The sequence below is a fragment of the Salmo trutta genome, chromosome 13, assembly GCF_901001165.1.
Source record: "Salmo trutta chromosome 13, fSalTru1.1, whole genome shotgun sequence".
In the NCBI taxonomy this organism is placed as follows: domain Eukaryota; kingdom Metazoa; phylum Chordata; class Actinopteri; order Salmoniformes; family Salmonidae; genus Salmo; species Salmo trutta.
Window position 1 is genome coordinate 54,929,344 of NC_042969.1, and position 1,153,433 is coordinate 56,082,776.

The 1,153,433-nt window shown below is 42.5% G+C and overlaps 17 protein-coding genes and 1 long non-coding RNA gene across 33 annotated transcripts; 7 read left to right on the forward strand and 11 right to left on the reverse strand.

Annotated features, from left to right (window-relative positions):
• The first annotated feature begins 72,311 nt into the window (after nt 1-72,311).
• LOC115206071 (limbic system-associated membrane protein-like) lies at nt 72,312-832,878 on the forward strand. 3 transcript variants are annotated; one of them, XM_029772645.1, is made up of 8 exons: nt 72,312-72,522; nt 684,532-684,610; nt 790,605-790,837; nt 810,097-810,222; nt 818,167-818,298; nt 818,433-818,553; nt 832,128-832,276; nt 832,631-832,878. In XM_029772645.1, the coding sequence occupies exons 1-8, from the start codon at nt 72,459-72,461 to the stop codon at nt 832,726-832,728; spliced, it is 1,002 nt and encodes a 333-aa protein (XP_029628505.1). In that variant the 5' UTR covers nt 72,312-72,458; the 3' UTR covers nt 832,729-832,878. The 3 variants fall into 3 exon arrangements, with proteins under 3 accessions (XP_029628505.1, XP_029628504.1, XP_029628503.1); XM_029772644.1 differs by lacking the exon at nt 72,312-72,522 and adding an exon at nt 346,724-346,981; XM_029772643.1 differs by lacking the exon at nt 72,312-72,522 and having other exon boundaries at nt 684,149-684,610.
• A 4,593-nt stretch (nt 832,879-837,471) lies between these two features.
• LOC115206072 (neuromodulin) lies at nt 837,472-847,683 on the reverse strand. Its single transcript, XM_029772646.1, has 3 exons — nt 847,408-847,683; nt 840,931-841,570; nt 837,472-838,318 (listed from the first exon to the last, which is right to left on the reverse strand). The coding sequence occupies exons 1-3, from the start codon at nt 847,435-847,437 to the stop codon at nt 838,239-838,241; spliced, it is 750 nt and encodes a 249-aa protein (XP_029628506.1). The 5' UTR covers nt 847,438-847,683; the 3' UTR covers nt 837,472-838,238.
• A 2,199-nt stretch (nt 847,684-849,882) lies between these two features.
• On the reverse strand, nt 849,883-856,616 carry LOC115206074 (myelin protein zero-like protein 3). Its single transcript, XM_029772647.1, has 6 exons — nt 856,361-856,616; nt 854,167-854,333; nt 852,006-852,219; nt 851,267-851,423; nt 850,813-850,882; nt 849,883-850,662 (listed from the first exon to the last, which is right to left on the reverse strand). The coding sequence occupies exons 1-6, from the start codon at nt 856,428-856,430 to the stop codon at nt 850,582-850,584; spliced, it is 759 nt and encodes a 252-aa protein (XP_029628507.1). The 5' UTR covers nt 856,431-856,616; the 3' UTR covers nt 849,883-850,581.
• A 7,956-nt stretch (nt 856,617-864,572) lies between these two features.
• LOC115206075 (myelin protein zero-like protein 2) lies at nt 864,573-892,941 on the reverse strand. Its single transcript, XM_029772648.1, has 5 exons — nt 892,696-892,941; nt 871,309-871,478; nt 870,759-870,969; nt 868,740-870,409; nt 864,573-864,708 (listed from the first exon to the last, which is right to left on the reverse strand). Exons 1-4 carry the CDS (start codon nt 892,820-892,822, stop codon nt 870,240-870,242), a joined length of 678 nt encoding a protein of 225 aa, XP_029628508.1. The 5' UTR covers nt 892,823-892,941; the 3' UTR covers nt 864,573-864,708; nt 868,740-870,239.
• A 10,361-nt stretch (nt 892,942-903,302) lies between these two features.
• LOC115206076 (uncharacterized) lies at nt 903,303-905,874 on the forward strand. Its single transcript, XR_003880738.1, has 3 exons — nt 903,303-904,869; nt 904,997-905,419; nt 905,791-905,874. It is a non-coding gene; the product is annotated as an uncharacterized LOC115206076 (long non-coding RNA).
• Nucleotides 905,875-915,846: 9,972 nt separating this feature from the next.
• On the reverse strand, nt 915,847-921,402 carry LOC115206077 (T-cell surface glycoprotein CD3 delta chain). The gene is made up of 8 exons (XM_029772649.1): nt 921,271-921,402; nt 920,864-920,946; nt 920,400-920,476; nt 920,148-920,168; nt 917,051-917,254; nt 916,766-916,906; nt 916,461-916,528; nt 915,847-916,332 (listed from the first exon to the last, which is right to left on the reverse strand). The coding sequence occupies exons 3-8, from the start codon at nt 920,449-920,451 to the stop codon at nt 916,273-916,275; spliced, it is 546 nt and encodes a 181-aa protein (XP_029628509.1). The 5' UTR covers nt 920,452-920,476; nt 920,864-920,946; nt 921,271-921,402; the 3' UTR covers nt 915,847-916,272.
• Nucleotides 921,403-922,061: 659 nt separating this feature from the next.
• Nucleotides 922,062-928,978, reverse strand: tmem25 (transmembrane protein 25). Of its 2 annotated transcripts, XM_029772652.1 has the most exons (9): nt 928,666-928,978; nt 927,316-927,426; nt 926,775-927,125; nt 926,183-926,482; nt 925,842-925,976; nt 925,702-925,735; nt 923,436-923,539; nt 923,156-923,236; nt 922,063-922,911 (listed from the first exon to the last, which is right to left on the reverse strand). In XM_029772652.1, exons 2-9 carry the CDS (start codon nt 927,395-927,397, stop codon nt 922,838-922,840), a joined length of 1,161 nt encoding a protein of 386 aa, XP_029628512.1. In that variant the 5' UTR covers nt 927,398-927,426; nt 928,666-928,978; the 3' UTR covers nt 922,063-922,837. The 2 variants fall into 2 exon arrangements, with proteins under 2 accessions (XP_029628511.1, XP_029628512.1); XM_029772651.1 differs by having other exon boundaries at nt 922,062-922,911; nt 927,316-928,978.
• Nucleotides 928,979-929,858: 880 nt separating this feature from the next.
• Nucleotides 929,859-971,959, reverse strand: LOC115206079 (serine/threonine-protein kinase SIK3 homolog). Of its 4 annotated transcripts, none has more exons than XM_029772654.1 (25): nt 971,579-971,959; nt 949,561-949,677; nt 949,278-949,341; nt 948,854-949,015; nt 948,597-948,721; nt 948,177-948,300; nt 947,942-948,060; nt 947,691-947,801; nt 947,418-947,552; nt 945,399-945,476; nt 944,587-944,696; nt 944,269-944,425; nt 944,022-944,171; nt 943,261-943,334; nt 942,658-942,792; nt 941,391-941,532; nt 937,754-937,873; nt 937,424-937,482; nt 937,072-937,175; nt 936,600-936,897; nt 934,430-935,130; nt 934,054-934,220; nt 933,636-933,765; nt 932,972-933,098; nt 929,859-932,180 (listed from the first exon to the last, which is right to left on the reverse strand). In XM_029772654.1, exons 1-24 carry the CDS (start codon nt 971,942-971,944, stop codon nt 932,977-932,979), a joined length of 3,870 nt encoding a protein of 1,289 aa, XP_029628514.1. In that variant the 5' UTR covers nt 971,945-971,959; the 3' UTR covers nt 929,859-932,180; nt 932,972-932,976. The 4 variants fall into 4 exon arrangements, with proteins under 4 accessions (XP_029628514.1, XP_029628513.1, XP_029628516.1 ...); XM_029772653.1 differs by having other exon boundaries at nt 937,754-937,882; XM_029772656.1 differs by lacking the exon at nt 942,658-942,792.
• A 9,574-nt stretch (nt 971,960-981,533) lies between these two features.
• On the forward strand, nt 981,534-1,010,225 carry sidt2 (SID1 transmembrane family, member 2). 4 transcript variants are annotated; one of them, XM_029772661.1, is made up of 27 exons: nt 981,534-982,277; nt 991,562-991,686; nt 994,520-994,684; nt 995,038-995,083; nt 995,500-995,601; nt 998,267-998,350; nt 998,499-998,664; nt 998,860-998,953; nt 999,074-999,132; nt 999,375-999,386; nt 1,000,083-1,000,130; nt 1,000,539-1,000,613; nt 1,000,814-1,000,876; nt 1,001,308-1,001,426; nt 1,002,590-1,002,663; nt 1,002,883-1,002,949; nt 1,003,141-1,003,214; nt 1,003,307-1,003,430; nt 1,004,774-1,004,891; nt 1,005,146-1,005,282; nt 1,005,853-1,005,961; nt 1,006,329-1,006,405; nt 1,006,920-1,006,966; nt 1,007,584-1,007,689; nt 1,008,657-1,008,767; nt 1,009,184-1,009,297; nt 1,009,534-1,010,225. In XM_029772661.1, the coding sequence occupies exons 1-27, from the start codon at nt 982,056-982,058 to the stop codon at nt 1,009,594-1,009,596; spliced, it is 2,601 nt and encodes an 866-aa protein (XP_029628521.1). In that variant the 5' UTR covers nt 981,534-982,055; the 3' UTR covers nt 1,009,597-1,010,225. The 4 variants fall into 4 exon arrangements, with proteins under 4 accessions (XP_029628521.1, XP_029628525.1, XP_029628522.1 ...); XM_029772665.1 differs by lacking the exon at nt 1,000,814-1,000,876 and having other exon boundaries at nt 1,009,534-1,009,596; XM_029772662.1 differs by lacking the exon at nt 999,375-999,386 and having other exon boundaries at nt 1,009,534-1,009,596.
• A 293-nt stretch (nt 1,010,226-1,010,518) lies between these two features.
• On the reverse strand, nt 1,010,519-1,026,971 carry cep164 (centrosomal protein 164). Of its 4 annotated transcripts, none has more exons than XM_029772658.1 (28): nt 1,026,769-1,026,971; nt 1,026,123-1,026,212; nt 1,025,740-1,025,851; nt 1,024,987-1,025,218; nt 1,023,618-1,023,761; nt 1,023,357-1,023,473; nt 1,023,152-1,023,229; nt 1,022,849-1,022,953; nt 1,018,602-1,018,655; nt 1,018,386-1,018,463; nt 1,018,073-1,018,146; nt 1,017,301-1,017,717; nt 1,016,982-1,017,113; nt 1,016,481-1,016,676; nt 1,016,197-1,016,280; nt 1,015,910-1,016,032; nt 1,015,591-1,015,734; nt 1,015,445-1,015,528; nt 1,015,233-1,015,301; nt 1,014,897-1,015,156; nt 1,014,384-1,014,572; nt 1,014,062-1,014,260; nt 1,013,769-1,013,876; nt 1,012,536-1,012,650; nt 1,012,020-1,012,319; nt 1,011,782-1,011,854; nt 1,011,521-1,011,643; nt 1,010,519-1,011,431 (listed from the first exon to the last, which is right to left on the reverse strand). In XM_029772658.1, exons 2-28 carry the CDS (start codon nt 1,026,205-1,026,207, stop codon nt 1,011,335-1,011,337), a joined length of 3,792 nt encoding a protein of 1,263 aa, XP_029628518.1. In that variant the 5' UTR covers nt 1,026,208-1,026,212; nt 1,026,769-1,026,971; the 3' UTR covers nt 1,010,519-1,011,334. The 4 variants fall into 4 exon arrangements, with proteins under 4 accessions (XP_029628518.1, XP_029628520.1, XP_029628519.1 ...); XM_029772660.1 differs by having other exon boundaries at nt 1,018,602-1,018,658; nt 1,023,618-1,023,731; nt 1,026,769-1,026,970; XM_029772659.1 differs by having other exon boundaries at nt 1,014,068-1,014,260; nt 1,018,602-1,018,658; nt 1,026,769-1,026,970.
• A 9,033-nt stretch (nt 1,026,972-1,036,004) lies between these two features.
• On the forward strand, nt 1,036,005-1,038,394 carry LOC115206084 (apolipoprotein A-I-like). Its single transcript, XM_029772666.1, has 4 exons — nt 1,036,005-1,036,106; nt 1,036,944-1,036,995; nt 1,037,127-1,037,271; nt 1,037,439-1,038,394. The coding sequence occupies exons 2-4, from the start codon at nt 1,036,953-1,036,955 to the stop codon at nt 1,038,037-1,038,039; spliced, it is 789 nt and encodes a 262-aa protein (XP_029628526.1). The 5' UTR covers nt 1,036,005-1,036,106; nt 1,036,944-1,036,952; the 3' UTR covers nt 1,038,040-1,038,394.
• A 9,531-nt stretch (nt 1,038,395-1,047,925) lies between these two features.
• Nucleotides 1,047,926-1,061,183, forward strand: LOC115206085 (beta-secretase 1). The gene is made up of 9 exons (XM_029772667.1): nt 1,047,926-1,048,896; nt 1,055,222-1,055,310; nt 1,055,590-1,055,806; nt 1,056,148-1,056,285; nt 1,056,538-1,056,672; nt 1,056,994-1,057,095; nt 1,057,369-1,057,518; nt 1,057,736-1,057,907; nt 1,059,914-1,061,183. Exons 1-9 carry the CDS (start codon nt 1,048,582-1,048,584, stop codon nt 1,060,156-1,060,158), a joined length of 1,563 nt encoding a protein of 520 aa, XP_029628527.1. The 5' UTR covers nt 1,047,926-1,048,581; the 3' UTR covers nt 1,060,159-1,061,183.
• Nucleotides 1,061,184-1,062,111: 928 nt separating this feature from the next.
• LOC115206086 (proprotein convertase subtilisin/kexin type 7) lies at nt 1,062,112-1,092,836 on the forward strand. Of its 2 annotated transcripts, none has more exons than XM_029772668.1 (16): nt 1,062,112-1,062,218; nt 1,064,698-1,065,171; nt 1,065,783-1,065,917; nt 1,069,465-1,069,630; nt 1,077,886-1,077,976; nt 1,078,206-1,078,260; nt 1,079,997-1,080,135; nt 1,080,212-1,080,312; nt 1,083,111-1,083,278; nt 1,087,047-1,087,151; nt 1,087,338-1,087,440; nt 1,089,670-1,089,826; nt 1,090,034-1,090,134; nt 1,090,267-1,090,360; nt 1,090,524-1,090,641; nt 1,090,733-1,092,836. In XM_029772668.1, exons 2-16 carry the CDS (start codon nt 1,064,758-1,064,760, stop codon nt 1,090,874-1,090,876), a joined length of 2,091 nt encoding a protein of 696 aa, XP_029628528.1. In that variant the 5' UTR covers nt 1,062,112-1,062,218; nt 1,064,698-1,064,757; the 3' UTR covers nt 1,090,877-1,092,836. The 2 variants fall into 2 exon arrangements, with proteins under 2 accessions (XP_029628528.1, XP_029628529.1); XM_029772669.1 differs by having other exon boundaries at nt 1,090,034-1,090,128.
• Nucleotides 1,092,837-1,093,683: 847 nt separating this feature from the next.
• LOC115206087 (transgelin) lies at nt 1,093,684-1,099,439 on the reverse strand. 2 transcript variants are annotated; one of them, XM_029772670.1, is made up of 6 exons: nt 1,099,288-1,099,434; nt 1,096,425-1,096,462; nt 1,095,135-1,095,329; nt 1,094,673-1,094,844; nt 1,094,436-1,094,538; nt 1,093,684-1,094,296 (listed from the first exon to the last, which is right to left on the reverse strand). In XM_029772670.1, the coding sequence occupies exons 2-6, from the start codon at nt 1,096,434-1,096,436 to the stop codon at nt 1,094,158-1,094,160; spliced, it is 621 nt and encodes a 206-aa protein (XP_029628530.1). In that variant the 5' UTR covers nt 1,096,437-1,096,462; nt 1,099,288-1,099,434; the 3' UTR covers nt 1,093,684-1,094,157. The 2 variants fall into 2 exon arrangements, with proteins under 2 accessions (XP_029628530.1, XP_029628531.1); XM_029772671.1 differs by lacking the exon at nt 1,096,425-1,096,462 and having other exon boundaries at nt 1,099,288-1,099,439.
• A 9,617-nt stretch (nt 1,099,440-1,109,056) lies between these two features.
• cbln18 (cerebellin 18) lies at nt 1,109,057-1,111,248 on the reverse strand. Its single transcript, XM_029770502.1, has 5 exons — nt 1,111,150-1,111,248; nt 1,110,379-1,110,484; nt 1,110,020-1,110,199; nt 1,109,781-1,109,912; nt 1,109,057-1,109,641 (listed from the first exon to the last, which is right to left on the reverse strand). Exons 2-5 carry the CDS (start codon nt 1,110,479-1,110,481, stop codon nt 1,109,337-1,109,339), a joined length of 720 nt encoding a protein of 239 aa, XP_029626362.1. The 5' UTR covers nt 1,110,482-1,110,484; nt 1,111,150-1,111,248; the 3' UTR covers nt 1,109,057-1,109,336.
• An 8,373-nt stretch (nt 1,111,249-1,119,621) lies between these two features.
• cbln20 (cerebellin 20) lies at nt 1,119,622-1,121,539 on the reverse strand. The gene is made up of 4 exons (XM_029770503.1): nt 1,121,287-1,121,539; nt 1,120,768-1,120,863; nt 1,120,477-1,120,617; nt 1,119,622-1,120,314 (listed from the first exon to the last, which is right to left on the reverse strand). The coding sequence occupies exons 1-4, from the start codon at nt 1,121,483-1,121,485 to the stop codon at nt 1,119,887-1,119,889; spliced, it is 864 nt and encodes a 287-aa protein (XP_029626363.1). The 5' UTR covers nt 1,121,486-1,121,539; the 3' UTR covers nt 1,119,622-1,119,886.
• Nucleotides 1,121,540-1,139,293: 17,754 nt separating this feature from the next.
• Nucleotides 1,139,294-1,142,548, forward strand: LOC115206088 (uncharacterized). 2 transcript variants are annotated; one of them, XM_029772673.1, is made up of 5 exons: nt 1,139,294-1,139,651; nt 1,140,256-1,141,170; nt 1,141,366-1,141,498; nt 1,141,689-1,141,766; nt 1,141,860-1,142,548. In XM_029772673.1, exons 2-5 carry the CDS (start codon nt 1,140,257-1,140,259, stop codon nt 1,142,043-1,142,045), a joined length of 1,311 nt encoding a protein of 436 aa, XP_029628533.1. In that variant the 5' UTR covers nt 1,139,294-1,139,651; nt 1,140,256; the 3' UTR covers nt 1,142,046-1,142,548. The 2 variants fall into 2 exon arrangements, with proteins under 2 accessions (XP_029628533.1, XP_029628532.1); XM_029772672.1 differs by having other exon boundaries at nt 1,139,297-1,139,474.
• A 93-nt stretch (nt 1,142,549-1,142,641) lies between these two features.
• Nucleotides 1,142,642-1,151,783, reverse strand: LOC115206785 (membrane frizzled-related protein-like). The gene is made up of 13 exons (XM_029773985.1): nt 1,151,699-1,151,783; nt 1,151,457-1,151,574; nt 1,148,278-1,148,409; nt 1,147,744-1,147,908; nt 1,147,362-1,147,581; nt 1,146,902-1,147,032; nt 1,146,657-1,146,782; nt 1,146,352-1,146,428; nt 1,146,062-1,146,210; nt 1,144,325-1,144,455; nt 1,143,881-1,144,015; nt 1,143,622-1,143,749; nt 1,142,642-1,143,194 (listed from the first exon to the last, which is right to left on the reverse strand). Exons 1-13 carry the CDS (start codon nt 1,151,750-1,151,752, stop codon nt 1,142,970-1,142,972), a joined length of 1,791 nt encoding a protein of 596 aa, XP_029629845.1. The 5' UTR covers nt 1,151,753-1,151,783; the 3' UTR covers nt 1,142,642-1,142,969.
• Between the last annotated feature and the right edge of the window lie 1,650 nt (nt 1,151,784-1,153,433).

Genomic DNA, 1,153,433 nt, shown 5'->3' on the forward strand with positions numbered 1-1,153,433 from the left:
GTCTTTTTTGAATACCTTTCCTCTCCCTCTCCCCGTCTCTCCCGCTCCCTCCCTTCTCTCTCCTCTTTCTCTCTCTTTTCCTTCCCTTTCTTTCTTTAACAGTCGCAGGACAGTTTTTAGTGGTATTTTGCTTCTCTCTGTGGCAGTGATGGGTGGATTTATTTTGTGGGAGTTGTAATTTGTACTCTCTCCTCTCTCTCCTCTTTCTTTAGTGGATGCTACAGAGTGGGTTATTATGGGGAGTTTCTCCTTCATCCTTCATACCGCTAGGCTAGTGTTGCCCTGAGGACATTTCAGCATCCCCTCCCAGATATTCCAAGCCAATAATCCACTGCTATCACATATATGCTCAGAGATACCCTGATTACAGATGGGCTAAAGGTGGCAATGTATTTTATACGGAGAGTCACAACAGGGGCTATTAATATCAGGGACTGTGATGGATATTGATACTCTATTGGTGCAGTTTTGCAATATTTAGCATTAAATCAGGCTTATTAATTTTTAATTAGTCATACTAATGTGAGACAGATGTAAAATGTGTCATGCCTGCAACCAATATGCAGAAGTCTTTCAACTAAAAATAAAGATTTCATGTTTTTAGAGCTGCATATTTTACTGTTTTGTGCTGTATTTTTACTTCTGTGAGAATGGGTTTATTTCTTCAAGCCTTTTCATAAATTGTCTGGACCTACAACAGAATATCACTCTGACCAACATAGGGCTTTTGTTAAGCACTATTAACCTATTGATTTACTTTCATTTGAGCAGTGAAATAGTTTATTTTTTTTCAAATGACCTTTCTTGTATCCTAAGCAGAAATTCTACCATGACTCACTGTCTGATAGATAGAAAAGTAGATACAGTATTTGTGAGCTGTCTCTGGGAACCGTGGTATTTTCTAGTCATGTGTTCAGTGGCACTTGTGATATTGAGACTGGGACAAAATCAGCATTGGTCCTATGGGTCCTTTCAGGCTTGGCAATTTGACCAGCCTTGCCATGCCAAATGAATCAGGCCTGGCATAGAAGCTACACTTGGCATGGGAAAGTTTCTATCAACCTTCATTCCAAGGAGAGGAATCAACTCATTAGTTTGTACAGAGGACTGCTCGGTTTAGCAGTGATAGGAAATTAGTTGTTTACATCAACTGTAAAGAAATGTGTGAACAATTTTTTTTTCTTCTTGCATGTCCTAGACAGTTTCAAGATACAATACATACAAATATATACAGTTTAATAGGGGGAAAACAAGCAAAATGTAAAAACTAAACAGATTAAAAACAAATGTTTCAGTATTTCCAAATTCAATCGGTCTATTCAAATGTCATTCTCAAAGGCTACCAACCCAGAGCCACATAGGAAAATAGAAAAAAGACAGAGCAGGTTAATGCTCTCTCCCATCTACAAGACCAAACACTGTTGTTAAATTAGCTCTTACAAGTGGGAGACTGATTGTCCAGAGTTTCAGACTTGGCCCCACACAGTCATTCTCAAAGGCTACCAACCTAGAGCCACATGGGAAAACAGAAAAAAGACAGAGCAGGTTAAATCTGCAAAGGGTTCAAACCAACTCTTCAGAATTGTTTTTTGTCTGCTGGTATTGCAGCCATTACAATCCACCCTTTCTTGATAAGATAAGGAAATGCTAGGGCTACAACCCAGCAGGAGGGATAGACAAACAGGTAGGCTCCTGGCAAGAATAGTATTTCAAATATTAACATGAACCCAAAGAGACTTCACTGGTACACAGCTCCAAAACATATGCATATAATTGCCCAGATTGGGTGCATTTATTAAATAATATAATATAAATATAAATAAATATATCACTATCCACAAGCTTCATCCTGAACTTTCGCTCTGGGGTAAAAGAAAACCTGTGAGCAAATTTGAAATAAATAAGTTGACTGGCGAGGCTCTTAGAAAAGGCAGAAATATTGCCTCATATCGTGATCTATTCCCATTCAAACCCTGCACTTCTCCCAGACCTCCGTAACCGGTAGATGTTTTATAATATGAGTCACTAACCTATCATATAGTGAGCACACCATTCCGGCTTTCCCTGGACAAGAAAATGATTGCAATAAGATTTTAAGATATACTTTATTAGTCCAGACGAGATGGAAATTTGTCTTCTGCTGTTATCCAACCCCTCTATATACACACACACATATACACAAATTATGTTGGAGAGGCTGAAGCAGAGCACTATTAAACCTAACCACTGACCCACACGAGTGTGTAAAGCACAAAGGGAACGGGGAGGTCACTCTGGGGCAGTGTCGGTCGGTGACATTTTAGATGAGGGAGGACGATCATTTTTTTAATGAGCATGGCCTTATTTCTATTACAGCATGTTGGATGACGAACATTTATATTCCATTCACCCAGTTCAATGTAATATCGATAGGTTTAGGCTACTACATGATACTCACATTTTCCCTATACCCATCAGGAGGTTGCTACAACCTAGTCTATGGGCGAGAGAAGAATTTGAGTAATCAAGGTGACAGTTTGACACATTCAATACTGCCTTGCACACTCTTGCCTGCATCTAGCTGATCTAGGGTGCAATCATTAGTCTAACAATTGCAAACAATAGTTTCTACTTGACAAATTCAGGTATGTTTATGTCTGTTTTGTTCCGCTTCCTTTTTCAACAGAGTCGACGGAATGAATACAGCCCTGATCACGCGTAAAAACAGTTCAATTTCATAGCAACAGCATGATCATTTTGCTCGTTGTGGAATTCCTTCTTGCATCTACGTGCTTTCCTCTTCTCACATTTTCCCTTCGCTTGTGGACTTCAGTGTACAACACATCAGCTGTCTGTGACCAGGCGAAAAAACCTTTCTAAGCGAAACCTTCATATCATAATCACTAACCGCTACACACAGCCTACCTACATCATCGTAGCTACTAGAACTAATGTGTTAATAAACCTACTACAATCATGTAGTACAGTGTACAGTCAGCAAGTAGTTTAGCAGTTATACCGATGGGCCCCTAAGGCAATAAATTAATAAAACCAAAAGTTTACCTTGACTTGGAAGAGTTCCAGTGTTGAATAGCCATAGCCAGCAAGCTAACAGAGCATCCTTCTCTGTTTGAGTACACTAAACTATCTAGCTACATTTTCTAGCTAAGTGAAAGTGAACATAAAATACAGCTATCTGTCCCTCTCTCTCTTGCTTCTCCTTCATTTTTTTTATAAATACATTTGTTCAAAACTGTTCAACTGTTGTCTTTCTCTCTCTTTGAGTCAACTACTCACCATATGTTATACACTGCAGTGCTAGCTAGCTGTAGCTTATGCTTTCAGTACAAGATTCATTAAACAATGAACCATAATCACAACTCATGATGTTACTACCCTGCATGAATCTGCAGGTACCTAGCCAACCAGGTTCAATGTTAGTTAGCTAACATTAGGCTATAGCTAGCCAAGCAAATAGCTCTGAGATATGAATAATAAGGTCTTACACATAACGTTAGCTAGCGAGCCAGCCAGCTAACGTTAGCTAGTGTCGTGTCTTTACTATGGATTAAATGATATGACATGCTATTTTATAAAATCAATTCTCTGTAATTAATATTACCTGATTAAACTAATCATGTAAATGTAATTAACTAGGAAGTTGGGGCATCACGGTAGAATGTTTATAGAGCTGCTGTCTTCCAAATAAACTCTTAAAGACCTGGTAATCTTTTATATCAATAGCAGTCAATTATTAAACATCACCTTATTCAGTCTCATCTGAACATCGTAAAATTATTTGTTATCTTCACGGACCCTGGCTAACAAGTTGAATCAGCAATACAACATTTGGTTTAATTATTTATTTACTAAATATCTAAATAATCACACAATTACATATACACAGGATGGATCATACATTGATTACTAATTATGTCATAAAAGAAAACGTCCCTAGCGGACGAAACCGATATGACGGCTGGTTACACAAAGAAAGGGGGTTGGGTTTGAATGAAAGCACAGGAAAACTGAGGAACAAAAGGATTGGGTGTAATGCCTTGGCCATAGAGAGGGGTTTTTTGTTCTTTATTTTGGTTAGGCCAAGGTGTTACATTGGGTGGGCGTTCTATGTTCCTTTTTCTATGTTTTTGTATTTCTTTGTTTTGGGCCGAGTAGGGTTCCTAATCAGAGGCAGCTGTCTATCGTTGTCTCTGATTAGGAATCATACTTAGGCAGCCTGTTTTCCTTTGGGGTTTTGGTGGGTAGTTGTTTCTGTTGTGTGGTTTGCACCGACAGAGCTGTTGGCTTTCGTTTTCCCTGTTTGTTTTTTTGAAGTGTATCATTAAAAATCATTATGACCACTTACCACGATGCATCTTGGTCCCCTCTTCCAGACGGTCGTTACATTGGGTCTCTATTGGACCTTATGAAGCTATGCCATCGTAAATACAGAATCTTATGCATTCGAAATAACCGGCCATTCGGAAAACTACTCTGAGCTGCGCTTCGATAGATTGGTCGAAGATGGAAGTCTGGGTTGCCCAGCAGAGATCTCCCTTGTCCTTTGAATAATATTTCTGGGTGGATACGTTGTAGTGTGTCGTCGTGTGGTAGAACGGATACATTGTAGTACCCTGTCGTTCTGAAGAGATTGTCCGTCCTTTCCTAGGCCACGCACATTTATAGCTGCTGCTGATAACTCGACGTCTAGGATGTATCACTTCTTTAGTGATTAAGAGTTCAAAGTTCATACCAAGTTGCCATACCATAAGCTTATGCTATATTCTGGCTGGTGTAGTCAAATTCATCCTTCCCGCATTGCGATCGTCACCTCCACGTTGAAATTAGCCCTTCTAAACGTATGGACATCAATCCTCACGTCATTGGGAACCCAATGTTCATTTCGTTAGGTTGTAGTTGTTTAACCATTCGCAACCAGAGCTCACGCTGAGGTTGGCTTAGTCTGCCGTGAATTGGGTCACAGGGGCTCTTGTAGAAAAGGGGTTGGTTCATCATTTCCAACCAATGCATATTCACGTGGGCGTGGCCACTGAGTGAGCATATTTTACTTATGAAAACAATTCTCTCATTTAGAAGCTAAAATGTCATCTTTTCACAAATAGTTTCATATTTAAACATTTAAATTACACAACAATTCCATGTGAATCTGATAACAAGAATGTGTAGACTTTCCAAGATATCATCAGTAATAATGTCTCAGACGACAACTGATCTGACATCATATTATTTAGGTACCAACGGACACTTTCAACAGGTTGGATTACATAAAGATTGTTCTTTTCCCCAACCTTTTGATGAAAATGGGGGAAAATAATTTATGAGGGGTCATAAACCTCCCCCAACAGAGCAATGTCATGACACTAGCTAGCTAGGTAAACAATGAACCATAATCACAACTCATGTTGTGATTATTACTACCTTGCATGAATCTGCAGCTAGCTAACCAACCAGGTTCAATGTTAGCTAGCTAATATTAGGCTATAGTTAGCCAAGTTAATTGCTCTTTCTGTCAACATTATAAACATGTAATATATTATAATGTAACTAGCCAGACTATCTTACATCATTCATGGTTGGACGTGTCTCCTGTCGGATGCCATGGTTGCCCGTAGTTTGAAGATGTAATCCGGAAGCTATCATACTCGAATTCCACTGATTTCAAAACTCAGTCCTCCAGAAAGTGGAGAGCAACACTTATGCAGTGTTAATACACAATACATTTTCTAAAAGCTGTAAAGACATACTGACCAGCTCAAATAGACAGAACAGTGCTATATGGCAGACCAATCCAAACTCATCTCTCGGCATGTCCAGCACACTCATTATCTCAGCCAATCATGGCTAGCGGAAAGGTTGCCGACTTTTTCTTTGGCTAAACTAACTAGTAATTTAACAATTTTATGCATATTTACAGATGGCATAACAGTTTGTTATTAAGGCACATGAAGGTTCACATGTTTGATAAGGCATTTCTGCCCAAAAAAACTTTTTGTTAAAAAAAAGGTTTACATTCAAACGGCTTTCCTGTGAAGTAGTGACCCGCGACATATGCCTCGTTTCCTGAAATGGGTCACATATTTAATGTAGTTTAATCTTAAAATTATTACTTTTTACATTTTTTATGAAATTCACTGTTGAGGATGGTCCTCCCCTTCCTCCTCTGTGGAGCTTCCACTGACACTTCCGATGCACACGGTGGAAAATGCTGAAGCTTTTTTATGGGACCAAACTATTTCAAACTTTTTTAATTTAAACTTTTTCAAAGTTGAAAACATAGCGATTGGATCGTAAATGGAGGCAGCTGAAGTTTGAAGGTGAAAGACAGTCAATAGACAGACTTGTCAGGGATTGTTTGGCAAGTAATCTGGCTAGCCTAGCTATAATGTTACATTTAGCTAGCTATCTAATGTTACCTTGAACAGCAATAACAGAAATACTTAACAGCTAAAACATATGGACTCCGGTAGAAATCTATGCAGTGGTGAGAAAAGCATGGAGCAGAATTTATCAAAGAAAAAAAGTGCCAATATCATTGCTAATCTCATGACAGAGATAAGGAGTCTAGGTAAAAAAAAATGAAAAAAAGATGGGGGAAATGAAGCTGAGTATTGAAAAAGGAATGAATAGTAAAATTGACAGCTTACTTTGGGGAAAGCCATTCAGGATAATCATACAGCTTTTCTGACTCAACTGGAGAATAATAACAAGCAGCTACAAGACCACATAGCTCTTGAAGTTGGACTTCTGGAGTCCCGTGTAGAATTCCTAGAATCTGGGAGAATAGGCGCTGCCAAAACAGCAAAGGTCGACCCAGACGTGTCTATCATAGTGGCAGGACTGCCAGCTGATGAAAATGAGGACCTAATCTCCAAAGTGAACCAGTTGATATCGGTAGGCCTAGGCTGAGAAACAGAGGTGACTGCAGTTGAGAGGATGAGGGAGAGAGGTAAAGGTCCCGGGTTGTGGCTCTGTGACGGAAAAAACAAAAGCTGCGAGACCATCCAGATTATAACAAAGTCTTCCTTCGATCAGCCAAGTCCCACACCGATCGCCTTATAGAACTGAACTTCAAGACACTGCTGAGAGAAATACCAGGAGGAAAGGACAATTTTGTCACGAGAAGCGAACGGGTCATGAAACGAGATCAACCAGAAGGACTACGCAGACAAAGACAGGGGGTGGACAGACCTACTACATTCTGAGGGGCTTCCCATCCCCTACGAGATTAGATGTGTGAAAGCCCCCAAGGGCTCTGGGGGAGTGGGAATATATGTAAAGTCTGATATGATGAAAGCATATAAAATTGAAATGATCAATGAAACCATAGAAGGAATTATTGGTTTGTGCTTTGAATATAGGGAGTCAGAATATTGTTTTGTTGTGTTTTCATGCTATTTGCCACCTGAATTGTCCACATGGGGTAGAGATGTATCCTCCTTCTATAGTCATTTGTTAAGTCAAGTATACCTATATACAGAAGCAGATGCAATTTACATATGTGGGGATCTTAACAGTCGAATTGGGAGGTTAGATGACTATATAAATGATATTGATAATATTCCATTGCGTGTTGCTTTGGTTGACTTTGTTAATCATCATGGGGAAACCCTATTAGAATTCGATCGGGACTCTAAAATGTGTATCATTAATGGGAGGATAAGCGCTAACTTTACATCCATATCTTGCAAAGGAAAAGCTGTGGTGGACTATATAGTTACCCACGACTGTCTAGAAACTTGTTTAGAATTTAAGGTGTTATGTCCTACACAGATGTTTGAAGAATGTGGATGTTTTGACTTAATTGGAGACAAAAGTAGACTTCCTGATCATTCTCTTTTATTTAGGATCTTTTCTGTTGGCCAAGAACATTCTCAATCAGGTATTGCTGTGCATCACACGGGGCAAAATATACCCCGCTTAGGCCTAAATGTAAGAAAATAAATGTGCCAAATTACTTTCTATGTTCTGAAATGGCATGTAGAGCTCTGGTGGAACTCATCGAAACTCTGCAAAGATTTGTGGTACAAAAAATGTTGTGATATTATACAGTGGCAAGAAGAAGTATGTGAACCCTTTGGAATGACCTGGATTTCTGCATAAATTGGTCATAAAATTTGATCTGTTCTTCATCTAAGTCACAACAATAGATATTCACAGTGTGCTTAAACTAATAACACAGAAATTATAGTATTTTTCTTGTCTGTATTGAATGCATCATTTAAAAATTCACAGTGTAGGTTGGAAAAAGTATGTGAACCCCTAGACTAATGACTACTCCAAAAGCTAATTGGAGTCAGGAGTCAGCTAACCTGGAGTCCAATCAATGAAACAAGATTGGAGATGTTGACCCAAAACACAGAAGTAAATCAACAATAGAATGGCTTCAACAGAAGAAAATACGCCTTCTGGAGTGGCCCAGTCAGAGTCCTGACCTCAACCCGATTGAGATGCTGTGGCATGACCTCAAGAGAGCAGTTCACACCAGACATCCCAAGACTATTGCTGAACTGAAGCAGTTTTGTGAAGAGGAATGGTCCAAAATTCCTCCTGACCGTTGTGCAGGTCTACAGAAAATGTTTGGTTGAGGTTATTGCTGCCAAAGGAGGGACAACCAGTAATTGAATCCAAGGGTTCACATACTTTTCCCACCCTGCGCTGTGAATGTTTACACGGTGTGTTCAATAAAGACATGAAAACGTATAATTGTTTTGTGTGTTATTAGTTTCAGCAGACCCTTTGTCTATTGTTGTGACTTAGATGAAGATCAGATCAAATTTGATGACCAATTTATGCAGAAATCCAGGTAATTCCAAAGGGTTCACATACTTTTTCTTGCCCCTGTATAACCTACCTAAAAACAGGAGATCGCTATGTGCACAGGTAAAATCAGGGATATTGCCTCTGCGTATTGAAACAGGTCGGTATTGTTGTGAAATGGAAGAAGAAAAACTAACTATTGTGACCTCGAAGAAATAGAGAATGAAACAAATTTGATCCTCTATTGCCCTTTCTACCACGATATACTCTTGCTCTTATTCCAGAAAGCACACCAGATATACCCTGGCGTTATGTGGCTGAGTGATGAGGAGAAATTGAAATGATTTTTTGTCTATTGTGTATTTCCTTTTTCGGAATATTTAGATAAAGCCTGCAATAAAAGAAAAATGGCTACCTATAATTAAATAGTAAAAATATTTAGCTTCTATGTGGTTGATGGTGTTTGTATATAGATTGTGTATAGGCTTGTCTCCCATATGAATCTTCTCATTGTCAGACTGGGTTCAAGTGACTTCTGTTTCTTTTTTTCTGTACTTATTTGTCTCTTTATTGTATTTATGTATGTATGTGTATATATGCAGTGTATGTGTATGTGTATATATTATTTTACTGCTCTAGGCATGTCATTTTTCTTTGGATAACCTTATTTACTATTATGTATTATTTTATTTGATTCACTCTTTATGTGATGCGCAATGCAGAGAACGGCGGAAGAAGAATCATCATTTAATTATCATAGTGAATTATTGTAATGTTTGTTTATGTGTCAGTTAATCCCAGAAGGGACGTGTTGCCAATTGGAGATTTGCCACGAAAATAAAATGTCATTCATTCATTCATTCATTTGACACACTTTCACACTCACCACATACACTACTGTCTATTTATCTATCCTGTTGGCTAGTCACTTTAACCCTACAAATATGTACATAGCTACCTCAATTACCTCGTACCCCTGCACATCGACTCTGTATTGGTACTCATTGTATATAGCCATGTTATTTTCACTGGTTGTTTTTATTTATTTTTATCTTTAACTCTGCATTTTTGGAAAAGGACCCGTAAGTAAGCATTTCATTTTTCGTCTACACCTGTTGTTTACGAAGCATGTAACGAATACGATTTGATTTGAAATGAAATACTTCAACAACCCATTTGGAGACAGAGGCAACTCACTGATCCATGCCCCATCCAAGCTCCTTGGAGAGGTAAGCTATTTCCTCCTCTGAAAAGGGAAGAAAATATTGTCACCATCCAATATGAGCCGTTTGAACAAAAAACAACTAAATCATAAACAACGAATAATTACAAATTAATCTCAACCTGCAATAATTCTGAATAAGTGAATTCTCTTAAACAGTGAAATTGGTAATTCAAATGGACCAATGTGCTTATTCGATGTTAATGGACTTTCTGGGTTTGAACGGTTGTTGCTGATGGATTTAAATTAGCTAAACACTCTGCAGTTAGTTTGAGTAATCAACTCTGTTCATATATTGTTGCATTGTTAATTAGCATATTTTAATCACAATAATTCTCAAGGTGTTGCTCCACATGTACTATATCCTTAGTGTTTTTCTACCTCCCTCCAAAGGAATCCTACAAGGAATGGTTTGTGACAGAGGTACTTGCTCTTCTGTTGTGATAAGAGAAATTGAGATTGGTATTCTTAGAGATAACGCTCAAGTAGTGAATTTGTACTTGAGACAAGCGGTGTGGGCTTTAGTGGGGGATATGGGGTAAAACCATTTATTGGGGTTAACAACCTTCTTTCCAGGATTTGGGTAGCAGGAATCAGAAATAGTTAACACTACATATTGTCAACCTCCATACTTGACCATGGCTCTAAAAGGGTTGACTCTGGCTTTGTTTTTATCCTTGGTTTCCCTGCTCTTTCTTCTTACACCTGATAGATGTCTTTACAGCCAGGAATGACAATCTGGAGTATATATTTTAAGCACCTCCCACTGTTGATCACCGCAAAAACCTTATAACTTTATTAAACTGTCAGAGCATGGCCATGCTATATGCCTGGCCATGGACATACAGTGTTTTACATTAGATGCCATAAATGTGCCGCTGCTATAAAAGAGACTGATGGGACATTAGATATTGGGCTTTAATACATTGGCTGGATATGACAAAATTTCTGTGGCCTTTTCAGACTGGACTCGTAATCCAAACTTTTCTCACAGTGTATCATATCATATTTAAAAATATAGCTCAGGATTTACGAGTGAACGACAGACAGACTTTATAGATATTTTAAAAGGCACAAAGTATGTTTTGCTTTTCAATGTTGATCTATAACACCTTTCCTAATGTTGAATGAACGTTTAGATGACATTCTCAAAACTCTAAAGGCCCGATTGATTAGCATTGCCATGTATTCCTTTCTCCTGGAGGAAAGTTAAGTGTTTACATTTAATTTAGGTTAAATGTAAATGTCATCCATTCTGAGGGTATTGTATAGCGTTGGCTGAATTTAAACAAATGGAAAACTCTCTTTTTTCTGTTCTCCCAAATGTTAATTCCAGTATAACTTTCAACAATTCTTGAATAACATTAGAATAACTTTTTCTTCAATGGGCATATATGGGCATATGCATATGCATTATACTGTAATACTGTGCATTGCCATGTGGGAAGTCAAAATATGCCAAACTTCAAATTACTACAGTAAAGTAATTAGTGCTAAGTTGGCAGTGGAACATTGCAACATTCCCAAAACACTAACCCCAAAGCAACACACCCCATCTTCATCCATCACATGATCTCAATAACAAATGGGTAACCAGGGACGAGGGGTAAAATGGGTAACCAGGGATGAGCAAATGGAAACCATCAAAGGGCCTCGCGTTTCAATTTGAATGCACACTGGATCTCTCAGGAAAGCACTTGAACGTCCATTACATGCCCAAATCCAAATTTCTGCTAGCAGCAGCTGTGTATCTACAGAACACATAATATCCTCCCAGAGCTAGGGTTCCATTTTTATTCTCCTGGCTGGCTGGCTGGCTGTCTGCTATGGCCCTATTTAGGCCTTTGTTATTCATGACTTGGGGATGCAGAGGAAGACTGCTGCCCAGTGCTTGGTGATGCAGGGGCAAAATAATTGGCCTCTAAATGAAATTGCCATATAAGAATGCACTCTCTGAATACCTCATCAACCCACGGTGCAACCCACATACATTAAACAGTAAGGTAGATACGAAGTGTTAAAATATATATATATTTCTTCATTATAAGTGCTAGCTGGCATATCATGATATGCAATAATACAATGCTTTATACAAATATGACTGGTTACAAGATCGTAGGCTTATTGTAATTTTTGTAAAAAACTGTTTTTTAGTTTATAAAAGTACAGACTCAGAGCCGTTATGCTGCTATGAAAGTTCACATACTTATTTACACAGTTTTGATAAAATGTCTTGAAGTTTTCGTGAAAGGTTTTTTGAATTGCTGAAGAGCTCTTCTTTGTGTATGCCGATTCAGCATCATTGACACTCTCTTAAGCCATAACCCTAACCATCTCTTTTAAAGACGTTCTCCAGCGATTTTTGAAATCTTACTGTTGAAAAGCGATATCCAATGTATAAATACAGTAAAGTTCACACACTAAAGGGTATACAAATATGTTTTGAATAAAATAGTGTTTTTAGACAGAACTGCAAACTTCAAGAAGTAAGGGATTTAATGAGTTGGTCTGATGGGGTTTCGTGATGTCATCGGCCTCCCCCATTGCTTGATGAACAATAGAGGAGCAATAGAGAACAAATTAGGAAAGGCTGACTTGTGCAATGTCATGACATACCTGGATCACCTATTGAGATGTGAAAGTTCACATGTTCAAGAAGGCATTTCTGCAACAACAACAAAAATAATCATATATATTTCAAATGGCCCTACTGTGAAGTAGGAACTAGCGTCCAACTACCACCTTCCTGAATCCGGTCATAATGGTTTTCTTTGAAGGCAGCATTGAGAGAACAACTGTTTTATATACAGTATTCAATATATGCATTCCGAGTATTCTGGATACAAGGGACGAGACTGTGATAGACATCACAGCCTACTCTTCTTTAACTCACAATTGATCAACCCTTCATTACCTTGGGCCTGCTCTATAAATATGGAATCCAGGCTCGATCAAATCCGGCCGTGATTGGGAGTCCCATAGGGCGGCGCACAATTGACCCAGCTTCGTCCAGGTTTGGCCGGGGTAGCCCATCATTGGAAAAAAACAATTGTTCTTAACTGACTTGCCTAGTTAAATAAAGGTTACATTTAAAAAAAAAAAATATGATGATATTTTTTTTACATATTATTCAGTGAAATGTAACACTATTCTGTATTGAAAAACCAGTGGAGCAGAAAGAGCGCTTTGAAATTATGCTTGTTGAACTAAGTCTCCTTCTGTGTTATTTCTTCCCATTAGCGTGATTGCTTCTCAGTCCAGGCGGGAGAAGGGTAGACAAACCCCTATAGTCTAAAGCACGGTGACAGGAAACACAGCTCTGTGACTTCAGTTGAAATGGAGCAGAAATGGCCGCCTAATAGCGGTCTCTGTGTATTGGGGCATTGACTGAGCCTGGAGAGCCGTGTGAAACTGTCTAACTGTTGGAGCTGCTGCCTGGGACCGTTGCTGAGACCAGAGGCAAAGTGTCCAAGTATAACAAGAGCAAAACAGTCATTAATCAAATGTTCTCAACAGAGTCAGAAATAATCAACTGGACTGGGGACCATGTGACCGAGCCCACAGGGTAGCATCACTGAAAATAGACAAAGGAATGCTTTATGGACGACATAGAATAAGTGTTGCAACCCAAACTGGAACTCCAACCGTCATTAGGGGTCAACACATATGCTGAATGTATAAGTATGATTCTAGGTCATGTGTTTCTTAGGCTCTACTAGTTCCTAGTTATTCTAAAGCACATTTGTTTAACCTTTGTGATACAATTTAACCATGCCTTTTGTGTTTATTGATGAGGTTGCTATATTAGCAATGCATTTAACATATGCAGTATTTAAATCAAATTCCAGAATTACAATGACGAAGAGGAGGATCTAGAGATCCATCAGCTAGACAGGAGACTAAAAGCCAATGTCAAACCAAAGGTAGCTGAAACCTACTTTTAGGGCCTCGAGTTAAAGCTTTTTATGTTGCCTTTTAAGTCTCAGACTGACACAGTCAATAAAGTGATTTAATATCAATTCACAAGTATTGTTTACATGAGATCATGCACCTCCAATCTAAAACCTTTCATTTGAAACAGTCATTTGAAGACAGCCATCTTTAAACAAATAAATATATTTGTTGGATTTTACACAAGGAGTTGACGCTACATGAAAGCCTTGTCTCTCAAAACAAAATGGGTACAAAACATGCACAATGACATGGACTTAACAACAAACAAAACCGTGAATTTTCAGTGATTTGATTGTACGTTAACGAGCAGGAGACGGTTGGGAGTCAGGTACACGTCTATTTCAAGGCAATGGAAAAGTGATGGTGTTTCATGTTTTTGATTTGGAAACTTGTGATTGATTTTAATGCCCAGTGGGGTTTCTAGGTTTCTACTTCGAGTTAGGCAGCCAAACAACGTTCCTATAATGCAGACGTACAAATGAATGTTACATCATCCAACCGCACAAGCATCCCAGCATAAGGCCCGTATACACTCAAATTTTACAACTGATTTCCAATGCATTTTGGTACCATTGTGTCAAATGCATTGTACATCAGAGTGTGTATGGGGCCACAGTGAAGATCTCCATTTGTATTTTTTTTTTGTATTTGTATGTTTTAGGGATCCCCATTAGCTGCTACTCTTCCTGAGGTCCAAACACATTAAGGCACTTACATTACATATAAAACAAAAGATAAAACAGTACATCATATAACATTATTACACCACTACATATCTACAATACAAAATGTAGAATACCACCATACAACAATATTACAATGTACGTGTGTGTAGAGTGCATGTGCTCGTGCCTGTGTGCGTATGCGTGTGTTTGAACCTTTGTGTGTGTCTTTCACAGTCCCCGCTGTTCCATAAGATGTATGTGTACCCGTTTTTTTAAATCAGGTTTTACTGCTTGCATCAGTTACCTGATGTGGAATAGAGTTCCATGTAATCATGGCTCTATGTAGTACTGTGCACCTCATAGTCTGTTCTGGACTTGTGAGGTATGCATGGGTGTCCGAGCTGTGTGCTAGTAGTTTAAACAGACAGCTCGGTACATTCAGCTTGACAACCCTTCTACATGAAGTAAATCTCTCTTCCACTTTGAGGCATAAGAGATTTACATTTACATTTTAGTCATTTAGCAGACGCTCTTATCAAGAGTGACTTACAGTAGTGAATACATACATTTAATTTTCATTTCATGCATTTTATTTATAAATATTTTTTTGTACTGCCCTCCGTGGGAATCGAACCCACAACCCTGGCGTTGCACACGCCATGCTCTACCAACTGAGCCACAGATTGACATGCATATCATTTAATGTTAGCTCCCTGTGCACTTTTAAGGGCCAGCCATGCTGCCCTGTTCTGAGCCAATTGTATTTTTTCTAAGTCCCTCTTTGTGGCACCTGACCACAAGACTGAACAGTAGTCCAGGTGCGACAAAAGTAGGGCCTGTAGAACCTGCCTTGTTGATAGTGTTGTTATGATGGCAGAGCAGCGCTTTATTATGGACAGACTCTCCCCATCTTAGCTACTGTTGTATCAATATGTTTTGACCATTACAGTTTACAATCCAGGGTTACTCCAAGCAGTTTAGTCACCTCAACTTGCTCAATTTCCACATTATTCAATACAATATTTAGTTGAGGTTTAGGGTTTAGTCCCAAATGCAATGCTTTCAGTTTTTGAAATATTTAGGATTAACTTATTCCTTGCCACCCATTCTGAAACTAACTGCATTCGGAAACTAACCGCATACATTGACACACCAGCTTTACTCAAAGCCAGTGGCATGCCGTTAGTAAAGATAGAAAAAAGTAAGGGGCCTAAACTGCTGCCCTGGGGAATTCCTGATTTTACCTGGATTATGTTGGAGAGGCTTCCATTAAAGAACACACTCTGTGTTCTGTTAGACAAGTAACTCTTTATCCACAATATGGCAGGGGGTGTAAAGCCATAACACACACATTTTTCCAGCAGCAGACTATGATCGATAATGTCAAAAGCCGCACTGAAGTCTAACAAAACAGACACCACAATCTTTTCATCATCAATTTCTCTCAGCCAATCATTAGTCAAGTGCTGTGCTTGTTGAATGTCCTTCCCTATAAACGTGCTGAAAGTCTGGTGTCAATTTGTTTACTGTAAAATAGAATTGTATCTGATCAAACACAATTTTTTCAAAAGGTTTACTAAGGGTTAGTAACAGGCTGATTGGTCGGCTATTGGAGCAAGTAAAGGGGGCTTTACTATTCTTGGGTAGCGGAATGACTTTTGCTTCCCTCCAGGCCTGACTGAGGGCACACACTTTCTAGTAGGTTTAAATTGAATATATCAAATCAAATGTATTTATAAAGCCCTTCTTACATCAGCTAATATCTCAAAGTGCTGTACAGAAACCCAGCCTAAAACCCCAAACAGCAAGCAATGCAGGTGTAGAAGCACGGTGTTAGACAAATAGGAGTGGCAATATCGTCCATTTGGTGTAATTTTATTATTTAGAATGTCCTGTTTCCTTGATACATGTGCATAAATGGGAAGTATATTTATAAATGGAGAGCAGTTCATCCCAGCTTTGTATTGAAGGTCTCAAATCTATTCTAATAGCTATTCAAGGTGTCTGTGGGTTTCTACTCATCTGTGACATTTGAATACATCACAACTCACAAGTGGTCTGCTCTGGCTTAATCTCAGATAGCTACTGGAAAACATGAGTGCCAAAGAGAGGTGCTTCATTATACACCGTCTGCTCCAGAAGCTTTTAAGCCCAATAATAAATGAATAACTGATTTCAAATGCAGCAGCTGACCTGTTGATGAGTCAGTATTGTTTCATATTGACATGATTCAGCCTTCCATAATGAGGACTAATAACAAGCCAATGCATAAACAAAATAGTTATTAACTTCTGGCTGTAGAAATGATAATGGTGAGGCACAAGGTGAAACATCTGTATGTTCTAACACCAGATTAGTTGAGAATGAATTTTAAGGCCAGGCACCATAACCTCATAGGTAATTGTTTTCTTTCCTGAATCATATTACAATTAACTTTAAGTAGTTGAATGTGGACACAAATATAATACTTTTTATGTATTAACGTTTTTCTGAAATGTTTGATTCAAATATGCAAATGAGGCGATATCTCATTAAATATGTGCATATTTGCATACTGCACAAATAACTTTTTCTGGACACTGGATGAAGTCAGCCTAAAAATGTGGTTTCATTTGGTTAATTTGGCTACACTTTGTTGTTGTTACATTTTGTTAATTTTGTTACACTCCGGGACCGGACTTGTCCAGAACAGACTGGGGATAAATACTTTTTTAATCTTTCTATCTGGAAAAGACAAAATACATTTACAGAAAATGCATTTTTGGCACAAGAAAATGTTATCTAGAATAGAAAATGTACAACATTTGAACAATTCCATCTGGGAAATTCTGGAGAATAGAATATATCTAAGGATAACCACACAACATTTTGTGAATGCAGATTATTCTAAAGATGAGAAAAATAAGTTGGCGTGTGGGAAGAGTCTGACTTTTGAGGAATGGCAGTTAACGACAAGTACACTGAATACAGAATACCAAACTCCTATTTAAACCAAATCACCATCTCTTCAAAGTAAGTTGCCAAAATATAGTTCAGTTTGTAACACTCTCTATGAAATGGGCGTTTTAATTATGTATGATTAACTGTAGTGAGCTTTGAAATGAGGGACTTATGACAATTTGAGTGTAGTTAAAATTCATGAAACTTTGATGTCTTTATTAAGCTACGATAAACAAAATAAAATAGATATTTACATCAAGTTTTTGTCATTTTTATGTTTACTTTTTGAAAGAACTGATATTAAGGGGGCCAAAATACCCAAGAATCTCAAAATTGATAAGTAGATGCAAAAATTTCAGTTCAGCCTGTGGTGCCTCACCTTAAACACAGTTGCCCAGAGGGAATTGTTGATATGTTGTATATTTGCCACGTTGCCGTGAATTCGTTTAAGACTTGAGGACTGTGAAGAGACCCCTTGTGGCAAGTCTTGTGTGGTACGTATGGGTGTCTGAGCTGAATGTTAAGTTGATTATGCAGACAATTTTTATTACCTTAATAATGCTTCTCATTAAAAACTAGAAGAGAAGCAGTTAAATTAAGATCAGACACCTGTAAGTTAGCTAGTAGTTTAGCTTGCATTGATGGAATTAATTAGCATACAATTACACATCACATCCTACAGCATACTGGCAAAAGTGTGCCTGCCTGGAACTTCCTGTGAAAGTCAGGAAGTGAAACAGGAAGTGGAGCACACAGGTGTTATAGATTGAAGGCAATCATGGGCATGGCTCCTAGCAAGATGGCTGCTTTGTGTTTGTGAATGTTGGATTTAGAATCCAGTAAATAGGTGTGTTCGAGCAGTAAGGTTAACAAAGCCGACTGTAGAAGAAAGTAGACGAGTGAAGTCGTGGGAGGTGCATCTGTGACAGCTGAAAGTCGGACACTGGTGGTTTTCCAACAGCAATTCTCAGATCAACATGGCAGTGTCCTCATAGCTGCTATTGTTTATAAAAATATTATCTTTCAAATGTCGAAATGAAATGTTCTAAACCCCTTTCACACACTCACAAACTGAAACATAAGGTGTGAACAATTAATTGGTTAGAGACAGGCTCAAAAATCACTTTCATTTGTACCCCTTTAGCTTTAGAATTGCGGCAAAGTTGATTGGTTGACAAATAGTGCCTCCCACAATGCCGAATATTACAATATGTCCCAGCTGCTTGCCGTAGTTTTGAAGTAATCACGAAAAAAACAGGCCTTATTTTAGGGCATTTTTCACCGTGCCAGCTCCTATTAGTTCTATTGAGCACCATGGCACCAACTCGCCTTTCGAACGTTCTATTCCCAGCCTATTGTTCTACGTCACAATGCTGGCTTTGCTATTGTTGGCAATGAGACCTGCCCATGATGCTGGTAGTTAAAATGTAAACAACAACAAAAAAATTACTCATAGAACTCTGAGGTTGTCCCATTGTTTCCTATAGGAAAATATAGGTATGTCTGTCTTTTTCGCCAAATATCTCACAATGTGTATATTTAGATTTTTTTTAAATTGGACACCATTTTAATCATGAGACTCTCCTCTTTCTAATTATGTAAGGCTGTGCAGTGTATTCCGTTGTCATCAAACGCTAGCCCCGAAATACCTTTTACCCTTGGAACGCTGAGCTCCCCCTATTGTTTTCCTATGTAGAGGCATGCTGATATATTTTGCCAAATATCTTGCAATGTGTATATTTAGATTTTTTCAAGTCGGACACCATTTTAATCAGGATAATCTCCTCTTTTTAATTATGTAAGGCTCGGTAGTGTATTTCGTTGTAAAAAAAACGCTAGACCAGAAATAGTCAGAAGTTGCCATTTTTTCCTACTTCCTTGTTATGCATACATAAGCACACTTGGCACCATCGAGGTGCGGATGTTTACTTTCTACACGACTTGTTATTTTTCAGTTTCGTCCTAAGAACAGATTGTAGTGTTCCAATAAAAAGGGCTACATTTTTTGGTGCCATTTAGGCGAAATGGAATTCTAAGCGTCACTCCAGTCAGAAGAGGCTCTGCAAACGTTCGATTCCATAAATTTTCTATGGGCTCGCACTAGTGTTCCAGCTTAGCCAACGTACTTTTGCCATTTTTCAGCCTTGGGTGAATTTTGACTCGTTCTATTGTCCAGCCTACTACAGAGACTTGAGGCGACTTCATCAAAAACTGTGTGACCTTTGATCACAAGTTCATGCAGTCGGACAATTTTTATTCCCATACAAAAACACACTTTGAAAGGTGGTTCCCAACTGTGGTCACCGACTACAGAAAATAGTTCCACTCGAATGCGCCCAATATCCTTTTGCTACCAATAAAGTAAACAATTAGCAGAACAATGACAGGAGTGAGGGCCTTTTTTCAGTTGAAAGAAGTGCTTCTTACCATAACCTGAACATTGCTGAGGCATGGGGTGGTGGACTGCCAAAGTGACGTTTAAACTTGCCATGGACCATGCCAGCGCATACAAACTACCCTGACTGTGTAAGAAAAATACTACAATATATGTATATAAATGTTAAAGGCATGAGTTTCCATGGTTAAGGCTGGGCAGCAACTTCTACTGGACAGTTGATTTATCTACAACTACAGTATGCCTTTGGTCTCCCATCCAGGGTTTTAACCAAGCCCAACTTTAACATTTGTCATTGACTACTACCAATGTGCTATCAAGAGAATGATTGTTGAGAGTTCTCCATTGATAACTAAATAGATTCACTGCTGGTATCAGTCATTCCTCCTCCTCTCCTCCAATCCCTCCTCCCCTCCTGTCCTCCTCATCCTCCTGTCCTCCTCCCTTCCTCCGCCTACCCTTTCTCCTCCTCCTCCTCACTTTCCTCCCCCTATTCTCTCCTTTTCCTCCTGCCCTCCTCATATCCGTCTTCCTCCTCCTCCTCCTCCTCCTCATCCACCTGTCCTCCCCTCCTCCCCTACCCCTCTTCCTGTCCTCCCCCTCCTCCTGTCCTCCTCCCACCTCCTTCCCCACCCCTCCTCCTGTCCTCCTCCTACCCCCTCCTTGTCCCCCAGTCCTTCTCCTTCCCTGCTCCTCCTCCTCCTCCTCTCCTCCCCCTCCTGCTTTTCCCCTTCCTCCTCCTGCTCCTCCTCCTCAAGGCAGACTTTGCTTCTTTTATCAATAAGTGTCAAATTGCAGTCATCCATGGTATGCAAGTGCTTTGAAATGTGTATGTCCCATGTACAGTATGTGAGACCTTAGAAGGCTTAGCTTACATGTCTCAGCATGAAGGTCTATAAAGGGGAAGTTCGGGATTTTACAACTTGATGTTAGATGGTTCCTCACCCTGAAAGAAGTCTATGGACCAAGACAAAATTCATCCAAGCTTAGGTTTTCTTTAAACAGCCACTAGAAACTTTAGCTAACTTTAGGCACAACTAGATAACAACCACGAATTGATAGTGGCATGTATGATTTTCCAAATAACATCAAACAAAATAGGCAGTTAATTTCAGTTGATTTGCCCATAAAATGCACAATTGCACACGTGCTTAGAGCGCTGGGCCAGTAACTGAAATGTTGCTGGATCGAATCCCCGAGCTGAGAAGGTAAAAATCTGTTGTTCTGCCCCTCAGCAAGGCAGTTAGTTAACCCATTGTTCCCCGGGCGCCGAAGACGTGGATGTCGATTAAGGCAGCCCCCCGCACCGCTCTGATTCAGAGGGGTTGGGTTAAATGCGGAAACACATTTCAGTGGAAGGCATTCAGTTGTTCAACTGACAAGTTATCCCCCTTTTCCTATCACTCCCATTGATGTTTATAAAGCAGTGGCTAATGTTAGCTTAAGTTTGTAGTGGTTGTTTAGAGAAAGTCAAACCAGGATTAGGATGGACATGAAAAGGGATCTCAGTAAAAACGAGCCATACAGTCAAGTGTGTCTGGACAGGCTGTCCGCAACTTGAAATGTATTGGTTGAATTAACTTGTCCTTAACTAATTCAATATTCTCTTATTCTGTTAGAAGCAGGCAATGATCGTTATCCCGACCTCCCAGCAACTCAAAATTAAATACTATAGACACATGATTAGTATTGACTTAGGAGTACTCACACGTTGCAGAATCGGTAAACCTCAAAATGCCTCTGAGTCCACATATATAATAGAAAATATTGGCTTCCCATTGTGTGGTGAACCAAAGCTAATTAACTTCAGAATAATTGCAATACTCCTTCCCGGAATGAGGATTTATGGAGTGCTCTGCCAATTAATTACTGACAACAACCAAAAGTATTCCCGTCATTAAGAGAAAAACAAATACCATATACGGCGACAGAATACACAGTGACAAATTTAATGAAGATATATGGACTAATATTTGACAACAGTGTCGGTCCCGGTCTGTCACTTATATAAGCTTCCATATTAATAGGCTGTTAGTCAGCATACCGAGTGAAGGAAGGTCAACTCCTGTCCGACTTTACAGACAGCCTGAGAATTAACAGCAGTAGAGCAGAGAATAAGTTCATCCAGGAGATGTTGAAGGTGACCGAAGAAATGTGCTGGTGCAAGGGCTGGTACTCATGGCAGAGCAGCTGAGGGACACGACAGGCTCCAGAATGAATCTAGTGACAAGAGCCATCCCCAATTACAGTCCCCATAAACAGCCTGCTAATTAACACTAGCGCGCGTATGTGTGTGGATCCCAGAGAGGCTGATATGTGGGCCAGCCACCTCAAGGGACGCTGCCAGTAGTATGCGCTCCATTTTTCATACATACACATATGTATGCGGCTGTGTGGACACACACACACATTAACACTTTTGTATTCTCAGTATCTGCCATAATTGAACAACCTATACATACACAAACATCCTTTCAGATCTATGCCTTCTCTCATGTACACTGCCATGAACCAAACACATGGATGCTCACACAATCTCCCCTGTACTCACTGGCAAACACACAAAGCCCCAAACATCTGTCACTCTGGGATCTATCCCCATCGGTTAGCCTTGACACTTTTGTTTACTGAGAGGAGACCTCAAACAAACCTGTCAGGATCCCAGGGAGGATATTAATGACTATCCGTCTTAACCAGGAGTCTTCCAGAAGAGAGACACAGGCAATTAGCACTTCAGATGGTGCCCAGGCATGACTGTTGACACTATCAGAAGAGACATGCTCAGTGGTGGCGGGTGCCATTCCCTCTGTGTGTGGTCAAAGCGAGCATGTTTCAGAAAGTCAGACAGAGCGCTTGATGTTGCCAATGACATGGCCGGCCTGCATCAATAAGGGTGACTGTGATAAACACACAGCTAGTATCAACACAAAGACTCAACCTTGTCATTGACAGGAGCATGTGTTTACATCCTTACAAACTCAAACACATGCTGTATGTGGATGCACACACACACCCCTACACATACACACACAAATGCACCTACACACACACACACACACACACAATGCAAATAGTTTGGGTAGCCATTTGATTAGATGTTCAGGAGTATTATGGCTTGGTGGTAGAAGCTATTTAGAAGCCTCTTGGATCTAAACTTGGTGCTCCGGTACCGCTTGCCGTGCGGTAGCAGAGAGAACAGTCTATGACATGGGTGGCTGGAGTCTTTTACAATTTGTAGGGCCTTCCTCTGACACCGCCTGGTATAGAGGTCCCGGATGGCAGGAAGCTTGGTCCCAGTGATGTACTGGGCCGTACACACTATCCTCTGTAGTGCCTTGCGGTCGGAGGCCGAGCAGTTTCCATACCAGGCAGTGATTCAACCAGTCAGGATGCTCTTGATAGTGCAGCTGTAGAACATTTTGAGGATTTGAGGACCCATGCCAAATCTTTTCAGTCTCTTTTCAGGTTTTGTCGTGCCCTCTTCACGACTGTCTTGGTGTGCTTGGACCATGTTAGTTTGTTGGTGATGTGGACACCAACGAACTTGAAGCTCTCAATCTGCTCCACTACAGCCCCGTACAGCCCCATCTCGGTCTTCTTTTTCCTGTAGTTTATAATCATCTCCTTTGTCTTGATCACGTTGAGGAAGAGGTTGTTGTCCTAGCACCACATGGCCAGGTCTCTGACCTCCTTCCTATAGGCTGTCTCGTCATTGTCGGTGTTCAGGCCGACCACTGTTGTGTCATCGGCTAACTTAATGATGGTGTTGGAGTCGTGCCTGGCCGTGCAGTCAAGAGTGAACAAGGAGTACAGGAGGGGACTGAGCACGCACCCCTGAGGGACCCCTGTGTTGAGGATCAGCGTGGCAGATGTGTTGTCACCTACCCTTACCACCTGGGGGTGGCCCGTCAGGAAGTTCAGGATCCAGTTGCAGAGGGAGGTGTTTAGTCCTAGGGTCCTTAACTTACTGATGAGATTTGAGGGCACTATCAATCAGTCAATGAAATGTATTTATAAAGCCCTTCTTACATCAGCTGATGTCACAAAGGTCTGCACAGAAACCCAGCCTAAAACCCCAAACAGCAAGCAATACAGGTGGAGAAGCATGGTGGCTAGGAAAAAGTCCTTAGAAAGGCCAGAACCTAGGAAGAAACCTAGAGAGGAACCAGGCTATGAGGGGTGGACAGTCCTCTTCTGGCTGTACCAGGTGGAGATTATAACAGAACATGGTCAAGATGTTCAAATGTTCATAGATGACCAGCAGGGTCAAATAATAATAATCACAGTGGTTGTCGAGGGTGCAACAGGTCAGTAACTCAGGAGTAAATGTCAGTTGGCTTTTCATAGCCGATCATTCAGAGTATCTCTACCACTCCTGCTGTCGCTAGAGAGCTGAAAACAGCAGGTCTGGGACAGGTAGCACGATGGTGTTGAACTCTGAGCTGTAGTCAATTAATAGCATTCTCACATAGGTGTTCCTTTTGTCCAGGTGGGAAAGGGCGGTGTGGAGTGCAATAGAGATTGCATCATCTGTGGATCTGTTTGGGCGGTATGCAAATTGGAGTGGGTCTAGGGTTTCTGGGATAATGGTGTTGATGTGAGCCATGACCAGCCTTTCAAAGCACTTCATGGCTACAGACGTGAGTCCTACGGGTCGGTAGTCATTTAGGCAGGCTACCTTAGTGTTCTTGGGCACAGGGACTATGGTGGTCTGCTTAAAACATGTTGGTATTACAGACTTGGGCAGGGGGAGGTTGAAAATGTCAGTGAAGACACTTGCCAGTTGGTCAGTGCATGTTCAGAGAACACGTCCTGGTAATCCGTCTGGCCCTGCGGCCTTGTGAATGTTGACCTGTTTAAAGGTCTTACTCACATCGGCTGTGGAGAGAGTGATAATACAGTCTTCCCGGAACAGATGGTGCTCTCATGCATGCTTCAGTATTATTTGCCTCAAAGCGAGCATAGAATTATTTAGCTCGTCTGGTAGGCTCGTGTCACTGGGTAGCTCTCGGCTGTGCTTCCCTTTGTAGTCTGTAATGGTTTTGTAGTCTGCAAGCCCTGCAACATCCGACAAGCGTCAGAGCCGGTGTAGTACGATTCGACCTTAGTCCTGTATTGACGCTTTGCCTGTTTGATGGCTCGTCGGAGGGCATAGCGGGATTTCTTAGAAGCTTCCGCGGTAGAGTCCCACTCCTTGAAGGCAGCAGCTCTACACTGTAGCTCAGTGTGGATGTTGCCTGTAATCCATGGCTTCTAGTTGGGGTATTTGCGTAGTCACTGTGGGGGCGACGTCATCGATTCCTCCTCAATGCCATCGGAGGAATCCCGGAACATATTCCAGTCTGTGCTGGCAAAACAGTCCTGTAGCTTAGCATCTGCTTCATCTGACCACTTTTTATTGATCGAGTCACTGGTGCTTCCTGCTTTAATTTTTGCATGTAAGCAGGAATCAGGAGGATAGAATTATGGTCAGATTTGCCAAATGGAGGGCAAGAGAGAGCTTTGTATGCATCTCTGTGTGTGGAGTAAAGGTGGTCCCAAGTTTTTTCCATCTGGTTGCACATTTAACATGCTGATAGAAATTTGGTAAGACCAATTTAAGTTTCACTGCATTAAAATCCCTGGCCACTAGGAGCGCTGCCTCTGGGTGAGCGTTTTCCTGTTTGCTTATGGCGGAATACAGCTCATTGAGTGTGGTCTTAGTGCCAGCTTCAGTCTGTGTATGGTATGTAGACAGCTACGAAAAATACAGATTAAACCTCTCTAGGTAGATAGTGTGGTGTACAGCTTATCATGAGATACTCTACCTCAGGTGAGCAAAACCTCAAGACTTCCTTAGACAAAAATACATATTCTGCCATCCCTTGTCTTACAAGACGCCGCTGTTCCATCCTGCCAATACAGCATATAACAAGCAAGCTGTATGTTGATAATGTTGTCGTTCAGCCACAACTGTTTTGAATGTGCTGTTGGTAGTTTAGTCTTCTGCGTAGGTCATCAATTTTATTTTCCAAAGGTTGCACGTTTGCTAGCAGAATGGAAGGCAGTGGGGGTTTATTCAATCGCCTACAAATTCTCAGAAGGCTGCCCGCCCTCCGGCCCCTTTTTCTCCACCTTATCTTCACGCAAATGATGGGGATCTGGGCATGTTCTCCGGAAAGCAGTATGTCATTCACGTCAGGCTCATCAGACTCGTTAAAGGAAAAACAATATTCTGCCAGATCGTGGTGAGTAATCGCAGTTCTGACGTCCAGTAGTTATTTTCAGTGATAAGAGATTGTAGCTGCAACATTATGTACAAAATAAGTACAAACAACGCAACGAAATGAACAAAAAAACTATTGGATAGGAACATGTAAATGTCAACCTTCTTCTCCGGTGCCATCTTAACATTACCCTGCTTGTGATGATTCAGTTTGTCTCCTCAACGAGGTGAAATTAAAAGCAGTAAAGTGTCAGATCGGGAGGCCCCTATATGTTTAATTATTATTTATTAAATATTTTGTATTATTAACACTTTGACGCGTACAATCACATACTGGTGCACCTTGTGCTGGGGACATTAAATGGCCACTCTGAAATATGCAGTTTTGTCACACAACACAATGCTACAGATGTCTCACGTTTTGAGGGTGCATGCTGGCTCCAGGAATGTCCACCAGAGCTGTTGCCAGAGAATTTAATGTTCATTTCTCTACCATAAGCCACTGACAAGGTTTAGTGACAGTTTATGAGATCAAAGGAGTTTTTATTTTCCTTGTACAATCATCAGGACTTTGTTTAGTCTGGGCCACTTTTTTACATAATGAAAGTATTTTTTTGTTACAAATCATCTATACTACAACCTTTTTTTGATAAAATGTTGTTTTAGAGAATTTTGCAGTACATCCAACCGACCTCACAACCGCAGACCACGTGTATGATGAACAGAGTACCCCATGGTGGCGGTCGTGTTATGGTATGGGCAGGCATAAGTTACGGACAACGAACACAATTGTATTTGTGACCTGTTTCAGGAAACTATGCATATGTTGCGGGTCACTACTTCACAGGAGAGCCGTTTGAACGTAATTTCTTATTTTAAACAAAATGCCTTCTCAAACATGTTTACTTTCATGTGCTTGAATAACAAACTTGTATGCCATCTGTAAATATGAATAAAATTGTTAAATTATGAGCATAGTTGGTTTAGCCACAGTAAAGAGGGCAACCTTCCCGCTACCCATGATTGGCTGGGATAATGAGTGGGTTGGACATGCCGAGAGTTGAGTTTGGATTGGTCTACCATATAGCACACCTCTGTCTATTTGAGCTGGTCAGTATGTCTAGGTAATCCTGTCTAACACTGCTTTTTTTATAAATGTATTGTCTAGTAAACTTCATAAGTGTTGCACTCCACTTTCTGGAGTGATTTTGTGTATGATAGCTAAGGAGATGGAGACAACACCTGTCTCCGGTTTACATCTTCAAACTAAGGGCAACCATGGCATTCGACAGGAGACGCACACGTCCATCCATGAAGGATGTATACAGGTAAGATAGTCTAGCTAGATACATTTTCAGATATTACACATTTCTAATTTTGACACAAAGTGGTTTCATTTCAAGTTAAACTGTATTGTTAGCTAGCTAGCTAACATTAGCTGGATGGCTCGCTAGCTAACATTACATTTTTGATCTTATTATTCGTATCTCAGAGCCATTTGCTTGGCTAGCTATTGCCTAATGTTACCTAGATAGTATTGAACCTGGTTGGTTAGCTAGCTACATGTCTTAACAAAAGTCTCCACTATGCAAGTAACCGTTTCAATTTCGGGTACGTTCGTAAATTCTGTCTGGCCATCTACTCCGATTTCAAAGCACTTGAATCTAAGTGTGCCAGAGCGCAGAATAACTAATGAATTTCCGAATACCCGACACCTGTTGAATATGGCCGGTGTCAGTAAATGTTAACAAAAAAGCGTAATTCAATTGTAGCCAGCAGCACAGTTACAGTCACCAACACTCTGGATGACATGAAAACAGCCTAACTAGCTCTGCTAGGGCAAGTAAAATTGTCTGAGTATGGGTGTTTTCTCGTTTGTGTCTGGAAGTAGCTAGCCAATGTTAGACAGATAGCTTGGGTGCTTGACTGTCGTTGTGAGGTCAGAACGTTTGGATCAACCCTACTCATTGGCCAGAGCGTCCATTGTGCGCTCTGAACGCTCTGAGAGCAAAATTGACAATCTGACAGCACAGTCGCACTCACCAATGCTCAGGATAACATAACAGCCTAACCAGCTCTGCTAGGGTGAGTAATGTTCAGTGAGCTGTTCTCTCTCACTTAGATGCTGGAAGTAGCTAGGAAGTTAGCTTGAGTGCTTGACTGCTGTTAGTACATTCGGATTAACCTTTAAAGAGATGGGTGGGGCTAAAGCTTAAGAGTGTGCACGATGCTGAATGGGTGTAGACAAATAAGGGCTCTCCAGTAGTCGGAGCTACACGTTCAAAGGCCATTTTCTCAAAAGTAAGTTTTCAAGTTTATCAACTTTCAAAGCAGAATTACTTTCACATTTTTCCTCTACTGTAGTGTATGATATACCATTTTGTAGCTCTGAGTCTCTACTTTCATCCAATGTAAAAAACACAATTTGAATATTTTCTACATAACACTTATTTGAGCCGGTCAGTCACATTTTATTGATGAAAATTTGAATGCCCAAAAATACTGTGAAGAGGCCCATTGTGAGGTAATTTTTTTTAAAGGTATCTGTGACCAACAGATGCATATCTGTATTCCCAGTCATGTGAAATCCATAGATGAGGGCCCAATTTAATTATTTAAATTGACTGATTTCCTCATACAGTGCCTTTCGGAAAGTATTCAGACCCTTTAACATTTTTCACATTTTGTTACGTTGCAGCCTTATTCTGAAATGGTCTAAATAAAAAACAATTCTCAGCAATCTACACACAATACCCCTTAATGACAAAGCGAAAACAGGTTTTTTGATTTTTTTGCAAATGTATTAACAATTAAAAATGGAAATATCTTATTTAAATAAGTATTCAGACCCTTTGCTATGAGACTCGAAGTTGTGCTCAGGTGCATCCTGTTTCCATTGATCATCCTTGTTTCTACAACTTGATTGGAGTCCACCTGTGGTAAATTCAATTGATTGGACATGATTTGGAAAGGCACACACCTGTCTATATAACGTGCCACAGTTGACCGTGCATGTCAGAGCAAAAACCAAGTCGTGAGGTCCAAGGAAGTCTGTAGAGCTCTGAGACAGGATTGTGTCGAGGCACAGATCTGGGGAAGGGTACTAAAAAATGTGTGCAGCATTAAAGGTCCCCAAGGACACAGTGGCCTCCATCATTCTTAAATGGAAGAAGTTTGGAACCACCAAGACTCTTCCTAGAGCTGGCCGCCTGGCCAAACTGAGCAATCGGGGGAGAAGGGCTTTGGTCAGGGAGGTGACCAAGAACCCATGACATGACCTGACAAGTTGTTTACAGTTTTGACCAATTACAAAGCAAATAAAATGTTATTACCTCACAGATCGTCACCCAAATACAAGCCTACTGCCTAGCTTAGCTGTAACGCGAACTGGGTTGCCAGATTTGGTTGAAACCATAATAGTGGGGTTTGTGTGTGTGTAGGGGGTGGGGGATGGGGAATGGGGGAAGGTATCATGGGGGGATATGATGGATATTACTATGATGAGGTATTTGTCAGTAAATGGGGGGCAAACATAGGAGATTCAAAATAAAACCCCTGAAAAGGGGGTCTTAGCTAGCAACCCAGAGTAACCATAGTTACAATCTAAGTCAGTCCTGACAGAAAAACATAACTCTTGACAGACACTGATAGCCATCAAGTATAGAGATAATGTCCGATTTCAAAAGGAAACGGCTCACTGATGAGGAGATACGAGAAATATTAAGTCATTCTGATGAAGAATCTGTGTATGAGAGTGAGTCGGATCAATCAGATAGTCCCGAGGAATATCTGCCCCCCAACCTTCTGGACTATGAGCTTGAGGAATATGGTGCCCACCCCAACCTTGCAGGCAATGAACATCCCTGACCTCACCAAGATGCTGGTGCTGCTGCCAATCTTGTAGGCTGTGAGGGAGAAGAGGTTGAAGTTGAAGAGGATGGTCCCCGCTGCTGGAGATCCTGTCACTTCACACACCATCAGGGATAGACTTCAATGACAGCCTGTCTGGCATACAAAGCCCCCTGCCTACCCCCTCAGAGTCAGAAAGTTTTAAACTGTTCCTTGATAAAGAATTGGTGGAGAGTGTGGTGTAGGAATCTAACAGGTATATCCATTTTCATATTTCAGAAAAACCCAAGGCTCTCTTCAAATGTATCAAAATTCAGAATGCCTTAAGCCTACTAAATATGCATATTTGTTTGCAGGTATTCTCATGAAATGAAAGAGAAGATTGCCCCTGGTGTAAAAGGGAAGCTCTCAAAATGTGTGAACACATACCATCAGTGAAATGTATACCTTCCTGGTCACGGTGATGCTGATGGGGCTAGTGAAGAAGGGCTCTGTGAGGGACTACTGGTCCACTGACCCAATGCTGCAGACCCTTTTTTCCCCAACCTTTTTCTCCCAGGATGGCTTCCTTGTCTTGCTGAGAGCGCTCCACTTTGTGAAAAACGCCACTGCCAACAGAATTAGGTAATGTCCTGGGCAGCTTCACCAGGGCATTTGGAAGAGTGTTTGTTTCTCACAAGGACTGATGAGTCTCTCATGGCTTGGAAAGGAAGGCTTGCATTCCGCCAATACATCCCATCAATGCGCCACAGATTTGGAGTCAAGTTCTTTGTTTTATGTGACTGTCTGACAGGATACGTACAGGACCTGATCATCTACACGTGCGCCACCGCAGATATAAGTCTTTTTGAGGGTCTTGGCATATCTGGATCAATGGTGATCCCCATTCTGCAGCCTTACCTCAGAAAGGGGCACACTGTGTTTGTGTGCAGCTGGTACAGTAGTCCTACCCTTTTCCAGAACCTTTTGAGGGAGAACACAGGGGCCCGTGGCACAGTGAGATCCAATAGGAAGGGGATGCCGATATTCAAAAAGAAAATGAGCAAGGGGGAGGTGGAGTTCCAAACAAACGGGGAGGTAATGGCAGTAAAATGGCACAACAAACCCATGTTCTGTCCACTGTGCACACCTCCAAAATATCGGACACAGGAAACCTGGACTATGTCAGCGGAGAGTGGAAAATGAAGAGAGACTGTGTCTTGGAGCACAACAAGAAGATGGGAGCAGTTGACAAAGTGGACATGCAGAACCGTTTTGTTTAGTGTGCCAGAAAGTCCCTTAAAAGGTACAAGATATATAGCTCTCCTTAATGGCCACATTGTCCACTGGCAGGTCACAGGACAAGTGATCTTGTACGAGCAATACAGGATAAACCTGATGCGGCAGGCTCCTTGAGGACCACCACACTCCTCATTGTCCATCTGCTGGGGGCCGGCCTGCCTCTTACAAACGTCTACGCCTCACTGGACGCCACTTTCCAAGTGATGTCCCTCAGACCACCCTGCAAGGAAAAAGCACAAGGAGGCATTGCAAGGTCTATCAACAATCTACCCGACGACAGAAACAAAGGCAATTGACCAAGTACACGTGTGAACCATGTGACACAGCCTTGTCTGCAGTTCCTTACTTTGGTGAGTATCACACTGAAGCACTACTAAATGGAAAGTAGGCTTATAGTGGCTGATACAATTGTTGCTTTATGCTGATACTTAAAAATATATATAATTGTAAAATGTATTGAAATGTATGACTTGAGGTGTTTGATGGGGGTGATTGGGGAAATGTTCCCCCAAAAATAGATGTAACATATGTTTGCTTGCCTGAAATTAAATACTTTGTTTGACTCCTGCGTTCTATTTCTGAAATAAAACAGAACAAGTAAAGTATGTAATCAACAATTGTAAAATGTATTGAAATGTATGACTTGGTGTGTTTGATGCATAGTGGGCGAGGCGGGATTGGAGAAATGTTCTTTAAAAAAACATACAAAAAAGATAGAAATGTTACATATGTTTGTTTACTTTGTTTCACTCCTGGGCTCCATTTCTGAAATAAAACAGAACAAGAAAAGTATGTAATCAACTTTTGTTATTCCTTGATTTGTAATGCATTGTTGCAATTATGTTTTATCATTTGGCCATTTGGCAAAATGGTTGTTGGCTAGGGAAAATATGATCAGATTTTTTCAACCTTTAGCCTAATCTGTAGACTACTTTAGACGAAAGAGCACGAATTGAGTTGTTACAGTACATTGACTTTTCATAGGAATATACTGTATAGTTAGTAATACTTGAAGTTTATACAAATGTAACCTTGTTTTGGAAGGAGACCGATAGCTGGTCCACCCACGTAACATTCAGCCCGTAGATGGCGCCAAAGCATAAACCTAGATTATCCTGTCTAGCTCCATAGTTTACGATATCCCATAATATCTACAACCTCGTTTCACTCCTGCCACGGTCTCTGCATACAATATAGCTGATTACACCCACACACCATTCAATCTGATCGCCTGCACAAACTACCTCACTTTGTTGCTCACATGACTTTGTCCACCACGCTGTACTCATTATCCTCCGCCTCGACCAGGCTAAAACCTATCCAAGCCATAATATATCTTCCTCGCTTGGTGACGAGGCAGGCAACTTTAGGCTACATGTCCAGTGGTGATAATATGTTGACACGGTGATTAAATGTAGCCACCTCTGTAGCCTAATTTTTTCAGGGGAGAATAAATTAAGTTCATTTTTTTTAAAAATGAAGAAAAAGTATTTACGGTGCCAACCTTAGCCATGGTCGGCATATGTAATATATGCTCATACCCCACTCTCACTTTTTGTATCAAATACACCAGATTTAGTGCCTCTGGTTTCCTGCCCTATCTCACACGCACAACCCCTCAGAATGGCTAATATGAAAGCCACCTTCAGATAATAATACATGTAATAAAGGTGATAATAATAATTATACAATTATCAATAATACTATAGAATCTCACTGCTACTACTATGGGAAGAATGTTTTATAAAGCCTCATATGAAGCAGACATTGCGGTACTGATACAATGAGGGGTGTAGAGAATAGTGTAAAAAATGCAACAATCAAATTGTAGAACAGCAGCATAGAATTATGGTACCGCGTGCAAAAAGAACTCAAGCTGTAAGGGACTTTATTAATATTTAGAACTTGCATGTCAAAAGGTTAATAAACGACTAAAAATATCTACAAACCTGTTTTTGCTTTGTAATTATGGGATATTGTGTGTAGATTGATGAGAATTTGTTTTTTAAAAAATACATTTTAGAATAAGGCTGTAACGCAATAAAATATGGAAAAAGTCAAGGGGTCTGAATACTTTCCGAAGGCACTGTATGTGACCGACAGTTTCGATTCGGTCTTATGTAGCAAAATTTGACATTGTGTTTTTTACATTGGATAGAAGTAGAGACTCAGACCTAGAAATGATATATCATACACTGTAGTTGAAGAACAATGGGAAAGTAATTCTGCTGTGAAAGTTGAGAAAATGGCCATTGAATGTTTTGGTACAGCTACTGGAGAGCTCAGACTTTTAGTGATTGCTTTGTCAGGCAGGGTTGGATTCCACTGAAGGTACACAGAGGACTGTACTTACATAACTCTTGACGCAGTTGAACAACAGCTTCCTTGCATCATTTACAAGCTCTCACTATTGGAGCAGGCAGCCACACTTTTATTACAATATGACTCGACAAGGGTGCCCATTGTTACACAGTGATTGTTATAATTTAGCATAAACGTAAAAACTAGAAAGGAATAATGATATTGATTACAATATTGTAGCCTTAAAACGAGTGGGTAGGCCTAACAATGACAACACTTAACTCTTACATCTACACGTTCCGCTAGCGGAACGTCTGCTCCAATATCCAATGATGGGCGGGGCGCGAAATACAAACTCCTCTAAAATCCGAAAACTTCCATTTTTCAAACATATGACTATTTTACAGCTATTTAAAGACAAGACTCTCCTTTATCTAACCACACTGTCCGATTTCAAAAAGGCTTTACAGCGAAAGCAAAACATTAGATTATGTCAGCAGAGTACCCAGCCAGAAATAATCAGACACCCATTTTTCAAGCTAGCATATCATGTCACATAAACCCAAACCATAGCTAAATGCAGCACTAACCTTTTATGATCTTCATCAGATGACACACCTAGGACATTATGTTATACAATACATGCATGTCTGTTCAATCAAGTTCATATTTATATCAAAAAACAGCTTTTTACATTAGCATGTGACGTTCAGAACTAGCATTCCCACCGAACACTTCCGGTGATTTTACTAAATTACTCACGATAAACGTTCACAAAAAGCATAACAATTATTTTAAGAATTATAGATACAGAACTCCTCTATGCACTCGATATGTCCGATTTTAAAATAGCTTTTCGGATGAATCACATTTTGCAATAATCTAAGTACATAGCCCGGCATCACAGGGCTAGCTATTTAGACACCCAACCAGTTTAGCCTTCACCAAAATCACATTTCCTATAAGAAAAATGTTCTTACCTTGCTTGTTCTTCGTCAGAATACACTGCCAGGACTTCTACTTCAATAACAAATGTAGGTTTGGTCCCAAATAATCCATCGTTATGTTCCATCAAGACGTTTTGTTCGTGCGTTCTAGACACTATCCCAACGCTAAATCTCGGCCACGAGCATGACGCAGAATTTGACAAAAAAATTCTAAATATTCCATTACCGTACTTCGAAGCATGTCAACCGCTGTTTAAAACCAATTTTTATGCAATTTCTCGTAGAAAAGCGATAATATTCCGACCGGGAATCTGCCTGTCTGTATACTGAGGGAAAAACCGAAAGCCGGGGGCGGGGCGGGTCGCGAGCGTAAGGCTTAGTCCACTGAGTGACCACTTAGCTTTTGCTCTCCTTTGTTTCAGCCAGGGCTTTGAATTACGTCATTCCTGTTTTTCCCGGGCTCTGAGACTCCATTGGAGACGTGCGAAGTGTCACGTAACAGCAGAGATCCTGAGTTTTTGGAAGAGATGTCAAACAAAGAAAATAAAAGGTATGACAGGGTACTTCCTGAACAGAAGCATCTCAGGTTTTTGCCTGCCATAGGAGTTCTGTTATACTCACAGACACCATTCAAACAGTTTCAGAAACTGTGGAGTGTTTTCTCTCCAAAGCTAATAATTATATGCATATTCTAGTTTCTGGGCAGGACTAATAATCAGATTAAATCGGGTACGTTTTTTATCCAGCCGTGAAAATACTGCCCCCTAGCCATAAGAGGTTAACTAAAGATGCTGATTAATCATCATTCCAAGACACTCTGGTATCCCACGGCCTTACAATAACAGTGCTTACAGTAGCTGCTGCATTCGTTTATCCACTTCAGAAATTCAGTCTGACGATTTCAACTCTGTGTCAAACTACCTTTGTGCATTCAGAATAAACTGAAGTCCTTGAAACAAGTATCAGTCATAACACTACTGTGGATGCAGTGACACTAGAAACAGTTTGAATATTTACGAATATTTTTAGGCCACCAGACGATGTCACTGTTGTTGTCCCCAGGTTCCCCTTGCGTACAAAGTGGCTCAGGCAGAGAGGGTTGAGCAGATTGTTAACCTGAGAGCAGAGGTCAAGAAAGTCCATCTGAAGTCTGTCTGAGATGAAATGGAATGGAGTAAAATTAGATGGGATGAACAAATTCGGTGCAGGAATGACCAAGTCAGTAGTTTTGGAGAGATTGCCTCTGTACAACACTGTACAACAAGGATCTTTGGAATAATTCTATTGTTGCTCTTCACAGAGATTTAAATTGCAGATGACCATTACGTAAAGACTAGTTACTCAATAATTCATCATATATCTACCACTGCAGAGTGACTTAAACACTGGCTGCATCTGAAATGGCACGTTTCCCTATATCTGAATCAGGGCAAATTCCTGGAACAGATCAAATGGTTGATATGGTTTATTACATTTTACAGCAATCGGTAATGAGGAACTTAAGGTGACTTTTATCTGTCTGAGAGAACTGAAATAATTAAAAGTGACATGCAATCATATTGCATATTAAGATATCACTAAAATAACTACAGGTATCTCTTAGCCAACATGGTATCATTGGTGATATTTAACCATTGTAGTTACTGTATGTCACCTGCGTTGACATTACTTACGGTGAGATATTACTTAAGTCACAATAAAATTGCGATAGACCATTCAAAGAGACAGTTCGTAGGGTTCTATCTCGACAGTTAACATTGTGAAAGGGTTAAATCATTAAAGCTATGGAGGAAAACACAGTACACTATGTCTGCCCATAGACTTTTAGTCTGCTCACCTCTTCGCCTCTGGACGTGACCTATAGCTATAGTCAATTTGCCCTGGGTCCCAACCTATCCATGCCCCTGTAATCCATTCCCCACTTCCCTCAGAGGAATCTGAAGTGAAACTCCATTCAGTCAAAAACAAAAATCACAGCTGCTGGGTCAAACAGTTTGGTCACTTCATCTCCCACATAGCAATCCTCAGTTCCCATTTGCTTTCCTTGTATCATTAAATACAATCCACCCCATACCCATTGCTTTTCTCCCTAACGTGTTTCTCTCATGAATCTTTTTACAAATATATCATACAGCATTTGGGTGTACTCTTTAACTTTGTTGTAACTGTTAGCTAATTTCCTTTGCCTACGTTAGCAGTATTTTTTTACTTTGAGGTTCTTTCTCAAATCTATTCATCATAGCTCAAGTAAAGTATCAATATATGTCCATTTATTACATTTCTTTTCATTACCATTATTCATAGTGTGTGTTGGTGGATAAAAGAGAAACACATCCTGAGGCCAGCCAACACTTAGAGAGGGGAGCTAATTATGGTAGCCTGTGATGTAGTGTGTGTGTGTGTGTGCAGTTGCGCACGTGTGGGTGTGTGTGCGTGTGTCTTTATGCAGTGAGTGTGTGTGTGTGTGTAACATTAACTAAGCTGCCCCATTGAGCTCGCTTCAGATAAACAGGGTGGTGACTGGATAGGGCTGTTCAAGCTCAATATCATAGATGTCCCTACTCATATTCTAATGAAGACTTATGCTATGCAAATCATATTCAAATCAGCTTAATAATCAGCTTGTTTCATGTTTGTCTCTCTTTGCTTTTTCTATATTTGAATGTTTAATTCATTTAGCCTTTGATATTTGTCAATGTCAAGTCCTCCAAGTACTGTAAGTGGATGAAAGCATCCTCAGTGTCCTTTTCCTTCCTAGCGAGTGGAAAGGAAGTAGACAAAATTCCACTTTAATTGTATATTAAAAGAGAAATGGGCCATCTAACATTTGTCGGTGTTGTTGAGATGTTTAGCCCAGTGTTTGCTATGATTCACTACCTTGTGTCTTGCTTTGTATTAAACTTTCCCTCCAAACTTACGAGATGAGACTGCATTTCTGTTTGGCAGTTTTCCAAGAAAAACCCCACGTAATATCGTCATCTATACACTTTTCATTAATATGGAATGTTTCATCACTTATATAGAAATAAACTCTCCAAATGTGAGGCTATATTAGTGAAGCTTTATGTCATATTGTTTGAAGTATGCGCGTTAAATTAAGTGTGCATAAGAAGATAAGTGTTCTGGATAAGAATCCCTGTATCAGGTATAAAGGTAAGACCCAGATGCAGACCACATCAAATAAACAATAGTTTAATATTCCTGCAGGGCAGGCAATAGACAGGTCAAGGCAGGCAGGGGTCCTTAAACCAGAGGTGGGCAACGGTACCGGGCGGCAGACAGGCAGGCTCAGGGTAAGGCAAAGGTCGGTAATCCAGAGGGGGGCAAAGGTACACGTCGGCAGGCAGGCTAAGGGTCAGGGGCAGTCAGACTGGTCAGGCAGGTGGGCTCGGAGTAAAAATCCAGGAGGGCGAGAAAAGAGAGACTGGAAAAAGCAGGAGCTGAGACAAAACGCTTGTTGACTTGAACAAACAAGACGAACTGGCAACAGACAAACCGAGAACACAGGTATAAATACACAGGGGATAATGGGGTAGATGGGCGGCACCTGGAGTGGGGTGGAGACAATCACAAAGACAGGCGAAACAGATCAGGGTGTGACACCCTGTACAAAGTCTTATCAAGTACAATCTTACAGATCCTGTCTGAGGTTCAGTGTTCATTGTTGTTTATCACTGAGGGGCAGACATGTAGCTGCTGTAAATTGCTGAATTTAACAGCTTTCACATTCAAATGCATCAGACAGAAAACAGCATTATTCCTGAATGGTTTGTTTAGAGTCCAGACACACCAAGGTCTTTACTTTTCACTGTAAAAACAACAGACCACATGGAGTATTTTTTTACCACCAACTTTTTATCAGAAATAGTTAACTACTATACTTTTAATACTTACTGAATCATTCATTTTAATTGTCCGCATTGTGCCAGTATAAGACGGCACATTCACGTTCAGCTGTGACAGACAGATATAGAGAAGGTACACAAATGATGTTGAGAAGCTTTCCCCCCTGAGGAACATAATGATACCTTACATTAACTTCCTAAAGAAGTATACTTGATTACCTTCAATCCCTGACTGACCTGTCTTTGATAGAGCTCGAATCTAACTCTGAGGGGAAGTTCTCAGTCAAATTCACAACCAGTACAGGTACATCTGCCTGTCTCCATCTATCTATTCATCAAGTCCACCACATTACAGAGAGCTTAATCTCAGCTTTAGAGGGGTGATTTGGGCCAGGCCAATGACCCATGTCTTCATTCATTGGACTGACTTCTTTACAGGCCCATTGTGACCGACTCTTCCAATCAGTCCAACAACGGTGTGGGATAATGCCGTCTCCTGGTTGTATGGGAGCCACTCCAGTGGAGTTCATTTCCTGTTTGTGTTCACCTTGTTTCTTTGCTTCAATGGTAAGCCCTATACTCTGCAGAGGATATCTGTATAATATCTTTATATTACTTGGATCCTCATGTAGGTAACATTATATTCGTATCCACATCCAACATACAATATATCTCTATATCAGGAAACAGTAATTGAAAAACATTGGCTTGCTTTTCCAGCCAGCCAGAGGTCATGATGAGAGGTTACCAGAGCAAAGAACAGAGAGAGTTTTTTTCCTTTGCATACTAGTCTATTTTAAAAGATTGGTAGAAGGAACACCTGGGTGTTTGTTTGCTCCATGGAGATTTAGATTACATCTTGGTTTTGTTTGAGAATGCGTGGGCTGATCATTTACATCCTCCAATGATCCCCCACAACCACTTTCTGGGTTGTCTGAGATTTCAGGTGAGCCTCCTTGAAAGACTAAACGATGAGAAAACAAAGCATATTTGAAAAGAAATCACGTCTCTACTGATTATGTCAAATCTGACTGTTACATTTCTCTATCCTTTTCCACTCTTCGAGATGAGATTTCAATTTGTATTTCTTTAGACACTGATGTCTATGATGGTTAAATACTGATTAGAGAAACAGACTAAAGCACTTAGGAGTCATCATCTGACTGACAGTAAGTAATGGAAGGTCTCTGAGATGTGGTCATTATGTTAAGGCTATAAAAAGCTGCAATTATAAGCATTGTCATTGACTGACACAGGCACTGGTCAGAAACATACAATGCAAAAAGATACAATGACACTCAAGGATTTTTTATAAAGTTTTTGTGGATCCAGATGATGGTTTATGATTGAAACCCACCATTGAACAATATATTGTGGCACAGTCAGTGTAATTGTGTTTCATATATTGATGCTGCAATGCACTTTGTACAGACAAAATAGCTGAAGTAATATATTTTGATGAACCAAGTATGGAGAATGAAATGTGAACATAAAAAAACTATTATGATTGAAACGAGTCTCCCTCTGTGCTTTTTGTTCTTCAAATGCCAATGCTTTTTTTGTTATGTTGCTCACTGTTTTAGCCAACAGACGTTATTATTATTTTTAGCCAAGAGACATTATTTTTTTATTTTTTTGTCTTTTCAAAAATAAGATAGATCTAAAGATGCAAGTCTCTTCCTTCTCAGTCGCTGTCTATCTTTTCCCTCTGCCAGGTCTGAGTGTTCCTCTTCAGGCTGGGCTCCCTAGTTCCAATATAATTGGAGCTATAGCTTGTTTTTTTATTTGTATGCTTCTCCTGTTGAGCAGTCATGCATTTTCCCAGCTTTGGTCTCAATCGCACATCTGCAAAAATGAAATAAGATTCATTTTAGTTCTGAGATGCAGTTTCAGTCATGTGCACAAACTGTCCCAGAATCTTGTGATTTTCCACTGATAGAGAGCGATTGCAATGAGCCCAAAAAATGAATAATGTCATGTTAGCTATACAATGTTAATAAAGTAAAGTTATATGACATAGTTTTGAAATGGTAACCATTCCTATCCACAGTATACCTTTTCAGGAATGGCTATTACATTTTTTAAATAACCCTAATTTATATTATAGTGAGTGTGGAAATTGAGCCTGGGAAATAGTATCTACCTTCCTTATGAAATATGGTTACGCACATTATTGAATTACTTTTCATATTACACCCACCATCTTCTTTTCCTTTGAGTTGATATTCCATATAGCTGTTATAAGTGGAAAGTCTCAATCTTACAAATCACAGGATGCACTCTTCATTTTAGAGGTTCATTTCAGAAGCCATTGACTTCCTTCCTGGCAGTCAACAAGGACAATGGAATGATTGAATAAAATGGCTACGAGCTGATCCTTTCTGACACCTTATCAACTTACAGGCAACAACATTTTATCTGTCAGTGAGGAAAAAGGTGTAAGGGGTGCTATTACAGGGGAAGACTTCTAATAATGTTCCCTCTATCTTTCACCTCAATGAATAACACAACGGATTGAGGGATGTGATGTCCTCTATTTCCATGTAAACTGCGCTTGTTACAGCAGCTCAAGTTGATTGGCTGAGATACAGTAAGGTTGTTGATCAATTGTCGTGATGGAAATGTGTGTTGCTAGAAGTCGAGTATGTTTCACAACTGGCTATGCACCTTACAGGGGTGCATACTTTAGACTAAAGCAACAAGACACTGCAAAACATTAAACTGGATGCGGCAAGGGTTAGAGACAGCCAGGACAACCTTTTTAATGGGCGGAACCAGGTTTCTAACAATGGGACTTTTAACTTTGAGCATACATTGTATTCAGACCTTTTCCCTTTTTCAATTATTTTTTACTTTACAGCCTTATTCTAAACTGGATGAAATTAATGTTTTTCATCAATCTACACACAATACCCCATAATTACACAGCGAAACAGGTTTTCAGAAACAGAAATAGCTTAATTACATAAATATTCAGACTATGAGGCTCTAGGCTCAAAATTGATCTCAGGTTAATCATGTTTCCATTGATCATCCTTGAGATGTTTCTACAACTTGACTGGAGTCCACCTGTGGTAAATTCAATTGATTGGACATGATTTGGAAAGGTCCCACAGTTGACAGTGCATGTCAGAGCAAAAACCAAGCCATGAGGTCGAAGGAATTGCCCGTAGAGCTCCAAGGCAGAATTGTGTCGAGGCACAGATCTGGGGAAGGGTACTTTACACCCCCAAGAACACAGTGGCCTCCATCATTCTAATATGGAAGAAGTTTGGAACCACCTAGACTCTTCCTAGAGCTGGCCACCCGGCCAAACTGAGCAATCGGGGGAGAAGGGTCGATGGTCACTCTGAAAGAGCTCCAGAGTTCCTCTGTGGAGATGGGAGAACCTTCTAGAAGGACAACAATCTCTGCAGCACTCCACCAATCAGACCTTTATGGTAGAGTGACCAGACGGAAGCCACTCCTCAGTAAAAGGCACGTGACAGCCCGTTTGAAGTTTGCCAAATGGCACCTAAAGGACTCTCAGACCATGAGAAATAGGGTTCTCTGTTCTGATGAAACCAAGATCTCTTTGGCCTAAATGCCAAACGTCACATCTGGAAGAAACCTGGCACCATCACTACGGTGAAGCATGGTGTAGGGATGTTTTTCAGCGGTAGGGACTGGAAGACTAGTCAGGCTGGGGGAAAGATGAGCGGATCAAAGTACAGAGAGATCCTTGATGAAAACCTTTTAACAGGAAAATGACCCTAAGCACACAGCTAAGACAACGCAGGTGTGGCTTCGGGACAAGTCTCTGAATGTCCATGAGTGACCGAACAAGAGCCCGGACTTAAACCTGATGGAACATCTCCGGAGAGACTTGAAAATAGCTGTGCAGCGACGCTCCCCATCCAACCTAACAGAGCTCGACGAATGGGAGAAACTCCCAAAATACAGGTATGCCAAGTGTCATACCCAAGAATACTTGAGGCTGTAAGAGGTGCAAAAGATGATTCAACAAAGTTTTTTTTTCACCTTTATTTAACCAGGTAGGCTAGTTGAGAACAAGTTCTCATTTGCAACTGCAACCTCGCCAATATAAAGCATAGCAATTCGACACATACAACAACACAGAGTTACACATGGAATAAACAAAACATACAGTCAATAATACAGTAGAACAAAAGAAAACAAAAAGTCTATATACAGTGAGTGCAAATGAGGTAAGTTAAGGCAATAAATAGGCCATGGTGGCTAAGTAATTATAATTTGCAAGTAGAGATATTGGGGTACAAAGGAGAAAGATAAATAAATAAATACAGTATGAGGATGAGGTAGGTAGATAGATGGGCTGTTTACAGGTGCAGTGAGCTGCTCTGACAGCTGGTGCTTAAAGCTAGTGAGGGAGATATGAGTCTCCAGCTCCAGAGATTTTTGCAGTTCGTTCCAGTCATTGGCAGCAAAGAACTGGAAGGAAAGACGACCAAAGGAGGAATTGGCTTTGGGGGTGACCAGTGAGATATACCTGCTTGAGCGCGTGTTACGAGTGGGTGCTGCTATGGTGACCAGTGAGCTGAGATAAGGCGGGGCTTTACCTAGCAGAGACATGTAGATAACCTGTAGCCAGTGGGTTTGGCAACGAGTATGAAGCGAGGGCCAACCAACGAGAGCGTACAGGTCGCAGTGGTGGGTAGCGTATGGGGCTTTGGTGACAAAACTGATGGCACTGTGAGAAACTGCATCCAGTTTGTTGAGTAGAGTTTTGGAGGCTATTTTATAGATGACATCACCGAAGTCGAGGATCGGTAGGATGGTCAGTTTTACGAGGGTATGTTTGGCAGCATGAGTGAAGGATGCTTTGTTGCGATATAGGAAGCCGATTCTAGATTTAATTTTGGATTGGAGATGCTTAATGTGAGTCTGGAAGGAGAGTTTACAGTCTAACCAGACACCCAGGTATTTGTAGTTGTCCACGTATTCTAAGTCAGAGCCATCCAGAGTAGGTATGCTGGACGGGCGAGCAGGTGCGGGCAGTGATCGATTGAATAGCATGCATTTAGTTTTACTTGCGTTTAAGAGCAGTTGGAGGCCACGGAAGGAGAGTTGTATGGCATTGAAGCTCGTCTGGAGGTTAGTTAACACAGTGTCCAAAGAAGGGCCAGAAGTATACAGAATGGTGTCGTCTGCATAGAGGTGGATCAGAGAATCACCAGCAGCAAGAGCAACATCATTGATGTATACAGAGAAGAGAGTCGGCCAGAGAATTTAACCCTGTGGCACACCTATAGAGACTGCCAGAGGTCCGGACAATAGGCCCTCCGATTTGACACACTGAACTCTATCAGAGAAGTAGTTGGTAAACCAGGCGAGGCAATCATTTGAGAAACCAAGGCTGTCGAGTCTGCAATAAAAATGTGGTGATTGAGTCGAAAGCCTTGGCAAGGTCGATGAATATGACTGCATAGTAATGGCTTTTATCGATGGCGGTTATGATGTTGTTTAGGACCTTGAGCGTGGCTGAGGTGCACCCATGACCAGCTCTGAAACCAGATTGCATAGCGGAGAAGGTACAGTGGGATTCGATATGGTCGGTAATCTGTTTGTTAACTTGGCTTTCAAAGACCTTAGAAAGACAGGGTAGGATAGATATAGGTCTGTAGCAGTTTGGGTCTAGAGTGTCACCCCCTTTGAAGAGGGGGATGACCGCGGCAGCTTTCCAATCTTTGTGAATCTCAGACGATACGAAAGAGAGGTTGAAACGGCTAGTAATAGGGGTTGCAACCATTTTTGGCAGATCATTTTAGAAAGAGAGGGTCCAGATTGTCTAGCCTGGCTGATTTCTATGGGTCCAGATTTTGCAGCTCTTTTAGAACATTAGCTATCTGGATTTGTGTGAAGGAGAAATGGTGGGGGCATTGGCGGGTTGCTGTGTAGGGTGCAGGGCAGTTGACCGGGGTAGGGGTAGCCAGGTGGAAAGCATGGCCAGCCGTAGAGAAAGGCTTATTGAAATTCTCAATTATATGGGTTTATCGGTGGTAACAGTGTTTCCTAGCCTCAGAGCAGTGGGCAGCTGGGAGGAGGTGCTCTTATTCTCCATGGACTTTACAGTGTCCCAGAACATTTTGGAGTTAGTACTACAGGATGCAAATTTCTGTTTGAAAAAGCTAGACATAGCTTTTCTAACTGCCTGTGTATATTTGTTCCTAACTTCCCTGAAAAGTTGCATATCACGGGGGCTATTCGATGCAAATGCAGAACGCCACAGGATGTTTTTGTGCTGGTCAAGGGCAGACAGGTCTGGAGTGAACCAAAGACTATATCTGTTCCTAGTTCTACTTTTTTTGAGTGGGGCATGCTTATTTAAGATGGTGATGTAGGCACTTTTAAAGAATATCCAGGTACCAGCTACTGACCGGATGTCAATGTCATTCCAGGATACCCCGGCCAGGTCGATTAGAAAGGCCTGCTCGCAGAAGTGTTTTATGGAGCGTTTGACAGTGATGAGGGGTGGTCGTTTGGTCGCAGACCCATTACGGATGCTGGCAATGAGGCAGTGATCGCTGAGATCTTGATTGAAAACAGCAGAGGTGTATTTGGAGGGTGAGTTAGTTAGGATGACATCTATGAGGGTGCCCGTGTTTACGGATTTGGAGTACCTGGTAGGTTCATTGATAATTTGTGTGAGATTGAGGGCATCAAGCTTAGATTGTAGGATGGCCGGGGTGTTAAGCATGTCCCAGTTTAGGTCACCTAGTAGCACGAGCTCAGAAGATAGATGGGGGGCAATCAATTCACATGTGGTATCGAGGGCACAGCTGGGGGCAGAGGGAGGTCTATAGCAAGCGGCAACAATGAGAGACTTGTTTCTGGAAAGGTGAATTTTTAGAAGTAGAAGCTTGAATTGTTTGGGTACAGACTTGGATAGTAATACAGAACTCTACAGGCTATCTTTGCAGTAGATTACAACACCGCCCCCTTTGGCAGAAAATGTTATAGTTAGCAATGGAGATTTCAGGGTTTTTGGTGGTTTTCCTAAGCCAGGATTCAGACACGGCTAAGACATCCGGGTTGGCAGAGTGTGCTAAAGCAGTGAGTAAAACAAACTTAGGGAGTAGGCTTCTAATGTTAACATGCATGAAACCAAGGCTTTTACGGTTATAGAAGTCAACAATGATAGCACCTGGGGAGTGGGAGTGGAGCTAGGCACTGCAGGACCTGGATTAACCTCCACATCACCAGAGGAACAGAGGAGAAGTAGAATGAGGGTACGGGTAAAGGTTATACGAACTGTCCGTCTAGCACGTTCGGAACAGAGAGTAAAAGTAGCAGGTTTCTCGGCACAATAGCATAGATTCAAGGCATAGTGTACAGACAAAGGTAAGGTAGGATGTGAGTACATTAGAGGTAAACCTAGGCATTGAGTAATGATGAGAGAGATATAGTCTCTAGAGACGTTTAAACCAGCTGATGTCATCGCATATGTAGGAGGTGGAACAACATGGTTGGTTATTAAGGCATATTGAGCAGGGCTAGAGGCTCTACAGTGAAATAAGACAGTAATCACTAACCAGGACAGTAATGGACGAGGCATATTGATATTAGAGAGAGGCATGCGTAGCCAAGTGAACATATGGGTCCAGTGAGTGGTTGGGCTGACTGGGGACACGGCGATTCAGACAGTTAGCAGGCCGATGCTAACAAGCTAACAGTTAGTATGCAGGGCTAAACAAGCTAGCAGTTACAGACCGGGGCTGGCAAGCTAGCAGTTAGCAGACCGGGTTAGCAAGCAAGCAGTTGGCAGACCGGGGCTAGCAGTTAGCAGACCGGGGCAGGCAAGCTAGTAGTTAGCAGACCGGGGCAAGCAAGCTAGCAGTTAACAGACCGGGGCTAGCAAGTTAGCCTTTGGGGGACGTCGCGATGGGGGTAAGTCTGTTTTTGCCTCTTTGTGCGGTGACGTCGATAGACCAGTCATGGAATTAGTAGGGCTCTAGGTAGCTAGAAGGCCGTGGTTAGCAGAATGGGCCTAAAGCGGACGTCGCGCCTGAGGGGCTTGTTGGAATCCTCGGGCAGATTACGTCGGTATTCCGTGCCCCGTACCGGCAGTAGAAGGGGTCCAGATATTGTAGCCCAGGAGTGGGCTTCGGTGGTAGCACAGGAGCCCTGGTACTGAGTAACGGGTCTGAATACTTATGTAAATGTAATGTCATTTTTTAAATATTTTATACATTTACAAAAATATCTAAAAACCTGTTTTGCTTTCTTATTATGGGATATTGTCTGTGGATTGATGAGGGAAAAAATGTATGTAATCCATTTTAGAATAAGGCTGTAACGTAACAAAATGTGGAAAAAGGGAAGGGGTCTGAATACATTCCGAATGCACTGTATATGTGGGGTATTCTCTAAGGTTTGCTTGTTAGAACTCGTAAATGATTGCGTAATCCCTCTCGGCAGGGGAATATGACAAGCAAAGACTCTGCTGTAAGGGCAAGGCTGCTTGAGAGCTGTCCAGGGTCCTGACATCTCTAGGCTCTGACTTCTGGTGGTGCTGAACAGACAGCTTGACTTCTCTGCATGTTGATCGACACCCTCAACATATACAGAATCTGGACTAAGGTGGTGGCTAGCAGTGGGGTCAAGGAGAGACTGTTAATAGTGGTAAAATACACCAGACTAAACTATCATAAATGTTCAATAGCACAGGGAGCAGAAGAGGAAGTCCTTCCCTGGTTGTTATCTTAGCCAGATAATTGCAGTTGGCTTATATAAGCAATACATGGAAAGGGGATACTTGATTTTGCGATTTTGTAATTACATTGACAATTATCTGTCAAATAGATGAGTCATTATATCGTCCATTATCGAAACATAATTTTTTTTTATAAAACAACGCAACTAGTCTTTTTTAATTGTTACAAATTACGGTGTCACGACTTCCTCCGAAGTCGGTTCCTCTCCTTGTTCGGGCGGTGTTCGTCTTCTAGCCATCGCCGATCCACCTTTCATTTTCAATTGTCTTGTTTTCCCACACATCTGGTTTACATTCCCTCATTACTTGTTGTGTAAATAACCCTCTGTCCCCCCCCATGTCTGTGTGTAAAAAGTTTATAGTCAGATTGGCACGCTTCTGGCTGGTTTGCGCCGGGTTTTGTTTTACACCCGTACTTTGTACTTGGTTATTGTACTTTGTGCTACCTCACTTGTTCTTTGGGCATTTGTTTTTGTGACGCAGTTGCGTTCTGTTCAAATAATTGCCTCAGTAAAGTGCTTTGTCCACTCATCTCTGCTCTCCTGCGCCTGACTTCCATTCACCAGCTACACCCACCGTTTGACAGAACTTCACACCCACAAGATGGAGTCAGTAGGAACAGGTGCCCCTGGTATAGGGGTCGAGGAGCGATACTCCACCATCTCGGCACGCGGCGATACTCCCATCTCGGCGCCGCCATGGACCACGTCGTCCAAACCATGGACCGATGGAAGAGACAGGGAGTTCCTCCAGACCCTCCACCAGCACAACCAAGGTCTCCACTACTCGCCCCCCCTGCACCCGGTCCCATGGGATGGAACGACAGGGCCCTGATCGACCACTATCGCTGCAGTTTGCGCGAGGACGTCCGTCGGGAGTTGGCCTGCAGGGACACCACCCTCACCTTCGACCAGCTGGTGGACCTGTCCATTCGGCTGGATAACCTGCTGGCTACCCGCGGACATCCAGAGCGGGGTCTGTCTGTTTCGTCCCCCAGCACCACCGCTCCGATGCCCATGGAGCTGGGAGGTGCTGCGCTCAGAGAGACCGGAGGAGTTTCCGTCTCGTGCACCATCTGTGGCCGCAGAGGTCACATTGCCGGTCGGTGCCGGGTTGGTTTCTCTAGGGGTCGAGGCAGCAGGCAGGGCACTCTCGCGTCACCCCAGGTGAGCCGGCACCATTCTTACCCAGAGCCCTCTGTTGCACACATGCTTTTGTATGTTACTTTTCCTGAGTTTTCCCCGCATTCCCAGCATAAGGCGCTCGGCGATTCAGGCGCGGCTGGGAATTTTATAGACAGATCATTCGCCCATAGTTTAGGGATCCCCATTGTTCCAGTGGCTATGCCCTTCCCAGTTCATGCCTTAAACAGTCAACCATTAGGGTCAGGGTTGATTAGGGAGGCCACCACAAGGAGAGAATCAGTCTCTTCCTCATTGACTCTCCTGCGTTTCCCGTGGTGCTAGGCCTACCCTGGTTAGCTTGTCATGACCCCACTGTTTCATGGCAATGGAGGGCTCTCACGGGGTGGTCGCGAGAGTGCTCGGGGAGGTGTTTAGGGGTTTCCGTTGGTGCTACTACGGTGGAAAGTCCAGACCAGGTCTCCACCATGTGCATTCCCCCCGAAAATTCCGACTTGGCTCTCGCCTTCTCCAAAAAGAGGGCGACTCAGTGACCACCTCATCGTCGCGGGGATTGTGCGATAAGTCTCCTGGTCGACGCCACACTTGCCAGTAGTCACGTGTATCCCCTGTCACAGGCGGAGACGGCGGCTATGGAAACATATGTCTCCAAATCCCTGCGTCAGGGGTTCATTCGGTCCTCTACTTCACCCGCCTCCTCAAGTTTATTTTTTGAGAAGAAGAAGGAGGGAGGTCTGCGCCCGTGTATTGACTATTGAGGCCTAAACCAGATCACTGTGAGGTACAGTTACCCGCTACCTCTTGTAGCCACAGCGATTGAGTCAATGCACGGGGCGCGCTTCTTCACCAAACGAGATCTCAGGAGCGCTTACAACCTGGCGCGTATTAGAGGTCGACCGATTAACCTCTACGGGCCACGGGGGCAGTATTGAGAATTTTGAAAAAAATATGTGCCCATTTTTAACTGCCTCCTACACCAACTCAGAAGCTAGGATATGCATATTATTAACACATTCGGATAGAAAACACTCTGAAATTTCTAAAACAGTTTGAATGGTGTCTGTAAGTATAACAAAACTCATATAGTATAACAAGTATAACAAACTCAATAGATTAAAAGAAATGAGAATTTTGTGACTGTACTATTTAGTGTCATTGTTTTAAAGATACCACAGTGAGAAAGGATTCAGTTCGCAACTCCTAAGGCTTCCACTAGATGTCAACGATCTTTAGAAAGTTGTTGGAAGCATCTGTCATGAATACAGACCGAATTAGAATGCTTACAAGTTGACACGTCATCACTTCATTTTTTGCGCCTGCGCATGAATCTGAGAAGAGTGTCTTTGTCATAATCGTTTATTCTAGACACTTGATAGGTTGTGTGAAAATATTACTGATGTTTACTGATGTTTCACGTTAAAAATGGACCAAAAGATTAATGCTAAACAACGTTTGACATGTTTGAACAAACATAAATAGATTATTTACTAGGTTTTTTTTAGCTTTTCGGCGTGACTTTACACTGCCCACCTCATTTTGTGGGAGCCTACTGAACGCTAACTATTTGGACATAAATTATGAACTTTATCAAAAGAAACCACATTTGTTCTGGACCTGGGATCGCTGGCAGCGCCTTCTGATGGAGATAATCAAAGGTAAGGGGATATTTAGAATGTTATTATCGATATTAGATGATGCTAATGCTAACGGTATAGCTTAGCTTAGCTTCTAGCTTAGCTTATGTTGTTAGCATAGTACCCAGTTTATAGCAAAATGTGATTTCCCAGTAAAGTTATTTTGAGATCTGGCCATTCGGTAGCAATTACGAGATGATAATATATTATTCTTTGAATGACAATATTATAATTTACCAATGTTTTCGAATAGTAATTCCGTGATTTGTAATGCTGGATTCACTGGGAGCATTCGAGCCGAAAAAAAATCTGAATTTCACCGTGACTGTAAATGCTGTTTTTGGATATAAATATGAACTTGATGGAACTAAAAATGCATGTATTGTCTAACATAATGTCCTATGAGTGTCATCTGATGCAGATTGTCAAAGGTAAGTGCATAATTCTAGCTAGTTTTCTGTCTGTTGATGCCCTTCTTTGAATTGGCTAAACATTACACGCAGCTATTGTCAATGTACTCTCCTCACATAACCTAACTTTATGCATTCTCCGTAAAGCCTCTGAAAATCGGACAGCGTGGTTAGATTTAGGAGATATATCTTTCAAATGGAGGAAAATAGTTGATTATTTGATTATTTGAAATGATTACTCTTGCAGTTTTGAATTCCCCGCCATGGTCACATGACAATGAATCCCAATACCGGGATAAGATCCTGCCCCCTGGCCTCAACATTAATCAGAATGGCCGATTAATTCGGTCCGATTTCACGTTTTCATAACAATCAGTAATCGGTATTTTTGCCCACCAATTTGCCGATTTTTTTTAATTTTTGGGGGGGACTGTTTAATTTTTTTTACACCTTTATTTAACTAGGCAAGTCAGATTAAGAACACATTCTTATTTTCAATGACGGCCTAGGAACGGGGTTAACTGCCTTGTTCAGGGGGATTCAGGGTTTCGTTTTTGCAACCTTCTGGTTACTAATCCAATCCAACGCACGAGGAGCCTGCATGGCAGGCTGACTACCTGTTAAGCAAGGGCAGCAAGAAGCCAAGGTAAGTTGCTAGCTAGCATTAAACTTATCTTATAAAAAACTATCAATCTTAACATAATCACTAGTTAAGGGGCTAGGGGGCAGTATTTGCACGGCCGGATAAAAAATGTACCCGATTTAATCTGGTTACTACTCCTGCCCAGTAACTAGAATATGCATATAATTAGTAGATTTGGTTAGAAAACACTCTAAAGTTTCTAAAACTGTTTGAATGGTGTCTGTGAGTATAACAGAACTCATATGGCAGGCAAAAAACTGAGAGGATTCCATGCAGGAAGTGGAAATCTGATTTGTGGAATCACCTTCAACACTTTGCCTATGAAACACACCGTGAGTTAGGATTCATTTGGCACTTTCTAAGGCTTCCACTAGATGTCAACAGTCTTTACAAAGTGGTTTGAGTCTTCTCCGGTAAAAACTGACCGAACGAGAGGCCTGGAAAGTTGGTCATAGAGGGAGGGCATTTACTACTATGACGCGGGCGCCCGTGGGTACCCTTTCGTTCCGAAATGTTTAGTAAGACAATGCAATCGTCCGCCTTGAATATTATTGAAGCTCTGATTGAAAAAGGCCCTAAAGACTTATGCTATACAACGTTTGACATGTTTGAACGAACGTAAATATATATTTTTTGCACATTCGTGACGACAAGTCCCGCGCGCTTCAGTACATTATGAGTAGCCTTCGGAACGCGCTAACAAGAAGGAGCTATTGGGACATAAATTATTAACTTTTTCGAACAAAACTACATTTGTTGTGGACCTGGGATTCCTGGAAGTGCCTTCTGATGAAGATAATCAAAGGTAAGGGAATATAATGTATGAAATGAATAATGTATGAAATGTAATGTATGAAATGAAATGTATGCATTCACTACTGTAAGTCGCTCTGGATAAGAGCGTCTGCTAAATGACTAAAATGTAAATGTTTGTATGCGTTGTTGGTTGGCAACCTTTTACTTTACGTTTTTTGGAACAGATTCCTGTTGGAACGTTCCACAAATTATCCCCACCCCTTCAAGCCTGTCAACTCCCAAGATTAGGCTGGTGTAACCGATGTGAAATAGCTAGCTAGTTAGTGGGGTGCGCACTAATAGCGTTTCAAACGTCACGCACTCTGAGACTTGGAGTAGTTGTTTCTCCTCCTCTGCATGGGTAACGCTGCTTCGAGGGTGGCTGTTGTCGATGTGTTCCTGGTTCAAGCCCAGGTAGGAGTGAGGAGAGGGACGGAAGCTATACTGTTACACTGGCAATACTAAAGTGCCTATAAGAATATCCAATAGTCAAAGGTATGTGAAATACAAATCGTATAGAGAGAAATAGTCCTATAATAACTACAACCTAAAACCTACCTGTGAATATTGAAGACTCATGTTAAAAGGAACCACCAGCTTTCATATGTTCCCATGTTCTGAGCAAGGAACTTAAACCTTAGCATTTTACATGGCACATATTACACTTTTACTTTCTTCTCAAACACTTTGTTTTGCATTATTTAAACCAAATTGAACATGTTTCATTATTTATTTGAGGCTAAATTGATTTTATTGATGTATTATATTAAGTTAAAATAAGTGTTCATTCAGTATTGTTGTAATTATCATTATTATATATATATAAAAAAATCGGCCGATTAATCGATACCGGGGTTTTGGGCCCCAATAATCGGTATCGGTATGCGCATTGAAAAATCATAATCGGTCGACCTCTAGTGCGTATCTGGGAGGGAGACGAGTGGAAGACAGCGTTCAGTACTACCTCAAGGCATTATGAGTACCTCGTCATGCCGTACGTGTTGATGAATGCTCCATCAGTCTTCCAAGCCTTTGTAGACGAGATTTTCAGGGACCTGCACGGGCAGGGTGTAGTGGTGTATATTGATGACATTCTGATATACTCCGCTACACGCGCCGAGCATGTGTCCCTAGTGTGCAGGGTGTGTGGTCGACTGTTGGAGCATGACCTGTACGTCAAGGCTGAGAAATGCCTGTTCTTCCAACAGTCCGTCTCCTTCCTAGGGTACCGCATTTCCACCTCAGGGGTGGAGATGAAGAGTGACCGCATTTCAGCCGTGCGTAATTGGCCGACTCCCACCAAGGTAAAGGAGGTGCAGTGTTTTCTAGGGTTTGCCAATTACTACCGGAGGTTTATTTTGGTCAGGTAGCGGCTCCCATTACCTCACTGCTGAAGGGGGGACCGGTACGTTTGCAGTGGTTGGCTGAGGCGGACAGGGCTTTTGGTCACCTGAGGGCTCTGTTTACCTCGGCTACCATGCTGGCCCATCCGGATCCCTCTTTGGCATTCATAGTGTAGGTAGACGCGTCCCCGGCTGGGATAGAAGCCGTGCTTTCTCAGCGCTCGGGTACGCCACCGAAGCTCTGCCCCTGTGCCTTCTTCTCGAAGAAGCTCAGCCCGGCGGAGCGAAACTATGACGTGGGGGACCGGGAGCTGTTCGCTGTCGTCAAGGCTTTGAAGGCGTGGAGACATTTGCTTGAGGGGGCTAAAAACACCCTTTTCTCATCTGGACTGACCACCGCAATCTGGAGTACATCCGGGCAGCGAGGAGACAACCCTGGGAACTGGACGCGGACATTGAGCAGGCGCTACGTGCAGAGCCCACTCCCCTCCAGTGTCCCGCTGGGCGTCTGTACCTTCCGTCTGGTGTCCGTGACCGGCTGATCTATTGGGCGCACACGTCACCCTCCTCTGGTCATCCAGGCATCGGTCGAATGGTGCGCTGTCTGAGGGGGAAGTACTGGAGGCCCACTTTGGCTAAGGACGTGAGGGTTTATGTTTCCTCCTGCTTGGTCTGCGCCCAGTGTAAGGCTCCTAGGCACCTGCCCAGAGGTAAGCTACACCCCTAGCCCGTTCCACAACGGCCTTGGTCCACCTGTCGGTGGATTTCCTTACCGATCTTCCTCCCTCACAGGGTAACGCCACGATCCTGGTCGTTGTGGACCGTTTTTCTAAGTCCTGCCATCTCCTCCCTCTGCCCGGTCTCCCTACGGCCCTACAGACTGCGGAGGCCTTGTTTACACATGTCTTCCGGCACTACGGGGTGCCTGAGGATATAGTGTCTGATCGAGGTCCCCAATTCACTTCGAGGGTCTGGAGGGTGTTCATGGAACGTCTGGGGGTCTCGATCAGCCTTACCTTGGGTTTTCACCCAGAGAGTAACGGGCAGGTGGAGAGAGTGAACCAGGATGTGGGTAGGTTTCTGAGGTCTTATTGCCAGGACCGGCCGGGGGAGTGGGCTGCGTTCGTGCCCTGGGCAGAGATGGCCCAGAACTCGCTCCGCCACTCCTCCACTAACCTCTCCCCCTTCCAGTGCGTACTGGGGTACCAGTCGGTTCTGGCGTCAGAGTCAGATCGCGGCTGCTGCGGTGGACGACTGGTTCAGATTGGCGCGCTTCTGGCTGGTTTGCGCCGGGTTTTGTTTTACACCCGTGCTTTGTGGCAGCCGGTACTTTGTACTTGGTTATTGTACTTTGTGCTGCCTCACTTGTTCTTTGGGCATTTTTTTTGTGACATTGTTGCGTTCTGTTCAAATACTTGCCTCAGTAAAGTGCTTTGTCCACTCATCTCTGCTCTCCTCCGCCTGACTTCCATGCACCAGCTACACCCACCGTTTGACATACGGCAATAAGGTTACAAATTCAGAACTGTTGATGCTGTACTTTTCATGTATTAGCCAATAGGAAAACGCCTATGGGCTTTAGAATGGATATATGGCTAAGCTCACAACCGGACTGGACTTCTTCTTCTGCTCCCTTTGTAACCTGATTCAAGCAGTATGTTACTTGTGATCGCATTGGGATAATTCTGATACAATTATTAGCCACTGGCAACTGATATACTTTAATATCCATTGCGCCTTTATTGACTACTGTATCCCAATAGGCACAAATTAACTAAGAGCACTAAGGAAAAACACCCCTGTCTCAGAACACTCCATACGAGATCACAAAGGAAACATCCTCCATAAGACATGACAGAATCAGAGCTGTGTGTCTCCAGCACGAGCATGACTTATCTGGAGACACAGCAGTTCAGAATGTGGCTAGCATGCATTTCTCTCTCTTACTTCTCTCGCTATCTCTGTGTGTCTCTCTCTCACACTGTCTCTCTCACACACTCTCTCACTCGCACTCTCTTACTCTCTCTGATGAGGTGCTGAGGCACAATATGGAGGAAACTAAAGTTAAACATAATTAGCTCAAAAGGGTTTCAAAAGAATGTGAATGAGGGTTTTGACAAAACTTCGCTATAGCTACAGACACAATGTTAGCTAGTGTGAAATTATTAGAGAAAAACATGCTACACATCGCACATGGCATTGCTATGGTAACATCTATGGGTGCCTATTTGCTAGAATGTAGGAATTCAGACTTGAAGAACCGTGGCTAGAGAGAAATGACTAGAGAAAAACATACTACACATCCCACATAGTATTACTATGTTAAATGGTATGGCTGCTAGAATGTAGGAATTCAGACTCGAAGAACCTTTCACGTGTCACATGTCATTGCTACAGCTGCCTTTTTACTAGTATCAAACCCATCCACATGTCTGTTATGATTGATGGGTTTTACACTGAGCACATACTGTTGCTTTTGACAAGAGGTTAGTGTTAAGTAACACCGCTGAATCTTATGTTTATGTTCCTCTTGTAGATACTGTAGATGCCAATATCTTTATGGTAAATGTGTAATTAAGGCCTTTGTTTTTTATAAAGGCAGTTATAAGGAGCCATGGGCCATTACAAAATAATTTTTAACAGGTCTTGTAATGTATTATACATGTACTGTACAGTGGGTATAGAAAGTCATCTACCCCTTTCAAAATGTTCACCTTTTGTTGCCTTACAGCCTGAAATGAAAACACATTAAATTAGATTTTTTTCTGGCTTTATTTACACACAGTAACCAACAATATACAAGTGAGAACAAAATACCCTAATTGCAATTGCAAAGGTATAACCAATCCCCTTCCAGATCACATATCAAGTTAATTGGCTTCCAACTGTCATCAATTGTAGTGACTTTGATTAGTTCAGAATAAAGTTAAGACCATTATTAAGAAGTGGAAGGTGTATGGCACCACCCAGACCCTGCATAGATCAGACCGTCCCTCCAAACTGGAAGACCGGGCAAGGAGGAGACTGATCAGAGAGGCTTCCAAGAAGCCAATGGCGACTTTGAAGGAGCTTCAGACCTTTATGGCAAAGACTGGTCAATGTGTGCATGTGACCACAATATCACAAGCGCTCCACAAATCTGGCCTCTATGGGAGGGTGGCAAGAAAATACACTCCTCCAAAAAAAGCCACATCAAGTCTCTTTTGAGCTTTGCCAAAATGCACATTATAGATTCCGAGGCCAAGTGGCAAAATGTGCTGTGGACAGATGAGACCATAATTGAACTTTTTGGCCTGAACGCAAAACGATATGTCTGGCGAAAACCCAATACATCTTTCCACCCAAAGAACATGATGCCTACAGTGAAACATGGCGGTGGCAGCATCCTGTGAGGATAGAATTCTTGAGGAGAACCTGCAGGCCTCTGCCAGGAAGTTGAAAATGGGAAGACGGTTCACATTTCAACATGACAATGACCCAAAGCACACAGCCAAAGCAACCGTACAGTGGCTGAAGGACAAGAAGGTGAATGTCTTTGAGTGGCCTAGTCAGAGCCCCGACCTAAATCCCATCGAGAATGATCTGTGGAATGACTTGAAGAGTGCAGTCCATGAGCGGTAACCAGGCAATTTGACTGAGCTTGAACAATTCTGCAAGGAGAATGGAAAAATATTGCACAGTCTATAGTAAGTGTGCAAAGTTAGTAGAGATGTTTTCAAAGAGACCCATGGCTGTAATTCAAGCAAAAGGTGGTTCCACCAAGGATTACCTCAGGGGGGTGTTCACTTATCAAAATAAGGTATTTTACTGTTTTAAATTTAATACATTTGAGTTTTTTTCAGTTTATTTTTCAGTTGGATATTGTCGGTTACTGTGTGTAAATAAAGTCGGAAAAAGTCCGATTTTATGTGTTTCACTTCAGGCTGTAAGGCAACAAAAGGTGAACATTTTGAAAGGGGTGGTGACTTTCTATACCCATTGTAGGTGTATTTAGACCTTTGGTGCATCCATCAATGCTTTTATAGGGAGCAATGAGATGTTATGGAGGTCTACCAGCATGTCTTATAATGTGATTAAAGGTAGTATTATTGGACTGTACACAGGTGGCTCAGAGAATGTGATACCACTCCCATTCCACAGCCCTCTGTGTAGTATCTCGTCAATGTGTACGTCAAGATAACCTGAACATTATCTTACATTGCATGCACACCCCGTCGTGCAGTCTGCATATTATCTCTCAATCAGATACCAAGTCGACTCATGAATTGTTCATGAAAGCATACTGTATATGCCAGGCCAGGCATCATTTACATTTAATTCACAAGATGTGTTCATTGACTATACAATATACAAAATTCATAATACATGAGGTATTTTTAGATCCCTGTTTTGATGTGCTGTGTAAACTATACTCTCTCATCACCTCGTCATGGTAAACTGGCATTCTTTTGAACCACAAAACGTTCTTGTACGTTTCTACCAAATGTCCCTGTACATCTCAGCACTGGCACAGATTATTTTTCTATTAACATGTGGTTCCAACTCCCCGGTCCTCCTCCCCCTCTCCCACTGTAAGAAGAGAGTTTAGCAGTCATTTGGTGAAATTATTTTCTCTCTAATGACCAGCTTTCCACATCAGCCCAGTCTGCCGCCGTAACTCAGTGGAAAAGAGCAGGTGATTGATTTAGATAAGGCACATTGTGGTTTTCCATACTGCCTTATTTGCACAGCAAACTCCCTCTGTGTCTTGGAACCACAGCAAATTGGTTACATTTGTGTACGCTCACAGTCACAGCAGACTGACAAACACTTTATAGGCTTGAATAATTAAACTGTCACATTTACACGCAAACTGGAAATATGGTCTGTATTTAGAGTGAACGTCCTTGATTGTATTTCTAAACTTTGAATTATTTTCTGTATGTCATAACTGTTTTTTGACTTCACTCTTCATCTCAAAGCCCAAAGTAATCCCTGAGGGATTCATGAGTTAGAGTAAGATCGGCCCCACAAACATTGTCCCTAAAATTAAATTCCAGATGGGGATTTTTTTAAATGTTGTACATTTTTGCTCACATACAAAGTCACATTTTGTCATTGTGCCAAGTTTCAGATAGGATCCTGGCCTAATATTTACTGGTTTTAATGGTTTCAATGGATTTTTTATGGATTATTGATCAGATGTCATAGAGAATTTAAAAGTCAGCTTTTGTGAAATGTGGAAAATGAAGCTGAGGTCTGCTAGGCCTACTTCCTACCTAAGACCTCATGAGATGAAAACTTTGCAACATTTGATCATTCAAATGTGGTATGTATTTGTTTCAATTGGATGGATTTTGATTTTCTATGGGTACTGTATGCAAGAATACACTAATGTATCACACTACTATTGTACTACAGAACAATATGGATGCCCTGGCCCCTGGGTGCCATTTGCCTGGTCACAGTTAGAGTTCATAACATTTTTGGTTTAGGCTCAAAACAAGTGTTGGCCAAAAATAGCTTACACACACACACACACAAACACACACACAAAGGAGATCTACAGAGCAAACATATTCAGGAGAAAAAGTAGCAAAACTCCAACAGGCTAGAAACGGTCTGGATGTTACTTCATTACAGTAACTTCTCTTATTATATCACACATATCCCCCAACACAAAGATAGACAAACACATAACAACCAAACATTTACAGAAAAATAAAGAAATCCTAATAAAAAAATAGTATAATATGCAGTCGCAGATAATGCAGATTACAATTTGACTATGGCCAATATTCACATAAAAAATATAGAATATACATAAACTCAGCAAAAAAAGAAACGTCCCTTTTTCAGGACCCTGTCTTTCAAAGATAATTCATAAAAGTCCAAATAACTTCACAGATCTTAATTGTAAAGGGTTTAAACACTGTTCCCCATGGTTGTTCAATGAACCATAAACAATTAATGAACATGCACCTGTAGAGCAGTCGTTAATTAAGACACTAACAGCTTACAGACGGTAGGCAATTAAGGTCACTGTTATGAACACTTAGGACAATATAGAGGCCTTTCTACTGACTCTGAAAAACACCAAAAGAAAGATGCCCAGGGTCCCTGCTCATCTGCGTGAACGTGTCTTAGGCATGCTGCAAGGAGGCATGAGGACAATGGCAATAAATTGCAATGTCCGTTCTGTGAGACGCCTAAGACAGCACTACAGAGGGACAGGACGGACAGCTGATCGTCCTCGCAGTGGCAGACCACGTGTAACAACACCTGCACAGGATCGGTACATCCGAACATCACACCTGCGGGACAGGTACAGGATGGCAACAACAACTGCCCGAGTTACACCAGGAACGCACAATCCCTCCATCAGTGCTCACTGTCTGCAATAGGCTGAGAGGGGCAGGACTGAGGGCTTGTAGGCCTGTTGTAAGGCAGGTCCTCACCAGACATCACCGGCAACAATGTCGCCTATAGGCACAAACCCACCGTCGTTGGACCAAACAGGACTGGCAGAAAGTGCTTTTCACTGATGAGTCGCGGTTTTGTCTCACCAGGGATGATGGTTGGATTCGCGTTTATCATCGAAGGAATGAGCATTACACCGAGGCCTGTACTCTGGAGTGGGATCGATTTGGAGGTGGAGGGTCCGTCATGGTCTGGGGCGGTGTGTCACAGCATCATCGGACTGAGCGTGTTGTCATTGCAGGCAATCTCAACGCTGTGCGTTACAGGGAAGACATCCTCCTCCCTCATGTGGTACCCTTCCTGCAGGCTCATCCTGACATGACAATGCCACCAGTCATACTGCTCGTTTTCTGCATGATTTCCTGCAAGACAGGAATGTCAGTGTTTTGCCATGGCCAGCGAAGAGCCCGGATCTCAATCCCATTGAGCACGTCTGGGACTTGTTGGATCAGAGGGTGAGGGCTAGGGCCATTCAGCCCCAGAAATGTCCGGGAACTTGCAGGTGCCTTGGTGGAAGAGTGGGGTAACATCTCACAGCAAGAACTGGCAAATCTGGTGCAGTCCATGAGGAGGAGATGCACTGCAGTACTAAATGCAGCTGGTGGCCACACCAGATTATGACTGTTACTTTTGATTTTGATCCCCCTTTGTTCAGGGACACATTGTCACATTTCTGTGGAACTTGTTCAGTTTATGTCTCAGTTGTTGAATCTTATGTTCATACACATATTTACACATGTTAAGTTTGCTGAAAATAAGCGCAGTTGACAGTGAGAAGACGTTTATTTTTTTGCTGAGTTTATTTACAGTTCCAATGCTTCTACATTTTCACCAGTTTGCAAAAACTCACAAAACACATCCCAAATATCATGAAACTCTGGGGCTTTATTTTCACTATATAAGTTAATTTTCCAAGAGCCAGGCTTGATGTTAATTATTTTAACCAATGACCAAGTGAGGGGGAACTGACATACTTCCTGTGGCGAGCAATTGAACATCTAGCTTGTAATAGACAGAGATCAACCATTTTATTTTCTCTCTGATCAATCGGAATCCATGCTTCAAGATTGTTTTGATAAAACGGACTGGGATATGTTCTGGGTAGCCTCTGAGAATAATATTGACGAATACACGGATACGGTAACTGAGTTTATCAGAAAATGTATAGGAGATGTACCCACTATGACTATTAAAACCTACCCAAACAAGAAACGGTTGACAGATGGCAACATTTGTGCAAAACTGAAAGCGCGAACCACCGCATTTAACCATGGCAAGGTGACTGGGAATATGGCCAAATACAAACAGTGTAGTTATTCCCTCCGTCAGGCAATCAAACAGGCAAAACGTCAGTACAGAGACAAAGTGGAGTCGCAATTCAATGGCTCAGAAATTAGACGTATGTGGCAGGGTCTACTACAAAGGGAAAACCAGCCACGTCACAGACACCGACGTCTTGCTTCCGGATAACCTAAACACCTTTTTTTTCCCGCTTTGAGGAAAACACAGTGCCACCGACGCAGCCAGTTACCAAGGACTGTGGGCTCTTCTTCTCCTTGGCCGACGTGAGTAAGACATTTAAATGTGTTAACCCTTGCAAGGCTGCCGGCCCAGACAGCATCCCTGGCCGCGTCCTCAGAGCATGCACAGACCAGCTGGCTGGAGTGTTTACAGACATATTCAATCTCTCCCTATCCCAGTCTGCTATCCCCACATGCTTCAAGATGTCCACTATTGTTCATGTTCCCAAGAAAGAAAAGGTAACTGAACTAAATTACAATCGCCCTGTAGAACTCACTTCTGTCATCATTAAGTGCTTTGAGAGACTAGTCAAGGATCATATCACCTCTACCTTACCTGACACCCTAGACCCACCGGGCGCCAAAGACTTGGATGTCGATTAAGGCAGGCCTCTGCACCTCTCTGATTCAGAGAGGGTTAAATGCGGAAGACACATTTCAGTTGAGGGCATTCAGTTGTACAACTGACTAGGTATCCCCCTTTCCCTTTCCCTTTCTGACTTCAGTTTCATTACCGCCCCAATAGATCCACTTACGATGAAATTGCCATCGCACTGCCCTATGCTGTTCATTGACTATAGCTCAGCATTCAACACCATAGTACCCTCCAAGCTCATCATTAAGCTCGGGGCCCTGGGTCTGAACCCCGCCCTATGCAACTGGGTCCTAGACTTCCTGACGGGCCGCTCCCAGGTGGTGAAGGTAGGAAACAACACCTCCACTTCACTGATCAGCAACACAGGGGCCCCACAAGGGTGTGTGCTCAGCCCCCTCCTGTACTCCCTATTCACCCATGAGTGCGTGGCCATGCACACCTCCAACTCAATCATCAAGTTTGCAGATGACACAACAGTAGTAGGCCTGATTACCAATTATTATGAAACAGCCCACATGGAGGAGGTGAGGGTCCTGGGAGTGTGGTGCCAGGAAAATAACCTCTCACTCAACATCAACAAAACAAAGGAGCTGATCGTGGACTTCAGGAAACAGCAGAGGGAGCACCCCCCTATCCACATCAACGGGACCGCAGTGGAGAAGGTGGAAAGCTTCAAGTTCCTCGGCTTACACATCACTGACAAACTGAAATGGTCTACAAACACAGACATTGTGGTGAAGAAGGGGCAACAGGCTGGGAACTCTGAAAAAAACAAGGGTGAATCATGATAACGTTAGTGATCTTCAGGTGGTAGGTCTAGAAAGAGGCCTAATTTCCCGACTTACAATTTCGAGTTGAATGACCATTCAAATCACATTTTTTTCCAGAGTTCCCAGTTGTCTTGAACTCATTGAAGTCAGATTAGCCTGTTCCGAGTTAACGAGTTAACAGTTGTTTTGAGCGGGGCAGAAATCATGCTGTATAGACAGCATGGCCAATGTTGAATGTTTATCCTTCTAAAAGGGAAAAGAGAACCTTAAACCCATCACTGGGACCACACACCCACTCCACTGAATATCAGGCTAGTGATTGCTTTGCAATGCTTGCAGTTAGCCACTGATTCCTTCCAAACCACTCATTGTTGAATTTGCGATCTGTTTATGTACAATGGCCGATGCGCACCGATACGTTTTATCTATAATTTCTCTTCATTATTTATCTTCATATGACAAGGATTAAAAAGGATTTGCCAGTAGATTGTCAACTTGATTCATGATAATGACTGCTAGCTAAGATTTTGAAAGTATGATGTTGACATGATCAGTCCAATCAAAGCTACTGTAGATATAACATGATTTGACATCATTGTATCTGTGGCCAATGACCTTGAGCCTTCTTGGATGGGCACTTCTAATGTAACTCTGGCAGTACTCAAGGGGATGGAATTGTCGAGCTCTACCCTTAGATTTGGCAGTGACGTAGTGTCCGCATGAGTGACAGAACACTGAGCCAATCACAGCACAACTAGAGAACATTACCAACCCCTACGCTCCGTATTTTCCACTGGCTGCCCCACCACACCTGCATTTTGAAACTGCCTTACTCAAAAATACAAAAAGAGACCAAGTTTGAATGCAGACTTATTAGCTCAATCATTATTTATTTGCAAACTGATATGTGGCACGTATTAATGTCAAAATAACATGCAAAACAGGCAACCCCCCCACCCCCAAAAAACCTACAAATGTGGGGGCCTCACCTGGCTTGAATGACAGGTCGCCAACCACTGCCCATAACACATACTAACAGAGAGTGTTTCTAAAGTGGTCAAAGGAGGTTGTAGGGTAGATTGTTTTAGACTGGAAAAAATAAAGCTTCTCAATTGTAAGTATTTGAAAAAATGCTTTAGTGGTAAATTAAAACTTCCCTTTAGTTCTTCAAACGATATGAGCCCTTTTTCCATTACTTTAACAATACTTTTTCTTGCCCATTCTTTAAACCCCAAGTCGTTTTTACCAGGTGTGAAATTGTTATTGCCCCAAATTGGTGTAAAACTGGATAATACAGTGAATTCGTCCAGATATTGCTGTACTACATGCCATACAGTTAGGGTGTTTTTAACAATGGGATTAGTAGTATTCTTCTTTAGTTTTCTTAAAGGGAGCAGAGTACAAATATCCATCCAAAGTTAAGCCTTTTGTACACAGCATTTCAGCATTTTGTCACAGGCGTCGTAAAGGACAGACCAAGGTGCAGCGGGTATAGTGCTCATCTTCTTGATTTTTTTAATGAGATAACACTTAACAAAAATAACAAAAACGACAGCCGAACAGTTCCGTAAGGTACACTAACTAAACGGAAGACAACCACCCACAAAACCCAAAGGAAAACAGGCTGCCTAAGTATGGCTTCCAATCAGAGACAACGAAAAACCCCTGCCTCTGATTGGAAACCATCCTCGGCCAAACATGGAAAAAATGAAACATAGAAATAGAAAACTAGAACCAAAATCCCCTAGAACAAAAAACCCCAAAACACACAAAACAAACAACCCCTGCCACGCCCTGACCATACTACAATGACAAAGACCCCTTTACTGGTCAGGACGTGACACATTTTAGCCAGGTTAAGTATAGTTTCTTGGAGAACCTAAACATTGCAGCCCTAATTTGTGCATCCCAGTAACACAACTGTAGGTTTGAAAAATGCAAGTCTAAGCCTTGGTTTTCTGTTGCTGCAGATAAAATTTGAGAGTATCTTTCTGATCTTTGGGAAAAATAAATGTGGTGGAGCCAGAGGAATTGATTGAAATAGATAAAGACATTTGGGCAGAATATTCATCTTAATTATATTTATTCTACCAATAATAGATATAGGCAATGATGTCCATCTGTTGATGGATTCTGTTACACTCGTTACCACGGGTTCATAATTTGTTGAACTCGAGGAGCTCATTTCTGGTGTGATTTGAATACCAATATATGTGAAACCTTGTTCTGTATTCACAAATGGAAGCTGTACAACTGGAGTCAGTCTCTCTTGCTTGTTGAGGAAAAGGATGCAAGATTTGGTTTTATTCACTTTAAACCCAGACAACTGACCAAGTTATTAATTAAATTGGAGAGGGAAGAGATAGAATTCTTTAGATCTGTTAGGAATAAGAGGGTATCATCGGCATATAGGGCCACTCGATGTTCAAAATCTGATGTTTTAATTCCACTAATTGATGGGTGGGCCCTTACTGCTATGGCAAAGGGTTCTAATAGCTAAAAGAAAGAATCCTGGACTAGCCAGACATCCTTGTCTCGTGCACCGAAAAAGCTTAAAAGGTTGTGAAATCAAGTTGTTAGTTGCAACTTCTGCTGTGGGGTCAGTATATAATATCTTAATCCATTTACAGAAGTAGTTCTCAAACCCAAATCTCTTAAGCACTTCAAATAAATAAGACCACTCAAATCTATCAAATGCCTTCCCTGCATCAAGTGAGAGTATGGCAGTATCAGGGGACCCTTCACACATGTGCACCATGTTTAGTACTCTCCTCACATTGTCAAAACCTTGATGTTTTTTCACAAAGCCATTTTGGTCTTTGTGTATTAGATATGGGAGCACTCTAGCCAATCTCCTGGCTAAGGCTTTAGCAATATTTTTTGAGTCGGAGTTCAGAAGAGAAATCGGTCTGTAACTTTCACATTTTGTTGGGGATTTATCAGGCTTCAGAATAAGAGTGATTAAAGCACTCCTTAGAAAGGAAGGGAAACAACCTTGCTGAAAGGATTCAGCATACATATCCAAAAGTGGACCTAGAAGTTTGTCCTTAAATATCTAATAAATATCTATTGGGAGCCCATCTGGACCTGCCACTTTACCTCCCTTCATATTGAAAATAGCATCAGATATTTCAACACCATCCAATTCCTTTTCCAGATCCAATTTTGTGTTTTCTGAAATAGAGGTAAAGTCAAGACCATCCAAAAATGATGTCTGATTAGTTAAGTTATTTGGAGGTTCAGAGTTGTAAACTGTGTTGTAGTAGAAAGAAAATGTTTGGTTTATTTCTACAGGATCCATTGTCCTTGTAAATTATGAATTGCATTAATGGCTCTGTCTGAATTTAACTTCTTAATGTGCCAGGAAGGACTGTTTCAGCCTCGTTAATCTCTTTGCAGCCTTTGAGGTGAAAAGAGAGCAGTCTAACCTAAGCAACACTAAACAAAACAAATTGTCTCCTGCCTTCTCTCGGCTATTAATCCTCACGAACAAAACAAAAGGCATACCTTGCAAGATGATATAGCTCCATCTAAAACAGTAACGCTAGTTAGTGAAGCCTGAGACTAACATTACAGTATGGACAGTCCAAAATAGTTGTAGATGATCCACAACACAGGGTCTGTTGCTAGTAGCTACCAAGAAACAAAATGGCCCATACATACAGTGTTAATGTAGTATACCATGATAAGTTTATAAACCCCAAAAAGTATCAAAGATCAAAAATGAACAGGCTACATGAGTAAAAGAGATAACATTGAATATGTGCTACAAGGCTCTTTGCACGTGAGTGTCAATCATTTTAGTCCAAGGATATGATCGAAACTTAAGTCTTCATATAAAGTAGTCCCGATACTTCTCGGTGGTGCAGGATGAATGAATAAGGTCCCGCTGTGTTAAGGCTGGCTTACTGGCTAAATAAGTGAGGTAACGTTAACCATTTCGAGTCCGTTGACATGGAGCTAAAGATCTCTGCCGGCATTTAATAGTGTTTTATGTAATTCAATGGAAGAGAATTATCAACATAACAAAAATGAACTTAAACATGATGTTCAATGGACAGCTATCTCACCTGTCATAATATAGAAGAAACTGAGCTAACTGATGAGCACATACAGGCTACAAATAATATAAGGAAACTTTGAGTGGGCTAGCTTGCCATATTATTCACTTAATTGTTATGCTGGTTGCAGTATTACATTAGCAGCTAATAAATTAGCTAACGTTAGTTAGCATGCCAACAGTCACATAATCCAAGGTGGTTTAATTCTCCGTAGTCCAGAGCGGCAACATGACTAGGAAGGAGATTCACGTTGTATGCCACGGATGAACGCCTCAGCTTGAGAGGGAGATTCAAACTCGTGTGACTGTCCATTGTAAGTCAGACGTAGTTTAGCTGGGAAGGTTACTCCAAAGGTAATGTTGAGGGACATGAGCTGGCATTTGACCCCGTCATAGTATTTTCTTTTTCGGTGCAGGTCCACAGATAGATCAGGGAAGAACATGATCTCTTGGTCCCCATACATCACCTTGCCCTTAGTCCTGGCTTTCCATATCACTCAGATTTTGTCTTGAAAGTTGAGAAACTTCATGATAAGGACTCGAGGAGAAGGGTGGTTTCTCGGGCCTGTAGAAGCCGAAAGCCGATGGGTTCATTCAATGCACAGAGGGTCCGGAAATGCAGCTGCATCACCATTTTTCACTTTTTCGAGTAGATTAACCAGTCTCAAATTAGAACTCCTGTGGGGGTTCTCAAGCGAGCTAAGTTTTGAAGTAAGGTCGCCACCTGTTTTTCCAACTTTTCGGTCGTTGTTTTGACAGTGATGACAGTATCTTCCACCATGCTAATGCGTTCCTCTGCTTCGTCCAAGCGCGTGGAGTAGGCTTGAACGTCACGTTTAAATTCACTAATCAGTGTTAGGACACCTTCGAGTTTGGCGGAAAGGTCCGCACTCATGGCAGAGATTGCTTCCAAAACCCCGTGGTTCTGGTTTAGGTCGTCGACATCGTTGGTTGCCATGTCGGACTCGTGGTGTGAGGAGCTAGCTGAGCTTGCAGGGCTAACAGTGTTAGTAGAGCTGGCTGAATTAGCGAGGCTAACTGGCCTAGCTTGGACCACGTTGTTGATACGAGATGTTCTTCTTGTTTTACGAGGACTATGTTTAAGTTGATTCATAATGGATTTAGATACACCTGAAATTGTCCATTAAAATTGCTGTTCTTGTTATGAGGATTTAAAATAAGAGATTCAAATAATTCAAAAGAAATTTAGCCGAATTTGCAGAAGAGCACTAAAAACACATCCGCTCAGTTCAAAGCCATAACCATGCCCCAACTTCTCATTTTAATTTACTTGCAACTTTCCAAAGATTAATAATAGGAGGATTACAGGCCTGTCAGAGACACTATCCCAGTCTTAGGAAGAACAAAGTGTCTTTGAAAGAGCCTCAGACGACTTACATGTGTCTCTTCCTCATTGCTCTCTGAAGGGGTGTCTGTGGGAAAGATTTAGCCTGATCACAGTAGCCTTTTATGTTTAGTGCCACTAGTCCTGACAGAAGGAATGTGCTTTCAATGTGCAGAAATCCAGTGGCTTGTTTTTCCATATATCTTTCAACAGTACTGAATACTCAACCCAAACAGAGTTAATCATGGCTATTGATCTACTCTGGACTAACATGTAGTGCTCAACTGACTCCACGTTAATGTGTTTTCCTTAATGGCTAACTTTTTGCATGGGCTGCGTCTCAATTTACCACATCCGCCTATGTCGGCCTTCCGCACCAGAGGTGGAAGGTGCCGAGCTATAGCGATGTTTGCCAGACCATGAAACATCCCGAAAAACGACATTCTCACAAAAACATCTGTAGCATCCAAACGGTTTTGCCTGAAGTTGGTAACGCTGATGTCTGTAGCATCAGAACCATTTGGGCTACAAACTAATACCCCACCTTAGAAAGGGGAGACTCTCATGAACACAATGGTTTTCTCCGTTTTGCTCTACGACCCCCACAAGTGTCACGGGACTCGTCTGAAGGTAACCCATACAAATGAATGGAAGTATGGAGTTACACACAGATAACAGGCATTCCCATGAGTAACTAACACACTATTTCACACATTTCACATTTTGTCACGTGGCATGTTTGGGTTGAGCAAGCAAGCTGTGGTGGCCTCATGGTTATTCATTGCGACCTGCATGTTTTCAAATAAATATCCCAATGAAATGACAAACCACGTGAGTCATAGAGATAGTCTACACATGAGAGGTGTTGTTGAAATAAATGATTTCTACTGACAACTGAGAAAACATTATGACAATTGACAGCAGTCCTTGGCCCGTTGCTCTTACATGCTGCTCTTAAATAAATTCTAATGGGATACTGTTTGGTTTTGCATGCTAGACTGCAGGGATCTCAATGATTCTCTAGCAGAACATACACAATGAAAAGCTTGTGGTTCACATGGTGGTGTATAACAGGTAGAGAACAATATTCAATAAGGTGTTACGCATCACATCCAGACATCCTCCTGGGCCACTTTTGTTTTTCTTTTCAATTATTGAAGCTGTAATGTCTTTGGCATTCATACTTAACAAATGACTAGGATCTGAGCATAATTGTATTCAGCAACACCAGTCATTTAGCTCACCAGGGTTTACAAGAGGAGACTGAGATGTAGAAGTGGGAATACAACAACATGTTCAGGCAGCATCTGCTTTCATTGCCATCACAATAAAATCCAGTAAGATTCAGGAAGAGAAAACAATGCTTGATTACAAACAAAGACAGGGTTGCCACGCTGAATGAATATGCAGGATTTGTCTGGATTAACCTTGCTGTCAGTTGTGGACATGTATAACGGTAGTTGAGAGGACAGTGTTTGGCTGGCAGTAGAGAGAGAGGAATAGAGCACATTAATGGGGAAAACACGCCTCTCTTCCTCTGCCACTCTCCCTGTCTGTCCTCTCTCTCTTACAGGCCATTTTCTAGTGAGTAAGGTCCCCTGGACTTTGATTAGTCTTGTGTCTTCACAAACAGCCTGCCCTCACCTTGCCTGCAGACTGAATGAAGCAGTCTCTTACCAAATGTCACTATTAGTATTCCACAGATTTCCATGCTGCTATCCTCCTCTCCTGTCCTCTGCCCAGCCTCACCTCTGGTAGGGACACACCTCATGCTGTACAGAGGACCTTTGTCGTTGGTTTACAGAGGGTAGACAAAGGTCATCCCTCTCTTGAGGACTGCTGTGTGGCTTTTGAAGGGTTCATAGTAGGTGTGGGTTGTCTCATTGCATGGGTTGTAGTATGTTGTAGGACTTTATTTTTGAAATAATGGTATTATCACAGATTGCATATCACATGCAATGAGAGAATCAATCTGGATGAAGTTATTGAAATAACTGTAATTGTGTGCATTTGTCCTGATTCATTGTCTTGGTTTTGTAGTAGCTAATGCATCAGAGAGATCTGGAAGTAATGGCTGGAGTATCTACAGTGGTGTTAAGAGGGAAAATAGATCATGGAAGCATGTACATGGATCTAGACACTGAGACACACATTCATTAGAATATGTCACATGTGAAATCATTAATCAAATTTGGTCTGCATCGCAGTGCTTGAGGTGTCACTACAGACCCGGGTTTGATCCCGGGCTGTGTTGCAGCCGGCGCGACCGGGATCAAACCCGGGTCTGTAGTGGAGACCCATGAGACGGCGCACAGCATCGTCTGGGTTAGGGGAGGATTTGGCCAGCCGGGATGTCCTTGTCACATCGCGCTCTAGCGACACTTGTGGCGGGCCGGACGCATGCCCCTTGACATGGTTGCCAGTTGTACGCTGTTTCCTCCGACACATTGGTGCGGCTGGCTTCCAGGTTAAGCGAGCAGTGTGTCAAGAAGCATTGCGGCGTTGGATATCACAAAATTGGATATCACGAAATTGGATATCACGAAATTGGGGAGAAAAAGGGTTAAAAATGTATTTATATTAAAAATGTGTTCAACAGGTCATGTCAGATGTTATGCAATGTTTCAGAATGCTCTTGTAGATGACAGGCATGCTTGTGACTGTCGATCCATAAAGCGTTGCTGAAATATCAATTAAATTGCACAATAAACACAGGTGGAACATAGGCTGGCTGACCGGTGACTCCTCCGTGCAGCATGAGTCCGTATCGTCAGTGCCGATTTTAGCATGTAAATCTTAAGAGGGCAAAAAAAATTAAAAGTGGGATGCATGCCAGCAAAGCCACTACACATAAAAACATAGCTGATATGGCAGACTTGCTTAAACATATGTGGTTTCTACTGACAATTGAGATGTACAAACTATGGCATAAGGGGATGACAAGCGGATGAGAGGCGATGCGTAATTTCAATTAAGAGATTAATGAGCAAGCGACGACGGACGTAGTCAATATAACTATTTGTTCAGCACTTTTGAAATGTACAGCGACAGAATTCAGAACATGGGCCGTTCTTACAGTGTACTCCTTGTACACGTCATAACCGTAGGATAAATATATGGGGCATATAAACAGACAATGAAAGCTCTTACAATATTGGATGATTACATTTCTCTAAAACAGGTTATAGGCTATTTGTGCACCACCCAGTTAGAACAGTAGGCGAAATTAAGAGGTGAAAATAGACCAAATTATTAGGGTGAGGCACATTGAACTCCACATCTGTCTTTGCTTGTCAAAAAAATATCACATCATGTAACACTATTTGACGCGTTAAATAAGCTTTTAATTTGACACGTGAAATAACACAATTATATTATAGAATGTTGTGTGTGCTGAATTTGCACGTGCAAGCCAAGTACCACAACTACTATCAGAAGCACAGTCAAAGCTGTACAAAAAAAAGTAACCAAACAAGCACACACCGGGCCACGAACGATGTATTTACAATAGTGCGTTGGTGAAAATAGACCAAATTATTAGGGTGAGGCACATGGGCTACTAACAGCTTGCTACACAACATACACTTAGTATTACTTTCTTAGCTACAGTGTACATATCTCCCTGGCATATTACATAATGTATGCAGCACCATACAATACACTTTTGGATTCAAGGTGGTGCAGCGGTCGTTTGTTAGAAAATTTTGTCATCAAACTTTGTAATCAAAGTCTGGCATTCTCTGGGTTTATGGTGGGAACTCAGTGAAAAAACACTGCCACTCCATTGAATAGCAGGCTAACATTAGTGGTTTCTTTGCAACGCTTGCAGTTAGCCACTGATTCCTTCCAAACGACTCTTTGTTGAATATGCAATTTACAAATTGTTGTGTGATCTTTATGTACAATGGCCAATGAGCACCGATACGTTTAATTTATCATTTCTCTTCATTATTTATCTTCGTATGACAAGGATTAAAAAGGATTTGCCAGTAGATTGTCGACTTGATGACAACTGATGATGACCGCTAGCTAAGACTTAGAAAGTAAGATATTGACATCAGTCCAATCAAAGCTACTATAGATATAGCGTGATTTGATGTCATTCTATCTGTGGCCAATGACCTTGAGCCTTCTTGGATGGGCACTTCTAACAATTTTCAAACTCTAACCTTAGAATTGGTGATGACGTACTGTCCCATGAGTGACAGAAAACTTAGCCAATCATGACAGAAAACTGAGCCAATCTGGCGCGACGCTCTGTATTTTCTGCTGGCTAGCCCCACCACCACAGAAAGCACTGAGATAGGCTGAAACACCTGCATTTTGGAGCTGCCTTACTCAAGAAAGCAAAAAAGAGACCATGTTTGTACGCGGCTTTATTAACTCAGTTACATTTTTTCTTTTTACATTATTTTCAAACTGATATGTGACACGTATTAATGCCAAAATAACAAGTAAAACAGGCAAGCCCACCCCCCCAAAAAATGTTGTTTTTTTTCCCCCTAAAAGTGTGGCGCTCAAAACTGCCCCACCTGCTCTAAATGACGGGTCGCCATTGCATATGTCATCAATATCAATAATCTGAAAATGATGTCCATTTTTGTAGGTACTTGCTTAACCACTAGGCGGCAGTGACGACCAAGAGAGGCAAGATCTGAAGCGCACAACTATTTGTGATTGCAAAAAGGATGCGTTTAGCGCTCAATCACTTGAGATGTACAGTGCTCTGCAGCATTAGAACATAGCATTGGAGCTGTACGCCCTCTGAGCATCATTTCTACCAAAACACGATACTGCCTGCTCACAACATTATTGCTAGAGATCTATCTGACTATCAGGAGAGGTTTTGAAGCTGATGAGGACAACATGAATTCTTTCTGGATACACACAATTTGGATACCTGGGTTCTTTTTCTTCTTTGGATTTCAAGGTACAGGTTCCATTCTAGTTCATTTTTAATATAATTATGTTGCTTTAGATTACCAGTCACATTCCTCTTTTCAGTTTGGAGTTACAGAGGAATTCCTTTTGTGTTCTTACGCCTGCTGAGCTTCTGCTTTTGCAGCTTTGATCGGCTACATCTCATGTCTTCTACTACTTATTATTTATCCCCCGTATTTATGACTTTCACCATTGTCTATTTATTGCTCTTTTGACACAAATAGTGTAGTTATGCACACATAGAGAACTAGGCTACACTTACACACACGCAGAGGGGGAGATATTGAAAAGTACTTGAAGATGACACCAATACGATTCAAAGTGAGTGGGGGGGGGACGACACATTCAGTGGCGAGTGTATATGGGAAATTAATCAAGTCACAAGTTATTCAATTATTTCTTTAGTGACTTGTCTGCGATATCTCTGCTGAATTTGAATCTTGTTGCCATATTTTTTTGTGCACCGCTTTGTGGTTATAGAACTGATGGCTTCATCTGTCACTGTAGCCTACTGAACGTTCTACTTTGTGGGGAGATCAGTATCAGACAGGTAACAAGCTTGGTTGAAGTTGCAATCTTGTCACATTGTCACATTGTCAAGTGACTTTAATTGTCAAGTGACTTTAATTGATACAATAACATAAATAATGATACATAAAAGTGTCTAATATTCATTGATTCAAGCTTTATTTTACAAGGTGAGTTGACTGAGAATGCATTTAGGCAATAACAATGACCCTGGGGAAGTGTTGCAGGGCAAAGGACATTAGAGGGGTTGGTTCATTCATCCCTTAATAGTATGATGGTATTGGGAATTAAGTCAGATCTTGGGTGCTGTGTCTCATTCGAGGGATGGAACCATTTGAGGGCCTCACCCCAATCACTGCCCTGGGGCATTTGGGTCTCCTTTAGACCAGAGGGAAGAGTTTACCCTACTGGCCCTCCAACCCACTTTCAGTAGCTTTCCATCTCCCAAACAGGGATCAACCAGGCCCATCCCTACCTGGTTTCAGACAGCTTCTTGTGACGGTATGTGCAATACAACATCTACACATAACACCAATACGCTTCCATTGAACAGATTTATGGTGTTGTACTGAGGTAATTTCCACTAGTATGTCATCCCTCTCTTTCCACAGTTCCTTATGCCTCTGCAGATCTCTGATGGCCTCATGGCAGCATCCCACTACGAACACTAATGTAGCAAATTCGAGGGTTGGCCTGCACAGGATTTGAACCCACTACCTTGTGGCTCTCAGTCCAACTCCTTTTGGATGCTGTTGCCAAGAGGTTCAGTGTTATTTTGGGTGTTCCTGATGGTGACCATGTACCCAATGACCCCTGTGCAGACTAATTCGGTAAATGATTGCCGTGTGACATGACTATTGAAGTAATTTGTTTAATTGTCTGATTCTAAAAGGAGTTGTGTGTGCAGTTAAGTCAATGGAGCTTAATTAGGAAATGGCTTTAAATGAAACCACAACCTCCGGGTCAACAACATTAGGAGCTTGCACTAACTTATGACATTAAATGTTTAATATATTCTCTATGAAATGCAATGCATGATTCAGCCTTATCATGATAGCAGAATGTTATAAGCAATCGCCAGGGGCTGTCATGTGAGGTCTTCCTAACTCTAGCAGGACTCTACAGTGCAACCCTTTTACTCGCATATCTGCCTAAATATTTAGCTGTGCGACTTGTAATCTTATTTAGGAGCAACAGTGCGCCATAGAAAAATGAAAGATTCTAGCTTTAATATCTCAAATATTTTTCATTGTGCTCCTACATTTCTATGTGTGCGGCTCCATTTTTCAACTTAGGCGCACACATGCTCCTTGTAATAAAGGTCAGTGTAGAGCCCTCACTAGGTCTGTTTACATGGACCCACAGCAGGAGAGACACAGCAGCATTTGGACATTGATCTCCAACAGAACCCTGTATGCTTAACCAGTCTGGCCATGTCTCACGTCTTGGGGCGGTGTCACAGGTTGGTGGTGTCGACCACATCGGGCCCACCTCGCTGGCCCACTTTTCCTCTTCATCTAACTTTACCCTTCTTAGTGTATAAACATAATGCTAATTTGTTTAATGAATTGGGGTAGGCAGGGCAAGATGCTGCTCTAAATGCCAACTGTTCATTTCTCTGTGGAGATGGAGCCCCTTCTGAATACAGTGCAGCCAGCATGGTTAACTAGTAATGAAACTGCACCATAGATTACTATCGTAGTCAGGAGAAAGTCTAGTTTTTAGTATGGCTGCTTCATATAGCACATGTACTGTTTGGGGCTCTCATAGCACATACAATACTATACAATAGTGTATTGTTCCCGTATGTTGAAAAAGAAACATGACTTTGCAATTGAAAAAATAGGAAGAAAATAACAGTTTGTCCTTGTGCCATGCATTGTCTTTCTTTCTTTTTTGGTTCATCCTTTTCTGATGGAAAGTCTTAGGAACCTTGTGGTACAGAGTTGTTTAATGGTGTAGATGATGTTAATCTTTTCTGAGGAAAAGAGATGGTATAGCAGAAATGGAGTAGGTTAGCTGTGGACAGAATTTAATTGATTTCTTCATCTTTTTCCAGTAATACAAATAATTGCCTTTCATGTGGTGATCAATGCACACTAGGCCCCTGGTAGGAACACAATTTTGAAATATGCTTATTTGAAGGAAAATAGTGCCATCGCCTCGGAAACAAGAGAATGATCCTTAAAAAAAATCTGTTTGGAATGGACTCTAGGGCTGTCCCCAAAACAGCCTTGGACGGAGAACTAAGTACCCAATACCCATGAAATAAACCTCCTTCAGAATGTCAGGCGCTTAGGGAATACACACTCATTCAGAAATGAATTGGAAAGATTGAACTAAACAGTCCGATTAATTAATTAAATTGGAGGATTTGTATTGATGCTCTCTCTCGCCGGGCTTTTCACTGGAATCCGCGATGATCTCTCTTTGGGGACTAGTGATTTTCCTCCCCGCTGTGGTGTCCACAGACTCGCTCTATTTAAACTGATTCGACTGAATTGACTCCAGTGTGTTTTGTTGGGTCTTCCTGTATTCCAACCATGTCTCTGTGGTTGGTTGTAGGCAGGATGTGCTGGGCTTGTGAATGATGTAAATACTGTGCTGTGGCCACAGGAAGGGAGAGAGGGAAGCAGAGACAGGTTCTGAGTTGGGTCTGGTATAAGACACAATAGAGCGGAACCACCGCAATACACCTTTATACTCCCTCCGTGCCACCTCGCTTTCGTCCTCTTTAATGTCTGCAATGCTTCACTACTCAGAGCCCCATACCAGGAAAGTTGCAATTAGCTCTGTGTTCCCTGTACAAGGCTTCTGGTGCCTGTGATCCTCCGGTACTTTGGTGTGAAACATGGATCGCTAACCGTAAGCATGGTGTGGGTTGGAGGGGCTTCTCTCCTCACCCCTCCAGGTTAGCACTACAGGACCTTGATGTGCTCAGTGGGGTTGTTGGTTTTCCAGAGTGCAGGCTAGGTGGGCACAGGAGAAGAATCTGTGCACTTTGAAGAGGTTTGGAAATGAAAACCACTTTATACTGAGGCTATACACCCCCCGACTTTTGGCATATAGGGCAGTGTTGTTGACTGCATTTAGGTCTATTACTATCACATTTTAATGTTAGCAGATTGAATTTAGCTGACGTTTCCTTGACAAAGTGAATGCATATAGCACATAACACTCACTGAATTCACAAGCAGGGCCGTAGCCAGGATATTTTTGCAGTTTTAAAAGCTAATATCCTGCAATTCTACACATTTTGCCACAAGTTATGCCATTTTAATATGATATCTGAGTGAGGGGGACTAACAAAATCAATGGGGGACCCCTGGAGGTCAGGGCCCCTGGGTACGTGCCCTGCGTGTCCGGTCAGTAATTCGGGCCATGAGTACTACAAGTTTAGGTTGGGAAATTAAACTGACATGGACTAATTGAGTGAATGTCAGTGATTGATATCACAAGAGGAAAACTGCTTATGCACAGCCAAGTTTAGAAATTGCACCTTGTGTATTCTTCTGTTCTATCTCTCAATAGTAAGATCTCTAGCTGTATCTCTATGGAACAATCAATCAATCACGTTTATTCATAAACCCCTTTTTACATCAGCAGTTATCACAAAGTGCTTATACAGAAACCCAGTGTAGAACACCCCTCTTCCGGTGAGAATCATAATCACTATAACTATCATGCAGTTGAAATCCACATATTTCGTTTTTATCTGTTTGTTCTATCAGGGCAAACTGACATGCTGTATTCATCACGGCTAAAATTGGAGAATGGAGAAGCTATACGAATGCGTAGAGGGAGCGCAAAATATACCCCATGCAAAAATCTAATCAATATATCTTCATACACAATGTTGGAATTCGGCAGATAGATACTATACTGCTTATGTTTAGAGAAAGTCTTCCAATAACTCAATGAAGATGAAATGAGGAGACTTATTAGTATTCCTCTGCCTTCCAGTCCCTGACAAAACTTTCTCTCTGCTTCTGAATCTCATCTTGAAGGTTTTTCTTCCTTTCATCTTCCTCTTGCTTGTATAGAAGTAGTGTACCACTGTTGTAATGAAGACAGCAATACTCCTTCTGTGCATGTCTTGAACAAGCCCGTCTGTTCCTGATTCCTGACCTCTATAACCGGCCTACTCAGCCACTCCTCTGCATTTTTCATCAACCCAATGATAAGTACATTTTTCCCCAGCTGTTTGCTGTCTGGCTGGGTGAGGATGTTGTTGCTGTGTGTTACATACACACAGACACTTAGGTTTCATCAGGAGAAGGGACATATGTTTCTGTTTGGTACCTGGGCTAATACGAATCTTTCTCTCAGCCTTTTGTTTCACCAGTCCTCTCTATAACACCTGGCATACTTAACAGTGTGCTTCAGTGACTCCAGAATAGAGTTGGAAACATGTTTCATCTGTCAGGTTCCAGCTCACTACCAGAGTGTAGTCTTTACAACGTTAAGATATCAAAACACTCTTTCAATGGAGGACTTAAAACACAGCTTGTTTCTCAGACCACATACTCCATTTTGTCTCTTTATAATGTTTGACAAACTCTTCCTTGGCTCCATTTCTTGTGTTTCAAGCCTTCTGGTTTCATCTTGGCTTTACTGGCAGATGCACATCTCCAGCATTCCCAAAAGACAGTGATATATTTTTCATGCGACAAGGGGTGATCATTCAAACTGGAATTGATTCTGGTAAACTAAAATGATTTTATCCACATGTGGTTGGGTAATGTCAGCTAATAATTGTTATTAATCTCTCTAGATTATTAATGATACAAAATGTCTCAAGACATTTTAGGGTGTGGTGAACCTTGCAGGGAAGCAATTCGTCTTATGTTCTCTTTAGTATCCACTGACATCCTTCTCCTCTAGAATCCAGACCCTTAACTGTTTTCCCAAAGCTCCCTAATTAAGATTGGCTTCATAAATGTAAGAATTTATCCGTTTCAGTCCACGGTTTCCCTCGTTATAGACTATAAGAAACAACCACTGACAGTGCTGTCTTGGTGAGTGTTTGCAATATTTAGACTCTAGCTTTAGAGAGTTGTTATGAACCTGAGGCTTTTAGTTTCCAGTCTTTCCAGTCTGTTGATTTGACATGTGTGTAGCAGGGAGTGTTTTCTATTTTCTTGTTCATCGGAGTGCCAACCCTATCCTCCGGTGAGTTCAGATTTAATTAAAGGAAATTACACTTTTTAATTTTGAATAGTAACTTCTCCGTTTTGAGTTTAGTCGTAGGAAAATGGTTGTAAGTTCTATTTTCCTCAAACTTGATCTTGTTACCAGTCCGATAATGAATCACCAAATCCCAATGCACTAATGGAATTAGATTACTATTGCGTAAAGAACAGTGAGACACACACTGCCTGCCATTGTAAAGGGACCTGAGCTGTGGTAATCTGGTCCCCACATTGGAATGCTAGTGAGACATTAAAAATGGATCTCTCAGAAAGAAGTCATGTGACGTCTAAACGTCAGTACCTGTACACGTCTGATCATAGAATAAAGTCTGAGTTAAGAAGATATTTATCTCTGCCTGTTTACTGAGTGCTCTAACTTGTTTACCAGGAATTAGTCATTATGGGATGTTTTTCTTGGGTAAGCTCTATCACTGGATTATTGTCATTGTTGAGCATCCCTCCTATTTCCCTTTGTTTGTTGAAGCACAGAGGCCTACCTGGACTATTAACAATATAGAGTTGCACACAGGGGAACATAATTATGATTGCTCAGATATCTTTAGGTACTACACAGCACCTGTAATTGGCATTTAATTCTGATCATAACTCTTTCTTGCTCATGTGATGATTGATATGGTATCAATGACTGTAATGACGTTATTTGTAATAGTAATTAATCTTCCCTTGATCCCTTTGTGAGGTCAGCTAATTGTGTGTGTGTGTGTGTGTGTGTGTGTGTGTGTGTGTGTGTGTGTGTGTGTGTGGTGTGCCTGTGCTACATCAACACTACTCCTTCAGCAATATCCAGAAGGTATGACTGTAGATCTCTTCAGTCTTCCATACAGGATAGTTTATCAAAGCAGCACAATATGAGGTAACCTGACAACAGAGAAGTACGTCTGACAAGGATTAAGAATCTATGAGTTTTATTGCTCTATAACAACTGCATAAACACATTTTGTAGAGTACTATTGTTAGGGCGCTGAAGGAAAGACATTCTTCTTCTGACAAGAATTATGGGGTGTTCATCTCTCTCTCTTTCTTTCTTAATCAGTATGCTGACACGGTGATCCTGTTAAGAACTGCTCCGCCAGTCTGTTGTGTCATTGCGTTTGGCGGTCTGATGTTCTTAATTTCTTCATTATGACAGCCACTAATAACACATTTGAGGTTTATTATATTTCCCAGGCATGACTGCTTCGAGTCTGCTCCTGCTCCTGCTCATTCCTACAGGGAGCGGGTAGTGGGAGCAAAGAGCTGGCAGTGGGAACAGGGGAGGAATTCTTAATTGGTTTGTGATGGAAGTCTGGGTGAGCTTGGATGACATCGTGCCCAGCATTCCTCCTTCAGGAGCTAAAATGAGCCTGAGAAAAGAAAAAGAGAGGCTTGAAAAAGCATTTGGAATAAAGAAGCAGCCCAGTTTTCTCCCTCCCCCAGTTATCACAGCAATCTAAATGAGGCTTCCACCTCATGTAGGGCCAGCTGTTATGGGACACATTCGCTGGTCCTTTTCTTCCTGTATATTTGATACTGCTTTCCAGTGCTTCGATGAACGGCTTGAATACTCCAAGCCCTCGTTCTCAAAATATATAAGCATCTTACCCCAGAGTGGTTGGGGTTTTATTACTAGAGGCACTGACATTGAAAAACAATTGAAGCCTGGCATTTTGTTGATGGCATGAAACGAGCAACAAGATTTCAAATATGCTTGCTTCGCAATATGAAGTTGTATTTGAACATTTTTACAGACTGGTTGAAGAAGTTTTTTTGTCTTGTTTTATTCCAGACAGGTAGAGAGTGCAGCAAAGCAGACATTACAGACATTACAATAGACTACATAGTCTTTGTCTGAAAGCGTTATTAGCTGTTAAGTCCTTGCCTCCACCTTTTGTTTTCTCAATTTCAAATGAACTTTGAGAGGAATTGAGGAACAAGGAATAGAGGAGGCAAGGATTTGACAGCTTACTGTAGTATCGTTTTCAGACAGCCATAGTTTCTACTATGATGTGCTTGGCTTTTACCATGAGCCCATATGTTTTGGTCAAAGACAAGCATTGCACATTGGCGGTCATTCATTTGAGCACCAGCCATTACATTTTTTTCTGTTTGTCAGTCAAACCATTTATCTAACATTATTAAAGGGGTAAATTCATATCACATAACGCAAAGTATTTTCTAAAGACTCTCTTGGGGGTAATTTGACTTGTCCTTGTACTGAATATGTCCAGAGAAATAGAAAATATCTATTTAATCATGCTATCTTTCCCACATCGAACACAGTCCTCTGGCTGGTCTAGCTGGTTTTGGTGATCAAACTTAAGTCTTGCTCATATTCTTTTCATCATATTAAAGTTTGAGTTTTGGCAGACACCTGTTACATTTCCAGAAAAAATTGTATTTGTTTACCATTAGCCAGCATGATTGTAGTCTTGAATAATTGACTGACTTGTTAATGGGGAACTCTTAATAGCAGCCTCCCTATGTGACACTAACAAACCCTGGGCTTTGAAATGTTAATCAACATGAGAATCGGGAACTAATGCGACTCCATCATGGTCATTAAACAGGATTTTGTCAATTAACAGTCAAATTAGCATCATGTTTTCTGGGAAGCATTCATTTGACTGTAGAGATTTGAAATGGTACATTATCAGATTATGAATATGGCTGCAAGCAGCGATGACAGTCACCAGTCAATCTGCTTTAACATGAGAATTCTGTCATCAATCATGATGATCAATGATTCAAACATACTACAGTATTGGATCCTGTAGTCAGAGGATTTAGTTACCCAATCTAACCTACAGTATTCCCTTTTTGTGGCATCATAGTCCAAAATATGTTCATCTACAGGTTTGTGTTTTGTGTTGTCCCACAGGTTTTACTAATATAGTGTTAAATTGGGTTGGATGACTTTCATCTTGATTCCAGTGCTATTTGATTTAGACCTAGTCTTTCTGTCCCATTTGTGGCTGATTGTTGATTTGGAGTGAGTGGTTTTGGAGTTCCTCATCCCAGTTTGGCATCGTAGTGCATTCAGAATCCAATCGAAATCTGCGAGTGGACATCTGTGATCAACGACAAGAGGTGTTCCCTGGCATGTGTCCATCGCATTGACGAGAGCCACACTGGCTTTATGCAAAACAGAGGAAAGATTACATTCTTGGCAGGTAAAGTGGCCGACTAGGCGCACTGGGAGTGGGGGACGGAGGAGGGGGATGGGGGGACTTTGCCAGGCATTGATTACACAGCCACATGATACCAGAAATGGAAGGCATCTCAATCTGTGGGATGGTGCAGTTGTTTACTTTTACTGCGCAAATGTCCTTGGCTCGGCCCAGCGCTTGTGGTCCCCTGCAGTGATGGCATTCTATTGTGTGAAAGCAAAGCAGTGGAGAGAAGAATCCCTTTCACCAGGAGACACACAACACTGTGGCAAAGCTGCACCGCTCTGTCCTTGGAACTCCTGCGGTAACTTTGACACATTTGCTCTGGTCAGTCTGACTAGGGAGAGGGCCTATGGATGGAGCTTTGTTTAAGTTTGGGTCTGTTTATAGCCAGAATGGAAGAGGAGGAGCCCCTGCAGGGACAGTATTGGTTTGCTGTTAGAGAGGAGTTAGTCTATTGTGAATTTTCCGATATCTAGTGCCTATATGTCACACTCTGTCTTTGAGAGTCATTGTAATAAATATAAATCTGTATTTGGAATTTTCCAATTACCGATGCAAAAGATAGTGTCTATAATATGTGCTTCAGTCCCAGGCACGTGTCATGGTTCCACTTGTCATCAGAGGGCGGCAGAGACTGTCCTACAGACATTAACGACACTCAGATGTGTTCAATTTACTCATTATGATTTCCCTGTTAAAAGAGGTGTGTTTTCTGTTGTTCTTTGCAGAAGCTTGAGTTGCTTACTGTGTGTGGTCGGTCCCCCCCCAAGTGTGCTGTGATCCTGCGGCTACCGTTTCTCAGTAAAGTATTATGTTTATTCTTAACCACTGATTCCTAATCTGGTCTCTTCTCTGCACCTGGGTCCAACCTCACCACGTCACAGCACGTTTGAGGTAGACAGGATGATCTGCTGATGCCTAGGTGGAGACTTTTCAATGTGACAGACATCTGGGATATGGGCCGCCGCTAGGATGGGGACTCAAAAAAGGAAGGAGTGGCTCGCTGGAGCTCTGGTTCCTTTCCCTCCCATCCATTGAGGCCACACACACACAATAGAGTGGAGGGTCTGATCGATGGGAGCGAGGCAAGGATGTGCTAACAGATAATAAATCAAATCAAATTTATTTATATAGCCCTTCGTACATCAGCTGAAATCTCAAAGTGCTGTACAGAAACCCAGCCTAAAACCCCAAACAGCAAGCAATGCATGTGAAAGAAGCACGGTGGCTAGGAAAAACTCCCTAGGAAAAACTCCCTAGAAAGGCCAAAAACCTAGGAAGAAACCTAGAGAGGAACCAGGCTATGAGGGGTGGCCAGTCCTCTTCTGGCGGTGCCGGGTGGATATTATAACAGAACATGGTCAAGATGTTAAAATGTTCATAAATGACCAGCATGGTCAAATAATAATAATCATAGTAGTTGTCGAGAGTGCAACAAGCACGTCCGGTGAACAGGTCAGGGTTCCATAGCCGCAGGCAGAACAGTTGAAACTGGAGCAGCAGCATGGCCAGGTGGACTGGGGACAGCAAGGAGTCATCATGCCAGGTAGTCCTGAGGCATGGTCCTAGGGCTCAGGTCCTCCGAGAGAAAGAAAGAAAGAAAGAAAGAAAGAGAGAAAGAGAGAATTAGAGAGAGCATATTTAAATTCACACAGGACACCGGAAAAGACAAGAGAAATACTCCAGATGTAACAGACTAACCCTAGCCCCCCGACACATAAACTACTGCAGCATAAATACTGTAGGCTGAGACAGGAGGGATCAGAAGACACTGTGGCCCCATCCGATGATACCCCCGGACAGGGCCAAACAGGCAGGATATAACCCCACCCACTTTGCCAAAGCACAGCCCCCACACCACTAGAGGGATGTCTACAACCACCAACTTACCGTCCTAAGACAAGGCCGAGTATAGCCCACAAAGATCTCCGCCATGGCACAACCCAAGGGGGGGGCGCCAACCCAGACAGGAAGACCACGTCAGTGACTCAACCCACTCAAGTGACGCACCCCTCCCATGGACGGCATGGAAGAACACCAGTAAGCCAGTGACTCAGCCCCTGTAATAGGGTTAGAGGCAGAGAATCCCAGTGGAAAGAGGGGAACCTTAGCAGAGACAGCAAGGGCGGTTCGTTGCTCCAGCCTTTCCGTTCACCTTCACACTCCTGGGCCAGACTATACTTAATCATAGGACCTACCGAAGAGACAAAATTATATCTTTCCGACAGATAAGATCTAAACCAGGCCAGAACTTGTCCATGAAGACCAATTTGGGTTTCCAATCTCTCCAAAAGAATGTGGTGATCGATGGTATCAAAAGCGGCACTAAGATCTAGGAGCACGAGGACAGATGCAGAGCCTCGGTCTGACGTCATTAAAAGGTCATTTACCACCTTCACAAGTGCAGTCTCAGTGCTATGATGGGGTCTAAAACCAGACTGAAGCACTTCATATACATTGTTTGTCTTCAGGAAGGCAGTGAGTTGCTGTGCAACAGCTTTTTCTAAAAATGTTGAGAGGAATGGAAGATTCGATATAGGCCGATAGTTTTTTATAATTTCTGGGTCAAGATTCGGCTTTTTCAAGAGAGCCACTTTTAGTGAGCTTGGTACACATCCAGTGGATAGAGAGCCGTTTATTATGTTCAACATAGGAGGGCCAAGCACAGGAAGCAACTCTTTCAGTAGTTTAGTTGGAATAGGGTCCAGTATGCAGCTTGAGGGTTTGGAGGCCATGATTATTTTCATCATTGTGTCAAGAGATATAGTACTAAAACACTTTAGTATCTCCCTTGATCCTAGGTCCTGGCAGAGTTGTGCAGACTCAGGACAATGGAGCTTTGGAGGAATACCCAGATTTAAAGAGAAGTCCGTAATTTGCTTTCTAATGATCATGATCTTTTCCTCAAAGAAGTTCATAAATTTATTACTGCTGAAGTGAAAGCCATCCTCCATTTGCGAATGCTGCTTTTTAGTTAGCTTTGCGACAGTATCAAAAATAAATTTCGGATTGTTCTTATTTTCCTCAATTAAGTTGGAAAAATAGGATGATCGAGCAGCAGTGAGGGCTCTTTGATACTGCACGGTACTGTTTTTCCAAGCTAGTCGGAAGACTTCCAGTTTGGTGTCGCGCCATTTCCGTTCCAATTTTCTGGAAGCTTGCTTCAGAGCTCGTGTATTTTCTGTATACCAGGGAGCTAGTTTCTTATGACAGATGTTTTTAATTTTTAGGGGTGCAACTGCATCTAGGGTATTGCGCAAGGTTAAATTGAGTTCCTCGGTTAGGTGGTTAACTGATTTTTGTCCTCTGACGTCCTTGGGTAGGCAGAGGGAGTCTGGAAGGACATCAAGGAATCTTTGGGTTGTCTGAGAATTTATAGCACGACTTTTAATGCTCCTTGGTTGGGGTCTGAGCAGATTATTTGTTATTGTAATAGACGGGTGTGTTAGCCAGCCTCTTGCAAGACTGCGTGTCACATCATCACAGATGCATGCTGTCAAAGTGCTTAATGATGCCTGCTTTTCCCTGTTGTTGCCTCATGCTGCAGTCTTAGTGTTATGTAAATGCTCCTGACAACAAACTGTCAAGCTCTGTTGATTTGTATCTGGTGGTTCGTTGTCACAAACACTCCCCTGACACCATGACCAACTTCACAGCAAACTGTGAACATTTATATAATTATGGAGTTACCCTTGTGCCAATAATATGCAAAATAAGCAAAAGTGTAGTATTTAACCTCTCCGGGCTACTCAACAGCCAGTTGAATCCCGTGGTGCGTTATTCAAATACCTTAGAAATGCTATTACTTCAATTTCTCAAACATATGACTATTTTACACCATTTTAAAGACAAGACTCTCGTTAATCTAACTACACTGTCCGATTTCAAAAAGGCTTTACAACGAAAGCAAAACATTAGATTATGTCAGCAGAGTACCCAGCCATAAATAATCAGACACCCATTTTTCAAGCTAGCATATAATGTCACATAAACCCAAACCACAGCTAAATGCAGCACTAACCTTTGATGATCTTCATCAGATGACAATCTTAGGACATTATGTTATACAATACATGCATGTCTGTTCAATCAAGTTCATATTTATAGCAAAAACCAGCTTTTTACATTAGCAGGTGACTAGCATGTGACTAGCATTCCCACCGAACACTTCCGGTGAATTTACTAAATTACTCACGATAAACGTTCACAAAAAATATAACAATTATTTTAAGAATTATAGATACAGAACTCCTCTATGCACTCGATATGTCCGATTTTAAAATAGCTTTTCGGTGAAAGCACATTTTGCAATATTCTAAGTAGATAGCCCGGCATCACAGGGCTAGCTATTTAGACATCCAGCAAGTTTAGCACTCACCAAAGTCAGATTTACGATAAGAAAAATGTTATTACCTTTGCTGTCTTCGTCAGAATGCACTCCCAGGACTTCTACTTCAATAACAAATGTTGGTTTGGTCCCAAATAATCCATTGTTATATCCAAATAGCGGCGTTTTGTTCGTGCGTTCAAGACACTATCCGAAAGGGTAAATAAGGGTTACGAGCACGACGCATTTCGTGACAAAAAATGTCTAAATATTCCATTACTTCGAAGCATGTCAACCGCTGTATAAAATCAATTTTTATGCAATTTTTCTCGTAAAAAAGCGATAATATTCCGACCGGGAAATCGTTTTTTATTACAAAGAGAGTGAAAGTAAAAGCATGCTATCCCCTCATGCACGAGCCTCAGTATGATGGCCCTCTGATAGAGCACTTGCCAAACGCGCTAGTGTGTTTCAGCCTGGGCCTTGAATTACGTCATTCAGCTTTTTCCCGGGTTCTGAGAGCCTATGGGAGCCGTAGGAAGTGTCACGTCATGCCAGAGATCCCCTGTTTTTGTTAGAGATGATCAAGGAGAGCAAGAAATGGTCAGACAGGCCACTTCCTGTAAGGAATCTTCTCAGGTTTTGGCCTGCCAAATGAGTTCTGTTATACACAGACACAGACACCATTCAAACAGTTTTAGAAACTTTAGGGTGTTTTCTATCCAAAGCCAATAATTATATGCATATTCTAGTTACCTGGCAGGAGTAGTAACCAGATCAAATCGGGTACGTTTTTTATCCGACCGTGCAAATACTGCCCCCTAGCCCCAACAGGTTAATCTAATATTGAAAAGGATTAGAATATAGGCTACCATATAGTTATTGATTTTGTATCACTTTCCCAAAGCTTTATCAATACACCATAACATTAACAAATGCTTGTTTTCAGATCTTTACTCAAAGTTGTCAACAAGGCAAATGGTGGCTACTTTGAAGAATCTAAAATAAAACATACATTTTGATTTGTTTAACACTTTTTGGTTACTACATGATTCCATATGTGTTATTTCATAGTTTTGATGTCAAGGTAGAAAATAGAGAAAAACCCTTGAATGAGTAGGTGTGTCCAAACTTTTGACTGGTACTGTATGTAATGGGGAATTGATAGACACTAACAATCAAATGCAAAGAATTCATACAATGAACTTATGAAACAACAAATGTGCACAAATTGTCAGGAGAGAGTGTATTCTGGAGAGAGACGTTCATTTCGCAGCCAGACTCTTCTTTTTGGACTATGCCATTACTGCGGCTTCCGCAATGGATTAGTCTCAGCCTCTGCAACGGATTAGTTCACTGAGATGGCCACAAATAAGACAGGCGTCTCGTGTGCCATAAAATATATATATATACAGTATATTTGTTACTACAAAATCTTGGTCGACCAACAGCCTGCCGACCAAACAATCGACCAGTTGACAAATTGGGGCCAGCCCTAATATTGATACGAATCATTTCTTGCAATGTTCAAAGCTTACCGGAAATGCAGAGAGAAAATCTAACATTTCAAGTGGCATTACATTTCACTGAAGTTGTTGGCAGGGAGGCTCTCTCGCACTTTCAATGTCACATTCTTCATGTGGCTCCAAATAAAGTGAGGATTATATTTCAATTATATTATTTTCACAATTCTGGTCGCTGTTCACTGGATATAGCTCTTTATTGATTATGATTTAAAAAGACAAATGAAAACAAATGATTATGTCTCAAGCTTTGCAGACAGTTGGTTATACCATTGCTTGGCAACTTTTTTCTGTTTACCACTAACATAATTACCTAAGCTGACATATTAGTTACGGTTACAGTAAAATGTTCTATATAAATGGTCTTCTGTAGCTCAGTTGGTAGATCGTGGTGCTTACAATGCCAGGATAGTGGGTGTGATTACCAGGACCACCCATACGTAAAATGTATACATGCATGACTATGTCGCTTTTGATAAAAGTGTCTGCTTAATGGCATATATTAGTCACTTACGGTGGCATTTTACCTACAGTATGCTACTATAATCACATATTACCATTCTCAGTGAAATGACTATCACCACCAGTGGTGTATTGGAGGATAAACACATGTAAACTCTGTTTACGCACCTTTATTCACAACAAACACACACCAGCATTTTCCAACCTATTTTTTTACCACTACTTCACTGATGTAACATGTCTAGAGATGGCTTTTTCTGTGCAGATATCTGCCTTTCAAGTCCTCTGAGATTGACTGTCTGAGTAGTTTTCTGTTTTGCTGTGTTGATCTCTTTTCATTCTCTAAATGAGATCAACACAATCTGAGATCAAAAGTGAGTGGCAATGGATGGCTGCAAATAAACATCAAGAAAATCAACACAGTAATTTAAGGCAGATGAAAAGTTCCTTTGGATGAAAAACTGTGTTTTCTCATAAAAGTTTCCCAGGATTAGCGGTGATCTTCAATTCAGAGGTAATGACTACACACAACCAGACAGTGATAATGACAAAGATAAACAGACAAAGTGATGCTATTAACTGACTCACATTTGTCATTGAATTGAGGATTTTAATGTGGGACTGACGCCACACTCTGAAGTTGATGTGAAGGGGTGATAACAAAAACATTTAATAACTTGTTACACCTACATTAGATTTTCCCTGCTAATATGAGCACTCTAGCTGAGAAAGTCAAACTCATTCCACGGAGGGCCGAGTGTCTGCGGGTTTTCGCTCCTCCCTTGTACTCGATTGATGATTTAAGGTCACTAATTAGTAAGGAACTCCTCAAACCTGGTTGTCTAGGTCTTAATTGAAAGGAAAAAACTAAAAAAACAGCAGACATTAGGCCCTCCATGGAATGAGTTTGGCACCCCTACATTAAACCATGCTCATAGCAGGGGCGAAAATCTGATATCAACTTTGGAGGGGACAATTACATGAAATTTTCTCAAGAGCAATTCCTGAGGGGGACACCAAAAGTAGTGCTGCAACACATAGCCTACATTGTAATATGGTAAATGTATGTTGAGGAACCAAAGAAATAAGGTGTTTGCCGTACTCCTAACTACCGGTACCCAAAACTACACAACTAATCACAACAGCAATACCATTGCCTTTAACAAATCTTAGTTCAGACACCAGTTTAAGTTGAGAGTGGGGGTATCCATGGCATTTTCCAATTATGTTCCTATTTTACAAGTCAAAAAAATTGAGAACCTTTCATAATGTTGCCAAACAAAGACTCAACAAACTTACCTGAGACTCCCTGTCTCTGCCAGTCTGTCCCTGCATATCTGTCCCCAACTCTGCTGTCTGTGTGCCATCTGTTGCCTGCTCTGACTAATGACATCATTGTGAAACATTTCCATTAGAATTTAATTTCTTTCTTATGAACATTTTATCAACTAGTCTTTGAGATTTTAGGCTACTAGGGTTCTTACTATGCGTTTTGGTGTATTGAAAAATACTCTAATGTCCGTCTTTTATTTTTCTGCCATTTTTCTACCTGGCTGGCTACACACACAGTGTGTAGGTTATTTACAGTAGGAGATGGGCTTCTATCATCTTCAATCATTCTATTTGGGCTTCGATCTAAAAGGTAGTTAGCAAATGTGAAACGGATTAAAATGACAAGAGTTGACAGCTGTATGAGTTCACCATTTGCACAACATATGCTGCAACCTTTTGTAATTTTAATAGTTTGTTTCATATTGGCTGGCTTCCAACAATAGCTGAATTTGCAAAGCTAGCGAGCACCAATTCAGTTTCAGTGGTGTTTGCTATAATCTTTGCTACCCGGGTTAAATAAAGGTGAAATAAAATAAATAAATAAAAGTTCACTTGCGACAATTTAGCTTTTGCAACGAGACCATTAAATATATTTAAGACAATGGTAGAAGAGAGTGAAGTTCTGTTCAGTTTGGATTTCAGTTTATCGCTAACCTTATCACAGGGACTTTGAAGCACTAACTTACATCATCTGCATGCTGATTCCATCTTTGACGACGCCACATAAATGGAATAGGTACTAGCTAGCTTAATAGTTCATATTTGCCCGCTAGCTCTGCATATTCAGCTAGTGTGTGTGCGCGATTGACTGGATTAACCTCACGTCAGTTACGTGCATTGAGTGCCTTTCAGACAGTAGATGCGACCTCTCTGTTACCTAGCAAGCTAAGGAACTGGCAGTGGATCAAACCATTGTGAGGCAAAGGGTGGGGGGGTTGCAGTCTTTTGAAACTTAAAAACGCGCTATTAAGTATCTATAATCAGCACAATTGCTTTCATTGCGTATTATTAATATTATTTAAATTACATAGTTATGTTTCAGTGATATACTGGAGGGGACAAATCATATTTTTCCCAGAATGGGGGGGTCGTGTCCCCCCCGGGATTTCCGCCCCTGGCTCATAGAGGAGACGAGGTCAAGGTGGTAGGCCTACAAGCATTCCTAGATTAAAAAGTGGCACTGCCTCATCTAATAGTAAAATGCAAACTTCCTTCGATGTACAGGACATTACATTATTTATGACATCAGCAATGGCGTGTATTCATGGATGCCAAGGGAAGCCAGGCTTCCCCAAAAAATTGACAATGAAAAGGAATCAGAGCATGTGAAACAGCGCCCCTCTACCTCTGTAAGTGAAGCCTATCTATCTGATGCTCTCTGGTCAAAAATATTGCCGCCCGCAGCATTGAATACAAGGGAAGCCAGCGAGCATTTGGCCTCCCTTGTTAAAAAAATAATAGCCAATCAGCGTTGAGCTAAACTGAGTGAGCTACACTGTGAATGGTCCTGGCACACCCCAAAAAAGTGTCAATGGAAGTCAGTTTAGATTTGGCTTTACACCAGTAGAGTAATTGGCCCAGCCTTAATATTGATATTGATCATTTCTAGCAATGTTCAAAGCTTACGGGAAATGCAGAGAGAAAATCTGACATTTCAAGTGGCATTACATTTCACTGAAGTTGTTGGCAGGGAGGCTCTCTGACACTTTCAATGTCACATTCTTCATGTGGCTCCAAATAAAGTGAAGATTATATTTCAGTTATATTATATTCCAAATTCTGGTCGCTGTTCACTGGATATAGCTCTTTATTGATTATGATTTAAAAAGGCTTTAGGGAAAACAAATGATTATGTCTCAAGCTTTGCAGACAGTTGGTTATATCATTACTTTGCAACTTTTTCTGTTTACCACTAACATAATTACCTAAGCTGACATATTAGTTACGGTTACAGTAAAATGTTCTATATAAATGGTCTTCTGTAGCTCAGTTGGTAGAGCTCAGTTGGTATGTTACTTACAACGCCAGGATAGTGGGTGTGATTACCAGGACCATGCATGTATGTCGCATTTGATAAAAGTGTCTGCTTAATGGCATATATTATTATATAAGTCACTTACGGTGACATTTTACCTACAGTATGCTACTATAATCACATATTACCATTCTCAGTGAAATGACTATCACCACCAGTGGTGTATTGGAGGGTAAACACATGTAAACTCTGTTTACGCCCCTTTATTCACCACAAACACACACCAGCATTTTCCCACCTATTTTTTTACCACTACTTCACTGATATAACATGTCTAGAGATGTCTTTTTCTGTGCAGATATCTGTCCACCTTGTATCTTGTGTTGTTGTCTTCTGGTAGCTAGCTAGCTAAAGTTGTCCCTTTCCTAAATTAGCCATGGATGGAGACAGGGATTTGGGCTTGTGGTTTTACTTAATTCTCCGTGCTGGCCAATGATTATAGCGCCGATTCTGATCCAACCATAAATTCATATCTGGTGCCCCTGGACTGAGACGATGGAAGTTCAATATGTAGCTAGAGGTAGTAGGCTAATATTTATTAGCTGGCCTAGCATTTTAGCCAGGTAGCCAAGGACAACAACAAGTAAAATGTGAACTGTATCATGATAGCGTTTATAGACCGTTTAGGCAACATGAAAGAGGAGGATGGCATTGGCGTTTCTCTACAAGTAGGGTGAGTCAACATGTTTTTCTACCCGCACGCACTGAAACACACAGAAATCACTAACATGGACAACCACATCATATTTAGCTTCTGTTGATTTGACTAAATCATTTTTGATACAGTATATTTTAGTTGTCACTGTATTAGACTAAGCATAGGTGATTAGATGATGACATGTTGAAATGGTGCTGGAATAGTGGAGGCAGCACCTGTTTTAACTCTCTGTGGTTCTAAATCAATAGTTGTATAGTAGTCCGAAAATGTAGGAAACCTTAACTTGATTGACCATGCTGTAGGTCATGTAACTGTTTGTTACATGCTATATGTTTTGTGGACTTCAACGGTTGCTCTCCGGTTTTGTGATGAAACAAATGTGTGGTTGAATTTATTCTGCCACTGTCTTATTATTGTCTCTGCCTTAGGCCTATATATCACTGTGTCAAGACATAAGAACTAACAGCTTATAAAGCAAACAACGCAATTATCACAACACATAGGTTGTGTCGTGGCTTTTTTTCCTGGCTTGACTTTCCCGGTGATTTTACCCACACACTGCTACTGGAGATCTGTTAAAATATTCCCCCTGGTTTATCAGAATGTAGTGTCAGATACACACGGGCAGAGAAGCAGACAAACTGCCTGATATTGCTGCTGTTTGTTCATTATCACAGCCCTGTAACCTTGGGTTTGGTTGTGTAAACTCCCTTAGATATTAAAACACATGGGGATGATATCTATATGCTGTATACAGAGGCACACAAATAAATGCCTCTGTAGTAAATGCAACACCTAGCAGAGTTGAAGAACTTGAAAAGACAAACACATCCTGCTCTGTAAATAATACATAGTGGCAGAGTGGTACTGAAAACTGCTGAACTGCGGTTTTTGGAGAAGGACAATTATCGATTATGTCTTGAATAATGACTGGTAATTATTAGAATATCAATACTTTTGAGATATTCATGTCATATTTACCTAACCCCCTTCTTGGCTGACAGGAAATCATCAGTTCTCAATAGCATTATGTAAAAGCAGTTTGTCAAGTTGAACCGTGGGCCCCTCCTGTTAAATGTGTTTGTCTCCGGGAGAGTGGATCATTTGAATAATATAACCATGGTGAAATTACGATGTTAGGGAATGGAAGCATTTTGCTGTTGAAATGGTGTATGGTAAATCAATATGATGGAGCAGCTGAGATGTGGCATTTGTGACTGGGCGTGTGCCACTGCATCAGCATACAGATCCTCATTAGCTATCCCCAGCTAGCTAGCTTAGCGCACATGATTGCATTTCTAAAAGGAAATACGGGGAGATCGGATAGCGCCAATCAACTGGCTGAAAGGGCCTGCCAGACAATGGCATACTGTGTCAGAGCTTTCTATTACTGTCAATGGACAGATATTGTGTGGAGGCCATATCAAGTGGGTGTGTTATATCAAGACTGGTTGGAGTTATGTGAGACATAGAAAACACTATAGTTGTCACGCCCTGATCTGTTTCACCTGTTCCTGTGATTGCCTCCACCCCCTCCAGGTGGCACTTATTTTCCCCAGTGTATTTATCCCTGTGTTTCCTGTCTTTCTATGCCAGCTCGTCTTGTATGTTTAGTCAAGTCAACCAGTGTGTTTTTCCCGTACTCCTTTTGCTATTCTCCTTTTTCTAGTCCTCCCGGTTTTGACCCTTGCCTGTTTCTGGACTCTGTACCTGCCTGCCTGACCTTTCTGCCTTCCTTGACCGCGAGCTGCCACTCTGTACCTCCTGGACTCTGATCTGGTTTTGACCTTTTTGCCTGTCCACGACCATTCTCTTGCCTACCCTTTTGGATTATTAAACATTGTAAGACTCTAACCATCTGCCTCCTGTGTCTACATCTGTGTCTCGCCTTGTGCCTTGATAATAGTACTGATGCATTATACAAATACACATACTGTAGTGTAGTCCACATAAGAAAATAGTATGACTTGTATACTGACTATAAAAAAAACTATTTCCTCAGCTGCATGTGTGTGTGTGTGTGTGTGTCAGACACAATCTGTGGGATTGCTGCAGCCACTGTCACCATTACCATAAACAATGCATGACAGTACATTTGGACATGGAGGGCAACAGTTTTAATCCTATCTGGAGGCTTAATTCCTCAATTTCAAATATAACGTCCTGTAAGCACAATAGCGTCCACAGAGAGAACCACAAATTCCTTTCTAAACAAATCAAAATAGAGCTCTTATGACTATAGAGTATGTAAAACATTTAGTTTTATGTAACAGTACTACCCACAAATAGATAGGGTCAAGAGTTCAGTTTTGTCCAAGACTTGATAGGACCAGGAGCTTACTGAATGTATGACCTGACTAGTTGTAGCTTATACTTGGGGCCCAGAGTTTTTCCTGGTCTGGCCACTTAGTCAGGAAAAAACCCTGACCCAAACTATTTATAAGATCAAGATGTTTAATTACGAGTGGAGAGACGTAGCGTTGTACCCTTCTGACTGTGGCAGTCCTACAAATTGGAATAGGTGCCATTGATGCCCAGGTACAGTATCTATAGTAACACTGGCATCAACACTATTGATAATGATTATCCTAGTATTGGGCGTAAATTCTATCTATTACTCCAATTTCAGAGCACTCTCTTCTGAGTGTGCCAGAGCGCAGAATAATTGATGAATTTAGGATCGCTCAACACTCGTTGAATATGGCCAGTGTCAGTAAACTGTATAACGAAGGATGCTGAGGGATAAAATGAGCTTTGTAGGAATCTGTATGTGTGGGAGTGAGATGACCAGATGTGCCCTGTGGATTCAGGCTTGGGTGTAGCTTTCTCTGTCAGTAAGGCATCATGATATCACAAAAGATTTGTTTAATTGTCATTGCCTCAACCTTTTAAACTTGACTAAGCTCTGTATCAGCTCCTCTGTGAAATAAGTTTGCACTGTGTGCTCGCTTCATACTTTCCTACCACTAAACTATAAAAAGATAAGGTCTTTCAAGTTAATTTGTTGTTTATTCAGAGTAATTTAGCACAGCAGTATGGGGTCCTGATTATTTTACTCAGATAATTGCCTTTTGTCTTAGATAAAAATATGAGCTGCATGTAATGGAAGATCATGAGAGTGGAACATTACAGTATAGCTTAAACCACTTTTCGAAATGTTTTTCTGAGCGCCCAGCCTCGCTCTGTTCCTATGTAAGGAAGTACCATCTCACTTCTGACACCAGTGTAGCAACAGTTCAATGCCCCTTGCAGATCTTTAGCCTGGGTCTTCCAGCCCGTAGGCAAGAATTAGTCCCAGATTGCTATTGTGCACTTACAAATTGTAGGTTTAGACCTCCCATTGCATTGTTTTTATTTCACTGCAAAGTGCAAATTGTTATTCCTCACCACTGGGTGCCTGGAGATTCTCCCTCTTACATTAAACCAGTCACATTAGGGTCAGAAAGGACCTTTAATGATACAGTAGCAAGGACCTACTTTTCTCTGTACTACCATTAGAAATAATGAGTGTGAATGTGGAACACACAAATTGAAAGATGGGGGAGGATCACACAAGGTGACTGTATTCTCCTCAACTTGCAGTGTGTGTGTGTGTCTCGCAGTTGGCATTCCAATTCATCCCAAAGGTGTTCGATAGGTTAAGGTCAGGGCTTTGTACAGGCCAGCCAATTTCTTCCACACCAATCTCAATAAACCATTTCTGTATGGAACTTGGTTTGTGCACGGGGGCATTGTCATGCTGAAACAGGAAAGGGTCTTCCCCAAACTTTTGCCACAAACTTGGAAGCACAGAACCATCTAGAATGTCATCGTATGCTGTAGCGTTAAGATTTCCCTTCACTGGAAGTAAGCGGCCTAGCCCGAACAATGAAAAACAGCCCCAAACCATTATTCCTCCTCCACCAAACTTTACAGTTGGCATTATGCATTCGGGCATGTAGTGTTCTCCTGGCATCCGCCAAACCCAGATTCGTTCGTTGGACTGCCAGATGGTAAGCGTGATTCATCACTCCAGAGAACGCGTTTCCACTCCTCCAGAGTCCAACGGCACCGAGCTTTACACCACTCCAGCTGACGCTTGGCATTGCGCATGGTGATCTTAGGCTTATGTGCGACTGCTCGACCATGGAAACCTATTTTATGAAGCACCCAACAAACAGTTATTGTGCTGACGTTGCTTCCAGAGGCAGTTTGGAACTGGGTAGTGAGTGTTGCAGCTGAGGACAATTTTTTACACGCAACATGATTCAACACTCACCGTTCCCGTTCTGTGAGCATGTATGGCCTACCACTTCGTGGCTGAGCTGTTGTTGCTCCTAGACGTTTCCACTTCACAATAACAGCACGTACAGTTGACCGGGGCAGCTCTAGCAGGGCATCCTATTACGTAGCCACGTTGAAAGTCCATTCTCCTGTCAATGTTTGTCTATGGAGATTGCATGGCGGTGTGCTTGATTTCATACACCTGTCAGCAACAGGTGTGGCTGATATAGCCTATTCCACTAATTTGAAGGGGTGTCAACATACTTTTGTATACAGTGTGTTCAGAAAGTATTCAGACCCTTTCACTTTTTCCACATTTTGTTACGATACAGCCTTATTCTAAAATGGATGAAATCGTTTTTTTCCCCTCATCAATCTACACACAACGTGAAGGGGTCTCAATACTTTCCAAATGCACTGTATATAGTGTATTTCTGCACCACTAATGCCCGTTCTAATCGTCTAAAACCGTACTGTGCTGGAGGGCAGGACTCCTGACATGGCAGATCTGATTGCCTTTCTGCCTGTGGAACTATCTACATCCATCCTCTCTCCCTCCTCTCGCTCCATCCCCTACAACATCGGCCACTATGACATTGTTTGGTTCGAGCCCCATTGTGTGGCTGTAAGTCCTGCACCGTGACAAATGACTTATGCATGCAAGGCTTTTATTATAAAGGTGCAGTTTTATGGTGAAAATTATCTTCCCCAAACTTGAAACTTACGCACTGCATATATTTGCCAGTTAGGCTCTACACCCCTTGTAAAGTGGATTAATGTGCTTAATTTTAAGAAAGTTATTTGGCCACTTTAGTTGTGATATAGGCCTATGGGCTAGGCTACATGAGGTGTGCGACTAGGATTAGAAAAAATAGTCAAAAAAAGGCATTGTTTTTTATGCTGGGCATCATTCACACGTGATAATATATGTGATAGGCTAATATTGTCACCCATCAGACTATTCTTGATTTAATCTTGTCATTACATAAACCAAATAATATATGTGTGACATTTGTTTTGATTAGAATGGACCATTATCATGCACCTGTATACAAAAAGGTGAGCGGAAAAAATACATGTCTATGCACTTAAATATACATCTATGCACTTAAATAGCAAATGGAGGACGCTTTTCACATTGGTTTATTTTCATGCCAGCCAGGTAGGCTATACTCATGTTGTAAATATAAGCAATGTGCTTAATATTAGGAAAGTTGATAAATAAATATAGTAGGCCTAGCCTATAGAAAGCTGATGGGATCCTCCTCTTTTTATTAGCGGCCATCACTCTGTTTTCTCACTCAATTGCATAGCCAATAGAAATGTTGCGGCACTTGAGCTCATGGGCTCTCATGTGTTTGATTTTCAAATACATATGCATTGATGTCAGAGTGATTAGAGGAACAATAGAGTGCTGAGTACCAGGCAGTTATCAAGTTTGGTAGGCTACTAATGACCTGCACAGTCATGTGGAACTTGACTGCTTTCATGACTCGTGACCCGAGTATGGCAGTAATACGGTTATTGAATTGATTTTGAAGAAATGTATTAGATTGTAAAGATGATGTTTTCCAGACTGTTTGCCAAACTGAGCCAATTCGAGCTAGGCTGTACTGGGCTGGCCTAGTTGTTACACTTCTGCCATACTTGCTGGAACCCTCTTGGAAAGGATAATATGAGAAGAAAATATCCAAGCCAGCACAGTACGGTTTGTGTCGGCTATATAGTGTGAATCAGTCATAGCTTTTCTGCTGTGGTGGTTGAACCCAACCTCAGTTCGTCCTAATGGAAGAAATATTCTTAGATCGTATTACCAGGCTCGAAAACAGTTTGTCATCATTGGCAGTGTGCTTCAGCTATGTTTTCATGTTGCTGGCTGTGGCAGTGTATGGTCTCTTGGGAGAAGAGTCAATTAACCTGATAGCTGACAACTTAAGGTTTCTTTTTAATAACAAAGACAGTGTCTCATCTACCACATTGAAAGGTTCTCAAATTGAAGTGACTATATTTTTCCATTTGTTAAAGAGTTTGTGTTTATTTACTTGCTTGGTAATGAAATGTATTGACTTGAATTGGAATTAATTATTTTATGTCCATTTAGAATCTTAGTATTTCTAAGATTCTGAAAGGACATAAGCTCAGAAAGGACATTTGCAGTTTTTTCCCCCTTATCACTGTTCAGTGCATAATTTAAAGGACTCTATGTTCAGCTCAGCATGAAACCAGAGAGTCACTTGACTTCACTAATGTTTCCGATCCAGTGGTATCGGTTCTGACGTGTGTTGTTTGGCTGTATTTAACAGGGTCATTCCTATGTCTCAGTGATTTCTGGAGTATGGCACTGATTAAAACCGATAGGACCCTTTCATGGAGTCATGTTTGAAGGTGCAACACCCTACTTAGTTAAGCTAATAATGTCCTTGTTAGTTTGTTGATGTGTTTTTGGGTTAAAGTGATTTTAAGAGTTTTTGTAATTTTTCTTTGCATCCCTTTGATTCCGTATTGGCAGAGCAGAAGCCCTTACCTAGGGCGCCTTCGTTCTACTGCTTATGTATAAATTAGGAATTTATATTTACCAAAGCAATTAGGGTGAGTACCTTGCTCCTGGCCACAACAGCAGGGTCCCACCTGGGCCTGCGATCAGCAGCCTTCTGATCACTCACCCCATTCCACACCGCCGCTGGCAAGATACACACACACACACACACACACGAAGGCTTCTCCAAAACAACTTGGCAACTCCAGTAATCTTGCACATTTTCAATTCACTTCATACTCACCTTTGAGGGTGAGTTACTGTGTTAAGTTCTTAACAAACAGCATCTTACTCAAAATAGAGATTCAGTGGGGTCAACACTACTACAGTGGCTTGCGAAAGTATTCACCCCCTTGGCATTTTTCCTATTTTGTTGCCTTACAGCCTGGAATTAAAATAGATTTTTGGGGGATTTGTATCATTTGATTTACACAACATGCCTACCACTTTGAAGATGCAAAATATTTTGTATTGTGAAACAAACAAGAAATAAGACAAAAAAACAGAAAACTTGAGAGTGCATAACTATTCACCCCTTCCCAAAGGAAACCCCAACATATAGTGTCTTAATAGAGCGTTGGGCCAACACGAGGCGGCTTAACAGCTTCAATGCGCCTTGTCATAGATTCTACAAGTGTCTGGAACTCTACTGGAGGCTTCCATGAGAAATTCCATCATTTGGTGTTTGAAAACACTATCAGGCTTCGCTCCAGAATCTCCCATAAGTGTTCAATTGGGTTGAGATCTGGTGACAGAGACACACACACCCTTTAAACCATATATGCTCCTTTGAGGCCCTTCTTTCAATGTCACTGAGATCTCTTCTTCCTAGCCATGGTAGGGCTAGTCGATATAACCTAAAAATCATAACTTTATATATTTTTTAACTTATGGGTGAATTGCGATATGCATCTCATTTTTAAATAAGCTTTGTTGTACAATTAAAGGTCAAATGCACTGCATTTCAAACAGTCAGCAATAGTCTAATGAATTCAGGGCTTATTAGCTTCTTGTAGCAGGCATTATAGAAAATAAACACAGGTCTCATTAACAATCTCTCAAGCACAAGCCCATGTGCTAGTTAGTAGCCAGCTAATTTATATTTCAAGTTTAGCCAATTTGGATCTATTTGCTAGCTAACAAGGTAGACCAGTTTAATTATTAATAACACACCCTTCTGTCCGTCTCCAACTGTTTGAACAGCATGTTAGTCTGTCCACTTTGTTCAGATGTTTAAATCAAGTGGCCTACCTTATTTTTCAGAATGAGAACGAGTTGTCAATTCTTTATATAATTGTGTTTTATGCTTATTGCACAGTTTATAAAACACAGACGAGACAGCTAGAATAACAGTATTTGGCTAAAATGCTGTTTGTAAACCAGATGAAGAAGCGAAGCACTAAAATCTGTCCAAAATAAGGCCAATGCGTTTCTGTGGGCTTATTTTGGACCAAAGCTTGTCACCTGCCTTGCTGCCTTTGGGATAACGACTCCCATTGTTAGGGCGGAGACTTGTGCATTTGTTCATTTATATACAGACCTCTGGTGTAAATGGGAAGGTGCACATAGCACAGAAGGAGCGAAGGAGGTAAGACCAAAAAGGCAAAATGAGAACAAGCAGACATAAACATCATAAGGTGAATGCACCAATTTGTAAGTCGCTCTGGATAAGAGCGTCTGCTAAATGACGTAAATGTAAATGTAATAAACCAAACTAGATTCTTGCGATATGGGGATTTAGCCAGGGTAGCCAAAATAATGGGCAACTGGGCATTTTATACATGACCCTAAGCATGATGGAACATTAATTGCTTAATTAACTCAGGAACCACACCTGTGTGGAACACCTGCTTTCAATATACTTTGTATCTGTCATTTACTCAAGTGTTTCCTTTATTTTGGAGGATACCAGCATATTAATGCAATAGGCATTTGTCACCCAAGTTTTTACATTTATCATTAATGCATTTTGCCACAAAATATGAAAAACACATGCTCGTAAAGCAGGGCAGGATGTCAACCAGGCTACTTGACTACAAACAAACTATAACCTTGAAGTCTCTTTTGTGAAAAAGTTGCTCCTCTCATTTAGATTACATGTGGTGCTCTAAAGATGTCCCCTCAGAATAGAAAATCCCCTGTGATAGGCAGCTATGGATTAACCTGTGTGTGTGCCGCAGGGGTCCTGGCTGTCTATTCTATGGCAGGTAGATGAGTCAACAACTTAGTGACTGCTGTCCATGGTCTTGAATCTAGCTAGCATCTACTGATTCACACCAGCCTCATGGCAGAACATGTTTCTATCTGTGGACATGTTTTACAATGGTCCTCTGGGAATGCCTGTGTCACCTTTCCTTTCAATTACACCATATTGACAATGAACAAGTACATGTGCCAAAGTCAAGTTGTGTGTTTGGACATGTTTTACAATGGCTCTTTGACAATGTCTGATCATCTCACCTTTCCTTTCATTTTACACCATGTGAACACGTCAATGTTCCATAGTTAAGTCATTTCATGGTCCTGTGTGTAGACATGTTTTACATTGCCTCTGTCACCTTTCCGGTCATTCACAGTGTTAACATTGCCTACGTTCCACAGTCATGTCCGTCCAGGTTTATAAGGGTGGTCATGCTTTCTACAGTGTGGTGCTACTGCCTGCTTACACACCAACTCACTCACTCTACCAATGAACCAAGGTCATCTGGCTGGCTGACTGGGCACACTCCTGACTGTTGTTATGTCTATCGATCATCAGTGTGACAGCTCTATTAATGTAGACAAGCAGGTGTACTGAATCCATATTAGGAAAATGTTCACCCCTCACCTGTTCAGGAGGAATGACAGAGCATGTGCGGCGAGCAAGTCTTTTTGGTTTTCCAATCCCCTATGAGTGGTCGTCTCTGACTTTGTCTAATGTAACGTAATGCCTCATGCCAATCTCTTCTGACGCTTGAAGAGACATGTAGCTGATCCATTGGCAAAATTATATTCCAGAGCAACAGAGGCCTAATGCACTACATTAGGTTTGTAGTGTGAAGGATCAGATGGATCAAGGGGTCCGACTGCGCCCTCTTCTGGATGTGGGCCGCAGAACAGCCACTACTGATGAGCTCACCTGAGGCCAATTGACTGATTGTTTGTGCTCTCTTAAGGACCTGACTGAAGGAGCAGAGGGGGAGAGTGATTATGAGCCGGAGACTATGGCGAATTCCATGACAGTAGGATTCCCGGTTATAGGTTCGGCTCAAGCTGTTAGATTGGTGTGTGGTACCAACTGTTCGTTTTTTTTGTTGGTTTTGTTTGGATAGCCATTACCCGGGCCTTTGTTTGTATGGTCCTGGGGAGAGTTGAAAGATGAACTCCCAATACAGTTTTATTATTTTTCTCTGCGTCTCATTTCATGCTATCCCGCTCAGGATTTCATCAGTGAATAGGTACGGCCTTTCACATTGGTGGAGAATGCGGGCACCAGAAGCCGAGACTGATTGAATCCCCCCCCATAGCAGAGACGCAGGCGAAGGGCAGGAGATGAACGAGGCCATTCTGGCCCAGCTGGCGGCATGCGCCATACAACAGGCGCAAACATTAGCTGCAATCCAACAGGACCTGGCATGGGAGAGACCGGCCGACAGGAGAGCCACGCCGATGTTGAACAGCCTGACCCCACGGATGAGCAAGGAGGACGACATCAAGGCCTACTTCCTGGCCTTCAAACGGACGGCCAGGCGAGAAGGGTGGCCTGAAGGAGAGTGGGCCGGGCTGATCTCGCCCCTGCTATCAGGGCCAGCACAGGCAGCGTATTACGACCTGGGCGAAGAAGCTGAGCAAGTTGAAGGCAGAGGTGTTGGCTCGGTATAACTTGAGCCCTCGCAAGAGAGCCCAGTGGTACCACAGATGGACCTACAGGGATGACGAATCACTTAGAGGACAAGCGCTCCAGTTAGTCCGCCTAGTGAAAGCCTGACTGGGGTCCGCCTGGTCGGAGACAATCGCGGTTGACAAGTGCTTGAGAGAACTGCCGCCGACCCTACTAAGAACAGTAAGCCAGAGCAACTCCCAGACAATGGATGCCCTAGTCAGGGCTATTGAGACCTGTAGGGCTACAGAGTCCCTTGTAGAGGCCGGTAGGCGTGGGAAGCCGGCACAAGAAGCCCTTAGGCAGGTAGCCTAGTGGTTAGAGCCTTGGACTTGTAACCGAAAGGTTGCAAGATTGAAAATCCGAGCTGACAAGGTAAAAATCTGTCATTCTGCCCCTGAACAAGGCAGTTAACCCACTGTTCCTAGGCCGTCATTGAAAAATAAGAATGTTCTTAGCTGACTTGCCTTGTTAAATAAAGGTAAAAACAAAATATAAAAAAATAATCCTTACTACGAGTGGAGAGGAAGAGAGAGAAGCTGCCACCAGAGAGAGAAAGAACGAGACATGAACCTATTCCCCGCACGGTCTGGTGTTTTAAATGTCAAGCCCTAGGACACATCGCACGACACTGCCCAAAAATGGAGGAGCCCATGCCCACCGAGTCCCCTAACCCGAGCCCCAGCCCCTCCCAGGCAAGGGACATTCCTCATCAAGCGCCCTACTGGCAGGCAGAGACGGCCCCCGCCTGGCGCGTTCCTGTGAGAATAGGCAGAACTGAAACATTTGCGTTCCTGGACTCCGGCAGCATGGTCTCCCTCAGCCAAAGGGATATACAGGACAACTGGACAGTGCTCGAAGGCAAAGTGAAGGTATCATGCATACACAGCGATATCCAGGAGTATCCCAGGGTCCCGAGTAAAGATGACCACACCCGTGGGAAAGGTCACTATGGTGATGGACCTGTCACCGAACTTGTCAGTTCCCGTCCTCATCAGTCATGACTGCCCACTCTTCCACCGGTTGTGGGCCAATGCGGAGAAGCATGAGAGGGGCCAACAAGAGAAGAGGAGCTCACAGTACCACATGGGCCTGGCACATAACCCGGGTGCCCGCCATAAACTCCGGGCAAAGAAAGTAAACCACACGGGGTGACTAGACGGTCTACTAGGGGAACAAGAGAAGCAGGATGGGGAGTCCACACGACTGCTGCAGCGGGTCTTTGAAGAGACGTCTAGTGATGAGACGTGCCACGGAATCGAGAGCCAAGGCGAAGAGGGATCCAGGAAGGTGAGGATAGGAGGCAGGAGGAAAGAGAACGGCTTCGACAGATCTTCGCTGAGCCCACACCAGAGGAGTCCTGGCCGGGGTTTGGCACGGATGCCTGGGACGACCACCTAAACAAGGAGTGAGCTGTGTTGGCAAGCCTGGAGGGGGCCAGGCTTACGGCCAATCCTAAGAAGTGCCACCTAGGCTTAAATGAAGCCGAATACTTGGGGTACACTATTGGCAGTGGCCTCATCAAACCCCAGAAGGAGAAAACACAGGCGGTGTAGGAGTGGTCCAGGCCCGATAACAAGAAGGCGGTGCGCGCCTTCCCGGGACTGACAGGATACTACCTGCGCTTCATAACCAACTATTCCACCATAGCAGCGCCACTGACTGACCTGACCCAGAACTCAGAACGGTGCGGATGGTATGGACCGACAGGGCCAAAAAAGCTTTTAATGAACTTAAGACTGTGTTATGCACAAACCCTGTTTTGAGGACGCCAGATTTTACATGCGTTTTACTGTATTCAGACGCATCAGACACAGAGATAGGGGCCGTGTTGTCACAGGGGGAGGAGGAAGACCACATTGTGTATATCAGCCATAAGCTGTCCCCAAGGGAGCGAAGCTATGCTACTGTGGAGAGACAGGCACTGGCGATTAAATGGGCGCAAGAGTATCTGAGGTATTACCTCTTGGGGAGAAGTTTCCGTCTTGTCACCGACCATGCCCCCTCAAGTGGATGGCGGGAAAGAGGGACAACAATAGCCGGATAACGAGGTGGTTCCTAGCACTGCAGCCATTTAAATTTGAGGCGGTTCACAAGCACAAAACTACATGGTAATGCAGATGCGTTTTTTCACCGAGACCTGGTAGGTCCAGCTGGCGCGAGCCCCCCTGGTTCTGGCTTGAGGGGGGATGTGTGAGGGATCAGCCGGATTAAGTGGTCTGACTGCGCCCTCTCCTGGAGGTGGGCCGCAGTACAGCCACTACTGATGAGCTCACCTGAGGCCAATTGACTGATGATTGTTTGTGCTCTCTTAATAAGGACCTGACGGGGGAGAGTGATTATGAGCCGGATTCTATGGCGAATTCCAGGATAGTAGGATTCCCGGTTATAGGTTTGGCTCAAGCTGTTGGATTGGTGTGTGGTACCAACTGTTCGTTTTTTTTTTGTTGGTTTTGTTTGGATAGCCATTACCCGGGCCTTTGTTTGTACGGCCCCGGGGAGAGTTGAAAGAAGAACTCCCAATACAGTTTCCTTCTTTTTGTTGAAGTCACGTCTCTGCGTCTTGTCAGTGAAGAGGTACGGCCTTTCACATAGATCTACTTTACATTAGGTTTTTAGATCAACATTAGGTTTGTAGATATGTTATGCAGTGGCTGTGAAAGGTGAAATCCCCCTACAGCACACATTTGCCACATTAAATGCCATTTCAATCAGTCAGTCACACCCACCAGCCCCTCTGCCTCTCGCTGCTAATAGCTAAATGTTATGGAGTTCTTTGGAACCTCCCCGGCCTGCTCTCTAGTGTAACCCCCAGTTCAACTGTGGATGCATTTTGAATAAAGGATTTTCTAAATGGGCTGCTGGAAGTGAATATTCCATATGTTGGGTGTGTACTCTGAGATGAGTTGGGTAGCCTGGATCTCTGTGTAGTCTGAACAACAGAAAATCATAAGGCCTGAGCAACAGACTGACCAAGATTACAGTAATACCTGTGTGCTTGGATCTAAGTGCATCTACAGTCTAGTCTATCAATCACTGTCGAACACATATCTATAAAGCATTATTCATACTGTAACTGGTTGACATTTTCTGCAGTACTTGATTCTTTCTCTCACAACAGCATTGTTAATGTCTAACAAGGTGGAAATCTCAAATGGAATAACAGAATGATTTTCTTTGTTCATTTCCCTTCTGTTTTTCTACCAGAGCTGCTGACTCAGATATGAAACTAATGAGTTAAAATCATAGCAACTTGGGAAAGCATTTCTCTTATATAGATTTATGACACCATGAGCAAATTATAGCCATTTTATAATCCAGACATGAAATTGAGTTCTCCCAGTCAAGGCTGACATTAAACTAACCGATTGTACCACCGTTATACCCGCTCCTCCATCTATAAAGATACATCTCACTCATCCATTTGTGGAGATTGAAGTGTGGGCTTGGCCTTGTGAACGCTGTGTGGTTGGTTGTTATGTCATATGAATACATGCTTAGGTTACTCCAATGTTATTGTCTATAAAATGAAAACCTCAGGTTAAAAGGGAAACCACATTTATAGGCCCTAGGTGAAAATACAAATGTGCATGTATTGCTGTGATAAAACAGCCTGTTAGGGGTAAATAAATCACTCACTCTTTCATAATGGCAACAACTTCGTTTCCACCTATTTTATTGTTGAAAAGCTGTAATCTAACCCTCCTGGGACATTTCTTGTTGGCTGTGTATAAGAGCAACATATCCCAGAGTAAAGTTTCTCCCACACACAGTCTGAGGGGAGACGTTCCCACAAAGCCTATTTGGTGCCAGGTTCAGAAAGCACAGCTCTTTACCATCACCATCTCCCTTATAAGGCCACCTACCCACTACTAGGAACTCCACTGCATCTTATAAACAGACTAAAACCCTGTCTGAGTCTAGATATATGAGTATTTTCTACTGCATGGGAAAGCGAAGTAGGTCTTTACTTTAGACTTCAGTCTGTTTTTTTTATGTTATTTGTATTGTCTGCATAATTTAATGTCACTACATGTAATCAGCCCTCTCTTAAGGCAATGTCCATAATTTGTCAGTTGAATTGGTATCCATGTGTGCTTACTTGATTAACACACATTTGCATATTGGCAGAACAGGTCCATACTCCGCGCACCATGCATATGCTCCAGGTGTTTCTCGAGTCAAAATGAATTTGCTCGGTTCTTACTTTAGGCTCAATGTCCATAACATCTCCAACATTTATTATGTACATTTAAGTTTAGTCCCCACATGCCGCGCCCATGCTTCCTCTGCCCTTAATATGATGAAATATTTGAGGCGTAAGGAATTTGACCTTTAACATATTGCAATGCATAATGCATGGCTGAACAACACAGAAGACATTTAAACAGCTCCACACAAACTGAGAGACACACAAAACAAATGCATTTTTAAACCAACAATTTTGTAACTTTACTACAGTTAACTTTACGAGAGGGTGTCCAAGCAGAATTTAGTAATAAGTGCAATTTTCATCTCTTGATAAGTGTGATATTTTAAAGAAAGCATCATAACCAAATTATAAGAGGAAACATTTGTTGTTGACCTTTGGGCCTTCAAAACAACAGCACAAGTCAAACAACATGGTGATGCTTTTCAGGAAGTTTTAATAATATGAACTAACTTTTTTTTTTTTCTGTATTTCATTCTAATGTTAAATAATTTATATACAGTGCATTCAGTATTCAGACCCCTTGACTTTTTCCACATTTTGTTACGTTACATACAGCCTTATTCTAAATTTTCTAAGTTTTTTCCCCTCATCAATCTACCCACACAATGACAAAGCAAAAGCAGGTTATTTTTTTATTTTGCAAATGTATAACAAATCAAAAATGGAAATATCACATTTTCATATGTATTCAGACCCTTTGCTAAGTAATTTGTTGAAGTATCTTTGGAAGCGATTACAGCCTCGAGTCTTCTTGGCTATGACACTTCAAGCTTGGCACACTTGTAATTCTTCTCCAACAGATCCTCTCAAGCTATGTCAGGCTGGATGGGGAGCGTCGCTGCACAGCTATTTTCAGGTCTCTGGCTGGGCCACTCAAGGACATTCAGAGACTTGTCCCGAAGCCACTCATGCGTTGTCTTGGCTGTCTGCTTTGGGTCGTTGTCCTGTTGGAAGGTGAACCTTTGCCCCAGTCTGAGGTCCTAAGCGCTCTGGAGCAGGTTTACTTCAAGGAGCTCTCGGTACATTGCGCCATTCACGTTTCCCTCGATCCTGACTAGTCTCCCAGTCCTTGCCATTGAAAAACATCCCCACAGCTTGATGCTGCCACCACCATGCTTCACCGTAGGGATGGTGCCAGGTTTCCTCCAGACATGACGCTTGGCATTCAGGCCAAGAGTTCAATCTTGGTTTCATCAGACCAGTGAATCTTGTTTCTCATGGTCTTTAGGCGCCTCTTGGCAAACTCCAAGTGGGCTGTCATGTGTCTTTTACTAAGAACTGGCTTCCGTCTGGCCACTCGACCATAAAGACCTGATTGCTGGAGTGCTGCCGAGATGGTTGTCCTTGTGCAAGGTTCTCCCATCTCCACAGAGGAACTCTGGAGCTCTGTCAGAGAGACCATCGGGTTCTTGGTCACCTCCTTGACCAAGGCCCTTCTCCCCCGATTGCTCAGTTTGGCCAAGCAACCAGCTCTAAGAGTCTTGGTGGTGCCAAACGTTTTCCATTTAAGAATGATGGAGGCCACTATGTTCTTGGGGACCTTCAATGCTGCAGAAATGTTTTGGTACCCTTCCCCCCTTCCCCTATTTTGAGAACAATTTCCCCAATTTGAAATGAGGTTCATCCTGTGTCATTAATTAATTATATTCTGTATTTTTCTTTGCTTAAAGAGATGTTGATTACTTTGTAATCTAAAAGCAATTCATTTTAACTTTTTAATAAAAGGATATACAGTTGAAGTCGGAAAATTACATACACCTTAGCCAAATACATTTAAACTCAGTTATTCACAATTACTGACATTTAATCCTAGTAAAAATTCCCTGTCTTAGGTCAGTTAGGATCACCACTTTATTTTAAGAATGTGAAATGTCAGAATAATAGCAGAGTGATTTATTTCAGCTTTTATTTCTTTCATCACATTCTGAGTGGGTCAGAAGCCTTTAAATTGTTTAACTTGGTTCAAATATTTTGGGTAGCCTTCCACAAGCTTCCCACAATAAGTTGGGTGAATTTTGGTCCATTCCTCCTGACAGAGCTGGTGTAACTGAGTCAGGTTTGTAGGCCTCCTTGCTCGCACACGCTTTTTCAGTTCTGCCCATACATTTTCTATAGGATTGAGGTCAGGGCTTTGTGATGGCCACTCCAATACCTTGATTTTGTTTTACTTAAGCCATTTTGCCACAACTTTGGAAGTATGCTTGTGGTCATTGTCCATTTGGAAGACCCATTTGTGACCAAGCTTTAACCTCCTGACTGATGTCTTGAGATGTTGCTTCAATACATCCACATAATTTTCATGCCTCATGATGCTATCTATTTTGTGAAGTGCACCAGTCCCTCCTGCAGCAAAGCACCCCCACAACATGATACTGCCACCCCCGTGCTTCATGGTTGGGATGGTGTTCTTCGGCTTGCAAGCCTCCACCTTTTCCCCCCAAACATAATGGTCATTATGGCCAAACACTTCTATTTTTGTTTCATCAGACCAGAGGACATTTCTCCAAAAAGTACGAACTTTGTCTCGGTTTTGGAGCAGTGGCTTCTTCCTTGCTGAGCGGCTTTTCAGGTTATGTCGATATAGGACTCGTTTTACTGTGGAGATAGATACTTTGTACCTGTTTCCTCTAGCATCTTCACAGGGTCCTTTGCTGTTGTTCGGGGATTGATTTCACACCAAAGCAAGTTCATCTCTAGGAAACAGAACGCGTCTCCTTCCTGAGCGGTATGATGGCTGCTTGGTCCCATGGTGTTTATACTTGCGTACTATTGTTTGTACAGATGATCGTGGTACCTTCAGCCATTTGGAAATTGCTCCCAAGGATGAACCAGACTTGTGGAGGTCTACAATTTGTTTTCTGAGGTCTTGACTGATTTCTTTTAATTTTCCCATGATGTCAAGCAAAGAAGCACTGAGTTTGAAGGAGGGCCTTGAAATACATCCACAGGTATACCTCCAATTGACTCAAATGATGTCAATTAGCCTGTCAGAAGCTTCTAAAGCATCACATCATTTTGGGGAATTTTACAAGTTATTTAAAGGCACAGTCAACTTAGTGTATGTAAACTTTTGACCCACTAGAATTGTCGTACAAGGAATTATAAGTGAAATAGTCTGTCTGTAACCAATTGTTGGAAAAATGACTTCATGCACAAAGATGATCCCTTCCCAACTTGCCAAAACTATAGTTTGTTAACAAGAAATTTGTGGAGTGGTTCAAAAACGAGTTTTAATGTCTACCTAAGTGTATGTAATCTTCTGACTTAAACTGTAAGATTTTCATTAAAATCTTGAAAATAAATTACATTGATGTATTTAACTATTGCAATTATATGAGCATGTCAAATTTAGGCTGCTAAATGGTCTAATGTACAGAAATTAAAGAAAATATAAATAAAATGTATTAAAGATATTGTTTTGTTTTACTCCCCTTGTATGGAAGCAGATTCATGCCAAAACAAATGCAAATAAAATAACTGAAATAAAAATGACTTAATGAAATGCATTTTAAAGGAAATATAAACGCATTAGTTTTTTACTGTAGGCACATTTAAGCTGCTGGATTTGTATCTTGGACATGGTAACGTACCACCTTCTTGACCTGAGAGTGATTGCTCACCAGCTTTTTCCAGTGCTGTGGGTAGTGAATATACCCAAAAACTGTCAATCAATCAAATGTATTTATAAAGCCCTTTTTACATCAGCCGATGTCACAAAGTGCTGTATAGATATAACAGACTAACCCTAGCCCCCCGACACAAACTATTGCAGCATAAAAACTGTCCCATAAGAGTTAATTGTTTTCATATTCACTGGTATTGTAAGCCTAAACCGACAGAGGAACTGTAACGGGCGTCGTAAGGATTAGACCAAGGTGCAGCGGGAACGTGTATACTCATCTTCTTTATTAAATCAAAAGAAGGAAAAAACAAATCACGTATACAAAACAATGAACACGCTAAACAGTCCTGTCAGGTGCACAGACACAAAACAGGAAACAACTACCCACAAATCCCATAGAAAAAACACCTCTTTTAAATAGGACCTTCAATTAGAAGCAACGAGGAGCAGCTGCTTCCAATTGAAGGTCAACCCCATTAACTAAACATAGAAAGACTAGAACTAACATAGAAATAAACTAACAAGAACATAGCCCAACAAACCCCGAAACACTCTAAACAAACACACCCCTGCCACGTCCTGACCAACCTACAATAACAAATAACCCCTTTACTGGTCAGGACGTGACAGTACCCCCACCCCAAAGGTGCAGACCTCGGATGCACCTTAAACAAAAAAAAAACACACCAAAAAATATATATAAACCCCAAAACAAAAATAACCCCAAACTAACGGGAGGGAAGGGAGGGTGGCCACCGTCACTGACGGTTCTTGTGCTACACCCCCTACGGAGGTGGCTCAGGCTCCGGCCTTACTCCCCAACCTAACCTGTCCACCCCCGCTAAATACTTATTCATTATTACCCCTCCCGAAGTCTCTGGGCTATGGCGCATCGCTGAAGACCTCGGGCTGATGTGCGTCGCTGGAGACCACGGGCTGCTGCGCGTCACTGGAGACCTCGGGCTGATGCGCGTCGCTGGGAGCTCCGGACTGGAGTGCGACTCTGGCTGAGCCGATTCCGGACTATAGGGCGTCTCTCTCGGTTCCGGACTGTGGGCCGTCTCTCTCGTTTCCGGACTGTGGGCCGTCTCTCTACGGGGCACTGTCGCCGGACACTCTGGACGAGGCACTGTCGCCGGACACTCTGGACGAGGCACTGTCGCCGGACACTCTGGACGAGGCACTGTCGCCGGACACTCTGGACGAGGCACTGTCGCCGGACACTCTGGACGAGGCACTGTCGCCGGACACTCTGGACGGGGACTGCACACTGAAGGCCTGGTGTGTGGGGCTGGCTTTGGAGACGCCAGACTGGAGACACGCACCTCAGGGCTAGTGCGAGGAGCGGGAACAGGATGTACTGGACTGGGCTGACGCACTGGAAGCCTTGTGCGTGGGGCTGGTACTGGAGCTACCAGACTGGAGACACGCACCCCAAGGCTAGTGCGAGGAGCAGGAACAGGACGTACTGGACGGGGCTGACGCACTGGAAGCCTAGTGCGTGGTGCTGGCTTTGGAGGCGCCAGACTAGGGACACGCACCACAAGCCTAGTGCGAGGAGCTTGAACTGGATACACTGGGCCCTGAATAAGCACTGGAGGTCTGGAGCACACAACCCCTTCTGGCTGAGTGCTCACTCGAGCACGGCACTTGCAAGGGGCTGGAATCATTCGCACCGGACTGTGCGTGCGCATGGGCGAGATTGTGCGCACTTCCGCATAGCACGGTGCTCTCCTGATCCACTGCTCCCCATAATAAGCACGGGGAGTTGGCTCAGGTCTTTTGCCCGACCTAGCCAATCTTCCCGTGTGCCCCCCCCCAAAATGTTTTGGGGCTGCCTCTCAGTCTCCTCCAGCTTCCTTCGTTTGTCCTCCCAAAATCTTTGTTCATCCACCCATGTCCATCCTTCTCCCGGTGCTCCAATCCCCGTGTACCTGCATAGCATTCCCGGTCCTCTCCAGTCTTCCTCCATGGTCCTTTTCCAGCTAGGATCTCCTCCCAAGTCCATGACTCCCTGTAGTCCACCTGCTGCTCCTTCCTCCGCTGCTTGGTCCTTTGGTGGTGGGTAGTTCTGTAACGGACGTCGTAAGGATTAGACCAAGGTGCAGCGGGAACGTGTATACTCATCTTCTTTATTAAATCAAAAGAAGGAAAAAAACAAACAAATCACGTATAGAAAACAACGAACGGCACTAAACAGTCCTGTCAGGTGCACAGACACAAAACAGGAAACAACTACCCACAAATCCCATAGAAAAAACACCCCTTTTAAATAAGACCTTCAATTAGAAGCAATGAGGAGCAGCTGCTTCCAATTGAAGGTCATCCCCATTCACTAAACAGACATAGTTCTAATCTTTCTAACATAGAAATAAACTAACAAGAACATAGCCCAACAAACCCCGAAACACTCTAAACCAGGGGTCACCAACCTTTTTGAAACTGAGAGCTACTTCATGGGTACTGAGTCATACGAAGGGCTACCAGTTTGATACGCTCTTCTGAAATAACACATTTGCTCAGTTTGCCTTTAGTTATACGTTATTAATAATGATTAATGATACTCATCTATGTGAAGACACTGATCACGTTAATAATTTCTCACAATAATTATCAACAATGACAATAAGGTGGGAAACAGATATCAATATTCAGCACTTTAATCTCAGTAATTGTTACATTTTCAGATGATCACTTACATCACTACATTTCATAGGAAAAATGTCCCATTTTTACTAGCCACTGACAAACCCTTTTAACAAATTATGAACTATGTTGCACTGTTTCAAAAAGTTATCAATTATGTAATGTTAGAAAACTCAACTTATTTTTAAATAAATCTTGTCACATTTTGAACTAATGACCAAATCTGCTGCATTCTTTAACACACTTTTAAATTGAACACAATTCTTCAATATTTTAATTCAACTTCGCCATGGCACTGCCATGTTGCCACTGACAACATCTGGTATCTGTTTCTTTGTTAGTGGGAAGACTGGCATTGCATGCTGTTCACCAGTGTATTGTAATCTGGTGTGTAACTTGACACTGCAATTGTGAGTGAGTCTTTCAGATGTGCATCAGTGAGGCGTGTTCTGTGTTTGTTCTTGATGAAGTTCATGTCAGAAAACGCTGATTCACAGAGACAGGTTGAACCAAACAGGCTAGCAACCTTCATAGCTGCTGTGCATACTCCACTGTACTTCTCTGTGTCAACAAGGCACCAAAAGTTTGGTGCAGCCTGGTAGGCTTTGAGGTGGAGGTCATTTTGCAATGTTATGATTTCAATCTCCACCTGGCCAGCATCCAAGTTGAACGTTGCACTTAGTTGCTCAGCAAAGAATGTTGTGTCCACATTCATGAAAGGATTGGAAATGAACAACACACATGGCTCAAGCTGATGAAGGTCACAAAACCTATTCCCAAACTCTTGGCCAAGTCTGTTTATGACCTCACAGTACTTTTCTGCAACTTTGTCAAATGTCTCAGATGCAGAAGCATTGTCTTTCAGCACCGACTGCACAGAGGGAAAGTGCAGCACCTTTTTTTTCTGTAAATCCACAGAGAAAATGTTCATCTTGGCTTTAAATGCATTTAAAGCACTTATCAGATCAACAACAGTCTTACCTTTGCCTTGCAGCTTGCAGTTCAAGTCGTTTAGTTTCCCAGTAATGTCCATCAAAAATGCAAGGTCAACTCTGTGTCCTCTAGCAGTGAGACGTCTTCGCCTTTGGAATGCTTGAACTCTTTGATTTCACCCAAAAGTGACAAAAAACGAAGTAAAACTCGTCCTCTGCTGAGCCATCGGATTTCTGTGTGTAGCAGCAGGTCACCATATTCAGCTGACATCTCCTCCAATAGCACCTTGAAAATCCTGTGCTGTTTTGCTTTGGAGCGGATGATTTTTACAACGGGAGTCATCACGTGCTCAAAGCCGATCACTTTTGCACATAACGCCTGCTGGTGAATGATGCAGTGGTAATGCAGAAAGTTTGGGAAGTCTGGGTCACTTTTACAGTGAGCGATGAAACCTGTATGTCGGCCGATCATAGCAGGAGCCCCGTCTGTAGTCACCGCTACCAGCTTTTCCAATGGTACCTTTTTCTGCACGAAAAACTCCTTCACCGTGTTATAAATGTCAACTCCCCTCGTAGTTGTCTTTAAGGGCAGTAGTGTCAGGAGTTCTTCTCTTGTGGAGAAATCTTCAAACACCATCCGGATAAAAACTAACAGCTGCGCTATACTGCTGCTGTCCACGGACTCGTCGCACTGGATGCTAAACCAGCTGCACTTCGCCAGATCCCGGTCCAGCTGATCGGCCAAGTTACCAGACACTCGTCTAACCATCGTAAATGCACCCAGTTGGACGTCGGAGAGAGTGGAGATTAGATCGGTTCCATTTTTCTCGTCTTTAAGTACAGTGTTACCAATTATCATCATCATTGCTTCTTTGACAACTTCTCCATCTGAAAATGCCTTCTTCTTCTTGATCAGAAAATGTGTAGCTCTAAACGAGGCTTCGGTTGCTTTTTGTGACTTTTTCGCCGTCCTCGTGAAAAAAGACTGTTGCTTACCCAAAGCTGCCTTTAGCTCACAGGCTTTTTCTGCCCGTAGTGCACTTTCCGGTGGGTAGTTAGCATGGTAGCTTTTGTGACACGTAGTGAAGTGTCTCTCCACATTGTGCCGCTTTGCCGTCGCCACAGTCGCCCCGCAAATGAGACACACGCAGGTTTCTTTCACAGTCGTAAAAAATAATTCCTCCTCCCAATCGTTGTGAAAGTGATAAGTTTTCTTCCTTTTTTCTGCCATGTTTTTGGGGCAAGAAACTGCATTCAGCTACCATCTTCGCTGCGCCCGCTAGCTTACTCTCCACGAGCACTGTTTTTTTCACGCGTACAATACTGATCTTTGAACTAGAGTAGGTCAGAGTTCACCTAAATTTTTAAATATATATAAATGCAAGTGTGATTAAAAAGAATAGCAACAGAATACAATTACATTTCAGACGCAGCTCACTAGTGAGTTGTACTATTTTTAGACCAGGCCTGCGGGCGACTCATGTGGTCCCTGGGGGCGACCTGGTGCCCGCGGGCACCGTGTTGGTGACCCCTGCTCTAAACAAACACACCCCTGCCACATCCTGACCAACCTACAATAACAAATAACCCCTTTACTGGTCAGGACATGACAGGAACTGTGATGCCTCTTAGGCCTAACCTTATTAGAACAAACAATTCCATGACCAAAGGAAAAGGTTAGTGTGAAAATGAGGTAGATAATATATGGATGTGTTCTCATGTTCTCCACTAAGTAGGGTAAATCCCAGAAGCAACAGTGTTTGTATATGAATTCATAAAGCCCTTTCAGCATGCCCATTCTGTTTTTTTAAATGATTGCACACTGCAATCCACCAGGGAAGAAATAGACCATTTTGTGGCAGATACCTCTTACTGTATTTGTTGCTCTGACGATGTAACCTGAAGATTTGAACTAATGGAGTCCCTTTAGGAAGGAAGTTCTAAAATGGACAACTTATGGAGCATGGTGCTGAAACCTATACTAATTACTGCAAATGTAAGGAAAATGTCTTTAGTGACTCATAAAAGGGTACTATTTTACTCAGATCAATACTAGGCATACAGTAGGGCTGGGCGATAAATCAATAATTATCAAGGTAATTACTTCCCTCAATAACGATATATACATTTTCGATAATGTCGATATAGAATAATTAGGTACTGCAGTCCATTTCACCTCTGTGATGTAGCAGGAACATGTGGAGAAATGACAATATGCACGTGGAGAGGTATACGCCCACTAAAAACCACTTAGCACCTCGAGTGATGGAGTAGCCATTATTAACCAAGGAAAATGAGTGATGTAGGTGAAAACAGTGGCAGTAATAGCCATGGAGAAGGAGCAACTTTCAACAAAGAAATTATTGATAAAAAGGGTTAAACTGTTTCAGTTATTTGAAAGTGGTTTGGCTTTTTGAAGTCCGACAAAAAGCAGAACAATGTTTGGTGAAAATTATGCAGCAGACAGGTGGCTACCAAGTCTGGTAATACGATAAAACTTTTTCACCATTTGAAGCAAAATCAGTCTTTGTAACATGTAGAAAGTTTGAGTTTGCGCAACGGTATTGATAAACGCCCCTCAAGCACCAGCCATTCTAGGGATGTTCGCCCAAAGCAGTCAACACTGACAGCGTTTATGCCCTACGAACAAACATCGAAAAGACACAAAGATAATGCTATTATGCGTTGCATTGCATTGCTAAGGACATCCTACCAATTAGCACAGTTTAAAAGGAAGGTTTCAAGCGGCTTATCAATTTAATTGACCCCAGGTACGTGCTCCCTGGCCGCAAACTTCTCTCACACCGCACTGCCCAAACTCTACGCCGAGTGTAGAGAAAAAGTTAAGGAACAGCTCAAGACAGATTTTATGTATTTTGCTACCCCTACCGATCTGTGGTCTAGTCGCACGTCAGAGCCTTATATAGCCTCACTATCCACTATGTTGACAAAGAGTGGACTCTTCGAAGTAAGTGCCTTCAAACATCATACTTTCCTGACGACCACACGGGTGAGGCTATAACAGAGGGGCTCATTGACGCTCGCGCCTCTTGGGGACTCAGTCAAGACAGACAGGTCTGCATTACAACGGATAGTGGTACGAACGTGGTGAAGGCCGCTCAAATCAACAAATGGACCCGACTGCAATGTCTTGGACATCATCTGCACTTGGCCATTGGTAATTAACCTTGTCAATTGTGTATATTGAAGTGATTGGTTAGATGAAACTAAATGTGCATTTTGTTTCATCAACTGATTATGTTAAATATTACATTTGTACATAACTAAAGGGGTTATTGTGATTTTAACATTTTATTAAAATCTCTTGGTTTCTCTTAGAGAGAGTGGGTAGAGACAAACAGGTTGTAACGGCCGTCGTATAGAGGGGACCAAGGCGCAGCGTGTTGAGTGCTCATATTTAAGTTTAATGAAATGAAACACTTAGACAAAGAAACAAAACGACAGCCAACAGTTCTGTCAGGTTACACAAACGAAACAGAAAACAACTACCCACGAAAACCAAGTGGAAAAAGGCTGCCTAAGTATGGCTTCCAGTCAGAGACAACGATAAACAGCTGCCTCTGATTGGAAACCATACCCGGCCAAAACATAGAATGCCCACCCCCTATCACACCCCGACCTAACTAAACAGAGAAAAAACAGTTCTCCTAGGTCAGGGCGTGACACAGGTGGATCGAGCAATTGGAGTGTGTAAGAAAGTAGTAGGTGCCTTTTCCTATTGGTGGAAAAAGAAGAGAGACCTGGCAGTTGCTCAAAAAGAACACAACCTACCCCAGCACAAGTTGGTGACAGAGTCACCTACCAGGTGGGGATCACGTCAAAAGATGGTGCAAAGAGTACTGGAGTAGGAGCAAGCCATTTCACAGGTCTTGTCCAGTGACAAGAAGACCCGGCACTTAGCTCCCACCTATACAGATATAGATGTTCTTGAGTCCATCAACCAGGCATTGACCCCACTCCTAGAATTCACAGATGCTCTGTCTGGTGAGTGTTATGTCAGTGTGTCTTACCTGAAGCCAGTACTACACCTGTTCAATACAGAGGTCATGAAACCTGATGATGGCGAAACAGAGCTCACCCAAACCATCAAACGATAGTCATGGACTATCTGAATGAGAAATATGATGACCTAGCCACAGATGCCTCGTTGGTCGACTCACGGTTTAAAACACAGTACATCAAAGATGAGAAGGTGGCCACATAAAAGCAAGAGCTGTCTGTAACGGCTGTCTTCTGAAATGAACCAAGGCGCAGCAGGTATGTGAATACTCATGGTCATTTATTGCCAAAAAAGGAGTAGAGCATTCACTTAACAACAAAAAGGGTGACAACAGTGACAGTTCTACAGGCTAATACAAGCAGTGTAAAAAAACAACCACCCACAACCCCACAAGGCAAAGTAGGCACCTTATGTGTGACTCCCAATCAACCACAACCCTCTACAGCTGTGCTTGATTGGAAGTCACACGGCCAAAATCAATGAAACAATAAAAAACACACACTCCCTTCTGCCACGTCCTGACCCAACTACCCCCTCTACTGGTCAGGACGTGACAGTACCCCCGCCTCAAGGTGCAGACGCCGGGATGCACCTAAAAAAAAGGAAAACAAGAAAATCCCCAACAAAATTTAACACCTAAACAATAAGGGAGGGAAGGGAGGGTGGCTGCCGTCACCGACGGCACTGTGCTACACCCTCCCTCCCCAACCCACCTATCCTGGAGGTGGTTCAGGTGCAGGACGTGGACCTCGCTCCACCTTCGGCGTCGCCCACTTTGTTGGCGCCGATAGCTGCGCCGGGCAGACGGGCCACTCGGGCTGACCCTGGCAGACGGACCACTCTGGCTGGGTCGGAAGACATGCGGGCCACTCGGCCTGGGCCGGAAGGCATGCGGGCCACTCGGGCTGGGCCGGAAGGCATGCGGGCCACTCGGGCTGGGCCGGAAGGCAGGAGGGCCACTCGGGCTGGGCCGGAAGGCAGGAGGGCCACTCGGGCTGGGCCGGAAGGCAGGAGGGCCACTCGGGCTGGGCCGGAAGGCAGGAGGGCCACTCGGGCTGGGCCGGAAGGCAGGAGGGCCACTCGGGCTGGGCCGGAAGGCAGGAGGGCCACTCGGGCTGGGCCGGAAGGCAGGATGGCCACTCGGGCTGGGCCGGAAGGCAGGAGGGCCACTCGGGCTGGGCCGGAAGGCAGGAGGGCCACTCGGGCTGGGCCGGAAGGCAGGAGGGCCACTCGGGCTGGGCCGGAGGGCAGGAGGGCCACTCGGGCTGGGCCGGAGGGCAGGAGGGCCACTCGGGCTGGGCCGGAGGGCAGGAGGGCCACTCGGGCTGGGCCGGAAGGCAGGAGGGCCACTCGGGCTGGGCCGGAGGGCAGGAGGGCCACTCGGGCAGAACAGGGCAGTCTGGGCACTCTGGCAGATCCTGACAGGGCAGTCTGGGCACTCTGGCAGATCCTGACAGGGCAGTCTGGGCACTCTGGCAGATCCTGACAGGGCAGTCTGGGCACTCTGGCAGATCCTGACAGGGCAGTCTGGGCACTCTGGCAGATCCTGACAGGGCAGTCTGGGCACTCTGGCAGATCCTGACAGGGCAGTCTGGGCACTCTGGCAGATCCTGACAGGGCAGTCTGGGCACTCTGGCAGATCCTGACAGGGCAGTCTGGGCACTCTGGCAGATCCTGACAGGGCAGTCTGGGCACTCTGGCAGAACAGGGCAGTCTGGGCACTCTGGCAGAACAGGGCAGTCTGGGCACCTCTGGCAGAACAGGGCAGTCTGGGCACCTCTGGCAGAACAGGGCAGTCTGGGCACCTCTGGCAGAACAGGGCAGTCTGGGCACCTCTGGCAGAACAGGGCAGTCTGGGCACCTCTGGCAGAACAGGGCAGTCTGGGCACCTCTGGCAGAACAGGGCAGTCTGGGCACCTCTGGCAGAACAGGGCAGTCTGGGCACCTCTGGCAGAACAGGGCAGTCTGGGCACCTCTGGCAGAACAGGGCAGTCTGGGCACCTCTGGCAGAACAGGGCAGTCTGGGCACCTCTGGCAGAACAGGGCAGTCTGGGCACCTCTGGCAGAACAGGGCAGTCTGGGCACCTCTGGCAGAACAGGGCAGTCTGGGCACCTCTGGCAGAACAGGGCAGTCTGGGCACCTCTGGCAGAACAGGGCAGTCTGGGCACCTCTGGCAGAACAGGGCAGTCTGGGCACCTCTGGCAGAACAGGGCAGTCTGGGCACCTCTGGCAGAACAGGGCAGTCTGGGCACCTCTGGCAGAACAGGGCAGTCTGGGCACCTCTGGCAGAACAGGGCAGTCTGGGCACCTCTGGCAGAACAGGGCAGTCTGGGCACCTCTGGCAGAACAGGGCAGTCTGGGCACCTCTGGCAGAACAGGGCAGTCTGGGCACCTCTGGCAGAACAGGGCAGTCTGGGCACCTCTGGCAGAACAGGGCAGTCTGGGCACCTCTGGCAGAACAGGGCAGTCTGGGCACCTCTGGCAGAACAGGGCAGTCTGGGCACCTCTGGCAGAACAGGGCAGTCTGGGCACCTCTGGCAGAACAGGGCAGTCTGGGCACCTCTGGCAGAACAGGGCAGTCTGGGCACCTCTGGCAGAACAGGGCAGTCTGGGCACCTCTGGCAGAACAGGGCAGTCTGGGCACCTCTGGCAGAACAGGGCAGTCTGGGCACCTCTGGCAGAACAGGGCAGTCTGGGCACCTCTGGCAGAACAGGGCAGTCTGGGCACCTCTGGCAGAACAGGGCAGTCTGGGCACCTCTGGCAGAACAGGGCAGTCTGGGCACCTCTGGCAGAACAGGGCAGTCTGGGCACCTCTGGCAGAACAGGGCAGTCTGGGCACCTCTGGCAGAACAGGGCAGTCTGGGCACCTCTGGCAGAACAGGGCAGTCTGGCCACTCCGGCAGAACAGGGCAGTCTGGCCACTCCGGCAGAACAGGGCAGTCTGGCCACTCCGGCAGAACAGGGCAGTCTGGCCACTCCGGCAGAACAGGGCAGTCTGGCCACTCCGGCAGAACAGGGCAGTCTGGCCACTCCGGCAGTTCAGGGCAGTCTGGCCACTCCGGCAGTTCAGGGCAGTCTGGCCACTCCGGCAGTTCAGGGCAGTCTGGCCACTCCGGCAGTTCAGCGCAGTCTGGCCACTCCGGCAGTTCAACGCAGTCTGGCCACTCCGGCAGTTCAGCGCAGTCTGGCCACTCCGGCAGTTCAGCGCAGTCTGACCTCTCTGGCGACTGTTGACTGGCGGGCAGCTCTGACGACTGTTGACTGGCGGACAGCTCTGACGACTGTTGACTGGCGGGCAGCTCTGACGACTGTTGACTGGCGGGCAGCTCTGGTGACGGTTGACTGGCGGGCAGCTCTGGTGACGGTTGACTGGCGGGCAGCTCTGGTGACGGTTGACTGGCGAGGCTGGGCCGACGCACTAGACTCCTGATGCGTGGGGCTGGTATTGGACTTGCCAGCCTGGAGACACACACCTCCATGCTAGTTCGTCTAGCGGGAAACACCGGACCGAAAGGGCGCACTGGCGGTCTTGAGTGCAGGGTTGGCATCACTCCTTCCGGCTCGATGCTCCCCTTGCCCTGGCACCTGCGGGGCGCTGGTACTGGGCGAACTGGGCTGTGCGTCCGTATAGGCGAGATGGTGCGTACCACAGCGTAACATGGCGCCCTCCACCTCATACGCACCTCCCTGTAATCACGGGTAGCTGGCTTACGGCTCTTCCCTGGCCTGGCCAAACTACCCGTGTGCCCCCCCCAAAAAAATCTTGGGGCTGCCTCTCGGGTTTCCTACCCAACCGTGTTCCAGCAAAACATTCCCGTTGGTTCCTCTGTCCAGCTGCCTCCACTCTCCTGAGTGCCTCCACCTGTTCCCATGGGAGGCAATCCCTTCCGGCCAGGATCTCTTCCCAGGTGTAGGCTCCCTTGCCATCCAGGACGTCCTCCCATGTCCATTCCTCCTTTTTTTTCTCCTGTGGCTTACTCCTCTTCTGCTGCTTGGTCCTGGTTTGGTGGGTGGTTCTGTAACGGCTGTCTTCTGAAATGAACCAAGGCGCAGCAGGTATGTGAATACTCATGGTCATTTATTGCCAAAAAAGGAGTAGAGCATTCACTTAACAACAAAAAGGGTGACAACAGTGACAGTTCTACAGGCTAATACAAGCAGTGTAAAAAAAACAACCACCCACAACCCCACAAGGCAAAGTAGGCACCTTATGTGTGACTCCCAATCAACCACAACCCTCTACAGCTGTGCTTGATTGGAAGTCACACGGCCAAAATCAATGAAACAATAAAAAACACACACTCCCTTCTGCCACGTCCTGACCCAACTACCCCCTCTACTGGTCAGGACGTGACACTGTCTGAGAGATGGTCAACGAGGGACATGAAAACCCAAGTCCAGCACAGGGAGACGTTGCTGCTGATTCACCACAACTGCCAGATAAAAAGAGAAAGTCACTGGGCAAAAAGCCATGCTCCACCACCACAGGTCTTACTGAAATCTAGCTGGAAGAAAAGGAACTCAGCTGCTACCTTCAGTCTCCTGATGCCGACAGTGAAACCAATCCACTGGACTGGTGGAAGATCCACCAAAAAAACGTTCCCAAAGTCAGCCAGCTGGCAAAGCGCTACCTGTGCATTCCTGCGACCAGCTCCCCCTCAGAGCGTGTTTTTAGCACAGGTGGCAACATAGTGACCTGCCATGGGGCAGCTTTAAAGCCAGAGACCGTAGACAGACTTGTCTTTCTTGCTTGTAACTTGTAAGACAACTACCCCAGCTTCAACTGTGATGTGCCATTAGGCTAACAGTTATAATGCATATAGAATTGCTCTATTTTATTTTTTATATTTTTATTTCTTGCTCATGACTTGTAAGGGTTTACAGCTTTAAAAAAAAAATGGATTTAAAATGTTATTTGTGAGTTCTACTTCTGACAATAAATAAGAAACATTAAAGCCTTTGGCTTGTTCAGGCAGGCTTGAGTCTGAAGCAGATATGCACCTTTTAAACGTGATTTGATTAATATCATGATAATTATCGTTATCGATTGAAAATATATATATCGTGATAATTTATTTGCCATATCGCCAAGCACTAGCATACAGTATGTTATTTTCCCAGTGTATACAACAGCTGCTTTTTCTGTAAATGGCAGTACTCACTTAATGCATAGTTATGCAAAACTGATCAATAGACGTGTAGTTTTTTCCAGGCAGCACTGACATCTGTAGTACACATGACTAATGGCATATGTGGCAGGTACAGCATCACGGGGGTTTAAATGTCCATTAAAGAATGTGGTTAATAATTAGCATGGTAGAGGCCAGCCTGACTAAAAGTGGGGAACTTGGCCTAAATTATGAGTAGTCATGGCAAAAGTCTCCTTTGCATCAGTATTTAGATGTGCTGTGGTTGGCTGCCTACGATCCACCATAAAGGATAATAATGACTCTGCCAGGAGAGATGACGGGGGCTGCAGCGGTACAGTTTGGGCCTGGTCGACCCACACAGGCCAGGCTCCTGATGGTCACTGATCCTGAAGAGATGGAGACATTGTAATCTCATAGTGAGGACAACCATGGCTACTGCCATTAATTGATGACACAAATACACACACACACACACACACACACACACACACACACACACACACACACACACACACACACACACACACACACACACACACTTTGTAGTAGTAGGCACATTTACATGTTAGTTATTTTCTCTGTCTGTGAAATATATCTCAGAGAATGTTACTTGTGATTTACATCAACGGCACCTGGCAGCCTCCTCAGTGATCACTTTGATCTGTCAGGATCCTGTAGTAATGCGGGAAAGGTTGGTCGCTGGGTAATTTGGGTGACGCTCTGTAAATTGCATCTGATGATAAGATCTCTCGCTTGTTGTTGTCAAAGGCATTTTGACCAGTGTGTGTGTTACAGCATTCTCATGTCTAACAATATCTTTTGACTACCTGAAGCTGTAGATACCGCTCTAAATCCTCTTATTCCACCTAAATATAACAACAAATGTTTTCATTGCAAAGACTGTCGCCCCTGGCCATATTTTACTCAGCATATGGGTAGGTTCATTGTTCAGCCCAGTCCTTTTCTCATTGCCTGTGCAGCAAGCAGCTAATGCAGTGAAATGAGAGGGGTTTGTGTGGTAAACCTGATAGGAATCAATGGGTGAGTTCTCATTAGTTTGTGACAGAGGCTGATGTAAATGAGTCCCTCTACTCCTCTTTGTCACAGATCCCTCCGGAACTTTCATTACGCACACCTGTCCTCTATTCCCACTGATTAGAACTTGTATAAGTGTGCCCTTTGGTTTCCATTGGGCTGTCCATTATTGTTGCAATGTCCGTTGGTGCGTGTGAGTACCTGTGCTGTGTGTTTTGGCTTTCGTGCCATTGTGGATTGCGCAGGTGATTACGGGTCTCGTCCCGTGTGTTAATCATTGTGCGTGTGTGTTATTTATTCAAGGTACTCTTCACTCTTTTGTTTGGGTTTCAACCCTGTGTTTTTGTATAGTGGTTGTTTGGTCTTCGTCCCCATGCCATTACACGGCACGCCGTAATTTTTGCTTAATAGAAAAAACTATTACGCATTCCTGCGCCTGTCTCCCGAATCATTGATACCAGCATGACACTCTTTTACTGTATTTATGTTTGATATGCAGTAAGCACCCTGGGGGGACAATAACTGCCAGGGGTTAAGGCAGTGATAGATTTGCAGTTTCACACAGCTTTCAGATGTTGTTCCCTCTATTTCTGAGCTTCCTCTGTAGAGAATAGAATAGAGGATGTGAGTGAGCTTCACATTTAAAATCATCCTAATGTCTCATAATGGCTGAGTGAGAGCTGCGTCCTGATGTGTTTTTTCCTATCCAGGCATGTTGCACAGCATTACTTTAATGTTAAACAAAGAGACAGGCTTACGCTAGGCTCAATGAATAGTGCAGGTGTGACAATAGGTGTGGGTGGCCTCATAGCTACAGTGCTGACACATGCCTGGTATTATTGAAGCAAAGGCGATTTCCGGAATATTTAGCCTACAAGGCATTTAGAGAAATGAGAGCCGTTTGTTTTTTTTGGAGTCAGAATAAATTGTCTTTACTGTAGTATACTTGAAGAAGAAGATGACTTTATGGTACGTTGTAATTTTCAGCTTTTAAATTATGTTTAACTGTCAAGTATCAGCAGAGTCTCAATACTGGGATTTGCCTTGGCTCGAATTGTATAAACTTTTCAAAATGACACTGGAAAAGAGACAAAACATGGAAACTTCAAAAGGATAGGCTATTATCTTAAAATATCCTTGTATTTTACTCACTGTCGTCCTCACTGTGACATTGGAGCCTGGGTGGGCTGGTGACGATGAGGAAGAAGTAAGCCTGTGTATTTTGATAACCCACTGTTCTGAGAAAGCTCAAACAGTATTATGCCTACATTTACCTATACTATTTTCACCATGAGTGAAAATCTGCCATTTACCTAGGTTTTGTAGATGATCCAACATGTTGGGGAGAAGTGGACTTGCACTCAAGCTGCTTCAACGGGAACACACACACACTTATCCCCATCCCTACTCTACACACACATCTACCCACTCCCTCCCTTTCTCTTGGTTCTGCTATCTAGAATAATTGGGGAACACTTGTCAATGGGAAAGCAGATAAACATGTTGTTCAGTGCTCGCTAATTACTAGTGTGGCCTCAAGGCAAAACCCCGGGCTGCATTCCACCCTCATTTCTCCGCAAATGGGCATTGTAGGCCTATTGTCTGAGTATTGCTTTTCTTTAGCAGTATCAGGAGAAAATACAGTCAATTAGGATATGTGTTAGCCTCCATTGCGGAGCATATTGTTGTTAGCCATGGGAATAGTTCTGCTCCTTTCTTGACTGAAGTTACAGTATGTAATGCTATGAATTATGTAAGTTCAATGAGAATTGACTCGATAGTGTTTAGTACAGGACTCACATCACAACATGCCATAACTAATTCCAGTATATGTATTCAATCCCTGAAACATTATGCCTGGAGCTATACTTTTCAGAGCTGTTTCCTCAAAGCCAAATCTCTATGGCAGATATATACATCAATAAGTGTTATGGCTCCTCAAGGGAAAACATGTCTGTGTTCTGTTGGGCCATGTTGTCCCCCAAGGCTGGGTGTAGGATCCATTACATTCTACAGTACTGGACCCAGTGCAGTCTTCCACAGTGCTGTGCCAATTTACTCTCTCCTGTTACAGTACATTTAGCCACCTACAGCATTGCTTGAATATGAGGTGGACATGCACAATAACGTCCTAGCTGACTCAAAACCCCATTGTTTAATTCTACTTACTCAGCATCACCAACAACCTCTATACAATGAAGTCATTTCACACAAGATGTAAACAGATGTCTTCATTTTGCTGTATCATGGCTCCCATTTTTAACCTTGGTAGCCATGTTTTTCCTTACTTTTTCCGTACATGCTGATCCATCTCTATGCACATTTTTTCATTGCATTTAACAACTGATATTTCAATTGGTTCCTCAACCACCTCCGGAGGTGGTAATCCGCAGCCAATCACAAGGAGACACTCGACCAGATACCTCCGACCTCACGAAGTGACAAAATATGTAATTTTACTGGTGTAGACAGGGTCAGATGCTTTCCCTTTCTATTTTGTCCTGTATTGCGGTGATACAGCCTTGTGAGCTTCTGTACTGAGGTTTAATCAGTAGTTCTTGGCCCAGTGCGCCTCGCATTGACAGGGGAACTCAGTAAAGTCAGAGGAGTCAAGCAGACTCTGGAGCTAACATGATTACTGGTGAGGTGGTTAGTAAGGCTGAAGTGTTTTTGCCAGCCGCATGTTGTTTTGTGCATCTCCAGTGCTTCTTCCTGGAAGGTATCATGCAGTTTGAGTAGGTTTTGAAATTATATATTTAATTTGGTGTGTTCAGGAATAAACAGAGTTCTCCTTGATTCACTCATTAGGTTTTTATGTCATTGACACATTCATTATCAACAATTTTCGCATTGAATTGCATATTCTGTAGATGTCACAAATATAGGTGTCACTTTAATTGAGACATTTCTTATCAGTTGTGGCTTCATGGGCTTCAATTTCACATTCATTTTAGCCTGGTATTTCATTTTACAGGGACTATATTTTTAATACTTTTATGAAACACATTAGAATAAGTAGCCATGTAATTACTCCAGAAATTGTCCATGACAAATGTGATACCAGAGCAGACATTTTCCCTAAAAAGCTGTCAAACAAAGGTTTTGTCAGCTTCTACGACACCTTTCAGTGCTATACTGCCTGCTTCCTAATTTATTTTGGCAGGGAACTCAGTTGTCTGGTTCTTTCCACTTATCAACCTAGATTGTGTGAAATCTTTGTCTAAATATTTGTGTGTGCGTGTTTTTTTTAATAAGTGTTTGGAACACCTTTCAAAATATAGGAAAGATGTGATTACTGGATGCTTGGAAAAAGCTTTCACACATGTGTGGAGAGGATGGACCGCAGTGGCGGTCGGTGTCGTTAAATTTGATGAGCATGGCCTTATTTCTATTACAGCATGTTGGATGACTGTCATTCATATTCCATTCAACCAGTTTAGGCTACTACATGATACTCAGATTTCTGCTATACCCATCATGTGTTTGCTGCAACCTAGCCTATGAATGAAAGTTTACAATGTAGGTGCACAGGTCAAGAATTTTTTGTAATCAAGGTGACAGACTGACACATTCAATACCGCCTTGCACACTCTTGCCTGCATCTAGCTAATCTAGGGTGTAATCATTAGTACAACAGTTGCAAACGAGAGTTTCTGTTGGACAAATTCAGGTATGTTTATCCCCTTTTCACTCCGTTTGCTTCTGTTTTAGAAACATTTTTCAACAGAATCAGCGGAATGAATACACCCCTGATCACATGCGGGCACAGTTCACTTTCATAGCAGCCACATACAAATAGCATGATCACTTGCTCGTTGTAATTCCTTTTCGCATCTATGCGCTCTCCTCCTCTCTCACCTTTTCCCTTCGCTTTTGGACTTAATTTCACAACACACCAGCAGTCTGTGACCAGGCGAAAAAAAACATTCCAAGCCAAACCTTTATATCATAACCGCTAACTGCTACACACAGCCTAGATTGTTGTCACCATATTATTGAACTTCATAGTCAACATAGCTAATTGAACTTACTCATTATTAAACCTGCTACAATCATGCAGTACAGTCAACAAGTAGTTTCGCAGTTACACAGGCGAGCCCGGTGGCAATAAATTAATAAAACCAAAAGCTTAACTTCACTTGCAAGAGTTCCAATGTTGGATAGCCATAGCTAGCTAGCTAACATAGCATCTCTGTTTTTAGCCAGGTGTTTTAGTTGTCTAAACTAGCTAGCTAGCTAAATAAGTGCAAAAAATACCAAGAAATATAGCAAATGGTGACTATCCCCATTGCGTACAAATGTGCTTATCCGCGGCATTCAAATGAAGCTGCAATGAAAATGAATGGGACTGTAGCGACTGTGTTGGCATCAAAATCCGGGGTGTGAACTATGTTTCTATACAACATGACATGGTAATGGCCCGATAGTGTTGGAGAAAAGTTGAAAAGACTGACACCTCTGACGCTGTACTTTAAATTGTGACGTGTCATGACGTAACGTACGGCACGCATTATGCAACTCATTCTGTGTCGTTTTTGCTGGAAAGGGGAGAAATTGTGCTTTTCAATGGTATTTGTATTACAGTTGACCTGGAAGTATTACGTTTTTGGGGGCGCTAAAATAAGGTGAATTGAACGGAACAGTGCGATATACAAAAGTTTGTTAGCTAACGTTAGCTCTCTCTCTCTCTCGTTTCTCCTATTTGTTCAAATTTTTCAACTATTGTCTTTCTCTCTCTTTGTGTCAACTACTCACCACAATTTATGCACTGCACTGCTACAGTAGCTAGCTGTAGCTTATGCTTTCAGTACTATATTTGTTCTGATCCTTTCAACCATGTTGAGGTTACTGTAGAGCTTCATTGCAAAACAGTGTTTTAATCAATTATTTGGGGATGTGAATATATTCAGTATAGTTTTATAAAAAATAATAGCTGTTTTAAGGTTTCACTAAGTTGTTGGCTCACCATTTGGAGAAGTTCTCAGATAGAGAACAAGCTATTATCTAACTGGCACTAGCTAATGTTACCAATCATGGCTACTTAGCAACAAAAAATATATGTATTTTACATATTTGCCGAGACATGATGAATCTGATTCCAATCTTACCATTTTGATTGGGGAAAGTGTACAGTGTTACTTACTCTAACATAAGCCTGTTTACCTTTGGTACTATATCCAGAATGCATACTGATGTTTTTAAAGTTGCACTTTTCGCAATACTCTTTAAGCAGTGGGTATATTCTCCCAGCATTATAACCATCCTGCAGCGGTTGGCTTTTCATCATTTAGCAGACACTCTTATCCAGAGTGACTTACAGGAGCAACTAGGGTTAAGTGCTTTGCTCAAGGGCACATCAACAGATTTTTCACCTGGTGGGCTTAGGGATTCAAACCAGTGACTTTTCAGTTACTGGCCCAACGTTCTAAATCACTAGGCTAACTGCTTGGTTGTATATATTTTATATGACTGAATTCAATCCACTGTTTTTAATTAGCTTCCAATGGCCTTTTGCAGAGAATAGAATGCTCTGGTTTTTAATTAGTTAGCTATATGTTTATTTCTAACTAGTTAGACTAGCTGCTGATGAATGACTGGGCATACAACTAATTAAAATCAATAATAATAGTATTACATTTCTCTGAATTACTCTTCATTCATTGTACCAGGGGAAATACAAGAGCCTTTTATGAATGATAACTTGAGGACACAACATGGCTTATCCTTTTTTTGAAGGAAACTTTTCTGTTTGGCCTCTTGGCAGCTGCTACAGTAGCTTTTGTTTTCTAGGTCACTGAGACACTACAGCAGGATGCCAATCTCTAGTGACATCTCCCATGCACTCTGAAGGTGACCATATGCCTTAAAAATTCCCAAATCTCCACATGACCAAATTCAAACTCTTTCTATTCTGTCTGTGAGTTTAAAGCCATTGTACAGAATGTTGAAATGAAATGGACAGTCTGGAATTCATACTATGAAGAAATCCTGGCAGGAAAAAAGGGTACTGTTTAAAAAGGTTTTGAACTGTTTTCACTGTAAGGTTTATCAGCAGGAAATAGCAAATTCTATGCCTTTCTGTTTGAGTACAGGTCACTGAGCTTTGTTATACTGATGCTGTTACATTCATGGAACAGCTGATGAATTCTTACAGCATGTATCGTTATAGTTTTTCACTGTCACAGAATCAAGGGTGAGGTAGCAAACACGATCTTTCAACATCCCCCAATATTTATTTCATTCATATTTCACTCCTCAATGCATACCACATACTCCCTATGACAACAGTCTCTATTGAGGTCAGCATTTATATACAATTTATTTGTACATTGATGTGTTCCCACCACGATAAGCTCCACCACACGTTGCGAGTAACAATTAGTCATGAGCAGCAGTGACTGTGGCCCAGTCCCTGGAAAGCAGAGCCAGTCTTCTAACCATATTGGCCCCACAACTAGCTGTGTTCTAGTGGTGAGCAAGGACATAATTGCATGCTGGGAACTTAGCATTAAGAGAGTGGGGGGGATAAAGCTGAACATGAGATTCTGAACAAGAAGTTTGTCCAAAAATGCCTTTCTTCCTCACAGTATGTCCTTGCTGAGTTGGAGACAGGCACACAAACAGACTGCTTGTCATTCCCTAGCTCTACAGCCAGTACATTTGTGTAGCAGAGGAGACTTGAGGTTTTCAAACTAAATGGCTCAGAGAGAATGTGTCTGCTGCCACAGAATGTCTGTTGTCTCCTTGACCAACAGATTAACTTTTAGGCGTAGGCCTGCCTAAGAACTTTGCTTGTGGAAAATCTTTGCCTCCCTCAAGGAAAGGCTAATTCTGCTTGTGTCAGCAGGTAGGCCTTCAGAACACATTTCTAAGTTGTACTTTAGTTAACCAAATATAAATCACAAATCAATTCATACATAGGCCTGCAGTATTCTCTGGACCTATAACCGATCAGGTGTCTGTCCTGAGCTTTCTCAACAAGTTAAGGCTGTGAATCCTTTGACCTCCTCCTACACGGTAATCTCAGCAGAAGATCGACATCAGCTGTGTAATTTGAGTCATGGCACCAATGTAACCAACTGGGTATCAAACCTGGGTGTTTGGTGCACCTCAAGACAACAGTGTTAGCCTGCTGGTCTAAACCCTATAGGTGTTGTTAAGCAGGGCTAGTGTTGATATTGTTTTGACCTGCAATATGAAAAAAACTGTGACTAGAAAAGTTCATTCGAAAGAACCATGTTATTGTGAAGGCACAGTAATTAGAAGGTGTATGGAATGCATCAAGTAGAATACATTCATCAATCCACTAGTTCTCTATTTATTTCCTTCTTTTAATCTATAATAAAATAACATGAATAATGTTGGAGCGTAATGGCAGCCGTGGAGATGTATAGGATTCTTCATCTATTGCCAGGACTTGGGGGATAATAAAGTTGGTTGTTTCTACGAGGAAGTTGTAACAGGACCAGGAAGTCCCTGTGGAGACTGTGATGTCATCCCAGAGTGACAGACAGGCTTCTTTTAAACGGGGAGATAACAGGCATCTGGGGCTGTCCCTAACTGTCCCCAATGCCAGCACCTGGGCCCAGGTCTGTGTGACGAACAGAGTGACAGACATCTCTCAGCAGCTCACAGGTGACAGCTACAGGCCGAAAGGGCTCCTCTCCTCCATCCTCCTCCACACAGCATCCTTCTGCTGGGGAACACAGTCACAGAAATTCAAGGACATGGTGTGCTGTGCAGCGCAACATGGGATTAGGAAATGGGAATGTGTCTAAGATGCATCATTATTACCGTGCATTCCGTCTGTATTCACCCAGGGCAGTGCTTTGATTTGATTTGGCCTCAATGGTTTGGATGAGAGCAGGTTTTTGGTTTGGTTTTGCCTTTTGACTGATATTTTTCTTTTGAATTGTGAGGTAATAAGATTATTTCCCTATTTGGATAACATAATGCACTGACAGCTCTGCATTGAACAGTCATTTGTACTTCCTTCCACCGTTAAGCAATTCAATACAGTCTACAAAGCCAAACCCATAATGTTCACCAAGTGCATAAAACATAACAAAACCAAGTCCTAATGGAAATGACATGGCTGATTTGCCACTCAGATTCACCTAAATGGTATCACTGTTAGATAATTAATAAATGAACATTGGTGCACATTTGTCTTTTCCATTCCCATCTTCAACACGTAATAAAACATTCTGATTAGGCGCCATGAACAATTAAACAAAAAATGCCTTTTCTTAACATGGCATATGATTTTTTTGTGATAAACGGAAGATCAGCTTATGTTAATAAAGTCCTGATTATTGTTACTCATTACCATTAGATATACAGTGCCTTCTGTAAGTGTTCAGACCAATTCCCTTTTCCCACATTTTGTTACATTACAGCCTTATTCTAAAGTTGATTAAATCGTTTTTACACGCAATAACCCATAGTGACAAAGCCAAAATAGGTTTGTAGAAGATCTGCAGAGAAGAATGGGAGAAACTCCCCAAATACAGGTGTGCCAAGCTTATAGTGTCATACCAAGAAGACTTCAGGCTGTAATCACTGCCAAAGGTTATTCAACAAAGTACTGGGTAAAGGGTCTTAATTCTTATGTAAATGGGATATTTTAGTTTAGAATTGTTTTAATTAGCAAAAATTTGCTGAGTATTTCTGTCTGTAATAAATCCATTTTGTGTGGAAAAAAACGAATTCTGATTCGCTGGGTATGATTTCCCAGTTGGTGGGCCTATGCCCTCTAAGGCCCACCCATGGCTACAACCCTGCCCAGTCATGGAATCCAAAGATTAGGGCCTAATGAATTTATTTCAATTTACTGATTTCCTTATATGAACTGCAAGAAATTGTTGCATGTTGCATTTTATTTTTTTGTTCAGTATAGCTAAAGTAATATCATTTAATAGATATAACTCGTTAGTAAACCTGCTACAGTCATGCAGAACAGTGTACAGTCAGTATGCAGTTTAGCAGTTAGACCCACCTGTGGCAATAAATTAGTAAAACCAAAAGCTTACCTTGACTTGGAAGAGCTCCCGTGATGGATCGTCATGGCCAACTAGCTATCAAAGCATCCCTCTCTTTGAGCTGGGAGTTTGAGTAGGCTAAACTAGCTAGACTGCATTTGCTAGCAAAGTAAGTGTGAAAAAAGGAGAAAAAAAATTGAAATATAGCTAGCTCTCTCTCCTTTTGCTCCTCAATTTTTGAAGAAATTAATTTGTTCGAAACTGTTCAACTGTTGTCTTTCTTTCTCTTTGAGTCAACTACTCGACACATGTTATGCACTGTAGTGCTAGCTAGCTTATGCTTTCAGTACTAGATTCATTTTCTGATCCTTTGATTGGGTGGACAACATGTTAGCTCATGCTGCAAGATATCGGATAGGTTGGAGGATGTCCCCCGGAAGTTGTCATAATTACTGCGTAAGTTTATGGAAGGGGGTAAGAACCATGAGCCTCCTGGGTTTTGTGTTGAAGTCAATGTACCCAGAGGAGGACGGAAGCTAGCTGTCCTCCGGCTACACCATGGTGCTACCCTACAGAGTGCTTTCGAGGCTACTGTCGGTGGCGTGAATAGATTTTGTATATTTTTATAAAAAATGATTTTAGTGAATTTCATAAAAATAGTGAAACATTGAGGTGGAAAAAGCACTGTGCCTGAGGCGTCATTACAGACCCGGGTTCGATCCTGGGCTCTGTCGTAGCCGGCTGCAACCGGGAGACACATGAGGCGGCACACAATTGGCCCAGTGTCGTCCGGGTTAGGTGAGAGTTTGGCCGGCCGGGATGTCCATGTCCCATTGAGCTCTAGCGACTCCTGTGGCGGGCCGGGCACATGCACGCCCGGTGTACGGTGTTTCCTCCGAGACATTGCAGCGGCTGGCTTCCGGGTTAAGCGAGCAGTGTGTCAAGAAGCAGTGCAGCTTGGCAGAGTTGAATTTCAGAGTATGCATGGCTCTCGACCTTCGCTTCTCCCGAGTCCATACGGGAGTTGCAGCGATGGGTAACTACCAATTGGATATCATGAAACTGGGGAGAAAAAGGGGTAAAAAGTTTTTAAAAATTCACTGAGGAGGGTGGTCCTCCCTTCCTCCTCTAAGGAACCTCCACATATGTATTCGCCAGGTTTATTAATGTCTCGTCAAATTACACCGCATGGCTAAATCCCCTACATGAAAAAGGAAAGGGATCTCGTATGAGCAGTGCTTTAATGTGATTGTAATGGTTTTAATTGAGAGAATCTTAATAACCCCCCTCTACCTCTCGCTGAATCGGGAGCCCACATTACAAGTTATGCTCTTATTCGAGGAAGTCAAATCTGAGTGATTAATTGTTGCAGGCAGTGCTGATGAGCAGGGAGAGAGTGGCGTCTGCCTGAGACCCACAGCTAATTTACAAGACTTGAGTCACACTACAGCTCTGTCACTCCCAATCTGCTGGCTTGGGCTTGGAGGTAGAAGACAATCGTTTGTAACAAGCTGTATTTGGCTTGCGACTGTTTTTTCAGGCGAACGTGGGTGGAATCAACACAAGTACATCTCCTTGACGCTCCTGAAGTTAATTCCCCAACTTGGAGATGTCAGAGCTAGGGCTACTTTAAGATGCTAAAAGTGCCCAGCATTGACTGCTAATGTATTAGGTGTTGTAATACATAAAACTCAAAAAGCATTGATAAGTGTTATGTAAGGTAAACTCTAGGAGAGTACTAATGTGTAGCCTATATTTAGTGTGTATATTTCGGGATCGCCAAATGAATCATAACCTGAGGAAGCTCAATCTGTATTTAATGCAGTTAGATGACTCTGCACTGTCATGGTTATAGTAATCACTGAAACATCTGGCCTTTTGGACCTCCAGCCTAGCGTTCATTACTTATTTGTATTCCTTTAGGGCCGACATAATCATGTTGCCCATCTCATTTGATGAATCACTACCACGCATCTCTTCATTACACAGATAGGACCTCTCCAATATCGCCGACCATCGCCCTGGCTCTTATTCCATTATTCACAAAGGGAAATTATTTTTCAATCTACTCAAGCGGAATTATGTATCTTCATTTGCATTTATAAGGGACGCATCTGTATTTTAATATACTTCCATGGCCTCTCAAATGTAATTATAGCGTATTATTCTTTCTTGAAATGATTGCCCTTGTAAAGAAATGAGCTTATGTGATTAAAGTGGTTTGGTAAGCGATGGTGTACTCTCAGGCTTTGTAAAGAAGTCTTGTTATTCCCGGCTCCAGACCCGGGTGTTTGTGTCTCATGCTTCAAGCCTAAATTGTACCACGATTGATTATTGTTGTGGAATGCAAACCATGCATCTGCTCATCTGAAAAGTGTTCAGTTCATACATTATCATCACATCAGCGTGCTAACTTAATTAGTTTCATAAAAAGTGGTGGAGAAGTAATCTCTAATTACAGTGCACGTTAGCCCTTTTCTAACCAGAACGATTTAGATTGACCAAAGATGGCTCTTTATAATTGAAAACCCAGAATGGTATTAATTCCTTACTTTACAATGTGTCTAAAGTAACACATTCATTACTATGCTTATTTTCATGGGTCCATAACCTTTTGTTAGACTTAAGTAAAGAAATTGACATGCATGAAATCCCTATTTTAGTTTACGTGCACTGCATACTTTCTGTTCGGATAGTATTTGCCAATGTGTTGAATAAAGACATCAAGCACTGTTTTTAACAATTAGAAGCGCCTCGTGCAAACATTTTATCTTGTTGACGTTCCCAATCAATACGTTCGTCAGAGGTCATTTGTATGTAGAGCAGAACACATATTTCATGCACTGTCTATCTACAATGGGATTTGCAACAGAAGCTCTGGGGTGTAAAGTACGACCATTGTAACACTAGGGAAAGAGATATTTTTACAGCACTGATTTCAAACTACAACTCTGCTACTTTCGAACGAGGTTTCAGAAATCCTTGTCCGTAGTAATCCTTTACGTGTTTAAAGAACATGCTGAACTGAATGAAGATTCAAACTGTTTTCTTAAAAGGCCACGGTGCATTTTGGCATGCAGTACATTTGCAGTTTAATGATTTAATACAATACCATTTAATAGTATCATAAACCATACCCCAAAACTTTATTTGTAGATGAGAAAGACACACATCTCTTTCAGTTGCAATACAGTATAGGCTAAAAATGGTCCATTGAAAAAGGCCTGAGAAACTAAGATGGCCTCAGGCTCTAGTGAGCAAAAAATGAAAAGATAATCAAACTGTCTGGTAACACAGAAAAATACATTAGTTGTATAGTTTGTAGTCCTTTTATAACCTCAACTAAAGCAAATGTAAATTCGTAGTGGGAGTCAGTCGAGGTATGGTAAATGGCCATCTGACTATCGAAGATAGCTCTTTGGCTCTTCAAATGGGGATATGGCCGAAATTGCCCCTGGGAAATATTTCTGCGTAGATGTACCGGAAAGGTACTCTACCATAAAGAGACATGATGGAAGAATCTATTCAGTGATTATACCTCCTGCTTGTTTTATTCAAAATCATTTGCATAATGTTCCCTACAAAAACATATTCATGTTTTGTATTTTTATGATGCACCCAGCATTCTCACATAATAATACAGTAGCCCACTATTCCAATCACAGTTCTGTTCACTCTGTTGTTTTTAACTTCTAATTAATTTGAAAGCATAATACACCATTAATTTGTTTCTGAAATGTGCTAAAAAACACATTTGCTACTTTAAGCTGCGTGCTATGAGCAACAATCTTACCTGCTCTGCTATGAACTCATTCTGAAGTGCATTTCTGTCTCTGACTCTTATGTGTTGAGGTCAAGCTTCCTTTAACCCACATGTCTAGTTCTGACAAACACAGAGGGCATCTCTCACACACACACATGCACGCACACACACACACACACACACACACACACACACACACACACACACACACACACACACACACGCACACACACACACAGTGGACGGCCCCTGCCCCTCGCACCTTGACACTGAATGTTTCTTCCCAGGAGTTGACCTCCTGACAACATACCCTGTCTCACAGCTGTCTTTCCAGAGGACACATTGTCGTTTTTCAAAGTCTTCTTTCCTTTTGTCCGTCACATTCAATTGAATGGGCAAAGTGTGATTTATTTAAAAAATAGCCTCTCAAGCCCAATTGCAATAGCTGCCTCCCTCATGGAAAATAATTGTTTCCAGTGTTCTCTGAATTAATGCAGGAATTATGCAAGGCATTTGCTTCCAATTGTCATCTGTGTTCTGCAGTCCATGCTGAGGGGGTCAAACCCCCCCTTCTAATGACTCATATTTTACGGGATTTTTCTTTGGAAAAGGAAATGTTTGTTTCTGTAATTGTTTTGCATTTCTTAGATCAAATGGGGTCTCAGTAGCCTGAAGCTAAGTTGAAGAGGAGTGATGTAGCTCAGACACAGTATTATTACATGCACTTTCAAAGGGACTTGTCATTCTCTAGCCATGTGCTGTACTGAGACAAAGACCTACCGACTAGAGATATGCAAAACAGAACAGCAAAATGAACAGTCGTTTGTAGCTTGGTATTTGCACTCCAAAGGTGTCTGTAGTAAGGAAGGACATTAATGTCAACAAACAATCCATTGACTTTCCTAATGTAGCGTATTCCTCTGTAAGACCCCTAACAGAGAGGACTTGTCAGTATCCATAATCAGTTCTTGGAACCAGCCCGTGACATCACTCCTCAATATATGATTTATTCTAGTGTGTATTCTATTATATTTGTTACAATACTATGTTGAACATGGAATCTAGGCTGTGAGAACAAACACCAAGTTGAACAGAACTACAGTCTAGGCTATGAGGACCAACACCAAGTTGATCAGGAACAGAACTACAGTCAAAACCCTTCCACCCTTGCCATATCAAATAGTTGCATACTGAAGTGGACTTCCTTCTTCATAGTGCACCGGTCTCTATGGCAGCAGCCGTGCAGTTTGGAGCCGAGATATGGCCTCTTTTTCAGACGGAGGTCCAACTCTCCTAATTTCGAGCAGAAGGAGGATCTGCTGTTCTCGGCTTTCAAACAGCTCTACTCTAGTCCTGGGTATCTAGACAGACTTCAGTATTATTAGGTGTGGATAGACCATCTGGATAAGGCATGTTGGACAGACAGTGCTGAGAGAAGGGCTGACTGGTTAGAACTGGATCTTACTGTATAATGACATAAAATGGTTTCCTATATTTCCCTGAAGAAATATGTCTTGTTTGATTTGACTCATTTTTGATTCGCCTCCAGCAGGGTGAACTTGTGTTAAAAATACATTCTTCCGCATCTACTGATCTGGCTTTTAGAGCACTTTAAATCCCCTTTGAGATGTTATTGTTCAAGTGAAATTACAAATAATGGTTTTGTGATCAATATCTCTGCACTATGACTGCACTAGTGCTCTGTATTAAATGGCACTAAAGCAGACCACTGAGCATTAAGGCTTATAGTTGTGTGGAGTAGCGTGTCACAAATGCTTGTTGGCACAGTTGCCTGAAAATGACCAAGTGGAATTAAGGTATAGCCTGTAGAGTATTGTCAATATTATCATTATTAGTGCACCTTATTTCAGGAATACAGAAAGACAGAGGGGTCAGTATTATTATTTGTGTTCAGTTTCCTTTACTTCAGATGATACTTTTTGAAGGCCTCTGTTTCTCCTCACTTCCTTGCTCTGTACCATCTGGTCAGAAGTGAAAATGTCACGAAAGCAGGACCAGCAGGGGAGATGCCAGACGGCCTTTGTGTTTCTGTGTTCTCTGACAGGTCCTTACAGCAGGGGAGCTGTAGCAGACACCCTCGCTTTGACTATAACAACATACAACTCTCATCTTTGGCAGATACTGCCGGCTTACTGTCTTTCAGAAGTAGAAGTAAATAATAGGTCGAGGGAGGGACACCTTTTGGAGATGGATATGTTGTGTATTGTTGACGGGACTAGTTTTCTTGGTAATGAAAAAACAATGCATTGTCCCTGAAGTAATGTGTTCTAATTAAGGAACTCCCCTATGACGTACGACTTGAAATAGTTTTCCTAAAGGCAGTGGTGCTATTTTATTAGCTTTGGTGCCGTTTATTCCTGCTTTGTGGGATGAACCATTCTCTCAATAACTGATGGAAGTTTGTCTCATAATAACACTAACATTCCCTCGGCAGACTGTTGACATGAGGACTAGTTCCAGACTGTCAGGCAAGGCAACGATGTTCACTGCAGAAACAGTAGGGCATCCAGATTTATAATATCTGATACCCAACCTCTCCTCGTATGGTAGGGCCAATAGTCTGTGAATAATGAGAGCATCCAGTATCTGACTCGTCTTGCATAAGAAAAGCAGTTGTGACCAGTTCAATAGAAAATGGGTGGACATGTTACCCCACATCTAGTCCTCTACCAGGGCAGTCATGCTCTAAGTAAACTTGGGAGGACCACTGCTGCGTCCTGAAGTTAAGAGTGATGTATTAGGGCTGTTATAGGCCCAATTAAATGATGAAGCATTCTATTCCACCCAGCTATTGTTCCATCTGAATATCAATTAGCTGAAATTCAATGAATAACACATTGAGGTGTTTTTATCGTCTCAATAGGTTACATAAGGATTCCTCTAGGCAGATTCACTGAATTTTCTCATACACCAAACATAACAATATCCATTTCTATGAATGTTGGGAATGCTCTCAAATGCTAATGGTCAGTATTCAATCGCAGCAGGATAATTGCCATGCTTTGTTAAGTTCGAGTTGTTTAATTATTGGAATGGACCCGATAATGGCCATTTAATGAAAAGTCACCCGGTGGGGCTACTGCAGGAAGCGCTTCAGAGCGTCGGTGGTTGATCATTCTGGGCCAATGGAATGAAAGTGGGAGTTGGTATTTGGGATTGCTGATGGTAAATGTGTAGGGAGAAGCCCCTGAATCAGCGAGAGAGAAGGTGTGTCTAAAAAGGCATGCTATTCCTTATACTGTATAGTGCACTACTTTTCACCAGGGGCCATAGAAGTCTGGTCAAAATTTGTGCACTACATAGGGAATAGGGAGCCATTTCAGACACTTCCAGAGAGAGTGAGGCCGGTATAGGAGGGTACCTTATACATCACTGCCATACAGGGTAGCTTCATCTCTGCACTGCCTGGAACTGAATCTGTGCTTCCAATCAATAGTCATCCTACCAATGATGGATACTCCATCACAGCGCTCCCGGACGCTTCATAGAATCACATATTACCTGTCAGTTCATGGCCTGCCACTCACCTGTCCGTTTTACTCCTGACTCACAGCGCTCTATCTCTCCATGGAATTGAGGGAGAACGTCCAGTGCAGTTTGTGTGTGTGCGTGAGCGCATGCGGTGGGGGGCTCTTCTAGATGTTTGGAGAGTGAAAATGACAGAGGTGTACTGAAAAGTATTTATGCATGGACAGGATCCGATTTCACCGTTTCTGCTGGCTAAGAGCTGGCTAAGACTTCTTAATATGGATGCTGGCTTACCCATCAAGCTGGCTTAGACTTCTTAATATGGATGCTGTATACCCATCAAGCTGGCTAAGACTTCCTAATATGGATGCTGTATACCCATCAAGCTGGCTAAGACTTCCTAATATGGATGCTGTATACCCATCAAGCTGGCTAAGACTTCTTAATATGGATGCTGTATACCCATCAAGCTGGCTTAGACTTCCTAATATGGATGCTGTATACCCATCAAGCTGGCTAACAGAAGCTAGTTCTGGGTTTTGATAGTGAGATATGTCTCCAAAAGGAATGCCACACACTGGCAATCAAAGTCCCTCCTCTCACTAACAGGCCTGCTCCGCATTGTTGGGCAAGGATAATGGTGTTTGACATAGTGTCTTTGTGTGGCTGCTCTGTCTTCTTTGGTCAGGTGATGCACTTCACAGAAGTTTGTGATGCTGGAAATAATGTCCCCAATCCCCAGCTGCAATGACAAAGCCATTAAGCCTGCCTGCCACAGAACACCTACATTGGGGCTTAGTCTCTGGGAATAGAGGGCCTAAATTAGCATAGTGAATTAATTTAAAGTACAGCTTTAGCCCGTCTCCTCACTCCAAAGCTCCAACTGTTTTATCTTTAATATGTCCCCTGATGACAAAATTAGCATGGACCACAAACCCTTACAGGTCTATAGGATGATGATTCAGCATGCATCGTTGTGACCCATGATTATTTCATTTAGGTACAGTATATTTTGCGCATATCCATATGCTTGAATAACCTAGAAGTTAATTGCAGTGTGTATAAGATGTATTTGATGCACCCTCATGGTAATACAGACTTGCGAGGTACAAACTGTATATCGGTTATACTATACCATAACTTAATACCTCATGGATACAACATGATGTGTTTGTAATGTTATTACTAGTATTACTGATAAATAATTACCAGTTTTAATCTCCTTTTTTTATTCATTATTCAATTGTGTGCATTTGGTATTTAGGTATCGGCATGCAGTATAGGGGTGAGTCAGTATTTTTGTATGGTGTTTAGAATATACTGTTTTAGATTAGCACCAACTGTAAGGGCATTCAAGGAGATTATGAGACCTTAGAGACTTGATTAGCTTCTGTAACTCTCTCTCACTGGCATAGTAATCAGAGCACTGTCTCCCCGACTAGTGCAATGATATAATTAACATGTACTTTTTGCCCATTGTGATTTTGGCAATGACATTTCTGTACCTCCTATGATATACTTAAGCAATAAGGCACAAGGGGGTGGGGTATATGGTATTTGACCCCTGAGGTGCCTTATTGCTATTATAAACTGGCTATCAATTTAATTAGAACAGTAAAAATAAATGTTTTGTCATACCCGTGGTATACGGTCTGATTTACATTTACGTCATTTAGCAGACGCTCTTATCCAGAGCGTCTGCTAAATGATATACCACGTATGTCAGCCAATCAACATTCAGGGCTCTAACCCCCCAGTTTATAATGTGTGTTTGTTAATCTTGCAGCACCACAGCAGTATTTTTTATCCACTGTATAATTGAATCTTAAAAAGAACAATAAGATTCACTTTTCATTTTTAAATATTGTCACGTCCTGACCATAGTGAGAGGTTATTTTCTATGGTGGAGTAGGTCAGGGCGTGACAGGGGGTGTTTGTCTGTTTTTGTATGTCTATGTTCAGTTTCTAGTTTTGCCTTTCTATGTTGGTGTTGTTTGGCATGACCTCCAATTAGAGGCAGCAGGTTGTCATTGCCTCTAATTGGAGGTCCTATTTAAGTTGATGTTTGTTTCACATGTGTTTGTGGGTGATTATTCGTTGTGAGTGTATTTGATCCTCCTGCATCACGGTTTGTTGTTTTGTGTGTCGTGTCTTTGGGTACCATTAAACTGAAGATAGGTTTATCAATTAACTCCCTGTAATTATTATCACGCAATTAAACTGATTAATCGCTTAATTGTAATTAACTAGGAGATCGGGGCACCAAGAAAAATATTCAGATTACAAAGTTATAATTTTCCTAATATAACTTTCCTATATTATAATATAGGCCGATTATCTTCTGGTTTCAATGGCGTATTTTACCTCGCGTCCAGTCTCATTCCAAACGTCGTAAATTGTTGTATCTGCACCATCCCAGTCTTTACTAAAATCATCCATACATCAATTGTCTTAAAATAATTTATTTACTACACTAAGTAATTAACAGAAAACATACAAACAGTAATTATCGTCACAAAGGATTGGTATAGTAATGTGCCCTAATTGGCTAACAAGCATGGCTGGTCTGTTAGACAATGGGTCATAAACGGTCAGCTGAGAAGTTACAGAGTTCATTAATATTAACAATTGACAATTGAAGGCTCACTCATTCGGGAACAATTGCAATCGATATATATTTACGCTCATGTGTCGTCGGGATTCTTGTTGGAGAGTTCTGTTGAGGAGTTTTGTCCTCGTTCTCTCTCTCTCTCTCTCGGTTAGAATGGATCTTTCAGAGCGACATTCATTAATGTCGTCATAGAATGGATGTTTCGTTGGTCTTCGCGTTCGATGATATAATTTACTTAGCTGCAGACTAATAATTAATATCAAAGACTTGTTCTTATTCTGTCGATATCGATAGTCTAAAAGTTAACCACGTGGTATGGTTCACTTTCAGTAGAGTACTTGGATGATAAAACCTAATGGCCATGGAGTGCAGGCCTGGTCTGGAGAAATGTAAATCAGGGGGTGTTTTATAGTGCCCATAGAACAGGCTTGTCAAATGACGCCTGGTCCTGTATGTGTCCCTGGGGGCGTTAGACTTGGTTACAGAAATACAATTCTATCACATTAACATCAGTACATAGCATCTCAATGTATTACAAATAGCTTTATCCTTATTAATACATTTTATACAACCATTATGATGCCAGTCTCATCGCTGAGGCTATTATATAAACAGTTTTATGGTAATATGGCTATATTGTCTCTCTATGAAACATGTGGTAGTAGATTCTCCTCTTGGAATTTTTACAACCCCGGGTTGGGGGGAAGGTAGGTTGGGTGATGGTACAAAGGGGAGGGGGTCAACTGTCCTTCCTGTACCCAAAGAGGCCAACGTCATGACAGTGTATATTTTGAAGTGTTTAATTGTTGCATTCGGTTTCACTGGTTAAATAAATATGTGGAACTACGAAAACGCTGCATCTTGGTCCGCTCCTTCTAACAGCTGTGACAAATGTTGTTTTTAATAATGAGCACTTTGCAATGCGGATGATCACAATGTTCTTAATTTTGTATCAAATACATTTTTGTAATACAGTTGTCTTCTATTTGAGGATGTGTGTTGTTTCTTATTTCTCCCCCTTTTTTCATAATTTCTATTACTTTGTCATTAACATTCCTTTAGAAAAGGTTGACTTGCATAAGACAGTGGGTGGATGACAACCCCTACAAGGGTTCAGCCCAGCCTTTCACCAACTCAAAATAATTGCCCCTAACAGCTGGTCCAAGAAAGTTTGCCAGAGCCAAACTGTAACAGAACACATTGTATGCTTCAAAACAGAGCTTTCCTTGGCACGTTATACAGTAACTACCTGTTATATCTCTATAAAGCATGAAACACACTGAGAATCTCACTGCCGATAGATTGCCTATAGAAAGTCTAGACACCATAGAAAATTGTTAAAATTAAGGCAAATAAATAAAACAGAAATATCATAATTGGATAAGTCTTCACTCCCCTGACTAAATACTTGGTGAAAGCATCTTTGGCAGCCATTAAAGCTGTGAATCATTTTCATTAAGATTCTACCAACTTTGCAGTTTGCAATGTAGCATTGACCACAAATCCTTTCAGGAAGATGTTTCAGCATGACATTGTTTTCACCCATGATTATTTCATTTTGGTACAGTATATCTTAGGTATATATTCAAACCATTTCTGCACATATCTATATGCTTGAATAACCTCAAAGTAAACAGAAGTTAATTGCAGTGTGTATTAGATGTATTTGACGCACCCTCATGGTAATACAGACTGAGGTACAAACTATATATATGCTATACTATACCATAGCCTAATACCTCATGGATACCACATTATGTGTTTGTAATGGTATTACTAGTATTACTGGTTAGTAATTCCCAGTAAGAAGTTTTCATCTCCTTTCAGTTATCCATTATTCAAATGCCTGCGTCTGGTATTTTACAGAGATTTAGGTCAGAACTGAGATTAGACCACTCAGGAACACTCAACACCTCTTGGAAAGCCATTCTGGTGTGTCTTTTGCATACAAATTTGTGTAATTGTCCCACCGAAAAATGAAACCTTATCACAAGGTTAGGTTTTCAGATGACTGAGGTGGGTTTTCCTCTAACACTTTGCCTGGGCTTTGCTCCTTACATATTTATTTTGATCCTAACAAACTCCCTAGTCACTGTCGGTGACAAGCATACCCATAACGTGATGCTGCCACCTCAACAATTGAACATTCAAAAGAATCAACAACATTGCATTCACTCCATATTACTGGTCTGTATGACAAAGTGAAAAGAAAGAAGCCTGTATTTAAAACATCCACTTCAAATCATCCATTACGTTAGCAACAAGGCTGTTAACCTCACTGGGCTAGGTGGGACGCTTGCGTGGGTGGGACTTGCGTGGGTGGGAGTAGGTGGGACGCTTGCGTCCCACCTACTCAACAGCCAGTTGAATCCCGTGGCGCGTTATTCAAATACCTTAGAAATGCTATTACTTCAATTTCTCAAACATAAGACTATTTTACACCATTTTAAAGACTCTCGTTAATCTAACCACACTGTCCGATTTCAAAAAGGCTTTACAACGAAAGCAAAACATTAGATTATGTCAGCAGAGTACCCAGCCATAAATAATCAGACACCCATTTTTCAAGCTAGCATATAATGTCACATAAACCCAAACCACAGCTAAATGCAGCACTAACCTTTGATGATCTTCATCAGATGACAATCTTAGGACATTATGTTATACAATACATGCATGTCTGTTCAATCAAGTTCATATTTATATAAAAAAACAGCTTTTTACATTAGCAGGTGACTAGCATGTGACTAGCATTCCCACCGAACACTTCCGGTAAATTTACTAAATTACTCACGATAAACGTTCACAAAAAACATAACTTATTTTAAGAATTATAGATACAGAACTCCTCTATGCACTCGATATGTCCAATTTTAAAATAGCTTTTCGGTGAAAGCACATTTTGCAATATTCTAAGTAGATAGCCCGGCATCACAGGGCTAGCTATTTAGACATCCAGCAAGTTTAGCACTCACCAAAGTCAGATTTACGATAAGAAAAATGTTATTACCTTTGCTGTCTTCTTCAGAATGCACTCCCAGGACTTCTACTTCAATAACAAATGTTGGTTTGGTCCCAAATAATCCATTGTTATATCCAAATAGCGGCGTTTTGTTCGTGCGTTCAAGACACTATCCGAAAGGGTAAATAAGGGTTACGAGCACGACGCATTTCGTGACAAAAAATGTCTAAATATTCCATTACCGTACTTCGAAGCATGTCAAACGCTGTTTAAAATAAATTTTTATGCCATTTTTCTCGTAAAAAAACGATAATATTCCGACCGGGAAATCGTTTTTTATTACAAAGAGAGTGAAAGTAAAAGCATGCTATCCCCTCATGCACGAGCCTCAGTCTGATGGCCCTCTGATAGAGCACTTGCCAAACGCGCTAGTGTGTTTCAGCCTGGGCCTGGAATTACGTCATTCAGCTTTTTCCCGGGTTCTGAGAGCCTATGGGAGCCGTAGGAAGTGTCACGTCATGCCAGAGATCCCCTGTTTTTGTTAGAGATGATCAAGGAGGGCAAGAAATGGTCAGACAGGCCACTTCCTGTAAGGAATCTTCTCAGGTTTTGGCCTGCCAAATGAGTTCTGTTATACTCACAGACACCATTCAAACAGTTTTAGAAACTTTAGGGTGTGTTCTATCCAAAGCCAATAATTATATGCATATTCTAGTTACTGGGCAGGAGTAGTAACCAGATTAAATCGGGTGCGTTTTTTATCCGGCCGTGCAAATACTGCCCCCTAGCCCCAACAGGTTAAGTAATACTGCAAGACAATTTGGAATATGCAGTGCATTCGAAAAGTATTCAGACCCCTTGACTTTTTCCACATTTTGTTACGTTACAGCCTTATTCTAAAGTAGATTAAATTGTTTTTTCCCCTCATCAATCTATACACAATAGCCCATAATGACAAAGCAAAAACAGGTTTTTAGAAATTTTTACAAATCACATTTGGCAGCGATTACAGCCTCAAGTCTTCTTGAGTATGACGCTACAAGCTTGTATACCTGTATTTGTGGAGTTTCTCCCATTCTTCTCTGCAGATCCTCTCAAGCTCTATCAGGTTGGATGGGGAGCGTTGCTGCACAGCCACTCCTGCGTTGTCTTGGCTGTGTGCTTAGGGTCATTGTCTTGTTGGAAGGGGAACCGTTGAACCAGTCTGAGGTCCTGAGCGCTCTGGAGCAGGTTTTCATCAAGGATCTCTCTGTAATTTGCTCCGTTCATCTTTTCCTGACTAGTCTCCCAGTCCCTGCCGCTGATAAACATCCCTACAGCATGATGCTGCCACAACCATGCTTCACTGTAGGGATGGTGCCAGGTTTTCTCCATACGTGACAAGTGGCATTCAGGCATTCAGGTTTTATCAGACCACTCCTCAGTAAAAGGCACATGACAGCCTGCTTGGGGTTTGCCAAAACACTCTCAGACAATGAGACACAATTGTGTCAGGATTGTGTCTCATTGTCTGAGAGTGTTTTGGCAAACTCCAAGCAGGCTGTCATGTGCCTTTTACTGAGGAGTGGCTTTCGTCTGGCCACTCTACCATAAAGGCCTGATTGGTGGAGTGCTGCAGAGATGGTTGTCCTTCTGGAAGGCTCTCACATCTCCACAGAGGAACTCTAGAGCTCTGTCAGAATGAACATCAGGTTATTGGTCACCTCCCTGGCCAAGGCCCTTCTCCCCCGATTGCTCAGTTTGGCCAGGCGGCCAGCTCTAGGAAGAGTCTTGGTGGTTCCAAGCTTCTTCCATTTAAGAATAATGGAGGCCATTGTGTTCTTGGGGACCTTCAATGCTGCAGAACATATTTGGTACCCTTACCCAGATCTGTACCTCAACGCAATCCTGTCTCGGAGCTCTACGGACAATTCCTTTGACCTCATGGCTTGGTTTTTGCTCTGACATTCACTGTCAACTGTGGGACCTAATATAGACAGGTGTGCCTTTCCAAATCATGTCCAATCAATTGAATTTACCACAGGTGGACTCCAATGAAGTTGTAGAAACATCTCAAGGATGCTGTTGGGGATAGGGGGCAGTATTTGCACGGCCGGATAAAAAACGTACCCGATTTAATCTGGTTACTACTCCTGCCCAGTAACTAGAATATGCATATACTTGTTTGATTTGGATAGAAAACACCCTAAAGTTTCTAAAACTGTTTGAATGGTGTCTGTGAGTATAACAGAACTCATTTGACAGGCCAAAACCTGAGAAGATTCCAAACAGGAAGCGCTCTCTCTGACTATTTCTTGGCCTTCTTGATCATCTCTAACCAAAACAGGGGATCTCTGGCATAACGTGACATTTTCTAACACTCCCATAGGCTCTCAGAAGGCGCCAGAACATGAATGGTGACTTTGCAGGCCATGGCTGAAAAACAGAAGCGCATTTGGATAGTGGTCGATCTGAGAACAATGAGACTGAGACGTGTGCACGAGCCAACACCATGTTTTTCTTTTTTGGTCTTTGAACGAAAACAGGGTTTCCCGGTCGGAATATTATCGCTTTTTTACGAGAAAAATCACATAAAAATTGATTTTAAACAGCGTTTGACATGCTTCGAAGTACGGTAATGGAATATTTAGAATTTTTTGGTCACGAAACGCGTCGGGCGTGTCACCCTTCTTTACCCTTCGGATAGTGTCTTGAACGCATGAACAAAACGGCACTATTTGGATATAACTATGGATTATTTGGAACCAAACCAACATTTGTTATTGAAGTAGAAGTCCTGGGAGTGCATTCTGACGAAGAACAGCAAAGGTAATCCAATTTTTCTAATAGTAATTCTGAGTTTGGTGAGTACCACACTTGGTGGGTGTCAAAATAGCTAGCCTGTGATGGCTGGGCTATCTACTCAGAATATTGCAAAATGTGCTTTCACCGAAAAGCTAGAGGTTAATGGAAACAGGATGCACCAGAGCTCAATTTTGAGTCTGTTGGCAAAGGGTCTGAATACTTATGTAAATAAGGTATTTCCGTTCTTTATTTTTAATACATTTTTAAAAACCTGTTTTCACTTTGTCAATATTGTGTGTTGATTGCTGAGGAGAAACATTTATTTAATCAATTTTAGAATAATGCTGTAACGTAACAAAATATGGGAAAAGTCAAGGGGTCTGAATACTTTCTGAAGGCACTGTAAGTTACATTTTTGGCCTAAATCAAAAATGACAGGGTTGGGTCAAATCCAATGCAGCACAACAGAGTGAAACCCTCTGTTTTTTTCGGGTATTGTGGTGGCAGTATGTCACGTCCTGACCAGTAAAAGGGGTTGTTTGTTATTGTAGTTGTGGCAGGGGGTGTTTGTTTAGTGTGTTTCGGGGTTTTTGGTTTATGTTCGGTTTTCTATTTCTATGTGGTTTTTCTAGTTTTCTATTTCTATGTTGTCTTTTTCAATGACCTCCAATTAGAGTCAGCTGGTTGTCGTTGTCTCTAATTGGAGGCCATATTTAAGTGTGTTTGTTTTCACTTGTGTTTGTGGGTGGGTGTTTCCTTGTATAGTCTGAGCACCTTACAGGACTGTTTTCGTTGTTTGTTTTGTATAGGTATTTTTTCCCTTCTAATAAAAAGAAGATGAGCATTATAACAGCTGCATATTGGTCTGATGATTTCTCCTCTTCAGACGACGAAGTTTATGACACAGCATTGTGTTATGGGAATGCTTGTCATCGGAAGATATTAGCTGTTTATTTTGTTTACGAGAACTCATGGTTAATTATCCAAAGGATCATATATCTCATCTTTTCTTGAGGTCTCTGACCTCATCCATAGATACATTTTTTACCAAGACAGTTCACTGTTTGTCACATGCCAGCTTGTCTTGCTTAGCTTGTTTTGTTCATTGCAGAGAATAGATACATGAGGTCATATGCTTCCAGGGAATTTGCTTGCCTGTGTCTTGCTTCTATTGAAGGTTAGGTCATAAACAAATTTCATTGATTTGTTGTGCAAGTGTGAATGACTTGTAGGATGAGAGTGAACATAAAACCGCAGTCTTTGGACTGTAAAGTACTTATATTCTTTGTTTCCAAGATGAACTTCATGTCATCACATATAAACATTAATAATTAAGTAATATATGCAAATAAATTCCACCATTATAATCCAATTATGTTTGTGTCACTGATGGATTATAAACAAATGTCCCTGAGTATACTTTGAGATATTAATTTGTGTAATCCTAAAACCATTGTGGATGAAATGTAAGCTTTTTTCCAACATGATTTCATTACAAAGAAGTGAAATGAAAAGAAGTAAGTTCTTAAAAAGCGCTGAGTTAATTTATCTTTGTTGTCTCCAGATAATCTTTGTATGGCAACTGGCAAGGGTGTTTCTATTCTATGCATGGAGAAGCGCAACAATTTTTTTTTCAACGGCATACATCCAAGGGAGTCCTCCACAAACATGATCTCTCCCCCATCCGTCTTGACCCATTTCTATGCTAGCTAATTACCAGGAGGGTTTCTCATCTTCCTTCTCTCCTTTCAACAAGTTAGCTTACAAAAGACAATCAGAGTACAGGAGAAAAGCCTTGACAAATTAGGGACAACTTGATTGTGAGCCTGAAGGAAATAATGAAGACGTGCATTCATCTATCATCTGAGATAAGCTGCAGAGAGATACAATAACAAATTTAACACAGAACCTGGCGCTGGAGCTGTCTAATTTCGTAGGCACATAAATTACCAGGCAGGGGACGAGGGTTATGCTAATACATCGCAAGGTCTGCTTTGAGTCCATCGTGGCAGCATATTGATGATCCTAATACACTTAAATTAAAGTGCTAGGAGCACTGGATTTATAAGACAATATTGCTAATAATGCTATCTGTAGTGCCGTTGTGAGGTAAGATCAGATAAGTTGATATTAACAGGAATGCCTCTGAGGACAAAATGGAATTGTAGGCCTACATACAAGGCTGCTATATTAAAATGATTAATATATTAAATTTACATTTTACTCACTACGTACATTGGCTAGCGAAAGTATTCACCCCCTTGGCATTTTTCCTATGTTTTTGGTTTACAACCTGGAATTAAATAGATTTTGGGGGGGTTTGTATTATTTGATTTGCACAACATGCCTACCACTTTGAAGATGCAAAAACATTTTTTTTAAGCAAACAAGTAATAAGACAAAAAAACAGAACTTGAACTATTCACCCCCCCAAGTGAAAACTTTGTAGAGCCACCTTTTGCATAAATTACAGCTGCAAGTCTCTTGGGGTATGTCTTTATAAGCTTGGAACATCTAGCCACTGGGATTTTTGCCCATTCTTCATGGCAAAACTGCTCCAGCTCCTTCAAGTTGGATGGGTTCCGCTGGTGTACAGCAATCTTTATTTCATATCACAGATTCTCAATTGGTTCCGCTGGTGTACAGCAATCTTTGTCATACCACAGATTCTCAATTGGATTGAGGTCTGGGCTTTGACTAGGCCATTCCAAGACATTTAAATGTTTCCCCTTAAACCACTCAAGTGTTGCTTTAGCAGTATGCTTAGGGTCATTGTGCTGCTGCAAGGTGAACCTCCATCCCAGTCTCAAATCTCTTTAAGACTGAAACAGGTTTACCTCAAGAATTTCCCCGTATTTAGCGCCATCCATCATTTCTTCAATTCTGACCATTCTGACCAGTTTCCTACATGCCCACACCATGATGCTGCCACCACCGTGCTTCACTGTGGGGAGGGTGTTCCCAGGGGTGATGAGAGGTGTTGGGTTTGAGCCAGACATAGCGCTTTCCTTGATGTCCAAAAAGCTCAATTTTAGTCGCATCTGACCAGAGTACCTTCTTTCATATGTTTGGGGAGTCTCCCACATGACTTTTGGTGAACATCAAATGTGTTTGCTTACTTGTTTCTTTAAGCAATGGCTTTTCTTTCTGGCCACTCTTCCGTAAAGCCCAGCTCTGTGGAGTGTACGGCTTAAAGTGGTCCTATGGACAGATACTTCAATCTCCACTGTCGAGCTTTGCAGCTCCTTCAGGGTTTTCTTTGGTCTCTTTGTTGCCTCTCTGATTAATGCCCTCCTTGCTTGGTCTGTGAGTTTTGGTGGGCGGCCCTCTCTTGGCAGGTTTGTTGTGGTCCCATATTCTTTCCAATTTTTAATAATGGATTTAATGCTGCTTGGTGGGATGTTTAAAGTTTCAGATTTTTTTATAACCCAACCCTGATCTGTACTTCTCCACAACTTTGTCCTTGACCTGTTTGGAGAGCTCCTTGGTCTTCATGGTGCCCCTTGCTTAGTGGTGTTGCAGACTCTGGGGCCTTTCAGAACAGGTGTATATATACTGAGATCATGTGACAGATAATGTGACATTTAGATTGCACACAGGTGAATTTATTTAACTGATTATGTGACTTCTGAAGGTAATTGGTTGCACCAAACCTTATTTAGGGGCTTCATAGCAAAGGGGGTGAATACATATGCACACACCACTATACAGTTATATTTCTTTTAGAATTTTTTGAAACAAGTTATTTTTTTCATTTCACTTCACCAATTTAGACTAGTTTGTGTATGTCCATTATATGAAATCCAAATAAAAATCCATTTAAATTACAGGTTGTCATGCAACAAATAGGAAAAACGCCAAGGGTGATGAATACTTTTGCAAGGCACTGTATGTACAGCATAGACACTGTAATACAGTCTGTGAATCAGGAGAATGTTGGTATATTTATCGTATTTGCATTAATATTTTTGATTGAAAAAAGTTGAATACTGTGTGTTTCTGTTCAAGCGTTTTGTAGCCAGCAGCATACCACCCTGTAGCTCACTGCTGGCTTGTCTATGATGCTCAGCAGGGTTGGTCCTGGATGGGAGACCAGATGATACAACTGGTGTTGGATGGCCTGTAGGAGGCATTTTGTCCCCCAGTCTAAAAACGATATCCCAGTGCCCCAGGGCAGTGATTGGGGACATTTGCCCTGTGTATGGTGCTGACTTTCAAATAGGAAGTTAAATGGGTGTCCTGACTCTCTGTGGTCCTTGAAAATCCCATGGTGCTTATTGTTAGAGTAGGGGTGTTAACCCTGGTGTCCTGGCTAAATTCCCAATCTGGTCCTCATACTGTCATGGTTACCTAATCATCCCCAGCTTCCCGGTTTAGGGACACCCACCCATCCCGTAGAGGTTAATTACATAAGGATAGATAGCAGCGGACTGAATGGTTGTAATAAAGCCAGCAAAAATAGTGCTGGCAACACACATTGCATGTCGTATATGAACACAAATACTTTAGGAGACATATTTCCAGGCAATGGGGCTGATGCCAAGAAAATAAGGTTTAATCAAGCTTACTGTAAAAATGTGTATGATTAGTCCACGGCAATGCAGAGTAGCATGGAAAATGTAAAAAATGCTGTAGGCTAGTGTGTTGGTCAACCCAACATCCAGGACTGTTGACAAACCTCTCCTGCCTGCAATAAATGAGCTTGCTTTTAATAGCATTGGTGAAGTTGCGAATAATTTATTCACCAACACTTTTAATAGGGTCCCCAAACATGCATGCATAAATCAGCAATTATTTAGTCTTTAATTGCCCAACTGATAGTGGTGTCAACACATCTGCAAAAGCCTTTCGCTGTTGGGACATCAGCTACAGAATCACATTAACATAAATTATTTGTTTGGCTCCATGTTTTCTTGACTGCCTCAATTGTCCCGGATTCTGGATGAGGCGGCTTCATTTTGTGTGAGCCTTTTAATTTAATCTTGTGAAATACAAGTCAACCCTTTTAGCCGTCCTGGCTATGGAAGTGTGTAATCAATAATTATTAAACCAGAAAATTGTACAACGTTATTCAATTCTCCTGCTCTCTCTGTGTTCTCTGTTCTGGGCCACAGAGCTTTATATAAGGGCTCTGTCCCCTTGCCTTTTGTCCAAATCATGAACTACACACTTCCCAGGCTTCCTGATGAACACACCCTGTACGAATGCTGTCTTGCTCAGCAACTCACAGGGAAGTACAAACGTGTCAACTGCCAAACTCGGGATCGCATGGGTGACTGAGTGGGCACCATACTAGTTAAGCAGCCATGTAAGCCATGTTGTCTTTGGTCCCATGACCCCAGTCAGTCAGGAAACTCACAGAAGAACATCTTTACCAGCGCAGGTGTTGATTCCTTTTGAAATCCTGTCATGGTGGCGGTTGTATTTGTCGCTACTATTGCAGAGCGTACCCCAGATTTTTCATTTTTGGTGTGTGTCCTTTAATCTTTATGGCATAAATGTAGGGATTCACAGGGTCTTGTGCGCCACTAAATGTCAAAATGGTTTATAGAGAGTAGTGTCAAAATGAATGCCAATAATGTGGTCATTAATCTCCCAATGCTCAGAGGGCGTCAATGTAGATATAAATGTCAGGGCAACCATGATCACAGGCAGACAGGTTATATAAATCACATCATACATTTATGATTTCATCTTTCAAATCTACTCTCTTCTGGTATGCATTTGGGGAGTTTTTACCATTCTTTATGATGTCTGTCGACTCAGACTGAGCAGCATACCTCCTATCCTTATTGACTAGGCCTGCATTTTCAAATACGCAACAATCAAATAATGTCAGGAAGATAAAGTGGGCTTTTGAAGTGTTTTCTGACCTATTTAACAAGCCAAACAACTAGTTTCTGTCAATCAGCATTGTGGTGTCTTAAGACTTTAGCATGGCCCGGCCTTCTTCCAGCTTCTTGGACATTCTGCATGTGTCAGTGGACATACCAGTAAAACATATCTGGACTGCCACCGAGCATAACCAGAATGCCAATGAATCCTAAAAACAGCAGGTCTACAATACTGATGCGTTAATGGCATACCTGTACACCATTTTGTAGTTTACATTTGACATTTTAGTCATTTTGCAGATGCTTTTATCCTTCTCAGTTTTCCACACAAATAATCAAGACATACTGTAGTGAGGTAACAATAATCGTAGCTTGTCTTGTGTATCATTGAAGCATGCTTGAAAACTGCAGAGAAGGGATTATTTATCTTGGAGCATTAGTAGCATATACCAAGGAAGGTTCCTCAGGAGGGCTGGCAGAGACAATCTAGAATATCTATGTCAATGAAAGCGAGCAGGGGAGTGTGTTTTAACATCTGCATTAATAAGAGGTAACCATGATGCTCTACATCTTCCTTTGAATACAGTACACAAATCTTGGCCTGCTAATTATTCCCACCTCCCTGTGAAGGTAGATCTGATTTATTGAGACTCATTCTGTGGTTTGGATAATGGAACTAGGGCAGTGGTTCCCAAAGTTTTTTTTAGTCCCGTACCCCTTCAAACATTCAACCTCTGGCTGCGTACCCCCTCTAGCACCAGGGTCAGGGCACTCTAAAACATTGTTTTTTGCCATCATTGTTAGCCTGCCACACACCCACTATACGATACGTTTATTAAACATAAGAATGAGTGTGAGTTTTTGTCACAACCCGGCTCATGGGAAGTGACAAAGAGCTCTTTTAGGACCAGGGCACAAATAATCATATAATTATAATTAATAATGTTGCTCTTTATTTAGCCATCTTACAAATAAAACCTTATTTGTTCATAAAATATGGTGAATAACTCACCACAGGTTAATGTGAAGGTGTGCTTGAAAGAATGCACATAACTCTGCAATGTTAGGTTGTATTGGAAAGAGTCTCAGTCTTAAATCGTTTCCCACACAGTCTGTTTTCATGCTAGTGAGGGCTGAGAATCCACTCTCACATAGGTATGTGGTTGCAAAGGGCATCAGTGTCATGTCCTGACCAGTTAAGGGTTATTTGTTGTTGGAGTTTGGTCAGGAGGTGGCAGAGGGTATTTGTTTTATATGGTTCGGGGTGGTGGTGTAGGTAGTAGGTTGTTTTATTTATGTATTCCGGGGGTTTTGGGCACTGCTCTGTGTTTATGTATTTCAATGTTTAGTTAGTTAGTTGTGGGTATAGGTTCTAGGTTCGTTTTCTATGTATAGTTAATTGGGATGGGACTCCCAATTGAAGGCAGGTGTGTTGAGTTGCCTTTGATTGGGAGTCCTATATAATAGGGTGTGTTTGTCTTTGTGTTTGTGGGTAGTTGTTTTTGCATTGCTTTTCGTTAGCCTGCAAAACTGTTGTACTGTCGTTGTTTCTTGTTTTGTATAGTGTTCACGTTATTGATTAATTAAATTCAAAGATTAACGCGACCTCCGCTGCGTATTGGTCTACTTTGTCAGATGAGGACTTCTCTATTTCGTCTGAGGACGAAGACAGTTGTGACAGAACTACCCACCATACCAGGACCAAGCAGCGGAAGAAGGAGCAGAACACTAATTATATGGACTACGCTGAGAAAAGGGATTTTGACAGGGACACTCGTGAGAGATGGACTTGGGACCAGATTCTGGCGGGAGAGGGCCCGTGGAGGAAGACTGGTGAGGACCGGGAACGCTACCGGGGTACACGACTGGCGAGGAAGCCGGAGAGGCACCCCTAATAATTTTTTTTGGGGGGGCACACGGGTAGTTTGGCTAGGCCAAGGAAGAGCCATAAGCCAGCTACCCGTGGTTATGTGGAGAGCGCCGTAGTGCGCACCTCAGCGAAACATCTCGCTTATACGCATGCACAGCCCAGTCCGCCCTGCACCAGCACCCCGCTCGTGCAGGGCTACTAGTTCCATCCAGCCAGGACGGGTTGTGCAGGCGGTGCGATCACGGCCACCTGCGCTCCTCCATGGCCCAGTCTTTCCGGTTCCTGCCTCTCGTGCTATCCCGGAAGTGAGTACCTCCAGTCTGGCACGACCAATACCAGCAACCCGGACCAAGCTTCCCAGTAGTCAGCCTAGTCCTGTTCAGCCTGTTCCCGCTCCCCGCACTAGCCCGAAGATGCGTGTGCCCAGACTGGCACATCCAGTACCAGCCCCACGCATCAGGCATCTAGTGCGTCAGCCCAGCCTCGCCAGTCAAGAGTTGCCAGAGCTGCCCGCCAGTCAGTCGCCAGAGCTTCCCGCCAGTCAAGAGTCGCCAGAGCTGCCCGCCAGTCAGGAGTCGCCAGAGCTGCCCGCCAGTCAAGAGGCGCCAGAGCTGCCCGCCAGTCAGGAGTCGCCAGAGCTGCCCGCCAGTCAAGAGGCGCCAGAGCTGCCCGCCAGTCAGGAGTCGCCAGAGCTGCCCGCCAGTCAAGAGTCGCCAGAGCTGCCCGCCAGTCAAGAGTCGCCAGAGCTGCCCGCCAGTCAAGAGTCGCCAGAGCTGCCCGCCAGTCAAGAGTCGCCAGAGCGGCCCGCCTGCCCGGAGATGCCAGAGCGGCCCGACTGCCCGGAGCTGCCAGAGCGGCCCGACTGCCCGGAGCTGCCAGAGCGGCCCGACTGCCCGGAGCTGCCAGAGCGGCCCGACTGCCCGGGAATTTTTTCCTTTTAATTCAGACCAAGACAACCATGTGGGGGGAGTTCCTTACTAATTAGTGATCTTAATTCATCAATCAAGTACAAGGGTGGAGCGAAAACCTGCAGACACTCGGCCTTCCATGGAATGAGTTTGACACATGCTTTACAACTACTCTCCAAGGGTATGTAAGGTGATTCAGGTCTATTTTTTTTCATTAAAGGGATACTTTGGGATTTTGGCAATGAAGCCCTTTATCTACTTCCCAGAAGTCAGGAACTCATGGATACCATTGTTATGTCTCTGCATCCAGTATGAAGGAAGTTAGAGGTATCTAGTTTTGCGAGCCAATGGTAACTAGCATTAGCGCATTGACTGGAAATCTATGGTATCTACTAGCATGCTAGGAGTTACCATAGACTTCCAGTCTTTGTGCTAACGCTAGTTAGAAACTTCCTTCAAACTGTACGCAGAGACATACAAATGGTATCCCCGAGTCATTGCCAAAATCCTGAAGTATCCCTTTAAGCCTCAAGGTTGACAAATGCTAAGCCTTTTGAAATGTTCCTCTGCTTTTGTACTGATCTTTTTCTAACATGTATGGCATGTCCTTGTTCTTTATTTTTTCAATATAAACTCAGGGCGAGTTGTTTTTTTATCTCTGTGTTGCTTTACTTCTCTTATTGTTTTAGAAACAACAGATTGTTTGTTAATCGGAAGTTCTTTGTAGACAGATATGCAGAATTGCTTTTTACACCTCTTACTGATGGATAAGGTTGTTAATTTAGCGAAGATCTAATCAAACAAGTCATAGGGCTTGAAGCAGTAGATTGGCTTACTTTCTGAGCCTCAGGAGTTTATCCATATGTAAGCAAAAGAAAGAGCATGCCTAAATCATTAGAGCCACCAGAGATGAGTCTGTGTTAAAAACAGTCAAGATTTCAAATAACAAAAACCATGATGGTATCTTACCTTTCAGTGGAATTGGCTGTGTCTTTGGATATATTTCACAGTGGGGATCAATGGTTTGGAAAACAAAGGACAGGGAGAAATGCAGCGGTGTAATAACTTGGATTTCCCAGGGTAATCAGTAATAGACCACAATGCAACTCATACGGCATATGAGTAAACACATTTGTTGCATGTAGCGGTTAGTCGTTTTGACAAGCCTTTGAATAATTGTCCCCCAGCCTAGTAAGAGCCTTCTGTATTCTCCATCTCCACATTGTCTTTTTCTCAGTCTGACTGTAAATAGTGCCTGCCCACTCAATACACAATAGCCTCTCCGGCTCAGCCGCGGTGATTTGGCATTTACAGAGAGAAAGGAAGCCCCTGTCCATTGATTCCCAGCTTTGTCACTGAGGAGGCCATCCTGGAATAGAAAATAAAAATGTCTGATGATGAAAAAGGAATGGAGATGGAGCGGTCTCTCTTCCCTGCTGCTGCCTGGGCTACTGTAGCTCAGGGACTATTTGTTTTTACACTGCTGCTACTCGCTTTTTATTATCTATGCATAGTCACTTTACCCCTACCTTCATGTACAAATTACCTCGACTAACCTGTACCCCCGCACATTGACTCGGTACCGGTACCCCCTGTATATAGCCTCGGTACTGCTATCTATATAGCCTCGATATTGCTACGTTACTTTTTATTAAATATTTTACTTTAGTTTATTTAGTAAATATTTTCTTAACTGTAATGGTCGTCGTACATAGTTGACCAAGGTGCAGCGGGTTGAGTGCTCATAGTGAATTTATTTAACACTGAACAAACAAAACAAGAAAACGATCGAACTAACAGGATTGCAGGCTAAACACACAGCTATGCAACAACAACTTCCCACAAAGGGACAGGTGAAAACAGGCTACCTAAGTATGACTCTCAATCAGCAACAACGATGTACAGCTGTTCCTGATTGAGAGCCATACCAGGCAAACAAAGAAATACACAACATAGACTGAGCATAGAAATATAGAACATAACCCAAAAACCCAGGAATACTCTACATAAACACATATACTAACAAACCCCGAACCACATAAAACAATACCCCCCTGCCACGTCCTGACCAAACTACAATTACAAATAACCCCTTTACTGGTCAGAATGTGACAGTACCCCCCCCCCCCAAAGGTGCAGACCCCGGATGCACCTCACACAAACAATAAACACAAAAATAAACCCCTCAAACTAAAGGGAGGGAAGGGAGGGTGGCTGCCGTCACCGACAGTTCCCGTGCTACACCCCCCCTCCCCAATCCTCCTACTGTGGAGGTGGCTCAGGCTCTGGCCTTAGTCCCCCACCTAACCTGTCCACCCCCGCTGAATACCTCTGGCTGAGGCACGTCGCTGTAGACCTCAGGCAGAAGGACGACTCTGGGAGCTCTGGACTGTAGGGCGACTCTGGCTGCGCCGGTTCCAGACTCTAGGCCGTCTCACTCGGTTCCGGACTCTAGGCCGTCTCACTCGGTTCCGGACTGTGGGCCGTCTCACTCGGTTCCGGACTGTGGGCCGTCTCACTCGGTTCCGGACTGTGGGCCGTCTCACTCGGTTCCGGACTGTGGGCCGTCTCACTCGGTTCCGGACTGTGGGCCGTCTCACTCGGTTCCGGACTGTGGGCCGTCTCACTCGGTTCCGGACTGTGGGCCGTCTCACTCGGTTCCGGACTGTGGGCCGTCTCATTTTGTTCCGGACTGTGGGCTATCTTTGGACGGGGCACTGTCGCCGGACACTCTGGACGGGGCACTGTCGTCGGACACTCTGGACGGGGCACTGTTGTCGGACACTCTGGATGGGGTACTGTTGCCGGAAGCTCTGGACGAGGCACTATTGCCGGAAGCTCTGGACGGGGTACTGGCGTCGGAAGCTCTGGACGGGGACTGCGCACTGAAAGCCTGATGCGTGGGGCTGGTAGTGGAGGTACCAGTGCGAGGAGCAGGAACAGGATGAGTTGGACTGGGCTGACGTACTGGAAGCCTGGTGCGTGGGACTGGCTTTGGATACGCCAGACTGAATACACGCACCTCAGGGCTAGTGCGAGGAGCAGGAACAGGACGAGTTGGACTGGGCTGACGCACTGGAGGTCTGGTGCGTGGGGCTGGTACTGGAGATGCCAGACTGGATACACGCACCCCAAGGCTAGTGCGAGGAGCAGGAACAGGACGAGTTGAACTGGGCTGACGCACTGGAGGCCTGGTGCTGGCTTTGGATGTGCCAGACTGGAAACACGTACCTCAGGGCTAGTGCGAGGAGCGAGAACAGGATACACTGGGCCGTGAAGGCGCACTGGTGGTCTTGAGCGCAGTACTGGCACCACCCTTACTTGCTGGATGCCTGCTTACCCCTGGCAAATGCGGGTCACTGGCACCGCCTGTGAATGCTCGGTCTCGACGCCGTGCGCATCACCCCATAGCACGGGGCCTGACCAGTAACAGGTTGCCTCTGGTAAGCACGGGGAGTTGTCTTGGGGCTTAACCCTGGCCCAGCCAAACTACCCGTGTGCTCCCCCCAAAACATTTTTTTGGGCTGCCTCAAATGCCAATCGTGTACCCATGTAACAGTCCCGGTCTTCGCTCCACCTTCGCCGTTCCTCCCTCGCTGTTTCCACCTGTCTCCATGGGATGCGATCCCTTCCAGCCTGGATCTCTTCCCATGTGTAGGATCCTTTTCCTTCCAAAATGTCCTCCCAAGTCCAGTACTCCTTGTAGTCCACCCGCTGCTTGGTCCGTTGGTGGTGGGAAGTTCTGTAACGGTCGTTGTACGTAGTGGACCAAGGCGCAGGGGTTGTGTGCTCATAGTGACTTTATTTAACACTGAACAAACAAAACAAGAAAACGATCGAACAAATAGGATTGCAGGCTAAACACACAACAACAACTTCCCACAAAGGAACAGGTGAAAACAGGCTACCTAAGTATGACTCTCAATCAGCAACAACGATGTACAGCTGTTCCTGATTGAGAGCCATACCAGGCCAACAAAGAAATACACACCATAGACTGAGCATAGAAATAGGAAATATAGAACATAACCCAAAAACCCAGGAATACTCTACATTAACACATATACTAACAATACCCCCCTGCCACGTCCTGACCAAACTACAATAACAAATAACCCCTTTACTGGTCAGAACGTGACATTAACTCTATTTCTTGAACTGCATTGTTGGCATTTCACGGTAAGGTCTACATCTGTTGTATTCGGAGCATGTGACAAATAAAAATGTCATTTGATTCGATAAAAATATCTCTGAGATTGGCTGCATTGCTCTGTCATGTTTGGAGAAACGTTCAACAAGGTCTTCTGCCAGAGTCTTCTTACACTAGCTGGCATACATTGTACGGATGTTGGCTTAGACCTGACCACACACTTGTCAAGTTAGCTCTTTTGGCTTCGGCAAGGGATGCTGGGATTCTGTAGCACTGATACATGATGGCTCATGACATGGGAAATACAGTGCCTTGCAAAAGTATTCATCCCCCTTGGCGTTTTTTCCTATTTTGTTGCATTACAACCTGTAATTTGAATGGATTTTTAATTGGATTTCATATAATGGACATACACAAAATAGTCTAAATTGGTGAAGTGAAATTTAAAAAATAACTTGTTTAAAAAAAGTATAAAAGACGGAAAGGTAGTGCGTGCATATGTATTCACCCCCTTTGCTATGAAGCCCCTAAATAAGATCTGGTGCAACCAATTACCTTCAGAAGTCACATAATTAGTTAAATAAAGTCCACCTATGTGCAATCTAAGTGTCAGGTGATCTGTCACATGATCTCAGTATATATACACCTGTTCTGAAAGGCCCCAGAGTCTGCTTGATGGTGCCCCTTGCCCCACTAAGCAAGGGGCACCATCAAGCAAGCGGTACCATGAAGACCAAGGAGCTCTCCAAACAGGTCTGGGAAAAGGTTGTGGAGAAGTACAGATCAGGGTTGGGTTATTAAAAAAATTCTGAAACTTTGAACATCCCATGGAGCACTGTTAAATCCATTATTAAAAATTGGAAAGAATATGGCACAAAACCCACGGACTAGGCAAGGAGGGTATCAATCAGAGGGGCAACAAAGAGACCGAAGATAACCCTGAAGGAGCTGCAAAGCTCCACAGCGGAGATTGGAGTATCTGTCCATAGGACCACTTTAAGCCATACACTCCACAGAGCTGGGCTTTATGGAAGAGTGGCCAGAAAAAAGCTATTGCTCAAAGAAAAGAAAAAAAACGTGTTTGGTGTTCGCCAAAATGCATGTGGGAGACTCCCCAAACATACGGAAGAAGGTACTCTGGTCAGATGAAACTAAAATTGAGCTTTTTGGCCATCAAGGAAAATGCTATGGCTGGCGCAAACCCAACACCTCTCATCACCCCGAGAACACCATCCCCACAGTGAAGTATGGTGGTGGCAGCATCATGTTGTGGGGATGTTTTTCATCAGCAGGGACTGGAAAACTGGTCATAATTGAAGGAATGATGGATGGTGCTAAATACGGGGAAATACTTGAGGGAAACCTGTTTCAGTCTTCCAGAGATTTGAGACTGGTGGTTTAAGGGGAAACGTTTCAATGTCTTGGAATGGTCTAGTCAAAGCCCAAAGCCCAGATCTCAATCCAATTGAGAATCTGTGGTATGACTTAAAGATTGCTGTACACCAGCGAAACCCATCCAACTTGAAAAAGCTGGAGCAGTTTTGCCTTGAAGAATGGGCAAAACTCCCAGTGGCTAGATGTTCCAAACTTATAGAGACATACCCCAAGAGACTTGCAGCTGTAGATGCTGCAAAAGGTGGCTCTACAAAGTATTGACTTTGGGGGGTGAATAGTTATGCACACTCAAGTTCAGTTTTTTTGTCTTATTTCTTGCATCTTCAAAGTGGTAGGCATGTTGTGTAAATCAAATGATACAAACCCCCAAAAAATCTATTTTAATTCCAAGTTGTGAGGCAACAAAATACTAAAAATGCCGTGGGGGATGAATACTTTCGCAAGCCACTGTAATATGATGTCTCTTAGGGAGATGTTCCGTTGGCCAAAGAAGATACTATATTTTGAACTTTGTTGGTCATTAAATGGTAAAATCGTAAATATCTTGATTATACAGTGGCAAGAAAAAGTATGTGAACCGTTTTGGAATTAGCTGTATTTCTGCATAAATTGGTCATCAAATTTGATCTGATCTTCATGTAAGTCACAACAATAGACAAACACAGTGTGCTTAAACTAATAATACACAAATTATTGTATTTCTGTTGTCTATATTGAATACATCATTTAAACATTCACAGTGTAGGTTGGAAAAAGTATGTGAAGCCCTAGGCTAATGACTTCTCCAAAAGCTTAAGAAGAATCCTAGGTTAAGAAGAATCCTAGAGTGTCAGCTAAAGGCTTACAGAAATCTCTGTAACATGCTAACATCTCTGTTGACGAGTCTACGATACGTAAAACACTAAACAAGAATGATGTTCATGGGAGGACATCACAGAAGAAGCCACTGCTGTCCAAAAAAAACATTGCTGCACGTCTGACGTTTGCAAAAGTGCACCTGGATGTTCCACAGCACTACTAGCTAAATATTCTGTGGACAGATGAAACTACAGTTGAGCTGTTTTGAAGGAACACACACCACTATGTGTGGAGAAAAAAAAGGCACAGCACACCAACATCAAAACCTCATCCCGACTGTTAAGTATAGTGGAGAGAGCATCATGGTTTGGGGCTGCTTTGCTGCCTCAGGGCCTGGACGGCTTGCTATCATCGACGGAAAAATGAATTCCCAGCTTTATCAAGACATTTTGCAGGAGAATGTAAGGCTATCTATCCGCAAATTGAAGCTCAACAGAAGTTGGGTGATGCAACAGGACAACAACCCAAAACACAGAACTAAGTCAACAGCAGAATGGCTTCAACAGAAGATAATAGTCCTGACCTCAACCCAATTGAGATGCTGTGGCATGACCTCAAGAGAGCAGTTCACACCAGATATCCCAAGAATATTGCTGAACTGAAACAGTTTTGTAAAGAGGAATGGTCCAAAATTCCTCCTGACCGTTGTGCAGGTCTGATCTGCAACTACAGAAAACGTTTGGTTGAGGTTATTGCTGCTAAAGGAGGGTCAACCAGTTATTAAATCCAAGGGTCCATACTTTTTACTTTTTCCACCCTGCACTGTGAATGTTTACACGGTGTGTTCAGTAAAGACATGAAAACGTATGATTGTTTGTGTTTTATTAGTTTAAGCATACTGTATTTGTCTATTGTTGTGACCTAGATGAAGATCAGATCAAATTATATGACCAATTTATGCAGAAATCCAGGTATTTCCAAAGGGTTCACATAGTTGTTCTTGCCACTGTAACTGGATTATTAAAATAGTTAGTCAGTCCACACATTCTGCCTAATCTAAATGTTGCATTTTTCCACATTCCTTCAAGTAGCCCAAAGCCTGTGGATGTAGAGCAGTATTGTTTAGAAAATGCACAGTGAGCTCTTGTCTTGTGAATTGCTGGTCTGCACACCTAGATGTATTCTACATGGTGATTTACATGCCGATGGTAGTATAGTATGGGTTTTTCACAACTCAGTTTTCAACCGTTTTTCCACAACAATGATCAGGTGAATATATTTTATTTAACCTTTATTTTGACAGGGAGTCATGCAGAGACAAAGATCTATTTTACAGATGAGCCCTATATATACATCAATATTATATAAATGTGTATTGAAACTGTCATGTTGTACTGGGAAACCATTATGATTAATCTAAACAAGTATTTTGGATTTTCTTGGTTCATTGAATGGATAATTGACATAATTATTTATTTGGTTGGGAGAAATAAAATAAATTGCTATCGAGCAGTTTTCATCCTTCGCATAGGCACAAACCTGTAAATGAACCAACATAAATGCTTTATTTGGTTTCCAGTCCAGTATAGAAAGTAGTTGTTAATTAATAGGCTAAATGAAGTGTGACAGAGCGATTAGAAATCCACCTCCCCCACAGTATCGGAGACGCAATAATCCTTCTCAGAATTCAGAGGTGAGCAATGAATTTGAAAACATATTTGAAGAATATTCATTCAAATTATATTACATTTGTTTAAATCGCATGCTTGTCTCATTAGAACCGATTATTTTCTTTTATTGTGCAGCTTTATTTTCCAGCACATTTCAGAATCTTTGACTCGGAGCATAAGAAAAAGGCCTCAAACCAATATAAGCAGGCCTATATATGTCCTTTATATCCGGAAAAATGCCTTATTTGTGTTGAGGAACCTTCTCACTTCTGAATGTAGCAGAAGAGAAGGGAGAGCAGGCATAGTTTGAACTGTTTTAATATTAAAGAGATGAATACTGTATATCTGAAATACATTTCTCATAAGTCATATTTCTCATTTAATGAATTTGATCAGTAAAGGTGTATGCAATGCCATGCAGGTTTCATGTATTTCATCCCCTAGGAGTATTTCTATTTCCTCTGGTCAGTTCCCTTGGCCTTTTAAAGAACCCTATTACATAGTCTCATTGCTGGTAAATAGTGTAAATGAATCTGAATGAAAATGAAAAGCGCTTTGGGCCTGGTAAACAAATGTTTCCTCCATCTGTCCTTGCCTCCCAAAGACAAGGAATCACTAACCTTTTTGTAAATTGCGTACTCAATCTGCAGACTAATTTTCCTCAGAAAAAAAGGTGTTATCTAGAACCTAAAGGGTTATTTGGCTGTTCCCATAGGAGAACCCTTTCAATAACCATTTTTGGTTCCATGTTGAACACTTTCCACAGAGGGTTCTACATGGAACCCAAAAGGGTTCTCCAACAGGGACAGCCGAAGAACCCTTTTGGAACCCCTTTGTCACGTCCTGGCCAGTATAAGGGTTAATTAGTATTGTAGTTTGGTCAGGACGTGGCAGAGGGTATTTGTTTTATGTGGTTCAGGGTGGTGTGTTTGTTAAAAGGGTGTTTGAATAAGTATTCCGGGGTTTTGGGCACTGTTTGGTTTTCATGTATTCTATGTTTAGTCTAGTGTGTGTGGTTCTATGTTGAGTTAATTGGGGTTGGACTTCCAATTGAAGGCAGCTGTTTGGTGTTGCCTTTGATTGGAAGTCCTATATTAGTTGGGTGTGTTTGTCTTGTATTTTGTGGGAGATTGTTCTGTGTTTAGCCTTGTGCCTTACCAGACTGTTTTTGTTGATCGTTCGTTCTTTGTTATTTTGGTGTTCATTTTGTATTTATTAAAAAGCAAGATGAGCATACACATACCTGCTGCGTTTTGGTCCTCCTTCACCGACGACAACCGTGACACCCTTTTTCTAAAAGTGTATCAATCAGACCAGTCAGGTCGCCCTATTTACACCAGTGGTTAACTAGAAATGTAAAAACAAGTTAGAACAATGCAGGGAAGTGAACATCTGAGATCTGTCTGTCAAATAACCTAGCTGCCTGCCTTGTAATTTCACAGTAATTGACGGTCATTGTTTCGAAGAGTTCTCTGATTTCTGTTTTTCAAATGGATGGGGCATTTCCTTTTGAAATACTCTCTCCTCAGCAGAGATTTTCCATTTAAATAGCTCTGCATCACTGTCTGTGATAAACTGTATTTTTAGTATTAGAATATGCCCATGAATAGGCTCACTATATGGATGTACACATTGACTCAGCCACCTTGACTCTACCCAATCAATACATCAATCTCAATATATAATATACTGTATAATGAGATAAACAATGCAGGCTGTACTGTAGGAGTAGAGACCATAATGCTAAATCGATTACATTGAATCAGTCACTTCTTGAAGTAATCCCGTCTCCAAAGAGATATTCAGAGGCTAATTCCTTATTATGATTGGCTGCTTTTAACCTTGTTGACATAGCTAGCATCACGCAATCTGTCATTTATAAACATTATTATACACAAGCAGGAATCAATAGATGACATCAGGGGGGTCAGGTCAACCATGCAAAGTGTTCTTACTGTATAGTAAATATTACATATATTTAGATCCATTAGAATGCAAAGAAGAGACCTTCCCACTACTACAGGGTCTGCTATGTTGCACTTATTCAGCATCATATAGCTGTCATTCATATGGAAGTAAAATACTTTAGTATGGTGGCACTAGCCCTAGACTCGTTTGCATACATTGTCATGTGGAAGTTTGTTGAAACACACAGCAAAGTCTTGGCTCCTGGACTGTCCACACATTTCAAGGCTGCGTTGAAACAATGACTTATCAATGACCCACGACCAGCTCAGCTAATCCCTACCATTGTGACAATGAGTCGTCATAATTCTGCATTAAATGTACATTATTCTAGTGGCGTTGGCAAACGTGATGTAAGTAACTTAATTTATGTCCCCCTAATTGCCCTGAATACCTTTGTCAATCCTACAGCTATTGGATGCAGTAATCATGAGCCTATGAACCATAGTTACACTGTTAGCACTAAGGCGGTGTACCCTAGTAGGGAGACCACTTTGTGCAGCTCACCCTGCACTATCTAGTGTACTTCCGATAAGCTTCCCAGTAAAGCATTAAAAACAATCAAGCAACCCAGAAAAGTGCTAAAAATAGCCCATATTAACATATGCAGCCTGAGAAACAAGGTCCATGAATTCAATAACTTGCTTGTAACAGATGGCATTCATATTCTGACTATCTCTGAAACTCCCTTAGATAAAACCTTTGATACAGTGGTAGCAATATAGGGTTATAACATTTACCGAAAATACAGAAATGACAACGGGGTGGTGTTGCGGTCTATATAAAGAACAACATTCCTGTAAAGCTTAGAGACAATCTAATTTTAATTACTGTTGAAGTAATATGGCTACAGGTTCATCTGCCTCACCTAAAGCCCATTCTTGTGGGAAGCTGCTATAGACCACCAAGTGCTAACAGTCAGTATCTGGATAATATATGTGAAATGCTTGGTAATGTATGTGATATCAACTGAGAAGTATATTTTCTGGGTGATTTAAATATTGACTGACTCTCATCAAGCTGCCCACTCAAGAAAAAACTTCAAAATGTAACCAGTGCCTGCAACCTGGTTAAGGGTGTCAGTCAACCTACCAGGGTATTTACAAACAGCACAGGAATGAAATCAACATGTATTGATCACATCTTTACTAATGCTGCAGAAATTTGCTTTAAAGCAGTATCCAATGTCGTGGAAAATTGCAAGATTATACACTGCTCAAAAAAATAAAGGGAACACTAAAATAACACATCCTGGATCTGAATGAATGAAATACTCTTATTAAATACTTTTATCTTTACATAGTTGAATGTGCTGACAACAAAATCACACAAAAATAATCCATGGAAATCCAATTTATCAACCCATGGAGGTTTGGATTTGGATTTGGAAAACCACACTACAGGCTGATGCAACTTTGATGTAATGTCCTTAAAACAAGTCAAAATGAGGCTCAGTAGTGTGTGTGGCTTCCAGGTGCCTGTATGACCTTCCTGCAACGCCTGGGCATGCTCCTAATGAGGTGGCGGATGGTCTCCTGAGGGATCTCCTCCCAGACCTGGACTAAAGCATCCGCCAACTCCTGGACAGTCTGTGGTGCAACGTGGCGTTGGTGGATGGAGCGAGACATGATGTCCCAGATGTGCTCAATTGGATTCAGGTCTGGGGAAAGGGTGGGCCAGTCCATAGCATCAATGCCTTCCTCTTGCAGGAACTGCTGACACACTCCAGCCACATGAGGTCTAGCATTGTCTTGCATTAGGAGGAACCCAGGGCCAACTGCACAAGCATATGGTCTCACAAGGGGTCTGAGGATCTCATCTCGGTACCTAATGGCAGTCAGGCTACCTCTGGCGAGCACATGGAGGGCTGTGCGGCCCCCCAAAGAAATGCCACCCCACACCATGACTGACCCACCTCCAAACCGGTCATGCTGGAGGATGTTGCAGGCAGCAGAATGTTCTCCACGGTGTCTCTAGACTGTCACGTCTGTCACGTGCTCAGTGTGAACCTGCTTTCATCTGTGAAGAGCACAGGGCGCCAGTGGCGAATTTGCCAATCTTGGTGTTCTCTGGCAAATGCCAAACCTGTGGACGTCGGGCCCTCATACCACCCTCATGGAGTCTGTTTCTGACCGTTTGAGCAGACACATGCACATTTGTGGCCTGCTGGAGGTCATTTTGCAGGGCCCTGGCAGTGCTCCTCCTTGCACAAAGGCGGAAGTAGCGTTCCTGCTGCTGGGTTGTTGCCTTCCTACGGCCTCCTCCACGTCTCCTGATGTACTGGCCTGTCTCCTGGTAGTGCCTCCATGCTCTGGACACTACGCTGACAGACACAGCAAACCTTCTTGCCACAGCTCGCATTGATGTGCCATCCTGGATGAGCTGCACTACCTGAGCCACTTGTGTGGGTTGTAGACTCCGTCTCATGCTACCACTAGAGTGAAAGCACCGCCAGCATTCAAAAGTGACCAAAACATCAGCCAGGAAGCATAGGAACTGAGAAGTGGTCTGTGGTTACCACCTGCAGAACCACTCCTTTATTGGGAGTGTCTTGCTAATTGCCTATAATTTCCACCTGTTGTCTCACAGCATGTGAAATGTATTGTCAATCAGTGTTGCTTCCTAAGTGGACAGTTTGATTTCACAGAAGTGTGATTGACTTGGAGTTACATTGTGTTGTTTAAGTGTTCCCTTTATTTTTTTGAGCAGTATATTATAATCTTGTAATGCATTATAATGGTTGTTTTATATTCGACAGAATAGAGTATTCTGTTAATTGAGAAATTGAAAAATTGTATGGTTGTGAGGGATGAGGCAAAAGGTATGGCAAATAGGTCTGGCAGCCCAACTGAACAACACTATCAACAAGGCAGGTCCTACAGGCCCTGGTTTTGTCGCACCTGGACTACTGTTCAGTCGTGTGGTCAGGTGCCACAAAGAGGGACTTAGGAAAATTGCAGTTGGCCCAGAACAGGGCAGCACGGCTGGCCCTTAAAAGTACACAGAGAGCTAACATTAATGACATGCATGTCAATCTCTCCTGGCTCAAAGTGGAGAAGAGATTGACATCATTACTTATTTTTGTAAGTGTTGACAAGCTGAAGGTACCGAGCTGTCTGTTTAAAATATTCGGACATGCATACCCCACAAGACATGTCACCAGAGGTCTCTTCACAGTCCTCATGCCCATAACAGACGATGGGAGGCGCACAGTACTACATAGAGCCATGACTACATGGAACTCTATTCCGAATCAGACTTAACAAGAAGGTAAAAATACACCTTATGGAACAGCGGGGACTGTGAAGTAACAAACATAGGCACAGACACGTGCATACACACACATGATAACATACTCAATATACACACACGTACACATGGACTTTGCGTTGTAGATGTGTGGTAGTGGAGTATGGCCTGAGGGCACACACTTAGTGTGTTGTGAATTCTGTAATGAATGTATTGTAATGTTTTTAAAATTGTATAACTGCCATAATTTTGCCAGACCCCAGGAAGAGTAGCTACTGCCTTGGTAAAATAACACTAGCAAAATGGAAAGCTCCTTGCAAGAGTTAATATACCCTGCCTATTTAGATAAAATCAATGATGGCATATTGTATAGATGGACTGCAGTAATAGAATGAAAATGAACAAAACTTTTAAGACAACGGATGTTTAGTTTATAAATACTTGGCTACAATGACACACTTAGCTAGCTACCCACCTCGTTCCTTTCTGTTAACATGGTGTACTTACTACGTGCACATAGTAAGGATACCTGTCTTTTCAGATTCCACAATGATTCTTTAGTTGTGGACACTACTTCACCGCACTCCCTCTTCCTCTTGGTCCTCCTCATCTTTGTAGGTAACCTTGATTTTTCACCTGTGTTTTTATCAGTTTGTTTGTAAGGACTGACGCTGGAGTAGAGTAGCAGGTACGGGAGTCAACATTTAATACGGAACAGACAGGGAACAAGACAGGAACAGCGTCAGCACACGGGTATATAACGACAAATGACAATTAATGCAGAAGCAGGGAACAGAGTGGGGAACCAGACAGATATAGGGAAGGTAATGACAAAGGTGATTGAGTCCAGGTGAGTCCAATAATCCCTGATTTGTGTGACGGAGGGAAGGCAGGTGTGCGTAATGATGATGGCAGGAGTGTGCAATGCTGGGGAGCCTGGTGCCAGGGGGGAGGAGCGGGCGCAGTTGTGACAGTACCCCGCTCTAGGGGCGCCATCCAGGCGAGCCTGATGGGCTGGGCCAAGGCACGGGCGCTGGACAAGCCGGCTGGGCGTGAAACCCAGAAGGAACCGGCAGAGTTGTGAGAGCCTGGCGAGCCGGCTGAGGCATGAAGGCCTGTTGATCCCGCTGATGCGTGGGAGCCCAATGATCCGGTGGAAGCGTAGCAGCCTGAAAAGCCGGCTGGGTGTAAAAACCTGACGATTCGGCTGAGGCCTAACGTGGGATGGGCACCTTCCAAGCGAACCGGGGCAAGAAACCTCTTGAGCCAGCTAGGGCGTGACATCCCGATGAGCTGGCTTAGGCACCCCCGGTTCCATCAGTGTCGGGCCCTGGACCCGACGTCACCACCAACTGGAACGTTCCCGATGCTTCGTATGATGGCTTCTGCATTCTGTAAGGACTGACGCTGGAGAAAAGAAGCAGTTACAGGGAGTCAACATTTAATACGGAACAGACAGGGAACAAGACAGGGACAGCGTCAGCACATGGGTAAACAACGACAAATTACAATTAATGCAGAAGCAGGGAACAGAGCGGGGCACCAGACAGATATAGGGAAGGAAATGACAGGTGTCCAATAATCGCTGATTGTAACGGCTTGTCTGTGGTGGAAAGAAGCGCAGGAAGCAGCGAACACGGTGTGGTAATTTTAATCAACCACAACGTACAAAATTAAAGGGCTCCCAACAACAGGGAAAATTACAGCAAAACAAGCACAGTCGAACAAACTATAGTCGACACACAGAAAGACAATCCCGCACAATAGGAAGCGGGCCAGCTGAACTAAATAGCCCTCCTAATGACTAACTCAGGGCAAGTGAGAAAACATAAAAAAAGGGAAAAACAAAAAGGGAATCGGTGGCAGCTAATAGGCCGGTGACGACGACCGCCGAGCGCCACCCGAGCAGGAGGGGGCGCCACCGTCGGTAGGACTCGTGACAGTACCCCCCCCCTGACGCGCGGCTCCTGCAGCGCGCCGACACCGGACTTGAGGCCGACCCGGAGGACGAGGCGCAGGGCGATCCGGACGGAGGCGGTGGAACTCCTTCAACATGGATGGGTCCAAGACGTCCTCCGTCGGTACCCAGCACCTCTCCTCCGGACCGTACCCCTCCCAGTCCACGAGATACTGCAGGCCCCCCGCCCGGCGTCTCGAGTCCAGAATGGCCCTTACGCTGTACGCCGGGGACCCCCCGATGTCCAGGGGGGGTGGAGGGACCTCTGGCACCTCATCTTCTTGTAGGGGACCAGCTACCACCGGCCTGAGGAGAGACACATGAAACGAGGCGTTAATACGGTAATAGGAAGGGAGTTGCAACCGATAACACACCTCGTTTATCCTCCTCAGGACTTTGAAGGGCCCCACACACTGCGGCCCCAGCTTCCGGCAGGGCACGCGGAGGGACAGGTTCCGGGTCGAGAGCCAGACCCTGTCACCCGGTGCGAACACCGGCGCCTCACTGCGGTGGCGGTCAGCACTCCTCTTCTGCCTGGCACTGGCCTCCTTCAGTGAGTCCTGTACTGCTCTCCAGGTCTCCTTGGAGTGCTGAACCCAGTCCTCCACCGCAGGAGCCTCGGTCTGGCTCTGGTGCCATGGGGCCAGGACCGGCTGGTACCCTAACACACACTGGAAGGGTGACATGTTAGTAGAGGAGTGGCGAAGTGAGTTCTGGGCTAACTCTGCCCAGGGAATATACCTCGCCCACTCCCCTGGCCGGTCCTGGCAATACGACCTCAGGAACCTGCCCACCTCCTGGTTCACCCTCTCCGCCTGCCCATTGCTCTCGGGGTGATAACCGGAGGTTAAACTGACCGAGACCCCCAGCCGCTCCATAAACGCCTTCCAGACCCTGGATGTGAACTGGGAACCCCGATCAGAGACAATATCCTCCGGCACCCCGTAGTGCCGGAAGACGTGGGTAAATAGGGCCTCCGCAGTCTGCAGGGCCGTAGGGAGACCGGGCAAAGGGAGGAGACGGCAGGACTTAGAAAACCGATCCACAACCACCAGGATCGCAGTGTTCCCCTGAGAGGAGGGAAGATCTGTCAGGAAGTCGATAGACAGGTGCGACCATGGTCGTTGCGGAACGGGGAGGGGCTGTAACTTCCCTCTCGGTAAATGCCTAGGAGCCTTACTCTGGGCACACACCGAACAAAAAGAGACATATGACCTCACGTCCTTAGCCAAGGTGGGCCACCAATACTTCCCCCTTAGGCTCCGCACTGTCCTCTCTACACCAGGATGACCCGCCGCAGGTAGCGTGTGCGCCCACCGAATCAACCGATCGCGAACATCGAGCGGCACATACATGCGCCCCTCGGGCACCTGCGTCGGCGCAGGTTCCAACACCAGTGCCCGCTCGATGTCCGCGTCCACCTCCCACACCACTGGTGCCACCAGCCTTGACGCTGGAATGATGGGAGTTGGATCGATGGGTCGGTCATCCGTGTCATACAGACGGGACAGCGCGTCGGCTTTAGTATTTAGGGAACCCGGTCTATATGAGATGGTAAACCTAAACCGGGCGAAGAACATGGCCCACCTTGCCTGACGTGGATTCAGTCTCCTCGCTGCCCGGATGTATTCCAGGTTTCGGTGGTCGGTCCAGATGAGAAAGGGGTGCTTAGCCCCCTCAAGCCAGTGTCGCCACACCCTCAAGGCTTTGACTACCGCTAGCAACTCCCTGTCCCCCACATCGTAATTACGCTCCGCCGAACTGAGCTTCCCTGAGAAGAAAGCACAGGGGCGGAGTTTCGGTGGCGCACCCGAGCGCTGTGATAGCACGGCACCCACCCCAGCCTCGGATGCGTCCACCTCTACTACGAACGCTAAAGACGGGTCCGGGTGCGCCAACACGGGCGCGTCGGTGAACAGTGTCTTCAACTTCTTGAAGGCTCTGTCCGCCTCCGTCGACCACCTCAAACGCGCCGGCCCCCCCTTCAGCAGTGAGGTAATGGGAGCCGCTACCTGGCCAAAACCCCGGATAAACCTCCGGTAGTAGTTGGCAAAGCCCAAGAACCGCTGCACTTCCTTCACCGTGGTTGGAGTCGGCCAATTACGCACGGCCTTAACGCGGTCACACTCCATCACCACCCCCGTGGTGGAAATGCGATAACCCAGAAAGGAGACGGCTCGTTTGAAAAACTCACACTTCTCAGCCTTAACGTATAGGTCATGCTCCAGCAGTCTACCAAGCACCTTGCGCACCAGGGACACATGCGCGGAGCGGGTTGCGGAATATATCAGAATGTCATCGATATAAACAATCACGCCCTGCCCGTGCAGGTCCCTGAGAATCTCGTCAACAAAGGATTGAAAGACGGCTGGAGCATTTTTCAACCCATACGGCATGACGAGGTACTCATAATGGCCTGATGTGGTACTAAAGGTGGTTTTCCACTCATCTCCCTTCTTGATACGCACCAGGTTATACGCGCTCCTGAGATCCAATTTTGTGAAGAGCTGTGCTCCGTGAAATGATTCCACCGCCGTAGCGATAAGAGGTAGTGGGTAACTAAACCCCACCGTGATCGCGTTTAGACCTCTATAATCAATGCACGGACGCAGACCTCCCTCCTTTTTCTTCACAAAAAAGAAACTCGAGGAAGCGGGTGAGATGGAGGGCCGAATGTACCCCTGTCCCAAGGATTCCGTGACGTATGTTTCCATAGCCACCGTCTCCTCTTGTGACAAGGGGTACACGTGACTCCTGGGAAGCGTAGCGTTAACCTGGAGATCTATCGCACAATCCCCTTGTCGATGAGGTGGTAATTTAGTCGCTCTCTTTTTACAAAAAGCGATCGCCAAATCGGCGTATTCAGGGGGAATGCGCACGGTGGACACCTGGTCTGGACTCTCCACCGACGTGGCACCTATGGAAACTCCTAGACACCTCCCTGAACACTCCTCCGACCACCCCTGGAGAACCCCCTGTTTCCATGAAATGAGGGGATTGTGACCAGCCAGCCAGGGGACCCCCAGCACCACCGGAAACGCAGGTGAATCAATAAGGAAAAAGTTAATGCTTTCCTTATGACTCCCCAGCGTTACCATGTCCAGCGGCACCGTAGACTCCCTGACTAGCCCTGACCCTAATGGTCGGCTATCTAAGGAGTGCACGGGGAAGGGGGAATCTATCGGCACCCGTGGAATGCCCAGCTTAATGGCAAGTCCACGGTCCATAAAGTTCCCAGCTGCGCCCGAATCGACTAGCGCCCTATGCTGGGAAGAGGGAAAAAAGTTAGAAAATAAAACAGGCAAAAACACATGACCAACAGGGGGTTCTGGGCGAGTCTGGTGCTGACTCACCTGAGGTGACCGAGAAGTGTTCTGCCTGCCTTCTCGACTCCCAGACTGGCTCCTCCAGCACCGGTCGGCCGTGTGTCCTCTCCGACCACAGCTGGTGCAGGAGAAGCCACCTCCTCCGGTGCCCCTTGACCCGGCCCCCCCCACCTCCATAGGGGTAGGGGCGGGGGTGCCCGGGGGTGGAACGGGCAGGACCCTCTCCGAACGCCCGCGGGCAGCCAGCAAATTGTCCAACCGTATGGACATATCAATCAGTTCGTCCAGGGACAGATTGGTGTCCCTACAGGCCAGCTCCCTGCGGACGTCCGCCCGGAGACTACACCTGTAGTGGTCTATGAGGGCCCTGTCATTCCACCCCGCTCCAGCAGCCAAGGTCCTAAACTCCAGCGCGAAGTCTTGAGCGCTCCTCGTCTCCTGCCTGAGGTGGAACAGCCGTTCACCCGCCGCTCTACCTTCGGGGGGGTGGTCGAAAACAGCCCGAAAGCGGCGGGTGAACTCTGGGTAGTGGTCCCTCGCCGAGTCCGGAGCGTTCCAGACCGCATTAGCCCACTCCAGAGCTCGGCCCGTCAGGCAGGAAACGAGGGCACTCACGCTCTCCTCTCCTGTAGGAGCAGGCCTGACGGTGGCCAGGTACAGCTCTAACTGGAGAAGAAACCCCTTGCACCCAGCCGCCGTCCCATCGTACTCCCTCGGGAGTGCCAGGCGAAGCGCGCAAGAGCCAGACGTCGTAGGAGGAGGAGATGGTTGTATCGGGGGGGGTGTAGGTGGAGAGAGGATACCACTCCTCTCCCATCGGTCCATCCTCTCCATCACCTGGTCCATGGCGGATCCGATGCGATGCAGGACCGATGTATTATGAAAGACACGTTCCTCCATCGAGGGTAGTGGAGTGCCCGCTGCTCCCGCTGATTCCATGCTCTTAGTGGTGCGGGATTCTGTAACGTCTGTGGTGGAAAGAAGCGCAGGAAGCAGCGAACACGGTGTGGTAATTTTAATCAACCACAACGTACAAAATTAAAGGGCTCCCAACAACAGGGAAAATTACAGCAAAACAAGCACAGTCGAACAAACTATAGTCGACACACAGAAAGACAATCCCGCACAATAGGAAGCGGGCCAGCTGAACTAAATAGCTCTCCTAATGACTAACTCAGGGCAGGTGAGAAAACATAAAAAAAGGGAAAAACAAAAAGGGAATCGGTGGCAGCTAATAGGCCGGTGACGACGACCGCCGAGTGCCACCCGAGCAGGAGGGGGCGCCACCGTCGGTAGGACTCGTGACACTGATGCACGTGACGGGGGAAGGCAGGTGTGCGTAATGATGAAGGCAGGAGTGCCCAATGCTGGGGAGCCTGGCATCCTCGAGCGCAAGGGAGGAAGAGCGGGAGCAGGCATGACATTATTAAAATATACTGCTCAAAAAAATAAAGGGAACACTTAAACAACAAAATGTAACTCCAAGTCAATCACACTTCTGTGAAATCAAACTGTCCACTTAGGAAGCAACACTTATTGACAATACATTTCACATGCTGTTGTGCAAATGGAATAGACAACAGGTGGAAATTATAGGCAATTAGCAAGACACCCCCAATAAAGGAGTGGTTCTGCAGGTGGTGACCACAGACCACTTCTCAGTTCCTATGCTTCCTGGCTGATGTTTTGGTCACTTTTGAATGCTGGCGGTGCTTTCACTCTAGTGGTAGCATGAGACGGAGTCTACAACCCACACAAGTGGCTCAGGTAGTGCAGCTCATCCAGGATGGCACATCAATGCGAGCTGTGGCAAGAAGGTTTACTGTGCCTGTCACAGTAGTGTCCAGAGCATGGAGGCGCTACCAGGAGACAGGCCAGTCCATCAGGAGACATGGAGGAGGCCGTAGGAGGGCAACAACCCAGCAGTAGGACCGCTACCTCCGCCTTTGTGCAAGGAGGAGCAGGAGAAGCACTGCCAGAGCCCTGCAAAATGACCTCCAGCAGGCCACAAATGTGCATGTGTCTGCTCAAACGGTCAGAAACAAACTCCATGAGGGTGGTATGAGGGCCTGATGTCCACAGGTGGGGGTTGTGCTTACAGCCCAACACCGTGCAGAATGTTTGGCATTTGCCAGAGAACACCAAGATTGGCAAATTCGCCACTGGTGCCCTGTGCTCTTCACAGATGAAAGCAGGTTCACACTGAGCACGTGACAGACGTGACAGAGTCTGGAGACGCCGTGGAGAACGTTCTGCTGCCTGCAACATCCTCCAGCATGACCGGTTTGGCGGTGGGTCAGTCATGGTGTGGGGTGGCATTTCTTTGGTGGGCTGCACAGCCCTCCATGTGCTCGCCAGAGGTAGCCTGACTGCCATTAGGTACCGAGATGAGATCCTCAGACCCCTTGTGAGACCATATGCTGGTGCGGTTGGCCCTGGGTTCCTCCTAATGCAAGACAATGTTTGACCTTATGTGGCTGGAGTGTGTCAGCAGTTCCTGCAAGAGGAAGGCATTGATGCTATGGACTGGCCCGCCCGTTCCCCAGACCTGAATCCAATTGAGCACATCTGGGACATCATGTCTCGCTCCATCCACCAACGCCACGTTGCACCACAGACTGTCCAGGAGTTGGCGGATGCTTTAGTCCAGGTCTGGGAGGAGATCCCTCAGGAGACCATCCGCCACCTCATCAGGAGCATGCCCAGGCGTTGTAGGGAGGTTATACAGGCACATGGAGGCCACACACACTACTGAGCCTCATTTTGACGTGTTTTAAGGACATTACATCAAAGTTGGATCAGCCTGTAGTGTGGTTTTCCACTTTAATTTTGAGTGTGACTCCAAATCCAGACCTCCATGGGTTGATAAATTGGATTTCCATTGATTATTTTTGTATGATTTTGTTGTCAGCACATTCAACTATGTAAAGAAAAAAGTATTGAATAAGATTATTTCATTCATTCAGATCTAGGATGTGTTATTTTAGTGTTCCCTTTATTTTTTTGAGCAGTGGATTTAGCGTACTAGATGACAGTATCTAAAGCAATGGGCTATAGCAGCACACAAGTAGTGCAAATGCATGCTGGGCCGGGCATGCCTTGAACTTGTGAAGGGAGCGCTACTGGAGCACTACTGGAGCGAAATTTGAGCGGGCGAGAAGGCCACCTTCCAGCCTTTGAGAAACATGCTCGCCCCATGCTCCGCTCCTCGCTCCGCTCCAGCTCCGCTCACATACTGTGCTGGGAATACTCAAGCATTATCATCAGCAAGCTTGACCGCCAATTCTATGCTATCTTAATCCTCTCTAGTTGTTGGCATATGCTCACTCAAAATCACCTGCCCAATGAAATAAAATACAACTTTAAAGTAAAGTGCACAATGCCAACTACTTATTTACTGACTGTCTTCCATCAGATCAAACAAAAACGTTACATTCAGTATCACCATTTAAAAACAGGAAAATGTACAGTGCCAGTCAAAAGTTTGGACACACCTACTCATTCCAGGGTTTTTCTTTATTTTTACTATGTTCTACATTGTAGAATAATAGTGAAGACATCATAACTTTGAAATTACACATATGGAATCATGTAGAAACCAAAAAAGTGTTGAACATATCAAAATATATTTTATATTTGAGATTCTTCAAAGTAGCCACCCATTGCCTTGATGACAGCTTTGCATGAATCAGGCCTTCGTGGTCGAATTGCTGCAAAGAAACCACGACTAAATTACACCAATAAGAAGAAGTGACTTGCTTGGGCCAAGAAACATAAGCAATGGACAGTTAGACCGGTGGAAATCTCTCCTTTGGTCCTTTGATATTTTTGGTTCCAACCGCTGTGTCTTTGTGAGACGCAGACTAGGTGAATGATCTCCGCGTGTGTCATTCCCACCGTGAAGCATGGAGGAGGTGTGATGGTGTGGGGGTGCTTTTCTGGTGACACTGTCCTTGATTTACTTAGAATTCAAGGCACACTTAACCAGCATGGCTACCACAGTATTCTGCAGCGATACGCCATCCAATCTGGTTTGCGCTTAGTGGGACTTTAATTTGTTTTTCAACAGGACAAGGACCCAAAACACACGTCCAGGCTGTGTAAGGGCTATTTGACCAAGAAGGAGAGTGATGGAGTGCTGCATCAGATGACCTGGCCTTCACAGTCACCTGACCTCAAACCAATTGAGATGGCTTGGGATGCGTTGGACTGCAGAGTGAAGGAAACGCAGCCAACAGCATATGTGGGAACTCCTTCAAGACTGTTGGAAAAGCATTCCAGGTGAAGCTGGTTGAGAGAATGCCAATAGTGTGCAAAGCTGTCATCAAGGAAAAGGGTGGCTACTTTGAAGTTCTTAAATATAAAATATATTTTGATTTGTTTAACACTTTTTTGGTTACTATATAATTCCATATGTGTTATTTCATAGTTTTGATGTCTTATTCTACAATGTAGAAAATAGTAAAATAAAGAAAAATGTAGTAGTGTATCCAAACTTTTGACTGGTACTGTATATTTCGTCCTATCAATCTAGAATGTCAGAATTTATCAGATAGTCTCAAGTTGGTATACATGTACCATATACACTCACCGGACACCTCTCTGCATCCGAAACAGCCTGAATTCTTCGGGGGACTCTACAAGGTGTCGGAAACGTTCCACAGGGATGTTGGTCCATGGTAAACGCGATGGCATCACGCAGTTGCTGTAGATTGGACAGCTGTACATTCAAGCTGCAAACAGCCCATTCCATCTCATCCCAAAGATGCACTATTGGGTTGAAGTCTGGGGACTACGCCGGCGACTCAAGTTAACTGAACTCGCTGTCATGTTCCAGGTGATGTTTTTCCACTCCTCAATTGTCCAGTGTTAGTGATCGCTTGCCCATTGGAGCCGCTTCTTCTAACTGATAGGAGTGGAAACTGGTGTGGTCGCCAGCTGCAATAGCCCATTCGTGGCAAGGATCAACGAGTTGTGCATTCTGAGATGCTGTTCTGTACACCACTGTTGTACTGCGCCGTTATTTGTCTGTTTGTGGCCCGCCTGTTAGCTCGCCTGTTAGCTGCCGTTGACTTGATGTTTCTTGTTTGTCGCACCATTCTCTGTAAGCCCGAGACACCAGGAGGGTGGCTGCTTCTGAGATACTGGATCTGGCAAGCCTGGCACCGACGATCATACCACGTTGAAAGTTGCTTAGGTCACTCGTTTTGCCCATTCTAACATTGAGTAGCACAGTAACTGAATGCCTCGATGCCTGTCTGCCTGCTTTATATAGCAAGCCACGGCCACGTGACTGACTGTCTGCAGGAGAGATCCATTTTGGTAAACGGGGTGGTGTACCTAACAAACTGTCATGTGAGTGTATTTTTTTTTTTAAATCCTCATTAGAACGCTAACATGTAACATACTGTTCAGTGGCCTTGGACTCCTCTAGAATCCAAGCAGACCTTCTGCATTTCAGGGACCGCTTTCCATGTAATTGCTGCAGTGAGTGGGCAGAAAAATTGCATTTTACTGTCTTATTTGGAAACTGCTGAGGAGTTTGATTTTTGGCGGTTCATGACTCATCTGCTAAAGGAAGTGTGTGTCAGCAAATGGTTATGCTCATTGGAGTGGATGGCATATTGCATAGTTGAGTTTTCCTAATAATGCAGTCCTAATGATGCAGTCCACTCATGGGGAGAGAAGGGGGAAGCAGAGGCAAGCTGGGCACTCAAATTCTCAGTGATCATCATCACTACCACCTTCAGGCAAGAAAATATATTTCAGACAGATTTCTATAATTTTTGCTAATTTTGTATTCAATGAGAGCAAGGTTGGCAATTTTAGATCAGATAGCTGTGGTTTACTGCATATAGCACTTACTGTAGATGGCTGGCTTAGGCAGGGCCCAGAATCCATATGATGTTATCCTCTATATTTCCATTGACACATTCTTAACAACTTCTTTGAAAGGTCTGTTTGCTGTCTAGATTGTACTGAATATGACAGTGCAAAATCACTCTCTCACTTATAAGTTTAAGTATTTTTGTAGCATGGTCCCTAAGCTACATAACAAACGAATATGCTTTTGTTTGGGTACATTTATGCCATTTTCTGTTATCATTTTCTGTTATTACTTGAAATTGCTATGGAATGCTTTTGCTGTCGTGATAGGTGGATAATAAGCCGCCATTGTTGTGGTGTCATAGAAAATCACAGATCCTAATGGAATGTTAGTGTGATACACAAATAGAACATTTCAAATAGAAGTGTTTGTTCTGCCACTCAATTATGCATTTCATTTACAGAGACTTAGTTATATATTTCTGTCAGGAGAAATGGATCTGTAGTCATGTTGTGAAAGAATGCAGTTGGGATATAGCCACTCCACTCAATTTGTTCCCAGTGAGCTCATTTACATTTGGCTCCTGTGTCTGTTCCTACTTAGCAGTCAGTACGTCAACCCTCTTTCTGACAATGCATAGATGAAAATGGAAGGGGAATGAGAGAAAATGTCCAGGATACCTGCCAGCCAAAGTCATTTGAAATTCAAATGAATGTCCAAAATAAAAATGCCTTCTGGAAACAATTGATTTCTGCCTAAGATTGCAAAAGCATCAACTCTGGGTTTGAATAATGAAATGGCTTGAAATGAGGGCTGACCCAATTTAGTCGACTGGTCGATTGTTTGGTCGATAGGCTGGTTTTTTTGGGTCGAGCAGTGGCAAGTATATGAAAATATATAATTATTTTGCCACACGAGACACCTATCTGATTCAAGCCTTTCTGAGTGGACTAATGCATTGCGGAAGCCGCTGGATGGCACACCAGTATCACCAGTAGTACATTTAGGCTACCGTTAATTCCCATCATTTCTAATATACAATGTTTGTTTGGTTATGGTAATTTCTGTTAATGTATTCAATATATTATTATTACAGTCTTACCGTTGTCGTTGTAGGATTGGACACGCTGTTTGCAGAGCGCAAAACCTTGGTGTATTTCTGGTGTATTTAATTCCATTTACAAGTTGTCAAATTATTAAACATATTTTGTTTGGAGCGCTCCTGTCAATCTTGAGTCAGAACACACACCTGATTACCCATAGATGTAGGGTTAGGCTACCTGGCCTGCATGCAAATGTAGGCCTATAAAAAATTTAAATTTGATACTATCATCTTCCTGGGATAACCCATCCACCACCTCCGCCTCACCCACAAGATATACCCTGAGTGTCCATGGGTTCTGCAGCTGTCTGTCACTGAAAAGAGGATTCGTTTTTTTTATAGTTATCATCTTCCTTCAAAGCAGAAACTCTTATACGATTGTGTACTTATTAGTGCAGACTTAGTTTTTTTATACTATTTCTGATTGTCTTAACTCACCATCACTGTGGAGCTTCTCAAAGTATTTTTTATTTGCCTGAAACAGCAAGTAAACAAAGTCTGTTTTTACATCCATTGAGAATGAGAATAGTTCCTCAACGTAGCCTATTTGCAAAATCTTTCCAGTTCTCTCCCTTTTGATAACCACTCAGCATGAAAGGGAAAAAAATGTCATGCTCTGGTCCGGTGTAAACGTCATAAAATATGCCTACCTGATTACTTCTTATCTGTTGCACAAATAGCCTACAGCTGTGTCTTTCTGGAGCTCACTGGAGCTGGAAACTCTTGAGGGCCCAGAATATATTATACAATGTTGCAAGTTTGCTAGTACCAGCTTGGGGCCATGTTAACAGTAGATGCAATGTTTCAAGTTCCCTGCAGACAGGCCATGCATAGCCAATGTGATGTATAGGATATTTATTTTTATCAGGATATTTTCTACCTGTGGGCTGCAATGTTTTATTTGTTGTCTTTATGTAGGCTATTTTTACATATTGGCAATGGCAATAGAAGTTACTTTTAGATTTGTATCATTTTCATTTAGATAGACTTTTGATTAAACACGACACTGATTTTGAGATATGAAGACTTTATTATAAATAAAATGAAACTGTTGTACGAAAATGTGCATATGAAAATCATAACTGGCACACAGATCAGTAGAAATGGTACGATAACTTGGCACTCCAAATGGAAAAGGTTACCGACCGCTGGTGCAGCCTATACCGGCAGCTTTGGGAGGGTAATGGCAGAATCTGCGGAGGACAGCAGCAGTGGGCAATGGGAGGAGGAGAGTCAGGATCAGGTTTTTTTCTTCTAGTAAGGCTAAATTGATCTCTGGCTCCCTCTTTAGTAATTTGTGTGTCTTCATTTTTAATCGCAGTGCTTAAAGCATCAGACAAGCTCAGTAGCCTACATATAGTTGATTTTATCCAAACATAGGGTGTGTCTATATATGGAAAAATACACATTTTAAAATTTAAACCAATCGATTGGTCGAAAGAACAGACGTCTCTCGGTCGACCAAGAGTTTTATTTTTAGTCGGGGACAGCCCTACTTGAAATGGATAGGGGACGCTCCAGCTCTCTTATTAATGTAGATTATGTCGCTCACATACAGTATAGAGGCATACATTTTTGAAAGAGAGCTTGGTCAATGTGTTTAGACTATAGTCTTGTTTATATTTTAACAGGTTTGGGTTTCAAAAACAATTATGCTATGCTTCCCTTTCTGTTACATTGTGTTGTTTGGCATTTTCATCTTCCTCTGTCTGGCGCATCTCCCTCTATATTTGGGGTTGAGTTTAGACAGCGTGTGTTCTACAAACGTTTGTTAGTGTAGTTACGCTATAAGTGTATGTATGTGTGTTATTTATGTGTTGTATGTTGAACACTTTTGGACGTTGTCCTCTGTATGAACTCTTTGAGGCCAAAGTCCCCAGGGTTAACCCTTTTAATGAATTACATTGTGGGCTTTTCACATTATTCGTGAGATAAAGCTTTTCGATACCGGCACATCTAATCTCAATTAGAATAACAGCGTTTGTGCCTGACTGAATTTTTTAAAGGTTTTACACCCTCCTCAGAGGCTCTTGGGAATTATTAAGCCCCTCCACACTTCTGCTTACACGTGGCGCTAAATTGGGGACTATAAATTCACATGGGGTCACTCAATTGACAAAAGCTTTTTGTAAATGACTGATACCTTTGCTCTCCTACTTTATCTGTGTAAAAGTCACACCTTCAATGGTGCTACTGCTGTACTGTGTATAGGGCTGACTTTATATTAGGCTGACTGATTTTAGGTTGAAAGGTTAAGAGATTGAGGGGGTTTGGCAATCTCTGATGAAATATGAAGTATTTTTTCTGTCTTTTGTCAACGTGCTTGCCAAACAGCTGTTGAGAACCGCAGTGGCATGTATTCTTTGCCTTGAAGGTTGAATGCCTCAATGTCACACTGTTTTGTAAGTCGTGGAAATTGAAATGTGCAGGTTTTGTAAGTCATTGAATGTGCATATTTACGAAATCTGTATGCAAGTAAATGTATCTTTTTAAATAAGATAGGTCATAAAAAATTGTGTTTCTCTTTCTTTCTTATATCTACTCATTAACAGACCTAATTGCCTTTTAAGTACTAATTGTATACCATGTTATTTTCTTGTGTATTCTACTGTAATATCAACTGTACATAGCATTCTGATGTACTTTACCATTTACAACCAAAACACAGAATTCAGGTTGATGTTCAGAATAAATCCTTGTTTTAAGGTTTTAGTCCTTATGTAGTACAGTGACAACATTTACAGTTCCTAGTGTTTCACATTATAAATTAATGAATCGCCTCCGGTGTACCTATTGCGTGACAAGCTCAGATCAGATTTGTTTTACAAAAAATATTCACTGTTACAGTGCAGCATCATTTATGTTGTTCTACCTTTTCCTTGTTCTAGGTAAGTGGGAGAGCTCTTTAAACTTGTTTGTGCCAGAGGGGAAATGGGGGCAATTGATCCTCCTGGGTGTGCAGGGACTTCACGAGACACAGTAAGACAACAGCTCCTCACTGTACTCAGCACTCAACATTACATGACGTTCCTGCTCTTTGATGTATGCTTCTCTCTCCTGTGTACAGTACCTCACACGAAGAGGAACATTCTCTTTGTGTGTTGCATTTCAAGCTGTTTAATTGGGATTGATTTGGTCAAATCAAATGTGGTATTCATAGTCATGTTTGATGGGGAACTAGGGGCAGAGACTTAGTTTGAGATGCTATTATTGGGAAATTGATGATATGTTAATTGTGACGATAGGGTTAACATTATCTAAAGTACATATACAGTACTATAGTTACTCATGCATATTATATCACTCTTACCTTGTAGTTAAGTTGAACCAGAAACTTTTACTTTAAACCAGGAAGTTTTATTTTGGTCAATGTACAAGTAGTACTCAAGGCGATTTTGTGCAGAGGGGCACCTTCCCTTATTCCAGGCTCTGTGGTGGTCATAGTATGCACTGGAGCTCGGAGCATTGCTCTCTTTTACTAAGTAGACCTTCTCTAGCGGGATTGCCTTGGCCTCAGACGTCAGGGGTTTGTGTTAAATAAAATGGCTCTAGGCCTCGTCTTTGACACCCGTGTCCGCTTCTATTATGTCATCCGTACAAGGATGTAGGACGTGGGGCTCAGGACAATGAGGCCGGCCTCTTTTCCCCAGGAATATTTTCTAAAAGCAGGTGACACATGGACGTGCACGAGCCTCTGAGGCATAGCAGTGACAGGTTGAAGGTAGAGGATGTGACTGAAATGTCAGTTCTGAGATGAAGACATACAGTGAGGGAAAAAAGTATTTGATCCCCTGCTGATTTTGTACCTTTGCCCACTGACAAAGAAATGATCAGTCTATAATTTAATGGTAGGTTTATTTGAACAGTGAGAGACAGAATAACAACAAAAAAATCCAGAAAAAACGCATGTCAATTATGTTATAAATTGATTTGCATTTTAATGAGGGAAATAAGTATTTGACCCCTCTGCAAAACATGACTTAGTACTTGGTGGCATAACCCTTGTTGGCAATCACAGAGGTCAGGCGTTTCTTGTAGTTGGCCACCAGGTTTGCACACATCTCAGGAGGGATTTTGTCCCACTCCTCTTTGCAGATATTCTCCAAGTCATTAAGGTTTCGAGGCTGACGTTTGGCAACTCGGACCTTCAGCTCCCTCCACAGATTTTCTATGGGATTATGGTCTGGAGACTGGCTAGGCCACTCCAGGACCTTAATGTGCTTCTTCTTGAGCCACTCCTTTGTTGCCTTGGCCGTGTGTTTTGGGTCATTGTCATGCTGGAATACCCATCCATGACCCATTTCAATGCCCTGGCTGAGGGAAGGAGGTTCTCACCCAAGATTTGACAGTACATGGCCCCGTCCATCGTCCCTTTGATGCGGTGAAGTTGTCCTGTCCCCTTAGCTGAAAATCACCCCCAAAGCATAATGTTTCCACCTCCATGTTTGACGGTGGGGATGGTGTTCTTGGGGTCATAGGCAGCATTCCTCCACCACCAAACACGGCGAGTTGAGTTGATGCCAAAGAGCTCCATTTTGGTCTCATCTGACCACAACACTTTCACCCAGTTGTCCTCTGAATCATTCAGATGTTCATTGGCAAACTTCAGATGGGCATGTATATGTGCTTTCTTGAGCAGGGGGACCTTGCAGGCGCTGCAGGATTTCAGTCCTTCACGGCGTAGTGTGTTACCAATTGTTTTCTTGGTGACTATGGTCCCAGCTGCCTTGAGATCATTGACAAGATCCTCACAGGTAGTTCTGGGCTGATTCCTCACCGTTCTCATGATCATTGCAACTCCACGAGGTGAGCTCTTGCATGGAGCCCCAGGCCGAGGGAGTTTGACAGTTCTTTTGTCTTTCTTCCATTTGCGAATAATCGCACCAACTGTTGTCACCTTCTCACCAAGCTGCTTGGCGATGGTCTTGTAGCCCATTCCAGCCTTGTGTAGGTCTACAGTCTTGTCCCTGACATCCTTGGAGAGCTCTTTGGTCTTGGCCATGGTGGGCAGTTTGGAATCTGATTGATTGATTGCTTCTGTGGACATTTGTATTTATACAGGCAACAAACTGAGATTAGGAGCACTCCCTTTAAGAGTGTGCTCCTAATCTCAGCTCGTTACCTGTATAAAAGACACCTGGGAGCCAGAAATCTTTCTGATTGAGAGGGGGTCAAATACTTATTTCCCTCATTAAAATGTAAATCAATTTATAACATTTTTGACATGCATTTTTCTGGATTTTTTTGTTGTTATTCTGTCTCTCACTGTTCAAATAAACCTACCATTAAAATTATAGACTGATCATTTCTTTGTCAGTGGGCAAACATACAAAATCAGCAGGGGATCTAATACTTTTTTCCTCACTGTACAGTACCTCTAGTGACTATCGCCCCATAGCACTCACTTCCGTCATCATGAAGTGCTTTGAGAGACTAGTCAAGTATCATATCACCTCCACCTTACCTGTCACCCTAGACCAGGCCTGGGCAATATCCATTTTTAACTGAAGATCATGATTAGTTGATTATTGGAGTCAGGTGTGTTAGCTGGGGCTGGGGCAAAAGTGTGACACCCGACGACTGGAGTTGCCCAGGCCTGCCCTAGACCCACATCAAATTGCTTACCGACCCAATAGGTCCACAGACGATGCAATCGCCATCGAACTGCACACTGCCCTATCCCATCTGGACAAGAGGAATACCTGTGTAAGAATGCTATTCATTGACTATAGCTCAGCAATAAACATCATAGTACCCTCCAAGCTCATCATTAAGCTTGAGGCCCTGGGTCTCAACCCCGCCCTTTGCAATTGGGTCCTGGACTTCCTGACGGGCCAACCCCAGGTGGTAAAGGTAGGAAACAACATCTCCACTTCGCTGATCCTCAACACTGGGACCGCGCTCAGCCCCCTCCCGTACTCCCTGTTCACCCATGACTGCGTGGCCATGGACACGCACACCTCCAACTCAATCATCAAGTTTGCAGAGAACACAACAGTAGTAGGCTTGATTACCAAAAGTGACGAGAGCCTACAGGGAGGAAGTGAGGGCACTCCGAGTGTGGTGTCGGGAAAACAACCTCTCACTTAACATCAACAAAACAAAGGAGATGATCGTGGACTTCAAGAAACAGCAGAGGGAGCACCACCCTATCCACATCGATGCGACAGCAGTGGAGAACGTGGAAAATTTTAAGTTCATCAGTGTACACATCACAGACAAACTGAAATGGTGCACCCACACAGACAGTGTGGTGAAAAAGGTACAACAGTGCCTCGTAAACCTCAGAAGGCTGAAGAATTTTGGTTTGTCACCTTAAACCCTCACAAACATTTACAGATGCAGAATTGAGAGCATCCTGTTGGGCTGTATCACCGCCTGGTATGGCAACTGCACCGCCCACAACCGCAAGACTCTCCAGAGGGTGGTGCGGTCTGCACAACGCACCACCGGGGGCAAACTACCTGCCCTCCAGGACACCTACAGCACCCGATGTCACAAGAAGACCAAAAAGATCATCAAGGACAACAACCACCTGAGTCACTGCCTGTTCACCCCCTACCATCCAAAAAAGTGAGGTCAGTACAGGTACATCAAAGCTGGGACCGAAAGACTGTAAAACAGCTTCTATCTCAAGGCCATCAGACTGTTAAACAGCCATCACTAACACAGAGAGGCTACTGCCTACATACAGACTTGAAATCATTGGCCACTTTAATAAATTGATCACTAGTCACTTTAATAATGCTACTTTAAGAATGTTAACATATCTTGCATTACTCATCTCACATGTATATATTGTATTTTATACCATCTATTGCATCTTGCCTATGCCGCTCTGTCATTGCTCATCAATATATTTATATGTATATATTCTTATTCCATTCCTTTACTTAGATTTGCGTGTATTAGGTAGTTGTTGTGAAATTGTTAGATTACATGTTAGATATTGCTGCACTTTCAGAACTAGAAGCACAAGCATTTCGCAACACTCACAATAACATCTGCTAACCATGTGTGTGTGACAAATAACATTTGATTTGATGATTGATTTGATTTAGTGACCGAGCAAGGAAACAGTTGTGAAATGGTGCATGCATGGCTTCTGCTTTACACCAGAAACTGGGAGACAAATTCACCTTTCAACAAGACAATAACTTAAAATACAAGACCAAATATACACTGGAGTTGCTTACCAAGACGACATTAAATGTTCCTGAGTGGCCTAATTACATAAATCGTCTTCAATATCTATGGCAAGACTTAAATGGCTGTCTAGCAATTATCAACAACCAACTTGATAGAGCTTGAAGAATTAAAAAATAAATAATATTGTACAATGCAGGTGTGCAAAGCTCTTAGGGAATCACAGCTGTAATAGCTGCCAAAGGGGATTTTAACATGCATTGACTTAATGGGTTGAATAGTTATCTAATCAAGATATATTGGTGGGTTTTTCTTTTTACAAATGTAAAAATGTTTCCTTCACTTTGACATTATAGAGTATTTTGTGTAGATCATTGACAGAAAATGACAATTAAATACATTTTAATCCCACTTTGTAACACAACAAAATGTGGAAAAAGTCAAGGCGTGTGATTACTTTCTGAAGGCACAGTATAAATGGAATGGTTAAATGTCACTTTTGACATATTCGAATGAGACCATGTTGCACCACTTAAAGATTACACTAAAACTGCAATACAATGATCCCTCTGTATGGCCTGTTGTGATCTGCAGTTGCTGTAGTGGCTGTTGAAACAATCCATACATTTTGTTTGACCCACTCTCATGAAGCTGGACCAATTACTATACCTCATTAAATCATTTTGAAGTTACTTAAGCATACATAATAAATAAACAAACTGGTACCATGTGACCATCTATCAAAAATAATACATTATTTATTTGTTTCATATTCATAAGGATGATGACTATTTATCACTTTGATCAAAGTAAACTAACAGTGGTTTTGTCAGGTACATTGTGGTGGGATGGTCAAGTTATCATTCCTTTGGGGTGACATCTTCTGTTTCCTAAAACAATTCAATTTCACATAGATGGAAGGGTAACAATATTGGAGGAATACAGCTGCTTCCAGTTGCATTACGTGCATTACATTCATCCAATGATCCAGTGCACCAATTTCACATAGCTTTATGCAGATCTAAAGTAAACAATTGCTGCCATCTCATGGACCTTATTGCTAAAAATACAGGATTCCTGCTGCAAATATTATATACTGCTCAAAAAAATAAAGGGAACACTTAAACAACACAATGTAACTCCAAGTCAATCACACTTCTGTGAAATCAAACTGTCCACTTAGGAAGCAACACTGATTGACAATAAATTGCACATGCTGTTGTGCAAATGGAATAGACAACAGGTGGAAATTATAGGCAATTAGCAAGACACCCCCAATAAAGGAGTGGACTGCAGGTGGGGACCACAGAACAATTCTCAGTTTCTATGCTTCCTGGCTTATGTTTTGGTCACTTTTGAATGCTGGCGGTGCTTTCACTCTAGTGGTAGCATGAGACGGAGTCTACAACCCACACAAGTGGCTCCGGTTGTGCAGCTCATCCAGGATGGCACATCAATGCGAGCTGTGGCAAGGTTTGCTGTGTCTGTCAGCGTAGTGTCCAGAGCATGGAGGCGCTACCAGGAGACAGGCCAGTACATCAGGAGATGTGGAGGAGGCCGTAGGAGGGCAACAACCCAGCAGCAGGACCGCTACATCCGCCTTTGTGCAAGGAGGAGCAGGAGGAGCACTGCCAGAGCCCTGGAAAATGACCTCCAGCAGGCCACAAATGTGCATGTGTCTGCTCAAACGGTCAGAAACAGACTCCATGAGGGTGGTATGAGGGCCCGACGTCCACAGGTGGGGGTTGTGCTTACAGCCCAACACCGTGCAGGACGTTTGGCATTTGCCAGAGAACACCAAGATTGGCAAATTCGCCACTGGCGCCCTGTGCTCTTCACAGATGAAAGCAGGTTCACACTGAGCACATGTGACAGACGTGACAGAGTCTGGAGACGCCGTGGAGAACGTTCTGCTGCCTGCAACATCCTCCAGCATGACCGGCTTGGCGGTGGGTCAGTCATGGTGTGGGGTGGCATTACTTTGGGGAATGCACAGCCCTCCATGTGCTCACCAGAGGTAGCCTGACTGCCATTAGGTACCGAGATGAGATCCTCAGACCCCTTGGAAGGCATTGATACTATGGACGGGCCCGCCCGCCCGTTCCCCAGACCTGAATCCAATTGAGCACATCTGGGACATCATGTCTCGCTCCATCCACCAACGCCACGTTGCACTACAGACTGTCCAGGAGTTGGCGGATGCTTTAGTCCAGGTCTGGGAGGAGATCCCTCAGGGGACTATCCGCCACCTTATCAGGAGCATGCCCAGGCGTTGTAGGGAGGTCATACAGGCACGTGGAGGCCACACACACTACTGAGCCTCATTTTGACTTGTTTTAAGGACATTACATCAAAGTTGGATCAGCCTGTAGTGTGGTTTTCCACTTTAATTTTGAGTGTGACTCCAAATCCAGACCTCCATGGGTTGATAAATTGGATTTCCATTGATTATTTTTGTGTGATTTTGTTGTCAGAACATTCAACTTCGTAAAGAAAAAAGTATTTAATAACATTATTTCATTCATTCAAATCTAGGATGTGTTATTTTAGTGTTCCCTTTATTTTTTGGAGCAGTGTATTATGCCAGTTTTGTGCACTTCACCTGTTTAATTCACAGTAAGCATGTGGTTAGGATGAAGGATTGGGCACTTATTCCTCTAAGGTTTTCCTGGCTGGTGTATTATGTCTCCATGGTTCCCTGTGGCTAGAATCTCTGAGCCTACTCAACATGGTAGACATGGTATTAGCCAGCTGTCTCTCTGGCCCTGTCCAAGTACTCTTCATACTGTAACTGCCCTCTGTCCTTCTTTCTTTGGTATTTCCCTTCTTTCCTGCTCTCTTCTTCCTTCCTTCCTTCCTTCCTTCCTTCCTTCCTTCCTTCCTTCCTTCCTTCCTTCCTTCCTTCCTTCCTTCTTCCTTCCTTCCTTCCTTCCTTCCTTCCTTCCTTCCTTCCTTCCTTCCTTCCTTCCTTCCTTCCTTCCTTCCTTCCTTCCTTAATATTTTCTCTCCCTGGTTCCCTCTCTGACGAAGTCTGTGTGTTGCCGTCTGCTGTGTGGGAGCAAGCCACCTCATCACACAGAGTGACTGTAAAGCCTTGCAGGTGCCTGTCAATCTTGGCTGACTGCTGAGCTTGTCCTACTAATCATCCTCCCTCCCTGTGCCTGGTAAGACAGTGGGATATGTGCTGCCGTTGCTAGTCTCCCCACTCTAGACTCCCTAGCTGGTCCTGAGACAGCTGTAGCGTACCATCTGAATCAGATGAACCAGCCATACCCATCTGTCGAGAGCGGCTCGAGCCCTCCCTTACACCACCTGGGGTATTGAGAAGACTAGACAGGGTCCCTGGTTCTCTGGAGGGTTGCCCCACTCAGGCTCCATCTGCAGCGCTCTACGACCTGGCTCACACAATCAGATCATGGGTCTGAGAGGCAGCCCGGCACCCATCCTCCCCGGGCTCTAGCTAGCTATAATCTCATGTTGGACAATGGAGCGAACATATTACAAGACTGTTGTGGTCCTCTCTCAGCCATGTCAGGGCAATCTGAGCGTGTCTCTCCTCTCTTATCAGCTACGGAAAAGCTGACCAGGTGGACAGTGGACATGGTGCCTGTAAAAAAAGGTCCACAACAGTAAATGTGTGTTTTTACCAGACTCTGATAATCCTCCTGACCTGAAAGAGAAAATACAACCCTGGTGGTGTGAGTCATCAGTTCTCTGAGCAAGGTGGCCACTATAACCTTGTTTACTGATGTGTTTTTATGTTTCATTAATACTGGAATACCGACTCCTGGCCATAGAACAATCCATGCACCAAAGCCAGAGAATCGTTGTTTCAAGGTCATCCGCTATGTCTATAGCGATTGCTATTCCAAGGTGGATTGTTTTACTTTCTCTAAAGACAAATTGCTTTGTACATGTCCTTATCACTAATGAAATGGATCCCAAGCCACACCGGGTAATTCAATATCTCAAATGATATTAGTCCCTCTCAGGTCTACAGAGACACAGAGAGAGAGCTATGGGCAGTAGTCCTCATTCAAATATCAACAGGAAAGGACATGTTTCCTATTGTCTGAATCATTTTCATGAATTATCTCTTTAGAAATGCGTTTTGTGCTGAATATTCATTAGGGTTTAGATAGGCTGGAGATAGAATCAGAACTAAGTTGTCCCTGTCAGAATTGAAGTGTTAGACATGCATAAAACACATTTTGAATTACTGTGCTTTACTGTTCGCCTGGCAATACCCAGTTAAACCATAGAATGTATTATTTAGTTTAGATTACTCCTTATATTTTTCTCGAAAACTTTCAGATTTTGTAAAAAATTTGGTAAACTGGACAAAACTGTGCTGCTGAAAATCTTCTTTAATTGATACTTTGCCCTTGCATTATTTTAAAGCTCTTTGAATAATTGACCATCTCAGCAAATTATATGCACTATATACAGTACACTGACTCCCGTATGAGAGGTGTCTTTTGGATGGCTACCTCAGGATTGACCACTGATGCTTTATTGCAGTAGGGTGACAAAAGCAGTGGGCCCTCCACTTTTGACCATTCCCTATTGAATTTTCATGAGGGTGAGGCAGTCACTGAGCACCTTCATGATTATTCATGAGGGAAATCATCCGCTTTTTCAGATGAAACAATTACATCTTTTGAAAAAGGTTAACGAATACATTTTGTAAACTAGAACTCAGGTCCCCATGTGTCGCAGTTGGCAACTGCACTTTTGGTTTTGATTGCATTTTATGGTTGTACTTTTCTTTTTTAGGGTAATTTATGCCTTTTAAACATCACAACATTGAAAATCAAACATGATACTAACATGAAATCAACTCATGTTATCCAAACTATTACTGTAGCCTTAAAACTTCACTATATGCCTCAGTACATTACCAGTGTGTTTGATATTCAGCATTAATTGTCATCCATATTGTTGAAAGGTCAGTGGTTCAGCTGAAATCGCATGGTGCCATGAATGTGAATTCAACAAATAATGCAGTTATAGTCTAAGAAAATAACAAATCCCTCTCCCTACATAGTAAAGAGGTTAAGGTTTCTAGCAGAGTTCCTTTCCCATTTCTATTACCTACCTACTGAGGTCGTATATGTTGTGATGTATGAATAATCTTGTTTGTTCCTAATGTTTGGTGTACTCCGTTTTCACTTTTACAGCACTTGATTTGTAACAAACTGAGTACACAGGCTTACACAGAGAGAATGCTACCTGGAGTGTGTTTTGGTGCCGTTGACCCCTGCATAAGAACTGTGGGCCACATAAACACTTAATTAGGGCCTCCAACTGGAGCTGTGTGTGGTGTGGAACCAGGGAGTGAGGCAGGAAGGAAGCACACAATGTCACAGGGCACAGTGTTGCTATGAAAAATAAATAAAGGTGGGTCATTACCACAGCTCCCAAGAGGACTCAGTGGAGGATAAGTGCAGAAAAATAATAAAAGCCCTATTCGTATAGTGTCTGAGTGATATAGTTTCAGTCTAAACACTGGGTGACATTTATATACTGTTAGATTGAGGAGAGAAATATGGCATAATTATGTTACATGTTGACATCCTCCTTGTCATGTGACATCAATAAACCAAACCGTTTATATATGTGCATTGCTGTGTTTATTGTCCTTGTCAGTTTATATAGCGTTTAACTTGTCAGTTTATATAGCGTTTAACAGAGATATGAGTTGTTCTGAATGCAGGGGCCTATGGCATATGAGATTATTTGAGGATGTTTAATGTACCCCACATGAGTAGTCTAACGTTAGCCTACTAGACTATACCCCCTTAGAAGAATCATATACATATTGTGGCAGCCGGCAGGGAGAGGTGAGGGGAGTGGTAATTGAGGAGAGATATCTTGCAGGTAGCTGGCTCCACACCTAGGCCTTCCTGCCCCAATGAAGAAAGGCTGTTGTTTGTTAAAAGTCAGGGAGTGCTTGGGGATAAAGGAGGAAGCAGCCTGCACCAAGGGGAGAGGAGGTGAGAGACAAGAGAGGTATGAAGAGTGAGAGAAACGAGAGTAAAATCTGTGTGATTGCCCGTTGTGACCTGGACTGTCGGACTAACCCCCCTGTGTACCGGACTGGATTGGCTGAGGACCCGAGTGTGAGGATTACCCCTGGAAAACGGAACGGACAAAGAGAATGGCTTGTGGACTGTGAGGTGCTTGGTGACTTCCTCCTCCTTTCCCCGTGTATGAAAATCCCTAATAAACTTCCCCTTTGCATTCTATTTGTGCTACTGGTGCCTGTTTTGTTATTGAACTTGCTGACGTGGAAACCCCACACCCTTGATCTTGCTACAATATATACTGTAGGTAGTGGTGTCCCTGAAAAAAGTATTGAATATGTAAGTCTGTGATGGGATGCAAATCCACCTTTTTACAATCTCAGAAGTATTACAAGCTCATTCTTCGACTTAATCAGTATTACACTTGACTGCTTTTAGAACCCACTGCTACAAGCGGTTGCAATTACTGTGGCCCCACTGGCCCTTACATCATCAAATGGTGAGTGTGTCTTGAATTCAACTTTAACTTAAAGTCAACTTCAAACAACTTTTTTGAAGAAAGGTTAGTGCAACTAGATAAAAAAAATCAGCAAATTGTACACTGCATTAATAAATGAAAGAATACAAAACAGGACATTTAAATACACCACACACTGAATGTCTGATACAGAAACATAATATAGCCTAAAAGCTTACCAAACAACACACAAATATTATGCCATCTCATTGTATCGAATTTCAAACTGCAACAATCTGTTTGTATCATTTGATGCCCCTAAGGAGCACGAGCAGATGTGTTGAACCTGTAGCCAGTACTACATTATCTGTCAGCCTCTTAAACTCTTCAGAGTAATATTCATCTCTAGGGTGACAGGGAACAGTGGTTGGAACTGGAGCCTTGTCAACTGTGAGGATTCCATCCAAGTCATATTTCACAAAAAGAGAAGTGTAAAATGCTCATCTCACCGGATGCAGTTTTTCAATAAATCATCCTTGCTATTGGTGGAGTGAGATATGGCACGATAGCGACCTGGCCGTCAGAATGATCCATTTGCGGTGTCAAAGGACGGTACACTGAACTCCAGATTAAATGGCAGTGAGATCAGCTTTAACTCCCCCTCATTGTGGAACGTTGGCCGTCCACTTGAAGGTGTTTGTAGCAGAACCACTGCTTCTGTACGTAGCCCTGCTCATCAATTTCTCTGTAATGTAGAGCTGTTTTATCTGGTGGAGTGATTTAGCATCATGTGATTTAGATTTACAGTTTAAATCTTTATGGCTAAGATGAGATAAAAATAGCCCCAGAACTAATGCCTGAGAGTGGTACTGTGTCTAAGTGTTGATCATGAATAGTGCTTTCCAGTTAAGTCTGCTTTAGTAATAATAAGGATTTTCTCAAAGTCTTAATCATATGATTGCTATTCCCTTAAACTGTATTGGTCATTGTATTGTGACTCATATTTCGAATACGGAGTAAATGTAGAGCGAAATCACCAGGACTTTGTTAGCCTCATGGTAAATCAATATTTAATACATCCTCAAAGCAGCAGTGTACATCTGTATCATCCCGGACTGTTTGATTACACTCTCTCCCTGCCAACTTGGTATAGGCTAGCAGTCAGTATTGGAGGAGTGAGAGCGAGACTCTCAGAAATAGGCTACATCATTAGCTTACGAGCGTAAGGCCCATTATTTTCACTTTAAGATGTTTTTCCACTGGGCTCGGTTTGGAACATGAAAGAAGGTTACAGTCTGATAGGTGCTCATGTAAAGGTCATTCAACATGCTTCTTTGCAAGGTCTTAGAGGGCATTTTATTTAAGGAAAATCTACAATTCATAATTAATTGTCCTTAATTGTAATCTATTAACAATATTGCATAAACATTTCCTCAGAACTCATTATGGGGGTCAATGAGGTTGGTCCGTTTCTAATTAGTCTGTTGTCATATATCCTTAGGAAAGCTTCAATATGTTTGGGTTTTCTCTTTTGCTGCAGAGTGTGCATTTGGCTACAGGCTCCCATAGCGGGCAGTCAGAGGGTGTATGTCCTAGCCTAGCTGTAACAGCCGTTGAAAGGATGGGACCAAGGTGCAGCGGAGAATGTATTCATCTTGACTTTAATAGAAAAAATGAACACTTTACAAAATAAACAAAAACGACTAGCAACAGCTCTGTCAGGTTATCAAGAACTAAACAGGAAAATAACTACCCACAAACCCCAACGGAAAAACAGGCTACCTAAGTATGGCTCCCAATCAGCGACAATGATGTACAGCTGTCCCTGATTGAGAGCCATACCAGGCCAAAACAAAGAAATACAAAAACATAGAAAAAGGACAGAATGCCCACCCAAATCACACCCTGACCAAACCTAAATAGAGACATAAAAAGGCTCTCTCAAGTCAGGGCGTGACAGTAACCCCCCCCCCCCCCCCCCCCCCCCAAAAGGTGCGGACTCTGGCTGAAAAACCTGAACCTATAGGGGAGGGTCATGGGTGGGCATTTCTCCGCGGTGGCGGCTCTGGAGCGGGACGCAGACCCCGCTCCACCACTGGCTCACCCCACTTTGGTGGTGCCTCTAGAGCGGGGTCCCTAGCCGCGGGCCCCGGACTGGAAGGTGACTCTGGCTGCGCCGGACTGGCGGACGACACTGACTGCGCCGGACTGGGGAGACTTGCAGGAGGCCTGGCTCTGGGAGCAGGCACCGGATACACTGGGCCGTGGAGGCGCACTGGCGGTCTCGAGCGCAGGACTGGCACCACCCGTACTGGCTGGGTGTCCGCTTCCCCCCGGCAAATGCGGGACGCTGGCACCGAGCACACCGGCCTGTGGATGCTCGGCCTCGACACCGTGCACATCACCCCATAGCACGGGGCCTGACCAGTGAAATGCTCGCCATGGTAAGCACGGGGAGTTGGCTCAAGCCACACTGGGTTCTCCAGGCGAACTGGGGAAACCGTGCGTGGAGCGGGCGCAGGACTCACCGGGCTGTGGAGGCGCACTGGAGGTCTGGAGTGCCAAGCTGGCACAAGACGTGCAGGGCTAGGGAGGCGCACAGGAGGCCTGGTGCGTGGAGCTGGCACAGTCTTCACCAGACGGCTAGCACGCACCTCAGGACGAGTATGGAGAGCTGACTCAGGTGACATCAATTTGAGGACACGTTCCGTAGGGCGAATGTCGTGCCTCATGCACCAACACAGCAGTTCTCTCATCGCTCTCTCCTCCAATCTCCCCATCAACTCCTTCACTGTCTCTGCTTCGCTCACCTCCAACTTCACCCTGACTGGCTCTGGTTCCATCCTCGGCTCCGCCGACCGTCCCGTGTGCCCCCCCAAAAAAAATCTTGGGGCTGTCTCTCCTGGCCACGATGCTTGGTGCCTGATTGGTGGGTAGTTCTGTAACAGCCGTTGAAAGGATGGGACCAAGGTGCAGCAGAGAATGTATTCATCTTGACTTTAACCTCTCTGGGCCAGTGGGACGTTTGCGTCGCACCCTAGTCAACAGCCAGTGGAATCGCGTGGCACGAAATACAAATACCTCAAAAATGCTATAACTTCAATTTCTCAAACATATGACTATTTACACCATTTTAAAGATAAGACTCTCGTTAATCTAACCACGTTGTCCGATTTCAAAAAGGCTTTACAGTGAAAGCAAAACATTAGATTATGTCAGGAGAGTACCCTGCCAAAAATAATCACACAGCCATTTTCAAAGCAAGCATATATGTCACAAAAACCAAAACCACAGCTAAATGCAGCACTAACCTTTGATGATCTTCATCAGATGACACTCCTAGGACATTATGTTATACAATACATGCATGTTTTGTTCAATCAAGTTCATATTTATATAAAAAAACTGCTTTTTACATTAGCATGTGATGTTCAGAACTAGCATACCCACCGAAAACGTCCGGTGAATTTACTAAATTACTCATGATAAACGTTGACAAAATACATAACAATTATTTTAAGAATTATAGATACAGAACTCCTTTATGCAAACTCTATGACAGATTTTAAAATAGCTTTTCGGCGAAAGCACATTTTGCAATATTCTGAGTACATAGTTCGGCCATCACAGGCTAGCTAATTTGACACCCACCAAGTTTGGGACAACCTAAACTCAGAATTACTATTAGAAAAATTGGATTACCTTTGCTGTTCGTGACAAAAAAAATCCCAATATTCCATTACCGTACTTAGAAGCATGTCAAACACTGTTTAAAATCAATTTTTATGCTATTTTTCTCGTAAAATAGCGATAATATTCCAACCGGACAACGTTGTATTCATTCAAAGACTGAAAGAAAAAAATGTCTCGTGAACGCGCATCTCAGTCTCACTGTCCCCAGGCAGGCCACTTACAAACTCTGCTGCTGTACTTTGCCCAGAGACAGGAGACACGTCATTCCGCTTTCTGAACGCTTTAGAGAGCCAATGGAATCCTTAGAAAGTTTCACATAACAGCACAGATGCTGTATTTTCGATAGAGATGCAACAGAAGGACAACAAATTGTCAGACAGGGCACTTCCTGCATGGAATCTTCTCAGGTTTTGGCCTGAGTTCTGTTATACTCACAGACACTATTCAAACAGTTTTAGAAACTTTTGAGTGTTTTCTATCCAAATCTACTAATTATATGCATATTCTCGTTTATGGGCAAGTGTAGTAACCAGTTTAAATCGGGTACGTTTTTTATCCGGACGTGAAAATACTGCCCCTTAGCCCCAACAGGTTAATAGAAAAAATGAACACTTTACAAAATAAACAAAAACGACTAGCAACAGCTTTGTCAGGTTATCAAGAACTAAACAGGAAAATAACTACCCACAAACCCCAAAGGAAAAACAGGCTACCTAAGTATGGTTCCCAATCAGCGACAATAATGTACAGCTGTCCCTGATTGAGAGCCATACTAGGCCAAAACAAAGAAATACAAAAACATAGAAAAAAGGATATTGAATGACCACCCAAATCACACCCTGACCAAACCTAAATAGAGACATAAAAAGGCTCTCTCAGGTCAGGGCGTGACACTTGCGCTCCAGATCCAAATTGAACAATAGATTTGTCAAAATGTTCCTGTAGTATTTCAATTTTTTTTCTGCTTTAACGTCATTCACATGAAACTCGCCCGATACACAGGTCAATGTTTTAACATTTGCAAATGATTAAAGCAGTATAGGCAGATATTCAACAATGGTATCCACTTGTGTTTTGATATTGTCCCTCAAAATCATATTTAGTTTCAGACTGTAGTATTCCAATAAAATATGAATGCATTGCGTGCGTTCTGTGGCCTTAGCAGCCCACATCCACCAAAACACTCTATTATTGATATGAATCTTGCAGAATCCCAGGCTATGTGATACCATGTCACATCCAGATACAGGACTTCAGTCAGTATGGGAACCAGGCTGTCATGGGTATTGGGTAACCCTAATGACCATGGAGAATTAATGTCCCCATATTCAAAGGAGATCTAAAAGAAATCAATGCATTTCAACCGTTAACACCTGTTTTAAATTTGTCATTTTTTGCAATAGTCAGATTTGAAGATAAAACATTTATTAAATCCAACACCTAGAGCTATGCAGCCGGCTATTAATCTTACAGTGCACGTTAACATTTATCACATTTATGCAGACAAGCTGCACCAGATCCAGAAGATTGGATTTGACACAAGCTGCAGGGGGTAAGGTAGAAAAGGGCATTAAAAGGTGTCAACAGCAGCTCTCTGCTGCTCTGTAAAAGAGAGTAATCACCAGGGCTATACGGTATAGTCACATCTCAGTGACCAGCCAAGAGGGAGAGCCATGAGCTACAAGGGACCTCTGCTATAGGCCTGTATCTGAAAGGTGTCCACCCAGCATATGTTGAACAATTCAAATCAGAGGCAAAGTTAGATAATTTCATCGGTCTTTGATAACTCTCCATTCATGATTGGTTTATAGTTATTTATTTGGCTTTAAAAAATGTATTGTACTTTTTAATCCTGGCCATAAACCGTTTTAGCCATAAATCCGTACATTGGATTACTTGAAAACATTAGCTCGGCACTTGAAGAGCGTGCTTGAAATAAGTAACGATACAACACTGCTTTGCACGGCAATATTCATTGAATCATGAAGCCTCTCGAAGATTAAACAGGGTTCAATGTTGTGAGTGCCAATAAGTAGCCGTCAGTTTGACTTGCATCAGCTTTGCATGAGAAGGGGCAGGTCTTTGAAAGATCTGAGGTGAGTGGCGGGAGCTAAAAGGAGCGAAAATCTGAAATGAAACAGCCTAGCAATTATAAATCGCTGGTGGTGTGTTATTTATAGGTGTTCTCATTTTGAAAAATCCCATACAATCCTGCCAGGTCTCCTGTAAAGTTCAGTGAGGTTCAGCTTGGTTAGGACTTGGATGGGAGACCTCTTAGAAAAAAACTATTTGGATTTTTAAAATCTGCAAGAAGTGGTGTTTGATGGCCAATGAACTTCCTTAGTTCTCCCTCTGAGCAGAACCAATATCTTGGCTGAACCGTGAAGTCTCTCTCTTTTTCTTCTCTCTCCCCTTGCTCTTCCCCGAACCATCTTTTCACCAGATAATTGCAATGTTCTTCCTTTTTGAGAGAAAACACGTGTTGTTTAGTGAAATGTGTTTTGACTAGACCAGACAGCTCATCAAGAGTGCTCATTCATCTCCTGTAGTCTTCCATCGGAGAGCAGCAGATAAACTTTGACCTGTACGGAACAGATAAAGACCGCAATTTTACTTCTACCTTCCTGAATCGACTTGGCACACAGCAGAAAATGAGGCTGAGCTTTTTTCCCACTTGTAAAACAAGCTAAGATTAATTCAAAATAATGTATTTTGTGACTGAGTGTTCTGTACCGTAGATGTGTGGTATTAAGGTGCAACATGGCTGGAAATGAAATCAAGTTAAAGAGGAAAATACCAAGATTTTATCAAAGTGACTCCACATAAGGCAACGGTTTTTGACAATGTTAAGTGTGTAGGGTATGACATGTCAAGTTAATGACCACAAGCCTACTGTAGCTCAGGTTGTCATCCTTTTATTCTCAGTCTCTGTGTGACGGCTGAGGGATCATGAAAAGGATGTAACAGCTTGACACAGATCATACGAAGGAAAGGAAACTCAACCTTGTGTTAGCAGGGAGCACATTTTGTCTCTCACCCCATGGTACACTGGGCATTTCCAATGTGGACGTGGACTTACTGTACAGTAGTGATCCTGAATGGATATTCATAATACATCAGAGTTATCCTTCTCATGTTCAAAGCACAACATGTTCCTTCAAAGTGTCTGTCTTTCATTCTTTACCTTGATCAGCATACCAGATGGTTGGTCTGTTAATGTACTTCTTGCGCATATCATCCCGTTAGCGGGATCATTTTCCAGCGAAAACTCCTAGCGACATTAGCATAACGAAATTCAATATTTATTTTTTTTCAAATATAGGGCTGTCTCATATCGTTTTATAGATACACCTCTCTTGAATCGACCCTCGTTGTCCGATTTCAAAAAGGTTTTACAGGAAAAGCACAATATTAGATTATGTTAGAGGAGTACATGGTAAAAATTGCATCATATCAATTTTCCAACCAAGCACATGCATCACATATAACCAAAAAACAGCTAAATGCAGCACTAACCTTTTACAAACTTCATCAGATGACACACCTAGGACATCATGTTACACACAGCATGCAATCTTTTGTTCAATAAAGGTCATATTTCTATATAAAAACAGCATTTTACATCGGCACCTGACGTTGACTAACTATTTTCCCATAAAATGCGTCCCGGGAAACAGTGCTACAATTTTATAAATTACTATTCGAAAACGATTTTTTTTTTTATATTGTCAATCTAAGATTTACAGATGAATATCTCTTGAAAACACCCGTCATAACAGATTTTAAATTAACTTTACAGGGTAATCACACTTTGAGATAAAAGGGGATGCGATACCCAGAAAGTGAGCTAGAAAGCCTAGCTCCTCGCCATCTTTGAAAAATCGCACATCACATCTGATCTTGTATAAAATTGCCAATAATCCCTCACCTTTAGTTGTCTTCATCAGAAAGCACTTCCCGGCATCCCAGGTCCATGACAAATGTATTTTCGGTCGAAAAAGTCCATCCTTTATGTTCCATTAGCTTGCTGTTGTTAGCGCGTCCTAAGGCTGTAATCAAATGTTGATCCGTGCGCGGCAGCTGGCTAACGAAAAATGACTGTTTTCGCTCTGTTAGGTTCGTTCAAACATGTCAAACGTTGTATAACATTCATCTTCAGGGCCTGTTTCAACAAGAGAGCCAATCAGATTCGAGTGGGACGATTTCATTGTGTTTCAAAAGGTTTCCAAAGGTGGGGGCAGACACGGCCGCCGACGTCACAATGCTGATGGCCCTACTACAGTGACCAATTGCCACATCGTCTCCTTCACTGAGTTTCGACCGCAGAACCCTCAAAACACTTTGTAAAGACTGGGGACATCTAGTGGAAGCACTGGAAAGTGCTCAATTATCATTTTGTCACGTTGTAAATTATAGGGAAGGCTGTGAAGTCGAGTCCACAATTCAGAATCCCACTTCCTAGTTCAATCGGTCTCGGGGTTTTGACTGCCATACGAGTTCTGTTATACTCACAGACACCATTCAAACAGTTTCAGAAACTTTAGGGTGTTTTCTATCCATATAAAATAAGTATATGCATGTCCTAGCTTCTGAGTTTGATTAGTAGGCCGTTGAAAATGGGAACGAATTTTTTCCAAAATGCGCTGTGGCGCCCCCTATCCCAGGGTATGTCCAAGAGGTTTTAATTAATGTAAGCATTGGACAATGCTGTGTCCATTAGAGCATGAAATATTTCAACTTTGATTTTAAATGTAGATTTGGTTGCTGGTAATCATACATCATTTTGTTAATCAACAGAAACACCCATTGATGTTGATACTAATTAGGACTATTTCACTATTTATGACATCGCACTCCAGTTAAAGTTCCATGAAAAGGTTTTGGAGCCCAGCAGACACTGTGGGTGGTGTGGATCTGGAATAGGTTAGGTTAGGGTGATAAGCTATTGAGCCTACATCTGCGAGGATGGCAAGATGATTGAGCAGATGGATCAAACAGATGACAAGTAGGATAATCAGCTGAATAATTAAAATAATTACATTTTATTTTACTTTTTAAAGGCATAGTTCACTTTTCAAGCTAGGGTGAGGATGAAACGACTACACCTTAGGTAAGTCGAAAAATAAGCTCAAGCTTAATACAAGTGAACTCTCACAATAAGCTTTTTTAATTAGTATTAGCATACATTTACTTTGCAAAATGCATTGCCAAGAACAATGGATGGGGAAACTATTATTGACTACTTCCACATCAGATCCTTCTTTATTTGACCTGTTATGGCCATTCGTTCAACACATTGTGTTGTCAACCATAGGGACGTTTTCTCGTTCACTAAATCATGCCTATGAAGAGAAAAAGCCTGAACAACATTAATGAAGACATTCGTGTATGACAAGTGTAATTCCTCAGGACAACATCAAATGGGTGACCATGACGAGGGTTCAGTTCTTGAAATGGAACTGTTTTGATAGGATGTTCAGGTAATGCCATCATGAGGCGTTTCTTTGTTCTAGCACAATGCACACATTCCCTCTCAGCTATCAGATATCCACTGGATAAAGAACACTTTCTATTTGTCGACTCAGGAAAAGCCATGTCACTGGATAAGGCTGTGTAGAGAGGATGGTGGCCTGCCACATTTTGCAGTCCACTGCATAAAAGACAGGCTCTCTTCTCCTGACAAGGCACAAGTATCTCCCGAATGTAGCTGTCGGTGGAAATTATTTCAGTTTCACAAAGCTGTATATCTTGAGGATGCCATAATTCTTGGGCACGAGTGTGTCAGCAGATCTGACAGTGTGGCTGAGGTTTATTGCGTTGAAACATTGCAAAGGGAATCAATGCGCTTAATGCTACCCACATCCACTCAACAATTACACTCAATTTATTACACAGACAATGCAAAGACCTCCTTTTGGCAGCAAATTAATACCCATAATTCCTTCGGACATAAAGCCGTTTGTAAGTAATCTTTTCTCTCTGGTGATATAATAATTAGTACGAGACAGAAACCTAATACTTTGTGCCTCCTAACTGGACTCAATTGCCATTCAGACCAAGCTGTTTCATTGCTGGAGAAATCCTGTATAACTTATTTTTTTCACTCATTTTTCAATAATTGTTTCCTACAGGTCACTATTTAAATTACGCTTACTTGTTGGGAAAAAAAACGTGTTTCTCTTCCCATGCTGTTACATACTTTTGAGGCCAGAGAGACAAAATGTGAGATGTACTTACATGGTCCTGGCTGACAAAATAGAGTAGCTGTAATCATTGTGGCTTATAAGAGGCTCATAGTGTGAATATTGCATATTGATTCACGTGACCTTCTGAATTATCTCATGATTGATAAACAATGTGGTATCGATATGAGTTAATCCCTAAGCCATGTAAACACCAGAAATTCATTTACATGTACTAATATTACTCTCAGCCTCAAAGTAATTGCAGATAGTGTAGAATGCTCCTACTCTTAGAGAAATACATTTTTACTCATTATTTCCACACTGTTTTAGGTATTCTGAACTATATATACTATGCACATTTTCGCTGTTTGGTGAAGCATGAAGCCCAGATTTAATTTATTTAAGAAGAGATGGCACATGTTTGCATATGAATGGCAAAGTCCTACAAACAATAAATTATTGTTTTCCACACCATTTCCTAAATGTATAATAATATAAACATTGTATTTAATGTTGAATTCAGTAAATGAAAAGTAATATGCAATATACCTAATTTCTCCTCCTCCCATATGGTAAATCAACAGAAACACGAATTGAGTGATATTAGACTATGGCTGGATTATCATTTATTTTGAAAGTGGCTCAAAATGATAAACAAAATGATAAAGCCACATCTTTGTTAACCTGGTCCCAGATCTGTAGGTAGCTTTTTGCTTTAGCAAAATTCTCTGACTATTGTTGTCATGCCAAACGGATATCATCCGTTTGTTGTTGTTTATAGTTTATGACCACTGCTGAGATTGTAGCGAGGCCAAATTGAAATGCATGACAACAATAGTTAGAGGTCTTCTCGGCTCCTTTGGTTACTTGGTATCAGCCCTCAAGTCTCTACAGTATATGGTCTTCACCATACCTTTCCTCAATTGTCCATTGCTCCCTCCATCTGTCTAAAGGGGTCGATGGTTGATAATCCCAGCACTGCTAGTCTCCTTTTACCCCATAATAATGAGCTCTCCTGTGAACCTTTTTAGCTGTGACTCTAAGGTTGCTCTGGTTCTCCTCAGCAGCACTGCAAAGCAACCCCTTGACCTTAGATCTCACACCAGGGGAAACTATCTTAATCAAACTGTCATCCAAGCTGTTGTTTGTTTGTTTTCCTGATCTGCTGCCTATGTCCCCTGGACAGCTCAAGGAGGGGTTTTCAGACTAGTGATCATGTGACAAAGATAGCAAAGTTAATTTCACAACAATGAGGGATTTTAATGTGGATCTATGTTTCTTGCCCTGAAAAACAAAGGGTTAAGTCGACAAATCAACACAGGTCTGAGTTTATAGTGTGGGCTGACGACCACAGGTCTTGGTCAGTGATGATAGTCAGATTTTTTTTTGCCTTTATTTGACTAGGCAAGTCAGTAAAGAACAAATTCTTATTTTCAATTTCCTGATTGTTCAGGAGCAGAACGGCAGATTTTTACCTTGTCAGCTCAGGGATTCAATCTTGCAACCTTTCAGTTACAAGTCCAAAGCTCTAACCACTAGGCTACCTGCCGCCAGATCTTTAAGTGAGTTCATGATTGACATCCATTGACCTCATTTGACCCTTTAAACTCTCCACAAAGTCAGAGCATGTAACATCTAATCAGTTTGACATACAGTTGAAGTCGGATGTTTACATACACCTGTCACGCTCTGACCTAGGAGAGCTGTGTTTCTCTGTTTAACTAGGCCAGGGTGTGATAGGTGGGTGGGCATTCTATGTTTTTGTTTCTATGTTTTGGCCCGGTATGGTTTCCAATCAGAGGCAGCTGTCTATCGTTGTCTCTGATTGGAAGCCATACTTAGGCAGCCTGTTTTTCCCTGTGTTTTCGTGGGATCTTGTTTTTGTGCAGCTGTGTTTATGCAGCCCCAGAACGTCACGTTTGTTTCAGTTTCACCTGTTTCTTGTTTTGTTCAGGTTCACTAATAAAATATGTGGAACTACCGGCACGCTGCGCCTTGGCTGATTTATGACGAGGAATTCAAAGATAGCACTCGTGACAACACCTCAGCCAAGTACATTTAAACTCAGTTTTTCACAATTCCTGACATTTAATCCTAATAAAAATTCCCTGTCTTAGGTCAGTTAGGATCACCACTTTATTTTAAAATGAGAAATGTCAGAATAATAGTTGAGAGAATGATTTATTTCAGCTTTTATTTATTTCATCACATTTCCAGTGGATCAGAAGTTTACATACACTCAATTAGTATTTGGTAGCATTGCCTTTAAAATTGTTTAACTTTCGGAAACGTTTCGGCTGGTCGTCCACAAGCTTCCCACAATAAGTTGGTTGAATTTTGGTCCATTCCTCCTGACAGAGCTGGTGTAACTGAGTCAGGTTTGTAGACCTCCTTGCTCGCACACACTTTTTCAGTTCTGCCCACATATTTTCTATAGGATGGAGGTCAGGGCTTTGTGATGACCACTCCAATACCTTGACGTTGTTGTCCTTAAGCCATTTTGCCACAACTTTGGAAGTATGCTTGGGGTCATTGTCCAATTGGAAGATCCATTTGCAACCAAACTTTAACTTCCTGACTGATGTCTTGAGATGTTGCTTCAATATATCCACATAATTTTCCTGCCTCATGATGCCATCTATTTTGTGAAGTGCAGCAAAGCACCCCCACCTCATGATGCTGCCACCCCCGTGCTTCACGGTTGGGATGGTGTTCTTTGGGTTGCAAGCCTCCCCCTTTTCCTCCAAACATAACGATGGTCATTATGGCCAAACAGTTCTATTTTTGTTTCATCAGACCAGAGGACATTCCTCCAAAAAGTACAATCTTTGTCCCCATGTGCAGTTGCAAACCGTAGTCTGGCTTTTTTATGGCGGTTTTGGAGCAGTGGCTTCTTCCTTGCTGAGCGGCCTTTCAGCTTATGTCGCTATAGGACTCATTTTACTGTGAATATTGATACTTTTGTACCTGTTTCCTCCAGCATCTTCACAAGGTCCTTTGCTGTTGTTCTGGTATTGATTTGCAATTTTTGCACCAAAGTACGTTCATCTCTAGGAGACAGAACGTGTCTCCTTCCTGAGCGGTATGACGGCTGTGTGGTCCCATGGAGTTTATACTTACATACTATTGTTTGTACAGATGATCGTGGTATCTTCAGGTGTTTGGAAATTGCTCCCAAGGATGAACCAGACTTGTGGAGGTCTACAATTTTTTCATGAGGTCTTGGCTGATTTCTTTTGATTTTCCCACAATGTCAAGCAAAGAGGCACTGAGTTTGAAGGTAGGCCTTGAGATACATCCACAGGTAAACAGGTTGACTCAAATGATGTCAAATAGCCAACCAGAAGTTTCTAAAGTCATAACATAATTTTCTGGAATTTTCCAAGCTGTTTAAAGGCACAGTCAACTTAGTGTATGTAAACTTCTGACCCACTGGAATTGTGATACAGTGAATTATAAGTGATATAATCTGTCTGTAAACAATTGTTGGGAAAATGACTTGTGTCATGCACAAAGTAGATGTCCTAACCGGCTTGCCAAAACTATAGTTTGTAAACAAGAAATTTGTGGAATGGTTGAAAAAACGAGTTTTAATGACTCCAACCTAAGTGTATGTAAACTTCCGACTTCAACTGTAGCCTGAACCATTTTCTTTTTTACTTTAGACCTAACATGTTTATAGTTTTTTTTACATGTACTGTAGTTGGTTGCTATTATGGAGTAAATACTTCAGCAATTATCAGGTCTCAGTTGTCAGGCTATACATACACAGTCTATACAGGCAGTATATAAGTTTACTAAAGAAAATAATATTTGCTAATAAATAATATTTGCTTGGATTGGTCAAATTGTAGACAGTGTTTTTTCAGTCAAATGAGAAATAGCTGAATTTAAACATGTCTATCCTATGAATCTCAGGGTTAAAACTTAAAAAGACTTAAAAAAAAAAATCTGGCTAAATATCCGACCTTAAAACCTGTTGGGGATAGGGGGCAGTATTGAGAATTTTGAAAGAAAATATGTGCCCATTTTTAACTGCCTCCTACACCAACTCAGAAGCTAGAATATGCGTATTATTATTCAGGTTTGGATAGAAAACACTCTGAATTTTCTAAAACCGTTTGAATGGTGTCTGTAAGTTTAACAGAACTCTTATGGCAGTCAAAACCCTAAGACAAATTCTGACAGGAAGTGGATACCTGATGTGTTGAATTACCTTTAAGCCTATGCCATTGAAACACACAGGGGCTTATTAATCGTTGAGCACTTCCTATGGCTTCCACTAGATGTCACCAGTCTTTACAAAGTTGTTTGAGTCTTCTACTGTGAGAACTGAACGAACAAGAGCCTTGGAACGGTGGTGGCCGACAAGACTCTGGCGCGCGAGTTCATGTTGGGTACTCTCGTTCCAATACGTTTTAAAAGAGAATGCAATCGTCCGCCTTGAATATTATTCATGTTCTGGTTGAAAAAGGCCCTAATGATTTATGCTATACAACGTTTGACATGTTTTAACGAACGTAAATATTTTTTCTCCCCTCTTTCATGAAGAGAAGTCCGGCGGGCTTAGATCATGTGCTAACAACATGGAGCTTTTTGGACATAAATTATGAGCTTTTTAGAACAAAACTACATTTGTTATGGACCTGGGATTCCTGGAAGCGACATCTGATGAAGAGAATCAAAGGTAATGGATTATTTACATAGTATTTTCGATTTTAGATCTCTCCAACATGGCGGTTAGTCTGTATCGCAAAGCGTATTTTTCTGGGCGCAGTGCTCAGATTATTGCAAAGTGTGATTTCCCAGTAAGGTTATTTTTAAATCTGGCAATCCGGTTGCGTTCAAGAGATGTAAATCTATAATTTTTTGAATGACAATATAATATTTTACCAATGTTTTCGAATAGTAATTATTTAATTTGTTGTGCTGATTTGACTGGCGGTATTGGAGGGAAAAGATTTCCTCAACATCAACGCCATAGTAAAACGCTGTTTTTGAATATAAATATGAACTTGATAGAACTAAAAATGCATGTATTGTCTAACATAATGTCCTAGGAGTGTCATCTGATGGAGATTGTCAAAGGTTAGTGCATAATTTTAGCTGGTTTTCTGCTTTTGGTGACGCGTGTCTTTGCATTGACAAAACATTATTTTCAATGTACTGTCCTAACATAATCTAACTTTATGCTTTCACCGTAAAGCCTTTTTGAAATCGGACAACGTGGTTAGATTAAGGAGATATTTATCTTTCAAAGGTGTAAGATAGTTGTATGTTTGAGAAATTTGAATTATGACATTTAATTGTTTTCAAATTTGGCGCTCTTGATATTTCACCTGTTGTTGATAGGGTGTACCAGGGGTGGGACGCTTGCGTCCCACATAGCCCATAGAGGTTAAAGCTGAAATCCTTAATGGTGAAACAGTCACCTCACGCCGTGTCTAGACTTGGCAGTTTAGGCAGCTTTAGTATTCTGATTATAGAGTTCTGATCATTGAATTCCAAATGCATTATGCATCTACCAGGGGTGGGCAATTCCAGTCCTCGAGGGCCTGATTGGTGTCACAGTTTTGCCCCAGCTAACACACCTGACTCCAATAATCAAACGGTGGAATAGACAACATATGATAATAACACAACAACAACCGATGGCAGTAGTTAACTACTGTAGCTAACTATCCAGCTAACCTCAGTAGCTAGCCAGCAAACTAGCAAGCAATTCTAAAGGGATTGCAAACGGTTAGCATAACTCTAGCCAAACAAATGTTTTTCTAAATATTAGCTAGCTGCTTAGCATTTCTGAGGCCAACAAGCTTCTCACAGGCTAGGAACATATTTATGGTCTCCCAAGTGGCACAGCGCTCTAAAGCACTGCATCTCAGTGGTAGAGGTGTAATTACAGACCCTGGTTCGATTCCAGGTTGTATGACAACCGGCCGTGATTGGGAGTCCCATAGGGTGGTGCACAATTGTCCCAGCATTGCCCGAGTTAGGGTTTGGTCATTGTAAATAAGAATTTGTTCTTAACTGACTTGCCATGCTTTATTTTTGTACATTTATAAATACAAATATTAAAATAACATTTTCTCCAATGTTATAATGAAAGGGTGCCTCTTGGTCCCCGAGCACAAGTTTTCTGGAGACTTGTCGGAGGAGTGTTGATGACTTCTCCCACTGTATGCACTTTCAGTAACCTGATTGCATCCAGACTATGGAGAAATCCGCACACAATGCATCCCTGAGCACCTCCTGAAGTGGTCAGCCAGATCTGTACACAATCAGACCACAACGCAAATTTTATGTCGGGAACAGTGTTTTCAGTGTGATCTTCGTATTTTGATAGCAGAATTCGCATGTAAGTGTCAAGTGTAGACAAGACCTCAGTTTGCAATATTGCAACATCAAAAGAGTTACCGCAATCAACGAACACCGTTTTCCCCCCTTGGACATCATTGCAAGTGTGACAAAAGAGGACAATATGTACTGCAGTTATTTTAACCATGCTGCGTGACATCTCAACTCGGGAGCAAAAACAACAATGATGGTGGGGCGATAGTGGTGCAGTTTGCGCCTACTGCAGATTCCATCTTTAGCTACGTGTCTTGCATGAATGTACTCGAGGATCTGAAGTAGTTTCACACATGAGAACAGCACTGACTTTCATGGCTTGTAATAGAAAAACAGTATGAAATGTAACCCGTTTCAAGAAGCTAGGCATATGTTGCACTTCACTACTTCACAGGAGAGGCATTTGGAAATTATTATTTTTATCTAAATGTGTTTTTTGGCAGGGATATATAAACTTTCATGTTCCTTAATTACAAATCTGTATGCCACATGTAAAAACGAATACAATTAAATTATGAGCCTAGTTGGTTTATCCACGGAAAAAGCAAGGAACCTTGCCCCTAGCCATGATTGGCTGAGATAATGGATGGGCTGGACATGCCGAGAGATGAGTTCGGATTGGTCTGCCATGTAGCGCGCTTCTTTTGAAAGATATAGCGTTAGCCATGGAGAACTGTAAAAGTGTTGCCACTGCTCTCAACAACATTGCTGCCCTGAATTTAGTGGGTGCTATCGACAAAGATCAGTGGGAAAAAGTTGTGATGGACTACTTTCTGCACACGATCAGTGTGAACCGGAGTGACCTGACACCATGGGCCAAACAAGCTGTAGCTGGCAAAAACATTTTTTTAAATGCTGCCGTGAAGCTTTCATCAATTTAAGAGTTTAGCTACATTTTCAGATATTATGTTTCTTATTTTGTCAGAAAGTCGTTTTCATTGCAATTTATTAAAGCGTACTGTTAACTAGCTAGCGAACATTAGCTTGCTGGCTCGCTAACTAACGTTAGGTGTATGGTCTGTGTAGTAATATTATTAGTATCTCAGAAATCAATTTGCATTGCTAGTTATAGCCTAATGTTAGCTAGCTAGCTAGCATTGAACCTAGTTGGTTAGCTTTAGCTACCTGCAGATTCATACTACATAATTTCATGCATGGTGGCTAGCTATGACAATCCGTTTGTACTGTAGCTTTGGGTAGTGATTATGATTCATTGTTTGGCTAGCTACATGTTTAAACAAAAGACCCCACTTCGCCAGATGATTATACATGACCCATCAAGTTAGCTTGCCATCTATTGTATTTCATGAACACGTGGATATCTCTAGACAAAAGTGACCCATCCACTTAGCTAGATGTGGCTGGGAGGTGGTTATAGTATTTCTTTCACATGACCCATCAATTTAAACAAGTGTGTCTAGATAAGCATCATCTAATAATGATAAAATATTTGTATCTGGACACCTATTTTTGATATTGCTACTATGCAAATACGCAAGTAACAATTTCACTGTTCACACCTTCTTTAGCCTGTGCATGACAAATACACATTGATTTTATTTGATATATTGTGTGTTTACCAGTGACGGTAATGTGAAGAACAACATGGCCTGTACCAAAATCGGATTAAGATATAAGCCAAGGACTAGATAAAGTGTATATTTAGTTTATTGTAGGCTTCTACTTTCACCACTTTCAGTTTTGAAATCTTTGGTTGTTTACTACACTACCTTACTCACACTGTTTAGCACATTGCCTCACATGTGAATCCTTAAAGAGATGGATGGGGCTTAAGAGGGTGTGAACGATACTGAATAGGTGTATCAAATCAAATCAAATTTATTTATATAGCCCTTCGTATATCAGCTGAAATCTCAAAGTGCTGTACAGAAACCCAGCCTAAAACCCCAAACAGCAAGCAATGCATGTGAAAGAAGCACGGTGGCTAGGAAAAACTCCCTAGGAAAAACTCCCTAGAAAGGCCAAAAACCTAGGAGGAAACCTAGAGAGGAACCAGGCTATGAGGGGTGGCCAGTCCTCTTCGGGCTGTGCCAGGTAGATATTATAACAGAACATGGTCAAGATGTTAAAATGTTCATAAATGACCAGCATGGTCAAATAATAATAATCATTGTAGTTGTCGAGGGTGCAACAAGCACGTCTGGTGAACAGGTCAGGGTTCCGTAGCTGCAGGCAGAACAGTTGAAACTGGAGCAGCAGCATGGCCAGGTGGACTGGGGACAGCAAGGAGTCATCATGCCAGGTAGTCCCGAGGCATGGTCCTAGGGCTCACGTCCTCCGAGAGAAAGAAAGAAAGAGAGAAAGAGAGAATTAGAGAGAGCATATTTAAATTCACACAGGACACCGGATAAGACAAGATAATACTCCAGATGTAACAGACTGACCCTAGCCCCCCGACACATAAACTACTGCAGCATAAATACTGGAGGCTGAGACAGGAGGGATCAGAAGACACTGTGGCCCCATCCGATGATACCCCCGGACAGGGCCAAACAGGCAGGATATAACCCCACCCACTTTGCCAAAGCACAGCCCCCACACCACTAGAGGGATGTCTACAACCACCAACTTACCGTCCGAAGACAAGGCCGAGTATAGCCCACAAAAATCTCCGCCATGGCACAACCCAAGGGGGGGGGGCGCCAACCCAGACAGGAAGACCACGTCAGTGACTCAACCCACTCAAGTGACGCACCCCTCCCATGGACGGCATGGAAGAACACCAGTAAGTCAGTGACTCAGCCCCTGTAATAGGGTTAGAGGCAGAGAATCCCAGTGGAAAGAGGGGAACCGGCAAGGCAGAGACAGCAAGGGCGGTTCGTTGCTCCAGCCTTTCCGTTCACCTTCACACTCCTGGGCCAGACTATACTTAATCATAGGACCTACTGAAGAGATAAGTCTTCAGTAAAGACTTAAAGGTTGAGACTGAGTCTGCGTCTCTCACATGGGTAGGCAGACCATTCCATAAAAATGGAGCTCTATAGGAGAAAGCCCTACCTCCAGCCGTTTGCTTAGAAATTCTAGGGACAATTAGGAGGCCTGCGTCTTGTGACCGTACATGTAGGTATGTACGGCAGGACCAAATCGGAAAGATAGGTAGGAGCAAGCCCATGTAATGCTTTGTAGGTTAGCAGTAAAACTTTGAAATCAGCCCTTGCCTTAACAGGAAGCCAGTGTAGGGAGGCTAGCACTGGAGTAATATGATCAAATTTTTTGGTTCTAGTCAGGATTCTAGCAGCCGTATTTAGCACTAACTGAAGTTTGTTTAGTGCTTTATCCGGGTAGCCGGAAAGTAGAGCATTGCAGTAGTCCAGCCTAGAAGTAACAAAAGCATGGATTAATTTTTCTGCGTCATTTTTGGACAGAAAGTTTCTGATTTTTGCAATGTTACGTAGATGGAAAAAAGCTGTCCTTGAAATAGTCTTGATATGTTCTTCAAAAGAGAGATCAGGGTCCAGAGTAACACCGAGGTCCTTCACAGTTTTATTTGAGACGACTGTACAACCATCCAGATTAATTGTCAGATTGAACAGAAGATCTCTTTGTTTCTTGGGACCTAGAACAAGCATCTCTGTTTTGTCCGAGTTTAAAAGTAGAAAGTTTGCAGCCATCCACTTCCTTATGTCTGAAACACAGGCTTCTAGCGAGGGCAATTTTCGGGCTTCACCATGTTTCATTGAAATGTACAGCTGTGTGTCATCCGCATAGCAGTGAAATTTAACATTATGTTTTCGAATGACATCCCCAAGAGGTAAAATATATAGTGAAAACAATAGTGGTCCTAAAACGGAACCTTGAGGAACACCGAAATTTACAATTGATTTGTCAGAGGACAAACCATTCACAGAGACAAACTGATATCTTTCCGACAGATAAGATCTAAACCAGGCCAGAACTTGTCCATGTAGACCAATTTGGGTTTCCAATCTCTCCAAAAGAATGTGGTGATCGATGGTATCAAAAGCGGCACTAAGATCTAGGAGCACGAGGACAGATGCAGAGCCTCGATCTGACGTCATTAAAAGGTCATTTACCACCTTCACAAGTGCAGTCTCAATATAACTAAAACATTTTCAAAGATGACAAAAAATGTAATGTGATACAATTTTGTATCACTTATTTTCAATTTAAATCCGTATAATAAAATGATAGCAATACCAATGCTAAACATACAGTCTTGGAACTGCTATGATGGGGTCTAAAACCAGACTGAAGCGTTTCGTATACATTGTTTGTTTTCAGGAAGGCAGTGAGTTGCTGTGCAACAGCTTTTTCTAAAATGTTTGAGAGGAATGGAAGATTCGATATAGGCCGATAGTTTTTTATAATTTCTGGGTCAAGATTCGGCTTTTTCAAGAGAGGCTTTATTACTGCCACTTTTAGTGAGCTTGGTACACATCTGGTGGATAGAGAGCCGTTTATTATGTTCAACATAGGAGGGCCAAGCACAGGAAGCAGCTCTTTCAGTAGTTTAGTTGGAATAGGGTCCAGTATGCAGCTTGAGGGTTTGGAGGCCATGATTATTTTCATCATTGTGTCAAGAGATATAGTACTAAAACACTTTAGTATCTCCCTTGAGCCAAGGTCCTGGCAGAGTTGTGCAGACTCAGGACAATGGAGCTTTGGCGGAATACCCAGATTTAAAGAGAAGTCCGTAATTTGCTTTCTAATCATCATGATCTTTTCCTCAAAGAAGTTCATAAATGTATTACTGCTGAAGTGAAAGCCATCCTCCATTTGCGAATGCTGCTTTTTAGTTAGCTTTGCGACAGTATCAAAAATAAATTTTGGATTGTTCTTATTTTCCTCAATTAAGTTGGAAAAATAGGATGATCGAGCAGCAGTGAGGGCTCTTCGATACTGCACGGTACTGTCTTTCCAAGCTAGTCGGAAGACTTCCAGTTTGGTGTGGCGCCATTTCCGTTCCAATTTTCTGGAAGCTTGCTTCAGAGCTCGTGTATTTTCTGTATACCAGGGAGCTAGTTTCTTATGACAGATGTTTTTAATTTTTAGGGGTGCAACTGCATCTAGAGTATTGCGCAAGGTTAAATTGAGTTCCTCGGTTAGGTGGTTTACTGATTTTTGTCCTCTGACGTCCTTGGGTAGGCAGAGGGAGTCTGGAAGGGCATCAAGGAATCTTTGGGTTGTCTGAGAATTTATAGCACGACTTTTAATGCTCCTTGGTTGGGGTCTGAGCAGATTATTTGTTGCAATTGTAAACGCAATAAAATGGTGATCCGATAATCCAGGATTATGAGGAAAAACATTAAGATCCACAACATTTATTCCATGGGACAAAACTAGGTCCAGAGTATGACTGTGGCAGTGAGTAGGTCCAGAGACATGTTGGACAAAACCCACTGAGTCGATGATGGCTCCGAAAGCCTTTTGGAGTGGGTCTGTGGACTTTTCCATGTAAATGTTAAAGTCACCAAAAATTAGAATATTATCTGCTATGACTACAAGATCCGATAGGAATTCAGGGAACTCAGTGAGGAACACTGCATATGGCCCAGGAGGCCTGTAAACAGTAGCTATAAAAAGTGAGTGAGTAGGCTGCATAGATTTCATGACTAGAAGCTCAAAAGACGAAAACGTCATTGTTTTTTTTTGTAAATTTAAATTTGCTATCGTAGATGTTAGCAACACCTCCGCCTTTACCGGATGCAGGGGGGGGTATGGTCACTAGTGTAACCAGGGGGTGAGGCCTCATTTAACACAGTAAATTCATCAGGCTTAAGCCATGCTTCAGTCAGGCCAATCACATCAAGATTATGATCAGTGATTAGTTCATTGACTATAACTGCCTTGGAAGTGAGGGATCTAACATTAAGTAACCCAATTTTGAGATGTGAAGTGTCACAATCTCTTTCAATAAAGACCAGGAAGAGCTCTCCAGTAGGTGTACCAGAATATTCAAGTCCCATTTAGCCAAAAGTGGGGTTACAACTTTCAAAACAGAATTACTTTCCCAATGTTCCTCAACTGCAGTTTACTGTATGATATACCATTTTGGTCTTTACTTTTATCCAATGTAAAAACTACCATTTCAAATGTTGCTACATAAGACCGAGGCGGTCAGTCACAAATGTGCTCCATCCAGGGCTCTGATCAGGCCCGACACCCAAACAAGGGCACTGCGTTCATCCACCTCTGGCCTGCTCGCCTCCCTACCTCTGAGGAAGCACAGCTCCCGCTCAGCCCAGTCAAAACTGTTCGCTGCTCTGGCACCCCAATGGTGGAACAAGCTCCCTCACGACGCCAGGACAGCGGAGTCAATCACCACCTTCCGGAGACACCTGAAACCCCACCTCTTTAAGGAATACCTGGGATAGGATAAAGTATCCTTCTACCCCCCCCCCCAAAAAAAAGATTTAGATGCACTATTGTAAAGTGGTTTTTCCACTGGATATCTTAAGGTGAATGCACCAATTTGTAAGTCGCTCTGGATAAGAGCGTCTGCTAAATGACTTAAATGTAAATGTAATTATTAGCCCAGCACTTAAGTGGTATTAGTTATGTTCTTTGTGGTATGCTGAAGTAGGAGCTATGTTGTTTTGTTAATGAAGCTTGTGTCTGAAACATTATCTCTTCTCAAGATCCCATTAAAATAGTGAAACAGACCATTTCAATTCTGTGGAGCACTGTGGCAGCAGAATAGGTTGCAGCCATTTTAAATTGTGTTTTATCTCTCTTAAATCACTTGGTCTCTTTCAAATGTGTGGTGGCTAATTTCTGCATTACCAAATGAGAAGAGTTACAAACACACCAGTCCGAGTTAAACTACATATTTAATACTTAAGATACTTTTGCAAAAGTTCTTGACCCCCAATAATGCATTCTCTCGAATGAACCAGGAAGGTGATTACAGAATGGCTACAGGGATCTTTTATAGCAACGATACAGCCCCTTCAACGTACATTGACAAACCACAGATACTTAGTAACAGTTCACAAAGGTTACGTTTTGTATGACAGATATCCATAAAACACATCAGACAGTAACTGCTATGTCAACAGGATTAATGGTATAGCCCAGTATCTGGTCTCCTTAGAACCGTCCCTCCCTGGTACGGTATTGAACAGAACTATTTCATCCAATGGCATATATCAATTGTCAACTCTAGATACTCCCATCTCAAGCAAACCCCCTCTTGACCCTACTCCTAGGCCAAATATTATCACAGGATAAGTGTGAGATCTAAGAGAGGACATACAAGGGTCCATTTACTGCCATAATCCTCCCCACAAGAAAGAAAAGGAGGGAGTGACTTGCTCACAGACATTGTGGAGACAAGTCATTGGTTCCCCATTAATCACGCATCCCTTCACATGGTTTAAGAAATAGGTAAAGACACATTCCCATGACGACAAGTCTGAACTCTCCCCTCTCTGGGCCCCAAGTGTCTGAGCCCCAGCTAAGGTAGACGTGCAACTGAAAAGACACCAGAGTCCAATGGACACTTTCTAATGACAAGTACCTCAAATAAGCATATTATACTAATAAAACATCTTAATTATCTATGTTACCCAACTAATTCTGATTCGTCCACGACAAATGGCACACTATGCCTTAGCTTTTCAGGCTGCGCTGCCATCTTCTCCCAGAAGCCTAGGAGGACTCCCAGAGGTCTTCAGGCATCTGTGTTCTCTAAGCCTCAGCCCTGTTTACTCTGCACAATATTTATTCTAGGAACTTCCTTTGAATCGTTTCATTAGATTGTGGTGGTAGATGTGAAAGACTCAGGTTTAGCTCTGACAACACATGGGGCTTGCCTCTTTTGTTCCCGTTAGTTAGCTAGCTGCCCACTGATCTGATGATGAGAGTGAAGGAGATGGAGACAAGATGTGACTGCTCTGGAGGAAGTGTGAGAGCATGGTTGATAATTGCATTGACAGAATCAAAACACATGATTTGCATTCAATGCATGTTAAAATTAATAGTGGCAAGGGCTGAAATCTAAGAGCGCTTGTGGCTTATACACAATGTATTTCAGATTATACTGTGTTGGCAAATGAATGGATCATTCAAATCCAGATTGATCTTTGTTATTTTGGTTGAATTTCTGCAGCTGGACCTGGTGGAAAGGTATTTGCATATAACCAAGAAAAGTTCCATCTTGGTTCCATTCACCCTTTAGTTTTAAGAATGAGTTGTTGTTTTTTTGTCAGATAAAGTTTCTCAGCAAAACAACAACCCAAGGAGCATATGGTTGTAATTGCATTTCATTGTTCCCCATCTCTTCTGTCAGATAGGCTCTCAGAGCTGAAGAATGACAGAGTGACCCATATGCACTCACATGGGAGAAATGCACTGTGGTGCACTCTACTATATTCAACTTTATTTGGACACTCAGGAGTCAACACACACACAAAACTAGATGAATAAGTCATTGGACTGTGGTTGCTCTATGTATTGATAGAATAAGTAAAATGCTCTGGGAGGCTCTGGGGAGACACAGAGCGCATTGGAAAGGCTGCTGCTACTATGACTGGGCTTCCCAAACAAGTTTCTCCTGATTTCACTCAGATCCTACTCACACACAAGCATGTGGTGGCTCACCCCCATTTTTGTGCCTCAGTGAAGAAGGTAACCTTCCTTAATTATCAGGACGTCCATTTAAAAAAAAGATTCACTCCACAAGTTGAATAGTATTTCCCAGTGTGATGTATAGCCTGAGAGAGCATGCTGCGTCATTCAAAATGAATAATCATATCAGTGCATGAGTGATAAAGAGGCCGATTCATCCACAAAAACCTTTACATTCCACTGATCAATTCTTTTCACCACATGCAGGCAAAGTACGACCTTTTTCCCCCGTTGGCATCGGTTCGGTTGGACTTGGAGATCTGGGGACCCAGTTCTCTTTGTGTGTAAGCAACAGATTCATTAATATGCCACAAAGGCCTGGTGCTGCAGGTGTTCTTAATGTGTGCTGCTTATTAGATACACTTACAGGCCATTCCATCGGCAGAATTCGTCCAGGAGTTGTGTACCAATTTGGAGCCCATTTGCCACCATGCTGTTCCCAACATTAGGAATAATTGATGCATAATTGAACATTTCATTGCAATGGGACTCCTCCCTAAGAAGCCTCCCATGAATGTGATATAAGAGTCTAAGAGAAGTGAGAGAAACGATGGTGGAGCAGAGTGTATATTCAGTGTGGATACTTACCATGTAATGAGAAAGGTGCTGAAATAGGTTCAATGGTCAATGTTTGAGTGCCTTTTCATAACAAATGTAAAGATATTTAAAATACTATTATATTGTATGTAGCAGTTCTTTATCCAGTGAAGGAGTGTCTTAGCCTTGGTGCCAGTCTTTGGTGCCAGATACTTTATTTTCCTTCCTCTAACTTACATTCAACTGAATTGCAATTTTCCAGGACAAAGAATGTCTTATAAAGACAAAATCTGATTAATATACACTAGCGTTCAAAAGTTTGGGATCCCTTAGAAATGTCCTTGTTTTTGAAAGAAAAGCAAAAAAATGTGTCCATTAAAATAACATAAAATTGATCAGAAATACAGTGTAAATATTTTTTATGTTGTAAATGACTGTTGTAGCTGGAAAAGGCAGATTCTTTATGGAATATCTACATAAGTGTACAGAGGCCCATTATCAGCAACCATCACTCCTGTGTTCCAATGGCACATTGTGTTTGCTAATCCAAGTTTATCATTTTAAAAGGCTAATTGATCATTAGAAAACCCTTTTGCAATTATGTTAGCACAGCTGAAAACTGTTGTTCTGATTAAAGAAGTAATAAAACTGGCCTTCTTTAGACTAGTTGAGTATCTGGAGCATCAGCATTTGTGGGTTCGATTACAGGCTCAAAATGTCCAGAAACAAAGACCTTTCTTCTAAAACTCGTCAGTCTATTCTTGTTCTGAGAAAGGAAGGCTATTCCAATGCGAGAAATTGCCAAGAAACTGAAGATCTCGTACAACGCTGTGTACTACGCCCTTCACAGAACAGCGCAAACTGGAGCTATCCAGAATGGAAAGAAAAGTTGGAGACCCCAGTGCACAACTGAGCAAGAGGACAAGTACATTAGAGTGTCTAGTTTGAGAAATGGATGCCTTACAAGTCCTCAACTGGCAGCTTTATTAAATAGTATCCGCAAAACACCAGTCTCAATGTCAACAGTAAAGAGGCGACTCCGGGATGCTGGCCTTCTAGGCCTTCCTTGCTTCGAAAAGCACACCTTCCCTTCATATTCCATATTAGTGACATATCACTTAATAAACTGCGTAATCCATCACAGATGGTCATAATCTCCCAATCTCATGTAATATTTTGACAGCACCATATCCTCACATTTAGGCAATAAGAGAGATGCACATTTTATGGATTGAAGAGGATGTTCCCACTGAGAACACATCTGTTGTACTTAAATGTTGCCACCCTTTCAGTAAAGAGAAGGTCATACTTGTGGATAAGCAAATAGGGTACATTTGAGTTTTCTCACACAAAACGTATGATAGATTATTAATTAGATTCAGATTTCTGTGTGCATGCGTGGACATGCAGGTCTGTGTGAAGGAGTGAAGTCTGTGATATATGGTTGGCCAGTTTTATATTGTGCACCGTAGGTAGCTTCAATACAACTGTCCAGGAGAGTAACTAAAATCCTCTTGGATTCTATAGGTAATGGAAGTTACATAACTACTGGTAAAACATTATAGTTCATAGGGATATTCTTGTCACAAATATTATCCAAAGTATTGCAACACTTTGGAAAACTTTGCCAAAGTTGGATGTTTCAGGTGAGTGTAGTACTGCTATACATACAGTACTTTGCTCTTGCTGTCCTTAAGGAACCAGCACATTTAGTGCTCTTTGTTCACAGTTGAATAGGAGATATGGATCCCTACAGTATCCAGTGTTCTGTAGAAAACAGTGGGAGGTAGTGAATGAAATTCAAAGCCCAGCATCCCATGAAGCGTCCTGGTGCTTATCACTCCATGTGGGATATGACATTTATCCATGATTGATTTCTTGGGCATACACTTAACGATGCTGCATTCGGGGAGAGAATGGCTGAACAGTTATGCATTTCCAGGTTGGTAAAAAAACATAAAAGTGTTGGACAATGCATTCTTTTGGGATATAGGGAGGGTTTCCAATCTAAAATTAATCTCGGTATAATGGCGTGGATGAATGAGTGTTTTTCTTTCCAGACACTTGATGCAAGAGGTTAGTCGGCGTCTCTTAGTAGTTGCAAGCAATGATGCTTCTATGAAGAATAAACAAGAATTTGTTAAAGCAAGGCCAACAATGCTGAGTAGGAATTGCTGTGGCTTTCATTCAATGATTCAATAATACATTGTATACAATCAGTATTTTAGCATCTGTCTTTTTTACAATCCACAATACAGAACATAGAACACAGACAGATGGTGTGGTATTCAGCCCAGATAACTTATTCCAATATGAATAACAGTCTTGGAAATACAGTTGAAGTGCAGAATACCTTTCCATTATAATTCAAAGTTGGTAACTCTGGCTGGGAGAAACAGAGCTGACAGTTGCTCCCAGTGACTTGACATCTTTAACAAGATTTATATAAATAAATGTGAGAGCAGGCTTGCTTCTTGGAATCAAAATGACTGGCCTCTAGACTCAATTGGAGGAAGAAGGCAAATAGCTTCCCAAAGACGGATGATGCACTTTAAAAAACAGCTGGTATTTCTTTTTTATTATTATCATATCATTTTTTATGCAGTTTGTAGCCTAGTTACCAGGGTTGGTAGCTCACAGCTGAGCACTCCCTTGTAGTAAGGAACATTGTACTTTGGGTGGATTTTAGATCCAGAACTTTGCACCTCAAACAACAACACTTTCTTCTACATAGAGGTCACATAGCATGTGAAGCCTACATACACCTCAAATAAGTGTTGAAGAAGTCTATATTTCTATGGTAATTATGGGAAGGAAATGCACTGTGACTGCTGCTTTCACTTTGAGAAATTCTTTATTATCACCATAAGGCAGGATTCATTATTGTCCCCATAACTCATATTAGGTGGATTTTCTTGCCCGTATTTAGTCATACCTTTCAAAGGATTATTTCTCAGCCTGCTATTTGTGGTACTGTTGGTTGTCAACATGTCAGTAGCACAATGCGAGGGAACATAGCTGTTAAATATTCCTGCATAATCGTTTGCATGTTTTATATCTCTGAGACTTACAGACATCTCCTACACAAGAATGGAATAAGTCCATGTCTAAACTGCCTATTAGGATCGTCAGTAGAATGACTTAAACTAGAAACCAGCATGGTCAATAACTGTGTTGACTCCAGATGAGCTTGTTGGATAAAAATGGGGCCCAATAGTACCACAAAAGCACTGCTCTCTACTCAACTGTGGAGCCATTGATGAGCCCATGTCCCCAGGGGATCAGTCTGTTACAGAGTGTTACAAAATGGTTGGGCAGGAGACAGAAATATCATTTTCCAGACTGCTAAACCGTATCAGCCAGACATCCAAACCGTCCATCATTATGATCAATACTCTTCATTTACTCTTCGTACACAAACGATCATTTCTATTTGTTTTGTTTCATATGTGAACCTTGTTTAGGGGAAATTAAATGAATTGAAGGATGCAATCATTCAAACAGAAGTTAGTCTGGCTCTTTTGAAAACTGTAAAGACAATATAGCAAAACAAAAATATTGGAGAACTTTGAAAGGACAGATCCTATAGTGAGACCAGGAAATAAAATAATTATGATTAGAATTTCGGAGTGCATAATAACATATTAGCATCTTTCAGTGTTTTCAGGACAGACAAGCAAATAATTCACTCTCCCAAGGTTATGATGCCATTACAATACCTGTATATTATTCAAATAGACCTGCTTTTCTTATACAAATGAGTAGCAATCATGAACTGTAGGTGTATCTTTTTAACGGGAATCACCAGCATTCAAATTACCAACGTGATTGACAAAAAATAGAACTGCCTTAGCTATTTGAGATATAGCAGCGACATAACTCATATAGCCTAGTGAAAAGTTGTCCTAATAGCATACGAAGTAACTCTACCTTGACGCACTGCATTTACAGATCCATCTGGTTTATTTGTGGTCCTTGTGAAAGCATAGGAAAGAAGAGAGCCAGAGGTGACTTTGGATGGGATGAACTGCTGCCTGAATAATACGTCATTGTATCCATCTACATGAGCCCCCTCATCAGTTAGTCTATGAGGAAACCATTGTGAAGCCTTTGATCTTACTTTCTCATCTCTCTATGCTTGGCTGTTGTATGCATATCAAAGCCCTGGCAAGCCCTGTGAATTTCACTGAAGACTTCGATGAGTCCATGGAAACATTCATTCACTGCGATGTTTTTTATACACTTGACTATTGATTGGAAGGGGGCTTTAATGCTGGGAGCAGCGAAACATGTCCACCACTGGCTTGTTGTTCCACATAATTACCAAGCAAGGTTAATTTGTTCAGCCTCTCCGTTTTGGAGGCGTCAATAACATTGCACCGGGTACCTTTGGTGGGGGTGGACTGTGGGAACAGGGGAAATGGGAGTTGAAAGACCCGGTTGTTTACACTCTGCCTCTCCCCTTACTTTGGTAGAGCTCTGTTAATCTAGTTGCATTTAGGAGGATACCTTTATCACATGATCAGGTCGCCCAGTTCAATGGTTAGAGATTCCATCGACACCTGTTGCCAACACTAACCCATCCCTCTAAAGATCAGGCCCCACAAGGACCCAGATGGTAAGGGAATGAAGGAAATCCATTACATTAATATAAAGCCAACTCTTTTCCCTGTGCTGTGGTCTTTTTAAATAGGCTTGATAAGCACTGCAGTTATTTATATGCTAATTCTTAAGGCAACACGTCATGCATTACCTGCTGTTCAATAAAATGGAAATGAGACTCAGGAAAATGTCTCTGTGCATTGCTTTAGTGTCACATTGTATATAACATATATTATTTCCACCCCCAGGAGCTTACTATAATTCATTTTCCTGTGTTACAGCCACTTCTTCAAGCGGTATTAGCAGTGATGGTGGTGGATTAACATGGATTGTGAATTCTATGCCTATCTAGCATTGTGAAATGAGATTACCAAATGTATTTTGGCAGCAATTTCTATGGCTTTTTGTTCAACAAAACAATGTGAATACCAGCTGAGAAAGCAGTATTACCCTGCCCTAGAATACCTGGCCAGTGCTGGGAGTTGTGTCCATTTTGAGACATTCAACATTTATGCTTAGTAACTGTCACGTCCTGACCAGTATAGAGGATTATTTGTATTATTTGGTCAGGGCGTGGCAGAGGTATGTTTGTTTTGTATGGTGGTTTTTTTGTGCATAGCTTAGAGGGGTGTGTTATTTATGTGTTCCGGGGTTTTGTGGTGTATGTTTGAGTATGAGTAGGTTCTAGATTAAGTTTTCTATGTGCAGGTTTGGTTGCTGGACTCTCAATTGGAGGCAGGTGTTTCTAGTTGCCTCTGATTGGGAGTCCTATAAGTAGGTGTGTGTTTTGTTTGTCACTTGTGGGTAGTTGTATGTTAGCACTGCTTTTGTTTAGCATGCTACACTGTTCCTGTCGTGAGTTTTGTTTATTGGTTTTTCCTCGTGTTCTCATTTAAAATATAAGATGATGAGCACGCAATCCGCTGCATATTGGTCCACTTTGTCCGACAGCGATTTCAACATATCTTCTGACGAAGAGGTTTGTGACAGTAACAATACAAATGTAATCTAAATTATTTATTTTTGCTGCAAACTGGGTTGTTCTGAGATGAAGTGTAGCCAGAGAGTTTCTGTAATAAAACTGAGCTGAGTCTTGAATTTCTCTTGTAAAATATTATTTCAATAGTTGTAATGGAAATTATATGATTAAAGGTTTGACTAAATGATTTCACTTAGAAACCATATAACCTGTTGAAATGTATTAGAAATTATAAGGCTATAATAAGGTGTTAAAGACTATAATGCAATGCTGTGTGTGAGTAGATTTTAAGACTAGGGCACTGTTACTACTTCAAAATGAGCAGGGCAGAGTTGATAAGACGACCTTGGGAAAAGAACAGGAGAAGAGGCCTCACTAAGTTAGGGAGAGAAACAACGGCCTGAGAACGGCTTAGCTGGCAGGAGATTAGAAGACAGGTTGCAAGGTTTGATAATGAATGTATGTGTACTGTGGAAAAATACAGCTGCCTAAAGCGGGGTGGAGTTCTCTACTGATGCGTGTTCATTTAGGTGTGTGTGTGTTAATATAAAAGGCTTTGTGCATTGTATGGATTTTAGAGCTCTCATAAATAAACGTTTTGACCATTGTTGGCTGGGTCTCCATCTGCTTCATTCAACCAGAATCTTACCCACTGGTGGGGCAGACTGAGTCGTTTAATTGAAGTTCGGTTTAAGAACATTAACTTAATTCTCATAACAATAATGTTCTTATTGATAGAACGTAAGACCATGAGGGAGCAGGTCAACACCTACTGCCTTTCTGACTTTGCTAGCTCCAGTCACTACTTCATGTTTAAGATTAGCAAAGGAATAGTTCTTTCTTTATTGTGCATCAGGATGTTTAATTTCCACAATTTGTCACATTTACTATTTCAGTTTAGCTAAGTGCATCCATCTCGAATATAAATGTAAAGTCGCCCCCCCTTAAGACCGTGACTACTGCACCATTGCCAGCCTGTAGACTTGCTTAGCTTTTAAACGAGGAACAATCAGCCTCTCGTTCTTTGACAGAAGAACGTAAAGAAACAGCATGTGTTGAAGTGTCCAACTGAACTAGAGAATCAGCTTTCCCCCAGTCACCTTAAAGACGTTCAAACTCATCCACTCTGTCTGAGGAGGAGGAAGTGCCCCCTAGTTTCTCTCCTTTCTCCCTGCCGACAGATAGACACACAGGCTCGGCGGTGACAGGAAACATCATAGCGGGAGAACGCATCCTCCCTAATGAGACACAGTGTGAGATGGGGGCCCTATAATCTTCTGGAGCTTGGGCTGCTGTCAATACAGACGGCGGGAGTGTAGCGCTGCCAAGACCTTACAGGAAGCCTAGATACAATCAAAGGTACATATACAGTGTCACATCAGACACACCCTAAATCTAACCCCCAAACGCTTCTTCTTAAAGAGGAACAACAGGAACAACCTCCCGGTGTGCCACGATGGGTGTGTGCGTTGTGTAAGCTCTTCATTAGAGGGAACGTCCCCCAAACAAAGACGTGCAATCGCTTTCAAAGTGAGTGTTATGCTGGATAGCTTGATGGAGTTGTTATTCATTAGATGGCTTGATGAATCTGTAGTGTTATCCATTGTCATTGGATGCCCAGTACAACAAAGGATAATAGGGACATTAATTAAAATGGTTAGGGACAGTGGCACACACAGATTTTACGCCTATATGACTGGACTAGAAAGAGATGTTCTGACCTTTATATGGCCTAACAACGTGCAGGAAAGTTATTACTCTTTATCTGCGTGATACTCTACTGCAATTCATAATGGCCTGTAGGCGACGTGAATGCACAGAGCATATCAATTACTGCACATAGGTTTTGCAGTTATCTAATTAGTGCAACTGTGAAGAGACCGCCTCTTCTGGTGTGTTGTTCAGTAGAGGAATGTGTCTGGTAATGTCTGTAGATACATTAACCTGTTTGGTATAGGGGGCAGTATTGAGAATTTTGGAAAAAATATGTTCCCATTTTTAACGGCCTCCTACACCAACTCAGAAGCTAGAATATGCATATTATTGTTCAGGTTTGGATAGAAAACACTCTGAATTTTCTAAAACTGTTTGAATGGTGTCTGTGAGTATAACAGAACTCCTATGGCAGGCAAAAACCTGACAAGGCTTCAAGCAGGAAGTACCCTGTCTGACAAGGAGTCGTGCGTCTTACCTCTTTTTATTGAAAAGTAAGGATCTTAGCTGTAACGTGACAATTCCCAGGGCTCCAATAGGCTCTCAGAGCCCGCGAAATAACTGAAGGTTTACGAGGGAACCTCAGGTTGAAATATATTATCGCCTTTTGTAAGTGGATGCTCGGAGGACCTTTCAATGATGCGCGTGCATGAGTCGCTTCTGAGGAGAAATTTTATTCGGCTGTTTAGGCTCAATGCATACTCCCGGTCGGAATATTAACACTTCTCTATGACATAAATGGCATAAAAATTGGTTTTAAACAGCGGTTGACATGCTTCGAAGTACGGTAATGGAATATTTAGACATTTTTGACACGCCAATGCGCCATGCGCGACACCGCGAAAAAGCATTCTAGAACTCACGAACAAAACGTCGCTGTTGGAACATAACGATGGATTATTTGGGACCAAACCAACATTTGTTATTGAAGTAGAAGTCCTGGCAGTGTATTCTGATGAAGAACAAGCAAGGTAAGAACATCTTTCTTATAGGAAATGTGATTTTGGTGGATGCTGACCTGGGTGGGTATCTAAATAGCTAGCCCTGTAATGCCGGGCTATGTACTTAGATTATTGCAAAATGTGCTTCATCCGAAAAGCTATTTTAAAATCGGACATATCGAGTGCATAGAGGGGTAATGTATCTATAATTCTTAAAATAATTGTTATGCTTTTTGTGAACGTTTATCGTGAGTAATTTAGCAAACTGTTAGTAAATTCACCGGAAGTTTGCGGTGGTTATGCTTTTTCTGAACGTCACATGCTAATGTAAAAAGCTGGTTTTTGATATAAATATGAACTTGATTGAACAGACATGCATGTATTGTATAACACAATGTCCTAGGTGTGTCATCTGATGAAGATTATAAAAGGTTAGTGCTGCATTTAGCTGTGGTTTGGGTTTATGTGACATGATATGCTAGCTTGAAAAATGGCTGTGTGATTATTTCTGGCTGGGTACTCTGCTGACATAATCTAATGTTTTGCTTTTGTTGTAAAGCCTTTTTGAAATCGGACAGTGGGGTTAGATTAACGAGATTCTTGTCTTTAAATAGCTGTGAAATAGTCATATGTTTGAGAAATTGAAGTTATAGCATTTCTAACGATTCAAAAATCGCGCCACTGGATTTCAGTGGCTGTTACGTAGGTGGGACGAGTTCGTCCCACATGTACTAGAGAGGTTAACATCAATCTTATTGATGGTTGACCTCGTGGAATTACAGAATTACCAGTATTATGTTTGCAGGGAAAGGTAAATTAATTATCCAAGCTAATTCCTCTAGCATTTATCTACTTAGGGGTGTAAACATTGATAGATTTCCCCATTACTCTGCAAATGTAATTGCATAGTGTGGTTTAGTAACCTATTTTAGAGACATCCCTACGGTTAGTCTGGATAGAAGGTGCTGGAGAAACATGCCATTGTGAACTTAACAGGCTATGTTCAGCTACTGTGCCATTGTGCTCTCTATCTCCACACCCACAACAAAAGCCTATCCCACAAATAAATAGCATTAAACCACATTTCACAGAGTGATAAAGAAAACCTCTTTCAGCATCTTTTAAGAAAAATTGGATGGAAAACTAGTTCATTTTCTGCACAAGAATTTAAACCTATTTAAATAATCCATTACTGGTTCACTGATGTACTGTACATGTGGGCTGTAGAGAAAAAACAGCCCCATTGTCAAATCAAAGGATAAAACAATGAAATATCCTAAAGGATGATTTTGACTGCCAAGCTCTGTGCACAGTACACAATCCCTTAGATGAACAACATGTTATACTTTCCCCTCAAAGAGCGACCAATAAAATAACCATCAGTGGGTGGTCAAAGAACGGTGGATGGCTGCTCACTTTGAATACCATCGAACTGCTGATACCAAAAAAGACTGAGGAAGCAGTCTACTGTGAGAGAGGTGCCTAAGTGACTGTCGATGACTGGCCTACTGAATACAGACTTCTAACAGAGCTGTGTGACACCTGGAAAAGGATGGTGTAGTTAGTTACCATAGGTCATGCATTAGTAATAGCTCATCACACACGGATAATGTCATTGTGTACATGGTAGATCTCATCAAAGGCAGTAAGCCACTTGTCAGCCATACAGGTTGGTGCCGTATTAACAGGTTTAATTCTTAAAGCTCTATGAACTATGTGTGAGGTACATAGTTTATTACATACAGTACCAGTCATAAGTTTGGACACCTACTCGTTCCTAGGTTTTTCTTTATTCTGACTATTTTCTACATAGAATAATATTGAAGACATCAAAACAGTTAAATAACACATATGGAATCATGTAGTAACCAAAAACAGTGTTAAACAAATGAAAATGTATTTTATATTTGAGATTCTTCAGAGTAGCCACCTTTTGCCTTGATGACAGCTTTGCACACTCTTGGCATTCTCTCAACCAGCTTAAAACCCTCTCAGGGATAGGCGTCCCGCTAGCGGGAGAACTTCCGGTGAAACTGGAGGGCACGCAATTCAAATAAATAATACAAATTATGGCTATTAAACACTCAGGTACATACAAATGTCTTATATCGTTTGATCAAAATATCAAAATATTTTTCCACTGGCACAGGTTTCATAAATTCACAAGTAGCGATTAAATATTCACTTACTATTTGAAAATCTTCTGATTTGTCATCCAAAGAGTCCCAGCTATAACATGTAGTGTCATTTTGTTAGATAAAATCATTCTTTATATCCCAAAAAGTCAGTTTAGTTGGAGTCATCGATTTGAGTAATCCACTCGTTCAACATGCAGAGCATGCATCCAAAAATCTACCCTAAACTTTGTTTCAACAAGTCAAAATATGTTTCTATTTACTCCTCAGATACCCTAAAATGTAATCAAACTATAATATTTCTTACGGAAAGAAGTATGTTCACTAGGAAACCGATTTCAGCAGGTGTGTCTTGTCTTCACGGCGCACCCAAACACGAATTACCAAGACTGTGTCCCTGTACTAAAACTGATATTTCTTATTCGTTTTGGAAGTTACAAGCCTTAAAGCTTGAACATAGACTGCTGACACCTTGCGGAAGCCATATGAATTGCATCCTGGGAGCTAGAATTCAGTATGCCCCTATACTTTCCATTGTAAGAGCATGGTCTCTCAACAAAAAAAAATTGTGGTTGGTTTTTCTTTGGATTTTCTCCTACCATATCTATTGTGTTATAGTCTCCTACATTATTTTAACAAACCTCAGTGTTTTCTTTCCAATGGTACCAATTATATGCATATACTGGTTTCAGGGCCTGAGCAACAGGCAGTTTACTTTGGGCACATCAGTCAGGTGGAAATTGAGAAAACAGGGGCCTAGCACTAAGAAGTTTTAATGAGGTAGTCACCTGGAATACATTTCAATTAACAGGTGTGCCTTGTTAAAAGTTAATTTGTGGAATTTCTTTCCTTGTTAATGCATTTGAGCCAATCAGTTGTGTTATGAAAAGGTAAGGGTGGTATACAGAAGATTGCCCTAATGGCACCGGAAGAAGTGGCAGCAGTTTTACGGGCGCCCAACCAATTGTGCTATTATGTGTTTTTTTCGCGTTATTTGTAACTTATTTTGTACATAATGTTTCTGCAACCGTATCTTACGGCAAAAAATAGCTTCTGGATATCAGGACAGCGATCACTCACCTCGGATTAGACAAAGATTTTTCTACAACAAGGAGGACGCACAAGACATTCTCCAAACACCCCACGGGGCCGACATCCCCATTATTTGCAAGAGGAAGCGACACAGGTACAGAGGACAAAGAGCCGGATGCCTGGTCAGGACCCGGAGAAGGCGAGTGGGAAAGCTGCCGTTACCGCCAATACTACTTGCCAACGTACAATCATTGGACAATAAATTAGACGAGGTACGATCACAAATATCCTACCAACGGGACGTCAAAACTGTAATATCCTATGTTTCACGGAATCGTGGCTGAATGACGACATGGATATTCAGCTAGCGGGATATACGCTGCACCAGCAAGATAGAACAGCACACTCCGGTAAGACGGGGGGGGGGGGGTGGTCTGTGTATATTTGTAAACAAGAGCTGGTGCACAAAATCTAAGGAAGTCTCTAGATTTTGCTCGCCTGAAGTAGAGTATATTGTGACAATTGCAGGTCACACTACTTGCCTAGAGAGTTTTCAGCTATAGTTTTCGTGGCTGTTTATTTACCACCAAAGACAGATGCTGGCACTAAGACCACACTCAGTCAGCTGTATAAGGAAATAAGCAAACAGGAAACCACTCACCCAGAGGCAGTGCTCCTAGTGGCTGGAGACTTTAATGCAGGGAAACTTAAATCAGTTCTACCAAATTTCTATCAACCTGTTAAATGTGCAACCAGAGGGAAGAAAATTCTAGATCACCTTTACTCCACACACAGAGACGCGTACAAAGCTCTCCCTCGCCCTCCATTTGGTAAATCTGACCACAATTCTATCCTTCTGCGTCCTGCTTACAAGCAAAAATTAAAGCAGGAAGCACCAGTGACTCGGTCTATAAAAAAGTGGTCAGATGAAGCAGATGCTAAACTACAGGACTGTTTTGCTATCACAGACTGGAACATGTTCCAGGATTCTTCCGATGGCATTGAGGAGTACACCACATCAGTCACTGGTTTATCAATAAGTGCATCGAGGACGTTGTCCCCACAGTGACTGTACGTACATACCCCAACCAGAAGCCATGGATTACAGGCAACATTCACACTGAGCTAAAGGGTAGAGCTGCCACTTTCAAGGTGCAGAACTCTAACCCGGAAGCTTACAAGAAATCCTGCTATGCCCTGCAACGAACCATCAAACAGGCAAAGCGTTAATACAGGACTAAGATTGAATCATACTACACCGGCTCCGACGCACGTCTTATGTGGCAGGGCTTGCAGACTATTACAGACTACGAAGGGAAGCACAGCCGCAAGCTGCCCAGTGACATGAGCCTACCAGACGAGCTAAATCACTTCTATGCTTGCTTCGAGGCAAGCAACACTGAGGCATGCATGAGAGCATCAGCTGTTCCGGACGACTGTGTGATCACTCTCTCCGTAGCCGACATGAGTAAGACCATTAAACAGGTCAACATACACAAGGCTGTGGGGCCAGACGGATTACCAGGACATGTGCTCCGGGCATGTGCTGACCAACTGGCAGGTGTCTTCACTGACATTTTTAACATGTCCCTGATTGAGTCTGTAATACCAACATGTTTCAAGCAGACCACCATAGTCCCTGTGCCCAAGAACACAAAGGCAACCTACCTAAATGACTACAGACCCGTAGCACTCACGTCCGTAGCCATGAAGTGCTTTGAAAGGTTGGTAATGGCTCAAATCAACACCATTATCCCAGAAACCCTAGACCCACTCCAATTTGCATACCGCCCAAACAAATTCACAGATGATGCCAACTGTATTGTACTCCACACTGCCCTTTCCCACCTGGACAAAAGGAACACTTATGTGAGAATGCTTTTCATTGACTACAGCTCAGCGTTCAACACCATAGTACCCTCAAAGATCATCACTAAGCTAAGGATCCTGGGACTAAACACCTTCCTCTGCAACTGAATCCTGGACTTCCTGACGGGCCGCCCCCAGGTGGTGAGGGTAGGTAGCAACACATCTGCCACGCTGATCCTCAACACTGGAGCTCCCCAGGGGTGCGTGCTCAGTCCCCTCCTGTACTCCCTGTTCACCCATGACTGCATGGCCAGGCATGACTCCAACACCCTCATTAAGTTTGCAGGCAACACAACAGTGGTAGGCCTGATCAACGACGAGACAGCCTATAGGGAAGAGGTCAGAGACCTGGCCAGGTGGTGCCAGAATAACAACCTATCCCTCAACGTAACCAAGACTAAGGAGATGATTGGGGACTACAGGTAAAGGAGGACCGAGCACGCCCCCATTCTCATCGACGGGGCTGTAGTGGAGCAGGTTGAGGGCTTCAAGTTCCTTGGTGTCCACATTAACAACAAACTAGAAATGGTCCAAACACACCAAGACAGTCGTGAAGAGGGCACGACAAAGCCTCTTCCCCCTCAGGAAATTAGTAAGATTTGACATGGGTCCCGAGATCCTCAAAAGGTTCCACAGCTGCAACATCGAGAGCATCCTGACTGGTTGCGTCACTGCCTGGTACGGCATTTGCTCGGCCTATGACCACAAGGCACTAAAGAGGGTAGTGCGTACGGCCCAGTACATCACAGGGCTAAGCTGCCTGCCATCCAGCTGCCTGCTTCTATGGGGGTGACATAAGGTTCAATACTCGGGCCGACTCTCTTCTCTGTATACATCAATGATGTCGCTCTTGTTGCTGGTGATTCTCTGATCCACCTCTACGCAGACGACACCATTCTGTATACTTCGGGCCCATCTTTGGACACTGTGTTAACTAACCTCCAGACGAGCTTCAATGCCATACAACTCTCCTTTCGTTGCCTCCAACTGCTCTTTAATGCAAGTAAAACTAAATGCATGCTCTTCAACCGATAGCTGCCCACATCTGCCCGCCCGTCCAGCATCACTACTCTGGACAGTTCTGACTTAGAATATGTGGACAACTATAAATACCTAGGTGTCTGGTTAGACTGTAAACTCTCCTTCCAGACTCACATTAAGCATCTCCAATCCAAAATTAAATCTAGAATCGGCTTCCTATTTCGCAACAAAGCATCCTTCACTCATGCTGCCAAACATACCCTCGTAAAACTGACCATCCTACTGATCCTCGACTTCGGCGATGTAATTTACAAAATAGCCTCCAACACTCTACTCAACAAATTGGATGCAGTCTATCACAGTGCCATCCGTTTTGTCACCAAAGCCCCGCAATACTACCCACCATTGCGACTTGTACGCTCTCGCTGGCTGGCCCTCGCTTCATACTCATTGCCAAACCCACTGGCTCCAGGTCATCTACAAGTCTCTGCTAGGTAATGCCCCGCCTTATCTCAGCTCACTGGTCACCATAGCAGCACCCACCCGTAGCACGCGCTCCAGCAGGTATATCTCACTGGTCACCCCCAAAGCCAATTCTTCCTTTGGCCGCCTTTCCTTCCAGTTCTCTGCTGCCAATGACTGGAACGAACTGCAAAAATCACTGAAGCTGGAGACTCATATCTCCCTCACTAGCTTTAAGCACCAGCTGTCAGAGCAGCTCACAGATCACTGCACCTGTACATCTGTTAACGGCCCATCCAACTACCTCATCCCCATACTGTATTTATTTATTTATTTATCTTGCTCCTTTGCACCCCAGTATCTCTAATTGCACATTTATCTTCTGCACATCAATCACTCCAGTGTTTAATTGGTATATTGTAATTACTTCGCCACCATGGCCTATTTATTGCCTTACCTCTCTTATCCTACCTCATTTGCACATGCTGTATATAGATTTTTCTACTGTGTTTTTGATTGTATGTTTGTTTATTCCATGTGTAACTCTGTGTTGTTGTATGTCTCGAACTGCTTTGCTTTATTTTTGGCCAGGTCGCAGTTGTACATGAGAACTTGTTCTCAACTAGCCTACCTGGTTAAATAAAGGTGAAATAAAAATCCAGGACCTCTACACCAGGCGGTGTCAGAGGAAGGTCCTAAAAATTGTCAAAGGCCCCAGCCACCCCAGTCATAGACTGTTCTCTATACTACCACATGGCAAGCAGTACCGGAGTGCCAAGTCTAGGACAAAAAGGCTTCTCAACAGTTTTTATCCCCAAGCCATAAGACTCCTGAACAGGTAATCAAATGGCTACCCGGACTATTTGCATTGTGTGCCCCCCACAACCCCTCTTTTTACGCTGCTGCTACTCTCTGTTTATCATATATGCATAGTCACTTTAACTATAAATTCATGTACATACTACCTCAATTGGGCCGACCAACCAGTGCTCCCTCACATTGGCTAACCGGGCTATCTGCAATGTGTCCCGCCACCCAACCATCACCCACCAACCCCTCTTTTAGGCTACTGCTACTCTCTGTTCATCATATATGCATAGTCACTTTAACCATATCTCCATGTACATACTACCGCAATCAGCCTGACTAACCGGTGTCTGTATGTAGCCTCGCTAGTTTTATGGCCTCGCTACTGTATATAGCCTGTCTCTTTACTGTTGTTTTATTTCTTTACTTACCTATTGTTCACCTAATACCTTTTTTGCACTATTGGTTAGAGTCTGTAAGTAAGCATTTCACTGTAAGTTGTATTCGGCGCACGTGACAAATAAACTTTGATTTGATTTTAAGTCCATATTACGGCAAGAACAGCTCAAATAAGCAAAGAGAATCGACAATCCATCATTACTTTAAGACATGAAGGCTAGTCAATCCGGAAAATTTCAAGAACTTTGAAAGTTTCTTCAAGTGCAGTTGCAAAAACCACCAAGCGCTATGATGGCGCTGGCTCTCATGAGGACCACCACAGGAAAGGAAGACCCAGTTACCTCTGCTACAGAGGATAAATTCATTAGAGTTGCCAGCTTCAGAAATCGGCAATTAAATGCACCTCAGATAGCCTCCCTTATAAATGCTTCACAGAGTTCAAGTAACAGACGCATCTCAACATCAACTGTTCAGAGGAGACTGCGTGAATCAGGCCTTCATGGTCGAATTGCTGCAAAGAAACCACTACTAAAGGACACCAATAATAAGAAGAGACTTGCTTGGGCCAAGAAACACAAGCAATGTACATTAGACCGGTGGTAATCTGTCCTTTGGTCTGATGAGTCCAAATTTGAGATTTTGGTTCCATCCGCCGCATCTTTGTGAGATGCAGAGTAGGTGAACGGATGATCTCCGCATATGTGGTTCCCACCGTGAAGCATGGAGGAGGAGGTGTGGGGGTGCTTTGCTGGTGACACTGTCGCTGATTTATTTAGAATTCAAGGCATACTTAACCAGCATGGCTACCACAGCATTTTGCAGTGATACCCCATTGCATCTGATTTGCACTTAGTGGGACTATCATTTGTTTTTCAATGACTCAAAACACACATCCAGGCTGTGTAAGGGCTATTTGATCAAGGAGAGTGATGATCTGGCCTCTTCAATCACCCGACCTCAACCCAATTGAGATGGTTTGGGATGAGTTGGACTGCAGAGTGACGGAAAAGCATGCTAAGCATAAGTGGTAACTCCTTCAAGACTGTTGGAAAAGCATTCCAGGTGACTACCTTATGAAGCTGGGTGAGAGAATGCCAAGAGTGTCCAAAGCTGTCATCAAATCAAAGGGTTTGAAGGATCTAAAATCCAAAATATATTTTAATTTGTTTAACACTTTTTTGGTTACTACATGGTTCCATATGAGTTATTTCATAGTTTTTATGTCTTCCAATTTATTTTATAATGTAGAAAATAGTAAAAATAAAGAAAACCCCTTGAATGAGGTGGTGTGTCCACACTTTTGACTGGTACTGTATATGTTTTATATCTGGACTTCACCTGTGAATGCTCTAGAGAACAAGTACAGTATTCCTGTTTTAATGCCCTAAAAAGCACATTTTCAATAGATTTATGAATTGTAAGAATTGATTTCCTTTGCCCCTCTGAACACTATATTGACCCATTTTTCTTTTATAAATGAAAATACAACATGGTTGTTGGCCATATGACCAGTGGTGTAAAAGTACTTTAAAGTACTTCTTAAGTAGTTTTTTGGGGTATCTGTACTTTACATTACTATTTATATTTTTGTCAACTTTTACTTTTTCCCTACTGCATCTGATCTGGCGGACTCACTAAAAACAAATGCTTTGTATGTAAATTATGTCTGAGTATTGGAGTGTGCCACTGTCAATTTAAAAAACAAGAAAATCGTGCCTTCTGGTTTGCTTAATATAAGGAATTTGAAATGGTTTATACTTTTACTTTTACTTTTGATACTTAAGTATATTTAAAACCAAATACTTTTTACTCAAGTAGGATTTTACTGGGTGACTTTCACTTTTACTTGAGTCATTTTCTATGAAGGAATCTTTACTTTTGCTCAAGTATGACAATTAGGTACTTTTTCCACCACTGCATATGACTAATGATGGTGGACGATGCCCAGTCCACTGTTTTTCTATTATCGAAGTTTGTGTTACTGTGAAATCATTAATCCTGAACTTCAGAGCAACTCCAGAGCAATGCAACTGATTCAGAACACTCAGCACTTTTAATCACTAGACAACAGTTACCTGCAAATGATGATGTAACGTCTCTGAGAATGGCTACTATTGATTCCATTATTACTCATCCAGCACTGTCTACCTTTTTTAATTGTGTTACAAATAGCTTTAATTCTGCCAAGACCGGCCTGGAACCCCTCCATTAATTACTACCACTAGACTTTTTTTCTCTCCCTCAGACCCACAACACTAGCCAGATTAGTCTGCTCATATAGTCAATTATAACCGTGTCACAGCTGATGTAATGCTAGAAGGACACTGAACTAGATAATAAACTAGCTGAAATAATTGTGATACGGCTTTTAGACTAAATTTGTCATTTTTTGGTCATAAGAGTCAGATCTGATATTTTGCTTTAGATCATTTGCATTTTCTAGAATTTTCACGAGACCCAAATATATACTAAATAATATGCATCACCAGGGATGGGCTTATTTCAGTGAAAATGTCAGGAAACACTGTTCAAATCAGGGGTGTCCATACTGTAGGTTAGTTTATCAGAGGCCTCAGGATAGGATTTAAAGCCAGTGCACTCTCGCCCTTACCCCAGAGTCCTGCTAAACCCATTACTTTCCAGGGTTGCCATTTGGTTAACAGGGGTCATTGATTTCCCAGGGAAATTGGACAAGTAGAACATCATATATCATCATATTAACCCCATGGCGTACGTGTTATGCCTAAGCAATGAAGAGAGGAATCAAAGCCGTGCAGGAATTTTTATATATATATACTCCCTACTGTCCACAAAATACGCCCAAATATGAGAAGTTTCTTCTTTCCAAATACAATGCGTGTTTAAAATTCCTGCATGGCTTTGATTCCTCTCTTTATTACATATAAATGAACCAAACAGGAATGTGTGTTCAGGTTTTACATTAAGAAAATGTCACCTCCCACCTCCATGTTGTGACATCCCTCCCACAATCATTTCCAGCAGCACTCCCCATCACCTGACAGCTTTGATCAGGTGATGTTCTACTCGCTAGCTAGCTAACAACACACTTTAACTTGAAATGAAAAGACGTTTTGTCAAAATTAGAAATGTGTAATATCTGAAAATGTAGCTTGCTAGACTTACCCGTGGTCTGAAATCAGAATAGATAGCCAGAGTGAATTTACCAGCTAACGTTACGTCTCTCAACAGTTGTTGCAGTGACATTCTATTGAAATGGATGCTTGCATAGTGGAGTATTTTGTTAAGACATGTAGCTAGCTAGCTAGCTAAACAATGAACAATAATCCCCACTCGTGACGTTACTACCCTGCATGAATCTGCAGGTAGCTAACCAACCGGGTTCAATGTTAGCTAACGTTAGGCTATAACTAGCCAAACAAATGGCTCTGAGATTTGAATAATAAGATCATACACATAACATTAGCTAGCGAGCCAGCCAGCTAACCGTACACTTTAACTTAAAATGAAACCACTTTCTGTCAAAATTACAAACATGTAATATCTGAAAATGTAGCTAGCTAAACTATCTTACCCGTATACATAATAGATGAAATCGTCTCCTGTCACGGATGCCATGGTTGCCCTTAGTTGGAAGATGTAATCCGGAGACAGGTATTTTCTCCATCTCCTTAGCTATCATACTCGAATTCCACTGATTTCAAAACAGTCCTACAGAAAGTGTAGAGCAACACGTATGCAGTTTTACTACACAATACATTTAAAAAAAAGCTGTGGTGGACAGGATTACCTACACATACTGACCAGCTCAAATAGACAGAAGCGTGCTATATGGCAGAACAATCCAAACTCATCTCTCGGCATGCCCAGCCCACTCATTATCTCAGCCAATCGTGGCCAACGGGAAGGTTGCTGACTTTTTCTGGTGCTAAACCAACTAGGCTCGTAATTTAACAATTGTATTCGTATTTACAGAAGGCATACAGTTTTGTTATTAAAGCACATATAAGTTCACATGTTCGAGAAGGCATTTCTACCAAAAAATTGATTTTGATAAAAAAAAAAAGTTTACATTCAAACGGCTCTCCTGTGAAGTAGTGACCTGCGACAATACGCCTAGTTTCCTGAAACGGGTCACATATTGCCTCTATAGAAATAGGCCTACATCATCACTCTTGGATTTAGGGATCATTAGAAAGTTTTACATGCCATATTATGATAATAACGATCTGTTAAGCATTTGTTTTGTATTTCTATGTTTCATGAGGAGAAGGCTTTTGTGGACTCTCTCCCCCCAGCTTGCATTGTAGCATCCCCAGCTGAATGAATGGTCAACTCTCAAACTGATGGTTCATGAAAGTTTAGCGGAGCTAGGCTACAGCTAATAACGTCATATTGCTAGCAGACTTCAGAACATCAATTACAACACATATCTGTTCAGTACATGTTCAAAATAATTAGAAAGAAGACCAATATTGAAAGACAGTAAATACCCTGTTCTCTTTCCAGCTAGGTGTTAAGTTTGATGTTGTTTCTTGGCTGCTTGAACAACCTTAACAAGAACGTATTTTCCTTTTCCTCTCGCACCCGTTTCCCATATACCCTTGGCACGTAAAACAGAGAGGGCAAAAAACCTGCTTTCAAAATAAAAGTCACACTAAACTGTCAAAAATACAGTGAGGATAGAAAGCTCATACAAGAAAATAAAAGTCCCAATATAGAGCAGACATTGTGATTGGACACTCGTTTTAGGGGTTCATTTACATGCATGGTGCTGTGATATGGAGCTACATATGACTGGGAGCAAGGCTGAAACACACCAGGCACAATGACAGTGGTAGATCTAAGAAATGTTCTATTCTAGCAATCATAAGAGCTCTGATGGCTTTGTTGTTGGGCTGGTGCCTGCCAGAGGGTCACAGGTGGTTCTGGGGGATAGATATGAAACTCTGGTGAGGAGAGTGGAGAGTTAACTCTGGGATAGGGGTCCCGCTAGCGGGACAACTTCCGGTGAAACTGGAGGGCGCGCAATTCAAATAAATAATAATAAACATTTTGGATATTAAACATTTATCTACATACAAGTGTCTTATATCGTTTGAAAGCTTAAATTCTTGTTAACCTCTCTAGGGTAGGTGGCACCAAATCGTCCCACCTACGTAACAGCCAGTGGAATCCTGTGGCGCGTTATTCAAATACCTTAGAAATGCTATTACTTCAATTTCTCAAACATATGACTATTTTACAGCATTTTAAAGACAAGACTCTCGTTAATCTAACCACACTGTCCGATTTCAAAAAGGCTTTACAACGAAAGCAAAACATTAGATTATGTCAGCAGAGTACCCAGCCAGAAATAATCAGACACCCATTTTTCAAGCTAGCATATAATGTCACATAAACCCAGAAGACAGCTAAATGCAGCACTAACCTTTGATGATCTTCATCAGATGACAACCCTAGGACATTATGTTATACAATACATGCATGTTTTGTTCAATCAAGTTCATATTTATATCAAAAACCAGCTTTTTACATTAGCATGTGACGTTCAGAACTAGCATACCCCCGCAAACTTCCGGCGAATTTACTAACAATTTACTAAATTACTCACGATAAACGTTCACAAAAAGCATAACAATTATTTTAAGAATTATAGATACAGAACTCCTCTATGCACTCGATATGTCCGATTTTAAAATAGCTTTTCGGTGAAAGCACATTTTGCAATATTCTAAGTAGATAGCCCGGCATCACAGGGCTAGCTATTTAGACACCCAGCAAGTTTAGCCTTCACCAAACTCCGATTTACTATTAGAAAAGTTTGATTACCTTTGGTGTTCTTCGTCAGAATGCACTCCCAGGACTTCTACTTCAATAACAAATGTTGGTTTGGTCCCAAATAATCCATAGTTATGTTCCAACAGCGGCGTTTTGTTTGTGCGTTCAAGACACTATCCGAATGGTAAATAAGGGTCACGCGCATGGCGCATTTCGTGACAAAAGATTTCTAAATATTTCATTACCGTACTTCGAAGCATGTCAACCGCTGTTTAAAATCAATTTTTATGCCATTTTTCTCGTAAAAAAGCGATAATATTCCGATCGGGAATCTGCAATTAGGTAAACAGACGAAAGAAAATAAAGAACGGGGTCGACTCGGGCACGCGCCAAAGCCCTTTGTCCTCTGATCGGCCACTTGTCAAAGGCGATGATGTGTTTCAGCCAGAGGCTGCCTCGATATCGTTCAGCTTTTTCCTGGGCTCTGAGAGCCTATGGGAGCCGTAGGAAGTGTCACGTTACAACAAAGATCCTCAGTCTTCAATAAACAGAGGCAAGAAGAACAACACCTTGTCAGACAGGCCACTTCCTGCATGAAATCTTCTCAGGTTTTTGCCTGCCATATGAGTTCTGTTTTACTCACAGACACCATTCAAACAGTTTTAGAAACTTTAGGGTGTTTTCTATCCAAAGCCAATAATTATATGCATATTCTAGATACTGGGCAGGAGTAGTAACCAGATTAAATCGGGTACGTTTTTTTATCCGGCCGTGTAAATACTGCCCCCTAGCCCTAACAGGTTAATCTAACAAGGCTGTCCAATTTACAGTAGCCATTACAGCGAAAGCATGCCATGCGATTGTTTGGGGACGGCGCCCCACATCTAAATATTTTTCCACCGGCATAGGTTTCATAAATTCACAAATAGCGATTTAAATATTCACTTACTTTTTGAAAATCTTCCTCTGATTTGTCATCTAGAGGGTCCCAGCTATAACATGTAGTGTCATTTTGTTAGATAAAATCCTTTATATCGCAAAAAGTCAGTTTAGTTGACTCCATCGATTTGAGTTATCCACTCGTTCAACTTGCAGAGAAAGGAATCCAAAAATCTACCGCTAAACTTTGTTAAAACAAGTCAAAGTACGTTTCTATTGACTCCTCAGATACCCTAAAATGTAATCAAACTATAATATTTCATACGGAAAGAAGTAGGTTCAATAGGAAAACGATATTAGCAGGTGCGTCTTTTCTTCATCACGCGCGCATACTCGAATTTCCAATAGTGTGTCCCAGTACTAAAACTCATTATTCTTACTTGTTTTGGAAGTTACAAGCCTGAAACGTTGAACAATGAGTGCTGACACCCAGTGGAAGCCATGGGAATTGCATACTGGGAGCTAGATTTAATTATCTCCCTCTACTTTCCATTGTAAGAGCATGGGCTCTCAAAAATAAATCTGTTTGGTTTTTCTTTGGATTTTCTCCTACCATATCTATTGTGTTATAGTGTCCAACATTATTTTAAAATGTCTATAAACTTCAATGTGTCTTATTTCCAATGGTACCAATTATATGCATGTCCTTGCTTCAGGGCCTGAGCAACAGGCAGTTTACTTTGGGCACGTCAGTCAGGCGGAAATTGAGAAAAAAGGACCCTAGCCTGAAGAAGTTTTAATTGGAACATAGTAGGCAGAGACATTGACTTCCAGTACCAGGAACATTGACTGCAAGAGGTGAGCCATCAGCCGTACATAACCTCTACGGGCCACGGGGGCAGTATTGAGAATTTTGAAAGAAATATGTGCCCATTTTTAACTGCCTCCTACACCAACTCAGAAGCTAGGATATGCATATTATTAACACATTCGGATAGAAAACACTCTGAATTTTCTAAAACAGTTTGAATGGTGTCTGTAAGTATAACAAAACTCATATTGCAGGCAAAAACCTGTGAAAAATAGATTAAAAAAAATGAGAATTTTGTGACTGTACTATTTAGTGTCATTGTTTTAAAGATACCACAGTGAGAAAGGATTCAGTTCGCAACTCCTACTGCTTCCACTAGATGTCAACGATCTTTAGAAAGTTGTTGGAAGCATCTGTCATGAATACAGACCGAATTAGAAAGCTTACAAGTTGACACGTCATCACTTCATTTTTTGCGCCTGCGCATGAATCTGAGAAGAGTGCCTTTGTCATTATCGTTTATTCTAGACACTTGATAGGTTGTGTGAAAATATTACTGATGTTTACTGATGTTTCACGTTAAAAATGGAACAAAAGATTAGTGCTAAACAACGTTTGACATGTTTAAACAAACGTAAATAGATTATTTACTAGGTTTTCTTTAGCTTTTCGACGTGACTTTACACTGCCCACCTCATTTTGTGGGAGCCTACTGAACGCTAACTATTTGGACATAAATTATGAACTTTGTCAAAAGAAACCACATTTGTTCTGGACCTGGGATCTCTGGCAGCGCCTTCTGATGGAGATAATCAAAGGTAAGGGGATATTTAGAATGTTATTATCGATATTAGATGATGCTAATGCTAACGGTATAGCTTAGCTTAGCTTAGCATATAGCTTATTGTTGTTAGCATAGTACCCAGTTTATGCAAAATGTGATTTCCCAGTAAAGTTATTTTGAGATCTGGCCATTCGGTAGCAATTACGAGATGATAATATATTATTCTTTGAATGACAATATTATAATTTACCAATGTTTTCGAATAGTAATTCCGTGATTTGTAATGCTGGATTCACTGGGTGCATTCGAGCCGAAAAAAATTCTGAATTTCACCGCGACTGTAAATGCTGTTTTTGGATATAAATATGAACTTGATGGAACTAAAAATGCATGTATTGTATAACATAATGTCCTATGAGTGTCATCTGATGCAGATTGTCAAAGGTAAGTGCATAATTCTAGCTAGTTTTCTGTCTGTTGATGCCCTTCTTTGAATTGGCTAAACATTACACGCAGCTATTGTCAATGTACTCTCCTCACATAACCTAACTTTATGCATTCTCCGTAATGCCTCTGAAAATCGGACAGCGTGGTTAGATTTAGGAGATATATCTTTCAAATGGAGGAAAATAGTTGATTATTTGATTTTTTGAAATGATTACTCTTGCAGTTTTGAATTCCCCGCCATGGTCACATGACAATGAATCCCAATACCGGGATAAGATCGGGATAAGATCCTCAACAGGATAACACTGCTTCCTGCCAGAGGTGAAATAGCATGCGGTCAAAGGGGACGAAACACTCAACTGGCATACAAGGACAAGCAGGACTGCCCAAGGAAAAAGAACCAGGCTGGCGCTGCCACACAAGCCCTAAAAGGAAGTTGTCAGGGTGGCATGACACATGCAACAACAATCTGTCCCATAAGATAGATAACAGGCTGGCATAGAGAGGATGTTAGGCAGCAGAAGCCAACCTGGCACCAATGACTTGACTCTGCCCCCATAGATGAATAGTTTGGCTGACGCATGTTGCACTGCTCTGTGAGTTGAGCCAGAGACAGAGCTGTGAGGTCTGAGGTGGAACACATAGAGGTGCTGGGAATATTATGGAGCCCTCCTGTTTCCTGTGTCAGTGCCTCGGGAGAAGCTTCAGAGTGACAGGTGGGTTATAAATAATGAATAACTTGACAAGTGAACAAAATAGCAAAGCTGGGCTCAGCCACTCATGATTTTGTTTCATACTTTTTCGCCCGGCTATGAAACTTATTCCCGAACACGTATGGTACATGCACAGAATAATATCACACTTTTTGTCATGTTAAACGTGTCAAATGCTTCTCGCTGTCCTGATCTGTCACTCCTAGACGTTTGACTTGAATGGGGAGCATTCATGCTGAAGTCACACTGTTTCTCAACGAGATAGGCAGTCAGCCTGTCCATGTCAACTTCCTTGAGCGCTTCCTTCAGTTCATTTTTGGCTCCCACAAAGTTGCTTCCTTGGTCACATTTAATCTGATGAACTGCGCCACGTATGGCTATGAAGCAGCGCAGACCATTAATGAAGGCATCTGTTGACATGTCATCTAACATTTCAATATGAACGGCACAAGAGCAAAAGAGAAGACCTACCTTTTGTTCACTCTTCGTACTTGCTTAATGACAAATGGGCCAAAACAATCCATACCGCAGTATGTAAAGGGGAGGTGATGAGTCCACACGCTCTAGAGGGAGATCAGCCATCTTTTGCTCTTCTGTGGTTGTCCTGAGCTTTCTACAAGTCGGGCATTGGCGAAGATAAGATGCTATTGATACCTGGGATCCAGTAGCCATTTGACCTGATCTCATTAATGGTGAGGCCTTTACCCTGGTGTTTGACCTTTTCATGGTAGTGAGCAATTATCATTTTCGTGATGTGATGTTCCTTGGGAATGATTGCACTGTGTTAGGAAGAAACGAGTCGCAAAGTCTTCCTCACATCCTGAGCACATCATTTTAGTCTAGGAAGGCAAAATGAGCTGCCACTCATTTTGGAGTGGCAGCTGAGTCCCTTTACTTAGCAACTTGATATACCTGTCCCTGCACATCTTTGATTATGAGACGCTCTGCGTTCTCCCGTTCCATTACCGTCGAGAAACCATTTGATCTGTCCTTGCTGATTCTTCGAAGAATAAATTCAACAGTTTGAGAAGCCCGAGACCAGAATGAGAGGTTAGACAGACGATCTGCAAGACTTACTTGTTCTGTTTTTCTTGTGTTTAGTTGTTTGAGCCTTTCTGACTCCCGGGTCTCCTAATGGCAACTCTGAGACCACATCTTCTGTGAGAAATATTTATTTCTTCCATAAAACTTGTGTGAACCAATCAGATGATAGCAGTTCATTGACAGTTAGGCCTCTGGACGCGTGATCTGCGGGATTTATCTCCATTGCTGGGGACTCGTGCTGAGATGTATTTTCTGCAAATGTGTACTCGTCGTGCCCCATTGTTAATGTACCCTAGAACTACTTTGGAGTCGGTCCAGAAGAACTCTTCAAAATCAGCATATCTAAGTTCCTCCTTGAGCACATTGCAGCTGTGAGTTCTTGTCTGGGAATAGTTGTGACCTTTGTGGGAGTGACATGAGATTTTCCCATGACTAAAGCACAGTGAATGTCTCCCTCTTCATTCTTGAGTCTCAAAAATGAACACTGACCATATCCACTCATGCTTGCATCCGAGAAATTATGTAGCTCTGTTTTGGTAACCCTTCCATTGTCAGCAGGTGCATAACTAATTAACGAATAAACAAGATCTTTTTTTCAACATTCCCACTTTGGTTGAAGTTCATCAGTCAGTGGGTCATCCCAACCTGTGCCATGCCTAAACATTTCCTGCAGTACTCTTTTTCCGTTGAGCAGGAATGGAGCTACAAACCCTAAAGGATAATACAAGGAGGCAACTGTAGACGGGACACCTCGATGCTTTGCAGGTTGGTCCTTGAGATTGAATTGAAGCAGTCAGACTCAATGTGCAACTGAATCCCTAGTGCTCTTTCTGATGGCAAGTCATCAAATGCAAGGTCCATAATGCTGAAGGCACATTCAGATGGCGGTATGCTTTCTAGGACAGCTCTGTCATTGGATACAAACTCGTGCAGTCAAAGACCACCCATCGCCCAAAGTTCTCAAGCCTCACGTGTAAACTGAATAGCATATACTGTGCTGTCAATGCTTGTGACCCCGTCATCTACGTAAAAGTCGCTCATGATGAATTGTGAGCCTAGAGGGTATAGGTCTCTGTTCTCCTTAGCTAGATGCTTCAGCCCATAGTTTGCACATCCAGGAGATGATGCAGCGCCAAACAGATGCACCTTCATGCGGAACTATTGTGGCTGTGCAGTAATGTCTCCCTTTATCCACCAAAGGAAGCCCAGGTAGTTTCGGTCAGTCTCAGGCACAAGGAACTGGTGAAACATCTTCTCAATGTCACACATCAATGCAATAGGGTGCTGCCGAAAACGCATGAGAACACAGTTCAGCTTGTTATCAAATCAGGCCCTGGGAGCAGATGGTAATTTAAACTGGTTCCCTTGTACTTGGCAGAGCAATCAAATACTACGCGAAGCTTATCTGGCTTCTTAGGATGATAGACAACATGATGAGCAATATACCATTTCTCAACTACATTTCCACATTTCAACTTCTTCCACGTCACCATTTTCATTGACCTCATCCATGAACTTGACATAATGTTCCTTATACCCTTCATCCTTTAACAGTTTCCTTTTGAGATGGCCTAGCCGTACAATGGCGAGTTGTTTGTTGTCGGGTAGATTGTGTCTCTCCTTAAAAGGCAAGGGCATTTCATAATGGCCATGACTATTTTTCCTTATGCCATCATTCAGAAGAGGATGTCATCCTGAGACACTGTCTTGCCATCTTCACTGGCTTCCTTGAAAGCGGACTCCAGAATGCGAATAGCATCTGCAGGGTTTACTGAGGGGGATCTCTTTGACAATGACCCAGTGCCACAAGAACGGTGATGAGTGCCCCACAATGCTCCATCCTAAGTCAGTTCGAACAGCTTAGGGTTCATCATTCCCACCTAAAATAATTTGTTTTGGTGCCATTGCCCTTGAGCAGTTGTAGCCTATCAGAAGGCAAAACATACACGAAGGCCTTGCACTTCCTTTGGCTGACTTTTGATTCTCACTATCTGTGATTGAGTGCTGAGAACACTTGCCTTGTTCCTATTTGTCTCCCTGACATTTTGTTTCTTAGTGGTACATTCGGATGAACGGAGAGCATAGAAAGAAGTTATCGGATTACAGGCAATCTCTGCTTCCATCGTCATAAAAGTAGCAAAGTCCTGAAAACTGTGGAATTCTTGACTATTGTTCAAGGTTTGTGTAACTTGTCTGTTCCAGCGAGAAGCTGCCCAGTCAGGCAGTTTTAGGACAAGCTTCTGATTTTCTTCACAGCCATTTAATATCTGAAGACCTTTAACATGAAGTATAGCATCCTGACAGGCATTAAAAAAATCGGAAAAGTCTCTGAATCCAACGGTGTCCTTAGGTTGAGTTATTGGCCAGTTTGCAAGCCTTTCTCGAAAGGCTCTCGGTATGACAAATGGCTGGCCATATCTATGGTTGAGTTTGTTCCACCCGTCTTTGTAGGCCTCGTCATCATTTCTGTAGAATGTACCATCCAGGGTCTTACGAGCTGGGCCACCCACGTACTTCTTAAGATAATAAAGCTTGTCAGCTGACAAGATGCTTCTTCGGTCGATGAGTGACACAAATGAGGCTTTCCACTCAAGGAATTGAATTGGATCCCCATTGAAAACAAATGGCTCTGGCATTGGAAGTTGATAAGGGCTATGCTACCTTGGAAGGCTTGAGCCAGAGAATCACATCCACATGAGATGATGATGCCGGGGCATTGGAGGGTTGTTGGATGGTAGTTGGAGTAATGTGGTTGGCAGTTTGGAAGCTAGTTTCCTGTACTACCTCCTGGTTGTAGGCCTCCAACCTGGCCTGAGCTGCCCTTACGTCTCTCTCTGCCTGTAGTCGTTCCTACTCACATTTCTGAGCTTCAAGATCCTTCCTTTGATGCTCTAAGTGTTGTATCCTTTCCTTTTGTTTCTTTTCCTCCAGCAACACTTCATACTCAACTTCCTTTGCTGACAGCTCTGCCATACATGAGGACATGGAATGATGGCTGGACTTGTGACTCAATTATGAGACAGTAGATCCGTAAATGGAGCGAGCGTGGTCGTGATCAAGTAGCTCGCGGAGACAACATTGTTCCTGTTAAGCATCAAACTCTTCATCAATGCCTGATATCCTTTCCTAGGCCATTTTGATATCTGATGTAACTGCCTAACATGCATCAACACGATGCCTTAACTCAGTTGATGGTGTGATGTGATCTCGAATTTCAAGATAGCTGTTCATGACATCATCCTTTCCTTTCTCCAATGTGTCAATCAGAAATTCCAGCTGGCTCTCTGTTATGTCTGACTTCAGCTGCTCTCGTGCTTTGCGGGCTTGGATCGTCCATTGGTCATACATGGAGATAATGCGGGGACCTCACCTGGCTTAAATGGTGCCTCTAGAGACAAAACCTCTCTCATTATCACTCAATGCCTAGGTTTACCTCCACTGTACCCACATCCTACCATACCCTTGTCTGTACATTATGCCTATTCTCCCGTGCCCAGAAATCTGTTCCTTTAACTCTCTGTTCTGAACGCACGCCTTTAGCCGTACCCTTATCCTACTCCTCCTCTGCTCCTCTGGTGATGTAGAGGTTAACCCATGCCCTGCAGCCCCCAGCACCACTCCCATTCCCCAGGCGCCTTCATTTGTTGACTTCTGTAACCGTAAAAGCATTGGTTTCATGCATGTTAACATTATAAGCCTCCTCCCTAAGTTTGTTAATTCATTGCTTTAGCACACTCCGCCAACCCGGATGTCCTAGCCGTGTCTGAATCCTGGCTTAGGAAGGCCACCAAAAATCCAGAAATTTCCATCCCTAACTATTTTTATTTTTTTATTTGACCTTTATTTAAACAGGTAGGCTAGTTGAGAACAAGTTCTCATTTGCATCTGCGGCCTGGCCAAGATAAAGCAAAGCAGGTCGACACATGCAACAACACAGTGTTACACATGGAACAACACAGTGTTACACATGGAATAAACAAGCATACAGTCAATAATACAGTAGAAAAGGTCTATATACAGTATGTGCAAATGACAAGGGAGGTAAGGCAATAAATAGGCCATGGTGGCGAAGTAATTACAATATAACAATTAAACACTGGAATGGTAGATGTGCAGAATATATATACACTGCTCAAAAAAATAAAGGGAACACTTAAACAACACATCCTAGATCTGAATGAAAGAAATAATCTTATTAAATACTTTACATAGTTGAATGTGCTGACAACAAAATCACACAAAAATAATCAATGAAAATCCAATTTATCAACCCATGGAGGTCTGGATTTGGAGTCACACTCAAAATTAAAGTGGAAAACCACACTACAGGCTGATCCAACTTTGATGTAATGTCCTTAAAACAAGTCAAAATGAGGCTCAGTAGTGTGTGTGGCCTCCACGTGCCTGTATGACCTCCCTACAACGCCTGGGCATGCTCCTGATGAGGTGGCGGATGGTCTCCTGAGGGATCTCCTCCCAGACCTGGACTAAAGCATCCGCCAACTCCTGGACAGTCTGTGGTGCAACGTGGCGTTGGTGGATGGAGCGAGACATGATGCCCCAGATGTGCTCAATTGGATTCAGGTCTGGGGAACGGGCGGGCGGGCCAGTCCATAGCATCAATGCCTTCCTCTTGCAGGAACTGCTGACACACTCCAGCCACATGAGGTCTAGCATTGTCTTGCATTAGGAGGAACCCAGGGCCAACAGCACCAGCATATGGTCTCACAAGGGGTCTGAGGATCTCATCTCGGTACCTAATGGCAGTCAGGCTACCTCTGGTGAGCACATGGAGGGCTGTGCGGCCCCCCAAAGAAATGCCACCCCACACCATGACTGACCCACCGCCAAACCGGTCATGCTGGAGGATGTTGCAGGCAGCAGAACGTTCTCCACGGCGTCTCCAAACTCTGTCACGTCTGTCACGTGCTCAGTGTGAACCTGCTTTCATCTGTGAAGAGCACAGGGTGCCAGTGGCGAATTTGCCAATCTTGGTGTTCTCTGGCAAATGCCAAACGTCCTGCATGGTGTTAAGCTGTAAGCACAACCCCCACCTGTGGACGTCGGGCCCTCAATTCTATATTGTCAGAAAATGTTATAGTTGTGGACAACTACAAATACCTAGGTGTCTGGCTAGACTGTAAACTCTCCTTCCAGACTCACGTTAAGCATCTCCAATCCACAATTAAATCTAGAATCGGCTTCCTATTTCGCAACAAAGCCTTCTTCACTCATGCTGCCAAACATACCCTCGTAAAACTGACTATCCTACCGAACCTTGACTTCAGCGATGTCATTTACAAAATAGCCTCCAACACTCTACTCAGCAAACTGGATGTAGTCTATCACAGTGTCATCCGTTTTGTCACCAAATCCCCATATACTACCCACCACTGCGACCTGTATGCTGTCATTGGCCGGCGCCAGGTCATCTATAAGTCTATGCTAGGTAAAGCCCCGCCTTATCTCAGCTCACTGGTCACCATAGCAGCACTCACCCGTAGCACCCGCTCTAGCAGGTATATTTCACTGGTCATCTCCAAAACCAACACTTATTTTGGTCGCCTTTCCTTCCAGTCCTCTGCTGCCAATGACTGGATCGAATTGCAAAAGTCACTGAAGCTGGAGTCTTATATCTCCCTCTTTAACTTTAAGCATCAGCTGTCAGAGCAGCTTACCGATCACTGTACCTGTACACAGCCAATCTGTAAATAGCACACCCAACTCTCTCATCCTCAGATTGTTACTTATTCTCTTGTTCTTTTGCACCCCAGTATCTCTACTTGCACATCATCATCTGCACATCTATCATTCCAGTGTTAATGCTAAATTGTAATCATTCTGCCTCTATGGTCTATTTATTGCCTTACCTCCCTACTCTTCTACATTTGCACACACTGTACATAGATTTTTCTATTGTGTTTTTGACTGTATGTTTGTTTATGTGTAACTCTGTGTTGTTGTTTTTGTCACACTGCTTTGCTTTATCGTGGCCAGGTCGCAGTTGTAAATGAGAACTTGTTCTGAACTGGCCTACCTGGTTAAATAAAGGTGAAAAATATGTGCCTCTTCTCTTTGCAATGCAAGCTTTTTGTCGGACAGAGCGTCGAAGGCCTACGAGGTTGCTCGTAGACATCTTGAAGTTGACCTTGGAGGTCATTCAGAGCTTCTTCTTTGGCTTGAATTTCTTCCTCTAGGCGGTGTCTCTCTGTAGTCTGCATTTCATTTTGGAGCACAGCCTTAAGCTCTTGAAATTCATGTTGAAAACATTTAATCTTTAACTCTCCAATAATTCAAGGAGAGGTGACTGACTCTGTCATTTAAAATTCGATTTCCAGTGAGTTGGGAGAAAGGCACTGTAGCAAAAATGACAATTGAAACAGACATATCAATATAACGGAGTATCAACACAGATGAATTCCCTCTACAATATATGGGTATCCAAGCCATGCAAACATGTTTGAATAAACCGTAAATCAATCAAACAATATACAGCAGTCCTTAGTATACTTGATATGCAATACCTTTAGTTATGTCCATAGATAGTTGTTGTTGATGTGGATAGCCTTTACCTTCTTCTTAAACCGTAAATGTGAGCATTAATGATCACCAACAAATGATAATTCCTTCCATGGCAGTCTTAAATGATCAGTTTATGAATAATACTCACTACTTCCAATGCATACGATTGTCTATAGTTACGACCAACACACAAAATCCATTTTCCTGCTGCCTGTGGAAATGCCTGATTGACCGCTGAAGTCCTAGTGTTGGTGATGCAGGACTGCCAGATAAAAGGTTAAAAGTCAGAAACACCAGATGAGGTAGCAGTGTGGCACCGTGAAGACCAGTCCTCATGGACACCAGTTAGTGATGCAACAGGGCGGCAGGATTGAAGCATCACAAGCTGAATGAATGATCAACTCTCAAACTGATGGTTCATGAAAGTTAAACGCAGTACCATTTCCATAAACACACCGTAAGAGCTGATGGAGAAACAAAACAAAAATGCTCTTACAGTGCCTTGCAAAAGTTTTCATCCCCCCAGGCATATTTCCTATTTTGTTGCATTACAACCTGTAATATAAATTGATTTTTATTTGGATTTCATGTAATGGACACACAAAATATTCCAAATTGGTGAAGTGAAATGAAAAAATGACTTGTTTCAAAAAATTCTACAAAATAAAAACCGGAAAAGTAGTGCGTGCATATTTATTCACCCCCTTTGCTATGAAGCCCCTAAATAAGATCTGGTACAACTAATTATCTTCAGAAGTCACATAATTAGTTAAATGAAGTCCACCTGTGTGCAATCTGTGTCACATGATCTGTCACATGAGCTCAGTATATGTACACCTGTTCTGAAATGCCCCAGAGACTGCAACACCACTAAGCAAGCGCCACCACCAAGCAAGCGGCACCAGGAAGAACAAGGAGCTCTCCAAACAGGTCAAGGACAAAGTTGTGGAGAAGTACAGATCACGGTTGGGTTATAAAAAAATATCTGAAACTTTGAACATCCCACAGAGCACCATTATATCCATTATTAAAAAATGGAAAGAATATGGCACCATAACAAACCTGCCAAGAGAGGGCCGCCCACCAAAACTCACGGACCAGGCAAGGAGGGAATTAATCAGAGAGGCAACAAAGAGACCAAAGAGAACCCTGAAGGAGCTGCAAAGCTCAACAGGGCAGATTGGAGTATCTGTCCATAGGACCAGTTTAAGCCGTACACTCCACAGAGCTGGGCTTTACGGAAGAGTAGCCAGAAAAAAGCCATTGCTTCAAGATAAAAATATCCAAACACATTTTGTGTTCACCAAAAGGCATGTGGGAGACTCCCCAATCATATGGAAGAAGGTACTCTGGTCAGATGAGACTAAAATTGAGCTTTTGGCCATCAAGGAAAACGTTATGTCTGGCGCAACCTAACACCGCTCATCACCCCGAGAACACCATCCCCACAGTGAAGCATGGTGGTGGCAGCATCAGCCTGTGGGGATGTTTTTCATCAGCAGGGACTAGGAAACTGGTCAGAATTGAAGGAACGATGGATGGCGCTAAATACAGGGAAATTCTTGATGGAAACCTGTTTCAGTCTTCCAGAGATTTGAGACTGGGACGGAGGTTCACCTTCCAGCAGGACAATGACCCTTAGCATACTGCTAAAGCAACACTCGAGTGGTTTAAGGGGAAACATTTAAATGTCTTGGAATGGCCTAGTCAAAGCTTAGACCTCAATCCAATTGAGAATCTGTGGTATGACTTAAAGATTGCTGTACACCAGCGGAACCCATCCAACTAGAAGGAGCTGGAGCAGTTTTGCCTTGAAGAATGGGCAAAAATCCCAGTGGCTAGATGTGCCAAGCTTATGGAGACATACCCCAAGAGACTTGCAGTTGGAATTGCTGCAATAGGTGGCTCTACAAAGTATTGACTTTGGGGGAGTGAATAGTTATGCAAGCTCAAATGTTCAGTTTTTTTGTTTTATTTCTTGTTTGTTTCACAATAAAAAATATTTTGCATCTTCAAAGTGGTAAGCATGTTGTGTAAATCAATTGATACAACCCCTCCCCCCAATCTTTTTTAAATTCCAGGTTGTAAGGTTGTAATAGGAAAAATGCCAAGGGGGGTGAATACTTTCGCAAGCCACTGTACAATATGAACAGTACATTCCACAAACAATATACACAACTTTACATTAGCATGCTTGATACATCAAATGCATCAATATGCATGAGAATTTCTACCCGAATAGTTGATTACTTGCTAATAGCTTGATAATGTGGTGCAGATTAACTAATATTAGCCAGCACATAGTGGAGAAAGGCTACAGCTTATAACGTCATATTGCTAGCAGACTTCAGAACATCAATTACAACACATATCTGTTCAGTACATGTTCAAAATAATTAGAAAGATATCCGAAACAAGACCAATATTGAAAGACAATAAATACCCTGTTCTCTTTCCAGCTTGGTGTTAAGTTTGACGTTTTTTCTTGGCTGCTTGAACAACCTTAACAAGAACGTATTTTCCTTTTCCTCTCGCGCCCGTTTCCCATATACCCTTGGCACTTGAAACAGAGAAGCTAAAAAACCTACTTTCAAAATAAAAGTCACACTAAACTGTCAAATATACAGCGAGGATAGAAAATAAAAGAAAAGAAAAGTCCAAATATAGAGCAGACATTGTGATCGGACACTCGTTTTAGGGGTTCATTTACATGCATGGTACTGTGATATGGAATTACATGTGACTGGAAGCAAGGCCGAAACACACCAGGCACGATGACAGTGGTAGATCTATAAAATTTTCTATTCTAGTAATCATAAGAGCTCTGATGGCTTTGTTGCTGGGTTGGCGTCTGCCAGAGGGTCACAGGTGGTTGTGAGGGATAGATACGAAACTCTGGTGAGGAGAGTGGAGAGTTAATTGGAACATAGTAGTTAGAGACACTGACTTCCAGCACCAGGACAATTGACTGCCAGAGGTGAGCCATCAGCCGCACAGAACACTGCTTCCTGTCAGAGGTGAAATAGCATGCTGTCAGAGGGGACGAACCCAATCAACTGGCATACAAGGACAAGCTGGACTGCCCAAGGAAAAAGAACCAGGCAGGCACTGCCACACAAGCACTAAAAGAAGGTTGCCAGGGTGGCACAACGCATCTGTCACATAAGATAGATAACAGGCTGGCATAGAGAGGATGTTAGGCAGTAGAAGCCAACCTGGCACCAATGACTTGACTCTGCCCCCATAGGTGAATAGCTTGGCTGGCGCATGTTGCACTGCTCTTTGAGCTGAGCCAGAGATGGAGCTGTGAGGTCTGAGGTGGAACACATAGAGGTGCTGGGAATATTATGGAGCCCTCCTGTTTCCTGTGTCAGTGCCTCGGGAGAAGCTTCAGAGTGACAGGTGGGTTATAAATAATGAATAACTTAACAAGTGAACAAAATAGCAAAGCTGGCCTCAGCCACTCATGATTTTTTTTCATACTTTTACACCCGGCTATGAAACTTATGCCTGAACACGTATGGTACATGCACAGAATAATATTGCACTTTTTGTCATGTTAAAGGTGTCAAAATCTTTGGCAGAGGGAGAAAACAGACAAATTAATTGACAATGAGTCTTAAGGACACCAATCAATATTATCCTACTGCACAAAAAAACTGGTCTGTCTCGGAACAGCAAATCCAACAGCACTTTCTACTGTATGTGAACATTAATGGTCAAATAGTCAGCACCTTGTAAAGGGCTGTTGGGGGACTGAAATGGAAGTCAGAAACACTGCTTCCGTACCCAAACACCCACAGTATGTTCCTCACATTAACACAGTGGCAGCTGTGCCGGAAATCACTGTGGCAACATCAATAAGGATTTGATGGAATAGAGCCATTTCGTCTGTAGAGATTATTATGATTTTTCAATTCACCCTAATTGTATTAAGAAATAATGAAAGAACGGTCAATTAGTGAGAGACTCTTTGATTCAAATTCTGTTTTATGCGGTCACCAAATGGGCTTTATTCTCTAAAAACCTGTGACTGTATAAATAATTCCAACCAGACACATATTGTTAGCCACACCTCCAAACACCAGTGTATAATAAGCAAATGCATAATATTATATAATATAAAATGGTCCTTCGTGTCCAACACAATAGAACCAAACGCTAACTGTTTCTAACCACTGAAGATTGTGGTAACTCACTCTCTTACAGGGAATATGTTACAGCCTTCACGTGTCAAGTGCAAAAAGACAATGTGGTGAATCTGCCTTGTGATTCCACCCAGACTATCCTGGCTGGGCACTGCCAGCCTGGCACAGAGAGTGGCAGATGTACTGGACCTGACGACGGTCAAACAAGAAGCTTTATCACTGGCATCAGGCAGAGCAGAGTGGGAGAAAGGGAGCGCCTGCACTCCAACCCAGGACCCAGGCAGCCATGAGTGGAGCAGGCTAGTGTGAACCAGCCCACATGTGACCTAGGCCAGCAATGCTTCAAGCACAACAAAATCCTGGCCTCTGGCCCCTTTCCATTTCTGACCTGTTTTCAGCTGAACCCCCTGGTTTCCGGCAAAAATAGTTGCTATTCAGATCTTGTATTGCATAATTTCCATGACCAGGGGGGTGGAAGTGAAGTAGAATACCGCTCCCTCACTCGCATCTCACAATAAATATTTATGAACACATTTGAATAATGTGCTTTTATAATTACAAAATGTAATTTGGATCTGTGCAAAAAAAGGCGCCAAGTAGGAGAACGGCATCCTACTCTTCAGACGTGAGTTAGATTCATTCGGGGTCATGCAAGGTTAAGTGGCCCGGAAACTAGGAGGATGCCCTTGAGAAAAGCAGGTAAAGCCCAACACACCTGGGTTACACTTTATGCAAAGAGAACATATCCAGCATATCAATGATTCACCAGCCTCACTAAATACTCATTCCTGCGTGGCAACAGCCAAGGCTACCATACCTCCTGCTCAGTATGCAAGGCTTGGGTTTATGCTTCAGTGACCTAATATGGGTTCTCCACCAGATATCACCTTTGTTTTCCCTTTAAGGGACAATGTGGTAGATATTTTGAAACAACCTGACATCACGCTGGGACATATGGTAGATATTGGAGTTGTACATGCTGCATCTCCCAGGGTGTAACACATTGCATTGTGTGAAAAGTGGCACATTGTAATGTGCAACACATGGTCCACTCTAGAGAGACACAGTGGGATGGGGATGACTGGACTGGAGGAGAGGGAGAAGAACAAATCAGGACATGTTTTAGGGGATACTTGATAAAGATGTAAAAATGTGAAGAGGTGCTCCAGCCTATAACACTCTCTCAGTCTGCAGAGCTCTATTTACTAGGTCTTGATGACAGGTGCTCAGCTAGCTAATGTCTGAATGTCTTATGTTTCCTGGAAAAGAAAGAAAGACAGACCATTATAGCAAGATGGGCTTGTAGTGCTTTCAACTGAATCGTGATTGTCTAATACCGTTCAGAAATATGGCTTTTCAGAGTATAAGAAACTGGATATCCAGCTTTGTGCAATTAAATAATTCATGGGTTTCAAAATTTGATTCGTTATTTTCTAATACACGGCATGGCATCATCTAGTGATTAAATTTGGGAAGTCGATTATTTATTTTCCGTCTTTCAATGATTCAACTTTACTCATCAGGATATCTTTAAGTCCTGCGGTAGTACCTCATCTGATAGTATATACTATTGTGTGTCAATCTCCTGTCTTTTGAACATCCTCCACCATGCAGTCCATTTACTTCAAACAAGTTGCCTTTGTTTTGTTTCTTCTTCTTCCAGAACTGATTTCTGGTTTAGTTGAATGGTGTGTAGCCATTGAGAAACAAGTCCCATTATTATTCCGCCAGCGTTGTAAAAGCAGTAACTTTTATAGTCCTACAGGGAGCTATTTAAGCAATAAGGCCTGAGGGGGTGTAGTATAATGGCCAATATACCACGGCCATGGTATGGCAACACGGAGTGCCTGGATATAGCCCTTAGCCGTGGTGTATTGGTCATATAGCACAAACCCCAGAGGTGCCTTAGTGCTATTATAAACTGGTTATGAACATAATTAGAGCAGTAAAAATGTATGTTTTGTCATACCCTGGTATACGGTCTAATATACAGTGGCTTGCGAAAGTATTCGCCCCCTTGGCATTTTTCCTACTTTGTTGCCTTACAACCTGGAATTAAAATATATTTTTGGGGGGTTTGTTTCATTTGATTCACACAACATGCCTGTGACTTTGAAGATGCAAAATATTTTTATTGTGAAACAAAGAAGAAATAAGACAAAAAAGCAGAAAACTTGAGCGTGCATAACTATTCACCCACCCAAAGTCAATACTTTGTAGAGCCACCTTTTGCAGCAATCACAGCTGCAAGTCTCTTGGGGTATGTCTCCATAAGCTTGGCACATCTAGCCACTGGGATTTTTGCCCATTCTTCAAGGCAAAACTGCTCCAGCTCCTTCTAGTTGGATGGGTTCCGCTGGTGTACAGCAATCATTAAGTCACACCAGTCCCTCCTGCAGCAAAGCACCCCCATAACATGATGCTGCCACCCCCATGCTTCACGGTTGGGATGATGTTCTTTGGCTTGCAAGCCTCCCCCTTTTTCCCCCAAACATAACGATGGTCGTTATGGCCAAACAGTTATATTTTTGTTTCATCAGACCAGAGGACATTTCTCCAAAAAGTACAATCTTTGTCCCCATGTGCAGTTGCAAACCGTAGTCTGGCTTTTTTATGGCGGTTTTGGAGCAGTGGCTTCCTCCTTGCTGAGCAGCCTTTCAGGTTGTGTCGATATAGGACTCGTTTTACTGTGGATATAGATACCAGCATCTTCACATGGTCCTTTGCTGTTGTTCTGGGATTGATTTGCACTTTTCGCACCAAAGTACGTTCATCACTTGGAGACAGAACGCGTCTCCTTCCTGATTGGTATGACGGCTGCATGGTCCCATGGTGTTTATACTTGCGTACTATTGTTTGTACAGATGAACGTGGTACCTTCAGGCATTTGGAAATTGCTCCCAAGGATGAACCAGACTTGTGGAGGTCTACAATTTTTTTTCTTTTGATTTTCCCATGATGTCAAGCAAAGAGGCACTGGGGTTTGAAGGTAGACCTTGAAATGCATCCACAGGTACACCTCCAGTTGAGTGAAATTATGTAAATTAGCCACACAGATGCTTCTGAAGCCATGACATCATATCCTGGAATTTTCCAAGCTGTTTAAAGGCACAGTCAACTTAGTGTATGTACATTTCTGACCCACTGGAATTGTGATACAGTGAATTATAAGTGAAATAATCTGTCTGTAAACAATTGTTGGAAAAATGACTTGTGTCATGCACAGAGTAGATGTCCTAACCGACTTGACAAAACTATAGTTTGTTAACACGAAATTTGTGGAGTGTTTGAAAAACGAGTTTTAATGACTCCAACCTAAGAGTATGTAAACTTCCGACTTCAACTGTAGCTTGTAAAAATGAAACCACTGGGAGTGTTTGGTTGGACCTACGTAGGGTGAAGTCAATGGCCCATATAATGGTGCTTGTAAAGAACTGATGGTAATGGTGGTTTTTCCAAACTAGCGGACGTCCCTATGCATACTGGGTACTGTGAATGCAAGAAAAATCAATCATTATTACCTAACTGCAAATTACCACAGAATTCACCCTGTGTTCAACTTACCAGGCATTCGTCAATGAAAAAGATCATGACAATGAGGGGTGAATATTATGTCCATAAACTACATGATTTCTAACTGCATACTATATTTCTCAGTCGGCAGGTGTTTGAGAGTACGGCTGAAATCGACAAAAAATAGTGTAACAGGGTGGAAGTAGCACCCAAATTACTGGAGTCTGAGTGCTTTGTGAAAGAGGCTACTTTAACCTCATATTCTGTTGATGCATCATACAAATGTGTTTAGGTTATGGGATGTTGTGATCATTTTACTGTCAGTTGAATTCTGTTAAATTGAAGATATGTGCTAGAAGGATGATTTGAGTTATGATTAAAGGATGTTCTATTCTGAGGACACGAACTGCTCTGGAGTTGGTCAGATGATTTGAGTTATGATTAAAGGATGTTCTATTCTGAGGACACAAACTATCAGATGAGGCACAGGTGTGTTGAGAACATGGGTCTAGTTGGATTCCCGACAGTGTTAACACAGTCTAATCTGCAGTGTAGGAGAAACATTCTCTCTACCTCCTATATAAAGGCAGCTCAATCTGTTTCTCCTTATCACTCCAAGCTGAAAACAATCATTGAAAAATAACTGAAGGAAAAAGTGGGAATGGACTTTGAACAGGTGTTTTTCTCAGACATATGCCTTTCGTCTCGAGTGAAAATTGTGTTAATTAATACATGCTAGACATGTGGTTTGGTCCTGATAAAGTTAATAAAATGAGAGCTAGGCAAACAAAGGCAGAGATAGGGTGGTTGTTTGTCTTACTCCAGATGAGAGCTCATTCAGGACTCAACCAGATGTTCTATTTTAATTCTGAAAAACTTTCATCGCCTGGAGCCAAATCGATTTCCAGAGGAACTCTTCAAAAACAGGCATAATTGAGTATCTTAGAGCTGAAATCCACATGAGGTGAAACAGCATCCCTGGTCACCCCAGGCACATGTATTATTGTTTTTGTTTTGTTTTTTAAATGGGGCAGAGGAGCATCCTGCATCGTAGTACATACTCTGCTGCTCTATCACATGTGCAATGATGTCTGAGTGACAAAAACAGTGTCCATTGTTTGAAATTACATCTTTGTTGTTGTAATATCACTGTGATGGAAATGTGCGTATGTGATCGTAAGTTTAGCACAATGCTGCTTTTGTAATAACCTGTCTTGGTTGGGTTCATGCGAGTGACGAGTTGACTGCACAAAGTAGTAAACCACACTATCACTCATAAGCAATTTGGCAGTACGCCCAGAACATTGCTTTGGGAACTAGAAGGAGTGATACAATATCTCAGTTTTCAGGTAAGAAGCCTGGTGTGGTATTAGTCAGTCACATACAGGAACCAACCATGCTTATATGACTTGTCTGAGTAGCAGTATAAAACGACTGAAGGGGAACGCCCCCCTTCTGAGTTTTCATGAAGCTTGTATTGAGTTCGTGAACCTCCCCGGCTGTGATAATAAAAATTGCTTTATTTACTTTGATTTGAGTCCTTGGTGGTGCATTTCCACAACATCACAAACAGATGTGGCCATTTCACCACTACGGATTCTAGCTTTAACCCATGAAACATTTCCCCTCTATACACCAAGAATAAGGCCTCATTGATTTGAATGAGGATGCATGTTCTAATATTTATATTTTCATAACACTACCCTCTAGATGCAATGTTTCAGACTACTGGTTTATGTGGGCTGCTGTTAGATTAGCAAAACATAATAGGGCAGGAGGAGACTGAATCATAGCAGCTTGAGCACGGCTGGAATGCTGTTGTTGTTGTTTGGCCTTTGCTACTGTAGCTCAGCGACCTTCAAGCCACAGTCACAATGGTCATGTTTGTATTCTCTAATGAAAAACAATATAGGCTGTTTATAATAACATTTAAGCAAGAATGCCTAGCCATTTAACCATATCCACTCATGTAAACTACAATAAGCTGTGTTATGTTTTAATAACAGACTGTACTGTACAAATAAATTAAGTACCAGTGATATATTTTACGTTGGTATGCAAAACATGGGTGGTTGACAAATAGTAGTTCACAGCCAGTCTCTGTTTGGCTACAGCTGAAGCCTGGGTTGTGGTTAGAAACATGGCTTCATCTGGGTCTCCTGAAAATATGAGGTTTTGTGGGTCACAATGCAAAATAGTTTGGGAACCACTGGTGTAACTCATGCAGATTGATCACTCAAATAGGGGGATCATTAGAATTAGGGTTATTAACCATCCGTGTACTAACTTCCTCTTCAATTCATACGTGTACTGTTGTAGGGGCACACTGCAGAAGGCCTCTTAGATGGTTAGTGTATTCTCTCTCTACTGGGGTCTTTCATGTGATGTCACTGAGTAGACCCAAAAACATCAGTGGCACAGAAATGACACATTCAGCTACACACACTGTTCATTATTGACATGGAAATAGTTTCCAGAATTATAGAGTGGATTTCAGAAACAGAAATACAAATTCCGCAGCAAGAAATGTCTGACGGTTTTGTGAAAGATTTATTAATGGGGAAAGATAGGACACTTTTTAATCATTTTTAGTCACAGGGAGAGTGGGGGAAACCCATGTCACTCACTAAAAATCTTTGTAGTTTCTGCATCTGGAACAGATTATTGCTATGACTTGTTTGTATTTGCTGTTACCTTGGACTCGGGTGAATTACGGCAGGGGTTGTAGGTTGCTATAATAATATGGCTACCCCCCATAATACGGCACAGACCACAGCATGTAGTTACACACATATTGCCAATTCATTTTATTCATCTAATTTGACATTTTGCTGCTGGTGATGAACATGTGAAAGTGGATGCATGTTGATCATGATGATAGATCTAGAGGTAATTCCACATAGTTCCTGCAGTGCTATAGCTCCACATCCAGGGGTGGAGATTGATAATTAGAGAAGAGGGCATTGCAAATATGTGAGGATTACCACCGGTATGACATAGTATACTCTCTTCATTTTAAAGCCCCAAGCTTAGTGTAATGAGGTTTTAACAAACCTTGTGGTTGTTCTTTGATCCTATCGTGTTGTCAGGGTAATAATATAATGGGTTTTTACACATACATATCACTCATTAGCCCAGTAAAAAAATGGAGGCTTAGAGAGAAGGTTGTTCTGACAAACATGTGGGGAGTCTCAAGATGTGTAACCACATTTATTTTTTCTTCTTCTTTAGTCTTCTTCTTTTTGAGTTTTTAATAAAATGTCACACCATCTTTTTTTGCAAAATGATCTGTGTTATCTATGTGTTTGACATGGTTGTTGTCATTTGAGATTTTCTGACAGCTACCATTGATGATATACAGTTGAGTGCCTTTGTGGAATCTGCTTATGTTGATTTGACACTTGTGCTGAAATTTGAAGAGTCATATTTGATGTAATGTCTTTTAAAAAAAATACTCTTTGTGAACCTGTGCGTGCCACCGCTGTAGATTTAAATTGGCGCGTGCCCAACAAAATCCCATATCAATCAGTGTCTGTGTGGGGTCTGTAGCTTGGGGATCCTGACATTGTGAATGTATTTTAAATGCAGGTCTAGAGAATGAATCGGGACATGGTTTAGGTTATTGTCTTTCACAAGTCAAGGGGAGATTTTCAGCAGTCAGGGCACATAAAAGCCTTAGTTCTGTTCTGCATTAGTTGTCATTTTCCATTTGGCTTTTATGTCTTTTTCAGTCTTATGAGTGTTTCTAAATGGGTGTACTGAGGTCTTGCTCTTGAATATCAATTCTTAGGGCCCTTTCCTCCCTCTTTCTCCATTCTCATTTTATGAAGGAGGTAGATATTTATTCTCATTAAAATCAATGAATCTGGAGAGATCAACTGGTGGTGTTATCCTGTTTTTGAAAAGGGTGATTAATTCCATTATCTCCACAATTACGTTAGCAGTTATAATTTTATAATCCCAGTCACCATGTGTGTGTACTCAGGTGAATGCTCTGACCTTCAGTGTTGTTGTTAGTAAAATATATTTATAAAAATAAAAAAAATATTTATACAAATAAAAATAAACTCTCTATACAGTTGAAGTCAGAAGTTTACATACACCTTAGCCAAATACATTTAAACTTAACGTTTTTCACAATTCCTGACAGTTAATCCCAGTAAGAATTCCCTGTTTTAAGCCAGTTAGGATCACCACTTTATTTTAAGAATGTGAAATGTCAGAATAATAGTACAGAGAATGATTTATTTCAGCTTTTATTTCTTTCATCACATACCCAGTTGGTCAGAAGTTTACATACACTCAATTAGTATTTGCTAGCATTGCCTTTAAATTGTTTAACTTGGGTCAAACGTTTTGCGTAGCCTTCCAAAGCTTCCCACAATAAGTTGGGTGGATTTTGGCCCATTCCTCCTGACAGTGCTGGTGTAACTGAGTCAGGTTTGTAGGCCTGCTTGCTCGCACACACTTTTTCAGTTCTGCCCACATATTTTCTACAGGGTTGAGGTCAGGGCTTTGTGATGGCCACTCCAATACCTTGACTTTGTTGTCCTTTGTTGCCACAACTTTGGAAGTATGCTTGGGGTCATTGTCCATTTGGAAGACTCATTTGCGACCAAGCTTTAACGTCCTGACTGATGTCTTGAGATGTTGTTTCAATAAGTCCACATAATTGTCCTATCTCATGGTGCCATCTATTTTGTGAAGTGCACCAGTCCCTCCTGCAGCAAAGCACCCCCACAACATGATGCTGCCACTCTCGTGCTTCACGGTTGGGATGGTGTTCTTCGGCTTGCAAGACTCCACGTTTTTCCTCCAAACATAACGATGGTCATTATGGCCAAACATTTCTATTTTTGTTTCATCAGACCATTTTTTTCTGAGGTCTTGGCTGATTTCTTTTGATTTTCCCATGATGTCAAGCAAAGAGGCGCTGAGTTTGAAGGTAGACCTTGAAATACATCCACAGGTACACCTCCAATTGACTCAAATTATGTAAATTAGCCTATCAGAATCTTCTAAAGCCATGACATAATTTTCTGGAATTTTCCAAGCTGTTTAAAGGCACAGTCAACTTAGTGTATGGTAACTTCTGACCCACTGGAATTGTGATAGTGAATTATAAGTGAAATAATCTGTCTGTAAACAATTGTTGGAAAAAATGACTTGTGTCATGCACAAAGTAGATGTCCTAACCGACTTGCCAAAACTATAGTTTGTTAACAAGACATTTGTGGAGTGGTTGAAAAACGAGTTTTAATGACTCCAACCTAAGAATATGTAAACTTCTGATTTCAACTGTATGTAAGCTTCCAGTAATTTATTGGGTAAACCACCAACGTTTGTGCCATCTTCAGGATATTTTTTGGTGCTCCAGCTCATGCTTTTCACTAGAGTGTAAAATATATTCAATAAATTAACACTCCGAGCTTATTCTGCCACTAGCACTTTTCATACGTTTCCCTGTTTTTTACTTGTTTTTGTTATAATCAAAATTTCATGGCACAAAGGCACATTCTGTGAAGAACACTAGAGCAGACAGGATATTGCAGCCCCTCTGTTATGTTTAATAGGTACAGTACATTGAGTCCTTGAAGCCTTCCTTATCATATGCAGATCCACCCGGTGATACTGTCAGTGGAAATGTTCCAATCACCTCTTGTTCAGTCTCTGGTCGCTCATTTGCATAGTGTGATATATGAAGCAAATAGAACGGCGAGTTAAACTGTAACGCTATGTATATATCCCTGATGGCAAGTTTATCAGAAAATTACATCTCTAAAGAACAAACTAGGGCTGTCCCCGACTAAAAAAATCTTGGTCGACCGAAAGTTGTCTGTTTGATTGGTCAACATAATAAAGCCTGTATTTTTCCATATAGACACACCCTATGTGTTTTAATAAAATCAAATATATATGCATTGAGCTTGTCTGATGCTTTAAGATCACTGTTTGATGAAATAAAACGCAAATGACTCAAGAGGGAGGCAGAGATCAAGATAATCAGGAGAAAAAAATGTAACCTGTCCTGACCATCCTCCCCCCCCCCCTCCTACTGGCTTTCACAGATTCTGCAGTTGCTCTCCTGAAGTTGCCAGTAATAGGCTACACGAGGAGTCTGCAAACTTTCTCATGTGGAATACCAATTTATCTTACCATTTCTACTGATCAGCATGCCAGTTGTGATTTTCATATGCACATTTTCATGGAACAGTTTCATTTAATTTATAATAAGGTCTTCGTATCTCAAAATAATTGTCATATGGTTAATCAAAATTCTATCCAAATTTAAATGAAAATTATACAAACCTAAAAAGTTACTTCTATTGACATTGCCAACTATGTAAAAATAGCCTATAAAGCCAACAAATAAGAACATTTCAGCCTGCAGTCGGAAAATATCCTAATAAAAATAAATATCCTAAGCATGGCCTATCTGCAATGAACTTGGAACATTGTATCAACTATTAGCTAGGGAGTTTTTCCTAGCCACCGTGCTTCTACACCTGCATTGCTTGCTGTTTGGGGTTTTAGGCAGGGTTTCTGTACAGCACTTTGAGATATCAGCTGATGTAAGAAGGGCTTTATAAATACATTTGATTTGATTTGATATTAACGGGTTCGGCCTGAAGCTACTTGAAACATTTTATAAAATATTCTGGGCCCTCTGAGTTTCCTGTGCCAGTGAGTTCGGAACAGACACAGCTGTAGGCTATTTGCGCAAGGGATAAGAAGTAGTCAGGTAGGCCTATTTTATGATGTTTCCACTGGATCAGGGCATGACATTTTTCCTTTTCACGCTAAGTGGCTATCGAAAGGGAGAGACCTGGAAAGATTTTTCAAATACTTTGAGGATTTATTGTCATTCTCAATATATGTAAAAACAGACTTCATTTGCTTGCTGTTTGAGGTGAAGAAAACATTACTTTGAGAAACTCTTTAGTGGTGGTGCATTAAGCCAATCAGAAATACTATCAGATCCCCAAATGGGCACATTTATATGCCTACATTTACGAGCAGGCCAGGTGGCCTACTTCTATGCGCAATCAGGTGCGCATCCTTACTCAACATGACTAAATTGACAAAACTTGTAAATGGAATAAAATAAACCAAAACGTCTTTCTCACAAGTGTAGCATAGGTTGTGCACTCCGCAAACAACGTGTCTACTCCGACAATGAGAATGGTAAAAGACTGGAATCATAATATATTGAATGCATTAACAGACATTACCGTAACCAAACAAACATTGTAGATTAGAAATGATAGGAATTCATGGGATATGTACTACTGGTGTGTAACGGGGTACGTACTGGCGGAAGAGAAGTCAGGCGCAGGAGAGCTAAAACTGATTTACAACTGTGTCGTTTAATAAACATAACCACCGTAAACAGAACAATCAAAGAATAGGTCAAACAAAACCCGGTATCCACCAGCATAACGTACACAAGCACTACAAGAAACAATTCCGGACAAGGACATGGGAGAAACAGAGGGTTAAATACACAACATGTAATTGATGGAATTGAAACCAGGTTTAAGGGAAGACAAGACAAAACCAATGGAAAATGAAAGGTGGATCGGCGATGGCTAGAAGTCCGGTGACGTCGCCCGCAGAACGCCGCACGAACCAGGAGAGGGACCGACTTCGGCGGAAGTCGTGACAGTACACCCCCTTGACGTGCGGCTCCAGCAGCGCGCCGACACTCGGGGACGACCCGGAGGGCGAGGCGCAGGGCGATCCGGACGAAGACGGTGGAACTCCTGCAGCATTGAAGGGTGTCCAGCTCGACCGGAACCCAGCACCTCTCCTCCGGACCGTACCCCTCCCACTCCACGAGATACTGAAGGCCCCTCGCCCGGGCGCCTCGAATCCAGTATGGAGCGAACGGAGTACGCCTTGGCCCCCCCGATGTCCAGAGGGGGCGGAGGAATCTCCCGCACCTCAGAATCCTGGAGCGGACCAGCCACCACCGGCCTGAGGAGAGACACATGGAACGAGGGGTTAATACGGTAATCGGGTGGAAGTTGTAACCTATAAAGAACCTCGTTCACTCTCCTCAGGACTTTAAATGGCCCCACAAACCGCGGACCCAGCTTCCGGCAGGGCAGGCGGAGGGGCAGGTTTCGGGTCGAGAGCCAGACCCGGTTCCCCGGTGCAAACACCGGGGCCTCACTGCGGTGGCGATCTGCGTTCTCCTTTTGGCACATCACGGCCTGCTGAAGGTCAACACGGACAGCTTCCCATGTCTCCTCCGCGTGCCTGAACCAGTCGTCCACCGCAGGAAACTCGGTCTGACTCTGATGCCAAGGCGCCAGAACTGGCTGGTACCCCAGTAAGCACCGGAAGGGAGAGAGGTTAGTGGAGGAGTGGCGAAGCGAGTTCTGTGCCATCTCAAGGACAAGGGGGAAACAGAGGGTTAAATACACATGTAGTTGAAACCAGGTGTGAGGGAAGACAAGACAAAACCAATGGAAAATGAAAGGTGGATCGGCGATGGCTAGAAGGCAGTGACGTTGACCGCCGAACGCCGCCCGAACCAGGAGAGGGACCGACTTCGGCGGAAGTTGTGACATGGTGCTATATGTAACGGGGAATTGATAGACAGTAACAATCAAATGCAAACAATTCACACAATGAAGTTATGAAACAATGAATGTGCAGAAACTGGCGGGAGAGAGTGTATTCTGGAGAGAGACGTGCATTGTGCAGCCAGACTCATCTTCTTCTTGGATGGTGTTATCCCCGCGGGCTCCACAATGGATTAGTCTCGGCCTCCGCAATGGATTAGTTCACTGAGATGGGCGTGAATAAGACAGGTGTCTCATGTGCCATGAAAAATATATATATATTTGCTACTGATCGACCAAACAATCGACCAGTAGAATAATTGGGGTAAGCCCTAGAACAAACACAAAGTGATTTGCCAAATATACTGAGAATAACCCTTCCATGTAGACATCAAAGTATTTTGACCAAAAGTTTGTAACCAAATTGCTGTTGTGAATGCCACAGGAATGTGAGCATTGTTGTTAAGTTGAGGCAGAAGGCTTTGTACTACTATCTTGTCAGTTGTGTTAGTGAATAAACCCTCCCAGGCTCCAAGGGGTCCCCTGGGGAACGCCCCTAGCAGCACAGATACTGCATCTGAACAGCGAGTTGGAGATACACCTCCTACACAACTATTGTGCGGCAATTATTTTTCAAGAACACAGGGGCTGTCCGCTATGGTTACTAATATGTTTGAACTAATATTGATTTCTTCTGGCTTGCGAGTGACCAACAATGTAGCAAGGAAAACATATTTGCTGCGGAAAAGCCTCACCAGGGGAAAAAACACATGGTATGTGTAGACTTGCAATTGGATTGTCATATTTGTCACCTTGTTTGGTTGTGGAGAAAACCCAAAACCAATGCAGTATAAAGGCCGCCACTTTCGCTCTACTGAATCAAGAGGTATCCTTCACTATCTATTGTATCTTAGCTGCTCTCTCACTGCTCATCCATATTTTTTATACTTACATATTCTCATCCCATTCCTTTACTAGATTGTGTGTATTAGGTTTTGTTGTGGAATTGTTAAATATTACCTGTTAGATACTGCTGCACTGTCGAATCCTGGAACATAAGCATTTCGCTACATTCACAATAACATCTGCTAACCATGTGTATGTGACCAATATAATGTGATGTGATATAAAGGCCAACACTATCGCTCTACTGAATCAAGAGGAATGCCTTTTGTCTCTGTTTTGTCTTTCTTTCTTGTAAGCTCTCTTGGAGAATGGCTGATAAGCCCCTTTCCACAGTTAATGATTTGCCTTGCTCTAAGGGATATGCATTTATTACACAATCTTGTCATACTTACTTTACCATAAGCTATAAAAATAGAGTCACACTCTATATATAAACTCCCAGTAATTTATTGGGAAAATCACCAACGTTTCGGCATCACTGTGCCTTCTTCATACTTACTTTACCACTCATTTTATTTGGGGATAGCCATATTTATTAGCACATTCTATATCAACTTTCCACACTCAATTTGAAATACAGACTTTGAATAGGACTGTATTTGCCAGTGATAAACCACCAAATAACAATATAATTAAAAGACCTCTGTCCTGCTATCTCCTCTCCTGTTGTTATCGGTGACTGTTATTATAATTACCCCTTTCAAGTAACACAGAGGAGCTTTCTGTTTTTAAGTGCATTTGACAGCGTCTAGTTAGGCTCTAATGTGTGGTACTGAAACATTGAAGGAGATGCACTGCACATTTCTCAACCTTCTGTTGTTACAATAATTCCTTTATTCCAATATATGTGTAACGTAGACACAGAGAGTCAGGAAGCAAGTGCAGTGAGGGAGTTTAATGACGAAGAACATGGAACGATACAAAACAAGAGAAGCATCTAACATTGAAAAATAAACAATATTGCCTGGTGGATGATAACAAATGAGTGCTAGATAATTGGGAATTAATCAGGGTAGTGATGGAGTCCAGGTGTGCCTCATGATGGGTCGCAGATGTGCGTAATGAGGGTTGCCAGGTTTGAATAATGATGGGTTGCCAGGTTTGCATAATGATGAAAGGATGCGATGACTCTGATGTTCTATATGTACTGGATTTGCAATCTACTTCTTATTAAGTTAGTGGGGCTCCCGAGTGGCGCAGTGGTCTAAGGACTAAGGACCTGCATCTCAGTGCTTGAGGCGTCACTATAGACACCCTGGTTTGAATCCAGGCTGTATCACAACTGGCCATGATTGGGAGTCCCATAGGGCGGCGCACAATTGGCCCAACGTTGTCCGGGTTTGGCTGGTGTAGGCCATCATTGTAAATAAGAATTTGTTCTTAACTGACTTGCCTAGTTAAATAAAGGTACAAAAAATGTAATCATGCACAAGCTTGTTGCTCGGCACTGCAGCGCAGACAGAAGCCCTTGTGCTTAGTGCCGGATGAGGATTATTTGAATGTTTGAGACAAATTTAAATTCACAGTTTGATGGAAGCTGGCACATTTCAGAATGTGTCATCAAATATGCATATTTCAGCACTAAGAGATTTGTTCAGCTGATATTCCTGTCATGGGAATAGCATACATGATCATTTCAATCATTTTAATTGAATACACGGTTCAATTCATCCATTGCAGACACTCAAAACAACTGTTAGTGTTTTTTTCTAAATCCTACCACAATCTGTTCTGACCAGTACAACAGCACCTATTTCTAGACAAAAACCATTGTCAGTTCATTACTCATGGTTGCTTGCAAAATTAGTTGGTGCTCAATGAATTCTAACCTGCTTTTTATTCAGTAACGTTTTTTTAACCATGTTCACATAAAAGGACAGAATGGTTTTGAGTACTGTAAACACTTACTCAAACTATAAGATAAGCCCAGATTCCCCTCACAGATACACGTATATGCTTTCATTTTGTATGCGTGTGAAGACAGTCATTTATAAACAAACATTGGCGGGTTTGATTGAAATAAAGCTGCTGTCTGCTAGTTTGGAATAATTCTTACATGGAACATTTCTTTAGGTCTTGGGTGTACATTGGTAAAGTGAGCCATATTATTGTGGTCTATATCAGATATCACAATACCTTCATACCAAACACATTGCCTTTGTCCCACTTTTGGAATCGATGCACCTGGAAATGCGGTTACGGCTCCCTCCCTCCCTTCAGGTTTGATGTTTCACCATAAATAGTGGAACATAAAATCCCTGTGATGTCTGCTAAGGTGGGACAGAGAATAAGAAATAAAAGTAACAAGTAATTAAAGAGCAGCAGTAAAATAACAATAGCGAGACTATATACAGGGGTACCGGTACAGAGCCAATGTGAGGGGGCAATTGAGGTAATTGAGGTAATATGTACATGTAGGTGGAGGTAATATGTACATGTACATTGAGGTAATATGTACATGTAGGTAGAGTTATTAAAGTGACTATGCATAGATGATAACAACAGAGAGTAGCAACGGTGTAAAAGAGGGGGGGAGTAGATTCACAGGTAGTTCTGAGAGAATGTTTCCCTAAACACTAGTCTAAGATTCCACCGTAGCCCTAAACCATACTATTTATACAAGTCTTCTACCAACAGTTGGCAGCAGTTTGGATTGGGACCACTTTCACTAATGAGTTAACAAAATAGTTTTCTCCAGCATCTCTCTCAGCGCTCTCAGATAATCCAGTGTTTTTTTTATCAGTGTTTTTATATTTTGTCTTGAGGTCATAAATGTAAGGGGGGATCGTTCGACTACAGTTGAGAGGAGTATCACTGTGTAATAGATCTGGTGTAGCATACTGTGGGTTTGTGTTCAATAATCAATCACTGTCAGAGATGATCAAATGTCTGATGTTTATGACTCACTTCACAGCTGTTAAAAGAATGAGAATGTAGTTCAAGATCGGGTTGGAACTGAAATTATTTTCCAATCAAAATTAACTTCTGAACCAGTTCAAACCCAAAAAAGTATCTGTTTATATTGTTCTTTCCATTTCGGTTGCTTTTTAAACCCCTGAAATGTATATTTTTTACATTTAGCTCTAAATTAAATTACTTCACCAATCACCTGCTATGGAGCAGGCAAGAGCTATAGTTGTTTACATGTAAGTATAGGGTGCGAGATGCGACTGGATTTTTGCGGGTGGGGAGAGAGCGACTGAGGTTTGAGGAGGAAGCTTGCTTTGAATCGCTTGGCACCCTTGTTGTTATGACATGCATTATCTGAATTAGACCCACAGATTTATACCTATGGAGGACTAGCTTCTCTGAAGGAACGTTGAACGTCTTTGAACTTCAGAGTTGGTTTATTGTTGAACCAAAAAATGGATAGCTAGCTAGCTAACAAGCTTGTGTGTGCAGAGCGGCACCAGAATTAAAATAAAAACAGGTCTTCATTTTTTTAAATGAATAAATCCAGTATGAAATGTGATAACTATAGTATCCTTAACAAGCGATTAAAAAGTGAATCCATTCTTCTCTAATTAAAAATCTCTCTCTCTAATTTCTGAATCATGCTTGTAATGTCAGTAGTAGGCTAGTAAAATACGCTTTGGAAGTGGAGAGGCAGGTAGCCTACAAGCGCACACACAGTGGCAAAGATTTTCAGCTGGCAGGAAGGCAGACACAGGAACAAAAGTGAGGGCTTTTGGGTTTTGTGCGACTGGAAAAAATGCCCGCAACATAAAATGTCATTATTAACCGGTTCCAATGCTTTTAAAAATAACAATTCTGTTCCGGAACAGTATAGATCACATTCATTCCCGTTTTTTTTTTTTTTACCTTTATTTAACGAGTCAAGTCAGTTAAGAACAAATTCTCATTTTCAATGACAGCCTAGGATCAGTGGGTTAACTGCCTTGTTCAGGGACAGAATGACAGAGTTTTACCTTGTCAGCTCAGGGATTTCATCTTGCAACCTTTCAGTTACTAGTCCAACACTAACCACAAGGCTACCTGCCGCCCCAGATAGCCTGCCGCCCCAGGTAGCTTTTTGATTCTGTTCCTCGTAAAATGTAGTTTTTTTCAGGTTTTCAGTTCTGTTCCCTGAACCGGTTCCAACCTCTGTTCAAGATGATTCCTTATAGCAACAGATTTACAAAAATGACAACTATTTTTGAAGTTATCCATTTGTAATACTATGACGTATAAAGACTGGACTGAATAACTCACAGAACAAAAAATACACGGTTTTTACTTTTTTTCAACCTGATGCATATATTTGTCAGAGATGTGTCCCTCAACCTCTCTTAATCCTGTCTCATTCTTGTGGAAACACTTTCATCTTTCCCAGATTTTAAGCACTCTAGCCATTAATGATGTGTAATTACCTTGAGAGTGGGAGGTGAAAAATGTTTCATCCATGCCACTTCTGTTGACATGCTTGACAGCAATTTAGTTGTACAAGGCTGACCTCATGTCACTCCACTAAAACCCTCTTGACCTCTTCATGACCCCTTAGTCAAAGCAGTCAGGAGTAAATTACCTTATGCTGTGTTTTTGCCAAAGAAACGTGGACGGAGCTGTACTCTAAATGCAAATTGGACTACTGGGCTCTTTTTATGTGGCAGCACTGACCATTTATGAGGGGAAAAAATCTTCTTCTGCTGAAACTGTAGTTTATATGGTGAATATATTCATGTATCTCTTCAATCAAATGTGGCACCAAGACGTTCATACTTGCTCTTAAGCTCAACAGCGCCCAATGGATCTTTGTTAAATAAATATGATGGAAAGTATTTGCACGTCTGTAGACCGAGCTCTTTCATTAAGAGTAACTGCCTGAAGACAATGACATTTGACTGCTTCTGGTCAATCATTCAGTAAAATTTTAGATTCAGAACATGAATAGGTTTCAGGTTAGGGTGACTTTTAAAATGCAGATTTCATTCGAATAATTGTTTTACTAAGTAAATTCATTTATTTTGGCGCTGTGGGAAGAGACACCTAGCGTCGTTCTTCGGTTGTCATGTTTTGGCAAAATGACAAATACAGTCCTTTCACATGCATGATACATGTATATAAAAGAGAATGTATGGGCCTAATACATTTTGATTAACAGTGTATGTGGCCCCTCAAAGAAGCTAATGGGTCTATCTCTAAGCTGACAAAGTATGCCTCACCCTGTAGAGAAAAGCTATTTGGAAAATGAACTGTGAAATAAATGCTCTCTCTGCTATTTCTATGAGGGATAATAGAAAGTGTCTGGAATTATTTCATGTCTGACTAGATTCAAATCAGTTTGATACGCCAACGCTTTTTCATCTGGAGTGTCATAGGAAAAACATCAAAGGTACTGAAATATAGACGTGTCTTGTTAGCTGTATTTTAACTGTCATACACCCACCCGGATAATTTTCCTCTTCAAATAGGATGTCAACGTGGTTTTGAGATCCTTATTGCTATTTACAATGATAATAAAGTTGATTTTTAATTGCCCTCCAGACTACAAGGTGATTTGACAGATCATTGATGTTCTCTGAGGGACTACAGCTTTTATAAACCTTCAAAGGCGATATCTGAAACAAATTATTCCACAAAGGGAGAGCTGTTGTCAAGGACGTTTCTGTGTCACCTTCCACTACCTTTGTGGAATGTGAAATCGGGAGAAGTGAGAGTGTGTCAAAAGTAATTAGACAGTTTATGGACAGGTGCAGAGCCACTGTAATGCATCTCTCATCTTGTTCTCCTGTTTAAAATAAATGAAAAATATGTTGAACAATTTGGTTCAAATTACAGTAATAATGTATGACTGTGAACTTCACCACCTAATGCCACTTCCCGTTCTTTGTCTTTTCTTTCAGGTAAGTCACTGCTGCTAACAACCTCTAAGGAGAAGACAGTGAGGAATGGCTTTGCTGTTGTTTAGAGGCTGAGGCATCTGTAAACCTCTCAATTCCTTCCTATCCATCAAAAGGTGAACGTTGGGAGTGAGTGCGTTACCGTCGACCATAACACCCTTGCTGAGACATGCTTCCTGATTGAAATCCCAGGCTCCTCTCTGTAAAGAGCCACTATTTCCTGTGTGTACTGTCAGTGACAACAGTTGCACCTGTGAATCTGCCATCGACAGGGTTGGAGAGCAGATGTAATCACAGCATTATTCCCCCTCCGTGATGTCACACATCAACACAAAACACCTCAACTTGATTAGCATCATTCACTCCTCAATGGGCTTCTTCTCGTATATCTGTGTAAGCCTACAGAGGCATGATGACCTAGTTGTTCATTGGTTGTATGGAGGTGTGCTTTTTTATTACCCTCTAGTAGAATTAAGTTAACTGCACTTCTGTTTTCATGATGGCCCTATAAGTCAAAGGCTATGTTGTGAGCTATAGTAGTTAGGTTCATGTTTAATACAGAGGCCCTAGGGCTGAAACACAGAAGCCCCAATTGGGCACTGTGCTTGTGTATGTATGAAGGCTCTATGGCAATATACCAGGTTGGATCTATGCTGATTGTGCTGGTGTTTGATGGGCTTATAGCACACTCAGTGTGCTTTGAGACTCCTGTGTGTAATGTGTGTGTGTGTGTGCAAGCTTGTGTTTGCGTGTGTGTGTACGTTACAGCCCTAGAATATGATCACTGGCCCAATAGCTCACCCTGTGAACACTGAGCTATAGTTGCTGTTTGGTTGTTCTCTCCCTGTGATGCATTGTGGGTGTAGCAGGGAAGCGTTCCAGCTGACTAACGTAGATAAACAGTTAGAGACGGACTACCGCTAGTCTTATCTGTACCCTTGAGGATCGTGTTCATCTTGTGTTTTAAACACTTCGGCAATGCGTCTTCTTTCTTTTGAACGTATTGAGGTATGTTCCCCCTCCATCTCCTCTCCTATTAAGCAAATGCAGAATGCAGCCTTCACATTTCAATGAATCACTCTCAATGGTACTCAGAGGGTTAACCAACGGTCAATGAGGGCCTGTAGATTTGTCTGTATAAATAGAACTGTTACACTCGTCGATGGAAGGATAGGACCAAGGTACAGCGTGGTAGGCGTACATCTTTCTTTAATCAATGAACACCGAAACAAAACAAATACAAACAAAAATGTAACATTCAGTAGGGCTACACAGCACAGTACCATAAACAAGATCCCACAAACTAAGGTGGGAAAAAGGCTGCCTAAGTATGATCCCCAATCAGAGACAACGATAGACAGCTGCCTATGATTGGGAACCATACCCGGCAAACAAAGAAATAGAAAAACTAGAATGCCCACCCAAATCACACCCTGACCTAAACAAATAGAGAAATAAAAAGGCTCTCTAAGGTCAGGGTGTGACAAGGACATGGCGAACACACCCTGCATTGGTCATCATTGGTCATGTAATGGGTTGAATATTGCAATGCTCCTCAAAAAGCTTCTGTCTGATTTCCTTGGATTTTTGGCATGAAACAATTCTGCCAAATATAATAGCTAAAAGAATTGCTAATTCCTGGGAACGGCAGTTCTGCTATCACTAACCCTCTGGCTAAGATGGGCAGGTCATGAGCTGAGCAAACGGTTCTTGTTGTTTCCTCTGAGAAGTGTAAGACCTATTACAACCTCCTTGCAAGAACCATCAATTATAAATGCAGGTTTAGTTGCTGAAATCCCATCTGATAAAAAATAGTCCAGTCATACCAGAATTTCAGCAACACCCCCCCAAGCTAAATCAAACAGATCAGAGTCTAAAATGTAGATGGATCTGTTTGATTTAACTGGGGGTAGGTAGTGTAAGGTCCATGTGTACATTTGGAAAGATGTGATGGGTCTGCAAGTGATGATTGAAACTAGTCATTCTGTATCCATTGGGAATAATTCCTCTCAATGGAAGCTCGGAGCAAACCCTTGCTCATCGCCACACAATTGATTAAGTTCAGCTGTGAGTGTCTCGGAGTTCCGTGCATCACCAAGCATTGAAAATGACTACACCAGCGTCTGAGATCATTCCTGTCAGGGAATGATAAAGATATGCTACACGACTCTGCTGAGAAAAAGTTTAACTGTTTTCCTTTTCAATAGTCTATCCTGGAGTTTAATAACATTCTGACACATAATAATGTTTAGTCAATTTTTACACTGAAATTATGTGTCTTGAAGAATGATGATTATCTTCTGAAATAACATACATTGTAATGAATAGTGACCTTATGAGATATGTTGAATAGACATGAATTGAATTGATCGAAGATGCAACATGTCCAGATATTTTCCAATGGATCCGTCTCAGACCAAAATGAAACCGGGCTTTTAGCCTAAATAGCTAGATCACCTTTGATAGCAGTTTGCCCTCTGGGAAGTGGTGGCTAACTGGCAGGTCTTGCTGATTCCTGGGGGCTGTGTTCTGTATTCTGACTGTGACCAGCTATAGGAGGACCTCCTGTGTTGAAGGAAATACTTTTTCCACAACACCGCTGCAGGGACAGAGGTGTTGGTGACCACCAGCTTCATTCAGCTGCACTTTCCAGATGTTCTGTCTGAAACATTTACAGCTAAAAACCCAACTCAAGTGCACCTTGGGGTTTCAGTTGAACTTTTGCATGCATGTGATATCATGGAAGTACAGACACTTCAGGCTCATTAGTATTTGATATGGGTGGTTAAATAATAATTCCTTTCACGTGTAGCAATGGCTGACCTACAGTATTTGTATGTGTTTTAAGTGGTAGCCTATGATTGTGAGAATCAAACCCTATAATCAAGGATGGATGTTGGCCTTTTGAAGCATTGCTGTCTGCTGATATGATATAATTAATGCTCATACAGCTACAGTTATCATTCATGAATCTGGTGGGGATATATTATCTTATATTAGGCACGGTCTAGGGCTCTCTGAGGACTTGTTTATCAGACAGGTCTGTGGGGATCTCATGGCACTCTGGCTTATCATGACACTGATGGAGAAAGAGAGGGAGAGTTCTCATGAAGCCAGAACTGCCGGGCCTGTCATGCCAAATAATGTCACCCGGCCAAATAGTGTCTCCCTCTACATCCCAATGGGATTCGATAAACTATTAGCGTCCGTTTCTTTCTCAACGGTGTGATGACCTAATGATTAGAATTTTTGAGATCATTATAGACTAAATGACGTTCTTTTCATCATCGCTATGCAAACAAGGCTGATTTCCGCAAAAATTTCGCTGTTTAAACAAGTTTTGTTTAGCTAATAAAATGAAAACATTAATTTGAACTACTTTTGGGTACCTTGTTGAAATTACATGACATCCATGTCTTAACCTGTTAGGTATAGGGGGCAGTATTTACACGGCCGGATAAAAAACGTACCCGATTTAATCTGGTTATTACTACTGCCCAGAAACTAGAATATGCATATAAGTAATGGCTTTGGATAGAAAACACCCTAAAGTTTCTAAAACAGTTTGAATGGCGTCTGTGAGTATAACAGAACTCATATGGCAGGCAAAAACCTGAGAAGATTCCTTACAGGAAGTGGCCTGTCTGACAATTTCTTGGGCTTCTTGAAAACTGAGGATCTTTGCTGTAACGTGACACTTCCTACGGCTCCCATAGGCTCTCAGAACCCGGGAAAAAGCTGAATGATGTCTTTGCAGCCCCTGGCTGAAAAACATTAGCGCATTTGGATGGTGGTCGATCAGAGTACAATGAGACTGAGGCGCGTGCACGAGGCGACCCCATGTTTTTATTTTCTCTGTCTTTGAACTAAAACAGCGACTCCCGGTCGGAATATTATCGCATTTTTACGAGAAAAATGGCATAAAAATTGATTTTAAACAGCGGTTGACATGCTTCGAAGTACGGTAATGGAATATTTAGAAATGTTTTGTCACGAAACGCGTCGGGCGCATCACCCTTATTTAAACTTCGGATAGTGTCTTGAACGCACGAACAAAACAGAGGATATTTGAACATAACTATGGATTATTTTGAACCAAACCAACATTTGTTATTGAAGTAGAAGTCCTGGGAGTGCATTCTGACGAAGAACAGCAAAGGTAATAACATTTTTCTTATAGTAAATCTGACTTTGGTGAGGGCTAAACTTGGTGGGTGTCTAAATAGCTAGCCCGTGATGGCTGGGCTATCTACTCAGAATATTGCAAAATGTGCTTTCACCGAAAAGCTATTTTAAAATCGGACATAGCGAGTGCATAAAGGAGTTCTGTATCTATAATTCTTAAAATAATTGTTATGTTTTTTGTGAACGTTTATCGTGAGTAATTTAGTAAATTCACCGGAAGTTTGCGGTGGGTATGCTAGTTCTGAACGTCACATCCTAATGTAAAAAGCTGTTTTTTTTATATAAATATGAACTTGATTGAACAAAACATGCATGTATTGTATAACATAATGTCCTAGGATTGTCATCTGATGAAGATCATCAAAGGTTAGTGCTGCATTTAGCTGTGGTTTGGGTTTATGTGACATTATATGCTAGCTTGAAAAATGGGTGTCTGATTATTTCTGGCTGAGTACTCTGCTGACATAATCTAATGTTTTGCTTTCGTTGTAAAGCCTTTTTGAAATCGGACAGTGTGGTTAGATTAACGAAAGTCTTGTCTTTAAAATGCTGTAAAATAGTCATATGTTTGAGAAATTGAAGTAATAGCATTTCTAAGGTATTTGAATATCGCGCCACGGGATAACACTGGCTGTTGCGTAGGTGGGACGATTTCGTCCCACCTACCCTACGTTGCTACGTTTTGGAAATGGCAAAGGAAATGTCTGCTTGACACATTAAAGTTACTTACCTTACGGACCAGGAAGTCCTAATTTCCACTCCATTCATATGCTGGCTTGTCTGGCTGTCATGTTTTTATTTTATCCTGCCCTTCCCTTATCTGCACTGAAATAATATCATTTCAGTAATCCTCTATTATGATTTTTTTTAAATATCTTGCAGAGCTCATATATGTATCTTTTGTAGGTCCTAATATACAACAATGAATAATGTAGAACAAATACATACCATCAAAGGATACCTTACAACTTACAATAATGAACACCCTCTGAAACAGCTGTGAAAACCAACCTGGCAATATTTAAGATTTTAATACATAAACTTTGATAGTTTTTGGTACACTTGTGTCATTAATTTATTTTCACAGATTTGTTGTACACTCACATGGATATCATAGACTAAAATACTGAATTCTGGTGTGAGGAATTCTGCCTGTCACTTGTTCTCAACAGGCAGCCAATCTCAGAAAGGGGACTTGAAGAGGGAGACTGCAAAGTCCAGGCACTGCTGCTCTCTTTGTTCTGAGTGTTTGCAGTGCTAGTGTTTTTAGTTCATCTGTGTATCTCACATATTATGTGCTCAGTATAATAGATCAATAAACTTTCTTAGCAGATAATGACAACAACAGTAGCTGTAGATGATGTAATGAGAAGTTGGAGGATGGTTGGTAATGGAGGACATCAGGTGGATCCACGTCTGGGTGTTGGGCAGAACCTCTAGGTACTGGACAACAGGAGCAGAGTTAAAAGGAAAACGGTAGGAGACAGAAGTAAACAAGCAAACACACAGGTTACACTTAACTGTGAGAAAATGTTATGAATTAGTGCAGTCCTATGAAATAAATCAACAGGAGGCTATCATTTTTACATAGTCAAAAACCTCCACATCCTTCTCAGTCCATGCCTGAAGGTAGTACACGAAGGCGTTCTGATCTGGTTCGACAACTTCCACCACATCAGGTGGGGTTTTAGTGATCTGAAAGTACGTTATACAAAAATAGCAATAGACAAACAACAACACTAAGTCAATCGCACATTTGAAAGACTACAGTATATGCAATAATTGTATATACAATTGCATTGTTTACCTCAGTCAACAACTGCGGCTCCCGTCCGTACTCGGCCTGGATGCTGCTGTTGTGTGCAAAGAGAATTACCTTCAGGTTGTTCTCCCACCCTACCTGGTATCAAGGGACTTTCCCATGGCAGTCTTGAGGGTCTGGTTGGTCCAGATGACTTTATTCTTACCCATATCTGTGCCATACAGTTTTCAGATTTTCATATTTGTAAGGATACTGACACACACACATACATTCTCTAATATTGAACTCTGCTGTGGTCAAATGAAGAAACCATTACAAAACAACTTATCAGGGCAAAATTTGACTTGGGACACTTACTGATCATGTGCCATGGTGAAACAACTTTGATGGGTTTCAACTCCGGTGCCACAGTCTTCACCCTCTCAAACTTCTGGCAGGCTAGACAGGGTACTGACCAATTTGTCAAAAAGTGACAAATTGAACATTGTGTGCTCTCTGATATGACATTCATTGAAATCATAATAATTTCAGAAAAAATAGAATGTGATTGATAAACAAAAGGTTATTTCACTTGTCCAGCTGTCCACCTCCTTGACAATTCCCCGTCAGAAGAAGCGTAGGTTGATTTTGGCATTCATGCACTTCACTCCGAAATGTCCAGCATGCATCTCTGTCAGCACGGCCTCCTTCTTCTCCTTAGTAAAAATCACCATCCTGTGTGGCTGGCCATCCTTCCCCCTTAGGTAGATATGATTGCCTAACAAGTTGGAAGAGAAGAGGTGTTGAAATACTCAAGTCTTAATATATTTGCACTGCTGTCTTTCTCTCTCTGTTTCTCTCTCTCCATCTATCTCTCTGTCTTCCACTCTCTTCCCACCTCTCGCTCCCTCTCTCACTTTCATGCTTTCTCACTTTCTTCATTTAGCATAGACACCTAGTTTAAACCTATCCATTTGATTGATCAGGTTTAACTTATAGCTAGACACCTCAATATGACAGACATATAACTATATCAGTGGAGGCTGCTGAGGGGAGGACGGCTCATAATAATGGCTGGAATGGAGTCAATTGAATGGTATCAACCGCATGGAAACCACATGTTTGATACAATTCCATTTATTCCATTCCAGACATTATTATGAGCCATCCTCCTCTCAGCAGCCTCCACTGAACTATATGTATAGCAAGCAACTACTATAGCTAACGTTAGATGGAAAATGGTTGTTCATAGCTAAATACGTCCAGTTATCTAACTGAAGTTAACGTTACCCTGAATTGTGAATTTCTCTCAATATTGTTCCTCTTGTCGAGATCAGTGGTGTCTTCATAGTACTTCGCCAGGTTGGAAAGATAAAAGAAAATCTCATTTTGGGATGCCATTCAAGTGCAAGCTACATACAAACAGAAAGCTGCAACAACAGTTACAGTAGCTTGCTTGCTAGCTAGCTAGCTAACATTAGATAAATACAACTATCTGGCTAGCTGGCTAGGCAGGGTGAGGTATATAAGTACAGTAGCTAGCAACATCAATCTATAAAAATAGCTTAACTTCTCTGGGCTAGGTGGGACGTGACTGTCCCACACTATTCAACAGCAAGTGAAATAGCATGGCGCGAAATACAAAACAGCAAAAATCTCATCATTTCATTTTCTCAAACAATCAACTATTTTACACCATTTTAAAGATAAGACTCTCGTTAATCTAACCACATCGTCCGATTTCAAAGGCTTTACGGCGAAGCATAAAATTAGATTATGTTAGGACATAAACTTCACAACAAAATCCACACAGCCATTTTCCAAGCAAGGACATGCATCACAAAAACCAAAAGTACAGCTAAAATACTCATTAACCTTTGATGATCTTCATCAGATGGCACTCATAGGACTTCATGTTATACAATAAATGTATGTTTTGCTCCAAAAACAGCATTTTACATTGGCGCGTGATGTTCAGAAAATGTATTCCACCAAAACTCCCGGTGAATGTGCACATCAATTTACAAAATACTCATCATAAACGTAGATAAAATTTACAACAGTTATTGAAAGAATTATAGATACACTACTCCTTGACACAACCGCTTTGTCAGATTTCAAAATAACTTTACGGAGAAAGCACATTGTTCAATATTCTGAGTACATAGCTCAGCCATCGAAGCAAGCTATACAGCTACCCGCCAAGTTCTGGCATCAACAAAACTCTGAATTAGTATTATAAATATTCTCTTACCTTTGCTGATCTTCGTCAGAATGCACTCCGAGGACTCCTACTTCCACAAGAAATGTTCTTTTTGTTCGAAATACTCCATATTTATGTCCAAATACCTCCGTTTTGTTCGTGCGTTCAGATCACTATCCAAAGGCATAACGCGCGAGCGCAGTACCAGAGACGAAAAGTCAAATTGTTCCATTACCGTTCGTAGAAACATGTCAAAAGTTGTTTACAATAAATCTTTAGGGTATTTTTAACGTAAAAATGCAATAATATTCCAACCGGACAATAGCGTATTCTTTCCAGGAGAAAAAGAAGGAGGGGCGCGCTGGCTGGATCGAGCATCACCAAGCCCTTTGTCCTCAGGCAGTCCACTCATTGACTGAGCTACTATTCTCTGCCCGGTAACAGGAGAATGATGAAAAAACTTTCTGAAGGCTGTTGACAGCCAATGGAAGCCTTAGGAAGTGCAACGTGACCCCACAGACACTGTAGTTTCGATAGGGATTCAAAAGAAGAACTACAATTCTCAGATCTCCCACTTCCTGGTTGGATTTTTCTCAGGTTTTTGCCTACCATATGAGTTATGTTATACTCACAGACATCATTCAAACAGTTTTAGAAACGTCAGAGTGTTTTCTATCCAAATATACTAATAATATGCAAATATTTGACTCTGGGCCCGAGTATTAGGCCGTTTACTCTGGGCATGCTTTTCATCCGAAATTGAAAATACTGCCCCCTATACCTTGACAGGTTAAATTATTTATTCCTATTTAATAATATGTACAAATACATGGAAAAGAAAGTGTTCTCTTTCCAGTCTTTTCAGTCCTCTGAAGCAGCAGGGAGTCACCGTCAAATACACCATTTTGCACGGACTGAGCAAGCGTTTATGCGGTGAAATAGAACTAGAACTGATCGCATCCTCCTACGAGGTCAAATAGAGCCAAGCAACCAGCATAGCAACGGATGCTTTAGTTCATTACGTAATCCGCTCATCGAATCCTATTGTGATGTAGAGGGGGACACTATTTGGCCGGGGGACACTATTTGGCATGACAGGCCCAAAGAGCAGAGAGAGAAGAAGCAGTTCCGGGTCAGTCTGGCTCCAATGATGGACACACCTTATCAGCTTTTCCTCAATAGCCACTACATCAGTTTAGACAGCCCTCTGAAAGTACACTTCCATTGTTGTCTTCAGATGTAAAGAAGAACCTCTACATGGGCTTTGTCATAACATATTCCATAATATTAGCCAGACAGATTCTGTGAGGGGAACACTAAACTCCTTTGGTCAGTGACTTCAATGGGCAAAGGAATTCTTGAGATGACAGACAGGAAATGACAGTCCCGTTTTTTCACTGTAAGAAAACCTATTATATTTTAATTGCAATTGACATGAGGATCAGATCAAAAGGCATTGGAGATGGGATGATACAAACGGGATGGGATGATACAGACAAATTGATGAGAATAGATGTCCAAGACCCTATATATGGGCAAGAGATAAGAATTCATTATCATTGCTCAATATTGCTCTCCGTGTGTGTGTGTGTGTGTGTGTGTGTGTGTGTGTGCGCGCGTGTGCGTGTGTGCGTGTGTGCGTGTAGGGACGTTAATCCTGTTATCAAAGGCAAATAAACTGCAGTGTTTGGGTAGAAATTAGAGCAGTGTTGAATCAGATTATCAGTTATATAGTGTGAAAGTACACATTATCACTTTGCCCAAAGACAGTCAAGGCTTAATTTCAGATCTGTGAAACAGGTTTTAAAATTTGGCTATGCTTGTTATGTCTGCCACATCCATCTTTGCATGCTGAGCTTCCCATGGGAAAAGTGGGTCAAAAATCTGTCAATCAAGAGTGTTTCTGAAGAGACACTCACAGCTTTTTTTAATCTATGGAGATCTAAGGGGCATGAAGCAGATATGCCATCTGACACCTCCAAATCCAAGACACACTTTAAGTTGAACAGAGAGAGATAAGGGTAGAAGGTAAAGGTATAAAGAACAAAACTGATGAGATAAAAGTCGAGTGTGTCAGGAAAAGGTTACTGTCATGCTTTGTCATCTGGCCATCACCAGAAGCAGAATATAGCTTGTTACACTAGACCAGTGGTCACCAACATTTTCAAGCCTAAGATCACATCCCAAGTCCAAATGTAAACCAAGATCTACCACTTGCAAAAAATGATGAAAAAACAAGGCTACAATGTAGTTCCATTTTGACATTCTTTCTTTTGTTACCTGTCAGTCACAAGCAAGGTATTCATTTAATTACTTTCCCTTTTTGAACAACACACAACACAGATCATATCCTTTGTAAACAATATAGACTACAACAGATTTCAAACTGGCAATACTCACTCGCTGATGGCTGTGGATGAGATTCCCTCCCCACACACACATTCATGTGATGGCTGTGATTGCACACAATCAGCAAGTGCTCTGTAGTCTGGCTCATAGTTTGACACAGCAAGTCTGACACTGTCTGTGAGATGTCTATTAGTTAAACAAGACCTTTGACTTGATTATTTTCATCTGTGAAAAGGCCATCTCACAGAGATATGTTGATCCAAAGTAGGCCTTCACCTTAAGTGCGCAGGGTAAAAGGAGAGGAAATTTTTCCATTTTTACAAGACCCCAAATGACTCTTGGTCTTGCTTTCAACTCGATGTCATTTTGCAATTCAATTATCTCCATGTCAACTTCGATTGGTAAAGCAAATACATGCTGGAATCTGGTGGACACTTCTTCAATCTCAATGGGGAGGAAAGGGTTTGAGATAAATTAATCATCCTCCCCTATGTAATGTTTTGCAACATTTTCTCCAGGTTTGGGAAGTGCACCAGCCTTCCATTCCTCAGCTGAGAGGCCCACACTCCCGCCTTGGCCTTAAAGGCATTGACAGGGCTGATCATGTGTCCCACGTCTTTGTCTTTTCCCTGAAGCTCATAGTTGAGCTCGTTCAGTTTTTCTGTTATGTCCGTGAGGAAACCTAAATCTAGCAGCCATGCATCATCAGACAGTTACCTCATGTTCCTCATTTCGTGACTCCAGAAATGATTTGATCTCGGGCAGCAAGTCAACAAATCGCTGCAGTACTTTCCCGCGACTCAACCACCTTACGCAAGCGTGAAGAGTCAAGTCACCGTATGCGGCATCAAGCTCATCTAATAAAGATTTAAACAAGCGGTGCTGAATTCCTTTTGCGCGAATCAAATTAACAATCATAATGACACGTGTCATGACATGAGACAAGTTAATAACTTTACTATCTAGGTGCTTGCTGATGAATCACACAGTGATAGTTCAAAAACTCTGGGAAATCGGGATCCCGACGGCACAGTGCAACGAAGCCCGAATGCACCCCACGAATTGCCGGTGCCCCGTCTGTCGTGATCGCTACCAGCTTATGGATAGGAATGCTGTTATCATGCACATAAAGTTTAAACTTGTTGTAAATGTCCTCACCTCTTGTCCTCCCTTTTAAATGGTAAAAGATTGAGAAAAGACTCCTTAATAGTTGAATCCTTAAAAGCCATGAGAACAAACATCATCAGCTGTGCAGTGTCTGTCATACCCTGGGATTTGTCAAATTGCAGCGAAAAGCACTCCCAAAGTGATAAATCCTTGAGCACTTGTTGATTCACGTCCTCCGATGACGACTCTACCCTTCTTGTCACAGTGGCTGGGCCAAGTGGCACACTTCCGATAGCATTTTTAATGTCCTCTTTGTATAATGTCTTGGCAGCAACGTCCATTGCCTCCTTGTGTTAACTCTCCATCGATGAACGGTTTCTTATGTTTAGCCAAGAAATGGCTGACACAGAAGGATGCCTCTGTTGCAGCCTTACTTTTAGCGGTCGGTTTGGTAAAAAGAGACTGCTGTGCTTTCAATATACACTCGTCAACTCTCTTTGAACAAAGCTTGCTCTTTAGCGGGTAGGTTTCTTAGAACTAGGGAGGATTGGGTTTTTGGTGCCGCTTCACGTTACACCATTTTGCGAGCGCTACAGCCTGGTGACAAATCAAGCAAATCCTTTTGTCCTTAACTACGGTGAACAGAAAATAGTGTTCCCATTCTACATCAAAATTATACGTTTTTTGCTTTTTCCCTTGTGCCTCTGCTATCGTTTCGATAGCTTGCATATCGTTAGCTTGATAGCTCATGAGCGTTATAAGTACCTGAGATGACAGACGTGGGTCCCACCTACGGGACACAGCCAGTGAAATATCAGGGAGGCAAATTTAAAAACAACAAAATGTCATAATTCAACTTTCTCAAACATACAACCATTTTACACCATTTTAAAGATACACTTCCCCTTGATGTAACCACAGTCTGATTTCAAAAAGGCTTTACAGCGAAAGCAAAACATTAGATTATGTTAGGAGAGTATATAGACAAAAATAATCACACAGCCATTTTCCAAGCAAGGATATGTGTCAATAAAACCCAAAACACAGCTAAATGAAGCACTAACCTTTGACGATCTTCATCAGATGACACTCCTAGGACATTATGTTACACAATACATGTATGTCTTGTTCGATCAAGTTCCTATTTATATCCAAAAACAGCATTTTACATTGGCGCATGATGTTTAGAAAATGTATTCCCACCAAAACTACCGGTGAATGTGCACATCAATTTACAAAAATACTCAACATAAACCTTGACAAAATATATAAAAATTATTTAAAGAATTATAGATAGACTACTCCTGGATGCAACCGCTTTGTCAGATTTTAAATTAGCTTTACGGAGAAAGCACATTTTTCAATATTCTGAGTACATAGCTCAGCCATCACAGCGAGCTATACAGACACCCGCCAAGTTTGGGGCAACCTAAACTCAAAATTAGTATTAGAAATATTCTCTTACCTTTGCTGATCTTCGTCAGAATGCACTCCCAGGACTATTACTTCCACAAGAAATGTTGTTTTTGTTCAAAATAATACATATTTATGTCCAAATACCTCCGTTTTGTTCGTGCGTTCAGAGCACTATCCAAAGGAATAACGCGCGAGCGCGGTACCAGAGACGAAAAGGCAAAATGTTCCATTACTGTACTTAGAAGCATGTCAAACACTGTTTAAAATCAATCTTTATGGTATTTTTAACATAAAAATGCGATAATATTCCAACCGGACAATAGCATATTCATTCAAGGAGAAAAAGAAGGAACGGCGTGCTCGCGTGACTGCGCATATCCAATCCCTTTGTCCACAGGCAGTCCACTCAGAAACTGAGCTCCCATTATCTGCCCAGTAACAGGAAATGCAAGCCTTAGGAAATGCAACGTAACCCTACAGATACTGTAGTTTCGAAAGGGACTAGAAAGAACTACAATTCTCAGATCCTCCACTTCCTAGTTCACTTTTTCTCAGGTTGCCTGCCATATGAGTTCTGTTATACTCACAGACACCATTCAAACAGTTTTAGAAACTTCAGAGTGTTTTCTATCCAAATATACTAATAATATGCATATTCTAGGTTCTGGGCCAGAGTAGTAACCTGTTTAAATTGGGTACGTTGTTCATCCGGCCATGAAAATACTGCCCCCTAGCCCAGACAGGTTAAACCTAGAAACTGTATTTGATTGGCCAGATATACCCTTTCCCCGCCCCTCAACCCCCATCACTACACACAGGGCTCACACATGGCGCATTCGAAATGAAATGAATAAATAATAATTAATTCATTAAATTATTTAGCCATTTTTGATTTTTTTTCCCTGATTTTGAAAACTCCTTACGATCGACTTGAAATGCTTCCAAGATCGACTTGTCGACCGCGATCGATGGGTTGATGACTCCTGCACTAGACACACACTCTGTTCTCCCAGAGTCAACATGTAGTGTCATGTTTCACTGCTCTCATCCACCCAGAGAGGAACATTAGTGTTCGGACAGAAAACTCCCTTAAATCCACCATGATTGCCTTTCTCCAACTGGAAACATGGCTGACACCAGCAAACCTGTTACGCTCCCTCACAGCACCAAACAATACCCTTACATTATTAACAGGTCTTAAGGCTCATGCTCAGCAGTGTAAATAAAATATCATAGAGAAGTTCATCCATGATTATTAATAAAACCCTCCAAAGGAAGATTCACATGATGGAGTTTATGACATCAATATGTGGTCTTTTGCTCAAGGTTACGTGGAATATTGCGGATCCAGAAAACGCTCCCTGGTATTTGGAGTTTGATGGTAGTTCCAAAGCCACTGTATCCTTCATAATAGTCACTGGTAATGGCTATGACAGTGAGCTGGTACTCAAAAGAGAAGAGCCTGTGATATAATGACTGCTGAAGCACAGGTGACATTCTTCTTGTGACCTGATTGGTACACTCCTACAATGCCCTCTAGAACCTGTAATACAGAATAGCCTCACAGTCAATCATACATTTCAGCTAGCCAAAATGGAGCCAAGTCTAAAAAGTGGAGGTGATAGATTGTTTCCTGTAATGGATGCTATGAAGTAATATCAGACCGGTGCAAAGATTTTTCTCAGACTATTTTGGGCTGCTGTGGGGCTCCAAGATTAAGACGTCTGGATGAAATGCTTTGTGTGTGTGTGTGTGTGTGTGTGTGTGAGACCTGGCTCACTATAAGATGACCTGTGTGTCTTTTCTGTTTCAATAGGATGTGATTAGTGGGATGGCCGGACGAGAGGTACAATTTCACTGACAGCTGAACAGAGAAACCATGGTTTATTAAAGGACTGTCAGTCTGTCTCTTCTATATAATACAATGTACCCCCTTAAGAGTGAACAGGTTTTCAACAGTTGGCACGTTGGCTTTGACATTGACGTAGTTCCACTTGCTGTTCAGAATCTCTACGATAAATTAACATGAGTTACAGTATGCCTTTATTAATGTAAAGCTTCTCTTTACTATGAGATAAATCATCTTGAAGGTTTATTTCATTTGTAATAATGAAAACCCTTCATTTCACAAGATTTCCTTTGATTAGTGCCTGGGCTCACCTTGCGTTTAAAACAGGGAGGGCTTTGTATAATCTGGGCGCCAAGCTCTTTGCCGCAACTCCTCCGAGTTTGCGTCTGCTCCCCGTGAGCTCTTTGATCACTCTGTCAGTGAGGGGGAGAAGACAAAGTGTGTCCTCTAGACAAACGAGGCACAACAGGGAGACAAATCAATTTGTCTCCCTGTTTTATTTATATCAACTAAGACCTGATTATGTCACCACTGTGTTTCTCTGACATATCAAATATGTAATGTGGTTTCCCCCACAATAGATAATAATAATAATCTCTTAGACATCATATTGTTCTTCTTTATCAAACCTCTTTCTACAACCCTCACTTAGAATGGGGTGGTTATGGAGTTAACACGTATGTGGATTTTTTACATTTTGATAAGGGCTCTGTAAATATCAGTCTTAACCTGATTTGATGAAACATAAACAATAATTGAACCATGTAGTAATATGGCATCATGGTCACTCTGGACTCTTCGTTACATGTCAAACCCTCCTCACTCATCATGTGTAAAAACATGTGCTTTACATGCAGTGGAGAGACTTGTGTTAAAAGATACCAATCAATCTGTGATATTTTTGAAGGAGCTTATGTGGACTTGTATGATAGAAACCCAGTATGAGGGTTTGCGCTCAGGCTACAATGAAAGGCGGCCGGTGCGTGGGAGAGAAAATATCTGTAGAGTTCAAAAAGTAGTCACACTCAAAACCATGAAAAGAAATAACCCACGGAGGCCGAGATGCAAAAATAATATAGTACATTTAATCCATGCTTGAAAGAATACAACAAGTGAAAGTGCAAGGTGCTATATAAAAATATTATAGAAAAGGAACGGCGCATACGTTTCGGCCTTATGCCTTCATCAGTGCTGTACAAACAAATTAAGAAGACATGTACTTAAGAAGACACACCTGCTGTGCGTAACAGGCGCAACAGGTGCAGGCAGATGGTTGATTGGAGACTGACGAATCGGGAGTCAATGCATATTAACAAGGAATATATGAAGAGAATCAAAAATAGACAATTAAAATATCAAATATAATTGTAAAGAGACAACAGTCTGGGCTACATAACAATATCAGAAGCAATAGATATGAAATACTCAAGTAGGCTAAAAAGCTCAGAGAACGGGGGGAGGGGGGAGATAGAAAATAGAACATGTAATATCATGCATTGTCTAATGTCTTCTGAGTCTATTATTTGATAGGAGTTCTATCACTAAGTTGTCATTTCAAGTGTGTGGTCTATAAAAATAAGTGTGTATAAAGTGTTTCAACTCAAAACATCACCAAGAATCTCGACACTACCTTTCAATCTGGACGAGTTATATATGTTTCTTATAAAACTGCCCGAAATGAGAATTTCTCTCATCCTGTCTGTGTTCCCCGCAGAAATCCCATTAACTCTAGAAGATAATGACTTGTGAAGTCATGCGGAACCCTAGTTTTATGAAACTGTGCAATGTAACATCAAGCAACCATTACTATGCAATGTCAAAGAAATAAAATAAAATCATAATTTTCCGTCTTACAAAAATAGGCCTCAAATTTACTAGACATAGTAACAGGAATCATTTAGCCTGCCTAGGATGCAGACCTGACTTTGAGACTTCAATAACACCTCACAGAGACACAAATGCTATCTAGGGCCCTGCCAGTGTCCGAGTAATCACCTCGTTCCACTTGTGTTGTCTGGCAGACATTATTAACCTAACTTGTGTTCGAAGATGAGCCCCTGTATCTCTTGCATTCTGGAAGCGTCTACAGTGTCAGGGTAAAGATAGCCTGTATATTTATTCTTGAAATTGAAGCACTTGTGTTAAAAAGGGGGTTTGAAATACAATATAGATTGGGTTTGGCATATACAACATGATCAGGGTGTTAACGAGACCACCTGGCAAAAGAAAATGGATGCTGTTCATTCTGAATTCCAGTCAGATCTTTGTATGTCTTCTGTATTGATTTAAATTACTATGGTAAATCCAGTGGTGGTAAAGTGAATAAACTCCATCCTGCCTTGGCCCAACATCAATCCACCCATGTGAACCTTGCTATTACTGCCACGTCTGCTCCCGCTCCCCCTCCGGTGCTTGAGGGCGCCAGGCTGCCCTGCATCACTCACTCCTATCATCTATTACGCACACCTGCCTTCCCTCGTCACGCGCATCAGCGATATTGGACTCACTCATCGACTGTTTATTTCCTCCCCTATATTTGTTAGTTCCCTTGCTCTGTTCCCCGCTGCTGCATTCATTGTTTTTTTGTATGTGTTATCTGTTTGCTGACGCTGTTACCGTCTCGTTCCATGTCTGTTCTATATTAAATGTTTTGCTCTCCGTACCTGCTTCGTCTCTCCAGCGTCAACTCGTGACAATTACATCACTCACTTAGATGTGCATAACTATATCAAGCACAGTGGGCTGGATTCAAATCTAACAAAGCAATGTTTATGTATTGTCATTGTGTAAGGCATCCTGGTTGTCTTGCCAGCTCTCTTGAGGGAAAGGCTCACACCTCAAGATACCGTGTGGTTAAATAAAATGAGTAAAAAAATGTTTTAATGAGAAAACCACAATTATTTTTTACTGAAAAAGATTTAACGTTTGTACTGTTTGTTGAGTTCAGACTGTGTCAACTGTTATTCCATGTAATTTTGGAATGTGTATATTATTCGGATTGAAATTGCCATACTAAAATAAATGACATTGTAATGAGCATTACAATGATAATGATTTATAGCCCTGAATCATATTCAATATTTGAAAATGTGTAAGTTGATTTGAAGTATTTGTTTGAGACCTAGGTTTTAGCATGTGATGTTTTCCAAACCCACTGAAAGTAGGAGGCTGTGTGTTCCATTGTCTGAAGAGAAGAACATGAACCGGTTTGTTTTCCTCTCTGATTGACTTGGGTATGTCTGTTTTGTTGGAGAGGATTTTGACGTGTTTATCCCCTGATTTGAAGCAGAAATGACTCTGAAGTGCTTGTGCATACCCTTCAAACCTTAATTAGTACTCTCCATCAGGTTAATCCCAATCTGAAATAGTCTATTTGAAAGAGATACTCAAGTGGAAAGCCAACCCTCAGTGGAGCCATTCAACTGAGTTCTTCAAGAATGTACTCACTCCTGCTTATTTAGACTCAAATATTTTCCCGGCCCTATTTCACAGTCCAGACTGTTTGCCATGATCTGAATATGCAAAATCCTCGAGGTTTAGTAAATAGATCTCTAACACACATTATTCTGTAGAGTTCATGTGGCACCCATAGTCGCAAGTAACGAGGGGAGAAAAGCCAATCATTTTCAGTAATCACTTCCACTTTTCATAGACACAGAGCCTATTGAAGCATTTGCAGATTGTGTAATTCTCCTTAATGTGAACCAACTCTGAGGGTTCCGGTGTGACTGGAGAATGTCTCACATTCCCCGGGGACAATGATACATCATCATCTTTGATTTGACCCATCCAGTGGGAGTGGGAACAGTCAGGTAATATGAAGGATTTGACCAGAACCAATATATAATATTGCATATGGAAAGCCACTTTTAAATACCGTACATGTACTGTATATTGAACAAAATCACATACTGTAAAAAGTACTCACTTGGGTGGTTGTCTGAAAATAGACATTCTTATTGAGAGGTGATGAATGAAAAATGGGAACACTGTTGCGTGGAATAAATGTAATTGATTCATTTCAAGTTATTAAATTGAATTTTGTGGCATGTATCTGACAAATGATGATCAGTTTCCATCAACAGCACACTAATGCTCCATATGCTGGGTTAACTTTGCAAGTGAATACGATGTCACTCATACATCGTATTTGTACATTCCCATATCATTGTAAATCACCATTACAAATATCCCTAGGTTCTAGCCAGTCTCCAGTTCCCCTTTCCATCCGATATTTACCACAACAACAACAACCACTATGTTTACTACCCAATGTGTCTGAAATCCTTGTTATGTCCACCATTCAAACATCCACATATGCATAAATATTGCAATATCAAATATTTCTACACAAGGCCCCTGTGAAGATGTTAATTCCAGACATATTCAGTGATATAACAACATACAGAGTTGGTATTCACTTCAAGGTACAAGGTGCTTCTCCAATGTTTGCCGTGTTTGGTGTTGACCGCTGTATGGTATGAGGCAACCACTCTTACGTTTATTTTTAAGGTTTATTCTTATCTTGTACCACCACCAAGGCTTCAAAGCAAAGACCCAATACAACATTTATGAAGTAGAGGGAAACAGAATGGCTTCTCTGTGTCCAAAGAAAATAGGTTCCACTCACTTTTACAATGTTGGTTTGTTTGAATCTACCAGAGGAGGACACTGCTTTGATTTATCAAGGTAATAACTACTAAGTGTGTGTAAGTTAATATAATTTGTCCTCTTACATTTTCCAAAAGGTATCAAGCTGAGCGCATTAGAATGCTTAAAACATTTTTTTACCCAATGCTTAGGCCTTACTTATTACAAAAAAATGGTATAAACCTATTGTAGTACTATAATTACAAATAATCTTGTCTTTTGATAATGTTTAATCTTAGTTATAATGTTCAGGAAACTGTAGCAATAGATGACTCTCTAATTTCACATTGCACAGCACAGCATTCTGGTAAAAGACAGTGAGAAAACAGGCATGGTTATCCTACAACTATATAATAGCAATTGTCCCTTCATTAAAGTGTTCCTCATGCTCAATTTCAATTTCCCTTAAAAATCACAAGAATTGTCATGCAAAAGTGTAAACCCTGAAAACTAAATTTAATCTGGTGTTTTGCGAAAATGACTTTAACCCCTTGTTGACCCCGTCCAATGTTATTCATCTGTGAGTCACTGAACAGGTGTCAAGTCTCCACAGGTCAGTCCCCCATCCAGTGCAACAGGTATACACTGATTGTAGCACTCCATAAGGGACAGTATACTTGAAAATCCTATCAACCTTTCTTGTCAGGAGGGATCTTCAATAAAAGGAGTGAATGATATGAATTCTCATCTATGACTTTGTGCTATTCTTTCAAGGATACACTCTCGGCCAGTGGTGTAATTAAGTAAAAATACTTTAAAGTACTACTTAAGTAGGTTTTTTGGGGTATCTGTACTTTACTATTTATATTTTTTACAACTTTTACTTCACTACATTCCTAAAGAAAATAATGTACTTTTTACTCCATACATTTTTCCAGAAAACCAAAAGTACTTGTTACATTTTGAATGTTTAGCAGGACAGGAAAATGGTCCAATTCACGCACTTATCAAGAAACACGTGTTCATCCCTACTGCCTCTGATCAGGCGGTGTAACGATTGTCTGAAAGAGGGGACCAAGATGCAGCGTGGTTCGTGCTCATCATGAAATGTATTTACTGAGAACACTTTAGATAAAATAACAAAACGACCAACAGTTCCGTCAGGTGCAAAACACTAAACAGAAATACAACTACCCACAAAACCCCAAAGGAAAACAGGCTGCCTAAGTATGACTCCCAATCAGCGACAACGATGTACAGCTGTCCCTGATTGAGAGCCATACCAGGCCAAAACATAGAAAAAAGGACATAGAATGCCCACCCAAATCACACCCTGACCAAACCTAAATAGAGACATAAAAAGGCTCTCTCAGGTCAGGGCGTGACAGTACCCCCCCCAAAGGTGCAGACTCCGGCCGCAAAATCTGAACCTATAGGGGAGGGTCATGGGTGGGCATTTCTCTGCGGTGGCGGCTCTGGAGCGGGAGGCAGACACCGCTCCACCACTGGCTCACTCCACTTTGGTGGCGCCTCTAGAGAGGGGTCCCTCACCGTGGGCCCCGGACTGGAGGGTGGCTCTGGCTGCGCCGGACTGGCGGGACTTGCAGTAGGCCTGGCTCTGGGCGCAGGCACAGGATTCACCAGGCTGGGGAGACATGCAGGAGGCCTGGCTCTGGGAGCAGGCACAGGACTCACCAGGCTGGGGAGACATGCAGGAGGCCTGGCTCTGGGAGCAGGCACAGGACTCACCAGGCTGGGGAGACATGCAGGAGGCCTGGCTCTGGGTGCAGGCACAGGATCCACCAGGCTGGAGAGACATGCAGGAGGCCTGGCTCTGGGAGCAGGCACAGGACGCACCAGGCTGGTGAGACTTGCAGGAGGCCTGGCTCTGGGAGCAGGCACAGGACTCACCAGGCTGGGGAGACATGCAGGAGGCGGCTCTGGGCGCAGGCACAGGATCCACCAGGCTGGGGAGACATGCAGGAGGCCTGACTCTGGGAGCAGGCACAGGACTCAACAGGCTGGGGAGACCATCTGGAGGTCTGATCCGTGGAGGAGGCACAGGATAGACTGGGCTGTGGGGGCGCACTGGAGGCTCCGGGCTGAGGAGCGTCGCTGGAGGCTCAGGGATGTAGGCCGTCTCTGCAGGCTCCGGACTGTAGGCCGTCTCTGCAGGCTCCGGACTGTAGGCCGTCTCTGCAGGCTCCGTACTGTAAAACTGTCGCCGGAAGCTCTGGACGGGAACTGTCGCCGGAAGCTCTGGACGGGGAACTGTCGCCGGAAGCTCTGGACGGGGAACTGTCGCCGGAAGCTCTGGATGGGGAACTGTCGCCGGGAGCTCTGGACGGGGAACTGTCGCCGGAGGCTCAGGACGGGGAACTGTCGCCGGAGGCTCAGGACGGGGAACTGTCGCCGGAGGCTCTGGACGAGGAACTGGCGCCGGAGGCTCAGGACAGGGAACTGTCGCCGGAGGCTCTGGACGAGGAACTGGCGCCGGAGGCTCTGGACTGGGAGTGCGCACTACAAGGCTAGTGTGAGGAGCAGGAACAGGACGTACTGGGCTGGGCAGGCGCACAGGAGAGAGAATGCGAGAGGCAGGCACATGCTTACCACAAAAAGCACGGTGTGCCCCCACCCAAAATAAATTTGGGGGCTGCCTCTCGTTCTTCCCGTGTAGGCTCCGATATCTGTCGATCACCTGGCCCCAAGTCCAGTCTCTCCTCCCAATCCACTCCTGATGAGACCAGTGTGAACTTTTTCCCCAATAGGATTGTATTCACATGGAAACAGTTGGATTGAAACTTGGTTACAGAGTGCATCTCAAGTTTCACATTTTGTCATATGCACAAGTTTCCCAACAATATAGTAATCAATATGAGTAGTAAAAATATTATACTGTATAGTAAAGTAGAACAAAACACATGAGAAATAGAAATAAGAAGAACGGAAGTAAGCTAAACACAGTACATGGTCAGTTCCAGGTTCAGTGCCAATACCATGTTTACAATGTGCAGGGATAATGGAGTGGTAGGAGTAGATATGTATAATGGAAAAGTGACTAGGTCTCAGGATATATGATCAACAGAGTAGCGGCAGCGTATATGATGATTTTATCTGAGTGTGTGTGTGTAGAGTCAGTATGAATGTGTGTGCGTGAGCAAATTAAGTTTGTGTGTGTGCTGGAGTGTCAATTTATGTGTGTGTGAGTGATTGTGTGGAGTCCTGTGATTGTGCATAGAGTCAGTGCAAAAATGTAAATAAAATAAAATGGTCAATGCAGATAGTCCGTGTAGCCATTTTGTTAGCTATTCATACATCTGGTTTTGTATAACTCATAACTGGTAAGGCTTAAAAGCCAATGCAGCCCTTTTTTTACATCATTGTCAAATAATATCTGGGTAACAATTAAGTTACTTACTGTAATAGTTTTCTATTTTCAGGACTGAGAAGGGGCGGGACTGAGACAGTCGGACTGAACGAAGTTATGTAGAGCACCTCGAGATAAAAACGTAATATTCAATATCGGCAAGTTAGACTAAATATTAGCACTACACAATCTGGTGGGTGATAACCTTCAATCTGGATAATAACACAAAACAAATCTTAATACTAGAGAAATGTATCGACAAATATTATGAAAACAAGCAACACCCAAACCTGACAGGGGAACCGATTTCAAAACGAAAACGTGACTCTTCTACAGACACAGACGATTTAATATTTTCACCACCCGGAATGGTAAAGGTTGAAACCGATCTGTTAAAATTAATAAATGACAAACTGGGTATACTTGAATTAGTCAGTAAGGATATAAAAGAATTGAAGGCAAGCCTCGAGATGAGTGATGAAAAACCTGCGACATTGGAGAAGGAAACAAACAAGCTAAAAGTGACAGTCAATAAGATTGAAACCGAAGTGAATGAACTTAAAAAGGAGAACACCGTTCTGAGAGAAGCCTTACTTGACATAGAGACTAGATCCATGAGAGAGAATCTGATACTTACAGGTATCCAAGAGAAATAAGGAGTTCCTAAATCCATAGTTAGAGAGTTCCTCCTTAGAGAACTGCATATTCCATGCAAAGCTATCGACAAAATCCAACTCGAACGTGTACACCGCTTCGGACAGAGAGGGCAGAGGTATGAACGCCCAATCGTTGCCAAATTTGCTTCATTTAAAGATAAAATAATGGTTAAAAACCTAGTTAAAAAACTTGCTGGGACCAAAATTGGCATGAATGACCAGTTCCCGAAGCAAATTGCAGAACGGTGTAAAGTTCTGTATCCAATTTTCAAGGAGAATAGATTAAAAAGGAAACGAGTAGCTCTCGTTGTCGATAAACTATATATTGATAACCAGTTGTTCAGAGACACAAAGACTTCTCCATGGCTATTTTAAAAATTACAAAGTTCTTACTGACGAGGAAAATAATGAAACACAATTGTAGTCCGGTTACGGATTGTAATAATACAATTAAAAAATATAGCTTTTCTATATATATTCAAATATAACTAATTGGAACACAAAAGCACTAAGTCAACATGGTGAAGATAAAAACTCAGTAAACCGAAGGCACAGTATATGTGGATGGTGTGGTGTGTGTTTTTTTATGTTTGGGAAAGTGTGGCGTTGAGTGAGAAAGGAAATGTTTGCATATCCCAGAACCAATGTATTGATTTGAGCGGGGGGTGTAAGAGAGCTCTCAATGTTGTTCAGATGATGGAAATACTTTTTATAATGAATTATACGTCTTATTTATTTATTTATTGTCCTATCATGGTGGAGCAGTGTTTTAAAATAAATTATACATTTGATTTATTTACTGTCCTATCATGGGGAACTACATTTTTTAAATACATTTTATATCACATTTTTTAATTTATGATCCTATATTGATGGAATGGTTCACAACCCTATACCTTAGACACCCATCTGAATGACCCAGATACTAAGGAGAAGTCCCTAACTGTTTTATGGGCCTGATGTAAGCGGTCTGTATGCAGCCAAAATGCGGTCAGAGACCTAGAGCAGCACTGCCCCCTGAGCCTGCTTGGCAGGGTTGGTCCTGCAAAGCCAAAGCCCCCTAAAGGGAGAGCATACTATACAAGGAAATTCTAAAAGCTGCTAATGAGAACCTTGACGACCTTGTACCTAGCCGGTGGGGATTCCGGTGGGGTGCCCCCAACCAGGCAGTGGCAGTGCTGGCAACACTAGCTGCAGTAACCCATGGGGAGGAGGTCACACTCGGACATTCAGAGAGGGGGTATATTATTGTGGCCCTGGTGGCACAAAATCAAAAGTCTGACTTCATGGACATGCTTGGGAGTATGGTCAATACGGGGGACTGTGTTGTGGGTGTTTCAGGAAAAAGGTGTACATTTGATGTCCATCATCTAGGACGTGACAATGGTTAATAAAATCTCTCAATTTCTGCCCATTTTTTATTTTTTTTTGCACAGTCTTGCAGGCCTTCTCATACAGCTGCAACTGTATATGCATTCGTAAATCAAGACCTTTCTTGAGTTGGGCTCTGGGATGGTGCAACTGTTGAGAATGTGAGCCTATGGTTGTGTGGGGAGAAAGGGTTGAGTGTGTATCCCACAACTGTTGCGAAGGAGTAAAAGATGTTAGGGACAATATAGGATGATTCACAAGAATTGTTTGCTAATATAATAATTGCTTGCAATAATGTAATTTTGGTAATGGCGAGACTGGTGAGAGGTAAAATCCTTTGCATAAATTGCCTACATTACTACAAATATTAATAGCTGATTATGGAAATTAAGGAACAGGATCTTTTACATATATATACAGTGGGGAGAACAAGTATTTGATACACTGCTGATTTTGCAGGTTTTCCTACTTACAAAGCATGTGGAGGTCTGTAATTTTTACCATAGGTACACTTCAACTGTGAAAGACAGAATCTAAAACAAAAATCCGGAAAATCACATTGTATGATTTTTAAATAATTAATTTGCATTTTATTGCATGACATAAGTATTTGATACATCAGAAAAGCAGAACTTAATATTTGGTACAGAAACCTTTGTTTGCAATTACAGAGATCATACGTTTCCTGTAGTTCTTGACCAGGATTTTGGCCCACTCCTCCATACAGACCTTCTCCAGATCCTTCAGGTTTCGGGGCTGTCGCTGGTCAATACGGACTTTCGGCTCCCTCCAAAGATTTTCTATTGAGTTCAGGTCTTGAGATGCTTCTTACGGAGCCACTCCTTAGTTGCCCTGGCTGTGTGTTTCGGGTCGTTGTCATGCTGGAAGACACAGCCACGACCCATCTTCAATGCTCTTACTGAGGGAAGAGGGAAGGAGGTTGTTGGCCAAGATCTCGCGATACATGGCCCCATCCATCCTCACCTCAATATGGTGCAGTCGTCCTGTCCCCTTTGCAGAAAAGCATCCCCAAATAATGATGTTTCCACCTCCATGCTTCACGGTTGGGATGGGGTTGTACTCATCCTTCTTCTTCCTCCAAACACGGCGAGTTTAGACCAAAAAACTCTATTTTTGTCTCATCAGACCACATGACCTTCTCCCATTCCTCCTCTGGATCATCCAGATGGTCATTGGCAAACTTCAGACAGGCCTGGACATGCGCTGGCTTGAGCAGGGGGACCTTGCGTGTGCTGCAGGATTTTTTCCATTACGGCGTAGTGTGTTACTAATGGTTTTCTTTGAGACTGTGGTCCCAGCTCTCTTCAGGTCATTGACCAGGTCCTGCCGTGTAGTTCTGGGCTGATCGCTCACCTTCCTCATGATCATTGATGCCCCACGAGGTGAGATCTTGCATGGAGCCCCAGACCGAGGGTGATTGACTGTCATCTTGAACTTCTTCCATTTTCTAATAATTGTGCCAACAGTTGTTGCCTTCTCACCAAGCTGCTTGCCTATTGTCCTGTAGCCCATCCCAGCCTTGTATAAAACAAAAGCAATTTTGATCAAAAGAGTTCATATTAACAAAGGAAATTTAAGGACTAACAGTACAGTTAGATAGCAAAAAAAACTGTACCAAAGAGGCACAGAAAAAGTTAAAGGAAAAACAAAAAGAAATGGAGGAACTTATTCAAGAAAGATCCAGTGTAATAGAAATTAAGCAAACTGGATGGAATATGGGGAAAAATACCCCAAATTCCTTTTCAAACTTCAATATAGAAATTATACCCCCTAAAACATGTATTGAAACTTGTTACAAATAAATGGAGTCACGCATGATTCACCAAATTATATTTTGAAAGAGGAAGTAAAGTACTTTAAGAATATGTTTTCATTTCAGGCTCCTCCACTAACTGAAACTAATTGTATGGATTTTTTTCCTAATAATAATGTAACATTAACATCTGTACAGAAAGACTCATGTGAAGGCCAAATTACAGAGGAGGAACTGCTTGATGCAATTGGGGCCTTTAAGGCTGGGAAAAGTCCAGGGCTGGATGGCATACCAGTGGAAGTATACAAAACTTTTTTTGATATACTCAGAGGACCATTATTAGCATGTTTTAACCACTCCTATATAAATGGTAGATTATCAGACACGCAACAAGGTCTAAAATCATTATTATTAAAACAGGACCCAAGTGGTATATATAAAGATCCAGTCCATTTAAAAAATTGGAGACCTCTTGCGCTTCAGTGTTGTGACTCAAAAATCCTAGCAAAATGCTTGGCGCACAGAATTAAAAAAGTATTGTCAGCTATTATTCATCCTAGTCAGACAGGTTTTTTACATGGCGGATACATTGGAGATAATAAGACAAGTACTGGAAACAACAGAATACTATGAAATATCAGGGACACCAGGCCTGGTTTTCATAGCTGATTTTGAAAAGGCTTTTCAAAATCAAAAGTACGACTGGAGTTTATATATAAAGTACGACTGGAGTTTATATATAAATGCCTAGACTATTTCAATTTTTGGGAATCTCTTATAAAATGGGTTAACCTGTTAGGGTATAGGGGGCAGTATTGAGAATTTTTTGAAAAAATATGTGCCCATTTTTAACTGCCTATTACACCAACTCAGAAGCTAGAATATGCATATTATTGTTCAGGTTTGGATAGAAAACACCCTAAAGTTTCTAAAACTGTTTGAATGGTGTCTGTGAGTATAACAGAACTCATTTGGCAGGCAAAACCCTGAGACAGATTCTGACAGGAAGTGGATACCTGATGTGTTGAATTGACTTTGAGCCTATGCCATTGAAAAACAAAGGGGGTGAGGAATGTTTTGGCACTTCCTATTGCTTCCACAAGATGTCCCCAGCCTTTACAAAGTGTTTTGAGTCTTCTACAGTGAGATCTGACTGAAGAAGAGCTTTGGAACGGCGATGGCCCATTAGACACCTGGCGTGCGAGTTGATGGTGGGTACTCTCATTCCGAAACGTTTTAAAAGAGAACCCAATGGTCCGCCTTGAATTTTATTCATGTTCTGGTTAAAAAAGGCCCTAATGATTTATGCGATACAACGTTTGACATGTTTGAACGAACGTAAATATATTTTTTCCGTTCGTGATGTGAAGTGAAGTCCGGCTGGCTTAGATCATGTGCTACAACACGGAGGTTTTTGGACATAAATGATGAGCTTTTTTGAACAAAACTACATTCGTTATGGACCTGGGATTCTTTGGAAGTGACATCTGATGAAGAGAATCAAAGGTAATGGATTATTTACATAGTATTTTCGATTTTAGATCTCTCCAACATGGCGGTTAGTCTGTATCGCAATGCGTATTTTTCTGGCGCAGTGCTCAGATTATTGCAAAGTGTGATTTCCCAGTAAGGTTAATTTTAAATCTGGCAAGTCCATTGCGTTCAAGAGATGTAAATCTATAATTCTTTGAATGACAATATAATATTTTACCAATGTTTTCTAATATTAATTAATTATTTTGTTGTCATGACTTGACTGCCGGTATTGGAGGGAAACGATTTCCTGAACATCAACGCCATAGTAAAACGCTGTTTTTAGATATAAATATGAACTTGATAGAACTAAAAATGCATGCATTGTCTAACATAATGTCCTAGGAGTGTCATCTGATGGAGATTGTAAAAGGTTAGTGCATAATTTTAGCTGATTTTATGGTTTTGGTGACGCCTGTCTTTGAATCGACAATACACTACACACAGCTATTGTCAATGTACTCTCCTTACATAACCTAACTTTATGCTTTCCCCATAAAACCTTTTTGAAATCGGAAAACGTGGTTAGATTAAGGAGATGTTTATCTTTCAAAGGCTGTAAGTTAGTTGTATGTTTGAGAAATTTGAATTTTGACATTTATTTGGTTTCAAATTTGGCGCTCTTGAAATGCACCTGCTGTTGATAGGGTGCGCCACGGGGGGCACGCTAACGTCCCACATAGCCCCAAGAAGTTAAAGTTATGTATAGTAACCCTAGGTGTAAAATAGTAAATAATGGCTACATCTCAGAAAGTTTTAAACTATCTAGAGGAGTTAAACAAGGTTGTCCACTATCGGGCATATTTATTTATTATTGCCATTGAAATGTTAGCTGTTAAGATTAGATCAAACAATAATATTAAAGAATTAGAAATCTGTGGCTTAAAAACTAAGGTGTCATTGTACGCCGATGACTCATGTTTTCTTTTAAAACCACAATTAGTCTCTCCACGGCCTCATAGAGGATTTAGATACTTTTGCTATCCTCTCTGGATTAAAACCAAATTATGATAAGTTAATTGATATGATAATTACATAAGATATTATGTATTGGATCACAAAAAAATGCACATTTTACATTATCGTGTAGTTTACCATTTAAATGGTCTGACGGAGATGTGGACATACTTGGTATACAAATCCCAAAAGAAAGAAATGATCTCACTCCAATAAATTTTTATAGAAAGTTAGCAAAAATAGATAAGATCTTGCTACCATGAAAGGAAAATACCTGTCTATTTGTGGAAAAATCACCCTGATTAACTCTTTAATCATATCACAGTTTACCTATTTGCTTATGGTTTTGCCTATACCTAGTGACCTGCTTTTAAATTATATGAACAAAAAATATTCCATTTTATTTGGAATGGCAAGCCAGACAAAATTAATAGGGCCCATTTATATAACGAATATGAATTCATAAGGCAGAGATTCTTAAATATTAAAGCATTAGACCTCTCACAAAAGGCATCAGTCATACAAAAGCTACAGTTAAATCCAAACTGGTTTTCTAGTAAATTGGTAGGAATGTGTGGTGAGGTGTGTACTGGCGGCAGAGAAGTCAGGCGCAGGAGAGCGAAAACTCGGCGCGTGTAGTGGAGTATGTCAAAATGTCATCAACTCCTGGGAAGTGCAGCGTACACCAGGAGATTTATCACACAATCGCCCCGTCGATGGGGTGGTAATTGAGTCGCCTTCTTTACAACGGTGACGTTTAATATCCATAAACCACCGTAAACAGAACAATACAAATAAATGGGTCACACAAAACCCAGTAAATACCAGCATACCGTGCATAAGCACTACAAGAAACAATTACCGACAATGACATGGACGGGGAACAGAGGGTTAAATACATAACATATAATTGATGGAATTGGAACCAGGTGTGATGGAAGACAAGACAAAACCAATGGAAAATGAAAAGTGGATCAATGATGGCTAGAAGGTTGGTGACTACGACCGCCGAACGCCGCCCGAACAAGGAGAGGGACTAACTTCGGCGGAAGTCGTGTCAGAATGTCTCAACCTATGTTCAAGAATGGCCTTTTTCCCTTTATTCAGATTACACCTGCTTACTTTCGGTTGTTTGTTTAGGAAATAATCTCCAAAATATTGTTATTTTTTAAACAAGCCTTAGAAAGTTGGTTGTATTTTTAGTTTAATCCACCTGAAAAAACAGAACAAATAATACAAATATTTTGGTTAACCTGTTTAGGATAGGGGGCAGTATTTTCACGGCCGGATAAAAAACGTACCCGATTTAATCTGGATATTACTCCTGCCCAGAAACTAGAATATGGCTTTGGATAGAAAACACCCTAAAGTTTCTAAAACTGTTTGAATGGTGTCTGTGAGTATAACAGAACTCATATGGCAGGCCAAAACCTGAGAAGATTGCATACAGGAAGTGCCCTCTCTGACCATTTCTTGGCCTTCTATAGCCTCTTTATGGAAAATAGAGGATCTCTGCTGTAACGTGACATTTTCTAAGGCTCCCATAGGCTCTCAGAAGGCGCCAGAACGGGGAATGATGACTCTGCAGTCCCTGGCTGAAAAACAGTAGCGCATTTGGATAGTGGTCGATCTGAGAACAATGAAACGGGTGCGCGCATGCATGTGAAGAGTCCATTTTACATTTTCAGTCTTTGAACGAAAACGACGTATCCCGGTCGGAATATTATCGCTATTTTACGAGAAAAATCGCATAAAAATTTATTTTAAACAGCGTTTGACATGCTTCGAAGTACGGTAATGGAATATTTTGAATTTTTTTGTCACGATGCGTGCCGGCGCGTCACACTTCGGATAGTGTCTTGAACGCAAGAACAAAACGCCGCTATTTTATAAAAGACCGTATACCACGGGAATGACAAAACATTTATTTTTGCTGCTCTAATTACGTTGGTGACCAGTTTATAATAGCAATGAGGCACCTTGGGGGTTTGTGGTATATGGCCAATATACTGTACTACGGCTAAGGGCTGTATCCAGGCACTCCGCGTTGCGTCGTACATAAGAACAGCCCTTAGCCGTGGTATATTGGCCACATACCACACCCCCTCGGGCATTATAACTTAAATACCGCCTTGTGATGTCACGAGGCAAGCCGAAACTCCACCCATACAAAGCCTGCTAAATAGAAGATCCTATGTAGATTGTATTTTCAACCAGCAACTGTCAGGAAAATACACTGATCATATTTTTTCACACTTTTACACTGTTAGTTTCATCAGCTGTTGTACAAAACCATACAAAGAATGTTCACTGCACTGGCATTTAAAGTATTCAAGTTAATGGAGGAATGAATCAGAGTACTGGCTAAGTACTGGTTACCATGTTTGTAATTTACACTGCACTCAGTTCTAATCCTTTATTAGAGCCAGTGTGCATGCACAGGGTATCCAGAGTATGACTAAAATTGACCCTCCTAAACTGAGTACTGAATGTTTTTGGCCATGACAGCTAAAATGAGATTAGCGCCAGACATCAAAGCAGCAGAGCTGATCTTTCCTTGCAGTTGCAGGAGAAAACTACTTTTAAGAAAGTCTGCAATCTCACCCCTGTGAAGCAATCTCTCAGAAAGCTTACATTGAAACACAACTTTGAAGTGTTTTGACATTCTTCTAACAGCTCTGTTAAGAATTCAAGGAGAATAATATTAACGTGTTGGTCAAAAAGGTATTTGGAAAATAGGTAAATTAAATTGTGTGTGTATTCTTGTGTTTTTGTTGGGATTATTCAATACATGGTAATTCTATTGAGTTCAGCATGGTTAAGGTCATGAAGAAATCTGTTTAAGTGTTAATTTTAAGACAGGTATAGGATATCAATCTAACCTTCCTGGTGAGCAGTCTAACTGTACAAGATTATACCATAGGAAATATAGGGATTAAGGGATTCATAGGAAATATCAAGGTCTCCTAAAACATGCTCTGAGTAATTGAATGACTTGTTTTGTATTTTCTGTAGGTGTGTGTTTGTGTCTATATGGATGTTTTGGTGGGATGTTTACTTCAACATACATAGCTGTGAAGCTAGGCAGATTTGTTGGCAGTAACTTCGTACCTTGGGTGTAGTATTGTACCCACGCCTGTCTGATCCATTATACTGCTCCACGTCTCCACCACTGATAAACACTGGAGTGGAGCAGATGGAGCCAGATGACCGTTTATAATGGAGGAAATTAACATTAAATCACCTGATAATAAGAAATTATATAGCCTTTAGTTTTTAACCAAGCATTCATTTTTGTGTTAATTACACTTAGTTATGCTGATTCAGGACATTGGAAATGTTCTCGTCAATTAAGGACCGAAACTATCGCCCACAGATATGTATTCAGAGAAGAGCGAGACATTGTTAATGCATATTTTACTCAGTGAAATAAATGTTTTTTTGGAACATGTGCATGTGGGCATCATTTTAAACAGTGTATAATGACTGGCATTCTGTTTTACTCTCCAGAATAGAAACGATGTTGTTCATGTCATTTATATTAAGGGAAGCGTACACCATGTATTTACATGGTTATTATATAGGCATGTACATTGTCATTACAGTGAAGGTATTGTTATATCGTCCTTACAACTGTAGTACTCCTCACCCTAATATGATTGTCCACATTACATATAAAATGATCTCCATTGTGACTTATGTACAAGATGTTAGTTATGTTGACATTTACTGAGTAACATTTACAACATTTACTATACTTTGACTAGTACATATATTCACTATAACAGCATGGTCCACTTAACCACCACAGACCTACAACAACCAGACTACTACCTACCACCATATTGGGATTGATTTGTTGTCAGTGAAACTTCCCAGAATCCTTTGCAATTACTCACATTGTGATATTTTGGAGGCATATCTGAAATAGACTAGTGATGTAAGTGAGGGATCTCATTTGTCCCTTTACTTTGTGACACTTCAAACTCACTTTTTTGTATCCAGCCAGAGGAGAAATCTCTCTCCTCCAGGGTTCAGTCCTTGGCTAGCCTAAAGATTCAGACCTTACGGTCGCTGTAAATACCACTTCCCTGTAAGGTCTGAATGACAGACTGCCGTGATCAGGACACCACAGAGCCAGTGCAAGATATGGCTCAGAAAAAGTACCTCAATCCAGGGATGGGAGAGGGCGCTGTACTCCTAATTATCCCATTATTCAAAATTATCGGTCGTGTCATGCCATTGTTATGAAAATTCTCAAGCTGCCCTCTGCCAGCGGCACCCAAAAGTCATGATAAGTCCAGTCATTCTAGACAGAGGCTAACCAGTGTTAAGTCTAAATTACACTATAGTGTCCTGGAAATACGATGACATTGCTAAAGTAGGCAAATATGTAGTAGGAAACAACTTTGCCATCATTATCATGTCGTCAAAATCCTTCTTTAGACAGATGGCAATGTTGTCATTAGCTAGCAAAGTTCATCAAAAATAGCTGGCAATGCTAACATGAGCTAGCTAAAATCTGGTGGTCTCTCAATCTTAGCTAGCTAGCTAGCGCTATACTGCATCTAGTCAATCTGGCGACATCATAGTAATGACAAAAGGTTTTCTTACTAATTGTTTGCCTCCTTTTGAAATGGCATTGTATTTCCAAGCCACTGTAATGCACACAATGCATCAGTCCAGAGCGAACATTCAAAATAATATTTTGATGAAATGTGCAAACCATGAACATCATTAGCTAGCCTAGAATGCTGACGAAAATGGCAGTTTAGTAGTCACTCCTCAGACAGACTGGCCTATATTTCACATTTCAACAATGACAATGCTTTACCTAGCATCATTTCAACCCTCTAGCCATCAAGTTCAAGTGTGTTCTTGGTGCTGTGATGATGTTTTGAGTCCTGACTTGACATCTACACACAACTCATACAGTAGTTTCTTGCTAATCCTCCATTGGTATTGATTTATGCAAATGTCTTAGATAAGCACACAGATATCAAATTAAGATTCAACTCATAAAATCCTCACGCTTCTGTCAACTGCTTCATTTAAAAGCCTATATGATGTGATCCTCCAACAGTTGTGATGCTTCTTAAAATGCAGGCTTGCACGGAGTTATCATTACCATTTAAGGAGTTTAATACTCCACCTCATCTCACATTTACCGCTTCGGCTTCCTGTTGCACTCTGAATCGATCTCAAGGTCCATCCCCTTATTGATAACATTTTGACCTGTTCAAGCTGCACCCCCATATCAGATATTTCTGAGACTTGAACAAGACCTTTCTGCTCCCCAGAGACCCTGATCTTAGATATTCTTAGTGTCCGGAAGGCTCAGTGGCCGATGACCTAACCTTTTCTTTTGCTACATAATCAGTAAAAAAAGCTGTTTTTCATTCATTGCTGTCACGTGTGCTCCCTCTCCGGCCTCTAGGTCACCAGGCTGCTCGTTAGGGCGCACACCTGTCACCAGCGGTACGCACATAATGACACTCACCTGGACTCCATCACCTCCTTGATTACCTGCCCTTTATATGTCACTCCCTTTGGTTTCTTCTCCAGTCGTCATTGTTGCTGTTTCATGTCGGTGCGCTGTTTGAGTTTCTTGTTTTGTTCGTTTATTTATTAAATGTATTCACTCTCTGAACTTGCTTCCCGACTCTCAGTGTACATCGTTACAATTGCTGTCATTGTAAACTACAGTTGATGTTCAAGGTGGACTTGAAACAGTGTGTGTTTCCTAACAATCGGTTTAATATTTCCAACAGGAACGCATTATAACCTGAGACAGGTTTATCAACAGATAAATAAAAACCCTTCACTCATAAATCACAGCAGAACAGGCTTCTGCCCACTTTTCCCTTTTGTTCACCACAATTACATATCAAGACGTTTCATAATTACTTGCAGTATTTACCATTTTGCCACATCAATTTTGGTTCAAGAGGCATTTGGCCAGTATATTGTGATATATTGACTTCCACTGCATTGGATTTAACTGTGAATTGACTTTGCAGTAAATCACAGTGCCAGGGTTGCATTAAACCGGCTCATAGAGGGGGGGACAAACTGTTAACTAGAGGAAAGACACAAATAATCAGAGCTGTGGCTGCCAGCGAAAGTCAACTACAGTGTCCAGTCACAGAGACCAGACAGATCAGAGCAGTAACTATCAACACCAACAATAGCTGGAGAATTTTAATCAGCACTTCCCACTCTTTATGGCAGCGGTTTATCTGAGGTGACAGGTGTTATTCTGTTCACGTGGAAGTCGTAATGGAGGCTGTCGCCATGCTTACTGCACTCCAGAGGGCACTCAAAGTGAAGTCACAGCTAGAACCACAGTTCATAAGCCTCATCTGTGGCATTAGAGACTGTGTGTGCATGTGCGTGTGCATGCAGGGCTCTGGTTGGCTGGCTGGCTGGTGCTGGAAGGAATACAATCACACAGACACCATGCATGCCTCTTCCACAGTGGCTATCACTGATATCACTATACACCCCAAAACCTCTCACCTTCCAACCTTGTTTTTCAAAACGAGTAGCTATAAAATATATAATAGTATTATCAAGTGAGGGACATAATAAACAGAAATGGTAAACAAATGAGATGGTACAGTATTTCATCATTAATGTCAGACAATCCTCAGTCTGTCAGTTTCAGAATGTCTTTTAACAATTCGCCATTCATCGCTCAGTATTCATTTGACTAGTGTCTTGATACAGTCATTGCATTCCGTTGTGGATCTGTGCCATGACGTGATTATGTCACCGTGTCAGTTTGTGCTAAGTGCAGTCTGGTACCTTAGGATCTTAAGAGGTAAAATGTTTTACCCCTTTTTCTCCCCAATTTCGTGGTATCCAATTGGTAGTTACAGTCTTGTCTCATTGCTGCAACTCCCGTAATGATTCGGGAGAGGCGAAGGTCGAGAGCCATGCGTCCTCCGAAACACAACCCAGCCAAGCCGCACTGCTTCTTGAAATGAATGACCTTGGCATCAATGAGCTTACAGTAATTTGAGAGACATGGTGTTATAAGTGGTTTACTGCTCCCCTTCCTTTTCACTGGTTGTCTGGTGGAAAGTTCTGTATGGAAGGAGACGAGAGAACGGTGAGTGTGCAACTGCAAAATACTATTTATTTTAGACACCACTATCGTTCTTCCCATGATATTAAAGAGTGTGTCTTTTTTGAATACCTTCCCTCTCCCCGTCTCTCCCGCTCCCTCCCTTCTCTCTCCCTCCTTCTCTCTCTCTTTTCCTTCCCTTTCTTTCTTTAACAGTCTCAGGACACAGTTTTTAGTGGTATTTTGCTTCTCTCTGTGGCAGTGATGGGTGGATTTATTTTGTGGGAGTTGTAATTTGCACTCTCTCCTCTCTCTCCTCTTTCTTTAGTGGATGCTACAGAGTGGGTTATTATGGGGAGTTTCTCCTCCATCCTTCATACCGCTAGGCTAGTGTTGCCCTGAGGACATTTCAGCATCCCCTCCCAGATATTCCAGGCCAATAATCCACTGTTATCAGACAGAGGCCCAGAGATGCCCAGATTACAGATGGGCTAAAGGTCGCACTGTCTTTAATATGGAGAGTCACAACAGGGGCCATTTAAATCAGGGACTGTGATTAATATTGATACTCTAGTCATGTAGTTTTGCAATATTTAGCATAAAATCAGGCGTATTCGTTTTCAATTAGTCATATTAAAGGGAGACAGATGTGAAATGTGTAATGCCTGCAACCAATATGCAGAAGTCTCTTTCAACTAAAAATACAGATTTCATGTTTTTAGAGCTGTATATTTTACTGTTTTGTGCTGTATTATAACTTGTCTGAGATTGGGTTTATTTCTTCAAGCCTTTTCATAAATTGTCTGGACCTACAACAGAATATCACTCTGTCCAACGTAGGGCTTTTGTTTAGCACTATTAACCTATTGATTTACTTTCATTTGAGCAGTGAAATAGTTAATATTTTTTCTAAATGACCTTACTTGTTGTATCCAAAGCAAAAACTCTGATTACGCCCACTCTACTTTGACTCACTGTCTGATAGATAGAAAATGAGATATTTATGAGCTGTCTCTGTGAACCATGAATTTTTCTAGTCATATGTTTAGTGGCACTTGTGAAATGGAGATTGTTTTTCTTGCATGTTCTAGACCAGTGGTTCCCAAACGTTTTATAGTCCCGTACCCCTTCAAACATTCAACCTCCAGCTGCATACCCCCTCTAGCACCAGGGTCAGCACACTCTCAAATGTTGTGTTTTGCCATCATTGTTAGCCTGCCACACACACACTATACAATACTTTTATTAAGCATAAGAATGAGTGAGTTTTTGTCACAACATGGCTTGTGGGAAGTGACAAAGAGCTCTTATAGGAACAGGGCACAAATAATAATATAATAATAATAATCAATAATTGTTCTCTTTATATATATTTTCCACACAGTCTGTGCCTGTATTTAGTTTTCATGCTAGTGAGGGCAGAGAATCCACTCTCACATAGGTACGTGGTTACAAAGGGCATCAGTGTCTTAACAGCACGATTTGCCAAGGCAGGGTACTCTGAGTGCAGCCATATTCAGAAATCTGGCATTGGCTTCTGATTAAATTCAATTTTCTCAGAACCGCTTGTTGCAATTTCGATGAGGCTCTCTTGTTCAGATATTGGTAAGTGGACTGGTGGCAGGGCATGAAAGGGATAACGAATCCTGCTGTTTCTGTCGTCCGTTTCGGGAAAGTACCTGCGTAATTGAGCACCCAGCTCACTCCGGTGCTTTGTTATATCACATTTGACATTGTCCGTAAACTTGAGTTCATTTGCACACAAAAAAATCATACAATGATGAAAAGACCTGTGTGTTGTCCTTGTTAATGCAGACAGAGAAGAGCTCCAACTTCTTAATCATAGTTAGTGGAATTCCCGCGAGAGAGTAACGGTTAATGTGATTGGATGTTAATTATTTGACTAGCTTACCTGTATTTGACATTGTGTTGTTATTTCGCTGAACACTAGATGGTTTAATAAAAATTTGGCAGTGAAATGAGGCTACTCAGGCGAGAAAAAAACATCACCCAAATGTATAGCCCCGTTGGAAAATAGAAACGGACTGTTTGCGAATGTGAATCACATTTTTATTTGGCGTACCCCCGACGGCATTGCGCATACCCCAGTTTGGGAATAGCCATCCTAGACTGTTTCAAGATTTAATACATACACATATATACAGTTTAAATAGGGAGAAACAAGCAAAATGTAAAAACAAAAAGAACACCATACAAATGAAAAAGGAAAAAACTAAACAGATTAATAACAAATATGTTTCAGTATTTCCAAATTAAATCGGTCTATTCAAATGTCATTCTCAAAGGCTACCAACCCAGAGCCACATAGGAAAACAGAAAAAAGACAGAGCAGGTTAATGCTCTCTCCCATCTACAAGACCAAACACTGTTGTTAAATTAGCTCTTACAAGTGGGAGACCAATTGACCAGAGTTTCAGACTTGGCCCCACACAGTCTGGCAGTGGATCTTTCCAAGTACATAAGCAACCAAAATCTGCAAAGGTTCAAACCAACTCTTTAGATTAGTTTTTTTGTCTACTGTTATTGCAGCCATAACAATCTGCCTCTCTTGATAAAATAAGGAAATGCTAGGGCTACAACCCAGCAGGAGGGATAGACAAACAGGTAGGCTGCTGCCAAGAATAGTATTTTGAATATTAACATGAACCCAAAGAGACTTCACTGGTACACAGCTCCAAAACATATGCATATAATTGCCCAGATTGGGTGCATTTATTAAATAATATAAATATATCACTATCCACAAGCTTCATCTTGAGCTTTTGCTCTGGGGTAAAATAAAACCTGTGAACATATTTGAAATTAGTAAATTGACTGGCGAGGCTCTTAGAAAAGGCAGAAATATTGCCCCATATCGTGGTCTTATCCCATTCAAACCTTGTAGGTCCTTCTCCCAGACCTCCATAACAGGTAGATGTTGCACACCATTACGGCTTTTCCAGGACCTGTAAATGATTCAATAAGATTTAAAGTTATACTTTACTAGTCCACACGAGATGGAAATTTGTCTTCTGCTGTTATCCAACCCCCCGATATACACACATACACAAATTATGTTTGAGAGGCTGAAGCAGAGCACTATTAAACCTAACCACTGACCCACACGAGTGTGTAAAGCACAAATGGAATGGGGAGGTCACTATGGGGCAGTGGCAGTTGGGAGGACGATATTTTTTTTTTAATGAGCATGGCCTTATTTCTATTACAGCATATAGGATGACTGTCATTTATTTTTGCATTCATCCAGCTCAATGTACATCGATAGGTTTAGGCTACTACATGATACTCACATTTTCCCTATACCAATCATGAGGTTGCTACAACCTAGTCTATGAATAAACGTTTACAACGTAGGTGCACAGGGCGAGAGAAGAATTTGAGTAATCAAGGTGACAGACACATTCAATACTGCCTTACACACTTTTGCCTGCATCTAGCTGATCTAGGGTGTAAGAAGTTACACCGTTGGGCTCCTATGGCAATAAATTAATAAAACCAAAAGCTTACCTTGACTTGGAAGAGTTCCAGTGTTGAATAGCCATAGCCAGCTAGTTAACATAGCATCCTTCTCTGTTTGAGTAGACTAAACTAGCTGTCAGCATTCGCTTGCTAAGCGAAAGTGAACATACAATAAAATATAGCTATCTCTCTCTCTTTCTCTCTTGCTTCTCCTTCATTTTTTTATAAATACATTTATTCAAACTGTTCAAATGTTGTCTTTCTCTCTCTTTGAGTCAATGACTTTATGCACTGCAGTGCTAGCTAGCTGTAGCTTATGCTTTCACTACTAGATTCATTCTCTGATCCTTTGATTGGGTGGGCAATTCAGTTCATGTTGCAAGAGCTCTGATAGATTAGAGGATGTCCTCCGGTAGTTGTTTGGTGATGTGAATATATTTAGTATAGTTTTATCTAAAAATTATAACTTTTTTAATGTTTCATTATTTGTATTTTTATGAAATTCACTGGCTAGGATGGTCCTCCCCTTCCTCCTCTGCGGAGCCTCCACTGACACACACACACACACACACACACTTTCACACTCACCACATACACTGCTGCTACTGCCTATTATCTATACTGTTGCCTAGTTACTTTAAGCTAACATATATGTACATAGCTACCTCAATTACCTCGCATCCCTGCACATTGACTCGGTACTGTCACTCCCTGTATATAGACATGTTATTTTCACTTGTTATTGTTTTTTATTTATTTTTCATCTTTAACTCTGCGTTTTTGGAAAAGGACCCTTAAGTAACATTTCACTTTTAGTCTACACCTGTTCATGTCACACACCTGTTCATGAACAATGTGACAAATACAATTTGATTTGAAATGAAATACTTCAACTACCCATTTGGAGACAGAGGCAACTCACTGATCCATGCCCCATCCAAGCTCCTTGGAGAGGTAAGCTATTTCCTCCTCTGAAAAGCTGCTCTTCCAAAAGGAATAAAATATTGTCACCATCCAATATGAGCAGGTTGGACAAAAAATAAAAATAAATCATAAACAACGAATAATTACAAATTAATCTCAACCTGCAATAATTCTGAATAAGTAAGTGAATTCTCTTAAACAGTGAAATTGGTCATTCAAATGGCCCAATATGCTTATTCAATGTTAATGGACTTTCTGGGTTTGAATGGTTGTTGCTGATGGATTTAGAGTTGCTGAACACTCTGCAGTTAGTTTAAGTAATCAACTATATTCATATATTGGAGCAATGGCAATAAGCATATTTTATAAGCATATAGAGTGGCGGAAGGAGGTAGGAAGATGTCGGACTGAACGAAGTTATGTAGAGCACCTCAAGATAAAAACATAATATTCAATATCGGTAAATTAGACTAAAATATTAGCACTTCACAATCTGGTGGGTGATAACCTTCAATCTGGATAATAACACAAAACAAATCTTAAGACTAGAGACATTTATCGACAAATATTACGAACACAAGCAACACCCAAACCTGACGGAGAGTAAGACAGGGGAACCGATTTCAAAACGAAAACGTGACTCTTCTACAGACACAGACGATTTAATATTTTCACCACCCGGAATGGTAAAGGTCGAAACCGATCTGTTAAAATCAATAAATGACAAACTGGGTATACTTGAATTAGTTAGTAAGTATATAAAACAGTTGAAGGCAAGCCTCGAGATGAGTGATGAAGAAGCTGCGACATTGGAGAAGGAAACACACAAGCTAAAAGGGACAGTGAACAAGATTGAAACCGAAGTGAATGAAATTAAAAAGGAGAACACCATTCTGAGAGAAGCCTTACTGGACATACAAACTAGAACCATGAGAGAGAATCTGGTACTTACAGGTATCCAGGAGAAAGAAGGGGAAGTTCCTGAATCTGTTGTTAGAGAGTTCCTCCTTACAGCGCTTCAAATCCCACGCGAAGCTATCGACAAAATCGAACTTGAACGTGTACACCGCTTCGGACAGAGAGGCCAAAGGTATGAAAGCCCTAGTGAGATATACATGGCGGAGGCTTGACTACTTTCTTATGCCATTCTCTCTGGCACCAAAAGTTAAAAAAAGTGTTGATAGGGGCTTATTGGCTTATATATATACTCTTACAGAATTTCCACGTGGGCGAGGATATTGGAAATTTAATCAAAGCCTACTAGATGATAAATTGTTTAGAACTAGGACAGAAGAATGTATAACTTTTTCAGACATAACATAGGTACTGCAGATCCCCTTATTGTATGGGACACTTTTAAATGTGCCTTTAGAGGCCATGCATTTCAGTACTAAATAATAAATCAAACACCCTTCTAAACAACCAACCCCCCCGAACCACATAAAACAAATACCCCCTGCCACGTCCTGACCAAACTACAATACAAGTAACCCCTATTACTGGTCAGGACGTGACAGTATGTCTGTATATATATGTATGCATGCGTGTATGGATATATATATTTACCAAAAAAATATATGGGGGATTGGAAATGATGCAGACAATTTCATTGATGGAAGCAACATTCTTTCCGCAATATTAAGCTGATCCACCCCTAAAAAAATAATAACAAAAAAATAATTGTAAAAATAAGCATATTTTAATCATAATAATCCTCAAGGTGTTGCTCCACATATACTAAACTCAGCAACAAAAAAAACGTAAAAATCCAAATAACTTCACAGATCTTCATTGTAAAGGGTTTAAACACTGTTTCCCATGCTTGTTCAATGAACCATAAACAATGAATAAACATGCACCTGTGGAACGGTCGTTAAGACACTAACAGTTTACAGATGGTAGCCAATTAAGGTCACAGTTATGAAAACTTAGGACACTAAAGAGGCCTTTCTACTGACTCTGAAAAATACCAAAATAAAGATGCCCAGGGTCCCTGCTCATCTGCGTGAATGTGCCTTAGGCATGCTAAAAGGAGGAATGAGGACTGCAGATGTGGCCAGGGCAATAAATTGCAATGTACGTACTGTAAGACGCCTAAGACAGCACTACAGGGAGACAGGACGGACAGCTGATCATCCTCGCAGTGGCAGACCACGTGTAACAATCGGTACATCCGAACATCACACCAGCGGGACAGGTACAGGATGGCAACAACAACTGCCCGAGTTACACCAGGAACGCACAATCCCTCCATCAGTGCTCAGACTGTTCGCAATAGGCAATAGGCTGAGAGAGGCTGGAATGAGGGCTTGTAGGCCAGCACAGAAAAAAAAGAAAAAAAAGTATGATATGTCTGAAATTGTATGAAATGTATGCATTCACTACTGTAAGTCGCTCTGGATAAGAGCGTCTGCTAAATGACTAAAATGTAAATGTAAGGCAGGTCCTCACCAGACATCACTGGCAACAATGTCGCCTATTGGCACAAACCCACCGTTGCTGGACCAGACACGACTGCCAAAAAGTGCTCATCTGGGATGAGTCGCGGTTTTGTCTCACAAGGGGTGATGGTCGGATTCGCGTTTATCATCGAAGGAATGAGCGTTACACCGAGGCCTGTACTCTGGAGCGGGATTGATTTGGAGGTGGAGGGTCTGTCATGGTCTGGAGCTGTGTGTCACAGCATCATCGGACTGAGCTTGTTGTCATTGCAGGCAATCTCAATGCTGTGCGTTACAGGGAAGACATCCTCCTCCCTTATGTGGTACCCTTCCTGCAGGCTCATCCTGACATGACCATCCAGCATGTTAATGCCACCAGCCTTACTGCTCGTTCTGTGCGTGATTTCCTGCAAGACAGGAATGTCAGTGTTCTGCCATGGCCAGCGAAGAGCCTGGATCTCAATCTCATTGAGCACGTCTGGGACCTGTTGGATCGGAGGGTGAGGGCTAGGGCCCTTGCAGGTGAACTTGCAGGTGCCTTGGTGGAAGAGTGGAGTAACATCTCACAACAAGACCTGGCAAATCTGTCGCAGTCCATGAGGAGGAGAATGCACTGCAGTACTTAATGCAGCTGGTGGCCACACCAGATACTGATTTTGACCCCCCTTTTGTTCAGGGACACATTATTCAATTTCTGTTAGTCACATGTCTGTGGAACTTGTTCAGTTTATGTCTCAGTTGTTGAATCTTTTTATGTTTATACAAATACTTACAAATGTTAAGTTTGCTGAAAATAAACGCATTTGACGGTGAGAGGACGTTTATTTTTTTGCTGAGTTTATATCATTAGTGTTTTTCTACCTCCTCCAAAGGAATCCTACAAGGAATGGTTTGTAACAGAGGTACTTGCTCTTCTGTTGTGATAAGAGAAATTGAGATTCTTAGAAATATAGTGAATTTGGGCTTGAGACAGGCGGTGTGGGCTTTAGTGGGGGATATGGGGTAAAACAATGTATTGGGGTTAACAACCTTCTCTCTAGGACTTGGGTAGCATGAATTTGAAATAGGTAACACTATATATTCTCAACCTCCACACTGGACCATGGCTCTAAAAGGGTTGGCTCTGGCTATGTTTTTATCCTTGGTCTCCCTGCTCTTTCTTCTTACCCCTTATAGATGTCTTTACAGCCAGGAATGACAATCTGGAGTACATATTTTAAGCACCTGCCACTGTTGATCACTGCAGAAACCTTTTAACTTTATTAAACTGTCAGAGCATGGCCATGCTACATACAGCATTTTACATTAGATAAATGTGCCACTGTTATTATCACGTTTCAGGTAAGACCCAGATGCAGACAACGTCGAGGTAACAACAGTTTATTAACGAACAGGGGCAGGCCAAAGTCGGGTCAAGGGCAGGCAGAGGTCAGTAATCCAGATAGGTGGGGCAAAGGTACAGGACGGCAGGGTCAGGACAGGCAGAATGGTCAACACCGATCAAACTAGAAAACAGGAACAATCAACAGGAGCAGAGGGAAAAATGCTGGTAGGCAAGACTAAACAAAACTAACTGGTAACAGAAACAGAGAACACAGGTATAAATACACAGGGGATAATGGGGAAGATGGGTGACACCTGGAAGGGGGTGGAGACAAGCACAAAGACAGGTGGAGCAGATCAGGGTGTGACAGTACCCCCCCAGGGACACCTGGGCGCATACCTGGTTGAGCGGGGTGCCGGCGTTGTAACTCGGAAATGAGGCCTGGGTCCAGGATATCCCTAGCAGAGACCCAGCACCTCTCCTCTGGGCCATAACCCTCCCAGTCAACCAGCTACTGGAATCCCCTATCCCAAGGTCGAACCCTCAGGAGACGCCTTACCATGTACGCCAGTTGGCCATCGATGAGACTGGGGTGGGCCTGGAAACAGGAGACAAATGGCTGTAAGACCTGGTTTTAATTCTAAACACGGGAAGGGTAGGAAGTATACGGAAGGTACAATTTTGGAGCGGGGGAGAAAGGTCTCGGCTTCCGGGGTTGTGGTTGCGGGGCTAAAGCAGCATGCGATTGTATCTGGCTTGACCTTCTTGGATACCGGTGGTCCTGTTACTCTGCGGGGCTGGCGTGGAAGTTCTGGGCAATTTGCAAGCCTCAGGAAGACATCCCGGAGCATGCAGTGCTGACTTCAGGCAGTGAGTGTGGCAGCACGGGCTCCAGCGCATGATGGCACCAGTAGCCCAGTCAATAGAGGGATTGCGTCACTGGAGCCAAGAGAATCCCAATACCACAGGAACTTGCGGAGACAACTAGCAGGAATTGGATCGTCTCGCTGTGATTCCCTGACACTCGTAGGTTGATGGGCGTGGTATGGTGGGTGATCCGGCCGATAGAGTGTCTGTCCAGTGCTCCAACATCCTTGGGAATGGAGAGGGGTTGAGCGCAGATGCCCAGCTTGGACGCCAGGGTGACGTCCATAAGACTCAAATCGGTCCCCTGAGCCGATGAGTACCTGGAGAGACTTGGACTGGTTGCCCCACAGCAGGATGGCATGGAGAGGGGGGCGAGTAAGGGGAGAAGAAAAAGTATCTTTAAGACCCACCAGAGTACTCACTCCAACAAATGAACTAAGTCTCTTGAAGGGACAGGTAGACACCTAATGACCAGCAGTACCACAATACAGACAACTCTGGGTGTCAAGTCTGTGTACACGTTTGGCTGGGGACAGACTAGCCCTGCCCAGCTGCATCAGCTTGGGAAGGGGTGAATCTGCAGTCTTCGGAGGGTCTTGGAGGAACTCGGGTAAGCTCGGATCCTCTCGGGGATATAGATGCCGGGGAATTCCAGAGTTGATGCAAGGTGGGATCCTTGAGTGACCGATTGGGACCGCAATCAGACCTCTTCTCCCTCCCACGTTCCCATAGCTGACCATTGATCTGGATGGTTAAAGCAATAAGTGAGTCGAGATCCGAATCCGTGCAGGAATGTGTCGAACAGTGCTTCCGGGTTCCAGGCACCCTCCGCTGCTAGTGTGCGGACATCCACTGCAGAGTCTGCCACACTGAGGGAGTCCTGCCGAAGCTGGAGTAACTTCCGGGCAGCCTCTCTCCCGGACAACGGAGCCTAGAAAACTTTTTTCACCTCCGCCACGAATCCCTCCAGACTGAAGCATACGGCCGACTATTGTTCCCAAACAGCCGTAGCCCAGGCGAGAGCCCTCCCGGACATCAGCTTGATGAGGTACACTATCTTAGAGTGGTTCGAGGGGAAGGAGGAAGGCTGCAGCTCCATAACGAGGGAACACTGAGTGAGAAATGCCCAACAGGTGCTTGACTCTCCATCGAAGCGCTCCGGGGGAGGTAAGAGGGGTTCCGGGGAAACCGGGGTGACGGCGTTGCTACCAGCCGGGTTACTGAGGGGCTGGAAGGTTACCGTTGTGGTAGGCTGCCTAGTAGACAACCTACAGAATTGCTCCTGCAATGTGTCCAATGCTTGGTCGTGACGTTCTGCCACGGCCTGGAACCCTTCCATCAGAAGCAACTCCTCGTGCCTTCCAATTATGGGTTCTTGGGAGGCGAGGCCTTTGCAGATCTGGTCCGAGTCTGCTGGGTCAGGCATGGCCAGTTCGTACTATTACATTTCAGGTAAGACCCAGAGGCTGACTACATCAAAGTAACAACAGTTTATTTTAATCAAACAGGGGCAGGCAAAAGACGGGTCAAATTCAGGCACAGGTCAGTAATCCAGATAGGGGGCAAAGGTACAGGACGGCGGGCATGCTCAGGGTCAGGGCAGGCAGATTGGTCAACACTGGGGAAACTGGGAAACAGAAACAATCGAGAGACAGGAGCAGAAGAAAAAACGCTCGTAGGCAAGACAAAACAAAGCGAACTGGCAACAGACAAACAGGGAACACAGGTATAAATACACAGAGGATAATGGGGAAGATGGGTGACACCTGGGGGTGGAGACAAGCACAAAGACAGGTGAAACAGATCAGGGCATGACAGCTATAAAAAAAACTGATGGGACACTGGATATTGGGCTTTAATACAATGTCTGGATATGACCCATTTTCTGTGGCCTTTTCAGACTGGACTCGTAATCCAACCTTTCCTCACAGTGTATCATATCATATTTAAATATATAGCTCAGGGCATTGGAGAGCGATGGCTGAAATTAAACAAATGGAAAACTCTCATCTGTTCTCCCAAATGTTAATTCCAGTATAACTTTCAACAATTCTTGAATAACATGAGAACAACTTTTTCTTCAATGGGCATATTTTGCCTTATACTGTAATACTGTGCATTGCCACGTGGGAAGTCAAAATGTGCCCAACTCCTAATTGCAGGTAAGGTAACTAGTGTCATGTTGACAGTGGACATTGCAACATTCCCAAAACACTAACCCCAAAGCAACACACCCCATCTTCATCCATCACATGATCTCGAAGACAAATGGGTAAGCAGGGACGAGGTGAGCAAATTGAGACCATCAAAGGGCCTCGCGTTTCAATTTGAATGCACTGTGGTTCTCTCAGAAAGCACTTGAACATCCATTACATGCCCAAATCCGAATTGATTTCTGCTAGCAGCAGTGGTGTATCTACAGAACACCCAGCACATAATAGCCTCCCAGAGCTAGGGTTTCATTTTTATTATCCTGGCTGGCTGTCTACTATGGCCCTATTTAGGCCTTTGTTATTCATGACTTGGGGATGCAGAGGAAGACTGCTGCCCGGTGCTTGGTGATGCAGGGGCAAAATAATTGGCCTCTAAATTAAATTTTCATATAAGAATGCACTCTCTGAATACCTCATCAACCCACATACATTAAACAGTAAGGTGCATACAAAATATAAATTGTTTGCTTGGGTGAAAAATATATTTCTTCAGTATAAGTGCCAGCTGGCATGTAATAATACAATGCTTTATACAAATGTGACTGGTTACAAGACCGTAGGCTTATTGTAATTTTTGACAAAAACTGTTCTTTAGTTTGTAAAAGAACAGACTCAGAGCTGCTATGGAAGTTTATATACTTGTTAACACAGTTTTGAGAAAGTCCTGAAGTTTTGTCAAAGATTTTTTGATTTGCTGAAGAGCTCTTTGTGTACGCCCATTCAGCATCATTGACACTCTCTTAAGCCATAACCTCAACCATATCTTTAAAGACCTCCTCCAGTGATTTTTTTTTAAACTGGTACTGTTGAAAAGCGATATGCAATATATAAATACAGTCAAGTTCACACACTAAAGGGTATACAAATATGTCTTGAATAAAATAGTGTTTTTAGACAGAACTGCAAACTTCAAGAAGTATGGCATTCAATGAGTTGGTCTGATGGGGTTTTGTGATGTCATCGGCCTCCCCCATTGCTTGATGAACAATAGAGGAGCAATAGAGAACAAATTAGGAAAGGCCCACCCCTGACTTGTGCAATGTCATGATATACCTGGACATGGACATACCTGGACATTGTTTATGACATACCTATTGAGATGTGCCTTTCATTAGGACGGTCCCGTGTGGCTCAGTTGGTAGAGCATGGTGTTTGCAACGCCAGGGTTGTGTGTTCGATTCCCACGGGGGACCAGTACGGAGAAAAAAAATGTATGAAATGTATGCATTTACTACTGTAAGTTGCTCTGGATAAGAGCGTCTGCTAAAATGACAAAAATGTAAAAATGTTAAGTAAATGAGCTGAAAGCGAGGAAGGATCCTGTCTTTCTCCCTATAGCTAAGTGCTTTCTCCATTTTATTTACAGATCACATACCAGTTTGTTATTAAGGCACATGAAAGTTCACATGTTCAAGAAGGCATTTCTGCAACAACAACAAAAATTGTAATATATATATTTCAAATGGCCCTACTGTGAAGTAGGAACTAGCGTCCAACTTCCACCTTCCTGAATCCGGACACAATGGTTTTCTTTGAAGGCAGCATTGAGAGAGCAACTATTTTATATACAGTATTCAATATATGCATTCCGAGTATCCTGGATACAAGGTACAACACTGAGAGACATCACAGCCTACTCTTCTTTAACTCACAATTGATCAACTCTTCATTACCTTGTGCCTGCTCTATAAATAAGGAATCCAGCTGCATTTATTCAGTGAAATGTAATAATTTTCTGTATTGAAAAACCAGTGAAGCAGAAAGAGCGCTTTATAATTACTCTTCTTGAACTAACTCTTGTAATTCTCCCTCTCTCTCTGGCTTATTTCTTCCCCTTTGCCTGATTGCTTCTCAGTCCAGGCGGGAGAAGAGCAGAACAATCCCTATAGTCTAAAGCACAGTGACAGGAAACACAGCTCTGTGACTTAACTTGAAACAGGGAGCCGAAATGGCCGCCAAGTAGTGTTCTCTGTGTATTGGGGCATTGACTGAGCCTGGAGAGCCGTGTGAAACTGTCTAACTTTTGGAGCTGCTGCATGGGACGTTGCTGAGACCAGAGGCAAAGTGTCCAAGTATAACAAGAGCAAAACATTCATTAATCAAATGCTCTCAACAGAGTCAGAAATAATCAACTGGACTGGGGACCATGTGACCGAGCCCACAGGGTAGCATCACTGAAAATAGACAAAGGAATGTTTTCTGGACGACATAGAATAAGTGTTGCAACCCAAACTGGAACTCCAACAGTCATTAGGGGTCAACACATATGCTGAATGTATAAGTATGATTCTAGGTCATGTGTTTCTCAGGCTCTACTAGTTCCTAGTTATTCTAAAGCACATTTGTTTAACCTTGGTGATACAATTTAACCATGACTTTTGTGTTTATTGATGAGGTTGCTATATTAGCAATGCATTTAACATACGCAGTATTTAAATCAAATTCCAGAATTACAATGACGAAGAGGAGGATCTAGAGATCCATCAGCTAGACAGGAGACTAAAAGCCAATGTCAAACCAAAGGCAGCTGAAAAAAACTTTTAGGGCCTCGAGGTAAAGCATTTTATGTTGCCACAGTCAGTACAGTGATTTAATATAAATTCACAAGTATTGTTTACATGAGATCATGCACCTCCAATCTAAAACTTTTAATTTGAAACAGTAATTTGAAGACAGCCATCTTTAAACAAATAAATATATTTGTTGGATTTTACACAAGGAGTTAACGCTACTTCAACAGTGGGGGAAAGATGAGGAAATAAAATAAAAAAGTGGGGTTCAAAAGAAAGCGAAAAGCATGAAGTTTTCCAGCGAGCTCTCGCTTGAGGTGGATGATATGTTGAGAGAAAAAATCATCACCATCACAGTACGAGCAACAGAAGTTGTCTTCTGGCTGTTTTTAAAATGGCAGGCCCATGAAAGCCTTGTCTCTCAAAACAAAATGGGTACAAAACATGCACAATGACATGGACTTAACAACAAACAAAACCGTGATTTTTCAGTGATTTGATTGTACGTTAACGAGCAGGAGACGGTTGGGAGTCAGGTACACGTCTATTTCAAGGCAATGGAAAAGTGATGGTGTTTCATGTTTTTGATTTGGAAACTTGTGATTGATTTTAATGCCCAGTGGGGTTTCTAGGTTTCTACTTCGAGTTAGGCAGCCAAACAACGTTCCTATGATGCAGACGTACAAATGAATGTTACATCATCCAACCGCACAAGCATCCCAGCATAAGGCCCGTATACACTCAAGTTTTACAACTGATGTACAGTACAATACATTTGGCACAACGGTTGTGATACAACGTAGTTTTTCTGCAGAAAAATGGTTGAAAAATGGTTGTTCAGACAAACTCTCTTACAAAAATATCAGTTGTATCACAACCATTGTGTCAAATGCACTGTACATCAGTTGAACAATCTGTGAGTGTGTACGGGGCCACAGTGAAGATCTCCATTTGTATTTTTTTGTATTTGTATTTTTTAGCGATCCCCATTAGCTGCTACTCTTCCTGGGGTCCAAACACATTAAGGCACTTACATTACATATAAAACACAAGATAAAACAGTACATCATATAACATTATTACATCACTACATATCTCATATCTACAATACGAAATGTATAATACCACCATACAACAATACCACAATGTACATGTGTGTAGAGTGCGTGTGCTAGCGCCTGTGTGCATATGCATGTGTTCGTATCTTTGTGTGTGTCTCTTCACAGTGCCCGCTGTTCCATAAGATGTATTTGTACCTGTTTTTTAAAATCTGATTTTACTGCTTGCATCAGTTACCTAATGTGGAATAGAGTTCCATATAATCATGGCTCTATGTAGTACTGTGTGCCTCCCATAGTCTGTTCTGGACTTGGGGATTGTGAAGAGATCGCTGGTGGCATGTCTTCTGGGGTATGCATGGGTGTGCGAGCTGTGTTCCAGTAGTTCAAACAGACTGCTCGGTACATTCAGCTTGTCAACACTTCATACAAAAACAAGTAGTGATGAAGTCAATCTCTTTTCCACTTTGAGCCATGAGAGATTGACATGCATATCATTAATGTTAGCACTCCGTGTCCTTTTAAGGGCCTGCTGTGTTGCCCTGTTCTGAGCCAATTGTAATTTTTCTAAGTCCCTCTTTGTGGCACCTGACCACACGACTGAACAGTAGTCCAGGTGCAACAAAACCAGGGCCTGTAGGATCTGCCTTGTTGATAGTGTTGTTAAGAAGGCAGAGTAGCGTTTTATTACTGTTGTATCAATATGTTTTGACCATGACGGTTTATAATCCAGGGTTACTCCAAGCAGCTTAGTCACTTCAACTTGCTCAATTTCCACAGTATTCGATACAAGCTTTAGTTAAGGTTTAGGGTTTAGTGAATGATTTGTCCTAAATACAATGCTTTTAGTTTTTGAAATATTTAGGACTAACTTATTCCTTGCCACCCGTTCTGAAACTAACTGTGGCTCTTTGTTAAGTGTTGCAGTCACTGCAGTAGCTGACGTGTATAGTGTTGAGTCATCTGAATACACTGGCTTTACTCATGTCCTTAGTAAAGATTTTTTTTTTAAATAAGGGGCCTAAACAGCTGCCCTGGGGAATTCCTGATTCTACCTAGATTATGTTGGAGAGGCTTCCATTAAAGAACACACTCTGTGTTCTGTTAGACAGGTAACTCTTTATCCACAATATAGCAGGGGATGTAAAGCCATAACACATATGTTTTTCCAGCAGCAGACTATGATTGATAATGTCAAAAGCTGCACTGAAGTCTAACAAAACAGTCCCACAATCTTTTTATCATGAATTTCTCTCAGCCAATCATTAGTAATTAGTTTAAGTGCTGTGCTTGTTGAATGTCCTTCCCTGTAAGCGTACTGAAAGTATGTTGTCAATTTGTTTATTGTAAAATAGCATTGTATCTGGTTAAACACAATTCTTTCCAAAAGTTTACTAAGGGTTGGTAACAGACTGATTGGTCGGCTGTTTGAGCCAGTAAAGGGGGCTTTACTTTTCTTGGGTAGCGGATTGACTTTTGTATCCCCCCAGGCCTGGGCACACACTTTCTAGTAGGTTTAAATTGAAGATATGGCAAATAGGAGTGGCAATATCGTCCATTTGATGTCATTTTATTATTTAGAATGTCCTGTTTCCTTGATACATGTGCATAAATGGGAAGTAGATTAATAAGAGAGCAGTTCATCCCAGCTTTGTATTGAAGGTCTCAAATCTATTCTAATAGCTATTCAAGGTGTCTGTGGGTTTCTACTCATCTGTGACATTTGAATACATCACAACTCACAAGTGGTCTGCTCTGGCTTAATCTCAGCTAGCTACTGGAACACATGAGTGCCAAGGAGAGGTCCTTCATTATACACTGTCTGCTCCAGAAGCTTTAAAGCCCAATAATAAATGAATAACTGATTTCAAATGCAGCGGCTGACCTGTTGATGAGTCAGTATTGTTTCATATAGCCATGATTCAGTCTTCCATAATGAGGACTAATAACAAGCCAATGCACAGACAAAAGAGTTATCGGACCCTTTTTTTAAATTTTCACCTAAAATTGCATACCCAAATCTAACTGCCTGTAGCTCAGGACCTGAAGCAAGGATATGCATATTCTTGATACAATTTGAAAGGAAACACTTTGAAGTTTGTGGAAATGTGAAATTAATGTTGGAGAATATAATCTAAATATATATATATATTTTTCATCATCTTTGAAATGTAAGAGAAAGACCATTATATCACTTAGGAGTCTAGGCACAATTTAGATTGTGACCACTAAATGGCAGCAGTGTATATGCAAAGTTTTAGACTGATCCAATGAACCATTGCATTACTGTTCAAAATGTAGTATCAAGTCTGCCCAAATGTGTCGAATTGGTCAATTGATACATTTTCAAGTACATAGCTATAGTGAACATACAAAAATGATATGATAAGGGTATGTTTGTATGATTTTCCAAATAACTAAATAGGGAGTTAATTTCAGTTGATTTCAGTTGATTTGCCTATAAAATGGACAATTGCACACATGCCCCTATCACTTCTCTTGATGTTTAGCAAGCGGTGGCTAATGTTAGCTGAAGTTCTTAGTGGCTGTTTAGAGAAAGTCGAACCAGGGTTAGGATGGGCATGAAAAGAGATCTCAGTAAAAACGAGCCATACAGTCAAGTGTGTCTGGACACGTCATCCACAACTTGAAGTGTATTGGTTGAATTAACTTGTCCTTAACTAATTCAATATTCTCTTATTCTGTTAGAAGCAGCCAATGATCGTTATCCCCACCTCCCAGCATCTCAAAATGAAATACTATAGACACATGGTTAGTATTGACTTAGGAGTACTCACACGTTGCAGAATCAGTAAACCTCAAAGTGCCTCTGAGAGTCCACACACATTATGTTACAAACCTGACTGGAAAATATTGGCTTCCCATTGTGTGGTGAACCAAAGCTAATTAACATCAGAATAATTGCGATACTTCTTCTGGAATGAGGATTTATGGGGCACTCTAAGAGAATAACAAACGCCATCTACGGCGATAGAATACACAGTGACAAATTTAATGAAGACGTATGGACTAATATTTGACAACAGTGTCTGCCATTTACATAAGCTTCCATATTAATAGGCTGTTAGTCAGCATACTGACTGAAGGAAGGTCGACTCCCGTCCGACTTTACAGAGCCTGAGAATAAACAGCAGGAGATCGGAGAACAAGTTCAGCCAGGAGATGTTGAAGGTGAACGAAGAAATGTGCTGGTGCAAGGGGCTGGTAATCATGGCAGAGCAGCTGAGGGACACGACAGGCTCCAGAGTAAACCTGGTGACAAGTGCCATCCCCAATTACAGTCCCCATAAACAGCCTGCTAATTAGTGTTAGTGTGTGTGTCCGTGTGTGTGTGGATCCCAGAGAGGCTGATATGTGGGCTAGCCTCCTCAGGGACGCTGATAACTTGTGACACCAGAATAGAGCTCCCCCACCTGACAAGGCCACAAATCTGCCACGGCCCCCTCTGACAGTGGTATGCGCTCCATTTCTCCTACATACACATACGTATGTGGCTGGACGTACACACACACACGCACACACACACACACACACACACACACACACATTAACACTTTTGTACTCTCAGTGTCTCCCATAATCTAACAGCCTATACATCCACAAACAGCCTTTCAGATCTATGTCTTCTGTGTACACTGCCATGTACACTGCCATGACCCAAAAACATGGATGCTCACACGATCTCCCCTGTAAAAAGCCCCAAACATCTGTCGCTCTGTGATCTATTCACATCAGTTAGCCTTGGCACTTTTTTTTTACTGAGAGGAGACCTCAAATAAACCTGTCAGGATGCCAGGGAGGATATTAACGGCCATCCATCTTAACCAGGCGATTAGCACGTCAGACGGTGCCCAGACACTGGCAGAAGAGACATGCTCAGCGGTGGCGGGTGCCATTCCTTCTGTGCGTGGTCAAAGCGGGCACGTTTCAGAAAGTCACATTGAGCGCTTGATGTAGGCAGTGACACGGCCGGCCTGCATCAATAAGGGTCACTTAAGGGAGGGCCTGGTGATGCGCTTGTCTGTTATCATTAGTCACTTGACTCTGTTGGCTCCTTGTCTCCCATACAGAGAGAGACTGACGCCTGGCCTGTCTCTTTGAGCCTCACTGTGTGCCTGTGATAAACACACAGATACTGTAGCATCAACACAAAGACTCAACCTTGTCATTGACAGGAGGAGCATGCTCTGGGCATGTGTTTACATCCTTACAAACTCAAACACATGTTGTATGTGGACGCACACACACACACCTCTGAAAATATATTTTAGTTTGAAGTGTAAGCCATGCCTTTAGTCGCACGGTGCTTACTGCAGAAGGATTTACAGTATTTTACACCTCGCTAATACTGCCCATTTATCTAATCGCCTGCAGCCAAAATCAACCATTGCTAATGTCACTGTGGCTCTGTGGGAAAACTGAGGGAGACAGTCTTGTGATGACTGAGAGGTGACAATCTCCTCTCTCTCTCTGTCTCTCCTCTCTTTGAGCGGCCCTTGGTTTATGAGGTGTAACAAGGGACTGGGTCACTATTAGGGCCATTGTCAGTTACTAAGAACTCGGTCCGAATGGTATGAAGACACCCCAGGGTCTGTCATGGCAGTGGCCTAATGGCCCCTCAACAACCATGTACATGTTACCTACAATAACTATCATTCAATCATGATCAGCCAAAGCAGCCTCATGCACAAATCAACATGGCGGGAATGTTGCTCAGGCTATTTCAGCCCCACACAACATGCATAAATTCATAAAATGCTTGCTGCGGCATGTTGCAGACTGTATTCTCCAGTCGATATACTGCTTCTCTGACTAATGGGGACAATGGAGCTGGTCCAGGTCAGACACACTTACTGGCTGCACAAGTCCCTGTTTGAAATGTGAGGAGGACTGTTTGGGAGATTATTCAGGGAGTGTCTGAATAGTCTGGGTTGATATGTATAATGGACACAATGACTGGGCAGTCTTGATGTGTCAGTCATGGTTGAATTATAAATAGCCAATGGAATATTGGACCGCAATAGTTCTGGGTAAATGTATCTACGATTCAGTCAATGTATGAGGCATGAGTAATTTAAATGACAGCTCTATCATCAGCAAGCAAAAACAAATTAAATTGCTAGATTAAAATTTGGAAAGGCCAAACTTTTGTCTCTATCTCTGGCAGTGGAATTTAGTGACATTTTTCCGTAGCATATTATCATAATCGACCTTCTTTACCCCGTTTAAGTAGTCCCGTTTGACTTAAAGAATCAGATTTCTTTTGGAGAGGGGGTTTAAGGCAAGTTCTGCATAATGCAAGCTGAAATGAGTAAGGAGCTCACAGACCAGCTGACTGCACGGATTACACACGGATTGTTGCTCTTGTCATAAAATATCTAATTGAAAATTTTGACTGTTGGGGAGTGCGACACACTGAGACAGAATGGAAGTGTTTGATATTGGATTGCAGACTTCTAGTGATTGCTTTGTCAGGCAGGATTGGATTTCACTGAAAGGTACACGGAGGACTGTACCTAAATAACGATTGAGGCAGTTGAACAACAGCTTCATCACTGCATTTATAAGTTCTCTCCATTGGAGCAGGCAGCCACACTTTTATTACATAATTTTTTTTAAACATTTTTAGTCATTTAGCAGACCCTCTTATCCAGAGCAACTTACAGTAGTGAATGCATACATTTCATTTTCATTTCATAATTATTATTATTTTTTGGACTGGCCCCCCGTGGGAATCAAACCCACAACCCTGGCGTTGCAAACACCATGTTCTACCAACTGAGCTACAGGGAAGGCCTATGACTCGATGACTCGATAAGTGTGCCCGTTGTTACACAGTGATGGTAATAATTTTGCATAAAAATAAAAACTAGTTAGGGATATTGATTACAATATTGTAGCCTTAAAACGAGTGGGTAGGCCTAACAATGACAACACTTAACTAAAGATGCTGATTAATCATCATTCCAAGGCACTCTGGTATCCCACGGCCTTACAATAACAGTGCTTACAGTAGCTGCTGCATTCGTTTATCCACTTCAGAAATTCAGTCTGACGATTTCAACTCTGTGTCAAACTACCTTTGTGCATTCAGAATGAGCTGAAGTCCTTGAAACAAGTATCAGTCATAACACTACTGTGGATGCAGTGAGACTGGAAACAGTTTGAATATTTACAACAGTTTTTTGGACCACCAGACAATGTCCCCAGGTTTCCCTTGTGTACAAAGGAGCTCAGGCGGAGAGGGTTGAGCAGGTTGTTAACCTGATAGCAGAGGTCAAGAAAGTCTATCTGAAGTCTGTCTGAGATGAAATGGAGTAAAATTAGATGGGATGAACAAATTCAGCACAGGAATGAACAAGACTGTAGTTTTGGAGAGATTGCCTCTCAGATGTCACAAGAACTATTCAACACTGTGCACAAGGTTTTTGGAATAATTATATTGTTGCTCTTCACAGAGATTTGAATTGCAGATGACCGTTACGTGGAAGACTAGTTACTCAATAATTCATCATATATCTACCGCTGCAGAGTGACTTAAGAAACACTGGGTGCATCTGAAATGGCACGTTTCCCGATATCTGAATCAGGGCAAATTCCTGGAACAGATCAAATGGTTGATATGGTTTATTACATTTTACAGCAATCGGTAATGAGGAACTTAAGGTGACTTTTATCTGTCTAAGAGAACTGAAATAATTAAAAGTGACATGCAATCATATTGCATATTAAGATATCACTAAAATAACTACAGGTATCTCTTAGCCAACATGGTATCATTGGTGATATTTAACCATTGTAGTTACTGTATGTCACCTGCATTGACATTACTTACGGTGAGATATTACTTAAGTCACAATAAAATTGCGATAGACCATTCAAAGAGACAGTTCGTAGGGTTCTATCTCGACAGTTAACATTGTGAAAGGGTTTAATCATTAAAGCTATGGATGAAAACACAGTGCACTATGTCTGCCCATAGACTTTTAGTCTGCTCACCTCTTCGCCTCTGGACGTGACCTATAGCTATAGTCAATCTGCCCTGGGTCCCACCCTATCCATGCCCCTGTAATCCATTCCCCACTTCCCTCAGAGGAATCTGAAGTGAAACTCCATTCAGTCAAAAACAAAGTCACAGCTGCTGGGTGAAACAGATTGGTCACTTTATCTCTCACATAGCTTTCTTCAGGTTCTATTTTCTTTCATTGTATCATTAAATACAATCCACCCCATACCCATTGCTATTCTCCCAAAGGTGTTTCTCTCATGAATCTTTTTACAAGATATGAGAATGAGGAGAGAATATTCAATCTTCTCAACTCCAGTGATATATCATACAGTATGTGGGTGTACTCTTTAACATTGTGGTAGCTGTTAGATCATTTATTTTGCTTTCACTCTTCCTTAGCTAGTGGAAAGGAAGTAGACAAAATTGCAAATAGACAAAATTCCACTTTGATTGTATATTAAAAGAGAAATGGGCCATCTAACATTTGTCGGTGTTGTTGAGATGTTTAGCCCAGTATTTGCTATGATTCACTACCTTGAGTCTTGCATTGAATTAAACTTTCCCTCCAAACTTACGAGATGAGACTGCATTTCTGTTTGGCAGTTTTCCAAGAAAAAACCCACATAATATCGTCATCTATACATTTTTCATGAATATGGAATGTTTCATCATTAAGATAGAAATAAACTCTCCAAATGCAAGGCTATATTAGTGAAGCTTTATGGGTTTATATCATATTGTTTGAGTTATGCTTGGTAAATTAAGTGTGCATAGGAAGATTAAAGTGTTCTGGATAGGAATCCCTGTACAAAGTCTTACCAAGTACAATCTTACAGATCCTGTCTGAGGTTCAGTGTTCATTGTTGTTTATCACTGAGGGGCAGACATGCTGCTGTGTTGAATTGCTGAATTTAACAGCTTTCACATTCAAATGCATCAGACAGCAACAGCATGTTTCCCGAACAAATTGTTCAGAGTCCAGTCTCACCAAGGTCTTGACTTTTCACTTTTCACTTTTTCAACAGACCACATGGAGTATTTTTTTTACCACCAACCTTTTATCAGAAATAGTTAACTACTATACTTGTAATACTTACTGAATCATTCATTTTAATTGTCCGCATTGTGCCAGTATAAGACGACACATTCACGTTCAGCTGTGACAGACAGATATAGAGAGGGTACACAAATGATGTTGAGAAGCTTTCCCCCCTGAGGAACATAATGATACCTTACATTAACTTCCTAAAGAAGTCTACTTGATTACCTTCAATCCCTGACTGACCTGTCTTTGATAGAGCTAGAATCCAACTCTGAGGGGAAGTTCTCAGTCAAATTCACAACCAGTACAGGTACATCTGCCTGTCTCTATCTATCTATCTGTCTATCTGTCTATCTGTCTATCTGTCTATCTATCTATCTATCTATCTATCTATCTATCTATCTATCTATCTATCTATCAAGTCCACCACATTACAGAGAGCTTAATCTCAGCTTTAGAGAGGTGATTTGGGCCAGGCCAATGACCCATGTCTTCATTCATTGGACTGACTTCTTTACAGGCCCATTGTGCCCGGCACTTCCAATCAGTCCAACAGCGGTGTGGGATAATGCCGTCTCCTAGTTGCATGGGAGACACTCAAGTGGAGTTCATTTCCTGTTTGTGTTCACCTTGTTTCTATACTCCAATGGTAAGCCCTATATACACTACACCCTTGTACCACTTGAAGACAGGATTGTATAGAGATTATCTTTATAATATCTTTATATTACATGGATCCTCATGTAGATAACATTATATCCTATCCACATCCAACATACAATATATATCTCTATATCAGGAAACAGTAATTGAAAAACATTGGCTTGCTTTTCCAGCCAGCTGGAGGTCATGATGAGAGGTTACCAGAGCAAAGAATAGAGACAGTTCTTTTCCTTTGCATACTAGTCTATTTTAAAGGATTAGGTGTTTGTTTGCTGCAGGGAGATGTAGATGAACACAAATTAAATCTTGGTTTTGTTTGAGAATGCGTGGGCGGATCATTTACATCCTCCCATGATCCCCCACAACCACTTTTCTGGGTTGTCTGAGATTTCAGGTGAGCCGACCTTGAAAGACTAAACGGTGAGAAAACAAAGCATATTTGAAAAAATCATGTCTCTACTGATTATGTCAAATCTGACTGTTACTTTTCTCTATCCTTTTCCTCTCTTGGCGACGAGATTTGAATTTGTATTTCTTTAGACACTGATGTCTATGATGGTTAAATACTGATTAGAGATACAGACTTAGGAGCACTTAGGAGTCTTCATCTGACTGACAGTAAGTAATGGAAGGTCTCTGAGATGTGGTCGTTATGTTAAGGCTATAAAAAGCTGCAATTATAAGCATTGTCATTGACTGACACAGGCACTGGTCACAAACATACAATGAATCACTGCTTACAAAAAGATACAATGACACTCAAGGATTTGTAAAAATGTTTTTGTGGATCAAGATGACCAGTTCCAGGAGGTATGGTTTATGATTGAAAGACACCATTGAACTATATACTGTGGCACAGTCAGTGTAATTGTGTTTCACTATATTGATGCTGCAATGCGCTGTGTACAGACAAAATAGCAGAAGTAATATATTTTGATGACCCAAGTATAGAGAGCGAAATGTGAACATAAAAAAAACTATTATGATTGACACGAGTCTCCCTCTGTGCTTTTTTTTCTTCAAATGCCAATGCTTTTTTTGTTATGTCCCTCACTGCTGTAGCCAACAGACATTCCTTATTGAATTTTTTGTTTCTTTTTTGTCTTTTCAAAAATAAGATAGATCTAAAGATGCAAGTCTCTGCCTTCTCAGTCTCTGTCTATCTTTTCCCTCTGTCAAGTCTGAGTGTTCCTCTTCAGGCTGGGCTCCCTAGTTCCCATATAATTCTATAGCTTGTTTTTTATTCATATGCTTCTTCTGTTGAGCAGTTATACATTTTCCTTGCTTTGGTCTCAATCGCACATCTGCAAAAATGAAATAAGATGAGGTGTAGCGTTTCAGTTCTCAGCTGCCAATTCCTGAGATGGAGTTTCAGTCATGTACACAATCCGTCCCAGAATCCATTTCAAAACCTTTTAGTATTCGTTTTGTGATCTTCCACAGATAGAGAGCGATTGTATTGAAAAAAACATTTTTATAATGTCATTTTAGCTCTGCAATGTCAATAAAGGAAAGGGATTTGACATAGTTTTGAAATGGTAACTATTCCTCTCCACAGTATACCTTTCAAGAATGGCTATTATGTTTGGAAATAGCCCTAATTTATATTATAGTGAGTGTGGAAATTGAGCCTGGGAAATAGAGAAAAATGCTATAAAGTAGCTACCTTCCTTATGAAATATGGTTACGCACATTATTGAATTACTTTTCATATTACACCCACCATCTTCTTTTCCTTTGAGTTGATATTCCATATAGCTGTTATAAGTGGAAAGTCTCAATCTTACAAATCACAGGATGCACTCTTCCTTTTAGAGGTTCATTTCAGAAGCCATTGACTTCCTTCCTGGCAGAGAACAAGGACAATGGAATGATTGAATAAAATGGCTATGAGCTGATCCTTTCTGACACCTTATCAATTTACAGGCAACAACACTTTATCTGTCAGTGAGGAAAAAGGTGTAAGGGGTGCTATTACAGGGGAAGACTTCTAATAATGTTCCCTCTATCTTTCACCTCAATGAATAACACAACGGATTGAGGGATGTGATGCCCTCTATTTCCATGTAAATTATGCTAGTTACAGCAGCTCAAGTTGATTGGCTGAGATACAGTAAGGTTGTTGATCAATTGTCTTGATGGAAATTTGTGTTGCTAGAACTTGAGTATGTTTCACAACAGGCTATGCACCTTACAGGGGCTCATACTTTAGACTAAAGCAACAAGACACTGCAAAACATTAAACTGGATGGGGCAAGGGTTAGTTACAGCCAGGACAACCGTTTGCATCCTCCGAAACATGACCCTGCCAAGCCACACTGCTTCTTGACACACTGCTCGCTTAACCCAGAAGCCAGCCATACAAATGTTTCGGAGGAAACACCGTACAACTGCATGCATGCGCCCGGCCCGCCACAGGAGTCGCTAGAGCCCGATGGGACAAGGACATCCCAGCTGGCCAAACCCTCCCGTAACCCGGACGACGCTGGCGTAATTGTGCATCGCCTCATGGGTCTCCTGGTCGCGGCCGGTGGCAAAATAGCCCGGGATCGAACCCAGATCTTTAGTGATGCCTCAAACACTGCAGTGCATTAGACCGCTGCGCCACTCGGGAGAACCCCAAGTGTTATACTTTATTGGCAATAGTGTCTCTATTGACTACTGTATCCCAATAGGCACAAATTGACTAGAAGCACTAAGGAAAAACACCCTTGTTTCAGGATACTTCATACGAGGTCACAAAGGAGACATCCTCCATAAGACATGACAGAATCAGAGCTGTGTGTCTCCAGCACAAGCATGACTGATCTGGAGACACAGCAGTTCAGAATGTGGGCTAGCATGCATATCTCTCTCTCTCTCTCTCTCTCTCTCTCTCTCTCTCTCGATCTCTCTCACTGTTCTTTCTCTCTCCTCTCACTCACTCTCTAACTCTCTCACTCGCTCTCTCTCTGATGAGGGGCTGAGGCACAATATGGAGGAAACTAAAGTGTCCAACCCCTAAGGACAGCGCTAGTCTCAATGCATCCTGGTCATGACGAATTACTTGTCCAAATGCATCCCACTCTCACAGTCAAATGCGTCTCCAAAGTCTACAATCAACCCTGGGATTATGGTTTCACAGAAATACAAATGTTTTCTGTTACAAAAGCTTTGTCTAATGGCGGGTTTAAACATAATTAGCTCAAAAGGGTATCAAAAGCAGGAGAATTAGGGTTTTGACAAACCTTGGCTATAGGCTACAGACACAATGTTAGCTAAATGAAAGAGAAGAATGCACATGGCATTGCTATGGTAAAATATATGACTGTCTGTTTGCTAGAATGTAGGAATTCAGACTTGAAGAACCTTGGCTAGAGAGAAATGACTGAAGAAAAGATGCTACACATCACTCAAAGTATTGCTATGGTAAAATGGATGGCTGCTAGAATGTAAGAATTCACACTCGAAGAACCTGGCACATCTCACGTCTCATATGATGCATCCATAAATGCTTTTATAGGGAGCAATGAGATGTTATGGAGGTCTAACAGCAGGTCTTATAACATGATTAAAGATAGTATTATTGGACTGTACACAAGGTGGCTCAGAGAATGTATACCGCTCCCATTCCACAGCCCTATGTGGAGTATCCCGTCACTGTGTACGTCAAGATAACCTGAACATTGTCTTACACTGCATGCATATGCTCTCTCAATCAGATACCAAGTCGACTCATGAATTGTTCATGAAAGCATATTTGCTAGGCCAGGCATCATTTATATTGAATTCACAAGAAGTGTTCTTTGAGTCTATAATCTGACTCAAAGAGAAACGTGGCATTTCTTTGGTCATGTAAATCTTGCATCTTCTTCGCAATATACATAATTCATAATGCATGAGATATTTTTAGATCCTTGTTTTGATGTGTTGTGTAAACTGTACTCTTTCATCACCTCGTCATGGTAAACTGGCATTCTTTTGAACCACAGAACGTTCCTATATGTTTGTACCACATTTCCCTGTACATCTCAGCACTGACAAAGATAGTTTTTCTATAAACATGGGGTTCCAACTCCCCGGTACTCCTCCTCATCTCCCACTGTAAGAAGAGAGTTTAGCAGTCATTTGGTTAATTTACTTTCTCTCTAATGACCAGCTTTCCATATGAACTCAGACTGCCGCCATAGTTCAGTGGAAAAGAGCAGATGATTGATTTAGATGAGGCACATTGCTGTGCAAAGAAGGCAGTATGGAGAAGCACAAACTCCCTCTGTGACTTGGAACCACAGCGAATTGATTACATGTGTGTACGCTCACAGTCACAGCAGACTGACAAACACTTTATAGGCTTGAATAATTAAACTGTCACATTTACACGCAAACTGGAAATATTGTCTGTATTTACAGTGTACGTCCTTGAGAGTGTATTTCTAAACTTTGAATTATAGTTTTTTGACTTCGCTCTTCATCTCAAAGCCCAAACAATCCCTTGTTAGAGTAAAATCAGCCCATGAACATTCTCCCTAAAATAGAAAAGTGTATTAAATGTATTATTTTTGCTCACATACAAAGTCACGTTTTGTCATTGTGACAGATACGATCCTGGCCTGACACATCTGCTGTAATATTTACCGGTTTTAAGACAGTTTGATGGTTTTGATGGTTTCAGAGATGGATTATTGATCAGATGTCAGAGAGAATTTAAAAGTGAGCTTTTGTGAAATGTGGAAATTGAAGCAGAGGTCTTCTAGGCCTACTGTTCCTCCCTAAGATCTCATGAGAGGAAAACATTTGAGCATTTGATCATTCCAATGAGGTGTGTATTTTTTTCAGTTGGATAATTGGATTTTGATTTCCTATGGGCACTGTATGCAAGGACACACTAATATATCACACTACTATTGGGTATGAAGAACAATATGGATGCCCTGGCCCCTGGGTGCCATTAGCCTGGTCCCAGATCAGTTTGTGCTCCCGAGTGGCGCAGCGATCTAAGGCACTGCATCTCTGTGCAAGAGGTGTCACTACAGTCCCTTGTTCGAATCCAGGCTGTTTCATGTCCGGCTGTGATTGGGTGTTCTGATTAACTGTTCAGATTAACTGTGGTCACTAAAAGATTCCAAGGCATTTGTCGTAAGAGTAGGTATGTTAACCCTGGTGTCCTGGCTAAATTTCCAGTCTGTCCCTCATACCATCATGGCCACCTAATCATCCCCAGCTTCCAATTGGCTCATTCATCCCCCCTCCTCTCCCCTGTAACTATTCCCCAGGCTGTTGCTATGAATTAGAATGTGTTCTCAGTCAACTTACCTGGTCAAATAATGGATAAATAAAATACAATGAAATGTCAACCCCTTGTCATGCCAAACATGTGTACCAGGCTGATGGCACCCACGGAATCTTTATTGTTCAGTTGTACCCAACGTTAGTGTGACGCATTAGGGTGTTGTTTTGTACAGAACTTGGTATGACAAGGAATGGCAAGGAGTGGCATGATGACACAAACAGACAGGTACCTCATGTCAAATCTAAGCTACATCGCTGTTTCCTGCAGTGTAATTTGATAGCAAGCTGTGTAGTTTATGTCGTAATCATAGCATCCCAACTCATTATGAATATGACACAGGTCTCATACAGTAATGGCATGAAATAAGATCCATCCTAGAGTTTTTTTTTTAATAAAACATACACATTAGAATTGGAAATACCATCAGATATTCACCAGACTGAATTGGGATTAGATGCTCCTGTGAGTCTGTCTCATTTATACTGCTTTCAATCAGAAGACTATCAGGAGTAAGTCTTGTATGTGTCATGGCTAAATGTTGTGAATATTCTAATTGTGATGCATAATATTAAGTAGGAAAAATAGCAAAACTCCATGTTTCTTTTTTACAGTAACTGACAATCCTTCTAAATAGTTTTTATTTGAATTGACATGTCCCCTTCCAAAGATTAATAATAGGAGGATTACAGGCCTGTCAGAGACACTATCCCAGTCCTAGGAAGAACAAAGTGTCTTTGAAAGAGCCTCAGACGACTTACATGTGTCTCTTCCTCATTGCTCTCTGAAGGGGTGTCTGTGGGAAAGATTTAGCCTGACCACAGTAGCCTTTTATGTTTAGTGCCACTAGTCCTGACAGAAGGAATGTGCTTTCAATGTGCAGAAATCCAGTGGCTTGTTTTTCCATATATCTTACAAAAAGCACTGAATACTCAACTCAAACAGAGTTCATCAAGGCTATCGATCTACTCTAGACTAACATGTAGCACTCGACTGATTCCACGTTAATTCGTTTTTCCTTAATGGCTAACTTGATGGAATTGTCTGCATGCAGTTTCAGGCTATCCTTATTCCAATGATTGAAGTAGGCTGTGAAGCAAACGCTGCTGAAGGCAATTATAATATGGAAAAACCTACTGTAATTTGTCATTACTCAAAGATGAATATTTGGGGAAGCATAGTCAGTGAAAAAGTCTTAAGATAAAAGTCTTAAGATAAATGGTCTTAAATAAAATAAGCCCTTAACCCTCTTTTGAGTGTTCCTTTGAGTAGACTCACAATGGCCATCAAATTCTAATCTGTACCTTCGAAAGCCAGTTCTACTGCTTTTTAGATTCTTCACCTAATCAGGGACTGATTTAGACCTGGGACACCAGGTGTGTACAATTTAATTATCAGGTAGAACAGAAAACCAGCAGTACTCTGGACCCCTGCACTATGGGCGGTCTCCCACAATTCCAAGCATTTTGTTCACACCCCCTCAAAATGTTGCCACTCAAATTGCATTCAGGCGTTCGTCACACTGAGCCTGTATTTGTTGTTGTGAAGCCTGTATGTATTGTTGTGAACAGAAGAAATGTGGAGGGACCAAAAAACAAATGGTAGACACTTTGGGATTTTGTGTCCGACAATTTCGGATGGAGCTAATGCTTTTCCAATGGGAGTCATCCATTGCCGGATGAACGACAACGGAGATAATTGTCCCAAAAAAAACACAGTCTGTCATTTGACGGATGCAGCTCATCTGAATGTGTCCATCTGCTTTCCTGCAGCTAGGTCCCCGGCCTTAGAGGGGTAATCGTGGGAGGGGCTAAAAAATATTGTTCTGCGTTTTTGAGACTATCCCAACCATGGTAGATTAGTTTTAGATTCTTCTGTCCTATTTGCGTTCAAAGAAAAGGTTTGGGTATTTCGATGAGTTTTCAAAATCAGCTTTCTTCCAAACAACAGAGTACACATACTATATAAAACAAATATTTTGCTTTTTAAGGCAGGCACTATATTAGCCCAAGATGTACTCTTAATGAGCCTACCATAACTACTTAATCCTTAAAAGTCTATTGACTCACCCGTGTAACATAACAAAATCCGTCAGCTTAAACTATAGATATCTGTTTTTTTGCATGGGCTGCGTCTCAATGCACTACATCCGTCTATATCAGTCTTCCGCATCTGCATTGGAAGCTGCCGAGCTATAGCAATGTTTGGCAGACCATGACATCTCGAAAATCGGTCTTCTCACGAAAACGTCTGTACCGTCCGAACGGTTTGGCCTGAAGTCGGTAACGCAGATGTGCCAACTTCTGTCTGTGGTGTCAGAAACATTTGGGCTACAAACTAATACCCCACTTTGGAAAGGGGATACTGTCACAAGTGTTCTCCGTTTTGCTCAACGACCCCCACAAGTGTCACGGGACTCGTCTGAAGGTAACCTATACAAATGAATGGAAGTATGGAATTTAGACTTTTATCTGCACACAGATAACAGGCATTGCCATGAGAAACACACTATTTCACACATTTCACATAGTGTTACATGGCATGTTTGGGTTGAGCAAACGAGCTGTGGTGGCCTCATGGTTATTCACTGCGACCTGCATGTCTTCAATTAAATATCCCAATGAAATGACAAACCACGTGAGAGGTGTTGCTGAAAGAAATAATTTATACAGACAATTGAGAATTATGACAATTGACAGCCCATTGCTCTTATGCTGCTCTTAAATACATTCTAATGGGATACCGTTTTTTTGGCTTTGCATGCTAGACTGCAGGGATCTCATTGATTACTATATCAGACAGTAACAGAAATACTATTCAGCCTTGAATGTGAATTGTGTACACACAATGATTCTCTAGCAGAACATGCATAATGAAAAGCTTGTGGTTCACATGGTGGTGTATAACAGGTAGAGAACAATATTCAATAAGGTGTTACGCATCACATCCAGACATCCTCCTGAGCCACTTCTGTTTTTCTTTTCAATTATTGAAGCTCTAATGTCTTTGGCATTCATACTTAACAAATGACTAGGATCTGAGCATAATTGTATTCAGCAACACCAGTCATTTAGCTCACCAGGGTTTACAAGAGGAGACTGAGCTGTAGAAGCAGGAATACAACGACATGTTCAGGCAGCATCTGCTTTCATTGCCATCACAATAAATCCAGTAAGATTCAGGAAGAGAAAACAATGCTTGATTACAAACAAAGACAGGGTTGCCACGCTGAATGAATATGCAGGATTTGTCTGGATTAACCTTGCTGTCAGTCGTGGACATGTATAACGGTAGATAAGAGGACCGTGTTGGGCTGGCAGTAGAGAGAGAGGAATAGAGCACATTAATGGGGAAACACTTTCCCTCCCTCCCTGTCCTTTTCTCCCTCTCTGTCCTCTCTTTCACAGGCCATTTTCTAGTGAGTAGGGCCCCTGGACTTTGATTAGTCTTGTGTCTTTACAAACAGCCTGCCCTCACCTTGCCTGCAGGCTGAATGAAGAAGTTTCTTACCAAATGTCACTATTAGTATTCCACAGACCTTTTTCATTGGTTTACAGAGGGTAGCTAAAGGTCATCCCTCTCTTGAGGACTGCTGTGTGGCTGGTCAGGTGCAGAAGGGTTATTTTGAAAATAATGGTATTGTTATCACAGGTTGCATATCACATGCAATGAGAGAATCAATCTGGATTAAGTTGTTGAAGTAACTGTAATTGTGTGCATTTGTCCTGATTTATTTTCTTGATTTTGTAGTAGCCTATGCATCAGAGAGACCTGGAGGTTATGGCTGGAGTATCTACAGTGGTGTTAATAGGCAAAATAGATCATGGAAGCATGTACATTAATCTAGACACTGAGACACAAATTCATTAGAGTATGTGAAATCATTCATCAAATTTAACAGGTCATGTCAGATGTTATGCAATGTTTCAGAATGCTATTCTAGACGACAGGCACTCGTGTGACTGTCGATCCATACAGCGTTGCTTAAATACCAATTCAATTGAACAATAAACACAGATGGAACATAGGCTGACCGGTGACCCCCCCGTTCAGCATGAGTCCATATCCTTATCAATAATCAGAATATGATGTCCAACTTGTGTTTTTCTAGGTACTTGCTTAACCACTAGGTGACAGTGACGACCAAGAGAGGCAAGCGCTGAAGCGCACAACTATTCGTGATTGCAAAAAAGGCTGCGTTTAGCACACGAACACTTGAGATGTATAGTATAGCGCTCTGCAGCATTAGGACATAGCCTTCGAGCTATACGCCCTCTGAGCATCATTTCTACTAAAAAAACGATACTGCCTGCTCACGAAATTATTGCAAGAGACCTGCACTTGAAATACATTGACTATCAGGAGAGGTTTTGAAGCTGACGAGGACAACATGAATTCCTTCTGGATACACACAATTTGGATACCGGGGTTCTTTTTATTCTTTGGATTTCAAGGTACGGGTTGCATTCTACTTATTTTTTTATATAATTATGTTGCTTTAGATTACCAGTCACATTCCTCTTTTCAGTTTTGAGTTACAGAGGAATCCCTTTTGTGTTCTTACGCCTGCTGAGCTTCTGCTTTTGCAGCTTTGATCGGCTACATCTCATGTCTTCTACTACTTATTATTTATCACCCGTATTTATTTTCATCATTGCCTATTTATTGCTCTCTTGACACAGTGTAGTTATGCACACATAGAGAACTAGGCTACACTTACACACACGCAGAGGGGGAGATATTGAAAAGTACTTGACACCAAAATACGATTCAAAGTGTGTGGGGTGGCGGAGGACACATTCAGTGGCGAGAGTTCATGGGAAATTGCTCAAGCCACAAGTTATTAAATTATTTCGTAAGTGACATGTCTGCGATGTCCCAGCTGAGTTTGAATCTTGTTGCAATAATTTTCTGTGCACCGCTTTGTGGTTATAGAATGAATGACACTCATGTCTGTCTCATTGTATTTGCTTTCGAAGCTGATGGCTTCATCTGCCACTGTAGCCTACTGAACTTTGTACTTTGTGGGGAGATTTCACTGTAACTCAAGCATCAGACAGGTTGGGTGAAGTAGCAACGTGGTGCATTGTCAAGTGACTTAATTGATACAGTAACCTAAATAATGATACATAAGTGTCGCATATTCATTTATTCAGGCAAGTGGAGTTGCCTGAGAATACATTTGGGCTATAACGTCAGGGTTTGGCCGGTGTCGGCCTTCATTATAAATAAGAATTTGTTCTTAACTGACTTGCCTAGTTTATTAAAAAGTAAAATAATAATAATCATAACATTTTAAATTAAATAACAACGACCCTGGGGAAGAGTTGCTTAGCGAAGGACAGTGGAGGGGTTGAACGAACCAAGTGGGAGATGGTTCATTCATCCCTAAATAGTATGATGGTATTGGGAATTAAGTCAGATCTTGGGTGCTGTGTCTCATTCGAGGGATGGAACCATTTGAGGGCAATGACCTCACCCCAATCACTGCCCTGCGGCATTTGGGTCTCCTTTAGACCAGAGGGAAGAGTTTATCTTACTGGCCCTCCAACCCACTTTCAGTAGCTTTCCATCTCCCATACAGGGATCAACCAGGCCCATCCCTGCCTGGTTTCAGACAGCTTCTTGTGCTGGTATGTGCAATACAACATCTACACATAACACCAATACGCTTCCATTGAACAGATTTATGGTGTTGTACTGAGGTAATGTCCACTAGTATGTCATCCCTCTCTTTCCACAGTTCCTTATGCCTCTGCACATCTCTGATGGCCTCATGGCAGCATCCCAATACTAACACTAATGTAGAAAATTCAATGGTTGGCCTGCACAGGATTTGAACCCACTACCTTGTGGCTCTCAGTCCAACTCCTTTTGTATGCTGTTGCCAAGAGGTTCAGTGTTTATTGCCATTGTGACATGACTAGTGAAATAATTTGGTAAATTGGGTGATTCTAAAAGGAGTTGTGTGTGCCGTTATGGTGTGCTGTCAAACCCAGCGCAGAAGTCAATTAACAACTCAATGGGGCTTAATTCGAAAATGGCTTTGAATGAAACCACAACATTCGGGGCTTCCAGCACTAACTTATGAAATGTGTAATATATTCTCTATGAAATGCAATGCATGATTCAGCCTTATCATGACAGCAGAATGTTATAAGCAACCGCCAGGGGCTGTCATGTGAGGTCTTCCTAACTCTAGCAGGACTCTACAGTGCAACCCTTTTACTTGCATATCTACCTAAATATTTAGCTGTGCGACTTGTAATCTTATTTAGGAGCAACAGTGCGCCATAGAAAAATGAAAGATTCTAGCTTTAATATCCCAAATATTTTTCATTGTTCTCCTATATTTTCTTTGTGTTCTTTCTCTCCATTTTTCAACTTAGGCGCACACATGCTCCTTGTAATAAAGGTCAGTGTAGAGCCCTCACTAGGTCCGTTTACATGGACCCACAGCAGGAGAGACACAGCAGCATTTGGACATTGATCTCCAACAGAACCCTGTATGCTTAACCAGTCTGGCCATGTCTCACGTCTTGGGGCGGTGTCACAGGTTGGTGGTGTCGACCACATCGGGCCCACCTCGCTGGCCCACTTTTCCTCTTCATCTAACTTTACCCTTCTTAGTGTATAAACATAATGCTAATTTGTTTAATGAATTGGGGTAGGCAGGGCAAGATGCTGCTCTAAATGCCCACTGTTCATTTGTCTGTGGAGATGGAGCCCCTTCTGAATACAGTGCAGCCAGCATGGTTAACTAGTAATGAAACTGCACCATAGATTACTATCGTAGTCAGGAGAAAGTCTAGTTTTTACTATGGCTGCTTCATACAGCGTGTGTACTATGTTTGCTCTTCATAGAGCACATATACTGTTTGGAGCTTTCATAGTACTATATACACTATTATACAAAAGTGGATTGTCCCCTTACATACTATACATTGAAAAAGTAACATGACTTTGCAGTTGAAAATAACAGTTTGTCCTTGTGCCATGCATTGTCTTTCTTTCTTTCTTTCTTTCTTTCTTTTTTGGTTCATCCTTTTCTGATGGAAAGTATTAGGAACCTTGTGGTACAGAGTTGTTTAATGGTGTAGATGATGTTCATCTTTTCTGAGGAAAAGAGATGGTATAGCAAATGGAGTAGGTTAGCTGTGGTTATAATTGATTTCTTCATCTTTTTCCAGTAATACAAATAATTGCCTTTCATGTGGTGATCAATGCACACTAGGGCCCTGGGAGGAACACGATTTTGAAATATGCTTATTTGAAGGAAAATATCGCCTCGGAAACAAGAGAATGATCCTTAAATAAAATCTGTTTGGAATGGCCTCTAGGGCTGTCCCCAAAATAGCCTTGGATGGAGAACTAAGAAACATTACCCAATACCCATGAAATAAACCTCCTTCAGAATGTCAGGCGCTTAGGGAATACACACTCATTCAGAAATGAATTGGAAAGATCGAACTAAACAGTCCGATTAATTAATTAAATTGGAGGATTTGTATTGATGCTCTCTCTCGCCGGGCCTTTCACTGGAGTCCACGATGATCTCTCTTTGGGGACTAGTGATTTTCCTCCCCACTGTGGTGTCCACAGACTCCCTCTATTTAAACTGATTCGACTGAATTGACTCCAGTGTGTTTTGTTGGGTCTTCCTGTATTCCAACCATGTCTCTGTGGTTGGTTGTAGGCAGGATGTGCTGGGCTTGTGAATGATGTAAATACTGTGCTGTGGCCACAGGAAGGGAGAGAGGGAAGCAGAGACAGGTTCTGAGTTGGGTCTGGAATAAGACACAATAGAGCGGAACCACCGCAATACACCTTTATACTCCCTCCGTGCCACCTCGCTTTCGTCCTCTTGTCTGCAATGCTTCACTACTCAGAGCCCCATACCAGGAAAGTTGCAATTAGCTCTGTGTTCCCTGTACAAGGCTTCTGGTGCCTGTGATCCTCCGGTACTTTGGTGTGAAACATGGATCGCTAACCGTAAGCATGGTGTGTGTTGGAGGGGCTTCTCTCCTCACCCCTCCAGGTTAGCACTACAGGACCTTGATGTGCTCAGTGGGGTTGTTGGTTTTCCAGAGTGCAGGCTAGGTGGGCACAGGAGAAGAATCTGTGCACTTTAAAGAGGTTTGGAAATGAAAACTGCTTTACACTGAGGCTAAATACCCCCCGACTTTTGGCATATAGGGCAGTGTTGTTGACTGCATTTAGGTCTATTACTATCACATTTTATTGTTAGTACATTGAATTTAGCTGACGTTTCCTTCAAAGTGAAAGCATATAACACGTAACACTCACTGTGAATTCACAAGAAGGGCCGTAGCCAGGATCTGAGTTTTAGTGAGGTCCGGTGGGGGTGATATTTTAGCAGTTGTAATATCTAATTTCCAACAATTCTACACATTTTGCCATGAGGTATGCCATTTTAATAGGATATATGAGTGAGGGGGACTAACAAAATCAATGGGGGCCCCCTGGAGGACAGGGCCCCTGGGCACGTGCCCAGCATGTCCGGTCAGTAATTCGGCCATGATTACTACAAGTTTAAATAGCTGGCTAGACAATTTATTCTAGATTGGTAAATTACACTGACATGGACTTACAGTATTGGGTAAATGTCAGTGAGTGACATAACAAGAGGAAACTGCTTATGCACAGCCAAGTTTAGAAATAACATATTGTGCATTCTACTATTCTAACTCTCAACAGTAAGTTGAGATCCTGACTATTTAATTTTTCTTAATACTTTTTTTATTACAGAGGTCTGTACTTTGTTGTCCTCCACATATGGCTACGGCCCTGCTCACAAGCTACAAAGATCAATGGCAAACAAACTGCCTATTCATGTAGACAATATAGTACAATGCTGTTGAGCAGCACACCAAAGCATGTAGCCATTTCATCAGAAGGTTGAAACGCATGAAAGCAACTGAAATGTCAAACTCCTAGACAATCAATTTCAAGCTCTCGCAAATATTTTTTTTTATATACTCCACCGATGGCCATCTTTGGTCTTTTTGTTGTTGTTTCAATTTATTTATTTTTTTTCCTACCTTTTTTTTTAATTTGCCATTTTTTATGATTACACAGGTAAGACAGAACAGATAAAGGACAGAACACACACAGATCCCCTACCAAATCAAACCCCCCCATGCTCAAACGGAGCCCCACCCCAAAACCAGAATTAAAGCAGGCATGATATACAATGAGTAATATAATCAAATAGTAAAAACGAATACAAAGATAAAGTAAAAAAATTGTAAAAATTACGATACAAATTCTAATTTGGGTTGGTTTATGAAGTTGTGAAATTAGCTGGGTCCATGACTTCTAGAAAGAATAGGAAAGGTTGCCAGATATTATAAAATGTAATTGCGGATCCCCTATCAGAGTAGCTTGAGATGTTGCATAACTTCCTTTATCCACTGGTTAAAAGCAGTAGGAAGCTGATCCTTCCACTTAAATATTATAAGATGTCTAGCTAGAAGAGTAGTACATGCCAGCATTTTGCTCATTTAACTGTTTAGAGGGGCCTCATGTGGTGCCACTCCAAATAATGCAGTAAAGGTCTCCCCAGTATCTTAGAAAACGTCTCAAAAATTGATATCCATAAATCGGTCAATTTCGGGAATTTCCAAAACATGTGTAATAAAGTAGTATGAGCCTGCTTATATCAGTCACAAGTGGGATCTATTTCTGGTCTAATCTTGGATAATTCTGCCTTTGCGAGTTTAATACCTTATACAGTGAGGGAAAAAAGTATTTTATCCCCTGCTGATTTTGTACGTTTTCCCACTGACAAAGAAATGATCAGTCTATAATTTTAATGGTAGGTTTATTTGAACAGTGAGAGACAGAATAACAACAAAAAAATCCAGAAAAACGCATGTCAAAAATGTTATGAAATTATTTGGATTTTAATGAGAGAAATAAGTATTTGACCACACTGCAAAACATGACTTAGTACTTGGTGGCAAAACCCTTGTTGGCAATCACAGAGGTCAGACGTTTCTTGTAGTTGGCCACCAGGTTTGCACACATCTCAGGAGGGATTTTGTCCCACTCCTCGTTGCAGATCTTCTCCAAGTCATTAAGGTTTCGAGGCTGACGTTTGGCAACTCGAACCTTCAGCTCCCTCCACAGATTTTCTATGGGATTAAGGTCTGGAGACTGGCAGGACACTCAGGACCTTAATGTGCTTCTTCTTGAGCCACTCCTTTGTTGCCTTGGCTGTGTGTTTTGGGTCATTGTCATGCTGGAATACCCATCCACGACCCATTTTCAATGCCCTGGCTGAGGGAAGGAGGTTCTCACCCAAGATTTGACAGTACATGGCCCCGTCCATCATCCCTTTGATGCGGTGAAGTTGTCCTGTCCCCTTAGCAGAAAAACACCCCCAAAGCATAATGTTTCCACCTCCATGTTTGACATTTTTACATTTACATTTTAGTCATTTAGCAGACGTTCTTATCCAGAGCGACTTAGAGTAGTGAATGCATACATTTCATAAAATAAATGTCTCCGTACTGGCACCCCGTGGGAATCGAACCCACAACCCTGGCGTTGCAAACACCATGCTCTACCAACTGAGCCACACGGGATGGTGGGGATGGTGTTCCTGGGGTCATAGGCAGCATTCCTCCTCCTCCAAACACGGCGAGTTGAGTTGATGCCAAAGAACTCCATGTTGGTCTCATCTGACCACAACACTTTCACCCAGTTGTCCTCTGAATCATTCAGATGTTCATTGGCAAACTTCAGACAGGCGTGTATATGTGCTTTCTTGAGCAGGGGGACCTTGCGGGCGCTGCAGGATTTCAGTCCTTCACGGCGTAGTGTGTTACCAATTGTTTTCTTGGTGACTATGGTCCCAGCTGCCTTGAGATCATTGACAAGATCCTCACAGGTAGTTCTGGGCTGATTCCTCACCGTTCTCATGATCATTGCAACTCCACGAGGTGAGATCTTGCATGGAGCCCCAGGCCGAGGGAGATTGACAGTTCTTTTGTGTTTCTTCCATTTGCGAATAATCGCACCAACTGTTGTCACCTTCTCACCAAGCTGCTTGGCGATGGTCTTGTAGCCCATTCCAGCCTTGTGTAGGTCTACAATCTTGTCCATGACATCCTTGGAGAGCTCTTTGGTCTTGGCCATGGTGGAGCGTTTGGAGTCTGATTGATTGATTGCTTCTGTGGACCGGTGTCTTTTATACAGGTAACAAGCTGAGATTAGGAGCACTCCCTTTAAGAGTGTGCTCCTAATCTCAGCTCGTTACCTGTATAAAAGACACCTGGGAGCCAGAAATCTTTCTGATTGAGAGTGGGTCAAATACTTATTTCCCTCATTTAAAATGCAAATCAATTTATAACATTTTTGACATGCGTTTTTCTGGATTTTTTGTTGTTGTTATTCTGTCTCTCACTGTTCAAATAAACCTACCATTAACATTATAGACTGATCATTTGTTTGTCAGTGGGCAAACGTACATAAACAGCAGGGGATCAAATACTATCCACTCACTCAGTGGTCTTACTCCCTCATTTTTCAGAATACAAGCCTGAAACAATTTTTAAAGACTGTTGACATCTAGTGGAAGCCATGGGGAGTGCAATCTGAGTCCTAAGTCATTGGATACTGTATAGGCAGTCAATAGAAAACTACAAACATAAATCCATCCAGGAAGTGGGATTTTTTTTCTCAGGTTTTTGCCTGCCATATCAGTTCTGTTATACTCACAGACATTATTTTAACAGTTTTGAAAACTGTAGAGTGTTTTCTATCCAAATGCATATCCTAGCTTCTGGGCCTGAATAACAGGTAGTTTAGTTTGGGCACGCTTTTCATCCGGAGGTGAAAATAGTGCCCCCTACCCAAGTGAGGTTAACTTGGCTTTTTAAGATTTTAGAAAGGCAGGGCAGGATGGATATAGGTCTATAACAGTTTGGGTCTAGAGTCTCTCCCCCTTTTGAAGAGGGGGATGACCGCGGCAGCTTTCCAATCTTTGGGGATCTCAGACAATACGAAAGAGAGGTTGAACATGCTAGTAATAGGGGTTGCAACAATTTCGGCGGATACTTTTAGAAAGAGAGGGTCCAGATTGTCTAGCCCAGCTTATTTGTAGGATCGAGATTTTACAGAGCTTTCATAACATCAGCTGTCTGGATTTGGGTGAAGAAGCGGGGGGGCGCTTGGGGAAGTTTCTGCAGGGGGTGCAGAGCTTTTGGCCGGGGTAGGGGTAGCCAGGTGGAGAGCATGGCCAGCCGTAGAAAAATACTTATTTAGATTTATCGGTGGGGACAGTGTTTCCTAGCCTCAGTGCAGTGGGCAGCTGGGAGGAAGTGCTCTTATTCTCCATGGACTTTGCAGTGTCCCAAAACTATTTGGAATTAGTGCTACAGGATGCAAATTTCTGTTTGAAAAAGCTAGCCTTAGCTTTCCTAATTGACTGTGTATATTGGTTCCTGACTTCCCTGAAAAGCTGCATATCGCGGGATGTTTTTGTGCTGGTGAAGGGCAGTCAAGTCTGAAGTGAACCAAGGGCAATATCTGTTCTTAGTTCTAAATTCTTTGAATGGGGCATGCTTATTTAAGATGGTGAGGAAAGCACTTTTAAAGAGCAACCAAGCATCCTCTACTGACAGGATGAGGTCAGTATCCTTCAAGGATACCCGGGCCAGGTCGATTAGAAAGGCCTGCTCGCTGACGTGTTTAAGGGAGTGTTTGAAAGTGATGAGTGGTTGTCGTTTCACCTCGGACCTATTACGGATGCAGGCAATGATTGTCAGGATGATATCTATGAGGGTGCCCATGGTTACGGATTTAGGGTTGTACCTGGTAGGTTCCTTGATAATTTGTGTGAGATTGAGGGCATCTAGCTTAGATTGTAGGACGGACGGGGTGTTAAGCATATCCCAGTTTAGGTCGCCTAACAGTACAAACTCTGCCCCCCATCTATCTTCAATCAATTCACATATGGTGTCCAGGGCACAGCTGGGGGCTGAAGGGGGTCTATAACAAGCGGCAACGGTGAGAGACTTATTTCTGGAAAGGTGGATTTTTAAAAGTAGAAGCTTGGAACGGAACTCTGCAGGCTATCTCTGCAGTAGATTGCAACTTCTCCCCCTTTGGCAGTTCTATCTTGTCGGAAAATATTATAGTTAGGGATGGAAATTTCAGGATTTTTGGTGGCCTTCCATTAGCCAGGATTCAGACACGGCTAGGACATCAGGGTTGGCGGAGTGTGCTAAAGTAATGAATAAAACAAACTTAGGAAAGAGGCTTCTGATGTTAACATGCATGAAACCAAGGCTTTTACGTTTACAGAAGTCAACAAATGAGAGCGCCTTGGGAAAAGGTGTGGTGCTGGGGGCTACAGGGCCTGGGTTAACTTCTACATCACCAGAGAGTGACGATGAGAGCGGTTGCATCTCTGGAGGCACCAGTTAAGCCAGATGAGGTCTCCGCATGTGTGGAGGGTGCAACAAAATAACTAAGGCATTTAGGGCGGGGCTGGAGGCTCTACAACCTCGGTAGAATATTCACATAACCTCGGTAGAATATTCACCTTTACAAAGGTCATCGCCTTATGGGTGTTTTTCTCCTGCCGTTGTATGTTATACGGAGCCGTGCAGGAAAAGCCACACCATACCTAACGTCAGTCTGTCCGTGGAGCAGACTCTTGACAACGTTGAAAGCGGCATGGTCACGACCAATGCTGGGGGCATAGTCTGGGAAGATAGAGATGGGTTCTCCGTTGCGTCGAAGTGGGATAAATTCTCTGGCACGACGAAGAACATCATCAATACAATCCTGATAGTAGTGTAGTTTAGCCACAAGGACGCAAGGTTTTCTGCCATGCTGTGAGCGGTCTACAAGGACGTCTTTATTCAATTTGAGGGCTTCCTTCAATAACTTTGAGACCGATGAAGTATTGAACGGTTTGTCCGGCCAGGATGTCATTGTCCCATTGCGCACTAGCGGCTCCTTGTGGCGGGCCAGGGGCATGTACACTGACTTTGGTCGCCTGTTGTACTGTGTTTCCTCCTGACATATTGGTACGGCTAGCTTCCGGGTTTAGCGAGCAGTGTGTCAAGAAGCAGTGCGGCTTGGCAGGGTCATGTTTCGGAAGACACATGGCTCTCGACCTTCGCCTCTCCTGAGTCCGTACAGGAGTTGCAGCGATGGAACAAGACTGTAACAATTGGAAATAACGAAATTGGGGAGAAAAAGGGGTAAAAAGTACAAAAAATATATAAGAAACCGAGACTAAACCCCCAAAGAGCAAGCAATGCAGGTGTAGAACACTCCTCTTACAGTGAGAATCATAATCACAATAACGATCATGCAAGTTGAAATCCACATATTTCGTTTTTATCTGTTTGTTCTATCAGGGCACACTGACCTGCTGTATTCATCGCGGCTGAAATGGGAGAATGGAGAAGCTATATGAATGCGTAGAGGGAATGCCAAATATACCCCATGCAAAAATCGAATACATTTATCTTCATACACAATGTTGGAATTCGGCAGATAGATACTATACTGCTTATGTTTATATTGAAGTCCAACTAAGGAGGTTTTTCTTCCTTTCATCTTTCACTTGCTTGTATAGAAGTAGTGTTCCGCTGTTGTAATTAATACAGCAATACTCCTTCTGTGCGTGTCTTGAACAAGCCCGTCTGTTCCTGACCTCTATAACCAGCCTACTCTGCCACTCTGCTGCATTTTTCATCAACGAAATGCTAAGTACATTTTTGCCCAGCTGTTTGCTGTCTGGCTGGGTGAGGATGTTGTTGGTGTGTCTTACAGGCACTTAGGTTTCATCAGGAGAAAGGATATATTACGGGACATATGTTTCTGTTTGGTACCTGTGCTAATATGTATCTTTCTCTCAGCCTTTGTTTTACCAGTCCTCTCTACAACACCTGGCATACTTAAGTGTGCTTCAGTGACTCCAGAATAGGGTCGGAAACATGTTCCAGCTCACTACCAGAGTGTAGTTTTTACAACTTTAAGATATCAAAACACTCTTTCAATGGAGGACTTAAAACACAGCTTGTTTCTCGGACCACATATTCCATTTTGTCTCTTTATAATGTTTGACAAACACTTCCTTGGCTCCATTTCTTGAGTTCCAAGCCTTCTGATTTTATCTTGGCTGTACTGTCATCTCCAACATTCCTGGAAGACAGTGATATATTTTTTCCAGCGACGGGTGATCATTCAAACTGGAATTGATTCTGGCACACTAAAGCTATTTATATCCACGTGTAGCTAGTAAATGTCAGTGACCCGATTCAGGAAACTAGGCGTATGTCGCAAGTCATGACTTCACAGGAGAGCCGTCTGAACATAAAAAATTGTTTTTAATCAAAATGCATTTTTTGGCAGAAATGCCTTCTTGAACATGTGAACTTTCCTGTGCCTTAATAACAAACCTTTATTCCATTTGTAAATACGAATAAAGTTGTTAAATTACGAGCCTAGTTGGTTTAGCCAAAGAAAAAGTCAATAACCTTTCCACTAGCCTTGATTGGCTGAGATAGTGAGCGGGCTGGACATGCCGAGAGATGAGTTTCAGATTGGTCTGCGGTGTAGCATCTTGTGTCTATAAAATCAGCTGCTCGTTATGCATAGATAATCCTTTCTACTGTCGTTTTTTCAAAAGATATAACGTTAGCCATGGAGAACTGCAAATATGTTGCTACTGCTCTCAATAACATTGCTGCCCTGAATTTATCAGTGGGAAAAAGGTGTGATGGAGTACTTTCTGGAGGACGATCGTGCCATGCTGACTCTCTCTGACACTGAAAATGAATCAGACGATGAGGAAATCCCTGATTTAGGTAAAAACATTTTTAATTGAAGAAGACATTGTAGAGTCTTCCGATGACAGTGATGGGGAAGAAACTGCGATCAACAGTGTTGTCACAGAAGAACTTGACTGAGTTTTGAAATCGGTGGAACACAACGGGCCAAACAAGCTGTGCAAACTAAACGGAAATGACACAGGACGTCTTATTTAATAAAAGGGGTTGCAGTCTGCCGTGAAGCTTTCATCCATGTATACGGGTAAGAATCTAGCTACAGTTTCAAATATTATACGTTTCTAATTTTGTCAGAAAGTTGTTTTCATTGCAAGTTAAAGCTTGCTGTTAGCTAGCCAGCTGGAGTTCGATGGCTGGCTTGCTAGCTAACATTGAACCTATTTGGTTAACTTTAGCTAGCTCTGACAATCAGTTTGTATTGCTGGTAATATTACTCTATGGATTGGGATTATAGTTAATTTTTTTATCTAGCTAGTTAATGTGACATGTCTAAACAAAAGACCCCAAGTTAAAGCTTGCTGTTAGCTAGCTAACGTTAGCTGAGGTTAGATGGCTGGCTTGCTAGCTAACATTGAACCTATTTGGTTAACTTTAGCTAGCTATGACAATCGGTTTGTATTGCTAGTTAAAAATTGCTGTTAGATGGCTAGCTAGCTAACATTGTGTATGAACTGTGTGTAGTGATATCTCTGAATGCCATTTCGCATTTATTGTATAATAATTCTAAAATATTTGTATCTGTAATTTGTCTTTCAGCATCAGTAGAACACGCCTGACTCTCCTCCACCAGTCATACAAGGACAATGGTCTAATGCCTCCCATCAAAAAGAGAGCTGGTCCAAGCATGCAAGCACAGCAGCGCAGTCATCAACTTCATGCACCATTTCTTCACCAACTACGGAGTTGGGGAAACACATGTGGACCTGAATTGTGTAACTGCAGTGGCCAAAACAAGAACAAGTTTGGGCTCTGGTGTTGTGCCTGGCGGACCATGCACAAGCTCCACCACAGTCTGGACCTTCACTTCCTGATCACAGGCCACAGCATGTTTGCCCCCGACTGGTGCTTCGGCCTCATCAAGCAGCGCTTCAGAAAGACCAGAATGAACACTTTGTCTGAGATGGCTGGTGATGTGAAGGACAGCACAGTGACATGGGTCAACATCCCACAGCTGCTTGGACTGGAGGATGGTATGGTGCTGGTGGAAAGCTATGGCTGGCGACAACACCTGACTCCGTACCTGACTCCGTACAGATCAAGCAGTACCAGCAATTCAGGTAAAAATACTTTTCATTGCATTGTATGAGGTTATTCTTCTTATCTAAACTTGGGAGGTGAATTGATGTTGTGCAAGGTTGTAATGTCTTCAGATTTGTTGTTGTTGTTGTTATTCCCTGTTTTACAGCTTCGGTGCTTTGGAGCCTGGTGTTGTCGCCAAGGAGCGTTTGGACTGTCGGGACCAGGTTTCAGCTGCTGCACAACGCTGACATCCTTCCTCCCATAGAAGGTCTGACTTAACAAGCACCACCTGGACTGGACACAGCTAGACAAACTTAACTTTTTGAGAAGATCAGGGAGTTTTGCAATGAAGAGACTACGGACATCACATGCCCTGCACCAAAGTCAAGGGCAGGACAGAAACAGGCTCTCTCCTAACACACATGGCATACGTTGCTGCTACTATTAATTATTTTAATTATCCTGCTGCTGAGCCACTGTACCCCAATTGTATGCATATAACTACCTCATCTATCACTGATATCGTTATTGATATTCTTCTTGTACATACTGTCGTGTCTTTGGCTATGCCGGATTAAGTGATATGACATGCTAACTTATAAAATTATTTCTCTGTAATTAATATTACCTGATTAAGCTAATCATGTAAATGTAATTAACTAGAAAGTCGGGGCACCACAGAAGAACGTTTATAGAGCTGTTATCTTCTGAATAAACTCTTAAAATACTTAGTAATATTTTACATCGATAGCAGTCAATATTAACCCGTATATTATTTTCAGTCTCATCATGAAAGTTGTAAATTCTTGGTTATCTGCACGAACCCAGTCTTTACTAAAATCATCCATACATCAATTGTCTTAAAATCATTTATTTACTACACTAAGTAATTAACAGAAAACATACAAACAGTAATTATCGTCACCAAGGATTGGTATAGTAATGTGCCCTAATGGCTAACAAGCATGGCTGGTCTGTTAGACAATGGGCCATAAAACGGTAAGCTGAGAAGTTACACAGAGTTCATTAATATTAACAATTGACAATTGAAGGCTCACTCATTCGGGAACAATTGCAATCAATATATATTTACGCTCATGTGTCGTCGGGATTCTTGTTGGAGAGTTTTGTTCTGATGGAGAGTTTGTCAGCGTTCTCTCTCTCTCTCTCGGTTAGAATGGATCTATCAGAGCGACATTCATTAATGTCGTCATAGAATGGATGTGGTTGGTCTTCGCGTTCAATGATATAATTTACTTAGCTGCAGACTAATAATTAATATCAAAGACTTGTTCTTATTCTGTCGGTATCAATGGTCTAAAAGTTAACCACGTGGTATGGTTCACTTTCAGTAGAGTACTTGGCTGGTCAAACCTATGGGCCAAACTCACAATGGAGTGGAGGCCTGGTCTGTAGAAATGTAAATCAGGGGGTGTTTTATAGTGCCCATAGAACAGGCTTGTCAAAGGACGCCTGGTCCTGTATGTGTCCCTGGGGGCGTGCCTATGACTGAGTTAGAATTGTATTCCTGTAACCAAGTCTATCACATTAGCATCAGTACATAACATCTCAATGTATTACAAATAGTTTTAACCTTATTAATACATTTTATACAACCATGTGGATTCGAGTCTCATCGCTGAGGCTATCATGTAGACCGTTTTAGGGTAATATGGCTCTATTGTCTCTTCTGAGTATCACAAAATTGTACCAAGCGGATCAGTTCGTAGCTGGAGTCTTCATCAATCTTCCATATCTTCTCCAGAACACACGTCGCTCGGTTCTCCAATTCTATGAGTTGGAAGAATTTCCTTTGTCTCTCTATGAAACATGTTGTAGTAGATTCTCCTCTTGGAATTTTTACAACCCTGGGTTGGGGGGAAGGTAGGTTGGGTGATGGTACAAAGGGGAGGGGGTCAACTGTCCTTCCTGTACCCAAAGAGGCCAACGTCATGACAATACTGTATATGATTTTATTTATATTGACACTATTTCTGATATTGCTACTATGCAAGTAACCATTTGGCTGTACCATTTACACCTTATGTAGAGACCCATCCACTTAGCAAGACTTATCAATATTCATTTTATATATCAATATTTTGTTATATGTGGTCGTAACATGATTTTGTGACATACCACAACAATATCATGTGACCGTATCAAGTGTCCACCACATGGCGCATGCATCTGTTTATGTACTGTACATGTCCACCTCACTCAGGTTTCAACTCAGGTTGAATGGCCTTAACTTACAGTTGAAGTGGGAAGTTTACATACACCTTAGCCAAATACATTTAAACTCAGTTTTTCACAATTCCTGACATTTAATCCTTGTAAAAATCCAGTTAGGATCACCACTTTATTTTAAGAATTAAATGTCAGAATAATAGTTGAGAGAATGATTTATTTAATTCCCAGTGGGTCAGAAGTTTACATACACTCAATCAGTATTTGGTAGCATTGCCTTTAAATTGTTTAACTTGGGTCAAATGTTTCGGGTAGCCTTCCACAAGCTTCCCACAATAAGTTGGGTGGATTTTGGCCCATTCCTCCTGACAGAGCTGGTGTAACTGAGTCAGGTTTGTAGGCCTCCTTGCTCGCCCATGCTTTTTCAGTTCTGCCCACAAATTTTCTATAGGATTGAGGTCAGGGCTTTGCGATGGCCACTCCAATACCTTGACTTTGTTGTCCTTAAGCCATTTTGCCACAACTGTGGAAGTATGCTTGGGGTCATTGTCCATTTGGAAGACCCATTTGTGACCAAGCTTTAACTTCCTGACTGATGTCTTGAGATGTTGCTTCAATATATCCACATAATTTTCCTTTCTCATATGCCATCTATTTTGTGAAGTGCACCAGTTCCTCCTGCAGCAAAGCACCCCCACAACATGATGCTGCCACCCCCATGCTTCACAGTTGGGATGGTATTCTTCGGCCTGCAAGCCTCCCCCATTTTCTTCCAAACATAACGATGGTCATTATGGCCAAACAATTCTATTTTTGTTTCATCAGACCAGAGGACATTTCTCCAAAAAGTACGATCTTTGTCCCCATGTGCAGTTGCAAACCGTAGTCTGGCTTTTTTATGGCGGTTTTGGAGCAGTGGCTTCTTCCTTGCTGAGCGGCCTTTCAGGTTATGTCGATATAGGACTCATTTTACTGTGGATATAGATACTTTTGTACCTGTTTCCTCCAGCATCTTCACAAGGTCCTTTGCTGTTGTTCTGTGATTGATTTGCACTTTCGCACACCAAAGTACGTTAATCTCTAGGAGACAGAACGTGTCTCCTTCCTGAGTGGTATGACGACTGCGTGGTCCCATGGTGTTTATACTTGCGTACTATTGTTTGTACAGATGAACGTGGTACCTTCAGGCATTTGGAAATTGCTCCCAAGGATGAACCAGACTTGTGGAGGTCTACAATTTTTTTCCTGAGGTCTTTGCTGATTTCTTTAGATTTTTCCAATGATGTCAAGCAAAGAGGCACTGAGTTTGAAGGTAGGCCTTGAAATACATCTACAGGTACACCTCCAATTGACTCAAATGATGTCAATTAGCCCATCAGAAGCTTCTAATGCCATCATATCATTTTCTGGAATTTTACAAGCTGTTTAAAGGCACAGTCAACTTGGTGTATGTAAACTTCTGACCCACTGGAATTGTGATACAGTGAATTATAAGTGAAATAATCTGTATGTAAACAATTGTTGGAAAAATGACTTGTCATGCACCAAGTAATGTCCTAACCAACTTACCAAAACTATAGTTTGTTAACAAGAAATTTGTGGAGTGGTTGAAAAACACGTTTTAATGACTCTAACCAAAGTGTATGTAAAATTCCGAATTCAACTGTATGTATTGAATACTTTTTTTATAAGTGTGTGTGTGTAACAGTATATAAAGTATGCTAATGTACTGGTGTGAAGTGTCAGGTGCGTCGTAGAAGGTGGACCAAGGCGCAGCGGGTATCGTGATCTTCTTTTATTTATATAAGTGAACACTTAAACAAAATAAATCTATGTCAACCAACAGTTCCGTAAGGACACAAGGGCTATACGAAAAACAACTACCCACAAACACAAGAGAAAATAAACCCACTTAAATATGGCCTCCAATTAGAAGCAACGACAACCAGCTGCTTCTAATTGGAGGTCGTTCCCAAAACTAACATAGAAATAGAAAAACTAGAAAACCCACATAGAAATAGAAAACATACACCAAAAACCCCGAAACACACAAAACAAACACCCCCTGCCACGCCCTGACCAAACTACAATAACAAATAACTCCTTTTATTGGTCAGGATGTGACATGAAGGCATTTGGGCAGTAGTGTAAAGTACTCTACAAATACTTTAAAGTACTACTTACTTTTTTCGGGGTATCTGTACTTTACTTAACTATTTTTATTTTTCGCAACTTTTACTTCACTACATTCCGAATGAAAAGAATGTACTTTCTACTCCATACATTTTCCCTGACACCCAAAAGTACATTTTTGACAGGACAATAGTCCAATTCACACACTTACGTATCAAGAGAACATCCCTGGTCATCCCTACTCCATTTGATCTGGTAGACTCACTAAAGACAAATGCTTCATTTGTAAATTATGTCTGAGTGTTGGAGTGTGCCCCTGGCTATCCATCTGTAAAAAAAAAAAAAAAAAAAGTTAAAATAAAAAATGTGCCGTCTGGTATAATATAAGGAATTTGAAATGATTTGTACTTATACTCAAGTATGACAATTTAGTACTTTTAACACCACTGGATGTAGCTGGGGGTTATAGCATTTCTTTCATAGGACCCATCAATTTAGTATTTCTGGGTAAGTGTCATCTAATATTTATAAAATATGTTTATCTGGACACTTTGTTTACCTGGAATTTTTCCTTATTGTAGGCTACTATCACTTTTAGTCTTAATATTTAATAAACTTCTCAGATGGGTGGGGCTGGTAAGAGGGTGTGAACAATGCTGAATGGGTGTAGACAAAGGAGAGCTCTCCAGTAGGTACCAAAACATTGAAAGAACCTTTTCTCAAAAATGAGTTTACAAGTTTATCACCATTCAAAGCAGATTTACTTTCCCATTGTTCCTCAAAAATGCAGTGTATGATAAACCATTTTGTAGCTCTGAGTCTCTACTTTTACCCAATGTAAAAAAAAAAACTATTTCAAATGTTGCCACGTAAAACTTATTTGAGCCGGTCAGTCACAATTGTTATTAATCTCTAGATTATTAACGATACAAAAAGTCTCGACATTTTAGGGTGTGGCGAACCTTGCAGGGAAGCAATTTGTCTCATGTTCTCTTTTAATATCCACTGCCATCCTTCTCCTCTGGAATCCAGACCCTTAACTGTTTTCTCAAAGCTCTGTAATTAAGATTTGCTTCATAAATGTAACAATTGAACCATTTCAGACCACGGTTTCCCTCGTTATATACTATAAGAAACAACCACTGACAGACAGACAATGCTGTCTTGGTGAGTGTTCTGTTTGCAATATTTAGACTCTGAGCTTTAGAGAGTTATAATGAACCTGAGGCTTTTAGTTTTAGTTCTGTATCCAGTCTTTCCACCAGCCAGACAGCATGTTGGTTTGACATGAGTTCAGCAGGGAGTGTTTTCTATTTTCTTGTTTATCAAGGTGCCTAGCCTATTCTCTGGAGATTTCAGATTTAATTAGAGGAAATTACACTTCGTAATTTTCATTAGTAGCTTTTCCGCTTTGAGTTCAGTTGTAGAAAAAATGGTGGTAAGCTCTGTTTTCCTCAAACTTGATCTTGTTACCAATCACCAAATCCCAATGCACTAATGGAATTAGATTACTATTGCGTAAAGAACAGTGAGACACACACTGCCCGCCATTGTAAAGGGACCTGAGCTGTGGTAATCTGGTCCCCACATTGGAATGCTAGTGAGACATTAAAAATGGATCTCTCAGAAAGAAGTCATGTGACGTCTAAACGTCAGTACCTGTACACGTCTGATCATGGAATAAAGTCTGAGTTAAGAAGATATTTATCTCTGCCTGTTTACTGAGTGCTCTAACTTGTTTACCAGGAATTAGTCATTATGGGATGTTTTCCTTGGGCAAACTCTATCACTGAATTATTGTCATTGTTGAGTACCCCTCCTATGTCCCTTGTTTGTTGAAGCACAGAGGCCTACCTGGACTATTAACAAAATAGAGTTCCACACAGGGGAACATAATTATGATTGCCCAGATATCTCTAGGTACTACACAGCACCTGTAATGGCAATTCATTCTGATCATAACTCTTTCTGGCTCAAGTGATGATTGATACGGTATCAATTCATGTAATTATGTCATCCCTTTGTGAGGTAAGCTAATTGACTGAAGATAAATCATTGACAATGTTATGGAGTGAAGATAATAGCTGGTTTAGATGTACTCTGTGTGTGTGTGTGTGTGTGTGTGTGTGTGTGTGTGTGTGTGTGTGTGTGTGTGTGTGTGTGTGTGTGTTTGCCAATGCTACATCAACACACAGATGGGATATCATTAGCTACTCCTTCAGCAATATCCAGAAGGTATGACTGTAGATCTCTTCAGTCTTCCATACAGGATAGTTTATCAAAGCAGCACAATATGAGGTAACCTGACAACAGAGCAGTATGTCTGAGAAGGATCAAGAATCTATGAGCTTTATTGCTGTATAACAACTGCATAAACACATTTTGTAGAGTACTATTGTTAGGGCGCTGAAGGAAAGACCTTCTTCTGACAAGAATTATGGGGTGTTAATCTCTCTTTCTTTCTTAATCAGTATGCTGACACGGTGATCCTGTTAAGAACTGCTCCGCCAGTCTGTTGTGTCATTGCGTTCGGCGGTCTGATGTTCTTAATTTCTTCATTATGACAGCCACTAATAACACATTTGAGGTTTATTATATTTCCCAGGCATGACTGCTTCGGACCTGCTCCTGCTTCTGCTCATTCCTACAGGGAGTGGGGAGTGGGAGCAGAGGACTGGCAGCGGGAACGCGGAAGGAATCCTTAATTGGTTTGTAAGGAAATTCTGGGTGAGCTTGGATGACATTGTGTCCAGCAGTCCTCCTTCAGGAGCCAAAATGGAAGGAAAAAAGAGACTTGAAAAGGCATTTGGAACCACATGCAAAATAAAGAAGCAGCCCAGTTTTCTTCCTCCCCCAGTTGTCACAGCAATCTAAATGAGGCTTCCACCCCATGTAGGGCCAGCTGTTATGGGACACATTCGCTGGTCCTTTTCTTCCTGTATATTTGATACTACTTTGCAGTGCCTCAATGAGCGATGTGCATCTACTAAGAGAGAACACCCTTGGCGGTGGTGGAAAAAGTACCCAATTGTCATGCTTGAGTAAAAGTAAAGATACCCTAATGGAAAATGACTCAAGTAGCAGTGAAAGTCATCCAGTAAAATACTACTTGAGTAAAAGTAAAAGTATTTGGTTTTAAATATACTGAAGTATTAAGAGTAAAAGTATAAATAATTTCAAATTCCTTATATTAAGCAAACCAGACGGCACCATTTTCTTGTTTTTGTTATTTATGGATAGCCAGGGGCACACTCAGACATCTTTACAAACTAAGCATTTATGTTGAGTAAGCCCGGCAGATCAAAGGCAGTAGGGATGACCAGGGATTTTATCTTGATAAGTGTGTGAATTTGAAAATGTTTCTGTCCTGCTAAGCATTCAAAATGTAACAAGTAGTTTTTGGTGTCAAGGAAAATGTATGGAGTAAAAAGTACACTTTTCATTAGGAATGTGGTAAAGTAAAAGTTGCCAAAAATATAAATAGTAAAGTATAGATACCCAAAAAAACGACTTAAGTAAAAATACTACTTAAGTACTTCAAAGTACTGCTTAAGTACTTTACGCCACTGACCCTTGGCGGTTTGAATACACCAAGCCCTCGTTCTCAAAATATATAAGCATCTTACCCCAGGGTGGTTGAGGTTTAATTACTGGAGGCACTGACTTTGAAAAACAATTGAAGCCTGGCACTTTTCTTAAAGGTATGAAACGAGCATTAAGATTTAAAATTGTATATGAAGATTTTAAACAGACTGGTTGAAGAAGTTTTTTTTGTCTTGTTTTATTTCCCAGACAAGTGGAGAGTGCAACAAAGCAGACAGTACAATATAGTCTTTGTCTGAAAGCGGTATTAGCCGTCAACTTCTTGCCTACTTTTTTTCCCCAATTTCAAATTAACTTTGAGAGGAATTGAGGAACAAGGACAGAGGAAGCAAGGATTTGACAGCTAGGAACGTTTTCAGACAGCCATAGTTTCTCCTATGATGTGCTTGGCTTTTACCTTGAGCCCCTATGTTTGGGTCAAAGACAAGCATTGTGCATTAGAGGTCATTCATTTGAGTACCAGCCATAACATTTTTTTGTTTGTCAGTCAAAGCATTTAATTACCATTAATAAAGGGGTAAATACATACCACATAACACAAAGCATTTTCTAAAGACTCTTGGGGGTAATTTGTCTTGTCTTTGTACTGTATATGTCCAGAGAGATACAAAAGACGATCTATCATATTTAATCATGCTATCTTCCCCACATCTAACACTGTCCTCTGGCTGGTCTAGCTTGTTTTGGTGTTCAAACACAAGTCTTGCTCATATTATTATCATCATATTAAAATTAGTTTTGAGCATTCGCAGAAATCATGTCACCATGAGCCAGCGTGATTGTAGTCTTGAATAATTGACTGACTTGTTTATGGGACACTCTTAATAGCAGCCTCCTTACAGTATGTGACACTAACAAACCCTGGGTTTTGAAATGTTAATCAGCATGAGAATCAGGGACTAATATGTCTCCATCATGGTCTTTTACCAGGATTTTGTCACTTAACAGCCAAATTGGCATCAAATTTTCCAGGAAGCATACATTTGACTGTGGAGATTTGAAATTGGTACATTATCAGATGATGAATATGGCTGCAAGCAGCGATGACAGTCACCAGTCGATCTGCTTTAACATGAGAATCCTGTATCATATTACATTCAATCATGATGATCTATGATTCAAACGTAATGCAGTATTGGATCCTGTTGTCAGAGGATTTAAATACCCAGTCTAACCTACAGTATCCCCTTTTTAGTGGCATCATAGTCCAAAATATGTTCAGCTATTGGTCTGTGTTTTGTGTGGTCACACAGGTCTTACTGAAATACAGTGTTACATTGGGTTGGATGACTTTCATCTTGGTTCCAGTGCTATTTGATTTAGACCTAGTCTCTCTGTCCATTTTGTGGCTGATTGTTGATTTGGAGTGAGTGTTTTGGAGCTCCTCATCCCCATGTGGCATCCAGAATCCAATCGAAATCTGCGAGTGGACATCTGTGATCAATGACGGGAGGTGTTCCCTGGTGTGTCCATCGTATTGATGAGAGCCACACTGGCTTTATGCAAAACAGAGGAAAGATTATATTCTTGGCAAGTAAAGTGGCCGACCACACACATTGGAAGGGGGGACGGAGCCAGGCCAGGCATTGATCACACAGCCACATGATGCCAAAAATGGAAGGCATCTCAATCTGTGGGATGATGTAGTTGTTTACTTTTACTGCGCAAATGTCCTTGGCTCGGCCCAGCGCTTGGGGTCCCCTGCAGTGATGGCATTCTATTGTGCGAAAGCAAAGCAGTGGAGAGCAGAATCCCTTTCACCAGGAGACACACAACACTGTGGCAAAGCTGCACCGCTCTGTCCTTGAACTAGGGTTGACATGGATGAAAAAACATCCAATTTTTTTACACTCACTGTACTGACTATGTATAAAAAAAGTTGAACAACAAAAAAAACTATTTGCAATGGCTTGTACTAGCTAGATAGAATAAAGTCATTCTGATCCCAGCTCACAATCAACGAAACATAGATGGTATTTTGGTAAATGTTCTTGAAAAATACCCTTCAAGAGTTAAGGCATTTGAGATGTCATGGCTCATTTCCTCTGTCATCATCACTTAGTGTCTCGACCTGAAGACCTGGGTAATATCCAGAGGTAAGAATATGGTACCTATTGCTAAAATTAACAAAAAAAAACAAACATGTTTTTGGCTTCTACAGCAGTGACAGTGGTCTGTTACAGACCGAATTATATTCCATAGGAGTTAGGAGGGCCTCACTAGCCACAGCTATTTTGTATCGCTTGAATAAGATTTTGTATTGACAGTCCAAAGCCCATGTTGTAGGGCCAATGGCTTGTTAGCCTCTGAAACAGATGTCTTTAATTGTCTTTTTGTTCACTTGGCCCATTGCCACATTGCAATCCTGGCGCAGTGAAACTGTAAAAGTTGCGGAGCACAGACGATTTGTGCTGCTCTGCAGCTCTCTAGAACCCTCAAACTCAACTCTGGACCTCAAAGCCAGTTCCACTGAATTGTTTCATTGTTCCCCTCTAATCAGGAACTGCTTTAGACCGGGATAAGAAAACCAGTAGGCTGTGGACCTCGTAGGGTAAGAGTTGAATACCGCTGCTCTAGAATATCTGGACTGGCTGATAGTATGAAATAAGTTCTGGCCCATCCAGTTGTACTTTGCATCTGAATACTTGTTAAAGCCGGGTTGGATATTGTGGGATTCAGTATTGTTGAATTTTAAACTGAATGTTCCTATATCAAGTGCCTATATCACACTGTCTTTGAGAATTATTGAAATATGGAAAAATCTGTCATTGGGATTTTCCAATTACCTATGTAAAAGATGGTGTCTATAATATGTGCTTCAGTCCCAGGCACGTTTGAGGTAGATAGGAGGATCTTTTAATGCCCAGGAGGAGGCTTTGAAGAGAGTGAAGCTGTGTGGCCGAGACAGAGAGGAGACTTTTCACTGTGATAGACACCCACCCAGGGCTCAGTTTTCCCTCTCCCAGCCCAGCAGGCAAGCAGGCCCTGGGGTATGGGGCTCCGCTGGGATGTGGGCTCAGGCATTAACCCCCCGTTTCTCTGGAAGGAGCGACTCGCTGGAGCTCTGGTTCCCTTCCCCCCCGTCCATTCAGGCCGCACACACATACACACACACAGTTTAGCTGTTAGACCTTCTGTCAATAAAGAGGAGGGTCCGATCAAAGGAAGCGAGGCAATGATGTTCTAACAGATAGACAGGTGTGTTAGCCAGCCTCCTGCAAGACTGCATAACACATCACAGATGCATGCTGTCAAAGTGCTTAATGATGCCTGCTTTTCCCCTGTTGTTGCCTCATGCTGCAGTCTTAATGTCCATGTAAATTCAGCTGATAACAAACTGTCAATCTCTGTTGCTTTGGATCTGGGGGTTCGTTGTCACAAACACCCCCGACACCATGACCAGCTTCACAGCAAACTGTGTACATTTAAATAATTATGCAGTTACCCATGTGCTGATAATATGAAGCAAAAGTGTAGTATTTAATCTAATATTGAAAAGGATTAGAATATAGGCTACCAGTTTCCTGAGTGGCTTAGCGGCCTAAGGCACTGCATCGCAGTGTTGCGGCGTCACTACAGCCTGGGATGCGATCCGATGACCGGTAGTCCCATAGGGCGGCATACAATTGGCTCAGCGTCGTCCGGGTTAGGGGACGGTTTGTCCGGGGGGGCTTTACTTGGCTCATCGCACTCTATCGACTCCCTGTGGCGGGCCGGGCGCCTGTAGGCTGACTCTGGTCGTCAATTGAACAGTGTTTCCTTTGACACATTGGTTTCCAGGTTAAGCGAGCGGGTGTTAAGAAGCAACGCTTGGCGGTTCATGTTTCGGGGGACGCATGACTCGACTTTCGCGACTCTTGTGCTCGTTGGGGAGTTGCAGCAATGAGACAAGATGGCAATTGGAGATCATGAAATTGTGGAGAAAAATTACAAATAGAACATAGGCTACCATATATAGTTATTTGTATCACTTTCCCAAAGCTTTATCAATACACCATAACATTAACAAAAGCTTGTTTTGAGATCTTTGCCCATGAATTCCATTTTCAATAGCTAGGAAACAATTGGTCAACAAACAGGCTATGCTGCATTGATATATTGATTAGGGCTGTCCCCGTAAAATATTTTTTGGGGGCCGACTGAAGGTAGTCTGTTGTATTTTAAGGCATGTATTTTTCCATATATAAACAACCTATGGTTTTAAAATGAAACTCTATATGCATTGAGCTTGTCTGATTCTTTAAGCTCTCTCTTTGATGAAGTAAGACACAAATTATTCAAGAGGGAGCCAGGGATCAAGAATACAAAAACAGCCTGTCCAGATCATCCTTTTCCTGCTCCAACTTGCTTTCCCAGATTCTGCCGTTATGCTCCTGAAATTGTCGGTAATAGGCTACATGAGGAGTCGGCAAACTTTCTCATGTGGAATGCCAATTTATCTCACCATTTATACCAATCTGCTTGTCAGTTATGGTTTTCATATGCACATTGTTGTGGGACAGTTTCATGTAATTTCTAATAACGTCTTCGTATCTCAAAATCTTTGTCATGTGGTTAATCAAAATGAAAATGATACAAACTTAACAATTAACTTCTATTGCCATTGCCAACTATGTAAAAAATAACATATAAAGACAACAAATAAAAACATTGCAGCCTGCAGGTAGAAAATATCCTGATAAAAATAAATATCCTATAAATCACATTGACTATGCATGGACTGTCTGCAACAAACTTGAAACATTGTATCAACTATTAACTTGGGTGCGGCCTAAAGCTCCTTGCAGCATTATATAAAATATTATTTCCCCTTGGGCCAGACACAGCTGTAGGCTATTTTGAGTTTAGGACAGACACAGCTGTAGTATGTTTGCAGAAGGGATAAGAAGTAATCAGGTAGACCCATTTTATGATTGTTTCCACTGGATTCGAGCATGACGTTTCCCTTCCATGCTGAGTGGTTATCGAAAGGGAGAGAGCTGGAATTTTTTTCAAATACATTGAGGAATTAATGTCATTCTCAACATTTAAAAACAGACTTTGTTTGCTTGTTGTTTGAGGGGAAGAAAACATTACTTTGAGAAGCTCCACAACTCATGAGCAATGGTGGAAAAAGTAACCAATTTCATACTTGAGTAAAAGTAAAGATACCTTCATAGAAAATGACTCAAGTAAAAGTGAAAGTCACCCAGTAAAATAATACTTGAGTAAAATTCTAAAAGTATTTGGTTTTAAATATACTTAAGTATCATAAGTAAATGCAATTGCTAAAATATACTTAAGTATCAAACGTAAAAGTATAAATCCTTCCAAATTCCATATGTATTAAGCAAACCAGATTTTTTTTTACATTTACGAATACTGGTGATATATAGTACCTGTCAAAAGTTTGGACACACCTAATCATTCCAGGGTTTTTGTTTATTTCTACTATTTCCTACATTGTAGAATAATAGTGAAGACATTAAAACTATGAAATAACACATGGAATCATGTAGTAATCAAAAAAGTGTAAAACAAATCAAAATGTGTTTTATTTGAGATTCTTCAAAGTAGCCACCCTTTGCCTTGATGACAGCTTTGCACACTCTTGGCATTCTCTCAACCAGCTTCATGAGATAGTCACCTGGAATGCATTTCAACTAACAGTTGTACCGTGTTAAGTTAATTAGTGGGATTTCTTTCCTTCTTAATGCATTTGAGCCAATCATTTGTGTTGTGACAAGGTATGGGTGGTATACAGGAGATAGCCCTATTTGGTATAGTCCATATTATGGCAAGAACAGCTCAAACAAGCAAAGAGAAACAGTCAATCATTACTTTAAGACATGAAGGTCAGTCAATTGGAAAATATCAAGGACTTTGAAGGTTTCTTCAAATGCAGTCACAAAAACCATCAAGCGCTATAATGAAACTGGCTCTCATGAGGACCACCACTGGAAAGGAAGACCCAGAGTTACCTCTGCTGCAGAGGATAAGTTCATGAGAGTTACCAGCCTCAGAAATTGCAGCCCAAATAAATGCTTCACTGAGTACAGTGAACAGACACATCTCAACATTAACTGTTCAGAGGAGACCACGTGAATCAGGCCTTCATGGTCGAATTGCTGCAAAGAAACCACTACCAAAGGACACCAATAATAAGAAGAGACTTGCTTGGTCCAAGAAACACGAACAATGGACATTAGACTGGTGGAAATCTGTCCTTTGGTCTGAGATTTTTGTCCAAATTTGAGATTTTTGGTTCCAACCACCGTGTCTTTGTGAGACGCCGAGTAGGTGAACGGATGATCTCCGCATGTGTGGTTCCCACCGTGAAGCATGGGGAGGTGTAATGGTGTTGCTGGTGACACAGTCAGTGATTTATTTAGAATTCAAGGCACCCTTAACCAGCATGGCTACCACAGCATTCTGCAGCGATACACCATCCCATCTTGTTTGCGCTTAGTGGGACTATAATTTGTTTTTTAACAGGACAATGACCCAAAACACACCCCTGGGCTATTTGACCAAGAAGGAGAGTGATGGAGTGTTGCATCAGATGACCTGGCCTCTACAAACCCCCGATCTCAACCCAAGTGAGATGGTTTGGGATGAGTTGGACCGCATAGTGAAGAAAAAACAGCCAACAAGTGCTCAGCATATGTGGGAACTCTTTCAAGACTGTTGGAAAAGCATTCCAGGTGAAGCTGGTTGAGAGAATACCAGGAGTGTGCAAAGCTGTCATCAAGGCAAAGGGTAGCTACTTTGAAGAATCTACTTTGAAATATATTTGGATTTAACATTTTTTGGTTACTACATGATTCCATATGTGTTATTGCATAGTTTTGATGTCTTCACTATTATACTACAATGAAGAAAATAGTAAAAATAAAGAAAATCCCTTGAATGAGTAGGTGTGTCCAAACTTTTGACTGGTACTGTATGTAATGGAGAATTGATAGATACTAACAATCAAATGCAAACAATTCATACAATGAAGTTATGAAACAATGAATGTGCACAAATTGGCGGGAGAGAGACGTGCATTGTGCTGCCACACTCCTCTTCTTCTACTGTGCTATCCCTGTGGCCTCCGCAATGGATTCGTCTCGGCCTCTGCAATGGATTCGTCTCGGCCTCCGCAACGGATTAGTTCACTGAGATGGGCGCGAATAAGACAGGTTTCTCGTGTGCCATAAAATATATAATATATATTTTTGAATCATTGGGGTCATCCCTAATATTGATACTGATCTTTTCGTGCAATGTTCAAAGCTTACCGGAAATGCAGAGAGAAAAACTGACATTTCAAGTGGCATTACAGTTCACTGAAGTTCTTGGCTGGGTGGCTCTCTGGCACTTTCAATATCCCATTATTCATGTGGCTCCAAATATAGTGATGGTTATATTTAACTTATATTATATTCACAATTCTGGTCGCTGTTCATTGGATGTAGCTCTTTACTGATTATGATTGTAAGGGATTTAGGGAAAACAAACGAGTCTCAAGCTTTGCAAGCAGTTGGTTATGTCATTACTTTTTTGTGTACCACTAACATAGTCACCTAAGCTGACATATTAGTTACGGTTACCGTAAAATGTTCTATGTACAGTGCATTTGGTAAGTATTCAGACCCTTGACCTTTTACACATTTTGTTACAGCCTTATTTTAAAATGGATTAAATCAAACAGTTTCCTCATAAATGTACATACAATACTCCATAAAACAAAGCGAAAACAGGTTTAGAATTATTTTCATATTTATTAAAAATAAAAACAGATACCTTATTTACGTAAGTATTCAGACCCTTTGATATTGAGCTCAGCTGCAACCCGTTTCCATCGATCATCCTTCAGATGTTTCTATAACTTGATTGGAGTCCACCTGTGGTAAATTCAATTGATTGGACATAATTTGGAAAGGCACACACCTGTCTATATAAGATCCCACAGTTGACAGTGCATGTTAGAGCAAAAACCAAGAAATGAGGTCGAAGGAATTGGCCGTAGACAGGATTGTATCGAGTAACAGATCTGGGGAAGGATACCAAAAAATGTGTGCAGCATTAAAGGTCCCCAAGAACACAGTGGCCTCCATCATTCTTAAATGGAAAAGTTTGGAACCACCAAAACTCTTCCTAGAGCTGGCAGTCCGGCCAAACTGAGCAATCGGGGGAGAAGGGCCTTGGTCAGTGAGGTCACCAAGAACCCGATGTTCACTCTGACAGCGCCCCAGAGTTCCTCTGTGGTGATGGGAGGACCTTCCAGAAGTACAAAAATCTCTGCAGCACTCCACCAATCAGGCCTTTATGATGGAGTGGCCAGACAGAAGCCACTGCTCAGTAAAAGGCACATGACAGCCTGCTTGGAGTTTGCCAAAAGGCACCTATAGACTCTCAGACCATGAGAAGCAAATCTCTGGTCTGATGAAGCCAAGATTGAACTCTTTGGCCTCAATGCGAAGAAATCACATCTGGAGGAAACCTGGCACCATCCCTACGGTGAAGCATGGTGGTGGCAGCATCATGCTTTGGGAGTGTTTTTCAGTGGCAGGGACTGGGAGGCTTGCCTGGCTCGAGGGAAAGATGAATGGAGTAAAGTACAGAGAGATCCTTGATGAAAACCTGCTCCAGAGCGCTCAGGACCTCAGACTGGGGTGAAGGTTCACCTCCCAACAGGACAAAAACTCTAAGCACACAGGCAAGACAATGCAAGAGTGGCTTCTGGACAAGTCTTTTAATGTCCTGGAGTGGCCCAGCCAGAGCTCGGACTTGAACCCAATCAAACATATCTGGAGAGACCTGAAAATAGCTGTGCAGCGACGCTCCCCATATAATCTGACAGAGTTTGAGAGGATCTGCAGGGAAGAATGGGAGAAACTCCCCAAATACAGGTGTGCCAAGCTTGTAGCATCATACCCAAGAAGACTTGAGGCTGTCAAAGTTGCTTCAACAAAGTACTGAGTAAAGGGTCTGAATACTTATGTAAATGTGATATTTCAGTTCATTTAAAAAAGAAATATACCTTTGCAAACATTTCTCAAAACCTGTTTTTGCTTTGTCATTATGGGCTACTGTGTGTAGATTGAGGGGGGGGGGGAAACGATTTAATACATTTTAGAATAAGGCTGTAACGTAACAAAGTGTAAAAAGTCAAGGGGTCTGAATACTTTCTGAATGCACTGTAAATTGTCCTCTGTTGCTCAGTTGGTAGAATATGTTGCTTACAATGCCAGGATAGTGGGTGCGATTACCAGGACCACCCATATGTAAAATGTGTGCATGCATGACTATGTCGCTTTGAATAAAAGTGTCTGCTTAATGGCATATATTATTATATAAGTCACTTATGGTGACATTTTACCTATAGTATGTTACAATTGAAAGATTATTGGAATCTGTGTGGGTAGTTGGACAGGTCGAATGACTGACAATAGTGAAGGTGTTCACGGGTCAGGTGACAGAGGAATGGATGAGACTGAGTCAGGAATTCCTTTAACCATAAAGTGGTATATTTACTGAGTAGTTTGTCTGTGCTGCATAACAAAGGAAACAGAATAACATGTATCCAATCAAATTGAAATCAGAAAGTCAAATCATAACAATCATTCTCATTATTAACAGAATGAGGTAATTCAGCAATAAGGTTCCATAGTAATTCAATATGAAGCAGAATGTAGTCATTTAGTGTCATAACCATTCATCATAATCATGAGAAGGATAATGCATATACATCGATCAGTTATTCAATCTATAATCTCCATTAGTTGATATCAGAATTGATCAGTTCAGCAAACAATAATTACGTTTCATGTTTCATCTTTTCAGGTTTGTCTTCATGTGTACATGTAATTTCATTACATATAAACCATATATCAATGGCACAATTGACCTGTGATGATATGTAGGGCCATGATCATTGTCCATTGACATAACCCAATAGGTTTGAAGCGTGCGCTCCAAGCCGCGCTCTGCGGTAATAACTATATACAATAACTGATGGCCCACTCTCCCGATCGCAACAGATAGTTCAGATGAAAGGGAACAAATTCGGTAGACTTACATTGATTCATGGACGTACAGAATGTCTGGATTAGACAGAGTTGAGGCAAAAAAAGCAGCAAGGTCAGGCGTTGGCGATTTCCTCCTTTTAATGAGTTGAGATCTGTCGGACCTTTCCACCTGACCTAATTAAACCGCCCCTGGCTCAGCTGAGCAAGTGGCCATGAATTAAAGGACGATTCCACCAACTCTATGGGCCTTTCTACAGCGATAATCACATATTACCAGTCTCAGTGAAATGACTGTATCACCACCAGTGGGGTATTAGAGGGTAAACACATGTAAACTCTGTTTACGCACCTTTATTTAGTGAGCGGCAAAAGATGTCTGTAAATAAACATCAACAAAATCAACACACTCACTTAAGGCAGGCAGTCCTGATCTTCAATTCAGAGGTAATGAGTACACACAACCAGACAGAGTGATAATGACAGCAGATAAAGACATTAAAGTGATGCTATTAATTGACTCACATTTGTCATTGAATTGAGGATTTTCAATGTGGGGCTGTGATAGACGCCACACTTTGGAGTTGATGCGAAGGGGTGATAACAAAAAAGACCTTCATTAGATTTCCCCGTGCTTCTACACCTGCATTGCTTGCTGTTTGGGGTTTTAGGCTGGGTTTCTGTACAGCACTTTGAGATATCAGCTGATGTAAGAAGGGCTATATAAATAAATTTGATTTGATTAATATGAGTACTCTAGCTAAGAAAGTGACAATGTTTTGTTGCTTAAACATATTGAAAGGAGACATTTGCAACCATTAAACCATGTGTCAAACTCATTTCACGGAGCGCCGTGTGTCTGCTGGTTTTCACTCCTCCCTTGTACTTGATTGATGATTTAAGGTCACTAATTAGTAACAAACTCCTCAAACCTGGTTGTCTAGGTCTTAATTGAAAGGGGGGAAGAAAAAAAAAACAGCAGACATTAGGCCCTCCATGGAATGAGTTTGGCACCCCTACATTAAACCATGCTCATAGAGGAGACGAGGTCAAGGTGGTAGGCCTACAAGCATTCCAAGATTAAAAAGTGGCACCGCCTCATCTTGTAGTAAAATGTAAACTTCCTTCTATCTTCAGGACAGTACATTGTTTTTAGATCTGTAATGGCGTGTATTCATGGAGGCCAAGGGAAGCCAGGCTTCCCCATAAAATTATTTTTCTTTCGTCTCTCTGTGCTTCATACATTTATTTCAATTTGCAAGCGGCTGAATGTATCTCACTGGAAAAGAATCAGAGCGAGCGAATCAGCACCACTCTGGCCCCTCATGTAGTAACCAAAAAAATGTTAAACAAATCAAAATATACACTGCTCAAAAAAATAAAGGGAACACTTAAACAACACAATGTAACTCCAAGTCAATCACACTTCTGTGAAATCAAACTGTCCACTTAGGAAGCAACACTGATTGACAATAAATTTCACATGCTGTTGTACAAATGGAATAGACAACAGGTGGAAATTATAGGCAATTAGCAAGACACCCCCAATAAAGGACTGGTTCTGCAGGTGGTGACCACAGACCACTTCTCAGTTCCTATGCTTCCTGGCTGATGTTTTGGTCACTTTGAATGCTGGCGGTGCTTTCACTCTAGTGGTAGCATGAGACGGAGTCTACAACCCACACAAGTGGCTCAGGTAGTGCAGCTCATCCAGGATGGCACATCAATGCGAGCTGTGGCAAGAAAGTTTGCTGTGTCTGTCAGCGTAGTGTCCAGAGCATGGAGGCGCTACCAGGAGACAGGCCAGTACATCAGGAGACGTGGAGGAGGCCGTAGGAGGGCAACAACCCAGCAGCAGGACCGCTACCTCCGCCTTTGTGCAAGGAGGAGCAGGAGAAGCACTGCCAGAGCCCTGCAAAATGACCTCCAGCAGGCCACAAATGTGCATGTGTCTGCTCAAACGGTCAGAAACAGACTCCATGAGGGTGGTATGAGGGCCCGACATCCACAGGTGGGGGTTGTGCTTACAGCCCAACACCGTGCAGGACGTTTGGCATTTTCCAGAGAACACCAAGATTGGCAAATTCGCCACTGGCGCCCTGTGCTCTTCACAGATGAAAGCAGGTTCACACTGAGCACGTGACAGACGTGACAGAGTCTGGAGACGCCGTGGAGAACGTTCTGCTGCCTGCAACATCCTCCAGCATGACCGGTTTGGCGGTGGGTCATGCTGTGGTGTGGGGTGGCATTTCTTTGGGGGGCCGCACAGCCCTCCATGTGCTCGCCAGAGGTAGCCTGACTGCCATTAGGTACCGAGATGAGATCCTCAGACCCCTTGTGAGACCATATGCTGGTGCGGTTGGCCCTGGGTTCCTCCTAATGCAAGACAATGCTAGACCTCATGTGGCTGGAGTGTGTCAGCAGTTCCTGCAAGAGGAAGGCATTGATGCTATGGACTGGCCCGCCCGTTCCCCAGACCTGAATCCAATTGAGCACATCTGGGACATCATGTCTCGCTCCATCCACCAACGCCACGTTGCACCACAGACTGTCCAGGAGTTGGCGGATGCTTTAGTCCAGGTCTGGGAGGAGATCCCTCAGGAGACCATCCGCCACCTCATCAGGAGCATGCCCAGGCGTTGTAGGGAGGTCATACAGGCACGTGGAGGCCACACACACTACTGAGCCTCATTTTGACTTGTTTTACGGACATTACATCACAGTTGGATCAGCCTGTAGTGTGGTTTTCCACTTTAATTTTGAGTGTGACTCCAAATCCAGACCTCCATGGGTTGATAAATTGGATTTCCATTGATTATTTTTGTGTGATTTTGTTGTCAGCACATTCAACTATGTAAAGAAAAAAGTATTTAATAAGATTATTTATTTCATTCAGATCTAGGATGTGTTGTTTAAGTGTTCCCTTTATTTTTTTGAGCAGTATATTTTATATTTGAGATACTTCAAATAGCCACCCTTTGCCTTGATGACAGCTTTGCACACTCTTGGCATTTTCTCAACCAGCTTCATGAGGTAGTCACCTGGAATGGATTTCAATTAACAGCTGTGCCTTCTTAAAAGTTCATTTGTGGAATTTCTTTCCTTCTTAATGCGTTTGAGCCAATCTGTCGTGTTGTGACAAGGTAGGGGTGGTATACAGAAGATAGCCCTATTTGATAAAAGACAAAGTCTATATCATGGCAAGAACAGCTCAAACAAGCAAAGAGGAACGACAGTCCATCATTACTTTAAGACATTGGTTCCCAAACCTTTTATAGTGCCTTACCCCTTCAAACATTCAACCTCCAGCTGCATACTCCCAGTAGCACCAGGGTCAGCGCACTCTCAAATGTTGTTTTTTGCCATCATTGTAAGCCTGCCACACACACACTATACGATACATTTATTAAACATAAGAATGAGTGTGAGTTTTTGTCACAAGCCGGCTCGTAATAATAATCAATAATTTTGCTCTTTATATAGCCAACTTACATATAAAACTTTATTTGTTCATTGAAAATTGTGAATAATTCACCACAGGTTAATGAGAAGGGTGTGCTTGAAAGGATGCACATAACTCTGCAATGTTGGGTTTATTGGAGAGAGTCTCAGTCTTAAATCATTTTCCACACACAGTCTGTGCCTGTATTTAGTTTTCATGCTAGGGAGGGCTGAGAATCCATTCTCACATAGGTACGTGGTTGCAAAGGGCATCAGTGTCTTAACAGCGCGATTTGCCATGGCAGGATACTCTGAGTGCAGCCCAATCCAGAAATCTGGCATTGGCTTCTGATTAAATTCTGATTAACCACTTGTTGCAATTTCGATGAGGCTCTCTTGTTTAGATATCGGTCAGTTGACTGGAGGCAGGGCATGTGAGGGACAACGAATCCTGTTGTTCTTGTCATTGTTTTCGGGAAAGTACCTGCGTAATTGCGCACCCAACTCACTCAGGTGATTTGCTATATCACATTTGACATTGTCCGCAAGCTTGAGTTTATCTGCACACAAAAAAATCATACAATGATGGAAAGATCTGTGTGTTGTCCTTGTTAACGCAGACAGAGATGAGTTCCAACTTCTTAATCATAGCCTCAATTTTGTCCCGCACATTCAATATAGTTTCGGAGAGTCCCTGTAATCCTAGATTCAGATCATTCAGGCAAGAAAAAACATCACCCAGATTGGCCAGTCGTGTGAGAAACTCGTCATCATGGTCAGACAAATGAAAATTATGGTCAGTAAATAAAACTTTAAGCTCGTCTCTTAATAAAAAAAATGTGTCAATGCTTTGCCCCTTGATAACCAGCGCACTTCTGTATGTTGTAAAAGCGTTACATGGTCGCTGCCCATATCATTGCATAGTGCAGAAAATACACGAGAGTTGAGGAGCCTTGCTTTAACAAAGTTAACCATTTTCACTGTAGTGTCCAAAACGTCTTTTAAGCTGTCAGGCATTCCATTGGCAGCAAGAGCCTCTTGGTGGATGCTGCAGTGGACCCAAGTGGCATCGGGAGCAACTGCTTGCACGCGCATTACCACTCCACTATGTCTCCCTGTCATGGCTTTTGCGCCATCAGTGCAGATACCAACATGACCAGCAGTTATGTTTGGCTACATACAGACCGTTAGAAAAAAACTCACCCAAACGTATAGCCCCGTGTTTGAAAATGTGAAGAAACCTTTTTTTTTTTTATAAATCCTTTTTTTTATATATATAATAATAGAATTTGGGAATACCTGCTTTAAGATATGAAGGTCATACAATACATACAATTTCAAGAACTTTTAAAGTTTCTTCAAGTGCAGTCGCAAAAAAACATGATGAAACTGGCTGTCATGAGGACCGCCACATGAATGGAAGACCCAGAGTTACCTCAGCTGCAGAGGATAAGTTCATTAGAGTTACCAGCCTCAGAAATTTTGGTCTGGATTTGGTCTGGAGCCCAAATTGGAGATTTTTGGTTCCAACTGCTGTGTCTTTGTGAGACGCAGTGTGGGTGAACGGATGATCTCCGCATATGTATTTCCCACCGTAAAGCATAGAGGAAGAGTATTATGGCGTGTGGGTGCTTTGTTGGTGACACTGTCTGTGATTTATTTAGAATTCAATCGGTATGGCTTAACCAGTATGGCTACGATGCGCCATCCCATGCCATCTGGTTTGGGCTTAGTGGGACTATCATTTGTTTTTCATCAGGACACAATGATCCAACACCTCCAGGCTGTGTAAGGGCTATTTTACCAAGAAGGAGAGTGATGTAGTGCTGCTTCAGATGACCTGGCCTCCACAATCCCCTGTCCTCAACCAAATTGAGATGGTTTGGGATGAGTCGGACCACAGAGTGAAGGAAAAGCAGCCAACAAGTGCTCATCATTTGTAGGAAGTCCTTCAAGACTGTTGGAAAAGCATTCCAGGTGAAGCTGGTTAAGAGAATGCCAAGTGTGTGCAAAGCTGTCATCAAGGCAAAGGGTGGCTATTTGATGAATCTCAAATATAAAATATATTTTGATTTGTTTGACATTTTTTTGGTTTCTTCTTGATTCCATGTGTTATTTCATGGTTTTGATGTCTACACTATTATTCTACAGTGTAGAAAATAGTGCAAATAAAGAAAAACCCTTGAATGAGTAGGTGTTCTAAAACTTTTGACCAGTAGTATAACTGTTTGTTACATACAATAGGTTCTGTGGACTTAAACGGACAGATGTTGCTCTCCGGTTTTGTGATGGAGCAAATGTGTGGTTGAATTTATTCTGCCACTGTCTTATTTCTTGTCTCTGCCTTAGGCCTATATATCACAAAGACATATGAACTAAGAGCTTATAAAGCAAACAACGCAATTATCACAACACATAGTTTGCAATGTGTATTTTCTTCCTGGCTTGGCTTCCCCAGGGATTTTACCCACACACTGCTACTGGAGATCTGTTAAAATATTTCCCCTGGTTTATCAGAATGTAGTGTCAGATACACACAGGCAGAGAAGCAGACAAACTGCCTGATGTGGCTGTTGTTTGTCCATTATCACAGCCCTGTAACCTTGAATAAGGTTGTGTAAACCCCCTTAGATATTAAAATACAAGGTGATAATATTGTATACAGAGGCATACAAAGAAATGCCTCTGTAAAAAAATGCAGCACCTAGCAGAGGTGAAGAACTTGAAAAGACAAACACATCCTGCTCTGTAGATAATACATAGTGACAGAGTGGTACTGAATACTGCTGAACTGTGGTTTTCGGAGAAGGACAATGTTGTCGATATGGTTGAATAATGACTGGTAATTATTACAATATCAATACTTTTGAGATAGTCATGTCATATTTACCTAAGCCCCTTCATGGCTGACAGGAAATCGTTGGTTCTCAATAGCATTATGCAAAAGCACCTTGTCAAGTTGAACCGTGGGCCCCTCCTGTTAAATGTGTTTGTCTCCGGGAGAGTAGATCATTTTGAATAATATACCCATGGTGAAATTAAGATGTTAGGGAATGGAAGTGTTTTGATGTTGAAATGGTGTATGGTAAATCAATATGATGGAGCAGCTGAGATGTGGCATTTGTGACTGGGCGTGTGCCTCTGCCTCAGCATGCAGATCCTCATTAGCTATCCCCAGCTAGCTAGCTTAGCGCACATGATTTCATTTCTAAAAGGAAATACAGGCAGATCCGATTGCACCAATCAACTGGCTGAAAGGGCCTGCCACACAATGGCATACTATGTCACAGCTCTCTGTTGCTGTCAATTAACTGATATTGTGTGGAGGCCATTTCAAGTGTGTGTGTTGTATCAAGACTGGTTGGAGTTATGTGAGACATAGAAAACACACTATAGTACTGATACAGTACAACAATACACATAGTATAGTCCACATAAGAAAATAGTATGATTTGCTATAGGCATACTGACTATAAGAAAAGTATTTCCTCAACTGTGTGTGTGTGTGTGTGTGTGTGCGCGCGCATGCGTGCGTGCGTGCGTGTCAGACACAATCTGTGGGATTGCAGCCAGTCACCATTACCATAAAAAATGCATGACAGTAAATGTGTACATGGAGGTCAACTGTTTTAAGCCTATCTGGAGGCTTAATTAGGAGGCCATTTCCTCAATGTCAAATGTAACGTCCTGTAAGCACAATAGCCGTCCACAGAGAGAAGGACAAATTCCTTTAAACAAATCGAAATAGAGCTTTTATATGACTATAGAGTATGTAAAACGTTTCGTTTTATGTAACAGTACTACCCACAAATAGATAGGGCCAGGAGTTCAGTTTTATCCAAGACTTGATAGGACCAGGAGCTTACTGAATGTATGACCTGACTGGTTGTAGCTTATACTTGGGGCCCAGTGTTTTTCCTGGTCTGGCCACTTAGTCAGGAAAAAACCCTGACCCAAACTATTTATAAGATCAAGATGTTTAATTACGAGTGGAGAGACGTAGCATTGTACCCTTCTGACTCTGTGGCAGTCCTACAAATTGGAATAGGTGCCATTGTTGCCCAGGTACAGTATCTATAGTAACACTGGCATCAACACTATTGATAATGATTATCCTAATATTGGGTGCGTTCGTAAATTCACTCTGGCTATCTACACCGATTTCAGAGCACTCTCGTCTGAGTGTGCCAGATTACAGAATAATTGATGAATTTAGGAATGCTCAGCACTCGTTGAATATGGCCAGTGTCAGTAAACGGTATAACATAGGATTCTGAGGGATAAAAGGAGTTTTATAGGAATCTGTATGTGTGGGAGTGAGTTGACCTGATGTGCCCTGTGGATTCAGGCTTGGGTGTAGCTTTCTCTGTCAGTAAGGTAGCATGATATCACAAAAGATTTGTTTAATTGTCCGTGCCTCAACCTTTTAAACTTGACTACGCTCTGTATCAACTCCTCTGTGAAATAAGTTTGCACTGTGTGCTCGCTTCATACTTTCCTACCACTAAACTATAAAAAGATAAGGTCTTTCAAGTTAATTTGTTGTTTATTCAGAATAATTTAGCACAGCAGTATGGGGTGCTGATTATTTTACTCAGATAATTGCCTTTTGTCTTAGATAAAAATATGAGCTGCATGTAATGGAAGATCATGAGAGTGGAACATTACAGTATAGCTTAAACCACTTTTCTAAATGTTTTTATGAGCGGCCAGCCTTGCTCTGTTCCTATGTAAGGAAGTACCATCTCACTTCTGACAGCAGTGTAGCAACAGTTCAATGCCCCTTGCAGATCTTTAGTCTGGGTCTTCCAGCCGTAGGCAAGAATTAGTCCCAGATTGCTATTGTGCACTTACAAATTGTTAGGTTTAGACCTCCCATTGCATTGTTTTTATTTCACTGCAAAGTACAAAGGTAGCATGATATCACACAATATTTGTTTAATTGTCCGTGCCTCAACCTTTTAAACTTGACTAAGCTCTGTATCAGCTCCTCTGTGAAATCAGTTTGCACTGTGTGCTCGCTTCATACTTTCCTACCACTACACTATGAAAAGATACAGTGAGGGGGAAAAAAGTATTTGATCCACTGCTGATTTTTTACGTTTGCCCACTGACAAAGAAAGGATCAGTCTATAATTTTAATGGTAGGTTTATTTGAACAGTGAGAGACAGAACAACAAAAAAATCCTGAAAAACCCATGTCAACAATGTTATGAATTGATTTGCATTTTAATGAGGGAAATAAGTATTTGACCCCTCTCAATCATAAAGATTTCTGGCTCCCAGGTGTCTTTTATACAGGTAACGAGCTGAGATTAGGAGCACACTCTTAAAGGGAGTGCTCCTAATCTCAGTTTGTTACCTATATAAAAGACACCTGTCCACAGAAGCAATCAATCAGATTCCAAACTTTCCACCATGGCCAAGACCAAAGAGCTCTCCAAGGATGTCAGGGACAAGATTGTAGACCTACACAAGGCTGGAATGGGCTACAAAACCATCGCCAAGCAGCTTGGTGAGAAGGTGACAACAGTTGGTGGGATTATTCGTAAATGGAAGAAACACAAAAGAACTGTCAATCTCCCTCGGCCTGGGGCTCCATGCAAGATCTCACCTCGTGGAGTTGCAATGATCATGAGAACGGTGACGAATCAGCCCAGAACTACACGGGAGGATCCTGTCAATGATCTCAAGGCAGCTGGGACCATAGTCACCTAGAAAACAATTGGTAACACACTACGCCGTGAAGGACTGAAATCCTGCAGCGCCCGCAAGGTCCCCCTGCTCAAGAAAGCACATTTACATGCCCGTCTGAAGTTTGCCAATGAACATCTGAATGATTCAGAGGACAACTGTGGAAAGTGTTGTGCTCAGATGAGACCAATATGGAGCTCTTTGGCATCAACTCAACACGCCGTGTTTGGAGGAGGAGGAGTGCTGCTTATGACCCCAAGAACACCATCCCCACCGTCAAACATGGAGATGGAAACATTATGCTTTGGGGGTGTTTTTCTGCTAAGGGGACAGGACAACTTCACCGCATCAAAGGGACGATGGACGGGCCCATGTACTGTCAAATCTTGGGTGAGTACCTCCTTCCCTCAGCCACGGCATTGAAAATGGGTCGTATTCCAGCATGACAATGACCCAAAACACACGGCCAAGGCAACAAAGGAGTGGCTCAAGAAGAAGCACATTAAGGTCCTGGAGTGGCTTAGCCAGGATCCAGACCATAATCCCATAGAAAATCTGTGAAGGGAGCTGAAGATTCGAGTTGCCAAACGCCAGCCTCGAAACCTTAATGACTTAATGACTTGGAGAAGATCTGCAAAGAGGAGTGGGACAAAATCCCTCCTGAGATGTGTGCAAACCTGGTGGCCAACTACAAGAAACGTCTGACCTCAGTGATTGCCAACAAGGGTTTTGCCACCAAGTACTGCATTGCTTGCTGTTTGGGGTTTTAGGCTGGGTTTCTGTACAGCACTTTGAGATATTAGCTGATGTACGAAGGGCTATATAAATACATTTGATTTGATTTACTAAGTCATGTTTTGCAGAGTGTTCAAATACTCATTTCCCTCATAAATTGATTTGCATTTTAATAACATTTGACATGCGATTTTCTGGATTTTTTTTTATTCTGTCTCTCACTGTTCAAATAAAACTACCATTAAAATTATAGACTGATCATTTCTTTGTCAGTGGGCAAACGTACAAAATCAGCAGGGGATCAAATACTTTTTTCCCTCACTGTAAGGTCTTTCAAGTTAATTTGTTGTTTATTCAGAGTAATTTTGCACAGCAGTATGGGGTCCTGATTATTTTACTCAGATAATTGCCTTTTGTCTTATGTAGATAAAATATGAGCTGCATGTAATGGAAGATCATAAGAGTGGAACATTACAGTATAGCTTTAACCACTTTTCTAAATGTTTTCCTGAGCGCCCACTCTGTTCCAATGCCATCCCACTTCTGACACCAATGTATCAACAGTGCAATGCCCCTTGCAGATCTTTAGCCTGGGTCTTCCAGCCCGTAGGCAAGAATTAGTCCTAGATTGCTATTGTGCACTTACAAATTGTAGGTTTAGACCTCCCATTGCATTGTTTTTATTTCAGTGCAAAGTACAAATTGTTATACCTCACCACTGGGTGCCTGGAGATTCTCCCTCTTACATTAAACCAGTCACATTAGGGTCAGAAAGGACCTTTAATAATACAGTAGCAAGGACCTACTTTTCTCTGTACTACCATTAGAAATAATGAGTGTGAATGTGGAACACACACACTTAAAGATGGGGGAGGATCACACAAGGTGACAGTATTCTCTTCAGCTTGCTGTGTGTGTGCATGTCTCGCAGTCGACGTTCCAATTAATCCCTAAGGTTTTCGATGGGGTTGAGGTCAGGGCTCTGTGCAGGCCAGCCAATTTCTTAAAAACCGATCTCTACAAACCATTTCTGTATGGACCTTGCTTTGTGCACGGGGGCATTGTCATGCTGAAACAGTAAAGGGCCTTTCCCAAACTGTTGCCACAAAGTTGGACGCACAGAATTTAATAGAATGTCATTGTATGCTGTAGCGTTAATATTTCCCTTCACTGGAACTAAGGGGGCTAGCCCGAACAATGCTCTGGAAACCCAGATTTGTCTGTCGGACAGCCAGATGTTGACGCGTGATTCATCACTCCAGAGAATGTGTTTCCACTTCTCCAGAGTCCAATGGCGGTGAGCTTTACAAAACTCCAGCCGACGCTTGGCATTACGCATGGTGATCTTAGGCTTGTGTGCGGCTGCTTGTTCATGGAAACCCATTTTATGAAGCTCCCGACGAACAGTTCTTGTGCTGACGTTGCTTCCAGAGGCAGTTTGGAATTCGGTAGTGAGTGTTGCAACTGAGGAAAGAGGATTTTTAGGCGCTATGTGCTTCAGCACTCGGCGGTCCCGTTCTGTGAGCTTGTATGGCTAACCACTTCGCGGCTGAGCCGTTGTTGCTGCTAGACGTTTCTACTTCACAATAACAGCACTTAGAGTTGACCGGGGAAGCTCTAGCAGGGCAAGGTTTCATCCTATGACGGTGCCACGTTGAAGATCACTGAGCACTTCAGTAAGGCCATTCTTTTACCAATGTTTGTCTATGAAGACTGCATGGCTGTGTGCTCGATTTCATACACCTGTCAGCAACGGGTGTGGTTGAAATAACCTAATCCACGAATTTGAAGGGATTTCCACATATTTTTGTATACAGTGCATTCGGAAAGTATTCAGACCCCTTCACTTTTCCACATTTTGTTATGTTACACCCATATTCTAAAATTGATTAAATTGTTTTTTCCCCTCTTCAATTTACACACAATACCCCATAATGACAAAGCTATTTATTTTTTATTTTTTGCAAATATATTACAAATGTAAAACTGATATCACATTTAGATAAGTATTTAGACCCTTTACTCAGTACTTTGTTGAAGCACCTTTGGCAACGATTACAGCCTCAAGTCTTCTTGGGTATGACGCTACAAGCTTGGCACACCTGTTCTCCCATTCTTCTCTGCAAATCCTCTCAAGCTCTGTCTCTCCAGAGATGTTCGATCGGGTTCAAGTCTGGGCTTTGGCTGGGCCACTCAAGGACATTCAGAGACTAGTCCCGAAGCGACTCCTGCGTTGTCTTGGGTGTATGCTTAGGGTCGTTGTCCTGTTGTAAGGTGAACCTTCGCCCCAGTCTGAGGTCCTGAGAGCTCTGTAGCAGGTTTTCATCAAGGATCTCTCTGTACTTTGCTCCATTCGTCTTTCCCTCGATCCTGACTAGTCTCCCAGTCACTGCCACTGAAAAACATCCCTACAGTGTGATGCTGCCACCACCATGCTTCTCTATAGGGATGGTATTGGTGAAGTGTAGTGCCTGGTTTCCAAAGAGTTCAATTTTGGTTTCATCAGACCAGATAATCTTGTTGCTCATGGTCTAAGAGTCCTTTAGGTTCCTTTTGAGTTGTTTGGCCACTCTACCATAAAGGCCTCATTGGTGGAGTGCTGCAGAGATGGTTGTCGTTTTGGAAGGTTCTCCCATCTCCACAGGGGAACTCTGGTGCTCTGTCAGAGTGACCATCAGGTTATTGGTCACCTCCCTGACCAAGGCCCTTCTCCCCCGATTGCTCAGTTTGGCCGGATGGCTAGCTCTAGGAAGAGTCTTGGTGCTTCCAAGCTTCTTCCATTTAAGAATAATGGAGGCCACTGTATTCTTGGGGACCTTCAATGCTACAGAACTTTTTTGGATTCCTGCCCCAGATCTGTGCCTCGACACAATCCTGTCTTGGACCTCTACGGACAATTCCTTCGACCTCATGGCCTGGTGTTTGCTCTGACATGCACTGTCAACTGTGGGACTTTATATAGACAGGTGTGTGTGCCTTTCCAAATCATGTCCAATCAATTTAATTCAGCACAAGTGGACTCCAATCAAGTTGTAGAAACATCTGAAGGATGATCAATGGAAACAGGATGCACGTGGTCTTAATTTCGAGTCTCATAGCAAAGAGTCTGAATACTTATGTAAATAAGGTATTTCTGTTTTCATTTTTTTCTTCTAAAATCCTATTTTCGCTTTGTCATTATGGGGTATGGTGTGTAGTTTGATGAGGAAAAAATGTATTTGATCCATGTTAGAATAAGGCCGTAACAGAACAAAATGTGTAAAAAGTGAAGGGGTCTGAAAACTTTCCGGATGCACTATAGTGTATTTCTGCTCCACTATTGCCCGTTCTGATCATCTGAAACCGTACTGTGCTGGAGGGCTGGACTCCTGACATGGCAGACCTGATTGCCTTTCTGCCTGTGGAACTAACCCCATCGATCCTCTCTCCCTCCTCTCTCTCCATCCCCTACTTCACGGTGCTAGGGGAATCAATCGGCCACTATGACATTGTTTGGTTAGAGCCCTGAAGTGTGGTTGTAAGTCCTGCACCGTGACAAATTACTTCCCGATGATCCTGTTGTTATGTTACGTAACAGCAGACACAACACAAACACTCTTTCATCCCACCGCCTGTCTTCTGACTCTGTCTGATCACACTGTGGCGTGGTGTAGCACCTGAGTGTGTGAAGAAACAGAGCTGCAGGGTTAGAGGATGTAGCCGTGGTGGCACAGTGCTACTGTGACCTCACTATGACCTTTCTGTCATGCCCTAATGCCAGGCTTTTAAACTAGTATTGACATGCTACTGTGACTCATACAGTTGTACAGAATTTGAAGAAATGTATTAGATTGTAAAGATGATGTTTTCCAGACTGTTTGCCAAACTGATGGCCAAACCGAACCGAGCTGAGCTTTACTGGGCTGGCCTAGTGGTTACGTTTCCCCCATACTTGATGAACCATGCTGGAAAGGATAATATGAGAATAAAATATTCAAGCCAGCACAGTACGGTTCAGGTCGGCCCTGTAGTGTGAATCAGTCATAGCTTTTCTGCTGTGGTGGTAGAACCAAACCTTGGTTCGTCCTCGAGGCTAATGGGACAAATGTTCTTAGATCGTATTACCAGGATAGAAAACAGCTTGTCGTCATTACCAGTATGCTTCAGCTAGATTTTCATGTTGGTGGCTGTGGCAGCATAAGGTCTCTTGAGAGAAGAGTCCATTTTTGTTAATAAGAAAGACAGTGTGTCAAATTGATGTGACTATTTTTCTATTTGTCAAAGAGGTTGTGTTTTTTTACTTGCTTGGTAATGAAATGTATTGACTTGAATTGGAATAAATTAATTAATGTCCATTTAGAATCTCATTATTTCAGTTGAAAGCTCAGAAAGGAAATGTACTGTTTTTCCATCTTACAGTATCACCGTTCAGTGCATAATTTAAAGGACTCTTATGTTCAGCTCAGCAAGAAGCCTGAGGAACACTTGACTTCACTAATGTTCCCGATTCAGTGGTATTGGTTCTGACGTGTGTTGTTTGGCTGCGTTTCACAGTGTCATTCCTATGTCACGGTGGTTTCTGGAGTATGGCACTGATTTAAAAGGGATAGGACTCTTTTGTGAACTCGTGTTCGAGGGTGCAATACGCCACCTAGTTTCTCATCGGGGTGTTAACTGACTCAACAGGTGATAGCTGTTAGCACCATTTCCCTGCTAAATCATTAGCATGAATTGTGTGAAATTTGTTACCATCCTTCTGGAAACAAAGAAATGACTGTCGTCATATCAACAGTATATCAACAAACTATCATTGATAGTTTGTTAATGTGTTTCTGGGTGTCGTGTCTTTGGCATCATTAAATTGAAGACTGTTATTTTATCAAATCAATTCTCTGTAATTATTGTTATGTGATTAAACTAATCATGTAAGTGTAATTAACTAGGAAGTTGGTGCACCAAGGAAAATCTTCAGATTACAAAGTTATAATTTTCCTAATATAACTCTTCAGATATTTTAATATCTGATCAATTAGTCTTCTAATTAATGAATTATTCTTTACCTCACGTTAGTCTCATTCCAAACGTCGTAAATTGTTGGTTATCTGCACAAACCCAGCCTTTACTATGAACCATCCATACACCAATTGTCTTGATCATTTATTTACTAACTAACTAAATAATCACAGAAATGCATAAACAAACAAACAGTATGATATGGTTACAAGGAAATGATAGGGGAGGTTCCCTAGTGGGCTAAGCCGATATGACGGCTTGGTGGACAAAGGGAAGTGGGTGTGGACTGAGAAGGGTGGGAAAGACAAAAATGAGTCACTACACAGTTGATAATTATATTAATTGAAATGCTTATCCTTTGCATATGAACACTCACTCATTCGGGAATAATTGCAATCAATATATATTTACATTTAGTGTGTCGTCGTGATCTCTGTTGGAATCGTTCGTCTTTCTGTTCATCTGAGTGTCTCTCTGCTTCCCTGAAGTATTTCATGGTTCGAATGGATACTTCAGAGTACCATTCAGAAATGTTCTCATAGAATAGATGTTCGGCGGTTGTCGGTCTTTGCATCCCAGGTTGACATTAATTTCTAGCTGCAGACTAGTAATTAGTATCTAAGATTTGCTCTTATTCTGTTGGGATCGATAGTCTCAGAGTTTAACCATTTCCACCCGTGTAGCCAATGCTCCACGTGGTATGGTTAGGAATTCAACAACCATTACAACCTTAGCTTAAACTGAGGTTTTTGTGGTCTTTACTCAATCCTTTGCCCCCTCAGCTGACCGAGGTATGCGTGGTCTGAAGAGGATTTCTTCAGGTGGGGTTTTTATTCGTAGCAGTAGAAAAGGGCTGTCCTATAAGCCAGATCATGTCTGTGCTCATGGGGGCGGGCCAATGACTTAGTTAAACTTTAAAGGGAATACAATTCTCTCACATTAACGGTTTAACATAGCATTACATCATTTCACAAATAGTTTAATCTTTACTCATTCATTTTATACTACATGCAAACCTCATAACGGAGGCACCTGTGTAAACAGAGTTATGGTAATGTGGCTGTATTGTCTTTCATGAGGTCACAAACATGAAACAAAATGGACCGGGTCATAGCTGGCTTCTCCACCGACCGTTTAGACATTCTCCAAAACATGGATATTGTTCTGTGATGTAGAAGAGGTTCCTTTGTTCTGCTGTGAAACTCTCTCTCTCTATACTGCATGGCCAGGAGGAGAGAGTCTCCTCCAGGAATTTACGACCTGAGATAACAGAACCTGGGTGTAAAAGAGAGAGGGATGCCACGATCTATACCCAGAAAGGGCCACGTCATGACATGGGTTAAAGTGATTTAAATATATATTTTTGTATCCCTCTAATTTGATATTGGCAGAGAAGATGCCCTTACCTAGGGTGCCTTCGTTCTACAGCTTACATTTGAATAAATTATGAATGGATATTTACCAAAGCAATTAGGGTGAGTACCTTGCTCCTGGGCACAACAGCAGGGTCCCACCTGGGCCTGCGAATAGCAGCCTTCTGATCACACACCCCATCAGTGCCGCATACCGCCGCTGGCACAACACACACACACACACACACACACACACACACACACACACACTGGTGGTAGTTCACTTACAAGAAAATCAACTGGAAAATGAAGGCTTCTCCAAAACAACTTGCCAACTCCAGTAATGTTGCACATTTTCCTTGAAAACTCAGTTTATTCCGTTTTACACAAATAATAAGACAACACAATAAAATAATAGATTAACTATAAAGATACCGTACTTTAGACAAGTTTAACACACTGGGCAGAAGGGTACAAAGGTTAAAGGGCAATCTGTAGTTAATACAGGAACCGAGCGATCACATTGCCATTGTTCCTGTAAACAGACAAAGGATAGGGGTGGAGAAATACAACCACTCACAGACAGTCATGGCCACAGACTGACCATCCATCGGACCAAAATTAAAGTTTACAATGCTTTGTTGCACATTTTCAATTCACCTCATACTCGCCTTTGAGGGTGAGTTACTGTGTTAAGTTCTTAACAAACAGCATCTTACTCAAAATAGAGATTCAGTGGGGGCCACACCACTTGTTTTTTGCCACTGTGAACTCCAGCCAACCACACAATCCACTGTAACCTGTTTTTAGGACAATTCAATTGTCTATATCGTCGTTTTCTGGTGCTGCCAATACTCAACGAACCTGACAAAGGATACAGTGGGGGAAAAAATATTTGATCCCCTGCTGATTTTGTACATTTGCCCATTTACAAAGAAATTATCAGTCTATAATTTTAATAGGTTTATTTGAACAGTGAGAGACAGAATAACAACAAAAAAATCCAGAAAAACGCATGTCAAAAATGTTATAAAATGATTTGCATTTTAATGAGGGAAATAAGTATTTGACCCCTCTGCAAAACATGACTTAGTACTTGTTGGCAAAACCCTTGGGGTCAGAGGCAGCATTCCTCCTCCTCCAAACATGGCGAGTTGAGTTGATGTCAAAGAGCTCCATTTTGGTCTCATCTGACCACAATACTTTCACCAGTTGTCCTCAGATGTTCATTGGCAGACTTCAGATGGGCCTGTATATGTATTCTTGAGCAGGGGGACCTTGCGGGCGCTGCAGGATTTCAGTCCTTCACGGCGTAGTGTGTTACCAATTGTTTTCTTGGTGACTATGGTCCCAGCTGCCTTGATATCGTTGACAGGATCCTCCCATGTAGTTCTGGGCTGATTCCTCACCATTCTCATGATCATTGCAACTCCATGAGGTGAGATCTTGCATGGAGCCCCAGGCTGAGGGATATTGACAGTTCTTTTGTGTTTCTTCCATTTGCGAATAATCGCACCAAATGTTATCACCTTCTCACCAAGCTGCTTGGCGATGGTCTTGTAGCCCATTCCAGCCTTGTGTAGGTCTACAATCTTGTCCCTGACATCCTTGGAGAGCTTTTTGGTCTTGGCCATGGTGGAGAGTTTGGAATCTGATAGATTGATTCTGTGGACAGGTGTATTTTTTACAGGTAACAAGCTGCGGTTAGGAGCACTCCCTTTAAGGGTGTACTCCTAATCTCAGCTCATTACCTGTATAAAAGACACCTGGGAGCCAGAAATCTTTCTGATTGAGAGGGGGTCAAATACCTATTTCCCTCATTAAAATGCAAATCAATTTATAACATTTTTGACATGAGTTTTTCTGGATATTTGTGTTGTTATTCTTTCTCTCACTGTTCAAATAAACCTACCATTAAAATTATAGACTGATCATTTCTTTGTCAGTGGGCAAACGTACAAAATCAGCAGTGGATGAAATACTTTTTTCCCCCACTGTATCTTGAACCACTGTTAAATGTAACCAATGCTTAAGGGAATATACTGTTGATATGACGACAGTCATTTCTTTGTTTCCAGAAGGATGGCAACGAATTACACACAACTCATGCTAATGATTTTTCAGGGAAATGGTGCTAAAGGCTAACACATGTTGAGTCAGTTAACACCCCCATGAGAAAAGCAGCATATCCATTGGAGCTGATCGTGTCTACATTTCCAGATAATTTGTTTTGGGTCCTTTTAGTCACATAAGTACTTTTCTTATATTTTTCATTGGGGATTTAATCTTTCAGTCCACTGAGAACATGAGGAAAGTTTTAATTTCCCCCATTTCTAAAAATGAAAATTACCTCTGTGCATTGGAATACTCTCAAATCAGGTTGACTAATATACAGGTAACTGCCAAAATAAAGGAAACTCCAACATAGTGTCTTAATAGAGCGTGGCTTAACAGCTTCAATGCGCCTTGCCATAGATTCTACAAGTGTCTGGAACTCTACTGGAGGCTTCCATGAGAAATTCCATTATTTGGTATTTTGTTGGTGTTGGAACACGCTGTATCAGGGTCGCTCCAGAATCTCCCATAAGTGTTTGTTTGGGTTCAGATCTGGTGATGGAGACGCACACACACACACACACACACACACACACACACACACACACACACACACACACACACACACACACACACACACACACACACACACACACACACACTTTAAACCCCCTATGCTCCTTTGAGACCATTCTTTCAATATCAATGAGATCTCTTCTTTCTAGCCATGGTAGGGCTGGGCGATATGACCTAAAAAGTATATCTCTATTTTTTTCAAACAAATTGGTGAATCACGATATATCTCATTTTTAAATAAGCTTTGTTGTACAATTAAAGATCAAATGCACTGTATTTCAAACCGTCAGCAATAATCTAATGAATTCAGGGCTTGTGAAGTTATTAACTTCTTGTAGCAGGCATTCTAGAAAATTAACACAGGTCTCATAAACAATCTCTCAAGCACAAACCCACTTGTTAGTTAGTAACCAGATAATTTATATTTCAAGTTTAGGCAACATGGATCTACACTCAGCAAAAAAAGAAACGTCCTCTCACATTCAACTGCGTTTATTTTCAGTAAACTTAACATGTGTAAATATTTGTATGAACATAAGATTCAACAACTGAGACATAAACTGAACAAGTTTCACAGACATGTGACAAACAGAAATGGAATAATGTGTCCCGGAACAAAGGGGGGGTCAAAATCAAAAGTAACAGTCATTATCTGGTGTGGCCACCAGCTGCATTAAGTACTGCGGTGCATCTCCTCCTCATGGACTGCACCAGATTTGCCAGTTCTTGCTGTGAGATGTTACCCCACTCTTCCACCAAGGAACCTGCAAGTTCCCGGACATTTCTGGGGGAATGGCCCAAGCCCTCACCCTCTGATCCAACAGGACCTGCCTTACAACAGGCCTACAAGCCTGCAGTCCAGCCTCTCTTAGCCTATTGCGGACAATCTGAGCACTGATGGGGGGATTGTGGATTCCTGGTGTAACTCGGGCAGTTGTTGTTGCCATTCTGTACCTGTCCCGCAGGTGTGATGTTCTGATGTACCGATCCTGTGCAAGTGTTGTTACACATGGTCTACCACTGCGAGGATGATCAGCTGTCCGTCCTGTCTCCCTGTAGCACTGTCTTAGGCGTCTCACAGTACGGACATTGCAATTTATTGCCCTGGCCACATCTGCAGTTCTCATGCCTCCTTGCAGCATGCCTAAGGCACGTTCACGCAGATGAGCAGGGACCGTGGGCATCTTTCTTTTGTTGTTTTTCAGAGTCAGTAGAAAGGCCTCTTTTAGTGTCCTAAGTTTTCATAACTGTGACCTTAATTGCCTTCCGTCTGTAAGCTGTTAGTGTCTTAACGACCGTTCCACAGGTGCATGTTCATTCATTGTTTATGGTTCATTGAACAAGCATGGGAAACAGTGTTTAAATCCTTTACAATGAAAATCTGTGAAGTTATTTGGATTTTTACAAATTATCTTTGAAAGACAGGGTCCTGAAAAAGGGACGTTTCTTTTTTTTGCTGAGTTTAGTATATGTGGAGCAACACCTTGAGTATTATTGTGATTAAAATATGCTAATTAACATTGCTCCAATATATGAACATAGTTGATTAGCTAGTTGATTGTTCAAACCCAGTTCATTAATACTCTCCTTTTAGTAGTGTCTGCTTTGCGTGCAATTTGTTAGAAAAAAAAATCATTGGAAAGGTTAACTTCTCTATTACGGTAAAATAATGGCTCAATGTGTTTCGGTGTCTGTATGACTGATTCTGTTGGACCAAACGTCAAATAGCGAATTGAAACCGCTTGTCAGAGAAGAAGAAGTGATCTTTCATCTTTGTTGTTGTGAGTGGAAGGGTGAGGGCTTTGTGTGCGCGTGTGTGCGTGCGTGCATATAAACCAAAGGAAGAGGCGAAGCTAGAGGTTTCACTCGCGCTAAAATCTGTCCAAAATAAGGCCAATGCGTTTCTGTGGGCTTATTTTGGGCCTAAGCTTGTCACCTGCCTTGCCGCCTTTGGGACAACGACTCCCATTGTTAGGGTGGAGACATGTGCATTTGTTCATTTATATACAGACCTCTGGTGTAAATGGGACGGTGCACTCAGCACAGAAGGAGCAAAGGAGACGAGACCAAAAATAAAACATGATAACAAGTAGATGTAAACGCACATAAAAAATACAACAAAACTAGATTGTTGTGAAATGGGGATTTAGCCATGGTAGCCAAAATAATGCTCAACTGGGAATTTTTATGCATGATGGAACGTTAATTGTTTAATTAACTCAGGAACCACACCTGTGTGGAAGCAGCTGTATTCAATATACTTTGTATCCTTCATTTACTCAAGTGTTTCCTTTATTTTGGCAGTTACCTGCATTTTAATACAGTAGGCATTTGTCACCCAAGTTTTTACATTTATCATTAATGCATTTTGCCAACAAAAAAATCTAACTTGTATCAAAAACACATGTTTCTAAAGCAGTGCAGGGTGTCAAGGCTCCTTGACTACAAACAAAAACTTAAACCTTGTGAAAAATTTGCTCCTCTCATTTAGATTGTATGTGTTGCTCTAAAGATGTCCCCTCAGAATAGGAAATCCCTTGTGACAAACAGCTATGAATTAACCTGTGTGTGTGTGCCGCAGCGGGCCTGGCTGTTTGTTCTATGGCAGGTAGATGAGTCAACAACTTAGCGACCACTGTCCATGGTCTTGAAGCTAGCTAGCCCTTACTGATTCACACCAGCCTCATGGCAGAACATGTTTCTATCTGTGGACATGTTTTACAATGGTCCTCTGGGAATGCCTGTGTCACCTTTACTTTCATTTACACCATATTGACCATGAACAAGTACATGTGCCAAAGTCAAGTTGTGTCAGTTCATGATCCTGTGTGTTGACATGTTTTACATTCCATCTGTCACCTTTCCTGTCATTAATAGTGTTAACATTGCCTATGTTCCACAGTCATGTCCGTCCAGGTTTATAAGGGTGGTCATGCTTTCTACAGTGTGGTGCTACTGCCTGCTTACACACCAACTCACTCACTCTACCAATGAACCAAGGTCATCTGGCTGGCTGACTGGGCACACTCCTGACTGTTGTTATGTCTATCGATCATCAGGGTTTTAGCTCTACTAATGTAGACAAGCAGGTGTAATGAATCCGTATTAGGAAAATGTTCACCCCTCACCTGTTCAGGAGGAAAGACAGTGTTCATAATATGGATTCCGTACAGCTCACACTACAATTTCGGTAGTGTGAGACTGAGCATGTGCGGCGAGCAAATCATTTTTGGTTTCCCAATCCCTGTGAGTGGTTGTTCTCTGACTGTGTCTAATGTAACGTAATGCCTAATGCCAATCTCTTCTGACACTTGAAGAGATGTAGCTGATCCATTGACAAAATGATATTCCAAAGCAGCAGAGGCCTAATGCACTTCATTAGGTTTGTAGATCTACTTTACGTTAGGTTTGTAGATCTACTTTACATTAGGTTTGTAGATATGTTATGCAGTGGCTGTGTGAGAGGTGAAATCCCCCTACAGCACACATCTGCCACATTAAATGCCATTTTAATCAGTCAGTCACACTCACCAGCCCCTCTACCTCTCGCTGCTAATAGCTAAATGTTATGGAGTTCTTTGGAACCTCCCCGGCCTGCTCTCTACTGTAACCCCCAGTTCAGTTGTGGATGCATTTTGAATAAAGGATTTTCTAAATGGGCTGCTGGATGTGAATATTCCATGTGTTGGGTGGGTACTCTGAGATGAGTTGGGTAGCCTGGATCTCTGTGTAGTCTGAACCACAGAAAAAAATAAGGGCCAAGCCTGAGCAACAGACTTACCAGTATTACAGTAATACCTGTGTGCCTGGGGCTAAGTGCATCTACAGTCTAGTCTATTAATCACCGTCGAACACTTATTTATAAAGCATTATTCATACTGTAACTGGTTGAAATCGTCTGCAGTACTTGATTTTTTTCTCTCACAACAGCATTGTTAATGTCTAACGGGGTGGAAATCTCAAATGGAATAACACAATGATTTTCTTTGTTCATTTCCCTTCTGTTTTTCTACCAGAGCTGCTGACTCAGATATGAAACTAATGAGTTAAAATCATAGCAACTTGGGAAAGCATTTCTCTTATATAGATTTATGACACCATGAGCAAATTATAGCCATTTTATAATCCAGACATGAAATTGAGTTCTCCCAGTCAAGGCTGACATTAAACTAACCGATTGTACCACTGTTATACCCCCTCCTCCATCTATAAAGATAAATCTTACTCATCCATTTGTGGAGATTGAAGTGTGGACTCGGCCTTGTGAACGCTGTGTGGTTGGTTGTTGTGTCATATGAATACATGCTTAGTGTCAAGTATCAGTGTGCAGCGGGTAGGACGGAGTCAGGTGCAGGACACAGAACTGAGTAAAAACGTACTTTACTCGATTAAATCACAAACTAATTCCATACAGGGAAAACAATCCAGCTCCACACAAAAGAGTGACCACTTAACAAAGGACAAATACACACAAAACCATGTGGGAACCAGAGGGGTAAATAGGGAATAAATCATAACGTAATGGAAACCAGGTGTGTACAATCAAGACAAAACAAATGGACAAAGAAACGTAGATCGGTGGTGGCTAGAAAGCCTGTGACGTCGACCCCCGAACGCCGCCCAAACAAGGAGAGGCACCAACTTCGGAGGAAGTTAGGTTTGTCCAATGTTATCGTCTATAAAATGAAAGCCTCAGGTTAAAAAGGGAAACCACATTTATAGGCCCTAGGTGAAAATACAAATGTGTATGTAATTGCTGTGATAAAACTGCCTGTTAGGGGTAAATAAATCACTCACTCTTTCGTAATGGCAGCTGTTTGCTTCCACCTATTTTAATTTTGAAAAGCTGTAACCTAACCCTCCTTGGATGTTGCTTGTTGGCTGAGTTTAAGAGTAACACATTCCAGAGTGAAGTTTCCACCACACACAGTCTGAGGGGAGTTATTTCCACAAGGCCTAGTACAGAGGGGCTGTTTGAGAATAGGCAAGAGGCAACATGACTGTGTGCTGGTGCCAGGTTCAGAAAGCACAGCTCTTTATCATCACCATCTCCCTTATAAGGCCACCTACCCACTACTAGGAACTCCACTGCATCTTACTAACAGACTAAAACACTGTCTGAGTGGAGATTGATGGGGATTTTCTGCAGCATGGGAAAGCGAAGTAGGTCTTTACTTTATACTTCAGTCTGTTTTTTTATGTAATTTACATTGTCTGCATAATTGCTTGTCGCCACAGGTAATCAGACCTCTCTTAAGGTAATGTCCATAGTTTGTCAGTTGAATTAGTATCCGTGTGCGCTTACTTGATTAACATACATTTGCATATTGGCAGAACAGGTCCATACTCCGCGCACCATGCATATGCTCCAGGTGTTTCTCGAGTCAAAATGAATTTGCTCGGTTCTTACTTTATGCTCAATGTCCATAACATCTCCAACATTTATTATGTACATTTAAGTTTAGTCCCCACATGCCGCGCCCATGCTTCCTCTGCCCTTAATATGTTGAAATATTTGAGGCGTAAGGAATTTGACCTTTAACATATTGCAATGCATAATGCATGGCTGAACAACACAGAAGACATTTAAACAGCTCCAGGTATACATAAACTGAGAGACACTGAGCAACACAATCACAAAACAAATGCATTTTTAAGCCAATGATTTAATAGGCCCCAGTAACGTTACTTCCTGTCCTATTACTTTTACGAGAGCTACTCTAGGCAGAATTGAGTAATACGTGCAATATTTATCTCTTGATACGTGATATTTTGAGGAAAGCATCATAACCAAATTATAACAGGAAACAATTATGTTGTTGACCTTTGGGCCTTCAAAACAACAGCACAAGTCAAACAACATTGCTTTAGTCCCCATTCTATGTTGTCATGATGGGTACTCTCCCAACTTAAAGTGTGGTCCTTTGCCTTAAAGGGATGAATTTCTAGGGCTTTGGTTCCATGGTGAACTGTTAATGCTTTTCATTAAGTTATAGTGATATCACCTAACTTTTTATATCTTTCTTATGTATTTAATTCAAACGTAAAATCATTTATTTCTATCAATTGTATTTTGAGAACAATTTGATAGGAGTTTTTTCCTGTGTCAATAATTCATTCTATTCTATATTTTTCTTTGCTCAAAGAGACATTGATTACTTTGTTAATTTAAGTGCAATTCATTCACTTTTTAATAAAAGGATATAAGATTTTAATCTATGTATTTGCATAGAGATGACTGTGTCAAATGTCGGCTGCTTAATGGTCTAAATTACACAAAGAAAATATACATAAAATGCTTGCATTCAAGATATTGGTTTGTTTTACTCCCCCTGTATGGAAGCAGATTCATGCCAAAACAAATGCAGATAAAATAATAAAAATAAAATGACTTAATAAAATGCGCATTGAAGTGAAATGTAAATGCATGAGTGATGTACATGCCTTTTGGCGTAGGCACCGTTTAAGCTTCTAGATTTGTATCTTGGACATGGTGACGTACCACCTTCTTGACCTGATAGTGATTGCTCACCACATTTTCCAGTGCTGTAGGTAGTGAATATACCCAAGTAATGTCCCATAAGAGTTAGTTGTTTTCATATTCACTGGTATTGTAAGCCTAAACAGACAGAGGAACTGTGATGCCTCTTAGGCATAACCTTAATAGACCACTCAATTCCATGACCAAAGGAAAAGGTTAGTGTGAAAATGAGGTAGATTGTATATGGATGTGTTCTCATGTTCTACACTAGGTTGGGTAAATCCCAGAAGCAACTATCAGTGTTTGTATATGAATTCATAAAGCCCTTTCAGCATACCCATTCTGTTTTAAGATGATTGCACACCTCAATCCACCAAGGAACAAATACTATTTTGTTAGTGGAAGGAAGTTCTAAAATGGACACCTCTTGGAGATTGGTAATTACATTAATGCTTGCCAGGTCAGCACGGCGCTGAAACCTATCCAAATCACAGCAAACGTAAGGAAACGTGACTAAAAGTCTTTAGTGACTCCTAAGGGAACTCTTTACTACTTCTCCAGAGTTCATTGCCATTTTCAAAACCCATTCTTATCCATTTGTTTAGTAAGAGCTTTTATATTGAATTAGGCTTCGCTGGTGAAACGCAACCCTAAAAACCCAAGAGATCAATACTAGGCATACAGTATGTTATTTTCCCAGTGTACAGTATGCAACAGCTGCTGTTCTTTAAATGGCAGCAGTCACTTTATGCATAGTTATGCAAACATTCATAAATAAATGCATAACTGATCAATAGACGTGTTGTGTTTTTCCAGGCCCTGACATCTGTAGCACACAGGACTAATGGTATGTGGCAGGTACAGCATCGTGGGGGTATAAATACCCATTTTAAATAATGTGGTTAATAATTAGCATGGTAGAGGCCGGCCTGACTAAAAGTGGGGAACTTGGCCTAAATTATGAGTAGTCGTGGCAAAAGTCTCATTTGCATCAGTATTCAGATGTGCTGCGGTTGGCTGCCTGCGCCTACAATCCGCCCTAAAGGCGCATAATGACTCTGTCAGGAGAGATGATGAGGGGGGCTGCAGCAGTGCAGTATGGGGCCTGGTTGGCTCACACAGGCCAGGCTCCTTCTGATGGTCACTGATCCTGAAAAGATGGAGACACTAATCTCATAGTGAGGACATTCATGTTTAACTCCCTTCATTGATGACACACATAAACCTGGCCCTGGTATCCTGGAAGGATATTGACCTCATCCCGTCAGTAGAGGATGCCTGGTTATTTTTAAAAAATGCCTTCCTCTCCATCTTAAATAAGCATGCCCCTTTCAAGAAATTTAGAACCAGGAACAGATATAGCCCTTGGTTCTCCCCAGACCTGACTGCCCTTAACCAACACAAAAATATCCTGTGGCGTTCTGCATTAGCATCGAACTGCCCCGCGATATGCAACTTTTTAGGGAAGTTAGAAACCAATACACACAGGCAGTTAGAAACGCCAAGGCTAGCTTTTTCAAACAGAAATTTGCTTCGTGCAACTCCAACTCTAAAAAGTTCTGGGACATTGTAAAGTACATGGAGAATAAGAACACCTCCTCCCAACTGCCCACTGCACTGAGGATAGGAATCTCTGTCACCACCGATAAGCCCACTATAATTGAGAATTTCAATAAGCATTTTTCTACGGCTGGCCATGCTTTCCACCTAACTACCCCTACTGCATTCAACAGCACTGCACCCCCCACAGCTACTCGCCCAAGCCTCCCCCATTTCTCCTTCTCCCAAATCCATTCAGCTGATGTTCTGAAAGAGCTACAAAATCTGGACCCCTACAAATCAGCTGGGCTTGACAATCTGGACCCTTTCTTTCTAAAATTATCTGCCGAAATTATTGCAACCCCTATTACTAGCCTGTTCAACCTCTCTTTCGTGTCGTCTGAGATTCCCATAGATTGGAAAGCAGCTGCTGTCATCCCCCTCTTCAAAGGAGGTGACACTCTTGACCCAAATTGCTACAGACCTATATCCATCCTACCCTGCCTTTCTAAGGTCTTCGAAAGCCAAGTCTACAAACAGATTACCGACTATTTCGAATCCCACCGCACCCTCTCCGCTATGCAATCTGGTTTCAGAGCTGGTCATGGGTGCACCTCAGCCACGCTCAAGGTCCTAAACGACATCGTAACCGCCATCGATAAGAAACATTACTGTGCTGCCGTATTCATTGACCTGGCCAAAGCTTTTGACTCTGTTAATCACCACATCCTCATCGGCAGACTTAGTAGCCTTGGTTTCTCAAACGATTGCGTCGCCTGGTTCACCAACTACTTCTCTGACAGAGTTCAGTGTGTCAAATCGGAGGGCCTACTGTCTGGACCTCTGGCAGTCTCTATGGGGGTACCACAGGGTTCAATTCTTGGGCCAACTCTTTTCTCTGTATACATAAATGATGTCGCTCTTGCTGCTGGTGAATCTCTGATCCACCTCTACGCAGACGACACCATTCTGTATACTTCTGGCCCTTCTTTGGACACTGTGTTAACAACCCTCCAGACGAGCTTCAATGCCATTCAACTCTCCTTCCGTGGTCTCCAACTGCTCCTAAACACAAGTAAAACTAAATGCATGCTCTTCAACCGATCGCTGCCTGCACCTGCCCGCCCATCCAGCATAACTTCTCTGGACGGTTCTAACTTAGAATTTGTGGACAACTACAAATACCTAGGTGTCTGGTTAGACTGTAAACTCTCCTTCCAGACTCACATCAATCATCTCCAATCCAAAGTGAAATCTAGAATTGGCTTCCTATTTCGCAACAAAGCATCCTTCACTCATGCTGCCAAACATACCCTCGTAAAACTGACCATCCTACCAATCCTCGACTTCGGCGATGTCATTTACAAAATAGCCTCCAATACCCTACTCAACAAGCTGGATGCAGTTTATCACAGTGCCATCCGTTTTGTCACCAAAGCCCCATATACAACCCACCACTGCGACCTGTATGCTCTCGTTGGCTGGCCTTCACTTCATAATCGTCGCCAAACACATTGGCTCCAGGTCATCTACAAGACCCTGCTAGGTAAAGTCCCCCCTTATCTCCGCTCACTGGTCACCATAGCAGCACCCACCTGTAGCACGCGCTCCAGCAGGTATATCTCTCTGGTCACCCCTAAAGCCAACTCCTCCTTTGGTCGTCTCTCCTTCCAGTTCTCAGCTGCCAATGACTGGAACGAACTACAAAAATCTCTAAAACTGGAAACACTTATCTCCCTCACTAGCTTTAAGCACCAGCTGTCAGAGCAGCTCACAGATCTCTGCACCTGTACATAGCCCATCTTTAATTTAGCCCAAACTACTACCTCTTCCCCTACTGTATTTATTTATTTTATTTATTTTGCTCCTTTGCACCATATTATTTATATTTTAACTTTTAACTTTCTTCAAACTACAAATCTACCATTCCAGTGTTTTTCTTGCCATACTTTATTTACTTTGCCACCATGGCATTTTTTTGCTTTTACCTCCCTTATCTCACATCATTTGCTCACATTGTATATAGTCTTATTTTTCTTTTTTCTACTGCATCATTGATTGTATGTTGTTTTACTCCATGTGTAACTCTGTGTTTTTGTATGTTGTCGAACTGCTTTGCTTTATCTTGGCCAGGTCGCAATTGTAAATGAGAACTTGTTCTCAACTTGCCTACACGGTTAAATAAAGGTGAAATAAATAAATAAATAAATAAATAAACACACACAGTTTGTAATAATAGGCTAATTTACATGTTAGAGGAAAAAAACTGTCTGTGAAATATATTTTCATAGAATGTCACTCTTGTGATTTACATCAACGGCACCTGGCAGCCTCCTCAGTGATCACTTTGATCTGTCAGGATCACGTAGTCAAGCAGGAAAGATTGTTCGCTTGGTCATTTAGGTGGCGTTCTGTAAATTGCATCTGAAGATAAAATCTCTCACTTGTTGTCAAATGCGTTTTTACCAGTGTGTGTCACAGCATTCTCATGTCTAACAATATCTTTTGACTACCTGGAGCAATAAATACCCCTTTGAATCCTTGTATACCACCACGTCTATTGATCAGTTATGCATATATTTCTAAATGTTTGCACAACTATGCATAAAGTGACTGCTGCCATTTAAAGAACAGCAGCTGTTGCATACTGTACACTGGGAAAATAACATACTGTATGCCTAGTATTGATCTCTTGAGTTTTTAGGATTGCGTTTCACCAGCGAAGCCTAATTCAATATAAAAGCTCTTACTAAACAAATGGATAAGAATGGGTTTTGAAAATGGCAATGAACTCTGGAGAAGTAGTAAAGAGTACCCTTAGGAGTCACTAAAGACTTTTAGTCATGTTTCCTTACATCTGCAGTAATTTGTATAGGTTTCAGCACCGTGCTGACCTGGCACAATACAATGGCGCCGCAAGAAATGGCAGCAGTTTTATGGACGCCCAACCAATTGTGCTATTATGTGTTTTTTTCGCGTTATTTGTAACTTATTTTGTACATAATGTTTCTGCAACCGTATCTTACGGCAAAAAAGAGCTTCTGGATATCAGGACAGCGATCACTCACCTCAGACTAGACAAAGATATTTTCTTCAACAAGCAGGACGCACAGGACATTCTCCAAACACCCGACAAGGCCAACATCCCAGTTATTTGCAAGAGGAAGAGACTCAGGTACAGAGGACACAGAGCGGGGTGCCTCGTAAGGATCCGCAGAAGGCGAGTGGGAAAGCTGCCGTTACCGTCAATATTACTCGCCAACGTGCAATCATTGGACAATAAATTAGACGAGGTAAGATCACAAATATCCTACCAACGGGACATCAAAAACTGTAATATCTTATGTTTCACGGAATCGTGGCTGAAGGAAGACATGGAAATTCAGCTAGCGGGATATACACTGCACCGGCAAGATAGAACAACACACTCCGGTAAGACGAGGGGGGGGGGGGGGGGGGGCGGTCTGCATATTTGTAAACAACAGCTGGAGCACAAAATCTAAGGAAGTCTCAAGATTTTGCTCACCTGAGGTAGAGTATCTTGTGATAAAATGCAGACCACACTATTTGCCTAGAGAGTTTTCAGCTATACTTTTCGTGGCTGTTTATTTACCACCACAGACGGATGCTGGCACTAAGACTGCACTCAGTCAGCTGTATAAGGAAACAAGCAAACAGGAAACCGCTCACCCAGAGGCAGCGCTCCTAGTGGCCGGAGACTTTAATGCAGGGAAACTTAAATCATTTCTACCTAATTTCTATCAATATGTTAAATGTGCAACCAGAGGGGGAAAAAAATCTAGATCACCTGTACTCCACACACATAGACGTGTACAAAGCTCGCCCTCCATTTGGTAAATCTGACCACAATTCTATCCTTCTGATTCCTGCTTACAAGCTAAAATTAAAGCAGGAAGCACCAGTGACTTGGTCTATATAAAAGTGGTCAGATGAGGCAGATGCTAAACTACAGAACTGTTTTGCTATCACAGACTGGAACATGTTCCGGGATTCTTCCGATGGCATTGAGGAGTACACCACATCAGTCACTGGCTTTATCAATAAGTGCATCGAGGACGTCGTCCCCACATTGACTGTACGTACATACCCAAACCAGAAGCCATGGATTACAGGCAACATTCGCACTGAGCTAAAGGGTAGAGCTGCCGCTTTCAAGGAGCAGGACTCTAACCCGGAAGCTTATAAGAAATCCTGCTATGCCCTCCGATGAACCATCAAACAGGCAAAGCGTCAATACAGGGCTAAGATTGAATCGTACTACACTGGCTCCGACGCTCGTCTTATGTGGCAGGGCTTGCAAACTATTACAGACTACAAAGGGAAGCACAGTCGCGAGCTGCCCAGTGACACGAGCCTACCAGACGAGCTAAATCTCTTCTATGCTCGCTTCGAGGCAAGCAACACTGAGGCATGCATGATGAGAGCGTCAGCTGTTCCGGACAACTGTGTGATCACGCTCGCCATAGCCGACAGGAGCAAGACCATTAAACAGGTCAACATTCGCAAGGCTGCGGGGCCAGACGGATTACCAGGACGTGTGCTCCGGGCATGTGCTAACCAACTGGCAGGTGTCTTCACTAACATTTTCAACATGTCCCTGATTGAGTCTGTAATACCAACATGTTTCAAGCAGACCACCATAGTCCCTGTGCCCAAGAACACAAAGGCAACCTGCCTAATTGACTACAGACCTGTAGCCCTGACGTCCGTAGCTATGAAGTGCTTTGAAAGGCTATAGGGAGGAGGTCAGAGACCTGGCCAGGTGGTGCCAGAATAACAACCTATCCCTCAACGTAACCAAGACTAATGAGATGATTGTGGACTACAGGAAAAGGAGGACCGAGCACGCCCCCGTTCTCATTGACGGGGCTGTAGTGGAGCAGGTTGAGAGCTTCAAGTTCCTTGGTGTCCACATCACCAACAAACTAGAATGGTTCAAACACACTAAGACAGTCGTGAAGAGGGCATGATAAAGCCTATTCCCCCTCAGGAAACTAAAAAGATTTGGCATGGGTCCTCAGATCCTCAAAAGGTTCCACAGCTACAACATCGAGAGCATCCTGACTGGTTGCATCACTGCCTGGTACGGCAATTGCTCGGCCTCTGACCACAAGGTACTTCAGAGGGTAGTGCGTACGGCCCAGTACATCACTGGGGCTAAGCTGCCCGCCATCCAGGACCTCTACACCAGGCGGTGTCAGAGGAAGGCCCTAAAAATTGTCAAAGACCCAGCCACCCCAGTCAGACTGTTCTCTCTACTACCGCATGGCAAGCGGTACCGGAGTGCCAAGTCTAGGACAAAAAGGCTTCTCAACAGTTTTTACCCCCAAGCCATAGAAGGCCTGAACAGGTAATCAAATGGCTACCCGGACTATTTGCATTGTGTGCCCCCCCAACCCCTCTTTTACACTGCTGCTACTCTCTGTTTATCATATATGCATAGTCACTTCAACAATACATTCATGTGCATACTACCTCAATTGGCCCGACCAACCTGTGCCTGTATATATCCTCGCTACTGTTATAGCCTCGCTACTGTATATAGCCACGCTACTGTTATTTTTCACTGTCTTATTACTGTTGTTTTTATTTCTTTACTTACCTATTGTTCACCTAATACCTTTTTTGCACTGTTGGTTCGAGCCTGTAAGTTAGCATTTCATTGTAAGTTTTACACCTGTTGTATTCGGCGCACGTGACAAATAAACTTTGATTTGAAACGTAACAAAAAAGGTTTTAATTTCAAAGACTGTCGCCCCTGGCCATATTTCACTCAGCATATGGGTAGGTTCATTGTTCAGCCCTTTAATCGTTTCCTGTGCAGCAAGCAGCTAATGCAGTGAAGTGAGAGGGGTTTGTGTGGTAAACCTGAACTCCCCATTGATTCCTATCTCATTAGTTTGTCATGGAGGCTGATGTAATGTGGAGTCCCTCTACTCCTCTTTAACTGCATTTATGTTTGATATACAGTAAGCACCCTGGGGGGACAATAACTGCCAGTGGTTAATACAGTGCATTCGTAAAGTTTTCAGACCCCTTGACATTTTCCACATTTTGTTACGTTACAGCCTTATTCTAAATTAATTAAATCGTTTTTTCCCCTCATCAATCTACACACAATAACCCATAGTCACAAAGATAAACAGGTTTTCAGAAAATGTTGCAAATGTATTAAAAATGAAAGATGGGAATTCAGACCCTTTACTCAGTACATTGTTAAAGCACCTTTGGAAGCGATTACAGCCTCGAGTCTTCTTGGGTATGACGCTACAAGCTTGGCACACCTGTATTTGGTGAGTTTCTCCCATTCTTATCTGCAGATCCTCTCAAGCTCTGTCAGGTTGGATGGGGAGCGTCGCTGCACAGCTATTTTCAGGTCTCTCGAGATGTGTTAAATCGGCAACTCAAGGACATTCAGAGACTTGTCCCAAAGCTACTCCTGCGTTGTCTTGGCTGTGTGCTTAGGGTTGTTGTCCTGATGGAAGGTGAACCTTCACCCCAGTCTGAGGCCCTGAGCGCTCTGGAGCAGGTTTTCATCAAGGATCTCTCTTTACTTTGCTCAGTTCATCTTTCCCTCGATCCTGACAAGTCTCCCAGTCCCTTCCGCTGAAAAACATCCCCACAGCATGATGCTGCCACCAGCATGCTTCACCGTAGGGATGTTGCCAGGTTTCATCCAGACGTAACACTTGGCATTCAGGCCAAAGAGTTTAATTTTGGTTTCATCAGACCAGAAAATGTTGTTGCTCATGGTCCGAGAGTCCTTTTGGTGCCTTTTGGCAAACTCGGAGCAGGCTGTCATGTGCATTTTACTGAGGAGTGGCTTCCGTCTGGCCACTCTACCATAAAGGCCTGATTGGCAGAGTGCTGTAGAGATGGTTTTCCTTCTGGAAAGTCCTCCCATCTCCACAGAGGAACTCTGGAGCTCTGTCAGAGTGACTGTTGGGTTCTTGGTTGTAACAATTGTCTGGAAGAGGGGACCAAGATGCGGCGTGGTAAGTGGTCATAATGATTTTTAATGATACACTTCAAAAAACAAACAGGGAAAACGAAAGCCAACAGTTCTGGCGGTGCAAACCACACAACAGAAACAACTACCCACAAAACCCCAAAGGAAAACAGGCTGCCTAAGTATGATTCCTAATCAGAGACAACGATAGACAGCAGCCTCTGATTAGGAACCCTACTCGGCCCAAAACAAAGAAATACAAAAACATAGAAAAAGGAACATAGAACGCCCACCCAATGTAACACCCTGGCCTAACTAAAATAAAGAACAAAAAACCCCTCTCTATGGCCAGGGCGTTACATTGGTCACCTGTCTGACCAAGGCGCTTCTCCCCCAAATGCTCAGTTTGGCCGGGTGGCCAGTTCTAGGAAGAGTCTTGGTTGTTCCAAACTTCTTCCATTTTACAATGATGGAGGCCACTGTGTTCTTGGGGACCTTCAATGCTGCAAAAATTGTTTGGTACCCCTCCCCAAATCTGTGCCTCGACACAATCCTGTCTTGGAGCTCTACGAACAATTCCTTTGACCTCATGGCTTGGTTTTTACTCTGACATGCACTGTCAACCGTGGGACCTTTTATATACACAGGTGTGCCATTCAAAATAATGTCCAATCAATTGATTTTACCATAGGTAATCTCAATGATGTTTCAATGGAAACAGGATGCACCTGAGCTCATTGTTGAGTCTCATAGCAAAGGTTGTGAATACTTATGTACAGTTGAAGTTGGGAGTTTACATACACTTAGGTTGGGGTCATTAAAACTCGTTTTTAAACAACTTCGTAAATTTCTTGTTAACAAACTATAGTTTTGGCAAGTCGGTTAGGACATCAACTTTGTGCATGACACAAGTAATTTTTCCAACAATTGTTTACAGACAGATTATTTCACTTATAATTCACTGTATCACAATTCCAGTGGTTAAGAAGTTTCCATACACGAAGTTGACTGTGCCTTTTAAACAGCTTGGAAAATTCCAGAAAATGATGTAATGGCTTTAGAAGCTTCTGATAGGCTAATTGACATAATTTGAGTCAATTGGAGGTGTATCTGTGAATGTATTTCAAGGCCTACCTTCAAACTCAGTGCCTCTTTGCTTGACATTATGGGAAAATCAAAAGAAACCAGCCAAGACCTCAGAAAAAAATGGTAGACCTCCACAAGTCTGGTTCATCCTTGGGAGCAATTTCCAAACGCCTGAAGGTATCACTTTCATCTGTACAAACAATAGTACGCAAGTATAAACACCATGGGACCACGCAGCCATCATTTGCTGGAGGAAACGGGTACAAATGTGTCTATATTCACAGTAAAACGAGTCCTATATCGACATAACCTGAAAGGCCGCTCAGCAAGGAAGAAGCCACTGCTCCAAAACCGCCATAAAAAAGCCAGACTACGGTTTGCAACTGCACATGGGGACAAAGATCATACTTTTTGGAGAAATGTCCTCTGGTCTGATGAAACAAAAATAAGACTGTTTGGCCATAATTACAATTGTTATGTTTGGAGGAATAAGGGGTAGGCTTGCAAGCCGAAGAACACCATCCCGGGGGTGGCAGCATCATGTTGTGGGGGTGCTTTGCTGCAGGAGGGACTGGTGCACTTCACAAAATAGATGGCTTCATGAGAAAGGAAAATTATGTGAATGTATTGAAGCAACATCTCAATACATCAGTCAGGAAGTTAAAGCAAATGGGTCTTCCAAATGAACAATGACCCCAAGCATACTTCCAAAGTTGTGGCAAAATGGCTTAAAGACAATAAAGTCAAGGTATTGGAGTGGCCATCACAAAGCCCTGACCTCAATCCTATGGAAAATTTGTGGGCAGAACTGGAAAAGCGTGTGCGAGCAAGGAGGCCTACAAACCTGACTCAGTTACACCAGCACTGTCAGGAGGAATGGGCCAAAATTCACCCAACTTATTGTGGGAAGCTTGTGGAAGGCTACCCGAAACGTTTGACCCAAGTTAAACAATTGAAAGGCAAAGCTACCAAATACTAATTGAGTGTGTGTAAACTTCTGACCCACTGGAAATGTGATGAAAGAAATTAAAGCTGAAATAAATCATTCTATAAACTTTTTTTGTAATATTTCACATTCTTAAAATAAAATGGCGATCGTAACTGACCTAAGACAGGGAAGTTTTACTAGGATTAAATGTCAGGAATTGTGAAAAACTGAGTTTAAATGTATTTGTCTAAGGTGTATGTAGACTTCCGACTTCAACTGTAAATAAGGTATTTCTGTTTTAAATGTTTTATTATTGTGTGTAGGTTGATTTTTTTTATATACTTTTTATCCATATTAGAATAATAACATAACAAAATGTGGAAAAGTGGAAGGGGTCTGAATACTTCCCGAATGCACTGTATATTTCATCTTTGCAGTTTCGCACAGTTTTCAGATGTTGTGTTCCCTCTCTCTCAGCTTCCTCTGTAGAGAATAGAATAGAGGATGTGAGTAAGCTTCACATTTAAAATCATCCTATTGGTTAATAATGCCTGAGTGAGCACTGCGTCCTGATGCGTTTCAGCTATCCAGGCACGACGCACAGCATTACTTTAAAGCTAAACAAAGAGACAGGCTTAAGCTAGGCTCATTGAATCGTGCAGGTGTGACAATAGGTATAGGTGGCCTCATAGGTACAGTGCTGACACATGCCTGGCATTTTCTGGAATATTTAGACTACAGAGTGTCTGGTGCCCACAAGGAATTTATTTTTTGTGGTCTGAATAACTTGTCTGTACTGTACTATACTTGAAGTGGAAGAATACTTTATGGTCCATTGTCATTTTCAGATCACATTTCTGCTTTTAAATGATGTATAACTGTCGAACAACAACAGTATCTCAATACTGGGATTTGCCTTGAATTGCATAAACATTAAAAAATGTAACTTGACATTTTTGAAGTTTGTCTCGATAGGATAGGCTTTTATCTTAAAATATCCTTGTATTTCCCCACTGTCATCCTCACTGTGACATTGGAGCCTGGGGGGGCTGGTGACGATGAGGAAGAAGTAAGCCTGAGTATTTTGATAACCAACTGTTCTGAGAAAGCTCAAACAGTATTATGCCTACATTTACCTATACTATTTTCACCATGAGTGAAAATCTGCCATTTACCTAGGTTTTGTAGATGATCCAACATGTTGGGGAGAAGTGGACTTGCACTCAAGCTGCTTCAACGGGAACACACACACACACTTATCCCCATCCCTACTCCACACACACATCTGCCCACTCCCTCTCTTGTTTTTGCTATCTAGAATAATTGGGGAACACTTGTCAATGGGAAAGCAGATAAACATGTTGTTCAGTGTTCGCTAATTACTAGTGTGGCCTCAAGGCAAAACCCCGGGCTGCATTCCACTCTCATTCTTCCGCAAATGGGCATTGTAGGCTTATTGTCTGAATATTGCTTTTCTTTAGCAGTATCAGGAGAAAATAGTCAATTAGGACATGTGTTAGCCTCTATCGCGGTAGCATATTGTTAGCCAGTGGAAAAGTTCTGCTCCTTCCCCAATGGAGAATACAGTGTAACTTTCATTTTCTGGGTCTGTACTGTGTCTTGTTACACTACAGCTCTCCATTTGTTGGCTCGCTCTCAATCACCCACTCACCATTTGTAAGCCCTCATGCATGTGTGCACGCACTTAGACACATGTCAAGTTTTTGATGGGCTGTCTGAAGAAGTTGGAGACTTTCAGGATTGTATGAAGTCTGACAGTTTTATTGTGACTGGCTGATCACACTCTCTTACCCCAGCAGGACTGATGTGCCCATGGGGTCCTACTTGTTTCTTGACGTTCAATGAGAATTGGCTTGATAGTGTTTAGTACAGGGCTCACATCACAACATGACATAACTAATTCCAGTATATGTATTCAATCCCTGAATTTAAAACATTATGCCTCGAGCTACAGTTGAAGTCGGAAGTTTACATACACCTTAGCCAAATACATTTAAATTCAGTTTTTCACAATTCCTGATATTTAATCCTAGTAAAAATTCCCGGTCTTAGGTCAGTTACCTTGACTTTGTTGTCCTTAATTCATTTTGCCACAACTTTGGAAGTATGCTTGGGGTCATTGTCCATTTGGAAGACCCATTTGCGACCAAGCTTTAACTTCCTGACTGATGTCTTGAGATGTTGCTTCAATACATCCACATAATTTTCCTCCCTCATGATGCCATCTATTTTGTGAAGTGCACCAGTCCCTCCTGCAGCAAAGCACCCCCACAACATGATGCTGCCAGCCCCGTGCTTCATGGTTGGGATGATGTTCTTTGGGTTGCAAGTCTCCCCCCTTTTTCCTCCAAACATAACGATGGTCATTATGGCCAAACAGTTCTGTTTTTATTTCATCCGACCAGAGGACATTTCTCCAAAAAGTAAGATCTTTGTCCCCATGTGCAGTTGCAAACCGTAGTCTGGCTTTTTTATGGTGGTTTTGGAGCAGTGGCTTCTTCCTTGCTGAGCGGCCTTTCAGGTTATGTTGATATAGGACTCATTTTACTGTGGATATAGATACTTTTGTACCTGTTTCCTCCAGCATCTTCACAAGGTCCTTTGCTGTTGTTCTGGGATTGATTTGCACTTTTCGCACCGAAGTATGTTCATCTCTTGGAGACAGAACATGTCTTCTTCCTGAGCGGTATGACGGCTGCGTGGTCGGTCCCATCGTGTTTATACTTGCGTACTATTGTTTGTACAGATGAACATGGTACCTTCAGGCATTTGGTAATTGCTCCCTAGGATGAACCAGACTTGTGGAGGTCTTGGCTGGTTTATTTTGATTTTCCCATGATATCAAGCAAAGAGGCACTGAGTTTGAAGGTAGGCCTTGAAATACATCCACAGGTACACCTCCAATTGACTCAGGCTAATTGACATCATTTATCAGAAGCTTCTAAAGCCATGGCATCCTTTTCTGGAATTTTCCAAGCTGTTTGAAGGCACAGTCAACTTAGTGTATGTAAAGTTCTGACCCACTGGAATTGTGATACAGTAAATTATAAGTGAAATAATCTGTCTGTAAACAATTGTTGGAAAAATTACTTGTGTCATGCACAAAGTTGATGTCCTAACTGACTTGCCAAAACTGTAGTTTTTTACCAAGAAATTTGTGGAGTGGTTGAAAAACGAGTTTTAATGACTCCAACATAAGTGTATGTAAACATCCGACTTCGACTGTATATTGTATATTGATCACTTTGGATATAGGCATTTTACACATTTCAGAGCTGTTTCCTTGAAGCCAAATCTCTGTGGTAGATATTTAAATCAATAAAACGTATCTGTGTTCTGTTGGGCCATGTTGTCCCCCAAGGGTCAGTGTAGGATCCATTACATTCTACAGTCCTGGACCCAGTGCAGTCTAACACAGTGCTGTGCCAATTTACGGTCTCCGGTACAGTATATTTAGCCACCTACAGCAGTGTTTGAATATAATGTGGATATGAGGTGGATATGCACAATAAGCTCCTAGAACTAGGTGACCCAAAAACCCCATTGTTTAATTATACTTACTCAGGACCACCAACAACCTCTATACATTGAAGTCATTTCATACAAGATGTAAACTAATGTCTCAACGTCTTCATTTTTCTGTGTCATGGCTCCCGTTGTTAAACTTTGTAGCCATGTTTTTTCTTACATTTTCCATACATGCTGATCCAGCTCTATGCAAATTTCTCATTGCATTTAAGCAATCGCAAGCAAACACAACCAGAAACCTCCAACCTCACTGTCTGACCATCTGATCACAGGAAGCAATTTGACATAATGTCATTTTACTGGTGTAGACGGGTTCAGATGCTTTCCCTTTCTATTTAGTCCTGTATTGGGGTGATACAGCCCTGTGAGCTTCTGCACTAAGGCTTTATCAGTAGTTCTTGGCCCAGTGTGCATCGCATTGACAGGGGAACTCAGTAGCTAACATGATTACTGGTGACTTGGTTAGTAAGGCTGAAATGTTTTCAGCAGCCGAATGTTGTTTTGTCCACTTTTCTCCTGTAAGTGCATCTCCAGTGCTTCTTCCTGGAAGGCCTCACCACGTTTGTATAGGTTTTGAAATGATATCTTCAATTTGGTGTGTTCAGGAATAAACCGGGTTCTCATCGATACACACATTAGAGGCTCAATTCAATCTGTATCACTGAAGCATTACAGATTGCATGCAAAACATTGTTAAGGTCATTTCCGATTGAGCCGACAAATGCAGTGTTATCCGTGAATGCAGTCTCTGCTACGTTTTTAAGTCGACACATTTATTATCAACTGTTGCCCCATAATTCTTGCATTGCATAGGTGTCTCAAATATAGTCGCCACTTTAATAGAGACTTCACATTCATATTGTCCTGGTATTTCTCTTACAGGAATTATATTTCTACCACTTTTATGAAACACATTAGAATAAGTAGCCATGGAATGACTCCTGAAGTTGGCCATGCCAAATACAGTATGATACCTGAGCAGACATTTTCCCCAAAAAGCTGGAAAACAAAGATTTTGCCAGCTCCTATGACACCTTTGGGGCTATACTGCAGGCTCCCTAATTTATTTTGGCAGGGAACTCAGTCGTTTGTTTTTTTTCCCACTTATCAACCTAGATTGTGTGAAGTGTTTGTCTGACCCCTGTCTCTCTCGCTTTCTCTCCCTATGTGTGTGGGTGTGTGTGTTTTGTTTTGAAACCTTTCAAAATATAGGAGAGATGTGGTGCTTGGAAAAAGCTTTCACTCACATGTGCCGAGAGTAGGTACAGTGTATATTAGGGATGACCCCAAAAATATAATAATTTGGATTAAATTGGTTTTACTCTGATTCAAATAACTTTTAGCTGATATGTGTATTCACATAATAATGTTTTTGCATGGAACACATCTCTATCAACATTCCAGAGAGTGCAAAGGAAGCCCAAAATGTGTCTGTTGCAGACAGAAAAGACAAAGCCATGAGAACGAGTTTTGATCAGTCATAATGTTGATTTTTGTAAATTATAGTTGTTGCCTCACCATTTTAAGAAGTTATTAGACAGAGCTTTTATTCAGTTGAGAAATACCAGAGTTTTGGCGCATGTACAGCCGACTAGCACTAGCTAACCATGGCTACTTAAGAAATGTTAAATTGTTGATTGGGGGACAGCGTACGGTGTTACTCACTCTGACATACAGTGCCTTCCGAAAGTATTCAGACCCCTTGACTTTTTTCACATTTTGTTATGTTACAGCCTTATTCTAAAATGGATTAAATAAAAAAATCCTTATCAATCGACACACAATAGCTCCTGCATGTCAGAGCAAAAACCAAGCGATGAGGTCAAAGGAATTGTACGTAGAGCTCCGAGACAGGATTGTGTCGAGGCATAGGTCTGGGGAAGGGTACCAACACATTTCTGCAGCGTTGAAGGTCCCAAAGAACACAGTTGCTTCCATCAATCTTAAAAGGAAGAAGTTTGGAACCACCAAGACTCTTCCAAGAGCTGGCTGCCCAGCCAAACTGAGCAATCGGGGGAGGGAGGTGACCAAGAACCCAATGGTCACTCTGACAGAGCTCTAGAGTTCCTCTGTGGGGATAGGAGAACCTTCCAGAAAGAAAACCATCTCTGCAGCACTCCACCAATCAGGCCTTTATGGTAGAGTGACCAGACGGAATCCACTCCTCAGTAAAAGGCGCATGACAGCCCGCTTGGAGTTTGCCAAAAGGCACCTCTATACTCTCAGACCATGAGAAACAACATTCTCTGGTGTGATGAAACCACGATTGAACTCTTCGGCCTGAATGCCAAGCGTCACGTCTGGAGTAAACCTGGCACCATCCCTATGGGGAAGCATGGTGGTGGCAGCTTCATGCTGTGGGGATGTTTTTCAGCAGCAGGGACTAGGAGACTAGTCAGGATCGAGGCAAAGATCAACAGAGCAATGTACAGAGAGATCCTTGATGAAAACCTGCTCCAGAGCGCTCAGGATCTTAGACTGACAACGACCCTAAGCACACAGCCAAGACAACACAGGAGTGGCTTCAGGACTAGTGTCTGAATGTCCTTGAGTGGCCCAGCCAGAGACCAGACTTGAACCCCATCGAACATCTCTGGAATTAGCTGTGCAGCAACTCTCCTCATCCAACCTGGCAGAGTTTGAGAGGATCTGCAGAGAGGAATGGGAGAAACTCCCCAAATACAGGTGTGCCAAGCTTGTAGCATCATACCCAAGAAGACTCGAGGCTGTAATCACTGCCAAAGGTGCTTCAACAAAGTACTTAGTAAAGGGTTTGAATACTTATGTAAATGTGATATTTCAGCATTGTAACCTACCTGCCGCTGTTTGTAGCTGGTTTATATTACATATGACTAAATTCTATCCACAGTTTTTTATTAGCTTCCAATGACCTTATGCAGAGGATAGAATTATCAGTTTTTTAATTTGTTAGCTATATGTTTATTTCTACTTAATTCAATTAGCTGCTGATGAATGACTGGGCATACAAATTATTAAAATCAATAATAATAATATGACATTTCTCTGAATTACTCTTCATTCATTGTACCAGGGGAAATACAAGAGGCTTTAATGAACGATAACTTGAGGACACAACTTGTCTTCTCTTTTTTTTAAGGAAACTTTTGTTTTTGTCCTCTTCAAATCAAATGTTATTTGTCACATACACATGCTTAGCAGATGTTATTGCGAGTGTAGCAAAATGCTTGTGCTTCTAGTTCTGAAAGTGCAGCAATATCTAACAAGTAATCTAACAATTCCACAACAACTACCTAATAAACACAAATCTAACTAAAGGAATGAAATAAGAATATATAAATATATGGATGAGCAATGACAGAGCGGCATAGACAAGATGCAATAGATGGTACAAAATACAGTATATACGTGTGAAATGAGTAATGCAATATATGTAAACATTATTAAAGTGGCATTATTAAAGTGACTAGTGATCCATTTATTAAAGTGGCCAATGATTTCAAGTCTGTATGTAGGCAGTAGCCTCTCTGTGTTAGTGATGGCTGTTTAACAGTCTGATGGCCTTGAGATAGAAGCTGTTTTTCAGTCTCTCTGTCCCAGCTTCGATGCACCTGTACTGACCTCACCTTCTGGACGATAGCGTGGTGAACAGGCAGTGGCTCGGGTGGTTGTTGTTCTTGATGATCTTTTTGGCCTTCCTGTGATATCGGGTGCTGTAGGTGTCCTGGAGGGCAGGTAGTTTGCCCCCTGTGAGGCATTGTGCAGACCGCACCACCCTCTGGAGAGCCCTGCGGTTGTGGGCGGTGCAGTTGCCGTACCAGGTGGTGATACAGCCCAACAGGATGCTCTCAATTGTGCATCTGTAAAAGTTTGTGAGGGTTCTTGGTGACGAGCCAAATTTCTTCAGCCTCCTGAGGTTGAAGAGGCGCTGTTGCGCCTTCTTCACCACACTGTCTGTGTGGGTGGACCATTTAAATTTGTACATGATGTGTACGCCAAGGAACTTAAAACTTTCCACCTTCTCCACTGCTGTCCCGTTGATGTGGATAGGGGGTGCTCCCTCTGCTGTTTCCTGAAGTCCACAATCATCTCCTTTGTTTTGTTGACATTGACAAGAGGTTGTTTTCCTGACACCACACTCCGAGAGCCCTCACCTCCTCCCTGTAGGCTGTCTCGTCGTTGTGGGTAATCAAGCCTACTACTTTTGTGTCGTCTGAAAACTTGATGATTGAGTTGGAGGCGTGCATGGCCACACAGTTGTGGGTGAATAGGGAGTACAGGAGGGGGCTGAGCACGCACCCTTGCGGAGCCCCAGTGTTGAGGATCAGCTAAGTGGAGATGTTGTTTCCTACCTTCACCACCTGGAGGCGGCCCGTCAGGAAGTCCAGGACCCAATTGCACAGGGCGGGGTTGAGGCCCAGGCCTCAGCTATAGTCAATGAACAGCATTCTTACATAGGTATTCCTCTTAGGGCAGTGTGATGGCGATTGCATCGTCTGTGGAGCTATTGGGGCGGTAAACAAATTGAAGTGGGTCTAGGGTGACAGGTAAGGTGGAGGTGATATGATCCTTGACAAGTCTCTCAAAGCACTTCATGATGACAAAAGTGAGTGCTGTGGGGCGATAGTCATTTAGTTTAGTTACCTTTGCATTCTAGGGTACAGGAACAATGGTGACCATCTTGAAGCATGTGGGGACAGCATACTGGGAATGGGAGAGATTGAATATGTCCGAAAAACACACCAGCCAGCTGGTCTGCGCATGCTCTGAGGACGCGGCTAGGGATGCTGTCTGGGCAGCCCTACAAGGGTTAACACGTTTAAATGTCTTACTCACGTCGGCCACGGAGAAGGAGAGCCCACAGTCTTTGGTAGCAGGGTTGCGTCGATGGCACTGTATTATCCTCAGGGGTTAAAGAAGGTGTTTAGTTTGTTTGGAAGCAAGACGTCAGTGTCCTGGTTTTCCTTTTGTTGTCCGTGATTGTCTGTCGACCCTGCCACATACGTCTCGTGTCTGAGCCGTTGAATTGCGACTCCACTTTGTCTCTATACTGACATTTGCTTGTTTGATTGCCTTGCGGCCATATTCCCAGTCACCTTTCCATGGTTAAATGCAGTGGTTCGCGCTTTCAGTTTTGTGCGAATGCCGCCATCTATATCCACAGTTTCTGGTTAGGGTAGGTTTTAATAGTCACAGTGGGTTCAACATCTCCTATACACTTCCTTATAAACTCGCTCACCGAGTCAGAGTATACGTCAATATTATTCTCTGAGGCTCTCCGGAAAATATCCCAGTCCGCGTGATCTTGGCAGCTATTACAGCAGCTTTTGTTTTCTAGGTCACTGATACACTACAGCAGTGACATGATACACAACTCTAGTGACATCTCCCATGCACTCTCAAGGTGACCATATGACTGAATAATGCCCAAATCTCCATATGACAAAAACAAAATATATCGCTGACTGTATCTGTGTGAGTTTAAAGCCATTGTAGAGTATGTTGAAATGAAATTGACAATGAGGAATGCATGCTATGAATAAATCTTGGCAGGAAAAAAGGGTACATTCCTGATTGTCCATGTCATTTCAACACTAAATACATTTTGTCAGGAAAATACATACTGTTAAAAAATAAGTGTGTGTTTGAACTGTTTTCATTGTGAAGTTTATCAGCAGAAAATAACATATTCTATGTCTTTCTGTTTATTTGAGAACAGGTCACTGAGCTTTGTTATACTGATGCTGTTACATTCGTGGAACGGCTGTTGAATTCTTATAACGTGCATAGCTATAGTATTTCAGGGTCACGCAAAAAAAGTCCAGATGTCTCTTTACAAATTGAAGGGCGAGGTAGCAAACACAATCTTTCAACAACCACCAATATTGTTTTCCATTTATATTTCACTCCTCACTGTATACCACCTACTACCTATGACAACAGTCTCTATTGAAGTCAGAATTTATATACATTTTATTTGTGCATTGATGTGTTCCCAACACGATAAGCTCCACAACACGTGTTGTGTAACAATGAGTCATGAGCAGCAGTGGCTGTGGCCCAGTCCCTGGAAAGCAGAGCCAGTCTTCTAACCATCTTGGCCCAACCACTAGCTGTGTTCTAGTGGTGAGCAAGGACATAATTGCATGCTGGGAACTTGGCATTAAGAGAGTGGGGGGGATTAAGCTGAATGTGAGACACTGAACAAGTTGTCTGTCCAAAAATGCCTTTCTTCCTCACAGTATGTCCTTGCTGAGTTGGAGACAGGCACACAAACAGACTGCTTGTCATTCCCTAGCTCTACAGCCAGTACATTTGTGTAGCAGAGGAGACTTGAGGTTTTCAAACTAAATGGCTCAGAGAGAATGTGTCTGCTGCCACAGAATGTCTGTTGTCTCCTTGACCAACATATTAACTTTTAGGTGTAGGCCTGCCTAAGTACTTTCCTTGTGGAAAGTTTTTGCCTCCCTCAGGGAAAGGCTAATTGTGCTTGTGTCAACAGTGTCAGTAGGTGGCCATCAGGACACAATTCTAAGTTTTACTGTAGTTAACCAAATGGAATTCACAAATGGAATTCATACATAGGCCTGCAGTATTCTCTGGACCTATAACCAATCAGGTGTCTGTCCTGAGCTTTCTCAACAAGTTAAGGCTGTGAAGCCTTCGACCTCCTCCTACATGGTAACCTCAGCAGAAGATCGACATCAGCTGTGTAATTTGAGTCATGGCACCAATGTAACCAACTGGGTATCAAACCTGGGTGTTTGGTTCACCTCAAGACAACAGTGTTAGCCTGCTGGTCTAAACCCTATAGGTGTTGTTAAGCAGGGCTAGTGTTGATATTGTTTTGACCTGCAATATGAAAAAAACTGTGACTAGAAAAGTTAATTCAAAAGAACCATGTTATTGTGAAGGCACAGTAATTAGAAGGTGTAAGGAATGCATCAAGTAGAATACATTCATCAATCCACTAGTTCTCTATTTATTTCCTTCTTTTAATCTATAATAAAATAACATGAATAATGTTGGAGCGTAATGGCAGCCGTGGAGATGTATAGGATTCTTCATCTATTGCCAGGACTTGGGGGATAATAAAGTTGGCTGTTTCCACGAGGAAGCTGCAACAGAACCAGGAAGTCCCTGTGGAGACTGTGATGTCATCACAGAGTGACAGGCAGGTTTCACTTGGATGGGGAGATAAGGGGCCACTGGACCTGTCCCCACTGTCCCCAATGCCACCACCTGGGCCCAGGTCTATGTGATAGACAGTGACAAGTGTCTATCAGCAGCTCACAGGTGACGGCTAGAGGCCTAAAGGGCTCCTCTCCTCCATCCTCCTCCACACAGCCTCATCCTGCTGGGGAACACAGTCACAAATTCAAGGACATGGTGTGCTGTGCAGCGCAACATGAGATTAGGAAATGGGAATGTGTCTAAGATGCATCATTATTACCGTGCATTCCGTCTGTATTCACCCAGGGCAGTGCTTTGATTTGATATTGGCCTCAATGGTTTGGATGAGAGCAGATTTTGGGTTTTGCCTTTTGACTGATATTTTTCTATTGAATTGTGAGGTAATAAGATTATTTCCCTGTTTGGATAACATAATGCACTGACAGCTCTGCATTGATCAGTATTTTGTGCTTCCACAGTGAAAAGATTCAATACATTCTACAAATCTGAGCCCATAATTATCACCAAGTTTATAAAACATAACAAAACCAGGTCCCAATGGAAATGACATGGCTGATTTGCCACTCACACTGACCTGAATGGTATCACTGTCAGATAACTAATAACTGACCATGTCTGCCCCTCTCTTTTCCATTCCCCTCATCAAAGCGTAATGACACATTCTGATTAGGCACCATGAACAATAATAAAAAAAAAGCGTATTATTTTCACTGCATAAAATGGTGCAATTAGTTATTTGTGATAAAAGGAAGGTCAGCTTGTGTTAATGAAGTCCCGATTATTGTTACTCATTACCATTACATATATGTAATCACCAAGCACATTAATGTCCAAATAAATTACACCGCACAGCTTAAATCCCCCACATGAAAAAGGAAAGGGATCTCATATGAGCGGCGCCTAAATTTGATTGTAAGGTTTTTATTTGAGAGAATCTTAACCCCCTTCTACCTTTCGCTGCAAATGGGGGGCCAAATTATAAGTTGTACTCTTGTTGCGCTTACTGCACAAATGCAGTAAGCTATAGGCCCAATACATTACCACTGCATATTGGCTTTGATTGAATTGCCCTGCCAATGCATTGTTGTTTGGTCCATTTTTGAAAATTATATTTCAATATTTGAGGTAGGCTATATGATCACACCCGTAATAGATCCATTGTTGTATTATTTGTGAAGCACAGATGAGTGAGCATATATTTAAATCATTTGCTTTCCATTTTTATTTTACTGGGCTGATGGTTCCTGCATCTGATGGTCAGTCTGTAGCCATGTGTGCATGTAGCCACGTGTGCACATTTTGTTAAAATCCTTTGCTAGTTAGTGAGTTATTTGCCCAGTTATAGATCACTTATTGTTAGCAATAGGGGAGTGATTGTTTCCTACAAGAGCACAACACGTATACATTTCTACACATCTTTGGAAAGCGAGTCAGGTAAAGAGATTTTTGTCTTAAAGGGGCAGTGTTGTATTTTGAGACAGGCTTGAATAAGATATGAAGCCAGTAGGCAGAGGATAGCATAATTTGACTGATTCTCTGTAATAATGGTATGGGACTAATAATGCATTTTATTTTGTAAAGTAGTTTCTTGCATCAAACAACACAACAACATTTTCAGTTGCCTCCTTGTCTGAAGGACACGTGGATAAACAGGTTAATGTCAAGCCCTGCAAGTTTTTTTTCAAAAGTATCATGGAACGAAGACATACATTGAACACCACACACTGGATGCTACTGTAGGCTGATTTCAATGTTAACATGTTATGGGATGCATTTTCTCCATTGTTTTGATGGTAGGCCACTCTGGCAGGCCTACATTATGATCAAATAGCCACAGTAGCCTACTTGGCCACTGTTAAAACTGTAGCGTAAAGCGGGTACAGCTCAGTGTTCACAGTGAATGCGAGCTGGAAGTTGCACAGAATTTTTACAACGTTCAAGCTTGCGCTCAGCAGATGTGAAATTTGCTCAGTACGAGGGAACATTGTCTGGGAGGCAGAAGACAATTGTTTGTGACAAGCTGTCTTTGGCTTGCAACTGTTTTTTTTTTCAGGTGAACGTGTGTGGAGCCTACACATGTACATCTCCTTGACGCTACTGAAGTTAGATGGTTAATTCCCCAACTTGTAGATGTCAGAGATAGGCCTGCTTAAAGATGGTAACAGTGTTATCACTGTTTGTCTTTTAAAAGTGCCCAGCATTGACTGCTAATGTATTAGGTGTTGTAATAGAACCTTTGAAAGACATAAAACTCAAACAGCATTGAGAAGTGTTGTGTAAGGTAAACTCTAGGAGAGTACTAATGTGTAGCCTATATTTAGTGTGTATATTTCGGGATTGCAAAATAAATCGTAACCTGAGAAAGCTCAATCTATATTTAATGCAGTTAGATGACATGGTTATAGTAATCACTGAAACATCTGGCCTTTTGGCCCTCCAGCCTAGCGTTCATGACTTATTTGTATTCCTTTAGGGCCGACATAATCATGTTGCATATCTCATTTGCATTAGCGCACTTGTTGTCAGTGAGTAATCCTGATGAATCACTACCACGCGTCTCTTCATTACACAGATAGGGCCTCTCCAATGTCGCCGACCATCGCCCTGTCTCTCGTTCTCTTATTCACAAAGGGAAATCATTTTGTTATCAACTCAAGCAGAATTATTTATTTTCATTTGCTATTATAAGTGAAGCATCTGTATTTTAATGTACTACCATGGCCTCTGAAAAATGTAATTATAGCATATTATTCTCTCTTGAAACGATTGAAATGAGCTGATTAAAGTGGTCTGGTAAGGGGTGGTGACCGCTCTGGCTTTGTAAAGAACCCTTGTTATTCTCAGCTCCAGACCCGGGTGTTTGTGTTTCGTGCTTCAAGCCTAAATTGTTTCACCTTTGATTATTGTTGCAGAAAGCAAACATGCATCTGTTCATCTGAGCATTGTTCTGTTCTTACATTATCATCACACCAGCATTCTAACTCAATTAGTTTCATAAAAAGAGGTGGAGATGCAATCTCTCATTGCAGTGCCCTTTTCTAACAGAACAATTAAGATTGACCAAAGATGGCTCTTTATAATTGAAAACCCAGAATGGTATTAATTCCTTACTTTACAGTGTGTCTAAAGCAACACATTCAGTACTATGCTTATTTTCATGGGTCTATAACCTTTTTTTAGCATAATGTAAGGTAACTGACATGCATGAAATCCCTATTTTAGTTTATATGCACTGCATCTTTCCTGTTGGGATAGTGTTTGCCAATGTGGTGAATAAAGAAATCAAGCACTGTTTTCAACAATTATAAGCGAATTGTGCAAACATTTATCTTGTAGACGTTCCCAATCAATATGCTCGATAGAGGTCATTTGTTTTTAGAGAATAAACATATTTCATGCACTTTCTCCCCACAATGGAATTTTCAACAGAAGCTCTGGTGTATAAAGTGCAATCGTTGTAACTCTAGGGACAGATATTTTTACACCACCGATTTCAAAGTACAGCTCTGATACTCTCAAACAAGGTTTCAGAAACCCTTGTCAGTAGTAATGTTCAAAGAGCATTCTGAACTGAATGAAGAGTCAAACTGTTCTCGTAAAAGGCCAGGGTGCATTTTGACATACAGTACATTTTGCAGTTTAATGTTATAATACAATGATACCTTTTACCATTTAATAGTATCATAAACCAAAACTATATTTGTAGATGAGAAAGACACAGATATCCTTCAATAAACACAAAGATCTAATACAGTATACGCTAACCATGGTTCAGTGAAAAAGGCCTGAGTAACTAAGATGACCTCTGGCTCTAGTGAGCAAAACATGAAAAGATCAAGAAAATCAAACTGTCTGGTAACACAGAAAAATACATTAGTTGTATAGTTTGTAGTCCTTTTTATAACATCAACTAAAGCAAATGTAACTTTGTGGTGGGAGTTAGTCGAGGTATGGTAAATGGCCATCTGACTAGCGAGGATCGCTTGAAATTTCCTCTGATAGATATTTCTGTGTAGATGTACCATAAAGAGACATGATGGAAGAATCTATTCAGTCATTATACCTCCTCTGTGCATGTTCCGTTCAAATGAATTCAGATAATGGTTCCTACAAAAACGTTCATGTTTTGTATTTGTTTTTTATGACACACGCAGCCTTCTCACATATAATACAGTAGCCCACTATTCCAATCACTTTCTGCTCACTGAAGCTCAGTTTGTTGTTGTAAATTCAAATACATTTTAAAGCACAATACAGCATTTGTTTCTGACATTTTATCTGTTGAGGTCAAGCTTCCTTCACCCCACACGTCTAGTTCTGACAAACACAGAGTGCCTCTCTCTCTCTCTCTCTCTCTCTCACACTCACACTCACACTCACCATGGACGGCCACTGCCCCTCGCGCCTTGACACTGAAATCTTCTTCCCAGGAGTTGACCTCCTGACAACTTGTCCTGTCTCATATCTGTCAGATTTTTCATCCCAGAGGACACGTTGTCATTTCGTCAGTTGAGTGGGCAAGGGGGATTTATAAAAAACAGATAGCAACTCAAGCCGAAATGACTGTTGTCTCCCTCAAGTAATTCTTGCCAGCGTGATCTTGATTAAAACAGGAATTACACGAGGTGTTTGCTTACATCTGTGCACTCAGCTAAAATAATAGAGTCCTATCTAATACACATTAATTGGACCAAAGTACTCTGAAATTCTGTGAAAATACACCTGCAACGAGGTCACGGCTGATGTCAACATTAGTACATCAAAGAACAGAAGGTTATTAAGATGGAGAAACGAGTGCTCAAAGCAATCACATTGTTGAGGTTTTTTAGAGATACAGCCCTACTGTATCAATAACTTCAGTGGTGGATGAAAACACACTGTGTTTAGAAGAATGAATGTATGAAAGGACGACATTTACTACATTAAGTTTGCTATACAGAGCAATTAGTAGCAGTGGTGAGAGTATTGTAGGCCCTTTCAGGCAGGGAGTCTGTATAGCTTTCTCTTTGAAAACCTGTATGAAGCCTACAGAGAGCTCAGAGATCGTGCTAATGGGCTCTGCTCAGAAAACCCACAGGATCAGTCTGGAAGACATATTACGCATGAAATGTTTGAGATGACAACATTTCTAAATAATTGTGCTCTGCAGTATGTTGAGGGGGTCAATGCCCCCCTTCTAATAGCTGTCATATTTTAGGGGAAACATTTTTTGAAAAATAAATGTTTGTTTCAGTTCTTTTGTTGTTGCATTTCTTAGATCCAATGGGGCCTCAGTAGCCTGAAGCTAAGTTGAAGAGGAGTGATGTAGCTCAGACACAGTATTATTACATGCACTTTGAAAGGGACTTCTCTAGCCATGTGCTGTACTGAGACAAAGACCTACCGACTAGAGAGATGCAAAACAGAACAGCAAAATGAACAGTCGTTTGTAGCTTGGTATTTGCACTCCAGAGGTGTCTGTAGTACGGACATTATGTCAACAAACAACCCATTGGCTTTCCTAATGTAGCGTATTCCTCTGTAAGACCCCTAACAGAGAGGACTTGTCAGTATCCATAATCAGTTTTTGGAACCAGCCCGTGACATCACTCCTCAATATATGATTTATTCTTGTGTGTATTCTATTATATTTGTTACAATAATATGTTGAACATGGAATCTAGGCTATGAGGACCAACACCAAGTTGATCAGGAACAGAACTACAGTCAAAACCCTTCCACCCTTGTCATATCAAATAGTTGCATACTGAAGTGGACTTTCTTCTTCATAGTGCACCGGTCTCTATGGCAGCAGCCGGGCAGTTTGGAGCTGAGATATGGCCTCTTTTTCAGACGGAGGTCCAACTTTCCTAATTAAGAGCAGAAGGAGGATCTGCTGCTCTCGGCTTTCAAACAGCTCTACTCTAGTCCTGGGTATCTAGACGGACTTCAGTATTATTAGGTGTGCAGGGTTGGATAGAGCATTTGGATAAGGCATGTTGGGCAGTCAGTGCTGAGAGAAGGGCTGACTGGTTAGAACTGGAACTTACTGTATAATGACATAGAAAGATATCCTATATATACCTGAAGAAATATGTCTTGTTTGATTTGACAAATGTTTTATTTGTCTCCAACAGGATGGACTAGTGTTAAAAAATATTATTCCACATCCATTGAACTGGCTTTTAAAGCCCTTTCAGTCACCTTTTGAGATGTTTTTGTTCATGCAAAATTACAAATAATGGTGTTGCGATCAATATCTCTGCACACTGACTGCACTACGGCGCTGTAGTAAATAGCTCTAAAAGCTCAGACACATTGGTAGGATTGTCAAACAAATGTTTGCCTGCCGACAGTTAATCTCTTTGTCTTCACACAGCAAAGAACTTGGAAGTCGTCAGCCACTCAGCCATGTTAAAATTCTCCAAACCAGAAGGTGGCAGTAGCATTGTTTGGCAATGCATATCTGTGTGTATTGCTTATAGTCTAGATTTGAAGATGTCTGCACTAATGTTGCTATTTTGTAAAAAGCCCTTGTTCATTGATGCTAGCCAAATGGCCACAGCTAGATAACTACCCAGCAAGATGATGAAGAAACAGTTTAATTAACTCTCCATAATACCATACTGCCAGTGCCAGCCCATAGCCAAATGTTTAGCTAGCTAGCTAATGTTAGCATATTCGTTAGCTAGCATAACATAGATAGCTACCTAAGGACACTACACTAACTTGGCAGCTAACAAAGGCAGCTCTTTCATGTAAACTAGCTAATCCATTGTGATTTAATTATAATGTCAATACTAGCTTCAGTGGTTAGTTAGCTTGAAGTAAGTATTTAGTGTTGTGTGCATTGCATCTGTACACTTAGCTAGCTACCATAGCCTACATTGCTTATGAAGTGTGACATGATCATCCGTGGATGCACGGAGAAAATGCCCTCTTCCTTTTTTTTGTTGGCTCCCCCACGTAGAGGTTTTTGCTCTCTGATTGGCTCAAAGTCAAGTTATTGGCCACAAACGAGCATTGTGATTCTGCAAGTACAATCGGTAGGTTCGTCCCTACTGAGTCGGCACGCAGCTAGTACCGCTTTTGTTCAAGCAAGGGAAGGAACGGCCTACCACTATCGGCAGTGAGATTCTCTGTGTTCCATGCTTAAAGTAGACCACTGAGCATTATGGCTTATAGTTGTGTGAGGTGGAGTGTCACATGCTTGTTGGCAAGGTTGCCTGAAAAGACCAAGGGCTCATAACATGTCATTTCAGCAAGCCATGTCATCCACCATCTCAGATTGTTCTGAAATTGTTTATGCAGTTAGAAACAGATAAGATAATACTTCCTGAAACATTATTTTGTTGAAATATAATTTAATCTCTGAGAAATTAAGCTAACTGACTGCACCCACATTAAGCTAGTTGATTGCACCCCACGCCAATCCCACCCCAACAACCAGTTTTCAGTGTCAGATCTCTGTCTGACAAGTAGCATGAAGCTGCTGCTTGGGGTATTGCTTCTTCAACCATTGTAATGTATTCCCTGTGAATCTGGTAAGGGTTTTCTTTACCTGTTCAGAGAAATTAGCCATTGAAGTCACTTGCATTTTTTTTATCATAAATTTGTGTGAAAGTACCAAGTTTTGCCCATTAGATGTTGCTGTTCCTGCTACTGCCATCACACCATTTTATCCATTTTGCTTGTGTTTAATAGTATCTTTCAGAAGTAGAAGTAAATAATAGGTCGAGGGAGGGAAACCTTTTGGAGATGGATATGTTGTGTATTGTTGACGGGACTAGTTTTCTTGGTAAGAAAAAACAATGCATTGTCCCTGAAGTAATGTGTTCTAATTAAGGAACTCCCCTATGACGTACGACTTGAAATAGTTTTCCTAAAGGCAGTGGTGCTATTTTCATAGCTTTGGTGCCGTTTATTCCTGCTTTGTGGGATGAACCATTCTCTCAATAACTGATGAAAGTTTGTCTCATAATAACACTAACATTCCCAAGGCAGACTGTTGACATGAGGACTAGTTCCAGACTGTCAGGCAAGGCAACGATGTTCACTGCAGAAACAGTAGGACATTAAGATTTATAATATCTGATACCCAACCTCTCCTCATATGGTAGGGCCAATAGTCTGTGCATAATGAGAGCATCCAGTATCTGACTCGTCTTGCATAAGAAAAGCAGTTGTGACCAGTTCAATAGGAAATGGGTGGACATGTTACCCCACACCTGGTCCTCCTCTCCTCTACCAGGGCAGTCATGCTCTAAGTAAACTTGGGAGGACCACCCAGCTATTGTTCCATCTGAATATCAATTAGCGGAAATTCAATGAATAACACAGAGAGGTGTTTTTTCATCTCAATGGTTTACATAAGGATTCATCTAGGTGGGTTCACTGAACTTTCATGACAGTGCATTGGTTCCATACTGCTCTCTCACACACCAAACATGCCAATGTTTATAATGATAGGTTGGGAGTACTATTTAATGCTAATGGACAGTATTCAATTGCAGGGGAATTATTGTCATGCTTTGTTGAGTTTGTTGTTTAATTATTGGTATGATAATTGCCACTCAGTGGAGCTACGGCAGGAAGCGCTTCAGAGCGTCAGTGATTAATCATTCCGGTCAATGGAATGAAAGCAGGAGTTGATATTTGGAATAGCCGATGGTAAATATGTCAGGAGAAGCCCCTGAATCGGCGGGGAGAGAGAAGGTACAGCCATTGAGAGCGAGGCCTTCTACAGGAGAATGTTTTATCCAACACTGCCAGATGGGGTAGCTTCATCTCTGCACTGCCTGGAACTGACTCTGTGTGTTCAATCAATAGCCCCCCTACCAATGATGGATACTCCATCACAGCGCTCCCGGACGCTTCGTAGATCCACATATTATCTGTCAGTCCATGACCTGCCACTCACCTGTCCATTTTACAGACTCCTGACTCACAGCTCTCTATCTCTCCATGGAATTGAGGGAGAATGTCCAGTGCAGTGTGTGTGTGTGTGTGTGTGTGTGTGTGTGTGTGTGTGTGTGTGTGTGTGTGTGTGTGTGTGTGTGTGTGTGTGTGTGTGAGAGAGCACATGTGGTGGGGGGCTCTCCTAGATGTTTGTAGAGTGAAAATGACAGAGGTGTACTGAAAAGTATTTCTGTATGGGCAGGATCCGATTTCACTGTTTTTGCTGTTCCAGTAGTTCTCTTCTCCCTTTAGTTTTTTTTATTTTGTAACCACAGTTCCCTCATGTTCCCTCATGGTCTTACAGTGCTGAGGTTATAAAAATAGCACACATAGTATTAGCTAGTTACTATATGTCTGAAACACACTTCCATGACATTGTCAAGACCATTACCGTTGACCTTTGAACTACCTTTGATCAGGAAGTGAGTATGCATGGTGGTGGATGGAGAGGCAGGTAGTGCAGAGGTGACCGTCTCTTCCTCAGTGGTGCACTCCATCAATTGTATTGATATCTGGGATCGATAAGACTGCTTCAACGCTTGCTTTAATTCTCCTTCCAAGTACAGGAGAAGGACTGTATGTCCTGTCCTGAAATTCTAATGTATCCTTGTGTCTTAATCTATTTCTGGAACGCACTTCTTGATCACATGACCAAGACCACCCATATGGCAAGGGACTTCCTAATATGAATGCTGTATACCCATCAAGCTGGCTAAGACTTCCTAATATGGATGCTGTATACCCACCAAGCTGGCTAAGACTTCCTAATATGGATGCTGTATACCCACCAAGCTGGCTAAGACTTCTTAATATGGATGCTGTATACCCATCAAGCTGGCTAAGACTTCCTAATATGGATGCTGTATACCCATCAAGCTGGCTAAGACATCTTAATAAGGATGATGTATACCCACCAAGCTGGCTAAGACTTCTTAATATGGATGATGTATACCCACCAAGTTAGCTAACAAAAGGTAGTTCCTAACAGAAGCTAGTTCTGGGTTTTGATAGTGAGATATGTCTCCAGGATGGAATGCCACACACTGGCAATCAAAGTCCCTCCTCTCACTAACAAAGCCACCTTTTTAGAAGGGGTCTGCTAGGGTCTTCCTGTGGCTGCTTCCTGTGGCTGCTTCCTGTGGCTGCTTCCTGTGGCTGCTTCCTGTGGCTGCTTCCTGTGGCTGCTTCCTGTGGCTGCTTCCTGTGGCTGCTTCCTGTGGCTGCTTCCTGTGGCTGCTTCCTGTGGCTGCTTCCTGTGGCTGCTGTGGTCAGGTGATGCACTTCACAGAAGTTTGTGATGCTGGAAATAATGTTCAGATTTGAGCTGCAATGACAAAGCCATTAAGCCTGCCTGATGCAGAACACCTACATTGGGGCTTAGTCTCTGGGAATAGAGGGCCTAAATTAGCATTGTGAATTAATTTAAAGTACAGCTTTAGCCCGTCTCCTCACTCCAAAGCTCCAACTGTTTTATCTTTAATATGTCCCCTGATGACAAAATTAGCATGGACCACAAACCCTTACAGGTCTATAGGATGATGATTCAGCATGCATCGTTTTGACCCATGATTATTTCATTTACTTACAGTATATTTTGTGAATATCCATATGCTTGAATAACCTCAAGGTAAACAAAACATAATTGCAGTATGTATAATTAGTGCAGTGGCGGTCATGAAATTCTGTCAGCCGGTGGATGTCAAGCAAATACCTGCCAGTCTCCAGATAATTGACCATTAATTAACATAAACACATTTAGCATCTCCTGTCTTCCAGGCATAGCCTACAAGCCACTGATGCAGTTCTTTGAAACATCTACATGTAATATAGCCTACACCATCACAATATATCCATTATTTATTTTAGACAGGTCTAAAGAAACATGATATAAAGAATAGCATACTCTGTGTTGTCCTTATGTTAGGCCCTGATCTGGCTATGCCATAAAATGGCTGTGGACTACACTTGTTCATTTAGCAGACAAGATTTGTTTAGAATTCCGTGCCATTATTTTATAGTATGAAGAATACAATTAAACATAGCTGAATAAAATAGAAAGGATATTTTCTCCAAAAGATTTGAGGGTGTGCGTTCATGTGGCTATTCTGAGTTGAGCGGTTAACAAAGTACAGGTACTCCTATATGCTTAATTTAGAGTTAATTATGTAACTTTAGTTGTGATACAAATGTTGGGCTATATGTTTAGATGTTTAATACATTCAAATGCTGCATGATAAATCTCAAATAAGGATTTGAAAAAAGTTGCATGAAATGCATGAGCTCTGCTTTGTTTTTTTGCGTAGGCTGTACACACTCCAATAGTCTCTCATTCACAATTTGACAAGCACTTGATAATGCTTCAAATTTCCCGGCTGCATCCACTTTGTGTGGTCGCAATGTCCCTAAAAAAATCCATGCCTTTTGTGGCCAGTGGCCGTTGTGCCCTTGGGCTGAATATAATCATTATAATTTCTTTCTCCCTGCTGCCTGCCGATGCACCTCTCAATCTCATAGCTCTAAGTCATGTGATCTGGTCTTTCTCACAGGATACAAGTGAAGACAGACACATCGGGGACGCAACTGTGCGCGTCCTTATCCAATTCCGAGGCGCATATTGAAGATATTAGAAGAACTGTCCACATTTACGTTTCGTCAGCCAACAAGATGAGTAGGCCTAATGAACAACAAAAGCATTAGCCTATGTCAATCTACTTTCCCCCATAGAACAAAAGTTAACCTATTTTATTCTGTGCGAGAAATAAATATTCCAAACATAGTCTGGGACAGTTGTGGGATGCGATAGATCCCAAATTAATACAACCACTGGCATCAAAAAAACTGTTTTAAGCAATGAGCCTGACGTAACAGATGAGAACGTTTAGCTTAAAATATCAATCTACTATTAGACTATTTCTTCACATTATAAGCGCAAATGTTCCATTAGCAGGAAAACACTGTTCTCAAAATTTGAGTATGCATGTAATGCTTTTATAATAAAGGTGATTTTTCTGGTGAACATTATCTTCCCCAAACTTGAAACTCACACGCTGTGTATGTAAGCCAGTTAGGCACTACACCCACTGTAAAGCAGATTAACGTGCTTCATTTTAAGAAGTTATTTGGCCACTTTAGTTGTGATACAAACCTTATCAAAACACATAGGACTATGGTCTAGACTAATGAGGTGAGCGACTATGATTTGAAAAAGTTGGGAAAAAAACACATGCACATGGGTTAGGGTTAGCACATGCCTTAAGCTGGGCATCATTCACAAGTGATAATATATCATTCAGGCTAGTATTGTCACCCATCACACTATTCTTGATTTAATCTTGTCTTTTCATATACTAAATTATATACATGTGAAATTTGTTTTGATTTAGAATGAACCATTTGTCATGCACCTGTCTCGAAATAGGGACAGCGGAAAAAATACATATAATTTATGCACTTAAATAGCGAATGGAGGACGCTTTTCCTGTGGTTCATTTTCATGCCAGCCTAATATTAGGAAGATTGAGAAATAAATATAGTGATGGGATCCTCCTCATTTTAATAGAGGCCATCACTCTGTTTTCTCATGCAATTGCATAGCCTATAGAAATGTTGCGCAACATGAACTCATGGGCTCTCATGAAGAGTTTTATTCGATTTTTGATTACTTTTTAATTGATGTCAGAGTGATTAGAGGGACAATAGAGTGCTGAGTACCAGGCAGTTAGCAAGTTTGGTAGGCTACTAATGACCATCAGCAGCATCAGAGCTTGGAGAAGCCTAATTACCGTGACTAAATTTGACTGCCATCATGACTCGTGATCGCCGGTGTAGTCACCGTAACAGCCCTCTGTATAATATGTATTTATGGTAATTTTCAAGTATTTTGGAGGCAGCATCGTGTTATGAGTATGCTTGTCATCTGAAGATAGTATATGTGTGTTTTATATATGAGAACTCAAGGCAATTTAGCCAAAGGTTCCAATATCTCATGTTTTCTTGAGGTCTCTGACCTCATCCATAGATAAATTTTTTACCAGGACAGTTCACTGTTTGTCAAATGCCAGCTTGTCTTGTTTAGTTTGTTTTGTTCATTACGGAGAGTAGATACATGAGGTCATATGCTTCCAGGGTATTTGTTTGTCTGTGTCTTGCTGCCATTGAAGGTAAAGTCATGGACAGATTTCATTGATTTGTTGTAAATGTCTTGTAGGATAAGAGTGAGTATGACACCACTGCCTATGGACTGTGAAGTACTTATATTATTACATGTCTCAAGCCAAGTTCTCCTCCCTCTCCTCTGTTGCCAAAATGAACTTCATGTCCTCACACATAAACATTGAAAACAATAATTGAGTAAGATATGCAAATAAATTCCACCATTATAATCCAATTACATTTTTGTCACTGATGGATTATAAACAAATGTCCCTGGGTATACTTTGAGATATTAATTTGTGTAATCCTAAAACCATTGTGGATGAAATGTGAGCTTTTTTCAAACATGATCTCATTACAAAGAGGAAGTAAAAGGAAAGTATTAAGTTGTTAAAGAGTGCTGGTTTCATTTCTCTGTTTTGTCTCTGCGTTCATTTTCTCTCCAGATAATCTTTGTATGGCAACTGGCAAGGGTGTTTCCATTCTATGCATGGAGAAGTGCAAAGTTATTTTTTCAACGGCACACATCCAAGAGATTCCTCCACAAAAGCTATCTCTCCCCCATCCGTCTCGACCCATTTCTACGCTAACTAATTACCACGAGGGTTTCTCATCTTTCTTCTCTCCTTTCAACTAGTTAGCTTACAAAAGACAATCAGAGTACAGGAGAAAAGCCTTGACAAATTAGGGACAACTTGATTGTGAGCCTGAAGGAGGTAATGAGGACGTGCATTCATCTATCATCTGAGATAAGCTGCAGAGAGATACAATAACAAATTTAACTCAGAACCTGGCGCTGGAGCCGTCTAATTTCATAGGCACATAAATTACCAGGCAGGGGACTTTCACTTTCGAAACAATAATTATGCTAATACATCACATGGTCTGCTTTGAGTCCAGCGCGGCAGCATATTGATGAACCCAATACACTTAAATTAAAGCACTAGGAGGAATAAAAATAGCATGAATAGGAAAGTATACCAGTTTGATTTTCGGACCAGGATGTTGACAGCTGTGCCATACAGATTGCAAAATAGTTGAAGAGATTTTTGATATACCGATTCCATGGTGTATGAGTTGATATATAAAACAATGCAAGATTCAAGACTTTGTGCTTTTCAGCCAAAATTATTGTACAGAATTATTGCCACTAACAAAATGTTGAATATTTGGGGCACATGATCATCGCAGCTCTGCAGATTTTGTTTTGGTATTGCCTTCAGGTAGCCTGTTTCTGGTCTCAGGTTCAGGAATGGCTGAAAAAGCACAACGTTAATCTAAAATTGACCTTAGAAATAGCGTGGGGGGAGATCTGGAGAGACCGGGTCAGTCAATTACTAATATACTAATACTCTTAAAGTATTTATCTTCATCTCTCAATATGTGGATTCTATTCGATTAGATAGATTCAAATTGTACGTTTAACATCACAGCATAGTTGAAAGATATGTGACGCTTAGAAATCCGAAGAGGGTAGTCAGCAAAGATAGATGGGGCGGGCTGAGGGAACCTGAGGGTTGGAATGTGGAATTGGAGACAGGTGGGAGTAGAGTTGCTGTGTTTGGGATAGAATGACGGTCAAAGATAAAAGTCCAAAATTAAGTTTACAAAAAAAAAGTATGTTTGAATGGAGCAACGTTGTTACTTCTAATGCCTGTTTGCCTGAGGCTGATGCCGCACAGGTGTTTGTGCGCATGTACACATGCATATGCACACACTCGCATTCTAACGTGCACATACACGCACACATACATACATGTAAATAGTGCCATACATGCACTCAAACATATTCAGTTGGCCTTGCTGTTATGATTTTTGTTGTCCTTGATGTCTTTTGTTTTCGCATTGTTGTTTTCATTTTATTTTACATTTTTTATCTTTTGCTCATTTTGTTGGTTGTTGGTGCATTGGAAGACGAGGGTCTTGAGGGTATTTTATTATGACTATTTTATTTTTGGGGGGGGTGGGGACTGTGTGGGGGAGTCTTGAATGGTTGAGGGGCAGCTCTCGGGGAACTGTGGGGGGGATCTTGGAGGGCTGGTGGCCTGGTGTTTGGGAGCTTGGGCTGTTTTTGAACTTGTGGGAGATCTGCTGACGTTCCCTTGAGCAGGGTGTTGACCCTGGTTGCTTCTCTGGGTCACTCTGGATGGGAGTCTGTTAGATGACTGAATATAATGTGAAAGTTGAGTAGCTTCACTGCAAGTAGATTTGCATGTTTTAATATTCAATAAAACATTTGTTTAAATTAAAGCGCTAATAGCCCTAGATTTATTTTGACAATATTGCTAAAGCTGCCACCTGTAATGCCATAGTGAGATCAGATAGGATAAGATGAGCTCAACATGATTGTCTCTGAGGACAAAATTGTCTTGTAGGCCAACATACAAGGCTGCTATATGAAATGATTAATCATTTCAATTGACATTTTACTCACTACATATGTACAGCATAGACACTGCAGTACAGTCTGTGAATCAGGAGCTTGTTGGTATATTTATTGTATACACATTAATATGTTTGATTGAAAAAAGTGTGTGTCTGTTCAACAACCTGCTCTTTGTAGTCAGCCATTTACCACCCTGCATCCCACTGCTGGCCTTCCTCTGCAGCTAAGCAGGGTTGGTCCTGGTCAGTCCCTGAATGGGAGACCAGATGCTGCTGGAAGTGGTGTTGGAGGGCCAGTAGGAGGCACTTTATTCTGTTCAAAAAAAAAAATATTGCAATTTCCCAGGGCAGTGATTGGGACATTGCCCTGTGTAGGGTGCTGACTTTTGGATGGGACGTTAAACGGTGGTCACTAAAGATCCCACGGCACTTATCATAAGAGTAGGTGTGTTAACCCTGGTGTCCTGGCTAAATTCCCAATCTGGCCTTCATACCATCATCCCCAGCTTCCAATTGGCTCATTCACCTCCCTTGCTCTCCCCTGTAACTATTCTCCAGGTTGTTGCTGTAAATGAGAATGTGTTTTTAGTCAACTTACCTGGTTAACATTTTTTGGGGGGGCTTGCCTAATGGCAGGGGAGAGGTAAGCAATATATATTTTTGAAGTTGCCTGTAGCAAAAGCTGATACATACTGGCATCATTTTCATGGTTGTGTGGGCCTAGAATGGGCCATTCTGGGTCTTAAACCAAACATTGCATCATCTGTACTGTGTTTTCATCTGTAAATTAATTGGAAAGGGTCCATCAAGTTGTTAATATCTCAAAAGAGATTACTCATCATGATATTTCCAAGACAAGGCAGGTCATAACTATAGAAGTCATTGCAACAGGTCTACATAGCAACTTGTCTGTTGGGCTAAGTTTTTCAGGAATCAGTGTAATGATGACCTTTTCCATAGGGATGAGACAGTACAGTATGTAAAGCTTCATCTGGAACATAAGGCACCACAGGTCATCTGGGCTGCTGGACCATATAAATACAATCTCCTCATTCTAGTTCTGTGCACTGGCCTCTATACTTAAGAACTTTAATCTTTCGGATCATGTTAACTGAATTGCAACATTTTCAGTGGCAGCTGTCATATCTGCTGGCATGTAAGTGGTACTCATGTTGGTGAATGCTTTCATTGAGTCCCACAGTCTCTGAGTTCATTGTTGGGAAATAAGTCTGCATTCTCTTATGGTGTTTCTGTATCTCTTAATGTTTTCAAATCCTTGTGTCACGTATATGATTGGCACACAGGAAATTCAAAGATGCAAGTGAGGTAGCCTACTTTTGGTGTGCATTGTAATGGTTGGATACGACGCCCTAGAAAGTATCACTAAGTGTTGCAACCGTAGAATTATAATGAATTGACCATATTCTTTATGAATCACTCAATCTTGCTACTTCTGCTACAGTTACTACAGTATTGACACTTTTAATAATAGTTATAATAATGATGCAGGAAACACTATAAATTATTCACAACCTAACCTGCTGTCAAGGCTCCCTACTAAGATAATTACAATGTGAGGTGTTGAAATCAGCACTTCACGCCTTCACACTGTGTACACTATAGTGGTATGATGATGAATTCACCTGACTGGCTCAGCTTGCGATGCCTTACAGGATCTTAATTTGATCACTCTTTTGCTGCTGAGAATTTCCCTGCTCAGCAGAAAATGCAAACTTGTAGTGTATTCGAAGTTTAAAAAGGCTTCTAAAGTTTGTAATTTCCACTTCAAAATGTCAGACTTGATTTTCAGTAACAAAACATGTATAAACCACTACAGAAAATTCACATTAATTATAATCCACATACTAAGTCACATTTCCTGTTGCTGCAGGATTGTTTTCCTGCTGTAGCAAACTGGCTCAAATTAAGAACCTACTTCTGTAGCTGTGTGCAACGTCCACAGGGCTTTTTCTCCTTCTTCATTAGTTTTCCCCCCATGGAGAGTGGAGCTGGCCTGGCACAGGGGCTGAGGCCCAGACAATACTGCACAGGTGTTAATACTCTCCTACGGCATGATAAAGAGCCTGTATGGCAAACCGATTACAATAGTCCTAGAATGGACTGTGCTAATCTCCATGGGGTAGATGAGTTGAAGTTCCGGTGTCAGGCCTGCCTGGAAAAACCATGACAAAATAACATTTGTTCAGAAGATGATCACTGGCTATAGAAAATGAACGGTAAAGTGCCATAATTACATAAGGATAGATAGCAGCGGACTGAATGGTTGTAATAAAGCCAGTAAAAATAGTGCATCTGTCTGTTGGCAACACACACTTCATGTTGCATATGAAGACAAATATGTTGGTAGACATATTTCCAGGCAATGGGGCTGATGCCAAGAAAATAAGGTTTATTCATGCTTTCTGTAAAAATTGTGCTGATGCACGAGTAGCATGGAAAATTACTTATTTGAAGTCAATAATTAAAATATGCTATAGGCTAGTGTGTTTGTCAACATCCAGGACTGTTATCAAATGACCATTATCGCCTATCTGCCGTCAATGAGCCTACTTTTAATAGCATTGGTGAATTTTCTAATCATTTATCCAACAACACTTTCAATAGGCATGTATAAATTAGCACATCTGCAAAGGCCTTTCACTATTGGGACTTCAGTGACAGAATAACATTAACATAAAATATTTGTTTGGCTCCATGTTCTCTTGACTACCTCATTTTTCTCGGGTTCTGGATGAGGCGGCTTCCTTTTGTGTGAGCCTTTTAGTTATTTTCTCTTGTGAAATACTTGTCAACCCTGTTAGCCATCCCTCCTGGCTATGGGAGTGTGTAATCAATAATTATTACACCAGAAAAATGTACAACGTTATTAAGTTCTCCTGCTCTCTCTGTGTTCTCTGTTCTGGGCCACAGAGCTTTATGTATGGGCTCTGTCCCCTTGCCTTTTGTCCAAATCATAAACTACACACTTCCCAGGCTTCCTGATGAACACATCATGGGCAAACGCTGTCTTGCTCAGCAACTCACAGGGAAGTACAAACATGTCCGCTGCCAAACTCGGGCTCGCATGGGTGACTGAGCAGGCATAATTTCTAGTTGAGCAGCCATGTAAGCCATGTCATCTTTGGTCCCATGACCCCAGTCAGTCAGGAAACACGCAGAAGAACATATTTACCAGTGCAGGTGGTGATTCCTTTTGAAATCCTATCAAGCTGGCGGTTGTATTTGTCACAACAATTGCAGAGCGTACCCCAGATTACCCTATTCCTAAATGTTTGGTGTCTGTCCTTTAATCTTTATTGCTGATAAATGTCTCAGTCTAGAAATGTAGGGATTCACAGGGACTTGTGCACCACTAAATGTCAAAATGGTTTATAGAGAGGTGTGTCAAAATGAATGCCAATAATGTGGTCATTAATCTCCCAATGCCCGAGGGCGTCAATGCAGATAGAAATGTCAGGGCAACCATGATCACAGGCAGACAGGTTATATAAATCATATCATACATTTATGATTTCATCTTTCAAATCTACTGTCTACTAGGATGCATTTGGGGAGTTTTTACCATTCTTTATGATATCTGTCGACTCAGACTGAGCAGCATACCTCCTAGCCTTGTTAACTAGGCCTGCATTTTCAAATACGCAACAATCATGTCAGGAAGATGGAGGGATTCTGACTGCCACCCAGCATAACCAGAACACCAATGAGCCATGTACTGTGTTGCGTTAATGGCATTCCTGTACACCGTTTTCTAGTTTACATTTGAGTCATTTAGCAGACCCTCTTATCCTTTTTCAAATTCTTCCAGACAAATTGTTAAGACATTTATTTATTTATTTATTTTATTTCACCTTTATTTAACTAGGCAAGTTACAAATTCTTATTTTCAATGACAGCCTAGGGACAGTGGGTTAACTGTCTTGTTCAGGGGCAGAACAACATATTTTTACCTTGTCAGCTTGGGGATTCGATCTTGAAATCTTTCAGTTACTAGTCCAACGCTCTAACCACTAGGCTACCTGCCGCCACTGTGCATCATGCTTAAATGATGCACAGCACAAGCTACAATTATTGCTTACCTCGCTACAGTGCCATCCGTTTTGTCACCAAAGCCCCATATACAACCCACCACTGCGATCTGTATGCTCTCGTTGGCTGGCCTTCACTTCATAATCGTCGCCAAACACATTGGCTCCAGGTCATCTACAAGACCCTGCTAGGTAAAGTCCCCCCTTATCTCCGCTCACTGGTCACCATAGCAGCACCCACCTGTAGCACGCGCTCCAGCAGGTATATCTCTCTGGTCACCCCTAAAGCCAACTCCTCCTTTGGTCGTCTCTCCTTCCAGTTCTCTGCTGCCAACGACTGGAACGAACTACAAAAATCTCTGAAACTGGAGACACTTATCTCCCTCACTAGCTTTAAGCACCAGCTGTCAGAGCAGCTCACAGATCACTGCACCTGTACATAGCCCATCTATAATTTAGCCCAAACTACTACCTCTTCCCCTACTGTATTTATTTATTTTATTTATTTTGCTCCTTTGCACCATATTATTTATATTTGAACTTTGAACTTTCTTCAAACTACAAATCTACCATTCCATTGTTTTTCTTGCTATACTTTATTTATTTTGCCACCATGGCATTTTTTTTTGCTCTTACCTCCCTTATCTCACATCATTTGCTCACATTGTATATAGTCTTATTTTTTTTTTCTACTGTATTATTGACTGTATGTTGTTTACTCCATGTGTAACTCTGTGTTGTTGTATGTTGTCAAAAAACTGCTTTGCTTTATCTTGGCCAGGTCGCAATTGTAAATGAGAACTTGTTCTCAACTTGCCTACCTGGTTAAATAAAGGTAAAATAAAAAATGCTAGAAATACTGCAGTGAAGTGATGATCTCAGCTAAGAACCCTGGGACTAAACACCTCCCTCTGAAACTGTATCCTGGATTTCCTGACAGGACACCTCCAGGTGGTAAGGGTAGGCAACAACAAGTCTGCCACAACCCTCAGAGGTGTGTACTTAGTCCCCTCCTGTACTCCCTGTTCACCTACACCATCATTACGTTTGCTGATGACACAACAATGGTAGGCCTGAACACCGACAATAATGAGACAGCCTATAGGGAGGAGGTCAGAGACAACAACCTCTCCCTCAATGTGAGCAAGACAAAGGAGCTGATCATGGACTACAGGCCCCCATTAACATCGACAGGGCTGTAGTGGAGCGGGTCGAGAGTTTCAAGTTTCTTGGTGTCCACATCACCAACGAACTATCATGGTCCAAACACACCAAGACAGTCGTGAAGAGGGCACGACAACACCTTTCCCCCTCAGGAGACTGAAAAGATTTGGCATGGGTCCCCAGATCCTCAAAAAGTTCTACAGCTGCACCATCGAGAGGATCCTGACCGGTTGCATCAATGCCTAGTATGGCAACTGCTCGGCATCTGACCGTAAGGCGCAACAGAGGGTAGTGCACACTTTTTGAGGATCTGGGGACCCATGCCAAACCTTTTCAGTCTCCTGAGGGGGAAAGGTGTTGTCGTGCCCTCTTCATGACTGTCTTGGTGTGTTTGGACCATGATAGTTTGTTGGTGATGTGGACACCAAGAAACTTGGTGTCAGAGGAAAGGCCAAAAAATTGTCAGAGACTCCAGTCACCCAAGTTTTCTAAAAAAAAGGGAGGGGAGGGGACTAAGAACCCGATGGTCACTCTGACAGAGCTCCAGAGTTCCTCTGTAGAGATTTGAAAATCTTCCAGAAGGACAACCATCTCTGTAGCACTCCACCAATCAGGCCTTTATGGTAGAGTGGCGAGACGGATGCCATTCCTCAGTAAAAGGCACATGACAGCCTGGTTGGAGTTTGCCAAAAGGCACCCGAAGGACTCTCAGACCATGAGAAACAAGATTCTTTGGTCTGATAAAACCAAACTTGAACTCTTTGGCCTGAATGCCAAGTGTCACGTCTGGAGGAAACCTGGCACCATCCCTACGGGGAAGCATGGTGGTGGCAGCATCATGCTGTGGGGGTGTTTTTCAGCGGCAGGAAGTGGGAGACTAGTCAGGATCGAGGGAAAGATGAACTAAGCACAATACAGAGAGATCATTCATGAAAACCTGCTCCAGGGCGCTCAGGACTTCCGACTGGGTCGAAGGTTCACCATCTAACAGGATAATGACCCTAAGCACACAGCCAAGAAAACGCAGGAGGGGCTTCGGTACAAGTCTCTCAATGTCCTTGAGTGGCCCATCCAGAGCCCGGACTTGAACTTGATCTAACATCTCTTGAGAGATCTTAAAATTAGTTGTGCAGTGACTCTCCCCATCCAATCTGACAGAGCTTGAGAGAATCTGCAGAGAGGAATGGGAGAAACTCCCCAAATACAGGTGTGCCAAGCTTGTAGGTTCATACCCAAGAATACTCAAGGCTGTAATCACTGCCAAAGATGCTTCAACAAAGTACTGAGTAAAGGGTCTGAATATTTATGTAAAGGGGTCTGAATACTTTCCGAATGCACTGTATACCAAAGAAGGTTCCTCAGGAGGGCTGGTAGAGACAATCTAGAATATCTATGTCAATGAAAGCGAGCAGGGGAGTGTGTTTTAACATCTGCATTAATAAGATGTAACCATGCTGCTCTACGTCTTCCTTTGAATACAGTACAGAAATCTTGGCCTGCTTAGTATTCCCACCTCCCTGTGAAGGCAGTTCGGATTTAATTAGACTAATTATGTGATTTGAATAATGGAACTAGGGGAATCTACAGTTACAGTATAACCCTCTATCAATATACTGTACATAATATAATTGTAATACATTTTTGTTATTTATCTAAATAACCAGGCATCATGAACTTATAGATTTACCCTAGTGTTGTATCTGTTATACACTCAACGGCCAGTTTACTAGGTACACTACCCCGTTCATGAAAATAGTTTGGCCCTTGTCACGGATGGCCTGTTGCAGCAGACAACCACACCGGGTTCCACTCCTGTCAGCTAAAAAGAAGAAGCGTCTCCAGTGGGCACGCGATCACCAACACTGGACAATTGAGGAGTGGAAAAACATTGCCTGATTGGACTAATTCCGGTTCATGTTGCGTCATGCTGATGGCAGAGTCAGGATTTGGCGTAAGCAGCATGAGTCCATGGCCCCATCCTGCTTGGTGGCGGTAGTGTAATGGTGTGTGAAATGTTTTCCTGGCACACGTTTATTCCCTTGATACCAATTGATCAACATTTGAATGCCACACCTTGAGGTATCCAAGCCTGAAGAATTCAGGCTGTTCTGGAGGTGAAGGAGAGTCCAACCTGGTACTAGATGGGTGGACCTAATAAACTGGCCACTGAGTGTAGATATGCTGGCTAGTATCTGTGTCCGTATGAATCTCTCAGTTCAGAGTTAATATTAATCTTTAATAGCTATTAGAGGCTTAAAGATATTGCTTATTCTTGCTTAAATCCATAAATGCTTTACAACAGGGGTGTCAAACTCATTCCACAGAGGGCTGAGTGTCTGCAGTTTTTGGGGTGGAGCAAAAACCTGCATACACTCGGCCTTCCGTGGAATGAATTTGACACGTGCTGAATAACTACTCTCCAGGTGTATGTAAGGTGATTCAGGTCAAAAGAAAATGTAAGGGATACTTTGGGATTTTGAAGCCCTTTATCTACTTCCCAAGAGTCTAATGAACTTATGGATACTATTTGTATGTCTATGCATCCAGTAGTTTTGTGAGCTAATGTTAACTAGTGTTAGCGCAATGACTGGTATCTACTAGCATGCTAGGAGTAACCATAGACTTCCAGTCATTATGCTACTGCTAGTTAGCAACTTCCTTAAAAATGCACACAGAGACATAAAAATGGTATCCACGAGTTCATTGTCAAAATTCTGAAGTTTCCCTTTAAGCCTCAAGGTTGACAAATGCTAAGCCTTTTTGAAATGTTCCTCTGCTTTTGTGTTAATCTTTTTCTAACTCGTATGGTATGTCCTTGTTCTTTCTTTGGTAAGTATAAACTCTGGGTGATGTGTTTTCTACGATCTCTGTGTTGCTTTACTTCTCTCATTGTCTTGGAAACAACAGATTGTTCATTAGGCGTGAGTTCTTTGTAGACAGATATGCAGAATGGCTTTTACAATGGCCTCTTACTAATGGATAAGGTTCTTTATCTAGCGTAGATGGAACCAAACAAGTCATACGACTTGAAGCCGTAGATTGGCTTACTTTTTGAGCCTCAGGAGTTTATCCAAGTGCATCCATATGTAAACAAAATGAAAGAGCATGCATAAATCAGCAAAGCAACCAGTGTTTAAAACGGTCAAGGTTTCACATAACAAAAGCCATGATGGTATCTTACCTTGCAGTGGAATTGGCTGTGTCTTTGGATATCTTTCACAGTGGGGATCAATGGTTTGGAAAACAAAGGACAGGGAGCAATGTAGGGGTGTAATAACTTGATGGGTTTCCCAGGGTAATCAGTAATAGACCACAATACAACTCATACTGCATATGAGTAAACACATTTGGTGCATGTAGTGGTTAGTCGTTTTGACAAGCCTTTGAATAATTGTCCCCAGCCTCGTAAGAGTCTTCTATTTTCTCCATCTCCACATTTTTCTCAGTCTGACTGTAAATAGTGCCTGACCACTCAATACACAATAGCCTCTCTGGCTCAGCCGTGGTGATCTGGCATTTACAGAGAGAAAGGAAGCCCCTCTCCATTGATTCCCAGCTTTGTCACCGGTCCCTGGCCCGACGCGCTAAGGAGGCCCTCCTGGAATAGAAAATAGAAATGTCTGATGATGAAAAAGGAACAGAGCTGGAGTGGTCTCTCTTCCCTGCTGCTGCCTGGGCTACTGTAGCTCAGGGACTGGTTATGGATAGAAATATCTCTGAGATTGGCTGCATTGCTCTGTTGAAATGTTCAACAGGGTCTTCTTACCATAGCTGGCAAGCATGGTATGGATGTTGTCAAGTTAGCTATTTTGGCTTTGACAAGGGATGCTGGGATTCTGTAGCACACCTAGGGCATATCAGCATGAACACTGATACATGATGGCTCATGACATGGGAAATAATATGATGTCCTTTATAGTTAGTTAGTTAAATAGTTAGTCAGTCCACACATTCTGCCTAATCTAAATGTGGCATTTTTCCACATTCCTTCAAGTAGCCCAAAGCCTGTGGATGTAGAGCAGTATTGTTTAGAAAATGCACGGTGAGCTCTTGTCTTGTGAATTGCTGGTCTGCACACCTAGATGTATTATACATGGCGATTTACATGCAGATGGTAGTGTAGTATGGGTTTTTCACAACTCAGTCTTCAACCGTTTTTCCACAACAATGATCAGGTGAATATTTTATTTATTTAATCTTCATTTTGACATGCAGTCATGCAGAGACAAAGATCTATTTTGCAGATGAGCCCGGTATACACTTCAATATTATGTCAATATCAATATGTGTATTGAAACACAAATGCATACTTCAGAATCAGTCATGGTGTACTGGGAAACCACTATGATTTTTGTCCTATATTTATATTGTATTTATTTACTTATTTTAATCCTAGGACCCCGTTCCCGCAGGAGGCCTTTTGCCTTTTGGTAGGCCATCATTGTAAATAAGAATTTGACTTGCCTAGTTAAATAAAGATTCAATTAAAATCTAAATGAGTATTTCTGTTTTTTTTTGTCATTGAGTGGATGATTGACATAATTATTTATTTGTTTGGGAGAAGTAAAATAAACTGCTATCGAGCAGTTTTGTTCATCCGCATGACTGAGGGCTGTTGATAGCATGCGCAAACCCCTAAATGAACCAACCTAAATGCTTAATTTGGTTTCCAGTCCAGTATAGAGATTAGTTGTTAATTAATAGGCTAAATGAAGTGTGACAGAGAGAGATTAGAAATCCACCTCCCCCACAAAATCGGAGACGCAATAATCTCTCTCAGAATTCCGAGGTACGCAATGAATTTGAAAACATTTTTGCAAAATATTATTTCTAATTATATTAGATTTGTTTCAATCGCATGCCTGTCTCATTAAAACCAATATTTTCTTTCATTGTGCAGCTTTATTTTCCAACACATTTCAGAATCTCTTTGACTCTGAGCATAAGAAAAAGGCCTCAACCCCATATTAGCAGGGCTATAATAAAATATATGTGCTTTATATACTGGGTAATGCCAGACCTGTACAGTATATAGGTCCTGGATGTCAGGAAGGTTGGCCCCAGTGATGTACTGGGCTGTACACACTACCCTCTGTAGCGCCTTATGGTCGGATGCCGAGCAGTTGCCATACCAAGTGGGGATGCAACCGGTCAGGATGCTCTCGATGGTGCAGCTGTATAACTTTTTGAGGATCTGGGGACCCATGCCAAATCTTTTCAGTTTCCTGAGGGGGAAAAGGCATTGTCGTGCCCTCTTCACGACAGTCTTGGTGTGTTTGGACCATGATAGTTTGTTGGTGACGAGGACACCAAGGAACTTGAAACTCTCGACCCGCTCCACTACAGCCCCGTCGATGTGAATGGGGGCGTGTTCGGTCCTCCTTTTCCTGTAGCAAACAATCAACTCCTTTGTCTTGCTCACATTGAGGGAGAGGTTGTTGTCCTGGCACCACACTGCCAGGTCTCTAACCTCCTCCCTATAGGCTGTCTCGTCGTTATCAGTGATCAGCCCTACCACTGTTGTCGTCAGCAAACTTAATGATGGTGTTGAAGTTGTGCATGGCCACGCAGTCGTAGGTGAACAGGGAGTACAAGAGGGGACTAACCATGCACCCCTGAGGAGCCCACATGTTCAGGATCAGCGTGGCAGATGTGTTGTTGTCTACCCTTACCACCTGGGGGCCAATGGAAGTCTAGGATCCAGTTGCAGAAGAAGGTGTTTAGTCCCAGGGTCCTTAGCTTAGTGATGAGCTTTGTGGGCACTATGGTGTTAAATGCTGAGTTGTAGTCAATTAACAGCATTCTCACATAGGTGTTCCTTTTGTCCATTTGGGAAAGGGCAGTGTGGAGTGCGATTGAGATTGCGTCATCTGTGTTGCTTGCCTCAAAGCGAGCATAAAAGGCATTTAGCCCGTCTGGTAGGCTCGCGTCACTGGGCAGTTCGCTGTTGGGTTTCCCTTTGTAGTCGGTAATAGTTTGCAAGCCCTGCCACATCAATCGAGTGTCAGAGACGGTGTAGTAGGATTCAATATTAGTCCTGTGTTGACGCTTTGCCTGTTTGATGGTTCGTCTATGGGCTTAACGGGATTTCTTATAATCGTCCGGATTTATGTCCCGCTCCTTGAAAGCGGTAACTCTTGCCTTTAGCTCGGTGCGGATGTTGCCTGTAATCCATGGCTTCTGGTTTGTATATGTATGTACGGTCACTGTGGGGACGACGTCGTCGATGCACTTCTTGATGAAGCCGGTGACTGAAGTGGTATACTCTTCAATGCCATTGGATGATTCCCAGAACATATTCAAGTCTGTGCTTGCAAAACAGTCCTGTACCGTAGCATCCGCATCATCTGAGCACTTCCGTATTGAGCGAGTCACTGGTACTTCCTGCTTTAGTTTTTGCTTGTAAGTAGGAATCAGGAGGTTAGAATTATGGTCAGATTTGCCAAATGGAGGGTGAGGGAGAGCTTTGTACGCATCTCTGTCTGTGGAGTAAAGGTGGTCTAGAGTTTATTTTTTCTCTGGTTGCACATGTGACATTCTGGTAGAAATTAGGTAAAATGGATTTGTTTGCCTGCATTAAAGTCCCCTGACACTAGGAGTGCCACGTCTGGATGAGCATTTTCTTGTTTTCTTATGGTCTTATACAGCTTGTTGAGTGCGGTCTTAGTGCCAGCATCGGTTTGTGGTGGTAAATAGTCAGCTACAAATATATAAATGAAAACTCTCTTGGTAGATAGTGTGGTCTATCTCAGGTGAGCAATGCCTTGAGACCTTAATATTAGGCACCAGCTTTTTTTGACAAATTGACACACACCCCCACCCCTTGTCTTATCGGACGTAGCTGTTCTGTCCTGCCGATGCACAGGAAACCCAGCCAGCTGTATATTATCCATGTCGTCGTTCAGCCACAACTCAGTGAAGCGTAAGATTTTCGTTTTTAATGTCCCGTTGGTAGGATAATCTCGAAGGGAGCTCATCCAGTTTATTCTCCAGTGATTGCACATTGGCCAATAGAACGGATGGTAGCGGCGGGTTACCCACTTGCCCACGAATTCTCACAAGGCATCCGGATCTGTGCCCTCTATCTCCGTCTTTTCTTCTTGCTAATGACGGGGATTTGGGCCTGGTCCTGGAGAAACAGTATATTCTTCTGTCAGACTCATTATAGAAAACATCTTTGTACAGTTTGAGGTGAGTAATCACTGTTCTGATATCCAGAAACTCTTTTCGGTCATAAGAGAAGGTAGCAGCAACATTATGTACAAAATAAATAACAAACAATGCGGAAAAAAACCACACAAAATTGCACAATATTGGTTAGGAGTCCGTAAAACGGCAGCCATCCCCTCCGGGGCCATTACACTACAAATTTTCCCTCAGGGAGTTCACTCCAACAGTAGTCATCTCCAGAAGTACTATACTCTATAATACCAGCATGGATACCACTTCACAATTAATACACTCTAAAACGGTTTAGATTATTAAAGGGATAGTGCGAGATTCTCTACGATTTTCTACTTACCCAGAGTCGGATAAACTTGTGGATGTCATTTTTATGTCTCAACCTACAATATAAACAACATTAGAGGTCATTTCACAAGCCAATGCTAACTAGCATTAGCACAATGACTGGAAGTCTACAGGTAACACTAGCATTCCTCTGACTTCCTTCATACTGCACGCTGAGACATAAAAATGATATCCATGGTTCATCTGACTCTGAAAAACAGAATTGCCAGAATCTCACACTATCCCTTTAATGTTTTGATTTTAGTAATCAGATGGATTATTTAGCACAAGTTGACCTTTAATCAACCAATCTTACTAGAAATGATAATTCGATTTTGACTATAATTTTGTGTAACAGCAAAGAACTGATACGTTAGAGAAACATCTGTAAACTCCTATGCAGCAGATCTGTACACTCCATCTGGTGTTAAATCCACTGCCTCCCCTGGATAGAGTGGGGTCCTCTTACATCCTACTTTGGAGGACCAGGGGGACTTCTTTTGACACATTGTAGTAGCCCCTGCTCAATCTTACAGTACCTGTACCTCTCAAGTGCTTAGAGGTTTCTGTAAATTTCCTTATACTCCTACCAATGGAATGTCCATGCTTTTATTTCACTCGCCCAATTTACAACAATGGTTAACTAGAAATTTTAAAACATGTCAGAGCAAATGAGATCTGTCTGTCAAATAACCTAGCTGCCTGCCTCGTAATTTCACAGTAATTGAATGTCATTGTTTCAAAGAGCTCTCCTCTGATTTCTGTTTATCAAATGGATGGGGCATTTCCTTTTGTAAATACTCTCTCCTCAGCAGAGAATTCCCATTTGAATAGCTCTGCATCGCCGTCTGTGATAAACTGTATTTTTAGTATTAGATCATGTCCATGAATAGGCTCACTGCATGGATGTACACATTGACTCAGCCACCTTGACTCTACCTGATCAATACATCAATCTCAATATATATATACAGTGCATTCGGAAAGTATTCAGACCCCTTCCCTTTTTCCACATCTTGCTACATTACAGCCTTACTCGAAAATCTATTTCAATAAAGAAAAATTCTCATCAATCTCCACACAATACCCCATAATGACAAAGCGGAAACAGGTTTTTAGAAATGTTTGCAAATGTATTAAAAATAAAAAACATATACAGTGGGAGAAAAAAGTATTTGATCCCCTGCTGACTTTGTGCGTTTGCCCACTTACAAAGAAATGATCAGTCTATAATTTTAATGGTAGGTTTATTTGAACAGTGAGAGACAGAATAACAACCAAAAAATCCAGAAAAACGCATGTCAAAAATGTTATAAAATTATTTGCATTTTAATGAGGGAAATAAGTATTTGACCCCCTCTCAATCAGAAAGATTTCTGGCTCCCATGTGTCTTTTATACAGGTAATGAGCTGAGATTAGGAGCACACTCTTAAAGGGAGTGCTCCTTTTGATCCCCTTTTGATGTCACCTGTTAAATCCTCTTCAATCAATGTAGATGAAGGGGAGGAGACCGGTTAAAGAAGGATTTTTAAGCCTTGAGACAATTAAGACATACGATTGTGTATGTGTGCCATTCAGAGGGTAAATGGGCAAGACAAAAGATTTAAGTGTCTTTGAACAGGTTATGGTAGTAGGTGCCAGGCGCACCGGTTTGAGCGTGTGAAGAACTTTCACAAGCAAAAGTTTGCCGTGCGTATCAATGGTCCACCACCCAAAGAACATCCAGCCAACTTGGCACAACAAAAAGCTTTGGAGTCAACATGGGCCAGCATCCCTGTTGGATGCTTTCAACACCTTGTGTAGTCCCTTCCCCAATGAATGGAGGCTGTGCTAAAAAAAGGTCTGCATCTCAATATCAGGATGGTTACTGGATGTTTTTTGTTTGTCTCACTATTCTAGGAAAACCCGTAGACACTGTTGTGCGTGAAAAGGCCAGGAGGGCGGCCGTTTCTGAGACACTGGATCCAGCAGGCCTGGCACCGACGATCATTCCACATTCCAAGTCACTTAGGTCACTCGTTTTGCCCATTCTAACGTTCAATCCAACAGTAACTGAATGCCTCGGTCTGTCTGCCTGCTTTATATAGCAAACCACGGCCACGTGACTCACTGTCTGTTGGAGCGATACATTTTTGTGAACGGGGAGGTGTACCTAATAAACTGTTCTGTGTGTGTATTTTTTTCCAAAATTGCACATTAAAACTACAACTGCTCATGCAACAAACAGTTCAATGGCCATGGGCTCTTCTATAATCCAAGCCCACCTTCTGCATTCCAGGGACCACTTTCAGTATAATTGAAAGTGCTGTAGTGAAGGGGCAGACATTTTGAATTTGATGGTCTTATTTGGAAACTGCTGAGGAGTTTGACTTTGGCGGTTCATGACTCATCAGCTAAAGGACGTGTGTGTCAGCAAATGGGAATGCTCATTGGAGTGGATGTCATATTGCATAGTTGAGTTTTCCTAATAATGCAGTCCTAATGATGCAGTCCACTCATGGGGAGAGAAGGGGGAAGCAGAGGCAAGCTGGGCACTCAAATCCTTAGTAATCATCACTAGCACTTTTGGGAGAGAGAATATATTTCACTTATTTTGTATTCAGTGGCAAATAGGTTGGTAACTATGCTTATCACTGCATACAGCACTTAGATGGCTGGCTTAGGCACATTATGTTATTCTCTACACTGAGTGTACAAATCATGATGGCACCAGAGGGGATGGCTGCCGTCTTATCGGCTCTTAACCAACCATGTTATTTTGTTAGTTTTTTTGTTTTAGACATAATGTTGCTGCTACCGTCTCTTATGACCAAAAAGAGCTTCTGGACATCAGAACTGCGATTACTCACCTCAGATTAGACAAATAGTTTTTCTTCAATGAGTCGGACGGGAGGAATATACTACAGACCAGGCCCAGATCCCCGTCAATCGCTGGAGAAAAAAACAGATTTTGCGGGAAAAGATCAGGGTGTCTTATGAGGATCAGGCAACGAGTGGCTAATCTGCCTTTGCCTTCCATCCTGCTAGCTAACACTCAGTCGTTGGAAAATAAATGGGACGAACTGAAAGCATGTATATCCTACCAACAGGACATTAAAAACTGTAATATATTATGTTTCACAGAGTAGTGGCTGAACACTGACATTAAGAACATACAGCTGGCAGGTTATACACTCTATCAGCAAGATAGAACAGCAGCCTCTGGTAAGACACAGGGTGGGGGCCTATGCATATATGTAAACAACAGCTGGTGTATGATATCTAAGGAAGGGTTTGCTCGCCTGAGGTAGAGTATCATGATAAGCTGTAGAGCACACTATCTACCTAGAGAGTTTTCATCTGTATTTTTCGTAGCTGTCTACATACCACCACAGACCGATGCTGGTGCTAAAACCGCACTCAATGAGCTGTATATTGCCATAAGCAAACAGGAAAACGCTCACCCGGAGGCAGCGCTCCTAGTGGCCGGGGACTTTAATGCAGGGAAACTTAAATCAGTTTTACCTCATTTCTATCAGCATGTTAAATGTGCAACCAGAGGGAAAACATTTCTAAACCATCTTTACTCCACACATAGAGACATCTGTACAAAGCTCTCCCTCACCCGCCAATTGGCAAATCTGACCATAATTCTATGCTCCTGATTCCTGCTTACAAGCAAAAACTAAAGCTGAAGCACATGTGACTCGGTCTATAAAAAACTGGTCAGATGAAGCAGATGCTAAAGTGCAGGACTATTTTGCTAGCACAGACTGGAATATGTTCCGGGATTCCTCCGATGGCATTGAGGAGTACACCACATCAGTCATTGGCTTTATCAGTAAGTGCATTGAGGACGTCGTCCCCACAGTGACCGTACGTACATACCCCAACCAGAAGCCATGGATTACATGCAACATTCGCACTGAGCTAAAAGGGTAGAGCTGCCGCGATGCCCTCCGACGAACCATCAAACAGGCAAAGCGTCTATACAGGACTAAGATCGAATCGCACTACACCGGCTCCGATGCTCGTCGGATGTGGCCGGGCTTGCAAACTATTACAGACTACAAAGGGAAGCACAGCCGAGAGATGCCCAGTGACACAAGCCTACCAGATGAGCTAAATAACTCCTATGCTTGCTTCGAGGCAAGTAACACTGAAACATGCATGAGAGCTTCAGCTGTTCCGAATGACTGTGTGATCACCCTCTCCGCAGTCGATGTGACTAAGACCTTTAAACAGGTCAACATTCACAAGGCCGCAGGGCCAGACGGATTACCAGAACGTGTACTCCGAGCATGCGCTGACCAACTAGCAAGTGTCTTCACTGACATTTTCAACCTCTCCCTGCCTGAGTCTGTAATACCAACGTGTTTCAAGCAGACCACCATAGTCCCTGTGCCCAACAACACAAAGGTAACCTGCCTAAATGACTACCAACCCGTAGCACTCATGTCTGTAGCCATGAAATGCTTTGAAAGGCTGGTCATGGCCCACATCTAAATCATTATTCCAGATAGCTTAGACCCACAAAATGTGCATACCGCACCAACAGATCCACAGATGATGCAATCTCTATTGCACTCCACACTGCCCTTTCCAACCTGGACAAAAGGAACACCTATGTGAGAATGCTATTCTTTGACTACAGCTCAGCGTTCAACACCATAGTGCCCTCAAAGCTCATCAGTAAGCTAAGGACCCTGGGACTGAACATCTCCCTTTGCAACTGGATCCTGGACTTCCTGACGGGCCAACCCCAGGTGGTAAGGGTAGGTAACAACACAGCCACCACGCTGATCCTCAACACGGGGACCCCTCAGGGGTGCGTGCTCAGTCCCCTCCTGTACTCCCTGTTCACTGATGACTGCACGGCCAGGCACGACTCCAACACCATCATTAAGTTTGCAGATGACACAACAGTGGTAGGCCTGATCACCGACAACGATGAGACAGCCTATATGGAGGAGGTCAGAGACCTGACTGTGTGGTGCAAGGACAACAACTTCTCCCTCAACATGGTCAAGACTAAGGAGATGATCGTGAACTACAGGAAAAGGAGGAACGAGCACACCCCCATTCTCATCGACAGGGCTGTAGTGGAGCAGGTTGAGAGCTTCAAGTTCCTTGGTGTCCACATCCCCAACAAACTAACATGGTCCAAGCACACCAAGACAGTCGTGAAGAGGGCATGACAAAACCTACTCCCTGTCAACAATACCATACCATGGTTGCCCTTAGTTTGAAGATGTAATCTGGAGACAGGTGTTTTCTCCATCTCTTTAGCTAACATACTGCAATTCCACTGATTTCAAAAGTTGATCCGCCAGAAACTGGAGAGCAACACTTATGTAGCTCCACTACACAATACATAAAAAAGCTGTATTCAACAGGATTACCAACACAGACTGACGAGCTCAAATAGACAGAAGCCTTCAATATGACAGACCAATCCGAACTCCTCTCTTGGCATGTCCAGCCCACTCATTATCTCAGCCAATCATGGCTAGTGGGAAGGTTGCTAACTTTTTCTGTGGCTTAACCAACAAGGCTCGTAATTTAACAATTTGATTTGTATTTACAGATGGCATACACATTTGTTATTAAGGCACATGAAAGTTCACATGTTCGAGAAGGCATTTCTAGCCAAAAATGCAATTTGATAAAATATATATTTTTATGTCTCCTGTGAAGTCGTGACTTGCGACATACGCCTAGTTTCCTGAATCGGGTCACAAATAGCCCTTACACAGCCTGGAGGTGTGTTGGGTCATTGTTCTGTTTAAAAAACAAATGATAGTCCCACTAAGCCCAAACCAGATGGGATGGCATATAACTGCAGAATGCTGTGGTAGCCATGCTGGTTAAGTTTCCTTTGAATTCTAAATAAATTACAGCGTCGCCAGCAAAGCACCCCCACACCATAATACCTCCTCCTCCATGCTTTATGGTGGGAAATACACATGTGGAGATCATCTTATCACCCACACTGCTTCTCACAAAGACACGCGGTTGGAACCAAAAATCTCCAATTTGGACTCCAGACCAAAGGACAGATTTCCACAGGTCTAAGTTCATTGCACGTGTTTCTTGGCCCAAGCAAGTCTCTTCTTATTTTTGGTGTCCTTTCGTAATGGATTCTTTGCAGCAATTTGGCCTGATTCACACAGTCTCCTCTGAACAGTTTATGTTGAGGTGGGTCTGTTACTTGAACTCTGTGAAACATTTATTTGGTCTGTAATTTCTGAGGCCGGTAACTCTAATGAACTTATCTTATGCAGCAGAGGTAACTTTGGGTCTTTCATTCCTGTGGTGGTCCTCATGAGAGCCAGTCTCATCATAGCACTTGATGGTTTTTGCGACTGCACTTGAAGAAACATTCAAAGTTCTTGAAATCTTCCGTATTGACTGACCTTCATTTCTTCAATGCACTTGATAAAAAGCAACATTCTGCTGCTCTGTTTGGATTTTTAAAAGGTCTTTGATTCAGTTGACCATTAATTGTTGCTAGCTAGACTCAAACATTGGTCTCAGTGAAGGGGCAGTAAATTGGTTTAGGACCTGTCTTTCTGACAGAACACAATGTGTATATACTGACAATCACAAGTCTAGCTTTCTAGAGATGAATAGAGGTGTGCCCCAGCGTTCCATTTTAGCTCCTGTGTTGTTCTCAATTTTTATTAATGATTTTGGAAATGGGATGCAACCAGCAAAGTTGCATCTATATGCAGATGATACAGTCATATATTCATGTGCTCCTTCTCTGATTCAGGCTGTTAAAGAGCTCCAGACTGCTTTTCAGTCACTGCAGGCCTCCCTTTATGGTCTCAAACTGGTCTTGAATGTACAGAAAAACGAAATTCATGACCTTTACCAGAGCTAGAACTCTGCTCGAGAAGGTTAGCATTGTCACGTCTGGTGGCTTATCCATTGAAAAAGTGTCATCCTACAAATACCTAGGTATATGGTTGGATGACAAGTTGTCCTTTAAAGTTCATGTGGATAATCTTGTGAGGAAGCTTAAATTGAAACTGGGTTTTTATTTTTGTAATAAGGCTTGCTTCCCGCTTATGGCTAGAAAGAAGCTTGTTCGGGCCACTTTTCTGTAATTGATTATGGTGACTTGTAGTATATGGATGCAACCTCCTCCGTCTTACAGAGACTGGACTCCGCTTTATTACAAATGCCAAGTCACTTATCCACCATTGAACCTTGTACCAAATGGTAGGTTGGACCTCACTTTATATGAGCAGAAAGATACATTTATATGTGTTCATCTACAAAGCCCTTTTGGGTAAACTCTCTCTGTAGTCTGGTCTCCTTCACCACCAGCAGTTACCATACTCGGTCTGCTAGGTGGTTACTACTTAAAGTCCCCAGGACATGCACAGTATTAGGCAAGACTGCCTTCTCTTCTTGTGCACCAAAGACATGGAATAGTCTACAATCCATGCTTCATCTAGATATGTTAGTGCCACTGAATGAATTTAAAATATTGATGGGAGACTCTGTTTACGGAGGAGTGTAAATATTTTTTTTTAGGCTGGATCGTGTTGTGTTGTATGTTTTAATTATGTAATGTATTGATTGTTGCTGCCTTCTTTGCCTGATCTCCCTTGAAATATAGACTCTGGGTCTCAATGGGCTTTTCCTGGTTAAATTAAAAATTAATAAAAATTAAAGTAATGATGGACTGTCGCTTCTCTTTGCTTATGTGAGCTGTTCTTGCCATAATATGGACTTGGTATTTTACCAAATAAGGCTATCTTCTGTTTACCCCCCTACCTTGTCACAACACAACTGATTGGCTCAAACACATTAAGAAGGAAAGAAATTCCACAAATTAACTTTTAACAAGGCACACCTGTTAATTGAAATGCATTCCAGGTGACTACATCATGAAGCTGGTTGAAAGAATGTTTGGGGTCACTTAGAAATGTCCTTGTTGTTGAAAGAAAAGCACATTCTTTGGTCCATTAAAATAACATAAAAGTGTAGACATGTTTAATGTTGTAATTGTAGCTGGAAACAGCTGATTCTTTTATTTTTTTAAGGAACATCTACATAGGCCCATTATCAGCAACCATCACTCCTGTGTTCCAATGGCATATTTATTTATTTTTTAACCTTTATTTAACTAGACAAGTCAGTTAAGAACAAATTCTTATTTTCAATGGCCTAGGAACAGTGGGTTAACTGCCTTGTTCAGGGCAGAACGACAGATTTTTACCTTGTCAGTGTAACAGGGTTGGTTATGTTTCCACTTGCCAACAAAGAAATGTGTACTTAATGTTCAAGCATTCGTATTGGTTGGTTCAACTGATGACAATAAGGTGTGTTGTGATTGGCCCCGCTTGCAGATAGGGGGAGATCGCGAACGTCAGGTCTTCCCAGTATGAAAATGTGATGCAAGGGGTAGGTCACGTTCTGAACACTGTTTTATATTTTACAATGTGTACAAGTTTGCTGTACGTTACTGATTTATACATGTGTGGGTATATGGTACCTGTTAGGGATTGAGGGGCTTTATGGAATGTGCTTTGGCATATGATTGCTGTAGATAAGTGTTAGCTAGCATACACCGTTGTAATGGTCACATAAGCCCACTGCTAACACAGTTGTCTTCATGCTACAGCTTTTGCCATCGACAGCCATCAGTATCATTAAGCCCTGCACAACTACCGTGCTGTTTCTCATTTAACAACAGGTATTTACACATGTTATATTTTGTATTGTATTTTTGTATTTTGTGACCCCAGTATGAAAATGTGATGCAAGGGCTTTTGCCATCGACAGCCATCAGTATCATTAAGCCCTGCACAACTACCGTGCTGTTTCTCATTTAACAACAGGAATAAATTATGCTCAACTGGGACCACTGGCTGATGTGAGTTATTAGGAGAAAACACAACGCAAGGAGAGTACGATATACATCTGTTACATCAGCTCGGGGATTCAATCTTGCAACCTTACAGTTACTAGTCTAACATTCTAACCACTAGGCTACCTGCCGCCATGTTGTGTTAGCTAATCCAAGTTAATAATTTTAAAAGGCTAATTGATTGTTAGACAACCTTTTTGCAATTATGTTAGCACTGCTGAAAACTGCTGTTCTGATTAAAGAAGCAATAAAACTGTCCGCCTTTAGACGAGTTGAGTATCTGGATGCTGGCTAGTTGCAACTCTGGGATGCTGGCCTTCTAGGCAGAGTTGCAAAGAGAAAGCCATATCTCAGACTGGGTGATAAAAAGAAAAGATTAAGATGGGCAAAAGAACACAGACACTGGACAGAGGGACTATGCCTAGAAGGCCAGCATCCCGGTGTCACCTCTTCACTGTTGATGTTGATACTGGTGTTTAGCGGGTACTATTTAATGAAGCTGCCAGGACTTGTGAGGTGTCTGTTTCTCAAACTAGACACTCTAATGTACTTGTCGTCTTGCTCAGTTGTGCACCGGGGCCTCCCACTCCTCTTTCTATTCTGGTTAGAGCCAGTTTGCGCTGTTCTGTGAAGGGAGTAGTACACAGCGTTGTACAAGATCTTCAGTTTCTTGGCAATTTTTCGCATGGAATAGCCATCATTTCTCAGAACAAGAATAGACTGATGATTTTCAGAAGAAAGTTCTTTGTTTCTGGCTATTTTGAGCCTGTAATTGAACCCACAATGCTGATGCTGCAAATACTCAACTAGTCTAAAGAAGGTCAGTTTTATTGCTTCTTTAATCAGAAAAACAATTTTCAGCTGTGCTAACATAATTGCATAAGGGTTTTCTAATGATCAATTAGCCTTTTAAAATGATCTACTCGTATTAGCTAACACAACGTGCCATTGGAACACAGGTGTGAGGGTTGCTGATAATGGGCCTCTGTACGCCTATGTAGATATTCCATTGAAAATCAGCCGTTTCCAGCTACAATAGTCATTTACAACATTAACAATGTCTTCACTGTATTTCTGATAAATTGTATGTTATTTTAATGGACAGAAAATTTGCTTTTCTTTCAAAACAATTACATTTCTGAGTGACCCCAAACTTTTAAACGGTAGTGTATAGACAGTGCAGGAAAGTATTCAGACCCCGGAAAGTATTCAGACCCCTTTTTAAATGAAATGTCTTCCTCATCAATCTACACACAATTGCCCATAATGACAAAGCGTAAACAGGTTTTTAGAAATGTTAGCAAACCTATAAAAAAAAACAGATACCTTGTTTACATACAGTACCAGTCAAAAGTTTGGAAACACCTACTCATTCAAGGGTTCTTTTTATTTTTACTATTTTCTACATTGTCTAACAATAGTGAAGACATCAGAACTATGAAATAACACATATGGAATCATGTAGTTACCAAAAAAGTGTTAAACAAATCAAAATCTATTTTATATTTAAGATTCTTTAAGAAGCCACCCTTTGCCTTGAAGACAGCTTTGCATACTCTTGGTATTCTCTCAACCAGCATCACCTGGAATGCTTTTCCAACAGTCTTGAAGGAGTTCCCATATATGCTGAGCACTTGTTGGCTGCTTTTCCTTCACTTTGCGGTCCAACTCATCCCAAACAATCCCAATTGGGTTGAGGTCAGGTGATTGTGGAGTCCAGGTCATCTGATGCAGCACTCCATCACTCTCCTTGGTAAAATAGCCCTTACACAGCCTGGGGGTGAGTTGGGTCATTGTCCTGTTGGAAAAACAAATGATAATCCCACAAAGCACAAACCAGATGGGAAGTTGTATCGCTGCAGAATGCTGTGGTAGCCATGCTGGTTAACTTCTCTAGGACCGGCGGGACAAATTCGTCCCACCTACGTAACAGCCAGTTGAATCCTGTGGCGCGATTTTCAAATACCTTTGAAATGCTATTACTTCAATTTCTCAAACATATGACTATTTTACAGCTATTTAAAGACAAGACTCTCGTTAATCTAACCACACTGTCCGATTTCAAAAAGGCTTTACAACGAAAGCAAAACATTAGATTATGTCAGCAGAGTACCCAGCCAGAAATAATCAGACACCCATTTTTCAAGCTAGCATATAATGTCACAAAAACCCAGAAGACAGCTAAATGCAGCACTAACCTTTGATGATCTTCATCAGATGACACACCTAGGACATTATGTTATACAATACATGCATGTTTTGTTCAATCAAGTTCATATTTATATCAAAAAACAGCTTTTTACATTAGCATGTGACGTTCAGAACTAGCATACCCCCCGCAAACTTCCGGCGAATTTACTAACAATTTACTAAATTACTCACGATAAACGTTCACAAAAAGCATAACAATTATTTTAAGAATTATAGATACATTACTCCTCTATGCACTCGATATGTCCGATTTTAAAATAGCTTTTCAGTGAAAGCACATTTTGCAATATTCTAAGTAGATAGCCCGGCATCACAGGGCTAGCTATTTAGACACCCACCAAGTTTAGCCTTCACCAAACTCCGATTTACTATTAGAAAAGTTTGATTACCTTTCCTGTTCTTCGTCAGAATGCACTCCCAGGACTTCTACTTCAATAACAAATGTAGGTTTGGTCCAAAATAATCCATAGTTATGTTCCAACAGCGACGTTTTGTTCGTGCGTTCTAGACACTATCCCAATGGTAAATAACGGTCATGCGCACGGCGCATTTCGTGACAAAATATTTCTAAATATTTCATTACCGTACTTCGAAGCATGTCAACCGCTGTTTAAAATCAATTTTTATGCCATTTTTCTCGTAAAAAAGCGATAATATTCTGACCGGGAATCTGCAATTAGGTAAACAGCCGAAAGAAAATACAGCACGGGGTGGAATCGGGCGCGCGCCTAAGCCCTTTGTCCTCTGATCGGCCACTTGGCAAAGGCGATTATGTGTTTCAGCCTGGGGCTGCCTCGACATCGTTCAGGTTTTTCCCGGGCTCTGAGAGCCTATTGGAGCCGTAGGAAGTGTCACGTTACAGCTAAGATCCTGACTCTTCAATAAACAGAAGCAAGAACAACAACACCCTGTCAGACAGGCCACTTCCTGCATGAAATCTTCTCAGGTTTTTGCCTGCCATAGGAGTTCTGTTATACTCACAGACACCATTCAAACAGTTTTAGAAACTTTAGGGTGTTTTCTATCCAAAGCCAATAATTATATGCAAATTCTAGTTACTGGGCAGGAGTAGTAACCAGATTAAATCGGGTACGTTTTTTTATCCGGCCGTGCAAATACTGGCCCCTATCCCCAACAGGTTAAGTGTGCCTTGAATTGGTCTTTTACCAAATAGGGCTATCTTCTGTAAACCACCCCTACCTTGTCACAACACAGCTGATTGACTCAAACGCATTTAAAAGGCAAGACATTCTGAAAGCTGTCATCAAGGCAAAGGCTGGCTACTTTGATGAATCTCAAATATAAAATATATTTTGATTTGTTTAACCTGTCTGGGCTAGGGGGCAGTATTGAGAATTTTGGAAAAATATGTTCCCATTTTTAACTGCCTCCTACACCAACTCAGAAGCTAGGATATGCATATTATTGTTCAGGTTTGGATAGAAAACACTCTGAATTTTCTAAAACTGTTTGAATGGTGTCTGTGAGTATAACAGAACTCCTATGGCAGGCAAAAACCTGACAAGGTTTCAAGCAGGAAGTACCCTGTCTGACAAGGAGTCGTGCGTCTTGCATCTTTTTATTGAAAAGTAAGGATCTTAGCTGTAACGTGACAATTCCCAGGGCTCCAATAGGCTCTCAGAGCCCGCGAAAACCCTGAAGGTTTACGAGGGAGCCTCAGGTTGAAACATATTATCGCCTTTTGTAAGTGGATGCTGAGACGACCTTTGAATGATGCGCGTGCATGAGTCGCTTCTGAGGAGAAATTTTATTCGGCTGTTTAGGCTCAATGCATACTCCCGGTCGGAATATTATCACTAATCTACGAGTTGAATGGCATAAAAATTGGTTTTAAACAGCGGTTGACATGCTTCGAAGTACGGTAATGGAATATTTAGACATTTTTGACAAGCCAACGCGCCATGCGCGGGACCGTGAAAAAGCATTCTAGAACTCACGAACAAAACGTCGCTGTTTGGATATAACGATGGATTATTTGGGACCAAACCAACATTTGTTATTGAAGTAGAAGTCCTGGCAGTGTATTCTGATGAAGAACAAGCAAGGTAAGAACATTTTTCTTATAGGAAATGTGATTTTGATGAAGGCTAATCTTGCCGGGTGTCTAAATAGCTAGCCCTGTAATGCCGGGCTATGTACTTAGATTATTGCAAAATGTGCTTCATCCGAAAAGCTATTTTAAAATCGGACATATCGAGTGCATAGAGGGGTAATGTATCTATAATTCTTAAAATAATTGTTATGCTTTTTGTGAACGTTTATCGTGAGTAATTTAGCAAACTGTTAGTAAATTCAACGGAAGTTTGCGGTGGTTATGCTTTTTCTGAACGTCACATGCTAATGTAAAAAGCTGGTTTTTGATATAAATATGAACTTGATTGAACAGACATGCATGTATTGTATAACACAATGTCCTAGGTGTGTCATCTGATGAAGATCATCAAAGGTTAGTGCTGCATTTAGCTGTGGTTTGGGTTTATGTGACATGATATGCTAGCTTGAAAAATGGGTGTCAGATTTTTTCTGGCTGGGCACTCTACTGACATAATCTAATGTTTTGCTTTCGTTGTAAAGCCTTTTTGAAATCGGACAGTGGGGTTAGATTAACGAGATTCTTGTCTTTAAATAGCTGTGAAATAGTCATATGTTTGAGAAATTGAAGTTATAGTATTTCTAACGATTCAAAAATCGCGCCACTGGAATTCCAGTAGCTGTTACGTAGGTGGGACGAAATCGTCCCACATACCCCAGAGAGGTTAACACTTTTTTTGGTTACTACATGATTCCATATATGTTATTTCATAGTTTGATGTCTTCGCTATTATTCTACAATGTAGAAAATAGTAAAAATAAATAAAAAACCTTGAATGAGTAGGTGTGTCCAAACTTTTGACTGGTACTGTATATATATTTCTATTTTTTTTTCTTCGTTGTTGGACATAAAAGACTGTAAAAACACAAGTTAATAGAGAGACACGTTAACATATACAAATTTAAGCAAGGTTTGAAATTATCATGTTTTGGTCAAATATCATATCTGTTTGGGATTCTTGCGGTCAAATTGCAGTCTACAAATAATTTGTAACTATGTTCCGGCCCCCGACCATCCGCTCACAAAAATATCGTCCCGCTGCTAAATCTAGTTGATGATCCCTGGACTAAAGACTTAAAAATGATTATTTAATGTGTCTTCTCCCCTTTATCTACACTGATTGAAGTGGATTTAACAAGTGGAATCAATAAAGGATCATAGCTTTCACCTGAGTTCACCTGATCTGTTGTGGGAGAGGGGGTGGTTGCTGAGTAGTACAATTTCTCCACTCTGCAGAGGAGTATTTGTCTCTGCTAATACAGGAGTAATAAAGGCCTAGTGCTCCAAAACATTTTTTTAAACTATTTTAAAAACAATGTATTTCTCAAGGGGTGCTGCAGCACCCTCAGCACCCCTACTTCCTGCGGCTAGGCTTAACAATTTCTTTGAAAGGTCTGTTTGCTCTCTAGCGTGTACTGAATATGACATAATGCTACATCGCTATCTCACTTCTAAGTTGAAATATTTTTTAATCCGACATTAACATTTGTAGCATGGTTCCTGAGATACATAACAAACGACTCTGCTTTTGTTTGGGTACATTTATGCTATTTTCTGTTATCCAACTTGAAATTGCTTTGGAACTCTTTTGCTGTCGTGATAGGTGGATAATAAGCCGCCAAATGCATCGCTTCCTGGTTGTCATTGTTGTGGTGTCATAGAAAATCACAGATCTTAATGGAATATTAAAGGGCAAAACACATATAGAACATTTGAAATAGAAGGGTTTGTTCTGCCACTCAATTTGCATTTCATTTACCTAGGCTTAGTTATATATACCTGTCAGGAGAAAAGGATCTGTAGTCATGTTGTAAAAATAATGCAGTTGGGATATAGTCACTCCACTCAATTTGTTCCCGGCAAGCTCATTTACATTTGACTCCCCATGCTGTGAGTTGAGAGTCGAGTTTTAATGCATTTCACTGACAGGCTTAAAATACAACAGGAGCTTGAGCATCAAGGGGAAGACGGCGCATCCAAACAAATATATTAATCAGCACAAACTTTGAGGAGCTGGCGTTTTGGCAGCGGGTCAGTCTGTGTGTGTTGTTGCTGTTTTACATTCGTTCAGGCTTCAGAGGTGTTTCAGACATCCTAGGTCACTGTCGCCTGTGTCTGTTCCTATTTAGAAGTCAGTACGTCAACCCTTTTTCTGCCGATGCATAGATGAAAATGGAAGGGGAATGAGAGAAAATGTCCAGAATACCTGCCAGCCAAAGTCATTTGAAATCCAAATGAAGGTCCAAAATAAAGATGCCTTCTGGAAATGATTGATTTCTGCCTAAGATTGACAAAGAATCAATGCTGGGATTGAATAATGAAATGGCTTGAATTGGGTAGGGGCGCTCCAGCGCTCTTAGAAATATATGTAGATTGTGTCGCTCACATATAGAGGCTCTCTCTCATACTCAAATTATTTGTAGTCCTCAAAGGACACCTCTTTTGGGGGAGAGCTTGGTCATTGGGTTTAGGCTAGTCCTTAGTTTATATCTGAACATGTTTGGGTTTCAAAGAGACAATTATTCTATGCTTTCCTATCTGTTAAATTGTGGTTGTTTGGCATTTTTCATCTCCCTCTGTCTGGCGCATCTCCCTCTTACAGTTACATCAGATTTTGGGTTGAGTTTGGAACAGCATGTGTTATGCAAACCTTTGTTAGTGTAATTACACTATAAGTGTGTGTGTGTGTGTGTGTGTGTGTGTGTGTGTGTGTGTGTGTGTGTGTGTGTGTGTGTGTGTTGTTTGTTGAACACTTTTGGATGTTGTCCTCTGTATTAACTGCTTAAATGAATGCATCTCCTCCAGTCTACCTATAGCGTGACAAACCCAACTCAGAAAAATATTTATCTTGATTCACTGTTTCAGTGCAGCATCATTGATGTTGTTCTACCTTTTCCTTGTTCTAGGTAAGTGGGAGAGCTCTTTAAACCTGTTTGTGTGCCAGAGGGGGAATGGGGGCACGTGATCCTCCTGGGTGTGCAGGGACTTCACAAGAGACACAGTAAGACAACAGCTCCTCACTGTACTCAGCACTCAACATTACATGACGTTCCTGCTCTTTGATGTATGCTTCTCTCTCCTGTGTACAGTACCTCACACGAAGAGGAACATTTTCTTTGTATGTTGCATTTCAAGCTGTTTAATTGGGATTGATTTGGTCAAATCAAATGTGTTATTCTTAGTCATGTTTGATGGGGAACTAGGGGCAGAGACTTAGTTTGAGATGCTATTATTGGGATATTGATGATATGTTACCTGTGATGATAGGGTTAACATTATCTAAAGTACATATACAGTACTATAGTTACTCATGCATATTATATCACTCTTACCTTGTAGTTAAGTTGAACCAGAAACTTTTACTTTAAACCAGGAAGTTTTATTTTGGTCAATGCACAAGTAGTACTCAAGGCGATTTTGTGCAGAGGGGCACCTTCCCTTATTCCAGGCTCTGTGGTGGTCATAGTATGCACTGGAGCTCGGAGCATTGCTCTCTTTTACTAAGTAGACCTTCTCTAGCGGGATTGCCTTGGCCTCAGACGTCAGGGGTTTGTGTTAAATAAAATGTCTCTAGGCCTCGTCTTTGACACCGGTGTCCGCTTCTATTATGTCACCCGTACAAGATGCGGGGCTGAGGACGATGAGGCCCACCTCTTTTCCCCAGGAATATTTGCTAAAAAAAGTAAATGACACATGAACATGTGTAGGTAGAGGATGTGACTGAAATGTTAGTTCTGAGATGAAGACATACAGTACCCCTAGTGACAGAGTAAGGAAACAATTGTGAGATGGTGCCTGTATGTTTTCATTATAACGTAGGCATCACCAATATGTAGCCAACAACAGTTGTAAACCTGACATAGGCTATAAATAATACAGTATGTCAGCCAAGGTTACATATAACTGCAATGGTTAAATGTCACTATTTTGACATTCTAATGACACCATGTCGCACCACGTAAAAATTATACTAAAACTGCAATGATGCCTCTGTATGGACCATTTACTATACGTCATTAAATCCTTTCGACGTTACCAAAGCCCAAGCATGAATAAACAAACTGGTCCCATGTTACCATCTATCAAAAATAATACATTATACATTTGTTTCTTAATCATAAGGATGATGGCTATATTTCTCACTTTGATCAAATATCACTTACAGTGGTTTTAGTAAATTGGTAAATTGTGGTGGGATGGTCATGTTATCATTCCCTTATGGAGACATCTTCTGTTTACCAAAACAACACAATTTCACATAGATGGAAGGGTGATTTAAACACGTTTTGGAATACAGCAGCTTGCAGTTGCATTACGTTCATTGCATGCATCCAATGCACCAATTTCAGGCTGCACATTGTTTACTTTAGATCTGCTTAAAACTATTGCAGCCATCTCATGGACTTTATTGCTAAAAAGACAGGTTTCCTGTTGCAAGTATTATATTATATTATATAAGTATTATAGATTCACAGTAAGCATGTGGTTAGGATGAAGGATTGGACACTTATTCCTCTAAGGTTTTCCTGGCTGGTGTATTATGTCTCCATGGTTCCCTGTGGCTAGAATCTCTGAGCCTACTCAACATGGTAGACATGGTATTAGCCAGCTGTCTCTCTGGCCCTGTCCAAGTACTCTTCATACTGTAACTGCCCTCCTTCCTTCTTTCTTTGGTTTTTCCCTTCCTTCCTGCTGTCCTTTCTTCTTCCTTCCTTTGTTTGTTTTTTCTTTCCTTCCTTCCTTCTAACCTTCCTTTAATTTAGTACTGCTCTGAAAAGAGTGGAGAGGTAGGTCAAATAATTTGCTAGAAACTACCGTGGGATCACCACCATATCAGTATCAAATCTCTAGTACTTTTAGAAAAGTATTCAAGACAGGTAGCATAGAGGGACTTAGGGGAAGAATAAGGGAGAGAAGCAAAATATGTTGATTATTTAACTGAACTTCCCCCTGGTTTCCTCCCTGACTAAGTGTGTGTTGCCGTCTGCTGTGTGGGAGCTAGCCACCTCATCACACAGAGTGACTGTAAAGCCTTGCAGGTGCCTGTCAATCTTGGTTGACTGCAGAGCTTGTCCTACTAATCATCCTCCCTCCCTGTGCCTGGTAAGACAGTGGGATATGTGCTGCCAGTGCTAGTCTCCCCACTCTAGGCTCCCTGGCTGGGCCTGAGACAGCTGTAGTGTACCATCTGAATCAGACATGAACCAGCCATACCCGTCTGTTGCTAGCGGCACAAGCCCAACCCTCCCCTACACCACCTGGGGGATTGAGAATACTAGACAGGGTCCCTGGTTCTCTGGAAGGTTGCCCCACTCAGGCTCCATCTGCAGCGCTCCACGACCTGGCTCACACAATCATATCATGGGTCTGAGAGGCAGCCCGGCACCTGTCCTCCCGGGGCCCTAGCTAGCTATAGTCCCAAATTGGACAATGGAGCGAACATATTACGAAGACTGTTGTGGTCCTCTCTCAGCCATGTTACGGCAATCAGAGCATGTCTCCACTGTTATCAGCTACGGAAAAGCTGACCAGGTGGACTGTGGACTCAGTGCCTGTAAAAAAAGGTCCACAACAGTAAATGTGTGTTTTTACCAGACTCTGATAATCCTCCTGACCTGAAAGAGAAAATACAACCCTGGTGGTGTGAGTCATCAGTTCTCTGAGCAAGGTGGCCACTATAACCTTGTTTTAAACTGGTTTTGCTGATGTGTTTTTATGTTGTTGTTTTATTATACTGACTCTTGACCAGAGAAAAATCCATGCACCAAAGCCAGAGAAACGTTGTTTCAAGGTGAACTCCTATGTCTGTAGCGAATTTGCTTTTCCAATCTGGTTTGTATTACTTTCTCTAAAGACACGTTGCTTTGTGCGTGTCCTTATCGCTGATGAAATGGATCCCAAGCCACACCGGGTAATTCAATATCTCAAATGATATTAGTCTCTGTCAGGTCTACAGAGACACAGAGAGAGATCTTTGGACATTAGTCCTCATTAAAATATCAACAGGAAAGGACATGTGTCATGATGTTCAAATCAAACCAGGGGTTCAGGGACAAAGCCAAGGGAATACATCTATATCACCCCCTCCCCTCAGGAAAAGTTGTCTGAATAATTTTCATGAATTAACCCTCTAAAAATGTGTTTTGTGCAGTACATTCATTTGGGTTTAGCTTTAATGGCTGGAGATTGTTCTACTTCCAAGTTGTCACTGTCAGAATTGAAGTGACTTAATTGTCTATAAAAATATGTTTTTGAATTACTGTACTTTACTGTTGGCCAGGCAATACCTAGTTAAACCATATAATGTATTATTTAGTTTAGATTACTCCTTATTCACCTCCAAAATGTTGATAAAAAAAAGTTGATCAACTGGACAAAACTCTGCTGCTGAAAATCTGCTTCGATTGATACTGTGCCCTTGCATTATTTAAAAGCTCTTTGAATAATTTACCAACTCAGCAAATGATATATGCACTGACTTACTTATGAGAGGTGTCCGTTGGATGGCTACCGTAGGATTGATGGCTGGATGGCTACCGTAGGATTGATCACTGCTGTATTGCAATAGGGTGCAGAACGCAGTGGGTACTGTTGGCTGGGCCCTATTGAATATTCATGACGGTGAGGCAGTCATCCTCTCTGGGCACTTGCATAAATATTAATGAGGGAAATCATCAGCTGTTTCAGATGAAACAATTACATCTTTGAAAATGGGTAACAAATGCATTTTGTAATCTAGAACTCAGGTCCCCATGTGTCATTTTGGCAACCGATGCGGATACTTTGTGGAAATGGCATGTACTTTTCTTTTAGTAAACATTTTATGGCTTTTAAACATCAGAACATTGAAAATCAAACATCAAATCAACTCATGTTTTCAAAACTACTACTTCCAATGTGTTTGATATTCGGCATTCATAGTTATCAATATTGTTGAATGGTAAGTGGTACTAGTGAAATTCTGTGGTGCTTTGAATGTGAATTCAACAAATAATACAATTATAGTCTAAGAAAATAACAAATACCTTTCCCTACAGAGTAAAGAGGGCAAGGTTTACAGCAGAGTGCTTTTACCATTCATCTCACCTACCTACTGAGGTCCTATATGATGTGATTTATGAATAATCTTGTTTGAAGGTTTTTTACATTTACATTTTACATTTAAGTCATTTAGCAGACGCTCTTATCCAGAGCGACTTACAAATCACCTTAAGATATCCAGTGGAACAACCACTTTACAATAGTGCATCTAAATCTTTCGGGGGGGGGGGGTAGAAGGTGCCGTTCCCCTCACAGCTCCGTAGGCAAGCACCATGGACTTGTAGCGGATGCGAGCTTCAACTGGAAGCCAGTGGAGAGAGCGGAGGAGCGGGGTGACGTGAGAGAACTTGGGAAGGTTGAACACCAGACGGGCTGCGGCGTTCTGGATGAGTTGTAGGGGTTTAATGGCACAGGCAGGGAGCCCAGCCAACAGCGAGTTGCAGTAATCCAGACGGGAGATGACAAGTGCCTGGACTAGGACCTGCGCCGCTTCCTGTGTGAGGCAGGGTTGTACTCTGCGAATGTTGTAGAGCATGAACCTACAGGATCGGGTCACCGCCTTGATGTTAGTGGAGAACGACAGGGTGTTGTCCAGGGTCACGCCAAGGTTCTTAGCACTCTGGGAGGAGGACACAAGGGAGTTGTCAACCGTGATGGCGAGATCATGGAACGGGCAGTCCTTCCCTGGGAGGAGGAGCAGCTCCGTCTTGCCGAGGTTCAGCTTGAGGTGGTGAGCCGTCATCCACACTGATATGTCTGCCAGACATGCAGAGATGCGATTCGCCACCTGGTTATCAGAAGGGGGAAAGGAGAAGATTAATTGTGTGTCGTCTGCGTAGCAATGATAGGAGAGACCATGTGAGGATATGATCGAGCCAAGTGACTTGGTGTATAGTGAGAATAGGAGAGGGCCTAGAACAGAGCCCTGTCGGACACCAGTGGTGAGAGCACGTGGTGCGGAGACAGATTCTCGCCACGCCACCTGGTAGGAGCGACCTGTCAGGTAGGACGCAATCCAAGCGTGGGCCGCGCCAGAGATGCCCAGCTCGGAGAGGGTGGAGAGGAGGATCTGATGGTTCACGGTATCAAAGGCAGCAGATAGGTCTAGAAGGATGAGAGCAGAGGAGAGAGAGTTAGCTTTAGCAGTGCAGAGAGCCTCCGTGACACAGAGAAGAGCAGTCTCAGTTGAATGCCCAGTCTTGAAACCTGACTGATTAGGATCAAGAAGGTCATTCTGAGAGAGATAGCAGGAGAGCTGGCCAAGGACGGCACGTTCAAGAGTTTTGGAGAGAAAAGAAAGAAGGGATACTGGTCTGTAGTTGTTGATATCGGAGGGATCGAGTGTAGGTTTTTTCAGAAGGGGTGCGACTCTCGCTCTCTTGAAGACGGAAGGGACGTAGCCAGCGGTCAAGGATGAGTTGATGAGCGAGGTGAGGTAGGGGAGAAGGTCTCCGGAAATGGTCTGGAGAAGAGAGGAGGGGATAGGGTCAAGTGGGCAGGTTGTTGGGCGGCCGGCCGTCACGAGACGCGAGATTTCATCTGGAGAGAGAGGGGAGAAAGAGGTCAAAGCACAGGGTAGGGCAGTGTGAGCAGGACCAGCGGTGTCGTTTGGCTTAGCAAACGAGGATCGGATGTCATCAGCCTTCTTTTCAAAATGGTTGACGAAGTCATCCGCAGAGAGAGAGGAGGGGGGGGAGGGGGAGGAGGATTCAGGAGGGAGGAGAAGGTAGCAAAGAGCTTCCTAGGGTTAGAGGCAGATGCTTGGAATTTAGAGTGGTAGAAAGTGGCTTTAGCAGCAGAGACAGAAGAGGAAAATGTAGAGAGGAGGGCGTGAAAGGATGCCAGGTCCGCAGGGAGGCGAGTTTTCCTCCATTTCCGCTCGGCTGCCCGGAGCCCTGTTCTGTGAGCTCGCAGTGAGTCGTCGAGCCACGGCGCAGGAGTGGAGGACCGAGCCGGCCTGGAGGATAGAGAAAATCGAAGGATGCAGAGAGGGAGGAGAGGAGGGTTGAGGAGGCAGAATCAGGAGATAGGTTGGAGAAGGTTTGAGCAGAGGGAAGAGATGATAGGATGGAAGAGGAGAGAGTAGCGGGGGAGAGAGAGCGAAGGTTGGGACGGCGCAATAACATCCGAGTAGGGGCAGAGTGAGAAGTGTTGGATGAGAGCGAGAGGGAAAAGGATACAAGGTAGTGGTCGGAGACTTGGAGGGGAGTTGCAATGAGATTAGTGGAAGAACAGCATCTAGTAAAGATGAGGTCAAGCGTATTGCCTGCCTTGTGAGTAGGGGGGAAGGTGAGAGGGTGAGGTCAAAGGAGGAGAGGAGTGGAAAGAAGGAGGCAGAGAGGAATGAGTCATAGGTAGACGTGGGGAGGTTAAAGTCACCCAGAACTGTGAGAGGTGAGCCATCCTCAGGGAAGGAACTTATCAAGGCATCAAGCTCATTGATGAACTCTCCAAGGGAACCTGGAGGGCGATAAATGATAAGGATGTTAAGCTTGAAAGGGCTGGTAACTGTGACAGCATGGAATTCAAGTGAGGAGATAGACAGATGGGTCAGGGGAGAAAGAGAGAATGTCCACTTGGGAGAGATGAGGATTCCAGTGCCACCACCCCGCTGGCTCGATGCTCTAGGGGTATGCGAGAACACGTAGGCAGACGAGGAGAGAGCAGTAGGAGTAGCAGTGTTATCTGTGGTAATCCATGTTTCCGTCAGCGCCAGGAAGTCTAGGGACTGGAGGGTAGCATAGGCTGAGATGAACTCAACCTTGTTGGCCGCAGACCGGCAGTTCCAGAGGCTGCCGGAGACCTGGAACTCCACGTGGGTCGTGCGCGCTGGGACCACCAGGTTAGAGTGGCAGCGGCCACGCGGTGTGAAGCGTTTGTATGGCCTGTGCAGAGGGGAGAGAACAGGGATAGCCAGACACATAGTTGACAAGCTACAGAAGAGGCTACGCTAATGCAAAGGAGATTGGAATGACAAGTGGACTACGCGTCTCGAATGTTCAGAAAGTTAAGCTTACGTTGCGAAAATCTTATTGACTAAAGTGACGAAAATGCTAGCTAACTAACACAATACTACACTAATCAAGTCGTTACGTTGTAATGTAATAGTTTCTACAGTGCTGCTAGTCCGTAGAGGTTGGCTATTATACAAAAGCAACTTTGTAGCTAGCTAACATAACAACACTAATCAAGACGTTCCTTTGTAAAGTATTTAGTTTCTACAATGCTGCTCGTCGGTAATAGTTGGCTGGGTATGGAACAATGGCGTCGCGGGGGACGGAAATAGCTGGCTAGCTAACCTAGCTATTACTAAACTACACAATTATCAAGCTATGACAAAGACAGCTATGTAGCTAGCTCGCTAACACTGCACCGGTAAGGGCCTTGACAGACTACGATGGGTTTTCACAGCCTCAATGTGGGCAAACACTTCACAGTGTAAACTAATGTACTCTTCTGTGCTTACTGCAAGTCAAAGCGAGTGCAACACGTTCACCATTGCACCAATGCTAAAATTACATTCATGAGCACACATGTCCTAATGGACTACTTAGCCCTAAGGGCGATTCCACACCAGCGGGAATGGGAAATATTTTTGGTATCTCAGATTGTTCTGGCAATTCTCACATAGAAACTTTTGACATGCTTGATGTTTGACATTTTTACATTTGTATCACAAACCATTTTATAAAAAAAATGTATCATGATGAAAGTGGCCATTTTAGGCCATCAGAAATACAGTGTAGACATTGTTAATGTTGTAAATGACTACCGTAGCTGGAAACGGCAGATTTTTTCTGGAATATCTACATAGGAATATCTACATAGGCATGCAGAGACCCATTATCAGCAACCATCACTCCTGTGTTCCAATGGCATGTTGTGTTAGCTAATCTGCCTCACCCAATGTGATACGGAACCGCTATTATTTTACATTTTTAGACCTTATAGCAAGAACCACCTAGCCATCAGAAGCTAACCAGCTAATTAGCTACAAGCTATTTAGTCATTGTTAGCCACTGCTAGCGGCCTTTACCTTCTGCACAGATACCAGCCCTTTTTTTAGCCTGGATAATACTCGCCAGCCTACCAGTATCGGACTGTCTCTCCACTAAAACGCCGGATTCCTGCCGTAATCCCAGGACCATTACTCCTGATCTTCACAGCTAGCTAGCACCCACCGAGTTACCTAGTGCCGAAGCTATCCCAGAGGCCCACCTCCCGGCCTACTCAGTTGTTCACCCGGACTCCACCCAAACACGGCTAGAACCCACTACTCCACCGGATCCTCGCCGTAAGCTCTGGACCTTGGCACTGGATCACCGCTGCTACCGAGTGGCTATTGCCCCTGCCCCGAACCTAGCACCAGTTAGCCGTGAGCCAAGCGCATCTCCCGGCTAGCAAACTAAATTACTACAACTACAATACCTATTTCGCCATCTGGCTTGGATCCTTAGTCGACACGGTGCCCCGCCGCACCACCACGACTGGTCTGCCGACGAATACTCCATCCGCTGTGCCTTTAACCGGCCTCTGTCGGACGTCGGAGCAGACGCTTCTACTAGCCCCGGGCTACTAACTTTAAATGCTGTGTCGCACGCGTGCTAGCGTAGTAGCGACTACTCCGCGGCTTCCCTGTTCCATCTATTGCTAGACCCTATGATCACTGGACTGCCCATTAATCACGGTACTCCATTCTGTTTATTTTTTGTTTATCTGTCGGCCCCAGCCGCGAACTCAGGCTCTGTGTGTAGTTAACCGACCCTCTCTGCCCAGTCATCGCCGTTTTAGCTGATCAGCTGTTGTCAAACCTGTTGTTGTCTAGCTAGCTCTCCCAATCAACACCTGTGATTACTTTATGCCTCGCTGTATGTCTCTCTCAAATGTCAATATGCCTTGTATACTGTTGTTTAGGTTAGTTATCATTGTTTTAGTTTACAATGGAGTCCCTAGTTCCACTCATCATACCTCTGATACCTCCTTTGTCCCACCTCCCACACATGCAGTGACCTCACCCATTATAACCAGCATGTCCAGAGATACAACCTCTCTTATCATCACTCAGTGCCTGGGCTTACCTCCGCTGTACCCGCACCCCACCATACCCCTGTCTGCACATTATGCCCTGAATCTATTCTACCAGGACCAGAAATCTGCTCCTTTTATTCTTTGTCCCCAACGCTCTAGGCGACCAGTTTTGATAGCCTTTAGCCGTACTCTCATCCTACTCCTCCTCTGTTCCTCGGGTGATGTGGAGGTAAACCCAGGCCCTGCATGTTCCCAAGCACCCTCATTTGTTGACTTCTGTGATCGAAAAAGCCTTGGTTTCATGCATGTCAACATCAGAAGCCTCCTCCCTAAGTTTGTTTTACTCACTGCTTTAGCACACTCCGCCAACCCTGATGTCCGAATCCTGGCTTAGGAAGACCACCAAAAATTCGGAGATTTCCATACCCAACTACAACCTTTTCCGTCAAGATAGAACTGCCAAAGGGGGAGGAGTTGCAATCTACTGCAGAGATAGCCTGCAAAGTTCTGTCATACTTTCCAGGTCTATACCCAAACAGTACGAACTTCTAATTAAAAAAATTAACCTCTCCAGAAATAAGTCTCTCACTGTTGCTGCCTGCTATCGACCCCCCTCCGCTCCCAGCTGTGCCCTGGACACCATTTGTGAATTGATCGCCCCCCATCTAGCCTCAGAGTTTGTTCTGTTAGGTGACCTAAACTGGGATATGCTTAACACCCCGGCAGTCCTACAATCTAAGCTAGATGCCCTCAATCTCACACAAATCATCAAGGAACCCACTAGGTACAACCCTAAATCCGTAAACATGGGCATACTCATAGACATTATCCTGACCAACTTGCCCTCCAAATACACCTCCGCTGTTTTCAATCAGGATCTCAGCGATCACTGCCTCATTACCTGTATCCGCTATGGGTCTGCGGTCAAGCGACCACCCCTCATCACTGTCAAACGCTCCCTAAAACACTTCTGCGAGCAGGCCTTTCTAATCGACCTGGCCCGGGTATCCTGGAAGGATATTGACCTCATCCCGTCAGTCGAGGATGCCTGGTCATTCTTTAAAATGAATTTCCTCAACATCTTAGATAAGCATGCCCCCGTTCAAAAAATGCAGAACTAAGAACAGATATAGCCCTTGGTTCACTCCAGACCTGACTGCCCTTGACCAGCACAAAAACATCCTGTGGCGGACTGCAAGAGCATCGAAAAGTCCCCGCAATATGCAACTGTTCAGGGAAGTCAGGAACCAATACACGCAGTCAGTCAGGAAAGCAAAGGCTAGCTTTTTCAAGCAGACATTTGCATCCTGTAGCTCAAACTCCAAAATGTTTTGGGACACTGTAAAGTCCATGGAGAACAAGAACACCCCCTCCCAGCTGCCCACTGCACTGAGGCTAGGTAACACGGTCACCACCGACAAATCCATGATAATCAAAATTTCAATAAGCATTTCTCAGCGGCTGGCCATGCCTTCCTCCTGGCTACTCCAACCCCGGCCAACAGCTCCGCCCCCCCGCAGCTACTCGCCCAAGCCTCCCCAGGTTCTCCTTCACCCAAATCCAGATAGCAGATGTTCTGAAAATGCTGCAAAACCTGGACCCGTACAAATCAGCTGGGCTAGAAAATCTGGACCCTCTCTTTCTAAAACTATCCGCCGCCATTGTTGCAATTACCATTTACCAGCCTGTTCAAACTCTCTTTCGAATCGTCCGAGATCCCTAAAGATTGTCACCACCTTCTTTAAAGGGGGTGACACCCTAGACCCAAACTGTTACAGACCTATTTCCATCCTGCCCTGCCTATCTAAAGTCTTCTAAAGCCAAGTTAATAAACAGATCACTGACCATTTCGAATCCCACCGTACCTTCTCCGCTGTGCAATCCGGTTTCCGAGCCGGTCAAGGGTGCACCTCAGCCACGTTCAAGGTACTAAACGATATCATAACCGCAATCGATAAAAGACAGTACTGTGCAGCCGTCTTCATCGACCTGGCCAAGGCTTTCGACTCTGTCAACCACCGTATTCTTATCGGCAGACTCAATAGCCTTGGTTTTTCTAATGACTGCCTCGCCTGGTTCACCAACTACTTTGCAGACAGAGTTCAGTGTGTCAAATCGGAGGGCATGGACCTCTGGCAGTCTCTATGGGGGCACCACAGGGTTCAATTCTTGGGCCAACTCTTTTCTCTGTATATATCAATGATGTCGCTCTTGCTGCGGGCGATTCCCTGATCCACCTCTACGCAGACGACACCGTTCTGTATACTTCTGGCCCTTCCTTGGACACTGTGCTAACAAACCTCCAAACGAGCTTCAATGCCATATAACACTCCTTCCGTGGCCTCCAACTGCTCTTAAACGCTAGTAAAACCAAATGCATGCTTTTCAACCGTTCGCTGCCCGTACCTGCCCGCCCGACTAGTATCACCACCCTGGACGGTTCCGACCTAGAATATGTGGACAACTATAAATACCTAGGTGTCTAGTTAGACTGTAAACTCTCCTTCCAGATTCATATTAAACATCTCCAATCCAAAATCAATTCTAGAATCGGCTTTCTATTTCGCAACAAAGCCTCCTTCCCTCACGCCGCCAAACTTACCCTAGTAAAACTGACTATCCTACCGATCCTCGACTTCGGCAATGTCATCTACAAAATAGCTTCCATTACTCTACTCAGCAAACTGGATGCAGTCTATCACAGTGCCATTCGTTTTGTTACCAAATCCCCGTATACCACCCACCACTGCGACCTGTATGCTCTAGTCGGCTGGCCCCCGCTACATATTCGTCGCCAGACCCACTGGCTCCAGGACATCTGTAAGTCTAGGTCCGCCTTATCTCAGTTCACTGGTCACGATAACAACACCCACCCATAGCACACGTTCCAGCAGGTATATCTCACTGATCATCCCCAAAGCCAACACCTCATTTGGCTGCCTTTCCTTCCAGTTCTCTGCTGCCATTGACTGACTGCATTGCTTGCTGTTTGGGGTTTTAGGCTGGGTTTCTGTACAGCACTTTGAGGTATCAGCTGATGTAAGAAGGGCTATATAAATACATTTGATTTGATTTGACTGGAACGAATTGCAGAAATTGCTGAAGTTGGAGACTTTTATTTCCCTCACCAACTTTAAACATCAGCTACCTGAGCTGCTAACCAATCGCTGCAGCTGTACATAGTCCATCTGTAAATTGCCCACCCAATCGACCTACCTCATTTCCATACTGTTTTTATTTTACTTACTTTTCTGCTCTTTTGCACACCAGTATTTCTACTTGCACATCATCATATGCTCATTTATCACTCCAGTGTTAATCTTCTAAATTGTAATTATTCGCTCCTATGGCCTATTTAGTGCCTACCTCCTCATATCTTTTGCACACACTGTATATAGACTATCTTTTTTTTCTACTGTGTCATTGACTTGTTTGTGTTATTGGCTTGTTTATTGTTTACTCCATGTGTAACTCTTGTTGTTGTTGTCTGTGTCACACTGCTTTGCTTTATCTTGGCCAGGTTGCAGTTGTAAATGAGAACTTGTTCTCAACTAGCCTACCTGGTTAAATAAAGGTGAAATAAATAAAAAATCCAAGTTTATCATTTTATAAGGCTAATTGATCGTTAGAAAAACATTTTGCAATTATGATAGCATAGCTGAAAACTGTTTTTCTGATTAAAGAAGCAATAAAACTGGCTTTCTTTAGACTAGTTGAGTATCTGGAGCATCAGCAGTTGTGGGTTTGATTACAGGCTCAAAATGTCCAGAAGCAAAGAACCTTCTTCTGAAACTCATCAGTCTATTCTTATTCTGAGAAATGAAGGCGATTCCATGCGAGAAAATGCAAAGAAACGGAAGATCTCGTACAACGCTGTGTACTACTCCCTTCACAGAACAGCGCAAACTGGCCCTAACCAGAATAGAAAGAGGATTGGGAGGCTCCGGTGCACAACTGAGCAAGAGGACAAGGAAACAGACGTGTCACAAGTCCTCAACTGGCAGCTTCATTAAATAGTACCCGCAAAACACCAGTCTCAACGTCAACAGGCGACACCGGGATGCTGGCCTTCTAGGCAGAGTTGCAAAGAAAAAGCCATATCTCAGACTGGCCAATAAAAATAAAAGATTAAGATGGGCAAAATAACACAGACGCTGGACAGAGGAGAACTCTGCCTAGAAGGCCAGCATCCCGGAGTTGCCTCTTCACTGTTGACGTCGAGACTGGTGTTGTGCGGGTACTATTTAATGAAGCTGCCAGTTGAGGACTTGTGAGGTGTCTGTTTCTCAAACTAGACACACTAATGTACTTGTCCTCTTGCTTGGTTACCATGGCAACTACTGTAGCTATTCTAGTAAACTTGCTAGCTACTTCAGTGAATGTTGAACAGGAAACTTAGCACATTTCTAGCGGCAAATGTGTTCAATTATAGCCATGGTATGAAAGGGATAGTCAACTCGGGGCTCCATGCGTTCTCTTTAAAATAATGCAACTCCTTCCACGGTGTTCATTATTTTCCATAGAACGCATACAGTGAGGGAAAAAAGTATTTGATCCCCTGCTGATTTTGTACGTTTGCCCACTGACAAAGAAATGATCAGTCTATAATTTTAATGGTAGATTTATTTGAACAACAAAAACAGAATAACAACAAAAAAATCCAGAAAAACGCATGTCAAAAATGTTATAAGTTGATTTGCATTTTAATGAGGGAAATAAGTATTTGACCCCTCTGCAAAACATGACTTAGTACTTGGTGGTAAAACCCTTGTTGGCAATCACAGAGGTCAGACATTTCTTGTAGCTGGCCACCAGGTTTGCACACATCTCAGGAGGGATTTTGTCCCACTCCTCTTTGCAGATCTTCTCCAAGTTATTAAGGTTTTGAGGCTGACGTTTGGCAACTCGAACCTTCAGCTCCCCCCGCAGATGTTCTATGGGATTAAGGTCTGGAGACTGGCTAGGCCACTCCAGACCTTAATGTGCTTCTTCTTGAGCCACTCCTTTGTTGCCTTGGCCGTGTGTTTTGGGTCATTGTCATGCTGGAATACCCATCCACGACCCATTTTCAATGGGGTGAGGGAAGGAGGTTCTCACCCAAGATTTGACGGTACATGGCCCCCATCCATCGTCCCTTTGATGCGGTGAAGTTGTCCTGACCCCTTAGCAGAAAAACACCCCCAAAGCATAATGTTTCCACCTCCATGTTTGACGGTGGGGATGGTGTTCTTGGGGTCATAGGCAGCATTCCTCCTCCTCCAAACACGGCGAGTTGAGTTGATGCCAAAGAGCTCCATTTTGGTCTCATCTGACCACAACACTTTCACCCAGTTGTCCTCTGAATCATTCAGATGTTCATTGGCAAACTTCAGACGGGCATGTATATGTGCTTTCTTGAGCAGGGGGACCTTGCGGGCGCTGCAGGATTTCAGTCCTTCACGGCGTAGTGTGTTACCAATTGTTTTCTTGGTGACTATGGTCCCAGCTGCCTTGAGATCATTGACAAGATCCTCCCGTGTAGTTCTGTGCTGATTCCTCACCGTTCTCATGATCATTGCAACTCCACGAGGTGAGATCTTGCATGGAGCCCCAGGCCAAGGGAGATTGACAGTTCTTTTGTGTTTCTTCCATTTGCGAATAATCGCACCAAATGTCGTCACCTTCTCACCAAGCTGCTTGGCGATGGTTTTGTAGCCCATTCCAGCCTTGTGTAGGTCTACAATCTCTTCCCTGACATCCTTGGAGAGCTCTTTGGTCTTGGCCATGGTGGAGAGTTTGGAATCTGATTGATTGATTGCTTCTGTGGACAGGTATCTTTTATACAGGTAACAAACTGAGATTAGGAGCACTCCCTTTAAGAGTGTGCTCCTAAATCTCAGCTCGTTACCTGTATAAAAGACACCTGGGAGCCAGAAATCTTTCTGATTGAGAGGGGGTCAAATACTTATTTCCCTCATTAAAATGCAAATCAATTTATAACATTTTTGACATGCTTTTTTCTGTATTTTTTTGTTGTTATTCTGTCTCTCACTGTTCAAATAAACCTACCATTAAAATTATAGACTGATCATTTCTTTGTCAGTGGGCAAACGTACAAAATCAGCAGGGTATCAAATACTTTTTTCCCTCACTGTTGCCCCTTGTTGATAATCCCTTACATAAAGCATAAATAAGTAATAGGTGCTCAGTTCTAGTACGATTTTTAACAGAATACATCTCTATGCTTCATTTTTAAGAAAGTCTTGAACAGTGAATGTTGCTTACTAAGCATACAATGTGTGTGCTGTTGCCAACACAACAGATGGAATAATGGCTGTACTATGAACATTGTGCATTGTGTTAAATATGGTTTGGTTTGGTAACATAAGCAGGCTTTCTCATCATGACTTTCTGCCACTTACAGAGGAATCCTAGCTTCTGTATCTTTGCCAATGTCTGACTCACATATGCTAATGTAGTTTCTACCCCTTAAAGCCACGGCTTTCAAGGCTTACAATATTTTGTATAACAAGGTGTACACAACACAAGCCACAGTAAACGACACAGACCAAGACTATTGCAGAAACTAACATCTAGTGAAGACTACAAAGACACTATAAGAAAGCAGAAAACATCTACTATCATCAATCAATCAAATATATCTATAAATCCCTTTTTACATCAGCAGTTGTCACAAATTCCTTATTCAGAAACCTAAACTAAACCTCCAAAGAGCAATCAGTGCAGATTTAGAAGCACGGTGGCTTTGAAAAACTCCCTAGAAGACAGGAACCTAGGAAGAATCCTAGAGAGGAACCAGGCTCTGAGGGGTGGCCAGTCCTCTTCTAGCTGTGCCCGGTGGAGATTATAATAGTACTCTTGAAGACATTCAAATGTTCATAAATAATAACCACATTGGTTATAGAGGGTGCAACACGTCAGCACCTCAGGAGTAAAAGTCAGTTGGCTTTTCATAGCCGAGCATTCAGCACGTCTGGTGAACAGATCAGAGTTCCATAGCCACAGGCAGAACAACAGAAACTACATCAGCAGCATGATCAGGTGGACTGGGGATGGGGACAGCCAGGAGTCGTCAGACCAGGTAGTCCTGAAGCATGGCCCTAGGGCTCAGGTCCTCCGGGAGGGGAGAGAGAGATGGGAGAATTATAGGGAGCATACTTAAGATCACACAGGAAACCAGATAAGACAGGATAATTACACGAGATAGGACTGACTGACCCTAGCCCCCTGATACATAGACTACTGTAGCGTAGATACTGGAGACTGAGATGTGGGGAGGGGGGAGGACACTGTGGTCCCGTCTGACAATACCCCCGGACAGACCAACCATGCAGGATATAACCCCACCCACTTTGCCAAAGCACAGCCCCCACACCACCAAAAGGATATCAAGAGACCACCAACTTACTACCCTGAGACAAGGCGGAGTACAGCCCACGAAGATCTCCTCCACCGCATGAGCCCGAGTGGGTGCAAAACTGGACAGGAAGATCACACCACCCACTCAAGTCGAGTATAGCGAAAAACGACTGGCACCCTCCTAGGGACGGCATGGGAGAGCACTAGCAAGCCAGTGACTCAGCCCCGTAATAGGGTCAGCGGCAGAGAATCCCAGTGGAGAGAGAGGAGCCGGCTCAGCAGAGACAGCAAGGGGTAGTTCATCATTCCAATGCCTTGCTGTTCACCTTAGCACTCCTGGGCCTACTGAAGAGATGAGTCTTCAGTAAAGACTTAAATGTCGAATGAGTGACTTATCTTTTCCTATCTTATTTTTGGACCATTATTTAGTGTTTTGTCCGTAGTTAGTCATATGAATATCACACCACCCCAATGTTAGGTGGCAATGGTCCACAAAAATTAAATAATGCAACAGGAAACCAAAAACAGCTTGGAGGGGCCTTAATTGTTTTCCATTTTCATGTTCCTACCTACGTCCGTAGAAAAAACAAATGTTCTCTATACTCTCTTCTGAGTATACAAAACATTAAAAACACCTTCTCTTTCCATGACATAGACTGATCAGGTGAATCCAGGTGAAAGGTATGATGTGACTTATTAAATCCACTTCAATCATTGTAGGTGAAGGGGAGGAGACAGGTTAAAGAAGGATTTTTAAGCCGTAAGACATTTGAGACATATGTGTGCCATTCAGAGGGTGAATGAACAGAGTAGGTGCCAGGCGCACCGGTTTGTGTCAAGAACTGCAACTCTGCTGGGTTTTTCACACTCAACAGTTTCCTGTGTGTATCAAGAATGGTCCACCACCCAAAGAACATCCAGCTAACTTGACACAACTGTGGGAAGCATTGGAGTCAACATGGGCCAGCATCCCTGTGGAACGCTTTCGGCACCTTGTAGAATCCATGCCCCGACGAATTGAGGCTGTTCTGAGGGCAAAAGGGGGGAGGGGTGCAACTCAATATTAGGACGGTGTCCTAATGTTTGGTATATGTGTATATAGGTTTTCAAACTGAGGACACAGACTTACTCAGAGAGAATGTTACCTGGAGTGTGTTTTCACCCTGTTGCCCCTGCATACAAAACTGTGGGCCACATAAACACTTAATTAGGGCCTCCAACTGGAGCTGTGTGTGTTGTAGGACCAGGAAGTCAGGCAGGAATGAAGCACACAATGTCACAGGGCACAGTGCTGCTATGAAAAATGAATAAAGGTGGATCATTACCACAGCTCCCAAGAGGACTGAGTGGAGGATAAGTGCAGAAAAAGAATAAAAACATTTTTCATATAGTGTCTGAGAGATATAGTCTAAACACTGGGTGACATTTATATACAGTGAAATTGAGGAGATAATCATATTTATGTGACATGTTAACATCCACGCTTGTCATGTAACATCAATAAAACAAACTTTTTATATATTTAAATTGCTGCGTTTATTGTCCTTGTCAGTTTATGTAGTGTTTAACAGAGATGAGTTGTTCTGAATGCTTAGGCATATGAGATTATGTTTTCATGTACCCCACATGAGTTGTCTAACGTTAGCTTACTAGACTATACCCCCTTAGAAGCGTCATATACATATATACTGTAGGTAGTGGTGTACCTGAAAAAAGTATTGAATATCCTCTCTAGGGTATGTGGGACGAAATCGTCCCACCTACTCAACAGCCAGTGGAATCCCGTGGCGCGTTATTCAAATACCTTAGAAATGCTATTACTTCAATTTCTCAAACATATGACTATTTTACACCATTTTAAAGACAAGACTCTCGTTAATCTAACCACACTGTCCGATTTCAAAAAGGCTTTACAACGAAAGCAAAACATTACATTATGTCAGCAGAGTACCCAGCCGGAAATAATCAGACACCCATTTTTCAAGCTAGCATATAATGTCACATAAACCCAAACCACAGCTAAATGCAGCACTAACCTTTGATGATCTTCATCAGATGACACTCCTAGGACATTAAGTTATACAATACATGCATGTTTTGTTCAATCAAGTTCATATTTATATCAAAAAACAGCTTTTTACATTAGCATGTGACGTTCAGAACTAGCATACCCACCGCAAACTTCCGTTGAGTGAATTTACTAAATTACTCACGATAAACGTTCACAAAAAACATAACAATTATTTTAAGAATTATAGATACAGAACTCCTTTATGCAATCGCTATGTCCGATTTTAAAATCGTTTTTCGGCAAAAGCACATTTTGCAATATTCTGAGTAGATAGCCCAGCCATCACGGGCTAGCTATTTTGACACCCACCAAGTTTGGCCCTCACCAAACTCCGATTTACTATTAGAAAAATTTGATTACCTTTGCTGTTCTTCGTCAGAATGCACTCCCAGGACTTTTACTTCAATAACAAATGTTGGTTTGGTTCAAAATAATCCATTGTTATGTTCAAATATCCTCTGTTTTGTTAGTGCGTTCAAGACACTATCCGAAGGGTGACGAAGGGTGACGCGCCCGACGCGTTTCGTGACCAAAAAATTCTAAATATTCCATTACCGTACTTCGAAGCATGTCAACCGCTGTTTAAAATCAATTTTTATGCTATTTTTCTCGTAACAAAAGCGATAATATTCCAACCGGAAAACCCTGTTTTCGTTCAAAGACGAAAAAATAAAAACATGGTGTCGCCTCGTGCACGTGCCCCAGTCTCATTGTTCTCTGATCGACCAATATCAAAATGCGCTACTGTTTTTCAGCCAGGGGCTCCAAAGGCATCATTCAGCGTTTTGCCGCCTTCTGAGAGCCTATGGGAGCCGTAGGAAGTGTCACGTTACAGCAGAGATCCTCAGTTTTCAATAAAGAGAGTGTAGAAGCCCAAGAAATGGTCAGAGAGGGCACTTCCTGTAAGGAATCTTCTCAGGTTTTTGCCTGCCATATGAGTTCTGTTATACTCACAGACACCATTCAAACAGTTTTAGAAACTTTAGGGTGTTTTCTATCCAAAGCCAATAATTATATGCATATTCTAGTTTCTGGGCAGTAGTTATAGCCAGATTAAATCGGGTACGTTTTTTATCCGGCCGTGCAAATACTGCCCCCTACCCTAGAGAGGATATGCAAGTCCGTGATTGAATGCCAATCCATCTTTTTATAATCTCAGAAGTCTTTGGCTTCTACTTCCATTTATACATACTATGTACATTTTATGAACACTGTATATTTTCGAATAGTTATCTTTTGTTTGTTTTTATTCCCATCCTTCAGCTCCACTCAACCCCTCCCATCTATCTCTGAGCACCATCCAGTTATGATTTCTATTTGCCATATATTTTTCAATTGTGCGGTGACGTTTCACAAAAGTTCTGAACCTTTCTTTTCTATTAGATTCTACATATTGTAAATTAAGGAAAACATTTTTGCTAAGAGTATTATTATATTATTGATAGATTGCCTATTACTTTTTGAATCACCCAGCAGTGCTATTTGCAGAGTTAGCTCCAGGTTAATGTTGCAATTCTGCAGCCATTACTGAACCTAGCTACATATGGACAGTACCAAAACAAATTATCTAATGATTCTGTCTCTTCGCAACAAAATCTGCGAAGCTGGGATTATTGTATCCCCCATATATGTAACATGAAATTGGTTGCAAGAATTTTGTATAATAATTTAAATTGAAAAACTTGAAGTTTTGAATCCAGCGTTGTTTTGTGTATCATTTCATGAAGCATGTGCCATGGAATCGGTACATTGAAAATCTCTTGCCAACTATTTTGCAATCTATATGGCACAGCCTGAATGTGTTAGTCCTTAAATGAAACTGGTATACCTTTTTATTTATCACAATTTTCTTTATCCAATTTTGGTCTTTAATGCAGGACCGACAGACAAGTTCCTTACTTTCTCCCCCTTCCACTTGCCTCTTCTATTTTTGCGGTAATGCTGAAATTGGTTGATTGTAATTTTGATTACAGCAAATATTTCCATATATTTTTGTTAGCTGCATGTCCTATTTATGATATCATTTACGAAGATTAGACCTTTTTTTTATTGGGAAAAATGTTTGTTTTTTTATCATTTAGTATATTTCAGTTTAACCACAATATTTGTTGTTCTGTTTTTTTCTGGTGGATTAAACTGAAATTGCAACCAACTTTCTATGGCTTCTATAGCGATATTTTGGAGATGATTTCCTTTTCAAATAACCGATAGTGAGAGGTTGTTATCTGAATAAGGGAAAAAGGCCATTATTGAACTTGGGAGCGACATTCTTACGAATCTGCTCGAGAACTAGTTCGGATTTAAGTATAACTTTTGTATAACTGAAACCTTTAGCGAGAGGTCTAATGCTTTAATATTTCATAATTTCTGCCCTCCGAATTCATATTCATTATATAAATAGTCCCGTTTCATTTTGTTAGGCTTGCCATTCCAAATAAAATGCAATATTTTTTTCTGATATAATTTAAAAAACAAGTCGCTAGGTGTAGGCAAGGCCATAGCAAATAGGTAAACACAATTTGACAAGTATTTCCATTCCACGGCAGCAATATCTTATCTATTTTAGCCAACTTTCTATTAAAATGTATTGGAGTGAGATAATTTCTTTCTTTCGGGATATGAATACCAAGCATGTCCATCCACTTCACCGTTAGACCATTTTATTGGTAAACTACACGATGATATAAAAGTTGTATTTTTTTGTATTTGTATTTATTATGGATCCCCATTAGCTGTGGCCAAGGCAGCAGCTACTCTTCCTGGGGTCCAGCAAAATTAAGACATTTATTGTCACGTCCTGACCATAGAAAGCTTTTATTTTCTATGGTTGTAACGCCCTGGCCATAGAGAGGGGTTTTTGTTCTTTATTTTGGTTAGGCCAGGGTGTTACATTGGGTGGGCGTTCTATGTGCATTTTCCTATGTTGGTTTGTTTCATTGATTTTGGCCGTGTGGCTTCCAATCAGGCACAGCTGTAGAGCGTTGTTGCTGATTGGGAGTCATACATAAGGAGCATGTTTTTCCTTTGGGTTTTGTGGGTAATTGTTTCTGTTGAGTGTTTTGCACCTGACAGGACTGCTTGGCTGTCAGTTTTCTCGTTTTGTTTTGTGTAGTGTTCTTTATTAAATTAAATCATGATGAACACTAACTCCACTGCACCTTGGTCTACTCTCTCTTCCGACAGCCGTTACAATGGTAAAGTAGGTCAGGGCGTGACAGGGGGTTTTGTCTAGTTTATTTATGTCTGTTGGTTCTAGTTTCTTTTTTCTATGTTGGGGGTTTTGTCTAGTTTATGTATTTCTATGTGGGGTTCTAGTTTCTGTATTTCTATGTTTTTTGGGAGGGGGATGATCTCCAATTAGAGGCAGCTGGTCATCGTTGTCTCTAATTGGGGATCATATTTAAGTTGTTGTTTTTCCCACTAGGTTTTGTGGGAGATTATTTTGAGGTAGTGTATGTTTCACCTCTTCATCACGGTTTGTTATTTTGTTTAGTAGTTTATTTTGTATGTCTTGCATAGTTTCACAGTTATAATAAAACTGCCTTGGTCTCCTTCGTGCGACAACCGTGACAGTTATACATTTTAAAAACATTACAATACATTCATAACAGATTTCACAACATATTACGTGTGTGCCCTCAGGCCTCTACTAGTGTACCACTTACCTATAACACAAAATACATGTGTGTATGTTATTGTGTGTTTGTATGCATGTGTCTGTTTGTTTGTTTTGCTTCACAGTCCCTGCAGTTTCATATGGTGTATTGTTACCCGTTTTTTATTTATCTAATTTTACTGCTGCATGATTTACTTGATGTGGAATAGAGTTGCATGTAGTCATGGCTCTATGTAGTACTGTGTGCCTCCAATAGTCTGTTCTGGACTTGGGGACTGTGAAGAGACCGCTGGTGGCGTGTCTCTGGTTGAGTTTCTGATAATCTACCATTTTTATAGGATTGGTTAAAACCCGCTAATAACGGTCCTTTGAGTACATCAAAATAGGTTTGGTATACCTTAATTGGTATGCCATCAAGTCCTGGAGCTTTCCCAGACTTAAAGGCTTTAATTGCATCAAGAAGTTCCTCCTCTGTAATTTGGCCTTCACATGAGTATTTCTGTACAGCTGTTAATTTTACATTATTAATAGGAAAACAATCCTTACAATTAACTTCGGTTAGTGGAGATGGAGGAGACTGAAATGAAAACATATGCTTAAAGTACTTTGCTTCCTTTTTCAAAATATAGTTAGGTGAATCATGGGTGACTGTCATTTGTAAGTTTCAGTAAATTGTTTATGGTAGCATTTCTTTGTTGAAGATTTAAATATATATATATATATATTACACTTGATCTTTCTTGAATAAGTTCCTCCATTTCTGTTAGTTTTTCCTCTAACGTATTCTGTGTCTCTGTGGTACTATTTTTATTGCTATCTGTCTGTACTGTTTGTCTCTCTATTTCCTTTCTTAATATTAAATATTTTGACTTAAATTGCATTTGTTTTAAAGATGAGGCACATTTAAAAGTGTCCCATACAATAAGGGGATCTGCTGTACCTATATTATGTCAGAAAAAAAGATCCTAAATTATTCTGTCCTGGTTAAAAACCATCCAATAGGTTTGAATTATCAAATTTTGCCCATGTGTACATTCTGTAAGAGTAATGTATGTGCCAATTATTTGATGGTCCGACCGCATTCTGTCCCCTATCAACACTTTTTTAAAACTTTTGCTGCCAGCGAGAATGACATAAGAAAGTAGTCAAGATGACTAGCTTGATGGAGCCTCCGCCATGTATATCTCACTAGGTCAGGATATTTAAGCCTCCATATATCCACTAGTTCCATTATATCCATTATATTCATGATCTCCTTAAGAGCATGAGGGTGATAGTTTGTAGTGTGATTTCCTTTATGGTCCGTTGAGGTATTTAAAACCGTATTATAATCTCCCACCATAATAATGGAGTATTTTATTGCTTGTAGGCTTGATAAATTATTATATACATTTCAAAGAAGCGTGGATCATCATTATGGGAGAGGTATATTTCACCCCCCCAATCCTTTCTCCACACGACTTGAATGAGTTTCCTGTAAATAATATATATTTTATTCCTAAATACTGATCAGCTTTTGTTATTATCTGCTAAGCCATTAGAATGATATCTGGCTATACTTATTTCCCCATTTACCATAATGAGATACACTGGAATCCCCACTGGCTAGGTACAAGGTCATCAACGTTACTCATTAGCAGCTTTGAGAAATTCCTTGTATATTATGCTCACCCATCCGGGGAATTTGGCTTTATAGGTCCAACCCTGTCAGGCAGGCTCAGACTCTTGAGGGGGCAGTGCTGCTTTATTGGGTCTCTGACCGCGTTTATCTTTCTGTTTTGGCTGCATATAGGCTACTTGCAGTAGGCCTATAAAACAGATAAGGATTTCTCCTTAGTGTGTAGGTTGCTCAGGTGGGTGTCTAGGGTACAGGGTTCGGGACCGCTCTATCATTATACGACAATAAATAAATAATCTATGTTTATAATCTATTTTAATGTATATCCCATATCTGCACAAAACTCCTGCTCTCAGACACACACGGGCTCTGGCATTTGCAGCCATTTTCCATTTTCACTCACTTAACTCCAGACTTTTCCAAACACAAAAACAGACACCCCACCTTCTATCACAATACACCCGGACAGACCCACAGACTGTGCCTTCTGTGTCCTTTGTTTGCTTTGTTTTTATCCCTACGATGTTGATTCCTACCTTATTTTGGGATTTTAAGTACTTTTGTGGTCCAGTTCCTTATATTTAAATATGTTTTATTTCAATAATGATCCTTTCTTCTCAGAAGTCTTACAAGCTCACTCTTCTGCTTTATTTACATTTCCATTTACGTCATTTAGCAGACGCTCTTATCCAGAGCGACTTATAAATTGGTGCATTCACCTTATGATATCCAGTGGAACAACCACTTTACGATAGTACATCTATACCTTTTTTTGGGGGGGGGGGGGGTTAGAAGGATTACTATATCCTATCCCAGGTATTCCTTAGAGGTGGGGTTTCAGGTGTCTACGGAAGGTGGTGATTGACTCCGCTGTCCTGGCATCGCCAGCAGCAGAGTTTTATATTTGACTGCTTGTTGAACCCACCACTACAAGAGGCTGCACTTACTGTGGCCCCACTGGCCCTTACATCATCAAATGGTGAGTATGTCTTGAATTCAACTTGAAAAGTTAACTTGAGAACTTTTTGGAAGAAAAGTTAGTTAGCTTAACTAGATAAAAAAATCTGCAATTTGTACACTGCATTAATTTTCAAAAGTAGACAAAACAGGAAATTTAAATATAGCACGCAGTGTATGTTTTATACAGAAACATAATATAGCCTAAAAGCTTACCAGACAACACGGAAAAATGATGCCATCTCATTGTGTGCTTAGAATTTTAAAGTGCACCAATCTGTTTGTATTTTTATAATTTGATGCCCCTAAGGAGCACGAGCAGATGTGTTAAACCTGTAGCCAGTACTACATTATCTGTCAGCCTCTTAAACTCTTCATAGTAATATTCATCTCTAGGGTGACAGGGAACAGTGGTTGGAGCTGGAGCCTTGTCAACTGTGAGGATTACATCCAAGCCAAATTTTACAAAAAGAGAAGTGTAAAATGCTTGTCTCACCAAATGCAGTTTTTCAATTTTTGACCTTTTATTTAACTAGGCAAGTCAGTTAAGAACAAATTCTTATTTTCAATGATGGCCTAGGAACAGTGGGTTAACTGCCTTGCTCAGGGGCAGAATGACAGATTTTTACCTTGTCAGCTCAGGGATTTGATCTTGCAACCCTGCAAAATGCAAAATGCAGCCCTGCAAAATGACCTCCAGCAGGCCACAAATGTGCATGTGTCTGCTCAAATGGTCAGAAACAGACTCCATGAGGGTGGTATGAGGGCCCGACATCCACAGGTGGGGGTTGTGCTTACAGCCCAACACCGTGCAGGACGTTTGGCATTTGCCAGAGAACACCAAGATTGGCAAATTCGCCACTGGCGCCCTGTGCTCTTCACAGATGAGAGCAGGTTCACACTGAGCACGTGACAGACGTGACAGAGTCTGGAGACGCTGTGGAGAACGTTCTGCTGCCTGCAACATCCTCCAGCATGACCGGTTTGGCGGTGGGTCAGTCATGGTGTGGGGTGGCATTTCTTTGGGGGGGCCGCACAGCCCTCCATGTGCTCGCCGGAGGTAGCCTGACTGCCATTAGGTACCGAGATGAGATCCTCAGACCCCTTGTGAGACCATATGCTGGTGCGGTTGGCCCTGGGTTCCTCCTAATGCAAGACAATGCTAGACCTCATGTGGCTGGAGTGTGTCAGCAGTTCCTGCAAGAGGAAGGCATTGATGCTATGGACTGGCCCGCCCGTTCCCCAGACCTGAATCCAATTGAGCACATCTGGGACATCATGTCTCGCTCCATCCACCAACGCCACGTTGCACCACAGACTGTTCAGGAGTTGGCGGATGCTTTAGTCCAGGTCTGGGAGGAGATCCCTCAGGAGACCATCCGCCACCTCATCAGGAGCATGCCCAGGCATTGTAGGGAGGTCATACAGGCACGTGGAGGCCACACAAACTACTGAGCCTCATTTTGACTTGTTTTAAGGACATTACATCAAAGTTGGATCAGCCTGTAGTGTGGTTTTCCACTTTAATTTTGAGTGTGACTCCAAATCCAGACCTCCATGGGTTGATACATTGGATTTCCATTGATTCTTTTTGTGTGATTTTGTTGTCAGCACATTCAACTATGTAAAGAAAAAAGTATTTAATAAGATTATTTCTTTCATTCAGATCTAGGATGTGTTGTTTAAGTGTTCCCTTTATTTTTTTGAGCAGTGTATATACATATATATATATATATATATATATATATATATATATATATATATATATATATGTATGTATATGTGTGTGTGTGTGTGTGTGTGTGTGTGTGTGCTCATTTGAACAAATACCATACAATACTGCCAGTATTGGTTCAGCTTGGTTAAGACTTGGACGCGAGACCTCTCAGAGAAAACTGTTTGGATTTTTGAATCTGCTGGAAGTGGTGTTTGGTGGCCAGTATGAGGCAAGGATGGGGACGCTGTCCTGTAAAAGGATGGGGACGCTGCCCTGTAAAAGGATGGGGACGCTGCCCTGTAAAAGGATGGGGACGCTGCCCTGTAAAAGGATGGGGACGCTGCCCTGTAAAAGGATGGGGACGCTGCCCTGTAAAAGGATGGGGACGCTGCCCTGTAAAAGGTACTGTCCGTCGGATAAGACGGTTAATAACCCAAATCCTGACTCTCTGTGGTCTCTAAAGGAACCCCATGACACTTATACCGTAGCATACATGGGAATGTTAGACCTGGTGTCCTGTCTAAATTACCAACCTGGCCCCTCACACTACCATGGTTACCTAATCATCCCTAGCTTCAAATTGGCATAATCCATTCTCACCTCTCCACTGTCATAGCTAATGGCCGGTGAGCCTTCTGGCACAAAATGGGAGTCTTGCATCACGGGGTGTTACACATTGGTGGTGGACAGGATGAGTTTATAATGGAGTAAGATGATTTTAGATCCGCTGAATAGCAGTGTATAAATGCAATACATTGATAAATGGATATGAAGTTTCGGACTCCCTCACAATGTTTATTATAGTGTAATCAGACATGGGTTCAAATACTATTTGAGATCTTTCAAGTACTTTGAGTGTTTGCTTTAGCCTACATGAAGTGCCAGACAGGCAGGTTTCTGTTCTATTGATTCCATTGTGTCAGGCAAGCTCAATTAAAGTCACCAAAAGTATTTTAGATTTCAAATATTATTTCCACTTCCATTTGCAATGAAGCCTCAGCCCTGTATGTGTGCTTTCTGTTATAAATCACACTGCATAATTAGCTGTTATTTTGCGAGGCTGGAATCTTCACCTCAAGAGGAGTGAATTTGACTTTGATATTCAATGTTATTTATTTAACTAAGCAAGTCAGTTAAGAACACATTCTTATTTACAATGACAGCCTACCAGGGAACAGTGGGTTAAACTGCCTTGTTCAGGGGCAGAACGACAGATTTTTAGCTTGTCAGCTCAGGGATTCAATCCAGCAACTTTTTGGTTACTGGCCCAACGCGCTAACCACTAGGCTACCTGCCTACCTACCAACATGAACACACAGTTTCTTTATTCAACAGTTAAGAAAATATGTTTCATAGGAAGAATTTACTAATATTTGCTGAACCTACATGAAGTTAATAAAGTCTTGCTATGATTGTCCTAAATACAAATAACAAGCAGTTATTTTTCTGACATGGTTATTCAAATTTGAAGGCATTGCTTTTCTGTTTCCTCTCTAGTTTTGTGAAAATATAATGACAAAAATACCTTTCTACAGTTTTTGGATATATTGACATTGGTATACGCAATAATCACAATACACTGACTTACATAATGATACATATCACCAATACAATGTCAAAGGACTGGTGCAGTGATGGAGTGGCATGTCTTGGTAACACCCCTCACCATCTTCTCACTAGATAATTGCAATGTTCTTCCTTTTTCAGTGAAAACACGTGTGGTTTAGTGACATTTTTTGACTAGACCAGACAGCTCATTGAGAGTCCTCATTCGTCTCCTGTAGTCTTCCATCAGAGAGCAGCAGAAAAACCTTGACCTGTACAGAACAGAAACACCGCAATTAGACCTCTACCTTCCTGAATCGACAAGGCACACAGCAGAAATTGAGGCTGTGCTTTTTTTCCACCTGTAAAACAACCTAAGATTCATTCAGAAGAATGACTTTTGTGACAAAGTGTTCTGTACTGTAGTTGAATGGTATAAAGGTGCAACATGGATGGAAGTGAAACTAAGTTATGGAGGAAAATGCCAAGATTTTATTAAAGCGACTCCACACAAGGCAACGGTTTTTGGCAATGTGAAGTGTGTAGGGTGTGACAAATCAAATGTTATTGGTCACATACACATGGTTAGCAAATGTTATTGCGAGTGTAGCGAAGTGCATGTGCTTCTAGTTCTAACAGTGCAGCAATATCTCACAAGTAATATCTAACAATTCCACAACAAATACCTTATACACACAAATCTAAGTAAGGAATGGAATAAGAATATATAAATGTATGGATGAGCATTGTCAGAGCAGCATAGTCTAAGATGCCATAGATAGTATATAATTCAATATATACATATGGGATGAGCAATGCAAGACATGTAAACATGATTAAAGTGGCGTTATTAAAGTGGCCAATGGTTACAAGTCTGTATGTAGGCAGCAGCCTCTCTGTGCTAGTGGTGGCTGTTTAACAGTCTGATGGCCTTGAGGTGGAAGCTGTTTTTCAGTCTCTCAGTCCCAGCTTTGATGCACCTGTACTGACCTCGCCTTCTGAATGGTAGCGGGATGAACAGGCAGTGGCTCGGGTGGTTGTTGTCTTTGATGATCTATTTGGCCTTCCTGTGACACTGGGTGATGTAGGTGTCCTGGAGGGCAGGTAGTTTGCCCCTGGTAATGCGTTTTGCAGACCGCACCACCCTCTGGAGAGCCCTGCAGTTGTGGGCGGTGCAGTTGCCGTACCAGGCGGTGATACAGCCCAACAGGATGCTCTCAACTGTGCATCTGTAAAAGTTTGTGAGGGTTTTAGGTGGCAAGCTAAATTTCTTCAGCCTCCTGAGGTTGACGAGGCGCTGTTGCGACCTTCTTCACCACACTGTCTGTGTGGGTGGACTATTTCAGTTTGTTGACATGTGACAGGTTAATGACCACAAGCCTACTGTAGCTCAGGTTGTCATCCTTTTATTCTCAGTCTCTGTGTGACGGCTGAGGGATCATGAAAAGGATGTAACAGCTTGACACAGATCACACAAAGGAAAGGAAACTCAACCTTGTGCTAGCAGGGAGCACAATTTTGTCTCTCACCCCATGGTACACTGGGCATTTCCAATGTGGACGTGGACTTACTGTACAGTAGTCATCCTGAGTGGATATTCATAATACATCAGAGTTATCCTCCTCATGTTCAATGCACAACATGTTCCTTCAAAGTGTGTGTCTTTTATTCTTCACCTTGATCAGCATACCATATGGTTGGTCTGTTAATGCAAGTATCAGAAAATGGTGTGTCCAATGAGCATGAAATACTGATTTCAATTTGATCTTAAATATCTATCGGTGTGTGTGTCCCCTCGCGGAACGGTTGAGCTTACGTGCGCTAATGTGATTAGCATGAGGTTGTAAGTAACAAGATAATTTCCAGGACATAGACATATGGGCAGAAAGCTTAAATTCGTGTTAATCTAACTGCACTGTCCAATTTACAGTATCTATTACAGTGAAATAATACTATGCTATTGTTTGAGGAGAGTGCACAGTTATGAACTTGAAAATGTATTAATAAACTAATTTAGGCACATTTGGGCAGACTTGATACAACATTTTGAACTGAAATACAATGATTCATTGAATCAGTCTATAATGCTGTACATACACTGCTGCCATCTAGTGGTCAAAATCTAAATTGCGCCTAAGCTGGAATAATACATTTTGGCCTTTCTCTTGCATATCAAAGATGGTGGTCCAGAAAAACTAATGTTTTTGTCTTTGTATTATCTTTTAGCAGATTTAATGTGTTATAATCTCCTACATTAATTTCACATTTCCACAAACTTCCAAGTGTTTCCTTTCAAATGGTATCAAGAATGTGCATATCCTTGCTTCAGGTCCTGAGCTACAGGCAGTTAAATTTGGGTATGTCATTTTAGGCGAAATATTTTTAAAAAAAAGGTTCCGATCCTTAAGAGGTTTTTAAATGTTGACTTTGTTGCCGGTTGTCATCCACAAACATAATTTTGTTAATCAACAGAAACACCCATTGACGTTGATACTAATTAGGACTATTTCACTATTTATGACTTATGACATCGCACTCCAGTTAAAGTTCCATCAAAAGGTTTTGGAACCCAGCAGGGACTGTGGGTGGTGTGGATCTGGAATAGGTTAGGTTAGGGTGATAACGTATTGAGCCTACATCTGCGAGGATGGCAAGATGATTGAGCAGACTGATCATACATATGAAAAGTAGAATAATCAGCTGAGTAATTAAAATCATTCAATTTTATTTTACTTTTTAATGGCATAGTTCACTTTTTCAAGCTAGGGTGTGGAGGAAACGACAACACCCTAAGTAAGTCGAAAAATAAGCTCCAACTTAATACAAGTGAACTTTCCCTATGTGATGTTTTAATGAGTATTAGCTGTGAAAACAAGAGCATGACTAGTGTGCAGGGCTAGATGCAGCCTCTATGATGAACTCTTTATTTACATTTACATTAGTCTCTTATCCAGAACGACCTACAGTTGACGGGGAGAGTTGCGGGGGGAGAGTGCACCCACTATTATGTCCTTACATAGACTATGCATAACACCAAGGCAGAAAATGTCCACTTCATAAAATTATTAGACATTTAATCATACTCCAGATGTCTTCAAATGTAACGGCTCAGCTGGGCGTCAACATGCATCCATGTTCTTGACTGGCGTGCTTGTATCAGACTTTTTTAAGAGGGTCTTAGACACACCTGCTAACCATGGTCCTTACTGTGATATGAGTGGAGAACTAAATACAGGTTTGTCGGGACAAGGAAATGATAGGTTGTGGCCAAAGCTCCTTGATAGCTTCGTAGAAATATTTGCCAGTGTAGCACTTTGGTAACACTTTATTTGGGGGGATACAGTACATAATTATTAATGTACACAAAACAACCATGCAAGAGCATTGATTCTTATACAGTAATGACATGGGTTCCGTTATGCCTGGCGAAAACCAAACACTGCATTCCACATTAAGAACCTTAGACCAACGGTCAAGCATGGTGATGGTAGTGTGATAGTTTGGGGATGCTTTGACGCCTCAGGAACTGGACGACTTGTCTTAATTAATTAACCATGAATTCTGCTCTGAATCAGAGAATTCTACAGGAGAATGTCAGGCCATCCGGCTGTGAGCTGAAGCGCAGCTGGGTCATGCAGCAAGACAATGATCCAAAACACACAATCAAGTCCACATGACAAATTTTAACTTTTGGAATGGCCTAGGCAAAGTCCAGACCTAATCCTAATTGAGATGTTGTGGCAGGACTTGGAAAAAGTAGTTCATGCTTGAAAACCCACAAATGTCTCTGAGTTAAAGCAGTTCTGCATTGAGGAGTGAGCCACAATTCCTCCACAGCGACATGAGGCTGATCAACAACTACAGGAAGTATTAGGTGTGAGTCATTGCAGCTAAAGGTGGCACAACCAGTTATTGAGTGTAAGGGGGCAATTACTTTTTTCACACTGGGGCATTGGGTGTTGTTAAAAATGTTATTTATGAAATAAGTGTGTAATTGTTGTGTTATTTGTTCACTCAGCTTCCCTTTATCTAGTATTAGACTTTGGTTGAAGATCTGATAACATGCAGTATTAAAAATATGCTACAGTAGAGAAAATTAGAAAGGGGGCAAATACTTTTTCACAGCATGATATTTCATTCACTGCACTCCTGTGGATGTAACGGCTGTCGTGAGAGAGAGTAGACCAAGGTGCAGCGGAGTTAGTGTTCATCATTGAATATTTAATAGCAGAAAGAACACTATACAAAAATAAGAAAACCGACAGCCAAACAGTCCTGTCAGGTGCAAAACACTAACAGAAACAATTACCCACGAAACCCCAACGGAAAAACAGGCACTTATGTGTGACTCCCAATCAGCAACAACACTTCAGCTGTGCCTGATTGGGAGCCACACACGGCCCAAAACAAAGAAATACAAAAAACCTAGAAAACGAACATAGAACGCCCACCGAATGTAACACCCTGGCCTAAAAATAAAGAACCCTGACCAAAATAAAGAACAAAAAAACCCTCTCTATGGCCAGGGCGTTACAGTGGAATTGTATGCAATTAACTTAATTAACACTCAACATGTATTTTATTCTCTCAACCGGATCTCTCTATTTGATATTGCTAGCACCATATACATTTTCTGAGATAACATATATTTATTTTGAATAACTACAGGTAATCTTTGAACAAATACACCACCAAACACTTTGTAGGTAGAAATGCAGAAAGAACAATCACTTGAATATAATAGATGGTTGGGGAAACTACTACTGACAACTACCACTTTATTTGACCTGTTATGACCATTCATTCAACACATTTTGTTGTCAACCATAGGAATGTTTTCTCATTCACTAAACCATGCCTATGAAGACGGCTAAAAGCCTGAACAACATTAATGAAGAGATACGTATATAGCAAGTGTAATTCCTCAGGACAACATCAAATGGGTGGCCATGACGAGGGTTCAGTCCTTGAAATGGAACTGTTTTGATAGGATGTTCAGGTAATGCCATCTTGAGGCGTTTCTTTGTTCTAGCACAATGCACAATGTATACATTCCCTCTCAGCTATCAGATATCCACTGGATGAAGAACGCATTCTATTTGTCGGCTCAGGAAAAACCATGTCACTGGATAAGGCCGTGTAGAGAGGAGGGTGGCCCGCCACATTTCACAGTCCACTGCATAAAAGACAGGCTCTCTTCTCCTGACAAGGCATAAGTCTCTCCCAAATGTAGCTGTCTGTGGAAATTATTTCAGTTTCACAAAGCTGTATTTCTTGAGGATGCCATAATTCTTGGGCACCGTTGTGTCAGCATATCTGACAGTGTGGTCGTGGTTTATTGTGTCAAAACATTGCAAAGGGAACCAATGTGCTTGGTGCTACCTGCATCCATTCAACAATTACATTCAATTTATTACTCTGACAATGCAAATAACTCATTTTGGCAGCAAATTAATACTGTAAAAGTCATTTGTAAGTACTCTGTTCTCTCTGGTGATATAATAATTAGTAAGAGACTGAAACCTTATACCTTGTGCCTCCTAAATGACCTCAATAACCATTCAGACCAAGCTGTTTCATTGCTGGAGAAATCCTGTAGGACTTGTTTTTTCATACATTTGTCAGTAATTGTTTCCTACAGGCTACTATTTAAAAAGCTTTTAGTTGCTTGTTGGAAAAAATGTGTATCTCTTCCCAAACTGTTCCATACTTTTGAGGCCAGAGAGATAAACTGAGAGATGTACTTACATGTTCCTGGCTATTGTAATGTAATGTGTAATTATTTTTTCTCTAGGAAGTGGACAAAATAGAATTGCGGGCAGCAGTACAGTAGCTGTAATCATTGTGGCTTATAAGAGTCTCATAGTGTGAATATTGCATATTGATTTATGTGACCTGCTGGATCATCTCGTGATTGCCCATGGATTGATACACAATTTGTGGTATCCATTTGAGTTAATCCCTAAGCCATGTAAACACCAGAAATGTATTCACAGGTACTAATATTACTCTAAGCCTTAAACTAATAGCAGATAGTGTAGAATGCTCCTACGCTTATAGAAAGCTATTTTTACTCATTATTTCAGCACTCCAAAATATTTTCTGTTTTAGGTATTCTGAACTATATATATACACAATGCACATTTTCACTGTTCGGTGAAGCATGAAGCCCAGATATAATGTATTTAGGAAGATATGGCACATGGTTGCATGCGGATGGCAAAGTCCTACAAGCAATAAATTGTTTTCCACACCATTTCCTAAATGTACAATAATATAAACATTGTAATGAATGTTGAATTCAGCAAATTAAACGCAATATGCATTATACCTAATTCATCCTCCTCCCATGGTAAATCATCAAACACAAATTAAATGTCTATTAAGTGAAATTAGACTGTCTGGATCCTCATGTATTTTGAAAATGGCTCATAATGATAAACAAAATGATAAACAAAAATGTGTTTGTTCGCAACATTTTGTTGAAGCCACCTCTTTGTTACCCTGGACCCAGATCTGTAGGTATGTGGTTTAGCAAAATCCTCTGACTATTGTTGTCATGCCAAACGGATATCATCCATTTGTTGTTGTTTATAGTTTATGACCACTGCTGAGATTGTAGCGAGGCCAAATTGAATTGCATGACAACAATAGTTGGAGGTTTTCTCGGCTACTCGGTTACTTGGTATCAGCCCTCAAGTCTCTACAGTATATGGTCTTCACCATACCTTTCCTCAATTGTCCATTGCTCCCTCCATCTATCTATAATGGTCTATGGTTGATAATCCCAGCACTGCTAGTCTCCTTTTACCCCATAATAGTGACTCTAAGGTTGCTCTGGTTCTCCTCAGCAGCACCTTAAAGTAACCCCTTGACCTTCTTTGAGACAACCTGTTGTTTGTTTCCTAATCTACTGCCTATTTCCTCTGGGCAGCTCAAGGAGGGGTTTTCAGACTAGTGATTATGTGACAACAGCAGTAAAGTTAACTTCACAACAAAAAGGGATTTTAATGTGGATCTATGTTTCTTGCCCTGAAAAACAAAGGGTTAAGTCGACTCAACAGAGGTCTTATTTTATAATATTGGCTATATGACCATAGGTCTTGGTCAGTGCTGATAATCGGATTTGTCAGCGAGTTCATGATTGAGTGATGACATAGGACATACATTGACCTCATTTGACCCTCTAAACTTTCCACAAGGTCAGAGCATGTAACATCTAACCAGTTTATTGACGTAACATTCTTCTTTTTTCTTTAAACCTAACATTATACTATATTGACATGTAGTTGGTTGCTGTTATGGAGTCAAATACTTCAGTAATTATCAGGTGTCAGTTGCCAGGCTATACATACATACATACACTAAAGCCTATGCAGGCAGTATATAAGGTTATACCAGCAGTAAATAAGGTTACTAAAGAAAATTATCTTTCCTAGCGTTGTCAAATTGGTAAAATTGTAGACAGTCTTTTCTTTGTCGATTTAGAAACAGCAGATCGTCGACAGGAAACTGAGTTTTTTTTTTAGGCTAAATATCAGACCTTAATGCTGAAATACTGAATGGTGAAACAGACACCTCAGGCCGTATGTAGACTAGACAGTTCACGCAGCTTTAGTATTCTGATCATAAAGTTCTGATCATGTAATTCCGAACGCGTCATGCATGTACACCTACATTTTAAATGTGTCTACCTTGTCCACAGTGTGTCCGGATTCACTTTTCCCGCGCATTATTCAAATGCCAGTATGCATTCTACAAATGGTGGACTACGTCAAGTATGATAATAACACAGTTAATAACACAACAACTGATGGCAGTAGCTAACTAGTGTAGCTAGCTAGCAAGCAATGCTAAAGGGATTGCAAACGGTTTAGCATAACTCTAGCCAAACAACTTTTTTTTTCTAAATATTAGCAATCGGGTTAGCATTTATGAGGCCAGCAAACATGTTCCTGACACACTAGAAAACGTATTTCCTCCAACATTATAATGAAAAGGTGCCTCTGGAGACTTGTGGGAGGAGTGCTGATGACGTGGCCCCACTGTACGTGCTTTTAGTGGCCTGATTGCATCCAGACTGAGGAGAAATCCGCACACAGTGCATCCCTGACCACCTCCTAAAGTGGTCTGCCAGATCTGAACACAATCAGACCACAAAGCGACTTTTCTTTTCAATGTGATCTTCGTACTCTGATATCAGAAGTCACATGTAAGTGTCAAGTGTAGACAACCTAATTTTGAGATATTACAACATAAAAAAAGTTACCACAAAGAACAAACACAGTTTTTTCCCCTTGGACATTGCAAGTGTGATAGCAGAGGACAATATGTACTATAATTATTTTTATGTCTCCTCAGCTCGGCAGCAAAAACAACAACGGTGGTGGGGCAGCCATTGCGCAGTCTCCGCCTACTGCAGATTCCATCATTAACTACTTGTCTTGCTTACTCAAGGATCTGAAGTAGTTTCACACATGAGAACATCATTGCCTTCATTGCCTTTAATGGCTTGTAATGGAACAACAGTATGAAATGTGACCCGTTTCAAGAAGCTCCAGTGGTTCTTACTTTAAAAGTTTTGAGCTTATGCCGTGACCATTTGTGGTAGATGGTGGCAGATTGTGGTAAATTCTGGCAACAATGGCTGACACTTAAATAACGTGCCATAGAATTCTGCGGCACCCCGCAAGCTGTGCTGCTGTACGCCGCAACTTTTAAAGGAAGAACCACAGTATGCGTATGTCGCACGTCAGTACTTTACAGGAGAGGCATTCGATTTTTTGTAAAAAATGTTTATGCATTTTTTGGTAGGAACATGTGAACTTTCATGTGCCTTGACACAATGAGCCAAACAAGCTGTAGCTAGCTATTAACAAAATGGAAAAGACATGCTGCCGTGAAGTGTTCATCCATATATATGGGTAAGAGTCCAGCTATATTTTCAGATATTATACGTTTCTAATTTTCATTTCAAGATAAAGTGTACTGTTAGCTAGCTAGCAAACGTTACCTTGTTGGCTCGCTAGCTAACATTATGTGTATGATCTGTGTAGTGATATTATTAGTATCTTGAAAACCATTTGCATTGCTAGTTATAGTCTAATGTTAGCTAGCTAGCTAACATTGAATGTAGTTGGTTAGCTTTAGCTACCTGCAGATTCATACTACAGCATTTCATGCATGGTGGCTAGCTATGACAATCTCTTTGTACTGTAGATTTGGGTTGAGATTATGGTTCATTGTTTATCTAGCTAGCTAGCTATGTGTCTAAGCAAAAGATTCCACAAAAAATTATTACATCACCCATCAAATTAGCCGGCAATCTATTGTATTTCATGAACAAGTGTACATGTCTAGACAATAGTGACCCATCCACTAAGCTAGATGTGGTAGGGGGTTGGTTATAGCATTTATTTCACATAACCCATTAACTTAGACAAGTGTGTCTGGGTAATCATCATCTTATAATGAGAAAATATTTATAAAATATTTTTATCTGGACACTTTTTATTTTTTATATTGTAAATATGCAAATATGCAAGTAAAGTATTCACCGTTTACACCTTCTGTATCCTGTGCATGTGACAAATAAACTTAGATTTGATATAGTGTCTTTTCCAGAAATGTTAATATGAAGAACAATATGACCTGCACCTAAATCAGATTAGGATATAGGCCAAGGACTAGATAGTGTATTTTTACATAGAGTTTCTGTTTATTGTAGGCTACTACTTTCACCCCTTTTAGCAATTGAAATATTTGTTTGTTACCTGCACTACCTTACTCACTCTGTTTAGCACATGGCCTCACATGTGAATCCTTAAAGATGGGTGAGGCTATGGCTTAAGAGGGTGTGAATGATGCTGAATAGGTGTAGACAAAGAGGAGCTCTCCAATAGGTGTTACCAAAACACTGAAGGGACATTTTCTCAAAAATGGGGTTACAAGTTTATCAAATTTCAAAGCAGAATTTATTTCCCATTGTTCCTCAACTGCTGTGTATGATAAACCATTTTGTATCTGTGAGTCTCTACTTTTATCCAATGTAAAAAAAAAAAAAACAGCATTTCAAATTTTGCTACATAAGACCGAATCGAGGCGGTCGGTCACACATGTGCTCCATTATTAGCCCAGGCACATAAGTGGTATTAGGTATGTTCTTTGTGGTATGCTGAGGTAGGAGCTACACTACCAAAAAGTATGTTGACACCTGTTCGTCGAACATCTCATTCCAAAATCATGGGCATTAACATTGAATTTGTTTCACATTTGCTGCTTTAACAGCCTCCATTATTCTGGGAAGGCTTTTCACTAGATGTTGGAACGTTGCTGCAGGGACTTGCTTACATCCAGGCACCAGAGCATTAGTGAGGTCAGGCACTGATGCTGGGTGATTAGGCCTGGCTCGCAGTTGGGGTTCCAATTCATCCCAAATGTGTTCGATGGGGTTGAGGTCAGGGCTCTGTGCAAGCCAGTCAAATTCTTCCACACCATTTTTGTATGGACCACGCTTTGTGCACAGGGACATTGCCATGATGATACAGGAAAGGTCCTTTCTCAAACTGGTGCCACGAAGTTGGAAGCATAGAATTGTCTAGAATGTCATTGTATGCTGTAGTATTAAGATTTTCCTTCACTGGAACTGAGGCGTCTAGCCCAAACCATGAAAAACAGCCCCAGACCTTAATTCCTTCTCCACCAAACTTTACAGTTGGCACTATGCATTGGGGCAGGTAGCGTTCTCCTGGCATCTACCAAACCCAGATTTGTCCAACGGACTGGCAGATGGTGAAGCGTGATTCATCACTCCAGAGAACGCATTTCCACTGCTCCCGAGTCCAATTGCAGTGAGCTTTACACCACTTCAGTCAATACTTGGCATTGCACATGGTGATTTTAGGCTTTGTGCGGCTGCTCGACCACTGAAACCCATTTCATGAAGCTCCAGACGAACAGTTCTTGTGCTGACGTTGCTTCCAGAGGCAGTTTGGAACTCGGTAGTGAGTGTTGCAACTGATGACAGATGATTTTTACGTCCTAAGCACTTCAGCACTCTGCGGTCCCTTTCTGTGAGCCTGTGTGGCCTACCACTTCGTGGCTGTCCCTAGATGTTTCCACTTCACAATAACAGCACTTACATTTGATCGGGGCAGTTCTAGAAGGGCAGAAATTTGACGAATTGACTTGTTGGAAAGTTGGCATCCTATGACGGTGCCACATTGAAAGTCACTGAGCTCTTCAGTAAAGTCATTCTACAGCCAATGTTTCTCTATGGAGAATGCATGACTGTGTGCTTGATTTTATACACCTGTCAGCAACGGGTGTGGATGAAATAGCCAAATCCACTAATTTGAAGGGGTGTCCACATACGTTTGTATATATAGTGTATGTTCTTTGTGGTATGCTATAGTCTATGTTATTTGTGGTATGCTGAGGTAGGAGCTATGTTCCTTTGCCAATTAAGCTTGTGTCTGAGACATTATCTCTTCTCTTTTCTTAAGATCCCAGTAGAATAAAGAAACAGACCATTTAAATTCTGTGGAGCACTGCAGCAACAGAATATGTTGCAGCCATTTTAAATTGTGTCTTATCTCTCTTAAATCACTCGGTCTCTTTGAAATGGCACACTATCCCTTAGCTTTTCAGGCTGCGCTGCCATCTTCTCCCAGAAGCCTAGGAGGACTCCCAGAGGTCTCCAGGCATCTGTGTTCTCTAAGCCTCAGCCCTGTTTACTCTGCACAATATTTATTCTAGGAACTGCCTTTGAATCGTTTCATTAGATTGTGGTGGTAGATGTGAAAGACTCAGGTTTAGTTCTTACAACACATGGGGCTTTCCTCTTTTGTTCCTGTTAGTTAGCTAGCTGCCCACTGATCTGATGATGAGAGTGAAGGAGACGGAGACCAGATGTGACTGCTCTGGAGAAGTGTTAGAGCAGGGTTGATTGACAGAGTCAAAGCACATGATTTGCATTCAATAGAAAATAAAGTTAAGAGTGGCAGGGACAGAAATCTATTTGTGCTTGTGGCTTATACAACATTTACATTTGATTATACTATGTTGGAAAATGAATGAATCATTCAAATCCAGATCAATGTGTGTTGTGATTTATTGGTTGAATTTATGCAACTGGGACAGTTGGAAATGTGTAAGTATTTGCATACAACCAAGAAAAGTTCCGTTCAACTTTTAGATTTAAGAATGAGTTTTTTTTGTCAGAGAAAGTTTCTCAGCAAAATAAAAACCTAAAGAGCATATGGTTATAAATGCATTTCATTGTTCCCCATCTCTTCTGTCAGAGCTGTAGAATGACAGACTGACCCATATGCACTCACCTGAGTGAAATGCACTGTGTTGCACTCTAGTATATTAAACTGTATTTGGACACTCGGAGTCAACACCTCCACACACAAAAAACTAGATGAATAAGTTATTGGACTGTGGTTGCTCTATGTATTGTTAGAGTAAGTAAAATGCTCTGGGAGGCTCTGGGGAGATACAGAGCGCATTGGAAAGGCTGCTGCCATTAGGACAGGGCCTCCCAAACAAGTTTCTCCTGATATTACTAAGACTGGGCCTCCCAAACAAGTTTTCCCTGTTCTCACTCAGATCCTACTCACACACAAGCATTTGGTGGCTCACCCCTATTTTTGTGCCTCTGTGAAGAAGGCAACCATCCTTAATTGTCAGGACGTCCATTTTATATAAGGATTCACTCCACAAGTGGAATAGTATTTCTCAGTGTGATGTGTAGCCTGAGAGAGCATGTTGCCTTATTCAAAACCACCCTCATGAATAATCATATCAGTACATGAGTGATAAAGAGGCCGAGCTGATCTAATACAGACCGATTCGTCCACAAAAAACTTTTTCATTCTACTGATCAGTCCTTTTCACCACATGAAGGCAGAGTAGGACCTTTTTCCCCGTGGGCATCGGAATGGTTGGACTTGGAGATCTGGGGACCCGGTTCTCTTTGTGTGTAAGCAGCAGATTCATTAGTATGCCACTAAGGCCTGGTGTTGAAGGTGTTCTTGATGTACCCCACTAGATACACTTACAGGCTATTCCATCGGCAGAATTCGTCCAGGAGTTGTGTACCAAATTGGAGCCTATTTGCCACCATGCAGTTCCAAACATTAGGGAATAATTGATGCTCTGTTTGGGCTTTGTGTACTGGAGAAATTGAATGAGAGAGGCCGTGTTAAACCCACTCTCGTGGTAATTTCAGGAGGGCGTAGAAAAGGACAGTGTAATTTTATTAGAAAAACTCTTAAGTTACAAAAGGTGTTGTTTAAGTGCAGCGTTTGAGAAGAACAATGCATCTAATGACTTCAGAGTTGGTCCAAGTATCACAAACGTCGTTGTAATGATCGGACCAAGGCGCAGCGTGCATAGAGTTCCACATGTTTATTAGAATAAACTCACAGAAAACAATAAAGCGCAAAATGAAACGTGAGTCTAATGTAGTGCTCGCAGGCAACTAGACATAGACAAGATCCCACAACAAACAGGTGGGAAAAGGCTGCCTAAATATGATCCCCAATCAGAGACAACGATAGACAGCTGTCTCTGATTGGGAACCATACCAGGCCAACATAGAAATACAACAACTAGAGTACCCACCCTAGTCACACCCTGACCTAACCAAAATAGAGAATAAAAAGGTTCTCTAAGGTCAGGGTGTGACACCAAGAGGCTTCTTAAAAGCTTCTACCCCCAAGCCGTAAGACTCCTGAACAGCTAATCAAATGGCTACCCAGACTATTTGCATTGTCGTCATCCCCCCTACCCCCTCTTTTACGTTGCTGCTACTCTCCTGTTATTACCTATGCACAGTCACTTTAGCTCTACCTTCATGTACATATTACCTAAATTACCTCAACTAACCGGTGACCCCACACATTGACTCTGCATCGGTACCCCCTTTATATAGCCTCACTACTGTTATTTTACTGCTGTTCTTTAACTCTTTTTTTAATTTATAATTTTTTTACTTATCTATTTTTTACTTAACACTTATTTTTCTTAAAACTGCATTGTTGGTTAAGCGCTTGTAAGTAAGCATTTCACTGCAAGGTCTACAACTGTTGTATTCGGCGCATGTGACAAATACATTTGATTTGATGAATGTGATATAAGAGTCTAAGAGAAGTGAGGGTAAGTCTCTAAGAGCTTTGCACATTTGGATTGTAGAATAGTTGCCCATTCTATTAAAAATTCTTCAAGCTCTGTCAAATTGGTTATTGATCATTGCTAGACAACCATTTTCAAGTCTTGACATTTTCAAGCAGATGTATGTCAAAACTGTAACTCGGCCACTCAGGAACATTCATTGTGTTCTTGGTTAGCAACTCCAGTGTAGATTTGGCCTTGTTGTTTTAGGTTATTGTCCTGGTGAATCTATCTCCCAGTGTCTGGGGGAAAGCAGACTGAACCAGGTTTTTGTTTAGGATTTTTCCTGTGCTTAGCTCCATTCCGTTACTTTTTTATCCTCAAAAACTCCCCAGTCCTTAACGATTACAAACATACCCATAACATGATGCAGCCACCACTATGATTGAAAATATGGAGAGTGGTACTCAGTAATGTGTTGTATTGGAATTTCCCCAAACATAACATTTTGTATTCAGGACAAAATGTGAATTGCTTTGCCACCTTTTTTGCAGTATTATTTTAGTGCCTTGTTGCTAACATTTACATTTACATTTTAGTCATTTAGCAGACGCTCTTATCCAGAGCGACTTACAGTAGTGAATGCATACATTTCATACATTTCATTTCACACATTTTTGTACTCGATGCATGTTTTGGAATATTTATATTATGTACAGGCTTCCTTCTGTTCACTTTTGTCAATTAGGTTAGTATTGTGGAGTAACTACAATGTTGTTGATCCATCCTCAGTTTTCTGTCACAGCTATTAAACTCTGTAAATGTTTTAAAGTCACCATTCCCTGGGCAGCTTCTTTCCTCTCTGGTAATTGAGTGAGGAAGGACGCCTGTATCTTTGTAGTGACTGGTTGTATTGATACACAATCCAAAGTGTAATTATTAACTTCACCATTCTCAAATGGATATTCAATGTCTATTAATTTTTTATTTTAACCCATCTACCAATAGGTGCCCTTCTTTGCGAGACATTGGAAAACCTCTCTGGTCTTTGTGGTTGAATCTGTGTTTGAAATTCAATGCCCGACTGAGGGACCTTATAGATAATTGTATGTGTGGGGTACAGAGATGAGGTAGTCATTCAGAAATCATGTTAAACACTATTATTACACACAGAGGGAGTCCATGCAACTTATTATGTGACTTGTTAAGAAAATGTTTACTTCTAAACTTGTTTAGCCTTGCCACAACAAAGGGGTTGAATACTTCTTGACTCAAGACATTTCATTTTTAATTACAAAACATTACAAAAAATATAATTCCACTTTGACATTATGGGGTATTGTGTTTAGGCCAGTGACATGACATCTCAATTTAATCAATTTTAAATTCAGGCTGTAACACAACAAAATGTGGAACAAGGTCAAGGTGTGTGAATACTTTCTGAAGGCACTATATGTAGCAGTTCTTTATACAGTGAAGGAGTGTCTTAGCCTTGGTGCCAGTCTTTGGTGCCAGATACTTTATTTTCTTTCCTCTCACTCTGGACATTCAATTGAATTGCAATTTTCCAGGACAAATAATTTCTTATGAAGACAAAATCTGAATCCTATATTAGGAAAAACTAAATTTGCCAGCATCATACCACCCTGTATCCCACTGCTGGCTTGCTTCTGAAGTTAAGCAAGGTTGGTCCTGGTCAGTCCCTGGATGGGAGACCAGATGCTGCGGGAAGTGGTGTTTGAGGGTTAGTAGGCACTCTTTCCTCTGGTCTAAAAAATACATCCCAATTCCCCAGGGCAGCAATTAGAGACATTACCCTGTGTATGGTGCTGACTTTTGACTGTCCTGACTCTATGGTCAATAAAGGTCCTGTGGCACTTATCATAAGAGTAGGGGTGTTTAACCCGGTGTCCTGGCTAAATTCTCAATCTGCCCCTCATACCATCATGGCCATCTAATCATCCAAAACTTCCAATTGGATTATTCTCCCATGTACTATTCCCCAGGTTGTTGATATAAATGAGAATGTGTTCTCAGTCAGTCATTTACCTGGTAAAATAAGGGTTAAATAAATGAATGGAAACATTAAAAAATAAATTACATCAGCATCGCTAATGTGCTGGCTAATGCAGTAGCCATTGTTATTCTAGTAATTTCAAGTAATTCAGACATAATTTTTTGGAGTAAATATGTGTTTACTTTATAATGCCTATGGTTAATGATGTAATGATAGTCTGTCTTTAGGCCTTTACCAGTCCTTAGCAAGTGACACAACATTCTAAGAATAGGGGTTTTCTATATCTGCATTGCTTGCTGTTTTTGGTTTTAGGCTGGTATTCTGTATAAGCACTTTGTGACAACTGCTGATTGTTAAAAGGACTTTAATAAACACATTTTATTTTATCCCCTGCATCTCTGTGATCAGTGAAACTGAAGAAGACACTTTAGTCCGATCAGCATCTCTTAAATCTACACATGACGGCTAACAGGGCAATGTTTGTTTTCAGATGCTACGAGGTTAACGTCTGCATCACCATCTTGCTATTGATTACTACCCTTTTGTGTCATATTCCACATAGCTGGGTTATTGTGACAGGCTTTCTGAGTTCTTCAGAGAAAACGGCTGCAAATACATACTTAATCAATCCAACCAGCACTTGCTTTGAAAGGGACACCTTCCCCTGATATTCCATATTAGTGACAAATCACTTAATATACTGTCTAATCCATCAATTGGTTATAATCCCCCAATCTCATGTAATATTTTGACAGCACCATATCCTCACATTTAGGCAATAAGTGAGAGGGCACATTTTATGGATTGAAGAGGAGGACGTTCCCACTGAGAGCCCATCTGTTGAGCTTAAATGTTGGCACCCTTTCAGTAACGAGAAGGTCATACTTGTAGATAAACAAACAGGACAAATTTTAGTTTTCTGACAGAAAAGGCATGATAGATTATTAATTTGATTTATATTTCTGTGTGCATGTGTGGACATGCAGGTCTGTGTGAAGGAGTGAAGTGTGTGATATATGGTTGGCCAGTTCTATATTGTGCACCGTAGGTAGCTTCAGTACAACTGTCCAGGAGAGTAACTAAAATCCTCTTGGATTCTATAGGTAATGGAAGTTACATAACTACTGGTAAAACATTATAGTTCATAGGGATATTCTTGTCACAAATATTATCCAAAGTATTGCAACACTTTGGAAAACTTTGCCAAAGTTGGATGTTTCAGGTGAGTGTAGTACTGCTATACATACAGTACTTTGCTCTTGCTGTCCTTAAGGAACCAGTACAGTTAGTGCTCTTTGTTCACAGTTGAATTGGAGACATGGATCCCTGCAGGATCCAGTGTTCTGTAGAAGACAGTGGGAGGTAGTGAATGAAATTCTTAACATGAAGCATCTGGGTGATTTTCACCATGTGGGACTTGCAGGTTATGACATTTATCCATGATTGATTTCTTGGGCGTATTGAACACACTTAACAATGCTGAGAGAATGGCTGAACAGTTATGTATTCCCAGGTTGGTAAAAAACATAAAAATGGTTGAAGCATGCATTCTTTTGGAATATATGGAGGGTTTACTATCTAAAATGGATCTTGGTATAATGGCGTGGATAAAGGAATGTTTTTATTTTCTGACTCTTGATGCAAGCAAGAGGTTAGTCAGCATATGTTAGTAGTTGCAAGCACTGGTACTTCTACGAATAATAAAAATGGTGTCTGGGTAAAGCTGGGCCAGCAATGCTGAACAGGAATTAACATTGCTTTTATTAAAGGAATCAATAATACACTGTACACAGTCTGTCTGCATTTATTAATGATTAGACCTATACCTTATTCAATAGTGTTTGATTTACGAACATACCTTACATGATTCTGTCTGAGGTATTCTCAATAAGTATAGTGGACAAGTTCCCCAGTTCAGATGGTGTGGTATTCAGCCCAGATAACTTTCCTAAAGACATGTATTAATGTCAGACATTTAATCACTCATATAGCTTAGCCACAGTATCTGATGTGCCAATAAACAAGATATTTTGGTACAGGTTATGTATTGGTAGGCTTGAGTTCCACTTATCCCCCACCCACAATCACACTCACACATACAATATGCTGTGTAATGCAGTATTTTCCATGCAGTTCCAAAATGTCATGTTACCCACAAAGACCTCTGACTGCTTCAATTGGCCATAATTGATTCCAATATGAATAACAGTATTGGAAACACAATTGAATTGCAGCCCTACCTTTCCACTATAATTCAACGTTGGCAACTCTGGATGGGAGAAACAGAACTGACAGTTGCTCCCAATGACCTAACTTAACACCTTTAACAAGATTAGAAAGAAATGTGAAAAGAAATGTGAGGGCAGACTTGCTTCTTGGAATCAAAATTACTGGCCACTCCAGACTCACTTGGAGGAAGCAGGCAAATAGCTTCCCAAAGACTCTTGGAACAGGGTGGATGATGCAGTTTAAATAACAGCTGGTGAATTCAATTCAGCAAATTCATTCTCTCCCAGTATATATCTTTTTTTGTAGCCTAGTTCGCAAGGTTGGTAGCAGCACAGCTGAGCACACTCTTGTAGTAAGGAAAATTGGGCTTTGGATGGATTTTAGATCCAGCCCTTTGCACCTGAAACAACAACACTTTCTTCCACCTAGAGGTCACATAGCATGTGTAGCCTATATACTCCTCAGAGAAGTGTATATTTCTGTGGTAATTATGGGAAGGAAATGCACCGTGACTTTGCCGCTTCCACTTGAAGGAACTGCCTCTTTCTTTATTCTTATCAGCATAAGGCAGGATTCATCGTTGTCGCCATAAGTCATATTAAGTGGTTTTTTCTGCCCGTATTTAGTCATAACTTTCATAGGATTATTGCTCCGCCTGCTATTTGCGGTACTGTTGGTTGTCAACATGTCCATAGCACAATGCAAGAGAACATAGCTGTTAAATATTCCCGCATAATTGTTCATGTTTTATATTTCTGATTTATGCTGTGTTTAGCGGTTACAAGCTAGCTGGTAGACGGCAAACCGGATGTCATTGTTTTCAATGAGAGCACGGCGGTAAATGTCGTTGATGCTGGTGGTGAAAGCATCAGCCGCCACAGTAGATGGGACTTGCCGCCAGAGATAAAATATTTCAACTTTTGTCATCTGCCGTAGCATTGTTTTCTACCGGATGTTGATTTTCACTGTTTATTTATTGAAATCACCATAGCAACGCCGTCACAGCCTTTCTTGCTTTCGTGTCCCGCTATGCCGACTGGTATGACATTTTTTGCGTTCCTCGTCTAAATTCAGCATTAGAGATATCTGCTACACAAGAGTGGAATACGGCCTAAACTGCCCATTATGATCGTCAATAAAATTAGTTGAACTAGAAACCAGCAGGCTCAATAACTGTTGACTCCCAATGAACTTGTTGGATAGATATGTGGCCCAAAAGTACCAAAATCACTCAGTGTTCTGTGGAGCCATTGATGAGCCCATGTCCTGAGGGGATCAGTCTGTCACAGAGTGTTACAAAAGGGTTAGGCAGGGGACAGAATCAACATTTTCCAGACTGCTAAACAGCCAGACATCCAGTCCGTCAATATGATCAATACTCCTCATTTACTAGCCCCACTTTGGCACCATTCTACAATAAATGCATGTTTTATTCTGGCATGTGGAATGAGGCCAGCCCAAGGAGATTTCAGTATTTTGTCCAAGGTAGGGTAGTTAATGAATAGTATTTGAATTATATTTATTATACAGTTTGTTTACGATGTAGTTATCAGTTATATTCCTACCAAGGTGATGACTTATGGTTTCGAACCAATGTCACACCTTTGGAGCTTTCTGCATTCACAAATTATAATTTGTCTTTTCTTTAGAAAAATGTAAAATATTACAATATTTTCTGGGTTTTGTTTCAAATATAAAACTTGTGACGGTGAAATTAAATGAATTGAAGGATGCAATCATTCGAACAGAAGTTAGTATGGCTCTTTTGAAAACTGTAAAGAAATATTGGCGAACCTTCAAAGGACAGACGTGACCTTAGGTCATGTTCTCTAACTTAGTAATGTCAGGTCCTGACCATAGTAAGAGGTTATTTTCTATGGTAGAGTAGGTCAGGGCGTGACGGGGTGTTTTGTGTTTTTCTATGTTTTCTATTTTTAAGTTTTAGTTCTAGTTTTTCTATTTCTCGTTTTTTTTTGGGGGGGTTGATCTCCAATTGGAGGCAGCTGGTCCTCATTACCTCTGATTAGAGATCATATTTAAGTAGGGGTTTGTCTTCCTGGGTTTTGTTGGTGATTATCTTTTGAGTAGTGTTTGTTTCTCTCTGCGTCACGGTTTGTTGTTTTTGTAAATTCAGTTATTTTGTGTATTGCAAAAGTTTCACGGATTTAATAAAATGTGGAACTACAACCACTCTGCACTTTGGTCCGATCCTTTCGACAGCCGTGACAAGTAAATACAATTGGAATCTCCTATTGTGAGCCCAATGCCAGATAATACTATTTTATGTGTAGGTGAAACCATTGCATGTAAACAAAATCTAGTTAGTGTTGATGTTTTCATGGGGTTCTGTTCAGTCACAACAAACATTATATTTTCCATCAACACAAATAACCCTGGGAATGTGTGCAGGGACAAACAATTGAAATGGTGGAAAAAGCTGTTTTGTGTAGGCCAGCCAACTGAACATAGGTGATCATTCAGACACAGCTTTTGCTGCAAAATAGAATAACCCTAAATCATGGTTGGCTGCAGTCAGAGGTAGGACCGACGGTGCTGCATTTGTTGATTAGTCATCATCTGAGGTCTGCCAGGGCTGAGAGGCAATGGAGGATTATTTATATTATCGTCCATTAAATCAGAAATGGTGCGAGAGTGCACCCTTGTCAAACACCACACCGTCCTCACAGATGAGAGAGAACGCCTGCAGATTTGAGATGTGATTTCCAACATGATTTGATGAAGAGCATGGTCATCATGATCAGCATTCAGGACGAATGCTTTTTCTGGATGACTTCTATTGAGGAGGTGCAGAAAGCATCAAGGTTATTGAGTCTGTACACATCTAGAAAATTATTAACCGGCGACAGTCTTGAAATTATTTTGTGGTTTGATCAAATTGGGACTGTAGGGGAATTCAGAGTGTGATCAAGAAAGAATTCCAGTGCAGGCTATAAAATAATTATGATTAGAATTTCGGAGTGCATAATAACATATTAACACTGTGCAGTGTTTTCAGGACAGACAAGGAAATAATTCACTCTCCCAAGGTTATAATGCCTCTATATTATTCAAATAGACCTGCTTTTCTTATACAAATGAGTAGCAATTGTGAACTGTAGGTGTATCTTTATAACGGGAATCACCAGCATTCAAATTACCAACGTGATTGACAAAAAATAGAACTGCCTTAGCTATTTGAGATATAACAGCGACATAACTGAAATAGCCTCGAGAAAAGTTTTTCGAAAAGCAACTCTGCCATGATGCACTGCATTTACAGAACAGTCCGTTTCATTTGTAATGTGCTTAATTAGGCTAATTGTGCTCCTCGTGAAAGCATAGGAAAGAAGAGAGCCAGAGGTGACTTTGGATGGGATGAACTGCTGCCTGGATAATACGTCATTATATCCATCTACATGAGCCCCTTCATCAGTTAGTCTATGAGGAAACCATTGTGAAGCCTTTGATCGTACTTTCTCATCTCTATGCTTGGCTGTTCAAATCAAATTGTATTGGTCACATACACATATTTAGGAGATGTTATTGTGGGTGTAGCGAAATTCTTGTATTCCTACCTCAAACAGAGCAGTAGTATCCAACATTCCACAACAATACACACAAATCTAAGCAAAATAACGGAATTAAGAAATATATAAATGTTAGGACGAGCTATGTCGGACTGACATTGAATAGAATATAGTAGAAAAGAGTATATACATGAAATGAGTGAAACAGTATGTAAACTGTTAGTGATGGCTATTTAACATATCAAAGCCCTGGCAAGCCCTATGAGTTTCACTGAGAACCTCGGAGAGTCCATGGAAGCATTCATTCACTGGGAGGTTAATTTGTTCAGCTTCTCCGTTTTGGAAGGGTTAATAACATTGTGCCATGGTCCTATGGTGAGGGTGAGCTGTGGGAACAGGGGAAATTGAAGTTGAAAGACCTGGTGGTTTGCACTCTGCCTCTCCCCTTACCTTTGTAGAGCTCTGTTAATCTAGTTGCATTTAGGAGGATACATTTATCACATGATCAGGCCGCCCAGTTCAATGGTTAGAGATTCCATCGACACCTGTCACCAACACTAACCCATCCATCTGAAGATCAGGCCCCACAAGGACCCAGATGGTAAGAGAATGAAGGAAATCCATTACAATAATATAAAGCCAACTCTTTTCCCTGTGCTGTGGTCTTTTTAAATAGGCTTGATAAGCACTGCAGTTATTTAAATGCTAATTCTTAAGGCAACACGACATACATTAACTGCTGTTCAATAAAATGGAAATGAGACATAGGAAAATGTCTCTGTGCATTGCTTTAGTGTCACATTGTATATAACAGATATTATTTGTACCACCAGGAAGTTGCTATAATTCAGTTTCCCGTGTTACAGCCACTTCAAGCGGTGATGGTGGTGGATTAACATGGATTGTGAATTCTATGCCTATCTAGCATTGTGAAATGAGATTACCAAATGTTTTTTGGCAGCAATTTCTATGGCTTTTTGTTCAATAAAACAATGTGAATACCAGCTGAGAGAAAGCAGTATTACCCTGGCCTAGAGGACCTGGCCAGTGCTGGGAGTTGTGTCCATTTTGAGACTTTCAACATTTTTGCTTAGTAACAATACAAATGTAATCTAAATGGTTTATTTTTGCTGCAAACTGGGTTGTTCTGAGATGAAGTGTAGCCAGAGAGTTTCTGTAATAAAACTGAGCTGTGTCTTGAATTTCTCGTGTAAAATATGATTTTAATAATGTACAGACCAAAAAAAAGTGTTTGTGGATTTTCACTCACTGATATAATGTAACACCGTGATGGAGCAGGTAAACACCTACTTCCTTTCTGTGCTATCTACAGGAGTCACTGCTTCATGTTTAAGCTTAGGATGTGTTTGATTTCCACAGAATTTGTCACATTTATTTCAGTTCAGCAAAGTGCATCCATCTCAAGTATAAATGTGAAGTCGCCCTCCCTGTTAAGACAGTGACGACCGCACCGTTGGGAGCCTGTAGACTTACTTTGCTCTCTTGGCAGAAGAACGTGAAGAAACAGCATGTGCTGAAGTGTCTAACTGAACAAGAGAGTCAGCTTCCCCTGGTCCCTTCAGAGACATTCTAACTCTCCCTCTGTCTGAGGAGGAGGAAGTGTTCCACTCCTCTCTGCCTGCCAATATATAGACACGCAGGCTCGGCGGTGACAGGAAACATCAGAGAGGAAGAACGCCTCATCCTAATGAGACCCAGCGTGAGATGGGGGCCCTATAATATTCTGGTCAATACAGACAGCGGGACCGTAGCGCTGCCAAGACCTTACAGGAAGCTTAGATACAATCAAAGGTACATATACTGGGTCCTTGTGGGGCCTGTCACATCAGACACACCCTAAATCTAACCCCCAAACACAAACGCTGCTTCTTCTTAAAGAGGAACAACAGGAACTCAACCTCCCGGTGTGCCACGATGGGTGTGTGCGTTGTGTAAGCTATTCATTAGAGGGAACGTCCCCCAAACAAAGACGTGCAATCGCTTTCAAAATGAGTGTTATGCTGGATAGCTTGATGTAGTTGTTATTCATTAGATGGCTTGATGAATCTGTAGTGTTATCCATTGTCATTGGATGCCCAGTACAACAAAGGATAACAGGGACATTAATTAAAATGGTTAGGGACAATGGCACACACTCAGATTTTACGCCTATATGACTGGACTAGAAAGAGATGTTCTGACCTTTACAAGGCCTAACAATGTACAGGAAAGTTCTTACTCTTTCTCTGCGTGATACTCTACTGCAATTCATAATGGCCTGTAGGCGACGTGAATGCACAGAGCATATCAATTACTGCACATAATAGGTTTTGCAGTTATCTAATTAGTGTATTAACTGTGAAGAGACCGCCTCTTCTGAAGGTGTGTTGTTCAGTAGAGGAATATGTCTGGCAATGTCTGTAGATACATTAACATCAACCGTATTGACGATTGACCTCGTGGAATTACAGAATTACCAGTATTATGTTTGCAGGGAAAGGTAAATTAATTATCCAAGCTAATTCCTCTAGCATTTATCTACTTTTGGGTAATAACTATCAACACTGATAGATCTCCCCATTAGTCTGTAGACGTAATTGCATAGTGTTGTTTAGTAACCTATTTTAGAGACATCCCTACAGTTAGTCTGGATACAAGGTGCTGGAGAAACATGCCATTGTGAACTTAACACGCTATGTTAAACTAGGGCTTGGCGATATGGCCTAAAACTCATATCTCCATTTTATTTATTTTTTACTTATCGGAGATTCACGATGTACAGTGCATTTGGAAAGTATTCAGACCCCATGACTTTTTCCACATTTTGTTACGTAACAGCCTTATTCTAAAATTGATTAAATAATTTTTTTACCTCATTCATCTGCAGACTATACCCCATAATGACAAAGTGAAAACAGGTTTTTAGACATTTTTGCACATTTATTCAAAATAAAAAACAGATATACCTTATTTACATTAGTATTTAGACTCTTTCCTATTAGACTTGAAATTGAGCTCATGTGCATCCTGTTAACATTGATGATGCTTGAGATGTTTTTACAATTTGATTGGAGTCCACCCGTGGTAAATTCAATTGATTGGACATGATTTGGAAAGGCACACACCTGTCTATATAAGGTCCCACAGTTGACAGTGTAAAAACCGAGCCATGAAGTCAAAGGAATTGTCCATAGAGCCAACTCTCTTTGTATACATCAATGATGTCGCTCTTGCAGCTGGTGATTCTCTGATCCACCTCTACGCAGACGACACAATTTTGTATACTTCTGGCCCTTATTTGGACACTGTTAACTAACCTCCAGGCGAGCTTCAATGCCATACAACTCTCCTTCCATGGCCTCCAACTGCTCTTAAATGCAAGTAAAACTAAATGCATGCTCTTCAACCGATCGCTGCCCACACCTGCCCACCCGCCCAGCATCACTACTCTGGACGGTTCTGACTTAGAATATGTGGACAACTACAAATACCTAGGTGTCTGGTTAGACAGTAAACTCTCCTTCACATTAAGCATCTCCAATCCAAAATTAATTTCACAACAAAGCATCCTTCACTCATGCTGCCAAGCATACCCTCGTAAAACTGACTATCCTACCGATCCTTGACTTCAGCGATGTCATTAACAAAATAGCCTCCAACACTCTACTCAGCAAATTGGACGCAGTCTATCACAGTGCCATCACCAAAGCCCCATATACTACTCACCACTGCGACCTGTATGCTCTCGTTGGCTGGCCCTCGCTTCATATTCGTCGCCAAACCCACTGACTTTTTCTATTGTATTATTGACTGTATGTTTGTTTATTCCATGTGTAACGCACTGCTTTGCTTTATCTTGGCCAGGTCGCAGTTGTAAATGAGAACTTGTTCTCAACTAGCCTACCTGGTTAAATAAAGGTGAAATAAATGTTTTTTTAAAAAGAGCCCCGAGACAGGATTGTGTCAAGGCCTAGATCTGGGGAAAGGCACCAAAAAATGTCTTCAGCATTGAAGGTCCCCAAGAACACAGTGGCCTCCATCATTCTTAAATGGAAGAAGTTTGGAATCAAACCAAGCCACCTGGCCAAATTGAGCATCAGTGGACAAGGGCCTTGGTCAGGGAGGTGACCAAGAACCCAATGGTCACTCTGACAGAGCTCCAGAATTCCTCTGTGAAGATGGGAGAACCTTCCGGAAGGACAACCATCTCTGCAGCACTCTACCAATAAGGCCTGTATGGTAGAGTGGCCAGACGGAAGCAACTCCTCAGTAAAAGGCACATGACAGACGGGGGACAAAATGGCGCCATAAAGAGAACACTGTTTCAGTGAGCTCCCGTGGTATTCGTACATTTCTCTTTTTAAATTAATCTTCTAGCTTGAAAAAGTGGTAGAATTTGCTAAAAAGTTATCCTACAATGAGTTTTGATGGCTATTTCTCAAAAATTTCCGACGACATGCCCAGCAGAACTACTAAGAACTCGACCAAAACCACTATCCCTGTAGATGTGTAGGAGAAGCTAGCTAACGTTAGCGAAGCTAACACCACTGCGGATCCAGGCACAATGGACCTGGTGATTCAAAGGATGATGGATAACATTACTAAAGTGATCGATGTTAAGATAGGAACGGTATTGCTAGCAATAGCAGGCCATTCAGCTGAACTACAGAGGGTTGTCAAGTGTGTGGTTGAGGAGGAAGTAAGAATTGCTACTATGGTAACTTCAACTATATCAGTGGACACTAAGATAAAGGCACTTGAGAAACAGGTGGGCAAAATGGTGGAGCACATTGACGACTTGGAGAATCGAGGACGCAGATGAAATATCCGTGTTGTGGGACTCCCGGAAAATTCTGAAGGGACATGTTCAGTATCTTTTTTTGTGGAATGGATCCCTGGCTACCTACAAATGGACACTAAAGCTGGTTGCGTGAAGCTGGACAGAGCCCATCGCTCTCAAGCACCGATACCCGGTCCCAACCAGTGCCCACAGCCAGTGGTTATACAGTTCCACAACTTTACCGACAAGCAGTGCGTCATGGATGCGGCTAGAAGCATCGGTTCTGACGGTAGGCAACGTCAAGGTCCAAGGGTCTCATTCTTCAATGATTATTCCACAGCAGTTGTACGAAGACGCAAAGCCTTTGATGAGGTGAAGGCTCGACTCAAGAGAATGAAGATGGGCTACGTATCTTTATTTTTCTTGCTAAAGTAACTGCCACTATAGCTCAAACTGAGATATGTGTGAATCTATATTGGTGCCCAGGCTTGGTTTAAGGTGGAAGAGCCTCAATCTTCTTCTATTGATTTTCATTTCCATATTTACAAAGGATGAGGCTATAGAGTGGCCTTGCGGACTTAGGAGTCTACATTGGAGAGTTGAAATCCCCTGCATGTTAGCTAGTGGAAAAAAAAAACCTTTTGGATCTTTACATGTTTAATTTTCGGGTTTAGTATAGTTCGGGTTCAGGGTTCATATCGTTTGTTTATGCTCGGTGAGATTGAGGAGAGGTACCACCCCATCTTTACAGTAGAATTCAGTCTGGATATTGGTTGTTCAAAGTGCAATGGCAGGTAACAGACTGCATGTATGTACATGGAACATTAGAGGGAGCCATAACCCCATTAAAATGAAGAAGGTACTGTCTTTTTTGAAAAAATTAAATATTGATGTTGCTCTGCTGCAAGAAACTAATTTGGATGATAAAGAGCATCTGAAATTGCAACAAGGGGGGTTTGGTCAAGTGTTTTTCTCATCATTTACATGCAGAAGTAGAGGTGTAGCAATTCTTGTGAAAAATAACCAAGCACTTAAGGTGTTGAATTGTGTGAAAGATACATTTGGTCATTTTGTTATAATTAATGGTACTTTACAAGGGCAGAATATTTCCATAATGAATATTTTCTCCACCCCTCCCCCCCCCTGCCCACCCCCCTGATTTCCTCCCTAAGGTATTTCTAGACTTTTCAGAATTAAACTCTGGTTGGAGGAGATTTTAATTGTTTGTTGAACCCCCTTATTGACACGTTTCCCAGCGGTACAGTTTCACTCTCTCCTCAAGCTAAGTCACTTAAAGCTATTTGTGATAATCTGGGGTATGCTGATGTTTGGATAACCTTTCATCCCTCCAACGGAGAGTTCACTTTTTTCTCTGCACCTCATGGATGTCAGACTAGAATAGATTACTTTTTTTATGCCCAGGACGTCTTTTCAGTCTGTTTTATCCGCTAGGATAGGAAGCATAGTCATATCTGATCATGCGGAGGTGATCCTGGACATAAAACTCAACGGGGCATCCAATCTGTCAAGACATTGGAGGTTGAATACAACAATTCTTAAAGCCCATACATTTACATCATATTTTATTACAGAGTTTAAAGCATTTTTCTCTATTAACTTTCAATCAACAGATAACCCCTCGCTTCTTTGGGAAACCTGTAAAGCATACGCCAGGGGTCTGATTATGTCATACACAGCCACTAAGAGGCGGAAAAGGTGTGAAAAGCAAAAAACTTGAGGGTGAATTAGGAACTAAAGAGAAGGACTACATTAAATCTCCCACTCCTGCCCTATTAAAGGAAATATCAGTCCTTAGATCAACGTTGGACTCTGTCCTAACACAGGACGCTGAAAAGAAAATGAGATTTGTCAGGCTAAAGCTTTATGAACATGGAGATAAACCAGGAAAGTATTTGGCATACCTAGCTAAAAAGAGAGCTGACTCAGTCAATTGCTACTATTACGGATTCTGATGGCAATCATTTATATGAAAATAAATTGATAAATTACTCATAAGAAATTTTATGAAAATCTTTATGCCTCAGAACTGACAAATGACGCATCCAAATTAATGGAGGACTTATTTTCTAAGATGGAGCTTCCTACCATCTCCGAAGAACAGAGGTTTCTCCTTAATGCCCCTATTACCGAGGAAGAGATGTTTGCAATTAAGAATCTGAAAATGGTAGGGCCCCAGGACCAGATGGGTTTTGTAGTGAGATTTATAAGGAGTTCCATGGCCTGATCCTTGAGCCATTGCGTGATATGTTTAACCTCTCATTTTCAAATGACCACCTCCCTCAAACGCTGAGAGAAGCCAACATATCACTTATTCTCAAAAAGGGAAAATGCCCAGAGTCTTGTTCCTTGTACAGACCCATTCTAAAATTCTAGCCACAAGATTAGAGGACTCAATGCCACTTATTGTGAAAGGAGACCAAACTGGCTTCATTAAGGGCCGTAAGTCATGTTACAATGTCAGGCGGCTTCTTAATGTAATTCAAGCCTACCAACGAAGTGCTATGGATGGCCTTGTGCTCTCCCTAGATGCTGAGAAAGCATTTGACCGTGCGGAGTGGTCTAACCTATTCTTTGCTCTGACTAAATTTGGTCTAGGGGACAACTTTATAAAATGGGTGAAAGTTTTATATGATGATCCTCAGGCTGCTGTCCTTACTAATGGGCTAAGGTCAAACAGCTTTTCTATACACAGAGGTACCAGACAGGGCTGTTCTTTGTCCCCTCTCTTATTTGCACTCGCTATGGAACCACTGGCCAACGCTATACAGGGGCTGCTCATTGGTGATATTCACAATAAAATAAGCTTGTATGCTGATGATGTCCTGATATTCATCTCTAGCCCCCAGACTTCAATTACATCTCTTGTTAATATTATTGAATTATTCATCGAATTCTCAGGCTACAAGATTAACTTAACCTCTCTAGGGTACTTGGGACGAAATCGTCCCACCTACTCAACAGCCAGTGGAATCCCGTGGCGTGTTATTCAAATACCTTAGAAATGCTATTACTTCAATTTCTCAAACATATGACTATTTTACACCATTTTACACCATTTTAAAGACAAGACTCTAATCTAACCACACTGTCCGATTTCAAAAAGGCTTTACAACGAAAGCAAAATATTAGATTATGTCAGCAGAGTACCCAGCCATAAATAATCAGACACCCATTTTTCAAGCTAGCATATAATGTCACATAAACCCAAACCACAGCTAAATGCAGCACTAACCTTTGATGATCTTCATCAGATGACACTCCTAGGACATTATGTTATACAATACATGCATGTTTTGTTCAATCAAGTTCATATTTATATCAAAAACCAGCTTTTTACATGTGACGTTCAGAACTAGCATACCCACCGCAAACTTCCGGTGAATTTACTAAATTACTCACGATAAACGTTCACAAAAAACATAATTATTTTAAGAATTATAGATACAGAACTCCTTTATGCAATCGCTATGTCCGATTTTAAAATAGCTTTTCGGCAAAAGCACATTTTGCAATATTCTGAGTAGATAGCCCAGCCATCACGGCTAGCTATTTTGACACCCACCAAGTTTGGCACTCACCAAACTCCGATTTACTATTAGAAAAATGTGATTACCTTTGCTGTTCTTCATCAGAATGCACTCCCAGGACTTCTACTTCAATAACAAATGTTGGTTTGGTTCAAAATAATCCATAGTTATGTTCAAATATCCTCTGTTTTGTTCGTGCGTTCAAGACACTATCCGAAGGGTGACGAAACGCGTCGGGCGCGTCACCCTTCGTGACAAAAAATGTCTAAATATTCCATTACCGTACTTCGAAGCATGTCAACCGCTGTTTAAAATCAATTTTTATGTGATTTTTCTCGTAAAAAAGCGATAATATTCCGTCCGGGAAACCCTGTTTTCGTTCAAAGACGAAAAAAAAACATGGTGTCGCCTCGTGCACACGCCCCAGTCTCATTGTTCTCTGATCGACCACTACAAATGCGCTACCGTTTTTCAGCCAGGGACTCCAAAGGCATCATTCAGCGTTTTGCCGCCTTCTGAGAGCCTATGGGAGCCGTAGGAAGTGTCACGTTACAGCAGAGATCCTCAGTTTTCAATAAAGAGAGTGTAGAAGCCCAAGAAATGGTCAGAGAGGGCACTTCCTGTAAGGAATCTTCTCAGGTTTTTGCCTGCCATTTGAGTTCTGTTATACTCACAGACACCATTCAAACAGTTTTAGAAACTTTAGGGTGTTTTCTATCCAAAGCCAATAATTATATGCATATTCTAGTTTCTGGGCAGTAGTAATAACCAGATTAAATCGGGTACGTTTTTTTATCCGGCCGTGCAAATACTGCCCCCTACCCTAGAGAGGTTAACTAAATCAGAGGCTATGCCACTTGGTAACCTTCATTCTGTACCTAATACTTCTCCCCCCTTTCCGTTTAAATGGTCTCCTTCAGGTTTTACATATCTGGGTATATTTGTAACTCCTAAATTCCAGCAAATGTACAAAGCAAATTTTGTTCCCTTGTTTGATACAATACGACAGGATCTGGAGCACTGGAACTCTCTTCCGATTTCATGGTTGGGTAGAATATCCCTCTTGAAAATGAACATTTTACCTAGACTACTTTACCCAATCCAAATGATCCCAGCATTACTCTCCAATAAGATATTAAAGGATATAAATGGATGGCTAACTTCCTTCATATGGAGTAAACGCAAGCCAAGACTTAAGATCGCAATATTGCAGCTGCCAAGTTCTATGGGCGGCTTGGATCTGCCCAGTATTAGGTTCTATCATTCTTTTTCAGAAGTTTCAAGTCTGTAAAAGATCACTGCAATAATCCATATACTCTTAACACACTCAAAGTATGGAAGTCAGTTCAACATTTTTTGGGAAGGTCCAAACTAACCTCTGCTCTTGCCCCAATTCTTGTCCAGGATTGCTAGATGCTGGCTTTAACTTTTGGCTTAATAAGGACATAACAAATAAATCATTTAGTCTGCCTAAGATTTTCTTGTCATTTGAGCAGATGGTTGAGAAATACCGACTCCCAAAGCAGGACTTTTTCCGCTTTCTACAAGTAAGACATTATATTTTGAAGAGCACCACCTTAATTGGCAACCCTGATGTGTCTGTCATTGAAAGGATGCTTTTTCCCCACAAATGATGCTTTAAGGTCCTTTTCTGCTGTTGACACACAGAGGGTGAAACAAGTGAGGGAGAAAGAATTGTCTGTTACTATTGACGAAGAGATTTGGGAGGACATTTGGAGATATGCAAAAACAATATCTATATGTAATCGTACTAGAGCAATCCAGTTAAGAATAATACACAGATTGCATATATCCCCAAATCGCAGACATGCTTTTAGCCCCTCTTCCTCGTCTCCTCAGTGTCTTAAATGTAAAACTGATACAGGCACCCTAACACATTGTTTATGGTCATGTTCCAAAATACAAAGATACTGGTCTGGTGTTCTGCAAGAAATTGAAAAGATCCTAGGGGTTGATCTAGAATTGGACCCAGTTTCTTTACTGTTAGGTCTCCCTAGTAGGCATGTTACTTCTGTTGGTAAGTGGAGGCTTTACAACATCCTTACCTTCGCAGCGAGGAAAAACATCCTCTTACAGTGGATTAGTGATCAGGTTCCTTCTATTAAAGATTGGCATAAGATACTATTTGAATGGGTGCCACTGCAATATCTGACATGTACATTGCATTCTAAAACAGATCAGTTCTACAAAGTATGGGAACCTTATCTAAATTATCTAGAACCTGAGGTATCAGCTATTATGCTGCAAGGTTTCTCTTAAAATGGTGGTGATCTATTTATTTCAGAATTACACTGTATGTTCCATGTGTTGAACCTAACTTCTTGGTTTAAACTCAGCTTTTTTGTTTAATTTCTGTTTGTATGTTTGTTTAAAATGTATGTATTGAGAGACGCAATGATGAGGATGGGTGAGAGAAGTGCCGAGCGGGGATAGTAAGATTGTGTGTGTATGTATATATGTATGCAGGTATGTGTAAGTGAGTGCTGTTTTTTGCTTTGTCTCTCTTAATATGGGTGAAAATTGTGAAATTCCAATAAGAATACTGTTACAAAAAAAGGGCACATGACAGCCCGCTTGGAGTTTGCCAAAAGGCACCTAAAGAACTCTCAGATCATAAGAAACAAGATTCTCTGGTCTGATGAAACCAAGATTGAACCTGTTTTTGCTTTGTCATTATGGGGTATTGTGTGTAGGTTGATGAGGGAGAAAACGATGTAATCATTTTCAGACGAAGGCTCTGCCGTAACAAAATGTGTACAATTTCAAGGTGTCTGAATACTTTCTGAATGCACTGTATATTTAGATGTTAAAAAATGTTCTCTAAATAATCTTTGTAAAATTAAAAGGTCAAATACACTGCATTTAAAACAGTCAGCAATAATCTAAGGAATTCATAGCTTGTCAAATTATACCTAGGCTGAATATATTTCTTCCGCCATCATAAGACCCACTAATAATTTAATCCAAATAGTTGTACCTGCTTTGTTTGCAATAACCACTGGTCTGGCTTTCAGGTCTGTCTATAGAAATACCCTTTTTGTTACGTATTTAACCAGAACCATGCATAATGCACATTCACTAATAATGTAGCAGGCATTATAGAAAATTAACACCGGTCTCAAGCACAAACCCACGTGCTAGTGAGTAGCCAGCTAATATTTATATTTAAAGTTTAGCCAACTTGGATCTAGGTATAATTTCACAAGCTCTGAATTCAACTAACAAGGCAGAACAGTTTAATTGTCATGAACACACCCTTTTGTCTCTAACTGTTTGAACAGCATGCGAGCCTGTCTACTTTGTTCAGATGTTGAAATCAAGTGGCCTACCTTATTTCTCAGAATGAGAATGAGTTGAATTCCTTATATAATTGTTTTATGCTTATTTATGAATGCACATTTATTAAACACAGTACAGCAATCTAGTACAGCCAGTCTTTATTTGACTAAAATGCTGCTAGCGATACGTGGTACCGTAATGCACGTGCGGCAAACTGTGCATGAATTTTCCAGAATGAAAATCAAATCAAATTTTATTTGTCACATGCACCTTACAGTGAAAAAAAATAAAAAAATAAAATCCTCTGACACCGCCTGGTATAGAGGTCCTGGATAGGGTGGCGACATGAGCATTTTGTCATTATATCCAGATCTCTGGTGTAAATGAGAAGGTGCACACAGCACAGAAGGATTAAACTAGACAAGACCAATAAAAGAACCATCAGTAGATGGTAAAAAAAATGGTTGATGGCTAGTCACTTTAAAATCCCTGAAACTGCTGATACCAAAAAAGACTGAGGAAGCAGTCTACTGTGAGAGAGGCGTCTAAGTGACTGTCGTCGACTGTCTTACTGAATACAGACTTCTAACAGAGCTGTGTGACACCTGGAAAAGGATGGTGTAGTTACCGTAGGTCATGCATTAGTAATAGCTCATCACACACGGATAATGTCATTGTGTACATAGTAGATCTCATCAAAGGCAGTAAGCCACTATACAGTAGGTTGGTGCTGTAATAACATGTTTCATTCTTAAAGATCTATGAACTATGTATGAGGTACATAGTCTACGTTTTATCTCCGGACTTCACCTGTCAATGCTCTGGAGAACAAGCTACAGGAAGTACACTATTCCTGTTTTAATGCACTCAAAAGCACATTTTCAGCCGATTTATGAATTGTAAGAATGGATTTCCTTTGCCCCTCTGAAAGCTATATTGACCCGTTTTTCTTTTATAAATGAAAATACAACATGATTATTGGCCATATGACTAAACCTAGTGGACGATGCCCAGTTCACTGTTTTTCCATTATCACAGTCTGGGTTTCTGTGAAATCATTAGTCCTGAACTCCAGACCATCTCCAGAGCAATGCAACTGATTCAGAACACTCAGCACTTTATCACTAGACAACAGTTACCTGCAAATTAGGATGTAACGTCTTGGAGAGTTCCCACATCTTAATCAGGATTAAGACTTAATGGCTACTATTGATTCCATTATAACTCATCCAGCACTGTCTACCCTTTTAACTGTGTTACTAATAGCTTTAATTCTGCCAAGACCAGCCTGGAACCCCTCCATTAATTACTACCACTAGGATTTCTTTCTCTTTCCCTCAGACACACAACACTAGCCAGATTAGTCCGCTCATATAGTCAATTATAACCATGTCACAGCTGATGCAATGCTAGAAGGACACTGAGTTGGATAATAAACTAAGTAAATGCTTTACTTTGCTGTAAGTTTTGGATCTCTGAGAGCAGTGAGTGAGATCAGCTTTTAGAATAAATTAGTCATTTGTTTGGTCATAAGAGTGAGAGACAGATCTGATATTTTGCTTTAGATCATTCGCCTTTTCTAGAATTTTCACATGAAACCCAAATATATGCTAAATACTGTGCATCACCAGGGATGGGCTTATTTCAGTGAAAATGTCAGGAAACCACTGTACAAATCAGGGGTTTCCAGAGGTTAGATTATCAGAGGCATCAGGATAGGACCTAAAGCCAGTGCACTCTCGCCCTTACCCCAGAGTCCTACTAAACCCATTACTTTCCAGGGTTGCCATTTGATTAACAGTGGTCATTGATTCCCAGAGGAAATTAGTCAAGGAGAATATCACCTGATTAAGGCAATCAACTCCCTAATGGGGGGAGTGCTGCTGGAAATTATTGTGGGAGGGAGGCCACAACAGGGAGGTGACATTTTCTTAATGTAAAACCTGAACACACATTCCTGTGTGTTGTTTGGTTATATTATAATTCATATTAGGGCCATGGCTTGTTCCTTTTTTTATTTTACTTTTTATTTCACCCAAATTTCGTGGTATCCAATTGGTAGTCACAGTCTTGTCTCATCGCTGCAATTCCCGTATGGACTCGGGAGAGGCGAAGGTCGAGAGCCATGCGTCCTGCGAAACATGACCCAACCAAGCCGCACTGCTTCTTGACACAATGCCCACTTAACCCAGAAGCCAGCCACACCAATGTGTCGGAGGGGACACGTGTCAGTGTGCCGTGTCAGTGTGCATGCGCCTGGCCCGCCACAGGAGTCACTAGAGCGCGATGGGACAAGGACATCCCTGCTGGCCAAACCCTCCCTTAACCCAGACGACGCTGGGGTAATTGTGCACCGCCCCAGCTGCCTGGACTCGAACCAGGATCTCTAGTGGCACAGCAAGCAACTGTGATGCAGTGCCTTAGACCACTGCACCACTCGGGATGCCTTAACATGTTATTCCTAAGCAATAGAGAGAGGAATCAAAGTGTTAAACACTTGTATTTTACATGGAAAACAATTAACTGACACATATTATGTGCAATATTTTGTAGGGCTGGGAATTGCCCGGGACTTCACGATATGATATCACGATACTTGGTGGCCGATACAATTTGGATTGTGATTCGATACTGTGATTTTATTGCAATTCGATGTTCCAAACATGTTGCTCAGCTTATGTCTGCTGCAGAGGGACAAGAGAGAGCCATGAGAAATATAATTTTTCTGTCATGGAAATGCAAGGGCAGAAAACTAATTGGAAGATGGAGAACAAGCTATTATAAAAAATACTTAAGTTTTGGTGCAGGCACAGGTAACTAGCGCAAAAATAATATCCAGATATGTAACTATTGAAATATGCCTACTTTGTAACTCTTGGATTAAGGGATGATTAGAATTGTTTTAAATACCATATTATAATTAAGCAATAAGGCATGATGGGGTGTGGTATATGGCCAATATACCACAGCTAAGGGCTGTTCTTTAAGCACGACGCAACGCGGAGTGCCTGGATACAGCCCTTAGCCATGGTTTATTATTGGTCCTATTACACAAACCCGAGGTGCCTTATTGTTATTATAAACTGTATACCAACGTAATTTCAGCATTAAAATAAATGTTTTCATAACCGTGATATACGGGATGATATACCACGGCTGACAGCCAATCAGCATTCAGGGCTCGAACCACCCAGTTTATAATAAAACTTAACTGTTAAGCATTTTTGTGTATTTCTATGTTTTATGAGGAGTAGGTTTTTGTGGACTCTCTCCCTCCACTTTCCAAGGTACTATGATACGGAGCTACGTGTGACTGGGAGCAAGGCCGAAACACACCAGGCACGATGACAGTGGTAGATCTATAAAATGTTCTATTCTAGTAATCATAAGAGCTCTGATGGCTCTGTTGTTGGGTTGTCGCCTGCCAGAGGATCACAGGTGGTTCTGGGGAATGGATATGAGACTGTGGTGAGGAGAGTGGAGAGTTAATTGGAACACAGCAGGAAGAGACACTGACTTCTAGTACAAAGACAATTAACAGTGGCAGAGGTGAGCCATCAGCCGCACAGAACACTGCACCCTGCCAGAGGTGAAATGGCATGCTGTCAGAGGGGACGAACCACCCAACTAGCATACAAGGGCAAGCTGGACAGCCCAAGGAAAAAGAACCAGGCTGGTGCTGCCACACAGGCCCTAAAAGGGAGGCATGACACATGCAACAACAATCTGTCCCATAAGATGGATAACATGCTGGCATAGAGAGGATGTTAGGTGGTAGAAGCCAACCTGGCACCAATGACTTGACTCTCCCCCCATAGGTGAATAGCTTGGCTGGCGCATGTTGCACTGTTCTGTGAGCTGAGCCAGAGATAGAGCTGTGAGCTCTAAGGTGTAACATACAGTGGTATTGGGAATATTATGGATCCCTCCTGTTTCCTGTCAGTGCCTCAGCAGAAGCTTCAGCTTCCCTGTCACCGTTGAGTGACAGGTGGGTTATAAATAATGAATAACTTGACAAGTGAACAAAATAGCAAAGCCCCTCACTGGGCTAAGCCCCTCATGATTATGTTTATACTTATTTACTCTGCTTCGCCCGGCTGCCCACACTATGAAACTTATTCTAGAAGACGTATGGTACATGCACAGAAAAATATCTAACTTTTTTTATTGTTAAACGTGTCGAACTCGTAGGCAGAGGGAGAAAACTGAAAAATGGACTGATAATGAGTCTTAAGCACACCAATCAATATTATCTTTTAAATCAGTGCTGTTTCTCAGAGTGCACACACATTATGTCCTGGTAAAGTGAAATGGCATTTCATTTTAAAACTGGTCTGTCTCGGAACAGCAAATCCAACAGCACTTTCTACTGTATGTGAACATAAATGGTAAAATAGTCACAGCACTTGTTAAAGGGCTGTTGGGGGACTGAAATGGGAGCCCAAACAGTACGCTGCTTTCGTACCCAAACACTCACAGTATGTTCCTCACATTAACACAGTGACAGCTGTGCCTGAAATCACTGTGGCAAGATAAATAAAGATTTGATGGAATATAACCATTTCACTAAGGAGATTATCATTATTCAATTCGCCATCATTGTATTAATAAATAATGATAGATTGGTCAATTAATCAGAGACTCTTGAATTCATATTCTAATGTTTTATGCAGTCACCAAATGGGCTGTATGATCTAAAAACCTATTTATTATCATGTGACTGTACAAATACTTCCAATCAGACATGGCTCCATTGTTAGCCACAACTCCAAACAGTGTACAGGATACAAATGCATATTACTCTATAATATAAAATTGCACTTAGTGTCCAAGACGATAGAAACCAACGCAAACTGTTTCTAACCACTGGAGATAGTGGTAATTCACTCTTTAACAGGGAATATGTTACAACCTTCACATCTGTCAAGTACAAAAAGGCAATGTGGAGAATCTGCCCTTTGACTCCAGGCTGGCACAGAGACTGGCAGATGTGCTGGACATGACAACGGCAAAACAAGAGGCTTTATCACAGGCATGAGGCCAAAGAATTAGGATTTAGAATAATAGAATGGACATGAATCTTCTTATGATGGTCGAAAGGTCATCCATGTTGTTCAGGGAGTTGGTCAACTAAATGTTTATGTTTATTTACGTTGTTTGTAACATATTTTTTTACTTATTTTGTACATAACGTTGCCACTACCATCTCTTATGACCGAAAATAACTTCTGGACATCAGGACTGCGATTACTCACCACGGACTGGCAGAATCCTTTTTTTCCTTTAACAAGTTTGACGAGCCCGACGCAAATGATATACTGCTTTCTCGGGAATAGGCCCAAATCCCCGTGATTTGCGTGAAGTGGAGGTGGAGAGAAAGGGGCCAGAGGGCGGGCTGCCTTCTAAGAAATAATAGGCGATCGAATAAACTCCCACTTCGTTCCATTCTGCTAGCAAAGGCGCAATATTTGGAGAATAAAATTGATGACCTACACAAAAGATTAAACTACCAACGGGACATTCAAAACTGTAATATGCTTCACGGAGTCGTGGCTGAACGACGACACTATCAACATTGATAGTGTCGTCGTTCAGCCACAACTCAGAACAGCCGTGTCTGATAAGACAAGGGGCGGCGGGCTATGTATTTTTGTAAATAACAGCATCTTAGGAAGTCTCGAGCTATTGCTCGCCTGAGGTAGAGTATCTCATGATAAGCTGTAGACCACACTATCTACCTAGAGTTTTCATCTGTATTTTTCGTAGCTGTTTACATACCACCACATACGGAGGCTGGCACTAAGACAGCATTGAATGAGCTGTATTCCGCCATAAACAAACAAGAAAATGCTCACCCAGAGGCAGCGCTCCTAGTAGCCGGGGACTTTAATGCAGGGAAACTTAAATCAGTTTTACCTCATTTCTATCAGCATGTTAAATGTGCAACCAGAGGGGAAAAAAAAAACTCTGGACCACCTTTACTCCACAGACAGAGATGCATACCAAGTCCTCCCTCGCCCTCCATTTGGCAAATCTGACCATAATTCTATTCTCCTGATTCCTGCTTACAAGCAAAAATTAAAGTTGGAAGCAACAGTGACTAGATCAATAACAAAGTGGTCAGATGAAGCAGATGCTAAGCTACAGGACTGTTTTGCATTGAGGAGTATATCATATCAGTCATTGGCTTCATCAATAAGTGCATTGATGACATCGTCCCCACAGTGACCGTACGTACATACCCCAACCAGAAGCCATGGATTACAGGCAACATCCGCACTGAGCTAAAGGCTAGAGCTGCCGCTTTCAAGGAGCGGGACTCTAACCCGGAAGCTTATAAGAAATCCCGCTATGCCTACGACGAACCATCAAACATGCAAAGTGTCAATACAGGACTAAGATCGAATCGTACTACACCGGCTCTGATACTCGTCGGATGTGGCAGGGCTTGCAAACCATTACAGACTACAAAGGGAAGCACAGCCGAGAGCTGCCCAGTGACACGAGCCTACCAGACAAGCTAAACTACTTCTATGCTCGCGTCGAGGCAAATAACACTGAAACATGCATGAGAGCACCAGCTGGTCCGGGAAGACTGTGCGATCACGCTCTCCACAGCCGATGTGAGTAAGAACATTAAACAGGTCAACATTCACAAGGCCACAGGGCCAGACGGGTTACCAGGACGTCAACTGCAAGCATGCGCTGACCAACTGGCAGGTGTCTTAACTGACATTTTCAAAATCTCCCTGTCCGAGTCTGTAATACCAACATGTTTAAAGCAAACCACCGTAGTGCCTGTGCCCAAGAACACTAAGGTAACCTGCCTAAATGACTACCGGCCCGTAGCACTCACGTCTGTAGCCATGAAATTCTTTGAAAGGCTGGTCATGGCACACATCAACACCATTATCCCAGAAACCCTAGACCCACTCCAATTTGCATTCCGCCCCAACAGATCCACAGGTGATGCAATCTCTATTGCACTCCACACTGCCCTTTCCCACCTGGACAAAAGGAACACCTATGCGAGAATGCTATTCATTGACTACAGCTCAACGTTCAACACCATAGTGCCCTCAAAGCTCATCAGTAAGCTAAGGACCCTGGGACTAAACACCTTCCTCTGCAACTGGATCCTGGACTTTCTGACGGGCCACCCCCAGGTGGTAATGGTAGGTAACAACACATCTGCCACGCTGATCCTCAACACGGGGGCCCCTCAGGTGTGCATGCTCAGTCCCCTCCTGTACTCCCTGTTCACTCATGACTGCACGGCCAGGCACGACTCTAACACCATCATTAAGTTTGCAGATGACACAACAGCCTGATCACCGACAATGACGAGACAGCCTATAGGGAGGAGGTCAGAGACCTGGCAGTGTGGTGCCAGGACAACACCCTCCCCCACAACGTGATCAAGACAAGGAGATGATTGTGGACTACAGGAAAAAGAGGACCCCATTCTCATCGACAGGGCTGCAGTGGAGTAGGTTGAGAGCTTCAAGTTCCTTGGTGTCCACATCACAAACAAACTAACATGGTCCAAGCACACCAAGACAGTTGTGAGGAGGGTATGACAAGACCTGTTCCCCCTCGGGAGACTGAAAAGATTTGGCATGGGTCCTCAGATCCTCAAGGGTTTCTACAGCTCCACCATCGAGAGCATCCTGACTGGTTGCATCACTGCCTGGTATGGCAACTGCTCGGCCTTTGACCGCAAGGCACTACAGAGGGTACATCACTGGGGCCAAGCTTCCTGCCATCCAGGACCTCTGTACCAGGCGGTGTCAGAGGAAGGCCCTAAAAACTGTCAAAGATTCCAGCCACCCTAGTCATAGACTGTTCTCTCTGCTACAGCACGGCAAGCAGTACCAGAGCGCCAAGTCTAGGTTCAAGAGGCTTCCAAACAGCTTCTACCCCCAAGCCATAAGACTCCTGAACATCTAATCAAATGGCTACCCAGACTATTTCAAAATCAAATCAAATGTATTTATATAGCCCTTCTTTCATCAGCTGATATATCAAAGTGATGTACAGAAACCCAGCCTAAAACCCCAAACAGCAAGCAATGCAGGTGTAGAAGCACGGTGGCTAGGAAAAACTCCCCAGAATTTGCATTACCCCCCCCCCCTCATTTACATCGCTGCTACTCTCTGTTGTTATCATCTATTTAAAGTCACTTTAATAACTCTACCTACATGTACATATTACCTCAACTAACTGGTGTCCCCGCACAGTGACTCTGGTGTCCCCACACACTGACGGCATAGGCAGGGATCCCATTGATGTCCAGGGAATGCGGATGGGTTTCGTGGTGGAAATCTTCAGCCAGGGGATCAGGAACCACCGGCCTGAGCATGGAAACATGCGAAAAGAGGCTGAGATCCAGTACTTGTTGGGGAGTTGTAAACGGTATGTTACCTTGTTGATCCTCCGGAGGACCTTGAAGGTCCCCACAAAACGGGGGCTCTGCTTTCGGCAGGGCAGGCTGAGCGGAAGGTTCCTGGTAGAGAGCCAGACGCGATCACCAGGATGGAACACGGGAGCCTCACTGCGGTGGCGATCCGCCTGCTCCTTCTGGCAGCGGATGGCATGCTGGAGCCTCACGTGGGCAGCGTTCCAAACCTCCTCTGCACACCGAAACCACTCGTCCACCGCAGGGGCTTCGGTCTGGCTCTACGGGGCCAGGGCCGGAGACGATGTCCTCCGGAAGGCCATGGTGCAGGAAGACCTGCTGGAACAGTGCCTCAGTTACCTGGAGAACCGTTGGGAGACCAAAGAGAAGGATAAAAACGACAGGTTTTAGAGAATCTGTCCACAACAACCATAATAGTGGTGAAACCATCAGACGGAGGGAGATCAGTAACGAAATCTATGGACAGATGGGACCAAGGCCGCTGAGGAAGAGGAAGGAGTTTCCCTGTAGTAACGTGCCGGGAAGATTTTGTTTGTGCACATACAGAGCAAGAATTGACATATCCCTCACCCCCATGGGGACGTAGGATGGTGCTGTGATAGTGCCGGATCCCAGTGGTCGATTATCCAGGGCTTGGAACCTACCCTGGGAGACGGATGATCACTGGGCCGTCCCTCTGCCCTAGTGGCCCTCGGGTTGCAACTCAATGGCCAGCGCTGGAGCTGGTGCCCCTCCTGGCCGCAATAGGAACACAGCCCCAGGCGATGCCACTCTGCCGCGGAGAGGTGTGTGATCCCTATCTCCATGGGTTCAGGCTCTGCCTCAAGGCGGCCAAAGGAGGAGGGCAAGGGCGAAGGAGGTTGTCCAGATGGGTGGCTATTGCTATGAGCACGTCCAAGAAAAGGTTGCTACCCCGGCACGCCAACTCCGTCTGGACCCCCTTGCGCAGTCCTCCTCGGATATGGTGCAGAGCGCCAGTTCGTTCCATCTCCTGGAGGCTTCCACGGTCCAGAAGGTGAAGGCGTACTCCGCAGCGGTCTGGGCAACCTGCCAGAGTTGGAATCGTCTCACCTCCCTCTCTGCCCTTTAATGGATGGTCGAAGACCGCCCTGAACAGAGCCATGAACCTCTTGTAGGAAACCAACTCCTCCTCTCCTCTCTCCCAGATGTCTGTAGTCCACTCCAACGCCCGCCCGGTCAGTTTGGAAATGGCCTTAGCAACCTTGACCTCTCGGTAGAGGGGGCTCTCGTCTGATGGGCGAAATAAAGGGAGCACTGGAGTAGGAAGCCACAGCATTTGGATGGAGTCCTGTCATACTTGTCCGGGAGGGACGGTCGGGCATCACCTCCCTGGGCGGACTGCTGGATAGATTGGGGGACTGGTAAAATAAAAGGAAACAAGAAAAACTACTACTATAGAAAGCACAGAAAAAAAAGAAAAAAAAAGATGAGATTCAGCTGAATGTGATTCAAAATCCTTGTTTATACCTGGTGCAAACGTCTGCATTGAGAGCATCTCCTCAATGAATGGGGAAGAGGTGTATTTATCCCAGGACACACCCGGGCCCAGGTGTGTCCCATTTCGCTGACGACCCTCCCAGCTCCGCCGACCAACATCCTAATAAGGAAAACAAGAGCAAAGAGAAAGAATACGGCAGACGGGGTGGGAGGGTTGTCACACTTAGGTCACACGTTTTTCCCAATCAAACAGTAACTGAATGCCTCGATGCCTGTCCGTCTGCTTTATATAGCAAGCAACGGCCACATGACTCACTGTCTGTAAGAGCGCTCCATTTTTGTGAACGGTATCAAATAAACTGTCCAGTGAGTGTATATTGGAGATGCAATTTATGTCATTCATCAAATTGAAGGATTAAATGTTTACTTCTATTAGAGAACAGAAGAGACAACTGTTTTGCAATAACTGGAGTGGCTTTTCTATAACAACCACGAGAGAATCTGCACATTGTACTTTTCCTTGATTAGAGGCTTTCTGCAATTAAATAATTCATGAGTTTCACAGTCAGGTTCTTTGTACACAGCAAGGCATCATCTAGTGATGGCAATCATTGTCAATTAAATTTGGGAAGTTAATTATTTACTTTCCGTCTTTCATTGATTGCACTTTACTGATCAGGATATCTTTAAGACCTGTGGTTGTGTCTCATCTGATATACTCTTGAGTGTCAATATGTCTCTTTCAGCATCCTCCACCATGCAGTTGTCTTCAACACACATTTCATCATTTACTTCAGGCATGTTTCCTCAGTTTTTTTCCTACTTCCAGAGCTGATTTCTGGTTTTGTTTTATGGTGTCTAGCCATTATGAAATAAGTCCCATTTTTATTCCGCTAGCGTTGTAAAAGCAGTAACCCTTGTAGTCCTAAAGGGAGCCATTTGAAAATAATCAATACTAACATTGGTGGGGTTCAAATGACTCTTTCTCTTGGCTGATTAGCATTAGCTTGTGAAAATGAAACCACTTGAAGTGTTCAGTTGGAACTACATAGGGTGAGGTCAATGACCTATATAATGGTGCTTGTAAATAACTCATAGTGATGGTGTTTTTTCTGGCGTCCCTATGCATACGCTGTACTGTGAATGCAGAAAACTCTATCATTTCTACCTAATTGCAAATGACCACAGAAATCACCCTGTGTGTTAGCTAAGAGGCATTCGTCAATAAAAAAAGATCATGACCATGAGGGGTGAACATTATGTCCATAAAATACATGATTTCTAACCGCATACTATATTTCTCTGTCGGCAGGTGTTTGAGAGTACGGCTGAAATAGACAAAGAATATTGTAACAGGGAGGAAGTAGCACCCAAATTACTGGAGTCTGAGTGCTTTGTGAAAGAGGCTACTTTAACCTCATATTCTGTTGCTGCATCATGCACATTTGTTTAGGTTATGGGATTTTTTTGATCATCATTTTACTCTGTTGGATTCTGTTAAATTGAAGATGTGCTAGGAGGGTGATTTGAGTTATGATGAAGGATGTTCTATTCTGAGGACACAAATTGCTCTGGCAATGGTCAGATGAGGGCCAAGTGTGGTGGATCCCCACCTGTCCAGTTGGATTCCCACCAGGATTAACACAGTCTAATTTATAGTGTTGGGACAACATTCTCTCTACCTCCATTATAAAGGGAGCTTAATCTGTTTCTCTTCATCACCCCGTGCTGAAAACAATAATTTGAAAATAATTGAAGGTAGAAATGGGAATGGACTTTATACACAAAAGCCTTTCATCTCAAGTGAAAAATGGTGTTCATTAATACATGCTGCTAATGCATGACCTGTAAATGTGGTTTGGTCCTGATAAAGTTGATAAAATGAGAGCTAGGCAAACAGAAGCAGAGATAGGGTGGTTGTTTGTCTTACTCCAGATGAGAGCTCATTCGGGGTACAGCCCTCAGACAGACGTTTGATTTGAATTCTGACAAACAATTCATCTATCACCGCCTGGAGACAAATCAATTTCCAGAGGAACTCTTCAAAAGCAGGCCTAATTGAGTATCTTAAAGCTGAAATCCACATGAGGTGAAACAGCGCCACTGGTCACCCCAGGCACATGTATTATTGTTTTTTTGTTGTTGTTTTTTTAAATGGGGCAGAGTGTCACGGTCGTTCGAAGGAGCGGACCAAAATGCAGCGTGTTCGTAGTTCCACATATTTATTAAACGTGAAATTGAATGCAATACACTTAAATACTTTAATATACAAAACCAACAAACCGTGACGCAGAGAGGACAACACACTACTCAAAAGATAATAACCCACAAACAGGAAGCGAAAAACCCCTACTTAAATATGATCTCTAATCAGAGGCAATGAGGATCAGCTGCCTCCAATTAGAGATCAACCCCAAACAATCCCAACATAGAAATAGAAAAACTAGAAACTAAAACATAGAAATAGAAAACATAAAACAACCCAAAACATCCCCTGTTATGCCCTGCCCTACTCTACTATAGAAAATTACATCTTACTAGGGTCAGGACGTGACAGTACCACCCCCCCACCCAAAGGTGCAGACTCCGAATGCAAAAAAAAAAAAACAACAACCACAAAACACAAAGGGAGGGTAGGGTGGGTGACTACTGTCTATGGCGGCGGCTCTGGTTCCGGGCGCAGTACCCCCACCGCCCGCTGATCTACCCGCTTCTGTATGTCTGGAGGAACCAGACCATGGATCATCGCCGGAGGCGTCGAACCGCCAACCGCCGCTGGAAGCTCTGGGCTGCCGACCGCCGCTGGAGGCTCTGGGATGCCGACCGCCGCTGGAGGCTCTGGGCATCCGACCGCCGCTGGAGGCTCTGGGCTGCGGACCGCCGCTGGAGGCTCTGGGCTGCGGACCGCCGCTGGAGGCTCTGGGCTGCCGACCGCCGCTGGAGGCTCTGGGCTGCGGACCGCCTCTGGAGGCTCTGGGCTGCGGACCGCCGCTGGAGGCTCTGGGCTGCGGACCGCCGCTTGAGGCTCTGGGCTGCGGAGCGCCGCTGCAGGCTCTGGGCTGCGGAGCGCCGCTGGAGGCTCTGGGCTGCGTAGCGCCGCTGGAGGCGCTGGGCTGAGGAGCGTCGCTGGAGGCTCAGGGATGAGGAGCGTCGCTGGAGGCTCAGGGCTGAGTAGCGTCGCTGGAGGCTCCGGGCTATGGAGGCGCACTGCAGGGAGAGTGCGAGGAGCAGGAATCGGTCTCACCGGACTGGGGAGATGCACTAAGGGTCGAGTGCTCACAGCAGGCACTGGCTGTACCGGGTTATGGATGCGCACTGGAGGAAGAGTGCGAGGAGCAGGAATCGGGTCTCACCGGACTGGGGAGATGCACTAAGGGTCGAGTGCTCACAGCAGGCACTGGCTGTACCGGGTTATGGATGCGCACTGGAGGAAGAGTGCGAGGAGCAGGAACAGGACACCCCGGACTGGGCAGGCGCACTGGAGGCCTGATGCGTGGGACTGGCATAGGAGGCGCCAGACTAGTAACACGCACCTCAGGGCGAGTGCGAGGAGCAGGAACAGGACACCCCGGACTGGGCAGGCGCACTGGAGGCCTGATGCGTGGGACTGGCATAGGAGGCGCCAGACTACTAACACGCACCTCAGGGCGAGTGCGGGAAGCAGGAACAGGACACCCCGGACTGGGCAGGCGCACTGGAGGCCGGGTACGTGGGGCAGGCACAGGATATACTGGGCCGTGGAGGCTCACTGGAGATCTCGAGCGTAGAGCTGGCATAACCCGTTCTGGCTGGATGCTCAACCTAGCTCGACTAATGCTGGGTGCGGGCACAGATCGCACCGGCCTGTGAATGCGCCCTGACGACACAGTGCTCATCACCGCACAACACGGTGCCTGCCCCGTCACTTGCTCCCCACAGTAAGCACGGGGAGTTGGCTCAGGTCCCCACCCTGACTCTGCCAAACTTCCCATGTGCCCCCCCAAAAATGTTTGGGGTGGGAATGCCTCTCGTGCTTCCTTCGTTGCCTTGCCTGTTGATCTCGTCACTGTACTTCCCTCGCTGCCACCTGTCACCATGGGAGGCGATCCATTCCGGCCTGGATTTCCTCCCATGTCCAGGATCCTTTTCCCTCCAGTATGTCCTCCCAAGTCCATTTCTCCTGCTGCTCCACACCACGCTGCTTGGTTCTTTTATGGTGGGGTTTTCTGTCACGGCTGTTCGAAGGAGCGGACCAAAATGCAGCGTGTTCGTAGTTCCACATATTTATTAAACGTGAAACTGAATGCAATACACTTAAATATACAAAACCAACAAACCGTGACGCAGAGAGGACAACACACTACTCAAAAGATAATAACCCACAAACAAGAAGAGAGTACATACTCATCGTAGTACATACTCTGCTGCTCTATCACGTGTGCAATGATGTCTGAGGGACAAAAACGGTGTCCGTTGTTTGAAGTTAAATCTTTGTTGTTGCAATATCACAAACAGATGGTCGGGGGGGGGGCTTAACATAATTACTAATAGTTTGTAGACTGCAAATTGACTGCAAGAATCCTAAACAGATATAATATTTGACTAAAACATAATCATTTCAAACCTGGCTTACATTTGTATATGATCACGTGTCTCTCTATTATGAGTGGGAATACTTGGGAACATATTTCCAAAATAGAAATTCACTTGGAGCTGATTTCCTTTTTTTTACCGTCTTTTATTACAACACTGTTGTTGTTGTTTGGCCTTTGCTACTGTAGCTCAGCGACCTTCAAGCCACAGTCACAATGGTAGTGTTTGCCTTCTCTAATGGAAAGTAATAAAGGCTAATGTAATAGAACATTTGAGATATGAGCAATAATTCCCATGTAATTACCTAGCCATTTAACCAGATCCACTAATGTAATCTACATTAGGCTGTACTGTACAAATAAAGTGCTAGTGAATTATTTTACGTTGGTATGTAAACATGGGTGGTTGCCAAATGATGGCTCACAGCCAGTCCCTGTCGGGCCACACCTGAAACCTGGTTGAGGTTAGAAACATGGCTTTATTTCAGTCACCAGATTAAAAAAATACAAAATAGTTTTGGAAATGTGTGTAACTCATGCAGATTGATCACTCACATAGGGTATTCATTAGATGAAGGATTATTAGCCATCGACATTGCATGCACCAATTTTCCATTTTCAGTTGATACTTGTAGAGTACTAGGCACCCGTCTTAGATCGCTCTCTCGCTCTCTCGCTCTCTCTCCACTGGAATCTTTCATGTGATGCCACTAAGTAGACCAAAAAACATCAGTGTCACAGAAATGACACATTCAGCAACACGCACTGTTCATTCTTGACTATATGGAAATGAATTTCAAAAACAGAAATACAAATTTCATGGGGAGGAAATGTTTTGACAGTTTGGTGAAACATTTATTCATGAGGAAAGGACACCTTTTAATATTTTTAGTCACAGGGAGAGTGGGGAAAACCATGCCACCAAGAATCTTTGTAATTTCTGCATCTGGCAGAGATTATTGCTATGACTTGTTTGTATTTGCTTTTACAATGGACTCTGGTGAATTATGGCAAGGGTTGTAAGTTATTTGGGTAATGTACTTCCTAAGTATTCGTTTTCAGTGTGATAAGTTTAAGATGTCTTTGTTAATCATTGTGGACTATTATATTCAGTCACGTCTGGGTTGATACTTGGTAGCGAATTTGTGAAAATGTTTCTAGATAATTAAAAGTTCCTTGTTATCCTTCAATACACACAAAAGCTTATTCAGACTGTTTCATTAATGACATGTGTGATCGGCCGGCTCGATTCGGTCTTGTGTAGCAACATTTGAAATTGGATAAAAGTAGAGACTCAGAGCTAGAAAATCGTACAGTTGAAGTCGGAAGTTTACATACACTTAGGTTGGAGTCATTAAAATTTGTTTTTCAACCACTCCACAAATTTCTTGTTAACAAACTATAGTTTTGGCAAGTCGGTTAGGACATCTACTTTGCATGACACAAGTAATTTTGTCATGCACCATAATCCCAATCCAAACTCATAACGTTACTACCCTGCATGAATCTGCTGGTAGCTAAAACTAACCAACTAGGTTCATTGTTAGGTTGCTAGCTAACATTAGGCTATAACTACCAATACAAATGGCTCTGAGATACGAATAATATTAGTTCACAGATAATACCCGTAACGTTAGCTAGTGAGCCAGCCAGCTAACATTAGCTAGCTAGCTAATGGTAAGATTTAACTTGGATTGAAAAACGACTTTCTGACAAAATTAGAAACGTATAATATCTGAAAATGTAGCTAGCTATACTCTCTTACCCGAATACATGGATGAATGTTTCTCCCTCTCTGTCACACGGATGCCATAGTTGCCCTTAGTTTGAAAATGTAATCCGGAGACAGATGTTCTATACAACAGTGTGTTCTCTTTTCGACTCCCTACACATATTTGCAATCAAATGCCAGAATCTCCTTAGCTATCATACTCTGCTTCCACCGGACATTCCACTGATTTCAAAGCTCAGTCCTCCAGAAAGTGGAAAGCAGCTTTCAAAAAAGCTGCGTTAGAAAGGATTAGCTACACATACCGAGCAGCTCATGTTATAGACAGAAGTGTGCTACATGGCAAACCAATCCGAACTCATTTCTCGGCATGTCCAACCCATCCATTATCTCAGCCAATCATGGATAACAGGAATGTTCCTGTGTTTTTCCGTGCCTAAACCAACTACGCTCGTAATTTAAAAAATGTATTAGTATTTACAGATGGTATACAAGAATACCTAGGATAGGATAAAGTAATCCTTCTAACCCCCCCCCCAAAAGATTTAGATGCACTATTGTAAAGTGGTTGTTCCACTGGATATCATAAGGTGAATGCAGCAATTTGTACGTCGCTCTGGATAAGAGCGTCTGCTAAATGACTTAAATGTAAATGTAAATGTGTCACGTCCTGGCCAGTATAAGGGTTAATTGTTATTGTAGTTTGGTCAGGACGTGGCAGAGGGTATTTATTTTATGTGGTTCAGGGTGGTGTTTTTCTAGAAGGGCATTTGATTTAAGTATTCCGGGGTTTGTTGGGCACTGTCTGATATTCATGTATTCTATGTTTAGCCTAGTGTGTCTGTTTCTATGTTTGGTTAATTGGGGTTGGGACTCTCAATTGAAGGCAGGTGTTGTCTATTTGCCTTTGATTGAGAGTCCCATATATTAGGGTGTGTTTGTCATCGGTGGGAGATTGTTCTTTGTCTAGCATGTATGAGCCTGAGAAGACTGTCAGTATATTGTGAGTTTGTTTTGTTGTTTTTGGTATTCATTTTGAGTTAATAAATGTTCAAAATGAACAAACACAGTCCTGCTGCATTTTGGTCCTCCTTTTCCGACGATGATTTCGCCATATCGTCTGACGACGACGAAACCCCTGACAAAATGTAAGTTTGTTTTTATGGCACATGAAAGTTCACATGTTCCAGAAGGCATTTCTGACAATAAAAAATGCATTTTGATTAAAAAAAATAATAATTACATTAAAATGCCTCTCCTGTGAACTACTGTTGCGTGACATACGCCTAGTTTCCTGAAACGAGTCAAAAGTGGTCTCATCTTGGTACGCTCAGGCTTTCTTCGATCTCACTATAATAATATAGCTACCCCAGAGCTCTGTTGGATTACATATATTTAGACATACTCAATGAGCTTTTACAGTTCAATTCTACCAGCGGATAACTCTCTGGACTTCATCAGATTTAATCTTCAGGCACTATATGGCACAGACCGCAGCATGTAGTTACACACACATTGCCAATTAATTTTATTCATCAAATTTTACATTTTGCTACTGGTGGTGAAAGTGGGTCCACGTTGATCATGATGATAGATCTAGAGGTAATTCCACATAGCTCCTGCAGTTATTTAGCTCCACACCCAGGGGAGGAGAAAGGTAATTAGAGAAGAGGGCATTGTAAATACGCGAAAGATTACGAGTGGTATGACACAGTTTGCTCTCTTCATTGTAATGAGGTCTTAAACAAACCTTGTGGTTATTCTCTGATCTTAACGTGTTGTCGGAGTAATAATATAATGGGCTTTTTACATATCGCTCGTTAGCCTAGTATTAAACATTTAGGCTTAGAGAAGGTTGTTCTGACAAACGTGTGGGGGGTCTCAAGATGTGGAGCCAAAATTATTTTCTTTATTATTTTGTCTTGTTCTTTTTAGAATGTTGAGTATAATTGCACACTTACCATCTGTTTTGCAAAATGATCTGTGTTATCTATGTGTTTGACATGGTTTTTGTCATTTGTGATTTTCTGACAGCTACCGTTGATGAAATACAGCTGAGTGCCTTTGTGGAATCCGCTTACGTTGATTTGACACTTGAGCTGACATTTCAAGAGTCATATTTGATGTAATGTATGCTGCTCAAAAAAGTAAAGGGAACACTCAAACAACACATCCTAGATCTGAATGAAAGAAATAATCTTATTAAATACTTTTTTCTTTACATAGTTGAATGTGCTGACAACAAAATCACACAAAAATAATCAATGGAAATCTAATTTATCAACCCATGGAGGTCTGGATTTGGAGTCACACTCAAAATTAAAGTGGAAAACCACACTACAGGCTGATCCAACTTTGATGTAATGTCCTTAAAACAAGTCAAAATGAAGCTCAGTAGTGTGTGTGGCCTCCACGTGCCTGTATGACCTCCCTACAATGCCTGGGCATGCTCCTGATGAGGTGGCGGATGGTCTCCTGAGGGATCTCCTCCCAGACCTGGACTAAAGCATCCGCCAACTCCTGGACAGTCTGTGGTGCAACGTGGCGTTGGTGGATGGAGCGAGACATGATGTCCCAGATGTGCTCAATTGGATTCAGGTCTGGGGAACGGGCGGGCCAGTCCGTAGCATCAATGCCTTTCTCTTGCAGGAACTGCTGACACACTCCAGCCACATGAGGTCTAGCATTGTCTTGCATTAGGAGGAACCCAGGGCCAACCGCACCAGCATATGGTCTCACAAGGGGTCTGAGGATCTCATCTCGGTACCTAATGGCAGTCAGGCTACCTCTGGCGAGCACATGGAGGGCTGTGCAGGCCCCCAAAGAAATGCCACCCCACACCATGACTGACCCACCGCCAAACCGGTCATGCTGGAGGATGTTGCAGGCAGCAGAACGTTCTCCACGGCGTCTCCAGACTCTGTCACGTCTGTCACGTGCTCAGTGTGAACCTGCTTTCATCTGTGAAGAGCACAGGGCGCCAGTGGCGAATTTGCCAATCTTGGTGTTCTCTGGCAAATGCCAAACGTCCTGCACGGTGTTCGGCTGTAAGCACAACCCCCACCTGTGGATGTTGGGCCCTCATACCACACTCATGGAGTCTGTTTCTGACCGTTTGAGCAGACACATGCACATTTGTGGCCTGCTGGAGGTCATTTTGCAGGGCTCTGGCAGTGCTTCTCCTGCTCCTCCTTGCACAAAGGTGGAGGTAGCGGTCCTGCTGCTGGGTTGTTGCCCTCCTACGGCCTCCTCCATGTCTCCTGATGTACTGGCCTGTCTCCTGGTAGCGCCTCCATGCTCTGGACACTACGCTGACAGACACAGCAAACCTTATTGCCACAGCTCGCATTGATGTGCCATCCTGGATGAGCTGCACTACCTGAACCACTTGTGTGGGTTGTAGACTCCGTCTCATGCTACCACTAGAGTGAAAGCCGCCAGCATTCAAAAGTGACCAAAACATCAGCCAGGAAGCATAGGAACTGAGAAGTGGTCTGTGGTCCCCACCTGCAGAACCACTCCTTTATTGGGGGTGTCTTGCTAATTGCCTATAATTTCCACCTGTTGTCTATTCCATTTGCACAACAGCATGTGAAATGTATTGTCAATCAGTGTTGCTTCCTAAGTGGACAGTTTGATTTCACAGAAATGTGATTGACTTGGAGTTACATTGTGGTGTTTAAGTGTTCCCTTTATTTTTTTGAGCAGTGTATTTTTTTTATACTGTTTGTGAACCTGTGCGTGCCACCCCTGTAGATTTAAATCGGCGCGTGCCCAACAAAATCCCATATCAATCAGTGTCTGTGTGGGGTCTGCAGCTTGGGGACCCTGACATTGTGAATGTATATTTAATGCAGGTCTAGAGAATGAACCAGGACAGGGTTTAGGTTATTGTCTTTCACAAGTCAAGGGGAGATTCCCAGCAGTCAGGTCACATAAAAGCCTTATTTCTGTTCTGCATTAGATGTCATTTTCCATTTGGCTTTCACCTTGATATTTTTCAACCTGATGAGTGCTTCTAAATCGGTGTTCTGAGGCCTGCACTTGAATATAAATTATTAGGGTGCTTTCCTCGCCCTCTTTCTCCTTTCTCATTTTCTGAAGGAGGTAGCCATTTCCTCTCATTAAAATCAATGAATCTGGAGAAATCAACTGGTGGTGTTTTCCTGTTTTTGAAATGGATGATTTATTCCATTATTTCCACAAATACATTCGCAGTTATATTTCATAACCGTATTCACTGTGTGATCGTGTGTGTACTCAGGTGAATGCTTTAACCTTCAGTGTTGTTGTTTGTCAAATATAATTACTTGTAGGAATCAATCATTGAATAAACACTGAGCTTTTTCTGTCACGAGTACTTTTCATTTCATACATCTTCCTGTTATCTAGTTGTGTTTGGGATTGTAATAATCAAAATTGCATGACACAAAGGCACTGTTAGGTTCTGAACAAACAGAGTAAAAACTCACGGACAACTAGAAAAAGCTCAAACCAAGTTTATTCAGCCACTGGGTCATACAGCTGCAAAGACAAAGACACGTTTACACAAGCACATATCTTTATACTCTCCTACTAGGCGGAGTCAAGTGCTTGCACATCTAGACAGGCAATACATCTCTGTTGCTAGTCAGGAACTTAATTGGTTCCTCTCACTGGTGTAGTCATGGCCCTGCCTCATGCTAGAACCTTTGTGGTCATGTAAGTATATGTGTGTAGGATAGGACTGTTCCTTTTCACCACATCTGACTTGACCCCTGGCCGAATTCCTCACTCCTCCCTAATCCATGACTGTCCTACCTTATCAGTGACTTTTGCCCTTTGCCTCCCTCCTTAGGAGCCATGAGATTTAACAATACCATGTTTTGACAGAATGTAAACATTCTCACTCAGTAACTTTCCATACACCTAGTTCTTATCCACCCTCCATTGCCCTCAACATATATATTCCTTATACGTGTAAAGTAATCAATAAGTTCTAGTATGGTAACATGAATAAGTATATTTAAAGCTAGAACCCAACAGTCCCTACTTTTTTATAGTAACTCCATACTGTTCAACAGTACATACACTTTGAAATTACTTATAAATGAACAGAAAAGAAAACATGATAATTATTCTCAGTTGATTTGTATGTTTACACCTCAGACTTATGGGCTCTGACTTAAAATCACACTATGCACACTCTTATTTCCCCCTCCTGATAATGACATTTCAGCTGGAACTTTTTACTTTATTTTCCTCCTTTGGGTTCCTAAGAGAGTGATAGCAAAAAAACTTGAACAGAAAAAGAAAACACAAAATATGACAAGTATTAGTAATGCGTTAAGCAATGCATAATTATGTATGGTAAAAACCGAAGTTCGATAACATGATGATTCCCACTCTCCCTTAGCCTGGCTGTATCTTTGGGATAATGTTCTGCTGGCGCCCACAAAAATGAATGCTCCATAGACGACCTCGTGCTTGTAATGAGACTTCCTCCTCAGGCTGCAGATTTTACAAGAGGCGTTCCCACGCGATGTCATCCTCACTTCGCCCTCTATTTTCCCAGACAAGCCCTCCCCCCTCCTGAGTCTAGGATGTACAATGAATCTCTGTGGCTAAGCAGGTAGTGTTATCATCCCAGCCTGAGTCCAGAACCTTTGGTACTCCTCCACACATCTCCCGGTCTTCTTATCAGTAGGGAGTAAACATTCTTGCCTCAGTCTATTGTTAATTATCCGGACTCATACGCAAAGAGATATTTGAGAATAATTGACCCATTCATACTCTAGTGAATATCATGATGCAAAACATAGAGCGAATATAATGATATAAAACACTGAAGCTATAAGACAGTGTTATAGGGTAATAGTTCACAATCTATAGTGTTAGCGCTATCTCACCCTTTGGAAACATTCTGTTTCAGAGACAGGTACTTTGCCTCCGGGCACAAATACATTTGCACATAGATCATTCCATCTAACCCATAACACGTTAATCACTACTGCTAGGCCACTTACAGTGGGGGGAAAAAGTATTTGATCCCCTGCTGATTTTGTATGTTTGCCCACTGACAAAGAAAGTATCAGTCTATAATTTTAATGGTAGGTTTATTTGAACAGTGAGAGACAGAATAACAACAAAAATATCTATAAAAACGCATGTCAAAAATGTTATAAATTGATTTGCATTTTAATAAGGGAAATAAGTATTTGACCCCCTTTCAATCAGAAAGATTTCTGGCTCCCAGGTGTCTTTTATACAGGTAACAAGCTGAGATTAGGAGCACACTCTTAAAGGGAGTGCTCCTAACCGCAGCTTGTTACCTGTAAAAAAGATACCTGTCCACAGAAGCAATCAATCAGATTCCAAACTCTCCACCATGGCCAAGACCAAAGAGCTCTCCAAGGATGTCAGGGACAAGATTGTAGACCTACACAAGGCTGGAATGGGCTACAAGACCATCGCCAAGCAGCTTGGTGAGAAGGTGACGACATTTGGTGCGATTATTCGCAAATGGAAGAAACACAAAAGAACTGTCAATATCCCTCGGCCTGGGGCTCCATGCAAGATCTCACCTCGTGGAGTTGCAATGATCATGAGAACGGTGAGGAATCAGCCCAGAACTACACGGGAGGATCTTGTCAATGATCTCAAGGCAGCTGGGACCATAGTCACCAAGAAAACAATTGGTAACACACTACGCCGTGAAGGACTGAAATCCTGCAGCGCCCGCAAGGTCCCCCTGCTCAAGAATACATATACATGCCCGTCTGAAGTTTGCCAATGAACATCTGAATGACTCAGATGACAACTGGTGAAAGTGTTGTGGTCAGATGAGACCAAAATGGAGCTCTTTGACATCAACTCAACTCACCGTGTTTGGAGGAGGGGGAATGCTGCCTATGACCCCAAGAACACCATCTCCACCGTCAAACATGGAAGTGGAAACATTATGCTTTGGGGGTGTTTTTCTGCTAAGGGGACAGGACAACTTCACCGCATTAAAGGGACGATGGACGGGGCCATGCCAGTCTCCAGACCTTAATCCCATAGAAAATCTGCGGGAGGAGCTGAAGGTTTGAGTTGCCAAACGTCAGCCTCGAAACCTTAATGACTTGGAGAAGATCTGCAAAGAGGAGTGGGACAAAATCCCTCCTGAGATGTGTGCAAACCTGGTGGCCAACTACAAGAAACGTCTGACCTCTGTGATTGCCAACAAGGGTTTTGCCACCAAGTACTAAGTCATGTTTTACAGAGGGGTCAAATACTTATTTCCCTCATTAAAATGCTAATCATTTTCTAACATTTTTGACATGCATTTTTCTGGATTTTTTTGTTGGATTTTTTTGTTTTTTTGTCTCTCAATGTTCAAATAAACCTACTATTAAAATTATAAGTTTGAACTAACATTGATTTCTTCTGTCTTGCAAGTCACAGGAAATTGAACAAGTAAAATATATTTGCTACGGAAAAGCCTCACCATGTAAAAAAAACACATGGTATGTGGAGGGCTGTGGCGGTTATGACATTTTGTTAGCCGGTGATTATCAAGCAAATAACAGCCGGTCTCATGGTAATTGACCGTTATTTAACATAAACACATTTAGCATCTCCTGGCTTCCACGCATAGCTTACAAGCCACTGATGCAGACCTTTGGAACATCTACATTTGAAAAAGTCAAATAAGTCCATGTAATATAGCATACACCTTCACAATAAATCCATTATATATTTTAGACCGGTCCAAGAAACATGATATGAAGAAGTAGTCTATTTCAGAAGAACAGAATAGCATACTCTGAGTTGTCCTTGTTAGGCCCTGATCTGGCTATGCCATATGGCTTTGGGCTACACTAGTTCATTTAGCAGAAAAGATTTGCTTATAATTCCGTGGCATTATTTTAGAGTATGATGAATACAATTGAACATAGCTGAATAAAATAGAAAGGATATTTTCTCCAAATGATTTGAGGGAGTTCGCACATTCTGTGTTGAGCGGTTGACTTGTCTGGGAACCTGGGACGTCCTAGTCAACAGCCAGTGGAATCGCGTCGCGCGAAATACAAATACCTCATAAATGCTATAACTTCAATTTCTCAAACATATGACTATTTTACACCATTTTATAGATACACCTCTCCTGAATTGAACCACGTTGTCCGATTTCAAAAAGGCTTTACAGCAAAAGCAAAACATTAGATTATGTTAGGAGAGTACCCAGCCAGAAATAATCACACTGCCATTTTCAAAGCAACTAGCATGCATCACAAATACCCAAAACACAGCTAAATGCAGCACTAACCTTTGACAATCTTCACCAGATGACACTCCTAGGACATCATGTTACACAATACATGCATTTTTTGTTCGATAAAGTTCATATTTGTATATAAAAACAGTAATTTTACATCGGCGAGTGACGTTCAGAAAATATTTTCCCTCAAATGCTTCCGGTGGATCAGCGCTACAATGTACAAAATTACTATTCAAAAACATTGTTTAAATGTAATATTGTCATTCAAAGAATTATAGATTAACATCTCGTGAATGCAAAAAATAACTTTACTGGGAAATCACACTTTGCAATAAACGAGGTGCTATGCTCAGAAAAATAGGCTAGGCGATACAGGTTAGCGCCATCTTGGAACCATCTAAAATCAAAAATACTATCGTAAATATTCCCTTAACTTTGATTATCTTCATCAGAAGGCACTTCCAGGAATCCCAGGTCCACAACAAATGTAGTTTTATTTGAAAAAGTAAATAATTTATGTCCCAATAGCTCCTTCTTGTTAGCGCGTTCTGAAGGCTACTCATAATGTACGAGGCGCGCGGGACTTGTCCTCACGAATGTGCAAAAAATATATATTTACGTTCGTTCAAACATGTCAAACGTTGTATAACATAAATCTTTAGGGCCTTTTTCAATCAGAGCTTCAATAATATTCAAGGCGGACGATTGCATTGTCTTACTAAACGTTTCGGAACAAGAGGGTACCCACGGGCGCCGGCGTCATAGTAGTAATGGCCCTCCTCCTATGACCAACTTTCTGGTGCACTTCACAAAATAGATGGCATCATGAGGCCGGAAAATTATGTGGATATATTGAAGCAACATCTCAAGACATCAGTCAGGAAGTTAAAGCTTGGTCGCAAATGGGTCTTCCAAATGGACAATGACCCCAAGCATACTTCCAAAGTTGTGGCAAAATGGCTTAAGGTCAACAAAGTCAAGGTATTGGAGTGGCCATCACAAAGCCCTGACCTGAATCCTATAGAACATTTGTGGGCAGAGCTGGAAAAGCGTGTGCGAGCAAGGAGGCCTACAAACCTGACTCAGTTACACCAGCTCTGTCAGGAGGAATGGGCCAAAACTCACCCAACTTATTGTGGGAAGCTTGTGGAAGGCTACCCGAAACATTTAACCCAAGTTAAACAATTTGAAGGCAATGCTCCCAAATACTAGTTGAGTGTATGTAAACTTCTGACCCACTGGGAATGTGATGAAGGAAATAAAAGCTGAAATAAATCATTTTCTCTACTATTATTCTGACATTTCACATTTTTAAAATAAAGTGGTGATCCTAACTGACCTAAGACAGGGAATTTTTACTAGGATTAAATGTCAGGAATTGTGAAAAACTGAGTTTAAATGTATTTGGCTAAGGTGTATGTAAACTTCCGACTTCAGCTGTATACTGTATACTGTATCCTTCACTATCTATTGTATCTTAGCTGCTCTCTCACTGCTCATCCATATTTTTTATACTTACATATTCTCATCCCATTCCTTTACTAGATTGTGTGTATTAGGTTTTGTTGTGGAATTGTTAGATATTACCTGTTAGATACTGCTGCACTGTCGAATCCTGAAACATAAGCATTTCGCTACACTCACAATAACATCTGCTAACCATGTGTATGTGACCAATATAATGTGATGTGATATAAAGGCCAACACTATCGCTCTACTGAATCAAGAGGAATGCCTTTTGTCTCTGTTTTGTCTTTCTTTCTTGTAAGCTCTCTTGGAGAATGGCTGATTAGCTCCTTTCCACAGTTAATGATTTGCCTTGCTCTAAGGGATATGCAGTTATTACACAATCTTGTCATGCTTACTTTACCATAAGCTATAAAAATAGAGTCACACTCTATATGTAAACTCCCAGTAATTTATTGGGAAAATCACCAACGTTTCGGCATCACTGTGCCTTCTTCATACTTACTTTACCACTCATTTTATTTGGGGATAGCCATATTTATTAGCACATTCTATATCAACTTTCCACACTCAATTTGAAATACAGACTTTGAATAGAACTGTATTTGCCAGTGATAAACCACAAAATAACAATATAATTAAAAGACCTCTGTCCTGCTATCTCCTCTCCTGTTGTTATCGGTGACTGTTATTATAATTACCCCTTTCAAGTAACACAGAGGAGCTTTCTGTTTTTAAGTGCATTTGACAGAGTCTAGTTAGGCCCTAATGTGTGGTACTGAAACATTGAAGGAGATGCACTGCACATTTCTCAACCTTCTGTTGTTACAATAATTCCTTTATTCCAATATATGTGAGTGAAAATCTGGTGGGCCTCAACAATAACAACGATATTGAATCCTGAAAGGATGCGATGACGCAGATGGTCTATATCTTCTGGATATGCAATCCACTTGTTAATCAGCATTCCATAATCCACCAGCTTGTTGCTTGGCACTGCAACACAGACCGAAGCCCTTGTGCTTAATGCTGGAGGACGATTCCTTGAATGCATGAGACTTCATGCAAATTTTTATTCACGTTTTGATGAAAGGCTGGCACAGGCCTAGCTGGAACATTTGAGAATGTGTCATTGAATATGCATATTTCAGCACTAAGAGATTTGTTCAGCTGATATTCCTATCATGGGAAAAGCACATATGATCATTTAAATAATTGTAATTAAAAATCACTTTGTCATACAGGGGTCAAGTCATTCATTGCGGACACTCAAAACAACTGTCACAGTTTTTTTCAAAATCGAACCACAATCTATTCTGACCAGAACAACAGCACCAATTTCTAGACAAAAACCATTGTCACTTCATTACTCGTGGTTGCTTGTAAAATAAGTTGGTGCTCAATTGCTTTTTATTCGGTAGCTTTTTTAACCATGGTTACAAAATCTAAGCCTAGATTTCTCTCACAGATACATGTAGATGCTTTAATTTTGTATCTGTGTGCAGATAGTCATTTGTAAACTAACAATGGTGGGTTTGATTGGAAATCCAGCTGCTGTCTGCTAGTTTGGAATAATTGTTACATGAAACATTTCTTTAGGTCTTGGTCGTACATTGGTAAAGTGAGCCATATTATTGTGGTCTATATCAGATATCGCATACCTTCATACCAAAGGCATTGCCTTTGTCCCACTTTTGGAATCGATGCACCATGAAATGCGGTTACAGCTCACTCCATACCGTCAGGTTTGATGTTTCACCATAAATAGCGGCACATAAAATCCCTGTGATGTCTGCTAAGGTGTGACAGAGATGAAAACAGGAGGATAGGATGATAACATGGATCAGATGGCAGCAAATGTGTTCAGCTGCTTCAAAAGGCTGGGCTAAAGCACACCGATGGCTGGTCAGAGAGATGTGGGACACATGCCCAGATTCACAAATATTTCTGAGAGAATGTTTCCCTACACACTGGTCTAAGATTAGCTTTAACCACCGTAGCGCTAAACCTGAGTTGGAAAAGAGGTGAATAAAGAGAGGAAGCTCTGTCTGATAAGAATATCATTCTAGTACAGCACCCTCATGGTCATGAACAAAGACTTTACACAGTATACGGGATGCCAGCTTAGTGACTTAACAGATGTTTGTTCCAAAATAAGTTGAAAGTTTGGATTTTTTCTGTATGGTTTTGTTGAAAGAAGAAAGGACATTTGGACTTGGTCTAAAAGTAAAAGAGAGAATTGTTCTGGATATTCTTTGTAAATGCAAGCACATTCGTCTATTCCCATTGTCTGATTGTTATTTGTATTCCAAATGGCAAGCCCTTGTTCTTTGGAGTTAAACATCATTCATCAAAAAAGTGTCTCTCTCAGGTCTTGTCTCTGTGGACTGATCCACTAATTCCCCTCCCAATTAATTACGCCTCTAGGAGCTGTTAATAAGCCTCTAGGAGCTCTTAATTGCATACTGATCAGCAAATTGATATCTCTGAACAGTTGACAGCAGTGGGGAGTGGAACCACTTTCACTAATGAGTTAACAAAATATTTTTCTCCAGCATCACTCTCAGCGCTCTCAGATAATCCAGTGTTTTTTTATCAGTGTTTTTATACGACCTCGATAAAAAATGTATTGGTCACATACACATTTAGCAGATGTTATTGCGGGTGTAGCGAAATGTTTGTGTTCCTAGCTCCAACAGTGCAGTAGTATCTAAAAACGATTCACAACAATACAAATCGAAAAGTATAAGAATGGAATTAAGAAATATATAAATATTAGATTAAGCGCTGTCTGAGTGGCATTGACTAAAATACAGTAGAATAGAATACAGTATATACATATGAGATGAGTAAAGCAGTATGTAAACATTATTTAAACATTATTAAAGTGACTAGTGTTCCGTTATTAAAGTGGCCAGTGATTCCAAGTCTATGTATATAGGGCAGCAGACTGTAGGTGCAGGGTTGTGTAACAGGGTGGAAGCCGGCTAGTGATGGCTATCTAACAGTCGGATAGCTTTAAGATAGAAGCTGTTTTTCATTCTCTCGGTCCCAGCTTTGATGCACTTGTACTGACCTTGCCTTCTGGATGATAGTGGGGTGAACAGACCATGGCAGAGGTGGTTGTTGTCCTTGATGATCTTTTTGGCCTTCCTGTGACATCGGGTGCTGTAGGTGTCCTGGAGGGCAGATAGTTTTCCCCCGGTGATGCGTTCGGCAGACCGCACCACCCTGATACAGCCTGACAGGATGCTCTCGATTGTGCATCTGTAAAAGTTTGAGGGTTTTAGGGGCCAAGCCAAATTTCTTCAGCCTCCTGAGGTTGAAGAGGCGCTGTTGTGCCATCTTCACCGCACTGTCTGTGTGGGTGGACCATTTCAGATCGTCAGTGATGTGTACGCCGAGGAACTTGAAGCTTTCCACCTTCTCCACTGCGGTCCCGTCGATGTGGATAGTGGCGTGCTGCATCTGCGCTTTCCTGAAGTCCACAATCAGCTTCTTTGTTTTGTTGACGTTGAGTGAGAGGGTATTTTCCTGCCACCATGCTCCCAGGGCCGTCACCAAGACACCCTGTATGCTGTCTCATCATTGTTGGTAATCAAACTTGATGATTGAGTTGAAGGCGTTCATGGCCACGCAGTCATAGGTGAACAGGGAGTACAGGAGGGGGCTGAGCACACACCCTTGTGGGTTCCCTGTGTTGAGGATCAGCGAAGTGGAGGTGTTGTTTCCTACCTTCACCTCCTGGGTGTGGCCCGTCAAGAAGTCCAGGACCCAGTTGCACAGGGTGGGGTTCAGATCCAGAGCCCCGAGCTTAATGATGAGCTTGGAGGGTTGAATAATGAGCTATAGTCAATGAACAGCATAGGTTTTCCTCTTGTTCAAATTGAAGTGGGTCTAGGGTGTCAGGTAAAGTAAAGGTGATATGATCCTTAAGGAGGGAATAACTACACTGTTTGTATTCGGCCATATTCCCAGTCACCTTGCCATGGTTAAATGTGGTGGTTCGCGCTTTCAGTTTTTGCACGAAGGCTGCCATCTATCCACGGTTTCTGATTTGGGTAGGTTTAAAATAGTCACAGTGGGTACAACATCTCCTATACCCTTCCTGATGAACTCAGTCACTGTATCCGTGCATTCATAAATGTTATTCTCAGAGACTACTGGAACATATCCCTGTCCGCTTGATCAAACAATCTTGAGGGGCCTCCCGAGTGGTGCAGGGGTCTAAGGCTGCTAGCTGTGCCACTAGAGATCCTGGTCGAGTCCAGGCTCTGTCGCAGCCGGCCGCACCCGGGAGATCCATGGGGCGGCGCACAATTGGCCCAGCGTCGTCTGGGTTAGGGGAGGGTTTGGCCGGTCGGGATGTCCTTGCCCCATCGCGCTTTAGAGACTCCTGTGGCGGGCCGGGTGCATGCACGCTGACACAATCACCAGGTGTACAGTATTTTCTCCTACACATTGGTGCTGCTGGCTTCTGGGTTAAGTGGGCGTTGTGTCAAGAAGCACAGGACGCACGGCTCTCGACCTTCGCCTCTCCCGAGTCCGTACAGGTGGGGCAGCAGTGGGACAAGACTGTAACTACCAACTGGATACCACAAAATAAAAACAATATTGAAGCATGGATTGGTCAGAGTAGCAGTGGTCCAATGTTTTACCAGCGCGAGTACTAAAGTCAATGTATTGGTAGAAGTTCGGTAGCGTTTTCCTCAAATTTGCTTTGCTAAAATCCCCAGCTACAATAAATACGGCCTCAGGATATGTGGTTTCCAGTTTTCATCAAGTCCAGTGTAGTTCTTTGAGGGCCGTCTTGGTATCGGCTTGGGGGGGAATATACACGACTGTGACTATAACCGAAGAGAATTATCTTGGGAGATAATGCGGTCAGCATTTGTTTGTGAAGTAGCAGGAAAAAGCTGTAGTTGTTTACATGCAAATATAAGGCGTGAGGTGCGACTGAAATTTTGGCAGTGGGGAGAGAGTGACAGAGGGTGGAGGAGGCTTGCTTTGAAACACTGGGCATCTTGTTCTTATGGCATGCATTATCTGAATTAGATCCACAGAATTAAACCTACAAAGGACCTGTTTCTATGAAGGAAATTTGAATGTCTTTAAACTTCAAAGAGTTGGTTTGTTGTTGGAACAAAAATAGCTAGCTAGCTTGCTAACATCTTGTGCGTGCAGAGCAGTGCCATAATTAAAACAAAAACGTGTCGTACATTTTTGTAGTCTATAAATCCAATGTAAATTCATTATTCTCTAATTAAACATTTCTCTCACTAATTTCTGAAATTCACTAGTAGCATCCATAGTAGGATAGTAGGAAGGGGAGGGGCATGTAGCCTACAAGCACACAGTGGCAAAGATTTATAGCAGGCAGGTACTGGAATGGTGAGGGCTTTTTATAGGTGCTTTGTTGCATTTTTGTGTGCGACTGGGGAAAAAAATGCCCAGAACGTTATCAACCAGTTCCCATGCTTTTAAAATGAACGGTTCTGTTCCGGACCAGTATAGATCACTTTCGTTCCCGGCTTTGATTTTGTTCCTTGAAAAATTGTTTTTTTCCGGTTTTCTGTTCTGTTCCCTGAACCGGTTCCAACCCCTATTCAAGATTATTCATTATAACAACATATTTACACAAATTACAGTTATTTTGGGAGTTATCCATTTGAATACCATCATGTATTAAAACTGGACTGAATAACTCACAGAACAAAAAATACCTTTCGTTTTATTTTTCACCCTGATGCATATATTTGTCAAATATGTGTCCCTGAACCTCTCTTAACCCTGTCTCATTCTCGCTGAAACACTTTCATATTTTCAAGATTTTAAGCACTCTAGCCATTAATGATGTGTAATTACCTTGAGAGTGGGAGGTGAAAAATGTTTCATCCATGCCACTTCTGTTGACATGCTTGACAGCAATTTAGTTGTACAAGGCTGACCTCATGTCACTCCACTAAAACCCTCTGGACCTCTTCATGACCCCTTAGTCAAAGCAGTCAGGAGTAAATGACTTCATGCTGCGTTTTTTTCCAAAGAAATGTGGACGGAGCTGTACTCTAAATGCAAATTGGACGACTAGGCTCTTTTTATGTGGCAGCACTGACCATTTATGAGGGGAAAAAGTAATCTTCTGCTGAAACTGTAGTTTCTATGGCAAATATATTCATGTACCTCTTCAATCAAATGTGGCACCGAGCCGTCCCTACTTGCTCTTAAGCTCTACATAGCACCCAATGGATCTTTGTTAAAGAAGTATGATGGAAAGTATTACTTTCAGACAGATTTGTACATTTCTACAGACCGAGCTCTTTCATTAAGAGTAACTGCCTGAATACAATGTCATTTGACTGCTTCTGGTCAATTATTCAGTACAATTTTTGATTCTGAACATGAATAGGTTTCAGGTTAGGTTGACTTTTTAACTTGTAGAATTAATTTGAATAATTGTTTACTAAGTAACTTAATATATTTTGACAATTGTGGGACTAGATGCTTAGCATCATTCTTCAGTTGTCAGCTTCTGGCAAAATGACAAATACAGTCCTTTCACTTACATGATAGATAGGTATATAAAATACAATGAATGGGCCTAATACATTTTGATTAACAGTGCATGTGGCCCCTCAAAGAAGGTAATGGGTCTGTCTCTAAGATGACAAAGTATGCCATACCCTGTAAAGAAAGGCTATTTGGAATATGAACTGTGAAATTAATGCTCTGTCTGCTGTTTCTATGAAGGATAATAGAAAGTGTCTGGAATTATTTCATATCTGACTAGATTCAAATCAGTTTGATACGCCAATGCTTTTTCACCTAAAGTGTCAACGTTACTAAAATATACCCTTATAGTGTCGTAAACAGCAGAAGTGTCTTCTTAGCTTTTGAGATCCTTATTGCTATTTACAATGATAATCAAGTTGATTTGTAATTGTCCTCCAGACTCCAAGGTGATTTGACAGATCATTGATGTTCTCTGAGCATTTGTAGACCTTCAACAGCGATATCTGAAACTAAATATGCCACAAATGGAGACCGGTTGCTTCCACTACCTTTTGTGGAATGTGATATCGGGAGAAGTGAGAAAGTATTTGTCAAAAGTAATTAGACAGTTTATGGACAGGTGCAGAGCTAATGCGTCTATAGTGTTCTTGCCTTTTAAAAGTAAATGGAAAACATGGTGTTGAACAATTTGGTTCAAATCGCACTAATAATAAATGACTGTGTGATCTTCCCCACCTAATGCCACTTCCTGTTCCTTGTCTTTTCTTTCAGGTAAGTCAGTGCTGCTAACAACCTTTAAGGAGAAGACAGTGAGGAATGGCTTTGCTGTCGTTCAGGGGCTGAGGCCTCTCTCAAGCTCTCAATGACTTCCTATCCAATCAAAAGGTGAACGTTGGGAGTAAGTGAGTTACCGTCGGTCGTAACACCCTTGCTGAGACACGCTTCCTGATTGAACTCCCAGGTTCCTCTCTGTTAAGAGCCACTATTTCCTGTGTGTGTTGCCTGTGGCTACAGTTGTACCTGTGTATCTGCCATCGACAGGGTTGGAGAGCAGATGTAATCACAGCATTATTCCCCCTCCATGATGTCACACACCAACACAAAACACCGACTTGATTAGCATCATTCACTCCTCAATGGGCTTCTTCACGTATATCTGTGTATGTCTACAGAGTAGGGCTGACCCCAATAAGTCGACTGGTCATTTTTTGGTCGTTAGGCCGTTGGTCGACTGAAATTGTTTTAGTCGAGCAGTAACAAATATATATATATATATATATATGCACACATCTCAGTGAACTAATCCGTTGCTGAGGCCTAGACTAAAAGCCAATTTATGCTTCATCCGAAAATGTGGTCGGAGGCTTCATATGGAGGATGTGGAGCCTCCAGAGGCATTCTGAGGCCAAATCAAGCTCAGCACTGCATCGCCATGCGCCTCTTGAGTGACCCAGCCAGAGCTTGGACTTCAACCCGATCTAACATCTCTGGAGAGACCTGAAAATAGCTGTGCAGCAACGCTCCCCATCCAACCTGACAGAGCTTGAGAGGATCTGCAGAGAAGAATGAGAGTAACTACCCAAATACAGGTGTTCAAATCTTGTAACATCAAACCCAAGAAGACTTGAGGATGTAATTGCTGCCAAATGTGCTTTAACAAAGTTATGAGTAAAGGGTCTGAATACCTATGTAAATGTGATATTTCAGTTTTTAATTTGTCATAAATTTGCCAAAAATTCCAAAAAACTGTTTTTACTTTGTCATTATGGGGAATTGTGTGTAGATTGATGAGGAAAAAACACAATTTTATCAATGTGGAAAAGGCAAGGGGTCTGAATACTATCTGAATGCACAAAAAAAAAAAAAATATATATATATCTTAATTTCCATAATTAACAAATAATATGCGTAATAATGAAGGCAGTTCATGCAAAGGATTGTTACCTATTACCAATTTTTTTTTTAAATGTTGGGGACAACCCTACTACAGAGGCATGCAGTGAGGATGTAAGGGATGTTGGCCCACATCAGGTGTGGTTGCACTTGTGTTTGGTTGTATTTTTATTACCCTCTAGTAGAATTAAGTTAACTGCACTTCTGTTTTCATGATGGCCCTGTAAGTCACAGGCTATGTTGTGAGCTATAGTAGTTAGGTTCATGTTTAATACAGAGGCCCTAGGGCTGAATCACAGAAGCCCCAATTGGACACTGTGCTTGTGTATGTATGGTGGCCCTATGGCAATATCACCAGTTTGGATCTCTCCCTGTGATGCATTGTGGGATAGCAGGGAAGTGTTCCGGCTGATTAGCGTAGATAAACAGTTAGAGACGGACTACCGCTAGTCTTATCTGTACCCTTGAGGACTGTGTTTTAAACGCTTTGGCTAATCTTCTTGTTTCTTTTGAATGTGTTGAAGCATGTTCCCCTTCAATCTCCTCTCCTATTAAGCAAATGTAGAATACAGTCTTCACATTTCAATGAATCACTCTCAATGGTACTCAGAGGGTTAACCAATGGTCAATGAGGGCCTGTAGATTTGTCTGTATAAATAGAACATGGTGAACCCACCATGCATTGGTTATCATTGGTCATGCAGTGGATTGAATATGTAAATGCTTCTGTCTGATTTCCTTGGATTTTCAGCACAGAACAATTCCGCAAAATAGAATAGCTTCTAGAATTACTAATGCCTGGGAAGGCAATTTTGCTACCACTACCCCTCTGGCTAAGATGGGCAGGTCATGAGCTGAGCAAACTGTTCTGAATATTGCTGTTTCCTCTGAGAAGTATACGACCTATTACCACCTCTGATTAAAAAAAATGGTACAGTCATACCAGAATTTTAGTAAGACTCCCCCCCCCCCAACAATATCAAACAGATCAGAGTCTAAAATGTAGATGGATCTGTTTGATTTAACTGGGGGTAGGTAGTGTAAGGTCCATGTGTACATTTGGAAAGATGTGATGGGTCTGCAAGTGATGATTGAAACTAGTCATTCTGTATCCATTGGAAATAATTCCTCTCAATGGAAGCTCAGAGCAGCCCCTTGCTCAGCGCAACACATTTGATTAAGTTCAGCTGTGAGTATCTCGGAGATCTGTGCATCACCCAGCATTGAAAATGACTACTCCAGCGACTGAGATCATTCCTGTCAGGGAATGATAAATATATGCTACACGACTCTACTGATGTCCTATAGACTCAGTGACAAAGACAAAGCTAAACTTTTTTCCTTTTGAATTGTCTATCCATGTAGAGTTTAATAACATTCTGACAAATAATAATATTTAGTCCCATTTTACACTGAAATTATGTGCCTTGAAGAATGATGATTACCTTGTGAAATAACGTACATTCTAATGAGATCTGTTGAATGGAATTGAATTGATCGAAGATGCAAAATGTCCAGATACTTTCCAGTGGATCCATCTCAGATCAAAATGAAAGCAGGCTTATAGCCTAGATGGCTAGATCACCCTTGATAGCAGTTAGCTGTCTTTTTGAAGTGGTAGCTAACTGGCAGGTCTTGCTGATTCCTGGGGGCTGTGTTCTGTATTCTGACTTTGACTAGCTATAGGAGGACCTCCTGTATTGAAAGAAAGATTCGTTCTATAGGCGCTGTCTGGAGGTACAGACACTTAAGGCTCGTTAGTATTTGATATGAGATGGTTAAATATTCCATTTCTTTCACGTGTCGCAATGTCAGACTTACAGTATTTGTATGTGTTTTAAGCGGTAGCCTAGGATTGTGAGAATCAAACCCTATAATCAAGGACGGATGTTGGCCTTTTGAAGCATTGCTGTCTGCTGATATGATATAATTCATGCTCATACAGCTACAGTTATCATTCATGAATCTGGTGGGGATATATGATCTTATATTAGGCACGGTCTAGGGCTCTCTGAGGACTTATTTATCAGACAGGGCTGAGGGGATCTCATGGCGCTCTGGCTTATCATGACACTGATGGAGAGGGAGAGTTCTCACAAAGCCAGAACCGCCGGGCTCAGAGAGCAGAGAGAGAGAAGAGGCAGCTCTGGGTCAGCCTGGCCCCGATGATGGACACCTTATCAGTTTTTCCTCAATAGCCACTACATCAGTTTAGACAGCCCTCTGAAAGTACACTTCCATTGTTGTCTTCAGATGTAAAGAAGTACCTCTACATGGGCTTTGTCATAAAATATTCAATAATATTAGCCAGACAGATTCAGTGAGGGGAACACTAAACTCCTTTGGTAAGTGACTTCAATGGGTGGAGAAATTCTTGAGATGACAGACAGGAAATGACAGCAACATTATTACTGTGTGAGATTACTGTGTATTACTGTCTTCACTATAAGAAAACCTATTATATTTTACTTGCAATTGAGATGAGGATCTTATCAAAAGGCCTTGGAGATGGGATGATATAAAATGGTTTTTTTCTCCATTGTTTATTTAACCTTTATTTTAACTAGGCAAGTCAGTTAAGAACAAATTCTTATTTACAATGACAGCCTAGGAACAGTGGGTTAACTACCTTGTGAAAATCGTTTTTTCTGCCCCTGAACGTTGTCAGCTCGAGGATTCGATCTAGCAACCTTTCAGTTACTGGCCCAACGCTCTAACCACTAGGCTACCTGCTGCTGCATTGATGAGAATATATATATATATATATATATATGCAAGAGATAAGAATTCATTATCATTGCTCAATATTTCTCTCCACGTCTTGGCTCTTAAGGTAAAGGGGTTTTGTGTGTGAGCGTGCATGTGTGTGTGCAGGGAGGTTAATCCTGCTATCAAAGGTAAATAAACTGCAGTGTTTGGGTAGAAATTAGAGCAGTGTTGAATCAGATTATCAGTTATAAAGTGTGAAAGTACACATTATCACTTTGCCCAAAGACAGTCGAGGCTTAATCTCAGAACTGTTAAGCAGGTTTTAAAATTAGGCTACGCTTGTTATGTCTGCCACATACACCTTTGCATGCTGAGCTTCCCATGGGAAATGTGGGTAAAAAATCTGTCAATCAAGAGCGTTTCTGAAGAAGAGACGCTCACAGCTTTTTATAATCTATGGAGATCTAAGGGGCATGAAGCAGATATGCCATCTGACACCTCCAAATCCAAGGTACACTTGAAGTTGAAAAGAGAGAGATAAGGGTAGAGGGTAAAGGTATAAAGAACAAAACTTATGAGATAAAAGTCTAGTGTGTCAGGAAAAGGTTACTGTCATGCTTTGTTATCTGGCCATCACCAGAAGCAGAATATAGCTGGTTACACTAGACGCACTCTCTGTTCTCCCAGAGTCAACATGTAGTGTCATGTTTCACTGCTCTCATCCACCCAGAGAGGAACATTAGTGTTCGGACAGAAAACTCCCTTAAATCCACCATGATTGCCTTTCTCCAACTGGAAACATGGCTGATGCCAGCAAACCTGTTACGCTCCATCACAGCACCAAACAATACCCTTACATTATTAACAGGTCTGAAGGCTCATGCTCAGCAGTAGAAATAAAATCTCATAGAGAAGTTCATCCATGATTATTAATAAAACCCTCCAAAGGAAGATTCACATGATGGAGTTTATGACATCAATATAGGGTATTTTGCTCAAGGTTACGTGGAATATTGCAGATCCAGAAAACGCTCTCTGGTATTTGGAGTTTGATGGTAGTTCCAAAGCCACTGTATCCTTCATAGTAGTCACTGGTAATGGCTATGACAGTGAGCTGGTACTCAAAAGAGAAGAGCCTGTGATATAATGACTGCTGAAGCACAGGTGACATTCTTCTTGGGACCTGATTGGTACACTCCTACAATGCCCTCTAGAACCTGTAATACAGAATAGCCTCACAGTCAATCATACATTTCAGCTAGCCAAAATGGAGCCAAGTCTAGAAAGTGGAGGTGATAAATAGTAGCATCCATTACAGGAAGCTAAGTAATGTCAGACCGGTGCAAAGATTTTGCTCAGACTATTTTGGGCTGCTGTGGGGCTCCAAGATAGAGACGTGTGGATGAGATGCTTTGTGTGTGTGTGTGTGACCTGCCTCACTATAAGATGACCTGTGTGTCTTTCCTGTTTCAGTAGGATGTGATTGGTGGGATGGCTGGACGAGAGGTACAATTTCACTGACAGCTGAACAGAGAAACCGTGGTTTATTAAAGGACTGTCAGTCCGTCTCTTCTATCTAATACAACATACCCTCTTACGATTGAACAGGCTTTGAACAGTTGGCACGTAGGCTTGGGAATTGACATATTTTTACTTGCTGTTCAGAATCTCTACGATTAATCAATGTGAGTTATGCCTATATTAATGTAAAGCTTCTCGTTGCTATGAGATCATCCATCTTGAAGGTTTATTTCATTTGCAATAATGAAATCCCTTATTAAAACTGTAGAGGGACTTTTCATAATAAAAACTGCATCAGCCCTTTAGGGGGCTACTGTAAGTTATGAAATGACTGTAGAGTGCACAGTCCTTTAAGTTCTAGTGGTGGGAGTAGACTACAGTAACCTCATAGCAGTCGGCCATTTTAACTGTTGAATATATAATATAGCAGAAACTAGCTTGATTGTTGAACCAGATTAGTCATACAGAGTATGAGGTCAGCTCCACCAGACTGTGTTCTGTATAAGTCAGCCCTGCCGGTTGGAGAGCATGTATCCCCTGCTGTTCCGGGTCGGTAATAGGCAAAACACAGTGTCAAATTCACAGGAGCACTTTGATTAGAGCATGGGCTCACCTTGTGTTTAAAACAGGGAGAGCTTTGTTTAATCCTTGCGCCACGCTCTTCGCCGCAACTCCCCCGAGTTTGGCGCCTGCTGCTCACAAGCTCTTTGATCACTCTGTCAGTGAGGGGGAGAAGACTGAGTGTGTCCTCCAGACAAACGAGGCACAATAGCCCTGCCACATATAATCAGTTTATCTCCCTGTTTTATTTATATCAAATAAAACCTGATTATGTCACCACTGTGTTTCTCTGACGTTTCAAATATGTCATGTGTTTTCCCCCCACAATAGATAACAAGCAATCTCTTAGACATTTAATCGCACATTGTTCTTCTTCATCAAACCTCTTTCTACAACCCTCACTTAGAATGGGGTCTTTATGGGGGTAACACGTACAGTGAGGGAAAAAAGTATTTGATCCCCTGCTGATTTTGTACGTTTGCCCACTGACAAAGAAATTATCAGTCTATAATTTTAATAGTAGGTTTATTTGAACAGTAAGAGACAGAATAACAATAAAACAATCCAGAAAAACGCATGTCAAAAATGTTATAAAATTATTTGCATTTTAATGAGGGAAATAAGTATTTGACCCCTCTGCAAAACATGACTTAGTACTTGGTGGCAAAACCCTTGTTGGCAATCACAGAGGTCAGACGTTTCTTGTAGTTGGCCACCAGGTTTGCACACATCTCAGGAGGGATTTTGTCCCACTCCTCTTTGCAGATCTTCTCCAAGTCATTAAGGTTTCGAGGCTGACATTTGGCAACTCGAACCTTCAGCTCCTCCCGCAGATTTTCTATGGGATTAAGGTCTGGAGACTGGCTAGGCCACTCCAGGACCTTAATGTGCTTCTTCTTGAGCCACTCCTTTGTTGCCTTGGCCGTGTGTTTTGGGTCATTGTCATGCTGGAATACCCATACACGACCCATTTTCAATGCCCTGGCTGAGAAAAGGAGGTTCTCACCCAAGATTTGACGGTACATGGCCCCGTCCATCGTCCCTTTGATGTGGTGAAGTTGTCCTGTCCCCTTAGCAGAAAAACACCCCCAAAGCATAATGTTTCCACCTCCATGTTTGACGGTGGGGATGGTGTTCTTGGGGTCATAGGCAGCATTCCTCCTCCTCCAAACACGGCGAGTTGAGTTGATGCCAAAGAGCTCCATTTTGGTCTCATCTGACCACAACACTTTCACCCAGTTGTCCTCTGAATCATTCAGATGTTCATTGGCAAACTCAGACGGGCATGTATATGTGCTTTCTTGAGCAGGGGGACCTTGCGGGCGCTGCAGGATTTCAGTCCTTCACGGCGTAGTGTGTTACCAATTGTTTTCTTGGTGACTATGGTCCCAGCTGCCTTGAGATCATTGACAGGATCCTCCCGTGTAGTTCTGGGCTGATTCCTCACCGTTCTCATGATCATTGCAACTCCACGAGGTGAGATCTTGCATGGAGCCCCAGGCCGAGGGAGATTGACAGTTCTTTTGTGTTTCTTCCATTTGCGAATAATCGCACCAACTGTTGTCACCTTCTCACCAAGCTGCTTGGCGATGGTCTTGTAGCCCATTCCAGCCTTGTGTAGGTCTACAATCTTGTCCCTGACATCCTTGGAGAGCTCTTTGGTCTTGGCCATGGTGGAGAGTTTGGAATCTTATTGATTGATTGCTTCTGTGGACAGGTTTCTTTTTACAGGTAACAAGCCGCGGTTAGGAGCACTCCCTTTAACCTCACAGCCAGTGTAATCCCGTGGCGCGATATTCAAATACCTTAGAAATGCTATTACTTCAATTTCTCAAACATATGACTATTTTACACCATTTTAAAGACGACTCTCGTTAATCTAACCACACTGTCCGATTTCAAAAAGGCTTTACAACGAAAGCAAAACATTAGATTATGTCAGCAGAGTACCCAGCCAGAAATAATCAGACACCCATTTTTCAAGCTAGCATATAATGTCACATAAACCCAAACCACAGCTTAATGCAGCACTAACCTTTGATGATCTTCATCAGATGACAATCCTAGGACATTATGTTATACAATACATGCATGTTTTGTTCAATCAAGTTCATATTTATATCAAAAACAAGCTTTTTACATTAGCATGTGACTAGCATGTGACTAGCATTCCCACCGAACACTTCCGGTGAATTTACTAAATTACTCACGATAAACGTTCACAAAAACATAACAATTATTTTAAGAATTATAGATACAGAACTCCTTTATGCACTCGCTATGTCCGATTTTAAAATAGCTTTTCGGTGAAAGCACATTTCGCAATATTCTGAGTAGATAGCCCGGCCATCACAGGCTAGCTATTTTGACACCCACCAAGTGTGGTACTCACCAAACTCCGATTTACTATTAGAAAAGTTTGATTACCTTTGCTGTTCTTCGTCAGAATGCACTCCCAGGACTTCTACTTCAATAACAAATGTTGGTTTGGTTCCAAATAATCCATAGTTATATCCAAATAGCGGCGTTTTGTTCGTGCGTTCAAGACACTATCCGAAGGGTAAAGAAGGGAGACGCGCCCGACGCGTTTCGTGACAAAAAATGTCAAAATATCCCATTACCATACTTCGAAGCATGTCAAACGCTGTTTAAAATCTATTTTTATGCTTTTTTTCTCGTAAAAAAGCGTTAATATTCCGACCGGGAGTCGTTGTTTTCGTTCAAAGAGAGAAAAAGTAAACATGGTTCGTGCACGCGCCTCCAGTCTCATTGTCCTCAGATCGACCACTTACAAAATGCGCTACTGTTTTTCAGCCAGGGCCTGCAAAGCCACCATTCATCATTCTGGCGCTTTCTGAGAGCCTATTGGAGCGTTAGAAAATGTCACGTCATGCCAGAGATCCCCTGTTTTGGTTAGAGATGATCAAGAAGGCCAAGAAAAAGTCAGAGAGAGCGCTTCCTGTTTGGAATCTTCTCAGGTTTTGGCCTGCCAAATGAGTTCTGTTATACTCACAGACACCATTCAAACAGTTTTAGAAACTTTAGGGTGTTTTCTATCCAAATCAAAAATTATATGCATATTCTAGTTGCTGGGCAGGAGTAGTAACCAGATTAAATCGGGTACGTTTTTTATCCGGCCGTGCAAATACTGCCCCCTATCCCCAACAGGTTAAGAGTGTGCTCCTAATCTCAGCTTGTTACCTGTATAAAAGACACCTGGGAGCCAGAAATCTTTCTGATTGAGAGGGGGTCAAATACTTATTTCCCTCATTAAAATGCAAATCAATTTATAACATTTTTGACATGCTTTTTCTGGATTTTTTTTTTGTTATTCTGTCTCTCACTGTTCAAATAAACCTACCATTATAATTTTAGACTGATCATTTCAGTGGGCAAACGTACAAAATCAGCAGGGGATCCAAATACTTTTTTCCCTCACTGTAAGTAGATTTTTGACATTTAGATTAGTATGGCAGTCGGTTCTGGAGATAAGGGCTCTGTAAATGCCAGTCATAACCTGATTTGATGAAACGTAAACAGTAATTGGACCATGATGGTGTAGTATTATGGGGTCATGGTCACTCTGGACTGTTCGTTACATGTCAAACCCTCCTCACTCGTCATGTGTAAAAGCATGTGCTTTACATGCAGTGGAGAGACTGATTGGTCTCTATGGAGACTTCGAACATGTCATATCAATAATTCTTGTTAATCTCTTCTGAGTATTATTTGATAGGAGTTCTATCACTCAGTTGTCATTTCAAGTGTGTGGTCTATAAAAAAAATTGCATACGTTTTTTTCTACTCAAGCATCACGAAGGATCTTGGAACGATCTTTCAATCTAGACTAGTTCTTACAAAACAACCCGAAAGGAGAAAGTTTCTCTCCTGTCTCTGTGTTTCCCCCCAGTAATCTCATTAACGCTGGAAGATAAAGACGTGAAATCATGCAGAACCCCCATTTTATGCAACCATTACTATGCAATGTCAAACAAATTAAAGAAAACCATAATTATCTGTCTCACTAAAAACACACAAGACCTAAAATGTACTAGACAAATTAAAGGGGTCATTTAGCCTGCCTAGGATGCAGACCTGGCTTTGAGTCTCCAATAAAACCTCATGGAGCACGAATGCTAGCTAAGGCCCTGCCAGTGTAAGAGTAATCACCTCGTTCCACTTGTGTGAATATTCTGCAGGTTGTCTGGCAGACATTATTAACCTAACTTGTGTTTGAAGATGAGCCCCTTTTCTCTGCATTCCAAAAGCATCTACAGTGTCGTGTATATATACAGTGTTATATTTATTCATGAAATTCAAGCACTCTCCACTGGGCACAAACTGATTGATTCAACGTTTGTCAACGTATTGTGGTGTGAAATATATGTTGAAAATAAATTGGATTTGAAAAAAGTCAACGTAAACTGTTGTTGTGAAGGTGAAATTTCAACCACAGAATTATGTCATCATGGTAACCAATTTTCAACATAGACAAACCTTTTGAAATGTCAGATCTTCAGCGTTATATTCACTATCAAAAAAAACTAAACAGTAGGCTGGGCAGCACTTCCTACTGGACTGAAGAGTTTCTCTGTCTACAGCTATCCATTTGGTCTCTTTTCTTTTAACCAAGCGCCGCTTAGCTTTGATATTTGTCACTGACTACTATCAATGTGCTATCGTGAGAATGACCATTGAGAGATCTTTTTGTGTTTGAGCTACAGACTTCTGGGTTGTACCATTGGATTAATCTATTTCTAATGACTAATTGAGAGATCTCTCAATAACTAAATATACGGAACAAAAATATAAACGCAACAATTTCAAAGATTTTACTGAGTTACAGTTCATATGAGGAAATCTGTCAATTTAAATTCATTCATTAGGCCCTAATCTATGGGTATCACATGATTGGGAATACAGATTTAAATTGCCATCGATCAAATGCAATTGGGTTGTTGTCCGTAGCTTATGAATGCCCATACCATAACCCCACCACCACCATGGGGCACTTTGTTCACATCAGCAAATCGTTAGCCCACATGACGCCATACACGTGGTCTGCGGTTGTGAGGCCGGTTGGACGTACTGCCAAATTCTCTAAAATGACGTTGGAGGTAGCTTATGGTAGAGAATTTAACATTAAATTCTCTGGCAACAGCTCTAGTGGACATTCCTGCAGCCAGCATGCCAATTGCACGCTCCCTCAACTTGAGACATCTGTGGCATTGTGTTGTGTGACAAAATTGCACATTTTAGAGTGTCCTTTGTTGTCCCTAGCACAAGGTACACCTGTGTAATGATCATGCTGTTTAATCATCTTCTTGATATGCCACACCTGTCAGGTGGATGGATTATCTTGGCAAAGGAGAAATGCTCACTAACAGGGATTTTAAACAAATTTGTGCACAAAATTTGGGAGGAATAAGCTTTTTGTGCGAATGGAACATTTCTGGGATCTTTTTTATTTCAGCTCATGAAACATGGGACAAACACTTTACATGTTGCGTTTATATTTTTGTTAGTTAAACATTGCGTGTTTGAGCTACAGACATATGGGTTGTATCATTGGAATCCTATATTTCTTCTGCATCCCTAGATACCAACCATTAGTCTGTGAATAACGGTGTCAGAGCTAGAATGGTGTTTTGTGAGACAAGGGTGGGTCCCACTCACATAGTTGCTGTCACGAACCCCAAACTCCACAAAACTCCACAAAGTTGTCACTGACTAGTTGGATATTAATTTCCCAGTGAGAAAACAATTTCTCTACTTTTTTCAAGACTGGAGACTTCGTTTTTTTGCCAGAACTCTCAATTTATAGACCTAGAAGTTAATTCACAGCTGACCAAATTCCGCAATATTTTACTTCTAAGTTAACCTAGGTGGTGAGGGTAGGCAACAACTCATCCGCTACATGGACCTTCAACACTGGGGCCCCTCAGGGGTACGTGCTCAATCCACTCCACTATTCCCTGTTTATCCACGACTGTGTGGCCACTCAAGACTCCAACACCATTGTTTACTGACAACATGACAGTGGTAGGCCTGATCACCAAAGATGATGAGACAGCCTATAGTGAGGAGGTCAGAGACATGGTAGTGTGGTACCAAGAAAACAACCTCTTCCTCAACATGGGCAACAAAGGAGCTTATCGTGGATGACAGAAAACGAAAGGCCGAACTCCCCCATTCAAATCAACGGTGCTGTAATAGAGCCGGTCGAAAGATTCAAGTTACTCGCTGTCCACTAAGGACCTATCATTGTCCAAACTCACCAATACAGTTGTGAAGAGAGCACGACAATGCCTCCTCCCCCTCAGGAGGCTAAACAGATTTGGCATGGGCCCTCATATCTTCAAAAAGTTCTACAGTTGCACCATTGAGAGCATCTTGACATCACCGCTTGGTATGGCAACTGCTCGGCATCCGACCTCAAGGCGTTACAGAGGGTAGTGTGTACGGCCCAGTACATCACTGGGGCTAAATTCCCTGCCATCCACGAACTCTATACCAGGCGGTGTCAGAGGAAGGCCTTAAAAATTGTCAAAGACTCCAGCCACCCAAGTCATAGACTGTTTTCTCTGCTACTGTACGGCAAGCGGTACCGGAGTGCCAAGTCTGTGGCCAAAAGGCACCTGAACAGCTTCTACCCTCAAGCCATACGACTTCTGAACAGTTAATCAAATGGCAAACTGGACCATTTACATTGACTTGCCTTTATTATTTATTTCTTGTTTTAATTGTTTTGCACTGACTCCCGTGCACTATACTCTTAGAAAAAAAGGTGCTATCAAGAACCTAAAAGAGTTCTTCAGCTGTCACCATTAGAGGTTGGCCGATTAATCGGAATGGCCGATTAATTTGGGCCGATTTCAAGTTTTCATAACAATCGGTAATCGGTATTTTTGGACACCGATTTGTCTATTATTATTATTATTTTTTTTTCATATATTTTTTTTTTTTACACCTTTATTTAACCAGGCAAGTCAGTTAAGAACACATTCTTATTTTCAATGACGGCCTAGGAACGGTGGGTTAACTGCCTTGTTCAGGGGCAGAACGACAGATTTTTAACTTGTCAACTCGGGGATTCAATCTTGCAACCTTACGGTTAACTAGTCCAACGCTCTAACCACCTGTTTTACATTGCACTCCACGAGGAGCCTGCCTGTTACGCGAATGCAGTAAGAAGCCAAGGTAAGTTGCTAGCTAGCATTAAACGTATCTTATAAAAAACAATCAATCAATCAATCATAATCACTAGTTAACTACACATGGTTGATGATATTACTAGTTTATCTAGCCTGTCCTGTGTTGCATATAATCGATGCGGTGCGCATTCACGAAAAAGGACTGTCATGGCTCCAACGTGTACCTAACCATAAACATCAATGTCTTTCTTAAAATCAATACACAAGTATATATTTTTAAACCTGCATATTTAGTTAATATTGCCTGCTAACATGAATTGCTTTTAACTAGGAAAAATGTGTCACCTCTTGCAACAGAGTCAGGGTATATGCAGTGTGAAGACTATTTCTTCCTAACAAAGACAGCCAACTTCACCAAACAGGGGGATGATTTAACAAAAGCGCATTTGCGAAAAAAGCACAATCGTTGCATGACTGTACCTAACCATAAACATCAATGCCTTTCTTCAATACACAGAAGTATATTTTTTAAACCTACATATTTAGCTAAAAGAAATCCAGGTTAGCAGACAATATTAACCAGGTGAAATTGTGTCACTTCTCTTGCGTTCATTGCACGCAGAGTCAGGGTATATGCAACAGTTTGGGCCGCCTGGCTCGTTGCGAACTAATTTGCCAGAATTTTACGTAATCATGACATAACATTGAAGGTTGTGCAATGTAACAGGAATATTTAGACTTAGGGATGCCACCCGTTAGATAAAATACGGAACGGTTCCGTATTTCACTGAAAGAAAAAATGTTTTGTTTTCGAGATGATAGTTTCCGGATTCGACCATATTAATGATCTAAGGCTCGTATTTTTTTGTGTTTATTATATTATAATTAAGTCTATGATTTGATAGAGCAGTCTGACTGAGCGGTTGTAGGCCCCAGCTGGCTCGTAAGCATTCATTCAAACAGCACTTTCGTGCGTTTTGCCAGGAGCTCTTCGCAATGCTTCAAGCATTGCGCTGTTTATGACTTCAAGCCTATCAACTCTCAAGATTAGGCTGGTATAACCGATGTGAAATGGCTAGCTAGTTAGCGGGGTGCGCGCTAATAGCGTTTCAAACATCACTCGCTCTGAGACTTGGAGAAGTTGTTCCCCTTGCTCTGCATGGGTAACGCTGCTTCGAGGGTGGCTGTTGTCGATGAGTTCCTGGTTCGAGCCCAGGTAGGAGCGAGGAGAGGGATGGAAGCTATACTGTTACACTGGCAATACTAAAGTGCCTATAAGAATATCCAATAGTCAAAGGTATATGAAATACAAATCGTACAGAGAGAAATAGTCCTATAATTCCTATAATAACTAACTACAACCTAAAACTTCTTACCAAGGAATATTGAAGACTCATGTTAAAAGGAACCACCAGCTTTCATATGTTCTCATGTTCTGAGCAAGGCACTTAAACGTTAGCTTTCTTACATGGCACATATTGCACTTTTACTTTCTTCTCCAACACTTTGTTTTTGCATTACTTAAACCAAATTGAACATGTTTAATTATTTATTTGAGGCTAAATTGATTTTATTGATGTATTATATTAAGTTAAAATAAGTGTTCATTCAGTATTGTTGTAATTGTCATTATTACAAAAAATAAAATAAAATAGTCCGATTTAATCGGTATCGGCTTTTTTGGCCCTCCAATAATCTGTATCGGTATCGGCGTTGGAAAATCATAATCGGTCGACCTCTAGTCCCCATAGAGAACCCTGTGAAGAACCCTTTTTGGTTCCAGGTCGAACCCTTTTTGGTTCCAGGTAGAACCTTTTGGGGTTGCATGTAGAACCCTCTGTTGAACGGGTTCTGCATGGAACCCAAAAAGGTTCTACTTGGAACCAAAAAAGATGATCCTATGGGGACAGCCAAAGAATCCTTTTGGAACCCTTTTTTCTAAGAGTGTATGTACACTCACTAGACTCTATCTACACACTTACACATACTTCACTGACAATCCAACACACACACACACACTACATACACTCAAACACACAAAACACACACACATGCATATTGACGCCATACACACTTTCGCACTTACAAACCTATTTTCACTTTGTGATTATGGGATATTGTGTGTTGACTGATGAGGAAAAAAAGGAATTTAATCAATTTTAGAATAAGGCTGTAACGTAACAAAATGTGTTAAAAGTCAAGGGGTCTGAATACTTTCCGAATGCGTGTGGAACTCAGTAGGATAGCTCCGTCTGTGTCGATCCTCAAGGGTGATTTCACCATTGCTTTAGAATAGCAGTCTACTCACTCTCCCCATTAACAGTCTTCTCGCTCCACACTGTTCAGTGTCCAATGAAGGCACTTGAGTGTAGAGCTTTGCCATGTTGAGTACAATGTGGCCTGGACAACTGCTCTCACAGCATGACACATGTTACATGACACACACGGTACAGTACACCTGAGCTGCAACTATGACCACGTAATGTATGAGAGTCTACACTAGAGTTTTCACAGGGTTAACATTTGACCGTTCAGAGCATGTGAGAAGTGTTTGATCCAGGGTGCTATGATTTGAACCTTGCTATTACATCACTCACTTGGATCTCTGCCAGGGGAAGTGTGGTTGGCTTCGGTTTTGGTCCCTCTGTGATCTTTCCCATCCACCTCCTTGGTTGTCTGACCACAATATTGATGTAAACCACATCTCTACTGTGCATAACTATATCAAGCTCAGTGGGCTGGATTCCAGTCTGACAAATCAATGTGTATGTATTGTCATTGTTTAAAGCATTCTGGTTGTCTAGCCAGGTCTCTTGAGTGAAAGGCTCACACCTCAAGATACTGTGTGGTTAAATAAAATAATTTTTTTCAAATGAGAAAAATTCAATTATTTTTGACCATAAAAGGATGCTGTTTTGTACTGTTTCATGTCATTTTGGAGTGTGCATTTTATTAGGATTGAAATTGCATACTAAAATAAATGACATTGTAATGAGCATTACAATGATAATGATTTATAGCCCTGAATCATATTCAATATTTGAAAATGGGCAAGTTGATTTGAAGTGTTTGTTTGAGACCTAGGTTTTAGCATGTGATGTTTTCCAAACCCACTGAAAGTAGCTGTGTGTTCCATTGTCTGAAGAGAAGAACATGAACCGGTTTGTTTTCCTCTCTGATTGACTTGGGTATGTCTGTTTTGTTGGAGAGGATTATGACGTGTTTATCCCCTGATTTGAAGCAGAAATGGCTCTGAAGTGCTTGTGCATACCCTTCAAACACTCAATTAGTACTCTCCATCATGCTAAACCCAAACTGGAATATTCTATTTGAAAGACATACTCAAGTGGAAAGCCAGCACTCAGTGGAGCAATTCAACTGAGTTCTTCAAGAATGTACTCACTCCTGCTTATTTAGACTCAAATATTTTCACAGCCCTATTTCACAGTCCAGACTGTTTGCCATGATCTGAATATGCAAAATCCTCCAGGTTTAGTAAATAGATCTCTAACCTCTAACACACATTATTCCTCTAGAGTTGACGTGGCACCCATAGTCGCAAGTAACGAGGGGAGAAAAGCCAATCATTTTCAGTAATCACTTCCACTTTTCATAGACACAGAGCCTATTGAAGCATTTGCAGATTGTGTAATTCTCCTTGATGTGAACCAACTCTGAGGGTTCCGGTGTGACTGGAGAATGTCTCACATTCCCCGGGGACAATGATACATCATCATCTTTGATTTGACCCATCCAGTGGGAGTGGGGACAGTCAGGTAATATGAAGGATTTGACCAGAACCAATATATAATATTGCACATGCATAGCCACTTTTAAGGACATGTACTGTATATTCTACAAACTCACATACTGTAAAAAGTACTCACTTAGGTGGTTGGCTAAAATGACACATTATTCTTACTGAGAAGAGTGATGAAAAATTGGAACACTGTTGCATGGAAGAAAATACCTTGGTTGTAACTGTTCGATGACGTGACCAACAAGTTGATTACTTCAGTTTAATATGAGGTGTATCAGCTTTTTAAAATCATATTAATACATCGGATGACAGGTAATATAAACCAATATAGGCTTTACATCTTGATATGCATATGAAAATAGAGAAATCATTAGAAATATGGCCTTTCCAAGGACTCATCATTTGATATTTTAAAAGAAGCATTGATATTTCAAGGAATTGGCAAGGTTAAATTAAGATGGCAGCGATAGGGCAAATCCAATTTGCTCCAAATTTGGATGTCACTGATTTCTTTCATGTTATGAAATTGACAGTGTGTCGTTTTGAATTTCAAGGCATTTATCTGACAAATGATGATCAGTTTCCATCAACAGCACGCTATTATGCTCCATATGCTGGGTTCATGATAACTTTGAAAGTGAATATCCATGTCACTCATACATTGTATTTGTACAGTACATACCCATATCATTGGAAACCACCATTACAAATATCCCTAGGTTCTAGCCAGTCTCCAGTTCCCCTTTCCATCCGATATTTACCACAACAACAACAACCACTATGTTTCCTTCACAATGTGTCTGAACACCTTGTTAGGTTCACCAATAAAAAATCTAGAATTGCATAAATCTTACGAGATATTTTTGTTAACAAGGCCCCTGTCAAGATGGCTTCTCTGTCCAAAGAAAATAGATTCCCCTCACTTTTACAATGTTGGTTTGTTTGAATCTACTAGAGGAGGACACTGCTTTGATTTATCAAGGTAATAACTACTAAGTGTGTGCAAGTTAATATAATGTGTCCTCTTACATTTTCTAAAATACATCAAGCTAATAAGCACATTAGATTTCTTAAAAATGAATTTGACATAATTCTTAGGCCTATTTGTTACTATGGTTACAATGCATCTTGTCTTTTGACAATGTTCTCCATTAGAAACAGCCCCCAAGGTAAACCTAACAATCTTAATTAGAATGTTCAGGAAACTGTAGCAATAGATGACTCTCTAATTTCACATTGAACAGCACAGCATTCTGGTAAAAGTCAGTGAGAAAACAGGCATGGTTATCCTACAACTATAGGATAATGTAAATGTGTCTTCTGTTTCTCATGCTCAATTTCACTTTCCGTCAAAATAACACATTTTCATGCAGAAGTGTAAATCCTGAATTTAGCTAAAAGGATTTTGACCCTTTGTTGACCCGTGAAATGTTACTCATCTGTGAGGTGTCAAAGTCTCCACAGGTCAGTTCCATATCCAGTGCAACATGTATACAGTATGAATTATCATCCATGGCGGTCTTTGTGCTACACTTTGTGCAACACCTGAGAATTCCTCTGTCCAATGTCTGTGTTCTTTTGCCCATCTTAATATTTTATTTTTATTGGCCAGTCTGAGATATGGCTTTTTCTTTGCAACTCTACCTAGAAGGCCAGCATCCCGGAGTCCCCTCTTCACTGTTGATGTTGAAACTGGTGTTTTGCGGGTACTATTTAATGAAGCTGCCAGTTGAGGACTTGTGAGGCGTCTGTTTCTCAAACTAGACACTCTAATGTACTTGTCCTCTTGCTCAGTTGTGCACCGGGGCCTCCCATTCCTCTTTCTATTCTGGTTAGAGCCAGTTTGCGCTGTTCTGTGAAGGGAATAGTACACAGCCTTGTTCGTGATCTTCAGTTTCTTGGCAATTTCTCGCATGCAATAGCCTTCATTTCTCAGAATAAGAATAGACTGACTAGTTTCAGAAGAAAGTTATTTGTTTCTTGCCATTTTGAGTCTGTAATCGAACCCACAAATGCTGATGCTCCAGACACTCAACTATTCTTCCAGTAAGCAAAAATGTGTTGCCTTCATTAACCTACTTTATTCTTAAAATAACTCCAACACAGAGAAGAGAAATAATTAAATTCACAAATGCATTTCACTGTCTTTCATATTGGCCATCAGCCAAAAACACAGCATCTACCGTGGTATTCCATTTCCAGCGAGACTATTCAACCATCTACTCTGATGGTTGAAGATGAGCGATCGGCAAAGGCTATCTGGAATCTGCTGGCATCACCGCGCAACATCAACATCGCTCTAATCACAGTCAGAAGACAGTTGAAACTTGAGTGGATTTATGGAAAGGCTCTGTAAGCCATTATTTATTTATATATATATATATATAAAAAAAATATTTCCAGAATATATAAATAGGCCCATGTGCACCTTCATCAGATGATCCGCAACATTTAATTTTTATTTTATTTAACTAGGCAAGTCAGTTAAGAACAAATTCATATCTACAATGACAGCCTAGGAACAGTGGGTTAACTGCTTTGTTCAGGGGCAGAATGATAGATTTTTACCTTGTCAGTTCGGGGATTCGATCTAGCAACCTTTCGGTTACTGGCCCAACGCTCTAACCACTAGGCTACCAGCCACCCCACATTGGCTGAAGCGTTGTTGGCTAAAGTGATTTAATTCGTAAATGCATTTGAAAGTTTTAATATTGTGATAGTGAAGATCAAAATAATTCTCACATTTCCAAATACAAATCTGATTGATTTCTCAAGACCAGTCCCCATGCTATGTCATTCAGTGATATTTATTCCCATAGTAATTCATTATGGATCCATTAATATAATTAAAGTCCCTAAACTCGGCAATAGTCTATTGTCCTGCTGACAGTTGCAATAAACATTTACATTTTGAAAGAGTATTTTTTTATCATTATTTTATTAACAAAAGCATAAAGATGTTGATGAAGAAATACTGTACAGTATATGCTTTACCCGACGTTTTGCGGTTGCATGATGTTTGTCGTTAGAAATGTAAAACTTTAGAGTGCTTAATACATTACAATTTGGGGGGATTATTTTTCACACCTAGCCCGAGATATCTTTTTGTAAAGGTTGAAGAGTCTATTGTTCTGCTAATAGTCCATCATGGAAACGTTGTTTTCACCCATAGGTTTTAGGCCTGTAGTAGGTTATAATAATCCATACCTTATGGGAATGTTTAAAAGTCCAAAAGTTATGGGTGGAGTTAGAATTTTGGCTGTCAGAAGTATTAAAGTTAACCATTTTTTACACTTTCCATTTTAGTCATTTAGCAGACGCTCTTATCCAGAGCGACTTACAGTAGTGAATGCATACATTTCATACAATTTTTATTTTAAAAAAATTTTTCCCCTGTGCTGGCCCCCCGTGGGAATCGAACCCACTACCCTGGTGTTGTAAACACCATCCTCTACCAACTGAGCTACAGGGAAGGCTAACCGACGTCAGCCTTTAAATGCTTTATTATCCAAATGTTTAATCAATCAATCAATCAAATGTATTTATAAAGCCCTTCTTACATCAGTTGATGTCACAAAGTGCTGTACAGAAACACAGCCTAAAACCCCAAACAGCAAGCAATGCAGGTGTAGAAGCAACAGGAAGTTTAAAGTGTGTGTGGGCGACGGAGAGAATGCATTTGACTGTTTTTAATATTGGGGCTTTCAGGAGGAACGGAAAATTGTGTGTCTATTCATAAACCAGGTGCCATGGAATCAGTACATCGAAAATCTCTTCCCAACTATTTTGCAATCTATATGGCACAGCTGTACATTTTGTGGTCCTTAAATTATACTGGCATGTTTTTTATTTACATGTTTTTTATTTATCACAATTTTCTTTAACCGATTTTGGTCTTTAATGCAGGGCCGACAGACAAGTTCCTTACTTTTTTACCCCTTCCACTTGATAAAGGTTCCAATTGATAAAGTAATTTCTAATTTCTACCCTCAGAATACATATTCATTATATAAATAGGCCCTTTTAATTTTGTCTGGCTTGCCATTCCAAATAAAATTAAATATTTTTTGCTCATATAATTTAAACAGGTAGCTAGGTGTAGGAAAAACCATAAGCAAATAGGTAAACTGTGATATGACTAAAGAGTTAATCAGGGTGATCTTTCCACAAATAGAAAGGTATTTTCATCTAGGACACATTGTTTGCAGAGTCCACAAACAGGAGGTGGAGTTCCAGAGCTCACGGGTGTGCCTGGCATGGATTGTGACCTCATCTCGTTCCTCGCCCTCTTCAACGCGTCATTCTCTGCCTGACTCTCCACCAATGCTGCCTGACTCTCCGCCAATGACGTAACTCTCCGCCAATACCACCTGACTCTGGACCAATGCATCAGCTGATTAATTTTACAATCACGGCTAAAGCGATTTAATGAAGGGTTTCAGTTTGCAAAATATGGCGCTGTACAACGGGACCGGTCAAGAGTACTGTAGGCCTAAGTGGCTGCAAGTGAAGAGCAAAATAATCCTAACATAATCAAATAAAAATCTGATTGATTTATCAAGACCAGTTCCCATGCTCTGTCATTCAGTAATAATAATACTAATCGTTGAATAACAGATCGGCTCTCGGGAACTCATTAAGAGGTTTATTTATCACAATTGTCTTTCACCAATTTTGGTCTTTAATGCAGGGCCGACAGACAAGTAGCCTTACTTTTCCCCCCTGTTTTCAGAGCTAGAGTAACCAAAAGCCCACCGTGCCTATTTTTCAAAAATCGTCAGTCCACATGTCATGTGAAATTCCCCCATTGTATTTGCCCAAGTTCTCTCTTAACTCCAGGACCACCGACAGTTTTTGTTGCTGTTGCCTGATGCAGGACTCTAGTGCCAGAGAAGAGAGACTCTCAGACTGAAAACGCCTCCATTAAATGCCACAGTTTAGACTACTGATCAGCGTTCTAACTCCCCCTTGTGATAGTGTGGTGTAATGACAGAATGCCACCATCTACCACTAACGGTCGCGGCATAAGCTCGTAACTTTTAAAGAAAGAAACGCTGTACACACACTCTCATTCAAATACATACGTGCACATACACGGACACACACACATGTAAATAGTGCCGTATATGCACTCAAACATATTCAGTTGGCCTTGCCGTTAAGATTTTTGTTGCCCTTGATGTCTTTTGTTTTTGCATTGTTGTTTTCCTTTGTCTTTTTCTTTTTTCTCTTTTGTTCATTTTGTTGGTTGTTGGTGCATGGGGTGGGGGGGGGGTCTTGGGGGTGGGGAATGGAATTATGATTTTTATAGGGGGGGCTGTGGGGGGGGGGGGGGTCTTGGATGGTTGAGTGGCAGCTCTTGGGGAACTGTAGGGGGGATCTTGTAGGGCTGGTGGCCTTGCGGTTGGGAGCTTGGGCCGGTGGCTGATGGATCGCTGGTAAGGGGTCCCCGTTTTTGACCTTGTGGGAGATCTGTTGACGTGCTCTTGAGCAGGACGTTGACCCTGGTTGCTTCTGTGTGTCGCTCTGGATGTGAGTCTGTCAGATGACTAATGTGATGTAGTTGTTGAGCAGCTTCACTGCAAGTATATTGTATGTTTAAATATTCAATAAAAAATGTCATAGTTTTCCATAAAAATTGTCAAAACTAAACAAAAATAGCTTTTAGCAATCAACAAAAAATTTCAAGCAAGCATTTTGCTAGTAGAATCTGGGAATGGTCTGAGTGGCGTGGGGGAGGGACCAGAGCAGAGGCACCTAATGGGAGGGATGGGATATGTTACCTGAAAACTAGCTGTTATTGGCAAAGGGGTTTTGGAACTTATTTGATATTGGTCTAGTAACTAATTTAACTTATACCGCTTGGTGATGTCACGAGACAAGCCGAAACTCCACCCATATAAAGCCTGCTAAATAGAACATCCTGTGTAGATTGCATTTTCAACCAGCAACTATCAAGAAAAAACACTTAACATATTCTTTCACTCTTTTACACAGAGGTTCCACACACAGCTCAGGCACACAATGGCAGACCGAAGGGAGGGTGGTGCGGCAGGTGCCTCTTCTCCTCCAGATGCTGTTATTTTATCTAAAGCACCAGGTGTATGCCGACCCCAGCGAAGTAACTCCTGCAAAGATTTAAAGCGCTATTATGCGTTTTATCTCCAGTACATTGCCACGATTGTCAGTTATGTTGCTGCTCTACTGATCATCTCAGTGCGTCCTTGCTGGGATGCCACAATCAATCAACTGTCAGCGAATGTCAACACCCCAGACAAACACATTGGTTCACCGTTCCACGGGAGCTGACAGTACACAGCATACCACAATGTTCTGAATAATGGCCAAGTCTACCTCACTCCCTATTCGACTGAATTGCTTAGGAGTAACAAACACAAGTCCAACATCTATCGGAAACTTGTAAACTACCTGTTCACTACCCTCCTGCTCTCCGGGGATGTGCACCTCAATCCTTGGCCAAACACCACTGAGCCAGCGATACTCACCAGAGTTGAAGGCAGTGGATGGCCATGTCCTCAAATCATCACCGCCGCGGAAGTGGGTGAGAAGTATGGTCCCAGTGCAAGCGCAAGGGGTAGTTAGTTGTACTATTGAACAAAACAAAACGACCTAAACCCAGCCATCAGAAAACACCGAAAATGTAACTTTTTTCAATGTGTTAATCATCGCTTAAGTCATCTGGGACCCACAAGCTAAGCCCAAGGGACTACTAGGGGGAACTTGAATTCGCAGTGTCAATCTTAAAGTGATCTAATTCAACATCTTCTCACAGACTCCGACCTTGACTTCCTCTGCCTTTCAGAGACATGGCTCCATAAAAACTCTCCATCTGCTGCTTTGATTGTGCCTGGCTACAATGTTTTCAGGAGAGACAGGACTGAAGGAAGAGGAGTGGGTCTGATGATTTACATTAAAGAACATATCCGATGTTAACAAATTGAGTGATCATGTGATAATGAACTAGAATGTATTGGCCTAAACGTTACACTGTTTCACCAAATGTATTTTACACTTATTGGAATGTACAGACCACCTGCCACCAAAAGTGTGTTTTTTTATCAGTTTAATAACATGCTTAGGGAATGTGATTTTGGGAAAGAGGTCATCTTAATGGGAGATTTTAACATGAATTATGAAGACAAGTCTTGTAGAAAAACCCTCAAACAGATCACTAATACCTTTGACCTTACATAGCTAGTTAAAGGGCCAACCAGGGTGACTTTTTGTTCTAAAACACCGATTGATCTGATGTTCAGTAATAAACCAGAGAGAGTGACTAAGTCATTCAATATGGTTACTGGGCTGCCTGATCATAATCTGACAATCACAGCCAGAAAGATTTCCAGGTACAGGTTTAACCTCTCTACTGTTAGAAAGCCTGATCAGCTCATAAAATCTAAGAGTGAATTAAATTATTTTGAAAACGTAATTAAGGGAATTAATTGGAATGATCTCTTGTCCTATACAAATGTGGAAGCTGATAGTCAGGTTTTTCTATCCACAATCCAGACTACAATAAATGGCTTCTTAAAGAAAGGAAAATCCAAACCTGGCCAAAAGAGCACTCCTCCTTGGCTAAATGGAGAAATCTGGAAACTGATGAAAGAATGAGATCATGCTCTTCAAACAGCCCTAAAGTCCAAATTAGAGCATGACAGACGTAGGTTTACCATGTTGTGAAATAAGGTGATGAAATAAATCAGACAGACCAAGGCAAACCTTTTTATCAACATAATTGGTGAAGCAAAGGTCAATTATAAATTGATCTGGGAGAATCTAAAAAGGTTGACAAAAAGGTTAACCAATATAACACTGCAAAAATACTATGTGAATGTGAATGACAGTCTAACACAGGATGCAGTCAAAATAGCAACAGCCTTCAATTCCTACCATGTTGACTCTGTCAAGGTACTGACACAGAACGCCTCCACTGGTTTCTTGGCCTCAGCGCCAGTGAATGACACTCAACCTGTCTTCATCATGAGAGGTTTCTGAGTCAGAGGTGAACAAGGTGATTAGCTCACTAAAGAACTCTAAAGCCAAAGATGTTTTTGGGCTGGACTTACTTTCTTAAAAACTACAAAGAGTCAATCATTGGCCCCATTACTAAGGTCACCAACACATCTATTGGTAAGGGGGTGTTTTCAAGGGTCTGGAAGTCTGCCTTAATAATGGCCATCTTTAAATCAGGTGATCATTCTGACGTGAGTAACTACAGGCCCATTAGTATACTACCTGTGGTGTCGAAGGTTGCTGAAAAGTGTGTGGCAGAGCAACTGATTGCCCCTTGACATTACTCTCCATGCAGTTTGGCTTCAGAGCAAAACACTCCACAGAAACAGCCAACTTTCTGCTGGAAAATGTGAAGTCCAAGATGGACAAAGGGGGCGTTGTTGGGGCTGTATTTCTAGACCTAATGAAAGCTGTTGATACTGTTGACAATGAGGATCTCATCACAAAACTGTCCAAGTTCAACTTTTCCCCCGATGCCTTGAGATGGATGAAATCATGCGTTGAAGGCAGAACCCAGTGTGTCAGAGTGAGCAATGAGCTGTCGCCCACTCTCACTACTATAGTGTTACAAAGTGGCTCAGTGACTCATGTTCGCATCTCAATGTGATAAAAACAGTCTGCATGTTCTTTACAAAGAGGGCAACTGATGCTATTGAGCCAGATGTCTATGTGTCAAGGGAGAGCTCCAGGTGGTATCTGATTTTAAGTACCTTGGCATCATAATTGATTCCAACCTCTCTCTTAAAAAGCAGGTGAAAAAGTTAACTCAAATAACCAAATCCAACCAAGCTGTTTGACTACAGAGGTAGCAAACCTGTACTTCCATGCTATGATACTCCCCCACATAACATACTGCTTGACTATTTGGGCCCAAGCTTGTTGTACAACATTAAAATCCATTTAGTCTGTTTACAAACAGGCTCTCAAAGTGCTTGATAGGAAGCCCAATAGCCATCCTCACTGTTACATCCTCAGAAAGCACGAGCTCCTGAGTTGGGAAAATCTTGTGCAATACACCGACACATGTCTTGTATTCAAGATCCTAAATGACCTGGCTCCTCCTCCACTACTTTTGTTAAACAGAAAACCCAAACCCATGGCAGCAGAACCACAAGGTCTGCCATGAAACACATCTTCCCAAAAAACATAAAGAGATAGCTAAAGGACAATCAGACTTGTATTGCTGCTTTCCATGTGATCTGTCTGGAAGGTGTGGAAACTTTGGTGGAAACTTTGTTGCTGTTATGTATTTTGTTTTGTTGCTTTTTATGCTATTGTTCTGTCTGTCTGTCTGTGTGATACGTGTTGCTTGTCCTACGTTGCTCTGCATGTGCTCACTGCTCATTGTTTATCTGTATTGTTATTGTAATTGTTTTTAATAACCTGCCCAGGGACTGCGATTGAAAATTAGTCGGCTGGCTATAACCGTCACTTTTAATGAAACATTGATTCATGTGCACTGTCCCTGTAAAAATAACAATGAACTCAATAGTTACATCAGCTGTTGTACAAAACCATACAAAGAATGTTCACTGCACTGGGATTTCAATTATTCAAGTTAATGGACAAATGTTTTTTTTATGGATCAGAGTACTGGCTAAGTACTGGTTACCCTGTTTGTAATTTACACTGTACTCAGTTCTAATCCTTTAGTAGAGCCAGTGTGCATGCAGAGGGTATCCAGAGTATGACTAAGATTTACCCTCCTAAAATGAGTACTGAATGTTTTGGACATGACAGCTAAAATGAGATTAGCGCCAGACATCAAAGCAGGAAAGATGATTTTTTTACTGCAGTTTGCAGGAGAAAACTACTTTTAAGAAAGTCTGCAATCTCACCGCTGTGAAACAATCTCTCTGAAAGCATACATTGAAACACAACTTTGAAGTGTTTTGACATTCTTCTAACAGCCCTGTTTAGAATTCACAGGGTTACATTTGAACTTGTTGGTCTTAAAGTTATTTGGAAAACTGTTAAGTTAAATGATGTATTTTTGTATTTCTGTTGGGAGCACTCGTTACAAGGGAATTCTACTGAGTTTAACATGATCATGGTCATGAAGAATTTGATTTTAGCATTCATTTTAACACTGATATATCCTATACCTAGCTAACCTTCCTGGTGAGCAGTCTAATGACTGTACAAGATTATACCAAGATCTCAGGGATTCATAGGAAATATCAAGGTCTCCTAAAACATGCTCTGAGTAATTGAATGACTTGTTTTGTATTTTCTGTAGGTGTGTGTTTGTGTCTATATGGATGTTTTGGTGGGATGTTTACTTCGACATACATAGCTGTGAAACTAGGCAGATTTGTTGGCAGTAACTTCGTACCTTGGGTGTAGTATTGTACCCACGCCTGTCTGATCCATTATATTGCTCCACGTCTCCACCACTGATAAACACTGGAGTGGAGCAGATGGAGCCAGATGACCGTTTATAATGGAGGAAATTAACATTAAATCACCTGATAATAAGAATTTATATAGCCTTTAGTTTTTAACCAAGCATTCATTTTTGTGTTAATTACACTTATTTTTATTTTTATTTTGAATTTAACCTTTATTTAACTAGGCAAATCAGTTAAGAACAAATTCTTATTTACAATGACAGCATACCCCGGCAAAACCCTAACCCGGATGACGCTGGGCCAACTGTGCGCTGCCCTATGGGACTCCCAATCGGTTGTGATACAGCCTGGAATTGAACCAGGGTCTGTAGTGACGGCTCTAGCATTGAGATGCAGTGCCTTAGACTGCCTTTGCAGAGCAGGACATTGGGAATGTTCTCGTCAATTAAGGACCAAAACTACGGCCTACAGATATGTATTCAGAGAATTTACAGTGGAGAGAGACATTGTTGATGCGTATTTTACTTTTTGGAACATGAACTGGAGTGTGCATGTGGGCATCATTTTAAACTGTGTATAACCACTGGTATTCTGTTTTACTCTCCAGAATAGAAAAGACTTTGGTAATGTAACTTTGGAGTCCCACTTTATATTAAGTGAAGCATACACAATGTGTTTACATGGTTATTATATAGGCATGTACATTTTCATTACATTGAAGGAATTGTTACTGTGCCTTCGGAAAGTATTCAGATCCCTTGACTTTTTCCACATTTTGTTCTGTTACAGCCTTATTCTAAAATTGATTCAATAAAAGTAAAATCCTCAACAATCTACACACAACACCCCATAAATACAAAGCGATAACAGGTTTTCAGACCTTTTTGTAAATGAATATAACATTTTAAAGAGAAATACCTTATTTACATAAGTATTCAGACCCTTTGCTATGAGACTCGAAATTGAGCTCCGATGCATCCTGTTTCGATTGATCATCCTTGAGATGTTTCTACAACTTGATTGGAGTCCACTTGTGGTATATTCAATTCACTGGACATGATTTGAAAAGGCACACACCTGTCTATGTAAGGGCCCACAGTTGACAGTGCATGTCAGAGCAAAAACCAAGCCATTAGGTTGAAAGAATTGTCCGTAGAGCTCAGAGACAGGATTGTGTCAAGGCACAGATTTGGGAAAGAGTACCAAAACATTCTTGCAGCATTGGAGGTCCCCAAGAACACAGTGGCCATCATTCTTAAATGAAAGAAGTTTGGAACCACCAAGACTCTTCCTAGAGCTGGCGCCAGACCAAACAGAGCAATCGTGGGAGAAGGGTCTTTGTCAAGGAGGTGACCAAGAACCCGATGGTCACTCTGACAGAGCTTCAGAGTTCCTCTGTGGAGATGGGAGAACCTTCCAGAAGGACAACCATCTCTGCATCACTCCACCAATCAGGCCTTTATGGTAGAGTGGCCAGACGGAAGCCACTCTTCAGTAAAAGGCACATGACCAACAGCTTGGAGTTTTACCAAAAAACACCTAAAAACTCTCAGATCATGACAAAGAAGATTTTCTGGTCTGATGAAACCAATATTGAACTCTTTGGCCTGAATGCCAAGCGTCACATCTGGAGTAAGCCTGGCACCATCCCTACGGTGAAGCATGGTGGTAGTAGAATTATGCTGTGGGGATGTTGTTCGGCAGCATGGACTGGGAGACTAGTCAGGATCGAGGCAAAGATTAACGTAGCAAAGTACAGAGAGATCCTTGATGAAAACCTGCTCCAGAGCTCTCAGGACCTCAGACTGGGGCGAAGGTTCACCTTCCAACAGGACAACGACCCTAAGCACACAGCCAATATAACACAGGAGTGGCTTTGGGACAAGTCTTTGAATGTCCTTGAGTGGCCCAGCCAGAGACCGGACTTGAACCTGATCGAACATCTCTGGAGAGACCTGAGAATAGCTGTGCAGCAACGCTCCCCATCCAACCTGACAGAGCTCGAGAGGATCTGCCACCGCCATGCTAATAACTCACTACTAGTAAAGGATGTTAACTAAATGTGCACACTTGGCTACATGCAGCTCTGATTGATTATGCCGCACCGGTCTGTGTAGAGTATGGGCTGAGTCGTGCATGTCATTGCAATAGAATCCTACTCTGATGCGTTCTGCCTACAGCAAAATCTCTTGCATTGTTTGGTTTGTTTTGTTATGTTACATTGAAAGTGGCTAATATTTTGTTGATTTGATCACAATTGCCACAGTAGAGGGAACCGTTGATAGTGTTAACAGGGAAAACTGTAGAACTGTGGTTACCAACCTTTTCTGAGTCAAGATCACTTTCTGAGTCAAAATGCAAGCTGAGATCTACAGCTCAGATTTTTTTTTTCATCGGCTTTCAGACCAACAGGCTCCGAGACAGCTTCTACCCCCAAGCCATAAGACTGCTAAATAGTCAATTAATGGTACCCGAACTATCTGCACTGACTGTCTTGCACTGACCCTTCGCACACTCACTAGACTATATATACACATCATATACACACTCACTAGACTATATATACACATCATATACACACTCACTAGACTATATATACACATCATATACACACTCACACACCCTACATTGACACTCCCACACAAAACCCTCACATATTCACATACAGTGCATATGCACACACACACGCATACCAATACACACACACACACACATTTTTACACTCATCATTTGCTGCTGCTACTCTGTTCTTTATTTTACTCTTATTATCTATCCTGATGCCTAGTCACTTTACCCTGCCTTCATGTAGGTGTGTGTCTTTTTGTCAACAACAGCTAGTGCACAATGTCTAATATTAAAGAAGTCTCGAAGTATTTCTCGCCTGAGATAGTGTGGGCGACAACTTATCATAAAGTACTCTATCTACCAAGAGAGTTCTCATCTGTATTATTCGTAGCCGTCTGTTTACCACCACAAAGCAAAGCTGGCACTAAGACCGCTCTCAACCAGCTCTATAAGGCCATAACCAAAGAAGAAAATGCTCACCCAGAAGCAACGCTTTTATTGGCCGGGGACTTTAATGCAGGCAAACTTAAATCAGTTTTACCAAATTTTTACCAGCATGTCACATGTGCAACCAGGGGAAAAAAATCCTAGACCACCATTACTCCGCACACAGAGATGCATACAAAGCTCTCCCCCGCCCTCCATTTGGCAAATCTGACCACAATTATATCCTCCTGATTCCTGCTTACAAGCAAAAACTAAAGCAGGAAGTACCAGTGACTCGCTCAATACGGAACTGGTCAGATGACACGGATGCTACACTACAGGACTGTTTTGCTAGCACAGACTGGAATATGTTCCGGGATTCATCCAATGGCATTGAGGAATACACCACCTCAGTCATTGGCTTCATCAATAAGTGCATCGACGACGTCGTCCCCACAGAGACTGCACATACATATCCCAACCAGAAGCCATGGATTGCAGGCAACATCCGCATTGAGCTAGGCTAGATCTGCCACTTTCAAGGAGCGAGAGAGTAATCCGGACGCTTATAATAAATTCCACTATGCCCTCAGACGAACCATCAAACAAGCAAAGCGGCAATACAGGATTTAGATTGAATCCTACTACACCGCACAGCGTTCAACACCATAGTGCCCACGAAGCTCATCACTAAGCTAAAGACTCTGGGACTAAACACCTCCCTCTGCAACTAGATCCTGGACTTCCTGACGGGCCACCCTCAGGTGGTAAGAGTAGGCAACAACACGTCTGCCGCGCTGATCCTTAACACTGGGGCCCTTCAGGGGTGTGTACTTAGTCCCCTCCTGTATTCCCTGTTCATCCACGACTGCGTGGCCAAACACGACTCCAACACCATCATTAAGTTTGCTGACAACAAAACAGTGGTAGGCCTGATCACCGACAATGATGAGACGGCCTATAGGGAGGAGGTCAGAGAACTGGCAATGTGGTGCCAGGACAACAACCTCTCCCTCTATGTGAGCAAGACAAAGGAGCTGATCGTGGACTACAGGAAAAGGCGGGCCGAACAGGGCTCCATTTACATCGACGGGGCTGTAGTGGAGCGGGTCGAGAGTTTCAAGTTCCTTCGTGTCCACATCACCAACGAACTATCATGATCCAAACATGCCAAGACAGTCGTGAAGAGGGCATGACAAAACCTTTTCCACATCAGGAGACTGAAAAGATTTGGCATGGTCTCCCAGATCCTCATAAGGTTCTACAGCTGCACCATCGAGAGCATCCTGACCGGTTGCATCACCGCCTGGTATGGCAACTGCTCGGCATCTGACCGTAAGGCGCTACAGAGGGTAGTGGGAACGGCCCAGTACATCACTGGGGCCAAGTTTCCTGCCATCCAGGACCTATATACTAGGCGGTGTTAGAGGAAGGCCCAAAAAATTGTCAGAGACTCCAGTCATCCAAGTTATAGACTGTTTTCTCTGCTACCGTACGGCAAGCGGTACCGGAGCTAGGACGAAAAGGCTCCTCAACAGCTTCTACCCTCAAGCCATTAGACTGCCGAACAATTCATAAAAATCGTCACCGGACAATTTACATTGCCCCCATCCCCCTCTTGTACACTGCTGCTACTCGCTGTTTGTTTGTTACCTATGCATAGTCACTTCGCCACAACCTACATGTACAGGTTACCTCAACTAGACCGTACCCCTGCACACTGACTCAGTACCGGTGCCCCCTGTATATAGCCTCGTTATTCTTATTGTGTTACTTTTTATTTCAGCCTACTTAGTAAATATTTTCTTCTTCTTGAACTGCACTGTTGGTTAAGGGCTTGTAACTAAGCATTTCACTATAAAGTCTACTCTTGCAAATAGTTTTGATTTGATGTACGTATCTACCTCAAAATACCTCATACCTCTGCACATTGATCTGGTACTGGTACTTCCTGTATATAGCTCCACAGTGATCTGGTACTGGTACTTCCTGTATATAGCTCCACAGTGATCTGGTACTGGTACTTCCTGTATATAGCTCCACAGTGATCTGGTACTGGTACTCCCTGTATATAGCTCCACAGTGATCTGGTATTGGTACTCCCTGTATATAGCTCCATTCTTGTGTATTTTATTTTATTCCTCTTCTTTTTTAATTATTATTTTTAATCTCCGCATCATTGGGAAGGGCTCATAAGCAAGCAAGTCTAAACTGGTTGTATTCGGTGCATGTGACAAATAAAATCCTTAGTTTTTCTGTGAGAAATAAACTAAGCTCGTAATTTAACATTTTATTTATACTTACAGGTCACCTAAGAGTTTGTTATTAAGACACATGAAAGTTCACATGTTCAAGAAGACATTTCTGAAAAAAAAGCATTTGGAATTTGAATTATCACTTGAGAGATCCACACACATTTGTTTCTTTCGCTTCCTGTTGCACTCTGAATCGATCGCAAGGTCCATCCCCTTATTGATAACATTTTGACCTGGTCAAGCTGCACCCCCTTATCAGACCTTGCCGAGACTTGTACAAGACCTCTCTGCTCCCCAGAGACCCCATGATATTCTTAGTGTCTCTCGGGCTCAGTGGCAATAGATTTTCCCACTCCTAAGGAACTATACTCTGATGGTAGACAAGAAATGTTAAACAACAGAATCTAACAGAATATTTTCAATCTAAACACATTTGAACACAAATGAAAAGGGCTATCATTCATATGTTTGATCTTTTAGGGTTTACATCAAACCAAAGTGGCGCTTCTAGTTTTAGTGTAGCTACAGTACCTCTTATGTACCCCTGCACAGTGATATGGTACTGATTCTCCCAGTATATACTGTAGCTTCATTCTTGTGTATTTTATTCCTCTTGTGCTACTCTTTGTATTTTTTGCATTTTGCTATTTTTAAGTCTGTTGGGAAGGGCTCGTAAGCAAGCATTTCACGGTAAAGTCGTTGTATTCGACGCATGAGACAAATAACATACGATTTGATTTGACTGGAAAACAGGATCGGTTTTGTCCCCCCAGTGGGACGGTCACGCTAACGTAGGCTAATGTGATTAGCATGAGGTTGTAAGTTAAAAAAAAATCCCAGGACATAGACATATCTCATATGGGCAGAAAGCTTAAACTCTTATTAATCTAACCACACTGTCCAAGTTATAGTAGCTATTGCAGTGAGAGAATACCATGCTATTGTTTGAGGAGAGTGCACAATTATGAACTTGAAAATGTATTAATAAACCAATTAGGCAAATTTGGGCAGTCTTGATGCAACATTTTGAATAGATATCCAATGGTTCATTGTATCAGTCTAAAACTTTGCACATACACTGCTGCCGTCTAGTGGCCAAAATCTAAATTGCGCCTGGGCTGGTATACTTTCTCTTGCATTTCAAAGATGATGGTACAAAAGAAAACATGTTTATTTTTGTATTATCTATTTCCAGATCTAATGGGTTTTATTCTCCTACATTCATTTCACATTTCAAAAAACTTCAAAGTGTTTCCTTTCAAATGGTACCAAGAATATGCATATCCTTGCTTTAGGTCTAGAGCTAAAGGCAGTGAGATTTGGGTATGTCATTTTTGGCGAAAATTGAAAAAAAGGGTCCGATCCTGAATGTTTTGGCTTTGTATCATCCATTTGTTTTGCTCCTTAATTTTGTAAAAATGGCTGTTTTTCATTATTGCTCAACATGAATACAGTTGATGTTCAGTCCTCCTCCCAGTAAGTCAGATTACTAAAATCGGTGTAATTATGCATACTGTAATATTTTGATTTTAACACACATTCATCAAAGGACAAGATGACCTTGAAACAACTCAGCGTGTTTCCAAACCATCGGTTTAATATTTCCAACAGGAACGCATTATAACCTGAGACCAGTTTATCAACAGATAAATGGAAACTCATTACTCATAAATCACAGCACAACTGGCTTCTGCACACTTTTCCCTTTTGTTCACTACAATTACACATCAGATGTTTCCTATTTACTCACTATTTACCATTTTGCCACATCAATTTTGGTTCGAGAGGCGTTTAGTCAGTGTATTGTGTTATATTGACTCCTGTCCATTGGATTTAACTGTGACTTAATTTTGCAGTTAATCACAGTGCCAGGGTTGCGTTAAACAGGCTCATATTGGCGGCAAACTGTTAACAAGATGCAAGACAGATCTAATCAGAGCTGTGGCTGCCAGTGACAGACGACTACAGTGTCCAGTCACAGGGACCAGACAGACCAAGAGCCATCAACACCAACAATAGAGTAGCACAGTATGAGTCATAATTCCCATAAAACCAATCGGTCAAACAGGGAAATGGTTCTAATAGTTTTTCCACCATACATTTTTCCCGTAGGGGTCTTTAGAAACACTTAAAATAAGGGCTGTGTTCCGTGTAGGCTTACCCAGGCGTGACATTTTGATAACTTTGTAAATCTCTCTAGGTCAAAGTAACTTTTATCAATATATTCATCTTTATTTACCCCCCAAAAATGAAATGCTAATCAGCTGCTAATGCTGTGGTGATCTGGACGAGACTGCCGAATTAAAGCAAAGGTAAGAATCTCTTGATTAACTATCTAATGTTAGCTAAATATAGTAATTAATAAATTAGCTACATTTCTTTAAATGGACAGTTCTGTGAACTGTCTTGTGCAAGTTTTAAATTGATACAAAAACTGTTAGCTAAGGTTTCAGATAGAGATGACGTGCAGGAGCTTGCAGGGATTTGTAGTCTTGCATGATGTCTCCTTTGGTCCTAATTATATCGAATTTTACAAACAGAGTTGAGCTGAATATATTGATTAAAGTCACTTTGTCCGAGAGATATTCACATGGTTAACAAAACATCACGCCAGGGTAAGCCTACACAAAACAAAGCCTTTATTTTAAGTGTTTCTAAAATCCCCAATGGGACAAATGAATGGTGGAAAAACTATTGGAACTATTTCCCTGTTTGACAGCTAGGTTTTATGGGTATTATGACATCTCCACTGTGGAGCTCTATCGCTGGAGAATTTTAATCTGCACTTCCCCCTCTTCATGGCGGTGGTTTGAGGTGACAGGTGCTATTCTGTTCATGTGGATGCTGTAATGGCGGCTGTTGCTGTGGTGACCGCATTCCAGAGGTCACTTAAAGGAAAGTCACATCTAGAACTGCAGTTCATAAACCTTATCATCTGTGGAATTATTGTGTGTGTGTGTGTGTGTGTGTGTGTGTGTGTGTGTGTGTGTGTGTGTGTGTGTGTGTGTGTGTGTGTGTGTGTGTGTGTGTGTGCAACAAATGAGATGCCGCAGTCTTATTTCATCATTAATAACAGACAATCTTCAGTATGTCAGTTTCATCACTGAGAATGTCTCTTGACAATTCACCATTAATCGCTCAGTATTCATTTGACTAGTGTCTTGATACTGTCATTGCATTCTGTTGTGGATCTGTGCCATGACGTGATTATGTCACCATGTCAGCTTGTGCTAAGTCTGGTACCTCAGGATGTTTTAGTGAAATAAATGACCTTGACATTTGAGAGAGACACTTCATCAATGAGCTTACAGTAATTTGAGAGACATGGTGTTGTCAGTGGTTTACTGCCCCCTTCCTTTTCACTGGTTGCCTGGTGGAAAGTTCTGGATGGAAGGAGACGAGAGAATGTTGATTGTGCAACTGCAACATACTATTTGTTTTAGACACCATGGTGTTGAAGAGTGTCTTTTTTGAATACCTTTCCTCTCCCTCTCCCCGTCTCTCCCGCTCCCTCCCTTCTCTCTCCTCTTTCTCTCTCTTTTCCTTCCCTCTCTTTCTTTAACAGTCGCAGGACAGTTTTTAGTGGTATTTTGCTTCTCTCTGTGGCAGTGATGGGTGGATTTATTTAGGAGTTGTAACTTTCACTCTCTCCTCTCTCTCCTCTTTCTTTAGTGGATGCTACAGAGTGGGTTATTATGGGGAGTTTCTCCTCCATCCTCCATGCCGCTGAGCTAGGGTTCATTACTCACACAGTGTTGCCCTGAGGACATTTCAGCAATGTTGCTCTCCTCCTCCCAGGAAGCTAGTGCTTCAGCAGTCTTTGCTCTGAAACACTGGCTAGACTGGAGCTGGAGGAGCGCCTCCCAGATATTCGAGGACAAAAATCCACTGCTGCTGTCAGACAGATGCCCAAGAATGCCCAGATTACAGATGGGCTAAAAGTGGCATGGTCTTTGATCTAGACAGTCACAACAGGGGCCATTAATATCAGGGACTGAGGAAAAGTGATACTCTAGTTGTGCAGTGTTTGGTTTTGCAGTATTTAGCATTAAATGAGGCATTTTAAATTTCAATAAGTGAAACTGTGAGACAGATGTGTAATGCCTGCAACCAATATGCATAAGTTTCTTTCCACTTGAAAATACAGATTTCGTGATTTTAGAGCTGCATATTTTACTGTTTTGTGCTGTATTTTTACTTCTGTTAGACTGTGTTTATTTCTTCAAGTCTTTTCAACAGAATATCACTCTGTCCAACGTAGGGCTTTTGTTTAGCAGTGATAAGGAATTAGTTATCCAGAATATTTACATCAACTGTCAATTTGATAAAATTCTGTAATGTAATCGTTAATTTAGTATTTTCTTCTTTTGGGGGGGAATCCTGTTCGTTGGTCGGCTCCATTCTGGACCATTGAATCTTGCCACACAGGTAACAAAATGTTTTGATGAAGATGATGATGATGCGAGTGTTGGTGTGTGTGTGGGGGGGGGGGGTGATTATGTTCTGACTTGGCAGTATGGCTGTGCAATTTATATCAATGTGTTTGATGGATAATAACGAGCGGATGGGATGACATTAACTGAGAGACTGCCCTTGTGCCGTCGTTATATGGGGACAGAACAGGTCAGCTAATTTAGAGGGAAATGTTAAGGGGTGATGAAGCCACAATTACAGCCACATGGTCCTCTAATTACAGCTCTGTCATGCCATCTGTAGCCTCCTGCTTTCCCCCATTCATCTTATTGTGTTGATTGCTGCGGATACTTTTAGGGTTGGGTGGTTTCCAGATTGTCATACTGTCCTTTTTTTCATTCCGTGATTTACAGTATTAACGGTTTAGTACACAAGGGGGCGGCAAAAAAATGCTAAAAAGACAACAACAACAAAAACACAAAAAAGACTGTTACCAGAATGCTAACAAAATTAGCACAAGTAATAGCAAAGCTGCTAGCTAAATATGCTAATGAGCGAATGTCATTTTTGGTGAGTTTGGACATTGACAAGCGAATGTGAACGAGAGACATTTTGATGCATGCTTTTCTGCTCTGAAAAAGCATGTGTGCACGCTGTATCTGTCTGGAGTCGCTAGGGCAAAAGGACTGCCAGCTCTGTTTGGAGAATATGGTTAAGGAGCAGACGGGCCGAGAACGTAGGAGAAAAATGCATCTGTACAGGGCTTTGAATTCTCAAACACGGCAGAAAGATTAATCAATACGATGCCCTGTCACCTTATTAATTCAGTAACTTACTTTAAAAAACTATCAAGTTACGCAGAATTCTTATTTTTTCACGCAGGAAAAAATATATAAAATGTATAAGAAATCTCTTGCTGCGTTTTTTTTTTTTTAAACGTGGATCTTAAATGCTTGTTATTGTAATTTCTGCTCGGCATCACACTAATTTTGTCCTTCAGTTGCACTTCTCCACTCTGATGAGAATTCACAAATGGGCATTCTATCAGCAGACAGCTCTCTGACTGATATGTAGCTTTCTTCTCAGAACTTTTCTGGGTGTAGGCAGCCTAATTCTCTCCGGTAAAATTCAAGATTAACTTCAAGCAAAACATTATGAAATGTGGCTTGGCTACATTAATGCTATGATCAACATTAGACATGATGGCCATGCATAGTTTTTGCAAAAGATCCCTTGCTTTTTCATTGTAAGCTCATTTACATGTGTGGTTTCCAGTCAAATAGCTTTGCACTTCTGTTGTCATCTGATGAAAATGAAGCTATTTTCTGCTGAATGTGTTGCACCAATGTATTTTCTGTGAAGGAAGACTATAGACTATAGTCACTCTATTGAAGAAAAAAAAAAAACTTTTGCCTTTTAATATAAAATGCAACCCCTGTCAATACACAGCTGAAATCACCTGCTCCTGCTTTCACCTATTGTGCTATTTACAAACAAACACGTGACTGGCTCAACTGTTCTGGGGAACTATGGAAAGCTTCATAATGTAAAATAATGTGACTGGTGAAATGAAGAACGTGTTCTGCTTCAGCCCAGTCAAAACTGTTCGCTGCTCTGGCACCCCAATGGTGGAACAAGCTCCCTCACGATGCCAGGACAGCGGAGTCAATCACCACCTTCCGGAGACACCTGAAACCCCACCTCTTTAAGGAATACCTGGGATAGGATAAAGTAATCCTTCTAAACCCCCCCCCCCTTTAAAAGATTTAGATGCACTATTGTAAAGTGGTTGTTCTAGGTGAATGCACCAATTTGTAAGTCGCTCTGGATAAGAGCGTCTGCTAAATGACTTAAATGTAATGTAAATGTATTCCACAAGTTGACTGCAGGTATTTACTTAAAAAGTAGCTACAAATATAAAGATGTATTGAATACCTTCAAAACCATCTCGTGGCTATTTCCATATACCCCGGTATACGGTATTTTTAAGGTATACCGCCCAAGCCTATTTTTATTGTCTTTGACCTCCTCTCTGAATGGTGCCTGGGACCAAACCACGCCTCCATCTTTGTTGGTGTGTGACTGTCCTGGCTGTTCCTGTATTTAAGACACAGTACATCAGACTCTGTGCTCACATGAGCACTTTCATAATGAAATATTGATCTTTCCTAATCATTTAATGTGATTGAATTTTTTATATGGAGGGAGTCTGAATAGTAAAACGTTAGTCCGGGGGAAAGATAGGATGGATAAAGACATCTTTACAATAAGCCAGATCTCATGGGAGTCCTAGGCATCAAGCTCACCAAAGTCATAGTTAATAACAGTAGTCACAACTTCAGCTTCCAATTACCTCAAAATGGCACGAGACAGCATCACATGACATATTAGTCTAAATGTACTGCGCTGGGAATGGATTACCTTTCATTTTGCTTATGTGACTGTATATTTGCCAACAATTTCAGTACATGCAATGAATACCATATGGTTTGTCTTTTTGATGGATTGCCTTTGTTGTGTTCTGCTCGCTATGTAGCTCAAACTACACAAAGTAGACACAATCGCTTGGCAAGCACCCACCATACATAGATCCATAGAGGATAGAGGAATATCTCAAACAGAAAGGCTGAGCTTGTGAAGAGAGTCCAGCCATTCATGACAGTTCAGACATGGCTATGACACTCACTGATGGTACAGTAGGCTTGGCAGCACACTCAGAATCATAGAGCCTCTTGACAGAGCAGACAATGCATAGAGAACAGTGCAATCACACTGAGAGAATAGACATGGATCAAGCAGCCATGGACAACAGACATGACACTCTTAAGAACTAACAATAATGTTTCTGTTTTTCTGTGTCTCTGTTAGATATAAACAGACAATATATTGTCATTTTCTTTCTTTATACAGGGATAAAGATTTATTTGTATCCAAAAAACTCCCCGCAAACAAGTTTGTGTCATCTGTTCTGTATGTTTTTCTACCACTGCATTATTGTTAGTTCATAAGTGTCATGTCTGTTGTCCATGGCTGCTTGATCCATGTCTATTCTCTCAGTGTGATTGCACTATCCCTGTCCTCTATGCATTGTCTGCTCTTATTGGAAGCCCAGGATGCTGTGTGCTCTGGGATGTAAAAATCCTTTCATGTTTTTATTCCCAGGGTTGGTTATGCAACAGCAAAACAATCTTATCAAAGAAGTCCATCAAGCAGTGGAAAGCAACTTTTGAGTCACCAGATCCCATTTACAGGCAGGATGCCCCTATACTGTATGTGGTTTATTGCTTCCCATCTCCTATGCTGCGCCACAATGATAGAAAATGCCACGGCTCCCTGTGTATTTTTAATAAAGCTGTCAATGTGCTTTCCATATATCTCCAAAGAATTCAACCTGGATGGGTCACGACGTGTCAAGAGACACAACTGTCACAATCTCGGTCTTCCAATGTCTATTATCCAAGCTAGATATTTGTATCAGTCGGACACTATAGCCATGTTCACACTGCAAGCCTTAACACTCAAATCAGTTTTGTTTTTCAAATCTATTTTGGAATACTGACTGTCCAAACAGAAAGTTACAGGTGACCAAATCGGATTTGTTGTGTTCAGACAGCAGTCATTTGCTGAATACCCATGTAAGAATGCTGTTCATTGACTACAGCTCAGGCTTCAACAGCATCGTACCTGGAAAAAGATGGCCACCTACTGGTGGTGGACTCCGATAGAGGTGCTGGTTTAGATATAGGTGCAAGTGTCCCAGTAAGAGGACGGAAATGACAAGTAAGAGACAGGTGTACAGAACACGCGTTTCTTGCCACAGTCAAGACAGACACACACACACACACACACACACACACACACACACACACACACACACACACACACACACACACACACACACACACACAGCAAACAGGAAGTGGACTAGGTGAAAGTGAAATTGATAGTGAAAGTGGTATTATGGTAAAAGACGCACTAAACGCCAGTCATGATTGTCCATGTGGAAAGCCACATGATTGTCCATGTGGAAAGCCACATGATTGTCCATGTGGAAAGGTTCAAATGGGATTTGATGTGGAGGACAGTAGTTTACAGAGGTTGTCGCAACCTGCCCTCCTCCTGGAAACAAGTGAAGAGTTGAGAGGCAGAGTGGGGTTCTGCTGCTCCCAGGCTAGGCCACTGATTGGCTGACCAAGTCACATGACACAGATTAGGAGATAGTTGCCCCTAGCAATGAAGTTTCCAAGGGCCAGAGGTGTAAAACCGGGGGATGCTAGTCTCTGCTGGGCTGGAGAGTTTCTGTCTTAAGTTTATGCCTCTGTGACACCATGCCCCAAGCTCATTATTAAGCTTGGGTCCCTGGGTCTGAACCCCGCCCTGTGCAACTGGGTCCTGGACTTCCTGACGGGCCGGCCCCAGGTGGTGAAGGTAGGCAACAACACCTCCAATACGCTGATCCTCAACACATAGGCCCCACAAGGGTACGTGCTCAGCCCCCTCCTATAGTCCTTGTTCACCCATGACTGCGTTCTCCAGCTCAATCATGAAGTTTTCAGATGACACAACAGTGGTAGGCCTGATTACCAAGAACGACGAGACCGCCTACAGGGAGGAGGTGAGGGCCCTGGCAGAGTGGTACCAGGTAAATAACCTCTCCCTCAACGTCAACAAAACTAAGGAGCTGATTGTGTACTTTAGGAGACAGAATAGGGAGCATGCAGTGGAGAAGGAGAAAAGCTTCTAGTTCCTTGGTGTACACATCCCTGACAATCTGAAATGGTTCACCCACACAGACAGTGTGGTGAAGAAGGAGCAACAGCGCCTCTTCAACCTCAGGAGGCTGAAAAAATTTGGCTTTGCCCCTAAGACCCTCACAAACTTTTACAGATGCACCATTGAGAGCATCCTGTCGGGCTGTATCACCGCCTGGTACGGCAACTGCACCGTCAGTAACCACAGGGCTCTCCAGAGGGTGGTGCGGTCTGCCCAACGCATCACCGGGGTCACACTGCCTGGCCTCCAGGACATCTACAGCACCCAGTGTCACAGGAAGACCAAAAGATCATCAAGGACCAAAGCCACCCGTGCCACGGCCTGTTCACCCCACTACACTTGTCACCACCACTACACTTGTCACTTTAATAATGTTTACATACTGTTTTACCCACTTCATATGTACAGTATATACTGTATTCTTGTCAAGGCCTATCATGTTTAACTATTGCTGTACATATACTATTCTATCCAACATGTTCTTCAGATATAGTACATATTCTATCCACATACTGTCCGTAATGTCTATACATCCCATCATACAGTATATACACTGAACAAAAATATAAATGCAACATGCAACAATTTTTATGATTTTACTGAGTTACATTTTACATTTTAGTCATTTAGCAGACGCTCTTATCCAGAGCGACTTAAAGTAGTGAATGCATACATTTCATACAATTTTATACATATCATACATTTTTTTTCTGTGCTGGCCCCCCGTGGGAATCGAACCCACAACCCTGGTGTTGCAAACACCATGCTCTACCAACTGAGCTACATATAAGGAAATCAAGTCAGTTGAAATAAATTAATATATGGATTTCACATGACTGGGCAGGGGCACAACCATGGGTGGGCCTGGGAGTGTATAGGTCCACCAACTGGGGAGTCAGGCTAAAACAACGTTTGAGGTGGCTTATGGTAGAGAAATGAACATTCAATTCTCTGACAACAGCTCTGGTGGACATTCCTGCAGTCAACATACCAATTGCATGCTCCCTCAAAACTGCACATCTTTTATTTCAGCTCATAAAAGATGAGACCAACACTTTATATTTTATATTTATTATGTTTTTGTTCAGTATATATATATTTATACTCTGGACTCCAACATTGCTCACCCTAATATTTCTTAATTCCATTCTTTAACTTTTTTAGATTAGTATTGTTGTGTATTGTTAGATATTACTACACTGTTGGAGCTAGGAACACAAACAGTTCGCTACACCTGGAATAACATCTGCTAAATACGTCTATGCGACCAATAGAATTTGATTTGATTAGGCATGGCTACGCTAGTTGTCATAGTAACAACAGGTGTGTACACAGTGGTGTAGGTTGATTGGTGGTGGTGCTCGTGATTCCTTTCACTAACAAGTTATGTAGCAAGTTAAGGTGACAACAATGCTTGCCATTGACGTTTCCAGTTTCTTTGAATGTTCAAAATCATAGTGTAAGAACACCTTTTAAAGCCTCAAAGGATAAGACGATCCAACTTTAAAAACAAGTGCTTTTTGGTGAGTCACAGCAGTCAACTAGCTAATCACAGCAGTCAACTAGCTAGCTAGGTAGCTGTTAAGCTCTCTAGCACATTCACTCATTTGTTTGTTAACAACTAACAAGCAAGTTGCTATTACATGTTTTTCTTAAACTGTCAACGGAGTAGCTCACAAGCAACAATATCTACCAAATAACAGTATAAAAAGAACTTGAGAGCAAATACATCAGATTTGACCAGTTAGACATGAGTTACATGGCCAGGAACCAGATTTGTATCTGATTTCAAACCACCTATGAAGGTAGTTATCCGATTTGGCTGTTCAGACTGAAGGGAAAATAACCGATTCTAATCTGATATGCCAAAAAAATGTGATTTGAGTCACATCAAACTGCCAGTGTGAACAAGGCTTTAGAGAGGCTCACTGATAGTTTTGCCACATTCAGCAATGAGGGTTTGACTCCACGTAAATGTTACACACACATACTGTGAGATGATGTGATTGTAATGTGAGGGTAGTTTATACTGTAGACACATTAATACCTTTAGACAGACAGAAGAGATGCAAGGTGTTTATTTGGGCAAGTGGACTGGAGTCAGTATTCCTCATTCTTGTAGATAACTCATTTCTTGTTGCAGTTTTAAGGTAGCGTCATGCTGAAGGGGGATTGATCTGTTTTTGTTGTTGTTGACAGCTGAATATTTTACTTGAGAGATCTATGGAGACCAACAAACTCTATGAAAACCTGGCTGCTGTATATACACACTCACACACTGTTAATCCACGTACCCATGGACCCAGAGTCTATGATGTCCTTTATTGTCGTTAATTTTAATATTTAGTAGAAATTATGTTGTGTGCAATTAAAGGGGATGTCCATCTGGTGCTTGCAGCTGTCCAGCTTTTACTGAGTGTTCAGACTCTAGTACGGATCAGGAATGAACGTAACTCTGCTGTTGAGGGACACACACTGAAATCTGTCACCCAAAATGTCATGCCCACAATGAGTTACTAGTAGATTGTATTATCTTGTCTCATATCAAGCACATCACGTCACTATTAGAGGCTGAGTGTGGAAAATGCATGAGTTATCATGAGTATGTAGCCTATCCTACTCTGTCTAAGATATGGACGTCAGCACACTGTATACTTGAATGGAATCGTTGCATGAGAGAATTCGACAAAACAGTGATGTATTGTGGGGGTGATTTCTTCTTAGATATACTGATAGAATAAATCAATAGTCTTCTTTGTGGATTGCCAGCCAGCATTTCTCTCCCTCTACAGCACTTAACCATAATGTGACAATGTTTGATACGAGTCGTCTGTTTACCCAACGCTCCATCCCTCTGTAGACGTCACAGTCCATGCCACATCTCACCTGCGTCCCAAATGGAATCCCATTCCCTATGTAGTGCACTGGTCAAAAGGTTGTGCACTACATAGGAAGTAGGGCCCCTCTGTGGGTCGAAGTCCAACGTAAACCAGTCAGTTTACCCTAATGGAGATTGTTGAGGTCCTGATTACTGAGCTAATAAACCGTGCTCTGATTCAAGATGAACTTTAGCACCCCCGCTGAACATTCCACATGCCCAGTGTGTCCCAGTGGGTTCAGATGGTTAGGCAGACACCTATTGTCCCCCAGATCAAATTCAATTTAAGTCTGCAGTCAGCGTTGGTTAATTCATGCTGATCACAACTGCATTATGGAGGGGCCTGTATAGATTAAATGTCATTAGTTAATGGGATGTGAGCAGGATGGATAGAGGAAGTCATTGAAATGACACCTACGCTGTGCTTTTTTATCCATCACCGGAGCCATCGGCCTGAACCCACTTCTCAGAGCAATATGTCCACGGTCAGCCACAGACCATTGTCATATCTCTGGGGTAACATTACATAGAAGAGACTGATTACTACTTTGAAAGTAAAAAATGTAAATTATTCTAATAATTGATAAGAGTAATTGCTGTTGCCATTATGATATAGGTTTATGAAAGTGCTTATAGAATAGTGAAGGCAACCATAATGTCTGAGCATAAACAATATCATATTTTCCAATTGTTTTGTAAAAGCATTAGGATGTGGTAGGTTTTTATGGTATAGCATTGAGACGCATGTATATACACACAGGCACACACACACACACACATTTCAGTGATATTTCAGACTGATTAGGGGAAAACAGTGTATTTTCTGTTTCCTTTTTGAAAAGTAAGAGAGCACTGCCATCCAGTGGAGCACACTTTGCTGTGCAAAAATCCCATGATTCAATGTACTAGAATTTACACAGAACATACCTCAAGTATACAGTATGTGAGTTTTAGTATGACATGTGGAGATGTTTAATGTATACAGATGTATGTATGTATGTACGCTCAAGGGATGTGTCTAGAGCGTGTTCTGAGACCGTTACCATAATGATAGGGAGTGATACAGCTGATACTTGACCATGTAAAGGAGCACTGTGAAACACTGTGGTGGAAATGTTAGTGAGACAATAAACCTTTCGATTTGATTCATCATTCATTTTATACAGTGTTTGAATTTACATCCGCAACGTATGTCTTCGTGTTTAACACTTTAGTGAGGTGAAAAGTAACACTCTGAGCATTTGCTTTACATGAACTTTGAGAAGCGTTTTATCGGTTGACTCAAGATGAATAAAGTTATTTTATCTCCTCAGGGGTTATTATGAAGTTGTTAAGTGGCGTGGTAAAGTGTGGGTGGAGGGTGGAGAATCAAAGCTGTGGAACTACACTTGACTACGCTCCAAAACATTTGGTATGCATCAACAATCACAAAGCCTCCCCCAGCAGTTTCTGCAATAGTGCAGAGTAGCTAAACAGCACAATATGATGTTGGAACAAATTACCAATATGGCTCATACAAGACTCACTCAGTTTGTAATAGGACTACTAGGAAAATATAGGCCGGAATTCAATTCAAGGTGCATTATTAAGCAGTGCACTATAACAGACTTACATTACGCTTGAGATGACATACGCAGTGCGATCTCCAGTGGTGGGAAAAGTACCCAATTGTCATACTTGAGTAAAAGTAAAGATACCTTAATAGAAAATGACTCAAGTAAAATTGAAAGTCACCCAGTAAAATACTACTTGCGTAAAAGTATTTGGTTTTAAATATAGTTAAGTATCAAAAGTAAATGTAATTCCTAAAATATACTTAAGTATCAAAAGTAAAATTATAAATCATTTCACATTTCTTATATTAAGCAAACCAGACATCACGATTTTCATATATTTTTGTATTTTTACAAATAGCCAGTGCACACTCCAACACTCAGACATAATTTACAAATGAAACATTTGTATTTAGTGTGTCCGCCAGATCAGAGGCAGTAGGGATGACCAGGGATGTTCTCTTGATAAGTGTGTGAATTGGACAATTTCCCTGTCCTACTAAGCATTTGAAATGTAACAAGTACTTTTGGGTATCAGGGAAAATGTATGGAGTAAAAAGTACATTATTTTCTTTAGGAATGTAGTAGAGTAAAAGTTGTCAAAAATATAAATAGTAAAGTAAAGTACAGATACCCCAAACAACTATACAGATACCCCAAACAACAATATTTTTACTTAAGTACTTTACACCACTGGCGATCTCTGCTAACGCCGGGGAAAATTCATTTTTAAAGGCGTGTTGTCGGCTGTCTAGTGCACTGCTCTATAACACTCCTTGGGCTGAATCCTGCCCTTCATGTTTTATAGAAACCAAAACATCACAACGCATCAGGATTATTAGACAGTTATTCTTTAGCAGTTAGTTACAAATGACTAACACTGTCATGTCCACGCTAGTCATTAGCAAGTAAAAACAGCTTGTGTTTATGTAGCATCTGATGGAGTTGTACTGTACATAGCCTATTACATTGCAATGTGAAAATTTGTGGGATGATTTAACTCATGTATTGCTATGGCATCAGTGACTTGATGTTAATTGCTTTGTTTCTATTGAAAAGCAGGAAGTTTTGCAAAGAAAAATGTGTGCGTGTTTTGTTTGTGTGTGTGGCAGGTGACAGACAGTGTTGGTTTATCTTGCTCCGGCACATCTGAGTTGTGAGTGCACACACACGCTCCTCATTAGGACCCCGTTCATCAGTCTGCTGTGAAATCACACACGACCGAGGCAGCCTGTGTCTCGCTCATGCCGTTACCGTGGAAACCGCAGCCTCATCCAGTAACAGGAGAGAAATGTCCCTCTCAGGATGCACAGGTGGCCTGACGTCGTCAGAAAGAAACAGGCCTGCATAGGAAAGAAGTTATTATTTTCAATTACACATCCCTTTGTGTTGGAAATGAATAGTAAGTGAGAAATATAGAGTCACATGCCTTTATTAGACTGCCTAGTTAGAATATAAAGTATGATTGTTGGAATTACTGACAGGAATTATGTGTGACCGCTTGGAGAGCTAATACGAGGTTTATTCATCATTTGATACAAACAGATTTGTTTTGTATGTTTCACTGTATCTGGGTTTCCTACAGTTGTATGGCTCTTGAACAAACCAATTCAATTTTGGGGTTCATTTTGACATTCATCAGTAGCTGCTTGCCCATGTACTTTGTACCCATCTGAGTATCTCTTTTCGACTAACAGATGTCCCTTCAAGACTACATCTGCACTAACAATTCTTCATTCATTGAAGTGGACTCTCGCTCCCAAATTGTCCCAATGTGTGAAACTAAATGTAGCTACTGTAGGGTACCACAGGAGCGCCAGTGCTCGCTGGGCAGATAGGAAGGCATAGTGGTTTTTGATGAATTCCACTCAGACCGTGCTGGCACTGCCAGCAAACAGTTATTTCAGATATGGCCATCTCTCAAGAAATAGGTTGGCAACATATGTTTCGATATTTGGACGTAGATCATTGGCCATGTGATTAAAGAATTACACCAACAGAGCAGCTGGAGATGAATCTGTGCATTGATGCAACCACTGCACACACTGAGCCAGTTTAATTAGAAAATGTAATGGAACATTTTAACGGACATCTACTTAAAGGTTTCACTCAAACTCATGTATACACACTCACACACACACACACACACACACATATAAACGCACACTGAGGTGTTAACCAAAGTAGTACCAACACCCTCCCCAACCAAGCTGTTGTTCTCGTGTCACGAAACCACACCTGTCCTTAGAATACGTCATAAACATGTGAACCCTTTGTGTGGTTTCCCTTTATCCCTTGATTAAATTGGGGCCTAGGGGATGCATTTAGCTAACACAAAACACCACTGATCTGTGCAAAAACACTGTCACATTCACCATAGGCCTACTCTGGAGTGTGTTTCATGTTGTAACCTTTCCCTATTAAAGTCTCTGAGAGGGAGCCAATTATTTGAGTAAGTAAACAGCATGGGAAAGGGTTGTGGTAGTCAGAACTACCTCTGTAAGAACATACTGTATTAGAGTAAACCATGACTGTGTTTCTACTCCATCTGCACAAAGCTTGATTCCTTGTTGGCTGCAAACACAAAACATGCTCATGGAAGCTTTTAGTGGCTTAATGCACCTTTTGCAAAAGTTAACAAAATTGCAACCTATTTGACAGTTTTCAACTTGGTAGGAAAATATATAATTATGTTACCTCAGTATATGCGTCACTAATACGAATCCATTCAAATCGAGGAGGTATTCTTGTCTTTTAGTGCTATGGTATATTATGGTTACATTTAAACAACAGTAAGACTGCTTGGAAACAGACTAGAGCAGGTTCTTTGGTTTGTGTTATTGGAAGTTGCCGTGCTGTAACTGAATAGTTCTGGAGAGCTATTTGAGAGCAGTGAGCAGTCTTCATGTGAGTCCAGGGGGTTGCCTGGTGAATGTTTTGTGATCAAAACACACTGTTCAGAGTGTGGAAGGAGAGTAAGAGTGCCTGACACTAACGCCCTGTGTGAGTTGGGGAAAACTGCCAACTCTCTGTTTGAATTTTATGCAGCCTTTTATGTAGCCTTGGACCTGCATTTTGGAGGATAGTATTTTTCTACCTATTTGACAGTACACTTGACAGGTACCTACTAATTTGGACTGACTTCAGGTATTGGCCCCTACAATAGTATATATATGACTGTCACTCAGAATGAGCTATACTTTAAATTGGACTCAGATCAAGCATCCATCTACAGTGTATCCTTTTCCAAAGTGACTTCTTTGTTGATTGGGAAAGAAAACTTTCAGCAGCTTTAGAACTTTGACATGTAAGACTACTGGCTGCCACCAGATGTCCCTGTTACACTGGACACAGTCACCTTCTGAGCTGCTAGTCTTGTATGAAGCTATGCAAACGAATGACAACAAACCTGGTATGATAACCTAAATGTAATAGTCCAGTATACATCTGTGTTAAGCTAATTAATAACAAACAACAACATGACCAAGTAAGGCACAGAATGTCTGATCGTATGTCTGTATTGTACTTTTTAGCATGGTGTAGTTCTTCCTCTATTCTGATGTTCTAGCATGGTGTAGTTCTTCCTCTATTTCGATGTTCTAGCATGGTGTAGTTCTTCCTCTATTCTAATGTTCTAGCATGGTGTAGTTCTTCCTCTATTCTGATGTTCTAGCATGGTGTAGTTCTTCTTCTATTCTAATGTTCTAGCATGGTGCAGTACTTCCTCTATTCTGATGTTCTGGCATGGTGTAGTTCTTCCTCTATTCTAATGTTCTACCATGGTGTAGTTCTTCCTCTATTCTGATGTTCTAGCATGGTGTAGTTCTTCCTCTATTCTGATGTTCTGGCATGGTGTAGTTCTTCCTCTATTCTGATGTTCTGGCATGGTGTAGTTCTTCCTCTATTCTAATGTTCTAGCATGGTGTAGTTCTTCTATTCTGATGTTCTAGCATGGTGTAGTTCTTCTTTTCTAATGTTCTAACATGGTGTAGTTCTTCTATTCTAATGTTCTAGCATGGTGTAGTTCTTCCTCTTCTGATGTTCTAGCATGGTGTAGTTCTTCCTCTATTCTGATGTTCTAGCATGGTGTAGTTCTTCTTCTATTCTAATGTTCTAGCATGGTGCAGTACTTCCTCTATTCTGATGTTCTGGCATGGTGTAGTTCTTCCTCTATTCTAATGTTCTAGCATGGTGTAGTTCTTGCTCTATTCTGATGTTCTAGCATGGTGTAGTTCTTCCTCTATTCTGATGTTCTGGCATGGTGTAGTTCTTCCTCTATTCTGATGTTCTGGCATGGTGTAGTTCTTCCTCTATTCTAATGTTCTAGCATGGTGTAGTTCTTCTATTCTGATGTTCTAGCATGGTGTAGTTCTTCTTTTCTAATGTTCTAACATGGTGTAGTTCTTCTATTCTAATGTTCTAGCATGGTGTAGTTCTTCCTCTTCTGATGTTCTAGCATGGTGTAGTTCTTCCTCTATTCTGATGTTCTAGCATGGTGTAGTTCTTCTTCTATTCTAATGTTCTAGCATGGTGCAGTACTTCCTCTATTCTGATGTTCTGGCATGGTGTAGTTCTTCCTCTATTCTAATGTTCTAGCATGGTGTAGTTCTTCCTCTATTCTGATGTTCTAGCATGGTGTAGTTCTTCCTCTATTCTGATGTTCTAGCATGGTGTAGTTCTTCCTCTATTCTGATGTTCTGGCATGGTGTAGTTCTTCCTCTATTCTAATGTTCTAGCATGGTGTAGTTCTTCTATTCTGATGTTCTAGCATGGTGTAGTTCTTGCTCTATTCTGATGTTCTAGCATGGTGTAGTTCTTCCTCTATTCTAATGTTCTAGCATGGTGTAGTTCTTCTATTCTGATGTTCTAGCATGGTGTAGTTCTTCTTTTCTAATGTTCTAACATGGTGTAGTTCTTCTATTCTAATGTTATAGCATGGTGTAGTTCTTCCTCTATTCTGATGTTCTAGCATGGTGTAGTTCTTCCTCTATTCTAATGTTCTAGCATGGTGTAGTTCTTCCTCTATTCTGATGTTCTAGCATGGTGTAGTTCTTCCTCTATTCTGATGTTCTAGCATGGTGTAGTTCTTCCTCTATTCTGATGTTCTAGCATGGTGTAGTTCTTCTTCTATTCTAATGTTCTAGCATGGTGCAGTACTTCCTCTATTCTGATGTTCTGGCATGGTGTAGTTCTTCCTCTATTCTAATGTTCTAGCATGGTGTAGTTCTTCCTCTATTCTGATGTTCTAGCATGGTGTAGTTCTTCCTCTATTCTGATGTTCTAGCATGGTGTAGTTCTTCCTCTATTCTGATGTTCTGGCATGGTGTAGTTCTTCCTCTATTCTAATGTTCTAGCATGGTGTAGTTCTTCTATTCTGATGTTCTAGCATGGTGTAGTTCTTCCTCTATTCTGATGTTCTAGCATGGTGTAGTTCTTCCTCTATTCTAATGTTCTAGCATGGTGTAGTTCTTCTATTCTGATGTTCTAGCATGGTGTAGTTCTTCTATTCTGATGTTCTAGCATGGTGTAGTTCTTCTTTTCTAATGTTCTAACATGGTGTAGTTCTTCTATTCTAATGTTATAGCATGGTGTAGTTCTTCCTCTATTCTAATGTTCTAGCATGGTGTAGTTCAAGCATGGTGTAGATCTTCCTCTATTCTGATGTTCTAGCATGGTGTAGTTCTTCCTCTATTCTAATGTTCTAGCATAGTGTAGTTCTTCCTCTATTCTAATGTTCTAGCATGGTGTAGTTCTTCCTCTATTATGATGTTCAAATAATGATTAATAAACATTGCTATAACTCCAGTTCAGAGAGATTTGACATTGCTAGAGAATTCTTAAATTAGCTTGAAATGATGCCAACCTAATTTCTTCACTGGGAGGATTTACTTTCAAGGTGCACTCCCTTCAACAATATAGAAAGCACCTGGTCAATTCACTGGTGTTATGATTGAAGACCCTTCTGTATTGCAACAAAAAGTCCATGAATTGCTGTTCCACATATTAGACCTAGATGAATGCATGAACAACATACTGAGCTTTTCCATGGTAGTTGCTAGCATTACGCTATCATGTTGAATTCATATGGCTAAATAATCTCTTGTGGTTATCGCAAATGCATAGCACGTTGCCGGCTCTGTCAGGCGCTCCATTTCCTGGCAACAGCAAACTATCACCACACAACAGCAATGCAAGATATTCTGAAAAAAGAGCTATTGCTGTTCATTGGGACAAAGCTAATCGGATGAATAGCAGATAGCAGAATTAAACACAGGGCTTAACGCCTCCATATGCTCAGCTTCTCTGTTTAATATGACGTTTTGTGGCTACTTATTAATGACAACAGGTTTCCAGTGTCCTTTGAAAGAATAACACACAATAGCTGTGTCTTTTGGTTCTGGTGCATCTGCTACTGTAGACATGAGACTTCAAGGAGCGACTGAATTAGTTAGAGTTTCTTGGATGAATGGCACTATCACTACCATATTTCCAAAATTGGGACAAATTGAAAAACTAAAGTATCAGATGGGGTGCAATTTGAATATGTAGAGAATTCTTCAAGCTCCCGCATATTTCTTGTTCATCTTCTGTGAAGCGCTCTGCTGAGACGTGAATGTGGTGACCGGAAAGAAATACTGAATGTTTGAGTTCCAGTTTCCATTGCTTTGTAGATTTAGATGCTTGTTTTGGAATTGTTCATGCTTCAGTATCTGTTTTGGACCAAGCATGAGACTCCTAGCGGGTGGTAGAATACACAACATTTGGGGCCAAAATATCAGAGCTGCTCTCACTTGAATTCATAATTTAGGTCATTAAAACATAGGCACAGAATATGCAAAGTAACAGTAAACATACCCACTTCCATATCCCCAAAGAGATAACTTGGTACTTTTCAACTTGCTGCTCATCTTGTTGGCACGAAGCAAAGTTGAAAGGAAGAGGTTTGTGTTTGAAGGCTCAACATAAAGAGAACTGTCTATCAAGTTGGCTGACTTCATCTTGATGTCAGTTGACCATATGTTAGGTTCAAAGGGATGACTAAGCTTGACAGGCATGCTCATTGGCATCAGCTATCATGTCTGGATTGGAGATGTGCTGAAACATCAGAGAAGATGAGATGTTTTTTTCTTAAACCATGATAACAGGTGTTACAGTACCTGAAAGTAGAACCAAAGTCAAGAATGAAAGACCTGACACTCTATTGAAATCAAACTCTCACTGAATTAACTGAAAGTACCCAGCTTTTCGATGTATGATATGATAGTTGCGCTTTTCTTTGGAGTCAGTTGTTTTTTTAACCAGTTTAGCCCCTGTTTCAATCCAAATTCTAAGGTTTCTGTAGCCTCATATAAAGGATGCAAGGGAGAAATGTTTTATTTTCTGGCACTGGAACAGAAAGAATGTCCCATCATATTAATAGTATGGCTGTGGGCATTCTTAGAGAAACCAAAGTTTCCAACTTATTTTGTTCATTTTCACAAACGCTTGAAGTAAAGACTGTATCCTTAGTTTATGACATTATTAAGGGGTAATTCAACAAACAACAAAATCTGTTATTAAGCCTCTTCAAATTTGCCAATACATCTTGCATAAACTCTGACAAATATGCAAGTAGCCTAGATGAGTTTTCAGATTGACCTTAACACAAGGACCTTTAAACCATTCTTCTTCTTTTTCATCCCAAAACCAAAAGAGATTGAACTGATCCTAGGTCAATGCCATACAATGGCCAAATCAGTCCATGTTTGGATTTGTGAAAAATCCTTCAGCAATGTCATGACAAAAGGCTTAATCCAGCTTAAGTCTAATTATTCACGATTTTATGAGCGTCCTTGTCACACACTGAAGTGATGTTGAGAAAAACTAGAGTACATTAGTAGTTCATGGCTAGATAGCATGAGGGGAAAACATTTGATAAAATCGAGGGTGAAGGAAGGGCTAAGGAACAACTTAACAAGGAAACAGCAAGAACCCTTAAGAAACAGTTTGTTGTATCATCATTCCTGTGCGAGCACACTCAAGAATTGTTTTGCTGCAAAGATTATTTTGGGATTCATATACCATTTGTCTGAAAAGAGTACAATACTGTGGTGCTGTAGCAATTGAACCTCCTTATTTTGCCCTTGAGTGGTAACAATGGCAAATTACCAGAATAAGGCTTCTTTTATGTGGAACGTTTGGGTAATTGATGTGTTTTTCACGGTCTAAACTAAAGAATGAGCTAAAAACTTTAACAGAAGTTACAGTGTAATTCACGGCAGTCAGTATCAGCAGGCGTTAAGGGTGTATGGTTCTCAGTCACTCTAACCTCTCTCTCTTCACACAGAGTTTTAATCCGCTGGTGGGTAAATTGACTGAGAGGATAATTTGCCTGCACTATTGACACTTACGTGAGCTGCTTGCTCACACTTTCTCTCCCCTCGGTGGCAGACCAAATTAATTATGCAAATAGTATGTAAAGAAGCCACATTAGAAAAGGTGTGTGTGCAGTTTGAATTATCAGTCAAGATTCCCACAGATTCAGTCATCATGGTATATCGATGTTATCTCTTTTTGCTGTGTTATCTCTTTTCCTTATCTGCACATACTGAAGGTGTAACATTGTTGTATTTTCGCAAAATATTACTTGAATATTCACTAGTTATAACACCAGCACAGCTGTATTTTTGGGAGTGAACTTTCTTTGCTAAAGTAGCAATCCTTTTTTGAAGGGGTATTGCATTTAATTTGCATCATCCTTTTTAAAGGGAAGATTTACATAATAATCAGCATAATTAAAATGACTAGATAAAAATAAAATTGATAGACAGAACCTCTTTATTTGGTGGCGGATGAAGACACTGTCCACTACCAGAAACAAATGGTATTTTTTTCCATAGAAAAGGTGCCATCAAGTAAAGCAGTACATTGCAACAATTAACATCCATATATCTGGTAACATATCCCAGGTTTCATGTTACAGTATCTATTATAGAACCCAGAGGTATCCTCAGAGAAGCTGTTTATTACAAGTAGACCAAACAACAGAAACCAGCCATTCCACTCACTGTGTCTGAATCTAACACCAGGAGGGAAATTGTACTCCTCACGGCACTGTGTCAGGTACGGACGCCGTCAGTGACTGTCGACTTAACAAGCTGTTCTCTGGACAATCAGTAAAAACAGTTCTGCTTCAGGCAGTGCTGCTACATGCTGTTTATCTTGTCCTCCCCTGGCATATCCTCGCCTTTAAGTCTTAAGCGTGAACAAGCACAATTTGCAGAGGGGTGGACTTCTGTTTAAATAAGGCAAGGCTAGCCTCTGGGTACCACCTCAGAGGAGTGTGTACTTGTTGTGTTGGTTGTTCAGGGTCTTTTAAATGATAGAAGCATAATGTAAAGGATAAATTGGGTGAGGGATAATACCATACAACTATATATGAGGAGTCGTCGAAGAGATGTGTAAAGTTGTGGCTCGAATCTAGCCGCTAGATGAAGCCGCTAGTGACCATGGCTGTGGGATTTCAAAGGTTTGGTCACACTTGGAAACCGATTTCATTTCATGTTGGGACACTTTGTGTGAAGCTGTAGAACTAGGACACCATTATGGTTCCACTTCACTCCTATGCCAAGGAGAGGGAAGAAACTGGGTGTTTTATGGCTCCTGAGCTCAGGTTTTCCACTGGTTATTCCTTGGCTTTAGGCTAAAGGCCTGCCTCAGGTGGGTGATCCTCAGGACTCATTGTAGAGTTGGCCGTTGCAATAGCAATGTTTGCAATATATATGTTCCAGATACGTCTAGCTGTAATCCGCAAGTTGAAAGAGGTCAAAACTAAGGCCCCGATGGGATTGACCCCTTCAGACTCTGGTCTGTTATGAGGTGGAGGGGCTGTAGCTGTTTGCAAACATTGGCGGCTGATTGAAACCATAGGGCAGACTCTCACTCCCTTTCAGTCCTGGGCTCTGTGTTCACAGGTACCCAGGAGGGCCAGCACACACACACAGATTGGCTACAGAAGAGAAAGATGGTGATGGGGTGTTAGAGAGGTACAGGATGCACTACTTTTCCTCTCTGTTCTGGCACAACGTCTGCCTGGGCCTTTCATGGGGCCTGATAGGAGAGGCGGACTGTCCCAGTGCGACCTCCACGCAAGGTTACAAGCATCCAATTTCTGTCAGCTGCCATTGCCACTCACTCCCCGGGCAAAAAAGCTGCTCATTTCTCAGAGGATCAATCTCTCTTTTCTATCTGGAGACAATCGCTTGTTCTCTTTTCCTTCAACACCCTTTTCGTCATTTTGAATTTCTGTCTCTCAGATGGGGGAGAAATAATCAGGACAAGTTGGCTGGACATGGAGAAGTAGCTGTAACTTTGATCTGGACTGTTGGACGAGATGGCCTCTGGTTATTAAGAGGGCCCTCAGGAGGAAGGGGAGGGCAGCGAGCCCTGGATAAGATCACATGGAATAGTTGTTTCATTAGACATATCAAGAATATGTGTTCTGACAATTATACAGAGGAAGGGAAGGATAAAAACGAGAGCCATACACATCACAGGTCAACAAAAACACAGGGCTGTTGCTTTGTTGCATAGGTAACTGCCAAAATAATGGAAGCACTTGAGTAAATGAGGGATACAAAGTATATTGAAAGCAGGTGCTTCCACATAGGTGTGGTTCCTGAGTTAATTAAGCGATTAACATCGCATTTTGCTTAGGGTCATGTATAAAAATGCTGGGCAGGCCCTTATTTTGGCTACCATGGCTATGCCCCCATAGGATGACAATGCCCCCATCCACAGGGCACGAGTGGTCACTGAATGGTTTGATGAGCATGAAAATGATGTTAATCATATGCCACGACCGTCTCAGTCATCAGATCTCAACCCATCTGAACACTTATGGGAGATTCTGGAACGACGCCTAAGACAGCGTTTTCCACCACCATCAACAAAACAACAAATTATGGAATTTCTAGTGGATGAATGGTGTTGCATTCTTGCAATAGAGTTCCAGACAGTTGTAGAATCTATGCCAAGGTGCATTGAAGCTGTTCTGGGTCATGGTGGTCCAATGCCCTATTAAGACACTTTATGTTGGTGATTCCTTTATTTTGTCAGTTACCTGTAGGGACATGGCAAAGCACAAGTGAATATTCTAGATTCTCTGGAGTTGCTAACAGCTGCATCTGACATAACGTCTGTGCAAAAGATGAATTAACAAAAGGATTCTGTACGTTAGAGCCTAACAAATTAAAGGATTTACCAACTGTAAGAGATTATTGAACCGATTGTCTGAATTGCAGGTAATACTGAGTCAACCCTCTTAACAATAAAAAAGTTTATTTTATATAACCTGGTACACTGACTTATATAATATGGCAGCTGTGTTTAGACGTGAATTAGGGATTTGTGCAGATGTTGCCAATTGCAGATGCTGGGGAATAAGCCCCTGTTCCCTGCAAACTAAGAGTTTTGGACACATGGCCTTATTTGTATTTATTTATTTTTATTTTATTTCACCTTTATTTAACCAGGTAGGCAAGTTGAGAACAAGTTCTCATTTACAATTGCGACCTGGCCAAGATAAAGCAAAGCAGTTCGACACATACAACAACACAGAGATACACATGGAGTAAAACAAACACTAATACAGTAGAAAAATAAGTCTATATACAATGTGAACAAATGAGGTGAGATAAGGGAGGTAAAGGCAAAAAAGGCCATGGTGGCAAAGTAAATACAATATAGCAAGTAAAAGACTGGAATGGTAAATTTGTAGTGGAAGAAAGTGCAAAATAGAAATAATGGGGTGCAAAGAAGCAAAATAAATAAATAAATACAGTAGGGGAAGAGGTAGTTGTTAGGGCTAAATTATAGATGGGCTATGTACAGGTGCAGTGATCTGTGAGATGCTCTGACAGCTGGTGCTTAAAGCTAGTGAGGGAGATAAGTGTTTCCAGTTTCAGAGATTTTTGTAGTTCGTCCAAAGGAGGAATTGGCTTTGGGGGTGACCAGAGAGATATACCTGCTGGAGCGCGTGCTACAGGTGGGTGCTGCTATGGTGACCAGTGAGCTGAGATAAGGGGGGACTTTACCTAGCAGGGTCTTGTAGATGACCTGGAGCCAGTGGGTTTGGCGACGAGTTTGAAACGAGGGCCAGCCAACGAGAGCGTACAAGTTGCAGTGGTGGGTAGTATATGGGGCTTTGGTGACAAAACGGATGGCACTGTGATAGACTGCATCCAGTTTATTGAGTAGGGTATTGGAGGCTATTTTGTAAATGACATCGCCGGAGTCGAGGATCGGTAGGATGGTCAGTTTTACAAGGGTATGTTTGGCAGCATGAGTGAAGGATGCTTTGTTGCGAAATAGGATGCCAATTCTAGATTTAACTTTGGATTGGAGATGTTTGATGTGAGTCTGGAAAGAGAGCTTACAGTCTAACCAGACACCTAGGTATTTGTAGTTGTCCACATATTCTAAGTAAGAACCGTCCAGAGTAGTGATGCTGGATGGGCGGGCAGGTGCGGGCAGCGATAATGAGTACTGCTCATTATAGCAGTACAAATGCCTTTGGATGTACATACTGTAGACCAAGGATAGGGCCAAGCATTTAACAAGCTCTGACACCGCTTCTCAAATTATGTCCATCATATAATTGACTTGTCTCTATCGGTTTCTTAACCAAGGGCTTTGATATGGTTAAGAACTGAGAGTTTTCGGACATGAAGTAAAAATAGTTGCTAAGTAGGGTTAGCAGAATACTGGGCTGTAGTTATGAAATTCATGTTTTAAATTGTATTTTATTGATCTATTTTAATATCTATTAAATAATATCTCCCATTTTAATATATATATAAAATATTCTCACTCAGCTATAGCTAATCAACCCAGACGTGAGGCTGTACAGACATGCAATGTTTACTTACTGCATGTATTTCTTGCCAGTGCACACCTGTTATTACCTGTTACCCTTTTAGTCCATTCCCCACCTATAGAAAGAGATCAGCCCCTTCTAAGTTTGAGTATCATCACAGCATTTGAGTGTACAGCCAGACCAGTGGTGGCTGATGGGCAGACATTTCAGAGGACGGGCTCATTGCAATGGCTGGAATGGAATAAATAGAAAGGTATTAAACACATGGATGTGTTTGATACCGTTCCATTTCTTCAATCCAGCCATTACAAGGAGCTCGTCCTCCTACGTCTCCGCCCACCAGCCTCTCAGAGCCAGACCTCTCCCTCTTTATGTGGATTAGCATCAGTTCCACGTCCTTCATCTCCTCACTCATTAGGCGGAATAACCGCGAGGCACATGGGGTCAGAGGCTAGTAAATGAGGAATGGACATCTATCAATTTTTCCATTTTACCTTTTGTTATTCCAATCCCTCTCTTCGGAAAAGATTCAGGGAGAGCTTGTGTCCACACACTGCTATGTGTAGTATCAAAATTCACAACCATTAGTCCATTAGCGATGTTGGATTAGTTTTCCAATAATTTCTTCAAATTAGCGACATAAAGACTGTCACATTTTTATTTAACTAGGCAAGTCAGTGAAGAACAAATTCTTATTTTCAATGACGGCCTTGCTCAGGGGCAGAACGACAGATTTGTACCTTGTCAGCTCGGGGATTCGAACTTGGATTCGAACTACCCTGCCGCCCCTGTCACATGGATGATTAAGGTACTGTATATATTGCTAGTACCACAGACACTGCACTCGTGTGTGCTAATGCAAAGTCCCTCCCCATCACATGACTTTATTAGCAAGATCACCATAAAACAACATACAACTGATGTAATAATTCAAAATAAATTTCCCATGGGCATTGCATGAGTTGATTGACCAATACCAGCCATTCCAAAAAGCCATTTTAATGACAAATCAACTCACAGTGTAATTGATGACCGGACAGCTATAGACCACTCCTGCCATTGTTGATGTTTTGCTGAGGAAATGTTATGTTTATCTGCAGATCTGACATTTTATATTAAATGGGCCATAGAGTAAAAACAGCTTGCAATAGTTTACCAACTCTGATATAATAGTTTGTAATTCTGCTCAGTCAGATTATGTTCTCCTAGCTACATTTAAAACCATATTTGTGCTGTCAAAATTGTTTTGTTTTTAGAAATAGACTCAATTTCGAGTTCTATATTTGTTTTTCAACCAATTATTTTTAAATCGGCCTGAAAAGTAGTTAAGACCAAGGTGAACACATTTTATGGAGAAGGTTTATGTTTATTTACCAATTAAAATGATAAAAGAGCAATTTAATAATAGAATGATGCAGTCTAGAAACATACTTCTTTCTCTGAGTAGATGACAGAGTGCTGGTCACCAGAGACGTTGCACAAACATCTAAATCAACGGTCAATTGAAATATGTTTGAAATTAGCAATACATACTGTAGTGTAATGTTTACTGTAACCATAAATGTACTATAAGTAAGGTATTACTCTGTGTCTGTCTCTCTGTCTCTGTCTGTCTCTGTGTGTCTGTCTGACAATTACTGATATTACTGATATTCCAATCATAGGTGCTTGATGACTAACAGCCAATCTCTTCCAGAGAAAGTGTCAGTGTTGTCTGTAAGTCAGAGTAACTCATTTCTTCTGCTGTCATCGGCCTCCCTCTGTCCCTCCACTCTGGAATTGATGCTTTCCCCATTAGCATTTGGGGAGTAGCAAACCTTAAATCACCAACAGCCAGATAAATCCCCATAGTATCTCCCAAAAGACTGTCTTTAACACCTTGAAAATCCCCCAAATTCTCCTAAATATGAGAGCAGTCTGCGAGTGCCCCCTGAATGGCTACCTTTTATTAAATTAAATGGCATAAATGTGGCGGAGGGTTTTAGATTAATGCTACCTCATATCACCTTCTCTCTCTCTCTCTCTGTTTGTTTTTGGTCGCTATTGTCTTTATTGAAGGATTGAAACTCAAGAGTGATATTCCTTATTTCAGTCTTCTAGCTAGAGACCCAGCCGAATGTAGTCAAAGGCAATACAGAGCTGTCAGTTTTGATCAACGTGATATGAATCCTTCTTACTCTTTTTTTCAAAACGCTTTTACGGAAAATCATTTATTTTCATTTTATTTTTGCCTCGTGTTTAAAATGAAAAGTGAGACTTCAGTTGTTTTTCAGAGAAGGGAGAGTTGATACAAATCCACTGTAAATTGTCTTGGTAGATGGCTCTTACATTAGAATTCATTGTCTCTGACTGTGAGGTACAACATACGCAGAAATGCTTTGATTTGGTCCTTGTTCAAAATACTCTCTGCAGATTGAACGATAAAAAAAGCTGATTTCTCTTGTTTTTTTCTTTTTCATAGATTAGTTGCAGACAAAACACAATTTAATCTCTCTGACATTTGTAGCCACATGGTACTCGAAGAGTATAACGGAGGAGCATGTCCTCAGCAAGGAAGGCCCACATGTTCAATCTCTTTTTGAAGGCAGACAACTGAAAATGTAACACCTCTGTCAATTCTAAAGGAGCAAGTTGAACTGAGAACAGAACGATCCAGGCCTGCGTCAGATTTCAATCTCTATGCTAATTCACGCCGGTGAAGATTCATGCAGGATTGTTATCCTAAGTTAGCACTCATAAGTGACATAAATGTGTCTCCAATCACTAGTAACTATGGGAACAAGCTCCATATTAAAGCACAGCTCTCATTCATTTGGAGAAGAAGCCTCTGGTTTTGTTGGTATGGGGAGGATCTTCCTCAATCTAAGTGACCGTTATTGTTTTGTTTTTTGAGGACTCCTTTTAGTATGTCTTCCCTGTGGCTCAGTTGGTAGAGCATGGTGTTTGCAATGCCAGCATGGTGTGTGCAATGCCAGGGTTGTGGGTTCGATTCCCACGGGGGGCCAGTACAAAAAAATATATAATGAAGTGTATGCATTCACTGCTGTAAGTTGCTCTGGATAAGAGCGTCTGCTAAATGAATCAAATGTAAATGTCGGAATTCAAAGGCTCAGTGGTGAACCTATATTGCATGTGCAATGGATGTAGAGAATGTTATAGTGTGTCATTATTTATTCATTGGAATATTGGAGAACAGTGTGTATCCGGAGGATACAGGTAACACACATGGTGGGGCAGTAACCAGCATGCAGCCATGAGTAGTCTCACCAACAGCATGTATCATACCATATTTGGTTGTACTATTAATGTGCAATGATACACTGCACAAAAATATAAACGCAACATGTAAAGTGTTGGTCCCATGTTTCATGAACTGAAATAAAAGCTTATTTCTCTCATATTTTGTGCACAGATTTGTTTACATCCCTGTTAGTGGGCATTTCTCCTTTGTCAAGAAAATCCATCCACCTGACAGATGTGGCATATCAAGAAGCTGATTAAACAGCATGATCATTACACAGGTGCACCTTCGCTGGGGATAATAAAAGCCCAATCTAAAATGTGCAGTTTTGTCACACAACACAATGCCACAGATTTGAGGGAGCGTGTGATTGGCATGCTGGCTGCAGTCCACCAGAACTGTTAGCAGAGAATTTAATGTTAATTGCTCTACCATAAGCCACCTCCCATGTCGTCTTAGAGAATTTAGCAGTACGTCCAACCGGCCTCACAACCGCAGACCATTTGTATGGCGTCGTGTGGGTGAGCTGTTGGCCGATGTCAACATTGTGAACAGAGTGCCCCATGGTGGTGGTGGGGTTATGGTATGGGCTGCAGTGTTGTAGAGTACTTAAGTAAAAAATACTTGCAACTACTACTTAATTATTTTGGGGGGTATCTGTGCTTTACTTTACTATTTATATTTTTTGACAACTTTTACTTTTACTTCACTATATTCCTAAAGAAAATGATGTACTTTTTACACCATACATTTTCCCTGACACCCAAAAGTACTTCTTACATTTTGAGTGCTTAGCAAGACGGACATGTTTTCTAATTCACACACTTATCAAGAGAATATCCCTGGTCATTCCCACATGCCTCTGATCTGGCGGAATCACTAAACACATGCTTCATTTGTAAATGTTGTCTGAGTGTTGGAGCGTGCCCTGGATATATGTAAATAAAAAAAACTGGATAATGGTACCGACTTGTTTGCTTTATATTATGCATTTGAAAAGATGTATACTTTTATTTTTCATACTCAAGTATATTTTAGCAATTACTTTTAATTTTAATACTTAAGTATATTTAAAACCAAATACTTTTACTGAAGTAGTATTTCACTGGGCGACTTTCACTTTTACTTGAGTCATTTTCTATTAAGTTATCTTTACTTTTACTCAAGTATGACAATTAGGTACTTTTCCACCACAGATGGGCAGGCAGGCATAAGCTACAATTGCATTTTATCGATTAGTAATGTGAATGCACAAAAATACCGCAACAAGATCCTGAGGCCCATTGTGAGGCCCATTTTTTTAAGGTATCTGTGACCAACAGATGCATATATGTATTCCCACTTATGTGAAATCCATATATTAGGGCCTAATGCATTTATTTCAATTGACTGATTTCCTCAAATGAACTGTAACTCAGTCAAATATTTGAAATTGATGCATGTTGTGTTTATATTTTTGTACGCTGCATGCAATCAGAGTCATGGAAACAACGCGGACGCGTCCCCCATGGGGGTTAAAGTCATATAAAGTCATATAATGGCCGTCCATCAAAAATAGTGTTGTTTATATGTGCATTTCATACTATTTTTATTATCAGTAAACCTATGTAGCTGGAGGTATTTCCACCTTGGCCCATATTCGATACACATTTGGCATTAGAGAAAGTATCGTATAGTTTTCTGCAATAGCTAGAGCCATTAAATCAGCTTTGATTTGCACAGCTGTATCACTTGGTGAGACAGTGAGGGTTCTGTTTTGAGCTTTGTTATGTCAGAGCCAAATCACACTTATCTACTGGGGATCATTGGAGAGAGAGGGAGAGAGAGAATGTAATATGAAGAGCTGGTTCGCTATCTAATTTCCTAAACCAACAATTCATTACAGAATGAGGGGAAAAAATGCGAACTGCATAAAAATATGTTATGTTGCGTTTATAACTAATTATTTTGTGAATTTCGTTAGCTAAATGCTTATGAAAATGTATTTAATCAACTCTCATGTGTGCCAACAAAACAATCTTCATGACTTAGAATAGTCTACTGGTGCCCAATATTTCAACCCCTCCCATATTTTAGGTGATTATTACAGTCAAAAGTTTACAATTTATTTCCGTTTTAGAGTTAATGCGACTCCCAATGACTTGAAGAAATGGGCAATTATGTTTTTTTCCCCCATTTTAGGATTTTGATTTAGGTGTGGGAAATGGAAGGTCTCTCAAAGGGTAATTACTATGGAGTTGTTGATGAGTGCAATTGTGTAAACCGTTTTCTCATCGCAGCATTTCTCTGCTGCATTTCCTTTGAGATCTCAGGAGGTGTGAGTTAGATCAGAGGGATAGACAGACAGACAGGTTAGCATATGGGCTCAGCTCTGCTCCTGCTGAGTCCGGCTTTTAACATCCCAAGTTCAGCTGTGCTCATGAAGCTGTTTGTGTCTCTCCACTGGGTTCTGGCACCACTACAGCACAACCCCAAGAAAAGGAAACCCTGATTGGCCCACGAATTGACAATGTACCGTGGCCTGTTTTTGAGCTGCCCCTCTCTCTCTCTCTTTCTGTCAGAGAGTATCGCTCATTCACACCTCCTTCCGTCACCTGAGATAGGGATTGCTTGAAAGGCTTTCACAAGCTGCAATAGAGCCTACACAACCTTGAGGAAGAAAAGCATGGACTTTAGAGATGTGGAGCCTTGACCTGGATGAATCAGTGTAGAGCTTTGTACCATGCTGGGTCCCTGTATTATTATTGAGATCAGTCATACTGAATTGCCTTTCAATGATACACTATGACGTTACGTCATGTCACTGGGTTACTGTAGGTTTTGAAGAGTTGCATTGTATAGGGTTTTAACAAAGTCACAAACCTATAATGATGTACTGTTTGTCCAGATGTAGTTTGGCGTGGTTTTGTTGTGGTTGCGTGTGTGAGCAGTAGGCCATTGTTATTACCTTCACTTCCACAGGCTTAATGTGGTCTGGCTTTATCGCAGTCTAAAATTGGACTCCGTTATTGTGTTGACTTTAATGTCAGTCTACCACTGTTACAGCGAAACGTGCACCTTCCCAATTGTATTGGCATAAAAGGTAATTTTGTTAGACGAATCAAGATAAGAGGGCAGTGTTGAATGCATCCTCTATTGATGTCGCTAAATCTATAGATCGATATAAGGTGTTTCAGTCAGGTAAGCATGAAATAGAGCTAGAATACCAGGACTATTGTTGCTTCACCTGGCCATATTTAGAAAGTCTGGTATTTGATATTGAAAAAACATAAAGAAAGTCCACTTATGAGAGGAACAGAAGGGAAGAAATTGTGATATGCCTTAAATGAACACAGTACTCCTGTATGCATATACTAGGCCCGAACTTGTGTAATGCTGGTACTTTTAAAGCTCCGATGCAGTCTTTTTTATTTTGTTTTTAAAAAATCACTTTATGTCTAATAAATCATTGTGTAATCATTTATTTCCCTCAGCCTCCTTGGACCACTGAAATGCTCACTCTGATCATGTGGGCGTTAGGAAACAAAATGTTATATGAAATTAGATATTTATATACACAACCTGATTGGCTGATAGAATCGTCTAGAGACAACCCCCTTACCCCCTCAAAAAACAACAAGGCACATGGTATTCAACCTGTCAGTTGGAGCTGGAGTTGGACCCTGAAAGAGACAAACTTCCACAGGTGTCTAGGATACTTTGTTTTTTCATCAATTCATTTAATTTGCTATATCATTGTTGAACTGCTTTCAATAGGTCACCAGAAGATGCAGGACCAGAACAGCCTGTTTGCATGTTGGACCATCCTGGCCTATACCCTGTCTGCCTTCCAATCATTGCAGAATACCATGATTATCTACAGGGCAGACTAAACACCTCTGTGTCTGAGGCCAAACACAGTAAGCAATAAAAAGTAGACTTAGTATTATTTGCTGTGTTATGTCTCTGAGATGCAATTGCCCATGGTATAATCTTCAATATCATCACAAAGTCGATTTCATCATTTTGCGAAATATACTTTGTGATGATACTGGAGATTATTAAACATTTTCTAATGAGAATACATTGTTGAATTCTGTTGTTGAAAGTAAATAAAGAAACCAAACTGCAATGAAAGGTTGTTGCAACAGAAAGTGCAGTGGAGCGGGCCGAGAGCTTCAAGTTCCTCGGGGTTCAAATCACTAAGGACTTAAATGGTCCACACACACCATTTGCTCACAAATACACATTCATACTGACTCTACACACACACTCACATACAATCTTCATTTACACTGCTGCTACTCATATATACCTGATGCCTAGTCACCTTACCCCTATACATATCTATCACTCCAGTATCCCTGCACATGGTTTTCTTCTTATTTCTATTTCTCGTGTGTTTTTGTTCTACCTTGTTATCTTTAGTGCTACATTCATTACTGCATTGTTGGATTTAGAGCTTGCAAGAAAGCCATTTCATTGTACTTGTGCAAATGCGATTAAGGCTTGAAACTTGTTGTCATTCTTCATAAATCCTCTTGTTAGTTATTTACATAACATAATAAACAGATGCACTGCAATTCAGTTTTCTTTAATGTAAACTGCCAAAGTGCTCCATTGTGTCACATATATTTGAGTTAATAAAATACAAATCTCAGATCATATAAAAGGTAATAATGAAGGACAAAATCATGGCATGAAAGTATCTTTTCAAGTTATTGTTTTACAACTCATTTTCTGGAAGGTATAACTTGTTCACAGTAAAAGGTGCTTCTATTCTGATCTTTACAAAATAACACCAGTTTTATTGACTGATTTTCTAAAATTCTATTCTTATTCAGATAGTAAATTAAACACATATCTGCACCAAAACAAATGACAGAAAGCATTGAGTCTTTACATATGATAAGGAAAAACATGCATAGGTAATATAGTATTAATAAAACAATAACTATTGAAGGAATACATTTAGGGGAATACATTGTCTCATTCAAATCTGAAAACAAAGGGCAAGTTACATCACTATCATAACCATAGCATCATACACAAATCAAATCAACGTGCTGTACAGAAACCCAGCCTAAAACCCCAAACAGCAAGCAATGCAGGTGTAGAAGCACGGTGGCTAGGAAAAACTCCCTAGAAAGGCCAAAACCTAGGAAGAAACCTAGAGAGGAACCAGGCTATGAGGGGTGGCCAGTCCTCTTCTGGCTGTGCCGGGTGGAGATTATAACCGAACATGGCCAAGATGTTCAAATGTTCATAAATGACCAGCATGGTCAAATAATAATAATCACAGTAGTTGTCGAGGGTGCAACAAGTCAGCACCTCAAGAGTAAATGTCAGTTGGCTTTTCATAGCCGACCATTGAGAGTATCTCTACCACTCCTGCTGTCTCTAGAGAGTTGAAAACAGCAGGTCTGGGACAGGTAGCACGTCCGGTGAACAGGTCAGGGTTCTATAGCCAAAATGTTTGGTATGAATATGAGTTCAGAACCTATGAACCTCAGCTATCATAGTTGTTGTATCGACTAAAGTCTGAATGGCATTAACCTGTCTGGGCTAGGGGGCAGTATTTTCACGGCCGGATGAAAAACGTACCCAATTTAAACAGGTTACTACTCTGGCCCAGAAACTAGAATATGCATATTATTAGTAGATTTGGATAGAAAACACTCAGAAGTTTCTAAAACTGTTTGAATGGTGTCTGTGAGTATAACAGAACTCATATGGCAGGCAAAAACCTGAGAGAAAGTCAACCAGGAAGTGGAGGATCTGAGAATTGTATTTCTTCTTTCTAGTCCCTTTCGAAACTATAGTATCCGTGGGATTACGTTGCACTTCCTAAGGCTTCCATTGGCTGTCTAAAGCCTTCAGAAAGTGGCTTGAGCATTCTCCTGTCACTGGGCAGATAATAGGAGCTCAGTTACTGAGTGGTCTGCCTGGCAACAAAGGGATTGGATATGCGCGGTCACGCGAGCACGCCGTTCCTTCTTTTTCTTCTTGAATGAATATGCTATTGTCCGGTTGGAATATTATCGCAATTTTACGTTAAAAATACCATAAAGATTGATTTTAAACAGCGTTTGACATGCTTCTAAGTATGGTAATAGAACATTTAGACTTTTCGTCTCTGGTTCCGCGCTCGCGCGTTATGCCTTTGGATAAATGATCTGTACACACGAACAAAACGGAGGTATTTGTACATAAATATGGATTATTTTTAACAAAAACAACATTTCTTGTGGAAGTAGCAGTCCTGGGAGTGCATTCTGACGAAGATCAGCAAAGGTAGAGAATATTTCTAATACTAATTCTGAGTTTAGGTTGCACCGAACTTGGCGGGTGTCTGAATAGCTAAGCCGTGATGGCATAGCTATGTACTCAGAATATTGAAAAATGTGCTTTCTCCGTAAAGCTATTTTAATATCTGACACAGCGGTTGCATCCAGGAGTAGTCTATCTATAATTCTTTAAATAATTGTTATATATTTTGTCAACGTTTATGATGTGTTTTTGTAAATTGATGTGCACATTCACCGGGGGTTTTGGTGGGAAAACATTTTCTGAACATCATGCGCCAATGTAAAATGCTGTTTTTGGATATAAATATGAACTTTATCGAACAACACATACATGTCATAGGAGTGTCATCTGATGAAGATCGTCAAAGGTTAGTGCTTCATTTAGCTGTGTTTTGGGTTTTATTAACACATGTCCTTGCTTGAAAAATGGCTGTGTGATTATTTTTGTCTATGTACTCTCCTAACATAATCTAATGTTTTGCTTTCGCTGTAAAGCCTTTTTGAAATCGGACAATGTGGTTACATCAAGGAGAAGTGTATCTTTAAAATGGTGTAAAATAGTTGTATGTTTGAGAAAGTTGAATAATGACATTTTGTTGTTTTTGAATTTGCCGCCCTGATATTTCATTGGTGCACTTGAATGGGCGCCAATGAACTCATGTCCTTTCCTGAGTCACCAACTTCCCTGACTTCTTGTTCACTCTCTGTTCACTGCAAAAGCCTGAAACTAGGTTATAAAGACTGTTGACATCTAGTGGAAGCCTTAGGAAGTGCAAAATGAACCCTAAGTGACTGTGTGGCTCAGTTGGTAGAGCATGGTGTTTGCAACACCAGGGTTGTGGGTTCAATTCCCATGGGAGACCAGTACGGAGAAAAAATGTATGAAATGTATACATTCACTACTGTAAGTCGCTCTGGATAAGAGCATCTACTACATGACTAGTATGTAAATGGGTAGGCAATGACTTGAAAGGACTACAAGTACCAGATTTCCCTGGTTAGATTTTTCTCAGGTTTTTGCCTGCCATATGAGTTCTGTTATACTCACAGACATCATTCAAACAGTGTTAGAAACTTCAGGGTGTTTTCTATCCAAATCTACTAATAATATGCATATTCTAGTTCCTGGGCCCGAGTAGTAGGCCGTTTAATTTGGGTACGTTTTTCATCCGGCCGTGAAAATACATCCCCCTACCGTAGAGAAGTAAATTTTTCTTGGAATAGAAACACCATAATATTAATCAAATTAATTAAGCCAAATGTATTAATATCAATCCTGTATACTATGTTACTACAAAAAAAGGTTTTCAATTCTCTGGTAATGCCAATATGGAAGACTATCAGATGCTTCTCAAAGATGCCCTCTGGTGGTCAAACTAGCACTAACTTGCATTAGCAGAAAAATGGCTGACATTTAGATGATGTGCCACGGAATGTTGCAGCAGCCCGCAAGGTGTGCTGCAGTATGACGCACATTTTAAACGAGCAACCACTGTAGCTCCTCATCAAAAGCGTCTTTCTCCAGGAAGTCCATGACCTCATGGTCCTCCTCATCCTGTAGGCCTTCCTCAGCGATGACCCTTTAGCACATACAGTGGCAAGAAGAAGTACGTGAACCCCTTGGAATTACCTGGATTTCTGCATAAATTAGTCATAAAATTTTATCTGATCTTCATCTAAGCCAAAATTACATCCCACCAAACAAGCTGAAAATCCAGTAAAAAAAATTCTAAAAGCTCTTACACAAAAAAGGCATGATCATTTCTACCTGAAATATCTGGAGAGAAAAAAAATAAAGAAAACAAACATTTTTAACGGCATTGCCCCTTTTAAGCACTATGTAAGAAACCGTCAACAAATGAGTAGTATGTACCTGGCTCACCTTGTAGTATATCCCTGGCTCTCCCACTCCTGGTTAGATCAATAATGCAACAAGAAGGGAACGAGTGGGCCAATACCTCACTCACTATGGTTTTGGCCCACGAGCCATGCTGGCTAGGCCAAGGCTGTCTATTATTGCCTATTCACTTTGGAGGCTACATTTAAATGTCATGTAATTGACCCCATAGCTTGGGTAGGATTAATTTCATTACACAATGTCACTCTATTAAAAGCCCAGTAATGCAAACAGGGAAGTTCACCCTTCAAGGTTTGTCGAGGAACTGCTGAATTAAGCACTGCCCTTTAAATGTGACCACAACAATCAATTAAAGCAGCCTACAAAACATATCAGTCTAAGTGGAATCTGTCCCAATAACAAGTGACCTTAGATACCTATGGTAACATAAAACATAGTTTAAATACCCAAGGTTAATCAAATGTGTCAGGGTTTGGTCAAACCTTTTGAGGGGGATAATTGAGAGTGTGGATTTGTGATAAAGTAGGCTTTTAATCTTTTCCAGCTCTTTAAACTAATCCAGAAATCCTCATGCGTTTGCAAAGAAGTTTGAGGTGTCTTGGAAGTGAAATGCAAACGTTCTCAACATACAGTGGTGTTCAAGGTCAGTACTAACTAAATCCCTCAATGCTGGAGCAGAGGAAAATATTCATGATTTGCGTTTGAAGGCATACTTTCTGCTAAAATATATTTAACGGCATATGATGGTGTCTAAATGTTTTTGAACATATTGGCCATGGAGAACTGTACTTACGCTTATATGCAGAGCTTAGGCAATTATCAAACAAAGAAGTGGGTTAAAGCTTCCTACCATTTAGCTTCCAAGTGGCGCTGCGTCTAAGGCACTGCATCTCAGTGCTAAAAGCGTCACTACAGACCCTGGTTCGATCCCGGGCTGTATCACAACCGGCAGTGATCGGGAGTCCCATAGGGCGGCGCACAATTGCCCCATTGTCGTCTGGGTTAGGGGAGGGTTTGGCCGGGGTTAGGGTGTCATTTTAAATAATAATTTGTTCTTAACTGACTTGCCTAGTTAAATAAAGGTTAAATAAAATTACATTGTACCGTAATTACAGGTAAGATACATGTGAGATTCCTGTTGTTCATAATATACTTAAGCAATAAGGCCCAAGGGGATGTGGTATATGGCCAATATGCCACGGCTAAGGGATGATCTTATGAATGACGCAGCGCGGAGTGCCTGGACACAGCCCTTAACCGTGACATATTGGCCATATACCACAAACCCCCAAGGTGCCTTATTGTTTTATAAACTGGTTACCAACATAATTAGAGCAGTAAAAGTAAATGTTTTGTCTTACCCGTGGTATACGGTGTAATATACCACGGCTGTAAGCCAATCAGCATTCAGGGCTTGAACCACCCAGTTTATAATGTACATTGAGTCACCCAAAGGGTGAATTGCTAAAAGAAAACAGCCTCTGCATTTCAGGAATCACAATCACAAGTACGCCTAGTGCACTGTTAAATTATTTAGCCATTTAAATAAAAACTAAAAAGCCATTGCTCTCATTGGCTTTCATGCGTTTGAAACTAGAGCTTGTCCGAAGGCGTTGGACACAAGCTTGGTTAGCGACAGTTGCTATTCACTAGAGCACTGCGTTTAGTTGCCCAAAATTCTGGGTCGGGGCTTAGCTAAGGGTCAATTGTTCTCAAGCTACCGAACCATTATCACCCGACATGCAATGCATTACAGTAGAACACTTTACCACAGGATATCATGGGGACACAATGAAGCCTTAATGGAATCCAATGACATGCACCGTGCCCGGATAAATGGAGTCTCCACAGTCTCCACATGTATCATGTATCACCCATCACTCACTACCAGTGTTCCTAACCCAGTATACTGCAGAGCCAACATGACAACATTTCCCAACTTTCCATAAAGAGTGAAATATTTACAATTATGTCTTCTTGGTGGGAGGCTCTCATGCCCCCTCCTTGCCTGTTCACTGGGTACGTGATTAGCCAGTAAGGGAGTGTGCCTGCAACAGTATGATAGTATCCATCTCTCCTTGCGTTCCCTGCTTTGAACAAAGGGAAGTTTGGAGTCAGAAAGAGCTGGCTGCTCTCTGTTTGAGACTAACACTTGGCAGGAAGGGGCTCAGACTGGCAGCTGTCTCCTTTGTCTGCCTCTATCTCCTGTGCAAAAAGATTTACACCCACTGACATCAAATGCAGAACACTATCAGCATGGAAGAACATCAGGCATTAGGCAAAATATATTTGCTGCCATCAGAATCGGATAGGAGGGTTTTGAGTCATAAATCTGGGAATAGGACTTAGCTGGATGGGCTGCAGGGCTGGGGGAGCGTGGCGCCATGGTCTACCAACCTTTTACTTCAGAATGACATCACTTGCTCAAAGGACATCAATTGAGTAGAATGGAATTATTGGCATTAGAAAGGCAAAGGCATAAAATATTGTTTTCCATTATGTGCAGAAAAAAGCTATTATACCAAACTACCTGTTTTGAGAAAATGAGGCACAAGACTAGTTTGGAAGGCTTTTTTCATTAATTATGTGCCTGAAGAGCAACTCTATCCAAAGCAATTTGACTGTTTTCAAATTTCGAGGTGCCAGGTTCCGCAAAGGATATTCTACGGCACTTAAAACGAAGAGCATTTCTTCTATTTTTACACTTTTACTAATATTGTTCCTCCTCTTGCACTTTTTCTTATCGCCCAAAGATATACCTCTTTCCTCTTCTCTCTTTTCTCCAAGCTTTCTTCGTGTTTTCCGTACAGCCTCTCTCCTCTTCTCTCTTCCCTCTGAGCTCTCTTCCAGTGTTTTCTATACAGCCTCTCTCCTCTTCTCTCTTCTCTCTGAGCTCTCTTCCAGTGTTTTCTATACAGCCTCTCTCCTCTTCTCTCTTCCCTCTGAGCTCTCTTCCAGTGTTTTCTATACAGCCTCTCTCCTCTTCTCTCTTCCCTCTGAGCTCTCTTCCAGTGTTTTCTATACAGCCTCTCTCCTCTTCTCTCTTCTCTCTGAGCTCTCTTCCAGTGTTTTCTATACAGCCTCTCTCCTCTTCTCTCTTCTCTCTGAGCTCTCTTCCAGTGTTTTCTATACAGCCTCTCTCCTCTTCTCTCTTCTCTCTGAGCTCTCTTCCAGTGTTTTCTATACAGCCTCTCTCCTCTTCTCTCTGAGCTCTCTTCCAGTGTTTTCTATACAGCCTCTCTCCTCTTCTCTCTTCTCTCTGAGCTCTCTTCCAGTGTTTTCTATACAGCCTCTCTCCTCTTCCCTCTGAGTTCTCTTCCAGTGTTTTCTATACAGCCTCTCTCCTCTTCCCTCTGAGCTCTCTTCCAGTGTTTTCTATACAGCCTCACTCCTCTTCTCTCTTCTCTCTGAGCTCTCTTCCAGTGTTTTCTATACAGCCTCTCTCCTCTTCTCTCTTCTCTCTGAGCTCTCTTCCAGTGTTTTCTATACAGCCTCTCTCCTCTTCTCTCTGAGCTCTCTTCCAGTGTTTTCTATACAGCCTCTCTCCTCTTCTCTCTTCTCTCTGAGCTCTCTTCCAGTGTTTTCTATACAGCCTCTCTCCTCTTCTCTCTTCTCTCTGAGCTCTCTTCCAGTGTTTTCTATACAGCCTCTCTCCTCTTCTCTCTGAGCTCTCTTCCAGTGTTTTCTATACAGCCTCTCTCCTCTTCTCTCTTCTCTCTGAGCTCTCTTCCAGTGTTTTCTATACAGCCTCTCTCCTCTTCTCTCTTCTCTCTGAGCTCTCTTCCAGTGTTTTCTATACAGCCTCTCTCCTCTTCTCTCTGAGCTCTCTTCCAGTGTTTTCTATACAGCCTCTCTCCTCTTCTCTCTTCTCTCTGAGCTCTCTTCCAGTGTTTTCTATACAGCCTCTCTCCTCTTCCCTCTGAGCTCTCTTCCAGTGTTTTCTATACAGCCTCTCTCCTCTTCCCTCTGAGCTCTCTTCCAGTGTTTTCTATACAGCCTCTCTCCTCTTCCCTCTGAGCTCTCTTCCAGTGTTTTCTATACAGCCTCTCTCCTCTTCTCTCTGAGCTCTCTTCCAGTGTTTTCTATACAGCCTCTCTCCTCTTCTCTCTGAGCTCTCTTCCAGTGTTTTCTATACAGCCTCTCTCCTCTTCCCTCTGAGCTCTCTTCCAGTGTTTTCTATACAGCCTCTCTCCTCTTCTCTCTGAGCTCTCTTCCAGTGTTTTCTATACAGCCTCCTCTTCATCTTCACTTTACCCACTGTGTCTTTTCTCTCTCACACAACATCCGCACATCATTATTTGGGATCCAGTGCTAGAGATCTAGAGTTTCTGGGTCTGTCTAGATAATGCTTTTGGGGCTTGTGTCTGTACTGCGGCTGGGGGGGGGATTGGATGCTAGAGCCAGGACATTTTCTCTGAAATGCCTGGTTAGTTCAGTTGTGTGGCTCAGTGACCTTGGTATGGGCTCAACAGTGTCATTAAAGGGTCTGCTTGCTGTATGTATTGCATAACACATGCGCCCATTAGGGAAGAGAATTGCCAGGGACCTCACGATACGATACTATCACGATGCTTAAGTGCCGATACCTTATGTATTGCAATTCTCACGATTCAATATGTATTGCAATTCAATACTGCTATTTTATTGTGATTAGATGTTCCAAACATATTGCTCACTATTTGTCTGCTGCAGAGAGACGAGAGAGCATGGGAAAGGGAGCTTTGATCAGTCAGGGAAATAAAAGGACTGAAAACATGTTGGCTTACTATTTTTAGATTTTTTGAAATACCAGAGGTTTGTCGGAGGTACTGATTAGCGCTAGCTAATGCTACTTTTTTACAAATCGATACTTGGAGTCAAATATCGAAATAGAATTGTGATATGTAACTACTGCCCATCACTAGTCCCCATGCACAAATACACATGCATGGCGCATATACGCACATCCACAGACACACACACACACACATGCAGTCACTCATTCATCCACATAGATGATTTATGATTGATTTGCACATTGTGCAATCCACAAGATTGTTTTCAAATTCACACTCATGCACGTTAATTTACAAAGCTCAAGAGGAGGATGAAAAACTATCAAAAAGACGATCTACAATAACAGCGAGACTTATATCTTAAAGACATTTTAAAAAGCCCTGCCATCTCTCCTACTGGCAGTCAGGAAGCCAGATGGGGTTTTAATGCTGATGGTGTGTCGTGCAGCACAATAAACAGGACCAGCAAACACAAGTTGAAAAACATCTGGGGAAGTTGGAAAGCAATACCATGGGGAGATGCTGACCAACAAACACACAGACATGTGGATAGGGCAAGGGCACTGCTGTCCACTAGAGCAAATAATGATTGATGTCACTGTATGGGAAAAAAACAATCTGTGTATCTCAATTCACAGGAGCGCCATGGCCAAATAGCAAATCGGAGATCATTTCAGTGTCAATGACATTATCCATCCAGCTTTAACTTGAACCAGCTACTCTCTAGAATGCTATTACTGAGCTTCCATTGCCTTATATTAAATGACAGTAGGACAATACCAGTGTCATTTTGATACTGCACTTGATGTGTTATTGAACAGTTCATCTTGAAAACAGAGTGGCAGTAACGCTTCAGAGTAGCTATGTTTTCACGGGTCAAGAAAGGGTGAGCCAGTGCAATAAAATCAATTTATGAAAACTGTTCATGTTATTCAGCCACCTGTGACATTGCCGATGAATGCTTGTTGTTGTCATTTCTACAACACGTAATGCTGTTAAATTCAAGCACTAAGTGTTAGAGATGTACGGCCATTCTTAGCTACAAGGTTAGAGAACAACAACGCTCATTGAGCGAGGGGTTTATAAATCAGGGGAATGAGCATGCTCCATGCATTGTACATACAGTGTTGCTTTATCCCGCTGTTCACTCTCTGGATACACTATAGTCTTCAGACCTAATGAGGATGGCTCCTTTACAGGCATTTCCTGATGATTCAGCTATTGTCAGAAGTATCTCCCGGGGAGACAGCACCAGTTATAGAAAAATAATTGAATAATTTGTGTTGTGGTGTGGGGCTTAGCACTGGGAGCTCACTGTATTGTGATCCAAAGACCTTTGTGGACTCCAGAATGACACTACCGTACAACTCCGATTACAAATTAAGGCATAGCGGATAGTGATACTGTATAATGTTCTGTATACTGCAGATATTGTGTTGCACTATTTGATGAAACACGGTAAGCAAGTATGGGATTAATTCATCAAAATCATTTTAGTATTAATATATGTTTACATGGGTGAAAACATATTTGATGAGAGTGTTTACAGCAATTGATCCCGACATTATTTCCATGTGGACAAATTAATCATGTTTGTCCTTTGGTCGTAAAGAAAAAGAAGAAGTTATGTTTTTTTGAATTCCCGGGAGGCTGCTTGCCCTTATGTTAATTGAGTATGCACACTTTTTTCTGTTCTTATTATTTATCTAGCCAGGTTGTAGCTTTTCCTACACAGCATTAACTATGCTGCTCTCAGTAACCACAAATAGGGCCTGCCGTGTTGTTGCCTCTAGTCAATCAGCCAGTCAATCAGCCATTCAATCAGTATATCGACTGGTCTTTGATAGAGCACCACCCAAAGTCCTGTGAACAGTGGACAGGCTGTAATGCTGATTTGTTTGCAGAAAATTTACGGGAACTAAAAACAGACGGGGGTAGAGAGAGAAAGAAAAACAGACAGGTGCATAAGGACAATTCAGAGTTGACAAATGCATGGCATTAAAAATTGACAATGATGGGTTTGACATACAGTACCAGTCAAAATTTTGGACACACCTACTCATTCAAGAGTTTTTCTTTATTTTTTACTATTTTATACATTGCAGAATAATAGTGAAGACATCAAAATGAGGAAATAACACATGGAATCATGTAGTAACCAAAAAAGTGAAATATATTTTTATATTTATGAGTCTTCAAAGTAGACACCCTTTGCCTTGATGACAGCTTTGCACACTCTTAGCATTCTCTCAACCAGCTTCATGAGGTAGTCACCTGGAATGCAATTCAATTAACAGGTGTGCCTTGTTAAAAGTTAATTTGTGGAATTTCTTTCCTTCTTAATGCGTTTGATTCAACCAGTTCTGTTGTGACAGGGTAGAGGTGGTAAAAGACCAAGTCCATATTATGGTCAAGAACAGCTCAAATAAGCAAAGAGAAACGACAGTCCATCATTACTTTAAGACAATCCGGAACATTTCAAGAACTTTGAAAGTTTCTTCAATTGCAGTCGCAAAAACCATCAAGCGCTATGATTAAACTGGCTCTCATTAGGACCGCCACAGGAAAGGAAGACCCAGAGTTACTTCTTCTGCAGAGGAAAAGTTAATTAGAGTTACCAACCTCAGAGATTGCATCCCAAATAAATGCTTCAGAGTTCAAGTAACAGACACATCTCAACATCAACTATTCAGAGGAGATTGAGTGAATCATGCTTTCATGGTCAAATTGCTCCAAAGAAACCACTACTAAAGGACACCAATAAGAAGAAGAGACTTGCTTGAGCCAAGAAACACCAGCAATAGACATTAGACCGGTGGAAATCTGTCCTTTGGTTGGATGAGTCCAAATTGGAGATTTTTGGTTCCAACCGCCGTGTCTTTGTGATACGCAGTGTGGGTGAACGGATGATCTCCGCATGTGTATTTCCCACCGTAAAGCATGGAGGAGGAGGTGTTATGGTGCTTTGCTGGTGAGACTGTGTGATTTATTTAGAATTCAAGGCACACTTAACCAGCATGGCTATCACAGCATTCTGCAGCGATACGCCATCCCATCTAGTTTAAGCTTAGTGACACTATAACTTGTTTTTCAACAGGACAATGACCCAACACACCTTCAGGCTGTGTAAGGGCTATTTGACCAATAAGGAGATTGATGGAGTGCTGCATCAGATTGCCTGGCCTCCACAATCACCCGACCTCAACCCAATTGAGATGGTTTGGGATGAGTTAGGCCGCAAAGTGAAGGAAAAGCAGCCAACAAGTGCTCAGCATATGTGGGAACTCCTTCAAGACTGTTGGAAAATACTGTTGGAAAATTCCAGGTGAAGCTGGTTGAGAGAATGCCAAGTGTGTGCAAAGGTGTCATCAAGGCAAAGAGTGGCTACTTTGAAGAATCTCAAATATAAAATGTATTTTTGGTTACTACATGATTCCATATGTGTTATTTCATAGTTTGGATGTCTTCACTATTATTCTACAATGTAGAAAATAGTCAAATTATAGAAAAACCCTTGAATGAGTAGGTGTGTCCAAACTTTTGACTGGTACTGTACATTACTAAAACAATGCAACTACAAAGATGGAGAGGTGTAAGGATGGGAGGAAAACTCTAAATAAATCAGGAAAGACTGAAAACAATGCATTCATTAATTCACATGCATGAATCACTTTGAAGATCATTGTCATTAATTGTGCCGACCCCAAATTTATTTTGGCTACTCCTTTAAAAGTCGCCATATAATCCCTCTTCCGACAATATGTCGGAAAATACAATATGCATTTGTATTTTAAATGGTGCGCAAACGAGAATACATGCTTTGTCTTCTGACTGTGCCACTTTAACAGCAGTTTAACAACAGTTTAACAGCCCCCATGAAAGCAGCCCACTAATGATCTAGCTGTGAGTACAAACGCTCATGTCTGTTCTTGACATTCTGCAGGCAGGCTTTGCATCAGCTGGAAGTCTGTGATTATGCACTTAAACATGGGCTGGCTGTATTACCATCAGCATTGTATTGTTCCCAGAAAAAGCACATGCGTAGTCAAGGCACAGCTAGTCCAGTGGGCACGCTTTAAGGGATACTCTGCATATGTATGGTGTCTTTCTTTACTACACTTTCAAAAATCCCAACACCTCCCTTCCACAACTTACTTCCTTTCTACTGATTGTAAAAAAGAAAGGAAAGTTGAATGAACGCACTGGTGCGTTCATTCAACAGCCTCCTGGAGGTTTTTTTTCATATAAAAGCATAAGGCTGACAGAATGTTCAAAGTGTTCAAGATCAAAGGGAGCACTGTTTTTGACTGACTGGGGGATTTGATCAGGGGTTATACTGTGTCAGACCAGATCACGTTGTTTCTCTCTGATTCATTTCTATGAAGGCTTCTGGCCTACAACGCTGGTAGAAAATCACACAGTGGTAGCTATTCTAATCAGCTGTTCCGGTGCTCAAAATGTAATTTTCAAATTGATGATAAATTATAAATCAAAGGCTTATTAGATGAATGCGTTGAAAAGAGTTATACTTACAGTTGAAGTCGGAAGTTTACATACACCTTAGCCAAATACATTTTAACTCAGTTTTTGACAATTAATCCTAGTAAAAATCCCTGTTTTAGGTCAGTTAGGATCACCACTTTATTTTAAGAATGTGAAATATCAGAATAATAGCAGAGAGAATCATTTATTTCAGCTTTTATTTCTTTCATCACATTCCCAGTGGGTCAGAAGTTAACATACACTCAATTAGTATTTGGTAGCATTGCCTTTAAATTGTTTAACTTGGGTCAAATGTTTTGGGTAGCCTTCCACAAGCTTCCCACAATAAGTTGGGGGAATTTTGTCCCATTCCTCCCGACAGAGCTGGTGTAACTGAGTCAGGTTTGTAGGCCTCCTCGCTTGCACACGCTTTTTCAGTTCTGCCCACAAATTTTCTATGGGATTGAGGTCAGGGCTTTGTGATGGCCACTCCAATACCTTGACTTTGTTGTCCTTAAGCCATTTTACCACAACTTTGGAAGTATGCTTGGGGTCATTGTCCATTTGGAAGACCCATTTGCGACCAAGCTTTAACTTCCTGACTGATGTCTTGAGATGTTGCTTCAATATATCCACATAATTTTCCTTTCTCATGATGCCATCTATTTTGTGAAGTGCTTCACGGTTGGGATGGTGTTCTTCGGCTTGCAAGCCTCCCCCTTTTTCCTCCAAACATAACGATGGTTATTATGGTCGAACAGTTCTATTTTTGTTTCATCAGACCAGAGGACATTTCCCCAAAAAGTGTGATCTTTGTCCCCATGTGCACTTGCAAACCGTAGTCTGGCTGTTTTATGGTGGTTTTGGAGCAGTGGCTTCTTCCTTGCTGAGCGGCCTTTCAGGTTATGTCGATATATGACTCGTTTTACTGTGGATTTAGATACCTTTGTACCTGTTTCCTCCAGCATCTTCACAAGGTCCTTTGCTGTTGTTCTGGGATTGATTTGTACTTTTCGCACCGAAGTATGTTCATCTCTTGGAGACAGAACGTGTCTTCTTCCTGAGCGGTATGACGGCTGCGTGGTCGGTCCCATCGTGTTTATACTTGCATACTATTGTTTGTACAGATGAACATGGTACCTTCAGGCATTTGGAAATTACTCCCAAGGATGAACCAGACTTGTGGAGGTCTACAATCTTTTTCTGAGGTCTTGGCTGATTTCTTTTGATTTTCCCATTATGTCAAGCAAAGAGGCACTGAGTTTGAAGGTAGGCCTTGAAATACATCCACAGGTACACCTCCAATTGACTCAAATGATGTCAATTAGCCTATCAAAAGCTTCTAAAGCCATCACATCATTTTCTGGAATTTTCCAAGCTGTTTAAAGGCACAGTCAACGTAGTGTATGTCAACTTCTGACCCACTGGAATTGTGATACAGTGAAATAATCTCTGTAAACAATTGTTGGAAAAATTACTTGTGTCATGCACAAAGTAGATGTTCTAACCGAATTGCCAAAACTATAGAACGTTAACAAGAAATTTGTGGAGTGGTTGAAAAATTAGATTTAATGACTCCAACCTAAGTGTATGTAAACTTCTGACTTCAACTGTACATACTTTACATCCTAGTTGGCCTTGTTAGACAGAGCACAATGGGGCAGTTAAGAATTAAATTAAATTAGATTTCATTTTGTTTTCATGGCACTTTTATCCACACTTAGAATTAGCTTTGTTTTGTGTAAATCAATGGGAGTGGTGGGACCCCTCTCATCCATAACTAATCTCTATTTCACTTCAAACCAGGTGAAACAGTCCCTTTAGGCAACAAAGTCCCTTGAAATGATGCAAAAGGAAGTGACTCTTGCATGTGCATTAGTTGATTAGATAGGCAGTGTCTGCTTTTTGTTTTTGTTTGTTGAGGTCTTTATGCTTATTATATAGTCAGTGGAAATGAAAACTTTTGGGATGGCAAAGACTTAGAACATAGCTGAGTCTTATGGATGGACCCCCACAGTCAAACGATTGTGATGCTATTGAAGAGATTGTTAATGACTGGGGTACAGCAGGCTCTTAAGCTTCACATAATCCACCAGAGAAGCGCTTCAAGTCATAAACTCACACACTATTCTTGCAATATCTGTACATTGTGAGAATATTGTGATCATGAAAAGATACTCACTTCTCGACAGCCAGGAGGAAGACTCCACACAGCCAGGGATGGGAAATAATTAGCCCAATATTTTTCATCTAGTTCCCCATTGAAGTGTCACTGTCTGATACATTATATCTAGACCACTGAGAGACTGACGTCCCATGGAGCCCTAATCAAGGCAGGCTCGTTAAAGATGAGACGGTGAGGAGTGGGCTTGTGTAGCCAAGTACGGCTCTGTCAATCAGTACAATCACAACACGACAAGTTGGAAACCTAGGGATGTCATCACAGGACACCGGTTCATTACGCATGTCAGATATGTTCCATTGATAGAGATACAGTGTGTCTCGGGAGATGACATGAGTGCAACGGTTCTGTCACTCAGATTCAACCAAGCCACAAATTTGTTTCTGGGAGATCTAAAGAAATATGTCAACGTTGAAGCCAGTGCTTTGTCGATGCCATAAGGTCCTCTCAAACATCTCTGACGAAGCGGAGGCAAACCAGTTACCGCTCGTTGTCTTGCACTGTGCCGTCACCTTCTTGAAACCTAAGGTTCAACTGTCTCTCAGAACAACCAGCTAGCTTTTTGTTCTATCAGTTAACTGTTGGCTCGGAGTATGTTGTGAGCATCAAATTCACTTCTGGAGCATGTTGCTAAACCAATACATAGAAATGTTCACAAAGCAGTGTTTGCAGTGGCTCCAGGAGTATTTTCTTTACTGGTGATATTAGTGTTAGATTGTTTTTGCAAAATGTTTGTTAGTGTTAATCGTCCAGCTTTTCTCATCACAATTTCTCAGCTAGACATTTCAGATAGACATTTCTCAGTTATACAGCCATTCACATTTAGCATGCATAGGCCACATTTTCTGTGAATGATCTCTCTATAATGCATGGTGAATGTGTTTATAAGGCTGCATTTCACCCCATAGAGCAGTGACTGAGTTTACAAAACATTAAGAACACCTGCTCTTTCCATGACAGACTGAATCCAGGTGAAAGCTATGATCCCTTATTGATGTCACTTGTTAAATCCACTTCAAATCAGTGTAGATGAAGGGGAGGAGACAAGTTAAAGAAGGATTTTTAAGCCTTGATCTTATTGAGATACGGATTGTGTGTGTGTGTGCCATTCAGAGGGTGAATGGGCAAGACAAAAAAAATATTGTGTCTTTGAACAGGGTATGGTAGTAGGTGCCAGGCGCACCGGTTTATGTGAACAACTGCAACGCTGCTGGGTTTTTCACACTCAACAGTTTCTCGTGTGTATCAAGAATGGTCCATCAGCCAAATGACATCCAGACAACATGACAACTGTGGGAAGCCACACGCTTTCGACATGTTGTAGAGACGAATTGAGGCTGTTCTGAGGGCAAAAGGGGGTGCAACTTAATATTAGGAAGGTGTTCTTAATGTTTGGTATACTCAGTGTATATGCGTTCATAAAATGTGTAAAACACATGTATGCTTTACACATAGGCAGGCATCTGACTCCTTAGCATAAATGCATGAATGCAAGTCCTTCAAAGAGTGCTTCTCTGGTAAATAATTTATTGACAGCATGGCATACACAATTTATTTCATTACCTGATCAAATTAGTATGACTAGAAATGACCTGTTGGACAATTGACAAATCTGCCATTGGGGACGTTTAATGGACACAATTACACAAACGTGCACAGACACACATGCACACAATCAAACTAGCAAATCAGGGAAATTACAAGGTCTTCCCTTCCCTGTTTTACATTTGACATATTTGGAACACAAGGTGTTCCCTGAGAGACTTTTCCCCTTCTAGTACGGTCCTCCAGGGGGTTCTTAGGTCGTGTCCTAAAAAACGGGAGGACTCTTCAACGCGAGGTGCAGCTCCCCGGGTCATGCTAATATAGAGCTGGCTAATCCAGCGGAGAGAGAAGTGTGGATGTGAATCTGAGTGCTGCGTGTCCCCTGGCCCTTCCACAGTTCAGCCAATTTGAAATGAAAAAAGCGTAGTCCTACTGTAGCAGTGATGCAGCCTTTCAGATACTAACTTTTTAAGGGGGGGAAAGAAGAGAGAGTCTGGCATTTGGTGAACTAGCGATGCCCTGACCAGCTGCCAGCCAAGCCTAGATCTCATGGGTGGACATAAATAAATGAGATCCTGCTCTCGAACTCATGTGAAACCAGAATTGAGTGTATCAAATGGGAGGGTGGCCAATTGGAAGAATGAAGAGAGTCTGAAATACATGCAAATCTCAAATCAAAAAGTTATCTTCAGAAAAGCAATGTTGTTTTTGATCAACAATAGCCAGGGATGTTGCTCCATATTCATTTATTGATAGCATAGTTTCAATGCATCTTAACTTTGGACACAGTTCACATATCAAGGCTTCAAGTCATTGTCGTGACTTTATTTTCATTAATCTGATGACTGTTATTTATCTAATCAACTAACTCTGTTTAAATGTTACCCAATTAAATGAATCATGTAACAATTAACTCATTAGGATTAGGGGCACCACGAGAGTGGTTCTTTAAAGAGTTACCATCTCCCAAATTAAACTCTAAAGGTCTTTACCTGTCACATCCATAAACAGTCAACGTATTAATCATAACCTCGTATCATATCATCATTCGTAACCTTGCATCTGCAAAAACCCGAGCCTTATTTATGATTCAGTACTACACAAATTGGTTTAATTATTTATTTACTAGCTAACTAAATGGTAAGACAGGATAAACATACCCTCTTAATACATTAGAAACAGGTCCCTAGCGGACTGACAACAATATAGTTGCTTGTTACAAAAGACATGGAGAGGGCGAGAGAGAGAGAGAGGGACAGAGACACTTAACATTGGTACATTTAGAAACAACTCTCACTTTTACTTTGCACACGAACCACTGCCCGCTTGGAGTAAGAAATCAGGAATGTATTTACGTGAAAATCCTTGGTTTCTCTCGGTGGACAGGGCCTTCTTGGAAAGGGGTTTCGGCCTTTTCACGGGACGCGTGTAAGGCTCTGATTGTCCAAAAAGGGTCCCCACCCGTCTTCTACTGCTGTTCTCCTCTGCAGTCGTCTGGTATCCGATGACTTGTGGTGTAGTCCTGAACAGAATTACAAAGTTCATTCTACTTCCATTCGCTATGGAGATGCTTCTTTGAAGATAGGCCAGCCGTGTCGATGGTTCCCAGTGGGGTGATGAGAGTAGTGGAATACAATGGTTTGAAGAGAGTAGTAGAATGGTCCCACTTAAATTCGCTTTTCTAGATACTTTACTTAGAACAGCTAATCAGCCGTACCAGTGTTTGTCCGGGAGGTGATTTTATCGTCTCTACCTCGTGTTGAGATTCAGAGTTCAAACCACTTTAAACATGAGCTGCAGCTCTACATCTCTCTGGTCTGATATGTTAATTCTTAACCCATCATTTTATACAGTTCGTTCAAAAGGGGCGGTTCCGTCAGGCTGACACGCTCTCTGACCTCACTCAAGGGGGCGGTGACTACTTACTGTGCACAGTTATAGAAACAATTTCCTCTTATAGTTTATAAAATCATATCCTTCTCTTAGCAAAAACACTTTCATAATTGTTCATATAGCATGCACAACGCAGAGGATGGAAACTTCGTACATGTAGAATGTATACTTTTCAAGTTACAGTATTTCCATTTTTAATGACATAAAATCACACACAATATGACATTTTAGGTCATGTTATTTTAGGTCACCTCTGCCCATTCCCCACATTTTTTGTTAGAAATATTGTTCCAATAGTTGCTGTTGAACGTGTTAGAGTTTCGGTGGGAAAAATCTTCTTAAGACCAAGGCACATTCCTCTGATGAACATTGGAGAGGGAGATGCTGAATGTTCTGTCTTTGATTTACAACAGGGTGTGAGGTGTTAACCCCCACCAGTTCCCATCTCCCCCCTCTGCGGATGAGAGCGGGTCTGTTTGAAGTTATTTATTGCAAAGCTGATCTGACCTATTTGGATCCTCACAGGACAGTCATGACATCATGCATTGGGGGTATGAATGCAGTTTCTACCATAATATCTCATCTTATTGTAAACTGGTTGAGTGTCACATGACAATGATATGAGAGATTATAACCAGCTAGGCAAAATCACAAGTAGGCCTACTCTGTCTATCACTACAATCAACTAATAGTCCACTTACAGCTACCATTGTTGAGCATTTGTGGCCTGAAGATTTACTAATTTAGTTTCTGTGGGTACTATGTGAAATATAATTTGAATGTTAGCCATTGACTAATATCCATGTTATACACAATTTCATGGACAACACACCAATTTCAATCTACTGTTATCCCATAAATTAGTGCCTAACAGACTGAGACAATTACAGTTTTATTACGTCTTTATTTAGCCAACATACAAACACGCCAGGAGAGAGATTTAGTAAAATACCATTTTAAAGTTAGACACATTGGAATAGGAGGCATATTTATGTTCTTACCTTCACCTTTCCTGCCTTGGAGGTAGTTGAGGAAATCTAGCCTCGCTGGTTAAGTGCAGTACAATCTCTTCCCACTTTAAGGTAACTGGATGCGTGCCAATTTACTCCCAAAGTGAAATCCACATCTATGCAACAGTACAGCTGCAGATAAAAGCTGTCATAGGAAGCCCCGTGATACAATAGCATGAGCTGAAACATTTGCTGCTAATGCTCTTAGTACTTTCTTTTTCACTATAAAGAAAAAAAGGTCCACGTCTACTTCAACCAGATTTAGAGCTAAATGTTTTTTTACCATGATCGGATGATTTGGTTTAATGTATCTTTTTACCATGATTGGATGATTTGGTTACATTGCAAATTAAGTGTACTACTGCATTACTCCAGTATGATTAGCCTTAAGGTATTATCATGCCACATTCAGTGTTGAGTCTTTAAAAGTCAATGCAATACAAAATGACAATGACTAATTTGTTTCAGTGTACTGTCTCTTGGCTACTAAAATAAGTTTGTGTTGCCAAGACACTGACAAACCAGTAACTATGTAAAGCTGTCTTAAAAATGTATGGTATGCAGTTGCATGGATTAATAGGAAATTGTGGCCGCTTGTATGACATTAGACACCTATCATGTTAAACTGTTATTCCATAGACACAGCACTAGTACAGTGTCTATTATAAGACACAGTCCAATGTAATATCTCTCCAAAGTGCCTCATAAAACCCTTAAATTGTGTTTTACCTTTGGCATGCATAACACAAGTCCCAACACAAATATTTTCTGCTTTGCAAAGTTCAAGTGGGTTGTTTTGTTACTTCACATGCCTTACCATTTCTGCATACAGTATCTCATTAAGAAGGATTGAAAATTATTTCACCATTTGTTTGATGGAATCCTAATAAACCGGTGAAGGGCATATACTAGCTGAAAACAATTCATAATTCATACAGTCAAGAAGTACAATATTGGGCCCTGCAACACATGTGGTGATTATTCATGAAACGTTTTGCATGCTTTGCCTGTATTTGTTGTGCAAGACTACACTTAAGTTAATGAGATTTCTGCAAAGATTAGCAAGGAGCTTTGAATATAATAGCCTGGAGCCTCTTCAGTGAAGTTTGGGCAATGTACTCATTATTTTTCAATCTACTCATCCATACTTATAGTGCTGACCCTGCTGTGGCAATTAAAACATTATGATGTAGTCCCGCTGTAACGTCATTACCTGCTTTTAAATGGGATCACTTACAGTATGCTTCATGAAACGGAATTATGACATAGCCCTATTTGGCATCAGAGCATACCTTATTGATGCTCTGACCTGAAATAATAGCACTAATTTACAGGAATATGCCAAGCAGACGTTTAAAGCAATTATACCCAAATTGTGAAATAAATCCACCCTGAACTCTAGATAGTAACTATTTTATTAGGGATCTCGTTTTGTTTGATTTGGTTTTGGAAGGTGTTTGTGGGAACATTTTCAGTTGGTGTTACGATGAGGAAATGTATGCTGCCAGGGAGGAAGTTTCTGGTGACTTTAGGTGGCTTTGTATTGGGACTCTCTCTGATCATAAGCCACATTCTCTCAAGTAATTCTAATTCCTTGCCTTATTTATGCTCAGTGTTTTGTTGACAAACCATCAAATAATCAACATCATAAACTCAGCTTCCATGTTGGAGGTTCTGTTGGAGGAATAAAGATACTTTGTTAGGATATACACAACCGTTAAAAAGTTTGGGGTCACTTAGAAATGTTCTTGTTTTTGAAATTGATCAGAAATACAGTGTAGACATTGTTAATGTTGTAAATGATGATTGTAGCTGGAAACGGCTGATTTTTTATGAAACCAAATATTGATGCAATTCGTTCATACCTTCCTTTCAACTTGGTCTGAGAGCATTTTGGGAAGAAATCAAAAAAGCTGTTTCATATTTCATTTGAAAAGCTTTGTGTTTGCCAAGTGGTATTTTATATCCATACAAAGCACTTCCAATGACTTACATTTTGGGGATTGTGTAAAATAACATTTACATTTGGAAAGTATTCAGACCACTTGACTTTTTCCACATTTTGTTACGTTACATACAGCCTTATTCTAAAATTGATTAAATTGTTTATTTTTCCTCATCAATCTACACACAATACCCTATATTATAGGACCGATCGAACATCTCTGGAGAGACCTGAAAATAGCTGTGCAGCAACGCTCCCCATCCAACCTGACAGAGCTTGAGAGGAGCTGCAGAGAAGAATATAAACATTTCTACTAACCTGTTTTTGCTTTGTCATTATTTTTCCTCATCAATCTACACACAATACCCTATATTATAGGACCGATCGAACATCTCTGGAGAGACCTGAAAATAGCTGTGCAGCAACGCTCCCCATCCAACCTGACAGAGCTTGAGAGGAGCTGCAGAGAAGAATATAAACATTTCTACTAACCTGTTTTTGCTTTGTCATTATAGGGCCTATAATGACAAAGCAAAAACAGGTTAGTAGAAATTTTTACTAATTCATAAAAAAATAAAAAAAACTGATTAAGTATTCAGACCCTTTACTCAGTACTTTATTGAAGCACCTTTGGAAACAATTACAGCATCGAGTCTTCTTGGGTATGACGTTACAATCTTGGCACACCTGTATTTGGGGAGTTTCTTCCATTCTTCTCTGCAGCTCCTCTCAAGCTCTGTCAGGTTGGATGGGGAGCGTTGCTGCACAGCTATTTTCAGGTCTCTCCAGAGATGTTCGATCGGGATCAAGTCCAGGTTCTGGCTGGGCCACTCAAGGACATTCAGAGACTTGTCCCGAAGCCACTCCTGCGTTGCCTTGGCTGTGTGCTTAGGGTCGTTGTCCTGTTGGAAGATCAAACTTCGCCCCCAGTCTGAGGTCTCGTGCGCTCTGGAACAGGTTTTCATCATGGATCTCTCTGTACTTTGCTCCGTTCATCTTTGCCTCGATCCAGACTAGTCTCCCAGTCCCTGCCGCTGAAAAATGTCCCCCCCCCAGCATGAATCTGCCACCACCATGCTTCACCGTAGAGATGGTGCCAGGTTTACTCCAGACGTAATGTTTGGCAAAGAGTTCAATCTTGGTTTCATCAGACCAGAGAATCTTGTTTCTCGATGTCTGAGAGCTCTGGAGCTCTGTCAGAGTGACCATCCGGTTCGTGGTCACCTCCCTGACCAAGGCCTTTCTCCCCCGATTGCCCAGTTTGGCTGGTCGGCCAGCTCTAGGAAGTGTCTTGGTGGTTTCAAACTTCTTCCATTTAAGACTGATGGAGACCACTGTGTTCTTGGGAAATTTCAATGCTGCAGAAATGTTTTGGTACCCTTCCCCAGATCTGTGCCTTGACACAATCTTATCTCGGAGCTCTAGAGACAATTCCTTCGACCTCATGGCTTGGTCTTTGCTCTGACATGCACAGTCAACTGTGGGATTTATATAGACAGGTGGCTGCCTTTCCAAATCATGTCCAATTCATTGAATTCATTGAATTTACCACAAGTGGACTCCAAGTTGTAGAAACATCTCGAGCATGATCAATGGAAACAGGATGCACCTGAGCTCCATTTTGACTCTAATATCAAAGGGTCTGATAGTTATGTAAATAAGGTATTTCTGTTTTTTATTTTTAATACATTTGCAAACATTCTTAAAACCTATTTTCGCTTTGTCAGTATGGGGTATTGTGTGTAGATTGCTGAGGATTTGTTATTTATTTAATACATTTTAGAATACATTTTAGAATAAGGCTGTAAAGGAGGCAGTTAAAAATGGGCACATATTTTTTTCAAAATTTCTCAATACTGCCCCCTAGCCCCAACAGGTTAACAAAATGTGGATAAAATCAAGGGGTCTGAGTACTATTTTTTTATGCCATGCCTGGATCTTCTAGGCTTTTCATGGTCTTTGTAATGTCAGCTTGATCTTGGTACTTCAGAGGGCGTGCTATTGAAGTAATTTTTAACACAAGACTGTGGTTGGTCAGCGTGAGGTAGTGTTTGTTAAAGTTGTCAAACCACAGAGGGAAATGGAAATTGGTCCAAATGTCAAAATGTGGAGGAAATCAAGTGACCACATCTCAGTGTAGTTGAGTCTTCCTATAGCCTAATCACAGGCGATTTAGAAAAACTACCTCGCCTCTGAACTAACATTGTGAAGTGGAGGAATCGTCAGAAGTAGCACAGAAAGCAGGGCATTTTGAGCAGCTGTGAAGAGTCTAGCTGTGACACAGGCCTGTGCCCTCCAACATGCCCGCTCCACTGCCTCTTGATTTCTCTCCTGAGGAACCAGAGCTGAACCAGAGCCTCAGCTTACTGCCAAGGATGGATTACCATGGCAGAGTCTGACAGACAGGTATTAGGAGGGGAGATGGGGAGGAGAAAACAACCACCCTGGTCCTCGTTAGGGTGATCTGTGTTCCCATGTTCCACCAGGCCCCCTGTGACTGCTGCCTCCTCCCCTGGGTATCCGCACCCTGGCTGGGCGTAGTAGCCAGATGTTGTCTGGGTGGTTTGTCTCCATCTGGTCCATTCCAGAGGGTAAATGTCCTGAGTTACTGTGAGAGCTGGATAGGTAGCGGTGCTTGCAGCATACTGCAAGGTGATGTCACATATATATTCAGAAATGGGAGTGACAGGCAATGAATGAGAACATTTGAATGATGGTAATTTATAGATGAGTGGGAAAACGAGAGAGTAAGAGTGGCCATACTATCATCAGGTGGAATTCTTACTTCAGATGCACATAAAACTCACATGCTTGGGTCAGTTATGGGATATTTATTTGAAAAATTCCAGTAGTAATGATTTTGGAACTTTCTGATTGTCAGCCTATAACTCTACCTGTTTAGAACACTATAATGTTTGCGAAATTCAAGCTATATTCTAAATATAACTCTGAACATTTCAGTTTGATAATACAACTTTTGCTGACATGCTTCCGACTGCTAACAAATTGCTTGTTGCATGGCATTGATCATTATTTTTGCTTGAAAACAACTTCAATGAGTTTTATTACTTTTCAGAAGCAAGTGATGGAGGGGAATTAATAAAACATGAGTGATGTACCAGCGAAACCTTAGAAGAAAAATTACTTTACCAACACTTAATTAAACTATCAAGAACCTCTTGATTTTTACCATATGCAAATGCAAGATATCTTATCAATTCAAAACTTCCCTTTTTCAACTTCAATGTACTTATAAGACAATGTTCAAAGAGAAAAAAATGTTCAACAGCAAAAACACATTTGAAACACTTTTGAGCATCCTGAAATATGTTTTGCCTTAGGGTGGTCCTCAAAGCAGTTCTGGAGACAAGGAACGACTATAATTGCTCTGTAAAGAGATTGAGAATATGTAGTGACTCAGGTGATTGACAGAATTCCCTGCTCAGAGGAACGTTCATGTGAAGCAGACATGAGTGGATAATGTATGTCAAGCCCTAGGAGTATTTTCTGACCCATGTGACCTGACCAGGAAACATCTACTATAAAAAGGGTGAATGAATCTCAATTGTATTTTCATGGTTCCTCATATCCTCTCTCCTCATTTGAAGAGAAGGTTCAAGTTTCCTTCCCTTTGACCTTGTCCTCCAATGTGTTTTCAGGAGGCGAGGAGATAGGATGTGGGCAATAAAGGCAATACAATTGAGATTCACCCCAAGAGTTTTCCTTGATCAGGTCATGTGGTCAAGAAAAACGCCTGGCCTGAGCTATTATTATTATTATTATTATTATTATGTCCCTGTCGTAAAGACTGGATGTTGGAGCAGCCTTAAGGGCAGTAAGTAGCAGGAGGCAGCAGGATCAGGTGCAAAATAGTGTCCAGTTTATTAACAGTGAAAAGACGAAATCCAATTAATATTTATATAATCTACAATAGGTATTTACAAAATGAACAGACTCAAAATACAGGTTTGAATATAAATCAAAACCTAAGCCTCAATCAGACCTACCCTGCAAAACCAACAGTAGCAGTTTGGGTTTCACCAGACTATGGACAGCCTCCCTACACAGCTCACATACCAGAGCTAGGACATAACACCAGCTCACAGGTACCTATGGCCCCTCCCTATGGACCATACCATTTACCATGGAGGTCTTTACCCAAATATGGCATATTAAATCAGGTAACAGACATATTCATTATACCCACATTTACATGCACTGTTTAAATAAACATCTTAAACATTCCTGGCTCCTCCTCAAAGCGGGAATACTTTCCAATCAGTGGTGACCTATCATTCAGGGCATGTGGGGCAGAGCCCCACCTGTTTTGAGCGCCACCTGTTTAGCTAAAAATAATTTTTAACATTTGTTTATCTATTTTTGCCTGTTTTGCATGTTATTTTGGCATTAATACATGTCACATATCATTGCAAACAATGTAAAAAATATATAATAATCATTGAGTTAATAAAGCCGCATACAAACATGGTATATTTTTTGCTTTTTTGAGTAAGGCAGCTCCAAAATGCTCAATGCTTTCTGTGGTGGTGGGGCAGTCAGCATGAAAATACGGAGCGTAGGAGTTAGTAATGTTCTCAGGTTGTGCCGTGATTGGCTCCGTGTTCTGTCACTGATGGGAACACTATGTCACCGCAAAATCTACAGGGAGAGCTTGACAAATTTCAAGCCCCTTTGGTGCTGCCATAGAGTTACATTAGAAGTGCCCATCCAAGAAGGCTCAAGGTCATTGGCCACAGATAAAATGACATCAAATCACTTTATACAGTGCATTCGGGAAAGTATTCAGACCCCTTGACTTTTTCCACATTTTGTTACGTTACTGCCTTATTCTAAAATTAATTCAATAGTTTTTTTCTCCTCATCAATCTACACACAATACCCCATGATAATAAAAAACTGAAATGTCACATTTACATAAGAATTCAGACATTTTACTCTGTACTTTGTTGATTCACCTTTGGGAGCTATTACAGACTTAAGACTTCTTGGGTATGACGCTACAAGCTTGGCACACCTGTATTAGGGGAGTTTCTCCCATTATTCTCTGAAGATCCTCTCAAGCTCTGTCAGGTTGGATGGGGAATGTCGCTGCACAGCTATTTTCAGGTCCATGCTCTGGCTGGGCCACTCAGGGACAATCAGAGACTTGTCCCGAAGCCACTCCTGCATTGTCTTGGGTGTGTGCTTAGTCGTTGTCCTGTTGGAAGGTGAACCTTGGTCCCAGTCTGAGGTCCTGAGTGCTCTGGAGCAGGTTTTCATTAAGGATCTCTCTATACTTTGCTCTGTTCATCTTTCCCTCGATCCTGACTAGTCTCACAGTCACTGCCGCTGAAAAACATCCCCACAGCATGATGCTGCCACCACTATGCTTCACCAAAGGGATGGTGCCATGTTTCCTTTAGATGTGACACTTGGCATTCAGGCCAAGCATCAAAATCTTAGCTAGCAAGCCAGTAGTCATCTTGTGAATCAATTCAACAATCTACTGGCAAATCCTTTTCAATCCTTGTCATATGAAGAAAGATTATGAATTGAAATTATAGATAAAATGTACCAGTGCTCATCGGCCATTGGACATAAACATTACACAACAAGTTGGAAATCGCAAATTCAACAGTGAGTGGTTTGGAAGGAATCAGTGGCTAACTGCAAGCATTGCAAAGCAGTCACTAGCCTGCTATTCAGCGGAGTGGGTGTGTGGTCCAAGTCTGGGTTTAAGGGCCTCTTTTCCAAGCTTATAATGATAAAAATGTCAACATTGGCCATGCTGTCAAACCAGAAGGACTTCTTCTGCGTTTGAAACAACTGGAAACTCGGAACTGGGAAATCTCAGACTTCAGTGAGATCCAGACAACTGGGAACTAGCTCCGACTGGGAAAATAAGTTTTCAACGGTCATCCAACTCGAAATTCCAAGTTGGTAACTATGGCCTCTTTCTAGAGCTCCGACCTGAAGATCACTGAGTTCCCATTGAAAGCACCCTCAATTCTGAGAATGCCATTCTTTGATGCCAAAGTTTGATGACAAAATTTACCACGAAGGACCGCCACGCCACCTTCCTGTTCAAGTGAGCACAGCACAACAATGCTGTGGCATAAATTATGTAATATGCCAGGAAGATACGTACACTGTAGCTAAGAAAGCAATACTTAGTGTATGTTGTGTAGTAAGCTGTTAGTAGCCCATGTGCCTCACCCTAATAATTTGCTCCCTTTTCCTCTAATAACTTAGACTTGGTGATGCACTGTAGCCTGTTTTAGAGAAATGTCATCATTGAATATTGTAAGACCTTTCATTGTCTGCTTATATGCCCCCTTTATTTATCCTACGGTTCTGACTTGGAGTACAGGGAGAATACTGTAAGAACGGCCCATGTTCTGAATTCTGTTGCTGTACATTTCAAAAGTGCTGAACAAATAGTTATATTGACTATGTCCGTCCTCGCTCGCTCATTAATGTCTTAATCGAAATTATGGGTTGCCTCTTATCCGCTTGTTGACCCCTTATGCCATAGTTTGTACATCTCAATTGTTAGTAGAAACCACATTTGTTTAAGTAAGTCAGCCATACCAGCTATATTTTTTTAAAGGCAGTAAAGGAGGCTGAATTAACTGTTTCGCTACCTGCCAAGGCTCCGCTGATAGCCAGGTGTAGCAGTGGTAAGGTGTTGGGACTGCTGTTTGGACTCTGCTGTTGGGACAGCTTTATGTAGGCCCTAACAGTTTGTGGGCACTGTTTGTTACCATTGAAGTGCAATTCATGTAGCGTTTAGAGTAGTGTAGTGGCTTTGCTGGCATGCATCTCCCATTGTTGTTTTTTTTTGCCCCACCAAGATTTAAATGCTAAAATCGCCACAGCTTTCCATTAATGAATACATATTTCATAACAACAGTTCTGTAGGCTAACAGGCGTCAAAACATATTACTTTTAATTTATTTTTATTTCACCTTTATTTAACCAGGTAGGCCAGTTGAGAACAAGTTCTCATTTACAACTGCGACCTGGCCAAGATAAAGCAAAGCAGTGTGACAAAAAACACAAAGTTACACGTGGGATAAACAAAAGTACAGTCAATAACACAATACAATAATCTATATACAGTGTGTGCAAATGGAATAAGGAGGTAAGGCGATAAATAGGCCGTAGTAGCGAAGTAATTACAATTTAGCAAATTAACACTGGAGTGATAGATGTGCAGATGATGATGTGCAAGTAGAAATACTGGTGTGCAAAAACAATATGGGAATGAGGTAGGTAGTTGGATGGGCTATTTACAGATGGGCTGTCTACAGATGCAGCGATCGATAAGCTGCTCAGATAGCTGATGCTTAAAGTTAATGAAGTCTCCAACTTCAACAATTTTTGTAATTCGTTCCAGTCATTGGCAGCAGAGAACTGGAAGGAAAGGCGGCCAAAGGAGGTGTTGGCTTTGGGGATGACCAGTGAGATATACCTTCTGGAGCGCGTGCTACGGGTGGGTGTTGCTATGGTGACCAGTGAGCTGAGATAAGGCGGAGCTTTACCTAGCAAAGACATAGATGACCTGGAGCCAGTGGGTTTGGCGACGAATATGAAGCCAGGGCCAGCCGACGAGAGCATACAGGTCGCAGTGGTGTGTGGTATATGGGGCTTTGGTGACAAAACGGATGGCACTGTGATAGACTGCATCCAGTTTGCTGAGTAGAGTGTTGGAGGCTATTTTGTAAATGAAATCGCCAAAGTCGAGGATCGGTAGGTATGTTTGGCAGCGTGAGTGAAGGAGGCTTTGTTGCGAAATAGGAAGCCGATTCTAGATTTAATTTTGCATTGGAGATGCTTAATATGAGTCTGGAAGGAGAGTTTACAGTCTAGCCAGACACCTAGGTATTTGTAGTTGTCCACGTATTCTAAGTCAGAGCCGTCCAGAGTAGTGATGCTGGTCGGGCGGGCTGGTGCGTGCGGTACCCCCATAGAGACTGCCAGAGGTCCGGACAACAGGCCCTCCGATTTGACACACTGAACTCTATCTGAGAAGTAGTTGGTGAACCTGGCGAGGCAGTCATTTGAGAAACCAAGGCTGTTGAGTTGCCGATAAGAATACGGTGATTGACAGAGTCAAAAGCCTTGGCCAGGTCGATGAAGACGGCTGCACAGTACTGTTTTTTTATCGATGGCGGTTATGATATCGTTTAGTACCTTGAACGTGGCTGAGGTGCACCCGTGACCAGCTCGGAAACCGGATTGCAAAGCGGAGAAGGTACTGTGGGATTCGAAATGGTCGGTGATCTGTTTGTTAACTTGGCTTTCAAAGACTTTAGAATGGCAGGGCAGGATGATATAGGTCTGTAACAGTTTGGGTCTAGAGTGTCACCCCCTTTGAAGAGGGGGATGACCGCGGCAGCTTTCCAATCTTTAGGAATCTCGGGGATACGAAAAAGTGGTTGAACAGATTAGCAATAGGGGTTGCAACAATGGCGGCGGATAATTTTAGAAAGAGAGGGTCCAGATTGATTTGTACGGGTCCAGGTTTTGCAGCTCTTTCAGAACATCAGCTATCTGGATTTGGGTGAAGGAGAAGCTGGGTAGGCTTGGGCAAGTAGCTGCGGGGGGTGCGGAGCTGTTGGCCGGGGTTGGGGTAGCCAGGAGGAAAGCATGGCCAGTCGTAGAGAAATGCTTATTGAAATTCTCGATTATCGTGGATTTATTGGTGGTGACAGTGTTTCCTAGCATCAGTGCAGTGGGCAGCTGGGAGGAGGTGCTCTTATTCTCTATGGACTTTACAGTGTCCCAGAACTTTTTGGAGTTAGAGATACAGGAGGCAAATTTCTGTTTGAAAAAGCTAGCCTTTGCTTTCCTAACTGACTGTGTGTATTGGTTCATGACTTCCCTGAAAAGTTGCATATCGCGGGGACTATTCAATGCTAGTGCAATACGCCACAGGATGTTTTTGTGCTGGTCGAGGACTGTCAGGTCTGGAGTGAACCAAGGGCTATATCTGTTCTTAGTTCTACATTTTTTTGAAAGGGACATGCTTATTTAAGATGGTGAGGAAAATACTTTTAAAGAACAACCAGGCATCCTCTACTGACGAGATGGTCGATTAGAAAGGCCTGCTCGCAGAAGTGTTTTAGGGAGCATTTGACAGTGATGAGGGGTGGTCATTTGACCGCAGACCCATAACGGATGCAGGCAATGAGGCGGTGATCGCTGAGATCCTGATTGAAAACAGCAAAGGTGTATTTGGAGGGCAAGTTGGTCAGGATAATATCTATGAGGGTGCCCATGTTTACGGATTAAGGGTTGTACCTGGTGGGTTCCTTGATCATTTGTGTGAGAAGGCATCTAGCTTAGATTGTAGGACGGCCGGGGTGTTAAGCATGGGGTGTTACTTATGAAGTTCGGGGTGTTTCTTATGGAGCCGCGCCGCCATTATGCACGCAGCGGTGGAAATAGTACCCAATTTTCAAACTTGAGTAAAAGTAAAGATACCTTAATAGAAAATTACTCAAGTAAAAGTGAAGTCACCCAGTAAAATACTACTTGAGTAAAAGTCAAAGTATTCATTTTTTACATGTAATTGCTAAAATATACTTAAGTATCAAAAGTAAAAGTAAAAAAAAAAAAGTATATGTTTTTTTGCCAGGGGCACACTCCAACACTCAGACATTTTGCAAATGAAGGATGTGTGTTTAGTGAGTCTGCTAAATCAGAGGCAGTAGGGATGATCAACGTTGTTCTCTTGATAAGTGTGTGAATTTGACCAATTTCCTTTCCTGCTAAGCTTTCAAAATGTACTTTTGGGTGTCAGGGAAAATGTATGGAGTAAAAAGTAAAACATTTTCTTCAGAAATGTAGTGAAGTAAAAGTAAAAGTTGTCAAAAATATAAATAGTGAAGTACAGATACCCCCCATAAATGACTTACGTAGTACTTTAAAGTATTTTTAGTACTTTTAAAGTATTAAATACCCATGATACTGGCAAAAGAGAAAAACAACAAGAGTAAATACATTTAGGAGAAATTAATTACTAGATATATGGGGAAACATGAACGCGCTAAACAATTTATATGTCATTAAATAATGCGCGTTCTTGACGAGAGCTACTGAGTCAGCTTCGTCACTTTACCTAATATCTGGACTCTTCATCTGTTTTTGTCTCATCTTTCTCTCCTCCTCTTCACACATCTCTCATGTTCTCATTTTCCTCCCCCTCTCATTTTCCCGCCTCCCTCTTATGTATCTCTCTCACTGCCCTCTCCTCTCTCGCTCTCTTTTCTCTCTTCATTCTCACTGATTGCCGTTTCTATCCTAGGTTTCCGTGTCTTCTGTTTCTTGTCATTTCATTCCTCTTTCACCTGGACTGCACTCCTATCGTTCTCATTTTATCCCCTCCCCACCCCCTCTCAGTCAAATCAAATAGTATTGGTCACATACACATAGCAGATGTTATTGCAGGTGTAGCGAAATCCTCTCTCCTCTTGTGTTGTGTTTAGGGTTGTAAAGCTTCAGTAATTTAGGTAATTAACAGAAGATCTATGGTCATATATTGTAACATTGGTAACTTATAGTTGAACAACTTTTTTAAAAGTATTTAATGTATAGTATTCATGTATTATATGTGTTCATATTGTCTATGAGTTTCTAGTAGATAGACCATATGGTTCAAGAGAAAATAGCATAAATTATGAAAAAAATATCTATTCAACAATGACATTATTTTCAATTAACTCCGCAATGTTTTTCACAACTGCCACCAGTTTGACCCAAAACATTGACAACAAATACATATTGACATAGTAAAATAATAAGACTTCTGTAAAGGATATTTCATGCTGAAACCCTCATATTAAACGCCAATGGTATTCACTATGGTTTATATTTAGGACACTTTATTTTACAGCTTTTTCATTATTTTACATGTGATATGGCCACACAGATGGCCAGAGATTATTACAGACACCTGTGATAATCTGAATTACCCAAATGGGCCACTAGATGTGTTGTGATAGATTACATAAAATCCTTGAAAGATACCAACGTTCTGGTAGTTTACTGGTAAACTTTTCCACTAACATACCCTCCCTTTGCAACCCTAGTTGTTATTCACAACCAAATGCGATTCAGGGCGGCAGGGCGCCTAGTGGTTAAGAGCATTGGGCCAGCAACCGAAAGGTTGCTGGTTCAAATCCCGAGCTGGCAAGTTGGAAAAATCTGCTGTTCTGCCCTTGATCAAGGCAGTTAACCCCCAACAACAACTGCTCCCTGGGTGCTGTGGATGTTCATTTAGGAAGCCCCCTGCACTGTTCTGTTTCAGAGGGGTTGGGTTAAATGAGGAAGACACATTTCAATTGAATCATTAATTTGTGAAACTGACTAGGTATCCCCTTCCCTACATAGGTTTTTAGGAAGGTGCGTCAGTTATTTTGTGAAATGTATTCAGTATGATAGTACACAAACCCCTTGCCTTGGCCATGGGTGGAGATGAGAATAGAATGTAGGATTCACTTGAGTAGCTCAGTACGTAGAATCATGCTATTTTTATTCAGTCTGCAAGGAAAGCACAGGGTGGATGTGATTGTGAATAACATGCTTTGAGGTAGGCAGACTCTTGGGTAAATGGTGATGGTAGACTGGTAAGTGTGCCTAGTCATGTATGGAGTAGTGAAAACCTTTACATAAAAATGGCCACACATGAAATGACTTGTTTTAAGCATTCAGACAGTGTATTATTACTCTGAAATTGCCCAGTAATTTATGGTAGATGTAAGGCTAACTTTGTAATGTATTTCGACCCCACGTCAGTCATATGCATCGGTATAGCCAGAGGACTCAATGCTCTGACAACTAGTGTCAGGCATCACCCCTACATCTGAAGATGCACCTCCACCAAGACAGAGGCAACAAGTGAGTTATTTTGGACATTTCTGACAACGGTGGGAGAACTGTGAATACAAATCAAATAATCATGAATATCCCACATATTTTGGGGGTTGGTAGTAGAGCAAAAATAAGGATTTCTATCTCCAATGGGATAACAAAATTCTATTATATTATAGTTGTTCATGGTTCCCCTTCACCAAATAAAGGCAGATGTGCCTCAGTCAAAAAGAGCCATAGATTGACAAGACTTGTTTCTCATAAGAAATCAAAAAGCACTTAACAATTCAGTGTCATGTTCTTTATCAGTACTTTTTTTTTGCGTACACAATATCATGCCCCAAGACATATGAGAACACCTCTGGGAGTTGTAAAAAATGTCCCTAATATAAAAATAGACATAAAGATGTCTCCAATTATCTTTGAAAATACGTTGATCCTTATCCTTTTAAAATAGGAAAGCCGGTATTTTCATGTCATGTTAATGTATTTTCTTGAACAAAGTGTAACAGATCTTCATAAAAGCCAAAGCACTGTTTCACGTCATAGAAAAATGGAAATAGAAATTTGGGACGTTTGTGATTATTAAAGTGCTGGTTGTACTTTTGGAAACGAGAAAGCAAGACCTATCTGAGAGAGGCTGGGAGGAAAGAGCCCAACCAAAGCCTGTTAACTTTTTCAATAGGCCTAGTTTTTGGGTATCATGTCATAATTATTCTGCTCCCGGTTGAATGCTTTTGATTGTCATTTCCTCAAGACATTGAGTGAGCTCGTGAAAAGTTTGATTCTAAAATAGCTACAAGAGATGTGATATTCCAAGTGGCTATTCTGGGGGAAACTACTACATAAGTGTTTGGTTGTAAAACACGATAATTGTGCAGTCTGTCATCGTCACATGGCACTGCCTTTGGGGGGTAGTATGATCCTTTCATCACCTAAAATAAAATGTACCATCCTCTAGGATAGAACTACCATTTCTGATGCATGCAATCACCATAAACATAAACATGTTGCATTTTGTGTCATTGTATTATTATTCTCCTTGACGAAGACCATGTCAAAAACTAATCCTGTCTGATTTTTTTACTTAGTTCTATTGAACATGCCACCATAATAAAGGCATTTTAATTATATGAAGAATGCTTATAGGTCCTCCTTTGATTTTTTCTTAACCAATAGCACCTTTAATCTACAAAGATCTACTAGCAGGTTTATCCTGTTGCTGTTATTTTCCAAGGTATTTCATTAAATGAAAATCATGCAAAGTTCAAGCTCATCTTTATAAGAAAGGTTCTGTACTATTCCATGTGTGGGGTCAATATCAACTTACTTTTGGGTAGATTTGTAGTGTTACAACCTTCTGGCCAGATCCTGTGTTGATAAGCGCAGATTTTTACTCCGCCAATTGAGTACGCTTTAGAGATGCAGCCGATGGTGCGCAGGGCTACGGGCCAGAAGGTTGAGGGTTCACCGACCACTGAGGACAAGCTCACTCTCCCTGCTTGTTTTATTACAATATGGTTTGGTATCACATTTGATTTGAGATGGTGCTCTTCTAATGACCTGTGTGCTGTGACTGACTGTCTTTGAGCCTTTGTTTTTGGTCTTTCATTTTTTCAAATGAGAGATTCAGAAATTGGATAGGCACTGCTGTCTCTCTGAAATAATGGAACAGAGAACACCTAACAATCTTCCGCTGGCTTTCAGCCCTTTAACTTTATAATTAGTCCTCTCTGAAAACCCTGAAACATGAAATATTATCTCAGAGGATACTTTCACATTTTCATATTTGAAGACCAATTTAATTGAGGCCAGACTATGGTGCTATATGATTTAAGATGGACATCAGAAACGCAGAATTTCCACATAAAAGCAAATCGAGATTGCTTTGATGTCTTAGACTTGACGGATTCACTAACAAGGGAATCCTCCGATAAACATTTGCTATGCTGTTTTAAACAACATTTTGACAGCATTCTTGAGCTTTATCTGGTCCGTTTGAACGCATTCCAAATTACATGACATTATGCTTTATTAAAAAGAAGGTCATGAAAATAGCTCAGCCCAATGCAAATAATGGAATGCTCTTTGGTATTTAACTGGGGCTGATATGGTTCATACTTTACAAGCGTATTCATAGACCCAGAACACGGCTAATAGCCACAAATGCAAGGACTTCAGAATGTTGTTTGTTCAAAGGTTTAACAAGGCTTAACATTTATTATTAATTTTAAACAGACCTAGCTACTATAAGGATCTGTAGAGCAGTGACGGACCAACACATCCCCGACAGATGACAAGGACAAGGGAATACACACCAAACCCACTGTTACCAGCCAGAGAGCACAGAAAGACGGCCAGAAGGGTCCAAGCAGGAACCCTTTCCCCTTCGCCTTCTCTCACACCTCCCGTCTACTTCAAAGCTTCTCCTATCAAATGTTATTAGTCACATGCGCCGAATACAACAGGTGTAGACCTTACAGTGAAATGCTTACTTACGAGCCCCTAACCAACAGTGCAGTTTCAAAGAATACGGATAAGATTAAGAGATCAAAATAACAAGTAATTAAAGAGGAACAGTAAAAGAAATTACATTTAAATAAATATATACAGGGGGGTGCTGGTACAGAGTCAATGTGTGGGGCCACCAGTTAGTTGAGGTAGTATGTACATGTAGGTAGAGTTAATTAAAGTGACTATGCATAGATGACAACAGAGAGTGGCAGTGGTGTGGAGGGGGGGTGGGGTGGGGGGTGGCAATGTGAATAGTCTGGGTAGCCATTTGACTAGATGTTCAGGAGTCTATTGTCTTGGCGGTAGAAGCTGTTTAGAAGTCTCTTGGACCTAGACTTGGTGCTCCGGTACCGCTTGCCGTGTGGTAGCAGAGAGAACAGTCTATGACTAGGGTGGCTGGAGTCTTTGACAATTTTCAGGGCCTTCCTCTGACACTGCCTGGTATAGAGGTCCTGGATGGCAGGAAGCTTGGCCCCAGTGATGTACTGGGCCGTTCGCACTAGCCTCTGTAGTGCCTTTAGGTCGGAGGTCGAGCAGTTTCTGTACCAGGCAGTGATGAAACCAGTCAGGGTGCTCTTGATCAGCAACAAGAGCGGCAGGTTTGAACCAAATGGCACTCAGACTTGAGACAGACTCAGCTGGCTCCCGATAAAGACTGAGGATGACTGTGGCTCAGTCAAGGAGCTTCTCCATTGGAAAGCAATGACCTGCACACACAGTGCCTCAAAAACTCTTGTCTTCTCAAGGAAACAAGGTAAACGGACTGAAAATTACATGGTTAAAAGTGTTGAGATTTGTGTATGGTAAGACCTTGTATTTAGGTAGGATATATTTTCCTGACAATTAACCGGTATTGTCCTCACTTCTCCAAGGAGATGTATGTTGTTTGGTATCTGTGCGACCAAACAGTCTTCACACGGACGTTAGAATACGTTAAGAGAGTGTACAAAATACCCTCCCTTTTGATCCATAGGCTGCACAGGTCACAGAACAATGCAGGCAAAGAATGGGTGCAGACTCGAACCCCTGGAACTTTTCCCTCACCTAAAGAAAAACCCTGGAATGAGTAGGTGTCTCCAAACATTTGACTGGTTGGACATACCTACTCATTCCAGGCTTTTCCTTTTTTTTCTACATTGTAGAATAGTAGTGAAGACATCAAAACTATAAAATAGCACATATGGAATCATGTAGTAACCAAAAAAGTGTTAAACAAATCCAAATATATGTTATATTTGAGATTGTTCAAAGTAGCCACCCTTTGCCTTGATGACAGCTTTGCACTCTCTTGGCATTCTCTCAACCAGCATCATGAGGTGGAATGCATTTCAGTTAACAGGTGTGTTTGTTCAAATTTAATTTGTGGAATTTCTTTCCTTCTTAATGCGCTTGAGCCAATCAGTTGTGTTGTGACAAGGTAGGGGTGGTATACCGAAGATAGCCCTATTTGGTAAAATACCAAGTCCATGCTATGGCAAGAACAGCTCAAATAAACAAAGCAAAACGACTATCATCATTACTTTAAGACATGAAGGTCAGTCAATCAAGAACATTTCAAGAACTATGAAAGTTCCTTAAAGTGCAGTCGCAAAAACCATCAAGCGCTAAGATGAAACTGGCTCTCATGAGGACCGCCACAGGAAAGGAAAGCCCAGAGTTACCACTGCTGCAGAGGATAAGTTCATTAGAGTTACCAGCCTCAGAAATTGCATCCCAAATAAATGCTTCACAGAGTTCAAGTAACAGACACATCTCAACATCAACTGCTCAGGGGAGACTCCGTGAATCAGCTTGAATTGCTGCAAAGAAACCACTACTAAAGGACACCAATAATAATAAGAAGAGACTTGAAGGGCCAAGAAACACGAGCAATGGACATTAGTCTTGTGGAAATCTGCGCTTTGGTCGGATGAGTCCAAATTTTAGATTTTTGGTTTCAACCGCCGTGTCTTTGTGAGACGCAGAGTAGGTGAATGGATGATCTCCGCATGTGTGGTTCCCACCGTGAAGCATAGAGGTGGAGGTGTGATGGTGTGGGGGTGCTTTGCTGGTGACACTGTCAGTGATTTATTTAGAATTCAAGGCACACTTAACCAGAATGGCTACCACAGCATTCAAATCAAATCAAATTTTATTAGTCACATACGCCGAATACAACAGGTGTAGTAGACCTTACAGTGAACTGCTTACTTCTGAGCCCCTAACCAACAATACAGTATAAAAAAATACAAATAAGAATAAGAAATACCCGTAAAACAGTTTAAACGTCAACAGTAAAGAGGCGACTCCAGGATGCTGGCCTTCTAGGCAGAGTTGCAAAGAAAAAGCCATATCTCAGACTGGCCAATAAAAATAAAAGATTAAGATGGGCAAAAGAACAGACACTGGACAGAGGAACTCTGCCTAGAAGGCCAGCATCCCGGAGTCACTTCTTCACTGTTGACGTTGAGACTGGTGTTTTGTGGGTACCATTTAATGAAGCTGCCAGTTGAGGACTTGTGAGGCGTCTGTTTCTCAAACTAGTCACTCTATTGTACGTGTCCTCTTGCTCAGTTGTGCACTGGGTCCTCCCACTCCTCTTTCTAGTCTGGTTAGAGCCAGTTTGCGCTGTTTTGTAAAGGGAGTAGTACACAGCCTTGTTCGAGATCTTCAGTTTCTTGGCAATTTCTAGCATGGAATAGCCTTCATTTCTCAGAGCAAGAATAGACTGACGAGTTTCAGAAGAAAGTTATTTGTTTCTAGCCATTTTGTGCCTGAAATCGAACCCACAAATGCTGATGCTCCAAATACTCAACTAGTCTAAGGAAGGCCAGTTTTATTGCTTCTTTAATCATCACGACAGTTTTCAGTGGTGCTAAAATAATTGCAAAAGGGTTTTCTAATGATCAATTAGCCTTTTAAAATGATAAACTTGGATTAGCTAACACAACGTGCCATTGGAACACAGGAGTGATGGTTGCTGATAATGGGCCTCTGTACGCCTATGTAGATATTCCATAAAAAATCTGCCATTTCCAGCTGCAACAGTCATTTACAACATTAACAATGTCTACACTGTATTTCTGAATCGATTTGATGTTAGTTTAATGGACAAAAAATGTGTTTTTCTTTCAAAAACAAGGAGATTTCTATGTGACCCCAAACTTTTCAACGGTAGTGTACTATGCACTATATTTGTTTTGTTATTTTTTATGTTTAGCTCACATAACATAATTATAAGCGTGCATTAAGCTGTCTGTAATTGAATACACATGGCAAAAACGAATGTAGACATTAATAAATGCATTTCTATACCTTCCAAAATATTTTTTACAGCGGTAGGGGAGTGCCAAAATGGAGGCACGGTGGCTTCAACACAGTGCCCCCAAAGTCATCTAGTGTAGGCTATATATAAATAATTTTAAGAGAGATGTCCAGCTCATTTATCATCTTCTTTTCCCTGGTGTGAATATGGGTGTGTAATCTGTACCTGTTAATTTTACTATTAGGATTTTTGTTTCCTAGAAATTCCTGTTTCTGTTAGTTTTCAGACTTTCAAATAATTTTATTGCTTTTGTCCTTTGATTCACATGCTCGAAATACGTTAGACAAACTCCCCTTATCCTTTTCCTTTCCCCTTCTTGTCCTGATTCTATCAGTTTTTCCATTAACATCTCCATTATTCATTCACGCTGTACATTTACCGCTTTACCCTGGTTATTTCTAAATAAATCCTCTTTGTTTAATAAAATATTTACTGTCGCCAAGAATGCATTGGTTTGTCATTTAAAGAACTTAATTGCCTTCATGTGACAGTTTATTATTATTTTATTTTTGGGCCAGTGGAAACAAAACACAAGCTCCTTGCTTCCCTGCACAAAGCACATAACATTTAACGTTGAGCATGATGGTGTCATACAATATTGATGGAAATCAATTTTAAAACCGGAAATAATACGGCAAGCCAGTGACATGACACAGAGGGATTTTGTGGTAGTATGATGCTTTCAGAAAGCAAAATGGTTTCAACCAATAGTGTTGCAGTGACTCAAATAAGATTGTGATGAAGTGAGAGTGGCTTTAAGCCCGGCTGTTACAGACCACCATTCTAGGAGATTGTGATCGTGTAAGACAGACCACAAGGCTCCTCAGCATATTTATCTTCCTTAAGACTGACAGTGATTTTAGGATAGCGAGACAGTGATTCTGCAAGTTGATTTGAGACTATGCTTTGAGACTGTGACTGTGCGAGGCAAATCTCATAATGGACAGAGTGAGACTGAATCTGTAAGACTGATGCTATGGGGCTCATGAGGGATAGTGGTTCTTCAAGACGGAGTTGATGTCTGACAGCCATTCACTGTAGATGTAGAAGGTCTGAGATATTCAACGTTACATAACCGTGAGGAAAATATTCTGTGGGACATACGTAGTTGTTCCATGAGACGGCTACAACCCAGTGATTCTACAAGGCAGAGCAGTGGCAAACCTATGAGAGTGCTGAGTGGTAGTTGTAGGGCCTGTGAAATAGTAATGATACCACAGTGCAAACTGAGGTGTCCGTGCCCTTGGCTGAGCTCGCATGGTGCAGCTGCAGCAGATGGAGGAGCTGCTCTGACTGCGCTGTGCATCCCAGGACTCACCACTGGCTGGTGTCAGCATGTCCTGCTCTGGGTCATTATGCCTGAGGCCTAATAACACAGTGATGGATTATAGGTCACCTCCGCTCCCTTCTGACCTTCCCGTCCCTCCTTCCATCACACACTGGTCCATTTCCAACAGGCGGCAGAACAGAAGAACTCAGCTCTGGCTGAGGACAGACAGAGCAATTAGCCCTGCAGGAGGGGCTATAGGTTCTCCTTAGGTTAAGAGTCAGATAATCCATCCAGCTACTCCAGCGGTAAACAAGCAATGCTTAAACTATGGGATTAGCATAATTACTGTAGTTACTATGGGTGTCTGTTCATAGAAGTAGTGTAGATGAAAATGTATCAGTATAGAGTCTAACATATAGCAAGCGGGTGCAAGATAGTACTCTGTCTCCTCTTAGCATTAACTGTACCATAAGCTTAGATGTCCTGATCTATCATAAACAATTTCACCAGAGGAACACTAATAGATTTCATTCTTAGCTTCATGGCTGTATGATCATTTAATGCTATGATAATTCAAATTAATTACAGTTCCTTTTATTAGCTGATACAGTAAAAGGGAATGTACATTTCTTAAGACTGTGTGTGAAGTCCTCATTGGCAATTAGGGAGTTCTACTGAACTCCCTTCAAATGATTCTGGCGATCTATCCTTAGCACTGCAACAACGTTATCTTCTGTTTCATGGTTTTGATTTGAAGGTGAAAAAAATGATAACTTACAGCAAATGTTCTATGTTGAAAGAAATGGGTGGGGATGGCAGTGGCTGTTGCAATTAGTGCTCTGTACTTTTATATGGGATACTAATTAGAAAAATGTAAATCATGCAGATTTTGGCTGAGGGCCTAGAGATAGGCCTTTGGGGCTTCTGTCTCCAGAGATCCCAGGAACTTCTTTCTTTATCAAGGGACTCTATCCATTCATATGGAGAAGTACTGCATAATTCATCTGGGTCTGAAAGAGTCCGCTTTCTACTGGCCAGCCATTAAGGGATGAAGGATGTAGACTGCAAGGAAGTGGAAAATGTGTGTTTGCTTGAGAAGGTGTGTGTGTTGGCGTGAGAAACAAATAAAATAAAATTTTATTTGTAACATGCACCGAATTCAACAGGTGTGGACCTTAATATGAAATGCTTACTTACAAGCCCTTAACCGACAATTCAGTTAAGAAAATTAAGAGTTTAGAAAATATTTACTATATAAACTAAAGTAAAAAGAAAGTAGAACAATAAAATAACAATAACGAGATATGTCGAGGTAATTGAGTTAATATGTACACTACTGTTCATAAGTTTGGGGTCACTTAAAAATGTCCTTGTTTTTGAAAGAAAAACACATTTTTTGTCCATTAAAATAACATCAAATTGATCAGAAATACAGTGTAGACGTTGTTAATGTTGTAAATGATTACTATAGCTGGAAACAGCTGATTTTTTTATGGAATATCTACATAGGCGTACAGAGGCCCATTATCAGCAACCACCCCCCTGTGTTCCAATGGCACGTTGTGTTAGCTAATCCAAGTTTATCATTTTAAAAGGCTAATTTACATTTACATTTAAGTCATTTAGCAGATGCTCTTATCCAGAGCGACTTACAAATTGGTGCATTCACCTTAAGATATCCAGTGGAAAAACCACTTTACAATAGTGCATCTAAATCTTTTGGGGGGGGGGGTAGAAGGAGGGGGGGGGGGGGGGTAGAAGGATTACTTTATCCTATCCCAGGTATTCCTTAAAGAGGTGGGGTTTCAGGTGTCTCCGGAAGGTGGTGATTGACTCCGCTGTCCTGGCGTCGTGAGGGAGCTTGTTCCACCATTGGGGTGCCAGAGCAGCGAATAGTTTTGACTGGGCTGAGCGGGAGCTGTGCTTCCTCAGAGGTAGGGAGGCGAGCAGGCCAGAGGTGGATGAACGCAGTGCCCTTGTTTGGGTGTAGGGCCTGATCAGAGCCTGAAGGTACGGAGGTGCCGTTCCCCTCACAGCTCCGTAGGCAAGCACCATGGACTTGTAGCGGATGCGAGCTTCAACTGGAAGCCAGTGGAGAGAGCGGAGGAGCGGGGTGATGTGAGAGAACTTGGGAAGGTTGAACACCAGACGGGCTGCGGCGTTCTGGATGAGTTGTAGGGGTTTAATGGCACAGGCAGGGAGCCCAGCCAACAGCGAGTTGCAGTAATCCAGACGGGAGATGACAAGTGCCTGGACTAGGACCTGCGCCGCTTCCTGTGTGAGGCAGGGTCGTACTCTGCGAATGTTGTAGAGCATGAACCTACAGGATCGGGTCACCGCCTTGATGTTAGTGGAGAACGACAGGGTGTTGTCCAGGGTCACGCCAAGGTTCTTAGCACTCTGGGAGGAGGACACAAGGGAGTTGTCAACCGTGATGGCGAGATCATGGAACGGGCAGTCCTTCCCTGGGAGGAGGAGCAGCTCCGTCTTGCCGAGGTTCAGCTTGAGGTGGTGAGCCGTCATCCACACTGATATGTCTGCCAGACATGCAGAGATGCGATTCGCCACCTGGTTATCAGAAGGGGGAAAGGAGAAGATTAATTGTGTGTCGTCTGCGTAGCAATGATAGGAGAGACCATGTGAGGATATGACCGAGCCAAGTGACTTGGTGTATAGTGAGAATAGGAGAGGGCCTAGAACAGAGCCCTGGGGGACACCAGTGGTGAGAGCACGTGGTGCGGAGACAGATTCTCGCCACGCCACCTGGTAGGAGCGACCTGTCAGGTAGGACGCAATCCAAGCGTGGGCCGCGCCGGTGATGCCCAGCTCGGAGAGGGTGGAGAGGAGGATCTGATGGTTCACGGTATCAAAGGCAGCAGATAGGTCTAGAAGGATGAGCGCAGAGGAGAGAGAGTTAGCTTTAGCAGTGCGGAGAGCCTCCATGACACAGAGAAGAGCAGTCTCAGTTGAATGCCCAGTCTTGAAACCTGACTGATTAGGATCAAGAAGGTCATTCTGAGAGAGATAGCAGGAGAGCTGGCCAAGGACGGCACGTTCAAGAGTTTTGGAGAGAAAAGAAAGAAGGGATACTGGTCTGTAGTTGTTGATGTCGGAGGGATCGAGTGTAGGTTTTTTCAGAAGGGGTGCAACTCTCGCTCTCTTGAAGACGGAAGGGACGTAGCCAGCGGTCAAGGATGAGTTGATGAGCGAGGTGAGGTAGGGGAGAAGGTCTCCGGAAATGGTCTGGAGAAGAGAGGAGGGGATAGGGTCAAGTGGGCAGGTTGTTGGGCGGCCGGCCGTCACGAGACGCGAGATTTCATCTGGAGAGAGAGGGGAGAAAGAGGTCAAAGCACAGGGTAGGGCAGTGTGAGCAGGACCAGCGGTGTCGTTTGGCTTAGCAAACGAGGATCGGATGTCATCAGCCTTCTTTTCAAAATGGTTGACGAAGTCATCCGCAGAGAGAGAGGAGGGGGGGGGAGGGGGAGGAGGATTCAGGAGGGAGGAGAAGGTAGCAAAGAGCTTCCTAGGGTTAGAGGCAGATGCTTGGAATTTAGAGTGGTAGAAAGTGGCTTTAGCAGCAGAGACAGAAGAGGAAAATGTAGAGAGGAGGGCGTGAAAGGATGCCAGGTCCGCAGGGAGGCGAGTTTTCCTCCATTTCCGCTCGGCTGCCCGGAGCCCTGTTCTGTGAGCTCGCAGTGAGTCGTCGAGCCACGGCGCAGGAGTGGAGGACCGAGCCGGCCTGGAGGATAGGGGACAGAGAAAATCGAAGGATGCAGAAAGGGAGGAGAGGAGGGTTGAGGAGGCAGAATCAGGAGATAGGTTGGAGAAGGTTTGAGCAGAGGGAAGAGATGATAGGATGGAAGAGGAGAGAGTAGCGGGAGAGAGAGAGCGAAGGTTGGGACGGCGCAATACCATCTGAGTAGGGGCAGAGTGAGAAGTGTTGGATGAGAGCGAGAGGGAAAAGGATACAAGGTAGTGGTCGGAGACTTGGAGGGGAGTTGCAATGAGATTAGTGGAAGAACAGCATCTAGTAAAGATGAGGTCAAGCGAATTGCCTGCCTTGTGAGTAGGGGGGAAGGTGAGAGGGTGAGGTCAAAGGAGGAGAGGAGTGGAAAGAAGGAGGCAGAGGGGAATGAGTCAAAGGTAGACGTGGGGAGGTTAAAGTCACCCAGAACTGTGAGAGGTGAGCCATCCTCAGGGAAGGAACTTATCATGGCATCAAGCTCATTGATGAACTCGCCAAGGGAACCTGGAGGGCGATAAATGATAAGGATGTTAAGCTTGAAAGGGCTGGTAACTGTGACAGCATGGAATTCAAATGAGGAGATAGACAGATGGGTCAGGGGAGAAAGAGAGAATGTCCACTTGGGAGAGATGAGGATTCCAGTGCCACCACCCCGCTGGCTCGATGCTCTAGGGGTATGCGAGAACACGTAGGCAGACGAGGAGAGAGCAGTAGGAGTAGCAGTGTTATCTGTGGTAATCCATGTTTCCGTCAGCGCCAGGAAGTCTAGGGACTGGAGGGTAGCATAGGCTGAGATGAACTCAGCCTTGTTGGCCGCAGACCGGCAGTTCCAGAGGCTGCCGGAGACCTGGAACTCCACGTGGGTCGTGCGCGCTGGGACCACCAGGTTAGAGTGGCAGCGGCCACGCGGTGAGAAGCGTTTGTATGGCCTGTGCAGAGGGGAGAGAACAGGGATAGCCAGACACATAGTTGACAAGCTACAGAAGAGGCTATGCTAATGCAAAGGAGATTGGAATGACAAGTGGACTACACGTCTCGAATGTTCAGAAAGTTAAGCTTACGTTGCGAAAATCTTATTGACTAAGATGACGAAAATGCTAGCTAACTAACACAACACTACACTAATCAAGTCGTTCCGTTGTAATGTAATAGTTTCTACCGTGCTGCTAGTCGGTAGAGGTTGGCTATTATACAAAAGCAACTTTGTAGCTAGCTAACATAACATAACACTAATCAAGACGTTCCTTTGTAATGTATTTAGTTTCTACAATGCTGCTCGTCGGTAATAGTTGGCTGGGTATGGAACAATGGCGTCGCGGGGGACGGAAATAGCTGGCTAGCTAACCTAGCTAACCTAGCTATCCTCGATAATTACTAAACTACACAATTATCAAGCTATGACAAAGACAGCTATGTAGCTAGCTAGCTAACACTGCACTAGTCAAATCGTTCCGTTGTAATGTAATAGTTTCTACAGTGCTGCTAGTCGGTAGCGATTGGCTAGCTAGCGGTGTTGACTAGCTAGCAGCTAGCAGCCAGCAGTGTTGACTACGTTAGGAGGACGAAAAAATAGCTGGCCTCGATAATTACTCCTCGATAATTACTCTAATTACTCTAAACTACACAATTATCTTTGATAGCTAAGAAAAAATTGTTCAGATCAAACAAACCAAACCGTTGTAATGTAAAGAAGTGTAATATTACCTTTGGAGCGAAGCGAAGTGCGACTGCTCGCTCCGGACACAATACAATTGATCATTAGAAAACGCTTTTGCAATTATGTTAGCACAGCTGAAAACTGTCGTGATGATTAAAGAAGCAATAAAACTGGCCTTCTTTAGACAAGTTGAGTATCTGGAGCATCAGCATATGTGGATTCGATTTCAGGCACTAAATGGCTAGAAACAAAGACCTTTTACCTTTTATCATGACACAAGGCGAGACCCAGATGTAGACACAGGAGGCAGATGGTTGGAATTTAAGATGTTTAATAAATCCAAAGGGAGTAGGCAAGAGAATGGTCGTGGACAGGCAAAAGGTCAAAACCAGTTCAGAGTTCAGGAGTTACCGAAGGGCAGGCAGAATGGTCAGGCAGGCGGGCATGGAGTCCAGAAGACAGGCAAGGGTCAGGACCGGGTGGACTAGCAAAGGAGAATAGAAAAAGGAGTAAGGGAAAAAACACACTGGTTGACTTGATAAACATACAAGACGAACTGGTACAGAGAGACAGGAAACACAGGGATAAATACACTGGGGAAAACAAGCGACACCTGGAGGGGGTGGAGACAATAACGAGGACAGGTGAAACTGATCCGGGTGTGACACCTTTCTTCTGAAACTCGTCAATCTATTCTTGTTCTGAGAAATAAAGGCTATTCCATGCAAGAAATTGCCAAAAAACTGAAAATCTCGAACAGGGCTGTGTACTACTCCCTTCACAGAACAGCGCAAACTAGCTCTAACCAGAATAGAAAGAGAAGTGGGAGGCCCCAGTGCACAACTGAGCAAGCGGACAAATATATTAGAGTGACTAGTTTGAGAAACAGACACCTCACAAGTCCTCAACTGGCAGCTTCATTAAATAGTACCCGCAAAACACCAGTCTCAACGTCAACAGTGAAGAGGCGAATCCGGGATGCTGGCCTTCTAGGCAGAGTTCCTCTGTCCAGTGTCTGTGTTCTTTTGCCTATCTTAATCTTTTCTTTTTATTGGCCAGTCTGAGATATGGCTTTTTCTTTGCAACTCTGCCTAGAAGGCCAGCATCCTGGAGTCGCCTCTTCACTATTGACGTTGAAACTGGTGTTTTGCGGGTACTATTTAATGAAGCTGCCAGTTCAGGACTTGTGAGGCAATGTACTTGTCATCTTGCTCAGTTGTGCACAGGGGCCTCCCACTCCTCTTTCTATTCTGGTTAGAGACAGTTTGCACTGTTCTGTGAAGGGAGAGGTACTCAGCGTTGTACGAGATCTTCAGTTTCTTGGCAATTTCTCGTATGGAATAGCCTTCATTTCTCAGAGCAAGAATAGACTGACGAGTTTCAGAAGAAAGTTATTTGTTTGTGGACATTTTGAGCCTGTAATCGAACCCTTAAATGCTGATGCTCCAGATACTCAACTAGTCTAAAGAAGGCCAGTTTTATTGCTTCTTTAATCATCACGACATTTTTCAGCTGTGCTAACATAATTGCAAAAGGGTTTTCTAATGATCAATTAGCCTTTTAAAATGATAAACTTGGATTAGCTAACACAATGTGCCATTGGAACACAGGAGTGATGGTTGCTGATAGTGGGCCTCTGTACACTTATGTAGATATTCTATAAAAAAAAATCTGCCGTTTCTAGCTACAATAGTCGTTTACAACATTAACAATGTCTACACTGTATTCGGATCAATTTGATGTTATTTTAATGGACAAAAAAATTTGCTTTTCTTTCAAAAACAAGGAAATGTCTGTGACCCCAAACCTTTTAACTGTAGTGTATGTTTTTGGAGGAAATGTGCTAGAATTAGGCCTAAATTCAAATGTATATCCCAAGGGATTTTTTTCCCTCCAGAGTGACCTTTTGCAGATCAACAATCAAAACAAAAACAAAAGAATCCCATTTTCCTGTGTAACCTTCAAGTCTCATGCAGTGGTACGTTTCTGTTGTGTTTTCACAGATTTGCCTTCAAGTCATCCACTATTCCCATGTCCCTACGTTTAAAGAGGCCCCATAGAAAAGTTAGAACTCACAACAACTCACTAAGCTGAACATTACATAGAGGCAAAAAAACAAAGCAAACTGATAAATAAATTCGTTGAAGCGGTAAATTGAACAATTGTTGATTGTAACCAAAATCCAAGCTGGCAAAATAGGGTGTATAAGATAGGCTATGAGGTAGATAGTGAACGGTACAGTGGATCTTTTAAGTTTTGTAGTTTGATTTGGTCGCTATGTTTGTCTTAAAAGACTGTACTGTAACAAGGTGAGTCTAGTGTACGCACATAGTGTCTGCAATGGCTGTTTGTGGCATTGAGTCTCTAACAAGTAATATAAATTTGCAGTATATAAAACATAAACGACTAGCGAAACCTTTATGATAGTATGTGTACTGTACAGTATGTCAACACCTTTGTTGACACCTCAGCGTTCAGTTGCTTTTTTTCTTGTGCTATTCGCCTTCAATACAACATTTTTCTATTGCTCTATCTATGTACTACGCCTCTATGTGGACAGCCTGTTTGTGAAATGAATAGCAAAAGAATGACCTGAGGGTTGGTGGAGACTCTGGGAAAGGTCAAACTCCCACCGTCACGCCTTCAGAATGAGTCGCTGCATGATTAGCTTCTCCAATCATGGGGTGTAATGTCAGGATCACCATTTGCATGGAGATTGACCCATACCAGATGCATTTGATTCCCTTTGATCACAGAATACATTGTTGGAACAGTGATGTCGGAATTCATAAATCTTTTGGCCTTGACTTGGAGAAGGTTGTGCACTATGGATTTGACTCTCGGTTGCATGTGAGTTATCATTTCAGCAATCGTGCAATATGCAGGGCTTCTTGTAATTGCATATTCATCTGAATGTTCATACATCCGAGAATGCAGAGTGTTTTCACACCTTAGTCCCTGTTCACCTCACAGACCTTACATAATGTCTGTGAGGATTTTAACCTTGTGTAGGATTTTAGCATTCAGAGGCTTCTTGCTGACCGTTATCTTTTTTTGCACATGGATTTTCTGCAAAGAATAAAATTAACTCTATTACATACAGGGCTTGAGGAAAAATCATCTTGTGTGAAAACAAAAATGAATGCCTATGCTTATTACTGTAGCATTCACTTCTGAGTTGTGTTTTTGCATTGTGATCATCTTTATGAAGGTGAATATCTCTGTCAACCTAGCTATGTTGACCAAATTGTTTTTGGGGTGTTTATTCCATGCGTGAAGCAAAGTATTTGTCGAGAAACCATGATAGCTTTTGCCAAGCCAAATATTTAAGGAAATCTGTTAACAGAGAACACATTAGTGTGACTGATGTTTGGATCCCAGTACTACACAAACAATATGCTTATTTTGGCTTGGTATATAATCAATCTATACTGCTGGGAATTTTTTTAAACTTGCTCGCCATGCGTTTGAATATTATCAGTTGGGACATTATCAGCACTGAAGTCAGCATAAATATCTCATGACTCACTGGACAACATTTGACAACAGAGGAAACTTCACCAAATAAGCAGAGTTTTACACTAACAGCAAACCACATTTTTGCTGAATTCTAAATGTATGCCTAGCCCATACTTCCTATGCATTCCTGTAGATCTGAAACAATTGGATAGCTGTATATAATATGGCAAAAATACCACCCAGCCTTTTACCTGATCCTGAACAGGATCAATCTGGTACTTCCAGCAATATCTTACAGTCATGCCAAGGCAATTGATTTGGAATTCAGTACTAGTTGAGGGCTTAACAAGGTTTCTCCCTCATCAGAAACCGTAAAAAGAGGTCAATCACCACTTTGAGCACAACATTGCCATTCTTTGTGCCCATTCTCTTTTATTATCTTTGCTGCCAGCTTGAGTTTTGCTGACAAACGGCTCATCAGGCAAAGATGTAATTCATTGTGTTCCTCCTGTGATATATTGCTGAGTGCAGGTGCCGTATCCTTTTTCCTGCATATCCTGCATTTCGCTGCCAGGAGCTCGCGTATGACGGGAATGTCAAGGTAAATTATGCATCCACTCTTTTTTTCCCCACAAAGAGAATGAAATTAATCAGAACACACTGTCGGTGGGCGTGTTCGTTAATGTTCACTTTTCCTTTTTGACACGGGCCATAGTAAGTTAGGTAATAGTATGATCTCAGGGGTGAGAATGCCTCATTGATCACCCAAAGTTCAGTAATGGTCCTAGAACCATTTGTGTTTATAATCAGGTTACCCTACACAGTTCATGAAGAATCATGCCTTGCAGAGTTCAATAATGATGAACCCTTTTTACCTGGAATTGCTTCTCCAATATTTTTGAGTTTGTCATTTTGAAGAGGGGGATTGTTTAATGAGGGGATAACAGAAACTCTTTGTTCAGCTTAGGAGGCTTTAAATGGACCTCATTTCAGGTTCTAGTTCTCTCAATACAGTTCACTCACTCAGTGTTATCTCACTACATTCTGCTCTTACCCAATAACAGTTTGTTCAAAGACAGAGGAACAATACTTTCTCCAGACATGTGGAGTGACAACATGGTGCAAATAGTGATTGTCATGACAAATCTCCACCATGCTGCATGTTATGAGTAAGCATAAATATGCTGAGTAGGATAACGGATGTTTTTCTCATCTCTAGAATGCCTCTAAATTGCTGTCCTTCATGCATGTGGACTTATAATTATGCATACTGTACCTTTAACATCTAAATTCACTCGCTAGTACAATTCATACTGTATTACAACGTGATTTGCATAGTACAGTATGTCGTTCCCAACATACAACAGGGCTTTCCAGTGTTTTAATACCCCTCTGGTATCGCCTGAGCTTGGAGCAACACAGTGCCATGGAACTAGTTCTGTCAGTCTTCTTTATTTTAGCAGTGTACAGTATGTGGGGAAGAGTGGGGTGGTCTGTGTGAGGAAGGGCTGAGTGGGTTTCTCTAGTCTAGTGTGTGGTCGAGGGCAGCGTTCAGGCTTGGAATATAGATGAACAGTAACCATATCATATGTTGACGGTATGGTGGGTAAAGAAGGAGGAGAGGAAGGGAGGAGGGGAGTTCTCTCTCCCGGTCTTCTCTCAGTGTTCTTGGTGCTCAGTCACGTCACTGTACTGCAGTAGGATAATGCTAATGCAGTAGGATAATGTACAGACTGTGAGGGAGGAAAAGAGAGGGGTTGTAGCTCTAAATTATCTTGCCCATGTTGCATCAGTGGAAGGCTTATGGCTATGAGCATAATGTTTCAATGGGATATTTAGGACCTAATTAACTTACACATTTTGTACCAGTGCAAAAATTATCTTTTTCAGAGGAGAATAAGAAAAATAACAGTAACACTTTACTTGACACCCAGCATCCTAACACGTTATGACATGATCATAACCGTGTCATATGTCATGACAGCTGACATAACTTGTCATAATATGGTCATGACCCATATATTTACACTGTTGTGACATATATTGCGATATTTTATGGCTTGTTATGACACCTACATAGAGTGTCAAAACTCACATTTATTCAAAGGTGTTTTTTCCCTGGCAAGAAGTCTCCTTTCATTTAAAAGTTTGTTTCTTAAGTCCTTTGTTGTTGTTGTAATGAATTTCTTACGGTCCTGTTTTTTTTCATCATATTTTAAATAACTTGCAGAAAATGCACTTTATAACACATTCATGAAGCGTTATGACCATCCTGTGTCACTTTACTTGGACTAAGAAAATACACTTTATGACACTGTCAAGAAGCATGATCACCATCATAATCATGATAATCATATAAGCCAGATAGGCCTATCACGTACATGCCCTTATCTCAGTCATCAATCAAAAAGAGGGTGTCTTGTCCTGCTCCTGAAATCTGATCCTGCATTCATCTCCGTCATCAGCAACAGAGCATTGGGGAGGTTCATGTCTGACATCAAGTTGTGTGAAATTACAATGATAATTTCATATGGTCAATTCCAGCAAATGTTATATAACATAAACATACTGTTAACAAGTAAGCTATGGTGTAACGGAATGTTTTGTGTTGTGTGGTAGGTTTTGACACTCTTATGTAGGTGTCATAACCAGCCACAAAATAATGCAATATATGTCACAACCGGCCTAAATATATATGTCATGACAGTGTTATGACCATATTATGACAGGTTATGAAAAGTTATTTCAGCTGTTATGACATATTATGACATGGTTATGACTGTGTCATAAGGTGATATGACACTAGTTGCCAAGTAAAGTGTTACTAAAAGGGTAAGAACAAAACTAGAACATGAAAGTCAAGAGTGAGTGAATAACATGAATCATTTTCACTAATGTTTAATGAATTATCTTAATATGAATGTGTTATTGATCTACTTTAATGTTGTAGCCTATTCTCTCTTGCAAATAAAAAGTACATATGCAGTGCACATGCTTAATTAATCTGGCTCTGAATATGAATAGAAGAGTTTATCCATACAGTGTGCGTAGAGCTTGGCCATGTGCAAACTATTCTATCTTGCTAAAACTTCTCAGTTGCTTTTCGTAAAGGAAGATGGAGTTTGACATTCTGTTCAAGGAAGCATGAGGGAGGATCCACAGCGGAAAGCATTTTAGTGCTCCCTCTAATGCACTAGTATTAGCACTTCAATAAACTGTCCCATATTAATTATGCTCATAATTCCCTCCAATCTCTCACAGATGCAGCTCCATTCTGGGCTAATCTCACACTGAAGCCTCATTGCAGCATGCTGCTGATGCTAAAACTGAGAAGCCAAGTGTGTTTTAGTGCTATTCCTCACAATTTGTCTGAAACACAGACTGTTCTTATAGGCCAGGGTTCCCCAACTGGCCGAATTTGGCCCACCAGGTTTTTGAGCTATTTTGTAATTGTTGGACATAAAAGACTGTAAAAACACCTGCAAAATCAGCTCCAAGTGATTTTAATTTGGGAAATATGTTCCAAAGTATTCCCATGCATAATAGAGAGATACTGTATATGTGATCATATTCAAATGTAAGCAAATGTTTTAATCAAATATTATATCTGTTTGGGCTTCTTGCGGTCAATTTGCGGTCTACAAATGATTTATAATTATGTTCCGGCTCCCTGACCATCCGCTCAAGAAAAAAACGTCCCACGGCTGAATCTAGTTGATGATCCCTGCTGTAAGCTACTTTGGCGGTCAACAAAGGATTACATTAGATCATTAATCATAATAACAAATACTGGTGTTTATTCAGGATATAAACACAGGTTCTATGTCGGAGATGAAGACGGTGAATGCTGATGCTGTTTACTATTTTTCTCATTATGATCAAATGTGCAAACTGTCTGATTTCACTTTACAATTAAATAAGCTTTTGGGTGATTGAACATAAGGAAACAGCCTATTAAATCTGTTTCCTGATTAGCAAGAAAAAAAAAAAAAATGCTCGGTCCCCACATTTACATTTCTGATGAAGTTGAAGGCATGCCCTTGCAACTCTTGCACCAGTAACAGCCAAAGTGATTATAATTACCTTCCTTGTTAAAATCAAAGCCAATGTGTCTAGACACCGTTTTATGATGACGGATTGGGCATGACCCTATAAAGAATAAACAACTTTACCCATCAGCTCTTTCATCATGTAGTGAGCGTATTAAAGATAAAAAGAAAATTAATGTCTGAACTGTAATCTTCCCCAAAATAAGTCTTCACTGTAGAATATGTTTCTGTAGCCTTTAAAGAAATACATTAGCTTACAAAATAGAACACGGAAATAATATTTTGAGTCAAAATAGTTTTCTAATGTAGGCTATATGTTAGAGTTCAGTTCAGGTGGTCGCGCATAGCCAGGTAAGATAAGGTGACAAGATGCACAAGGATGTTGTGCACCTTGTCACCTTACCTTAACCGGCTATGCTTGACAAGGTCTTCAGTGTTGAGCAATTTCGCTCCATAGTTGGGCTATACTGGTAGCCCTACAGTCCTCTTGAAATACCTGAGGTAGGCTATATGGATCAAAGAAATGGAATGACAGAATTAGAATACAATTATCTTTCTATTTCTATGTACGAGGGAAAGCAAGCACAATGCATCCAATACTGTAGGTTTTTAATGCACAGTTCAAAAGGCTCCCACACACATTTTATCAAATAAAAATAAATAAAACATCAATCAATTAAAATGTGAACCTGTATGCCCATGAATATAATTTTAATAACTACATTTTGCTTATAATTTCTTTGGGTCATGTCATGACCATGTTGGCATGTAGTCTTAACTTGTGGACCTTGAACAACAAGCGAGGCATTTACTTCGACACATAGCCAATGACTTTCCTCTCCTCTCAGCTGCCGACCGCAGTTGAGTCTAGCAGAAAGGGACCTCAGCTGGTGCTGTTGTCGTGACAACCAATAAGGGCGCATCAAACTCTCGTGAAGGGGGCAGCAGTGCGATGTATTAACGGGGGTGGGGTAATCGGGTAGAGAGAGCGCTAGAGTGAGAGGCGCTGGTGACTGGAGAGGTTTGAATTTCCTCCCCACCTCTAAAGAACTCTGCTGCCTGCTCATCGCTGCCTTTACGCGGGAGCAGAACGCACAGTGGAATACAGCGCATGCAGAGAGGGTTTACGGAATATATGTTTTCCTCCAAGCCATTTTGTTTTCGTTATTTCAACGCATATTTATCTTCCTCAACATCATAGAAGCCCTTAGTCACACTTTGGCGTGGAGTAGGATATTGCCAAGGGTCGGAGCGCCACTTCAATTCCCTTTTAAAGTCCAAACACTTTCTCTCGGATCTCTGCGCGTCCGGTTAGGAAATGCTGGTCGGAAGGAGACCGTGTTGGAGGCAATTGCAGGCTTCTTTTTTCAGACTCCTGTGTCTTATTCCCACAGGGTTCCCCGTCCGAAGTGTGGATATGCAGCGAGCGACCGACAACATTACTATTCGTCAGGGTGATACAGCGGTTATCAGGTAGGTCTCAAACTCAACTTTCCATTCGTTCGCAGCCTCCAAGTGATGCTGAGTTTTGTCTGCAGTGCATAGAACCAGCATGGAATGAAATTATCACTGATTCAATTGGCACGTTCACTAATGTGTAGACTACTGATGCCTAATGTGATCTAATTCAAAATATTGAAATGTCACGTGTTTTAAATTGTATAGGACATCAACTAAGTTAAATACTCATCAATAGGGTATTATATGATAAAAATAGCCTCTTTCGGATGAGAAATGTAGTGATAAAAATATGCTTTTTTGGAAGGGAGGATTTCAAGTGAATTATTTGATCTGATATGCGATTTGATATAGCTCCATAGCCTAGTCTACTATGTAGTCTATGCCACAGTCACATTATCATCCCCAAACTGCAAAATAATGGTGTAGCCTAACTTAAACGACAGTGCCCTGGTATTCATTGGAAATCACTGAAAACGTTAAGTGCGTCATGAAATCGGCCAGAGATGATGAAGCGGCGGATTATAGGAGGCTACTCTTTTCAATGTCGGAGAGGCAAGGGCTGTGTTGGGTAGCATACAATACATAACAACGCAGTTTGATTTTCCGAATTGCACAACTGTCCGAAATCACCCGGTTATGAAAAATAAGTGCAAAGCGCCATAAAAGCTTCACGGAGGATGGAATCCATCGTGTCTTTGTGCCTTTTTTTGTCGGGAGTAGTTTTAGCCTATAGTTAATCACCTCCCAGACAATGCAAGCTGTCAATTTAAAGCTATTATGTTGTTGTTGGACACAGATGTCATTAGTCACGTGGTCACAGCCATGCGTTTTTGGACGAGCAGGTCAGTGAGGGGCTAGGACTACCCCTCCCCCTCCCATAAACAAATTATTTGGAGGGGTCTATGCAAGTCACAACAACAATATTTCTCTCTCTAACTCACTCTCCCTCACACACTTGCTGATTTTTTTTTAACCACTGAATTGAAAAGTATGCTAATGTAGAGTTTATTTCTGGCATAGCCTACATGATAAAGAATTAACCATTATGACTGTTATGTCTGAAAAGTAGCTTGGAGGAAAAGTGATGTTATGTATGATATTTTTATTTTTGTGTAATGTTAAATGAGAGCAATCGGATCTTTATAGAGCAATATTAGGTGTTGTACCCATTGTGAGGTGCACACACTGTACCAGACAGAGGCAAAGAGAGTATTGTTGTATATTCGCTGACGGGTTGTCTATAGAGTTTGGGAATCATTGATCCAGACACACCCCTACTGTGCTGTATTGCCCTACAGCGCCTCTGCATGCCAAGCTGTTATATGTTCTCTATACATACCCTACATGACCGTGACCGCTCGTCGAACATCTCATTCCAAAATCATGGGCATTAATATGGAGTTAGTCCCCCTTTGCTGCTATAACAGCCTCCACTCTTATGGGAAGGCTTTCCAATAGATGTTGGAACATTGCTGCGGGAACTTACTTCCGTTCAGCCACGAGTATTGGTGAGGTCGGCACTGATGTTGGGCGATTAGGCCTGGCTCGAAGTCTGCGTTCCAGTTCATCCCAAACGTGTTCGATGGGGTTGAGCTCGGGGGCCTTGTGCAGGCCAGTCAAGTTCTTCCACACCAACCTCGACAAACCCTTTCTGTATGGACCTCACTTTGTGCATGGGGGCATTGTCATGCTGAAACAGGAAAGGGCCTTCCCCAAGCACAGAATCATCTAGAATGTCATTGCATGCTGTAGCGTTAAGATTTCCCTTCACTGGAACTAAGGGGCCTAGCCCGAACCATAAAAAAGAGCCCAAGACCATTATTCCCCCTCCACCAAACTTTACAGTTGGCACTATGCATTGGGACAGGTAGCGTTTTCCTGGCATCTGCCAAACAAAGATTTGTCTGTCGGTCTACCAGATGGTGAAGTGTGATTCATCACTCCAGACAACACCTTTCCACTGCTCCAGAGTCCAATGGCGGTGACCTTTACACCACTCCAGCCGATGCTTGGCATTGCGCATGGTGATCTCAGGCTTGTGTGCGGCTGCTCGGCCTTGGAAACCCATTTCATGAAGCTCCAGACTAACAGTTCCTGCGCTGATGTTGCTTCCAGAAGCAGTTTGGAACTCGGTAGTGAGTGTTGCTAACCGGGCAGATGATTTTCACGCGCTACGTGCTTCAGCACTCGGAGGGCCCATTCTGTGAGCTTGTGTGGCCTACCACTTTGCGGCTGAGCCGTTGTTGCTTCTAGACGTTTCAGTCCACAAACTTTTGTATATATAGTGTATCAATGCACTTGAACTAATACACAGTAGAATATGCTTGCCTTTTCTCCTACATCAGACTGTATCAGAGCACACAATCATGTTCTAAGGGCAAATCACATTCAGATATTATATTGAAGACATGAATTCAAGAACTATCCAGTGTCTCTAGACCTGAAAATGTATATCACAGTACCATTTCATTAATTGTAGCAGTTATTGTCTGTAAGGTGTGAGGGATTGTACAGATCAACATCATCATCATTCTGGCCCCTCTCTGGATTTTGTGTTAAACGCTCTACAACAAAGCTTTCTTAGTGTCCAACAAGCTTTCTCTGCGCTTAACCTTGTTCTGAACACCTCTAAAACAAAGTTAATGTGGTTTGGTAAGAAGAATGCCTCTCTCCCCACAGGTGTGATTACTACCTCTGAGGGTTTAGAGCTTGAGGTAGTCACCTCCTACAAGTACTTGGTATTATGGCTAGACGGTACTGTCCTTCTCTCAGCACATATCAAAGCTGCAGGCTAAGGTTAAATCTAGACTTGGTTTCCTCTATTGTAATTGCTCCTCTTTCACCTCAGCTGCCAAACTAACCCTGATTCAGATGACCATCCTACCCATGCTAGATTACGGAGACATCATTTATAGATCGGCAGGCGAGGGTGCTCTCGAGTGGCTAGATGTACTTTACCATTCGGCCATCAGGTTTGCCACCAATGCTCCTTACTGCACTCTATACTCCTCTATACACATCACTGCACTCTATACTCCTCTGTAAACTGGTCATCTCTGTATACCTGTCGCAAGACCCACTGGTTGATGCTTATTTATAAAACCCTCTTAGGCCTCACTCCCCCCTCTCTGAGATACCTACTGCAGCCCTCATCCTCCACATACAACAATACCAGTCACATTCTGTTAATCCCAGCCCCTGTCCCCACAGGAGGCCTTTTGTCTTTTGGTAGGCCGTCATTTTAAATAAGAATTAGTTCTTAACTGACTTACCTAGTTAAATAAGAGGTACAAAAAAGAATAATCATCGTCTGATCCAGCATAAGACCTATTGAAAGTTATAATAAAGTGAGAAGCATTTAACTTTCAGTCTAGAGAACTATTCACCTGATCCTCTCATGCTGATGCAGTACTAAAACGATGGGAATATCTCAAAGCCTGTGGTAGCCTACAGCCTATATTGCTAACCTGTAGGTCAACGGTGTGCTGACCACTCCGGTGTTGTCACAGCCAGGCCCAGCAGGTTTAGGACCTATAATCCACTTACTGGATTTCCTCTCTCTAATCACTTCCATCAATTAAATGACTTGATCATCAAGTTAATCAATTCAAACGTAGTTACTGTTGAATGTTACTAAGGCTCAGCAATTAATATCCATTTAAAAATCTAGTCATTCAGTTTACTCAGTGCATTCATTTCCTTCAATTATGAGTGAGTTTAGCCTTCACCCGGTCTGTACAGTAATATATGTTCTGCTCAGTGCCTAGTTGTTGTCCTTCCATACAGGATCACTCACTGAGCATAATATTAAAACATGTTTCCTGAAGTTACATTTGTGAACATAAGTTGGCTTCAAGTTGACCTTGTAGTAGTTAACTCAATTATCAACGACTACACAACAAACTGCAGTTGTGCATCCTGTAGCCCAACCAAACAATATGCATGTTTCACTCCCCAGTTTGAACAGCAAAATCTGATAGAAGAAAAAAGGGCCACTATGAGAGAACTTTTAGGGGCGGCCCTCAGGGTAGTCATTTGTTGCTTGAGAAAGTGTAGCCTGTTTGATTCCATAAGCTGGTTTTGTCATGCTGTTGCGATATCCGTGGCCTAGAGAAATAATATAGCCGTGACTCCATTACCGATGCCTGCAGCTTAGTCATGACATTACAGGCATAGGTGGAGCTGAACCCTTAATGAAACTATTTTGTTACCCAGTAGCTGTGGTGTGCTAGTAACAATGTCCCTAAGATGAGAAAGAAAAAGGGCCTCATAACACATGCAAGACAAATTACCAAACTAATTGGCCTTTCTCAACATCCGCCCTTTAATATTGATTAAAATAAGGGTGAAGGTTATTTGAATTTCCAGGTGTAATCAATTGCAGAATAATATCTTTATACTGTACATGCTTGGTGTGCAATAGTAAACCTCTGTTGTATAACATTAGCTTTAGCAACTATTTACCTTTAACCTCATGTGCTTGGCTAGCAGCTCAGAGTTAATCTGTTAAACCCTAAGACTGTTTAAGTCAGTCTCATCACATGAGATGAGATTCACATAACATGAATGTATTAGTACAGTAGTCTATGTCGACGCATTCTTTAGATGAGGTACTGTATAGGTCCCCTGTGAATCATGCTGATTACGATTTATTGACGTCTTTGGCTGATTAATACCAATTGAACATTTTCTTCTCTGCATGATTCAACTTAATTCATGTCCCAAACGTCTTGTTACATCCCCAAACATTTCGATCGCAGTGAAAATGTCCTACATTCTGAACCACTTTGAGATTGATACCAGCTCAACAACCCAAATGTAACCCTCTCAGTCAAAGTGAATCACGGCTGCATCTCTTAAGTTATTTTGTATCCCTTTGCAGCATTTCCGTGTCACAATGCTTTACTTTTTAATTGCTTTTTCACTTGTTGGCAGTACCGTGGCCTTCAGGGTGCGTTCTGATGTGGGAGAAGTGCAGAAAATTGACAATTGCTTATTAAAGCATTAATGGCACAGACACTGTGATTGCTCTTCGGCAGGTCAATTATCATTGATTTGACAATATCCACTCCGTCTCGTAGAATTTGGTTGGAGATCATTGTGGGCTTGTGTTTTGCCCTTAGGCCCGTTGTCACAGACACCCGAATATCCCATTTCAATTCAGCTATGAAAGGCTCAGTGGGTTTAACCCTGCTGGGTTCAGATATCAGACGTGTGAGGCGAGTTCTCATTGAGATGTGCCGACATAGCAGACCCTGTGTAGCTTTTTAAATCTACAATTTGTGATCTGGGAATCCTGTCAATGGTTATTTCAATTATTGACATATACATATACAAATGTTACATTTCCCCAGCCTCATCCCTCAGCTGTATACCAAAACATGTGGCGGGCTCGCCAGTTTGTTGTTTTTCGAATCCCAAACTGTAGCTTTAATATGGTCTCCCATGCATCGGATCAGGATCAGGCTGGAAGACATTGTGGTTTGATGGCGAATGTGGCCTTGAAAGGATGATGTGACGTTATCTAGGAAATTACTATCTTCTCAGAGTATACTTCAGCTCACGTTTGATTTTATTTGACATCTTCCGGGAACATGTGTTGTCAAAACAAGATTTTTCTTCTATGCTGTATAGTTGTAAGTATATCAGTGCCAAGAATATGAGCTATCTACAGTATGTCAGACATTCTTTTGAGGATAAAAACAGATAAATGATACCTACTCAATACTGTTTCCATGTAATTCAGGGGCATAGTTCCAAGTGTATGGAAGGATAGAGCACTTTCTAGCTCGTTTAATGTTATTTGTTTAAAAGGCTACTGAAACACACCCAAACCTCTCTCCAGATGAAGTGTTGGAGTGTTGTCAATTCTCATTATAATGAACAGGCCGTTTTAGTTTAAGTTTGTGGTGGGATTTACAAAAAGATTGCCTCTGATTGTTTTAGGATTTACAACAGAGAATTGTTTAAGTGTTGCTTACAATACTAGCTGCTATTGATCCCAGTAGAAAGTGAATGGCTTAACTGTTGACTCACGGATCCCAATCCAAATACAAACCTCGCAGTTAAGAGATTATGCTCATTTGCATAACACCAGTATAGAAAATGCATTTTCATTGTTCTCTTTAAGAACTGCACATTGATCATATAAATACCAGACTGATTATCCTGTGTGTTCACTTTTCTTGGGCAAATTTTTTTCAAGTGCAAAAGTTCCATTAAATCTATTAGAGTAATGTGGTTGTGTTGTTATGACCGTATATATCCCCCCCTTATTACCTCTAACAATTGCCGAGTCATTGACTCCAAACATGGATTTTCAATTTGGAAGAGCAGTTATTGATAAGTAGTTCGTTAGCATACTCGGAAGGAGGGCACTTACTCTAAGTGTTCATCTCCAGTACTGTAATGTTCATAGGGGCTTAAAGCACTACCAGGAATCCTTGGCAAGTGACCCTCAGAGGACATCAGAGGCACCATAGATGGCATAGATGATGGAAACGAAACCAAATCTGTTCTGGAAATATGAATACATTTGCATAATTCAGTTATGAGACATGTATGGCTCTTGCGTCCTGTTGTGAAAAAATTGAATTCTATTACTTTGGATAGGTCAAATGGTTAATGTGTTCCTATTATTTCCAAATTCTATTGTAGAAGTATTTAGCATAAATAACAAATAGTAAAGTTTTGCAACTATTACTATGCTTATACATTCCACAACCATATCACAAGCGTTGTCACATTTTAAATGGGGAAAAAAATTGGCTGAAATTTCATAACGGAAAAACTGTGCTACACAATTTCACATGTTTTGCCCCCGGAGGGTCCCTATCGCTCAACAAATCATCAGACTGAGTGCAGGTTTTTTACAGTTTATAGCCACTCCAGGCCTTTTAGCATCTCTCACGGTGCTGTCCAGCACTGCTCTGATGGGGTACTGACCTGATTCAAAGCCAGGGAGACCGGGGACACACAGCATTAGTACAATCATCACATAATCCTCTCTGCTTCTGCCCTGGCAGGACTAGGATTTTCAAATCAATTTCATTTTCACCCATGATGCGGTTACAGTTGAAAAGCTGTGCGGCTGCCAGCTTCGTCATTAACTGTCTGTCCCATTTTGTTTTGGAGAATGAGGTGGGAGGGAGGGAGGGGATGGGGGTGTTTGGTTGGACATTTCCCCAATTTGAAGTTCCGTCGACGGTTGAGATATTTCTGAGAGCCTTCTGTCTGTGAATCACCTGTGAGCCTTCTGTCTGTGTCGCATGCTGAACTGGAGTTGAATCGGTCAAAGGCAGGGCACGTTGTGTAGTTGTGATTGTGAAGATGCTATTGTTTTTGACGAGGCTGGCCGATCTTCGTGTTGAGTCTCTCATCTGGATGGATGTCTATTATGAAGGCATCCTGAAGCAAGCTAAGAGTTCAGAGGTTACTGGGGCAGTTTTGTCACCAACATAGAAATATAATACCTAGAAACCCCTCTAGTCACGCCCTGACCTAAAACACCATAGAGAACCCAGAGGGCTCTCTATGGTCAGGGTGTGACAGTACCCCCCCCCCCCAAAGGTGTGGACTCCGACCGCAAAACCTGAAACTAGATGGGGAGAGTTAGGGTGGGCAACTAGCGTCGGTGGCGGCTCCGGTGCGGCACCAGCGCAGAGGAAGGCTCCAGCCATGGAGCGGGACTGGACGCCGTGCCTGGACTGGGCACCGGCGCAGAGGAAGGCTCCGGCCATGGAGTGGGACTGGACGCCGTGCCTGGACTGAGCACCGGCGCAGAGGAAGGCTCCGACCATAGAGCGGGACTGGACGCCGTGCCTGGAGTGAGCAGCAGCGCAGAGGAAGGCTCTGGCCATGGAGCGGGACTGGACACCGTGCCTGGACTGGGCATCGGTGCAGTGGAAGGCTCTGGCCATGGCACCGGCGCAGGAAGCTCGGGGCCGTGGACCGTCACTGGAAGCTCTGGACTGTGAACCATCGCTGGAAGCTCTGGACCGTCGCTGGAGACTCCGGACTGTCCACACGCACTGGTGGACGAGTGCGGGGAGCAGGCACAGGACATACCGGGCTGAGGAGGCGCACTGGAGGCCTGGTGCGTGGAGCCGGTACAGGTTGCACCGGGCTGGTGACACACTCTTCAGGGCGAGTGCGGGGAGCCGGCACAGGACGTACCGGGCTGGGGAGGCGCACCGGAGGCCTGGTGCGTGGAGCCGGCACAGGTTGCACCGGGCTGGTGACACACTCTTCAGGGCGAGTGCGGGGAGCCGGCACAGGTTGCACCGGGCTGGGGAGGAGCACTGGAGGCCTGGTACGTGGAGCCGGCACAGGTTGCACCGGACTGATGACACGCTCCTCAGGGCGAGTGCGGGGAGACGCCACAGGACGTACCGGGCTGGGAAGGCGCACTAGAGGCCTGGTGCGTGGAGCCGGCACAGGTTGAACCGGACTGATGACACGCTCCTCAAAACGCCTGCGCTGCAGCATACTCCTAGCCAACATGTCTCTCCGATATCCCTCCTCAAACTGCTCCATCGACTCCCATGGTCTCTGGCTCTCTACTAGGCTCGGCCGACCACCCCTTGTGACCCCCCCCCCCCCCCAAAAAACGTAGGGTTGCCCTTGGGTTGTTTGTGGCCGCGGACCCTGGTGTTGTCGCTGTCCTCCTTTACTCCTTGGCGACTGCCGCCAAGGAAGGGTCTCGCATCCACCTAGTATCTCTTCCCATGACCAACTCTCCTTCACCTCCTGGGCACGCTGCTTGGTCCTGTTTAGGTGGGATATTCTGTCACAACCGTTGTATGAATAATTGGACCAAGGCGCAGCGTGAGTAGAGTTCCACATTTTAATGATAGTGAAACTTCCAAAACAACAAAGATAATGATGGTGAAATACGTAGCGCACATAGGCACTCATACAAAACAATATCCCACATAGCAGGTGGGAAAAAGGACACACTAAGTATGGTCCCCAATTAGACGTAACGATATTCAGCTGCCTCTAATTGGGAACCATACACACACATCAACATAGAAATATAATACCTAGAAACCCCCCTAGTCACGCCCTGACCTAAAACACCATAGAGAACCCCGAGGGCTCTCTATGGTCAGGGCGTGACAAGTTTGTAGCTTTACAGTTAGACATTTATCTAACTAGGACAAGTTTGTTTTCTCTGTCCTCAAAGTCTCTCTCAGCTTCCCAGAATTCCCTGAGCTCCTTTCAGCTTGGTGCTGTGTCGAAATCACTGTCCGTATTAACATCTCTATTAGGGTGGGGCAGTATCCAGATGTTCATATCGTCACACCGTACTTCTCTCATACCGTCATTTACGGTATTACCGGCTTAGTACACAAAGGGGTGTCAAAAAACCCTGCAAAAATTCCCATTGGGCATCTATCAACAGAATGAAAACAAAATGAGCACAAGTAATAACGAATTTCCATGAAGGCTGCTCGCTAAATATGATAACAAGCGTAAATGAAAATAAACAAATTGCAAAGACAGGCATTCTAGCTCATAAAGTTATACATATGTAGGTAGGAGCTACCCAATGTACATTTTGGTGAGTTTGGATATTTACAAGCAAATGTGAACGAGAGACAATGTGCAAATGAACAAAGTTTTGACACAAGCTTTTCTGAAGGAAGAACAGTACTGGATCTGAAGCAGCATGTGTGCACTCTGTGTCTGTATGAAGTCTGGAGTTGCAAGGGAAACAGGCCTGCCTGCTCTGCATGGAGAAGATGGGGGAGGAGCAGCTAAATAGTGTTGCACTTCTGTTGTCATCAGATGAAAATTAATAATATAATATTTTTTATATATTTTTTTTAACTTTTACCCCTTTTTCTCCCCAATTTCCAATCCCATTTGTAGTTAGTCTTGTCTCATCGCTGCAACTCCTGTACGGACTCGGGAGAGAGCCGTGCATCCTTGTAACATCTGTCTTCAATTATGGACCAAGGCGCAGCGGGAATGTGGATACTCATAGTTTTTTTAATAAACACAAGTAAAGCATCCACAGGGAAAACAATAACCGATACTCACGAAGACAGGAACAGTTTTGCAGGCACACAACACGCAGTGCAAAAACAACTACCCACAACCCCAAAGAAAAACACACACTACTATATAGGACTCCCAATCAAAGGCAACTCAACACACCTGCCTTCAATTGGGAGTCCAATCACCCACACAACATTTAACACACACAAACCCCCTGCCACATCCTGACCAAAACTAACACAATTACGCCCTCTGCTGGCCAGGACGTGACAGTACCCCCCCTCAAGGTGCAGACCCCGGAATGCACCTAAAAGAAAAAGCAAAACCCTCAAACAACAAAAAATATCCCCCTAAACAATAAGGGAGGGAAGGGAGGGTGGCTGCCGTCACCGACGGCACTGTGCTACACCCTCCCTCCCCAACCCACCTTTCCTGGAGGTGGCTCAGGTGCAGGACGTGGACCTTGCTCCACCTTCGGCGTCGCCCACTTCGGTGGCGCCGATAGCTGCGCCGGGCAGACGGGCCACTCGGGCTGACCCTGGCAGACGGACCACTCTGGCTGGGCCGGAAGACATGCGGGCCACTCGGGCTGGACCGGAGGACAGGCGGGCCACTCGGGCTGGGCCGGAGGACAGGCGGGCCACTCGGGCTGGGCCGGAGGACAGGCGGGCCACTCGGGCTGGGCCGGAGGACAGGCGGGCCACTCGGGCTGGGCCGGAGGACAGGCGGGCCACTCGGGCTGGGTCGGAGGACAGGCGGGCCACTCGGGCTGGGCCGGAGGACAGGAGGGCCACTCGGGCTGGGCCGGAGGACAGGCTGGGCACCCTGGCAGACCCGGGCAGTCGGGCCACTCTGGCAGACCCGGGCAGTCGGGCCACTCTGGCAGACCCGGGCAGTCGGGCCACTCTGGCAGCTCCGGGCAGTCGGGCCACTCTGGCAGCTCCGGGCAGTCGGGCCACTCTGGCAGCTCCGGGCAGTCGGGCCACTCTGGCAGCTCCGGGCAGTCGGGCCACTCTGGCAGACCCGGGCAGTTGGGCAACTCTGGCCTGACCGGAGGACAGGCGGGGCACCCTGGCAGATCCGGGCAGTCGGGCCACTCTGGCAGCTCCGGGCAGTCGGGCCACTCTGGCAGACCCGGGCAGTCGGGCCACTCTGGCAGACCCGGGCAGTCGGGCCACTCTGGCAGACCCGGGCAGTCGGGCCACTCTGGCAGACCCGGGCAGTCGGGCCACTCTGGCAGACCCGGGCAGTCGGGCCACTCTGGCAGACCCGGGCAGTCGGGCCACTCTGGCAGACCCGGGCAGTCGGGCCACTCTGGTAGACCCGGGCAGTCGGGCCACTCTGGCAGACCCGGGCAGTCGGGCCACTCTGGCAGACCCGGGCAGTCGGGCCACTCTGGCAGACCCGGGCAGTCGGGCCACTCTGGCAGCTCCGGGCAGTCGGGCCACTCTGGCAGCTCCGGGCAGTCGGGCCTCTCTGGCAGCTCCTGACTAGCGGGCGGCACTGGCAGCTCCTGACTGGCGGGCAGCTCTGGCGACTCATGACTGGCGGGCAGCTCTGGCGACTCATGACTGGCGGGCAGCTCTGGCGACTCTTGACTGGCGGGCAGCTCTGGTGACTCTTGACTGGCGGGCAGCTCTGGCGACTCTTGACTGGCGAGGCTGGGCTGACGCACTAGACGCCTGATGCGTTGGGCTGGTACTGGACGTGCCAGCCTGGAGACACGCATCTCAGGGCTAGTGCGGGGAGCTGGCCTGGGGCTCCCTTCTCGCCCCGTCAAACAGCCCTTGTGCCCCCCCAAAAAAAATTATTGGGGCTGCCTCTCGGGTTCCCTTAGCTCCCTTAACTTGTCCTCCCAGGTCCCTCCTTCCTCCTCATTCGTCCGCTGCTTGGTCCTTTGGTGGTGGGTAGTTCTGTAACATCTGTCTTCAATTATGGACCAAGGCGCAGCGGGAATGTGGATACTCATAGTTTTTTAAATAAACACAAGTAAAGCATCCACAGGGAAAACAATAACCAATACTCACGAAGACAGGAACAGTTTTGCAGGCACACAACACGCAGTGCAAAAACAACTAACCACAACCCCAAAGAAAAACACACACTACTATATAGGACTCCCAATCAAAGGCAACTCAACACACCTGCCTTCAATTGGGAGTCCAATCACCCACACAACATTTAACACACACAAACCCCCTGCCACATCCTGACCAAAACTAACACAATTACGCCCTCTGCTGGTCAGGACGTGACAATCCTCCGAAACACAACCCAGCCAAGCCGCACTGCCGGGTGCGACAGAGCCTGGATTCGAACCAGGATCTCTAGTGGCACAGCTAGCACTGTGATGCAGTGCCTTAGACCACTGCGCAACTCGGGTGGCCCCTAATAATATTAATATTACAATTTATTGAAAAACTTGGTTTCTACGGTATTGACGGTATTAAAAAAGCATCCCTTGGCGGTATACCGTATATACGGTATACCGCCAAGCTTAATTTTTATCATCACAACCTGGAGAACAGTCCAGAAAGTAGGCAAACTGAAACTGTTCACACCAATTACTCTGTAACAGTACACACTAAAAAATGGTTAGCTTTGTTCAAATATCATTTCATTAAGGATGTGCTTCTCTAATGACAGTTTGAAGCGATTCGGTTTGATTCAGGGAAGAAATTGATGCAATACGATATTTTTGCATGAAGATATGAATTTTCCATTTTAAATTAATACCTGCTGCTGATGGGAGCTCAGGAGCTGGGCCTCTCTGAGCTGGATCTGTCTGAGATGACTTATTTCTTATGAACAATCTAAATAAAATCTGAATGATTGAGAATCCCAATCAGCAGTTGGATGTTTTGCTAGCACAGACTGGAATGTGTTCCGGGATTCATCAAATGGCATTGAGGAGTACACCACCTCTGTCATCGGCTTCATCAACAGGTGCATCGACGACGTCATCCACACAGTGACCGTACGTACATTTCCCAACCAGAAGCCATGGATTAAAGGTAACCTCTGCATCGAGCAAAAGGAGCGGGACACTAATCCGGATGCTTAGAAGAAATCCCGCTATAACCTCAGATGAACCGTCAAACAAGCAACGCGTCAATACAGGATTACGATTGAATCCTACTACACCGGGTCTGTCGCTCTTCGGATGTGGCAGGGCTTGAAAACTATTATGGACTACAAAGGAAAACCCAGCCGCGAGCTGCCCAGTGACACGAGCCTACCAGGTGAGCTAAATGCCTTTTATGCTAGCTTCGAGGCAAGCAACACTGAAGCATGCATGAGAGCACCAGCTGTTCTTGACGACTGTGTGATAACTCTCTCAGTAGCCGATGTGAGCAAGACCTTTAAACAGGTCAACATTCACAAAGCCATGGGACAAGACAGATTACCAGAACGTGTACTCAAAGCATGCGCGGACCAACTGGCAAGTGTCTTCACTGACATTTTCAACCTCTCCCTGACCGAGTCTGTAATACCTAATGTTTCAAGCAGACCACCATAGTCCCTGTGCCCAAGGAAGCGAAGGTAACCTGCCTAAATGATTACTGCCTCATAGCCCTCACATCAGTAGCCATGAAGTGCTTTGAAAGGCTGGTCATGGCTCACATCAACAGCATCCTCCCGGATACTCTAGACCTACTCCAATTCGCATAGTGCTCCAACAGATCCACAGATGACGCAATCTCAATCGCACTCCACACTGTCCTTTCCCACCTGGACAACAGGAACATCTATGTGAGAATGCTGTTCATTGACTACAGCTCAGCGTTCAACACCATAGTGCCCACAAAGCTCATCACTAAGCTAAAGACCCTGGGACTAAACACCTCCCTCTTTAACTGGATCCTGGACTTCCTGACGGGCCGCCCCCAGGTGGTAAGGGTAGGCAACAACACGTCTGCTACGCTGATCCTCAACACTGGGGCCCCTCAGGGGTGTGTGCTTAGTCCCCTCCTGTACTCCCTGTTCATCCATGACTGTGTGGCCAAACACGACTCCAACACCATCCTTCAGTTTGCTGACAACATAACAGTGGTAGGCCTGATCACCGACAATGATGAGACCGCCTATAGGGAGGAGGTCAGAGACCTGACAGTGTGGTACTAGGACAACAACCTCTCCCTCAATGTGAGAATGACAAAGGAGCTGATTGTGGACTAGAGGAAAAGGAGGGCCGAACAGGCCCCCATGAACATCAACGAGGCTGTAGTGGAGCGGGTCGAGAGTTTCAAGTTCCTTGGTGTCCACATCACCAACGAACTATCATGGTCCAAACACACCAAGACAGTCGTGAAGAGGGCACGACAACACCTTTTCCCTCTCGGGAGACTGAAAAGATTTGCCCACATCCTCAAAAAGTTCCACAGCTGCACCATCGAGAGCATCCTTCCTGGTTCCATCCCCGCCTGGTATGGTAACTGCTCGGCATCTGACCGTAAGGCGCTACAGAGGGTAGTGTGTACGACCCAGTACATCACTGGAGCCAAGCTTCCTGCCATCCAGGATCTATATTCTAGGCGGTGTCAGAGTAAAGCCCAAAAAATTGTCAAAGACTCCAGTCACCCAAGTCATGGACTGTTTTTTCTGCTACCGCACGGCAAGCGGTCCTCCAAGTCTAGGACCAAAAGGCTCCTTAACAGCTTCTACCCCCAAACCATGAGACTGCTTAACAATTAACCAAATGTCCACTGGATTATTTACATTGACACCCCCCCCCCCCATTTGATTTGACACTGCTGCTACTCGCTGTTTATTTTCTATGCATAGTCACTTCATCCCTACCTACAGTACATGTACAAATTACCTCTACCCCGGCACATTGACTCGGTACTGGTTCCCCCTGTATATAGCCTCGTTGTTGTTATTTTATTGTGTTACTTTTTATAATTTTTTACTTTAGTTTATTTGGTAAATATTTTCTTAACTCTTTCTTGAACAGCTCTGTTGGTTAAAGGCTTGTAAGTAAGCATTTCATGATAAAGTCTACACATGTATTCGGCGCATGTGACAAATAAAGTTTGATTTGATGTGAGTTGCGTCCACTCTGGTAGGCTACATAATTCCCGTAAACACAATTTTCTACAGTGCATTTGGTAACAATGACCCAGCAAATTGCATTGGTTGTCACTCAACTACTAAAGCCTATGATTTGACATTGCAAAAGCCATTTTACAAGGATCTGAATGCTGAATGTGGCAGATGTACAAATAGCTTATTAGCACAGGGATAGGCCTACCTCTCATTGGCACTAGCAGCTGTGTCTCGTGAACTGTGCACGCTCCATTTACATCCTGACTTATTTCATTACGCCGTACGTCAACTTCATGCAATCTCGTTCTGCTACCGGACGGAGAATGGGGTTTTACAACGACAAGATGGAGGAGAGCCTAGTCTCTCATCAAAGATCACATTTATTTTGAGAGATTACAAAATATGACCTTTTCATTAATTGTTTCAGTTGATAATAGAACATGTTTCGATTAGTTACTATTTCCCCAACTTGTTTCTATAACTTTCTAGCAAGTCAAGCTATTTTACAGAGCAGCTAACTAGCTAAAAGCTAGACTAGCTATACTGTAGCTAGTGACCTCCACCTAATAATTATTATAAAAACAAATGTCATTACCATCACAATAAACTAAAGCGGGAGGCAGCTATCCCGTAAACCCATCGCCGAAAACCACATTTTCATCATCTTCTGTGGTTTGGTAACTTCCTGTAAGTAGAACCAGCGATTCCTAACCTTTAAATCGGTTTTCTGACCGATGCATGCATGCATGCTTAATTTGGATCGGTTTGATGTCCCACAGACCAATGCACTCATATCTTAAACATTTTAACTGGAGACTGATGCGTATCAGTGAATCATTACATCCCGACAATTCATTTATCGTCTTAATTATGTTACCCAGGTTGGTCCAGGGGATTTGTCATTTAATTATTTTCTTAAGATTCTAGTTCACATTAGATGAATTGAGCCCTTTGTACAGTACATGTAATTAGTCAGTGTCACATTAAAGTCCTCTAGTCAAGAGCTGTTTAGCTTTCCCACATGCAGCAGGCTTTTGCTCTTAGTCACTCAATCATAGAGACATTTACTTTGCTAAGGATTTGGGTCAAGAAGTGGGATTTCCCAATTTCCCAATCATTCGGACTCAGTGTTTACCAACGGAGACTATAGTCTGATCAGGAATCCACTCACACAAAATGCTTTTTTCTAAAGCCATTCAAAAGACAGCTAAAAGGATTGAAGAGGAGTTTCTTTCTGTAGAGAGACAACATTGGTAGAAGTATTTGAAGTTGAAAGATCCTATACACTGAGAAAGGTTTTGTTTTGTTCTTCACAGATGATCCGATAGTATCAAAGTAAAGAATCAGATTCCTATCTGATAGCATCATTGGTACTATTTTTGGTTACCGTTGGTTACCACAGCAGGGTATCTAGTATACATCCATGTGGATTCAAAGCAGATTGAAGAGTTACATAGAGGGAATGTTCTCTTAAATGCCTTATCGTTTACTTCATATCGCTAATGAGTTGAAATATTGTCTGCTCATTGTTTGAATGGCATGCAGACATCATCAGACAATATTTCATTGTTCCATTAGCCAACGAAACGCAGAGTATTCTTACAGTTAAAATGGGTGAATTGTTACATAGGAATTATAATACACAGGAGACAGATTTATGAGGACAAAAGCACCTCCTCACTAGCCTCAAAATGCAAACTGAATCATGCTACGTTAGTACAATGTAGAGTGATTCAGGTTGGATTTCTTGCTACCTTTATACATCAAAGTCAACATAAAACAGCTCCACATATGAAAAAGTGTATTTATTCACAAGTCACTCAATTGTTTTATGTTGGGTGTGTAGCCTATGTTCATTTGCACTCTCAACTCTTAAGACCTGTCGAAAGAGCTTGAGATGCGGAGAGCATGTCCATCTCAGATGATGAAGCCAGTATACACATGGATCTCTTTAAAAGTATAAGCATCAAAGGCTAATACACATATAAAGGGTCGTTGTGACAAGGTGAACATCTAACCGAAAGCATGAGTCCAGCTACACTAGGACTACTCTGTACGTGTAGTTAATGTGCCGCATATGGCTTGTTGGCACTAACCTGGTCTTAGCCCCAGGTTTTTATTATGGAAATATATAGTGAATCTGAGCCTAGCTGCGGATAAGCATTGCTAGAAGTAGGACTGCTGTAAACTGACAGTCAAAACAAGTAGCCTAATTAAGAATGAAGGATTGCTGGATATAGAGCTTCCCAAAAATTATTTTTGAGCCTATAAATAAAGATGACTGCCTATGTCTGTCTAACCTTTGATACACGTCAAAATTTGACACTCAATTTGCTAGTGACCCGCTTGAGAAGCTCTTTTTTTTTGTACCCTGAAAGAAGTCTTCAGAGCAATGCTGTCTTGCCTATCTCCCCAGTGTCCTCCTTGCCATGCCTCAGCCCTCTAAAAGACCCTGCTGGTGGCAGTACCCCACACCACAGGTGACATTACAGAATGTTGACTTGCACAAGTGGTATGACTAATTTAACATCATCCTGTGTTCAAAGCCACTTAAGCCACATAGGCTAAAGAACACTGGCGTTCTCGTGGTTCACAGGCTGCTTGTATTTGATGGATTATCACCCCAAAGAACTTTGGGTTGCATTTGTCTCTGTCAATTTGCCCGTAAAACACAGAACCTAAGAAATATTGTTGGTTTGATAACCAAGGACCTTTAATTCATACAAGGTATCTATCTGAAAGTACATTAAGTCAAGTGGTCTCGACACTGTGAAGCTTCCTGAGATCTGATTAAAAGACAAATAGGTCCATTAATATATGGATGTTCATGTGCTCCAATGTGTTCAGTTGCTTCGTCTTGTGCTGTTGGGGGGGACAAACCAACTGTGTCTGCAATGGCCAGGGATTATGTCCCTTAGACCAGAAACAGGTGGATAAACAAAATGCCATATCCCTGGGTGAAAATGGCAATCATTTTTTCTTTGTGTTTTCAAACACAAATGTATGTTTCACTGGAATAATGTTTGTTTTGTTGCGAGGGATAGATGGGTTTTGTCTCAGGCACATTCCTCTCAAACTGAGGAGACTAATGACTTCCAAGTCTCACATAGACTGTCAGTCGAGGTGTATGCAGCCTGCTGAAGCTGCCATTGTCATGTGTTTTCATGGCTTTGCAGCATGCACTCTAACAGGGTTAACAGGATTAGAGAGCCCTATGGTTATCCTATCAGCTGTGACAGAATACTCCATAGAGGATTGTATGATGCACTTCATTGAATGGGCCTCAAAACATATTCAATTTCTCATAAATAGGTAACAAAAAACAACTGTTTCTTCCCCTCAATTAGAAAAGTCACTTCTGGCAGTCAAGTATTAGTCAGACCCTAGATACAAGTAGTTCACAGTTTTTGTTTTCCTATTACTTCGGTCATTACTTAGATGACACAGACCACAAATGGAAATGACTGAAGCTTGTGCTAAATATGGTGCATTATAACAAATATCTGTATTTTATCATTTCAGCAGTGAGTGGATGTTGGTGTCACTAGGCCCCAAGGAGTCCTCTGTCTTTAGCTCAGTGGTCTAATTTAGTCCCTTGTCTGCACTTTCTGTGTGTTCTGTTCCTCAGTGCCATTTTAGGGGATTCGTCACTTCAGTTCAGCTCACTTCAATGTATTTACTTGGCCAGCTCCAGTACTCCTTTACACTAGGGTATTTCAAAGGCCAAGAAGGGGACAGACCAAGTCCCCTACTTCAATCAAATAGTGAGAGGGCCATAGAGAACAGTTCCTTTGAAAGCTTTTTTGTTATGGCGTAAGCATTTACGGCCGTTTGTGCTATTTTATGTAATGGGGTTTGCAGAGAGGCTAAGAAAATGTTAGCACAGTGTGACAAATCCTGTCACAATTCGAGAAGATTGAGAAATAAAAGTGATGAAAAGTGCAGGTAACCCAATATCGGAAGTTTGAGTGTCTTCTCCCAAGATGGTCTTTGTCACACATCTCTTATGTACAAAGAGTCTAGGAAGTATCCATTCAAGTTGTTTTCCTATTTTATCACTCCCTAATGATTTCACCTCACTGTCTCATAGTCAGCCGTAAGTCAGCCGTTATCGAATAAAATGTGAAAATATGTTCCTATACAGTGACAGTCCTATACTGCAAACATGTGTGAACAGTCTCAGGTCAATCAACACTATTTCAGTGATGTTGGTAGCATATGCACAGACAGCCCCAACAAATTCTCACTGTCTGATCTGAAATAATGATGGAAAAATTATGCGATTATCAGATCTTTAATTTACCACACTGTTTTGGAGGGATTAGCCTTGCAGGGCCATCAGTGCGGGGGAGGTGAAGGGAGGAGGTTGTTGGGGAGCTGTCAAGCCAAGCTCTTTCCTTTTATGGCTGCAGTCCTAGACCCAGATTATCACTAATCTCATCTTCTTTCATTTTACCTCAGTCCAGGGTCAAATGTAGCTAGCGGTTAGCCTGCGAACATCCTCACAATTGGTCGGAACTAAGAAGAGTCAGGAAAAGGAGCTGTTTTGTGGTTGTAAGTAAAACAGAGGCTTAGAGGGGTTTTGTTGCCAGAGTGCTTCCACCATGCATGTATTACCTCATGATTAGCAGGTCGATAGTAAATAGTCTCTTGGACCTTTATAGCTTCACTAATTTCCAGCTGGTGATGATGTCTTAGTATCCGAGGATGTGATGAAGGGTAGGATTTAATCTAAGGCCCGAGGAGACAGATGCTATTTCACAGAACGTTTTGGGTGGAGGTCTCTGGTTGGTTCCCGTTGTCTACTATCACTGATACAATGCAGGAGATAGCACATTCTAGTGGGGACTCTTAACAGTCTTGAAAATACATTTTGTTTCATGCGAGTAACCTAATAGTCGGCAGGTAGCCTAGTGGTTAGAGTGTTGGGCCAATAACTGTAAAGGTTGCTGGATCGAATCCCTGAGCTGACAAGGTAAAAATCTGTTGTCTGCCCGTGAACAAGGCAGTTAAGCCACTGTTCCCTGGTAGGCCGTCATTGTAAATAAGAATTTGTTCTTAACTGACTTGCCTAGTTAAATAAAGGTCAAATCAAAAAACAATTGTCCTATGCAAATCTCAGTGAACATAATACCCCATGTTTGCTAGTATGTGTGCATCATACTGTACTACTGTACAGCCTGAGTAGGTAGCCAGCTTTAATGTTTCATGTCTAGCCTTAGATTGATTCATAATTCATCCTTAATAGGATCTTCATAACTAATGGATTTAGCTCCTAATTCAGAGAGAGAGCTCATCCAACTGAATTTAACTGATCTTATTTAAGTAAAGCCTATGGGTTGTTTATCCGGATCAAGCCCTACTTTTTAAATCAAAATAACTCACCTTAGAGGTGTTTGTTTTTTATTTGCACAAGACATTGCAAGTCTTCCAAACATAAAACAACATTTCCTGTCTCCGCTCTTATCTCTAATTTCAGTCTTCTAATCCACCATATGGAGCTCGCTGAATGAGTGATAAACGTTCTGCTTGTATGCTTTGGAAGGAAATGGAGGGAGAGATCACAGGATACGCAAAACAAAACCAAATCAACAGTGGAACAAAAGGTGGAAAACCTGAGGGACATGATGAGATGTGGCTTATGCTTCTAAAGTAACGCTTGAGGGTTGACTAAGAGGCGTGTACAAAACTATCTCACAGAATCCACGTCAATTGTGTGTGTGTGTGTGTGTGTGTGTGTGTGTGTGTGTGTGTGTGTGTGTGTGTGTGTGTGTGTGTGTGTGTGCGTGTGTGTTGGGGGACCATTAAACACTAGGTTCTCAGTTTTTGAGTCACTGTCTCAACAACAGTTGACAACAATTGAAAATCCCATTAGGGATGGTGAAGAACAAATGAGGGAGGAAAACATTTGCTGCACAGAAACTGAAAATAGCTTAAGCTGTGACTCACAAGGAATAGAACTTTTCCATTGCCAAATGTGAAGAGTGCCTCTTCCCGGTGCAGTGCGGACATATTTACCATTGAACATATCTGGAACTATTAATAAAAGGTATTATTTCATGACATTGTATTTTATATCATATAATAAATAAAACAATTAAATAGAAAAAATATAGCCGATTCACCCTTTTAGACTACAAACCAAACAACACTTTGTGAGAATTCCCTTCCTCACATCACACCTGGATCATATTGAATCCTAAAAAATTGCTGAGATGGTGTTTTGACGAGAAGAAATATTGATCGCCTCGCTGAAAATGTCACTATGTGCTCCAGGCCATGCATTCTGCAGATGTGCCGTTGGTGTTCTTTTTCACACTCTCTCTCCTCTCCTTCCTCACTGTCAGCTTCTCTTCTTCTCCTCTCCTGCCCTGCTCTTCTCTCAGTAGAGCCCCCTGCTTCTCCCTAATTGACTGTTATTGCCAGCCTCCCAAACCCACTTTTCAAGGGCAGACCAGGGAGAGGAAGGCCTTCCTTAAGCTCTCAAATGGCTCTGATTTGTACATCCACGAATGGAGTCTGTACAAGTGTCCATAATTGTAATCAGTCACACAAGCAACCATATCTAAGGCAGGATATGTGCCTCAGCCACCCTACTGCTGAACAGCATGGGAGCTGTCCAATTAAGCCACTTCAGCCTTGCAAAACAACATGGCAGGCTGGCAAACACACAACCAGTCATTTATGGGGAAGGACTTGTGCACCAACACACATGGAAAGCCAGTTCTTTGGGTGTGTTATTATATACTAGTGTTACTAGTAATTTTCTAGAATTATCATACTGCAATTTCCTCCATTTCTGGGATGATTATGTTTGCAAAGAGTCTTTGGGTTGTAGCAGATTGTGTTGTTTTGGAACTCAGTCACTCCCTCCATCCATCGTTATGAAGATGTGATGTCGAAGAAAATTGATCAAATCCTCATAACAGGTGGATGGCCAACTTCTAGCAGCAATTTTAAGTGGGTTACTCAATACTGTACATCCTATGTTAGGAAAAAGCTATTATTTTAAGAAGTAGTAGAAAAACAAGCAACGATATCCAGATTCCTTCCTACGTTAAAGCTTTTAGGGAGTATATATTTTTATACTGTACTCTCCTTAGTTTATGCTTTTAAACAGATGCATTAAGTGCTGCTCCTAGTCACTTGATTCTCCAAATGCACTGTCAGGAAATAACTGCCAGGTTTCAGAAACCCATTTAAATGCGCGTTTCCACTGTGTATTCATGGCTTGCTCAGAGGCAGCTTATATGAGGAGCTGTGGCCTCTATGTCAATCTCCCTAACCTAGTTAAGCGCTATACACACACTATCATATGCATTTATTTATCAATGTGACCATCTATGGGTTTGAAGTGTGTGCCTCTTCAGATTTCCATCCAGATTTGCATAAACCGAGGGATTTGTTCAACAAAACCAATGTGTCCAAGATGGAATTGAACCAAGGCGTTGTGACTGGAAATCTATCTGTAGTTTTCAAAACATCTAAGTCCCTTAGATGAGCGTCCAGTCATCTGGGCTATCAGGCATAACGGTAATAGATAACCCGTTGATTAGGCCCAATGTAACCGGAGATTAATGTAGATCAATCCAAATCAGCTGGAAAATTGGCATATTCCAATGATGAAGTGACAAAAAACATGCCTCCTGCTGCAATAATAACACCAGAACCCAGAGATGAACCTGTAGAAGATGCCGGAACCTAAATCTGTTTAAAACATAATTGCGTTTTTTGGGGGGATGATGATGCCTTCCCTGAATTGTATCGGTGTGTGTGTTTGAAGTACACTATTTCTTTAATGGATAGTTTTTCCCCTGCAGGCTCTAGAATGTGGAACAATGTAAAGGGTATTATTCTTTAAAATAATCCCCATTATTCCTTAATAGGTTGTCGGTGTGTTTAGTGGTGATATACAGTTGTCATTTTGCTAAAGCTTCAACATCTTTGAAGACGAGATCAATAGGCCCCGCAATATGGGAACAACCGCGTCACAGCACAGGGAGGTGCATCAGTCAGTCGCACGTTATCCGACTGACTTCATACACCCACGTGTGTGCATAATTGAGAGGAACAGGGGAGAACAGTGTGAGAAGTGTTCAATGCTGTGGTAAAGGTTGGTAAAGGCTTGGACTCCTGTGCTGTGTGTAATGGAGGGAGGAAGAGAAGTGCTGATCCTGCTGTGACCCAGTGGTGCAGCAACCCTGGCCTGGCATTTTGCTGACCTACCTGTTGGAACATATTAGACTGTGTTTCTAATAATCAACAACAGCCCGGGAGGCCCTGTTCATATGTTCCTGCGTGTGTCTTTGTGTGTGTGGGGGGGAGGGGGGTTGCGTGTTGTGTCATTTTGTATTAGTGTGGTTGAGTGGGTATAGTGCTATATTGTAACGTTCCCATGATATTTCTGTTTAGTGTACTTGTCACTGTGTGCACCATGAAACCTGAGACTTGGGCTGAATGTTGTTGACCTCTGCCTTTTTGATTTATCCCTACTTTCTGTAGGGATGCAGTGCCAGATTCAGTTTAAGTGAAACAATTGGTTTGTTTACGGTATGATTCTCCAGTGCAAAGGATCAGGTGGATAGCAGGCATTAATCTAGGTCCACTAAATCCAGTCCACAAAGGCACCAGTGGAGCTGTGGAAATAGATCATAAAGAACTTGGTGCTACTGCTGCTGTGAAAAGTCATTACGACTGGCCTAGATATTCACGTTCTCACCCCTCTCCGCCCCCTTCACCAAGTACCACACACAGCCCCCGATTTACATACTGTTCCATCTTTTCATCTGTTAAACCACGATAAATTAGCACTTCCTTTGCATTTTATATTGTACGTAATGAAACCGTAATGGGACGAGCGTTGTCAAAATGATCTGTGGTAAAGTAGTTCCTCGGGTTGTGAAATCTGTTTTTTTATCTACATAATTGCCTTGACGCGCTGTGGAGATATCGGCTGAAACACCCACTACTAGTGAGAAAGTGCTGAAGCAGGAGATGGTGAGATGCAGTAACTGCCTCCTAGTTGCAGGGCTATGATGAAGGGAGAAGCAGGCAAGCTGTGTCATCTCATGATGAGGAGAGAGCTAGGGAAGATGGCAACCTGTCAAACCTCCACTAGTGACTATTATCAGGATGAGAGCTGAAGCTCACCGACTCTCTCTCCTTTGCTCCCCAAGGTATACCTTCCCCAAAGGAGAGAAGGGAACGTTCAGCCATCTTCACTTATCCCCCCTCAGAATCCCTCTATTCCGTTGCCTACGTTCCAAACCCGACAATAACTAAGCCTAGGGTAAAGTTTGAATTATAAACGGATTAGCCTCTGCGGGGACAAATTAAAAGTGAGTGTGAGGCGGGGTAGCTGCATAGATGCAGAACTGTGCTCAAGGTACGGTATGATTAAAAAATATTATCTTTGTCTTCTCAACATAAACTTCAGTGAGAATTATCCAGTCTGTTCTCAACAGGACGTCGTTGCAGACTAATGAGGATTCTGGGGGTTTCAGCCCCCAGAATTTTAGGCTGCAGGAGAAGAGCTGTCAGCACCCACCAGCTAAGAAACGTCTAAAATATGCAGCGTTGAAAGATTACGCTGAGATCATATTTATTATATTCTGTTAAAGTTACACCAAGAAGGATACAGATAATAACTGCATTTCCTGTGTGAAGTGTGTGTGTTAAGTCTTCTGATTCCACTGACCAATTATAAAAGGCCCTGAGAGAAAGGACTAATTAACACAAAGAGATATTAGATGTGTTTTGTCACACATTTGTTGGACAAAAATGCAGATGTCTTGGATAAAAAAAAATGCCAACATGTTTGTCTGTTATATACTATATCCACTTTAATTTGCGTGTAATTATGATGAGTGAAAACAACATAAGATTTCTGCACTTTCCTGAGTTGGAGAGTGTATGGCCATTATGTTAGTATTGAACCTGCATGTTATAAAAGCACCCACCTACGGTAATTGCAGCACCATTCTGCCAACATCTCCAGAACCACAGTGGGCTTGCTAGAATTTACTCAAAATCATATTGCATCCTTTTGTACTTAACAATTGAAATGTGTCCTAAGCTGAACTGAGACCAAACCGTCATAATTATGTCCGTTTTTTTTACGGCGTGTATTCTGCTTTATAACAACTGTAATTCCCCATGGAGTGTCAGCCCAATTAGCATTCACCATCCGTTGTAAATACACAGCTTTTCCCTTTCATTCTCTGCCTGTCTGACGTGGTCTCTTTGACTTTGGTGGCTCGCTGGCTCGTCTCCAACAGAAACGCAATCTTAAATGTTTAGTTCAATGGCACAAAGAGGTGTTTCTTTAAAGCAACATTTACAGGAGAGAAAAGAACACTTCAAAGAATGGCCCCACAATGCATTTAGCATTGAGAAAGCATGGAAGAGTTAGTTGTTGCTGTGTACAGCAGGAAAAAAAGAATACAGAGACTCATTTTTAAAACCTTAGTCTGAAAACTGACATTGTTCCCAACTAGGTCTTTCTACATCCCTGTTTGGACTTTTCTTTACAATGCAGTGCTTCATGAACATGAATGACTTCTATAACTCTAGCCCTCACTAATATCTTTTAGTTAAGAAGGAGAATCGTATGCTTGTTTTGATGCATTTGGATGAGTGTGTGTTAAAAGCAGTGGAGGCTGCTGAGTGGAGGACGGCTCATAATAATGGCTGGAAGGGAGCGAATGGAATGGCATTAAACACATTGAAACCATGTGTTTGATGTATTTGATACCATTGCACCTATTCCACTCCAGCCATTACCAGAAGCCCGTCCACCAACCTGTGGTTAAAAGTATACAGGCATCAATTAGGCTTCCTTTTTAGACTGAAGCAAGCAGCTTTGGGGTAATTAACATGTCCAACATCAACTGACTGGACTGGGTACTATCCATCATTTCTACTAGCCTGAAAAAGGCCCAAACTGTTCAGCATGAGTGATCTTTTCTGGGTCCCAACTCTGTATGCTATGAGCAATCAGTTCAAAACACAACAACAACAAACCCAAAACAGTGGATTTGCCCAGATTCACCCATTTTGACCTCACCTACTGTAGCCCCTTGCCGTTGGGCTCATAGTTCTCATGCAGAGGATAAGAATACATACTGTAAATGTGTTTGGAGGTTAAGGGCTTCATTCGTCCTCGTCTCTGTCTTTTGTAAGAACCACTTTACCCATTTTCACGGACAGGACATTTTTTCCGCTAAGAAAGGAATTCAGAGATTCTTAATGATTTCTCAAATTCTGTCATAACATGAGTTATCCGTTAAATACATCTGCTGTATCTCAAGTTTAGTATTTTCATAAGTAGGTAACACTGTATGTTCTGATCAGGGATGAGTGGAATTACTTTGACGGATGAAGGTGTATTAGAGGAACCTAATAAGCATGTTCACTCCTTTGAATGAAATGATTTAGTTGAGAGATGATTAAGTATTACCTGCTCTCAGCGTTATTATGGTAGTCATGCACTAGAATGATTCTAGCATTGTAATTAAACTTCTCATTATGACGACCTCTCCTTGATGCTATCTATATTCCTAAATAAAAGGATATTCTCTCCATTCTCTAATTACTTCCTGGACTTAGAAGGGTCGGAATTCTCAGATGATGACAATAGTGGTTGTCATTGTCGCAGTTGAAGACGCTCTACATTGGCCACGTACAGTGTATTACTTTGAATCTTATGACTTATCCCCAGTTTTGTTTGTCTTCGGTCTAGTATTGCTTTAACGTACAGAAGGGAAATGCTTAGGTGTTGATTTAACTTGTATTGCCTCATAACAGGGGCTCCTATAATGTGGTGCATTTGTTTTTCACTAATGCTCAGTCAAGCTGTGGCCAGTGTTATGCATACTATTAACCCTATTGGTGCTGATGCACTAAGCTACCTATAGTGGAGAGACAGGTCATATTTCCAATTCCAGCCATCTCAGTGGTATTCAACAGAGAAAATACCTTGATAGTGATTCTCTCTCTCTCTGTGTCTCTCTCTCTCTGTGTCTCTCTCTGTGTCTGTCTCTCTCACTCTCGCTCTCGCTCTCTCGCTCATATTAATTAAAAGCCCAGTATATCCAGCTTTTTGAATTAAATAACTAATGAACAGATTTTCCATGCCAAGTGAGAGCATCTGCTGTAAAGATGTGGAGTCAATTTTCATAAATTCTGAACGCACTCTAGAGAATCACATAGCGACACACAGAAGGGAGAGGTGGGATAAACAAGGTTAATCTGTCTCTTTGCACATGCCATACTGATGTTCTGAGCCCTCTCCATAGATCTCTGTAGTGCCAATGGGGCCCAGACAAGGAGTTCCCTCATGGGAAAAATAAAGTTATTCAATTTTTGAATGTGCACAACCCGTTAGTTTAAGGGGCATTTATGATGTTTTAAATAGTTACAACACTATGTCTGATCTGAAGTACGGTGCACATTTTAGGACACTCTCAGACTCAGTGACAAATGTAGTGGGATTCATCAGTGTTAGCCTGGATGATAGTCATTTTCTTTTGGGGGGGGGTGGAATTCTTCATTGTAGCTACCTTCATGTCAGAAAGTGGCCATGTTTATACAACTATCATTACTCTTTTATATACGCAGCTCCTTCAACCCCCGTGACACCACCCTCCCTCATTTAGATTTATAAGAGGGACTGAAGGGCACAGGATTATGACTATATATATCACAGGGCATTTCATCATCAATGACACAAAGGTTTGAACATGAAATCAAAACACAGATCATTTTTTAATGGGGTGTTGAGGAAATAAAAGAGTACCAGAACAAAGTACAGCCCCTACAACCGACAGCTCCAACACTTACCCTTCATTGATTAGTGTTTGCTACCCAAGTCCACCACATCCTTAGAAACTAACTACACATATACTTGCATAACACATCTAATGATGAGACTGGGAGACAGGTTTGCCAATTAGCTGTGCTTAGAAATCACACTCATTACGCTCTATGCATTACATTGTTTGTCACACAGCAGCGAGCCATGAGTCAGACAAGGAAGTTATTTGCTATGGCAGCTCTTCCAAGTCGAAAGGCCAATGAACATGTGCAAAAGGCAAGAGAACCAGGACACCTTCATGAGAGTGGGAATGGTAGATCATTATTATGCACACCAGGTGACCCCCTCCAAGACTCATCGCTCCCCTCCCTGTCTGTTGAAGTAATTGGGCCACTCCTTCTCACATTTTGTCCCGGAGAGAATACCCACAATCTGTGCTCAGGAGCTATTTGGGCCCAATTTGTTTGAACAGGACTCCACCTTGCATTATGCACACATACATAACACGTCATTTGTAGCAATTTGTTACCTGTTTATATGTAGATCACTATTCCAATTAGAGGAAAGTAGTGTGCTTGTGCAAGCTGTCGATACCAGGAGGAGTCCTGAGGGGAAGGACTTAAATGATGTCTTCATCCTGCCATTAAACACTGTCATGTTATGCTGTACATTATATTCTGCTGGTGGAAGAGTATAGCGAGACACTGCATCCAGCTAGTTGACATTGGAGACAGCATCGAAGGTGAAAGTAACACCCATTGAAGACAAACCTTTTGTCTCTTTCATTTTTCTGTCACCAGTGGATAAATAGTTTCTTACAGTTTCTTTTTACTAATCCAAATACCGTACAGACAGATATCATGAAAGGCGGCAATTATGCATTTCTCCTGATTATCCCTGACATAAAGTAATCCTTTTGGGTCATTATGAGGACTGTAGTGAGTTTTCAGTGATCAATCTTAACCACCCTCTTTAATTTGCCACGGTCAGCGCCTCCATCCGGCCTGCCCTTGTCGCTTGACTGCACCAGCCAATTACAAAACGTAACTATGTCAGCTTATTACATGACAGGCTGGGGCCCGTATTGACACTCTCAGATTCGCTGGAGCCTCCAACCTCAGGCACAATTAATTACAGCCATGCCCTTGTTAAGTGTTTGAAAGAGTAGAAATATACATTTTTTATTTTTTTATGTTAATTAATTTATCTGCTGTTGAACACATGAGCGAATGGCACTCAGGTTAGAACAGAACGAGCGAACCGTTGGGTTTAAGAAGACAAATCCCTTATGATGAGAGATTTACAGATTGTTGACCCGCAGACAAACCATTCTAGCAAAATAGGACACCCCTCCGAGAGAGAGAGAGAATCCTGGAAACACAATCATGAAAATATTATTGATCAAATGGTGTCTGTAATATGCACTACAGCTCAGCTGGTGGGGTCATCTGCCTAGCTGGTGCATTAGGCCAACACATTGACTAACGACCATATTACAGATGTAGGATCTTAATCTGATCACTCTTTTGTTCCTGATAATTTTCCGGCAAAGCAGGAAATGCAGACTTGTAGTGTATTTGAGTTTTAAAAAGGCTTCTAAAGTTTGTAATTGCCACTCTGAAATGTCAGACTTGATTTGCCCTAACGAAAAATTTATCAACCCCTACAAATATGTCCATGATTTATAATCCACATAATAATTCATATTTCCTGTTGCTGTAGGGTTATTTTCCTGCTGTAGCAAACTGGCTCAAATTAAGATCCTACAGCTGTAGGTTGCACCGGAGTTCCAACAAGATTTGGTTGGCAAATGTTTTCAACTGGTACTCCATGCAATTAAACAGGTGAATTTAGTTGTTTAACAGGTATCTCCGATTTACATTTTAGGTATCATGATACATTCATGCCCAAGTGTATCGTTCAGTATGTCAATGGTATGCACTGACTGTTACTGTAACATAAGGCAGATAGATGTATTCTAAGTAAAGATTCAGGGTAGCACATGCAAAAAGGATACACGTTTATTCACTTTTGTCATTCTACCAAATGGTTATAGGTTTATTTTGACCTATTTCTAGATTTTTCCTGGCAAATGTAATGTAACATTTTTTTGGGGGAAAAATGAACAATTCATTTCATCTTTGGCCTCCTACACACTTATGGTAAAACAACACCCTCATTTTGTGTCTCAACATTTTTATTACATTTTTTTATTTTACCTTCATTTAACTAGGCAAGTTAGTTAAGAACAAATTCTTATTTTCAATGACGGCCTAGGAACAGTGGGTTAACTGCCTTGTTCAGGGGCAGAACGACAGATTTTTACCTTGTCGGCTTGGGGATTTGATCTTCCAACGCTCTAACCGCTAGGTTACCTGCCTGGGAGGGGAGAGGACAATCATCTTATACATGTTGTTCAGCAGACTTTTCGTAATGTTGTGTTACTATCTTTGTCACACAGTGCTGTTTTAATATCTTTCCTTCTCTCGCACCATTATTCCATCCTGAATGAGATGCCATTGGGGACCAATTTGTCTAGCTCATTTTGGTGACCAAAGAGGAGTGGAGTCCTCCTGTCATCCTCTTTTCTGCTGACTTATCCTTCCCTGGAAAAGAAGTTGAATCGGAAGACGGCCTGTCTTTAACAGCTAGCGAAGCTGCCCTGAATGAAAGAAAGTGAACACAGTGGGGCTGGCTCTGAGAGGAAGTCTTGAGATACGGAGAGATACCGCAGCTCATCCCCCACAGTGGAACGTTTATCCAGTGACCTAGAAGTAGTTCTCACAGACAAGCGGCACAATGGATACTGCCAGATGAATTTGATTGTAGCTACACAATGTGTCCCACATTACTCTTAGATTATTCTTCCTTAAAAAAAATGCCCTTAGTTTGTACGGTTTTCAAAATGCAGTGGCGGACAATGAGGAACATCATTTGAAAAGACTCCACAAGGACAAACTTGACATGTTCTCCTGCTTTGGCTACACAACTACACATGTATCGCAGGTAATGATGTCCCCAGTGCGATGGTTATGCAGGATCAGGTGTTATGTAGCCTACAGTGCATTTCCACCTTTCCCACAGGCCTGGTCTTGTCTCTGAACTAGACAGCTATCTCAATTAATGTGGATAAACAATGTTCCCTCTCTATGTGTCCTCAGTGGCCCCTCCTCGCCTTCCTCGCCCGCCTGGCCCTGTGTGACAGACCATGAGGGATGGCGCTGCACAGCCACTATGACAGAGGGAAAGAAATGGCAGTATTAGGCCCATTACGGACGAGGCTAAGTGGAGTCACGCTGTCTGACTGGCCATAAACCAAGTCATTAAACCCAGTTGTCAGAACAATTAAATAAGAGGCCATATCGATGAGGGAAAATTTGGATTGGCTGTCCCTGTCTGATACAAGAAATACCCTCTGCTTTTTTTGCCTCGTCGTCAGCCTGAGGAGAAGTGATAACTTTCTATGTTGTCCATTTTTCAATCAAATGATGATACTGAGAAACTGTCGATGAGTTTGGACATTTTCCACATTGCGCATGCATCACATTTACCCACACTTTAAACTCCAATAAGGGTTCGACACCTTCCCATGGATGTTGCAAAAAGGGAGGTTTTGAAATACATTACCAGTTAAAGTATTGTGAGTAATAGTCTTTTTCAATAACATCTCTGCATCTAAACATGGATTTAGTGACATATTTAGCTTTCACTCATAGGGAATAACTACTACTATTTAGCTATATGGACTTTGTGTCATTCTAAGTTGACCTCTTGCATATCTGTCCATACGAAGCTGCAGATGTCAATTGCAGATCCCATACAACAACTGCTACAGGCTTCCTTTTGCCTTATCTTTCTCTTTACTATGTTGTGAGTAGAGCTCTATTCCCAGCAGTCAGTTTGTAATCACCACTCAAAGCACTGGGTAAAATAAAGCAAAATCTCGCCTCTACAAATACTTACGTGTCTGCTGATGTATATAACTGGAGTACTGTAAGAGGTATACAATTATAGTGTTTTAAGATACATTTCACAGAGTGTGAAGTTTGATCTTATGTGGTCTAATCAGTGCCGACATGATTATAGGATGACTGAACTGACGTTAGATTCTCAGAGAAGAGGCGGAGCACTGTGATGTAGCTGTTAGGAAGGCTTGACTGCAGATGAGGTAGTGAATGAACTCATTAATATGCAAGGAGGGAAAGGAATGTCTCTGCACAAATAGGAATGGCTCCAGCTCATTGGTAGGAACGTGAATGGCTCTAGAGACACAAAGCCCACACTGTCGTGGAATTCACTGTTGACAAACGTGTCGTTTTGGGTCACAGCAGTGAGATCGGAGAAAAACATTGACTGCTATTACAATGGCCGTTGGGTTAACCTTTTCAGGCCTGCATAGTGTTCCATAATGAACGGGCAGTGAAAGGGTTAACCAACTCCCCTCCACATTTATAGACACATGGGTTTATGTAAAGAGGGAAGGTGAGAGATCTGAAAATCTGCAGCACTCTCTTAAATACATATTGAACACCTTGGGTTCCAAGTAACAGAGCTGCGTGCTCATTCTCAGCTTAGGTGTGCACAGGAAGGTTAAGTAGCCTTGAGGCACTTTTAGTATCTGATTGATTACCTGAGATTCACTGAAGATGTTTCATAAGAGTGCATGGAATGTAGCTCTGCTATTACTTGCTTAAAGAGTAGTTCTTAAAAAATTTGCTGATGATTTAATGGATAGTTCCAGGGAAAGGAATTGTTGACCGATCCTTCAGTTGCTTCTCCGACATTAATACGGCACCCATGAAGATTGTACCACTCTCCATGGAGGGATTTACTCAATATTTAAATCCAAGATTATACCCAGGATGTTTCATTTTTTATCCAACCTCATGGCTGCACTACATCACAATTCTTTGTATTCAGCAACAATAGCTTATTTTGAAAGATGTTCCAGTAAGAAAGACAAGCCGTATTCATGGTCAGTCACACAGTGTATTTGAGTCAGCCTCTGTATTTATGGTTGTATAGGGGCCTCTGACAATCTTTCCTGTATTATCAGTCAATCTTACAGAAATGTTTCCTGTAAATTGTCTTTTTATTGAGAACATTTATTGAAAATGTACTCATTCAGGACCTCAATGACAGATACTCTTCTGCGTACTATGCATTAACCATTATTTTATACTTACTCTGTTTGAACAAATCTTTAAATCAGACTTTTCATAACACTGTTGTTTAGACGTTTACATCAATAACCCCACAGGCATTACATAAATCCATATACTTCACACAGACATTATTCCAGTTGCATATCGATGTTACATTTTAAACTCGGATGCAAAATCTAGTCGCGTATTCAAATTTCCTCAGATAAGCACAAATGTTTCCCTAGGCTTATGCAGACAGATGCCATTTGATTATAATTCACCTATACCTAGGTGCTCTAATGTTGATGACCATTGGATATTATTCCTTTGCCGTTATTGATATATAGCTCACAGGGGGCAAATTAATTCAAGCACTTTGTGGTTCTTCCCATGAATAATTGTGTGAGTTCAGCAAAGTGTGATGTTTAATTGTAATTGCAATAGTAAGACAGCTGCTAACCTCTGTGTTGGAAAACGAAGGTGTGAATGTGAGAATTTCAGTCATGCAGCTACTATATATACTGTGGGTAGAGGAGAAGATAGACAGGTAGCTGATGTGTTGGTGGTGGAGAACAACACAATCAAAACAGCTATTCAGAAATCCCTATGCTGCTTTACTTTTAATGTAACTGTCAAACTTCAGCATGAATATAATAAATCTAATATGCAGCTATACTGTTTTCAACAACACATTGGCCCAGTATACAGAATACATATTTGTTATCGTTCTGCATTGGCCAACACACTGGAAATATACAGTAGGTAGATGTATACAACGCATTCGGAAAGTCTTCAGACCCCTTGACTCTTTCCACATTTTGTTACATTACAGCCTTATTCTAAAATGGATTAAATAAAACAATTTGCTCATCAATCTACACACAATACCCCATAATGACAAAGCGAAAACAGGTTTTTAGAAATGTTTCTAAACAGAAATACCTTATTTACGTAAGTATTCAGACCCTTTGCTACGGGACTTGAAATTGAGCTCAGGTGCATCCTGTTTCCATTGATCATCCTTGAGATGTTTCTACAACTTGATTGGAGTCCACCTTTGGTAAATTCAATTGATTGGACATGATTTGGAAAAGCACACACCTGTCTATATAAGGTCCCACAGTTGACAGTGCATGTCAGAGCAAAACAACAAGCCATGAGGTCAAAGGAATTGTCCATAGAACTCCGAGACAGGATTGTGTCGAGGCACAGATCTGGGGAAGGGTATCAAAACATTTCTGCAGCATTGAAGGTCCCGAAGAACACAGTGGCCTCCACTTATTAGAACCACCAAGACTCTTTCTAGAGCTGGCCGCCCGGCCAAACTGAGCAATCGGTGGAGAAGGGCCTTGGTCAGGGAGGTGACCAATAACCCAATGGTCACTCTGATAGAGCTTCAGAGTTCCTCTGTGGAGATAGGAGAACCTTCCAAAAGGACAACCATCTCTGCAGCACTCCGCCAATCAGGCCTTTATGGTAGAGTGGCCAGACGGAAACAACTCTTCAGTAAAAGACACATGACAGCCCGTTTGGAGTTTGCCAAAAGGCTCCTATACGACTCTCAGACCATGAGAAACAAGATTCTCCGGTCTGATGAAAACAAGATTGAACTCTTTGGCCTGAATGCCAAGTGTCACTTCTGGAGGAAACCTGGTACCATCGCTACGGTGAAGCATGGTGGTTGCAGCATCATGCTGTGGGGATGTTTTTCAGCGGCAGGGACTGGGAGACCAGTCAGGATCAAGGGAAAGATGAACGGCGCAAAGTACAGAGAGATACTTGATGAAAACCTGCTCCAGAGTGGTCAGGACCTCAGACTGGGGTGAATGCTCACCTTCTAACAGGACAACGACCCTAAGCACAAAGCCAAGACAATGCAGAAGTTGCTTCGGGACAATTCTCTGAATGTCCTTCAGTGTCCCAGCCTGAGCCCGGACTTGAACCCGATCGAACATCTCTGGAGAGACCTGAAAATAGCTGTGCAGCGACGCTCCCCATCCAACCTGACAGAGCTTGAGAGGATCTGCAGAGAAGAATGTGAGAAACTCCCCAAATACAGGTGTGCCAAGCTTGTAGCGTCATAACCAAGAAGACTCAACGCTGCCAAAGGTGCTTCAACAAAGTGCAGAGTAAAGGGTCTGAATACTTGTGGAAATGTGATAGTTCAGTTTTATATTTTTAATACGTTTGCCAACATTTCTAAAAACCTTTTTTTGCTTTTTCATTATGGGGTATTGTGTATAGATTGATGAGGGAAATAAACAATTGAATACATTTTAGAATAAGGCTGTAACGTAACAAAATGTGGAGAAAGTCAAGGATTCATATTGATGTTATGTGAAGTTGAAATCATGGAGCATGTTGACACACATTTTTGTGACCTCATCCCAGGCAGATAAAATAATGTTCTGCTCTGCAATATCACAGCCCTTTCAGCACAAAAACCTCCACCTGAGAATTGCTTTTTATGTGAAGAATAAAAAGAAAACAGCTATGTCCTTAAAGGACTTTGTTTACTCACTCTATCTTGCTAATAATGTGGATGCTATGCAGGCATAGCAACAGGTCATATCATGAAAAAGCAGCCCCAACTCAACTTCTTGTAGTGTTAACGACATTCTAGAACCAGTGGTTATTGATTACTAAGCAGTGTTTAAAATATTTGTATTGTTAAAAGTATCTAAATAATGTAATATAAATGTAAAGGCTGTGGGTTAGCAACTTTGCAACTACTTTTTAGCTACTTTGAAACTACTTAGCATGTTAGCTAACCCTTCCCCTAACCCTAACCCTTTAACCTAACTCCTAACCTTAATTCTAACCCCTAATTTTGACCCCTGCTGAGCTAACGTTATCCAGCTAGCTAATGTTAGCATTAGCCACCTAGCCACTTAGCATTAGCCACAACAAATTGGAATTCGTAGCATATCCTACGAATTGTAATTCGTAATATATCATATGAAATGGATAATGGACATCCACAAATGAATACATACCAATATAAAACATAACGTATCATACTAAATGGAGTGTCTCGGATTTACGTACAGAATAATATGAAAAGCTCTGAACCACGTTGGAAAATAAGAGGCCATATGTTGAGATGTTTGGCATATTTGCATTTACAATTTTCTGCGAGCACAGAATTGGAAGTTCTTTGATATGTGTTGCAGTCTCGTTCAGTTACTCCCCCAAACCTATAGTGCCTTCGGAAAGTATTCACACCCCTTGACTTTAAACATTTTTTTTGTGTTACACCCTGGATTTAAAATGGATTAAATTGAGATTTTGTGTCACTGGCCTACACCTAATACCCCATAATGTCAAAGTGGAATTATGTTTTTAGAAATGTTTTCAAATGAATTAAAAAGTAAAAGTGGAAATGTCTTGAGTCAATCAGTATTCAACCCCTTTTTTATGGCAAGCCTAAATACACTATATATACAAAAGTATGTGGACACCCTTAAAAATGTGTGGATTGGGCTATTTAAGCCACACCCGTTGTTGACAGGTGTATGAAATTGAGCACACATACATGCAATCTGCATTGACAAACATTGGCAGTAGAATGGCCTTACTGAAGAGCTCAGTAACGTTCAACTTGGCACCGTCATAGGATGCCACCTTGCCACAAGTCAGTTTGTCAAATTTCTTCCTTGCTATAGCTTCCCCGGTCAACTGTAAGTGCTGTTATTGTGAAGTGGAAACGTCTAGGAGCAACAACGGCTCAGCCGTGAAGTGGTAGGCCACACAAGCTCACAGAACGGGACCGCCGAGTGCTGAAGTGTGTAGCGCATAAAAACCCTCATTACCAAGTTCCAAACCACCTCTGGAAGCAACGTCAGCACAAGATCTGTTTGTCAGTAGCTTCATGAAATGGGTTTCCATGGTCGACCAGTCGCACACAAGCCTAAGATTACATGTGCAATGCTAAGCGTCGGCTGGAGTGATGTAAAGCTTGCCACCATTGGACTCTGGAACAGTGGAAACGAGTTCTCTGGAGTGATGAATCCCGCTTCAACATCTGGCAGTTCGATGGACAAATCTGGGTTTCCCAGATGCCAGGAGAACGCAAACTACGCCAATTGTAAAGTTTGGTGCAGGAGGAATAATGGTCTGGGGCTGTTTTTCAAGGTTCGGGCTAAATCTTAACGCTACGGCATACAATGACATTCTAGATGATTCTGTGCTTCCAACTTTGTGGCACTGTCTGTTTCAGAATGACAATGCCCCCATACACAAAGTGAGGTCCATACAGAAATGATTTGTCGAGATCGGGGTGGAAGAACTTAACTGGCCTGCACAAAGTATTGACCTCAACCCCATCGAACACTTTTGGGATGAATTGGAATGCCGACTGTGAGCCAGGCCTAACCATCCAACATCAGTGCCCGAACTCACTAATGCACTTGTGGCTGAATGGAAGCAAGTCTCTGCAGCAATGATCCACCATCTAGTGGAAAGCCTTCCCAGAAGAGTGGAGGCTGTTATACCAGCAAAGGGGGGACCAACTCCATATTAATGCCCATGATTTTGGAATGAGATGTTCGACATGCTGGTGTCCACATACCCTACATGACCAAAAGTATGTCACCATAGTTACATAAAAGTAATATGTCACTTCAAGTAATGTGTCATAGTTTGGTTAAATGACCCTATTTTGACATATTCAAATGGGACTATGTTGCTTTTGTATATGCAGAGGAAATTCCAACATAAGCAATGTGAGTGTATTCTAATACACATTGCTACCATGAAATCCAAGTCATCATGACTCTATAGAGTAGAGGGAATAGAGACATGACCTTTTGAACCTGGTAGAGCTGATGATTGGAGGTTATGCCCTTGATGATAGTAATGGCTTCCAATTCGGAGATCTTATGTGGTTGAAGACTATTATGTCTGATGTTTGTGATGAAATCACTGAATATTACACGGCTCTAGTGAAAACAGGAAGACCAGGAAACTGTCTTGACCAGATAATTACCATTCTCTAAAAATACATGGAGGATATTCTTCTCTATGTAATTTAGAAAAATTGCACATAGTTGCACCCAGCGTGTCGTCTGGCGCTCTGTAATGGTGACTTACACATTTCATCCGTTGAGGTACGATTACTGACCTCCGTCGATAGCTTTCTTGTGCCTGGGAATTATACTTTCACTTTGATATATTCAGTGTTCCAGAGTGAGGTGTGCAAAATGTAAATGTTTTGAAAAGGTTTTTCTGTTTGTTAGAAGCTTTTAAATGTTAAGGGAGGTGGTGTGCTCTCACTGATGGTGGTTTGGCTGTATGTAACGCAGCCAGTGGCTAGTGTATGTTTTCTTTTTAACCCAGAAAACCCAACTCAGGGGACACTGTAGTACAACGTCAGATGAAAAGCTGAAATGCATTGAGTCAATATGTATTCAACCCCTTTGTTATGGCAAGGCTAAATAAGTTTAGGAGTAGAACGTGCTAAACAATTCACATAATAAGTTTCATGGAATAATTCTGTGTGCAATAATAATGTTTAACATGATTTTTGAATGACTACCTCATCTCTGTAACCCACACATACAATTATCTGTAAGGTCCTTCAGCCGAGCAGTGAATTTCAAACACAGATTCAACCACAAAGACCAGGGAGGTTTTCCAATGCCTACCAAAGAATCTGGCATCCCGTTTGCAACAAGGCACTAAAGTAATACTGCTTAAAATGTGGCAAAGCAATTCACTTTTTGTCCTGAATACAAAGTGTTATGTTTGGAGCAAATCCAATACAGCACATTACGGAGTACCACTCTGCATATTTTCAAGCATAATGGTGGCTGTATCATGTTATGGGTACGCTTGTAATTGTTAAGGATTGGGGAGTTTTTCAGGATAAATAAGAAACAGAATGGAGCTAAGCACAGGCAAAATCCTAGAGGAAAACCTAGTTCAGTCTGCTTTCCACCAGACACTGGGAGATGAATTCACCTTTCAGCAGGATAATAACCTAAAACACAAAGCCAAATCTATACTTGCTTACCAAGAAGACAGTGAATATTATTTTTACAGTTTTGACATAAATCTACTTGAAAATCTATGGCAAGACCTGATAATGGTTAGCGTGAAGAATTTTGAAAAGAATAATGGGCAAATGTTGCACAATCCAAGTGTGGAAGGTCTTCAAGACTTACCCAAAAAGACTCATAGCTGTAATCACTTCCAGTGTGTTTCTACAAAGTAATGACTCAGTAGTGTGAATACTTATGTAAATGGATATTTCTGTATTTAAATTTTCAAGAAATTAGGTAAAATGTCTAAAACCATGTTTTCACTTTGTTATTATGGGGTATTGTGTGTAGATGGGTGAGAAAAAAATAGATTTAATCAATTTTGAATTCAGGCTGTAATACAACCAAATGTGGAATAGGTCAAGGGGTAGGAATACTTTATGAAGACACTGTATAGTAAATTGTATCCATTGTTAACGTGAAAAAATTATCCTCAGAGATAGTCTCCCTTTTACACTTTCATAGTCGACTGTTCATATTTCATGCTATGCAGCAGATTCTAATAAGGGCTTGTTTTTCCAGCATTGAAGCCAAGCGCTAGAAAAACAATGCTTAGGCCTAAGAAGAAGGAAGCACTGAAGTTGCTCATCACAATCCATTGTTCAAAGTGTGTATAATTCCCTTTTCAAACAGTAGGCTTTTCAACAAATAAAAAAACAGTTTGCTTATCGCGATTCTCGCCACATAGGCAGATTATTTACACTGTAGAAACAGATCCCCTCCCCTTGTTATTTTGCTATTGTTTGAGTTACAATGTTTTTTTTGTCTCAAATTTGTCCTTGTTTATCTTAAGTGCTAAACTGATGTGCGATAATAGCTCATGTCAGAATGCGAAGGGAGAGTGAAATACAGGCTGACGCAAATTGTTCTCTTCTTAAGCACATGTAGCTTAACAATTCACCAAAGTGCTTTGGAATGAGATGCATGGCAAAGGAGAATGATGTAATTCCGTCGAGTCTCATTTATTATTTGTGCGTTTATTCTGAGGATTATCACATGTTATTATGAATAGTCTCCTAACTCACTACTGTGATTGTCAATCAATATAATCTTCAGTGGTCTCCGTAAACATTTCTTGTATCAGAATACATGGACAAGAGAAAACGGTGGGGGTATTGTTGGTTATGATAGCCATTGTAAAGGATAAGGCAAACCGAGATTCCAGCATACAATTTTAACATATCTAATAATATGATCGTAATGTGAGTTCACAATGGAAAGGTATTGTAGCATGTCTTCAGAATGGTAAGTGTACAGTAGGCCTACGTCACACCTACTGTACTGTATGTCTTGAAAACCTGGACAATCACAAGCAGCAGAAAGCAAACTGTGTGTATTTCTTAAAGTTTCTATAGGTCTTATCTGTTCCCCAGTCAAGGAAGCAGTTCATTGTTTGAGATGACGCTAGGGTTAGAGAAGGACACACTGATATTTTGGTACTTCTAGCCTGTCGTTGAAATCGATTGTTCTGCTTTGCTAATTCCCTAAGGACCCATTTGCGCTGCCTCTTTGCTCTTGGCTCCAAACCAATCGCTGATGAACTGTTCTCAGTGCCCTGAGTTTGATCATTGTCAAACAGCCAGAAATGTACAGCGGCTAATAGCCAAGGAGGTCCTGAGGTGAATATACAGTGGCTTGCGAAAGTATTCACCCCCTTGGCATTTTTCCTATTTTGTTGCCTTGTAACCTGTAATTAAAATAGATTTTTTGGGGGGTTTGTATAATTTGATTTACACAACATGCCTACCACTTTGAAGATACAAAATATTTTTTATTGCGAAACAAACAAGAAATAAGACTAAAAAACTGAAAACTTGAGTGTGCATTACTATTCACCCCCCCCAAAGTCAATACTTTGTAGAGCTACCTTTTGCAGCAATTACAGCTGCAAGTCTCTTGGCACATCTAGCCACTGGGATTTTTGCCCATTCTTCAAGGCAAAACTGCTCCAGCTCCTTCAAGTTGGATGGGTTCCGCTGGTGTACAGCAATCTTTAAGTCATACCACAGATTCTCAATTGGATTGAGGTCTGGGCTTTGACTAGGCCATTCCAAGCCCTTTAAATGTTTGCCTTTAAACCACTTGAGTGTTGCGTTAGCAGTATGCTTAGGGTCATTGTCCTGCTGGAAGGTGAACCTCCGTCCCAGTCTCAAATCGCTTGAAGACTGAAACAGGTTTCCCTCAAAAATGTCCATGTATTTAGCATCATCCTTCAATTCTGACCAGTTTCCCAGTCCCTGACAATGAAAAACATCCCCTCAGCATGATGCTGCCACCACCATGCTTCACTGTGGGGATGGTTTTCTCGGGGTGATGATGGGTGTTGGGTTTGCTCCAGACATGTTCCTTGATGGCCAAAAAGCTCAATTATAGTCTCATCTGACCAGAGTACCTTCTTCCATATGTTTGGGGAGTCTCCCACATGCCTTTTGGCGAACACCAAACATGTTTGCTTATTTGTTTCTTTAACCAATGGCTTTTTTCTGGCCACTCTTCCCTAAAGCCCAGCTCTGTGGAGTGTACGGCTTAAAGTGGTCTTATGGACAGAAACTCCAATCTCCGCTGTGGAGCTTTGCAGCTCCTTCAGGGTTATCTTTGGTCTCTTTGTTGCCTCTCTGATTAATGCCCTCCTTGCCTGGTCCGTGAGTTTTGGTGGGCGGCCCTCTCATGGCAGGTTTCTTCTGGTGCTTTCTTTCTATTTTTTAATAATGGATTTAATGGTGCTCCGTGGGATGTTCAAAGTTTCTGATATTTTTTATAACCCAACCCTGATCTGTACTTCTCCACAACTTTGTCCCTGACCTGTTTGGAGAGCTCCTTGGTCTTCATGGTGCCACTTTCTTGGTGGTGCCCCTTGCTTAGTGGTGTTGCAGACTCTGGGGCCTTTCAGAACAGGTGTGTGTGTGTGTATATATATATATACACTGAGATCATGTGACAGATCATGTGACACTTAGATTGCACACAGGTGGACTTTATTTCACTAATTATGTGACTTCTGAAGGTAATTGGTTGCACCAGATCTTATTTTGGGTGCTTCATAGCAAAGGGGTGAATACATATGCTCGCACTACTTTTCGTTTTTTTTTATTATAATTTTTTTTAAATAACTTATTTTTTTCATTTCACTTCACCAATTTGGACTATTTTGTGTATGTTCATTACATAAAATCCAAATAGAAATCAGTTTAAATTACAGGTTGTAATGCAACAAAATAGGAGAAACGCCAAGGAGGATCAATACTTTTGCAAGGCACTGTAGTATATTTGCTGTGTGCTTGTGAGACAGAGTGGGTAGGCCTATGAATGTCAATATATATGCATTGCTTGTGCACATTGCACATGCCATCAAGCATGTGTGCATCTTCAATACCGTTACATAAAGTGCCTCGGGGGTAATTCTAAATTAATACATTAAAACTGTCAGCCGGGCGGATTGTGCTTTTTTGCTCCTGGAGGGTTTTTTGAGGCATTTGATCTCCTGATGGTTGGTGGGAAATGACCGCTCAGCCCTCCCTCCCACTAATGACCATGAAGGGTCTCACACACAGGGATTAAGGAGTTTAGCCCGGTCAAGACAGGCGAACACCCTCCTCCTCAGCATGGAGGACATTACCCTGAGTGGAAGAAATAAAGAAAAAAGGGGAGAGGTGGGATAGAGAGAGAAATATAGAGAGAGGATGGGAAGGAAGATATAGAAAAGAGAGGAAGACTAGTTTCCCATGTCAGAGAGTCCGTCAGGCGAGGGTGCGCATTGTTCATGCGATATGCTTTTCTGTAGTCATTGATTCTGTTAGTGGAGCACTGCCTGTGTGAGGGATGTAGAGGTGGTGTGTGGTCTGTGTGTGTGTGTGTGTGTGTGTGTGAGCGGCGGGCACAGGTCCTGTGGGGGGGGGGTGTTCCTCTGTGAAGTTTCAATTAGAAATTACTTTATTGCTCATAGCTCCCTTGAGACGGTAATCAATCTCTGTCTTCAATAAAGACAGGCCTGTTTGTCAACGAGAGAGCTTTACACCCTCTGGGTTTGGTGGATACCCAGGTGATGGGTTTTCACCATGACCGTACCCAATGGTGGGCTGATACATCAAAATCCATAATCCCTTTATTTAATCATTTATTTTCTGTCCTTGTAGGTCCAACATCTCGACACAGAGAGAGAGAGAGAGAGAGAGAGACATACAGAGTGAAAGCCTCAGTCTATACTTGATTTAAACCCTGAAGTACTCATCATTTTGGATTCATTCGTTCTGTTTTTTTATAACAGTGAAAATGATTATGTGAGCATGGCTTTTGACTGGATTTTACATTTCAGGTTGACTGGTTCAATGTAGTTCTCCACAGTTGATCTAATCCACAGCTAAAAGGTCGACACAGCTCACTGGAAAACCAATGCCATTTAAATTGTTTCTGTATAAAGGAACATTCGTACCCGCAAACTCTTAACCTTTCGAGAACATGTTACTGTAGGTTACTATTATCATAACTGCCTCCATAATACATAGTACATGAATTATGGAGCGTCTCCATTTAACCCAACATATACTGTACATATGAATCCATAACATAATCGAAAGGCATTCTTTTTAGGCAATTTAATAATCCAGTTCTACTTTTTTAAAGGGGCTTATTGTAGAACAGAACGGACTGTACTGTGGCTCAGTGTTGACCTGTCTTTAAAATGGAGGACAAACAAATCATTCTCTTGCGATCTTGTCTAGTCAGGCCAAATCTTTACTTAAATCCTGTGCTCTGTCCTCCGTTGTTGATGTGTGTGTGCGTGTGTGTGTGTTTGTATATGTGAGAGAGAGAGAAATAGAGGAACAGAGAGAGAGCGATAGAGAGACAGATATAGGGAGTGGGCAGGGCGGGTTGTTTACAGGTTTCCCCAGGCCTTGTGGATATTGGAGGGTATCAAAGGCTCAGTTCAGCCCTCTATGTCCTATGCAAAGACAGTGACACCCTGGTCCTCTCTGCACTGCACTTCGATAAAAGTAGACAGTGCAGAGGCCCCATGCATTGATCTTCTTCTCTCTCATTGACAGTACGGCATCACACAACAGCAGTCTATTTGTGGAGCGGTGTGCGCACTAGGTTGTGCAAATAGCATAAGTAATTGAGGTTATCTTTACAGGGGATTTAAAATGACTTGCTCAAGCATAGATTTCTCTGAAAGGACTAAGAATAGCATTCACTAGGATCAGTGTTTAAGGATGAGCTCTCAGGCATGGTGACAGCGATACCAGTTTTCTTCCGACTTTAACAGTCACCAAATCAAAATGAGGAGCAATTGTAAACAGGGGAGGCTGGTTAATGACGATCCACTCCAGTTAGAAAATAGAGAGAAAGTAAAGGACATTAAGCATGTCAGAATGCCTTTGCTCACATTTCCTCTCCTCTTAACCCGGGGATAGGGTAGAATGTAAAACAGGCCCCAACACTCTCTCTTTTTCTCTCTCTCTCTGTGTGTGTGTGTGTGTGTGTGTGTGTGTGTGTGTGTGTGTGTGTGTGTGTGTGTGTGTGTGGCATCTCAGGGACTCTGGGTACTCTATTGATTGTTGGAAGGGGGTTATGTTTTATTAAACAGAGGGGAGGATTAGTAGTGTCAGAGGGGTTGAGTGATGTGCTCCTGCTGTCAGTGTGGTGCCTCTCCTCTCCTACCCCGTCCCCCTTTTAATCCACTCTCCCTCTGACACTCCCCCTCTCTTTATCTCCCCTGTCTTCTCTTTCCTCATCCCCACCTCCATTTTTCTCTTCTACTTTTCATGCCCACTCTTTCCCACCCCCACCCTCCACTTCCTATAGTTTCTTTATGGGGTAAACCTGTAGATAAACCCAGAGTAGCTGATAGGACCAGTGCGTGGGACCGTTGATTATAGAGTCCACAGAGGGATGGGTAGGCAATATCAGCAGGAAGGACCCGAGCGCTGAGGGTAGCAGTCTACTGCAGTGCCTGGACCACTACTTCCTCTGCTGCCCAGAGAGAGAGAGAAATCCCCTTAGATTAACATCCGGCCTGCAGGTGATTATTGGCGGACACCCTGTACTATTCCGTTCTCCCCATCAGAGGACTTCCAAACATGGTGTTTGCTGGTATTCTCCCCCCCCCCCCCCCCCCCCCCCCCCCCCCCCCCCCCGCGTGAGGTTGGATTTCATTGGAAAGGTTTAACGATGATGGGAAAGCACAGGGTAGCTATTTTAGGGGTCATCGTCAATGTATTGATTTCTTCATATTTTTCTCTCCAATGGCTTGGAGTCGAGCTGTCACACTGATTGATTGGGGGGAGTTGGGGTGTGTGGGGTGCAGCGGGGGGGGGGGGGTTGATGCTTGAATATGCATCATTATTCCATGTGGCATTAAAAATGGAACATGTGGCCATTCAGATCCCTGATTGCTATAGGCTTATATCACATAGAAAGTCTGGTTTAGAGTGGCATCTATAAAGTGAAACAGGTTGTCAATGTTCTCACCTCATCTTCCACTGCACCTGTATTCACTGAGAGAGAAGATAATGATGTCTCTGAGATGAACACTGTCAGATTGCCTGCAGATTTGAACAGCTTTCCATTCCTGAATTGAAACAATACGATGGTCGAATGGAAGGTTAGTGGAGTGTCTTGTGAAGACATAACCAATTCGAACAAGATTGTATAAAATGATATGGAATAGAATCTAATGTCCTCTCCAGCCAATGTCCTCTCCAGCCACATATGATGTGTATCAATGCATTCATTGATCAATAATTCAAACCTTGTGCGACGTAGATGTTCAACTCAATTAAAGACAAGGAAGATAGCGATTGACAGTGGAGATACTGAAGCCAAACTATTAAAAGCTAATTTAACACAAATAAAGAGCATTATTCAAACAATCTCGCCATCTTATTGGCAAACATAACAGTAGGCATGGATCCAGTTTGGAACTGTGCTGTGCTACATAGTAGGAATGTTTTTGAAGTGTGCCAGTAGTTTATGTGTAATTCTTTTGGAATTGTGTTCAGAGCTGTAACGCACAAACAAAGGATATGGCTGGGGACTTTTTATTCTGGCTGCAGTATGAGGGGTTCTAAATGGAATTAACCCTGCAGGAATATCAGACATAATTAAATGTCAGGTGTACTTATTCCTTTTCACTACCATGCTCATTAACCTTAGGCGTTCAATATGTCAGCCAAACTAACCTTTTCATACTTCCGTCTTTTGGAAATGTTTACCCACACTGAAAGAGCTCAACCAGCCCTGGCATAATCATTTATGCAACAGTTCCCTTTTTTGGTGGACGGTGTTTTAACATGTTCTGGTGAGAGTCATTTATTGTAAATGCAAAGCCCTCTCACACGGATGACCTTATGAAAATAATATGGTGTATTACCTCCCGTTGGGCGTGAGCTTTAGTTATACCTGCATGCATGTTGACACCCCTTTGTTATGGTTGTATGTGACATTTTGCAGTTCTTATGTGGTTTGTACTGACAATCCATTTTAAGGGGAATTTCCTTGATATGAAGTGAAAAGACAATGAGAAAATGAGTGACACTTGAAATATTACTGCTGTGTAAGCATAGACAGTAACTATTCTTAGACTGTTCAATTACTTATTTATATTCATTCTTCACTAATGTAATGAAACTACTACTAATAAAAAGACAAACTAACAATAAAAAATACTGCCAATAAAAGAGCTACTCTACCTTTGTTTAGATATCAATTGTCACCACAATACCCCATCTCTCTTGCTAAGAGTAATTCACTAATGCTTTTAATGTAACAGGTCCTAGACTTGTCACACCTACCTGTTGGTCTTGCCTCTGGCATCTTCTTCTAGGTAACTAACCGCAAATTGAGCTACAAAAATATAAACCTGCAACAATTTGAAAGATTTTACTGAGTTAGTGTTCATATCAGGAAATCAGTCAATTTAAATAAATGTATTAGGCCCTAATCTATGGATTTCACGAGTGGGAATACAGATATGCATCTGTTGGTCACAGATACCTTAAAATAAAAAGGTAGGGATCAGAAAACCAGTCAGTATCTGTTGTGATAACCATTTGCCTCTTGCAGCGCGACACCTCTCCTTCGCATAGAGTTGATCAGGTTGATTGTGGCCTGTGGAATGTTGTTCCACTCCTCTTTAATGGTTGTGCGAAGTTGCTGGATGTTGGCGGGGAACTGGAACACACTGTCATACACGTCGGTCCAGAGCATCCCAAATATGCTTATGGCTGTGCATTATCATGCTGAAACATGAGGTGATGGCGGCAGATGAATGGCACGTCAATGGGCCTTGGGATCTCGTCACGGTATCTCTGTGCATCCAAATTGCCATCGATAAAATGCAATTGTGCTCGTTGTCCGTAGATTCCTTCCCATACCATAACCCTACCGCCAGCATGGGTCACTCGGTTCACAACGTTGACATCAGTACACCGCTCGCCCACACAATGCCATTTTCATATATTACACTGTAGAAGAGAGCAAAAACTGGTCTGCCATCCTCCCGGTACAGTTGAAACCGGTATTCATCCGTGAAAAGCACGCTTCTCCAGCATACCAGTGGCCATTGAAGGTGAGCATTTTCCCACTGAAGTCGATTACAATGCCGACACTGCAGTCAGGTCAAGACCCTGGTGAGGACGATGACCACGCAGGTGAGCTTCCCTGACAGTTTTTCAGACATTCTTTGGTTGTGGGCTGATGTGGTTACATGTGGTCTGTGGTTGTGAGGCAAGTTGGACGTACTGCCAAATTCTTTAAAATGATGTTGGAGGCGGCTTTTGGTAGAGAAATGAACATCAAATTGTCTGGCAACAGCTCTGGTGGACATTCCTGCAGTCAACATGCCAATTGCATGCTCCCACAAAACTTGAGACATCTGTGGCATTGTGTTGTTTGCCAAAACCTTTTGAGAGCAACATCATCCCTACAACAACACCTTCTACGTGGCTTTCTGACAGAGGCCAATGCAAGTTTTGATGACTTACTACTGCACAACAATGTCAGATGCTCAGCAAAGGCAGGGTTTTGGAATGCTTTTAGGACATTTGGGAAAAATAAAAGCTTTCTTATCAGAGCAAAAGAGTGTCAAGGCAACTCAGTTTTCTGAGTTTTTGAAGGATGCAGAGAATATTTTTTTTAAAAGTGGTTATTCAATTGGGAAGTGCCTGGAGTAAGCATTTTAAGCATTCATTTAGGAACTCAGGGTTGTTTATTGATGATGTTATAACTCACAAATAGTGACTAATGGTCGTTGAGGCAGAGTGCACCTTGGATCTGCGGTCGTCTCTGACCTTGCCCAAGGATACCTACCGCTCCTGAAGCTTTTAGCCTCCCAATCAATTCTCTGCCATTTACCTTGAGACAGGCTCCATGTAGCACAGTAGCATGACTAGTATCTCCAATTAAACAGATTTCACCTCACAGATACCAGGAAATCATTGGCAGAGAATCACTGCCATTTCAATCGCTACTGGGCCCTGAAGATGAGATGTGAAGGATCGAAAGGTTAAAGCTATCGACGAAAGCATTCAGGAAATGTGAGCTATACCACAGAGAAGTCATCTGCCGGCTGGGGCTGTTCATCATATTGTGGTGTCGTGGCCCCAGGAAATAAGTCTCTTTTCGTGGTTAATGTTCCTTTTCTCTTTCTCAGGGTGCGCACATTCACACCATTTAATTCACCAGGGTCCTCCTGATGATGACACTAGGGCAATTTATATAGCAGCTGATGAACGGAAGGTGTGTGTCTGTCTTTTTGTCTGTGTGCATGTGCGTGTTTTCACCCACTCTGTGAAAACTAATATTGTGTAGTGCTCCAAACATTGCAGACTGTAGTCCAGGGGTACTCAACTATTACTTTCATTTTTTTATTACATTTTTTTATTTAACTAGGCAAGTCAGTTAAGAACACATTTTTATTTACAATGACGGCCTACCCTGGCCAAACCATAGTCTGGATGATCCTGAGCCAATTGTGCGCCGCCCTATGGAACTCCCAATCACGGCCGGTTGAGATACAGGGTCTGTAGTGACGCCTCTAGCAGTGGGAGGCCCCGGTGCACAACTGAGCAAGAGGACAAGTACATATGAGAATCTAGATTGAGAAACAGACGCCTCAACCTTTCGCCCGGATTCGCCTCTTCACTGTTGATGTTGAGACTGGTGTTTTGCACGTACTATTTAATAAAGCTGCCAGTTGAAGACTTGTGAGGGATCTGTTTCTCAAACTAGACACTCTAATGTACTTGTCCTCTTGCTCAGGCCTCCCACTTCTCTTTCTATTCTGATTAGAGCCAGTTTGCACTGTTCTGTGAAGGGAGTAGTACACAGCGTTGTACTAGATCTTAAGTTTATTGGCAATTTCTCACATGGAATAGCCTTCATTTCTCAGAACAAGAATAGACTGACAAGTTTCAGAAGACAGGTCTTTGTTTCTGGCCATTTTGAGCCTGTAATAGAACCCGCAAATGCTGATGCTCCAGATTCTCAACTAGTCTAAAGAAGGCCAGATTTTTGCTTCTTTCATCAGAACAACAGTTTTCAGCTGTGCTAACATAATTGCAAAAGGTTTTCTAATGATCAATTAGCCTTTTAAATGGATAAACCTGGATTAGTTAACACAATGTGCCATTGGAACACAGGAGGGATAGTTGCTGATAATGGGCCTCTGTACGCCAATGTAGATATTCCATAAAAAATCTGCAGTTTCCAGCTACAATAGTCATTTACAACATTAACAATGTCTACGCTGTATTTCTGATCAATTTGATGTTATTTTAATGGAACAAAATTTTGCTTTTTCAAAAGCAAGGAAAGTCTAAGTGACCCCAAACCTTTGAACGGTATATATATATCTATATATATATATATATATATATATATCTATATATATATATATATATATATATATATATATATATATATATATATATATATATAATATATATATATATATATACACCGTATATATATATATACCGTATATATATAATATATTAAAGATATATTAAAGAAAGTGAATGTTTTCTGGAGGACATTAATATCAATCTGAATGCACAGAAAGCCAATGTGGGCCATACAATATTCATGTATAAGTCACTCTGGGCCTTGCCCTTGCATCAATGAGAGAAATTACACTTTCTGTCTCCTGACAGTGATTTGAACTTTGGCACAAATGGTGTGAAAGCAACTCTGAGACACTGGTGCAGGTGTTCATTGGTGAGCCTGGTGCTGTATTTGTTTTTAAGAAAGTTCATTGTGGAGAAGGCTGATTCATAGCTGCATGTGGAGCCAAACATGGTCAGGATGTATAGTGACAGTTTCTTGAGAACAGGGACATCCGCTGCAGGCACCATCTTTCCCCAGAAAGAGACAAGGTCACAATCACCAGGTCTGCTCCTTCAAAGCCACATTTTCTTGCAGCTCAATCAACTCCATTTGCAGTGATGCAAGATCTACCCATCTGAAGATCTGTTTTGCTTCTTCTGACAACTTTGTCACATTTGTGACCAAGAAGGGGCTCTGGAGAAGCAGCAGCAGTTCTCTTCCAACAGTGGTCATCAAATCTAGCCTTGAAGTTATCCATCAGCTTCTGGATTAAATCAACATGGTTGAAACATCGTTGTCTCCGTGAGTTTGCACCAGAAGATTTGGGAAGTGGACAATTCTTCCTGGAGAGCATTCTTGAAAAGCTCAAATTTCTTCTAGAAAGCCTGGACGGCTGTTAAAATATCACACACCGTGTTGTCTCGTTCCTGCAGCTTAACGTTCAGTTCATTAAAGTGTGATGTAATGTCTGTCAAAAATGCAACTGTTTCCATATTCTCCTCATCTTCCAAAAACTCTGAAAACTCAGTTGCCTTGTCACTCGTTTGACCTGATAAGAAAGCTTTGATTTCCTCCTGGATGTCCCAAAAGGGTTCCAAAACCCTGCCTTTACTGAACCCTCTGACATTGTTGTGCAGTAGTAAGTCATCAAACCTGGCATTGGCCTCTGTCAGAAAGCCTCACAGCAGGTGGTGTTGTAGAGATGTTGTTCAGTTTCATCATCATTATCATGACCTCAGCATACTCTTCCCAAACTGGCAGACAGGACAGATTGATGGATGACGCAGTGATGTAAGGTCACAGGGTGCTCCCCAGGACTCCCTGGAAAACAGTGGCACATGTTACTGAGTGGACTATCCTGGCTAAATAAATAAAATAAAATGAAATGTCCTCTTTCGAACATGCAACCAGTCCCCACCCTCTTACTATCGTGGCTGGAGCTCCATCTGTGGTGATGGAGGCTACTGTCTTCAGATCTAGCCCCCTTTTCGTCAGCATCCCTTTGATGGTCTCATGGATATCCTATTCCCGTGTGTGTGCTTCTAGATTTGTTAAACCCAACAGCTCCTCACAGAATTCCTTCTTTGTTTCATTATACAATCTGACAAACACCAGAAGCGGTGTTATCAGTGTTATCTGTTGATTAATCCACAGCTAATGAAATGCATGGTGCATTCTGAATGGCCTCATCAAGTTGTAAAGTTAAATCTTCAGCTAATATTTCAGATCTCCTCATTGCTGTGGAATCTGACAGTGGGATCTGTTTGATATTATTCCCTGAGCTCATCTTTTTATTTATCTTCAAGCAAGGTGTCAGCAACTTCACACATGCATCCTTTTACCATCTCAGCGCCAGAAAATGTTTTTTTTTTAATGTTTTCCCGAAACCCATGCTATCCTCAGTGAACACTCCATTGCATGTTGTTGGGCTGTCAGGGAATTGTGAAAGACTTTCGTTGACCTCTCATATTGGGATTTCAGTTGGTTAATCTTGTTTGTTCTCACCTCTGGACTTGCTGCATATCAGGCACATTGGTTTTGTGCTAGTTGCGGGGAGAATGAATAGATACTTATCCGTCCACTTGTCTTTGAATAAACGGTTTTCAGCATCAACTTTTCATTTTTTTTAACAAGCCATATTAACAAAGATACTGGTAACTAAGATCCTGTCTGTGATATTAACAGATCTTTCTGTTTCTTTCTGCCTGCTTGTCCCAAGGTTCCGCAGATATTTGCATTGATGTGATTGGGTAAGACACAATGTATTAGCATATAACCACGCGATTGGTTTAGACGGGGCACTAGTAGAGGTGGGCGTAGCTTCGAGAGAGAGCGAAATAGAGGTTGCTGAGTTAGAGAGGCCGCTGCGCATGGTTGATTTTTGAAGCTGTCTAAAAAATAATTGAACTATTATAAAATGCGATGATGTCCGGTCCGTATTGACACTTCTCTGGTTCCGGACCTGGACCGCTGTCCACCATTGGAAGGAATTTGACTTACCCAGCTAAATGTGACCCCGAAATGAACCCTGGGAAATCATCAAGGACTCCAATCATGCTGGCTTCAGGTTTCTGTGTTTCATGCACCTTTATGAAAAATTGTCAAATACTGGGATAAACTGCTGCTCTATTCACACGCCTTAGGCTACCGCTGTGGCACTCTCAATGCGTTTCAAATTGTAGTCCGACAGCACTTGTCCTTGGTTTTCTATTGTGGAGAGGCTCTTCTCCGTGTTGTTTCAATAATATAGAACAATGGCCATTCAAACCCTCTTTCGAGCCCATTTGTACCGTGAGACAATAATAAGTGGTATGTGTATGTATTTTGAATGTAATAGCTAATGGACTCCACTCTATCATATAGAACAACATAGCAACACTCAAGTCTAAGGGCGTAGGAATGCAGTCTATTCTCCTTACAAGCCACAGCTACGTCATATCGACCCACTGAAAACTGTCCAAACAGTCATCATCTTTTCATTTGCATTTTGCAAAAATTATCCAAAATTAAAAAGGCACTCGCACATCTGAGCAATCGTGTTGCAGGTGCATGGCAACAGTTGAAACAGGATGAAGGAAAAAAGGAAACCGCACACGGCTCTTGATAGTATCACTGATATTTAATAAGCTTATGTATCGGCCTAACGGCCTTCGTCAGAGCTTTTGTGAATTTTCTGAAAACAGCACCTCTGTAGACCTAGCCCCACCCACATCCGTTCCACACATGGAAAGGGGTTGGAGGCAAAGGAAAAATAAATAAGTGCTACCAAACATAACAATATGCATTTCACAAATACTACAAAAGTGTATAAATAAGACGCATTGAATACGTCCATAAAACCACAATGAGGACATATCAAGTTTTCATTAATCATCGGGTACATCATACGAAAAACATCAGAGTAATCTTAAATAGGGACATATTTCAAAAATGATCCAAAAATGTCTAGTCTAACAATGTCTTTTCTGTCTTTTGTCTTTTCATGTTCTTGGCCTTTCACCTTGTGTCCATCTGTGGTCATGTGACTCCACCCACCTCTGATTTAACCAATCACAGGTAAGGAAGAAACCCTATTCAGCTATCACACAGTCAAGTTGCATGTGTTGATGAACATTTACACTAGATACATCGCAAGGCTTATTTTCACTGTATTTATACACAGTGGTTGAATTTCATGCTAATGAGTCCTAAACTATCATCACACCGCTAGATTTCCTATTGGGAGATGTAAGTGTTCTCAAAGCCACAGATTACAGACCAAGCTAATTTCACTGATGAAAGTATAATTATAGCTTCCAACTGTCCAACATTCCACATGGTTGATATCTACTGTAAATTGAGACCAGGGGAGATTTGAAAGCTCTGCGAACAATTCGACGGTACGTGTCAAACTATTCCAGTGTGCTGCTTTGACGTGCAAGTGATTGACAAAACTATTCAAATGACCTTACTAACCCAAACATAGTTTGAGAGTTGTGGAACTTTTTGCACAACCTTGCTATTGTAATTTCCTCTTGCTTGTCTTTGCAAGCAGGATGAAGCTTCACTGAACTATAAGGTATTCCCGTTAGCAACCGTATTGGATCTGACCAGCACCTGTATCAAGCTTCTAGGAGTAGGAGTGCTGATTTAGGATCAGTTTTGCCTGTTAGATTATAATGAATAAGATTACACAAATAGGAGGGACCTGATCTTACTGTGAGACACTTGATATAGCCCCTGGCTCTTAGCCATCCTGTCCAAGGATTGAATTAACACTAGTCTGCACAGTGAAAATTTATCATGATTATCATCATGATTTGCGTATTACTTACAGACATATTTTTTCCGTCTTGTGGTCAACCTTGTAGGTTTTTGCATCAGATAACTGATGAGAATATGACTTTTTATTCCCATGGCTGTAAAACAATAACCAATTGATTGTGTCTCCTCTCTTTTCTATCAAATCAATGCATTTTAATTTACAGCAGGATAACAGCCAGACATACTATATCTATTTTAATAGGAAGCCATGATTTTTGTGAATTACCATAGGACTATTGTAGCAGCTTCCCCTTCAATTGATGATTAAGATACATATATTATCAGAGAGAAATTCGTAGGTTTTGAATATTGCAATAATATAGTATGTACTCTCGGAGTCTTCACTTGAACATTAGAGCAAAATGTACATTTCTGCCTAAATAGACATAGCCAATCATGAGATGGCCATAAACAATAACTGTTAATGCTGCATAGTTTTAAAAAGGTATGGAACTCACCTTTCTGGTAGCAATAGTTATTCATTGCTGAGGTGTACTCACTTTTGAGGGCACAAGCTCAAGTACATAGTACAAATATTATGAAATATGAACAATTACATTATTATTTTCCTATTTAACAAAAGGGCTTGAATAGGGCTTGAAATGACTGAAATGCTTTCTAAATATAGTAACAATCAAATAATAAATGACTTGCTATAAGATATCACCTTTCTTACAACTGTAAAATAAATATCATACTTAGTGACAGTACAATATTGGGACCATTTCATATAACTGACGACAGATACTTTTCTGCCAAACGTCCATTGAGCAACACAGAGACATCATTCAAATGTGTGCAGACTCGTTACAACTTCCGCTTTAAGCACAACGTGATTTCGTCCGTTTGTGACCAAGAGAAAGGGGTTTTCTTTCAATTATACGTTATGAATTGTTGCATCCGTTAGACTGTCCCGTTTCATATGATCTATTGCAAGCTCAGCTACGAGGTCCACAAGCACAGGAAATTGTTCCTTTGTCTGGATAGGCCAGAGAGATACAGCTTTTGATTGCCAGTAAAAATTCCTAGTACACGGTTCTGACTCTGTCTGCCTGGTTGCTGACCTGCCTATACTGTGCCCCTCCCCTCTCCTTTCGTCCTTGGCTAGCCCGCTATGAAAGATATTTGTGTTCTTGGAAGTACGGCAACTAATCAGTCTCCTCAATTCCAAAAATACTGAATCTTATAAATCTTGACACTCAGAAATGGGAGATGACACCGGGAGTCGAAGTACAAGGAGTCGAGGAATCAATTATGTCGACTCTCCACCACTACGTCATCGTCGTTAACAGTTGGAAAAATGGCAGAGAAAGTCAAGTGACAGCAGCAAAGTCCAGTATTGCAATACTTTGAGAAGTTAAATGAGAAGGAAATGCAAACTGTGAGGTGGAATTAAGGAACAGTAATGGTAGTATGGGTACAATGCTTAACCATCTGAAAGGGACGCGCCGTGAAAGGGACGCGCCGTGAGACCTAAACCTTTGCTGCACTGTGAAATTTTATTCCTTTTTGTTATAGTTTTAACGGAAAACCAAGACAAAATGGGCAATTTAAACATAAAGAATTTGTTTCTATTTGTCACATCCCTACTCTAAACACTTTGCATGTATTCAGTTATTCAAATGCAGCTTGTTATGTGGAATATTAGCTCGTAAATTATACATGTGTAACGGCTGTTGCAGGGAGTAGACGAAGGCGCAGCGTGTTGAGTGCTCATCATGTATTTATTGTACTGAGAACACATAATCAAAGAAACAAAAAACCGACAGCCAAACAGTTCTGTCAGGTTAGCAACACTAAACAGAAATTAACCACCCACAAAACCCAAAGGAAAACAGGCTGCCTAAGTATGGCTCCCAATCAGAGACAACGATATACAGCTGTCCCTGATTAAGAACCATACCCAGCCAAAACAAAGAAATACAAAACATAGAAAAAAAGACATAGAATGCCCACCCTAGTCACACCCTGGCCTAACCAAAATAGAGAATAAAACCCTCTCTATGGCCAGGGCGTGACAGTACCCCCCCCCCCCCCAAAGGTGCGGACTCCGGCCGCAAAACCTAAACCTATAGGGAAGGGTCCGGGTGGGCATCTATCCGCGGTGGCGGCTCAGGGGCGGGACGCAGACCCCGCTCCACCACTGGGCCCTCGCCGTCGACCCCGGACTGACGGGCGACTCTGGCAGCTCCGGACTGGCGGGTGACCCTGGCAGCTCCGGACTGGCGGCCGACTCTGGCAGCTCCGGACTGGCGGGCGACTCTGGCAGCTCCGGACTGGTGGGCGACTCTGGCAGCTCCAGATAGGCGGGCGACTCTGGCAGCTACGGACAGGAGTCAGGCACAGGACTCACCAGGCTGAGGAGACTTGCAGGAGGCCTGGCTCTGGGCGCAGGCACAGGATTCACCAGGCTGAGGAGACATGCAGGAGGCCTGGCTCTGGGAGCAGGCACAGGACTCACCAGGCTGGGGAGACATGCAGGAGGCCTGGCTCTGGGAGCAGGCACAGGATAGACCGGATCTTGGAGACGCACTTGAGGTCTGGAGCGCACAGCCTGCACAACCCGTCCTGGCTGAGTTGTCACTATAGCCCAGCATGGGCGGAGCGCTGGCACAGGGTGAACTGGGCTATGCTGGGGAATGATGGCTGCTGTGCGTAGAGCAGGCGCAGGGTAGGCTGGACCTAGGAGACCCACTGGTGGCCAGATGTGCTGCGCCGGCGCACTTCTCCCTGACTGAGTGCCAACTCTATCACGGCAACGCTGAGGAGCCCGTATCGACCGCACCGGGCTATAGCTGCGCACTGGTGACACAGTGCGTAACTCAGCATAACAGGGTGCCTGCTTGATCCATCGCTCCCCATAATAAGCACGGGGAGTTGGCTCAGGTCTCCAACCTGACTTACCCCAACTCCCCGTGTGCCCCCCATATTTTTTTGGTGGGGCTGCCTCTCAGGCTCCTGTAGCTCCCTTAACTTATCCTCCCTGAATCGACATTCCAACTTCTATGTCCATCCTTTTCCCCGGTGCTCCAATCCACGCTTCTTGGTCTTCTTTTGGTGGGTGGTTCTGTAACGGCTGTTGCAGGGAGTAGACCAAGGCGTAGCGTGTTGAGTGCTCATCATGTATTTATTGTACTGAGAACACATAAACAAAGAAACAAAAAACCGACAGCCAAACAGTTCTGTCAGGTTAGCAACACTAAACAGAAATTAACCACCCACAAAACCCAAAGGAAAACAGGCTGCCAAAGTATGGCTCCCAATCAGAGACAACGATATACAGCTGTTTGGCAGCATGTGTGAAGGATGCTTTGTTGTGAAATAGGAAGCCGATTCTAGATTTAATTTTGGATTGGAGATGCTTTAATGTGAGTCTGGAAGGAGAGTTTATAGTTTAACCAGGCACCTAGGTATTTGTAGTTGTCCACATATTCTAAGTCAGAACCGTCCAGAGAAGTGATGCTGGATGGGCGGGCAGGTATGTGCAGCGATCGGTTGAAGAGCATGCATTTAGTTTTACTTGCTTTTAAGAGTAGTTGGAGGCTACGGAAAGAGAGTTGTATAGCATTGAAGCTCGTCTGGAGGTTAGTTAACCCCTGTGCGGCCAGCGAAAAATCATATCGCCATTAGCATAACAAAATGTAATAATTTTTTTTTTCAATTTTTTTTTCAAATTATATTGTTTTATAGATACACCTCTCCTGAATCGAACCACGTTGTCCGATTTCAAAAAGGCTTTACAGCAAAAGCAAAACATTAGATTATGTTAGAGGAGTACATCGTAAAAGTAGCCACATAGCCATTTTCCGACCAACCACATGCATCACAAATAACCAAAAAACAGCTAAATGCAGCACTAACCTTTTACAAACTTCATCAGATGACACACCTAGGACATCATGTTACACAATGCATGCATTCTTTTGTTCGATAAAGTTCATATTTATATATAAAAACAGCATTTTACATCGGCGCGTGACGTTGACCAACTATTTTACCTCAAATGCATCCCGGGAAACAGTGCTACAATTTACTCAATTACTCTTCGAAAACATTTTTTAAATGTAATATTGTCATTCTAAGATTTATAGATAAATATCTCTTGAAAGCACCTGTAATACCAGATTTAAAAATAACTTTACTGGGTAATCACACTTTGCGATAAAAGGGGATGCGATACTCAGAAAATTACCTAGTAAATACAGCTCTGCGCCATCTTGGAACAATCGCATATCACATCTAATCTTGTATACTATTGTCAATAATCCCTTACCTTTGGTTGTCTTCATCAGAAAGCACTTCCAGGAATCCCAGGTCCACAACAAATGTATTTTCGTTCGAAAAAGTCCATCCTTTATGTTCCATTAGCTTGCTGTTGTTAGCGTGTCTGAAGGCTGATCCAAAACCTTCGTCGGCCGCGGGACAGCCATTTAGAAAAAAAAACATTTTTCCCCCATTTAGGTTCGTTCAAACATGTCAAACATTGTATAACATAAATCTTCAGGGCCTGTTTCAACAAGAGAGCCAATAAGATTCGAGGGGGATGATTGTATTGTGTTTCAAAACGTTTCGAAAGGAGGGGGTAGACAGGGCCGCCGGCGTCATAATAGTGATGGCCCTCCTGTGACCAATTTCAACAGCGTGTCATTCTGTCAGTTTCCACAGTAGAAGGCTCAAACCACTTTGTAAAGACTGGGGACATCTAGTGGAAGCAATAGGAAGTGCTCAATGAACCATAGCTCACGGTGTGATTAATAGGCAAAGATGTGAAGTTGAGTCCACAATTCAGAATTCCACTTCCTGTTTCGATCGGTCTCGGGGTTTTGACTGCCATATGAGTTCTGTTATACTTACAGACACCATTCAAACAGTTTTAGAAACTTTAGGGTGTTTTCTATCCACAAGTATTAATTATATGCATATCCTAGCTTCTGAGTTTGAGTAGTAGGCCGTTTAAAATGGGCACAAATTATTTTCAAAATGCGCTGTGGCGCCCCCTATCCTAGGGTAACGCCAAGAGGTTAACACAGTGTCCAAAGAAGGGCCAGAAGTATACAGAATGGTGGATCAGAGAATCACCAGCAGCAAGAGCGACATCATTGATGTATACAGAGAAAAGAGTTGGCCCGAGAATTGAACCCTGTGGCACCTCCATAGAGACTGCCAGAGGTCCAGATAACAGGCCCTCCGATTTTACACACTGAACCAAGTAGTTGGTAAACCAGGCGAGGCAGTCATTTGAAAAACCAAGGCTGTTGAGTCTGCCGATAAGAATGTGGAGATTGACAGAGTCGAAAGCCTTGGCCAGGTCGATGAATACAGCTGCAAATCATCCTTGCTTCTTCTAGTGGTCTACCACTGTGCTTTCAGTGTTATTTTCTGTTATTATTAATGCCCAAATACTATATTTACAGTGCATTTAATTTCTCTGCCCCCCGCCTCTGTTGAGCCCTTGCATGCTCCCTGTGTGCTCCGGTCCCAATGTATGAGTGTGTTCTGGGGAAAATGGAAACGCCATGCTGGATGAGGAGGATGCTCTGCTCATTTAGATAAGGGAGCGGCTTAAGCGGGATATGAAAAGGTTATACGGTGGGACCAGTGTATCAAACTCCCCGGCTGCTTTAGGACACTCGCACATGGATTTAGTGGTATTTCGGGGAGACTTTTGTGGGAAACTGGGAGTAATCCTATTTGTAAACATCACAGGTATATTGCTTGAACCGCAGACAGCCGAAGCAAAAAAGTATTGGGTTGTGTGAAGAACACACAGCCCTCAGGGTCTCTGTGATATCGCCTCACCTGGTCAGAGTAGAAACCATATTGCTTTACATTGCCTTCATTCAAACTGCACCCGGGAAAGGTCAGGAAGATTTCAACACAAAATATAAGTGACTCTCTATCCCTAAACCTAAGTCAACTGCTAACATTCCATGTACCTTCTAAAGTGCACTGTTCTCACTTTCTAATAGGGTAGATACATTTTCTTCAACCCCGTCATCCTACATACAGTACATGTAACAAAACTACAATCATATCTGCTATATAAACGTCGGATGAAACAAAGAAAAGAGTCACTAGGATTTACCGTGGAGTGGTATCGTACACCAAATAATTAACTAGCCTTGTCATGAAACTAACAAAGACGAGATATCTGTACGCATCTCCTGTAGTGACAGAGGAAGCTACGGTTAGGTCAGAAATGATTGACACCCTTGATAAAGATGAGCAAAAATGACTGTATAAAATAAATAATTAAAATACTGAGCTATATTGCATATTCTTTAATTAACAAGTAATATTTTTTTCTCTCAAAAAGGTAGGGGTCAACATTTTTGACACCCCTGTTTTCAGTACCTTTCCATTCCTTATCTGGGAGGATATTGGCACTGGGCCTTTTTCTAAAATGTTTTATGAAGTTGGAGAACACATTGGGAATGATCTTAGACCAATCCTCCATATGGAATCTTTCCAGATCCTTGATATCCTTTGTCTGCGCTTATGGACTGCCCTCTTCAATTCAAACCACAGGTTTTCAATGGGGTTCAAGTCTGGAGAGTGAGGTGGCCGTTACGAAATGTTGATTTTATGGTCAATTAACCATTTCTTTGTGGATTTCGATCTAAGCTTGGGGTTATTGTCTTGCTGTAAGATCCACTTGCAACCAAGTTTCAGCCCCCTGGAGGCAACTAGGTTTTTGGCTAAAATGTCTTGGTTCTGGGTAACATTTATGATGCCATTGGCCTTAACAAGTGCACCAGTGGAAGTAACATAGCCCCATTACATCAAAGATAAACCACCATATGTTACAGAATCTTTCTCTCTCTCTCCCTCACCCTCCACCCATTTGGCTCATACAGTGCATGAGGAAATTATTCAGACCCCTTGACTTTTTCCACATTTTGTTACGTTACAGTCGTATTCTAAAATGGATTAAATAAAAAAAAATCACTCACCAATCTACACACAATACCCCATAATGACAAAGTGAAAACAGGTTTTTAGAAATGTTGGCAAATTTATTAAAAATAAACAACAGAAATATCTTATTTACATAAGTACTCAGACCCTTTGCTATGGGACTCAAAACTGAGCTCAACTACATACATTTACATTACATTTTAGTCATTTAGTGGACGCTCTTATCCAGAGCGACTTACAGTAGTGAGTGCATATATTTCATACATTTCTTTCCGTACTGGTCACCCGTGGGAATCGAACCCAGAACCCTGGCGTTGCAAACACCATGCTCTACCAACTGAGCCACACGGGACCGTGTGTTTCCATCGATCATCCTTGAGATGTTTCTATAACTTGATTGTGGTAAATTCAATTGATTGGACATGATTTGGAAAGGCACACACCTGTCTATATAAGGTCCCACAGTTCACAGCGTATGTCAGGGCGAAAACCAATCCATGAGGTCGAAGGAATTGTCCGTAGAGCTTCGAGACAGGATTGTGTCGAGGCACAGATCTGGGGAAGGGTACCAAAACACGTTTGCAGCATTGACGGTCCCCAAGAACAGAGTGGCCACCAAGACTCTTCCTAGAGCTGGCCGCCGGCCAACTGAGCAATCGAGGCAGAAGGGCCTTGGTCAGGGAGGTGACCAAGAACCCGATGGTCACTGACAGAGCTCCAGAGTTTCTCTGTGGAAATGGGAGAACCTTCCAGAAGGACAACCATCTCTGCAGCACTCCATCAATCAGGCCTTTATGGTAGAGTGGCCAGACGGAATCCTCTCCACAGTAAAAGGCACAAGACAGCCTGCTTGGAGTTTGCCAAAAGGCACCTAAAGACTCTGACCATGAGAAACAAGATTCTCTGGTCTGATGAAACCAAGATTGAACTCTTTGGCCTGAATGCCAAGCGTCACGTCTGGAGGAAACCTGGCACCATCCCTACAGTGAAGCATAGTGGTGCCAGCATCATGCTGTGGGGATGTTTTTCAGCGGCAGGGACTGAGAGACTAGTCAGGATCGAGGGAAAGATTAATAGAGCAAAGTACAGAGAGATCCTTGATAAAAACCTGCTCCAGAGCGCTCAAGACCTCAGACTGGGTCAAAGGTTTACCTTCCAACAGGACGACAACCTTAAGCACACAGCCAAGACAACGCAGGAGTGGCTCTGAATGTCCTTGAGTTGCCCAACCAGAGCCCGGACTTGAACCCGATCGAACATCTCCGGAAAAACCTGAAAATAGCTGTGCAGAGACGCTCCCCATCCAACCTGACAGAGATTGAGAGGATCTGCAGAGAAGAATGGGAGGAACTCCCCAAATACAGGTGTGCCAAACTTGTAGAGTGATACCCAAGAAGACTCGAGGCTGTAATCGCTGCCAAAGGTGCTTCAACAAAGTACTAAGTAAAGGGTCTGAATACTTATGTGTCATATTTCTGTTTTTTTATGGGGTATATTTTCATCACTATGGGGTGTTGTGTGTAGATTGATGAGAATTTATATATATTTTTTATCAATTTTAGAATAAGGCTGTAACGTAACAAAATGTGGAAAAAGTCAAGAGGTCTGAATACTTTGTGAATGCACTGTATACCCCTGTAATTCTCCTGATGTCTCATCTAAAAGTTACTCCTTCTTTCTCTATCTCTCTCTCTGGATCTTTCTTTCCCTCGTTATCTGCTTTCTTGTTTACTCTTTTTCTCTCTCTAACTCTCTCTCTCTCTCTCCCCCCTCACTCTCTCTTACTTCCTTCTCTCTCTCACACAAGCCTGGACGTTCTCTTTCTTTCCCAAAGTGGATCAGGTGTCCTGGCTGACTATGTGAACCCTCTTTATGCTCCCCTCTTGTTTGGTTAAATGGTGCATCTCACGTTGCTTCAAAACAGCATGGGGCATAGAAAGTCCCAGGTACTGTGTTCCCCTGAGTCTTCCGTAATCAAATAAAGTCATGAAGGTTGAATATTGAATCCAATTTAGAGGTTTGACATTTATATTCCACTATCTTTTGCTCAGGTTGACCCCAACTCTCGCACCTCATCACATTCCCCCCGCCAATGCAAATTATTTTCATGATACAAGGAATGGCCATGCTCTTATTATGACCAAGTCTTACTCATTACTCCCATTAATGATCAAATCAGGATTATATTGTTTTTAAATGAAGGTATATCAAGAGATCCATTGCAATTGTGGGCCTGAATGCTTGGCCTCTCCTGAGGAACAGATATAGTAAGTAAGAAACATATCGGAGGCACTTACAGACTTAACCAAAGATGTTTTTGAAGGAGCAGCTATATTTTTACTTATTAATTTGACTTTATTAAGGAAAATCTATTGTGCTGTGAAAATGACTGGAGATTAGAACTGATTAAAGAGGGAAATCAGTTAACATAAGCTTCATCCAGTTCAACATTCCTCCTAATTAAAACCAGTCATCTGAAGCGCAGCCTCGTTTCTCCTAAGCTCTTGTGGGTTTCTTTCTGCTTTTCCTTATGCCTTAAACTTGCATATCAATATGATATGTAAACTACTTTCATGGAGGACAGATGGAATTAATTATTTTTGGAAGTCTTCTGATGAGACTACATAAAAGTTGCTTCATGCCAATTATTTACGACGGGGAGACATGGTAATGGCGTGTTTTTCTCCGGGAGAAAAGAGATGGAGGAACGGAAGTCTCTGTGGGTCACTTAGAAACCTGTTGTCATCTTCATAGCGTTTCCATTTTCATTTCATGTTTAATGACAAAAAAAGTGGTTTAAAAGTTTTAAATAGCCTTCCTGATTGAATCTCTGTGTTTGAGTTAAGCTAGTAAAGAACAGGACAGAGTACAGATGTGCAAAGTGAAATCAGGATTTTTTTTAATATAGCTGCTCTGGATCTAAATGTAAGAAGCAATAACTCATTTTATTCCTAGCATCCCCTAGAGGACACATTTATAGTGTACAAACATGACTGATTTAGTGTAGTTGTTATTCCTGGATCTACAGACCATTAATTATTGGTTGAATATTATCAGATAGACCTACTATATCTTGTGGAAGAAGAAGAATTATGTGTATCAAGGGATAAGACAAGCACATTCCACATGAGTCACACAGTAAGGCCTACATTTTACATCTCCCTTTCCTGGTCTAAATGCTGAGGAAGCCTACATGAATAATGCATAAGTTAAAAGTATGGTGGAGAGGTGAGAAAGGTCTGAACCTGTATACAGATATGGTGGTGAACGGAATGCATCTCTGTTTTTCCCCTTAAGATACCCTCAGTCATTCCACTACATTCAGGAACACACAGTTGTGAAACCTTTGAGGCAGACACAAGGTGCTGAATGCTCTTATCACCAGCAGCTCCTAAGAGAAATGTACAGTGAAGGACTTGGTGTGAAGTATCCATGCAATAAAAGCGGGTTAGTACTTCCGTCACCATTCAGGTGTCAAGGCTCCGTGCCAATCCCTGTTGACGGATGTGTTGATGTTCCAAGGAGAGGTGACAATTACCTTGACAAAGGATGGTCAAGCGCAAAGTAATGCCCCACATTTTTCACAGTAGGTAATAGAAGGGGAAAATGTAGACAAAAGGCCATTAAGGTGGCTATGGGTGGGGGGGGGGTGTAATCTAGATGCCACCAATATATACACGAATACATTTCGCACTCCTAAAATTCATTTTAGAAAATAGATACTTAAATTTTGCTTCTCCCTGACTGGCAGAGTGACTATTAGTTGACTGGTTGGCAATTCAAAAATATTGTCCTCCCCTGCAGGGGACTTGCTGACCATGCATGTTTCGAGTTGATAGATGTCAACAATGCCTCACTATTGGTTCTTCAAGGGGCCTACAGTACAGCTACTGCCTCTGGCTCTGCTGTGCTGTTCCCACACATAGCCACAACATCAAGTTGAGTCTGCACTAGGTCTAGAGCTAGGTTTTAATGGCATGTATTTTTGGGGGTGGGGGGTGAACAGTTGGCAATAGACCATGGTTTTCTGTTCCTGACAAAGTAATGCTTCATATTCATAGCTTATAAGGTTTGTTAGAGGTAAGAATGGCAATGCAACAGTTTCCTACCAATGCCTAGGGCTGTGATGCTCATGACATTTTGTCAGCCGGTTATTGTCAAGCAAATAACTGCCGGTCTCACGGTTAATTAAGAAACACATTTAGCATTTCCTGCCTTCCACGCATAGCCTTCAAGCCACTGATGCAGACCTTTGGAACATCTACATTTTAACGAGTTTAAATCCATGTAATATAGCCTACACCATCACAATAAATCCATGATTTATTTTAGACAGGTCTAAAGAAACATGATTGAAGAACATTTTGTTTATTTCAGAAGAACAGAATAGCATACTCTGAGTTGTCCTTATGTTAGGCCCTGATCTGGTTATGTCATATGCCTGTGGGCTACACTAGTTAATTTACCAGACAAGATTTGCTTAGAATTCCATGGTATTATTTTATAGTATGAAGAATACAATTGAACATAGCTAAATAAAATAAAAATGATATTTTCTCCAAACGATTTGAGGGAGTGTGGATATGGACTTGGTCTTTTACCAATTTTACCTTGTCACAAAACAACTGATTGGCTCAAACGCATTAAGAAGGAAAGATATTCCACAAATTAACTTTTAACAAGGCATATCTGTTAATTGAAATGCATTCCTGGTGACTACCTCATGAAGCTGGTGGAGAGAATGTCAAGAGTGTGCAAAGCTGTCATCAAGGAAAAGGCTGGCTACTTTGAAGAATCTAATATACAAAATATATGTTGATTTGTTGAACACTTTTTTGCTTACTACATGATTTCATATGTGTTATTTCATAGTATTGATGTCTTAACTATTATTCTACAATTTTGAAAATAGTCAAAATTAAGAAAAACCCTTGAATGAGTAGGTGTGTCCAAACTTTTGACTGGTACTGCATGTGTGAAATGTGTTTTCCTTTAGAATGGACCTTTATCATGCACCTGTCTCGAAACAGGGGAAAGGGGAAAAAAACATGTCATCTATGCACTTAAATAGCGAATGGAGGACGCTTTACCGTGGTTACTTTTCATGCCAGACAGGTAGGCTATATTGAAAAGAGCAATGTGCTTACTATTATGAAAATTGAGAAATAAATATGGTAGGCCTAACCTATAGAAAGCTGATGGGATCCTCCTCTTTTTAATAGAGGCCATCACTCGTTTTTTTCACGCAAATGCATAGCCTAAAGAAATATTGCGCAACATGAGCTCATGGGCTCTCATTAAGTGTTTGATTTAGATTTTAGAATGCATTTGCATGATGTCAAAGTGATTAGAGGGACAATAGAGTGCTGAGTACCGGGCAGTTAGCAAGTTTGGTAGGCTACTAATGACCATTAGCAGCATTAGAGCTTGGAGAAGCCTAAATACCGTGACTAAACGATCACGTGGAATTTGACTGCCGTCATGACTTGTGACCGCCGTGGTGGTGGGCCCTACCTATGCCTCATGTTGTTAGCTATGCACACAGTAAGATATTAGAATGTTGAGTGACCTTCAAAATTATCCATTTGAACCATGTTATCTAGTAAAGTCATTCCATTGTAACGTTTCAGCCTTCAATAATATATTCTGTACTGTGTTTGTCATAGTAGAATGGTTGAAGTGTTTAATTGAGAGTAAGTAAATAGCTAAACTTGACATTAGCCCCTGCTGTAACTAGCGGCATGTGAAATGGACTGTATTTCACGGCATTTCCACTAAATTACGTGAAGCAAATAACATTGGGCCTTTTTCACTGAATCATAAACATTGAAATTTCATAATTTCTCCCTGCCACTTAAATTCCTTCATGGCTCAACGACTTTGATCACGAAGAAGCCAGATCAGGTGTGGTGTTGCCACGAGCCAACAGGAAAGCTTTTTTGTGCTTGGCTTGGTGTTTCAAGCTTTCCAATGATGGGACTAAATGCGACAGAAATCAAACTCTTGGGGATAGGTAGCTCCAATGAATAACACTAGGCTCTGCTCAGTGCCGTGCATAACTAAAAGCTCATTATTAAGGAAGTAGACTGGAGACAGATGGAACTCCAGTTTGTCTGCTTTGGCTTATAATGAGGTTGTACTACAGGGGAGCTTATCTGCAGATTTCTCCTGAACCTTTGGGGGCGTCACTCAGCAGGCTGGAGCAGGGGTTTTTGTTCCTGCTGGTGTTAAATGATTTGGGGGTTTTAAATTCTGGAAAAAAATAAAGGCTTATCCATAGTTTGTCTGTTTACCTGCATTTAGCAATGAACAGCAAGCTAATTAAACAGAATCTGTCTTGCGTTGAGAGCGGAGAGTGCACTTACAAATCCATTGTTCGGAGGAAAAATACCTTATTGTCAGATAGCAATATAAATTGCCAGAGTGTGCCGTGTTTCCATAGCAACAAACCAATTTCACTATTCATAGCGAAGACTAATGTTGTGGATGTGTTGTTAGTGTCAGGTTTTATCATATTTTCCTCAAAGGCTTTCATAAATTTCATAAATCCCCATAGCGAGCAGAATTTTTATGAATAGTCCCCAAAAAATGTTGCACCATAATAACAAGTAGAACTGAAATGCTGAACTGTTTTACCCCAGCTTCCTGGCTGTACTCCTTTCCATATTTTACCAATCTGTTTCTCGTCAGTGCCCTTTGAACAGGAACACATTGTTACAATGAACGTCTCATTGCCACACATGTCATTTTACTCGTGTTAATGTGAGGGGTTCATTTATGAAGACATCTCTTGATGCATGTGCTAGATTCAATTGAAGAAGAAAAAAATGACTCGATCACTGAGGAATAATAATTTTAAAATCGAATCAATATTTTGTCTTGATTAAAATGAGTGGCCTACCGTCTGCAAAGAATGCTGGTAAACTGACTTGGAAGGCTGAGAATGTGGATGAATCCATCTGTACTCCATTAAGACAAGAAATGAAGAAATTAATTCGGTCTGTTGGTCTCTCTACAAACAGTTGTCATGACTGTCCTGTGAGGATCAGAATGGGTCAGATCAGCAATGGCTGACAGTAACCAGACTTTCTCTCCCCCACAGGAGAGGGGATTAGGGAACTGGTGTGGGGGTTTTGACACCTCACGCACTGTCGTAAATTTAAGTAGAAGAAGACTCTCTTTTCCCCTCCAGTATTGGCAAAAGGAATGTGCTTTGTCAACATGGTTTTCCCGCCGAAACCCTAACACGGTCAAATGTGAATACTGGAACAATAAAAATGAACATAAGAAGGTGGTCAGTGGGAAGCTATAGAAAATGAATGTCATATTGGTTTCTATTTTGTGATGTCACTTGGAAAGTATATCCCTTTATCTGTCAAGTTTCCATCCAATACGTTATGCATATATTATGAGCAATTATGAACGTATTTTTGTTAAGATAGGAATGTGATTTTAGGAGGTTATAATTTAATATATTTCCTATAAACTGTGCATAAGTAAGTAGCCACGCCCCGAGTGAGGTCAGAGAGCATGTCAGACTGACGGAACCGTCCTATTTGGCCAGAGTGCATAAAAAGGCTTGGTAACGAAATTAACATTAGACCAGGAAACGTGAGTCGGGAGCTACATGTTTGAAATGGTTTGAACTTTGAACCTCTACACGAGGTGAAAAAATAAACTCACATTCCTTTAGACCAGAGAGACGGCAAGCTGCCGTTCATGTCCATCGTGTTCCGAATCCTGAATACCAACACGAGGGGGAAACAAACTCCCCTCTCAGACAATCACTGAGACAGCTGTCTTGAATCCGATATCTAGAAAAGTGAATCGAAGTGAGACTATCCTACTACGCTCATCGCCAGTGGGAACCGTCGACACGGCTGGCTAGCTATCTTCCAGAGTGAACAACAGTAGAAGACGGGAAAGGGGAGACCCCTTTTGGACAGTCACAGCTTGCCACTGAAAGACCAACAACCTTCCTAAGGAGGGATGGTTCTGACCAAACAAAGGCACTCACACGTAAATACATTCATGATTTCTTATTCCAAATGGGCGACGGTTCGTGTGCAAACTATATGATTACTGTGAGAATTGTTCTGAAATGTATCGACTATAAGTGTCTTTCTCTCTCTCGCTCTCTCTCTCTCTCCCTCTCCATGTTGTTGTGTAGAAAGCCACCATATTGTAGAAGTTTGCTAGGGACCTTTCTCATGTAGTAATTGTGTATGTTATCCTGTTATTATTAAGTTAGCTAGTAAATAAATAATTAAACCAATTGTTGTAGTACTGAGTCATGAGTAAGGCTGGGGTTGTTGCAGATGCATGATGTTACGACTGTTCAGAGTGATGATATGGTAAGAGGTTATGATTTTTATGTTGACTGTTTTAAGGATGTGATAGGTAAAGACCTTTATAGAGTTTAATTCGGGAGATGGTAACTCTTTAAACAACCTCTTCTGTGGTGCCCCAAATTCCTAATGAGTTAATTGTTACATGATTCATTTAATTGGGTAACAATTAAACATAGTTAGTGGATTTAATAAATAACAGTCACCAGAATAATGAAAGTAAAGTCACAACACAGTCATCTTACCATATGTAAGAATCACTAACTAAAGGATGAAGGTTGAAAATGTTTTGAAGATATTGAACTTGATTGACAGTGAACCTTACACTTCACACACTCTTCTAGCAGGCATTTCACAGATGTTCATATGGCCTAGCTTGGTTGCCTGCTGTGTGTGCTTTAGCAAACTTCATGTCATACATGTTTGGCATTACAACATACCCGACAGAACTTGGCTAAATCACAAACAGATGTGTGAGAACAGGCTACATATGTACACGTCTTTTCCTAGAGACTTTCTACTTCCTTTCCAATAGATGGCACCTTCGATACATATGAACTGCGTCGCACTTATCCAGTTCCAGGAAACCCAAGGACTTAACACTTCGGTCACTTCATTTGTGTGTTTTAAATGGTCAGGAGGTTGACTGTTAAGAGTGCTGCATGTCCTCTTAAATGCAGCAGGGCAATTTTCCTGTCTGTCAGGGAGCCACCAGACAACCAGCTAGCTCTGGGTAATTATCTGCTGTCTTTCTGCCCGGAGTAGCAGAGAATCACGCTCTGGGAACTGCTGGTACTCTGTGGTAATGTTTCCACACACACACAGGTGCACAGACACACATAGACACACACAGGCACACACACACACAGACATGCACGCACACACACACAGGCACACACACAAGTACACACACATACACCCCTGATACTCTCCCCACGTCCACACTTCCACTCAGGTCCTCAGTGTTGACTGTTGCTGTCAGATTGACATGCGGCACACGTGAACAGGGCCGGTCAGTCCGTGACTGTACAGAGTAGCAAAGAAACACAGAGTACAGCGAACTCCAATAGAGAGGGGCAGTTTGGACTGTAACTCAACATGCGCTGGGATTTCTGCACAAATTGATTTCAGTTGTACCTTTGTATTTGATCTACTTTACTATAGCCATGTGATGTTGAAGCATTTCAACGCAGCTAAGATCTTACAATACTGTACCTAATGACATTGTATGCATTACATTTACCATCTCAAACCATGAAATGAGTTTAGAAATGTGCTGTTTGTTAGTGAAGGAAGGAGTGGCATGATGTTGTTTCTGTAGAAGGATATGGAAGGATATGAATGGGGAGTTTGCTGCTGAGGCATGTTTAACATTCTCGCTGCATTTTGACTCCTGAGAGGTGCATTTCAATAAAATGGGTAATTTTACACCCTGATGGAGTGAGTAGGCTAGTACAGTTGAAGTCAGAAGTTTACATACACTTAGTTGGAGTCATTAAAACTAGTTTAACAACCACTACACAAATTTCTTGTTAACAAACTATAGTTTTGGCAAGTCGGTTAGGACATCTACTTTGTGCATGACACAAGTAATTTTTTAATGTACCCTGTACATGTGACTATTAAACAAACCAAATCTGAATCTGTGGTGTAATGTAGCTACAGTTGAAGTCGGAACTTTACATACACTTAGGTTGGAGTCTGTAAAACTCGTTTTTCATTCATTCCACAAATTTCTTGTTAACAAACTATAGTTTTGGCAAGTCGGTTAGGACATCTACTTTGTGCATGACACAAGTCATTTTTCCAACAATTGTTTACAGACAGATTATTTCACTTATCATTCACTGTATCACAATTCCAGTGGGTCAGAAGTTTACATACACTACGTTGACTGTGCCTTTAAAGAGCTTGGAAAATTCCAGAAATTGATGTCATTGCTTTAGAAGATTCTGATAGGCTAATTGACATCATTTGAGTCAATTGGAGGTGTACCTGTCGATGTATTTCAAGGCCTACCTTCAAACTCAGTGCCTCTTTGCTTGACATCATGGGAAAATCAAAAGAAATCAGCCAAGACCTCAGAAAAAAAATGGTAGACCTCCACAAGTCTGGTTCATCCTTGGGAGCAATTTCCAAACGCCTGAAGGTACCACATTCATCTGTACAAAAAATTGTACGCAAGTATAAACACCATGGGACCACGCAGCCATCATACCGCTCAGGAAGTAGATGCATTCTGTCTCCTAAAGATGAACGTACTTTGGTGCGAAAAGTGCAAATCAATCCCAGAACAACAGCAAAGGACCTTGTGAAGATGCTGGAGGAAACAGGTACAAAAGTATAATAATCTGTTTATCTATAATAATCTGTTTATAAACAATTGTTGGAAAAATTACTCTTATCATGCACAAAGTAGATGTCCTAAACGACTTGCCAAAAGTATAGATTGTTAACAAGAAATTTGTGGAGTGGTTGAAAAACGAGTTTTAATGACTCCAATCTAAGTGTATGTAAACTTCTGACTTCAACTGTATATCACATTCTGTCAAAGAGCACTTTGCAAGTTGTATTGTATTGTTGGGAGAGTGTGGCAGCAAAGCATTCATTATGAACCCTGCTGCCGGAACTTAGGAGAGAATTGGAAAGCTATTCAATTGGAGTTACAGCCATTTTAGTAACTTGCAGTTGTAGGTAGATAAGTTCAAACCTAAAAGTACTTAATACTCCACGCAAACCTACACGCACACACACACACACACACACACACACACACACACACACAAATAATGCAGTTATTTCATAACTGGATTCTGACCTGAGAATGTTGCGACAATTACAGTCCACGACTCCAATAATAATTATATCCCTGCTGAATGTCATTCATTTTTCGATACATTTTTCATTCAATCATTTAACCTGCACAATACAATGGTACACACTTGCTGAGCTGGGTCCACCCAGGGCAATCGGGCAGCTGTGCCTGCACAGAAATACATTTTCCCGCTATTAGGCTCCCCCCCAGTCAGCTGCATTGTGTTGTTGATCATGTGGACCTGATGCACCTCCACAAATTAAACTAACCCACAATGTGAGACTCTAGCCTCTGCACGCCCCTAAATGGCAGCTGATGACTTAGTGTTTTCACACATGGTCCCTTTCAGCAAATTTTTGTGAACACAGTGCGGTTCACATATTTTTTTATGCAGTGTAAACACTCCAAAGGAACTCAGACTCCTCAAAAGAGCCCCCGAAGCGAACCGAACTAAGACCATCTCGAGTTCAGTTTGCTTGAATTCAGTGGTCTGGTTCCCTTTTTTTAAGACGATGTGAACACAAAGCCCTGCCATAACCCCTTACACTAGACTAATGCAACACCGTTCCCCCTGCCATAACCCCTCACTCTAGACTACTGCAATAATCCCTCACACTAGACTACTGCAACACCATTTCCCCTGCCATAACCCCTCACACTAGTTTACTGCAACACCGTTCCCCCTGCCATAGCCCCTCACACTAGACGACTGCAACACCGTTCCCGCTGCCATAACCCCTCACACTAGACTACTGCAACACCGTTCCCCCTGCCATAACCCCTCACACTAGACGACTGCAACACCGTTCCCGCTGCCATAACCCCTCACACTAGACTACTGCAACACCGTTCCCCCTGCCATAACCCCTCACACTATTTTGCCAATTGGCTTGGACCCTTTTACTGCCTTACCGGAGCCCTGCCTATCCAACACGACTGGTCTGCCGACGTAACCTTCCAAGGGGGCTACAACAGACTTCTTCCGTCGCGATGTCCCCCCTAAGGCCCTTCTGCTAGCCTGCTTGCCCCGGCCCGCTTGCTCTCTGAATTGCCGTGTCTCCAGCACGCCTAGCCTCCTACTGGTCCTTATGATCACTCGGCTACGCATGCCTCTCCCAAAAGTCAATATGTCTTGTCAATTGCTGTTTTGGTTAGTGATTATTGTCTTATTTCACTGTAAAGACTCCAGCCCTTTTGTTTCACCTCCCACACATGTGGTGACCTCACCTGGTCTAAATGATGTCTCTAGAGACAAAATCTCTCTCATCGTCACTCAATGCCTAGGTTTACCTCCACTGTATTCACATCCTACCATACCCTTGTATGTACATTATGCCTTGAATCTAGTCTTCCGTGCCCAGAAACCTGTTCCTTTTACTCGCTGTTCCGAATGCACTAGATGACCAGTTCTTATAGCCTTTAGCCGTACCCTTATCCTACACCTCCTTTGTTCCTCTGGTGATGTAGAGGTTAATCCAGACCCTGCAGCGCCTAGCTCCACTCCCATTCCCCAGGCACTCTCATTTGTTGATTTCTGTAACCGTAAAAGCCTTGGTTTCATGCATGTTAACATTAGAAGCCTGCTCCCTAACTTTGTTTTACTCACTGCTTTAGCACACTCTGCCAACCTGGATGTCCTAGCCGTGTCTGAATCCTGGCTTAGGAAGGCCACCAAAATTCCTGAAATTTCCATCCCTAACTATAACATTTTCCGACAAGATAGAACTGCCAAAGGGGGCGGAGTTGCAATCTACTGCAGAGACAGCCTGCAGAGTTCTGTCATACTATCCAGGTCTGTACCCAAACAATTCAAGCTTCTACTTCTAAAAATCCAGAGCTCATACTGTTAGGTGACCTAAACTGGGACATGCTTAACACCCCGGCCGTCCTACAATCTAAGCTAGATGCCCTCAATCTCACATAAATGATCAATGAACCTACCAGGTACAACCACAAATCTGTAAACACGGGCACCCTCATAGATATCATCCTGACCAACCTGCCCTCTAAATACACCTCTGCTGTCTTCAACCAGGATCTCAGCGATCACTGCCTCATTCCCTGTGTCCGTAATGGGTCTGCGGTCAAACGAACACCCCTCATCACTGTCAAACGCTCCCTAAAACACTTCAACGAGCAGGCCTTTCTAATTGACCTGGCTCGGGTATCCTGGAAGGATATTGACCTCAATCCGTAAGTAGAGGATGCCTGGTCATTTTTGTGCTTTCCTCACCATCTTAAATAAGCATGCCCCATTCAAAAAATGTAGACCCAGGAACAGATATAGCCCTTGCTTCACTCCAGTCCTGACTGCCCTTGACCAGCACAAAAACATCCTGTGGCGTATTGCATTAGCATCGACCAGCTCCTGCGATATGCAACATTTCAGGGAAGTTAGGAGCCAATATACACAGGCAGTTAGGAAAGCATAGGCAAGCTTTTTCAAACAGAAATTTGCATCCTGTAGCACAAACTCCCAAAAATTCTGCACTGAGGCTAGGAAACACTGTCACCATCGATAATACACGATAATTGAGAATTTCAATAAGCATTTTTCCATGGCTGGCCATGCTTTCCACCTGGCTACCCCTATCCCGGTCAACAGCCCTGCACCCCCCACAGCAACTTGCCCAAACCTCCCCCATTTCTCATTTACCCAAATCCATGTTCTGAAAGAGCTACAAAATCTGGACCCCTACAAATCAGCTGGGCTACTTCAGCTGGGCTACAACTACTTCTCAGACAGAGTTCAGTGTGTCAAATCGGAGGGCCTGTTATCCGGACCTCTGGCAGTCTCTATGGGGGTGCCACAGGGTTCAATTCGCGAGCCGACTCTCTTCTCTGTATACATCAATGATGTCGCTCTTGCTGCTGGTGATTCTCTGATCCACCTCTACGCAGACGACACCATTCTGTACACTTCTGTTCCTTCTTTGGACACTGTGTTAACTAACCTCCAGACGAACTTCAATGCTATACAACTCTCCTTCTGTGGCCTCCAACTGCTCTTAAATGCAAGTAAAACTAAATGCATGCTCTTCAACCGATCGCTGCCCGCACCTGCCCGCCTGTCCAGCATCACTTCTCTGGACGGTTCTGACTTAGAATATGTGGACAACTACAAATACCTAGGTGTCTGGTTAAACGGTAAACTCTCCTTCCAGACTCACATTAAGCATCTCCAATCCAAAATTAAATCTAGAATCAGCTTCCTATTTCACAACAAAGCATCCTTCACTCATGCTGCCAAACATACCCTCGTAAAACTGACTATCCTACCGATCCTTGACTTCTGCGATGTCATTGACAAAATAGCCTCCAACACTCTACTCAGCAAATTGGATGCAGTCTATCACAGTGCCATCCATTTTGTCACCAAAGCCCCATATACTACCCACCACTGCGACCTGTATGCTCTCGTTGGCTGGCCCTCGCTTCATATTCGTCGCCAAACCCACTGGCGCCACGTCATCTATAAGTCTTTGCTAGGTAAAGCCCCGCCTTATCTCAGCTCACTGGTCACCATAGCAGCACCCACCCATAGCATGCGCTCCAGCAGGTATATTTCACTGGTCACCCCCAAAGCCTATTCCTCTTTTGGCCACCTTTCCTTCCAGTTCTCTGCTGCCAATGACTGGAAAGAATTTCAAAAATCACTGAAACTGGAGACTCATATCTCCCTCACTAACTTTAAGCACCAGCTGTCAGAGCAGCTCACAGATCACTGCACCTGTACATAACCCATCTGTAAACAGCCCATCCAACTACCTCATCCCCATATTGTTATTTATTTATTGTTTTGCTCCTTTGCACCCCAATATCTCAACTTGCACATTCTTCTTCTGCACATCTATCACTCCAGTGTTTAATTGCTAAATTGTAATTTTTCCGCCACTACGGCCTATTTATTGCCTTACCTCCGTAATCTTACCTCATTTGCACACACTGTATATAGATTATTTTTCTTATTGTGTTATTGACTGTATGTTTGTTTATTCCATGTGTAACTCTATGTTGTTGATTGTGTCGCAATGCTTTTGCTTTATCTTGGCCAGGTCGCAGTTGTAAATGAGAACTTGTTCTCAACTGGCCTACCTGGTTAAATAAAGGTGAAATAAAAATAAATAAAAAACACTAGACTACTGCAACACCGTTCCCCTTGCCATAACCCCTCACGATAGACGATGCCCCTGCGCAAAAAAGCAAGGTCCATACAGAAATGGTTTGTCGAGATCGGTGTGGAAGAACTTGAGTGGCCTGCATAGAGCCCTGACTTCAACCCCATCAAACACCTTTGGTATGAATTGGAACGCCGACTGCGAGCCAGGCCTAATCACCCAACATCAGTGCCCTACCTCACTAATGTGGTTGTGGCTGAATGGAAGCAAGTCCCCGCTGCAATGTTCCAACATCTAGTGGAAAGCCTTCCCAGAAGAGCAAACAGGGGACTTGCTTCCATAAAGCCACAAGAGCATTAGTGAGGTCAGGCACTGATGTTGGGTGATTAGGCCTCCATATTGATGCCAATGATTTTGAAATTAGATGTTTGATGAGCAGGTGTCCACATACTTTTGGTCATGTAGTGTATATTTGGTGAGAATCACAACATATTCCAGCTCTTAAAGGAGAGGTAGCCTACCTTGGGTGTACAATTTTCAGTTACCACATTATTTATTCTGCAGTTATTCTATTGCTATTTATTCTAGAGGTCGGCCGATTATGATTTTTCGACGCCGATTATTGAAGGACCAAAATAAGTCGATACCAATTAATCAGACGATTTTTATATATTTTTGTAATAATGACAATTACAACAATATTGAATGAAAACTTTTATTTTAACTTAATATAATACATAAATATAATCTATTTAGTCTCAAATAAATCATGAAACATGCTCAATTTGGTTTAAATAATGCAAAAACACTGTGTTGGAGAAGAAAGTAAAAGTGCAATATGTACCATGTAAAAAAGCTAACGTTTAAGTTCCTTGCTCAGAACATAAGAACATATGAAAGCTGGTGGTTCAATATTCCCAGTTCTTCAATATTCCCAGTTAAGAAGTTTTAGGTTGTAGTTATTATAGGAAGTATGACGCGTCAACTATTTGTCTCTATACCATTTATATTTCATATACCTTTGACCATTGGGTGTTCTAATTGGCACTTTAGTATTGCCAGCCTAATCTTAGGAGTTATAAACAGTTATAAAGTCATAAACAGCACTGTGAATCAAGCATTGCTAAGAGCTGCTGGCAAACGCAGTAAAGTTTGAATGAATGCTTACGAGCCTGCTGCCGCCTACCACCAATCATAGACTTAATTATAATATAATAAACACAGAAATACGAGCCTTTGGTCATTAATATGGTCAAATCCGGAAACTGTCATTTCAAAAACAAAACGTTTATTCTTTCAATGAAATACGGAACTGTTCCTTATTTTATCGAACGGGTGGCATCCCTAAGTCTAAATATTGCTGTTACATTGCACAACCTTCAATGTTATGTCATAATTATGTAAAATTCTGGCAAATTAGTTCGCAACAAGCCAGGCGGCCCAAACTGTTGCATATACACTGACTCTGCGTGCAATGAACACAAGAGAAGTGACACAATTTTCCTAGTTAATATTGCCTGCTAACATGAATTTCTTTAAACTAAATATGCAGGTTTAAAAAAATATACTTCTGTGCATTGATTTTAAGAAAGTCATTGATATTTATGGTTAGGTACATTCGTGCAACGATTGTGTTTTTTTCGCGAATGCGCATTTGTTAAATCATCTCCCATTTGGCGAAGTAGGCTGTGATTCAATGATAAATTAAGACGCCCCACATTGATTATATGCAACGCAGGAAAAGCTAGTAAACCTAGTGATATCATCAACCATGTGTAGTTAACTAGTGATTCTGTGAAGATTGATTTTATAAGATAAGTTTAATGCTAGCTAGCAACTTACCTTGGCTCCTTGCTGCACTCGCGTAACAGGTGGTCAGCCTGCTACGCAGTTTCCTCAGGGAGTGCAATGTAATCGGCCATAATCGGAGTCCAAAAATGTCAATTACCGATTGTTATGAAAACTTGAAATCGGTCTTAATTAATCGCCCATGCCGATTAATTGGTCAACCTCTAATTTATTCTGTTACCAATCAAATGTACATGTCAATAGCATCTTTTCATTGCAATTATTATGTATCATATTTTAACTAAATGCAATCTGTTAGCTTCCAAAATGTAAGTAGATATATCTAGCTGTCCAATAACACATTCTGATTGAACTTTGCACTTTGTAAAAACCCAGAGTAGATGTTGAAATATTTTGATTCCTTTCTAAACATAGAAATGTGAATGCAAAGAGGACTCGTTCCACAAAATAGGTGAAGGGAACTGGAAAAAGAGTTCAGTCCTCATTCAAAGGCAAGAGCAGTGTGAACAGAGTTCTTTAGCTTTTCTTTTTTTACCCCAGAGTTCACTTTAAAGAGGACTAAGATTGGTTATTTTAAAGAGGACCTAATGTGAAAACACCCTTAAACCCCTTAGCTTATGAATTGATTAATGTATTATTTGAATGGTTTGTACTGTACTATGTACTAGGGCTGCAGTGTATAGTTAGTTGCCTCTTTCTTTTTTACTCATGTTTCTTTTTTTGCATCGGTTTATTGGATAGAGTTGCTTCCCATTGTGTAGCAGCAGCTCCTCTTCCTTGAAAACATCATTTAGCCGCCGGCAATCTCATTAGCTTGACTGTACCGATGGGTGTCTGTGACCATGTCCTCAGGTGGCTGTTGTTTGGAGGCTGAGCGAGCGTGTTATTAAAAGGATATAATATTGAAAAAAACATTGTTTCATCTGCTATTTCCCTCAGTGCTTGAATTGGGACGGTGCACACTGGTACAAAGTGCCGACAACTTAAATGTTCCATTTCGAATACCAGAACCTATATTGGCACTAAAATATAAAAGCTATGATTCCTCCATTTGGTACAGGCCACAGCAGAGAGTTGTTGTTCTTGTCGTTGGCATGACGTCTGGAAACATTTCACTCGGCGAGACACACAATAGTGTCATAGAGGGATCAGAGCCTCAACAGTTGACTCTGTGATCTAAAGTGATCCGTCTTATCTGAAGGGGATGGGCAACGACAGCCATAGACTTTTATCAGTGTCAACCTCCACCGGTCTACTTTGTGAAGACAGCAGACCGTCCTATTGCCAAAGGCAACAAATCATTTTATCACCAAAAGCACAGTGAGGAAACGATGGCTACAAGGGTGGCTAAGAAGGTTTACAACAAGCTGACACATACACTGTAGTTTGGTGGCTTTGTTCATTTTCGTATTCCCTGTCTTGTGAATGCAGCGCCTGCTATTGGTGGGAGGGATGGCTAGGTGCCAAAGCCTGTCAGGACCCTGGCAGAGTGATGTTATAAATTCTTCACACTTCAAGAGATTAGCTACTTTATCTGACATGTAATGGCCATTTGGTCACTTGACAGGCATATAAGACGGTAGAAGTTCACCCCAGCACTTGATTTTCATATGCCACCTATGAAAGTTCACGACAATTGCTTTGTGGCTAAAGGAATGATGTGGAAGCTGTTCAACTGCAAAAAAATGAATTGCTTTTTGTTTTGAGAGTGGGTGGCACCCGCCTGACAGAAGCCGCAATGCCAGCAGGCGCAGATAATTGAAACACTTGTCTGCGTTGGAGGAGTGTGAAGGCCCTTGCAGTTTGTCTGTGTGGCATATGTTTATACAGTTTTGATGTGCTTTCTTGATCTTTGCAGGGTACTGAATACAGCATGTGGTAATGAATGCCAGCTAACAACGAGAGCATTTCACATCTTGTCAGGCATATTCCCTGTATATAGTATGTATATAGTGCTATTTCTATTGTTTTTATTACCATTTTGTATTATTTTGTTTAACTAGTCCTGCATGTTGGTGCTCAAAGCTTAAAATTTTCACTGTACCCTGCAATCACACCTGCAGATAATAATGTACCCTGTACATGTGACTATTAAACAAACCAAATCTGAATCTGTGGTGTAATGTAGCTACAGTTGAAGTCGGAACTTTACATACACTTAGGTTGGAGTCTGTAAAACTCGTTTTTCATCCATTCCACAAATTTCTTGTTAACAAACTATAGTTTTGGCAAGTCGGTTAGGACATCTACTTTGTGCATGACACAAGTCATTTTTCCAACAATTGTTTACAGACAGATTATTTCACTTATCATTCACTGTATCACAATTCCAGTGGGTCAGAAGTTTACATACACTACGTTGACTGTGCCTTTAAAGAGCTTGGAAAATTCCAGAAATTGATGTCATTGCTTTAGAAGATTCTGATAGGCTAATTGACATCATTTGAGTCAATTGGAGGTGTACCTGTCGATGTATTTCAAGGCCTACCTTCAAACTCAGTGCCTCTTTGCTTGACATCATGGGAAAATCAAAAGAAATCAGCCAAGACCTCAGAAAAAAAATGGTAGACCTCCACAAGTCTGGTTCATCCTTGGGAGCAATTTCCAAACGCCTGAAGGTACCACGTTGATCTGTACAAACAACAGTACGCAAGTATAAACACTATGGGACCACGCAGCCATCATACCACTCAGGAAGGAGACACGTTCTGTCTCCTAGAGATGAACGTACTTTGGTGCGAAAAAGTGCAAATCAATCCCAGAACAACAGCAAAGGACCTTGTGAAGATGCTGGAGGAAACAGGTACAAAAGTATCTATATCCACAGTAAAACGAGTCCTATATCGACATAACCTGAAAGTCCTCTCAGCAAGGAAGAAGCCACTGCTCCAAAACCACCATAAAAAAACAGACTACAGTTTGCAACTGCACATTGGGACAAAGATCGTACTTTTTGGAGAAATGTCCTCTGGTCTGATGAAACAAAAATAGAACTGTTTGGTCATAATGACCATCGTTATGTTTAGAGGAAAAAGGGGGAGGCTTGCAAGCCGAAGAACACCATCCCAACCGTGAAGCACGGGGGTGGCAGCATCATGTTGTTGGGGTGCTTTGCTGCAGGAGGGACTGGTGCATTTCACAAAATAGATGGCATATATTGAAGCAACATCTCAAGACATCAGTCAGGAAGTTAAAGCTTGGTCGCAAATGGGTCTTCCAAATGGACAATGACCCCAAGCATACTTCCATACTTCCAAAGTTGTGGCAAAATGGCTTAAGGACAAACAACGTCAAGGTATTAGAGCTCTGACCTCAATCCTATAGAAAATGTGTGGGCAGAACTGAAAAAGTGTGTGCGAGCAAGGAGGCCTACAACCCTGACTCAGTTACACCAGCTCTGTCAGGAGGAATGGGCCAAAATTCACCCAACTTTTTGTGGGACACTTGTGGAAGGCTACCCAAAATGTTTGACCCAAGTTAAACAATTTAAAGGCAATGCTGCCAAATACTAATTGAGTGTATGTAAACTTCTGACCCACTGGGAATGTGATGAAAGAAATAAAAGCTGAAATAAATCATTCTCTCTAATATTATTCTGACATTTCACATTCTTAAAATAAAGTGGTGATCCTAACTGACCTAAGACAGGGAATCTTTACTACGATTAAATGTCAGGAATTGTGAAAAACTGAGTTTAAATATATTTGACTAAGGTGTATGTAAACTTCCAACTTCAACTGTATTTGATTGCAGGAGGTTACTTCAGGTCAGACTTGGTAATAGGCAGCTGTCTGGAACCCAAAGACAAAAATACACTTCATTTCTTGGGGAACACTTTATGACGTTTTCCATAATCCTTTTTCTGTTGACCAAATAAGTAAAGTTTGTCTTATACTTCCCCAGATATTTGTGCTAGAGCAAGCAATGTCAAGTAGAATACCCATCTGTCATGACCACGTACCTTTACCACAGCTGCTATTACTTTGACCTTTACCTCAGGGGTTGTCCCAAGTTTTGCTGAGTGTCTAGCTAACATAATTATTAGGCAACACTGCAGGGTCTGCATGAGCTCATTTGATTGCTCTTCTGCTGCTTTCCCCATCACTTCAAAGCTATCTGTAACAGGAGGATTTTAAAAAGTCTATTCTCTCAGATAGAAGAAAAAGCAGTAGCCGAGCAGCTTATGAAGCACTAATTATGTTCAATGTGCAAGTGCTATTAAACTCATACAGTATAAATGACTAACATGTAGTGAGCCATTTCATCCTCTGCCCTGAGCAGCTAAACAGGAAGAGAAAAGGATCTAGCTGGATAGGCTGTATGTTAACAGTAAGGTGACCTCTGGAAAGTGTGCGGTATGTATCTTTCATCTACATTTCCAATGAAACACGCTCCAGTTCATTCATATGGTAAGGGGAAAGGGGGATACCTAGTCAGTTGTTCAACAGAATGCATTCAACTGAAATGTGTCTTCCGCATTTAACCCAACCCCTCTGAATCAGAGAGGTGCATCGACATCCATCGACGTCTTCAACACCTGAGGAACAGTGGGTTAACTGCCTTGCTCAGGGGCAGAACAACAGATTTTGTCCTTGTCAGCTCGGGGATTGTAACGGCCGTCGTCAGAATTAGACCAAGGTGCAGCGGAGGATTCAAAAAGAGAACACTTTACAAAAACGAAACAAAAACAACCAGAAACAGTCCTGTCAGGAAAACACACTAACAGAATACAATTACCCACAAAACCCCAACGGAAAAACAGGCACTTATGTGTGACTCCCAATCAGCAACAACACTCACAGCTGTGCCTGATTGAAAGCCACATGGCCAAAATCAATGAAACAAACCAACATAGAAAAATGCACATAGAACGCCCACCCAATGTAACACCCTGGCCTAACCAAAATAAAGAACAAAAACCCCTCTCTATGGCCAGGGCGTTATAGTACCTCCCCCCCCCCCAAAGTGCGGACTCCGACCGCAAAACCTGACTCTGAAGGGGAGGGTCCGGGTGGGCCTTCTTACGGCGGCGGCACAGGTATGGGACGTGGCCTCTGCTCCACCCTCGGCGTCGCCCTCTTAGGTGGCGCACCTGGCCGCGCCAAAGGTCTGGTGGGCGACCCTGACTGCGCCCGGCTGGCGGGCGGTGATGGTTGCGCCCGGCTGGCGGGCGTCCCTGGCGGCTCCGGCGGCACTGACCCAGGATTCACCAGGCTGAGGAGACATGTAAGAGGCCTGGCCCTAGGCCCAGGCACAGGAGTCACCGGGCTGGCGGGCGGCTCTGACTGCTCCGGACAGGCGGGCGGCTCTGGCGGCTCCGGACAGGCGGGCGGCTCTGGCGGCTCCGCACAGGCGGGCGGCTCTGGCGGCTCCGGACAGGCGGGCGGCTCTGGCGGCTCCGGACAGGCGGGCGGCTCTGGCGGCTCCGGACTGGCGGGCGGCTCTGGCGGCTCCGGACTGGCGGGCGGCTCTGGCGGCTCCGGACTGGCGGGTGGCTCTGGCGGCTCCGGACTGGCGGGCGGCTCTGGCGGCTCTGGACTGGCGAGACCCACTGGAGGCCTAGTCCTAGGAGGCGGCACAGGACGGACCAGGATGGGGAGACTCACTGGAGGCCTAGTCCTGGGAGGTGGCACAGGACGGACCAGGCTGGAGAGATCCACTGGAGGCCTGGTCCGAGGAGGAGGCACAGGCTTAACCAGGATGGGGAGACCCACTGGAGGCCTAGTCCAAGGAGGCGGCACAGGACGGACCAGGATGGGGAGACTCACTGGAGGCCTAGTCCTGGGAGGTGGCACAGGACGGACCAGGCTGGAGAGATCCACTGGAGGCCTGGTCCGAGGAGGAGGCACAGGCTTAACCAGGATGGGGAGACCCACTGGAGGCCTAGTCCTAGGAGGCGGCACAGGACGGATCAGGATGGGGAGACTCACTGGAGGCCTAGTCCTGGGAGGTGGCACAGGACGGACCAGGCTGGAGAGATCCACTGGAGGCCTGGTCCGAGGAGGAGGCACAGGATAAACCGGGCTGTGGGGGAGCACTGGAGTTCTAGACTTTACGCTCTTTACCCATACTCCAGGCTGAATGCCCACTTTGGCCCGGCACGGGCGGAGAGCAGGCATTGGGCGAACTGGACCCTCCCAGCGCCCTGGAGACACAGTGCGCAGAGCCGGTGCAGGATACCCTGGCCCGAAAACAACCCGTCCTGGCTCGATGCCTGCCCTCGCATGGCACTTGCGGGGGGCTGGTATGTAGCGCACCGGGCTATGCACGTGCACTGGAGACACCGTGCGCTCCACAGCATAATACGGTGCCTTACCAGTACCACACTGCTTCCGGTAAGCACGGGGAGTTGGCTCAGGTCTACCGCCTGACTCCGCCAATCTCCCCGTGTGCCCCCCCCCAAAAAAATTATTGGGGCTGCCTCCCGTGTCCGTCGCTCTCCCTCGGCAGGTTGTTGCAGTGATCAAATAATTGATCCCATGTCCAGTCAATCCTGGACTCCAACACCTCCAGCGACCAGGATGCAATGACTTCCCGAGCGCGCTGCTTCCTATAGTCCTCCTTGTGCTGCTCCTTCCTCCGCTGCTTGGTCCGTTTTTGGTGGGTAATTCTGTAAAGTGTTCTCTTTTTGAATTAAAATTCTAATGATGAACACATCCTCCGCTGCACCTTGGTCTAATTCTGACGAAGGCCGTTACAGAATTAGACCAAGGTGCAGCGGAGGATGTGTTCATCATTAGAATTTTAATTCAAAAAGAGAACACTTTACAAAAACGAAACAAAAACGACCAGAAACAGTCCTGTCAGGAAAACACACTAACAGAATACAATTACCCACAAAACCCCAACGGAAAAACAGGCACTTATGTGTGACTCCCAATCAGCAACAACACTCTACAGCTGTGCCTGATTGGGAGCCACACGGCCAAAATCAATGAAACAAACCAACATAGAAAAATGCACATAGAATGCCCACCCAATGTAACACCCTGGCCTAACCAAAATAAAGAACAAAAACCCCTCTCTATGGCCAGGGCGTCACAGGGATTCAATCCAGCAACCTTTCCACCCAATGCTCTAACAACTAGGCTACCGTAGCTACAGTATATATTTTGTAGAGAGTGAACAAGATTGGTAGCTTCTTAAAACGTCTGGTTTTCCCAGTAAATGATTAAATGGAGATGAAACGTGTCACGAGAGCTTCCTGCCTTGGAAATGTGCTTCACACAGCATTGAGCGGATTGCATGATATTGGAGATCAATTTTAAGTGTTAGCAACCCCCCCACCACATCTCTCTCTCTCTTTCTCTCTCTCTCTAGCTCTCTCTCTCTCTCTCTCTCACCCTCCCTCTCCCTCCCTCCTGAGAACTCCAGCTGATCTTTAAGTTGCTGTATGTGCTCAAAGAGAAATGACAACCTGCTTATCCGTCAAGTGATTTTCCCTGAATGGCACGCCGCTCTCTGTGGACTACTGACATTTCCTCCATCTTGTCTCCTGGAGACACCCTGCCTCTGCATGCACCTCTGCCAAATGCTACGTGCGTGTGTGTGTCTGCTGATCTTTGCTCAATCACTGCTTTTCATTTGTGTGCCTTGCTGAATTATTGAAAGATGTGTGTGCGTGCGTGCGTACGCATATGCGCATGTATGCATCAGTCAGTGTTCCTGCGTGTTTGCTTGCTTGCATGTATGTGTGTGTTAGTGGATCTGCCCATTGCTATATGGCTCCCTGCCTAAACTCTAATGCTGTTATATTTCTGCTAGAGCGAGGGTGGCAGAATGAAGTTATATCGTCTGTCAGTGAGTGTTTTGATGAATAATAGAAGTGTCTTAGTGCTGTGGTGAATGAGAAATGTGTTTGGGTCAGTGTTGCTGTGCTGAGGGTGAGTTGTGTTTCCTGTCAGCAGCTGTACTGACGGCACTGTTTGTGCCAGTGCTATTCCGGCGCTAGTCGGAAGTTCTGTAGAGGTTGCTTTCAGCACAGACTCTCTGCTTTGAGACATATTGCTGCATATTCAGATGTGTGTGTTTGTGTCTGTGGATTAGGGTTGTGTGTGTGTGTTGGGGGAAGAGGTGTGAAATTGAACAGATGTTCCCCCTCCACCACCTGACATCCACTCCCATCCTCCCATCACATCATAATGCTTAGCTACTGCTGTGGTTTCATGGACCAGCAACTGCAGGCAGGAAGTTATGGGAGTCTGTTGGAGTCTTGTGGGGCTCGCTCCTGGTGTTCTAGACTTCATTTATTTGTGTAATTAAACCAGCAAAGTGTTGAGCGTTCCACAGAATCAAAGTTTATCTGCAGTAGAGGTAGGATTTGATTTAGATGAAAGGAAAACACATTTTGATCTTGAGTGCCACGTTTTATTGAGAGTGCTGTTGCACTTTTGTTTTCATTAATGTCAATTTTTTTCATCCCCTGTTTTTCTCTCGCTTTCTTCTCCCAGCTCTTTTTCATCCCACCCAAATGCTTTTCCTCACCAGCATGTTACCTGTGTTCTTTTGTTTATTATTCAGGACTTCATGGGAAACTCTGTATTCAAAGGCGAGGTTTAGACACCTTTGTTTTGTCACTCACTGTCAAGCTGCTAAGTATAGTTCCCTCAAAGTCATATTCTTCTTGCTCTTATTGGTTCTGTAACTCCTATGAAAGGGTGCCTGTGACCACCTGTCAACCTTTCAGGTGTCAATAGAGGAAGAGGAACACTCAAATCCCTAATGAGATTAGAATGGGCAGATGCCAGCCCTAAGAAGCTGGGTTGTATTGATATGGACGAGCTACAGAGGCAAGCGCTTTGTTGCTCGTCCTCTGTGGTTGTCGATGTGATCATGACTAGAGCCCAGTCAATCGAGAGAACAGCCCAAAGAGTTGACGTACTATACTGTAAACAGAGAGCCATACCAGAACACCACCGAACAACCACGCATTGATTACAATAGTTAATCGTGTTCTACAGGAAAGCCGCTCGGTGTACGTTCCATAGCCGCATCAGTCTTCGGGAGAGGAATTGATGTGCAAACATGTTTTGAATGTGCCTGTCTCTCTCATTGTGAGGCTGAGCAGCTCTCCGCACAGGGGTGCCTTGTCTGGCCTTACAACGCCCAGTGCACTGGAGCTAATTCAACATTTAACTGACTGCTGTTTTCCCCCTATCACTGGGAGGAGGCCGCTCACTGCCAACACGAAAGATTATCTAAAGACGTGTTCTTTCTCCATACATTTGGCGAGCGGCGGGCTGCTATACCCAAAGCAAAGGATGCTAATGCTAATTGTGAGTCATCTGCAGTTCTGCTTCACACCAGCCCCGAGGACATGTGAGAGATTGGCCCTGAAAAAGCGTCTCCCCGTGTCATCCCTGCGCAGAGTGATAACACTTCAGCCCCATTTCTCACCAGCCTCTTTTCACTGGCACACATTAAGTTGTTTTACCTGCAGCGTCGTTTTCCTCACGGCAGTGGAAGACAAATGATACACAGACCTCGAACAAAATGAAAGACATCTCTCACACCCCGTGACTGACAGCAACAAACCCATTTAAATGCATTGGAAATATGCAGGGCGATTGTGGTCACTCGAATCCATTGGTTTCTTTCTCCACGCCGGGGTTACCGCCTCAGATGCACAAAGAGGGCCAGTGTTTTGAACAAACAAGATTTCATGCTTGGAGCTGGTCGCCTTCTCTGTTAATGCTTTAATCTGTGCAAAATAACAAAATAAAATACAGCTGTCTTCCTGCATTGTTTGCTTTAAAAGTGGCAGCAAACAACAACCACTAATGTGGTTGAAGTACAGTCTGGCTAGAACGAAGATGGGGGAAGAAAAAGTCAAATTCAGAAAAGGCTTCTGAGTTATTCATGTTGTTGTCTGAGTGGGTGGAATTCTTCCATCTTAACAGTGACTTCCCCTTAAGTCAAATCTTATGGGGATTTTAGATGGCCCGTGGTGAGGGAAGACATCGATAGCGTTGCTGTGTTTTCAGGGTCCAGAGGGTACAGCTATAAGATAATAACAATCTCGAGGAGGGATAGGAAGGGATTCACTTGAGAAGGATGAGTCAAGAAGACAAAAAGGCTTTATCAAGCCAACAGAGAACATTACGCTTTATCGCGAGGCAGCTGGTGCTGTTAAAGAATGTAATATACATACATTAAGTAAATTAACTTTGAGGCCAGTCTGGGCGATGACAAATGTGTTAACAATCCTAATGATAGCAAGTGTTTGGACGGTATTATCTCAGTGATAATGAATACTAGATGTGCTCATCTTCGCCAGTCATGTATTCAGTCAGTCATCCAGCCTGTACTGTAGGTGATTGTACTTCTACTGTGTGATTGGCTCAGAACACGTAACTTGATTAATCAACACTTTAACCTAAACTCAGTGGCAGTGGTGATGAAAATAACCGTTAGAAGGTTCCTACACACCCAGACTCAGTAGCATCTAGCTATCTACAGTGCCTTCGGAAAGTATTCAGACCCCTTGACTTTTTCCACATTTTGTTAAGTTACAGCCTTATTCAAAAATTTATTAAATCGTTTTTTCCCCATCATCAACCTACACACAATACCTAGTAATGACAAAGCAAAAATAGTTTTTTATTTTTTATTATTATTTTCTAATATTACAGTCACATAAGTATTCAGAACCTTTCAGTACTTTCAGTACTTTGTTGAAGCACCTTTGGCAGCGATTACAGCACCAAGTCTTCTTGGGTGTGAGTCTTCTTGGGTACACCTGTATTTTGGGAGTTTCTCCCATTCTTCTCTGCAGATCCTCTCAAGCTCTGTCAGGTTGGATGGGGAGCATTGCTGCACCTCTATTTTCAGGTCTCTCCAGAGATGTTCAATCGGGTTCTGGCTCTGGCTGGGCCACTCAAGGACATTCAGAGACTTGTCCCGAAGCCACTTTCTTGGCTGTGTGCTTAGGGTCGTTGTCCTGTTGGAAGGTGAACCTACACCCCAGTCTGAGGTCCTGAATGCTCTGGAGCAGGTTTTCATCAAGGATTTCTCTGTACTTTGCTCCGCTCATCTTTGCCTCAATCTGACTCGATCCTGGTCCTGAAAACATCCCCACAGCATGATGCTGCCATCACCATGCTTCACCGTAGGGATGCTGCCAGGTTTCCTCCAAACATGACGCTTGGCATTCAGGCCAAGGAGTTCAATCTTGGTTTCATCAGACCAGAGAATCTTGTTTCTCATGGTTTGAGAGTCTTTAGGTGCCTTTTGGCAAACTCCAAGCAGGCTGTCATGTGCCTTTTACTGAGGAGTGGCTTCCGTCTGGCCACACTATCATAAAGTCCTGATTGGTGGAGTGCTGCAGAGATGGTTGTCCTTCTGGATGGTTCTCCCATCTTCATAGAGGATATCTAAAGCTCTGTCAGAGTGACCATCTGGTTCTTGGTCACATCCCTGACCAAGGTCCTTCTCCCCCGATTGCTCAATTTGGCCGGCGGCCAGCTCTCGGAAGAGTCTTGGTGGTTCCAAACTTCTTCCATTTAAGAATGATGGAGGCCACTGTGTTCTTGGGGACCTTCAATGCTGCAGAAATGTTTTAGTACCCTTCCCCAGATCTGTACCTCGACTCAATCCTGTCTCAAAGTTCTACGGACAATTCTTTCGACCTCGTGGCTTGGTTTTTGCTCTGACATGCACTGTCAACTGTGGGACCTTATATAGACAGGTGTGTGTGCCTTTCCAAATCATGTCCAATCAATTTAATTTACCACAATTTACCAATCAAGTTGTAGAAAAATCTCAAGGATGATCAATGGATACAGGATGCACTTGAGCTCAATTTCGATTCTCATAGCAAAGGGTCTGAATACTTATGTTAAAATATTTCTGTTTTTTTTTATTTATTTGCAAAACATTATAAAAACCTGTTTTTACTTTATCATTATGGGGTATTGTGTATAGATTCATAAGGAAATAGTCAATTTTAGAATAAGGCTGTAACTTAACAAAATGTGGAAAAGGGAAGGGGTCTGAATACTTTCGAATGCACTGTAGTACTGTTAGTGGCAATGCAGTATATTTCCAGATTGAGACACGCAAACCAGAGTAGACCAGAAAATTTGATATAATGGTCTGTAATTACATTTGGAGTAGCTCATACATGTAGTATGGGAAGTAGGGGAATGAGCTGTATGGTATCTGCTCTATAAACTATGGTTGCCAGATGTGAATGAGGGAGGGTTTTAGGGAAGTGGGTGGGGATGTGAAGTCCATCAAAAGCCTTACCCAAAATGCAAAGAGAAGAATACTTAAGTCTTTCTCAGACTATAACATAAGCGGCTAAATGTAACACATTCACGGTTCGACATTTTGGTTCCATTTGTTGGAAAAACACAAAATATGCAAGTATAGGGCAACCATCTAATTTTGATGTAAATAATTCTCCCTATGTCTGGGCCATGAGATGCATGACAAACCTATAGACCACACAGCTCTGGGAAGCTTCTAGAACGTGTCCTTGGGCACACCTGGGGCCATTTCATTCGTTTTGGAGACCTACACCACTTAATTCCCCTCCTACATGCTGAATGACATCAATGTAAACATGCCTGTGGAACTCAGAGATGCTGAGATGAGCTTCAACGTGATTAAACCTTTTTGTTGTTGTTAGTTTTTTAGCCATTTGATTTGTTGCCAAGGAATATGATATGCAAATCCTTGTGAATAAAATCATGACACTGATGAAAATTCATAATATAACCTCCAGTGGGAGTTTTCACCACATTATCAGGTAGAATAATTCCTTATCATTATTTTTTTTATTTGAATAATCTAAAATAATTATATTTAAGTTTTTGTAAATGCAATGTGTATTGACAAAGCCACAACTATTTCCTTTCCTCACAAAAATATATTGTTTTGTAAATGTACACCCACTCATCGCTTGTTGAATTACCATTTTCCAAGCCATTCCCCATCCAAGTCCTGCATGAGAGCGGCAGGTAAGCTAGTAGTTAGAGTGTTGGCCAGTTACCGAAAGTTTGCTGGTTCGAATACCTGAGCTGACAAGGTGAAAAATCTGTTGATGTGCCCTTGAGCAAGGCATTTAACCCTAATTTGCTCTGGAGGTGCCATACTACTCTGGCTGACCCTATAAAACAACAAATTTCACTGCACCTTTCCGGTGTATGTGACAATACAACATATTATTGTATTTATATATTTTTTGTGTATCTCTCTTAGGCCTGGTAAACGCTCTCTGTGATGGCTTAATCAAACATGGCTACGCCGCTGGATGCTTCATTAGCCTGTGGCGTGAATGCTGAAGCCGTCCAGCTGCCACCACAACACAGGCTAGTAGGCTGGGTAATCAGCTCTGGACGCTCTGCCTCGCCTCAGAGGACCAAGCCACTCGCTGGCTGGTGCCTCATACACAACAGTCTCCCATTAATAATGCAGCACGGGAGAGGGGCTGACAGCAGCCTTTGCAGCCTCTCAAACTAGTTCAAACGCAAGCGCTGGCAACATGGAGAATAGGTGCCGGTGTCAGACACCTCGAAGAAGGTACGCCAGGATAATAGCGAGCCTCTCCTTCTCTCTCCTGGTAGAAACATTTCTCTTTGTAATTACTTTCGAAACAAGTAAAGTTAAAGGTGTGGGGGGGTGCGCAAGGGAGAGCGAGGCCCCCCTGGAGGATTAGGTGTCGCGTTGATGATAAATCCAATTCCCAGCGTTCTCAGGGGAAGATTAGGCTGATCAGCCTTGTGCCTGAGATCCCTGCTCCTGACTTCAATATGTACCCTGTCAGGGTCTCCATTCAAAGCCCCATCACCGAAATGTAAATTGACATCAAAAGGAACCCTTCATCGATCTAGGGACAGCACCCAGAAAAGAACGGTCGCTTCTCATATCTCTCAGATACTGATCGGCGAGTGGCACCTTTGGGCTGTCTTGATGTTGTAAATGGGGCTATATTTATTCATAGTTTTTCTTATCACCTAAAGTGAATAGGGGAACAAGGCAGAGGTACAGAGGTACTAACCAGTGGCAGTTTAAGGATGAGACTCTAGGCTCATAGACATGCTGCTTTGAGATGTAGTCAGCAGCAATGAAAATATCCAATATTCCAGCCAGGAATGAACTGATCCCAGGACTGCTGACTGTAGCTGCCAGAGGAGGAAACAGGCTTGGTTCCAAATGAGATGTGATTTGTCACATTGTTATTCTCCACCCCACCACACAGCCTCCAGGTTCTCAGCTGTATTCTGTACCTGAAATATGAGTTGTTCTGGCACACTGGTTGTTAACTTTTTTAGAGATCCTTTCAACATGATATTTAAAAGGACTGTACCTATTTACCACTGAAGTTTGGCATTTTCAATAGGAGATCCAGACTTCTTTTCAAAATAAAATCAAGGTTTTGACTATAAGGGGGTTAACATAATATCAGAATTCTTAGACCTGGTATCTCCCGTTAATTTTGGTAGAGAGATGTGCCCGTTTTACTGCGTGGACAGTGTACTCACTATTATTGTACATACTTAATATTTGATTTTGGTCAAACGCTGCTTATTGCCTTCTCACTCGGAAAAAGTAGAGAGAACAAAATAGAAGTCACCGGTTCTAGGAGTTTTACCCTGTGAAGTCCTTGTCTCTCTGCCACTGTTTCCCCTCCTGTTGACGCATAAAGCACAGTACTGTCATGGTGATTAACGGCTCTCTTTGCACTGGACCCGGCGGTAGAAGTGCTTTAAATTGCACTCCCGAATCCATCATAGAGCTGTTTGAGAGTTCTCTGAACCTCAAGTTCACCTTCAAACGACTGTCCCTCACATCACCGTCCCACACTGTCCCTCAGAGGATCAACACACACACCCCCACAGCTGCTCCTGTACACACTGACACCAGCAAATCGCACATTCGCATTGCACACACACACGTGCTCTCTTCCACACACACACCATAAGAATAGCTCCTATACACACAGTCCCTCTCATCACCAACCCATGTCATGACTATTACACAGTAATTTCTTGATCCCACTCTCACGTCTCCCACACACACAATTCTTTCATCACTGATTCACTTTATACTTCTGACATGCACCTTCACCTTCACAACATACAATGTCTCACAAATTACATAGGCTATACAAAGAACTGCCACTTATGTGATTCACCAGACACCTGTGTTCCAGGATTTTTATATTGTATCTGTGCTGAGGTATATATATCACATTGTCTACGGGAGGAGAAAGTATGGATTGGTGCCATTGGTTGCATAATGTGTTCCGTTACAGTACAATTCTAATAATTCAATTCAATGTATAGAATCATCCAGTTGCAGCTTCCCATGCTTGAGATATCGGGAGTGCGAGACCTTCGGAATATAAGGTTATATATGACATTTTCTTTCTTACAAAAATGAGTTGGTCACATATAATTGATCTTTTGATGGTTCTACATGTCTGTAAAGTTATTTTTTTTAAAGTACATTTTAAGTGAAAAAATAAATCAAAACTAGAAAGTTCTATCTGTATAAACCCATTTGAACTGGGCGCCATAAGGCTCTATCAGCTATCCAATCACAAGCCTGAACAAATACAGACGGAGCAATCAGAACACATCTTTGCCGTCTCTAAGTATGGTCTAGGCTAGTCTAGCCAGCAATAATGGGACACAAGCAACAAAAATAACAACACCGTCAGAAATCTTAAAAGTAAATAATTGTTGTGTCTTTGGGCACCATTAACTGAAGACAAGTTTATCAAAATAACTCCCTGTTATTATTATTATTACGCGATTAAACTGATTAATCGTTTAACTGTAATTAACTAGGAGATCGTGGCACCAAGGAAAATAATCAGATTACAAAGTTATAATTTTCCTAATATAACTTTCCTATATTATAACATTATATATTATATTATATTATAGTATAGGGCGATTATCTTCTGGTTTAAATAGTGTATTTTACCTCGCGTCCAGTCTCATTCCAAACGTCGTAAATTGTTGTATCTGCACGAACCCAGCCTTTACTAAGTCATCAATACATCAACTGTCTTAAAATCATTTATTTACTAAACAAAGTAATTCACAGAAAGTATACAAACAGTAATTATCGTCACAAAGAATTGGTAGAGTAATGTGCCCTAGTGGGCTAAACCGGCATGGCTGGTGTCTTGTTAAAACAAAGGGTCATAAAGGGCAGCTGAGAAGACACTACAGAGTTGATAAATATTAACAATTGATATGCTAATCCTTTGCACATGAACGCTCACTCATTCGGGAACAATTGCAATCAATAAAAATGTACGCTCAGTGTGTCGTCGGGATCCTTGTTGGAGAGTTTTTGTACTGTTGGAGAGTTTTTGTCCGCGTTCCCTCTCTCTCTCGGTTAGAATGGATCTTTCAATGGATGTTTCGTCGGTCTTCGCGTTCAATGATATTAATTAATAGTCTGCAGCTAGAAATTCTATCAAAGACTTGTTATTATTCTGTCGTATCGATAGTCTAAAAGTTTAACCACGTGGTATGGTTAAAGTTAAGTAGAGGGATGTAGGGTCAAACCTATTGGCCAACTCGTAATGGAGTGGAGGCCTGGTCTGAAGAAAGTAACCCTGGGTGGGGGTTTTATTCGGAATGACAGAAAAAGGCTTGTCTGTGTCCCTGGGGGCATGCCGATGACTGAGTTAAGCTTTGAACAGAAATACAATTCTATCACATTAACATCAGTACATAGCCTTTCAACATATTCCAAATAGCTTTAATCTTATTAAATCATTGTATACAACCATTTAGATGCAAGTCCCATAGCTGAGGCTATTATATAAACCTTAGTATGGTAATATGGTACTATTGTCTCCAATGGGTATCACACAATTGTACCAAGCGGACCAGTTCGTAGCTGGATTCTTCACCGATCTTTTATACCTTCTCCAGAACATAAATGTCGTTCGGTTCCCCAATTCTGTGAGTTGGAAGAATTTCCTTTGTCTCTCTATGAAACCCCTCTCTGTCTCAACTGGGCCATGCGGCAGGACATTCTCCTTTAGAATTTTACGACCGCCTTCACAGGGCCTGGGTAGGGAGAGGTAGGTAGGGGGATGGTGCAAGGGGGAGGGGGTCAACTGTGCTCCCTGTTCCCAGAGAGAGGGCAACGTCATGACATAATGGTGTCACATCGTTGTTCAGTGATGACAGGAATTCGTCTCATGATCATAATACATTTCTTAATAATGTCTTTGATGATGTGTTCTGACTCTATCTTGGTAGAATAGTGTTATTCTGTCATTTATGTATTCAAATAGCTACAGTTTTATTAAAAACTGAACATGTCTAATTCAGAAGTGTCAGATAGAACCTTATGGTTGAACCCAAATTGATTTACAGATGTCTCAGGGTTTTGATACTCTGCACTTTAGATGCCTTTAAGGTGAGGACCTTAATGGGTTATAAAGAAGAATTCACTACAAAACAGTTCTGAGATCTGTGATGTGAAAACTTTGATGCTCAATTGTTCAGAAGTGTTCTTTGTGCAGGTAGAACCTTATAGTCCCAAGGTCACAAGTGTAAACTAGGCCTACCTTTAACATAATAACAGACAATACTTCAACTCTTCAACCCAACATCTATAAACACTGTAATGTCTTGCGGATGTTATTGTCAATTCTTCACATTCACAAACTGCATTTCCTGTTAGCATGATTATTTCCCAACCTCTCTGCAATACATTGGTTTTAAAAGTTGCACCTCTGTAAAAAACCTTTCAGATATGGTTTAGACGCATGTCTGACGCAATTCGTTACCATAGAAACAATCTCAACCTTTTCTGGATGTAACAACAGTTACCCAAAGCAATCCAAACACCAGCAGCCTGTCTCAATTGATTACTATGATGGTTCCGGTCCAGGTTCACCTTGTTGTTGATGCATATGGTGTAATGGTGTGTGCCAGAAATCTCCTGGGTTGTGTCTGTAATCTATGGTCCATGGTTACACCACTCCACTCCAGAGCCAGGGCTAGCGAGACAATGGTGGGCGAATCCTCAGTGTCTTCTCCCTCCAAGTGCGTTTAGGTTTAAGGATTTCTCCTGAGTGAACAAGGTTCTTATAAGAGGCGACAGGAGCATGTGGCCAGCGCAAAGCGATTACCAGTTTCCCCCATCACTTTAAAGTGATATGCTGCATGTTCCACAGTCAATTCCCAGCTACCTGTGACAGCAAGAAATTGGCAACGCTGAGCCCCACAAAATGTTTTTTTTTTCACTTGAAGTGAGCGAGTGCTTCCACGCCAGCCATCAACTGAAATAAAAATCAGCAACTTCAGAGTAATTTAACTGGTTGCTCTCTCAGTAATCATCTGGGTGACTGGTAGGTTTGTCTTGAGGCAATCTGTTGTAGTGTGTTGGGTGGCAACTTGGGGCAAATCTGTCCTGAAAAACTCACTTCCTCCTTGTCTAACCTGCAGGAAGACAGATTTCCACCCAGAAAATGTTTACTGCGAGCGTCGACACCTTTGTGATTAATTATTGGCCTGAGAAAAAATTGTATTTATTCCATCGTGTGTATTATTTTGTGGCAGCCATGCATTTCACTGCATTATTAATATTCCTTGTGCTTTCCACTCTTTCATAGTGAGAGAAAGCATGAATCCAAGCACGGAAAACCACTTTTTCTTGCAGTCACACATCAGGACCGTCTTGGTGTAATCTCATGGAACAGTGCCACACCACCCCTTCCTCTGCCCTCCTCAGACAGAAAGCAATTAATGGAATATCTGTAAGCTCGTATATACCGTGGCTGAAATGGTGGGGGTATATAATGTACAGCTGGATGGATCATTCATTACCAACAATGCTCATTATTCCTCCCAATCTATGCACCTTTCAGATTTGGAGATGAGGCATTTTGAGGGATGTCAGATGTGTCCTTTAAACGTCGACTGCAGAACACATTTTTTTTCTAAACCACAGCCATGCTTTAGTTTAGTACAAATCTTAGCTCTCGGTTTCTCCACTTTTTCATACAAGCAATCTTTCTTTGTTCATGTCACACTGTCAAGGCTGCGATGAGTGACTTTAATCATATACACTCAAAGGAATGTCGTACTTTACAAATCATCTCTTCAACTGACGTTGTTTCATTTTTTACGTACCTGAGATATTGTTTCATGTTTTTCAGTTAAAGATATAGCCTGTAACAAAACTTAAATGCTTTAAACATGGAAAGTGTATAATCATAGCACTTATAATGTAATCAAAAAATAACCTTAACTCAGGATGTAGAACTCTGCATAAACCATGTACCCATTAGGCTAATGTACGCATGTTAAATGAATTCACACAATTATGGAGATATTTGGAGCGCTATAACATTTAATGTATTAATAATCCTTTACTTATTAATCAAGGTAGCTCTCTGCCTTGGACCTAAAGACCGTTGCATTAGCAGAACACAAATAAATAACACAACACTGTTTTCGGGCAGAGCAGACTACTTTGTCTTGTTGCTATTGACTAGGTAACAAACAGTCTAACCTTTTACTGGATGTTTTACTGTGGTTGTCATGACTGTGTACAGTAAAGACATTTATCACGAATTAAACTTAGCAGACCTTCAAACTTGAGAACTGCTGTACACTTCTGTTGGGCTTTGATTGGCAGAGCCAGGACTGGCTGGCTGGGAGAAGAGAGAAACCTTGGCTGTTGTTCCAAGTCCAGACTGGGAGGTGAATAGCCTTTTCTTTTGGATTACACCCGATGGGGGTATGATGGTGGGCAGGATGAAGCAACCACTTTATAATGCTTTTTTAAAAAGTATTTCTTTTTACAGCTGACACAGACAGACCAAACAGCAACCCCAAGGTTGAAAGTAGTGGACACTTTAGATATTAAAGGTACACTATGCTGGAATCGCTCTGCCATTTCCTGGTTGTTAAAATTCTAATAGTTCACCTAATTTCAGTTTGTGACAAAACAACCAAGTATTGTGTAGAGAATCATTGTACCATCTAAACCGCTGTGAAATATATATTCAATAACCAAAAATATTTTATTTTCAGCTGTTTGAAGCTGGTGTACAAAACCGAAAGGATGAAAGTTAAGAATGGGACGCATAGAAATCGTGCACATAATACAGATCTACCGTTTCTTAAATTTGCTTTCAATGAAAAAGACAGGTCTATAACTAACATGTCAATGCAAATTTGATCGGGTCACCCAAAAAGTTAGAGTTGAAGTTGGAAGTTTAAATACACCTAAGCCAAATACATTTAAACTCAGTTTTTCACAATTCCTGACACTTAATTGTAGTAAACATTCCCTGTCTTAGGTCAGTTAGGATCACCACTTTATTTTAAGAATGTGAAATGTCAGAATAATAGTAGAGAGAAATTATTTATTTCAGCTTTTATTTATTTCGTCACATTCACAGTGGGTCAGAGGTTTACACACACTCAATTAGTATTTGGTAGCATTGCCTTAAATTTTTTAACTTGGGTCAAATATTTCAGGTAGCCTTCCACAAGCTTCCTTATACAATCTCCTGACAGAGCTGGTATAACTGAGTCAGGTTTGTAGGATCCTTGCACACGCTTTTTCAGTTCTGCCCACACATTTTCTATAGGATTGAGGTCAGGGCTCTAATACCTTGACTTTGTTGTCCTTAACGCATTTTGCCACAACTTTGATAGAATGGTTGGGGTCATTGTCCATTTGGAAGACCCATTTGTGACCAAGCTTTAACTTCCTGACTGATGTCTTGAGATGTTGCTTCAATATATCCACATAATGTTTCCTGCCTCATGATGCCATCTTTTTTGTGAAGTGCACCAGTCCCTCCTGCTGCAAAGCATCCCCACAACATGATGCTGCCAGCCCCGTGAAAGAAATAAAAGCTGAAATAAATCATTCTCTCTACTATTATTCTGAAATGTCACATGCTTAAAATAAAGTGGTGATCCTAACTGATGTAAGACAGGGAATTTTTACTAGGATTAAATGTCAGGAATTGTGAAAAACTGAGTTTAAATGTATTTGGCTAAGGTGTATGTAAACTTCCGACTGATGCTGCCACCCCGTGCTTCACGGTTGGGATGGTGTTCTTCGGCTTGCAAGCCTCCCCCTTTTTCCTCCAAACATAACGATGGTCATTATGGCCAAACAGTTCTATTTTTGTTTCATCAGACCAGAGGACATTTCTCCAAAAAGTACGATCTTTGTCCCCATCTGCAGTTGCAAACCGTAGTCTGGCTTTTTTATGGCGGTTTTGAAGCAGTGGCTTCTTCCTTGCTGATCAGCCTTTCAAGGTTATGTTGATATAGGACTCGTTTTACTGTGGATATAGATACTTTTGTACCTGTTTCCTCCAGCATCTTCACAAGGTCCTTTGCTGTTGTTTTGGGATTGATTTGCACTTTTCGCACCAAAGTACGTTCACCAAAGTACGTTCATACCGCTCAGGAAGGCGTCTCCTTCCTGAGCGGTATGACGGTTGCATGGTCCCATGGTGTTTATACTTGCGTACTATTGTTTGTACAGATGAACGTGGTACCTTCAGGGATTTGGAAATTGCTCCCAAGGATGAACCAGACTTGTGGAGGTCTACAATTTTTTTTCAGAGGTCTTGGCGGATTGCTTTTGATTTTCCCATGAATGTCAAGCAAAGAGGCACTGAGTTTGAAGGTAGGCCTTGATTTACATCCACAGGTACACCTCCAATTGACTCAAATTATGTCAATTAGCCTATCAGAAGCTTCGAAAGCCATGACATATTTTCTGGAATTTTCCAAGCTGTTTAAAGGCACAGTCAACTTAGTGTATGTAAACTTCTGACCCACTGGAATTGTGATACACTGAATTATAAGTGAAACAATCTGTCGGATAAATTACTTGTGTCATGCACAAAGTAGATGTCCTAACCGACTTGCCAAAACTATAGTTTGTTAACAAGAAATTTGTGGAGTGGTTGAAAAATTTGTTTTATTGACTCCAACCTAAGTGTATGTAAACTTCCGACTTCACCTGTACATATTGCAGCGTTAGGCTTATACAATTTAAAAATAGAGCTTATCAATCAAGCTTGGAGTGTATTCATAAAAACGTCAGATGCAACTCACAACCTCTTCAGAGCCACTCAGAATGTGGAGCGGATGGTCATTGTAGTTATCAACCTCTTAACTTTCCAGACAAGTAATACTGTAAATAAGCAATTTCAACAGTATTACGATTCATACCAAGACTTGAGTGGTCTTCTTATACAAGATGACAGGTGCTTTGTCAAGTCTTGGTAATTAGAGGCCTCTGTGCCAGGGCAATCTAACCTTTAGCACTCCCTCAAGGCCACAAGCAGCAGAGAGAGCGCTATTGCAAAGGCCTCATAGGGTCCACTGAGAGGTCTGTGCTGATAAAGCCACAGCATTACAGCTAGTGATATGTAGAGTGAGTACAAATCATTCACAGGGGCATACTCCAGTACCCCTGCTGTCTAGAAGCCATACCTCCTTTGCTTTACATTATCTTCCTCTCAGTACAGTATTAACATGTCCTCAATAGAGTTTTCCCTATGGATTACACAGAGGGCGTTTTACAGCAAATTATTTTCTAATGTATATCATTTATTATTTACTGTGAGGGAAGAGGTTGCTTATCTCAGGTTTATCCTCAGTTATGGAGGCATAATGTGCAGAGAGAGCATCTCAGGAGGTTTAATCAGAGCAGGATGCCATTTCCATACATCCCCCTGACTAGGATTCTCAGAGGTATCATCTATCCCACAGTTGTTATGTTCAAGCAATCTTTTCTCACCTCCACAACTAGTTTAGCAAGACAGATAAACCAACAGTCACTGTACTGTAAGGATTCATCTCAAAATAATCATCTCCTAGTTGACTGATTATTCAGACAGTGATGTATGTGAACCAGGAGAGCAAGAACGGAGCATGATGGGAAATTATTCCAATGTTTTGTGGCTATTTAGAGGCTTTGTAGTGGAAACCTGCCCAAAGACAAAGGAGAGGGTCTCAATCTTTCCAGATGCATACTGTATATGTCACACGCACACAGCTTCTTCCTCTGCGAGCTGTTCTGAGTGAATCATGTTGAGGAGAATTTACTAAGTGTTCTGGGAAAAAGGAGGTACCAAAAAGTGAAAGGAGCATCCTCAGATAACCAGCAGCCTCCAATCTTTTTTTGTTTCTTCTCTCCCCATTTCTCCCTTTTCTTCATTGTACAACGTGTGTTCTGTTGCCACTGTGAGTTTATTTACTTGTACAGTTAGTTATATTTGTAGCATCTAGAATAAATTGATTTCCTGCAGGTTTCACCCTATGGGCTAGATTCGGGTCCAGAGGGCATTGGTGTCTTTTTCCGTAATTATATAAATTCCTTTTAGGTCTATGAATAAAAGGATACTTTTTCTCACCCTCATAATTTTTCTTTTAAATGCTTCATTGGCACTCTGTGGATTTCATAAACAACCCTCAAAAACATCACACTTTCCTTTTGAATCAAACCAATTAATGTGACCCTCACAATAAACTGTCAACACAATTTTACGAGAATAATAATGATTTGTGTTTGAACCCACTTTCCTTAATTTCGTCTTTTGCGTCGATTCAACAGTATATCTGGAGTTCCTTGGGTCTGTAAAATTACCCGAATTTTCTAAATGGCAGATGTGTGAAATTAATTAGTAAGTTGATTATTATGTACACTATACACCAACATGGCTAATGAATCACCTGGTTGTTTATGAACGTGTGAAATCCTTAGTCCTCTAAAGACAGGACATTTTTATCTGGCATCCGTTGAGGGCCGTCTGCTCTGTACTGTACCTACCAAGGGCTTTTCTATTCCTCCTAGTTTCTAAACGAATGCACTGTTCCCTCTAAGCCATGTCCTTGGAGATTACTGCCACCTTCCCGGAAATACTCTTAACCTGCTACCGAGAACGTATCTGGGGCGAGGAAATGCTGTAAGGGGAAAAGATATGACCTGGCTTTGATTTGCCTGCTGCTTTTTTCCACTGTGTGCTACATGCAAACAGAACGACTTGTAAAAGGAACAGACCCCTCACAAACCGAAGGAGAAGGGGAGTTAGCCCATGATCAGCCAACATAATTCTCCATCCTTTTAATCAAAACAGTGTTACAGGGGGTTTGGTCAAGTTGATCGATCGCTTGAGAGAGAGCATCTGTGATTATGTTAGTGAGCTGGTTGTTTTCAGTTTTTTGCGTCCTGCCTGTAGAGCAGCTGTGCCTCCCACCACGCCCTCACACCACCTCAGCATGGTTCAGTCCAGTCCATTCTGCTTGGGGGGGAGTATGAAGGGAGTACAGGGGGAGTAGCTGTCTGCCAGAGCCTGGCACGTCTCCCCTCTCATTAGTCTCCCACTGTGCCTCTGCTGCCTGTATTGTGAGCTGTGGGCTTCCCCTACGGTGAACCCTGCAGCATGGCCGCGGCCCAGCTCAGCTCAGCAGCACAGGCATCCGTCAAACCCAACAGACCCCTGTCATCCTGCCTGCCTCACCACCTGCCTGCCGCTCGCCAAAGCAGAGGTTGCTTAGAGACAGGGAGAGAGGGAGGCAGGAGCCGCTTGCCTTCTAGGGCAGTCGCTTGTTAGTTTGAACAGGAAAAAGGTTTGGCTAGCGCCCTGCATGCGGTGACCAGGGAGCGTTGGGGCTTGCGGAGGGTTTGTGAAGCACGATGAGGAAACTGATGTGCTCCCACTGTAGTTCTGCTCACCTGACAGGGAGTCCAGGGTGTCTCTGATTGGAGAGCAGAGGGTTAGAAAGGGTTCCTATTGGCAGATAAAGGCATTGGGTACTATTAGGTTTTGCCTGTGGAGGGGGGGAGTTTTTTAAGAACAAATTATTATTTTACAATGACGGCCTACACCGGACAACACTGGGCCAATTGTGCACCACCCTATGGGACTCCCAATCACAGCCGGTTGTGAAACAGCCTGGATTCAAACCAGGGTGTCTGTAGTGATGCCTCAAGCACTGAGATGCAGTGTCTTAGACCGCTGCGCCACTCGGGAGCCCTAAAACTCTTTTAGCAGAGGGTGGTTTCGATCCATCGACCTCTGGGTTATGGGACCAGCACGCTTCCGCTGCACCACTCTGCTTCCCGAATGGGTTGTAGACATCTGTGAATAAGTAAGAGAGAACCTGGGCCCATATGTATCAAACGTCTCAGGGTAGCAGTGTTGATCTAGGATCAGGTTTCCTCTGTCCATATAATCTTATTCATGATTGGGCAACTCTGATCCTAGATCAGCATTCTTGCTCTGAGACGCTTTACAAATACGGGCCCAGTTATTAAGGTGGTAACCGTCCTAGATTTCTGATAAGCCACCTCTCCTTCGATAGCAAAGGCCAGAGTAGTGACACTACTGCATTTGAGAACCCCTTAGAGTCATTGTGAAACAACTTCTGTTCCCCGACTAATTCACTTTCTGTTTTGAATATACTCGATATACTGTGTCGAGTGGCTGAGTTTTCAATTTGCAATTTCGGCATATGTCTGCCAGGTTATATTATGCATTATATCCATTCTCATTGATTCAGACGTCCCCTTACATTTATTCATTAAGCAGGCGCTCTAACACACAGTCGTAGACATCATACTTATACACGGCGTAATGCTCTGACAGCATGCAACAAGCCGAGCTAAACAAGAGGATACTGATGTCCTTTTTAATCAGGAGGAAAACCAATATTGGTCACCTAGATATGTTTGTGGTCCTTTGTAGCTCAGTTGGTAGAGCATGGTGATTGCAACGGCAGGATAGTGGATTCGATTCTTGGGACCACCCGTACGTAAAATGTATGCATGCATGACTGTAAGTCGCTCTCGATAAAAACATTTGCTAAATGGTATATATTCTATATTTATCAGAAGAGAGAGCAAAGCGGGGAGAACTGGAGAGATCGAAAAGAGCTTAAAGGGATCCTCAGGGATTTTGACAAATCTACTTCCCAGAGTTAGATGAACTCGTGGATACCATTTTTATGTCTCTGCGTGCACTTTGAAGGAAGTTGCTAACTAGCGCTAGCGCAATTGCTAACTAGCATTAGCGCAATGACTGCTAGCAGATACCCATAGACTTGCAGTCATTGCGGTAACTCTAGTTAGCATTGCCTCACGAAACTACGTCAAACTTCCTTCATAATGGATACAGAGACATATAAATGGTATCCAATAGTTAATCTGACTCTGGGGAAGTAGATAAAGGGCCTCATTGACAAAATCCTGAAGTATCCTTTTAAGTGCAGCAATCCCTCAGAGATGCCTCGGATTAGGAGTCATTTTCATTCCAATAATTAATCCTTCGCTTATCTTTGGTCACTACGTATAGTGATCTCTCCTCTATATCCAATAGACGTACAGTACCAGTCAAAAGTTTGGACACACCTACTCATTCAAGGGTTTTTCTTTATTTTTACTATTTTCTACATTGAAGAATAATAATGAAGACATAAGAACTATGACATAACACATATGGAATCATGTAGTAACTAAAAAAGTGTCAAACAAATCAAAATATATTTGATATGAGATTCTTCAAAGTAGCCATATTTTGCCTTGAAGACAGCTTTGCACACTCTTGGCATTCTCTCAACCAGCTTCACCTGGAATGCTTCTCCAACAGTCTTAAAAGAGTTCCCACATATGCTGAGTACTTGTTGGCTGCCTTTCACTCTGCAGTCCAACTCATCCCAAACCATCTCAGTTGGGTTGAGGTCGGGTGATTGTGGAGGCCAGGTCATCTGATGCAGCACTGCATCACTCTCCTTCTTGGTCAAATAGCTGTTACACAGCCTGGAGGTGTGTTGGGTCATTGTCTTGTTGAAAAACAAATGATAGTCCCACTACGCCCAAACCAGATGGGAAGGCTTATCTCTCCAGAATGCTGTGGAAGCCATGCTCGTTAAGTGTGCCTTGAATTCTAAATAAATCACAGACAGTGTCACCAGCAAAGCACACCCACACCATCACACCTCCTTCTCCATGCTTCACGGTGGGAACCACACATGCGGAAATCATCAGTTCACCTACTCTGCGTCACACAAAGACACAGCGGACAGATTTCCTCCGGTCTAATGTACATTACTCGTGTTTCTTGGCCCAAGCAAGTCTCGTCTTCTTATTGGTGTCCTTTAGTAGTGGTTTCTTTGCAGCAATTCGACCACGAAGGCCTGATTCACACAGTCTCCTCTGAACAGTTGATGTTGAGATATATCTGTTACTTGAACTCTGAAGCATTTATTTGGGATGCAATTTCTGAGGCTGGTAACTCTAATGAACTTATCCTCTGCAGCAGAGGTAACTCTGGGTCTTCCTTTCCTGTGGCGGTCCTCATGAGAGCTAGTTTCATCAAAGCACTTGATGGTTTTTCAACTGCACTTGAAGAAACTTTCAAAGTTCTTAATATTTTCCGGATTGACTGACCTTCATGTCTTAAAGTAATGATAGCTGTTCTTGCCATAATATGGACTTGGTATTCAATCTGTTAATTGAAATGCATTCCAGGTGACTTCCTCATGAAGCTGGTTGAGAGAATGCCAAGAGTGTGCAAAGCTGTCATCAAGGCAAAGGGTGGCTAATTTGAGGAATCTCAAATCTCAAATATATTTTGATTTGTTTAACACTTTTTTGGTTACTACGTGATTCCATATGTGTTATTTCATATTTTTGATATCTTCACTATTATTCTACAATGTAGAAAATAGTGAAAAACCCTTGAATGAGGGGGTGTGTCCCAACTTTTGACTGGTACTGTAAATAGATTTGAATATTAATTTCACGCGGTTCTGGTGTAACTTGGTACATTTCCTCTCTTTTTTGTCCTCCCAGGTGTTACGTGGATGATAAGGTGTCCAAAGTTGCCTGGCTCAACCGATCCAACATCATCTTCGCTGGGGAGGACAAGTGGTCGCTGGACCCACGTGTGGACCTAGTGAACAAGGGCCAGCTAGAGTACAGCCTTCGCATCCAGAAAGTGGATGTGTACGACGAGGGCTCCTACACATGCTCCATCCAGACCAAACAGCAGTCCAAGACCTCTAATGTCCATCTCATTGTCCAAGGTAGGCACTAGCACAATTAACCAATCAATCAACAAATAAATCCATAAATCAATCCAAGAAGTGTATTTATAACAGCCTTTTTACAGTAAAAGTTTACAGTAACTTGGCCATTATTAGGTTCTGAACGAACAGAGTAAAAACTCAAATGCACGACTAGAAACAGCTCAAACCAAGTTTTTTCACCACTGGGTCATACAGCAGCAAAGACAAAGACATGTTTATACAAGCACATATCTTTATACACTCCTACTGGGCGGAGTCAACTCCTTGCATGTCTAAGATACACACTCCTCATTAGTTAGACAGAAACACAGTAGGTTCCTCTTACTGGTATTGGCATGGCCCTGCCTAAGTCTAGGACCATTGTGTGTGTGTGTGTGTGTGTGTGTGTGTGTGTGCGCGTGTGAGATCGGACTATAATCAGATGGTCTTCGGGGTGGGCCCCTGTGGCCCACCTCCCAGCAGTGTCTTCTCTCTTCATCTGTTGACCTTATCTCGAGTTGAGTTCCACATCCCTTATGGTCCTGGTTCCTCAGCAACTGGCCTGCCTTATCAACAACTGACACTAGACTGTTGCCCTTTGCCTCCCTCCTTAGGAACATTCATATTCAACAATAACATATTTGAACAGAATATTAACTTTCCGCACTTCCCCATTTCTCTCTCAGTAACATTCCACACACCTAGTTCCCCTTGACCCTTCATTGACCCCTAACATATACATTCCTTATACATGTTAATTAAGTAATAAATACGTTCTAGTATGGAAACAAGAATGTGTTTATTTCTAGCTAGAATCCAACTCCATGTACGTAGCTGCCTGTCTCAAGACTAACAGTCTACCATCGTCCTCCATCAACCAGCAGCCCACCTATAGGTCTCTGTACTCTCCTTGTCTTCCATATTATCTGGACAGCTGACAGGGAGTTCTCTTTAGCTGTCAAGAACTCCTTATCAACTGTCCACACAGTATGAAAGACAAGGAGATGTCTGTCTTCTCAGCAGAATGTAGATCCGAGGCCCTCGCTGTGAGGTCTTGTTTCTTGCCGTTTCACCTGAAGCAATTTCCAGTAGTTCTTTACCTTTATCTTGGTGCACTTGTGCTGCATATCAAACCTGAAGCTGAAATTCAAGTTAACCCATTAATGTTGATTTGTTTGTGAAATAATGTTGTCTATATTCTGTCTAACAGCACCAAATAGTGATATGATTAGGGGTGGAAGATGGATGATAACCTAAGATAGCATTTTACCAAACAAAAGCTACAGGAGAACGCTGTCTGTTCATGTAGCGATGGACTTAAGAGCTGATCTATTAATAGCACTGAAAGGTCAATACATGAATTGATGCTTGTGCCATGTTCTAAGTGGATCTGTTCCAGCAAATTGTTCCCTGTTACCAGAATCCCATTGGGTTCAATTAGACACTGCTTGATCATTGGTTTTTCTCATATAGTCTTCCTGTGTTTTCATTTACCTGCACATATTTCATGACTGACATTTAGAGTTAAAAATGTATTCTACATTGTTTTTCACCATTCATTACTTTTTCTCTCCAGTAGTCCTCAGTCCTAATCTTCAACTGTTATGTGGATATGAGATAACATTAGCCTGGTCCCAGATCTGTTTGTGCTGTCTTGCCAACTCCTATAGTCATTGTTATAACAATGTGACAAAATGACCATATGAATTGGCAAGACAGCCCAAACGGGTCAGGGACCAGCTTACTTTTTCCTGTGGGAAGCATTGTATTCATTTCCTCCCCCCATGCTGAAACTATGGCGTCATATTGAAAGCATATCACATCCTACTGTGTTAGTAATAGTAGAATTCTGTCTGGCTACAGGAGAAAGTCACATCGTCATCACATCATTCAATTATCCAACACACATTTACTGCTGAATACAGAATTTTTGCACATAGCTTAGGGTGGAAATGTCTGCCAGATGAAGTGAAACTCTGTGTGTGGTTTCCCTTTCAACAACACGTAAGAAACTCCAAAAGCAGAGTAAAACAAGTTAAATGGCTGGTCACCCTTCATCTTTTACGAAAATGTTTCCAACAGCAGCAGCCAATTCCTCTACCTGCTAGTTAGCTGGCGGAGACCATGTTCATGTAAACGAAGCTGACATGCTTTCTGCTAGCAGGGACACCAGTGTAATTGGAAAACAAATGAGTAAATTTGCTGTGAATAATAAAGCCATGAACTTGCAGCATGCTTAAAGGCATTGGCGCTCAAAGACAGGGTCATTGCACATGATACGAATCCCAATATGGCGATTTTGCCAGCCCATTCGCTTTTGATTTTAATGAAACCCGAGCTAGCCGTTGACGTCGAGCCATTGAAAATCTGTGTGACTATGATACTCCGACACCATTGGTTGACTTTAGTGTTTGCTTGGTATACGAGAGAGTGACAGTGTGTCAAGAGCAATGTGTGTATGCTGGTCATGTGACAAATGTTCGAGACCATTGAAATCTGTCAATAAAATGGATCCCATGATGGTCTCCTATTGCAGCAGGCAAGAGTAAGCTATTTTTTGTGCAGCAAACGGCACCGGTTTGTCAGCAGATTTTTATCAGGATTGATTTGGTCGCTTTTAAATTAATGTCAGCATTATTCATTCTTTATTAAAAAATCTAAATCATTTAAATTAGAGTGCCAAGCAGCAACACAGTGTTCTTAGCAGACAAGCACACAGATCCACCATGCAGTGAATAGATACTGCTATAAACGCCTAATTCAGGGTTCCCCAACTGACGGCCCGCGGGCCAGGTTTTCAGATGCAAAAAATATATAAAATATATGTATATAGTACCAGTCAAAGGTTTGGACACACCTACTCATTCAAAGGTTTTCTAAATTTTTACTATTTTCTACATTGTAGAATAATAGTAAAGACATCAACACTTTGAAATGACACATATGGAATCATATAGTAAACAAAAAGTGTTAAACAAATCAAACAATGTTATATTTGAGATTCTTCAAAGTAGCCACTCTTTTCCTTGATGACAGCTTTGCATACTCATGGCATTCTCTTAACCAGCTTCACCTGAGCACTTGTTGGCTGCTTTTCCTTCACTCTGCGGTCCAACTCATCCTAAACCATCTCAGTTGGGTTGAGGTCGGGTGATTGTGGAGGCCAGGTCATCTGATGTAGCACTCCATCATTCTCCTTGGTCAAATAGCCCTTACACAGCCTGGAGGTGTGTTGGGTCATTGTCTTGTTGAAAAACAATTGATAGTCCCACTAAGCGCAAACCAGATGGGATGGCTTTTTTTGCCATAATATGAACTTGGTCTTTTACAAAATATGGCTATCTTCTGTATACCCCCCCTACCTTGTCACAACACTGAAAACTGATTGGCTCAAACGCATTAAGAAGGAAAGAAATTCCACAAATTAACTTTCAACAATTCAAATACATTGTGCAAAGTTGTCATCAAGGTAAAGGGTGGCTACTTTGAAGAATCTCAAATATAAAATATATTTTGATTTGTTTAACACTTTACTTATTTTTTTATATATATATATTTTTACACTTTCATTGTTGGACCAAAAAGACTGTTTTAACACCAGGAAATTCGCTCCAAGTGATTTTAAATTTGGAAAACTGTTCCCAATTATTACCACGCATAATAGAGAGACATATCTGATCGTATACAAATAATAATAATAAATAATTGACTGGATTTATATAGCGCTTTTCTACCAAATTAGGTATTCAAAAGCATTTTACATGGTAGGGGGAAACTCACCTCATCCACCATCAATGTGTAGCAACCACCTCAGTGATGCATGGCGAGGAGGTGAGGAGTGATGCAGTGCATTCAGAAAGTATTCAGACCCCTTGACTTTTTCCACATTTTGTTATGTTACAGCCTTATTCTAAAATTGATTAAATTGTATTTTTTCCTCATCAATCTACACATGATACCCCATAATGACAAAGCAAAAACGGTTTTTAGATTTTTTTTGCAATTTTATAAAAAATGAAAAAATTAAATATCACATTTACATAAGTATTCAGACCCTTTACTCAGTACCTTGTTGAAGCACCTTTGGCAGCGATTACAGCCTCGAGTCTTCTTATGATGCTACGTATGATGCTACAAGCTTGGCACACCTGTATTTGGGGGAGTTTATCCCATTCTTCTCTGCAGATCCTCTCAAGTTCTGTCAGGTTGGATGGGGAGCGTCGCTGCACAGCTATTTTCAGATCTCTCCAGAGATGTTCGATCGGGTTCAAGGCTCTGACTGGGCCACTCCAGGACATTGAGACTTGTCCCGAGGCCACTCCTGCGTTGTCTTGGCTGTGTGCTTAGGGTCGTTGTCCTGTTGGAAGGTGAACCTTCGCCCCGGTCTGAGGTCCTGAGTGCTTTGGAGCAGGTTTTCATCAAGGATATCTCTGTACTTTGCTCCGTTCATCTTTCCCTTGATCCTAACTGGTCTCCCAGTCCCTGCCGCTGAAAAACCTCCCCACAGCATGATGCTGCCACCACCATGCTTCACCGTAGCGATGGTGCCAAGTTTCCTTCAGAAGTGACACTTGGCATTCAGGCCAAGGAGTTCAATCTTGGTTTCATCAGACCAGAGAATCTGGTTTGTCATGGTATGAGAGTCCTTTAGGTGCCTTTTGGCAAATTCCAAGTGGGCTGTCATGTGCCTTTTACTGCGGATTGGTTTCGGTCTGGCCACTCTACCAGAAAGTCCTGATTGGTGGAGTGCTGCAGAGATGGTTGTCATTCTGGAAGGTTCTCCCGTCTCCACAGAGGAACTCTGCAGTTCTGTCAGAGTGACCATTAGGTTCTTGGTCACCTCCCTGACCAAGGCCCTTCTCCCCCTTATTGCTCAGTTTTGCCGGGCAGCCAGCTCTAGGAAGAGTCTTGGTGGTTCCAAACTTCTTCCATTTAAAATTATGGAGGCCACTGTGTTCTTGGGGACCTTCAATGCTGCAGACATTTTTGGTACCCTTCCCCAGGTCTGTGCCTCGACACAATCCTGTCTCGGAGCTCTACGGACAATTCATTCAACCTCATGGCTTGTTTTTTTCTCTGACATGCACTGTCAACTGTGGGACCTTATATAGACAGGTGTGTGCTTTTCCAAATCATGTCCAATCAATTGAATTTACCAAAGGTGGACTCCAATCAAGTTGTAGAAACATCTCAAGGATGATCAATGGAAACAGGATGCACCTGAGCTCATTTTCGAGTTTCATAGCAAAGGGTCTGAAAACTTGTAGATAAGGTATTTCTGTTTAAATTTTTTAGACATTTGCATAAATTTATAAAAAACTATTTTTGCTTTGTCATTATGGGGTATTGTGTGCAGACTGATGAGGGAAAAAAACATTTAATCCATTTTAGAATAAGGCTGTAACATAACAAAATGTGGAAAAGGAAAGGGTCTGAATACTTTCTGAATGCACTATATATGCCAATTAGGAATGAGGGGGATGATTAAGTGGCCCTGATGGAATGTGGCCAGGTTGGGAATTTATCCATGACTGGGGTGAACACCCCTACTCTTACAATAAGTACCATGGGATTTTCAATGACCACAGAGAGTCAGGACACCCATTTTAATGTCCCATCCGAAAGACTGCACCCTACGCAGGGAAATGTCCCCAAATGTAATCAGGGTTTGAAATGATTATGTTTTAGTCAAATATTATATCTCTTTAGGCTTCTTGCGGTCAATTTGCTATGTAAAAAATATTTGCTTTATATGTTCCGGCACCCCGACCATCCGCTCAAGAATAAATTGTCCCGCAGCTGAATCTAGTTGATGATCCCTGCCCTACTTGTTTACCAAATAGCTCAGATCCAAGATTTGAACTCATTTGTGTTTTCTTTACCATCACCATATGAATATCCATTAGCAACCTCAGCTGTCTTTCAATGCATCAGATTGTCGTTATTTGGCTAAGGATTAAGACAAAGTCCACACACCACATTTTGAGTCAATCAAAGTGGCAGTTCATGAAAGGAATTGATTTGGTCATAAAAACTGTTCTCGCGCTAACACCAATTCCATGTTCACAATGATAGATAAGTGTAGTTTCATCTCAATCACCATCATAAAGGATCTGCATTGTTATTCCTTTATCTCCGATCAATACAGAAGTGATCCACAATGGCTTTGTCCACATTTAGCCCCGTCTCACAATGGTGTGGTATTTAATGGCGTGAACCGAGACGCTTACTAAGGAGATTGTGAAGGCAGTGTGTCACTCTAAAGAGCAGCGGAGAGGGAGGGCGGGAGGGAGGGGGGGAGGGGTCGGGTGTAAGAAGTTCTACTTGAAAGTCTACATAGGGAGGAGGAACTGACCTTCACCAATTATCATGGGACAATCGAAACCTTTCAGTGGTTCTTCAGGAAGCCATCTCCCCCACCCACCTTTCCTTGCTGAAAAAGCTCCTTATTGCCAGGGCCATTGTCAGACTTATTGTGTTACTAGTCTTTCTGGGGTGGCTTTAACGGTACAGCTGCCAAGTGGATCGGTGGCTGTTCCCAGCCGCCAACCCACCCCCCTGGAAAAGAATGTCTGTCTTCTCCATGCCCATTATTTTAGCGATTGTATTTGAGGAAGAGAATGCCACAACTGCACATATTGTCTGTCACCTTTGAACCCCATAACGAAACGGACTCCTTGATGTTTTATGAAGGAAACAATTTAGTATTCCGTTTTCTTCTTGGCTAACTTGGCTGAAACCATGGGAAAAAAGGCATCTCCTTTAATCTTTTTTATGCTCTGCAGAAGAGGCGCCTTATGCATTTAAATGGGGGCCATCCCACGGACACACGTGACTTCAGACTCATGAATAGGGCTTCAGGTGTAGGGCTGCCATGTTTCAGAGGATAAGTAGAGGTCTGTCCCATCATTCCTAGAGAGCCTCTCCTTTTTCCACTTTTCAAGACTCTGTAATATAGATGGCCAACATCTTAACATGTTATGTATTGAAAATGGAATGCTGATCTGGCCACATGCTCTCTGTCTCACCTGGAAACTGGTCTGAAAATATCCTCTCCCCAGCTATGCTTTAATAGAGTCCTGTCACCTATGTCAGTCTGTCTTATCCCTACAATATTCCTCAGGTCAGCAGTACGCTCGTTTTGGGCACTCTGCCGCTCAACACAGGTCGTTCACACTGTTGGGGCCTTGCTCCCACTCTTATTGCCAACTGTGAAAGAGCTGGCCAATGGTCCAATCTCAGGACTGAAAAGACTTAGGCCCCAGAACTGTGAATAGCTTGTCCTGTCAATTATTCCCTACTATAACCCAATAGTAGCATTTTGTTGAAGGGATCTGTGCTATTATTGGATTAGTTGACTGATCCTGACCATTGATTCTGCTCATTCAGATATACATCTCCCTTCAGCCCATCACATGCACTTTGAGATCATTTTTGTTTAATGAAAAGCGCTTTACAAATGTAACATATTACTATTATTATTATCACTACAGACAATTAACATTATTTGAAATTAACAAAATAAGGATTATTCCCCTCCCCACTCAGACCACTCCAAGACAGTCCTAGCTAAATTCTTGCTTGAGAAATTGCTCATTGCTAAGAAGCTATTTTTGTTTCATTTTGACCATTTTCTATTGAAAACAATCACAGTAGGTCTCCCGAGTGGCGCAGCGGTCTAAGGCACTGCATCGCAGTGTTGCAGCATCACTACAGCCTGGGGTTTTGCCAGGGGGGCTTTACTTGTCTCATCGAGCTCTAGTGACTCCTTGTGGCGGGCTGGGCACCTGCAGGCGGATTTCAGTCATCAGTTGAACGGTGTTTCCTCTGACACATTTGTGCAGCTTGCTTCCGGGTTCAGAAGCGTGGCTTGGCAGGTCATGTTTCGGAGGACGCATGACTCGACCTTCGCCTCTCCCGTGCCTTTTGGGGAGTTGCAGCGATGAGAAAAGATCAGAATCATGAAATTGGGGAGAAAAATGGGGTAAAAATGTGGATTTGATATTAAGATAAAAATGGCTGCATTGGACCTTTAACATTCATTGCCTCCTACGTGCCAAGCATAATTGTCACTCCAAAATACCCGTTTTGTTGACAGCACAAAATGTTGAAAGGATCACATTGTTTTGAACTTAACATTCACTTTTGCAGTCATAATCACATGCACAAAATGGGGTTAAGTGATGAATACTAATGATCAGTTATGGAAGCTTTTAGTTTTAACATGTTTATTGCATTAATGCTGAAGGTCAGAAATACAGTATTACCTATAGATGTAGGATCTTAATTTTATCCCTCTTTTGTTACTGAGAATGTTCCTGCACATCAGGAAATGCAAACTTGTACTCTATTTGAGTTTTAACGTTTGTCATTTCCACTTTGCCCTAACGAAAAATGTATCAACCCCTAAGAAAATCCATTCATTATAATCCACATAATTATTCACATTTCCTGTTGCTGCAGGGCTATTTTCCTGCTGTAGCAAACTGACTGAAATTAAGATCCTACATCTGTAGAATATTACCGGAAAACAGTCTTGTGACTAGCATCCAAAGCATATCCAAATATAGTAGACTAGAGAGCTTAGACTCAGCAATGGCACATGGCAGCTGTTATTAGTTTGTGTTTCATTGGCATGTTAGGCACATCGCCGTATATTTTTTTATAAATGTGTTAGTTGAATGCACACACTCAAATAGTTCTCCGTTCTCCAGCTGTCTAGAGGGCAATTTTGTTTGGCCATAAAGCTGATATAACATTTCCACATTAAAGTCCTCAAGATGTGTGTTCACTGTACATTCCCTATTATAACGTGTAGACAGCAGTACAGTTCTTTGGTTGCTCTAAACACTGAGTCTGACACACTGACACAATATGTCGAGTGCAAATCTACAAACTCCTTCTGGAATATACACTGAGTGTACAAAACATTAGGAACATGCTCTTCCCATGACAGACTGGTCAGGTGAATCCAGGTGAAAGCTGTGATCCCTTATTGATGTCACCTGTTAAATCCACTTCAATCAGTGTAGATGAAGGGGAGGAGACAGGTTAAAGAAGGATTTTTAAGCCTTGAGACATGGATTGTGTATGTGTTTAGAGGGTGAAGTGACTTTGAACAGGGTATGGTAGTAGGTGCAAGTGGCACCGGTTTGTGTCAAGAACAGCAATGCTACTCGATTTTTCACGCTCAGCAGTGTCCCGTGTGTATCAAGAATGGTCCATCACCCAAAGAACATCCAGCCAACTTCACCCAACTGTGGGAAGCATTGGAGTCAACATGGGCCAGCATCCCTGTGGAACACTTTTAACACCTTGTAGAGACCATACCCCAACAAATTGACGTTTTCCTGAGGGCAAAAGGGGGTGCAACTCAATATTAGAGAGCATGTTAAAGGTTTTCCAGGAGTTGTTGTTCTGCCAATATTGTAAACACTCAAGATAATATGTTGTTCCTTTTGGTCTTCTGAGAAATGTTACGGATAATTACATAATGATTATGAGTCATTATAGGCCTGTGTCTCTCTTCCCCTCCCTCTCTCTCCCCTCTCCCTCCCTCCCTCCCCCCCCCCCTCCCTCTTTCCCTCTCTCCCCCCTCCCTCTCTCCCCCCTCCCTCCTCCCTCCCTCCTCCCTCCCTCTCTCTCCCCGTCCCTCTTCTCTCCCTCTCCCTTCTCCCTCCCTCCTCCCTCCCTCTCTCTCTCTCTCTCCCTCTCTCTCCACCCCTCCCTCCTCCCTCCCTCTCTCTCCCCCTCTCTCCCCCTCCCTCCCTCTCTCCCCCTCCCTCTCTCTCTCCCCCCTCCCTCCCCCCTCCCTCCCTCTCCCTCCCTCCCTCTCTCCCCCCTTTCTCCCCCCCTCCCTCCCTCTCCCTCCCTCTCTCCCCCTCCCTCCCTCTCCCTCCCTCCCTCTCTCCCCCTCCCTCCCTCTCTCTCCCCCCTCCCTCCCTCCCTCCCTCTCTCACTCCGTCTCTCCCTCTCTCCCTCCCTCTCTCTCTCCGTCTCTCCCTCTCTCTCTCCCCCCCTCCCTCTCTCACTCCCCCTCTCTCTCTCCTTCTCTTCCTCCCTCTCTCCCTCCCCCTCCCTCTCTTTCTCTCTCCCCTTCCCTCCCTCCCTCCCTCTCCGTCTCTCCCTCTCTCTCTCTCTCCCCCTCCCTCTCTCCTTCTCTTCCTCCCTCTCCCTCTCTCTCTCTCTCTCGTCTCTCCCTCTCTCTTTCTCCCCCTCTCTCTCTCTCTCCTTCTCTTCCTCCCTCTCTCTCTCTGTAGATATAGACCATCACCATTGTACTTGGTTATTCTGCCATTAGGTGCAGTATGTTAGAAAATTATCTCTGCATTTATGATATCACAGTCTTTTATGGTTTATACATAGAGGTGAGTGCTGTTGTAAACGACATGCAACTAGCTATTATTACAATACTATACCTCAAAAGATGTTGTACAATTATTTAATGGAGAGGCTTTTGATGTGCTGGTACATAGTGTCCGGGGTTGTTATTTCTCCTTTGAGCTGAAGTGCACCACTTGGTAAGTATGTATGCCTAAGGCTTTACAGAGAGGAGTAGGCTAGTCCATCAGTTAAGGCAGTCAACCAAAACAGCTTGGATGTGACTTAGTTAGTTCAGATAGATTTGACACTGGGAGGTTTTCAGATATTTCCCTGGTCTCCCCACTACCACAGCTGTTCATTTCTAACAGTCAGAGTATATGAAGCTCAAGCCAGGCTAATAGTCTGGATAGAAACATCAGTCACTCAGTCAATACCATTGGGTCTGGTTGATTCTGGTTCAACTTGATTCTTGTTCCATCAAGTTGAAATGGAAATAGAAGAGAACCGCATACTAACCAAGAACTGCATTGTTCTTGTTTGATAATCAAGTGCAACTTAGAGTCTGGTGGTCCAATCAATCCTGCTTAAGCAGTGTTTATGCAGTCTTTCTTTACAGATTGCTGCCCTGGCTTTCTCATGTCTTATTCTGAGAATTGGAAAACATTAGTTTAGCTATTTTATTTGCCCATTGGGTAAAAAAAGGTATGTTTTTGCTGTTGCGTAAATATTGCAGTGCATGTTTGTTCGCATTCAATTTTAAAAATGCTTACATCGTAACGCAACAGCGGTCCCTTACCTTGCTCAACACGTAAGCACAAACCAAACACAAAAAGAAAAACAGTTTGATAGGCATGGGATATTCAATTAAACCTAAAGTGAAGGAAAGGAATGCTTCCATCGGTAACATGGGTTCAATACTGTAAGCACAAACCGTTTGAAAGAAATGTGATATTCAATTGAATGAAACCTTCAACAGAGGAAGGGAGTGTAAAAGATGACTTTCAAAGTGGTACCAATAGAATGGGTGTGAAAACTGAGGTCCCCCCTCATTGCATTGATCCCAAGCCTTCTAAGCCATTACCATTATAGTGGCAAGACAGTCTATCAATCAGACTCTAAATTGAATAAAAGGACCTTGATCCCATTGCTTGTTTAGTCCAAGTGGCTGTAAAGTAAAGGGGTCCAAAGGGCTCATCTCTAGAGAGACAAGTTAATAGTCTTTCCCTCCCATCACAGCCTGTACTTTACCTAATCCAACATTATTGTACAGAACGGAGAGCAATCAAGGAATATTGATTACCTGCTCTGATTGCTGGTTTGAGTGCCAGCATCCACGTTCTTAGTGCTTTTAGCTGTAGATGAATTGAGCCAAAGGGCCAGGTGAGCCTTGCTTCAATCAAGACATGCTACCCGATGTTGTAGGTGGAACTGCGTTAGAGCTCTCAAATCCACAAGCGGCTCCAGGCATTATAGCCTACCTATTGTGGACATTGCGTTGGCTGCACAGAGTTGCGTAGTAAGAAATCCCACGCAGCCGTGTTTACAAATTCAAATACTGGAATGTGTGATGTAATCTACATCTCAATTGGACTGATAGAAATCCTCATTATTTAGTTTAATGTTTTTATTTATTTATTTGAGTGTTGTTTTTTCTATATAGCCTACACTTTCTCGGTCTGACCTTCTAACGTGAGTGGGACGGGCGTGGCTTCGTGACAATGAAAACACGCTAAGGCAACTGTGTGTCATCAATTGACAAAATGCTATAACATATGATGTGGTTAGCTGATACTTAAAATGCCTATCCAGGCGTTGTAAGATCTGTCAGGCGTCAGAAACATCCAAGCAGTGGAACGACTATCGTCTAAATAAAAGCAATGATCTGCGGAACTGATTAAATCTAGAAGATGGTTTGTGATAGGTCTTTTCATTTCTGTCTTATCAACAGTGATAGGAATCTACAGAGTATATTCTGAACACACCTTTTCTCTAGTTTCCACTTGAGCTGGGTTGGATGGAGGATTGTCTGTTAGAGTGGCAATTTACGCTAATTTCACAGATGTTCACATTGACCAATAAGATTACATGACGATTAGCTTATTTAAATATAGATTCACTCGATATTCAGTCAATATTCTCAAGTACAGCTTTCAAAGGGTTATAGCCTCAGTTCAACTTGGATTGTACTTCGTTTGTAAGGTGCCCTCCTGATGTTATTGACATATTTTCCATAGGTTATTAAGATAATTGGTCAATGCTAAAGGTAATGGTCAATGCTAAAGGTAACTGTTTGCTAGTCTAGGGAAATAGCTGTAATTCTACGAAGTCCTTCTCCAGAAAGAACTTTAAGCCATACAGATAAGGGGTGAACTAAAGCTCTGCTCTATAGAAAGTCCCATGAGGAATTGGCTGGACGACTGAGAGCTCAAGAGAGAAGGAAGTATTGTTAAACCCAAGTTCATATAAAAAGGAAAGGTCACTGCCAAGAGTCTCTCCTCCAGCCAGCTGTTGTCTTCGCCTCTCTTTGTTTTCTTATCATCTCGTTCCGTTTTATAAGGCACTAAATCATGATATGTGTTGAATACAAATTGAATCTAGGGTTTTTGGCACACCATCCTGAACGATGCGGATGATCGCCAAGGTAAAAGTACATATTGCCCTGAACTGGCAGTAAATTTATTTGAGTTCACTTGAGATAAGAATTATAGCTTGAAGAACTTCTAAAAAGCAAAAATTTTTCACAAGTTGAAGTTCTGCTCTTTGGGCGCCAATGCATTTCTCTATGCTGGGGCTTTGGTTGGCTTGTTAGAGATTCTGCCACTACCTTTTCCCTTCCTATTGTTTTCTCCTTTCAACACAAACACCAATTATTTGTTTGTATGAGTTATGAGTCTCTGCCCTTGTGGAAACCTCTCTGCCCTCCAATGGAACATCTCTAAAGAAAAAAAACTACATTTGAATTCATCAGGGATTTGCCCTCAAGTAGAGCTTAATCTGGCCAGCAGGAACTACCTCCAAATGTTTCTCCACGTCCACAGAAAGCCTTGCTCCAAAGGGTCTTCAATGAGCATTAGTCTATTTGATATCCTCTCTTTCCTTTGAAAGTTCAGAGAGAGCTTTAGTTTAGATCATGGAGTGCTGCTGGCTATGATTATGTTGGTGGAGCAACAGCTCCAGAATTCCTGCCAGAAGTGCACAATGAAAGGGGTCGAGGCACCAACTGCGCGGTGGCTCTGTGCACTGCAGTATCCTGTTAAAAGTGTGCCATCTCTTTCAGCTCTGCAGTGGCAGCCTGAGAGACGCCCGCCGCTGCAGAGGAAACCCACCCGAGGTCTCTGATTAAACATGTTGGCATCGCTTCTGTGTTTGTTATTATGAGGAAACTGGCAAAATCCAGAGTTTGTTCGTATTAAGTGAAATATAAATTTGTCATAGTGGTAACTCACATTGACACCATGAAGAATTCAAAGGGACTAGGATCAATGAGTCACATAGGTTTAGGAATATTGAAAGTAAGCAACAATAAGTATATGCTTACAAAAACAGACAAACTAACAATGAGTCAGATCACAAGGATCTACTTCCCTGTAACAATATTTTTCTAATGACAGAATCTGTTAAGAGGATTTTCTAATTAACATTTTGATTAATTGCGTCTTTTCCCATTTCAATGCTGCCTTACTCAAGCAGACTCCCAATGACGGTGTTCAAGAGAGTACTCATGTTTGTGTGTGTTATGTCCTTTGGGCTTGTCAAAAAAGAGTGTAGGCTTATGCATAAACACTTTCCTTCCCTATGACCTTAGCGGTCCCAATTCTGAAGACGCCCACTAAATTGATGGTTGCCTCTCCTTTAAAGCCCTTGAATGGACAAGATTGCCGGGCTGTCATTCTCACTGTTTCCGGCGGTAACAGATTGCCTCTTTGGGTCAAGGTTTGGGAAGGCGCCCATCAGCCAGTCATGAGCTTGTTTGAGGTGATGTTATTACATTTCAGAGGTGTCACAACATCCAGGAGATTGTTCTGTCTCCTGTGAGAAGTTCCTAGTACAACAGTCTTGTTGCACACCAAGGAAAGTAATTGGCAGCTAGTGCTAAAAGCAGAAGTCAATGCTGCGAGCGCTTTCCGGTGATTATGTTTTAATGATTCAAATTACGGAAACGTAATTGCCTCGAAAACAATTAGGCCTGTGACATCAGTAGTCCAAATGTCATATCTGAAAGTGTCAGGGTGGCGTGGGTGAAGAAACAGAAGGAGCGATCCACAGAGGTCAGTTGGTATGGTAGTAGAGTCATTTAAAAAGCTCTGGTGTTACAGGTGTACAATGAAGTATAAACATCTCTGTTTTAACTGGATGTAATTTTATACTGCACAATGATTTTTTATTGATTTGACTATGGAGTACGTAAAAGTGTGGTGCTCTACTTGATAGCAGACTAACCCAAAGACTTCTGTTTCGACTGATCGTAAAGAACAGAGATATCTTTATGTATATCATTTTGTAGGAAGGCCAACGTTCCTGGCATGATATACCTGCATTCTTTAATGTTATTAACATTTTACATGAATAGCATGTATACTGAACCAAAATATAAATGCAAAATGCAACAATTTCAAAGATTTTACTGAGTTACAGTTCATTTGAGGAAATCGGTCAATTGCAATAAATTCATTAGGCCCTAAATCTATGGATTTCACATAACTGGGAATACGAATATGCATCTGTTGGTCACAGATACCTTAAAAAAAGAAACGGGCCTCACAATGTGCCTCAGGATCACCGCCACCATGGGGCACTCTGTTCACAATGGTGATATCAGCAAACGGCTCACCCCCACGACGCCATACACGTGGTCTGCGGTTTTGAGGCCGATTGGAAGTACTGCCAAATTCTCTAAGACGACATTGGTCAAGAAATGTACATTCAATTATCTGGCAACAGCTCTGGTGGACATTCCTGCAGTCAGCATGCCAATTGCATGCTCCCTCAAAACTTGCGACATGTCGTATTGTGTTGTGTGACAAAACTGCACATTTTAGGGTGGCATTTTATTGTCCCCAGCACAAGGTGCACCTATGTAACGGGCATGTAATGGGCATGTTGTTTAATCAGCTTCTTGATATGCCACATCTGTCAGGTGGATGGATTATTTTAGCAATTCATTTGTTCACAAATAAGCTTTTTGTGTGTATGGAACATTTCTGGGATCTTTTATTTCAGCTCATGAAACATGGGACCAACACTTTACATGTTGCATTTATATTTTTCTTCAGTGTATTTTGAGACTTTTCACAATACAGGTATGAGACATTTTGGCTGGGAATACCTGTTGTTTTCGTCCTGTCTCTTTCAACTGGCTAATTTCATGCATGGTACCTTGAAATAGTTGTACGTGCGTGCATGTGCCAGGCAGAGTGCGATAGTGAGAATCTTAATTGGCTACCACGCGAATTCTGTTCCATTTTCTGTGTGTGTATCCCTCTCTCTGCAACCATATTCAGCTAAAGATGAGTCATGGCTAGATTAAAAGGCTGTGGCTTGACAGTAAACACATTGATCAGGACATCTATGACACTGGAGGTGCAGCTGGGTTTCTTTATGTCTCTCTGAGGTAAACCATTCTGGGTTCTTTGACCATCGCTACCTCCCTGGTTGGTTTGGCTCGTCAGGAATCCAGGAAAAGCCTGAAGCTAAATGTCAGGTTATATTATCACATGGATACAACAAGCTTCTTCTAATTAGTTGTAGTTTCTCATGCTTCTAAGGCTTTGAAGTTTTATTATCAAAGTTGAAACGAAGGTCAATGTATTTGCGCAATACATTTTCTATCCGTTTTTCACTTTTTTTTAGGATCACTAAGTCTGTGGTATGATAAACTGAGTCGAGATAGGATTATGTTGACGAGTTTGGAGAGAAAAAATATTGAAAATAATTTGAAGTGTGAAAATGCTCAAATAAAATAATTAAGGAAAGAAATGCCTACTTTCTTCTCTCAGCCCATAGATGAAATCATTGACGTGTTAATTGAAAAGCAAAATAAATATTTCGGTAGAAGATAAAGCTACAGTTGTTCCCACCATCTAACCACGGAACGGCAAATTATTTCTCTATGCTATGTGTGCAAGATCAACTTTACACAATCCCTTGTACATCGCTGTAGAATCCTGGGCAGCCAGGGAAAGAGTTTTTCAAAGAACTGCCCTTTCAAATACTGTTCCTTGAAGGTTGACCCATGACTAAGATTACAATCCTTGCTGGGAGCTATAGCCACTATGTTGAAATGGTTAAGACTCTTTATTCATTTGACTCATGAACCGCCTAGACTATTTCTGTTTAGAACACGACAGGGTTATCTGTCTGGGAGCTGTTCCCTCTCAAACAAATTTTTATCTTTGCGGCTGGCCTGGTGTGGATTAATGCTCGGGTCCTCATTCAGCCAATCAGAGCATTGATATTTCCAGCCCGCTCCTTTGCGAAAAAGCTATTGAATTCCATGTCACTTCAATCTTTCCCGTATCGAAAACACATCTTCACTTTCTGTGGCCATTTGACTCACGCAATAACTCTGTACGGCTTCATTTAATGTTGTTTGACAATAAAATATCTATGTTGTCAGATGTCATTAAAGTGACAGGCTGTGCTGGCCAAGGAGAGGGAATCTCGATGAGTGTATAAAGCATCAGCTAAGGGACGTTACATGGTCACTATCAGTCTAAAAACAGACCTTTTGGAGGGAGGACAAATCTAGAGGAGCACTGACGTATTGATTAATCCTCTGTCATATCTGACAACATATAGAACACGTTTTCCCTGTTGTCACATATGAAACAGCATGGCAACTACAAGTTTGAGTCACCTTGACAGCAACACGGCTTATTTTAGGTGACGTGAGAATGCTATAGAACATACTGTATTTATTATACCTGAGAATGGTATATGGACATATGTGCATTTTAAAGCATTGAGCTACTTGTTCAACTTTTACAATAATATGGATTTCTGTTTCTGTATTACTCTCTATGTATTTTGCCCCATTCCTCATTTACAAGTCATTGATAATTCGTTTCTAGCAAATATATGCGTATACAACACCTCGCCTCCATCCACCCACAGTTTTGAAATTCCCAATGATGTATGTATGCCCACTGTTTTTGCTGACCAATTAGAAAATGGAGTGCACCTCGCTTTCTTAATTTGTTAGAACAGTTTTATCTGAGTTAAACGTTATTCTGTTTTATTTGTTTAGGTACAGAGTAAATCAGAATTGAGAGGTAGAAGGCCGATTAAACATTACATTCAGATGAAAAACGTTCGGCTTTCTTTTAACATCAATCAAAGTCATGCATCCTGTTTCAGTTCATTTCATCTTTTGGTGGGTAATGGATTGGGTTGAGCTACAGAAACTGTTTTCATCTTTTGGTGGGTAATGGATTGGGTTGAGCTACAGAAACTCATTTCATCTTTTGGTGGGTAATGGATTGGGTTGAGCTACAGAAACTAATTTCATCTTTTGGTGGGTAATGGATTGGGTTGAGCTACAGAAACTGTTTTCATCTTTTGGTGGGTAATGGATTGGGTTGAGCTACAGAAACTCATTTCATCTTTTGGTGGGTAATGGATTGGGTTGAGCTACAGAAACTCATTTCATCTTTTGGTGGGTAATGGATTGGGTTGAGCTACAGAAACTCATTTCATCTTTTGGTGGGTAATGGATTGGGTTGAGCTACAGAAACTCATTTCATCTTTTGGTGGGTAATGGATTGGGTTGAGCTACAGAAACTCATTTCATCTTTTGGTGGGTAATGGATTGGGTTGAGCTACAGAAACTCATTTCATCTTTTGGTGGGTAATGGATTGGGTTGAGCAACAGAAACTCATTTCATCTTTTGGTGGGTAATGGATTGGGTTGAGCTACAGAAACTCATTTCATCTTTTGGTGGGTAATGGATTGGGTTGAGCTACAGAAACTCATTTCATCTTTTGGTGGGTAATGGATTGGGTTGAGCTACAGAAACTGTTTTCATCTTTTGGTGGGTAATGGATTGGGTTGAGCTACAGAAACTCATTTCATCTTTTGGTGGGTAATGGATTGGGTTGAGCTACAGAAACTCATTTCATCTTTTGGTGGGTAATGGATTGGGTTGAGCTACAGAAACTCATTTCATCTTTTGGTGGGTAATGGATTGGGTTGAGCTACAGAAACTCATTTCATCTTTTGGTGGGTAATGGATTGGGTTGAGCTACAGAAACTGTTTTCATCTTTTGGTGGGTAATGGATTGGGTTGAGCTACAGAAACTCATTTCATCTTTTGGTGGGTAATGGATTGGGTTGAGCTACAGAAACTCATTTCATCTTTTGGTGGGTAATGGATTGGGTTGAGCTACAGAAACTGTTTTCATCTTTTGGTGGGTAATGGATTGGGTTGAGCTACAGAAACTCATTTCATCTTTTGGTGGGTAATGGATTGGGTTGAGCTACAGAAACTCATTTCATCTTTTGGTGGGTAATGGATTGGGTTGAGCTACAGAAACTGTTTTCCCTTTGAAGTTGCTTCTCAACTTTCCTTTTCACTTGTTGAACTAACATGTCAATACTTTTCCATTCAAACTTTTGCATTCATCTATACTGAAAAATGGACATGTAGCCTATGCCACAGCGACAAACGTATTGTAAAGACTTATGTTCATGCCGCAGCCGTTTGCGTAATGTCTTGCGGCAAGACCTTTCCTGTTGTTGATAATTGCTCATGTTGACATTTGCCATTTTGCCTCACATAATAAAGTAGTATTTGCATATTTCATAAACCATGCACTTCATTCACTGTAATACTACATTGTGGTTGCAATTCTTGCCAAAAAATCCATTACACAGTTCTTAGGAAGACTCAAACCCTACCATAGAAAATGCTTCTACTTACATTAGAATCATTCATATCTGCCACTTTCTCTTACAGTTCCGGCAAACATTTACAAAGTTTCAGAAGACATCACAGCGAACGAAGGCAGCAACGTGACATTGAGTTGTCTAGCCAATGGGAGGCCAGATCCATCAATCACCTGGCGACTGCTCAATCCATCAGGTAAGAGCCAATAAGCACCCAGCAACATTTCATACTTATCAAAGGGCAGCATTTCATCATTGTTGCTTATTGCTATATCTGTGGTCTCAGACATGCAGGGGAGGGATGAGGTTGGGAGAGGGTTCCTGTGTTTAAAATCAAACATGTGGTATTCGTCCTCGTTGCTCCATGTTTTAGGATGATTTTATTTGTAACCCTCCAGTCAATTCTTTAGGTTAGTTTTATTTCAGTTATAGAGGATGCTTATTATTGCTGAGAGAGAGAGAGAAAGCGAGAGAGAAAGATGGTAGACCAGAAGAGAGGGCGATGAATGATGTCCCGTTGCTTAATGTTGTCGTCTCCCTGTGGATGTGGTCAACACGGTTGGTTTGCCTTGGTCTCTGAAGGTGCTAATCATCTCATTGAGTTGTGCATGCTCGAGGAACACCTGTAAATGACTGAGGCACACTTGCAGCTTCTCACTCTCCCCCTTTCATTCAGGCACAGAACTGGATGATCTACCAATGCAATGTATTTCAAGTGAAAGCCCTCTAACGATTGCGATAATTAAACCAATATGTTGTTGTGATTGCTCTAAATCGAACCATTACAACCAATTATCACAATAATTCTATTTTCCAATACTCCATTTTGAAATGTTAATGTTTCGCTATCAAACTGCCACTCAAACCTTTGTGGGAGTCCCTCTTAAAAGGGCAAAATGGGATTAGTGCTTCCATTTTTGGACTTTAAGTGTAATGAAGTATTGCCAGTGATTCTTTAACAATATAACTTAGAAATGCCTTAGTATAACTGTTGGAACCTTTTAGAACCCAAAATATATGCTTCTTTTACTACATTGTTTGTAAACAATGTATTTGTAAGCAAACACTGTATAGCTTCAAAACATGGTTAAAACTATCATTTTGATCTCATCGATGGTCTGTCCTTGCATCAATAGCTCTATGATTTTGACAGTGGTTACATTTTTCCAGCCCAATCCCTCAGCTGTTTACCACAACAAGTGGCGGGGTGAAACTGTGTTGTTGTTTTTTGAATCCCGGATTGCCCCTTTAAATGCTCAATGAATGTTAACGTCTAACAATTTGAATAATGCACAACAAAGAGCAGTGCATTTTCATACGACTGCATTAGTATTCCACCATAAAGGTGTGCATTTGATAGGTAACAGAATGCTGCCTGGAGGTGTCTACATCGATTAGTGTTCTACTTTGTTCAACAAGGTCGGCTGAGGTGGGATATTCAGAGGTTCCTCACTCATTTTTAGCTGTCGTATTGTTGCCTGATCGTTTGTTACGAAGCAGATAATTGGTTTATAATTGGAATGTTTGCTTCTAAGCAGATGCAATGGAAGGGTAGATGGAGAAATGAAAAAAACGCAGGAGACCCCCCCCTTTTCCATCATAGTCACGATTGATATTATTCTTTCTGACTTGTCAGAGGAGTGCCTCTTCGTTATTCTAGCAGAGTATAACAGAGAGCACAACGTTTCGTAACATGACTTAAAATGATGGATGAAAGAACTGTCATTTTCTATTTCAGCTTTCCCTGCACGGTCTGGGATCGCCACTATTCGCTTTCCAGAGTTCCCGACAGAAACCATGACATTAGTCTGTTGTCTCCCTCCCAAATTCTAGCCCTTCACCTATTTTTCCCTCGTGAAAAGATGCAGATACAGGGAAAATGCAGGCCTAGCAATATTATGTACTGTCTATTCAGATATTTGAGAGATTTCCACGTTTTACACACATTGGGATTAGAAGGAAGGCAGTGTCAGCTATTGCATTTTATGCCAATAGTTGTATTCATTGAGGACGTGGGATGTTGTTGTCCCTGATATTGACTGGTAAGCAGAACATTGCTGGATTGTCTGTCTGTTTGTGGGGATGAGATCAATAGAGCAAGGCACACAGCGTCTGTTTGTTCTGGGCCTGTGCTCTGCCTCAGTGTGTCTCCTCCCCACCAGTGTTTATTTCTAAGGTGTATCTGTAAAGGTCACAGGCGGGAGCGGAGGGCACCACACTGAGAATGCTGCGACAAAAGTTGAATTCTTGGTCAAGCAAGGAATCTTTCAGTGCAAGCTTCCCGGACCACCAAAATAGAAGTCAGACAAGTATGAAATATACATGCCCTTTGGTGCTCCTCATATTACACGCTTTGGGCTATGGAAAGCCACTCACAGACATCGGTGGTAAATGGCTTTTTGAGGGAAAAATAGACGGGGGAGGGGGGGTCTATGTTTAAGTATGCAAATAAGAATAAGAGATCTCATTAAATGTGTGATCACTCACATCATTGGATAATTCAAGAGCCGAGCACGGTTAATTAATGTTAAAATATGCATTTGAAGTTCCCACCCCTGACATAATGCCTTTTGGCACTAATTTAATGCTGCAGGGGTATAGCCTGGATCATCCTCCGCTCTACTGATGAGAACTCACACACCTGGACAAGCAGGGATGATGGCTTGCCCCTCCCAACATCCAGACGTATTCTTGCACATGCAATTGTGCCAAATTGGCTTGCATCTTGTGGTGTACTTTGCAAATACCATACTTTTTTTTTAAATGATGGGGGACTCAATGGGGGAAAAAAGGCCGGTGTGGGGGACTCAATGGGGAAAAAAGGGCCGGTGTGGGGGCCTCGAGGGGAAAAAAATGGCCGGTGTTAGAGATGCCCAGGCATATTTCTGGTCCCAGTCTGTCCCTGCCATTCTCTATACTATGAGTGACTTGGACTAGGTCTCAATAATACACCACTCATCCCTGTCCACCACAGCTCAGCATGCTACACACTCCAGAGTCCCCACCTCTGTCAGCCCTGAGATTGAAGTAGAGCACTTCCCAGAACTAGGCTCACAATCCCAAGGTTCCTGACTTGCATGTTCATGGAGGGCTCACTGCTCCCCACTGCTCCACCGTGCAGGAAACGGGCAGTGCCTTGCTGACATTCTTCAGGCTGTCCCTGAGAAGGCTGTGACCTGTGAGATGTGACAGGCCCTTGTCAGGGTGGCTCAGGTTCAGCCCTGGCAGCGGGTGTGAAACATGTAGAGGGCTGCTCGTAGAATGGGATTAAGTGCTCCCCCCAGGGATCACAGAGAGAGAGCTCCGCATCTGGCACTGCAGCTGATCCCAGACCTGTCCACTGTCACTGGAGGTTTAACCCCTCCACACACACACCACACACACACCATACGCACCACCCAGCCACACTGAGTAAGAAGAGCCACACTTGTTGTTGTGTGACTCTCACCCATCATCACTCACAGCTCCCCTCCAGGCCTTTGTGACCGCAACGTGGTGCATCATGGGATGTTCTAAGGGTGATGTAACCGGAGTATAACCTGAGTGTCCTTGTCCCAAGGCAATGCTATTTGACCAATCCATAAAGAATCAGGAAATTAGAAGCCATGCTGGAATAACGTGCGGTCTATGATTCAATAAAATTGATTTGTTTATCTGATGCGCTGATCAGCATGATACGGCAAGCCTGCACAAATGGGAATGGTATTTGTAAAATGGTTTTGAGGTTTATCAAAGAGTGGTCTTTCGCTGAGGTGAAAATGTTTCCCTGAATACCTCCGTATATGTAAGCATGTGGTTGTTTTCATTGTGGTTGGCCCTCTAGCTGCTGATATGACCAAAATAATGAGAAAGGTGGTTGGTGATTTAGCACAGTCATTTGCTCATTATCTTCCCACTAAGAGTCTTAAAGAACAGGCTGGGCTAATTATATATTGACCCCTCATCATCTAAATCAGACAATGGCCCGACAAAAAGATTGTCTCCATGTGTTTGAGAAAGATAAAGCCGAACCTTTTCCATTTGGAAGCACTTAGAAAGTTGTGTAGACAAAATCAAATAAATGTTGCAGAGCCATTTGTGCCGTTCTCCCCAAGTTCTCCCAAAATCAACTGCTTAACATAAATTAGTATTCACAAAATAAATGTAACATTTCGCACAGTGGTAAATGATGCTCATGAATAATGCATGGACATGCAAATGAGCATTTAGTTCCCAACTGCAGTTGTGTCGCTACGTGATGCTGAGTCTCTCCTCACTGATGGCTTGTGCTTTGCTCTCTATAGTGTCTCAAATCTGCCTTCTAGTTCCCTTACGAAAGGTCTTTCCAAAATACTGGCTTGCCAACAGACGCGTACACTTGAACTACCCCATTCAAGGAAAAATGTCATCAGAAATATAAGGGCTCTTTTTGCTAGGTGGGCATTCTGTGCTGCAGTACGAGGCTCAAACGTGAGTGGAATTTTGGTGATTCCATGCTAATGTGACCAGGATTAGAGTTGACCTACCCAGTCCCATCTGATTCATTCTGAGATGAGTTATATGCTGCTGCTGGCTCTCAGCTCCCTCCTGGCACAGTGTGTGTGTGTGTGTGTGTGTGTGTGTGTGTGTGTGTGTGTGTGTGTGTGTGTGTGTGTGTGTGTGTGTGTGTGTGTGTGTGTGTGTGTGTGTGTGTGTGTGTGAGAGAGTAGTGGGGAGGTGGTAGTGGGTTGGGAGCACAGGAGGTTGGTGGCAACTTAATTGGGGAGGAAAGCTCATAGTAATGGCTGGAATAAATGGGATGGTATCCAACACATGGATGTGCTTGATACTATTCCATTCACACCATTCCAGACATTATTAGTAGCTGTCTCCCCTCAGCAGCCCCCTGTAGTTAGAAGCCCTCTCCGTCACTGTTGTGGTTAGCCTTCACCATAATGTAGTTGCTTTCCCAAGAATTTAAGGAAATACAATTGTTGAAACAAACCCAAAGTAACGCAGTTCAATGCAAATAACTTTTCACCACACATTTATGAGTGTGAGGCGCACAGACCACTGCACTGTTATGTTGCTCCCAAATCCTGGTACTAGATGGCCCTAGGGTCGTGCGCCTTTTATTCAGAACTAGAATATGTTGGAAAATAATTATATTCATTGTCTTTCAGTGTTGCTGGCGCACAGTCAACACAATAAATTATAACATGGCACCGGCAAAATTGAGCTTTTCATCAAAGTAGAATTTTAAGTGCCATTTTCATAGTGAAGTTTTTAAGTTCCGTTTTCATAATAAACACTGTTCATTATAAATGGTTGAAGAATAAATAGTTTATTTAGTTGTCATAGCTTATCATGCGTTTGCAGCTTAGCAACATAGGCTCTACATCTATCTATCTAAAGTACATCCGGGCTCAAAGCAAGCTGGAGGAGTGTGCTGCCGAATGCCATGACTTGGACCTTAAACTTTCACCTGTATTCACAATAAGCTGATGTGAAGGGGGCTGTTTGGCAATGCTAGGCAGAGCTAGCCACTCAACAGGATGGTTTTGGACAGTTCTCCTAGGGGTCTCTGTCTGCGTCAAGTGAAGATCATCGGCTTTGTTTTCAACTGAATGAGCCCAGGACTTTAGGGGGAGAATGGTAGAGAACACCTATTCATGTCTTACACCCAGTCAGACCAGGATACAGGCATAGACACACTCTCTAACACTCTTGCAGGCACGCACGCACACACACACACACACACACACACACACACACACACACACACACACACACACACACACAGACACATCGATCTTCCATTTTCTACAGTTCACACACAGCCACATACAAAAACACACACACCCACACAAACTATTTATGTCTGTGATTTGGAATTCCTCTCTTTCTTTACACTCTCTCTCTCATTCATCTCTTTTTTCACACAACTCAAACTGATTTATTGCTCTGACAATCTATGTGAAATAAGAAGTTATGTGAAGTAAGAAATGTGCACTCTATTCTCTCCCACCTCATTGGGTTTCTCACTCACTCACTCGATTAGCATAGAGTTGTATGGCTTTGCCATCATGTGATTTTTAATGTGCACGCTCCAAATCAATCACTTTTCCATTCCCCATGGGGCCCATGGAAAGCAGTGATTTATACCTGCTGAATCCACACAGAGATTGAATAGCTATAGAAACAGGTTCTTTCCTGGTGAAGGTAAGCCTATTTCTCATAATTACTTTCTTTCTGAGAGTTAGTACTTGAAGTGTATGTAAAGAGAGAACAGTGTTGATCATGAGGCTGCTCTAGCCTCCTGGGGGACATTTGTTGATTTAATAGAATCATTAATTAAGCAATAAATCTGGTCATATTCATGACACAGTTGTTTCTGGACCCTGCTGAGTTATTGACTTAATATTTCCAGTTCACTTGTATAAAGAAGTTGATTTTATTATTAGAATTGATCATTTTGGTCACACTTTATTTGGATAGTCTGTAGATCTGTAGGTGGAAAGCTGCTTGTTATGGGTAGGGTTGGAATAAAGTTTAGGGTAAGGGTTAGGGTTAGAGCTTGGGTAAGGGTTAGTAGGCAGTAGAAATGTTACTGAAAGTCTGTAGAGGGACTACAAATGGACTATCCAAATAAAGTGTTACCTAGATAGCTACTGTAAGTAAGCTACCGTACTGTAGATCGTAGCTAAGTCATCATCTTCTCTCTCTAGCCCCTCAAGAAATATCTATTCAGGTGAAGTCCAACTGCCTTAATGATAAAACGATCAAGCAGCCACAATACATTTCCATGGCAACTGATTTCAAACCTAATTTTCCAATCATGGCATCCATTGTCCACGATGAGTGTGTTTGATATGGCTGCAGTGGCCATGCTAGGAGGACCCTTTGATCTGAGTGCTCTTTTCATAAGCATTGAACTACACCAGACAATCCTACCAAACATAAGCGTAACCATAGAGATCCTATCAAATATATTCTAATTCTATGGGCATGGCACAGAAAGAGCTTGATACATTGGGCATGCGGCTGTGAATGCTGTCGCTATGCAGTTTGAGACTTGAAATTGAGGTTGTTCGATATGCTTACATTTTGGATTTAGCCACAAACAAATCTATAAGAATAACTTGAGTGTCTCTAATAAGAAAGGAACAGTCTTCCATATCGACATCCCAGGGTTGTTACTTCATTTCACGGGTAGAAGACCTTGCTCCCTGAGTGTCAGCTCAGTTGCGCAGTGCTCATTGTTTTATTTAGTTGGGTTCGGTGGCATTTGGAGGTTTAGCTGTTTTTTTGGGGGGGTTTTTACTCAGAAACTGTCTCTGTCTTCCACACATTTACAGGGCTTGGAAAAAAACATGTTAGTTATAAGGTTAAACAGGTCTCAGGAGTCTTCATGCATTCACTGCAGGCTATTGTTCCTGTCAATCAATATCCATTTAGAAAGGCCAAGAGAAATGTTGATACAGTACACTCTTGTTTTGTTTGTGAACAGCTTTAGTCAATGTTACCCCATGGTACCTTCGTCAATGTTACCCAATGGTACCTTCGTCAATGTTACCCCATGGTACCTTCGTCAATGTTACCTAATGGTACCTTCGTCAATGTTACCCCATGGTACCTTCGTCAATGTTACCCCATGGTACCTTCGTCAATGTTACCCCATGGTACCTTCGTCAACGTTACCCCATGGTACCTTCGTCAATGTTACCCCATGGTACCTTCGTCAATGTTACCCCATGGTACCTTCGTCAACGTTACCCCATGGTACCTTCGTCAATGTTACCCCATGGTGCCTTCGTCAATGCTATCCCTTGGTACTGTATGTAGCAATTGTACTGGGTATCTAATCAACCCAAGACAGCACTGCAGAGTCAGTCTTATCCGCATGCTTGTCATTCTCCTCATCCTGATCACTCCTAGATAGGCTCAATGAGAGAAACTCAGGAGACATACGTGACTAAGGGAACTGCTGTTTCAGGTATGTCCATGTGATGCTGCATTCAAACATTTGGTCCAACATTCATTTGCTAATCAGGCTTATTGAAAGTAATGACGGATTCAGAGCCCCGTTGAACATCATTGTTCCGCTATTCCTGGAAGCTATCCTTTTTTCCCTATGTCCTCCATTCACCCTTTCTTTCTCTCTCTCTGTGTTTCCCCACAGCGGATTCTCTAGATGGGGAGGAGTACCTGGATATATCAGGGATCATGAGGAACCAGGCAGGCCGCTACGAATGCAAAGCCAGCAATGACGTGGCCACACCGGACGTCAAATACGTCAATGTTGTCGTCAACTGTAAGTCACTTTTTGGGGGGGGGACTCCTGTTTCTCCTGGCCAGTTGTTTTTACTACATTGAGATCCATGATGTGTCTTTCATTAATTGATGAAAGCAATAGAACCAGATGAACTGTTGTGATTGAATCCTTAGATCCTCCCGCCATCGAGAATGCCAAGAGCTCTGAAACCCAGGTGGGCCATATGGGGGTTCTTCAGTGTGATGCGGCCGCAGTGCCCAAACCAGAGTTTGAGTGGTACAGAGATGACAAGAGGTAAGCGTTTTGTGGTTGTTTCATTCCCAGATTGCCCCTTTAATACATGTCCTTTGGTTATAATGGGGGAAGAGCCTACCCTATTATCAGAGGAGGCTGGTGGGAGAATCTATAGGAGGCCCGGGCACATTTTTATGGAATAAATGGAATGGTATCAAACATATGGAAACCACGTTTGACTACATTCCATTAATTCCAGCCATTACAATGAGCCCGTCCTCCTATAGCTCCTCCCACCAGCCTGCACTGCATGTCATATGAAAATGTAAAAGTTGTCCAGGGGACCAATTTCACACCTATGACAGAGAGGACACTTATAGAGGAGAACCGTAGGTGGAAATCCGTATGTGATCACTAAGCAATGGCAACCATGTTCCTTTCATCTTAACACTTTTCATGTAATAACCTCTCAGATTGCTTCACTGTAACATATTCAGCGGCTGTGCAAAGCCGAAAAGTGAAAGTGTTTATGGTAATGTTCACACTTAACAGTCTTTGTAAGCTCGATGATTGTGATACAAAAAATTACAAACTGAGGAGCAACTTTAGTATAAGTATTGTCTGCTATTTTATTGCAAAAGTAGTCTAGGTTTTCAGTATATAATTGATGATTGTTCAGATATTTAAATTGTTCACTACCATTATTTTATAAAACGGGTTCAGTCAGCACTTTGCCATTCTGACTCCAATCATTCCACGTCCCTTTTGATTTGCTGAGGTGATTTGGTCAAGTGTGAAACACTTTATCTAGAAACAATTGATCCTTGATTGCGATACGTATTTGGAAATCTTTAACACTCAACTTAATTATCATCCCAATTTTTTTTTTTACAAATGCAAAAGATGCACTTACTGCACCGGTGTACCGGACACCCCTGCAGCCCCTGAAATGCGGGGACCATGAGCTTTGGGGGCCCTTACACCTGTCATTGATGTCAATTTTTTTAAATGTAATAAATACTTTTTCTTTTATTTCCGTATGTACTAGGATACTAAGTGTTTGTTTCTTGGGCTTCAGGAATGTGACTGAAAAAGTACCCCAGGTCTTGAAAAATAACAAACTGATTGAAAGTATTAGGGGGTATCAGCAAACAAATGCCATGGTCAAGCCTACGACAGCACCAGTGCAATGAGTGGAGCTTACTGTGTCCAAAAGCTCATATCAGACGAGAGCCTAATGGTTCTTAGGTAGTTCTTTATGAGTTTTAGATTAGAAAATGATCTCTCCACAGAAGCGACAGTTACAGGGATGGTAAAAACAGCTTGATTGCTGTAGAAACATCAGGGAAACTGGGCAGAAGGGAATGGTGCTTTCTGGTCACATTTAATTTGTCACATGCGCCGATACAACCGGTGTAGACCTTACAGTGAAATGCTTACTTACAAGCCCTTAACCAACAATGCGGTTTTAAGAAAATACCAACAAAAAAAGTAAGAAATAAGAATAACAAATAATTGAAGAGCAGCAGTAAATAACAATAGCGGGGCTATAGGGCTATATACAGGGGGTACCGGTACAGAGTCAATGTGTGGGGGTCACTGGTGTCGAGGTAATTCAGGTAATTATGTACATGTAGGTAGAGTTATTAAAGTAGCTATGCATAGATAATAACAGAGAGTAGCAGCAGCGTGGGGGGGGGGGGCAATGCAAATAGTCTGGGTAGCCATTTGATTAGCTGTTCAGGTGTCTTATGGCTTGGGGGTAGAAGCTGTTTAGAAGCCTATTGGACCTAGATTTGGCACTCCAGTACCGCTTGCCGTGCGGTAACAGAGAGAACAGTCTATGACTAGGGTGGCTGGGGTCTTTGACAATTTTTAGGGCCTTCCTCTGACACCGCCTGGTATAGAGGTCCTGGATGGCAGGAAGATGTACTGGGCCGTACGCACTACCCTCTGTAGTGCCTTGTGGTTGGAAGCCAACCAGGTAACCCGTCAGGATACTCTCGATGGTGCAGCTGTAAAACCTTTTGAGGACCTGAGGACCCATGACAAATCTTTTCAGTCTCCCGAGGGGGAATAGGTTTTGTCGTGCCCTCTTCATGACTGTCTTGGTGTGCTTGGACCATGTTAGTTTGTTGGTGATGTGGACGCCAAGGAACTTGAAGCGCTCAACCCACTCCACTGCAGCCCCGTCGATGAGAATGGGGGCGTCCTCGGTCCTCCTTTTCCTGTAGTCCACAATCATCTCCTTTGTCTTGATCATGTTGAGGGAGAGGTTGTTGTCCTTGCACCACACGGTTAGGTCTCTGACCTCCTCCCTATAGGCTGTCTCACCGCTGTCGGTGATACCAAGGCTGTCTCATCGTTGTCGGTGATACCACTGTTGTCATCAGCAAACTTAATGATGGTGTTGGAGTCGTGCCTGGCCGTGCAGTCATGAGTGAACAAGGAGTACAGGAGATGACTGAGCACGCACCCCTGAGGGGCCCCCGTGTTGAGGATTAGCGTGGCGGATGTGTTGTTGCTTACCCTTACCACCTGGGGGGCAGCCCATTAGGAAGTCCATGATCCAGTTGCAGAGGGAGTAGTTTAGTCCCAGGGTCCTTAGCTTAGTTATGAGCTTTGAGGGTACTATGGTGTTGAACTGTAGTCAATGAATAGAATTCTCACATATGTGTTCCTTTTGTCCAGGTGGGAAAGGGCAGTGTGGAGTGCAATAGAGATTGCAACATCTGTGGATCTGTTGGTGCGGTATGCGAATTGGAGTGGGTCTAGGGTTTCTGGGATAATAGTGTTGATGTGAGCCATGACCAGCCTTTCAAAGCATTTCATGGCTACAGACGGGAGTGCTATGGGTCGGTAGTCATTTAGGCAGGTTACCTTAGTGTTCTTGGGCACAAATACAGCAGTTCTGCAACATCTTTAATTGAGCCTCTCATTCTCCTTAATTCTCAACACATCATGGAAAGAGATTAATTGCATAGGAAGCTCTGGGACAGGTCGTCTGGACACTGGACAGCCAATAAATTATAAGATGCAGGGCTCGAGGGCCTTGAACAAAAAAAAAATTTTTGTTCATACTGGTGAACCGTCATTTGAGTTGTGTGGTTGCAATATTAACAGTCCCTTATCTCTGGTATATCTTCGCATGCGTCATTCAAGACTAAGTTTAAATTGTGTGCAGCACAATGGACATACACTGAGTGTACAAAACATTATGAACACCTGCTCTTTCATTGACATAGACTGACCAGGTGAATCAAGGTGAAAGCTATGATCACTTATTGATGTCACTTGTCAAATCCACTTCAATCAGTGTAGAGGAAGGGTAGGAGACAGGTTAAAGAAGATTTTTAAGCCTTGAGACAATTGGGACATGGATTGTGTATGTATGCCATTCAGAGGGTGAATGGGCAAGACTAAAGATTTACTTTAAGTGCCTTTGAATGGGGTATGGTAGTAGGTGGCAGGCGCACCGGTTTGTGTCCAGAACTGCAACGCTGCTGGGTCTTTTCACACACTCCCGTGTGTATCAAGAATGGTCCACCACTCAAAGGACATCCAGCCAACTTGACACAACTGTGGGAAGCTTTGGAGTCAACATGGGCCAACATCCCTGTGGAACGCTTTCGACAACTTGTAGAGTCCATGCCCCAATGAATTGAGGCTGTTCTGAGGGATAAAGGTGGGGGGTGCAACTCAATATTAGGAAGGTGTTCATAATGTTTTGTACACTCAGTGTACATTGCACTGTGTCTCAGGAAAGACTATTTGGGGTGGCAATACTCTGTATAGAAAACAGTCGGGCCGCAACCTGGACCTAGAGGCCGTAGTGAAAACATTTGCACACAAAAAAGGAGGACTTCAGGAGACCAGGTGAGTCTCTCAAGTTGGATTTAATTTTGAATATTGCAGCCCATTTTATGTAGGCTATTAGCCAGACAAAACCCACTGAGTTCAACAACAAATAGTGGCTGAATTTATCCTCAAACCGACTACTTTTTTCCTCATTGCAGCTATAGATAGTACACTGCATAATGAAACAATCCCTAGTAAGCGAGTGTTTTGAGGGTAGACAATGTATTATTTGACATTAATAGACTGGTTTTACGCACAACAACAGGAAGAGAGCGCGATGGCGGTTCAGATACCCTATGCGGGACAGTTGTATATTCCAAAAAATCTATTGGCAGCTGATTAGTATTCTGTTGTATCTAAAATGTATTTGACAATCTGCAATGTTTGAATTTCCAACTTTAATTACTGAACAAGTAATTACATTATTTCCACTGGCCAGCAGTCTTAAAATGGCAGCATTGCGACATGTTAGGCTTAACCTTGAGAAAATGATGACCAAAATAGGCCTACCATTAAACATTTATCCATTAGCTAAAGCAAAGGTGTGCCCTGGCTCCATAGAAAGCCTATCATCGATTCGATAGGCATGCAGCCGCATAGACATGTTGCAATTTCAGCACCATGGACAGCAATCGGTAGTCTACTTTGTGAGTGGCTGTCTGGCTGACACATTTGATTATTATAGCGCAACCTTACAGGGGGGCCCAGAGAAACTGCGTTACGCCAGTGACTTACTGTTAGCTGTTTTATCACGGATTTCCACAGAGTTTTTTTAAAACAGCTTCGAGACAAAAAAAATGTGGGTTCCCTCCTGGGTGTCCATTAGCTCCGGAAGTGTCGTAGTTCAGGTACTGTAAATATGCTACGCAAAATACCTCTGTGTAAGTGTATCATTTGTGAAATTGTTTTGGGATGATAATTAAGTTGAGTATTAAACATTTCCAAAACTACATCACAAGGGTTATTAATGTTTAGACAGAGCGTCAGGGCTCTTAACATATTTCCCCCGCACGACAGATCGTTTTGTGAATGGACTGTAAGGCACTAGCACTACTGTACATGAATGGGAAATGTTTTGATTAGAAGGGAGAGTATACCTTCTTGTCAAAATGTTTTGGGTAGTAAAGAATTGTGTATATTCACTAATGAATCAGCTAGCATACAGGATCAAACCACAATCCAAAATCCAAATAACCAAGCCTTCTAAACATTACAGAACCAATAGTCCACAGAGGAAAAATGTATTGAAAATCAATACAATATCCCTTAAACAAGTCTTTGTGAATGTTCTCACTTGTATGGAGTTGAGAAAAGTAGTCTTTTAAATTACAAAGAGTTTCTTGGTTACGAACATTTCTGACCACAACATTACAGTCAAGATGGTTTCCTTCAGACATACCCACTCAAACCAGTAAGTGACTATGGGTGTGGCCAGAGCACACAGCCTGTACACATCAAGGAACCGTGAAACCTTGCCGGTTACAATGTTACTGTAGTTGTTTTGTTCCCCTGAATTCCTGGCTTGGTTATTTCTTGATATAAATCCATATCTCAGGCCATCTGTTTTTGTGGATCCAGCTATATGCCACAATCGAAAATGAATGGAAAAGATAAGCACCATATAATTTCCAGATTTGCTCTGCTTATCTTTTCATTTGGGGTTGAGTAATATAGCTGGATCTACACAGCCAATGGCATGAGTCGTCACATTAGATTACCTTTCAGGTCAGAAAACATCTGCCAAACGTTGAATTCAAACTCTAATACCTTTAAGTGCCTTTCCTTTACCTCTGCATGTTATTAATTTATCTCCTTCAACGACTTCCTTGATGTAATACAATACCATCATTTCAAATAATGCTCGGCCAGTAGATTTTATGTTTTGTCTTTAACGATTAACTTAGTGCACCTTATCAAGCATATTTACTTCCACTTTGCAAGAGGCCTGTTCCTCAACTTGTTTTCTGTAATTCCCTTTAACCTTACCAGCACTGACCTCGTCATGACTGCCCACCGCTGCTGTTACGTTTGAACTACTTTACCACTGAGATCTCCACACCTGTCACGACTTCCACCGAAGGTGGTTCCTCTCCCTGTTCGGGCGGCGCTCGGCGGTCGGCGTCACCGGCCTACTAGCCATCACCGATCCCTTTTTCCTTTTCCGTTTGTTTTGTCTGTGGTTCTTTCACACCTGTTTTTCATTTGCCTTAATTTCTGTTTGTATAATTACCCCTGTTTGCCTGCCTAGGTTTGTGCGGGATTGTTCATGGTGATGTTGTTCGCTAAGGTTGTGCCTTATTGGTTCTCACGTATTATACATAGTGTGTATAAGTTTAGGAGCGTTGTTTTTTGTTTCCCTCCTTCCGTGAGTAACTGGTTTTCTCTATTGTTAAGAGCGTTTGTTTTGGTATTGTACCTGACCTGTATGTTTATGGGACTTGCCTATTAAATACGCATCTCGGACATCTCTGCTCTCCTGCGCTTGACTCCTTCACCTACCTCTACACAATCTCGTCACAGAATCCCACACCAGTTCTTGATGGAGGAGCGCGTCCAACACCACATGGCAGTATTACACCGTCTGGGGACCGCAATGGAACAGGTGATGGCGACGATGGAAAGATAGGAGAGAGGTGACCTTCCTACACCTCCACCAGCCACACTCCAACCAGTCCCACAACCCTCTCCTTCGTCGCCTGGTCCAAGTGGAATTCAGCTCGCGCTCCCGAGGGAGTACGATGGGACGGCGACCGGGTGCCAGGGGTTCTTACTCCAGATGGAGCTATACCTGGAAACCGTTCACCCGGTTCCTTTAGGAGGTGAAAGCGTGAACGCCCTCATCTCCTGCCTCTCAGGCAAAGCCCTGGAGTGGGCCAATGCGGTGTGGAACGATCCAGACTCGGCGAGGGACCACTACCCAGAGTTCGACCACCCACCTGAGGCCGAGCGGCGGGTGAACGGCTGTTCCATATAAGGCAGGAGATGAGGTGCGCACAGGACTTCGCCCTAGAGTTCCGGACCTTGGCCGCCGGCTCGGGATGGAACGACAGGGCCCTGATCGATCACTATAGGTGCAGTTTGCGCAAGGACATCCGTAGGGAGCTAGCATGTCGAGACACCACCCTCACCTTGGACCAGCTGGTAGACATGTCCATTCGGCTGGACAACTTGCTGGCGAACCGCGGACGTCCGGATCGGGTCCTGTCAGTTTCATCCCCCAGCCCCTCCGCTCCAACGCCCATGGAGCTAGGAGGGGCTGCAGCGAGGGCGACCGGAGGAGGAGCCCTTTCCTGTACCAGCTGTGGTCGTAGAGGGCACACTGCTGACCGGTGCTGGTGGGGCTATTCTGGGAGTCGAGACGCCAGGCCGAGCACTGCTCGGACACCCCAGGTGTGTCGGCACCAGGCTCACCCAGAGTCCCCTGTTGGTCACATGTATGTGTTGATTTCTTTTCCTGGGTTTTCCCCTCATTCCTGGCATAAGGCACTAGTCGATTCAGGCGCAGCAGGGAATTTTATTGACCGCGGTGTTGCGCATAGTTTAGGGATCCCCCTTGTTCAGATTGATAAACCCTTCCCAGTGCACGCCTTAGATAGCCGACCATTAGGGTCAGGGCTAGTCAGGGAGGCCACGGCTCCACTGGGCATGGTTACGCAGGAGGGTCATGAGGAGAGAATCAGTCTCCTCCTCATTGATTCTCCTGCGTTTCCGGTGGTGCTGGGGATCCCCTGGTTGGCCTGTCACAATCCTAAGATTTCGTGGCAACAGAGGGCTCTAAAGGGGTGGTCAGAGGAGTGCTCAGGCAGGTGTGTAGGGCTTTCCATTGGTGCAACGACGGTGGAGAGTCCAGACCAAATCTCCACCGTGCGCATTCCCTCAGAATATGTCGATTTGGCTATCGCCTTCTTCGCGACCCAATTACCACCTCATCGACGAGGGGATTGTGCGATAAATCTCCTGATGCACTTCCCAGGAGTCACGTGTATACCCTGTCACAGGAGGAGACGGTGGCTATGGAGACATATGTCTCTGAATCTCTGGGGCAGGGGTACATTCGGCCCTCCACATCACCTGCCTCCTCGAGTTTCTTTTTTGTGAAAAAGAAGGAGAGAGGTCTGCATCCGTGCATTGACTATAGAGGTCTAAATTCCATCACGGTGGGGTACAGTTACCCGCTACCCCTTATCGCCATGGCGATTGAGTCATTTCACGGGGCACGCTTCTTCACGAAACTGGAGCTTAGGAGCGCGTAGAACTTGGTGCGTATCCGGGAGGGAGATGAGTGGAAGACAGCGTTTAGTACCACATCCGGCCATTATGAGTACCTTGTCATGCCGTACGGGTTGAAGAATGCTCCAGCAGTCTTCCAATCCTTTGTAGACGAGATTCTCAGGGACCTGCACGGGCAGGGTGTGGTGGTATATATCGATGACATTCTGGTCTATTCCGCTACACGCGCCGCGCATGTGTCTCTGGTGCGCAAGGTACTTGGGCGGCTGTTGGAGCATGACCTGTACGTCAAGGCTGAGAAATGCTTGTTCTTCAAACAGGCTGTCTCCTTCCTAGGGTATCGCATTTCCACAACAGAGTTGGTGATGGAGTGTGACCGCATTGCAGCCGTGCGTATTTGGCCGACTCCAACCACGGTAAAGGAGGTGCAGCGGTTTTTAGGCTTTGCCAACTACTACTGGAGGTTTATCCAGGGTTTTGGGCAGGTGGCTGCTCCCATTACGTCACTACTGAAAGGGGGACCGGTGAGTCTGCGGTGGTCGGCTGAGGCGGACAGAGCTTTTGGTCGCCTGAAGGCTCTGTTTACCTCAGCTCCCGTGCTGGCTCATCCAGATCCCTCTTTGGCATTCATAGTGGACGCGTCCAAGGCTGGGATTGGAGCCATGCTTTCACAACACTCGGGTACGCCACTGAAGCTCCGCCCCTGTGCTTTCTTTTCGAGGAAGCTGAGCCCCCGGTGCGAAACCGGGAGTTGTTGGCTGTTGTCAAAGCTCTGAAGATGTGGAGACATTGGCTTGAGGGGACTAAACACCCTATTCTCATCTGGACTGGCCACCATAATCTGGAGTACATCCAGGAGGTGACTGAACCGTCACCAGGTAAGGTGGGCTATGTTTTTCACCCGATTTAGATTTACTATATCATATAGACCAGGTTCCCAGAACACTAAGGCAGACGCACTGTCCCGACTGTATGATACGGAGGAGCGGTCCATCGATCCTACTCCCATACTCCCATACTTCCATACTTCCGGCCTTTTGTCTGGTGGCACTGGACATTGAGCGGGCGTCGCGTGTAGAGCCTACTCCATCACAGTGTCCAGCTGGACGGGTGTATGTTCCACGTGAGGTTCGTGACAGGTTGATCTGGTGGGCTCACACATCATTTACATTTTAGTCATTTAGCAGACGCTCTTATCCAGAGCAACTTACAGTAGTGAATGCATACATTTCATATCATACATTTTTTTTTCCTCTGCTGGCCCCCCGTGGGAATCGAACCCACAACCCTGGCGTTGCAAACACCTCGCTCTACCAACTGAGCTACAGGGAAGGCATCGGTAGGACGGTGCGATGTCTTAGTGGGAAGTACTAGTGGTCCACCAAGGACGTGAGGGTTTATGTGTCCTCCTGCTCGGTGTGCACTCAGTGCAAGGCTCCTAGGCACCTGCCCAGAGGGAAGTTACAACCCCTTCCCGTTCCACAGCGGCCTTGGTCACACCTGTCGGTGGACTTCCTGACCGATCTGCCTCCGTCACAGGGCAACACCACGATCCTGGTCATTGTGGATTGGTTTTCTAAGTCCTGTCGTCTCCTCCCTTTGCCCGGTCTCTCTACGGCCCTACAGCCTGCGGAGGCCCTGTTTACGCACGTCTTACAGCACTACAGGGTGCCCGAGGACATAGTTTCTGATCGGGGTCTCCAGTTCACATCCAGGGTGTGGTGGCGTTCATGGAACGTCTGGGGGTCTCGGTTAGCCTTACCTCGGGTTTTCACCCCGAGAGTAATGGGCAGGTGGAGAGAGTGAACCAGGATGTGGGTAGGTTTCTGCGGTCATATTGCCAGGACCGGCCAGGGGAGTGGGCGAAATTCATCCCATGGGCAGAGATGGCCCAGAACTCACTCCGCCACTCCTCTACGAACCTGTCGCCCTTCCAGTGTGTGCTGGGTTATCAGCCGGTCCTGGCACCATGGCATCAGAGCCAGACCAAGGTTCCTGTGGTGGACGATTGGGTGATGCACTCGAGGGAGACCTGGGAGGTCGTCCACGGGTACCTTAAACGGGCCGAAGGGCGGCAGAAGGCAAGCGCTGACCGCCACCGCAGCGAGGCCCCGGTGTTCGCACCGGGGGACCGAGTCTGGCTCTCGACCCGAAACCTGCCCCTCCGCCTGCCCTGCCGGAAGCTGGGTCCGTGGTTTGTGGGGCCATTTAAAGTCCTGAGGAGAATAAACGAGGTGTGTTATAGGTTACTGCTCCCCCCTTATTACCGTATTAACCCCTCGTTTCATGTGTCTCTCCTCAGGCCGGTGGTGGCTGGTCCGCTTCAAGAAGCTGAGGTGCCGGAGGTCCCTCCGCCCCCCCCGGACATTGAGGGGGCCACGGCGTATGCAGTTCGGTCCATACTGGACTCGAGGCATCGGGTGGGGGGCCTTCAGTACCTCGTGGATTGGGAGGGGTACGGCCCGGAGGAGAGATGCTGGGTGCCGGTGGAGGACGTATTAGACCCATCTATGCTGAGGGAGTTTCACCGCCTCCATCCGGATTGCCCTGTGCCTCGTCCTCCGGGTCGTCCTCGAGGCCGGCATCGGCGCGCTGCAGGAGCCGCGCATCGGGGGGGTACTGTCACGACTTCCACCAAAGGTGGTTACTCTCCCTGTTCGGGCGGCGCTCGGCAGTCGGCGTCGCCAGCCTACTAGTCATCACCGATCCCTTTTTCCTTTTCCGTTTGTTTTGTCTGTGGTTCTTTCACACCTGTTTTTCATTTGCCTTAATTTCTGTTTGTATAATTACCCCTGTTTGCCTGCCTAGGTTTGTGCGGGATTGTTCATGGTGATGTTTTTCGCTAAGGTTGTGCCTTATTGGTTCTCACGTATTATACATAGTGTGTATAAGTTTAGGAGCGTTGTTTTTTGTTTCCCTCCTTCCGTGAGTAACTGGTTTTCTCTGTTGTTAAGAGCGTTTGTTTTGGTATTGTACCTGACCTGTATGTTTATGGGACTTGCCTATTAAATACGCATCTCAGACATCTCTGCTCTCCTGCGCTTGACTCCTTCACCTACCTCCACACAATCTCGTCACAACACCATCTCCCAGTGGCATCTGATGTATAGGAATCCTCTAGTGCTTATTGATACTGCAGCAATTAGCATTTCCCAAGACTGACCCGCTTCTCCTAATCCTCTACTGGGGATTCTGAGGCTCATTACTGTTGCTGCTGCTTGGTCTTTTGATCTGGAACCTCCCGGTCCACTATTAGTCTCTCTAGTTTCTGATTACATCCCGCGTTCTGGCACCTCCCCTGAACTATGCCGCATGAAAGTCTTCAGGGAAGAGGAGGGTGGTACAATATAGCCTGGTTAACCCAGACTGAACACTGTACTCACTCATTGGGAACTGAAACAATGGTAGAGTGCTCTTCACAGAACCTGATATTCCCACAATGTTGAATATGGGGAAGCGTTTTTGTTTCTCCCCATCAACATGAGTTGCTGTCACAACCACTTGACAACATTTTCCATTTTCCCTGCCACGTACAATGTCTTGTTGATTTCCTTTATCAACAGCCTGTAGACATCCTACTTCTGTCACTCACCGTTTCCTGTAATAGCCTACTTTAGATGCACCCACATGCCAACTCGAGAGGCGGCGAATGAGGTGTGTCTGCCTGATTGTTTGACAAATTCCCGTTCAAACCAGTTTCTGTACCTTTTGCCCCATTTCAGTACATGAATCAAATCTGTCCTTCTGTTAAAAAATGGTTGTGGCTTCTTAAAGAGAATATGTAATTGAAAAGACATGTGCTGCCATCTACCAGTGGAAGATGATGGTGCAATGAACTAGGTATTATTTGGATCCCTTCCCTGGATGCTTCAGACTTCACACAGTTGCTTATGACCTGACCATAGCTGGAAATGTTGTATTCCATGCTCCTCAACCGGGACTCAGGGGAAGACGTAACATTGTAAACGTACATCTGTCTCCCTCCATTTAGTATGATATGTTACAAATTCCAATTTGTTGTGACTAACGTTAGCTAGGCTAGGGGTTAGGCTTAAGGTTTAAAGTTAAGGTTAAGGTTAGGAGTTAGGTTAAAGGGTTCGGGGAAGGGTTAGTTAACATGCTAAGTTGTTGCAAAGTAGCTAAAAAGTAGTAAGTAGTTGCAAAGTTGCTATTTAGCTAAAATGCTGAATTTGTCCATGGCGAGATTTCAACAAGCAACCTTTGGATTGCTAGACATTTGCGTTATATGCCAATCCATCCACCCCGAACAACCACCCACCCTCCCTCCTTTCGTTTTTGCCTTAAGTAAGTTTCTGTCTTATGTAACCATACCAAACGTAATATCATACTAATTTGTTACCACTATGTTACGTATAGTTTATGAGACCAAGATGTGCTGCTAGAACCGAACACAATCATCTAACTGCATGCATTTGCTCTGAAATCCCATAGTGCCTTTAGTATCTAGGAGTCACCTGGCCCAAGTTTGATATTTCGGTCTAATGTAATTTTCCATGACATGAACCACGTGTGTTCATTGGCCTTATCATCACTGGTGATGTGAATGGTCCCACCCAATGTGTCCCTCTAGGAGGATCTCAGCACTTTCTCAACTTTCTGTTTCCCCGCCATCAGATTATGCTGTCTCATGATGTGCACTCACTTTCCTTTTTATGCAAATGTTTTTTACTACCGTGTCAGCACAAACCCACAGCCCCCTTAAATCAGTCTCAGCTATCCTAGCACTTTAAAATGTTAAAGGTGGGATCAGTTTGAAGCCCTTCATACATTACCTTGTGTGCCTCTACAATGTATTATACACGGAGTATACCAAACATTAAGAACACCTTCCTAATATTGAGTTGCACCCCCTTTTGCCCTGAGAACAGCATCAATTCGTCGGGGCATGGACTCTACAAGGTGTCGAAAGCGTTCCACGGGGATGCTGGCCCATGCTTCCCACAGTTGTGTCAAGTTGGTAGGATGTCCTTTGGGTGGTGGACTATTGTTGATACACACGGGAAACTGTTGACCGTAAAAAGCCCAGCAGCGTTGCAGTTCTTGACACAAACTGGTGCGCCTGGCCCTTACTACCATACCCCGTTCAAAGGCACTTAAATCTTTTGTCTTTCCCATTCGCACTTTGAAAGACACTTGCACACAATCCATGTCTCAATTGTCTCAAGGCTTAAAAATCCTTCTTTAACCTGTCTCCTCCCCGTCATCTACACTGATTGTATGGATTTAACAGGTGACATCAACAAGGGGTCATAGCTTTCACCTGGTCAGTCTATGTCAAGGAAAGAGTGTACTGTTGTGTCTACTCAATGTCAATAGACTCTATGATAAGGTAAACCAATGTTATCATAATTCATTATTTGTATGTAAATATATGAGAGGAACTGTGTGAACCTTTGTTAATTCTTTGAAACGAGCTGACTACTTACTGTATGTATTCTAAAGACAAAAGTGGTAGACAAATCAGATGTCCCGAGTTTTATGCATAGTGTGTCATAATGCCTAACATGATGTGGCGTTTTGTCCAGGCTATCCAACGCCCAGGGAATCAGCATCCAGATCGTAGGGACCACAACTGTCCTGATGATCTCCAACGTTACAGAGGAGGACTATGGCAACTACACATGTGTTGCAACCAACAAACTTGGGATCCAAAATGCTAGTCTCTTCCTCTATAGTAAGTGACTTTGGAATAATATGCAGTCCCCCAAAATCTCTTAGTTAAATGTCTCTGAAATTAGACACATTAGACAATGTTACAAATTCTAGGCCCATTACATTTAGATGTGGGCCTAAAAAATGGTGTGTTACATGGTCTGACCACCAGATGTCACTCACTGCACACAAATGAATTCCTGTAGTGTCAGCAATAGTACCGATACTCAGACAGGGACCTGTCGGGCATAACAGTTTATACATTTACACATTATTACATCACACAGAAGTAACATATATTAAATTAAACATCAACAAAACTAATATGTTAGTCTTTAACCTCCCTCCTTCCCTCCCTCCTTCTCTCTCTCTCCAGGACCTGGTACGGGCCGAGACAAAAACGGCTCCGCCTGCCTATCCCAGTCACTGTGGCTCCTCCTGGCCTCCATCACCTGCCTTCTCTTCAAGTGTTAATAACACCACCAACCTACCATTGTTATTACCTACCCAGTTATTACATTGAGACTGTTTGCGTAATGTAACAAAAATCCTGACGTGCTCCGATGCACCAAACTAGATAATAAGAAGATAGAATGGGCTTATTAAGTTTTAGTAACAAAAAAATATGAAATGGAGACAATGGAACAAACACTGCTTTTTCTAAGAAACATTTATTGCCATTTTAACATGCTGAAGTCTTGCTTTTCTGCTGTCATTACTCTTGTTTCGGTTGGGGTGTGGTTCATTGTATTTTGTCCAAATGAATACGTAAGTCTAAACCTCCAAATGGCAGGGATTTCAGGTCAAGTACAACAATCATGGATATCTGCGAGAAGCACTGAGACATTCAAGTTACTGTTCCTTTCCTAATGGCATTTTACTGTATTGTTAAACGAAAAGGGCATTTTAACCAGTGCATTATCAGACATTATGAACTGGGTGATTCGAGCCCTGAATCCTGATTGGCTGACAGCCGTGGTATATCAGACCGTATACCATGGGTATGACAAAACATGTATTTCTACTTCTCTAATTACGTTGGTAACCAGTTTATAATAGCAATAAGGCACCTCGGGGTTTGTGATATATGGCCAATATATCACGGCTAAGGGCTGTATCCAGGCACTCCGCTTAAGAACGGCGCGTAAGAACAGCCCTTAGCCGTTGTATAACGGCCATATACCACACCCCCTCGTGCCTTATTGCTTAAATAATATGCCAATGTCTGTCCAAAAATCGAAATTTAAAAATATAAAACAAAACAACAGATTTTAAACTGTTTATAATACACATTATGTCAAAGCCAACACAGTCCAGTCAACATTACAGAAAAACAGTAGAACATGCAATGTTATATTTGGTATACTTCATTTCAATAGTAAAGTGATCATAACCGGGTGCAAATAGCCTCAGCTACATTAGATACATGGCTAGTTGCCTCTAAATTAACTGCCTCATTTTTGGATGCATCAAAGGATGAGGATGCTCAATAACTGTGGACTAGCATGAGGTATGCTTTGGTGAACTACTCTTTGCAAACCCTCATAGAAACGCTTGAAATGTGTATTCATTCTTTATGTCGAAAAAGAAGACCTACTTTCAGGACCTTCTTCAAACAAAACCTAGGTAATATTGATGCGTTACTGTATATAATTTAAAAAAAAGTATTTCTCTATATGATAAAAATAACTTGTTCCTCCACTGTAACAAGAAAAATAGTAATTATTGTTGCAGCGTATGTTGTTTGTATGATTACAAGTCAACTATATGCTGTTCAGTTTCTCTAGGGCAAACTGTATTTAGCTTCAGAAATGGCCTGCCATATTAGCTTTTATCTTGTCATCGTTCTCCATTTAATTTTGAGCTACCACAGTTATACTGCTGGAATTTGGATAGACATGAATGATGTGCGTTTCTTTTCTGTATGTGTGTTTTCATAATGACATATGGAAATTCATAATTTATGGATTTATTTTAAATCATTTCCAATAATGGTGTATATACTTGAATCCAATGTCCTTATATATAAAGACAAATTTAATATGTCAATGTTTCTAAATAGGTCTGTAATTTGTTGATAATTAACTTGTAGTGTTCCATGGCAGCAGCCCTTTGCACCATGCAAATAAAGACCACTAGAGATCAATGTTTTTAAAAGGGTTTAATAAGGTCAAGTTCGTACATTTATTGTACCTTTTTAACTAAATTGTAATTTTTTTGTCTTTGAGTAGGGTACATAGATGTATTTGGTTTCTATAATGAAAGCTCATGGAGAGTGACCGTGAGCGGAATGCCAAAATTACAACAAAGGCCAACAAAACAGATAGGTCTCTTGATGACATTGTCTACTGCTATTTGTCAAGTCAGTGTGTTCACAAAACCAACCTGTAATGTAAGTAATGCTCTCTGAAATCTCATCATCGTTAAAAACCTCCACTGAATTCATACTGCTTTGGAACTATGACTGTAAGGTAGTTGTCCATCTAAGCAGTCTGAGTTCTTTGTAAAAAAAAAAAGCAGACTTGCTGTATGTTAGCCTAAGTGCTATACTGAGAATCTATCTGTGTGTCATCTCTGTATTTTCAATTACTCATAAAACAATGAACGCTAGGCCTACTGTACATCCTGCCTCTGGACGATAGTTTATTAACAAAATAATCTGATTAAGAAATGAATAATCTGTCTGTTCACTTCAATAAAGGGGTATGTATTATAATTTGATGGGAAGTGTTTTTACATGTCTGAATGGAAAGGCATGTGGACTATAGTATGGTACTGTACCTGTCTGCCTGGCAAAGCTAAAGCACTGGGGAAAGCAGTGGGCCGGTCTTGCACTGATTGACAGTCTCCTCAGCCAGTGAGCCATCAGACGTTTAGCTGAAGTCTTTCCCAAGAGGAGGGATCTCACCTGACTGCACTGTACCCTGCCTGTATATACAGCCCCTGATCCCTTGTGACTAAGACCTTGGGACTGATGTGTCTACCTAGATTCTTACTAATAATGAACATTGCATCCCATCGCTGTATAAAATGGGCTTGTGTGTGTGTGTGCACACCCTGTTGAGTTACTTTGGCTTGTTTTAAGCCATTGAAAGAGATACATGCGGCATGAATCACCAGTCATGTACGTTGGCCACATGTCTATCCATCCCACTAAGCTATGGTTACATGTGTAACCCACCATCTTATGATTTATCTCACCTGTATATAAAATGTTTTTAGAATATATTTAAGCTGAGTCTATCCCTAAATTCACTTTGTTGATAATTACCCACTGTAGGACACAGAGGAATGTCACATTTGTACTTCCCTTTGTCACAAGAATGGAATTCCTAGACAATTATACAATCATTACACAGCAATGTCCCGTTTTTCTATTTCCTTTGATTTATGGTAACGTTGTTTTGCGATTGGTTTCTAAAAATGGTGTGTAAAGAGGTATACAAGAAAAATTTTCAACACAAAATACATTTGTTTGAATTCAGTGTTCTGTATTTGAATGTGGATTGAGATGTCGATGAGTAATCTTTTTGGAGAACGCTTGAAACACAGTATCTTCCTGGTACAATTGTGTTTATCACCATGTAACATGCAAATAAAATAATATACGTATTGTTAATTCTCATTGGGAGATTTGTGTCCAATACTATACATTTCTGGAGTGCTTGAAAAACTATAAATCTCTTTTGGAAAAGGAAAGGGGTTTCTATGACACCTTCTAGCCAGTTAACTCTGGACATTGGAAATGACACTGACAAAGCGATCTGAACAGTGTGATCCCAGTCATTTGCATTGTCTCACGGAAATGATAGCCTTTATAGAAGGAAAGGGACGTTATATGTGGACACTGATGAATGGATGGAGTCAATTCATTTTCTATGAACCTTGTAGCGTTTTTATCTAACCTTTAAACCTCGAGGCCCCATTTGAGATAAAGACTCAAGGGAAAGACGACTCAGGAGGAGGGGGTGGGGGCGTTACATTGACCCTAAGTGGCAAAGTAGCTTTCAAAGTGTAGTGATAGGGTTGCAGCCAAATTTGAAATTAAATTCTTGAATTCGCTCATGAAGTGGAGAATTTACGTTGAATTAAATTCTTATTGTAAAAACATTTAATCTTTGGAGTTGAATTGAAATCGTATATTTACTAGTTAATGATTTGTTTTTAATCATTTCAACCTGTATTCCAGTATAGCTAGGCTGTCTGAACAGTGATATAATCAGCCTGATGGAATGGAATTCGAATTGGAATTTGTTGAGTTGTTGGGGATAATATTGAATTATCGGAATTGACCTAACATTGGAATTCAGAGGAATTGAATTATCTCTGAATTCAAAGGCTGACTGGGAATTTGAATGAAATGAAATGGGAATTTACAGGGATAGAGAATTGAATTAGAATTGAATTTGTGGAATTGACCCCAACCCTGGACAGCACATGCACCAGTCCAGCCTTCATGAGAAATCTATCTGGTGATTATGAAACCCGAGCTGATCCTCCAACACAGACCTGACCAGCTGGAAGTGTTTGTGTCAAATACTGGGAGAATGGAAGAATGGGTGTATCTATAACCTATCTAGTAAAAAAAAAAACAGCTTACCACCAGCATGTTTTTACTATCAAGTCAATTGGGCTTGATTCAAACCATAGTGCTGAAAATCTGTGTTATAGTTTGATTGACATTTAAAGGCAATGTTCCTACATTAGCGGGGACTGCATTCACTGTGAACGCTCCATATGTCGGCTCAATCGGAAATTACCTTTAAATTTCAGCTATAGCGCTGAAACTCTGCAATAAGGATATAATCGAGACCCAACAGTATAGTATTTGTTACTAATAAGCTAATTGCTGGGTAATGTTTCATACCAGGGATTCAATTCAATATATAGTACTGAAGAGCTGCCATGCAGTGTAATAGAAATTTAAAGCCAGTGTTCCCGAGTTAGCGGACTGCTTTCACAGTAAACACTGCATTGGTCGACTCAATCGGAAATGACCTAGAAATTTCAAACGCACTATAGTGCTGTACTTCAGCAATACGGATTGAATCGAGACCCAAGCCCTAAGCTGCAGGTGCTATTACACTCCACTAGATGTCTCTAGATCTCATTAATAATACTGCTGTTATACTCTAATTCAGGGTTTATGTGAAAGTGGCTTATCATTAGCCTTCATTAGCAAATATTTTGTTTGGCAGGTGAAATATATTCCACAACTTATGATGGTAATTGGCACATTGCTTTATTTTGAAAACAGACATTGAAACCATTATTTAATTTTTTAATTTTTTCACAATTTAACTCCTCCTTCAAACTGGACATTGCACTCACTGGAACATAGGAAAAGGTTTTTAGTTTTGTTTGTTTGATTTTCTTTTTAACATCAGTGCAAGAGTAATTCCAATTTATATCAAACTGTCATAACAACACCAAGGACATCAAAAAGAAGCCACACTTTTTTTGTATTGTGACTGAAAAGTTCCTCTTAGTGGAAGAGTTCCCATGCAACTTGTTAGATGGTTCATGCTAATCTTGTAGTTTGTAAGGGGGATTTTAGTTGTGGGGCCAACAACATTTATGTCATAGTATTCATCGTTTTCTGTAAAGTCGTCAAAATCCCCTCAGACCTGTTAGTTGTATAAGTGAGGAAGGGGAAGTACTGACTGCTCAAAGAACGTAAACCAAGCTTGATCAACTCAAGCAGAATATGAAAATGTCCTGTCCAGCTTTGTAGGGTTTTGAAACTCAGTTCAAAACTTGGATACATCCAACCATCGATTCAATCATGTAAGATACGGAACATACCCAAATCATAGCACTTATAGCTTGAACCAAAAAACGCATGTTGGAAACTCCCCCAACATAAGAAAATCATTGCCACACAAAAAAATGACAAACAAATAAAAATGGACTGTCTTCACATTCAGAAGGAGAAGAGTCACCCTTTAAATTCATTTGTAATCATAGTATTTTTTTTCTCTATGTTAAACTTTCTCTTGGTCCTCCTTGGACTCCTGGTCTCCCTCTGCTGGGGCCTCAGCTGGTTGGGAATCTTCGGCAGCATCTGAAAGAAGGAAGAGGGGAGAGGCGGATGAGAGAGGGAGAGAATATTTTTGAATTTTGTGTGAGAAAATATTATTGATCAGTACGTAATGTAAGCGGTGAGGTGTAGACCTGTTTATTCTCAGTGGACTGTGTGAAATACAGTAATCAAGAGGCTACAGAGGCCCCGCTCTACAGAGACCCATTATAAAGAGCTCTGTATATGCCTGTGGCTGTCACATTGTTATACTTCACTTATTACTTAACATGCTTACAAAAATACTTATTTGGCTGTTCCTTCCTCTCAGAACCTGCTAGGTGGGATTCCCAAGTCCAAAACTAAATCTAAAGAAATCCACTCTGTTTTTAGTACAGCTGGCCAATATCTTTTTTTACCCTTCAGAAATACTTGTAATAGGCATCTGATTATGAAAATAATCTGTTTTTGGAATTTGAAGTTTGTAGAAATGTTTTGGGGAAATATTGCAAAAGTGCAACATTGGGCTTCAATGGAAGCAAAAATATGTTGTAAGAAAACTGAAATTATATTAAAATCACATCCAAATGGATCAAAAACATTTACATGTGATGGAAAATATTGTTTAATGGTATATACATTTGAAATTAAGTCATATTTTGTTTGAAATAGGAAATTGATCGACTTGACCAATTCAAATTCTTGTATTTAACTATCAAAAACAGGATCAACTATTTTGGGGATTTTCTATGTACAGTATGGATAACACATTTGGTTGTCCTTTCTGGGTTATTTTGGAGAGATTACTTATCTTACTTCTTTACCATAAAATGAATGGTCATCAATGGCAGTATTATTTTAATATATATATTCTTTTGATGTGTAGAAGGGACATCAAAGTTACTCTTGAAGTATTTGGTTGTCCTTGTTATTTGCAGATAGATCTTGGAAGGGAAACAGTGTTTTGGCAACCATTCAAGCCTAATGTAGAATTTTTGCAGCACTTACAAAATGTTCTCCCTATATTTTTTAGACATAATCACTACATCTTAGAGAAGACAGGAAATATATTAAGTCATGAACTTGCATGGATGGCTACAACATACATAGGTGACCAGTGTGGTCTCAGATGAGTGGACAGTTTATAATGTTTCAGAGGCTACTGATGCCACAATAATCATACCAACACACAAAAAATACTACTAAGAGATGCATTGTGTTGTGTTTGGCATAATTGTTTTGTTTAGGACCTGTATAGGATGCAATTTAGGGAAAATATTTTTGCAACATTGGGTCTCACAGGTTTAAGATTTATTTTCAATATGAGTATTTTCACTCTGAGTTGTAAGACCTTTAAAAGTTGTTTCCTATCAAAGCTATTGTCCTCATTTCATGGAGGTAGTGATGTCATCCTGACTGCATTGACTTTAATCATCAGCATGACATCATCTTTGCTGGTCATCCTCTGGGAATCAGAGATGGAGCTAGACTTGTGTATGTGACTCATGATAGATGACTCACACAGCACTTAGTATTCTACGGGCAATCAATGGGCAGGTTTCAGGTAAGGGAGTGGTAACCATGCAATCACTGTGAAAATATAGACATTTCAACCCATCCTAGAAGATGAGCTAATGTATTATTTATCCCAATATCTCTCTCTGGGGATCAATACAATTTATTCAATCATTCATTAACTCTTCATTAAAGTCTCCATCAATAATATTTCTGCAAAAGGTCTTGTTTCATTGTGTATAGACCCTGAATATACCGGACAGATAATATAAACACCTCCACTGCTACATATTGAATACTAAAATATTTTGTTTTTCTCATTATTGTTGAGCACCCCTCCTTTCCTTTGTTTTTGCTGAAGCACAAAGGACCACCTGAAACCCACTAAAATATTGAATTTCATTTGCACTAGGTCCTTTACATTGGTCTTTATGACCTACATTTGTCTAGTGCTTCATATGATGTTTAGCCATTCCAGGTCTTGCTTGTCTTCACGGTCTGCTGGTTTCAGTCTTAATTGACCAGTTTAAGTAATTTATCATTCACCAGTTTAAGTAATTTATCATTCGGTAAGTCTAAAAACCATGGCCAGATATCCCAGGTCACACCAGTACGTGTAACTATGACAACTTGCAGACAGTGTAGCCTCTATGACCTAGTTTCTCCCAGCCCTGTCTTAAGATTATGTCCCAAATGGCAGCATGTACCCTATAAAGTGCACTACTTTTGACCAGGACCCATAGGGCTCCAGTCAAAAGCAGTGCACTACGTAGGGAATAGGGTGCCATTCAGGATGCACACATTTATCCTCCTGTAGAGGATTCTGCACATATTCCATTAGGTAGGCTACATCATACAGTCTGGGAGTTCCTGGACTGGAACAAGATAGCCTTTCCCCTTTTCTGTCATACTGTTCGGTTTAAGCTAATATAACCAATCAAAGATCATGTAAAGAGATTATGAGTAACATCTTGACATGATGTCATTTTGTACATTTGGCTCACAGACAATTGTATTATTAATGATAAATGTATTATTCGAGGTATTGTGTAGCCTATTTGGTTTGTGTTGTGTTTGTAGCCTATTTCTAAGCTCATCTACATGGATGGGCATCTCAGAGGCTGGGTTACAATAAGGCCTACCTTTTTTGTCTTGTGTTTGGTGAGGCTCTTCCTTATCAGCCGTCTCACTGACAGTAGCAGCAGGCACGTCGGCTTGTTTGGACTCCTCCTGTGCAGCACCACCCTCCACGCTCTTTTCAGCACAATCAGTGGAGGGGTTTTGGGCAGAAACCGGAGCTTCACTGCTGTCCACCTCTTTGGGCTTCTCCTTGGTGTTGCTGGGCTCTGCCTTGGCTTCCTCTTTGGGAGGCTCTGAAGGTGCTGCAGTGGGAGAGGCTGCTGCTGCCACAGGCGAGGTGGCCGCGGCTACGGGAGAGGTGGCGACAGGGGCAGGAGAGTTTGCTGGCTTTTCTGAGATGGGGCTTTTGGCTTGGCTCGTCTCCTCCTCTTTAACATCAGTGGGGTCTTTTTCCTCGGCAGCCTGCTCAGTCGCAGGGGGGACGTCTTCCTTCTTCTCCTCCTCTCCGTCTGCCGCCTCCTTCGCCGCCTCCTCTGGGACAGCTGGACTGGCCTCCTCATCCTCCTCTCCATCTTTCATTTTTTTCCGGAGTATGTGTCCACGAAAGCTGGCCTGGATTTTGGTGGCCGCCTTGTGGGCTTTGTCCTCTGGTTTCTTCTCATCCTGCTTGATTTCCTGGTCAGCCTCTTCATTCTTCTCAACCTTGGGAAAGAGACAGGATGTCAAGAAGTGATGAGCATATCACTTCTTGACTATTGACATTTTGTGTCTGCCCTAAAATGAAACAATATTATTGTCATCTAACTAACAATCATTTCAATTGCCTCTTCAAAGAACCAAACAAGTACCCTTCCGGTGACCTACTAAACTCTTAGAAAGCTGTTGCATCCCATCCTTATGGCTGAATGCGAAAGGTCTCCAATGAAGTATATCAGAGGCCCATGCTCAACAGGCCTGCCAAATAGTGAGTGACAGTAACTATTGTATATCCCTTTTCTATCAACGTCCAACCAATAGCTTCTCTTATCGTGGCAGATGAACAGATAGCATTCCACCGTGGTGAACGCCATTGGATGTCATTCACATACAATCCCAATGGTTCTGAATAAGAACACTTCCAAAAGGCATCTCCAACAACACATCCCACCAACATACCCACTACCCACAACAGACAAAAGGTTATATCTAGAATTAAGGGAAATGAAGGTAGAATAAAGGTGGATGGTTCAAGGTAGAAGAAGGTACAGTCCGAGCAGGCGGTGAGAGTGGGATGTAAATCTGAGCGGGGTTGTAAGAAGTTGGTGGTTATGACTGGAGCAGAGTTTAGGAAAAGATGAGGAATAGGAGTGGGATAGGTGTTGGAGCCTGTACAGAACGCCAAGATGTTACCTTTTATACAGTATCTGGATCCATAGTTGGAGTGGTCCATCAAATATAGGGCTGTGTTATGATTCTTATAAATCTAATGAAAAAGAAATGAAGTGAAAATAGGGAAAAATGAACAATGATGTTGAAATTGACAAAGGAAAAAAATGATCATTACATTCAAAATGAATAAATAAATAAACAGATCGTATTGATTTGAATTATGCATTTATCTCACGCAGACAAATTATGTTAATCTGAAAATAATAGAGTGAACTAATGTAACGCAAACATAACAGGCAGTGTGGCCTAAACCAAATCAAAGAGACTGTGATTCTAAATCCATGATGTAGCGTTACATGCTTTGTTTTTCATGTTACCCAATGGGATGTTTTCACGAGGGGTTCTTGCTTCTTGTTACAAATACATTTTTGTTCTTGTTGTATAATGAACCAAAAAGTGCTGCATGTGGATCAGGTTTTGATGATTCATCTCATTTCCAGTTAGTATTTGTTTTGCTATGTTTTTAGATACTGCCATCAGTTACTATCATTATGTTGAATGCCACTTTAACTATCACAGTCATAATAACATCAATTATGTTATTATTACTGTGATATTCAAAATAGCGTACATCGTTGTTTAGTTACTAGATTCCTGGAGGCTGCTTTGTGGATCCATCTTTGGTTGCTACGTCGTCAAGATGCACCGCCATCCTCCCGTGAACGATCAAACGTTACCTTGACAACCAGAGTGCTACATGTAACTCATCTGCTGTTTTTGGCCAGTGGTTCCGAACCAGGAGTACTAGGATCCGTGGGGGTACTTGGCCTATCCACTGGGGGTACTTGAGAAGACTCATGAGACCATAGGTCTACTGGTAAAATGCACATTAGGGGTGATACAGTAACCCGAAAAAGGTTGAAAACTACTGGTTTAGGCTATGAAAGTCTATATGTCACCATGATTGACATTGCACCTGACCCCTTGGGAAAGCAGCCAATAGGAAACCATAAATCAGGTTACTAATCCGTGTAGCAGGGAGGGGCTGGCGGTTCCACCGGTCAGGGTGTTTGTTCAGGGTCTCTGTGTGTGTGTGTGTGTGTGTGTGTGTGTGTGTGTGTGTGTGTGTGTGTGTGTGTGTGTGTGTGTGTGTGTGTGTGTGTGTGTGTGTGTGTGTGTGTGTGTGTGTGTGTGTGTGTGTGTGTGTGTGTGTGTGTGTGTGTGTGTGTGTGTGTGTGTGTGTGTGTGTGTGTGTGTGTGTGTGTGTGTGTCTCACGTTCAGGAGGAGAAGATGTTTTAATCACCTGCTACCAATAAATATATAACGTTTTTAAAGCCATGAAACTGTATTAATTTTGAATAATTGAGTGAACTGAAGAGCTTGTATAGCTAATGGAGTAGTGAGATGTGATAGACTGTTAGTGTCTGGCACACCCTCACAGCCGTAATGGTACGTTTAATATGAATGATCTCATAGGTGCTCACAATTGCCAAATTTTGGCCTAAGCACTTACTCAAACAGAATGACTTACTGGAGTTGTGAGTCATAAAAATGACTTATGGGGATTGAGAAGGGCAGCAGGTAACCTAGCGGTTAAGAGCGTTGGGTCAGTAACCAAAAAGTAGCTGGTTTGAATCACTGAGCTGACTGGGTGAACAATCTGCCGATGTGCCCTTGAACAAGGCACTTGACCCTAATTGCTTCTGGAAAAGAGCATCTACCAAAAATGTTTTTAGGGTCCCATGTGGCTCAGTTGGCGCTTGCAACACCAGGGTTGTAGGTTCAATTCCCACAGGGGGCAAGTGTGAAAAATGTATGCATTCACTACTGTAAGTCGCTCTGGATAAGAGCATCTAATAAACTGTAATTGTAAACTGTTTTGGGAATATGAGAGATGACATAATTTTGATATTAATGGGAAGATACTTTATTTCATTGTCCATTTGGGGATTTTTTTTTTTTTTTCAGTGGGTTAAATGTATTGAGACCACCTATAGTTTTTTGAATAACATTTTACATTTTAGCAGACGCTCTTATCCAGAGCGACTTACAGTAGTGAACGCATACATTTCATGCATTTTTTTTTTCTTTTGTATTGGCCCCCCATGGGAATCGAACCCACAACCCTGGCGTTGCACACACCATGCTGGCGTTGCAAACACCATGCTCTAGCAACTGAGCCACAGGGAAGCCGGATGTTATAAGAGCATAGAACTCATTACATTGATTTTACAACAATTTTACCACAATCAATTGTAGCCTATTTACAGTATATTGTCCGTTCAACCCACAAAACAGTAAAGTCTACCTGCCATGTTATGAAGGTGGCTTCCCAAACTCGTGATTCAGACAAGTAATATGAATGGTAGGATGTCCAAGGCGATATATTTGCAAATTTATGTCTGTTGTTGACCAATGTACCTAAAGCAATGTAGAACATCCTTTTGAGAGACATATCAAAATTATATAATCTGACTTCAGGAAATGTCTTCCAACCAGATGTCTGGGGAGTCAAGCCTATATGCCTTTTAAACCTCAATCATTGAAGATCTCAAAAGAATTGATGTTAAAAAGCATTGATATGTCTATTGAAAGCCAGACTCCAGGGGCAGCTTCAGACAACCGTATTTAAACAACAGTCTGATTCCATTATGTCACTCAGTGTGTGATCTTTCCATTCATAAAACGAGCTTATCTCAAAACTGTCTCCCAGGAACACTAGTTGCATTTGCCCTTTTAGATAGCCGACTGCCTGTATATGATACACTACCAATAAAAGTCAGGCTACAGTATCTGAAAGACAAATGTGTACATCTCGGGCCCCAGCCACTGTCCTTGGGTCGGCAACCCTGTGTGAACCACACCCCACAGTGGGTTTATGGATGGATCTTTCAAACGGTAGCCAGCCACCATCCCCCCACGTCAGACCGCTGTCTCAGTTTGGAAACCATTAGAGACTTTGCCACAGGAGGGGAATGAGACCGCTGCTTGCACAAATGCACACAGTCGGTATGTATCCTCTTTTTGTTCTTATTCACTCATGCAGACGCTCCCTAGCTCCTCCACATCGATGAATGCAGAGTGCTGATGCAAGGACAGAAGTATGTTGTCATGCAAATGAGGTAGGCTTATATTGCTCTTAACTCAGTAAATCAACACTAACATCTGTATGTGTGTTTCAATTGAGCCAGTTGATGTATTCAAAAGATAGCTTGGCTCTTACACACCAACACTGAAACCAGACAGGGAGAGGGTAAAAAAAAAAAAAAAAGTCTGACAAGAAATATATTGTCTGTCGCAGTATGTCGAGTAAATGTATATCCTTCTATAAATCCCAGCATGTTATATGTCTGGTTTTCTAGTGGATGGGGATGAGAAAGACTACAGAGGAGGCAGGCAGGCAGACAGGCAGGGTTGCAGTCTGCAGCTGAATCTCCCCCATTCTCCCTGAGCTGCTACTACCCACTCACACAGCACCACACCCTTTCATCCAGCTGTCTCCTCTCCTCTCTCTCCTCCTGCAGGAGAGGGGGGGGTTCAGGTGGATGAGAATACATTCACCTATCCGCACAGCCCCATGCCTCTCCGACGCACGCCTTATTCCCAGGACGGTGAATTGATGAGTGTTGTACATGTTTTCGATGGCCCCAAGAGTGATGTTTGCAACCAGATAATACTCAATCATAATAGCCACCCTCATTTAATTAAATTAGTCTGCTCTCTCTCCCTTGAACAAAGGCTCCACAATCACGGCTGCTCTGACAGTGAGGGCTGGTGGCGCCCGTTGAAAAAGCCGGTTGAGAGCGATCTCTCTTGTTGCACCATTTATATGCTTTCTGTTCATCTTTTTAAATCCCAGAGATTTCATTCATTCATTATCCAGTCCTCAAAAGCAGAGAAAGGGCTGGATGCTGCATGGGAGGCGGTTTTCCCTGTGGCGAGCGTAGTGTATGATTCAGATAGCAGCATTGTGTGGAGATAGGGCTTAATGCAGTATTAAAGCTGAGAGAGAGAGAGAGAGAGAGAGAGAGAGAGAGAGAGAGAGAGAGAGAGAGAGAGAGAGAGAGAGAGAGAGAGAGAGAGAGAGAGAGAGAGAGAGAGAGAGAGAGAGAGAGAGAGAGAGAGAGAGAGAGAGAGAGAGAGAGAGAGAGAGAGAGAGAGAGAGAGAGAGAGAGAAAAAGAGGGATGCCTCACCCACTTCAGTGCAATGTGCAGCCTGGCTGAGCTAAAATGACTCATACATGCTGACATTTAAGCAGCAATCAGGTGTTGATGGAATCCAGTGCTTTAAGAAGCCGATAAAATCCCGACCACTCGAAAATCCCGAAAAATACCTTCTGAGAGCTACTTACATCAAGGTACTATCTCATACTGTACACCTCCAAGGTGTTGTAGATTCACAACACCTTCCTTTTCTGAGAAAGGAGCTCTCTTCTATGTATTCATCAGTTTTTTTTCTCACAACTATGCCCCCATAAACATGTGTAGACCTAATTGACACTATACACTTTTAACCCCAGAACCGTCCTAATCCCTTTAAGGTCCTTATTTATTCCCTGGAGACGCTGTGGCCAGAGGAGTTGAGTCTTAGTCAGTGGATCCTTACCCCACCCTTTTTCCTCAGCCAACATGCCTCTCTATCCTCCTGTTTCTTAGAGATAACACCGAAATAGGATTTTTGTTGTTGCGGCAATTAGTGCATCAACTAAAAGCAGCCTTAAGGTAATAAGACAGTATTGTGCTCAATTGAGGTGGTATCCTCAGTCTTCATGTATCCCCTGATTACAGTACAAAGCAGTCAAGGAAATCACAGAAGGCAGCAAACAGGTGCATCAAGTGTCTATCAATACATCTTCCAGTGTTTAAAGTAGTGGATCGATAATAGTATAAAAGAGCACAGCATCATGTTACAGGCTCATCTTACTGTTATTACAGTGTGAGGTCTGGCAGCATTGTGGCTACACTCATTCAAACATAATTACATTAACAAGGCGTGTCCGTTTTGCATCCGAGACATCACTGAAGTCCCAGTGAGCCAAGAAGACAAAAAAATTAGACAAGCATATCCTCAGATCAGTACCTGAAGTAATTAGTCCAAAAGTTGAACAATTTAGCCACATTTTTGAAAATGACAGCTATGAATGAGAGAATCTGTAAAGAAAGCAGTTACCGGTTTTGTTCTTCTTATGCAGCACAGCATACTTGTAATATCCTCTCTTTTCCCTTCTTTCTTTCCTTTTTGCCTTACACTTCTCTCTCACTCCCTCGCTCTCGCGCTCTTGCACACGCTCACTGGCTGTACCAACAGCTGAGTCGCCTAATGCTTTTACTCATCACAATTTGCACACACGCTCACTGTCTGCCTGGTCGCGCCTCTCTCTGACTTGCTGGCTAACAATGACTACAAGCCCACCCTTTAAAACCCCTCCTTCCCTTCCCCTCCCTCTGTTCACGCCGACACCCCCTCCTTCTCTCTCTGTGATGAACCTATCCCCCTCTTCTCCCTCCCCCTCTCTCCTCCACAGGCGACAGGCATGCAGCCTTGCACTGGCGAGAGCTACAACCCCACCCTATACACGTCTCCTAGTGTGAATGACTGAATACATCCAATCTGTCAACAGACAATTCCCATTATTCTGCTTTTCTCTCTTTTTTAATTCCCTCCATACACTGGGGCGGTGGCCCTGTTGAATAGCTTTTATATTAAAGAGGATATTTTCCTGCTTAAATCCCACTCAGTCAGTGCTGTTGGTAAAGATCAATAAATAAGCCAAGCGTCAGTGTAAATGACCTATGCCTATTCCCTGTTCTGGCAGAGACACCGGCATGTTGCTGCCAATGAGGATGTGTGAAACAGAGTGATAATGCTTACACACGTCAATTTCTCTTCAGTGCTCTGTTCACATGGAAACACTACAAACTCTCACAGTGCCGTGGCTATGGAGGAGAGGAGGAAGGTCGGGTGTGGCAGCAGCCAGGCTCCATTCCCTCCTCTCTGCCCAAATTTGCGCAGAATCTTCTGTGATGACCAGGCACAACGCATGCTGTGGTGAGAGCCCCCACCCCCTCTTTGACCAGAGAGAGGGGGAGAGATAGGGGGTGGAGAGAGGCAGGGGGGCAGATTCCAGACACACGAAGACAGGATCCTAGGGGCTCTGCTCTGTCTTCACATGTGCTGCAGGATTATGCCACATCTCCCCCTCACAGAGAAATCATTACAATATTCTACTGAGACGTCCATCCACCACTGTGGCCTGCATGCCAGCCAGCCAACCAGCCACTCAAATCTATTATTATGGACTGTATCATTCAAACGTATTTATAAAGCTCTTTTTACATCAGCAGATGTCACAAAGTGCTTATACAGAAACCCAGCCTCAAACCCCAAACAGAAATCAATGCAAATGTAGAAGCACTGTGGCTTTGAAAAACTCCCTAAAAAGCCAGGAACCTAGGAAGAAACCTAGAGAGGAGCCAGGCTCTGAGGGGTGGCCAGTCCTCTTTTGGCTGTACCGGGTGGAGAATATAAGAGTACATGGCCATGAAGGCCAGACTGTTCTTCAAGATGTTCCAACTGTAATTCGGTTACGCTCAATAGCATAAACCAGCGGTCCTTCTAGATTTATATGAATCACTGAATCGAACACAAATGTGTTGCCATGGTAGTTCAAACAGGGTAGAAATAACTATTATTTCACCTTATTGTAAATAATTTAGGATGAAACGACAAAATCAATTGGACTGAGGAATGAATCTGACAAGCTATTTTTTTTATAATAAAATTAAAATATTCCAAATTACTCTCATGACTAATTTATTGGACTGCTCTAGGTTATTATGCTGAACGAAAATATAAATGCAACAAGCAACAATTTCAGTTCATATAAGGAAATCAATCAATTGAAATAAATTCATTAAGCCCTAATCTATGGATTTCACATGACTGGGAATACAGATAATCATCTGTTGGTCACCGATTCCTTAAAAGAAAATTGACCTCACAATGGGCCTCAGGATCTCATCACGGTACTTTTGTGCATTCACTGAGGCCGGTTGGACGCACTGCCAAATTCTCTAAAATGAAGTTGAAGGTAGCTTATGGTCGAGAAATGTACATTCAATTCTCTGGCAACAGCTCTGGTGGACATTTCTGCAGTCAGCATGCCAATTGCACGCTCCCTCAAAACTTGAGGCATCTGCGGCATTGTATTGTGTGATGAAACTGCACATTTTAGAGTGGCCTTTTACTGTCCCCAGCACAAGATGCACCTGGGTAATGATCATGCTGTTTAATCAGCTTCTTGATATGCCACACCTGTCAGGTGGATGGATTATCTTGGCAAAGGAGTGTTCACTAACAGGGATATAAACAAATTTGTGCACAAAAGTTGTGAGAAATAAGGTTTTTGTGCGTATGGAACATTTCTGGGACCGTTTATTTCAACTCATTAAACATGGGACCAACACTTTACATGTTGCGTTTATATTTTAGTTCAGTGTAGTTGACACCAGCAACATGGATGGGGATTTCAAACAACATGGGTGCCCGTTTAAGTCAGATAAGGTTTAAAGACTGACACTATTGAAAATGTACTGTAGTTCAACTTACATGGTAAATGGACAAACCATTTTACCAACGGACAAGAACATTTATGTATTTTATTAAGCACATTTTTATATAATTTGCACATACATGCATTCAACAACATTCACTACACTGTACATCCAAATTTCAACATGTAAATCAAATCCAGTAAATTCATTCAACATCCGACTCAGAGGTCATAATATGTCCACTCCTGAATGTAGTTATACCAACGGGTTCAAATGTAACACAAACTCTGAAATACATGTTTAAAATAATATTAATTGGACTCAACGAAGCAGATGTAGCCACAGGTAAAGACTGTCTACAATTCTAGCAATAGATTCCATAAGGACCGATAGTTCAACAAAAACTCTCATAATAGCTGTACAAAAACAATGATTCTAAATGACAAAAGTGATAAAGCAGACAATAACTTAGTAATATACGCATCTCCTTCATAATAAGGAAATATTCCTAGAAATGTCTAGAGTATAGTGCAAAACGTATGTGTGTGTCCGTGTGTCAGGCACCGGATCCACGTCTATCCCACCAGTAGAATCAGCTGTTGACAAGCCATGAGAGCAGGGAGGAGGTGAGTGGGTGTGTGTGTGTGGATACTGATGTGTGAGACAGAACTAAGTCCAGGAATCTTGGCATTTTTAACAAACAGTGTAAGCGAGAATTCTGGCCAACCCCTCCCACTGGCAAGGCATGGATGGGGCCTCTGTCCTTACAGAGCACCGCCACCAGGGGTCTCTAACACTGAGACTCAGCCATGGTCTCTCCCTGAGCCAGAGGCCTCTCTTTGTGGATGTAGTAATCCTCATAGTCGGAATCCTAGGGACAGGAAGTGGGGTAACAGATAAATATTTCATGGACGTCTCATATTGTCAGACGTAGACTACATGTAAAATTTAAGAGTATGAAATTGATCGGGCGAGACATGTCTCCTAAGTAATTCATGAGCAAAAAAAAAAAGGGCCATACCAGCAAATATAGGTCGCAGCATGTCATGTTTTTCTCCTTGTGGTTGATGTGCTTGAAGCCAGGCTCATCTCTGTCAAAAAGATGATAGAGTTCAAATTGGTCAAATCACAAAACGGTCAGCATTAGCAATTTGCTATATTGGCAAAGTCTGTTTTTCAATGAATATTTCCTTGATTCCTCGCATCCTTTCTGCTCAGCTCCTTCTCAGTCGTATTGAAGGAGAAGGTCCACTGCCCATCCCCTTGAACCCTCTTCTCCAATGCATTTTGAGATGGAGGAGAGGAGAAAGGACGCAAGGAATCAAGGAAAGAGTCATTGAGAAAAAGCCATAATGTCCATTCAGCAAGTCAGGGTTGGGGGCTCCCTTCACCAGAAACCATATCACTTATTTAAAACCATATGTCTAGGATGTCCGGAAGAACCGGTGCACTGATTGAGGAGTAAATCCACTCACTCGGGTGTGACCTCAATAGGAGAGTGGTAGCCCTGGGCCTGGCTCTTGTCCCTCAGAGGGCAGCACATGCGACCCAGCAGAGCCAGCGTGATGATGGCGGAAGGAAGCAGGATGAAGGCTAGAAGCACTGCCACGTCCGAGAAACGAACCGCGGGCACTGTGGAGAGGAGAGGGTTCATCATAACCACATACACACTCAGTGTCAGCGCAAAGTGGATACGCTAACAATTTTATGATCTCTTTAGGTACGAGAGCCGCCTAGTTACCTATGACCGCAGCACAGCCGTGCTAAAAAAGTTGTTTAGCACGCCCTTCGCGTACAACTGCTTTAATAAACCCTTAAAAGCTTCTTAAAGAGGGATTGTTTAAGCTTTGTGGAAAATATGACTCAATCCGTAGCGCATATGTACCTAAATCTACTGTAGAAGTCTTTAAAAAGGCACCAATAAATATGCGCCCAACCATACCAGTATTGAACATGAGGTAGTAGGTTTTACTGCCCAATATATCACCCCAGTGCCACAATTCCCATAGGAATGATGACGTGTAGAACACGACTCTAAGGTGAATATTGTGAACCCACAATCACCTTTACTAACAAATCCTAAACTTCTGCCTCTCAATTAAGGGCCAAATCCTGACTTGAGATGCACATTTTCTTACTGGAAAATGTGCTCAAACGTCCCATTGACATCAATGCATTGCCCTAAACATACATATTTCGAAGTAATTGCCTCACCTTTGGACGTCACGGTGAGGACGGTCTGTGAGGTGGGGGATCCGTGGACATCAGGGGGGTTCCTGACTGAGCAGGTGTAGGTGCCGTTGTCACTGAGGGAGGCGTTGAGTAGCTGGATAGAGGCCTCGCCCCGGGCCGGGCTGCCCAGCCACTTCACGCGCCCGTTAAACTGGCCGTCCTGCGGAGGGAACGCCAGAGAGGAGAAGTGGAAGAACTGGGGAACAAAGAGAAGAGGAGAGATTGTGACGGCTCTGGGCAGGACAGTGTTACTCAGACCTTAGCAACTACAGAGCCACTTTACAAGAAACAGACAACAGAAACACTGCATCAATCACAACCATCACCGTGCTTTCGAAAAGTAGGGGGGGTGTAGAAGGCTGGGACTGGTTCAAATAGAGGTTTGAATAAAGTTGAAGCTAAAATAGGGTTTTACTCATCAGACAGTAATACACAAATAGACAACAAGAAGTGTCAAAGAGACACATTGAAGAAAACAAACTACACATAGGGAATAAACAGCAGAGGAAAATATACACAAAGACGAACACATGGCAGGCCTGTTAACAATCAATGGTGCTCAACAGTTATATTGTTTTATAGCTCTGTATGGGCTGGGCTCTCCAGGAGGCACTTCAGTTCAGACAGCCATAGAGCTGAGAGGGCTGATACAGACAGCATACTAAATCTAATCACTGCACTCAGTCAACCCAGACAAACACTCAGGCCTACCTCAGACAGGTTACACCTAGCCAAATGGAGATTATACACAGCCAAGTGCCTCTGAAACATTCAGAGCTGGACCCAGATTAAAGCTTGTCCTGGACTAAAACTCACTTTCAATGGAGATTCTCCATTGAGAATGATTTTCAAGCCTGGAATAATCTGGGTCCGGGAAACCGGCACTAAGGATGATGCAATGTTAGGGCCTGTGGTTAAAAGCTTTGTGGTTACCGTAACGGTACTGACTCACTGAATAAAAACCTGATGGATCATGGGCAATTGCATTTAAATGAATATTGAATTGATTTGATCATGTCTTATACAAGAAATTGACTGACTGGAGTTGGTCATTCAGTGTCATTCAGAGGAACTGAATCACAAGTCGTCCATCGCTGTCCGTTGCTAGAGCTTCCTTTTCAGTCCTGGAAATGAATTCTCATCAAGATATTGATAATTATGCAGGGAGACTGAAGAACACCACCAATTCATAGTTCTCAAGCCTTGGCTGGTAAATGATATTTCTGCTAGAGTTTTTTTCAAATGCTTATTCACAGTGCCTTTTGATATACGATTGTGGCAATAAAAGTGTCCGAATCCACTAATGAAATTGGATGGAAACAAACGTGCCATGAGAGACAAATTCACTCTCTAGCTCTGTTGTGTTGGCTAACTCTGTGGGGCTATGCAGCGAAATGTTCTACACGTTTCACTATCCGTCTATAGTTGCACAGAACAAACTTGTTCCAAGTAAATAAAGGAATGAAACCAAGGATGTTGTTGGATTCCGGTATACTCTGGTAGACCAACCCAGCTACGCTTATACAGCCAAGCCGACACACCCCTAGGATAAAGAGCTTGTATCAGTGAGAACCCACTCTATCTGCAAACACTGACACAGCAGTAGGCCTGACTACTACATCTTAATGACTAAACCAACAGCTTCTATCACCCCATCAAGGGAGCCACAGCACATTAGCCATCACTTAGCGCTGAGAGCTCCTATAGGATATGATATCCCAACAACTACATAGCGTATACGTTATCGGTCCGTCCAAATGGAATTAAAAATGTACGCGGTCAGCCGCTCAGAGTATCGACAAGGAAATTGGATCTAGGGGAGCTTTGGTGTCGGAGACCTGACTCACAACTTCCAGCTCGAGGCATACATTTAACATACATTTACCACATCACCAAGATGTGGAAGAGTGATCCTGATTCCTGCCCCTAAGTACCTGGGGTTTCTGAGTCATATTCCTAGGGGTTAAGGGTTTCATAGAAATTGAATTACTAGAACGGGCGTCACAATTAAAGTCAACGTATCGGCAGCAATATTGAGTGTACCCATGCCAAGACATAAAAGCACAAGAATTCTTCATTCAATGTGTGCTTTATTAACAAATCAACTCAATATACTGATTCATTTTCTATGGTGGGCACTTACTGCCTGCGGAGGGCCTCCAGTCTGGGGCCTGTAGGACCAGTCCACTGACATACGGCTGGTGGCTCGGCTGGTAGAGGTGAAGGTGCAAGTCAGGGTGACGGCATCGCCCCTCACAGAATGGACCTCCGCAGGGGAGCTCACTGTTATGGCTGACACAGGGCACAGCACTGAGGGAGACAGCAGGGCAGGGAGGTGATCAGATGAGGAAGATAGATTCAGGAGGAGGAAGGGCAGACAATTGCACAGAATTTTAAGTGAAATCCAGTTGGGAACAAAATACATTGTTGAAGTCAAAAGATTAATAATTTCGGAGCAAGGTAGTTCACATAAACAAAATACAAATAAACAGAATAAAGCTAAAGTTCTCATTTGACAATTGTGTATAATCACAATGACAAAGGTAACCCCAAAGGCCCACATTGTTGACCCAGTATTAACCCAGTACCCAGAAGGCAACATCAAACCTTCTGTACACTGCCTGACATTAATTGGAAAAAACACAATCTAATGCATTTTCCATGGGAAACATTGTTTTCTTGGCACCATCTGACAACAAGACTACTAGAAGACTAGTTATAGCAGTAATAGTGTCCTAGTTGTTTCTCTCTCTCTCTCTCTCTGTCTACCCCCCCACTGGACATTGAGAGCATACAGACATAATAACCACAAGCAATGAAACAAAATCTCAACCATTTATTAGCTGAGGTATTAAATCTACTTTCTCTATGCAATGCACGTCTGTCTAGAATATGCTTACAAAACAAATTCCTCACGCCCGTTGTATAATGTGTAGAAATTGAGGAGGAGCTGATTTTCTAATAGTTTGCATAACAAATTGTGTACAAGTGGCACTCGTAAAATGATCCTTTACCAATTCCTGGATCGGCAGGCAAACAACAACAGCTGTTGATCTTTCAATCAACTTTCAGCAAACGTGGCAATAACGACACAGCCTACAGTAGTAGTCGTATTCCTTGTGATGAGCGTTGCCAACGCAGACATTGTGCAATGCAAAAACAATACAGAACATTTACATAATGTGTGTTATATTTCAAAACAGGCCCACCCCCATAGATTGAATACTGTATTTTCCATGTGAACTCCAGCCCACACAGGGAAATGCAAACGTATAATTTAACATACAGCATACTGTAGGTCTGCATGTGGTTCAGAGATTCAGATTTCAACAGTACATAACAATTATTCTACCTTGGACAAGTGAAGGACACATATTCAAAGGAATGTTTAAAAAAAAGAAAGAAAAAAAAGAACTCTAAGGACAAAGCGACAGTTCGATTACTGTGAACTGTAAATATTTGAGTGATCTAAAATACATTTTCGTACAGAGCAGAAACAGAGGGTTAATAGGGTATGCAGATATCCTGCACTATTTCAAAACACCTTGGAGTAAAGTGGACCGAGAATGAACAAGCTAATCTCATAACCAAGGTAGCAATCATGTTGAAAAAAGTATTTCAGTAGATGCTTGATAGCGGTTGACGTTGTAATTGTTGATGAGAAAGTTGGCAACCCTTTGAGCCCATTGCATGTATCCCCATACGTCTCAAACATACAGGAAATGACTCCTCCTACTGTCCAACCAGTAGTTATATAAATCTGATCAATGTCAGTAGACCTCACCCAAAAGTAATATTCTCAGTTCTAGATAATGGCTGCTTGGAATTGGACGCAGGGTACTTTAAACTCAATAACAAAACGAGAGTGAAATAGAAAACAAGGGAAAAAGCCGAAGCAATTCAAAGCCATGGGTCTTATGAATTTCACATGACAGGATACTGCAATCCTGTTGTAAGGAACCTAGCCTCAGGCGCAATTTGATTTGTTGTGAACATGCAGTATAATTATTTGGTAGTGGCTATTCACACATGGATACATAGTAGCCTATTCAAAATGTTGTAGGCTGTATAAATACATAGAAATAGTACGTTAACTATGAAGGTAAACATGTGGCTTATTATAATAATTCTAACAATAATTCATAAGGAATTTGCATGTACGATTTGTTATAAAGTATGCCTAGACAATTATACAAGGTAAGAAATCAGGATTCTATAAAAACACCCACAATCCGAATGCTTGTGTTTCATATGTAAAGTAAAGGTAGTCTAGTGTCGCAAATTCGTTGATCTGTGACATTGAAAACGAGCTTGACAAATGAGAGGGTTGTACTCACCAAAACAAACCATTAAATACAGCAACACGACAATGTTCAAACGTATAATCCTGTGTTGATGCCAAACCATTTTAGTAGAATGATGTAGGACTTTAGAAAAAGTTAGAATAAATTGTCAAGTCTAGTCAAATTTTGCGTTTCGGATACTCGTCGTCCATTTTTTTGTGTGACTCAGTTTCTCCGCTATGCCTACCCAGTGTGCTCTACCTGACAAACAGGTGTTTCAGGAAGTGTTGCTGACACTCCTCGCCCTGACCAAAGAGGGAAAGGGAAGCGAGTCACCCCACACGCAGTTTCTTCCGTCGGTTTTTTTCTGGTTAAGTGGAAGTCAATAAACTAAGTAGACCAGACATTACTGTTTATGGGAGACGTATCTAGTTAAGTAGAACAGAACTGACCATTTTTTTCAATGGTAAACGGCCTGAGTGAAGTATCTTTATTTATTAACCATCGTTGGCCTCGCATCACATATTCCTGGTGCGTATTTTACATTCAATAAAATTAAATCAAATAAAATGTTATTAGTATCATGTGCCGAATACAGCAGGTGTAGACCTTACAGTGAAATGCTTACTTACGAGCCCCTAACCAACAATGCAGTTAAAAAAATATGGATAAGAATAAGAAATAAAAGTAATTAAAGAGCAGCAGTAAAATAACAGTAGCGAGACAATATACAGGGGGTACCAGTACAGAGTCAATGTGCGGGAGGACCGGTTAGTTGAGGTAATATGAACATGTAGGTAGCAGCAGTGGTGTAAAAGAGGGGGGCAAATAGTCTGGGTAGCCATTTGATTAGGTGTTCAGGAGTCTTATGGCTTCGGGGTAGAACTGTTTAGAAGCCTCTTGGACCTAGACTTGGCGCTCCGGTACCACTTGCCGTGCGTTATGATTTTTACATTGGCAATATGCTTGTCGTTATGTCTTTTATAGTAGCAACATCACCCTTTTGGAAAGCATTGGAGGTTGAATATGACAATTACATGTTTTCACTCCTAAACCTCTTTCAATGCCACTCATCACCTTATGTGACCTTGTGTGTCTAATCCTCCTCTCTTATCAGCCTTCTCTGTAAACTTCTGGCTACCCTGTGGGAGCGGCCAGCTATTCCTAGAGTACAATACCCCTGTCCCAGAGCCCTAGTCTTTAACTTTGTAATTATCCTTAATGGGTGAGACATTTATTTATTTGTCTAGCAATACCACAGTTTACCCCTGTGTACGCATACGTTAGAGAGCCCTTTGAAGTTTTGTCTTCATTTAATTCTGATACCATTACGTCTGTAGTGAACAACTATCAATCCCAGGGGCGTGCACTTCCTACACCGACAAGAGAATTACATCCCATAATCAGATTTCTACATGGACAGAATTTCAAGGATGTCCTTTTAGTTGCAAACGTGAAGGATTCTGGGTATTACCTGAGTGTGTTTGCAACAGTGCTGCTTTGTGTTTGTGTAATGTGTATTCTTAGAAAGGCCTCTGTTTAGTACAGTAGTGTGCATTTCAGTTCTACCTTCCCAGTGAGAATGAATGGACCCTCACTTATCACTGTCTCCATGGGGGCACGGTCAACAGAGGGCTGATTCTTCAGATGTCAACATGTGGGAAACTAATAAAAGGGGTTTAGCTACAAGGTCCAATGAACAGACTGTGCATCTGATTATCCAGGTATATGTAGATGTGCAGTGCTGTGATGTAAAGTACCATGGCCCTCCTCTCATCTTTTGGTAAAGGATATTATCTCTTCATGTGTACAGAAATCTGAGAGGTATACATACAAACATGAGTGTAGCTGTCAAAATTGTCAAAGCAATGGATGGCAGACTCAAAAATCATATGTACGGAAATAATACTGTGGACAATACACCCAGGAACATAACATTAAGAACACTTTCATAATATTGAGTTGCACCCCCCCTTTGCCCTCAGAACAGCCTCAATTCGTCAGAGCATGGACTCTACAAGGTGTCGAAAGTGTTCCACAGGGATGCTGGCCCAAGTTGACTCCAATGCTTCCCACAGTTGTGTCAAATTGTCTGGATGTCCATTGGGTGGTGGACCATTCAAGTTTGCATATGGGAAACTGTTGAGCGTGAAAAACCCAGCAGCGCTGCAGTTTTTGACACAATCAAACCAGTGCGCCTATTACCATACCCCGTTCAAACGCACTTAAATCTTTTGTCTTGCCCATTTACCCTATGAATTGGCAGACATACACAATCCATGTCTCAATTGTCTCAAGGCTTAAAAATCCGTCTTTAACCGGTCTCCTCCCCTTCATCTGCACTGATTAAAGTGGATTTAACAAGTGACATCAATAAGGGATCATAGCTTTCACCTGGTCAGTCTATGTCATGTCTAATGTTTTGTACACTCATTGTATTGTTGCCTCTCCCCTTGACTATTTTACTCATTATTACTCATTATTTTACTTCCCAGCATAATGTAGATAGATTGCATAGTCTCGCCAGGTGACGCTGTAAGTCGTCAGTCAAGTCTTCAGTCTTCAAGTCACATTCCCATGGTGAAGCGTGTATTGTTGCTGCTGTTGCTACCTGCCCAGACCAGCCCATTTGTGAGGACCTGGGGCTGGGACAAAGTGCACCAATAGGGTGATGTTTTTACGCAATGCTGAGGTTTACCTCCTTGTCACTGTCTGTGCCTGGTACAACCCATCATTGGGTGTGGAATGATTATGAGATGATGACTGTTTGTTTGTCTGTCCAGCTTTCGGCTCCAAGGAAAAGGCTTAGGCCTACCAACATTCCTTTCATGTATTTTAACCAAGCCGTGTTATGCTTGTCATGTCTTGTGTAGTTCAGTAGGTGTGAAGGAGGATTAAAGGACTCAGGACACAGACAGATCTTAATCCCAAATCTAGGTTTATCTTCTTATACACTTCAACAGAAATACTGACCAAAATCCCATTAAGTTTAACAGCTACCATAAAGTTAGACTTATCTTGTAATATAGTAACTGATATGACAGCCAAAAGCTTATCTAGTTGCTATGTTTATCTGAGCAATAAAATGTTTGACATATCAAAGTAGTTACTCAGTTATTACAAGACAAAGACATGTATTGGTTGACGTAATAATAATCATTGTAACAGAAAATTGCAGTAATCATACCATGACATTGAATCAATCCATCATAATCATTGAATAGTCTTTTGACCCAAGTTCAAATCAAATGTTATTTGTCACATGCTCTAAATACAACAGGTGTAGACCTTACTGTGAAATGCTTACTTACAAGCCCTTAACCAACAATGCAGTTAAGAAAATAGTTACGAAAATATTTACTAAATAAACTACAGTAAAAAAATGTATAATAATATCAATAATGAGGCTATATACAGGGGGTACCGGTACCGAGTCAATGTGTGGGGGTACATGTTAGTCGAGGTTAGTTGTACATGTAGGTAGGGGTAAAGTGACTCAGCATAGATAATAAAAAGCAAGTATCAGCAGTGTAAAAACAAATATTCTGAGTGGCCATTTGAATAATTGTTCAGCAGTCTTATGGCTTGGGGGTAGAAGCTGTTAAGGAGCCTTTTGAACCTAGACTTGGCGCTCCGGTACCGCTTGCCGTGCGGTAGCAGAGAGAACAGTCTATGGCTTGGGTGACTGGAGTCTTTGACAATTTTTGGGGCCTTCAATTGACACTGCCTAGCTTCCTGGATGGCAGGAAGCTTGGCCCCAGTGATATACTGGGCCGTACACACTACCCTCTGTAGCGCCTTAAGGTCAGATGCCGAGCAGTTGCCATACCAGGCGGTGATGCAACTGATCAGGATGCTGTCGATGGTGCAGCTGTAGAACTTTGAGGATCTGGGGACCCATGCCAAATCTGTTCAGTCTCCTGAGGGGTAAAAGGCGTTGTTGTGCCATCTTCACAACTTTCTTGGTATGTTTGAACCATGAAAGTTTGTTGGTGATGTGGACACCAAGGAACTTGAAACTCTCGAGGGAGAGGTTGTTGTCATGGCACCACACTGCCAGGTCGCTGACCTCTTCCATATAGGCTCATCGTTGTCGGTGATCAGGCCTATCAGGCCTACCACCGTTGTGTCGTCAGCAAACTTAATGATGGTGTTGGAGTCGTGCCTGGCCATGCAGTCGTGGGTGAACAGGGAGTACAGGAGGGGACTAAGCACGCACCCCTGAGGGGTCCCCGTGTTGAGGATCAGCGTGGCAGATGTGTTGTTGCCTACCCTTACCACCTGGGGGCGGGCCGTCAGGAAGTCCAGGATCCAGTTGCAGAGGGAGGTGTTTAGTACCAGGGTCCTTAGCTTAGTGATGAGTTTTGAGGGCACTATGGTGTTGAACGCTGAGCTGTAGTCACATAGGTGTTCCTTTTGTCCAGGTGGGTAAGGGCATTGTGGAGTGCGATTGAGATTGCGTCATCTGTGGATCTTTTGGGGTGGTATGCGAATTAGAGTGGGTCTAGGGTTTCCGGGATGATGGTATTGATGTGAGGTCTGCTTGAAACATGTAGGTATTACAGACTCGGTCAGGGAGAGGTGGAAAATGTCAGTGAAGACACTTGCCCGTTGGTACACACATGCTCTGAGTACACGTCCTGGTAATCCGTCTGTCCCCGCGTCCTTGTGAATATTGACCTGTTTAAAGGTCTTGCTCACATCGGCTATGGAGAGAGTGATCACACAGACGTCTGGAACAGCTGGTGCTCTCATGCATGCTTCAGTATTGCTTGCCTCAAAGCGAGCATTAAAGATATTTAGCTCGTCTGGTAGGCTCGCGTCACTGGGCAGCTTGTAGTCCGTAATAGTTTGCAAGCCCTGCCACATCCGACGAGTGTGAGAATCGGTGTAGTAGGATTCAATCTTAGTCCTGTATTGACGCTTTGCCTGTTTGATGGTTCGTCTGAGGGCATAGGTGGATTTCTTATAAGCATCTGGATTAGTGTCCCGCTCCTTGAAAGCGGCAGCTCTAGCCTTTAGCTCGGTGCAGATGTAATCCATGGCTTCTGGTTGGGGTATGTACGTACGGTCACTGTGGGGACGATGTCTTCGATGCACTTATTGATGAAGATGGTGGTATCCTCCTCAATGCCATTGGATAAATCCTGGAACATATTCCAGTCTGTGCTAGCAAAACAGTCCTGTAGCGTTGCATCCACGTCATCTGACCACTTCCGTATTGAGCGAGTCACTGGTACTTCTTGCTTTAGTTTTTGCTTCTAAGCAGGAATCAGGAGGATAGAATTGGAGGGTGAGGGAGAGCTTTGTACGCGTCTGTGTGCAGAAAAGGTGGTCTAAAGTTTTTTTTCCTCTGGTTGAACATGTGACATGCAGATGTGAGTTTGCCTGCATTAAAGTCCCCAGCCACTGGGAGCGCCTCTTCTGGATGATAATTTGTTCTTGCTTGCTTATGGCCTTCTATAGCTCGTTGAGTGCGGTCTTAGTGCCATTGTTGGTTTGTGGTGGTAAATAAACAGCTATGAAAAATATAGATGAAAACTCTTTGTAGATAGTGTGATCTACAGCTTATCATGAGGTACTCTACCTCAGGCGAGCAATACCTCGAGACTACCTTAATATTAGACATTGCGTACCTTAATATTAGACATCATGCACCAGCTGTTATTGACAAATAGACACACACCCCCACCCCTCGTCTTACCGGACGTAGCTGTTCTGTCCTGCCGATGCACGGAAAACTCAGCCAACTGTATATTATCTTTGTCCAGTTTGAGGTGAGTAATCGCTATTCTGATATCCAGAAGCTCTTTTCGGTCATAAGAGACGGTAGCATCAGCATTATGTACAAAATAAGTTACAAAAAATTCAAAAACACACTAAATAGCACAATTGGTTAGGAGGTCATAAAACGGCAGCCATCCACTCCGGTGCCATTCTTCCATCATTTTTTTCTCCAAAACTTTTTTAAGTTTAAAACATTAAACCTGTTTATTCCCAATCTCCAAAGGTGATTAAGTGATGAAATTAGGAGTGAACCTAGCTTTGAGTGGATAATCACCTGAAGCCTGGTGATGCTGGAGAGGGCCCAGATTACACCAGTGCAACCTTTCATTCAACAGAGCTGCCATTCTTAACTACAGAATGTAACAGATCCAATTATCTTGGATCGTTAGACTCCCTTCTAGAGTATAATCCCCAAATCCCTCCCTCCTCTCCCTGCTATGTCAGTCAGTAACCAAAGCCGCACCAGAGTGGATAGACTTTGATCGCTGCACACACACACACACACACACACACACACACACACACACACACACACACACACACACACACACACACACACACACACACACACACACACACACACACACACACACACACACAAGCAATCTCATCCAACAAACAAGCACACACAAACACAACTTGCAGACGCATGGACAAGCATACTTCATGAATACAGCTCAAACAATGCATTGCAATCAGGCAACAGTTACAGCTAAGGGCACATCCATCACTTATAAACATCAGTTGATAGACCACTAGAGACAACACATGATAGATAACGATGCATAATAGATGCAATAAAAAATGCTATTTGTTTAGCTACTATGTATGTGATGTCAGCAATCATCAGTTTAACAGATATAGTTTCTGAGGCTCAAATTTCAGCAGAGACGCATCATCAAGCTTCAAGACCAGCAATAATTCAGTAAAAGGAATTTTATTATAAATCAAACAGTAACATTAACTTGGATTTTTTTAAATGACAGGAGAAAATTCTTCTTGCATTTCTAAAATGCAGAGACAAAAAACACATTGGCTTCCTATTTCGCAACAAAGCATCCTTCACTCATGCTGCCAAACATACCCTCGTAAAACTGACCATCCTACCAATCCTCGACTTCGGCGATGTCATTTACAAAATAGCCTCCAATACCATACTCAACAAGCTGGATGCAGTCTATCACAGTGCCATCCGTTTTGTCACCAAAGCCCCATATACTACCCACCACTGCGACCTGTACGCTCTCGTTGGCTGGCCTTCGCTTCATACTCGTCGCCAAACACATTGGCTCCAGGTCATCTACAAGACCCTGCTAGGTAAAGTCCCCCCTTATCTCCGCTCACTGGTCACCATAGCAGCACCCACCTGTAGCACGTGCTCCAGCAGGTATATCTCTCTGGTCACCCCTAAAGCCAACTCCTCCTTTGGTCGTCTCTCCTTCCAGTTCTCTGCTGCCAATGACTGGAACGAACTACAAAAATCTCTGAAACTGGAAATACTTATCTCCCTCACTAGCTTTAAGCACCAGCTGTCAGAGCAGCTCACAGATCACTGCACCTGTACATAGCCCATCTATAATTTAGCCCAAACTACTACCTCTTCCCCTACTGTATTTATTTATTTTATTTATTTTGCTCCTTTGCACCATATTATTTATATTTTAACTTTGAACTTTCTTCAAACTACAAATCTACCATTCCAGTGTTTTTTTTTGCTATACTTTATTTACTTTGCCACCATGGCATTTTTTTGCCTTTACCTCCCTTATCTCACATCATTTGCTCACATTGTATATAGTCTTATTTTTTTCTACTGCATCATTGATTGTATGTTGTTTTATTCCATGTGTAACTCTGTGTTGTTGTATGTTGTCGAACTGCTTTGCTTTATCTTGGCCAGGTCGCAATTGTAAATGAGAACTTGTTCTCAACTTGCCTACCTGGTTAAATAAAGGTGAAATAAATAAAAATAAATAAAAAAAATTCTCAGTTTTACAAAACAACAAAAATTCTGTAAAAAAGTGGTACGGTAAAATGTCAGTAGGATGCATCCTCCGTTAATAAAATAAAAAGTCTCAAGGAGATTTTTGGAATCAAAGGGTTTTCAGATCTGACTGCATGCGACTCTTCAACTCCCACACACCCCGGCGAGCACTGAGGATAGTTAATCTTCGTTGTAAGACTGCAATACTTGTTATTTTTCATATAAATGGAACACTATTAAAATCAGTCCAACATTCTTGATGTAATACATTCCCTTTTGTTAAGTGAGATCCCAGTTTTTCTTTCTGCAGCTCCTCTCAACTCATTCAGGTAGCAGTGTTCTGTCCCTCTCCCTCTGTCCTGCTTTGGGCCATACTAGTCTGCTATGCTGCCTGGTGCTTCCTATTTCACCTCTAAAACTTCATCATCATCTATGTCCAATAGGGTTCTGATGTATTCTTGTTCTAGACTCTTCAAACTCTTCTTCAAACACTGCTTCAGATACAATACTGTAAAGGCATTCCCCTCAGGTTCTCTTCTCCTGATCCCTGCTGTTATGTCGTCCCGGCTGCCATGCTCAGAGGCAGGCCTGGATTAAGAAATCACAGATCACCAGGATTCACCTGGTCAGTCTGTCATGGAAAGAGCATGTTTTGTACAGTCAGTGTATACAGTTGAAGTCAGAAGTTTACATACACTTAGGTTGGAGTCATTAAAACTCGTTTTTCAACCACTCCACAAATTTCTCGTTAACAAACTATAGTTTTGGCAAGTCGGTTAGGACATCTACTTTGTGCATGACACAAGTAATTTTTCCAACAATTGTTTACAGTCAGATTATTTCACTTACAATTCACTTTATCACAATTCCAGTGGGTCAGAAGTTAACATACACTAAGTTGACTGTGCCTTTAAACAGCTTGGAAAATTCCAGAAAATGATGGCTTTAGAAGCTTATGACCATTTGAGTCAATTGGAGGTGTACCTATGGATGTATTTCAAGGCCTACCTTCAAACTCAGTGCCTCTTTGCTTGACATCATGGGAAAATCAAAAGAAATCAGCCAAGACCTCAGAAAAAAAATTGTAGTACTCCACAAGTCTGGTTCACACTTGGGAGCAATTTCCAAATGCCTGAAGATACCACGTTCATCTGTACAAACAATAATGCGTAAGTATAAACACCATGGGACCACACAGCCATCATACCGCTCAGGAAGGAGACGCATTCTGTCTCCTAGAGATGAACGTACTTTGGTGCGAAAAGTGCAAATCAAACCCAAAACAACAGCAAAGGACCTTGGGAAGATGCTGGAGGAAACCGGTGTACAAAAGTATCTATATCCACAGTAAAACGAGTCCTATATTGACATAACCTGAACGGCCGCTCAGCAAGGAAGAAACCACTGCTCCAAAACCGCCATAAAAAAGCCAGACTATAGTTTGCAACTGCACAAGGGGACAAAAATCTTACTTTTTGGAGAAATTTCCTCTGGTTTGATGAAACAAAAATAGAACTGTTTGGCCATAATGACCATCGTTATGTTTGGACGAAAAAGGGTGAAACTTGCAAGCCGAAGAACACCATCCAAACCGTGAAGTACGGGGGTTGCAGCATCATGTTGTGGGGGTGCTTTGCAGCAGGAGGGACTGGTGCACTTCACAAAATAGATGGCATCATGAGGCAGGAAAATTATGTGGATATATTTAAGCAACATCTCAAGACATCAGTCAGGAAGTTAAAGCTTGGTCGCAAATGGGTCTTCCAAATGGACAATGACCCCAAGCATACTTCCAAAGTTGTAGCAAAATGGCTTAAGGACAACAAAGTCAAGGTATTGGAGTGGCCAACCCAAAGCCCTGACCTCAATCCTATAGAAAATTTGTGGGCAGAACTGAAAAAGCATATGCCAGCAAGGATCCTACAAACCTGACTCAGTTACACCAGCTCTGTCAGGAGTAATGGGCCAAAATTCACCCAACTTATTGTGGGAAGCTTGTGGAAGGCTATCCGTAACATTTGACCCAAGTTAAACAATTTAAAGGCAATGCTACCAAATACTAATTGAGTGTATGTAAACTTCTGACCCACTGGGAATGTGATGAAATAAATAATTCTCTACTATTATTCTGACATTTCACATTCTTAAAATAAAAATAAGATCCTAACTGACCTAAGACAGGGAATATATACTGGGATTAAATGTCAGGAATTGTGAAAAACTGAGTTTAAATGTATTTGGCTAAGGTGTATGTAAACTTCTGACTTCAACTGTATGTACAGTAGGCTACTAAATAAACTTTCCAGTGGCACACTGACTCACCCAATGATGAAGATGAAGCCATAGGCTACTCATCGGTGATGGCCAAATGTGCTCGTCATGGCAATAGTCTATCTCAAAATAAGCTACTTGGGAGTTGCTGATAAAAAAAAAATATTATATTGTTTCTACAGACAGATTTGTTCTCTTTTCAGCAGTAGGCATTTGGTTTCCAAACTTCGAATGTATTTTTGAAAAATTATATAATCCATATACAGTGGTGAGAAAAAATATGTGAAATCTTTTGAATTACCTGGATTCCTACATAAATTGGTCATGAGATTTAATCTGATCTTCATCTAAGTCACAACAATAGACAAACACAGTGTGCTTAAACTAATAACACAAATGATTGTATTTTTCTTGTCAATATTGAATAGATGGAGCTTGGAGTCAGCTAACCTGGAGTCTAATCAATGAGACAAGATTGGAGATGTTGGTTGGAGCTGCCCTGCCCTATAAAAAACACTCACAAAATGTGAATTTGCTATTCCCAAGAAGCATTGCCTGATGTGAACCATACCTCGAACAAAAGAGATCTCAGAAGACCTAAGATTAAGAATTGTTAACTTGCATAAAGCTGGAAAGGGTTACAAAAGTATCTCTTAAAGCCTTGATGTTCATCAGTCCACGGTAAGACAAATTGTCTATAAATGGAGAAGGTTCAGCACTGTTGCTACTCTCCCAAGATGACTGCAAGAGCACAGTGCAGAGTGCTCAATGAAGTTAAGAAGAATCCTAGAGTGTCAGCTAAAGACTTACAGAAATCTCTGGAATATGCTAACATCTCTGTTGACGAGTACCATACACGTAAAACACTAAACAAGAATGAAGTTTGAAGTTTGCAAAAGTGCACCTGGATGTTCCACAGCGCTATTGGCAAAGTATTCTGTGGACAGATGAAACTAAAGTTGAGTTGTTTGGAGGAGCACACAACACTAAGGAACAGCACAGCACACCAACATCAAAACTTCATCCCAACGGTAAAGTATGGTGGAGGGAGCATCATGGTTTGGGGCTGCTTTGCTGCCTCAGGGCCTGGACAGCTTGCTATCATCGCTGGAAAAATACATTCACAAGTTTATCAAGACATTTTGCAGGAGAATGTAAGGCTATCTGTCCACCAATTGAAGCTCAACAGAAGTTGGGTGATGCAACAGGACAACGACCCAAAACACAGAAGTAAATCACCAACAGAATGGCTTCAACAGAAGAAAATATGCCTTCTGGAGTCCTGACCTCAACCTGATTGAGATGCTGTGGCATGACCTCAAGAGAGCGGTCCACACCAGACATCCCAAGAATACTGCTGAACTGAAACAGTTTTGTAAAGAGGAAAGGTCCACAATTCCTCCTGACCGTTGTGCAGGTCTGATCCATAACTACAGAAAGCATTTGGTTGAGGTTATTGCTGCCAAAGGAGGGACAACCAGTTATTAAATCCAAGGGTTCACATACTTTTCCCACCCTGCACTGTGAATGTTTACACGGTGTGTTCAATAAAGACATGAAAACGCACAATTGTTTGTGTGTTATTAGTTTAAGCAGACTGTGTTTGTCTATTGTTGTGACTCAGATGAAGATCCATAGATGGCAGTTCCCATTCAAATCAGGACTGGCAGCCATTGCTATTGTACCCATGAGTCTAACAGTCAAATTGCCAGGGTAAGAGTTTACAATACCTTTCTATGGATTGTATGTCTATGGCAACAATGCGACAAGCTGTATACTTGGCGCACTTGCTGCCCAAATTTCAGCCTTCCCGACTGTAAACATACTAGTAACTGCCAAAATAAAGCAAATACTTGAGTAATGAAAGACACAAAGTATATGTTATGGTGTGGGGTGCATTTTCCTGCCATGGTTTAGGTCCACTTGTAGAATCGATGCCTTTTAAGACACTTTATGTTAACTTTATTTTAGGAGTTACCTGTATGGGCTTGTGATAAAACTTTATCCAGTTCTTTTTTTTAAACTATTAATCGAGCCCGTCCTCCCCAATTAAGGTGCCACCAACCTTCTGTGATATATATATTGTATATATTTTATTTTTGTCTCTTGGGCCCTCTACGGGCTTGGGCCAAGGTGCTTCAGTCCCTGTAAGCCCCTGCATTAAACTGGCCCTGCTCAGCGGTGTCACTCACAGGAGGCTGCTGAGTGGAGGACGGCTCATAATGATGGCTGGAACGGAGCGAATGGAATGGCATCAAACACATGGAAACGATGTGTTTGATACCATTCCACCTATTCTGCTCCAGCCGTTACCACGAGCCCGTCCTCCCCAATTAAGGTGCCACTAACCTCCTGTGGTGCCACTGTCCCTATCTCAGTCAGAGTCATCACCTCCGTCGTAGTCAGATCTCCTGTCGTCTTCCTCAGAGGAACTGGGGTCCTTGGTGCTGGCCTCAGAGATCATACCGTCCGAGCTGTCAACCTCTAGCACATCATCGTCCATATACAGGTGGATGGCCCTTGCAGGGTGGCTAAAACACATACACGCATACACACAGAGGACAAGGCCAGGAACAGGGACACACACATAAGCACGAACATACGAACACGCAAAGGTCAAAATTGGGAAAGGTTGAGCATGAATTTGCCTTTTAGATGAGAGGCAGCCACCTCTTCAATGAATAGGAAAAGAACAACTCTTCAAGCGATGCCATCTTGGAACACCATGTTTGATCGGGATCAATCAATTGGTCTGGATGTTGTTGTTGTAAAAGAAAAATACTTCCATCGCCAAGATGTAGAGTTGGCTTTTGTTGGTGAGGCATATGTGGTTACACATGACGTTGTTTAAATTGAAACCTAAAGAAGCACCCAATGCAGAGGGATCTGAAAACCCAACAGAAAGAGAGTAGTCCCTTCATCCATAGACCATAGATAAAGAACACTACTGATATAGAATTTGATGTGTTCAACTGACCATAATTGCACTAAAACAGACACATGGGGTTTCAACCGTCTAAAGGTGAAAAAACGACAATACAGTCACAGTCATAGTGAAATAGACAATTCTTTGAAATGTTTAATAATTTGAACATAATGATTTAACAATGTTGATATAATCAACTGTATATTGATTAGAATATTTGAGAAATGTCTGCTTTAAGCAAGTGCCTTAGGTCTTGCAGTGAATATTGACAGCATTTTGAGTATTTCTGCAGTAGTTGAACAATTTCACTGATAAAAAAACACAACGTCTGTTTAGAAATACAAAATCACTTCAGGACAAAACCAAATAATATCATTGATCAGCAGTAAACTAAGACAGAAATGTAAAGACATCTTGTCGTGGACTTGTGGTTGAAATGCATTGAACCAGATGAGAGAGAGACTGCTGGTACCTATCAACCATGGGCATTGGCTTACTAAGTCCTATGTGATTGGAAAATGATTGGGCAGATGTTAGAGTTTGAAACTGATAGTAGTAAATCTCAATAGAAATACTGTACATTATTTTCCACAACTATGTCATAAAACATCTACACTTAAACAGGAAATGTGTTCGGAAGCCCATTTGATATACAGGAAAATATGAATGCAGGCCTACTGTCTTTCCAGAAAGGTACATGGTGGTAAGATACAGGATCCAGCAGATGGATAATCTACAGTAGTATTCTAAGGCACTTTTTGCATTTAAGTCTGCTCTTTGTAAAAACATCTGCCCAACGATAGGTCCAGGTTTTGGTTCCAAAGCTAGGTTCAGAGGAGAGTGTCCACGCAGACAGAGCAATTGACTGAGCCCAGTCCCAGAGGTGAGCACCAACAGAGCCCAGCCAGAGGGAAGACAGGTTGGAGAGATCCCACTCTCTCTCGCTCCTTCTCGCTCTCTCTGTCTTACCACACTGTAGGGTCCTTTCTCTCTCTGCGTGGCAGTTCCTCCAACCACTCCTCCTGTCTCTTCTTGAGACATCGCCTTATTGACATGATGATGACGAGGATGATGACCATCAGCATGATGGCGCCCCCGATGGCTACAGCCAGAATGACAATCTCAGAGAAGGAGGCTGGAAAGAAAAGAGGGGGAAATAAATAGACTAAGAGGAAACTCTATTCAAACAGGGCTAGATGGCTGGTTCCCAGGGGAGGTACATGATGATGACCTTATGTGATGTGTTAGGATTTTTTTTTATGTATCAACAGCATACATATTATCCCATTACAGTAGCAATGTCAGCTAATACCTACTGTGAGAAAGGAGCTGCTGGATTGAATAAATTACAAATGGGCCAGATTGGTTTTGTAAAGATTGCTGGGAGGTTTTCACAGCCTGAGGCCAAAGACTGGACAGCAGACACGTCTACAGTATATTTAAACCCAGCACCCTTGTACGCTTCACAGTAGACAGACACTAACCTGTGGTGACCACGGTTAGTTTCACCTCCCCCATGTTGCCGTGGACGTCCGGAGGGTTCTTCACCTGGCAGCTGAATGTCCCGTTGTAGGTGAACTTGACCTCACGCACCACGATGGAGGCGTCCCGCCCCATGATATCACCCGCCCATGTCGCCCGCTTATGGAAACGCCCTTCTGGGGGAGGGTAAGGCCTCTCATGGTAGTAGAACACCTGGCATATATTGGCACAATGCTTAATGAGATCAAATTGCATCTCATTAGAGGGTAGTTCATTGCATCTAATTTACTAGATTGTCGCCTCTAATAGAGTTTCTCCAACAATAGTGTTTCCAAAAGAGGGTCATTTTTCTAAACGGTTCCGCCAGATTCCTAAATGACGCTGACAAGGAGGTTGATGGTTGACTCAGAGGTCCTTGACAAACAACAGAATGCAGACTATAAACACACACACACACACACACACACACACACACACACACACACACACACACACTCTGAACTACATCTCGAGGATGCCCAGAGGGTTCTACAATCAGCCAGGGTGACTCACTGACTCCTCACGGCCAGGTTCGAGGGGGCGGAAGCTCCATGAGACCGTGAGCGTTGCTGGGGTGATGGGCGAGCTGCTCTGGAAGGTACATTTCAGCCGCACATCTGTGCCGTTCACCGCCTCCACCTCCCCCGACGTGTACACCCTCATCCCACTGACCGGTAACACGCCTGAAGCCACAGGAACACAGCACCGCATAGTAGTTATGCAACAGAAACACTAGTAAACATACATACATACATACATACATACATACATACATACATACATACATACATACATACATACATACATACATACATACATACATACATACATACATACATACATACATACATACATACAACATCAATACTGTATGTTATGGATATTTGTGTACCAACAGAGACTCACACATTACAGAGAAAATGCTGGAAATTAAAGAGAGAATAAAATTGCCAGCATTTTCCCTGCTCTAGATAATGGATTGAGTGACACCCAAAGAATGGAGTCTGCAGTGTGGTCTACACACAAAAACACACACACACACAAACACAGTCCCAGGAAGAGACATTATTTTTTTTTTAAATGCATTTTTTTGGGGGCCTTTTTTCTCCCCAATTTCTTGGTATCCAATTGGTAGTTACAGTTTTGTCTCATTGCTGCAACTCCCGGATGGACTCGGGAGAGGTGAAGGTCGAGAGTCGTGCGTCCTCCAAAACACAACCCAACCAAGCCGCACTGCTTCTTGACACAATGCCCATCCTACCTGGAAGCCAGCCACACCAATGTGTCGGAGGAAACACCGTACACCTGGTGACCGTGTCAGCGTGCACTGCGCCCGGCCCACCACAGGAGTCGCTAGTGCGCGATGAGACAAGGACATCCTTGCCGGCCAAACCCTCCCCTTACCCGAACAACACTGGGCCAATTGTGCACCGCCTCATGAGTCTCCCGGTCGCGGCCGGCTGCGACAGAGCCTGGACTCGAACCCAGAACCAGGAAGAGACATTCTTAATTGCTCAACAGTTCCTGTTTCACTACAAAACAACATTACATCAGTGCTCGGCTGATCATGTCTGTTTTCCTCTGATATCACATTTGTTTTCAATCGCTTTAGTGCAATTTTCATAAGTATGTGATCCACAACTCTTAGTACAAAACTAAAAACAGATCATTGAAAATACATACAGTGGCTTCAAAACTCTAAGCACATTTTCAATTTACTAACCACCACACCACACCACAAAATCAAATCATAAAGTCACTTTTCACCAAACTTAATCAGTGTTTCATCTAGAAATAAATGTTTCACATTGCAATACGTGTTCATATAAAGTCATTGCTTTTCACAATGCAATGCTCACATTACTTTTGATATAATTGTCTTCTCATTTGTTAAAATTCACCACTGATGCACTTTTTGAGGAGCTGAGGGACCATGCCAAATCTTTTCGGCCTCCTGAGGGGGAAGAGGCATTGTCGTGCCTGTGTTGGTGTATATGGACCATGATAGATTCTTAGTGATGTGGACACAGAGGAACTTGAAGCTCTCAAACCCGCTCCACTACAGCCCAGTCCATGTGAATGGGGGCGTGCTCGGCCCTCCATTTCCTGTAGTCCACGATCAGCTCCTTTGTCATACTGACGTTGAGGGGGAGGCCAATAATGATCCTTTTACTGCAGTGGACTAAATCAGGGTCACAGAGTGTTTATTGGTAGTCTTAAACAAATCTACTTTGAAACAAATGTATACACCTCACAAACATGGTTATGGGCTTAAAAAAAGAAGACCCCTGTACCATGTCAGATATGCTGTAGAGTTGAAATGTATTCCATTTGGAGTTTGCATCCCAGTATTACACTTTATAAACATCACCGAAGACTTAGAGAATTATAACAATGTATACAAAGGTATGTGACAACTGGCATTACAGTAATAAGTATACAAAATTAAGTTGCTGGGGTCTTCTTGATGGGGGGGTTTCACACTGCTTTACTAAAATTGCATTGGAAAACACCATTTATATGCCATTTACGCAGTGAGTGAGTCCACACATTTTTGTATGTGATCTCAGTGTGAATCGAACCCACAACTCTGGTGAACTGAGTCACATAAGACATAATCATGCCACCCTCCTTCAGGCCATGGATGAGGCATGCAATGACATCAATCCAGACAGACCTATGTCAGGCTTGGATTCGCCATGCCAAAAGGTTTTTCCCCAGGTGCATGAACAATGAGGACATTTAGAGGGCATTTTTTGGGGGGTTGGGGGCCCCCTGGAGGTCGGGGGCCACGGGGCACATGCCCTGGTTGTCCGTGCCCTGGGTGCCCATTTGGCCCTGCACATTTACTGCAATGTAGATGAGAACCAATGGTCAAATGATAAAGACAGGCTTGATGCAAACTAGTACCTTCCGATTGTTATGTTTTTTCATTAATTTAACTAGTTTAATTTTATTACAGTACACCTATGTTGTAATTATATCGGTATATTTATATTTTGGATCAATGGTTGTGTGGTGAGACATGTCTACAAACAAAATGAATGCACAATATAAAGTTTAGAATAAGACTTGCTGCATTACAAGTGTTACCAGTTTGGAGTTTTGTACTAAGTGTTTTGAAATTTCACATACTTGTTAAATAGCAACAAAACTAATGAAAAAAACTGTACTAAATGATCTTGGCCCCAGTTAAATCAAAAGCCCGGTTTATTCTTCTGTTCAGGTGTTGTCTGAGTTAAGATTGCCCTGTTTGCTTTGTGTGTGTGTGTGTGTGTGTGTGTGTGTGTGTGTGTGTGTGTGTGTGTGTGTGTGTGTGTGTGTGTGTTCTGCACACTTATAATAGTCTCCAGACAACGCTACACTCTTAGAAAAAAGGGTTCCAAAAGAGTGCAACAATTTCAAAGATTTTCCTTAGTTACAGTTCATATAAGGAAATCAGTAAATTGAAATAAATTCATCAAGCCCTAATCAATGGATTTCACATGACTGGGAATATAAATATGCATCTGTTGGTCACAAATACCTTTGAAAAAAATTGACCTCACAATGGGCCTCAGGATCTCATCACAGTACAATTGTGCATTGAAATTGCCATTGATAAAATGTAATTGAGGCCGGTTGGATGTACTGCCAAACTCTCTAAAACAACGTTGGAGGCGGCTTATGGTAGAGAAAATAACATTCAATTATCTGGCAACAGCTCTGGTGAACATTCCTGCAGTAAGCATGCAAATTGCAAGCACCCTCAAAACTTGAGACATCCATGGCATGTTTTGTGACAAAACTGCAGATTTTATAGTGTCCTTTTATTGTCCCCAGCACAAGGTGCACATGTGTAATTATAATGCTGTTTAATCAGCTTCTTGATATGCCACACCTGTCAGGTGGATGGATTATCTTGGCAAAGGAGAAATGCTCACTAACAGTGATGTGAACAAATTTGTGCACAAAATGTGTGCGTATGGAACATTTCTGGGATATTTTATTTCAGCCCATGAAACATGGGACCAACACTTTACATGTTGCATTTATATTTTTGTTCAGTGTAATTAGAAGAAGTGTTCTGTCCTGTTAAAATGGATGGCCAAATCACATTTTGTAGAGAGTGCAATACCCCTTTTATATGGGTAGGCACCAGGGGTGCTGTTCAACCCAATGACCAAGCAGAACATGACCTAGTACTCTAAAACCTCTGGGAAGATATGAGCGGTAGTACAGGGTTGTATTCATTAGGGCACACCATAGCAAAACGTTTTGCAACATAAAACAAAAATGTGCATATAAGGGAAATACCTTGTCAGTTGTACAACTGAATGCATTCAACTGAAATGTGTCTTCCACATTTAACCCAACCCCTCTGAATCAGAGAGGTGCAGGGGGCTGCCTTAATCGATATCCACATCTTCGGCACCCAGGGAACAGTGGGTTAACTGCCTTGCTCAGGGGCAGAACGGCAGCTTTTTACCTTGTCAGCTCTGGGATTTAATCCAGCAACCTTTCGGTTACTGGCCCAACACTCCTAACCGCCAGGCTTACGGGTATGCCCTTCTTATTTCGGTTAGTTTTCTTCTGTTTGGTGCCTAATGAATATGACCCCGGGTCTATAAGGTCCTTTAGGGGCAAACACTTGAACCAGCTACATGTGATCTTCACTTCAACTGGATAACTACCGTATATGGCATGCAACCAAATACAGTCATAATATTAATCGCTCCGATCTCTCCTCCGATCTCTGCACGCATCCCTCCTGTGCTGAGAGAGTTTTTGATATGGCTATAAGCCTCCCTCAGTGTGAGCAAGACAAAGGAGTTGATCGTGGACTATAGGAAAAGGAGGGCCGAACAGGCCCCCATTATCATCGCTGGAGCTGAAGTGGAGCGGGTCATGAGTTTCAAATTCCTTGGTGTCCACATCACCAACAAACTATCATGGTACAAACACACAAAAACAGTTGTGAAGAGGGCATGACAACACCTTTTCCCCCTCAGGAAACTGAACCCATTTGGCATGGGTCCCCAGATCCTTAAAAAGTTCTACAACTGCACCATCGAGAGCATCCAGACCGGTTGCATCACCGCCTGGTATGGCAACTGCTCGGCATCTGACCATAAGGCGTTACAGAGGGTTATTGCCCAGTACATCACTGGGGCCAAGCTTCCTGACATCCAGAACCTATAGTGCCTTTCAAAAGTATGCAACACCGTTTTTCCTATTTTGTTGCATTACAACCTGTAATATATTTGGATTTCATGTAATGGACATACACAAAATAGTTCCAAATTGGTGAAGTGAAATGAAAAAATAACTTGTTTTAAAAAATTCTAACAAGTAAAAACAGTGTGCACATATGTTTTTAACCAGGCAAGTCAGTTAAGAATACATTCTTATTTACAATAACGACCTAGGAACAGTGGGTTAACTGCCTTGTTTAGGGGCAGAACAACAGATTTCTACCTTGTCTGCTCGGGGATTTGATCTAGCAACTTTCGGTTGCTGGCCCAACGCTCTAACCACTAGGCTACCTGCCACCCCTGAAAGGATTCACACCGTTTGCTATGAAGCCCCTAAATAAGAGCTGGTGCAACCAGTTACCTTCAGAAGTCACATAATTAGTTAAATAAAGTCCACCTGTGTGCAATCTAAGTGTCACATGATCTCAGTATATATATATACACACCTGTTCTGAAAGGCCCCAGAGTCTGCAACACCACTAAGCAAGGGGCACCACCAAGCAAGCGGCACCATGAAGACCAAGGAGCTCTCCAAACAGGTCAAAGTTGTGGTGAAGTACAGATCAGGGTTGGGTTCTAAAAAATATTTGAAACTTTGAACATCCCACAGAGCACCATTAAATCCATTATTAAAAAATGGAAAGAAAATCGCACCACAACAAACCTGCCAAGAGAGGGCCGCCCACCAAAACTCATGGACCAGGCAAGGAGGGCATTAATCAGAGATGCAACAAAGAGACCAAAGATAACCCTGAGCTGCAAAGCTTCACAGCGGAGATTGGAGTATCCGTCCATAGGACCACTTTAAGCCGTACACTCCACAGAGCTGGGCTTTACGGTAGAGGGGCCAGAAAAAAAGCCATTGCTTAAATAAAAAAAGTTTGGTGTTTGCCAAAAGGCATGTGGAAGATTCCCCAAACATATGGAAGGTACTCTGGTCAGATGAAACGGAAATTGAGCTTTTTGGCCATCAAGGAAAAAGCTATGTCTGGCGCAAACCCAACACCTATCATCACCCCGAGAACACCATCCCCACAGTGAAGCATGGTGGTGGCAGCATCATGCTGTGGGGATGTTTCTCATTGGCAGGGACTGGGAAACTGGTCAGAATTGAAGGAATGATGGATGGCGCTAAATACGGGGAAATTCTTGAGGGAAACCTGTTTCAGTCTTCCAGAGATTTGAGACTGGGACGGAGGTTCACCTTCCAGCAGGACAATGACCCTAAGCATACTGCTAAAGCAACACTCAACTGGTTTAAGGGGAAACATTTAAATGTTTTGCAATGGCCTGGTCAAAGCCCAGACCTCAATCCAATTGAGAATCTGTGGTATGATTTAAAGATTGCTGTACACCAGCGGAACCCATCCAACTTGAAGGAGCTGGAGCAGTTTTGCCTTGAAGAATGGGCAAAAATTCCAGTGGCTAGATGTGCCAAGCTTATAGAGACATTCCCCATGAGATTTACAACTGGAATTGCTGCAAAAGGTGTCTCTACAAAGTATTGACTTTTGAGGCAGAATAGTTATGCACGCTCAAGTTTTCTGTTTTTTTTGTGTTATTTCTTGTCTGTTTCACAATAAAAAATATTTAGTATCTTCAAAGTGGTATGCATGTTGTGTAAATCAAATGATACAAACCCCCAAAAAATCCATTTTAATTCCAGGTTGTAAGGCAACATAATAGTCAAGGGGGTGAATACTTTCGCAAGCCACTGTATATACTAGGCGGTGCAAGAGGAAGGCCCACAAAATTGTCAAAGACTCCAGTCACCCAAGTCATAGACTGTTCTCTCTGCTACTGCACGGCAAACGGTACGGGAGCGCCAAGTCTAGGACCAAAAGGTTCCTTAACAGCTTCTACCCCCAAGCCATAAGACTGCTGAACAATTAATCAAATGTCCACCCGGACAGTTTACATTGACACCCCCCCTTTCTTTTTACACTGCTGCTCCTCGCTGTTTATTGTCTATACATAGTCACTTTACAAATGACCTCGACTAACAGTGACTCGGTACCGGTGCCCCCTGTATATAGCCTATGTTATTTTCTTGTGTTGCTTTTTTATTTTATAATTTTTTTAACTTTAGTTTATTTAGTAAATGTATTCTTAACTCTATTTGTTGAACTGCATTGTTGGTTAAGGGCTTGTAGGTAAGCATTTCACGGTAAGGTCTACACCTGTTGTATTCGGCGCATTAAATTGGATTTGATTTGATTGGACAATGCATGCATCCCTCCAGTGCTGGGAGGGTTTTTGATATGGCTATAAGCCTATGGGTCCATAAAGACTGGATGCTTGTTTATCTAATGAGTTCATGCATGTAGCTGGGAAAACAGCTGCTGGGCTCGGCTCCCCAGGAACCTGTATTTTCCTTATCAGCAGCACAGAGGGCTTCCTGTAGGCCACATTACCAGTAACCAGCCCCACTGTACATTAGACAGAGAGGGCCCTCCTTCATCACCAACACCAGAGGAGCGCTCCCAGTTCCCCCTGGCCCTAATGTGTTTTAAATTGCCCAAAATCATTAAGGGGATGTTTTGGGTGGTGGCAGACTGATCGGGCCTGCCTCGGGAAATGGCAAAATTCTCAGGGACGAGAAAAAAGCCTCTATTTAGGAGCTCCGAGCTGGCTAGCTTGGCCTATATCAGTCCCAGTTAATGACCGTGGCTGGCAGAAGGAGGACGAGAAGGAGGCTCAAACCTGGGCCAATCACTCTGTCTGACCACAGCAGACTCCACACTGGCTTTTGTTGTGAGGGGAATGGGGCTACCGCACATAGGCCAGCATCACCCTCCTTCCCCAACACATTTATCTTCCACCAGGAAACTGGAGCACGGAGGATAATGGGGGAGTTGGAGAACGGAAAGGGAAGGGGAGGTAGACTAAACACAGTACCTATTTACAGTAGGTTCATCCAAACTCAAGTATGTTAGGTAATCATCTTAAAGATCACACTATGAGATGCATACCATTTGAATTTGTGTTACATTTTTTAAATCATATTTCCTTTCATTTATTAGAAGCATAAATAGCACTTATTTCTGTGGCACTAAATAATTGGCACTGATTTCATTTGAAGATGCAGTAGCTTTGTTTCTGATGCCAGTGTTACTGATTAACTGATTAAAAATGACTTCTCATAAGGGTTTCTGAATCTAATGTGGTAAGAGAGATACAAAAAAGCTTGTAAAGTGTGTACCAATTACTTTAATAGCATGTCCTATACGTTATGCCTTTCACATTTAGAGCATAAATGCTATTTAATGAGGAATTAGTGACAGTTACAATTGCAAAATGGCACATTACTCAAGTGAAAGCAATTGTTGACATTATAAGCTGCCTCGCTAGCATATTTGGTTCCATGGAAGTTGTGGGAACGTATGTTTTTGGTTTGCCATTGGATCTGGGAATGAAGCCATACAGTACCTTTGGTAAAACTGAATGTTTTTTACACGTTCTGAGAACAGAAGTGAACATTTCACCTGTTCTGGGAACTTTAATTTTTAGGTTGAAGGGAGGTTCTAACAAAGTTTTACTATGGTTCCCTGAACATTTTACTGGGAGGTTTTCATAAATTATAGGTTAGTTGAAGGAAATTAAATACCTATCTGAGAACACACTGATTGCTTAGTTTGTGTTAACTGTTTTTAATGACAAGCACAGATAGGTCACAAGAAAATGTATTTGATTAAGCATTAATCATGCCAACACGTTTCTTTTTTATGCTGTCACGGCATCAATGAGATTCAAATCTATGATTTTCTGTTCTGTAGCCCTGAAAACAGTCCACTGCGCCACCAGGATGGAGCTAGCATGCCATGTCTTTAATTTTAGTCTATTCAAAAAGACCCCATTTCAAAGGAAACAAGCACTCACCACGTACCAAGCACTTTGACATGTACCAACAATCGAGTGTGATCATTCTACAGTAGTCCCTGCAGCTTACCCTCAAACCAGTGTGATTAGAACACTTATTTAGAACGTCCAGGTTTGACTGATGCAACAGTCAGTGTTTCAGCTGGCCACACTGTTTTTTTCACAGAAACATTTTACACAAATGTAACCGATGTGAAATGGCTAGTTAGTTAGCGGTGGTGCGCGCTAATAGCGTTTCAATCGGTGACGTCACTCGCTCTGAGACCTGAAGTGGTTGTTCCCCTTGCGTTGCAAGGGCCGCTGCTTTTGTGGCGCGATGGGTAACGATGCTTTGTGGGTGTCAGTTGTTGATGTGTGCAAGGGTCCCTGGTTTGAGCCCAGGTTGGGGCGAAGAGAGGGATGGAACCTACACTGTTACACAAACACAGTCCTTATAAAGTTATGTCCTGAATGTGACCAGTTTATTTTTGGACATTCACAGAAGTCGTGACAGCATAACACAATCATCCAAACCAGAAAATGTAGGATACATTAGTCCTAGCGCTAACTGAGGAAAGATTGACATAACACAAGAGGTCAGAAACTACAATATGAATTAGCTAATAGAAATTCCTATTTACAATTCATCACATCACGGGTGAGTTCACCATTGATCATTTCGAAGAGAGAAGTTTGTCTGGCTCAGTAAAGTCTCAAACATACATTTTTAAACAAATCATAGGTATCCATTACAATCTATGCAATAATCAGAATGCATTATTTGTCGCCAGAACTTAAAAACATGTAAATAGAACTGTAAATACATTATGCTCCATACATATATACTGTATGCTGCAGTAGAAACACTATACAGAAAAGAAGGCACTTACTTTGATAGAAAAGCACACATGTCCAAAGTTATTATTTGTAAGGAAAACAACAATGAAGGCAATGTGAGTGCCAGCCAGAAAATGTGCCGCACATGGAAAAAGTTTGTGCAAGACTACGCAAATGTACGCAAATGTCTGAGGAAACACTCAGGAATGGCTTAGGCTCTCCTCGAAGAGAGAAGTTTGTCCGGTTCAGTAAAGCCTCAAACATAAATTGTTTGCAACAGTGAAATGGAGTTAATGAAGAGGCGGAACACACCTCAATTCCAACTGTTGTTAGAAAATAAAACTTGAAATTGACAAATTGAAACATAGCCTATAGATAATTTGCATTCAGCCCAGGTTAACTGTCCTGTTGCGTAACAATCACATTTTGGAACAGTGAGTGCATTCTGACATCACGTGCATAAAACAACTCACAAATATCTCTAACAACCGTTAGAGATATTTGGAACTCGTGTGTGAAAAGGTTAAGATCAGGTGTGGCCAATTAGTAGGAGCAGCCAACACACCTGAATATACCTAACAAGACAGAGGATAGAGTTTTGTTGACACTGAGAACAGAATGTATACGTTTTTAAATAACATTCTTATTATTATTTTTTTTATTATTTCACCTTTATTTAGCCAGGTAAGCTAGTTGAGAACAAGTTCTCATTTACAACTGTGACCTGGCCAAGATAAAGCAAAGCAGTGCGACGAAACAACAACCCAGAGTTACACAAGGAATAAACAAGCGTACAGTCAATAACACAATAGAAAAAAAAGAAAGTCTATATACAGTGTGCGCAAATGGCATGAGGTGGTAAGGCAATAAATAGGCCATAGTAGCAAAGTAATTACAATTTAGCAGATTAACACTGGAGTGATAGATGAGCAGATGATGATGATCAGATGATGGTGTGTAAGTAGTGATATTGGTGTGCAAAAGAGCAGCAAAGTGAATAAAAACAATATGGGGACGCGGCAGGTACATTGGTTGGGCTATTTACAGATGGACTATGTATAGCTGCAGCGATCGGTTAGCTGCTCAGATAGCTGATGTTTAAAGTTAGTGAGGGAAATGTAAGTCTCCAGCTTCAGCGATTTTTGCAATTTGTTCCAGTCACTGGCAGCAGAGAACTGGAAGGAAAGGCGGCCAAAGGAGGTGATGGCTTTGGGGATAACCAGTGAGATATACCTGCTGGAGCGTGTGCTACGGGTGGGTGTTGTTATCGTGACCAGTGAGCTGAGATAAGGCAGAGCTTTACCTAGCATAGACTTATGGATGACCTGGAGCCAGTGGGTCTGGCGACGAATATGTAGTGAGGGCCAGCCGACTAGAGCATACAGGTCGCAGTGGTGGGTGGTATAAGGCGCTTTGGTAACAAAACGGATGGCACTGTGATAGACTATATCCAATTTGCGGAGTAGAGTATCTTAAGCTATTTTGTAGATGACATCGCCGAAGTTGAGGATCGGTAGGATAGTCAGTTGTACTAGGGTAATTTTAGAGGCGTGAGTGAAGGATGCTTTGTTGCGAAATAGAAAGCCGATTCTAGATTTGATTGTGGATTGGAGATGTTTGATATGAGTCTGGAAGGAGAGTTTACAGTCTAGCCAGACACCTAGGTATTTGTAGTTGTCCACGTGTTCTAGGTCAGAACTGTCCAGAGTAGTGATGCTAGTCGGGCGGGCGGGTGCGGGCAGTGAACGGTTCAAAAGCATGCACTTGGTTTTGCTAGCGTTTAAGAGCAGTCGGAGGCCACGGAAGGAGTGTTGTATGGCATTGGAGCTCGTTTGGAGGTTAGTTAACACAGTGTCCAAAGAAGGGCCAGAAGTATACAGAATGGTGTCGTCTGCATAGAGGTGGATCAGGGAATCACCCGCAGCAAGAGCGACATCGTTGATATATACAGAGAAAAGATTCAGTCCAAGAATTGAACCTTGTGGTACCCCCATAGAGACTGCCAGAGGTCCGGACAACAGGCCCTCCGATTTTACACACTGAACTCTGTCTACGAAGAAGTTGGTGAAGCAGGCGAGGCAGTCATTTGAGAAACCAAGGCTTTTGAGTCTGCCGATAAGAATACAGTGATTGACAGAGTCAGCTGCACAGTACTGTCTTTTATCGATGGTGGTTATGATATCGTTCAGTACCTTGAGCGTGGCTGAGGTGCACCCGTGACCATCTCGGAAACCGGATTGCACAGCAGAGAAGGTACGGTGGGATTCGAAATGGTCAGTGATCTGTTTATTAACTTGGCTTTCAAAGACTTTAGAAAGGCAGGGCAGGATAGATATAGATCTGTAACAGTTTGGGTCTAGAGTGTCACCCACTTTGAAGAGGGGGATGACCGCGGCAGCTTTCCAATCTTTAGGGATCTTGGACAAAATGAAAGAGAGGTTGAACAGACTGGTAATAGGGGTTGCAACAATGGCGGAAGATAATTTTAGAAAGAGAGGGTCCAGATTGTCTAGCCCAGCTGATTTGTACGGGTTCAGGTTTTGCAGCTCTTTCAGAACATCTGCGATCTAGATTTGGGCGAAGGAGAAGCTGGGAAGGCTCAGGCAAGTAGCTGCAAGGGGTGCGGAGCTGTTGGCCGGGGTTAGGGTAGCCAGGAGGAAAGCATGGCCAGCCGTAGAGAAATGCTTTTCGAAATGTTTGATTATCATGGATTTATCGGTGGTGACCGTGTCGCCTAGCCTCAGTGCAGTGGGCAGCTGGGAGGAGGTGCTCTTGTTCTCCATGGACTTTACAGTATCCCAAAACCTTTTGGAGTTAGAGCTACAGGATACAAATTTCTGTTTGAAAAAGCTAGCCTTTACTTTCCTGACTGACTGCGTGTATTGGTTCCTGACTTCCCTGAACAGTTGCATATCGCAGGGACTATTCGATGCTATTGTGGGATGTCCTGAGAACCATATGTTTCTTTGAGCCTGGTGAGAGCATGGTTGTCCTATAATTATTTGTCCTATAATTATTTTGTATACAACCTTCCCACAAGGTTCTGGGAAATGTGCAGGATACCCAGCTAGTGAATAATGTTCTGAGAACCATATGTTTCTTAGGTGGGAAATTCAGTACTTTTGCCTAACCTTTCTTTATGGGAATGATGCAGGATAGTTGCTTGGCATTGGAACATTCTCAGCACATTTAAGGAACTTCAAAAAAATGTTTTATGGTATTTCATTACTTTATCAGAACGTTTCTTAAAAGTTCAAACATTATTACATTTAATTTCAATTCTAGTACTTCAGCATAACGTTTCCTACAGGTTTCCTCATGGTTCTCTTTAAAGTCATGTACTCACATAGTTCCGAGAACGTTTAAAACGTCTTTCTTCTGTGGGAATTTCAGTACTTCAGCATAATGTTTCCTATAGGTTTCCTCGTGGTTCTATTTAAAGTAATGTTCTCAAATTGTTCCGAGAACGTTAAGAAAACTATCCATTAAAAAAATTCTAAATATATAATTGGTGTTCTCAGAACGTTAATAAAACCTCCCAGGAAAACTTTTAGGAAACCATAGTAAAACTTTGTCAGTGTAACGCCCTGGCCATAGAGAGGGGTTTTTGTTCTTTATTTTGGTTAGGCCAGGGTGTTACATTGGGTGGGCGTTCTATGTTCATTTTTCTATGTTTTTGTATTTCTTTGTTTTGGGCCGTGTGTGGCTCCCAATCAGGCACAGCTGTAGTTTGTTGTTGCTGATTGGGAGTCACACATAAGGAGCCTGTTTTTCCTTTGGGTTTTGTGGGGGATTGTTTCTGTTTAGAGTTTTTCCTGACAGGACTGTTTGGCTGTCGTTTTTGTTTATTTTTATAAAGTGTTGTGTTACGTTTATTAAAATTCAAAGATGAACACTAACTCCGCTGCACCTTGGTCTACTTCCACAGACAGCCGTTACAGAATCCCCCACCAACAACGGACCAAGCAGCGGAGGAAGGAGAAGCACCAGGAGAGGGGAAATATGGACTCATGGACTTTGGAGGAGATGGAGAGGTGCGTTCAGGATTCCTGGAGATGAGAGGAATTGCTCGACGGAGGTGGACCATGGGCTCAGGCTGGGGAGTATCACCGCCCGCAGTGGGAGATCGAGGCCGCGATAGCTGAGAGGCGCTGGTACGAAGCGAGGGAGCGCAACAGGCACGAGAGGCAGCCCCCCCCCCCCAAAAAAAATGGGGGGGGGCACACGTGGAGTGTGGCGGAGCCAGGAAGGAATTCTGGACCAACTCCCTCTGCTTACGGCAGGCAGCGCAGTACTGGTCAGGCACCGTGTTATGCGGTAGAGCGCACGGTGCCCCCAGTGCGCGTTGACAGCCCAGAGCGCTACATTCCAGCCCCCCGCAAGTGCCAAACGAGTGCAGGCATCGAGCCAGGACGGATTGTGCCAGCTCAGTGCGTCTGGTCTCCAGTGCGCCTTTTCGGTCCAGGTTATCCTGCACCGGCTCTGCGCACTGTGTCTCCAGGGCGCTGGGAGGGTCCAGTTCGCCCAATGCCTGCGCTCCGCCTGTGCTGGGCCAAAGTGGGCATTCAGCCTGGAGTGTGAGTAAAGAGCCTACGTACCAGAACTCCAGTGCTCCACCACAGCCCGGTTTATCCTGTGCCTCCTCCTCGGACCAGGCCTCCAGTGGGTCTCCCCATCCTGGTCAGTCCTGTGCCTCCTCCACGGACCAGGCCTCCAGTGGTTCTCCCCATCCTGGTCAAGCGTGTGCCTCCTCCACGGACCAGGCCTCCAGTGGGTCTCCCCATCCTGGTCAAGCCTGTGCCTCCTCCACGGACCAGGCCTCCAGTGGGTCTCCCCATCCTGGTCAGTCCGGAGCCGCCAGAGCCGCCCGCCAGTCCTGAGCCGCCAGAGCCACCCGCCAGTCCGGAGCCGCCAGAGCCGCCCGCCTGTCCGGAGCCGCCAGAGCCACCCGCCAGTCCGGAGCCGCCAGAGCTGCCCGCCTGTCCGGAGCCGCCAGAGCCGCCCCACCTGTCCAGAGCCGCCAGAGCCGCCCGCCTGTCCGGAGCCGCCAGAGCCGCCCGCCTGTCCGGAGCCGCCAGAGCCGCCCGCCTGTCCGGAGCCGCCAGAGTCGCCGCCAGAGTCGCCCGCCAGCCGGTCGCCCGCCAGCCGGTCGCCCGCCAGCCGGGCGCAGCCAGAGTCGCCCACCAGCCGGGTGCAGTCAGGGTCGCCCACCAGTCCTCCGGCGCGGCCAGGGGCGCCACCTAAGTGGGCAACGCCGAGGGTGGAGCGGAGGCCACGTCCCGCACCTGAGCCGCCGCCGTAAGAAGGCCCACCCAGACCCTCCCCTTCAGAGTCAGGTTTTGCGGCCGGAGTCCGCACCTTTGGGGGGGGTACTGTAATGCCCTGGCCATAGAGAGGGGTTTTTGTTCTTTATTTTGGTTAGGCCAGGGTGTTACATTGGGTGGGCGTTCTATGTTAATTTTTCTATGTTTTTGTATTTCTTTGTTTTGGGCTGTGTGTGGCTCCCAATCAGGCACAGCTGTAGTTCGTTGTTGCTGATTGGGAGTCACACATAAGGAGCCTGTTTTTCCTTTGGGTTTTGTAGGGAATTGTTTCTGTTTAGAGTTTTTCCTGACAGGACTGTTTGGCTGTCGTTTTTGTTTATTTTTGTAAAGTGTTCTCTTACGTTTATTAAAATTCAAAGATGAACACTAACTCCGCTGCACCTTGGTCTACTTCCACAGACAGCCGTTACAGTCAGACCACAATTCGGGGCATTTCTTGATGTGGTCATTCCTATTCTCGACAAAGATGATTTGTTTACATAGCAGGTTACGATAATTTACGTGGCAAGTTAGGTGAATTAGTGTGGCAGGTTAAGAGAATGATGTTAAAGTTAGGAAAATAGTTAGGGTTAGGCTTAGCTACAATGCTACAGTTGTCAACAACTTTTGTCCCGATGTGAAAAAAATGGCTATGTACCAATGGCGGGCATCATTGGATGTAACTTGATATCAAGGAGTGGTCTGTAATTAAGCCCTTCTCGTTTTACTGGTCAGGAAACGTATGGCTTCGTTCCCAGAACCAATGGGACACCAAAAACGTACGTTCCCACAACTTCCAAGGAACCAAAGGTGCTTGCTGGGACACTGTGGGGGAATTCAGTGGGAACAGCCAGAGAGATTGGAGATGATGATATTAAGGGGATGTTTATTTGTTTGTCCGTCTTTCTGTCCATTGGGCTCGATTGCTTGTTTACGTTTCGAATTGGGACTTTGACTTCTAGCGTCTACTGACCACAGCCATTGTCCAGTGATTTTTTTTATGGCTTATTAATAGCTAGCTATGTAGGGAAAGGGGCATATCATGAGGATGCCAGTGCAGTAGGCTTGCAGTATGGGCTTGCAGTATGGGCTTGCAGTATGGGCTTGCAGTATGTCGCAGACAAGATAGACAGAAAAAGTAGGAATACCCATGCCAAAAAAGTATGAATAATACACATTCTGTGAGTCATTTTCATACTTTTGTAGATATAATTTATTACTGCAGTGACATACTTTGGGATGAACATGTTCCTTCAATTGCTCTAAATCTGTTGCTTGAATCTGTCAGTATTAACTTCTCCCTGCATATCTTTTAGCCCGAGATCAGTTTATCTTATCTCTCTCTCTCTCTCTCTCTCTCTCTCTCTCTCTCTCTCTCTCTCTCTCTCTCTCTCTCTCTCTCTCTCTCTCTCTCTCTCTCTCGCTCTCTCTAGTCTATAAGGTCGTGAATACCTGCATACAGTAGCTATTAAATCGGGGTTATGGCTCTATATGTGTTTTTAATCATCAAATAACTTGCTGCATTATAGTCATTGATTGATTAATGTGTCAGTCTCCAGTAGAGAGTGCATGTGGATGTTATCAACACAGTACAGAGTACCTTCCTTACCAAAATGACTGTTGAAATGTACCGTCGGTGCAAATCTAACGAGTTGTTGTTACTTAATGTGAATAGAAGGTGGGTTTACATTGGATCTGGAAGAACAATGTAAGGCAACTCAACCAATTGGCACGGCTCTCCCCTCGGACTTGGGAAATTGTGTTCATTACATTATTTCCTAGATCGTGTCTATGTTGGTTTTTCTTCCCATTTTAGGTCCTGACTCCTAGTTCGCCGGACGAAACCTGACTCTCTTACAGGTTTGGAGAAAGAAACACTTGGGCCGGGTCTCCTACACACAACAACACAAAGCCTAAGAAGACTACAAAGACACTCCTCGCTCCTTTGTGGGCAGAGATTTCACAAGCACAGGTTACTTTTACAAGAGCTCTTTCATAGTGGGAGGGAGGAGCTGAGTTCAGGTAACAACCTGCATTCACAGGCCAAGCTACATACTCTCACTCTCACTCTCTCTGTCTCTCTCTCACACACACACACACACACACACGGTGCATGGATAAAATCACCGGGGAAGCCAATCCAGAAAAAAAAGCCATATTACAACCTATGTGTTGTCATAATTGAGTTGTTTACTCTATAACCTGTTAGTTCATATGCCTTGACACAGTGATATATAGGTCTAAGGCCGAGACAATAAGAAGACACAGTGGCAGAATAAATTCAACCACACATTTGTTTGATTACAAAACTGGAGAGCAACATCTGTCTGTTGAATTCCACAAAACATATAGCATGTAACAAACAGTTACATGACCTACAGCATGGTCAATCAAGTTAATGTTTCAGAGATTTTTGGACTACTAAACAACTATTGATTTAAAACCACGGAGAGTTAGCGCAAGTCGCAAAGAAAACAGGAGCTGCCTCCACTATTCCAGCACCATTTCAACTTCTCTGTCATATAGTACACACTTTTAGTTTTTGTTATCCTAGGCTACCTGGCTAAAATAGTTGCTTGCTAACCTAACTTCCTTCCTTTCATACACCAGGCCAGCTAGTTAAAATTAGCCTACTACATCTAGCTACATGTTGAACTTCCATCCTCTCAGGCCAGGGGCACAATGTATGAATTTAAGGTTGGAGCAGAATCTCCGTTATAATAAATTTACTTAATTCTTCAGTGTGGAGAATCAAGTAAAACCACAAGTCCAAATCCCTATCTCTATCCATGGCTAATTTAGGATGCAACAACAACAACAACAAAAAACCTGTCAATAATGATGTTTAGCTTGTGATGTGATTGGTCTGAAGCCAAATCCAAACTGACTTCCCTTGACACTTTTCTTTTGGTGCGCCCGGACCATTTACAGCTGAGCTCACTCAGTTTAGGTCAACACTGATTGGCTATTATTTTTTTTAAATCATCAAGGGAGGCCAAATGCTCGCTGGCTTCCCTTGTATTCAATGCTACAGGCGGCAACAATGCCATACTCTTTATGACCAGACAGCATCAGATACGCTACACATACTGTCAAAGACAGAGGGGCACTGTTTCACCCGCTCGGATGCTTTCTCCGGTGAGATACATTCAGCCTCTTGCGAATTGAAGGAAATGTATGAAACACAGAGAGACGAAAGATACATGATTTAGTAAAAAGGATTCTTGGTAAAAAAAAAATTGGTGGGGAATGGCTTCCCTTGGCATCCATGAATACATGCCACTGCACACACACCACACACAAACTCTTGCTCTCTCTCCCTCTCTCCCTCTCGCTCTTTCTCCACCCCCTTCTCTCTCTCTCTCTACCTCCTGCCCTCTCTCCCCCTTTTTTTCTGAATTCAGGGGTGAACTGACAGACTACAATTCGTCTTGTAGTATTGGCCAGGAAAAGTGTTTTTACGATAAGAAAGGATAAAAGTTGAATCCATCAAACCTCCTCTCCCACCTCGGCCTCAACACTGGCTCAAGCAGTTCTCCACAGATTGTTGTTTTGGAGTGAAGTGCATTTTTTAAAGTCTTTTAAGTGGGCCGAGGTCCAACGCAACAAATTCACCACCACCCACACCAATAACACTCTAATGCTTAGAAGAAAACTTTTCCACACACCATATTTACAGGTAGCCATAGAGCCTTAGGGGTGCGGATAACTCTGAGCAGATATTTGAATGGATCAATGAATTTTAACATGTCATTTTGCCTCAGGGACTCCATAAAACATATTGGTAACACTTTACTTGACACCCAGTGTCATAACACGTTATGACACGGTCATAACACTGTCATGACCCATATATTTACACCTGTTGTGACATATATTGCGTTATTTTATGGCTGGTTATGACACCTACATCAGAGTGCCAAACTCCACATTTATTGAATTTAGGTTTTTGCCCTGCCAAGAAGTCTCCTTTCGTTTAAAAGTTTGTTTCTTCGATCCTTTGTTGTTGATGTAATGAATTCTTTACAGTCCTGTTTTATTAGATCATATTTTAAATAACTTGTAGAATATACACTTTATGACACTGTCAAGAAGCATCATGACCATCATAATCATGATAATCATATAAGCCAGATAGGCCTATCACGTACATGCCCTTATGTCACTCATCAATCAAAAAGAGGGTGTCTTGTCCTGCTCCTGAAATCTGCTCCTGCATTCATCCCAGTCATCAGCAACGGAGCATTGGGGTAGGTGCATGACTGACATTAATGTGTGCGCTATTACAATGAGAATTTAATACGGTCAGTTTAAAAATGTTATTTCACATAAACATACTGTTGACATGTAGACTATGGTGTAACGGAATGTTTTGCCTTGTGTGGTAGGTTTGTAGGTGTCGCTTATGTAGGTGTCATAACCAGCCATAAAATAACACAATATATGTCACAGCAGGTCTAAATAGGTGTCATGACAGTGTTATGACCATATTATAACAGGTTATGACAAGTTGTGTCAGCTGTCAAGTACAGTGTTACCAACATGGTACATGACTTAGCTTGTTTCCTGATTAATGAATAAACAACATCAGATGAGTAAGATGAGCTATCTGAGTTTCTTTTTCCTGAGGAAACCCACTCGTTAACTGGAACTCCTTTTGTTTACATTATTGACAAATAGTTTGGAGAAAAACAGAACTGTCTCCACAACAACTTTGTCATGCACAGGGAAGTAGATATGAAATCAAATCATTGTTTCAGCTTAGGGCCAAACCCATTCTCATGAGAAAAAAATCATCAGGAGTTTTAAGAGTGGCATTGCATTGAAAGGCCCAGAAAGCAGTTTCACCCTTTGACTTTATGAGGTTAGCTTATAGGGTGGAACTTGAGATAGACCAAGTGGCAATCGACTGTGCCCCTGGGCTGCCCATTCACTTTCTGCATAAAAAAGTGTGTTGACTGTTTAGCATGTCAAAAAACGTTCCTTTGTGATATTGACCCTGAACTAATAACAGTGGCACAAAAAGAAGTGGCCCTTCTCTATTATGGCAAATTAGATGTGATCAACTATGCTAAAATGGCCAACCAAATATCTGGAGGTTATGTAACCAGTACAGGCAATTCATTATTGCTCTGAACTCGTGCGTGTGTTCGTGTGTGTGTCAAGATGGTAAACAAGGATTGTCAGGACAAGCCGACACATGCATGATTGCTCTCAAGCTCATGGAATAGGCTGGTTGAGATGTAGGAAAGCAAAGAAAGGAAACTTAGGTATACATCATGAAAGGAAACCCAGTCATGGCAAGAATTAACATTTTTCACCAATGGCAGAACATCACGTAATGGTTAAGATAGTATTGTGATCGCTTCCTGTTGATGTTTTAGCTAAACAGGGAAACAGGGATATTTACAATATCTAAACAACTTCTCTCTTTGGCCTAGAGTTGTCCTAAACAACCTAGAGTGAATTAATGAACTCCTCTTTAACAAGATTGTTCCTCAACAGTTGTGCATAGTGCTGACACAAGCGTAGTCTTCTATAGTGCAGAGGACATGCATGAGATTGATTCTTAACCTAAATGCAAGATATTTGAAAAATTCTAAATTATTCTCATGGGGGGAGGGGTATCATGTTTGTGATCAAGAAAATGTATGTGAACATTTGAAGGAGTGAGAGTTTATACAATTGTGTTAGCGATGGTCAAGTGTCAACAGTTTGTTGCTCAATATTGCCAGTAAATTGCTCAATATTGTCTATCTTTATTTGCACAATTAGTCAGGCACTCTGTTAATATGAATGAATTATTGCTTGGCACATGATGTCAATGTAAACCTAAGCAGCTTGCACCTATGCATATAATCCACTTAGTTGGACACTTCCAGAGATTATGTCAAGGTTAAATAGGCCTACTTTTCTCAATACGCCTAATGTTCTCTACTGTTCTCCAGTGGAATATCAGTGATGCTAACTGCAATTAGTCCAGCTTGCTCAGTTGTATACATGATAACTAAAGAGCCTAAAGTTTGACCTATTTTCATTGTAATCTGTTTATTACATATCCACTGAGGTTCTTTGTGCATCTGCCAAGATAGTAGCTCATATGAGCCACGAGTGACATCCCTTGGCTTGTTCACGGGAAACAGGTGGACCTTCCTACCGGGCAGTCAAAATCTCGGATCCATTTGCTAGCACGCAAGCACGGATACGCATTATCAAAAGCAGGAAACGAATTATGTTGCATGAAGCCTCAAGACAATGTGTCTTTGCCTCAATACCGACAAATACGGTAAAGTCATTAAGGGTATAGGCAAGTTGCATTTTATAATCACGTCGGAATGCTCAGATGACCAACCCTATGCCAGCGCATGGACCCAAGTTCCCACTTCACTTGACGCACCAGTATGAGTAAATGTTTTCACCACTTCACTGGTCTAATGCATAGAACAGCTACTCCCAAATATCACCATACCTTCGTAATGATGTGTCGAGTGAGGGATGGAGGAGAATAATTACTGATTACATAATCTAACCATATGATCTAAACTGCTATAACCAGATATTACTAATAACCACAATTACTATTCTCTTGGACTAGTTTCCATTGTTTGGATTCATTCAAAGTTAGTAGAGTAGGCCTATAAATCGAAATAACTTCTCAGCACACTCACCTGAAGCTGCTAGTCCGGAAAAGAGGACGAGGATATAAAACCGTTTTACGCACATTAGAAAAGGTGTCCGGAGTCGACCCAATTGACCAGACCCTTGTGGAGTCCCCAACAACCCCCCGAATAACATCTGAAGGGACTGGACACTTCGATTCTATAAACTCGGTGAACACTTCTGGACCTGTAGTTTAGACTGTCTGTAAACCCCAATCATACACGCACTGACTTGCAGTCGCAACCGATATGGGACACGTCTCAACTCGCCACTGCCTTCATCGTTTCGAAGCCCGCCCACCGGTGACCTTTTCCAGGCAGAGTCATAACATTTACTCCATTCTTATCAAGTTGAGGTTGACAAATCTTCTTGTCCACCCTGTTAAGACACTACCTTTTTTGGATTCCACCCACTAGGCACACACTAGTTGAATCAACCTTAACGTTGTTTGAACCAAAGTGGAATTGAAGTCTGCACCCTGTGGGCAATTTTACTGTCATTCCATTCCAAGACTGCATTTCTGGTGCTATTCATGGATTTTGTTCACTGCTGAGTTAATCTTATAGCACTTCTCCTCATCACTCCTCTCATCAATGATTAGGTTACTTGTTAATGCATTGAGACCAGACCATAGTAAAAAAAAAAGGTTTTTTGTTCCACATACAGTGCATTTGGAAAGTATTCAGACCTCTTGACCATTTCCAAATTTTGTTACATTACAGCCTAATTCTAAAATGTATTTGATAGTTTTCCCCCCTCATCAATCTAGACACAATACCCCATAATGACAAAGCAAAAACAGGTTTTTAGAATTTTTTGCATATGTATTAAAAATCTGAAACTGAAATATCACATTTACATACAGTTGAAGTCAGAAGTTTACATACACTTAGGTTGGAGTCATTAAAACTAATTTTTCAACCACTCCACTAATTTCTTGTTAACAAACTATAGTTTTGGCAAGTCAGTTAGGACATCTACTTTATGCATGACACAAGTAATTTTTCCAACAATCGTTTACAGACAGATTATTTCACTTATAATTCACTGTATCACAATTCCAGTGGGTCAGAAGTTTACATACACTAAGTTGACTGTGCCTTTAAACAGCTTGGAAAATTCCAGAAAATGATGTCATGGCTTTAGAAGCTTCTGATAGGCTAATTGACATAATTTGGGTCAATTGAAGGTGTACCTGTGGATGTATTTCAAGGCCTACCTTCAATCTCAGTGCCTCTTTGCTTGACATCATGGGAAAATCTAAAGAAATCAGCCAAGACCTCAGAAAAAAAATGTAGACCTCCACAAGTCTGGTTCATCCTTGGGAGCAATTTCCAAATGCCTGAAGGTACCACATTCATCTATACAAACAATAGTACGCAAGTATAAACACCATGTGACCACGCCGATGTCATACCGCTCAGGAAGGAGACGCCTTCTGTTTCCTAGAGATGAAGTACTTTGGTGCGAAAAGTGCAAATCAATCCCAGAACAACAGCAAAGGACCTTGTGAAGATGCTGGAGGAAACAGGTACAAAAGTATCTATATCCACAGTAAAACAAGTCCTATATCGACATAACCTGAAAGGCCGCTCAGCAAAGAAGAAGCCACTGCTCAAAAACCACCATAAAAAAGCCAGACAACGGTTTGCAACTGCACATGGGGACAAAAATCGTACTTTTTGGAGAAATGTCCTCTGGTCTGATGAAACAAAAATTGAACTGTTTGGCCATAATGACAATCGTTATGTTTTAAAAAATAAATAAATCACCTTTATTTAACCAGGTAGGCTAGTTTAGGCTATTTACAACTAGGTAGGCTATTTACAACTGTGACCTGGCCAAGATAAAGCAAAGTAGTGCGACACAAACAACAACACAGAGTTACACATGGAATAAACAAACATACAGTCAATAATACATTTACATTTAAGTCATTTAGCAGACGCTCTTATCCAGAGCGACTTACAAATTGGTGCATTCACCTTATGATATCCACTGGAACAATCACTTTACAATAGTGCATCTAAATCTTTTAGGGGGGGGGGGGTTAGAAGGATTACTTTATCCTATCCTAGGTATTCCTTAAAGAGGTGGGGTTTCAGGTGTCTCCGGAAAGTGGTGATTGACTCCGCTGTCCTGGCGTCGTGAGGGAGCTTGTTCCACCATAGGGGTGCCAGAGCAGCGAACAGTTTTGACTGGGCTGAGCGGGAACTGTGCTTCCGCAGAGGTAGGGGGGCCAGCAGGCCAGAGGTGGATGAACGCAGTGCCCTTGTTTGGGTGTAGGGCCTGATCAGAGCCTGAAGGTACGGAGGTGCCGTTCCCCTCACAGCTCCGTAGGCAAGCACCATGGTCTTGTAGCGGATGCGAGCTTCAACTGGAAGCCAGTGGAGAGAGCGGAGGAGCGGGGTGACGTGAGAGAACTTGGGAAGGTTGAACACCAGACGGGCTGCGGCGTTCTGGATGAGTTGTAGGGGTTTAATGGCACAGGCAGGGAGCCCAGCCAACAGCGAGTTGCAGTAATCCAGACGGGAGATGACAAGTGCCTGGATTAGGACCTGCGCCGCTTCCTGTGTGAGGCAGGGTCGTACTCTGCGAATGTTGTAGAGCATGAACCTACAGGATCGGGTCACCGCCTTGATGTTAGTGGAGAACGACAGGGTGTTGTCCAGGGTCACGCCAAGGTTCTTAGCACTCTGGGAGGAGGACACAATGGAGTTGTCAACCGTGATGGCGAGATCATGGAACGGGCAGTCCTTCCCCGGGAGGAAGAGCAGCTCCATCTTGCCGAGGTTCAGCTTGAGGTGGTGATCCGTCATCCACACTGATATGTCTGCCAGACATGCAGAGATGCGATTCGCCACCTGGTTATCAGCAGGAGGAAAGGAGAAGATTAATTGTGTGTCGTCTGCATAGAAATGATAGGAGAGACCATGTGAGGATATGACAGAGCCAAGTGACAATAGAAAAAGTCTATATACAGTGTGTGCAAATGAGGTAGGATAAGGGAGGTAAGGCAATAAATAGGCCATAGTGGCAAAATAATTACAATATAGCAATTAAACACTGGAGTGATAGATGTGCAGAAGATGAGTGTGCAAGTAGAGATGCTGGGGTGCAAAGGAGCAAAATAAATAAAATAACTAACAGCATGGGGATGAGGTAGTTGGATGGACTATTTACAGATGGGCTATGTACAGGTGCAGTGATCTGTGAGCTGCTCTGACAGCTGGTGCTTAAAGTTCGTGAGGGAGATATGAGTCTCCAGCTTCAGTGATTTTTGCAGTTCGTTCCAGTCAAAGGCAGCAGAGAACTGGAAGGAAAGGCGGCCAAATGAGGAATTGGTTTTGGGGGCGACCAGTGAAATATACCTGCTGGAGTGTGTGCTACGGGTGTGTGCTGCTATGGTGACCAGTGAGCTGAGATAAGGCGGGGCTTTACCTAGCAAAGACTTATAGATGACGTGGCGCCAGTGGGTTTGGCGACAAATATGAAGCGAGGGCCAGCCAACGAGAGCATACAGGTTGCAGTGGTGGGTAGTATATGGGGCTTTGGTGACAAAACGGATGGCACTGTGATAGACTGCATCCAATTTGCTGAGTAGAGTGTTGGAGGCTATTTTGTAAATGACATCCCCGAAGCCAAGGATTGGTAGGATAGTCAGTTTTACGAGGGTATGTTTGGCAGCATGAGTGAAGGATGCTTTGTTGCGAAATAGGAAGCCAATTCAAGATTTGATTTTGGATTGGAGATGCTTAATGTGAGTCTGGAAGGAGAGTTTACAGTCTAACCAGACACCTAGGTATTTGTAATTGTCCACATATTCTAAGTCAGAACTGTCCAGAGTAGTGATGCTCGATGGGTGGGCAGGTGTGGGCAGCAATCGGTTGAAGAGCAAGCATTTAGTTTTACTTGCATTTAAGAGCAGTTGGAAGCCACGGAAGGAGAGTTGTATGGTATTGAAGCTCGTTTGGAGGTTAGTTAACACAGTGTCCAAAGAAGGGCCAGAAGTATACAGAATGGTGTCGTCTGCATAGAGGTGTATCAGAGAATCACCAGCAGCAAGAGCGACATCATTGATGTATGCAGAGAAAAGAGTCGGCCCGAGGATTGAACCCTGTGGCACCCCCATACAGACTGCCAGAGGTCCGGACAACAGGCCCTCCGATTTGACACACTGAACTCTGTCTGAGAAGTAGTTGGTGAACCAGGCAAGGCAGTCATTTGAGAAACCAAGGCTGTTGAGTCTGCCGATAAGAAAGTGGGGATTGACAGAGTCGAAAGCCTTGGCCAGGTCGATGAATACAGCTGCACAGTATTGTCTCTTATCAATGGCGGTTATGATATCGTTTTGAACCTTGAGCGTGGCTGAGGTGCACCCATGACCAGCTCGGAAACCAGATTGCAGAGCGGAGAAGGTACAGTAGGATTCGAAATGGTCGGTGATCAGTTTGTTAACTTGGCTTTCGAGGACCTTAGAAAGGCAGGGTAGGATAGATATAGGTCTGTAGCAGTTTGGGTCTAGAGTGTCTCCTCCTTTGAAGAGGGGGATGACCACGGCAGCTTTCCAATCTTTGGGGATCTCAGACGATACGAAAGAAAGGTTGAACAGGCTAGTAATAGGGGTTGCAACAATTTCAGCGGATCATTTTAGAAAGAGAGGGTCCAGATTGTCTAGCTCGGCTGATTTGTAGTGGTCCAGATTTTGCCGCTCTTTCAGAACATCAGCTATCTGGATTTGAGTGAAGGAGAAATGGGGGAGGTTTGGGCAAGTTGCTGTGGTGGGTGCAGGGCTGTTGACCGGGGTAGGGGTAGCCAGGTGGAAAGCATGGCCGGCCGTAGAAAAATGCTTATTGAAATTCTCAATTATTGTGGATTTATTTGTGGTGACAATGTTTCCTAGCCTCAGTGCAGTGGGCAGCTGGGAGTAGGTGCTCTTGTTCTCCATGGACTTTATAGTGTCCCAGAACCTTTTGGAGTTTGTGCTACAGGATGCAAATTTCTGTTTGAAAAAGCTAGCCTTTTCTCTCCTAACTGCCTGTGTATAATGTTACCTAACTTCCCTGAAAAGTTGCATATTGCAGGGGCTGGTCGATGCTAATGCAGTACGACACAGGATGTTTTTGTGCTGGTCAAGTGCAGTCAGGTCTGGAGTGAACCAAGGGCTATATCTGTTCCTGGTTCTACATTTTTTGAATGGGGCATGCTTATTAAAGATGGTGAGGAAAGCATTTTTAAAGAATAACCAGGCATCCTCTACTTACGGAATGAGGTCAATATCCTTCCAGGATACCCGGGCCAGGTCGATTAGAAAAGCCTGCTCGCTGAAGTGTTTTAGGGAACGCTTGACAGTGATGAGGGGTGGTCACCTGACCGCAGACCCATTATGGACGCAGGCAATGAGGCAGTGATCGCTGAGATCCTGGTTGAAGACAGCAGAGGTGTATTTGGAGGGCAGGTTGGTTAGGATGATATGTTTAGAGGAAAAAGGGGAAGGCCTGCAAGCCGAAGAACACCATCCCAACCGTGAAGCACGGGGGTGGCAGCATCATGTTGTGGGGGTGCTTTGCTGCAGGAGGGACTGGTGCACTTCACAAAATAGATGGCATCATGAGGCAGGAAAATTATGTGGATATTTTGAAGCAACATCTCAAGACATCTGTCAGAAAGTTAAAGCTTAGTCGCAAATAGGTCTTCCAAATGGACAATGACCCCAAGCATACTTCCAAAGTTGTAGCAAAATGGCTTAAGGACAACAAAGTCAAGGTATTGGAGTGGCCAACCCAAAGCCCTGACCTCAATCCTATAGAAAATTTGTGGGCAGAACTGAAAAAGCATGTGCGAGCAAGGAGGCCTACAAACCTGACTCAGTTACACCAGCTCTGTCAGGAGGAATGGGCCAAAATTCCCTCAACTTATTGTGGGAAGCTTGTGGAAGGCTCCCCGAAATGTTTGGCCCAAGTTAAACAATTTAAAGGCAATGCTACTGAAAGATTAGTGAAATCTGTGTGGATTGCTGGACAGGTAGGATGACTGACAGTGAGGGTGAACAGGTGGTCACGGGTCAGGTGACAGAGGAATGGATGAGACTGAGGCAGGAATTCGTGGATTCATGGACGCACAGAACTTCTGGATTAGACAGAGTGAAGGAAGAGATATTGTTGGTTCCGTAGAGATGCTGGAGCATTGGACGGACTTCCTTAACTCATGAGCTTCATTTGGTTGCGGAGGGGCTGCTCACCTGGGGGCTGTCGGCCACTCGTTCTCTGGTTGGGACAAGAATGGTGGGCCCAAACTCCAGCGATGGGGTTGAGCCAGTGTTTTACCACGAGTAACGTCCTCAGCAGGATTGTTTACGCTGTCAACATACCTCCAGTCTTGGACTTCTGTTAGGTCTTGGATTTCCGCAATGCGAGTTCCGACGAACACATTATACCTGCAGGACTCCGACTTGAGCCAGGTCAATACAGTGGTTGAATCACTCCAGTAGATGACCCTTTGGATTGGCAAGGTGAGCTCGGCTCGCAAGGTTGATGCCAACTGGGCTCCGGAAAGGGCAGCACTGAGTTCCAGCCTAGGCATTGACAACTGCTTCTTGGGTGCAACCCTGGACCTGGCCATGACGAAGGATACATGGATGTGGCCTGCCTTATCCTCCACTCTTAGATAGGAAACCACCCCATAAGCTCGCTCTGAAGCATCACAGAACACATGCAGTTCCAGGCATGATCCCAGTTGGTCAGCACAGGGTGGTACATAACATCTTGGCATTTGGACTTCAGAGAGCTCCGATAACTCTGTTTCCCAACAGATCCATCGTTCCACTAGGTCAGCCGGGTGGATCGGTTCATCCCAGTCCCTCTTGGTCTGCCACAGGTCCTGGACTAAAACTTTGGCCCCGGTTGTGTATGGCAGAATATACCCAAGGGGATCGTATTGACTGGCCAGGGTCCGATAGATGGTGCGCAGAGTGGGGGTTTTGGTACTCAGGGCGGAGCGGTGCTTGTACCCCAGGGTATCCGGTATGCAGCTCCATCTCAGTCCTAGAGTGGGCTCTTGTGGGTTAGCGCCAGACAGCGATAGCCATAGTTCACTGCTACTAGACCTGGCTTGTGGCGGAAGGTGCTGGATAACCTCCGCTCTGTTATTCGCCCACTGTCGGACATTTCCACGTGACCTAATTAAAGCGCCCCTGGCCCAGCTGAGTAAGTGGCAATAAATTAAAGGATTATTCCACCAACTCCATGGGCTTTTTCTATAGCTACCAAATACGAATTGAGTGTATGTAAACTTCTGACCCACCGGGAATGTGATGAAAGAAATAAAAGCTGAAATAAATCATTCTCTCTACTATTATTCTGACATTTCACATTCTCAAAATAAAGTGGTGATCCTAACTGACCTAAGACAGGTTTTTTTTTACTAGGATTTCAGGAATTGTGAAAAACTGAGTTTAAATGTCTTTGGCTAAGGTGTATGTAAACTTCCGACTTCAACTGTAAGTATTCAGACCATTTACTCAGTACATTGTTGAAGTACCTTTGGCAGTGATTACAGCCTCGAGTCTTCTTGGGTTTCACCTGTATTTGGGGAGTTTCTCCCATTCTTCTCTGCAGATCCTCTCAAGCTCTTTCAGGTTGGTTGGGGATCATCGCTGCACAGGTATTTTCAGGTCTCTCCAGAGATGTTCAATCGGGTTCAAGTCCGGGCTCTGGCTGGTCCACTCAAGGACATACAGAGACTTGTCCCGGAGCCACTCCTGCATTGTCTTGGCTGTGGGTTGTTGTCCTGTTGGAAGGTGATCCTTTGCCCCAGTCTGAGGTCCTGGGTGCTCTGGAACAGGTTTTCATCAAGGATCTCTCTGTACTTTTCTCCATTCATCTTTCCCTCGACCCTGACTAGTCTCCCAGTCCCTGCCGCTGAAAAACATCCCCACAGCATGATGCTGCCTTCACCATGCTTCACCGTAGGGATGATGCCAGGTTTACTCCAGATGTAACACTTGGCATTCAGGCCAAAGAGTTCAGTCTTGGTTTCATCAGACTCATGGTCTGAAAGTCCTTAGGTGCCTTTTGGCAAACTCCAAGTGGGCTGGCATGTGCCTTTTACTGATGAGTGGCTTCCGTCTGGCCACTCTACCATAAAGGCCTGATTGGTGGAGTGCTGCAGAGATGGTTGTCATTCTGGAAGGTTCTCCCATCTCCACAGAGAAACTCTGGAGCTCTGTCAGAGTGACCATCAGGTTATTGGTCACCTCCCAGACCAAGGCCCTTCTCCCCCGATTGCTCAGTTTGGCTGGGCAGCCATCTCTAGGAAGAGTCTTGGTGGTTCTAAACTTCTTCCATTTAAGAATGATGGAGGCCACTGTGTTCTTTGGGACCTTCAATGCTGCAGAATTTTTTTGGTAACCTTCCCCAGATCTGTGCCTCGACACAATCCTGTCTCGGAGCTCTACGGACAATTCCTTTGATCTCAGGGCTTGGTTTTTGCTCTGACATGCACTGTCAACTGTCAATTTACCACAGGTGGACTCCAAACAAGTTGTAGGATGATCAATGGAAACAGGATGCACCTGAGCTCAATTTCAAGTCTCATAGCAAAGGGTCCAATGTATTTTTATTTTTATTTTATACATTTGCAAACATTTCTAAAACCCTGTTTTCACTTTGTCATTATGGGGATTTGTGTGTAGATTGATGAGATAATATTTATTTTTTATTTTTTTTAGAATAAGGATGTAACTTAACAAAATGTGGAAAAAGTCAAGGGGTCTAAATACTTTCCGAATGCACTGTAGACCCACTATGACGCCTACCTATAGTCTCCACATCCTCATCATACCTCCATATCCCTTTAACTGGCATTCGTTGCAAATGTTTGGAATATAATGCTGACATTTGAAATAGTAATGAATAGGCCCTATATTTAATGTTTTGATGGCCACCTAGTACGGTTTACATTGTTACTAGCTATGCAGCTAAAATAAGTCTGTTGTTACCAAATCACCAACCAAGTAACCAACTTTTGTGCCAATACAATTCTGTATAGGCTATAGATCATGGATGGTATTTATTTATTTATTTCATAAATCAAGGCTAGAATAACGGAATTGTCAAATAACATATAACTAGGAATGTAGCCTACAATGTTTATGAACATCACATGAAAATTAGTATTCATTTTATTCCTGTATATGGCATTTGTCAACCTTTTCACTTACAGTACTGAGTACTCATCATTACAGTAGTTCACTGACTGAATCCTTTTCACTTACAGTACTGAGTACTCATCATTAGAGTAGTTCACTGACCGAATCCTTTTCACTTATAGTACTGAGTACTCATCAATACAGTAGTTCACTGACTGAATCCTTTTCACTTACAGTACTGAGTACTCATCATTAGAGTAGTTCACTGACTGAATCCTTTTCACTTACAGTACTGAGTACTCATCATTACAGTAGTTCACTGACTGAATCCTTTTCACTTACAGTACTGAGTACTCATCATTACAGTAGTTCACTGACTGAATCCTTTTCACTTACAGTACTGAGTACTCATCATTAGAGTAGTTCACTGACTGAATCCTTTTCACTTACAGTACTGAGTACTCATCATTACAGTAGTTCACTGACTGAATCCTTTTCACTTACAGTACTGAGTACTCATCATTACAGTAGTTCACTGACTGAATCCTTTTCACTTACAGTACTGAGTACTCATCATTAGAGTAGTTCACTGACTGAATTATTTTCACTTACAGTACTGAGTACTCATCATTACAGTAGTTCACTGACTGAATCCTTTTCACTTACAGTACTGAGTACTCATTATTAGAGTAGTTCACTGACTGAATCCTTTTCACTTACAGTACTGAGTACTCATCATTACAGTAGTTCACTGACTGAATCCTTTTCACTTACAGTACTGAGTACTCATCATTACAGTAGTTCACTGACTGAATCCAGTAGGGGGCACAACTGTCCTATGGTGTGGCCTTCTCAATATTAAGTTGGCGTACCCCTGGTCCCAGTTCCTTCTTTATAGTACATACTGTATTTCTCATTATATATGTATACATATATAAATATATTTTGTCAAAATGTTCACTATTACTACACAACATAAAAAACACCTTCAAAGACACAATACAGTAAATGTGATTTGAAGTTAGATCAAATAATGAATATGCTGTTCAATTTTTATAATTGCTTTAATCATTTCGTTAACTACTAAATGACTATATTTCTATATTCAGTGTAAAGCCTATGGAAAGATGTGTGTAACAGCAGAACAATCAAAACCTCATCTTGAAAAAATGTCTTCCTGTTAGATAGATAGAGAGAGAGAGAGGCAAAGAGAGAGAGAGAGAGAGGCAAAGAGATTGCGGGCTTTGAGAGAACTATTGACTTTTCTAAACACAACATTTTCAGACTATATTCACATAAGAAGTACTGTAGATCTCCAGCACTTAAATTCAGACAGAATACAATAATAAAAATACACTTGACTTACCTTGAGAGACAAAGAAGACATGAACAGAGTTAACATGAGTGGTGTGCTCATCTTCTTCATGGTCGCCATTACTGCTGTGCAGGGACAAAAATCAGGTTGAGATGGTTTCTATGGTTTTCTTTTTTCAAATCAGTTGTCCTATATTTACATTTATTACAATGTAGAGATTGATTGTATTAAATTAAAAAATATATGGTTTAGTTATATATTGAAAGTATTTACAGTTCTTCTCAATAGTGTACAAGCAATTCTGGGATCTGTGTTGAAACGTATCCATAGCAGAACATCAATGATCAAATGCTCAAATACATTTACAGAACTTCTGATCATTTTATTGCCTTAGTACCTAACTTGCATATCTTACACCACCTTTTTCAAAACTTTAAATACAAATGTCATCAGTGAATACAAAACTCACTGTCAAGTGTTCAGTTCAAGAATATTAACACATTGTTTTCATCAGAAGATAAATGTTTCCTGCAATCAGTAACTACTACTGCACAACAGTTTTACACCAGTGTCATACCATGTACAATATATGGAAAGATCTAGGCAATGGGGACTGTGTAACTGTTATGATTTTTCACAATATTGCAGACAATGAAGTTGGGTTACTTTTACGTAACTTTGGGTTACTCCTAAATCATCATAGCCAACATTGTGTCCTTCCATTACAGAGCTTTGCTTTAATGTGGATTTAGGCCTATACATTCATATCAGGTATGTTCCTCCATTGTCCTCAACCTCCCTTATTTCTATTGTGGATTGTGTTTCGGTGCACCAATGAAAAGTCTACAAAACTATAAGCAAACCAACCTTTGTATTGAATACATGGAATTGGATTGTGATGATACCAATGAACGAATCCTGCACACAATGTGCATTTTTTTTATCAGGAATAATATTTTGTGTATGAAATTGTTTGGAGAAATATGTGTCAAAGGAGAATAATTCCCCATAATTCTGCACTTTTGGAAAGTTGTACTCAAATATTTTATCATCATGATTAAGTGACTGCAAAGAAAATGTATCTATAACTGGGATTTTTTTAAAGACAGACTAACTTTCTGTTTTGTCTGCTTGGAATCAAGAGATATGTATAGCTGTGTCTATCTTTTTGCAGGCAGTCGTGTTCTTTTGATAAATGTATTTGCAATTTTGACGGTATAATATAGTTTTGATAAATGTACTGTATATGTTTTGAGAAGGCAACTACATTGACTGTTTTCCAACAGGCCATAGAGTTCTGTGTCTTGTGGACTCTGTTTTGAAAATCGACAACATTGTCACAAACAACTGCTTGTACGTGATTGAGAAAAACTGTAATGTTGAATGTCTTGTTTGGTGTCAATTCAATTATTCAATGTTAGTTAATAAAAAAAAAGTTAGCTGTGAAGTAAATACTTTTTCGTATGCATTAAATAAATAAATGTAAAGAGTATGTGGAAATGTCAATTGTTTTTTGTTTCAGGGTCTGTATCCTTCTTGAGAAGCATTGTTACTATGACATGTCCCGGGGGTGAATTAAAGAAAAAAGATGACTCCTCATTTACATTAAATAAGAGTGATAAAAGCAAAGGAATCATAAATGACATTGTGAAAACGTTAAAGGACAGTATTACTGCAATTCTTCAACTGTAATTTATCAGTTATACATCAAAGGATAAGGTAAGAAATGCCCCCAAAATATTTACATCCACTGACACATCTTTTTCCTTCTTCCCTTCATACACCCTTCCCATGTTTTAACAAAATTTGACTACTAACCCTATCTGTATTGTTTTTGGTGTTGCAGTGTGTGAGAACTGCGTTGAGCTGGATGCGACTCTGGTTACCGGGGTTATTGTTGGGGACCTGCTGGTGACAGGAAGGGTCACCTTCATTATGTATAGCTGGGCTCAGAAGAAGTCTGGACCTGCTGCACCCCAAAAACGTAATGCTGTTACCATCTGATTATCCATCAGCCAACAGTGGCGCTTGGTGATAAGGAGCGATCTCAACTATTTAATTTGACCATAACCAGGACTACTCAACAGCAAAGTATTCACAGATCATAAAAATGTCAATTCCCTATGGCATAGTATTGATAATTTCTTATCGGTACAGCGAATAGTTTATTTATTTATTAATTTATACTAATTTATATTTGGTTTTCCCCTTAGCGACGTCCCGCTCAGCAGGCCGTGGTCCACCAGTGGTGCCAAGTCCTGATTATGAGGTAGGCTGTCGACAACTACCTCTTGTCTATCTCTCCATCTGTATTTTGTGCTTTTATTCCATCCGAATCTCCTACCTATTCTTCATTCCACATCTCATGGTTAGCTAATGTCTGTCAGTATTTTAGGGAGATGGTCTAGGCTAGCTATTCACAATACTTCTGGTGAAGATGCATAAAAAGTGTGGTGTTGCAATGGAAACTGATCTGTGAATCTGACTTAAACTTGTCTGTGAATCTGACTTAAACTGATCTGTCAAACTGGCTTCAACTGATCTGTGAATCTGACTTCAACTGATCTGTGAATCTGACTTAATTAACAACAACAAATAGCTATATCAGTCACCTAAAGCCTTTATTTTCCCCCCTGACAGCCCCTTAGCGAGGCAACCCGCAGCAGAGATATCTACGCTACACACTGGGTAGACTATCCTCTCACCAGACCACACCTGTTCTCTAGGACCCCTCTGATGCCCTGGACCAGCAGGCCTCAGCTCACCCTGCCATCAAAGAGGAGGGGAGAAGGCTCTGTAGTTCTTAGCTTAGACTTAAAGAGCTTCTTATTTTAGCTTGATGTGTAAAAAGTGGGATATTATGATTTAGTTAAAACTATAGTTTAGAATTACTGTAACTAGCGGTAATAATTGCTCTGGAAAATAGAGATATAAAGATAGGAAGATCTTTGTAACGACTTTAAGATGTTTGCTGTACTGAAAATCAACTTGCACATAGCTGTGTTGATAAACCGTTGTAAAATGGTATCAATGCTTGCAGATGCCAAGTTCTTCCTCCTCACAATGTTTATGCTGCCTGTATATACACTGAGTGTACAAAACACCATCCTAATATTGAGTTGCACCCCCTTTTGCCCTCAGAACAGGGGTTATGGGTTATGGACTACAAGGTGTCGAAAGCGTTCCACAGGGATGCTGGCCACAGTAGTGTCAAGTTGGCTGGATGTTCTTTGGGTGTTGGACCATTCTTGATACACACAGGAAACTGTTGTCTTGCCCATTCACCCTCTGAATGGCACACACACAATCCATGTCCCAATCCATGTCAAAGTTTAAAAATCATTCTTTAACCTGTCTCCCTTCATCTACACTGATTGAAATGGATGTAACAAGTGAAGTCAATAAGGGGTCACAGCATTCACCTGGATTCAATGTTTTGTGCAGCTAGCATATTAGCACATATACAGTTATATTTTGCATTGATTCTATCTACTTCATTGTGAGCCACTATGACACAAAGGAAATGTTTGTTTTATGAAGTGTAGTGTCATGCGACTAAAGAGTCTAGCTAGTTTGCGGTTGTTTATCTTCAGTCGGCTCTCACGCCCTAAGCCGTAGATGCCTGCACCCCTTACGCTTACAGGAAATGATGGTGGATGATTGGCCAGGTCTCTCTGTTGCTAATCATGAGGATCTCATCGGAAACATTTCACATATGAGTGTAGGTAGACTTTACTTACCCGCATCAGTGGAAAGAAAACATCTTTTTTTGCCTTACACTAACTTTGTGTTGCAGGAATGTAGTGGAAATAATGTCTACTGCATGTATTTAAAAAAAGATATATTTTGACAAGAATAAAAACCTTCTTACGACATTCAAGTGTAGGGGTCTATAGTTGCTTCCTACCGTTTTGTATCAATGAGTGACTGGATAGATTAATCCAGCCCTGCACTTGCAAAGCTGATTCATCTAATTATGGTCCAGAGTGAAGACCATGAACTTGGAGCGTGCACACCTGGAACACTGGAGTGAATGGTATCTGTTAGATCTGATCAACAGTGGTTAATTTGGAGAATTTGAGTGTTGTGTTAAATGTGTCTGTATGCAAGTTTGATTTGTGTGAGTGTTTAGGTCTGTCTGTCTGTCTGTCTGTCTGTCTGTCTGTCTGTCTGTCTGTCTGTCTGTCTGTCTGTCTGTCTGTCTGTCTGTCTGTCTGTCTGTCTGTCTGTCTGTCTGTCTGTCTGTCTGTGTGTGTGTGTGTGTGTGTGTGTGAGCATGGATATGTGGGTGATGGTTGTGTACGCTGTGAGCTCTGTGTTGTTTGAGCTCTTCCGTTTGATCTCCTCTCGAAGCTCTGTTAGGAAACCGCACTTTGTAGACTAGCAGAAGTAAACCCCCATAACCACACTCGAAAAGCATCGCATATATCATGTGCTCTGTTCCATTAGAATATCTGACACATTTGGGCTTCCTGTAGAGCAAACCCTCTACTAAAGCTGCTCTCTGTGCGGTAGTAAATAAGTGGAATAGTCAGATCGAACTAAATGACTGACTCACTTAAAGATCTCATAAAAAGTTGGATGAAACCAGAAATAACAAGTCACAATCAGTGAACATATATTTTGTGACCACCTTTCCATTTCATTTCCATTTCATTATTTATGTTATTTGTATTCTTTTCACCAGGTTAGTCTCGTTGAGATTAAAAACCTATTTTCTAAGAGAGACCTGGCCAAAATAGAAGCACACAGAATTCACCCCATACACACACACACACACACACACACACACTTTATTGTCCACCATAGATTTGACCCTAGCCTTAAACTAATTCAAGGACACGAGCTCCTGCAATTTAATGTCCTTTTGTAGCTCGTTCCAAGTGGAAGGGCGAGAAAACTGGAATGCTTTTTTTACCAAACTCTGTATGGGCACAGTCAACAAGATACAGTCCTGTGAGCATAGCCAATTGTTGTCATTTGTCTGCTGGACAATGTAGGTACACAGGTAAAAAAGGGAGCTGTCTCAATATGGCCTGATCAATGAAGACGTAACCAATGACTATGTCTCCGAAGAGCTAAGGAAGGACAGCCCACTCTGATATAGAGGGTACAGTGATGTGTGAGAGCTTCGGAATTCATAACAAACCTCCGCTCCCCATGGTACACCTGAATTCACAACAAACCTCCTCTCCCCATGGTACACCTGAATTCATAAAAACCTCCGCTCCCCATGGTACACCTGAATTCATAACAACCTCCGCTCCCCATGGTACACCTGAATTCATAACAAACCTCCGCTCCCCATGGTACACCTGAATTCATAACAAACCTCCGCTCCCTATGGTACACCTGAATTCACAACAAACCTCCGCTCCCTATGGTACACCTGAATTCACAACAAACCTCCGCTCCCCATGGTACACCTGAATTCATAAAAACCTCCGCTCCCCATGGTACACCTGAATTCATAACAAACCTCCTCTCCCCATGGTACACCTGAATTCATAACAAACCTCCTCTCCCCATGGTACACCTGAATTCATAACAAACCTCCGCTCCCCATGGTATACCTGAAATAATAACAACCTCCGCTCCCCATGGTAGACCTGAATTCATAAAAACCTCCGCTCCCCATGGTACACCTGAATTCATAACAAACCTCCTCTCCCCATGGTACACCTGAATTCATAACAACCTCCGCTCCCCATGGTACACCTGAATTCATAAAAACCTCCGCTCCCCATGGTACACCTAAATTCATAACAACCTCCGCTCCCCATGGTACACCTGAATTCATAACAACCTCCGCTCCCCATGGTACACCTGAATTCATGACAACCTCCGCTCCCCATGGTACACCTGAATTCACAACAAACCTCCGCTCCCCATGGTACACCTGAATTCATAACAAACCTCCGCTCCCCATGGTACACCTGAATTCATAACAAACCTCCGCTCCCCATGGTACACCTGAATTCATAACAAACCTCCTCTCCCCATGGTACACCTGAATTCATAACAACCTCCGCTCCCCATGGTACACCTGAATTCACAACAAACCTCCGCTCCCCATGGTACACCTGAATTCATAACAAACCTCCTCTCCCCATGGTACACCTGAATTCATAACAACCTCCGCTCCCCATGGTACACCTGAATTCATAAAAACCTCCGCTCCCCATGGTACACCTGAATTCATAACAAACCTCCTCTCCCCATGGTACACCTGCATTCATAACAAACCTCCTCTCCCCATGGTATACCTGAATTCATAACAAACCTCCTCTCCCCATGGTACACCTGAATTCACAACAAACCTCCGCTCCCCATGGTATACCTGAATTCACAACAAACCTTCGCTCCCCATGGTACACCTGAATTCATAACAACCTCCGCTCCCCATGGTACACCTGAATTCATAAAAACCTCCGCTCCCCATGGTACACCTGAATTCATAACAAACCTCCTCTCACCATGGTACACCTGAATTCACAACAAACCTCCGCTCCCCATGGTACACCTGAATTCATAACAACCTCCTCTCCCCATGGTACACCTGAATTCATAACAACCTCCGCTCCCCATGGTACACCTGAATTCATAACAAACCTCCGCTCCCCATGGTACACCTGAATTCATAACAAACCTCCTCTCCCCATGGTACACCTGAATTCATAACAAACCTCCTCTCCGCATGGTACACCTGAATTCATAAAAACCTCCGCTCCCCATGGTACACCTGAATTCATAACAAACCTCCTCTCCCCATGGTACACCTGAATTCATAACAAACCTCCGCTCCCCATGGTACACCTGAATTCATAACAACCTCCGCTCCCCATGGTACACCTGAATTCATAACAAACCTCCGCTCCCCAAGGTACACCTGAATTCATAACAAAACTCCTCTCCCCATGGTACACCTGAATTCATAACAACCTCTGCTCCCCATGGTACACCTGAATTCATAACAAACCTCCTCTCCCCATGGTACACCTGAATTCATAACAAACCTCCGCTCCCCATGGTACACCTGAATTCATAACAAACCTCCTCTCCCCATGGTACACCTGAATTCATAACAAACCTCCTCTCCCCATGGTACACCTGAATTCATAACAAACCTCCGCTCCCCATGGTACACCTGAATTCATAACAAACCTCCTCTCCCCATGGTACACCTGAATTCATAACAACCTCTGCTCCCCATGGTACACCTGAATTCATAACAAACCTCCTCTCCCCATGGTACACCTGAATTCATAACAAACCTCCGCTCCCCATGGTACACCTGAATTCATAACAAACCTCCTCTCCCCATGGTACACCTGAATTCATAACAAACCTCCTCTCCCCATGGTACACCTGAATTCACAACAAACCTCCGCTCCCCATGGTACACCTGAATTCACAACAAACCTCCGCTCCCCATGGTACACCTGAATTCATAACAACCTCTGCTCCCCATGGTACACCTGAATTCATAACAAACCTCCTCTCCCCATGGTACACCTGAATTCATAACAAACCTCCGCTCCCCATGGTACACCTGAATTCATAACAAACCTCCTCTCCCCATGGTACACCTGAATTCACAACAAACCTCCGCTCCCCATGGTACACCTGAATTCATAACAACCTCTGCTCCCCATGGTACACCTGAATTCATAACAAACCTCCTCTCCCCATGGTACACCTGAATTCATAACAAACCTCCGCTCCCCATGGTACACCTGAATTCATAACAAACCTCCTCTCCCCATGGTACACCTGAATTCATAACAAACCTCCTCTCCCCATGGTACACCTGAATTCATAACAAACCTCCGCTCCCCATGGTACACCTGAATTCATAACAAACCTCCTCTCCCCATGGTACACCTGAATTCACAACAAACCTCCGCTCCCCATGGTACACCTGAATTCACAACAAACCTCCGCTCCCCATGGTACACCTGAATTCATAACAACCTCCGCTCCCCATGGTACACCTGAATTCATAAAAACCTCCGCTCCCCATGGTACACCTGAATTCATAACAAACCTCCTCTCACCATGGTATACCTGAATTCACAACAAACCTCCGCTCCCCATGGTACACCTGAATTCATAACAACCTCCGCTCCCCATGGTACACCTGAATTAATAACAACCTCCGCTCCCCATGGTACACCTGAATTCATAACAAACCTCCGCTCCCCATGGTACACCTGAATTCATAACAAACCTCCTCTCCCCATGGTACACCTGAATTCATAACAATCCTCCTCTCCCCATGGTACACCTGAATTCATAAAAACCTCCGCTCCCCATGGTACACCTGAATTCATAACAAACCTCCGCTCCCCATGGTATACCTGAAATAATAACAACCTCCGCTCCCCATGGTACACCTGAATTCATAAAAACCTCCGCTCCCCATGGTACACCTGAATTCATAACAAACCTCCTCTCCCCATGGTACACCTGAATTCATAACAACCTCCGCTCCCCATGGTACACCTGAATTCATAAAAACCTCCGCTCCCCATGGTACACCTGAATTCATAACAACCTTCGCTCCCCATGGTACACCTGAATTCATAACAACCTCCGCTCCCCATGGTACACCTGAATTCATAACAACCTCCGCTCCCCATGGTACACCTGAATTCACAACAAACCTCCGCTCCCCATGGTACACCTGAATTCATAACAAACCTCCGCTCCCCATGGTACACCTGAATTCATAAAAACCTCCGCTCCCCATGGTACACCTGAATTCATAACAAACCTCCGCTCCCCATGGTACACCTGAATTCATAACAAACCTCCTCTCCCTATGGTACACCTGAATTCACAACAAACCTCCGCTCCCTATGGTACACCTGAATTCACAACAAACCTCCGCTCCCCATGGTACACCTGAATTCATAACAAACCTCCGCTCCCCATGGTACACCTGAATTCATAACAAACCTCCTCTCCCCATGGTACACCTGAATTCATAACAACCTCTGCTCCCCATGGTACACCTGAATTCATAACAAACCTCCTCTCCCCATGGTACACCTGAATTCATAACAAACCTCCGCTCCCCATGGTATACCTGAATTCATAACAACCTCCGCTCCCCATGGTACACCTGAATTCACAACAAACCTCCTCTCCCCAATGTACACCTGAATTCATAACAACCTCCGCTCCCCATGGTATACCTGAATTCATAACAAACCTCCGCTCCCCATGGTACACCTGAATTCATAACAACCTCCGCTCCCCATGGTACACCTGAATTCATAACAACCTCCGCTCCCCATGGTACACCTGAATTCACAACAAACCTCCGCTCCCCATGGTACACCTGAATTCATAACAAACCTCCTCTCCCCATGGTACACCTGAATTCATAACAACCTCCGCTCCCCATGGTACACCTGAATTCATAAAAACCTCCGCTCCCCATGGTACACCTGAATTCATAACAAACCTCCTCTCCCCATGGTACACCTGCATTCATAACAAACCTCCTCTCCCCATGGTATACCTGAATTCATAACAAACCTCCTCTCCCCATGGTACACCTGAATTCACAACAAACCTCCGCTCCCCATGGTATACCTGAATTCACAACAAACCTTCGCTCCCCATGGTACACCTGAATTCATAACAACCTCCGCTCCCCATGGTACACCTGAATTCATAAAAACCTCCGCTCCCCATGGTACACCTGAATTCATAACAAACCTCCTCTCACCATGGTACACCTGAATTCACAACAAACCTCCGCTCCCCATGGTACACCTGAATTCATAACAACCTCCGCTCCCCATGGTACACCTGAATTCATAACAACCTCCGCTCCCCATGGTACACCTGAATTCATAAAAACCTCCGCTCCCCATGGTACACCTGAATTCATAACAAACCTCCGCTCCCCATGGTACACCTGAATTCATAACAAACCTCCGCTCCCCATGGTACACCTGAATTCATAACAAACCTCCTCTCCCCATGGTACACCTGAATTCATAACAAACCTCCTCTCCGCATGGTACACCTGAATTCATAAAAACCTCCGCTCCCCATGGTACACCTGAATTCACAACAAACCTCCGCTCCCCATGGTACACCTGAATTCATAACAAACCTCCGCTCCCCATGGTACACCTGAATTCATAACAAACCTCCTCTCCCCATGGTACACCTGAATTCATAACAACCTCTGCTCCCCATGGTACACCTGAATTCATAACAAACCTCCTCTCCCCATGGTACACCTGAATTCATAACAAACCTCCGCTCCCCATGGTATACCTGAATTCATAACAACCTCCGCTCCCCATGGTACACCTGAATTCACAACAAACCTCCTCTCCCCAATGTACACCTGAATTCATAACAACCTCCGCTCCCCATGGTATACCTGAATTCATAACAAACCTCCGCTCCCCATGGTATACCTGAATTCACAACAAACCTCCGCTCCCCATGGTACACCTGAATTCATAACAAACCTCCGCTCCCCATGGTACACCTGAATTCATAAAAACCTCCGCTCCCCATGGTACACCTGAATTCATAACAAACCTCCGCTCCCCATGGTACACCTGAATTCATAACAAACCTCCTCTCCCTATGGTACACCTGAATTCACAACAAACCTCCGCTCCCTATGGTACACCTGAATTCACAACAAACCTCCGCTCCCCATGGTACACCTGAATTCATAACAAACCTCCGCTCCCCATGGTACACCTGAATTCATAACAAACCTCCTCTCCCCATGGTACACCTGAATTCATAACAACCTCTGCTCCCCATGGTACACCTGAATTCATAACAAACCTCCTCTCCCCATGGTACACCTGAATTCATAACAAACCTCCGCTCCCCATGGTATACCTGAATTCATAACAACCTCCGCTCCCCATGGTACACCTGAATTCACAACAAACCTCCTCTCCCCAATGTACACCTGAATTCATAACAACCTCCGCTCCCCATGGTATACCTGAATTCATAACAAACCTCCGCTCCCCATGGTACACCTGAATTCATAACAAACCTCCTCTCACCATGGTACACCTGAATTCACAACAAACCTCCGCTCCCCATGGTACACCTGAATTCATAACAACCTCCGCTCCCCATGGTACACCTGAATTCATAACAACCTCCGCTCCCCATGGTACACCTGAATTCATAAAAACCTCCGCTCCCCATGGTACACCTGAATTCATAACAAACCTCCGCTCCCCATGGTACACCTGAATTCATAACAAACCTCCGCTCCCCATGGTACACCTGAATTCATAACAAACCTCCTCTCCCCATGGTACACCTGAATTCATAACAAACCTCCTCTCCCTATGGTACACCTGAATTCATAAAAACCTCCGCTCCCCATGGTACACCTGAATTCACAACAAACCTCCGCTCCCCATGGTACACCTGAATTCATAACAAACCTCCGCTCCCCATGGTACACCTGAATTCATAACAAACCTCCTCTCCCCATGGTACACCTGAATTCATAACAACCTCTGCTCCCCATGGTACACCTGAATTCATAACAAACCTCCTCTCCCCATGGTACACCTGAATTCATAACAAACCTCCGCTCCCCATGGTATACCTGAATTCATAACAACCTCCGCTCCCCATGGTACACCTGAATTCACAACAAACCTCCTCTCCCCAATGTACACCTGAATTCATAACAACCTCCGCTCCCCATGGTATACCTGAATTCATAACAAACCTCCGCTCCCCATGGTATACCTGAATTCACAACAAACCTCCGCTCCCCATGGTACACCTGAATTCATAACAAACCTCCGCTCCCCATGGTACACCTGAATTCATAAAAACCTCCGCTCCCCATGGTACACCTGAATTCATAACAAACCTCCGCTCCCCATGGTACACCTGAATTCATAACAAACCTCCTCTCCCTATGGTACACCTGAATTCACAACAAACCTCCGCTCCCTATGGTACACCTGAATTCACAACAAACCTCCGCTCCCCATGGTACACCTGAATTCATAACAAACCTCCGCTCCCCATGGTACACCTGAATTCATAACAAACCTCCTCTCCCCATGGTACACCTGAATTCATAACAACCTCTGCTCCCCATGGTACACCTGAATTCATAACAAACCTCCTCTCCCCATGGTACACCTGAATTCATAACAAACCTCCGCTCCCCATGGTATACCTGAATTCATAACAACCTCCGCTCCCCATGGTACACCTGAATTCACAACAAACCTCCTCTCCCCAATGTACACCTGAATTCATAACAACCTCCGCTCCCCATGGTATACCTGAATTCATAACAAACCTCCGCTCCCCATGGTACACCTGAATTCATAACAAACCTCCTCTCCCCATGGTACACCTGAATTCACAACAAACCTCCTCTCCCCATGGTACACCTGAATTCATTACAAACCTCCTCTCACCATGGTACACCTGAATTCGTCAAACAACATTATCTGTACACATGTTGAAAAAAAGTATCAGCTAGGACTATAAAAGCAAATAACAAATTATGTTACGACATGGAATGACAAAACAACCTAAATGAAAACAAATATAAATACAAGGAAAATGTTTGTATGTCCATATACAGTAATATTAACCTTATGAGGCATCATGCCAAACAAATTCTCATAAAAAAAATTGGGGAAATCAACGAACGTGTGAAGTTGGACAAATACAATTTATGGTACCAGAAGGAAATCTTAGTTCATGCAAAGCAGTAGAGCAAACTAAACAAAGCAACAGGGCAAACAGTCAATAACTCTGTACATCAAATGGACAGTTGAGGGACTTGTCATGGAAATTGTGGACCTGATTTGTGCCTTCACTCAATGCTTTACAACTATTATTCTGTGGTGTGGTAAAAGTAATGTAGCACTGCGCACATTTTATTTGTAGAAAAATGTGTGGTCATATGCACATCCTTAAAAAAACATAGGTGCTGGGCTAATAAAGAACACTAGTAAAGAACAAGATGGCCCGCACAACATTAAAGCTCCCAATTCACCTCTTTATTGACTACGTTTCAATCCGAAACGGATCTTCGAACGGAGCTTAAAGAGTGTGCTTTACATTTGATTTTTCTCTTTATCTCCTTTCTGGCAGAGTGCTGTACTCAGATCTGTCCATGCGTCTTTTATTCAGGACCTGTGAGAAAGAAAGAAAGAAAGTCAGACAGACACAAATGGATCAACCCATCGTGGTAACTTAATGAGTTTGACTAGTTATTTTGTTCATGTCAGGATCGTGGCTCAAAGAAGCCAGGAAACACCTACCTGATAGTGGCCAATGGGGTCTTCGTTTGCACTCGCCTCATTGCGGATGAGCCCCATTTTGCTAGATGCTAGGGGTGAAAGACAGAAATGAAATATTTCATTACATTATTGATTATGGTCTTCATGTGTATTATTTTTGTATGTTTACTGTAAAACATTTCATTTTTAAGATTAGCTCAATCGGAAGTGTTCAATTCTGAGTTTTCTAAATTCTATGCACAACATACAAAGTAGGGTCTCGTCAGGAATCATTCAAATTTCAAGTTCACATGTCCTATGTTTTTCTCCTTTGTGTGGTCACTCACTTTTCTTGCCGGTGATCAGTGTTGCTTTGGGCTGTGAGGCGATACTGTAGACAGCTACTCCAATCAGGACAGTGGCCACCAGGTCTCCCACAACCATCCCTACAGCCGCAGTTGTATCCAGCTCGATGCAGTTATCACAGGCTGGGAACACACACACAAGCACGCCACACATACACGTCCATTATAATGATGTGTGTTATAATGGCATACACACAAAACAAACATCGACTTATATTATTGTGAGGTATAATTATACATTGAGGGAAACGGCAGTACTGTACTTACTCCGAAATTTCACATAGATTTTGACCTGGGCTTTGTTCTGGTCTTCGTTTGAGCCCAGGGCTTTCTCGCATATATACTCGTTTGTGTTCTCATCCTTGTATTCCAATGTTTGATCAGTTATATTAGTATGTTGAAATTGGTAATCCTTAGGACATGATACTTTGATCTTGTCCGAGGAGGATTCTTCCACCGTTATTTTAAGTTCTAAAGAAATAAACACAGCAGCATTAGATCAGATAGATTGATAAGCCCTTCCATGATATTCATGTTTCTCTCCATCTACTTTTTCCTCATGCTCTGTTTCTGTTATTTAAGCAAATGCATATGGGCAGACAAACAGTCAGGTCTATAATTATTGGCACCCTTGATAAAAAATAAACAAAAAAGACTGTATGAAAAAAATAATACAAATACTGAGCTATACTGTATGCTCAAATATTTATGATTATTTAATAGTAATACATTTGTGCAGAGAAAGAGATTTTGTTTAACAAGTAATACAAAAAAGATAAGGGTCAAAATTATTGGCACTCCCTTTTTCAATAATCTAGCACCCTCCCCTTGCGGGGATAATTACACAGCCTTTTTGTAAAATGTTTTATGAGATTGGAGAACACGTTGGCAGATCAGAGACCTGGCAGTGTGGTGCCAGGACAACAATCTCTCCCTTAACATCAGTAATAAAAAAGGAACTGATTCTGAACTATAGGAAACAGAGGGCCGAGCAAGCCCCCATCCAAATAGATGGGGGTATAGTGGAGCAGGTCGAGAGCTTCAAATTCCTTAGTGTCCACATCACTAAGGAATTATCATGGTCCACACGCACCAACAGAGTCGTGAAGAGGGCACAACAACGCCCTTCCCCCTTTGAAAAGATTCGGCATGGGCCCTCAGATCCTAAAAAAGTTTGATCATTGAGAGCATCTTGACTAGCTGCATCACGGCTTGGTATGGCAACTGCTTGCATCTGACCACAAAGCGCTACAGAGGGTAGTGCGTACAGCCCAGTACATCACTGGGGCCGAGCTCCCTGCCATCCAGGACCTCTGTACCAGGCGGTGTCAGAGGAAGGCCCTAAAAATTCTCAAAGACTCCAGTAACCCTTGTCATAGACTATTCTCTCTGCTACCGCACGGCAAGCGGTACCGATGGACCAAGTCTGGAACCAACAGGACCCTGAACAGCTTTTACCCCTAAGCCATAAGACAGCTAAAAACACTGAACAAAAATTTAAACGCAACATTTAAAGTGTTGGTTCCATGTTTAATGTGCTGTAATAAAAGATCCCAGAAATGTTCCATACGCACAAGCTTATTTATCTCAAATGTTGTGCACATCCCTGTTAGTGAGCATTTCTCCTTTGCCAAGATAATCCATCCACCTGACAGGTGTGGCATATCAAGAAGCCGATTCAACAGCATGATCATAACACAGGTGCACCTTGTGTTGGGGGACAGTAAAAGGCCACTCTAAAATGTGAAGTTTTGTCACACAACATAATGCCACAGATGTCTCAAGTTTTGAGGGAACGAGCAATTGGCATGCTGACCACCAGAGCTGTTGCCAGAGAATTTAATGTTTATTTCTCTACCATGAGCCACCTCCAACAACGTTTTAGAGAATTTGGCAGAATGTTGAACCAGCCTCACAACCGCAGACCCCGTCTATGGTGTCATGTGGGCAAGCGGTTTGCTGATGTCAACATTGTGAACAGAGTGCCCCATGGTGGCGGTGGTGTTATGGTATGGGTAGACATAAGCTTCGGACAACGAACACAATTGCATTTTATCAATGACAATTTGAATGTACAGAGATACCATGACTAGATCCTGAGGCCCATTGTCTTGGCATTCATCTGCCGCCATCACCTCATGTTTCAGCATGATAATGCATGGCCCCATGTCGCAAGGATCTTCAACAATTCCTGGAAGCTGAAAACGTCCCAGTTCTTCCATTGCCTGCATATTCACCAGACATGTCACCCATTGAAGATATTTGGGATGCTGTGGATCGACGTGTACGACACGTCGATCCACACTTTTGACTCAACACATGCGCTGCTGTTACTGTTTATTATCTATCCTGTTGCCTAGTCACTTTATCCCTACCTATATGTACTTATCTTCCTCAATTACCTCGTACCCCTGCACATCGTCTCGGTACTGGTACCCTGTGTATATAGTCAAGTTATCATTACTCATGGTGTATTTATTCCTTGTGTTATTATTTCTCTTGGTGGGAAGGGCCCGTAAGTAAGCATTTCACTGTTAGTCTACACCTGTTGTTTACGAAGCATGTGACAAATACTATTTGATTTGATTTGATCTTAGACCATTCCTCCATACAGAATCTTTCCAGATCCTTGATATCCTTCATCTGCTCTTATGGACTGCCCTCTTCAATTCAAACTACAGGTTTACAATGGAGTTCAAGTCCAGAGCCTAAGAGGGCCATTGCAAAATGCTGATTCTTTGTGGATTTTGATAAGTGCTTGGTTTTATGGTCTTGCTAGAAGATCCTGACAGAAGCAACCAGGTTTTTGTCTACAATGTTCTGATACTTGATGCTTTGACTTTAACAAGGGCCCCAGGACCAGTAGAAGCAAAATAACCCCACAACATCAAAAGATCCACCACCATATTTTACAGTAGGTATGAGATACTTTTCTGCATATGCTTCTGTTTTTCAACACCAAACCCACCACTGATATCCGTGGCCAAAGAGCTCAATTTTCATGTAATCTGACCATAGCACCGGTTCCAATCCAAGTGCCAACGTCAGGTATCAAACTCCAGGCGATGCTATGGTCAGATGACAAAATCATGTTTTTTTCTGAGCAATTGCATTAGTATAAATTAATATAACTTTCCCATTTTGTTTGCATATAGTATAGCTCAGTTTTTGTATTATTTATTTTATACTGTATTTTTTGCTCATCTCTATCAAGGATGCCAATACTTATGGTGGGTTTTAGTCAGTTCAGTTAGATAGTTTTGAATACTAAATTAAATTAGGAGAAAACATGATCTATGCCCAGATAATGCCCTAAGATTCATAGTTAGATCGAAACAGGACCTGGATTAATCTGGTCACTTACTTGGGACTGTATCTTCAGCTACTGTAAAAAGAATGGGGGAAGCATCAGTTAGGGTCACAGTAAATAGATCAGAAAGCATTTGTGACCTTGACATCAGTGATCTTGTACTTTTTAAATGTCATCCGGCTGATTAATCTAGTCAGGAATAATAAAGAAGTGATCAGAAAAAACTGCTGTGTTGAATCATTTTTTACATCAATTTTTTATGCAGTCTGTCAATGTATTTTTTTTCATAGATATCCCAAAACTTACCAGTCATGGTCCAAATCACCAACAGATGAGCCAAGAGTATGGTCCACTTCATTCTACTTACTCTTCTCTTGATTCTCCTGGGGAAATTAAACTGGTGTATCATTTCATACACTGCCATTGTAGGAGATGCAACCTAAAGAGCCCCTACGTCCATAATTTCAAAAAGGAGACACCATTTTCTGTCCCTAGTCAGCCATTTTAATTTTACTCAAACTTCTATTTTGTATCATAATAGGAAAATACATACATCTTTATTTACTGAATTGAGACATGACATATTACAAAAAACAACACCTTTACACAAATATATTGATTTATTGTTGTTTTGTGTCTCTTGTGTAATTTTACCCATCCTTGGCCTCAACAAACCTTTTAAATTGTAAACCTTTCTAATGCCAGTGATGCCAACTCTTTAAGCGTCTCTATCAACTCTTTAGAATAGGAGTTCAACAATTAAAACATACCTTAATATTGAATCCTTTCCCCTGTATGTTTCCAAAAAGTCTTCAGAATGTAACCTTCTCAGTAGGTCTGTCTGTCTCTATGTCTATGAGGAGGAAGTGTGTGTGATTGGTTTATCTGCCGTTACACCAGGGGCTGTCTCTATCTGGTACCTCTGTCATTTCTCTGAAATTAGTCTGGGTTGGGTTATGGGTGAGGCCACAGCTCAAAATATCTTTAACATGCTGCTTTAGCAAGTATTGTCACTTTTGATACAACAATGTCCCAATGTGTAATACCATATTATAAAGGGTAATAATAACTACATATGGGCCTACAGTAAATTGCAAACAAAGATTTAAGAGTCTAATGGTTTTAGTATGGAATATGATTTTACCAAGTAGTAAAACATGATTATGATCATACTCACATTTCTTTAAGAAAGTTACGTCCCAATGATTCTGTAGAAAACCTAAAATCCCTACTGCTCTGCAAAGGAGCCATGTGAGGAAGACAAAGAGATGATCCCACAAAGCAGCTTCCTGCTTGGCTACGGTAGACCACAACACCCTGTAACCTACAACTGACACCTGGAACACAGTCACACTCTCACCCAGTCACTACGACACAATGCCTCAAACACTACCACCCCTACGCCAAAAAAAAACAACAACGCACTAACCAAAGATAAGACAGAAAACACTTTTCTTGGAAGAATTGCAGTACACAATATGTTGATTTTGGGGGTCATAACATCATCTTTCTGTTCAAAACTACACACAATCACATCTACTCAGTCAGCAGTGTCAGAACCATAAAATATAGGACAGTATCACTTCCCTCTCAGCAGTGTCCAATGAACACAATCTGAGATATAATTGTCATATGTAAATGTCATTACAATTTCCATCAGACTAAAGGCTGCATTTCCTCCCACTGGCACAGCACACTGAAATGGGCCAACACTAGTCTGGGCTCCATTACAGCAGAACCAGCCCTGACCTGCAAAGCACCGATGACCTCTGGTGACAACATTAATATGACAAGCCAGACAGACCATTATGTGTAAATCAATAGACAGTTGGATCCCTTAGTCTCCATCTTAACTACGGTAATTGACAGGGTAAGATTAGTGCCCCCTGTTGGTTGAATAAAAACAAAAAGCAGAATTTACCGTCCATAGTCAAATCCATAGTTATATTCATCTTTATTAGATTTATTTTATACACATATACATATCAATACAAATATACATATACACATATTTTATACTTGTAGATGAATATATTTTGTTTATGTATATAGCCATAGAAATATGTCAGTTCACATACATTGTCTTGGACATTCTTATGATATACAAAGAACATGAAGCATTCCGTAATCCAACAAGAGTTCATGGTTATGGTATGGGATCAACAGACTGTAGTATATGGAGGAGTGGTAGGTGTCAGTCAGTGTAAACCATCTAAAACACAGGTACAGCATACTTCCCACACTGAGTATCGGTTTAGGTGTTTAGAGCCATCTAAATGTATTAACTTGATACCACAACTGCACCCTTTGATAACTCAGTCCATGGCAGTCAGAGTTATTAGCCTGGTCCCAGATCTGTTTGTGGCATATTGTCACACCAAACAAACAGACAGCACAAACAGATATAGGACCAGGCTACAGATTTATACCTGTCCGCTTGAAAGACACTAACCAGTCAACAAAGGACCTGATATTCTGAGTTTCTGATTTTCACTGAATCAAGTTGGAATGTGATCACCTGCTGTAATAGGTTCATCTGGACAACCTCAGAGTGAGATAGCTAACTACAGTATCTTCCTAACAGGTTCCTCTTGCTGGTCTGCTCCTGTAATCATCTCAGCATCTCTATTGGTCCTTTTTGAAGATGGGATCGGCTGATTGGCTGACTGGCAGTCGTCCACAGGTTCCTTTTGGCCGGTTGCACTGTGGTTTGACCACCCAGTGGTGGAACTGGGGCGTAGTAGTCAGAGCCAGATCTCATCACTGCTCTTGCTGTTCACCTTATAGATGTAGCCCACCATGGGGTACAGGGCAAAGCCTGGAGGGGGTGTCAACAACAACCTTTAGAACAATGTACGGACATATGTGGTGCACAGTATACAGACACACAAACGAGAATTACAGGCTCACACACATCCAATAGTATATATAAACACATCCACACCCTCCGTAACACGCCTGAAAATATGTTACACATTACATTAGTGTGGAAAGTGTAGACTGGGCCAACTCATTTCCATTCAACAGGCAAGCTAACCTTAAACCTCTGAACCCTGTCTTACCCCTGGCAGCGTAGGCAGCAGACAGATCCTCCTCTTCCTCTCTCATCTTCTCCCCAAGGTGGCGTTTGGCGGTCTCTCGTGCTACAGAGAGACCACATGGGGATGAGGAAGTAGAGTAACAGATGGGACAGAGTCATGGAGAAGACCACAGGGACAGATGCCAGTGCCCAGGGCACCAAAATGGCCACTCTGTTTCCTGTTCTGTAATTGCTTTGCACCATTGATGAGAGTTCTGCCTCGGTTCTAATGAGGTATCTGTCTCTCAGCAGTAGTGTCTTACCTTTATGCAGGGTGCTGAGGTCGTTGAGTTGCATGTTGGAAGGTAGAGACATGTTCTCTCTGGGTAGGGATATCTTGTCTACCTTCACACTAGGTGATTCCATACTGAAACAAGAGTCATGGCGTGTATTTATTAGTGCACACCATAGCAAAACGTTTCTTATTGGATAAGTTCAGTTATGCCCATCCCCGTTTTGGCCTGTTTGCTTCTGTTTGTTTCCTAGTGAATACACCCATGTAAAGTATATTATTATACAGACACTTGCCTTGTGTACTGTACTCTAAATACTGTAAATACTTAAAGAGGAGCATGAATACAATACATAGGTAACAGTGGCAACCTGTAATTCTGGACATGTGGGGGAGGGGGGCTTGCCTGTTTTGCATGTTATTTTGGCATTAATACATGTCAGATATCAGTTTTCAAACAATGTAAAAAATGATGTAGATCATTGAGTTAATAAAGCTGCACACAAACATGGTCTCTTTTTTGTTTTCTTGAGTAAGGCAGCTCCAAAATGCAGGTGTTTCAGCCAAGCTCAGTGCTTTCTGTGGTGGTGGGGCAAGCCAGCAGAAAATACAGAGCGTTGCTCAGTGTTCTGTCACTCATGGGGACACTATGTCACTGCCAAGTGTAAGAGGAAACCTTGAAAATTCTAGCACTTTGGGTGCTGCCATATAGTCACATTATAAGTGTCCATCCAAGAAGGCTCAAGGTCATTGGCCACTGATAAAATTACGTCAAATCACGTTACATGTACAGTAGCTTTGACTGGACTGATCATGTTAACATCTTACTTTCACAATCTGAGCTAGCAGTCATCATCATGAATCAAGTCGACAATCTACTGACAAAACCTTTTAATCCTTGTCATATGAAGAGGAATAATGAAGAGAAATTATAGGTAAAACGTATTGGTGCTCATCGGCCATTGGACATAAATATTACACAACAAGTTGGAAATCACAAATTCAACAAGTGGTTTGGAAGGAATCAGTGACTGTGGCTGTGTGGTCCCAAATACGGGATTAAGGGGCTCTTTTCCAAGTTTAAAATGATAAACATTCAACATTGGCCATGCTGTCAATGAAGCATGATTTGGGTCATGCTCAAAACAACTGTTAACTCAGAATTGCGAAAACTTGACTTTAGTGAGTTCAAGACAACTGGGAAGTCGGGAATAAATGAGCTCCGACTGGGAAAATACGTTTTGAACGGTCATCCAACTAGTTTTGAAAGCACCATACATCCAGAGAATGCCAGAATTTGATGACAAAATTTGCCCACGAAGGAACGCCACTCCACCTTCCTGTTCAAGTGAGCACAGCACAACAAGGCGAGTCCAAAAATGTATTGTATGCTGCTGCATAAATTCTGTAATATGCCAGGGAGATATGTATACTGTAGCTAAGAAAGTAATACTAAGTGTATGTTGTGTAGTATGATGTTAGTAGCCCATGTGCCCCACCCTTAATAATTTGGTCTATTTACCCTTCTTAATTTTGGCAACTGTTCTGACTGCTCTACTTTAGCCTATAACCTGTTCTAGAGAAATGTAATCATTGAATATTGTAAAAGCTTTCATTGTTTGCTTATATGCCCCCTTTATTTATCCTACGGTTCTGACTTGGTGTACAGGGAGAACACTGTAAGAACGGCCCATATTCTGAATTCTGTTGCTGTACATTTCAAAAGTGCTAAACAAATAATTATATTGACTAACGTTATGTCTGTCCTAGCTCGCTCATTAATGTCTTAATCGAAGTTAAGGATTTCCTTTTATCCGCTTTCGTCCCCTTATGACATAATTTGTACATCTCAATTGTTAGTAGATACCACATTTATTTAAGCAAGTCAGCCATATCAGCTATGTTTTTTTAAAAGGCAGAAAATGAGGCTGAATGATGTTGGGACTGCTGTTCGGATAGCTTTACGTAGGCCCTAACAGTTTGTGGGCACCGTATGTCACCATTGCAGTGCAATTAATGTATTGTTTAGTGTTGTGCTGTGTAGGGGCTTTGCTGGCATGCATCACACTTTTATTTATGTTTTTCCCCACCAAGACTTAGTACATGCTAATATCGCCACTGATATGTATTACGTTTTAGCAGACACTCTTTTCCAGAGCGACTTACCGTAGCAATGAGTTCATACATTTTCATACTATTCCCTTTTTTTCGTATTCAAAGAAAGGCACATTTAGACACACACCTATGCTGACAACTGACACAAACAACAGACTGACTAACTAAATAATGTACGTTACCATTTTTTCGCCATTATAATCTCGACTGGCTCATCTGAAAAAGAACAGGCACAGACATTGCTCAGAGACTTAAAGCACTTCATTCACTGTATCATCAAAATACAACAGTTCCTCCCACCCTCCTTGCTACCCTGTCTCACCGATGATGGCCTTGCCCTTGTTCTTGTGCAGAAGGCAGAGCACCAGAAGGCTGAGGATGAGGAAGGTAACGAAGCCCACAGCGCCCCCTGTCAGGATGCCCAGCACCGGCACCTCCACCCTGGACTGGAGGAACTCTGGAGAATACAGAAACAGGGGGCCTATGATCTGGGCTGTAGTGGAAAAAAGGGCTTTTCACACTACTGAGCCGAACTGAGCTGGGCCAAACCAAGCTATGCTCAGCTGGCCTGGTTACGCATCCACCCCTCGCTGAAAATAAAATATGCAAGACAGTTGGTTCGTGTCGGCATGACAGTAAGAAAAGGGTCAGAGTGATATTGACCTGTCAGACCTGCCAGAGCTAGGTTGCTCTGAGCTGCACCGACACTGTTGCTGGCGTTTACGGAGACGTTCCCTGATAGGCTGCTCGGGGCGACCTGCAGCGTGTGATTGGACAGCCAGGGGTAGCTCCGCGAGTCCAGGATGAGGAAGTCCGAAGTGTTGGCCACCAGCTGACCGGACTGGTCCACCCAGGTGATGTGGGCAGGGGGGTTGGACCGTACCAAGGCAAAGAGGACCAGGGAGAGGCCAGGGTCTGAGGTCTCAGTGTAGTGAGCGTTCACACGCAGAATCTCTGGCTGGACTGTGATAGAAAAGGGGAACAGAACAAATAGAGGGAAACTGAGCATCACATCAGTTCAATGTACTACTGGGTTTAAATAACCTACAGTGGTGGGATCATATTGGATATTGATATTAGCACTGCGGCCAATGATAATGTCTGAGTAAGCAGAAGGACTGGGGTTAATACTGCCGTTGGATATGTAACCTTATTTCAACAAGTAAGTGAAACCTTAACAGCCACAACAGATAATCATATTAACACATTCCCCACACCACGCAACACCAGTAGATCATTCAACAAGCCTCCTCACACTGCACATTGAGGGTGACGGTGGCGTTGTAGCTCTCTCCACTGTGAGGGCTGGAGGCGGCACATACTAGCTCTCTATCCCACTTCCTGGCTCTCAGAGAGAAGGTGCTGTTGTGCTTGGAGTCCGGTGTCAGCAGCCCAGACTCCTCCCGTGATGTCACCACCAGGCGCCCAGGTGTCCGTTTGGCCGACGGCGGTCTCTGTCTCTCCCCGTTGAGGTACCACGTCAGCAGGGGCGGGGCATGAGGATTCCAACCCTCTGATTGGCAGTTGAACTTGTGGGTGACATTCTCTTTCAGTGTTAGTGCAGCTCGATGCCGTCCATCAATTTTGGGCACATGTTCGATGGCACCTGGACAAAAAGTTGATGTAAAAAAAAAAAGATGTGTCCTTGAAACTCAGTGTCTATTTCAATGTACTTTTCATTGGTATCTCATGAAAATCTTTATCAATATACTATAACTCAATAAGAACTGAGTAGTATACTCTGAGGTGGTATAGTTTCCATCTCTTAGTTTTTGTGATCCAGTCTTGTTACTGACCTGTCCATGCCCAGGCCAAGGTGTTTAGCAGCAGGACAGTGGTGCCCGGCACCTGCCTCAGACACACACACTCCATGCTCATCCACAGGACCACCAACACACACCTGCTATCTGCCATGATGTGCACTCGCAAGCACACACACAGGGATAGAGAGACTGGCAGTAAGTGATTGCTCTCCAGTGACTGAATAGAGGGTTTACACAGACAAGAGAATGAAAAGCAAAACAGAGGTGGACAAACAGACAGACAGAAACAAGACAGGGAAATAGGACAGTGTGTCAGATATGGAGAGAAAGAGAGAGAGAGAACATGGACATATAAGAATAGCATTAGCTCTAGAAAGAAAAACGAGAAAACACTGACAGAAAGAAAGAGACTGGGACAAAGACCGTAAAAACACATAGGAATAAAGAGGATAGATCCCTAAGAGAGACAAAGAGAATGCGGTGAACACAGATAAACAACTTGTGTGACAGACAATGTCAACAGAAGAGCAGTAGCTTCCTGGACAATCCATGAAGAGACACAGGAATAGCCAATCAGAAAGGATACAACAGTATGAAAGACAAAGAAATAGCCAAACTGCGACAGGATATAGAGACACAATGAACAGTGATGATGAGAGGTAGAGTAAGAGTTGATTAAGCTCTTCACAAATAGACCCTGACTCCAGAGTATTCAATCATCTGCTGGCTGTCTAACATTGATTTGTTAGGAGCTGCAGTGCGATATGCTGATATAGACGCCGTCTGAGTACATCTCTACCAGCAGATTAAAAACACAGGCCTGTTTAAAGGAGAAGTCAGTGATTTCACACCACATACGTGCAAATCAAATGTGTGAAAAAGCACCAGAAATGACCAACGCCTGATACTATCAATCCCGGATTATCATGGTCACATGATCAATGTGTCAGCGCCTTCCAGTAAAGCAGGCATGCAAGCACGACATCAACACCTAAAGCTGACAGCATGAGAATAGTATTCCATAGTATTCCCCAAATAAACAAATGGCTCAATCAGTCCAGTAAAGAGAGGGCTGGAAGCTTGTTATCATAACAAGCACAGGCACGATGGATTGAAGGGAGTAATGGACAAGAGGATTGAGAGCGAGAGGGCTAGACTCTGCGCAACACACTAAATTTGCTGTGCAGGGATGCATGGTGTCCTCAAAACGCACACATACGCAAATATACACAGCGATGCACACAGCACTGTCTTTCAAACGCAGATATACCAACACACACAACACATAACAGTCCTAACCTTTCTTCCCCCATTCTTTATTTTTTCTCTCTCTCTCGCTCTCTCACACACACACACACACACACAAATACATGTTAGTGTTACCTTGGCACAGTCTGCAGATGGTGGTGGGATGATTCAGCCTGTCGGTCCTCCATACATGCTGGGTAGGGTAGCAGAGAAGAGAGACAGCACCCCCTGGCTCACTCAACTACACACACACACACACACACACAATCCTCTGACTGCAGCAAGCAGCATTTAGTGGCTGACGCAGGCAGTCATGCTGTCGCCTCACAGACAACGAGAAGGGGAGAGAGGAAAGAGGAGAGGGGGAGCGAGATGAAAACGGGACAAGCTACGCAATGCATCCGTCATTCAGTGAGCCAGTAGCCACGTATTACAAGGTGTGCGAGAGAAAAATTAAGGGATGGCTGGAAGGAGAGTGATGGGGGGGGGGTTCATTCTACGAAGACACAGGGGACTAGCTGTTATCCACTTATCTTGCCCATCTTCCAATCACAGCCCCACAGCATCTCTGCCTGCCCCTCCTCCATTACATCCTATAGGGCTCCTTAGATCTGTGCTCAGCTACGGTTGCCTGAAAAGCCACTGCAGTGCAGCTATACAGACAGACCAAAGAAGCTGATCACCGAGTACTGCAGCCCTGAGGTAGAGGGATGTAGATCAATAGCTTACCCAATGGTCCCCATTCATCCCTACAGTGCTCCTGTGTCAGGGACAAAGAGGTCATTTCCTTAACTCTCATAAATACAACTAGAGGAGTTCTTCTTACTCAGGAAGATTTCAGGTTTGTGCCTCATCTATCACAGACTGTCAAATCTGGAGTATATGGCAGGGTTGATCATTTTTAAATACAGTCAACTGAGGAAGGAAACTGAAATTCAAATTCTAGTGGGAATTTCAGTTTCCTTCCTGAATTGACTAAATTGGAATGGAGCGCAACCCTGCCATAGTGCATGAAGATGTTTGTACATGTTTGACCATCCTTAACTCTGCTCCTCAACTACAAGCAACTGCTTGTAGTTGAGGACAATCAGTATGGCATTCAGACTGACAAAAAACAAGCAGTGTGGCATTCAGACTGACAAATAACAAGCAGTGTGACATTCAGACTGACAAAAAACAAGCAGTGTGACATTCAGACTGACAAATAACAAGCAGTGTGACATTCAGACTGACAAAAAACAAGCAGTGTGACATTCAGACTGACAAAAACAAGCATAAATACACAGGTGGTATACAGATTCCTAAAATCTATTGATCACCCAAACACATTGTCTTTTTAAATTATTTATTTATATATATTTATTTAATTCATCTCAGTTTGGTTGGTATTCTATTTAATCATCGTTGTTGCACTTTAGTATTTTTGTACTCCCAAAAACAAAATAAACAATAGAAAAAGAGAACATAGGATACAGGTGCCGAGCAAAGAGCTGGTTTACAGATGATAAGAGGGAAGTCAGACAGAAACAAACAAGGAAGAGAGGACAACGAGGTGGTCACTCATCAGCAACACACTCACAGTCCCTCGCTGGACCATGATGCACTGGGAGTCCTGCGGACAAGGTGGGGATAGGGAGGCGGATCATTCTCCCACCCCCTCTGCTCACTATCTGAACTGTACATACTGCGCTGGGGTCAAACTGAAGCAACCGGTCTGTCTCTGGTCAGTTCCTCATTTCTCTCCCTCTGAAGAGATGAAGGACTGAATTCAGTATTGGGGCTGGAGTAGGTCTCACTTGATGATCATGTGACGAAGGGAGGGAACGAGATAGAGCGAGAAAGAGATAGAAAAGGGAGGCAGCACATGTGCAGAGTAGTAGTCTCCTCCTTGGATGTGGCCGTAGCGGGGCCAGAGTCGGGAGAAGAGGCTATGTCCAGTGTGTGTTGGCCAATAAGGGGGCGATGAGGTCCGAGACGGAGGGTACCACTGCAGATTGGGGGAGCGAGTGGAGAAGGGGTCTGTCCATCTCCACCTCTAAAATGTCTTACGATGATGAGGGTGATGATATGTCCGCTATATTACAGTTCCCCTCCGTTTCACTGACTGCATTCCCAGCACCGAACCACCCCACAACCCATTGCCTGCCAAATCTACCCCAAAAAACAGACAACGATAACAACAACGACGAGATCAATGATTGAAATGATAAAAAGTAACAAATAACCACTCTACTCTTCAAGTATCTCGATAATAAAACAATAAGAACAATCTTTTTTTATGACAATGAAGGAGAATTTTCTCCCTGTACTCTTTTGGCTAAAAATCTCAATATTCAGAAAAAAAAGAAGAAGATATCTGAAGACATCCAAAAATACAAATAATAACAATATAAAAAATGCCTCCGCAACACCCCCCCCCCCCAAACAAAAAATGGGATACAGCAATTGTGGTCTATACATGGTGTCGCTGTACAGGGGAGGAAGGGGAAGCATGTCTGTTAAAACTACACACAATGCCACACTGTCACAAAAGGTGGCAGGGGAGTGATGGGGAGTGGAAAAAGATGATGAGAGAAGGATGGAATGAAGAACGGGAGGGGGAGAGAAGGACTTAAAACAAGAGAGAACAAGGGAGTGAGAAAAGGAGAAGGTAGTATGGGAGGGTAAACAGGGAGAAGAATTAAAGATAGCTTGAACCGAAAGTGCAGAATTACTTAAGTAATCAAAACTAAAATGTTTTCTTCCTTGCAACACAGAACAGTTTGTTTTCCTTTAATAATAATTCTCATTATAATCATAATAACAATAAAACTTATTTTACAGAAAACAGTAATAACAATAATGATCATAATTTCTAGATGAACATTAGCCCGTAAAAATGAATTTTAAAAACAATTAATAAAAAGAACAGAACAGGAAAACAAAATAAAAAACGAGAGCTGGTTGTGCTGTGCGATCCTCGATGTCACTGAGCTCCTTTGTTTTTTTTTAGCGCCTCTGAGCCTGACCCAAACCCACCCCTGCTAGCCCAATGGAATGGGTCACTCTGAGAGAGAGCCTCATAGGCTCTGAGATCACAGCCCGCTCCGGAATGGTCCACTGGAATACAGTGGAGGGGAGAGGGAGGAGCGGACAGAACCTCACAGGAATCCCTGCGCACAGACTTGGTGTGAATACTTTGGGTTTGTGGCTGAGTGTGTGCATGTGTAAGTTTATGTTATCTATACGTTTTGCCTGTATGAATGTCCGGGACATTGAGGCGCATGAGTATGTTGCTATTGCAACAGTTAGGAGGAGGAGGGGGGGTAAGGGGGGCAGGAGAGCGGGACCGCAAGGGGGTAGGAAGGAAGAAGTGAACGGGGGAAGCAGAGCCCAATCTATCCAATCGGACGGAAGAGCAGAAATGGAGAGAGCCAATGATGGCAATGCTTGCTAGATGGCTGTGCAGAACAGAATGCTGGCATTGAACCCACTCCCCTCGCCCAGCCAATCCCCCCCCACCCACCCCGGGCTGCAGCCGGCAGGCTGCCTGCCCTCCCCCAAGCGCCATGACTGACGGACAGCGCCCCCTCCAGACAGACAATGGCGGTTTGGCGTGATGCTGCTCAACACAGGTGGCTGATGTGGACCTTTATACACAGAAGACGCTCCTAGGAGAGAGAGAACACAGAGGGACAGAGTTAACACTAGGGGTGAATTTCAATTGTCTTTCCTTGGTTCTTGTGCCCTCTCTCCTTGCCTCCATCTCAAAAAGCATATCTGAGGATCCCCCCCAGTCCTTCTCTTCCAATGAGCTTAGAGAAGGAAGTGAGGAGAGAGGTGAGGATTCACCACTCTGGATATCCCCTAGCTAGGAGCACTAACACTTCTAGTACTGTGCTTTATCCTGTTCACCTCTTGACCAACCAAGTCAGTACTGTGAATGAGAATCATATCCTAAATGACCTGCCTGGCTAAATGAAAGTTTAATTAAATGACAACTGATCCAAGAACAGCATTAACATTTTGGGGCGGCAGGTAGCCTAGTGATTAGAGAGTTGGGCCAGTAACCGAAAGGTTGCTGGATCGAATCCCCGAGTTGACAAGGTAAAAATCTGTTGTTCTGCCCCTGAACAAGGCAGTTAACCCTCTGTTCCCCGGTAGCGTGTCAGTGTAAATAACAATTTGTTCTTAACTGACTTGCCTAGTTAAATAAAGGTCACATCTAAAAAAAAAAATGAAATAACAAACAAACAGTTGCAACAGTATGGACATCCATTGATATGAGTTTGGTAAAGGACATTCACTGACTGTGTAGACTGAGTTCGGGCAACAGTCATACTGTAAGGTTAGTCCAAAATGGCTCCCGATTCCCCAAATATAGTGCACTACTGGTCAAAAGTGGTGCCCTATATAGGGAATAGGGTGCCATTTGAGACGCAGACTAAGTGCATGTGCGTACCTGTGTTAGACCCCGGCCTGCTCCATGCTGTACTGCAGGTCTGGGGGTTTGTAGCTATGAAGGATGTTGCTGGTGCAGGACGACGGGTAGCAGGCTCCAGCGTGGAGCTCTCCCTCCACGTCACATACTGCCAGGAGAAAACACACAGACACACAGCCTTTCAGTATGAAGAACTCCTCCATGTTCAAGGCAGGTATTTGGTGGGTGCATGTGCATGATCCTCCATGGCTCAGTTGGGCGGCAGCTTGCCTAGCTGTTAGAGCGTTGGGCCAGTAACCGAAAGGTCGCTGGTTCGAATACCTGAGTCGTCAAGGTGAAAATCTGCCGATCTGCTATTAAGCAAGGCACTTAACCCTAATTTGTTCCAGGGGCGCATTACTACTATGGCTGACCCTGTAAAACAACACGTCACTGCACCTATCCGGTGTATTTCACAATAATATATCTATTTATAACGGCAGGATTATGGGTTCAATTCCCTTTGGGACCACCAATAGAAAATGCATGCAAGTGTCTGCTAAAACGGCATATATTGTTATACTATATATTAGTCCTGTGCTAGAGATTATTTTAGAGTTCACATTTTACTTAGACCAGACTGAGTCTGCCACGTTTCACTCACTTTACCTCGTTTAGTGTGTGTGTACGTGTACGTGACACTGACCTGACTCTTCCCGCTGGTGGAGCTGCTGGCTTCCTGTCAGAGATGATTGGCTGAGGATGTCAGACATGCGGGCCGAGCTCAGAGCCTTGCCAGCCAATAGGCTCATCCCAGACATGGGCTCGGCCTGGTCCTGAGGCGGTACAGAAAGACACGTTAAGTACATAAACGCACGCACACAGACATACAATGTTCAATTCCAAATCAACCCCTAGTCCCTAACCCTAGGCATGCCATACAGATCTGAAAAGATAGGTATGAGCAACACGGTCCATCGTGCCCTCTGATAGGCTAGGTAAACTAAGACCTATCCATTGAACCTATCCAATCCTTTGTGAGCTACACAAGAGGCTGAGAGATTCTGTAGATTCTATTTCTGAGGTCCCAAACGGAGCACATTATGGCACCGTGAGAGACTCACATAGGCGTCGTCGCAGGTCTGGATGGTGTGGTGGCGCTGTAGCTGGCCCCGGGGCCGATAGCCGTCCCCCTGGGGGCCCCTGGTGGAGTAGCCCACTCCGTTACGGTCAGGCACGCCCTGCTCCATAACCTGCTGCCCCTGGGTCCTGCAGTCAACATGCTCGTTGTCTGGAAAGGGGAAGAGAGGGAGGGAGGGATTACTGAAGTTGCTAAGTTAACAACGTAGAATGTAGCTTGTGTGACCGAAGCAGGAATGTGTAAAAAGCATGTGAATATCATCATACAGGGATGTGAAAGCTATTTGACACCATCGAAATAGAATGTACAGAATCTAAATAGTCCTTCTATTTCTACGGTTGAGCCTGCTTGGCTCTTACCTCTGGTTGTGGTGGTGCTCCTGATGTAGCCGTGTCTGTGTGTGGGGGAGTTGTAGGGGGGCGTCCCTCCCTGGGGGGGGCCCAGCAGGTCATGGCCGTCCCCACAGCCTTGGGCTTTGGCCAGGAGGCCCTCATGGTAGCCAGGTGGCAGGTCATCCTCCTCCATGCTCTCTGAGTGGGGCAGGCTGGGGGGCTGGACGTCTGGGGGCCTGATCTGGAGGAGGTGGTGGTAGGGGCTTCCCGGATCCAGAGACTCCCCTTGGCCGAGCTGGCGCAGCAGCAGCATTTCCGTGTAGTCCTGGGGCACGTTGGGGGAAGTGGGGGGTGCCGGCCGAGGGCTCTGCCTCTTCAGCAGGGAGGCCAGGTCCTGGGGGGGCAGGCGGGGGTCGGCGTGGCCCGTCAGGGAGTGGCGGGGGGAGAGGAGACCCTGTAGGGTGGGGGTGACGTGCTGCTGGGGCCGGTACTCCAAGGGGGTGGGGGAGAGGAGAGCCTGCTGCAGGGCAGAGGGGCTCCCGTAGCCCCCGCCTCCAGCGCCACCGACCACCCCACCCTGGTAGCCCTCCATCCCTGGCACCTTGAGGGAGGTCCCCTGGAGGTAGGGGTTGTAGCCCCCCACTACCCCCGATGGCCGAGAGCCCTCGCCGAACAGATGGGGGTTGAAGGCGGCCTGGTCGTATGTGTTGAACCGTCCGAGGCTGCGACTGGGGAGGGAGGGACCAGGGAACAGCGGGGGAATAGTCAGTTTTTATCCTACTTGCAACAAAATGTATCATCCAATGTAAATACTTCTGAAAGGGAAAAAACAAATACACCATTGAGATGAAATATTTTGGATTAAGGAAGTATACAAGAAAATGCCAGTTATTATTAGTAGTAGTATTAAAATGAAATGAGTTATGAACAGTATGAGAAGTATGACAAAACACAAATATGTCTACGTGATTCTGACACGACAATACAATTCTACATCTTAAATACAACAGTATGACCCACTATTATGGGTGATAATTAGCACAGAAGCCTTCCAGATTAAAGGTTCACAAGTCCACTGAAGGGTGTGCAAGCAGTCATGGTATTGAGTGACAACCTCAAATACACACAAATTCTGTTGCTTTGCCAGAGGAAATGACAGGAAAATCAAATGATGAGGTAACCACCAAGCTTGTCACCCCCTCTCAGTGAACGTGGTCTAGGCTAAACATAGAAATACAACACACAGACTGTTGGGTATAGGAATTCCTAGTTCCTACAGTGTTGCTACCAGCTGGAAGGGACACTCCTACTACTAGCAGTCATCCCACCACCTACGTCCATTTAGTCAGCCAATCTCAGTGGAGGAATCAGCGGTGACGGGTTGGCTTCCTTTTCAGCCAAGTAGTTTTTTTGGGGGGTAATCAAAACACTTTGGTAACAGTGGTATTTCTCAATGTAAAAACCCACAAGAATTTGTCTGAAATCCACTAACCTATCAGGTGTAAGACCCTGTTGTCCCTGAATAGCAGGGGCGTAAAACAACAAATTTCGCCCCGCAGATTGCATTCGGTCTTCACAGAGGTCCCGAGGGCCACACTTAATATTGATTATATTTCCTCGCAGTCAAAAAGTGCAAAAGATAACATAACCTCTATCCATTGCATTTTGGATTTTTTTATGCTCCCTGACTGTCTAACTTTCGTTTTTCGAACGGGCCGGATTGAATGGGTTCATGGGTCCATTTGTTTGACACCCCTGCTATATAGAGTACTTTTGACCTAAAGAAGTTCAGCATATAAGGAATAGGCTGCCATTTAGGACGCATCCCATGCTGCCTCTAAATCCAACCCCCCAATAATACAAGCCCAAACATATTTACACCACGGGCAACACGGTTTATAAAACTGTATTATGAGTGAGTTTTGGGCTTCAGGAACATGGCTTCCTAGGGTTGACGGAAGTATGAGAAACTGAAATCTACAATAACTGAAGATGACGGGGGAAAAAATTGGCGGGGTGGAAAAATAGATGAAATGGAGGTATTGACAGTGTGAGGACATGCGAGAAAGTCCAAAACACAGAGTTGAAGAACATGAAAGTTTAAGAAAAGTGATGGAGGGAAAATCAAAAATCAAATCAAAAAGTGCAAAGGGAAACAGCCATGACGGGTCAGCCACACGGGCAGCGTGAGGGTCACCTGTGGGTCTCGGCATTGTCTGCGCTCAGCTGCTTCCCCAGGACCCGGTGGGAGCACGGCGTGGAAAGGAAAGCCTGCTGCTGGCGCTGCAGGGCCCCACCCCCTCCCAGCTCCACCTCCTGCACCTGGATAGTCACCTGCTGCTGGGGCATGGGGATGCCCCCCCCACGGGAAGAGGAGCAGGGCTGCTGCTGCTGGGGGGGCAGGGTGACGGGGCGGAGGCCGCAAGGGGGGGGACTCCCGCTGGAGGGCTGGTAGAGGGCGGGGGCGTGCTGGTACTGCACCGCTGATGGTACACCTGGGGGGAGGAGGGAGAGATCAGTCAGTCAGGAGAGAGCTAATATACCTACAAACAGGTTATGTCAACCATCACTACGTCCTAATAAGGGATCATTTGTCATATTGACTGATCATTCAGTCCTTTAGTCCAATAAAAAGACAAGTAAGAATAAGGGGTGGAGTAAGAACTCACTATGCCCCTGCATCATCGCTGTTGGAGGGGGACTCTGATTGGGCTGTCTGAAAAGGTGGTTGTTGGGATGTGTAGGCGGTGGGCTGGAGGGCTGGATATGCAACCTGAGGGAAGGGAGAGAACAGACAGGGATGTAAATAACACTTAAAATCAATAGAACGGCACAAAAGCCTGGCTTGTTGGTGGAGCGTCTCTGAGCTGCACTACAGCAGACTATTGCCATAGAATGTGTTCCTTTGAACCCGTGTGCATAAAAAGAAATGCTTGTTTTTAGTCACTAATGAGTATCATCAGTCTCTTGCTCAGAGTGTGCGGGTGTTGACAACTCAGGGTGTGTGTGTGGTGTTTTCACCTCTGGAGCTGGTGGGTAAGGTGACTGGGCTGGCAGTCTCCGTGTCCCAAAGACAGGGCCTGCAGAATGGAGAGAAAGATTCAGCTAATGGAAAAGCAATTTAGGAACGGATAATGGAATGTGTTTACGGTGTTTGTGTCACATCGACCTGCATTTCCCAGTGTGTGACTGTCTTTCAGAGAGAGAAGAGATGGGGACAGAAATGTCCCAGGCTCAAAGTGACTTGCATCTGCTGGTGTAGAAAACGCTGCTCCAGCTGATACACACCATGCAGTGTGTGTGTATGTGTGTCTGTGTCTTTCTCTCTGTGTGTGTGTGTGTCACAGTGACCTGTATCTGCTGGTGTAGAATCTGCTGCTCTTGCTGGTACAGGAAATGCTGTTGTTGTGTGTGCTCAAGCAGCCGCTCGTCCTGGGGGCAAGCGTACATCTTCTGCAGCTGCTCACACTCCTGGTACACATACGCGCACAAACACACAACAAACATATTGTTGTTAGAGACCACACAAAGAAAGACAGTGGAACCTGAAATATAAGGAATAGCATTATTTGTGGTCACTTTCACGCAGAATACCCCATCCGACGATAACACAACGCAACAATAAAAGACATTCAAATCAATTCTTTGTCGCATGTCAAAAAGGCCTTTTCCTTCCTATGTATATTGGATGGGCAATAAAGCTTTTTGAATTAAATTGAATCCATTTCAGAGTCTATGAGGTTTGTATGTAAGGCATGTTGTCCTTCCTTACACTTCTAAAATGGCTGTTAACTCCATAATACAGACCGGTTCTGAAATCATCAATATAGAATTTTCCCTACTGCCTTGTTGTGCACTGCTACAATGACCTTGGAGATCCCTCCGCCACCTCTCTAGCGCTAGTCTCTCATCACAGCCTTGACATTAAACTGTTAAATCGATTAGCTAATATCTAGCCTGGTCCCAGACCTGTTTGTGCTATCATTTTGGCATGACAAACAGTTGACATAATAGCACAAACAGATCTGGGACAAGGCTAGCGGATTTGGTTCTGGCGTAATGACTTTAGCTGTGACCCAGGGCAGAGTTGCTGGCGACATCAATGGCAGCTTGTTTTGTATTGACGCTCACCCCCGTGACCCAACAGCCTAGTGTTTACTCTCACCATAACACCATCCCAAACTTGAGTCTGTGGGATTACCCCTAATTAACCCCGTGTGGCTCAGTTGGTAGAGCATGGTGTTTGCAATGCCAGGGTTGTGGGTTCGATTCCCACGGGGGACCAGTACGGAGAAAAAATGTATGAAATGTATGCATTCACTACTGTAAGTCGCTCTGGATAAGAGCGTCTGCTAAATAACTAAAATGTAAATGTAAATTACCACCCCAGTGACATCAGCACCCTTTGGCCAATCCCAATATCCTCGAACCTGCTGAACCTCTTGATGCCCCCACCTTGGATCTGTGTCTATTACATACTGACTATATTGCTAAAGCAGTTCAGTGTTTCAATCCAACACTGCACAATCTGTCCTTGTGTATGGAATCAAAGTAATTGAAGGTTAAGTGGGAATAAGTGGATTACATCAAGTGCCTGCACACTTAGGTGTAGAAGGAAGATAGAATGAAACAGAAGCGTACGGGGTAAGGCAGGACAATGCTTAGGAGCTGCAGTGCTTACCCAAAGAAGTATTGTAGACTGCAGAGCAATGCAAAAAAAAAAAAAGAAAAAAAAAAGTTTTTGATAAGTCTTTACATATTTCAATATAGTTCAGCCAGCCTCGGCGTTGTGTAGAGGTGCAGGTGACAGAATGTCGAAAAAAGCTGGATAAAAAAAGATGAAAAAAAGTACATTGATGACTTGTTCTTTACATGGAGACACATTGAATGAAAAGCAGAAAATTAAAAATGTCCTTGGTTTCGGAGAATGGCAGAATGGTATGGCTTCTGGAAAAAAAGATGGATGGGAAGGAGGCGTCTTTAAGTACACAGACTAAACAAGAATAAACCTGTGTTTTGGTGTCTCTACACTGGTTGACACAATGGAGCAGGTAGGTACGGGTTAAGGCAGGACCAGCAGGATCAGGTGGGTAGGGGAACTAAGGACCAGCGGATTTGAGAGAATGAGAATTACAAGAGGCCTTTCAAATGATGGGATCTCAATGGAGAGCCAGTTCCTGTGTTTCACACCACCTGGAACTTCCAGAGGCAAAAGTAGGGCACTTGACAAGCTATCTAGCAATGTGCGTATGCAAGTGATACTATTGTGACAAAGGCATTAATTGAATCACCGGTAAGACCTGCTCTTTTCCCCGGATGCATTAACAAAATACTTTCCAGTGAGGCCAGAGAGTTTAGTATGACGATAGAGGACGTCAGGGAGTCAGTCATTAAAACACCAGGACAGTACAAAGTGGAGATGTACACACTGACTCTAAACTGAATCTTCTCTAAAGAGGCTCAGTATCTAAATCTGTCCTTTCACTGTGTAGGAAAACAAAGTGGTTTGAAAGTAAGTGGATGACATCAAGGGAGGCTTGTGTGGCATTCACACTTGCGCCCCAGGGGTTGTGGGCAGTCTGGGCACCTACGTAGGAGCAGCAGGTAGATACATTGGAGCAGGTACGGGGTAAGGCAGGGCTATGCTTAGGAGCTGCAGGTAGGGGGTAAGGACTAGTCTCTCAGGACTAGTCTCTCGTGAAAGAAGAAAACATAAAAATGCTATGTCTTTCGGGAGGCTGTGAGATACAGTGCTTTGAGAAAGTATTCTGAACCCTTGACTGTTTCTAAAAGAGATTTAATTGTTTTTTTCACCCATCAATCTACACACAATAGCCCATAATGACAAAGCAAAAACAGGTTTTTAGAAATGTTTGCAAATGTATAAAAAAAACGGAAATATCACATTTACATAAGTATTCAGAACCTTTATTTTGTACTTTGTTGAAGAATTTTTGGAAGCGATTTCAGCCTCGAGTCTTCTTGGGTATGACGTTACAAGCTTGGCACACCTGTATTTGGGGAGTTTCTCCCATTCTTCTCTGCAGATCCTCTCAAGCTCTTTCAGGTTGGATGGGGAGCGTTGCTGCACAGCTATTTTCAGGTCTCTCCAGAGATGTTCGATAGGGTTCAAGTCCGGGCTCTGGCTGGGTCACTCAAGGACATTCAGAGACTTGTCCCGAAAGACTTTAAACTTGATTTCATCAGACCAGAGAATCTTGTTTCTCATGGTCTGAGTCCTTTAGGTGCCTTTTGGCAAACTCCAAGCGGTCTGTCATGTGCCTTTTACTGAGGAGTGGCTTCCATCTAGCCACTCTACCATAAAGGCCTGATTGGTGGAGTGCTGCAGAGATGGTTGTCATTCTGGAAGGTTCTCCCATCTCCACAGAGGAACACTGGATCTTTGTCAGAATGACCATCGGGTTCTTGGTCACCTCCCTGACCAAGGCCCTTCTCCCCCGATCGCTCAGTTTGGCTGGGCGGCCAGCTCTAGGAAGAGTCTTGGTGGTTCCAAACTTCTTCCATTTAAGAATGATGGAGGCCACTGTGTTCTTGGGGACCTTCAATAGTGCAGACATTTTTTGTTATCCTTCCCCAGATCTGTGCCTCGACACAGTCCTGTCTCGGAATTCCTTCGACCTCATGGCTTGGTTTTTGCTCTGACATGCACTGTCAACTTTGGAGCTTATATAGACAGGTGTGTGCCTTTCCAAATCATGTCCAATCAATTGAATTTACCACAGGTGGACTCAAATCTGAATACTTACGTAAATACAGTATCTGTTTTCTATTTTTCATAAATTTGGAAAGATATGTGAATACCTGTTTTCACTTTGTCATTATGAGGTATAGTGTGTAGATTAACAAGGATTTGTGTTTATTTAATCCATTTTAGAATAAGGCTGTAACATAACAAAATGTGGAAAAAGTAAAGGGGTCTGAATACTTCCCAAATGCACTGTATGTACCAGGTGGGGGTGTACAGTACCTGTTTGAGCTGCCTGATGAGGCTGCTGTTCTCCAGGTGGGTCTTAAAGGCCTGGATGGTGGTGGCCCCATCGGAGAAGCGCCTCACAGGGGAGAAACGCTCCATGGGCAAGTGCAGGGTGTTACAGTCCTTGTAGATGGACCTGGGGAGAAGTGCAGAGCCGCAAACAAACAGACACATAGACAGGAGCCAGACATACATAGAAATGGATACAGAGGTGAAGTCGCATACAGACAGAAAAATGAAAGAATGAAAAATCACATTTACATGAGCTCCTCTGGTCTCTCTGCATCATCATAATGTCACTGTAAACAAATAGCTGATCCTAGAACAGTGAACAGAGGATCCACAGAAACACACAGCAGGACTGCGTCACTGTGTCGTCATACCCAGTCCAAACCAAGACCTGATCGACAAGGTCATTTGGAGAATCCAATACCTGAAGCGTACTTCAGTTGCAGTCAAACAAGCAAAATAAATTCGATACCGAGAATAGCTAGCTAGAGAAATCGGAGAATAGCTAGGCTGACTCAAACTGGCTGTAGAATGAACTGCTTGGAATAATTCTAATAAAGATGTTTCTCCTAAACAGAGCTGAACGTGTTCAGTCAGTATCAGAAGACCAGCCGCATGTATCAAACGTCTCAGAGTGCTGATTTAGGATCAGTTTTGTTGGGTAAAATCACAATGAACGAGATTAGATGGGGAGCTGATCCTAGATTAGCACTCCTACTCTGAGACGCTCGATAATATCTGTCCTCAGCCAATGAGATGGCAACTTCTCCACAACCCAGACTGTCCAACGGCTGACCTGCAGCTCAGGAGAACTCGGAGCCCGGCGCAAGGCTCTGTTACCTAACCTACCCCTGGATCACTAGAAGTCCTCATGTCGTATGCTTCAAGCTGGTGACTGTGATAGTGTAACTTGCATGGTGCAATGGGGTCCAGGTCCCTGCTCCTGTGTGCTGGCTGGAGCCCATACATGCCCCCCCCCCCGGTGTGGACTTTCAGCTCATTATAGCGTGAGAATATGTCTCTGTGAATGTCTCCTAAGTTCCTGTGCCCCTTCCCCCCCCCCCCCAGTGAGGACTTTTGGCTCAGTGAAGGGGGTGTATGTGTGTCTGTGCGTCTGTGCGTCTTTAGTGCTTGTGTCCCTATCCCTAGGTACTGTCCCTGCTCCCTCGTTGCTGTGGGTCAGGGCTCATGCATGCCCCCCCTGTCCTGGGGCGGGGTGTCTGTCTGTCAGCCTCAGTGTGGGGCCCCTCACCGGCAGTGCTGCTCCGGGGCCCACCCCCTCTGCCGGGAGCCCTGGGGCCTCTGCGAGTCTGCCAGCGGCTCACCGCCGTGTGCCGTGCTCATGAGCGCGTGCGTCGTGTGCCGCTTGGAGCGGTTCGCCAAGTACCTGGGCCGCGGGGAGGGAGACAGGAAGCAGCACTGGTCAGCTCTCTGTCCTCATTGGGGGAGGGGGAAAACTCTCCCCCTTCCTTCAGGCAGGACGAATCACACATCAGATAACGCCCACCAACCCCCCGTTCCAATTTGAGGATTGGATTGTTTGAGCAAGCTTAGTGTAAGCGAAGCCGTGGCGGGATAATTTGGCGGCATAATTTGAAATGAGAGAGAGAGATATTTTAAGAGGAGATTTAGAGAGGTAGATTTGGTAGAAGTTGGAGAGGAGTTGATTGATCGCCTTATGAAAGCCAGTTGCGTGATGAGCGGGGGGCACCGGAACAACAGTGGCCAGGTCCCCAGGTGGCAGAAAGCAGTGCTGCAGCCTACTTGCATCTCGACTCCCAGTAACCCAGGAAGACCAGCGCTTCTACGGTCACGCTCCAAAGCCCCCCTGTCCCCGTCACCCTCCCAGGCTTACCTCTGCACCGCCTCCTGGTCGGGCTCCCCGTCAGAACCCTCCTCATCCACAGGAGCCACAGCCGGGATGGGGTGCTGCAAGAGGGAGGGAGAGGGAGAACGGGACAAGGAGAGAGAGAGAGAACATGATGAGGAAAAACAATGTTGGACAGTGACACTCTGAAAACAGGTGGGGGGTGTATAAAACCACTGTCACCTCAGTAGACAGAGCAGGTACATAGGCACTGACAGAGCAGGTACATAGGCACTGACAGAGTACATGGCATATTAGACTGGACTAGACAAAAACTATACTCTTAAGTGACCTGGGCTTAAATACTATTTAGGATATCTCAATAACTGTCAAAGGCATTTGGAAGTACTTTTTTAAAATATATATATATATATATTTGTTTTTTTACACAAGTAGTTGAATACTGGGATGTATTTGGAAATACACTGGGAAAGTAATGGCATGTATTTGAAAATACTCAAATACACAGTGTATTTTCAAATAAATACTCCCATGCATTTGAACCCAGTATTTAAAATAATGGATTTGTAAATAAGTATTTGAAAATATTTTCAAATAGTTGGCATTCAATAGGAAATTATTTGAAAATAGTTGATTCCGACTACATCATTTATTTATATTTACATTATACACAGAAAATAATTATTTAAATAAAAAATACACATGCATTTGAATCCAGTTCTGGCTCTTAAACACACACACACACACACACACACACACACACACACACTGGAAGGGCAGGAACTCACAGGGTTGGCGACCAGAGGGGACTGTCCCCGTGGCCTCTTCAGTAGCTGGGCGTGCAGCTGGATGTTGGCCCCACCATCCGAGGCCCTGCGGCCCAGGGGTCCCATGCCATTCAGCAGCTGCAGGGTAGGGGGCTGCAGCAGGGACTGCTCCTGGAGGGACAGAGAGCGGGAGGGACATCAGTTTGGCCCACACATATATAAATATACATGGACTATGTAACCACACACACACTTTCTGATCCCTCACCTTGTATTCCAGCTGCTGTGTGGGCTGCAGGTGTGGGTTCTGGGTGGGCATCAGTGTGTGCATGTGGCCCATGGTGGGGGGCATAGGGAAGGGGGGCTGGGGGGCCACACGGGGGAACCCAGGGGGCAGCTTCTGCAGCTCCTCCTGCATCTCCGTCCTGATAGAGAACACAGTCAGCAAGGAGATGCAAGCACACATGTGTACACACACACACACACACACACACACGTACGGACACACACACACACACTGATAAAAGACGGCCAGACAAACGGCCAGACGGACGGACAGACAGGAGAGACGAGGTGAATACAATACCTGGGGTCTGGGACGCCCACCGTGTGACGCCTCATGGACAGGTAGCGAGCCATGGCCTCTGGAGACGGCTCCTCTGCATCATCACTGTCCAGGGCCATGTTTCCGTCCGGCTACACAGCAAAGGACAAACAATATCTGTATGTGTAACAATGCATTCGTTTCTGCATTTGTGTATGTGGTACGCCAGTGTGTATCTGAGTAATTCAGAGTTGGATATATGTGAATCACAGGGTTATATTAGTGTAGGATCCCACAAAACAACACAATTGCTGTGCAGTCTAGATAAAAAGTTATTCAATTCCTACTTAAAAAGGCCCAGTGCAGTTTTATATATTTCCACATTATGAGGTTGGAATAATACTGTGAAATTGTGAAAATGATGATAATGTCCTTTTAGTGTAAGAGCTGTTTGAAAAGAACGGCTGAAATTTCTGCCTGTTTAGGTGGGATGGAGTTCTGGCCTGCCTGGTAAATGACCTAATAGACCAATACGATAGAGTCCCAAACGTCACCGCCAACAACAGCTAGTTTAGACCAGTCTCAGCAAAATTCTTGCTTGAGAAATTGCTCTTTGCTAAAAAGCTATTTTTGTTTCTTTTTGACCGTTTAATTGAAAACTATCGCAGTACAGTACTTAAATTGTTACCCAGAAATGATTTTGTATCGAGATAAAAAAACGTCTGTCTTGGACTTTAAAGAAGTGTGCCAGGAGGCTAAGCTTAAAGCGATCATAGCAAACAGGCCACCATGTCAATGTCACTAGAGCAGCTGCATTGCAGGATTGTGAAATGGATGTGGGTGGACTCACTAACCTCAACGATCTGGTTCTCTGGGTTGATCAACTGGACGTGAGGGACATTCATGCTAACGGGATTACCCTGCTGATCCGTCTGCAGGAAAAAGACATGCACACACACAAACACACAGCTACGGTCACTCAATGATCAACCTGATTGGCTAGCAATCTGCTCTGGCCTGCTGATAGGGGGATGTGGGTCACTCCGTTCACCACAACGTAACGGATGGTTTGAGCATGGTGAAGTTAATTACACTTTGGATGGTGTATCAATACACCTAGTCACTACAAAGATACAGGCATCCTTCCTAACTCAGTTGTCGGAGAGGAAGGAAACCTCTCAGGGATTTCACCATGATGCCAATGGTGACTTTAAAACAGTTACAGAGTTGAATGGCTGTGATAGGAGAAAGCTGAGGATGGATCAACAGTGTAGTTACTCCAAAATACTAACCTAACTGACAGTGAAAAGAAGGTAGCCTGTGCAGAATAAAATATTCCAAAACCTGTATCGTATTTGCAACAAGGCACTAAAGTAATACTTCAAAACATGTGGCAAAGCAATTCACCTTTTGTCCTGAATACAAAGTGTTATGTTTAGGGAAAATCCAATACAACACATTACTAAGTATCACTCTGCACATTTTCATGCATAGTGTTGGCTGCATCATGTTATGGGCATGCTTGTATTCGTAAAGGACTGGGGATTAAAAAAAAGAACATTGAAAAAAAAGAAGGAAAAAAAGAATGGAGCTAAGCACAGGCAAAATCCTAGAGTAAAACCTGGTTCAGTCTGCGTTCCACCAGACACTACAAATTCACCTTTCAGCAGGATAATAACCTAAAACACAAGGCCAAATCTACACTGGAGTTGCTTACCAAGTGAATGTTCCTGAGTGGTCGAGTTACAGTTTTGACAGATCTGCATGAAAACCTATGGCAAGACCTGAAAACGGTTGTCTAGCAATGATCATTAGCCAATGTGACAGAGCTTGAGGAATTTTTTTAAGAATAAATGGGAAAATGTTGTACTATCCAGGTGTCAGGTGTGGAAAGCTCTTAATGATTTACCCAGAATTATGAGATTTTGGAAATGAAGGCAGCCCTTCTACTTACCCAAAGTCAGATTAATTCACGGATATGGACTTTGGGCCATGATTTCGAAACCTTTGCCCTAAACCAGATTAAATGGCCGGAGGTCTTTGGCGCCCATATCTGCCACCCTATCGTAGTACCGGCAATCCTCCTCTTCACCTCAGATGGCACAGGTTTAGTTAAATAGGCAAACAATTGGGCTTGACCGGTAACGTTGTCGGTAGTAAAGCAGCTAATGCCGCTTGTTCCGCTCTCCGGTTGCCATTTGATTAAACCGCAGTATTTTATTTGTATTTTTTTAACCTTTAACTAGGCAAGTCAGTAAAGAAATTATTTACAATGACGGCCTACACCGGCCAAACCCGGACGACGCTTGGCCAATTGTGCGCTGCCCTATGGGTCTCCCAATCACGGCTGGTTGTGATACAGCCTGGAATTGAACCAGGGTGTCTGCAGTGACGCCTCAAGCACTGAGATGCAGTGCCTTAGACCCCTGCGCCATTTGGGAGCCCAAGCTTTCTACTCAGTTCCTTCGCTGTCAAAGATAACTATCAAATTTCGCTAAAACATCGCTCTTTCCTTTGAATGGCTCTGATGTTAGTGACGTGTCCTTGGCTGCAACGAGACGTTTCCATTCCTCTCTTGTAGGCTTCATCATTCACTGAAGTACAAAGGCATCTGAGGTAAAGTAGTGACTACTGGAGAAAGGCGCGAGAGTGAACCGACGGAAGGGGGAGGGGAGAAATACAAAAAATACTTCTTTTTTTTTAATAAAGTGAACTACATTAGGCAAGTTTGCTCTACACATTATATACTTCTAACCCCCAAAAAGACAGCTAATTGTATAACTAAACCATGATATGGTATCCGTTCCATATAATCTTAGTAACCAACCAAATCAGATTCCTTAGAATCTGTAGATCCGAGGGGCAAAGGCTACCTGTACAGCGTTGAGAGGGTAGCCAATGGGGCGGGGCGTGGGTGGGGCCACGCGCAGGGTCTTGTGTTTCTTCAGGCGGTCAGAGAGCAGGCTGTAGATGGCGCTGTAGTGATCGTACGCATCAGTATGCAGAGACTGGAGAGAACGGGCGAAAGAGGGGTGAAACAAGACAACCGTTAGCCAATGGCATTTCATATGCACAACAGCGTTTGTCTACTGCAACAATATTGTGTCTAGTGTGTGTGTGTGAGTGTGTGTGTGTGTTGGTCCCACTTGGAGTGTGCGCTCGCGGTCCAGTCCCATCTCAGACATGGCCATCAGCACCTGCTCGTTGATGAGCTCTGTCTCCCGCTCAGACTTCACCTGCTCACATTCCACTATCAACTGAGAGAGAGAGACAGAAAATCCATTAAAATGTTGGGTCCATTCTTCATTGAGTCCATTGAAATCAAAGACAATGGGTCAGAGCAGTCTTGCCAGATCATCCAAAAGCAGCTCGATGGACCCAGAGTTCGGGAACTCACCCTCTCAAACTCTGGGTCTGGGTCTCCCTGCTTCATCCACTTGTTCTTACAGATCTGCTCCATGGAGAGGCGTCTACTGGGCTCCAGCACCAGCATGTGTCGGATCAGGTACTCACAGTCTGTCAGACAGAACACGGCGTCAGAAGAGCAACACACCTCACAGCAGCCAGTCAGACCCCGTAGAAGACACCATTGTTTCAACTTGCAAGGTACTAGTGCTGGCATCGGGTCTCACCTGTGGACATGAAGAAGGGGATGCGGAACTTCCCGCTCAGCACCCGGGCCCTCAGGTTCTGGAGGGTGCTGCCGTCAAACGGCAAGGCACCACACACCAGAACATACAGCACCACGCCCAAACTCTACACAGAGAATGAGAGAGAGAGAGAGAGAGAGAGAGAAAGAGGATGAGGAGGAGTAATCCCTCATAGGTGAGATTCTCCACCCTTTTCCAAAAGTGGGCAGAGACACATTCCCTGTCTTGGATTTGAAAGCACTGGATTGGGGGTGTAAGTATGGGCTGGAAGGAATGTCGACCGTTGTTAAATCTATGCCGGGAAGTGTGAATTGGGACATAACCATGGTCCAGTGTAGGCTATGAGGAGTAGCTGTGGTTGTTTCTTATAGGAACTAGGATTACTAAGACTAGGACACTGACCCAGATGTCCACTTTGGGTCCATCGTACTCCTTCCCTTCGAAGAGCTCTGGGGCAGCATAGGGAGGACTCCCACACCAGGTCTTTAGTAGCTGGCCTCTGGAGAACAGGTTACTGAAGCCAAAGTCTACCATGGACAGAGGAGGGAAGTTCAAAAAAAAGAGAGAGAGAAAAAAAGGAAATAAACGAGGGAAAAATCAACCTTCTCTTCCTGTGATCTACCCCAACACACTCCTAGAATTCAAGTGAAAAACTATACCTGCAATCTTGATGTTGAGGTTGTGGTCCAGGAGCAGGTTTTCGGCCTTCAGGTCTCGGTGGACGATGTTGCGGCAGTGGCAGAAGTGGACGGCCGCCACGATCTGCTTGAACTTCCGCCGCGCGTCCTTCTCCGCCATCCTGCCGTGGGCCACCAGGTGGTCTGAACACAGACAGGTGAGAGGCCAAAGATCAAATTCAGTTAATTTGCCTTTTACAGGGGTTTTGCTTTGCATTTCCCTGATCTCCACCACTTTACATCACATTGAAACAATGACGTCAAACCTAGGATCACAGACAAACAGTCACTAGTCAGAGCCATTGACATAGGTAGTAAACCATACAATTGTGCACAAGTGGAGAGGTCAAATGTGACTATGTGAGCATACAAAAAGACAATGGCTCACTACAAAAGACATACTTACCAAAAATCTCCCCGCCACTGGCATACTCTGTTACCAGGTAGATCATCCTCTCGGTCTCCATTACCTGATGACAGACAGACATTCACATTGACAATATAACAGCTGCAGTCAACATCACCAAACACACGGCATCAGCAGTGTGGATCCGGTTTAGGGTTAAGTTGCCTGTAGACACTGATCTTGGGTCAGATTTGCATTCTCCATACAAACAGTTAAGGTTATGGTTGGGGATCCTAGATCTGTACTTAGGGCAAACTCCAACCGGAAGCTGTGATCTACTGACCTGGTAGAGACGAATGATGTGGGGGTGCCTCAGCATCTTCATGATCTGCACCTCCCTGAAGATCTTCTTCAGGTTCTCATCGTCCAGCTGGGTCTTGTCCACTATTTTGATGGCCACCTGAACAGAGAGAGAAAGACAATGGAGTGGGAGTTAGTACAAGATATCTATTGAACCATTTCAAGCGAACCAAAACCATTTGAGCAAAATGACTCATCAATGAGTGACCATACTCGACTCATCAACAGGAAGTCAAAGTCAGAGCACTGATCAGGGAGACAGTGGCACCCTATTCCCTATTTACTGCACTAAAGATAGTGCACTGTATAGGTAATAGGGTGCCATTTGGAACTCAGCCTGAGTATTCATATCAGACAATCAGTTACTTCCTTTGGCTTAGATAAAGATCCACAGAAACACCAACACTGAGACAAAGAAAGAAAGAAAAGATTCCCACCTCTCATCTCACACCATCCGCAAAAGCCAGGGAATTTTCCTTATAGGTTCTAGGAATTAGCCTAACATGTTCATCATATAATAAATGAGACATGGATTTTATAAATAGCCTAGCGCCTGTCAAAGACCCAACAAGGGGCGCGCGCCTACAACTAAGCTGAGCCCCCCAGCTAACCTGACATTGACAACGCTTCAGGTGTCAGAGACCTTAGGGGAGGGGTTAACTAACATAATGGCACTGAAATAACAGGTCAGCATATACAATCCAGGGGTGTCAAACTCAATTCCTTGAGGGCTACAGTGCCTTCAGAAAGTTTTCACACCCCTTGACTTTTTCCACATTTTGTTTTGTTACAGCCTGAATTTAAATTGAATTAAATATCCCACAATGTCAAAGTGGAATTATGTTTTTCAAAATTAATAAAACATGAAATACGAAATGTCTTGAGTCAATAAGTATTCCACCACTTTGTTCTGGCAAGCCTGAATAAGTTCAGAAATAATGTCCTCATCAATGCACATAATAAGTTGCATGGACTCACTCTTTGTGCAACATGATTTTTTAATGACTAGTGAATTTCAAACACAGATTCAACCACAAAGACCAGGGAGGTTTTCCAATGCCTCACAAAGAATGGCACCTAATTGGTAGATGGGTAATATATATATATTTTTTAAAGCAGACATTGAATATCCCTTTGAGCATGGTGAAGTTATTAATTACACTTTGGATGGTGTACCAATACACCCAGTCACTACAAAGATACAGGCGTCCTTCCCAACTCAGTTGCCGGAGAGGAAACCGCTCAGGGATTTCACCATGAGGTCAATGGTGACTTTAAAACAGTTTGAGTTTAATGGCTGTGATAGGAGAAAACTGAGGCCGGATCAACAACATTGTAGTTAGTCCACAATACTAACCTAATTGACAGAGTGAAAAGAAAGAAGCCTGTACAGAATAACAAATATTCCAAAACATGCATCCTGTTTGCAATAAGGCACTACAATCCATCTGTCTGCCTATTTCAAGACGAGGGTGCAGTCAGATACCCAATGGGTTGGGCGATTCGTTTCTCATCAATAATGTTGAAAAAAATGTATACCTAACTGGAAATCAACGAATTCCCCATCGTTAACACAATGGAAAGGTCAAATGCTTTATTATCTAAATGTTGAAAGTGCGTGTGGGCGACAGAGAGAAACAACATGGTGCCGTTAGAGGCCTTGTGGCGGAGAGTGTTACTGGCACTGGAGATGGTGCTGTGATCAGGTGGTTCTGGGCAGGGTTGATGTGGATGTTTGTATGTGTAGGTTTTGTATTGTTAAAAAATAAAAAAATACTGCGGGAAAAAAAGTAATACTGAAGAAAAAAAAAATTCACAGCAATTACATTTTTGTCCTGAATACAAAACATGATGTTTGGGGAAAATCCAATGCACACACATTACTGAGTACCACTCTCCATATTTCCAAGCATAGTGGTGGCTGCATCATGTAATGGGTATGCTTGTAATCGTTAACTTCACTAGGGTGGGGGCAGCATTTGAAATTTTGGATGAAAAGCGTGTCCAAATTAAACTGCCTGCTACTCAGGCCCAGAAGCTAGGATATGCATATACTTGGTAGATTTGGATAGAAAACACTCTAAAGTTTCCAAAACTGTTCAAATAATGTCTGTGAGTAAACTGATATGGCAGGCGAAAACCTGAGGAAAATCCATCCAGGAAGTACTATTAATTTGAAAGGCTGTTTTTCCATTGAAAGCCTATCCACCATGCAAAGACTTAGCACCCAGTTCACGACCTCTGTGGCTTCTTCTACATGTGGCCAGTCTTTAGGCATTGTTTCAGGCTTTTACTCAAAAAAATGAGGATGATACAGCACTTTCAATGAGTGGACAGTGGAAATTTCCAGACATGAGTCCAGTGCGTGATCGGGAGCACGCCTTTCTTGTTTCTCCTTTTCTATTGACGAAGCTTTTGTCCGGTTTAAATATTATTGATTATTTATGACAAAAACAACCTGAGGATTGATTTTAAACATCGTTTGACATGTTTCTACAAACTTTTATTGTACTTTTTTGACTTTTCGTCTGGATGTTGAGAGCGCGCTTTGTGCCTTTGGATTACTGAACTAAACGCACCAACAAAACGGAGGTTTTTGGACATAAAAGAGGGACATTATCGGACAAAATAAACATTTATTGTGTAACATGGAGTCCTGGGAGTGCCACCAGATGAAGATCAAAAGGTAAGTGATTAATTTAATAGCTATTTCTGACTTTTGTGAGTCCTCTCCTTGGTTGGAAAATGTCTGTATGGTGTTTTGTGGCTAGGCGCTGTCCTAACATAATTGCATGGTGTGCTTTCGCCGTAAAGCCTTTTTGAAATCTGACACAGCGGCTGGATTAACAAGAAGTTTATCTTTAATCCTATGTATAACACTTGTATCTTTCATCAATGTTTATGATGAGTATTTCTGTAATTTGATTTGGCTCTCTGCAATTTCACCAGATGATATTTGAGACAATGCCTTACTGAACATAACGCACCAATTTAAACTGAGGTTTTTGGACATAAAAAGGGACTTTATTGAACAAAACTAACATTTATTGTGTAACATGGAGTCCTGGGAGTGCCACCAGATGAAGATCATCAAAGGTTAGTGATTCATTTAATCGCTATTTCTGACTTTTGTGAGTCCTCTCCTTGGCTGGAAAATGTATGTATGGTTTCTTGTGGCTAGGTGCTGTCCTAACATAATCGCATGTTGTGCTTTCACCGTAAAGCCTTTTTGAAATCAGACACTGTGGTTGGTTTAACAAGAAGTTTATCTTTAAAATGGTGTATAATACTTGTATGTTTGAGGAATTTTAATTATGGGATTTCTGTTGTTTGAATTTGGCGCCCTGCAAATTCACTGGCTGTTGTCGAGGTGGGACGCTAGCGTCCCAATGATACCAGAGAGGTTAAGAACTGGGGATTTTTTGGGGATAAAAAATAAACAGAATGGAGCTAAGCACAGGCAAAATCCTACAGGAAAACCTGGTTCAGTCTGCTTTCCACCAGACACTGGGAGATGAATTCACCTTAATCTCAGCTCGTTACCTGTATAAAAGACACGTGGGAGCCAGAAATCTTTCTGATTGAGAGGGGGTCAAATACTTATTTCCCTCATTAAAATGCAAATCAATTTATAACATTTTTGACATGCGTTTTTCTGGATATTTTTGTTGTTATTCTGTCTCTCACTGTTCAAATAAACCTGCCATTAAAATTATAGACTGATCATTTCTTTGTCAGTGGGCAAATGTACAAAATCAGCAGGGGATCAAATACATTTACATACAGTGAGGGGAAAAAGTATTTAATTTTCAATACATTTGAAAACAATTCTAAAAACATATTTCCACTTTGTCATTATAGGGTATTGTGTGTAGATGGGTGAGAATATGTTTTTATCCATTTTGAATTCAGGCTGTAACACAACAAAATGTGGAATAAGTCAAGGAGTATGAATACTTTTTGATGGCACTGTATGTGTTTGCTTGTTTTTGTTATTTCTTTTTGTGTCTAATGAAGACCTAGACAACCAGGTGAGGGGTTCCTAGGTAATCAATTACCTTAAATGTATCGATCAAGTACAAGGGAGGTGGGAAACCTCGCAAACACACGTCCCTCCAGCAATTGAGTTTGACACCTTGCTGATCAAATCAATTCTGACGGTGCTATCTTTTACCACTAACTGTGACGTGTCAGCTCCACGTCAGGTTTTAGTCTAATGAATAAATTAGCCTAACAGTGTAATGCGATGGTCTGTCGAGAATGAGACCAAAACCTGCTCTCACACGTGCCTAAACATCCTTGTGAGCTGGCTTCACATTCTGGGAATAGTGGTCATTTCTGATGCTACTCTTCCCCCTCTCTGTTCTTGGCCGGGATAATAGAATGGGGCCATCTGAGAGCAAGCTGCGGCCCATTTCCAGCTAGCGGACAGGAAAAGGAAGAGCCAGGCACACGGTGTTCTAGCACCCCTCCACCCCATTGTGGGTACGAGGCCCAACATCTGGAGCAGGGACACACTTGAAAAACACACACACAATACACACATTGAACACCACACACACAAACGAACACCACACACACACATAGAATGACCACCACACTACACACACACACACACACACACACACACACACACACAGAATGACCACCACACTACACACACACAAATGAACACCACACACACATACAGAATGACCACCACACTAAACACACACAGAATAACCACCACACTACACACACAGTGAACACCACACACACAGAATGAACACCACACACTACACATGCACAGAATGAACACCACACACACACACAGAATGAACACCACACACACACAGAATGAACACCACACACACACAGAATGACCACACACACACACAGAATGACCACACACACACACATAATGACCACACACACACAGAATGACCACACACACAGAATGACCACACACACAGAATGACCACACACACAGAATGACCACACACACACACAGAATGACCACACACACACACACAGAATGACCACACACACACACACACACACACACAGAATGAACACCACACTACACAGAGAATGAACACCACACTGCACACAGAATGAACACCACACACACACACACACACACACAGAATGAACATGACACACACACACACACACACAGAATGAACATGACACACACAGAATGAACATGACACACACACACACACACAGAACGAACACCACACACACACACAAACTGGTATTACACAGTAAAAACAGAAGAGTCCAAATGAGGGAGAAAGGTCATGAGGCATTGAGTTCACACTCCCGGTCTCACGCCACAAACCCAAATACTTTGGGAACATCAAGTCTCTCTCCATGCAAATGGACTCAAAATAAGGAAATCGGGCCGAAATCAAAACTGGAAGAGAGAGCTATGCTGGCCTATAAAAGCTGGCGCCTGCAGGATGTTTGAGAGAACATCATTTGGCAAGCCTGATAAGCTGAGCACAAATAGAGGAGTTTGGACACACTATCATAATGACTAGCGCAACTCATTTCCTCACACACTCAATTCAATAGCCAGATGTAGTTGGAACTACTGGCTGGTTCTTGAAATGTACAGTTATAGTTACAGTAATCTACTTGGAGGGGTGACGTGTCTGGCCTGCATTACTTTGGAATTTTCCATTGAAAGATATGGACACAGAAGAGAGCCAGTTAAGCTGAAGTGTCACATAGCCCCCGCGATCACAAGACTGTTGACCTACCCATAGCACTCCGCCACTGCTGAGACTTAGCAACCAGGAACAAAATGAACAGGAGAAAGAAATAGGCCTACAACACCACCAGATTATTTGGGGCAAGGCACTCTAAAACAACACGACTGTGCTGCTGACAAATACACCAACGGAATGCGGACAAGAGGACTTTTCAAGTTTCATATACAAATGACGACTTTGTCATCATGAAATTCCTTTCATGCTTTATATAACAGTGTATGACCGTGGAGAGCTCAGAGAGTCGAATATGAAAAACCAAAATCTGGATATCGAAGACGGAATACAAATGATGAATAAAAAGTTATAATAAAACAAGGAGGTTAACACAAACTAAATGAAACAGACTGGTTTTGTGGATTTAACCTTACCTATAATAATATACATGTCACATATCAGTTTGCAAACAACGTAAAAAAACATACACTACCATTCAAAAGTTTGGGGTCACTCAGAAATGTCCTTGTTTTCCAGGAAAACATACATGAAATGAGTTGCAAAATGCATAGGAAATATAGTCAAGATGTTGCCAAGGTTATAAATAATGATTTTGAATTGAAATAATAAGTGTCCTTCAAACTTTGCTTTCGTCAAAGAATCCTCCATTTGCAGCAATTACAGTCTTGCAGACCTTTGGCATTCTAGTTGTCAATTTGTTGAGGTAATCTGAAGAGATTTCACCCATTGCTTCCTGAAACACCTCCCACAAGTTGGATTGGCTTGATGAGCACTTCTTACGTACCATACGGTCAAGCTGCTCCCACAACAGCTCAATAGAGTTGAGATCCAGTGACTGTGCTGGCCACTCCATTATAGACAGAATACCAGCTGACTGCTTCTTCCCCAAATAGTTCTTGCATAGTGTGGAGCTGTGCTTTGGGTCATTGTCCTGTTGTAGGAGGAAATTGGCTCCAATTAAGTGCCGTCCACAGGGTATGGCATGGTATTGCAAAATGGAGTAATAGCCTTCCTTCTTCAAGATCCCTTTTACCCTATACAAATCTCCCACTTTACCACAACCAAAGCACCCCCAGACCATCACATTGCCTCCACCATGCTTGACAGATGGCGTCAAGCACTCCTCCAGCATATTTTCGTTTTTCTCTGAGTCTCACGAATGTTCTTCTTTGTAATCCGAACACCTCAAATTTAGATTTGTCTGTCCATAACAGTTTTTTCCAATCTTTCTCTGTCGAGTGTCTGTGTTATTTTGCCCATCTTAATCTTTTCTTTTATTGGCCAGTCTGAGATATGGCTTTTTCTTTGCAACTCTGAAGCCAGCATACCGGAGTTGCGTCTTCACTGTTGACGTTGAGACTGGTGTTTTGCGGGTACTATTTAATGAAGCTGCCAGTTGAGGACTTGTGAAGCATCTGTTTCTCAAACTAGACACTCTAATGTACTTGTCCTCTTGCTCAGTTGTGCACCGGGGCCTCCCACTCCTCATTCTATTCTGGTTCGAGCCAGTTTGCGCTGTTCTGTGAAGGGAGTAGTACACAGCGTTGTATGAGATCTTCAGTTTCTTGGCAATTTCTCGCATGGAATAGCCTTAATTTCTCAGAACAAGAATAGACTGACGAGTTTCAGAAGAAAATTATTTGTTTCTGGCCATTTTGAGCCTGTAATCGAACCCACAAATGCTGATGCTCCAGATACTCAACTAGTCTGAAGGCAAGTTTTATTGCTTCTTTAATTAGAAGAACAGTTTTCAGCTGTGCTAACAATTGCAAAAGGGTTTTCTAATGATCAACTAACCTTTTATAATGATAAACTTGGATTAGCTAACACAAGGTGCCATTGGAACACAGGAGTGATGGTTGCTGATAATGGGCCTCTGTATGCCTATGTAGATATTCCATAAAAAATCTGCCATTACCAGCTACAATAGTAATTTACAACATTAACAATATCTACACTGCATTTCTGATCAATTTTATGTTATTTTAATGGACAAAAACAAGGACATTTCTAAGTGTGCCCAAAACTTTTGAACGGTTGTGTATATATAATTGAGTTAATAAAGCCGCATACAAACAGGCAGCTCCAAAAGGCAGGTGTTTCAGCCTAGCTCAGCGCTTTCTGTGGTGGTGGGGCAGGCCAGCTGAAAATGGGAGCATTGCACCATGATTGGCTCAGCATTGCACCGTGATTGGCTCAGCATTGCACCGTGATTGGCTCAGTGTTCTGTCACTCATGGGGACACTACGTCACCCGCCTTAAGGGTAGACATAAAGAATGTGAGCCCTTTGGCTTCTGCTATAGACTTAGATTATTAGTGCTCTTCCAAGAAAGCTCAAGGTCATTGGCCACAGATAAAATGACATCAAATCACATTGTATCTACAGTAGCTTTGATTGGACTGATCATGTGAACATCTTACTTTCAAAGTCTTAGCTAGCAGTCATCATCAAGTCGACAATCTACTGGCAAATCCTTTTTAATCCATGTAAAATTAAGAGAAATAATGAAGAGAAATTATAGATAAAACATGTCGGGGCTCATCGGCCATAAAGATTACCCAACAAGTTGGAAATCGCAAATTCAACAATGAGTCGTTTGGAAGGAATCTGCAAGCGTTGCAAAGAAACCACTAACGTTAGCCTGCTATTCAATGGAATGGCTGTGTTTTTCTTTTCCAAGAGTTCCCACCATATACCCAGAGAATGCCAGACTTTGATGAAAGTTTGAAGACAAAATTTGCCCTCAAAGGACCACTGTGCCACCTTCACAAGGTGAGTCCAAAAATGTATTGTATTCTGCTACATAAATAATGTAATATACCAGGGAGATATGTATACTGTAGCTAAGAAAGTAATACTAAGTGTATGTTGTGTAATAAGCCGTTAGTAGCCCATGTGCCTCACCCTAATAATTTGGTCTATTTTCACCAACGTGGTATTGTAAACACATACGTGGCCCAGTGTGTGCTTGTTTGACTACTGTTTTGTACAGCTTTGACAGGGCTACTGATAGTAGGTGGTGATGCTTGGCATGCACATGCAAATTCAGCACACACAACATTCTATAATAGAAGTGTTGGGACTCCGCTGTTGGGACTCCGCTGTTCGGACAGCTTTATGTAGGCCCTAACAGTTTGTGGGCACCGTTTGTCACCGTTATAGTATAATTAATGTATTGTTTAGTGGCTTTGCTGGAATGCATCCAACATTTTTCCTTTTTTGCCCCACCAAGATTTACATGCTAAAAATCGCCACTGGGGATACCAATAAGTAGGATAACAGCAAAGTTCACCCAAAACTGTGCACGTGCAGTAGCCCCGAGACTGCCGTCCAGCTCCCGGGCAGAAATATCAGCCCACAGAGAGAAGCATGAGTTTGAACTTCACTCAACTTTCTGGAGCAGTGGTCACCAACTTGTCGATTGCAAACATTTCCGTAAAAAATCCAACAATAAAGACTTGTGTTCCTATTTTTTATTTATTTTGTCTCCGGCAGTTGACGGTAGGTGCATCCGATTCAGCTGCCCTGCGTACCGGGTAGGTGAACCGTTTCCATTTTCAACCATTTCATGTCTCTGAAGGTACAAACGCTGTCTTCCCAGTGGGCCCTGAGAGCAAATCATGTGCACTATAGGCCTACCGCTGGCCAATCGGGTGGCTCAGATGACCCTGTCTGCAGTGTGTTGGCAGGTATAAAAGAAAGCTACAGAAAAGTTAAGACATATTTCAAAACGTTTAAAACCGTGAATAGAGAGAGACTGTCAACGACTATAGCAACGAGATGCTGTTTTTATGACTGAGTTCATGTTTCAGTTCTTACTCAGCACTGTCAACACCTTATATTCAACACTTTTATAAGCCATAAAATGAGCAATCTTCCCATTTCCACTCGGCGCTACAAACAAGCACTGCAGCAGTAATGAATAAGTAGTGTATCTACAGGCTTGTGTTGTTATTATTAGCTTGGGTCTTTTTTAATATCGAGGAATATTACACTTTCTCTGTTCATAGGAGTAACAACATGAACTTGTGCATGAGGCAGAAATAATGCAGTGCAACCCGAGTTTCACCATCATATGGAAGACGGTGTCCCTTTTTGGTCAGTGTCAGTGGAGGACAGGGAGAGCGGAGGGATGTTGAGGCGGACCCTCAGTCTGCTGCTCTCTCCCTCCGCTGAGACTGACCATCAGATGCAGGCACCATCAGTCACATAAAATAAAAAGCAAATGATTTAAATGCATGCTCACTCAGCTGTGCTTCACAAGTAATACAACAACGGAGCTATAACCGGCGTGATCATATAGCCTACCTCAAATTTTGAAATAGAATTGTAAAAAAAAAAAAAAAAAACAGAACAACAATGCATTGGCAGGGCAATTGAAGCAAAGCCAATATGAAGTGATAATGTATTGGGCCTATAGCTTACTGCACAAACCTCATTGCTACAGTGGGTATAATGGCGCCTAAAGGGATGGCTGACGTTTTACGTGCTCCTAACCAACTGTGTTGTTTTATTAGTTTTTTTCACGTTGTTTAACTTATATTTTAACTTATTTTTCACATAAATTTGCTGCTACCGTCTCTTATGACCGAAAATAACAGCAATTACTCACCTCGTACTAGAAGAAGGTTTTTTCTTTAACAAGTCCGACGCAAAGGATATACTGCTTTCTCAGAAACTGGCCCAAATCCCTGTCATTTGCATAAAGAAAAGACAGAGAAAAAGGGGATGGAGGTTGGGCTGCCTTCTGAGAATTTGTAAGCGAGTGAGTAAACCCCCACTGCCATTCGCCAAAGTGAAATCATTGGATAATAAAATGGATGACCTACCATCAAGATTATCCTACCAACGGAAAAATAAAAACGGTAATATCTTATGTTTCATCGAGTCGTGGCTGAACGACGACACGGAAAATATAGAACCGGCAGGACAGAGAAGCACGTTTGGCAAGACGAGGGGCGTGGGTGTGTGTCTATTTGTCAAAAACAGCTTCATATTAAAGAAGACTTGAGGTATTGCTCACCTGAGGTAGAGTACCTTATGATAAGCTGTAGACCACACTATCTATATTATTTGTAGCCGTCTATTTACCACCACAAACCGATGATGATGGCACTAAGACCGCACTCAACATGCTGTATAAGGCCAAAAGCAAACAAGAAAATGCTCATCCAGAAGCGGCGCTCCTAGTGGCCGGAGACTTTAATGCAGGGAAACTTAACAACTTCTATGGGCTACGTGGGACGCTAGCGTCCCACCTGCGGGACACAGCCAGTGAAATATCAGGGCGGCAAATTCAAAACAACAAAATGTCATAATTCAATTTTCTCAAACATACAACTATTTTACACCATTTTAAAAAGATACACTTCTCCTTGATGTAACCACATTGTCCGATTTCAAAAAGGCTTTACAGCGAAAGCAAAACATTAGATTATGTTAGGAGAGTACATAGACAAAAATAATCACACAGCCATTTTCCAAGCAAGGACATACATCATAAAAACCCAAAACACAGCTAAATGAAGCACTAACCTTTGACGATCTTCATCAGATGACACTCCTATGACATTATGTTACACAATACATGTATGTTTTGTTCGATAAAGTTCATATTTATATCCAGAAACAGCATTTTACATTGGCGCGTGATGTTCAGAAAATGTATTCCCACCAAAACCTCCGGTGAATGTGCACATCAATTTACAAAAATACTCATCATAAACGTTGACAAAATAAATAACAATTATTTAAAGAATTATAGATAGACTACTCCTGGATGCAACCGCTGTGTCAGATTTTAAAATAGCTTTACGGAGAAAGCACATTTTTCAATATTCTGAGTACATAGCTCGCCATCACAGCAAGCTATACAGACACCCGCCAAGTTCGGGGTCACCTAAACTCAGAATTAGTATTATAAATATTCTCTTACCTTTGCTGATCTTCGTCAGAATGCACTCCCAGGACTGCTACTTCCACAAGAAATGTTGTTTTTGTTCGAAATAATCCATATTTATGTCCAAATACCTCCGTTTGGTTCGTGCGTTCAGAGCACTATCCAAAGGCATAACGCGTAGCGCGGTACCAGAGACGAAAATTCAAAATGTTCCATTACCGTACTTAGAAGCAAATTGTGATAATATTCCAACCGGACAATGGCATATTCATTCAAGAAGAAAAAGAAGGAACGGCGCGCTCGCGGGACCACGCATATCCAATCCCTTTGTCCCCAGGCAGTCCACTCAGTGACTGAGCTCCTATTATCTGCCCAGTGACAGGAGAATGCTGAAAGAACTATCTGAAGGCTGTTGACAGCCAATGGAAGCCTTAGGAAGTGCAACGTGACCCCATAGAAACTGTAGTTTCGATAGAGAATCAAAAGAAGAACTACAATTCTCAGACTTTCCACTTCCTGGTTGGATTTTTCTCAGGTTTTTGCCTGCCATATGAGTTCTGTTATACTCACAGACACCATTCAAACAGTTTTAGAAACTTCTGAGTGTTTTCTATCCAAATCTACTAATAATATGCATATTCTTGTTTCTGGGCCAGAGTAGTAACCAGTTTAATTTGGGTACGTTTTTCATCCGGCCGTGAAAATACTGCCCCCTACACCTCAACAGGTTAACTCATTTCTACCAGCATGTCACAAGTGCAACCAGAGGGAGAAAAAAACTCCAGACCACCTTTACTCCACACACAGAGACACGTACAAAGCTCTCCCCCTCACTCCATTTGGCAAATCTGACCATAATTCTATCCTTCTGATTCCTGCTTACAAGCGAAAACTAAAGCAGGAAGTATCAGTGACCCGCTCAACACGGAAGTGGTCAGATGACACTGATGCTAAGCTACAGGACTGTTTTGCTAGCACAGACTGGAATATGTTCCGGGATTCATCCTACGGCATTGAGGAGTATACCACCTCAGTCACCGGCTTCATCATTAAGTGCAATGACGAAATCGTCCCCACAGTGACCGGTACGTACATATCCCAACCAGAAGCCATGAATTACAGGCAAAATCCGCATCGAGCTAAAGGCTAGATTTGCCGCTTTCAAGGAGTGGGACACTAATCCAGATGCCTATAAGAAATCCCGCTATGCCCTCAGACAAACCATCAAACAAGCAAAGCATCAAAACAGGATTACAATTGAATCCTACTACACCAGCTCTGACGGTCGTCAGATGTGGCAGGGCTTAAACTATTACGGACTACAAAGGGAAACCCAGACAAGAGCTGCCCGGTGACGCGAGCCTACCAGACGAGCTAAATGCCTTTTATGTTCGCTTTGAGGCAAGCAACACTGATGCATGCATGAGAGCACCAGCTGTTCCGGACGACTGTGTGATAACACTCTCGGTCGCCGATGTGAGCACGACCTTTAAACAGGTCAACATTCACAAAGCCACGGGGCCAGACGGATTACCAGGATGTGTTCTCAAAGCATTGAGGCTGGTCATGGTTCACATTAACAGCATCCTCCCGGATACCCTAGACGCACTCCAATTCGCATATTGCCCCAACAGATCCACAGATGACGCAATCTCAATCGCAAAAGGAACACCTACGTTAGAATGCTGTTCATTGACTACAGCTCAGCATTCAACACCATAGTGCCCACAAAGCTCATAACTAAGCTAAGGACCCTGGGACTAAACACCTCCCTCTGCAACTGGATCCTGGACTTCCTGACGGGCCGCCCCCAGGTGGTAAGGATAGGCAACAACATGTCTGCCACGCTGATCCTCAACACTGGGGCCCCTCAGGGGTGTGTGTTTAGTCCCCTCCTGTACTCCCTGTTCACCCACGACTGCGTGGGCAAACACAACTCCAACACCATCATTAACTTGTTATGGATAGGGGGCAGTATTTTCACGGCCGGATAAAAAACGTACCCGATTTAATCTGGTTATTACTCGTGCCCAGAAACTAGAATATGCATATAATTAGTAGCTTTGGATAGAAAACACTCCAAAGTTTCTAAAACTGTTTGAATGGTGTCTGTGAGTATAACAGAACTCAAATGGCAGGCCAAAACCTGAGAAGATTCTGTACAGGAAGTACCCTGTCTGACCATTTCTTGGCCTTCTTTGTCATCTCTATCCAAAACAAAGGATCTCTGCTGTAACATGACATTTTCTAAGGCTCCCATAGGCTCTCAGAAGGCGCCAGAACGTTGAATGATGACTTTGCAGACTCTGGCTGAAAAACAGTAGCGCATTTGGTAAGTGGTCGATCTGAGAACAATGAGACGGGCGTGCACGAGACGACTCCATTTTCAATTTTGAGTCTTTGAACGAAAACAGGGTTTCCCGGTCAGAATATTATCGCTATATTACGAGAAAAATCGCATAAAAATTGATTTTAAACAGCGTTTGACATGCTTCGAAGTACGGTAATGGAATATTTTGAATTTTTTTGTCACGATACGCGTCCACGCGTCACCCTTCGGATAGTGTCTTGAACGCACAAACAAAACGCCGCTATTTGGATATAACTATGGATTATTTGGAACCAAACCAACATTTGTTATTGAAGTAGAAGTCCTGGAAGTGCATTCTGACGAAGAACAGCAAAGGTAATCCAATTTTTCTTATAGTAAATCTGAGTTTGGTGAGTACCAAACTTGGTGGGTGTCAAATTAGCTAGCCCGTGATGGCGAGCTATCTACTCAGAATATTGCAAAATGTGCTTTCACCGGAAAGCTATTTTAAAATCGGACACCGCGATTGCATAAAGGAGTTCTGTATGTATAATTCTTAAAATAATTGTTATGTTTTTTGTTAACGTTTATCGTGAGTAATTTAGTAAATTCACCGGAAGTGTTCGGCGGGAATGCTAGTTCTGAACGTCACATGCTAATGTAAAAAGCTGGTTTTTGATATAAATATGTACTTAATTGAACAAAACATGCATTATTGTATAACATAATGTCCTAGGAGTGTCATCTGATGAAGATCATCAAAGGTTAGTGCTGCATTTAGCTGTGGTTTTGGTTTTTGTGACATTATATGCTAGCTTGAAAAATGGGTGTCTGATTATTTCTGGCTGGGTACTCTGCTGACATAATCTAATGTTTTGCTTTCGTTGTAAAGCCTTTTTGAAATCGGACAGTGTGGTTAGATAAAGGAGAGTCTTGTCTTTAAAATGGTGTAAAATAGTCATATGTTTGAAAAATTGAAGTTTTCGGATTTTCGAGGAGTTTGTATTTCGCGCCATGCCCAATCATTGGATATTGGAGTGGTGTTCCGCTAGCGGAACATCTAGATGTAAGAGTTAAGTTTGCTGACGACGCAAGTGTTAGGCCTCATCCCCGACAACAATGAGACAGCTTATAGGGAGGAGGTCAGAGACCTGGCAGTATGGTGCCAACCTCTCCCTCAATGTGAGCAAGACAAAGGAGCTGATCGTGGACTACAGGAAAAGGAGGGCCGAACAGGCCCACATTAACATCGAAGTGGCTGTAGTGGAGCGGGTCGAGAGTTAAGTTCCTTGGTGTCCACATCACCAACAAACTATCATGGTCCAAACACACCAAGACAGTTGTGAAGAGGGCACAACAACACCTTTTACCCCTCAGAAGACTGAAAAGATTTGGCATTGGTCTATAGATAAACAGGTTAATGTCAAGCCCTGCATGCTTTTTTTATTTTTTTGTATTTTACAAAAGTCCCATGGAATGTAGGCCTACATTGAACACCACATATTGGCTGCAACTGTAGGCTGAATGATAGCTGTTCTATTTCCATGTTAAAATGTTATGGGATGAATGTTCTCCATTGTTTTTGATGGTAGGCCTACGTTATGATCAAATAGCCACAGTCACCAACACAGCCACTGTTAAAACTAACTTAAAGCAAGTACAGCCTCAGTGTTCACAGAAAATGCATGCTGGAAGTTGCACAGAATTGTCAATGTTCAAGTTTGCGCTCAGCAGACTAGAAATTTGCTCAGTGCTGAAAGAAATTTGAAGGAACATTGGCTAACAGGTGAGAGCGTTTTAAAAGACAGCCATGAAGATACCATCTCAGCTGTCTGCAATGAGAATAGTCAAAGTTATTTAATCTTTACTGCAGTCAGTCAGTCAGTCAGGTCCAAAGCCGCATGGCTCAGGAGCAATGCTAACCGACAGAGACCAGCGCTGTGTCCTCCTCTGAGAGGAGACCAAGACTCCCCTCCCCCTACACACATAAACATGTATTTATTTATTTAACCTTTATTTAACTAAGAACAAATTCTTATTTACAATGACGGCCTACACCGGCCAAACCCGGACGACGCTGGGCCAATTGGGCGCCGGCCTATGAGACTCCCAATCACAGCCGGTTGTGATACAGCCTGGATATATACACAGACACACACAGAGACACTCAAAACACACACTCATACAATCATAGCCTACACACACACACACACACAAACACACCTTAACATATGACAGTCAGGATGAGTGGGCTTGTGAACAGGGTTGGTTTGGGTACACAGAGTGCTACCAAGCGTGTGCATGCGAGTGACTGTGTAGCATGCGCATCCTTGTATTCTGCTGTGTGAGCGCAAGAGATGATCAGTTTGACATTGTTCTAGTATGGGGGAAAAAATTATAATCTTTGCCAATACTGACATCAAAAACATTCACATTTCCAGCTAAAGGTAAGTTGAAATGGCGTTATCACAACCACTTAACAAGAACTGGTTAAGCTATAAACTGGTTATAATAACTTTATTATTTCGATCAGCTTTTCCCACTGGGTTCCCTGTAGTAGAGGGTTGCCCTTCTATTCAGGTGTGCCATAAGCATCACATGATCACACAAATAAGCCTACATCATTTATTCAACCCATGTTGTTAGCTTCCTTTGCTTGATCCTTTCAGCGACAACACTACGCAACGCTGCATGCAGGAGGTCCTCACCCCTGCAGCTCAACGTTCTGTCATCATCATGGAGTCTGGGTCACCACACAGGGTGAAAGTTCAATTGATCTCCAGACTCGGTGCAAGGTTACCAGTAACGAGAGACTCAGACTTTAACCTGGGGGGGAAACCAGTGTGGCGGCGGCTGTGGCCTCGTCGTATCAACACGTGCTAGCTACCAACAAACGGTCACCCTGCCCTTCAACCACACAGCGGAGCCACAGGCTTTACACACTCCTCCAGGGAGAGAAAGGGTGTTCTGTGTGTGCGTGGTCACGCATGTGGGTGACTCAGCTCATAAGGTCCAAGTTCAGATATTCCTGCATGCGTCTGAACTGTAGAGAGTGTGTGTGTGTGTTCCAAAGTAACAGCCTATTCATGTGCATGCGCACCAGGAGTGCATGTGCTATTTTAACCGTGAATAGGTCTCATTCATCAATGAGGCAGCCAATACCCTAAATGGACAATGGGGAAAATCAAGAAGACAACTCAGTCTTTCTAAAATCAAAGCAAACGAGCAAAACCGATAAGTAGAGAGGCGTAAAACACTAACAGACACAACCCAGAGGATAATCTGGATCATAAAAATGGGTAGTTCCAGTTCTGGATGCTGATTGGCTGAGTCCGCGTCCCAGTTGTGGGTATAATCATGATAGCCTATTCAAGATATACCACAGTCTCTAGTTCCTTATTGCTTCAATGTCCATGGTCACATAGGCCAAAACCTCCATCTGATTAAACCACCCACTGAAAATAAAACCTCCAACAGATAATATGGGGCACCTCCATTTAAAAATGAGAAGAATTTTTTTGTAGACGGAGTTTGCATTGGATCTTGAGATCAGCCAATGAGTGTGGTACCCTTGTGGCAGCTGAGCTCCATACATGGAGAGGGGTCATGACGAGCATCAAGTATCTGTTGTCCTCCATCTCTATGGATACCAACAAGATTCCAAAGGAATTACCTTTCCCGGGGAGCGTGACGTTGATAGCACACTAACGTTAAGTGACTCTAACATGTACATCAACGTTGCCAACTGACTCGAGGAGGTGCGGGGGGGGGGGCTGGCCGGACTGGCACATGCGGACAGGCGATGCCGTGGGGCTATTAGTCAAGAGGATAAATATAGCTGATGAGACAGTGTTATAACGCATGTACCCAGACCATACAGTCAGTAAGACCTGAATGTAGGTGAAAGTCACCATTAAGGGGACTCCTACTAGGAACCTTTCTTTGGTAAAAGGGGGTAAGTTTGAACAATGGTATGAACTCTGTAACTATCAAAAAAGAAAAACCTAATGTTTAATTAAATAGCTGAAGGAATAGTCTACTGCAGGGGTACACAAGGACTATTTGAGAATGTCCGGTCATACAAATTTCCTAGGTGGCAAAGATCGGGATGATTATTGTCAATTATCGGCGTAATAACAAACCCACACCTTGTAACCACAAACTGTTCACAGCCCATTTATTGGCGGAAAGAAAACTGTTCATTTTAAAGCTAATTTCCGCAATTCTACACATTTTGCGTGGGTCAGGGATTTTTTTTCTGATTTAAGCTAATTTTCTTTCATTTTACACATTTTCCCATGTCTTATGTGTGTATATATGATATCAGGGGTCGAATGCCGACCTATTTCTAATTATTTTTACTTTGACCCTGTTCTGGGTCCGGATCGCCAGTTGAGTATGGCTGGTCTACTGTACATGTGTGAGAATGTTTTTCCACTATAATCTAGCTAGCCTACTACCAAAGAGCCTACTCAGATATGAAGTCATATAAATAAGTAGTATGAAATTGCCTGTCAAAAACTACTGGTTTTGGATTTAAAAAATGACAAGTTAGACCTAGGCCAGATTCCACTAGGGCTAGTACTGAACGCACACCAACAAGAATATGAGAGGATTGACGTACAGATTCTCTCTGTGCATAACCCAATAACTATGGGGCATGAAGGTAGGTCAAGCAGCAACACCACCATTATTCATACAAATTAAATCACAGCGTGACACGTGCGTTAGGCCCGTTATCTAACGTTGCCTGGACATCGCGGCTACTGCTCCTCCTCCTCCTTAATGCAAATCTAAACTGAGGAGGAGGCAGTAGGGGAAGAAGTCTGGATAGATACAGTGTAACGTGAGGAGACGGTGCGATGCACCGCAGACAAGCCAGAGCACGCCAGCTGTCATCTTTAACCATACCTGCCTGACTGTAGTGGAGCCAAGAGGAGGTGCCAAGTCTTCTGATAAGGAGGGGTGAGGGAGGGAGCTAGGCAGTTGGCAGACTTATTTAGGTTTATAAACACATTTTTTTTATTCAGGGGTGTGTGTGTGTGTTTTGTTGTTGACCTCGTCCCGAGCGTGTCAGGTCTGGCCTAGCGGCTCTTGGAGTGTCCCTCTTCCAGAGCAGTGACGCCTGGCTTAGTCTAACACCCCGGCTCCACAATCCCCTTCTCCCTGGCTGATGTTGCACACCGAAGCACCGAGCTATAGCTCTGGTCTTTCACACCACTTGATTAGGCATGACTAATACTGGCGGAGAAGGTGTGCAGTTAAAAGACCAGTCGAAATATGCTGAAATGGCTCACTTCTAAGTAGGCTAACTGACTGCTAGGGAGGGTGTCATGTCAATGTATGTGAGCAACATTAATAGATAGGCTACTGTTTGAACTCAGTAGAAATGAGTTGATGTAGCTAGAAGAGGCTCCTTTTTTTGTTTGTTATTCTATTATCATGCAATTGCTCTTGAATCAGGACGTCAGCAGCTCTTCGGTTGCATAACATGCCCTTGTTTGGACTTTGAATTTCATAAACATGACCAGAAATATCAGCATTTGTAACCTTGAGTTGGTGAGAAGGCAGCACCAATGCACTGGTTTCTTGTGCTTGGGCATCTATTTTCAAAAACATTAGCTAGTCCCATTTAAATTGTACAAAGAAACCAGGTGAACCTGAAGCATGTTGGCTGTCAAATGTCAAAAATATATCATGCTTCATAAGATGCAATGGGAGGGGTAAAAAACAGGGGACAAAAAACATGTTTTGGGTGGTGGTACATTTAATGACAAACCCAAATCAATAATATTTGAACCAGCTACTTCCTCCAAACATTACATGCAAACCACACTGGCCATGTTGCATGCACAAGCGTCGCAAAATAAAAATACACACAGATGTTACTCAATCATTTCACCCACACCATTCTTGCGCATCTGCGTTGCCAAGTGCTAAAATAGAACTTGGTTATTTTTGAGACACTCCACAAGCTGCAAGTCCCCTCCTTATCGGATATGAGGAAAATACAAACCCACGTGGATGCTTGAAAGACAAACAAGGAGAGATTAATTAAAAATAACAAGGTTTCCCTTTAAATCTGTGGATTAATCGTTGTAGTAGAAAAACACCAGATTTTGTTTGACTCCGGGTCAAAATTCTACAAAGAACCAGCTAAAAAGAAGACCATATGCATGTCAGGTAAAATAACAACCAAATGTTCATCACCCAGGAAAAACTAGCTAGCTAGCTAAATGTCCACGAATGTTTCATGTGTTTCGACCTGCCCCCTGTGATTCAGTGTGGCATATTTAATTACACATTTATTAAATGAAAGAATTGAAATGTCAATCTCGCAATTACAATGGCCTTTGTCTAGAAAGGGTAATTTTCTAATTGCACTAATGCAATCCATTCTACCAAGCCAGCAGAATGCAAAATATCATGGCCTGTGTGGAGTCCCCCTGTGCAAAAGTATCACTCAACAAAAAACTTGGCCTAACAATCGAGAGATTGTAGTTTTTAGTGGTCAGTGTTTTATCAATGAATCGTTATGTAACTTTAAGGCACTAATATGTGGTTCCCTACAAATACATTTTCACAAGTTCTGTAGATTAGTTTAAGCTGCTTAGGCTGTAGCCTAATATGTTCTTGAACATGTTCCATGTCACCATGTGAGTTAATCTATCAGAACAGTCAGCCTCCCTCACACAACACACATAGAAGTAGTGACGTTTTCTGTCTTATACACACGTTACAATCGTGATTCCCTTACAGGTAGCCTTCTGTTTATCCCTCTCTAATGACTCTGGCCTCAGTTCCATCCCATGAGCGTGTTGCAGATCCACAGTCTTATTAGTAGGAGTTGTCACAGGTTTAGTGGCACTGGCACAGGTTTAAATGCATGGCCAGAGTGGGTAGGCTATCATTTGCCCTGCTCTACTCCTTGGTCACCTAGGTCGTTATTGAGAGAGAAAAATAAAACCGCTTCACAATAAGATACCTGGGAAAATAAAACTGAATGGTAATTTGTGTAAAGGCAAAACGTGGATTAAAAAAAGTAGCCTACTGTTCATGCTATGGTCTCTCAACAATAAGGATGAATGATATGTAGATAAAAAATTGGGACTACTATGATTGTTTTTTTGTTTCAATATTGAAAAACAAGATCTGTAGTCTCCAGTGCCTATCCGCCAGCAATGCATCTGCCTACAGACGCCCACACTATGCAACAGCATACGCACACTCAAAGGGATATCAATAAGCTATGACATATCTGAGGCAGCCCATAGCCCCTGCCTATACCCAAATGAAAACGCCACATAACCTGGCACAAACTAAAATACTAGTTCTTGAATACACCCCCCTTATATTAAATGAATAAACCATGAGTAAATATTAAACATTCAAACTTTTTCAGTGAGAAAATACATTGTTAGTCAACACATTTTTAGAGATGAGATCTGGCCAGCCAGCAACACGTTAACTGCCTGTCAAACCAGCTTGTTTTTTTCAGTTAGTTACCTAGTCAACGATTGCCAAAGGAACATTCACTTCAAAATCGAACAAATATATATATTGCTTGCTAATGATACGTATAAACTACTGATGACATAGATTACACGATTCTTGTAATCCTACCTAGCTAATACATAATGCCAAAAATAGCTGGTCAGCTAGCTAGCTGATTGTAAACCCCAAATAGAACAAATGTAACGTTAGTTAACTAACGCATCCAAATAGCAAACGTTACGCTCGAAGTCCCCCTCTCCTCTTTCATCCCAGCGGTACCCTTCTCTCCGTCGACAAGTGACCCCCGCTGTCCTTGTTACATTAGAACTGATTTTATAATGTGAAAAACTCAGCAGAAAAACTACAAGGCGAATGGTTGCTTATGATGCCCCATGTTTACACCCCCGCACTGAGCACTGCGACCAAAAGCGGACTAGCCGTTGTAACGTTACTCGCTCCCAAGCCCGAAGGCCCAATCTTCAGCCTAGATGAGAGTGACAGCGATAACACAGTCAAATGAGTACAAATCGTTGACAACCTGTAATTGATCCCGTTCAAAAAACCTTTATTAATCATCGTACCTTTGCTTTGGTGATGATGTGTGTTGCCAATTTAACAACGGCGAAATTCCCCTTGCCGATGGTCCGCTCGATTTCGTAGTAGCCCACTCGGGCTGGGGGGGGCCTGCTGGCCGAGGGGTGGCCGGGGTTGGTGATGCACCCCGCAGCCGGGGTAGGTCGATTGGAGTGGCTGATCCCAGAGGATGGCTGTGCTCGGTTCTGGGCGCCCATGCCTGCGTGGGCCGGTCGGGTAGAGTGCGTAATCCCGGCCGCAGCGGACCCAGCTGCACCTCCGCTTGACACGGCCGCCATCTTCTCGCCTCTCTGCGGGAACAACAACCAGCCTTGCGCAGCGCGCATCGTGGGCACGCCCCCGCCCTGCGTCATAATACGTAGACAGCCCCTTCGCAGCGCCCTCGCTAGGTTGTAACTATAGCAACTATCAGCGTAACAATGACTTCATCCACAGAAACGGTTGCCTTGGCGACAGAACTGCGCATTATCGCTCTAGCGCAAGTCTGTGTGTGTTTCTTAACCGGGAAGACCGCTATGCAATTTCACATGTCTGTCGAGTGTACATCACATGGTTGGATGGATTCAACATCTCTGGTTCAACTCATTCTAATGGACACTGAAAATACTTTATTGCCTGCAAAATGTCACGCAACACCTCGTTCAGACGAGGTGGGGGGGGGGGTCCTTGTGGGGGGGGGGTCCTTGTGGCCCCCACCTTTGTACTCGGCCCATGTGACAAATACAATTTGATTTGATGTCATGTCATGTCATGTCTCATCCATCATCTACAGCAGCATTATCAAATATATTGTGAGGTGTCCAATCCCCCTTGAGTAAAATAAACAAGGGAATTCATTCAATTTACTTGTAATACCAAAATCCAATTGAAAATGTATAGAAAGGATTCACCAACAGTACCAGACCAAAGTTTGCACACACCTATTCATTCAAGGGTTTTTCTTAATTTTTACAATTTTCTACATTGTAGAATAACAGTGAAGACATCAAAACTATGAAGTAACACATGGAATCATGTAGTAACCAACAAAAAGTGTTAAACAAATCAAAATATATTTTATATTTGAGATTCTTCAAAGTAGCCACAGTAGCATTGATGACAGCTTTGCATTGATGTAGTAAAAAAAAAGTGTTAAACAAATGAAAATATATTTTATATTTGAGATTCTTCAAAGTAGCCACAGTAGCATTGATGACAGCTTTGTAGACTCTTGGCATTCTCTCAACCAGCTTCACCTGGAATGCTTTTCCAACAATCTTGAAGGAGTTCCCACATATACTGAGCACTTGTTGGCTGCATCTCCTTCACTCTGCAGTGCAACTCATCTCAACCATCTCAATTGGGTTGAGGTTGGGTGATTGTGGAGGCCAGGTCATCTGATGCAGCACTCCATTACTCTCCTTCTTGGTCAAATAGCCCTTCCACAGCCTGGAGGTGTGTTGGGTCATTGTCCTCTTGAAAAACAAATGACAGCCCCACTAAGTGCAAACCGGATTGGATGGCGTATCGCTGCAGAATGCTGTGGTAGCCATGCTGGTTAAGCGTGCCTTGAATTCTAAATAAATCGGCAACAGTGTCACCAGCAAAGCACCCCCACACCATTACACCTCCTCCATGCTTCACGGTGGGAACCACACATGCGGAGATCATCCGTTCACCTATTCTGCGTCCCACAAAGACACAGTGGTTGGAACCAAAAATCTCAAATTTTGACTTTTCAGACCAAAGGACAGATTTCCAACGGTCTGATGTCCGTTGCTCGTGTTTCTTGGCCCAAGCAAGTCTCTTCTTCTTATTGGTGTCCTTTAGTAGTGGTTTCTTTGCAGCAAATCAACCATGAAGGCCTGATTCATGCAGTCTACTCTGAACAGTTGATTTAGAGATGTGTCTGTTACTTGAACTCTGTGAAGTATTTATTTAGGCTGCAATTTCTGAGGCTGGTAACTCTAATGAACTTATCCTCTGCATTAGAGGTAACTCTGGATCTTCCTTTCCTGTGGCGGCCCTCATGAGAGCTAATTTCATCATAGATCTTGACGGTTTTTGCGACTGCACTTGAAGAAACGTTAACAGTTCTTGAAATCTTCTGTATTGACTGACCCTCAAGCCTTAAAGTAATGATTGACTGTCGTTTCTTTTTGCTTAGTTGAGCTTTTCTTGCCATAATATGTACTTGGTCTTTAACCAAATAGGGCTATCTCCTGTATACCACCCCTACCTTGTCACAACACAACTGATTGGCTCAAACGCATAAGAAGGAAATAAATTCCACAAATTAACTTTTAACAAGGCAGACCTGTTAATTCAAATGCATTCCAGATGACTACCTCATGAAGCTGGTTGAGAGAATGCCAAGAGTGTGCAAAGCTGTCATCAAGGCAAAGGGTGGCTACTTTGAAGAATCTCAAATATAAAATATATTTTGATTTGTTTAACTCATTTTTGGTAACTACATGATTCCATAAGTGTTATTTCATAGTTTTGATGTCTTCACTATTATTCTACAATGTAGAAAAATGCAAAAATACAGAAAAACACTCAGGTGTGTCCAAACCTCTGACTGGTACTGTATTTTCATCCAGTTTCTTACTGTTCAACTGGCAAATAATCACTAGACAGTCAGGGATGCTTAAAAATCGATGGATAGAGGCATAGATGGAAGAAGAAAAAAATACTGCAATAGGCCTTTATTAATCCTGTATAAGTGGAGTAATACAAATTAAACAAATATTTTGACAGCGAGGAAATAGAACACATTTTCAGTGCGGCCCTCCGGACCTCGTTGAAGAGCGAATGCCCCCCCCGCTGCCTCCAGCAGACATATATCAGTGAGCACAGAAAGAAAACATGAAACAAGGCCCTAAGAATATCTGAACATGTTCACATTTTATATTTAGGGTGAAGCAAACGTAAAGTGCATAACTGGGGGCATGTTCTAAAGCACATCTTGGATGATTGGCTTTAAATTTAGACTTTTGGGAGAAAAACAGTTGGATCTCCTATACAGGCTCTTGCATCAAAGTTGTTCCATCAGGAGGGTGCAATAGGTTAGGCTTGATGAAGACAAATTAGGGCCCTGAAAGGACAGCTCTTTATGGTGAACTAGAAAGGATATAATAGGCCTCAACAATCTCTTACTTATGCATAATATGCCCAGTATTATGAGTTGTTGTAAGGGTATACAATTGTATTCTTGGAGCACCACATTGATCAGAATGTACATTAAAGAGATGTAGGCTAACATCACGGTTTTATTTTACTGGATATGTTGATTACATGACTTACAGGCCTGTAAGATTCAATATCAGAGAATCAGCTAGAATCTAGTGTTACGCAGAGTGGAACAGGGGAACCCAAGAGCAGACTCAGACGAGGAGACTGGGATTAAGTCACCAAGGTATTTATTGAAACACAGGGGGGCGATGGAGTGCAGGTCAGGGGAAGCTCAGGCGGGTTGCTGGAAACCAGGTGCTGAAGCGAGAGGAGTCGAGACAGAGTAAGCAGGTCCGGAGGGGAATCCAAGGGAGTAGTAGAGTGGGGAATCCAGGACAGAGTAGCAGGATGACGAGACGTGGGACTGGAGACAGGGACCGGTGTCAGAGCGGGCACAATTGTAGCGGAGAGAAAAACAGCATCAGGCAAGGAAAACAGGCACAACAGCATAACAGGATCTGAATAGTAACAAACGGCTAGAACCGTAGACTGACTGAGCAGAGATTACGATCTGGCAGCATGGAAGTGGCAGGGCTGAGTATTTGTAGAGGTCTTGATTATGGAACAGGTTGCAGCTGGTGGGGAACTGCTCTGACTCCAGCACACCTATCTCCGCCCACACAATCACACACACACACACACACACAGAGAGAGAGAGGGAGAGGGAGAGGGTACTGGGGGAGTGGCGGCAGGTCAAGGAGAAACAGGATGAGCAGTAGAGGGTGTTACAGGAGCAGATGTGACATCTAGATCACACATTCACTTTTCTGAATCTAAATTGATCTATTTCCTTTATTAATATTATAACATTTTTCATTGCCCACCACTAAATCAATTACTATAATAAGACTAAGAATTTGATGACAATTTGAGACCTAGTCTACTTCCTACTTTGATGGTAAAACTGCAGAGGGAGCAAATATAAGAAAGAATGCAAACATATTTTTTCTGATGAGTTATAACTGATGAGAAACCTTGCAAAAGAGACAGCACTATTTCACTGTTATTACCTAATAATTAAACTATTTATTTCTGTTTAGGGTTAAGGTTTGGGTTAGCGCCAGTTTCAAGTGTTGACTAAGTTGTGCTGTCCATGGGATGCTGATCAGTCAAGTCTGTAGTAAACCCATATCTCGCAGGTTGGCATTTATTGTCATGAATCTTGTTCTGGAGGCAGCTCTGGAGAGTGGTCACTAGCTGACACAGACACAAAGTCATATAAATCGGATTTAAACCTAACTGTAACCTTAACCACACTGCCATCCCTAATGCCAAGCCCTAACCTTAAAAACCAATAAAAAATCTATTTTATAGCCAATTTAATATATTAAATCTAATATTAAGGAAGTCTCAAGGATTTGCTCACCTGAGGTAGAGTATATCATGAAACGCTGCAGGACTTTAATGCAGGGAAACTTAAATCCGTTTTACCTCATTTCTACCAGCATGTTAAATGTGCAACCAGATGAAAAAAAAATCCAGACCACCTTTACTCCACACACAGAGACACGTACAAAGCTCTCCCTCGCCATCCATTTGGCAAATCTGATCATAATTATATCCTCCTGATTCCTGCTTACAAGCAAAAACTAAAGCAGGAAGCACCAGTGACTCGGTCAATAAAGAAGTGGTCAGATGACGCAGATGCTAAGCTACAGGACTGTTTTTCTAGCACAGACTGGAATATGTTCTGGGATTCTTCCGATGGCATTGAGGAGTACATCACATTAGTCACTGGCTTCATCAATAAGTACATCGAGGACGTCGTCCCTACAGTGACCGTACGTACATACCCCAACCAGAAGCCATGGATTACAGGCAACATCCGCACTGAGCTAAAGGCTAGAGCCGCCGCATTCAAGGAGTGGGACTCTAATCCGGACGCTTATAAGAAATCCCGCTATGCCCTCAGACGAACCATCAAACAGCCAAAGCGTCAATACAGGACTAAGATTGAATCATACTACACCGGCTCCGACACTCGTCGGATGTGGCAGGGCTTGCAAATTATTACGGACTATAAAGGGAAGCACAGCCGTGAGCTGCCCAGTGACATGAGCCTACCAGACGAGCTAAATGCCTTTTAAGCTAGCTTTGAGGCAAGCAATACAGAAGCATGCATGAGAGAATCAACGGTTCGGGATGACTCTGTGATCACACTCTCCGTAGCGTCTCCTTCCTGAGCGGTATGATGGCTGCGTGGCCCCATGGTGTTTATACTTGCGTACTATTGTTTGTACAGATGAACGTGGTACCTTCAGGCGTTTGGAAACTGCTCTCAAGGATGACCCAGACTTGTGGAGATCTACAATTTTTCTTCCGAGGTCTTGGCTGATTTCTTTTGATTTTCCCATGATGTCAAGCAATGAGGCACTGAGTTTGAAGGTAGGCCTTGAAATACATCCACAGGTACACCTCCAATTGACTCAAATTATGTCAATTAGCCTATCAGAAGCTTCTAAAGCCATAACATCATTTTTTGGAATGTTCCAAACTGTTTAAAGGCACAGTAAACTTCTGACACACTGGAATTGTGATACAGTGAGTTATAAGTGAAATAATCTGTCTTTAAACAATTGTTGGAACAATTACTTGTGTCATGCACAAAGTAGATGTCCTAACCGACTTGCCAAAACTATAGTTTGTTAACAAGACATTTGTGGAGTGGTTGAGAAATGAGTTTTAATGGCTCCAACCTAAGTGTAACTTACGACTTCAACTGTATACATAAATAATTAGTGGTGACCCACGGAATTGCAGGACTGATTATGGCAAGCAAATCAGTTTATATTTGTCTTGGCTAGCTAGCTTGCTATGATTTGAATGATGCCGCAACACCAGACCAACAGCATCGTCTTTTTGGCCCCCTGCCCCAGTTCCTAGAGGGAAGTGGACTGTTGTGTGAGGGTATTCAGAGGCTCGTATAGGGCTTTTCTGAACCACTGCTGATGTGTGCTGGTCTTATATTGGCACTTTTACAGTCTCCGAAGTATCACTAAGATGGGTGTTACATTTCTGTAGTGGATGATCCAGCCTACCTACGGAGGAGGAGCTGTGACTATCGAAGACGACAAGGTGCCCGATGAAGAGCTCCGTGACCTGTCTGTCAGATGTCTCTACCTCCCTGGCTTGCTGTACCATCTATGCTAACCCCTCCTTACTGACTTTATTGTCCCCACGGGGACATTTTGGTGCAGTGTCATGTACACGTTTAAAGTGCCATTTAAATACAAAACAAATTGACAATACAACTTTCATAACAGTTACATACCAATAAAAAGAGACTAGCCTGCTAGCCTTACTGGGTCAATAGGAACATTAGCCGAGCTATTTAGGAGGGATATCACACCTGGCACAAATGATTGTCTAGTTGTGTTTTTTCTGCCGAGCGGTGCCCTATACCTGCGCCCAGAGGGGAGTAGTCCAAAGTCAAGATACTACCCTTCTGAACTGCCTATCATCTAAAGCTGTGGAAGACTGTTGCCCGAGAACTGTCCTATTCCTACATTTGTTTTATTCAATTGTTTTTTGTGTATTTTGTTTTTAAAGAGACTTTGAGATTCTACTTGTAATGAAAAGCGCTATATAAAATAAATCTATTATTATTATTATTATTAATGACAACATGACCGAGTGGTGCAGATTACTGTTCAATTTGAGAAGGGCCCTCCCTCACCCTTTTTTACCCATTCATGTCACAGGCCATAGACAGGTGCACCGCGGCTCAGGTTACTAGAACTCCTTCAATGGCAGGGGTAGAGAATACATTCAGGGAAATGCGATGACGTGAAAGCGTAAGAACTGCGCTGTTAAGATCAGAGATTAGTCTCCTGAGTATACACCTTCATTCGAGGTGTACATACCTACATCACCTGATTGCAAACCAAGTAATCTTACTTATAGGTCTTCCTGCTCTCTTGAGGACCTTGCTAATCTCGAAATGGAGTCAGTCGGCAGTGGTGAGCCCTCTAAAGTTGAGCCAGTCAAGGATATAGTGGACCTACCTTCGACGAGAGGTGTGGTAGAGTCATGAGAGTCCTACCAGAGATGATTTTGGACTGGTAGGAGTGAGATTTTTGGAAAGAGTTGATTCCTTCTTTTTGGCCAACCCATATGCTGTGTCAAGCTGGGTAAAGGACAAACTGGGAATGGTTACATTTGTGAAAGCTTCGAGAAGTGGAATTATTTACAAAAAATGTGTGTATCTGCCTCCCAGATGAAGTGGGCACTTTAAGTCACGTAGCTCGGGGCTCAACCTGTGGTGTGCTTTGTTTTTCCCGGAGCAGGGCGCTGCTAAAAGCGGTGATCAGTGAGGTAGTGTTGAGTGTTGAGGTGGATCAAATGAAAAGGAATATTCCTAGTGTTTGTGACGTAGACCCGGTGGCAATGGTGAGACTGAGAATACCCTGTCTGTCTTGTTGAGCTTTGACACAAAGTTTCTACCTGATAAGGTCAGGTCAGGATATATTTGCTATTCTGTGAGGGCCTATGTTCTGAACCCACTTCTGTGCTTTAGGTTTTAAAGACTCGGACATGATGCAGCAGTGTGTAGAAGGGAGATCCCACGATGTGAGAAATGTGCAGGAGGGTATAGTCAGAGGGAGTGTACAGTTGGGATAGAGAAAGCACTGTGTGTCAACTGTGGGGGTGCCCATGCAGCTGGGGACCGGAGGAGTCCTGTGAGATAGAGACAGGTTGATGTTGACTGAGTTTGAGTGGGGCAAAAAGTTTCCTATGCTGAGGTAGTGAAGAGAGTAGAGGATAACCCAAGGGTGGGTGAGTCGATTGTTTGGGGCATCCGGAAAAAAGCTTGTCCGGAGAAGACAAGGTGAGCGCTAGCATCAGTCCTGTGTCATGCCAACAGTAAAGCATCCTGAGACCATTCATGTGTGGGGTTGCTTCTCACAATTTTGCCTAAGAATACAGCCATGAATAAAGAATGGTACCAACACATCCTCCGAGAGCAACTTCTCCCAACCATCCAGGAACAGTTTGGTGACGAATAATGCCTTTTCCAGCATGATGGAGCACCTTGCCATAAGGCAAAAGTGATAACGAAGTGGCTCGGGGGAACAAAAGATCGATATTTTGGGTCCATGGCCAGGAAACTCCCTAGACCTTAATCCCATTGAGAACTTGTGGTCAATCCTCAAACAAAAACCCACAAATTCTGACAAACTCCAAGCATTGATTATGCAAGAATGGGCTTCCATCAGTCAGGATGTGGACCAGGAGTTAATTAACAGCATGTCAGGGTGGATTGCAGAGGTCTTGAAAAAGAAGGGTCAACACTGCAACTATTGACTCTTTGCATCAACTTTATGTAGTTGTCAATAAAAGCCTTTGACACTTATGAAATGCTTGTAATTATACTTCAGTATTCCATAGTAACATCTGACAAAAATATCTAAAGACACTGAAGCAGCAAACTTCGTGGAAATTAATATTTGTGTCATTCTCAAAACTTTTGGCCACGACTGTACACAGGCCTTTCCTGAAAGAAATGAAGCCTTTCCTGGATGCAGGATGGGTCTTACACCAGCAGAGGTACTGTTTCTAACTGAACTGCCGTGTCATGTTCAAATCAAAATCAAATCAATTGTTATTTGTCACACGCTTCGTAAAGAATTAGTGAAACTGTGAAATGCTTACTTATAGGTCCTTTTCCAAAAATGCATAGTTAAAGATAAAGATTTAAAAATACAAATGAAAAATAGAAATAGTGATATGAGGAATAAAAACACAGTGAATAACGTATGACAATAACGAGTAAAAATAACATGGCTATATACAGGGAGTACCAGTACCGAGTTGATGTGCAGAGGTACGAGGTAATTCAGGTAGCTATGTACATAGGTAAGGGTAAAGTGATTAGGCAACAGGATAATAGACAGTAGCAGCAGTGTATGTGGTGAGTGTGAAAGTGTGTGTGAGTGTGTGTAATTTGTGTGTGGGTGTGCGTATGTAGTGTGTGTGTGTGTGTGTGTGTGTGTGTGTGTGTGTGTGTGTGTGTGTGTGTGTGTGTGTGTGTGTGTGTGTGTGTGTGTGTGTGTGTGTTGGGGTGTCAGTGTAAGTATGTGTCAGTGTGTGTGCATACAGGGACTTCCAGTACCGAGTCCAGTGTGTGTGTACATAGAGTTAGTGCAAGAGAGTTAGTGCAAAAAGGAGTAAATGCAGGTAGTCCGGGTAGACATTTGATTAGCTATATAGCAGTCTTGTTAAGCAGTATTATGGCTTGGGGGTAGAAGCTGTTTAGGGTCCTGTTGGTTTCAGACTTGGTGGACAGGTACCGCTTGATTTGCAGTTGAGGTGAGAGACATGGGCAGGTTTACGTTTATTGTCACGAATCTTGAACTGGAGGCAGAACTGATCTATTTCCGCTAGATGGGCCAGCTGCAAAGTCAAATCAAATCAAAATTGTATTTGTCACATGTGCCGAATACAACAGGTGTAGACCTTACAGTGAAATGCTTCCTTACAAGCCCCTAAATGTATAACCAGAGTCGTACCTCACTTCCTTGAAATACCCTCACTTAGTCCAGTAGGAAAAATGTAGTAAAAATGTGTTTCTCTTTCCCTTAGAACAATAATTGATCAAATACGTGCTTTATTTCAAAGGAAAATTGTATCTATTCCTTATGTCAGAATTTACTGCAATACATTTGGTCATATGCGTTCTATTTCTCTGAAAAGAATGACGTCATTACGCTGTGCTTGGTTTGTTTACTGCGTGCGTTGGGAGGGTGAGTGACACAGATTCAACCACCGTGGCCAGTCGATTCAACAGATGCAAAAACAACGTTCACTTTACGGTACCTGATATGTCAACCTAAATGATAAAATGTGGATGATATTAGCTGTAAAATCCTCGGATAGTAAATCTTTCGGGATCTAGCTCGCTAGCCAGCACAGTAGTAGCTGTGTTGTTATCGCCTAGCTAACGTTAGTTTAAGTCGCAGTACCGAGGAGTGGCTAGCTGGCGAAGGTGAAACAGGAGGAGCAATGTGGATGTAATACATTGATCATTAGCTAGCAAATGTAGCTAGCTGGCTAGATTATCACACTACTGTAGGTAGTTGTTCGCTATCAACTGTTCTGTTGTGAATGATAAATTACAACTGAGCTGCCTAGTTAGGTAAGTTTGCCATTCATTGCTATTATTGTCATCCGACGTGTCAAGTGCATTTTGGTCGTTTTGTTCGACAAACTGTTGCTCAGCTAGCACAGCTATTATTGACAAATCGCAAGGAAATGGTTTTGAGGAGCTGTTGTAAATTTGGCCCAGTTTTAGTCTGGTTCCGACTTGGTTATGTGGTCCTGTTGTGGTTATGTGTGACCCACTTGCGGTGCGCACGGGCAGAAACTAAAACGGTGGTCCAAAAAGATGCCGAGTTTGATGTTACCTACAACGATACGGTTACCAGTGACAACCAAACCATCTATGCCTTCAATCACACCGTCTCCAGAAACAAGGTGAGTACATAGTTCAGGTCACAAATACCACTTTGTTCTTTGATCCTGCTTTTGCACAGACTACCTAGTGCTAACACACCTGTTTCAACTAATTATGTTAGTACTAGGCTGGAATTAAACCTGCCCATCCAGTACTAGGATTGAAGAACACAGAACTACTGTCTTGTTATGAGTAGCCTCATTTGGTTTTATAATAAGATAGGAATTGCAAAAAGTGAAAAATACAAAACTTGAGTGTGCAGGTGTATGTTTGATGGGTGTGTGCGTATGTACAGTACCAGACAAAAGTTTGGACACCTACTCATTCAAGGGTTTTCTTTATTTAAAAAAAAAAACTTTTTTCTAAATTATAGAAAAGTAGTGAAGACATCAAAACTATGAAAACACAAATGGAATCATGTAGTAACCAAAAAAGTATTAAACAAATGAAAACATATTTCAGATTCTTCAAAGTAGCCACCCTTTGCCTTGATGACTGCTTCAAATAAAATGTTATTGGTCACATAAACATATTTAGCAGATCTTATTGCAGGTGTAGTGAAATTCTTGTGTTTTTAGCTCCAACAGTGCAGTAATATCGAACAATGTCACAACAATACACACACATCTAAAGGAATGGAATTAAAAATATATAAATATTGGACTAGCAATGTCGGAGCGGCATAGACTAAAATGCAATAGAGTAGAATACAGTATATACATATGAGATGAGTAATGCAAAATGTGTAAACATTATTAAAGTGACAAGTGTTACATTTTTAAGGTGCCCAGTGATTTCAAATCTTTGTATATAGGGCAGTAGCCTCTAAGGTGCTAGTGACGGCTATTTACCAGTCTGATGGCCTTGACATAGAAGCTGTTTTTCAATCTCTCGGTCCCAGCTTTGATGTACCTGTACTGACCTCACCTTCTGGATGATAGCGTGGTGAACAGGCAGTGGCTCGGGTGGTCGTTGATGATCATTTTTGCCTTCTTGTGACATCGGGTGCTGTAGGTGTCCTGGAGGGCAGGTAGTTTGCCCCTGGTGATGCTTTGGACAGACCGCAGCACTCTTTGGAGAGCCCTGCGGTTGCGAGCGGTGCAGTTACATTACAAGGCGTGATACAGCCCGACAGGATGCTCTCAACTGTGCATCTGTAAAAGTTTGAGGGTTTTAGGTGCCAAAACAAATTTCTTAAGCCTCCTGTTGCGCCTTCACCACACTGTCTGTGTGGGTGGACAATTTCAGTTGATCAGTGATGTGTACGCCGAGGAACTTGACGCTTTCCACTGGAGGTCGACCGATTAATCGGAATGGCCGATTTTAGTTTGCATAACAATCGGTAATCGGTATTTTTGGCCACAGATCATGACCAATTACATTGCACTCCACGAGGAGCCTGCATGGCAACCTGTTACGCGAGGGCAGCAAGAAGCCAAGGTAAGTTGCTAGCTAGCATTAAACTTATCTTATAAAAAACATGGTTGATGATAATACTAGTTTATCTAGCTTGTCCTGCGTTGCATATAATCGATGCAGTGCCTGTTAATTTATCATTGAATCACAGCCTACTTCGACAAACGGGTGATGATTTAACAAGCGCATTTGCGAAAAAAGCACTGTCGTTGCACCAATGTACCTAGCCATAAACATCAATGCCTTTCTTTAAAATCAATACAAAAGTATATATTTTTAAACCTGCATATTTGGTTAATATTGCCTGCTAACATGAATTTGTGTCACTTCTCTACCGTTCCGTGCAAGCAGTCAGGGTATATACAGCAGTTTGGGCCGCCTGGCTCATTGCGGACTGTGTGAAGTCCATTTATTCCTAACAAAGGCTGTAATTAATTTGCCAGAATTGTACGTAATTATGACATAACATTGAAGGTTGTGAAATGTAACAGGAATATTTAGACTTAGGGATGCCACCCGTTAGATAAAATATGGAACGATTCCGTATTTCACTGAAATAATAAACGTTTAGTTTTTGAAATGATAGTTTCTGGATTCGACCATATTAATGACCAAAGGCTCGTATTTGTGTGTGTTATTATGTTATAATTAAGTCTATGATTTGATAGAGCAGTCTGACTGAGCGATGGTAGGCAGCAGCAGGCTCGTAAGCATTCATTCAAACAGCACCTTCGTGCATTTTGCCAGTAGCTCTTCGCAATTCTTCAAGCATTGCGCTGTTTATGACTTCAAGCCTATCAACTCCCAAGATTAGGCTGGTGTAACCGATGTGAAATGGCTAGCTAGTTAGCGGGTGCGCGCTAATAGCGTTTCAAACGTCACTCGCTCTGAGAGTAGTTGTTCCCCTTGCTCTACATGGGTAACGCTGCTTCGAGGGTGGCTGTTGTCGATGTGTTCCTGGTTCGAGCCCAGGTAGGAGCGAGGAGAGGGATGGAAGCTATACTGTTACACTGGCAATACTAAAGTGCCTATAAGAACATCCAATAGTCAAAGGTATATGAAATACAAATCGTATAGAGAGAGAAATAGTCCTTTAATTCCTATAATAACTACAACCTAAAACTTCTTACCTGGGAATATTGAAGACTCATGTTAAAAGGAACCACCAGCTTTCATATGTTCTCATGTTTTGAGCAAGGAACTTAAACCTTTTTTACATGGCACATATTGCACTTTTACTTTCTTTTCCAACACTTTGTTTTTGCATTATTTAAACCAAATTGAACATGTTTCATTATTTATTTGAGGCTAAATTGATTTTATTAATGTATTATATTAAGTTAAAATAAGTGTTCATTCAGTATTGTTGTAATTGTCATTATTATAAATAAATAAATACAAAAATCGGCCAATTTAATCGGTATCAGCTTTTTTTGGGTCCTCCAATAATCGGTATCGGCGTTGAAAAATCATAATCAGTCGACCTCTACTTTCCGCCTTCTCTACTGCAGTCCCGTCGATGTGGATGGGGGGGGGGGGGGATACACCCTCTGCTGTTTCCTGAAGTCCACAATCAGCTCCTTTGTTTTGTTGACATTGATTGAGAGGTTATTTTCCTGGCACCACACTCCCAGGGCCCTCAACTCCTCCCTGTAGGCTGTCTCATCATTGTTGGTAATCAGGCCTACTACTGTTGTGTCGTCTGCAAACTTGATGATTGAGTTGTAGGCGTGCCTGGCCACGCAGTCATGGGTGAACAGGGAGTACAGGAGGGGGCTGATTGTGGGGCCCCTGTGTTAAGGATCGGCAAAGTGGAGGTGTTGTTTCCTACCATCACCACCTGGGGGGTGGCCCGTCAGGAAGTCCAGGACCCAGTTGCACAGGGCGGGGTTCAGACCCAGGGCCCCTAGCTTAATGATGAGCTTGGAGGGTACTATGGTGTTGAATGCTGAGCTGTAGTCAATTCACAGCATTCATACATAGGTATTTATCTTGTCCAGATGGGATAAGGCAGTGCGATGTCGATTGCATCGTCTGTGGATCTATTGGGGCGGTAAGCAAATTTAAGTGGTTCTAGGATGTCAGGTAAGGTGTAGAGGTGATATGATCCTTGACTAGTCTCTCAAAGCACTTCATGATGACAGAAGTGAGTACTACGGGGCGATAGTCATTTACTTCAGTTACCTTTGCTTTCTTGGGTACAGGAACAATGGTGGACATCTTGAAGCATGTGGGGACAGCAGACTGGTATAGGGAGAGATTGAATTTGTCCGGAAACACTCCAGCCAGCTGGTCTGCGCATGCTCTGAGGACGCGGATAGGGATGCCGTCTGGGGCGGCAGCGAGGGTTAACACTAGAGGTCGACCGATTTAATTAGGGCCGATTTCAAGTTTTCATAACAATCGGTAATCGGCATTTTTGGACACCGATCATGGCCGATTACATTGCACTCCACGAGGAGACTGCGTGGCAGGCTGACTACCTGTAATGCGAGTGTAGCAAGGAGCCATGGTAAGGTGCTAGCTAGCATTAAACGTATCTTATAAAAAACAATCAATCTTAACATAATCACTAGTTAACTACACATGGTTGATGATATTACTAGTTTATCTAGCTTGTCCTGCGTTGCATATAATTGATGCAGTGCCTGTTAATTTATCATTGAATCACAGCCTACTTCGACAAACAGGTGATGATTTAACAAGCGCATTTGTGAAAAAAGCACTGTCGTTGCAGCAATGTACCTAACCATAAACATCAATGCCTTTCTTAAAATCAATACACAAGTATATATTTTGAAACCTGCATATTTAGTTAATATTGCATGCTAACATGAATTTCTTTTAACTAGGGAAATTGTGTCACTTATCTTGCATTCTGTGCAACAGAGTCAGGGTATATGCAGCAGTTTGGGCCGCCTGGCTCGTTGCGAACTGTGTGAAGACTATTTCTCCCTAACAAAGACAGCCAACTTTGCCAAACGGGGGATGATTTAACAAAAGTGCATTTGCGAAAAAAGCACAATCGTTGCACGAATGTACCTAACCATAAACATCAATGCCTTTCTTAAAATCAATACACAGAAGTATATATTTTTAAACCTGCATATTTAGTTAAAAGAAATTCATGTTAGCAGGCAATATTAAACTAGGAAAATTGTCACTTCTCTTGCGTTCATTGCACGCAGAGTCAGGGTATATGCAACACTTTGGGCCGCCTGGCTCGTTGCGAACTAATTTGCCAGAATTTAACATAATTATGACATAACATTGAAGGTTGTGCAATGTAACAGCAATATTTAGACTTATGGATGCCACCCGTTTAGATAAAATACGGAACGGTTCCGTATTTCACTGAAAGAATAAACGTTTTGTTTTGGAAATGATAGTTTCCAGATTTGACCATATTAATGACCTAAGGCTCGTATTTGTGTGTGTTATTATATTATAATTAAGTCAATGATTTGATAGAGCAGTCTGACTGAGTGGTGGTAGGCAGCAGCAGGCTCGTAAGCATTCATTCAAACAGCACTTTACTGTGTTTGCAGCAGCTCTTCGCAATGCTTCAAGCATTGCGCTGTTTATGACTTCAAGCCTATCAACTCCCGAGATTAGGCTGGCAGTACTAAAGTACCTATTAGAACATCCAATAGTCAAAGGTATATGAAATACAAATGGTATAGAGAGAAATAGTCCTACAATAACTACAACCTAAAACTTCTTACCTGTAAATATTGAAGACTCATCAAACAGGAACCACCAGCTTTCATATGTTTTCATGTTCTGAGCAAGGAACTTAAACGTTAGCTTGTTTACATGGCACATATTCCACTTTTTCTTTCTTCTCCAACACTTTGTTTTTGCATTATTTAAACCAAACTGAACATGTTTCATTATTTATTTGAGACTAAATAGATTTTATTTGTATTATATTAAGTTAAAATAAGTGTTCATTGTTCATTCAGTATTGTTGTAATTGTCATTATCGGCTTTTTTTGCTCCTCCAATTATCGGTATAGGCGTTGAAAAATCATAATCGGTCGACCTCTAGGTAACACGCTTAAATGTCTTACTCACTTCTGCCACGGAGAAGGAGAGCCCACAGTCCTCGGTAGCTGGCCACATCGGCACTGTGTTATTCTCAAAGCGGGCGAAAAAGGTGTTTAGCTTATCCGGAAGCAAGACGTCTGTGTCCACGACGTGGCTGGTATTCCCTTTGTAGTCCGTGATTGTCTGTCGACCCTGCCACATACTTCTCATGTCTGAGATGTTGAATTGCAACTCCACTTTGTCTCTGAACTGACGTTTTGCCTGTTTGATTGCCTTACAGAGGGAATTGTAGTTTTATACATTTTTTTATTTAACCTTTTATTTAACTAGGCAAGTCAGTTAAGAACAAATTCTTATTTACAGTGACGGCCTACCAGAAGGCAAAATGTCTCCTGCGGGGACGGGGGCTGAGTTTTGGAAGAAAAAATAAATAAATATGTAGGACAAAACATCACGACAAGAAAGACACCACAACACTACATAATTAGAGAGCTAAGACAACAACATAGCGTGGCGGCAACACATGAAAACACAGCATGGTAGCAAGTAACACAACATGACAATAACATGGTTGCAACACAACATGGCAGCAGCACAACATGGTAGCAGCACAAAACATGGTACAAACATTATTGGGCAGAGAACAGCACAAAGGGCAAGAAGCTAGAAACAACAATAAATCAGGCGAAGCAGCCACAACTGTCAGTATGAGTTTCCATGATTGAGTCTTTGAATGAAGAGATGGAGATAAAAATGGTCCAGTTTGAGTGTTTTTTTCAGCTCGTTCCAGTCGCTAGCTGTAGCGAACTGAATAGAGCAGCGACCCAGGGATGTGTATGCCTTGGGGATCTTTAACAGAATGTGATTGGCAGAACGGGTGTTGTATGTGGAGGATGAGGGCTGCAGTAGGTATCTCAGATGGGGGGGGAGTGAGGCCTAAGAGGGTTTTATAAATAAGTATCAACCAGTGAGTCTTGCGATGGGTATACAGAGATTACCAGTTTACAGAGGAGTATAGAGTGCAGTGATGTGTATAGAGGAGTATAGAGTGTCCTGTAAGGAGCATTGGTGGCAAATCTGATGGCCGAATGGTAAAGTACATCTAGCCACTCGAGAGCACCCTTAACTGCCGATTAACTACACTGTTTTTATTCGGCCATATTCCAAGTCACCGTGCCATGTGGTGGTTCGCGCTTTCAGTTTTGCGCGAATGCTGCCATCTATCCACGGTTTCTGGTTTGGGTAGGTTTTAATAGTCTCCTATACATTTCCTGATAAACTCAGTCACCGTATTCATCAATGTTATTCTCAGAGGCTACCCAGAACATATCTCAGTCCACGTGATCAAAACAAACATGAAGCATGGATTCCGAGTTGTCAGACCAGCGTTGAATCGTCCGTAGTTTGGGTACCTCCTGTTTGAGTTAATGCCAATAGGAAGGGAGGAGCAAAATGGAATCGTGATCAGATTTTCAGAGGGAAGGGTGGGGGGGGGGCCTTGGAGACATTTTGAAAAGCTAAGTAGTAGTGGTCCAATGTTTTCTCAGAGCAAGTGCAACAGTCAATGTGTTCGTAGAACTTCGGTAGTGTTTCCCTCAGATTAGCTTTCTTAAAATCCCCGGCTACAATAAATGCGGCCTCCGGGTATGTGGTTTCCAGTTTGCATAGAGTCCAGTGTAGTTCTTTGAGGGCCGTCGGGGAATCGGCTTGAGGGGAAATATGCCGTGACTATCACCGAAGAGAATTCTCTTGGGAGGTAATATGGTCGGCATTTGATTGTGAGGTATTCTAGGTCGGGTGAAGAAAAGGGACTTGAGTTTCTGTATGTTATCACAATCACACCATGAGTAGTTAATCATGAAACATACACCCCCGCCCTTCTTCTTCCTGGAGAGATCTTTATTTCTGTCAGCGCGATGAACTGAGAACTCAACTGGCTGTACGAACTCACAGTATATCCTGAGAGAGCCATGTTTCTGTGAAACAGAGTATGTTACAATCGCTGATGTCTCTCTGGAAGGAGATCCTCGCCCTGAGCTCGTCAACTTTATTATCCAGAGACTGAACATTAGCGAGCAATATATTCGGAAGCAATGGGTGGTGTGCGCGCCTCCTGAGTCGGACTAGAAGTCCACTCCGAATACCTATTCTCGGGCCGGCGGTGTTTTGGATCAGCCTCTGGAATCAGTTCAATTGCCCTGGGGGGTACGAACAAAGGATCAAATTCGGGAAAGTCGTATTCCTGTTCGTAATGCTGGTGAGTTACCGCCACTCTGATGTCCAAAAGTTATTTCCGGCTGTATGTAATAACACAAAACATTTTCTGGGCTAATAATGAAAAACGAAATATGCCAAGTTGCTTAGGAGCTAGAAGCACGGCTGCCCTATCTGTCAGCGCCATCATCGTTCTTTGCACACTCTTGGCATTCTCTCAACCAGTATCACCTGGAATGATTTTCCAACAGTCTTGAAGGAGTTCCCACATTCTTAGCACTTGTTGGCTGCTTTTCCTTTACTCTGCGGTCAAATTCATCAAAAACCATCTCAATTGGGTTGAGGTCAGGTGATTGTGGAGGCCAGGTCATCTGATGTAGCAATCCATCACTCTCCTTCTTGGTTAAATAGCCCTTCCACAGCCTGGAGGTGTATTGGGTCATTGTCCTGTTGAAAAACATATGATAGTCCCACTAAGTGCAAACCAGATGGGAAGGCGTATCACTGGAGAATGCTGTGGTAGCCATGCTGGTTAAGTGTGCCTTGAATTCTAAATAAATCACAGACTGTGTCACCAGCAAAGCACCATCACACCACCTCCTCCATGCTTCACGGTGGGAACCACACATGCGGAGATCATCCGTTCACCTACTCTGCGTCTCACAAAGACACAGCGATTAGAACCCAAAATCTCAAATTTGGACATATTTCCAACGGTCTAATGTCCATTGCTCGTGTTTCTTGGCCAAAGCAAGTGTCTTCTTCTTATTGGTGTCCTTTAGTAGTGGTTTCTTTGCAGAAATTTGACCATGAAGGCCTGATTCATGCAGTCTACTCTGAACAGTTGATGTTGACATGTGTCTGTTACTTGAACTGTGAAGCATTTATTTGGGCTGCAATCTGAGGTGCAGTTAATTCTAATTAATTTATCCGCTGCAGCAGAGGTAACTCTGGGTCTTACTTTCCTGTGGCAGTCCTCATGAGAGCCAGTTTCATCATAGCGCTTGATAGTTTTTGCGACTGCACTTGAAACTTTCAAAGTTCTTGACATTTTCCGCATTGACTGACCTTCATGTCTTAAAGTAATGACGCACTGTTGTTTCTCTTTGCTCATTTGAGCTGTTCTTGCTATAATATGGACTTGGTATTTTATCAAATAGGGCTATCTTCTGTATACCACCCCTACCTTGTCACAACACAACTGATTGGCTGAAACGCATAAGAAGGAAATAAATTCCACAAATGATCTTTTAACAAGGCAGACCTGTTAATTGAAATGCATTCCAGGTGACTACCTCATGAAGCTGGTTGAGAGAATGCCAAGAGTGTGCAAAGCTTTCATCAAGGCAAAGGGTGGCTACTTTGAAGAATCTCAAATATAAAATATATTTTGATTTGTTTAACACATTTTTGGTAACTACGTGATTCCATAAGTGTAATTTCATAGTTTTGATGTCTTCACTATTATTCTGCAATGTAGAAAATTGTACAAATACAGAAGAACCCTGGAATGATTAGGTGTGTCCAAACCTTTGACTGGTACTGTATGTACTGTATGTCGTTTTACTTAGATACATTGAGTTTCTCTAACCCTTTCGCCCTCTCTCTCTCCCTGCCCTGGCAGACGGAGGGTGTCCGTGTGACTGTGAACATACTGTCGGAGGGGGCAGAGAGCAGTCCCATCCTGTTTGTGGTCAGACAGAAGCAGGCTGTGCTGTCCTTCCAGGTCCCCCTCATACTGCGTGGACTGTGAGTAGCCTAACCTGCTGGCACACCTGAGGTGCGTTCAGCAGGGCACAATGTTGTGGAACGTTCAGACAGAAGCATTATGTTATTTTAAACAAACATGCATCTCTGACATGTAGAATAAGGACTGAAGTCGGCTCTAATCAAGACATTTCTATCGTCAAGGTTCCACAAAGTTGTGCCCTACTGGCTGCAGCCCTGGCACATCCTGGTTCTGTCCCTGTGTTATATCACCAAACCATTTTATTATTTCAATATCCATTTGAGATGCACCTGGGCATTTTCAACTAGAGTGGTGGGGAAGCACGATACGTGGTTATGCTTTGGTATTAAATTGTTCAGTTCTGTCAAAGAAAACAACTGAAACCAACAGGCCATACAGTTGTGTAGCCTAGTCCTAGATGTTGTAGAGGTTTTGTTTCTCCTTGAGTGTATTTTTGCTGCGTCTCTTCATTATGTAGGCTAGATATATTGACTTATTCGTGGGTTGAAGATACAATGAGCTCCAAAATTATTGGGACAGTGACACATTTTTTGTTTGTTTTGGATCTGTTCTCCAGCACTTTGGATTTGAAATGATACATGAAGTGCAGACTGTCAGCTTTAATTTGAGGGTATTTTTATCCATATCAGGTGAACCGTTTAGAAATGTCATTATTTTTGTTCATAGTCCCCCCCAATTTTAGGGGACCAGAAGTATTGGGACAAATTCACTTAAGATTTTTAAAGTAGTCAAAAGTTTAGTATTTGGTCCCATGACATCAAGCTTGTGAGTCACAAGTTTGATGTCATCATTGTGTGCTAGGAATATGGGACCAAATACTAAACTTTTGACTACTTTAATACACATATAAGTGAATTTGTCCCAATACTTTGGTCCCCTAAAATGGAGGAACTATGTACAAAAAGTGCCGTAATTTCTAAACGGTTTACCCGATATGGATGGAATTACCCTCAAATTCAAGCTGACAGTCTGCACTTTAAGCTCGTAGTCATTGTATCATTTCAAAGTGCTGGAGTACAGAGCCAAAACAAAAACAAAATGTCACTGTCCCAATACTTTTGGAGCTCACTGTATTATAAACATTACAGAGAGATGTGCAGGAGAAGTACTGAATGGGTCAACTGAAGGGAGTGGTGGCAGGGCAAGAAGACAGACAAAGAAAACCGCAAACCCTGTATCTGGCGGTTAGGAGTGTTGGGCCAGTAACCGAAAGGTTATTGTTTGAATCCCCGAGCCGACAAAGTAAAATCTGTCATTCTGCCCTTGAGCGGGGCAATTAACTCTAATTGCTCCAGGGTTGCCATCAATAATGGCTGATCCCTGGCTGTGACCCCACTCTCAGGGGTGTGGGGTCACAGGGAGTGGCATATGCAAAAAACACATTTCCATTTCACACCTGTACATGCATTGAAACAGGACTATATAAGCACCCCCTAATTATTAGATGATATAGGTCTAAGTGTTTAGCCTGCATGCAGAGCATACCTGTTGGATCAGTGTATCATTTATTTATTATACAGTAGCCCAGGGTCTGCCGAACTCGGGACTCGAAGGGGTGCACGTTTAGTTTTTTTCCCTAGCACTACAAAGCTGATTCCAATAATCAACTCATCAGCAAGCTTTGCTCATTTGAATTAGCTGTGTAGTGTTAGGGAAAAAAACGAAACGTCCCGAGGACCGAGTTTGGGAAATGCTACAGCAGCCTGTCTTTCATGGCTTAACATAATCCATGGACTTGCGCAATACCAGAACACCCGTGTCATGTGGTAAAGCCATTTAGTTGAGAGCGAGTTATCGTTGAACATTGAACTTTCACTTCCACATAAACATAAAGCATAGGCCTCATTTCCCCATAGACACTAGCCATAATTACAGTACTTGCTAGGTTGTTGGATTTTGGGAAGTTGCAGCTTGTTCGTTTTTCTGTCATTTACACACAGTTTTTTTGTTGTTGACACAATTTGACAGGCCAATTCTCAGTTCCTTTCTCAGCAGGGGTTGTTCGTATCATCATTTTCCCACCATAGGCACTGTTATGAGCTGTCAGCAATGGTCATGGTTAAGTTCAACCTTAAAATAGCTTAGGCTGTGTAATATGAATTGGCATCCTATTTTCCCTATGGACCCTGCTCAAAAGTAGTGCAATTATGGCACTGCATAGGGATTAGGGTGCAATTTTGGACGTGACCTAGTCTAATACAGGCCTTTTATGTTCTATGAGCTCAAGTCTGTTATCATGATTTGTAAATTGAGCTACCCTCTTGGCCAGGTCTCCCTTATAAAAGAGGTCATCTGGGACCTCCCAGGTGCCGCAGCGGTCTAAGACTCTGCATCGCAGTGCTAGTGGCGTCACTACAGACCCACGTTCGATCCCAAGCTGTGCCGGCCGCAACCGGGAAACCCATGAGGCGGCGCATAATCGACCCAGCGCCGTCCGGGTTAGGGGAGGGTTTGGCCGGCCAGGATGTCCTTGTCCCATTGCGCTCTAGCGAATCCTTGTGGCGGGCCAGGCGCATGCACGCTGACTTCGGTCGCCAGCTGTACGGAGTTTCCTCCGACACATTGGTGTGGCTGGCTTCCGGGTTAAGCGAGCAGTGTGTCAAGAAGCAGTGGGGCTTGGCAGGGTCATGTTTCGGAGGACGCACGGCTCCGACATTTGCCTCCCCCGAGTCCCTACGGGAGTTGCAGCGATGAGACAAGACTGTAACTACCATATACTGTAACTACTATATATATATATAGAGAGAGATGTCTTCTGGCCTCAATGGGACTTCCTGGATGAATAGAAATGAGTGGAGAAGTGCTATCTCTTTGCCCCCCTCCCTGCCACAGGTACCAGAGGAAGTACCCCTATGCCCATGTGGGCCGAACGCTGTGCCAGCCCCCCACCCGCTCCCTCACCGAGACCCAGTACTTCTTTGTGGACGTGTCCACCCTGTCCAGCTTGGGCACCCACTACCAGCTGAGGATCAGCCGCGTGGACAGCTTCACCCTGCAGTGAGTCATCTTCATCCGGGATCATTACCTTCCTGCTAGCTAGCCGAGCGAATACATGATACCTGATTTCTGGTTGTAGAGCTACATGCCTTACACAGCCTCCCACAACAGTACATAGTCAATACTCTGAGTCATCATAGTTTATATCACTATTATGCTACTGTGCAGAGCTGGTCTAATTTGCATTGAACACTGCCTTCTTGCCTACACACGATCGTGACTGCCTATTTCTACAGCAAGCCAAGACGCAACAGCATCACTCATAGAGTAGAGATGGCGTACTGTACAGTATGTGTGACCTGACTGGCTAATGTTCTTGTTGAGTGTTTCTTGTCCTCTTGTCTTCATTACAGTACAGACAAGAAGTTCAGCTTCACTGCTTCACCATCCCAACCCCAGGTGAGAAACATAGCCACTCACACACACATGGATACATACCAACACAGCATATTTCCCGTAAAACCCTTGTGTGTGTGTGTGTGTGTGGAGACAGTTGTCTAAGTCTAAAGGCCAGGGCCAAGAAGGTGATTGAGATTAAAGAAGGAATGTGTGTGCGTGATTTGTTGAGGTGTTGCGTAACAGATGACGACCGAGACGGGAGGAAATATATATATTGTTACATCACACATGTTGTGCGTTTTGTATTCTATAGATTTGCCTTTCAAAACTGTAGATCTATCAACGTAATAGAATAGTATTGTTAGGAAGTATGCATTTCATTTAAAACATTTTTTTAATCATCTGAATTATGACTTGTTCTGCTAAATATGTGATCCCTTTTTTTTTTATTATAACTCCCAATTTATCTCTCTTAGTACTTCAAATATGTGTTCCCTGATGGAGTGGACACGGTCATCGTAAAGGTCAACTCTGAGATGACCTTCCCGTGCTCTGTCATGTCCATCCAGGACATCCAGGTAAACTAACTTGACCAAACTTGTTCATTAGGCACCGGAGGTGGGACCAAGTCACTATTATTCCAGTCACAAGCAAGTCTTAACTCACAAGGTCTGAGTCACAAGGTCTGAGTCACAAGTCGAGTCCAAAGTAGAACGGGTCAAGTCCAAGTCGTGCATTCTAAGAGCGAGTCGAGTCATACGTTTTCAAGGCAAGTAAAAAGAAATAAAAAATCTGTACATGCAACGACTTTTTCAACTAGAAATCTTTGTCTATTTATCGAGGCTCCAGGACAGCCCTTTTCATTATGTTGTCTACAACATATCTTTATGTCATTGTAAAATAGGGACCTTGTGGCAGTCGTAAGGGCATGACATCAGCAGAAGGAAAGGCAGGTTGACGTGCTCGGAGTGTAGATTTATTTACAGGTCTTGGTGATCCAATGGTGAAAGCACCATATCATACAAAACATACAAGTAGATTGACCAAATATACACCAACAATAACCCAAAAGAAATAGCCTCAGGACAGCTTAAGCCTGATACAATCTGAATGGACACAGGTAGAGGGCAAGACTGTACAGCCTCCCCTTGAGAAACCAAATGGAATCTGTCTAACAGAAGCTCAAACAGGTAGGCCTGCATAAATAATATAAACTTGGACCCCAGGACCATTAAATTACCCAATTGGCAATTACATCCAATAAACTGATTCTACAATGTAAAAGGCAATTTCCACATTCATTGGTACATTCCTCTTAATCAGACTTACTGATTATTAATGATATTTCAACACCGTGCATACATGGAACAATCCTTTTACCTTATTCTACATTCTCCAAGCATGGAGCGCAGGCCACGTAGCCTATTTCTATATGCACTGCTATTACGCACAACCAGAATGACAGAGACTAATGGTGCTTTCAAGACAACTGGGAACTCAGGAAAAATATGAGGTCAAATCATGACATCAGTAATCTTCAGGTCTGAAAGTCGGAGCTCTAGAAAGAGGCCTGAGTTCCCGAGATGGAATTCTGAGTTGGATGACCGTTCAAAACGATTTTTCCCAGTCGGATCTCGTTTTTTCCCCCCGAGTTCCCAGTCGTCTTGAACGCACTGAAGTCGGAAGTCTGAGATTTCAATGTTTCCAGTTCCCGAGTTCCCAGTTGTTTTGAACGCAGCAATAGGAAGACACGGAACTCTGACATAACCAGGGAAATATGAACAAAGGGAACCATACATTTAATTAAATAAACAGAACTTCTACCTCATGGGTCTTGTGAATGTTCATGTGCACCATAAACATTACGCCACTCAGAGGGTAAGAAATGGTTGGCTAAATGAAAATGTATTGTAGCCCTATCAAACATGAAACAGAAATGTCTACGTGTTGCAATAAACGGTACGGGGATGGAATGATGAAACGCTAGCAATTATTGTAGTATTAAATGGAAAATAGATTTACAACAGGGCCTATGCACGTGTGAAAGAAACAGCAAACATGTCAACATGAGGGAAAAAAAGCACTCTCTGCCAGCGGGAGTTTGAAGAGTGCAAGTGAAGGGCCACGCCAATGTTGCATCTTCACCACAGTAATAATACATTTTAACTCCAAATGCAAGCTTCATGAGTAAAATATCAATTTCAAGCAATTGTTACATACCAAAAGACCAGTAGGCCTATGCTAGTCATCGTTAGCCCATTGCTGATGAGCTTGCAAAGTAAACAGTTAATATTCCTGATAACCACACAATTTTTGGAGCTGCATATTATTATGGCAGTCCTCTTCCTACATTTTAAGATTTGCGCAGCACCCGATCCTATAGCTTGTACAGCAAATCAGCAATCTGTTTGCTGGCTCACCCGACCTGTGTTGATTGACAGTTTGCTGGTCCAATCAGAGTGCTGAGTGTGCGTTTCACTAGCCAGTCTGTTACAGGTTTTTTTGCAAGGGCGGTGCTGCGGGTAATGCCTTTGGCTGCGTGTGGAATAATCCACGTAGACTCTGTGCCACAAAATGAGTGACGGACAAAACCTGGCCATATAAATTCAAGTAATCAGTCTCAAGTCAAAGTTGAATCTTGAGGCTCCAAGTCAAGTCTCAAGTTGTTTTATTTTATATCGAGTCATCATGTGGACTCGAGTCCACAACTCGTAAGTAACTAAACTGAAACAGGGAGGGACTGTTGAGAAACGCAAAAATAAACACTTGTTTTAGTTTTCTGTTGCAAAATGTTTTGCTATGGTGTACCCTAATGAATACGCAAATGACTGTGGTCCCTCAGCCTATTGTCTCCAATGGCTAGCCTCTGATATACCACACAAGGGCAGTGTTGAGTTCATTCTGAGCAACCGAGCAAGCCCTAGACAGCTGTGAATTGAACTTGTGAAATGCACTGGTTTTACCCTAAAGCAGCTTAAATCTGTGAAAGAGTGGCGTTACTAAAACGCAATGTAAAGCTCTCAGGTGTGTTATCAGCTCACACTGGGAGGGGGGTCTCTGAAATGTAGGCCAATATAGAAATCTGCATTCCACACACTTGATGGGGAGTGAAGAGACACCTGTTGCCGTGGCAACCACATTAGCCCTGGCTGCACCTGTTCTTCGCTCAGGCACACACACACACACACATACAGACACACTTGTTCCTCTCTGATTGCTAATTTCTGTGTTCTACCTTATCAGTGCCCAGTGTATGACTTGGATAACAACGTGGCCTTCATTGGAATGTATCAAACCATGACCAAGACAGCTGCCATCACTGTCCAGGTAAAATACACACACACACTGGAGATATCAGGTAATTGATCAATAAATACATTTTTACAGCTCACTTGCCACAATGGACAACCATTTCATCAACTCTCTCTCTCTCTCTTGTTCCCCCTCTCCCCTTTTCTTATCTCGTGGCTCCCAGAGGAAGGACTTCCCTAGTAACAGTTTCTATGTGGTGGTGGTGGTGAAGACGGAGGACGAGGCATGTGGGGGTCCCCTGCGCTTCTACCCCCTCCGCCCAGATGAGCTCATCGATGCCGGCAACCGCAGTAAAATTCTGGACGTGGTCGTCTCGCCCGCGATCAGCTGTGAGTCACTCAGCCAGGCGGGCCAAAGGACTTGAGCTCTAATCAAACAGTACATCAATGTAGCAGAGAGAAATGTTACTGTCTGATTCTCTCTCTCTATCTATTCGTCTCTGTTTCTCTCTAACGTCTTCTCTCTATCTTTCACTCTTCCTCTCTCTCTCTCTCTCCCTCTCTATCCCCCTCTCTCCGTCTCAGCGGATGTGTACGTGATGGGCATGCTATTCTGCCTGGGCATCTTCCTCTCCTTCTACCTGCTCACCTTCCTGGTGGCCTGTGTGGAGAACAAGAGGTCTGTCGATCGCCCTACTGTCGTATACAGTAAGTACATCATTTCATACATGGTCATATAGAAGCTTTGGAACTCAAGTGTCTCTCTCTCTCTCTCTCTCTGGGTCTTTTCTCTGGTCAGGATGCACAGGAGGAGGGAGGGGCTTCTGAACCCAGCAGACATGTCGCCCGCGGAGACAGGTATCCCAGCAACCCACTACAACGGCACACTGTTCTATTTCTTTTTCAGAGGGGTGTACAGGGAAGAGGGGAGAGAACCGTCTCTGTAACTCTGTATTTATGATTGAAAAATGAGTTGTAGAAGGAATGCGTACCATTTAATAGTTGCCCCATCAGATGAAGGATCACTGGTCTATTTCTCTTTAAGTTGTATATTTGAATTTGTCTGTTTTTCTTTCTCCCCATGCTAAACTTTGGCTCAGCCTCTCTACTGGGTAAGAATGTTGGAGTAGTGATATATTGCCTGTGACTGAGCTTCTCCCACAGTTTCACACTACTTATTACCCTTTGTGCACGCTATATAAATTATTACACCCATCTCACAGTCATTATCACCAGTATGATGTCATCCAGTGGAGGGATGACGGCTTATCATCTGGGTGGATGAGGAATCATCATCCTCGTGCATGTCTAGTGGATTACCTGTCGGGATCCATTCTGGAAGTCCTTTCAATTTAAAATATGGAGAAACATTTGAAATAAATATATACTCCTTCTCAGTTTATTGAGAAGTCATTGAAAATAGAAACCCCCTTTTTCAATTATTGAATTGGAATTTCAGTTTACTTCCTGAGTTGCCTGACACAGCGCTGTGCAGTGCAGTCACAAACACTTGCCCATGGTCATGCTTTGGATGATATGATGGTTACGGTGGTTTGGTTCCAATGGGAGTCTGACTGAAAAGGACTTCTGTTTTCAATAGTCACTCTTACTCTCCCATTGGACTCACACCCTAGGGCACCCTTGCATTAACCCTTGCCTCACTTTTCAACCTCTGAACCCACAGGGCATGGCGTGTCCTCTCTAACTAACCGTTCATCTAGATGCTGTGGTAGAGTGTAGACTACTAACTGCTATGGTGGCATGTGTTTGGTGTGTTAATGTGATATTATCTCTACCTGTTACCACAGGAAAGCCAGGTGTGACTCCAGTCTCCCCCTATGAATACGGCTCCTTTGGTGAGTGAGTGTGTGTGTGTGTGTGTGTGTGTGTGTGTGTGTGGCGATATTTGAAACGTTTTGAGTGAAAATATTGTCAATCAATGTAGCTAACTGAGGATGACCAGGCTTTCACTGTTCTAGGTCTGTTGTGTCTCTCATTGCTTTGTTTCACATGAGTCTCCTCGTGAATGTGCACCCCTTCACTACTTCCCACGAATCTAAAAGCATTGGATTGGGGGAGTCGCGGACTAGCTGCACCTTTCACCATATTTCTTTTACCAGTCATTTCCTTTCAAATCAGTGAAGGGAAGTGAACAAGCGCACACTTTGGGAGGAAGGAAAGATAATTGGGACACAGCCAAAGTGAATACTTACACCACTTCAAGCACTCTTTAATGTTGTTTCTCTCTGCTGTTGTTTCGACAGTGGACAACGCCAGCACGTTGAGCTCAGAGGCCATCACAGACAGCATAGCATCAGATGCCAACTACGGATACATGGGTATGGAGCAGGATGACTAAATACACATGTATACACACACGCTGTACACACCCCATGTGCAAATACACACTATGGGTCAACATGGCACAAAATCCGTCTTCAATTTATGTTGCACAGCATTTCATCACCAAACTGGCCCTTGATTGGAGGGCTGCGGAGTGCTCTGGTTTCTTATTGGTTTATCTGTGTTTGTTTATCAGGACAGGAGACTTTGAAACGCAGACCATTCCTAACTGCCATCCACCACGTAGCCATCCGCATTGGTGACCCGCACTGCCTTAGCCAGCCAGCCAATCGCATCCCTTCACTGTATAAATCAGCCCCATGTCAATCACTTCAGAATATGTTCAAGATCTATATATCTTTTGATGTAATTTAATGCTCTGATGACCACAGATGGAGACCTCAACCAAAACGATCACGTGGTCAACGATCATGTTTGACTGTATGCAGAGATACTGATGGAATGTTGAGGATGATTTCAATTATACATTTTGTAATTATCAGGAATGCGTCATTGGCCAGAATCACCAATCTAATGAATACGTCCCAAATCATAAACAAATCATCTTAAGCCGTAAAACCAATAAACTATCAAATTGAGAAATATAGCCCTGAGTCACTGACAAACGTAGTTACTGTTTCCTCTCCTCCTGCTCTCTCTCGCTTTCTCTCTTGTCTCTCTGTTTCTCAGAGCGTTCGTTGGAGAGCGTAGCGGGTCGTAGTCGACAGGAGTCTCTGAGCTCTATAGAAGAGGATGACTATGACACGTTGGCCGACATTGACTCGGACAAGAACATCGTCCGCACCAAGGTCTGACCTATCCCTCCTCCATCCCCCCTCTACCTCTCCCCCATCCCTCCTCCATCCCCCTCTACCTCTCCCTCATCCCTCCTCCATCCCCCCTCTACCTCTCCCTCATCCCTCCTCCATCCCCCCTCTACCTCTCCCCCATCCCTCCTCCATCCCCCCTCTACCTCTCCCCATCCCTCCTCCATCCCCCCTCTACCTCTCCCTCATCCCTCCTCCATCCCCCCTCTACCTCTCCCCCATCCCTCCTCCATCCCCCCTCTACCTCTCCCTCATCCCTCCTCATCCCCCTCTACCTCTCCCTCATCCCTCCTCCATTCCCCCTCTACCTCTCCCTCATCCCTCCTCCATTCCCCCCTCTACCTCTCCCTCATCCCTCCTCCATTCCCCCCTCTACCTCTCCCTCATCCCTCCTCCATTCCCCCCTCTACCTCTCCCTCATCCCTCCTCCATTCCCCCCTCTACCTCTCCCTCATCCCTCCTCCATCCCCCCTCTACCTCTCCCTCATCCCTCCTCCATTCCCCCCTCTACCTCTCCCTCATCCCTCCTCCATTCCCCCCTCTACCTCTCCCTCATCCCTCCTCCATTCCCCCCTCTACCTCTCCCTCATCCCTCCTCCATTCCCCCCTCTACCTCTCCCCATCCCTCCTCCATTCCCCCTCTACCTCTCCCTCATCCCTCCTCCCTCCCTCCTCTACCTCTCCTCCATCCCCCTCTACCTCTCCCTCATCCCTCCTCCAATCCCCCCTCTACCTCTCCCTCATCCCTCCTCCATTCCCCCCCTCTACCTCTCCCTCATCCCTCCTCCATTCCCCCCTCTACCTCTCCCTCATCCCTCCTCCATCCCCCCTCTACCTCTCCCCATCCCTCCTCCATTCCCTCTCTACCTCTCCCTCATCCCTCCTCCCTCCCTCCTCTACCTCTCCTCCACCCCCCCCTCTACCTCTCCCTCATCCCTCCTCCATCCCCCCTCTACCTCTCCCCATCCCTCCTCCATTCCCTCTCTACCTCTCCCTCATCCCTCCTCCCTCCCTCCTCTACCTCTCCTCCACCCCCCTCTACCTCTCCTCCCCTGTGCATCACTCAATATTATACTCATCTTCTGTTGTTTTTGTTTACTTTTCCCCTCCCAATGAAACTCTTGTGGTCGCTTGTCCTTTTGCAGAAGTACCTATGTGTGTCAGACCTCGCTCGCAAAGACAAGAGGGTTCTGAGTAAAAAGTACCAGATCTACTTCTGGTGAGTGGGACGGAGAGTTTGCTCAAAATCTGTACATCAATGCTGGGGCTATGACCCTATGGCATCCTCCAGTCTATCAGTAGTCAAATGCATGATAACAATTAGCTAGTGATCAGTTGCTTCTTTGGATAGGAGAGTAGCTTTGTTTTGTATCAGTGGGATTAGTAATTGTACAACTGTCAGTGCCATGGCAGTTAATGTCAGTGTTCCTCTCCTCAGGAATATTGCCACCATAGGTGTGTTCTATGCCCTCCCTGTCATCCAACTGGTCATCACTTATCAAACGGTACTGTGTGCTACCCTCACTCACACTGCAACTGCAGATTTACTACATTATTACAGAGTTATAGCTACATTATTACAGAGTTATAACGTGTGCATTTGTAAAGGAATTGCCTTCAAGTGAATAGATATGACTGTAGAATCCACACATGGTGGGTGGCTAGTGTGTTGTTGACATGTTCCTGTCTCCTCCAGGTTGTCAACGTGACAGGAAATCAGGACATCTGCTACTACAACTTCCTGTGTGCACACCCCCTGGGGAATCTGAGGTGTGTGTCATAAGGGAAAACGCATATGGCTGTACATGTAATGTATGACTGGTATCATTCATGACATCCATTCTCTACCCTCTGGTGTGCAGTGCCTTCAACAACATACTGAGTAACCTTGGTTACGTGATGCTGGGCCTCCTCTTCCTGCTCATCGTGCTGCAGAGAGACATCATCCACAGCAGAGCGCTGGACCGCAACGACCTCAACGCACTGGTGAGAGATCAAACTGAGATGGTGCTTTTGTATATTTTGGGGGGTATTTTGTATTTGTAATTGTTTTATTGACAGGTGTAGATTAGAGTATGTGACGGGTAGAAATATGACAGGGATACAGTACAGAGTGTGAAAGTGGTGGACCGCTGCCTCTAGGGACAGTATGTGTTCCAGGGGTGGCAACACAACCTCTAAACCAACCCCTGGTACAAGTAGGGTATTATAGCAGTGTGATAAACAATTAGACCATGAAATGAACACATTGGTATTTCCATGTATGGAATTCATATCACCACCCATGATGTTGACATGAGGGTTTTGTCCAGATGAGATTTCCTACACACTATGGAACGTTCCATATCAGTAACCAGGTTTCCATCCCAACGTTTTAATGTGCGTAAAGTACATGTCGTATAGAACGTTTGACGACATGCCTGATGGAAACAGCAAATTTGTCAGTAAACTTTCCAAATGGCAACTAAACTAAATACGCTAGACAAGGTGGGTTTTGTGTAGGTAAAATTAATTATGCAAGAAATTGCGGTGGAAACGCCTTTATGCGCAAATATTGATAAAATAACCATCAAATCGAGTCATGCAGTGATATGTTGCGTGTTCCTCCAACTATGATTATGGAAAGCATGCGGTTTGTTAGGCTACAGATTGAAGAAGTTATGAATTTCACCGGTGGTGAAAGTGAACGGGGATTTAGCTTGAGGCTCCTTTCCAATATATGTCTTATTCTGGTGACGTGACGATCGATGCTTGGCTGCCGTTTGACAAGTAAAAATTCTCGCTCTTTATTCCATAAAATGTCATGTAGGCTATACCCGCACTGTATCTGCAAGCTGTTGGCTAGAGCGCTCGTGCCAAGACCCTAATGGGCACATTCCCTTTATAACGCAACATTTTTAACTTGTATTTTTTTATTCTGTACATTGGAATTTAAACACATACGTTTTTTTGTTCATGTGTACTACATTATCAAAGAAAGAAGGAATGTCCACAACTCCGGTATGCTCCCAGGGTGATTTTAATCAGACGTTTCCATCTGAGTTGGATCTTCGTCAGGTCATACACCACTGTGAAACACAGCTACTTAAATAACCTTTTAGAGAAATGAACATTGGATGGTCATATGTTTCTCTTTTCTCTACATCATCACACAGCCTTTTTATCTACAAGTCCATCAGATGGAAACAGATCTGTGCATGTTGTTTTTTTATATGCGGATTTTAGAATGTTTGCATGAAAATCTGTCGCCAATTGGATGGAAACCTAGCTAGTGACAATGATATAGTGTAGTTCTGAGCCTCTGTCTCTCCCTCCCTCCCTGTATGCAGGAGTGTGGCATCCCTAAGCACTTTGGGCTGTTTTACGCCATGGGCACAGCTCTAATGATGGAGGGGCTGCTGAGTGCCTGCTACCACGTCTGCCCCAACTATACCAACTTCCAGTTCGGTGAGACTAAGAGACTGTCACGGTTGGATAGTTGGGAGATCCTGAAGATACTGTAACACAAATCCTCAATAGATGGCTTTCTCAATCAGTCCCAGATCGGTTCTTTCTGTCTTGCCCGACTACATTGCTGTGACTCCAAGACAACACAAACAGATCTGGGACTCGGGCTACTTCATAATAACTGTACTGGAAGGTTTTCTGTACTGTAAGAAATGTCATTAATGTCTCCCTTTCCTCTGTCTCCTGTCTGTCAGACACCTCCTTCATGTATATGATTGCTGGGCTGTGTGTGTTAAAGCTGTACCAGAAGAGACACCCAGATATCAATGCCAGCGCTTACACTGCCTACGCCTGTCTGGCTGCTGTCATCTTCTTCTCTGTGCTAGGAGTGGTGAGTGACTAGGGGCGCAGACAGACAGGCAGACGGACAGACAAAACACTACAAACACCCAACTATACATTCATGTACATACTACCTCAATTAGGCCGACTAACCGGTGCCCCCGCACATTGGCTACCCGGACTATCTGCATTGTGTCCCACCTCCCACCAACCCCTCTTTTACACTACTGCTACTCTCTGCTTATCATATATGCATAGTCACTTTAGCCATACCTACATGTACATACTACCTCAATCAGCCTGACTAACCGGTGCCTGTATATAGCCTCGCTACTGTTATTTTTCACTATTGTTTTTATTTCTTTACTTATCTATAATTCACCTAATACCCTTTTTTAACTTTAAAACCTCACTGTTGGTTAGAGCCTGTAAGTAAGCATTTCACTGTAAGGTCTACTACACCTGTTGTTTTCGGCGCATGTGACAAATAAACTTTGATTTGAACTGTAGACTCTGACATACACAACCTATAGAATCATCATTCAGCAAGTGTCAAGTTCCTGATGTATCCTGATGGTGTGTGTGTGTGTGTGTGTCTACCTGTGTGTGTTTTATTCAGGTGTTCGGGAAGGGCAACATGGTGTTCTGGATCGTCTTCTCTGTCCTCCACATCCTGGCCACCATGCTGCTCAGCACCCAGCTCTACTACATGGGTCGCTGGAGACTGGGTAAGGAGTCAATCAATCACATGTATGTATTTGTTATTTTTAAAAGCCCCTTTTTACATTATCAATTGTCACAAAGTGCTTTACAGATACCCAGCCTAAAACCACATAGAGCAAACAATGCAGAGGCAGAAGCACAGTGGCTAGGAAAAATGCCCTCGAAGACAGGAACCTAGGAGTAGGGGCTAGGAAAAATGACCTCGAAGACAGGAACCTAGGAGTAGGGGCTAGGAAAAATGACCTCGAAGACAGGAACCTAGGAGTAGGGTCTAGGAAAAATGACCTCGAAGACAGGAACCTAGGAGTAGGGGCTAGGACAGTTACAGGGCTAAGGACAGGTGTCAGTCTATTCTATTTGTCTGTGTTTCAGATTCTGGCATCCTGCGCAGGATTGTGTATGTGATCTACACTGACTGTATCCGCCAGTGCAGTGGCCCCATGTATATTGTGAGTATACATCAGGGGACAACTACTGCCCCCTCTCATTGAAGACACGGAAGTTCAAGGCCGACCGCGACACTGCAGGCATTGGTTGCATAAAACCGGAACCCCCCATTATAGTGAATGGAAGAATGGCAATCATCATGGTCAATCTACCTATAACTGCTTCTAATAAATCAGATGTACATTATGTCCTTGATCCGATTATTTTTCAATTCCACACAGAAGAAGTTTAATTTAGTTTCTAATTGCAGCCTTCAGTGGGGGGGGCAGCACTGAGCTAGGCTGCAACATCACTTCCTGGAGTAGCTCAAACTGCGTATCTTAACCAACTTAATTTGGCTTCAATACACTTGTCTTCACATAGGAATGAATGGTGTCACGTGATCGATGGCTTTGTCCCATTCATATATACAGTCATTGGTATACTGTACATACACACACTGTATGGAGACTTTAATGTTACGAAAGATTTACAAATCCACAAGTAAACGTTTCTCTCTCTCTCACGATGTGTTAGGACCGAATGGTTCTGCTGGTGATGGGAAACATAGTGAACTGGTCTCTGTGAGTATTTCCTTCATTCACTCACTATCTTATTCTGACTGGACTGCCTTTACTGCAGTGTTCTTTATATGTGACACTTTTTTAAATTATTTATTTATGTTTCGGTCAGCTTTGCAAGGTACACATCTGGTATCTTCATTTGATCACTCTGTTGTGCAGAGAATTTTCCTGCGCAGCATGAAATGCTAATTCTAGTGTATTAGGGTTTAAAAAGGCTTCCAAAGTTTGTAATTTCCGATTTTAAAATGCCAGACTTGATTTGCCCTAGCAAAAAATGTATCAACCCCTACAAAAATGTCGACGTAATAATTCACATTTCCTGTTGCTGAATGATTTTTTTTCCCCCTGCTGTGAGAAACGGGGTCAAATTAAGATGGCAGATCTGTACATTGTTTGACATCATCGTGCAGTGTTCTTTATCAACGGTCTTTCACACCTACTTTAAGTGATTCACGTATGTCCCTTTCTGTCAATGTGATTTATTGCGACCCACTCAGCCTGATGAGGCAAGGTATCCATCTACTCTGTAGAATAGTCATTACACACCCACAACCATGGGTGGAGAGTAGACAACTCATCACTGACATGCATTGTGTTGTTGTGTTCTGTCTGTCAAGGGCTGCCTATGGGCTTCTAAAGACACCCAATGACTTTGCCTCTTACCTGCTGGCCATCGCCATCTGCAACTTGCTACTCTACTTTGCCTTCTACATCATCATGAAGGTGTGTGTGTGTGTGTGTGTGTGTGTGTGTGTGTGTGTGTGTGTGTGTGTGTGGGGGGGGGGGTCTAAGCTAGCATATGGAATTGTTTTAAGAAATTGTAGGCTAAGGGTTTAAAAAAATGGATAATAAATCTTAACTAACTTCTGCTACAACAAAATAAAGATCTGTCAGTGTGATTCAGAGGCAGACAATAAGTTAATCTCTGCAGCTCCTAACACCCTTAGAATAGCTTCCAGTTTCCTCCATCTCCGCATCATCAAAGAGCCACTGCTCGTCACCCCTCACCATGCCAACGCCTTAGTCCTCTCATGGTGTTTAATGTTCAGGGTCTCTCACTGTCACTCTGTCAGAGGAAACAGCGCCTCACCTCTCTGTACAAGTCGACCAGACGGCTCTGCTCCTGCTCAGGCAGGTGCTGGCTGTTCTCAACGAGCATGGCCATGTGTCTGAGCTGGTTTGTCCAGTACTGCTCGTACTCCCGCAGACCAGGCCGCCCACCTCCAGCTGTGCTGTCCATGTTGCCATCCATGGTACACCCTGGACAAATCGCTGGATGTAGTCGCTCATTATTGAGAAATGGATCGATCTTCAAAAGCAGTCACACTTCTAGTCTTGATGTTGCCACAAACTGAGTTCCAAATCAACATTGGCACCTAACAACCAAACATGCTCTATTCAATTGTGATAAAATGTCAATGTATTTGATTTTAGAATCACCATGGGAATGAAAGAATGATTTTAAATCGCCAATGACTCTGTCTCTTAGCAACACATTCTAAATTTGAACATTTTACTACATGTGCTTTGTTTGATTGTTGCCATATTCTCTGTGTGTGTGTGTGTGTGTGTGTGTGTGTATATATATATATATATAGAAAGTGCACATCTGACACACGAAACAAAGTAGAACATGTTCCGGGTGTACAATCACAGATGATGTTGTGTTTCTGTGAATGTGTGTGTGTAGCTCCGCAGCGGTGAGAGGATCCAGTGCATGGCCATGGTGTGTATCCTCTTCACGGCCGTGGTGTGGGGCTTCGCTCTCTTCTTCTTCTTCCAGGGCCTCAGTACCTGGCAGGTCAGCACAACACACACACACAGACTATGACCTTACAGATCAGTGGCTTCCACCACACGTCAGCCTTACACACCCCTCTTCGGGGACCCCCAGCCGTTCCATGTATTCAAACTGTTCCAGAGCCAGCACACCTGATTCAACTTGTCAACTAATAATCAAACACTTGTCTGTGTAGGTAAGTTTAATCAGGTATGCTAGTTCAGGTGTACAACACAATTGTGAATGTTCTGGGGATCCCTGAGGAGAGGTTTGGGAACCCCTCCCTTATGGGGCTCATGGTATCTGTAGTACCACACTTGAAAACGTCACACACTCACACGCTACATGTTTACACATCACATGTCATGGTCACATAACCCCAACATTCACAGGTCACTGTGGCGCTGACGGCTTTGTCCCCTCTTCCCCCGCCATAGAAAACCCCCGCCGAGTCCCGGGAACACAACCGTGATTGCATCGTGCTCTCCTTCTTCGACGACCACGACATCTGGCACTTCCTGTCTTCCATTGCCATGTTTGGTTCCTTCCTGGTGAGTGTGTGTTTGGTGTGTGCGTGCACACCTCTGGGGAGGGCCATGCGACACTCATTTCATAGTATTATAAAATGGAGGGGAATACACAGATTTCACACCATGGACATTTCACACGTCATTCAGCAATAGGAAATCATTAGTGGCTGAGCATTGACGAAGACTCCCATTCCTGACCCATACATACCCAGATAGTAACATCTCAGATAGCGACTGACTCCTCTGCTTTCTGCCAGGTTCTCCTCACCATGGACGATGACTTGGACAACGTCCAGAGAGACAAGATTTTCGTCTTCTGAGAAAGCAACTCTCTGGCTCCGCCTTAACGGTTCTCGCTGGCCAATAGTAACACAGTGGCAACTGACACACCCAATGGCTTGTCTCCCTGACTGCAGGCGGGCTGGGCATCTCTCGGCCAATCAAAGAGTTGGGGAAGGATGGTGCACCCTCCCCCAAGTTGGAATCTGTATGGACACTTGGCGTGCCAATCAATGTCTGGTTCACCAAGACATGCTGACATTTCTCCTTACTGCCGTCCGATATTACTGTGGTCGTCGTGTTTTCTTATTGCGGATAATGTTAACAGTTCGAATGTAATTTATATTGCATCATTACTGACTTGCAACTCCATCAATGCATTTAAACATGTGTGTGCCTGTGTGGGAGTGAGAACACACCTCATGTCGTCTGTCGGTGGCCTTTAATGTTCTAATCATGTGGTCTGTATTTATTTCTATGGCTCAGTCGGATACTGTACGCTGGATGGGAATGGATCTGTCCCAGATGTTCCTGAGAGATCAATGATTGTATTGTAATTACTAACTACGTCCTTAGCCGGTGAGGAAAATATATTTTGCACTGTAGGATAAGAAAACTTGGGACTATGTGATGGAACAGTTACTGAATAAAGTTTGTCCACAATGATAAAGGTGTAATCTTTAGTATTATCTGTCTCTAGGTTTTGTATTTTAAGTTACAGACAAGCAGGATCAAAAGGAAATCCAGACTTGGGTTGTGTTTATTAGGCACCAAATGGAAGATGATTGACAATCAGGGAAAGACTACCTGAACTTGTCCAAGAAATTCAAATTTTCATTACAAAAGTTAACACTTTCCGTTGGGTGTCCCAATGAATACAACCCTGGTGATTACTTTGTAATGCAGACAAATGAAATATTGAAAAGCTGCTGCATGAAAAAGAATGAAAGCTTGACATGGGCATTATGAATATACACCACTTTACATTTATTAAAATATTTATAAAAATACTGTAAAAATTGCAACACATCTATCTGCACAGTAAACACACTGGAAGAGGGTCTCTCTTACCAGAATTTCATAGACTGAATGCTTCACAAGTTGTCTTGCCCTTGTAGTGGTTATGGCTTGAACTTCTCATACAGCAGAATTACAACATCATTATACAACGACACTGATCTTTAGTCACTTACCATCTCACATCAGTTATGAGGCTTAGAAATGTAAGATATCAACGGTATCTCTCAAACCCCGATGTCTCTCCTAATAAAGTGAAGCACCTATTAAATATGTAACAACTATGCGTTCTACTTTTGAAACATTTAAATAGAGGCAAAATAATTGGGAAACAAACTGATTTGGTGACTACGGGGCTATTGTCTCCATACTCCCAAGCTGTTCACCCTTGCATGCCAAATGAATGAAATTACAGAAACCACTTCAACAGCCCTAGTGTCCTCTCTTCTGTCACACAATCACAGCTAAACCTGAGGATGAAGAGTTCACTGGAGGTCAGATGTCTTAGAAATGTTTCTTACAGTAATCTGATATGGAAATGTGGTTGCAGAGGAATCCTAGCTCTGGTCCAGGGCGTACCTTTGGTACACACACAGTTGAGGGTGGTTCCTCTAGTAACGCCCTGGACCAGAGCTAGAGGGATCCCTGCATTAAAAGTGAATTTTAAAAACCCACCCCTGTCCTTAGCCCTTTTTCAGTAACAATACAGCTTTATCTGCTTGTGTTGATCCTTGCTCCGTATGTAACTTCTCCCTCCCCCCTTTAGTAATGGTACACTTTAATCTGGTTGTTGTCGTCCAGGCTCAGCTGGACCAGTCCACTCGTAGTTGGGGGGGTCCGATAACGCGTGAACAGAGGTCTGATGAAAGCCTGTTAAGGAAATGTACAAGACTGAACCAAGCTCCATTATAAGTTGTGGTGTGTGTGAGCATGTTTACAGAAGGATACACACTGGGGTCTTTCCTGCGTGTCTCCAGCCATCTCTTGTTGCCGTCAATCAGACCCTGTAGCCTCTGGCCATCCATCTCCGCTGCCTTAGGCTGCATGGAGGACAGACTACGAGCCTGCTCACTAACACATACAAACACACATTTCTTTAGTACCTTCCTTCAACAAGATAAGACTACTGTGAAAGGGATGAGTGACAGTCTAGATTTTTTTTTAAAGAGGCGTTTCCATCATTTTCATGTTCGTTATTTTCATATTTACCTTGCAGGACTGTACCCTGAATAAAGAACATTGGTCCTCAAGGAACTGGTGGCTATGGACTCAATAGGAGCCCCTATAGAAGGGACAAAGAGAAGTGTAGTCTCGTTAAACCAACAACTCCCCCTACCTGAAAGTACACAGACAACCCTGAACGGAGAGTTCTTCAGTCCACAGAACTAAATAGAACGCATATTTAATATAACATATATGATATTGGATGTCTTTGGTTGAGATGTACCAGGGAAGAGCTTGGCCCAGCGGCTGTTGAGCAGGTCCTCAGAACCCCGTGGCTGGGTGGAGGTGCTGTGAGGGGCCCATGCCCAGGAGGGCCCAGACTGAGCCATGGAGAGCTGTGAAAGAGGCATTGAGGTGGGGGTTCGGGGCTGGGAGAGTGGCAGAGGTAGGGGGAGAGGCTGGTAAGGAGTCTGGCGTTGGGTCAGGGAGCCCAGGGCGCCCAGGACTGTGTTGAGCTGGCCAGAAATGTGCTGGAGCGACTCGGCTAAGTGCTGCACTTTAGCTGGCACTGTGGGCTCCCCACCTGGAGAGAGATAGAGAGGGAAAGAGAGAGAGAATGTCGGAAAAGAAGACATAGGGAGAAAAGCAAGGGACGATGAAGGAAGGAAGGAAGGAAGGGGGAAAAAAGGAGAAACGGTGAAGGGGGAGAGAGAGAGTATAAATAACATGGCAGAGGAGGAGTACAGGCCTGTTATGAGTGTGTAAGGAATGGATATTCCCGTATGTGTGTCTCTCTCACCTGGGCCATCATGGCCGTTGCTGACGCTGCTCATATCCGATTCAGTCACATCAAAGGTTACCTTCCTATCAGCAGCCAGTCTGCCCTGGTCATCATAGTAGTGATGATGGGAGACCTGGGCAAGGGAAAGCAAGAGGGAAAAAAAAAACTCCATACTTTTGTACTTTCTAACACGAACACTTGTCTTCTCTTAACATCAATGATTTAGCTGATAACTGCTTTATTGAGGAACGTTTTACTTACAACGATTGGCTTAGCTAGCTACCTTAAGTTGAACACACTGACTGTAAGTCGCTCTGGATAAGACTGTCTGCTAAATGACCAAAATGCCATGTAAAAATGCATACAAAATATGTATGTGTACAAAACATTAGGAACACCTTCCTAATATTGAGTCGCACCCCCTTTTTACTTGAAAACAGCCTCAGTTCGTCGAGGCATTGACTCCACAAAGTGTCGAAAGCGTTCCACAGGGATGCTGACTCCAATGCTTCCCACAGTTGTGTCAAGTTGGCTGGATGTCCTTTGGGTGGTGGACCATTCTTGATACACAAAGAAAACTGTTGAGAATGAAAAATCCAGCAGCGTTACAGTTCTTTTTATTTAACCTTTATTTAACTAGGCAAATCAGTTAAGAACAATGACGGCCTACCCCGGCCTACCCCGGCCAAACAATGACGGCCTACCCCGGCCAAACCTGGCCGACGCTGGGCCAATGGGACTCCCAATCACGGCCAGATGTGATACAGCCTGGATTCGAACCAGAGACTGTAGTGACGCCTCTTGTACTGAGATACAGTGCCTTAGACCGCTGTGCCACTCGGGAGCCCGATTCTTGACACACTGAAACTGGTGCGCCTGGCCCCTACCACCATACCCCATTCAAAGGAACTGAAAGCTTTAGTCTTGCCCATTCACCCTCTGAATGGCACACATACACAATCCATGTCTCAATTGTCTCAAGGCTTAAAAATCCTTCTTTAACCCGTCTCCTCCCCTTCATCTACACTGATATCAATAAGGGATCATAGCTTTCAACTGGATTCACCTAACCAGTCTGTGTCATGGAATGAGCAGGTGTTCTTAATGTTTTGTCCCCTCATTGTATAGTGTGTTGTTTATTAGCAATCTATTGAAGTATGTATAACGTTATGGGCATGGTATGTAGTACAGGTGGTGTACGGGGGCAGGATATGTGGTATATAAACGTTTTATGGTGTAGTACTAAGGCACCTCTTCAGCTACGGAGCTCTCTAGCTGTTGCAGTCTCTCCTCTTTCCTGCGTAGCAACGAGTTCCCCCTCTGCACAGTCACCCTCAACTCCTCCACGTCACTGGCCTCCTGAGGAAGACAAGCGGAAACGAAAGAGAGCGACAGAGAGAGGGAGGGAAAGAGAGCGAGAGACGATCCAGGGACAGTTACACACGGAGGTCAAGCATACTCTCTCACTTCATGAATGTTCAACACAAGGGCGCTAGGGCAGGGTGTAGGAGTCTATAAGGGATAAGGAAGGGAGTCACACTTACACGTACCTGCTGCAGGTTCCTGTACATCTGCTGTGTGGCCTGGGCGTGCGTGGTGGTGTTGGGGTACTGAGAGGAGCTGGACAGGGCCTGCGCTGCCTGCAGCGCTGCCTGTCTCTCACTCAGACGACCACTCTCCCTCTCCAGGAAGCGCCGGGCCTTCTGCAGCGACAGGCCCTCAGAGGAGATATACTGATGCAAGCTGGGAGAAGGACAGGAAGAGAGAAACACACACACACCACATAGAAGTTAGTCAGGATAGAAAGGTGCAACATGCATGCATGCATGCTCTCTCACACACACACACACACACACACACACATACTCATCCAAGCTGCTCTCGCTGTCTCTGGAGATGGGGGAGAGAGGAGGTTCTTTCAGGTGTTCCACATGCAGCACTTTCTCCCGTCCAGCAGAGGGTGCTGCCTCGCTATCCTTCTCCTTCTTCCTCTCCTCCTCCTCTGTTCTGTCCAGCCTAGTAGAAGGCCTCTTGATCTCACTCTGCTCCAGATCACTGCAATAGAATCATGTGTTTGTCCCTGAGAAAGTACCGCTTGAGAAAGAGCTCAATAGTCTGGCAAGCTAGAATTGAAGTCTCCCACTAAGTCTGGAAGACATGCTACTGTCAGCTGCAAGGTGACAATGAAACAGTGTGAACAGAGGTTGACCCCAACTAACGGGCCAGGTGTGTGTGTGTGTTTCAGTGGAGGCTGCTGAGGGGAGGACGGCTCATAATAATGGCTGTAAACCATGCAGTTGATACCTTTCCATTCACTCCATTCCGGCCATTATGAGCCGTCCTCCCCTCAGCAGCCTCCACTGGTGTGTGTGTGTGTACCTGACTCTGCGGCCCAGCCGATCACAGCGCTCCTGCAGCAGCTCCACCTTGCTCTCCAGCCGGTCCCGCTCCTCCTTCATCCTCCTGCTCTCCTCTCTCGCTTTGTCCCTCTCCTCCCTCATTCTCTCCAACTCCTCTCTCACTTTGGTCCTCTCCTCCCGCCCTCTCTCCGCCTCCTGCCTCGCCCTGTCCCTCTGTCCTTCCACCCTCTCCAGATCCTCTCTCAGTCCATCTCTCTCCTGCATGACTCCAGGCAGAGCCTGAAAACATCACAGGCTTAACATCTACAGCACGATGAAGACCGAGGTGGTGGTGGTGATGATGATGAATCCTCACCTCGATTCCTCTGTCTATCTCATCCTCTTCATCCCCAAGCTGCTGCCTCCTCTTCTTCAAATTCGCTGCCTGAACAGTGGCAAGCGGATATGTCCTTTAATCAACAGCGGCCAACCACACACTTACAGTTCGCTCCTTTCCAAAGCCGAGGCCATCCCTAAGTGTTCCAGATAGTGACGCAGACACATATCAGTGCAACAGTGACTGATTACCTGGGTCTTCAGTATGGTCTCCTGGCTCTTCAGTTCCCTGGCCCTCAGCTCCAGCCTGTCCCCCAGCTCCTGAATCTCTGCCTCCTGAGGGATGACAGGTGTTTAGAGATGATGATGTGTGTTCGTGTGTGTGTCTCTGTCCTCACCTTGCGTGTGTGTGTCTGGCGGGTCTTGCAGAGCTGGGAGTCTAGCTGTGTACGGAGTCTTTCCAGCTGGGCGCTGTGTGCAGCCAGCAAGCGATCCCTCTCCTCCTGCAGGACACACAGCAACTGTTCCTTTTGGACAGCCTCCTGGAGGACAACAGCACACACAGACAGACACACAAATAGATCAGGAGTTCATTTCCACAATATTTAACTGCAGCATTACATGTAGGGACAACAGTGCAGAGGCAACAGCCAAAGCAACAATGACAGTAGCAGCAGGCAGGTTACGAGAAGCTGTGACCTTTGAACTGTGTCTCACCTGGTCCAGATGACTCTCTCTGATCGAGTTGAGTTCTCTGTGGTGGTCGTCTTTGAGCTGCCCCAGCTTCCTGGCGTGGTCACGCTGCACTTCCTCCCTCACTTCCTGGAGCACGTCTCCCAACTGGACCAAGTCCCAGTCAGTGGGAGGGATTCATAATGTCACAACACTCCATAGGGTTTAGATTGACTTACTGGTAATATCTGTATCTGCAGTCAGGGAGATGAGGGGTATGGTTTTGTGTACCAAAGGTGGGAAGTAGTGTGTGTGTGTGTGTGTTCTATCACCTCTCTTTGGTACTCTGCTAGATGCTGCTCTGGGCTACGAGGGCTCTTCAACTCCCTCCACCTCTCACTGGCACTGCTTCTCCCCTAAGGAACACAACAACACACTGTCTTCAACCATCACCTGTGTGACACACACCCTATCCTAGACTCACTCCATGTATTTCCCTCACAAAAACCCAAACACATTCAGTTATTTCGAGTACACGTGTGTATTGGAAGGCCCCTCTCCTATATCTCCCCCATTTCCCCTCTCCCAGCTCCTCTCCTACCTCCCACTCTCTCACCTCCTGTTTGAGGGAGCTGAGTTGCTCCTCCCGCTCCCCAAGCAGTCTCCGCTTCTCCGCATGGAGCTTCTCCTCTGACTCCTCCCTCAGTCGCTCCAGGTCCCGCCTCCTCTGGGCCTCTATCCTCTCTCGCTCCGCCTCTCTCTCCGCCTCCAGGGTGGCACGCAGCTTTCTCAGCATCGCCTTGCCCTCCTCCCTGATGAAAACACACATACGAACGTAGCAAGCACGCACACACAATCATTTCTAGCGCAAATCTTTTTTTGTCTTGTTTTTTGTTCAGTGACCGAGCGGTATTTCTATACCTACTGTATGTGTAGAAAGAACAGTATCGCCTAAGCACAGAATAGTTATGTGAAGCAGTGTCGTATTAATATGGCTAGGGTCGCTGAGCATGTGATCTAACGGTCAGTGGAGCACTCCACGGAGATTGCTGTCATATGAATGTGTGTGTGTGCTTAAGCAGATGGATGAATAGTAGAGAGAGATGAGATGAGTCACCTGATGTTGCGTTGCTGGTTCTCTCTCTCCCTCCGGGCCATCTCCCTCAGCTCCAGTAGCCTGCTTTCAGACTCCACACTCAGCCTGCTCTCCTCTTCCCTCCCCTTACTCTGGAGCCTCTCCCTCAGGCTCCTGGAAGACCGGTCAGGACCAGAACACACACACAGCAGCAGGTGAGATAACCAGCACTGTCACACAGCACTAAGCATCAACATTGAGTCACATACTCACACATCACAGCTCACAAATACTACTATAACAGTGGACATGAGTGGAGAGGGAGGTTGACCACTCTGTGGGCTGCTGCCTGAATGCCTACCTGACCCTCTCCTTGCTTTCCTCCTTCAGCCTCCCTTCCTCCTCCTCCTCCTCCCGACTCAGCTCCTCCTGAAGGAGGCGCACCTTCTCCTGCCTCTCCCGCAGCACACGCGCCTTCTCCTCTATCTCCCTCTCAGTCTCCCTCCTCTCCTTCTCCTGGGCCCTTCTGCTGTCCTCCCCCTGTCTGGGGGCTTCCTCTTTGTAGTGGGCGTGGGGGCTCCTAACCAGGCGGCCTCTGGAGGTGTCAGGCCGCTGGACCCCCGGCACCCCTAGGCTGGCGCTGGTGCTGACCCCCTCGGCCCGCAGCCGGGGTTCCGGCTCACAGTGGGAGGACCCTGTGGTCTGCTGGGATTCACTGGGCTGGCTGGGGGGCCTGTCCTCCATCACTGGATCCTCCCTGCCTGCACCATGGAGACGCCTGCAGAGTTTGGGAGGAGGGAAGGAGGGAAGAGAGAGAGTGGAGAAGAGGGAATGAGGGGAGAGAGAGAGGAAGAGAGAGAGAGGAAGAGAGAAAGAGGGAAGGAGGGGAGAGAGAGGAAGAGGGAAGGAGGGGAGAGAGAGAGAGAAAGAAAAAGAGGGGAGAGAGAGAGGAAGAGTAAGAAAGAAGAGTCAGATAAATGATTTGGCTCAGCTCTAGACTTGCAGATCTTTGTGAGAAACAGACTACTGCACCAATGACACTGACAATATGCTTGTATAACAACGTGTGTTTGAGTTCAGAGAGGACATTTCACTGAAATATGGGCATTTATCAGAAAGGCTTGTCTGCCAACCTCTCTGCAGCTTCTGCCCTCTTCCTCCGTTCCTTCTCCTCCTCCGCACTGACTTTCACTATCCCCACTTTGTCCTGGGGAAAATACAGACTTTTCTTTAGGTGAATAGCAAAGGCTAACATAACTCTACATGGCATGATGTAGTGTTCACTCTCAAAATAAAACAACGGTACAAACTGTGCTTACAGACTCTACAGCCAGAGAACCACTGTGACTGAGAAGGAGAGAGAGTGTAGCTGAGGAGGAAAGAGGTGAAGAGGGGCGAGCGAGGGAGAAAAAGAAAGGCGAGGAAGAGAAGGAGAGAGTGTGATACCTGCAGGAGTGGACTAACAGCAAGGGAGAGATCCTTCAGGTCCAGGACTTTCTCTGACAACTTGGAGCCAAAACCAGACTAAAGGGAAAATGGAACAACACTGTTTGCCTTCTACTCAACATACCCCTTGATAATATCTGTTTAAATGTCACATTATAAAGCATCTATTCTACAGGCCTATCTACTGGGACATGATCTTAATCCATAATATAGTACCTTGAGGTCCTCAGTGGAGGAGGATGCCACCTCGATGTGCTCGCTGGCCTCTGACTGCTGACGTAAACACACTCAGTCACTGACATGAAGCATAGTGCTGCCGTATCACCTCAACACCGTACACACACACACACACACGCACACGCACACACGCACACACACACGCACTCACACACAGATAGATAGAAAACATGGATGCATACTGCCATTCTCAGCGACACACAGCAATTATGAAGGCTCTCGTAGCAGGACAAAGCAAGTACAGCAGAAAAGGGACAATACACTAGTCAACAGCACAGTGCAGCCATCTCATTGGTTTGATCAGCAAAGCTTGGGCAGACAAGAGGCAAATAGTGAGACTCTACCACACAAGCACAGGGCTGGTCAAGCAGGCAGTAGAGACAGAGAAACACAGGCTACAGCACTGCAAGTTTGGACTGAGAGGACCGGCTGCCTTGGGGACTGTATAAGAGGATGGGGCTGCCTTGGGGGCTGGTGAGAGGATGGGGCCGCCTAGAGGGCTGGCTGAGAGGATGGGGCTGCCATGGGGGCTGTCTGAGTGGATGGGGCTGCCTTGGGGGCTGTCTAAGCGGATGGGGCTGCCTTGGGGGCTGTCTGAGCGGATGGGGCTGCCTTGGGGGCTGTCTGAGCGGATGGGGCTGCCTTGGGGGCTGTCTGAGCGGATGGGGCTGCCTTGGGGGCTGTCTGAGCGGATGGGGCTGCCTTGGGGCCTGTCTGAGTGGATGGGGCTGCCTGAGCGAATGGGGCTGCCTGAGAGGATGGGGCTGCCTGAGAGGATGGGGCTGCCTGAGAGGATGGGGCCGCCTAGGGGGCTGGTTGATAGGATGGGGCTGCAGTGCTCAGCTCTAAAGGAGGAGGGATGGAAGCAAAACAAGGGGACCAGAATGTTCCAATCCAGTCCTCAGAGCTGACTGCATATACACATATTACCAAAGACACCAATGTGATGTGAGAGGGAGACCATGGGGGGCTGGATTCACCAGGGTTGGGACTTGAGCCAACACAGCCCCTCAGGGAGTGGATTGGTGTCTCCTTTGGCTGAGAGAGGGGCAGAGGTGCATGCAGAGGGGGAGCACACAGGGCAGGGGCCACGATATGGTCAAAGCACACCAAACCCCTACCTCTGCTGGTAGAGGGCTTTGTTTGGGCACATTCTTCTTCTTCCCCACATACACCTCCATTTTGTCACTTCGTTTAAGGTCCGCTAACTTCTTCTTCCCCAGTGACTTAGCTTGGACCGTTTGTTGCTCGAGTCTCTCGATTACTTCCTCTGAGCTTGTGGATGTTTTGGGTTTCGGTGAGGCTTGCACGATCTGAATGCAGTTTTCCACCACCTCATCACTGTCTTCTTCAAGTCTGTCTCCTTCCTTTTCTTTTCGTTTGCTTTTGATGCACCCCTCCACCTCCTCCTCACTGCTCTCCTCTCCTTCCCTAGCCTGTTTTTCACTCAGCGAGCATCTCTCGAAGACTTTGTCACTTTCCTCCCCCTCCTCACTTTTCACACACCTCTCCCTCGCCTCCTCAGGTTCATCTTTACCCTCCTCCCCTTCCTCACTTTTCACACACCTCTCCACCACTTCACTCTCTCCCTCCCCAGCCTCCTCTTTACCCTCATCTTCCACCTCTTCCTCACTTTTCACACAACTCTCCACCACCTCACTCTCACCCTCCCCAGCCTCCTCTTTACCCTCATCTTCCACCTCTTCCTCACTTTTCACACACCTCTCCACCACCTCACTCTCACCCTCCCCAGCCTCCTCTTTACCCTCATCTTCCACCTCTTCCTCACTTTTCACACACCTCTCCACCACCTCACTCTCACCCTCCCCAGCCTCCTCTTTACCCTCATCTTCCACCTCTTCTTCACTTTTCACACACCTCTCCACCACCTCACTCTCACCCTCCTCAGCCTCCTCATCTTCCACCTCTTCCTCACTTTTCACACACCTCTCCACCACCTCCCTCTCACCCTCCTCAGCCTCCTCTTTCACCTCCTCCTCTTTCAACCACCTCTCAACCACTTCATCACTATCCTCATCTCCCTTTGCCTCATCTGCCTCCTCTATACTGTCTCTAACAGTCTCTTCCTTCCTTTTGAAATGTCTCTCGCCCACTATCTCACTTTCCTCTACATCTCCTCCCTCCATCTCTTTCATATATCTCTCTACTACCTCATCACTCTCTTCCTCCTGTTCCCCCTCTTTTTCCTCTCCTGCTTCCTCACTTTTAGTGTCTCTCTCATCTGCTTTTGGTTCTTCTTCACTTTTAACACTGCTCTCAACTAGCTCATTGCAGTCCTCCACCTGTTTGTCATGACCTACCTCTAGTTCTTCATTTGTAACACACCGCTCTACTACCTCATCACTCTCTTCTTGCTCTCCAAGATATCTCTCCATCATTTCATCACTTCCTCCTTCCTCATTTTTATTGACATTTTCCTCAACTACGTCACCAGTCTCCTCTTCCTCCCCATCCTCACTTTTTACACACCTCTTTATGACCTCGTCACTTTCCTCCTCTCCCTCCTCCAACTTTCCTTCACACTCTACCTCCTCACTGACCTCAGCCTCAACGTCCTTGCCCTCCCCCTCCTCTTCCTCTCCTTTCTTCTTCTCACTCGCTTGCCCTACTTCTCTCTGGTTCTCCTCTTCACCTCCTTCCTCCTCAGCCACACTCTCTCTGTCCTCTCCCCACCCCTCATAATCTTCTTCCTCCTCTCCACTGTCTCTAGTTTTAGCAGGCTGGGGGTCTGGGGTAGGGGGGCAGACCCCAGCAGCACTACTGCAGTCCCTGCTGCCTCCGCTTGGTGGGGAGGAGAGGAGGTGGCGTCCACGAAGGGAGTCCTTGGTTGGAAGGGGAGGATGGTGGCCACCAGAGAGAAAGAGAGGGAAGACGTGCATAGACACAAACACAAAAATAAAGAAAGTAGGGGGAGGAGTTGGGGATATTGTGACAAGGAGAAGACACAGGGACCTGAGCAGCATGCAAACCACTCACGCATTCCGTAGGTAGAGCTCATCGAAAGAGAACAGTCATGTCAACAACAAACACAGAGAAGTGTGACAATATCACAGGAAGTGCACAGTTAAACACACACACACACACACACAGAAAGACCTATAAGACCAACGTAAAGGGTGATCAAATGAAAGACTCAGATGGCAAAGCAATAACAGTGACAGTATGAGGACAAGAGGACCAACAGAAAGAAACAGTGGCAGCCGTGACCATAGCACAGCTCCCACTGACACAGCAGCTACACAACCAGGAAGAGATAGACACACAAGAACCCGAAACACATGTTTAAAGTCACACACACACACACTTATGAGAGTTGATAAATGACAAAGATGTTATGTCTGAATGAATGAATAGGCCTACACATTTTCCCAATGATAGCTTACATATTCCATCCCTCAAAGTGTTGGTTTTGGTTAAAGGCAATCTAGTAAACAAGAGCAGTTCTATCTAGGTCTGCATCTTGTGATCTCTCTTCAGATAGATCCAATAACATAGTCATGGGTTTGTTCAATATATCTAAGTATACAGTGCATTCGGAAAGTATTCAGACCCCTTGACTTTTCCACATTTTGTTACGTTACAGCCTTATCCTAAAATGTATTAAATCGTTGTTTTATCTCATCAATCTACACACAATACCCCATAATGACAAAGCAAAATCAGGTTTTTAGAAATGTTAGCAAATTTATTTTAAAAAAATTATGGAAATCTTATATAGACAGGTGTGTGCCTTTCCAAATCATGCCCAATCAATTGAATTTACCACAGGTGGACTCCAATCAAGTTGTAGAAACATATCAAGGATGATCAATGGAAACAGGATGCACCTTAGCTCAATTTTGAGTCTCATAGCAAAGGGTCTGAATACTTATGTAAATAAGGTATTTGTGTTTTAAAAAATGTATACATTTGCAAAAATGTATTTACATTTTTTTTTTAAACGTGTTTTAACTTTGTCATTATGGGTTATTGTGTATAGATTGATGAGGGGAAAAAATGTTTCAAATTTTTTAAATAAGGTTATAACGTAACAAAATGTGGAAAAAGTCAAGGGGTCTGAACACTTTCCAAATGCACTGTAGGGTTTAAACTACTAGAAAGTCCTAAAACTAACATACACCACAGGATTGACAGTGGGATGAAAAGAGAGAAAGAGACAGTGAGAGAAGTAATAGATTGAGCCACATCAGTAGTGTGTGAGTTACCTGCTGAGAGGGGGGCTCAGGGCTGTGCTCTCCAGACAGGGCCAGGTCCTGTAGCTCTGCTTCTGTCTTCTCCTCTGGCGGGGCCAGTCCACTGGCCTCGCTGTCCTGTTAGCCACACAACACACACGGCTGAGCCTAAATCCATTATACAGAGAGGTTTTGTAATGTAATAATGACATGGGACTGTGCTTATCTGCACTGGTATCATACACTGACAGAGTTGAAAGTAGGTGAAAAGTCCTAAAGGGGCTATGCCATAAAATAGACATGGTGTTGTTGTGCATTGTGAAAAAGGTAGTGTACCTCATACTGCAGCCCTCCTCCCAACACATCCAAGTCCAGGTGGAGGTTCTGTAACAGTCTGGCCGAGCCACGACGACTCTGCAAACAGCATCACAGTCATACATCTAACTTATACTCCACAAATTAGACACTTCTATTCTCCAAATATTCTGTTTCACCGTGCCCAGAAAGGATAGGTATGCACTTTGCCAGTTGAAAGTCATACCGGCTGCTCATCCTCTGAGATGTTATCCTCGTCATCCTCGAACCCAGGCGGAGAGAAAGCCACACGCTCCTCCTGTCGCCCTCCCAGTAGACTGGACCCGAGGCTTGAGAGAGGACCCTTAGGGGAGGGAAGGAAGGAGGAGAGACAGAGAGCGAGAGATACAAGTTTAGAGACTTTCAACAGCACACCATAAGAATAAGGGTAATACAGTACATAAGGTAATAAACTATCTTCATTTTTCATCAAGGTGAAAACTCTTACCCCAAGGGGAGTCTTCAGGGGCTCCAGCCCTCCAGAGCTGCTCAGGGACCCCCTCAAGGCCGGGCCATCAAGACCCCGCAGAGGAGCAAGGCTCCCCAGGCTCCCCAACGGGGCCTGCAGGGGCCCAAGGGTCAAGCTTAATGGCTGAGAGACAGAGAGACGCACGTGAACAAATATGTTGTGTAGAGAGGGTTCAGGTTAATAGTAATCATCATGATATTCAAGGATCTCAGTCAAATTTGGTATACTGCTCCTATCACTCACCTGCTTCTACCAATCCTTCTCCTATAATTACAACAGTTCCTTGACGCTCTGAGGCCGTCTTACCATTTCCTGTCTGTAATCTGTGGTCCTACCTGCAGAATTCCTGCACTGCCCTGCTGGATCAGCCATGCTCTCTCCCATCCCGTCTCTCGGCTGAGAGGTAGGTAGGGGAACATGGGGCCAGGGGAGAGACAGAGAGGGGCCAGACAGGGGACGAGGCCCTGTTCACAGTCCCTGGCATCAAGTAAGTGAACTCCTAGGATGATCTTTCCCTTCTGCTTGGCCTTCTCTTCCCTCATGTTTCCATCATCACTGCCCCAGGTGTAGAATGACCATATGAAAGCATTTGGGGTTCAATAGCCTTTCCTTCCTCTACCTCCACTTCTAAACAGACCACCTTGTCGCTGAAATCACTACTGCTCTCCCTGCCCTCTTCTGCTGCCTCCCTCCATTCCACCACCTCCTCAGTGACAAAGCCCTCTGCTCCCCTCTCGAGACTACCATGACTAACTGCATCAGCTTGACTCTGTGTTTCATCAGTGGGCCCTAGGCCAAACCCCACTGCCCTGTCTCATTCCTCATTGTATGGTGCTAACCTCCCATGTCAGTTTGAACCCCCTACCAGGGAACCTTTCACTGTTCCCAGGGGTGTTTCTGTCTGGCTCTCCTTCAATGCAGGCCTTTCCCCTTTGTTTACAGACGGCTAAGAAAGGATACACATAGGAAATGGAGAATGACTTAGGACAATGACTTATAACTTTATAATCACTATATCGGTATAACTGTATCACTTAGCAACTGGGGGGCATGAAGCAACCAAGCATAAGTATGTGACTGTTGTGTTGATGACCAAGACAATATCAAATAATAATGTATTGGTTCAGCCAAGCCACTCTAAACGCCTCATCTTTGTACTTTGTTCCCTTTCTATTTTCTGCTACGCCTCAGTGACTAAGTGGAATAGCCTTGCTTCTTTGACATTATTTAGAGTTGAAGTTATTTCCAGACCAATACATCTACACACAACAGCACTGCAGTGTTCTGAGACATCTGTGAGTCACTTCATGCGCTTGGTGTATTTCAGAACATAACAACACCCACTCACTCCTGGTGGCTTCAGGAGCTCTTGGTCTTTTGCCTTCTTCTTTTTCTCCTTCTTGTCTTTTTTCTTTTTCTTCTCCTTTTTAGCACCGGTGGTGGGGGGCCCGTGAGGCTGGGTGCCGGCTCGTTCTCGCTCCTGATTTACCAGGCTGCGGTATTGCTCGTCACACGGGTGGTCCCAGGTGGACTGGCCCGAGGAGAAGTTGAAGTAGTACACGTCCCCCGTCACGTCTTGACTGCAAGAGGGGGGAGAGTCACTTCAGCACCTCAGAACTCAGAGAAGGGAGAAGAGACCAGTGAACATATGGTGTCTGGGAATACTGGGAAGTCTACCAGTGTTGACACACTACTAGGGGCCAGAGATGGAGTCAATGTCAGGCGTCTTCAAACTCAGATCACAGTAAAAAAGACTGTGAATCGAGACCATGACCGAGACAAAACTGATCCATGAAAGAGAAGGGTGACATTGTGACCAGTCAGTAGTAATTTGTTGTTAATGAATCACTATCAAAAAAGTACTGTTAAAAATAAAATTTAAAGTACTGTTTCACTGCAATTAAAAAAACATGCATTTATGGAAGTCAATGTTGGGGTAGCACAAAAAGCATCCCCCATCTACAAATGTGTTGACCATCCATACACAGGTGAGAATATTTGTGTTCGGTTTCAAATTCACTTGATTGGATGTTACTGACCGACGCCACCAGGTTCAGACTCCATCTCTGGTACAGTGGCAGATGCCTGCCTGCCTGCTTACCAGGGTTTCCATTCGGGAGGCAGTGGGGCAACAATGCCCTCTCTGGCCAGCCATAGGAGCTCGGGCTCCCGATTGGGATCAATGCCAATCTCTCGTGCGTACTCGTGGATCTCTGACAGGGGAGGGGAAGAAGCAGTGAGGAAAATCTCCAGCTAACATTACATGACTTCTCACACAACCAAAATAAGTTAGTGAATGTGTCAGATGTGGCTTATCTATGTAAAAGATCATTGCTTGGTTTTGAGATGTGCCTATGTGTTCGATGCCCACTACAACACTTTGCACCATCCTCGTGTAGTTGTTTCAGCAATGTAGCTTACAGTCTACTGATCTGTCAACTAGAAAGGGAGCCATACTGCCCCTTCTGTATCCTTCTGCTCTACCTTGTTCAGAGGGGATGTAGTTCTCATCGTAGTCCTCTTCCAGGATCAGCTGGTCTCCAATCTGCAGAGCAGCAGCTGCTGTCATGGTTACTTAGAGGGATAAATAGTAATGTCGTAGATGCCATTTGAAAAGTGTAACTATGTTCTATTGTATTCTAAGTAGCGCATGCATCACTACAAAACAAACCCCATATGGGACCTCTGTGTACGGTCATATACATCTATGCTATTAGGTCATGCAAACTCTATCCACGTAGCTAGTTGGCTAGCTAGCTAAGTGTAGCTAGCCACAATGATCAATCCTTTACCACAGTTAAAAGAGGAAACCTTTTCAAAAACGAACTAGTTAACTAACGTAGTTACTGTAGTTAAAACTATATTCGCGGCTTTAGCTACGTTAGTTAGCTAACGAGCTAGCTACATTAGTTGGCCGTTAAATTAGAATAATAACTCCCATAATGTTGTTAACATGGTTTCATAGCTAGCTACAGTAACGTTAGCTGGTTAACCGTAGGTTTCCAGTGACAGACCAATGCGGGGTGGCGCCACATCTCAGAGGAAACCGTTACAGTAGCTAGCTAATTCGCTAACATTGGCATATTAGCTAGAAACTTCAATTTGTACAAAAAACGTACGATTTACCTACCAAACTACAAGTTGTTCTCCTAACCCAGTAAGGGAAAGATCAGTCAAGCGCGATTATTAACGACATTTTCCCTTACACATGAGTAGAATGGTTTCACTGGGTCTGCTAGCTAAACAACAACATATCAAAACAGAATCCGGTGATGGAGCGTCCAGGACGCTTTGTCCGTTTCCGGTTCCAGCCCCCCTAGCAACCATGTAGCACCCACCTACTACTCAGACATATCCCGGTAGATTGGACAAAAGTGATGCAGAGGACACCTCTCATTGGACCTAATCACCGCCCAACAAATGATTTACAGTACTGTAATTTATAGCTAGTACAGTATAATCCCGTTAGCAGGTAATCACATAGTTCAATATGGTAGTGCTTTCATATGTCCACATTCTCATTGGAAACGTGAATGGATTTCGCAGACAATTTACATGAATAAACTTAGCAAAATACATGTAACCACCGTCAGTCTGTCAAAAATAATTGCTCAATTGAACCAATCACATCAGGGTTTTTTTGTTTTTCCCTCTGTGATTGGTCCCTGAGCCCATAGGAGGCAACTCTAAAATGTATTTTCTCTTTCTGTAAAGCCATACCTTTATCCACTTCCACTGTCTTCCAAGAGTTAGTTCAGCTTCACTTCAGTTTGCTCCTAAATTCATGCACCTTGTTTGAAGAGTGAGGTAGCTGCAGGGTTTCTCCCTTAAACACAGGTCAAATTAGTTCAAATTGAAGACTCTAATTTGCATGCAATTAATAAAGTATTGCAGAGCCACTTCCACATGACATCAACAACAGTGCAACAACATTAGGAGCCTTCCAGTATGAGGAGGTGTCAAACCGTTGTCATAAAACATCTTCTCAATGAGGAGGTTGATGAATGTATCCTGCTTTATTGTGAGCAAAGTGATGTTATTGACAGCAACCAAAAGGTTGTACTCAGTTGGGTTTTAGCCCCCATTAATTATTCACCAAAATTATGGCTTTTTTACTGTTATATCCTGCATTGCAACACTATAGATTGGTTTGTCTTTTCTAAATCCATTAATTGAGGGTTCCTTTTCAGTAGGCTCAAGACTAACAATAATATAGTTTAAAAGTATCTCTGATTTCAAAAACATTGTCACAATACCTGCTGTAAAAAAAACAGCATAGACCAGCATATGCTTGACCAACTAAGACCAGCTTGACCAGCTAGACCATGCTGGTCCAACCAACTTGACCAGCTTCAGAACAGCATTTACCAGCATGGACCAGATTGAAATGAATGCTGTTCTATGCTTTTTTTTTAAGCAGGGTATTGCAACAGTATAAGCAGTTTGTCTGGCCCGTAAATCAACACACGCATCTACCCTAGGGTGGCAGCAAATCAGTCAGAGAAATCATCTGCTTTCGCCACTGAGCAGTGACTTTATTCTTTGGCTTTGCTCCTAATAAAAATCTGAAAGATACTCCTCATCATCACTTTGCATCATCGCCCAGTTTCTCTGCAAAAAAAACACCCACCAGCCATTTCTACTGTGGGATCCTTCTAAAACTGCAGAAGACAAATCAAGGAACTAATTGTTTATAGGGCTTGTGCAAGACAGCAAATCAAATTTAGTGAAATATTATGCTTATGTCGCTGTCTTTGAACATGACCTCCATGACCTTGAACATGAGATTTCTACACAGTAGTCCAATCTACACAGTAATTCAATTCTTGGCTTTGCAGTCCTCTATGAGAAATAGATAAAGATCTTGAAATCCAGAAGTCGTCTAGATCACTCTGATAGAATGAAAGCCTCACACCCAGTTGGCATGACTGGTTCAGTTTGTGTGTAGATGTTTATTTGTTTAATGGCTGTAAAAAAAAATGTTTTTAAAACATATATGTTTCTGTTCATGTTAACCCTCTGCTATCCCTCCACTGGTATTTTCAGCAGATCCCTGATCTAGTGGCCGCCAAATCTGAAGGTAATTGACTGATGGTCAATGTCACAGTTGTTTAAGATCTGTGGCAAAGTTTGCAGAATTCTTTCCAAGATGGATAGATGGCATCTACATTCTTAGAAAAAAGGGTTCCAAAAGGGTTCTTCAGCTATCCCCATAGGAGAAACATTTTTATTTCTGGCACAACCCTTTTGGGTTCCATGTAGAACCCTCTGTACAAAAGGGGTTGTACCTGCAACTAAAAAGGGGTCTTCATAGGGTTCTCCTATGGAGACAGCTGAAGAACCCTTCAAGGTTCTAGATAGCACCTTTTTGGGCACTGCTTTATATTTATTTTCTGTACTAAGTATTGTGTAGGTGGTTTGGCCGAGGTCCTAGGTGAATGCCCCCTTAATTCCCGGCAGTGATAGGCACTAGTACACAAACATAGGCCTTGGAACATAAATAATATCTACACAGCTAAACACACAACATCTCTTGCTTATACATTTGAGTTCTTGTATCTCGAGTACTCAGACTTCAAGGAATTGAAAAAGTCACAGATTACTTTTAAAAATCAATGTGTAAACTAAAATAAAATGTATGGGTCACTTGCGCCGAATACAACAGGTGTAGACTTTTCTGTGAAATGCTTACTTACGAGCCCAATACAGTGTAGACATTGTTAATGCTGTAAATGACTTTTGTAGCTGGAAACTGCTGATTTTTAATGGAATATCTACATAGACGTACAGAGGCCCATTATCAGCAATCATCCAATGACACGTTGTGTTATCTAATCCAAGTTTATAATTTTAAAAGGCTAATTGATCATTAGAAAACCCTTTTGCAATTATGTTAGCACAGCTGAAAACTGTTGTTCTGATTAAATAAGCAATAGAACTGGCCTTCTTTAGACTAGTTTAGTACATTTTTTATATAAATTTGGTTAAGTTGTCAACTAATGTGAATTCAATGTGAAATCAACAAAAACTGTCACCATGACATTGGATTTAGGTTAAACATTGGGTGAAAAAAATACTAAATTCCCTTACAGTTATTACTTTTTTGCAAATCCAATCCAGTTTCCCACATTGATTCAACGTCCTCACATTGATTATTTTTTGTTGAAATGACGTGGAAACAATGTTAATTCAACCAATTTTTGCCCCATGGGAAGGTTTTGATACTAATATTGTTATTTCCTCTTTTATTTAATCTCATATCAGGTAACAAATGGCAAATTTCCTGGGTGGAGTCATGCAGGCTGGGTCAAGTGACAGGACAGGAGACAGGCCCCATCAGCCACTCTGTCTTCAGCCGCTCATAAAGCTCAATGGGGTTTCAGTGCACCAACAGGGGAGAGTGATCCAAAGAGAATAGATTGGACGAGGGAGAGTTGGGGGTAGAAGAAGACACAGGGGAATGAGTGTGAAAATATGCATAAAAAGGAGAAAAGAGAACAGGAAATAGGGCATCTGAATATGCCGAGAAAGAATAGATGCCTAGGCAGGGGGTGGCAGGTAGCATAGTGGTTAGAGCAAATCCCCGAGCTGACATTGTAAAAATCTGTCATTCTGCCCCTGAACAAGGCAGTTAACCCACTGTTCCCCGGTAGGCTGTCATTGTAAATAAGAATTTGTTCTTAACTGACTTGCCTAGACAAATTTAAATAATAATAATTAACAATACAGAGGTTGCGACGGAAACACATTAAAATATACCATTACATGCAGAAGAAAGTAATCTCACTGATTTTGTATGGCACAGTAGGTGCTGAGATTAATGATTGTCAAAGGCGATGTAAATCCATGCAACTCAACAATGACAATGTGTTGAAATTAGGGCTGTCAGAGTTAGTCAGATAACTTAAGTTAACTTTTTGTAATTTTTGCACACATTTTTTTTTTATTGTGACTAATCGCATTGTCTGAAAGCATTCAAAATACATTGACAACATTCAAAGTACATCTATACAGCTAAAACAATCACAACAATGTGATGTCAAAACAAGTTGACATTGAGGTTAAAGAAAGTGTGCTTTATCAATTTACGTAATTTTGATAACCATTACTTTTGGACAAAATCAAGACATCAATATTCTTGTAATGCTTTTTGTATAATTCGTTTTAAATTATAGCTCAATTTGAGCAATTTCTGAATTTGCGATTAATCGTGATTAATCACAGCAAATCCTGCGATTAACTCAATTAATTTTTTTAACGTTTGACAGCACCTGTTGAAATACATTGCATGTTGCATGAGGAGCTGTGCTGCAGTAGCTATCTCTCTATATACTTATGAGTTGTTTTGAGGGAAATAGTGGGATGACATCCCACTGGACACAGATGTCAGTTCAATGTCTAGTTTGATTTACATTTAGTTCACTTGTCAACTAACGTGAATTCAATGTGAAATCAACAAAGAAAATCACCATGTCATTGGATTTAGGTTAAAAGTTAGGTGAAAGGATGAAATGCCCTTACGTTGGTGACTTTTGGTAAATCCAATAAGTTTTCCACATTGATTGAATAAAATCACATTGATTATTTGTGTTGAAATGACATGGAAATAATGTTGATTCAACCGTTTTTTCCCCAGGGGGGGATTGTATTATTAATTATACTTAATTTTGATGAAAGTGCTCTATCAGATTCATAAGTAGGAGCACTAATATTGAATCCTACACCGGCTCTGACGCTCATCGGATGTGCATGGCTTGAAAACTATTAATGACTACAAAGGAAAACCCAGCCCAGCCGTGAGCTGTCCAGTGATGTGAGCCTACCAGACAAGCTAAATGCCTTTTATGCTTGCTTTTAGGCAAGCAACACTGAAGCATGCATGAGAGCACCAGCTGTTCTGGACAACTGTGTGATCACGCTCTCTGTAGCTGATGTGAGCAAGAACTCACTGACATTTTTAACCTCTCCCTGGCCAAGTCTGTAATACCTACATGTTTCAAACAGACTACCATAGTCCCTGTGCCCAAGGAAGCAAAGGTAACCTGCCTAAATGATTACCACCCCGTAGCACTCATGTCGGTAGCCATGAAGTGCTTTGAAAAGCTGGTCATGGCTCACATCAACACCATCATGCCAGAAACCCTAGACCCACTCCATACTGCCCCAACAGATCCACAGATGACACAATCTCAATCGCAATCCACACTGCCCTATCCCACCTGGACAAAACTATATGAGAATGCTGTTCATTGACTACAGCTCAGCGTTCAACACCATAGTGCCCCCAAAGCTCATCACTAAGCTAAGGATGCTGGGACTAAACACCTCCCTCTGCAACTGGATCCTGGACTTCCTGAAGGGTGGTAAGGGTAGGCAACAACACATCTGCCACGTTGATCCTCAACACTGGGGCCCCTCAGGGATGTGTGCTTACTCCCCTCCTGTACTCCCTGTTCACCCACAACTGCGTGGGCAAGCACGACTCCAACACCATCATTAAGTTTGCTGACGACTCAACAGTGCGATCACCGACAACAATGAGACAGCTTATAGGGAGGAGGTCAGAGACCTGGCAGTGTGGTGCCAGGACAACAACCTCTCTCTCAATGTGAACAAGACAAAGGAGCTGAGCGTGGAATACAGGAAAAGGAGGACCAAACATCGACGGAACTGAAGTGTAGCGGGTCCAACACACCAAGACAGTTGTGAAGAGGGCACGACAACACCTTTTCCCCCTCAGGAGACTGAATAGATTTGGCATGGGACCCCAGATCCTCAAAAAGTTCTACAGGTGCACCATCGAGAGCATCCTGACCGGTTGCATTACCACCTGGTAAGGCTACTGCTCGGCATCTGACTGTAAGACGCTATAGAGGGTAGTGCGTACGACCCAGTACATCACTGGGGCAAAGCTTCCTGACATTCAGGACCTATATACTAGGCGGTGTCAGAGGAAGGCCCAAAAAATTGTCAAAGTTTAGGACCAAAAGGCTCCTTAACAGCTTCTACCCCCAAGCCATAAGACTGCTGAACAACTCAACTAATCAAATGGCCACCAGACTATTTACATTGGCTTGTAAGTAAGCATTTCACTGTAAGGTCTACACCTGTTGTATTCGGCACATGTCACAAATAACATTTGATTTGATTTGAACAATTTTACTATGCTGTGGGGATGTTTTTCAGCACAAAGAGATCCTTGATTAAAACCTTCTCCAGAGTGCTCAGGATTTCAGACTGGGGCGAAGGTTCACCTTCCAACAGGACAATGACTCTAAGCACAAAGCCAAGACAACGCAGAAGTGGCTTTGGGACAAGCCTCTGAATGTCCTTGAGTGGCCCAGCCAGAGCCCGGACTTGAACCCAATCAAACATCTCAGGAGAGACCTGAAAAGAGCTGTGCAGCGACGCTCCACATCCAACCTGACAGAGCTTGAGAGGATCTGCAGCGATGAATGGGAGAAACTCCCCAAATACAGATGTGCCGACCTTGTAGCGTCATACACAAGAAGGTTTGAGGCTGTAATCGCTGCCAAAGGTGCTTCAACAAAGTACTGAGTAAAGGGTCTGAATACTTATGTAAATGTGATATGTCTGGGTTTAAAAAAACAATAATTAGCAAAAATGTCTACAAACCTGTTTTTGCTTTGTCATTATGGGGAAGTGTATGTAGATTGATGAGGGAAAAACACAATTTCATCAATTTTAGAACAAGGCTGTAAGGTAACAAAATGTGGATAAAGTCAAGGGGTCTGAATACTTTCCGAATGCGCTGTACAACGCCAGTCAAATGTATTTAGAATTCATGTTCTACATTAACAGTTTTCATATAACAGAAGGCTCAAATTTCAGCTAGAACTCAAGCCCATGGGTCTGCAAGGAAGTTCTATGGAGCACACTAATCCAGTGAGAAAAACTAGAAGTTCAAATCAAGTCAAATGTATTGGTCACATGCACAGAATACGACAGGTGTAGACTTTACAGTGAATTGCTTACTTACGAGCCCATTTCCAACAATGTAGACTTAAAAAAGTAAAACAAATGTTTGCTAAATAGAAAGGAAATAGTTACCCAATAAAAACAATAAGGAGGCCATATGTAGTAAAACTATATACAAGTTCGCTTACAATATATCAATGGATTTCTAATGACACACAAACACTATGATGACAGACACTTAATCCTCTATCCCAAGGAAATTCCAATTCCGCCGACTGACATGGAGCCACATTGACAAAGTCCGTCGATGACGGAACAAGTTACAGCTCGACACTGACCCTTTAACCTATTAATCACCATGGAGCATGCGGCACACACACAAACACACACTCTCTCTCTCTCTCTCTCTCTCTCTCTCTCTCTCTCTCTCTCTCTCTCTCTCTCTCTCTCTCTCTCTCTCTCTCTCTCTCTCTCTCTCTCTCTCTCTCTCTCTCTCTCTCTCTCTCTCTCTCTCTCTCTCTCTCTCTCTCTCTCTCTCTCTCTCTCTCTCTCTCTCTCTCTCTCTCTCTCTCTCTCTCTCTCTCTCACACAACTCGGGGCTCCCGAGTGGCGCACCGGTCTAATTCTCAGTGCTGTATCACAACCGGCCGTGATTGGGAGCCCCATAGGGTGGCGCACAATTGGCCCAGCGTCGTCTGGGTTAGGGTTTGGCCGGGTTAGGCCGTCATTGTAAATAAGAATTTGTTCTTAACTGACTTGCCTAGTTAAATAAAGGTTAAATAAAATAAATAAATACAAATATAGAAACACTGTGTCCCATTGGAAATTACAACATGCTCTATGACACTGGGGTTTATGGCCCTGGACCTGATGTCCTCTCTCTATGTCTTATCAGTGATCTCAATCAAGCCAGCAAACGCTGTCCAACCCCCACACAGGTTCCAATGCAACAGTCAACACACAAGAGAAGGAGTCAGAATTGATAGCAGAATGTTATTAGGTTGATTGCATTCAACTTACTGTCTTCTCTTTGACTGTGCTCCCAAAGTTCTACCAGATTTATATAACTTGTACATAAAAAATGAAGAAAGAGATACACATACACTCTGACATGCTGTAGGTCTCCACAAATCAAACCATGGAGCCAACCAATAGTGATAACCCAGTATTTAACTGTCACTTTTGACCTCTTTAGAAATCTTGTTATATACGAGCATGTTTCTTTTTGCTTAATCTCATTGCTGAATCGCAGACACATCTCATGTGTCCCTCATTTGGTAAACCTAATCCCTCCAACAATGTATAATCCCTTCTCTTCTTAGTGAGCAATGTTGTGAATAAATGAACAAGATAACTTGAGGCTGTCACGGTTGTCGTCGGTGATGGAGGACCAAAACGCAGCAGGTATGTGTATGCTCATCTTGAGAATTTATTAACTTCAAAAAATGAACGTACAAAATAACAAAACAAAAAGAACGAACGAACAACTACAAACAGTCTGGCTAGCATAGGCTCAACACAGAACAATCACCCACGAATCACAAACACACCCCAATATATGGGACTCTCAATCAAAGGCAGATAGACAACACCTGCCTTCAACTGAGAGTCCCAACCCCAATCAACACAACATAGAAACACACTCACCAGACTACACATATAAATACATAAACATAGACTATAAACCAAAACCCCGGAAATACTAAATCAAACACCCTTTAAACAAACACACCACCCTGAACCACATAAAACAAATACCCTCTGCCACGTCCTGACCAAACTACAATACTAATTAACCCTTATACTGGCCAGGACGTGACAGAGGCTAGCAGATGTTCCTCCTTGGTGAAAGGTCTTTGGTAGCATCAAGATGCTAATGCGCCCTCAGGGTGCTCCTGTCACCTCTCTCTCCCCTGCTGTCTGGCCCATCTCCCTGGTTCCGGCCCTTTCATGTCTCATGGTAATTACACAGGAGATAGCAGCTCAGATAGTCCAGCGAGGCCAGGCAAGAATGGCCATTGTCCTGGAGGCCAAATGTCCCGGGCAATCATGGAGCACATGGTGGGTGTATTGTGTGTGAAAGTTTTACCATCGCAAAAGGTGATTGAGTTGATTGTGGCATTGGGAGCACAGTCAGAGTGTAGATTGTAATTATTCACCTGAAAATGAAATCATATCACAATTAGAATAGATAGCCATATAGAAAGACACAAAATATGATCGAGAACATATGATTATCCATGATAATGCACACACAGACAAGTGTGTGTGCATGCGAGTGTGTGTGTGCGCATACACTAATGTGGGAGTGTGTGTCCACAGCGTTTCACTTTGCTGACTCCCCCTGAATGCACTCTGCAGGTGACCATTGTACCCGGCTCCTCCCTGTGAGACGGTGTGGGGGTGAGGTCCACCTCCACGGAGGCACACAACATCTCACACCTCTCCCCCCTCCTGCTGCTCCAGCCCTATAAAAAACAGAGCTGGCCCTCCTGTTCCCCAGTCTCATAACGACCAAACACCCACCAGGTAAGAGAACGACTGGGAGAGCTAAGGGCTGGGGCTAGAGGCCAAGGACTTGGTCTGCATACGCAGAAGACGACTGAGGAACTAGCTGAGAGAAAGGCAGACTAGAACTTTCCGGCGAACTTATTTTGCCTCTTATTTTGAATGCTTATTACCACTTTGATATGAACTGTTACAAATACATTGGGCAGCAGTTATCACTTTAGCAATACTTCTTCCAGACAGTTTACAATAATTTACTAGAGAGACGCAAGGGAACAATGGAGAAATAATTGTATTTAAATGTCCTAGAAAAAAAGATAAGCACATTTTCTTCCTATGCCAATAACTTTCAGTGCATTTTTATTACTCTGATCAACTGCTTAAGTGTAACCTCTGTCTAGGGCCACAGTATTCCAGCGATGTGTCTGTTTTAGTGCAGGGAATGGGGATTAGGTGGTAGGAGTTGAGGGTTAATCTCGTTGAAGGAACAGTATAACTCTATCCAGCTCTGTGTAATCTGACCAGATTAGAGGTCCTTTCAATAGGCTGACATATGGCAAAGGGTAAACTGATTGAGGGCAGCCTGGAGTTGCGTGTCTTTGGGGGTTTTCTCCTTGTGCTTCTCCAAGTCACTGGAGAATGACTTAGAGTCAGTCTCGTTTGCTTTTGGTGACATTTAAAGTTTGATTTAGAGTGTTTTGCAATTAGTGATTTCTTACACTGTTCAAATATTGTTCAACTCTAAATCTATTTTTAACCATACAATGTTGACTTCCCATGGCCTACAGTTTCAATTGTGACTATTTAAATTCTTGTCTTGCTCATTGTTCATCATCTGTTCTCTTTTTCCCCCCTCAGACCACCATCATGAAATTCCTGGCTCTTGCACTCACCATCCTGCTGGCCGCAGGTTAGTATCCAATGCTCTGGTGTATTGAACAATTCAAAATTAAATCTTACTCAATTCTATTAAAGTGCTGGGCCATTCACCACTGTTGCCCAACCAATGTCTGACCCTCTCCCCTCCCTCTCCTCTCCCAGCTACCCAGGCTGTTCCCATGCAGGCTGATGCTCCCTCTCAGCTGGAGCATGTGAAGGTAGCCATGATGGAGTACATGGCTCAGGTGAAGGAGACCGCACAGAGGTCCATCGACCTTCTGGATGACACAGAGTTCAAAGAGTACAAGTAAGAACATGTTGCATTTCATCTTCTCAAAGTTCAATGGTGCCCAATCTCCACAGATAACTTCAACAATCTCTCTCTCTCTCTCTCTCTCTCTCTCTCTCTCTCTCTCTCTCTCTCTCTCTCTCTCTCTCTCTCTCTCTCTCTCCTCTTCTTGGTGTTCCTCTCAGGGTGCAGCTGTCCCAGAGCCTTGACAACCTACAGCAGTATGCCCAGACCACCTCCCAGTCCCTGGCCCCCTACAGCGAGGCCTTCGGCGCTCAGTTGACTGATGCCGCCGCCGCCGTGCGCGCTGAGGTCATGAAGGACGTGGAGGAGCTGCGCACACAGCTGGAGCCCAAGCGCGCCGAGCTCAAGGAAGTCCTGGACAAGCACATAGACGAGTACCGCAAGAAGCTGGAGCCCCTGATCAAGGAAATCGTTGAGCAGCGCCGCACCGAGCTGGAGGCCTTCAGGGTTAAGATGGAGCCCGTTGTGGAGGAGATGCGCGCCAAGGTGTCCACCAACGTGGAGGAGACCAAGGCCAAGCTCATGCCCATCGTGGAGACCGTCCGTGCCAAGCTGACCGAGCGTCTGGAGGAGCTGAGGACCCTGGCCGCCCCCTATGCTGAGGAGTACAAGGAGCAGATGTTCAAGGCTGTTGGAGAGGTGCGCGAGAAGGTGGGGCCCCTGACCAACGACTTCAAGGGCCAGGTGGGCCCCGCCGCCGAGCAGGCCAAGGAAAAGCTCATGGCTTTCTACGAGACCATCAGCCAGGCCATAAAGGCATAAAGGCACCCTCAACCGGACCCCTCCCTCTCTCCCTCCCTTCTCACTCACACTGACTCACGCACCATACGTACCAAGCTAATGCCAAACTGATGCACTTCCTCTGCAGCGATATGGCAGGACTCTTGCTCTCTCTAACCACCACCACATGCGCTCAAGCACCTGCAAGCGCAGACACTAACACACTATTGCATACATTCAGTTTTGAACTGTGTTCAGGGCCTGTGTGCACAATCCTGGGCCTGCACAAATTCGACTGTACTATGAACATCAAGTGTGAATATTCTTATGTTGCTGCTTGTTCAAGATAGCTGTGTGCTTCGAAACAGCTCAATAAACACCATACTGTTTCATACTATTTCATTCTCTGAGTTTGCCTTCTTTGCATTGTATTGTTTAGAACAAGCTTTTATTTATGGCCCTCACAACTAACATGGCGCTCTGTGACAAAATAGCCATGTTGGGTTTATGTGTTCTACCAATATGTGTTCGATGACAGGATTTTGAACCACAAAATAATGTCATACTTCTTTAAAGTCTCCTATCTCAACATGATCAAAATGGAACTTCATAAGCAATATACATATATGACAATGAAACAAACACTTCTCTTCCACGGATATCATGTCACTGTAACAGTGTTTATTCGCATTGCTTTAAAATAATGGTTCATCTAAAGATGATAACTGATCAAAATAAAAACAAATTAACTTAAAAAAAAAAATGTTATATCTGAAAGCCAGTGACCATTCATGGAGATCATGGGAGTTGAATCTTACTGTTGGTGGCCATAAAGGGTTGGTGAACGGATTAATGAGGAAGAGGTGTCAGTGTATTGGTAGGCTGTGACCCGGTAGAATTTCATTAGAGATGGTGTTGATGGGACGCTAACACCATCCCATCACCGAGTATGTGCACACACACACACACACACACACACACACACACACACTGGAGCACTAGGAGGGGGTATGACTGTTGGTAAAAAAAAAGTTACTTTATGAGTTTATACTTCTTGAGTTATAAGGTTGTTTATCAATCATGCCGTCTAGACATAAGTTGGTTCTCTATAGAGTAGACTTCCACCAATACCAACTTCTGTCCCTTCACATGTAGCATTACTAGATATTAAGCAAGAGGGTAGTGATGGGTGAGGCCTTCAACGGCTCAGTTGGTAGAGCATGATGTTTGCAATGTCAGGATTGTGGGTACTGTTATCTGCACTAACAGTGTTATGAAATCATATCTGCTGCTATCTTCTGCTAAGTTGCAATAATTTTGATAATAAACCGATAGTAACTGTACTATAAACTTGTATCTGCTGCTATTTGGTTTTGGTTTGTTTGTAATGTGTTTTGAAAAATGATCCTCTTATTGTTTTTTGGTTTGTCTTTAATTGTGTGAGTTGCTTTGGATAAAAGTGTTTTCTAAATGGCATATATTTTTCAGGACCCTGTCTTTCAAAGATAATTCGTAAATATTCAAATAACTTCACAGATCTTCATTGTAAAGGGTTTAAACACTGTTTCCCATGAACCATAAACAATTAATGAACATGCACCTGTGGAACGGTCGTTAAGACACAAACAGCTTACAGACGGTAGGCAATTAAGGTCACAGTTATGAAAACTTAGGACACTAAAGAGGCTTTTCTACTAACTCTGAAAAACACCAAAAGAAAGATGCCCAGGGTCCCTGCTCATCTGCGTGAATATGCCTTAGACATGCTAAAAGGAGGCATGAGGACTGCAGATGTGGCCAGGGCAATAAATTGCAATGTCCGTACTGTGAGACGCCTAAGACAGAGCTACAGGGAGACAGGACAGACAGCTGATCGTCCTCGCAGAGGCAGACCACGTGTAACAACACCTGCACAGGATCGGTACATCCGAACATCACACCTGCGGGACAGGTACAGGATGGCAACAACAACTGCCCGAGTTACACCAGGAACGCACAATCCCTCCATCAGTGCTCAGACTGTCCACAATAGGCTGGACTGAGGGCTTGTAGGCCTGTTGTAGGCAGGTCGTCACCAGACATCACCGACAACAGCGTCGCCTATGGGCACAAACCCACTGTCGCTGGACCTGACAGGACTGGCAAAAAGTGCTCTTCACTGACGATTCGCGGTTTGTCACACCAGGGGTGATGGTCGGATTCGCGTTTATCGTCAAAGGAATGAGCGTTACACCGAGGCCTGTACTCTGGAGTGGGATCAATTTGGAGGTGGAGGGTTCGTCATGGTCTGGTACAGTGTGTCACAGCATCATCGGACTGAGCTTGTTGTCATTACAGGCAATCTCAATGCTGTGCGTTACAGGGAAGACATCCTCCTCCCTCATGTGGTACCCTTCCTGCAGGCTCATCCTGACATGACCCTCCAGCATGACAATGCCACCAGCCATACTGCTCGTTCTTTGCGTGATTTCCTGCAAGACAGGAATGTCAGTGTTTTGCCATGGCCAGCAAAGAGTCCGGATCTCAATCCCATTGAGCATGTCTGGGACCTGTTGGATCGGAGGGTCAGGGCTAGGGCCATTCCCCACAGAAATGTCTGGAAACTTGCAGGTGCCTTGGTGGAAGAGTGGGGTAACATCTCACAGCAAGAACTGGCAAATCTGGTGCAGTCCATGAGGAGGGGATGCACTGCAGTACTTAATGCAGCTAGTGGCCACACCAGATACTGACTGTTACTTTTGATTTTGACCCCCCCTTTGTTCAGGGACACATTACTCCATTTCTGTTAGTCACACGTCTGTGGAACTTGTTCAGTTTATGTCTCAGTTGTTGAATCTTGTTATGTTCATACAAATATTTACACATGTTAAGTTCGCTGAAAATAAACGCAGTTGACAGTAAGAGGACGTTTCTTTTTTTGCTGAGTTTATGTGTGTGTGTGTGTGTGCGTGCGTGCGTGCGTTCGTTCGTGTGTGCGTGTGCGTGTGCGTGTGGGTGTGGGTGTGCGTGCGTGTGCGCGTGTGTGTGTGTATGATTATTACATGTCAGTGGCTTCATTACAGTGTGCTGGATGAAGTGGGTGTCCAAGCCTTGTCATCCACAAGGATGAAGTCCATGAGCAGCACATACTCCACTGCAGGTTCCATCCCTGAGATATTCCCCTGGAAGGTAGAGAACATCCTCCTACAAGGACCATGCAGAACACAGCAGCACACACACTGACCCAGTCAGTGGTACCCTCAACCACACAGACACTCTGCTTCTCCAAGGACAGCTAACGGTCTGAGACTCAATCAGGGAGCTTTGCTGTGGTCAAAGTGCTACTCTAAACTGGACAGCAGACTGGTCAGTGAACGGTGGAACAGCAGAGTAATACAACCAACTGGGGGAAGTTGAAAGTTGACAAATCTGAAGCGTTGCCCACCACTGGAGATTCTGACTGTAGCACAAACAGTATGGATGGTACTGGAGCTTCACTGCATTAGTTTGAATTCATGGTTCCTACCTCTTTCATGTGTTTTTTCCTCCTCTTCTCCCTAGTTCCTCAGCTGTCTCACAGGTGTGCCATCACGCTGCCCTGCTGTGCATAAGCTGGTGGGGTCACCTGTGCCAAAGCCCCCCGGGTCACGGGGGTCACAGTTCAGCTGGAGATGCACGCGCTGTGTCAACAGTTTGACCAGCTGGGCACAGAGATGATCGTCACCAAGGCTGGGCGGTAGGAACATGTTGACGCATATGGACACAGACACACACACACACACACACACACACACACACACACACACACACACACACACACACACACACACACACACACACACACACACACACACACACACACACACACACACACATAAACACACACACACTCACTGTGGTTGAACTAATCACTGTGTTGCTGCTGTGTTCTGCATGGTCCTTGTAGGAGGATGTTCTCTACCTTCCAGGTGAATATCTCAGGGATGGAACCTGCAGTGTGCTGCTCATGGACTTCATCCTTGTGGATGACAAGAGCTACAGGTGAGTTTTCTCCATAGAGTTACATAGAATGCGATTTATAGGATCTGTGGTTTTACCCACACTCTGCCAGCATAAGAGACATGCACTAGATGGATCTACACGTAACGGTGTTTGTGGGGAATCATCATACAGTATATTGTGCTTATGATGTACAGTCATACTCTGGTAGCCTCTTCTTGATTGTACAAAATAATATGTACCAGATAATGCATGAAATCTTAATCAGCGCGAATTGAGAATGCATTGAGTAGAACTTTCACCCTGGTGTAATATAACTTTCAATAGTGGAGTGACATAACGTGCAACCTATGAATATAGTATCTTTGCTCTCCTGTATGTAGATATGTATTCCACAGCTCCTCGTGTCTGGTGGCAGGCAGGGCCAACGTGGCGGCCCCCGGGAGGATGGACTTCCACCCAGACTCCCCCGCCAGAGGGTTCCAGTGGATGAAACAAATGGTCTCCTTCGACGCAGTCAAACTGACCAACGACCTGCTGGATGACAATGGACATGAGCGACAAGCACACACACATACTGTACACACGGACACAGACCAGTCCAGACCAGACACAGACATAGACACATACTGACACAGACCAGTCCAGACCAGACACAGACACATACACCGACCAGTCCAGACGCACACACACACACACACAAATCTTTACAAACAGTACTTGCTTAAGATCTTTATACATTCTTTGGAATTTCTGAGTTTTTGTTCCTGTGTGTGGACGTAATTTGCATTGTGTTTGTATGTCACACACCTCGATGATCTTGAACTTCTTGCATCGTTACCAGCCTCAATTCCATGTGATGTACGTGGACCCACGGCGGGACAGCCAGCTTCATCCCCACCGCAACTTCTGCACCATCTCCATCCCTGAAATACGCTTCATAACGTCACTGCCTACCTGAACCACAGAGTATTGTAATGACTATGTTATAACGGTCATGTCATGTGATGTTGCAGACACAAAATAGTCCAGGCTTGTATGAATTATGTTCGCTGGAGATTCACCCTACATACTGCCTTGAAATTGCTGACAGATAATGTTCTCTCTCTCTCTCTCTCTCTCTCTCTCTCTCTACCCAGCAAAGGTTAAAAAATAGCCCATATTTGTATATGTAGCCTTAGAAATTAAGTTTTAATGTGAAATGCTTGACAGTGTATGTGATGTAAACAGAGAGGTCTACTTTCTTGGGTACCTGAATATTGTCTGGTTTTCATAAAGCTGTCCGCTCAAGAGGAAGCTTCTCACTGTAACCAGTGCCTGTAATCTGGTTCAGGTTATTAATCAACCTACCAGGGTGTTTACAAACATTACAGGAACAAGATCATCCACATGTACTGATCACATTTTTACTAATACTGTACAACTTCGTTCTAAAGCTGTATCCGTACCCATTGAATGCAGTGATCACAATATAGTGGCTATATCCAGGAAAGCCACATTTCCAACAGCTGGGCCTAAAATAATGTATAAGAGATCATACAAAAGATTTAGCTGTGACTCTTATGTGGATGATGTAAAAAATATTTGTTGGTCTCATGTGATTAATAAGGAGCATGTAAGGGGTGCGTAACCGGTGGCAGGGAAGTCAGACGCAGGAGAGCAGAACTTGGTAATAGCCGGAGCAGTTTAATAGCAAAACCAACGGCATAAAAATAACAAGATATGGTACAAAAACCCGTCGCGCACCAATCAACATGTGCACAAGCACTTACAATAAACAATCCCACACAAAGACATGGGGGGAACAGAGGATTAAATACACAACAAGTGATTGAGGGAATTGAAACCAGGTGTGAGGAAAAACAAGACAAAACACATGGAAAATGAAAAGTGGATTGATGATGGCTAGACCGGCGACGCCGACCACGGAGAACCGCCTGAACAAGGAGAGGACCCGACTTTGGCGGAAGTCGTGACAGTACCTCTCCCCCTTGACGCCCGGCTCCAGCAGCGCGCCGACGCCGGCCTCGGGGACGACCCGGAGGGCGAGGCGCAGGGCGATCCGGACGGAGACAGTGGAACTCCTGCAGCATTGAAGGGTCCAACACGTCCTCTACCGGAACCCAGCACCTCTCCTCCGGACCGTACCCCTCCCACTCCACGAAGTACTGAAGGCCCCTCGCCCGGCGCCTCAAATCCAGGATAGAGCGAACGGAGTATGCTGGGCCCCCTCGATGTCCAGAGGGGGCGGAGGAACCTCCCGCACCTCAGACTCCTGGAGCGGGCCAACCACCACCGGCCTGAGGAGAGACACATGGAACGAGGGGTTAATACAGTAATCAGGGGGAAGCTGTAACCTATAAAGAACCTTGTTCACTCTCCTCAGGACTTTAAATGGCCCCACAAACCATGGACCCAGCGTCCGGCAGGGCAGGCGGAGGGGCAGGCGGAGGGTCGAGAACCAGACCCAGTCCTTACTGCGGTGACGGTCTGCACTGGCTTTCTGGCACAGCACGGCCCACTGGAGGTGAACATGGGCGGCGTCCCATGTCTCCTCCGTGCGCCTGAACCAGTCGTCCACCGTAGGAGCCTCCATCTGACTCTGATACCAAGGTGCCAGAACCGGCTGGTACCCCAGTACGCACTGGAAGGGGGAGAGGTTAGTGGAGGAGTGGTGGAGTGAGTTCTGAGCCATCTCGGCCCAGGGCACGAACGCTGCCCACTCCCCCGGCCGATCCTGGCAATATGACCACAGAAACCTGCCCACATCCTTGTTCACTCTCTCCACCTGCCCATTACTCTCGGGATGAAACCCTGAGGTAAGGCTGATCGAGACCCCCAGACGTTCCATGAACGCCTTCCAGACCCTTGAAATGAACTGGGGACCTCGATCAGACACTATATCCTCAGGCACCCCGTAGTGCCGGAAGACATGTGTAAACAAGGCCTCCACAGTCTGTAGGGCCGTAGGGAGACCGGGCAGAGGGAGGAGACGGCAGGACTTAGAGAAACGATCCACAACGACCAGGATCGTGGTGCTTCCCTGTGAGGGTGGGAGGTCGGTAAGAAAATCCACCGACAGGTGCGACCAAGGCCGCTGTGGAACGGGTAAGGGGTGTAGCATCACTCTGGGCAGGTGCCTAGGAGCCTTACACTGGGCGCACAACATAAACCCTCACGTCTTTGGCCAAGGTAGGCCACCAGTACTTCCCAACCAAACAGTGCACCGTCCGACCGATCCCAGGATGACCAGAGGAGGGTGACGTGTGGGCCCAGTAGATCAACCGGTCACGGACAGCAGACGGAACGTACAGACGCCCAGCGGGACACTGGAGGGAAGCGGGCTCTGCATGTAACGCCCGCTCAATGTCCGCGTCCAGCTCCCACACTACCGGCGCCACCAGGCAGGATGCCGGGAGTATGGGAGTGGGATCCATGGGCCGCTCCTCTGTGTCATACAGTCGGGACAGTGCTTTCACGTTTTGGGAACCTGGTCTGTAGGAAAGGGAAAAAACAAAACGGGTGAAAAACATGGCCCACGTTGCCTGGCGAGGGTTCAGTCTCCTCGCTACCCGGATGTACTCCAGATTGCGGTGGTCAGTCCAGATGAGAAAAGGGTGTTTAGCCCCCTCAAGCCAATGTCTCCACGCCTTCAGAGCCTTGACGACAGCCAACAGCTCCCGGTCCCCCATGTCATACTTTCGCTCCGCCGGGCTGAGCTTCTTCGAGAAATATCTAGCTTCTTCCAAAATCTCTCTCTCTCTCTCTCCCTCTCTCTCTCTCCTCTCTCTCTTCTCTCTCTCTCTCTCTCTCTCTCTCTCTCTCTCTCTCTCTCTCTCTCCCTCTCTCTCTCTCTCTCTCTCTTCTCTCTCTCTCTCTCTCTCTCTCTCTCCTCTCTCTCTCTCTCTCTCTCTCTCTCTCTCTCTCTCTCTCTCTCTCTCTCTCTCTCTCTCTCTCTCTCTCTCTCTCTCTCTCTCTCTCTCTCTCTCTCTCTCTCTCTCTCTCTCTCTCTCTCTCTCTCTCTCTCTGATCATCCAGCTGAAGATAGCCAGTAACCTGTTTGCAAAGGGCTTCCGAACTACTGATCCTGACGCCTGGTAAAACAAATAAACATGTTATTTGTTTGTTAATGTCTAGAATTTCAGAATCATGTTGGTGATACATTGAACTTAAAAGTCAAAGTACAACAACCAAATTCAGACATTGAGAACTGATTGTCAGATTCAGGTGGCTTCCCTCCTACAATTAATATCTAATCCAGATTGTTCCATGGAAACGCTCAATTAGATAATAACTGCACCATTGTACATCCTTATCGCTCTTATCACCTTCAGGTTAAGGAGCAATCGCAATAGGATACCTGATCTTTGACCCTGGCGTCTACATATGACAACACAACAGACACTCAGGTAGCCTAGTGGTTAGAGTGTTGGACTAGTGACTGAAAGTTGGCAAGATCAAATCCCCAATCTGTTGTCTGTAGCTTGTGAGGTGTGGAAACACTTTGTTGCTTTTATGGATTTTGTCTTGTTGCTTTTTGTTCTATGTTGCTCTATCTGTATGCTACGTTTTGCTTGTCCTATGTTGCTCTGCGTGTGCTCACTGCTCAATGATTGTCTATATTGTAATTGTTTTTAATAACCTGCCCAGGGACTGTGGTTGAAAATGAGCCGACTGGCTAAAACCGGCACTTTTAATGAAACGTTGATTAAGGTGCACTGTCCCTGTAAAAATAAAATAAACTCAAACTCAAACAAGGTAAAAATCTGTCGTTCTGCCCCTGAACAAGGCAGTTAACCCACTATTCCTAGGCTGTCATTGAAAATAATAATTTGTTCTTAACTGACTTGTCTAGTTAAATATAGGTAAAAAAACAATTATAAATTAGGCTTGATAAAGTAAGACATTGGTTATTAAGGCCAAGCATAACATGATATGATAAAAGGTGACTGATGTTTTTAACCTGTTGTAATTCTGCCTGACTGTTGTTGGACTGTAATGCGACTGTGTGTCGTTGTGTGTTCAGGGAGCTCAGCGCCAGGCCCCTGCTTCACGCCACCTGGCAGCCACAGGAGGGCAGCCATGAGTTTGGCAGTACGTCAGGAGAGCAGTGAGCACAGAACCTAGAGTCTATCAAGTGAGCGACTGAGACCCAGGAATCTCCCTGTCCTCCTCCCTCAAAACATCTGTGTCACAGTGAAATACTGAGCATGTTTTAGGCAATATACAGCCCTTAATACACAGGGTTGGGTAGGTTACTTTCTAAATGTAAATTGTTGCAGTTACAAGTTACCTGTCCAAAATTGTAATCAGTTACGTAACTTTTGGATTACCCAAACTCAGTAAAGTAATCTGATTAGATTCCGTTACTTTTTGATTACTTAAGAAGACAAAAATGTATATTACCAATTGAAAGACATGTATTGCAGGATAAATCAATGTTAAAGTTTACAGAGCTGGCAATATATGGATGTTAAATTTTACTTTATGGATTGGTTATGTAGGCTTCTTCTAACTCAACACTTTCTACTACATATATTAATAATACGATAACATTTCTTCCGTAGTTCCATTACTATAGATCTTCCTACAGTAGCCCACATTCTCCATCAATATGTGGCTGTCTCTCCTCATTATTTCTCTAAGGAACCAAGTGAAAATGTTCTATCATGAGATCAATCAATGATCGTTGCATCTTGGGCTGATGATTTTAGATATTACTTTTTAAACGAAGCAAGGGGGTATAGGGAAATGAATTGTTTAAAGTGAAAAATATTATTATTCAAATTATGTCAATAAATAATTATGTCAAATTATGTCAAAAATAATTAGCTCTTTTACTTTATCCTTTATTATAGGCTATTTTTATTAAAGGCTCTTTTATATTTTATTACCCGTGAATAAATAGAAAAACTACTATACCCACAATGCCCCGTGCTGAGGTTGTGCTTGCAGGGAGATGCTCAGCTCTGTTACGAGATGATGCAGGATTGATGGAGGAGGCGCGTGAATGCGGGAAGGTAGCGGAGAGAATGCACAGAGGAGAGATGCGGATTATGGTGGCCTATATGACTGGGATTTTTGGTGGTGTGACAGAACCATGATTGTACGGGTAACGGGCCTCTGGATTATTGATATTGGGACCTCAGCCTTTTTGGACAACCTCTAATTCATGCGTTTTATGATTTATTTTACTATCAGCCTACTTGCGCAGTTGCTGATTTCATTATACTGAATGTGATTGTTTTGTCAACCGCTATAGGCACATGGATATTTCTGTTGTTTATCTAAGATTTTGTAAATTATTGTTTTTTTTCTTCCATACATTGAGGACAAGGTGTATGGCCGCTTCAGCAAAGCGCTCGATACCACACCATCTATAAACACGGACAGATATTCAAATCAAGTGGACTCCGCTGTCTTTTAATAAAGATGTCAAGACTATTACATTATGGCTGCAACTGCCAATTTTTGTAGCATCAGCGTTTGATCTTGGTGCAATAAACAACAGTTCTGCAGCATTTCTAATGATACCAAACTGAAAGGAGACGGTCGAGTGCGCAAATTAAGGGTCTTAAAATATATAGGCTAAAATAACATTTCAAAATGGAGGCACTCTGTCCTCGATGGATGGTATTTTTATGGACGATTGTCTGCCTATTTGTGGGTGTCAGCTTCGGCACCAACGAGGCTGAAATTGAACCAAACACCTCAGGCCCACTGGCTATTCACTTCCCACTGCGACAGGGCCCTCTCTCCGAGCCCCAACCCCCGCATTTGGCCCGGCACCGCTCTTCGAGGGCAGCGCGGAGGCGCAGAGGGGTCGGTGGCATCAATTTCGTGGACATGATCGACAACCTTCGTGGGAAATCCGGACAGGGCTACTACGTGGAGATGGCAGTGGGTTCACCGCCACAGAAGGTGACACACTCTCTCCCCCCTCTCAATTCAATTCAAATGGCTGTATTGGGGAAACATATGTTTACATTGCCAAAGCAAGTGAAATAGATAATAAAGAAAAGTGAAATAAACAATACAAAATTAACAGTAAACATTACACTCACAAAAGTTCCAAAGGAATAGAGACATTTCAAATGTCATATTATATCTATATACAGTGTTGTAACTATGTGCAAATAGTTCAAGTACAAAAGGGAAAATACATAAACATAGGTTGTAACACTGTAAATACAACATAGGTTGTATTTACATTGGTGTTTGTTCTTCTCTGGTTTCCCTTTTCTGCAACAGGTCACAAATCATGCTGTTGTGATGGTACACTGGTATTTCACCCAATTGATTTGTTTTCGAATCCTTTGTTGGTCTGTATAATCTGAGGGAAATATGCTTAGGGGTCTCTTCTCCAGGTTTATCTCTCTGTAGGTGATGGCTTTTTGTTATGGAGGGTTTGGGAATTGCTTCCTTTTAAGTGGTTGTAGAATTGAATGACTCTTCTGGATTTTGATCATTAGCGTGTATCGGCCTAATTCTGCTCTGCATGCATTCTTTGGTGTTTTCCATTGTACACAGAGGACATTTTTGCAGAATTCAGCATGCAATCTCAATTTGGTGTTTGTCCCATTTTGTGAATTCTTGGTTGGTGAGCGGACCCCAGACCTCACAACCATGAAGGGCAATGTTTTTTTAAATATAATGATTCAAGTATTTTTAGCCAGATCCTAATTGGTATGTTATATTTCATGTTCCTTTTGATGGCGTAGAAGGCCCTTCTTGCCTTGTCTCTCAGATTGTTCACAGGTTTGTGGAAGTTACCTGTGGCGCTGATGTTTAGGCTGAGGTATGTATAGTTATTTGTGTGCTCTAGGGCAACGGTGTCTAGATGGAATTTGTATTAGTGGTCCTGACAACTGGACCTTTTTTGGAACACCATTATTTTTGTCTTACTTTGTCTCTCTCTCTCACTCTGTCATTGACAAGCCCATTCAGTTGATCCTGTATGACATTTTGCTCACCTGTGCCCTATATCCTCTGCATTGTGGCACGTCAAACCTAACCTCCTATGAAACCTTTGATTAGTGGAAGCAGGTGTTTAATTGTAGGGCAAAAACTAAAATGTGCACCCCTTTGGGTCCCCAGGACCAGAATTAAAAAACACTGGCCTTGGTAAACCTTGGTAACCTGGCCTCTAAAATGACAGATGGTGACGAAGAATAACAACAAGAATAAATGTGTGTGTCTCTGTTCTTGCATGTGAGAGAAGGGAGAAAGAAGGAGAGAATGAAGCCTTTAATTCTGCAGAGAGAGAGGGGAGATAATTACCAATGTGGTGCAGCTAAGCAGCTGCAGGGTACAGACTGGCACACCACAGGGATTACTGTGTGACAGAGCCAATGTTATGCCCTGCCTAGGACACTCCCATTGTGCCACTAGGAGGATAAACCATCACTGGCTTCCATCCACTCACTAACATTTATACTGAACAAAAAATATAAACGCAACATGCAACAATTTCAACGATTTTACTGAGTTACAGTTCATATAAGGAAATCAGTCAATTGGCATTAGGCCACTTGGGAGCCAGGCCCACCCACTGGGGAGCCAGTCTCAGCCAATCAGAATTCGTTTTTCCCCCCAAAGGGCTTTATTACAGACAGAAATACTCTGTGGCATTGTGTTGTGTGACAAAACTGCACATTTGGCCTTTTATTGTCCCCAGCACAAGGTGCACCTGTGTAATGATCATGCTGTTTAATCAGCTCCTTGATATGCCACACTTGTCAGGTGGATGGGTTATCTTGGCAAAGCATAAATGCTCACTAACAGGGATGTAAAGAAATTTGTGCACACAATTTGAGAAAAATAAGCTTTTTGTGTGTATGGAAAATGTCAGGGATCTTTTATTTCAGCTCATGAAACATGGGACCAACACTTTATATGTTGCGTTTATATTTTTGTTAAGTATAGAAACATTGATATAAATACAACCATAGAGATTGATCCAGTATTAATAACTATGTATACGACGCACTAAAAGAAACATAACAAAATATTTCCCTCATGTAATAGAAGGGAATTCTATTACCATATTGCTTTGATACAGTAATACAAACCAAACATTTGCCACATAGGCTGAATAGACTACTATAAGACTCAAATGTGTGACTGTTACAGTAACTTCAAGATGTAAACTCTATGTATCAATTGTCACAGTGTAGAAGTGCTGATCTAGGATCAGGTCCCCCTGTCCATCTAATCCTATTAATTGGGACCTAAAAGGCTAAACTGATCCTAAATCAGCACTCCTAGTCTGAGACGCTACATACCTAAGGCTCCTGATATAATATCTTCTAAAATAATAGATGAGGTTGCGACAGGGATTCTAGACTTCTGCCAGAAACAGGAAGTGTAGCAGGGTTGTAGCAGGTCCGAGTTGTGTGTGTGTCAGGATGCAGCCGACCAGGCGTCTCGGGTGGTGTGTGTGAAGGGAAGCAGGATGCGGGCAGGACAGATCAATTGTGAGGCGTCAGCGTATTCCTCACCAAAATACACCCTCTACACTACAATCAGAGAGTGAAAGGAAGAGAGCATGCCAAGAGGCTGACCGAGGGAGAGTTTATGCAGGTTAAAGTTAAATCACTCTTTACAGTAATGCTAAGGTTTACCTTTATTTCAATATCATATAACATGCAAATGGATCCACACATACTGTTATGCATAATCTCCCTAGTAACCCTAATTGATTTAAATTTGATTTGTGTTTCCCCAACAATTCATTGCAATGCATGGATTGGTGTTTTGATGTGTGTGGAGGGGGTGAATGTGGTGTGGTGTTAGGGCAGGGGTGTAGTTCCAGCTAAACCCAGGGAATGGATGGCAGAGGGACATTCTCCTCCAAGAAATGTTTAGAAAATTGAAGCTCATCTACTGTATTGCATCACAATTTAAAAAACGCTAAAATACTATTTGGAGCACAGCAAAAACAAGCTAAAATGACTCCAGACATGATCAGCGTGTTGCTGTAGCTTCATCCACCTCTGTCAATAGGGGACTGAATGTTCTAGAAACCAGTGGAGGCTGCTGAGGTGAGGATGTCTCATTTTAATGGCTGGATCGGAGCATATGGAATGGCATCCATGTGTTTGATGAATTTGATACCATTCCACTGATTCTGCTTCAGCCATTACCACAAGTCCATTCTCCCCAATTAAGGTGCCACCAGCACTCCTCAGGTGCTACAAATACATCATACAAGAATTAGCTGCTATGCACTGGCTCAGCACCGGGATTAAAACTCTAGTTTAGTTTCATGTCAAGTCAATCAGCAGTTGCCTAGCCAAAGCCATCTACTACAACCATCTTTACCTCTGCACTGTTTTGAGAAAAAGTTGTGCTGTTCCCTGCAGCTGCGTGATACGCTCTGCATAAATCCTGCCAGCCAAACAAAAAGCCTTCCCTCCTGCTCCCAGGTCTCTGCATGGTCCTAAAGTCAGCCCTTGTAGTTCAGCTAAACTGCATTTGAAGTTTAACATTTTTTAAATGTTTTATTTTAGTAGCCTATTTTAAATAGTTTGTGTTGACACCCCTGTGATAGAGCGTTAGAAGATGACATGGATATCTTATGGAACAGCCGGGTGCGTGTGATGAGTGTGTTTCAAGTGACATGTTGGTGTTGGTGGGAGAGTGTGTGTGGGACCAGGTGAGAGACTAAGGCAACAGGCTGGGGGTTCTTCCAGGCACACAGTCCTTGAGGCTCTTGGCTCTGCCATGGAGAAGAACAACGTTTCTGGACTGTGTCCCAAATAGCACCCTATGGGCTTTGGTCAGAAGTAGTGCACTATAAAGGGAATAGGGTGCCTGGTAGGGATGCATCCCTGGATATTTCAGGAGCAGGATCTATTATTGATCAGGGTCCTTCTGGTCACCAGAGAGACAAAACATGGCTGCCAGTCTGATTGACTCACTGACTGCGCAAAATATGATACTCACACTGAAAGGAGAGGGAAGGAGGTAGACAGAGAGAGAAACAGAGACAGAGGGGAATCCGAGAACCGCCTAGGGGTTGGATGCAATGGAAAAGGAAAAGAGAAGGACATTTGGAGCATAATAAAAACAATACATAGCAACTGTGAGTAACATAATGCCAGGAGATGAGAGAGTGAGAGAAAGTGACTAAATGGCTGAAAAGAAGAAGTGTTTTTAGCAGCAGCTGCAGGGAATCGTTTTATGAATAGGCATGGCTGTCTCCGGGGTAACAGAGGTAGTGTCCTTATAGTCAGTGTATTTCAATGTATTCTGTCCTTTAACCCTGGAAGACGCAAGAATGCACACACCTACATATACCACATACAGTTGAAGTCGGAAGATTACATACACCTTAGCCATATACATTTAAACTCAGTTTTTCCCAATTCCTGACATTTAATCCTAGTAAAAATTCCCTTTCTTAGTGAAATGTCAGAATAATAATAGAGCGAATGATTAATTTCAGCTTTTATTTCTTTCATCACATTCCCAGTGGGTCAGAAGTTTACATACACTCAATTAGTATTTGGTAGCATTGCCTTTAAATTGTTTAACTTGGGTCAAACGTGTCAGGTAGCCTTCCACAAGCTTCCCACAATAAATTGGGTGAATTTTGGCCCATTCCTCCTGACACAGCTGGTGTAACTGAGTCAGGTTTGTAGGCCTCCTTGCTTGCACACGCTTTTTCAGTTCTGCCCACAGATTTTCTACAGGATTGAAGTCAGGGCTTTGTGATGGCCACTCCAATACCTTGACTTTGTTGTCTTTAAGCCATTTTGCCACAACTTCACAACTTTGGAAGTATGCTTGGGGTCATTGTCCATTTGGAAGACCCATTTGCGACCAAGCTTTAACTTCCTGACTGATGTCTTGAGATGTTGCTTCAATATATCCACGTAATTTTCCTACCTCATGATGCCATCTAGTTTGTGAAGTGCACCAGTCCCTCCTGCAGCAAAGCACCCCCACAACATGATGCTGCCACCCCGTGCTTCACGGTTGGAATGGTGTTCTTCGGCTTGTAAGCCTCACCCTTTTTCATCCAAACATAACGATGGTCATTATGGCCAAACAATTCTATTTTTGTTTCATCAGACCAGAGGACATTTCTCCAAAAAGTACGATCTTTGTCCCCACGTGCAGTTGCAAACTGTAGTCTGGCTTTTTTATGGCGGTTTTGGAGCAGTGGCTTTTCCTTGCTGAGCGGCCTTTCAGGTTATGTCGATATAGGACTCGTTTTACTGTGGACATACAGTGAGGGAAAAAAATATTTGATCTCCTGCTGATTTTGAGCGTTTGCCCACTGACAAAGAAATGATCAGTCTATAATTTTAATGGTAGGTTTATTTGAACAGTGAGAGAATAACAACAAAAAAATCCAGAAAAACCATGTCAAAAATGTTATAAATTGATTTGCGTGGGCAAACGTACAAAATCAGCAGGGGATCAAATACTTTTTCCCTCACTGTAGATACTTTTGTACCTATTTCCTCCAGCATCTTCACACGTTCCTTTGATGTTGTTCTGGGATTGATTTGCACTTTTTGCACCAAAGTACGTTCATCTCTAGGAGACAGACCTCGTCTCCTTCCTGAGCGGCATGATGGCTGCGTGGTCCCATGGTGTTTATACTTGCGTACTATTGTTTGTACAGATGAACGTGGTACCTTCAGGCATTTGGAAATTGCTCCCAAGGATGAACCAAACTTGTGGAGGTCTACAATCTTTTTTTCTGAGGTCTTTGCAGATTTCTTTTGATTTTCCCATGATGTCAAGCAAAGAATCACTGAGTTTGAAGGTGGGCCTTGAAATACATCCACAGGTACACCTCCAATTGACTCAAATGATGTCAATTAGCCTATCAGAAGCTTCTAAAGCCATGACATCATTTTCTGGAATTTTCCAAGCTGTTTAAAGGCACAGTCAACTTAGTGTATGTAAACTTCTTACCCACTGGAATTGTGATACAGTGAATTATAAGTGAAATAATCTGTATGGAAATAATTGTTGGGAAAATTACTTGTATCATGCACAAAGTAGATGTCTTAACCGACTTGCCAAAACTATAGTTTGTTAACAAGAAATTTGTGGAGTGGTTGAAAAACGAGTTTAAATGACTCCAACCTAAGTGTATGTAAACTTCCGACTTCAACTGTATACCTGTTACAGTATATAGGTCTAGCTTTGGAAAAATGCTCAGTGAATATGTAATATGGTTTCATAACAATGACAGCTATGTTGTGTTTGTGTGTTTGGGAATCAGTTGAATATTCTGGTGGACACAGGCAGCAGTAACTTTGCAGTTGGGGCAGCTGCTCACCCTTTCCTCTGCAGATACTACCATCGCTCACTGTGAGTACCATGGGATCTTATTACGATACACTGAAAGTGCTCCATCTTGAAAACTTTACTGCTGACATGCACAATGCTTTGGGACCATATCAACAGTGGACTGATGGACAAAATACTAAAATATTTTTGTTGAGTAAACTATCCCTTTAAATATGATATTAAATATGAATCACATTGAACAGTGAATCTCAGTGGAATCTCTCCCTTTTAGATGGCACTGCACACACTTCCCTTGGTGGACTTATACAGTAAGCACCTTTTCTCCCCTGTTGTTCATAGGTCTAAATCCTACCGCAACCTTGGGCACAGTGTCTATGTACCTTACACCCAGGGCCGCTGGGAGGGTGAGCTGGGCACTGACCTGGTGTCTGTTCCGCATGGCCCCAACGCCTCGCTCCGTGCCAACATCGCTGCCATTACCCAGTCGGACCGCTTCTTCATCAACGGATCCAACTGGGAGGGCATCCTGGGCCTGGCCTACGCCGAGATCGCCCGGGTGAGAGGGGGGAAGAGAGAGGGAGGGAAATGGGCTGGGTTGAAAACACATGGGTGAGATGGGCTTGAGGGAGATGGAGAGGGAGGGAGAGAGAAGGAAAGAGAGAGGGCTGAGCAGAGATTGCCTGGGAGGGAGGGAGGGAGCAGCTAGAGGGTCACTGGTGAGGGTGGAGAGCCAGCGCTATACAGTAATGTGGAAAATGCACAGTGATGGATTTGTTAAGATACAATGTCAATTTAGGCTTGCTGTCAACAAGATGGCTAAAATAATCACTTTAATATAGCTATCCTTTTCCCATCTTTAAATCCTTTCTAAATCCCCACCCCACCCCCTCTGTTTAGCCTGATGAGACACTGGAGCCTTTCTTTGACTCGCTGGTGCGGCAGACCCCCGTGCCCAACCTGTTCTCCCTGCAGATGTGTGGCGCAGGGTTCACCCAGAACTACAGCCTGGGCAGTGCCACCGTGGGTGGCAGCATGGTGAGAGAGAATAGACATACAGTAGATAGGAAAAGGCACAGACACATTTTCTGTTTGAGGGAAATACACAGAAGCGGTGTGTTGTGTTAGTGTAACCAAGAGGGTTATACAGAGATTGTACAGTATGTGCCAGGCAGGCAGGCAGGTCGGTATTGTTTAGCTATAATCGGTATTACAAAGGCAATATGAGATGAAAAGTGTGTTGAGAGTTTGGACTCAGCCTATGATACTGTTTGATTGCTGTTTTCTTAGATCATTGGTGGAGTGGATTCTTCTCTCTATGTTGGGGACCTGTGGTACACCCCGATCCGCCGGGAGTGGTATTATGAGGTCATCATTGTGCGCATTGAGGTCAATGGTCAGGATCTCAATATGGACTGCAAGGAGGTGAGATACTGTGTGTTTTTCTGATCAACCTTTAATCAACATTTTCCTCCCTATATCGTTCCACTTTCTCTTTAATATATTCATATAATATATGCTCTTTAGCAGACCCTTTTATCCAAAGCGACTTATAGGCATGTGTGATTACATATTAAGTATGGGTGGCCCCTTCTCTTTTTATCTTTTGTTTGCTCCTGGATTCTCTTTAGTTAACCCTGAATATCTGTCTGTTGTTTACCTTTTATCCCTAATAATGGTGCAGTAAGTGACAGTGAATAAATAATGACAATTTGCTTCCTCTCTCTTGGCTTGTGTCTCTATCAGTACAACTATGATAAGAGCATTGTGGACAGTGGCACCACTAACCTCCGGCTCCCTCGCAAAGTGTTCCAGGCAGCCGTGAAGGCCATCGAGGCAGCCTCGTCTGTGAGTCCCTCCTCATACCTCTTCTCATCTCTCTCTCGCTCCCCATATCTCTGTCTCTGTTGTTTTGATCTCTCTCTTCTTTCTAGCTGCCAGTTTCAGCTAGTGTCATGTGAAATCCCTTTTGTCAGGTCTAATGTCTGTAACAGTTTCATAGCTATAATCTTTCTCTAGTATCTGCAATTGCTAAATATTCTTTCTACCCTTCTCTCCCGAACACACGCACGCACACGCTCATGCGCACAAACATACACAAACCCCATGTCTCCCTATCAGACAGAGCAGTTTCCCTCTGGGTTCTGGTTGGGGGAGCAACTGGTGTGCTGGCAGGCTGGCACCACCCCGTGGCACATCTTCCCTGTCATCTCGCTCTACCTAATGAGTGAGAACCGCAACCAGTCCTTCCGCATCTCCATTCTCCCACAGGTAACAGTGTCTGTCTGTGTACTTACCTGTCATTGAATACAATAGGTCTTCATTATTCAGTTAATCAATTCAATGAGGTAGTGATGATCCTCTCTTAAACTGCTTTAACTTTTTATTCCATTTTGATGTGTTAAGAACTACAGAGAGTATTTGATGTACCATCCATTGTAGGTGTTCTCTGCTGACTGATGTCCACTGTTTCTTTGTCCCCCTGCAGCAGTACCTGCGACCTGTGGAGGACGTGGCTTCTGCCCAGGAGGACTGCTATAAGTTTGCCGTGTCCCAGTCCAGCACGGGCACCGTCATGGGCGCCGTCATCATGGAGGGATTCTATGTGGTGTTCGACCGCCAGAGGAAACGCATTGGATTTGCCGTCAGCACCTGCCATGGTGAGGGGGGCGACGGAGGGACTATGAGAAGTGCATTCGGAAAGTATTCAGACCCCTTTACTTTTTCCACATTTTGTTACGTTACAGCCTTATTCTAAAATGTATTAAATATTTTTTATCTCACACACAATACCCAATAAGGACAAAGCAAAAACAGGTTTTTAGACATTTTTGCAAATGTATTAAAAATAAAAAATAGAAATACCTAATTTAGCTTTTGCTATTAAACTGGATATTGAGCTCATTGATATGATCAGTTTCCATTGATCATCCTTAAGATGTTTCTACAACTTGACTGGAGTCCACCTGTGGTAAATTCAATTGATAGGACATGATTTGGAAAGGCACACACCTGTCTACATAACGTCCCACAGTTGACAGTGCATGTCAGAGAAAAAAAACAAGCCATGAGGTTGTAGGAATTGTCTGTAGAGCTCCGAGACAGGATTGTGTCGAGGCACAGATCTGGGGAAGGGTACCAAAACAATTCTGCAGCATTGAAGGTCCCCAAGGACACAGTGGCCTCCATCATTCTTAAATGGAAGAAGTTTGGAACCACCAAGACTCTTCCTAGGGCTGGCCGCCTGGCCAAACTGAGTAATCGGTGGAGAAGGGCCTTGGTCAGGGAGGTGACCAAGAACCTAATGGTCACCCTGACAAAGCTCTAGAATTCCTCTGTGGAGATGGGAGAACCTTCCAGAAGGACAACCATCTCTGCAGCACCACCAATCAGGCCTTTATGGTAGAGTGGCTAGACGGAAGCCACTCCACAGTAAAAGGCACATGACAGCCCGCTTGGAGTTTGCCAAAAGGCACCTAAAGACTCGCAGACCATGAGAAACAAGATTCTCTGGTCTGATGAAACCAAGATTGAACTCTTTGGCTTGAATGCCAAGCGTCACGTCTGGAGGAAACCTGGCACCATCCCTACGGTGAAGCATGGTGGTGGCAGCATCATGCTGTGGGGATGTTTTTCAGCGGCAGGGACTGGGAGACTATTCAGGATTGAGGGAAAGATTAACGGAGCAAAGTACAGAGAGATCCTTGATGAAAACCTGCTCAGGACCTCAGACTGGGGCGAAGGTTCACCTTCCAACAGGACAACGACCCAAAGCACACAGCCAAGACAACACAGGAGTGGCTTCGGGACAAGTCTCAATGTCCTTGAGGGGCCCAGCTGGAGCCCGGACTTGAACCCGATCGGACATCTCCGGAGAGACCTGAAAATAGCTGTGCAGCGACGCTCCCCATTAAACCTGACAGAGCTTGAGAGGATCTGCAGAGAATAATGGGAGAAACTCTCCAAATGCAGGTGTGCCAAGCTTGTAGCTTCATACACAATAAGTCATAAACCAAGAAGACTCGAGGCTGTAATCGCTACCAAAGGTGCTTCAACAAAGTACTGAGTAACGGGTCTGAATACTTATGTAAATGTGATATTTCAGTTTTTATTTTATAAACTTGCACAAAAAAAATACAAAATGTTTTTGCTTTGTCATTATGGGGTATTGTGTGTAGATTTGTGAGGAACATTTTAGAATAGGGCTGTAACATAACAAATATGTAAACAAAACATTATGAACACCTGCTCTTTCTATGACATAGACTGACCAGGTGATCACTTATTGATGTCACTTGTTAAATCCACTTCAATCAGTGTAGATGAGGGGGAGGAGACAAGTTAAAGAAGGATTTGTGTGTGTGTGGACGTGTTTAACTATACTTGTGGGAACATTTTGTTGGTCCCCAAAGGTCAAATTATGTTTCTAGGGGGTTTAGGTTTAAGGTTAGAATTAGTGTTAGGGTTAGAATTAGGTTTAGGAGCTAGGGTTAGTTTTAGGATTAGGGTTGAAGCTAGGGTTAGGGTTAAGGTTAGGGTACAGGTTAGGGAAAATAGGATTTTGAATGGGACTGAATTGTGTCCCCCCACAAGGTTAGTTGTACAACACTATGTGTGTGCCTGTATGTTTGTATGTTGCTGATCTAGGTGTATTTCTATGCCACAGTGCACGATGAGTTCCGCACAGCGTCCGTTGAGGGGCCATACCATGGCGTGGACCTGGAGGACTGCGGCTACAACATCCCGCAGACAGACGAGTCCACCCTCATGACCATTGCCTACATCATGGCAGGCATCTGTGCCCTCTTCATGCTGCCATTGTGCCTTATGGTGTGCCAGTGGCGCTTTTCCCGCTGCCTTCGCCCACCTGGATTTGGGGACTTTGCTGATGATATCTCACTCCTCAAATGATAGAGAGACATGGACATACTGTACACAGGAGAGGCAAGCCTACCAGAAATGGAGATGGTGGCTTTGCTTATTGTTGTTGAGTGCGCATCAGCCTCATTGAGTGATGCAGAAACAGATTAATATGTAGGATGGTGTTGGTTGTGGCTTGGGCGGGTGGCACAATGACCAATCAAGCCAATGGCCATTTACTTTGGATTCATCAAAGGTGGATATACCAGCAAGCTGGGTTAAATGGCTTCCTGGATTCAGTGGACAACTTTATTGATATAAGGGCATGATATAAGTATACAATACGTATAGGTGTGTGTGAGTGTTTGTGATTGTATGAGGTGTGTGTATATGTGTGTTTATGGATCAAATGTACAAAGTAGATTATCTAGAATTTAAAGATGGACCTGATCATTGAATATATTGGATTTGTTTGATTTGACATCAACAGTACCAGCTAAGGAAAGCTAATCATAAGTGCTAATTGGGTGAACTTTTCAAGAGTGAAATTAGCACTCAAATATCAGATGCAATTAACTTTTATGGTGAAGCCATGTTACTTGGTGTGCATTAAAAAGCTAAGATGATGTATTTAATACGGTTAATATCAGATATGGCACTTTTATATGGCTCTTGTTGATTCAGTTGGTGCATTACCTCACTGCTAGTGAATGCACTAATTCACACAAAAAGAAAAGCACGGACACACACACACGCAATGATTCTCCCACACATACAGATGTCTTCAAAACCTCCAAACAGCTTAACCATCTCAGCCAACCCCTCAACAGCTTTATACAAAAACTCACCTACACAGACAGTAACACACATATTCATGAAACCCCAGTCAACTATCCCTATGGTGTGCTTGAATATAAATAGTTGTGTTATTTTATGTAAATTAACACAATATTAAAATGTCTCAATGAGGGAAAGATTCTACTTTCATCGACCTGCTGTAAATAAATCTGAAATGTATATCTGTCAGATGCACTGACCACAGACTGCGAATAAATAAAGTAACAAATATAACAGAATCTATGTCCTGACTTTAATTCCCCTTCCCTGATGAGTGGGATACAGACATCTGGACTTATGGCACTGTTGTTTAAATCAATCCTGCATCTTGTATTGCCGCATTTCATGTAGGTTGAAAAAAGTCAAGGTCTCTAAGTAATGGACCAAATACTGCAGTATCATGATTAGAAGACTAATAAATAGTATTTTTCAAGAATCAATGGGAAAATACACTGAGTATACAAAACATTAAGAACAGCTTCTCTTTCCATGACAGACTGACCAGGTGAAAGCTATGATTCCTTATTGATGTCACTTGTTAAATAAACTTCAATCAGTATAGATGAAGGGGAGGAGACAGGTTAAAGAAGGATTTGTAAGCCTTGAGACATGGATTGTGTGTGCGCCATTCAGGGGGCGAATGGGCAAGACAAAACATTTAAGTGCTTTTGAACGGGACCTCAAACGTTTCCTGAGTGTATCAAGAATGGTCCACCACCCAAAGGACATCCAGCCAACTTGACACAACTGTGGGAAGCATTGGAGTCAACATGGTTCAGCATCCCCGTAGAATGCTTTTGACACCTTGTGGAGTCCATTTATATTTTTTTATTAAACCTTTATTTAACTCCATACCCTGACAAATTGAGCCTGTTCTGAGGGCAAAAGGGGGGTGCAACTCAATATTAGGAAGGTGGTTCCTACCGTTTAGTATAATCAGTGTATCATTCATTTAAAAGTCAAAAACTTACTGTGAGAGATCTGTAAACTTGTATTATATTTCACCTCACCTGTTAGCCTACCTGTGTCTCTCTTAGCCTGAGTACCAGTCTGTTAATCTAACAAACATTCCACTCCTTGTAGTCCCTGTCATATGCCAAAGATGTTTAGCGTGGCAAGGAGTGTAATGACAGTTTAACTCACCCAAGTGGATAACATTTTTTGTTTTTAAATACGTTGCGGAAGTGACGACATTACGGAAACTACAGTCTCAGCTATCGTAAATGAAATTGTAGTCCACAAATAAACGGCAGAATAAAGACGTCGACGAAAAGGTAAAATACATAAATCAGTATGACATTTAGCCATGTGATTATAGTACTTGTTTGCGTGTTGAGGACTAGCTGACAATGGCTAATTAACGTCGTTAGCTGGCTAGCTGTTTAACTTCGTCAGCCACACTGTCTGTTTATAGCGAGCGTAGCTAATTAGCAAGCTATCAGATGAACTAAGGAGTTCTGGCTATTTACATAACTAGCTGTCGAATAAAAAATATAGTTATCTATGTGTTTCGCTATTTCGTTTGTCGCAGTCGTGTTATAAAACGAGCTTCCAAACTGCTGTAACTAACTAGCTCCTAAAACGTTGGTAGCTAACGTTAGCTAGCTTACATTACTGTACAGCGAGCCAATTTACACGCCCGAAACAAGCAACCAGAGTGGGGTTTTATATCAATGCATCTAACGTTTAGATATGTCAAGTTAATTACCTCTGAAGTTGGGAGTTAGGCCTACTTCTACTAAACTAACACACAACGTCATAGTTAACGTTAGCTACTAAACATGTTTTTGTTAATTTCTGAATCTGTCAATATTGATATCCATACTATGTTTTCCTCTACTACTGTACTGATTAATAACACTGTCCCTGCCCAGGGTTTCCCAAACTCGGACCTGAGGCCGCCCTGGGTGCATGTTTTGGTTTTTGCCCTAACACTACACAGCTGATTCCAGTAAACAAAGCTTGCTGATGAGTTGGCAATTTGAATCAGCTGTGTAGTGCTAGGGCAAAAACAAAAATGTGCACCCAGGGGGGAAGTTTGGGAAAGCCTGTCCTAGCACAATAATGGACAAAAGCAGGATTTCCCAACCCTCTCCCTGGCCCACACAGATGTTTCACATTTTAGTTTTAACCCTACATTGGCTCGCCAGATTAAATTAGTCAAAGCTGTGATGATTAGTTGACTAATTGAATCAGGTGTGGCAGTTTAGAGTTAAACCAAAGAGGAAGAGAGGCCCAATTCTGTGGAAAATCTGTCTCCCACCAGCAAGTGGTGTTTTTGTATGGAGGTCAATGAGTGTTGAATTTGGTTAACAAATAAAATGTATGGCTTATTTGCTACATGAGGCTTATTTTTAATTAGAGGTTTTGTAGTGCTGGCGTTAAGCGTGTACTGATAAGTAGGACATGTGACATCCCGGCAAGTTGTCTCAAGATGGCTATGCATATTCATGGAATGAGACTAGTAGCATAGCCACTCTCCATTGAATACAGGCGGTTGATGTCAACAACCCTCATCGAATAGTAAAAAATAGGACAACAATAATGAGAGATCCATCAATCCAAAGAAAGGATAGGCGGGAGCTAGACAGCCTGCCATGCTGCTTTGTGGACAACGACTCCCATTGTTAGGGTGGAGATACACCTATAATCTTTGGTTAAAACAAACATTTAAAATGTATAGGGGGAGGAAGCGAGGGTTGGGGAAATCCTGGACTAAAAGAGCCTAATAATCTAAGGACCTTACGTGTTCTGTTAAGAGGCGAATTGGCACTGGCAGCCTAAACTGCCAAATGCTCCCATCTAAACGTAAATCGATTCTCAATTGTGGTACGGTTCTTGATAACCGTACCACAATTCTTTAATAACACCAAATAATTTTACAAATGCAAAATATACACTTACTGTACACTGTTTTTAAGTGGTTTTAGCACAGTATTTTTCAGTGACAACACTTTAACAAAACCTCCCCGGCCAGAAGATTCAATTGTCAATTAGCGCTAAAGGTTGTTATGCATGGGCTATCCCTGTCCTAGTGTTGATGTCCTTGGAATAACCTGTTGAACTGGTCGAACCACCCAGAAATGATAACCTGAGTCTTTCCCTTTGTTGATGTAGTCTAGTTTATTCTGCTTTTCGCTAGATTCTCCAATCTTAATTTACAAGCTTCACAAAATGTGGGTTCAAGTGGCCTCTGTTCACACCGTTGTAAACAACACAATTTGTGTGAATTCGTGTCACGACAAGTCTGTGTGCGCTGTAATATGAATAACATGCATGATTCTCTTAGTCAGGTTATAGTCCTATTCTTTCCTAACAGAGAAAAAGGGCATGTCAATACTCAGCAAAATATGCATTGGTCACAATGGCTTTGTCATTTTGTAGAACTTGAGTTGATTCATATGCTACATGGAGTTGTCCTTGTATTCTGTGGTTAGACTAGCCTATCATTAGCAGGATCATAGTGTTACATGGATATGGTAAAACATGTACCGTCCGCCTCTCCAGTGTCAGTAACAGCACAATGTTATATAGGCCTGGTGCCGTGATTGGCTGGAGTTCTGATATGAACAGTGTGCCAATGGAGGGTGTGTACCAGTGCATTACTTTGAGGGCTGTTGAATATGAGAACTGGTCTGTTGTTGTGAAATCTCGCTACTGCCTTTTGAATGCCACACTGCAGTGGAGCCATCTCTCCCTCTTCTGTGTGTCCAGCTACTTTCTCTACTCCTCCTCACCACCCTGTCTCCTCAGGCTGCAGGTCCTAATGTGGAGGCGGAGCAGAACTTGCGTTGAGCACGTGCCTGTGTTGCCATGGGGTCACCCCCCTTGTTCCTGCTCCTCCTGGGCCTGACCCCTATGCTCCGCCTGACTGTTCATACCTTCCACACGTCCGCCCCTCCCCCGGCTCCTCCTCCCTCCTGTGGGCCGGGCCAGTCCTGGGCCGTCCGGCTGCACACAGACTCAGAGCTGCTGGAGGCTGAAGGCTCCACCCTTCACGAGCTGGCCAGCAGGGTGGCTGAGCAGGCTGGCCTGGAGAACAGGGGCCAGATAGGACAGCTGGAAGGCCACTACCTGCTCTGTGCCGGGCCTGAGGAGGAGGGCAGGCCGGGGGATGTGCTGGCAGCCCACCCTCATGTGCTCTGGCACTCCCAGGAGCAGGTCCTCAGCCGCTCCAAGAGGGCAATAGCCTTCAACGACCCCAGATACCCATTACAGTGGCACCTGGTGAGAATTAGGCCTAATTTGTCTTCTTTATTTTATTTCAGAACTGTTTCATAGCTAAGCAATATTCAGATCTACTTACTGCACACCTATAGCCTATAGAATATTCAAATCTACTTACTGCACACCTATAGCCTATAGAATATTCAAATCTACTTACTGCACACTTATAGAATATTCAAATCTACTTAATGCACACTTATAGCCTATAGAATATTCAAATCTACTTACTGCATGCACACTTATAGCCTATAGAATATTCACATCTACTTACTGCATGCACACTTATAGCCTATAGAATATTCACATCTACTTACTGCATGCACACTTATAGCCTATAGAATATTCAAATCTACTTACTGCATGCACACTTATAGCCTATAGAATATTCAAATCTACTTACTGCATGCACACTTGTAGCCTATAGAATATTCAGATCTACTTGCTGCATACTTATAGCCTATAGAATATTCAGATCTGTAAGAATGCACAGTACTTTTTAAACTGTCGGCTATATGCCACGATTATTTTCATTCCTCATTTGCAAACAATGTCTTCAACTCTGTAACCTTTGTCACTTCCCTGCTCTTCTCCTCCTCTCCACCCACCCGCAGCACAACGATGTCAGGGTGGGCATGGACATCAATGTGACTGGTGTATGGGAGCACAACATCACAGGGACAGGGGTGACAGTGGTGGTCGTGGACGATGGGGTTCAGCACACCCTCCAGGACATTCAGCCAAACTATGTGAGTTTCATACTCTGAAATCTTCATCCCTAACTACAACGTTTTCAGACAAGATAGAACGACCAAATGGGGCGGTGTTGCAATCTACTGCAGAGATAGCTTGCAGAGTTCTGTCCTACTATCCAGGTCTGTACCCAAACAATTTGAACTTCTACTTTTAAAAATCCATCTCTCTAAAAACAAGTCTCTCACCGTTGCCACCTGCTATAGACCACCCTCGACCCCCAGCTGTGCTCTGGACACCATATGTGAACTGATTGCCCCCCATCTATCTTCAGAGCTCGTGCTACTAGGTGACCTAAACTGGGACATTCTTAACACCCCAGCCATCCTACAATCCAAGCTTGACGCCCTCAATCTCACACAAATTATTAATGAACCCACCAGGTACCACCCCAAAGCCGTAAACACTGGCACCCTCATAGATATCATCCTAACCAATTTGCCCTCTGAATACACCTCTGCTGTTTTCAACCAAGATCTCAGCGATCACTGCCTCATTGCCTGCATCCGTAATGGGTCTACCGTCAAACGACCTCCACTCATCACTGTCAAACGCTCCCTGAAACATTTCAGTGAGCAGGCCTTTCTAATCGACCTGGCCATGGTATCCTGGAAGGATATTGACCTCATCCCGTCAGTAGAGGATGCCTGGTTATTTTTTTTAAATGCCTTCCTCACCATCTTAAATAAGCATGCCCCATTCAAGAAATTTAGAACCAGGAACAGATATAGCCCTTGGTTCTCCCCAGACCTGACTGCCCTTAACCAACACAAAAACATCCTATGGCGTTCTGCATTAGCATCAAACAGCCCCCGTGATATGTAACTTTTCAGGGAAGTTAGAAACCAATACACACAGGCAGTTAGAAAAGCTAAGGCTAGCTTTTTCAAGCAGAAATTTGCTTCCTGCAACACAAATTCAAAAAAGTTCTGGGACATTGTAAAGTCCATGGAGAATAAGAACACCTCCTCCCAACTGCCCACTGCACTGAGGATAGGAAACTCTGTCACCACCGATAAACCCACTATAATTGAGAATTTCAATAAGCATTATTCTACGGCTGGCCATGCTTTCCACCTGGCTACCCCTACTGCAGTCAACAGCACTGCACCCCCCACAGCTACTCGCCCAAGCCTTCCCAATTTCTCCTTCTCCCAAATCTATTCAGCTGATGTTCTGAAAGAGCTGCAAAATCTGGACCCCTACAAATCAGCCGGGCTAGACAATCTGGACCCTTTCTTTCTAAAATGATCTGCCAAAATTATTGCAACCCCTATTACTAGCCTTTTCAACCTCTATTTCGTGTCGTCTGAGATTCCCATAGATTGGAAAGCAGCTGCTGTCATCCCCCTCTTCAAAGGAGGGGACACTCTTGACCCAAATTGCTATAGACCTATATCCATCCTACCCTGCCTTTCTAAGGTCTTCAAAAGCCAAGTCAACAAACAGATTACCGACCATTTCGAATCCCACCGCACCTTCTCCGCTATGCAATCTGGTTTCAGAGCTGGTCATGGGTGCACCTCAGCCACGCTCAAGGTCCTAAACGATATCGTAACCGCTGTCGATAAGAAACAATACTGTGCTGCCGTTTTCATTGACCTGGCCAAAGCTTTCGACTCTGTCAATCACCACATCCTCATCGGCAGACTCAATAGCCTTGGTTTCTCTAATGATTGCATCGCCTGGTTCACCAACTACTTCTCTGATAGAGTTCAGTGTGTCAAATCAGAGGGCCTGTTGTCCGGACCTCTGGCAGTCTCTATGGGGGTGCCACAGGGTTCAATTCTTGGGCCAACTCTTTTCTCTGTATACATCAATGATGTCGCTCTTGCTGCTGGTGAGTCTCTGATCCACCTCTACGCAGACGACACCATTCTGTATACTTCTGGCCCTTCTTTGGACACTGTGTTAACAACCCTCCAGACGAGCTTCAATGCCATACAACTCTCCTTCCGTGGCCTCCGACTGCTCCTAAATACAAGTAAAACTAAATGCATGCTCTTCAACCGATCGCTGCCTGCACCTGCCCGCCTGTCCTGCATCACTACTCTGGACGGTTCTGACTTAGAATATGTGGACAACTACAAATACCTAGGTGTCTGGTTAGACTGTAAACTCTCCTTCCAGACTCACATCAAACATCTCCAATCCAAAGTTAAATCAAGAATTGTCTTCCTATTTCACAACAAAGCATCCTTCACTCATGCTGCCAAACATACCCTCGTAAAACTGACCATCCTACCGATCCTCGACTTTGGCGATGTCATTTACAAAATAGCCTCCAATACCCTACTCAACAAACTGGATGCAGTCTATCACAGTGCCATCCGTTTTGTCACCAAAGCCCCATATACTACCCACCACTGCGACCTGTACGCTCTCGTTGGCTGGCCTTCGCTTCATAATCGTCGCCAAACCCACTGGCTCCAGGTCATTCTACAAGACCCTGCTAGGTAAAGTCCCCCCTTATCTCCGCTCACTGGTCACCATAGCAGCACCCACCTGTAGCACGCGCTCCAGCAGGTATATCTCTCTGGTCACCCCCAAAGCCAATTCCTCCTTTGGCCGTCTCTCTTTCCAGTTCTCTGCTGCCAATGACTGGAACGAACTACAAAAATCTCTGAAACTGGAAACACTTATCTCCCTCACTAGCTTTAAACACCAGCTGTCAGAGCAGCTCACAGATTACTGCACCTGTACATAGCCCATCTATAATTTAGCCCAAACAACTACCTCTTCCCCTACTGTATTTATTTATTTTATTTATTTTATTTTGCTCCTTTGCACCCCATTATCTCTATTTCTACTTTGCACTTTCTTCTACTACAAATCCACCATTCCAGTGTTTTACTTGATATATTGTATTTACTTTGCCACCATGGACTTTAAAAAATATATATATTTTATTTATTTTTATTTATTTTTTGCCTTTACCTCCCTTATCTCACCTCATTTGATCACATTGTACATGGACTTATTTTTCTACTGTATTATTGACTGTATATTTGTTTTACTCCATGTGTAACTCTGTGTTGTTGTATGTTGTCGAACTGCTTTGCTTTATCTTGGCCAGGTCGAAATTGTAAATGAGAACTTGTTCTCAACTTGCCTACCTGGTTAAATAAAGGTGAAATAAATAAATAAATACTGGCCACATCTAGGCCTATTTCCTTTTGAAGCTTTTTACTATTAAAATGGGTAAGCTGACGCACACCCCAAAGTCTTTTGTAGAGGTGCTGACTTACGGAGAGTAAACTATAAAAAGAAGGTATGTCACAGACTCTAATTATGCTCCCAAATATTTTATGGGTATCACAACCAACGTTCCGGCACACAGTGCCTTCGTCAGGGTTAGGGTTCAGTGCACCGAAGAAGGCACAGTGTGCCATAACATTTTTGGGAGCATAATTAGTGACTTTGTTTCTTTTTAAAGCTTTTTGCTGATGTCATCATGTAGTATGTTCTTTTCCAAATTCACATTCTCACATGCTTTATTCTTGACCAATACAAATGTTGTCGTGCTTCATTCTGTCCCTTTAGAGTCCAGAGGGCAGTTATGACTTGAACTCCAACGACCCGGACCCCATGCCCCACCCGGACGCCCGCAGTGACAACCACCACGGCACGCGCTGCGCTGGGGAGATCGCCGCTGTCTCCAACAACAGCTTCTGCGCTGTGGGCGTGGCCTATGGCAGTAAAGTGGCAGGTACATTGTGTGTTTGGAAAGCATGGTTATGGTAACAATCAGAAGATTTTACAGGGTTGTATTCATTAGTGCACACCTTAGTAAATAGTTTTGCACGGAAAATGAACATTTGTGTTGCTTTTTGGACAAGATCAAGTAGTCCCTCTCTGTTTGTCCTTTTCTTCAGTTTGGTGCCTAGGAGGGAATTCAGACCCAAGATAGGCGCGCATAAATTGAACTTTTCTCTCTACGAGTATTCTGATCTTGAACGAATGTGACAGCCAGCTAAACGTTTGGGGTGGATATCATTGAAATTGAGGTGCCAGAGGTGTACACCGTATTCTGACCTTGACTTAATTCCCTTATAATTCCACCACCTTTACGCGCAAGGAAACCATGACTAATGTCGAGCATCTGTTGGTTCAAAGTAGAAAAACATCTATTTCCAATAGTAATGACACCATTCTCCATGCATGGTAATGTATAATTGAAGTCGGAAGTTTACATACACTTAGGTTGGAGTCATTAAAACTCGTTTTTCAACCACTCCATAAATTTCTTGTTAACAAACTATAGTTTTGGCAAGTCGGTTAGGACATCTACTTTGTGAATGACACAGTTAATTTTTCCAACAATTGTTTACAGACAGATTATTTCACTTATAATTCACTGTATCACAATTCCAGTGGGACAGACTTTACATACACTAAGTTGACTGTGCCTTTAAACAGCTTGGAAAATTCCAGAAAATGATGTCATGGCTTTAGAAGCTTCTGATAGGCTAATTGACATCATTTGAGTCAATTGGAGGTGTACCTGTGGATGTATTTCAAGGCCTACCTTCAAACTCAGTGTCTCTTTGCTTGACATCATGGGAAAATCAAAAGAAATCAGCCAAGACCTCAGAAAAAAAAAATGTTGACCTCCACAAGTCTGGTTCATCCTTGGGAGCAATTTCCAAATGCCTGAAGGTACCACGTTCATCTGTACAAACAACAGTACGCAAGTATAAACACCATGGGACCACGCAGCCATCATGCCGCTCAGGAAGGAGACGCGTACCTGTCTCCTAAATCAATCCCAGAACAACAGCAAAGGACCTTGTGAAGATGCTGGAGGAAACAGGTACAAAAGTATCTGTATCCACAGTAAAATGAGTCCTATATCGACATAACCTGAAAGGCCGCTCAGCAAGGAAGAAGCCACTGCTCCAAAACTGCCATAAAAAAGCTAGACTACGGTTTGCAACTGCACATGGGGACAAAGGTCGTACTTTTTGGAGAAATGTCCTCTGGTCTGATAAAACAAATATAGAACTGTTTGGCCGTAATGGCCATCATTATGTTTGGAGTAAAAAGGGGGAAGCTTGCAAGCCGAAGAACACCATCCCAACCGTGAAGCACGGGGGTGGCAGCATCGTGGTGTGGGGGTGCGTTGCTGCAGGAGGGACTGGTGCGCTTCACAAAATAGATGGCATCATGAGGTAGGAAAAATGATGTGGATATATTGAAGCAACATCTCAAGACATCAGTCAGGAAGTTAAAGTTAAATCCCACCATACCTTCTCCGCTACGCAATCTGGTTTCAGAGCTGGTCATGGGTGCACCTCAGCCACACTCAAGGTCCTAAACGACATCATAACCGCCATCGATAAGAGACATTACTGTGCAGCCGTATTCATCGACCTGGCCAAGGCTTTCGTCTCTGTCAATCACCACTTTATTATTGGCTGACTCGACAGCCTTGGTTTCTCAAATGATTGCCTCACCTGGTTTACCAACTACTTCTCTGATAGAGTTCAGTGTGTCAAATCGGAGGGCCTGTTGTCCGGACCTCTGGCAGTCCCTATGGGTGTGCCACAGGGTTCAATTCTCGGGCCGAGTCTCTTCTCTGTATACATCAATGATGTTGCTCTTGCCGCTGGTGATTCTCTGATCCACCTCTACACAGACGACACCATTCTGTATACTTCTGGCCCCTCTTTGGACACTGTGTTAACCTCTATGGGCTATGTGGGACGCAAGCGTCCCACCCCTGGTACACCCTATCAACAACAGGTGAAATATCAAGAGCGCCAAATTTGAAAACAATTAAATGTCATAATTCAAATTTCTCAAACATACAACTATCTTACACCCTTGAAAGATAAACATCTCCTTAATCTAACCACGTTGTCCGGTTTCAAAAAGGCTTTACGGCGAAAGCATAAAGTTAGATTATGTTAGGACAGTACATTGAAAATAGCTGTGTGTGATGTTTTGTCAATGCAAAGACACGCGTCACCAAAAGCAGAAAACCAGCTAAAATTATGCACTAACCTTTGACAATCTCCATCAGATGACACTCCTAGGACATTATGTTAGACAATACATGCATTTTTAGTTCTATCAAGTTCATATTTATATCCAAAAACAGCGTTTTACTATGGCGTTGATGTTGAGGAAATCTTTTTCCTCCAATACCGCCAGTCAAATCAGCACAACAAATTAAATAATTACTATTCGAAAACATTGGTAAAATATTATATTGTCATTCAAAGAATTATAGATTTACATCTCTTGAACGCAACCGGATTGCCAGATTTAAAAATAACCTTACTGGGAAATCACACTTTGCAATAATCTGAGCACTGCGCCCAGAAAAATACGCTTTGCGGTACAGACTAACCGCCATGTTGGAGAGATCTAAAATCGAAAATACTATGTAAATAATCCATTACCTTTGATTCTCTTCATCAGATGTCACTTCCAGGAATCCCAGGTCCATAACAAATGTCGTTTTGTTCGAAAAAGCTCGTAATCTATGTCCAAAAAGCTCCGTGTTGTTAGCATATGATCTAAGCCCGCCGGACTTCTCTTCATGAAAGAGGGGAGAAAAAATATTTACGTTCGTTCAAACATGTCAAACGTTGTATAGCATAAATCATTAGGGCCTTTTTCAACCAGAACATGAATAATATTCAAGGCGGACGATTGCATTCTCTTTTAAAACGTATTGGAACGAGAGTACCCAACATGAACTCGCGCGCCAGAGTCTTGTCGGCCACCACCGTTCCAAGGCTCTTGTTCGTTCAGTTCTCACAGTAGAAGACTCAAACAACTTTGTAAAGACTGGTGACATCTAGTGGAAGCCATAGGAAGTGCTCAACGATTAATAAGCCCCTGTGTGTTTCAATGGCATAGGCTTAAAGGTAATTCAACAAATCAGGTATCCACTTCCTGTCAGAATTTGTCTCAGGGTTTTGACTGCCATATGAGTTCTGTTATACTTACAGACACCATTCAAACAGTTTTAGAAAATTCAGAGTGTTTTCTATCCAAACCTGAACAATAATATGCATATTCTAGCTTCTGAGTTGGTGTAGGAGGCAGTTAAAAATGGGCACATATTTTTTTCAAAATTCTCAATACTGCCCCCTATCCCCAACAGGTTTTAAGTAACCTCCAGACGAGCTTCAATGCCATACAACTGTCCTTCCGTGGCCTCCAACTGCTCTTAAACGCAGGTAGAACTAAATGCATGCTATTCAATCGATCACTGCCCGCACCTGCTCGCACCTGCACCTGCTCTGACTTACGTGGACAACTACAAATACGTGGACAACTACAAATACCTGGGTGTCTGGTTAGACTGTAAACTCTCCTTCCAGACTCACATTAAGCATCTCCAATCCAACATTAAATCTAGAATCGGCTTCCTATATCGCAACAAAGCATCCTTCACTCATGCTGCCAAACACACCCTTGTAAAACTGACCATCCTACCGATCCTCGACTTCGGTGATGCATCTATAAAATAGCCTCCAACACTCTACTCAACAAACTGGATGCAGTCTATCACAGTGCCATCCGTTTTGTCACCAAAGCCCCATATACTACCCACCACTGCGACCTGTACGCTCTCGTTGGCTGGCCTTTGCTTCATAATCGTCGCCAAACCCACTGGCTACAGGTTATCTACAAGTCTCTGCTAGGTAAAGCCCCGCCTTATCTCCGCTCACTGGTCACCATAGCAGCACCCACTCGTAGCATGCGCTCCAGCAGGTATATCTCACTGGTCAACCCCAAAGCCAATTCCTCCTTTGGTCATCTTTCCTTCCAGTTCTCTGCTGCCAATGACTGGAACGAACTGCAAAAATCTCAAGCTGGAGACTCATATCTCCCTCACTAGCTTTAAGCACCAACTGTCAGAGCAGCTCACGGATCACTGCCCCTGTACATAGCCCATCTGTAAACAGCCCATCTATCTACCTACCTCATCCCCATACTGTATGTATTTATTTATCTTGCTCCTTTGCACCCCAGTATCTCTTCTTGCACATTCATCTTCTGCACATCTACCATTCCAGTGTTTAACTGCTATATTGTAATTACTTCGCCACCATGGTCTATTTATTGCCTTAACTTACCTCATTTGCACTCACTGTATATAGACTTTTTGTTTTATTTTGTTCTACTGTATTATTGACTGTATGTTTTGTTTATTCCATGTGTAACTCTGTGTTGTTGTATGTGTCGAGTTGCTATGCTTTATCTTGGCCAGGTCGCAGTTGCAAATGAGAACTTGTTCTCAACTAGACTACCTGGTTAAATATAGGTGAAATAAAAAAATAAAAAAAGCTTGGTTGCAAATGGGTCTTCCAAATGGACAATGACCCCAAGCATACTTCCAAAGTTGTGCCAAAATGGCTTAAGGTCAACAAAGTCAAGGTATTGGAGTGGCCATCACAAAGCCCTGACCTCAATCCTATAGAACATTTGTGGGCAGAACTGAAAAAGGGTGTGAGAGCAAGGAGTCCTACAAACCTGACTCGGTTACACCAGCTCTGTCAGGAGGAATGGGCCAAAATTCACCCAACTTATTGTGGAAGGCTACCTAAAACGTTTGACCCAAGTTAAACAATTTAAAGGCAATGCTACCAAATACTAATTGAGTGTATGAAAACTTCTGACCCACTGGGAATGTGATGAAAGAAATGAAAGCTGAAATGAATCATTCTCTCTACTATTACTCTGACATTTCACATTCTTAAAATAAAGTGGTTATCCTAACTGACCTAAGACAGGGAATTTTTATAAGGATTAAATGTCAGGAATTGGGAAACTGAGTTTAATGTATTTGGCTAAGGTGTATGTAAACTTCAGACTTCAACTGTAGTTAAATTAGTATTTGTTTGGAAAAGGGGATTGTAATTACAAATGGCAATTGTTTTAGCAAGCATTTCGCTACACCCACAATACCATCTGCTAAATATGTGTATGTGACCAATAAAATGTTATTTGATTTTAGCTTAGTTATCCTTATGATCGCTAGAGACGAATGTGAAACAAGTCATGGAGGAAAACTGAAAATAATATCAACGTGACATATTTTGGCCTCTTTTCTACTGTGATGTAGGCTATAAATAGCTGTGACAATACGTTTTGATTAACGGATGTCCTAAACACCCAAGCAATAGGTTTCTGTAGCATCAAACCTACTGAGTTGATTTATGCCCTCTAGAAAGTTTTAATTATATGTCCAGGCTTTCATCCATTACATTTTTTTGTGTTAGTTTCCATTTTGCATCATTCCATTCTGTTTAACTTTCTTTCCTCTGTCATGTCTGTGTAGTTGTTCCTGAGGATTGCTAGCAATAGTGGAACATTTTAGGCTAACGTTGTGCAATAATTTGGGACATGGTAGCCTATTTCAGGGTTTCCCAAACTCGGTCCACGGGACATCAAGGGGTGCACGTTTAGCTTTTTGCCTTAACACTACACAGCTGATTAAAATGATCAAAGCTTGATGATTAGTTGATTATTTGAATCAACTGTGTAGTGCTAGGGCAAAAATCAAAACGTTACACCCCTTGGGGTCCCGAGGACTGAGTTTGGGAAAGCCTGGCCTATTTGAATCATTTATGGAACTCATACCACACTTACAGTGCCTTGCGAAAGTATTCGGCCCCCTTGAACTTTTCGACCTTTTGCCACATTTCAGGCTTCAAACATAAAGATATAAAACTGTAATTTTTTGGGAAGAATCAACAACAAGTGGGACACAATTATGAAGTGGAATGAAATTTATTGGATATTTCAAACTTTTTTACCAAATAAAAAACTGAAAAATTGGCCGTGCAAAATTATTCAGCCCCCTTAAGTTAATACTTTGTAGCGCCACCTTTTGCTGCGATTACAGCTGTAAGTCGCTTGGGGTATGTCTCTATCAGTTTTGCACATCGAGAGACTGACATTTTTGCCCATTCCTCCTTGCAAAACAGCTCGAGCTCAGTGAGGTTGGATGGAGAGCGTTTGTGAACAGCAGTTTTCAGTTCTTTCCACAGATTCTCGATTGGATTCAGGTCTGGACTTTGACTTGGCCATTCTAACACCTGGATATGTTTATTTGTGAACCATTCCATTGTAGATTTTGCTTTATGTTTTGGATCATTGTCTTATTGGAAGACAAATCTCCGTCCCAGTCTCAGGTCTTTTGCAGACTCCATCAGGTTTTCTTCCAGAATGGTCCTGTATTTGACTCCATCCATCTTCCCATCAATTTTAACCATCTTCCCTGCCCCTGCTGAAGAAAAGCAGGCCCAAACCATGATGCTGCCACCACCATGTTTGACAGTGGGGATGTTGTGTTCAGGGTGATGGGCTGTGTTGCTTTTACGCCAAACATAACGTTTTGCATTGTTGCCAAAAAGTTCGATTTTGGTTTAATCTGACCAGAGCACCTTCTTCCACATGTTTGGTGTGTCTCCCAGGTGGCTAGTGGCAAACTTTAAACGACACTTTTTATGGATATCTTTAAGAAATGGCTTTCTTCTTGCCACTCTTCCATAAAGGCCAGATTTGTGCAGTATACGACTGATTGTTGTCCTATGGACAGAGTCTCCCACCTCAGCTGTAGATCTCTGCAGTTCATCCAGAGTGATCATGGGCCTCTTGGCTGCACCTCTGATCAGTCTTCTCCTTGTATGAGCTGAAAGTTTAGAGGGACGGCCGGGTCTTCGTAGATTTGCAGTGGTCTGATACTCCTTCCATTTCAATATTATCGCTTGCACAGTGCTCCTTGGGATGTTTAAAGCTTAAAGCTTTTTGTATCCAAATCCGGCTTTAAACTTCTCCGCAACAGTATCTCGGACCTGCCTGGTGTGTTCCTTGTTCTTCATGATGCTCTCTGCGCTTTAAACGGACCTCTGAGACTATCACAGAGCAGGTGCATTTATACGGAGACTTGATTACACACAGGTGGATTCTATTTATCATCATTAGTCATTTAGGTCAACATTGGATCATTCAGAGATCCTCACTGAACTTCTGGAGAGAGTTTGCTGCACTGAAAGTAAAGGGGCTGAATAATTTTGCACGCCCAATTTTTCAGTTTTTTATTTGTTAAAAAAGTTTGAAATATCCAATAAATTTCGTTCCACTTCATGATTGTGTCCCACTTGTTGTTGAATCTTCACAGAAAATTACTGTTTTATATCTTTATGTTTGAAGCCTGAAATGTGGCAAAAGGTCGAAAAGTTCAAGGGGGCCGAATACTTTCACAAGGCACTGTATCAGTGTGAGCCTGGTGCACGGTTCACGACGACTGGATTGTTGTCATACAGTTCCATTATTAGTAGGGTCAATTTCTAGAGCTATTGTTCAACCCCTATTGTACACTTTTCTCACCTTCCAATATTTTATGGTTTAATCAATTTGAATATGGCAACTTTCATGATGAGTCAAACCACAGTTTTTTTCATTCATCAATATATTTTGTGTGTGAAGGCTCTCCAAACCTGTTTTTTATGATTCATAAATACTTTCATAACCCTAAATTATCTACAAGATCAGAGTATTTTAAAATCTACCAATTTGTTGCTGAAACGGAGACAAATAAGCAAATATTTAGATGTCTTTATTTTATTGATCCCTAATATTCTGAACCCGTTCTCTATATATTGTCTGTCGAGAAAATGTAAAGGATATTTAAAGGGATACTTTAGATAAATGTGCTGAAAACCCCATTGAATAAAAATCTGTTGGCCAGCAAGGGGAGGGTTTTCAGCAGTTTAATTAAATGTATTCAGTGTGCATAAGGTATGGCTGAATAACAAATACTGAGAAATGCTTAAATCAAAACATGGAAGGGCAGACATTTCCTAAGGCTGAATTTGGCCCCTAGTGAATACAACCCTGGTCTGGTTAGGTGCTGAGGAAACTCTCATGGCCCTAGTTTGGTGCTATCAGATTCGAATGTATTTAAGTCCTTTCTCACGTCATGTTTTGTCTGTTCAGGTATCAGAGTCCTGGATGGGCCGCTCACAGACAGTATGGAGGCGGTGGCTTTCAACAAGCACTACCAGATCAACGATGTCTACAGCTGCAGGTACAACAGCGAGCAGCTCAGCGTCACATGACTCTGAACACGCTTGGTTTGCTTATAATCTGAGCATAAAGCAAAATATTAACCGGAATATACAGCCAACCACAGCTCTAAGCGTGGTTATAAAGATATGCCCTTCTCTCTCTCTAGATTTTTCCTCCGCTGCTCTTTAGTGGCTGTAGGAAAAATGTGTCTGACTCAACTGTGCTCTCCTCTTCCCTTTCCTCCTCAGTTGGGGTCCTGACGATGATGGCCGCACTGTCGATGGACCACACCCCTTGGGCAAGGTTAGAGAGGATACAACATACGTTACTGCACACAACCATTTCTAACACGTTTTGCCAGTCCTAGGCTGCGTTCCAAACACTTAAGGTACACCCTCAGCCCTCAAATGAAGTGGACACTTCTGATGACGTATCATGATGTCTGACGAGTGTACACTTGCAGGGCGAGGGAGGGAGGAATGATTTTTAAATGGACCACCCTTGCCCAGAAATTTGTCACTCGTTCATCCCGCAATGATAGTTTTTTTTCATCCACCGGTAGCTTGTGGGTGCTTTATATGCGCTACAGTCAATTATGATAGCATGTCTACTTATAGTAACTATATAATTATTAATATACATTTACTGCATGATAGCTAGCAAATTAATGGCCTAACTAACGTTAGCCTGCCTAGCTGGAACTTCTGAAGAAGGAAAATGTTTTATTTCTACAATTTCCAAAAGATAACCAAACAAAAACATTACTTTTGCGAGATGTGTTTGTGCCGTCATGTGCATTAGTAGCACAATTTCTAACTTATTTACATTCGTTTTTACTTACACTTCTCCATATTGATGTTGAGGTTTTAAGTCTTAGTGGATGTACAATCATCGCGAATTGAATTATGGGGCGTTTCAGGCCCCGAAGTGAACATAATTGTACACTCGCAAACTCGATCAAAAAGGAGGGCTGGGTGGCTTACTTTGCGAACTTCCCTTGTTTTGCTAATCGTTTGGACAAGATGGTGACGGCGAGGGTAAGTGGAGGAGGGTGTGTCTTTGATGAGTTTGAAACACAGCCCTGGTCTCCTTATAGAAATGCATTGTGAGAATGCATTTCTGCACCACTCTTCGGTACCAGCAGAGGGCAGTATACTGTTGCTCTCTACAGGGCACGGTTTGTGTGAGTGTCTTATGAGACCAAAAAAAAGAGAGAGCACATCCCTTACAAACGTACATGCACATATACACATACACACTCTGACTCGAGACAAGAGTGTCTGGCTTTTTCTGGTCATGTTCGTTTCCTAGGTGTGCCTCACTCCCTGAATGGCTTTGGCAGGCACTGTGGAAATGAATCAGGACCACCAAATCCCCTCAGCCAGTCCTCATGGTCTAATAGAAATTCATGCTAGCTGCGGCTTCCAGCTTTTCACAAACCTAAGAATGGCGGTATACACAGGATAGGATTATAATGACATACATTGAGTATACCAAACGTTAGAAACACCTTCCATCGACCCTTCAAGGTGTCAAGTGTTCAACAGGGATGCTGGCCCATGTTCACTCCAATGCTTCCCACAGTTGTGTCAAGTTGGCTGGATGTCTTTTGGATGGTGGACCATTCTTGATACACATGGGAATTTGTTGAGCATGAAAAGCCCAGCAGTGTTGCAGTTCTTGACTCAAACCGGTGCGCCTACTACCATACCCTGTTCAAAGGCACTTAAATATTTTGTCTTTCCCATTCACCCTTGAATGGCACACAATCCATGTCTTACGGCTTAAAAATCCTTCTTTAACCTGTCTCCTCCCCTTCATCTACACTGATTTGAAGTGGATTTAACAAGTGACATCAAGGGATCATAGCTTTCACCTGGTCAGTCTATGTCATGGAAATGTTTTCTATACTTAATATTGAATATTCAGGTATGACTAGGCTTGTGAATGCTGCTATGTACTCTGGTTGGCTGTATTAGTCTGCAGGAAGTTACTAGGCGTGACGAACTGAAGCAAATGTTTCCTTGTTTGGCCTGTAGGCAGCACTGCAGCACGGTGTGATTGCTGGCAGACGGGGCTTCGGCAGTATCTTTGTCGTCGCCAGTGGCAACGGGGGCCAGTACGAGGACAACTGCAACTACGATGGCTATGCTAACTCAATCTACACTGTTACCATTGGTCAGTGAATAGGAGCAATGTTGTCTGTCTCTGTGTCTGTGTTGAGTGTTTCTAACCGTGTGTGTGTCTCTTGTAGGAGCAGTAAATGAGGAAGGGAAGATGCCCTTCTATGCTGAGGAGTGTGCCTCCATGCTGGCTGTCACCTTCAGCAGTGGGGGCAGAACGCTGCGTAGTATTGTGAGTCTGTACTGCTAGTAACACACACACACACACACACCATTTCAAGGGAGTTTTCACACATAGTTCTGAGCTATAGTTTGAATCCGAGTTCGATGATTTTCTACATTGTATTTTCTTTATCCATTTGGTCCGTTTGGGTTCACATTGCCAAATGTCAAACAAACTAAAATGCATAAACTACCACGTGTTCATGCAAGTCCTTTGTTTATCGGAGAAAAATGCTCGCATTAAATCCATCTATGATTGTCAAGAAGCATAACTTGTGTGTACCAAACTTCATATTGCTTTCGCTTTGGTCTTCCAACAACATACAGGAGTAAACAGCGCTATAGCCACTCTAACTATGACGTGAATAGGCAATTTTCCATAGCCTATATCCCAGCCCCCCTCTCCCCTAACATGCATCGGATGTGCTCATAAATGCACTGCTAGTTACAGAATGTCTCAGAGATACCAAGTTATGGTACTGCGTGCATTTCATCAAATGCTCGCAATCAAACAGACAATAATACTGCACACCTCTGGTGCTTTTCCTGTGTTTGGTCCAGACTGTATTCTCACCTGCAGTGAACTGCACCACGGTACCAGTGGAATCCCCCTTACAAAGACTTGTTGTGCCTAGGCCCTTAAGACGTAGATTGAGAAAGTTGGACAGTCGGATGATGACAGATGATATTGTACTGTGCAAATCAGACATCTTTGAGTGAGGTATAGAGGACACATTAATGGCTAGTGAGTTAAAGGAAAACCATCCCAAAAATATATTTTGGTGTTTGTTTCATTAGTCCATTGTTGATATAGTCCCAGAATGTTTTGCATGTCCGCAATCAAGTTTTCAAGATGCGTAATTTTCAAAATATAGAAATACAGCCGGTATGATGCATTTTGCATCATATGATGGTGTGTTTTGAGCGAGGGCAAAAGGAGATGGGTTTTAGGAAGCTAGAGAGGAGAGCTGTAAGGTAAAGCTCTCTGTTTGCTGATGTTTGTTGCCATCTCCTGGGTGACATGGTTTGGCCGGGTGATGTAAGCCCTGGGCCAAAACCCTCAACCGGCATCCGGGACTTCCTGAAAAGCCAAATACACCAGGCCAAGTGGTTTTAGGGCTAGGCTCTAGCTCTTCTACCCTGTCACACAAGTGCTCTGCACATACTGTTTCTATCCCACATGGCACTCTATTCCCAATATAGAGCACTGCTTTTGATCAATAGTGCACTATACACGGAACAGGGTGGCATTTGGGATACCGCCACTGTATCCACCCACCAGCCCAACCACTTCTAGCTGCCATGTGCTATGCTGCAGTGCCACCACTGCTATGCACCATTTCCCTCATTACATTCCCAACACACGGGTCCCATTTGATGTTGAGCAGTGCTGAAGTCAGAGCTCTCTCCTCCGCTCTGTGCTTTCATGGCTTTGACAGCTGCTTTAAATGAGAGCAGGCATTCTAGTTGACATATGTCTGTGGATTCTTCCTCCATCCCTTTCCCTCCACAGCAGAGAGCCTATAGTGTTCCTGTCAGACTGTTTCTCCTCTCTGTGTCCGACCAGGCCTGTCGTCACCTAGGATCAAACACCCCCTAGCTGTGTGTCTGTGACCAACGCTCCAGAGAGGTCCCTTACTCCTCTAGGAGACGAGCTGTTTAGACAGCACTGTCTGCATGGTCTGGATCTGTACTGCATGGCTGCGTCACAAATGGCTCCCCATTTCTTTTTATAGTGCATTATATATTTAATATTATTTAACCATTATTTTGACAGAGTCGACGCTGAGTCCTGTATAGCACCACAATACACATCAAACTACACATTCATACACACACTTTCAAATACAGATTATCATGCACAACAATACATGAAAAGCAAAACACAATCATAAAAAAAAAGACTTTTTTCAGTACAAAGGTCCCCTAACAACTGTCTAAAATGCCCTAGAGGCACCAATTCCTCCAATTTTGAAAGTGTATTGTAGATCATTCCACATGTAAGGTGCAAAACAAAAAGCTAAAAGCAGATCTACCCAACACAGTGGAGCTGGAAGGGATCTCCAGAGTTTGCCATCCCTGAGCACCAGGTCCGGTAGCCCGTACATCTATAGGTTCACAATGAGGTCAGGTATGGCACAAGTTTATGCAAGAGGGCTTTATAGACAAAAAAGAGCGCAATGCATCGATCTACGAGACTTCAAAGAGGGCCAGGCTACTTTCTGAAACAAAATGCAATGATGTGTACGGAACCCATCGCCCGTAATAAAGCACAAGGCGCTATGATAAACAGCATCCGATGGCTTCAATACAGTGGCAGCTGCATTCATATATAAACCTATATAGGGAATAGGGCGTCATTTGGGACCATATTTGAATGCTGCACACATATTATGCTCATAAGCTACTACATATGCAACAATGCACGCTATACTCTAACCCAAAACTCTATTGCTGGTATGCAGGTCTGACATGCCTGAGCATGTCAGAGATCATGTTTACCAGTAAATCCATCAGCAGCCCTTTTCTCTCTGTCCCTGTATTCCTATCAATCTCTCTCCCTCTTTCACCACTTCCTGTCTGTTTTAGCACTTCTCTCTACTTTTTCTCATCGTTCAGCCCCTCCATCTCCAACTCTACATATTTTCTGGCTTTTCCCTCTTCCTCCCTAGTCGTCGCATAGCTCCTTACCACTGACTGTTTGTAATAGCGTGTGAGATTCGTATACCTGTTTGACTCTTCTCTCTGTGTGTGTGTGTGTGTGTGTGTGTGTGTGTGTGTGTGTGTGTGTGTGTGTGTACTGTGTAGGTGACGTCAGACTGGTCACTACAGCAGGGCACGGGCTGTACTGACGGGCACACGGGCACCTCGGCGGCGGCACCCCTGGCGGCTGGCATGGTGGCTCTGATGCTGCAGGTCCGGCCCTGTCTCACCTGGAGAGACGTGCAGCACATCATCACCTACACAGCCACACAGGTACAATATACATAACAACAGAGTGACGTCATCACCTACGCAGTCACAAAGGTGCAATGTACAGTACCAGTCAAAAGTTTGGACACATCTATTCATTCAAGGGTTTTTCTTTATTTTGACTATTTTCTATATTGTAAAATAATACTGAAGACATCAAAACATATATGGAATCATGTAGTAACCAAAAAAGTCTCAATAAAATTATATTTTATATTTGATGACAGCTTTGCACACTCTTGGCATTCTCTCAACCAGCTTCACCTGGAATGCTTTTCCAACAGTCTTGCAGGAGTTCCCAGATATGCTGAGCACTTATTGGCTGCTTTTCCTTCACTCTGCGGTCCAACATCCCAAATCATCTCAATTGGGTTGAGGTCGGGTGATTGTGGAGGCCAGATCATCTGATGCAGCACTCCATCACTCTCCTTCTTGGTCAAATAGCCCTTACACAGCCTGGAGGTGTGTTGGGTCATTGTCCTGTTGAAAAACAAATTATTGTCCCACTTAGCACAAACCATATGGGATGGCTTATCGCTGTAGAATGCTGTCTGTGGTAGCCATGATGGTTAATTGTGCCTTGAATTCTAAATAAATCACTGACAGTGTCACCAGCAAAGCACACCCACACCATCTCCATGTTTCACGGTGGGAACCACACATACGGAGATCATTCGTTCACCTACTCTGCATCTCACAAAGACACAGCAGTTGGAACCAAAAATCTGAAATTTGGGCTCATCAGACCAAAGGACAGATTTCCACCGGTCTAATGTCCATTGCTCATGTTTCTTGGCCCAAGCAAGTCTCTTCTTCTTATTGGTGTCCTTTAGTAGTGGTTTCTTTGCAACAATTCGACCATGAAGGCCTGATTCACGCAGTCTTCTCTGAACAGTTGATGTTGAGATGTGTCTGTTACTTGAACTCTGAAGCATTTATTTGGGCTGCAATTTCTGAGACTGGTAACTCTAATCAACTTATCCTTTGCAGCAGAGGTTACAATGGGTCTTCCTTTCCTGTGGCGGTCCTCATGAGAGCCAGTTTTATCATAGCGCTTGATGGTTTTTGCGACTGCACTTGAAGAAAGTTCTTGAAATTTTCCAAATTGACTGACATTCATGTCTTGAGGTAATAATGGACTGTTATTTCTCTTTGCTTATTTGAGCTGTTCTTGCCATAATATGGACTTGGTCTTTTACCAAATAGGGCTATCTTCTGTATACCACCCCTACCTTGTCACAACACAACTGATTGGCTCAAACGCATTAAGAAGGAAAGAAATTCCACAAATTAACTTTTAACAAGGTAGACCTGTTAATTAAAAGGCATTCCAAGTGACTGCCTCATGAAGCTGGTTGAGAGAATGTCAAGAGTGTGCAAAGCTGTCATCAAGGCAAAGGGTGGCTTGATATTTGAAGAATCTCAAATATAACTTTTTTAAATTTGTTTAACAATATTTCGGTTACTACTTGATTCCATATGTGTTATTTCATAGTTTTTATGTCATCACTATTAGTTTTACTATTTTCTATATTGTAGAATAAAGAAAAACCCTGGAATGAGTAGGTGTGTCCACACTTTTGACTGGTACTGTCACTACAAAGTGACATCGTCACCTACGTACCCTCTGAAGCACACTTCAGACATACAGGGAGGTCCAAAGGTATTGGGACAGTGACACATCTTTTGTTGTTTTGGCGCTGTATTCCAGCACTTTGGATTTGAAATGATACAATGACTGTGTTAAAGTGCTTTAATTTGAGGGTATTTTCATCCAAATCAGGTGAACCATTTAGAAATTGCTGCACTTTTCCTACATAGTCCCTCCATTTTATAGGGACAAATTCATTTACACTGAGTGTATAAAACATTAAGAACATTTCTTTCCATGACAGACTGACCAGGTGAAAGCTATGATCCCTTATTGATATCACCTGTTAAGTCCACTTCAATCAGTGTTGATTAAGGGAAGGAGACTGGTTAAATAAGGATTTTTAAGCCTTGAGACTATTGACATTTACATTTACGTCATTTAGCAGACGCTCTTATCCAGAGCGACTTACAAATTGGTGCATTCACCTTATGATATCCAGTGGAACAACCACTTTACAATAGTACATCTATGGGGGGGAGGGGGGGTTAGAAAGATTACTTTATCCTATCCCAGGTATTCCTTAAAGAGGTGGGGTTTCAGGTGTCTCCGGAAGGTGGTGATTGACTCCACTGTCCTGGCGTCGTGAGGGAGCTTGTTCCACCATTGAGGTGCCAGAGCAGCGAACAGTTTTGACTGGGCTGAGCGGGAACTGTGCTTCCGCAGAGGTAGGGAGGCGAGCAGGCCAGAGGTGGATGAACGCAGTGCCCTTGTTTGGGTGTAGGGACTGATCAGAGCCTGAAGGTACGGAGGTGCTGTTCCCCTCACAGCTCCATAGGCAAGCACCATGGTCTTGTAGCGGATGCGAGCTTCAACTGGAAGCCAGTGGAGAGAGCGGCGGAGCGGGGTGACGTGAGAGAACTTGGGAAGGTTGAACACCAGACAGGCTTCGGCATTCTGGATGAGTTGTAGGGGTTTGATGAAACAGGCAGGGAGCCCCGCCAACAGCGAGTTGCAGTAATCCAGACGGGAGATGACAAGTGCCTGGATTAGGACCTGCGCCGCTTCCTGTGTGAGGCAGGGTCGTACTCTGCGAATGTTGTAGAGCATGAACCTACAGGTTCGGGTCACCGCCTTGATGTTAGCGGAGAACGACAGGGTGTTGTCCAGGGTCATGAGACATGGATTGTAAATGTGTGCCGTTCAGAGGGTGAATGGGCAAGACAAAAGATTTAAGTGCCTTTGAACGGGGTATGGTAGTAGGTGCCAGGCGCACCAGTTTGTGTCAAGAACTGCAACTCTGCTGGGTTTTTCATACCCAACAGTTTCCTGTGTGTCTCAAGAATGGTCAACCACCCAAAGGACATCCAGCCAACTTCACACAACTGTGGAGTCAACATGGGCCGGCATCCCTGTGGAACGCTTTTGACACCTTGTAGAGTCCATGCTCCGACGAATTGAGGCTGTTCTCAGGGAATAGGGGGGGTGCAACTCAATATTAGGAAGGTGTTCCTAATGGTTGGTATACTCAGTGTATATGTTTATTAAAGTAGTCAAAAGTTTAGTATTTGGTCCCATATTCATAGCACGTAATGAAGCTTGTGACTCTACAACCTTGTTGGATGTATTTTCAGTTTATTCTGGTTGTGTTTCAGATTATGTTGTGCCCAATAGAAATGAATGGTAAATAATATATTGTGTCATTTTGGAGTCACTTTTATTGTAAATAAGAATACTTCTACATTAATATGGATACTACCATGATTACGGATAATCCTGAATGAATCGTGGATAATGACGAGTGCGAAAGCCACAGAGGCACAAATATCATAACCCCAAGACATGCCAACCTCTCACCATTACAATAACGGGAGGTTAGCAATTTTGGGGGGTATGATATTTGTCCCGATACTTTTGGTCCTCTAAAATGGTCCTCTATGTACCAAAAAGTGCTGTAATTTCTAAACGGTTCACCCGATATGGATGAAAAGACCCTACAGTTAAAACAAACAGTCTGCACTTTAACCTCATAGTGCTGGAGTTCAAAGAGAAAGAAAAAAACTGTCATTGTCCCAATACTTTTGGACCTCACTGTATGACTCACCTTGTTGTACTGTATCATTAATCATTGCTACGCAGGCACATACAGTTCCTAATTGAGAGTGTGTGTGTTTCTGTAGTATGATGTGCAAGGGGACTGGAAAATCAATGGAGCGGGCTTCCACCACAGTCACCAGCACGGCTTCGGCCTGCTCAACGCCTGGCGGCTGGTCAACGCTGCCAAGGTACCACTCCACCTCACTCACTTCCTGATGTCTCAGCAGCACACTAATGTCAAGCTTAACCAACTACACTACTGAGACAGTATTGGTCGGGATTTTCTTTCAGCCAAGTCAATATTCTGCTCATTTAAAAAAAGACTGAAGGTATACATGTGGAAAGTGTGTTTTTTTTGTGTGTTTATTAATCAGGTGTGGGAGATGGTGCCATTCCTAGTGTCCTATCAGAGCCCAGTGCTGAAGGAGGAGGCTCTTGTCCCAGCCTATCCGGAGCAACTCAACCTAACCTGGAACGGTTGGTAGAGTTTGTGTGTGTATGTGAGAGAGAGAGTGATCAACCAAGCGAGTCTCGTAATATGCAAGTCTGAGTATTTGCTGTTTCTCTTCTCTCTGTCAGTGCTCTCCAGAGAGACCCTCCCAACAGGCAATCAGCAGTCTGCCCTTATTAGGCAATGTTCTTCAGAGTCTCTGTCACTGGGCACACTGACTAAACTATGGAGGAGAGAACACCCCTTCCCTCTCTTTCTCTGAATTTCTCTCTCTTCCCTTTCTGACACACACAGTGACATCACAGCAGAGATATCTGTATTCCTTCCTCCTCCCTCCCTCTCTCTTCTTCCCTCTTTTCTAGCCTCCCTGTGGCCTCCTGGCCCAGCATATGCAGCCTGTGTGTTGCCTGTTCTGAGGTCAGGAGCAGAGCCAGAAACGGTGTGTTTCACTGCTGCAGCTGTGTGTGTGTGTGTGTGTGTGTGTGTGTGTGTGTGTCCAGTCTCACGTGACTAGGGTTTCTAAGGACAAAGCAGAGGAAGAGTTGCTGACAAAGGCTAAATGTTTTAGTCCAAGTGAAACATCTGTTTTGAATTAATGAAATTCGAGATGCAAATTGACTTTGTATTTATAAATGGAAATTCTGTTTCCATTCATTGAAAAGTAAGCTAGTTTTGGTTATTCCCAAAGATACATGAAGCAGGTTGTTATGTTAAACTACTCTATCGCTAGGCAATTTGTTGTCCTTGTTGCTATGTGTTTTGGCCGGTCCGTTAGCTTAAGGTTCAGTGGTTAGTATGAGCACTCGTTCCTTCCCATGTGAAAACGAAAGACTAGAGTTACAAACGTTAGAATTCCGAAAGATAGGGGCGTGTTGTTACTGAAAAGAAAAACAGTTGTTAAAAGTACAAAAAGTAAAAAATGTCTGAGATGTTTGCGCTAAATGTCAGGAGAGGAATGTATGGGGTGCATGCCAGGCCACCGTTGATTAAAACCTCTGCCATTTCAAACTGTGTCCCCCAAATGGCACTCCTTTCTTATCGTGCAATACTGGGCTCATAGCGCTCTGATCAAAAGTAATGCAAATATGTATGGTAACATGTGCCTTTTGGGATGCAGCCAAAATCACTGGCTTATATCTTCCCGTGTATCAGAGAGGGAGAGAATAATACAGTACCAACAAAGCGTAGCCAGAGCCTTTGGCGTGATATTTACGATCCATTTACTGCCATTGTGTTGATTTTTAGCTTTGAGACGATTTATGATATTGGTGAAAAAGCTTATTTCAGAGCTGGAGCATTTTGTTTGCAACAAGTTTGTGCTTGATTTAATTTAAAACGTGTATGAAAAGACAGTAACACACTCTTAAGACCCACCAGTCGTGATTATGTGGACGAAGAGTGAGATTCTCATGACAGGTCACTGTCTGTGTGGGAGGGTCTCTGAGGAACTCTTACCAGTCCAGTCCTGTACGCTTGGAAGAAGATGGCTGGAATCCATGAAGTTCTTTTCCCCCTCCCAACATCCTGCTCTACCCCTATACACTCTACCCCTCTCTCTGCCCCCCTTCACCGCCAGTCTCTCTCCCTCCACACCTTTGTATATCCCTCCCTCTTCATCTCCTTCCTTGGCCCCGGGAAGTGTTTTTCCCTACATGGTAGTGGAGCATTAAGGCCCATTAGCGAACGGGGGCTGAGGAAATGCCAGTGAATTACAGTACGCTGCTGCTGCAGGTCAGGAATCCAGAGAGAAAGGGAGGAGGGTGACTCCACTGTGAGGGACTACAAGTCTGTTTGCTCTTTGTGCGTATTCTAGGACTGAGACATACTGTATTCCTCTGGGGTGGGTTTGGTGGACGTTTTACTATACTTGTGAGTACCAGAAGTCCTCACAATAATTAGCTGTAGAATATCAGGCAAGAGAGCCATTGCACAGTGGATGGTGTAGTGAAACTGTTGAAGGCTTTGGGTGGGGAACAAGATTAAACAGAGGAGAAAACAAGATTGCAGATGTCTGGGGATTGTCTGGGGCAGATGCGTATACAAAATACAGTTTCACAGTAAATGGGGTGTCCTTACATGGCCTTCAATTAAGATTGGACCTATGGGCTACCAGAGTGAAGGTCAATCACGCATGTCCACATCAGACCCTTCACTGTTATACTTTTCATTGGCTCATCTGCTCCCCCCTCACTCTGCCATTCCTATAGAAGGACATATAGTCATGTATTAGGGTCTCTGTGCTCCTCTCACCCCAGTAACTGCAGCTGACCTCAGGCAGTCCGGGATGCAGACCTTGGAGCACGTGTCTGTCACCTTGACGCTGGTCCATACTCGCCGCGGCAGCGTGGAGATCGTGCTGCTCTGCCCCAGTGGAATGACCTCACTCATCGGGGCGCGCCGTGCTCTGGATACGTGAGTTTGCGCACGCATGCACACACACAAATCAAATCAAAGTTTATTGGTCAAAATTCTTGTTTCTAGCTACAACAGTGCAGTAATAACAGATGTACACACACAGATATGTACACGCTTGTTTTAGTTTTACTCTTAAACTTTGCATAACATATAACAGCCATTGTTTTAGCATCCTTGCCTCTGTCCTGTTGCGTGTTACTCCAGGGATACCTCGGGTTACTCAGACTGGACGTTCTCCACTGTGCGCTGCTGGGGAGAGGGAGCTGAAGGCCAGTACAGGCTGCAAGTCTCTGACCACAGTAAGGGTCAGTCTCTGTCTGTCATTCACTTGCTTGCCACTGACCACTACAAGACCATATCTACACTATGAGCTCTCTCCTGCTCATTCATCCCTCTCTGTCCTTCTCTCTTTGTCCTTTTCTCTTTCTTTCTTTTAGAAGAGCCTGCGTTGCCCCTGGGCTCTCTGAAGCACTGGAAGCTCACTCTGTACGGCTCCTCTCTGTCCTTCGAAGAGGTCAAGAAGAGACAGAGGTCAGGAGACACACACCACTGTTAAAACAGCAGCCTGGGTTATATAAATACAACATATTTAATTTGTTTCTGGATCCTGTATTTTTAAAGGGAAGGGATGTTTTGTCATTGGCGATCCCTTAGTGGATGTGAGCATTGATTGGTTTTGTGTTTTGATTGACAGTGTGGTGGAGGAGGCTATGGGGGGGCAGTATCTGGACAGCAGTTTCTCCCTGCCCTGTCCTGCAGGCATGGACATCCCCCCTGAAACAGTCAGCCCGTTCACATCCAGCAGCCTCAAGGTATGTTACGCGCACACACACACACACACACACACAATATATGCCTCATTTTGTAACTTCCTCTCCCATCACCATGTCTCTCTTTGTGTAGTCTCTGCTACTGCTGGGCTGCTTCGCTCTCTTCTGGTCCCTGTACTACACCCTGGAGGTGACCCTGGCCAACCTGGACTTTAGAGGGCTGTGTTGGTGGGACAGGGGGACACGGGGCTCCCACAGGGGGCTGGAGATGCTCTGAGCTGGAGAAAACAGTGTCTGTTGGACTCATCACTGGAGACGCTGCCACATAACACTGGAGAAAACCTCTGTCCTCTTCCCCCTTCGACCTCCCACCCGCCTCTCATCAGTCGAGGCGTGCTGTGACCCCAGTGGGGCAAACTGAACTGGACTGGAGACTGAACTAGGTGGGCTGGAACTGTGATCTCACTGGCCCACCCATCGCTCCCCAAGCCTGTGGCCTTTTATCAGCGTTGCAGAGCCCCAAGCCTGTGGCCTTTTATCAGCGTTGCAGAGCCCCAAGCCTGTGGCCTTTTATCAGTGTTGCAGAGCGCCCCAAGCGTATGTGAGTAAGTGTACTGCGGAGGATCAACCTAAACCCTCTGGATCTCTCAGGACCCTCCGGTCTCACCTAGCAGTGCTATAGAGGTGGTAGTTTGGCCTGGTCTTTGGGTTGAAGTATGTATCACTAATTTGGTTCAGTCCCTTACCTGGGTCTTTTAGTGTGGGATTAGACGGCATGCTGGACAACCAGCCAGAGCAGCACTCCTGGGGTCGTTTCCTGGACAATGACTATCCTGGACTAAAAAGCAAGATCAATTCCGAATATCCGTTGGAAATGCTTTTTAGCCCAGGATTAGGTTATAGTCTGGGTCCGTAAACTTCAAGGGCCGGTTAAATCAGTCTTCCAAAGCCTATTAGGTGTGCACCATGGGAAGGCATTACAATGCTGTGTGTGAATGTGATTTTAAAATGTAAATGGTGTGATGGTTTTGAGGATGTGTGACGGTGTGTGAGTGGAGTGCTCTTGAGATTATGGCTGCTTTTGAAGTTATTTATTTTATTAAAATGTTTGCATTGTAATTTCAGAAAATGTCTAATACACTGTGTACAAAACATGAAACACCTTCCTAATATTGAGTTGCCCTCAGAACAGTCTCGATTTGTCAGGGCATGGACTCTACAAGGTGTCAAGCGTTCCACAGGGATAATGTTCCATGTTGACTCCAATGATTCCCACAATTGTCAATTTGACTGGATGACCTTTGGATGGTAGACCAAGTTGGTTTTGGTCCACCAGCCTCAAACAACTGTTTGAACAGTGCTTGTTTTCTCGCAAACTGAAATTGAGCGAAGAGTGTAGAATTTTTGCAACCAGGAAATTAATAATTTCCACAAGATAACACAGCCACGATGTCAGAACAGCTTTCCTATTTTGACAACAGATTACGTTCCGGTGGGAGAAATCAGTAGGCGAATATCACAGCCAATCCCAACACTAGCGGCTAAGTGATACTGTGAAACACTATCATTCCACTATTAGCGGCAGATATATTATGGACATTTTCTGAAATTACAATGCAAAAATTCAAAGAAATCCTATGTGTAGCAGCTTTAAAGCTACAATATGTAACTTTTTGGACGACCGGACCAAATTCATATAGAAATGTGAACTCTTTCATTCCTGTTGAAAGCAAGTCTAAGAAGCGGTAGATTTGTTCTATGTGTGCTATTTCTATGCTTCCCGTACTGAAGTTTTGTTTTTGCTTATTTTACTTTCGGTTTAGTACACTAACTTCAAACAGCTGAATATACAATCTTTTTGGTTATGGAAGATATATTTCACAGCGGTTTAGATGGTACAGTGGTTCTCTACACTATGACTAATTGTTTTGTCACAAACTGAAATTATGCCAACTACTCTCATTTTAGCAACCAGGAAACGATGGAGCGATTTCTGTGCATCTTTTAAGTGAATTATTTTGTAAACAGACCTCCTGTTTGGAGTGTTATTTTGTGCAGACTATATACATTTTTCCAGTACTTGAACTTGATTTGGGATCTGAGTGCGGGATTGAATGTGTTATTTTTTTAATCAACTGTAAAATATATACACGTGTGTGTGTTGTACATCTATATATCAGAGTTTGATCATTTTTATGAACTGAAACATATTAAAGATTTTATTTTTATTTACTGAACTGGAAGCCTGTGTTTTGCTGTGCAAGTCACCGCTTGACTGAGTAAAATTAATAAAGATTGTTGATGGAGTTTCAGGATGGATCAATCCGATAATTTCCCTTCATCAAACTATGGGAATTTAGCACAAAAAAAGTTTCAATATCATTCTTGAGTCCCACTATTGCTGGTGTGTTTTGGACTTCTAACCCTTGTTTAAACTGTGTGTCTGTGTTTTTAACGGGGGCAGAGCCAGAGCGGTGTTTGAGAGAAGTGCGCATCACAAAAACGTGTGAGAAGTCAGAACGGTTTGAGCTACAAGGTATTATGACCATCTGTAAAAAGCTGACATGAGTCGTGAGAAGTTACGCGCTTCATCTACATAGATCATAGGAAATCCCAGGACTGTCTATAATACTGTAATCAGCTCACATAGTTGCTGTCGAAAACTCAACTCCATACAGTTGTCACTGACTAATTGGATATTCATTTTCCACTGAGCAAACAATTGCTGTACTTACAGGATTCTTCTAAAAAAAAAATTTTGCTTAGTAGACCTTATTTGTGTATTGACATTTGTCAATAAACCTCATGAATGCCACTGTTTATGTCATTGTTTTTTCTACTTGTAGCCCTGGTTGTCCTGAAAAGACACGGGTTAAACACTTCAATGTGAGGCTAAATAGGAGGGCAGAGCACGCAGATGAATAAAAGTAGTGAATTTCTGCTTTTTCACTGTGGGAGGCCTAGGACAAATGGAGTTAATAAGACTACAAAAAATATGTGGCTGTTAGAGGTCATAGCAGTTGGCAGGGATTGGTACATACAGCACTGTTAACTTAAAACTCAACCATAACACTGGAGACGCAATGAACTTCAACCTCATTTCCTTCCTTTTATTTGGCATTTTTCAAACGATCTCTCAAGCAATCTCTCAATGTTTCTACATTTGGATAGAATGTCCTTGTACTAAGAAGGCGTAGTTTGGTCGGGTCAGTGCCTTCTCTATGATTCAGAAATCAGTCTCATGTAAGCATGAGAACTGCATTTGACGATGAGTGATTGACAGCTGTATATGCATGTTGCCCGTTTCACCTTAAGACTCACATTTCACATATGGTATTTGCAGTGTAGATTTGGGTTGTAATATTGGGCTGGTCATAGTGTTGTGTGATACTAGTGAGACTGTTCCTACTACACTGGGATAAAGTTGATTTGAGGCATTAAGACTTCATCTATGGGGCCTGTCGTAGCTGCAGTGAGAGGGCGAAGGGGGGAGGAGGGCAGTGCAGGGTGTGGTGGAGAAGGGAGGGGAAAGGACAAGGGTCAGTGGTTTGGTTGTTATTATTGGATCTGTCGGGTGGCCCCGTACGACATGCCAGTCTGGCTCGCCCCTTTGTTGGAGCCCATCTGCAGGCCAATCACACCCTTCCCCGCCTTCAACTGGTCGTCTGTGAACTCCCTCCGGTTCTCCTGGGCTTTCCTGCAAGGGTACATGGACAATGAACTCAAAAACACACACTGGCACAGCACAGTACACACCCCAGCTCTAAACAGCCCCAGCACTGGCTGAATATACCAGCAATGCAACACCATCACTCTTCACATTCTTCTAAACTCACTTGAAGAACCAGTTGGGGTCGCCGCGGTAACTGCCGTCATCCTTGGTGACAGCCACGCTGCCGAGGGACATCAGTGTCCTCTGGACTGCAGCCAAATCCTTCCCTGTCACCACAAAATCACAGCAGGGTCTTTAAGTCCCCACACCGTAGCTACAGTACACCACATCCGCTGTTATCTGTGGCATATGTAATGCCCTGTGTTGTGATTGTTTGACGAGATGGACATGCTTTGCGAACCTTCCCAGAGATCCACGGTCTGGAACATGTCGGTCTTGATGACGCCGAAGCTCTCGGCAGCAGTTAGGAACTGTGAGATCTGCTCCATCTGTTTGAAGGCCATGCTTGAGCTGGCTATCTTCTTGATCGGCTTGTTGTCCTTATGCAGACTGTTAATGAGCTCACTCAGAACCTGGGGAATAGGAATATAAAGCCAAGAGTAAGGGTATGTTGGCAGAAAATAACCATCTGTACTGTCATATACTCTTGTGGGGTTCGATACTTGGCACATTGTTGTTTTTAAATGTACAGGTATATGATCATAATCTGATTTCCAAGGGGTTTGTTTCTCCATTCTCTTTGCTGATGACACAAATCTTTGGACTGAATAATGGTGGTTCAAATAAATGGCTAATATGAATTCTGAATGCCATTAAGTTTAAATGTATGTTTCATTCTGTGGGGCATTGGGTTGGTACTCACACATCCGTCCTTAAGCCAGTCCTGGAAGCCCAGTTTGCCAGATTCGGGCTTCCCAACTCCAGATCCACACTGGGCCACAATCCACTGCACCAAAAGCTCCTCCACCTCAGCGTCGTACTTCTTGTCAATCTTGTCCTGCACCACCCGGCTCATGCCATAAGATGGACCTTTGTTGGCCATGCCTACCTGGGGACCCTTTCCCACCGAGAGGGAGAGACAGAGTGGAGTAGAACAGATATTAAATAGAGGAAATATTGATGTGAGTGAAGGGAGTTGCTCTGTGATAGGGTTCCCCCAACTAGTGGATTTTACTTGGCCCCCTAAGTTTTCAGAGATTTTTTAAAATTAGTTTATTGTTGGACATAAAATACTAAAAACACCAGCCAAGTGATTTGAATTTAGAAAATTTGTTTCAAAGTATTCCCATGCATAATATAGAGATATACAGTATGTAATTGTAAACAAATGTAAGCAAGGTTTGAAATGATTGTTTTAGTCAAATATTATACCCATTTGGGCTTCTTGCGGTCAATTTGCAGTTTACTAATTATTTGTAATTATGTTCCGGTTCCCCGACCATCCGCTGAAGAAAAAATCCTCCTGCGGCAGAATCTAGTTGATGATCCCTGTTCTATGATGTCTGAGATCACCTTGATCTGGTATTAGACGTGAAAGTATTCCCTAGTTCAGATGACATTGTCACATTGACTATGTCTAATGTATGAGTTTCCATGTCAGTTCTACCTGAGGTGAGTATGTACCCTCATTTGCATGTCACTTGTGCTATGATCTGCTACCATAACTAATACAAAGGGACTCCTTTTTCCATTGGCCTTTGGCTGAAACAGATATTACCTTAGTTGCAAGTCAAGCCATTTCCAACAGCTCTGTGGATAAATAGGCAGATTTGCATGCGGACACATGCACACATGAGGACACTGGACAAATGGCAGATTCACTCACAAATACGCCTGCGAACACTTACACACACACACACACATATAGATGTCATGCATTTATAAAGGCGTGTAATTGAGCCGCTCCCTCACAAAGACGATTGTCTCCGAATGCACACCAGTTCAGGCCCTCTGCATTAATTACAGAACTAAATATCAGGAGCCAAAGTGCTGTACAATGGGAGCCCTAGAATCAGCAGAATCTCTCTCTCTTTTTGTGTCTCTGCCTCTCTCTCTTAAACACACTAGGCGTCACCAACACCATTGCTTGCAAAACTGTTGCTTTTGGGCCAAGCTGCCAAGTGCAAAGCCCATATCAGTGCACTCTTGTCACCTTGTTTGCCATCTTGATGTCAGGATACCACGACGTGCCTGGGGGTTAAAGGTCAAATGTTAAACGTTACCACCTGGAATTCACCTTCATCCTGATTGGACGTCATGTGGGGTCCTTCCCCAGATTGCTGTTGGATGGGGTAGCCAGTGGCAACAGTAATGTAAGATCTGGTCACTTCCTCTATGTCTCATAAGGAGACAGTTCCCTTATCTACACAAAATAGTTCCATAATGGTTCTTCGGCTGTCCCCATAGGAGAACCCTTTTTGGTTCCAGGAAGAACCTTTTTGGGTTCCATGTAGAACTCTCTGTGGAAAGCGTTCTACATTGAACCCAAAAGGGTACTACTTGGAACCACAAGGTTTTTAACCTGCAACCAGAAAGGGTTTTTCAAAGGGATCTCCTATATTTACAGCCGAAGAACCCCTTTAGATTCTAGATAACACCTTTTTTTCTAAGTGTGTATTTTCACAGTTGGAGATGATGCCCGAAACAGATTTCTCTCTCCACCCAACTACTCACACTCCACCACAAGGTCAGCGTGGACCCTTCTATGCCTAGTATTTGAACGATACGCTCAAAAAATACACGTTATGCGCCTCCACTTCCTCATTCCCATACTGACTCATCAGTTTAAGTCAGACAACACTTAAGAGAAAATGTATCGATCAGCTGCCATTAACCTAGTTTTCTGAGCCAGCAGTCATGTGTTGAACATTGACATTAAGAGCATGTATCTGTGTCACCACATTGCTTTTGATTGGGAGCCATCAACACAGCCCTGGACTGTCTGGCACTGGGTCCAGTCACACATTACTGCTGCACCACCATCCAAAGAAGTAGACCAAGGCACAGTCCTTCTAGACACTATTTGCCAACAATCCAGTCACATGATTATGAAGCCTTCAAAATACAGAAACTTGACAGGAGGTTTTTTAGAGGTTCAAGCTGCTCCGTTGTTTCATGGTACCTTAACCATGAACTCATAACCATAAAGACAATAAAAGTGCCTGATATTCCCCACATCCTCCTGCTCAGTCAGACCACGATAAGCTCCCAACCTCACCGTAACACACACTCAGTCAAACCCTCGCACTGTGCGTCATTATAGAAACATTACAGAGGAATGTGAGGAAGGTCGGGCTGCTAGCCATGTCATTACTTCTCCCTCCAGATGGTCTAGACCGATGCTTCATAAACAAGCATTTTGACCATCAGAGGTAAGACTGCTGTTCCTCCAATGTGGAAAGGCCCTTTCTTCTGTGTGCCACTGCCAGTACAGGTCACTGCCCTCCACAGAGGGGATATGGATGGTCTGAGAGGTCAGTTCACATGGGACGGGACCCTGGTTCCATTATGGTATGTATGTGTGCTTAGGAACCTACTGTACTGTTGGGTTTGGCATCAGGCCCTGTCTCTGACATCTCCAGAACAGTATGTCAGGCTGGCCTGTGGGTTGGCCTCAGTCTGGGTTGTCTCTCTCTCTGTGTGTGTGTGTGTGTGTGTGTGTGTGTGTGTGTGTGTGTGTGTGTGTGTGTGTGTGTGTGTGTGTGTGTGTGTGTGTGTGTGTGTGTTAATTACGTAGCTATGTTTCTATTTTGACCTGATTTTAGTGAGTTCTACATTTGGTAGGACATGTAGATTATGTGTTTGGAGTATTGTTGTTCAGTCTCTGAACTACATGTTGCTTCTCAACTACTGGTACTACAGTATGAAACAGTGTCCTCTTATCCTAATGAAAATATGACATCACCATCCGTTGCTCCTCTCATGTCTGTTTTACTTTCTGTGTTTCTGTCTCGCCATGGTAACACAGCTGGCTGTCTCGCCTTGATGCAGTTTGAAAGCTGTGGTCTGTGAACTGTGGCTAAAGCCATGACGTAATGCCAGCGGCGCCTCAGTGCCACTGAAACGGAGCTCAAGATAATCTTATCTCCTACTGCTGCTGGTCAGCTAGCCTCTGGGACTTTACTCCTGCTACTGCTAGGCCTACTGTACTGTAGATAACTCCACAGCTACTGAAGCTGCTGCTGTAGTTCTCCAGTGTTATCTCTGTCTCTCACAAAAACACTTCTGTCCACTCCCAGCAAACATTAGGCTGAGAAACCATATTGATTAATCGCATATGATCAATGAAAGCTGCTGTGTTTCTGTGTTACTTGTTTGCATCTTTGTCTGTGTGTGTGCGTGTCTTTCTTCTTTGGAAAGTGTGTCTGCCGTGAACTTTTGTTGGCTATTGAATTTCTAGCCAAAGCCCATGTATGGCAGTCAGTCATTTGCAAGTGAAAACTGAGCTATGCAATTGTGTCTGTTACAAGAGGAGCTGCTGTGCTGCCTATCCCAGGTCTCTACCTAGGACCAAACTGGTCAAACTGTTTCTCTATTACCTTTACATCTTTGTGACTGATTCGGATGGTTATTCTCCAGTAGAAACACCCCATCTCATACCAGAACTACATATCCCATCCCTCTCAGAACTACATATCCCATCCATCTCAGAAGGTATGCTCTAGCACCCGGTACCACATTGACCAAGACATCAACCCACGTAGATTATTAGTTTTACTATGTGTGTCTATTCACACACACCGTCACACACAGTCACACACAGGATGGAGTATGAGACACACAGACATACAGGATGGAGGATTAGAGAAACAATGAAAACATGGTTAGAGAACACAGTGCTCTGACAATGTTACTTTTCTCAAAATCGATGACATAGCTGACAGACAGCCATATGCGCCTTCTGGCTCTGTACACTCAGGATAAGGCTTCCATCGTAGGGCTGACAGACAGCCGTCTCACCAAGGTGTTCTTCTGACTGGAACCCAAAAGCAGCGACAGTAAAGAGACATACTCACTGTGTTAAAGTATGTAGCGAAGAGTCTTTCCTCTGTACAGGCGCTGGGTCAGGAGGTGTGTGTGTCCGTGTGTGTGTGACTGACTGTTTGTATACTTCTAGCTCCAGCAAAGTCCTCCCTCGGAAAAGTGCTGGCTTAAAAGGACCAGACAAGCTGAAATGACTTCACTTCTCTTAAGCCTCGTATACACCTTGTGCTAACATGTGAGTTTCATGATCTCATCAATATGATCCATCCACTATCTGATCAAGGTTTGTTGCGTCTACACAATGTATTAAAATGTGTCTGCCATCCGTCCACTGCGTCCTCATTGTGACCAGATTAACTGGTGCCTCCCAGTATGCAAATTATTTGACAGATATTCTTTCAAAATTATTTGTATGTATTTACAGAAGCCATATTTACGGAAGCCATAAGTCAAAGGTGCTACCTGTCAATTATTTTAAAGGACGTTATAAGGATTATTTAAATTATTTGGCCATCCAGATCTGTTTACACATGATTGATATCCAGACACAATGCATGTCTGACTACCTCCAGAGGTGGTCAGGAAGATCTGATCCTAACCAGATCACAATGTGTCTTTTATTCTACACGTATCTAAAAATCGGGCACAATCAGAATGTGGACAAGATCAGAACTCAGGGCGCATGTTAGCACCATTTATAAACAGGGCTTTAGCTAAGAAGGAGAGAGGAAGAGAGAGAGTAAAAAGGAAACCAGCGCCTTAAAAGGGCATGGGCTTTCTGTCTGCTCTCCTTCCATCCCTCCCTCCTTTCGTCTATTACTTTCCGTCTCTCCTCCCCTCTTTCTTGTTTTTTCTCTTTTTTGTTGTCCGTTAAAAAAGTGCATCCTTATTTGGGAAGGCCTGTTCAGTACGAAGGGAGCTCTGCCAGGAGGCTCTGGATTGGTCAGCAGGAATACTCCAAATACTTCACCACACCACTCCATCAGCAGAGTAGAGAGAGAGAGTGGAGAGAGAGAGTGGAGAGAGAGTGGAGAGAGAGAGAAAGAGAGAGTGGAGAGAGAGAGTGGAGAGAGATAGTGGAGAGAGAGAGTGAGAGTGGAGAGAGATAGTGGAGAGAGAGAGAGAGAGATTGGAGAGAGAGAGAGAGAGAGAGATTGGAGAGAGAGAGAGAGAGAGAGAGATTGGAGGAGAGAGGAGAGAGAGAGAGAGTGGGGAGAGAGAGAGAGAGAGAGAGAGAGAGAGAGAGAGAGAGTGGAGAGGAGAGAGAGAGTGGAGAGAGAGAGAGAGAGAGTGGAGAGAGAGAGAGAGGAGAGAGAGAGAGAGTGGAGAGAGAGAGAGTGGAGAGAGAGAGAGAGAGTGGAGAGAGAGAGAGTGGAGAGAGAGAGAGAGAGAGAGGAGAGGAGAGAGAGAGTGGAGAGGAGAGAGAGAGAGAGTGGAGAGAGAGAGAGTGGAGAGAGAGAGAGAGAGAGAGAGAGAAAGAGAAGGATGGAGAGATTGAGAAAAAGAGAGGCTTGAGCTAGAGGAGGAGGTGATGAATAGAGGGGGTGTTGTTAAGGGCCCATCGGGATATCAGGCCCGTGGATAGTGGCACAGACTGTTACAACAGACTTTGTCCATTTGGCCCTAAAACATCATGTTAGCACCACATCTGTTCTTTCCCCCCTTCATATTTCACAAAGTCTTTTATTGATGTCAGAAATTTGCTGAGGGAGCGAGAGAGAGGAGAGAGGGAAAATATGTGACCACAGAGATGGGAGGGCCGTGCGAGAGGAGGAGTAGTAAAGGGAGGAGGAGGAAAGGGAATCTGAGGTTGAGAGAGAGAAATAAGTGAAGACAAGAGTCATCTCACCATCAGAGCACAGCAGACCTTTTATGTCCAGGATGCTCCTCAACTGGCCTGCTGAGTTGTGTTTGGGCAAGTGTGTGTGTGTGTGTGTGTGTGTGTGTGTGTGTGTGTGTGTGTGTGTGTGTGTGTGTGTGTGTGTGGTGAGAGAGAAATGGGGGTGGGGAGGAGAGGATGTGTGGACGTTGTAGTTAGTAACACATTCCCTTCTTATTACCATCACTCCTTCTCTTGCCAGACCCCCAGTAGTGTAAACTCATTTTGCCTCACACCCAATGCCAACCATTGTTTCCTACATTAAGTCAGTTGTTGGGGTTTCTGTCTCACTGTGTCTCCTCCCATCTCACCAAGGTATCACTAGCCCATTTAAACCTGGTGCTAACATGCGCCCTTTGTTCTTTTTTTGTCCACATTCTGAATGTGCCCACATTTTTTGAGTGGTGTAGAAGATTAAACGACACATTGTGTTCTGGTTGTGATCGGATCTTCCTGACTACTTCGGGAGGTAGTCAGACACGCATTGTGTCTGGAATCTGGAAATCACTCAACTGTAAACGTACCTGGATGGTCAAACCATTTAAATAATCATTATACATCATTATATAAAATCATTGACAGGTAGCACCATTGACTTATTGCATCAGTAATTCTCTTAAAAATAAATAAGTCCATATTATTTTGAAAAAATATCTATCAAATAATTTGAAAACACAGAAGCATCAGCTAATCTGGTTACAATGTGAACACAGTAGACGGATAAGAGACACATTTTAAAATGCAATGTGTAGACGTGACAAACCTTGATCAGAAAGTGATTGAATAATATTTATCAGATCGAGAAACTCACATGTTAACGCAAAGTGTAAACAAGGCTTTTGTCTCAATGTGTCACCAAGGTATCCCTGATGTCATTGGGCTGCCCTGACCCTCTCAGGCATGCTGATGTCACAGACAGGGGATTCCATGTTGAGGACATGTGGAAGTAGGGCTTAATTGGTCGTGGCACTTCCTTATACAGTTATTACCATAGAATAATCAGGTCTTTTGTTGCATCTACTCAAACTGAAATTAGAATTGAATCCTTAGTCATTATTACACATTTAGGAATAGGCTTTAGACTTTTCCCCCGTTGCTTTTTTCCGCTCCAAGTGGTTTTTCATATAAAAAGATACCGTGCACCTGAATTTCTAGGGAACACATACCTGGAATGTGTAGGCTATATCTTTTAAAATCAGTGGAATAGTTTGAGAAAGACCAGCTGTCTCAGTAACCAGACTTAGTAAAACACAAAGACCTTCAGATATGTAAGTAAGCTTTGGACAAATTCACATTTTGTATTTATATATAAAGCCCTTTTTACATCAGCAGATGTCACAAAGTGCTTATACAGTAACCCAGCCTAAAACCCCAAAGAGCAAGCAATGCAGATGTAGAAGCACTGTGGCTAAGAAAAACTCCCTAGAAAGGCAGGAACCTAAGAAGAAACCTAGAGAGGAACCAGGCTCTGAGTGGTGGCCAGTCCTCTTCTGGCTGTGCCGGGTAGAGATTATAAGAGTACATGTCCATTAATGCCAGATCGTTCATCAAAATGTTCAAACGTTCATAGATGACCAGCAGGGTCATGTTAATAATCGGAGTGGTTGTAGAGGGTGCAACAGGTCAGCACCTCAGGAGTAAATGTCAGTTGGCTTTTCATAGCCGATCATTCAGAGGTCTAGACAGCAGTTGCAGTAGAGGGAGAAAGAGAAAGAGAAAGAGAAAGGGAAAGGGAAAGGGAAAGATAGAGAGAGAATAGCATAGCCTTGTTATTGAGAAAGGCCGCCGTAGGCAGACCTGGCTCTCAAGAGAAGACAGGCTATGTGCACACTGCCCACAAAATGAAGTGGAATCTGAGCTGCACTTCCTAACCTCCTGCCAAAGGTATGACCATATTAGAGACACATATTTCCCTCAGATTACACAGACCCACAAAGAATTTGAAAGCAAATCAAAAATTGATAAACTCCCATATCTATTGGGTGAATTACTACAGTGTGCAATCACAGCAGCAATACTTTTCCCCATGCCAATAAAGCCCCTTGAATTGAATTGAATTGAGAGAGAGAGAGAGAGAGAGAGAGAGAGAGAGAGAGAGAGAGAGAGAGAGAGAGAGAGAGAGAAAGAGAGAGAGAGAGAAAGAGAGAGAGAGACGGAGAGAGAGGGTATAAAACAGGTCCGGGACAAGGTAGAATGTGTGGTGAACAGGTCAGGGTTCCATAGCCCTAGACAGAACAGTTGAAAACTGGATCAGCAACACAACCAGGTGGACCGGGGACAGCCAGGAGTCATCAGGCCAGGTAGGCATGGTCCTAGGGCTCAGGTCCTCTGGGAGGGGACAGAGAAAGAGAGAGAGAGAGAGAGAGAGAGAGAGAGATGGGAGAATTAGAGGGAGCATGCTTAAGATCACACAGGACACCAGATAAGACAGGAGAATTTCACCAGTTAGGACAGACTGACCCTAGCCCACCGGCACATAGACTATTGCAGCATAGATACTGGAGACTGAGACGGGGTCAGAGGACACTGTGGCCACATCCTACGATACCCCTGGACAGGGCCAACGAGGCAGGATATAACCCCACCCCCTTTGTCAAATCACAGCCCCCACACCACTAGAGGGATATCAACAGACCACCAACTTACTACTCGGTTCCAAGGCTGAGTATAGCCCATGAAGATCTCCACCACACGAACCAGAGGGGGCGCAAAACCAGACAGGAAGATCAACCCACTGAAGTCGAGCATAGCGGAAAAAGGGCAAGAATAGCCCATAGGGCAGTAGCCTACTGTTTGCTGTGTGAGGCAGTTTTAATGTACAAGTACAACTCCTGGACAGGATGTTAGTCTGTATCAGGGCCTCACCCCCAATACATCTCCTTAATGTTGATTGCCAAGCAGGTCCCATTTTTAGAGTCTTTGAAATGACTCGACCAGTGATCGAACCCCCAATCTTCCAGGGTGGTAAGTAACCACACGACCACTGATAGTTACATATAAATACCTGGTTATTGCATTGTGAAAAATCCTATAAAACCTCAAAAAAATGGTATTGATCTATGATCCTTCACAAAAAAGCATAAGACGCATGACCTCTCCACTCTCTTACTCAGTGCCGCAATGAACTATATTTGAGCGCGAATGCTGTTGTAGAAGCTTACTTCTTCGTCCCAGGGCGCCCGCCTCACAATTTCCCGTGCGAATACAGGTAAACTCGACATACTGCTACGTATTGTATCTATTACCATTCAATAATCATCAATACATTATTGAAACAAGACGAATCTGTAACCGTATCCATATTATCATGCCAAAGCAGCACCCTCTCATTCACTTTAAATCCCAGTACACTGGAATAATTGCCATATCTGTTTAAACCCCCACACTCTCTTGAGACTTTAAAATGATGTGTCTATGTGCGTGCGCCTGTGCATGTGTGTGGGTGCGAGCATGTGTGTGGAAGTTTGGCATTTGTGTATGCGTGCATGCGTGCGTGCATACATCTGTGTAGGGTCATACGTTAGAGGGAGTTTACAAGAGTGAAGGAGTTTGCTTACATCCAGGCACTCACTGGTTTATAATACATTTGGATAAGCAGGGAGAGACAAAAAATGTTTACAAGGTTACACAATGACATCAGAGGACATGTACAGTATGTCATCCAATATCCCCCATAATATCTCTCTAGCTCAACATCTCTCATTGCTCTTTTTCCATTTCAGGAAATATCGTATTTGGGGTTTCATGAACCCTCTAGTGGTCAAAACGAGTCAACAGTTAAACAGTACACAGTGAGTGTATTATGTATCTGCGGTGGCTGGTAAAATTACAGTGGGGCCTATTCAATCAAAGCTGGCTTCTGTCTGACATCCTTTGAACCATTGCATTTCTGTTCAAAATGTTGTATCAGTGATCATATACTTTACACACGAACCGCCGCCCATTTGGAGTAAGAAATCATGAATGTATTTACGTGTGAATGCCTTTGTTCGCCTTGTAGTCCTGAACAGAACTACAGAGTTGATTTCCCTTCCATTCGCTCTTAAAACTGCCTCTTTGAAAATAGGCATGCCAGCCATGTTGATGATTCCCTTTGGGTGATGAGAGTAGTGTACTACAGTGATTTGAGAAATGTAGTAGAGTGGTCCCACTTAAATGAGCTTTTCTAGATACTTTACTTAGGACAGCTAATCAGCTGTACCAGAGATTGTCCGGGAGGTGAGCTTCTCGCCTCTATCTCGTGTTGATATTCAGAGTTCGAACCACTTTAAATTTGAGCTGCAGCTACACGCCTCTCTGGTCTAAATGTTAATTTCTTTACCAATCCTCTTATGCACTCTGGTCGAAAGGGACGGTTCCGTGAGGCTGACATGCTGTCTGACCTCACTCGGGGCATGGATACTTACTGTACAAAGTTTATAGGAGACAAATTATCTCTTATAGCTCCTAAAATCATATTCCTATCTTAACAAAAACATGTTAATCATATTGCATATACAACATAGAGGATGGAAACTTCGTACATGTAGCATTTATACTTTTCAAGTTACAGTATTTCCTTTGTAACATTTTTAATGACATCACAAAATAACAACCCGTATGACATTATTATTCTTTAGATCGCCTCTGACCATTCCCCACGTTTCTATGTTCAAAATATTGTTCCAGTATTCGCTTTAGAACGTGTTAGAGTTTCGGTGGGAAACGTCTGTGTAGACAAAGGATCATTCCTGTGTGAATTTGGAGAGGAATGTTCTCTCTCCTTGATTTACAGGGTGTGAGGTGTCAACCCCCCACCAGCTTCCAATCAGGCCTTCCAATCAAGTTATTGTTATGTAGCCTACTTTACATTATTTGATGTTTGTAATCACTGTGGTGGAATCCAAAACACATTTGAAAAACTCCTCCAGAGAAACAGGAGAAGCAACAACATAACAATCATACCCATCCTCACTCTTACCTGTGTCAATGGTGAAGATCACAGGCTCAAACTTTCCAATGATGTTGAAATTGAAAGAACATCATTCAAGTAATAATCCACCAGAGAGACTGAAAAGTCATCCCAATATTAGCTTGCCCAGTGAGAATTGAAATCAGAATTCACAATTTACCTACTTTCCACAGTGTACTAAGCATGACACAACAATGCTACTACAATGGCAACTACGAAGCATCACAATGTGGGCCACTTGCATTGATCTGAGCAGAGTGAGTTCTATGAATATAATTGTAAATAATTGTCTCTCGCGCAAGAACCTGGGGGACGAGGTTAGGCAGATAAAGACATATTCTTTACTGAGGTAGGCTACTGCCAATCTCAAAGGGGCTCAAACCATTTCAGCAGCACAATGGCACTGTTCACCAATGAATTGATACATCGAACTGTAACACACTCACACAGTTTGTTGATACCAATGTCATTGGTATTGTAGCCAATGCAAATATATTTTCCATTTCTCTGTTTGATCTCATTCTGATGAAGGCCAAGATGGAGGAGTACAACAAGTATTTTTAAGAGCGAGACCTGTGCTTTTCCCAAGAGCTTTGCCACCTTTCCCCCATGTAAATCCTATTCACTGAATTCAAATGTCGGCCTACAACACGTGTCTTGTTACATGCTTAACTTGCAAACTTAAGTTATTGACTACAATCATTATCCTACCGTTTTGATCAAAACTTGCAGCAAAGACACCTTGGCTGCGTTTCAAACTCAAAGTAGACAGCCCTCGGCCCTAAACCCTCAGCCATTGAATGACGTTTTACATAGTCACATCCGAGTGTACCTTAAATGTCCCTTGCCCAAGTGAGGGAGAGTGATGATCGGAGAGGCAACATCCTTGGAGGAAATCTTGAAGTTGAGCTTAAAAACAACCAACCTAAAGCTATTAATGTACCTAGTAAGCTAAAGTATCTAGCTAGCACTCCTGTCAGGTAGCTAGCTACAGTTACCGATAACTGGCTTGCTAGTTTTATAGTTTGGTCATTTATTCCAATACATTTCAGAATTGCAAAAAATATGTTTATGAATCTAGCAAAGTTTTATAGGCTCCTCACTACGAGACTAAGCCAATTTGACAGCGTTAAAATCTATATATATATATATATGTATGTATGTTTAGCAAGCTAGCTTACTTTTTTCTGACATGCTGAAAATGAAGCCTTGTGTAACGGGCGTCGTAAGGATTGGACCAAGGTGCAGCGGGAACGTGTATACTCATCTTCTTTAATAAATCAAAAGAAGGAAAAACAAACAAATCTCATATACAAAAACAACAAACGCCATAAAACAGTCCTGTCAGGTGCACATACACAAAACAGGAGACAACTACCCACAAATCCCATTACAAAAACACCCCTATACATAGGACCTTCAATCAGAAGCAATGAGGAGCAGCTGCTTCCAATTGAAGGTCAACCCCATTAACTGAACATAGAAATAGAAAGACTAGAACTAACATAGAAATACACTTATATAGAACATAGACCAAAAAATCCCGGAACACATAAAACAAACACCCCTCTTACATAAGCACATAGCCCAACAAACCCTGAACCACATAAAACAAACACCCCCTGCCACGTCCTGACCAAACTACAATAACAAATAACCCCTTTACTGGTCAGGATGTGACACCTTGTCGATTACATTTGACACTTCACAGCCACAAGAGTTTGACATGTGACCAGGGGCGGTTTTGGGGGGGCCAGGGGGGGCCAGTGCCCCTGTGACAACAATTTTGGACCCCCTTGTGGCCCCCCTAAATGTGGAGTATGAAATCATTTTTACATAACAAATTTTTGCTATCGTTCTTTTTTTACATCTGTTATTAGACAGAGGCAACGCGGAACACTAATGATTATGAACATGGTCTTTTGCCTGCTAATGCCTGCAATGCAGTGAAGAAAACGATATGACAACAATAACGTCTAATGTAACTGGCCCCTCTAACAGTACAACTGGCCCCAGCTTGCCCCCCCCAGTTGATATGGTCTAAAACGCCACTGCATATGATTACAATTTGCATTGCATTGTGGGTCATATCAACCTCGCAAGTGACCAAAGAGGGGGTAACGTTTGTGAATTGGACCTCCACTTAAGATGGCAATCAAACTGCATCCGGTTTCGACGGGGATTCTCCCGAGGGAAAGTGGATAGTGCAAGGGCTGAGGGGGTAAAAATAACGTGTTTCGACTGCAGCCCTTGCCTGAGGAAGCCTGCTCTTATCTGACTTTCGCGCGCCACAATCATTTTGCTGTCCAATCAAAGTGTTATGCATCTGTCGTCAAAATAAATGTGGGGGCGTGGTTTTTGACCAAAATTCCCAAGCAGCTGAACGCTTGCGGTCTCATATAAATTTGATCTCGCTTTTTTTTTTATTAAATAAACGGACTGGTGGCCTTTATTAAACAGGTTTCCCATTCATACATAAAAAAAATAATTGAATTGCGTTTACAAATAAGAATTTTGAAGACAAAGACCAAAAGTACATTGGGGATTGCAGTGTGATAAAACAACAGCAAATACAAGATAGGCATATTTCATTTCCAAACGGTGATCCGTATTTAGACCTACAATTCCCACATTTTCTGCAATTATTCTATTAAATCGCATTACTTTTCCAGTCTGAAATGGACACTTAAACATGCCATGATATTACAGAAATTCCCTGACTTGTGGGAACCCTGATTAAATTCTAAATAATAATGCTAACTACAACAAAATACAAGCCAATGTTAACAACACGTAGGTTAGCTAGCCTGAGAATCATTATCATCCACTTGTATGCCTATTAGGTGCTACGTACCGTTGTTATTCATTAACTCAGCATTCATTTAGAGATGAATTCATTTAGACGCTATGAGACCACGCCTGTGGAGGACCATTAAAAAAAACTATAAACAGCACAAGATGACACATGTCCTGCTTCATGTAACAAATCAGCTTTTATTTTGTTCAAAGCAATACTACTTCACAGGCAGACTGTCTGAATTTAACTGTACATGGAATATCACACACACACACACACACACACACACACACACACACACACAATACACACACTTGGACCATTATGTGTGTGTGGGTGCCATATCAGTATGTCTTTGTGCATGCATGTATATGTTTGTGTGCATTCATGCATGTACGTGTGTTTTCATGTTTGTTTGTGCATGTGTGTGTTCATGTGTGTGTAACTCTGTCCTCTACTCCTGTGTGAAGGGGTAGACCAGGTATCCGCTGAACCTGTTGTACTCCTTGGTGTTGCCACACAGACTCCTGCCGGAGAGCAGCTCCACGTACACCTGGTCGCCCTGGCGCAGAGACACCAGCACCGAATGGGTGGCGCTGTCCTCCGTGTCCTCCCGGTTGTCCTCCCACACAGAGGCCACCACTTCGTTGTTCTTTATCAGCTGCACCTTGTGGTAAAGACGCTCGCCGTCCACGCCCACGTTGGAGTAGGTCGTGAAGGAGAAGGAGTAGAGGCCGGCGCGGGGGGCGGTGAAGGTACCTGCATAGAGGACACACACCGGGAGATGGAGAGGGACTGTAAATGGGTGAGTGTGTGTATGTGTGTTTTATTTTGTGTTATGTTATTTATCCAGTAAGTATGTGGGGAAATGATGCGACAACGCAGTGTGGCGTCCTACCCAGAGCGTCATTGTATCCGTTACCCTGGTTGAGAGAGACGGCGTAGTAGCGGATTGGCACGTTGCTAGTGAAGGGCCCGAAGCAGTCGCTTCTAGATCTCATCGCCGCGGTGAACGCAATCTTATTGTTGCCTGAGTCACAGAACGAGGGAAGGAGAACAGAATAAGTTAGAAGCCTGGGACTTGAACATTAAGGATTTGACTTAATCAAACTAGGAAACAGATGTATTTTCCAGTACCTGTGACTTCCTTGATGTCGTTGTCCAATCGGGTGAGCTGCTCCCACATGTCCACCATGCGCATGAAGGTGCGGTCCTCCAGCATACTCATCTCATTGGCCACACAGCAGCAGCCCCGCTGGCTGTTGAAAGCACACTCACAGTCCCACTTCCCACAGGGCAGGGCCCCAGTCCAGCCCACTGGGGACAGTGGGGAGGATAGAGGAGGAAGGTGGGAGGGGAGGCAGAGAGTTGGGGTCAAAAGTTGTCAAAGCAGGACCAATAGTTTGACATTACATTTGATTGTTAAGATATGTTTGGGGTGGATAACATACAAAAAGAAAAGAGAAAAACTGAGGCGTCATGAGGTTTTCTGTTACCTGCTGCATCTCGCATCAGCTCTAAAGTCCCAATGGCCTTCACACTGGCACAGAGGCACAGCACCCCCCACAGGCACACAGCAGACACTGCAACAAACTTCATTATCTGTAATACATAGATAGTTACTGTTGGTCCTTCAACATACCTTCAAATTACAATGAAAAGAGACTTTTGAAAATATTTATAAGCATCGCATGGCTATGCTCTCTGCTAAGAACCAGCTGTATGAAACATAAAATATTTGTAGTTCACGCACTGGTCAAGATGACTAACTTTCACAGTCTACTCAACCCATTCAGGGTTTAGTTTTAGTTAGTTTTTTTAGAATGCCTCGTCAAGATGGTGCTCTAAAGTTCCATCAACTTCCTTCATTCCCTTACTGGTTTAGTCAACTGCAAAATGGTTGATATTCATAGGTCATTCCACCATCTTTGATCAAAACATTTAATCAATAGTTGATCTCAGTACCCAGATTTTATATTCTGCGTATAAAGCATTTTGCTAAAGCAGCCTACACCCATTCTAAAACTTTTTTTCATCTACAGTTCTTTTCCCATCGGATTGGTTTTTACATTTCAAATCAAATATTATCAACACAGTGCCTTCTTGCTTATCCAAAGCTGTCACTCATCAAAATAGACAATATAGAACTTCAGTATCATTAGCGTATTGCTTTACGTATATTCCATAACCATTGCATAGCTCCTATCTCACCAGATCTGAGAGCCTCCAGACAGTCTGAGTTTAAAGGGAGGAAAGGCAGTACTTACTGTATCGCTGGAAGAAGCCCACGTCTTGTTTCCTTGTTCTTCCAGTAGGTTGAGCAGACTTGGGAATCCTCCTAAGACTATGTAGGAGTTTAATGCAGGCGGGGTGGTGCTGCCGTGCTATTGGTTCCCTGTCTGAGGTCCCACCCTTCCGCAGGTGGATGAGAAAAGCTCCACGGCCATTCCATGTACACAAACCCCAACCCCAAAAACACAGGCTGAAGTAGGGTTCCTAACGGAGGGCACCTAGAACACATTCAATAGTCACCCATGTGACAAGTTAAAGACAATGCCATGTCAGTGCTTCTTCCTTGGGTGTGAATGAGAGGTCCTGTAAGAAGCCAGCTCATCTTTGTCGTTGTGTGAAAATTGTAGGTTTTTAATAGGACATCGGTGTCTGGTTTCCCTAAAACTCCCAGTGGATACAGTGTTTTGTGCTACTATTGAATAGATTGTTATCGAGGATTTTGAATGGCGTTTCCCAAATATACGTGGGTTTATTGCTGTCTCATTGAGAGGCATTATCAGTGGATCAGGAGACCCAGATATAGTGTCACCTGGTTCTCACACCTGGGTGTGGGCGGAGGTGATGGAGAGAGCTTCTGTTCCCCACTTATTGTTGACCATCATATACAGTATTGATTGTTGTTTTGTCAGCGTTGCTGACTGTCACATGTCCCCTGTTGAGCGACCCGGTTCTTCAGATGCTATCCATTTCCTTTGAGGCAAATCAGAGAATGGAGGTCAAAGTATTGTGTTGGTTTATGTCATTAGATAACATCATCCAACGTCGACCCTAGACAGAGAATAAACAGGGAGGTCATAGGGTCTTTCTTACAGTAGTGCTGCTGATTACTAATTACTTTTTTAAATGCACATACATACAGCATAGGTTTATATAAATGTTGTATTGTATTTCTGTGTGCAGGGTTGGGTAGGTTACTTTCTAAATGTAATCCGTTACAGTTACTAGTTGCCTGTCCAAAATTTTAATCAGTAACGTAACTTTTGGATTACCCAAACTCAGTAACGTAATCTGATTACATTTCGTTACTTTTAGATTACTTTCCTCTATTGTTTACCTTTTTGTTGGTGACACTTTGATATCTTGATAATATGCAGCTGTTCAAAGGGCAAATCTACAGATGAAACAATACCAAAACGGATGCCCCGCCTCTGTTTTGGTAAAAATCTGACAGAGCTATGGATGCAAGGACTGACCATCCATGATATAACAATTATTGTTTGAACCATGTTATGAGGCTATACAGTGTTTGTTTACATTTACAATGTTTACAAACATTGGAGTAAAACAAACTAATACTTTGGGTTCTCATGGAGTGTGACAGTTGAATTAAGTTCATGAGGCATTTATAACTTATATTCTTCAAGAATCAATGGATAAATATATATATACAGTTGAAGTAGGAAGTTTACATACACTTAGGTTGGAGTCATTAAAATTTGTTTTTCAACCACTCCACAAATTTCTTGTTAACAAACTATAGTTTTGGCAAGTCGGTTAGGACATCTACCTTGTGCATGACACGTAATTTTTCCAACAATTGTTTACAGACAGATTATTTCACTTATAATTCACTGTATCGCAATTCCAGTGGGTCAGAATTTTACATACACTAAGTTGACTGTGCCTTTAAACAGCTTGGAAAATTCCAGAAAATTACGTCATGGCTTTAGAAGCTTCTGATACGCTAATTGACATCATTTGAGTCAATTGGAGGTTTACCTGTGGATGTATTCGAGGCCTACCTTCAAACTCAGTGCCTCTTTGCTTGACATCATGGTAAAATCAAAAGAAATCAGCCAAGACCTCAGAAAAAAATTGTAGACCTCCACAAGTCTGGTTCATCCTTGGGAGCAATTTCCAAACGCCTGAAGGTACCACGTTCATCTGCACAAACAATAGTACGCAAGTATAAACACCATGGGACCACGCAGCCGCCATACCGCTCAGGAAGGAGATGCATTCTGTCTCCTAGAGATGAACGTACTTTGGTGTGAAAAGTGCAAATCAATTCCAGAACAACAGCAAAGGACCTTGTGAAGATGCTGGAGGAAACAGGTACAAAAGTATCTATATCCACAGTAAAACGAGTCCTATATCGACATAACCTGAAAGGCCGCTCAGCAAGGAAGAAGCCACTGCTCCAAAACCACCATAAAAAAGCCAGACTACGGTTTGCAACTGCCCATGGGGACAAATATCATACTTTTTGAGGAAATGTCCTCTGATCTGATGAAACAAAAATAGAACTGTTTGGCCGTAATGACCATCGTTATGTTTGGAGGAAAAAGGGGGAAGCTTGCAAGCCGAAGAACACCATCCCAACCGTGAAGCACTGGGGTGGCAGCATCATGTTGTGGGGGTGCTTTGCTGCAGGAGGGACTGGTGCACTTCACAAAATAGATGGCATCATGAGGTAGGAAAATGATGTGGATATATTGAAGCAACATCTCAAGACATCAGTCAGGAAGTTAAAGCTTGTTTGCAAATGGGTCTTCCAAATGGACAATGAACCCAAGCATAATTCCAATGTTGTGGCAAAATGGCTTAAGGACAACAAAGTCAAGGTATTGGAGTGGCCATCACAAAGCCCTGACCTCAACCCTATAGAAAATTTGTGGGCAGAACTGAAAAAGTGTGTGCGAGCAAGGAGGCCTACAAACCTGACCCAGTTACACCAGCTGTCAGGAGGAATGGGCCAAAATTCACCCAACTTATTGTGGGAAGCTTGTGGAAGGCTTCCCGAAACGTTTGACCCAAGTTAAACCATTTAAAGGCAATGCTACCAAATACTAATTGAGTGTATGTAAACTTCTGACCCACTGGGAATGTGATGAAAGAAATAAAAGCTGAAATAAATCATCCTCTCTACTATTATTCTGACATTTCACATTCTTAAAATAAAGTGGTGATCCAAACTGACCAAAGACAGGACATTTTTACTGGGATTAAATGTCAGGAATTGTGAAAAACAAAAAAATTGTGAGTTTAAATGTATTTGTCTAAGGTGTATGTAAACTTCCGACTTCAACTGTGTATATATATATATATATATAAGTCCAAAAATTGATGTAGCAACTACAGAACGTCCCTTTAAGTATATCAAAAGTGTGCGGGTTTGAGCATGTGTCCATTAGGCCTATGGATGTATTTATTTTTATCAGCATGAATTAGATTGACCAATAAAAGCCCCAGTTTTATTCCATAGGCTGGGATCCGCACTATGCAGCTGTTGCAAGCGCATTTTTCACAGGCTGTCCACTGGTTTAAAAAATTATTATTGATAGGCAGCTTAAACTTCTTGAACTCAACCATTATTGGGTTCAAATACACATTTACATTTGTGAACAGCCGTCCACAACAACCACAATCTGTGAGGCGCAAATAGCTAAATGAGAGAGCAGCAGTGTGATTCACATCAATGCGCTATGTAGATATCAATAATAAGTGATATCCTAAAGAGGGACAACATCTGCGTTAATGCGTTTACAATATACAAATAAGGCTTTCCTTTTTGTAAGATCTCCCAAACCCCTAGCATTCAGACTAACGATATTGAGTGAGTTGAAAACGAACTCCTGCATTAAAAAAAGAAAGAACACAAACTAGATAACAGAAGTAGTAACGTGAACAATAAAACAAACAGTGAACCCTGAGAGGATTACTCCGACGGAAAACTACGCTCAGCTGAGGTAGCGGTGGTTAACAGTATAACAAATCTCTTTTTTTTCTCCTTTTTTAAGTTGGCAAGTGTTCATAAATTGTAGTTCGCACTGTACATTAACTCGTGGCAGTACATTAAATGTACTCTTGGCAGTACTCACAGTTCCAGTATGGTTAATGTCAACATAGTTACCCAGTAATCATTCTTCCTTCGATAAACACGGCCCTTGAACCCAGCCTTCTTTCCCTCTTGTCGTGCCTTCTGTATAAGAGGCCACAGTTTCTCCCTGGCAGTCTGATCCTGCGCTATCAGAGCCTCTTTGATGCGGAACTTCTTCTCGTCCAGAAACTTGTTCCCCTTGGCCATTTTCCAGATGATGCCCCTATAATGGCGCATCGTTAAGCGCAAGATGACATTGCGAGGGCGTCCATCAGATCTTCGTTCCCCAAGTCGATGTACCACGTCGATCTTTTTTTAAGAGACAAAGACCAGGTGGCCCATGCCCTTAATGCTATCACTGCATTCTCTATTGCATCAGGATTAAAACGGAATGTTTCTAAATGTGAAATCTTTCGTTTATATAACTCTGACGATAAAGACAGAAAATATTCATGTAAAGGACTGTGTTAAATATTTAGGAATACATCTGTCATAAAAAAAACACTTAGTCAGACAGCATATTAATTTCTATTCCTAAAATTAAGAAAACAAAAAATATATTGAATAATTTGCTACAAAGAGATCTTTCTATACTTGGGAGAGTACTTCTGTCCAAAGCAGAGGGACTGTCTCGCTTTGTGTACCCCTCATTATCTTTATTTGTAAATCCTGCTACTTGTAAAGAGATCAACAAGACCTTTCTTGACTTCATCTGGAAAAATAAGTCTCACAAACTAAAAGAGTCAGTCCTCTCAAATAAAAGAGCTGAAGGAGGTCTGGAAGTGTTGGATTTTGTTGACATAAATAACACTTTCAAGATCAACTGGTTGAAAAGATGTTTGATCAATACTGATGCAATATGGTATTTCATTCCAAATAATGGGTTTAATAAGTTGGGAGGTCTTACATTTTTACTGAACTGTAGTTATATTCCTGAAAGATTACCCGCAAAATTGGCTAGGTTTCACCAACAAGTTTTAATGTCTTTGCAAATATATTTGATGCACAATTTACGCCACATAAAGCTATTTTGTGGAATAATTCAGACATAACTGTAAGGAATTAGTCATTGTTCTACCCCAGCTGGCATGAGAGGAATATTGACTTTGTTCTTTATGCTTTTGACAACAGGGGTAATATTCTTGCATATGAACAATTTATAACATTGAATAAGATTCCAATACCTTTCAGAGAGTTTATTTCTGTGATCAAAGCCGTTCCCAGTGGTCTAACTACACTAATGAAAACTCATCTTAGCTTTGGTAATGATCACAAAGTTTATCCAGAACTCAGATTGGAAGGCGTGGGCTTACTTGAGAAATCTTGTTGTAATAAATATACAAGATAAATTCTTCATTCACAAAACCAATTTAAGCCTTGAGTAAAAACAATTCTGGAACATGTTTTTTTTTTTCACCTTCATTTAACTAGGCAAGTCAGTTAAGAACAAATTCTTATTTTCAATGACGGCCTAGGAAGAGTGCCTGTTCAGGGGCAGAAAGACAGATTTTTACCTTTTCAGCTCAGCGATTCGATCTTGCAACCTTTCGGTTACTAGTCCAACGCGCTAACCACGAGGTTACCTGCCGTCCCTATTCCTGACATTGTCTCTAAATAACCTTGGTTAAGGCCTTACAAATATTGTATACCAAACTAATTTAAGGAAGTGCACTTTAAAATTCTACATAAGATATATCCATGTAAATTCTATGTTGTCCAAATTTGTGGCTATTGATGTCTGCGTTTTTTGTGAAAAATAATCTGACTCGCTTGTTCTTTGAATGTAAATTTGTGTCAGAATTTTGGGAAAACCTTGCAGAATACTAATTTACCATTATGAACACTACCCATGTTTTTGACATGAAGGATATAATATGTTACTATTGCAATGATAACAAGACCATTGAACAAGACCATTGAAATGATTGTGATTTTTAAAATTCTTGTTGCCAAATACTTTATACACAAACAAAAATTCCAGAATTATATACCAAAGTTACATATATTTTTGATTGAATTTAATTATCTTATTAAGACATTATCCCTAGTGAATAACAACACGAATATCGTCTTCCTGAATCATTATAATGAGATTTTTTTTCAGAGTGAATACAATTGCATGAGAATTGTTTATTTTTGTATTATTTTATTGATCTTTTTGTATGTTTTAGTATTTTATTGTTAATACTTGTGTTTTCTTTTGTTAGACATGTTTGATGTAGCAATGTAAGTTGTTGATTTTTGTATTATGAATAAAAATGTATTTAAAAATGAATAAAAAATAAAAATATACAAAAATAAGTGATATCCGTATCGCCGTAGACTACTCCACTGCTGTCATCCTTACCTCCAAGCGTTTATTCAAATAGGTTAATATTTGGATGCCGACAGCAGTCGTAACGTTGAAAGTCATAGCTTGGACTGTAGCCTACAAAAGCCTATTCCTGCTCTTTTCCCTCGATCCATCAAATGCGTTTGGGGTGTCATCATAGTGGTCTCTGATGTGTGGTCAGACTCGCTCAGGTGGAACAAACTGGTTGTGCTACATACTGTATGTAGCTAGTTCATAGCATTTAAGTAATGTGCTGCTGAATGTGACATAAGAAAAGCTGTGAAGATATTCATATGTCAGAGGAACACCAATATCGCTGAGCCAAATACACATTGTATTGTACTTGTTCACCGCTATAGTTCAGATTCATGCAAATTATATTCTAGTCCGTAACAGACTCCTCATTGGATTTTCTGTCCCATTATCTCTGATTCACTGAGGTCATTGAGGTTATATCTGTCTAGTGTGGAGTCTGATGGCAATAGAGATAGATACAGCGTTTGTATTTATTATGGATCCTCTCTTTCTAGGGTCCAGCAAAATGAAAGCAGTTATAACCCGTTTTTATAACTTTAAAAACATTACAATACATTTCACAACACATGAAGTGTGTGCCCTCAGGCCACTACTCTACTACCACATATCTACAACACAAAATCCATGTGGAGGTGTGCATAGTAAGTAGTTGTGGAAAAAGTACCTAATTGTCATACTTGAGTAAAAGTAAAGATACCTTAATAGAAAATGTGAAAGTCACCCAGTAAAATACTACTTGATTTAAAGTCTAAAAGTATTTAGTTTTAAACATACTTAAGTATCAAAAGTAAAAGTACAAGTATAAATAATTTCAAATTGCTTATATTAAGCACACCGGACGCCACGTCTGAATAGCCAGACTACAACATAATTTACAAACAAAGCATTTGTTTTAAGTGAGTCCTCCAGATCAGAGGTAGTAGGGATGACCAGGGATGTTCTCTTGATAAGTACGTGAATTGGACCATTTTCCTGTCCTGCTAAACATTCAAAATGTAACGAGTACTTTTGGGTGTCAGGGAAAATATATGGAGTAAAAAGTACATTATTTTAGTTAGAAATGTAGTGAAGTAAAAGTAAAAATTGTAAAAAATATAGATAGTAAAGTAAAGTACAGACACCACAAAAAACGACTTAAGTAGTAGTTTAAAGTATTTTTACTTAAGTACTTTACACCACTGTTAGTATGTTAGCATGTGTGGGTGTGTATGTCTTCACAGTCCACACAATCCCATAAGGTGTATTTTTATCTGTTTTTTACATCTGATTCTACTGCTTGCATCAGTTACCTGAATTGGAAGAGTTCCATGAAGTCATGGCTCTATGTAGTACCGTGTGCCTCCCATAGTCTGTTCTGGACTTGGGGGACGTGAAGGGACCTCTTGTGGCATGTCTTGTGGGGTATGAATGGGTGTCTGAGCTGTATGCTAGTAGTTTAAACAGACAGCTCTGTGCATTCAACATGTCAATTCTTCTCACAAATACAAGTAGTGATGAAGTCAATCTCTCCTCTATTTTGAGCCAGGAAATATTGACATGCATATTATTAATATTAGCTCTCCGTGTACATTTAAGGGCCAGCTGTGCTGCCCTGTTCTGGGCCAATTGTAATTTTCCTAAGTCCCTCTTTGTGGCACCTGACCACATTATTAATGCTTATGGCTAAACTTTACTGCTCTGTACACCGCTAGCCTGCACATCCCTGACAACGTGTTGAGCATAGCTGTATGGTACGGAGGTCAGATAATAACAACAAGTTGAAAAATATGATCAGATTACATAAAGTGGTGTCAAATGAATCCATTTCACTTAAGAGGACAATGTATTCTTTTAATGTGTGAACATTTGGTCTTGATGTTAATTCATAGAGATACAAAGGTGAGTTGAGTTAAGGTGATTTGAGGTGAGTTGAGTTTATTTGTCACTTTTGTGACACATTTGATTCATTCAAGGAAAAGGTTAACGAGATAGGGGCAATATAACCCTCTACGGTTGACTCCCCAAAATAAATGGAAACATTTTCAAAAAAAAATCTAAAATGCTCATTTGGCATTTATCTTCATTGCGCAGAGGATGTACTTCTACCTCACTCATCCCAGTACATTAAACGTTTGTCTCTATTTGTGGACCCTTAGGATCATTAAGTAATGTTAGTATTAGTATTAATACAGTAGTGCACTAACACAGAGAGAGAGGAAAGAACACAGACCAAGTACTTGTTGTATATTCATGGTTTATTTTCAAAAAAATTCTAACACATGCAAACAGCTTTTTTTTTTACCCAAAGTTTTACCCAAAGTTGTTGGGGGGATGGTCAAGGCTGGGGGGGAGCCTAGTTCTGGTCCTAGAAAGATGAATGGGGTTCTGATTGACATTCACTGGAGGAGCTGGCCTCTGATCAAACACTCATCACAGAGCCTCAGGACCAGCTCCAAGTTCCCTTCCAGAAGCAGGACTGGGCAAAGGAGTTAAAGACAGGGCGAAGGTGGTGGGGTGTGGTAGTCTCAGCAGCCTCAGCTTAGACTTAGTCGGTGGCGTAGAGCAGGAAGCCGGAAAAGGTGTTGTAGTGGCTCTGTTCGTCGCACAGGAAGCATCCGATGGGCAGGGAGACGGACAACTTGTCCCCGGCTTGCAGCTGGATGGCCATCACCGTGGTGGTGCTGTCCTCCTGGTCCTGCTGGTTCTGCTCGCTGCAGCCCGCCACCTGGCGCATGTTCACCATCAGGTTGGCGCAGGCGGCCAGGTTGGCGCCGGGGGCACCCGAGTCGCTGTACACGGTCAGGGCCAGGCTGTAGACACCAGAGCGGGGCACAGTGAAGATGCCGGTGCGGTTGTTGTAGCCCTCGCCCAGGTTGACGAAGATGTGCTGGTAGACAATGGTCTTAGCTTCACGGAAGGGGCCCTCGCAACGGCGTGTGTTGGTCAGGGCCACGGAGAAGGCACTGCGGCTAGCTGCAGATGGAAAGAGAGAGAGAGAAAGTTAGAGAAAGGAATATACAATGAGACAAAATAACAGCAAGCCATTTGGTTTCCAGTCAAAATGTAACACATTGGCCAGCGTTGATGTGGTAATGGAGATAGAAGTTGATAGTGGTTGTGGTCAGGTGGTCTCACCGCGGACGTTGTTGACCACGGCCTTTGCCTTCTCCAGGCCCCTCTGCAGCTCGTTCAGACTCATGTTGAAGAACTGCTCCATCCTCCACATCTGCTTCTGCATCAGGCAGCAGCCGCAGGAGGCCTGGTCCGCCAGACACACTGTGTGGACACAGACACACACACACAGACGGACAAACACACAGACAGGACAAAGGATTAGACAGTGGTTCTCAACACTCCTCGCTGTTTGCCATCCTCAGTGTGTTTAGTGTCTCCCTTTCTCCCCTTCCTACTCTCTCTATCCCTTACAGTTCTCTGTTTTGGGGTCCTTTGTTGTCTCTCCAGGACTATTCCAGCTGTATTCATTGGCCAGAGCGGCCCCCAGCAAGCACAGCAGTACGATAGCTGTAGGAGAAGAGAGCAGAGTAAAGCACACAGTTACACCACAATATGCACTCTTCCATATACTGTACACACACCTGCAGCGTCACACACCATCGTAGACAAATGGTGCATGCAGAGAGAATCAACACTACTCATAACCGAACAGACTGTATTTGAATAGGGAAAGTATAAACATGTAACTTCAATCTTTCCTAGACTACCTGATCTAGCAGCGTGTTCCAGTGATATTTATAATTGTACCCTTGCGGAGCCCATTTCCCCTTACAAAAGGCAGCAGGACTGCTGCCCTCCAGGACATGAGTTGTGCACCCCCTTGGCTACTCTAGACCAAAAGCTTAACTCCTCTGTCCTCATTCAACCACTCTGAAGCCTAAATCTGCAGTTATGCTTCCCTGTCATATAGGAAACCATAGAGACGCCCACCTCTCATTTTGCAGCTTGGAGATGGCAGTTGATGTTCACAAACAGTCGGATGGGATGGATAGACTGTCACCAGGAGAGGACCTCGGCCTATAAACCCTGAGTAAATGCCACCTCCCACTGTCTGTCCTCTGTGGGCTGGGCAGTGGCAGGCTTTGTGTCCTGCATATGTGGGACAGGTATTGTCTGTCACCCGGACCATGGAGTTCCCATTGAACTGCAATGACACTTTACCTGTGTTTTCAGGTGTCAGGCAGCTTCCACTTGCTCATTGTGTATGTTAATGGGAGAGGAGAGAGTGTCAGGTAGTCGGCAGGGGACCCTTTCCTGATGCAATGGGCGAGAGGTGAAAAACAGTGAACTCATTCCCAGCATAGCATGTTGGGAGGGGAGCGCAGAAGGCAAGGGGAGTAGATTGTCAGGGTGTGATAGTCTCTTCCAAACAGTTATGTATCAATACAAAGATTTCTAAATATAAGTTCAAAAGATTACTGTCATGGCAGTGCATTGTGGACTGGTGGGACAAATCTTATCTCAGACCAGGAGAATATAAGAACAGTGGGCCAATGAGTGACAGTGTTGATCTTCCTATATGGAAAGCTATGGGGAATAATGCAGATGACGCTGATAAAGAGAATAGACTGAGGTAGAACGACTAGAGCAAGGTCAGCAATTATGATGTGGAGATGGAGTTTCGTGTCATAAACTGTTTATCTTATTATATAAGGAGGCAAATGCCAATCAAATCAATTTTTATTTGTCACATGCACCGAATACAACAGGTATTATAGTGAAATGTTTACTTACAAGCCCTTACCAACAATGCCGTTTTAAGATAAAATCAGTGTTAATAAAGTATTTACTAAATAAACTGAACTAAACAATAAATAAAAAATATATACAAAAATATATATATTTATATATCAGCAACTTATTTAAGCGAACTAAGTGGACAGATTTATACAGTGGCGCAACTTTCACTGGGGACAGGTCTACCCCACATTTTGAAATAGCATTTTTGTCAACCTCAGTTTTATCATTGGAATGTGATACAAAACGAGGCAACGTTGTGCTTTAGGACCATGCGGACGCCTCCGAGCGGTCGGGTAGGCTGTTTGGAGTGTTTATCCGACTAAAATAAAAAATAATAATAATAAAAAAAAAAAAATATATATATATATATATATATATATATATATATATATATATATATATATACACACAGTACCAGTCAAAAGTTTGGACACACCTACTCATTCAAGGGTTTTTCTTTATATTTACTATTTTCTACATTGTATAATAATAGTGAATACATCAAAACTATGAAATAACACATATGGAATCATGTAGTAACCAACAAAGTGAAAAGAAAATAGAAAGTTCCTTCAAGTGCAGTCGCAAAAACCATCAAGCGCTATGATGAAAATGGCTCTCCTGAGGACCGCCACAGGAAAGGAAGACCCAGAGTTACCTCTGCTGCAGAGGATAAGTTCATTAGAGTTAACTACACCTCAGATTGCAGCCCAAATAAATGCTTCACAAAGTTCAAGAAACAGACTTTTATTTTATTTTTTATTTCACCTTTATTTAACCAAGTAGGCCAGTTGAGAACAAGTTCTCATTTGCAACTGCGACCTGGCCAAGATAAAGTATGCAATTTGACACATACAACAACAGAGTTACACACGGAATAAACAAAACATACAGTCAATAATACAGTAGAAAAAAGAAGAAAAAAAAGTCTATATACAGTGACTGCAAATGAGGTAAGATAAGGGAGTTAAGGTAAAAAATAGGCCATGGTGGCGAAGTAATTACAGTATAGCAATTAAACACTGGAATGGTGGATGTGCAGAAGATGAATGTGCAAGTATAGATACTGGGGTGCAAAGAAGCAAGATAAATAAATACAGTATGGGGATGAGGTAGATAGATGGGCTGTTTACAGATGGGCTATGTACAGGTGCAGTGATCTGTGAGCTGCTCTGACAGCTGGTGCTTAAAGCTGGTGAGGGAGATATGAGTCTCCAGCTTCAGAGATTTTTGCAGTTCGTTCCAGTCATTGACGGCAGAGAACTGGAAGGAAAGGCGACCAAAGGAGGAATTAGCTTTGGGGGTGACCAGTGAGATATACCTGCTGGAGCGCATGCTACGACTGGGTGCTGCTATGGTGACCAGTGAGCTAAGATAAGGCGGGGCTTTACCTAGCAGAGACTTCTAGATAACCTGTAGCCAGTGGGTTTGGCGACGAGTATGAAGCGAGGGCCAACCAACGAGAGTGTACAGATCGCAGTAGTGGGTAGTGTATGGGGCTTTGGTGACAAAACGGATGGCACTGTGATAGACTGCATCCAATTTGTTGAGTAGAGTGTTGGAGGCTATTTTATAGATGACATCGCCGAAGTTGAGGATCGGTAGGGTGGTCAGTTTTACGAGGGTGTGTTTGGCAGCATGAGTGAAGGATGCTTTGTTGCGATATAGGAAGCCGATTCGAGATTTAATTTTGGATTCGAGATGCTTAATGTGAGTCTGAAAGGAGAGTTTACAGTCTAACCAGACCCCTAGGTATTTGTAGTTGTCCACGTATTCTAAGTCAGCGCCGTCCAGAGTAGTGATGCTGGACGGACGGGCAGGTGCGGGCAGTGATCGATTGAATAGCATGCATTTAGTTTTACTTGCATTTAAGAGCAGTTGGAGGCCACGGAAGGAGAAGCTCGTCTGGAGGTTAGTTAACACAGTGTCCGAAGAGGGGCCAGAAGTATACAGAATGGTGTCGTCTGCGTAGAGGTGGATCAGAGAATCACCAGCAGCAAGAGCGACATCATTGATGTATACAGAGAAGAGAGTTGGCCCGAGAATTGATCCCTGTGGCACACCCATAGAGACTGCCAGAGGTCCGGGCAACAGGCCCTCCGATTTGACACACTGAACTCTATCAGAGAAGTAGTTGGTAAACCAGGCGAGGCAATCATTTGAGAAACCAAGGCTGTCGAGTCTGCCAATAAGAATGTGGTGATTGACAGAGTCGAAAGCCTTGGCCAGGTCGATGAATACGGCTGCACAGCAATGTCTCTTATCGATGTCGGTTATGATGTCGTTTAGGACGTTGAGCGTGGCTGATGTGCACCCATGACCAGCTCTGAAACCAGATTGCATAGCGGAGAAGGTACGGTGGGATTCGAAATGGACGGTAATCTGTTTGTTGACTTGGCTTTCGAAGACCTTAGAAAGACAGGGTAGGATAGATATAGGTCTGTAGCAGTTTGGGTCTAGAGAGTCACCCCCTTTGAGGAGGGGGATGACCGAGGCAGCTTTCCAATCTTTGGGAATCTCAGACGATACGAAAGAGAGGTTGAACAGGCTAGTAATAGGAGTTGCAACAATTTCGGCAGATAATTTTAGAAAGAGAGGGTCCAGATTGTCTAGCCCGGCTGATTTGTAGGGTTCCAGATTTTGCAGCTCTTTCAGAACATCAGCTATCTGGATTTGGGTGAAGGAGAAATGGTGGGGGCTTTGGCGGGTTGCTGTGGAGAGTGCCGAGCAGTTGACCGGGGTAGGGGTAGCCAGGTAGAAAGCATGGCCAGCCGTAGAGAAATGCTTATTGAAATTCTCAATTATAGTGGATTTATCGGTGGTAGCAGTGTTTCCTAGCCTCAGAGCAGTGGGCAGCTGGAAGGAGGTGCTCTTATTCTCCATGGACTTTACAGTGTCCCAGAACTTTTTGGAGTTTGTGATGCAGGAAGCACATTTCTGTTTGAAAAAGCTAGCCTTAGCTTTCCTAACTGCCTGTGTATATTTGTTCCTAACTTCCCTGAAAAGTTGCATATCACAGGGGCTATTCGATGCTAATGCAGAACGCCACAGGATGTTTTTGTGCTGGTCAAGGGCAGACAGGTCTGGAGTGAACCAAGGACTATATCTATTCCTAGTTCAACATTTTTTGAATGGGGCATGCTTATTTAAGATGGTGAGGAAGGCACTTTTAAAGAATAACCAGGCATCCTCAACTGAGGGGATGAGGTCGATGTCATTCCAGGATACCCCGGAGGTCGATTAGAAAGGCCTGCTCGCAGAAGTGTTTTAGGGAGCGTTTGACAGTGATGAGGGGTGGTCGTTTGGTCGCAGACCCATTACGGATGCAGGCAATGAGGCAGTGATCGCTGAGATCTTGATTGAAAACAGCAGAGGTGTATTTGGAGGGCGAGTTAGTTAGGATGATATCTATGAGGGTGCCCGTGTTTACGGATCTGGGGTTGTACCAGGTAGGTTCATTGATAATTTGTGTGAAATTGAGGGCATCAAGCTAAGATTGTAAGATGGCCGGGGTGTTAAGCATGTCCCAGTTTAGGTCACCTAGCAGCACGAGCTCAGAAGATAGCTGGGGGGCAATCAGTTCACATATGGTGTCGAGGGCACAGCTGGGGGCAGAGGGTGGTCTATAGCAAGCGGCAACAGTGAGAGACTTGTTTCTGGAAAGGTGAATTTTTAGAAGCAGAAGCTCGAATTGTTTGGGTACAGACTTGGATAGTAATACAGAACTCTGCAGGCTATTTTTGCAGTAGATTGCATCACCGCCCCCTTTGGCAGTTCTATCTTGGCGGAAAATTTTAAAGTTAGGGATGGAGATGTCAGGGTTTTTGGTGGTTTTCCTAAGCCAGGATTCAGACACGGCTAAGACATCCGGGTTGGCAGAATGTGCAAAAGCAGTGAGTAAAACAAACTTAGGGAGTAGGCTTCTAATGTTAACATGCATGAAACCAAGGCTTTTACGGTTACAGAAGTCAACAAATGAGAGCACCTGGGGAGTGGGAGTGGAGCTAGGCACTGCAGGACCTGGATTAACCTCTACATCACCAGAGGAACAGAGGAGAAGTAGGATACGAATAAGGCTACAGCTAATGGCTATACGAACTGGCCGTCTAGCACGTTCGGAACAGAGAGTAAAAAGAGCAGGTTTCTGGGCATGATAGCATAGATTCAAGGCATAGTGTACAAACAAAGGTAAGGTAGGATGTGAGTACATTGGAGGTAAACCTAGGCATTGAGTAATGATGAGAGAGATATAGTCTCTAAAGACGTTTAAACCAGGTGATGTCATCGCATATGTAGGAGGTGGAACAACATGGTTGGTTAAGGCATATTGAGCAGGGCTAGAGGCGCTACAGTGAAATAAGACAGTAATCACTAACCAGGACAGTAATGGACGAGGCATGTTGATATTAGAAAGAGGCATGCGTAGCCAAGTGAACATATGGGTCCAGTGAGTGGTTGGGCTGGCTGGGGACACGGCGATTCAGACAGTTAGCAGGCCGGTGCTAACAAGCTAGCAGATAGTAGGCCGGGGCCAACAAGCTAGCAGTTAGCAGACAGGGGCTAGCAAGCAAGCAAGCAGTTAGCAGACCGGGGCAAGCAAGCTAGTAGTTAGCAGACCGGGGCTAGCAAGTTAGCAGAAGGGCCTTTGGGGGACGTCGCGATGGAGGTAAGTCCGTTTTTGTCTCTTCATGCGGTGACGTCGCTAGACCAGTCGTGGAATTAGTAGTGTTCCAAGTAGCTCTAGGTAGCTAGCAGGCTGTGGTTAGCAGAAGGGGCCTTCAGCGGACGTCGCGCCTGAGGGGCCTGTTAGAATCCTCGGGCAGATTATGTCGGTATTCCAGTCGTAGAGGACCTCAACATCTACATTGTATAATAACATCTCAACATCAACTGTTAAGAGGAGACTGTGTGAATCAGACTGTGTGAATCATGATCGAACTGCTGCAAAGAAACCACTACTAAAGGACACAAATAAGAAGAAGAGACTTGCTTGGGCCAAGAAAAATGAGCAATAAACATTAGACCGGTGGAAATCTGTCCTTTGGTCTGATGAGTCCCAATTAGGGATTTTTGGTTCCAACCGCCATGTCTTTGTGAGACGCAGAGTAGGTGAACCTGATGATCTCCACATGTGTGGTTCCCACCATGAAGCATGGAGGTGGTGTGATGGTGCTTTGCTGGTGACACTGTCAGTGATTTATTTAGAATTCAAGGCACACTTAACCAGCATGGCTACCGCAGCATTCTGCAGCGATACGCCATATCATTTGGTTTGCACTTAGTGGGACTATCATTTGTTTTTCAACAGGACAATGACCCAACAGGCTGTGTAAGGGCTATTTGATAAAAAAGGAGAGTGATGGAGTGCTGCATCAGATGACCTGGCCTCCACAATCACCCGACCTCAACCCAATTGAGATGGTTTGGGATGAGTTGGACCGCAGAGTGAAGGAAAAGCAGCCAACAAATGCTCAGCATATGTGGGAACTCCTTCAAGAGTGTTGGAAAAGCATTCCTCATGAAGCTGGTTGAGAGAATGCCAAGAGTGTGCAAAGCTGTCAAGGCAAAGGGTGGCTACTTTGAAGAATATGTGCTATTTCATAGTTTTGATGTCTTCACTGTTATTCGACAATGGAAAAAATAGTACAAATAAATAAAAACCCATGAATGAGTAGGTGTCCAAATTTCTGACTGGTACTCATATATATATATATATATATACTGCTCAAAAAAATAAAGGGAACACTAAAATAACACATCCTAGATCTGAATGAATGAAATAATCTTTTAAATACTTTTTTCTTTACATAGTTGAATGTGCTGACAACAAAATCACACAAAAATAATCAATGGAAATCCAATTTATCAACCCATGGAGGTCTGGATTTGGAATCACACTCAAAATTAAAGTGGAAAACCACACTACAGGCTGATCCAACTTTGATGTAATGTCCTTAAAACAAGTCAAAATGAGGCTCAGTAGTGTGTGTGGCCTCCACGTGCCTGTATGACCTCCCTACAATGCCTGGGCATGCTCCTGATGAGGTGGCGGATGGTCTCCTGAGGGATCTCCTCCCAGACCTGGACTAAAGCATCCGCCAACTCCTGGACATTCTGTGGTGCAACGTGGCGTTGGTGGATGGAGCGAGACATGATGTCCCAGATGTGCTCAATTGGATTCAGGTCTGGGGAACGGGCGGGCCAGTCCATAGCATCAATGCCTTCCTCTTGCAGGAACTGCTGACACACTCCAGCCACATGAGGTCTAGCATTGTCTTGCATTAGGAGGAACCCAGGGCCAACCGCACCAGCATATGGTCTCACAAGGGGTCTGAGGATCTCATCTCAGTACCTAATGGCAGTCAGGCTACCTCTGGCGAGCACATGGAGGGCTGTGCGGCCCCCAAAAGAAATGCCACTCCACACCATGACTGACCCACCGCCAAACCGGTCATGCTGGAGGATGTTGCAGGCACTAGAACGTTCTCCACGGCGTCTCCAGACTCTGTCACATGTGCTCAGTGTGAACCTGCTTTCAACTGTGAAGAGCACAGGGCGCCAGTGGCGAATTTGCCAATCTTGGTGTTCTCTGGCAAATGCCAAACGTCCTGCACGGTGTTGGGCTGTAAGCACAGCCCCCACCTGTGGACGTCGGGCCCTCATACCACCCTCATGGAGTCTGTTGCTGACCGTTTGAGCAGACACATGCACATTTGTGGCCTGCTGGAGGTCATTTTGCAGGGCTCTGGCAGTGCTCCTCCTGCTCCTCCTTGCACAAAGGCGGAGGTAGCGGTCCTGCTGCTGGGCTGTTGCCCTCCTACGGCCTCCTCCACGTCTCCTGATGTACTGGCCTGTCTCCTGGTAGTGCCTCCATGCTCTGGACGCTGACAGACACAGCAAACCTTCTTGCCACAGCTCGCATTGATGTGCCATCCTGGATGAGCTGCACTACCTGAGCCACTTGTGTGGGTTGTAGACTCCATCTCATGCTACCACTTGAGTGAAAGCACTGCCAGCATTCAAAAGTGACCAAAACATCAGCCAGGAAGCATAGGAACTGAGAAGTGGTCTGTGGTCACCACCTGCAGAGCCACTCCTTTATTGGGGGTGTCTTGCTAATTGCCTATAATTTCCACCTGTTGTCTATTCCATTTGCACAACAGCATGTGCAATTTATTGTCAATCAGTGTTGCTTCCTAAGTGGACAGTTTGATTTCACAGAAGTGTGATTGACTTGGAGTTACATTTTGTTGTTTAAGTGTTCCCTTTATTTTTTTGAGCAGTGTATATATAAAGTTTTGAAAATGACACAAATATTAATTTTCACAAAATCTGCTGCCTCAGTTTGTATAATGGCAATTTGCATAATGATTTGCAGAATGTTATGAAGAGTGATCAGATGAATTGCAATTAATTGCAAAGTCCCTCGTTGCCATGCAAATGAACTGAATCCCTCCAAAAACATTTCCACTGCATTTCAGCCCTGCCACAAAAGGACCAGCTGACATCATGTCAGTGATTCTCTTGTTAACACAGGTGTGAGTTTTGACGAGGACAAGGCTGGAGATCACTCTGTCATGCTGATTGAGTTCGAATAACAGACTGGAAGCTTCAAAAGTAGGGTGGTGCCTCAGGATATGTGGTTTCCAGTTTACATAGAATCAAATGAAGTTCTTTCAGGGCCGTCGATGTATCTGCATGGGGGGGATATACACGACTGTGATTATGATCGAAGAGAATTGTCTTGGTAGATAATGCGGTCGGCATTTGATTGTAAGGAATTCTAGGTCAAGTGAACGAAAGGACTTGAGTTTGTGTATGTTGTTATGATCGCACCACGTCTCGTTAATCCTAAGGCATACACCCCCGCCCTTCTTACCAGAGAGATGTTTGTTTCTGTCGGCGCGATGCGTGAAGAAGCCAGGTGGCTGTACCGACTCTGATGACGTAACCCGAGTGAGCCATGTTTCTGTGAAACGAAGAACGTTACAATCTCTGATGTCTCTCTGGAAGGCAACCCTTGCTCGGATTTAATCTACCTTGTTGTCAAGAGACTGGACATTGGCAAGTAGTATGCTAGGGAGCGGTGCGCGATGTGCCCGTCTATGGAGCCTGACCAGAAGACCGCTCCATCTGCCCCTTCTGCGGCGCCGTTATTTTGGGTCGCCGGCTGGGATCCGATCCATTGTCCTAGGTGGTGGACCAAACAGAGGATCCGCTTCGGGAAAGTCGTAATGCTGGTGAGTTGACGTTGCTCTTATATCTAATAGTTCCTCCCTCCTATATGTAATAAAACCTAAGATTTCCTGGGGTAACAATGCAAGAAATAACACATAAAAAAAACAAAATACTGCATAGTTTCCTAGGAACGCGAAGCGAGGCGGCCATCTCTGTCGGCGCCAAAAGTACATGCCGACCATATTACCTCCCAAGAGAATTCTCGGCAGTTATCGTCACAGCTGTGTATACACCCCCTCAAGCAGACACCACGATGGCCCTCAAGGAACTTCGCTGGACTCTAATGTAAACTGGAAACCATATATCCTGAGGCTGCATTTATTGTAGCTGGGGATTTTAACAAAGCAAACTTGAGAACCATGCTACCTAAATTCTATCAGCATATTGATTGCAGTACTCGCACGGGCAATACACTCGACTGCCTACCATCCAGAAGGCGAGGCCAGTACAGGTGCATCAAAACTGGGATCGAGAGACTGAAAAACAGCTTCTTTCTCATGGCCATCAGACTGCTGAACAGCAATCACTAACTCAGAGAGGCTGCTGCCTACATTGAGACCCAAATCACTGGCCACTTTAATAAAATGGATCACTAGCCACTTTAAACAATGCCACTTTAAATAATGTTTACATATCTTACATTACTCATATCATATGTATAGACTGTATTTTATACCATCCATTGCACCTTGCCTATGTCGCTCGGCCATCGCTCATCCATATATTTATATGTACATATTCGTATTCCCCCTTTAGATTTGTGTGTATTAGGTAGTTGTTGGGGAATTGTAGATTACTTGTTAGATATTACTGCATTGTCGGAACTAGAAGCACAAGCATTTTGCTACACTCGCATTAACATCTGCTAACCATGTGTATGTGACCAATACATTTTGATTTGAATACAAAAAGCTAAGCCTCATGTCATCACAAAGAGGAACTTTAAAAACTTCAGTTTACGAGCTTTTAATTGTTTTACTTGTTCTTCATTTTATCAAATCAAACTTTGTCACATGCACCGAATACAAGTGTAGACCTTACTGGGAAAAGCATACTTACAAGCCCTTAACCAACAGTGCAGTTCAAGAGGAATTAAGAAAATATTTACCAAGTAGACTAAAGTAAAAAATAATAACAAAAAGTAACACAATAAGAATAACGAGGCTATATGCATGGGGCGCGGATACCGAGCCAGTGTGCGGGGGTACAGGTTAGTTGAAGTAATTTGTACATGTAGGTAGGGGTGAAGTGACTATGCATAGATAATAAACAGCAAATAGCAGCAGTGTACAAAAAGGAGGGGGGGGGTCAATGTAAATTGTCCGGTGTCAATTTTATTAATTGTTCAGCAGTCTTATGGCTTGGGGTTAGAAGCAGTTGAGGAGCCTTTTGGTCCTAGACTTTGCGCTCCATTACCGCTTGCTGTGCGGTAGCAGAGAAAACCGTCTATAACTTGGGTGACTGGAGTCTCCGACAATTTTATAGGCTTTCCTCTGCCACCTCCTATTATATAGGTCCTGGAAGGCAGGAAGCTTGGACCCAGTGATGTACTGGGCTGTTTGTGTCTTACGGTCAGATGCCAAGCAGTTGCCATATCAGGCGGTGATGCAACCGGTCAGGATGCTCTCGATGGTGCAGCTGTAGAACCTTTTGAGGATCTGGGGACCCATGCCAAATCTTTTCGGTCTCCTGAGGGGGAAAAGGGTTTGTCGTGCCCTCTTCACGACTGTCTTGGTATGTTTGGACCATGATAGTTTGTTGGTGATGTGGACACCAAGGAACTTGAAGCTCTCAACCTGCTCCACTACAGCCCCGTCGATGTTAATGGGGGCCTGTTCGGCCCGCCTATTCTTGTCGTCCACGATCAGCTCCTTTGTCTTGCTCATAGAGGGAGAGGTTGTTGTCCTGGCACCACACTGCCAGTTCTCGGACCTCCTCCCTATAGGCCGTCTCATCGTTGTCGGTGAACAGGCCTACCACTGTGGTGTCGTCAGCAAACTTAATGATGGTGTTGGAGTCGTGTTTAGCCACTCAGTCGTGGGTGAACAGGGAGTTCAGGAGGGGACTAAGTACACATCCCTGAGGGGCCCCAGTGTTAATAACTTCTTAGGGCTAGGCACCTTTTTCTCAATTTCCGCCTGAATGACGCGACCAAAGTAAACTGCCTGTAACTCATGGCCCTGAAGCCAAGATATGCATATAATTGGTACCATTGAAAAGAAAACACTTTGAAGTTTGTAGAAATGTTAAAATAATGTAGGAGAATGTAACACAATAGATATGGTATGACAAAATCCAAAGAAAAACCAACAGGGATTTCTTTTTTTTGAGAGACCATCCTCTTAGAGTTGCAAGAGAAAGGTCATATTGTAAATTAGCCATAAGAATTGCATCCTTCCACAGGGTGTCAGCAGTCTATGTTCAAGGTTTCAGGCTTGTAACTTCAAAAACGAATAAGAAATAACCGTTTTTGTAGAAGGACACAGTACTGGAAATCCGTGTTTGCGTGCTCCATGAAGAAATGCTAAAATCGGTTTCCTATTGAACATAATTTTTTCAGAAAAAAATATTATAGTTTGATTACATTTTAGGGTATCTGAGGAGTAAATAGAAACCTATTTTGACTTGTTTAAACAAAGTTTAGGGGTAGATTTTCGGATTCATTTCTCTGCAAGTTGAACGAGTCGATTACTCAAATCGATGCGCCAACTAAACAAACTTTTTGGGATATAAAGAAGGATTTTATTTTCAAAAAGTAAGTGAATATTTCATCTTTATATGTGAATGTATGAAAACTGTGCCGGTGGAAAAATATTTTGATCTGGGGCGCCGTCCTCAAACAATTGCATGGCATGTTTTTGCTGTAATAGCTACTGTAAATTGGACAGTGCAGTTAGATTTACAAGAATTTAAGCTTTCAGCCGATATAAGACACTTATATGCACCTAAATGTTTAAAATCCATAATATTTATGATTATTTATTTGAAATACGCACCCTCCAGTTTCACCGGAAGTTGTCCCGCTAGCGGGACCCCAATCCTTTAAGAATCAGCATGGCAGACGTGTTGTTGCTTACTCTTACCACTTGGGGGGCGGCCCGTCAGGAAGTCCAGGATCCAGTTGCAGAGGGAGGTGTTTAGTCCCAGAATCCTTAGCTTAGTGATGAGCTTCGTGGGCACTATGGTGTTGAACGCTGAGCTGTAGTCAATGAACAGCATTCTCACATAGGTGTTCCTTTTGTCCAGGTGAGAAAGGACAGAGTGGAGTGTGATTGAGATTGTGTCATCTGTGGATCTGTTGGGGTATACGATTTGGAGTGGGTCTAGTGTGTCCGGTAGGATGCTGTTGATGTGAGCCATGACCAGCCTTTCAAAGCACTTCATGGCTACCGACGTGAGTGCCGTGGGACGGTGATCATTTAGGCAGGTTACCTTCGCTTCCTTGGGCACAGGGATTATGGTGGTCTGCTTGAAACATGAAGGTATTACAGACTCTGTCAAGGAGAGGTTGAAAATATCAATGAAGACACTTGACAGTTGGTCCACGCATGCTTTGAGTACACATTCTGGTAATCCATCTGGCCCAGCGGCTTTGTGAATGTTGACCTGTTTAAAAGGTTTTGTTCACATCTGCTACCGAGAGCGTTATCACACAATCATCCAGAACAGCTGGTGCTCTCGTGCATGCTTCAGTGTTGATTGCCTCAAAGCGAGCATAAAAGGCATTTAGCTCGTCTGGTAGGCTCGCATCACCGGGCAGCTCGCGTCTGGGTTTCCCTTTGTAGTCAGTAATAGTTTTCAAGCCCTGCCATATCCGGCGAGCGTCAGAGCCAGTGTAGTAGGATTCAATCTTAATCCGGTTTTGACGCTTTGCTTGTTTGATGGTTCGTCTAAGGGCCTAGCGGGATTTTTTATAAGCGTCCGGATTAGTCTCCCGCTCCTTGAAAGCGGCAGCTCTAGCCTTTAGCTCAATGCAGATGTTGCCTGTAATCCATGACTTCTAGTTGGGATATGTACATACAGTCACTGTGGGGATGACGTCGTTGATGCATTTATTGATAAAGCCGATGACTGAGGTGGTGTACTCCTCAATGCCATTGGATGAATCCCGGAACATATTCCAGTCTGTGCTAGCAAAACAGTCCTGTAGTGTAGCATCCGTGTTGTCTGACCACTTCCGTATTGAGCGAGTCACTGGTACTTCCTGCGTTAGTGTTTGCTTGTAAGCAGGAATCAGGAGGATAGAAAATGGTCAGATTTGCCAAATGGAGGGCGGGGGAGAGCTTTGTATGCATCTCTGTGTGTGGAGTAAAGGTGGTCTAGGATTTTTTTCTCCTCTGGTTGTACAAGTTACACGCTGGTAAACATTTGGTAAAACTGATTTAAGTTTGCCTGCATTAAAGTCCCCGGCCACTAGGAGCACCACTTCTGGTTGAGCATTTTCTTCTTTGCTTATGGCCTTATAGAGTTGGTTGAGAGCGGTCTTAGTGCCAGCTTCGTTCTGTGGTGGTAAATAGACAGCTACGAATAATATAGACGAGAACTCTCATTACATAGTGTGGTTTACAGCTTATCATAAGGTACTCTACCTCTGAGGGAAAAACTGGCAAGTGTAGCTGGTGTAGGGGTATTATTATCCACGTCTGCCCCAATGATGTTAGAATGAAACTGTCAGAGGTCACCAAGCGCAACATAACTTCAAAGTGTAACTTAGATAAGAAAGATGTGTCGGCATTGAGTAATTGTCTTTGGCCCCCTCCCAGTTGGGGGGGGGGTGATGAGCTCTACAGCAGACTCGCACAACTCAATCGCTGGTTGAAAACAAAACTGTTTTCTGCCCCTCCCAAAAGATATAATTTGTAGATAACTGTCCCTCTCTTGGATCCCCACACAAACAGGACCAAGCCTGGCCTGCTGAGGAGTGACGGACTCCATCCAAGCTGGAGGGGTGCTCTCATCTTATCTATCAACATAGACTTATCAACAAACGTAACCTTGCGTAATACCCTAGATGCAGTCGCACCTCTAAAAACTTTAAAAACATTTGTCACAAGAAATGAGCTCCCTGGTATACAGAAATTACCCGAGCCCTGAAGCAAGCTTCCAGAAAATTGGAACGGAAATGGCATTCCAACAAACTGTAAGTATTCCGACTAGCTTGGAAAGACCACAGACAGAACAATGAGACAGATATTTCACCGGATGTATAAATGTGATGCATCGGCTTGGCGTTTCCACTCAATACCAAAAATTATGGTATTGAGAGGAAGCCCAGTTACCGGCAGTGGGAGAAGATGGAATGAGATGGATTTTGGCTGACATTCTGCACATTTTCTCATCGACGAAACTTGGGATCTCAATACTATTTTCTGTTCCCAAAATTAGAATATGTTACGAACAGAGTGGACTAAGTTTTGTAAACTTTACTCTTTGCCAAAGTTTCATAAATTGCGTTGTTTAGAAGGAGTGCAAAGGAAAATTGAGTTATTGCACACGCGCACTTCACAGAGTAGGTGTTCCCTAACGGAAATATGCGCATGCATGATAGAACGCATCAATAGGATCTTGCTAGCTCATGCTTAGCTCTGCCCACCTCCATGCTTGTTATGCCCATTATGACTCATTTGTTCCCATTTGAAACAACGGGCTGTGGTCTATCTTAGTTTAGTTATAAAAATATTTGACAGTACCGTGAAATATCGAAGCGCCCTTACTGGTGCTCGATTAGCCTAGTTTTCCAAGCTGATTGAGGAGAAAAAAAAACAATCCCCAATTTATTTTTGATACTGTTGCAAAGCTAACTAATAAGCAGCATTCCCCAAGTGAGGATGGCCTTCACTTCAGCAGTGATGAATTCATGAACGTTTTTGACAAAAAGATCATTAGAAAGCAAATTACGGACTCCTTTTTGAATTTGCTTATTTCTCCAAAACTGCACAGAACTCCCAGGACCTAGGATCATTGGAGACACTAAAGTTTTTTAATCCTGTATTTTGACACATTCACAAAAATAGTCATGGCCTTTAAACCTTCCAGCTACCTACTGGACCCTATTCCAACGAAACTACTGAAAGAGCTACTTCTTGTGCTTGGCACTCCTATACTGAATGTAATAAACGGCTCCCTATCCTCTGAATGTGTCCCAAACTCACTAAGTGGCAGTAATAAAGCCTCTCCTGAAAAAGCCTAACCTTGACCCCGATTTTGGGATTTTTTTTAACTAATCAGCCTATTTCGAGTTTCCTCCCATTCCATTTTTTGTAAAGCAGCAACTCACTGTCTTCCTGAAGACAAATAATGTAAGCGAAATGCGCTAGTCTCGTTTTAGACCACATCATAGTACTGAGACCGCATTAGTGAAGGTGGTAAATTGCCTTTTAATGGCGTCAGACCAAGGCTCTGCATCTGTCCTTGTGCTCCTAGACCTTAGTGCCGCTTTTGACACCATCGGTTACCACATTCTTTTGTGGAGATTGGAAACCCTAACTGGTCTACACGGACAAGTTCTTGCCAGGTTTAGATCTCATCTGTCGGAAAGATAGTTTGTCTCTGTGGATGGTTTGTCCTCTGACAAAGCAATGATGTTTGTGTTCCTCAGGGTTCCGTTTTAGGACCACTATTGTTTTCCCTATATATTCTACATCTTGGTGATGTCATTGGGAAACACATTGCCAACTTTCACTGATATGCGGACGACACACAGCTGTACATTTCGATGAAACATGGTGAAGCCCCAAAATTGACTAACCTGGAAGCCTGTGTGTTTCAGACATAAGGAAGTGGATGGTGGCAAATGTTTTACTTTTAAACTCGGACAAAACAAAGATACTAGTTCTAGGTCCCAAGGAACAAAGACATCTGCTGTTTGATCTGACAATTAATTTTATGGTTGTACAGCTGTCTCAAATAAAAATGAAGGATCTCTCTTTTGACAAACATATCAAGAAAGGGCAGCTTTTTTCCATCTTCTTAACATTGCAAAAATCGAACTTTTTGTCCAAAAATTTGGCAGAAAAGCTCATCCATGCTTTTGTTACTTCTAGATTAGACTACTACAATGTTCTATTCTCCAGCTACCCAGATAAACACTTAATAAAACTTCAGTTTATGCTAAATACGGCTGCATGAATCTTGATGAACCCCCCAAAATTGATAATATTACTCCAGTGCTAATCTTTACATTGGCTTCCTGTTAAGGCTAGGGCTGATTTCAAGGTTTCTCTGCTAACCTACAAAGCATTACATGGACTTGCCTAGGACCACCTTGCCTGACGACTCCAGGCTGTCCTTGTCCCCAGTCCACCTGTTCATGCTGCTACTCCAGTTTCAACTGTTCTCCCTGTGGCTATGGAACCCTGACCGGTCACCAGACATGCCATTCTGTCCATGACCTGCTGTTTTCAACCCTCTCTCTTGCTCCCTCTCCATCTCTCTCGCACCTGCTGTCCTGACCTCGGAATGCTTGGCTTTGAAAAGCCAATTGACATTTACTCCTGAGGTGCTGACTTGTTGCACCCTTTACAACCACTGTGATTATTATTTGACCCTGCTGGTCATCTATGAACATTTGAACATCTTAAAGATGCCTTAATGGCCACATACTCCTATAATCTCCACCCAGCACAGCCAGAAGAGCACTGGCCACCCCTCAGAGCCTGGTTCCTCTCTAGGTTTCTTCCTAGGTTCCGGCATTTCTAGGGAGTTTTTCCCTAGCCACTGTATTTCTACATCTGCATTGCTTGCTCTTTGGGGTTTTAGGCTGGGTTACTGTATAAGCACTTTAACATCTTCTGATGTAAAAATGGCTTTATAAATACATTTGATTGAATCACCATTTTATTTCAGCGGGTCATCTCTTTGAAAGAACTTCCAAGCCTATTCACAATGATTTTGGGCTGGATGCTGATAGGGGAAACTTGCTGAATGATCAAAGAAATTATGAATGTCATTGTATGCTGTAGTGTTAAGATTTCCCTTCACAGGAACTAAGGGGCCTAGACCGAACCATGAAAAACAGCCCCAGACTATTATTCCTCCTCCACCAAACTTTACAGTTGGCACTATGCATTTGGGCAGGTAGGGTTCTTCTGGAAAACAGTTATTGTGCTTATGTTGCTTCTAGAGGCAGTTTGTAACTCTGTAGTGAGTGTTTAAACAGAGGACAGGCGGTCCCGTTCTGTGAGCTTGTGTGGCCTACCACTTCACTGCTGAGCCATTAATACTCCTAGAGGTTTCCACTTCACAATAACAGCACTTACAGTTGACCGGGGCAGTTCTAGCAGGCCAAAATCTGAAAAACTGACTTGGAAAGGTGTCATCCTATGACGTTGAAAGTCACTGAGCTCTTCAGTAAGGCCATTCTACTGCCAATGTTTGTCTATGGCAATTGCATAGCTGTATGCTCAATTGTATACACCTTTCAGCAAAGGGTGTGGCTGAAATAGCCAAATCCACTAACTTTTGTGTATACACACACATATATAAAAAATAATATGAATTCCATGATAGGATTATGGCATAAGATTTGCATAGTGGCAAGTCTGGGAAAAGTTGGGAACAAATGGGTTAAGAGATTTTATAAAACGTGGTCACATAATTCTGTTACCAAACTTTGCATCTGCCCAGTTCTTCCAGTAAATGTTGTTTTGTAAAATATTCAGTGTAAATTGTTCAAAGTTGTCATTGGGATTAGATCTGTGTGGTTTGTTAAACATATAAAAATCTATGTATTTTGTTTGGCATACATTTTTTGTGAAAAATCTGAGTCATAGAAATTCTGTCACCGTGGAATTGCCCTGCTTCAAATAAGAAATTAGTCAACACCTAGCTATTTTCTTTTGTAAATAATAACTTCACATAAATGTAGAATATTTAATTAATGGTTTGACAGGCCTTATATTATTTGTGGCATGGCATCTCTAAATGGTTGATATCGTTTCACCTCGTGAGGGCAAGTGATGACAATAAGCTTTTTCAGGGACATATTTGGTACTGGTGCAGTAGCTAGCTACTATAGATGTTCAAGGGGAGGCGTCTACCGCTATGCAATATCCATATTGTTGTTTAGAGAGGTTGTTGGGAGGTTTCATTAACCTCAGTTTCTTACCGGACGTGGAATAAGATTGGGATCCTTTTGAGATGTGATTAACTTTATTTTTTCATACTAGTTGCATGCTAAAAAAAACTTGATAGCATTTGCTAACCGGCTAGCAAAATGTTTTTGACAGCTTGGGAACATTGCCTAACCAGCTAGCTACAACGTTAGCTATAGCTAGCTAGCCACCAATGACGAGAATCGGATTTGTTTGACACCTTTGGTAATAGCTAATGTTAACTTCAAACAATTTTGAAAGTAGCTGAATTCTAAGAAACGTAACGTTGAATAGTGTTGGTTGTAAAACTAGCTAGCCATTTGCCAGATTGAGTATGCATTGGGCTAGCAGCTAACGTTAGCTTGCTTGCTGACAGCAACTTGAATTTGCAGCGTTATTGCACAATATTAGCTACAGATTACACAATGTGCAATCAGGAAAATGACCCATGTTACACTTATTATATATATACTTTTTTGCAGTAGTCTAAAATAGCTGTCCTCAAACCTCACCTCGGGGACCCCCAGACGTGTCAAAATTGTGTTATACTGAAGTAACGTTAGCACACTTGATTCACTTAAGTTAATTAAGGGCTTCATTAATTGGCAAGTTTAATCAGGTGTACTAGCTTTGGAAATGCATGGAACTGCGGGAGGTCCCAGAGGAGAGGTTTGAGAATCACTGCTGCAGGGAAGAGTGAGGACATCCTATTTCTTTGTACTGCACTCATGTCAAAATAGGCTTACTTTTTTATTGACATAAGTTAACCATTGAGCCTTGTTTAGTGGAGCAAAGGAAATTATTATTTTGTCTCATCTCTATTTTCAAGAATGTTCAGGAGTCCACAAATTCTGGCCTTGACATGCCCTGTCAGAACCCTGCTGCTGCTGTCTGTCAGAGACCCCTGCGTGCCTGCCCTACCTGAACACGCCTGTCAGAGGTGGAATGGATCCAAAGCAGGGAGAAGTCTCTGTCAGGGGGATGGAGGGAAGGGTGGAGGGGAGGAGGCAGTGCCCCTCTCTTCAGCCATCTCTTCACACCTTGTTAGCAGAAGCACCTCCGGTTGTGAAAGCTGTCTCCTAAATGCCGCACCTCAACACCCCTTACAAAAAGCCACCCCTCCCAACCGACCTCAATTGTCTCAGGACTCTAGCTTTGTCTCTTTGAAACATACACCACGACTGCCGGTGATAGTAGCATGTGACCCTTGGAAAACCACTTCATTGGAACATTTGGACAATTCCAAAGCCCCCGAATGTTCTAGTGACCGTAAGTGCCTTCTACAAAGGAGGCAAACTGACAATGGTAGCCAATGTTTGTCTGCTGAGGTGAAGGTCAACATCACATTTAGTGTTAAAAGTAATAGTTACAGTCCTGTTCAAAGTGGCAAGATTCACAAGGACATTTTTCACAGACTGCTTGTGTCCACACCCAAACAGTGGACTGTGGATCCCCAGCGACTCCTTTCACTCCAGAGCCACGGCCTGCACCAGTCTGCTGCCTCCGGCCCTGAGGGTGCCCTGAGGGAGTGCCTTTCGCTGGTGAACGAGGCGCGCTGCCGGCAGAGCCTGGAGCCTAATGTGGCTCTGTATGAGAAAGACGTCCAGGGGAAAAGGGGGCCCAGTGGGGCCCAGGGGAAGTGGGCATCTGTGCTGGTCTCTCTTTGCTCTGTGGAGGGAGAGCCCGCCTTCCTGTTCACCCTCAGATCCACAGCACTGAAGGGCAGACACAAAGGCGACGTCAGGTAACCACAGACTCCTGCACCATTCCCACTGCTTTATGGCTATTTAATGTTTGACATATGATGTCATGACATAACTTAACAACTCTGAAAATGACAACTTTATTAGTGTGTTTTGAGAAAAACATTGTCATATAAATGAATGTATGAAGTTGTATAGAAAGCTGGAAGTTGACAAAGTGCTGTGTGAATGTCCAGTTTTGCAGGAGGCAAGCGTGACCCCTCAGACAAGGACGTTGTGGACACCGCCCTGAGAGAAGCTTGTGAGGAACTGGGCATCACTGTGGCAACAAACCAAGTGTGGGGCGTGCTGAAACCAATCCGGGATATGGTGAGGACCTTAACCCTACCCATAATCCTTCATGATCCCCGTTCATCTCTATGTGACGCACTGGCACTCTGCACTAGATCAGTTGAGATGGGGTAGTATTCTTTCAGTGAAACTTTTCTTAATGAGTATGTCTTCATTATGTAAATTGTTGATCTGCCGCTTTTCCTAATCATGGCACATTTTCTCTCAGTCGGGAATGATGATAGCCCCTGTACTGGCCAACCTCGGCCCCCTGGAGGCGCTGTCGTTCAAGCCAAATCCTGCCGAGGTACAGTAACAAGAACTCAGTTTGCCTTAGGGCTGAACTAACACGAATACCAACTAACATGGAGTTAAAATGACATTCTCTATTCTCTCTCAGGTAGAAGAGATTTTCACCCTGTCGCTCTCCCACGTATGCAGTCCCCAGAATCAAGGATACACACACTTTCGTACCGGTGAGTGCTACGGATACACCCTGCCCGTGTTCCGCAACGGGAAGCACCGCGTGTGGGGCCTCACTGCTGTGGCCCTCGAACACACGCTCAAACTCATCACACCGCCATGACAACCAATCATTGCAGCCATCACTACAGTTTTTTTTGTAAAGTATAGTTTGTGTGATTACGGAATAATTTGATTATTTGTTTCATATGTGAAATTGATCATTGGGGTTTATGTACCAATTGAGGACTTCTTATAATCAATGTATCCCATATACTGTAAGCATACATGTCAGAAGTGATATATTGAATAAATGAGATATCAGGTAGGGTCTGTAAGGAACAATCAACTTCCATGTCAAAGCCACTTTGGATTGTAATGTCACAGTATTTTGTTATACTGACATAAAAATCTGCGGTTCTCCCTGGAAAGGTCAAATCTTTGCAGTTCATTCATTCACTAACCCTATGAAGGTAAGGCACCATGTTTCGGTGTGTCAGAAGATGCAATAAAAATGTTTTATGATTCTATCCTTTTTTGAAATGTTATTTCCTTAGGTTTCTGGACAGGATCAATCATTATTTTATATGACGTGCAGACAGAAATAAATATAGTGCAAAAAAAATAGCATTTGATGTAAAACGTACAGTCATTGTCTCAGTCAAATTCATTGCACAAAAAATGTAGGGTTCTATCACACACATTTGCAAAACATCAAGATACAGTATGTCAATCAGTATTGTTTTTATTAATACGTTTATTTTCTATTCCCACGTTAACTCCAACCGGTTCTGTTCCATACATCTGTATTATGCTCTAAAAGGCTAGAACCATATAGAGGCAGCAGAAGTGCAACATTGTGATTCTTTTTGCATGTAAAGGTCCTTAGATGATGATGTTCAGTGTCCAAGCGAGACTGCAAGACTCCCAAGATTCCTTGAAAAGATTGGAGCTTCAATGTATTCTTAAGCGTTCTTATAGTCCTGTGTTGGATTCATCTCATAACTATGGTTGTACTGTAGCAAATGAATGGGGCAGGTGCTATACTTCAAGGGCTGGAGCACTCCATAGGGTCTTGGGAGTCAGGCAGCAGGTGGCAGTTGAAGGGCCAGCTGAAGGTGAAGACGTCCAGGGCCTGACTACACTGCTGCGCTGCCCAGGAGCACACTGACCGGCAGGGCTGCAGCACCCCTCCCTGAGGGCTGCAGTGGGGCATGAACATCCCACACACCAGCCTGCGCAGGGGCTGGAAACACGCTAGCTCCATCAGCACCTGGTAATAACCACAAACCACAGGGGAGAGAGTTATAGAGCGGCCATACAGTATCTACCTCCATCAGAATCAAACACAAAGGAGGTCCGCACATCCCTTTTATGGTCTTTTTCAGTGTGTAGTTGGTTTATCGTGGATGAAACAACATATTGCTCTTCACCAGTGGAGGCTGCTGACGGGAGGGCGGCCCATAATAATGTCTGGAATGGAGTGGAATGGCTTGAATGGAATAGTATCAAACACATGAACACCATGTGTTTGATTCCATTCTGGCCATTGTTATGAGTCGTCCTCCCCTCAGCAGCCTCCACTGCTATGCACCTATATTATGTTACAAACAATGTTCAAGTTAACTAAAAACACATTAAAGAAAAATTTATATTGTTCTGTGTGGTTGTGTGTTGACAAGCCAGGTGTGCGTTCTCACCATGTACTGACGGAGCAGCGTGGCTGCCTCTCTCTGGTCAGCGATGGACAGCCAGATGTTGGGGAAGGAGGTGAGGTTGTAGCTCAGGCCCTGACACATCTCCACCTCAATGGGCTCACAGGACAAGCCTGGGGGAGAGGTATGATACAAATACAGAAAAGGTTACTAATCTGTCATAATGGAGTAATTCTACTTGAAAGCTTAGCAGTTGTGTTATTGCTGTAGGAATCAAACAAATATGTGTGTATTGTTGGCTCACTGAAAGTGGGATAGGTCGAGTTGTCACAGTCGTGCTCATCTGTCCCGTCTGCACAGTCAGTCCAGCCGTCACACAGCCACTCCTGGTGCAGGCACTCCCCACTACTGCAGGCAAACTGAGTAGGACTGCATGTTCCTGTCACAAACAAGGAAACAGGTGATCCACTCCTCATATTTCCAGTGTAATTCCGTTAACTAAACCACTTTTAGATGTTTTAATAAATTGGCTTATTTTCTGCGTTTACAAGAACATAACAGACTAGATACAGGGAGACCAATCTAGGTCATGTTCAGTAAGGAGGAAACGTTTTGAAACAGAGTGAAACGAGGATGGTCCTACCTGAAATTGTCCAATAAAACCAGAGTTTTGTTTATTGTTGCTAAACTTTTTGCTACGGTCTGTCCTACTGAACACTACCGATGTGTGTGTGTGGGGGGGACTCACTCTCGGAGAGGGAGATGGCCTGGTAGGACGCGTTGAAGCCACTGTCTGCCACACCCTCGTCAGCCACAAATACCACGGTTATCTGAGGCCCAGAGGAGGTCAGCTCAGGAGGCAGGCTGGTGCCACAGTACCTGGGACAGGATAGAGAAGGAACACTAGAGCTGGCTGTGGTACAGTAACAGTAGTACTGTGTTACAGGCTGTTGTACAGTAGGGTACAATTAGCCTGGTCCCAGATCTGTTTGTGACCATGTTCTGTTTTGCAACCATAGGAGTCCCCACCACAGACTAGGCTACTACAGGCTACAGTACACTGTCTTATCAAGGAAGAGTGCTGTTACTGTTGTGAATGTTTTATGGTACACATACAGTACCAGTCAAAAGATAGCCACACTTACACATTCAAGGGTTTTTCTTTATTTTTACTATTTTCTGCATTATAGAATAATAATGAAGACATCAAAACTATGAAATAACACATATGTCATGTAGTAGCCAACAAAGTGTTAAACAAATCAAAATATATTGTCCTGTTGAAAAACAAATGATAGTCCCACTAAGCGCAAATGCTTAGTGGGACTTGCTGGTTAAGTGTGCCTTGAATTCTGAATAAATCACTGACAGTGTCAACAGGAAAGCACCATCACACCTCCTCCTCCATGCTTCATGGTGGGAACCACACATGCAGAGATCATCCGTTCACCTACTCTGCATCTCACAAATACACGGTTGTTGGAACCATAAATCTCAAATTTGGACTCAGACCAAAGGACAGATTTCCACCGGTCTAATGTCCATTGCTCGTGTTTCTTGGCCCAAGCAAGTCTCTTCTTATTTTTGGTGTCCTTTAGTAGTGGTTTCTTAGCAGCAATTCGACCATGAAGGCCTGACTCAGTCTCCTCTGAACAGTTGCTGTTGAGATGTGTCTGTTACTTGAACTCGGTGAAGAATTTATTTGGGCTGCAATTTCTGAGGCTGGTAACTCTAATGAACGTATCCTCTGCAGCAGAGGTAACTCTGGGTCTTCCTTTCCTGTGGCGGTCCTCATGAGAGCAAGTTTCATCATAAGGCTTGATGATTTTTGCGACTTCACTTGAAGACACTTTCAAAGTTCTTGAAATGTTCCGCATTGACTGACCATCTTTTAAAGTAATGATGGACTGTCATTTCTCTTTGCTTATTTGAGCTGTTCTTTGGTCTTTTACCAAATAGGGCTATCTTCTGTATACCACCCCTACCTTGTCACAACACAACTAATTGTCTCAAACGCATTGAGAAAGAAATAAATTCCACAAATGAACTTTTAACAAGGCACACCTGTTAGTTGAAATCCATTCCAGGTGACTACCTCATGAAGCTGGTTGAGAGAATGCCAAAAGTGTGCAAAGCTGTCATCAAGGCAAAGAGTGGCTACTCAAATATAAAATATATTTAGATTTGTTTAATGCTTTTTTGGTTAATACATGATTCTGCATGTTATTTCATAGTTTTGATGACTTAGAAAATAGTAAAAAATAGTAAAAATAAAGAAAACCCCTTGAATGAGTAGGTGTTTCGAAACTTTTGACTGGTTCTGTATTAATGTCATATATTGTCATACAACACCTATGCTTGATTTTAGAAAATTTCATTTGACCTGATGTACTTGCTTTGAGCATTCCTTTTTCAACCCTTCTGAACTAATTCATTGGTAGTGTATGAAATAAAAACATTGGGAAGCTATTATAATAGGTCTTACCGTCCGAGTACTCTGCCGGCCCCGGTATCAGCACTGTCATGCACCTCTACATAGTCAAACTCACACACGTCCTGAGTCTCCAGACTGAAGTTACGGAAACTCAGCCTGATCACATGACCCTCCTCAACAGAGATCTGCCATGTGCACAACTGACGGAGAAATAAGAGTAGATTAAACCTAATTTACCATGGTAGGATTTCATGAAGTCTATTCTGGGTATATGGCTGGGTATGCCAATTAGATACGATGCATGTTGGTGATGGTTTACTAGATCAGGTGTAGGTAGGTACCTGTTGTTGAGGGTAAGGCTTTGGGTGGTTTGGACTTGCCAGGTAGCCGTAGAGTCCAGTCTTTTTGCCCCCACACTCTGTTCAACAACATAGCAAAAAACGGTGATGTTTAGTTTTGCATAGATAAGCAAACGATTGCCCATTCACTAGAATTGATTACCAGGCTTCCTTACGACTTTGTGATGAGCAAGACTTAGGGGACTACCATTTTACATGCAGGCATTATTTTGCTTGGAGCTGCTGTATGTATGCAGATAAGTCACTGTGATGCTGAGTGTGTACTGTGCTGTACACCCTGTTCTTACCTTTGTGCTTGTGGCTGCAGTTGGCCTCATCAGAGTGGTCATGACAGTTGGGCTGGCTGTCACACACTGACACAGGCAGGATGCAGCGCCCATGGTCACACATAAACTCCTCCCTGGAGCAGCTCTCTGAGAACAGACACACACATTGCTGATGGTATATGTTAATGTACTGTGAAAATACATGTTTCCTCAAGAAAAGATCAGTTCAGTGTGTCTGTTGATTCTACCTCTGACCCAGTACTCACTCTGTTCAAGTGTGATGGCGTGGTACTGGGCGATGAAGCCACTGCCTCCGATGCTCCCGTCAGAGCGGAAGGTCACCCACACAGTGCTGCTGTTGGTGTTCACAGTAGGGGGTGCCACATTGCCACAGAACCTAGGGTGGAGATAACGTTAACTTTTAAAATGTCAGCCCCAAAAGGCAATCCTAATTCATCTTTATTCTTCACCTAAAATCCCTGAACAGCAGAACTGCTAAAAATTCAGGGCCAGAAAGTAGGCAGAGTTGCCATCTATACAGAACTTGTATGCCACCTAGTTGCCACAGTGTGTCATGAAGAGTATGATTTTTCAAGAGGCTGTCATGCATTAGGTTCAGAAGTGTGTAAAACATGCCCATAGTCACTTATGTTAATCTGATCCTGGATCTGTGATTAGAGGCATCTTCCACCTCGAACAAGTTTAGATACAGTACGTTTGACCCACCTGGTGACAACAGAAGGCTGCTCCGTCTCCTCCTGAACCTCCAGCCAGTCAAAGAGGCAGGGGGATGGTCCTTCTATGGTCAGAGAGGACACATGGATCTGGACCAGGGATGGAGGGCGAACCCGGATCACCCAGACACACAGCGAGTCCGGGGGATACGACCCAGGGTGGTTGGGGGAGCTAAAGCTGCCCTCTGAGTCTGTCAATACACCCCCACATCCTGAGACAGACAGACAGTGAGAAAAGTACAGGGTAGTGGATTACTGTATTATTATTGTATTGTATGTATCTGTAGGTAAGTACATATCTGTAAGGTACAATCATTGGAATATAACTACTTATTCTATTTCTATGGATAGAACTGTAGTAGAAAAATACTCACTAGTTTCAGGGGTAGGGTATCTGGCTGTCTGTGGGGCCACTGTACTGTCCCTCTGACTGTGGTTGGTGGGGGTTGTGGGTAGACCACGAGGCAGTCCATCTCCAGTCAACAAGTTCAGGGGATTGGTCAACACCACTTCCTCATCCACACTCTGCCCCTTTAGCTCTGTGGGGTGAAGAACCCAGTGAGAGATAGAGTAAGAGGACATTAGTGAATGACACAAGCTTGTGATGTGCACAAGTACTGCACTGCTATTCCATGCTCAATGGACCATATAGTGTATGAATTGGCAATGTTAATTTAAATAAGGACATTGTGTCCATAAATATGTAGGTGTCTATGAGATTGAGATTTTTTTCATTAGGGTTCTTCCAGCTTTTTTGAGAGATGAGTGAAATGTATGTACACCATGCTCAGTGAACACTTCCTGTTGAGGATCAGAGGTTCCCACTGTTCCACCCATAGAATTATATGGATTTACAGTATCTGTGTGGTCCCACACCTCCCACTGTCGTCTACGCCCCCGTCACTCACGTGTGAAGATGAGCACCAGTGCCAGGCCCAGGGCTGCTACCAGGAGCACAGCAGCAACAGAGACCACCACGGCCCCCCAGCTACACCACGGACCCCGCAGACGCATCACACACACACTGAACACACCTCGGACTGGGACACATACACAAGTACACATGCACACACACACACACACACACTCACATACACACACACACACACACACACACACACATACACACACAGGGAGGAAGATGGGATGAAAGACATGGGTGGTTAAGGACATTTTAAGTTGTACCGCAAAAATGAAAGAGGCAAGTAAAAGGGGGAAAAATTAAGGAACTTGCCTGCATTAAAGACCAAAATTGGTTAAAGAAAGTTGTGATGAATAAAAAAAGATACCAGTTTCATTTAAGGACCAAAAAATTGACAGCTGTGCCATATAGATTGCATCATTCTAAATGGCCATACTGAGCAATCGGGGGAGAAGGGCCTTGGTCAGGCAGGTGACCAGTAACCTGATGGTCACTCTGACAGAGCTTTAGAGTTCCTCTGTGGAGATGGGAGAACTTTCCAGAAGGACAACCGTCTCTGCAGCACTCCACCAATCAGGCCTTTATGGTAGAGTGGCCAGACGGAAGCCACTCCTCAGTAAAAGGTACATGACAGCCCGCTTGGAGTTTGTCAAAAGGCACCTAAAGACTCTCAGACCATGAGAAACATAATTCTCTGGTCTAATGAAACCAAGATTGAACTCTTTGGCCTGAATGCAAAGCGGCATGTCTGGAGGAAGCCTGGCACCATCCCTACGGTGAAGCATGGTGGTGGCAGCATCATGCTGTGTGGATGACCCTAAGCACACAGCCAAGACAACGTAGGAGTGGCTTCGGGACGTCTCTGAATGAACTTGAGTGGCCCAGCCAGAGCCCGAACTTGAACCCGATCAAACATCTTTGGAGAGACCTGAAAATAGCTGTGAAGCAACGCTCCCCATCCAACCTGACAGAGCTTGAGAGGATCTGCAAAGAAGAATGGGAGAAACTCCCCAAATACAGGTATGCCAAACTTGTAGCATCATACCCAAGAAGACTCAAGGCTGTAATCGCTGCCAAAGGTGCTTCAGCAAAGTCCTGAGTAAAGGGTCTGAATACTGTGTGATATTTCAGTTTTTTATTTTTAATGTATTAGCAAGAATTTCTAAAAAACAGTTTTTGCTTTGTCATTATGGAGTATTATGTTTACATTGATGAGGGGGAAAAACAATTTAATTAATTTTAGAATAAGGCTGTGACCTAAGAAATGTGGAAAAAATCAAGGGGTGTGAATACTTTCCGAAGGCACTGTATATACAGTACCAGTCAAAAGTTTTGACACACCTACTCATTCCAGGGTTTTTCTTTATTTTTACTATTTTCTACGCTGTAGAATAATAGGGAAGACATCAAAAATATGAAATAACACATATGGAAAAAGTGTTAAACAAATCAAAACATATTTTAGATTTTAGATTCTTCAAAGTAGCCACCCTTTGCCTTGATGACAGCTTTGCACACTCTTGGCATTCTCTCAATTAGCTTCATGAGGTAATCACCTGGAATGGATTTCAATTAACAGGTGTGCCTTGTAAAAAGTTAATTTGTGGAATGTATTTTTTTCTTAATTCGTTTGAGCAAATCAGTTGTGTTGTAACAAGGTAAGGGTGGTATACAGAAGATAGCCCTATTCGGTAAAAGACCAAGCCAATATTATGGCAAGAACAGCTCAAATAAGCAAAGAGGAACAACAGTCCATCATTAATTTAAGACATGAAGGTCAGTCAATCTGGAAAATTTCAAGAATTTTGAAAGTTTCTTTAATTGCAGTCGCAAAAACCATCAAGCAATATCATGAAACTGGCTCTCATGAGGACCGCCACAGGAAAGGAAGACCCAGAGTTACCTCTGCTGCACAGGATAAGTTCATTAGGGTTAACTGCACCTCAGACTGCAGTCTAAATAAATGCTTCAGAGTTCAAGTAACTGACACATCTCAACATCAACTGTTCAGAGGAGACTGCGTGAATTAGGCCTTCATGGTCGAATTGCTGCAAAGAAACCACTACTAAAGGACACCAATAAGAAGGAAAGACTTGCTTGGGCCAAGAACACGAGCAATGGACATTAGACCGGTGGAAATCTGTCCTTTGGTCTGATGAGCCCAAATTTTTGATTTTTGGTTCCAACCACCGTGTCTTTGTGAGACGCAGAGTAGGTGAACAGATGATCTCTGCATGTGTGGTTCCCACCGTGAAGCATGGAGGAGGAGGTGTGATAGTGTGGGGGTGCTTCGCTGGTTACACTGTCAGTGACATTTTTAGAATTCAAGGTACACTTAACCAGCATGGCTACCACAGCATTCTGCAGCGATACACCATCCCATCTGGTTTGCGCTTAGTGGGACTATCATTTGTTTTTCAACAGGACAATGACCCAAAACACCACCAGCCTGTGTAAGGGCTATTTAACCAAGAAAGAGCGTGATGGAGTGCTGCATCAGATGACCTGGCCTCCACAATCACCTGACCTCAACCCAGTTGAGATGGTTTGGGATGAGTTGGACCGCAGAGTGAAGGAAAAGCAGCCAACAAGTGCTCAGCATATGTGGGAACTCCTTCAAGACTGTTGGAAAAGCATTCCAGGTGAAGCTGGTTGAGAGAATGCCAAGAGTGTGCAAAGCTGTCATCAAGGCAAATATAAAATATATTTAGATTTTCTTAAAAAATGTTTGGTTACTACATGATTCCATATGTGTTTTTTCAGTTTTGATGTCTTCACTATTATTCTACAATGTAGAAAATTGTAAAAAATAAATGAAAACCCTTGAATGACTAGATGTGTCCAAACTTTTGACTGGTACAGTATATATTTACAAAAATATATATGGGGGATTGAAAATGATGCAGACAATTACATTGATGAAAGCTACAATCTATCTGTAATATTAAAGCTGATCTACCCCCTAAAAACAAAATACATTTTATTTTTTTACTTTCAGTTAGAACATTCCTGTCCCTCCTAGAATCTTTGTTTCCACTTTCCAATGGTGTAATACAACAGCTAGATCAAATTGAATAGGTCTTGGCATCTGAAACAACCAATCCTGTTGCGTATCCAACTCCGGTGTGATGTTATGGAACAGGGAAACTAGGTTGTCAGACTCACTGATTGCAGCTGGGCTCTTTACTGGCTCTAGGGCCATGGCAGTACTGGCAGAACTGAATCCTTCCACTTTCTCCTCATGCTCACCATCAAGCTCAAATGCGGGGTTGCAGAAAACATTCTGTGAAAAGCAAAGACAACTGGTATAACATGGAACGCCAAGTAACTTCCCACCATGAATACAAGGTTGATATCAAAAATTGGAACCAGAATTCCAGGCCCACACAAGCTATCGCTGTCCTCACCTTGTAAATGTCAGAGGATTCTGAGTAAACAGATACTTCGGTGAGGTCTGTCATCTTTGGTTAAAGTTCAGTTTCAGTCTTCCAGGGAAACATTAAGCATCCACATCCTAATACCTACTCCAATGTAGTCATGTGTTGTTGTTAAGAGCACATCAACAACATGTTTGTTGGAATGTGAAAGGTGAAAAGGTAGCTTTGAAACGTTTCAGCAGAAAAGCTCAATGTGACAGATAAAAAAAGCCTGCATCTTCCCAGAGTGATTGATTCATAATTTTGTTAACAATACCAAAAATATATATCTATATACATCCACAATGTAAAAAAATATTTTGTCCACCAATTTCAGGTTTAAAATCCAGTGAAAGTGCCCCAAGTGTTTATAGTCCGCTTCTCCTTTCATCACTTTATTAAGTCATGGTGTGTCTGTGTGTGTGAGGTAGGTAGATGTGCAGTCTGTTCTTGTTTAGTTGAGGGTGAGTCATTTGTTATAAAAGACGCATAGAACTCCCTTCACAGTGTTCCACAAAGCCGAGTCAGCTGAGAGGACTGAGCTCTGGGGCAGGAGGGGGGTTGGGTGGAGTGAGGTGTAGGGGGCACTCAGAGTAAATTCTCTATGATACACATAATGATCATCTAATCTCCTAAAATGTTTGTCACACACTAACACACACACAGACAATGGCAAGCACAAACTGAGTAATTTGCAAATCATACAGTGTATTGTCAGCATGGTCCTAACTTGGGGTGAAGTTGGGACCGTGTAGTGGAACTGCGTTAAAAGAATTTGCAGCCAGATTTCAGTTTTTGTTGTACAACCCACATTTCTCCTTTCCATTCATAGTCGTCCCCTTTATTACTGACTCGGTAGACGATGCAACAATTTCTTAATATCAGAGGCTATTTGAGTCTCGAAGTAAAATATTACAGTTAAAATAAAGATACCAACACATGAATAATAATGTTATAAATGTGTTATAAATGTAAATGTAAAGTGAACTCACCCAGTTCTGAGAAAACATTACTCAATCCATGCTTTTGTGGTCGCTGGGGTTCTTTAATGGATAATCACTCATCAAATAAGATAACTACTTAGTTACATGTAGACATATATTTTTAGTCAGACACCAACAGAGACTGATAGGAATAAACAGATACTTGTCATGTATGCTGTCACTTTGTTGTTGTGTGCGGCCTTCTCCTTCGTCTCTGTCAAAGAGGGTGAGTACTGAGATGGTAAGGGAGATACAAGAGTCAGAAGTTACTGTTACAAACAACAACATTCATAATCTCTCAGTAATGTTTTTGTATCTCAGTAAAATGTTGCATTTCAATCAGACATAGAGTACCAGTCAAACGTTTGGACACAGCTACTCATTCAAGGGTTTTTCTTTATCTTTTGCTATTTTCTACACTGAAGAATAATAGTGAAGACATCAAAACTATGAAATAACACATACGGAATCATGTAGTAACCAAAAAAGTGGTAAACAAATCAAAATATATTTTAGATTCTTCAAAGTAGCCACCCTTTACCTTGATGACAGCTTTGCACACTCTTGGCATTCTCTCAACCAGCTTCACCTGGAGATCCCACATATGCTGAGCACTTGCTGGCTGCTTTTCCTTCACTCTGCGGTCCAACTCATCCCAAACCATCTCAATTGGGTTGAGGTCGGGTGATTGTGGAGGCCAGGTCATCTGATGCAGCACTCCATCACTCTCCTTCTTGGTCAAA

What these genes read in the sequence shown, in the direction of transcription:
- LOC115206071 (XM_029772643.1), top strand. Translation starts at nt 684,456, where the DNA reads ATGCTGGTCGGAAGGAGACCGTGTTGGAGGCAATTGCAGGCTTCTTTT. An exon ending in TGTCCATCTCATTGTCCAAG is followed by an intron (nt 790,838 to 810,096) that starts GTAGGCACTAGC and finishes TTTCTCTTACAG; the next exon opens with TTCCGGCAAACATTTACAAA. An exon ending in TGCTAGTCTCTTCCTCTATA is followed by an intron (nt 832,277 to 832,630) that starts GTAAGTGACTTT and finishes CTCTCTCTCCAG; the next exon opens with GACCTGGTACGGGCCGAGAC.
- LOC115206072 (XM_029772646.1), bottom strand. Translation starts at nt 847,437, where the DNA reads ATGCTGTGCTGCATAAGAAGAACAAAACCG. An exon ending in GCATAAGAAGAACAAAACCG is followed by an intron (nt 841,571 to 847,407) that starts GTAACTGCTTTC and finishes CTCTTTCCCAAG; the next exon opens with GTTGAGAAGAATGAAGAGGC. An exon ending in CCAAACACAAGACAAAAAAG is followed by an intron (nt 838,319 to 840,930) that starts GTAGGCCTTATT and finishes TCCTTCTTTCAG; the next exon opens with ATGCTGCCGAAGATTCCCAA.
- LOC115206074 (XM_029772647.1), bottom strand. Translation starts at nt 856,430, where the DNA reads ATGGTTTGGCATCAACACAGGATTATACGTTTGAACATTGTCGTGTTG. An exon ending in GTATTTAATGGTTTGTTTTG is followed by an intron (nt 854,334 to 856,360) that starts GTGAGTACAACC and finishes TGTCTCCCTCAG; the next exon opens with TGCTGTGCCCTGTGTCAGCC. An exon ending in CCTCACCGTGACGTCCAAAG is followed by an intron (nt 851,424 to 852,005) that starts GTGAGGCAATTA and finishes TCCTCTCCACAG; the next exon opens with TGCCCGCGGTTCGTTTCTCG.
- LOC115206075 (XM_029772648.1), bottom strand. Translation starts at nt 892,822, where the DNA reads ATGTTATTCGGGGGGTTGTTGGGGACTCCACAAGGGTCTGGTCAATTG. An exon ending in TTCCGGACTAGCAGCTTCAG is followed by an intron (nt 871,479 to 892,695) that starts GTGAGTGTGCTG and finishes CTGTGGCTTCAG; the next exon opens with GCGTGTTACCGGTCAGTGGG. An exon ending in AACCTGGCCGTGAGGAGTCA is followed by an intron (nt 870,970 to 871,308) that starts GTGAGTCACCCT and finishes AATATATGCCAG; the next exon opens with GTGTTCTACTACCATGAGAG.
- LOC115206077 (XM_029772649.1), bottom strand. Translation starts at nt 920,451, where the DNA reads ATGAAGTGGACCATACTCTTGGCTCATCTGTTGGTGATTTGGACCATG. An exon ending in AATCTATGTGAAATTTCGGA is followed by an intron (nt 916,907 to 917,050) that starts GTAAGTACAGTA and finishes GTGTGTTCCCAG; the next exon opens with CCTGTGATAACTGCATCGAG. An exon ending in ACTGATCACCGGCAAGAAAA is followed by an intron (nt 916,529 to 916,765) that starts GTGAGTGACCAC and finishes TTTCACCCCTAG; the next exon opens with CATCTAGCAAAATGGGGCTC.
- tmem25 (XM_029772651.1), bottom strand. Translation starts at nt 927,718, where the DNA reads ATGTGTTTTTACGGTCTTTGTCCCAGTCTCTTTCTTTCTGTCAGTGTT. An exon ending in CGTCACCCTCAATGTGCAGT is followed by an intron (nt 926,483 to 926,774) that starts GTGAGGAGGCTT and finishes TTTCTATCACAG; the next exon opens with TCCAGCCAGAGATTCTGCGT. An exon ending in TGCTGCCTACGCTGCCAGGG is followed by an intron (nt 922,912 to 923,155) that starts GTAAGACAGGGT and finishes CACCCCCTCCAG; the next exon opens with GCTTTGCCCTGTACCCCATG.
- LOC115206079 (XM_029772653.1), bottom strand. Translation starts at nt 971,944, where the DNA reads ATGACGCAGGGCGGGGGCGTGCCCACGATGCGCGCTGCGCAAGGCTGG. An exon ending in CCCCTTCTTCATGTCCACAG is followed by an intron (nt 948,061 to 948,176) that starts GTGAGACCCGAT and finishes TCTGTCTGACAG; the next exon opens with ACTGTGAGTACCTGATCCGA. An exon ending in CACAGCAGCTGGAATACAAG is followed by an intron (nt 944,172 to 944,268) that starts GTGAGGGATCAG and finishes CTGTCCCTCCAG; the next exon opens with GAGCAGTCCCTGCTGCAGCC.
- sidt2 (XM_029772661.1), top strand. Translation starts at nt 982,056, where the DNA reads ATGGTTTTGAGGAGCTGTTGTAAATTTGGCCCAGTTTTAGTCTGGTTC. An exon ending in TCTTCTCTGTGCTAGGAGTG is followed by an intron (nt 1,005,283 to 1,005,852) that starts GTGAGTGACTAG and finishes TGTTTTATTCAG; the next exon opens with GTGTTCGGGAAGGGCAACAT. An exon ending in CCATGTTTGGTTCCTTCCTG is followed by an intron (nt 1,009,298 to 1,009,533) that starts GTGAGTGTGTGT and finishes GCTTTCTGCCAG; the next exon opens with GTTCTCCTCACCATGGACGA.
- cep164 (XM_029772657.1), bottom strand. Translation starts at nt 1,026,207, where the DNA reads ATGACAGCAGCTGCTGCTCTGCAGATTGGAGACCAGCTGATCCTGGAA. An exon ending in AGCTCCTGAAGCCACCAGGA is followed by an intron (nt 1,023,762 to 1,024,986) that starts GTGAGTGGGTGT and finishes TCTGTCTCTCAG; the next exon opens with CCATTAAGCTTGACCCTTGG. An exon ending in AGACCATACTGAAGACCCAG is followed by an intron (nt 1,015,302 to 1,015,444) that starts GTAATCAGTCAC and finishes GCCACTGTTCAG; the next exon opens with GCAGCGAATTTGAAGAAGAG.
- LOC115206084 (XM_029772666.1), top strand. Translation starts at nt 1,036,953, where the DNA reads ATGAAATTCCTGGCTCTTGCACTCACCATCCTGCTGGCCGCAG. An exon ending in CACCATCCTGCTGGCCGCAG is followed by an intron (nt 1,036,996 to 1,037,126) that starts GTTAGTATCCAA and finishes CTCCTCTCCCAG; the next exon opens with CTACCCAGGCTGTTCCCATG. An exon ending in ACAGAGTTCAAAGAGTACAA is followed by an intron (nt 1,037,272 to 1,037,438) that starts GTAAGAACATGT and finishes TGTTCCTCTCAG; the next exon opens with GGTGCAGCTGTCCCAGAGCC.
- LOC115206085 (XM_029772667.1), top strand. Translation starts at nt 1,048,582, where the DNA reads ATGGAGGCACTCTGTCCTCGATGGATGGTATTTTTATGGACGATTGTC. An exon ending in TGGGTTCACCGCCACAGAAG is followed by an intron (nt 1,048,897 to 1,055,221) that starts GTGACACACTCT and finishes TTTGGGAATCAG; the next exon opens with TTGAATATTCTGGTGGACAC. An exon ending in CCATCGAGGCAGCCTCGTCT is followed by an intron (nt 1,057,096 to 1,057,368) that starts GTGAGTCCCTCC and finishes TCTCCCTATCAG; the next exon opens with ACAGAGCAGTTTCCCTCTGG.
- LOC115206086 (XM_029772668.1), top strand. Translation starts at nt 1,064,758, where the DNA reads ATGGGGTCACCCCCCTTGTTCCTGCTCCTCCTGGGCCTGACCCCTATG. An exon ending in AACGATGTCTACAGCTGCAG is followed by an intron (nt 1,077,977 to 1,078,205) that starts GTACAACAGCGA and finishes TTTCCTCCTCAG; the next exon opens with TTGGGGTCCTGACGATGATG. An exon ending in ACTCAACCTAACCTGGAACG is followed by an intron (nt 1,087,441 to 1,089,669) that starts GTTGGTAGAGTT and finishes CTCTCACCCCAG; the next exon opens with TAACTGCAGCTGACCTCAGG.
- LOC115206087 (XM_029772670.1), bottom strand. An exon ending in ACTGGCTTAAGGACGGATGT is followed by an intron (nt 1,094,845 to 1,095,134) that starts GTGAGTACCAAC and finishes CCTATTCCCCAG; the next exon opens with GTTCTGAGTGAGCTCATTAA. An exon ending in GACCCCAACTGGTTCTTCAA is followed by an intron (nt 1,094,297 to 1,094,435) that starts GTGAGTTTAGAA and finishes GTACCCTTGCAG; the next exon opens with GAAAGCCCAGGAGAACCGGA.
- cbln18 (XM_029770502.1), bottom strand. Translation starts at nt 1,110,481, where the DNA reads ATGAAGTTTGTTGCAGTGTCTGCTGTGTGCCTGTGGGGGGTGCTGTGC. An exon ending in CGACATCAAGGAAGTCACAG is followed by an intron (nt 1,109,913 to 1,110,019) that starts GTACTGGAAAAT and finishes TCTGTGACTCAG; the next exon opens with GCAACAATAAGATTGCGTTC. An exon ending in CGGATACAATGACGCTCTGG is followed by an intron (nt 1,109,642 to 1,109,780) that starts GTAGGACGCCAC and finishes TCCTCTATGCAG; the next exon opens with GTACCTTCACCGCCCCCCGC.
- cbln20 (XM_029770503.1), bottom strand. Translation starts at nt 1,121,485, where the DNA reads ATGGTCCGGGTGACAGACAATACCTGTCCCACATATGCAGGACACAAA. An exon ending in TCCAAGCTGCAAAATGAGAG is followed by an intron (nt 1,120,864 to 1,121,286) that starts GTGGGCGTCTCT and finishes CTTCTCCTACAG; the next exon opens with CTATCGTACTGCTGTGCTTG. An exon ending in GGACCCCAAAACAGAGAACT is followed by an intron (nt 1,120,618 to 1,120,767) that starts GTAAGGGATAGA and finishes GTGTCCACACAG; the next exon opens with TGTGTCTGGCGGACCAGGCC.
- LOC115206088 (XM_029772673.1), top strand. Translation starts at nt 1,140,257, where the DNA reads ATGTTCAGGAGTCCACAAATTCTGGCCTTGACATGCCCTGTCAGAACC. An exon ending in AGACACAAAGGCGACGTCAG is followed by an intron (nt 1,141,171 to 1,141,365) that starts GTAACCACAGAC and finishes GTGAATGTCCAG; the next exon opens with TTTTGCAGGAGGCAAGCGTG. An exon ending in TCAAGCCAAATCCTGCCGAG is followed by an intron (nt 1,141,767 to 1,141,859) that starts GTACAGTAACAA and finishes ATTCTCTCTCAG; the next exon opens with GTAGAAGAGATTTTCACCCT.
- LOC115206785 (XM_029773985.1), bottom strand. Translation starts at nt 1,151,752, where the DNA reads ATGACAGACCTCACCGAAGTATCTGTTTACTCAGAATCCTCTGACATT. An exon ending in AATCCTCTGACATTTACAAG is followed by an intron (nt 1,151,575 to 1,151,698) that starts GTGAGGACAGCG and finishes TGCTTTTCACAG; the next exon opens with AATGTTTTCTGCAACCCCGC. An exon ending in CGCCATCACACTTGAACAGA is followed by an intron (nt 1,146,783 to 1,146,901) that starts GTGAGTACTGGG and finishes GTCTGTTCTCAG; the next exon opens with AGAGCTGCTCCAGGGAGGAG.